General features: G+C 49.9%; 3 protein-coding genes and 4 pseudogenes across 3 annotated transcripts; 3 read left to right on the forward strand and 4 right to left on the reverse strand.

The window, feature by feature from the left end:
- Window positions 1–6,941: 6,941 nt before the first annotated feature.
- LOC131586331 (zinc finger protein 239-like) lies at window positions 6,942–10,215 on the reverse strand. Its single transcript, XM_058853156.1, has 2 exons — window positions 10,207–10,215; window positions 6,942–7,440 (listed from the first exon to the last, which is right to left on the reverse strand). Exons 1-2 carry the CDS (start codon window positions 10,213–10,215, stop codon window positions 7,027–7,029), a joined length of 423 nt encoding a protein of 140 aa, XP_058709139.1. The 3' UTR covers window positions 6,942–7,026.
- An 11,528-nt stretch (window positions 10,216–21,743) lies between these two features.
- LOC131586406 (olfactory receptor 14J1-like) lies at window positions 21,744–22,676 on the reverse strand. Its single transcript, XM_058853235.1, has one exon. The coding sequence runs from the start codon at window positions 22,674–22,676 to the stop codon at window positions 21,744–21,746; it is 933 nt and encodes a 310-aa protein (XP_058709218.1).
- A 6,969-nt stretch (window positions 22,677–29,645) lies between these two features.
- Window positions 29,646–31,032, reverse strand: LOC131586332 (zinc finger protein 3-like). The gene is made up of 2 exons (XM_058853157.1): window positions 30,898–31,032; window positions 29,646–30,059 (listed from the first exon to the last, which is right to left on the reverse strand). Exons 1-2 carry the CDS (start codon window positions 31,030–31,032, stop codon window positions 29,646–29,648), a joined length of 549 nt encoding a protein of 182 aa, XP_058709140.1.
- Window positions 31,033–41,728: 10,696 nt separating this feature from the next.
- On the forward strand, window positions 41,729–53,632 carry LOC131586390 (zinc finger protein 420-like; annotated as a pseudogene).
- A 45,687-nt stretch (window positions 53,633–99,319) lies between these two features.
- LOC131586379 (uncharacterized) lies at window positions 99,320–811,373 on the reverse strand (annotated as a pseudogene).
- On the forward strand, window positions 715,477–735,606 carry LOC131586227 (zinc finger protein 271-like; annotated as a pseudogene).
- Window positions 811,374–816,788: 5,415 nt separating the features above from the next.
- On the forward strand, window positions 816,789–837,291 carry LOC131586400 (zinc finger protein OZF-like; annotated as a pseudogene).
- Window positions 837,292–895,081: the final 57,790 nt, after the last annotated feature.

Here is an 895,081-nt window from a genome sequence, read left to right on the forward strand (position 1 = left end):
CTTGTACTGCCCAAGGTGTATCTGTAACGTGCTGGTTGTGAGTGGAGAGACAAAATCCACGACTCGTGCTCCAGTTGCTCATTAGACAAAACAGCCTCGTTTATTACTCAGAACTCATTTAAGTACTCAATTCAAATTTCCCAGGCTAGACAGCCATTGGCTGATACTTCCCTCCCTGCCCTGCATCCTGGCCAGTGGTGTGCAGTGGTTCAGACATGAATTAGGCTGGCTAAATTAGATTTGTGTTATGGCTAAAGTAGATTTACTGCTAAATTAGGTTTGTGTTATGTCTAGATTTACTTTGTCCAGTCCTGACCAACTGTACTATGACCATACTGTGACTATTTACTCTTTTTGGTTAAATTAAAAAATATAAAATGCTCTCTGTTACCCTATCTGCAGGGGCCCTTTGCAGACATGATAACAGGGACACCATGGGTTTAATTTGAAAGAAGTTTTCTAGTTAACTTGACAAACTTAATTCTCTTCAGCAAGCAATATGCTTTGTGTACTAAATTGAGTTTGCAACACTCCCTTCCAGGAGCTGGCAGACAGGATCACAGTCCTTTAAGCTAACAAGCCACAGGTTAACTACTCATAGTTAAAGTTACAACTTAACATTAAAAAACAAGAAAGTATTTAGAACTGAGATTATACCTGAACTCTTTAAACAAGAAACAAAAAACATTCAACATTTAGAACCGTGAGAAAAACCCAACTTAGCAGAAAAGCAATTTGTAAACAAACAGTTTTTAAATGAACTGTCTTTTCAAGAGTCTGATTTTCACATTGAATAAGTTGTTCTGGTTACTCTTCTTCAATCTGCTCCATCACATCCGTAGAGGTACTGTCAGGAGGGTGTTGTTTGTGTCCTTTGGCTGTATGTTCAACTCTTTCACATTGGTTGCAGCTTGCATTATCACTTCTTTGTCCCTGAGCTGTCCCCTGTGGAATGGGCTTGTGTGGACAGTTTATTTTCCCGTGGCCTTGTTGTCCACACTTGTAGCAATGGGGTGTGAGTTTAACAGCAGCTGTAATAGAATTGGCTAGCATATCCATGTGATGAGATCCAGTCCCAACCTTAGCACATGCTGTAATCATCTCCTCCAGAGAAGGATTCTCTTGAGGTAATGCAGCTATAATTTTTCTACAGTCTTGGTTTGCATTATCTCATGCCAATTGTAGCATTAATTGACCCCTTGCTTCACTGCATATATAGCTCATGGGGGTTTTGTCTTCTACTTGAATAGCTTTGGGTTGGCACTGACAAGTTGGTAATTTTTGTTAGAGTTAACATTGCTAAGTCTTTCACTTGTGTTAGAATTGCAGAGTTCAAGCGAGCCTGGGTTTGGGGATCTTCTGACGCTGCTGAATGATTTATTGTATGAACAGCCTTAGCTACTTTGCTTTCTGGGGTCCCACCACACATTCCTCCCTTTTGTTTTTCAGTAATTCCTGTTAAAGTGCCATGTGCTCTTCCCACAATGGCCTGTTTTATTGTTATTTGAGGAACGCCAGTGTGGTGTGTTACACTCCAGGGCTGTATGAAATGTTTTGTTTTCTGTGAGATGTGTGTTGTTTTGATGCTATGAGGGATGCTCAAAACAGCAAAGGCTGACTGCCAGTGTGCAATGGCATCCCGACCCTTTTCTCTTGTGTGTTTTATAGCCCATATTGCTGATGAAAAGGTATCTATGGATAAATGTACATATTTTAAATGTCTGAATTCAGGGATGTGTGTGACATGGGTTTAGCAGATTTGTAAGGCACGCAATCCACAAGGGTTTGCTCCCGTCTGCAGTGGTGCAGTGTGGCCCTGGTGTCCTGATGGGACACTTGTGGTTGGGTTCTTTTTCCCCCTTGGGCTGAAGATTGACGAGAGAGAGGCAGTTTTCTCTTGTTTGGACTTGGTTGTTTATTCTTCTTTTATCTCCATTACATGTATACAGGGTACAAGGAGCCACAAGCAGCTATGTGCACTAAGATAGAAAAGTGCAAAATTACTAATAAAGATCTTCTTCAAGGTTTTTTATATGTTCAATTACCCAATTAACAAATGCCAAGGAAATTATTTTTTCTTAGTGACCCAATGACCCAACACTTGTGTGCTGCACTGCAGCATTCTCTATCCAATCACCTACTACTACCCAAAAACCTCTAGAAGAAGAAGATGAAGAAAGAAGGACAAGAGACAACACCCTGAATCCTCCATCTTGTCCTCTATTTTCTAAATGAGTTTAAACTCCAAACTTTAACTTTTTCATGCAGTGACATAAGAAATCTCTTTAATCTACACACTTACACTCCTGGTTTTTCTATTTAACAGTTGTTTTCACGGTGTTATATGAAATTCAGTGTTTTCTTGGATGTCAGAGCCAGGCATCAGAGATAAGGGCACACTCTCAGTGCCTCTGACTCCAACAATAAGCTAAGTTGAATATTGTTAAGTGTTATTCCACTCTTAAATCCTGAAGTCATATAAGTTAGCTTAAATACTGTTAAGTGCTTTTGCTAAATTGTGATATTTGAGGTATAAATTAAGGCATAAGTGAAGTCCTGTTAAGTTTGAACTCTGTTAAGCTCAAACACACACACACACACACACACACACACACACACGGATGGTTCTGGGTTCATTTCTGGTTTAGTTGCCTGGATTTTGTTTGGTTTTGTTGTTGCTTTGTTTCCTTGCTGTGCCTGAAGTGTCCAGTCAGGAGCAGAATGACTCTTGCCAAGGAACTTTGTGCTGCTGGTGCTTAATATTAAATCTGGTTTTTGCTGCTCCCTTGCTGGGGATTTTTAAGCGCTCTCAAGCCCTCGTTGGTGACAGGGTGAAGGAGCCCTGGCCCAGGCTCTGGCCCTGGGGACACAGGGATGCTGCCAGGGGTTCCCTGTCCCCCTGTCCCATGCCCCACAGACCTTGGGATGTCCCACAGCCATTCTGTGATGTCCCAGCCTGGACTGTGATGTCCCAGCCCCTCTGAGATAACAGAACCTACTCTCTGATGTCACAGCCTTCTCTCTGACATCACACACTCTTCTCTCTGATGTCACACAGCTGCTCTGTGATGTCACAGCCTGCTGTCTGATGTCACAGAGCTGCCCTCTGGGATTGTGGTGTCTGCTCTGTGACCTCACAGCCCACTCAGTAATGTCACAGCCCACCCTGTGGTGGCTCTGTGATGTCATACAGAAACTCTGTGATGTCACAACCCACTCTGTGATGTCATGCATTCAACCTCTGATGTCATAGTCCTCTCTGTGATGTCACAGCCCACTAAGTGATATCACCCATCCCACACTGTGACATCACACCCTGATTTCTGATGTCACAGAATCCCCTCTATGATGCCATAGCTGCTCAGTGACCTCACACAACAAACTCAGTGATGTCACAGCCCCATCTGTGACCTCACACAACCCACTCGGAGCTGTCACACAGCCCCTTTCTGACATCACAGCTGCTCTGGGGCTCCAGGACACAGCCACAGAGGTGCTGCTGGGACACAGCCCCCTCTGGCACATCCCACAGCCCCTGCCAGTGCTGAGCCCCTGGGAGCTCTGTCTGGGCCTGCTGGTGTCCCTGAGCTGCCCTGGCAGGGCCCCAGCCCTGCTGGGCTGTGCTCAGGAGCTGCTCCTGGCCAGAGCTGTCTCTCTGCAGCGCTGCCCTTGCCAGGAGCTGCCTCTGGGCCAGAAGCCCGGCCCAGCTCAGCAGCACAGACACAGCACCAGCACTTTCATCACCCTCTCGGGCCTTTGGGGCTCTTGGCATCACACTCAGTCCCTCAGAGTGTGCTCCAGAAACTTCTCAAGAACTCAAACAGACAGAAACACTGAAATTTCTTGTAGTTGAAATGAGAGACACGAGTGAGAAAGCGTCCCCAGGTTCCAGGCAGAGCAGAAGACTGGAGGCCCTGATGGCAGCTGGGGACAAGCAAGGGAAAGGTGTCTGTGGTGCTGAGCAAAGCTGGATGTGTTTCAGGAATGCCAAGGGCCAAGGGCTGAGCCCCAGCCCCTGGCAAGGCAGATGCTGTCCCTCCCTCATTGCTCAGGGCTCTTCCCGGGGCACTGGCATGTGGGGATGTGCAATGCCAAGGGCAGCACCATGGGGCGGCCCCTGCCAGGCTGCTGAGCAGGGACAAGGAGGCAATGAGGCCCCAGGGCTGCCAGGGTCACTTGTCCCCTGCTGGCCTCAGGCTCAGGGCCCTCATCCTCTACCTGCTGCTTATGTGATGAGGCCTCCAAACCCCATCCTGGGAGATTTTTGGGTCCTCTCCATGGTCTGTGAAAATGGAAGCACTGGTCAAAGTTATTTTCTCCCAAATCTTGCAGTGACAGAGATGAATATCTTTAAAGTGATCAAGAGTTAATTTATATTGTTTAGAAGGAGGAAAAATTTTAATCAGGTATTTTATGAGAGTGGCACAAAACTGCAATTGCTTTTCCAGACAAGTTGATGCCTCATCGCAAGAATGCTCCAAGAGCAGGATCTCTGTGCAACCTGACACAGTGAAAGCCCCTCCCGTCCCCAAGGATGGAATTCCTGTTGTGTGGGTTCTCTGATGTGCTGGGTGCCCTCACAGTGCTCCTGGCCAGAATGTCTGCTGAGGGCCAGCCAGGCTGCTGCAGTGGCACTGACCTCACAGCCATCACCACTGCAGCCATGTCCCCTGGGCCTGGTTCTCCCCTTTCCTCTTCCCCTGCCTTGTCTCTGCTGGCATGAAGAGTTGTTTCATTATTATCCTGTCCCCAGGGTGCTGGGGCCAATTGCTTCCCAGTCAGGCTCCTGGAGCAGCAGTGGCTTTTCAGAGCCCAGCCAGAAATGAGCCCTGAAGCAGCAGCTCTGCAGTGCTGGCCACCAGGCCGGGGTGCCAAGGGAGCCTTCTGGCCATGGCCTGGAAGCAGCTGCTGCTGCCAAGGTGCCTTTGGTGCCTCAGGCTGTCCCTGGCACAGCTCCCAGCATGGCACTCTGCACTTGTGCCCGAGCCCTTCCCTGGGTTGGGGCTGGCCTGGGGCTTTTCCTGCAGCAGGATCTGCCCTGGCCATGGCACAGGAAAGGCAGTTCCTGCTGGAGCAGGAGGCTGTGCCTGGAATGGGCTCAAACAACTCCAGCAAGGCCCTGTTTACTTCAAAATTGCTTCCTAGAGCACTATAGTCTAACAGTTGTTATAGCTCCTCTACTCTGGACTAAATAACTCTTTTTCTTTATTTACTCTCTCGTGTAAATAAATCATCTTCAGAATCAGTCACAGTGGTATTTATATAAATATATCTGATATTCCATTGTTAATCGTGTGGGACAAATTGCATTACGGTTCAATTCTACATGTCCAATATTTACACATAAACCTCTGACAAACTCGGGCTGGGATTGAATCCAGCTGCTCCCAGTCTCCTCTCTTAGACGAAATTTAAAAGTCTAGGTGACTTGGAGGAGTTTGAGGATCCATGGTGGCTGTTTGGTGTCATTTCTCCACCTCATGACTCAGCAGGAGTTTCTCCAATAAAGAAATAAAGCTTTTGCCTGAAGCTCCCACTCTGCCCATGACAGGAAGCCCTGGGAGTGTCTGTGACATCCCGGCTCTTTGGCAGCCTGGGGACTCCTGGGATGTCACCGTGGAGCCCCCAAGAGTGCCTGTGACAGAGCGGTGCCTTTGCAGCCCAAGGTCCTCTGCGATGTCACCATGGAATTGCTGGGACTGCATCTGACCACACCGCTCTTCAGCATCCCCAGAAACCCCTGGGAGGTCTCTGTGGAGCCCCTGTCTGTGCCTGTGACATTCCGGCTCTTGAACAGTCTGGAGACTCTTGGAATGTCCCCATGGAGCCCCAATGAGGGTAACAAATCTGATCCTTGGTAGACAACCATCACCACGACCTTTTGCTATGGTCTGTTTCCATGGCAACCACAGCCCCCTGTTGCTATGGTCTGTTTCTATGGCAACCATCACAGCCCCTGTTGCTATGGTCAGTCCCTTGGCAGCTCCATGGAGACCCCATGCCAGGGGTGGTTGCCATGGACACCAGCTCAGGCCTGGAGCCAGAGCCCGTTGCCATGGCAACCATTTGCAGTCCCATCCCCAGGCTCATGGGATCACAGAGCCACAGAATTGGCTGAGTTGGGAGGGACCCATGGGGATCCTCCAGTCCAACTGCTGGCCCTGCACAGGACACCCCAACAATCCCAGCCTGGGCCTGGCAGCGCTGGCCAAACACTGCTGGAGCTCAGCCAGCCCTGGAGCTGGGAGCCTTCCCTGGGGAGCCTGTTCAGTGCCCCAGCAGCCTCGCGGGAAAAACCTTTTCCTCACATCCAGCCTAAACCTGCCCGCCTCAGCTCCAGCCGCTCCTCCACTCCTGTCCCTGGGCACCAGAGGGAAGAGGTTCCCACAGCCCCCAGCCAGGGACCCGCTCCCAATGCTCCTGCCATGGCAACCAGGCCTGGCACCAGCTGGGATGCTCGGTTTCCACGGGCTGGGCTTCAGGAATGGCATTCCCCAATTTCCTACTCCTGCTAAAAGTGCATCGCTGCTCGCTTCCCTCCCACCTCCCATGGAAAGCACAAAAGGCAAAGATCCCAGGCTGGGATAAGAACAATTTATTGAGAACAGCAACGAGATAAGGAACAAACAGGAACAGAAATAATTTTGATAACAGAAGGGATAAGACAAACTATTCACAGAGAAAACTAAAATGCCACCGACTGCCTCTTCCTGGCCATATATTTCCTCCTACCTGGAAAGGACACTCTTCTCCTCTGGTGAGAGAGAAGGAGTCCTTTTCCTGCCCCAGACAATGACCTGAGATGTGATTGAATATAATGACAGGGCCATGGTCAGACTCTCATGTTCTTTGATCCCACATTATGTCATTGCCATGGGCAGGAAAAGCTACAGGTGTCTTCCCAGCATGGGTCACAAGGAACATGGATCACCAGGTCTCTTCCCAATGTGGATTCGCCAAGGGGGGATGAAGCTGGAGCTGTGTAGAAAGCTCTTCGTTCACTTTGGGGCATTTACAGGGCTTCCCTTACTGGTGCCTCCGTTGGTGTCTGGTCAAGTTAGAGCTCTGGGTGAAGCTCCTCCCACACTGGGGACACTCGTAGGGCCTCTCCCCAGTGTGGATGCGCCGGTGGGTGACAAGGGTGGAGTTGTGCTTGAAGCCCTCCCCACACTCGGAGCAGCGGAAGGGCCTCTCATCCGTGTGAATCCGCTGGTGCACAAGGAGAGTGGAGCTGACCCGAAACCTCTTCCCACACTCGGGACACTCGTAGGGCCTCTCCCCAGTGTGGATGCGCTGGTGGACGATGAGGTGGGAGTTGTAGCTGAAGCCCTTCCCACATTCCCCACACTCGTAGGGCCATTCCCCAGTGTGGATCATCTGGTGGCAGATCAGGGTTTTCCTCTGGCTGAAGCTCTTCCCACACTCCAAGCACTTGTAGCGCTTCTCCCCATCCTGAAGCTGCTCATGGACCACCAGCTCAGAGCCCTGGCTGGATGTCTGGCTGCCGTCCCGGCACAGGGTGGGTCTTTCTTCCTCAGAGCACCCTGGGATGGGTTTGGAGCCCCTCCTCCTCCGGGATCTCTGAATCTTTTCCTTCCTGCTTGACTCCTGCGCTGTGGAGCTGCTCAAAACAGCCTCTTCCATGAGGTTCTGCCGTGGGGATTTGTCCTCCCTGGTCTCCATCCTCAGCTCCTTGTCTGGGGGAGGAAGGACAAGGAGAGGATGGGATTTGCCTTCGTGCCAGAGGGAAGGGGAAGAAGATCCCCCCAGTGCGTCCCCGGCAGGACGGCGTCGGCAGCGGGGTTGTCCTGCAGCCGGGGGCCAGGCTGGGCTGGGAGATGGAGCAGGAGAGAGGGGGAAAGGGGCACTGACTTCCTCCTCACCTGCCTGGGTGTCCTGGGGTATCTTCCTCTTCCTCACAGCCTTCCTCTCCATCTGGACAAGGTTTGGGATTGGGAAATCCTGGTTTGGGAGAAAACAAGGAATGAGCACAATGAGTTTGATGGTCCCTCTTTTCAATTCACTCTCTAGAAGTCGTCAGGGCATCTGAGGTATCTTGGTTTGAAAGGAAAGGTGTTTGCTAAGGAAGGCAGAAATCTCCATTGAAATTGATAAAAATGGAAACAACCCACCCCCTCCGAATTTTTATAATCTTGATATCAAAGTGCTCTCAAATAAAGATATAGGAATAGAAATAATAGTTCTTTATTAAAGAAAGGAAAATGAAAATGCAGCAGGACAAAAAAACAAGAACAACAACAACAAAAAATAAAAAATCACACAGAAACAACCCACTGACAGAGTCAGAATACAACTTTACATCCCATTGGTCAGGGTTTTGGAAGCACTCCGATTAAAAAGTGGCTGCACTCCTCCTGGAGTGACAGATGTGGTTCTGTTTAAGCAATGATCCCATAGAAGATTGTAGCTTACCTCTGAAGTTCCGGTGCTGTAGATGGGTCTGGTCTCTCCTCTGGGAATCCAGTGGAGAAAGACTGCCTGTGGTGTTTAGATTCTCAGATTATATCCAGTCAGGAATGCTTGGCTCCTCCCCCTGGGTGGAGCATCTCACAATGGGATGATGTAATTTTATCAGTCCTGCAGTGAGACTCAATGGCCCATTAACAGAAGATATCCCCCTGGAGGGAGGATGGGTGGTGAAAGAGATAATGAACACTGCCCCACCTGGTTTTAACAGCTGGCCCATTAACAGAAGATATCCCCCAGTTCTGAGGGATGGGTCATGAAAGAGATAAAGAAAAGTGCCCCAGCAAGTTTTAACAGATGGTGATAGAATAAGTAAGTTTGGCTATATCTTGCATTGCAACCCAAGACATGGGGTCCAAACAAACTTCCCAAATGCCAAGATTCGGCCCTGAAAATGCCTCCCAGGAGTTCCCCATCTCTGGTCTCTCCCCTTTGGTGTTCAGGGGTTCCTCCCTGTCCCAGCTGCTGGGGGTCACGCTTGTACTGGGGGGTTTCCTCTCTACTTGGTCCCTGACCTCTTCAGGCTGCTTAGAGTGCCCAGAATCCAAAAAGTTTCACCTGTTTCCATCTCTCCACTTAGGGATGCTGGGGGTTTTTGGTCTCCCAGGGTCACTTCTCCCCTTATTCCCTTCTTGGGTCTGCAGGGGGTCCAAGGAGTCTCCCCTGCCCCTCTCCAGGCAATTGAGGGTCCCATGAATTGTGGTGCTCCCCCTCTCTGGGCTCCCCACTTTGGGGTCCTGGGGGTCACAGGGCTCTGCTCCTCCAGGCTGCCTCTGCCAGCAGCTGCCACTGGGACCCCCGATATCCCCCCAAAAGGCATTTTCCAGTCAGTCTTGCAGTTCTTCATTCTCCAAACATCCCCCCCAATAAAACCCAACCCAGGAACCCCCCAGGATATCTGGGCCGAGCTCCCCCTCCCTGGTCACCTGTGGGATGGGGGGGTGATGATCCCACGGATGGGGGGGCTGTGAATTCAGGGAATGCTCAGCTGGGATATACTGGGCCTGAGATCATACTGGGATAACAAGCACTTGACTGGGATTACTGTGAGTGTCTGGGAATGGCTATGGACATGCTTAGGGAAACTGGGATATACTGGGAATGTCTGTGACCATCCTGGGGATGACTGGGAACACATTTGGAACAATGGGAACTGTGCTGGGGAAAACTGGGAACAACTGGGATTGACTGGGTCTGCACTGGGGACAACTGGGCATGACTGGGACCATGCTGGGAGCAGCTGGGATAATCTGGGGAGTGACTGGGACTATACTGGGGGCAACTATGATCACACTGGGAGGGACGGTGAGCAACTAGACCATCCTGAGGGCAACTGGCATTCTACTGGGATCACAGTGGGAGCAGCTGGGCCATGCTGGGCAAGACTGGGACCATACTGGCAGCAACTGGGACTGCACTCAGGGTGACTGGGAGTGGCTTAGAGCAACTGAGATCAGGTTGGAAGCACCTGAGGAGTGACTAGGAACAACTGGGATAGACTGGGAGAGACTGAAACCACAGTGCAGGTAAATGGGAGCAACTGGAACCACACTGGATAATCCTGGGAGCAGCTGTGCCCATGCTGGGGTCATACTGGGATCCTACTGGAACTAGCTGGAATCATACTGGGAGTGAATGGAAAGGTGCTGTCTGTGACTGGAACCATGCTGGAGGTGACTGGGAGCAACTGGGCCCATCCTGGGAGTGACAGGGAGTCACTCTGGCCATGACTGGAATCATGCTGGGAGGATCTGGGAGTGACTGGAACCATACTGGGGGTGACTGGGTGCAACAGCTCATACTGGGAATGACTGAGATTGAAGTGAGAGTGACTGGGATCATCCTGGAAGTGTCTTTTTGTAGATCTTCTGTCTTTCTGGTCTCCTTTTATTCCCCTTCTTATCTTACGTACCTGGAATATTTTTGGATATTTAATGTTTCCCAAAATCTTAAGGATTAACACTTTTAGGTTAAAGGAGCTAAGCTTGCAAAGTTAATGCTATGGTAAGAGTTTTATGTTCAGTTGGATGTTGTATTAAACCCTTTGCCATAGTTCCTTGATTGTCTATATTTTGCCAGTTAAATTTTGTGTCATTTTGACCTTTTAGCTCAGTTGGTCAGAGCATGGTGCCAGTATCACCAAGGCTGTGGGTTCAATCCTTGTGGGGCCATTCACTTAAGAGCTGGACTTGATGGTCCTTGTGGGTCCCGTCCTACCAAGAATATTCTTTACATCTGTCCATGCTGAGAAGATCTGGTTGGTGTTTCTCCCGTGAACCGAATTCAAGTACAGGAACCTTTGGTTACCACCAGCATTGAAGTGTTCTGGGGTGTTACAGCCCTGTAGGCTCACAGTGACCTCTTGTTTCCATAAGGCCCCAGAGTGTCCCACTGGTTCCTTGGTTCCATGGGCCCAAGAGTGCCACAATGATCCCTGTGGTTCCACAACTTCCCATGGTGTCACATTGGCCTCTTGGTTCCATAAGGATCTGGAGTGTCACACAGGTTTATGGCATTTGTCCTTGCTGCCCCTCACATCCCACTGCCCCACAAAGAGCCCCGAGCCACCCGTGAGGGACAGGCCCTGCTGTGCCAGGCCTGGGCTCAGGGCTTGGCCTTTCTGCTTCCTCCAACCCAGCCAGGGCTTGCTCAGCATTGCAGTTCCCTGCTCAGAGCCTTTGGCTCCCGGCAATCCTGGCCTCCAGGATCTGCTCTCACCAGTCCCTGGGGAGCCTTTGGCAGTCCCTGCCCTCAGTGGGGCCGATTGAAGCTCCAAGGGACTTGGAGTTTTGCTTCTGACTCCTTGAGCAGCTTCTTCAGCCTGAAGGAGGGACAAAGGAGGATCAGAGAAAGGAGAAGGAAGCACGAGGTCAAGCATTCCCTGAAATCACAGCCTCCACCCATGGGATCATCATCCCCCATCCCACAGGTGACCAGGGAGGGGGAGCTTGGCCCAGATATCCTGGGGTGTCCCTGGATTGGCTTTTTTGGAGGGGATGTTTGGTGAATGAAGAACTCCAAAGCTGAGTGGAAAATGCCCCTTGTGGGGATACTGGGGGGTCCCAGCATTCCTAAGTGGTGAGATGGAATAGGGGGAACTTTTTGGATTCCTGGCACTCCCAGCAGCCTGGGCCTGAGTAGACAGGCGACCCCCAGTACAAGTCTTACCCCCAGCAGCTGGGACAGGGAGGAACCCCTGAAGACCAAAGGGGAGAGACCAGAGATGGGGAACTCCTGGGAGGCATTTTCAGGGCTGAACCTTGGTGTTTGGGAGGTTTTTATGGACTACATGTCCTGGGTTGCAGTGCAAGATGTAACCAAAAGTATGTATTCTATCACCGTCTGTTAAAACCTGGTGGAGCAGTTTTCTTTATCTCTTTCATGCCCCATCCCTCAGAACTGGGGGATGTCTTCTGTTAATGGGCCAGCTGTTAAAACCAGGTGGGGCAGTGTTCTTTATCTCTTCCACCACCCATCCTCCCTCCAGGGGGATATCTTCTGTTAATGGGCCATTGAGTCTCGCTGCATGACTGATAAAATGACATCATCCCATTGTGAGATGCTCCACCCAGGGGGTGGTGCCAAGCATTCCTGACTGGATATAATCAGAGAATCAGAACAACACAGGCAGTCTTTCTCCACTGGATTCCCAGAGGAGAGACCAGACCCATCTACAGCACCAGAACTTCAGAGGTAAGCTACAATCTTCTATGGGATCATTGCTTCAACAGAACCACATCTGTCACTCCAGGAGGACTGCAGCCATCATTTAATCAAATTACTTCCAAAACCCTGACCAACGGTGTGTAAGGTTGCATTCTGACTCTTGGTGTGTTGTTTTTTTGTTGTTGGTTTTTTTTTGTACTGCTGCATTTACATTTTCCTTCATTATTAAAGAACTTATATTCCTTTTCCCATATTGTTACCTGAGAGCACTTTAATTTCAATATTATAATAATTCGGAGGGGATGGGATGTTTACATTTTTATCCATTTTAGTGGAGATTTCTGCCTTCCTTAGCAAACACCATTCCTTTCAAACCAAGACATCTCAGATGCCCGGTGACTTCTAGAGAGGGACTTGAACAGAGGGATGTTCAAAGTCTATGTACTCATTCCTTGTTTTCTCTCAAACCAGGATTTCCCAATCCCAGACCTTGGCCGGATAGAGAAGGAGGCTGCGAGGAAGAGGAAGATGCCCCAGAACACCCAGGCAGGTGAGGAGGAAGTCAGTGCCCCTTTCCCCCTCTCTTCTGCTCCATCTCCCAGCCCAGCCTGGCCCCCGGCTGCAGGACAACCAAGCTGCCGATGCCGTCCTGCCGGGGACGCAGTGGGGGGATCTCCTTCCCCTTCCCTTTGGCACGGAGGCAAATCCCATCCTCTCCTTGTCCTTCCTCCCCCAGACAAGAAGCTGAGGATGGAGACCAGGGAGGACAAATCCCCACAGCAGAACCTCATGGAAGAGGCCGTTTTAAGCAGCTCCACAGTGCAGGAGTCAAGCTGGGAGGAAAATCCCCAGAGATCCCACAGGAGGAGGGGCTCCAAACCTATCCCAGAGTGCTCTGAGGAGGAAAGACCCACCCTGTGCCAGGAAGGTGGCCAGAGATCCAGCCGAGGCTCTGAGCTGGTGGTCCATGAGCAGGTTCAGGATGGGGAGAAGCCCTACAAGTGTTTGGAGTGTGGGAAGAGCTTCAGACAGACCAACAGCCTGATCTGCCACCAGATGATCCACACTGGGGAATGGCCCTACGAGTGTGGGGAATGTGGAAAGGGCTTCAGTTTCAGCTCCCAACTCATCATTCACCAGCGCATCCACACTGGGGAGAGGCCCTACGAGTGTCCTGAGTGTGGGAAGAGGTTTCAGACCAGCTCAAATCTCCTCCTGCACCAGCGGATTCACACGGATGAGAGGCCCTTCTGCTGCCCCGACTGTGGGGAGGGCTTCAAGTACAACTGCACCCTCGTCAAGCACCGGCGCATCCACACTGGGGAGAGGCCCTACAAGTGTGGGGAATGTGGGAAGAGCTTCAGCCGGAGCTCTCATTTGACCAGACACCAACGGAAGCACCGGTAAGGGAAGCCCTGCGAGTGCCCCAAGTTCAGGAAGAGCTTTGTGCACTGCTCCAGCTTCATCCCCACTTGGAGGATCGACATTGGGAAGAGACCTGGTTATCCATGTTCCCTGTGATCCGTGCTGGGAAGACACTTGTACCTTTTCCTGCCTATGGCAATGACATGATGTGGGATTAAATAACATGAGGGTCTGGCCATGGCCCTTTCATTATATTCAATCCCGTCTCAGGTCGTTGCCAGGGGCAGGAAAACGACTCCCTCTCTCTCACCAGAGGAGAAGGGTGTCCTTTCCAGGCAAGAGGAAATATGTGGCCAGGAAGAGCCAGTTGTGTGGTGGTTTAGTTTTCCCTGTAAATAGATTTTCTTATCTTTTCTGTTACCAAAATTATTTCTGTTCCTGTTTGTTCCTTATCCCGTTGCTGTTCTCAATAAATTGTTCTTATCCCAGCCTGGGATCTTTGCCTTTTCTGCTTTCCATGGGAGGTGGGAGGGAAGTGAGCAGCGGCACGGTTTTAGCAGGAGCAGGAAATTGGGGAATGCCATTCCTGAAGCCCAGCCCATGGAAACCGAGCATCCCAGCTGGTGCCAGGCCTGGTTGCCATGGCATCAGTTTTGGGAGTGGGTCCCTGGCTGGGGGCTGCAGGAACCTCTTCCCTCTGGTGCCCAGGGACAGGAGTGGAGGGAGCAGCTGGAGCTGAGGCGGGCAGGTTTAGGCTGGATGTGAGGAAAAGGTTTTTCCCCCGAGGCTGCTGGGGCACTGAACAGGCTCCCCAGGGAAGGCTCCCAGCTCCAGGGCTGGCTGAGCTCCAGCAGCGTTTGGCCAGCGCTGCCAGGCCCAGGCTGGGATTGTTGGGGTGTCCTGTGCAGGGCCAGCAGTTGGACTGGAGGATCCCCATGGCTCCCTCCCAACTCAGCCAATTCTGTGGCTCTGTGATCCCATGAGCCTGGGGATGGGACTGCAAATGGTTGCCATGGCAATGGACTCTGGCTCCAGGCCTGAGACAGGCACAGACAGGGGTTCCATGGAGACCTCCCAGGGGTTTCTGGGGATGCTGAAGAGCCGTGTGGTCAGATGCAGTCACAGCAATTCCATGGTGACATCCCAGAGCACTTTGGGCTGCAAAGGCACCGCTCTGTCACAGGCACTCTTGGGGGCTCCACGGTGACATCCCAGGAGTCCCCAGGCTGCCAAAGAGCCGGGATGTCACAGACACTCCCAGGGCTTCCTGTCATGGGCAGAGTGGGAGCTTCAGGCAAAAGCTTTATTTCTTTATTGGAGAAACACCTGCTGAGTCATGAGGTGGAGAAATGACACCCAACAGCCACCATGGATCCTCAAACCCTTCCAGGTCACCTAGACTTTTAAATTCTTTCTAAGAGAGAAGACTGAAAGCAGCTGGATTCAATCCCAGCCCCAGACTTTGTCAAAGGTTTATGTGTAAATATTGGACAGCTGGAACTGAACCGTAATGCAATTTGTCTCACAGGATTAACAGCGGAATACCAGATATATTTATAATAATACAACTGTGACTGGTTCTGAAGATGATTAGACAGATTTATTTACACCACAGAGTAAATAAAGAAAAAGAGTTATTTACTCAACAGTAAAGGAGCTATAACAATTATTAGACTATAGTGCTCTAGGAAGCAATTCTGAAGTGAACAGGGCCTTGCTGGAGTTGTTTGAGCCCATTCCAGGCACAGCCTCCTGCTCCAGCAGGAACTGCCTTTCCTGTGCCATGGCCAGGGCAGATCCTGCTGCAGGAAAAGCCCCAGGCCAGCCCCAACCCAGGGAAGGGCTCGGGCACAAGTGCAGAGTGCCGTGCTGGGAGCTGTGCCAGGGACAGCCTGAGGCACCAAAGGCACCTTGGCAGCAGCAGCTGCTTCCAGGCCATGGCCAGAAGGCTCCCTTGGCACCCCGGCCTGGTGGCCAGCACTGCAGAGCTGCTGCTTCAGGGCTCATTTCTGGCTGGGCTCTGAAAAGCCACTGCTGCTCCAGGAGCCTGACTGGGAAGCAATTGGCCCCAGCACCCTGGGGATAAGATAATAATGAAACAACTCTTCATGCCAGCAGAGACAAGGCACGGGCAGAGGAAAGGGGAGAGCCAGGCCCAGGGGACATGGCTGCAGTGGTGATGGCTGTGAGGTCAGTGCCACTGCAGCAGCCTGGCTGGCCCTCAGCAGACATTCTGGCCAGGAGCACTGTGAGGGCACCCAGCACATGAGAGAACCCACACAACAGGAATTCCATCCTTGGGGATGGGAGGGGCTTTCACTGTGTCAGGTGGAACAGAGATCCTGCTCTTGGAGCATTCTTGGGATGGGGCATCGACTTGTCTGGAAAAGCAGCAGTTTTGTGCCACTCTCATAAAATACCTGATTAAAATTTTTCCTCCTTCTAAAAAATATAAATTAACTCTTGATCACTTTAAAGATATTCATCCCTGTCACTGCAAGATTTGGGAGAAAATAACTTAGACCAGTGCTTCCATTTTCACAGACCATGGAGAGGACCCAAAAATCTCCAATGATGGGGTTTGGAGGCCTCATCACATAAGCAGCAGGTAGAGGCTGAGGGCTCAGGGCTGTGCAGCTGCAAGGCCCTGCCAGAGGCAACTTGTGCAGCCCTTTGGCCATGGCTGCTGGCCCTGGGCCTGAGGCCAGCAGGGGACAAGTGACCCTGGCAGTCCTGGGGCCTCATTGCCTCCTTGTCCCTGCTCAGCAGCCTGGCAGGGGCCTCCCCATGGTGCTGCCCTTGGCATTGCACATCCCCACATGCCAGTGCCCCGGGAAGAGCCCTGAGCAATGAGGGAGGGACAGCATCTGCCTTGCCAGGGGCTGGGGCTCAGCCCTTGGCCCTTGGCATTCCTGAAACACATCCAGCTTTGCTCAGCACCACAGACACCTTTCCCTTGCTTGTCCCCAGCTGCCATCAGGGCCTCCAGTCTTCTGCTCTACCTGGAACCTGGGGATGCTTTCTCACTCGTGTCTCTCATTTCAACTACAAGAAACTTCAGTGTTTCCATCTGACTTGGAGTTCTTGAGGTGTTTCTGGAGCACACTCTGAGGGACTGAGTGTGATGCCAAGAGCCCCAAAGGCCCGAGAGGGTGATGAAAGTGCTGGTGCTGTGTCTGTGCTGCTGAGCTGGGCCGGGCTCCTGGCCCAGAGGCAGCTCCTGGCAAGGGCAGCGCTGCAGAGAGACAGCTCTGGCCAGGAGCAGCTCCTGAGCACAGCCCAGCAGGGCTGGGGCCCTGCCAGGGCAGCTCAGGGACACCAGCAGGCCCAGACAGAGCTCCCAGGGGCTCAGCACTGGCAGGGGCTGTGGGATGTGCCAGAGGGGGCTGTGTCACAGCAGCACCTCTGTGGCTGTGTCCTGGAGCCCCAGAGCAGCTGTGATGTCAGAAAGGGGCTGTGTGACAGCTCCGAGTGGGTTGTGTGAGGTCACAGATGGGGCTGTGACATCACAGAGTTTGTTGTGTGAGGTCACTGAGCAGCTATGGCATCATAGAGGGGACCGTGTGACATCACAGAGAAGGCTGTGACATCATGGCATGGCTGTATGACATCATAGACCTGGTTGTGAGGTCAAAGTATGTGCAGTGACATTACAGGGTATCTGTATGACATCACAGAGATGGTTGTGTGACATCACTGATGGGGTTATGACATCACAGAGCTGGCTGTGACATCATGAAGGATGGTGTGAGGCCATTTAGCAGAGACTGCCATCATAGAGGGTGGCTCTGTGACATCACAGACCAGGATGTGACATCACAGAACAGACTGTGACATCACAGGTTGAATTTTTGACATCATAGTCTTCTGTGACATCACAGTACAGCTGTATGACAACACATGATAACATCCCAGAGTGGGCTCAGTAAACAGAGCACAAACTTCACAGGACTTCGATTATCCCTTAACCTTAACTGAAACCTCAAATGTCACAATTTAGCAAAACAACAGCATTTACTGTATTTAACCTAACTTACAACCTATGACTAGCAAATTCACAGAGGAATAATACTAAACAGTATTTAAATTAGCTTATAATTTCTTTAAAACATAACAATGGGCAAAAGGAAAACACTAGGCAGCGTTTAACTTAGCTTATACCTCGTGACTGAACCTTCCTCACAGGCCTGACTGACTCAGATCTCCAAGGCACTCCAACCCCTCCGAGAGCAGCATTTCTGCCACATTTGCCAGGGCACAGCACTGGTGTGTGCACACAGACACCAAGAGGCAGTGCAAGGCAGCTGTGAGAAATTCCCCTGCAGGGCAGGGAAATGCTCCCTGTGGATGCTTTGGCATCTCCCCAGAGGGTGAAGGGCTGAGCCTGGAGGAGTGGGGGGATCGGCCCAGGCTCCGTCGTTGTTCGGGGATGCCCCAAGTGCAGCAAACGGGAGAGTTCCCGGCTCACAGAGGCCCCACTCAGAGGGAGGTGGCTGGCCCAGGAGAGCTGCAAGGGGCTCCTTTTGGAGCGCTGTTTGTAGGGCCCCAAGAGAGGGGCTTCAGGCACAGCAATGTTTCATCCTGGCCGCACTTGGCATCAACAGCTTTCTTTGCAAGGCTGAGAACAGGGATGTTGTGCCACGGAGGGAACAGAAACAGTTCCCAGGGCTGCTCCTGAAGCAAGCAGGAGCTGCTTGGGCAGCAGCAGTGCCTGGGAGCAGACAGTGTTTCTGATGAGCTGCAGAGGAGATGAGCCCAGGGGCTGTTGGCCAAGGCCCAGGTCCAAGGAGCATTTCTCAGCTGGCAGGGTGGCCTGAGAAGGGGAGGGGGGAATGCACCAGCACAGGGCCCCATGGAACCAAGGGACCATTGTGACACTACAGGGCCCAATGGAACCAAGCAGAACATTCTGACACTGTGTGGCTCCATGGAACCAAGGATCCATTTTGATATAACAGGGCCTCATGGAAGCAAGGGGACCACAGTGACACTGGGGGCTCCATGGGACCAAGGGTCCATTGTGACACTGTGGGGCATCATGGTATCATGGACACCATTGTGACAATGTGTGGCTTTGTTGAGCCAATGAGTCCTGCACACTCACACAGGCTGAGATGGACACTGCTGGTTTCTCTGGCAGGCTCTCTGAGCCCAGCCCAGCTCCCTCCAAGCTGTCCCAGCTGCCCTGAGCTCTCGGCAGCAGCCAGGGCCTCTCCCCAGCACAGCCCAGCCGGCTCTGGCCCCACAGCTCTGCTCAGGGCAGGCTGCTCTGGGCACTGCCCCATGGCCTCAGCCCCTCTGCAGAGCACAGCAGCAGCTGCAGCTCAGAGAGGCCTCAGCCCCAGCCATGGGGGAAGGTGCTTGGCCAAGGGAAAAGGAGGCTCCCTGGGTGCCCTGCTCCCCTCTCCCTGAGGTGCTGAGAGCTCTGCAGCCCCTCCTGCCATCCCATCTGCCCAGGCCAGCACAAGAGCACCGGCCTTGGAGCCCTCAGGAGCTGCTCCTGCTCCAGGCCCAAAGCTGGGCCAGCCAGAAAGCTGTGCCCATTTCTGTTCATTCCTGCTCTGATGAGGAGGGATCCTCAGCCACTTGGAGGTTGCTGATGAATTTTGCTACTCCAGAGGCCATCTCTTCCTTGGGCTCATGGAACCAAGAGGCCCTGTGACACTGCAGGGCCTTGAGGAACCATGCAGAGCATTGTGACAGAGCAGGGCCTCATGTCATGATGGGGTCATTGGGACACTGCAGGGCCCCTAGGAAAAAAGGGGCCAGTGTTGCTCCTCAAAGACTCATGGAATGAGGAAACATGTTTGACACCGTGGTGCCCCTTGGGACCAAGAGGCCATGGTGACACTGTGGAACCAAGGAGAGCATTGCTGCACTGAGAGACCTCATGGAACCAAGGATCCACTGGGACACTGCGGGGCCCAAGGATCCAAGGGACTTTGTGATGCCAAGGGTTCCCATGGAACTAAAGGGACATTGTGACATTGGGAGGCCTCATGGAATCATGGAGAACATTGTGACACTCCAGGGCCCCATGGAACTGTGGTGACACCAAGTTGGCTGGGAGTGTTGATGTGCTGCAGGGTAGGAGGGATCTGCACAGGGACCTGGACAGGCTGGATTCAGGGCCCAAACCCAACAAGGTGAGGTTTAACAAGTCCAAGTTCCAGGTCCTGCACTTTGGCCACAACAACCCCTGCAGTGCTACAGGCTGGGGACAGAGTGGCTGGACAGCAGCCAGGCAGAAAGGGACCTGGGCACTGATGGACAGCAGGCTGGGCATGGGCCAGCAATGTGCCCATGTGGCCAAGGAGGCCAATGGCCTGGATCAGGAACAGTGTGGCCAGCAGGAGCAGGGCAGGGATTCTTCCCCTGTACTTGGCACTGGTTGGGCAGCACCTGAAATGCTGTGTCCAGTTCTGGGCCCAAAATTTCGGAAGGAGATGGAGGGACTGGAGCATGTCCAGAGAAGGGCAACAAGGCTGGTAAGGGGTCTGGAGAACAAATCATGTGAAGAGTAACTGAGGGAGCTGGGGTTGTTTCTCCTGCAGACGACAAGGCTCAGGGAAGACAAGGTGGTGTCAGGGCACAAGTTGGACTTGATGACCTCCAAGGTCTTTTCCAGCCTTGCTGATTCTGTGATTCCCTGAAACCACCCTTGGAGCAGGTACAGGATGAGCCCTGGGTCTCCTCTTCGGAAGATCCAGCAACCCAGGTTCCTCAGCTTCTCCACACAGGCCCCAAAGCCCATCCTGTCAGTCCTGCAGAGCCTCTCCAGCTCCTCCTCATTGCCCAGAACAGGGAGCCACACAGCCAGACACAGCAGCCCAGATGTGCCCCCCTGGCCTGTGCTGCCTCTGGCCAGGGAGCAGCACGAGGCACTGCAGGACCCTGCAGACAATTCCTGGAGCACTTGTAGGATGATCCTGCTCCCCAAGGGACGTTCCCATGGTGCCAAGTGGGGAACTGAAATGGGGAGTAGGGCCAGAGAGGAAAGGGCAAAACAGGGATGGGCTGTTTGCAGGGGAGGGAAGAGGGGTGGGCAATAGGAAGAAATCTGGAGCAGAAAGATGAAAGAAAGCAAAGGTGAAGCAAAGGAAATGCTCAGGGCAGTTTGGGGGTGGCTGCCAGGCAGCCCTGGCTCTGAGCAACAACGTCTGCAGTGGCACAGGAAACTCACAGCTCATGGGAACAAACTTTCTGTGTGACTTCAGAGGCCACGACAAACCTGAGTGGTTTCCCTGCCGTTCCCCAGCCCTTCCTGGCCCCAGGGGCTGATGGCATTTGTGCTCCCTCAGGTTCATCTCCCCACAGCAGCACCATGGGGGTGCTGACGCCTGCTCTGGGCAGTGCAAACAGGGGCTCCTGAGCCAGTGCTGCCGTGTCTGTGCCTGCAAGGATGCGGCACCTCTCTGAGCTGGGGGAGAGGCCAGGGCTGCACAGGGGGGATGTTGTTGGCAGCTCCATGAGGATGCTCTGGGACGCTGCCCTGGGGTGTCCAGCACAGTGGGGATGGATCAGCCCCTGCTCTGCTGCTCCTTCCCATCTCCCCCAGGGACCTTGCAGAGCCCCAGCCATGCTGTTTGCCCCCAGCCTGCCCACGGCCACCCTGGGGCTGCTCATTGGGGTTTTCTGTGCTGAGCTTTGGCCTGGGAGTGTTCTTGAGAGAGCCTGGGCAAGGAGCCTGGAGCCCCCAGGCCCTGCCCTGAGGCGTCAGCGCTGCCCCAGCAGTGCCCATGGCCTGTCCCTGCTGCAGCCCCGGCACTGCCACCCCCAGGGCTGTGCCCGGCCCCGAGAGCACTCAGGCCCTGCAGCAACACCAGGGCCAGGAGGGCAGCGGGGCAGTGGCACGGGAGCAGCACTGGCAACACCAAGTGCTGCTGCTCCTGGGCACAGCTGCTGTGCCAGCACTGATCTGCCCCCAGCTCTGCACACAGACACTGCTGCCGCAGCTGCAGAGAAGGGAACAAAAGGAGGATCTCTGGACAAAACTTTGCTGGGAGATCCTTTAGTTCATTTAAAGCCACCAAGAGCACAGCCCTTCATTGACACAGTCTGTGGCCACAGGGAAAGTGGAGAGAAATGGCACAAACAATGTCATTTTATTGAAGACAATTTAAAAAAGTTAAACAAAGAAAAAGAGCCTCCAAAATTAAACAAACCTGCCAGAACTATCCAAGATGACTTTTATTACAAGTGATTTGGAGAAATTGGCCAGCTGTTTAATGTTTCTGAAACCATCCAGTGATCAGTCTCCACACTGCAGCCTTGAGCTCCTGGTTCCTCAGGCTGTAGATGAGGGGGTTCAGGGCTGGAGGCACCACTGAGTACAGAACAGACAGGGCCAGATCCAGGGATGGGGAGGAGATGGAGGGAGGCTTCAGGTAGGCAAATGTGCCAGTGCTGATAAACAGGGAGACCACAGCCAGGTGAGGGAGGCAGGTGGAAAAGGCTTTGTGCCGTCCCTGCTCAGAGGGGATCCTCAACACAGCCCTGAAGATCTGCACATAGGAGAAAACAATGAACACAAAACAGCCAAGTGCTAAACAGATGGAAAAAAAAAGAAGCCCAAATTCCCTGAGATAGGATTTGGAGCAGGAGAGCTTGAGGAACTGTGGGATTTCACAGAAAAACTGGCCCAGGGCATTGCCATGGCACAGGGGCAGGGAAAATGTATTGGCTGTGTGCAGCAGAGCATTGAGAAAGCCACTGGCCCAGGCAGCTGCTGCCATGTGGGCACAAGCTCTGCTGCCCAGGAGGGTCTCATAGTGCAGGGGTTTGCAGATGGACACGTAGCGGTCGTAGCACATGATGGTCAGGAGGAAATACTCTGCTGAGATGAAGAACACAAAACAAAAAACCTGTGCAGCACATCCTGAGTAGGAGATGTCTCTGGTGCCCCAGAGGGAATTGTGCATGGCTTTGGGCACAGTGGTGCAGATGGAGCCCAGGTCAGTGAGGGCCAGGTTGAGCAGGAAGAAGAACATGGGGCTGTGCAGGTGGTGGCTGCAGGCTACGGCGCTGATGATGAGGCCGTTGCCCAGGAGGGCAGCCAGGGAGATGCCCAGGAAGAGGCAGAAGTGCAGGAGCTGCAGCTGCCGCGTGTCTGCCAATGCCAGCAGGAGGAAGTGGCTGATGGAGCTGCTGTTGGACATTTGTTGTGGCTGCACATGGGGACCTGTCTGTGAAGAAATAGACAGAGAAGATTTAGAGGAGAAATCAAAGCCATTTCTCATCCACCATCCTCTGTAACACACATGAACACACTTTTGTGTATAGGAATTCTGAGATTTTCTTTGAAGCTTCCCCTGTGTCTCTCCTGGTATTTTTTGATATCAGAAGTTCTCAGCATTTCTGCTACCATCTGGTAGAACAGAGTGAGTTCCCTGAGGCAAGATGAGTGGAGACTGAGGGGAGATGATCTGTCACTCCATTCTGCTTGGAGATTCGCTGGGCTTTCCCTTTTTTCAAAAGAGGGATGTTCACACTCCCATGTTTTCCTTAAAGATCATCAGATACTGCTGAGAGCAGATGGATGCACCATGCACCAGCTCCACATTTGTCTCTAAGGACTCACGTTGCTCATTTCACCAACCCAACAGCATTTTCACTGTCAGAACACTTCTGCCTTTCCCCATGGGTCTTTCAGATAACACAAAGATGCTCTAGGACAGGTTTGCATCCTGGATTGAAGCTCCCAGCTGGGACTGAAATCTCAGGGACACTTCCAAGTGTCCTTATGATGGCATTGGATGAAGGGAGCTGTAGCTCCTTCCCTGGCTGCACTGCCAGCATTGCCCACAGCCGGGCACTGGGGACAGCGTCACCCTGAGCCAGCTGTGCCCCCTGCCAGAGCCCCCAGTGCTGGTCAGCTGCTCCCAGCCCTGTGCTCTGCAGAGGGAACTGGGCCCGGGGCTGCAGAGCTGCCCCACAGCTCTGCTGCAGCTCTGCCTGCACAGGAGGGGCTTCACACCTGGGAGCCTGGCCCTGAGGGCAGAGGCTGGGCTGGGGGGACAGGAGGGAGGGGGCTTGTCCAGAGAAAGGGGCTGCACTGCAGGGGCTCCTATGGACATCTCTAAACTCTCTCTGACACAGGATTTCTGGGGTTTTCTTTTCTCTCATTCCGTGATTTTCTCTGGTTCCTGGAGATGTTCCTCCTGCAGGTGTTTCCCTGTGCCTGATCTCTCCCTGCCAGCACCCACAGACCCCAAATATCTGTGCAGTCTCCTTGGCCTGACAGAACCCTGCCTGTTTGCAGGGCTCTGGCTGGGGACAGGTTCTGTTTGCAGCTTGGAGAAAGGACAGCTCAGACAAAACCTGATGGGTCCAGCAAAGGTGATGCTGCTGCTGTCCATAGGAAGAGTGGCTGAAAGCACATTAGGAATCTCCTCTGAACCCATTGATCACTAAAAGTAACAGTTTGGATGTCTTAGGCACTGGTCAAAATTCATAATACCTTTAATATTTATTCCCCCTCCCTGCCATTCCCAATAGAAGGAAACTGAATACAAAGTCTTAGGAAATGTCCTCATTTTTATTCAAATCCTTACCTTGGAAATATGCCATGACTGATGAGAAACCCTCAGCATATCAGAGCTTCATGAGCCTTCACCTCCCCTGCACCAGGAATACTCAGAGTTCTACTCACAGAGTCTGTAGGCACTGGGATGTTCCAGCTTGAGGAGATGCCTCCAGGAGCTGCAGCTGCATTGTCCTGCAGCCAGAGGCTTCCTGTGTCAAGGGCTGGCAGTGATTCTGCCCCAGGCACTTCTCAGCACCTTCCCAGCCCTGACTGATTGAAGCTCTCTGTGCCTCTGGGCTGTGTCCAGGGTGGCTGCAGGCAGTGCCCCAGCCCTGCTGGGCTGGCAGAAGAGCTGCTCAGCAAGAGAAATGTGCTTTTGAAGCTCTTCTTGGTTTCCAGGAGCTGCCTCTGTGCCAGGAGCCCGGCCCCGCTCAGCAGCACAGACACAGCATCAGGACTTTAATGAGCCTCTTGGGGCTTTGTGCTGAGGCCCAGAACATCAGTCCCTGAGAGGGAGGGGAAGAAACCTCTCAAGAACTCCAAGTCAGAATCCAATTCCAAAGTTTATTTTCCTTTTAATGGGTCCCACTGAGGGACATGACTGAGAAAGTGTCCCCAGGCCCCAGGCAGAGCAGAGAACTGGAGGCACTGATGACAGCTGGGGACAAAGAGAAGCCAAGTCTTGGTGCCCTGGGCCACAGCAGCCAGTGCTGTGCCAGCAAGGGCTGTGAGGAGACACCTTGTCCTGAGGCCCTGGGGCCTCCTGGCACAGCCCCAGCAAGGCTGGCCACTGCCACCCCCTTGGCCTGCCCTCAGCATCCCCCCTAGCCCACATGCCAGTGGCCTCAGGGATCTGCTGGAAGGAGTCCCTGGGGAGCCTTGCTCAGGAATGGCCCTGAGGGGCTCCTTCATGCTCCCAGGGACTGCAGCTTTTCCAAAGGACTTTGGCTTTTGCCTTGGAGTCTCTGAGAGCTTTGTGCAATCCTGGCCTCCAATTATCTGCTGTAATTAGTCCCTTGAGAGGCTTTGTCAGTAACAACACTCAGTGGAGCTCATTAATGCTTCAAGGTACTTCAGGTTCTTAAGGCACTTTCCTTTTTCCTTCCCACACTGAGTCTCTGAGAAGTTTGTGCAATCAAGGCCCCAATTATCTGCTTCAATGAGTCCCTTGGGAGCTTTGCATTGACACTCAGTGGGGCTCATCAATACTTTGAGATACTCAGGGGTTTTTCAGCTACTTTGGATTTTCCTTTCTACACTGAGTCTCTGAGAGGTTTTTGTGCAATCCTGGCCTCCAGTTCTCTCCTCCAAGGAGTCCATGAGGAGCCTGTGTTTGGGATGGACCACAGTGGGATCCATTAGTGCCTTGAGAAACTTTGGGTATTTCCTCTGACTTTGACTCTTGGAAAGGTTTGTGCAATCTCCTCTCAGGCCCTGAGGTTCAAGGGCTCAGCTCCAAATGCACCACGGGGCTCATTAGGATCAAGCAAGTTCTGAGAAACCATGGCTGTGTCTTGATTTCCCTTTGGTCTGGTGCAGTTTTAGGAAAGTTTCCTCCAATAATTATGGAGAAATAGTTCAAAGAACTTCTAAGAAATATGAATTCCTATTTTAAAGGGTGTCTTTTATTCCTGTTCTCTTTAGAGCAGAGATGATTGCAGCATTCAGTGATGGATATTGATCCAGGGTCTCTCCTAAGGAGGTCTGGCCAGGTCAGAGAAGCTGTGCCTTGAGGTCTGACCCAGTGGGGACAACCCTGCTCCACATTCCCCAGCCCCATCCTGTCTCTCCTCACTCACCTGGGACCTGCTTTGCTCACAGAACTGGCTGCACTCAGGCAAAGAGGGGTTTTCCTTCTTTTATTTTTGCAATCTAAAACTGCTGAGCTTCCCCATGGAAAACAGACACCCTCCTCAAGTGTGTGCCAAGCCCAAGGTGCCACCAAGGAGGTTCCCCTTCCCCAAGGCAGAACCACACAAGGAATGTTTCAGACACACAGGGAGTTCTACAATAAACACAACCCCAGAGTTGGCTGAAGGCAGAATTAGAGCAGCTGCTGAAGGACAGACAAGCTTTGAACTCCTTGCAGCTGAAAGCACCAAGTGGGTTGTTGGGAGGTGTGTGAGTGAGGCAAGAGTGAGGGAAGGGAAATGCAGAGAGCCCTGGAAGTGTTTCTGTGCAGACAGGCTGCTGCAAGGGCAGCGTTGGACTTCTCTGGGGGAAACTGTGAGGGGAGGTCAGGACAGAATGACCTCCCCAGTGACCTCAAGATGTCACAAAGCCATCAGGGATGTCACAGCCCACTCAGTGACGTCACACAACCTGTCCCGGGATATCACACCACCTTTCTGTGATGACACATCTCTTCCTAAATGCCACAAAACCACCTCATGATGTCACATAGCATTCTGTGATGTCACACAGCAACATTTGATGTCATAGTTCACTCTATGATATCACAGTCAGCACTGTGATGTCATACAATGTCCTGAGATGTCACATGGCTCTTCTATGATGTCATTGCCCACTCTAGGATTTCCTATCACAACCATGTGGTGTCACAGTCTGCTCAGTGATGTCACAACCCTCTCTGTGTTGTTGTACATCTAACCTCTGGTGTCACAGTCCTCTCTATGATGCCACAACCCACTAAGTGATATCACCCAGACCACACTGTGATGTCATACAGCCACACTGCGATGTCACACCCTGCTTTCTGATGTCACAGAATCCCTTCTATGATTCTGTAGCTGCTCAGTGACCTCACACAACAAACTCTGTGATGTCACAGCCCCATCTGTGACCTCACACAACCCACTCGGAGCTGTCACACAGCCCCTTTCTGACATCACAGCTGCTCTGGGGCTCCAGGACACAGCCACAGAGGTGCTGCTGTGACACAGCCCCCTCTGGCACATCCCACAGCCCCTGCCAGTGCTGAGCCCCTGGGAGCTCTGTCTGGGCCTGCTCGTGTCCCTGAGCTGCCCTGGCAGGGCCCCAGCCCTGCTGGGCTGTGCTCAGGAGCTGCTCCTGGCCAGAGCTGTCTCTCTGCAGCGCTGCCCTTGCCAGGAGCTGCCTCTGGGCCAGGAGCCCGGCCCAGCTCAGCAGCACAGACACAGCACCAGCACTTTCATCACCCTCTCGGGCCTTTGGGGCTCTCTGCATCACACTCAGTCCCTCAGAGTGTGCTCCAGAAACACCTCAAGAACTCAAACACAGACAGAAACACTGAAATTTCTTGTAGTTGAAATGAGAGACACGAGTGAGAAAGCGTCCCCAGGTTCCAGGTAGAGCAGAAGACTGGAGGCCCTGATGGCAGCTGGGGACAAGCAAGGGAAAGGTGTCTGTGGTGCTGAGCAAAGCTGGATGTGTTTCAGGAATGCCAAGGGCCAAGGGCTGAGCCCCAGCCCCTGGCAAGGCAGATGCTGTCCCTCCCTCATTGCTCAGGGCTCTTCCCGGGGCACTGGCATGTGGGGATGTGCAATGCCAAGGGCAGCACCATGGGGCGGCCCCTGCCAGGCTGCTGAGCAGGGACAAGGAGGCAATGAGGCCCCAGGGCTGCCAGGGTCACTTGTCCCCTGCTGGCCTCAGGCCCAGGGACAGCAGCCATGGCCAAAGGGCTGCACAAGTTGCCTCTGGCAGGGCCTTTCAGCTGCACAGCCCAGAGCCCTCAGCCTCTACCTGCTGCTTATGTGATGAGGCCTCCAAACCTGATCCTGAGAGATTTTTGGGTCCTCTCCATGGTCTGTGAAAATGGAAACACTGGTCAAAGTTATTTTCTTACAAATCTTGCAGTGACAGAACAAGGATGAATATCTTTAAAGTGAACTAGAGTGGATTTGGTTGTTTTTAGAAGGAGGAAATATTGTACAATCAGAGTGGCACAAAACTGCAACTGCTTTTGCAGAGAAATGGATGCCTCATACCAGGATTGCTCCAAGAGCAGGAGCTCTGTGCAACCTGACACAGTGAAAGTCCCTCCCATCCCCAAGGATGGAATTCCTGTTGTGTGGGTCCTCTGATGTGCTGGGTGACCTCACAACCTTCCTGGCCAGAATGTCTGCTGAGGGCCAGCCAGGCTGCTGCAGTGGCAGTGACCTCACAGCCATCACCATTGCATCCATGTCCCCTGGGCCTGGCTCTCCCCTTTCCTCTGCCCCTGCCTTGTCACATAAACCTTTGAAAAAGTCTGGGGCTGGGATTGAATCCAGCTGCTTTCAGTCTTCTCTCTTAGAAAGAATTTAAAAGTCTAGGTGACCTGGAAGGGTTTGAGGATCCATGGTGGCTGTTGGGTGTCATTTCTCCACATCATGACTCAACAGGAATTTCTCCAATAAAGAAATAAAGCTTTTGCCTGAAGCTCCCACTCTGCCCATGACAGGAAGCCCTGGGAGTGTCTGTGACATCCCGGCTCTTTGGCAGCCTGGGGACTCCTGGGATGTCACCGTGGAGCCCCCGGGAGTGCCTGTGACAGAGCGGTGCCTTTGCAGCCCAAGGTCGCCTGGGATGTCACCATGGAATTGCTGTGACTGTGTCTGACCACATGGCTCTTGAACCTCAGAAACCCCTGGGAGGTCTCCATGGAACCCCTGTCTGTGCCTGTCTCAGGCCTGGAGCCAGGGCCCATTGCCATGGCAACCATTCCCAGTCCCATCCCCAGGCTCATGGGATCACAGAGCCACAGAATTGGCTGAGTTGGGAGGGAGCCATGGGGATCCTCCAGTCCAACTGCTGGCCCTGCACAGGACACCCCAACAATCCCAGCCTGGGCCTGGCAGCGCTGCCCAAACGCTGCTGGAGCTCAGCCAGCCCTGGAGCTGGGAGCCTTCCCTGGGGAGCCTGTTCAGTGCCCCAGCAGCCTCGCGGGAAAAACCTTTTCCTCACATCCAGCCTAAACCTGCCCGCCTCAGCTCCAGCCGCTCCCTCCACTCCTGTCCCTGGGCACCAGAGGGAAGAGGTTCCCACAGCCCCCAGCCAGGGACCCGCTCCCAAGGCTGCTGCCATGGCAACCAGGCCTGGCACCAGCTGGGATGCTCGGTTTCCATGGGCTGGGCTTCAGGAATGGCATTCCCCAATTTCCTGTTCCTGCTAAAATCGCACTGCTGCTCGCTTCCCTCCCGCCTCCCATGGAAAGCAGAAAAGGCAAAGATCCCATGCTGGGATAAGAACAATTTATTGAGAACAGATGCAGGATAAGGAACAAACAGGAACAGAAACAATTTGGATAACAGAAGGCATAAGACAAACTATTCACAGGGAAAACTAAAATGCTACCAACTGGCTCTTCCTGGCTACGTATCTCCTCCTACCAAGAAAGGACACTCTTCTCCTCTGGTGAGAGAGAGGGAGTCCTTTTCCTGCCCCTGGCAATGACCTGAGATGGGATTAAATATAATGACAGGGACATGGTCCGACCCTAATGTTCTTTCATCTCACATTATGTCATTGCCATGGGCAGGAAAAGGTACAAGTGTCTTCCCAGCATGGATCACAGGGAACATGGATCACCAGGTGTCTTCCCAACATGTATCCTCCAAGGGGGGATGAAGCTGGAGCAGTGCAGAAAGCTCTTCTGGCACTTGGGGCACTTGCAGGGCTTCCCTTATTGGTGCCTCCGTTGGTGTCTGGTCAAGGTAGAGCTCTGGGTGAATCTTTTCCCACACTGGGGACACTCGTAGGGTCTCTCCCCAGTGTGGATGCGCCGGTGCCTGACGAGGGTGGAGTTGTGCTGGAAGCCCTTCCCACAGTCGGGGCAGCGGAAGGGCCTCTCATCCGTGTGAATGCGCTGGTGCTGGACGAGATTGGAGCTGACCCGAAACCTCTTCCCACACTCGGGACACTCGTAGGGCCTCTCCCCAGTGTGGATGCGCTGGTGGATGATAAGTTCGGAGCTGCAGCTGAAGCCCTTCCCACATTCCCCACACTTGTAGGCCCATTCCCCAGTGTGGATCATCTGGTGGCGGATCAGGCTGTTGCTCTGGCTGAAGCTCTTCCCACACTCCAAGCACTTGTAGGGCTTCTCCCCATCCTGAAGCTGCTCATGGACCACCAGCTCAGAGCCCCAGCTGGATCTCCGGCCGCCTTCCCGGCACAGGGTGGGTCTTTCCTCCTCAGAGCACCCTGGGATGGGTTTGGAGCCCCTCCTCCTGCGGGATCTCTGAAGCTTTTCCTCCCTGCTTGACTCCTGTGCTGTGGAGCTGCTCAAAACGGCCTCTTCCACGAGGTTCTGCCGTGGGGATTTGTCCTCCCTGGTCTCCATCCTCAGCTCCTTGTCTGGGGGAGGAAGGACAAGGAGAGGATGGGATTTGTCTCCATGCCAGAGGGAAGGGAAGGAGATCCCCCCAGTGCGTCCCCGGCAGGACGGCGTCGGCAGCGGGGTTGTCCTGCAGCCGGGGGCCAGGCTGGGCTGGGAGATGGAGCAGGAGAGAGGGGGAAAGGGGCACTGACTTCCTCCTCACCTGCCTGGGTGTCCCAGGGCATCTTCCTCTTCCTCACAGCCTTCCTCTCCATCTGGCCAAGGTTTGGGAATGGGAAATCCTGGTTTGGGGAAATACAAGGGATGAGGACATTGGGTTAGATGTTTCTTTCTCTCAAAAACTATCTCAAGAAGTCACTGGGCATCTGGTGCCCATATAAACCACCAAAACAGCATGATTCAGTCTCCAAAAATACACAAATGGCCAAGATTCAGCAAAAACACCCAAGCATGAATTTCCCCACTCTGGTCTCTTCACTGTGGGGTCCTGGAAGCCACCCCTGTCTGGATTGTTGTGGGTCAAGTTTGTATTGGTGTTCCCCCTCTCTGTCTGCTGGGGCTCCTGGCAAGCCAGGAGGTTCCCCTTCTCTGGCCTCACCACTTTGGCAACCCAGGAGTCCTGGGTGGTCAGCACTGTCTGGGCTCCCTGTTTCAGGCTCCTGGGGTATCCCTGGGCCCCCTTGTTCATGCTCCCAACATCTGCAGGCTTCGGGAGCACCCCCAGCTCTGGCATTGCCCGTTTCTGCTGCCCCCATTTCCGCTTTCCCTGCCAGCCCTGCTGGTCCGGGCGATCCCCATGTGGCTCCGGGCTGACAATGCAGCCCCTGAGGCGGGCAGAGCAAGCCCCAGCACGGGGGGAGCCTGCATGCTCCGCTCCCTCGGCAGCCGCGCCCAGCCCCGGGCACAGAGCTCCGGCAGCCCCCATTGCCGCCCCCTCCCCAGAGACCCCCGGGGACCCCCGCAGCCGGGGCTGCCTCTGAGCCAGGCGGCCCCCGAGCCCGGCTGCGTGGCCAGGGGGGCACGGCGAGCCCGGGGCCGCTGTGCCAGCGCTTGTCCCGCTCTCCCTCAGCCTCTGCCCGGACCGGCCCGGCCCCCCGAGCCCCGCCAGGCCCCGCACGGCCACGGCCGGCCCGGGCCGCTCCCCTCGGAGCCCGCTGCGGACACGGAGCCGGCCCGGCCACACGGACCCGCCTGTGCCGGGGGCCCACGGGCCGCGCAGCGCTGCCCGGGCCTCGGCCCCGAGCACAGAGCTCTGCCCGGGGGGCTCCCGGCCCGAGGCGGCGGCTCCGGGCCCGCCCGGCCGCTCCCGGCTCCCACAGCCCGCCCGGGGCCGCCCCGCCCGGGCCGGGGCTGCGCCAGCGCTCCCCGCACCCGCGGGGCTGCAAACCGCTGGGCACAGCTCACAAAAAAAACATTCCCCCAGCCCCACAAAAACACCAAAATCACAACCGGCCATCACCCCCCCACAAAAAAAAATCCAAACCCCAAACCCACAAACCGACCGCTTCCAGCCTCTCCTCCTGCGCCTTCCCAGGGATCCCAAGCCCGCGGGAATGCCCCCGGAGCGGGACAGAAAGCTGCTCCAGCCGAGGCACTTGGAACACCCTGGGCTCTCCTCTGGGGGCCCTACAACACCCGCCAGTGGAACCTCGCCGTGCAAAGGAACGATTCTGGTGCTCCCTGGGGAGGCCAGAACTGAAACTTTGTTCCTTTTGCCTCGGGCCAGAGACCCCCGGGCTGTTTTCTGCACACACTTCCAGCCCCCAGCGCTTGCTGCAGCCGCTCCCTGCAAATGTCACACTGCCAGGGCCCTGTCCTTGCTGTCACCCGCTGTGGCTGGCCATGAACGCAGCTCCTGCATTTGCATTTCCAGCTGCTGTGCAACCAGAGCTGAGGGATCTGCAGCTGCCTGAATGCAAAACCTGGCAGAGGAGCCTCTCTCGAGGGGGAAATCTCCCCTTCCTGAGCCAGCCCGTGGCAATGCTGCCATTCTCTGCTGCTGCTGCTGCTGCTGGGGCACTCGGGGCTCTGCTGAGCAGGAAAGGTGACCCTGAACCAAGAGCTTTCCTTGGCTGCATCAAAGCCTCGGTGCACAAAGACCTTCCCAGTGCTGTGCTTGTTTGTTTTTTATTTTAAATTAACTCCCCCTGTCAGCTCTGGGCAGAGCTCTGTAACTGTGTGTGACACTTGTCTGTGGCACTGTGGGGGTGGCCAAGGGGACCTTCCCCGAGCTGTCTGCAGAGGAATCCACAGCAGCCCAGGCCGGGGGTGCTCAGTGGCCGCTCAGTTCCGCTGACTGGACGCGGCTCTGGACGCTTCCCTTGGAGCATCTCCAGGGAGGGAACGCTGGGGCTGCCCCGGCTGTGGTGTCACTGCCAGGGGAACGCTGGGGCTGCCCCGGCTGTGGTGTCACTGCCAGGGGAACGCTGGGGCTGCCCCGCTCCTGCCCCACCCCATCAGCTCTGCCAGCGCCTCCAGGGGACACAAAGGCTGAGCCAAAGGGTGAGAGTTGCACAAGGGGCTGAGCTGGGATCTGGGACCCATTGGGATCATGGAGTCCAGCCCCCGGCCCTGCACAGACACCCCAACAATTGCAGCCTGTGCATCCCTGGCAGCGCTGGCCAAAGGCTCCTGGAGCTGCGGCAGCCTCAGGGCCGTGCCCATTCCCTGGGGAGCCTGGGCAGTGCCCCAGCCCCCTGTGGGGGAAGAAGCTTTTGCTGATCTCCAGCCCAGCCCTGCCCTGGCCCAGCTCCAGCCGTTCCCTCGGCTCCTGTCCCTGCTCACCTGGGCAGAGATCAGAGCTTGCCCAGAGAAGCTGTGGCTGCCCCTGGATCCCTGGAAGTGTCCAAGGCCAGGTTGGAAAGGGCTTGGAACAGCCTGGGATAGTGGAAGGTGTCCCTGCCATGGCAGTTGATGGAATGATAAGGTTCACTTAAGGTTTAAGGTGTCTTCCACCCCAAGGCATTCTGTGATTCTGTGATTTTGGGAGAGATGCTGAAGCTCTGGCTCAGCTTTATCTCAGCAAATGTCTGGACCCAGCAGCAGCCATGGGTGGGATCATCTCCTCCTCCCTCTCGCTGTGGCTGTAACTCACCCAAGGGCAGTGTCATAAATTAAATTTGGACAACTAGGTCTATTGAGTTTACAGCAGTTTAATAACAAGAAAAAAAATGATACAATTTAGTGAATTGAATACAAGAATCCAATTTAATAAAAGAATACAATTTAGTGGATTGAATAGCAATTTGATATAGAAGGAATACAATTTAATAAAATAGTACAATTTAGTGAATATTGTTATAAATACACTCGAGAGAGTGTTAAAGTTTAATAAAGGGAAGTTTTATTAATTATAGCAAGCAAGCAATAAGCAAAAGACAGCGCTGGACAGCCGGAAAGCGATCCCGCTTCACCGCGGCCGTGCTTCCGTTTTCCTTGTGTCTCCTTTTAATCAGTCCGGCTCTCCGGGCTCTCCGGTGACGTGTCTTTCCTCGAGTATTTCTGCACATGCGCCTTCATCGGTCTAGGGGTCCGGTCGTTTGGTCTTTATCTTCCTTTAACCTTTCTTCACTGTTCTCTGTAAAGGCTTAGCTCAGTAATTTTTTGGAATGCAAGGAATCTTAGCAAGGACATGATAAACGTCAGTAGCTATACAAGCATCAGTTACTATGCATACGTAAGTAACTATCGTAAGTAAGTAAGGGGTAAGTAACAATCTTGATTTTACAGAATATAACATTACAGGATATCATATCTGCATGTTTAGTCGAACAAAAGGGTCTCTGTTTATCACAATCCCCCCTTTTTCTATTCCCTACTTTTGTTCGCTAAATCTTTGCAATTCTTTTTTACTTAGTTCTAAATAATCTTCGGTTTCTGCCTCATTTAAGGTGAGCTGCTTCTAACTTGCTTTTTACAATGTTAATAACTTTATTAAGAATGCAAGGGCTAAAAGTAAGTCTTAAGATTAGTAAAATTAGTGGTCCTGCTATAGTAGATAATAAAGTTGTTTGCTAGGGAGAATAATTAAACTAGGATTCGTACCAACTCTGTTGCATTTGTTCTTTCTTTCTCTTTTCCTGTTCTTTCTGTGATTTGGCCATGGTTTCTCTTACTATCCCGCTTTTATTTACATATACACAACACTCTTCTTTAAGTGTAGTACACGGGCCCCCTTGTTGTAAAAATAATAAGTTTAATCCTCTTCTATTTTGCAAGACTACTTCAACTAGTGAGTCTAGGGAGTTTGTGAGGTCTTTTATGGATTCATCAATTCTCTTTCAATCCTCATCTACTGAAATCCTAAGCTCTTTAAGTCCCTGGTGTTGATTAACTAAGGATGCTATACCTGTTCTTAATCTAGCTCCTCCTATGCCTAGTAATATGGCTACTGTTAATACTGTGAGGGGTTCTCGTTTCACCAAATGGTGTTCTGAGTTTTGGTATTGTGTATACATATATTCTTCAGGATGATAAATAATTCGGGGAACTATTATAACTTGTATACAAAATTCATAGGTTTCATTAAAGGCTGTTACAGAGACACATGGGGTTACTCCTAAAGTGTTACAAACCCATTTAGTATTAGGTGCTGGAATCAGCCACTGAGCTGGCTTGCGAGGGTCATTAATCTGTATTTTTGTCTGACATAAGTGTTTCTTATCTGGGGGCACATTTCCCACACATTTCCCTTTTCCAGTGACTCTAGATAATGTTATTCCTGGAGTGTTTTCCCTTTCCGATTTCCATAAACAGGCAGCAGGATTAGTGCCGTTTACTCTTTTTGGTTCTGCTATGGAGCCTATGGCCTCATAAAAGGGTGGGTTAATGTTATAGCATAACTAACATTCTCTAGTTAAATTTGGGTGTGTATCATTTAATACTTTAAAGGTAGCTTGCAATATTTTCCAAAGAACTTCATTTCCATATTCTTGGGGTGTCTCTACTGTAGTTGTTACTTGTGTGCTATTTTCTAAATTTTCTGAATAGTTACTCTGATCTCTTACTTTGGGATCTATTACTCCCCACACCACTGGATTTGGTCCAACAGATCCCGAATCATGTGGAACCATTTCTTTCTTTATAAGAATGTGCACTCCCCGATCTTTTCTGGGTTCCCATACCGTGAGACCCCAGGTTCGTCCCAGTAACCACCCAGCGTCTTGAGACTGTGTAATATTGATGTAATGAAATTTACAAGTCCCAGTATATGTTACTTCCCCTGAGGGGCCTATCCAGGGCTTTATACATCCATGTGGACCTCTTTCAACCTTTAGATACTTATCTGGGTTTTGTACTTTCCACCCCATGGAAATTGTTTCACAGCCCCAATATCTACAGTAAAATTCCCCAGGATAATTACAATATCCTCTGCCTGGATTAGAAGCTGGGCACATATATAGTACTCGCCCGAGCGGGATATTATTAATACTCTTCTATTTAATAAGAGAATCTAGTGTAACTTGAAAGCTAGGGTTTCCAGAGGTGATCTGTGATTGGATAATAGCCTGGTCTTCCCATCGAATTATAGACCAATTAAAGGGTTCGTGAGTCTTACCTATACAAATGTCAAATGTGCTAATTAAGATTGTAAATGTTATTAACTTCTTTAATGAGCATTAGCTTCCCCTGCTATAACAGAGGCTTTTCTTTTGTATAGTGTTAGTTTTGATTTTCCAAAAATTATTTCGCTGGGTTGTATCATTTCCATTCTTGTGCCATTTCCTGGTCCATGACCTCTTGGTCCCATGTATATTGGAGTGTTTCCTTCCACAGTTTATTACTCCTCTGCCTCTCCCATCGTCGACCCGGTTGCCACGGGACACGGGGTGTACCATCTTCTCGGCAGCAAGAGTATTCTTCGGGAGGGAAATTACTCCTTCTCTTATTAATTCTTTGTATGTATTTTTTTCAACTTTTATGCTTTACTAAAGGGGTATTACACCTCAATTCCTGGAGCCACTGTCTGCACAACTCAGCTACTATATTTACTATAAAAGGTGCAGGTTCGTTTGGATGGTAATAATACAAGGGGTTAACTCCTCTGGCATAAATAGTCCACCACTCCTCTGATTTTGTCTCAAATTTTTTTTTTGCTCGTATTCTAGTTATTAAGGGCCAATCCGTGAGTTTTCTCTGGGCAGTGTAGCAAGATCTACACACCCCTCTTAGTGGGTAGCCTCTATGACAGTGGGTCCACTAATGTTCTTTACATATTATACATTTAAAACAAACAAAAAGATAACAATTCTGACATAAAGTACAGCCTATTCTAACACTTCTATTATATATTTCTTTACTACTAGATGGGGGTATTTTATATTCTATATAAAAATCTTTATGAAATTTACTATTTATAAGTTTTTAAGCCGGTTAATAGTCCTTGGATGTTACTTTGTTCGGGATATCTTAAGTCTCAGGTTCCCAGCCGGGCTAACCACTTCTCAGTTATTAGTCTTTTGTGGCTTCACAGGTCTCTTTATACGACTGGCATGTGTCCACTCCTTTTCAGCTGTTCGAACTACAGAGTCAGTTGTTAATAACACTTGGTACGGCTTTTTTCACTTCGGTGTTAGGGATTTTCTTTCTAGCTTCTTATCAGCGCTTACTCTCCGGGTTGTACCTGAGAGTGTAGGGCAGTTGAAGATAACTCCATTCTCAGTCACTATTAAAAACTCAGAAATCTCAGTTAGAATAAAACAGTATCTCTTGTCACTTGAGGGACGAAGAGGGTTGAAACCAGAAATAGATAGATTGTTAAGTAAGGGACTATTAGAACCATGTATGTCACTTTTTAACACACCCATACTGCCAGTAAAGAAGCCAGATGGGACTTATCGTTTGGTACAAGATTTAAGAGAAATTAATAAGAATTTAATAAACGTACAGTGGCACGGTTCCCTGTAATAGCAAATTTGTATACATCATTAAGCAAATTGGGACCTGACAGTCTACAGTACAGTGTTATAGATTTAAAGGATACATTTTGGGCCTTGGTCTCATCTCTTGATGAGACTAGTCGAAATTATTTTACATTTGAATGGGAAGATCCAGACACAGAGGAGACAACAATTGAGATGGACACTATTGCCCCAGGGATTTACAGAACCTCTCAACTTGCCTGGACAAGCACTAGAACAGATTCTACAGGATTATCAGACAGACCCAGGAGTGACTCTGATACAATACGTGGATGATTTGCTTTTAGCTGGAAAGAGGAGGAAGATGTAAGGAGAGAGAGTATTAAATCGTTAAATTTCCTGGGTTTAAAAGGATTGCAAGTATCTAAGGCAAAGCTCCAATTTGTGGAAAAGAAGTAAAATATTTAGGCCATTACTTTAGAAAAGGGGAAAAAAAATAGACTCTGAAAAAAATACAAGGAATTTTGTCACTACTAATTCCTAAAAATAAAAGACAGATACGTCAAATCTTGGGATTAACAGGGTATCGTAGACAGTGGATTGAAAACTATAGTAGTAAAGTATAATTTTTATATCAAAAATTGACACAGGAGGGAGTAATAAAATGGAGTTTAGAAGATACAGAAAAATTCCAGGAACTACAAGAAAGTTTAATTCATGCTCCTGTCTTGAGTCTCTCAGATTTAAAGAGACCCTTTTACTTGTTTGTAAATGTAGAAAATAGGGTCGCCTCTGGAGTCCTAACTCAGGAGTGGGCAGGGAGGAAGAAGCTAATAGGGTATTTATCAAAGATCTTAGACCTTGTGAGTAAAGGCTGGCCAGCCTGTTTACAAGTAGTAGCAGGATGTACCTTACTGGTAGAAGAAGCTAGCAAAATCACCTTTAATAGCAATTTGAAGATAATGTCCCCTCATAACATTCGGGGTGTGCTACAACAGAAAGCGGAAAAATGGATTTCAGATGCTAGACTTTTAAAACATGAAGGAATTCCAACTGAAGCCCTAAACTTAATACTAAAAACCACAACTGTACAAAACCCGGCTGCCTTTTGTATGGAGAACCTGAAGGTAAATCTTTGACACATGACTGTATAACTACAATTGAGGAACAAACCAAATTTAGACCTGATCTGGAAGAAGAGGAATTAGAAAGCGGAGAAAAGCTGTTTGTGGATGGGTCCTCCAGAGTGATAGAAGGAAAGAGGAAAACAGGCTATGCTATAATAAGAGGACCTGATATGCAAGTTCTAGAATCAGGTCCATTAGACAAATCTTGGTCAGCCCAAGCCTGTGAATTGTATGCAGCATTAAGGGCATTGAAATCACTAGAAGGAAAGGAGGGGACAATATATACAGATTCCAGATATAGTTATGGGGTGGTGCATATGTTTGGTAAACTGTGAGAAGAAAGAGGTTTAATAAACTCTCAAGGGAAAGATTTGGTTCATCAAAAACTTATAATTGCAGTATTAAAGGCCCTGAGAAGGCCCAAGAGGTTAGCAGTGTTTTATTTGAAAGGACACCAGAAGGGAATAGACTTGAGGAGTAGAGGAAATAATGCTGCTGATTAGGAGGCAAAACAGGCGGCATTACAAACAATGGTCATAAAAGAAAAAAAAAGGGAGGGACAGGAAGAAACTTTAGAACATAAGAATAGTGACTTAAGAAGTAGATTTACTGAGGAAGAAAGGCCAAAACTCCCAGAGACAGGAGCAATAGAAAACTCAGAGGGGAGATAGCCTCTCCCAGATGGCCAGGAAGTACTACCAAAAGCCATAGCTCAAAGAATATTAGAAAAATACATCAAAGAACACATTGGGGAGCACAAGGGTTAATAGATTATTTTGCAGCAAAGTATATGAGCACAGGTATTCGAAACTTAGCTAAGCAAATTACTAGAAGCTGCCTCCCATGTTTAAAAACAAATAGGAAAAATCTCTGAAAATTACCTTATGGAGGGAGACCCTTAGCAAAAGACCCTTTGCAAATATTCAAATTGACTTCACAGAACTACCAAAGATAGGAAGATTTAAATACTTCTTGGTCCTAGTGGATCTTAGTAGATCAAAATCCTAGTGGATTTTCTACTCAGGTCTTTGCATAAGCACTTTCCTCTGGGTTAAAGGGGATCCTTTGTTCCCAGGAATTTAATTTTTGTTTAACCCACTCTTCGGTTGATCCAAATATAGGCCAAAATACATTCTTTGAAATTTCTTTCCCTCTCTATATTACTACACAATAATTACTACACAAAATCATTTTTGCCCTATCTTTATTTTCTGTCCCCGGGAAATGTTTCCAATTATCTAGTATAAAACCCAACGGACTATCTTTAGGTATCAGTGGGAGTTTAACAGGTACAGGAGGCTTGCTCTTCCCCTGTCCCATTCTTCCGGAGTGCCTTCAACCACACAATTCCTTTCGCTTCCCCTCGTTCGTACCGCTCTTGCTCGGGGAATCCAGCTGCCGGTTCCCTTCTCAGACACACACACACTCACCACACTCCGGGATCCCGACCCCGCCCAGACGGATCCCCGTTATACTCACGCGTCCCACGTCCCGCGTCTTCGTCCGGACTCTGTGCACAGAATTTAAGGGGTCGACCGGTCTCCCTTTTGCTTATTGCTTTAATTTTAGGTTCGTCGGTGCAATTGAGGCAGGAACCGGCCCCCCCGGGCCGCTAAACCTTAGAGCGGGGCGCCCCCCGGAAGTGCCGATCCGTCCTACAGATTGCATCCGAGTCACGGGCACCAAATTGTTATAAATTCACTCGAGAGAGTGTTAAAGTTTAATAAAGGGAAGTTTTATTAATTATAGCAAGCAAGCAATAAGCAAAAGACAGCGCTGGACAGCCGGGAAGCGATCCCGCTTTGCCGCGGCCGTGCTTCCGTTTTTCGTGTGTCTCCTTTTAATCAGTCCGGCTCTCCGGGCTCTCCGGTGACGTGTCCTTCCTCGGGTCTTTCTACGCATGCGCCTTCATCGGTCTAGGGGTCCGGTCGTTCGGTCTTTACCTTATCTTCCTTTAACCTTTCTTCACTGTTCTCTGTAAAGGCTTAGCTCAGTAATTTTTTGGAATGCAAGGAATCTTAGCAAGGACATGATAAACGTCAGTAGCTATACAAGCATCAGTTACTATGCATACGTAAGTAACTATCGTAAGTAAGTAAGGGGTAAGTAACAATCTTGATTTTACAGAACATAACATTACAGGATATCATATCTGCATGTTTAGTCGAACAAAAGGGTCTCTGTTTATCACATTTAGGGCGCGGGGCACGGCAGGAGGTTTGGGAGTGGAACTGTGTTCCGAATGGCTCAAATAGCATGAGGGATTGAGCGGGAGATGGGGTTAGGGAAGAAGTGGAGGAGGGAGGAAGAGGGGGAGCAAGAGGAAGAGGAGGGACAAAGGAGGATCAGGGAAAGGAGAAGGAACCACGAGGTCCAGCACTCCCTCAATTCACAGCCGCCTACCTATGGGATCATCACACCCCATCCCACAGGTGACCGGGGAGGGGGACCTCAGCCAAGATATTTTAGGTGCTCCCTATTTTGGGCTGCTTGAGGGGACGTTTGGAGAATGAAGAAATCCAAACCTGAGCAGAAAATGCCCCTTGGGGGTAAATTGGGGGTCCTGGCATCCCTAAGTGGGGAGCTGGTAACCGGGGGAACTTTTTGGATTCTTGGCACTCCCAGCAGCCTGAGGAGGGCAGGGACTGAGTAGACAGAGGACCCCCAGTGCAAGAGTGACCCCCAGCAGCTGGGACAGAGAGGAACCCCTGAACACCAAAGTGGAGAGACCAGAGACGGGGAACTCCTGGGAGACATTTTCAGGGCTGAATCTTGGTGTTTGGGAGGTTTTTATGGACTCCAGATGCCCGGTGACTTCTGGAGATGGACTTGGGTAGCGGGACCTTCAAACTCAATGTGCTCATCCCCTGTTCGCCCCAAACCAGGATTTCCCATTCCCAAATCTTGTCTGGATGGAGAAGGAGGCTGCGAGGAAGAGGAAGATGCCCCAGGACACCCAGGCAGGTGAGGAGGAAGTCAGTGCCCCTTTCCCCCTCTCTCCTGCTCCATCTCCCAGCCCAGCATGGCCCCCGGCTGCAGGACAACCCCGCTGCCGACGCCGTCCTGCCGGGGACGCACTGGGGGGATCTCCTTCCCCTTCCCTCTGGCACGGAGGCAAATCCCATCCTCTCCCTGTCCTTCCTCCCCCAGACAAGGAGCTGAGGATGGAGACCAGGGAGGAAAGATCCCCACACCAGAACCTCGTGGAAGAGGCCATTGTGAGCAGCTCCATGGCTGAGGAATGTAATGGGGAGGAAAATCTGCAAAGATCCCGCAGGAGGAGGGGCTCCAAACCCATCCCAGGGTGCTCTGAGGAGGAAAGACCCACCCTGTGCCGGGAAGGCGGCCGGAGATCCAGCCAGGGCTCTGAGCTGGTGGTCCATGAGCAGCTTCAGGATGGGGAGAAGCCCTACAAGTGCTTGGAGTGTGGGAAGAGCTTCAGCCAGAGCAACAGCCTGATCCGCCACCAGATGATCCACACTGGGGAATGGGCGTATCAGTGTGGGGAATGCGGGAAGGGCTTCAGCTTCAACTCCCAGCTCATCATCCACCAGCGCATCCACACTGGGGAGAGGCCCTACGAGTGTCCTGAGTGTGGGAAGAGGTTTCACAGCAGCTCCACTCTCCTTGTGCACCAGCGGATTCACATGGATGAGAGGCCCTTCCGCTGCCCTGACTGTGGGGAGGGCTTCAAGCACAACTCCACCCTCATCAACCACTGGCGCATCCACACTGGGGAGAGGCCCTATGAGTGTGGGGAATGTGGAGAGAGCTTCTCCAGAGGTCCCACCTCACCATCCATCAGAGGATCCACACCAGGGAACAGCCCTATGAGTGTGGGGAATGTGGGATGACCTTCAGCCGGAGGTCCCAGCTGACCATCCACCAGATGATCCACACTGGGGAGAAACCCTACGAGTGTCCCCAGTGTGGGAAAAGGTTTCAGACCAGCTCCACTCTCCTACAGCATCAGTCGATTCACACGGATGAGAGGCCCTTCCACTACCCCGACTGCAGGAGGGGCTTCAAGAACAACTCCCACCTCATCAGGCACCGGCGCATCCACACTGGGGAGAGGCCCTACGAGTGTCCCCAGTGTGGGAAGAGCTTCAGCGAGAGCTGTCACTTGACCAAACACCAACGGAGGCGCCGGTAAGGGAAGCTCTGCAAATGCCCCAAAGTGCAGGATGAGCTTTCTCCACAGCTCCAGCCTCATCCCCCCTTGGAGGACCAACATAGGGCAGAGACCTGGTGATCCATGTTCCCTGTGATCCATGATGGGAAGACACCTGTACCTTTTCTTGCCCGTGGCAATGACATGATTTGGGATCAAAGAATGTGAGAGTGTGATCATGGCCCATTATATTCAGTCCCACCTCAGGTCACTGCCAGGGGCAGGAAAAGGACTCCCTGTCTCTCACCAGAGGAGAAGGGTGTCCTTTCCTGGCAGGAGGAAATACGTGGCCAGGAAGAGCCGGTCGATGACATTTTAGTTTTCCCTGTAAATAGATTGTCTTATCTTTTCCGTTATCCAAATTGTTTCTGTACCTATTTGTTCCTTATCCCATTCCTGTTCTCAATAAATTGTTCTTAAAGGTTTTTCCCGCGAGGCTGCTGGGGCACTGAACAGGCTCCCCAGGGAAGGCTCCCAGCTCCAGGGCTGGCTGAGCTCCAGCAGCGTTTGGGCAGCGCTGCCAGGCCCAGGCTGGGATTGTTGGGGTGTCCTGTGCAGGGCCAGCAGTTGGACTGGAGGATCCCCATGGCTCCCTCCCAACTCAGCCAATTCTGTGGCTCTGTGATCCCATGAGCCTGGGGATGGGACTGCAAATGGTTGCCATGGCAACGGGCTCTGGCTCCAGGCCTGAGCTGGTGTCCATGGCAACCACCCCTGGCATGGCGTCTCCATGGAGCTGCCAAGGGACTGACCATAGCAACAGGGGTTGGTTATGGTTGCCATGGAAACAGACCATAACAATGGTGCAGATATTGCCATGGGAACAGACCACAGCAGGGAGACAGCTCTGGCCAGGAGCAGCTCCTGAGCACAGCCCAGCAGGGCTGGGGCCCTGCCAGGGCATCTCAGGGACACGAGTAGGCCCAGACAGAGCTCCCAGGGGCTCAGCACTGGCAGGGGCTGTGGGATGTCCCAGAGGGGGCTGTGTCACAGCGGGACCTCTGTGGCTGTGTTCTGGAGCCCCAGAGCAGCTGTGATGTCAGAAAGGGGCTGTGTGACATCACAGAGTTTGTTGTGTGACGTCACTGAGCAGCTATGGCATCATAGAGGGGACTGTGTGACATCACAGAGAAGGCTGTGACATCATGGCATGGCTGTATGACATCATTGCGCCATGTATGACATTGGTCATACATGGCTAGGCCAGAGGCGGCTCTGGGGGCGGGGCCGGGGCTGTGGGCGGGGCCGCAGCGGAGCAGCGCGATGGCTCCAGCGCTGGGGCCGGGGGCGCTCCCGGAGGGCGGCGAGAGGTGAGGGGGACCCCCGGCACCGGGACTCTTTGGTCGCCCATTCCGGAGCGCCGAGAGGCCCCTAAACCCCCATTCCGGGGCGCTGCCATCCCACTGAACCCCCATTCCCAGCCGTGGGTCCCACCCTGCACCCCCTTATCGGGCACCAGGAACGCCTGCACCCCTTTCCCGGCCATCCCGCCTCTCGCAGCCCCCAGAGCCCCCTTCTCCTTGACCCATTTTCCCCCCTGGACCCCTATTCCTGCCTCTCCCTGCAGCCAGCCCCTCCTTTCCTCAGCACTGAGGACACCCGGGACCCCTATTCCCAGCCATCCTGGCTTTCCCTGCCCTGTCCTGGCAATGGGGACAGCGGGGACCCTAGGAGCTCCCTTTCCTGGGTACAGGAACGCCCTGAACTCCAGCCATGCCACATCTAGCCAGCCTTAGCCTCCCCTCTTGTCAGTCCTGGCATCCCCAAATGCCCTTCCCGGCTCTCCACGTTCCCCCTTTCCTTCAGCCGTGACCCCCCCGATCCCAAATCTCCAAATGTCCCCCCAGTTCTCCTCTCCCTGCGTTCCCTGCACGCGGCGCTGTCGGAGCCCAGCCCGGGCTTCCCGCAGTCCATGTCCATGGGGTCCCTGGCTGGGATCCCCTTCCAGCGCCGCCGCAGCGAGCGGGGCCGGGCGGAGCCGCAGCCACCGGGGATGGCGGGCAGAGCCGAGCCGGGATCTTGGGATAGCCAGGGCTGGGATATTGGTATAGCCAGAGCTGGGATATTGGGATAGCCAGGGCTGGGATATTGGGATAGCCAGAGCTGGGATACTGGGATAGCCAGGGCTGGGATATTGGGATAGCCAGGGCTGGGATATTGGGATAGCCAGAGCCGGCACAAGGAGCGGCACCGGCATGGGGCCAGCGGGGAGCTGCAGATGCTGCAGCAGCGGCACAGCCAGAGCGGGGCTGAGCGGGGGGAGCCGGGGCTGGGGGATCTGTGGGGCTGCGATGGCAACTGTGGCACCGCCAGGGCGATCCCTGAGATCCAGGCTGAGGGATTAACAAAATCCCTGGCTCACAGCTGCAGGGAATGTCTCCGGAAATATGTCAGATATGGGCGGGAGGTGCTGGAGTGTAAAGGTGGGGAGGGCAGAATTCCCATGGGAATATGGGAATGGGAATGTGGGATTTGGGAGGGCAAATCCATGGGTGGGAAATCTATGGAAATTCCATGGATGGATCTCAGACATCCCATTCCTGTGAGACCTCCAAGGATGGATTCTACTGCTGTCCCATTCCCATGGGAATTCTGTAGATGGATCTCACTGGCATGCCATTCCAATGGAATTCCATGGGCAGATCTCCCCATCCCGCAGCCATGGGAGCTCCAATCCGGTTCCCCCCCAATCGCATCCTGGGGGTTGCCCTGTTCCTTGCCCTCCCCACCCCCCCACAAGACTCCTAGGGGTCAACCCATGACCCACCCAGCCCCCCCCAAAATTCTTCCTGGGTCCCCCTCATCCCCCTATAACAGGAATTCCTGGGAGTCCCCCCGTGTCCCTCCCCCAGGACTTTGGGGGTCCCACCCGACCTGTCCGTGCACCCCCAGATTTCTTCCACAGCCCCCCTGTGATGGTGGAGGGTGGGGGCCGAGTGCTGGTGCCCCCCTGCCTGCAGCAGATCCAGCGGTGAGGGCAGTTCGGGGGGTCCCTCAGCATTTGGGGTCCCTGGGATTTGGGGTGACCCCCCAGGCCCCCCAGGATCTCCCTGAACACGCTGACGCTGCCCGTGCACAGTGAGAAGGTTCAAACCCGGCACGGGGTCCCCAGCACTGCCACCCGCATCGCCCAGGTACCCCCAAACCTGCCGAGAACCCCCAAACCCCCCGGGACACCCCAACCTCCCCGGGATCCCAAACACATCCCTGGATGCTCCAAAAACTCCCCAAAACTGCAAAACCCCATACAGACATTTAAAAGGTTCATACCTGGCATGGGGTCCGTATCTCCATCACCAGCAGCTACCCCAAAACGACCTTGAGATCACAAATTTCACCCCCGGGATTGCCCAAATTCCCTCATTGGTGTTCCTGTAAACCCCCTCGGGAACCCCCCAAAAAACACCATGGCCCCAAAAACACCCAGAACTTCCGAAAACCCCCAGGAACCCCTCACAAAGGTTTATACCCAGCATGGGGATCCCATCGCCATCATCTGTATCACCCAGGTACCCCCAACCCCTCCCGGGACCCCCAACCCCTCCCGGGGCTCCACTGCCGGAACCAACGGGAGTGGTGTTGCCCTTTTAAGAGGAGTTACAGTGGGACCCGACAATACCGGGGGCCCTTAAAGCGGCCGTGGTAGAGAGAACCCCCAAAATCCACCCTGGGGGACAAAACATCCCCTACAGGGGCTTGGGGTGGGGACACTCCTAAAAATGTCACTTAAAGCCGTCATGATCCCCCCTCAAAAGGGGCTTGTGGGGCTGCGGCCTCACAATCACCCTAAAATGGGGAGGAAAAAACACCCCTGTAGTGATGGGATCCCCCCCAAAAAAACAAGAAAAAGAGAAAAACTCCTCTTCAGAGGAGCCTGAAGACCCTGAAAGGCCCTGGAAGAGGGACAAGATCCCCTCCTCTGCTGGGGCCTCCCCGAGCCGGGAACTCTCCCGTTCCTGCACTCGGGGGAGCCCCGAACGACGGCGGCTCCTGGGCTGAGCCCCCCTCAGCCGGGGCTGCGGGGGGAACTGGGGGGGCTGGGACGGGGCTTGGGGGTCCTGGGGTGAACTGGGGGACCCTCAGTGCTCCCACCTCCCCCTGTTCCCCTGTCCCGCCCCGTTCCCATTGTTCCCCCCAAACCTCCGCTGCCCCCAGCTCGGTTTGGGGGGGACCCAGCCCTTTCCCATCGTGTCCCGGCCCGGCCCCGCTCACCCGAGGGCTCCGAACCACGCCCAGGGACAGAGGAGGGACAGAGGAGGAGGAAGAGGAGGGACAGAGGAGGAGGAAGAGGAGGAGCAGGAGGAGGAAGAGCTGGAGCAGGCAGAGGAGGCTCCACGTGCGCTCCCCGCTCTCTGGATCTGCAGCTCCTTCGGGACCATCGCCCCCCATCCCGCAGGTGCCCGGGGAGGGGGAGCTCGCCCCAAATACCCCGGGGGTCCCTGGGTTTGGGGTTTTTGGGGGGGATGTTTGGGGATGGCAGGGCTCCAGAGCCGAGCCGCAGATGCCCCTCGGGGGGACCCCGGGGGTCCCCGGGAGTTGTTTTTGGGGGGTCCCGGTGGCGGCAGAGCCCCGCTAAAGGGGCCGGGGGGATGCGGGTCCCCCCGCGGTGGGGGTTGGGCTTCCCGGGCCGGGCCCCCCGAGCTCTGCCGGGGCCGCGGGGGCGGGGGGACCCCGGTTTTGGGGAGCCCCGGGAGAGCCGCGGCTTCCCTGAGCGGGGACCCCGAGAGGAGGGGACCCCTGGGATTGCCGGGACCCCGGCGGGGGGTGCTGAGGCTGGAGGGGCGGCACGGCCGGGAAAGGGGTTCGGGGCTCCCGGTGCCGGCAGTGGGAGCCCAGTTGCTCCCCCCGTGTGGTTCCAGTGTCCTCGGCACCGCAGGACGAGCCAAATCACTCCCAGTCATTCACTATTAGGGTACAATTTGTCTCCATTTTCCCCAAATGCTGTCTCAATTATTTCCCCCACTTTTGCTCCATTTTCCCCCAATTTATTCCCATTTTTGCACAGTTTTATTTATTTTTTCCCCAATTTTCTCCCATTCTTATTTCATTTTTTCCCTGTTTTTTCTCCATTTTTCCTCATTTTTATCCCATTTTCATATAATTTTCCCCATTTTTATCCTATTTTTTTCCCCATTTTTCCCCATTTTTCTCCTTTTTTCCTCCATTTCCCCCTTTTTTTATCTCTTTTTTTTTTCTATTTTTCCCTATTTTTTTCCCCATTTTTCCTCCACTTTCCCTTAACTTTTTCCTCATGTTTTCTCATTTTTTTCAGTTTTTTTTCCCCATATTTAATCTACTTTTTCTCAATTTCCCCATTTTACACCACTTTTGCTCCATTTTTCCCCAGTTTTTTCCTTATGTTCTCTCCTATTTTCTCCATTTTCTGCCATTTTTCTCCCATTTTTCCTTCACTTTTACCATTTTTATTCCCATTTTCCTCCATTTCTCTCCCAGTTTCCTCCTTTTTTTTCCCATTTTTATCCCAGTTTATTCTCATTTTTCCCCATTTTTCCCAATTTTCTTCCATTTTTTTCTCCATTTTTTCCCCAATTTTTCCACCATTTCTCTCCCATTTCCAGCATTTTTTTCCTATTTTTATAGCATTTTCCCCATTTTTCTCTCATTTTTGCTCCATTTTTCCTCCATTTTTTTCTCTTTTTTCCCATTTTTTCCAGCTTTTTCAGATTATTTTTTTCTTTCTTTTCCTCACTTAATCCTTGATTTTTTCCCAATATTTTCCCCAATTTTTTTCCTCCCTTTTTTCCCATTTTTCCTGATTTTTCCCTATTTTTTCCCCAAGTTTTTCCTGTTTTTTTCCAGTTTTTTTTTCCTTTTTCTTTTCCTGATTTTTCCCTCATTTTTCACAATTTTTTTCAAATTTTTTCCCATTTTTTTCCTGATTTTTGCTTCTGATTTGTCCCAATTTTCCCCCATTTTTTCCTGATTTTTACCTGTTCTTTACCTAAATATTTCCTGGCTTTTTCCCGATTTTTTTCCATTTTCCAAGGGTTTTTTTCCTCGCCTTCTTTTCCTCATTTTTTCCCTGATTTTTTTCTGGATTTTTTCCCAAATTTTTCCTGGTCTTCTTCCTCTTTCATTTCCTGATTTTCCCCTGTTTTTTCCCAATTTTTCCCCCCATTTTTTCCCAGATTTTTTTTCCTGATTTTTCCTGATTTTTTTCCAAGTCTCTTTCCTCTCTCTTTTCTTGATTTTTCCCATTTTTTCCCAATTTTTTTCCTGATTTTCCCCATTTTTTCCTGATTTTTCTTGATTTCTTTTCCTGATTTTTCCTCTTCCTTTTTCTGATTTTTTTCCCAGTTTATTCCCAATTTTTTCTTAAATTTTCCTTGATTTTTTGCGGTTTTGTACCCATTTTTTTTCCCTAGATTTTTCCATTTTCCTTTCCCAAATTTTTCTGGTTTTCCCCAATTTTTTTCCTGATTTTTCTTAATTATTTTTTTCTGATTTTTCCATTTTTTTTTATCCTTTTCCTGATTTTTTTCCCTGATTTTCCTTTTTCTTTACAATTTTTTCTGGTTTTTTTCCCAATTCTTTTTCTGATTTTTATGCAGTTTTCCCCCAAATGTTTCTGGCTTTCCCTTGATTTTTAAAATTTTTTTCCAAATTTTTTCCTGATTTTTTTCCCAGGGTCTTTTTGTCTTTCTGTTCCTGATATTGTCCCTGATTTTTCCCAACTTTTTTCATGCTTTTCCCATTTTTTCCTGATTTTTTCCTCTTCTTCTCCCAAATTTTTCTAGGTTTTTTTCAGTTTCTTAAATTTTCCTGGTTTTTCCCATTTTTTTCCCATTTTACCAGATTTTATTCCTCTTTCTTTTCCTGATTTCCCCCGATTTTTCCCAGTTCTTTCACAGTTTTTCTTTCCTGATTTTCCCATTTTCTCCAAATTTTTCCTGTTTTTTCTTGATTTTTTCCTTCTTTTCCTATTTTTCCTGATTTTTCCTCATGTTTTCTGATTTTTCCTGATTTTCCCAGTTTTTTTCTGCTTTCTTTCCTGATTTTTTTCCCTGAGTTTTCCTTGAGATTTCTCCTTTTTTTTTCCCCAAATTTTTCCTGGTTTTGCCAATTTTTTGTCAAATTTTTCCCTGTTTTTCCCAAATTTTTCCCATTTTTTCCCTGCTTTTTCCCCAAATTTTTTTTATTTATCCCTGGGGTTTTTTTTCTGGTTTTTCCCTGATATTTCCCCTTTATTTTCCTTGAATTTACCCTGGTTTTTCTCCCATTATTTCCCCATTTTTCTAGTTTCCTTTGCACTCCCAGTCTAATCCCAGTCACCCCCACTATGAGGCCAGTGGCCCCCAGTTGCTCCCTGTCAGTGCCAGTATGACCCCAGTAGCCTCCAGTGTGATCCCTGGGACTCCCTGTCTCTCCCAGTATATCCCAGTCAGCTCCAGCACGCTCCCAGTCATTCCCAGCTCCTCCCAGTTGCTTTCAGCATGATTCCAGTTGTTCCCAGCCACTCCCAGTCAATCCCAGTATGATCCCAGTTGAGCATGATCCCAGAATAGTTGTAATTCTTCCCAGTTCCTATCACTATGATCCCAGTTGTCCCTAGAATAGTCCCAGTCCATCTCACCATGGTCCCACTCACTCCCAGGTGCCCCCAGTGTGGTTCCAGTTGTTCCCAGTATGGTCACAGACACTCCCAGTATATCCCAGTTGCCCCAATAAGGTTTTAGTTACCTCAGAATGATCCCATTCTTTCCCAGTTACTCCCAGTTGCTCCCAGTATGATCCAAGTTGTGGTCTCAGTCCCCTCAGCATGGTTCCAGTACCTTCCAGTTGATCCCAGTTGCTCCCAGTGTGTCCACATTTTCCTCCCTACATGGGCCCAGTAGCTCCCAGTAACCCCCAGTCAGGTTCCATTTGCTCCCACTGTAATCCCAGTGGTTCCCAGTGCTATCCCTGTAGGAGCCACAGTCACTCCCAGTATGGTTCCAGTCACTTCCAGGATGATCCCAGTCACTCCCAGTATGAGCTATTGCACCCAATCACCCCCAGTATGGTTCCAGTCCCTCCCAGATCCTCCCAGTATGATTCCAGTCATGGCCAGAGTGACTCCCTGTCACTCCCAGGGTGGGCCCAGTTGCTCCCAGTCACCTCCAGCATGGTTCCAGTCCCAGCCAGCACCTTTCCAATCACTCCCAGTATGATCCCAGCTAGTTCCAGCAGGATCCCAGTATGACCCCAGTATGGGCACAGCTGCTCCCAGGATTATCCAGTGTGGTTCCAGTTGCTCCCATTTACCTGCACTGTGGTTTCAGTCTATCCCAGTTGCTCCCAGCCACTCCCAGTCACCCTGAGTGCAGTCCCAGTTGCTGCCAGTATGGTCCCAGTCCTTCCACACATGGCCCAGCTGCTCCTACTGTGATCCCAGTAGGATTCTAGTTGCCCTCAGCATGGTTCCAGTCACTCCCTGTTCCTCTCTGTGTGATCCCAGTTCCACCCAGTTGCCCCCAGTATAGTTCCAGTCCCTCCCCAGATGATCCCAGCCCCTCTCAGCATGGTCTCAGTGATGCCCAGTTGCCCCCAGTGTAGACCCAGTCACTCCCATTCACTCCCAGTTGTCCCCAGCATGGTTCCCGTTGTTCCCAGCGTGATTTCAATTTCCCCAGTATGGTCACAGACACTCCCAGTATATCCCAGCTGCCCTCAGCATGCTTGTGCTCATTCCCAATCATTCCCAGTTACCCCAGTAAGTTTCCAGTTACCCCAGTACAAACCAGTCCCTGCCAGTGCTGCCACTCCTGGGATCCCCCAGCCCTCTCTGTGTTTCCCCCTCCCGCATCTCCCCAGAGGAGCCCCAAGGGCTGGCAGTCCCCAGCCAGGGTCCCCAGCCAGCCCCAGGTTGGATCTGCAGCCCCCAATTTTCCCAGTTTCCCTCTCCTTTTCCCCGGGCCGGGTTCCCCCCGTCCCCAGCGGGTGGGAGCAGCGGAGAGCCCCGCGCTGCCCATCCCGACCTGTCCCGGCTCCATCCCCGCTCCTGCCGTGGGCTGTGAGGTGTTTGGGAACGGGGCACCGAGGGTGTCGCTGCTCCTGGGGGAGGAGGAGGGATGGAAGAGGAGGGATGAAGAAGGAGAGAGAGAAGGGATGGAAGTAGGAGAAGGAGGTGGGGTTAGGGAGGAAGAGGAGGAGGAAGGATGGAAGGGGGGGAGGAGAGGGAGGAAGAGGAGGGACAAATGAGGATCAGGGAAAGGAGAAGGAACCACGAGGTCAAGCACTCCCCGAATTCATAGCCCCTCACCCCCCCATCCCACAGGTGACCGAGGAGGGGGAGCTCAGCCCAGATATCCTGGGGGGTCCCTGGGTTGGATTTTTTCAGGGGGGATATTTAAGAATTAAGGACTCCAAGGCTGAGCGGAAAATCCTACTTGGGGGGACGTTGGGGGGTCCCAGCATCCCTAAGTGGGGAGATGGAAACGGGGAACTTTTCAGATTCCTGGCACTCCCAGCAGCCTGGGGAGGGCAGGGACTTAGTAGGTGGGGAACCCTCAGTACAAGCAGGACCCTCAGCAGCTGGGACAGGGGGGAAGCCCAGAACACCAAAGGGGAGACACCAGAGATGGGGAACTCCTGGGAGGCATTTTCAGGGCTGAATCTTGGTGTTTGGGAGGTTTTTATAGGCCAGTTCTCCGGGTGAAGCTGGTGACTTCTAGAGATGGACTTGGGTTGAGGGACCTTCAAACTGAAGATACTCTTCCCCTGTTTTACCCAAACCAGGATTTTGCATTCCCAAATCTTGGCCCGATGGAAAAAGAGGCTGCGAGGAAGATGCCCCAGGACACCCAGGCAGGTGAGGAGGAAGTCAGTGCCCCTTTCCCCCTCTCTCCTGCTCCATCTCCCAGCCCAGCATGGCCCCCGGCTGCAGGACAACCCCGCTGTCGACGCCGTCCTGCCGGGGACGCACTGGGGGGATCTCCTTCCCCTTCCCTCTGGCACGGAGGCAAATCCCATCCTCTCCTTGTCCTTCCTCCCCCAGACAAGGAGCTGAGGATGGAGACCAGGGAGGACAAATCCCCACAGCAGAACCTCGTGGAAGAGCCCATTTTGAGCAGCTCCACAGTGCAGGAATCCAACGGGGAGGAAAAGCTGCAGAGATCCCGCAGGAGGAGGGGCTCCAAATGCAGCCCAGAGTGCTCTGAGGAGGAAAGACCCACCCTGTGCCAGGAAGGCGGCCGGAGATCCAGCCAGGGCTCTGAGCTGGTGGTCCATGAGCAGCTTCAGGATGGGGAGAAGCCCTACAAGTGCTTGGAGTGTGGGAAGAGCTTCAGCCGGAGCAACAGCCTGATCCTCCACCAGAGGACCCACAGTGGGGAATGGCCCTACGAGTGTAGGGAATGTGGGAAGGGCTTCAGCTTCAACTCCCAACTCGTCATCCACCAGCGCATCCACACTGGGGAGAGGCCCTATGAGTGTCCTGAGTGTGGGAAGAGGTTTCAGAGGAGCTCCCATCTGCTCGTGCACCAGCGGATTCACACGGATGAGAGGCCCTTCCGCTGCCCTGACTGTGGGGAGGGCTTCAAGCGAAACTCCAACCTCATCACCCACCAGCGCATCCACACTGGGGAGAGGCCCTACGAGTGTCCCCAGTGTGGGAAGAGCTTCAGAAACAGCTCTAATTTGACCATTCACCAGAGGACCCACACTGGGGAACATCCCTATGAGTGTGGGGAATGTGGGATGACCTTCAGTCAGAGGTTCCATCTGACCATCCACCAGATGATCCACACTGGGGAGAGGCCCTACGAGTGTCCTGAGTGTGGGAAGAGGTTTCAGAGCAGCTCCACTCTCCTCAGGCACCAGCAGATTCACACGGATGAGAGGCCCTTCCGCTGCCCTGAGTGCAGGAAGGGCTTCAAGCGAAACTCCCACCTCATCACCCACCAGCACATCCACACTGGGGAGAGGCCCTACAAGTGTGGGAAATGTGGGAAGAGGTTTCAGACCAGGTCCAGTCTCCTCAAGCACCAGCAGATTCACATGGATGAGAGGCCCTTCTGCTGCCCCGAGTGCAGGAAAGGCTTCAAGGACAACTCCACCCTCATCAGGCACCGGCGCATCCACACTGGGGAGAGGCCCTACGAGTGTCCTGAGTGTGGGAAGAGCTTCATCCAGAAATCTCACTTGACCCAACACCAACAAAAGCACCACTAAGGGAAGCCCTGCGAATGCCCCAAGTGCAGGAAGAGCTTCGTGCACTGCCCCAGCTCCATCCCCCATCAGAGGACCCACATTGGGCAGAGCCCTGATGATCCACGTTCCCAGTGATTTGTGGTGGGCAGACACTGAGCTGGTGGTCATTATATTTTGGTTTCAATTATCTTTTGATTAATCTTCATCCCTTTAAAACCAACAAATAGTGGTAAAAATCAAGAAATTCATCAAAGGCATCTAAAACCTCACATGTTACTAGTGCTACAATGGAATCTGGGAGATACATGGGAGTATTTGGGGGTATTTGGTGTAGTTGTTTCCATTTCTTGGCACTCAAAGAGACGAGAGGGTTTGATCTGTCACCTCAAAACCACTCAATGCCACTGAATCCTACTCAGTCCCTCTCCAAAATTATTCAATTCCACAGCCCCTCTGGGTGTGATGCCTTAAGTTTTATATTTTTCGTATTCTGCGCTGCCTAGGTTTGTAGCTTTGAACTTCATATTAATTGTTAGTGAGCTCTCTTCAGAGAGTAGGTAGACAAAACAATTCCTTTTCTAGCTTGATACCAAGGACAATTGTTAGAAGTTTCAGGTCCAAAAGTATAAACAAGGGTGGACTGAAGAGAGAAAACAAGAAGTACAGGACTTCATCATCTGAAGCTGTAATTGGACAGTTAACAGATTGCAATATCCAGATGGACCTAAACTTCTAAAAATGTGAGACCTCATGATCAGTTGTCCATTTTTGTGACCATTTCTTGTTCATCCTGGGTGTAGCCCTGGCCAGGTTCTTGTACTGCCCAAGGTGTATCATTTAAGGCCTTTTAATAAACTTTATTCTTAACTCTGTCTGGACTCTGTTCTAGGTCAGCCTTCTGAAGGCATCAGGTGGAATGGGGTTGGAAGGGGACTGGGTAAAGTGGGATGCAAATCAGGGGAGGGGTGAAATGAGAATTGGGTGAGGCAGGATGGTTGGGATGGAGTTTGGGAGGTGTGAAATGGGGGAAATAGGGATTAGGAAGGGGTCTTGATGTTCAGCAGGGATGGGATGGGTTGGGGTTGGGATTGGGGAGGTGGGGTGGGGTCTGCAATGAGACAGCCAAAGTTTGGGGATGATGAATGGAGGGAGAGCCCATTACTGAGTGAGTTTTTGTGTGAGGTGCCCCTGCCCAGGGAGGCAAGGATTGACTTTCAAATTAATATTGTTAAAGTGAGAGGTGTGGGCAAGAGGGAATTCCATCCCTCTGCCTCAGAGGTTGGGCCCTGCAAGCCCAGGAAGAAACTCCACCCTGGACCCCTCGTGGGGTGGCAGCCCAGGGATTTCTGATTGGGTTTAGGCCCCTGGGGTTTCTCCCTTGCTGTGTTCCCAGTGGTCCCTGACCTTGAACTCCACCCTGGTTCTCAAACCCCATCTCCCTGCCTCTGTTTGGGGCTGTCTCTGGATCTGAGTTTGTTCCTGAGCTGAATAAATGTTTTCCTGAGCAGAATCCCATCTCGTTGGTGTCCCATGCCTGTTCCTGGTAACTGTGGCCTCCCTGGACATGATCCTGCGGCCCCAGAACGCAAGACCCCGCAAAATTGAGACCTGCCCCCAGACCCCCCCCAAAAATCCCAGAATTCCCTAAAATTCACCCAAATCCCTCAAAATTCCCTTAATTTCCCTAAAATGCCCTTTTTGTCTCCCTCTAGGACCAGGTGCCTCCACTGGATCTCAGGGACACCCCCAGGAATTTGGAGGGGATCTTTCCTCCCCTGCCACCCACAAAAACCTGTTACTTTTGGGAAAAAAATTTTCCCAAAAATTCCTTGGATTCAAGGGGGAGGTCCCCCATTTTTGACACATTTTTGGGGGATTCTCCCCCAAATCTTTCATGGTTTTTTTGCCTTTTTTTGCTATTTTTGATGGTTTTGGCATGTGAGGTTTTTTTGGAGGGGGTTCCCCCAATTTTTTGAAGGGTCCCTCATTTTTTTTGGGGGGGGGGGAATCACCCTCTCCCTCAATTTTTCCTCCATCCCCCTTCCCCAAAATTTGGTTGGGGGGGGTGGTTCTTTTTTTTTATTTTTACCTTTTTTCCTCCCTATTTTTTTTCCCTCTTTTTATTTATGTGCACTTAATTTGGGGGGCTGAGGCGCAGGAATTTTGGGAAGGGGTCGCCTGGGGGGTGTTGGAAAAGTTGGGGACAACCTCCTCCCCAAAAAATGGGAAAAATCCCAGGAATTCTGGGGGTTCCCCCCCACCCAAACTATGAAAGATGTGAAATAAAAAATTCATGTTCTCAGGTTTTTTGGTGAGTTTTGGGGAGGGAGTTGCAATTTTGGGGGGCTTCTCGGGAGGGGTCACCAGTTTTTTGGGCAGGATCTCCTGAGTTTTGGGGTGGAATTTGGGAATTTGGGGGGAATTTGGGGGTTTGGGGGAAATTTTGGATTTTGGGGAGAATTTTGGGTCTTTTAGGGGAGGATTTGGGATTTTGGAAAAAAAAACTGGGTTTGGGGGAGAAAATTTGGAGGTTTTGGGGGGAATTCGAGGTCCAGGGGTAATTTTGGGGAGAAGGGATTTGGTTGCTTAGGGGCACCCCCCCATATTTTTGGGGAGGTATTTGGGATTCTTGGGGGAGAAAATTTTGGTGATTTGAGGTGTAATTTGAGAATCTTGAGGGGGGATTTGGGATTTTGGGAGCATTTGGTGGTTTTGGGGGGAAAATTTGGGAGGTGGGGAGAATTTTGGGGATTTTGAGAAATTTGGGGGTTTTGGGGAAAAATTTGGGATTTTTGGGGGGAAATTTGGAGTTTTGTGGGGGGATTTTGAGTCTTGGGAGGATTTGGGACTTTTGGGGGGGTATGCGGGTTTTGGGGTTTTTAGGGGGATTTGGGAGAAATTTTGGGATTTTGGGGGAGAAATTTGGTGGTTTTGGGGGGAAATTCTGGGGTCCCAGGGGTATTCTGATTTTAGGAAGGGGATTTGGGGATGATATTTTGGGTTTTGGGGGAATTTCCATTGATGGGGAGGGGCATTTTGGGGAGGCATCCTGAATTTGGGGAGGGGTCTCAGGGGGGATTCCCGATTTTAGGGTGGGGTTTGGGGTGGATTTGGGGGGATTTTCCAGCGATGGGGAGGCATCTTGGGGGTGGGATTTGAGGAGAGGTCTCATCAGGGCACCATCCTGAGCTGGAAGTGGGGGGGGATGTTGGGAGTGGAATTTGGGGAGGATCTGGGGGGAGATTTTCCAGCCATGGGGAAGGGTCCCGATCCTGGGGCAGTTCCTGAATTTGGGGAGCAGTCTGGAATTTGGGGGGGTCTCATTGGGGCAGCAGGAGGGGCTGGAAGCGGGGCACGATGTTGGCGAAGCCGCTCTCCAGGGGGGCCGTGGGCAGCTCCTCGGGGGGTGCCGGGGGTCGCGGCCGCAGGCGCTGCAGCAGCGAGGTCAGGAACAGGAACAGCTCTGCCCGCGCCAGCGCCTCCCCCAGGCACAGCCACTGCCCTGTGGGGAGGGGGCGTCAGCACTGCCCCACCCCAAAGGGTCAGGGGTCCCAAAAGGGGCTGGGGGTCTCTAAAGGGTCCGAGGGTCCCAAAAGGGCTGGGAGTCTCTAGAGGGGCTGGGGGTCCCTAAAGGGTCTGGGAGGTTTGGGATTGGGGTCCAAAAATGGTCTCGGGGTTTCAGGGGTGGAGGTCCGAAATGGGTCTGGGGTCCCCACCCCGAGGGATTGTGACACTCGGGAGCGGGGTGACCCAAGGTGTGGCTCACAGCAAATGCTCCACGGCACAAGGATATTGGTAGGCATATGATGGAGACAAGAATGAGGAGGAGACCTCCAGTATGGGTTCCAAAGGCTTTTACTCGGCAAAAATGTATACTCTGCTCAGTTTTGGGAGCTTGTCTTACAGCAGCTAGAGAAACTTGCTTTAAGCAAAAAGGGGAGGAAAAAACTAGAATGGACTCCTTTCAAAACCTAGTTGAAATTTTGCAAAAACAATTAGATGAAGAAAGGAATGAGATCTATCTGTTGCCAGTGGCCCAAAGAGAGGAATGGGTTAAAAATTCAAAGAATGCTTACTCACCAAAGAAACAGTGGAGAGGGAAACCCCTCTCATTAATCAAATTTACCCTCAAAAAGAACTAACTGATGAAAAATTGTGGGGAGCACTGCTGTCCTAGCTTGAAACCTTTAATTCAAACAGAATATAATCAAATCAATGATGAAGATCTTGATTCACACACAACCACTAAAGAAATCCCGTACACTGCTGCTGAATTGGCTGAGCTGAAAAAGGAGTACGGGCGTCTCCCTCACGAGTCAGAGACAGAACACATACTGCATCTCTCACCGGAGGAGATCAGATTTGACTGACAGAACAAGAAGCCAGTGGGTACTGGGGACATGGGGTCTTCTCAACAGCAGGAGACAGATGTAACCCGTGGTCCCTAACTCAGCACGCAGCTCATTGGGCAGCAGGGCTTAATCCATTGGAAAGGGGAGACCCTGTAGCTATAGTTGGTACTCCTGACCAACTACTGCAAGACATGCACAAAGCTGCCTGCTTGCAAATGATACATGACAGAAAATTAACTACTGGCTATGAATCACCAATGCAATTACCTGTGAAATGATGACCCCTTTAATTCGAGCCCTTCCAGAATCACGTAAACCTACAGCAATTTTCCTTCAAAAAACCATAGCAGCTAGAACTCCTGTTGTTGGCACTAAAATAAAAGTGCACTATTGCTGTGATTTAAACTGAAATCCCTCTGTGTCCTTTTGCACTGTGAGATCAAACGAATCTCTCATGATTTCCGCCGGTGTTAGCGGATCATGACAGAGCCCTCAGCAATCCAGGCAGCAACACAGGCAGCAGGACACAGAGGGCACTTCCTGGCTGGGACAGGGCTTGTGGCTTCAGCAGAACCACCAAAGGCCAAGGGGCTTCTGGCCATTTTCCCTGCACCACTGCACGCCTGGGCAGCTTGCAGAGCACAAGCTCCCTTTTCCCCCTCTTCCCCTATGCCCTGCACACCCTGGGCAGCAAAAGAAAGGTCTTGGGAGTCTGACTATTATAACATATCCTACATTATTTACATCCTAAAGCAAAACAAAAAAGAAAAGAACAATCTTGAAGGAAAAAAACATCCCTGCTGGCTGCTCATGTGGCCCCAGCAGACACAGCCTCCCAGATCAGCTCTGTGCAGAGCTCCAGCAGCGCAGCCAGCTGAGGCCCGACAGACGAGGCCGTGACCTCCATGCCCTGCGGAGCTGATCTCGCAGCCTCTGGAAGGTGGAGATAGGAGCGTGGTCTCCTGCCCTGAGAAGGCACAAAGTCTGAAGTGCCAGGCTTCCAACCTCCAGGCTGCTGTCACATGCTGTGTCTTCAAGGGCTGGAAGAGAGACGGACAGAGCCACGGTCAGATCCCAGACCTGCGGGGGCCCACGGAGAGCCCCCTGCCAGGGCCATCCCAGCCGGCTCTTGCCATGGCCAGCAGGGAGCAGGGACCGAGGGGATCAGCCCGAAGCTGCGGCCACGAATGCTCCACGTGCCCCTGAAATCTCGGTGTGCTCTGCCCACACCGCCCCTCATCCACACAGGGAGCAGAGCCCTCCACAGCCAGGCCAGGGCTTGCAGCTCCCCCCGACAGCCCCGCTGACAGCCCGCTGCCCTCACTCACCCTCACAAATGAGCAGCATCTCTTTCTTCTGCCCCCTCAGGTGCTGCCCGGCCATCCCTGGGAACACAGAGCCTGTCAGGGCCCCGGCGGCACAGCTCCCTGCCAGCGGCGCTGCCAGCCCTGTGGCCACACGGCCTCCCGCCCCGGCAGGGCTCAGCCCGGGCCCTTGCCGCATCCTGACTCAGCCCAAGGGCACGGCTGCCAGAGGCCGGCAGCAGCCCCGAGGGCAGCCGGGGCTCCAGGGCGCCGGGCCCGGGTGCCGCTGCCGGGGCAGCAGCCGGGGCCGGGGCCGAGCTGCGGCGGGGCGGGGAGGGAGCCCGGGTTCGTGGCTCACCGATGAACCTGATGGCCGCCTCTCGCAGGGGCTCCTGTGGGCTCTGCAGGTACGGCAGGGCCCGGCGCAGCTGCTCGGCCGCTCGCTTCCTGTCCTGTGCCAGCTGCAGAGAGCGGCAGGAGGGAAGGGTTGGTGCGGGCTCTGCCCCTCGGCCGGGCACTGCCTGCGGCCAGCCCCGGCCTCCCGTGCCCGCCCAGCCCTGAGGCCCGGCCAGCAGCCGCTGGCGCCGGGCTCTGGAGGGGGCAGAGGGCCGGCTGCTGCCCGGGGAGCCGCGGTGCCGCCCTGCCCGACAGGCCAGCTGGGCCGGGGCTCCATGGGCACCCGGCTCGGGGCCACAGGGGGCTGGAGTAGAGCCCGCGGGGCCCAGGGAAGGGAGCAGCGTGTGGGGCACAGGCTGGCGCCCCTGGGTGCGGCACTGGGCAGGGCACAGCTGCCAGCCACACACACTGAGCTTCTCCAGCCTGGGGCTGGGGCTTCCAGCCCGCCCTTACCAGGCCCTCGCTGAACCTCCAGGTCTGATCCACCCGCAGCATCTGCTGGAGATCCTTCCTCTTCAGGAATCGGGCGGAACAGAGCAGCGTTTCCCGGGAGGCCTGGAGAGCAGCAGAGACCCAGAGATGGCACCACAGCCCAGGGCGCAGGACCCATGTCCCTGGACCAAGACCAGGAGGGAGCTGCAGCCTGCGAGGCAGCAGAGCAGGAGGCACTGAGCGCCCTGCCAGGGAGCCACAGCAGCTGCCAAGTCCTCACATCAACCACGCGCTGGTTCTCGTCATGGCAGTGCAAGGAGAGTGGGAGCAGACTCTGCTGCACGTGGAACTTCAGGGCCTTTTTTCCCTCCTTTGGCAATAAATCCATCATCTCTCGAAAGATGAACATGGAGCACAGCTGCACCTGGCTATCATCCTGTAGGAAAGGAAGAAATAAAGACAGCATCAGCTGCTTCAGGCCCACCTGGGCACAGCCTGAAAATGCACAGGGCACAGTGCCTAGGCAGCAGCCAGCGGCCATGGCTGGAGACACAGAGCCTTACATTGTCGAAGAGCGGCAGGAGCGCCTCAGCCAGCTGCAGGCCGAGGGGGATGGTTATCGGGCCAGCGTTGTACAGGAACAAACGGCTGAGGAGAGCGATGCTCATCCCAAGCACATCGCTGTCATCTTCCCACAGGAGCTCCACGAGCCTTTCATGCAGGCTCCACATTCTTTTGGCCTGTGTGGAACACAAGTGTGTGAAATGCCACCCTGCTGCCACAGGGCCCAGAGGCCAAAGGCCTGTGCCAAAGCCCTGGGGCAGAAGGCAAGAGGCAGGAGGCAGGAGAGCTGGCAGCAGCTGCCTCAGTGCCCAAAGGCCAGCCAAGCGCAAGCCACTGCCTTCCCCAGCCCCACGCCGGCAGCCGCTGCCCCCTTCTCACCATGGAGGAATTCTTGCCGAGCACCACAAGGCCTCTGAGTGCCAAGCGACGCCTCTCCCTGCACTCGCTCTGCAGTTTGTTTGATGTGATCTCCAGGACGCTGTCACGGTATTCACTCGAGTCCAGGCACTCCAACATCTGAAGAGCACAGGCCGGTGATGGGGCAGCACCGCACGGGGCTGGGCCCAGGCAGCAGCACAGGGCGTGGGCACCGTCCCGGGCGGCTGCGGCACCGAGAGGGCAGAGAGCTGGGAGACAGCTCAGCGAGGCAGCGCTGGCCTTCAGGCTCACCTCCACAAGGAATGCCATGGCGGCCAAATCCCCGTGTGCCATGTCTTTGCTGAGCAGCCCGAGCAGGTAGAATGCAATCGCAGAACACAAGGGTAGGGACATGTGACGCATTCCTCTGACGGGAGGAAAAAGGAACCAAGACCCTGAGCCAGCGGGACAAACCTCTCCATGGACTGACTCACAGGAGGAGCTTGGCCCTTCTCCACCACCCTGCAAGGGGACCCAGGCCCTTTGGGAGGCAGCTGCTCTTGGGCACCCTCCTCTCCCAGGCTTTTGCAGTGTCCTTGGCCATCCCTTGGTGACAAGGCCCTCTGGCCCATGACCACGGGGACTGTGTGGGGCACCCCAGGCACAGGGCACAAACGCTGTTTGGGGGCAGCTCACCTGGCCAGCACAGCCACGGCACAGTGGTGCGTGCCAGCACAGAGCAGCGTGTCCCAGCCACACTCGTCTTCCACTGCCGCCACCACATCCTCATGGTGCAGTCGGCAGAGCAGGGCCTTCAGGGTCTGCACTGCAAACCTGTGTGCACAGCAAAGCCCAGGTGATGCTGGGAGCACGGGCTCCTGCCCTGGGGACATGGCAGGGACAGGAGGACTGGCATGGAGCACCTGTTGGGGCTGATGGCAAGGCCGTGTTGCTCCTGGCATCTCTTCCAGAAGGTATCGACCTCCTCTGGCATATCCAGTGTGCTGAAGAGCACTTGCAAGAGCAGATGCACCAAGAGGCGGGGGAAATACACTGCCACTGCATGTGGGACACAGGGCAGCTGCAGCATCTTCCACATCACCACAGTTGCCTGCGAAGGACAGAGCAGCCCGAGTCAGCGCTCAGTGCCCAGGTGTCCATGTGGCAGGGCCTGAGCGTGGGAGGGAGAGGCCAGTGGAGATGTAGGGACAGCAGCCAGCCTGGTGGCCCTGGAGCTGCTCCTAGGCCAGGTTTGAGCCCAGTGCCTGATGCAGGGAGATGCCATGGGAGGAGGGAGGATGGAGACCTGAGGGAGAGGTGACCTTGGGGTGAGCAAAGGTCAGTTGCAGAAACTCACAGCCAGGGCAGGGACAGCCGTGTGGTCCCCATCGGAGGTGCACATGCTGTGCTCTGGCCAGTTGCCCAGCACATCGAGGAGTATCAGCATGGCCGGCTCTGCAGCCCTGCATGAGCACATGATGCTCTTCCACATGGTGGTAGCAGCTCTGTGGGGTCAGAGTTCTGTGTCAGGGGGGTCTGGGACACATCACCGTGGCCTGGGCAGCAGCAGGGAGCTGAACTGGCTGCCAGCCCTGCCTCTGCCCCCTGCCCCTCAGTGGCAGCCCAGCCCTGTGGGGACTGGCCCCTGAGGGCAGCAGGCTCGGGGGCTGCTGTGCCAGGGCTGACAAAGGGAGGAGCCACAGGGCCCTGGAATCCTCTGTTTGTCAGACACCTGGGCCAGGCTGTGCAGGGTGATGCCCTGAGCCCTCTGGGCACGTGGGCCCTGTACCTGTCACACGATGGGGCCACACGCAGGAGAGCCATCACCACGTCAGCAGGCTGTGCCTCTGTCAGATCCAGAAGGGGCCTGCACAGATTGTACTCAGGAAACTCATTAGCCTCGAGCCACTGGTGGATGTACCTCACCATGCTGGGCACCTGGAGAAGGCACAGGGAAACTTGGAAAGCTGCCAGCAGGAGTAATGTGCCCAGCTTCCCAGAGAAGTGCTTCCCTTCCCACCACACTGCCACGGCTTCAAAGGCTCACAGTGAGCAGCTGGCGTGGCCAAGCAATTCCTGGGAGGATGGAAGCCAGGCCACAGGCTGCTTACTTGCTTTGGACTGGAAGGACCCTCCTCCACAAGCATGTCCAGCAGGGCAGCACAGGTCTTGGTTTTGAAGATGGGAGAGTATGCTCTGACCACAGTGCCCATGGCACTGGTCTCTTCCTCCCGAATTCTCTTCATGAATTTGCAAATCATCTGCAGCAGAAGGGCAAGAAATGAGGGACATTGCATGGAGTGCTCCAAGCGTGGTGCTGGGCTGAGCAGGGACAGCAGGCCCAGCCCAGCTGGGGATGGCTGCAGGTACCTGCGCTGTTGTGCGGAACAGGCCACGGCTGCGTCCCTGCTCTCGAGTGCGCTCCATGGCTGCTCCTGGCAAAGAGCGAGCGCAGCCAGAGCTGAGGGGCTGCGGGAGAGGCCGGAGAACACAGCCCAGCCCTGCACTCCCCAGGCAGGGACAGCCCCGGGATGCCCCAGGGCACAGAGTACAGCTCCAGGGTGTCTGCCCCAGCCCCACTTCTGTCCTGTCCATGGGCGTGTCCCCAGGGGATGGGATGGGATGGGATGGGATGGGATGGGATGGGATGGGATGGGATGGGATGGGATGGGATGGGATGGGATGGGATGGGATGGGGCGAGGCCAAGCTGGCTGCAGGCACCAGCCCTGTGGCCCAGGTCTGCCACTCACCCTCCTGCGGTGGCTGGAATTGCTCCAGCTCTCCAGGCTGCTGTGCTGGGGCAGTCCCAGGACCTTCTTTCTCCTCCTTCACCCCGGTCACCTTGGGGACACTTGGAGGTCTCTGCTCAACAGCACTGCCTGGATTCATGGCTACTTGCAGCAGAGGTGGCTCGGAAAAGGTCGGAGTTGGCAAGTCCTGCAGCCGTGCCTGGAAGGCACCTGCAGGAGTGAAGTCTTGGCAAGGCTGCAGGACAGCAAGTCCTGCACTCAGGTCTCAGGGGCTCGTGCCACAAGGACAGGAGACTCCTCGTCAAGGACCGCGGTGAGGAAATGCCACGGTCTGGCCTCGAGCACACCTGAGAAGTGTGGTGCTTCACCTCACCAGAAGTGAAGCCTCGGGAAGGCTGCAGGTCACCCAGTGCTGTGGTCTGGCCTCGAGGTGACCTGCAGGAGTAACGCCTCGGAAAGGCTGTGGGTCAGCAAGGAATGAGTGCGCCGTGCGGGGGCTCCTCACAGCACCACTCTGTCCCGTCCTGCCCTGTCACGTGCACCAAGCACTGTGGCGTGGCTGTGTCACTGCCAACACTAATGTCACCCCATGTCACAAAGGGCCCTTGGACACCCTGTCCCGTTCCATTCCACGGTTACCATGCTGCACCGTGTCACCAAGGGCCGTTGCACACGCTGCCCCCTGCCCTGGGGCTCCACCCAGCCCAGACAGAGTGGCCCAGCTTGGAAGCAATGCCTTGGCCCAAGTGTCTCAGACAGCCCAACAGGATCTTTAGGAACAGCTCAAACCATCAGCAAAGGCTGCCCTGCTCTGTGGGCTCAGGGCAGCAGAAGAAGCCCCTGGGCTGCCGATGCTAAATTTGCTGATTTCCAAAAAATTCTTCATTCACATACCCTTTTCCAAAGTAACTAATTCTTTCTGCATCCAGCTTTTTGCATAGCTGAAGCATTATCTCACTGCCTCGGCACCAGCGTGCCTGGTGTCCAGCCTAGTGTCAAACTAGGACACTCCAATAAAATGGAACAAGCCAGTGTTGGTACCTCCAACACAAGAGAGGCAGTAGAAAACAGGGCTGTTGTTATCCCAAGCCAACCATTTGTCTGTATCCACTGGAGTCACAGAAGCACCTGAGCATTTCTGCAGCTCATTTAGGATACAACTGGGAGGCTCCAACCAAAGTAGCAGGGCTGCAGTTGATTTGTGCCCTGCTCTAGGAACATCTGAAGCCACGGATGGCTGCTGAGGAGATGGGGCTGTGATGCTCGCGTGCAGCCAGGAGAGCAAGAGCAGCACCTTTGCAGGGTGTGAAAGGGCTACAGAGAAGTGGGAGAGTGACTCTTTGTCAGGAACTGTAGTGACGGGACAAGGGGAAATGGGTTCCAATGGAGAACAGGAGTGGATTTGATGTTAGGAAAATATTCTTTGGTGTGAGGGGGGTGAGGCCCTGGCCAGGCTGTGCAGAGAGGCATTAAAGGACAGGCTGAACAGGGCCCTGAGCAACCTGGTGAGGTGGGAGGTTGCTCAGGGCTGAACAAGAGGACCTTTAGGGTCCCGCCCAAGCCAAACCATTCCAGGATTCCATCATTCCAGGCCCTAATGGAAGTGGTCCCAGGACTCCTGTAACATCACTGCCCCCAGAGTTGTGATGTCTCAGCCCGTGTTCCAGCAGCAGAAACGCAAGCAGGGCAGGATCCCCTCGCTTGGCTTTTGTCCCTTGAACAATCTGAGCACGGGGCAATGCAAAGCAGAGGAGGGCCAAGGCTTTTGGGGGCTCCAAGCCCTTTGTCATGGGTTAGCTTCACCTTTAAGACCGAGTGAAAAAAAAAAGGAAGTTGAAGCTACTGGTGACTGATGGGAGTTTTCTTCCTGACCAATTACCAGCCATTTCCAAGAATTGATAGCAGATCTGACCATTAAAAAGTGAATTCAACTTGTAAACACCCCCTTAAGAAGTACATGCTGAGCTATCTCACGCTCTTTCTGGTTTCCGGCGTTTGAGAGGTAACAAGCTTTGTGTTGGTTACCCCCCCCCCCCCCCCCCAGGCCCGGGACAAGGCCGCAGGGATGGGGGGGGGAGGAGGACAGAAAAAGCCGAGCTTAACGCTTTTGTTTAGTTTTCAAGGTCTGCTGTTAAACTGAAACCTGACACTATGAACTTTTGCAGCTTTCTTAAAACTTTTAATTCTTTTACTACCTGAATAAACAAACAGATTACTCCTTTTTCTTAGAAAAGACAGAGAGAGACAATTAACATGTAAGACATCATAAAACCACCAAAAACAGTGAAGACAAGAGTTAAGTTTAAATAAGAAAGAGAGAAAAGGAGATGCTTGTTGCTGAAAAGTCTTTCTGTTGCAGCTATGGAGATGGACAGTAGTTTAAAGACTCCTTTAATTCATGACTAGAGTATGGGAGGAATAGAGTATTCAAAGAGTGGACTTTAAAAAAAGAAGAGTAGTTATGATGCTGTGAGTTGCTGGAACTTGTGAGTGAAGTGAAGATTTTAAAGCCTTAAAGGAGCCAAAGGGATGGCTGTTTTCCAGGAAGGCTCACAGAGACAACTGAAGAAGATTTTTACTTTTGAATCACTTATCCTTAAAAATAACATCCCTAAATTCAATTTGACCCATTGCACACTTCAGAATAGTGTGAAATGGGAGGAGTGGACTCTAGAAACTCCATGGATTAGCAGAAAGAGACTTCTGTTTCTCTACGGGGACTGATGAAAAGACTCTAAAATTGAGACTGTTTTTGACCACCAAGATTGTAAAACTATTTTTTTTTTTTTTTGTCTCTATGTTGTTATGTGTACAAAGAAATGATCAAGTAGTGAAAAGTAAAAGGGTTCTCTGAAAGTTTATTTTGGTATTCTTATTCTAGTAGTTTGTTAATAAACTGTCTTTATTCCTTTTAAGTTTTAAGCCTGTTTTGCTCTTATTTTAATCCATATCTCTAACAAAAAATAAGTAGTTTTTTGTTACTAGCTGTAAACCACGACACCCTTAATATCAGCCCCTGCAGCTGCAAAAGCTGCTCCCCAGATGCTGGCTCCAGCAATTCCCAAGGCCATAAAGGCCTTCAGAGCCTGAATGTGGATTTTGCATCCCTGCAGCTTGATGCCAGCTCTCAGCCCAGGAGTCCCTGTGGCTGCAGCAGGAAGGGTGGCAGAAGGTTTCCTGCCTGCTTTGCATTGCTGCAGGGGCTGCTCCTGTCAGAGCCCCCTCTCTGCTGGTGACAGCTTTGCTCTTGGGGACAGCGCTCTGCAGCAGCCCAGGAACACGAGCGGTGCCCAGTGCTGGGAGAGCCGCCAGTGGTTCCCTCCTGTGCTCGGGGACCCAGCCCCAGGGTGGCTGTGCCAGCACCCCCAGGGACCTCCAGCCTCAGGAACCCAGGGCAAGGGGAAACCACAACTGTGCAAATGCTGCCTGTGCCCAAAGCAAATGCAAAGACAGACAGCCTGTGACAAACAAAGACAATTTATTTACACAACAGCACCACCACCACCAACAAACTACAGAATGTATTTACTTTATAAGAACCTTCATAGCAACAATCTATAAAATGTATTTACAAATTAAAGGACCTCTATAGCAATTGCAATCTAAGAAATGTATTTACAGAAGAATCTAACTACGGCCTATAGAACATACATACTGAAGGGACTGTGTCCATCATCTCTGTTATTCCTGCAAGAGAAGGAGGCATCCTGGCCACTCCAGCCCAGCCCTGAGGGCTGTTCCTGTGCACGCTCTGCTGCTGTTTCTGCGCTGTCCAGAGCTGCTTCAGCAGCAGTGACTCAGCAGCGCTGCTCGAGGAGACATCACCACCCTCCCCATGGAGGCAGAAGCTGTGCAGACACAGAGCTCTGTGCCAGGGGAGCCTCAGTCTCAGCACCGTGGCCTGGGCAGGCGCGGGGGCCTGGGCTGGCCGCCAGCCCTGCCTCTGCCCACTGCCCCTTATCGCAGGCACCCAGTGGCCGTGGCCTGGCAGGGCCTCCTTGCCCTCCTTGTCCCCAGCCAGCCCAGCCTGGGCACCTCGGGGCTGCTGAGGCCCAGCCTCGCGGGCTTCTGCCGCAGGCATGGCAGTCTCTCAGGGGAAGCACCAGAGCAGCGGGTGGCAGGAACAAGGCGACTGCCTGGGGGCTGCTTGTGGCCTCTGACACCCAATTCCTCAGGGCTTTGTCTTGGTTCTAGAAGACAGGTGTCTGCTAGGGAGAGCAGGAGCCTCCCTTGGGATGAAAGAATGTAGACCCCCTCCCTCCGAATTATTATAAATTTGAAATCAAGGGGCTTTCAGGCAGAGATCTGGGGATAGGAATAACAGTTCTTTACTAGTATAACCAGACAAACAAACAAACAATAACTACAGCAATAACAAGAACACAGAACCAGGGACCCCGGGACAGCTTTCTCGGCTGAGATGGGATGGAGGAGAGGTTTTGTTTTCACAAACCCCCTCAGGCAGTCAGTCCCGGTGCTCCTGCAGGGCTCTGAGGAACACTCAGCTGGAAACAGCAGGGATGAGCTGAGATCCTGGGCTGATGGATGAGGTGTATCAGCAGCTCCGTGGCGGTGCCTGGCACTGCCACACGTCCCGCCAGGACAGGGGGTGCGAGGCCACCAACAAAGAGGGGAGAAGGAGAAGAAGCAGCAGCTCCGTCTGGGTGACGGCGAAATTCCCTTCTCTCCACAGCAGCAGCTCCACGACCCAGCACACAAACGTCCTTCCCCGAAGCCGAGGAAAAGCCAGCTAAAAACTGTCCCCACCCTCCTTTTCTGCCCCCTTCCCCCCCCACCCTGGGCCCGGCCACTCTTTGTCCTTTGTGAGCACCCCTAAGTACCGGTAGTTAGGTTGTCCCAGCACATAATGAGTAAAAATTCCCTGGGCAGGCCAGAACACAAAATAAAACAAAAAAAAGAACACCTAACCCTCAACACTATCCACCCCGAATTTTTTCCCATACCAAAATGTTACATCAAATATTAAACCTTTAAATTATACACAAACACATACTACTTTAACTATATACATATGTACATACAGATACAGATACAAGCACAGTGTCATGGGTAGCTCACCCTAAAACCAGGTCCCCTTGGGGTATGCACCGGGTCTCTCCATCTTTTTGCATCACCCACCAAGTGCAACCCGGTCCCTGAGCAAAGACAACCCCACGGATTGGATTGTCTTTGCTGGAGGCAGAATTAACCCAAACAGTTTTTCCCAGCATACCTCTCATATGTACTACTGGAACCTTATCTCCATCTGTTGTTCTAAAGGGCTCAGATTGGGCAGGGCCTGCTCGGTTAGTGGAACCTCGGGTGTTCACCAACCATGTGGCTTTTGCTAAATTAATCTCCCAGTTCTTGAAGGTTCCCCCACCCAGTGCCTTCAAGCTGGTTTTAAGCAGGCCATTGCACCATTCAATTTTTCCAGCAGCGGGTGCATGGTAGGGGATATGGTACACCCACTCAATGCCATGTTCCCTAGCCCAGCTGTTTATAAGGTTATTCTTGAAATGAGTCCCATTGTCTGACTCAATCCTCTCAGGGGTGCCATGCCTCCAAAGGACCTGCTTTTCAAGTCCCAGGATGGTGTTCCGGGCAGTGGCATGAGGCACAGGGTAGGTTTCCAACCATCCAGTGGTGGCTTCTACCATGGTGAGCACGTAGCGCTTGCCTTGGCGGGTTTGGGGCAGTGTGATGTAGTCAATCTGCCAGGCCTCCCCATACTTGTATCTGGACCAGCGCCCACCGTACCAGAGGGGCTTCAACCGCTTGGCCTGCTTGATCGTGGCACACGTCTCACAGTCATGGATAACCTGGGAAATGCTGTCCATGGTTAGATCCACCCCTCGGTCTCGTGCCCACTTATAGGTGGCATCTCTACCCTGATGGCCTGAGGCATCATGGGCCCATCGAGCTAGGAACAACTCTCCCTTGTGTTGCCAATCTAAGTCTGTCTTTGACACCTCTATCTTTGCAGCCTGATCCACCTGCTCATTGTTTCGGTGCTCTTCATTAGCCCTACTCTTGGGGACATGGGCATCTACATGACGGACCCTCACAGACAGTTTCTCTACCCTGGTGGCGATGTCTTTCCACTCATCAGCAGCCCAGATTGGCTTTCCTCTGCGTTGCCAGTTGGCCTTTTTCCACCTTTCCAGCCATCCCCACAGAGCATTGGCTACCATCCATGAATCAGTGTAGAGGTAGAGCTTTGGCCACCTCTCTCTTTCAGCAATGTCCAGGGCCAGTTGGACAGCTTTGAGTTCAGCAAGTTGGCTTGATCCACCTTCTCCTTCAGTGGCCTCTGCGACCTGTCGTGTGGGGCTCCATACGGCTGCTTTCCACTTCCGGTTCATCCCTACGATGCGACAGGATCCATCAGTGAACAGAGCATAGGGTGTTTCCTCTGCTGGCAGCTGGTTATACGGTGGAGCTTCTTCAGCCCATGTCACTTGTTCCTGCTCCTCTTCATCAGTGAGACCAAAGTTTTCACCTTCTGGCCAGTTTGTAATTATCTCCAAAATCCCAGGGCGATTTGGGTTTCCAATACGGGTGCACTGTGTGATGAGGGCGATCCACTTGCTCCATGTAGCGTCGGTGGCGTGGTGAGTAGCAGGAACTTTTCCTTTAAACATCCACCCCAGCACTGGCAGTCGGGGTGCCAGGAGGAGTTGTGCTTCTGTGCCAATCACTTCTGAGGCAGCTTGAACTCCTTCATAGGCAGCTAAGATTTCCTTCTCTGTGGGAGTGTAGTTGGCTTTGGACCCTCTGTAGCTTCGGCTCCAGAATCCCAGTGGTCGGCCTCGAGTCTCCCCAGGCACTTTCTGCCAAAGGCTCCAGGACAAACCATTGTTCCCAGCTACAGAGTAGAGCACGTTCTTCACGTCTGGTCCTGTTCTGACTGGGCCAAGGGCTACTGCATGAGCAATCTCCTGTTTGATCTGAGCAAAGGCTTGCTGTTGTTCAGGGCCCCAGTGGAAATCATTCTTTTTTCGGGTAACCAGGTAGAGAGGGCTCACAATCTGACTGTACTCAGGAATGTGCATCCTCCAAAAACCTATGGCACCTAGGAAAGCTTGTGTTTCCTTCTTGTTGGCTGGTGGAGACATTGCAGTGATCTTATTGACGACTTCAGTGGGAATCTGACGCCGTCCATCTTGCCACTTTACTCCCAGGAACTGGATCTCTCGAGCAGGTCCTTTGACTTTGTTCTTCTTGATGGCAAAGCCGGCTTCTAGCAGAATCTGGATGATCTTTTCTCCTTTCTCAAATACTTCCACTGCTGTGTTCCCCCACACAATGATGTCATCAATGTACTGCAGATGTTCTGGAGCCTCACCCTTTTCCAGGGCAGCCTGGATCAGTCTATGGCAGATGGTGGGGCTGTGCTTCCACCCCTGGGGCAGTCGGTTCCAGGTGTACTGCACTCCCCTCCACGTGAAGGCAAACTGAGGCCTGCATTCTGCTGCCAGGGGAATGGAGAAAAATGCATTGGCAATGTCAATAGTGGCGTACCACTTCGCTGCCTTGGACTCCAGGCTCGTACTGGAGCTCCAGCATGTCCGGCACGGCAGTGCTCAGAGGTGGAGTCACTTCATTCAATGCACGATAGTCCACAGTCAATCTCCATTCTCTGTCAGACTTGCACACAGGCCAGATGGGGCTGTTGAAGGGTGAGTGGGTTTTGCTGACCACCCCTTGGCTCTCCAGTTCTCGGATCATCTTGTGGATGGGGATCACAGCATCTCGAGTTGTTCTATATTGTCGGCGGTGCACCGTCAAGGTGGCAATTGGTACTCGCTGTTCTTCCGCTTTTAGGAGTCCTACTGCAGATGGGTTCTCTGACAGTCCAGGCAAGGTGTTCAATTGCTTGATGCCCCCTGTCCCTACAGCTGCTATCCCAAATGCCCACCTAAGCCCCTTTGGGTCCTTAAAATACCCACTTCGGAGGAAGTCTATGCCTAAAATGCATGGGGCCTCTGGGCCAGTCACAATGGGGTGTTTCTTCCACTCATTTCCAGTCAGGCTCACATCTGCTTCCACTGAAGTAAAGTCCTGTGATCCCCCTGTCACACCAGCAATAGAAACAGATTCTGCCCCTACAGTATCTAGCAGCGTGCGATAAGCATACGCTAGGGCCCAGCTTATTGCACTGAGATTTTTCTTCTTAAAATCATCACAGCAATTCTCTTCCAGATATTTCCCTACTTCATCTGGGTTCTGAATTTGTTCATGTGAAAATTCCCAGGCTGGGGGATCACAGGACTTTTCTGGGGGATCAGAAAATTCCTTCAGAGTTCGGCCAATTCTCTCCCATTCTCTACTCCACTCAGGATTTCTCACACCTGAGTCTACTTCTGGGGCAGGGGTTTCATTGGCTCTTCTGGATATCTCAGCCCTCATTCTAGAGAAGTTGCAGACTATATAGAGGAAGCTTAACAGCTGAACTACCAGGAAAGTGACCAGGAATGTGGTATCCTTAACACTCAGGGGAAACTGGATATTCTCAAAGAGGGACATAACAGATTCAAAGGAGAAGAAGGAAAGAAAAGGCTGAAAAGCCTCATCCCCTGCTCTTCCTCTAACAAACTGGGTACAATTACCAATAAACTCCTAAAATGTGCTACTGGGACTGGGAGGCAGGGTCGGGCGAAGAAACCATAAGCCAAACATACTTGACAGAAACTTCAGTCGTTCTATGAACTTCCTATAAATAATTATCACCAAGCCCAGCACAATAACCATTCTAATCTGTGCCCCTCTACTGTGAAAGAGGGAAAAGACAGGTATTAAAACGTCAAAAAATTCTAGGGACCAGATCGACATGAAGGCCTCCACCCTGAGAGATATTATGTATCTAAACAACATGGCTACTGACTGCTTTATCCCAATACAGAATAAATACAACCAACAATCAGTACAGGTTTTTCCACTTTCTCTTGCCCCGCACTGGGCGCCAAAAATGTATTTGTCCTAGTTTAGGGCAAATTAGGAAGGAAAACTCCAAATGGGGATTTCCCCAGGGAAATGACCCTCCTCACTTTCTAGTCCGGGAAAAGAAAAAAAAATTCTTTGGAGAGAAGTGGAAAAAGCTGTTTATTTAACAGCAATTGAGTAATATTAAATAATAAAACCTCTCGGTGTTCGATGGGATGGCAAGTCTAGGAAGAAAAGTCCTTTTCATGTGGTGTAGCTCGGCTTGCTCAGTTTCTTATCAGTCCCTCCGACGCTGGAAAGTGCCGAGGCCCAGGCCCCGGTGGGCCACAGGCTTGTGAGCTCCCGGGGTTTGGCTGGGTGTTCAGTCCAGAGCAGGCTTGCACAGATCCAAGAAAATTGGGAAAAAAACAAAGGTCCAGGGAACTCCTCTGCCTCAGCTAGCTAAAACTAACTAAAAGCCAGAGAGAAGCTCTGTCCCGCTGTCTGTTCGTGCTGCAGACACCACAGTCCAGGAGCGAGATGTGTGGGAGTGATGTTTTTCTTTAACACAAACTGCGCGCTTCTTCTTCCCCCTCTCTTGCTCTCAGATCCAGTCTTAAAGGTGCAGAACTTAATATATAACATAAACCAGACGATTGGGGATACCAGTATCATAAAGTCACCCCAGGACACAGAGAAACTACTAAAATAGATACATAAGGAATATTTGCAGTTCAGGGATACGTGATCAGCATACGTGCCTTAATAATCTCTTGTAAACTCTTGCCAATTAATTATTGACATTAATTGCTTTGTACCAATAAAATACAATGAGCCATTGCTTTGTCCAATGAATATAATGAGCTCTTTTGATATAACTAATGACTTAAATCATGCTTTCTTAAGGGAATAAAAGTTGAGAACACCTTGTAATACAGAAGAAGCCATTGTAGTCTCTGCACAAGTCAGTGTGTGTGTGTGTAGCGTGTCCATCTCAACAGTGACAGGTCAGAAATCCTGGAATATATCTGGGTAAAGCTTTTATATTGGTTGTTGAGACTAGGTACAAATCTCCAGTGGGAAAAAATCCTCTTTAGTAGGCTGGGTGCCTTGGGTTGTCTTAGCTCTTCCCAGAGTAAAGATTTCCAATTGAATGCAGTTTCAGTTTTGATTCTAAAAGTATAAAGTATTCCAAGTTTTTCGGAAGTCTAAAACTACATTGATAACTCTGAAAGTACCATGGAAATGAGGAAGAAGTGTTTGTGGATTTCTTTCTATAAAAAATATTTCTCAATATTTCTAGAAACTTTTAATTCCTAAAAATAAGAAAAAAAAAAATGGGGTCACCTTTGCCGAATTCTAAAATTCCTTTGAGAAATCCTAAACTAATATGGAAATTGGGAAGAAACATCTGGGGATTACTCTCTACCGAAAATTATTCTAAATAGCACTAAAAATTTCTAAAAATGAAAAACAAAGATAACATGTTGCCCCATGCCCAGCTGCCGGTGGCAGAGCAATAAGCTGATAATGCAACTTTGGCAGGGACAACAGAAACTGGCTTGGAGATGCAGAAAGACAGGTGTAGTTCTCCCTGATTGAAGCCAGTCTTGTGAAGTTACAGAGGCGTTCCTGTGGAGAGAGGAGGTGGCTGAGGCCCCCAGCTGCCGCTGGCACACAGGGACCCTCCTGCACAGCAGGGCCCAGAGCTGCCAAGGCTCCCCAGCATGGCTGGAGCTGCTGGCACAGCTTGGCCCAGCTGGACAGCTGCCCCTCAAGGCCCTGGAGAGCAGGGGATGGCTCTGGGCAGGGTCCCTGGCCAGGAGTGGGCCCCAGAGCACCTCTGCCTTTCAAGGCTAATCATGTCCCCGCTCTTTCTCCTGCCCACCTTGCTTTGCCTCTGCCTGGAGTGCCTGGGGCTGCTCCTGGCCATGATTAATAATCACAGCTTATTCTGTCAGCAAAGGGACATTGAGAAGTTGTCTCCAGCATGCACCATGATCTTCACAATGTGATTGACCAGGACTGCACGTCAATCCATATCTCAATGCCAGTCTGGACGGGAGCACAGATCAGAAGCGTTTTCATGGTGTGCTGGGTTCCCCATCCTGTTTAGGGAATGAGGCACTGCAAGGAGGTCCTCAGTGGCAGAGAAGCCACTGCCTGAGATGTAACCCCGTGTGCCTCCTGTGGCTCAGGGAGCGGCTGTGGCTGTAAATGTGTGTTTGTCTGCAGCACAGAGCCAGGGCTTAGCAAGGCCCTTGTTGTGCCTCGGGCACTGCTCGGCAGCCCCATCGGACCCGGGGCCTCAGCCCTTCCCTGTTGGGGACTGACCTGGCCCGGCCCAGCCATGGGGCAGGGCCCGACCAGGGCGCGGTGGGTCCAGAGGCCCGGCCTGGCCCCGGTCCCCAAGGGATGGGCTCTGTCTGCCTGCACAGCCCACAGGCGAGACCCGAGGCTCTGCAGGAAGCTTCCTGCCAGCTTTGCACAACCTCCACCGAGAGTGTCCCTTTGCTGTGCTGAGAAGACTAACAAACCCCTTTAGTTTAACCCCACTGCACACCTCATGAGGGATCTCTGCAAATCTTAGGAGAGACCATATTCATTTGTGCCTCATGAGGGATCTCTGCAAACCTTGGCAGGGACCCCAAAATATTCCTTGTTCCTCACAGGAAATCTGTGCGCACCTTTTGAGAGACCCCAAAATAACCTCATGTGCCTCACAAAAGAATCCGGCCCCTGGCCCACTTTAGGAAGGACTCAGCTCCTCTCCAGGCCTTGACGGCAACCACTAAATGGTCACGTAAATCATGAGGAACTCAAGCCCTCTGCCAGTCTTACAGGGTTCTCCAGTCACCTGTAGCCATAGAAGTGATCCCAATTCCCCTAAGAATATCAAGAGGAAACCTCAGCCACATGCACCACTTACAAAAGACCCAAACCCGTGCCTGTCTTACTGGAAAACACAACACCCTGTCCGTGTGCCTCACGATGGACCCCAATCATCTGGCAGCCTTACAGGGGTCCCCCATCACCTGCATGCCATAGAAAAGCCAGGTGTGCCATTAACTCTAGCCAGCAGCGTGTTCCATGACAGAAACCTCTCCAATGCCTTTCTGGGAATTGGGAACACGTGTTGTGGTGCCAGCTGCATCTGTGGGAGCCATGGGCAGTGTGAGTCTGTGCTGTGCTCCACTGCTGAGCTGGCAGCACGGTGGATATGGCCAGGATATTCCCTGTTTCCCCCAGGTCTGGAGCCTGCAGGTACCTTGCTGACCCCTTGGCACAGGCTGTGCTGCCCTACAAAGCCCAGAAGGCTGAGAGGAGAGCCTGAGGGCAGCAGGAAGAAACCCCTGCTCTAGAACTGAGGGAGTTCTTCCAGAACCCAAGATGGTGAATTTAAGTGATTTCCACTGTGCTCAAAGTTTGCCTCTGAAGACTAAGAGGTGAGCTTGTCAGTAATCCCAGAAAATATCTGGAAAAATATTTTATGCAATTTTTTTTTTTAACTAGATCCAAATCTCCAGTGGGAAAAGAGCCTCCCCAGTATGCTGGGTGTCTTGGGGTGTCTCAGTTCTTCCTAGAGTAAACATAACCAATTAAACGAAATCCCATGTTTTATTGAAGAAATGGAAAAAATGTTCCAGAATTCTAAAACTACTTTGAAAAACATTTTACTACTCTCTAAAAAAAGAAAAGAAACATTTGAGGACTTCTTTCTGCCAAGAAAAAATTTTAAATATTTCTAATAATTTCTAATTTCTTAAAATGAAAAACAAAGATATGCCCCATGCCCGGCTGTTGCCTGCCCAGCCAAGGCTGTGGCCAGCCAAGCAGCTGTGCCAGTGCTGGTGGTACCAGCCAGACCCCAGAGCAGAAGCCCAAAGGTTTTGTTCAAGCCCTTCCCTGGCAGGAGGGGCCCACATTCAGGCCTGGCCAGGCACCAGGGCCAGCACCTTCAGGGACAGAGGGTCCTGTTCTGGGTGGTGGAGGCACAGCAATAAGCTGATAATACAGCTGTGGAGGGGACAACGGACACTGGCTTGGAGATGGAGGAAGACAGGTGTAGTTCTCCCTGATTGAAGCCTTTGGCCAGTCTTCTGAAGCTGCAGAGGTGCTCCTGTGGAGAGAGGAGGTGGCTGAGGCCCCCAGCTGCCACTGGCACTCAGGGACCCTCCTGCACAGCAGGGCCCAGAGCTGCCAAGGCTCCCCAGCACGGCTGGAGCTGCTGGCACAGCTTGGCCCAGCTGGACAGCTGCCCCTCAAGGCCCTGGAGAGCAGGGGATGGCTCTGGACAGGGTCCCTGGCCAGGAACGGGCCCCAGAGCACCTCTGCCTTTCAAGGACAATCTCGTCCCCGCTCTTTTCTCCTGCCCACCTTGCTTTGCCTCTGCCCTCTGCTCCTGGGGCTGCTCTTGGCCAGGCAGCCTCAGTGGCAGCCAGCACTGGCTGCAGCCCCAGCGGGCTCCCCAGGACAAGGCCCAGCAATTAAGAGGCCAATGAAAGGCCTGGGCAGCAGCAGAATTCTTGGCATAGTTATTTGGGCAACCAAGAACTTAAGCCACAAGTCCACAGCAGCCTCACTGGGAATGTTTCCTGACTATGAGCAGCCTTTCAATAAACTGATTGAGGCAGAGATCAGCAAAACACTCACCGTTTTCTCTTCCGGCAATACCAGATTCCAGCACAGCACATCATCAGGAAAAGTGCTCCACCAGCCACAATGGCCATCAACTTAATCAAACCATGTGTTCCCTGGTAGAAAACTCTTCTCATGCTTCTCCAGATATTGTTAGCTTGTCTGGTGGTGCCAGCTGCATCTGTGGGAGCAATGGGCAGCGTGAGCCGTGCTGTGCTCCACTGCTGAGCTGGCAGCACGCTGGATACAGCCAGGACGTTCTCTGTTTCCCCCAGAGCTGGAGCCTGCAGGCACCTTGCCACCCCTTGGCACAAGACTGCTCAACCCCCTGAGCTTGAATGGCACAATTTCTCTGTGCTGTGCTGGTCTTCTCCAGGCAATACTTGTCAAGGACATGGATAAGGGTCAGGAAAATGCCCAGGGTTTTGGAAATGCTCCAGGGCCCTCCCTCTTCTAAACAGCCCCTACACCTGATCTACCCCGAGACTGGAAAATTTCAGGGCATCTCAGGGTGTTCACGTCCCATGCTGCAGTTTGGGCTCTCTGTCAGCTGATGCCAAATGCCTTCCTGCAGAGGCTGGGGAGAAGCTGCAGCCAGGCCAGGCTGGGAAACAGCCCTGCAGACCATGAAAGCAGCAGCGGGACAGCGAGGCTGACATGGATCCCTTCCCGCTGTCCTGGGCACAGTGTGTCCAGATGTGTGGAGAAATCCCCTGGCTGCTGAGTCTCAGGAGAAGGCTGAGGGACATGGACCCACCACGGCGTCCCTCCAGATCATTCAGGATTATGTCCAGATATTTGAGTTCCCCCATTGCTACATTACTATCTCCTATAGGTTTGTTCTTCTTTCTCAGGGGACTATAATATAAAGTATTTCCATTTTCCAGGAATGGATCCCACACAACCAGTGCTCAGCCTGTGGGGTCAGCAGGGATGCACCACACACCCCAGTGATGGGAGCTGGGTTTGCTTGCAGAATTTAGCTCAGGAGCTGGGAAAGTCCTTGCTGCAGACACACCTGTAACTCAACAGCCACAGAAGCTTCTCTCATCTCTGCTGATCTGCACAGGCAGCACTGAGCCACAGGAGCAGTGAGAGGATCACGCAGAGCGAGGGCACACACGTGCACAGCTCTGTCCTGGCACCTGCAGCGATGCTGCCCTGGCCGAGCTTTGGGCTCTGAGCTGGCAGCTCTCCCAGGGGGAAAGGCCTTCACCTACCCTCATAATCTTCCTCATCACCAGGCTCAGTAACTGATATGGACGGGGAACCCAGATCATCTTCATCATCAGGTTCATCTGCAAAGAAAGGCAGAACAGAACAGCTCCCGTGACACTGCTGAAGATTCTTCTTCAGGCCAGAGCAGTAGTGAGTGCACCTGGGTGACTGCTGCCCTCCAAGGCACTCCCTCATCTCTGCCTTCCACTCAGGAGCAGGAGCAGGAGCAGGGGACCATGTGCCTGCAGTGGCCCCACAATGGGATGGAAGGAGCCCCTTGCATGGCAGTCAGGAGAGAAAGGACTCCCTGGAGCTGCCAGCAGCTCTGAACTGAGCCCCAGGCAGGGCCAGGGCTTGGCAGCTGGAGCAGGAGCATCTCAGGCTCCCTGTGGCTGACAAAGGAGCCACACAAGGCACAGCCCCGGGGCACAGCCCTGGGCCCGGCCCCTTCCCTCTCTGCTCTTCTCCGTGGCTGCACAGAGCACATAGAAGGAGACACTGGCATTGCACATGGGAAGAAGATTGACAGCTAAATGCTCCTTCCTCCCACTGACAGCGATGCTGTGGAATCACTCAGGGCTCCAGAAGGGAATGGGGCGAGGTTTCCAGAATCCATCAGCCTTCAGACTCTCAAGGGAAATGGCACATGAGTGAGCTCTTGCCACCTTGACACTGATTATTCTGTGCAGAAAGGGACATTGAGAACTTGCCTCCAGCATCTGGCAAGGTCTTCAAACCGCCATTTACCAGCAATTCCAGATGCTCCATGTCACGATCCCAGTCTAGAAGGGAGCACAGATCAGAACCATTCCATGGTGTGCTGGGATCCCCTTCTGCCTTAGGGAACTGGGCACTGCAAGGGGGTCAGGTAAGGCCATGGGAGCCAGATGTCAATGGACATGGCCAAAGCTGCAGAGGGGCCTGAGGAAAGCTCTGGGCTGGCTCTGGACATTCTCAACACCTTTTCCATGCTCCGTGCAAAATCCCTGAAAGGCAGGCACTGCCATGCAGCAGAGATGGCAGCGCAAGCCTCAGCAGGGCTCAGGCCCAGAGGCACAGCAATTACCTCCTGGGACTGTGCCTGGCATGGCCTCCCTTCCTGCAGCAGAGGCTGCCCATGAGCCACTGCTTCCTCCGGGAAACGCCGCCTTCAGCACAGCCTTTGGGTTCATCTCTGGAGAAAGGAAGAGCCACAGCTGGATCAGACAGAACCATTCCCCACTGAGGAGGTGGCATGTTCAAGAGGCAATATTTGTCAAAGTCATGGATAAGGATCAGGAGAAAGGCCAGGTTATTGGGGCTGGCCAGGGCCCTCCCTCCTCCAAAAAGCCCCTACACCAGATCGACCCCAAGACTGGGAAATTGCAAGGGATCTCTGGGTGTGCATGGCCTGTGCTGCAGTTTGGGCCCCCTGTCAGCTGATGCCAAATGCCTTCCTGCAGAGGCTGGGGAGAAGCTGCAGCCAGTCCAGGCTGGGAAACAGCCCTGCAGGCCATGAAAGCAGCAGTGGGGCAGTGAGGCTGACATGGATCCCTTCCTGCTGTGCCAGCCATGGCGTGTCCAGATGTGCAGGGAAAGCCCCCGGCTGCTGAGTCTCAGGAGAAGGCTGAGGGACATGGACCCACCATGGCGTCCCTCCAGATCACTCAGCATCTTGTCTTCTGTAGGTTTGTTCCTCACTTTAAGAGAACCTTAACAGAAAGTATTTCCATTTCAGATGAATGGATCCCACAGAACCAGGGCTCAGCCTGTGGGATCAGCAGGGACACACCACTCACCCCTGTGATGGGAGCTGGGCTTGCGTGCAGCAACCAGCAAAGGAGCATGAAATGTCCTCGCTGCAGACACACCTGTAATTCAACAGCCACAGAAGCTTCTGTCACCTGGTTCCTGCCAGGTTGTCAATGATTATTCCTTGTTGGGACAGTGAGAACATACCTGCATGGGGCTCCAGAGGCAGAAAATCTTCATGAAGCCAAGCTGCTGGAGAAATCTTTCTACCACGCTTGTCTACAAAGGAGCACAGATCAGAACCATTCCATGGTGTGCTGGGATCCCCTTCTGCTTTAGGGAACTGGGCACTGCAAAGGGTTTGGGTAAGGCCGTGGGAGACAGATGTCAATGGACATGGCCAAAGCTGCAGAGGGGCTTGGGGAGCTCTGGGCTGGCTTTGGTCACTCTCAACACCCTCTTTGCAGCCCCTGTGCAACATCCCTGGTGGGGCAGTGGGACCAGCCCAGGGCCCAGGGGCTCTCCCTCCCACAGAGGAAACCCCAAGGCCTTGGGCCAAACCGCAGCATTCAGTGCCACAGGTAACGGAACCTCCCTCCTGCCCTCTCTCCTGCCCTCTCTCCTTCAGCTGGGACTGCTCCCCCAGCCCAAGGGGACAGAGCCAGGCCCTGTCAGGGCACACTGGAGCTTTACCCTCCCCCTCAGCCCTTTCCCCACCATGGGCACCCCTTGCAGCAGCTGCCAGGTTTTGGGACGTGTCTCCCATGGAGGGACCCCAGCAAGACTGCTCAGTAGCCAAGTGCCCTGAGCCTACTCAGGATAATTCCTCTGCACTGTGCTCACACAGCCAAGCAGCAGAGATGGCAGCTCAAGCCTCAGCAGGGCTCAGGCCCAGAGGCACAGCAATTACCTCCTGGGACTGTGACTGTGCCTGGCATGGCCTCCCTTCCTGCAGCAGAGGCTGCCCATGAGTCACTGCTTCCTCCGGGAAACGCTGCCTTCAGCACAGCCTTTGGGTTCATCTCTGGAGAAAGGAAAAGCCACAGCTGGATCAGGTGGGGCTGTTCCCCAACAGGAAGGTGGCATGTTCAAGAGGCAATACTTGTCAAAGTCATGGATAAGGTTCAGGAAGCCATCAAAACTTTGGAGCCAGGCCAGGGCCCTCCCTCCTCCAAAGAGCTGCCATTCCACATCTACCCCAAGACTGGGAAATTGCAGGGGATCTCAGGGTGTGCATGGACCACGGTGCAGTTTGGGCTCCCTGTCAGCTGATGCCAAATGCCTTCCTGCAGAGGCTGGGGAGAAGCTGCAGCCAGGCCAGGCTGGGAAACAGCCCTGCAGGCCATGAAAGCAGCAGTGGGGCAGTGAGGCTGACATGGATCCCTTCCTGCCATGCTGGGCACAGTGTGTCCAGATGTGCAGGGAAAGCCCCCAGCTGCTGAGTCTCAGGAGAAGGCTGAGGGACATGGACCCACCATGGCGTCTATCCAGTTCACTCAGCATCTTATCTTCTGTAGGTTTGTTCCTCCCTCTAGGAGAACCTTAACAGAAAGTATTTCCATTTCAGATGAATGGATCACACAGAACCAGGGCTCAGCCTGTGGGATCAGCAGGGACACACAACTCACCCCTGTGATGGGAGCTGGGCTTGCGTGCAGCAACCAGCAAAGGAGCTTGAAATGTCCTTGCTGCAGACACACCTGTAACTCAACAGCCACAGAAGCTTCTGTCACCTGGTTCCTGCCAGGTTGTCAATGATTATTCCTTGTTGGGACAGTGAGAACATACCTGCATGGGGCTCCAGAGGCAGAAAATCATCATGAAGCCAAGCTGCTGGAGAAGCATTCCTACCACCCTCATCTGGAAGGGAGCACAGATCAGAATCATTCCATGGTGTGCTGGGATCCCCTTCTGCCTTAGGGAACTGGGCACTGCAAGGTGATTGGGTAAGGCTGTGGGAGCCAGATGTCAATGGACATGGCCAAAGCTGCAGAGGGGCCTGGGGAGCTCTGGGCTGGCTCTGGTCACTCTCCACCCTCTTTGCAGGCCCCGTGCAACATCTCTGGAGGGGCAGCAGGACCAGCCCAGGGCCCCTGAGGCCTCTCTCCCTCCCACAGAGGAAACCCTCCCTTCAGTCCTGGGGAAAACCATCCCCAATGCTTCCCAGGGAGAAGGGAACCCTGTCCCGGGAAAGGGGACCGAGGCCGCGGGCTCACCTGCTCGCCCTGCTCGCCACGGAGCAGCCTGGGCAGCCCTGTCAGGCAGGGCCACTGCCAGGAGGAGCAGGAGGAGGAGGCGCAGAGCAAAGGCCATGGTGCCTTGCCCACTGCCAGTCCTGCAGCTCTTGCTGCCACCACTGTCCTGACACCTCTGTCCCAATGTCAGCACCGCTGCTGCCGCCGCCGCTGCTGCCGCAACAGTCGTGGTCAAGGACTGACTGCTCGGTCCTTGTGGTGTTGTGCAACCACGGGGCTCTGGGACCTCTGTGACCTCAGAGCCTGCTGTCACCTCAGCCTGCTGTCACCCCACAGGCTGCTGTGACCTCATGGCCAGGGTGGAATTGTGTGGGGAGTGGGATCTGCCTTCTTCACTAGGGAGCTCATCCTGCCCTGCAGCTCTGTCCAAGGGCTATGACAGGGTCCCAGCCCAGCTGATCTCACAGGCTGGGGGATGAAGGGATGGAGAGCAGCCCTGCTGAGGAGGACTTGTGGCTGCTGCAAGGTGAGAGGCTGAACATGAGCCAGCCATGTGCCTCCAAAGGAGGGTGCCCAGCAGCTTGAAGGAGGTGATTCCACCACCCCTCTGCTCTGGTGCGAGCCCACCTGGAGTACTGCATCCATCTCTGGGTGCCCAGCACAGGAAGGACATGGTCCTGTTGGAGCTGGTCCAGAGGAGGGACAAAATGCTCTGAGGGCTGGAGCCCCTCTGCTTTGGAGACAGGCTGGGATAGCTGGGGGTGTTCAGCCTGGAAGAGAGAAGGCTCCACAGAGACCTGATTGCTACCTTTCAGTACTTTAAGGGGGCTTGTAAAAAAGACAGGACAGAATTTTTAGTAGGGCCTGTTGTGACAAGACTGGGGGGGAATGTTCTCAATCTAAAAGACAATAGCCTCAGACTAGATATAAGAAAGAAACTCACATTTTTTACACTGGGGGTTTTGAAACCCTGATACAGGTTGCCCAGAGAGGTGGGCATCCATCCCTGCTGACATTCAAGCTCATGCTCTGAGCAACCTGATCTAAAGGTGTCCCTGCTCACTGCAGGGCACTGGACTAGATGGCCTTTAAATGTCCCTTCCAAGCCAAGCCATTCTGTGCTCCTGTGCACCAGCAGAGCAGTGCTGGAATAATGCTGGGATGATGATGCTGGCACCTGTGTTTTGGTAGTTGTGCCATTTAGCTATTGGCCAAGAGAGGATTGATGGGCTGCACAGTGAAGTCTGCAAAGAACAGTGTGCTCAAGGAGAAACACGAGAGGAACATGGCTTCCAGTTCAGATAAATGCCAGCATTTTGCTGCCCATTCCTTGCTAAAAAATAAAGGAATGTCCTGAAGATCCCTTCAATGTGGGTGCACTACTGGCTGTATCAGTACTTGTGTTCTGCAAAACAGATGAGTTGTTACAGCTTCTTGTCCCATTTATCACTGGATAAAACCCAAATACTGCATTGCTCCATGTCTACTTTCTTCCAAGTAAAGGCAGATTTTGTTCATTCTTGAGGGGGACATATTCATCTGTTGACAAGCAAATTCTTCTTGCCATTCACACAATGTTGATTTGCTCTAATTGGATTGTAATTAAGACCTACCTCTCACTTTAATTAAGGTTGATGGATTGTGAGGCAAAGTGTTGCATAATTTTCCCTGGAGAGAGTTTTTCTCTAATTCAATGACATATGAAGACAGGTGTAGCCTACCATACTTGTGGCATTAGTCTCCCACTCTGTCCTTTCCTCTCACCCAAGGGGAGGATCAAGGTCTGCAGGTCTCATCTGTGCACAGATCTCATGGTCTCATCACCCAGACCTGCAGATGCTCATGATGGTTTCTGCCGGGCAGTGGCCGAAGCAGTCACGGTGATGGATTTCAAGCAGTGCTGGGGCTGTGCCAAGATCTCAGGGGGCCTGGCCAGAACAGTCGTGGCTGTTCTGCCCTCATGGCTGGTCCCAGGCCCCTGCTCCCTTCAATTCCAGCTGCGGGCCGATGGCTTCCCCTCCCTGTGCCCGGCAGCCGCTGGGGCCGCGCGGGCCGTGGTGAAGGGGCCTGGCCCAGCCCAGAGCCGCTCCCGGGGCCTGGCGGAGCCCGGCTCGGTGCAGGCCAGGCTGGAGCAGGGCCGGCCTGACCAGCACCCAGTTAACTCTTCACAGCTGGAAACAACAGAGAGCTTTCCTGGCCTTGCCTGTCTTTAAAATGGGGATTTCACACAGGAGGATCCAGCTTCTAAATGGTTTCATAGGTTGTCAATTCTCAGAGCCAGCCAGCTATTGGTTTTGCTAAGAACAGAGGAAGCTCTTAGCAGCCCCCCCTAGAATAAACATTTGCATGGGTGGCTTCTTCCCTCCTCACCAAGTATCAACTAATATAAAACAAGCACAGACACTCAGGGTGTAATAGAAAGCAATTTTGAAGCAATTGTTTTAAAGCAAAATCAGTTATTAAGCACAGATTGATGTCACTCCCGCACTCCACTGGAGAGGGACAGTGACTCTGCCACCTCCCCCCTGGCCAGCCCATTCCAATTCCCAATCAGCCTTTCTGGGAAGAACTCCTTCCTATTGTCCAGCCTAAACCTGCCCTGGTGCAGCTTAAGGCTGTGTCTCCTTGTGCTGCCCTCCAGCAGATCCCCACTCGCAGCCAGCTTGGTGTCATCTGCAATTTGTGAGTGCTGGACTCGACCCCCTCAGCCAGACCCTCAGTGAAGATATTAACCAGGACTGGGCCCAGCACAGATCCCTGGGGACACCACCAGGGACTGGACACCAGCTGGATGCAGCACCATCCCCACAACTCTCTGGGCCCGGCCTCCAGCCAGTTCTGCAGCCAGCAAAGAGTGCTCCTGTCCAAGCCGTGGGCTGCAGCTTTTCCAGGGAATGCTGTGGCTCTCTGTGTTCAAGGCCTTGCTGAAGTCCAGCTCGACACATCCAGAGCCTTTCCCGCACCCACCAGGCGGGTCAGCTGGTTATAAAAGGAGATCAGGTTGGTCAGGCAGGACCTGCCCCTCCTAAAGCCACGCTGGCTGGGTCTGAGCCCTGGGCCATCCTGGAGGTGCCGTGGGATGGCACTCAAGGGGATCTGTTCCAAAACCTCACCAGGCACCGAGCTCAGGCTGACAGGCCTGCAGTTCCCCAGAGCCTCCTGCCAGCCCTTCTTGGGGATGGGCTCACACTGGCACCTCCAGTCCTCTGGGACCTCCCCAGTGAGCCAGGACTGATGAGGAGAAATGATGGAGAGCAGCTTGGGGAGCTCATCCACCAGCTCCCTCATCCCCCTCGCATGGATCCCATCCCATCCCATCCACCTGTGAGCATCAGAGTGGCTCAGCAGGTCTCTGACTGCTTCCTCCTGGATTACAGGGGGCTCTTCTGCTCCCTGTCCCCATCTACCAGCTCAGGAGAACACTTGTCCTGAGGAAAACCTGTCTTAATGTTGAAAAGGTGGTTTTATTTATTTAATGTTTATTAAATATTTAAAATTTTATGTTTATGTTCTATTAAATATTGAGGCAAAGAAGGGGTTAAGTACCTCAGCCTTTTCCTCGTCTTTGGTAACCATATCCCCCCTAAGGAATGGAGGTTGTCCATAGCATTCCTTTTGCCATTAATGTATTTATAAAGACATTTTTATTATCCTTCATAGAGGGATCCAGGTTAAGTTCTAATTGAGCTTTCACCTCTCTACTTTTCTTTCTGCATGACCTAATGACATCCTTAAACATTTCCTGAGTTCCCTGCCCCTCTGTCCAAAGGTGATTCATCCTCATATTTTCCTTGAGTTCCTCCAAAAGCTCCCTGCCCACTCAGGCCGATCATTTTCCTCACTAGCTCATTTTTCATCAGAGAAGTTCAGGCTGTTCCTGCTCCTTCAAGCTTTCTTTCTTGAAGTGTGTCTATCCTTCCCGAATGCTTTGATTTAAAAGGCTGTTTCCCTTAAAAAAAACTCAGTATCTGATTTGGTACTCCCCAAATCTGCATCATTAATCAGCTGAAGTCTGCTCTTTGTAAATCCCGTGTAGGAGTTTTGTTGATGCCCCTCCTTCTTTCACAGAATATTTCAAAACTCAATGATTTCATGGTCACTGTACCCCAGGCAGCCTCCAACCCCCACATCCCCCAGCAGCCTTTCTCTGTTTCTGAGCAGCAGGAGACACAGCTTTCCTGGGCAGTGGCAAGAGAAGGAAACCTCCCCAAAGTGCAGCTTGGCAGGTTCAGCCTGGAGGGGAGGAGAAAGAAAAGTCCCTGCCAGGGTAGAATTTTGGTGCAGGAGGTGTCCCAGCGTGAGACTGGACCATGCCATGGCTGAGTGTGCCAGGAGCCGGCAGTCAGTGGGGCCCAGGGATGCTCCAAGGGACTTGGAGTTTTGCTTCTGACTCCTTGAGCAGCTCCTTCAACCTTCTCTCAGTGCCTGAGGGTCCTGGACTCAGCCCCAAATCCAGCCTGGGGTTCATTAAAATACAGAAAGCCTCGGGGGCTCTTTCTCTTCCTTCCATTGTCTTCAAGTCCAAGGCTTGTGCAACTGCTTGGAGTCAGTTTGGAGTTCGGTTAAGGAGGAAGATTTGAAAATCCACCACTTTTTTTTTTTTTCATTTAAATCAAGGCTGTATATTTTTTATTTTCTAGTTGAGAGAAGAGGTGACAGAAGCATTCCCCAAGTGATCCTGATGCTGAAAATCTCCTTGGGAGGTCTGGTCACAGAGAAGAATGAGCCCCTTGTGGGCTGCCCCTGTTTGGACAACCTGCTCCTCACCCCGAGCCTCAGCATGTCTGACATCGCCCACTTGGGACTGACATCCCAAAGCATTGAGAACATTTATCAATTTTTGTTCATCATTAAAATCTAAATAATTTATTTTAAAAAAATTACTTTTTATAATAATATTATTCTGTATTCGTATAATCTTGTTTTTGAATTTATATAAAAGAATTGATACATTTTCAGAAGCAAAAAACATTATTCTTCTCGGGCTCTAAGTACCACATGTGCCTTTATTAATTAACTGACAACTATTTCTCACTCTTTATGCTAATTTGTCCTATTTTTAGTCCTTTGATCATCATTTTTAAATTATTCTCAGACAGGGTAAAAGGGACCACTTTGGGATCCATGGAGACTTTTCTGGGCAACATTTGGGGCAGTTTTCGGTCTGGGGAGGGAATTTAGAGAGAACCTCGGGGTCTGGAGAACACTTGGGGGAGCCGGGAGGGCACTTGGAGGGGCACTTAGGGATTCTGTGAGACAATTCGGGGTCCAGGGGGGCGCTTGGAGGTCAGGGAGGGGAATCTGGGGGCCCTTCGGGGTCCGGGCGGGCACTTGGGGGGCTGTAACAGGGAATCTATGGGCCGCGGGGGATGATGGGAGTTGTAGGCGCCGGTATAATACGGTTTAATGGAGCCGCGGAGCATCACGGGAGTTGTAGGCGCAGCTCCAATGGGTTCCGGTGAGGCGCGGGGCATGACGGGAGATGGAGTCCCGGCTGGAATAGCGCTCTATGGGCGCCGCGGAGCATGATGGGAGCTGTAGTTCCGGAAGTGGCTCGGAAGGCGCGTTTGGCGGTGTGGGGAAGCGCTTGGAGAAAACTTTTGCGTCCGAGCCGTGTCTGCAGGTCCTGGGGGTGAATGTATACGGCTCGGGAGCACTTGGGGGGAACCTGGGGAGCTGTAACCGGGCTCTTTAGGGCGCGGGGTACGGCAGGAGGTTTGGGCGCGGAACTGTGTTGTGGGATGATGGGAGATGAATTCCCAGCAGTGGCTGGAAGGGGAATCTGTGGGGTTGGGAGCATTCGGGGGTCCAGAGACGCTTTGGGGGGTCCCGAACGGGCGCTGAGGGGGCACTCGCGGATCCTGGAGGGTTTGGGGAACACTTATGGGACCTATGGGGGGCGATCCCGGGGTTCTGGGGAGCGCAGGGCATATTCCCAGTCCTTCCGAATTCCTTCCAGCATGATCCCATTTGCTCTCAACCACTCCCAGTCAGCGTCAGCATGATCCCATTCACTCCCAGTATATCACATTTGCCCCCAACCTGGTCTCAGTTGCCCCCTGGAGGCTCCTACTCACTGCCAGTATCATCCCAGTCTGATCCCAGTATGATTCCAGTCTCCCTCAGTGTGATCGCAATCTCTCCTGGCATGGTCCCAGCTGCTCCCAGTATGATCCCAGTATGATGTCAGTACACAGCCAGTGCAATCTCAGCCACTGCCAGGATGATCCCAGTACAAACCAGTCCCTGCCAGTGCTGCCACTCCTGGGATCCCCCAGCCCTCTCTGTGTTCCCCCCTCCCGCATCTCCCCAGAGCAGCCCCAAGGGCTGGCAGTCCCCAGCCAGGGTCCCCAGCCAGCCCCAGGTTGGATCTGCAGCCCCCAATTTTCCCAGTTTCCCTCTCCTTTTCCCCGGGCCGGGTTCCCCCCGTCCCCAGCGGGTGGGAGCAGCGGAGAGCCCCGCACTGCCCATCCCGACCTGTCCCGGCTCCATCCCCGCTCCTGCCGTGGGCTGTGAGAAGTTTGGGAACGGGGCACCGAGGGTGTCACTGCTCCTGGGGGAGGAGGAGGAGGGATGGAAGAGGAGGGATGAAGAAGGAGAGTGAGAAGGGATGGAAGTAGGAGAAGGTGCTGGCGTTAGGGAGGAGAAGGAGGAAGGATGGAAGGGGAGGAGAGGGAGGAAGATGTTGTAAATACTCCACAAACCCCTTCATTCTTGTCCCCCATGGGGATGTGTCCGCCCTTCTCAGAACACGGGCGGGAAGGGGTCTCAAAATATATCCAACATGGACCTAAGGTATTTTAGACAAAGAAGGCTCAGACTTACGAGACGTGGTCCTGGGTTTATTGTGTGTGGATCACCCGGGACAAGAAAGAGGCTGAGATTCCTCGGGTGCTCTCTTAAACTTGGGGGAGGGGGTGGCCAGGGGATACAGGGGGGTTACAGCCAATGGGATAGGGAAAAGAAAAGGGAGGTTAGGTAGGGACTGACCTTATACAACACCAAGGGTGAGTTCTTCCCTTGGGACAGACCATAATTTTTTAAATGCACTTCAACAGGAAGAGGAGGGACAAAGGAGAATCAGGGAAAGGAGAAGGAACCAAGAGGTCAAGAACTCCCTGAATTTACAGTCCCCCACCTGTGGGATCATCACCCCCCATCCCACAGGTACCCCGAGAGGGGGAGCTCAGCCCAGATCTCCTGGGGGGTCCCTGGGTTCGGTTTTTTTGGGGGGGATATTTGCGACTTAAGGACTGCAAAGCTGAGCAGAAAACGCCCCTTGGGGCGACACTGGGTGGTCCCAGCATTCCTAAGTGGGGAGATGGAAATGAGGGGAACTTTTCAGATTCCTGGCACTCCCAGCAGCCTGGGGAGGACAGGAATTGAGTAGACAGGGGAACACCAATACAAGCATGACCCCCAGCAGCTGGGACAGGGGGGAACCCCTGAACACCAAAGGGGAGAGACCAGAGATGGGGAACTCCTGGGAGGAATTTTCAGGGCTGAATCTTGGTGTCTGGGAGGTTTTTATGGATAGCTTGGAATTTCTAGAGATGGACGTGGGCAGGAGGAACCCCCTAATCCAATGTGCTCATACATTGTATTTTTCCCCAAACCAGGATTTCCCATTCCCAAACCTTGTCCAGATGGAGAGGAAGGCTGTGAGGAAGAGGAAGATACCCCAGGACACCCAGGCAGGTGAGGAGGAAGTCAGTGCCCCTTTCCCCCTCTCTCCTGCTCCATCTCCCAGCCCAGCCTGGCCCCCGGCTGCAGGACAACCCCGCTGCCGACGCCGTCCTGCCGGGGACGCACTGGGGGGATCTCCTTCCCCTTCCCTCTGGCACGGAGGCAAATCCCATCCTCTCCTTGTCCTTCCTCCCCCAGACAAGGAGCTGAGGATGGAGACGAGGGAGGACAAATCCCCACGGCAGAACCTCATGGAAGAGGCCGTTTTGAGCAGCTCCACGGTGCAGGAATCCAACAGGGAGGAAAATCCCCAGAGATCCCACAGGAGGAGAGGCTCCAAACCCATCCCAGGGTGCTCTGAGGAGGAAAGACCCACCCTGTGCCGGGAAGGTGGCCAGAGATCCAGCCAGGGCTCTGAGCTGGTGGTCCATGAGCAGGTTCAGGATGGGGAGAAGCCCTACAAGTGCTTGGAGTGTGGGAAGAGCTTCAGCCAGAGCTCATTCCTGATCCGCCACCAGATGATCCACACTGGGGAATGGCCCTGTGAGTGTGGGGAATGTGGGAAGGGCTTCAGCTGCAGCTCCCAGCTCATCATCCACCAGCGCATCCACACTGGGGAGAGGCCCTACGAGTGTCCTGAGTGTCAGAAGAGGTTTCAGACCAGCTCCACTCTCCTCCAGCACCAGCGGATTCACACGGATGAGAGGCCCTTCCGCTGCCCCGACTGTGGGGAGGGCTTCAAGCAAAACTCCACCCTCATCAACCACCGGCGCATCCACACTGGGGAGAGGCCCTACGAGTGTGGGGAATGTGGGAAGAGCTTCAGCCAGAGATCCCACCTGATCATCCACCAGAGGACCCACACTGGGGAACATCCCTATGAGTGTGGGGAGTGTGGGATGACCTTCAGCCAGAGGTCCCAGCTGACCATCCACCATCTCATCCACACTGGGGAGAGGCCCTACGAGTGTGGTGAGTGTGGGAAGAGGTTTCAGACCAGCTCCACTCTCCTACAGCACCAGCGGATTCACACGGATGAGAGGCCCTTCCGCTGCCCCGACTGTGGGGAGGGCTTCAAGCAAAACTCCAACCTCATCACCCACCGGCGCATCCACACTGGGGAGAGGCCCTACGAGTGTCCCCAGTGTGGGAAGAGCTTCACCCAGAGCTCTAACTTGACCAGACACCAACAGAGGCACCGGTAAGGGAAGCCCTGCGAGTGCCCCAAGTGCAGGAAGAGCTTCATGTTCTGCTGCAGCTCCATCCTCCATCAGAGGACCCACGTTGGGCAGAGCCCTGATGACCCACGTTCCCAGTGATCTGTGTTGGGAACACACTGGGCTGGAGGTAATTTTATTTTGGTTTCAGTTATCTTTTGATTCATTCTCATCCCTTTAAATCCAACAAATGGTGGTAAAAATCAACAAATTCATCAAAGGCATCTAAAACCTCACATTTTACTAGTGCTTCAAGGGAATCTGGGAGATACTTGTGAGTATTTGAGGGTTGTGGGGTTATTTGGTGGAGTTGTCTCCATTTCTTGGCACTCAAAGAGGTGAGAGGGATCGATCTGTCACCTCAAAACCACTTAATGCCACTGAAACCTTCTCAATCCCTCTCCAAAATTATTCAATTCCACAGCCCCTCAGGGTGTGATGCCTCATGTTTTAGCTTTCATATCTTTCATATTCTGCACTGCCTAGGTTTGTAGTTTTGAACTTCACATTAAGTGTTAGTGAGCTCTCTTCACAGAGTAGGTAGACAAAACAATTCCTTTTCTAGCTTGATACCAAGGACAATTGTTACAAGTTCCAGGCCCAAAAGCATAAACAAGGGTGGACTGAACAGAGAAAACAAGAAGTTACAAGTTCCAGGCCCAAAAGCATAAACAAGGGTGGACTGAAGAGAGAAAACAAGAAGGGTGGGATTTCATCATCTGAAGCTGTAACTGGACAATGAACCCAAATATGCAGATGAACCTAAACTTCTAAAAATATGGGACCTCGTGATGAGTTGTCCATTTTTATGACCATTTTTGGTCCATCTTGGGTGTAGCCCTGGCCAGGCTCTTGTACTGCCCAAGGTGTGTCTGTAACGTGCTGGTCCTGGGTGGAGAGACAAAATCCACGATTCATGCTCCAGTTGCTCATCAGACAAAACAGCCTCATTTATTATTCAGAACTCACTTGAATACCAAATTCAAATTTCCCAGGCTAGACAGCCATTGGCTGATACTTCCCTCCCTGCCCTGCATCCTGGCCAGTAGTGTGCAGTGGTTCAGACATGAATTAGGCTCACTAAATTAAATTTGTGCTAAAATCTATGGCTAAAGAGAATTTACTGCTAAATTAGATTTGTGTTATGTCTAGATTTACCTTGTCCAGTCCTGACCAGCTCTACTGTGACCATACTGTGACAATTCACTGTTTTTGATTAAATTAGAAAATATAAAATGCTCTCTGTTACCCTATCTGCAAGGGCCCTTTGCAGACATGATAACAGGGACACCATGGGTTTAATTTGAATGAAGTTTTCTAGTTAACTTGACACAATTAATTCTCTTCAGCTAGCAATATGCTTTGTGTACTGAATTGAGTTTGCAACACTCCCTTCCAGGAGCTGGCAGACAGGATCACAATCCTTTAAGCTAACAAGCCACAGGTTAATTACTTATAGTTAAAAGTTACAACTTAACATTAAAAAACAAGAAAGTATTTAGAACTGAGATTATCCTGAACTCTTTAAACAAGAAACAAAAACATTCAACATTTAGAACCGTGAGAAAAACCCAACTTAGCAGAAAAACAATTTGTAAACAAACAGTTTTTAAATGAACTGTCTTTCCAAGAGCCTGATTTTCATGGTGAATAAGTTGTTCTGGTTACTCTTCTTTAATCTGCTCCATCACATCCGTAGAGGTACTGTCAGGAGGGTGTTGTTTGTGGTCTTTGGCTGTATGTTCAACTCTTTCACATTGGTTGCAGCTTGCATTATCACTTCTTTGTCCCTGAGCTGTCCCCTGTGGAATGGGCTGGTGTGGACAGTTTATTTTCCCGTGGCCTTGTTGTCCACACTTGTAGCAATGGGGTGTGAGTTTAACAGCAGCTGTAATAGAATTGGCTAGCATATCCATGTGATGAGATCCAGTCCCAACCTTAGCACATGCTGTAATCATCTCCTCCAGAGATGGATTCTCTTGAGGTAATGCAGCTATAATTTTTCTACAGTCTTGGTTTGCATTATCTTGTGCCAGTTGTAGCATTAATTGACCCCTTGCTTCACTGCATATATAGCTCATGGGGGTTTTGTCTTCTACTTGAATAGCTTTGGGTTGGCACTGACAAGTTGGTAATTCTTGTTAGAGCTCACATTGCTAAGTCTTTCACTTGTGTTGGAATTGCAGAGTTCAAGCGAGCCTGGGTTTGGGAATCTTCTGATACTGCTGAATGATTTATTGTATGAACAGCCTTAGCTACTTTGCTTTCTGGGGTCCCACCACACATTCCTCCCTTTTGTTTTTCAGTAATTCCTGTTAAAGTGCCATGTGCTCTTTCCACAATGGCCTGTTTTATTGTTATTTGAGGAACGCCAGTGTGGTGTGTTACACTCCAGGGCTGCAGGAAATGTTTTGTTTTCTGTGAGATGTGTGTTGTTTTGATGCTATGAGGGATGCTCAAAACAGCAAAGGCTGACTGCCAGTGTGCAATGGCATCCCGACCCTTTTCTCTTGTGTGTTTTATAGCACATATTGCTGATGAAAAGGTATCTATGGATAAATGTACATATTTTAAATGTCTAAATTCAGGGATGTGTGTGACATGGGTTTAGCAGATTTGTAAGGCACGCAGTCCACAAGGGTTTGCTCCCATCTGCAGTGGTGCAGTGTGGCCCTGGTGTCCTGATGGGACACTTGTGGTTGGGTTCTTTTTCCCCCTTGGACTGAAGATTGACGAGATAGAGGCAGTTTTCTCTTGTTTGGACTTGGTTGTTTATTCTTCTTTTATCTCCATTACATGTATACAGGGTACAAGGAGCCACAAGCAGCTATGTGCACTAAGATAGAAAAGTGCAAAATTACTAATAAAGACCTTCTTCAAGGTTTTTTATATGTTCAATTACCCAATTAACAAATGCCAAGGAAATTATTTTTTCTTAGTGACCCAATGACCCAACACCTGTGTGCTGCACTGCAGCATTCTCTATCCAATCACCTACTACTACCCAAAAACCTCTAGAAGAAGAAGATGAAGAAGAAAGAAGGACAAGAGACAACACCCTGAATCCTCCATCTTGTCCTCTATTTTCTAAATGAGTTTAAACTCCAAACTTTAACTTTTTCATGCAGTGACATAAGAAATCTCTTTAATCTACACACTTAGACTCCTGGTTTTTCTATTAACAGTTGTTTTCACGGTGTTATATGAAATTCAGAGTTTTCTTGGATGTCAGAGCCAGGTATCAGAGATAAGGGCACACTCTCAGTGCCTCTGACTCCAAAAGAAAACCAAGTTGAATATTGTTAAGTGTTATTCCACTGTTAAATCCTGAAGTCATATGTTGTAAGTTAGCTTAACTACTGTTCTTTTGCTAAATTGTGATGTTTGAGGTATAAATGAAGGCATAAGTGAAGTCCTGTTAAGTTTGATCTCTGTTAAGCTCAAACACACACACACACACACACAGTTCTGGGTTCATTTCTGGTTTAGTTGCCTGGATTTTGTTTGTTTTTTGTTGTTGCTTTGTTTCTTTGCTGTGCCTGAAGTGCCCAGTCAGGAGCAGAGTGACTCTTGCCAAGGAACTTTGTGCTGCTGGTGCTTAATATTAAATCTGGTTTTTGCTGCTCCCTTGCTGGGGATTTTTTAAGCGCTCTCAAGCCCTCGTTGGTGACAGGGTGAAGGAGCCCTGGCCCAGGCTCTGGCCCTGGGGGACATGGGGATGCTGCCGGGGGTTCCCTGTCCCCCTGTCCCATGCCCCACAGCACTTGGGATGTCCCACAGCCATTCTGTGATGTCCCAGTCTGGACTGTGATGTCCCAGCCCCTCTGAGATAACAGAACCTACTCTCTGATGTCACAGCCTTCTCTCTGACATCACACACTCTTCTCTCTGCTGTCACACAGCTGCTCTGTGATGTCACAGCCTGCTGTCTGATGTCACAGAGCCGCCCTCTGGGATTGTGGTGTCTGCTCTGTGACCTCACAGCCCACTCAGTAATGTCACAGCCCACCCTGTGGTGGCTCTGCGATGTCATACAGAAACTCTGTGATGTCACAACCCACTCTGTGATGTCATGCATTCAACCTCTGATGTCATAGTCCTCTCTGTGATGTCACAGCCCACTAAGTGATATCACCCAGCCCACAGTGTGACATCACACCCTGATTTCTGATGTCACACATTCCCCTCTATGATGCCATAGCTGCTCAGTGACCTCACACAACAAACTCTGTGATGTCACAGCCCCATCTGTGACCTCACACAACCCACTCGGAGCTGTCACACAGCCCCTTTCTGACATCACAGCTGCTCTGGGGCTCCAGGACACAGCCACAGAGGTGCTGCTGTGACACAGCCCCCTCTGGGACATCCCACAGCCCCTGCCAGTGCTGAGCCCCTGGGAGCTCTGTCTGGGCCTGCTGGTGTCCCTGAGCTGCCCTGGCAGGGCCCCAGCCCTGCTGGGCTGTGCTCAGGAGCTGCTCCTGGCCAGAGCTGTCTCTCTGCAGCGCTGCCCTTGCCAGGAGCTGCCTTTGGGCCAGGAGCCCGGCCCAGCTCAGCAGCACAGACACAGCACCAGCACTTTCATCACCCTCTCGGGCCTTTGGGGCTCTTTGCATCACACTCAGTCCTTCAGAGTGTGCTCCAAAAACTTCTCAAGAGCTCCAAGTCAGATGGAAACACTGAAGTTTCTTGTAGTTGAAATGAGAGACACGAGTGAGAAAGCGTCCCCAGGTTCCAGGTAGAGCAGAAGACTGGAGGCCCTGATGCCAGCTGGGGACAAGCAAGGGAAAGGTGTCTGTGGTGCTGAGCAAAGCTGGATGTGTTTCAGGAATGCCAAGGGCCAAGGGCTGAGCCCCAGCCCCTGGCAAGGCAGATGCTGTCCCTCCCTCATTGCTCAGGGCTCTTCCCGGGGCACTGGCATGTGGGGATGTGCAATGCCAAGGGCAGCACCATGGGGCGGCCCCTGCCAGGCTGCTGAGCAGGGACAAGGAGGCAATGAGGCCCCAGGGCTTCCAGGGTCACTTGTCCCCTGCTGGCCTCAGGCCCAGGGCCAGCAGCCATGGCCAAAGGGCTGCACAAGTTGCCTCTGGCAGGGCCTTGCAGCTGCACAGCCCTGAGCCCTCAGCCTCTGCCTGCTGCTAATGTGATGAGGCCTCCAAACCCCATCCTGGGAGATTTTTGGGTCCTCTCCATGGTGTGTGAAAATGGAAGCACTGGTCAAAGTTATTTTCTCCCAAATCTTGCAGTGACAGGGATGAATATCTTTAAAGTGATCAAGAGTTAATTTATATTGTTTAGAAGGAGGAAAAATTTTAATCAGGCATTTTACGAGAGTGGCAGAAAACTGCAATTGCTTTTCCAGACAAGTCGATGCCCCATCCCAAGAATGCTCCATGAGCAGGAGCTCTGTGCAACCCGACACAGTGAAAGCCCCTTCTCCTCCCCAAGGATGGAATTCCTGTTGTGTGGGTTCTCTGATGTGCTGGGTGACCTCACAGCGCTCCAGGCCAGAATGTCTGCTGAGGGCCAGCCAGGCTGCTGCAGTGGCAGTGACCTCACAGCCATCACCACTGCAGCCATGTCCCCTGGGCCTGACTCTCCTCTTTCCTCTGCCCCTGCCTTGTCTCTGCTGCCATGAAGAGCTGTTTCATTATTATCTTGTCCCCAGGGTGCTGGGGCCAATTGCTTCCCAGTCAGGCTCCTGGAGCAGCAGGGGCTTTTCAGAGCCCAGCCAGAAATGAGCCCTGAAGCAGCAGCTCTGCAGTGCTGGCCACCAGGCCGGGGTGCCAAGGGAGCCTTCTGGCCATGGCCTGGGAGCAGCTGCTGCTGCCAAGGTGCCTTTGGTGCCTCAGGCTGTCCCTGGCACAGCTCCCAGCACGGCACTCTGCACTTGTGCCCGAGCCCTTCCCTGGGTTGGGGCTGGCCTGGGGCTTTTCCTGCAGCAGGATCTGCCCTGGCCATGGCACAGGAAAGGCAGTTCCTGCTGGAGCAGGAGGCTGTGCCTGGAATGGTCTCAAACAACTCCAGCAAGGCCCTGTTCACTTCAAAATTGCTTCCTAGAGCACTATAGTCTAATAATTGTTATAGCTCTTATACTCTGGACTAAATAACTCTTTTTCTTTATTTACTCTGTGGTGTAAATAAATCATCTTCAGAATCAGTCACAGTGGTATTTATATAAATATATCTGATATTCCATTGTTAATCGTGTGGGACAAATTGCATTATGGTTCAATTCTACATGTCCAATATTTACACATAAACCTCTGACAAACTCGGGCTGGGATTGAATCCAGCTGCTCCCAGTCTCCTCTCTTAGACGAAATTTAAAAGTCTAGGTGACTTGGAGGAGTTTGAGGATCCATGGTGGCTGTTGGGTGTCATTTCTCCACCTCATGATTCAGCAGGAGTTTCTCCAATAAAGAAATAAAGCTTTAGCCTGAAGCTCTCACTCTGCCCATGACAGGAAGCCCTGGGAGTGTCTGTGACATCCCGGCTCTTTGGCAGCTTGGGGACTCCTGGGATGTCACCATGGAGCCCCCGAGAGTGCCTGTGACAGAGCGGTGCCTTTGCAGCCCAAGGTCCCCTGGGATGTCACCATGGAATTGCTGTGACTGCGTCTGACCACACGGCTCTTCAGCATCCCCAGAAACCCCGGGGAGGTTTCTGTGGAGCCCTTGTCTGTGCCTGTGACATTTCAGCTCTTGAACAGCCTGGAGACTCTTGGAATGTCCCCACCGAGCCCCACTGAGGGTAACAAATCTGATCCTTGGTAGACAACCATCACCACGACCTTTCGCTATGGTCTGTTTCCATGGCAACCACAGCCCCCTGTTGCTATGGTCTGTTTCCATGACAACCATCACAGCCCCTGTTGCTATGGTCAGTCCCTTGGCAGCTCCATGGAGACCCCATGCCAGGGGTGGTTGCCATGGACACCAGCTCAGGCCTGGAGCCAGGGCCCGTTGCCATGGCAACCATTTGCAGTCCCATCCCCAGGCTCCTGGGATCCCAGAGCCACAGAATTGGCTGAGTTGGGAGGGACCCATGGGGATCCTCCAGTCCAACTGCTGGCCCTGCACAGGACACCCCAACAATCCCAGCCTGGGCCTGGCAGCGCTGGCCAAACGCTGCTGGAGCTCAGCCAGCCCTGGAGCTGGGAGCCTTCCCTGGGGAGCCTGTTCAGTGCCCCAGCAGCCTCACGGGAAAAACCTTTTCCTCACATCCAGCCTAAACCTGCCCGCCTCAGCTCCAGCCGCTCCCTCCACTCCTGGCCCTGGGCACCAGAGGGAAGAGGTTCCCACAGCCCCCAGCCAGGGATCCGCTCCCAAGGCTGCTGCCATGGCAACCAGGCCTGGCACCAGCTGGGATGCTCGGTTTCCACGGGCTGGGCTTCAGGAATGGCATTCCCCAATTTCCTACTCCTGCTAAAACTGCATCACTGCTCTCTTCCCTCCCACCTCCCATGGAAAGCAGAAAAGGCAAAGATCCCATGCTGGGATAAGAACAATTTACTGCAAACAGCAACGAGATAAGGAACAAACAGGAACAGAAACAATTTGGATAACAGAAGGGATAAGACAAACTATTCACAGAGAAAACTAAAATGCCACCGACTGCCTCTTCCTGGCCACGTATTTCCTCCTACCTGGAAAGGACACTCTTCTCCTCTGGTGAGACAGAGGGAGTCCTTTTCCTGCCCCTGGCAATGACCTGAGATGGGACTGAATATAATGACAGGGCCATGGTCAGACTCTCAGGTCCTTTGATCCCACATCATGTCATTGCCATGGGCAGGGAAAGGTACAGGTGTCTTCCCAGCATGGATCACAGGGAACATGGATCACCAGGTCTCTTCCCAATGTGGATTCTCCAAGGGGGGATGAAGCTGGAGCTGTGTAGAAAGCTCTTCGTTCACTTTGGGTCATTTACAGGGCTTCCCTTACTGGTGCCTCCGTTGGTGTCTGGTCAAGTTAGAGCTCTGGGTGAAGCTCCTCCCACACTGGGGACACTCGTAGGGTCTCTCCCCAGTGTGGATGCGCCGGTGCCTGACGAGGGTGGAGTTGTGCTTGAAGCCCTCCCCACAGTCAGGGCAGCGGAAGGGCCTCTCATCCGTGTGAATCCGCTGGTGCACAAGGAGAGTGGAGCTGGTCTGAAACCTCTTCCCACACTCATGACACTCGTAGGGCCTCTCCCCAGTGTGGATGCGCTGGTGGATGATGAGCTGGGAGTTGAAGCTGAAGCCCTTCCCACATTCCCCACACTTGTAGGGCCATTCCCCAGTGTGGATCATCTGGTGGCGGATCAGGGTTTTCCTGTGGCTGAAGCTCTTCCCACACTCCAAACACTTGTAGGGCTTCTCCCCATCCTGAAGCTGCTCATGGACCACCAGCTCAGAGCCCCGGCTGGATCTCCGGCCGCCTTCCCGGCACAGGGTGGGTCTTTCCTCCTCAGAGCACCCTGGGATGGGTTTGGAGCCCCTCCTCCTGCGGGATCTCCGGGGATTTTCCTCCCCCTTGGATTCCTGCACTGTGGAGCTGCTCAAAACGGCCTCTTCCACGAGGTTCTGCTGCAGGGATTTGTCCTCCCTGGTCTCCATCCTCAGCTCCTTGTCTGGGGGAGGAAGGACAAGGAGAGGATGGGATTTGCCTCCATGCCAGAGGGAAGGGGAAGGAGATCCCCCCAGTGCGTCCCCGGCAGGACGGCGTCGGCAGCGGGGTTGTCCTGCAGCCAGGGGCCAGGCTGGGCTGGGAGATGGAGCAGGAGAGAGGGGGAAAGGGGCACTGACTTCCTCCTCACCTGCCTGGGCATCCTGGGGCATCTTCCTCTTCCTCACAGCCTCCTTCTCCATCTGGCCAAGGTTTGGGATTGGGAAATCCTGGTTTGGGAGAAAACAAGGAATGAGCACAATGAGTTTGATGGTCCCTCTTTTCAATTAACTCTCTAGAAGTCGTCAGAGCATCTGAGGTATCTTGGTTTGAAAGGAAAGGTGTTTCCTAAGGAAGGCAGAAATCTCCATTGAAATTGATAAAAATGGAAACAACCCACCCCCTCCGAATTTTTATAATCTTATATCAAAGTGCTCTCAAATAAAGATATAGGAATAGAAATAATAGTTCTTTATTAAAGAAAGGAAAATGAAAATACAGCAGGACAAAAAACAACAACAAAAAAACAAAACAAAACAAACAAAAAAAAAATTCCACACAGAAACCACCCACTGACAGAGTCAAAATACAACGAAGCACTCCGATTAAAATGGTGGCTGCAGTTTTCCTGGAGTCACAGATGTGGTTCTGTTTAAGCAATGATCCCGTAGAAGATTGTAGCTTACCTCTGAAGCTACGGTGCTGTAGATGGGTCTGGTCTCTCCTCTGGGAATCCAGTGGAGAAAGACTGCCTGTGGTGTTCTGATGCTCTGATTATATCCAGTCAGGAATGCTTGGCTCCTCCCCCTGGGTGGAGTATCTCACAATGGGATGATGTCATTTTATCAGTCATGCGGTGAGACTCAATGGCCCATTAAGAGAAGATATCCCCCTGGAGGGAGGATGGGTGATGGAAGAGATAAAGAACACTGCCCCACCCGGTTTTAACAGCTGGCCCATTAACAGAAGACATCCCCCAGTTATGAGGGATGGGTCATGAAAGAGATAAAGAAAACTGCTTTACCAGGTTTTAACAGATGGTGAAGAATACATACTTTTGGTTACATCTTGCATTTCAGCCCAAGACATGGGGTCCATAAAAACCTCCCAAACACCAAGATTCAGCCCTGAAAATGCCTCCCAGGACTTCCCCATGTCTGGTCTCTCCCTTTTGGTGTTCAGGGGTTCCTCCCTGTCCCAGCTGCTGGGGGTCCTGCTTGTACTGGGGGTCCCCTGTGTATTCAGTCCCTGACCTCTTCTGGCTGCTGGGAGTGCCAGGAATCCAAAAATTTTCCCCCATTTCCATCTCCCCACTAAGGGATGCTGGGACCCCACAGTATCCCCCAAGGGGCATTTTCCACTCAGCTTTGGAGTTCTTCATTTTTCAGACATCCCTCCCAGAAAACCCAACCCAGGGATCCCCCGGGATATCTGGGCTGAGCTCCTTCTGTCCGGTCACTTGTGGGATTGGGGGTGATGATCCCATGGGTGGGAGGCTGTGATTTCAGGGGGTGCTCGACCTGGTGGTTGTTTCTTTCTTTCCCTGATCCTCCTTTGTCCCTCCTTCAGGCTGAAGAAGCTACTCAAGGAGTCAGAAGCAAAAGTCCAAGTCCCTTGGAGCTTCAATCAGCCCCACTGAGGGCAGGGACTGCCAAAGGCTCCCCAGGGACTGGTGAGAGCAGATCCTGGAGGCCAGGATTGCCGGGAGCCAAAGGCTCTGAGCAGGGAACTGCAATGCTGAGCCAGCCCTGGCTGGGTTGGAGGAAGCAGAAAGGCCAAGCCCTGAGCCCAGGCCTGGCACAGCAGGGCCTGTCCCTCACAGGTGGCTCGGGGCTCTTTGTGGGGCAGTGGGATGTGAGGGGCAGCAAGGACAAATGCCATAAACCTGTGTGACACTCCAGATCCTTATGGAACCAAGAGGCCAGTGTGACACTGTGGTAAGTTGTGGAACCACGGGGATCATTGTGGCACTCTTGGGCCCATGGAACCAAGGGGACAGTGGGACACTCTGGGGCCTCATGGAAACAAGTGGTCACTGTGAGCCTGCAGGGCTGTAACACCCCAGAACACTTCAATGCTGGTGGTAACCAAAGGTTCCTGTGCTTGAATTTGGTGCACAGGAGAAACACCCACCAGATCTTCTCAACATGGACAGATGCAAAGAATATTCTTGGTAGGAAGGGACCCACAAGGACCATCAAGTCCAACTCTTAAGTGAATGGCCCACACAAGGATTGAACCCACAGCCTTGCTGATACTGGCACCATGCTCTGACCAACTGAGCTAAGAGGTCAAAATGACACAAAATTTAACTGGCAAAATATAGACAATCAAGGAACTATGGCAAAGGGTTTAATACAACATCCAATTGAACATAAAGCTCTTACCATAGCATTAACTTTGCAAGCTTAGCTCCTTTAACCCAAAAGTGTTAACCCTTAAGATTTTGGGAAACATTAATATATCCAAAAATGTTCCAGGTACGTAAGAGAAGAAGGAGAATAAAAGGAGACCAGAAAGACAGAAGATCTACAGAAAAATACTTCCCAGATGATCCCAGTCACTCTCACTGCAATTGCAGTCATTCCCATGAATGAGCTGTTGCACCCAGTCACCCCCAGTATGGTTCCAGTCACTCCCAGATCCTCCCAGCATGATTCCAGTCATGGCCAGAGTGACTCCCTGTCACTCCCAGGGTGGGCCCAGTTGCTCCCAGTCACCTCCAGTATGGTTCCAGTCACAGCCAGCACCTTTCTATTCCCTCCCAGCTAATTCCACTAGGATCCTTGTATGTCCCCAGCATGGGCACAGATGCTCCCAGGATTATCTCGTGTGGTTCCAGTTGCTCCCATTTACCTGTGGGACTGTGGTATCAGTCTCTCCCAGTCTATCCCAGTTCTTCCTACTCACTCCTCAGGTGCTTCCAGCGTGATCCCAGTTGCTCCCAGCCACTCCCAGTCACCCTGAGTGCAGTCCCAGTTGCTGCCAGTATGGTCCCAGTCCTTCCATACATGGCCCAGCTGCTCCCAGTTGCTCCCAGTAGGATGCCAGTTGACCTCAGCGTGGTTCCAGTCACTCCCTGTTCCTCTCAGTGTGATCCCAGTTGCACCCAGTTGCCCCCAGTACAGTCCCAGTCCCTCCACAGATTATCCCAGCTGCTCCCAGCACAGTCCCAGTCATGCCCAGTTGCCCCCAGTGCAGACCCAGTCACTCCCAGTTGTTCCCAGTTGTCCCCAGCACAGTTCCCATTGTTCCCAGTGTGTTCCCAGTCATCCCCGGTATGGTCACAGACACTCCCAGTATATCCCAGTTGCCCGCAGCATGTCCATAGCCATTCCCAGACACTCCCAGTAATCCCAGTCAGGTGCTTGTTATCCCAGTATGATCTCACGCCCAGTATATCCCAGTGGAGCTGGGATTCACTGCCTGAATTTACAGCCCCCCATCTGTGGGATCAATACCCCCCATCCCACAGGTGACCAGGGAGGGGGATCTTGGCCCAGATATCCTGGGGGGGTCCCTGGGTTGGGTTTTTGAGCGTGATGATTGGAGAATGAAGAACTTCCAAAGCTGAGTGGAAAATGCCCTTTGGGGGACATTTGAGGTTCCCAGTGGCAGCTCCTGGCAGAGGCAGCCTGGAGGAGCAGAGTCCTGTGTCCCCCAGGACACCAAAATTGGGAGCCCAGAGAGGGGGAGCGCCACAATTTGCGGGAGCCTCAATTGCCTGGAGAGGGGCAGGGGGCTCTCAGTGGACCCCCTGCAACCCCAAGAAGGGAATAAGGGGAGCAGGGACCCTGGGACCCCAAAATCTTTCAGCATTCCTAAGTGGGGAGATGGAAATGGGGGAACTGTTTAGATTCCTGGCACTCCCAGTAGCCTGGGCAGGGCAGGGACTGAGTAGATGGGGGACCCCCAGTACAAGAGTGACTCCCAGGAGCTGGGACAGGGGGGAAACCCTGAACACCAAAAGGGAGAGAACAGAGATAGGGAAATCCTGCGTGGCCTTTTTAGGGCTGAATTTTGGTGGTGTAAAAGTTTTATGGACCCCATGTCTTAGGTTGCAATGCAAGATGTAACCAAAAGTATGTATTGTATCACCATCTGTTAAAACCTGGTAGAGCAGTTTTCTTTATCTATTTCATGACCCATCCCTGGGGGATGTCTTCTGTTAATGGGCCAGCTGTTAAAACCAGGTGGGGCAGTGTTCTTTATCTCTTCCACCACCCATCCTCCCTCCAGGGAGATATCTTCTGTTAATGGGCCATTGAGTCTCACTGCAGGACTGATAAAATGACATCATCCCATTGTGAGATGCTCCACCCAGGGGGAGGAGCCAAGCATTCCTGCCTGGATATAATCTGAGCATCAGAACACCACAGGCAGTCTTTCTCCACTGGATTCCCAGAGGACAGACCAGACCCATCTACAGCACCAGAACTTCAGAGGTAAGCTACAATCTTCTGTTGCTTCAACAGAACCACATCTGTCACTGCAGGAGGACTGCAGCCACCATTTAATCGGACTACTTCCAAAAGGATGACCAATGGGGTGTAAGGTTGTATTCTGACTCTGACAGTAGGTTGTTATTTTTTTGTTGTTGTTGTTTGGATTTTTTTGTACCTCTGCATTTTCATTTTTCTTTCTTAAGTAAAGAACTATTATTCCTATTCCTATATCTTTATTTGAGAGCACTTTGATATCAAGATTATAATAATTCAGAGGGGATTGTTGCTTACATTTTTATCCATTTCAATGGAGGTTTATTTTTTTTTAGCAAACACCTTTCCTTTCACACCAAGACATTCCAGATGCCCGAGTGCCTTCTAGAGAGGGACTTGGGCAGAGGGACCTTCAAAGTAAATATGCTCATTCCATGTTTTTTCCCAAACCAGGATTTCTTAATCCCAAACCTTGGCTGGATGGAGAAGGAGGCTGTGAGGAAGAGGAAAATGCCCCTGGACGCCCAGGCAGGTGAGGAGGAAGTCAGTGCCCCTTTCCCCCTCTCTCCTGCTCCATCTCCCAGCCCAGCATGGCCCCCGGCTGCAGGACAACCCTGCTGCCGACGCCGTCCTGCCGGGGACGCACTGGGGGGATCTCCTTCCCCTTCCCTCTGGCACGGAGGCAAATCCCATCCTCTCCTTGTCCTTCCTCCCCCAGACAAGGAGCTGAGGATGGAAACCAGGGAGGACAAATCCCCACAGCAGAACCTCGTGGAAGAGCCTGATTTGAGCAGTACCGGGGCACAGGAATCCAATAAGAAGGAAAATCCCTGGAGATCCCGCAGGAGGAGGGGCTCCAGACCCATCCCAGGGTGCTCTGAGGAGGAAAGACCCACCCTGTGCCGGGAAGGCGGCCGGAGATCCAGTCGGGGCTCTGAGCAGGTGGTCCATGAGCAGGTTCAGGATGGGGAGAAGCCCTACAAGTGCTTGGAGTGTGGGAAGAGCTTCAGCCAGAGCAACCGCCTGATCTGCCACCAGATGATCCACACTGGGGAATGGGCCTACGAGTGTGGGCAATGTGGGAAGGGCTTCAGCTGCAACTCTCAACTTGTCATTCACCAGCGCATCCACACTGGGGAGAGGCCCTACGAGTGTGGTGAGTGTGGGAGGAGGTTTCACAGCAGCTCCACTCTTCTCAGGCACCAGCGGATTCACACGGATGAGAGGCCCTTCCGCTGTCCCGACTGTGGGGAGGGCTTCAAGCACAACTTTACCCTCGTCAGGCACCGGCGCATTCACACTGGGGAGAGGCCCTACGAGTGTGGGGAATGTGGGAAGAGCTTCAGCTGCAGCTCCAGCCTCATTACCCACAAACGTGTCCACACTGGGGAAAGGCCCTACGAGTGTCCCAAGTGCAGGAAGAGCTTCTCAGACAGGTCTAACTTGACCAGACACCAACGGAGGCACCACTAAGGGAAGCCCTGCGAGTGCCCCAAGTACAGGAAGAGCTTTGTGCCCTGCTCCAGCTTCATCCCCCCTTGGAGGACCTAGGTTAGGAAGAGACCTGGTGATCCATGTTCCCTGTGATCCATGCTGGGAAGACACCTGTACCTTTTCCTGCCCATGGCAATGTCATGATGTGAGATCAAAGAATGTGAGAGTCTGATCATGGCCCTGTCATTATATTCAATCCCATCTCAGGTCATTGCCAGGGGCAGGAAAAGGACTCCCTCTCTATCACCAGAGAAGGGTGTCCTTTCTTTGCAGGAGGAAATACGTGGCCAGGAAGAAACAGTCAGTGGTGTTTTAGTTTTCCCTGTGAATAGATTGTCTTATCCCTTCTGTTATCTACATTGTTTCTGTTCCTGTTTGTTCCTTATCCCGTTGCTGTTCTCAATAAATTGTTCTTATCCCAGCATGGGATCTTTGCCTTTTGTGCTTTCCATGGGAAGTGGGAGGGAAGAGAGCGGCAACACGGTTTTAGCGGGAGCAGGAAATTGGGGAATGCCATTCCTGAAGCCCAGCCCATGGAAACCGAGCATCCCAGCTGGTGCCAGGCCTGGTTGCCATGGGCAGCAGCCTTGGGAGCGGGTCCCTGGCTGGGGGCTGCGGGAACCTCTTCCCTCTGGTGCCCAGGGACAGGAGTGGAGGCAGCGGCTGGAGCTGAGGCGGGCAGGTTTAGGTTGGATGTGAGGAAAAGGTTTTTCCCGCGAGGCTGCTGGGGCACTGAACAGGCTCCCCAGGGAAGGCTCCCAGCTCCAGGGCTGGCTGAGCTCCAGCAGTGTTTGGCCAGCGCTGCCAGGCCCAGGCTGGGATTGTTGGGGTGCCCTGTGCAGGGCCAGCAGTTGGACTGGAGGATCCCCATGGGTCCCTCCCAACTCAGCCAATTCTGTGGCGCTGTGATCCCATGAGCCTGGGGATGGGACTGCAAATGGTTGCCATGGCAACGGGCTCTGGCTCCAGGCCTGAGCTGGTGTCCATGGCAACCACCCCTGGCATGGGGTCTCCATGGAGCTGCCAAGGGACTGTCCATAGCAACAGGGTGCTGGTGATGGTTGCCATGGAAACAGACCATAGCTACAGGGGGATGTGGTGGTTGCCTACCAAGGATCAGATTTGTTACAGGCCCTCACAGGGGCTCCATGGGGACATTCCAAGAATCTCCAGGCTGTTCAAGAGCCGGAATGTCACAGGCAGAGACAGGGGCTTCACAGAGACCTCCCAGGGGTTTCTGGGGATGCTGAAGAGCCGTGTGGTCAGACGCAGTCCCAGCAATTCCATGGTGACATCCCAGGGAACCTTGGGCTGCAAAGGCACCGCTCTGTCACAGGCACTCCCAGGGGCTCCACAGTGACATCCCAAGAGTCCCCAGGCTGCCAAAGAGCCGGGATGTCACAGACACTCCCAGGGCTTCCTGTCATGGTGTTGGGGGTTAGGTGTCTGTTGAGGGTTAGGTGGGAATTTTTACCCATTATGTGCTGGGACAACCTAACTACCGGTACTTAGGGGTGCTCACAAAAGACAAAGAGTGGCCGAGCCCAGGGTGAGGGAGGAAGGGGGCAGAAAAAAAAGGGTGAGGACAGTTTTTAGCTGGCTTTTTTTCCTCGGCTTCGGGGAAAGACTTTCCTGTGCTGGGTCGCGGAGCTGCTTCTTCTCCTTCTCCCCTCTTTGTTAGTAGCCTTGCACCCCCTGTCCTGCCAGGCATCGCCGTAGAGCTGCTAATACACCTCATCCACCAGCCCAGGATCTCAGCTCATCCCTGCTAATACACCTCATCTACCAGCCCAGGATCTCAGCTCGTCCCTGCTGTCCCAGCCGACTGTTTTCCTCGGAGCCCTGCAGGAGCACCGGAACTAACTGCCCGAGGAGTTTGTGAAAACAAAGCCTCTCCTCCATCCCGTCTCAGCCGAGAAAGCTGTCCCGGGGTCCCTGTTTCTATTTTCTTGTTATTGCTGTAGTTATTGTTTGTTTGTTTGCCTGGTTATACTAGTAAAGAACTGTTATTCCTATCCCCAGATCTCTGCCTGAAAGCCCCCTTGATTTCAAATTTATAATAATTCGGAAGGAGGGGGTCTACATTCTTTCATCCCAAGGGAGGTTCCTGCTCTCCCTAGCAGATACCTGTCTTCTAGAACCAGGACAGTGTCCTTTTTTTTGTTCTGGCTTGTCCATGGAATTTTTACCCATTAGTTGCTAGGACAACCTAACTGTGGGTACTTGGTGGGTTCTCAACAAAAACAAAGAGTGGCCGGGCCCAGGGAGGGAAGGGGGGCAGGAAAAAGGAGGGTGGGGACAGTTTGGCAGCCTTTCTTCAGCTTTGGGGAGAGCCAGTTTTGGGCACAGAGCTGCTGCATTAGAGATAAGGGAATTTCGCCATAATCCAGACGGAGCTGCTGCTGCTTCTCATTCTTCCCTCTTTGTTGGTGGCCTCGCACCCCCTGTCCTGCCGGGACGTGTGGCAGTGCCAGCCACCGCTGCAGAGCTGCTGATACACCTCAGCCATCAGCCCAGGATCTCAGCTCATCCCTGCTGTTCCAGCCGACTGTTCCTCAGAGCCCTGCAGGAGCACCAGGACTGACTGCCCGAGGGGTTTGTGAAACAAAGCCTCTCCCCCATCCTGTCTCAGCCGAGAAAGCTGTCACGGGGTCCTTGGTTCTGTGTTCTTGTTATTGTTGTAGTTATGGTTGTTTGTTTGCCTGGTTATACTAGTAAAGAACTGTTATTCCTACCCCCAGATCTCTGCCTGAAAGCCCCTTGATTTCAAAATTATAATAATTTGGAGGGAGGGGGTCTACATTCTTTCATCCCAAGGGAGGCCCCTGCCCTCCCTAGCAGACACCTGTCTTCTAGAACCAAGACACTGGTTTTAGTCAGAAGCATCAGTGACCAAAAGTTGTGTTTCCTTTGGTTTGGTCACATCTTTGTTCCTTCTCAGTGTTCAGGCTGGGCTGTGGGGTGTCCTCATTTGCTGCATTTTCTGAGTTCCTCTTGGATCCCTTGAGCAATAGGTTGTGCCCTCTGAGGATCCTTTGTGCTCCTTGGTGACCCAGGAGAACCTTCCAGGCAGTTTTTGGGGGAGCTGCTGCTGTGATGTCACAGGAATGTTGCCATGTCCTTGTGGTGTTCCCGTTGCTGTGGGGCACAGAGGCCTCAGTGTCAGAGAGGCTCTGGGCACCTGCTCATTGCCTGAGGATCCTCCTGCCTGAGGCATTCTCAGCAGCCAGCTCAGCCCCTGACGGGTGTCCTTCTGTCCTTGCAGGGGGACAGACAGTCTGCAGATGTGTGTAGCAGAGCCAAAATGATCCAGCAAGTGGTTGCTGCAGTTTGCACTCTGCACTCTGTGGCTTCTTATGGGTATTTTTTAACCCACTGGGCTCCTAAGTCGAGGATTTCCCCAGGTGCACCATATGTGCCTTTGGGATTGCTGTGGGCTTATTGTTCTTCCTTTGGAATGGAGTTGATTTTAATGAAAATTGCCATTAAGATGCCATTTATTTGGGAGAGCTCCTGCCAACAGCTTCTTAAAAAAAGGGGTTGTCTGTAGCCAGCAGGGTGTGCACAGCATTTGGAATGGAGCCTGGGGGGGATCTGCTCCCCAAGAGGAGAGTCTGTGGCAGCAGATCCTGGCATTCCCTCTGTTTGCTCATCCAGCCAAAAACTGGACACAGCTTTGTATTTTGTGCTGTTCTCTTGCTTGCTGTGTGATCCAAAAGGACTGTGGCTCCAGGAGGGAAGTTGTGAAAGCAAAATGCTCTCTCTTGGCATTGACTTGTTTTGTGGGACTTTCCAGCACAGGCAGCTTTTTCTCCTAACAGCATCTGGTTCAGGTGAAGGTCCCCTCACACATGGACACTGAGAAGCTCCTTCTTCAGTGAGCAGGAAAGGAACCTTTGGTGTTCAGAGATCCCAGCTGTTCCTTTTCAACACCAATATGAGCCCAGTAAGCTCCAGTATGATCCTTGTCACATGGCAGCACTCCCAGGATGGTCCCAGTTTCCTCTGACTAGATCAACCCAGTCAGTCCCAGTACAATGCCATTTGCTCCCAGCATGCTCCCAGTTGCTCCCAGTCACCCCCAGGATGGGGGATGATGTGCATGGTGTGTTCCCAGTCACCCTCAGATACTCCCAGTATGAGTCCAGTCACTCCCAGTATGATCCAAAATTGGATTGCTGGGAGGCTTCATGGAATCCTGGAGACCATTGTGACACTCAAGAGCCCCATGGAACCGTAGTGACACCAGGTTGGCTGGGAGTGTTGATGTGCTGCAGGGTAGGAGGGCTCTGCACAGGGACCTGGACAGGCTGGATCCAGGGCCCAAACCCAACAAGGTGAGGTTTAACAAGTCCAAGTTCCAGGTCCTGCACTTTGGCCCCAACAACCCCTGCAGTGCTCCAGGCTGGGGACAGAGTGGCTGGAGAGCAGCCAGGCAGAAAGGGACCTGGGGCACTGATGGACAGCAGGCTGGGCATGAGCCAGCAGTGTGCCCAGGTGGCCAAGAAGGCCAATGACTCCTGGCCTGGATCAGGAACAGTGTGGCCAGCAGGAGCAGGGCAGGGATTCCTCCCCTCTACTCTGCACTGGTTGGGCAGCACCTCCAGTGCTGTGTCCAGTTCTGGGCCCCCAATTTAGGAAGGCCATGGAGGGGCTGGAGCGTGTCCAGAGAAGGGCAACAAGGCTGGTGAGGGGTCTGGAGCACAAGTCCTGTAAGTGATAGTAAAAGGTCTCAAAATCTTAGAAAATTCGGGGACTTAGAATGAAAGTTAGGTTTGGAAAGGCCTTGGAAAAGTAGGCCCTGGGAAATGTTAGGCCTTGTATTTGCTAAAGATCAGGTCAAACTGCACCTGTGTAATCAGTAGATGATCATGATACAATTGTTAGATATGATTGGATATAATTATTGTTTAAAGAACATGAGGAACAATGTTAGAGGGCTGGGGGGGATCACGAGAAATCCATGCTTGGGTAAAAACAATGCATATATTAGAACAATGTAAGTTTAATAATTAATATGTGAGTTACATAATGATAGAGTATAAAACATGTTCAGTTCCAAACCAAGATGGGTCAGATTTGGGTCTGTGTGCCCCTGACACCCAGATCTCTTAATAAAGCACCTGCATATAATCATCTGTGATTATGTGTGTTCCTGAATGCTAACAATTTCATCAGATTTTACTGGAATTTTGTGAAATACTTGTGGAATTTTGTGGAATTTTTGTGGAATTTTGTGGGACATTGAAGAGATTTTGTGGGATGTTTCTGGAATTTTGTGGGATTTTGAGGTGATTTGAAGAATTTTGAGGGATTTTTCTTACATTTTGTGGGGATTTTTTGACATTTTGTAAGATGTTTTTAGAATTTGATAGGGTTTTGAGAAGATTTAGGGTTTTTTTTTAATTCTTCAGCAATTTCATGGGATTTTGTTGGAATTTAATGAGATTTTGAGAAAATTTAAATAATTTTGTGGGATTTTTCTTGAATTTTGTGGGACTATCTTAAATTTTGAGGGATTTTTATTGAATTTTGTGGGATACTGAGAAAAATTAAAGAATTTTGTGGGATGTTTCTGGAATTTTGTGGATGTTTTAGGAATGTTCTGGAATTTTGTGGAATTTTGTGGGGTGTTTTGAAGAGATGTGAAAAATTTTTCTTGATTTTTCTGGGATTTTGTGGAAATTTGTGGAGATTTTGTGGGATTTTTCTGGAATTTTTTAGGATTTTCTTGGAATGTTGTGAAATTTTCTGGGATTTGTAGGATTTTGAGAAGGCTTGAGTAATTTTTGAAAGATTTTTCTTAGATTGTGTGGAAATTTGTTGGGATTTTGTGGGATGTTTCTGGAATTTGGTAGGGTTTTTAGAAGATTCAGGGAATTTTGTTGGATTTTTTCACTATTTTGTGATGCTTTTCAAGAATTTTGTGGGATTTTTCTGTAATTTTGTGAGATATTTGGGACACTTGAAGAATTTTGAGGGATTTTTCTTAGATTTTGTAGAAATTTGTGGAGATTTTGTGGGATGTTTCTGCAATTTGGTAGAATTTTGAGAAGATTTTGGGAATTTGTTGGGGTGTTTCTGGAATCTCATGGGATTTTTGTGGAATGATGTGGGATGTTTCTTGAATTTTGTGGGATTTTGTGGAAATTTTCTTGGACATTTCTAGAATTTTGTGGGATTTTTCTGGAACTCGGTGGCATTTTGAGAAAATCTAAATAATTTTGTGGGATTTTTCTGGAATTTTGTAGGATTTTTTTGGAATGTTGTGGAATTTTTCTGGGATTTTGTGGGATTCTGAGCAGACTTGAGTATTTTTGAAAGATTTTTCTTAGATTGTGTGGACATTTGTGGAGATTTTTTTGGATGTTTCTGGAATTTGATATGGTTTTGAGAAGAGATGGGGAATTTTGCGGTATTTTTTAATGAATTTTGTGGATTTTTGTGGAATTTTGTGGGATATTGTGGAGACTTGAAGAATTTAGAGATTTTTCCTAGATTGTGTGCAAATTGGAAGAGATTTTGTAGAATGTTTCTGGAGCTTCGTAGGGTTTTGAAAAGATATAGGGAATTTTGTAAGATGTTTGTGGAACTTTGTGGTATTTTTCTGGAATTTTGTTGAATTTTTGTGGAATTTTGTGGGATGTTTCCGAAAGTTTGTAGGACTTTGAGGAGACATGAAGAATTTTAAGGGATTTTTGCTAGATTGTGTGAAAATTTGTAAAGATTTTGTGGGATGTTTCTGGAATTCTGTGGGATTTTTCTGGAATTTCGTGGGATTTTTGTGGAATTTTAAGGGATTTTTCTGGAATTCTGTGCAATTTTTCTGGAATGTTGTGGGATTTTCTGGGATTTGGTGAGATTTTGAGGAGACTTGAAGAATTTTGAGGAGTTTTACTTAGATTGTGTGGAAATTAGTAAAGATTTTGTGGGATGTTTCCGGAATTTGGTAGGGTTTTGAGAAGATATAGGGAATTTTGAGGGATTTTTTTCTTGAATGTTGTGGATTTTTGTGGAATTTTCTGGGATTTGGAGGAGACTTGAAGAATTTTGAGGGATTTTTCCTAGATTGTGTGGAAATTTGTAAAGATTTTATGGGATGTTTTTGGAATTTGGTAGGGTTTTGAGAAGATATAGAGGATTTCGTGGAATGATTGTGGAATTTTGTAAGATGTTTCTGGAATTTGGTAGGGTTTTGAGAAGATTTAGGGTGTTTGTTGGGATGTTTGCGGAATTTTGTGGGATTTTTCTGGAATTTTGTGGCATGTTTCTGTAATTTTGAGGGATTTTGACGAGACTTGAAGAATTTTGAAAATTTTTCCTTAAATTGTGTGGAAATTGGAGGAGATTTTTGTGGCATGTTTCTGGAATTTGGAAGGATTTTGAGAAGATTTAGGGAATTGTGTGGGATGTTTGTGGTATTTTGAGGGATTTTTCTGGAATTTTGTGGGGTATGGATGACACTTGAAGAATTTTGATGGATTTTTCCTAGATTGTGTGGAAATTTGTAAAGATTTTGTGGGATATTTCTGGAATTTGGTGGGGTTTTGAGAAGATTTAGGGAATTGTGTGGGATGTTTGTGGAACTTTGTGGAAGTTTTGTGAAATTTTGTGGCATGTTTCCGGAATTTTGAAAGACTTTGAGGAGACATGAAGAATTTTGACGTATTTTTCTTAGATTGCGTGGTAATTTGTAAAGATTTTGTGGGATGTTTCTGGAATTTGGTAGGGTTTTGATAAGATTTAGAGGATTTGGTGGGATGTTTGTGGAATTTTGTGGGATGTTTGTGGAATTTTGTGGGATATTGAAGAGACTTGAAGAATTTTGAGGTATTTTTCTTAGATGCTGGAGTAATTTGAAAAGATTTTGTGGGATGTTTCTGGAATTTGGTGGAGTTTTGTGGAATTTTAAGGGATTTTTCTGGAATTTTGTGGGCTGTTTTTTGGAAATATTGAGGGATTTGGAGGAGACTTGAAGAATTTTGAGGTATTTTTCTCAGATTGTGTGCAAATTGGTGGAGATTTTGTGGGATATTTCTGTAATTTTGAAGCACTTTGAGGGGACATGAAGAATTTGGAGGGATTTTTCTTAGATTGTGTTGCAATTTGTAAAGATTTTGTGGGATGTTTCTGGAATTTGGTAGGGTTTTGATAAGATTTAGAGTATTTGGTGGGATGTTTGTGGAATTTTGTGGGATGTTTCTGGAACTTTGAGGGATTTTGACGAGACTTGAAGAAGTTTGAAAGATGTTTCTTAAATAGTGTGGAAACTGGAGGGGATTTTTGTGGGATGTTTCCAAAATTTGGTAGGGTTTTGAGGGTTTTTTTCTTGAATTTTGTGGATTTTTGAGGAATTTTCTAGGATATTGAGGAGACTTGAAGAATTTTGATGAATTTTTCCTAGATTGTGTGGTAATTTGTAAAGATTTTGTGGGATGTTTCTGGAATTTGGTGGGGTTTTGAGAAGATTTCTGCAATTTTGTGGGATGTTTGCAGAATTTTGTAGACTTTTGTGGAATTTTGAGGGATTTTTGTGCAATTTTGTGCAATTTTTTTTTAATGTTGTGGAATTTTCTGGAATTTGGTGAGATTTTGAGGAGACTTCAAGATTTTTGAGGAGTTTTTCCTAGATTGTGTGGTAATTTGTAAAAATTTTGTGTGGATGTTTCTGGAATTTGGTAGGGTTTCAAGAAGATTTAGAGGATTTGTTGGGATGTTTGTGGAACTTTGTGGGATTTTTCTGGAATTTTGTGGGATGTTTTTTGGAAATATTGAGGGATTTGGAGGAGACTTGAAGAATTTTGATGTATTTTTCTGAGATTGTGTGCAAATTGGAGGAAATTTTGTGGGACGTTTCTGGAATTTGGTAGGATTTTGAGAAGATTTAGGGAGTTTGTTGCTATGTTTCTGGAATTTTGTGGGATTTTTCTGGAATTTTGTGGCATGTTTCTGGAATTTTGAGGGATTTTGATGAGACTTGAAGAATTTTGAAAGATTTTTTTTTTAATTGTGTGCAAATTGGAGGAGATTTTGTGGGATGTTTCTGGAATTTGGTAGGGTTTTGAGAAGATTTAGGGAATTGTGTGGGATGTTTGTGGAATTTTGAGGGATTTTTCTGGAATTTTGTGGGATATGGATGATACTTGAAGAATTTTGTGGTATTGTTCCTAAATTGTGTGGAAATATGTAATGATTTTCTGAGATGTTTTTGGAATTTTGTGGGGTTTTGAAAAGATTTAGGCAATTTTGTGGTATTTTTTTCTGGAATTTTGTGGGATCTTGATTTTTGTGGGATATTGAGGTGATGTTGTGAAATATTTCTGGAATTTTGAGGGCTTTGGAGGAGACAAGAAGAATTTGGTGAGGGATTTTTCTTAGATTTTGTGGAATTCTGTGAAGGTTTTGTGTGATTTCGCTGGAATTTTCTGGAATTTTGAGAAAATTGAAAGAATTTTGTGGGATTTTTCTTGATTTTTGTGGGATATTGAGGAGATTTTGTGGGATGTTTCTGGACTTTTGAGGGATTTTTAGGAAACATGAAGAATTAGGGGGTATTTTCTTCGATTTGGTGGAAATTTGTGGAAATTTTGTGGGATGTTTCTGGAATTTGGTGGGCTTTTGAGAAGATTCAGGGAAATTTTGTGGGATTTTTCTTGAACTTTGTGGGATTTTGTGGAGACTTGATGAATGATGAGGTATTTTTCTTAGATTTTTTTGGAATTTTGTGAACATGTTCTGGGATGTTTCTGGAATTTGGTAGGATTTTGGGAAGATTTTGTGGGATTTTTTTTAATTTTTTGCACTTATGTGGGATTTTTTGGGAATTTTGTGGCATTTTTCTTGATTTTTGTGGGATATTCAGGAGATTTGGTGAGATGTTTCTGGAATTTGGGAGGGTTTTGGGAAGATTTAGGCCTTTTTTTTAGTTTCTCTCAATTTCATGGGATTTTTTTGCAATTTTGTGGGATTTTGCAAAAGTTTAAATATTTTTGTGGGATTTTTTTCTGGAATCTTGAGGGATTTTGAGGAGACTTGGAAAATTTGATGGGATTTTTCTTAGATTTTGTGGAAATTTGTGGAGATTTGGTGGGATGTTTCTGGAATTTGGTCGGGTTTTCAGAACATTTAGGGAGTTGTGTCAGATTTTACCGCAAATTTGTGGGATTTTTCTTGAATTTTGTAGGATATTGAGGAGATTTTGTGGGAGTTTTGTGGAATTTTTTGGCATTTTGAGGAGACATGAAGAATTTTTAGGTATTTTCTTAGATTTTGTGGTATTTTGTGGAGATGTTGTGGGATGTTTCTGGAATTTGGTGGCTTTTTGAGAAGATTTCTGCAATTTTGTAAAATTTTGTGGAATTTTGTGGTATTTTTCTTGATTTTTCTAGGATATTCAAGAGATGTTGTGAGATGTTTCTGGAATTTGGTAGAGTTTTGGGAAGATTTAGGGATTTTTTTTTAGTTTTTTGCAATTTCGTGGGATTTTTTTGCAATTTTGTGGGATTTTGCAAAAGTTTAAATAATTTTGTGGGATTTCTCTAGAATCTTGAAGGATTTTCTGGAGACTTGAAAAATTTTGTGGGATATTTCTTAGATTTTTGGAAATTTGTGCGATTTGGTGGGATGTTTCTGGAATTTGGTGGGGTTTTCAGAACATTTAGGGAATTGTGTGGGATTTTTCTGCAATTTGGTGGGGTTTTTCTTGAATTTTGTAGGATATTGAGGAGATTTTGTGGGAGTTTTGTAGAATTTTGAGGAATTTGAGGAGACATGAAGAATTTTGAGGTATTTTGTTAGATTTTTTGTAAATTTGCGGGGATTTTTTGGGATGACACTGGAATTTGGTGGCATTTTGAGAAGATCTCTGCAATTTTGTAGGATGTTTCTGGAATTTTTGGGGATTTTTCTTGATTTTTCTAGGATATTCAAGAGATTTTGTGAGATGTTTCGGAGATTTGGTAGGGTTTTGGGAAGATTTAGGGATTTTTGTTTTTGTTTTTTCAATTTCGTGCCATTTTTTTGAGTTTTGTAAGATTTTGCATAAGTTTAAATAATTTTGTGCGATTTTTGTGGAATTTTGAGGGATTTTAAGGAGACATGAAGAATTATGTAGGATTTTTCTGGAATTTTATTGAAATTTCTAGGGATTTTGTGGGATGTTTCTAAAATTTGGTGGAGTTTTGAGAAGATTTCTGCAATTTTGTGGGATTTTTCTTGGATTTTGTGGAGACTTGAAGAATTTTGTGGGATTTTTATTGGATTTTGTGGAGATTTGGTGAGATGTTTCTGGAATTAGGTAGGGTTTTGAAAAGATTTAGGGAATTTATGGAAGTTATGGAACAAGTTTAATTTTTGGGTGGTGTCATGTTTTCCCTTGGAGGTGGACACTCTGCAGACTTGAGCTGCATTGCCAAAATGCTCCAGTCGCTGCTGCAGGTCACACCGTTTCTTCTTTGGCTGATCCCGGCGCGGTGCTGAGCCCAGCAGAGCCCTGGCAGAGCCCAGAGCAGCCTCAGCATCCGCAGAGCCCGGCTGCAAGGAGAGAAAGCAGAAACCGCCCGTCAGCTGAAGGCTCCTGTCCCCTTGTCCCAGCCAGCCGCGGTGCCCAGGCCATGCTGGCCGTGCTCAGAGCTGGGCCCAAAGCTGCCCATCACTGCTGCCTTTGGGAGCAGAGCAGGAGGGCAGGACATGTGCCCAGCCTGCAGCCAGCCACGGCAGATCCAGCCCCTCAGCAGCTGCCCAGAGCGGGATGCTCCTGTGCCCGCTGCCATCTCCCAAAAGCTCTTGTCCCACCCATGCCAAGGAGATGAGGACCCACCTCACACCATCCGCTGCCAGAAGAAAAGCTGGTCCCAAACGATGTCCTCCGTCTTCTCCAAGGGCACGGCCCATCCACGCCACAGCTGGTCCCAAGCACTTCCCGATCCAGACTGGACCCCACCTAGAACGCTTCCTTTAGAAAAACAAACAACAAATTAATGAAAATAGGTTACAGACAAAAAGGGGAAACAAGAAAAATGGTAAAAAATCTTATCTCTGTCAGGAGGTTGAGCAAGGCCCAACCCCTACATTCTGGGGAAAAACCCACCCATGGGTGAGGGAAGCCCATGCTTTCTCCCTTTCCCCTGCACTGTCCCCCAAAATCACGGTGATCCCAAAGCAAAGCAGGGGAGTGGAGCAGGCCAAGCCCTTCCTTGCCTGCACAGCAAAGCAGCCGTGCTCAGGTTCTGGAGTCCCACCTGTGCTCCTGCCATGGGGGTTTGTTTGTGTCGGGCTGGCTGCCCCAGCCCCAGCCCGGGGCACGGTGGGTGGTGGGGGCTGTTGGCAGGGCCAGGATCCCACTCCCATTTCGTAACCACCCCAGCCCATGTCCCCAGCCCTGCCAAAAACCAGCTGGGCAGCCACTGAGGAATCAGTTGCATCTGCCCCAGTGAAGGGGAAACCTTTGGTTCCCGGCCAATGCTCAAATCTGGGAGCATCCCCCTGGGTCTGGACTGACCTGAAAATTCACTGTGGGGCCTGGCTTTGAAGAAGGTGCCAGAATCAAAGTCCATCATCGCCAGCTGCCGCTGGCCAGGTGGAGGAAGAGGTTGTCATCCTCGCTGTTTTCCTCCATGTCTCCAGCAGCAGCAGCAGCCCCACCTGGTACAGTTTCTCCAGGGGCTCCTTCTTCCCTGGGGTGACACCAGGCTGTCAGGGTTCTGCCCAGGGCCCGGCTGTCAGTGAACCAGGACAAGCAAAACCAGCTCAGATGGTGCCCACCAGTGCTGGGCAGAGCAGCTCAGCTCCAGCACAAGGGCTGTGTGTTCCCATTTGATGAGCCCAGTGCAGTGACACAGGCAGGACAAAAAAGTCTGGGTTTCTTTGCTGCTGATTGCCAGGGCATGTGTGGAGCTGTAACTTACCAGGTCCCTGCATCACTGTGCCTGTGGCTCTCTCCCTTCTTCTAGGGCTGATGAATATCCTGCATCCAGGGATCATGGAACAGGTCTTCTAATGAGGGCCTGTCCAAGGAGTTCAGGGATAAACACCACCTGATCAGAGCTCGGCAGTCTGGGGAGAGAAACCACAAACCACTGGTCAGTTGGAGAAGGCTCCTGTCTGCTTTGTCCCACTATTCCCATGCCCAGGCCACGCTAGATGTGCTCAGAGCTGGGCCTAAACTTTCCCATCAATTTTTTGTTTTGGAGGAGAGCAGCAGAGCAGGACATGTGCCACCTCCTCAGCAGCTGCCAGAGCGGGATGCTCACGAGCTCGCTGCTGTCTCCCAACACTGGTGTTCCCCCTGTGCCCAGAGATGAGGATTCACCTTGGGAGAGCCGTTGTGGCAGCGGGAGCTGGCCCCATCTGATGTTCCTGCCCCTCCTGAAAGGGTGCTCCCCGCAGACCATCTCGTGCAGCAGGATGCCCAGGGTCCAGACGGTTGCTGCCTCGCCATGGTACCACCCAAAGTCATTCCATTCCGGGGGGCTGTATGATGGTGTTCCTATGGCATATGGATGGAGCTCATCAGGGGGATGCTGCTGCTCCCAGAGCCTGACCCCAGCATCCCTGGGCATGTGGGGGCTTCCCCAGTGGCCCATGGGGTGACCTGCTGCCCTCTCGCCAGCACCTGGGACTTGGGTACAAATCCGTGGCTGGAAACGAAGTCACTGGTGCTGGAAGAGGGCAGCAGAAACCCTGGCAAGGCGCGACCATGACACACAAAGGGAAATACCCACTCAGTGCTGGGGAAAAACCATACCCACATCCTCCCTGCTGGCATTGCCCAAAACATATTTTGAACCAAAGCAAACCAGGGAAGCACAGCAGTCCAAGCCCATTCTCAACTGCACACGAAACCAGCTGGTGCACAGGTTCTGCCTCCCCCTCTCTGCCACCCCTACCCATGGAGGATTTTGTCAGGCTGCCTGCCCCAGCCCCAGTCCTGGGAGAATCCCTGCTGCCACACCCTGGTTGGGCCAGGAGATGCTGGGACCAGAAGCCTACCCCTGTGTGGGCTCACCTGCAAATTGAGTGTAGGCTGTCTCCTGAAGGTAGGTGCCACAGCCGAAGTCTATCAGTTTTGCCTCGCCGGTGTCCAGGTCTACCAGGATATTCTCTGGTTTTATATCTCGGTGCAGGACCCCGCAGCTGGTGCAGTGCCGCACGGCTGCCAGGACCTGCCGGAACAGCTCCCGCGCCTCTTCCTCGGACAGGAACTTCCGTGCCCGAATGAAGTGCCGCAGGTCCTGACACCACTCTGGGCGCTCCAGCACCATAACAATGTAGCTGGGGAGCTCAAGCCACTCCAGCAGCTGCACCACGCCGGGGAAGCCTGTGGACACCTTGTCCAGCAGCACTATCTCCAGTGGTGCGCTGGTGCCGTCGGGCTGCGGGAGGAGCACGGTGCGGTCAGTGGGGCTGAGGCCGTGCCAGGGCTCGGGAAGCCCTCAGCCAGCCCGGGATGCTCTGTGCCCTCCGCTGGCCCCACGCCCGCTCTCCCTCCAGGTGTCCTGGCAGCTCCCACCCTGCCGGGTCCCGGCTCATCCCCACCCGGCACGCCCCGGCTTCTGCCGCTGGCCCCGCTCACTCACCAGCTCGCCCCAGTGCCGGACGCGGTTCCGTGGCACCTTTTTGATGGCCACCTGTAAGCCAAAGGGAACAGCGGATTCAGCTCAGCGCCTGCCGTGTCCAGCCCCATCCTACTCCTCCGCCCCCTCCTCATCCTCCGCCCCCTCCGCCCGCTCCTCCTCCGCCCGCCGCTGGCCCCACCGCTCACCGGGAGTCCGTCCGAGAGCCGAGTGGCTGCGAAAACTCTGCCAAAGCCGCCGCGTCCCAGCAGTGAACCCACTCGGTACCGCTGCTGCAGGGCCTCCTGCGCCTTCCCTGGGGAAGAGACGCGGCCGTCAGTGCTCGGCCCGGGGCCAGGAACGGCCCCCGAGCGCTCCCCGAGCTCCCCGGGCCGGGCATCCGCAGGCGTTCGCTCTTTGGAACGCGACAGCGGCGGCTCGGGGCCGGCGGCCGCGCTGCTGAGCGGCGGAGCTTGGGCCGGGGAAGCCGCAGCAGAGGCGGCGGCAGCGGCTGCGCCGCCTGTGTCCTCCGCGGGCCCCGGGAGGAGCCGGGGCCGGGGCCGGGGCTGGGGCCGGGCCTGGCGGAGCCAAAGGGCAGCGATGCCGCCCCAGCCCCAGGCAATGATGCCCGCCCAGCAGCGCCAGCGCCAGCACAGCCAGAGCTGGGCGGAGGCGAGACCGCGGAGGGATGCTCGGGGCCGGGGCCGGGGCCGGGGCCGGAGCCGGGGCCGCGGCAGCCCCGCCCGGGGCCGGGGGCGGACCGGGGGCATGGCCCGGGTGGGCACGGGGAGGGGGAAACTGGAAGGGAATGAGACACAGGAAAAGGGAGACCGGGATGGGGTGCGGGACAGTGGGAGAGGGAGAAGAGAGACAGGGAATTGATAAATTCGCTGCTTTTGCTGCTTTCTCTGCTGCCGCTGCTGCCGCTGCTGCCGCCGCTGCCGCTGCAACTGAAGCACCGGGACCGTTTGTCCCCGTGTCCGTTTGTCCGTTGCCCGCTCGGCCCCGCCCCGAGCCCCGCGCTCCCCGGGCAGCCCCTGAGCCTGGCTAAACACGGGAACTTTGCCCTGGTGAGCCAAGAGCCAGAGTCTTGACTCCTGCACAGGGGCACAGCAATGCCCTTGGCTGCTGCTGTGCCTTGTCCCTGCTGAGGGTCAGACACTGTCTGAGCACATTCCCTGAATGCAGAATTTGTACCTGAGCCAAGCACTGCACTTGTGTCTCCAGCATTGCTTTCCACGTAAAACAGGGGGAGTAAAACTGGGTGTAGCTCATGGTATTTTACAGTGTCTAAAACTTGCCAAGTCTCAGATCTTAGAGGTGAGATCCATTTGGAATGAATGGGATGGAGAAACAGTGCAAGATGAAAAAGGGAAACATAAAAATCAATAGAGAAAAATAGAAAAAAACATATTGGTTGTTTCTTTGGATTTTATTTTCATTTCTTAAAAAAGTTGTTTCAATTTTCCCAGAATCTCCTCCCCAGTCCTGTCCTTTCCAACAACCTGTCCTGGAGAACAAGGCACAGCTCCTGTCACAAGATGTGCCCCCAGCTGCAGCTTCTCTTGGCTTCCCACACTGTGAATGCAGCACAACTCTTGCAGCAAAGCAGGACAAATATTTGAAGAACTTGACAACTTGTTCTTTCTTTTCCTTGTGCACTGGGGAGTTGTGCCATTGGTAAGGTTTTCATTGTTCCTCTTCTAGCCAAAGAAAACATGATGGGCTGCCAGGAATTGTTGGGGAATACAAGCCTGGCTGAATGTGGAGAAAGAATCTCCAGAGCCTGCAGCCAGCAGTGGAGAGCTCATCATTCCAACAGCCCCATGGACATCTTGAAAGTGATCTGGAACGTGAAGATGGGCTGACAGAGGGAGTTTGTTTCTGTGTTCAGTTTAGATGATTCTACATGTCTTGCAGTGGTAGAAATCAAGAGCACAATCAGTTGATGATAAGCACCAGAACATGATAAGCTGGACCTCTCAGTGGATGAAAGACAGTGAAAAGGAGAAATGCAGGGAATGACTTGGTGAACTTAGTGTGTAAGAAGGGTCATTTTTTCTTATTTTGTGGGATTTTTCTTGATTTTTGTGGGATATTGTAGAGATTTGGTGGAATGTTTCTGGAATTTGGTAGGGTTTGGGAATATTTACGGATTTTTTTTTTTAATTTTTTGCAATTTTGTAGTAATTTATCCCAATTTGGTGGGATTTTGCAAAAGTTTACATAATTTTGTGTTATTTTTATGAAATTGTAAACTATTTTGAGGAGACAGGAGGAATTTAGAGGGATTTTTCTTGATTTTGTGGAATTTTGTGGAGATTTGGTGGGATGATTCTGGAATTTGCTAGGGTTTTCAGAACATTTAGGGAGTTGTGTGTGATTTTTCTGCAACTTTCTGTGATTTTGTGGAGACATGAAGAATTTTGCGGTATTTTCTTAAATTTTGTGAAAATTTGTGGGGATTTGGTGGGATGTTCCTGGAATTTGCTGGGGTTTTGAGAAGATTTCTGCAATTTTGTGGGATTTTTCTTGAATTTTGTGGGATTTTTATTGATTCTTGTGGGATATTCAAGAGATTTTGTAAGATGTTACTGGAATTTGTTAGGGCTTTGGGAAGATTTAGAGATTTTTGTTTTTGTTTTTTCAATTTTTTGGGATGTTTTTTGAGTTTTATGGGATCTTGCAAAAGTTTAAATAATTTTGTTGGATTTTCAGGAATCTAGAAGGATTTTGAGAAGACTTGAAGTATTGTGAGGGATTTTTCTTAGATTTTGTGGTATTTTGTGGAGATTTGCTGGGATGTTTCTGGAATTTGGTGGGGTTTTTCAGACCATTTAGGGAATTGTGTGGGATTTTTCTGCAATTTGGTAGGATTTTTCTTGGACTTTGTAGGATATTGAGGAGATTTTGTGGGAGTTTTGTGGAATTTTGAGGGATTTTGAGGAGACATGAGGAATTTTGAGGTATTTTTTAGATTTTTTAGGAATTTGTTTAGATTTTCCGGGATGTTCATGGAATTTGGTAGGGTTTTGAGAAGATTTCTGCAATTTTGTGGGATTTTATGGAGACTTGAAGAATTTTGTGGGATTTTTCTTAGATTTTGTGGAAATTAGTGGGGATTTGGTGGGATGTTTCTGGAATTTGGTAGGGTTTTCAGAACATTTAATTAATTGTGTGGGATTTTTTCTGCAATTTAGTGGGATTTTTCTTGAATTTTGTAGGATATTGGGAAGAGTTGGTGGGAGTTTTGTAGAATTTTGAGGGATTTTGAGGAAACATGCGGAATTTTGAGGTATTTTCTCAGATTTTGTGGAAATTAATGGGGATTTTGTGGGATGTTACTGGAATTTGTTGGGCTTTTGAGAAGATTTCTGCAATTTTGTGGGATTTTTCTGAAATTTTGTGGAAATTTGTGGCAATTTGGTGGGATATTTTTGGAATTTTGTGGGATTTTTTTGTACTGTTGTGGAATTTTCTGGTATTTTGTGGCATTTTGAGGAAACTTGTCAAATTGTGAGGTAATTTTCTTAGATTTTGTGGAATTTTTTGCAGATTTGGTGGGATGTTTCTGGAATTTGGTAAAGTTTTGAGAACATTTAATGAATTGTGTGGGATTTTTCTACAATTTAGTGGGATTTTTCTTGGATTTTGTAGGATATTGAAGAGATTTTGTAGGATTTTCCTTGAATTTGGTGGGATTTTGTGGAGACTTGAAGAATTTTCAGGTATTTTCTAAGATTTTGTGGAAATTTGTTTAGATTTTCTGGGATGTTTCTGGAAATTGTTGGGGTTTTGAGAAGATTTCTGCAATTTTGTGGGAGTTTTCTTGAATTTTGTGGGATCTTGTCGAGACTTGAAGAATTGTGATGGATTTTTCTTAGATTCTTTAGAATTTTGTGGAGTTTTTGTGGGATGTTTCTGGAATTTGCTGGGGTTTTCAGAACATTTAATGAATTGTGTGGGATTTTTCTGGAATTTGGTGGGATTTTTCCTGCATTTTGTAGGATATTGGGGAGATTTTGTGGGAGTTCTGTGGAATTTTGAGGGAATTTGAGAAGACATGAGGAATTTTGAGTTATTTTCTTAGATTTTTTGGAAATCTGTGGCGATTTTGTGGGATGTTTCTGGAATTTGTTTGTGTTTTCAGAACATTTATGGAATTGTGTGGGATTTCTCTGCAATTTTCTTGGTTTTTTCTTGAATTTTGTAGGATATTGAGAAAATTTTGTGAGGTGTTTCTGGGATATGGTAGGGTTTTGAGAAGTTTTCTGCAATTTTGTAGGATTTTTTTTGGAATTTTTTTGTGATTTTGAGGAGACTTGAAGAATTATAAGTGATTTTTCTTAGATTTTGTGGAAATTTGTGGAGGTTTTGTGGGATGTTTCTGGAATTTGGTAGTGTTTTCAGAATATTTACGGAACTATTTGGGATTTTTCTGCAATTTTGTGGGATTTCAGCTATTTTGTAAAATATTGAGGAGATTTTGTGGTAGTTTTATGGAATTTTGAGGGAATTTGAGAAGACATGAAGAATTTTGAGGTATTTTCTCAGATTTTGTGGAAATTAGTGGAGATTTGGTGGGATGTTTCTGGAATTTGCTGGGGTTTTCAGAACATTTGATGAATTGTGTGGGATTTTTCTGCAATTTTGTGGGATTTTTCTTGAATTTTTCAGGATATTGGGGAGATTTTGTGGGAGTTTTGTGGAATTTTGAGGGATTTTGAGGAGACATGAATTATTTTGAGGGATGTTCTTAGATTTTGTGGAAATTTGTTTAGATATTCTGGGATGTTTCTGGAATTTGTTGGGCTTTTGAGAAGATTTCTGCAATTTTGTGGGATCTTGTGGAGAGTTGAAGAATTGTGAGGGATTTTTCAGAGCTTCTTTGGAATTTTGTGGAGATTTGGTGGGATGTTTCTGAAATTTGGTTGGGTTTTGAGAAGTTTTCTGCAATTTTGTTGGAGTTTTTTCTGGAATCTTCAAAGATTTTGTGGAGACTTGAAGAATTTTGTGGGATTTTTCTGAAATTTTGTGGAAATTTGTGGCGATTTGGTGGGATGTTTCTGGGATTTTGTGGGATTTTTTTGTACTGTTGTGGAATTTTCTGGTACTTGGTGGGATTTTGAGGAGACATGAAAAGTTTTGAGGGATTTTTCTTCGATTTTGTGTGATTTTGTAGAGATTTTGTGGGATGTCTCTGGAATTTGGTGGGGTTTTCAGAACATTTAGGGAATTGTGTGGGATTTTTCTGCAATTTTGTAAGATTTTTCTTAGATTTTCCTGGATTTTTCTTAGATTTTGTGGAAATTGGTGGAGATTTTGAGACGTTTCTGGAATTAGATGGGGTTTTGAAAATATTGAGGCAATTTTGTGGTATTTTTTTCTGGAATTTTGTGGGATCTTGATATTTGTGGGATATTGAGGAGATGATGTGAAATCTTTCTGGAATTTTGAGGGCTTTGGAGGAGACAAGAAGAATTTGGTGAGGGATTTTTCTTAGATTTTGTGGAATTCTGTGAAGGTTTTGTGTGATTTCGCTGGAATTTTCTGGAATTTTCAGAAAATTGAAATAATTTTGTGGGATTTTTCTTGATTTTTGTGGGATATTGAGGAGATTTTGTGAGATGTTTCTGGAATTTGGTAGGGTTTTGAGAAGATTTCTGCAATTTTGTGGGATTTGTCGTGAATTTTGTAGGATATTGAGGAGATTTTGTGGGAGTTTTCTGGAATTTTGAGGGATTTTCAGGAAACATGAAGAATTAGGGGGTATTTTCTTATATTTTGTGGAAATTTGTGGGGATTTTGTGGGATGTTTCTGGAATTTGGTGGGCTTTTGAGAAGATTTAGGGAAATTTTGTGGGATTTTTCTTGACCTTCGTGGGATTTTGTGGAGACTTGATGAATTATGAGGTATTTTTCTTAGATTTTTTTGGAATTTTGTGAACATGTTCTGGGATGTTTCTGGAATTTGGTAGGATTTTGAGAAGGTTTTGTGGGATTTTTTAAAATTTTTTGCACTTATGTGGGATTTTTCTTGAATTTTGTGGCATTTTTCTTGATTTTTGTGGGATATTCAGGAGATTTGGTGTGATGTTTCTGGAATTTAGTGGGATTTTTTTTTTTGTAATGGTGTGGAATTTTCTGGGTTTTTTTGGGATTTTGAGGAGACATGGAAAATTTTGTGGGATTTTTCGTAGATTTTGTGGAAATTTGTGGCGATTTGGTGGGATGTTCCTGTAATTTGGTGGGGTTTTAAGAACATTTAGGGAATTGTGTCAGATTTTTCTGCAAATTTGTGGGGTTTTTTCTTGAATTTTGTATGATATTGAGGAGATTTTGTTAGAGATTTGTGGAATTTTGAGGGATTTGAGGAGACATAAAGAATTTGGAGGTATTTTCTTAGATTTTGTGGTATTTTTTGGAGATTTTGTGAGATGTTTCTGGGATTTGGTAAGGTTTTGGGAAGATTTAGGGATTATTGTTTTTGTTTTTTCAATTTCGTGCGATTTTTTTTTGAGTTTTGTGGGATTTTGCAAAAGCTTAAATAATTTTGTGTGATTTTTGCGGAATTTTGAGGGATTTTGAGGAGACATGAAGAGTTTTGTAGAATTTTTCTGGAATTTTATCAAAATTTCTGGGGATTTTGCGGGATGTATCTGTAATTTGGTGGGGTTTTGAGAACATTGCTGCAATTTTGTGGGATTTCTCTTGGATTTTGTGGGATTTTGTGGAGATTCGGTGGGTAGTTTCTAAAATTTGGTAGGCTTTTCAGAATATTTAAGGAATTTTGTGGGATTTTTCTTGAATTTAGTAGGATATCGAGGAGATTTTGTGAGATGTTTCTGGAATTTGGTAGGGTTTTGAGTAGATTTCTGCAATTTTGTGGGATTTTTCTGGAATTTGATGGGATCTTTCTTAATATATGAGATTTTGTGGAGACTTGAAGAATTTTGTGGGATTTTTCCTTAGATTTTGTGGAAATATGTGGAGATTTGGTGGGGTGTTGTGGTAATTTGTTAGGGTTTTCTCAACATTCAGGAAATGCTGTGGGATTTTTCTGGAATTTTGTGGGAGTTTTCTGGAATTTTGTGGGATATTGAGGAGATTTTGTGGGATTTTTGTGGAATTTTGAGGGATTTAGAGGAGACATGAAGAATTTTGAGGTTATTTTTTTGATTTTGTGGAAATTTGTGGGGGTTTTGTGGGATGTTTCTGGAATTTGGTTGGCTTTTGAGAAGATTTCTGCAATTCTATGGGATTTTGTGGTATTTTTCTTGAATTTAGTGGGATATTGAGGAGATTTTGTGGGATGTTTCTGGAATTCGGAAAGGTTTTGAGAAGATTTCTGCAATTTTGTGGGATTTTGTGGGATTTTGTGGGATTTGTCTTGAATTTTATAGGATATTGAGGAGATTTTGTGGGAGTTTCCTGGAATTTTGAGTGATTTTTAGGAAACATGAAGAATTATGGGGTATTTTTTAAAATTTTTTGGAAATTTGTGGAGATTTTGTGGGATGTTTCTGGAATTTGGTGGGCTTTTGAGAAGATTTAGGGAAATTTTGTGGGATTTTTCTTGAACTTTGTGGGATTTTGTGGAGACTTGATGAATTATGAGGTCTTTTTCTTTGATTTTTTTTGGAATTTTGTGAAGATTTTGTGGGATGTTTCTGGAATTTGGTAGGATTTTGAGAAGATTTTGTGGGATTTTTAAAAATTTTTTGCATTTTTGTGGGATTTTTTGGGAATTTTGTGGGATTTTTCTTGATTTTTGTGGGATATTCAGGAGATTTTGTGAGATGTTTCTGGAATTTGGTAGGGTTTTTAGAAGATTTAGGGGGTTTTTTTAGTTTCTCTCTATTTCGTGGTATTGTTTTGCAATTTTGTGGGATTTTGCAAAAGTTTAAATATTTTTGTGGGCTTTTTTTCTGGAATCTTGAGGGATTTGGAGGAGACTTGAAAAATTTTGAGGGATTTTTCTTAGATTTTTTGGGATTTTGTAGAGATTTTTGGGATGTCTCTGGAATTTGGTGAGGTTTTCAGAACATTTAGGGAATTGTGTGGGATTTCTCTGCAATTTTGTAAGATTTTTCTTAGATTTTCCTGGATTTTCCTTCGTTTTTGTGGAAATTTGTGGCGATTTTGAGACGTTTCTGGAATTAGATGGGGTTTTGAAAAGATTTAGGCAAATTTGTTGTATTTTTTTCTGGAATTTTGTGGGATCTTGAGTTTTGTGGGATATTGAGGAGATGTGAAATATTTCTGGAATTTTGAGGGCTTTGGAGGAGACGAAAAGGATTTGGTGAGGGATTTTTCTTAGATTTTGTGGAATTCTGTGGAGGTTTTGTGCGATTTCGTTGGAATTTTCTGGAATTTTGAGAAAATGGGTAGAATTTTGTGGGATTTTTCTGGATTTTTGTGGGATTTTTTTTCTTGAATTATGTGGGATTTTGAGGAGATTTTGTGGGATGTTTCTGAAATTTTGTGGGATTTAGAGGAGACTTGAAGAATTTTGAGGAATTTTCTTAGATTTTGTGAAAATTTGTGGACATTTGGTGGGATGTTTCTGGAATTTGGTGGGGTTTTGGTAAGATTTAAGGATTTTTTTAAATTTTTCATAGATTTCGTGGGATTTTTCTGACACTTTGTGGGATTTTGCAAAAGTTCAAATAATTTTGTGGGATTTTCCTGAAATCTTGAGGGATTTTGAGGAGAGTTGAATAATTTTGAAAGACTTTTATTAGATTTTGTGGTGTTTTGTGGAGATATGGTGGGGTGTTTCTGGAATTTGGTGGGGTTTTGAGTAGATTTCTGCAATTTTGTGGGATTTTTTTTCTGGAATTTTGTGGGATTTTGTGGAGACTTGAAGAATTTTATGTGATGTTTCTGGAATTTAGTGGGATTTTTTTTTGTAATGTTGTGGAATTTTCTGGTGTTTTGTGGGATTTTGAGGAGACTTGAAAAATTTCGGGGGATTTTTGTTAGATTTTGTGGAAATTTGTGGTGATTTTGTGGGATGTTTCTGGAATTTGGTAAGGTTTTGGGAAGATTTAGGGGTTCTTGTTTTTTCAATTTCGTGTGATTTTTTTTTAGTTTGGTGGGATTTTGCAAAAGTTTAAATAATTTTGTGCGATTTTTGTGGAATTTTGAGGGATTTTGAGGAGACATGAAGAATTTTGTAGGATTTTTCTGGAATTTTATCAAAATTTCTGGGGATTTGGTGGGATGATTCTGGAATTTGGTGGAGTTTTGAGAAGATTTCTGCAATTTTGTGGCATTTTTCTTGGATTTTGTGGTATTTTGTGGAGATGTGGGATGTTTCTGGAATTTTGTGGCATTTTGAGAAGATTTCTGCAATTTTGTAGGATTTTGTAAAATTTCTTTAGGATTTTTCTTGATTTTTCTAGGATATTCAAGAGATTTTGTGAGATGTTTCTGGAATTTGGTAGGGTTTGGGGAAGACTTAAGGATTTTTTTTTAGTTTTTTGCAATTTTGTGGGATTTTTTTGTAATTTTGTGGGATTTTGCAAAAGTTTAAATAATTTTGTGGGATTTTTCTGGAATCTTGAAGGATTTTCTGGAGACTTGAAGAATTTTATGTGATTTTTTTTAGATTTTTTGGTATTTTGTGGAGATTTTGTGGAATGTTTCTGGAATTAGGTGGTGTTTTGAGAAGATTTAGGGAATTTTGTGGTATTTTTTTCTGGAATTTTGTGGTATTTTGAGGAGACTTGAAGAATTTTGTGTGATTTTAGATTTTGTGGGACTTTGTGGGGATTTTGTGGGATGTTTCTAGAATTTGGTGGGGTTTTCAGAACATTTAGGGAATTGTGTGGGATTTTTCTGCAATTGGGTAGGTTTTTTCTTGAATTTTGTAGGATATTGAGGAGATTTTGTGGGAGTTTTGTGGAATTTTGAGGAATTTGAGGAGACGTGAAGAATTTTGAGGTATTTTGTTAGATTTTGTGGAAGTTCGTGGGGATTTTGCGGGATGTTTCTGGAAGTTGGTGGGGTTTTGAGAAGATTTCTGCAATTTTGTGGGATTTTTTTCTGGAATTTTTTGGTATTTTGTGGAGACTTGAAGAATTTTGTGGGATTTTTCTGAAACTTTGTGGAAATTTGTGGGGATTTTGTGGGATGTTTCTGGAATTTGGTGGGCTTTTGAGAAGATTTAGGGAAATTTTGTGGGATTTTTCTTGAACTTTGTGGGATTTTGTGGAGACTTGATGAATTATGAGGTATTTTCTCTAGATTTTTCTGGAATTTTGTGAAGATTTTGTGGGATGCTTCTGGCATTTGGTAGGATTTACTTGAAGAATTTTGTGGGATTTTTCTGAAATTTTTGTGAAAATTTGTGGCGATTTGGTGGGATGTTTCTGGAATTTTGTGGGATCTTTTTGTACTGTTGTGGAATTTTCTGGTACTTGGTGGGATTTTGAGGAGACATGAAAAGTTTTGAGGGATTTTTCTTCGATTTTGTGTGATTTTGTAGAGATTTTGTGGGATGTCTCTGGAATTTGGTGGGGTTTTCAGAACATTTAGGGAATTGTGTGGGATTTTTCTGCAATTTTGTAAGATTTTTCTTAGATTTTCCTGGATTTTTCTTAGATTTTGTGGAAATTGGTGGAGATTTTGAGACGTTTCTGGAATTAGATGGGGTTTTGAAAATATTGAGGCAATTTTGTGGTATTTTTTTCTGGAATTTTGTGGGATCTTGATTTTTGTGGGATATTGAGGAGATGATGTGAAATCTTTCTGGAATTTTGAGGGCTTTGGAGGAGACAAGAAGAATTTGGTGAGGGATTTTTCTTAGATTTTGTGGAATTCTGTGAAGGTTTTGTGCGATTTCACTGGAATTTTCTGGAATTTTCAGAAAATTGAAATAATTTTGTGGGATTTTTCTTGATTTTTGTGGGATATTGAGGAGATTTTGTGAGATGTTTCTGGAATTTGGTAGGGTTTTGAGAAGATTTCTGCATTTTTGTGGGATTTGTCGTGAATTTTGTAGGATATTGAGGAGATTTTGTGGGAGTTTTCTGGAATTTTGAGGGATTTTCAGGAAACATGAAGAATTAGGGGGTATTTTCTTATATTTTGTGGAAATTTGTGGGGATTTTGTGGGATGTTTCTGGAATTTGGTGGGCTTTTGAGAAGATTTAGGGAAATTTTGTGGGATTTTTCTTGAACTTCGTGGGATTTTGTGGAGACTTGATGAATTATGAGGTATTTTTCTTAGATTTTTTTGGAATTTTGTGAACATGTTCTGGGATGTTTCTGGAATTTGGTAGGATTTTGAGAAGGTTTTGTGGGATTTTTTAAAATTTTTTGCACTTATGTGGGATTTTTCTTGAATTTTGTGGCATTTTTCTTGATTTTTGTGGGATATTCAGGAGATTTGGTGTGATGTTTCTGGAATTTAGTGGGATTTTTTTTTTTTGTAATGGTGTGGAATTTTCTGGGTTTTTTTGGGATTTTGAGGAGACATGGAAAATTTTGTGGGATTTTTCGTAGATTTTGTGGAAATTTGTGGCGATTTGGTGGGATGTTCCTGTAATTTGGTGGGGTTTTAAGAACATTTAGGGAATTGTGTCAGATTTTTCTGCAAATTTGTGGGGTTTTTTCTTGAATTTTGTATGATATTGAGGAGATTTTGTTAGAGATTTGTGGAATTTTGAGGGATTTGAGGAGACATAAAGAATTTGGAGGTATTTTCTTAGATTTTGTGGTATTTTTTGGAGATTTTGTGAGATGTTTCTGGGATTTGGTAAGGTTTTGGGAAGATTTAGGGATTATTGTTTTTGTTTTTTCAATTTCGTGCGATTTTTTTTTGAGTTTTGTGGGATTTTGCAAAAGCTTAAATAATTTTGTGTGATTTTTGCGGAATTTTGAGGGATTTTGAGGAGACATGAAGAGTTTTGTAGAATTTTTCTGGAATTTTATCAAAATTTCTGGGGATTTTGCGGGATGTATCTGTAATTTGGTGGGGTTTTGAGAACATTGCTGCAATTTTGTGGGATTTCTCTTGGATTTTGTGGGATTTTGTGGAGATTCGGTGGGTAGTTTCTAAAATTTGGTAGGCTTTTCAGAATATTTAAGGAATTTTGTGGGATTTTTCTTGAATTTAGTAGGATATCGAGGAGATTTTGTGAGATGTTTCTGGAATTTGGTAGGGTTTTGAGTAGATTTCTGCAATTTTGTGGGATTTTTCTGGAATTTGATGGGATCTTTCTTAATATATGAGATTTTGTGGAGACTTGAAGAATTTTGTGGGATTTTTCTTAGATTTTGTGGAAATATGTGGAGATTTGGTGGGGTGTTGTGGTAATTTGTTAGGGTTTTCTCAACATTCAGGAAATGCTGTGGGATTTTTCTGGAATTTTGTGGGAGTTTTCTGGAATTTTGTGGGATATTGAGGAGATTTTGTGGGATTTTTGTGGAATTTTGAGGGATTTAGAGGAGACATGAAGAATTTTGAGGTTATTTTTTTGATTTTGTGGAAATTTGTGGGGGTTTTGTGGGATGTTTCTGGAATTTGGTTGGCTTTTGAGAAGATTTCTGCAATTCTATGGGATTTTGTGGTATTTTTCTTGAATTTAGTGGGATATTGAGGAGATTTTGTGGGATGTTTCTGGAATTCGGAAAGGTTTTGAGAAGATTTCTGCAATTTTGTGGGATTTTGTGGGATTTTGTGGGATTTGTCTTGAATTTTATAGGATATTGAGGAGATTTTGTGGGAGTTTCCTGGAATTTTGAGTGATTTTTAGGAAACATGAAGAATTATGGGGTATTTTTTAAAATTTTTTGGAAATTTGTGGAGATTTTGTGGGATGTTTCTGGAATTTGGTGGGCTTTTGAGAAGATTTAGGGAAATTTTGTGGGATTTTTCTTGAACTTTGTGGGATTTTGTGGAGACTTGATGAATTATGAGGTCTTTTTCTTTGATTTTTTTTGGAATTTTGTGAAGATTTTGTGGGATGTTTCTGGAATTTGGTAGGATTTTGAGAAGATTTTGTGGGATTTTTAAAAATTTTTTGCATTTTTGTGGGATTTTTTGGGAATTTTGTGGGATTTTTCTTGATTTTTGTGGGATATTCAGGAGATTTTGTGAGATGTTTCTGGAATTTGGTAGGGTTTTTAGAAGATTTAGGGGGTTTTTTTAGTTTCTCTCTATTTCGTGGTATTGTTTTGCAATTTTGTGGGATTTTGCAAAAGTTTAAATATTTTTGTGGGCTTTTTTTCTGGAATCTTGAGGGATTTGGAGGAGACTTGAAAAATTTTGAGGGATTTTTCTTAGATTTTTTGGGATTTTGTAGAGATTTTTGGGATGTCTCTGGAATTTGGTGAGGTTTTCAGAACATTTAGGGAATTGTGTGGGATTTCTCTGCAATTTTGTAAGATTTTTCTTAGATTTTCCTGGATTTTCCTTCGTTTTTGTGGAAATTTGTGGCGATTTTGAGACGTTTCTGGAATTAGATGGGGTTTTGAAAAGATTTAGGCAAATTTGTTGTATTTTTTTCTGGAATTTTGTGGGATCTTGAGTTTTGTGGGATATTGAGGAGATGTGAAATATTTCTGGAATTTTGAGGGCTTTGGAGGAGACGAAAAGGATTTGGTGAGGGATTTTTCTTAGATTTTGTGGAATTCTGTGGAGGTTTTGTGCGATTTCGTTGGAATTTTCTGGAATTTTGAGAAAATGGGTAGAATTTTGTGGGATTTTTCTGGATTTTTGTGGGATTTTTTTTCTTGAATTATGTGGGATTTTGAGGAGATTTTGTGGGATGTTTCTGAAATTTTGTGGGATTTAGAGGAGACTTGAAGAATTTTGAGGAATTTTCTTAGATTTTGTGAAAATTTGTGGACATTTGGTGGGATGTTTCTGGAATTTGGTGGGGTTTTGGTAAGATTTAAGGATTTTTTTAAATTTTTCATAGATTTCGTGGGATTTTTCTGACACTTTGTGGGATTTTGCAAAAGTTCAAATAATTTTGTGGGATTTTCCTGAAATCTTGAGGGATTTTGAGGAGAGTTGAATAATTTTGAAAGACTTTTATTAGATTTTGTGGTGTTTTGTGGAGATATGGTGGGGTGTTTCTGGAATTTGGTGGGGTTTTGAGTAGATTTCTGCAATTTTGTGGGATTTTTTTTCTGGAATTTTGTGGGATTTTGTGGAGACTTGAAGAATTTTATGTGATGTTTCTGGAATTTAGTGGGATTTTTTTTTGTAATGTTGTGGAATTTTCTGGTGTTTTGTGGGATTTTGAGGAGACTTGAAAAATTTCGGGGGATTTTTGTTAGATTTTGTGGAAATTTGTGGTGATTTTGTGGGATGTTTCTGGAATTTGGTAAGGTTTTGGGAAGATTTAGGGGTTCTTGTTTTTTCAATTTCGTGTGATTTTTTTTTAGTTTGGTGGGATTTTGCAAAAGTTTAAATAATTTTGTGCGATTTTTGTGGAATTTTGAGGGATTTTGAGGAGACATGAAGAATTTTGTAGGATTTTTCTGGAATTTTATCAAAATTTCTGGGGATTTGGTGGGATGATTCTGGAATTTGGTGGAGTTTTGAGAAGATTTCTGCAATTTTGTGGCATTTTTCTTGGATTTTGTGGTATTTTGTGGAGATGTGGGATGTTTCTGGAATTTTGTGGCATTTTGAGAAGATTTCTGCAATTTTGTAGGATTTTGTAAAATTTCTTTAGGATTTTTCTTGATTTTTCTAGGATATTCAAGAGATTTTGTGAGATGTTTCTGGAATTTGGTAGGGTTTGGGGAAGACTTAAGGATTTTTTTTTAGTTTTTTGCAATTTTGTGGGATTTTTTTGTAATTTTGTGGGATTTTGCAAAAGTTTAAATAATTTTGTGGGATTTTTCTGGAATCTTGAAGGATTTTCTGGAGACTTGAAGAATTTTATGTGATTTTTTTTAGATTTTTTGGTATTTTGTGGAGATTTTGTGGAATGTTTCTGGAATTAGGTGGTGTTTTGAGAAGATTTAGGGAATTTTGTGGTATTTTTTTTCTGGAATTTTGTGGTATTTTGAGGAGACTTGAAGAATTTTGTGTGATTTTAGATTTTGTGGGACTTTGTGGGGATTTTGTGGGATGTTTCTAGAATTTGGTGGGGTTTTCAGAACATTTAGGGAATTGTGTGGGATTTTTCTGCAATTGGGTAGGTTTTTTCTTGAATTTTGTAGGATATTGAGGAGATTTTGTGGGAGTTTTGTGGAATTTTGAGGAATTTGAGGAGACGTGAAGAATTTTGAGGTATTTTGTTAGATTTTGTGGAAGTTCGTGGGGATTTTGCGGGATGTTTCTGGAAGTTGGTGGGGTTTTGAGAAGATTTCTGCAATTTTGTGGGATTTTTTTCTGGAATTTTTTGGTATTTTGTGGAGACTTGAAGAATTTTGTGGGATTTTTCTGAAACTTTGTGGAAATTTGTGGGGATTTTGTGGGATGTTTCTGGAATTTGGTGGGCTTTTGAGAAGATTTAGGGAAATTTTGTGGGATTTTTCTTGAACTTTGTGGGATTTTGTGGAGACTTGATGAATTATGAGGTATTTTTCTCTAGATTTTTCTGGAATTTTGTGAAGATTTTGTGGGATGCTTCTGGCATTTGGTAGGATTTTGAGAAGATTTTGTGGGATTTTTAAAATTTTTTTGCATTTTTGTGGGATTTTTTGGGAATTTTGTGGCATTTTTCTTGATTTTTGTGGGATATTCAGGAGATTTTGTGAGATGTTTCTGGAATTTGGTAGGTTTTTAGAAAGATTCATGGGTTTTTTTTAGTTTCTCTGAATGTTGTGGGATTTTTTTCAGTTTTATGGGATTTTGCAAAAGTTTAAATATTTTTGTGGGCTTTTTTTCTGGAATCTTGAGGGATTTTGAGAAGACTTGGAAAATTTTGAGGGATTTTTCTTCGATTTTGTGTGATGTCTCTGAAATTTGGTGGGGTTTTCAGAACATTTAGGGAATTCTGTGGGATTTTTCTGCAATTTTGTCAGATTTTTCTTAGATTTTCTTAGATTTTTCTTAGATTTTGTGGAAATTTGTGGAGATTTTGAGACGTTTCTGGAATTAGATGGGGTTTTGAAAAGATTTAGGCAAATTTGTGGTATTTTTTTCTGGAATTTTGTGGGATCTTGTTTTTTGTGGGATATTGAGGAGATGTTGTGAAATCTTTCTGGAATTTTGAGGGCTTTGGAGGAGACAAGAAGAATTTGGTGAGGGATTTTTCTTAGATTTTGTGGAATTCTGTGGAGGTTTTGTGCGATTTCGTTGGAATTTTCTGGAATTTTGAGAAAATGGAAAGAATTTTGTGGGATTTTTCCAGATTTTTTTTTTATTTTTCTTGAATTATGTGGGATTTTGAGGAGATTTTGTGGGAAGTTTCTGAAATTTTGTGGAAACCTGTGGGGATTTAGTGGGTTGTTTCTGGAATTTGGTGGGGTTTTGGGAAGGTTTTTGCAATTTTGTGGGATTTTTCTGGAATTTTGTGGGATTTTTCTTGATTTTTGTGGGATATTCAGATTTTGTGAGATGTTTTTGGAATTTGGTAGGGTTTTGGGAAGATTTATGGATTTTTTAAAATTTTTTGCAATTTCGTGGGATTTTTTTGCAATTGTGTGGGATTTTGCAAAAGTTTAAATAATTTTCTGGGATTTTTTTTTGGAATCTTGGGGGAATTTTGAAAAGACTTGAAGAATTTTGAGTCATTTTTCTTAGATTTTGTGGGATTTTATAGAGATTTTTGGGATGTCTCTGGAATTTGGTGGGGTTTTTAGACCATTTAGGAAATTTTGTGGAATTTTTCTGGAGTTTTGTGCAATGTTTCTGGAATTTTGTGGGGTTTTGTGGAATTTTGAGAGGTTTTGAGTAGACATGATAATTTTGTGGGATTTTTCTTAAATTTTGTGGAAATTTATGGGGATATGAAAAGGTTTAGGGTATATTTGGGGATTTTTCTGCAATTTCATGGGAGTTTTCTGGAATTTTGTTAGATTTTCAGACAATTTAAAGGAATTTTTGTGATGTTCCTGGGATTTTGTGGGATTTTTTTTTATTTTCTGGTATTTTTCTGGAATTATATGGGATTTTTCTGGATTTTTGGGGGTTTTTTTGAGGATATTATGGGATTTTCCTCCAATTTCGTAGGATTTTTTTTTAATTTTGTAGGATTTTTCTGGAATTTTGAGGTATGTTTCTGGAATTTTGTGGGATTTTTTTTTAATGTTGTGGAAATTTGAGTAGATCATGTGTGATGTTTCTGGAATTTGGTAAAGTCGATTTGATAAGATTTGAAAAATTTTGTGGCATTTTTTTTATTTTTTTGTGATATTGAGGAGACTTGAATTCTGTCAGATTTTTCTTAGATTTTGTGGAAATTTGTGGAGATTTTATGGGATGTTTCTGGAATTTGGTGGGGTTTTGAAAAGATTTCTGCAATTTTGTGGGATTTTTCTTGCATTTCGTGGGATTTGTGGAGACTTGAAGAATTTTTGGGGATTTTTCTTAGATTTTGTGGAATTTTGTGGAGGATTTTGTGGGATGTTTCTGGAATTTGTTCGGGTTTTAAGAAGATTTAAGGAGTTTTGTGAGATTTTTTGTCGAATTTTGTGGATTTTTTCTGGAATTTTGTAGGATTTTGAGAGCATTTGGGGCAATTTTTACGAAGATTTTGATGAAAAAGACAGCAAAATAAAAGGGGAAAATCTGCTAAAATTTTGGTAAACAAAAGTGAAAAACAAAACCTTCCAAAGGGTCCTGAACTCCACACTAAATCTACGTGATTTGGCCTAACATCAGCCAAATGGGGTTAAAATCATCCCAAGGGGTCCAAAGTGCAACCAAAAGGGCATAAAAATGCCCAAACTGGTGTCAAATCCACTCCAAATGGCCTAAAATCACCCTTGAATCTCCCAAATGGGTGCAAGATCCACCCTGAAAGTCGCTGGTTTTGCCTCAAATCACCCAAAGGGCCCCAACATCCCCCAACCTGGCCTGAAACGGCCAAAAGGGACCTGAAATCACCCGAAAAGGGCTCGGTTCGACCGGCACCGGGACTGGGAGCGAGACCGAGATCGAGACTGAGGCCGAGACTGAGACCGAGAGCGGGCCTGAGACTGGGAGTGAATCCGGCACCGGCACCGAGACCGGCACCGCTCCGGGACCGGGACTGAGACCGGGACTGGGACTGAGACTGGGACCGGCACCGCTCTGGGATTGAGATCGACGCCGGGACCGGAATCGGCTCCGGGAGTGCCCCGGGACTGCTCCGAGACTGAGACCGAGGCCAGCACAGGGACTGGCATCAACACCAGGAGCGCTCCGAGACCGAGACTGAGACCAGAACCGGGATCAGCACCAGGATCACTCCTGGAGCAGCACTGGGATCAGCACCGGGATCACTCCTGGACCAGCACTGGGGTCAGTACCAGGATCGCTCCAGGACCAGCACTGGGATCAGCACTGGGATCACTCCAGGACCAGCACTGGGATCAGCACTGGGATCACTCCTGGAGCAGCACTGGGATCAGCACCGGGATCACTCCAGGACCAGCACTGGGGTCAGCACTGGGATCGCTCCAGGACCAGCACTGACACTGGGACAGGAACTGCTCCGAGGCCAAGACTGAGACCAGGACTGAAACCAGCACTGGCACCGGCACTGAGACTGGCACCGCTCCGGGACCGAGACTGAGACCGGGACTGAGAGTGAGATGGAGACAAAGACTGGGACTGGGAGCGCTCTGGGACCGACACTGGGAGCACCACAGCTCCGGGACAGAGATCAACACCGGGACCGGAATCAGCTCTGGGATCGCTCCGGGACCACCGCGTTCACTCTGGGCAGTTTTGGCCATGCTCACGGGTGAGACTGGGAAGGGCTGGGAGGGACTGGGAGAGAACTGGGAAGGAACTGGGAGGGAACTGGGAGAGAACTGGGAGGGAGCCCTGGGCAGGGCGGGACCACCTCGGTTCGCATCGTTCTGGTACAGCCATCCCGGTCCATGTGGTCCCGGTCCATGTGATCCCAATCTCTGGTGCTGATCCATACGGTCCCAGTCTGTGCAATCCCAGTCTGTGCAATCCCAGCCCATGGATCCCAGTCTGTGTGGTCCTGCATGGCACACACTCCAAGAGTCTGGAATTCCAGTTGCCAGCAAGGAAAAGATGTTCCTGCCCTTGAAGGCAAAGCTCTTGAGAAGGGGCCGAGAGCCAAGTGCAGCAAGATCTTACAGTGACATTTCCCTGCCAGCCCCCAGAACTTCACCCATGCTTGTTGTAGCTCCTGGACTGGGAATTAAATCAGGGGAGGGTCTCTGGTGGGAGCTGCCCTGGGTGCAGGGAGATGCTGATGTCAGTGTTCAGGAACACACATAATCACAGATTGATTATATGCAGGTGCTTGATTGAAGCGCACGGGAACTAGGGGTATCAGCAACCCAAATCTAGCTCCATCATCTTTGTCCAAAGTGCACATATTTCTACAATTTCAGCTGTAGCAGTAATCACTGTAACAACCTTATCAATATTGCTTCATTAATATTGCTTGATTAGCTTTATCAATATTGCTTCATGAGAGTTAGCTCATCCTTGTACGAACATGTACGAATCTTATCTCTGGGTGGGTATCCTGGAATCCCCAAGTACCAGTTCCCTTTACCGTAAACATTTCAGCTTGCTAGACCATCCCAAATACCAGACATTCTTGCAGCCTACTTCTTTATGGTTTTAAGAAACATTTTCAGAAACATTTAACCCCATAATAACAAGGCTTTCACTGCTGTGGTGTCACAGACAGTGGAACACTGGGGCTGTCACTGCTGTTGTGTGTGATAGATTGACATTTAAGTAAAAAAGACAAACAGCTAAAGAAGTTGAGGTTGCTGGAGTCTGATGGGAGTTTTTTCTCCTGGCCTATAACTGGTCATTTCCGAGAACTGACAGTAGTTTTGACCATTGAAAAGTGATATCAACCTGTAAACATCACCACTTAAAACTTAAGCCCAGGAATTTCTCTTTCTCTTTGGTTTCTGGCTTTTGAAGAGCTAACAGGGCTCTGGTTCATCCTCCTCCCCCCCAGGTCAGACAAGGCCACAGGGAGAGTGGGGCTGGCTGGAGTTCTGCAGTTCCTGGGGGGGATGGAGACTGTGAAGTGACAGGAGCCCCTTCCCAGAGGGAAGTACTCCCATCTGTCCTACTGGTCTGGCCTTAATGTAAATCTTTGACTTCATCAAAGGGTCATTGATAAACAAAACCTTGGTTTTGCCTGCTGACATTGCTGGCCAGGCGGTGTCCCAGGAGATGCTCTTGATGGTTCTTGATGCCTCTTTTCCTGGGCATGGCACTGGAGGAGGTTCAGGCCCAGGTGATGCCACTGAAGGAAATGTGCCCTCATCCCAGGGATGCTCAACACAGACTCCCCCAGCCCCTCAGTGCCCTGCCGCTGGTCACAGCAGCCCCTGCCTGGCTCCTGCCTGCCCACACCATGGTCAGCCCTGCTTGCTCCTGGACATGGAGCTCAGCCAGGGCTGGTGCTGTGTGGGCTTTGCTGGTGGTACCAGCCAGACACTGGGGTGAGAGCTCCATCTCTTTATTGGAACAGAAGAGCTGTGCTGGGCCCTGCCCTGGCAGGAGGGACCCACCTTCAGTCCAGGCCACAGAGCAGGGCGGGTCCCTTCAGGGACACAGGGCCTTGCTTTGGGTGGTGGCAGCATCTGCACAGCAGCAAGCTGGTAATGCAGCTGTGACAGGGACATCACGTATGGGCATGGAGATGTGAAATATGTGGTGCAGGTGTCCCTGAGGGAGGTGTTTGGCTGGACTTGTGAAGCTGCAGAGGGGAACCTGTTGAGAGAGGAGATGGCCGAGGCCCCAGCTGCAGCTGGCACACAGGGACCCTCTTGCACAGCAGGAGATTCTCACTGTGCTCAAAGTTTCCCTCTGAAGACTAAGAGGTGAATGTGGATGGGCTTAGCAGCTGATCTGCAGGCCAAACATTTGAGTTAGCAAAAGAGGAAATTGAGAAAATACAAGTTTATCCATAGCAAGGAAGAAATCAAGGCCATTAGCATGGAAACCAATAAAAAGGTACATAAGGGGTATTTGCAGTTATGAAATACATGCCTTGGAGGCAGCATACTTACCTTAATACTCTCTTGAAAACTCTTGCCAATTTATTGTTGATGTTAATTGCTTTGTACCAATAAAATACATTAAGCCATTGCTTTGCCCAATGAATATAATGAGCTGTTTTGATGTAACTAATGACTTAAGATCATGCTTTGTTTAGGGAATAAAAGTTGACCACACTTCGTAATGATGAAGAAGCCATTGTAGTCTCTGGACAAGTGTGTCGTGTGTCCGTCTCAAGTGACAGGTGAGAAATTCAAAAACACCTTTGAAAAATCCTGAACTACTATGGAAATTGAGAAGAAACATTTGTGGATTACCTTCTATAAAAAAAAAAAATTAAAAATATTTCTAAAAACTTCTTATTTCTAAAAATGAAATACAAAGATAACATGGTGCTCCATGCCTGGCTGCTGCTGGCAGAGCAAGAACCTCATAATGCAGCTTTGGTGGGGACAACAGACACTGACTGGGAGATGCAGGAAGACAGGTGTAGTTCTCCCTGATTGAAGCCTTTGGCCTGTCTTGTGAAGCTGCAGAGCCACTCCTCTGGAGAGAAGAGGTCCCCAGCTGCTTCTGGCTCAGAGAGCGGCTGTGGCTGTAAATGTGTGTTTGTCTGCAGCACAGAGCCAGGGCTTAGCGAGGCCCTTGTTGTGCCTCGGGCACTGCTCGGCAGCCCCATCGGACCCGGGGCCTCAGCCCTTCCCTGTTGGGGACTGACCTGGCCCAGCCCAGCCATGGGGCAGGGCCCGACAAGGGCGCGGTGGGTCCAGAGGCCCGGCCTGGCCCCGGTCCCCAAGGGATGGGCTCTGTCTGCCTGCACAGCCCACAGGCGAGGCCCGAGGCTCTGCAGGAAGCTTCCTGCCAGCTTTGCACAACCTCCACCGAGAGTGTCCCTTTGCTGTGCTGAGAAGACTAACAAACCCCTCTAGTTTAACCCTACTGCACACCTCATGAGGGATCTCTGCAAATCTTAGGAGAGACCATATTCATTTGTGCCTCATGAGGGATCTCTGCAAACCTTGGCAGGGACCCCAAAATATCCCTTGTTCCTCACAGGGAATCTGTGCACACCTTTTGAGAGACCCCAAAATAACCTCATGTGCCTCACAAAAGAATCCGGCCCCTGGCCCACTTTAGGAAGGACTCGGCTCCTCTACAGGCCTTGACGGCAACCACTAAACCACCACGTAAATCATGAGGAACTCAAGCCCCCTGCCAGTCTTACAGGGTTCTCCAGTCACCTGTAGCCATAGAAGTGATCCCAATTCCCCTAAGAATTTCAAGAGGAAACCTCAGCCACATGCACCATTTACAAAAGACCCAAACCTGTGCATGTCTTACTGGAAAACACAACACCCTGTCCATGCCTCACGATGGACCCCAATCATCTGGCAGCCTTACAGGGGTCCCCCATCACCTGCATGCCATAGAAAAGCCAGGTGTGCCATTAACTCTAGCCAGCAGCGTGTTCCATGGCAGAAACCTCTCCAATGCCTTTCTGGGAATTGGGAACACGTGTTGTGGTGCCAACTGCATCTGTGGGAGCCATGGGCAGCGTGAGTCTGTGCTGTGCTCCACTGCTGAGCTGGCAGCACGGTGGATACGGCCAGGATATTCCCTGTTTCCCCCAGGTCTGGAGCCTGCAGGAACCTTGCTGCCCCTTGGCACAGGCTGTGCTGCCCAACAAAGCTCAGAAGGCTGAGAGGAGAGCCTGAGGGCAGCAGGAAGAAGCCCCTGCTCTAGAACTGAGGGAGTTCTTCCAGAAGCCAAGATGGTGAATTTAAGAGATTTCCAGGGTGCTCAAAGTTTTTCTCTGAAGACTAAGCAGTGAGCTTGTTGGAAATCCCAGAAAAAATCTGGAAAAATATTTTATGTAATTTTTCTTTGATTAGGTCCAAATCTCCAGTGGGAACAGAGCCTCCCCAGTATGCTGGGTGTCTTGGGGTGTCTTAGTTCTTCCTAGCGTAAACATTACCAATTAAACAAAATTTCATATTTTATTGAAGAAATGGAAAAAGTGCTTCAGAATTCTAAAACTACTTTGGAAAACATAATCTCTAAACACAGTCTATAAAAAAAGAGAAGAAACATTTGGGGACTTCTTTCTACAGAAAAAAAATATTTACATATTTCTAATAATTTCTAATTTCTAAAAATGGAAAACAAAGATATGCCCCATGCCTGGCTGCTGCCTGCCCATCCAAGGCTGTGGCCAGCCAAGCAGCTGTGCCAGTGCTGGTGGTACCAGCCAGACCCCAGAGCAGGAGCCCAAAGGTTTTGTTCAAGCCCTTCCCTGGCAGGAGGGGCCCACATTCAGGCCTGGCCAGGCACCAGGGCCAGAACCTTCAGGGACAGAGGGTCCTGTTCTGGGTGGTGGCGGCACAGCAATAAACTGATAATACAGCTTTGGTGGGGACAGCAGACACTGGCTTGGAGATGGAGGAAGACAGGTGTAGTTCTCCCTGATTGAAGCCTTTGGCCAGTCTTCTGAAGCTGCAGAGGTGCTCCTGTGGAGAGAGGAGGTGGCTGAGGCCCCCAGCTGCCGCTGGCACACAGGGACCCTCCTGCACAGCAGGGCCCAGAGCTGCCAAGGCTCCCCAGCACGGCTGGAGCTGCTGGCACAGCTTGGCCCAGCTGGACAGCTGCCCCTCAAGGCCCTGGAGAGCAGGGGATGGCTCTGGGCAGGGTCCCTGGCCAGGAGCGGGGCCCAGAGCACCTCTGCTTTTCAAGGACAATCTCATCCCCGCTCTTTTTCCTGCCCACCTTGCTTTGCCTCTGCCTGCTGCTCCTGGGGCTGCTCTTGGCCAGGCAGCCTCAGTGGCAGCCAGCACTGGCTGCAGCCCCAGCGGGCTCCCCAGGACAAGGCCCAGTAATTAAGAGGCCAATGAAAGGCCTGGGCAGCAGCAGAACTCTCAGCAGAGTTATTTGGGCAACCAAGGACAACCCACAAGTCCACAGCAGCCTCACTGGGAATGTTTCTATTCTACAATAGACTTTCAAAAGAAGCTGTTTGAGGGAAAGATGAACGAAATACTCACTGTTTTGTCTTCCAGACATACCAGATTCCAACACAGCATAAAATGAAGACAAGCACCAAAGAAAGCAGGCCTGACATTAATTCTAGCCAGCAGCGTGTTCCCTGACAGAAACCTCTTCCGATGCCCTTCTGGGTATTGGGAACACGTGTTGTGGTGCCGGCTGCATCTGTGGGAGAATTGGGCAGCGTGAGCCCGTGCTGTGCTCCACTCCTGAGCTGGCAGCATGGTGGGTATGTCCAGGATATTCCCTGTTTCCCCCAGAGCTGGGGCCTGCAGGCACCTTGCTGTCCCTTGGCACAGGCTGTGCCACCCAATAAAACCCAGAAGGCTGAGAGGAGAACTCGGGGACAGCGCAGCTGCTTGGGCAGTGTCTCCTTCCAGGGACACGGGCCAAACCCATCCCTGAGCAGCCACTGCCACCCCTGACCCTCCCTGCTCCGTGACAGCTCCCCCAGCCCAAGGGGACAGAGCCAAGCCCTGTCAGGGGCCAGTGCAGCCCCTGCCCAGTTGGGAGCCAGGGCTGGCTGTGACCCTGGGCTTTCAGCAAGGCTCCCACTCGTGGCTGCTCCTGTGTCTTGGGCCTCTGGATGCTTAGGGCCAGCTCTGGGAGCAGCTGCAGTGGGATGGACATTGGTGCACGAGTCCCATTTCCCAGGGGCTGGGAATGAGCTCCAGAGGCCTGGAAGTGGAGGCGCCTCCAGCTTTGGCTGCTGCTGGGCCATGGAAGGAGAGGCCCTGCGGGAAGAGCTGCTGGCACACAGCCCCACTGAGAGCTGAGCCCAGGGCAGCAATTACCTCCTGTGCCTGGGCCCGTGCCTGCAATTGCCTCCCTTCCTTCAGGAAATGCCGCCTTCCATAGAGCCTCTCTGTCCATCCCTTGAGAAAGGAAGAGGCACAGCTGGATCAGATGGAGCCATTACATAGCAGGGAAGTGGCCTCTTCAGGAGGCAGTGCTTGTCAAAGACATGGAAGAGGATCAGGAAAGGGCCCAGGCTCTCTCTTGCCCAAACCACCACCTCTCCTGATCTGCTCAGAGACCAGGAAGTTACAGAGGATCTCAAGGTGTGCATGGCCCATGGTGCAGTTTGGGCAGCCTGCCTGTTGATGCCAAATGCCTTCCTGCAGAGGCTGGGGAGAAACTGCATCCAGGCCAGGCTGGGAAACATCACTGCAGGGCTTGAAAGCAGCAGCAGGGCAGCGAGGCTGCCATGGATCCCTTCCCATGGTGCCAGGCATGGCATGTCCAGAGAAAGCCCCCGGCTGCTGCATCTCAGGAAAGGCTGAGGGAAATGCACCCACCATGCCCTTTGAGCAGTTCCTTCTCTATTTCTTTCAGGATGTGGTGTGACTCAATTGATTCTTTCTGTCCTGTGGCTCTGTTCTTCCCTCTTGGAGGACCTTAATAAAAAATAGTTCCATTTCCCAGGAATGGATCCCACAAAAGCAATGCTCAGCCTGTGGGTACGGCAGGAACACACCACTCACCCCTGCGATGGGAGCCGGGCTTGCGGGCAGTAATCAGCAAAGGAGCTGGGATAGTCCTCCCTGCAGACACACCTGTAACTCAACAGCCACAGAAGCTTCTGTTACCTGGTTCCTACCAGGTTGTCAATGATTGTTCCTTGTTGGGACACTGAGAACATACCTGCAGGAGGCTCCAAGGGCTTCAAAACTTTATGCAGCCAATCTAATGGAGAAGCCATCCCAGGAAACTCATCTGGAAGGGAGCACAGATGAGAACCTTTTTCAGGGTGTGCTGGGATCGCCTTCTGCCTTAGGGAACTGGGCACTGCAAGGGGGTTGGGTAAGGCCATGGGAGCCAGATGTCAGTGGACATGGAGAAAGCTGTAGAGGGGCCTGCAATGCTCTGGGCTGGCTCCTGGTCACTCTCAACACTCTTTCCATGCCCTGTGCAACATCCCTGAAGGGTGGGCACTCCCCAGCAGCAGAGATGGCAGCTCAAGCCTCAGCAGGGCTCAGGCCCAGAGGCACAGCAATTACCTCCTGGGACTGTGCCTGGCATGGCCTCCCTTCCTGCAGCAGAGGCTGCCCATGAGCCACTGCTTCCTCCAGGAAACGCTGCCTTCAGCACAGCCTCTCCATCCACTTCTGCAGAAAGGGACAGCTGGATCAGATGGCAGCATTCCCCACTGAGGGAGGTGGCATCTTCAGGAGGCAATGCTTGTCAAACACTTGGTTAAGGACCAGGATATCATATAAACTTTTGGGATTGGCCAGAGCCCTCCCTTCTCCAAACAGCTGCCATTTCTGATCTACCCAGAAACCAGGGAATCCTACAAGATCTCAGTGTAGGCACAGCCTGTGCTGCAGTTTGGGCTCCCTGTCAGCTGATGCCAAATGCCTTCCTGCAGAGGCTGGGGAGAAGCTGCAGCCAGGCCAGGCTGGGAAACAGCCCTGCTGTGTTGGGCACTGCATGTCCAGATGTGCAGAGAAAGCCCCCGGCTGCTGAGTCTCAGGAGAAGGCTGAGGGACACGGACCCACCTTGTCCTTCCTGCAGTATTTTCTTCAGCATTTGCCTCATTGGTTTGGATGGCTCATGGGGTTTCATAACTCCTGTAGCTTTGGTATTTCCTCTTGGAGGACCTTAGAGCAAAATAATTCCATTTCCCAGGAATGGATCCCAGAAAAGCAGTGCTCAGCCTGTGGGGTCAGGAGGGACACACCACTCACCCCTGTGATGGGAGCCGGGCTTGCGTGCAGTAACCAACCCAGGAGCTGGGAAAGTCCTTGCTGCAGACACACCTGTAACTCAACAGCCACAGAAGCTTCTCTCATCTCTGCTGATCTGCACAGGCAGCACTGAGCCGCAGGAGCGGTGAGGGGATCACGCAGAGCGAGGGCACACACGGGCACAGCTCTGTCCTGGCACCTGCAGCGATGCTGCCCTGGCCAAGCTTTGGGCTCTGAGCTGGCAGCTCTCCCAGGGGGAAAGGCCTTGACCTACCCTCACCATCTTCCAGAGCCTCAGTCCTGGGTGTGGGTTGGGAAGCCTGATCACCTTCAGCAAGAGGTTTGGCTGCAAAGAAAGGCAGGACAGATCCGCTCCCGTGGCACTGTAGGTGATCCTCAGGCTCCTTGGGGCTGGCAAAGGAGCCACACAAGGCACAGCCCTGGGACACAGCCCTGGGCCCGGCCCCTTCCCTCTCCGCTCTTCTCTGTGGCTGCACAGAGCACATGGAAGGAGACACTGGCATTGCACACAGGAAGAAGATTGACAGCTAAATGCTCTTTCCTCCCACTGGCAGTGACCTGTGGGATCCCTCAGGGCTCCAGAAGGGAGCAGGGCAAGGTTTCCAGAACCCATCAAGCCTGAGATTATGTTAAGAGATATGGCACATGAGTGAGCTCTTGCCACCTTGTCATTGTGTGTTCTGTCAGTAAAGGGAATAGAAGAACTTGCCTCCAGCATTCTCCAAGATATTCAAAGTATCATTCAGTAGCACTTCCAAATAATTGAGGTTGTGTTCCAAATCTAGAAGGGAGCACAGATCAGAACTGTTTTCACAGTGTCTGAGATCCCCTTCTACCTTAGGGAACGGGGCAGTGCAAGGGAGTCGCACTAAGGCTGTGGGTGCCAGATGTCAGTGGACATGGCCACAGCTGCAGAGGGGCCTGGGGGCTCTGGGCTGGCTCCTGGTCACTCTCCACCCTCTTTGCAGGCCCTCTGCAGCATCCCTGGGAGAGGTGGCTGGAGCACCGCAGGCCCCACTGGGGCCCTCTCTCTGCCACAGCTGAAAGAATTGTAAAAGCAATGGGGAAGAGCTACAGCAGGCAGTGCCACAACTGTCCCTCAGGCCCTCCCTCCCTCCTGCCCACGTTCTGCTGGGACAGCTCTCCCATCCCATAGGGACAGAGCCAGGCTCTTTCAGGATACAGTGGAGCCTTGCTCTCCCCCTCTGCCTATTCCGCACCATGGACAATCCTTTGTAGCTGCTGCCAGGTTTTGGGACCTGTCTCCCATGGAGGGACCCCAGCAGGACTGCTCAGTAGCCGAGTGCCCTGAGCCTGCTGGGGATAATTCCACTGGGCTGTGCTGGTCTTGTCCGGGCTGTGCTCACACAGCCAAGCAGCAGCGATGGCAGCTCAAGCCTCAGCAGGGCTCAGGCCCAGAGGCACAGCAATTACCTCCTGGGACTGTGACTGTGCCTGGCATGGCCTCCCTTCCTGCAGCAGAGGCTGCCCATGAGCCACTGCTTCCTCTGGGAAACACTGCCTTCAGCACAGCCCTTTGGTCCTTCTCTGAAAAAAAATAAATTGTATACCTGAATCAGATGGAATTTTCCCCACTGGGGAAGTGGCATCTTCAGGAGGCAATGCTTATCAAAGGAAATAATATAAACTTTTGGGATTGGCCAGCTCCCTCCTTTCTCCAAACAAACACCATTTCTGGTCCACCCTGAGACTGGGAAAGTGCAGAAGATCTCAGGATGGGCAGGGCCTGTGCTCCAGTTTGGGCTCCCTGTCAGCTGATGCCAAATGCCTTCCTGCAGAGGCTGGGGAGAAGCTGCAGCCAGGCCAAGCTGGGAAACAGCCCTGCAGTGTGTGAAAGCAGCAGCGGGGCAGCGAGGCTGATATGGATCCCTTCCTGCTGTGTTGGGCACTGCATGTCCAGAGGTGCAGAGAAAGCTCCCGGCTGCTGAGTCTCAGGAGAAGGCTGAGGGACATGGACCCACCCTGCGCTCCCTGCAGCATTTCCTTCAGCATTTGCCTCATGGGTTTGGATGGCTCATGGGGTTTCATGACTTCTGTAGCTTTGTTCCTCCCCCTCAGAGGACCATGACAGCAAGTAGATCCATTTCCCAGGAATGGACCCCAGAAAAGCAATGCTCAGCCTGTGGGGTCAGCAGGGACACACCACTCACCCCTGTGATGGGAGCTGGGCTTGTGTGCAGTAATCAATCCAGGAGCTGGGAGAGTCCTCCCTGCAGACACACCTGTAACTCAACAGCCACAGAAGCTTCTCTCATCGCTGCCAGCTGGACAAGCTTTAAGGTTCTGAGCTGGCAGCTTTCCCAGGGGGAAAGGCTTTGACCTACCCTCACCATCTCCCAAGGGCTGAGTCCTGGACATGGTTTGGGAAGCTGGATCGCCTTCATCAATAGGTTCAGCTGCAAGGAAAGGCAGGACAGAACAGGTCCTGGACAGTGCTCAAGATTCTCTTTCATGCCGGAGTGACAGTGAGTGCACCTGGCTGATTGCTGCCCTCCAAGGCACTCCCTCATCTCTGCCTTCCACCCAGGAGCAGGGGCAGGGAGACCACGAGCCTGCAGTTGCCCCACACCAGGATAGAAGAAGCTTCTTGAATGGCAGTCAGGGGAGAAAGGACACCCTGGAACTGCCATCAGCTCTGAACTGAGCCCCAGGCAGGGCCAGGGCTTGGCAGCGGCAGCTCAGGCTTCCTGGGGTCAGCAAAGGAGCCACACAAGGCACAGCCCTGGGGCACAGCCCTGGGCCCGGCCCCTCCCTCTCTGCTCTTCTCCGTGGCTGCACAGACCACACAGAAGGTGACACTGGCATTGCACATGGGAAGAAGATTGACAGCTAAATGCTCCTTCGTCCCACTGACAGCGATGTTATGCACTCACTCAGGGCTCCAGAAGAGAGCAGGGCAAGGTTTCCAGAATCCGTCAAGCCTGAGATTATGTTAAGAGATATGGCACACGAGGAAGCTCTTGCCACACTGACACCCATTATTCTCTCAGGAAAGGCACATTGAGAACTTGCCTCCAGCATTCTCCAAGCGTTTCAAGCCATTATCCAAGAGGGCATCCAGATAATACAAGTTACGATCCCAATCTAGAAGGGAGCACAGATCAGGACCATTACCAGGGTGAGCTGGGATCCCCTTCTGTTTTAGGGAACTGGGAACTGCAAGGGGTTTGGGTAAGGCTGTGGGAGCCAGATGTCAATGGACATGGCCAAAGCTGCAGAGAGGCCTGGAGAGCTCTGGGCTGGCTCTGGTCACTCTCCATCCTCTTTGCAGACCCTGTGCAACATCTCTGGAGGGGCAGTGGGACCATCCCTGGGCCCCTGGGGCCTCTCTCCCTCCCACAGAGGAAACCCCCCTAAAGCCCTGGGGAAAACCATCCCCAAAGCTTCCCAGGGAGAAGGGAGCACTGTCCTGGGAAAGGGGACCGAGGCTGCCAGCTCACCTGCTCTCCCTGCTCGCCACGGAGCAGCCTGGGCAGCCCTGTCAGGCAGGGCCACTGCCAGGAGGAGCAGGAGGAGGAGGCGCAGAGCAAAGGCCATGGTGCCTTGCCCACTGCCAGTCCTGCAGCTCTTGCTGCCACCACTGTCCTGACACCGCTGTCCCAATGTCAGCACCGCTGCTGCCGCCGCCGCTGCTGCCACAACAGTTGTGGTCAAGGACTGACTGCTCGGTCCTTGTGGTGCTGTGCAACCACGGGGCTCTGGGACCTCTGTGACCTCAGAGCCTGCTGTCACCTCAGCCTGCTGTCACCCCACAGGCTGCTGTGACCTCATGGCCTTGGCTGTACCCCCTGAGTTACTCCCATCTGTACTCCAATCTGTACTGGACTGATTGTAAATTTTTGACTTCATCAAAGGGTCATTAATAAACAAAACCTTGGTTTTGCCTGCTGACATTGCTGATCAGGCAGTGTCCCAGGAGATGCTCTTGATGGTTGCCTCTTTTCCTGGGCATGGCACTGGAGGAGGTTCAGGCCCAGGTGATGCCACTGAAGGAAATGTGCCCTCATCCCAGGGATGCTCAACACAGACTCCCCCAGCCCCTCAGTGCCCTGCCGCTGGTCACAGCAGCCCCTGCCTGGCTCCTGCCTGCCCACACCATGGTCAGCCCTGCCTGCTCCTGGACATGGAGCTCAGCCAGGGCTGGTGCTGTGTGGGCTTTGCTGGTGGTACCAGCCAGACACTGGGGTGAGAGCTCCATCTCTTTATTGGAACAGAAGAGCTGTGCTGGGCCCTGCCCTGGCAGGAGGGACCCACCTTCAGTCCAGGCCACAGAGCAGGGCGGGTCCCTTCAGGGACACAGGGCCTTGCTTTGGGTGGTGGCAGCATCTGCACAGCAGCAAGCTGGTAATGCAGCTGTGACAGGGACATCACGTATGGGCATGGAGATGTGAAATGTGTGGTACAGGTGTCCCTGAGGGAGGTGTTTGGCCTTTCTTGTGAAGCTGCAGAGGGGAACCTGTTGAGAGAGGAGATGGCTGAGGCCCCAGCTGCAGCTGGTACACATGGACCCTCTGGCACACTGGGAGATTCTCACTGTGCTCAAAGTTTCCCTCTGAAGACTAAGAGGTGAATGTGGATGGGCTCAGCAGCTGATCTGCAGGCCAAAGAATTGAGTTAGCAAAAGAAGAAATTGAGAAAATACAAGTTTTTCCATAGCAAGGAGGAAAGCAAGGCTGTTAGCATGGAAACCAATCAGAAGGTACATAAAGGGTATTTGCAGTTGTAATAAATGGAATTGTTTCCTGCTAACTAAACTGTAACTGTTATTAAAGTTATTATTAGAAACAATGAAGAATCAGTGTTACAAAGCAGATGTACCCCTTTGCAGATGTTACATGTAAAAATTAAGGTACAGGATGTAGTTTAGAAGATAAATGGTGTCTCAAGGCCAAAATGGCCCTAAGATGGACCAAAATTAGAACAAATTTAGGCATTGGGCCTAAAGATTAGTAAACATAAGGCTAATTAATAGACTAACATAACACAAGGCTTAGTACACACACGCAAACTTGTAAGGTTATCCAAAGGACAATGAAGAAGAGGAGAAGCCTTTGCCAAAAGACCACCAAAAGAAGACTGAAGACCCCCTAACAATAAGTGAGCCATGCGCCGTGAAGAAAAGTGACATAAAGTCAGAAAAATTGGAAATAGGAGGAAACTTACAGGAAACATTAAAGAATATGTAAAAGCATACAGTATATAAGTTTAGCTTAAAGTGCTTTGTTTTGAATGTGAGGCAGCGTGGGAACCCTTTGTACCCTGGTCGGTTTTGCTTATGCTTTAATCATACTTAATTTCTAGCAGATTATATATATAAATTTTAATTTTTATTAAACAGTATTATTTTACTAAACTGTATTCTTTTATACCACATTACTCTTCAGTTTAGTAAATTGTATTTTTTTTTAATTAAACTGCCATTAACCAAAGGGACCTAGTTGTCAAAATTCTAATTTCATTTATAACAATATTTTAACAAAGAAGGCTGGTACAACAACATTGGTATTTACCAAACATGACACAACATGAGGTATATTAACAAAGAAGGCCCCTTACGGTGACAACATTCTACTGTTCAAACTGTAAAACATCCTTCTGTACTGATCAGGAGGTCAGGATTTCCTCTTTACAATCCTGATGCCGAATGTCTGCTTAGGAGGTCTGGTCACAGAGAAGAATGAGCCCCTTGTGGGCTGCCCCTGTTTGGACAACCTGCTCCTCACCCCGAGCCTCAGCATGTCTGACATCGCCCACCTGGGACTGACATCCCAAAGCATTGAAAACATTTCTCTTTATATTTTTTCTTTATAATTAAAATCTAATTAATTAATAAAAAGAAATTTTTATTTTTATACTATTATTCTGTATTTTTATAACCTAAGTTTGATATTTATATAAAAGAATTGATACATTTTTAGCAACTAAAAACATTATCGGTCCTCAGTTCAAAGTACCACAATTCCCTTCATTAATTAATTGGTCACTATTTCTCCCTCTTTATGATAATTACACATATTTTTATTCCTTTGATCATCATTTTTATCATTTTCTCAGACAGGGTAAATGGGGCCACTTTGGGATCCATGGAGACTTTTCTCGGCAACATTTGGGGCAGTTTTTGGTCTGGGGCGGGAATTTAGAAAGAACTTGGGGGTCTGGAGGACACTTGGGGGAGCCGGGTGGGCACTTGGAGGGGCACTAAGGCATTCTGTGGGACAATTCGGGGTCCGGGGGAGCACTTGGGGGTCCAGGGGGGCACTTGGAGGTCAGGGAGGGGAATCTGGGGGCCCTTCGGGGTCCGGGCGGGCACTTGGGGGGCTGTAACGGGGAATCTATGGGCCGCGGGGGATGATGGGAGTTGTAGGCGCCGGTATAATACGGTTTAATGGGGCCGCGGAGCATCACGGGAGTTGTAGGCGCAGCTCCAATGGGTTCCGGTGAGGCGCGGGGCATGACGGGAGATGGAGTCCCGGCTGGAATAGCGCTCTATGGGCGCCGCGGAGCATGATGGGAGCTGTAGTCCCGCAAGTGGCTCGGAAGGCGCGTTTGGCGGTGTGGGGAAGCGCTTGGAGAAAACTTTTGCGTCCGAGCCGTGGCTGCAGGTGCTGGGGGCGAATGTATACGGCTCGGGAGCACTTGGGGGGAACCTGGGGAGCTGTAACCGGGCTCTTTAGGGCGGGGGGCACGGCAGGAGGTTTGGGCGCGGAACTGTGTTGTGGGATGATGGGAGATGAATTCCCAGGAGTGGCTGGAAGGGGAATCTGTGGGGTCGGGAACATTCAGGGATGCAGGGACGCTTTGGGGGGTCCCGAACGGGCGCTGAGGGGGCACTCGGGGATCCTGGAGGGTTTGGGGAACACTTATGGGACATATGGGGGGCGATCCCGGGGTTCTGGGTAGCGCAGGGCATATTCCCAGTCCTTCCCAGTTCCTTCCAGCATGATCCCATTTGCTCTCAACCACTCCCAGTCAGCGTCAGCATGATCCCATTCACTCCCAGTATATCACATTTGCCCCCAACCTGGTCTCAGTTGCCCCCTGGAGGCTCCTACTCACTGCCAGTATCATCCCAGTCTGATCCCAGTATGATCCCAGTTTCCCTCAGTGTGATCGCAGTCTCTCCTGGCATGGGCCCAGCTGCTCCCAGTATGATCCCAGTATGATGTCAGTACACAGCCAGTGCAATCTCAGCCACTGCCAGGATGATCCCAGTACAAACCAGTCCCTGCCACTGCTGCCACTCCTGGGATCCCCCAGCCCTCTCTGTGTTCCCCCCTCCCGCATCTCCCCAGAGGAGCCCCAAGGGCTGGCAGTCCCCAGCCAGGGTCCCCAGCCAGCCCCAGGTTGGATCTGCAGCCCCCAGTTTTCCCAGTTTCCCTCTCCTTTTCCCCGGGCCGGGTTCCCCCCGTCCCCAGCGGGTGGGAGCAGCGGAGAGCCCCGCGCTGCCCATCCCGACCTGTCCCGGCTCCATCCCCGCTCCTGCCGTGGGCTGTGAGGGGTTTGGGAACGGGGCACCGAGGGTGTCACTGCTCCTGGGGGAGGAGGAGGAGGGATGGAAGAGGAGGGATGAAGAAGGAGAGAGAGAAGGGATGGAAGTAAGAGAAGGAGGTGGAGTTAGGGAGGAGAAGGAGGAGGGATGGAAGGGGAGGAGAGGGATTAAGATGTTGTAAATACTCCACAAACCCCTTCATTCTTGTCCCTCATGGGGATGTGTCCGCCCTTCACAGAACACGGGTGGGAAGGGGTCTCAAAATATATCCAACATGGACCTAAGGTATTTTAGACAAAGAAGGCTCAGACTTACGAGACGTGGTCCTGGGTTTATTGTATGTGGATCGCCTGGGACAAGAAAGAGGCTGAGATTCCTCGGGTGCTCTCTTAAACTTGGGGGAGGGGGTGGCCAGGGGATACAGGGGGGTTACAGCCAATGGGATAGGGAAAAGAAAAGGGAGGTTAGGTAGGGACTGACCTTATACAACACCAGGATTTTTTTGGTGGGGATATTTAAGAATTAAGGACTGCAAAGCTGAGCGGAAAATGCCCCTTGGGGGACACTGGGGGTCCCAGCATCCCTGAGTGGGGAGATGGAAACAGGGGGAGCTTTTTGGATTCCTGGTACTCCCAGCAGCCTGGGGAGGGCAGGGACCGAGCAGACAGGGGACCCAAAGTACAAGTGTGACCCCCAGCAGCTGGGACAGGGGGGAACCCCTGAACACCAAAGGGGAGAGACCAGAGATGGGGAACTCCTGGGAGGCATTTTCAGGGCTGAATCTTGGTGTTTGGGAGGTTTTTATGGAAGGCTGGTGACTTCTAGAGATGGATGTGGGCAGGAGGAACCCCCATACCCAATGTGCTTGTGAATTGTATTTTTCCTAAACCAGTATTTCCCATTCCCAGACCTTGTCCAGATGGAGAAGGAGGCTGTGAGGAAGAGGAAGATGCTCCAGGACACCCAGGCAGGTGAGGAGGAAGTCAGTGCCCCTTTCCCCCTCTCTCCTGCTCCATCTCCCAGCCCAGCCTGGCCCCCGGCTGCAGGACAACCCCGCTGCCGACACCGTCCTGCCGGGGACGCACTGGGGGGATCTCCTTCCCCTTCCCTCTGGCACGGAGGCAAATCCCATCCTCTCCTTGTCCTTCCTCCCCCAGACAAGGAGCTGAGGATGGAGACCAGGGAGGACAAATCCCCACAGCAGAACCTTATGGAAGAGGCCATTTTGAGCAGCTCCACAGTGCAGGAATCCAATGGGGAGGAAAAGCTTCTGAGATCCCGCAGGAGGAGGGGCTCCAAACCCATCCCAGGTTGCTCTGAGGAGGAAAGACCCACCCTGTGCCGGGAAAGTGGCCAGAGATCCAGCCAGGGCTCTGAGCTGGTGGTCCGTGAGCAGCTTCAGGATGGGGAGAAGCCCTACAAGTGCTTGGAGTGTGGGAAGAGCTTTGGCCAGAGGAAAACCCTGATCCGCCACCAGATGATCCACACTGGGGAATGGCCCTACGAGTGTGGGGAATGTGGGAAGGGCTTCAGCTGCAGCTCCAACCTCATCCGTCACCGGCGCATCCACACTGGGGAGAGGCCCTACGAGTGTGGGGAATGTGGGAAGAGCTTCAGCCAGAGATCCCACCTGATCATCCACCAGAGGACCCACACTGGGGAACGTCCCTATGAGTGTGGGGAGTGTGGGATGACCTTCAGCCAGAGGTCCCAGCTGACCATCCACCATCTCATCCACACTGGGGAGAGGCCCTACGAGTGTCCTGAGTGTGGGAAGAGGTTTCAGACCAGCTCCGCTCTCCTCCTGCACCAGCGGATTCACACGGATGAGAGGCCCTTCCGCTGCCCCGACTGCAGGAAGGGCTTCAAGCAAAACTGCCACCTCATCACCCACCAGCGCATCCACACTGGGGAGAGGCCCTACGAGTGTCCCCAGTGTGGGAAGAGCTTCTCCAGTAGCTCTACCTTGACCCAACACCAACAGAGGCACCGGTAAGGGAAGCCCTGCGAGTGCCCCAAGTGCAGGAAGAGCTTCATGTTCTGCTCCAGCTCCATCCTCCATCAGAGGACCCACGTTGGGCAGAGCCCTGATGACCCACGTTCCCAGTGATCTGTGTTGGGAACACACTGGGCTGGAGGTCATTTTATTTTGGTTTCAATTATCTTTTGATTCATTCTCATCCCTTTAAATCCAACAAATGGTGGTAAAAATCAACAAATTCATCAAAGGCATCTAAAACCTCACATTTTACTAGTGCTTCAAGGCAATCTTGGAGATACTTGTGAGTATTTGAGGGTTGTGGGGTTATTTGGTGGAGTTGTCTCCATTTCTTGGCACTCAAAGAGGTGAGAGGGATCGATCTGTCACCTCAAAACCACTTAATGCCACTGAAACCTTCTCAATCCCTCTCCAAAATTATTCAATTCCACAGCCCCTCAGGGTGTGATGCCTCATGTTTTAGCTTTCATATCTTTCATATTCTGCACTGCCTAGGTTTGTAGTTTTGAACTTCACATTAAGTGTTAGTGAGCTCTCTTCACAGAGTAGGTAGAAAAAACAATTCCTTTTCTAGCTTGATACCAAGAACAGTTGTTACAAGTTCCAGGCCCAAAAGCATAAACAAGGGTGGACTGAAGAGAGAAAACAAGAAGGGTGGGATTTCATCATCTGAAGCTGTAATTGGACAATGAACCCCAATATGCAGATGGACCTAAACTTCTAAAAATATGGGACCTCGTGATGAATTGTCCATTTTTATGACCATTTTTGGTCCATCTTGGGTGTAGCCCTGGCCAGGCTCTTGTACTGCCCAAGGTGTATCTGTAACATGCTGGTCGTGAGTGAGGAGACAAAATCCACGATTCATGCTCCAGGTGCTCATCAGACAAAACAGCCTCGTTTATTATTCAGAACTCACTTGAATACCAAATTCAAATTTCCCAGGCTAGACAGCCATTGGCTGATATTTCCCTCCCTGCCCTGCATCCTGCCCAGTGGTGTGCAGTGGTTCAGACATGAATTAGGCTCACTAAATTAAATTTGTGCTAAAATCTATGGCTAAAAAGAATTTACTGCTAAATTAGATTTGTGTTATGTCTAGATTTACCTTGTCCAGTCCTGACCAGCTGTACTGTGACCATACTGTGACTATTTACCCTTTTTGGTTAAATTAAAAAATAGAAAATGCTCTCTGTTACCCTATCTGCAAGGGCCCTTTGCAGACATGATAACAGGGACACCATGGGTTTAATTTTAATGAAGTTTTCTAGTTAACTTGACACAATTAATTCTCTTCAGCAAGCAATATGCTTTGTGTACTAAATTGAGTTTGCAACACTCCCTTCCAGGAGCTGGCAGACAGGATCACAATCCTTTAAGATAACATGCCACAGGTTAACTACTCATAGTTAAAAGTTACAACTTAACATTAAAAACCAAGAAAGTATTTTGAACTGAGATTATCCTGAACTCTATAAACAAGAAGCAAAAAACATTCAATGTTTAGAACCGTGAGAAAAACCAAACTTAGCAGAAAAACAATTTGTAAACAAACAGTTTTTAAATGAACTGTCTTTTCAAGAGTCTGATTTTCATGGTGAATAAGTTGTTCTGGTTACTCTTCTTTAATCTGCTCCGTCACATCCGTAGAGGTACTGTCAGGAGGGTGTTGTTTGTGTTTTTTGGCTGTATGTTCAACTCTTTCACATCGGTTGCAGCTTGCATTATCACTTCTTTGTCCCTGAGCTGTCCCCTGTGGAATGGGCTTGTGTGGACAGTTTATTTTCCCGTGGCCTTGTTGTCCACACTTGTAGCAATGGGGTGTGAGTTTAACAGCAGCTGTAATAGAATTGGCTAGCATATCCATGTGATGAGATCCAGTCCCCACCTTAGCACATGCTGTAATCATCTCCTCCAGGGATGGATTCTCTTGAGGTAATGCAGCTATAATTTTTCTACAGTCTTGGTTTGCATTATCTCGTGCCAGTTGTAGCATTAATTGACCCCTTGCTTCACTGCATATATAGCTCATGGGGGTTTTGTCTTCTACTTGAATACCTTTGGGTTGGCACTGACAAGTTGGTAATTTTTGTTAGAGCTCACATTGCTAAGTCTTTCACTTGTGTTAGAATTGCAGAGTTCAAGCGAGCCTGGGTTTGGGAATCTTCTGATACTGCTGAATGATTTATTGTATGAACAGCCTTAGCTACTTTGCTTTCTGGGGTCCCACCACACATTCCTCCCTTTTGTTTTTCAGTAATTCCTGTTAAAGTGCCATGTGCTCTTTCCACAATGGCCTGTTTTATTGTTATTTGAGGAACGCCAGTGTGGTGTGTTACACTTCAGGGCTGTAGGAAATGTTTTGTTTTCTGTGAGATGTGTGTTGTTTTGATGCTATGAGGGATTCTCAAAACAGCAAAGGCTGACTGCCAGTGTGCAATGGCATCCCAACCCTTTTCTCTTGTGTGTTTTATAGCACATATTGCTGATGAAAGGGTATCTGTGGATAAATGTACATATTTTAAATGTCTAAATTCAGGGATGTGTGTGACATGGGTTTAGCAGATTTGTAAGGCACGCAGTCCATGAGGGTTTGCTCCCGTCTGCAGTGGTGCAGTGTGGCCCTGGTGTCCTGATGGGACACTTGTGGTTGGGTTCTTTTTACCCCTTGGACTTAAGATTGACGAGATAGAGGCAGTTTTCTCTTGTTTGGACTTGGTTGTTTATTCTTCTTTTATCTCCATTACATGTATACAGGGTACAAGGAGCCACAAGCAGCTATGTGCACTAAGATAGAAAGGTGCAAAATGACTAACAAAGATCTTCTTCAAGGTTTTTTATATGTTCATGTACCCAATTAACAAATGCCAAGGAGATATTTTTTCTTATTGACCCAATGACCCAACACCTGTGTGCTGCACTGCAGCATTCTCTATCCAATCACCTACTACTACCCAAAAACCTCTAGAAGAAGAAGATGAAGAAGAAAGAAGGACAAGAGACAACACCCTGAATCCTCCATCTTGTCCTCTATTTCCTAAACTAGTTTAAACTCCAAACTTTAACTTTTTCATGCAGTGACATAAGAAATCTCTTTAATCTACACACTTACACTCCTGGTTTTTCTATTTAACAGTTGTTTTCATGGTGTTATATGAAATTCAGTGTTTTCTTGGATGTCAGAGCCAGGTATCAGAGATAAGGGCACACTCTCGGTGCCTCTGACTCCAACAATAAGCTAAGTTGAATATTGTTAAGTGTTATTCCACTCTTAAATCCTGAAGTCATTAGTTATAAGTTAGCTTAAATACTCTTAAGTGATTTTGCTAAATTGTGATGTTTGAGGTATAAATGAAGGTATAAGTGAAGTCCTGTTAAGTCTGAGCTCTGTTAAGCTCAAACACACACACACACACACACACACATGGACGGTTCTGGGTTCATTTCTGGTTTAGTTGCCTGGATTTTGTTTGGTTTTGTTGTTGCTTTGTTTCCTTGCCGTGCCTGAAGTGTCCAGTCAGGAGCAGAGTGACTCTTGCCAAGGAACTTTGTCCTGCTGGTGCTTAATATTAAATCTGGTTTTTGCTGCTCCCTTGCTGGGGATTTTTAAGCGCTCTCAAGCCCTCGTTGGTGACAGGGTGAAGGAGCCCTGGCCCAGGCTCTGGCCCTGGGGGATATGGGGATGCTGCCGGGGGTTCCCTGTCCCCCTGTCCCATGCCCCACAGACCTTGGGATGTCCCACAGCCATTCTGTGATGTCCCAGCCTGGACTGTGATGTCCCAGCCCCTCTGAGATAACAGAACCTACTCTCTGATGTCACAGCCTTCTCTCTGACATCACACACTCTTCTCTCTGCTGTCACACAGCTGCTCTGTGATGTCACAATCTGCTGTCTGATGTCACAGAGCTGCCCTCAGGGATTGTGGTATCTGCTCTGATCTGTGACCTCACAGCCCACTCAGTAATGTCACAGCCCACCCTGTGGTGGCTCTGTGATGTCATACAGAAACTCTGTGTTGTCACAACCCACTCTGTGATGTCATGCATTCAACCTCTGATGTCATAGTCCTCTCTGTGATGTCACAGCCCACTAAGTGATATCACCCAGCCCACACTGTGATGCCACACCCTGATTTCTGATGTCACAGAATCCTCTCTATGATGCTGTAGCTGCTCAGTGACCTCACACAACAAACTCTGTGATGTCACAGCCCCATCTGTGACCTCACACAACCCACTCGGAGCTGTCACACAGCCCCTTTCTCACATCACAGCTGCTCTGGGGCTCCAGGACACAGCCACAGAGGTGCCGCTGTGACACAGCCCCCTCTGGCACATCCCACAGCCCCTGCCAGTGCTGAGCCCCTGGGAGCTCTGTCTGGGCCTGCTCGTGTCCCTGAGCTGCCCTGGCAGGGCCCCAGCCCTGCTGGGCTGTGCTCAGGAGCTGCTCCTGGCCAGAGCTGTCTCTCTGCAGCGCTGCCCTTGCCAGGAGCTGCCTCTGGGCCAGGAGCCCAGCCCAGCTCAGCAGCACAGACACAGCACCAGCACTTTCATCACCCTCTCAGGCCTTTGGGGCTCTTAGCATCACACTCAGTCCCTCAGAGTGTGCTCCAGAAACTTCTCAAGAGCTCCAAGTCAGATGCAAACACTGAAGTTTTTTGCAGTTGAAATGAGAGACACGAGTGAGAAAGCGTCCCCAGGTTCCAGGTAGAGCAGAAGACTGGAGGCCCTGATGCCAGCTGGGGACAAGCAAGGAAAAGATGTCTGTGGTGCTGAGCAAAGCTGGATGTGTTTCAGGAATGCCAAGGGCCAAGGGCTGAGCCCCAGCCCCTGGCAAGGCAGATGCTGTCCCTCCCTCATTGCTCAGGGCTCTTCCCGGGGCACTGGCATGTGGGGATGTGCAATGCCAAGGGCAGCACCATGGGGCGGCCCCTGCCAGGCTGCTGAGCAGGGACAAGGAGGCAATGAGGCCCCAGGGCTGCCAGGGTCACTTGTCCCCTGCTGGCCTCAGGCCCAGGGCCAGCAGCCATGGCCAAAGGGCTGCACAAGTTTCCTCTGGCAGGGCCTTGCAGCTGCACAGCCCAGAGCCCTCAGCCTCTACCTGCTGCTTATGTGATGGGGCCTCCAAACCCCATCCTGGGAGATTTTTTAGTCTTCTCCATGGTCTGTAAAAATGGAAACACTGGTCAAAATTATTTTCTACCAAGTGTTGCATTGACAGGGATCAATATCATTAAGCAGAACAAGAATGGATTTAGATTTGTTAGAAGAAGGAAATATTTTACAATCAGAGTGGCACAAAACTGCAACTGCTTTTCCAGAGAAATGGATGCCCCATCCCAGGACTGCTCCAAGAGCAGGAGCTCTGTGCAACCTGACACAGTGAAAGCCCCTTCCCCTCCCCAAGGATGGAATTCCTGTTGTGTGCGTTCTCTGATGTGCTGGGTGCTCTCACAGCGCTCCTGGCCAGAATATCTGCTGAGGGCCAGCCAGGCTGCTGCAGTGGCAGTGACCTCACAGCCATCACCATTGCAGCCATGTCCCCTGGGCCTGGCTCTCCCCTTTCCTCTGCCCCTGCCTTGTCTCTGCTGCCATGAAGAGTTGTTTCATTATTATCTTGTCCCCAGGGTGCTGGGGCCAATTGCTTCCCAGTCAGGCTCCTGGAGCAGCAGTGGCTTTTCAGAGCCCAGCCAGAAATGAACCCTGAAGCAGCAGCTCAGCAGTGCTGGCCACCAGGCCGGGGTGCCAAGGGAGCCTTCTGGCCATGGCCTGGAAGCAGCTGCTGCTGCCAAGGTGCCTTTGGTGCCTCAGGCTGTCCCTGGCACAGCTCCCAGCACGGCACTCTGCACTTGTGCCCGAGCCCTTTCCTGGGTTGGGGCTGGCCTGGGGCTTTTCCTGCAGCGGGATCTGCCCTGGCCATGGCACAGGAAAGGCAGTTCCTGCTGGAGCAGGAGGCTGTGCCTGGAATGGGCTCAAACAACTCCAGCAAGGCCCTGTTTACTTCAAAATTGCTTCCTAGAGCACTATAGTCTAATAATTGTTATAGCTCCTTTACTGTTGAGTAAATAACTCTTTTTCTTTATTTACTCTGTGGTGTAAATAAATCTGTCTAATCATCTTCAGAATCAGTCACAGTTGTATTTGTCTAAATACATCTGATATTCCATTGTTAATTCTGTGGGACAAACTGCATTATGGTTCAATTCCACCTGTCCAATGTTTTACACATAAGCATTTGACAACATTTGAGTCTGGGACTGGATTCTCCTGCTCCCAGTCTCCTGCCACAGAAGGAATTTAAAAGTCGAGGCATCCTGGGGGTGTTTGATGATCCCTGGTGGCTGTTGGGTGTCATTTCTCCACCTCATGACTCAGCAGGAGTTTCTCCAATAAAGAAATAAAGCTTTAGCCTGAAGCTCCCACTCTGCCCATGACAGGAAGCCCTGGGAGTGTCTGTGACATCCCGGCTCTTTGGCAGCCTGGGGACCCCTGGGATGTCACCGTGGAGCCCCCGGGAGTGCCTGTGACAGAGCGGTGGCTTTGCAGCCCATGGGCACCTGGGATGTCACCATGGAATTGCTGGGACTGTATCTGACCACACGGCTCTTCAGCATCCCCAGAAACCCCTGGGAGGTCTCTGTGGAGCCCCTGTCTCTGTCTGTGACATTCCAGCTCTTGAACAGCCTGGAGACTCTTGGAATGTCCCCATGGAGCCCCTCTGAGGGCCTGTAACAAATCTGATCCTTGGTAGGCAACCATCACCAGCCCCCTGTTGCTATGGTCTGTTTCCATGACAACCATCACAGCCCCTGTTGCTACGGTCAGTCCTTTGGCAGCTCCATGGAGACCCCATGCCAGGGGTGGTTGCCATGGACACCAGCTAAGGCCTGGAGCCAGAGCCCATTGCCATGGCAACCATTTGCAGTCCCATCCCCAGGCTCCTGGGATCACAGAGCCACAGAATTGGCTGCGTTGGGAGGGACCCATGGGGATGCTCCAGTCCAACTGCTGGCCCTGCACAGGACACCCCAACAATCCCAGCCTGGGCCTGGCAGCGCTGGCCAAACGCTGCTGGAGCTCAGCCAGCCCTGGAGCTGGGAGCCTTCCCTGGGGAGCCTGTTCAGTGCCCCAGCAGCCTCGCAGGAAAAACGTTTTCCTCACATCCAGCCTAAACCTGCCCAGCTCAGCTCCAGCCGCTCCCTCCACTCCTGTCCCTGGGCACCAGAGGGAAGAGGTTCCCACAGCCCCCAGCCAGGGACCCGCTCCCAAGGCTGCTGCCCATGGCAACCAGGCCTGGCACCAGCTGGGATGCTCGGTTTCCATGGGCTGGGCTTCAGGAATGGCATTCCCCAATTTCCTGCTCTCGCTCAAACCCCAATGCTGCTCTCTTCCCTCTCACCACGCATGGAAAGCACAACAGGCAAAGATCCCATTCTGGGATAAGAACAATTTATTGAGAACAGCAACGAGATAAGGAATGAACAGGAACAGAAGCAATTTGGATAAGAGAAGGGATAAGACAAATTATTTACAGGGAAAACTAAAACACCACCAAATGGCTCTTCCTGGCCGTGTATTTTCTCCTTCCTGGAAAGGACACCCTTCTCCTCTGGTGAGAGAGAGGGAGTCCTTTTCCTGCCCCTGGCAAAGACCTGAGATGGGATTGAATATAATGACAGGGCCATGGCCATACCCTTATGTTCTTTGATCTCAAATCATGTCATTGCCACAGGCAGGAAAAAATACAGGGGTTTTCCCAGAATGGATCACAAGGAACATTGATCACCAGGTTACCATGTCCCTTCCCAACATGGATCCTCTGGAGCTGGAGCCATGGACAGAGCTCTTCCTGAACTTGGGTCATTTACAGGGCTTCCCTTACCGGTGCCTCCTTTTGTGTCTGGTCAAGTGAGAGCTGCGGATGAAGCTCTTCCCACACTCGGGACACTCGTAGGGCCTCTCCCCAGTGTAGATGCGCAGGTGAGAGACGAGGTGGGAGTTTTGCTCGAAGCCCTTTCTGCAGTCAGGGCAGTGGAAGGGCCTCTCATCCGTGTGAATCCGCTGGTGCAGGAGGAGATTGGAGCTGGTCTGAAACCTCTTCCCACACTCGGGACACTTGTAGGGCCTCTCCCCAGTGTGGATGCGCTAGTGGATGATGAGCTGGGAGTTGAAGCTGAAGCCCTTCCCACATTCCCCACACTCGTAGGCCCATTCCCCAGTGTGGATCATCTGGTGGCAGATCAGGCTGTTGCTCTGGCTGAAGCTCTTCCCACACTCCAAGCACTTGTAGGGCTTCTCCCCATCCTGAAGCTGCTCATGGACCACCAGCTCAGAGCCCTGGCTGGATCTCCAGCCGCCTTCCCAGCACAGGGTGGGTCTTTCCTCCTCAGAGCACCCTGGGATGGGTTTGGAGCCCCTCCTCCTGCGGGATCTCCAGGGATTTTTTTCCCTGTTGGATTCCTGCATTGTGGAGCTGCTCAAAATGGCCTCTTCCACGAGGTTCTGCTGTGGGGATTTGTCCTCCCTGGTCTCCATTCTCAGCTCCTTGTCTGGGGGAGGAAGGACAAGGAGAGGATGGGATTTGCCTCCGTGCCAGAGGGAAGGGGAAGGAGATCCCCCCAGTGCGTCCCCGACAGGACGGCGTCGGCAGCGGGGTTGTCCTGCAGCCGGGGGCCATGCTGGGCTGGGAGATGGAGCAGGAGAGAGGGGAAAGGGGCACTGACTTCCTCCTCACCTGCCTGGGTGTCCTGGTGCATCTTCCTCTTTGTTGCAGCATTTTCCTCCATCTAGCCAAGGTTTGGGATTAGGAAATCCTGGTTTGAGAGAAAACAAGGAATGAGCACATTGAGTTTGTAGGTCTCTCTGTTCAAGTCCCTCTCTAGAAGTCACCAGGGTATCTGGGGTGTCTTGGTTTGAAAGGAAAGGTGTTTGCTAAGGAAGACAGAAACCTACACTGAAATATATTAAAATGTAAGCAACCTGCCCCCTCCGAATTATTATAATCTTGATATCTAAGTGCTCTCATATAAAGATATAGGAATAGAAGTAATAATTCTTACTAAAAAATTAAAATGAAAATGCAGCAGTACAAAACAAAAAAAAAAACAACAAAAAAAACTCTCTGAGAGAGTCAGAATACAATCTGACACCCTGTTGGTCAGGGCGTTGGTAGCAGTCTGATTAAATAGTGGCTGCAGTCCTCCTGGAGTGACAGATGTGGTTCTCTTGAAGCAATGATCCCATAGAAGATTGTAGCTTACCTCTGAAGTTCCGGTGCTGTAGATGGGTCTGGCCTCTCCTCTGGGAATCCAGTGGAGAAAGACTGCCTGTGGTGTTCTGATGCTCAGATTATATCCAGTCAGGAATGCTTGGCTCCTCCCCCTGGGTGGAGCATCTCACAATGGGATGATGTCATTTTATCAGTCCTGCAGTGAGACTCAATGGCCCATTAAGAGAAGATATCCCCCTGGAGGGAGGATGGGTGGTGGAAGAGATAAAGAACACTGCCCCACCTGGTTTTAACAGCTGGCCCATTAACAGAAGACATCCCCCAGTTGTGAGGGATGCGTGATGAAAGAGATAAAGAAAACTGCACCACCAGGTTTTAACAGATAGTGATAGAATACATAATTTTGGGTACATTTTGCATTGCAACTCAGGACATGGAGTCCATAAAAATCTCCCAAGCACCAAGACTTAGCCCTGAAAATGCCTCCCAGGACTTCCCCATCTCTGGTCTCTCTCCTTTGGTCTTCAGGGCTTCCTCCCTGTCCCAGCTGCTGGGGGTCAGACTTGTACTGGGTGTCCCCTGTCTATTCAGTCCCTGACCTCTTCTGGCTGCTGGGAGTGCCAGGAATCCAAAAATTTTCCCCCATTTCCATCTCCCCACTAAGGGATGCTGGGACCCCACAGTATCCCCCAAGGGGCATTTTCCACTCAGCTTTGGAGTTCTTCATTTTTCAGACATCCCTCCCAGAAAACCCAACCCAGGGATCCCCCGGGATATCTGGGCTGAGCTCCTTCTGTCCAGTCACTTGTGGGATTGGGGGTGATGATCCCATGGGTGGGAGGCTGTGAATTCAGGGGGTGCTCGACCTGGTGGTTGTTTCTTTCTTTCCCTGATCCTCCTTTGTCCCTCCTTCAGGCTGAAGAAGCTGCTCAAGGAGTCAGAAGCAAAAGTCCAAGTCCCTTGGAGCTTCAATAAGCCCCACTGAGGGCAGGGACTGCCAATTCTCCCCAGGGAATGGTGAGAGCAGATCCTGGAGGCCAGGATTGCCAAGAGCCAAAGGCTCTGAGCAGGGAACTGCAATGCTGAGCCAGCCCTGGCTGGGTTGGAGGAAGCAGAAAGGCCAAGCCCTGAGCCCAGGCCTGGCACAGCAGGGCCTGTCCCTCACGGGTGGCTTGGGGCTCTTTGTGGGGCAGTGGGATGTGAGGGGCAGCAAGGACAAATGCCATAAACCTGTGTGACACTCCAGATCCTTATGGAACCAAGAGGCCAGTGTGACACTGTGGTAAGTTGTGGAACCACGGGGATCATTGTGGCACTCTTGGGCCCATGGAACCAAGGGGACAGTGGGACACTGTTAGGCCTCATGGAAACAAGTGGTCACTGTGAGCCTGCAGGGCTGTAACACCCCAGAACACTTCAATGCTCGTGGTAACCAAAGGTTCCTGTGCTTGAATTTGGTGCACAGGAGAAACACCCACCAGATCTTCTCAACATGGACAGATGCAAAGAATATTCTTGGTAGGAAGGGACCCACAAGGACCATCAAGTCCAACTCTTAAGTGAATGGCCCCACAAGGATTGAACCCACAGCCTTGGTGATGCTGGCACCATGCTCTGACCAACTGAGCTAAGAGGTCAAAATGACACAAAATTGAACTGGCAAAATATAGACAATCAAGGAACTATGGCAAAGGGTTTAATACAACATCCAATTGAACATAAAACTCTTACCATAGCATTAACTTTGCAAGCTTAGCTCCTTTAACCTAAAAGTGTTAATCCTTAAGATTTTGGGAAACATTAAGATATCCAAAAATGTTCCAGGTACGTAAGATAAGAAGGGGAATAAAAGGAGACCAGAAAGACAGAAGATCTACAGAAAAATACTTCCCAGATGATCCCAGTCACTCTCACTGCAATTGCAGTCATTCCCATGAATGAGCTGTTGCACCCAGTCACCCCCAGTATGGTTCCAGTCACTCCCAGATCCTCCCAGCATGATTCCAGTCATGGCCAGAGTGACTCTCTGTCACTCCCAGGATGGGCCCAGTTGCTCCCAGTCACCTGCAGTATGGTTCCAGTCACAGCCAGCCCCTTTCCAATCACTCCCAGTATGATCCCAGCTAATTCCACTAGGATCCTTGTATGTCCCCAGCATGGGCACAGCTGCTCCCAGGATTATCTCGTGTGTTTCCAGTTGCTCCCATTTACCTGCACTGTGGTATCAGTCTCTCCCAGTCTATCCCAGTTCTTCCTACTCACTCCTCAGGTGCTTCCAGCCTGATCCCAGTTGCTCCCAGCCACTCCCAGTCACTCTGAGTGCAGTCCCAGTTGCTGCCAGTATGGTCCCAGTCCTTCCACACATGGCCCAGCTGCTCCCAGTTGCTCCCAGTAGGATGCCAGTTGACCTCAGCGTGGTTCCAGTCACTCCCTGTTCCTCTCAGTGTGATCCCAGTTGCACCCAGTTGCCCCCAGTACAGTCCCAGTCCCTCTCCAGATTATCCCAGCTGCTCCCAGCACAGTCCCAGTCATGCCCAGTTGCCCCCAGTGCAGACCCAGTCACTCCCAGTTGTTCCCAGTTGTCCCCAGCATGGTTCCCATTGTTCCCAGTGTGTTCCCAGTCATCCCCAGTATGGTCACAGACACTCCCAATATGTCCCAGTTGCCCTCAGCATGTCCATAGCCATTCCCAAACACTCCCAGTAATCCCAGTCAGGTCCTTGTTATCCCAGTATGATCTCACGCCCAGTATATCCCAGTGGAGCTGGGATTCACTGCCTGAATTTACAGCCCCCTATCTGTGGGATCAATACCCTCCATCCCACAGGTGACCAGGGAGGGGGATCTTGGCCCAGATATCCTGGGGGGGTCCCTGGGTTGGGTTTTTGAGCGTGATGATTGGAGAATGAAGAACTTCCAAAGCTGAGTGGAAAATGCCATTTGGGGGACATTTGAGGTTCCCAGTGGCAGCTCCTGGCAGAGGCAGCCTGGAGGAGCAGAGTCCTGTGTCCCCCAGGACACCAAAATTGGGAGCCCAGAGAGGGGGAGCGCCACAATTCGCGGGAGCCTCAATTGCCTGGAGAGGGGCAGGGGGCTCTCAATGGACCCCCTGCAACCCCAAGAAGAGAATAAGGGGAGCAGGGACCCTGGGACCCCAATATCTTTCAGCATCCCTAAGTGGGGAGATGGAAACAGGGGAAAATTTTTGGATTCCTGGCACTCCCAGCAGCCTGGGCAGGGCAGGGACCGAGTAGATGGGGGACCCCCAGTACAAGAGTGACTCCCAGGAGCTGGGACAGGGGGGAAACCCTGAACACCAAAAGGGAGAGAACAGAGATAGGGAAATCCTGCGTGACCTTTTTAGGGCTGAATTTTGGTGGTGTAAAAGTTTTATGAACCCCATGTCTTAGGTTGCAATGCAAGATGTAACCAAAAGTATGTATTGTATCACCATCTGTTAAAACCTGGTAGAGCAGTTTTCTTTATCTATTTCATGACCCATCCCTGGGGGATGTCTTCTGTTAATGGGCCAGCTGTTAAAACCAGGTGGGGCAGTGTTCTTTATCTCTTCCACCACCCATCCTCCCTCCAGGGGGATATCTTCTCTTAATGGGCCATTGAGTCTCACTGCAGGACTGATAAAATGACATCATCCCATTGTGAGATGCTCCACCCAGGGGGAGGAGCCAAGCATTCCTGACTGGATATAATCTGAGCATCAGAACACCACAGGCAGTCTTTCTCCACTGGATTCCCAGAGGAGAGGCCAGACCCATCTACAGCACCGGAACTTCAGAGGTAAGCTACAATCTTCTACGGGATCATTGCTTAAACAGAACCACATCTGTCACTCCAGGAGAACTGCAGCCACCATTTAATCAGACTACTTCCAAAACCCTGACTAACAGGGTGTTAGGTTGTATTCTGACTCTGTCAGCAAGTTGTTTTTTTGTTGTTTTTTTTCTTTTGTACCACTGCATTTTCATTTTCCTTCCTTTATTAAAAAATTATTATTCCCAGTCTTGTATCTTTATCTGAGACCACTTTGATATCAAGATTATAATAATTCGGAGGGGGTTGTTGCTTACATTTTTATCCATTTCAATGGAGACTTCTGCCTTCCTTAGCAAACATCTTTCCTTTCAAACCAAGACACACCAGAAGCACTGGTGACTTCTAGAGAGGGACTTGGACACAGAGACCTTCAAACTATATGTGCACATTCCGTGTTTTCTCCTAAACCAGGATTTCTGAGTCCCAGACCTTGGCTGAATGGAGAAGGAGGCTGTGAGGAAGAGGAAGATGCCCCAGGACACCCAGGCAGGTGAGGAGGAAGTCAGTGCCCCTTTCCCCCTCTCTCCTGCTCCATCTCCCAGCCCAGCCTGGCCCCCGGCTGCAGGACAACCCCGCTGCCGACGCCGTCCTGCCGGGGACGCACTGGGGGGATCTCCTTCCCCTTCCCTCTGGCACGGAGGCAAATCCCATCCTCTCCTTGTCCTTCCTCCCCCAGACAAGGAGCTGAGGATGGAGACCAGGGAGCACAAATCCCCACAGCAGAATCTCGTGGGAGAGGCCATTTTAAGCAGCTCCACAGTGCAGGAATCCAATGGGGAGGAAAAGCCCCAGAGATCCCGCAGGAGGAGGGGCTCCAAACCCATCCCAGGGTGCTCTGAGGAGGAAAGACCCACCCTGTGCCGGGAAAGTGGCCGGAGATCCAGCCAGGGCTCTGAGCTGGTGGTCCATGAGCAGCTTCAGGATGGGGAGAAGCCCTACAAGTGTTTGGAGTGTGGGAAGAGCTTCAGCCACAGGAAAACCCTGATCCGCCACCGGATGATCCACACTGGGGAATGGGCCTACGAGTGTGGAGAATGTGGGAAGGGCTTCAGCTGGAGCTCTCACCTCATCATCCACCAGCGCATCCACACTGGGGAGAGGCCCTACGAGTGTCCTGAGTGTGGGAAGAGGTTTCACAGCAGCTCCAATCTCCTCCTGCACCAGCGGATTCACACGGATGAGAGACCCTTCCTCTGCCTCGACTGTGGGGAGGGATTACAGTAAAACTCCCACCTCATCACCCACCAGCGCATCCACACTGGGGAGAGGCCCTACGAATGTGGGGAATGTGGGAAGAGCTTCAGCTGCAGCTCCCACCTCAATACCCACAAACGCGTCCACACTGGAGAGAGGCCCTACGAGTGTCCCCAGTGTGGGAAGAGCTTCTCAGACAGGTCTAACTTGACCAAACACCAACAGAGGCACCAGTAAGGGAAGCCCTGCGAGTGCTCCAAGTGCAGGAAGAGCTTTGTGCACTGCTACAGCTTCATCCCCCCTTGGAGAATTCAAGTTTGGCAGAGACCTGGTGATCCATGTTCCCTGGGATCCATGCTGGGAAGACACCTGTACCTTTTCCTGCCCATGGTAATGACATAATGTGAGATCAAAGAACATGAGGGTCTGTCCATGGCCCTGTCATTATATTCAATCCCATCTCTGGTCATTGCCAGGGGAAGGAAAAGGACTCCCTCTCTCTCACCAGAAGAGAACAGTGTCGTTTCTTGGCAGGAGGAAATACGTGGCCAGGAAGAGCCAGTTGGTGGCATTTTAGTCTTCCCTGTGAATCAATTTTGTTATCCCTTCTGTTATCCAAATTGTTTCTGTTCCTGTTTGATTCTTATCACGTTGCTCTTCTCAATAAATTGTTCTTATCCCAGCATGGGATCTTTGCTTTTTCTGCTTTCCATGGGAGGCGGGAGGGAAGAGAGCGGCAGCGCGGTTTCAGCAGGAGCAGGAAATCAGGGAATGCCATTCCTGAAGCCCAGCCCATGGAAACCGAGCATCCCAGCTGGTGCCAGGCCTGGTTGCCATGGGCAGCAGCCTTGGGAGCGGGTCCCTGGCTGGGGGCTGTGGGAACCTCTTCCCTCTGGTGCCCAGGGACAGGAGTGGAGGGAGCGGCTGGAGCTGAGGCGGGCAGGTTTAGGCTGGATGTGAGGAAAAGATTTTTCCCGTGAGGCTGCTGGTGCACTGAACAGGCTCCCCAGGGAAGGCTCCCAGCTCCAGGGCTGGCTGAGCTCCAGCAGCGTTTGGCCAGCGCTGCCAGGCCCAGGCTGGGATTGTTGGGGTGTCCTGTGCAGGGCCAGCAGTTGGACTGGAGGATCCCCATGGGTCCCTCCCAACTCAGCCAATTCTGTGGCTCTGTGATCCCATGAGCCTGGGGATGGGACTGCAAATGGTTGCCATGGCAATGGGCTCTGGCTCCAGGCCTGAGCTGGTGTCCATGGCAACCACCCCTGGCATGGGGTCTCCATGGAGCTGCCAAGGGACTGACCATAGCAACAGGGGCTGTGATGGTTGTCATGGAAACAACATAGCAACAGGGGGCTTATGATGGTTGCCATGGAAACAGACCATAGCAACAGGGGGCTGGTGATGGTTGCCTCCTAAGGATCAGATATGTTACAGGCCCTCAGAGGAGCTCCATGGGGACATTCGAAGAGTCTCCAGGCTGTTCAAAAGCCGAAATGTCAGAGGCAAAAACAGGGACCCACAGAGACAACAGAGTTTTCTGGGGATGCTGAAGTGCCGTGTGGTCAGATGCAGTCCCAGCAATTCCATGGTGACATCCCAGGGGACCCTGGGCTGCAAAGGCACCGCTCTTTCACAGGCACTCTAGGGGACTCCATGGTGACATCCCAGGAGTCCCCAGGCTGCCAAAGAGCCGGGATGTCACAGACACTCCCAGGGCTTCCTGTCATGGGCAGAGTGGGAGCTTCAGGCAAAAGCTTTATTTCTTTATTGGAGAAACTCCTGCTGAGTCATGAGGTGGAGAAATGACACCCAACAGCCACCAGGAATCCTCAAAACCCTCTAGGATGCCTAGACTCTTAAATTCCTTCTAAGAGAGGAGACTGGGGTGGCTGTCCACTCCAATTCTGGTCCCAGGCTTTGTTTATGTGTAAAAGACTGGACAGGTGGAATTGAACCGTAATGCAATTTGTCCCACAGGATTAATAATGGAATACCATCCATCTTTTTTGTTGCCCATTGCCAAAATTGGTATTCTCCCTTTAACATTTCTTTTATTCAAGGGTATCTCCCAGAAAAAACCTGCTAGCTCTGGCTGGCCTTGGCCTCTGGTGGTCACCTCACATCAGCCCCTGAAACAGTGCGGCTCTGTTCCTTCCTATGGAAAAGCTCCAGCCTCCTTGTCCAGGGACCATTTAAAATTTGGCATCCCAAATTCCATAGATCTAAGAATTGCTCCAAGACAAAAGCAGCCAGGACAGAGGGGTTAGGTTGGCCTTGTCCTCTTGTGATTTTTAGACTATAAGCAGTCTGTTTTCATTTGAAAACCCCTTGGAGAGTGCCCAGAGATCTCTCAAGGTGGGGTTTTGAGGCCTCAGGCACATGATCACTGTATAGGGACAAAGGAGCTCTGTGCTCCGTGGGGTGGAGACTGAGGACAGTGGAGGAGAGCCATGAGAGTGTTTAAAGAGTGGTATTAGAGATGGTGGATCCTTTTGACGTAGTGGAAAAGAGACTGAGAAAGAAAGAATTGATGCCAAGTGCAGCTGGGGAGGCTCAGAGTGAACACCAGGAGGAAGGAATTTGTGTCCCAGGGCAGGGCTGTGGTGCGACACGTCCCCCAGAATGAGTCTGGAGCAGCCCAAGGCTTTGTGTGGCCAGGCAGAGGCAGGCAGGACACAGAGCTGTCAGCAAAGGAAGGGGCCAGCGAGGTGGGGCAGTCGGGGGATGACGACAGCCTGCAGGGACAGAGGTGCAGGGCATGGACACCACAGGGCAGCCTGGGCTGGAGAGGGCAGAGGGATGGGCAGCAGCTGAAAGGCCCTGCCAGAGGCAACTTGTGCAGCCCTTGGGCCATGGCTGCTGGCCCTGGGCCTGAGGCCAGCAGCGGACAAGTGACCCTGGCAGCCCTGGGGCCTCATTGCCTCCTTGTCCCTGCTCAGCAGCCTGGCAGGGGCCGCCCCATGGTGCTGCCCTTGGCATTGCACATCCCCACATGCCAGTGCCCCGGGAAGAGCCCTGAGCAATGAGGGAGGGACAGCATCTGCCTTGCCAGGGGCTGGGGCTCAGCCCTTGGCCCTTGGCATTCCTGAAACACATCCAGCTTTGCTCAGCACCACAGACACCTTTCCCTTGCTTGTCCCCAGCTGCCATCAGGGCCTCCAGTCTTCTGCTCTACCTGGAACCTGGGGACGCTTTCTCACTCGTGTCTCTCATTTCAATTACAAGAAACTTCAGTGTTTCAATCTGACCTGGAGCTCTTGAGAAGTTTCTGGAGCACACTCTGAGGGACTGAGTGTGATGCCAAGAGCCCCAAAGACCCAAGAGGGTGATGAAAGTGCTGGTGCTGTGTCTGTGCTGCTGAGCTGGGCCGGGCTCCTGGCCCAGAGGCAGCTCCTGGCAAGGGCAGCGCTGCAGAGAGACAGCTCTGGCCAGGAGCAGCTCCTGAGCACAGCCCAGCAGGGCTGGGGCCCTGCCAGGGCAGCTCAGGGACACGAGCAGGCCCAGACAGAGCTCCCAGGGGCTCAGCACTGGCAGGGGCTGTGGGATGTCCCAGAGGGGGCTGTGTCCCAGCAGCACCTCTGTGGCTGTGTCCTGGAGCCCCAGAGCATCTGTGATGTCAGAAAGGGGCTGTGTGACAGCTCCGAGTGGGCTGTGTGAGGTCACAGATGGGGCTGTGACATCACAGAGTTTGTTGTGTGAGGTCACTGTGCAGCTACAGCAACACAGAGTGGAATGTGTGACATCAGAAAGCAGGGTGTGACACCACAGTATGGCTGTATGATATCACAGCCTGGTCTGGCTGATATCACTTAGTGGGTTGTGACATCACAGAGAGGACTATGACACCAAAGGTTAGATGTACAACTTCACAGAGAGGGTTGTGACATCACAGACCAGGCTGTGGCATCACATGGTTGTGATATGAAATCCTAGAGTGGGCAGTGACATCATAGAAGAGCCATGTGACATCTCAGGACAGGTTGTATGACATCACAGTGCCGACTGTGACATCACAGAGTGAACTCAGACATCAAATGTGGCTGTGTGACGTCACAGAACGCTATGTGACATCACGAGGTGGTTTTGTGGCATATAGGAAAAGATGTGACATCACAGAAAGGTGGTATGACATCCTTGGGGCAGGTTGTGTGAGATCACTGAGTGGGCTGTGAGATCACAGGTGGCTGTGTGACATCTCGAGGTCACTGGGGAGGTCACTCTGCCCCGACCTCCCTCACAGTTCCTCCCAGAGAAGTCCAACGCTGCCCTTGGAGCAGCCTGTCTGCTCAGAAACACTTCCAGGGCTCTCTGCATTTCCCTTCCCTCACTCTTGCCTCACTCACACACCTCCCAACAACCCACTTGGTGCTTTCAGCTGCAAGGAGTTCAAAGCTTCTCTGTCCTTCAGCAGCTGCTCTAATTCTGCCTTCAGCCAACCCTGGAATTGTGTTTATTGTAGAACTGCCTGTGTGTCTGAAACATTCCTTGTGTGGTTCTGCCTTGGGGAAGGGGAACCTCCTTGGTGGCACCTTGGGCTTGGCACACACTTGAGGAGGGTGTCTGTTTTCCACGGGGAAACTCAGGAGCTTTAGATTGCTAAAATAAAAGAAGGAAACCCCTCTTTGCCTGAGTGCAGCCAGTTCTGTGAGCAAAGCAGGTCCCACGTGAGGGAGGAGAGACAGGATGGGGCTGGGGAATGTGGAGCAAGGTTGTCCACACTGGGTCAGACCTCAAGGCACAGCTTCTCTGCCCTGGCCAGACCTCCTTAGGAGAGACCCTGGATCAATATCCATCACTGAATGCTGCAATCCCCTCTGCTCTAAAGAGAACAGGAATAAAAGACACCTTTTAAAAGAGGAATACATATTTTCTAGAAGTTCTTTGAACTATTTCTCCATAACTATTTAGGAAACTTTCCTAAGAACTGCTCCAGACCAGAGGGAAATCAAGGCACAGCCATGGTTTGTTAGGATTTGCTTGATCTTAATGAGCCCCGTGGTGCATTTGGAGCTGAGCCCTGGAACCTCAGGGCCTGAGAGGAGATTGCACAAACCTTTCCAGGAGTCAAAGTCAGAGGAAACACCCAGAGTGTCTCCAAGCATTAATGGGTGCCACTGAGGTCCATCCCAAACATAGGCTCCTCATGGACTCCTTGGAGGACAGAACTGGAGGCCAGGATTGCACAAAAACCTCCCAGAGACTCAGTGTGGGAAGGAAAATCCAAAGTAGCTGAAAAACCCCTGAGTATCTCAAAGTATTGATGAGCCCCACTGAGTGTCAATGCAAAGCTCCCAAGGGACTCGTTAAAGCAGATAATTGGGGCCATGATTGCACAAACTTCTCAGAGACTCAGTGTGGGAAGGAAAAAGGAAAGTACCTTAAGATCCTGAAGTACCTTGAAGCATTAATGAACCCCACTGAGTGTTGTTACTGCCAAAGCCTCTCAAGGGACTAATTACAGCAGATAATTGGAGGCCAGGATTGCACAAAGCTCTCAAAGACACCAAAGCAAAAGCCAAAGTCCTTTGAAAAAGCTGCAGTCCCTGGGAGCATGAAGGAGCCCCCCAGGGCCATTCCTGAGCAAGGCTCCCCAGGGACTCCTTCCAGCAGATCCCTGAGGCCACTGGCATGTGGGCTAGGGGGGATGCTGAGGGCAGGCCAAGGGGGTGACAGTGGCCAGCCTTGCTGGGGCTGTGCCAGGAGGCCCCAGGGCCTCAGGACAAGGTGTCTCCTCACAGCCCTTGCTGGCACAGCATTGGCTGCTGTGGCCCAGGGCACCAAGACTTGGCTTCTCTTTGTCCCCAGCTGTCATCAGTGCCTCCAGTTCTCTGCTCTGCCTGGGGCCTGGGGACACTTTCTCAGTCACGTCCCTCAGTGGGACCCATTAAAAGTGAAAGAAACTTTGGAGTTGGATTCTGACTTGGAGTTCTTGAGAGCTTTCTTCCCATCCCTCTCAGGGACTGATGTTCAGGGCCTCAGCACAAAGCCCCAAGAGGCTCATTAAAGTCCTGCTGCTGTGTCTGTGCTGCTGAGCTGGGCCGGCCTCCTGGCACAGAGGCAGCTCCTGGAAACCAAGAAGAGCTTCAAAAGCACATTTCTCTTGCTGAGCAGCTCTTCTGCCAGCCCAGCAGGGCTGGGGCACTGCCTGCAGCCACCCTGGGCACAGCCCAGAGGCACAGAGAGCTTCAATCAGTCAGGGCTGGGAAGGTGCTGAGAAGTGCCTGGGGCAGAATCACTGCCAGCCCTTGACACAGGAAGCCTCTGGCTGCAGGACAATGCAGCTGCAGCTCCTGGAGGCATCTCCTCAAGCTGGAACATGCCAGTGCCTACAGACTCTGTGAGTACATTCTCTGCCTGTCCCTTGTGTAGAGCAGCCAGGGGTGCCCAGGGCTGTCCTGCAGAGCAGGGTCCTGCAGCCCAGGGCGCTGTGCTGGGGCAGGGACTCTGCTGCCTGCCAGGGACAGCTCTCAGCCGGCCCGGGGAGCTGCTCCCAGCGCTGGGGAGAAGCTGTGGGGGGAAGGAGCCACCCTGAGCAGGGCAGGTGCTGCTGCTGAGAGGGGCTGTGTGGGGCAGGGCTGCTCCCAGCTCCAGACCTGCCTGGGCACAGCTCTGGAGGACACTTCCCAGAAGAAGCTAAGACTCGGATTGCTGTAAAGATCAGGACCTTTCGTGAGACTGTTTTCAATTTCTTTCTTTAAGCAAGGTGGGAAAGTTGAGATGATGACAAAAACATTTTTGCTGTTCACATATTTTTAATATATTTTTAGATCTCTAAACTATTATTATATAGTTATAAAATTATAATCCTTAATTAACTCTATTAAACTACTATTATATACTTATACAACTATTATCCTTAATTAAGTCTAGTATGTTTCCTAACCTTTCTCTTAGATTTTAGAACAATAAACTGCCCTTCTAAATACATTTCTGAAATACTGTATAGTCTTATCATCAGAAAGAGCAGCTACAAGAAGAATATTTTCTTCTTTTACCAGAATGTGAGCAGTCATAATAAAGAGTGGGGAAAAGAAACCCTTGGACCTATTCCAATGGGTTGACTCAGGGGTGTGTAACTGGGGCAGCTGAATCCCCTATTGAATGTTTCTGTTAAATATCCTAATTAATCAACCTTAATAAACTGTTGAAATAAGGGGCTGGGTGTGCCGTGTCCCCACTGTGACACCTGGAAGTTTCCAATAAAGGTCTGGTTTTTACTTTACTGTTCTAACACTGTTGCAAAAGGTTGTTTGTTTTTTTTTTTTCTCTTTTGATTATAGACAAGAGGAGGATGAGAGAAGCAGAAGAGGAATTGTAATCCCAGAATCCCAGAACATTCTGAGTTGAAGGGGACACACCAGGATCAGCAAAGTAATGTTGGAACATTTACAGAGATGCCAGAATTGTAAGTTTGGGTGCTCAGTCTCTCTGCTGGGAGCCTCCTAAACAGCCTAAATGCACTGCTCTGATATTGTCATTGGTATCTGGGGCTCTCAGGGAGCCTCTGGCATCTGCAGCAGCTGAGTCAGGCCCTGCCCTTGGGATTGCTGCCAGGCAGGTGTGTCCATGGGAATGGGGTGTCCCAGCTTCCCTGTGACCTGTGGGGCGGTGGGCAAAGCAGTCCATGGGAAAGGGGAATGAGCTGAGCCTCCCTCCCTGAGATCCCATCATGGGCACACCTGGGGATCTCCTTGCTGTGTCCTTCCGAGCTCTGAGCTGCCCTCCTGGCTGCAAATCTGTGCCAGAGCCTCTCAGAGTTCCCTGAATGTCCCACAGGGAAGGGCAGAGATGCCACAGCTGAGGAAATGCTGTTGGCTCTGCCAAGGGAGCCATGAGTGTCCTTGGCAGAGGGGGGTGCTGAGCCCTTGCCCAGAGACCTTTAGAGAGGGTGAGACATTCAGGGATCCCTCTGCTCTGGGCAGGGTCTGGTTTATGCCAGGGTGACACAGGAGTGTGATTGTGCTCTGATTCCAGCCAAAGGTGCAAACCCAGGGCAGTTGGGAACAAGCCCATCCAGCCCCTCACCTTCCCTAAGCCACAGGGAATCCTTTGCCTCTCAGATCTCTCAGTGGGAAATTCTGAGTGCAGCAGAAATGCTGGGGATTTCTGACCTCAGAGAACCAGGAATGATTTGTGGGTAAGAAGACAATTCCTAAAACCAACTCCTGACATATTTTAGAAGTGTGTGTGCAGATGGCAACAAACCTTTCTGCATTAGGAGTGAATCCTCTGACAAATCCTGAATTTACAGCCTTGTCCCTCTCCTGCATGGCCACAAACCCAGGGCAGCAGGGCAGGGATGGCTCCTGGAGAGCCTCCAGGCACAGGCCTGGCTGCTCCTGGCACACTCAGACAGCACAGCTGGAGCTCAGTCAGGGACCTGGGTGAAGTTTTCCCAGAGCAGGAACAAGGGTGGGTGAATCCCAGCGGGACAATCTACAGGGAATGGCCCAAGTTTGACTCAAAGCAGCCTCTCCTGACTTGTCACTGTCCTTTGTCCATGAACAGGTCCCCATGCCCAGCCACAGCAAATGTCCAACAGCAGCTCCATCAGCCACTTCCTCCTGCTGGCATTGGCAGACACGCGGCAGCTGCAGCTCCTGCACTTCTGCCTCTTCCTGGGCATCTCCCTGGCTGCCCTCCTGGGCAACGGCCTCATCATCAGCGCCGTAGCCTGCAGCCACCACCTGCACAGCCCCATGTTCTTCTTCCTGCTCAACCTGGCCCTCACTGACCTGGGCTCCATCTGCACCACTGTGCCCAAAGCCATGCACAATTCCCTCTGGGACACCAGAGACATCTCCTACACAGGATGTGCTGCACAGGTTTTTCTGCTTATCTTCTTCCTTGGATCAGAGTTTTCCCTGCTGACCATCATGTGCTACGACCGCTACGTGTCCATCTGCAAACCCCTGCACTACGGGACCCTCCTGGGCAGCAGAGCTTGTGCCCACATGGCAGCAGCTGCCTGGGCCAGTGGCTTTCTCAATGCTCTCATGCACACAGCCAATACATTTTCCCTGCCCCTCTGCCAGGGCAATGCCCTGGGGCAGTTCTTCTGTGAAATCCCACAGATACTCAAGCTCTCCTGCTCACACTCAAACCTCAGGGAACTTGGGCTTCTTTTTTTTTCTTTCTGTTTAGCACTTGGCTGTTTTGTGTTCATTGTTTTCTCCTATGTGCAGATCTTCAGGGCTGTGCTGAGGATCCCCTCTGAGCAGGGACTGCACAAAGCCTTTTCCACCTGCCTCCCTCACCTGGCTGTGGTCTCCCTGTTTATCAGCACTGCCTCATTTGCCTACCTGAAGCCACCCTCCATCTCCTCCCCATTCCTGGATCTGGCAGTGTCAGTTCTGTACTCGGTGGTGCCTCCAGCCCTGAACCCCCTCATCTACAGCCTGAGGAACCAGGAGCTCAAGGCTGCAGTGTGGACACTGATGACTGGATCATTTCAGAAACATTAAACTGCTGGCCAGTTCCTGCTAATAACTTGTAATAAAAATTATCATTGATACTTCTTGGTGGTTTCATTTAGGAGGTTCTTTTTTTTAGTTTTATGTTTTAAAACTGTCTTCAATAAAATGTCATTGTTTTGTGCCATTTCTCATTTTGTTTATCTCCACCTTCTCTGTGCCCACACACTGTGTCCATGAGGGGCTGTGCTTTTGGTGGTTTTAAATGAAATAAAGGATCACCCAGCATAGTTTTCACCAGAGATCCCCCTTTTGTTCCCTTCTCTGGAGCTGCAGCAGCAGTGTCTGTGTGCAGAGCTGGGGGCAGATCAGTGCTGGCACAGCAGCTGTGCCCAGGAGCAGCAGCACTTGGTGTTGCCAGTGCTGCTCCCGTGCCACTGCCCCGCTGCCCTCCTGGCCCTGGTGTTGCTGCAGGGCCTGAGTGCTCTCGGGGCCGGGCACAGCCCTGGGGGTGGCAGTGCCAGGGCTGCAGCAGGGACAGGCCATGGGCACTGCTGGGGCAGCGCTGACGCCTCAGGCCAGGGCCTGGGGGCTCCAGGCTCCTTGCCCAGGCTCTCTCAAGAACACGCCCAGGCCAAAGCTCAGCACAGAAAACCCCCGTGAGCAGCCCCAGGGTGGCCGTGGGCAGGCTGGGGGCAAACAGCATGGCTGGGGCTCTGCAAGGTCCCTGGGGGAGATGGGAAGGAGCAGCAGAGCAGGGGCTGATCCATCCCCACTGTGCTGGACACCCCAGGGCAGCATCCCAGAGCATCCTCATGGAGCTGCCAACAACATCCCCCCTGTGCAGCCCTGGCCTCTCCCCCAGCTCAGAGAGGTGCCGCATCCTTGCAGGCACAGACACGGCAGCACTGGCTCAGGAGCCCCTGTTTGCACTGCCCAGAGCAGGCGTCAGCACCCCCATGGTGCTGCTGTGGGGAGATGAACCTGAGGGAGCACAAATGCCATCAGCCCCTGGGGCCAGGCACGGCTCGGGGACAGGAGGGAAACCACTCAGGTTTGTCGTGGCCTCTGAAGTCACACAGAAAGTTTGTTCCCATGAGCTCTGAGTTTCCTGTGCCACTGCAGATGTTGGTGCTCAGGACCAGGAAATCCCAACCCTCTGAATCACACCTGGGATAGGGATTAGTGGAACTGCCGGAATGACGAGGACTGAAATGCTGGTGGAAAAAGCTGCACTTTAATTAACCCCATTTTCTGATGGAAAATAATCCATGAATTTCATTCCTGGAATTGGAAAAGCAAGGAAATATTTTTTTAGGCGGTGTCATAGGCACTCCTAGACTGGGGGATTCCCTAACCCATCCCTTCCGGATTGAGGAATGGAAGTTCCTGGGATGAGCCAGGATTAACAAACACTTCCCTCAGGTGTGTGTTCCAGGATTTTTCTAGGTTTTCCCAGCCCAGGTGAGCCATGTGCAGCATTCCAAAGGGATTGAGCTGTTAAGTGGGAAATCTATGATTTTCCCAGATTTTTTTCCCATTTTTTCCCAACCCAGGTGAGCCATGTGCAGCATTCCAAAGGGATTGGTTAAAACCAGGAAGGATTTTGTTCCCCATGGGAACAAAACTGGTTCTAAAACCCACCCAGAAAGGCCAAATCCCAATTTTAGCAGCTTTTTCCACCTCCACTGGGTGAACAGACTGCTGGGCACGGTGTCACCCACCGACTGGTCCTTGGGGAGATCTCCTCGCTCCCTGGATGGTCCTAGGAGGGTCCCGGTGTCCCCTTGGATAGCCCTTGCTATAATGCGAGGGGGTTTCCTCAGGGAAGTGACAGACCCGAGAGTGACTTGCTTTCTGCAGCTGGTGCTGCAGGAGACACTTCTCCCGGGATCCAGGGAACCAGGGAACCGCTGGCAGAGCTCCCTGTTGGGGCACCACTTGTCGCAGCGAGCGGAGGTGGTCAGGGTGCCGCGACCTTCCCAGGGAAGCGTCTCCTGTGGCACTTCCCCTGGGCGCACAGGCACGCTTGCCTTGCCCCCGTGATTCAGCTGCGAGCCCTTCAAAGGGCTTTTGGAATGGCCGCTGTTCCTCGGGTGCTGCCGAAGAAAAGAGACGGGAGGCACCGTGTGGGGTTCCAAGGAGGTCTTTATTCTTCTCTCCCGAAGGGTCCCAGAGACAACAACTGGCCTGGGCTCAGTGAGAGCAGGGATTATATAGGAAAAGCAGGGGGTGGGGTGGAGCAACAGGGACAATGGTCACAGGATTCAGGGGCTGAACAAGGGGGAAGGGCCAACAGGGTAAAAATAATATGCATACAGGGGGAAAGACATGTTGGGAACCACTTAACATGTGGCTGTAAAAATAAAAGCTCCCCATCGAGGCCTTTAGCCTCTGGGGGAGAGTGGTAAGTGAAAGCCTCCTATGGGCTCTTCCTCCAGGGGAGAGTGGCTACAGTATTGGCTGCTTCCTCGGCCCCCACAGTTCCCAGTATCTAGTAAACATCTCATAGTTGTTTGCATCATTTGGGTCCAACAAAGGGTTTACAATAGGAAACAACTGGTCCACTGTACCTTGTAAGGCTCCACTAGCAGTTTCTCCCTGCACATGTGCTCTGACCATCTTCATCACCAACTCTTTATCTGTTTTCCTTAGTGCTGTCATCATGAAATCACCTCAGTCTGGGTCTCGGTTCTTGACTATTAACTCCAATCTTTTTGCCACTTTGCTAGGGTTTTCTCTATAATTATGAACTTCTTCCTGCCAGTTATTCAGGTCACCAGTAGAAAAGGGGATCTTCACCCACACAGCTTCTCCTGTGGGACCCACTTCTTGCCTTAAGGGGGTGACTAAAGGCAAAGCTTTCTTGGTTTTATTCCTTGTACATGTTGTCACTGGCATCCCCACACTTGTCCCCTCACCAGGATTATTCATCTCATTCTCACTTTCATTTAATTGAGGGAGAGGAGTGGTTGCTTGAGGGGGAAGGTAGAGCTGGCCTGGAATAACTCGGCTGTGAGTCTTGGACATCTATAACAGCGTCTTCCTCGCGCTTTTTTGCCAATTTCAAACATCTCTGCCCTAAACTCCATGCTGAACAACATCTCTTTATTTTCCACCTGTTATCTCTTTCCAAAGGAAGGACCAAAGTCTCCTGGGGGTCCAAATCAAAGCCATATTCTTGGTGCCACTCAGGTTTATTCTTCAGGGTAAAAAAATGTGTCTGCACATATCACTTGGTCTCATTTGTCTTCTTTTCTTAAAAATAACATCAACTGTAACAGTGGATGATCATTTAAAGTTCCATTAGGCAGTCCATTTTCACCACTTTCTAATTTTTACCAAGCCTACCGTTGGTTACAGTATTTAATCAGATCACTTTGCTTCAAAAAATGACCCTCTGGGATTCCTCCCAAGTCTTTCTAATGTGCTAAAATACATTCTAGTGGACTCTTCGTGCCTTGGACCAGATGTTCCTTGTCTGTGTCACACCTGTGAGTTTGGAATGGCCACCAGCCAGGACGTGTCCCAAGGAGGCCGTGCCAGCTTCTGTGCAAGGCCCCGTTCCCTTCCTGCTGCGGCTGCGTCGGCAGCCCTGGGGGCTCCTCCTGCTGCCCTGAGCCTGCAGAGCAGGGCAGCGTTTGCTGATGGTTTGAGCTGTTCCTAAAGATCCTGTCAGGCTGTCTTAGACACTTTGGGCAAGGGATTCCTTCCAACCTGGGCCACTCAGGGGGGGATGGGTGCGGGGGGAACCAGGGTACGTGACAGTGTGTGCAAGGGCCCTTTGTGACATATGGTCACCATGGGATGGAAATGGACAGGGTGTCAAAGGGCCCTTTGTGACATGTGGTGACATAGGAGCTGGCGGTGACAGGGCCACACCACAGTGCCCAGCGCATGCGACGGGACAGGACGCGCCAGAGCGGTGCTGTGAGGAGCCCCCGCACAGCGCACTCGTTTGTGTCTGACCCGGAGCTTTTCTGAGCCGTCATTCCTGCAGGTGACCTCGAGGCCAGACCACAGGAATTGCTGACCTGTGGCCTTGCTGAGGTTTCTCTTCTGCAGGTGCCCTCGAGGGCAGACCGTGGGACTTGGTGTCCCGGAGCTTTTCCGAGGCATCGCCCATCCCTGCAGTCACTGCCCTTGAGACCAGAGCACCATCCTTGACGAGGAGCCTCCTGTCCTTGTGGACGGAGCCCTCAAGACCCGAGTGCAGGACTTGCTGTCCTGCAGTCTTGCCAGGACTTCAGTCTTGCAGGTGCCTTCCAGGCACGACTGCAGGACTTGGTGACTTGGAGCTTTTCCGAGCCATCTCTCCTGCAAGTACCATAAATCCAGTCCCTGCCATGGAGCAGCGACCCCCAAGAGTGCCCAAGTTGGCCTGGGTGGAGGAGGAGGAAGAAGAAGGCCCTGGAGCTGCCCCAGCACAGGAGACTGAAGAGGTGCAGGAGTTCCAGCCACTGCAGGAGGGTGAGTGGCAGAGCTGGGCATCAGGGCTCAGCCTGTGGCCAGCTTGGCCACATCCCATCCCATCATGTCTTGTCCCTTTCCGTCCCCTCCCACCCCTTCCCATCCCCTGGGGATGTGCCCACAGAAAGGATGGAAGAAAGCCTGGGGCTACCCCCCCAGCAGTGGCCACACTCCATCCCCTGGGGCATCCCAGGGCTGTCCCTGCCTGGGGAGTGCAGGGCTGGGCTGCGTTCTCCGGCCTCTCCCGCAGCCCCTCAGCTCTGGCTGCTCTTTGACAGATGCAGCCATGGACCAGACACAAGAGCAGGACCTTGCCGGTGGCCTCTTCCACAGAACAGCGCAGGTACCTGCAGCCATCCCCACCTGGGCTGGGCCTGCTGGCACTGCTCAGCCCCCCAGCACCATGCTTGGAGCTCTCCATGCAATATCCCTCTCTTCCCACCCTTCCTTCTCCTGCCTAACTTGCAAATTCATCAAGTGCATTTGGCAGGAAGAGACCAGTGCCATGGGCACTGGGTCCATGGAAAACGGTGATGTCTACACCACCGACACCAGTGCTGCCATGCTGGAATTGATTTTGGAGGAGGGTGTTTCCATTCCAGAGCAAGTAAGCAGCCTGTGGCCAGGGTTTGATCCTCCAGGGATCGCTTGGCCTCCCAAGCCACACCTGCTGATCACTGTAAGCCTTTGAGGCCATTGCAGCGTGGTGAGAAGGGAAGCACTTCTCTGGGGAAGCTGGGGACATTCCTGACTCCCTGTGGCAGCTTTCCAAGTCTCCCTGTGTCTTCTCCAGGTGCCTGCCATGGTGAGGTACATCCACCAGTGGCTCATGGCCAATGAGTCTGCTGAGCACAGGCTGGGCAGGACACTGCTGGATCTCACTGAGGCACAGCCTGCTGATGTGGTCATTGCTCTCCTGCGTGTGGCCCCAACGTGTGACAGGTACGGGGCCCACGTGCCCAGAGGGCTCAGGGCTCCCCAGCCCATCAGCCTGCACAGCCTGGCCCAGGTGTCTGACCAACAGAGAGTTCCAGGGCCCTCTGGCTGCTCCCTTTCCCAGCCCTGCTACATCGGCCCCTGAGCCTGCTGCCATGCCATGGCCCCTCAGGACCCTGTCCCCACAGGGCTGGGCTGCCTGGGTGCTGCTGCTGGTGAGGGGCAGTGGGCAGAGGCAGAGCTGGCAGCCAGCTCAGCTCCCCACTGCTGCCCAGGCCACGGGGATGTGTCTGAGACCCCTGTGAGACAGAGCTGTCACCCCACAGAGCTGCCATGACCATGTGGAAGACGATCATGTGCTCGAGCAGGACTGTGGAGCCAGTGGTGCAGATACTCCTCGATGTGCTGGGGAACTGGCCAGAGCACAGCACGTGCACCTCCGATGGGGACAACACGGGTGTCTTTGCCCTGGCTGTGAGTTTCTGCAACTGGCCTTTGCTCACCCCATGGCCAGCCATGTCTTCAGCAGCTCTGTTTCCTCCTTCCCCCACTGCATCTCCCTGCCTCAGGCACCTGGCTGAAACATGGCCTAGGGGCAGCTTCAGGGGCACCAGGCCCGATGCTCCCCCTGTGTCTCCCCCAGCCTCTCCCTGCCACGCTCAGGCCCTGCCACAGAGACACCTCGGCACTGAGCTCTGTCTCAGGGTGCTTTGTCCTCTGCAGGCAACTGTGGTGATGTGGAAGTTCCTTCAGGTGCCCTGTGTCCCACGTGTATTGAATGGGTATTTCCCCTGCCTCTTTGTGCATCTGCTCTTCCAAGTGTTCTTCAGCACTTTGGATATGCCAGAGGAAGTTGATACCTTCTGGACGGGATGCCAGGAGCAACACGGCCTTGCCACCAGCCCCAACAGGTGCTCCATCCCAGTCCTCCTGTCCCTGCCATGTCCCCATGGCAGGAGCCCGTGCTCCCAGCGTGACGTGGGCCTTGCTGTGCACACAGGTTTGCAGTGCAGACCCTGAAGTCCCTGCTCTGCCTTCTCCGGTGTGACCGTGTGGTTCTGGAAGTGGAACGCAAGTGTGGCTGGGACACGCTGCTCTGTGCTGACACCCACCACTATGCCGTGGGTCTGCTGGCCAGGTGAGACCCCCTTCTCCCCACTGCCTCTGGCATTTGTGCCCTGTGTGTCCAGGTGACCCACACCATCCCAGTGGTTGTGGGCCCAAGGGCCTCGTCACCAAGGAACAACCAAGGAGACTTCAAAAGGCTGGGAGAGGAGGGTGCCCCAGAGCTGCCAACTCCCCAAGGGCCCATGTCCCCTTGGAAGCTGGTGGGGAAAGATCAGCCCTCTGTGAGTCATTCCTGGGAGAGCTTTACTGCTGCTGGCTCAGAGTTTTGCTTCCTTTTTCCTCCATTCAGAGAAATGCGCTTTTCATCCGTACACTTGTGTTCCGGGGTAGCATTCTACCTGCTCAGCCTGCTCAGCAAAGAGATGCCATTCTGGGATTTTGCTGCCCTGGCATTCCTTGTAGAGGTGAGCCTGAAGGCCAGCTGCTTTCCAGCTCTCTGCCCTCTCACAGCTGCAGCTGCCTGGGATTTGGCTGCCCCTGCTCTGTGCTGCTGCCAGGGCCCAGCTCTGTGTGGTTCCAGCCTCCTGCCAGCCAGCTCCCCTGTCACTGCCCTGTGCCTTTCAGGTCCTGGAGTGCCTGGACTTGACTGAATGCACTGACAGCATCTTGGACATCCTGTCAAACCATCTGCAGAGCGAGTGCAGGGAGAGGCAACGCTTGGCACTCAGAGGCCTCCTAGTGCTTGGCAAGAATCCCCTGATGGTGAGAAGGGGGCAATGGCTGAAGCCATGCGGGCAGCGTAGGGATGGGGAACGCAGTCCCTGGGCTTAGCTGAGCTTCAGACACTGAGGCAGCTGCTCCCAGCTCTCCTGCCTCCCGGCTCAGCTGCCCAAGTGCTTTAGGACCAGCCTTTGGCCTCTGGGCCCTGCAGCAGCAGGGTGGGGTTTCACAGACTTCTCTTCCCCACAGGCCAAGAAAATGTGGAGCCTGACTGAAAACCTGCTGGAGCTCCTGCAGGAAAATGATCGTGATGTGGTCAGGATGACCATGGTTCTTCTCAAATATTTATTCCTGTATAATAGTGCCCCGATAGCCATCCCCATAGCCCGGCAGCTGGCTGAGGTGCTCCTGCCACTGTTTGACAATGTAAGGTTCTGTGCCCTCAGCCACGGCCACTGGGTGCTGCCCAGACACTTTGTGCCCTGTGTATTCGCAGGCCAGACCAAAGGGGGCCCGAAGCACCCAGTGCTGAAGTCTTTTTTCCTTCCTTTCATACAGGATGATAGCCAGGTGCAGCTGTGCTCCATGTTTGTATTTAAAAAGATGATAGATTTATTAATGGAAGAGGGAAGAAAGGCCCTGAAGTCACACGTGCGCCAGAGCCTGCTGCCACTCTTCTTCCACTGCCATGACCAGAACCAGCATGTGGCAGAGGTGAGGACACCTGGGCTGCCGGTGGCACCCTGGGAGAGGGCTCGGCTGCCTCCTGCCCTGGCACCTCCAGGCCTTGGCACACGAATGCGGGTCCTGTGCCTGGGCTTGTGGGGCCATCTCCAGTCTCTGCTGCCCTCCAGGTGTCCCAGGAAACGCTGCACTCTTCAGCCAGATTCCTGAAGAGGAGAGATATTGAACAGATGCTGCAGCTGGATAAGAAACTCTGGAAGTTCAGCGAAGGCCTGGTAAGGACGGCCTGGACGGCCCAGCCTCAGCCTGGAGAAGCTCCCTGTCCCCGGTGCCCAGTGTGTGGGGCTGGCAGCTGCGCCCCTGCCCGGTGCTGCACCCGGGAGCAGCACGGCTTCTTCTCCAGGCTCCTGTGGCCCCGAGCCGGGTGCCGATGGAGCCCCGGTCCACTGGGGCTGCGGGCCGGGGCGGCACCGCGGCTCCCCGGGCAGCAGCCGGCCCTCTGCCCCCTCCAGAGCCCGGCGCCAGCGGCTGCTGGCCGGGCCTCAGGGCTGGGCGGGCACGGGAGGCCGGGGCTGGCTGCAGGCAGTGCCCGGCCGAGGGGCAGAGCCCGCACCAACCCTTCCCTCCTGCCGCTCTCTCCAGCTGGCACAGGACAGGAAGCGAGCGGCCGAGCAGCTGCGCCGGGCCCTGCCGTACCTGCAGAGCCCACAGGAGCCCCTGCGAGAGGCGGCCATCAGGTTCATCGGTGAGCCACGAACCCGGGCTCCCTCCCCGCCCCGCCGCAGCTCGGCCCCGGCCCCGGCTGCTGCCCCGGCAGTGGCACCCGGGCCCGGCGCCCTGGAGCCCCGGCTGCCCTCGGGGCTGCTGCCGGCCTCTGGCAGCCGTGCCCTTGGGCTGAGTCAGGATGCGGCAAGGGCCCGGGCTGAGCCCTGCCGGGGCGGGAGGGCGTGTGGCCACAGGGCTGGCAGCGCCGCTGGCAGGGAGCTGTGCCGCCGGGGCCCTGACAGGCTCTGTGTTCCCAGGGATGGCCGGGCAGCACCTGAGGGAGAAGAAGAAAGAGATGCTGCTCATTTGTGAGGGTGAGTGAGGGCAGCGGGCTGTCAGCAGGGCTGTCGGGGGCAGCTGCAAGCCCTGGCCTGGCTGTGGAGGGCTCTGCTCCCTGTGTGGATGAGGGGCGGTGTGGGCAGAGCACACCGAGATTTCAGGGGCACGTGGGGCATTCGTGGCCGCAGCTTCGGGCTGATCCCCTCGGTCCCTGCTCCCTGCTGGCCATGGCAAGAGCCGGCTGGGATGGCCCTGGCAGGGGGCTCTCCGTGGGCCCCCGCAGGTCTGGGATCTGACCGTGGCTCTGTTTGTCTCTCTTCCAGCCCTTGAAGACACAGCATGTGACAGCAGCCTGGAGATTGGAAGCCTGGCACTTCAGACTTTGTGCCTTCTCAGGGCAGGAGACCACGCTCCTATCTCCACCTTCCAGAGGCTGCGAGATCAGCTCCGCAGGGCATGGAGGTCACGGCCTCGTCTGTCGGGCCTCAGCTGGCTGCGCTGCTGGAGCTCTGCAGAGAGCTGATCTGGGAGGCTGTGTCTGCTGGGGCCACATGAGCAGCCAGCAGGGACTTTTTTTCCTTCAGGATTGTTCTTTTCTTTTTTGTTTTGCTTTAGGATGTAAATAATGTAGGATATGTTATAATAGTCAGACTCCCAGGAGCTTTCTTTTGCTGCCCAGGGTGTGTGGGGCATAGGGGAAGAGAGGGAAAAGGGCGCTTGTGCTCTGCCAGCTGCCCAGGCGTGCAGTGGTGCAGGGAAAATGGCCAGAAGCCCCTTGGCCTTTGGGGGTTCTGCTGAAGCCACAAGCCCTGTGCCAGCCAGGAAGTGCCCTCTGTGTCCTGCTGCCTGTGTTGCTGCCTGGATTGCTGAGGGCTCTGTCATGATCGCTAACACTGGTGGGAATCATGAGAGATTCGTTTGATCTCACAGTGCAAAAGGACACAAAGGGATTTCAGCTTAAATCACAGCAATAGTGCACTTTTATTTTAGTGCCAACAACAGGAGTTCTAGCTGCTATGGTTTTTTGAAGGAAAATTGCTGTAGGTTTATGTGATTCTGGAAGGGCTCGAATTAAAGGGGTCATCATTTCACAGGTAATTGCATTGGTGATTCATAGCCAGTAGTTAATTTTCTGTCATGTATCATTTGCAAGCAGGCAGCTTTGTGCATGTCTTGCAGTAGTTGGTCAGGAGTACCAACTATAGCTACAGGGTCTCCCCTTTCCAATGGATTAAGCCCTGCTGCCCAATGAGCTGTGTGCTGAGTTAGGGACCACGGGTTACATCTGTCTCCTGCTGTTGAGAAGACCCCATGTCCCCAGTACCCACTGGCTTCTTGTTCTGTCAGTCAAATCTGATCTCCTCCGGTGAGAGATGCAGTATGTGTTCTGTCTCTGACTCGTGAGAGAGACGCCCGTACTCCTTTTTCAGCTCAGCCAATTCAGCAGCAGTGTACGGGATTTCTTTAGTGGTTGTATGCAAATCAAGATCTTCATCATTGATATGATTATATTCTGTTTGAATTAAAGGTTTCAAGCTAGGACAGCAGTGCTCCCCACAATTTTTCATCAGTTAGTTCTTTTTGAGGGTAAATTTGATTAATGAGAAGGGTTTCTCTCTCCACTGTTTCTTTGGTGAGTAAGCATTCTTTGAATTTTTAACCCATTCCTCTCTTCGGGCCACTGGCTACAGATGGATCTCATTCCTTTCTTCATCTAATTGTTTTTGCAAAATTTCAACTGGGTTTTGAAAGGAGTCCATTCTAGTTCTTTCCTCACCTTTTTGCTTAAAGCAAGTTTCTCTAGCTGCTGTAAGACAAGCACCCAAAACTGAGCAGAGTATACATTTTTGCTGAGTAAAAGCCTTTGGAACCCATACTGGAGGTCTCCTCCTCATCCTTGTCTCCACCGTGCGCCTACCAATATCCTTGTGCCGTGGAGCATTTGCTCTAAGCCGCACCTTGGGTCACCCCCGCTCCCGAGTGTCACGATCCCCTAACACAAGTGGAAGTTGTGAGAGGTTCGTTTGATCTCAGAGTGCAAAAAGGACACCAGGGGATTTCAGTTTAAATCACAACAGCACTAATGCACCTTTATTTTAGTGCCAGCAACAAGGGTTATGTGATAGATGAGAGAGAGAGAGAGAGATGGAGAGAGGGATAAAGAGGCAAAATGCAAAAAGAAAAAAAGGGGGGTTATAGTTACCAACGGATGAGACAGGGTCGCTGGTGTCTTCTTCCATGGGGAGATCTCTCTTGAAGAAAGTAACTTGGAAAAGTCATTTTTACAGTCTGTTTCAAAGCAAGGGGCAGCTGGCCAAGAGGTGGGGAAATTCCTCGGCTGTTGTGATGAGATCCCTTGCTCTGGGAAGCAGGTGTAAGGTACAGAACAGGCCGCTCCTTACAAGTCCCTGCTCAGCAGCAGGAATGAAGGCAGTGTACCTTGAGAGCACAACAAGCACACCTGCAAACCATCACCTGGCAAGCTTCCACCTCAACCAGGCCAGAACCCCTGCACAAATTCCCTTGGGGTCTTCAGGGTCTCGGTCTCTGTTCTTGCAATGGTTGTGAGGCAGATGAGGGTAACTTCAGACTGTCTCTTACACCCTAGTAACCCCAAATGACACCAATGACCCCAAATCACCACAAATAACCCCAAATTACTCTAAAGGACTCCTCTGACCCCACACCTGACCCCAAATGACACTTCTGGCCCCACACTTGACCCCACAGGACACCGACATTTACCCCCTGCTGAGCTCAATCCTATACAACCCCAAATCCTTCAAAAATCCCCAAAATTTGGCCCTGGGAACTTCCTGGATGAGCAGGGTCAGTTCCTGGGCAACGAAGCCTTTGTGCCCTTCTCGGCCAGTGGGCACCCCAAAAATCCCATAAATCCTTGGGGTGGGGTCCTAAATCCTTCTGGAATCCCAAAAATCCCCAAATTCCTTTGCGGTGGGGCCCTACATCCTTTTGGGATCCCAAAATTCCTCGGGGTGGGGACCCCAGACCCATTTTGGACCCCCACCCCTGAAACCCCCAGACCATTTTTGGACCCCAATCCCAAAGCTCCCAGACCCTTTAGGGACCCCCCAGACCCTTTTTGGGGTAGCCCAGACCCTTTTGGGACCCCAGACCCTTTTGGGATCCTGTAGCCCCCAGAGTCCCCAGACCCTTTGGAATCCCCTCGGCCCTTTTGGAATCCCCAATCCCTGAAACCCCCAGCCCCTTTTGGGACTCCCAGCCCCTCTTGAGACCCCCAGACCCTTTTGGGACCCCCGACCCTTTGGGGTGGGGCGGTGCTGACGCCCCCTCCCCACAGGGCAGTGGCTGTGCCTGGGGGAGGCGCTGGCGCGGGCAGAGCTGTTCCTGTTCCTGACCTCGCTGCTGCAGCGCCTGCGGCCGCGACCCCCGGCACCCCCCGAGGAGCTGCCCACGGCCCCCCTGGAGAGCGGCTTTGCCAACATCGTGCCCCGCTTCCAGCCCCTCCTGCTGCCCCAATGAGACCCCCCAAATTCCAGACTGCTCCCCAAATTCAGGAACTGCCCCAGGATCGGGACCCTTCCCCATGGCTGGAAAATCTCCCCCCAGATCCTCCCCAGATTCCACTCTCAACATCCCCCCCGCTTCCAGCTCAGGACTGGGCTCTGATGAGACCCCTCCCCAAATCCCACCCCCAAGATGCCTCCCCATTGCTGGAAAATCCCCCCAAGTTCACCTCAAACCCCGCCCTAAAATCGTGAATCCCCCCTGAGACCCCCCCCCCCCCCCAAATTCAGGCCTCCCCAAAATGCCCCTTCTCAATGGGATTAGGACCTCTCCCCATCAATGGAAATTCCCCCAAAACCCAAAAAATTCTCCCCAAATCCCCTTCCCAAAATCAGAACCCCCCCCAAGACCCCTGAATTTCCCCCCAAAACCACCAAATGCCTCCCCAAAAATACCAAAATTCTTCACAAATCACCCCAAAAACCCCAAAACCCATATACTCCCCCCAAAGTCCCAAATCCACCCAAGACTCAAAATCCCACCCCAAAACTCCAAATTTCCTCCCAACCCCAAATTTCCCCTCAAAACCCCAGAATTTATCAAAACCTCCAAAATTTCCCCACCCCCCCCCAAATTTCCCCCAAAACCACCAAATTTCCCCCCCAAACCCCATTTTCTTTCCCAAAACCCCAAATCCTCCCCCTAAGAAACCCAAAGTTCTCCCTAAAACCCCAAGTTTCCTCCACCTACACCCAAATGTTACAAAAAAAATCCTAAAATTTCTGCCCTAAAACCTTGAAATTTCCCCAGGACCCTCAAAGTTTCTCCCCAACACCCCAAATTTCCCCCAAACCTCCAAATTCCCCCCAAATTCCCAAATTCCACCCCAAAACCTGGGAGACTCCCCCGCAAAAAAACAGCAACTCCTCCCCAACCCAACCCCCCAAAATCGCAACTCCCTCCCCAAAAAGCACCAGAAAGGTTGAGAATGTAAATTTTTTATTTCATATTTTTCACACCTTGGGATGGGGGGAAAACACCAGAATTCCTGTGATTTTTCCTGTTTTTTGGGGGGATGGGCGTCTCCCCAAATTTTCTAGCCCCCCCCAGGCGACCCCTCCCCAAAATTCCTGCCCCTCAGCCCCCCAAATTAAGTACAAATAAATTAAAAGAGGAAAAAAGAAAAAAAGGGGGGGGGAAAGGTAAAAATAAAGAAAAACAGAAAAAAAAAAATCCCCTCAACCCAATTTGGGGGGAGGGGGACAAAGGATATATCGAGGGAGGGGTTGAATTCCCAGAAAAAAATTGAGGGACCCCCCCCAAAAAAATTGGGGGAACCCCCCCCCAAAAAGTTCATTTTGAAAAATGCCAAAACCAAAAAAAACTGGCAAAAAAATGAAAAAAAACCTGAAAAATTTGGGGGGAAAACCCAAAAAATACATTAAAAATTGGGGAACTCCCCCTTGAATCCAAGGGATTTTGTTTGGGTTTTTTTTTCCCAAAAGCGGTGGGCTTTTGGAGGTGGCAGGGGAGGAGAGACCCCCTCCAAATTCCTGGGGGTGTCCCCGAGATCCAGAGGAGGCACCTGGTCTTGGAGTGGGACAAAAAGAATAATTTAGGAAAAATTAAGGGAATTTTGGGGAATTTGGGCAAATTTATGGGAATTGTTTGATATTTGGGGGGTCTGAGGGGGTGGGGGGCTTGATTTTGCAGGGTCTTGCATTTCAGGGCTGCAGGATCATGTCCAGGGAGGCCACAGTTACCAGGAACAGGCATGGGACACCAACGAGATGGGATTCTGCTCAGGAAAACATTTATTCAGCTCAGGAACAAACTCATATCCAGAGACAGCCCCGAACAGAGGCAGGGAGATGGGGTTTGAGAACCAGGGTGGAGTTCAAGGTCAGGGACCACTGGGAACACAGCAAGGGAGAAACCCCAGGGGTCCAAACCCAATCAGAAATCCCTGGGCTGCCACCCCATGAGGGGTCCAGGGTGGAGTTTCTTCCTGGGCTCGCAGGGCCCAACCTCTGAGGCAGAGGGATGGAATTCCCTCTTGCCCACACCTCTCACTTTAACAATATTAATTTGAAACTAAATCCTTGCCTCCCTGGGCAGGGGCACCTCACACAAAAACTCACTCGGTAATGGGCACCCCCTCCCTTCATCATCCCCAAACTTTGGCTGTCTCATTGCAGACCCCACCCCACCTCCCCAATCCCAACCCCAACCCATCCCATCCCATCCCTACTGGATATCAAGACCCCCTTCCCAATCCCTATTTCCCCCATTTCACACCTCCCAAACTCCATCCCAACCATCCTGCCCCACCCAATGCCCATCTCACCCCTCCTGATTTGCATCCCACTTCACCCAGTCCCCTTCCAACCCCATTCCACCTGATGCCTTCAGAAGGCTGACCTAGAACAGAGGCTGGACAGAGTCAAGAATAAAGTTTATTAGAAGAATTTAAATACACCATGGGCAGTACAAGAGCCAGGCCAGGGCTACACCCAAGATAGACCAGAAATGGTCACAAAAATGGACAAGTGATCACAAGGTCTCACATTTTTATAAGCTGAGGTCCATCTGCATATTTGGGTTCATAGTCCAGTTACAGCTTCAGATGATGAAGTCCCATCCTTCTTGTTTTCTCTCTTCAATCCACCCTTGTTTATGCTTTTGGGCCTGAAACTTCTAACAACTGTCCTTGGTATCAAGCTAGAAAAGGAATTGTTTTGTCTACTTACTATGTGAAGAGGGCTCACTAACACTTAATAGGAAGCTCAAAACTACAAATCTAGGCAGTGGAGAATATGAAAAATATGAAAGCTAAAACATGAGGCATCACATCCTGAGGGGCTGTGGAATTTAATAATTTTGGAGAGGGACTGAGTAGGTTTCAGTGGCATAGAGTGGTTTTGAGGTGACAGATCAAACTCTCTCGTCTCTTTGAGTGCCAAGAAATGGAGACAACTCCACCAAATAACCCCACAACCTCCAACTCCCAAGTATCTCCCAGATTCCCTTGAAGCACTAGTAAAATGTGAGGTTTTAGATGCCTTTGATGAATTTGTTGATTTTTACCACTATTTGTTGGTTTTAAAGGGATGAAGATGAATCAAAAGATAATTGAAACCAAAATAACATGACCTCCAGCCCAGTGTGTTCCCAACACAGATCACTGGGAACATGGGTCATCAGAGCTCTGCCCAATGTGGGTCCTCTGATGGAGGATGGAGCTGGAGCAGCACATGAAGCTCTTCCTGCACTTGGGGCACTTGCAGGGCTTCCCTTACCGGTGCCTCCGTTGGTGTCGGGTCAAGGTAGAGCTCTGGGTGAAGCTCTTCCCACACTGGGGACACTCGTAGGGCCTCTCCCCAGTGTGGATGCGCTGGTGGGTGATGAGGTTGGAGTTTCGCTTGAAGCCCTCCCCACAGTCAGGGCAGCGGAAGGGCCTCTCATCCATGTGAATCTGCTGGTGCAGGAGGAGAGTGGAGCTGGTCTGAAACCTCTTCCCACACTCACCACACTCGTAGGGCCTCTCCCCAGTGTGGATCATCTGGTGGATGGTCAGCTGGGACCTCTGGCTGAAGGTCATCCCACACTCCCCACACTCATAGGGACGTTCCCCAGTGTGGATCCTCTGGTGGCAGATCAGGCTGGAGCTGTGGCTGAAGCTCTTCCCACACTGGGGACACTCGTAGGGCCTCTCCCCAGTGTGGATGCGCTGGTGGATGATGAGGTGGGAGTTTCTCTTGAAGCCCTCCCCACAGTCAGGGCAGCGGAAGGGCCTCTCATCCGTGTGAATCCGCTGGTGCTGGAGGAGATTGGAGCTGATCCGAAACCTCTTCCCACACTCGGGACACTCGTAGGGCCTCTCCCCAGTGTGGATGCGCTGATGCGTGATGAGTTGGGAGTTGAAGCTGAAGCCCTTCCCACATTCCCCACACTCATAGGCCCATTCCCCAGTGTGGATCATCTGGTGGCGGATCAGGCTGTTGCTCTGGCTGAAGCTCTTCCCACACTCCAAGCACTTGTAGGGCTTCTCCCCATCTTGAAGCTGCTCATGGACCACCAGCTCAGAGCCCCGGCTGGATCTCCGGCCGCCTTCCCAGCACAGGGTGGGTCTTTCCTCCTCAGAGCACCCTGGGCTGGGTTGGGAGCCCCTCCTCCTGCGGGATCTCTGGGGATTTTCCTCCTCATTGGATTCCTGCACTGTGGAGCTGCTCAGAACAGCCTCTTCCACGAGGTTCTGCTGTGGGGATTTGTCCTCCCTGGTCTCCATCCTCAGCTCCTTGTCTGGGGGAGGAAGGACAAGGAGAGGATGGGATTTGCCTCCGTGCCAGAGGGAAGGGGAAGGAGATCCCCCCAGTGCGTCCCTGGCAGGACGGTGTTGGCAGCGGGGTTGTCCTGCAGCCGGGGGCCATGCTGGGCTGGGAGATGGAGCAGGAGAGAGGGGGAAAGGGGCACTGACTTCCTCCTCACCTGCCTGAGCATCCTGGAGCATCGTCCTCTTCCTCACAGCCTCCTTCTCCATCCAGCCTCCAGGTCTGGGATTGGGAAATCCTGGTTTGGGAGAAAACAAGGAATGAGCACATTGAGTTTGAAGGTCCCTCTGTCCCAGTCCCAGGGCATCTGGTGTGTCTTGGTTTGAAAGGAAAGGTGTTTGCTAAGGAAGGCAGAAGCCTCCATTGAAATTGATAAAAATGTAAGCAACAACCCCCTCCAAATTATTAGAATCTTGATATGAAAGCCCTCTCAGATAAATATATAGGAATAACAATTCTTTACTAAAGAAAGGAAAATGAAAATTCAGCAGTAAAAAAGAAAAACAACAAAAAAACAACACTCTGAGAGAGTCAGAATACAACCTGACACCCTGTTGGTCAGGGTGTTGGTAGCAGTCTGATTAAATGGTGGCTGCAGTTCTCCTGGAGTGACAGATGTGGTTCTGATGAAGCAATGATCCCATAGAAGATTGTAGCTTACCTCTGAAGTTCTGCTGCTGTAGATGGGTCCAGTCTCTCCTCTGGGAATCCAGTGGAGAAAGACTGCCTGTGGTGTTCTGATGCTCTGATTATATCCAGTCAGGAATGCTTGGCTCCTCCCCCTGGGTGGAGCATCTCACAATGGGATGATGTCATTTTATCAGTCCTGCAGTGAGACTCAATGGCCCATTAACAGAAGATATCGTCCTGGAGGGAGGATGGGTAGTGGAAGAGATAAAGAACACTGCCCCACCTGGTTTTAACAGCTGGCCCATTAACAGAAGACATCCCGCAGATATGAGGGAATGGGTGATGAAAGAGATAAAGAAAACTGCTCTACCAGGTTTTAACAGATGGTGATAGAATACATACTTTTGGTTACATCTTGCATTGCAACCCAGGACATGGGGTCCATAAAAATTTTACACCACCAAAATTCGGCCCTGAAAATGCCTCCCAGGAGTTCCCTATCTCTGTTCTCTCCCTTTTGGTGTTCAGGGCTTCCCCCCTGTCCCAGCTCCTGAGGGTCACGTGTGTATGGGGGTCCCCTATCTACTCGGTCCCTTCCCAGCCCAGGCTGCTGGGAGTACAAGGAATCTAAAATGTTTCTCCTGTTTCCATCCCCACACATAGGGATGATGGAGGTTTTTGGGGTCCCAGGGTCCCTGCTCCCCTTATTCTCTTCTTGGGGGTACAGTGGGCCCATGGAGACCCCCCTGCCCCTCTCCAGGCAGTTGAGGCTCCCGCAAATCGCGGTGCTTCCCCTTTCTGGGCTCCCCACTTTGGGGTCCTGGGGGTCACAGGGCTCTGCTCCTCCAGGCTGCCTCTGCCAGCAGCTGCCACTGGGAATCTCAAATGTCCCCCAAAGGGCATTTTCCACTCAGCATTGTACTTCTTCATTCTCCAATCATCACCGCCAAAAACCCAACCCAGGGACCCCCCCAGGATATCTGGGCCGAGCTCCCCCTCCCTGGTCACCTGTGGGATGGGGGGTGATGATCCCACAGATGGGGGGGCTGTGAATTCAGGGATTGCTCAACTGGGATATACTGGGCATGAGATCATACTGGGATAACAAGCACTTGACTGGGATTACTGGGAGTGTCTGGGAATGGCTATGGACATGCTGAGGGAAACTGGGATATACTGGGAGTGTCTGTGACCATCCTGGGGAAGACTGGGAACACACTGAGAACAATGAGAACTGTGTTGGTGACAACTGGGAGTGACTGGGTCTGCACTGGGGGCAATTGGGCATGACTGGGACCATGCTGACAAGGTCTGGGATCATCTGGAGAGGGACTGCGACTATACTGGGGGCAACTGGGTGCAACTGGGTTCACACTGGGAGGAACAGGGAGCAACTGGAACCATGCTGGGGACAACTGGCATCCTACTGGGATCACAGTGGGAGCAGCTGGGCCATGCTGGGCAAGACTGGGACCATATTGGCAGCAACTGGGACTGCACTCAAGGTGACTGGGAGTGGCTGGGAGCAGCTGGAATCATCCTGGAAGCACCTGAGGAGTGACTAGGAGCAACTGGGGTAGACTGGGAAGAGAGTGAAACCACAGTGCTGGTAAATGGGAGCAACTGGAACCACACTGGATAATCCTAGGAGCAGCTCTGCCCATGCTGGGGTCATACTGGGGTCCAAGTAGAACTAACTGGTATCATACTGGGAGTGATTGGAAAGGGGCTGGCTGTGACTGGAACCATGCTGGAGGTTACTGAGAGCAACTGGGCCCACCCTGGGAGTGACAGGGAGTGACTCTGGCCATGACTGGAATCATGCTGGGAGGATCTGGGAGTGACTGGAACCATAGTGGGGGTGACTGGGTGCAAGAGATCATACTGGGAGTGACTGTGATTGTAGTGGGAGTGACTGGGATCATCCTGGAAGTGTTTTTCTGTAGATCTTCTGTCTTTTTGGTCACTTTTTCTTCTCCTTCTTATCCTACGTAACTGGAACTTTTTTTGGGTATCTTAATGTTACCCAAAATCTTAAGGGTTAACACTTTTTAGGTTAAATGAGCTAAGTTAGCAAAGTTAATGCTATGGTAAGAGTTTTATGTTCAATTGGATGTTGTATTAAAACCTTTGCCAACATTCCTTGATTGTCTGTATTTTGCCAGGTAAATTTCGATCTCTTAGCTCAGTTGCTAGAGCATGGTGCCAGTATCACCGAAGTTGTGGGTTCAATCCTTGTGTGGCCATTCACTTAAGAGTTGGACTTGATGGTCCTTGTGGGTCCCTTCCTACCAAGAATATTCTTTACATCTGACCATCTTGAGAAGATCTGGTGGGTGTTTCTCCTGTGCACCAAACTCAAGCACAGGAACCTTTGGTTACCACCAGCATTGAAGTGTTCTGGGGTGTTACAGCCCTGCAGGCTCACAGTGACCACTTGTTTCCATGAAGCCCCACAGTGTCCCACTGGTTCCTTGGTTCCATGGGCCCAAGAGTGCCACAATGATCCCCTTGGTTCCACAACTTCCCATGGTGTCACACTGGCCCCTTGGTTCCATAAGGATCTGGAGTGTCACACAGGTTTATGGCATTTGTCCTTGCTGCCCCTCACATCCCACTGCCCCACAAAGAGCCCCGAGCCACCCGTGAGGGACAGGCCCTGCTGTGCCAGGCCTGGGCTCAGGGCTTGGCCTTTCTGCTTCCTCCAACCCAGCCAGGGCTTGCTCAGCATTGCAGTTCCCTGCTCAGAGCCTTTGGCTCCCGGCAATCCTGGCCTCCAGGATCTGCTCTCACCAGTCCCTGGGGAGCCTTTGGCAGTCCCTGCCCTCAGTGGGGCCGATTGAAGCTCCAAGGGACTTGGAGTTTTGCTTCTGATTCCTTGAGCAGCTTCTTGAGCCTGAAGGAGGGACAAAGGAGGATCAGAGAAAGGAGAAGGAAGCACGAGGTCAAGCATTCCCTGAATTCACAGCCCCCCACCTGTGGGATCATCACCCCCCATCTCACAGGTGACCGGGGAGGGGGAGCTTGGCCCAGATATCCTGAAGGGTTAGGTTTATTTGGGGAAATGTTTGGAGAATGAAGAACTCCAAAGCTGAGTGGAAAATGCCCCCTGGGGGGGACGCTGGGGGCTCCCAGCATCCCTAAGTGGGAAGATGGAATTGGGGGAACTTTTTAGATTCCTGGCACTCCCAGCAGCCTGGGCAGGGCAAGGACCGAGTAGACAGGAGACTCCCATACACACGTGACCCTCAGGAGCTAAGAGAGGGGGGATACCTCTGAACACCAAAAGGGAGAGAAGAGAAATGGGAATTCCTGGAAGGCATTTTCAGGGCCGAATTTTGGTGGTGTAAAATTTTTATGGACCCAATGTCTTGGGCTGAAATGCAAGATGTAACCAAAAGTATATATTCTCTCACCATCTGTTAAAACCTGGTAGAGCAGTTTTCTTTATCTCTTTTATGACCCATCCCTCATAACTGGGGGATGTCTTCTGTTAATGGGCCAGCTGTTAAAACCAGGTGGGGCAGTGTTCTTTATCTCTTCCACTACCCATCCTCCCTTCAGGGGGATATCTTCTCTTAATGGGCCATTGAGTCTCACTGCAGGACTGATAAAATGACATCATCCCATTGTGAGATGCTCCACCCAGGGGGAGGAGCCAAGCATTCCTGACTGGATATAATCTGGGAATCAGAACACCACAGGGAGTCTTTCTCCACTGGATTCCCAGAGAAGAGACCGGATCCATCTACAGCACTGGAACTTCAGAGGTCAGTTACAGTCTTCTATGGGATCATTGCTTCATCAGAACCACATCTGTCACTCCAGGAGGACTGCAGCCACCATTTAATCAGACTGCTACCAGCACCCTGACCAACAGGGTGTCAGGTTGTATTCTGACACTGTTGGTGGGATGGTTTTTTGTTGCTTTTTTTTTTTGTTGTTTTGGTTTTTTTTTAACTGCTGCATTTTCATTTTCCTTTGTTTAGAAATGAACTATTATTCCTCTTCCCATATCTTTATCTGAGATCACTTTGATATCAAGATTATAATAATTCGGAGGGGGTTGTTGGCTACATTTTTTATCTATTTTAATGGAGGTTCCTCCTTTCCTTAGAAAACACCTTTCCTTTCAAACTAAGACACCCCAGATGATCAGTGACTTCTAGAGAGGGACTTGGACAGAGGGACGGTCAAAGTCAGTGTGCTCATTCATTGTTTTCTCCCAAACCAGGATTTCTCATTCCCAAATCTTGGCTGGATGGAGGAGGCGGCTGCAAGGAAGAGGAAGATGCCCCTGAACACCCAGGCAGGTGAGGAGGAAGTCAGTGCCCCTTTCCCCTCTCTCCTGCTCCATCTCCCAGCCCAGCATGGCCCCCGGCTGAAGGACAACCCCGCTGCCGACGCCGTCCTGCCGGGGATGCACTGCGGGGATCTCCTTCCCCTTCCCTCTGGCACGGAGGCAAATCCCATCCTCTCCTTGTCCTTCCTCCTCCAGACAAGGAGCTGAGGATGGAGACCAGGGAGGAAAAATCCCCACGGCAGAACCTCATGGAAGAGGCTGTTCTGAGCAGCTCCACAGTGCAGGAATCCAATGGGGAGGAAAATCCCCAGAGATCCCGCAGGAGGAGGGGCTCCAAACCCATCCCAGGGTGCTCTGAGGAGGAAAGACCCACCCTGTGCCGGGAAAGTGGCCAGAGATCCAGCCGGGGCTCTGAGCTGGTGGTCCATGAGCAGCTTCAGGATGGGGAGAAGCCCTACAAGTGCTTGGAGTGTGGGAAGAGCTTCAGGTGGAGCAACAGCCTGATCTGCCACCAGATGATCCACACTGGGGAATGGCCCTACGAGTGTGGGGAATGTGGGAAGGGCTTCAGCTTCAGATCCCAAATCACCATCCACCAGCGCATCCACACTGGGGAGAGGCCCTACGAGTGTGGTGAGTGTGGGAAGAGGTTTCAGACCAGCTCCACTCTCCTCAGGCACGAGCGGATTCACACGGATGAGAGGCCCTTCCGCTGCCCTGACTGTGGGGAGGGCTTCCAGCAGAAGTCCAACCTTGTCACCCACTGGCACATCCACACTGGGGAGAGGCCCTATGAGTGTGGGGAATGTGGGAAGAGCTACAGCTGCAGCTCCAGCCTCAATACCCACAAACGCATCCACACTGGGGAAAGGCCCTACGAGTGTCCCAAGTGCAGGAAGAGCTTCTCAGACAGGTCTAACTTGACCAAACACCAACGGAGGCACAGGTAACGGAAGCCCTGTGAGTGCCCCAAGCGCAGGAAGAGCTTTGTGCACTGCTCCAGCTTCATCCCCCCTTGGAGGACCCACGTTGGGAAGAGACCTGGTGATCCATGTTCCCTGTGGTCCATGCTGGGAAGACACCTGTACCTTTTCCTGCCCATGGCAATGACATGATGTGAGATCAAAGACCATGAGAGTCTGACCATGTCCTTGTCATTATATTCAATTCAATCTCAAGTCATTGCCAGGGGCAGGAAAAGGACTCCCTCTCTCTCACCAGATGAGAAAAGTGTCTTTTCCAGACAGGAGGAAATACGTAGCCAGGAAGAGCCAGTTGGTGGCATTTTAGTTTTCCCTGTGAATAGATTGTCTTATCCCTTCTGTTTTCCAATTTTTTTCTGTTCCTGTTTGTTCCTTATCCCGTTGCTCTTCTCAATAAATTGTTCTTATCCCAGCATGGGATCTTTGCCTTGTGGGCTTTCCATTAGAGGCATTAGGGAAGCGAGCAGCAGTGCGGTTTCAGTGGGAGCAGGAAATTGGGGAATGCCATTCCTGAAGCCCAGCCCATGGAAACCGAGCATCCCAGCTGGTGCCAGGCCTGGTTGCCATGGCAGCAGCCTTGGGAGCGGGTCCCTGGCTGGGGGCTGTGGGAACCTCTTCCCTCTGGTGCCCACAGACAGGAGTGGAGGGAGCGGCTGGAGCTGAGGCGGGCAGGTTTAGGCTGGATGTGAGGAAAAGGTTTTTCCCGCGAGGCTGCTGGGGCACTGAACAGGCTCCCCAGGGAAGGCTCCCAGCTCCAGGGCTGGCTGAGCTCCAGCAGCGTTTGGCCAGTGCTGCCAGGCCCAGGCTGGGATTGTTGGGGTGTCCTGTGCAGGGCCAGCAGTTGGACTGGAGGATCCCCATGGGTCCCTCCCAACTCAGCCAATTCTGTGGCTCTGTGATCCCAGGAGCCTGGGAATGGGACTGCAAATGGTTTCCATGGCAACGGGCTCTGGCTCCAGGCCTGAGACAGGCACAGACAGGGGCTCCACAGAGACCTCCCAGGGGTTTCTGGGGATGCTGAAGAGCCGTGTGGTCAGATGCAGTCCCAGCAATTCCATGGTGACATCCTAGAGGACCTTGGGCTGCAAAGGCACCGCTTTGTCACAGGCACCCAGGGACCCCATGGTGACATCCCAGGAGTCCCCAGGCTGCCAAAGAGCCGGGATGTCACAGACACTCCCAGGGCTTCCTGTCATGTGCAGAGTGGGAGCTTCAGGCTAAAGCTTTATTTCTTTATTGGAGAAAATCCTGCTGAGTCATGAGGTGGAGAAATTACACCAAACGGCCACCAGGAATCCTCAAACTCCTCCAAGTCACCTAGACTTTTAAATTCTTTCTAAGAGAGGAGACTGGGAGCAGCTGGATTCAATCCCAGCCCGAGTTTGTCAGAGGTTTATGTGTAAATATTGGGCATGTAGAATTGAACCGTAATGCAATTTGTCCCACATGATTAACAATGGAATATCAGATACATTTATATAAATACAACTGTGACTGATTCTGAACATGATTTATTTACACCACAGAGTAAATAAAGAAAAAGATTTATTTACTCCACAGTATAAGAGCTATAACAATTATTAGACTATAGTGCTCTAGGAAGCAATTTTGAAGTAAACAGGGCCTTGCTGGAGTTGTTTGAGCCCATTCCAGGCACAGCCTCCTGCTCCAACAGGAACTGCCTTTCCTGTGCCATGGCCAGGGCAGATCCTGCTGCAGGAAAAGCCCCAGGCCAGCCCCAACCCAGGGAAGGGCTCGGGCACAAGTGCATAGTGCCGTGCTGGGAGCTGTGCCAGGGACAGCCTGAGGCACCAAAGGCACCTTGGCAGCAGCAGCTGCTTCCAGGCCATGGCCAGAAGGCTCCCTTGGCACCCCGGCCTGGTGTACAGCACGGCAGAGCTGCTGCTTCAGGGCTCATTTCTGGCTGGGCTCTGAAAAGCCACTGCTGCTCCAGGAGCCTGACTGGGAAGCAATTGGCCCCAGCACCCTGGGGACAAGATAATAATGAAACAACTCTTCATGCCAGCAGAGACAAGGCAGGGGCAGAGGAAAGGGGAGAGCCAGGCCCAGGGGACATGGCTGCAGTGGTGATGGCTGTGAGGTCAGTGCCACTGCAGCAGCCTGGCTGGCCCTCAGCAGACATTCTGGCCAGGAGCACTGTGAGGGCACCCAGCACATGAGAGAACCCACACAACAGGAATTCCATCCTTGGGGACGGGAGGGGCTTTCACTGTGTCAGGTTGCACAGAGCTCCTGCTCTGGGAGCATTCTTGGGATAGGGCATCGACTTGTCTGGAAAAGCAATTGCAGTTTTGTGCCACTCTCATAAAATACCTGATTAAAATTTTTCCTCCTTCTAAACAATATAAATTAACTCTTGATCACTTTAAAGATATTCATCTCTGTCACTGCAAGATTTGGGAGAAAATAACTTTGACCAGTGCTTCCATTTTCACAGACCATGGAGAGGACCCAAAAATCTCCCAGGATGGGGTTTGGAGGCCTCATCACATAAGCAGCAGGTAGAGGATGAGGGCCCTGAGCCTGAGGCCAGCAGGGGACAAGTGACCCTGGCAGCCCTGGGGCCTCATTGCCTCCTTGTCCCTGCTCAGCAGCCTGGCAGGGGCCGCCCCATGGTGCTGCCCTTGGCATTGCACATCCCCACATGCCAGTGGCCCGGGAAGAGCCCTGAGCAATGAGGGAGGGACAGCATCTGCCTTGCCAGGGGCTGGGGCTCAGCCCTTGGCCCTTGGCATTCCTGAAACACATCCAGCTTTGCTCAGCACCACAGACACCTTTCCCTTGCTTGTCCCCAGCTGCCATCAGGGCCTCCAGTCTTCTGCTCTCCCTGGAACCTGGGGACGCTTTCTCACTCGTGTCTCTCATTTCAACTACAAGAAATTTCAGTGTTTCTGTCTGTGTTTGAGTTCTTGAGAAGTTTCTGGAGCACACTCTGAGGGACTGAGTGTGATGCAAAGAGCCCCAAAGGCCCGAGAGGGTGATGAAAGTGCTGGTGCTGTGTCTGTGCTGCTGAGCTGGGCCGGGCTCCTGGCCCAGAGGCAGCTCCTGGCAAGGGCAGCGCTGCAGAGAGACAGCTCTGGCCAGGAGCAGCTCCTGAGCACAGCCCAGCAGGGCTGGGGCCCTGCCAGGGCAGCTCAGGGACACCAGCAGGCCCAGACAGAGCTCCCAGGGGCTCAGCACTGGCAGGGGCTGTGGGATGTCCCAGAGGGGGCTGTGTCACAGCAGCACCTCTGTGGCTGTGTCCTGGAGCCCCAGAGCAGCTGGGATGTCAGAAAGGGGCTGTGTGACAGCTCCGAGTGGGTTGTGTGAGGTCACAGATGGGGCTGTGACATCACAGAGTTTGTTGTGTGAGGTCACTGAGCAGCTGTGGCATCATAGAGGGGATTCTGTGACATCAGAAAGCAGGGTGTGGCATCACAGTATGGGCTGGGTGATATCACTTAGTGGGCTGTGACATCACAGAGAGGACTATGACATCAGAGGTTGAATGCATGACATCACAGAGTGGGTTGTGACATCACAGAGTTTCTGTATGACATCACAGAGCCACCACAGGGTGGACTGTGACATTACTGAGTGGGCTGTGAGGTCACAGAGCAGACACCACAATCCCTGAGGGCAGCTCTGTGACATCAGACAGCAGATTGTGACATCACAGAGCAGCTGTGTGACATCAGAGAGAAGAGTGTGTGATGTCAGAGAGAAGGCTGTGACATCAGAGAGTAGGTTCTGTTATCTCAGAGGGGCTGGGACATCACAGTCCAGACTGGGACATCACAGAATGGCTGTGGGACATCCCAAGGTCTGTGGGGCATGGGACAGGGGGACAGGGAACCCCTGGTAGCATCCCCATATCCCCCAGGGCCAGAGCCTGGGCCAGGGCTCCTTCACCCTGTCACCAACGAGGGCTTGAGAGCGCTTAAAAATTCCCCAGCAAGGGAGCAGCAAAAAACAGATTTAATATTAAGCAGCAGCAGCACAAAGTTCCTTGGCAAGAGTCACTCTGCTCCTGACTGGACACTTCAGGCACAGCAAGGAAACAAAGCAACAACAAAACCAAACAAAATCCAGGCAACTAAACCAGAAATGAACCCACAACTGTGTGTGTGTGTGTGTGTGTGTGTGTGTGTGTTTGAGCTTAACAGAGTTCAAACTTAACAGGACTTCACTTATGCCTTAATTTATACCTCAAATATCACAATTTAGCAAAAGCACTTAACAGTATTTAAGCTAACTTATATGACTTCAGGATTTAAGAGTGGAATAACACTTAACAATATTCAACTTAGCTTATTGTTGGAGTCAGAGGCACCAAGAGTGTGCCCTTATCTCTGATGCCTGGCTCTGACATCCAAGAAAACACTGAATTTCATATAACACCGTGAAAACAACTGTTAAATAGAAAAACCAGGAGTGTAAGTGTGTAGATTAAAGAGATTTCTTATGTCACTGCATGAAAAAGTTAAAGTTTGGAGTTTAAACTCATTTAGAAAATAGAGGACAAGATGGAGGATTCAGGGTGTTGTCTCTTGTCCTTCTTTCTTCTTCATCTTCTTCTTCTAGAGGTTTTTGGGTAGTAGTAGGTGATTGGATAGAGAATGCTGCAGTGCAGCACACAAGTGTTGGGTCATTGGGTCACTAAGAAAAAATAATTTCCTTGGCATTTGTTAATTGGGTAATTGAACATATAAAAATCCTTGAAGAAGATCTTTGTTAGTCATTTTGCACTTTTCTATCTTAGTGCACATAGCTGCTTGTGGCTCCTTGTACCCTGTATACATGTAATGGAGATAAAAGAAGAATAAACAACCAAGTCCAAACAAGAGAAAACTGCCTCTATCTCATCAATCTTCAGTCCAAGGGGTAAAAAGAACCCAACCACAAGTGTCCCATCAGGACACCAGGGCCACACTGCACCACTGCAGATGGGAGCAAACCCTCATGGACTGCGTGCCTTACAAATCTGCTAAACCCATGTCACACACATCCCTGAATTTAGACATTTAAAATATGTACATTTATCCATAGATACCTTTTCATCAGCAATATGGGCTATAAAACACACAAGAGAAAAGGGTCGGGATGCCATTGCACACTGGCAGTCAGCCTTTGCTGTTTTGAGCATCCCTCATAGCATCAAAACAACACACATCTCACAGAAAACAAAACATTTCCTACAGCCCTGGAGTGTAACACACCACACTGGCATTCCTCAAATAACAATAAAACCATTGTGGAAAGAGCACATGGCACTTTAACAGGAATTACTGAAAAACAAAAGGGAGGAATGTGTGGTGGACCCCAGAAAGCAAAGTAGCTAAGGCTGTTCATACAATAAATCATTCAGCAGTATCAGAAGATCCCCAAACCCAGGCTCGCTTGAACTCTGCAATTCCAACACAAGTGAAAGACTTAGCAATGTGAGCTCTAACAAAAATTACCAACTTGTCAGTGCCAACCCAAAGCTATTCAAGTAGAAGACAAAACCCCCATGAGCTATATATGCAGTGAAGCAAGGGGTCAATTAATGCTACAACTGGCACGAGATAATGCAAACCAAGACTGTAGAAAAATTATAGCTGCATTACCTCAAGAGAATCCATCCCTGGAGGAGATGATTACAGCATGTGCTAAGGTTGGGACTGGATCTCATCACATGGATATGCTAGCCAATTCTATTACAGCTGCTGTTAAACTCACACCCCATTGCTACAAGTGTGGACAACAAGGCCACGGGAAAATAAACTGTCCACACCAGCCCATTCCACAGGGGACAGCTCAGGGACAAAGAAGTGATAATGCAAGCTTCAACCGATGTGAAAGAGTTGAACATACAGCCAAAGGACACAAACAACACCCTCCTGACAGTACCTCTACGGATGTGACGGAGCAGATTAAAGAAGAGTAACCAGAACAACTTATTCAACATGAAAATCAGACTCTTGAAAAGACAGTTAATTTAAAAACTGTTTGTTTACAAATTGTTTTTCTGCTAAGTTGGGTTTTTCTCACGGTTCTAAATGTTGAATGTTTTTTGTTTCTTGTTTAAAGAGTTGAGGTATAATCTCAGTTCTAAATACTTTCTTGTTTTTTAATGTTAAGTTGTAACTTTTAACTATAAGTAGTTAACCTGTGGTTTGTTAGCTTGAAGGATTGTGATCCTGTCTGCCAGCTCCTGGAAGGGAGTGTTGCAAACTCAATTTAGTACACAAAGCATATTGCTTGCTGAAGAGAATTAATTGTGTCAAGTTAACTAGAAACTTCTTTCAAATTAAACCCATGGTGTCCCTGTTATCATGTCTGCAAAGGGCCCCTGCAGATAGGGTAACAGAGAGCATTTTATATTTTTTAATTTAACCAAAAAGGGTAAATAGTCACAGTATGGTCACAGTAGAGCTGGTCAGGACTGGACAAGGTAAATCTAGACATAACACAAATCTAATTTAGCAGTAAATCTACTTTAGCCATAACACAAATCTAATTTAGCCAGCCTAATTCATGTCTGAACCACTGCACACTACTGGCCAGGATGCAGGGCAGGGAGGGAAGTATCAGCCAATGGCTGTCTAGCCTGGGAAATTTGAATTGAGTACTTAAATGAGTTCTGAGTAATAAACGAGGCTGTTTTGTCTGATGAGCACCTGGAGCACGAGTCGTGGATTTTGTCTCTCCACTCACAACCAGCACGTTACAGATACACCTTGGGCAGTACAAGAGCCTGGCCAGGGCTACACCCAAGATGGAGCAAAAGTGGTCACAAAAATGGACAACTGATCACAAAGTCACACATTTTTAGAAGTTTAGGTTAATCTGCATATTGGGGTTCATTGTCCAATTACAGCTTCAGATGATCAAGTCCCATCCTTCTTGTTTTCTTTCTTCAGTCCACCCTTCTTCATGCTTTTGGGCCTGGAACTTGTAACAATTGTCCTTGGTATCAAGATAGAAAAGGAATTGTTTTGTCTACCTACTCTGTGAAGAGAGCTCACTAATACTTAATATGGAGTTCAAAACTACAAAGGTAGGCAGCACAGAATATGAAAAATATGAAAGCTAAAACTTAAGGCAACACACCCTGAAGGGTTGTGAAACTAAATAATTTTGGAGAGGGACTGAGTAGGATTCAGTGGCATAGAGTGGTTTTGAGGAGACAGATAGAAGCCTCTCGTCTCTTTGAGTGCCAAGAAATGGAGACAATTACACCAAATAACCCCACAACCCCCAAATCCTCCCAAGTATCTCCCAGATTCCCTTGAAGCATTAGTAAAATGTGAGGCTCTAGATGCCTTTGATGAATTTGTTGATTTTTACCACTCTGTTATTTCTCTGTTTTAAATAGATGAAGATGAAGCAAAAGATAATTGAAACCAAAATAAAATGATCTCCAGCCCAGTGTGTTCCCAACACAGATCACTAGGAACGTGGGTCATTAGGGCTCTGCCCAACGTGGGTCCTCTGATGGGGGATGGAGCTGGGGCAGCACACGAAGCTCTTCCTGCACTTGGGGCACTCACAGGGCTTCCCTTACCGGTGCCTCTGTTGGTGTCTGGTCAAGTGAGAGCTCCTGGAGAAGCTCTTCCCACACTGGGTACACTCGTAGGGCCTCTCCCCAGTGTGGATGTGCTGGTGCCTGATGAGGTGGGAGTTTCGCTTGAAGCCCTCCCCACAGTCAGGGCAGCGGAAGGGCCTCTCATCCGTGTGAATCCGCTCGTGCCTGAGGAGAGTGGAGCTCCTCTGAAACCTCTTCCCACACTCAGGACACTCGTAGGGCCTCTCCCCAGTGTGGATCATCTGGTGGATGGTCAGTTGGGACCTCTGGCTGAAGGTCATCCCACATTCCCCACACTCATAGGGCCGTTCCCCAGTGTGGATCCTCTGGTGGCAGATCAGGCTGGAGCTGTGGCTGAAGCTCTTCCCACACTCAGGACACTCGTAGGGCCTCTCCCCAGTGTGGATGCGCCGGTGGTTGATGAGGGTAGAGTTTTGCTTGAAGCCCTCCCCACAGTCAGGGCAGTGGAAGGGCCTCTCATCTGTGTGAATGCGCTGGTGCAGGAGGAGATTGGAGCTGCTGTGAAACCTATTCCCACACTCAGGACACTCGTAGGGCCTCTCCCCAGTGTGGATGCGCTGGTGACGGATGAGTTGGGAGCTCCAGCTGAAGCCCTTCCCACATTCCCCACACTCGTAGGGCCAGTCCCCAGTGTGGATCATCTGGTGGCAGATCAGGCGGTTGCTCTGGCTGAAGCTCTTCCCGCACTCCAAGCACTTGTAGGGCTTCTCCCCATCCTGAAGCTGCTCATGGACCACCAGCTCAGAGCCCCGGCTGGATCTCCGGCCGCCTTCCTGGCACAGGGTGGGTCTTTCCTCCTCAGAGCACCCTGGGATGGGTTTGGAGCCCCTCCTCCGGCGGGATCTCTGGGGATTTTCCTCCCCATTGTATTCCTGCAGTGTGGTACCGCTGAAAACGGCCTCTTCCATGAGGTTCTGCTGTGGGGATTTGTCCTCCCTGGTCTCCATCCTCAGCTCCTTGTCTGGGGGAGGAAGGACAAGGAGAGGATGGGATTTGCCTCCGTGCCAGAGGGAAGGGGAAGGAGATCCCCCCAGTGCGTCCCCGGCAGGACGGCGTCGGCAGCGGGGTTGTCCTGCAGCCGGGGGCCAGGCTGGGCTGGGAGATGGAGCAGGAGAGAGGGGGAAAGGGGCACTGACTTCCTCCTCACCTGCCTGGGTGTCCTGGGGCATCTTCCTCTTCCTTGCAGCCTCCTTCTCCATCTGGCCAAGGTCTGGGATTGGGAAATCCTGGTTTGGAGAGAAATACAATTCATGAGCACATTGGATTAGGGGGTTCCTCCTGCCCAAGTCCATCTCTAGAAATCCCAAGCTATCCATAAAAACCTCCCAAACACCAAGATTCAGCCCTGAAAATGCCTCCCAGGAGTTCCCCATCTCTGGTCTCTCCCCTTTTGGTGTTCAGGGGTTCCCCCCGTCCCAGCTGCTGGGGGTCACACTTGTACTGGGGGTCCTTTGTCTGCTCGGTCCCTGTCCTCCCCAGGCTGCTGGGAGTGCCAGGAATCTGAAAAGTTCCCCCTGTTTCCATCTCCCCACTGCAGGATGCTGGAACCCCCAATGTCTTCACAAGGGGTAGTTTCTGCTCAGCTTCGCAGTCCTTAATTCTTAAATATCGCCCCTCCCCCCAAAAATCCAACCCAGGGACCCCCCAGGATATCTGGGCTGCGCTCCCCCTCTCGGGGCACCTGTGAGATGGGGGGTGATGATCCCACAGGTGGGGGACTGTGAATTCAGGGAGTTCTGGACCTCTTGGTTCCTTCTCCTTTCCCTGATTCTCCTTTGTTTCTCCTCTTCCTGTTGAAGTGCATTTAAAAAATTATGATCTGTCCCAAGGGAAGAACTCACCCTTGGTGTTGTATAAGGTCAGTCCCTACCTAACCTCCCTTTTCTTTTCCCTATCCCATTGGCTGTAACCCCCCTGTATCCCCTGGCCACCCCCTCCCCCAAGTTTAAGAGAGCACCCGAGGAATCTCAGCCTCTTTCTTGCCCCGGGCGATCCACATACAATAAACCCAGGACCACGTCTCAGAAATCTGAGCCTTCTCTGTCTAAAATACCTTAGGTCCATGTTGGATATATTTTGAGACCCCTTCCCGCCCGTGTTCTGAGAAGTGCGGACACATCCCCATGGGGAACAAGACTGAAGGGGTTTGTGGAGTATTTACAACATCTTCCTTCCTCTCCTCCCCTTCCATCCCTCCTCCTTCTCCTCCGTAACGCCAGCGCCTTCTCCTACTTCCATCCCTTCTCTCTCTCCTTCTTCATCCCTCCTCTTCCATCCCTCCTCCTCCTCCCCCAGGAGCAGTGACACCCTCGGTGCCCCGTTCCCAAACCCCTCACAGCCCACGGCAGGAGCGGGGATGGAGCCGGGACAGGTCGGGATGGGCAGCGTGGGGCTCTCCGCTGCTCCCACCCGCTGGGGACAGGGGGAACCCGGCCCGGGGAAAAGGAGAGGGAAACTGGGAAAATTGGGGGCTGCAGATCCAACCTGGGGCTGGCTGGGGACCCTGGCTGGGGACTGCCAGCCCTTGGGGCTCCTCTGGGGAGATGCGGGAGGGGGGAACACAGAGAGGGCTGGGGGATCCCAGGAGTGGCAGCACTGGCAGGGACTGGTTTGTACTGGGATCATCCTGGCAGTGGCTGAGATTGCACTGGCTGTGTACTGACATCATACTGGGATCATACTGGGAGCAGCTGGGCCCATGCCAGGAGAGATTGCGATCACACTGAGGGAAACTGGGATCATACTGAGATCATACTGGGATGATACTGGCAGTGAGTAGGATCCTCCAGGGGGCAATTGAGAACAGGTTGGGGGCAAATGTGATATACTGGGAGTGAATGGGATCATGCTGACACTGACTGGGAGTGGCTGAGAGCAAATGGGATCATGCTGGAAGGAATTGGGAAGGACCGGGAATATGCCCTGTGCTCCCCAGAACCCCGGGATCACCCCCCATATGTCCCATAAGTGTTCCCCAGACCCTCCAGGATCCCCGAGTGCCCCCTCAGCGCCCGTTCGGGACCCCCCAAAGCGTCCCTGGATCCCTGAATGCTCCCGACCCCACAGATTCCCCTTCCAGCCACTCCTGGGAATTCATCTCCCATCATCCCACAACACAGTTCCGCGCCCAAACCTCCTGCCGTGCCCCGCGCCCTAAAGAGCCCGGTTACAGCTCCCCAGGTTCCCCCCAAGTGCTCCCGAGCCGTATACATTCGCCCCCAGCACCTGCAGCACGGCTCGGACGCAAAAGTTTTCTCCAAGCGCTTCCCCACACCGCCGAACGCGCCTTCCGAGCCACTTCCGGAACTACAGCTCCCATCATGCTCCGCGGCGCCCATAGAGCGCTATTCCAGCCGGGACTGCATCTCCCGTCATGCCCCGCGCCTCACTGGAATCCATTGGAGCTGCGCCTCCAACTCCCGTGATGCTCCGCGGCTCCATTAAACCGTATTATACCGGCGCCTACAACTCCCATCAACCCCCACGGCCCATAGATTCCCTGTTACAGCCCCCCAAGTGCCCGCCCGGACCCCAAAGGGCCCCCAGATTCCCCTCCCTGACCCCCAAGTTCCCCCCTGGACCCCCAAGTGCTCCCCCAGACCCAGAATTGTCCCACAGAATCCCTAAGTGCCCCTCCAAGTGCCCACCCGGCTCCCCCAAGTGTCCTCCAGACCCCCAAATTCTCTCTAAATTCCCTCCCCAGACCCAAAACTGCCCCAAATGTTCCCCAGAAAAGTCCCCATGGACCCCAAAGTTGCTCCTTTTACCCTGTCTGAGAAAAATTTAAAAATTATGACCAAAGGACTAAAAATAATAATTAGCATAAAGAGGGAGAAATAGTGGTCAATTAATTAATGAAGGGAATTGTGATACTTTGAACCAAGGATCGATAATATTTTTAGTCGCTAAAAATTTATCAATTCTGTTATAGAGATATAAAAATTAGGTTATAAAAATACAGAATTATTATAAAAAGTAAAATTTTATTTTTATTAATTGATTAGATTTTAATGATAAAGAAAAATTGATAAATGTTCTCAATATTTTGGGATGTCAGTCCCAGGTGGGCGATGTCAGACATGCTGAGGCTTGGGGTGAGGAGCAGGTTGTCCAAACAGGGGCAGCCCACAAGGGGCTCATTCTTCTCTGTGACCAGACCTCCCAAGGAGATTTTCAGCATCAAGATCACTTGGGGAATGCTTCTGTCACCTCTTCTCTCAACTAAAAAATAAAAAAAAATATCTCCTTGATTGTAAAAAAAAAAAAAAAAAGTGGTGGATTTTCAAATCTTCCTCCTTAACAGAACTTTAAACTGACTCCAAGCAGCTGCACAAGCCTTGGACTTGAAGACAGTGGAAGGAAGAGAAAGAGCCCCCGAGGCTTTCTGTATTTTAATGAACCCCAGGCTGGATTTGGGGCTGAGTCCAGGACCCTCAGGCACTGAGAGAAGGTTGAAGGAGCTGCTCAAGGAGTCAGAAGCAAAACTCCAAGTCCCTTGGAGCATCCCTGGGCCCCACTGACTGCCAGCTCCTGGCACACTCAGCCATGGCATGGTCCAGTCTCACGCTGGGACACCTCCTGCACCAAAATTCTACCCTGGCAGGGACTTTTCTTTCTCCTCCCCTCCAGGCTGAACCTGCCAAGCTGCACTTTGGGGATGTTTCCTTCTCTTCCCACTGCCCAGGAAAGCTGTGTCTCCTGCTGTTCACAAACAGAGAAGGGCTGCTGGGGGATGTGGGGGTTGGAGGCTGCCTGGGGTACAGTGGCCATGAAATCATCGAGTTTTGAAATATTCTGTGAAAGAAGGAGGGGCATCAACAAAACTCCTACACTGGACTTAGGAAGAACAGTCTTCAGCCGATTAAGGATGCAGATTTGGGGAGCACCAAAATCAGGTACTGATTTTTTTAAGGAAAACAGCCTTTTAAATCAAAGTATTCCAGGAAGGATGGACACACTTCAAGAAAAAAGTCTTGAAGGAGCAGGAACAGCCTGTCCCTCTGTGACAAAAAATGAGCTGGTAAGGAAAATGACTGACCTGGGTGGGCAGGGAGCTTATGGAGGAACTCAGGGAAAAGATGAGGGTGCATCACCTTTGGACATAGGGACAGGCAACTCAGGAAATGTTTAAGGATGTCATTAGGTCATGCAGAAAGAAAAGTAGAGAGGTGAAAGCTCAATTAGAGCTTAACCTGGCTGCTTCTGTGAAGGATAATAAATATGTTTTTATAAATACATTAATGGTAAAAGGAAGGCTATGGACAACCTCCATTCCTTATTGGAGAGGATATGGTTACCAAAGACGAGGAAAAGGCTGAGGTACTCAACACTTTCTTTGCCTCAGCTTTCAACATCAAGACAGGTTTTCCTCAGGACAAGTGTTCTCCTGAGCTGGTAGATGGGGACAGGGAGCAGAAGAGCCCCCTGTAATCCAGGAGGAAGCAGTCAGAGACCTGCTGAGCCACTCAGATGCTCACAGGTGGATGGGATGGGATGGGATCCATGCTAGGGGGATGAGGGAGCTGGTGGATGAGCTCCCCAAGCTGCTCTCCATCATTTCTCCTCATCAGTCCTGGCTCACTGGGGAGGTCCCAGAGGACTGGAGGTGCCAGTGTGAGCCCATCCCCAAGAAGGGCTGGCAGAAGGCTCTGGGGAACTGCAGGCCTGTCAGCCTGAGCTCGGTGCCTGGTGAGGTTTTGGAACAGATCCCCTTGAGTGCCATCCCACGGCACCTCCAGGATGGCCCAGGGCTCAGACCCAGCCAGCGTGGCTTTAGGAGGGGCAGGTCCTGCCTGACCAACCTGATCTCCTTTTATAACCAGCTGAGCCGCCTGGTGGGTGCGGGAAAGGCTCTGGATGTGTCGAGCTGGACTTCAGCAAGGCCTTGGACACGGAGAGCCACAGCATTCCCTGGAAAAGCTGCAGCCCACGGCTTGGACAGGAGCACTCTTTGCTGGCTGCAGAACTGGCTGGAGGCCGGGCCCAGAGAGTGGTGGGGATGGTGCTGCATCCAGCTGGTGTCCAGTCCCTGGTGGTGTCCCCAGGGATCTGTGCTGGGCCCAGTCCTGGTTAATATCTTCACTGAGGGTCTGGCTGAGGGGGTCAAGTCCAGCACTCACAAATTGCAGATGACACCAAGCTGGCTGCGAGTGGGGATCTGCTGGAGGGCAGGACAAGGAGACACAGCCTTAAGCTGCACCAGGGCAGGTTTAGGCTGGACAATAGGAAGGAGTTCTTCCCAGAAAGGCTGATTGGGAATTGGAATGGGCTGGCCAGGGGGGAGGTGGCAGAGTCACTGTCCCTCTCCAGTGGAGTGGGGGAGTAACATCAATCTGTGCTTAATAACTGATTTTACTTTAAAACAATTGCTTCAGAATTTCTTCCTGTTACACCCTGAGTGTCTGTACTGGTTTTATATTAGTTGATATTTGGTGAGGAGGGAAGAAGCCACCCATGCAAATGATACTTCTAGGAGGGCACTGCTAAGAGCTTCCTCTGTGCTTAGCAAAACCAATAGCTGGCTGGCTCTGAGAACTGACAACCTATGAAACCATTTAGAAGCTGGATCCTCCTGTGTGAAATCCCCATTTTAAAGACAGGCAAGGCCAGGAAAGCTCTCTGTTGTTTCCAGCTGTGAAGAGTTAACTGGGTGCTGGTCAGGCCGGCCCTGCTCCAGCCTGGCCTGCACCGAGCCGGGCTCCGCCAGGCCCCGGGAGCGGCTCTGGGCTGGGCCAGGCCCCTTCACCACGGCCCGCGCGGCCCCAGCGGCTGCCGGGCACAGGGAGGGGAAGCCATCGGCCCGCAGCTGGAATTGAAGGGAGCAGGGGCCTGGGACCAGCCATGGGGGCAGAACAGCCACGACTGTTCTGGCTGGACCCCTGAGATCTTGGCACAGCCCCAGCGCTGCCTGAAATCCATCACCGTGACTGCTTCGGCCACTGCCCGGCAGAAACCATCATGAGCATCTGCGGGTCTGGGTGAGATATTAACTCTTTCAGTGCACAGATGAGACGTGCAGACCTCGATCCTCCCCTTGGGTGAGAGGAAAGGACAGAGTGGGAGACTAATGCCACAAGTATGGTAGGCTACACTTGTCTTCATATGTCATTGAATTAGAGAAAAACTCTCTCCAGGGCAAATTATGCAAAACTCTGCCTCACAATCCATCAGGCTTAATTACAATGAGTGGTAGATCTTAATTACGATCCAGTTAGAGCACATCAACATTGTGTGAATGTCAAGAAGAATTTGCTTGTCAACAGATGAATATGTCCCACTCAAGAATGAACAAAATCTGCCTGTACTTGGAAGAAAGTAGACATGGAGCAATGCAGTATTTGGGTTTTCTTCAGTGATAAATGGGGCAAGAAGCTGTAACAACTCACCTGTTTTACAGAACACAAGTACTGATACAGCCAATAGTGCACCCACACTGAAGGGATCTTCAGAACATTCCTTTATTTCTTAACAAGGAATGGGCAGCAAAATGCTGGCATTTATCTGAACTGGAAGCCCTGTTCCTCTCCTGTTTCTCCTTGAGCACACTGTTCTCTGCAGACTTCACTGTGCAGCCCATCAATCCTCTCTTGGCCAACAGCTAAATGGCACAACTACCAAAACACAGGTGCCAGCATCATCACCCCAGCATTATTCCAGCACTGCTCTGCTGGTGCACAGCAGCACAGAATGGCTTGGCTTGGAAGGGACATTTAAAGGCCATCTAGTGCAGTGCCCTGCAGAGAGCAGGGACACCTTTAGATCAGGTTGCTCAGAGCATGAGCTTGAATGTCAGCAGGGATGGATGCCCACCTCTCTGGGCAACCTGTGCCAGGGTTTCAAAACCCACAGTATAAAAAACATCTTTCTTATGTCTAGTCTGAATCTACCATCTTTTAGATTGATATTCCCCCTCAGTCTTGTCACAACAGGCCTTACTAAAAATTCTGTCCTGTCTTTTTTTCAAGCCCCCTTAAAGTACTGAAAGGGAGCAATCAGGTCTCCGTGGAGCCTTCTCTCTTCCAGGCTGAACACCCCCAGCTGTCCCAGCCTGTCTCCAAAGCAGAGGGGCTCCAGCCCTCAGAGCATTTTGTCCCTCCTCTGGACCAGCTCCAACAGGACCATGTCCTTCCTGTGCTGGGCACCCAGAGGTGGATGCAGTACTCCAGGTGGGCTTGCAGCAGAGCAGAGGGGTGGTGGAATCACCTCCTTCAAGCTGCTGGACACCCTCCTTTGGAGGCACATGGCTGGCTCATGTCCAGCCTCTCTCCTTGCAGCAGCCACAAGTCCTTCTTGGCAAGGCTGCTCTCCATCCCTTCATCCCCCAGCCTGTGAGATCAGCTGGGCTGGGACCCTGTCATAGCCCTTGGACAGAGCTGCTGGGCAGGAGGAGCTCCCTAGTGAAGAAGGCAGATCTCACTCCCCACACAATTCCACCCTGGCCATGAGGTCACAGCAGCCTGTGGGGTGACAGCAGGCTGAGGTGACAGCAGGCTCTGAGGTCACAGAGGTCCCAGAGCCCCATGGTTGCACAGCACCACAAGGACCGAGCAGTCAGTCCTTGACCACGACTGTTGTGGCAGCAGCAGTGGCGGCAGCAGCGGTGCTGACATTGGGACAGCGGTGTCAGGACAGTGGTGGCAGCAAGAGCTGCAGGACTGGCAGTGGGCAAGGCACCATGGCCTTTGCTCTGCGCCTCCTCCTCCTGCTCCTCCTGGCAGTGGCCCTGCCTGACAGGGCTGCCCAGGCTGCTCCATGGCGAGCAGGGCGAGCAGGTGAGCCGGCAGCCTGGCTTCCCTTTCCTGTGACAGCACTTCCTTCTCCCTGGGAAGCATTGGGGATGGTTTTCCCCAGGGCTTTAGGGAGGGTTTCCTCTGTGGGAGGGAGAGAGGCCCCAGGGGCCCTGGGCTGGTCCTGCTGCCCCTCCAGAGATGTTGCACAGGGCCTGCAAAGAGGGTGGAGAGTGACCAGAGCCAGCCCAGAGCTCCCCAGGCCCCTCTGCAGTTTTGGCCATGTCCATTGACATCTGGCTCCCACAGCCTTACCCAAACCCCTTGCAGTTCCCAGTTTCCTAAAACAGAAGGGGATCCCAGCTCACCCTGGTAATGGTCCTGATCTGTGCTCCCTTCTAGATTGGGATCGTAACTTGCATTATCTGGATGCCCTCTTGGATAAAGGCTTGAAACGCTTGGAGAATGCTGGAGGCAAGTTCTCAATGTGCCTTTCCTGAGAGAATAATCGGTGTCAGTGTGGCAAGAGCTTCCTCGTGTGCCATATCTCTTAACATAATCTCAGGCTTGACGGATTCTGGAAACCTTGCCCTGCTCTCTTCTGGAGCCCTGAGTGAGTGCATAATATTGCTGTCAGTGGGACGAAGGAGCATTTAGCTGTCAATCTTCTTCCCATGTGCAATGCCAGTGTCACCTTCCGTGTGCTCTGTTCAGCCATGGAGAAGAGCAGAGAGGGAGGGGCCGGGCCCAGGGCTGTGCCCTGGGACTGTGCCTTGCACGGCTCCTTTGCCAGCCCCAGGGAGCCTGAGCTGCTGCTGCCAAGCCCTGGCCCTGCCTGGGGCTCAGTTCAGAGCTGATGGCAGTTCCAGGGTGTCCTTTCTCCCCTGACTGCCATTCAAGAAGCTTCTTCTATCCTGGTGTGGGGCAACTGCTGGCACGTGGTCTCCCTGCCCCTGCTCCTGGGTGGAAGGCAGAGATGAGGGAGTGCCTTGGAGGGCAGCAATCAGCCAGGTGCACTCACTGTCACTCCGGCATGAAAGAGAATCTTGAGCACTGTCCAGGACCTGTTCTGTCCTGCCTTTCCTTGCAGCTGAACCTATTGATGAAGGCGATCCAGCTTCCCAAACCATGTCCAGGACTCAGCCCTTGGGAGATGGTGAGGGTAGGTCAAGGCCTTTCCCCCTGGGAAAGCTGCCAGCTCAGAACCCAAAAGCTTGTCCAGCTGGCAGCGATGAGAGAAGCTTCTGTGGCTGTTGAGTTACAGGTGTGTCTGCAGGGAGGACTCTCCCAGCTCCTGGGTTGGTTACTGCACACAAGCTCAGCTCCCATCACAGGGGTGAGTGGTGTGTCCCTGCTGACCCCACAGGCTGAGGACTGGTTTTCTGGGGTCCATTCCTGTGAAATGGATCTACTTGCTCTCATGGTCCTCTGAGGAGGAGGAAAAAAGCTACAGGAGTTATGAAACCCCATGAGCCATCCAAACTCATTAGGAAAATGCTGAAGGAAATGCTGCAGGGAGCGCAAAGTGGGTCCATGTCCCTCAGCCTTCTTCTGAGACTCAGCAGCTGGAGACTTTCTCTGCACATCTGCACATGCAGTGCCCAACACAGCAGGAAGGGATCCATGTCAGCCTCACTGCCCCACTGCTGCTTTCACACAGTGCAGGGCTGCTTCCCAGCTTGGCCTGGCTGCAGCTTCTCCCCAGCCTCTGCAGGAAGGCATTTGGCATCAGCTGACAGGGAGCCCAAACTGCACCATTGGCCATACCCACCCTGAGATCTTCTGCACTTTCCCAGTCTCAGGGTGGACCAGAAATGGTGTTTGTTTGGAGAAAGGAGGGCCCTGGCCAATCCCAAAAGTTTATATGATTTCCTTTGATAAGCATTGCCTCCTGAAGATGCCACCTCCCCAATGGGGAAAATTCCATCTGATTCAGGTGTACAATTTATTTTTTTTCAGAGAAGGACCAAATGGCTGTGCTGAAGGCAGCGTTTCCCGGAGGAAGCAGTGGCTCATGGGCAGCCTCTGCTGCAGGAAGGGAGGCCATGCCAGGCACAGTCACAGTCCCAGGAGGTAATTGCTGTGCCTCTGGGCCTGAGCCCTGCTGAGGCTTGAGCTGCCATCTCTGCTGCTTGGCAGTGCAGGCACAGCCCGGACAAGACCAGCACAGCCCAGTGGAATTATCCCCAGCAGGCTCAGGGCACTCGGCTACTGAGCAGTCCTGCTGGGGTCCCTCCATGGGAGACAGGTCCCAAATCCTGGCAGCAGCTGCAAAAGAGCACCCATGCTGGAGAATAGGCAGAGTGGGAGGGCAAGGCTCCACTGTATCCTGAAAGAGCCTGGCTCTGTCCCTATGGGATGGGAGAGCTGTCCCAGCAGAACGTGGGCAGGAGGGAGGGAGGGCCTGAGGGACAGTTGTGGCACTGCCTGCTGTAGCTCTTCCCCATTGCTTTTACAATTCTTTCAGCTGTGGCAGAGAGAGGGCCCCAGTGAGGCCTGGGCTGCTCCAGCCACCTCTCCCAGGGATGCTGCACAGGGCCTGCAAAGAGGGTGGAGAGTGACCAGGAGCCAGCCCAGAGCCCCCAGGCCCCTCTGCAGCTGTGGCCATGTCCACTGACATCTGGCACCCACAGCCTTAGCGCGACTCCCTTGCACTGCCCCGTTCCCTAAGGTAGAAGGGGATCTCAGCACACCATGGAAACAGTTCTGATCTGTGCTCCCTTCTAGATTTGGAACACAATCTCAATTATTTGGAAGTGCTACTGAATGATACTTTGAATATCTTGGAGAATGCTGGAGGCAAGTTCTTCTATTCCCTTTACTGACAGAACACACAATGACAAGGTGGCAAGAGCTCACTCATGTGCCATATCTCTTAACATAATCTCAGGCTTGATGGGGTCTGGAAACCTTGCCCTGCTCCCTTCTGGAGCCCTCAGGGATCCCACAGGTCACTGCCAGTGGGAGGAAAAAGCATTTAGCTGTCAGTCTTCTTCCTGTGTGCAATGCCAGTGTCTCCTTCCATGTGCGCTGTGCAGCCACAGAGAAGAGCAGAGAGGGAAGGGGCCAGGCCCTGGGCTGCGCCCCGGGGCTGTGCCTTGTGTGGCTCCTTTGCCAGCCCCAAGGAGCCTGAGGATCTCCTACAGATCCACGGGAGCTCTTCTGCCCTGCCTTTCCTTGCAGCCAAGCCTCTTGCTGAAGGTGATGCAGCTTCCCAACCCACATCCAGGACTGAGGCTCTGGAAGATGGTGAGGGTAGGTCAAGGCCTTTCCCCCTGGGAGAGTTGCCAGCTCAGAGCCCAAAGCTTGGCCAGGGCGGCATCGCTGCAGGTGCCAGGACAGAGCTGTGCACGTGTGTGCCCTCGCTCTGCGTGATCCCCTCACCGCTCCTGCGGCTCAGTGCTGCCTGTGCAGATCAGCAGAGATGAGAGATGCTTCTGTGGCTGTTGAGTTACAGGTGTGTCTGCAGGAAGGACTTTCCCAGCTCCTGGGTTGGTTACTGCACACAAGCTCGACTCCCATCACAGGGGTGAGTGGTGTGTCCCTGCTGACCCCACAGGCTGAGCACTGCTTTTCTGGGATCCATTCCTGGGAAATGGAATTATTTTGCTCTAAGGTCCTCCAAGAGGAAATACCAAAGCTACAGGAGTTATGAAACCCCATGAGCCATCCAAACCCATGAGACAAATGCTGAAGAAAATTCTGCAGGGAGGACAAGGTGGGTCTTCTCCTGAGACTCAGCAGCTGGGGGCTTTCTGTGCACCTCTGGACATGCAGTGCCCAACACAGCAGGAAGGGATCCATGGCAGCCTCACTGCCCCGCTGTCGTTCTAATTGGGAACGGCGGAAAGAACGACACGGACTCTCAAGGGAGTCAGAACAGGAGAGAATCTCTAGTTTATTGTTACAGTCATGTTATATAGACTAGTTCGTGAAGAGTACAGAAAGGAAACTCTTATTGGTTAGTAAAATACTACATTACCATCATTGGTCAGTGGGGTTTACCACCCCCTGACCTTCTCCTGTAAGGAAAACACGGGAATCAGAAAAACAGCACCTGCAGGCTGTTTTGTGTCTTTGAGGATTGTTTTGAATCCTCCCATGAATTTCCCAGGCTAGCTTCTCAGGCAGGCCTGTCAGGCCATGGGCCTACAGCCTGCTCTAAAGCAAGCCTCCATACCCCGCTGCTGCTTTCATGCCCTGCAGGGCTGTTTCCCAGCCTGGCCTGGCTGCAGCTTCTCCCCAGCCTCTGCAGGAAGGCATTTGGCATCAGCTGACAGCGTTCCCAAACTGCACCATGGGCCATGCCCACAATGAGATCTTGTAGGATTCCCCGGTCTCTGGGTAGATCAGAAATGGCAGCTGTTTGGAGAAAGGAGGATTCTGGCCAATCCCAAAAGTTTATATGATATCCTGGTCCTTAACCAAGTCTTTGACAAGCATTGCCTCCTGAAGATGCCACCTCGCCCAGTGGGGAATGCTGCCATCTGATCCAGCTGTCCCTTTCTGCAGAAGTGGATGGAGAGGCTGTGCTGAAGGCGGCGTTTCCTGGAGGAAGCAGTGGCTCATGGGCAGCCTCTGCTGCAGGAAGGGAGGCCATGCCAGGCACAGTCCCAGGAGGTAATTGCTGTGCCTCTGGGCCTGAGCCCTGCTGAGGCTTGAGCTGCCATCTCTGCTGCTGGGGAGTGCCCACCCTTCAGGGATGTTGCACAGGACATGGAAAGAGTGTTGAGAGTGACCAGGAGCCAGCCCAGAGCTCCCTAGGCCCCTCTACATCTTTCTCCATGTCCACTGACATCTGGCTCCCATGGCCTTACCCAACCCCCATGCAGTGCCCAGTTCCCTAAGGCAGAAGGCGATCCCAGCACACCCTGAAAAAGGTTCTCATCTGTGCTCCCTTCCAGATGAGTTTCCTGGGATGGCTTCTCCATTAAATTGGCTGCATAAAGTTTTGAAGCCCTTGGAGCCTCCTGCAGGTATGTTCTCAGTGTCCCAACAAAAAATAATCATTGACAACCTGGTAGGAACCAGGTGACAGAAGCTTCTGTGGCTGTTGAGTTACAGGTGTGTCTGCAGGGAGGACTTCCCCAGCTCCTTTGCTGATTACTGCCCGCAAGCCCAGCTCCCATCGCAGGGGTGAGTGGTGTGTCCCTGCCGTACCCACAGTCTGAGCATTGCTTTTGTGGCATCCATTCCTGGGAAATGGAACTATTTTTTGTTAAGGTCCTCCAAGAGGGAAGAACAGAGCCACAGGACAGAAAGAATCACTTGGGTCACACCGCATCCTGAAAGAAATAGAGAAGGAACTGCCCAAAGAGCATGGTGGGTGCATTTCCATCAGCCTTTCCTGAGATGCAGCAGCCGGGGGCTTTCTCTGGACATGCCATGCCTGGCATCATGGAAAGGGATCTGTGGCAGCCTCGCTGCCCTGCTGCTGCTTTCAAGCCCTGCAGGGCTGTTTCCCAGCCTGGCCTGGATGCAGTTTCTCCCCAGCCTCTGCAGGAAGGCATTTGGCATCAGCAGGCAGGCTGCCCAAACTGCACCATGGGCCATGCACACCTTGAGATCCTCTGCAACTTCCTGGTCTCTGAGCAGATCAGGAGAGGTGGTGGTTTGGACAAGAGAGAGCCTGGGCCCTTTCCTGATCCTCTTCCATGTCTGACAAGCACTGCCTCCTGAAGAGGCCACTTCCCTGCTATGTAATGGCTCCATCTGATCCAGCTGTGCCTCTTCCTTTCTCAAGGGATGGACAGAGAGACTCTATGGAAGGCGGCATTTCCTGAAGGAAGGGAGGCAATTGCAGGCATGGGCCCAGGCACAGGAGGTAATTGCTGTGCTGGGCTCAGCCCTCAGTGGGGCTGTGTGCCAGCAGCTCTTCCCACAGGGCCTCTCCTTGCATGGCCCAACAGCAGCCAAAGCTGGAGGTGCCGCGGCTTCCAGGCCTCTGGAGCTCATTCCCAGCCCCTGGGAAATGGGACTCGTGCACCAATGTCCATCCCACTGCAGCTGCTCCCAGAGCTGACCCTAAGCATCCAGAGGCCCAAGACTCAGGAGCAGCCCCGAGCAGGAGCCCTGCCACGATCCCAGGGCCACAGCCAGCCCTGGCTCCCAACTGGGCAGGGGCTGCACTGGCCCCTGACAGGGCCTGGCTCTGTCCCCTTGGGCTGGGGGAGCTGTCACGGAGCAGGGAGGGTCAGGGGTGGCAGTGGCTGCTCAGGGATGGGTTTGGCCCATGTCCCTGGAAGGAGCCACTGCCCAAGGAGCTGCGCTGCCCCTGGGCTCTGCTCCCGGCTTTCTGGGCTTTGTTGGGTGGCACAGCCTGTGCCAAGGGACAGCAAGGTGCTGCAGGCCCCAGCTCTGGGGGAAACAGAGAACATCCTGAACATACCCACCATCCTGCCAGCTCAGCAGCGCAGTACAGCACAGGCTCTCACTGCCCAATTCTCCCACAGATGCAGCCGGCATCACAACACGTGTTCCCAATTCCCAGAAGGGCATCGGAAGAGCTTTCTGTCAGGGAACACGCTGTTGGCTAGAATTAATGGCAGGCCTGCTTTGTTTGGTGCATTTCTTCGTTTTATGTGGTGTTGGAATCTGGTATGGCTGGAAGACAAAACGGTGAGTATTTCATTCATCTTTCCTTCAAACAGCTTCTTTTGAAAGTCTCTTGTAGAATAGAAACATTCCCAGTGAGGCTGCTGTGGACTTGTGGGTTGTCCTTGGTTGCCCAAATAACTCTGCCGAGAGTTCTGCTGCTGCCCAGGCCTTTCATTGGCCTCTTAATTGCTGGGCCTTGTCCTGGGGAGCCCGCTGGGGCTGCAGCCAGTGCTGGCTGCCACTGAGGCTGCCTGGCCAAGAGCAGCCCGAGGAGCAGCGGGCAGAGGCAAAGCAAGGTGGGCAGGAGAAAGAGCAGGGATGAGATTGCCCTTGAAAAGCAGACACACTCTGGGGCCAGCTCCTGGCCAGGGACCCTGCCCAGAGCCATCCCCTGCTCTCCAGGGCCTTGAGGGGCAGCTGTCCAGCTGGGCCAAGCTGTGCCAGCAGCTCCAGCCGTGCTGGGGAGCCTTGGCAGCTCTGGGCCCTGCTGTGCAGGAGGGTCCCTGTGTGCCAGGGGCAGCTGGGGGCCTCAGCCACCTCCTCTCTCCACAGGAACACTTCTGCAGCTTCAGATGTCCGGCCAAACAGCTCAGTGTTGTGAAAAACGAGGTTCACATATTTGTCTTATATAATTTAAAGGTTTAATAAAAAGATAATTAGGATCTAAAAATAAAGTGAAGTATACAGATACAGCCAGGTGTCTCTGCATTCAGCCAAGAGAGCACACCTTACTAACAAAGGATTGTCCCTTAAAAACAGAATCCTATTACATATCCATAAATTCTCATGCATATTCATACATTCTTCTTAGGATCTTTGGTGTTCTTCTGTTTAGTTTTCTCTTGCCCCCTTCCCAATGGATCAATCTTCTTGGTGCCAATGAGATTTACATTCCCTGATAACAGAAATGCAATAAATTCCTCCCCCAGAGTTCTGGTCACTGCTGTCTTAATCTGGATAAGATAGTTTCTGAATGTAGGGGGCGTCTTCAGCTATCTTTTTCAGTCTTTGGGTTATACAAACTAAAGTAGTTTTTGTTTTAATACTATGCCAAAGCTTAATATATATGTATTATACCACTATTTCTAAGTTTCATCAATAACAGAAATAAAGGAAACTATATTAATGCAGCTAGATTTTCTAATCTTATACATATAACATTCCTTATAATATTTGCGAAAAGCTCCTTCACCCTGTCACCAACGAGGGCTTGAGAGCGCTTAAAAAATCCCCAGCAAGGGAGCAGCAAAAACCAGATTTAATATTAAACAGCAGCAGCACAAAGTTCCTTGGCAAGAGTCACTCTGCTCCTCACTGGACACCACTCACAGCCCCTCACGGCTGCCCTGCCCTGGGGACATGGTGGGGACCCCTCCTGCCAGGGCTGAGGCTCCTCATGGCCCCTCGCAGCCCCTCATGGCCCCACAGAAACTCGCATGGCCCCATAGAACCTCTCATGGACCCACAGAACCTCTCATGGACCCTCACATCCCCTCACAGCCCCTCACAGCACCAGGGGCTCCTCCCAAAGGAGAAGGGGTCGGGCCCTGCTCGTTCTCCTTTTATTTCGGTCCCTTCACAGCGCAGAGTAAAGAAAGGCTGAATGGAGCCTTTCCCCAGCGTTTCCCTCGGGGTTCATCGCGGGCTGAAGCTCTGTGCTGGCGCTGGCCCCAGCACCACCATCCCTGCAACCCCCAAGGCCTTTGCTGTCCCCCCGTGTCCATTCCCTGTCCCCGAGTCCCGCCCGGCTCTGGCAGCAGCAGCAGCCGCAGCGCAGCGGGCGCCGGCCCGGCCCGGCCGGGGCTCCCGGCCAGGAGCAGCAGCAGCGCCGGCCCTTCCCACCTGCTCCTGCCTCGGCTTCCCAGGGCTTTTTCCAGGGCAATTCTGGACTACAGCAACAATCCCCCACAAACAGCCCTGATTCCTCAGGGCCCGGCTCTGCTGCCCTCAGCCAGCCCTCAGAGGAAGAAAAGATCGGGTTCCAGCGCAGTTTTCAGCCCTGTTTTACTCACCCTGAGGTGACAGCAGGAGGCTGTTGGTGACTTTGCCTTGGCAATTGTAGATCCCGGCTGCTCTTGCCCCTCTTCTGCTTGCCACCTGAATTTTAGCAGTACTGCTGCAATTGCCTCTTTCAATCGGTGCTACCCACTGTGCTTTTGTCACAGGGAACTCAGGATTTTTGTTTCAGGCATCATGATCAGTAGAGATCAAAATGCTCCCAACTCCCTGAGCACTAAGTCAAGGAGAATTAAAGCCACACAGGCCACATTTGCAGTGCTCAAACACAGCCCTGTTGCTGCTGCTGCTGAAATAGAATCAACTGACAGAGGCCATCACAGAAATTGCCTCTGCAGTGGCAAATAAAATGAAAAAATCAACCAGGAGAAAGAAAAACCAGAACTTCCCAACTCGCTTCATTGTTCCTTCTGAGCAGCAGAAGAAAAAGGCACAGGGCACCTTTCAGGCAGTTCCACAAGCTCAGGGTTCTCATTTCATGGGGAATCTGAGACGCAATTGGCCTTCTTAAAAGGATAAAAGCAAAGGTAATGAATTGGAAATTATTAGGAAAAAATGTACCTTCTTACATACAAAGTTCACCAAGTCATTCCCCGAATTTCTCCTTTTCACATTCTTTCCCTCATCCACTCAGAGGTCCAGCTTATCATGTTCTGGTGCTTATCATCAACTGATTGTGCTCTTGATTTCTACCACTGCAAGAGATGTAGAATCATCTAAACTGAACACAGAAACAAACTCCCTCTGTCAGCCCATCTTCACATTCCAGATCACTTTCAAGATGTCCATGGGGCTATTGGAATGATGAGCTCTCCACTGCTGGCTGCAGGCTCTGGAGATTCTTTCTCCACATTCAGCCAGGCTTGTATTCCCCAACAATTCCTGGTAGCCCATCATGTTTTCTTTGGCTAGAAGAGGAACAATGAAAACCTTACCAATGGCACAACTCCCCTGTCCACAAGGAAAAGAAAGAACAAGTTGTCAAGTTCTTCAAACATTTGTTCTGCTTTGCTGCAAGAGTTGTGCTGCACTCACAGTGTGGGAAGCCAAGAGAAGCTGCAGCTGGGGGCACATCTTGTGACAGGAGCTGCGCCTTGTTCTCCAGGACAGGTTTTTGGAAAGAACAGACAGGACTGGGGAGAAGATTCTGGGAAAACTGAAACAGCTTTTTTAAGAAATGAAAATAAATTGCAAAGGAACAACCAATATGTTTTTTTCTATTTTTCTCTATTGATTTTTATGTTTCCCTTTTCCATCTTGCACTTTCTCCATCCCATTCATTCCAAATGGATCTCACCTCTAAGATCTGAGACTTGGCAAGTTTTAGACACTGTAAAATACCATGAGCTACACCCAGTTTTACTCCCCCTGTTTTACTTGGAAAGCAATGCTGGAGACACAAGTGCAGTGCTTGGCTCAGGTACAAATTCTGCATTCAGGGAATGTGCTCAGACAGTGTCTGACCCTCAGCAGGGACAAGGCACAGCAGCAGCCAAGGGCATTGCTGTGCCCCTGTGCAGGAGTCAAGACTCTGGCTCTTGGCTCACCAGGGCAAAGTTCCCGTGTTTGGCCAGGCTCAGGGGCTGCCCGGGGAGCGCGGGGCTCGGGGCGGGGCCGAGCGGGCAACGGACAAACGGACACAGGGACAAACGGTCCCGGTGCTTCAGTTGCAGCGGCAGCGGCGGCAGCAGCAGCAGCAGCAGCAGCGGCAGCAGCAGTGGAAGCAGCAGCTTTAGAGACTTCTTCGATTCTCCTCCTCCTCTCCCTCTCCCTCTCTGGGTCTCCCTTCCCCTGCGTCCCCTCATCTCCGAGTCGAATTCTTCGACTCCCTTGAGTCCCTTGTCCCTTTCCCGTGGTCCCGCACCCTATCCCTGTCTCCCTTTCCCGGTGTCCCCCTCCTCTCCAAGTTTCCCTCTCCCCGTGCCCACCCGGGCCATGCCCCCGGTCCGCCCCCGGCCCCGGGCGGGGCTGCCCCGTCCCCGTCCCCGTCCCCGTCCCCGGCCCCGGCCCCGAGCATCCCTCCGCGGTCTCGCCTCCGCCCAGCTCTGGCTGTGCTGGCGCTGGCGCTGCTGGGCGGGCATCATTGCCTGGGGCTGGGGCGGCATCGCTGCCCTTTGGCTCCGCCTGGCCCGGCCCTGGCCCCGGCCCCGGCTCCGGCTCCTCCCAGGGCCCGCGGAGGACACAGGCGGCGCGGCCGCTGCCGCCGCCTCCGCTGCGGCTTCCCCGGCCCGAGCTCCGCCGCTCAGCAGCGCGGCCGCCGGCCCCGAGCCGCCGCTGTCGCGTTCCAAAGAGCGAACGCCTGCGGATGCCCGGCCCGGGGAGGTCGGGGAGCGCTCGGGGGCCGTTCCTGGCCCCGGGCCGAGCACTGACGGCCGCGTCTCTTCCCCAGGGAAGGCGCAGGAGGCCCTGCAGCAGCGGTACCGAGTGGGTTCACTGCTGGGACGCGGCGGCTTTGGCAGAGTTTTCGCAGCCACTCGGCTCTCGGACGGACTCCCGGTGAGCGGTGGGGCCAGCGGCGGGCGGAGGAGGAGGAGCGGGCGGAGGGGGCGGAGGAGGAGAAGGGGGCGGAGGAGTAGGATGGGGCTGGACACGGCAGGCATTGAGCTGAATCCGCTGTTCCCTTTGGCTTACAGGTGGCCATCAAAAAGGTGCCACGGAACCGCGTCCGGCACTGGGGCGAGCTGGTGAGTGAGCGGGGCCAGCGGCAGAAGCCGGGGCGTGCCGGGCGGGGATGAGCCGGGACCCGGCAGGGTGGGAGCTGCCAGGACACCTGGAGGGAGAGCGGGCATGGGGCCAGCGGAGGGCACAGAGCATCCCGAGCTGGCTGAGGGCTTCCCGAGCCCTGGCACGGCCTCAGCCCCACTGACGGCACCGTGCTCCTCCCGCAGTCCGACGGCACCAGCGCACCACTGGAGATAGTGCTGCTGGACAAGGTGTCCACAGGCTTCCCTGGTGTGGTGCAGCTGCTGGAGTGGCTTGAGCTCCCCAGCTACATTGTTATGGTGCTGGAGCGCCCAGAGCGGTGTCAGGACCTGCGGCACTTCATTCGGGCACGGAAGTTCCTGTCCGAGGAAGAGGCGCGGGAGCTGTTCCGGCAGGTCCTGGCAGCCGTGCAGCACTGCACCAGCTGCGGGGTCCTGCACCGAGATATAAAACCCGACAACATCTTGGTTGACCTGGACACCGGTGAGGCAAAGTTAATAGACTTCGGCTGTGGCACCTACCTTCAGGAGACAGCCTACACACAATTTGCAGGTGAGCCCACACAGGGGTAGGCTCCTGGTCCCGACATCTCCTGGCCCAACCAGGGTGTGGCAGCAGGGATTCTCCCAGGACTGGGGCTGGGGCAGCCAGCCTGACAAAACCCCCATGGTTGAGGTAGCAGAGAGGGGGAGCCAGAACCTCTGCACCAGCTGGTTTGGTGTGCAAATGAGAATGGGCTTGGACTCCTCTGCTCACCTGGTTTGCCTTGGTTCATAATATTTTTTGGGCAATGCCAGCAGGCAGGATGTGGGTATGGTTTTTCCCCAGCACTGAGTAGGTATTTCCCTTTGTGTGTCATGGTCAGGCCTTGCCAGGGTTTCTGCTGCCCTCTTCCAGCACCAGTGACTTCGTTTCCAGCCACGGATTTGTACCCAAGTCCCAGGTGCTGGCGAGAGAGCAGCAGGTCACCCCATGGGCCACTGGGGAAGCCCCCACATGCCCAGGGATGCTGGGGTCAGGCTCTGGGAGCAGCAGCATCCCCCTGATGAGCTCCATCCATATTCCATAGGAACACCATCATACAGCCCCCCGGAATGGAACGACTTTGGGTGGTACCATGGCGAGGCAGCGACCGTCTGGACCCTGGGCATCCTGCTGCACGAGATGGTCTGCGGGGAGCACCCTTTCAGGAGGGGCAGGAACATCAGATGGGGCCAGCTCCCGCTGCCACAACGGCTCTCCCAAGGTGAATCCTCATCTCTGGGCACAGGGGGAACACCAGTGTTGGGAGACAGCAGCGGGCTCGTGAGCATCCCGCTCTGGCAGCTGCTGAGGAGGTGGCACATGTCCTGCTCTGCTGCTCTCCTCCAAAACAAAAAAATTAATGGGAAAGTTTAGGCCCAGCTCTGAGCACATCCAGCGTGGCCTGGGCACGGGAATAGTGGGACAAAGCAGACAGGAGCCTTCTCCAACTGACCAGTGGTTTGTGGTTTCTCTCCCCAGATTGCCAGCTTCTGATCAGGTGGTGTTTATCCCTGAACTCCTTGGACAGGCCCTCATTAGAAGACCTGTCCTGTGATCCCTGGATGCAGGATATTCATCAGCCCTAGAAGAAGGGAGAGAGCCACAGGCACAGTGATGCAGGGACCTGGTAAGTTACAGCTCCCCATATGCCCTGGCAATCAGCAGCAAAGAAACCCAGACTTTTTTGTCCTGCCTGTGTCACTGCACTGGGCTCATCAAATGGGAACACACAGCCCTTGTGCTGGAGCTGAGCTGCTCTGCCCAGCACTGGTGGGCACCATCTGAGCTGGTTTTGCTTGTCCTGGTTCACTGACAGCCGGGCCCTGGGCAGAACCCTGACAGCCTGGTGTCACCCCAGGGAAGAAGGAGCCCCTGGAGAAGCTGGACCAGGTGGGGCTGCTGCTGCTGCTGGAGACATGGAGGAAAACAGCAAGGATGACATCCTCTTCCTCCACCTGGCCAGCGGCAGCTGGCGATGATGGACTTTGATTCTGGCACCTTCTTCAAAGCCAGGCCCCACAGTGAATTTTCAGGTCAGTCCAGACCCAGGGGGATGCTCCCAGATTTGAGCATTGGCCGGGAACCAAAGGTTTCCCCTTTGCTGGGACAGATGCAACTGATTCCTCAGTGGCTGCCCAGCTGGTTTTTGGCAGGGCTGGGGACATGGGCTGGGCTGGTTACGAAATGGGAGTGGGATCCTGGCCCTGCCAACAGCCCCCACCACCCACCGTGCCCCGGGCTGGGGCTGGGGCAGCCAGCCCGACACAAACAAACCCCCATGGCAGAAGCACAGGTGGGACTCCAGAACCTGAGCACGGCTGCTTTGCTGTGCAGGCAAGGAAGGGCTTGGGCTGCTCCACTCCCCTGCTTTGCTTTGGGATCACCGTGATTCTGGGGGACAGTGCAGGGGGAAAGGGAGAAAGCATGGGCTTCCCTCACCCATGGGTGGGTTTTTCCCCAGAATGTAGGGGTTGGGCCTTGCTCAACCTCCTGACAGAGATAAGATTTTTTACCATTTTTCTTGTTTCCCCTTTTTGTCTGTAATCTATTTTCATTAATTTGTTGTTTGTTTTTCTAAAGGAAGCGTTCTAGGTGGGGTCCAGTCTGGATCGGGAAGTGCTTGGGACCAGCTGTGGCGTGGATGGGCCGTGCCCTTGGAGAAGACTGAGGACATCGTTTGGGACCAGCTTTTCTTCTGGCAGCGGATGGTGTGAGGTGGGTCCTCATCTCCTTGGCATGGGTGGGACAAGAGCTTTTGGGAGATGGCAGCGGGCACAGGAGCATCCCGCTCTGGGCAGCTGCTGAGGGGCTGGATCTGCCGTGGCTGGCTGCAGGCTGGGCACATGTCCTGCCCTCCTGCTCTGCTCCCAAAGGCAGCAGTGATGGGCAGCTTTGGGCCCAGCTCTGAGCACGGCCAGCATGGCCTGGGCACCGCGGCTGGCTGGGACAAGGGGACAGGAGCCTTCAGCTGACGGGCGGTTTCTGCTTTCTCTCCTTGCAGCCGGGCTCTGCGGATGCTGAGGCTGCTCTGGGCTCTGCCAGGGCTCTGCTGGGCTCAGCACCGCGCCGGGATCAGCCAAAGAAGAAACGGTGTGACCTGCAGCAGAGACTGGAGCATTTTGGCAATGCAGCTCAAGTCTGCAGAGTGTCCACCTCCAAGGGAAAACATGACACCCCCCAAAAATTAAACTTGTTCCATAACTTCTGAAATGAAATCCATCTGGGATGACCCCACATGCCATTTTTCATCTTGCTCAAGCTGTAGCTCAGCCCTTTTCTGAACAGTTCTCTCCCCTACCTGCCTTTTACTTCACAACTGCTCCCTCCTTTCCCCCAGTGAGTTCCCAGCCCATCACAGTCTCCATCACATTGCAGCCTTCCTTGATGCCACTGTCCTTGAGGAAGTCCAAGCCCCAGTCTCAGGGACTCATTTTGTCAGTGGCTGAAGAGCAGGAATGTCTGTCTGTGCCAGGGGCTCTTGGATGTCACTGTATCCATGGACAGAAGGGTCTGTCTGTGCCAGGGGCTCTTGGATGTCTCTGTATCCATGGACAGAAGGGTCTGTCTGTGCCAGGGGCTCTTGGATGTCTCTGTATCCATGGACAGAAGGTCTGTCCTTGCAAAGGTTTCCATAATATCTTGGTACCCGTGAGTATGGAATGAACACAGAGAGTGGAAGTGTCAGTCACGTTGTTTGCACACTCCTTCCTTTCCATACAAGACACATCCATGCACACCCCCATGTATAGATATATTAAAAGGATAGGGATGGATAGATATTTCCCACAGAGCTCTAACTTAGGCATAACTCACCTTGTAAGCCATGGCCAGGGCATTTTTTTCCCAGCTCTGTGGGAGTAGGTGTCCAAGAGCTATAGGGAACAGCATTTAGAAGCAGTTTCAGGATTTCTAGGCAGGAAAGGGAGCTGACAACCATCCACGTAACTCACCATATTTGTCAGGATGGGCTGCTGGTACTTTAGGAATATGGCACAATGGAGACACAAGACTTGGGATAATCCCAGCTCTCTGTGGATCTGTGCAAAGGTGGAGCAGCAGAAACACCTTGTGTCTTCTTTGGGGACACAAGGTCCAAGGAGCTGGGGTGGCAGAGCGTGACCTGGGCTGGTGGCAGGTGAAGTCCCATCTCATGACATCCCAGAGTGGCACAGGACAAAGCTCCAAGCACCCACAGCCCCACTGAGGAAGTCCTTGGAGTGCTGCACATCCCATAGGAAAAGCTGCATTCACTCAGTCCATTGGGATTTATCACTTCCATTTGCAACACTTTAGGTCCAAGTTTCAAACTGCAAAATTTTTACACTCAAGACACAGTCATGAAGAACATGTATTTCAATTTCCTGTTCCTTTAACTGCAGTGTAAAATATCTTAATATTGGAAAATATCCATCAAATCTGTAAAGGAAGGCAGCTAATGGATCCTTTCCACTAGCACATGTACAAACTGAGTAACTAAAATCAAAGCTGAGTTCTCTTTTTCAAAAGATCAGTCACCTCTTTCTTACTCCAGAGTTATAGAAGATTTTTCACTACACATTTGGAGGTAATTTTTATCTTTCATATTTTTTCATGTTTTCTTTTTTGTTTTGTTTTTTTGTTTCTCTTTATTTGGGGTTTTTTTTACAGAAAGTATGCCCTAGAAAAGGCATGTCCTTTGCCCCTGGTTCCCGTGTGGAGCAGCTCCCTTCCCGCTGGCTGAGCTGCTCAGGCAGAGCCCGGCAGCTCCTGGCCCTGCAGGGCTGAGGCTTTTCCCCGTTGCTGGGCACAGACTGATGGAGCAGCACTGCTGAACACGGGCACACGCAGAGGGAGCAGAGCAGCTGCCTTTGCCCACCTGAAGCTCCAAGGCCAAACTCTGAGCAGGCACGGCTGGAAGAGACTCGCAGGCTCCCTGTTGGCTCTGCTGCCCCACTTGTGCCCGGCCCAGCTCTGCGTGAGGCAGAGGGAGAACAAGGGGCAGCTCCCTCCCAGCCCCAGCCCAGGGACCCCTCCAGCCCCAGGCCTTGGGGCACTGTCAGCACCCGCTGCTCCAGCCACCGCTTCTGCTGGCACTGACAGCAACAACCAAACTGGGGCTGGTCCCCAGGGAGCAGCAGCAGTGCCTGGATCTGATCCCTCAGCCTGGGGCAGCCCCCTGGGGGAACAGAGGGCACAGCAAGAGGGACAAAACCAGTCAGGGTCAGAGACTGGGAAAAGCCAGAGCTGGGAGCAGGAACAGCTGCTTCATTGCACTCTTGGAGAAAGCTCTTGGCTGGGTCAAAGCACTGAAAGGTGTGAAAGGCAGAGAGGAGGCCACACCAAACAATGCTCCTGTTTTCACACCCTCCTGTAATAAATGGAAATGATTTGTGCTAACTAAATTGTAACTATTTGGAAAGTTATTATTAGGAGCAATCAAGGGAATTGGTGTTACAAGGCAGATGTAGCCCCCCTAGAGATGTTACATGTTAAAATTAAGGTACAGGATGTAGTTTTGTGATAAGAAATGTCCTAAGACAAAATTGACCTTGAGATGGATGAAGTTGGAATGACTTTAGGTATAGGGCCTGAAAATTATAAAATATAAGACTAATGAGTGGAGCACAATGCTTACTTACATAACACAATGCTTAGGACACATGCACAGCCTGTAAGGTTATCCAGAGGACAACGAGGATGAGTGTAAGCCTTCATCCAAAAAACCACCAAAACAAGACAGAAGACCCCCTAGCAACAAGTGAAGCATGTGCCATGAAGAATAGTGATATTAAATCAATGAATTGGAAATAGGAGGAGACTTATGGGAAACATTAATGAATAGGTATAAGCATACAGTATATAATTTTAGTTTGAATTACTTTGTTTTGGTATGTGAGGCAGGGTAAGAAGCCCTCCCTGTACCCTGGTCAGTTTTGCTTATGCTTTAATCATAATTACAGGCAAATTATATTCACAAATATATATCTATGTATCTGAAGTTATTCACTAAATTGTACTCTTTTACTAAATTGTTTTCCTTTTATACCAAATTGCTATTCAGGCCACTAAATAGTATTCTTTTATTAAATTGTATCCTTCTATTCAATTCACTAAATTGTATCTTTTTTTTCCCTTGTTATTAAATTGCTGTTAACCTAATAGCTCTTGTTGTCTTATTTTAATTTCATTTATAATAGCACCAAGCAGAAAAGGGGCTGACTGAGAGCAAGCAAACTTAACTTTCTGCCAGGACACAAATTTAGAGGGCAAAAAATTAAAAAAACCCACAGCATCAGCCCAGCTTCCCAGTGAGAAGGGTTGGAACTCTCTGCCCTCAACACTTCCCCAGCAGCTTTACAAAGGGAACTGGGATCTGAGCTGTGCCCTCTGAACCAGCAGAGCCAGTCTCCCTTCAGGGTGAGAAGCCACGGCCTCAGTTACAGCCCCGGGTGCCTCCTGTGCCCCAGAGAATGGCCCGGCTCACCTGGCCCGGCCCAGCCCGGCCCGAGCAGCCCGGACTGGCCTCAAGGGATGGGCTCCACCTGCCCGCTGTGCCCACAGGCCAGGCCCAAGGGCTCACAAGAGGCTTCCTCCCAGCTTTGCAAAACTCGGCCAAGAGTGTCCCCTTTACTGTGCTGAGAAGAGTAAAAAACCCTCTCAATTTAACCCCACTGCACTCCTCATGGGGGATCCCTGCACACCTTAGGAGAGAGCCCAAATTTTCCCTGTGTGCCTCATGAGGTGCAGGCCCAGGTGATGTCACTGAAGGAAATGTGCCCTCACAGCCCAGGGACGCTCAGCATGGGCTCCCCCAGCCCCTCGGGGCCCCACCGCTGGTCACAGCAGCCCCTGCCTGGCTCCTGCCTGCCCACACCATGGGCACCCCCGGCTGCTCCTGGACATGGAGCTCAGCCAGGGCTGGTGCTGTGTGGGCTTTGCTGGTGGTACCAGCCAGACACTGGGGTGACAGCTCCATCTCTTTATTAGAACAAAAAACATGGGCCAGCCCCTGCTCTGGTGCACAGGGGCTGCCCAATTTCAGTCCTGGCCAGGGACCAGGGCCAGGGGACTCAGGGGCAGAGGGTCTCACTTGGGAGGTGTGGGTCTTGGGATGCCCTCAAGACGGGGATGCAGCCACAGCACAGCAGATGGGGAGAGATGTGAAGAGCGAGGATAACAGGTCAGCTTCTCTTGGACTAAAATCTTTGCCTGCTCTTCTGAAGCTGCAGAGGCGCTCCTGTGGAGAGAGGAAGTGGCTGAGGCCCCCAGCTGCCGCTGGCACACAGGGACCCTCCAGCACAGCAGGGCCCAGAGCTGCCAAGGCTCCCCAGCATAGCTGGAGCTGCTGGCACAGCTTGGCCCAGCTGGACAGCTGCCCCTCAAGGCCCTGGAGAGCAGGGGATGGCTCTGGGCAGGGTCCCTGGCCAGGAGCTGGCCCCAGAGTGTGTCTGCTTTTCAAGGGCAATCTCATCCCTGCTCTTTCTCCTGCCCACCTTGCTTTGCCTCTGCCTGCTGCTCCTGGGGCTGCTCTTGGCCAGGCAGCCTCAGTGGCAGCCAGCACTGGCTGCAGCCCCAGCGGGCTCCCCAGGACAAGGCCCAGCAATTAAGAGGCCAATGAAAGGCCTGGGCAGCTGCAGAACTCTGGGCAGAGTTATTTGGGCAACCAAGAACTTAAGCCACAAGTCCACAGCAGCCTCACTGGGAATGTTTCCTGACTATGAGCAGCCTTTCAAGAAACTGATTGAGGCAGAGATCAGCAAAACACTCACCGTTTTCTCTTCCAGCAATACCAGATTCCAGCACAGCACATCATCAGGAAAAGTGCTCCACCAGCCACAATGGCCATTAACTTAATCAAACCATCTGTTCCCTGGTAGAAAACTCTTCTCATGATTTCCCAGATATTCTGAGCATGTGTTGTGGTGCCAGCTGCATCTGTGGGAGCAATGGGCAGCGTGAGCCTGTGCTGTGCTCCACTGCTGAGCTGGCAGCACGCTGGATACAGCCAGGACGTTCTCTGTTTCCCCCAGAGCTGGGGCCTGCAGGCACCTTGCCACCCCTTGGCACAAGACTGCTCAACCCCCTGAGCTTGAATGGCACAATTTCTCTGTGCTGTGCTGGTCTTCTCCAGGCAATACTTGTCAAGGACATGGATAAGGGTCAGGAAAATGCCCAGGGTTTTGGAAATGCTCCAGGGCCCTCCCTCTTCTAAACAGCCCCTACACCTGATCTACCCTGAGACCAGGAAATTTTCTGGGCATCTCAGGGTGTTCACGTCCCATGCTGCAGTTTGGGCTCCCTGTCAGCTGATGCCAAATGCCTTCCTGCAGAGGCTGGGGAGAATCTGCAGCCAGGCCAGGCTAGGAAACAGCCCTGCAGGGCATGAAAGCAGCAGCGGGACAGCGAGGCTGACATGGATCCCTTCCTGCTGTCCTGGGTACACTGTGTCCAGATGTGCAGAGAAAGCCCCCGGCTGCTGAGTCTCAGGAGAAGGCTGAGGGACATGGACCCACCACGGCGTCCCTCCAGATCATTCAGGATTATGTCCAGATATTTGAGTTCCCCCATTGCTACATTACTATCTCCTATAGGTTTGTTCTTCTTTCTCAGGGGACTATAATATAAAGTATTTCCATTTCCCAGGAATGGATCCCACAGAACCAGTGCTCAGCCTGTGGGGTCAGCAGGGACGCACCACACACCCCAGTGAAGGGAGCTGGGCTGGCTTGCAGAATTTAGCTCAGGAGCTGGGAAAGTCCTTGCTGCAGACACACCTGTAACTCAACAGCCACAGAAGCTTCTCTCATCTCTGCTGATCTGCACAGGCAGCACTGAGCCACAGGAGCAGTGAGAGGATCACGCAGAGCGAGGGCACACACGTGCACGGCTCTGTCCTGGCACCTGCAGCGATGCCGCCCTGGCCGAGCTTTGGGCTCTGAGCTGGCAGCTCTCCCAGGGGGAAAGGCCTTCACCTACCCTCAGAATATTCCTCATCATCAGGCTCAGTAATTGATATGGATCGGGAATCCAGATCATCCTCATAATCAAGTTCATCTGCAACGAAAGGCAGGACAGAACAGCTCCTGTGACACTGCTGAAGATTCTTCTTCAGGCCAGAGTGGCAGTGAGTGCACCTGAGTGACTGCTGCCCTCCAAGGCACTCCCTCATCTCTGCCTTCCACTCAGCAGCAGGGGCAGGGGGACCACATGCCTGCAGTGGCCTCACAATGGGATGGGAGGAGCCCCTTGCATGGCAGTCAGGAGAGAAAGGACTCCCTGGAGCTGCCAGCAGCTCTGAACTGAGCCCCAGGCAGGGCCAGGGCTTGGCAGTGGCAGCCAGAACAGCTCAGGCTCCGTGCGGCCGGCAAATGAGCCACACAAGGCACAGCCCCGGGGCACAGCCCAGGGCCCGGCCCCTTCCTCTCTGCTCTTCTCCATGGCTGCACAGAGCACATTGAACTTCTTCATGAACAATGAACATTGGCAATGCACACGGGAAGAAGACTGACAGCTAAATGCTCCGTCCTCCCACTGACAGCGATGCTGTGGGATCACTCAGGGCTCCAGAAGGGAGCAGGGCGAGGTTTCCAGAATCCATCAACCTTCAGACTCTCAAGGGAAATGGCACATGAGTGAGCTCTTGCCACCTTGACACTGATTATTCTGTGTAGAAAGGGACATTGAAAACTTGCCTCCAGCATCTGGCAAGGTCTTCAAACCACCATCTACCAGCACTTGCAGATGCTCCATGTCACGATCCCAGTCTAGAAGGGAGCACAGATCAGAACCATTCCATGGTGTGCTGGGATCCCTTTCTGCCTTAGGGAACTGGGCACTGCAAGGGGGTCAGGTAAGGCCATGGGAGCCAGATGTCAATGGACATGGCCAAAGCTGCAGAGGGGCCTGAGGAAAGCTCTGGACTGGCTCTGGTCACTCTCAACACCTTTTCCATGCTCTGTGCAAAATCCCTGAAAGGCAGGCACTGCCATGCAGCAGAGATATACAGCTCAAGCCTCAGCAGGGCTCAGGCCCAGAGGCACAGCAATTACCTCCTGGGACTGTGCCTGGCATGGCCTCCCTTCCTGCAGCAGAGGCTGCCCATGAGCCACTGCTTCCTCCAGGAAATGCTGCCTTCAACACAGCCTTTGGGTTCATCTCTGGAGAAAGGAAGAGCCACAGCTGGATCAGATGGAACCATTCCCCATTGAGGAGGTGGCATGTTCAAGAGGCAATATTTGTCAAAGTCATGGATACGGATCAGGAGAAAAGCCAGGTTATTTGGGCTAGCCAGGGCCCTCCCTCCTCCAAACAGCCCCTACACCTCATCTAGCCCAAGACTGAGAAATTGCAGGGGATCTCTGGGTGTGCATGTTTGGGCTCCCTGTCAGCTGATGCCAAATGCCTTCCTGCAGAGGCTGGGGAGAAGCTGCAGCCAGGCCAGGCTGGAAAACAGCCCTGCAGGCCATGAAAGCAGCAGTGGGGCAGCGAGGCTGACATGTATCCCTTCCTGCTGTGCTGGGCACGGTGTGTCCAGATGTGCAGAGAAAGCCCCCGGCTGCTGAGTCTCAGGAGAAGGCTGAGGGACATGGACCCACCATGGCGTCTATCCAGTTCACTCAGCATCTTGTCTCCCGTAGGTTTGTTCCTCCCTCTAGGAGAAACTTAACAGAAAGTATTTCCATTTCAGATGAATGGATCCCACAGAACCAGGGCTCAGCCTGTGGGATCAGCAGGGACACACAACTCACCCCTGTGATGGGAGCTGGGCTTGCGTGCAGCAACCAGCAAAGGAGCTTGAAATGTCCTTGCTGCAGACACACCTGTAACTCAACAGCCACAGCAGCTTCTGTCACCTGGTTCGTGACAGGTTGTCAATGATTATTCCTTGTTGGGACAGTGAGAACATACCTGCATGGGGCTCCAGAGGCAGAAAATCTTCATGAAGCCAAGCTGCTGGAGAAATCTTCCTACCACGCTTGTCTACAAAGGAGCACAGATCAGAACCATTCCATGGTGTGCTGGGATCCCCTTCTGCTTTAGGGAACTGGACACTGCAAAGGGTTTGGGTAAGGCTGTGGGAGCCAGATGTCAATAGACATGGCCAAAGCTGCAGAGGGGCTTGGGGAGCTCTGGGCTGGCTTTGGTCACTCTCAACACCCTCTTTGCAGCCCCTGTGCAACATCCCTGGTGGGGCAGTGGGACCAGCCCAGGGCCCATGGGCTCTCCCTCCCACAGAGGAAACCCCAAGGCCTTGGGCCAAACCGCAGCATTCAGTGCCACAGGTAACGGAACCTCCCTCCTGCCCTCTCTCCTTCAGCTGGGACAGCTCCCCCAGCCCAAGGGGACAGAGCCAGGCCCTGTCAGGACACACTGGAGCTTTACCCTCCCCCTCAGCCCTTTCCCCACCATGGGCACCCCTTGCAGCAGCTGCCAGGTTTTGGGACGTGTCTCCCATGGAGGGATCCCAGCAGGACTGCTCAGTAGCCAAGTGCCCTGAGCCTGCTCAGGATAATTCCTCTGCACTGTGCTCACACAGCCAAGCAGCAGAGATGGCAGCTCAAGCCTCAGCAGGGCTCAGGCCCAGAGACACAGCAATTACCTCCTGGAACTGTGACTGTGCCTGGCATGGCCTCCCTTCCTGCAGCAGAGGCTGCCCATGAGCCACTGCTTCCTCCGGGAAACGCTGCGTTCAGCACGGCCTTTGGGTTCATCTCTGGAGAAAGGAAGAGCCACAGCTGGATCAGGTGGGGCTGTTCCCCAACAGGAAGGTGGCATGTTCAAGAGGCAATACTTGTCAAAGTCATGGATAAGGTTGAGGAAGCCATCAAAACTTTGGAGCCAGGCCAGGGCCCTCCCTCCTCCAAAGAGCTGCCATTCCACATCTACCCCAAGACTGGGAAATTGCAGGGGATCTCAGGGTGTGCATGGACCACGGTGCAGTTTGGGCTCCCTGTCAGCTGATGCCAAATGCCTTCCTGCAGAGGCTGGGGAGAAGCTGCAGCCAGGCCAGGCTGGAAAACAGCCCTGCAGTGTGTGAAAGCAGCAGTGGGGCAGTGACGCTGACATGGATCCCTTCCTGCCATGCTGGGCACAGCGTGTCCAGATGTGCAGGGAAAGCCCCCAGCTGCTGAGTCTCAGGAGAAGGCTGAGGGACATGGACCCACCATGGCGTCTATCCAGTTCACTCAGCATCTTGTCTTCTGTAGGTTTGTTCCTCCCTCTAGGAGAACCTTAACAGAAAGTATTTCCATTTCAGATGAATGGATCCCACAGAACCAGGCCTCAGCCTGTGGGATCAGCAGGGACACACCACTCACCCCTGTGATGGGAGCTGGGCTTGTGTGCAGCAACCAGCAAAGGAGCTTGAAACATCCTCGCTGCAGACACACCTGTAACTCAACAGCCACAGAAGCTTCTGTCACCTGGTTCCTGCCAGGTTGTCAATGATTATTCCTTGTTGGGACAGTGAGAACATACCTGCATGGGGCTCCAGAGGCAGAAAATCATCATGAAGCCAAGCTGCCTGAGAAGCCTTCCTACCACCCTCATCTGGAAGGGAGCACAGATCAGAATCATTCCATGGTGTGCTGGGACCCCCTTCTGCCTTAGGGAACTGGGCACTGCAAGGTGATTGGGTAAGGCTGTGGGAGCCAGATGTCAATGGACATGGCCAAAGCTGCAGAGGGGCCTGGGGAGCTCTGGGCTGGCTCTGGTCACTCTCCACCCTCTTTGCAGGCCCCGTGCAACATCTCTGGAGGGGCAGCAGGACCAGCCCAGGGCCCCTGAGGCCTCTCTCCCTCCCACAGAGGAAACCCTCCCTTCAGTCCTGGGGAAAACCATCCCCAATGCTTCCCAGGGAGAAGGGAGCACTGTCCCTGGAAAGGGGACTGAGGCCGCGGGCTCACCTGCTCGCCCTGCTCGCCATGGAGCAGCCTGGGCAGCCCTGTCAGGCAGGGCCACTGCCAGGAGGAGCAGGAGGAGGAGGCGCAGAGCAAAGGCCATGGTGCCTTGCCCACTGCCAGTCCTGCAGCTCTTGCTGCCACCACTGTCCTGACACCGCTGTCCCAATGTCAGCACCGCTGCTGCCGCCACTGCTGCTGCCGCAACAGTCGTGGTCAAGGACTGACTGCTCGGTCCTTGTGGTGCTGTGCAACCACGGGGCTCTGGGACCTCTGTGACCTCAGAGCCTGCTGTCACCTCAGCCTGCTGTCACCCCACAGGCTGCTGTGACCTCATGGCCAGGGTGGAATTGTGTGGGGAGTGGGATCTGCCTTCTTCACTAGGGAGCTCATCCTGCCCTGCAGCTCTGTCCAAGGGCTATTACAGGGTCCCAGCCCAGCTGATCTCACAGGCTGGGGGATGAAGGGATGGAGAGCAGCCCTGCTGAGAAGGACTTGTGGCTGCTGCAAGGTGAGAGGCTGGACATGAGCCAGCCATGTGCCTCCAAAGGAGGGTGCCCAGCAGCTTGAAGGAGGTGATTCCACCACCCCTCTGCTCTGGTGCGAACCCACCTGGAGTACTGCATCCACCTCTGGGTGCCCAGCACAGGAAGGACATGGTCCTGTTGGAGCTGGTCCAGAGGAGGGACAAAATGCTCTGAGGGCTGGAGCCCCTCTGCTTTGGAGACAGGCTGGGATAGCTGGGTGTGTTCAGCCTGGAAGAGAGAAGGCTCCACAGAGACCTGATTGCTCCCTTTCAGTACTTTAAGGGGGCTTGTAAAAAAGATGGGACAGAATTTTTAGTAGGGCCTGTTGTGACAAGACTGAGAGGGAATGTTTTCAATCTAAAGGACAGTAGATTCAGACTAGACATAAGAAAGATATTTTTTACACTGGGTTTTGAAACCCTGGAACAGGTTGCCCAGAGAGGTGGGCATCCATCCCTGCTGACATTCAAGCTCATGCTCTGAGCAACCTGATCTAAAGGTGTCCCTGCTCTCTGCAGGGCACTGCACTAGATGGCCTTTAAATGTCCCTTCCAAGCCAAGCCATTCTGTGCTGCTGTGCACCAGCAGAGCAGTGCTGGAATAATGCTGGGGTGATGATGCTGGCACCTGTGTTTTGGTAGTTGTGCCATTTAGCTATTGGCCAAGAGAGGATTGATGGGCTGCACAGTGAAGTCTGCAAAGAACAGTGTGCTCAATGAGAAACAGGAGAGGAACATGGCTTCCAGTTCAGATAAATGCCAGCATTTTGCTGCCCATTCCTTGTTAAGAAATAAAGGAATGTTCTGAAGATCCCTTCAGTGGTGGTGCACTATTGGCTGTATCAGTACTTGTGTTCTGTAAAACAGGTGAGTTGTTACAGCTTCTTGCCCCATTTATCACTGGAGAAAACCCAAATACTGCATTGCTCCATGTCTACTTTCTTCCAAGTAAAGGCAGATTTTGTTCATTCTTGAGTGGGACATATTCATCTGTTGACAAGCAAATTCTTCTTGCCATTTACACAATGTTGATTTGCTCTAATTGGATTGTAATTAGGATCTACCTCTCATTGTAATTAAGACTGATGGATTGTGAGGCAAAGTGTTGCATAATTTGCCCTGGAGAGAGTTTTTCTCTAATTCAATGACATATGAAGACAGGTGTAGCCTACCATACTTGTGGCATTAGTCTCCCACTCTGTCCTTTCCTCTCACCCAAGGGGAGGATCGAGGTCTGCAGGTCTCATCTGTGCACAGAAAGAGTTAATATCTCACCCAGACCTGCAGATGCTCATGATGGTTTCTGCCGGGCAGTGGCCGAAGCAGTCACGGTGATGGATTTCAGACCGTGCTGGGGCTGTGCCAAGATCTCAGGGGGCCCGGCCAGAACAGTCGTGGCTGTTCTGCCCCCATGGCTGGTCCCAGGCCCCTGCTCCCTTCAATTCCAGCTGCGGGCCGATGGCTTCCCCTCCCTGTGCCCGGCAGCCGCTGGGGCCGCGCGGGCCGTGGTGAAGGGGCCTGGCCCAGCCCAGAGCCGCTCCCGGGGCCTGGCGGAGCCCGGCTCGGTGCAGGCCAGGCTGGAGCAGGGCCGGCCTGACCAGCACCCAGTTAACTCTTCACAGCTGGAAACAACAGAGAGCTTTCCTGGGCTTGCCTGTCTTTAAAATGGGGATTTCACACAGGAGGATACAGCTTCTAAATGGTTTCATAGGTTGTCAATTCTCAGAGCCAGCCAGCTATTGGTTTTGCTAAGCACAGAGGAAGCTCTTGGCAGCTCCCTCCTAGAAAAATCATTTGCATGGGTGGCTTCTTCCCTCCTCACCAAATATCAACTAATATAAAACCACCACAGACATTCAGGGTGTAACAGGAAGTAATTTTGAAGCAACTGTTTTAAAGCAAATGCAGTTATTAAGCACAGATTGATGTCACTCCCCCAGACCACTGGAGAGGGACAGTGACTCCTCCACCTCCCCCCTGGCCAGCCCATTCCAATTCCCAATCAGCCTTTATGGGAAGAACTCCTTCCTATTGTCCAGCCTAAACCTGCCCTGGTGCAGCTTAAGGCTGTGTCTCCTTGTGCTGCCCTCCAGCAGATCCCCACTCGCAGCCAGCTTGGTGTCATCTGCAATTTGTGAGTGCTGGACTCGACCCCCTCAGCCAGACCCTCAGTGAAGATATTAACCAGGACTGGGCCCAGCACAGATCCCTGGGGACACCACCAGGGACTGGACACCAGCTGGATGCAGCACCATCCCCACCACTCTCTGGGCCCAGCCTCCAGCCAGTTCTGCAGCCAGCAAAGAGTGCTCCTGTCCAAGCCGTGGGCTGCAGCTTTTCCAGGGAATGCTGTGGCTCTCCGTGTCCAAGGCCTTGCTGAAGTCCAGCTCGACACATCCAGAGCCTTTCCCGCACCCACCAGGCGGGCTCAGCTGGTTATAAAAGGAGATCAGGTTGGTCAGGCAGGACCTGCCCCTCCTAAAGCCACGCTGGCTGGGTCTGAGCCCTGGGCCATCCTGGAGGTGCCGTGGGATGGCACTCAAGGGGATCTGTTCCAAAACCTCACCAGGCACCGAGCTCAGGCTGACAGGCCTGCAGTTCCCCAGAGCCTCCTGCCAGCCCTTCTTGGGGATGGGCTCACACTGGCACCTCCAGTCCTCTGGGACCTCCCCAGTGAGCCAGGACTGATGAGGAGAAATGATGGAGAGCAGCTTGGGGAGCTCATCCACCAGCTCCCTCATCCCCCTAGCATGGATCCCATCCCATCCCATCCACCTGTGAGCATCTGAGTGGCTCAGCAGGTCTCTGACTGCTTCCTCCTGGATTACAGGGGGCTGTTCTGCTCCCTGTCCCCATCTACCAGCTCAGGAGAACACTTGTCCTGAAGAAAACCTGTCTTGATGGTGAAAACTGGGGCAAAGAAGGTGTTGAGTACCTCAGCCTTTTCCTCATCTTTGGTAACCATATCCCCCCAATAAGGAATGGAGGTTGTCTGTAGCCTTCCTTTTGCCATTTGTGTATTTATGAAGACATATTTATTATCCTTCACAGAAGGAGCCAGGTTAAGCTCTAATTGAGCTTTCACATCTCTTCTTTTCATTCTGCATGACCTAATGACATCCTTAAACATTTCCTGAGTTGCCTGTCCCTCTGTCCAAAGGTGATGCACCCTCATCTTTTCCCTGAGTTCCTGCAAAAGCTCCCTGCACAGCCGGGTCGATCATTTTCCTCACTAGCTCATTTTTTGTCACAGAGGTTCAGGCTGTTCCTGCTCCTTCAGGATTTTTTCCTTGAAGTGTCTCCATCCTCCCTTGAACCCTTTGTTTTAAAAGGCTGTTTCCCTTAAAAAAATCAGTACCTGATTTGGTACTCCCCAAATCTGCATCCTTAATTGGCTGAAGTCTGTTCTTCCTAAGTCCAGTGTAGGAGTTTTGTTGATGCCCCTCCTTCTTTCACAGAATATTTCAAAACTCGATGATTTCATGGCCACTGTACCCCAGGCAGCCTCCAACCCCCACATGCCCCAGCAGCCCTTCTCTGTTTGTGAACAGCAGGAAACACAGCTTTCCTGGGCAGTGGCAAGAGAAGGAAACCTCCCCAAAGTGCAGCTTGGCAGGTTCAGCCTGGAGGGGAGGAGAAAGAAAAGTCCCTGCCAGGGTAGAATTTTGGTGCAGGAGGTGTCCCAGCGTGAGACTGGACCATGCCATGGCTGAGTGTGCCAGGAGCCGGCAGTCAGTGGGGCCCAGGGATGCTCCAAGGGACTTGGAGTTTTGCTTCTGACTCCTTGAGCAGCTCCTTCAACCTTCTCTCAGTGCCTGAGGGTCCTGGACTCAGCCCCAAATCCAGCCTGGGGTTCATTAAAATACAGAAAGCCTCGGGGGCTCTTTCTCTTCCTTCCACTGTCTTCAAGTCCAAGGCTTGTGCAGCTGCTTGGAGTCAGTTTGGAGTTCTGTTAAGGAGGAAGATTTGAAAATCCACCACTTTTTTTTTTTTTTTTACAATCAAGGAGATATTTTTTTTTATTTTTTAGTTGAGAGAAGAGGTGACAGAAGCATTCCCCAAGTGATCTTGATGCTGAAAATCTGCTTGGGAGGTCTGGTCACAGAGAAGAATGAGCCCCTTGTGGGCTGCCCCTGTTTGGACAACCTGCTCCTCACCCCGAGCCTCAGCATGTCTGACATCGCCCACCTGGGACTGACATCCCAAAACATTGAGAACATTTATCAACTTTTCTTTATCATTAAAATCTAATTAATTAATAAAAAAAAAATTTTACTTTTTATAATAATTCTGTATTTTTATAACCTAATTTTTATATTTCTATAACAGAATTGATAAATTTTTAGCGACTAAAAATAGTATCTGTCCTTGGTTCAAAGTATCACAATTCCCTTCATTAATTAATTGACCACTATTTCTCCCTCTTTATGCTAATTATTATTTTTAGTCCTTTGGTCATAATTTTTAAATTTTTCTCAGACAGGGTAAAAGGAGCAACTTTGGGGTACACGGAGACTTTTCTGGGGAACATTTGGGGCAGTTTTGGGTCTGGGGAGGGAATTTAGAGAGAATTTGGGGGTCTGGAGGACACTTGGGGAGCCGGGTGGGCACTTGGAGGGGCACTTAGGGATTCTGTGGGACAATTCGGGGTCCGGGGGAGCACTTGGGGGTCCAGGGGGGCGCTTGGAGGTCAGGGAGGGGAATCTGGGGGCCCTTCGGGGTCCGGGCGGGCACTTGGGGGGCTGTAACAGGGAATCTATGGGCCGCGGGGGATGATGGGAGTTGTAAGCGCCGGTATAATACGGTTTAATGGGGCCGCGGAGCATCATGGGAGTTGAAGGCGCAGCTTCAATGGATTCCGGTGAGGCGCGGGGCATGACGGGAGATGGAGTCCCGGCTGGAATAGCGCTCTATGGGCGCCGCGGAGCATGATGGGAGCTGTAGTTCCGGAAGTGGCTCGGAAGGCGCGTTTGGCGGTGTGGGGAAGCGCTTGGAGAAAACTTTTGCGTCCGAGCCGTGCTGCAGGTGCTCGGGCGAATGTATACGGCTCGGGAGCACTTGGGGGGAACCTGGGGAGCTCTAAGCGGGCTCTTTAGGGCGCGGGGCACGGCAGGAGGTTTGGGCGCGGAACTGGGATGGGATGATGGGAGATGAATTCCCAGGAGTGGCTGGAAGGGGAATCTGTGGAGTCGGGAACATTCAGGGATCCAGGGACGCTTTGGGGGGTCCCGAACGGGCGCTGAGGGGGCACTCGGGGATCCTGGAGGGTTTGGGAGAGACTTATGGGACCTATGGGGGGCAATCCCGGGGTTCTGGGGAGCGCAGGGCATATTCCCAGTTCCTCACAACCTGGTCTCAGTTGCCCCCTGCAGGCTCCTACTCACTGCCAGTATGATCCCAGTATGATCCCAGTATGATGTCAGTACACAGCCAGTGCAATCTCAGCCACTGCCAGGATGATCCCAGTACAAACCAGTCCCTGCCAGTGCTGCCACTCCTGGGATCCCCCAGCCCTCTCTGTGTTCTCCCCTCCCGCATCTCCCCAGAGCAGCCCCAAGGGCTGGCAGTCCCCAGCCAGGGTCCCCAGCCAGCCCCAGGTTGGATCTGCAGCCCCCAATTTTCCCAGTTTCCCTCTCCTTTTCCCCGGGCCGGGTTCCCCCCGTCCCCAGCGGGTGGGAGCAGTGGAGAGCCCCGCGCTGCCCATCCCGACCTGTCCCGGCTCCATCCCCGCTCCTGCCGTGGGCTGTGAGGGGTTTGGGAATGGGGCACCGAGGGTGTCACTGCTCCTGGGGGAGGAGGAGGAGGAGGGATGGAAGAGGGGGGATGAAGAAGGAGAGAGAGAGGGGATGGTAGGAGAGTAGGAGAAGGAGGTGGGGTTAGGGAGGAAGAGGAGGAGGAAGGATGGAACGGGAGGAGAGGGAGGAAGAGGACGGACAAAGGAGGATCAGGGAAATGAGAAGGAACCACAAGGTCGAGCATTCCCTGAATTCATAGCCCTCTCCTGTGGGATCATCACCCACCATTCCACAGGTGATCGGGGAGTGGGAGCTTTGCCCGGATATCCTGGGGGGGTCCCTGGGTTGGGTTCATTTTGCAGGGGGGAGATGTTTGGAGAATGTGGAACTCCAAAGCTGAGTGGAAAATCCTACTTGGGGGGACTTTGGGGGGTCTCACCATCCCTAAGTGGGGAGATGGAAATGGGGAACTTTTCAGATTCCTGGCACTCCCAGCACCCTGGGGATGGCAGGGACCGAGCAGACAAAGGACCCCCAGTACGAGCGTGACTCCCAGCAGCTGGGACAGGGGGGAACCCTTGAACCCCAAACAGGAGAGACCAGAGATGGGGAACTCCTGGGAGGAATTTTCAGGGCTGAATCTTGGTGTTTTTTGGAGGTTTTATGGACCCCAGATGTCAGGTGACTTCTAGAGATGAGCTTGTACAGAGGGACCTGCAAACTCAATGTCCTCATCCCTTGTATTTCCCCAAACCAGGATTTCCCATTCCCAAACCTTGGCTGGATGGAGAGGAAGGCTGCGAGGAAGAGGAAGATGCCCCGGGACACCCAGGCAGGTGAGGAGGAAGTCAGTGCCCCTTTCCCCCTCTCTCCTGCTCCATCTCCCAGCCCAGCCTGGCCCCCGGCTGCAGGACAACCCCGCTGCCGACGCCGTCCTGCCGGGGACGCACTGGGGGGATCTCCTTCCCCTTCCCTTTGGCACGGAGGCAAATCCCATCCTCTCCTTGTCCTTCCTCCCCCAGACAAGGAGCTGAGGATGGAGACCAGGGAGGACAAATCCTCACTGCAGAACCTCATGGAAGAGGCCATTTTGAGCAGCTCCACAGTGCAGGAAACCAATGGGGAGGAAAAGCTTCAGACATCCCACAGCAGGAGGAGAGGCTCCAAACCCATCCCAGGGTGCTCTGAGGAGGAAAGACCCACCCTGTGCTGGGAAGGCGGCCGGAGATCCAGCCAGGGCTCTGAGCTGGTGGTCCATGAGCAGCTTCAGGATGGGGAGAAGCCCTACAAGTGCTTGGAGTGTGGGAAGAGCTTTAGCCAGAGCAACAGCCTGATCTGCCACCAGATGATCCACACTGGGGACTGGCCCTATGAGTGTGAGCAATGTGGGAAGGGCTTCAGCTGGAGCTCCCAACTCATCACGCATCAGCGCATCCACAGTGGGGAGAGGCCCTACGAGTGTGGTGAGTGTGGGAAGAGGTTTCAGAGGAGCTCCACTCTCCTCAGGCACCAGCAGATTCACACAGATGAGAGGCCCTTCCGCTGTCCTGACTGTGGGGAGGGCTTCAAGCGAAACTCCAACCTCATCACCCACCGGCGCATCCACACTGGGGAGAGGCCCTACGAGTGTGGGAAATGTGGGAAGAGCTTCAGCCGGAACTCCAGCCTGATCTGCCACCAGAGGATCCACACCGGGGAACAGCCCTACGAGTGTGGGGAATGTGGGATGACCTTCAGCCGGAGGTCCCAGCTGACCATCCACCAGATGATCCACACTGGGGAGAGGCCCTATGAGTGTCCTGAGTGTGGGAAGAGGTTTCGGAGCAGCTCCCATGTCCTCGAGCACCAGCGGATTCACACGGATGAGAGGCCCTTCCGCTGCCCCGACTGCAGGAAGGGCTTCAAGGACAACTCCCACCTCATCAGGCACCGGCGCATCCACACTGGGGAGAGGCCTTACGAGTGTCCTGAGTGTGGGATGAGCTTCAGCCACAGCTCCAGCCTCAACACCCACAAACGCGTCCACACTGGGGAGACACCCTACAAGTGTTCCCTGTGTGGGAAGAGCTTCACCTGGAGATCTACCTTTACCCAACACCAACGGCGGCACCAGTAAGGGAAGCTCTGCAAATGCCCCAAAGTACAGGAAGAGCTTTGTGCACTGCTCCAGCTTCATCCCCCCTTGGAAAATTCAAGTTTGGCAGAGACCTGGTGATCCATGTTCCCTGTGATCCATGCTGGGAAGACACCTGTACCTTTTCCTGCCTATGGCAATGACATGATGTGGGACTAAAGAACATGAGGGTCTGGCCATGGCCCTGTCATTATATTCAATCCCATATCAGGTCGTTGCCAGGGGCAGGTATTGGGGGTAGGTGTCTTTTTTTTTTATTCTTGATTGCCTGTGGATTTTTTAGCATTTAGTTGCGGGGACAACCTAACTGTGGGTACTTGGTGGGTGATTGACAAAAGACAAATAGTTCGGCCGTGCCCAGGGGAGGAAGGGGGCAGGAAAGGAGGAGGGTGGGCACAGCTTGGTGGACTTTTCTTCAGCTTCAGAGAAGGACACTTTGGTCGCAGAGCTGTTGCAGTGGAGACGAGGGAATTTTGCCATCACCCAGACGGAGCTGCTGCTTCTTCTCCTCCTGCCCTCTTTGTTGGTGACCTCGCACCCCCTGTCCTGCCGGGACGTGTGGCAGTGCCAGGCACCGCCGTGGAGCTGCTGATCCACCTCATCCACCAGCCCAGGATCTCAGCTCATCCCTGCTGTTCCAGCCGACTGTTCCTCAGAGCCCTGCAGGAGCACTGGGACTGACTGCCCGAGGGGGTTTGTGAAACAAAGCCTCTCCTCCATCCCATCTCAGCCAGAAAGCTGTCACGGGGTCCCTGGTTCTGTTTTCTTGTTATTGCTGTAGTTATTGTTGTTTGTTTGCCTGGTTATACTAGTAAAGAACTGTTATTCCTATCCCCAGATCTCTGCCTGAAAGCCCCTTGATTTCAGAATTATACTAATTCAGAGGGAGGGGGTCTACATTTTCATTCCAGGGGAGGCTCCTGCTTTCCCTAGCAGACACCTGTCTTCTAGAACCGAGACACTGGTTTTAGTCAGAAGCATCAGTGACCAAAAGTTGTGTTTCCTTTGTTTTGGTCACATCTTTGTTCCTTCTCAGTGTTCAGGCTGGGCTGTGGGGTGTCCTCATTTGCTGCATTTTCTGAGTTCCTCTTGGATCCCTTGAGCAATAGGTTGTGCCCTCTGAGGATCCTTTGTGCTCCTTGGTGACCCAGGAGAACCTTCCAGGCAATTTTTGGGTGAGCTGCTGCTGTGATGTCACAGGAACGTTGCCGTGTCCTTGTGGTGTTCCCGTTGCTGTGGGGCACAGAGGTCTCAGTGTCAGAGCGGCTCTGGGCACCTGCTCATTGCCTGAGGATCCTCCTGCCCGAGGCATTCTCAGCAGCCAGCCCAGCCCCTGATGGGTGTCCTTCTGTCCTTGCAGGGGGACAGACAGTCTGCAGATGTGTGCAGCACAGCCAAAATGATCCAGCAAGTGGTTGCTGCAGTTTGCACTCCGCACTCTGTGGCTTCTTATGGGTATTTTTTAACCCACTGGGCCCCTAAGTCGAGGATTTCCCCAGGTGCACCATATGTGCCTTTGGGATTGCTGTGGGCTTATTGTTCTTCATTTGGAATGGAGTTGATTTTAATGAAAATTGCCATTAAGATGCCATTTATTTGGGAGAGCTCCTGCCAACAGCTTCTTAAAAAAGGGATTGTTTGTAGCCAGCAGGGTGTGCACAGCATTTGGAATGGAGCCTGGGGGGGATCTGTTCCCCAAGAGGAGAGTCTGTGGCAGTGAACCCTGGCATTCCCTCTGTTTGCTCATCCAGCCAAAAACTGGACACAGCTTTGTATTTTGTGCTGTTCTCTTGCTTGCTGTGTGATCCAAAAGGACTGTGGCTCCAGGAGGGAAGTTGTGAAAGCAAAATGCTCTCTTGGCATTGACTTGTTGTGTGGGATTTTCCAGCACAGGCAGCTTTTTCTCCTAACAGCATCTGGTTCAGGTGAAGGTCCCCTCACACATGGATACTGGGAAGCTCCTTCTTCAGTGAGCAGGAAAGGAACCTTTGGTGTTCAGAGATCCCAGCTGCTCCCCTTCAACACCAATATGAGCCCAGTTAGCTCCAGTATGATCCTTGTCACATGGCAGCACTCCCAGGATGGTCCCAGTTTCCTCTGGCTAGATCAACCCAGTCAGTCCCAGTACAATGCCATTTGCTCCCAGCATGCTCCCAGTTGCTCCCAGTCACCCCCAGTATGGGGGATGATGTGCATGGTGTGTTCCCAGTCACCCTCAGATACTCCCAGTATGAGTCCAGTCACTCCCAGTATGATCCAAAATTGGATTGCTGGGAGGCTTCATGGAATCCTGGAGACCATTGTGACACTCTAGGGCCCCATGGAACCGTGGTGACACCAGGTTGGCTGGGAGTGTTGATGTGCTGCAGGGTCGGAGGGCTCTGCACAGGGACCTGGACAGGCTGGATCCAGGGCCCAAACCCAACAAGGTGAGGTTTAACAAGTCCAAGTTCCAGGTCCTGCACTTTGGCCCCAACAACCCCTGCAGTGCTCCAGGCTGGGGACAGAGTGGCTGGACAGCAGCCAGGCAGAAAGGGACCTGGGGCACTGATGGACAGCAGGCTGGGCATGAGCCAGCAGTGTGCCCAGGTGGCCAAGAAGGCCAATGGCTCCTGGCCTGGATCAGGAACAGTGTGGCCAGCAGGAGCAGGGCAGGGATTCCTCCCCTCTACTCTGCACTGGTTGGGCAGCACCTCCAGTGCTGTGTCCAGTTCTGGGCCCCCAATTTAGGAAGGCCATGGAGGGGCTGGAGCGTGTCCAGAGAAGGGCAACAAGGCTGGTGAGGGGTCTGGAGCACAAGTCCTGTAAGTGATAGTAAAAGGTCTCAAAATCTTAGAAAATTCGGGGACTTAGAAAGGAAGTTAGGTTTGGAAAGGCCTTGGAAAAGTAGGCCCTGGGAAATGTTAGGCCTTGTGCTTGATAAAGATCAGGTCAAACTGCACCTGTGTAATCAGTAGATGATCATGATACAATTGTTAGATATGATTGGATATAATTATTGTTTAAAGAACATGAGGAACAGTGTTAGGGGGCTGGGTGGGATCACGAGAAATCCATGCTTGGGTAAAAACAATGCATACAATAGAACAATGTAAGTTTAATAATTAATATGTGAGTTACATAATGATAGAGTATAAAACATGTTCAGTTCAAAACCAAGATGGGTCAGATTTGGGTCTGTGTACCCCTGACACCCAGATCTCTTAATGAAGCACCTGCATATAATAATTTGTGATTATGTGTGTTCCTGAATGCTAACAATTTCATCAGATTTTTCTGGAATTTTGTGAAAAACTTGTGGAATTTTGTGGAATTTTTGTGGAATTTTGTGGGACATTGAGGAGATTTTGTGGGATGTTTCTGGAATTTTGTGGGATTTTGAGGTGATTTGAAGAATTTTGAGGGATTTTTCTTACATTTTGTTGGAATTTTTAAACATTTTGTGGGATGTTTTTAGAATTTGATAGGGTTTTGAGAAGATTTAGGGGTTTTTTTTTAATTCTTCAGCAATTTCATGGGATTTTGTTGGAATTTAATGAGATTTTGAGAAAATTTAAATAATTTTGTGGGATTTTTCTTGGATTTTGTGGGATTATCTTAAATTTTGAGGGATTTTTATTGAATTTTGTGGGATATTGAGAAAAATTAAAGAATTTTGTGGGATGTTTCTGGAATTTTGTGGATGTTTTAGGAATGTTGTGGAATTTTGTGGAATTTTGTGGGGTGTTTTGAAGAGACGTGAAAAATTTTTCTTGATTTTTCTGGGATTTTGTGGAAATTTGTGGAGATTTTGTGGGATCTTTCTGGAATTTTTTAGGATTTTCTTGGAATGTTGTGAAATTTTCTGGGATTTGTAGGATTTTGAGAAGGCTTGAGTAATTTTTGAAAGATTTTTCTTAGATTGTGTGGAAATTTGTTGGGATTTTGTGGGATGTTTCTGGAATTTGGTAGGGTTTTTAGAAGATTCAGGGAATTTTGTTGGATTTTTTCACTATTTTGTGATGCTTTTCAAGAATTTTGTGGGATTTTTCTGTAATTTTGTGAGATATTTGGGACACTTGAAGAATTTTGAGGGATTTTTCTTAGATTTTGTAGAAATTTGTGGGGATTTTGTGGGATGTTTCTGAAATTTGGTAGAATTTTGAGAAGATTTTGGGAATTTGTTGGGGTGTTTCTGGAATCTCATGGGATTTTTGTGGAATTATGTGGGATGTTTCTTGAATTTTGTGGGATTTTGTGGAAATTTTCTTGGACATTTCTAGAATTTTGTGGGATTTTTCTGGAACTCTGTGGCATTTTGAGAAAATCTAAATAATTTGGTGGGATTTTTCTAGAATTTTGTCGGATTTTTTTTGAATGTTGTGGAATTTTTCTGGGATTTTGTGGGATTCTGAGCAGACTTGAGTATTTTTGAAAGATTTTTCTTAGATTGTGTGGACATTTGTAGAGATTTTTTGGGATGTTTCTGGAATTTGATGTGGTTTTGAGAAGAGTTGGGGAATTTTGCGGTATTTTTTAATGAATTTTGTGGATTTTTGTGGAATTTTGTGGGATATTGTGGAGACTTGAAAAATTTAGAGATTTTTCCTAGATTGTGTGCAAATTGGAGGAGATTTTGTAGAATGTTTCTGGAGCTTTGTAGGGTTTTGAAAAGATGTAGGGAATTTTGTAAGATGTTTGTGGAACTTTGTGGTATTTTTCTGGAATGTTGTTGAATTTTTGTGGAATTTTGTGGGCTGTTTCTGGAATTTCGTGGGATTTTTGTGAAATTTTAAGGGATTTTTCTGGAATTCTGTGCAATTCTTCTGGAATGTTGTGGAATTTTCTGGATTTTGGTGAGATTTTGAGGAGACTTGAAGAATTTTGAGGAGTTTTACTTAGATTGTGTCGTAATTTGTAAAGATTTTGTGGGAAGTTTCTGGAATTTGGTAGGGTTTTGAATAGATTTAGGGAGTTAGTTGGGATGTTTGTGGAATTTTGTGGTATTTTTCTGGAATTTTGTTGAATTTTTGTGGAAATTTGTGGGATGATTCTGGAATTTTGAAGGAGTTTGAGGAGACATGAAGAATTTGGAGGTATTTTTCTTAGATTGTGTGGTAATTTGTAAAGGTTTTGTGGGATGTTTCTGGAATTTGGTAGGGTTTTGAGAAGATTTCTGCAATTTTCTGGGATGTTTGTGGAATTTTGTGGGACGTTTGTGGAATTTTGTGGGATATTGAAAAGACTTGAAGGATTTTGAGGTATTTTTCTTAGATGCTGTAGTAATTTGAAAGGATTTTGTGGGATGTCTCTGGAATTTGGTGGAGTTTTGTGGAATTTTAAGGGATTTTTCTGGAATTTTGTGGGATGTTTTTTGGAAATATTGAGGGATTTGGAGGAGACTTGAAGAATTTGGAGGTATTTTTCTTAGATTGTGTGGCAATTTGTAAAGGTTTTGTGGGATGTTTCTGGAATTTGTTGGGGTTTTGAGAAGATTTCTGCAATTTTCTGGGATGTTTGTGGAATTTTGTAGACTTTTGTGGAATTTTGAGGGATTTTTGTGCAATTTTGTGCAATTTTTTTTTGAATGTTGTGGAATTTTCTGGAATTTGGTGAGATTTTGAGGAGACTTGATGAATTTTGAGGAGTTCTTCCTAGATTTTGTGGTAATTTGTAAAGATTTTGTGGGATGTTTCTGGAATTTGGTAGGGTTTTGAGAAGATTTAGAGGATTTGTTGGGATGTTTGTGGAACTTTGTGGGATTTTTCTGGAATTTTGTGGGATGTTTTTTGGAAATATTGAGGGATTTGGAGGAGACTTGAAGAATTTTGAGGTATTTTTCTGAGATTGTGTGCCAATTGGAGGAGATTTTGTGGGATATTTCCGGAATTTTGAAGCACTTTGAGGAGACATGAAGAATTTGGAGGGATTTTTCTTAGATTGTGTGGAAATTTGTAAAGATTTTGTGGGATGTTTTTGGAATTTGGTGGGGTTTTGAGAAGATTTCTGCAATTTTGTGGGATGTTTGTGGCATTTTATGGGCTGTTTCTGGAATTTTGTGGGATTTTGACGAGACTTGAAGAATTTTGAAAAATTTTTCTTAAATTTTGTGGAAATTGGAGGGGATTTTTGTGGGATGTTTCTGGAATTTGGTGGGGTTTTGAGAAGATTTAGGGAATTTTGAGGGGTTTTTGATTGAGTTTTGTGGAGTTTTGTGGAATTTTGTGGGATAATGAGGAGACTTGAAGAATTTTGAGGTATTCTTCTTAGATTGTGTGGTAATTTGTAAAGATTGTGTGGGATGTTTCTGGAATTTGGTAGGGTTTTGAGAAGATTTAGAGGATTTGGTGGGATGTGTGTGGAATTTTGTGGGACGTTTGTAGAATTTTATGGGATATGGATGAAACTTGAAGAATTTTGAGGTATTTTTCCTAGATTTTGTGGCAATTTGTAAAGATTTTGTGGGATGTTTCTGGAATTTGGTGGGGTTTTTGGGAAGATTTCTGTAATTTTGTGTGATGTTTCTAAGACTTTGTGGGCTGGCTTTGGAATTTTGTGGGATTTTTGTGGAATTTTGAGGGATTTTTCTGGAATTTTATTCAATTTTTTTGGAATGTTGTGGACTTTTCTGGAATATGGTAAGATTTTGAGGAGACTTGAAGAATTTTGATGTATTTTACTCAGATAGTGTGGCAATTTGTAAAGATTTTGTGGGATGTTTCTGGAATTTGGTAGGGATTTGAAAAGATTTAGGGGATTTTGAGGGTTTTTTCCTGAATGTTGTGGATTTTTGTGGAATTTTCTGGGATTTTGAGGAGACTTGAAGATTTTGGAGGTATTTTTCTTAGATTGTGTGGAAATTTGTAAAGATTTTGTAGGATGTTTCTGGAATTTGGTAGGGTTTTGAGAAGATTTAGGAAGTTTGTTGCGATGTTTGTGGAATTTTGTGGATTTTTGTGGAATTTTCTGGGATATTGAGGAGAGTTGAAGAATTTTGAGGTATTTTTCCTAGATTGTGTGGAAATATATAAAGATTTTGTGGGATGTTGATGGAATTTGGTGGGGTTTTGAGAAGATTTGGGGAATTGTGTGGGATGTTTGTGGAATTTTGAGGGATTTTTCTGGAATTTTGTGGAGTATGGATGACACTTGAAGAATTTTGAGGGATTTTTCCTAGATTGCGTGGAAATTTGTAAAGATTTTGTGGGATGTTTCTGGAATTTGGTGGGGTTTTGAGAAGATTTAGGGAATTGGGTGGGATGTTTGTGGAACTCAGTGGGAGTTTTGTGAAATTTTGTGGGATGTTTCCGGAATTTTGAAAGACTTTGAGGAGACATGAAGAATTTTGAGGGATTTTTCTTAGATTGCGTGGTAATTTGTAAAGATTTTGTGGGATGTTTCTTGAATTTGTCAGGGTTTTAGTAAGATTTAGAGGATTTGCTGGGATGTTTGTGGAATTTTGTGAGATGTTTGTGGAATTTTGTGGGATATGGATGAAACTTGAAGAATTTTGAGGGATTTTTTTTTTTTAGTTTGTGTGGAAATTTCTAAAGATTTTGAGGGATTTTTCTGGAATTTGGTTGGCTGTTTCTGGAATTTCGTGGGATTTTTGTGGAACTTTGAGGGATTTTTCTGGAATTTTGTGCAATTTTTTTTGAATGTTGTGGAATTTTCTGGAATTTTCTGGGATATTGAGGAGACTTGAAGAATTTTAATGGATTTTTCCTAGATTGTGTGGCAATTTGTAAAGATTTTGTGGGATGTTTCTGGAATTTGCTGGGGTTTTGAGAAGATTTCTGCAATTTTCTGGGATGTTTGCGGAATTTTGTAGACTTTTGTGGAATTTTGAGGGATTTTTGTGCAATTTTGTGCAATTTTTTTGGAATGTGGTGGAATTTTCTGAAATTTGGTGGGATTTTGAGGAGACTTCAAGAATTTTGAGGAGTTTTTTTTAGATTGTGTGGTAATTTGTAAAGATTTTGTGGCATGTTTCTGGAATTTGGTAGGGTTTTGAGAAGATTTAGAGGATTTGTTGGGATGTTTGTGGAACTTTGTGGGATTTTTCTGGAATTTTGTGGGATTTTTTTTGGAATATTGAGGGATTTGGAGGAGACATGAAGAATTTTGAGGGATTTTTCTTAGATTGTGTGGAAATTTGTAAAGATTTTGTGGGATGTTTTTGGAATTTGGTGGGGTTTTGAGAAGATTTCTGCAATTTTGTGGGATGTTTGTGGCATTTTATGGGCTGTTTCTGGAATTTTGTGGGATTTTGACGAGACTTGAAGAATTTTGAAAAGTTTTTCTTAAATTTTGTGGAAATTGGAAGGGATTTTTGTGGGATGTTTCTGGAATTTGGTGGGGTTTTGAGAAGATGTAGGGAATTTTGAGGGATTTTTTTCTTGAATTTTGTGGATTTTTATGGAATTTTCTGGGATATTGAGGAGAGTTGAAGAATTTTGAGGGATTTTTCCTAGATTGTGTGGAAATTAAAGGAGATTTTGTGGGAAATTTCTGGAATTTGGTGGGGTTTTGAGAAGATTTAGAGTATTTGGTGGGATGATTGTGGAATTTTGTGGTATTTTTCTGGAATTTTGTGGGATATGGATGAAACTTGAAGAATTTTGAGGTATTGTTCCTAAATTGTGTGGAAATATATAAAGATTTTGTGGGATGTTGGTGGAATTTGGTGGGGTTTTGAGAAGATTTCTGATATTTTGTGGGATGCTTCTGGTATTTTGTGGACCGTTTCTGGAATTTTGTGGGATTTTTGTGGAATTTTGAGGGATTTTTCTAGAATTTTGTGCAATTTTTTTGGAATGTTGTGGAATTTTCTGGGATTTGGTGAGATTTTTAGGAGACTTGGAGAATTTTGAGTAGTTTTTCCTAGATTGTGTGGAAATTTTTCAAGATTTTGTGGAATGTTTCAGGAATTTGGTAGGGTTTTGAGATGATTTAGAGGATTTGTTGGTTTATTTGTGGAATATTGTGGATTTTTCTGGAATTTTGTGGGATGTTATTTGGAATATTGAGGGATTTTGACAAGACTTGAAGAATTTTGAGGTATTTTTCTGAGATTGTCTGCAAATTGGAGAAGATTTTGTGGGATGTTTTTGGAATTTGGTGAGGTTTTGAGAAGATTTAGGGAAATGTGTGGGGTGTTTGTGGAATTTTGTGGATGTTTGTGGAATTTTGAGGGATTTTTCTGGAATTTTGTGCAATTTTTGTGGAAATTTGTGGCATGTTTCTGGAATTTTGAAGGACTTTGTGGAGACATGAAAAATTTTGAGGTATTTTTCTTAGATTGTGTGGTAATTTGTAAAGATTTTATGGGATGTTTCTGGAATTTGGGAGGATTTTGAGAAGATTTAGAGAGTTTGTTGCTATGTTTCTGGAATTTTGTGGGATTTTTCTGGAATTTTGTGGCATGTTTCTGGAATTTTGAGGGATTTTGATGAGACTTGAACAATTTTGAAAGATTTTTTTTTTAATTGTGTGCAAATTGGAGGAGATTTTGTGGGATGTTTCTGGAATTTGGTGGGGTTTTGAGAAGATTTAGGGAATTGTGTGGGATGTTTGTGGAATTTTGAGGGATTTTTCTGGAATTTTGTGGGATATGGATGATATAATGATGGTATTTTTCTTAGATGCTGTAGTAATTTGAAAGGATTTTGTGGGATGTTTCTGGAATTTGGTGGAGTTTTGTGGAACTTTAAGGGATTTTTCTGGAATTCTGTGGGATGTTTTTTGGAAATATTGAGGGATTTGGAGGAGACTTGAAGAATTTTGTGGTATTGTTCCTAAATTGTGTGGAAATATGTAAAGATTTTGTGAGGTTTCTGGAATTTGGTGGGGTTTTGAGAAGATTTCTGCAATTTTGTGGGATGCTTCTGGAATTTTGTGTACTGCTTCTGGAATTTCACGGGGTTTTGAAAATATTTAGGCAATTTTGTGGTATTTTTTTCTGGATTTTTGTGGGATCTTGATTTTTGTGGGATATTGAGGAGATGTTGTGAAATATTTCTGGAATTTTGAGGGCTTTGGAGGAGACAAGAAGAATTTGGTGAGGGATTTTTCTTAGATTTTGTGGAATTCTGTGAAGGTTTTGTGTGATTTCGCTGGAATTTTCTGGAATTTTCAGAAAATGGAAAGAATTTTGTGGGATTTTTCTTGATTTTTGTGGGATGCTGAGGAGATTTTGTGAGATTTTTCTGGAATTTGGTAGGGTTTTGAGAAGATTTCTGCAATTTTGTGGGATTTGTCTAGAATTTTGTAGGATATTGAGAAGATTTTGTGGGAGTTTTCTGGAATTTTGAGGGATTTTTAGGAAACATGAAGAATTATGGGGTATTTTCTTATATTTTGTGGAAATTTGTGGGGATTTTGTGGGATGTTTCTGGAATTTGGTGGGCTTTTGAGAAGATTTAGGGAAATTTTGTGGGACTTTTCTGGAACTTTGTGGGATTTTGTAGAGATTTGATGAATTATGAGGTATTTTTCTTAGATTTTTTTTTAATTTTGTGAACATGTTCTGGGATGTTTCTGGAATTTGGTAGGATTTTGGGAAGATTTTGTGGGATTTTTTTAAATTTTTTGCACTTATGTGGGATTTTTTGGGAATTTTGTGGCATTTTTCTTGATTTTTGTGGGATATTCAGGAGATTTGGTGAGATGTTTCTGAAATTTGGGAGGGTTTTGGGAAGATTTAGGCCTTTTTTTAGTTTCTCTCAATTTCGTGGGATTTTTTTGCAATTTTGTGGGATTTTGCAAAAGTTTAAATATTTTTGTGGGATTTTTTTCTGGAATCTTGAGGGATTTTGAGGAGACTTGGAAAATTTGGTGGGATTTTTCTTAGATTTTGTGGAAATTTGTGGCGATTTGGTGGGATGTTTCTGGAATTTGGTGGGGTTTCCAGAACATTTAGGGAGTTGTGTCAGATTTTACCACAAATTTGTGGGATTTTTCTTTAATTTTGTAGGATATTGAGGAGATTTTGTGGGAGTTTTGTGGAATTTTTTGGCATTTTGAGGAGACATGAAGAATTTTGAGGTATTTTCTTAGATTTTGTGGTATTTTGTGGAGATGTTGTGAGATGTTTCTGGAATTTGGTGGCATTTTGTAAACATTTCTGCAATTTTGTAAGATTTTGTGGAATTTTGTGGTATTTTTCTTAGATTTTTCTAGGATATTCAAGAGATTTTGTGAGATGTTTCTGGAATTTGGTAGGGTTTGGGGAAGATTTAGGGGTATTTTTTAGTTTTTTGCAATTTTGTGGGACTTTTTTGCAATTTTGTGAGATTTTGCAAAAGTTTCAATAATTTTGTGGGATTTTTCTGGAATCTTGAAGGATTTTCTGGAGACTTGAAAAATTTTGTGGGATTTTTCTTAGATTTTTGGAAATTTGTGCGATTTGGTGGGATGTTTCTGGAATTTGGTGGGGTTTTCAGAACATTTAGGGAATTGTGTCAGATTTTTTCTGCAATTTGGTGGGTTTTTTCTTTAATTTTGTAGGATATTGATGAGATTTTGTGGGAGTTTTGTGGAATTTTGAGGGAATTTGAGGAGACGTGAAGAATTTTGAGGTATTTTGTTTGATTTTGTGGAAATTCGTGGGGATTTTGTGGGATGTTTCTTGAATTTGGTGGGTATTTGTGAAGATTTCTGCAATTTTGTGGGATTTTGTGGAATTTTGTGGGATTTTTCTTGATTTTTCTAGGATATTCAAGAGATTTTGTCAGATGTTTCTGGGATTTGGTAGGGTTTTGGGAAGATTAAGGGGTTTTTGTGTTTTGTTTTTTCAATTTTTTGCGATTTTTTTTGAGTTTTGTGGGATTTTGCAAAAGTTTAAATAATTTTGTGTGATTTTTGTGGAATTTTGTGGTATTTTGTGTAGACTTGAAGAATTTTGTGGGATTTTTCTTAGATTTTTGGAAATTTGTGCGATTTGCTGGGATGTTTCTGGAATTAGATAGGGTTTTTTCTTGATTTTTGTAGGATATTGAGGAGATTTTGTGAGATGTTTCTGGAATTTGGTAGGGTTTTGAGGAGATTACTGCAATGTTGTGGTATTTTTCTGGAATTTTGTGGTATCTTTCTTAAATTATGTGGGATTTTGTGGAAACTTAGAGAAGTTTGTTGGATTTTTCTTAGATTTTGTGGAAATTTGTGGAGATTTTGTGGGATGTCGTAGAAATCTGATAGGGTTTTCTTGCCGCGGCGGCGGAAAGCCCGGAGCACCGCGACTTCTCCAGAAGCAGCCTTGAGAAAGGCTGGCCCGAAGTGCATGTGAGCAGCTTCGAGCAGTCGAGTGATTCCAGCTCAGCTCAGTAATAGTATAGTGATTTCAGCTCAGCTCAGTAATAGTATAGTGATTTCAGCTCAGCTCAGTAATAGTATAGTGATTTCAGCTCAGCTCAGTAATAGTATAGTGATTTCAGCTCAGCTCAGTAATAGTATAGTGATTTCAGCTCAGCTCAGTAATAGTATAGTGATTCCAGCTCAGCTCAGTAATAGTATAGTGATTTCAGCTCAGCTCAGTAATAGTATAGTGATTTCAGCTCAGCTCAGTAATAGTATAGTGATTTCAGCTCAGCTCAGTAATAGTATAGTGATTCCAGCTCAGCTCAGTAATAGTATAGTGATTCCAGCTCAGCTCAGTAATAGTATAGTGATTTCAGCTCAGCTCAGCTCAGCTCAGCTCAGCTCGGCAGCGGCGGCGGCAGGCAACACAGGAAGCAGGGACGAGACAGCTGGTCCAGCGTTCCACCGAGGCACAAGCCTTTATTCAGGCAAAGCTTCGGCAAAGGGTGCCGGTAACAGCGAATCTCCCGAACAGAGGAAAACCCGGGATATTTATGGGGAAGGAGAGGGGCGGGGGGAAGCCCGAGATACCTGTATCGGGGTGGGACAGCAGGGGAGAACACCAATGAAACACAACAGTTTAACATAACTAACTCAAAGACCCCTGGGAGCGACATCGTGTCGCTCTTAGAGAGAAGTATCTCCTCTCCAGGGGAGGGCCAGTATCTCGAGCCCAGCGGGCTCCTCCGTACCCACACTTCCCCATATTAACATAGAGTGTTGCATTTTAAACTCTAAAAAGCTTTACAAGTTCTTTCCTTGCTTCTTGACCTTTGGACTTTCTATCAGCAGAAGGACATTGTTTTACCAATCAGGGATTCTCCTTTAGCTGGCTAGGCTATTGTTCTTTGGTCATATAGTAACTAGTACCCAGTATCTTATGACTCAAAGCAAGCTTTAATTTCTATTTCAATTCTAGGCTTCATACCTTCAGAATCTGTTGTTAAACAATCATATTCGCAAGGTTTCCCTGTTTCATCTTCCCCAACATAAACTGTCACTTTTAATATAAATTAGAAGCTAATTTGAATATTTCTAAGTGTAATTCCTCTGTTAAATCAAAAAGTCATAGGTTAAAAATTAGATTCAATACTGTATAACTGCTGTTCTTTTGCTAAACTGTGAAGTGGAAGGTATCAATTAATGGTTAAGGTATAAGTGAAGTCCTGTTAAGTTTGACCTCTGTTAAGTTCTTAGGCCATATTCCTTTTATCCTTGACCTCACTGTCCTTTTGTCACAGACACACACACATACGGACAGTTCTGGGTTCATTTCTGGTTGGATTTGGATTGCCTGGATTTTGTTTGGTTTTGTTGTTGCTTTGTTTCCTTGCTATGCCTGAAGTGTCCAGTCAGGAGCAGAGTGACTCTTGCCAAGGAACTTTGTGCTGCTGGTGCTTAATATTAAATCTGGTTTTTGCTGCTCCCTTGCTGGGGATTTTTTAAGCGCTCTCAAGCCCTCGTTGGTGACAGGGTGAAGGAGCCCTGGCCCAGGCTCTGGCCCTGGGGGATATGGGGATGCTGCCAGGGGTTCCCTGTCCCCCTGTCCCATGCCCCACAGACCTTGGGATGTCCCACAGCCATTCTGTGATGTCCCAGCCTGGACTGTGATGTCCCAGCCCCTCTGAGATAACAGAACCTACTCTCTGATGTCACAGCCTTCTCTCTGACATCACACACTCTTCTCTCTGATGTCACACAGCTGCTCTGTGATGTCACAATCTGCTGTCTGATGTCACAGAGCTGCCCTCAGGGATTGTGGTGTCTGCTCTGTGATCTCTCAGCCCACTCAGTAATGTCACAGCCCACCCTGTGGTGGCTCTGTGATGTCATACAGAAACTCTGTGATGTCACAACCCACTCTGTGATGTCATGCATTCAACCTCTGATGTCATAGTCCTCTCTGTGATGTCACAGCCCACTAAGTGATATCACCCAGCCCACACTGTGATGCCACACCCTGCTTTCTGATGTCACACAATCCCCTCTATGATGCCATAGCTGCTCAGTGACCTCACACAACAAACCCTGTGATGTCACAGCCCCATCTGTGACCTCACACAACCCACTCGGAGCTGTCACACAGCCCCTTTCTGACATCACAGCTGCTCTGGGGCTCCAGGACACAGCCACAGAGGTGCTGCTGTGACACAGCCCCCTCTGGCACATCCCACAGCCCCTGCCAGTGCTGAGCCCCTGGGAGCTCTGTCTGGGCCTGCTGGTGTCCCTGAGCTGCCCTGGCAGGGCCCCAGCCCTGCTGGGCTGTGCTCAGGAGCTGCTCCTGGCCAGAGCTGTCTCTCTGCAGCGCTGCCCTTGCCAGGAGCTGCCTCTGGGCCAGGAGCCCGGCCCAGCTCAGCAGCACAGACACAGCACCAGCACTTTCATCACCCTCTTGGGCCTTTGGGGCTCTTGGCATCACACTCAGTCCCTCAGAGTGTGCTCCAGAAACACCTCAAGAGCTCCAAGTCAGATGGAAACACTGAAATTTCTTGTAGTTGAAATGAGAGACACGAGTGGGAAAGCGTCCCCAGGTTCCAGGTAGAGCAGAAGACTGGAGGCCCTGATGCCAGCTGGGGACAAGCAAGGGAAAGGTGTCTGTGGTGCTGAGCAAAGCTGGATGTGTTTCAGGAATGCCAAGGGCCAAGGGCTGAGCCCCAGCCCCTGGCAAGGCAGATGCTGTCCCTCCCTCATTGCTCAGGGCTCTTCCCGGGGCACTGGCATGTGGGGATGTGCAATGCCAAGGGCAGCACCATGGGGCGGCCCCTGCCAGGCTGCTGAGCAGGGACAAGGAGGCAATGAGGCCCCAGGGCTGCCAGGGTCACTTGTCCCCTGCTGGCCTCAGGCCCAGGGCCAGCAGCCATGGCCCAAGGGCTGCACAAGTTGCCTCTGGCAGGGCCTTGCAGCTGCTGCCCATCCCTGTGCCCTCTCCAGCCCAGGCTGCCCTGTGGTGTCCATGCCCTGCACCTCTGTCCCTGCAGGCTGTCGTCATCCCCCGGCTGCCCCACCTCGCTGGCCCCTTCCTTTGCTGACAGCTCTGTGTCCTGCCTGCCTCTCCCTGGCCACACAAAGCCTTGGGCTGCTCCACACTCCTTCTGCATGATGTGTTGCACCACAGCCCTGCGACAAATTCCTTTCACCTGCTGTTCATACTGAGGCTCTCCAGCTGCACTTGCCATCCATTTTTCTTTCTCTGGCTCTTTCCCACTATGTCAGAAGGATCCAGCATCTCTGAAACCACTCTTTAAATATCTCATGGCTCTCCTCCACTGTCCTCAGTCTCCACCCCACAGATTATACAGCTCGTTTGTCCCTATATAGTCATGTGCCCGAGGCCTCCAGACCCCTCTTTGGCAGATCTCTGAGATTTCTGCAAGGTGTTTCCGAATTAAAACCATCTTCTCATAGTGTAAGAACATCACCAGAGGACAGGGCCAACCCGACCTCTCTGTCTCAGCAGCTTTTTTCAGGGAACAATCCTTGGATATATGAAATTTGGGAGGCCAAATTAAAAATGGTCCCTGGACAAGAATACCAGTTCTTTTCCATGGGGAGGAATGAACAGAGCCCCACAGTATCAGGGGCAGTTGTGTCGGGACCACCAGAGGCCCAGTGTATTTGTCCTGGTTTAGGGCAAATTTGGGAGAAAACCTCCAGTGGGGCTCCCCCCGGGAAGCAAACCCACGTAGCCCTTTTTTCCCACCCCCCAACTAGTTCGAGAAGAGATTTCTCTGAGAGAAGTGGAAAAAACCTGTTTATTTCACAGGTACAGCACTACCCAGCACATAAATGAATGATATCAAGTTACAAAACCTCTCGCCGTTCAGAAAAGATGACAAACTTCAGAGGGTCTCTTTCCTGTGGGTGTTTGCTCTGTTATCAGTCCCTGTGGCGCTGGAAAATGCCGCTGCCCAGGCTGGGCTCCCGGTAGTCCACGGGTGCAAGCTCCCGGTGCTCCCCCAAGTCCCCAGTCCAGAGCAGGTTCGATTTGTTTAAGAAAAAGGGAAAGAAAACAGTCCAGGAAGACCTCTCTGCTCTGGCTAGTTGGAAAGCCAAGGCGATCTGTGTCTTGTTGTCTGTCTGTGCTGTAGTCAAAACTCCCAATGCGGGGGGAGCAAGTACAGCCTCTGATAACAGACTCGGTGCTTCTTTTCCACTCACTTTTACTCTCAGATGGAATTTTAAGAATACAAAACCTGTGTCTGGGTTAGGTGGACAAATGGGGATACAATTTAACATCATAATCAACCCAGGACACTTTCTCTCCTGGGGATGTTGTGAGCACGGAGATGGTCACGGCTGATGGGGTCGCTGAGAATCCCTCGGTGTCGGCTGGAGCGTGATTGGGTCGCGAGCTCGCTCAGCAGCACTCACAAGGTCTTATCTGGGGTCGCCAAAATGTTAGCGTTCAGGAACACACATAATCACAGAATGATTATGTAAAGGTGCTTTATTAAGAGCTCTGGGTGTCAGGGGTACACATACCCAAATCTGACCCTTCTTGGTTTTGAGTTGGACATGTTTTTATACTCTATCCTTACATATAACTTACGTATTAATTATTAAACTTACATTGTTCTATTGTAAACATTGTTTTTACCCAAGCATGGATTTCTTGTGATCCCCCCCAGCCCCCTAACATTGTTCCTCATGTTCTTTAAACAATAATTATATCTAATCACATCTAGCAATTGTATTATTTATGCACTACACAGGTGCAGTTTGACATGATCTATAGCAAGCACAAGGCCTAACATTTCCCACGGTCTACTTTTCCCAGGGCTTGCCAAGCCGAACTTTCTTTCTAAGTCCCCGAATTTTCTAAAATTTTATAACCTTTTACTATCAACTCCACAGTCTCCACCCACCCACCGGGAATCGCAGAACTCCAACCAGCCCCGCTCCCCACCGTGGCCTTGTCTGGCCTGGGGGGGGGCGGGGAGGCTGAACCAGAGCCCTGTTACCTCTTCAAAAGCCAGAAACCAAAGAGAAAGAGAAATTCCCGGGCTTAAGTTTTATGGGGTGGTGTTCACAGGTTGATATCACTTTTCAATGGGCAAAACTACTGTCAGTTCTCAGAAATGACCAGGTGTTGGCTAGGAGAAAAAACTCCCATCAGCCTCCAGCAACCTTAACTTCCTTAGCTGTTTCTCATTTTTTCTTAAATGTCAATCTATCACACACCAGCACAAGTGACAGCCCCAGTGTTCTCCTCTCTGTGACACCACAGCAGAGACAGCCCCAGTGTTCCCCTCTCTGTGACACCACAGCAGAGACAGCCCCCGTGTTCCACTCTCTGTGACACCACAACAGTGACAGCCCCCGTGTTCCACTCTCTGTGACACCACAGCAGTGACAGCCCCAGTGTTCCCCTCTCTGTGACACCACAGCAGTGACAGCCCCCGTGTCCCACTCTCTGTGACACCACAGCAGAGACAGCCCCAGTGTTCCCCTCTCTGTGACACCACAGCAGTGACAGCCCCAGTGTTCCCCTCTCTTTGACACCACAGCAGTGACAGCCCAAATTTCCTCCTCTCTCTGACACCTGTTGTGGTTTTAAAGCATTAGTTTAAAAATCGCAGGAAAACTTAGTCATTTTTTCCTGTGAGATGTGGATTATGAGAAGGGCAAAAGAAGCTTAAAACTTAAAAGGAATAGAGTAATTTTATTAACCAAACTACAAGGAACCAGAATAAAGAAAGAAACCAGAATAAAACTTCCAGAAACCCTTTTTCCCCACCACCCTGTGCTTCCTATCTTTGGGAACTGACAACATAGAGGACAAAAAAATACCTGGTGGTTAAAACAGTAGTAACTTTGCTACAGTCTTTTCACCAGTTTTTGTTGAGAAAAAGAAGTTCTCTTTTGTCAATCTATGGATTATTCACATGAAAACCATTTTCTCATGGCTTCCCATTGCTCTGACGCCAGTTGCCCCGAAAACTCTGCCATCAGTCCTTTCCTTCCATTTCACACCACTCAGAGCTGTGTTCGTGGGCCATGATTCAAGGGGTGTCATTTGAAGGATGAGATCTTCAAAGGCAAAAGTTCTCTTCATTTGTCTCTGTGATCATCTCTGGAAACAGAAATTTTTGCTTTGTCTGTTAAGAGCCACAAATCTTCAACAACTCTCACTTCTCCTTTCCTCTTCCAGCATCTCCTAGGATTACAATGACTTCACCCTTTACTCAGCTTCATCAATGAATTACTTTTGCTCACATCTACACTTTGAAATACTCCATCCCCCCAAAATACTGTTTCATGAATTCAAGGAGTTTTTTCAGGACATGATTGTCCCTCTCCATAGCTTGAACAAAAGAAAATTTCAGCTTATTCAGGCATCTCCTTATTCTCTTCCCATCTGAGGTTGAATTCCTTCCCTCGCTTGCTTTGATAGCTGATGCTGTCTCTTTATGTGTTGATCCCTCTGTCTTCCCCTCTCTCTGGAAAAAGGATTAATCTGCAAGTCTCATCTGGCTAGTGAAAGGGTTAAACTCTTGCCCAGGCCTTGATCTCTGCCGAGGCAGCGGCTGGAGCTGCTTCTCATGGAAGATTTTTGGTAGCTGCTCTGGAGGAGTGTGGCCACTGTCTCAGCACGCCGCAGCTCAAGAGCTTTCCCTCCCCTTCCTCAGCAGTCTCTGCTGAAAGCCAGCAGCATCAGAAACTGAAGCCCAGCCAGGAACCAGCCTGGCCTGGCAGCCCCGCTGCACAAGGCTCAGTGAGCCCTGCGAGGGCTTCAGCCCCTCTGGGAAGGGGCTCCATCCCCCACAGTCTCCATCCCACACCAGGAACCGCAGAACTCCGGCCAGCCCCGCTTCCCCCCACAGCCTTGTCTGGCCTGGGGGGGCGGGGGGGAGGTTGAACCAGAGCCCTGTTACCTCTTCAAAAGCCAGAAACCAAAGAGAAAGAGAAATTCCCGGGCTTAAGTTTTATGGGGTGGTGTTCACAGGTTGATATCACTTTTCAATGGGCAAAACTACTGTCAGTTCTCAGAAATGACCAGGTATTGTCCCGGACAAAAAACTCCCATCAGCCTCCAGCAACCTTAACTTCCTTAGCTGTTTCTCTTTTTATCTTAAATGTCAATCTATCACACACCACAGCAGTGACAGCCCCAGTGTTCTCCTCTCTGTGACACCACAGCAGTGACAGCCCCAGTGTTCCCCTCTCTGTGACACCACAGCAGTGACAGCCCAAATCTCCTTCTCTCTGTGACACTACAGCAATCACAGCCCCAGTGTTCCCCAAGTTGTGACACCACAGCAATGAGAGCTCCTAATTTCCTTTTCTCTGTGACACCACAGAAGTGAGAGCCCTAATCTCCTTCTCTCTCTGACAACACAGCAGTCACAGCCCCTTTGTTCCCCTCTCCATGACACCACAGCAGTGACAGCCTCCATTTTCTCCTCTCAGTGACACCTGCTGTGAGCAAAGCAGGGAGCACAGCGCCTGTGGAAAATCAGGCTGCGTATCTTTCTCAGTTTCACCTGAGAAAGTGTCCTGGGAAATCAAAAGGAGGAATTAAAACAATCCTCAGAGATAGAAGACAGCCTTGCAGGTGCTGTTTGTCAGTTTCTTTTTTTCTTGCAAGAGAAGGTCGAGGGGTGGTGCACCCCACTGACCGATGATGGTGATATGTTAGTTTACTAACAAATAAGAGTTTTACCTTTCTGTACTTTCACATATTGGTCTATAAAAGATGATCTGAGGTAATTAAACTCGCTTTCCTTTTCAACTCATAAGAGAGTCTGTGTCATGCTTCTCATCGTTCCCAATAGCACGTCAGGAACCCCCAAAAAATGCATCAAAAATGGAAAACTCCCCTTGAATCCAAGGGATTTGGGGGAATTTTTTTCCCAAAAGCGGCAGGTTTTTTGGGGTGGCGGAGAGGAGAGACCCCCTGCAAATTCCTTGAGATGTCCCCAAGGCACTGTCTGCGGAGGCAGGGAAGGGTGAATAAAAGGGCATTTTATGGAAATTAAAGGAATTTGGGGGGATTTGGCGAATTTTAGGGAATTTTCTGATTTTTAGGGGGGGTCTTGATTTTGCGAGGTCTTGCGTTCCAGGGCCAGGCTGCAGGATCATATCCAGGGAGGCCACAGTTACCAGGAACAGGCATGGGACACCAACGGGATGGGATTCTGCTTAGGAAACCATTTATTCAGCTCAGGAACATACTCAGATCCAGAGACAGCCCCAAACAGAGGAAGGGAGATGGGGTTTGAGAACCAGGGTGGAGTTCAAGGTCAGGGACCACTGGGAACACAGCAAGGGAGAAACCCCAGGGGCCCAAACCCAATCAGAAATCCCTGGGCTGCCTCCCCACGAGGGGCCCAGGGTGGAGTTTCTTCCTGGGCTCTCAGGGCCCAACCTCTGAGGCAGAGGGATGGAATTCCCCCTTGCCCACACCTCTCATTTTAACAATGTTCATTTGAAACTAAATATTTGCCTCCTTGGGCAGGGGCACCTCTGACAAAAACTCACTCAGTAATGGGCTCCCCCTCCCTTCATCATCTCCAAACTTTGGCTGTCTCATTGCAGACTCCACCCCACCTCCCCAGTCCCAACCCCATCCCATCCCATCCCTGCTGGATATCAAGACCCCCTTCCCAAGCCCTATTTCCCCCATTTCACACCTCCCAAACTCCATCCCACCCATCCTGCCCCACCCAGTGCCCATCTCACCCCTCCTGATTTGCATCCCACTTCACCCAATCCCCTTCCACCCCCATTCCACCTGATGCCTTCAGAAGGCTCATCTAGAACAGAGGCTGGACAGAGTTAAGAATAAAGTTTATTAGAAGAATTTAAATACACCATGGGCAGTACAAGAGCCAGGCCAGGGCTACACCCAAGATGGACCAAAAATGGTCATAAAAATGGACAACTGATCACAAAGTCCCACATTTTTAGAAGTTTAGGTTCATCTGCATATTTGGGTTCATTGTCCAGTTACAGCTTCAGATGATGAAGTCCCATCCTTCTTGTTTTCTCTCTTCAGTCCACCCTTGTTTATGCTTTTGGGCTTGAAACTTCTAACAACTGTCCTTGGTATCAAGCTAGAAAAGGAACTGCTTTGTCTACCTACTCTGTGAAGAGAGCTCACTAACAATTAATAGGAAGTTCAAAGCTACAAACCTAGGCAGTGCAGAATGTGAAAGATGTGAAAGCTAAAACTTGAGGCAACACACCCTGAGGAGCTGTGGAATCCAGGAAATCTGGGTGGGAATAAGTATTTTTTAGTGGCATTGAGTGGTTCTTAGGTGACAGATTGAACCCTCTCATCTCTTTGAGTGACAAGAAATGGACAAAATTACAACAGATACGCCTACAATCCCCAAATCCTCTCAATTATCTCCTTGAATCCCAGATTCCCTTGAAGCACTATGAAAAAGTGAGGCTTTAGATGCCTTTGACGAATTTGTAGACTTTTACCCCAATTTTGTCTCTTTTATAGGAATGAAGATGAATCAAGAGATAGAACCAAAACAAAATGACCTCCAGCCCAGTGTGTTCCCAACACAGATCACTGGGAACGTGGGTCATCAGGGCTCTGCCCAACGTGGGTCCTCTGATGGGGGATGGAGCTGGGGTAGCACACGAAACTCTTCCTGCACTTGGGGCGCTCACAGGGCTTCCCTTAGTGGTGCTTTTGTTGGTGTTGGGTCAAGTGAGATTTCTGGGTGAAGTTCTTCCCACACTGGGGACACTCGTAAGGCCTCTCCCCAGTGTGGATGCGCCGGTGGGTGATGAGGGTGGAGTTCTGCTTGAAGCCCTTCAAGCACTCGGGGCAGCGGAAGGGCCTCTCATCCGTGTGAATCCGCTGGTGCTTGAGGAGATGGGAGCTGCTCCGAAACCTCTTCCCACACTCAGGACACTCGTAGGGCATCTCCCCAGTGTGGATCATCTGGTGGCAGATCAGGCGGTTGCTCTGGCTGAAGCTCTTCCCACACTCCAAGCACTTGTAGGGCTTCTCCCCATCCTGAAGCTGCTCATGGACCACCAGCTCAGAGCCCTGGCTGGATCTCTGGCCACCTTCCCGGCACAGGGTGGGTCTTTCCTCCTCAGAGCACCCTGGGATGGGTTTGGAGCCCCTCCTCCTGCGGGATCTCTGGGGATTCTCCTCCCCGTTGTATTCCTGCACTGTGGAGCTATTCAAAGCGGCCTCTTCCACGAGGTTCTGCTGCAGGGATTTGTCCTCCCTGGTCTCCATCCTCAGCTCCTTGTCTGGGGGAGGAAGGACAAGGAGAGGATGGGATTTGCCTCCGTGCCAGAGGGAAGGGGAAGGAGATCCCCCCAGTGCGTCCCCGGCAGGACGGCGTCGGCAGCGGGGTTGTCCTGCAGCCAGGGGCCATGCTGGGCTGGGAGATGGAGCAGGAGAGAGGGGGAAAGGGGCACTGACTTCCTCCTCACCTGCCTGGGTGTCCTGGGGCATCTTCCTCTTCCTTGCAGCCTCCTTCTCCATCTGGCCAAGGTTTGGGAATGAGAAATCCCAAACCTTTTATATTTTGTTTGCGGAAATATACAATGCATGAGCACATTGGGTTAGGGTGTTCCTCCTGACCAAGTTCATCTCTAGAAGTTACCGGGCATCTGGGGCCAATAAAAACCTCCCAAACACCAAAATTCAGCCCTGAAAATGCCTCCCAGGAGTTCCCCATCTCTGTTCTCTCCTCTTTGTGGTTCAGGGATTCCCCCCTGTCCCAGCTGCTGGGGGTCATGCTTGCACTGGGGCTCCTCTGTCTACTCAGTCCCTGCCCACCCCAGGTTGCTGGGAGTGCCAGAAATCCAAAAAGTTCCCCCCATTTCCATCTCCTCATTTAGGGATGATGGGGCTTTTTGGATTCCTATGGTCCCTTGTCCCGTGATTCTCTGCTTTGGGGTGCAGAAGGTCCAAGGAGTCCCCCCTGCCCCTCTCCAGGCTGTTGAGGGTCCCGTGAATTGTGGCGCTCCCCCTCTCTGAGCTCCCCACTTTGGGGTCCTGGGGGACACAGGGCTCTGCTCCTCCAGGCTGCCTCTGCCGGCAGCCACCACCAGGACCCCCCAATGTCCCCCCAAGGGGCATTTTCTGCTCAGCTTTGGAGTTCTTCATTCTCCAAACATTCCCCCAGAAAAACCCAACCCAGGTACCCCCCAGGATATCTGGGTCATGCTCCCCCTCCCTGGTCAGTGCTGGGATGGGGGGTGATGATCCCACGGGTGGGATCCCATGGGTGAGGGGCTGTGAATTCAGGGAGTGCTCGACCTCGTGTTTCCTCCTCCTTTCCATGATCCTCATTTGTCCCTCCTCTTCTTCTTCCTCTGGCTCCTCCTCTTCCTCCTCCCTAACACCAGCTTCTTCTCCTACTTCCATTCCTTCTCTCTCTCCTTCTTCATCCCTCCTCTTCCATCCCTCCTCCTCCTCCCCCAGGAGCAGTGACACCCTCGGTGCCCCGTTCCCAAACCCCTCACAGCCCACGGCAGGAGCGGGGATGGAGCCGGGACAGGTCGGGATGGGCAGCGCGGGGCTCTCCGCTGCTCCCACCCGCTGGGGACGGGGGGAACCCGGCCCGGGGAAAAGGAGAGGGAAACTGGGAAAATTGGGGGCTGCAGATCCAACCTGGGGCTGGCTGGGGACCCTGGCTGGGGACTGCCAGCCCTTGGGGCTCCTCTGGGGAGATGCGGGAGGGGAGAACACAGAGAGGGCTGGGGGATCCCAGGAGTGGCAGCACTGGCAGGGACTGGTTTGTACTGGGATCATCCTGGCAGTGGCTGAGATTGTACTGGGGGTGTAGTGACATCATACTGGGATCATACTGGGAGCAGCTGGGCCCATGCCAGGAGAGACTGCGATCACACTGAGGGAAACTGGGATCATACTGGGATCATACTGGCAGTGAACAGGAGCCTGCAGGGGGCAACTGAGAACAGGTTGAGGGCAAATGGGATATACTGGGAGTTACCAGGATCATGCTGAGGCTGACTAGGAACACCTGTGAGCAACTGGGGTCATGCCAGGAGCAACTGGCAGGAACTGGGAGTTCCTGGGTGCATGCTGGGGGTAACTGGAAGCAACAGGACTTATACTGGGATGAACTGGGATCATGCTGGAGGTGAATACAATCATACTTGCAGGGAGTCCAACTCCACTGAGGCTGACTGGGAGTGGTTGTGAGCAAATGGGATCATGCTGGAAGGAACTGGGAGGGACTGGGAATATGCCCTGCGCTATCCAGAAACCCAGTATCGCCCCCCATGGGTCCCATGTGTCCCCCAGACCCTTCAGGATCCCCGAGTGCCCCCTCAGCGACCGTTCGGGACCCCCCAAAGCATCCCTGGATCCCTGAATGCTCCCGACCCCACAGATTCCCCTTCCAGCCACTCCTGGGAATTCATCTCCCATCATCCCACAACACAGTTCCGCGCCCAAACCTCCTGCCGTGCCCCGCGCCCTAAAGAGCCCGGTTACAGCTCCCCAGGTTCCCCCCAAGTGCTCCCGAGCCGTATACATTCGCCCCCAGGACCTGCAGCCATGGCTCGGATGCAAAAGTTTTCTCCAAGCGCTTCCCCACACCGCCAAACGCGCCTTCCGAGCCACTTCCGGAACTACAGCTCCCATCATGCTCCGCGGCGCCCATAGAGCGCTATTCCAGCCGGGACTCCATCTCCCGTCATGCCCCGCGCCTCACTGGAATCCATTGGAGCTGCGCCTTCAACTCCCGTGATGCTCCGCGGCTCCATTAAACCGTATTATACAGGCGCCTACAACTCCCATCATCCCCTGCGCCCCATAGATTCCCTGTTACAGCCCCCCAAGTGCCCGCCCGGACCCCGAAGGGCCCCCAGATTCCCCTCCCTGACCTCCAAGTGCCCCCCTGGACCCCCAAGTGCTCCCCCGGACCCCGAATTGTCCCACAGAATCCTTAAGTGCCCCTCCAAGTGCCCTCCCAGCTCCCCCAAGTGTTCTCCAGACCCCCAAGTTCTCTCTAAATTCCCTCCCCAGACCTCAAACTGCCCCAAATGTTCCCCAGAAAAGTCTCCATGGACCCCAAAGTGGTCCCTTTTACCCTGTCTGAGAATAATTTAAAATAATTATAAAATAATTATGATCAAAGGACTAAAAATAGGACAAATTAGCATAAAGAGTGAGAAATAGTTGTCAGATAATTAATGAAGGCAATTGTGGTACTTAGAGCCAGAGAACAATAATGTTTTTTGTTCCTGAAAATGTATCAATTCTTTTATATAAATTCAAAAACAAGATTATAAGAATACAGAATAATATTATTATAAAAAGTAATTTTTTTAAAATAAATTATTTAGATTTTAATGATAAACAAAAACTGATAAATGTTCTCAATGCTTTGGGATGTCAGTCCCAAGTGGGCGATGTCAGACATGCTGAGGCTCGGGGTGAGGAGCAGGTTGTCCAAACAGAGGCAGCCCACAAGGGGCTCATTCTTCTCTGTGACCAGACCTCCTCAGGAGACATTCAGCATCAAGATCACTTGGGGAATGCTTCTGTCACCTCTTCTCTCAACTAGAAAATAAAAAATATACAGCCTTGATTTAAATGAAAAAAAAAAGTGGTGGATTTTCAAATCTTCCTCCTTAACAGAACTCCAAACTGACTCCAAGCAGCTGCACAAGCCTTGGACTTGAAGACAACAAAAGGAAGAGAAAGAGCCCCCGAGGCTTTCTGTATTTTAATGAACCCCAGGCTGGATTTGGGGCTGAGTCCAGGACCCTCAGGCACTGAGAGAAGGTTGAAGCAGCTGCTCAAGGAGTCAGAAGCAAAACTCCAAGTCCCTTGGAGCATCCCTGGGCCCCACTGACTGCCGGCTCCTGGCACACTCAGCCATGGCATGGTCCAGTCTCACGCTGGGACACCTCCTGCACCAAAATTCTACCCTGGCAGGGACTTTTCTTTCTCCTCCCCTCCAGGCTGAACCTGCCAAGCTGCACTTTGGGGAGGTTTCCTTCTCTTGCCACTGCCCAGGAAAGCTGTGTCTCCTGCTGTTCACAAACAGAGAAGGGCTGCTGGGGGATGTGGTGGTTGGAGGCTGCCTGGGGTACAGTGACCATGAAATCATCGAGTTTTGAAATATTCTGTGAAAGAAGGAGGGGCATCAACCAAACTCCTACACTGGACTTAGGAAGGGCAGACTTCAGCCAATTAAGGATGCAGATTTGGGGAGTACCAAATCAGATACTGAGTTTTTTAAGGGCAACAGCCTTTTAAATCAAAGCATTCTGGGAAGGATGGACACACTTCAAGAAAGAAATCTTGAAGGAGCAGGAACAGCCTGAACTTCTCTGATGAAAAATGAGCTAGTGAGGAAAATGATTGGCCTGAGTGGGCAGGGAGCTTTTGGAGGAACTCAAGGAAAATATGAGGATGAATCACCTTTGGGCAGAGGGGCAGGGAACTCAGGAAATGTTTAAGGATGTCATTAGGTCATGCAGAATAAAAAGTAGAGAGGTGAAAGCTCAATTAGAACTTAACCTGGATCCCTCTATGAAGGATAATAAAAATGTTTTTAGAAATACATTAATGGCAAAAGGAAGGCTATGGACAACCTCCATTCCTTATTGGGGGGGATATGGTTACCAAAGATGAGGAAAAGGCTGAGGTACTTAACCCCTTCTTTGCCTCAATATTTAATAAAACATAAACATAAAATTTTAAATATTTAATAAACATTAAATAAATAAAACCACCTTTTCAATATTAAGACAGGTTTTCCTCAGGACAAGTGTTCTCCTGAGCTGGTAGATGGGGACAGGGAGCAGAAGAGCCCCCTGTAATCCAGGAGGAAGCAGTCAGAGACCTGCTGAGCCACTCAGATGCTCACAGGTGGATGGGATCGGATGGGATCCATGCTAGGGGGATGAGGGAGCTGGTGGATGAGCTCCCCAAGCTGCTCTCCATCATTTCTCCTCATCAGTCCTGGCTCACTGGGGAGGTCCCAGAGGACTGGAGGTGCCAGTGTGAGCCCATCCCCAAGAAGGGCTGGCAGGAGGCTCTGGGGAACTGCAGGCCTGTCAGCCTGAGCTCGGTGCCTGGTGAGGTTTTGGAACAGATCCCCTTGAGTGCCATCACACGGCACCTCCAGGATGGCCCAGGGCTCAGACCCAGCCAGCGTGGCTTTAGGAGGGGCAGGTCCTGCCTGACCAACCTGATCTCCTTTTATAACCAGCTGAGCCGCCTGGTGGGTGCGGGAAAGGCTCTGGATGTGTCGAGCTGGACTTCAGCAAGGCCTTGGACACAGAGAGCCACAGCATTCCCTGGAAAAGCTGCAGCCCACGGCTTGGACAGGAGCACTCTTTGCTGGCTGCAGAACTGGCTGGAGGCCGGGCCCAGAGAGTGGTGGGGATGGTGCTGCATCCAGCTGGTGTCCAGTCCCTGGTGGTGTCCCCAGGGATCTGTGCTGGGCCCAGTCCTGGTTAATATCTTCACTGAGGGTCTGGCTGAGGGGGTCGAGTCCAGCACTCACAAATTGCAGATGACACCAAGCTGGCTGCGAGTGGGGATCTGCTGGAGGGCAGGACAAGGAGACACAGCCTTAAGCTGCACCAGGGCAGGTTTAGGCTGGACAATAGGAAGGAGTTCTTCCCAGAAAGGCTGATTGGGAATTGGAATGGGCTGGCCAGGGGGGAGGTGGCAGAGTCACTGTCCCTCTCCAGTGGTCTGGGGGAGTGACATCAATCTGTGCTTAATAACTGATTTTGCTTTAAAACAATTGCTTCAAAATTGCTTCCTATTACACCCTGAATGTCTGTGGTGGTTTTGTATTAGTTGATACTTGGTGAGGAGGGAAGAAGCCACCCATGCAAATGATTTTTCTAGGAGGGGGCTGCTAAGAGCTTCCTCTGTGCTTAGCAAAACCAACAGCTGGCTGGCTCTGAGAATTGACAATCTATGAAACCATTTAGAAGCTGTATCCTCCTCTGTGAAATCCCCATTTTAAAGACAGGCAAGCCCAGGAAAGCCCTCTGTTGTTTCCAGCTGTGAAGAGTTAACTGGGTGCTGGTCAGGCCGGCCCTGCTCCAGCCTGGCCTGCACCGAGCCGGGCTCCGCCAGGCCCCGGGAGCGGCTCTGGGCTGGGCCAGGCCCCTTCACCACGGCCCGTGCGGCCCCAGCGGCTGCCGGGCACAGGGAGGGGAAGCCATCGGCCCGCAGCTGGAATTGAAGGGAGCAGGGGCCTGGGACCAGCCATGAGTGCAGAACAGCCACGACTGTTCTGGCTGGGCCCCCTGAGATCTTGGCACAGCCCCAGCGCTGCCTGAAATCCATCACCATGACTGCTTCGGCCACTGCCCGGCAGAAACCATCATGAGCATCTGCAGGTCTGGGTGAGATATTAACTCTTTCTGTGCACAGATGAGACCTGCAGACCTCGATCCTCCCCTTGGGTGAGAGGAAAGGACAGAGTGGGAGACTAATGCCACAAGTATGGTAGGCTACACCTGTCTTCATATGTCATTGAATTAGAGAAAAACTCTGATCAGGGCAAATTATGCAACACTTTGCCTCACAATCCATCAGTCTTAATTACAGTGAGAGGTAGATCCTAATTACAATCCAATTAGAGCAAATCAACATTGTGTGAATGGCAAGAAGAATTTGCTTGTCAACAGATGAATATGTCCCACTCAAGAATGAACAAAATCTGCCTTTACTTGGAAGAAAGTAGACATGGAGCAATGCAGTATTTGGGTTTTCTCCAGTGATAAATGGGGCAAGAAGCTGTAACAACTCATCTGTTTTACAGAACACAAGTACTGATACAGCCAATAGTGCACCCACATTGAAGGGATCTTCAGGACATTCCTTTATTTCTTAACAAGGAATGGGCAGCAAAATGCTGGCATTTATCTGAACTGGAAGCCATGTTCCTCTCGTGTTTCTCCTTGAGCACACTGTTCTTTGTAGACTTCACTGTGCAGCCCATCAATCCTCTCTTGGCCAACAGCTAAATGGCACAACTACCAAAACACAGGTGCCAGCATCATCACCCCAGCATTATTCCAGCACTGCTCTGCTGGTGCACAGCAGCACAGAATGGCTTGGCTTGGAAGGGACATTTAAAGGCCATCTAGTCCAGTGTCCTGCAGAGAGCAGGGACACCTTTAGATCAGGTTGCTCAGAGCAGGAGCTTGAATGTCAGCAGGGATGGATGCCCACCTCTCTGGGCAACCTGTGCCAGGGTTTCAAAACCCCCAGTGTAAAAAATGTGAGTTTCTTTCTTATATCTAGTCTGAGGCTATTGTCTTTTAGATTGATAACATTCCCCCTCAGTCTTGTCACAACAGGCCCTACTAAAAATTCTGTCCTGTCTTTTTTACAAGCCCCCTTAAAGTACTGAAACGTAGCAATCAGGTCTCTGTGGAGCCTTCTCCCTTCCAGGCTGAACACCCCCAGCTATCCCAGCCTATCTCCAAAGTAGAGGGGCTCCAGCCCTCAGGGCATTTTGTCCCTCCTCTGGACCAGCTCCAACAGGACCATGTCCTTCCTGTGCTGGGCACCCAGAGGTGGATGCAGTACTCCAGGTGGGTTCGCACCAGAGCAGAGGGGTGGTGGAATCACCTCCTTCAAGCTGCTGGGCACCCTCCTTTGGAGGCACATGGCTGGCTCATGTCCAGCCTCTCACCTTGCAGCAGCCACAAGTCCTTCTCAGCAGGGCTGCTCTCCATCCCTTCATCCCCCAGCCTGTGAGATCAGCTGGGCTGGGACCCTGTCATAGCCCTTGGACAGAGCTGCAGGGCAGGATGAGCTCCCTAGTGAAGAAGGCAGATCCCACTCCCCACACAATTCCACCCTGGCCATGAGGTCACAGCAGCCTGTGGGGTGACAGCAGGCTGAGGTGACAGCAGGCTCTGAGGTCACAGAGGTCCCAGAGCCCCGTGGTTGCACAGCACCACAAGGACCGAGCAGTCAGTCCTTGACCACGACTGTTGTGGCAGCAGCGGCGGCAGCAGCAGCGGTGCTGACATTGGGACAGCGGTGTCAGGACAGTGGTGGCAGCAAGAGCTGCAGGACTGGCAGTGGGCAAGGCACCATGGCCTTTGCTCTGCGCCTCCTCCTCCTGCTCCTCCTGGCAGTGGCCCTGCCTGACAGGGCTGCCCAGGCTGCTCCGTGGCGAGCAGGGCGAGCAGGTGAGCCAGCGGCCGCGGTCCCCTTTCCCGGGACAGTGCTCCCTTCTCCCTGGGAAGTGTTGGGGATGGTTTTCCCCAGGACTGAAGGGAGGGTTTCCTCTGTGGGAGGGACAGAGGCCTCAGGGGCCCGGGGCTGGTCCCACTGCCCCTCCAGAGATGTTGCACAGGGCCTGCAAAGAGGATGGAGAGTGATCAGAGCCAGCTCAGAGCTCCCCAGGCCTCTCTGCAGCTTTGGCCATGTCCCTTGACATTTGGCTTCCACGGCCTTACCCAAACCCCTTGCAGTTCCCAATTCCCTAAAACAGAAGGGGATCCCAGCTCACCCTGGTAATGGTCCTGATCTGTGCTCCCTTCTAGATTGGGATCGTAACTTGCATTATCTGGATGCCCTCTTGGATAAAGGCTTAAAACACTTGGAGAATGCTGGAGGCAAGTTCTCAATGTGCCTTTCCTGAGAGAATAATGGGTGTTAGTGTGGCAAGAGCTTCCTCGTGTGCCATATCTCTTAACATAATCTCAGGCTTGACGGATTCTGGAAAAGTTGCCCTGCTCCCTTCTGGAGCCCTGAGTGATCCCACAGCATCGCTGTCAGTGGGAGGAAGGAGCATTTAGCTGTCAATCTTCTTCCCATGTGCAATGCCAGTGTCACCTTCCGTGTGCTCTGTTCAGCCACAGAGAAGAGCAGAGAGGGAAGGGGCCGGGCCCAGGGCTGTGATCCTGGACTGTGCCTTGCACGGCTCCTTTGCCAGCCCCAGGGAGCCTGAGCTGCCGCTGCCAAGCCCTGGCCCTGCCTGGGGCTCAGTTCAGAGCTGATGGCAATTCCAGGGTGTCCTTTCTCCCCTGACTGCCATTCAAGAAGTTTCTTCTATCCTGGTGTGGGGCAACTGCAGGCACGTGGTCTCCCTGCCCCTGCTCCTGGGTGGAAGGCAGAGATGAGGGAGTGCCTTGGAGGGCAGCAATCAGCCAGGTGCACTCACTGTCACTCTGGCCTGAAAGAGAATCTTGAGCACTGTCCAGGACCTGTTCTGTCCTGCCTTTCCTTGCAGCTGAACCTATTGATGAAGACGATCCAGCTTCCCAACCCATGTCCAGGACTCAGCCCTTGGGAGATGGTGAGGGTAGGTCAAGGCCTTTCCCCATGGGAAAGCTGCCAGCTCAGAACCCAAAAGCTTGTCCAGCTGGCAGCGATGAGAGAAGCTTCTGTGACTGTTGAGTTACAGGTGTGTCTGCAGGGAGGACTCTCCCAGCTCCTGGGTTGGTTACTGCACACAAGCCCAGCTCCCATCACAGGGGTGAGTGGTGTGTCCCTGCTGATCCCACAGACTGAGGACTGGTTTTCTGGGGTCCATTCCTGGGAAATGGATCTACTTGCTGTCATGGTCCTCTGAGGGGGAGGAACAAAGCTACAGGAGTCATGAAACCCCATGAGCCATCCAAACCCATGAGGCAAATGCTGAAGGAAATGCTGCAGGGAGCGCAAAGTGGGTCCATGTCGCTCAGCCTTCTCCTGAGACTCAGCAGCTGGAGACTTTCTCTGCACCTCTGGACATGCAGTGCCCACCACAGCAGGAAGGGATCCATGTCAGCCTCGCTGCCCCACTGCTGCTTTCATGCCCTGCAGGGCTGTTTCCCAGCTTGGCCTGGCTGCAGCTTCTCCCCAGCCTCTGCAGGAAGGCATTTGGCATCAGCTGACAGGGAGCCCAAACTGGAGCACAGGCCCTGCCCATCCTGAGATCTTCTGCACTTTCCCAGTCTCAGGGTGGACCAGAAATGGTGTTTGTTTGGAGAAAGGAGGGCCCTGGCCAATCCCAAAAGTTTATATGATTTCCTTTGATAAGCATTGCCTCCTGAAGATGCCACTTCCCCAGTGGGGAAAATTCCATCTGATTCAGGTATACAATTTATTTTTTTTCAGAGAAGGACCAAAGGGCTGTGCTGAAGGCAGCGTTTCCCGGAGGAAGCAGTGGCTCATGGGCAGCCTCTGCTGCAGGAAGGGAGGCCATGCCAGGCACAGTCACAGTCCCAGGAGGTAATTGCTGTGCCTCTGGGCCTGAGCCCTGCTGAGGCTTGAGCTCCCATCTCTGCTGCTTGGCAGTGCAGGCACAGCCCGGACAAGACCAGCACAGCCCAGTGGAATTATCCCCAGCAGGCTCAGGGCACTCGGCTACTGAGCAGTCCTGCTGGGGTCCCTCCATGGGAGACAGGTCCCAAATCCTGGCAGCAGCTGCACAGGGGTGCCCATGGTGGGGAATAGACAGTGGGGGAGGGCAAGGCTCCACTGTATCCTGAAAGAGCCTGGCTCTGTCCCTATGGGATGGGAGAGCTCTCCCAGCAGAACGTGGGCAGGAGGGAGGGAGGGCCTGAGGGACAGTTGTGGCACTGCCTGCTGTAGCTCTTCCCCATTGCTTTTACAATTCTTTCAGCTGTGGCAGAGAGAGGGCCCCAGTGGGGCCTGGGCTGCTCCAGCCACCTCTCCCAGGGATGCTGCACAGGGCCTGCAAAGAGGGTGGAGAGTGACCAGGAGCCAGCCCAGAACCCCCAGGCCCCTCTGCAGCTGTGGCCATGTCCACTGACATCTGGCACCCACAGCCTTAGCGCGACTCCCTTGCACTGCCCCGTTCCCTAAGGTAGAAGGGGATCTCAGACACTGTGAAAACAGTTCTGCTCTGTGCTCCCTTCTAGATTTGGAACACAATCTCAATTATTTGGAAGTGCTACTGAATGATACTTTGAATATCTTGGAGAATGCTGGAGGCAAGTTCTTCTATTCCCTTTACTGACAGAACACACAATGACAAGGTGGCAAGAGCTCACTCATGTGCCATATCTCTTAACATAATCTCAGGCTTGATGGGTTCTGGAAACCTTGCCCTGCTCCCTTCTGGAGCCCTGAGGGATCCCACAGGTCACTGCCAGTGGGAGGAAAGAGCATTTAGCTGTCAATCTTCTTCCTGTGTGCAATGCCAGTGTCTCCTTCCATGTGCGCTGTGCAGCCATGGAGAAGAGCAGAGAGGGAAGGGGCCAGGCCAAGGGCTGTGCCCCAGGGCTGTGCCTTGTGTGGCTCCTTTGCCAGCCTCAAGGAGCCTGAGGATCACCTACAGTGCCACGGGAGCTGATCTGTCCTGCCTTTCCTTGCAGCCGAACCTCTTGCTGAAAGTGATCTGGCTTCCCAACCCACATCCAGGACTGAGGCTCTGGAAGATGGTGAGGGTAGGTGAAGGCCTTTCCCCCTGGGAGAGCTGCCAGCTCAGAGCCCAAAGCTCGGCCAGGGCGGCATCGCTGCAGGTGCCAGGACAGAGCTGTGCACGTGTGTGCCCTCGCTCTGCGTGATCCCCTCACTGCTCCCGCAGCTCAGTGCTGCCTGTGCAGATCAGCAGAGATGAGAGAAGCTTCTGTGGCTGTTGAGTTACAGGTGTGTCTGCAGGGAGGACTCTCCCAGCTCCTGGGTTGGTTACTGCACGCAAGCCCGGCTCCCATCACAGGGGTGAGTGGTGTGTCCCTCCTGACCCCACAGGCTGAGCACTGCTTTTCTGGGATCCATTTCTGGGAAATGGAATTATTTTCCTCTAAGGTCCTCCAAGAGGAAATACCAAAGCTACAGGAGTTATGAAACCCCATGAGCCATCCAAACCCATGAGACAAATGCTGAAGAAAATTCTGCAGAGAGGACAAGGTGGGTGCATGTCCCTTAGCCTTCTCCTGAGACTCAGCAGCCGGAGGCTTTCTCTGCACCTCTGGACATGCAGTGCCCAACACAGCGGGAAGGGATGCACAGCAGCCTCGCTGCCCTGCTGCTGCTTTCATGCCCTGCAGGGCTGTTTCCCAGCCTGGCCTGCTGCAGCTTCTCCCCAGCCTCTGCAGGAAGACATTTGACATCAGCTGACAGGGAGCCCAAACTGCAGCACAGGCCATGCCCACACTGAGATCTTGTAGGATTCCCCAGTCTCTGGGTAGATCAAAAATGGCAGCTGTTTGGAGAAAGGAGGATTCTGGCCAACCCCAAAAGTTTTATATGATATCCTGGTCCTTAACCAAGTCTTTGACAAGCATTGCCTCCTGAAGATGCCACCTTGCCCAGTGGGGAATGCTGCCATCTGATCCAGCTGTCCCTTTCTGCAGAAGTGGATGGAGAGGCTGTGCTGAAGGCAGCGTTTCCCGGAGGAAGCAGTGGCTCATGGGCAGCCTCTGCTGCAGGAAGGGAGGCCATGCCAGGCACAGTCCCAGGAGGTAATTGCTGTGCCTCTGGGCCTGAGCCCTGCTGAGGCTTGAGCTGCCATCTCTGCTGCTGGAGAGTGCCCACCCTTCAGGGATGTTGCACAGGGCATGGAAAGAGTGTTGAGAGTGACCAGGAGCCAGCCCAGAGCTCCCCAGGCCCCTCTACAGCTTTCTCCATGTCCACTGACATCTGGCTCCCATGGTCTTACCCAACCCCCTTGCAGTGCCCAGTTCCCTAAGGCAGAAGGGGATCCCAGCACACCCTGAAAAAGGTTCTCATCTGTGCTCCCTTCCAGATGAGTTTCCTGGGATGGCTTCTCCATTAGATTGGCTGCATAAAGTTTTGAAGCCCTTGGAGCCTCCTGCAGGTATGTTTTCAGTGTTCCATCAAGGAATAATCATTGACAACCTGGTAGGACCCAGATGACAGAAGCTTCTGTGGCTGTTGAGTTACAGGTGTGTCTGCAGGGAGGACTTTACCAGCTCCTTTACTGATTACTGCCCGGAAGCCCGGCTCCCATCGCAGGGGTGAGTGGTGTGTCCCTGCCGTATCCACAGGCTGAGCATTGCTTTTCTGGGACCCATTCCTGGAAAATGCAACTATTTTTTGTTAAGGTTTTCCAAGAGGGAAGAACAAAGCCACAGGACAGAAAGAATCACTGGGGTCACACCATATCCTGAAAGAAATAGAGAAGAAACTGCTCAAAGAGCATGGTGGGTGCATTTCCCTCAGCCTTTCCTGAGATGCAGCAGCCGGTGGCTTTCTCTGGACACGCCATGCCTGGCATCATGGAAAGGGATCTGTGGCAGCCTCGCTGCCCTGCTGCTGCTTTCAAGCCCTGCAGGGCTGTTTCCCAGCCTGGCCTGGATGCAGTTTCTCCCCAGCCTCTGCAGGAAGGCATTTGGCATCAGCTGACAGGCTGCCCAAACTGCAGCATGGGCCATGCACACCTTGAGATCCTCTGTAACTTCCTGGTCTCTGAGCAGATCAGGAGAGGTGGTGGTTTGGACAAGAGAGAGCCTGGGCCTTTTCCTGATCCTCTTCCATGTCTTTGACAAGCACTGCCTCCTGAAGAGGCCACTTCCCTGCTATGTAATGGTTCCATCTGATCCAGCTGTGCCTCTTCCTTTCTCAAGGGATGGGCAGAGAGGCTCTATGGAAGGCGGCATTTCCTGAAGGAAGGGAGGCAATTGCAGGCACGGGCCCAGGCACAGGAGGTAATTGCTGTGCTGGGCTCAGCCCTCAGTGGGGCTGTGTGCCAGCAGCTCTTCCCACAGGGCCTCTCCTTGCATGGCCCAGCAGCAGCCAAAGCTGGAGGCGCCTTGGCTTCCAGGCCTCTGGAGCTCATTCCCAGCCCCTGGGAAATGGGACTCGTGCACCAATGTCCATCCCACTGCAGCTGCTCCCAGAGCTGGCCCTAAGCATCCAGAGGCCCAAGGCACAGGAGCAGCCCCGAGCAGGAGCCCTGCCACGAGCCCAGGGCCACAGCCAGCCCTGGCTCCCAACTGGGCAGGGGCTGCACTGGCCCCTGACAGGGCCTGGCTCTGTCCCCTTGGGCTGGGGGAGCTGTCACGGAGCAGGGAGGGTCAGGGGTGGCAGTGGCTGCTCAGGGATGGGTTTGGCCCGTGTCCCTGGAAGGAGCCACTGCCCAAGCAGCTGTGCATTCCCTGGGCTCTGCTCCCGGCTTTCTGAGCTTTGTTGGGTGGCACAGCCTGTGCCAAGGGATGGCAAGGTGCTGCAGGCCCCAGCTCTGGGGGAAACAGGGAATATCCTGGACATAACCCACCATGCTGCCAGCTCAGCAGCACAGCACAGCACGGGTTCTCACTGCCCAATTCTCCCACAGATGCAGCCAGCACCACAACACGTGTTCCCAATTCCCAGAAAGGCATTGGAAGAAGTTTCTGTCAGGGAACACGCTGTTGGCTAGAATTAATGGCAGGCCTGCTTTGTTTGGTGCATTTCTTCGTTTTATGCGGTGTTGGAATCTGGTATGGATGGAAGACAAAACGGTGAGTATTTCATTCATCTTTCCCTCAAACAGCTTCTTTTGAAAGTCTGTTGTAGAATAGAAACATTCCCAGTGAGGCTGCTGTGGACCTGTAGGTAGTCAGTGGTTGTCCAAATAACTCTGCTGAGAGTTCTGCTGCTGCCCAGGCCTTTCATTGGCCTCTTTTAGTGGGGCCTTGTCCTGGGGAGCCCGCTGGGGCTGCAGCCAGTGCTGGCTGCCACTGAGGCTGCCTGGCCAAGAGCAGCCCCAGGAGCAGCGGGCAGAGGCAAAGCAAGGTGGGCAGGAGAAAGAGCGGGGACGAGATTGCCCTTGAAAAGCAGAGGTGCTCTGGGGCCCACTCCTGGCCAGGGACCCTGCCCAGAGCCATCCCCTGCTCTCCAGGGCCTTGAGGGGCAGCTGTCCAGCTGGGCCAAGCTGTGCCAGCAGCTCCAGCCGTGCTGGGGAGCCTTGGCAGCTCTGGGCCCTGCTGTGCAGGAGGGTCCCTGAGTGCCAGCGGCAGCTGGGGGCCTCAACCACCTCCTCTCTCCACAGGAGCACCTCTGCAGCTTCAGAAGACTGGCCAAAGGCTTCAATCAGGGAGAACTACACCTGTCTTCCTCCATCTCCAAGCCAGTGTCCGTTGTCCCCGCCACAGCTGTATTATCAGCTTATTGCTGTGCCGCCACCACCCAGAACAGGACCCTCTGTCCCTGAAGGTGCTGGCCCTGGTGCCTGGCCAGGCCTGAATGTGGGCCCCTCCTGCCAGGGAAGGGCTTGAACAAAACCTTTGGGCTTCTGCTCTGGGGTCTGGCTGGTACCACCAGCACTGGCACAGCTGCTTGGCTGGCCACAGCCTTGGATGAGCAGGAAGCAGCTGGGCATGGGGCATATCTTTGTTTTCCATTTTTAGAAATCAGAAATTATTAGAAATATTTAAAATTTTTTCTTGGTAGAAAGAAGTCCTCAAATGTTTCTTTTCTTGTTTTAGAGTAGTAAAATATTTTTCAAAGTAGTTTTAGAATTCTGGAACATTTTTTCCATTTCTTCAGTAAAACATGGAATTTCGTTTAATTGGTAATGTTTACTCTAGGAAGAACTGAGACACCCCAAGACACCCAGCATACTGGGGAGGCTCTTTTCCCACTGGAGATTTGGATCTAGTAAAAAAAAAATTGCATAAAATATTTTTCCAGATATTTTCTGGGATTACTGACAAGCTCACCTCTTAGTCTTCAGAAGCAAACTTTGAGCACAGTGGAAATCACTTAAATTCACCATCTTGGCTTCTGGAAGAACTCCCTCAGTTCTAGAGCAGGGGCTTCTTCCTGCTGCCCTCAGGCTCTCCTCTTGGCCTTCTGGGCTTTGTTGGGCAGCACAGACTGTGCCTGGGGACAGCAAGGTACCTGCAGGCTCCAGACCTGGGGGAAACGGAATATCCTGGCCATATCCACCGTGCTGCCAGCTCAGCAGTGGAGCACAGCACAGACTCACGCTGCCCATGGCTCCCACAGATGCAGCTGGCACCACAACACGTATTTCCAATTCCCAGAAAGGCATTGGAGAGGTTTCTGTCATGGAACACACTGCTGGCTAGAGTTAATGGCACACCTGGCTTTTCTATGACATGCAGGTGATGGGGGACCCCTGTAAGGCTGCCACATGATTGGGGTCCATTGTGAGGCACGGGCAGGGTGTTGTGTTTTCCAGTAAGACAGGCACAGGTTTGGGTCTTTTGTAAGTGGTGCATGTGGCTGAGGTTTCCTCTTGAAATTCTTAGGGGAATTGGGGTCACTTCTATGGCTACAGGTGACTGGAGAACCCTGTAAGACTGGCAGGGGGCTTGAATTCCTCGTGATTTACGTGACCATTTAGTGGTTGCCATCAAGGCCTGTAGAGGAGCCGAGTCCTTCCTAAAGTGGGCCAGGGGCCGGATTCTTTTGTGAGGCACATGAGGTTATTTTGGGGTCTCTGAAAAGGTGTGCACAGGTATCCTGTGAGGAACAAGGGATATTTTGGGGTCCCTGCCAAGGTTTGCAGAGATCCCTCATGAGGCACAAATGAATATGGTCTCTCCTGAGATTTGCAGAGATCCCTCATGAGGTGTGCAGTAGGGTTAAACTAGAGGGGTTTGTTTGTCTTCTCAGCACAGCAAAGGGACACTCTCGGTGGAGGTTGTGCAAAGCTGGCAGGAAGCTTCCTGCAGAGCCTCGGGCCTCGCCTGTGGGCTGTGCAGGCAGACAGAGCCCATCCCTTGGGGACCGGGGCCAGGCCGGGCCTCTGGACCCACTGCGCCCTTGTCGGGCCCTGCCCCATGGCTGGGCTGGGCCAGGTCAGTCCCCAACAGGGAAGGGCTGAGGCCCCGGGTCCGATGGGGCTGCCGAGCAGTGCCCGAGGCACAACAAGGGCCTCGCTAAGCCCTGGCTCTGTGCTGCAGACAAACACACATTTACAGCCACAGCCGCTCCCTGAGCCACAGAAGGCACCTGGGGTTACATCTCAGGCAGTGGCTTCTCTGCCACTGAAGACCTCCTTGCAGTGCCTCGTTCCCTAAACAGGATGGGGAGCCCAGCACACCATGAAAACGCTTCTGATCTGTGCTCCTGTCCAGACTGGCATTGAGATATGGATTGACGTGCAGTCCTGGTCAATCACATTGTGAAGATCATGGTGCATGCTGGAGACAACTTCTCAATGTCCCTTTGCTGACAGAATAAGCTGTGATTATTAATCATGGCCAGGAGCAGTCCCAAGAGCTCCAGGCAGAGGCAAAGCAAGGTGGGCAGGAGCAAGAGTGGTGATGATTGCCCTTGAAAAGCAGACAGCAGGGACCCTGCCCAGAGCCATCCCCTGCTCTCCAGGGCCTTGAGGGGCAGCTGTCCAGCTGGGCCAAGCTGTGCCAGCAGCTCCAGCCGTGCTGGGGAGCCTTGGCAGCTCTGGGCCCTGCTGTGCAGGAGGGTTCCTGAGTGCCAGCGGCAGCTGGGGGGCCTCTTCTCTCCAGAGGAGTGGCTCTGCAGCTTCACAAGACAGGCCAAAGGCTTCAATCAGGGAGAACTACACCTGTCTTCATGAATCTCCAAGTCAGTGTCTGTTGTCCCCACCAAAGCTGCATCATTAGGTTCTTGCTCTGCCAGCAGCAGCCAGGCATGGAGCACCATGTTATCTTTGTTTTTCATTTTTAGAAGTAAGAAGTTCTTAGGAACATTTAGATTTTTATTTTTTTTTTAGAAAGTAATCCACCAATGTTTCTTCTCAATTTCCATAGTAGTTTAGGATTTTTCAAAGGCGTTTTGGAATGTCTGACCTGTCACTTGAGACGGACACACAACACACACTTGTGCAGAGACTACAGTGGCTTCTTCTTCGTTACAAAGTGTTGTCAACTTTTATTCCCTTAACCAAACATGATCTTAAGTCATTAGTTACATCAAAACAGCTCATTATATTCATTAAGCAAAGCAATGGCTTAATGTATTTTATTGGTACAAAGCAATTAACATCAACAATAAATTGGCAAGAGTTTACAAATTATTATTAAAGCACGTATGCTGCCTCTAAGGCAGCTATTAGTTAACGGCAAATACCCCTTATGTGCCTTTTTATTGGTTTCCATGCTTACGGCCTTGCTTTCCTCCTTGCTATGGATAAACTTGTATTTTCTCAATTTCTTCTTTTGCTAATTCAATTCTTTGGCCTGCAGATCAGCTGCTGAGCCCATCCACATTCACCTCTTAGTCTTCAGAGGGAAACTTTGAGCACAGTGAGAATCTCCCAGTGTGCAAGAGGGTCCCTGTGTGCCAGCTGCAGCTGGGGCCTCAGCCATCTCCTCTCTCAACAGGTTCCCCTCTGCAGCTTCACAAGTCCAGCCAAACACCTCCCTCAGGGACACCTGCACCACACATTTCACATCTCCATGCCCATACGTGATGTCCCTGTCACAGCTGCATTACCAGCTTGCTGCTGTGCAGATGCTGCCACCACCCAAAGCCAGGCCCTGTGTCCCTGAAGGGACCCGCCCTGCTCTGTGGCCTGGACTGAAGGTGGGTCCCTCCTGCCAGGGCAGGGCCCAGCACAGCTCTTCTGTTCCAATAAAGAGATGGAGCTCTCACCCCAGTGTCTGGCTGGTACCACCAGCAAAGCCCACACAGCACCAGCCCTGGCTGAGCTCCATGTCCAGGAGCAGGCAGGGCTGACCATGGTGTGGGCAGGCAGGAGCCAGGCAGGGGCTGCTGTGACCAGCGGCGGGGCACTGAGGGGCTGGGGGAGTCTGTGTTGAGCATCCCTGGGATGAGGGCACATTTCCTTCAGTGGCATCACCTGGGCCTGAACCTCCTCCAGTGCCATGCCCAGGAAAAGAGGCAACCATCAAGAGCATCTCCTGGGACACTGCCTGACCAGCAATGTCAGCAGGCAAAACCAAGGTTTTGTTTAGCAATGACCCTTTGATGAAGTCAAAGATTTACATTAAGGCCAGACCAGTAGGACAGATGGGAGTACTTCCCTCTGGGAAGGGGCTCCTGTCACTTCACAGTCTCCATCCCCCACCAGGAACTGCAGAACTTTGGCCAGTCCCGCTCCCCCCGTGGCCTTGTCTGGCCTGGGGGGAGGAGGATGAACCAGAGCCCTGTTACCTCTTCAAAAGCCAGAAACCAAAGAGAAAGAGAAATTCCCGGGCTTAAGTTTTAAAGGGTGATGTTCACAGGTTGATACCACTTTTCAATGGTCAAAACTACTGGCAATTCTCGGAAATGACCAGTTATAGGCCAGGAGAAATCCCTCACAATTCTTCATGTCTGCTCAAAATCCTTCAGATTTCCACAAAACACCCATAAAATCTCCTCAATATCCTCCAAAATTCAAGAAAAATCCCAAAAAATTGCAGAAAACTCCCACATGATTCCCTAAATGTTTTGAAATCACTACCAAATTCCAGAAACATCCCAGCAAATCTCCACAAAATACCACAAAATCTAAAAAAAAACCCCTCATAATTCTTCAAGTCTCCACAAAATCCCACAAAATTCCAGAAAATCTCCAACGAAATTGCAGAAAACTTTTCAAAACCCCAACAACTTCCAGTCACATCCCACAAAACCCCCACAAATTTCCACAAAACCCAAGAAAATACCTCCAAATCCTTCATGTCTGCTCAAAATCCCTCAAAATTCCCACAAAATCTCCTCAATATCACACAAAATTCAAGAAAAATCCCGCAGAATTGCAGAAAAATCCCACACGATTCCCTAAATGTTTTGAAATCACTACCAAATTCCAGAAACAGCCCACAAAATCTCCACAAATTTCCAAAACAGCTAAGAAAAATCCCTCTCAATTTTTCCAGTCTCCACAAAATCCCGCAGAATTGCAGAAAATTCCCACAAAATCGCAGAAATCTTCTCAAAACCTCACCAAATTCCAGTAACATCCCACCAAATCCCCGCTAATTTCCACAAAATCTAAGAAAATACCTCAAAATCCTTCATGCTGCCTCAAAATCCCACAAAATTCCACAAAACTCCCACAAAATCTTCTCAATATCCTACAAAATTCAAGAAAAATCCCAACAAATTGCAGAAAAATCCCACACAGTTCCCTAAATGTTCTCAAAACCCTACCAAATTCCAGAAACATCCAACAAAACCCCCACTAATTTGCACAAAATCTAAGAAAATACCTCAAAATCCTTCATGTCCCCTCAAAATCCCTCAAAATTCCACAAAACTCCCACAAAATCTCCCCAATATCCTGCAAAATTCAAGAAAAATCCAACACAATTCATTAAATGTTTTCAAAACCCTATCAAATTCCAGAAACATCCCACCAAATCTCCAGAAAATGACACAAAATGTGAGAAAAATCCCACAAAGTTCTTCAAGTCTCCTCAAAATTCCTCAAGATTCCAGGAAAAAAATCTCACAAAATTCTCTAAACCTTCCCCAAACCCGACCAAATTCCAGAAACATCCCACCAAATCTCCAAAAAATTCCACAAAATCAAGAAAAATCCCTCAAAATTGCAGAAAAATGCCACAAAATTGCAGAAATCTTCCCCAAACCGTACCATATTCCAGAAACATCCCAAAAAATCCCCACTAATTTCCACAAGATCTAAGCAAATCCCTCACAATTCTTCATCTCTCCTCAAAATCATTCAGAATTCCACAAAACACCCATAAAATCTCCTCAATATCCTACAAAATTCAAGAAAAATCCCCAAAAATTGCAGAAAAATCCCACACGATTCCCTAAATGTTCTGAAATCACTACCAAATTCCAGAAACATCCCACCAAATTGCCACAAATTTCCACAAAATATCAGAAAAATTCCTCACAATTCTTCCAGTCTCCTAAAAATCCCTAAACATTCCAGGAAAAAATCTCACAAAATTCCCTAAATCTTCCCAAAACCCTACCAAATTCCAGAAACATCCCATCAAATCGCCACAAAATCTCCAAAGAAGCTAAGAAAAATCCCTCACAATTCTTGAAGTCTCTTCAAAATCCCACAAAATATGAGAACATTCCACACCTGTACAATAAAATGTCACAAAATTCCAGAAACATCCTACCAAGTCTCCACAAAATACCACAAAATCTAAGAAAAATGCCTCAACATGCTTCAAGTCTCCACAAAATCCCACCAAATTCCAGAAAAAACTCCAACAAAATTGCAGAAAGCTTCTCAAAACCCCACCAAATTCCAGTCACATTCCACAAAACCCCCACAAATTTCGACAAAACCTAAGAAAATACCTCAAAATCCTTCATGTCTGCTCAAAATCCCTTAAAATTCCACAAAACTCCCACAAAATCTCCTCAATATCCTCCAAAATTCAAGAAAAATCCCGAAAAATTGCAGAAAAATCCCACACGATTCCCTAAATGTTTTGAAATCACTACCAAATTCCAGAAACATCCCACAAAATCTCCACAAAATTCCAAAGAAGCTTAGAAAAATCCCTCACAATTCTTGAAGTCTCTTCAAAATCCCACAGAATATGAGAACATTCCACACCTGTACAATAAAATGCCACAAAATTCCAGAAACATCCCACCAAATCTCCACAAAATACCACAAAATCTAAGAAAAATCCCTCATAATTCTTCAAGTCTCCACAAAATTCCTCAAAATTTCAGAAAAATACCATACAATTCATTAAATGTTCGGAAAACCCCAGCAAATTCCAGAAACATCCCATCAAATCTCCACAAAATACCACAAAATCTAAGAAAAATCCCTCAACATGCTTCAAGTCTCCACAAAATCCCACCAAATTCCAGAAAAAACTCCAACAAAATTGCAGAAAGCTTCTCAAAACCTCACCAAATTCCAGTCACATTCCACAAAACCCCCACAAATTTCCACAAAACCCAAGAAACTACCTCAAAATGCTTCATGTCTCCCCAAAATCCCTCAAAATTCCCACAAAATCTCCTCAATATCCCACAAAATTCAAGAAAAATCCCACAAAATTGCAGAAAAATCCCATACAATTCCCTAAATGTTCTCAAAACCCCACAAAATTCCAGTCACATCCCACAAAACCCCCACAAATTTCCACAAAACCTAAGAAAATACCTCAAAATCCTTCATGTCTGCTCAAAATCCCTCAAAATTTTACAAAACTCCCACAAAATCTCCTCAATATCCTCCAAAATTCAAGAAAAATCCCGCAGAATTGCAGAAAAATCCCACACGATTCCCTAAATGTTTTGAAATCACTACCAAATTCCAGAAACAGCCCACAAAATCTCCACAAATTTCCAAAACAGCTAAGAAAAATCCCTCTCAATTTTTCCAGTCTCCACAAAATCCCGCAGAATTGCAGAAAATTCCCACAAAATCGCAGAAATCTTCTCAAAACCTCACCAAATTCCAGTAACATCCCACCAAATCCCCGCTAATTTCCACAAAATCTAAGAAAATACCTCAAAATCCTTCATGCTGCCTCAAAATCCCACAAAATTCCACAAAACTCCCACAAAATCTTCTCAATATCCTACAAAATTCAAGAAAAATCCCAACAAATTGCAGAAAAATCCCACACAGTTCCCTAAATGTTCTCAAAACCCTACCAAATTCCAGAAACATCCAACAAAACCCCCACTAATTTGCACAAAATCTAAGAAAATACCTCAAAATCCTTCATGTCCCCTCAAAATCCCTCAAAATTCCACAAAACTCCCACAAAATCTCCCCAATATCCTGCAAAATTCAAGAAAAATCCAACACAATTCATTAAATGTTTTCAAAACCCTATCAAATTCCAGAAACATCCCACCAAATCTCCAGAAAATGACACAAAATGTGAGAAAAATCCCACAAAGTTCTTCAAGTCTCCTCAAAATTCCTCAAGATTCCAGGAAAAAAATCTCACAAAATTCTCTAAACCTTCCCCAAACCCGACCAAATTCCAGAAACATCCCACCAAATCTCCAAAAAATTCCACAAAATCAAGAAAAATCCCTCAAAATTGCAGAAAAATGCCACAAAATTGCAGAAATCTTCCCCAAACCGTACCATATTCCAGAAACATCCCAAAAAATCCCCACTAATTTCCACAAGATCTAAGCAAATCCCTCACAATTCTTCATCTCTCCTCAAAATCATTCAGAATTCCACAAAACACCCATAAAATCTCCTCAATATCCTACAAAATTCAAGAAAAATCCCCAAAAATTGCAGAAAAATCCCACACGATTCCCTAAATGTTCTGAAATCACTACCAAATTCCAGAAACATCCCACCAAATTGCCACAAATTTCCACAAAATATCAGAAAAATTCCTCACAATTCTTCCAGTCTCCTAAAAATCCCTAAACATTCCAGGAAAAAATCTCACAAAATTCCCTAAATCTTCCCAAAACCCTACCAAATTCCAGAAACATCCCACAAAATCTCCACAAAATTCCAAAGAAGCTTAGAAAAATCCCTCACAATTCTTGAAGTCTCTTCAAAATCCCACAGAATATGAGAACATTCCACACCTGTACAATAAAATGCCACAAAATTCCAGAAACATCCCACCAAATCTCCACAAAATACCACAAAATCTAAGAAAAATCCCTCATAATTCTTCAAGTCTCCACAAAATTCCTCAAAATTTCAGAAAAATACCATACAATTCATTAAATGTTCGGAAAACCCCAGCAAATTCCAGAAACATCCCATCAAATCTCCACAAAATACCACAAAATCTAAGAAAAATCCCTCAACATGCTTCAAGTCTCCACAAAATCCCACCAAATTCCAGAAAAAACTCCAACAAAATTGCAGAAAGCTTCTCAAAACCTCACCAAATTCCAGTCACATTCCACAAAACCCCCACAAATTTCCACAAAACCCAAGAAACTACCTCAAAATGCTTCATGTCTCCCCAAAATCCCTCAAAATTCCCACAAAATCTCCTCAATATCCCACAAAATTCAAGAAAAATCCCACAAAATTGCAGAAAAATCCCATACAATTCCCTAAATGTTCTCAAAACCCCACAAAATTCCAGTCACATCCCACAAAACCCCCACAAATTTCCACAAAACCTAAGAAAATACCTCAAAATCCTTCATGTCTGCTCAAAATCCCTCAAAATTTTACAAAACTCCCACAAAATCTCCTCAATATCCTCCAAAATTCAAGAAAAATCCCGCAGAATTGCAGAAAAATCCCACACGATTCCCTAAATGTTTTGAAATCACTACCAAATTCCAGAAACAGCCCACAAAATCTCCACAAATTTCCAAAACAGCTAAGAAAAATCCCTCTCAATTTTTCCAGTCTCCACAAAATCCCGCAGAATTGCAGAAAATTCCCACAAAATCGCAGAAATCTTCTCAAAACCTCACCAAATTCCAGTAACATCCCACCAAATCCCCGCTAATTTCCACAAAATCTAAGAAAATACCTCAAAATCCTTCATGCTGCCTCAAAATCCCACAAAATTCCACAAAACTCCCACAAAATCTTCTCAATATCCTACAAAATTCAAGAAAAATCCCAACAAATTGCAGAAAAATCCCACACAGTTCCCTAAATGTTCTCAAAACCCTACCAAATTCCAGAAACATCCAACAAAACCCCCACTAATTTGCACAAAATCTAAGAAAATACCTCAAAATCCTTCATGTCCCCTCAAAATCCCTCAAAATTCCACAAAACTCCCACAAAATCTCCCCAATATCCTGCAAAATTCAAGAAAAATCCAACACAATTCATTAAATGTTTTCAAAACCCTATCAAATTCCAGAAACATCCCACCAAATCTCCAGAAAATGACACAAAATGTGAGAAAAATCCCACAAAGTTCTTCAAGTCTCCTCAAAATTCCTCAAGATTCCAGGAAAAAAATCTCACAAAATTCTCTAAACCTTCCCCAAACCCGACCAAATTCCAGAAACATCCCACCAAATCTCCAAAAAATTCCACAAAATCAAGAAAAATCCCTCAAAATTGCAGAAAAATGCCACAAAATTGCAGAAATCTTCCCCAAACCGTACCATATTCCAGAAACATCCCAAAAAATCCCCACTAATTTCCACAAGATCTAAGCAAATCCCTCACAATTCTTCATCTCTCCTCAAAATCATTCAGAATTCCACAAAACACCCATAAAATCTCCTCAATATCCTACAAAATTCAAGAAAAATCCCCAAAAATTGCAGAAAAATCCCACACGATTCCCTAAATGTTCTGAAATCACTACCAAATTCCAGAAACATCCCACCAAATTGCCACAAATTTCCACAAAATATCAGAAAAATTCCTCACAATTCTTCCAGTCTCCTAAAAATCCCTAAACATTCCAGGAAAAAATCTCACAAAATTCCCTAAATCTTCCCAAAACCCTACCAAATTCCAGAAACATCCCATCAAATCGCCACAAAATTCCAAAGAAGCTAAGAAAAATCCCTCACAATTCTTGAAGTCTCTTCAAAATCCCACAAAATATGAGAACATTCCACACCTGTACAATAAAATGTCACAAAATTCCAGAAACATCCCACCAAATCTCCACAAAATACCACAAAATCTAAGAAAAATCCCTCAACATGCTTCAAGTCTCCACAAAATCCCTCATAATTTCAGAAAAATACCATACAATTCATTAAATGTTCGGAAAACCCCAGCAAATTCCAGAAACATCCCACCAAATCTCCACAAAATACCACAAAATCTAAGAAAAATCCCTCAACATGCTTCAAGTCTCCACAAAATCCCACCAAATTCCAGAAAAAACTCCAACAAAATTGCAGAAAGCTTCTCAAAACCCCACCAAATTCCAGTCACATTCCACAAAACCCCCACAAATTTCCACAAAACCCAAGAAACTACCTCAAAATGCTTCATGTCTCCCCAAAATCCTTCAAAATTCCCACAAAATCTCCTCAATATCCCACAAAATTCAAGAAAAATCCCACAAAATTGCAGAAAAATCCCATACAATTCCCTAAATGTTCTCAAAACCCCACAAAATTCCAGTCACATCCCACAAAACCCCCACAAATTTCCACAAAACCTAAGAAAATACCTCAAAATCCTTCATGTCTGCTCAAAATCCCTCAAAATTCCACAAAACTCCCACAAAATCTCCTCAATATCCTCCAAAATTCAAGAAAAATCCCGCAGAATTGCAGAAAAATCCCACACGATTCCCTAAATGTTTTGAAATCACTACCAAATTCCAGAAACATCCCACAAAATCTCCACAAATTTCCAAAACAGCTAAGAAAAATCCCTCTCAATTTTTCCAGTCTCCACAAAATCCCGCAGAATTGCAGAAAGATCCCACAAAATTGCAGAAATCTTCTCAAAACCTCACCAAATTCCAGTAACACCCCACCAAATCCCTACAAATTTCCACAAAATCTAAGAAAATATCTCAAAATTCTTCAAGTCTCTACAAAATCCCTGAAAATTGCAGAACAATCCCACACAATTGCCTAAATGTTCTGAAAACCCTACCAAATTCCAGAATCACCCAACCAAATCTCCACAAAATACCCCAAAATCAAGAAAAATTCCTCAAAATCCTTCAGCTCTGCTCAAAATCCTTCAAGATTTCATAAAAATCACACAAAATATTTAAACTTTTGCAAAATCCCACAAAATTGGAAAAACATCCAATGAAATTGCAAAAAATTAAAAAAAAAATCCATAAAAATTCTCCAAACCCTATGAAATTCCAGAAACATTCCATCAAATATCCTGAATATCCCAAAAAAATCAAGAAAAATCCCACAAAATAAGAAAAAATGACCCTTCTTACACACTAAGTTCACCAAGTCATTCCCTGCATTTCTCCTTTTCACATTCTTTCTCTCATCCACTGAGAGCTCCAGCTTATCATGTTCTGGTGCTTATCATCAACTGATTGTGCTCCTGATTTCTACCACTACAAGAGATGTAGAATCATCTAAACTGAACACAGAAACAAACTCCCTCTGTCAGCCCATCTTCACGTTCCAGATCACTTTCAAGATGTCCAGGAGCCATTTGGAATGATGAGCTCTCCACTGCTGGCTGCAGGCTCTGGAGATTCTTTCTCCACATTCAGCCAGGCTTGTATTCCCCAACAATTCCTGGCAGCCCATCATGTTTTCTTTGGCTAGAAGAGGAACAATGAAAACCTTACCAATGGCACAACTCCCCAGTGCACAAGGAAAAGAAAGAACAAGTTGTCAAGTTCTTCAGATATTTGTCCTGCTTTGCTGCAAGAGTTGTGCTGCATTCACAGTGTGGGAAGCCAAGAGAAGCTGCAGCTGGGGACACATCTTGTGACAGGAGCTGTGCCTTGTTCTCCAGGACAGGTTTTTGGAAAGGACAGGACTGGGGAGGAGATTCTGGGAAAATTGAAACAACTTTTTTAAGAAATGAAAATAAAATCCAAAGAAACAACCAATATGTTTTTTTCTATTTTTCTCTATTGATTTTTATGTTTCCCTTTTCCATCTTGCACTGTTTCTCCATCCCATTCATTCCAAATGGATCTCACCTCTAAGATCTGAGACTTGGCAAGTTTTAGACACTGTAAAATACCATGAGCTACACCCAGTTTTACTCCCCCTGTTTTACTTGGAAAGCAATGCTGGAGACACAAGTGCAGTGCTTGGCTCAGGTACAAATTCTGCATGCAGGGAATGTGCTCAGACAGTGTGTGACCCTCAGCAGGGACAAGGCACAGCAGCAGCCAAGGGCATTGCTGTGCCCCTGTGCAGGAGTCAAGACTCTGGCTCTTGGCTCACCAGGGCAAAGTTCCCGTGTTTGGCCAGGCTCAGGGGCTGCCCGGGGAGCGCGGGGCTCGGGGCGGGGCCGAGCGGGCAACGGACAAACGGACACGGGGACAAACGGTCCCGGTGCTTCAGTTGCAGCGGCAGCGGCGGCAGCAGCGGCAGCAGCGGCAGCAGAGAAAGCAGCAAAAGCAGCGAATTTATCGATTCCCTGTCTCTCTTCTCCCTCTCCCACTGTCCCGCACCCCATCCCGGTCTCCCTTTTCCTGTGTCTCATTCCCTTCCAGTTTCCCTCTCCCCGTGCCCACCCGGGCCATGCCCCCGGTCCGCCCCCGGCCCCGGGCGGGGCTGCCGCGGCCCCGGCTCCGGCCCCGGCCCCGTCCCCGTCCCCGGCCCCGGCCCCGAGCATCCCTCCGCGGTCTCGCCTCCGCCCAGCTCTGGCTGTGCTGGCGCTGGCGCTGCTGGGCGGGCATCATTGCCTGGGGCTGGGGCGGCATCGCTGCCCTTTGGCTCCGCCTGGCCCGGCCCCAGCCCCGGCCCCGGCCCCGGCTCCGGCTCCTCCCGGGGCCCGCAGAGGACACAGGCGGCGCGGCCGCTGCCGCCGCCTCCGCTGCGGCTTCCCCGGCCCGAGCTCCGCCGCTCAGCAGCGCGGCCGCCGGCCCCGAGCCGCCGCTGTCGCGTTCCAAAGAGCGAACGCCTGCGGATGCCCGGCCCGGGGAGGTCGGGGAGCGCTCGGGGGCCGTTCCTGGCCCCGGGCCGAGCACTGACGGCCGCGTCTCTTCCCCAGGGAAGGCGCAGGAGGCCCTGCAGCAGCGCTACCGAGTGGGTTCACTGCTGGGGCGCGGCGGCTTTGGCAGAGTTTTCGCAGCCACTCGGCTCTCGGACGGACTCCCGGTGAGCGGTGGGGCCAGCGGCGGGCGGAGGAGGAGGAGCGGGCGGAGGGGGCGGAGGAGGAGAAGGGGGCGGAGGAGTAGGATGGGGCTGGACACGGCAGGCGCTGAGCTGAATTCGCTCTTCCCTTTGGCTTATAGGTGGCCATCAAAAAGGTGCCACGGAACCGCGTCCGGCACTGGGGCGAGCTGGTGAGTGAGCGGGGCCAGCGGCAGAAGCCGGGGCGTGCCGGGCGGGGATGAGCCGGGACCCGGCAGGGTGGGAGCTGCCAGGACACCTGGAGGGAGAGCGGGCATGGGGCCAGCGGAGGGCACAGAGCATCCCGGGCTGGCTGAGGGCTTCCCGAGCCCTGGCACGGCCTCAGCCCCACTGACAGCACCGTGCTCCTCCCGCAGCCCGACGGCACCAGCGCACCACTGGAGATAGTGCTGCTGGACAAGGTGTCCACAGGCTTCCCCGGCGTGGTGCAGCTGCTGGAGTGGCTTGAGCTCCCCAGCTACATTGTTATGGTGCTGGAGCGCCCGGAGCGGTGTCAGGACCTGCGGCACTTCATTCGGGCACGGAGGTTCCTGTCCGAGGAAGAGGCGCGGGAGCTGTTCCGGCAGGTCCTGGCAGCCGTGCGGCACTGCACCAGCTGCGGGGTCCTGCACCGAGATATCAAACCAGAGAATATCCTGGTAGACCTGGACACCGGCCAGGCAAAGTTAATAGACTTCGGCTGTGGCACCTACCTTCAGGAGACAGCCTACACTCAATTTGCAGGTGAGCCCACACAGGGGTAGGCTCCTGGTCCCGACATCTCATGTCTCAACCAGGGTGTGGCAGCAGAGATTCTCCCAGGACTGGGACTGGGGCTGGGGCAGGCAGCCTGACAAAACCCCCATGGTTGAGGTAGCAGAGAGGGGGAGCCAGAACCTGTGCACCAGCTGGTTTCGTGTGCAGGTGAGAATGGGCTTGGACTGCTCTGCTTCCCTGGTTTGCCTTGGTTCATAATGATTTTTGGGCAATGCCAGCAGGGAGGATGTGGGTATGGTTTTTCCCCAGCACTGAGTAGGTATTTCCCTTTGTGTGTCATGGTCGGGCCTTGCCAGGATTTCTGCTGCCCTCTTCCAACACTAGTGGCTTCTTTTCCAACCCTGGGTTTGTACCCAAGTCCCAGGTGCTGGCGAGAGGGCAGCAGGTCACCCCATGGGCCACTGGGGAAGCCCCCACATGCCCAGGGATGCTGGGGTCAGGCTCTGGGAGCAGCAGCATCCCCCTGATGAGCTCCATCCATATTCCATAGGAACACCATCATACAGCCCCCCAGAATGGAACGACTTTGGGTGGTACCATGGCGAGGCAGCGACCGTCTGGACCCTGGGCATCCTGCTGCACGAGATGGTCTGCGGGGAGCACCCTTTCAGGAGGGGCAGGAACATCAGATGGGGCCAGCTCCTGCTGCCACAACGGCTCTCCCAAGGTGAATCCTCATCTCTGGGCACAGGGGGAACACCAGTGTTGGGAGACAGCAGCGGGCTCGTGAGCATCCCGCTCTGGCAGCTGCTGAGGAGGTGGCACATGTCCTGCTCTCCTGCTCTCCTCCAAAACAAAAAATTGATGGGAAAGTTTAGGCCCAGCTCTGAGCACATCCAGCATGGCCTGGGCACGGGAATAGGGCAAAGCAGACAGGAGCCTTCTCCAACTGACCAGTGGTTTGTGGTTTCTCTCCCCAGACTGCCAAGCTCTGATCAGGTGGTGTTTATCCCTGAACTCCTTGGACAGGCCCTCATTAGAAGACCTGTTCCATGATCCCTGGATGCAGGATATTCATCAGCCCTAGAAGAAGGGAGAGAGCCACAGGCACAGTGATGCAGGGACCTGGTAAGTTACAGCTCCACACATGCCCTGGCAATCAGCAGCAAAGAAACCCAGACTTTTTTGTCCTGCCTGTGTCACTGCACTGGGCTCATCAAATGGGAACACACAGCCCTTGTGCTGGAGCTGAGCTGCTCTGCCCAACACTGGTGGGCACCATCTGAGCTGGTTTTGCTGTCGGAGAAGGGAGACGCAGACACCAGGTGGTCGTCAGGCAAATCTCGTTTATTGATCCTTATACTCGTGTTTAAATACATGATTTAATTAGCTCATACATATTGCAAAAGTATAGCTCATCATTGGTTATTCTGCTATTTATGTCACTACAAAACATAGCTATCTGCCTTTGCATTCTTGCGATTACCAGACCGTCCCTGTTCCTTCTTTTTCGTTCTGTTTACCACATTCTTGTTCTCCTCCCCACATCTCAAGGGCAATCCGGCCTTGAGACTATCTCTGCACTAGTTATGTTTTATCTCTAGCAAGTTTGTACAGTCATGGCCTTTCTTGCCTAACCATTTTGCCACAAAAGTCTCCACACTTCCCCCGTTTTCTTTTTGGCAAGCGTTTTAGTACATCTGTCCCACACCTTAGGGTGGATAAACCTTACAAACTCATTTACGACTTTGACAACCCAACGCTTTGTAATAACAAGCAAATTAGGTTTACGACTTAATTAATTTACAACTTACAATCTAACCTTTTTCGATGATTTCATCATCTTTCTGGGCCCAGGCTCTTTTGTCAAGAATAGACTCACTATCTTGATCGCTGCTCCTTAACTCAGGGTATCTTTGCTTTCTTTTTGTCTCACTTTTCTTGTTCCTGGGTTTCGGTACCATATGTCGGGGTTAAGCAAGGCTGGTACCCTGGCTGGAACCAGCATGGGCGGCTATCCTCAGCTGCGCGGTCCATATTCCACTGCATCAATGTGATGGATGGCAATATGGCAATTTGTTGCAGGGAAACTTAACATTTTATAGCCTGGGGGTCACTGTGTTACTCCCATCTGCATACGTCACACCTGGGTGCTATTGGCTAATTGTAGGTTTTGCTGTCCTAACAGAGAGGGGGTCTAGCAGCTTCCCGTTACAATCCCGAATTCTTCCGCAGCGCAATGCCCTAAACTATAACATATTCTCCCCTCTCTATGAATAATTAATTTGCTAAAATATAAGGTATATTAGTCTTAAAAATTCTAATGTTATTTTTTATACATACTTCTAAACACTTTGTCTTAAACTATTATCTAACTACTTTTAACACACGTGCTCTATATATATGTAGTCTAAGCGTGAAAGCAATTTGCTGAAAGGGTAAACACACAACTACAATTTGCTTTATATACAATTAAATGGAGTCTCTACACTTCTTAGATCTTCTACAGAATTTCTCCAGCACGATTCAGTCCTGGAACGTTCACTGCTCTCGTGATGTCAGCTGGCAGTTGATCGGTGACTGAGGGCTTTGATGTTCAAGTTGTTCTTCAGATCCTTCTAAATCTTAAAACAAAGGATACCTGAAAAATTGGTAGAGACACAACATCATAATAACAACATAAAATCTCTGTTGGCAACTGTCTATATAGTGTTCAGACACAACTGTGTCCTGACAGGTCCACTTCTGATCCATGTCTGGAGTACCAAGGCTGTGTGGTGACTTCTCTGTTCACTGGATCTCACATGTTCAGAGGCACACAGTCTGGTCAGATGAACAGGTGACCTTTCTGAACCTGCCAATAAAACACAGACACTTCTCTCCTTGAAGTTAATAAATTATACTAACTAAATGCTTGTGGGGCATCCATTTTCCCCCGTTTTTCTTAAAAAAAAATAAAAATGAGATGTACTTTTGTTATAAACAACAACATTAACACAAAACTATATACACAATTAATAAGAACTTATACTAGTTAAAAATCAATTAAATCTTAAACATTATTAATAACATATATAATATAAAACTGCTATTAATTACTAAAACACTGCACTAGCATCCCATAGTTAGCAAACAAACAGAAACAAAAATCAGTGAAGGATTGGATCATCACCTCCGGAAAATGACTCTCCAAGCCCACCTCAAAATTGATCCAGCTGTCATATTAATAGGGTCAAATTGCTGAGTCAAAAAGTGACTCAAATACTGATTTGGGACAGAAAATATCTGGATCTGTTGGCAAACATTCTGTCCAGGTAAAGTCAAGGCTTGGCCAGGGCCTGGCTTTAAACTGGAAAGATGCCTCTTAACTCATTTCTAAAACAAGGTTCTCAATAGTAGCAGCTATGAGATGCTTACAGCATAGCAAATTGTTTTAAACTCTACAATAATTATATATGACAAAAAAAAATAACAAACTTAACTTTGAAAAAATATCTAAGTTAAAAAACTTAACTTAAAAACATTCAAGCTTAAACATTATAAAACTTGACTATCCTTAATTTTATTAGCACTTAATCTATATTAAATAAAAACATAACTTAATCTTATTCTATTATTACAAAAAGTAACTAAAAGTTTAATATATACCTTTTAAACACAATATAACAATAACATAAATTCACTATAAAAATTATAAAGATGTAACAAACACATCACAATTCTATGTCATCTAGCTTTGAAAATAACCCACAATAACTGCAAATGTTACTAAAAATACTTATTCATAATAGAAATTTGCCCAGTATATACTTAAATTGGTTAGGATTTTAAAGTGTAGTTTTTCTGAAGAAAAACCACCACAACAACACAGGATTTGGCAAGTTGCCATCCAGCTTTTGTAGCACTTTTCAAAAACATTAAGTCCAATTTTTAATCTAAAATATAAAATCCAAATTGGTATATATGCAGTTATATGCGTTTTATATAGCAAAAAAACTTACATTAAAATTCCCTTATTAAAATTGTGGAAAAAACAAGCAAATAGATAATATATACCTTAACTTAACTTTGTCTTATACAGTAAAATTCTCTTGACTAATTATTTTTTAAACCACAAATCTCTTCTGTAGATAACACTAATTGAAAGAAGGTTTTCCTAAAAGCTATAAATCACACCATATTTTAACCTTGGATTCTAAAACCAATTATTGCAAGGCAACTTCTGTTAGTATTCACCTTAAACACTTTTTTTTTTTTTTTTCTTTCTCTTTTTTTTTTTTTTTTTTTTTTCAAACCTTCAAAGAACCACAATAATTTCTCTAGTAAAACTCTAAAAACTGCAATTGCATAAACTCATAATTACTTAAAACACAAAATTAACTCTACAATGGTATATAAAAACATTCCAAAAACCCAATAAATCACGACCGGCAACAAACCAGGCACCATCCCAGTGCCCCCCTCAAGAGAGGGAGCGGGGGGGTGAACGGCCCGCTCTGCTGCTGCTGCAGCTCTGCTCTTATCTTTCTTCACATTCTCTACATACTCTCGCAGCGAGGAAAAACGGAGAGCAAGAAAAAAAAAAGCCTCACAAAGTTAACTTTAACAAATGCAGTTTTTTCTCTCAATCTCTCTTGTTGTTTGCTGATAGAGGAAAAGGCATGATTATGCAAAAGCAGGCGATTTTACACGAAAAGTCTCTCACGGCCAGGTGCTAACAACGGCGATCAGAGGCCTTGGAACTTTTCTTGTGCTGCTTTTACCCCCAGGATGCCTTTGTTCTTTGCGCTCACCTCGCTCCCTCATATCTTCCTGGTTTGGGTGGAAACCAGTCTAAATCTGGCTTCTTTTCTTCCAGGGTGATAAAGATGGAACTTAAATAAGATTGTAGTGCTAAAAGTGACTCCAAAAATGAAGCAAATAGTTCTGGATGTATCACATCCTGCCATAACTGAACAGATTCTGTTCGTTGTTTCAGCGTTCCCTGTGGAACTTTTTTCTCATTATTTTCTTTTCCTATAATTCTCTGTAATGGATCACCTGGTCCTCTTTGAACTGCAACTGACTCTTGAACTAAAGCTTGCCAATGTGCGTTAAACAGCAGCTGCTAATGTTGAATAAACATCAGTTTCACAATGCTTCTACAGTCATTGACAGTTAGCAAATGCGTATCAAATATATAATCTATCATTTGTTTAGCTGGTTCACTCTTAAATCCAAATTGACTCACTGTCTGTCGCAGCTGAGCTAATAACTTCCAATTAAAAGGTGTATAGGTCCCTAACTGAATAGCTTGTCCTTGTTGGTTTACCCCCGGGGTGTAAACTACAGGCAGAGCCCACGTCCTCGCCGCCTCCACGGTGACTTCATCCCCACTCTCTAGCCCATGCTTAGCCAATGCGTTCCATGCTTCTCTCCTCTGTCTAGCCATTTCCTCCCACAGGTCACTCTCTGCCCCAGGGACAGGATCTGGCTCTGGCGGAGATTGTGAACTACGCATTCCAGGCTTAACAGATTGGGCTGAAGGGTCCTTAATATCGGAGGTGGCTACGACAGGCACTTCAGCGTCCTCTGTGGACTCAGTGAGAGGGGGCGCCGAGGGCCAAGCACAATCATCTGTGTCCAAACTGCTAGAAGCAGGTATAATTACTTGAGAGACACCTGGCGCTAAAGGTTCATGATCTCCATACCGTGCATTTCTTTTATAGGCTTCTACTGCTTGCTGAGCCGCTCTTTTTTCTGCCTGATGTTTCAATAGAGTATTATGCACAACTCGCCAAATTTTTCTTAACTTTGTTGCTGTTTTATCTTTTTCTAAAACTGCTTTACACAACACATCTCTTAACTTACGCCACTCACTCAATTCATGTACTGTGTGCGGGTTGGAAAAACAACCCTTCGCGTGACCCCATGTTAGCAATCCCGGTACGTCTTTTCTAGGATTTATGTCTCTAACCCCTAGCTTATCTAATAACCCCAAAAATAAATTATATGCTGCTTGCCTGTCCATTTTTGTCGTCAGCGCTGTTGCACCTTTCCGGCTTCGGCAGCACGTATGGCTCAAGACCACCGATGTGATCCTTGAGGGTGCTTTCCCTTCGTCGTTTAGCACCGACCCGGGTGCATCGGGCCCCAACACTACTTCACCGACCGTGGCGCGTTCTCTCCCCCGCTTTCTTTTCAGCAGGGGGTCGACGTCGGGGTCACCATTTGTCGGAGAAGGGAGACGCAGACACCAGGTGGTCGTCAAGCAAATCTCGTTTATTGATCCTTATACTTGTGTTTAAATACATGATTTAATTAGCTCATACATATTGCAAAAGTATAGCTCATCATTGGTTATTCTGCTATTTACGTCACTACAAAACATAGCTATCTGCCTTTGCATTCTTGCGATTACCAGACCGTCCCTGTTCCTTCTTTTTCGTTCTGTTTACCACATTCTTGTTCTCCTCCCCACATCTCAAGGGCAATCCGGCCTTGAGACTATCTCTGCACTAGTTATGTTTTATCTCTAGCAAGTTTGTACAGTCATGGCCTTTCTTGCCTAACCATTTTGCCACAAAAGTCTCCACATTTTGCTTGTCCTGGTTCACTGACAGCCAGGTCCTGGGCAGAACCCTGACAGCCTGGTGTCACCCCAGGGAAGAAGGAGCCCCTGGAGAAGCTGGACCAGGTGGGGCTGCTGCTGCTGCTGGAGACATGGAGGACAACAGCAAGGATGACATCCTCTTCCTCCACCTGGCCAGCGGGAGCTGGCGATGATGGACTTTGATTCTGGCACCTTCTTCAATTCCAGGCTCCACAGTGAATTTTCAGGTAAGTCCAGACCCAGGGGGATGCTCCCAGATTTGAGCATTGGCCGGCAACCAAAGGTTTCCCTTTGCTGGGGCAGATGCAACTGATTCCTCAGTGGCTGCCCAGCTGGTTTTTGGCAGGGCTGGGGACATGGGCTGGGGTGGTTATGAAATGGAAGTGGGATCCTGGCCCTGCCAACAGCCCCCACCACCCACCGTGCCCCGGGCTGGGGCTGGGGCAGCCAGCCCGACACAAACAAACCCCCATGGCAGGAGCACAGGTGGGACTCCAGAACCTGAGCACGGCTGCTTTGCTGTGCAGGCAAGGAAGGGCTTGGGCTGCTCCACTCCCCTGCTTTGCTTTGGGATCACCATGATTTTGGGGGACAGTGCAGGGGGAAAGGGAGCAAGCATGGGCTTCCCTCACCCATGGGTGGGTTTTTCCCCACAATGTAGGGGTTGGGCCTTGCTCAACCTCCTGACAGAGATAAGATTTTTTACCATTTTTCTTGTTTCCCCTTTTTGTCTGTAATCTATTTTCATTAATTTGTTGTTTGTTTTTCTAAAGGAAGCGTTCTAGGTGGGATCCAGTCTGGATCAGGAAGTGCTTGGGACCAGCTGTGGCGTGGATGGGCCGTGCCCTTGGAGAAGACTGAGGACATCGTTTGGGACCAGCTTTTCTTCTGGCAGCGGATGGTGTGAGGTGGGTCCTCATCTCCTTGGCATGGGTGGGACAAGAGCTTTTGGGAGATGGCAGCGGGCACAGGAGCATCCCGCTCTGGGCAGCTGCTGAGGGGCTGGATCTGCCGTGGCTGGCTGCAGGCTGGGCACATGTCCTGCCCTCCTGCTCTGCTCCCAAAGGCAGCAGTGATGGGCAGCTTTGGGCCCAGCTCTGAGCACGGCCAGCATGGCCTGGGCACCGCGGCTGGCTGGGACAAGGGGACAGGAGCCTTCAGCTGACGGGCGGTTTCTGCTTTCTCTCCTTGCAGCCGGGCTCTGCGGATGCTGAGGCTGCTCTGGGCTCTGCCAGGGCTCTGCTGGGCTCAGCACCGGGCCGGGATCAGCCAAAGAAGAAACGGTGTGACCTGCAGCAGAGACTGGAGCATTTTGGCAATGCAGCTCAAGTCTGCAGAGTGTCCACCTCCAAGGGAAGACATGACACCCCCCAAAAATTAAACTTGTTCAATAACTTCCATAAATTCCCTAAATATTTTCAAAACCCTACCTAATTCCAGAAACATCTCACCAAATCTCCACAAAGTCCAATAAAAATCCCACAAAATTCTTCAAGTCTCCACAAAATCCCAAAAAATCCTAGAAAAATCCCACAAAATTGCAGAAATCTTCTCAAAACCCCACGAAATTTTAGAAACATCCCACAAAATCCCTAGAAATTTCGATAAAATTCCAGAAAAATCTTACAAAATTCTTCATGTCTCCTCAAAATCCCTCAAAATTCCACAAAAATCGCAAAAAATTATTGAAACTTATGCAAAATCCCACAAAACTCAAAAAAACACACGAAATTGAAAAAACAAAAACAAAAATCCCTAAATCTTCCCAAAACCTTACCAAATCTCAGAAACATCTCACAAAATCTCTTGAATATCCTAGAAAAATCAAGAAAAATCCCCAAAAATTCCAGAAACATCCCACAAAATTGCAGAGATCTTCTCAAAATGCCACCAAATTCCAGTGTCATCCCAAAAAATCCCCACAAATTTCCACAAAATCTAACAAAATACCTCAAAATTCTTCGTGTCTCTTCAAATTCCTCAAAATTCCACAAAACTCCCACAAAATCTCCTCAATATCCTACAAAATTCAAGAAAAAACCCCACCAAATTGCAGAAAAAATCCCACACAATTCCCTAAATGTTCTGAAAACCCCACCAAATTCCAGAAACCTCCCACCAAATCGCCACAAATTTCCACAAAATCTAAGAAAAATCCCACCAAATTTTCCAAGTCTCCTCAAAATGCCTCAAGATTCCAGAAAAAAATCCCACAAAAATATTTAAACTTTTGCAAAATCCCACAAAATTGCAAAAAATCCCATGAAATTGAAACTAAAAAAAAGGCCTAAATCTTCCCAAAACCCTACCAAATTCCAGAAACATCTCACCAAATCTCCTGAATATCCCACAAAAATCAAGAAAAATGCCACAAAATTCCCAAAAAATCCCACATAAGTGCAAAAAATTTTAAAAAATCCCACAAAACCTTCTCAAAATATTACCAAATTCCAGAAATATCCCAGAACATGTTCACAAAATTCCAAAAAAATTTAAGAAAAATACCTCATAATTCATCAAGTCTCCACAAAATCCCACAAAGTTCAAGAAAAATCCCACAAAATTTCCCTAAATCTTCTCAAAAGCCCACCAAATTCCAGAAACATCCCACAAAATCCCCACAAATTTCCACAAAATATAAGAAAATACCCCCTAATTCTTCATGTTTCCTGAAAATCCCTCAAACTCCAGAAAACTCCTACAAAATCTTCTCAATATCCTACAAAATTCAAGACAAATCCCACAAAATTGCAGAAATCTTCTCAAAACCCTACCAAATTCCAGAAACATCTCACAAAATCTCCTCAATATCCCACAAAAATCAAGAAAAATCCCACAAAATTATTTCAATTTTCTGAAAATTCCAGAAAATTCCAGCGAAATCGCACAAAACCTTCACAGAATTCCACAAAATCTAAGAAAAATCCCTCACCAAATTCTTCTTGTCTCCTCCAAAGCCCTCAAAATTCCAGAAAGATTTCACATCATCTCCTCAATATCCCACAAATATCAAGATCCCACAAAATTCCAGAAAAAAATACCACAAAATTGCCTCAATATTTTCAAAACCCCATCTAATTCCAGAAACGTCTCAAAATCTCCACCAATTTCCACAAAATCTAAGAAAAATCCAGGAAAATCTAAGAAAAATCTTACAAAATTGCAGAAAAATCCCACACAATTCCCTAAATGTTCTGAAAACCCCACCAAATTCCAGAGACATCCCACAAAATCTCTACAAAATCACACAAAATTGAAGAAAAATCCCTCAAAACTTTTCATGTCTCCTCAAAATCCCACCAAGTACCAGAAAATTCCACAACAGTACAAAAAGATCCCACAAAATTCCAGAAACATCCCACCAAATCGCCACAAATTTCCACAAAAATTTCAGAAAAATCCCACAAAATTCTTCAAGTTTCCACAAAATCTTTGAAGATTCCAGAAAAAACTCCAACAAAATTGCAGAAAACTTCTCAAAACCCAACCAAATTTCAGAAACATCCCACCAAATCTCCACAAAATTCCAAAGAAGCTCTGAAAAATCCTTCACAATTCTTCAACTCTCCACAAGATCCCACAAAATTGCAGAAATCTTCTCAAAAGCCCAACAAATTCCAGAAACATCCCAGAATATCTAAACAAATTTCCACAAAATCTAAGAACATCCCTCAAAATACTTCATGTCTCCTCAAAATCCCTCAAAATTCCACAAAACTTCCACAAAATCTCCCCAATATCCTGAAAAATTCAAGAAAAATCCCACAAAATTGCAGAAAAATCCCACACAATTGATCAAATGTTCTGAAAACCCCAGCAAATTCCAGAAACATACCACCAAATCTCCACTAATTTCCACAAAATCTGAGAAAATACCTCAAAATTCTTCATGTCTTCTCAAATTCCCTCAAAATTCCATAAAACTACCACAAAATCTCCTCAATATCCTAAAAAATTCAAGAAAAATCCCACCAAATTGCAGAAAAATCCCACACAATTGATTAAATGTTCTCAAAACCCCAGCAAATTCCAGAAACATACCACTAAATCCCCACAAATTTCTACAAAATCAAAGAAAATAACTAAAAATTTTTCATGTCTCCTCAAAATCCCTCAAAATTCCACAAAACTTCCACAAAATCTCCTCAATATTTTACAAAATAGCTGAAATCCCACAAAATTGCAGAAAAATCCCAAATAGTTCCGTAAATATTCTGAAAACACTACCAAATTCCAGAAACATCCCACAAAACCTCCACAAATTTCCACAAAATCTAAGAAAAATCACTTATAATTCTTCAAGTCTCCTCAAAATCACAAAAAAATTCCAAAAAAAAATCCTACAAAATTGCAGAAAACTTCTCAAAACCCTACCATATCCCAGAAACACCTCACAAAATTTTCTCAATATCCTACAAAATTCAAGAAAAAACCAAGAAAATTGCAGAGAAATCCCACACAATTCCATAAATGTTCTGAAAACACAAACAAATTCCAGAAACATCCGACAAAATCTCCACAAATTTCCACAAAATCTAAGAAAAATCGCACAAAATCCTTCATGTCTCCTCAAAATCCATCAAAATTCCACAAAACTCCCACAAAATCTCCCCTATATCCAACAAAATTCAAGAAAAATCCCACAAAATTGCAGAAAAATCCCACACAATTCCATAAATGTTCTGAAAACACAAACAAATTCCAGAAACATCCCACAAAATCGCCACAGATTTCCAAAAAATCTAAGAAAAAATCCCTCAAAATTTTTGAAGTCTCCACAAAATCCCACAAAATTCAAGAAAAATCCCACAAAATTACAGAAATGTTCTCAAAACCCCACCAAATTCCAGTAACATCCCACAAAATCCCCACTCATTTCCACAAAATCTAAGAAAATAACTCAAAATTCCTCATGTCTTCTCAAATTCCCTCAAAATTCCACAGAACTCCCACAAAATCTCCCCAATATCCTACAAAATGCAGGAAAAATCCCACCAAATTCCAGAAAAATCCCACACAATTCATTAAATGTTCTGAAAACCCCAGCAAATTCCAGAAACATCCCACAAAAACTCCACAAAATTCTAAAGAATCTAAGAAAAATCCGTCACAATTCTTCAAGTCTCGACAAGATCCCACAAAATTCAAGAAAACTCCCACAAAATTGCAGAAATCTTCTCAAAACCCCAACAATTTCCAGAAACATCCCAGAAAATCTAAACAAATTTCCACAAAATCTTAGAAAATACCTGAAAATTCTTCAAGTCTCCACAAAATCCCACCAAATTCAAGGAAAATCCTACAAAATCTCTTCAATATCCTACAAAATCCAAGAAAAATCCCACTAAATTGTAGAAAAATCCCACACAATTCATTAAATGTTCTCAAAACTTTACCAAATTCCAGAAACATCCCACCAAATCGCCAAAAAATTCCACAAAATCTAAGAAAATTCCCTCACAATTTGACAAGTTTCCTCAAAATCCCACAAAATACCAGAAAATTCCACAACAGTACAAAAAAATCCCACAAAATTCCAAAAACATCCCACCAAATCGCCACAAATTTCCACAAAATTTCAGAAAAATCCCACAAAATTGCAGAAATCTTCTCAAAAGCCCAACAAATTCCAGTAACATCCCACAAAATCCCCATTAATTTCCACAAAATCTGAGAAAATACCTCCAAATTCCGCATGTTTCCTCAAAATCCCTCAAAATTCTACAAAACTCCCACCAACTCTTCCCAATATCCTACAAAATTCAAGAAAAATCCCACTAAATTGCAGAAAAAATCCCACACAATTAATTAAATGTTCTGAAAACCCTACCAAATTCCAGAAACATCCCACCAAATTGCCACAAAATTCCACAATATATAAGAAAAATCCAACAAAATTCTTCAAGTCTTCTCAAAATCCCACAAAATACCAGAAAATTCCACAACAGTACAAAAATATCCCAAAAAATTCCAGAAACATCCCACCAAATCCCCACTAATTTCCACAAAATCTAAGAAAAATCCCACAAAATTCTTCAAGTCTCCATAAAATCCCACAAAATTGCAGAAATCTTCTCAAAACCCTACCAAATTCCATGAACATCCCAGAAAATCTAAACAAATTCCTAAAAAATCTAAAAAATACCTCAAAATTCTTCATGTCTCCTCAAATTCCCTCAAAATTCCACAAAACTCCCAAAAAATATCCTCAATATCCTACAAAATCCAAGAAAAATCCTACCAAATTGCAGAAAAATCCCACACAATTCCCTAAATGTTCTGAAAAACCCCACCAAATTCCAGAAACATCCCAGCAAATCTCCACAAAATACCACAAAATCTAAGAAAAATCCCTCACAATTCTTCAAGTCTCCTCAAAATCCTTCTAGATTCCTGAAAATCCAACAAAATTATTTAAACTTTTGCAAGATCCCATAAAACTCAAAAAAATATCCCACAAAATTGAAAAAACAAAAACAAAAATCTCTAAATCTTCCCAAAACCCTACCAAATTCCAGTAACATCTTACAAAATCTCTTCAATATCCCACAAGAATCAATAAAAATCCCACAAGAATCAATAAAAATCCCACAAAATTCAAGAAAAATCCCACAAAATTGCAGAAATCTTCTCAAAACCCCAGCAAATTCCAGGAACATCCCACCAAATCCCCACAAATTTTCACAAAATTTAAGAAAATACCGCAAAATTCTTCATGTCTCCACAAAATCCCAGAAAGTTGCAGAAAAATCACACACAACTCCCTAAATGTTCTGAAAACCCTAGCAAATTCCAGAATCATCCCACCAAATCTCCACAAAATTCCACAAAATCAAGAAAAATCCCTCAAAATTCCTCCTGTCTCCTCAAAATAGTTTACAATTTCATAAAAATAACACAAAATTATGTAAACTTTTGCAAAATCCCACCAAATTGGGATAAATTACTACAAAATTGCAAAAAATTAAAAAAAAAAATCCGTAAATATTCCCAAACCCTACCAAATTCCAGAAACATTCCACCAAATCTCTAGAATATCCCACAAAAATCAAGAAAAATCCCACAAAATAAGAAAAAATGACCCTTCTTACACACTAAGTTCACCAAGTCATTCCCTGCATTTCTCCTTTTCACTGTCTTTCATCCACTGAGAGCTCCAGCTTATCATGTTCTGGTGCTTATCATCAACTGATTGTGCTCTTGATTTCTACCACTGCAAGACATGTAGAATCATCTAAACTGAACACAGAAACAAACTCCCTCTGTCAGCCCATCTTCACGTTCCAGATCACTTTCAAGATGTCCATGGGGCTATTGGAATGATGAGCTCTCCACTGCTGGCTGCAGGCTCTGGAGATTCTTTCTCCACATTCAGCCAGGCTTGTATTCCCCAACAATTCCTGGTAGCCCATCATGTTTTCTTTGGCTAGAAGAGGAACAATGAAAACCTTACCAATGGCACAACTCCCCAGTGCACAAGGAAAAGAAAGAACAAGTTGTCAAGTTCTTCAAATATTTGTCCTGCTTTGCTGCAAGAGTTGTGCTGCATTCACAGTGTGGGAAGCCAAGAGAAGCTGCAGCTGGGGGCACATCTTGTGACAGGAGCTGTGCCTTGTTCTCCAGGACAGGTTGTTGGAAAGGACAGGACTGGGGAGGAGATTCTGGGAAAATTGAAACAACTTTTTTAAGAAATGAAAATAAATTGCAAAGGAACAACCAATATGTTTTTTTCTATTTTTCTCTATTTAATTTTTATGTTTCCCTTTTCCATCTTGCACTTTCTCCATCCCATTCATTCCAAATGGATCTCACCTCTAAGATCTGAGACTTGGCAAGTTTTACACACTGTAAAATACCATGAGCTACACCCAGTTTTACTCCCCCTGTTTTACGTGGAAAGCAATGCTGGAGACACAAGTGCAGTGCTTGGCTCAGGTACAAATTCTGCATTCAGGGAATGTGCTCAGACAGTGTCTGACCCTCAGCAGGGACAAGGCACAGCAGCAGCCAAGGGCATTGCTGTGCCCCTGTGCAGGAGTCAAGACTCTGGCTCTTGGCTCACCAGGGCAAAGTTCCCGTGTTTGGCCAGGCTCAGGGGCTGCCCGGGGAGCGCGGGGCTCGGGGCGGGGCCGAGCGGGCAACGGACAAACGGACACGGGGACAAACGGTCCCGGTGCTTCAGTTGCAGCGGCAGCAGCGGCAGCAGCAGCAGCAGCGGCAGCAGCAGTGGAAGCAGCAGCTTTAGAGACTTCTTCGATTCTCCTCCTCCTCTCCCTCTCCCTCTCTGGGTCTCCCTTCCCCTGCGTCCCCTCATCTCCGAGTCGAATTCTTCGACTCCCTTGAGTCCCTTGTCCCTTTCCCGTGGTCCCGCACCCCATCCCTGTCTCCCTTTCCCGGTGTCCCCCTCCTCTCCAAGTTTCCCTCTCCCCGTGCCCACCCGGGCCATGCCCCCGGTCCGCCCCCGGCCCCGGGCGGGGCTGCCCCGTCCCCGTCCCCGGCCCCGGCCCCGAGCATCCCTCCGCGGTCTCGCCTCCGCCCAGCTCTGGCTGTGCTGGCGCTGGCGCTGCTGGGCGGGCATCATTGCCTGGGGCTGGGGCGGCATCGCTGCCCTTTGGCTCCGCCTGGCCCGGCCCCGGCCCCGGCCCCGGCCCCGGCTCCTCCCGGGGCCCGCGGAGGACACAGGCGGCGCGGCCGCTGCCGCCGCCTCCGCTGCGGCTTCCCCGGCCCGAGCTCCGCCGCTCAGCAGCGCGGCCGCCGGCCCCGAGCCGCCGCTGTCGCGTTCCAAAGAGCGAACGCCTGCGGATGCCCGGCCCGGGGAGGTCGGGGAGCGCTCGGGGGCCGTTCCTGGCCCCGGGCCGAGCACTGACGGCCGCGTCTCTTCCCCAGGGAAGGCGCAGGAGGCCCTGCAGCAGCGCTACCGAGTGGGTTCACTGCTGGGACGCGGCGGCTTTGGCAGAGTTTTCGCAGCCACTCGGCTCTCGGACGGACTCCCGGTGAGCGGTGGGGCCAGCGGCGGGCGGAGGAGGAGGAGCGGGCGGAGGGGGCGGAGGAGGAGAAGGGGGTGGAGGAGTAGGATGGGGCTGGACACGGCAGGCACTGAGCTGAATCCGCTGTTCCCTTTGGCTTACAGGTGGCCATCAAAAAGGTGCCACGGAACCGCGTCCGGCACTGGGGCGAGCTGGTGAGTGAGCGGGGCCAGCGGCAGAAGCCGGGGCGTGCCGGGCGGGGATGAGCCGGGACCCGGCAGGGTGGGAGCTGCCAGGACACCTGGAGGGAGAGCGGGCATGGGGCCAGCGGAGGGCACAGAGCATCCCGGGCTGGCTGAGGGCTTCCCGAGCCCTGGCACGGCCTCAGCCCCACTGACAGCACCGTGCTCCTCCCGCAGCCCGACGGCACCAGCGCACCACTGGAGATAGTGCTGCTGGACAAGGTGTCCACAGGCTTCCCCGGCGTGGTGCAGCTGCTGGAGTGGCTTGAGCTCCCCAGCTACATTGTTATGGTGCTGGAGCGCCCAGAGCGGTGTCAGGACCTGCGGCACTTCATTCGGGCACGGAGGTTCCTGTCCGAGGAAGAGGCGCGGGAGCTGTTCCGGCAGGTCCTGGCAGCCGTGCGGCACTGCACCAGCTGCGGGGTCCTGCACCGAGATATAAAACCGGAGAACATCTTGGTTGATCTGGACACCGGCGAGGCAAAACTGATAGACTTCGGCTGTGGCACCTACCTTCAGGAGACAGCCTACACTCAATTTGCAGGTGAGCCCACACAGGGGTAGGCTTCTGGTCCCAGCATCTCCTGGCCCAACCAGGGTGTTGCAGCAGGGATTCTCCCAGGACTGGGGCTGGGGCAGGCAGCCTGACAAAATCCTCCATGGGTAGGGGTGGCAGAGAGGGGGAGGCAGAACCTGTGCACCAGCTGGTTTCGTGTGCAGTTGAGAATGGGCTTGGACTGCTGTGCTTCCCTGGTTTGCTTTGGTTCAAAATATGTTTTGGGCAATGCCAGCAGGGAGGATGTGGGTATGGTTTTTCCCCAGCACTGAGTGGGTATTTCCCTTTGTGTGTCATGGTCGGGCCTTGCCAGGGTTTCTGCTGCCCTCTTCCAGCACCAGTGACTTCGTTTCCAGCCACGGATTTGTACCCAAGTCCCAGGTGCTGGCGAGAGGGCAGCAGGTCACCCCATGGGCCACTGGGGAAGCCCCCACATGCCCAGGGATGCTGGGGTCAGGCTCTGGGAGCAGCAGCATCCCCCTGATGAGCTCCATCCATATTCCATAGGAACACCATCATACAGCCCCCCGGAATGGAACGACTTTGGGTGGTACCATGGCGAGGCAGCGACCGTCTGGACCCTGGGCATCCTGCTGCACGAGATGGTCTGCGGGGAGCACCCTTTCAGGAGGGGCAGGAACATCAGATGGGGCCAGCTCCCGCTGCCACAACGGCTCTCCCAAGGTGAATCCTCATCTCTGGGCACGGGGGGAACACCAGTGTTGGGAGACAGCAGCGGGCTCGTGAGCATCCCGCTCTGGCAGCTGCTGAGGAGGTGGCACATGTCCTGCTCTGCTGCTCTCCTCCAAAACAAAAAAATTAATGGGAAACTTTAGGCCCAGCTCTGAGCACATCCAGCGTGGCCTGGGCACGGGAATAGTGGGACAAAGCAGACAGGAGCCTTCTCCAACTGACCAGTGGTTTGTGGTTTCTCTCCCCAGATTGCCAGCTTCTGATCAGGTGGTGTTTATCCCTGAACTCCTTGGACAGGCCCTCATTAGAAGACCTGTTCCATGATCCCTGGATGCAGGATATTCATCAGCCCTAGAAGAAGGGAGAGAGCCACAGGCACAGTGATGCAGGGACCTGGTAAGTTACAGCTCCACACATGCCCTGGCAATCAGCAGCAAAGAAACCCAGACTTTTTTGTCCTGCCTGTGTCACTGCACTGGGCTCATCAAATGGGAACACACAGCCCTTGTGCTGGAGCTGAGCTGCTCTGCCCAGCACTGGTGGGCACCATCTGAGCTGGTTTTGCTTGTCCTGGTTCACTGACAGCCGGGCCCTGGGCAGAACCCTGACAGCCTGGTGTCACCCCAGGGAAGAAGGAGCCCCTGGAGAAGCTGGACCAGGTGGGGCTGCTGCTGCTGCTGGAGACATGGAGGAAAACAGCAAGGATGACATCCTCTTCCTCCACCTGGCCAGTGGCAGCTGGCGATGATGGACTTTGATTCTGGCACCTTCTTCAAATCCAGGCCCCACAGTGAATTTTCAGGTCAGTCCAGACCCAGGGGGATGCTCCCAGATTTGGGCATTGGCCGGGAACCAAAGGTTTCCCCTTTGCTGGGGCAGATGCAACTGATTCCTCAGTGGCTGCCCAGCTGGTTTTTGGCAGGGCTGGGGACATGGGCTGGGGTGGTTACGAAATGGGAGTGGGATCCTGGCCCTGCCAACAGCCCCCACCATCCACCGTGCCCCGGGCTGGGGCTGGGGCAGCCAGCCCGACACAAACAAACCCCCATGGCAGGAGCACAGGTGGGACTCCAGAACCTGAGCACGGCTGCTTTGCTGTGCAGGCAAGGAAGGGCTTGGGCTGCTCCACTCCCCTGCTTTGCTTTGGGATCACCGTGATTTTGGGGGACAGTGCAGGGGGAAAGGGAGCAAGCATGGGCTTCCCTCACCCATGGGTGGGTTTTTCCCCAGAATGTAGGGGTTGGGATTTGCTCAAGCTTCTGACAGAGATAAGATTTTTTACCATTTTTCTTGTTTCCCCTTTTTGTCTGTAATCTATTTTCATTAATTTGTTGTTTGTTTTTCTAAAGGAAGCGTTCTAGTGGGGTCCAGTCTGGATCGGGAAGTGCTTGGGACCAGCTGTGGCGTGGATGGGCCGTGCCCTTGGAGAAGACTGAGGACATCGTTTGGGACCAGCTTTTCTTCTGGCAGCGGATGGTGTGAGGTGGGTCCTCATCTCCTTGGCATGGGTGGGACAAGAGCTTTTGGGAGATGGCAGCGGGCACAGGAGCATCCCGCTCTGGGCAGCTGCTGAGGGGCTGGATCTGCCGTGGCTGGCTGCAGGCTGGGCACATGTCCTGCCCTCCTGCTCTGCTCCCAAAGGCAGCAGTGATGGGCAGCTTTGGGCCCAGCTCTGAGCACGGCCAGCATGGCCTGGGCACCGCGGCTGGCTGGGACAAGGGGACAGGAGCCTTCAGCTGACGGGCGGTTTCTGCTTTCTCTCCTTGCAGCCGGGCTCTGCGGATGCTGAGGCTGCTCTGGGCTCTGCCAGGGCTCTGCTGGGCTCAGCACCGCGCCGGGATCAGCCAAAGAAGAAACGGTGTGACCTGCAGCAGAGACTGGAGCATTTTGGCAATGCAGCTCAAGTCTGCAGAGTGTCCACCTCCAAGGGAAAACATGACACCCCCCAAAAATTAAACTTGTTCCATAAATTCCATAAATTCCCTAAATATTTTCAAAACCCTACCTAATTCCAGAAACATCTCACCAAATCTCCACAAAGTCCAATAAAAATCCCACAAAATTCTTCAAGTCTCCACAAAATCCCAAAAAATCCTAGAAAAATCCCACAAAATTGCAGCAATGTTCTCAAAACCCCACGAAATTTTAGAAACATCCCACAAAATCCCTAGAAATTTCGATAAAATTCCAGAAAAATCTTACAAAATTCTTCATGTCTCCTCAAAATCCCTCAAAATTCCACAAAAATCGCAAAAAATTATTGAAACTTATGCAAAATCCCACAAAACTCAAAAAAACGCACGAAATTGAAAAAACAAAAACAAAAATCCCTAAATCTTCCCAAAACCTTACCAAATCTCAGAAACATCTCACAAAATCTCTTGAATATCCTAGAAAAATCAAGAAAAATCCCCAAAAATTCCAGAAACACCCCACAAAATTACAGAGATCTTCTCAAAATGCCACCAAATTCCAGTGTCATCCCAAAAAATCCCCACAAATTTCCAAAAAATCTAACAAAATATCTCAAAATTCTTCATGTCTCTTCAAATTCCTCAAAATTCCACAAAGCTCCCGCAAAATCTCCTCAATATCCTACAAAATTCAAGAAAAACCCCACCAAATTGCAGAAAAAATCCCACACAATTCCCTAAATGTTCTGAAAACCCCACCAAATTCCAGAAACATCCCAACAAATCGCCACAAATTTCCACAAAATCTAAGAAAAAACCCACCAAATTTTCCAAGTCTCCTCAAAATGCCTCAAGATTCCAGAAAAAAATCCCACAAAAATATTTAAACTTTTGCAAAATCCCACAAAATTGCAAAAAAATCCCATGAAATTGAAACTAAAAAAAAGGCCTAAATCTTCCCAAAACCCTACCAAATTCCAGAAACATCTCACCAAATCTCCTGAATATCCCACAAAAATCAAGAAAAATGCCACAAAATTCCCAAAAAATCCCACATAAGTGCAAAAAATTTTAAAAAATCCCACAAAACCTTCTGAAAATCCTACCAAATTCCAGAAACATCCCAGAACATGTTCACAAAATTCCAAAAAAATCTAAGAAAAATACCTCATAATTCATCAAGTCTCCACAAAATCCCACAAAGTTCAAGAAAAATCCCACAAAATTTCGCTAAATCTTCTCAAAAGCCCACCAAATTCCAGAAACTTCCCACAAAATCCCCACAAATTTCCACAAAATATAAGAAAATACCCCCTAATTCTTCATGTTTCCTAAAAATCCCTCAAAATTCCAGAAAACTCCCACAAAATCTTCTCAATATCCTACAAAATTCACGACAAATCCCACAAAATTGCAGAAATCTTCTCAAAACCCTACCAAATTCCAGAAACATCTCACAAAATCACCTCAATATCCCACAAAAATCAAGAAAAATCCCACAAAATTATTTCAGTTTTCTGAAAATTCCAGAAAATTCCAGCGAAATCACACAAAACCTTCACAGAATTCCACAAAATCTAAGAAAAATCCCTCACCAAATTCTTCTTGTCTCCTCCAAAGCCCTCAAAATTCCAGAAATATTTCACATCTCCTCAATATCCCACAAAAATCAAGATCCCACTAAATTCCAGAAAAAAATACCACAAAATTGCCTAAATCTTTTCAAAACCCCATCTAATTCCAGAAATGTCTCAAAATCTCCACCAATTTCCACAAAATCTAAGAAAAATCCAGGAAAATCTAAGAAAAATCTTACAAAATTGCAGAAAAATCCCACACAATTCCCTAAATGTTCTGAAAACCCCACCAAATTCCAGAGACATCCCACAAAATCTCTACAAAATCACACAAAATCGAAGAAAAATCCCTCAAAATTCTTCATGTCTCCTCAAAATCCCACCAAGTAATCCCAGAAAATTCCACAACAGTACAAAAAAATCCCACAAAATTCCAGAAACATCCCACCAAATCGCCACAAATTTCCACAAAATTTCAGAAAAATCCCACAAAATTCTTCAAGTCTCCTCAAAATCCCTCAAGATTCCAGAAAATAATCTCACAAAATTCCCTAAATCTTCCCAAAACCCTACAAATTCCAGAAACATCCCACCAAATCGCCACAAAATTCCAAAGCAGCTAAGAAAAAATCCCTCAAAATTCTTCGAGTCCCCACAAAATCCCACAAAATTCAAGAAAAATCCCACAAAATTGCAGAAAAATTCCACACAATTCCCTAAATGTTCTCAAAACCCCAGCAAATTCCAGTAACATCCCACAAAATCCCCACTAATTTCCACAAAATCTAAGAAAATACCTCAAAATTCCTCATGTCTCCTCAAAATCCCTTAAAATTCCACAAAACTCCCACAAAATCTCCCCAATATCCTTCAAAATTCAAGAAAAATCCTACCAAATGGCAGAAAAATCTCACACAATTCATTAAATGTTCTGAAAAACCCCAGCAAACTCCAGAAACATCCCACAAAATCCCACAAAATTCAAGAAAAATCCCACAAAATTGCAGAAAAATTCCACACAATTCCCTAAATGTTCTCAAAACCCCAGCAAATTCCAGTAACATCCCACAAAATCCCCACTAATTTCCACAAAATCTAAGAAAATACCTCAAAATTCCTCATGTCTCCTCAAAATCCCTTAAAATTCCACAAAACTCCCACAAAATCTCCCCAATATCCTTCAAAATCCAAGAAAAATCCTACCAAATGGCAGAAAAATCTCACACAATTCATTAAATGTTCTGAAAAACCCCAGCAAACTCCAGAAACATCCCACAAAATCTCCACAAAATTCTACAAAATCTAAGAAAAAAAACCTCAAAATTCTTCAAGTCTCTACAAAATCCCACAAAATTGCAGAAAAATCCCATACAATTCCATAAATGTTCTCTAAATCCTACCAAATTCCAGAAACATCCCACTAAATCCTCACAAATTTCTACAAAATCTAAGAAAATAACTCAAAATCATTCATGTCTCCTCAAAATCCCTCAAAATTCCACAAAACTTCCACAAAATCTCCTCAATATCCGACAAAATTAAAGAAAAATCCCAAAAAATTGCAGAAATCTTCTCAAAACCCCACCAAATTCCAGAAACATCCCACCAAATCCCACAAAATTACAAAAAATCTAAGAAAAATCCCACACAATTCTTCAAGTCTTCACAAAATCCCACCAAATTCAAGAAAAATCCCACAAAATTGCAGAAAAATATCACACAATTCATTAAATGTTACCAAAATCCTACCAAATTCCAGTAACTTCCCAGAAAATCTAAACAAATTTCCACAAAATCTAAGAAAATCCCTCAAAATTCTTCATGTCTCCTCAAAATCCCTCAAAATTCCACAAAACTCCCACAAAATCTCCCCAATATCCTGAAAAATTCAAGAAAAATCTCACAAAATTGCAGAAAAATCCCACACAATTCATTAAATGTTCTGGAAACCCCAGCAAATTGCAGGAACATCCCACCAAATCTCCACTAATTTCCACAAAATCTAAGAAAAATCCCACAAAAATCTTCAAGTCTCCTCAAAATCCCTCAAGATTCCAGAAACAATCTCACAAAATCCCCTAAACCTTCCCCAAACCCAACCAAATTCCAGAAACATCCCACCAAATCGCCACAAAATTCCAAAGAAGCTATGAAAAATCCCTCACAATTCTTCAGCTCTCCACAAGATCCCACAAAATTGCAGAAATCTTCTCAAAACCCCACAAAATTCCAGAAAAATCCCACAAAATCTCCACAAAATTATAGAAAATCTAGGAAAAATCCCTCAAAATTCTTCATGTCCCCTCAAAACCCTCAAAATTCCACAAAACTCCCACAAAATCTCCCCAATATCCTTCAAAATTCAAGAAAAATCCTACCAAATGGCAGAAAAATGCCACATAATTCCCTAAATGTTCTCAAAACCCCACCAAATTCCAGAGACATCCCACAAAATCTCCACAAAATACCACAAAATCTAAGAAAAATCCCTCATAATTCTTCAAGTCTCTACAAAATCCCACAAAATTGCAGAAAAATCCCATACAATTCCATAAATGTTCTCTAAATCCTACCAAATTCCAGAAACATCCCACTAAATCCTCACAAATTTCTACAAAATCTAAGAAAATAACTCAAAATCATTCATGTCTCCTCAAAATCCCTCAAAATTCCACAAAACTTCCACAAAATCTCCTCAATATCCGACAAAATTAAAGAAAAATCCCAAAAAATTGCAGAAATCTTCTCAAAACCCCACCAAATTCCAGAAACATCCAACAAAATCTCCACAAATTTCCACAAAATCTAAGAAATATCCCACAAAATTCTTCAAGACTCCTCAAAATCCACCAAGTTTCCAAACAAAAATTGAACAAAATTCCCTAAATCTTCTCAAAAGCCCACCAAATTCCAGAAACATCCCACCAAATCCCACAAAATTACAAAAAATCTAAGAAAAATCCCACACAATTCTTCAAGTCTTCACAAAATCCCACCAAATTCAAGAAAAATCCCACAAAATTGCAGAAAAATATCACACAATTCATTAAATGTTACCAAAATCCTACCAAATTCCAGTAACTTCCCAGAAAATCTAAACAAATTTCCACAAAATCTAAGAAAATCCCTCAAAATTCTTCATGTCTCCTCAAAATCCCTCAAAATTCCACAAAACTCCCACAAAATCTCCCCAATATCCTGAAAAATTCAAGAAAAATCCCACAAAATTGCAGAAAAATCCCACACAATTGATCAAATGTTCTGAAAACCCCAGCGAATTGCAGGAACATCCCACCAAATCTCCACAAAATACCACAAAATCTAAGAAAAATCTCTCAAAATTCTTCATGTCTCCTCAAAATCCCACCAAGTACCAGAAAATTCCACAACAGTACAAAAAAATCCCACAAAATTCCAGAAACATCCCACCAAATCGCCACAAATTTCCACAAAATTTCAGAAAAATCCCACAAAATTCTTCAAGTCTCCACAAAATCTTTCAAGATTCCAGAAAAAACTCCAACAAAATTGCAGAAAACTTCTCAAAACCCAACCAAATTTCAGAAACATCCCACCAAATCTCCACAAAATTCCAAAGAAGCTCTGAAAAATCCTTCAAAATTCTTCAACTCTCCACAAGATCCCACAAAATTGCAGAAATCTTCTCAAAAGCCCAACAAATTCCAGAAACATCCCAGAATATCTAAACAAATTTCCACAAAATCTAAGAAAATCCCTCAAAATACTTCATGTCTCCTCAAAATCCCTCAAAATTCCACAAAACTTCCACAAAATCTCCTCAATATTTTACAAAATAGCTGAAATCCCACAAAATTGCAGAAAAAGCTACCAAAATTGCAGAAAAATCCCAAATAGTTCCGTAAATATTCTGAAAACACTACCAAATTCCAGAAACATCCCACAAAGCCTCCACAAATTTCCACAAAATCTAAGAAAAATCACTTATAATTCTTCAAGTCTCCTCAAAATCACAAAAAAATTCCAAAAGAAAATCCTACAAAATTGCAGAAAACTTCTCAAAACCCTACCATATCCCAGAAACACCTCACAAAATTTTCTCAATATCCTAAAAAATGCAAGAAAAAACCAAGAAAATTGCAGAGAAATCCCACACAATTCCATAAATGTTCTGAAAACACAAATTCCAGAAACATCCGACAAAATCTCCACAAATTTCCTCAAAATCTAAGAAAAATCCCACAAAATCCTTCATGTCTCCTCAAAATCAATCAAAATTCCACAAAACTCCCACAAAATCTCCCCTATATCCGACAAAATTCAAGAAAAATCCCACAAAATTGCAGAAATGTTCTCAAAACCCCACCAAATTCCAGTAACATCCCACAAAATCCCCACTCATTTCCACAAAATCTAAGAAAATAACTCAAAATTCCTCATGTCTTCTCAAATTCCCTCAAAATTCCACAGAACTCCCACAAAATCTCCCCAATATCCTACAAAATGCAGGAAAAATCCCACCAAATTCCAGAAAAATCCCACACAATTCATTAAATGTTCTGAAAACCCCAGCAAATTCCAGAAACATCCCACAAAAACTCCACAAAATTCTAAAGAATCTAAGAAAAATCCGTCACAATTGTGGGTTTTCCAAGCAAGGCTAACACCCTTATTCCAGGAGCCAGCCCGTGGCCTCTCTCCAGGGCCACCCTGGCCAGTCTACCCACAAGACATCAATATGATGGATGGCGAAGCAATGGCGTTTATTGCAGGGGAATTTGACAATTTATAACCTAGGGTCATTGTGTTACTCCCATCTACATACGTCACACCTAAGTGCTATTGGCTAGTTACAGGTTTTGCTATCCTAACAGAGAGGGGGTCTAACAGCTTCCCGTTACAATCCCGAATTCTTCCGCAGCGCAATGCCCTAAACTACAACACACAATTCTTCAAGTCTCGACAAGATCCCACAAAATTCAAGAAAACTCCCACAAAATTGCAGAAATCTTCTCAAAACCCCAACAATTTCCAGAAACATCCCAGAAAATCTAAACAAATTTCCACAAAATCTTAGAAAATACCTCAAAATTCTTCAAGTCTCCACAAAATCCCACCAAATTCAAGGAAAATCCTACAAAATCTCTTCAATATCCTACAAAATCCAAGAAAAATCCCACTAAATTGTAGAAAAATCCCACACAATTCATTAAATGTTCTCAAAACTTTACCAAATTCCAGAAACATCCCACCAAATCGCCAAAAAATTCCACAAAATCTAAGAAAATTCCCTCAGAATTTGACAAGTTTCCTCAAAATCCTACAAAGTACCAGAAAATTCCACAACAGTACAAAAAAATCCCACAAAATTCCAGAAACATCCCACCAAATCGCCACAAATTTCCACAAAATTTCAGAAAAATCCCACAAAATTGCAGAAATCTTCTCAAAAGCCCAACAAATTCCAGAAACATCCCACAAAATCCCCACTAATTTCCACAAAATCTGAGAAAATACCGCAAAATTCCGCATGTTTCCTCAAAATCCCTCAAAATTTTACAAAACTCCCACCAACTCTTCCCAATATCCTACAAAATTCAAGAAAAATCCCACTAAATTGCAGAAAAAATCCCACACAATTAATTAAATGTTCTGAAAACCCTATCAAATTCCAGAAACATCCCACCAAATTGCCACAAAATTCCTCAATATATAAGAAAAATCCAACAAAATTCTTCAAGTCTTCTCAAAATCCCACAAAATACCAGAAAATTCCACAACAGTACAAAAATATCCCAAAAAATTCCAGAAACATCCCACCAAATCCCCACTAATTTCCACAAAATCTAAGAAAAATCCCACAAAATTCTTCAAGTCTCCATAAAATCCCACAAAATTGCAGAAATCTTCTCAAAACCCTACCAAATTCCATGAACATCCCAGAAAATCTAAACAAATTCCTAAAAAATCTAAAAAATACCTCAAAATTCTTCATGTCTCCTCAAATTCCCTCAAAATTCCACAAAACTCCCAAAAAATATCCTCAATATCCTACAAAATCCAAGAAAAATCCTACCAAATTGCAGAAAAATCCCACACAATTCCCTAAATGTTCTGAAAAACCCCACCAAATTCCAGAAATATCCCAGCAAATCTCCACAAAATACCACAAAATCTAAGAAAAATCCCTCACAATTCTTCAAGTCTCCTCAAAATCCTTCTAGATTCCTGAAAATCCAACAAAATTATTTAAACTTTTGCAAGATCCCATAAAACTCAAAAAAATATCCCACAAAATTGAAAAAACAAAAACAAAAATCTCTAAATCTTCCCAAAACCCTACCAAATTCCAGTAACATCTTACAAAATCTCTTCAATATCCCACAAGAATCAATAAAAATCCCACAAGAATCAATAAAAATCCCACAAAATTCAAGAAAAATCCCACAAAATTGCAGAAATCTTCTCAAAACCCCAGCAAATTCCAGGAACATCCCACCAAATCCCCACAAATTTTCACAAAATTTAAGAAAATACCGCAAAATTCTTCATGTCTCCACAAAATCCCAGAAAGTTGCAGAAAAATCACACACAACTCCCTAAATGTTCTGAAAACCCTAGCAAATTCCAGAATCATCTCACCAAATCTCCACAAAATTCCACAAAATCAAGAAAAATCCCTCAAAATTCCTCCTGTCTCCTCAAAATAGTTTACAATTTCATAAAAATAACACAAAATTATGTAAACTTTTGCAAAATCCCACCAAATTGGGATAAATTACTACAAAATTGCAAAAAATTAAAAAAAAAAATCCGTAAATATTCCCAAACCCTACCAAATTCCAGAAACATTCCACCAAATCTCTAGAATATCCCACAAAAATCAAGAAAAATCCCACAAAATAAGAAAAAATGACCCTTCTTACACACTAAGTTCACCAAGTCATTCCCTGCATTTCTCCTTTTCACTGTCTTTCATCCACTGAGAGCTCCAGCTTATCATGTTCTGGTGCTTATCATCAACTGATTGTGCTCTTGATTTCTACCACTGCAAGACATGTAGAATCATCTAAACTGAACACAGAAACAAACTCCCTCTGTCAGCCCATCTTCACGTTCCAGATCACTTTCAAGATGTCCATGGGGCTATTGGAATGATGAGCTCTCCACTGCTGGCTGCAGGCTCTGGAGATTCTTTCTCCACATTCAGCCAGGCTTGTATTCCCCAACAATTCCTGGTAGCCCATCATGTTTTCTTTGGCTAGAAGAGGAACAATGAAAACCTTACCAATGGCACAACTCCCCAGTGCACAAGGAAAAGAAAGAACAAGTTGTCAAGTTCTTCAGATATTTGTCCTGCTTTGCTGCAAGAGTTGTGCTGCATTCACAGTGTGGGAAGCCAAGAGAAGCTGCAGCTGGGGGCACATCTTGTGACAGGAGCTGTGCCTTGTTCTCCAGGACAGGTTGTTGGAAAGGACAGGACTGGGGAGGAGATTCTGGGAAAATTGAAACAACTTTTTTAAGAAATGAAAATAAATTGCAAAGGAACAACCAATATGTTTTTTTCTATTTTTCTCTATTTAATTTTTATGTTTCCCTTTTCCATCTTGCACTTTCTCCATCCCATTCATTCCAAATGGATCTCACCTCTAAGATCTGAGACTTGGCAAGTTTTACACACTGTAAAATACCATGAGCTACACCCAGTTTTACTCCCCCTGTTTTACGTGGAAAGCAATGCTGGAGACACAAGTGCAGTGCTTGGCTCAGGTACAAATTCTGCATTCAGGGAATGTGCTCAGACAGTGTCTGACCCTCAGCAGGGACAAGGCACAGCAGCAGCCAAGGGCATTGCTGTGCCCCTGTGCAGGAGTCAAGACTCTGGCTCTTGGCTCACCAGGGCAAAGTTCCCGTGTTTGGCCAGGCTCAGGGGCTGCCCGGGGAGCGCGGGGCTCGGGGCGGGGCCGAGCGGGCAACGGACAAATGGACACGGGGACAAACGGTCCCGGTGCTTCAGTTGCAGCGGCAGCAGCGGCAGCAGCAGCAGCAGCGGCAGCAGCAGTGGAAGCAGCAGCTTTAGAGACTTCTTCGATTCTCCTCCTCCTCTCCCTCTCCCTCTCTGGGTCTCCCTTCCCCTGCGTCCCCTCATCTCCGAGTCGAATTCTTCGACTCCCTTGAGTCCCTTGTCCCTTTCCCGTGGTCCCGCACCCCATCCCTGTCTCCCTTTCCCGGTGTCCCCCTCCTCTCCAAGTTTCCCTCTCCCCGTGCCCACCCGGGCCATGCCCCCGGTCCGCCCCCGGCCCCGGGCGGGGCTGCCCCGTCCCCGTCCCCGGCCCCGGCCCCGAGCATCCCTCCGCGGTCTCGCCTCCGCCCAGCTCTGGCTGTGCTGGCGCTGGCGCTGCTGGGCGGGCATCATTGCCTGGGGCTGGGGCGGCATCGCCGCCCTTTGGCTCCGCCTGGCCCGGCCCCGGCCCCGGCCCCGGCCCCGGCCCCGGCCCCGGCCCCGGCTCCTCCCGGGGCCCATGGAGGACACAGGCGGCGCGGCCGCTGCCGCCGCCTCCGCTGCGGCTTCCCCGGCCCGAGCTCCGCCGCTCAGCAGCGCGGCCGCCGGCCCCGAGCCGCCGCTGTCGCGTTCCAAAGAGCGAACGCCTGCGGATGCCCGGCCCGGGGAGGTCGGGGAGCGCTCGGGGGCCGTTCCTGGCCCCGGGCCGAGCACTGACGGCCGCGTCTCTTCCCCAGGGAAGGCGCAGGAGGCCCTGCAGCAGCGCTACCGAGTGGGTTCACTGCTGGGACGCGGCGGCTTTGGCAGAGTTTTCGCAGCCACTCGGCTCTCGGACGGACTCCCGGTGAGCGGTGGGGCCAGCGGCAGGCGGAGGAGGAGGAGCGGGCGGAGGGGGCGGAGGAGGAGAAGGGGGCGGAGGAGTAGGATGGGGCTGGACACGGCAGGCGCTGAGCTGAATCCGCTGTTCCCTTTGGCTTACAGGTGGCCATCAAAAAGGTGCCACGGAACCGCGTCCGGCACTGGGGCGAGCTGGTGAGTGAGCGGGGCCAGCGGCAGAAGCCGGGGCGTGCCGGGCGGGGATGAGCCGGGGCCCGGCAGGGTGGGAGCTGCCAGGACACCTGGAGGGAGAGCGGGCATGGGGCCAGCGGAGGGCACAGAGCATCCCGAGCTGGCTGAGGGCTTCCCGAGCCCTGGCACGGCCTCAGCCCCACTGACAGCACCGTGCTCCTCCCGCAGCCCGACGGCACCAGCGCACCACTGGAGATAGTGCTGCTGGACAAGGTGTCCACAGGCTTCCCCGGTGTGGTGCAGCTGCTGGAGTGGCTTGAGCTCCCCAGCTACATTGTTATGGTGCTGGAGCGCCCGGAGCGGTGTCAGGACCTGCGGCACTTCATTCGGGCACGGAGGTTCCTGTCCGAGGAAGAGGCGCGGGAGCTGTTCCGGCAGGTCCTGGCAGCCGTGCGGCACTGCACCAGCTGCGGGGTCCTGCACCGAGACATAAAACCGGAGAACATCTTGGTAGACCTGGACACCGGCGAGGCAAAACTGATAGACTTCGGCTGTGGCACCTACCTTCAGGAGACAGCCTACACTCAATTTGCAGGTGAGCCCACACAGGGGTAGGCTTCTGGTCCCAGCATCTCCTGGCCCAACATCTCCTGGCGCAACAAGGGTGTGGCAGGAGGGATTCTCCCAGGACTGGGGCTGGGGCAGCCAGCCTGACAAAATCCTCCATGGGTAGGGGTGGCAGAGAGGGGGAGGCAGAACCTGTGCACCAGCTGGTTTGGTGTGCAGTTGAGAATGGGCTTGGACTGCTGTGCTTCCCTGGTTTGCTTTGGTTCAAAATATGTTTTGGGCAATGCCAGCAGGGAGGATGTGGGTATGGTTTTTCCCCAGCACTGAGTGGGTATTTCCCTTTGTGTGTCATGGTCGGGCCTTGCCAGGGTTTCTGCTGCCCTCTTCCAGCACCAGTGACTTCGTTTCCAGCCACGGATTTGTACCCAAGTCCCAGGTGCTGGCGAGAGGGCAGCAGGTCACCCCATGGGCCACTGGGGAAGCCCCCACATGCCCAGGGATGCTGGGGTCAGGCTCTGGGAGCAGCAGCATCCCCCTGATGAGCTCCATCCATATTCCATAGGAACACCATCATACAGCCCCCCGGAATGGAACGACTTTGGGTGGTACCATGGTGAGGCAGCGACCGTCTGGACCCTGGGCATCCTGCTGCACGAGATGGTCTGCGGGGAGCACCCTTTCAGGAGGGGCAGGAACATCAGATGGGGCCAGCTCCCGCTGCCACAACGGCTCTCCCAAGGTGAATCCTCATCTCTGGGCACAGGGGGAACACCAGTGTTGGGAGACAGCAGCGGGCTCGTGAGCATCCCGCTCTGGCAGCTGCTGAGGAGGTGGCACATGTCCTGCTCTGCTGCTCTCCTCCAAAACAAAAAAATTAATGGGAAAGTTTAGGCCCAGCTCTGAGCACATCCAGCGTGGCCTGGGCACGGGAATAGTGGGACAAAGCAGACAGGAGCCTTCTCCAACTGACCAGTGGTTTCTGGTTTCTCTCCCCAGATTGCCAACTTCTGATCAGGTGGTGTTTATCCCTGAACTCCTTGGACAGGCCCTCATTAGAAGACCTGTTCCATGATCCCTGGATGCAGGATATTCATCAGCCCTAGAAGAAGGGAGAGAGCCACAGGCACAGTGATGCAGGGACCTGGTAAGTTACAGCTCCACACATGCCCTGGCAATCAGCAGCAAAGAAACCCAGACTTTTTTGTCCTGCCTGTGTCACTGCACTGGGCTCATCAAATGGGAACACACAGCCCTTGTGCTGGAGCTGAGCTGCTCTGCCCAGCACTGGTGGGCACCATCTGAGCTGGTTTTGCTTGTCCTGGTTCACTGACAGCCGGGCCCTGGGCAGAACCCTGACAGCCTGGTGTCACCCCAGGGAAGAAGGAGCCCCTGGAGAAGCTGGACCAGGTGGGGCTGCTGCTGCTGCTGGAGACATGGAGGACAACAGCAAGGATGACATCCTCTTCCTCCACCTGGCCAGCAGCAGCTGGCGATGATGGACTTTGATTCTGGCACCTTCTTCAAAGCCAGGCCCCACAGTGAATTTTTAGATAAGTCCAGACCCAGGGGGATGCTCCCAGATTTGTGCATTGGCCGGGAACCAAAGGTTTCCCCTTTGCTGGGGCAGATGCAACTGATTCCTCAGTGGCTGCCCAGCTGGTTTTTGGCAGGGCTGGGGACATGGGCTGGGGTGGTTACGAAATGGGAGTGGGATCCTGGCCCTGCCAACAGCCCCCACCATCCACCGTGCCCCGGGCTGGGGCTGGGGCAGCCAGCCCGACACAAACAAACCCCCATGGCAGGAGCACAGGTGGGACTCCAGAACCTGAGCACGGCTGCTTTGCTGTGCAGGCAAGGAAGGGCTTGGGCTGCTCCACTCCCCTGCTTTGCTTTGGGATCACCGTGATTTTGGGGGACAGTGCAGGGGAAAGGGAGAAAGCATGGGCTTCCCTCACCCATGGGTGGGTTTTTCCCCAGAATGTAGGGGTTGGGCCTTGCTCAAGTTTCTGACAGAGATAAGATTTTTTACCATTTTTCTTGTTTCCCCTTTTTGTCTGTAACCTATTTTCATTAATTTGTTGTTTGTTTTTCTAAAGGAAGCGTTCTAGGTGGGATCCAGTCTGGATCAGGGAGTGCTTGGGACCAACTGTGGCGTGGATGGGCCGTGCCCTTGGAGAAGACTGAGGACATCGTTTGGGACCAGCTTTTCTTCTGGCAGCGGATGGTGTGAGGTGGGTCCTCATCTCCTTGGCATGGGTGGGACAAGAGCTTTTGGGAGATGGCAGCGGGCACAGGAGCATCCCGCTCTGGGCAGCTGCTGAGGGGCTGGATCTGCCGTGGCTGGCTGCAGGCTGGGCACATGTCCTGCCCTCCTGCTCTGCTCCCAAAGGCAGCAGTGATGGGCAGCTTTGGGCCCAGCTCTGAGCACGGCCAGCATGGCCTGGGCACCGCGGCTGGCTGGGACAAGGGGACAGGAGCCTTCAGCTGACGGGCGGTTTCTGCTTTCTCTCCTTGCAGCCGGGCTCTGCGGATGCTGAGGCTGCTCTGGGCTCTGCCAGGGCTCTGCTGGGCTCAGCACCGGGCCGGGATCAGCCAAAGAAGAAACGGTGTGACCTGCAGCAGAGACTGGAGCATTTTGGCAATGCAGCTCAAGTCTGCAGAGTGTCCACCTCCAAGGGAAAACATGACACCCCCCAAAAATTAAACTTGTTCCATAACTTCCATAAATTCCCTAAATCTTTTCAAAACCCTACCTAATTCCAGAAACATCTCACCAAATCCCCACAAAATCCAATAAAAATCCCACAAAATTCTTCAAGTCTCCACAAAATCCCACAAAATCCAAGAAAAATCCCACAAAATTGTAGAAATCTTCCCAAAACCACACGAAATTTTAGAAACATCCCACAAAATCCCTAGAAATTTCGATAAAATTCCAAAAAAATCCTACAAAATTCTTCATGTCTCCTCAAAATCCCTCAAAATTCCACAAAAATTGCACAAAATTATTGAAACTTATGCAAAATCCCACAAAACTCAAAAAAATCGCACAAAATTGAAAAAACAAAAACAAAAATCCCTAAATCTTCCCAAAACCTTACCAAATCTCAGAACCATCTCACAAAATCTCTTGAATATCCTAGAAAAATCAAGAAAAATCCCCAAAAATTCCAGAAACATCCCACAAAATTGCAGAGATCTTCTCAAAATGCCACCAAATTCCAGTGTCATCCCAAAAAATCCCCACAAATTTCCACAAAATCTAACAAAATACCTCAAAATTCTTCATGTCTCCTCAAATTCCTCAAAATTTAACAAAACTCCCACAAAATCTCCTCAATATCCTACAAAATTCAAGAAAAAACCCACCAAACTGCAGAAAAAATCCCACACAATTCCCTAAATGTTCTGAAAACCCCAGCAAATTCCAGAAACATCCCACAAAATCACCACAAATTTCCAAAAATCTAAGAAAAATCCCACAAAATTTTTCAAGTCTCCAGAAAATCCTTCAAGATTCCAGAAAAATCCCACATAATTATTTAAACTTTTGCAAAATCCCACAAAAGTGCAAAAAAATCCTACAAAATTGCAAAGAAATAAAAAAAATCCCTAAATCTTCCCAAAACACTACCAAATTCCTGAAACATGGCACAAAATCTCTTGAATATCCTAGAGAAATCTAGGAAAAATACCACATAATTCCACAAAATCTTACAAAATTGTAGAAATCTTCTCAAAATACCACCAAATTCCAGAAACATATCACAACACCTCCACAAAATACCACAAAATCTAAGAAAATACCTCAAAATTCTTCATGTCTCCTCAAAATGCCAAAAAATTCCACAAAACTCCCACAAAATCTCCTCAATATCCTACAAAATTCAAGAAAAATCCCAGAAATTTGCGGTAAAATCTGACACAACTCCCTAAATGTTTTGAAAACCCCACCAAATTCCAGAAACATCCCACCAAATCGCCACAAATTTCCACAAAATCTAAGAAAAATCCCACCAAATTTTCCAAGTCTCCTCAAAATCCCTCAAGATTCCAGAAAAAAATCCCACAAAAATATTTAAACTTTTGCAAAATCCCAGAAAATTGCAAAAAAATTTCATGAAATTGAGAGAAACTAAAAAAAAGGCCTAAATCTTCCCAAAACCCTACCAAATTCCAGAAACATCTCACAAAATCTCTTGAATATCCCACAAAAATCAAGAAAAATGCCACAAAATTCCCAAAAAATCCCACATAAGTGCAAAAAATTAAAAAAAATCCCACAAAATCTTCCCAAAATCCTACCAAATTCCAGAAACCACCCAGAACATGTTCACAAAATTCAAAAAAAATCTAAGAAAAATACCTCATAATTCATCAAGTCTCCACAAAATCCCACAAAGTTCAAGAAAAATCCCACAAAATTTCCCTAAATCTTCTCAAAAGCCCACCAAATTCCAGAAACATCCCACAAAATCCCCACAGATTTCCACAAAATCTAAGAAAATACCCCCTAATTCTTCATGTTTCCTAAAAATCCCTCAAAATTCCAGAAAACTCCCACAAAATCTTCTCAATATCCTACAAAATTCAAGACAAATCCCACAAAATTGCAGAAATCTTCTCAAAACCCTACCAAATTCCAGAAACATCTCACAAAATCTCCTCAATATCCCACAAAAATCAAGAAAAATCCCATAAAATCCCATAAAATTGCAGAAATCTTCTCAAAACCCCAACAATTTCCAGAAACATCCCACCAAATCTCTACAAATTTCCACAAAATCTTAGAAAATACCTGAAAATTCTTCATGTCTCCTCTAATTCCCTGAAAAAATTCCACAAAAATCCCACAAAATCTTTTCAATATCCTACAAAATTCCAGAAAATTCCACAAAATTCCAGAAAAATCCCACAGAATTTCCTGAATGTTGAGAAAACCCTATCAAATTACCACAACATCCCACCAAATCTCCACAAATTTCCACAAAATCTAAGAAAAATCGCACAAAATTCTTCAAGGCCTCACAAAATCCCACATAATTTAAGAAAGATCCCACAAAATTCCAGAAAAATCCCACAAAATTGCAGAAATGTCCTCAAAACTCTACCAAATTCCAGAAACATCTTGTGGGAAATGGAATTCTGAGGTTATTAGTTGTTAAATTAAGAGTTGGTTGTTGTTAATATTTGACTGATCAATTGTTGGAGTTTTTAGTGCCTTTACCCCTGGCTGTTTTCTCCGTTCTTCACCCGTGGTTATTTCTCCCTCACATTGTATCCCCTTCCCTTGGGTAGTGACGCCACTGCTCCCCAAAATGGCGCCTGAGGCTGCACGCAAATGGGGCTGGACTGAGTGCTGCCGGGAAACAAAAACCCCAAACAACAACGAGCCAAAAGGAAAATAAAGGACCAAGAGAACATATCCTGATGTAGTAAGAAGGAGGACCATCTTTCTACACCACCTGAACATGCTTAGAAGTGGTCACCATGACCGCAAAAGAGATAGAAAGGACTGACCCCCTGGACTACGAGCCGGTGAAAGCAATTTTCCTAGGGACTCCTGTGAGAACGGAAGGCCCAGCTCTGTCCCAGTGACAAAGCTGCACGGATCCTCCTCTTCTGCGGTGTTCTGGGAGCAGTGGAGGTGTGCGTGACCCCTCGGGCCCCCACCCCAGAGCTGTCCTGTTTAATAAAGGCCTTTTTAAAAGGAGCTGGTCTCCTGGCCCATTTTTCCCCCGTTCATAACAGGGGGAAAAGCCCCGGGGGATGGAGTGACCATGGCCCCATTCCCTGTGTCCCTGCACTGCTGGGGGAGGAGGGAGGGGTGGGGGGAAGCTGGTTTTAAGGGTCTTCATTTACTTCTCATGATCCTGCTCTGAGTTTTTGGAGTTTTCTGCCAGAAATCTCTCTGCTCCCCCACTCATCCACAGGGATTTGGGGCAGTTTTCCCTTTTTGGAGGAAATACGAGCGATGCACTGATGCTCCTAATTAGAGGTGGAAGAAGTGAGGCTCCAGGGCTTCCCCCTGAGCTGGAGCCACCGAACACCCAGGGCTGGGAAAGGCGGGCCGGGAGCTGCGGAGAACTTTGTTTGTGTTGGGAGCTCAATGGCGGCTCGGGCCGGGCCCGTTCCAGGGCTGTTCCTCATCTCCGCCCTTCCCCTCACACAGCCCGGGGGGCCCTGAGGGCGCGGGGCGGGGCTGTGCCGTGTGCAGAGCCCGCCGCTGGCTGCGATTGGCTGCTGCTGCCGTCACTCGTGGTCCTGACGCGCGCTGATTGGGCAGAGCGGGGACAAGCCCGGCCCCGCTGGCGCCCCCAGGGCGGCCGTGGGGCAGGAGAGCCGCCATTGCCGGAGCGTCTGTGCGGGCCCGGGAGCGGCGGCAGCGGCCGGAGCCCGGTGAGGCGGCGGCGGAGCTCGGAGGCGGCCCCGGCCATCGCAGGTGGGAGCCGCGCTCGGTTCTGCGGGGGCTCGGGGCTCGCTGCGGGCCCGGGAGGGGGCGGCAGGGGGCTGTGGCGGGTGGCTTGTGCCGTGGCCGGTCCATGTTGGCCCTGGCGTGAGGGCGCTGCGGGAGCGGCTGCCCGCGGTCTCCTTCCCGCTGCGGCCTCGGCAGGAGCCGGTGCCGGAGCAGCGCTGGCTCGTCCCGGTTCGTGTCGGTAGCCCGGAGGTGGCTGCGCTGTGCCCGGGGCTGGGCGGGAAAATTCCCGGCGCCAGAGGTTTGTGTGGCCAAAGGAGCCAGAGGAGTGGTGTGAAAGTGACTTTATTGCTGCCCAAAGGGAGAGGCCATGGGGCATTTGCCGTGCGCTCTCTCCTATTGCTGGAGGACGCGGCCTCGTTTTTGTCCTCATTTCCCGGCCGCGTGTCCCTGTCCCTTTCCCCACTGGCGGAGGTGCTTGGAAGGTTCAGACTTCCCGATCTGCCTCCTGCATGTCCCGGTACCCCCCGCTTTTGTATAACATCCGATATTGATGGCTCTGTTAAGTCTTTGTTCTTCTGGAAGTTCAGGAATTTAGCGGGACTTTGTCAGAGCAGCAATCCTTGTCAATTAGTAACATTTTCTGAAACTGATGCTTTCTCCCATTGCTTCCTTATGTACAAATCCATATCTGCAAGCAGATTCACTCACTGACTCTGTTTTTTCTTCCTGGGTGTTCTTTGGTTTTGGGATTGCTCTCAGTGCCCTCATTCGCTGTCCTTTTGTAGCCGTTTGTGGCTCAGGAGACCTGGCTGCCCCCTGCATCCCCTTGCTCAGCTGCTGAATGAGCTGCACTCAGCAAGGTGTCCTGCATGGTGAAAAGATGAGAGTTGCTGTAGAACATAAGAGGAGAAACAGCATTCGTTTAACCCATGGTCTGCCAGGGAAACATGGAGATGTGTTCTATTCCCATCTGTTCCATGTTTGGACCAGTACACGGGCTGCTTTCTTATTTCCTTGTTATCTGTTTCACCTCTTTTCCTTTGTGATCTATTTGCCAACAGCAGTTTGAGTCATTTAACTTTTCACAAGCTGTCTCTTTTTTTTGCTTAAAGATAATCTGACTCCATCCCATGGTGAAATGTTGTGTTCCTCATCTGAGTGGATTGGTTGGGAAGAAAGTCAGGAGCTGGAGCTGTCTGGTTGGGTATTAGTTTGAGGACATCCTGTAATCTAAATATGCCATGGAAATGATAAATGGGTTCTCTGGCTCCTGATATGAATTTGTCAGGGTTCCCAGGGGCTGGTCCATGGTGTTGCAGGATTTGTTCTGGTGGCCGTTCATCTTTTCCCCATTTTTGGGTGCTCCCTCCAGCCAGGGCTCCATCAATTTTTGGCTTTTCTCTAATTAAATCAGCTCATACTTGGATTCCCAACTGATTTCCCTTGGGGTAACAAAAACCCCAGTGCTCTAATTCACCCTATATAACACAGAAAGTGAGAGCACAAGTTAAGGTGGGGACTGGGATGATTCCCGCCCATTTTTTATAGTGAAGTTTTCACAACAATCTCCATTTGCTGTTTTCCTTTGCAGCTTAACCAATTTCTGTGTCAGTCAGATATCCTCACTATGGGCTCTGCCTTCAGCTGTGCAAATTCTGTCTGTGCCCCCAGGCAGAGCTTGGGGTGAGGGGCAGAGGAATTCAGCCCAATTCCTCCCCCAGGCAGGAAGACCCTGGTACATTGTCCAGGCTTTGCCCCAGAGGTGTTAATTTGCATTTCTAAAGCTCCTCTCCTGGCTGCCTGGAATGAATCTTGTCTTCCAGGGCAGCCATGGGATGACTCACATGAAGGGCTCCCTCCCCCATCTGCTTTTTTTTTTTTTTTTTTTTTTTTTAACAATTTTCTATTAACTCTTTCCATTTTAAAGGGCTACCTTTCAAACCCTTCTAGTTTTCAAAATGCAGCTTAAAGGTGAACATGGAAAAACCCATCCCATAATTTTGCTATCACTAAGAGCCACGCACAAACATAAAAACAAAAATTAGAAAGCAATCAAGTATTTTCTTTTACTTCTCCTCTGACTAAAAACTGATTCTCACACCCCTGGCCCAAACAGAACTTGCAATATAAAAGTAGAATTAATATGAAAAATTCTTCTAATGGTGTAATCCTTTCACTGAAACTGTGAAAAGCAAAAACTCTCCAACAATGTCTTTAGAGAAATAAAGCATTACTTGATTCTGAACAGAATCATTTCAACCACACATAGTCTGCATGTGCAGAGAAAATCATTCCATGACATGTGAGTTTTACCAGATGTTTCCTAAACTTTATACAGTCTGAACCTATAGAAATCCATGGGTTTAATATTCATTGTTTCCAAGTTGTGGAGTTCTAGTGTTTGGTTTCCTGTTGCACCCGGATTTCTGTGTCTCTGATGTGAATTAGGTCTGCACTCCTGCATTTCCTGCTCAGCCTTTTCCAGACCAGGTGTCTCCAGCTGTGCCAGGGCAGTGTCTGGGGTAGATGTTGGTTGATGTTTGCTGCTGGGCCTTGGTGTTTTGTTGATGGTCGTTGTCTTTGTGGGAATCTTTTGGGCTCTTCCCAGTCTGTTGAGATGTTAAGCTCATCTCTGCTGAGTGGTGGAACATCCCTTAAAAAAAACCTTTAAAATTCCTTTCCCCAAGGCAAATGCAAACGAAGCCTGACTGCAGAAATCCAATAAAAAATAATTTTACACTTGGTCTATTTTCCAATACTCTAATCCCAGCCAGCCCAGAGTGTAATTGAGAGCCAGAGTGGAATTCTCCCGGTGCCTTCCCCAGCAGCTGTGGCGAGGGCAGGCACAGAAAGCCCTGAAGCTCCAGCAGTGCCAGCCAGGATTGTCCCGCAGGGGCTGGAGATGCCAAAGGAGGGTGCCCAGGCCGAGGATTTGAGCAGAGGATCTGTGGGCAGGCCCAGGGGCTTCCCCCGCTGGGGAGCCCTGGCTGCTGCTGCCTTGCCTTCAGTGCAGGCTCGGGGGCGGCCTCCCATCCTCCTGCGGCAGCCGGGAAATCCAAATCTCCGGGGCTTCAGAGCCCTTGAGCCGAGGCTGAGGGGTCCCCCCGTGTTCAGCTGTGCTGGGGCTGTTTCTGTGCTCAGGGACACATGGAATGGGCCGTGCCACTTGGCCACCAGAGCTGCTTCTTTCCTCTGCTTCGGCAGGACCCGATGTCCTGGTTGGGTGTGTCGTAGTAGAGATGGACAATGACACCTGTTTCTTCTTCCATCACAGCCAAAGCTTTATTGCACACAGCTTATATTTACATGGTTATCAGAAGGCACCGTGCTTAATTCCAGTTGGTTGGGAACTCAGTTCACTGGTTGGTAATGGTGAGTGTACACGTCAATCCAAACTTTTCTCAATGTAAACAATGTTTACATACTTTTTCTACTGATTCCCATGGGACAGATCCCTTGTTACTACAGGTGCACTTGTTTTTCTCCCCAAGAATAGTTTGTTATGTTAACAAACTTTTCATTCTCAAGATGTTTTTGCCTGGGAACTTATCAGGCCAGCTGCTAGCTACACTAAGCCCAAGTAACAAATCCTAAACCATGATTTTTCAAGTCCTTTCTTTTGTAAGGTTTTATCTTTATGTGACAGGGTGTTGCGGACAGCAAAGTCCAAAGGTGGGTGTGTCTCAAATCTCTCCGAGCCCGAGTCTGGATCTCTCTCAGTTCAGTGCAGTCATGGGTTTCTTCCCAGCCCCCTCTCCAGGCTGTTCAAACAGGAGGCTGGGTTAAACCCTTCCACTGTCCTCAGTTCTAAATCCTCCTGTGCCACTGAACAAGTTTCATACTGCAGTCACCGAGCTCTGCTCATCCATTTAGAGGCTCTGTTGGGGTTCGTGGGAGAAGGTGAGGAGGGGTCCCCAGGGGTCGTGTCCCCCCTCGGGAGCACCTGTGACTCCCCCATGTCCCCCCCATGCCGGGCTCACCCCCTTTTGTCTCTGCCAGAGCTCCTGACCCAGCTCCTGCTGTGCCCTGGGAGGGGCTTTGGGGAGTCCCCCTGGGACCCCCTTGGATCCCCATTCCTGGGCCCTGGGACCCCCCCGCATCTCCTTCCCGAGCTCCGGGACCCCCTGCACCCCCTTCTCCTGCACCAACAGCGCCCTGCACCCCCTTTCCCGGGGATCGTCCCCTGCCAGCCCCTGGATCCCCCGGTTCCGTCAGCCCGGGGACCCCCGGAGCCCCATTCCCGGCCATCCCGGGGCACCGCACCCCCAGGCCTCCCCTTCCAGGGAAAGCCGAGCTGGGCACGGGGCTCTCCAGCCGCTCTGGGATTTCTGATCACCCAAAGGAGAGGCAGAGAGCAGCAGAGAGAGAGAGAAGGAGATTGGGAATCGGGGCTCGGGCTCCCAGCGCCCGCCCCGGCTCCGCCGGGGCTGGGGAGCCGCAGCCGCAGGAAAAATGGGATTCGCGGATCCCGGGGCTTCCCCCGCTTTGGGCCGAAGCCGGCGGGTTCCAGGCAGAGTTTGAGCGCAGGGCCCGGGAGTTCAGCCCAGTTTGTCCCGGGGGTCCCGCAGTGCGCGGCCGAGGAGGGTCCCGGGGGATCCCGGGAGGGGATCCCGGGGAATTCCCTGGAATTGCCCCGTCCCCTCCCCCCGCGCTCCCTCGGGCACTTTCGCTTCCGCCTTGGCCGCCCTGCGCCGCCGGGATCTGCCCGGCGACCGGTGACGTCACTGCAGCCTCGGGCTGCCACTGGCGGGCAGCAAAGAGCGGCGCCAATGGCGGGGCCGGAGGCGGCTCTGGGGGCGGGGCCGGGGCTGTGGGCGGGGCCGCAGCGGAGCAGCGCGATGGCTCCAGCGCTGGGGCCGGGGGCGCTCCCGGGGGGCGGCGAGAGGTGAGGGGGACCCCCGGCACCGGGACTCTTTGATCGCCCATTCCGGAGCGCCGAGGGGCCCCTAAACCCCCATTCCTGGGCGCCGCCATCCCACCGAACCCCCATTCCCGGCCGTGGGTCCCACCCTGCACCCCCTTATCCGGCACCAGGAACGCCTGCACCCCTTTCCCGGCCATCCCGCCTCCCGCAGCCCCCAGAGCCCCCTTCTCCTTGACCCATTTACCCCCTGGACCCCTATTCCTGCCTCTCACAGCACCCAGCTCCTCCTTTCCTCAGCACTGAGGACACCCAGGACCCCTATTCCCAGCCATCCCGGCTTTCCCTGCCCTCTCCTGGCAATGGGGACACCCAGGACCCTTGGAGCTCCCTTTCCTGGGTACAGGAACGCCCTGAACTCCAGTCATGCCACATCTAGCCAGCCCCAGCCTCCCCTCTTGTCAGTCCTGGCATCCCCAAATGCCCTTCCCGGCTCTCCCCGTTCCCCCTTTCCTTCAGCCGTGACCCCCCCGATCCCAAATCTCCAAATGTCCCCCCAGTTCTCCTCTCCCTGCGTTCCCTGCACGTGGCGCTGTCGGAGCCCGGCCCGGGCTTCCCGCAGTGCATGTCCATGGGGTCCCTGGCTGGGATCCCCTTCCAGCGCCGCCGCAGCGAGCGGGGCCGGGCGGAGCCGCAGCCCCGGGGATGGCGGCCGGAGCCGAGCCGGGATATTGGGATAGCCAGGGCTGGGATATTGGGATAACCAGAGCTGGGATATTGGGATAGCCAGAGGTGGGATATTGGGATAGCCAGGGCTGGGATATTGAGATAGCAGGGCTGGGATATCGGGATAGCCAGGGCTGGGATATTGGGATAGCCAGGGCTGGGATATCGGGATAGCCAGGGCTGGGATATTGGGATAGCCAGAGCTGGGATATCGGGATAGACAGGGCTGGGATATTGGGATAGCCAGAGCTGGGATATTGGGATAGCCAGAGCTGGGATATTGGGATAGCCAGAGCTGGGATATTGGGATAGCCAGGGCTGGGATATTGGGATAGCCAGGGATGGGATATTGGGATAGCCAGAGCTGGGATATTGGAATAGCCAGGGCTGGGATATTGGGATAGCCAGGGCTGGGATATTGGGATAGCCAGGGCTGGGATATTGGGATAGCCAGAGCTGGGATATTGGGATAGCCAGGGCTGGGATATTGGGATAGCCAGGGCTGGGATATTGGGATAACCACAGCCGGCACAAGGAGCGGCACCGGCACGGGGCCAGCGGGGAGCTGCAGATGCTGCAGCAGCGGCACAGCCAGAGCGGGGCTGAGCGGGGGGAGCCGGGGCTGGGGGATCTGTGGGGCTGCGATGGCAACTGTGGCACCGCCATGGGGATCCCTGAGATCCAGGCTGAGGGATTAACAAATTCCCTGGCTCACAGCTGCAGGGAATGTCTCCGGAAATATGTCAGATATGGGCGGGAGGTGCTGGAGTGTAAAGGTGGGGAGGGCAGAATTCCCATGGGAATATGGGAATGGGAATGTGGGATCGGGGAGGGCAAAATTTGGGAACGTTTGAATTCCCATGGAAATTCCATGGATGGATCTCAGACATCATCCCATTCCCACGGGACCTCCACAGATGGATCCCGCTTCTGTCCCATTCTGTAGATGGATCTCACTGCTATGCCATTCCCATGGAATTCCATGGGCAGATCTTCCTATCCCACTGCCATGGGAGCTCCAATCCGGTTCCCCCCAAACCCATCCTGGGGGACCCCCCATGACCCACCCAGCCCCCCCCAAAACTCTTCCTGGGTCCCCCCTCATCCCCCCACAACGGGAATTCCTGGGAGTCCCCCTGTGTCCCCTCCCCCAGGACTTTGGGGGTCCCACCCGGCCTGTCCGTGCACCCCCAGATTTCTTCCACAGCCCCCCTGTGATGGTGGAGGGTGGGGGCCGAGTGCTGGTGCCCCCCTGCCTGCAGCAGATCCAGCGGTGAGGGCAGTTCGGGGGGTCCGTCAGCATTTGGGGTCCTTGGGATTTGGGGTGACCCCCCGGGCCCCCCAGGATCTCCCTGAACACGCTGACGCTGCCCGTGCACAGTGAGAAGGTTCAAACCCAGCACGGGGTGCCCAGCACTGCCACCCACATTGCCCAGGTACCCCCAAACCTGCCGAGAACCCCCAAACCCGCCCGGGGCACCCCAACCTCCCCGGGATCCCAAACACATCTCTGGATGCTCCAAAAACTCCCCAAAATGGCAAAACCCCATACAGACATTGAGAAGGTTCATACCTGGCATGGGGTCCCCATCTCCATCACCAGCAGGTTCCCCAAAACAGCCTTGGGACCCCCAATTCCACCCCCAGGATCACCCACATTCCCCCATCTGGACCCCTGTAAACACCCTTGAGAACCCCAAAAAAATCACCGTGGCCCCAAAAACACCCAGAACTTCCGAAAACCCCCAGGAACCCCTCACAAAGGTTTATACCCAGCATGGGATCCCCATGGCCATCATTGGCATCTCCCAGGTGGAGATCTCCCATTGGCATCTCTCCAACTCCTCCCGGGACCCCCAACCCCTCCCGGGGCTCCACTGCCGGAACCAACGGGAGTGGTGTTGCCCTTTTAAGAGGAGTTACAGTGGGACCCGACAATAGCGGGGGCCCTTAAAGCGGCCATGGTAGAGAGAACCCCCAAAATTCATCCTGGGGGGACAAAACATCCCCTACAGGGGCTTGGGGTGGGGACACCCCTAAAAATGTCACTTAAAGCCATTATGATCCCCCCTCAAAAGAGGCTTGTGGGGCTGTGGCTGCTCAAACACCCTAAAATGGGGAGGAAAAAACCCCTGTCGTTGTGGGATCCACCCCAAAAAAACTGAAAAAGAGAAAAACTCCTCTTGAGAGGGGCCTGAAGACCCTGAAAGGCCCTGGAAGAGGGACAAGATCCCCTCCTCTGCTGGGGCCTCCCCGAGCCGGGAACTCTCCCGTTCCTGCACTCGGGGGAGCCCCGAACGACGGCGGCTCCTGGGCTGAGCCCCCCCTCAGCCGGGGCTGCGGGGGGAACTGGGGGGGCTGGGACGGGGCTTGGGGGTCCTGGGGTGAACTGGGGGACCCTCAGTGCTCCCACCTCCCCCTGTTCCCCTGTCCCGCCCCGTTCCCATTGTTCCCCCAAACCTCCGCTGCCCCCAGCTCGGTTTGGGGGGGACCCAGCCCTTTCCCATCGTGTCCCGGCCCGGCCCCGCTCACCCGAGGGCTCCGAACCACGCCCAGGGACAGAGGAGGGACAGAGGAGGAGGAAGAGGAGGGACAGAGGAGGAGGAAGAGGAGGAGCAGGAGGAGGAAGAGCTGGAGCAGGCAGAGGAGGCTCCACGTGCGCTCCCCGCTCTCTGGATCTGCAGCTCCTTCGGGACCATCGCCCCCCATCCCGCAGGTGCCCGGGGAGGGGGAGCTCGCCCCAAATACCCCGGGGCTCCCTGGGTTTGGGGTTTTTGGGGGGGATGTTTGGGGATGGCAGGGCTCCAGAGCCGAGCCGCAGATGCCCCTCGGGGGGACCCCGGGGGTCCCCGGGAGGTGTTTTTGGGTGGTCCCGGTGGCGGCAGAGCCCCGGGAAAGGGGTCGGGGGGATGCGGGTCCCCCGAGCTCTGCCGGTGCCAGGTGGGGACCGGGTGGGAGCGGGGGGACCCCGGTTTTGGGGAGCCCCGGGAGAGCCGCGGCTTCCCTGAGCGGGACCCCAGAGAGAGGAGAGCCCCAGAGCCGCAAAGCGGGGACCCCGAGAGGGGGGGGACCCCTGGGATTGCCGGGACCCCGGCGGGGGGTGCTGGGGCTGGAGGGGCGGCACGGCCGGGAAAGGGGTTCGGGGCTCCCGGTGCCGGCAGTGGCTGCTCCCAGCATGAGCTTAGTTTCTCCCCCCGTGTGGTTTCAGTTTCCTCGGCAGCAGGATGAGCCCAGTCTCTCCCAATCATTCCCTATTAGGGTACAGCTTGTCTCCATTTTTCCCAAATGTTATCCCCATTTTCCCACAATTTTATCCCATTTATCTCAAATTTTCCCCGTTTTTATCCCATTTTTATTCCATTTTTTCCATTTTTCCTCATTTTATCCCGTTTTCATATATTTTTTCCCCATTATTATCCTATTTTTTTTATTTTTCCCTAATTTTCACCCATTTTTCTCTTTTTTTCCTCTATTTACTCCCTTTTAAACTCATTTTCCTTAATTTTTTTCTTAATTTTTCTGATTTTTTTCCTATTTTTTCTTGCATTTTTACTCAATTTTTTCTCCATGTTGTCCTAATTTTTCCCAATTTTTTTCCCATTTTTAATCTATTTTTTCCCCATTTCCCCATTTTACCCTCTTTTTGCTCTATTTTTCCCCGGTTTGTTCCCCATGTTCTCTCCTGTTTTCCCCATTTTCTTCCATTTTTCTCCCACTTTCACTTCATTTTTACCATTTTTATTCCCATTTTCCCTTCATTTTTCTCCCAGTTTCCCTCATTTTTTCCCCCCATTTTTATCCTGGTTTTATCTCATTTTTCCATCATTTTATCCCCATCTTCCATTCCTTTCTCCCATTTTTCTCAATTTTTCCTCCATTTCCATCCCATTTGTCCTTATTTTTATCCCATTTTTTCTCTATTTTTTCCCATTTTGGCTCCAATTTCCCCCATTTTTACTCCATTTCCATCCTATTTTTCCCTATTTCCCCCTAATCTTCCCCATTTAATTATTCCAAAAAATTAATATTTTGGGGGGGAAAAATAGAAATTTTGGTGGGAAAAAACTGTGCTTTGGGGGCAAAACTCCATCAATTTGAATCACAGCTTTCCCATTATTTTTCCATGATTTTTCCATGATTTCTAGCCGGAAGGAGGAGTGGGATTCATCCAAACATTGTGGAAGCTGGAATAGGACCAGGCCATCTACCTTCCCAAAAATCTTGACCAGCTCATCTGCAATTCCACCTTTCCCCACTCCCTGTATCCCAGGCCTGGAAATTCTTCTACGACCTCCCAGGTAGGCAATTCCCAAAATTCCACGGAAAAATGGGATGAGGGAATTTCATCCTGTTTTTTTCCTGATTTTCCCCATTATTTTCCCCAAATTTTTTCTCTTTTTCTTTTTTTTTTTTCTTAATTTTCCTGATTTTTCCCTCATTTTTTCCCTGATTTTTTCCCTGTTTTTCCCCCATTTTTTTCCTGATTTTTTTTCCTGATTTTTCCCTCTTCTTTTCCCAAAATTTTTTGTCTTTTCCCCAACTTTTTCTCAAATTTTTCCATAATTTTTCTGTTTTTTCCCATTTTTTCCTGATTTTTTCCCATTTTTTTTCCTGATTTTCCCCCATTTTTTTTTCAGGTTTTTTTCTGATTTTTTTTCCCTGATTTCTTCCAGGTTTTATTCCCTTTTTCTTATTTTTTTCTTCATTTTTCACATTTTTTTTCACATATTTTTCAAATTTTTTTTCCTGATTTTTCCCTCTGATTTGTCCAAATACTTCCCTTTTTTTCCTATTTTTTCCTGATTTTTTTCCTGTTTGTTTCCTTGATATTTCCTAGTTTTTTCCCAATTTTTTTCCCAATTTTCCAAAGTTTTTCCCCACTTTCTTTTCCTCATTTTTTTTTCTTTTTTTCCTTGATTTTTCCCATTTTTTTCCTAGTCTTCTTCCTCTTTCTTTTCCTGATTTTTCCCTGTTTTTTCCCAATTTTTTTCCTAAATTTTTTTCTTGCTTTTCCCCCACTTTTTCCTGATTTTTCCCTCTTCTTTTCACAATTTCTTCCTGGTTATTCCCCATATTTTTTTCACAATTTGTCCCTGATTTTTCCCTGTATTTCCTAATTTCTTTACTGATTTTTCCTGATTTTTTCCAGGTTTCTTCCCTCTCTTTTCTCGATTTTACCCAATTTTTTCTCAATATTTTTCCAGATTTTCCCCATTATTTCCTGATTTTTATTGATTTTTTTTTATGATTTTTTAATGATTTTTTTCATTATTTTTTTATTTTTCTGATTTTTTTTTTTTTTAATTTTTCCCATTATTTTCTTAAACTTTTCCTTGATTTTTGTGCTTTTTCCTGTTTTAATCCCATTTTTTTTCCTGATTTTTCCCTTTTCCTTTCCCTAATCTTTCTGGGTTTCCCCAATTCTTTCCTGATTTTTTTCATTATTTTTTTCTGATTTTTCCAGATTTTTTTATCGTTTTCCTGTTTGTTTCCCTGATTTTCTTTTTTTTCCACATTTTATCTCTGATTTTTTCCAAATTATTTTCCTTATTTTTTTGCAATTTTTTCTCAAATATTTCTGGTTTTTCCTTCATTTTTCCAATATTTTTCCAATATTTTTTCCTGATTTTTCCCAGGGTCTTTTTGGCTTCTTTTTCCTGATATTTTCCCTGATTTCTCACAATTTTTTTCATGTATTTCCCATTTTTTCCTGATTCTTCTCTCTTCCTATCCCAAATTTTTTCTAGCTTTTTCCCAATTTCTTCTCAAATTTCCCTAGTTTTTACCTGATTTTTCCTGTTTTTTTTCCTATTACTTTCCAGATTTTATTCCTCTTTCTTTTCTGGATTTTCCCGAATTTTTCCAAGTTCTTTCCCAGTTTTTTTCCTGATTTGCCCAATATTCTTTCCAATTTTCCCTGGTGTTTCATGATTTTTCCTTCTTTTCCTATTTTTTCCTGATTTTTTCCCCATTTTTTCTGATTTTCCCCAATTTTTTTCAAATTTTCCCATTTTTCCCAAATTTTTCCCAATTTTTTCCTGATTTTTCCCAAATTTTTTTGGATTGTACCCTGATATTTTTGTGGTTTTTTCCTGAATTTTCCCTTCCATTTTCCTTGAATTTATCCTGGGGTTTTTTTCCATTTTTTCCCCAATTTTCCAGTTTCCTTCACACTCCCAGTCTCATCCCAGTCACAATCTAATCCCAGTAACTCCCAGTCTGATCCTAGTCGCTTACAGTCTAATCCCGGTCACTCCCAGTATGAGGCCAGTGGCCCCCAGTTGCTCCCTGTCAGTTCCAGTATGACCCCAGTAGCCTCCAGTGTGATCCCTGGGACTCCCTGTCTCTCCCAGTATATCCCAGTCAGCCCCAGCACGCTCCCAGTCATTTCCAGCTCCTCCCAGTTGCTCTCAGCATGATCCCAGTTGCTCACAGCCACTCCCAGTCAATCCCAGTATGACTCCAGTCACCCTCTGTGGGATCCCAGTCTCAGCCAGCATGGACCCAGCTGCTCCAAGTATGATCTCAGTATGATGTCAGTACACAGCCAGTGCAATCTCAGCCACTGTCAGGATGATCCCAGTACAAACCAGTCCCTGCCAGTGCTGCCACTCCTGGGATCCCCCAGCCCTCTCTGTGTTCCCCCCTCCCGCATCTCCCCAGAGGAGTCCCAAGGGCTGGCAGTCCCCAGCCAGGGTCCCCAGCCAGCCCCAGGTTGGATCTGCAGCCCCCAATTTTCCCAGTTTCCCTCTCCTTTTCCCCGGGCCGGGTTCCCCCCGTCCCCAGCGGGTGGGAGCAGCGGAGAGCCCCGCGCTGCCCATCCCGACCTGTCCCGGCTCCATCCCCGCTCCTGCCGTGGGCTGTGAGGGGTTCGGGAACGGGGCACCGAGGGTGTCACTGCTCCTGGGGGAGGAGGAGGAGGAGGGATGGAAGAGGAGAGATGAAGAAGGGGAGAGAGAAGGGACAGGAGTAGGAGAAGGAGGTGGGGTTAGGGAGGAAGAGGAGGAGGAAGGATGGAAGGGAAGGAGAGGGAGGAAGAGGAGGGACAAATGAGGATCAGGGAAGGGAGAAGGAACCACGAGGTCAAGCACTCCCTGAATTCACAGCCCCTCACCCGTGGGATCATCATCCCCCATCCCACACGTGCCTGGGGAGGGGGAGCTCAGCCCAGATATCCTCGTGCATCCCTGGGTTGGGTTTTTTTGGGGGGGATGTTTGGAGAATGAAGAACTCCAAACCTGAGCAGCAAATGCCCTTTGGGGGGACCGTGGGGAGTCCCAGCATCCCTTATTGAGGAGATGGAAAAGGGGAGAACTTTTCAGATTCCTGGCACTCCCAGCAGCCTGAGGAGGCCAGAGATCGAGTAGCCAGGGGACCCCCCGTACAAGTGTGACCGTGAGCAGCTGGAACAGGGGGGAACCCCTGAACAGCAAAGAGGAGAGAGCAGAGATGGGGAACTCCTGGGAGACATTTTCATGGCTGAATCTTGGTGTTTGGGAGGTTTTTATGGATGGCTGGTGACTTCTAGAGATGGACTTGGGCAAAACAAACCCCCTAACCCAATGTGCTTGTGAATTGTATTTTTCCCCAAACCAGGATTTCTCATTCCCAAAGCTTGGCCAGATGGAGAAGGTGGCTGCAAGGAAGAGGAAGATGCCCCAGGACACCCAGGCAGGTGAGGAGGAAGTCAGTGCCCCTTTCCCCCTCTCTCCTGCTCCATCTCCCAGCCCAGTCTGGCCCCCGGCTGCAGGACAACCCCGCTGCCGACGTCGTCCTGCCGGGGACGCACTGGGGGGATCTCCTTCCCCTTCCCTCTGGCACGGAGGCAAATCCCATCCTCTCCTTGTCCTTCCTCCCCCAGACAAGGAGCTGAGGATGGAGACCAGGGAGGACAAATCCCCACAGCAGAACCTTATGGAAGAGGCCGTTTTGAGCGGCTCCACGGTGCAGGAACCCAATGGGGAGGAAAATCCCCAGAGATCCCGCAGGAGGAGGGGCTCCAAACCCATCCCAGGCTGCTCTGAGGAGGAAAAACCCACCCTGTGCCAGGAAGGCGGACGGAGATCCAGCCAGGGCTCTGAGCTGGTGGTCCATGAGCGGCTTCAGGATGGGGAGAAGCCCTACAAGTGCTTGGAGTGTGGGAAGAGCTTCAGCTGGAGGAAAACCCTGATCTGCCACCAGATGATCCACACTGGGGAATGGCCCTACGAGTGTGGGGAATGTGGGAAGGGCTTCAGCTGCAGCTCTCAACTCATCATCCACCAGCGCATCCACACTGGGGAGAGGCCCTACGAGTGTCCTGAGTGTGGGAAGAGGTTTCAGACCAGCTCCCATCTCCTCCTGCACCAGCGGATTCACACGGATGAGAGGCCCTTCCGCTGCCCCGACTGTGGGGAGGGCTTCAAGCGAAACTCCAACCTCATCACCCACCGGCGCATCCACACTGGGGAGAGGCCCTACGAGTGTGGGGAATGTGGGAAGAGCTTCACTGAGAGCTCCAGCCTGATCCTCCACCAGAGGATCCACACCGGGGAACGTCCCTACGAATGTGGGGAATGTGGGAAGAGCTTCAGCCAGAGGTCCCAGCTGACCATCCACCAGATGATCCACACTGGGGAGAGGCCCTACGAGTGTCCCGAGTGTGGGAAGAGGTTTCAGAGGAGCTCCACTCTCCTCCTGCACCAGCGGATTCACACGGATGAGAGGCCCTTCCGCTGCCCTGAGTGCAGAAAGGGCTTCAAGGACAACTCCAACCTCATCACCCACCGGCGCATCCACACTGGGGAGAGGCCTTACAAATGTGGGGAATGTGGGAAGAGCTTCATCCAGAAATCTCACTTGACCCAACACCAACAAAAGCACCACTAAGGGGAGCCCTGTGAGTGCCCCAAGTGCAGGAAGAGCTTTGTGTGCTGCCCCAGCTCCATCCTCCATCAGAGGACCCACGTTGGGCAGAGCCCTGATGACCCACGTTCCCAGTGATCTGCATTGGGAACACACTGGGCTGGTGGTCATTCTGGTTTGGTTCTATCTTTTGATTCATCTTCATCCCTTTAAAACAGACAAAATTGGAATAAAAGTCTAGAAATTCATGAAAGGCATCTAAAACTTCAAATTTACTAATGCTTCAAGGGAATCTGGGAGATACTTGGGAGTATTTGGGGGTTGTGGGGTTTTTTGGTGGAATTGTCTCCATTTCTTGGCACTCAAGGAGACGAGAGTTCAATCTGTCACCTCAAAACCACTCAGTGCCAATGAAAACTACTCAATCCCACCAAAATTACTGCATTCCACAGCCCCTCAGGGTGTGATGCCTCAAGTTTTAGCTTTCATATCTTTCATATTCTGCACTGCCTAGGTTTGTGGTTTTGAACTTCACATTAAGTGTTAGTGAGCTCTCTTCACAGAGTAGGTAGACAAAACAATTCCTTTTCTAGCTTGATACCAAGGACAGTTGTTAGAAGTTTCAAGCCCAAAAACATAAACAAGGGTGGACTGAAGAGAGAAAACAAGAAGGATGGGACTTCATCATCTGAAGCTGTAACTGGACAATGAACCCAAATATGCAGATGGACCTAAACTAAAAATGTGAGACCTTGTGATCACTTGTCCATTTTTGTGACCATTTCTGGTCTATCTTGGGTGTAGCCCTGGCCTGGCTCTTGTACTGCCCATGGTGTATTTAAATTCTTCTAATAAACTTTATTCTTAACTCTGTCTGGACTCTGTTCTAGGTCAGCCTTCTGAAGGCATCAGGTGGAATGGGGTTGGAAGGGGATTGGGTGAAGTGGGATGCAAATTAGGAGGGGTGAGATGGGCATTGGGTGGGGCAGGATGGGTGGGATGGATTTTGGGAGGTGTGAAATGGGGGAAATAGGGATTGGGAAGGGGTCTTGATGTCCAGCAGGGATGGGTTGGGGTTGGGACTGGGGAGGTGGGGTGGGGTCTGCAATGAGACAGCCAAAGTTTGGGGATGATGAAGGGAGGGGGAGCCCATTACTGAGTGAGTTTTGTGTGAGGTGCCCCTGCCCAGGGAGGCAAAGATTTAGTTTCAAATGAATATTGTTAAAGTGAGAGGTGTGGGCAAGAGGGAATTCCATCCCTCTGCCTCAGAGGCTGGGCCCTGCGAGCCCAGGAAGAAACTCCACCCTGGGCCCCTCGTGGGGTGGCAGCCCAGGGATTTCTGTTTGGGTTTGTGCCCCTGGGGTTTCTCCCTTGCTGTGTTCCCAGTGGTCCCTGACCTTGAACTCCACCCTGGTTCTCAAACCCCATCTCCCTGCCTCTGTTTGGGGCTGTCTCTGGATCTGAGTTTGTTCCTGAGCTGAATAAATATTTTCCTGAGCAGAATCCCATCTCGTTGGTGTCTCATGCCTGTTCCTGGTAACTGTGGCCTCCCTGGATATGATCCTGGGGCCCCGGAACGCAAGACCCCACAAAATTGAGACCTGCCCCCAGACCCCCCCAAAATTCCCTAAAATTCACCCAAATCCCTCAAAATTCCCTTAATTTCCCTAAAATGCCCTTTTTGTCCCCCTCTAGGACCAGGTGCCTCCACTGGATCTCAGGGACACCCCCAAGAATTTGGAGGGGATCTTTCCTCCCCTGCCACCCTCAAAAACCCGTTACTTTTGGGAAAAAAATTTTCCCAAAAATTCCTTGGATTCAAGGGGGAGGTCCCCCTTTTTTGACACATTTTTGGGGGGGTTCTCCCCCAAATCTTTCATGGTTTTTTTGCCTTTTTTTTGCTATTTTTTGATGGTTTTGGCATGTGAGGTTTTTTTGGAGGAGGTTCCCCCAATTTTTTGAGGGGTCCCTCAATTTTTTTAGGGGGGAATCATCCCCTCCCTCAATTTTTCCTCTGTCCCCCTTCTCCCAGATTTGGGTTGGGGGGGGTCTTTTTTTTATTTTTACCTTTTTTCCTCCCTATTTTTTTTCCCTCTTTTTATTTATGTGCACTTAATTTGGGGGGCTGAGGCACAGGAATTTTGGGGAGGGGTCGCCTGGGGGGTGTTGGAAAAGTTGGGGACAACCCCCTCCCCAAAAAACGGGAAAAATCATGGGAATTCTGGGGTTTCCCCCCCCCAAAGTATGAAAAATGTGAAATAAAAAATTCACGTTCTCAGCTTTTTTGGTGATTTTTGGGGAGGGAGTTGCAATCTTGGGGGGCTTCTTGGGAGGGGTCACTGGTTTTTTGGGTGGGATCTCCTGAGTTTTGGGGTGGAATTTGGGAATTTGGGGGGAATTTGGGGGTTTGGGGGAAATTTGGGGTTTTGGGGAGAACTCCGGGGTTTTTAGGGGGAGGATTCAGGGTTTTGGGGAACAAAAACTGGGTTTGGGGGGGAAAATTTGGGGGTTTTGGGGGGGAATTTGGAGTCCAGAGGGGAATTTTGGCGAGAGGGGATTTGGTTGTTTAGAAGCACCCCTTGTATTTTTGGGGAGAAATTTGGTAGTCTTGGGGGGGAGAATTTTGGCAATTTGGGGTGTAATTTGAGGGTCTTGAGGGGGATTTGGGATTTTGAGAGGATTTGGTGGTTTTGGGGGGAAATTTGTGGAGTGGGGAGAATTTTGGGGGTTTTGGGGAAAAATTTGGGATATTTGGGGGGAAATTTGGAGTTTTGTGGGGGGATTTTGAGTCTTGGGAGGATTTGGGACTTTTGGGGGGGGTATGGGGGTTTTGGGGTTTTTAGTGGGATTAGGGAGAACTTTTGGGATTTTGGGGGAGAAATTTGGTGGTTTTGGGGGGAAATTCTGGGGTCCCAGCGGGGTTCTTATTTTGGGAAGGGGATTTGGGGAGGATTTTTTGGGTTTTGGGGGAATTTCCATTGATGGGGAGGGGCATTTTGGGGAGGCGTCCTGAATTTGGGGAGGGGTCTCAGGGGGTATTCCCGATTTTAGGGCAGGGTTTGGGGTGGATTTGGGGGGATTTTCCAGCGATGGGGAGGCATCTCAGGGGTGGAATTTGAGGAGAGGTCTCATCAGGGCACCATCCTGAGCTGGAAGCGGGGGGGATGTTGGGAGTGGAATCTGGGGAGGATCTGGGGGGAGATTTTCCAGCCATGGGGAAGGGTCCCAATCCTGGGGCAGTTCCTGAATTTGGGGAGCAGTCTGGAATTTGGGGGGATCTCATTGGGGCAGCAGGAGGGGCTGGAAGCGGGGCACGATGTTGGCGAAGCCGCTCTCCAGGGGGGCCGTGGGCAGCTCCTCGGGGGGTGCCGGGGGTCGCGGCCGCAGGCGCTGCAGCAGCGAGGTCAGGAACAGGAACAGCTCTGCCCGCGCCAGCGCCTCCCCCAGGCACAGCCACTGCCCTGTGGGGAGGGGGCGTCAGCACCGCCCCACCCCAAAGGGTCGGGGGTCCCAAAAGGGGCTGGGGGTCCCAAAAGGGGCTGGGGGTTTCAGGGGTTGGGGATCCCAAAAGGGCCGAGGGGATTCCAAAGGGTCTGGGGACTCTGGGGGCTACGGGATCCCAAAAGGGTCTGAGCTCCCAAAAGGGTCTGGGCTACCCCAAAAAGGGTCTGGGGGGTCCCTAAAGGGTCTGGGAGCTTTGGGATTGGGGTCCAAAAATGGTCTGGGGGTTTCAGGGGTGGGGGTCCCAAATGGGTCTGGGGTTCCACAGCCCGAGGAATTTTGGGATTCCAAAAGAATGGAGGGCCCCACCACAAAGGAATTTTGGGATTTTTGGGATTCCAGAAGGATTTAGAGCCCCACCCCAAGGATTTATGGGATTTTTGGGGTGCCCACTGGCCGAGAAGGGCACAAAGGCCTTGTTGTGCTGGAACTGACCCTGCTCATCCAGGAACTTCCCAGGGTCAAATTTTGAGGATTTTTGAAGGATTTGGGGTTGTTTAGGACCGAGCTCAGCAGGGGGTAAATGTCTGTGTCCTGTGGGGTCAGGTGTGGGGCCAGAAGGGTCATTTGGGGTCAGGTGTGGGGTCAGAGGAGTCCTTTAGAGTAATTTGGGGTTATTTGTGGTAATTTGGGGTCATTGGTGTCATTTGGGGTTACTAGGGTGTAAGAGACAGTCTGAAGTTACCCTTATCTGCCTCACAAACATTGCAAGAACAGAGACCGAGACCCGGAAGACCCTGAGGGAATTTGTGCAGGGGTTCTGGCCTGGTTGAGGTGGAAGCTTGCCAGGTGATGGTTTGCAGGTGTGCTTGTTGTGCTGTCAAGGTACACTGCCTTCATTCCTGCTGCTGAGCAGGGACTTGTAAGGAGCGGCCTGTTCTGTACCTTACACCTGCTTCCCAGAGCAAGGGGTCTCATCACAATAGCCGAGGAATTTCCCCACCTCTTGGCCAGCTGCTCCTTGCTTTGAAACAGACTGTAAAAATGACTTTTCCAAGTTACTTTCTTCAAGAGAGATCTCCCCATGGAAGAAGACACCGGTGATCCCGTCTCGTCCGTTGGTAGCTATAACCCCCTCTTTTCTCTCTTTACATTGGCTCTTTACCCCTCTTTCTCCCTCTCTCTCTCTCTCTCTCTCTCTCCCTCTCATCTATCACATAACCCTTGTTGCTGGCACTAAAATAAAGATGCATTATTGCTGTTGTGATTTAAACTGAAATCCCTTGGTGTCCTTTTTGCACTCTGAGATCAAACGAACCTCTCACAACTCCCACTTGTGTTAGGGGATTGTGACACTCGGCAGTGGGGTGACCCAAGGTGTGGCTTAGAGCAAATGCTCCACGGCACAAGGATATTGGTAGGCACATGGTGGAGACAAGGATGAGGAGGAGACCTCCAGTATGGGCTCCAAAGGCTTTTACTCAGCAAAAATGTATACTCTGCTCAGTTTTGGGCGCTTGTCTTACAGCAGCTAGAGAAACTTGCTTTAAGCAAAAAGGTGAGGAAAGAACTAGAATGGACTCCTTTCAAAACCCACTTGAAATTTTGCAAAAACAATTAGATGAAGAAAGGAATGAGATCCATCTCTTGCCAGTGGCCCCAAGAGAGGAATGGGTTAAAAATTTAAAGAATGCTTATTCACCAAAGAAACAGTGGAGAGGGAAACCCTTCTCATTAATCAAATTTACCCTCAAAAAGAACTAACTGATGAAAAATTGTGGGGAGCACTGCTGTCCTAGCTTGAAACCTTTAATTAAAACAGAATATAATCATATCAATGATGAAGATCTTGATTCGCATACAACCACTAAAGAAATCCCGTACACTGCTACTGAATTGGCTGAGCTGAAAAAGGAGCACGGGCGTCTCCCTCACGAGTCAGAGACAGAACACATACTGCATCTCTCACCGGAGGAGATCAGATTTGACTGACAGAACAAGAAGCCAGTGGGTACTGGGGACATGGGGTCTTCTCAACAGCAGGAGACAGATGTAACCCGTGGTCCCTAACTCAGCACGCAGCTCATTGGGCAGCAGGGCTTCATCCATTGGAAAGGGGAGACCCTGTAGCTATAGTTGGTACTCCTGACCAGCTACTGGAAGACATGCACAAAGCTGCCTGCTTGCAAATGATACATGACAGAAAATTAACTACTGGCTATGAATCACCAATGCAATTACCTGTGAAATGATGACCCCTTTAATTCGAAGCCTTCCAGAATCACATAAACCTACAGCAATTTTCCTTCAAAAAACCATAGCAGCTAGAACTCCTGTTGTTGGCACTAAAATAAAAGTGCACTATTGCTGTGATTTAAACTGAAATCCCTTTGTGTCCTTTTGCACTGTGAGATCAAACGAATCTCTCATGATTCCCGCCGGTGTTAGCGGATCATGACAGAGCCCTCAGCAATCCAGGCAGCAACACAGGCAGCAGGACACAGATGGCACTTCCTGGCTGGGACAGGGCCTGTGGCTTCAGCAGAACCACCAAAGGCTAAGGGGCTTCTGGCCATTTTCCCTGCACCACTGCACGCCTGGGCAGCTTGCAGAGCACAAGCCCCCTTTTCCCCCTCTTCCCCTATGTCCCACACACCCTGGGCAGCAAAAGAAAGGTCCTGGGAGTCTGACTATTATAACATATCCTATATTATTTACATACTAAAGAAAAACAAAAAAGAATAGAACAATCTTGAACAAAAAACGTCCCTGCTGGCTGCTCATGTGGCCCCAGCAGACACAGCCTCCCAGATCAGCTCTCTGCAGAGCTCCAGCAGCGCAGCCAGCTGAGGCCCGACAGACGAGGCCGTGACCTCCATGCCCTGCGGAGCTGATCTCGCAGCCTCTGGAAGGTGGAGATAGGAGCGTGGTCTCCTGCCCTGAGAAGGCACAAAGTCTGAAGTGCCAGGCTTCCAACCTCCAGGCTGCTGTCACATGCTGTGTCTTCAAGGGCTGGAAGAGAGACGAACAGAGCCACGGTCAGATCCCAGACCTGCGGGGGCCCACGGAGAGCCCCCTGCCAGGGCCATCCCAGCCGGCTCTTGCCATGGCCAGCAGGGAGCAGGGACCGAGGGGATCAGCCCGAAGCTGCGGCCACGAATGCCCCACGTGCCCCTGAAATCTCGGTGTGCTCTGCCCACACCGCCCCTCATCCACACAGGGAGCAGAGCCCTCCACACCCAGGCCAGGGCTTGCAGCTCCCCCCGACAGCCCCGCTGACAGCCCGCTGCCCTCACTCACCCTCACAAATGAGCAGCATCTCTTTCTTCTGCCCCCTCAGGTGCTGCCCGGCCATCCCTGGGAACACAGAGCCTGTCAGGGCCCCGGCGGCACAGCTCCCTGCCCGCGGCGCTGCCAGCCCTGGGGCCACACGCCCTCCCGCCCCGGCAGGGCTCAGCCCGGGCCCTTGCCGCATCCTGACTCAGCCCAAGGGCACGGCTGCCAGAGGCCGGCAGCAGCCCCGAGGGCAGCCGGGGCTCCAGGGCGCCGGGCCCGGGTGCCGCTGCCGGGGCAGCAGCCGGGGCCGGGGCCGAGCTGCGGCGGGGCGGGGAGGGAGCCCGGGTTCGTGGCTCACCGATGAACCTGATGGCCGCCTCTCGCAGGGGCTCCTGTGGGCTCTGCAGGTACGGCAGGGCCCGGCGCAGCTGCTCGGCCGCTCGCTTCCTGTCCTGTGCCAGCTGCAGAGAGCGGCAGGAGGGAAGGGTTGGTGCGGGCTCTGCCCCTCGGCCGGGCACTGCCTGCGGCCAGCCCCGGCCTCCCGTGCCCGCCCAGCCCTGAGGCCCGGCCAGCAGCCGCTGGCGCCGGGCTCTGGAGGGGGCAGAGGGCCGGCTGCTGCCCGGGGAGCCGCGGTGCCGCCCTGCCCGACAGGCCAGCTGGGCCGGGGCTCCATGGGCACACGGCTCGGGGCCACAGGGGGCTGGAGTAGAGCCCGCGGGGCCCAGGGAAGGGAGCAGCGTCTGGGGCACAGGCTGGCGCCCCTGGGTGCACCACTGGGCAGGGCACAGCTGCCAGCCACACACACTGAGCTTCTCCAGCCTGGGGCTGGGGCTTCCAGCCCGCCCTTACCAGGCCCTCGCCGAACCTCCAGCTCTGATCCACCCGCAGCATCTGCTGGAGATCCTTCCTCTTCAGGAATCGGGCGGAACAGAGCAGCGTTTCCCGGGAGGCCTGGAGAGCAGCAGAGACCCAGAGATGGCACCACAGCCCAGGGCGCAGGACCCATGTCCCTGGACCAAGAGCAGGAGGGAGCTGCAGCCTGCGAGGCAGCAGAGCAGGAGGCACTGAGCGCCCTGCCAGGGAGCCACAGCAGCTGCCGAGTCCTCACATCAACCACGCGCTGGTTCTCGTCATGGCAGTGCAAGGAGAGTGGGAGCAGACTCTGCTGCACGTGGAACTTCAGGGCCTTTTTTCCCTCCTTTGGTAATAAATCCATCATCTCTCGGAAGATGAACATGGAGCACAGCTGCACCTGGCTATCATCCTGTAGGAAAGGAAGAAATAAAGACCTCAGCATCAGCTGCTTCAGGCCCACCTGGGCACAGCCTGAAAATGCACAGGGCACAGTGCCTAGGCAGCAGCCAGCGGCCATGGCTGGAGACACAGAGCCTTACATTGTCGAAGAGCGGCAGGAGCACCTCAGCCAGCTGCAGGCCGAGGGGGATGGTTATCGAGCCAGCGTTGTACAGGAACAAACGGCTGAGGAGAGCGATGCTCATCCCAAGCACATCGCTGTCATTTTCCCACAGGAGCTCCACGAGCCTTTCATGCAGGCTCCACATTCTTTTGGCCTGTGTGGAACACAAGTGTGTGAAATGCCACCCTGCTGCCACAGGGCCCAGAGGCCAAAGGCCTGTGCCAAAGCCCTGGGGCAGAAGGCAACAGGCAGGAGGCAGGAGAGCTGGCAGCAGCTGCCTCAGTGCCCAAAGGCCAGCCAAGCGCAAGCCACTGCCTTCCCCAGCCCCACGCCGGCAGCCGCTGCCCCCTTCTCACCATGGAGGAATTCTTGCCGAGCACCACAAGGCCTCTGAGTGCCAAGCGACACCTCTCCCTGCACTCGCTCTGCAGTTTGTTTGATGTGATCTCCAGGACGCTGTCACGGTATTCACTCGAGTCCAGGCACTCCAACATCTGAAGAGCACAGGCCGGTGATGGGGCAGCACCGCACGGGGCTGGGCCCAGGCAGCAGCACAGGGCGTGGGCACCGTCCCGGGCGGCTGCGGCACCGAGAGGGCAGAGAGCTGGGAGACAGCTCAGCGAGGCAGCGCTGGCCTTCAGGCTCACCTCCACAAGGAACGCCATGGCGGCCAAATCCCCGTGTGCCATGTCTTTGCTGAGCAGCCCGAGCAGGTAGAATGCAATCGCAGAACACAAGGGTAGGGACACGTGACGCATTGCTCTGACGGGAGGAAAAAGGAACCAAGACCCTGAGCCAGCGGGACAAACCTCTCCATGGACTGACTCACAGGAGGAGCTTGGCCCTTCTCCACCACCCTGCAAGGGGACCCAGGCCCTTTGGGAGGCAGCTGCTCTTGGGCACCCTCCTCTCCCAGGCTTTTGCAGTGTCCTTGGCCATCCCTTGGTGACAAGGCCCTCTGGCCCATGACCACGGGGACTGTGTGGGGCACCCCAGGCACAGGGCACAAACGCTGTTTGGGGGCAGCTCACCTGGCCAGCACACCCACGGCACAGTGGTGCGTGCCAGCACAGAGCAGCGTGTCCCAGCCACACTCGTCTTCCACTGCCGCCACCACATCCTCACAGTGCAGTCGGCAGAGCAGGGCCTTCAGGGTCTGCACTGCAAACCTGTGTGCACAGCAAAGCCCAGGTGATGCTGGGAGCACGGGCTCCTGCCCTGGGGACATGGCAGGGACAGGAGGACTGGCATGGAGCACCTGTTGGGGCTGATGGCAAGGCCGTGTTGCTCCTGGCATCTCTTCCAGAAGGTATCGACCTCCTCTGGCATATCCAGTGTGCTGAAGAGCACTTGCAAGAGCAGATGCACCAAGAGGCGGGGGAAATACACTGCCACTGCATGTGGGACACAGGGCAGCTGCAGCATCTTCCACATCACCACAGTTGCCTGTGAAGGACAGAGCAGCCCGAGTCAGCGCTCAGTGCCCAGATGTCCATGTGGCAGGGCCTGAGCGTGGGAGGGAGAGGCCAGTGGAGATGTAGGGACAGCAGCCAGCCTGGTGGCCCTGGAGCTGCTTCTAGGCCAGGTTTGAGCCCAGTGCCTGAGGCAGGGAGATGCCATGGGAGGAGGGAGGATGGAGACCTGAGGGAGAGGTGACCTTGGGGTGAGCAAAGGTCAGTTGCAGAAACTCACAGCCAGGGCAGGGACAGCCGTGTGGTCCCCATCGGAGGTGCACATGCTGTGCTCTGGCCAGTTGCCCAGCACATCCAGGAGTATCAGCATGGCCGGCTCTGCAGCCCTGCACGAGCACATGATGCTCTTCCACATGGTGGTAGCAGCTCTGTGGGGTCAGAGTTCTGTGTCAGGGGGGTCTGGGACACATCACCGTGGCCTGGGCAGCAGCAGGGAGCTGAACTGGCTGCCAGCCCTGCCTCTGCCCCCTGCCCCTCAGTGGCAGCCCAGCCCTGTGGGGACTGGCCCCTGAGGGCAGCAGGCTCGGGGGCTGCTGTGCCAGGGCTGACAAAGGGAGGAGCCACAGGGCCCTGGAATCCTCTGTTTGTCAGACACCTGGGCCAGGCTGTGCAGGGTGATGCCCTGAGCCCTCTGGGCACGTGGGCCCTGTACCTGTCACACGATGGGGCCACACGCAGGAGAGCCATCACCACGTCAGCAGGCTGTGCCTCTGTCAGATCCAGAAGGGGCCTGCACAGATTGTACTCAGGAAACTCATTAGCCTCGAGCCACTGGTGGATGTACCTCACCATGCTGGGCACCTGGAGAAGGCACAGGGAAACTTGGAAAGCTGCCAGCGGGAGTAATGTGCCCAGCTTCCCAGAGAAGTGCTTCCCTTCCCACCACACTGCCACGGCCTCAAAGGCTCACAGTGAGCAGCTGGCGTGGCCAAGCAATTCCTGAGAGGATGGAAGCCAGGCCACAGGCTGCTTACTTGCTTTGGACTGGAAGGACCCTCCTCCACAAGCATGTCCAGCAGGGCAGCACAGGTCTTGGTTTTGAAGATGGGAGAGTATGCTCTGACCACAGTGCCCATGGCACTGGTCTCTTCCTCCCGAATTCTCTTCATGAATTTGCAAATCATCTGCAGCAGAAGGGCAAGAAATGAGGGACATTGCATGGAGTGCTCCAAGCGTGGTGCTGGGCTGAGCAGGGACAGCAGGCCCAGCCCAGCTGGGGATGGCTGCAGGTACCTGCGCTGTTGTGCGGAACAGGCCACGGCTGCGTCCCTGCTCTCGAGTGCGCTCCATGGCTGCTCCTGGCAAAGAGCGAGCACAGCCAGAGCTGAGGGGCTGCGGGAGAGGCCGGAGAACACAGCCCAGCCCTGCACTCCCCAGGCAGGGACAGCCCCGGGATGCCCCAGGGCACAGAGTACAGCTCCAGGGTGTCTGCCCCAGCCCCACTTCTGTCCTGTCCATGGGCGTGTCCCCAGGGGATGGGATGGGATGGGATGGGATGGGATGGGATGGGATGGGATGGGATGGGATGGGATGGGATGGGGCGAGGCCAAGCTGGCTGCAGGCACCAGCCCTGTGGCCCAGGTCTGCCGCTCACCCTCCTGCGGTGGCTGGAATTGCTCCAGCTCTCCAGGCTGCTGTGCTGGGGCAGTCCCAGGGCCTTCTTTCTCCTCCTTCACCCCGGTCACCTTGGGGACACTTGGAGGTCTCTGCTCAACAGCACTGCCTGGATTCATGGCTACTTGCAGCAGAGGTGGCTCGGAAAAGGTCAGAGTTGGCAAGTCCTGCAGCCGTGCCTGGAAGGCACCTGCAGGAGTGAAGTCTTGGCAAGGCTGCAGGACAGCAAGTCCTGCACTCAGGTCTCAGGGGCTCGTGCCACAAGGACAGGAGACTCCTTCTCAAGGACCGCGGTGAGGAAATGCCACGGTCTGGCCGCGAGCACACCTGAGAAGTGTGGTGCTTCACCTCACCAGAAGTGAAGCCTCGGGAAGGCTGCAGGTCACCGAGTGCTGTGGTCTGGCCTCGAGGTGACCTGCAGGAGTAACGCCTGGGAAAGGCTGTGGGTCAGCAAGGAATGAGTGCGCCGTGCGGGGGCTCCTCACAGCACCACTCTGTCCCGTCCTGCCCTGTCACGTGCACCAAGCACTGTGGCGTGGCTGTGTCACTGCAAACACTAATGTCACCCCATGTCACAAAGGGCCCTTGGACACCCTGTCCCATTCCATTCCACGGTTACCATGCTGCACCGTGTCACCAAGGGCCGTTGCACACTCTGCCCCCTGCCCTGGGGCTCCACCCAGCCCAGCCAAAGTGGCCCAGCTTGGAAGCAATGCCTTGGCCCAAGTGTCTCAGACAGCCCAACAGGATCTTTAGGAACAGCTCAAACCATCAGCAAAGGCTGCCCTGCTCTGTGGGCTCAGGGCAGCAGAAGGAGCCCCTGGGCTGCCGATGCTAAATTTGCTGATTTCCAAAAAATTCTTCATTCACATACCCTTTTCCAAAGTAACTAATTCTTACTGCATCCAGCTTTTTGCATAGCTGAAGCATTATGTCACTGCCTCGGCACCAGCGTGCCTGGTGTCCAGCCTAGTGTCAAACTAGGACACTCCAATAAAATGGAACAAGCCAGTGTTGGTACCTCCAACACAAGAGTGGCAGTAGAAAACAGGGCTGTTGTTATCCCAAGCCAACCATTTGTGTGTATCCACTGGAGTCACAGAAGCACCTGTGTCGTTCTAATTGGGAACGGCGGAAAGAACGACACGGACTCTCAAGGGAGTCAGAACAGGAGAGAATCTCTCAGTTTATTGCTCCAGGCCTGTTTTATAGACAGATACGTGGAAAGTACAGAAAAGAAACTCTTATTGGTTAGTAGACTACTACATCACCATCATTGGTCAGTGGGGTTTACCACCCCCTGACCTTCTCCTGTAAGGAAAACACGGGAATCAGAAAACAGCACCTGCAGGCTGTTTTGTGTCTTTGAGGATTGTTTTGAATCCTCCCATGAATTTCCCAGGCTAGCTTCTCAGGCAGGTCTGGCAGGCCATGGGGCCTGCAGCTTGCTCTAAAGCTAGCCTCCACACACCTGAGCATTTCTGCAGCTCATTTAGGATACAACTGGGAGGCTCCAACCAAAGTAGCAGGGCTGCAGTTGATTTGTGCCCTGCTCTAGGAACATCTGAAGCCACGGATGGCTGCTGAGGAGATGGGGCTGTGATGCTCGCGTGCAGCCAGGAGAGCAAGAGCAGCACCTTTGCAGGGTGTGGAAGGGCTACAGAGAAGTGGGAGAGTGACTCTTTGTCAGGAACTGTAGTGACAGGACAAGGGGAAATGGGTTCCAATGGAGAACAGGAGTGGATTTGATGTTAGGAAAATATTCTTTGGTGTGAGGGGGGTGAGGCCCTGGCCAGGCTGTGCAGAGAGGCATTAAAGGACAGGCTGAACAGGGCCCTGAGCAACCTGCTGAGGTGGGAGGTTGCTCAGGGCTGAACAAGAGGACCTTTAGGGTCCCGCCCAAGCCAAACCATTCCAGGATTCCATCATTCCAGGCCCTAATGGAAGTGGTCCCAGGACTCCTGTAACATCACTGCCCCCAGAGTTGTGATGTCTCAGCCCGTGTTCTAGCAGCAGAAACGCAAGCAGGGCAGGATCCCCTCGCTTGGCTTTTGTCCCTTGAACAATCTGAGCACGGGGCAATGCAAAGCAGAGGAGGGCCAGAGCTTTTGGGGGCTCCAAGCCCTTAATATCAGCCCCTGCAGCTGCAAAAGCTGCTCCCCAGATGCTGGCTCCAGCAATTCCCAAGGCCATAAAGGCCTTCAGAGCCTGAATGTGGATTTTGCATCCCTGTAGCTTGATGCCAGCTCTCAGCCCAGGAGTCCCTGTGGCTGCAGCAGGAAGGGTGGCAGAAGGTTTCCTGCCTGCTTTGCATTGCTGCAGGGGCTGCTCCTGTCAGAGCCCCCTCTCTGCTGGTGACAGCTTTGCTCTTGGGGACAGCGCTCTGCAGCAGCCCAGGAACACGAGCGGTGCCCAGTGCTGGGAGCGCCGCCAGTGGTTCCCTCCTGTGCTCGGGGACCCAGCCCCAGGGTGGCTGTGCCAGCACCCCCAGGGACCTCCAGCCTCAGGAACCCAGGGCAAGGGGAAACCACAACTGTGCAAATGCTGCCTGTGCCCAAAGCAAATGCAAAGACAGACAGCCTGTGACAAACAAAGACGATTTATTTACACAACAGCACCACCACCAACAACAACAAACTACAGAATGTATTTACTTTATAAGAACCTTCATAGCAACAATCTATAAAATGTATTTACAAATTAAAGGACCTCTATAACAATTGCAATCTAAGAAATGTATTTACAGAAGAATCTAACTACGGCCTATAGAACATACATACTGAAGGGACTGTGTCCATCATCTCTGTTATTCCTGCAAGAGAAGGAGGCATCCTGGCCACTCCAGCCCAGCCCTGAGGGCTGTTCCTGTGCACGCTCTGGTGCTGTTTCTGCGCTGTCCAGAGCCGCTTCAGCAGCAGCGACTCAGCAGCACTGCTCGAGGAGACATCACCACCCTCCCCATGGAGGCAGAAGCTGTGCAGACACAGAGCTCTGTGCCAGGGGAGCCTCGGTCTCAGCACCGTGGCCTGGGCAGGCGCGGGGGCCTGGGCTGGCCGCCAGCCCTGCCTCTGCCCACTGCCCCTTATCGCAGGCACCCAGTGGCCGTGGCCTGGCAGGGCCTCCTTGCCCTCCTTGTCCCCAGCCAGCCCAGCCTGGGCACCTCGGGGCTGCTGAGGCCCAGCCCCGAGGGCTTCTGCCGCAGGCATGGCAGTCTCTCAGGGGAAGCACCAGAGCAGCGGGTGGCAGGAACAAGGCGACTGCCTGGGGGCTGCTTGTGGCCTCTGACACCCAATTCCTCAGGGCTTTGTCTTGGTTCTAGAAGACAGGTGTCTGCTAGGGAGAGCAGGAGCCTCCCTTGGGATGAAAGAATGTAGACCCCCTCCCTCCGAATTATTATAAATTTGAAATCAAGGGGCTTTCAGGCAGAGATCTGGGGATAGGAATAACAGTTCTTTACTAGTATAACCAGGCAAACAAACAAACAATAACTACAGCAATAACAAGAAAACAGAACCAGGGACCCCGGGACAGCTTTCTCAGCTGAGATGGGATGGAGGAGAGGTTTTGTTTTCACAAACCCCTCGGGCAGTCAGTCCCGGTGCTCCTGCAGGGCTCTGAGGAACAGTCAGCTGGAACAGCAGGGATGAGCCGAGATCCTGGGCTGGTGGATGAGGTGGATCAGCAGCTCCGCGGCGGTGGCTGGCACTGCCACACGTCCCAGCAGGACAGGGGGTGCGAGGCCACCAACAAAGAGGGGAGAAGGAGAAGAAGCAGCAGCTCCGTCTGGGTGATGGCGAAATTCCCTTCTCTCCACCGCAGCAGCTCCGCGACCCAGCACACAAACGTCCTTCCCCGAAGCCGAGGAAAAGCCAGCTAAAAACTGTCCCCACCCTCCTTTTCTGCCCCCTTCCCCCCCACCCTGGGCCCGGCCACTCTTTGTCCTTTGTGAGCACCCCTAAGTACCGGTAGTTAGGTTGTCCCAGCACATAATGGGTAAAAATTCCCTGGGCAGGCCAGAACACAAAATAAAACAAAAAAAAGAACACCTAACCCTCAACACTATCCACCCCAAATTTTTTCCCATACCAAAATGTTACATCAAATATTAAACCTTTAAATTATACACGAACACATACTACTTTAACTATATACATATGTACATACAGATACAGATACAAGCACAGTGTCATGGGTAGTTCACCCTAAAACCAGGTCCCCTTGAGGTATGCACCGGGTCTCTCTATCTTTTTGCATCACCCACCAAGTGCAACCCGGTCCCTGAGCAAAAACAACCCCATGGATTGGATTGTCTTTGCTGGAGGCAGAATTAACCCAAACAGTTTTTCCCAGCATACCTCTCATATGTACCACTGGAACCTTATCTCCATCTGTCGTTCTAAAGGGCTCAGATTGGGCAGGGCCTGCTCGGTTAGTGGAACCTCGGGTGTTCACCAACCATGTGGCTTTTGCTAAATTAATCCCCCAGTTCTTGAAAGTTCCCCCACCCAGTGCCTTCAAGCTGGTTTTAAGCAGGCCATTGCACCGTTCAACTTTTCCAGCAGCGGGTGCATGGTAGGGGATATGATACACCCACTCAATGCCATGTTCCCTAGCCCAGGTGTTTATAAGGCTGTTCTTGAAATGAGTCCCATTGTCTGACTCAATCCTCTCAGGGGTGCCGTGCCTCCAAAGGACCTGCTTTTCAAGTCCCAGGATGGTGTTCCGGGCTGTAGCATGAGGCACAGGGTAGGTTTCCAACCATCCAGTGGTGGCTTCTACCATGGTGAGCACGTAGCGCTTGCCTTGGCGGGTTTGGGGCAGTGTGATGTAGTCAATCTGCCAGGCCTCCCCATACTTGTATCTGGACCACCGCCCACCGTACCAGAGGGGCTTCAACCGCTTGGCCTGCTTGATCGTGGCACACGTCTCACAGTCATGGATAACCTGAGAAACACTGTCCACTGGTGTTAAATCCACCCCTCGGTCTCGTGCCCACTTATAGGTGGCATCTCTACCCTGATGACCTGAGGCGTCATGGGCCCATCGAGCTAGGAACAACTCTCCCTTGTGTTGCCAATCTAAGTCTGTCTTTGACACTTCTATCTTTGCAGCCTGATCCACCTGCTCATTGTTTCGGTGCTCTTCATTAGCCCTACTCTTGGGGACATGGGCATCTACATGACGGACCCTCACAGACAGTTTCTCTACCCTGGTGGCGATGTCTTTCCACTCATCAGCAGCCCAGATTGGCTTTCCTCTGTGTTGCCAGTTGGCCTTTTTCCACCTTTCCAGCCATCCCCACAGAGCATTGGCTACCATCCATGAATCCGTGTAGAGGTAGAGCTTTGGCCACTTCTCTCTTTCAGCAATGTCCAGGGCCAGTTGAACAGCTTTGAGTTCAGCAAGTTGGCTTGATCCACCTTCTCCTTCAGTGGCCTCTGCGACCTGTCGTGTGGGGCTCCATACGGCTGCTTTCCACTTCCGGTTCATCCCTACGATGCGACAGGAACCATCAGTGAACAGAGCGTAGCGTGTTTCTTCTGCTGGCAGTTGGTTATACGGTGGAGCTTCTTCAGCCCGTGTCACTTGTTCCTGCTCCTCTTCATCCGTGAGACCAAAGTTTTCACCTTTCCAGCCAGTTTGTAATTATCTCCAAAATCCCAGGGCGATTTGGGTTTCCAATACGGGCGCGCTGCGTGATGAGGGCGATCCACTTGCTCCATGTAGCGTTGGTGGCGTGGTGGGTAGAGGGAACCTTTCCTTTAAACATCCACCCCAGCACTCTCAGTCGGGGTGCCAGGAGGAGTTGTGCTTCTGTGCCAATCACTTCTGAGGCGGCTTGGACTCCTTCATAGGCAGCTAAGATTTCCTTCTCTGTGGGAGTGTAGTTGGCTTCGGACCCTCTGTAGCTTCGGCTCCAGAATCCCAGTGGTCGGCCTCGAGTCTCCCCAGGCACTTTCTGCCAAAGGCTCCAGGACAAACCATTGTTCCCAGCTGCAGAGTAGAGCACGTTCTTCACGTCTGGTCCTGTCCTGACTGGGCCAAGGGCTACTGCATGAGCAATCTCCTGTTTGATCTGAGCAAAAGCTTGCTGCTGTTCAGGGCCCCAGTGGAAATCATTCTTTTTTTGGGTAACCAGGTAGAGAGGGCTCACGATCTGGCTGTACTCAGGAATGTGCATCCTCCAGAAACCTATGGCACCTAGGAAAGCTTGTGTTTCCTTTTTGTTGGCTGGTGGAGACATTGCTGTGATCTTATTGACGACCTCAGTGGGAATCTGACGCCGTCCATCTTGCCACTTTACTCCCAGGAACTGGATCTCTCGAGCAGGTCCTTTGACTTTGTTCTTCTTGATGGCAAAGCCGGCTTCTAGCAGAATCTGGATGATCTTTTCTCCTTTCTCAAATACTTCTACTGCTGTGTTCCCCCACACAATGATGTCATCAATGTACTGCAGATGTTCTGGAGCCTCACCCTTTTCCAGGGCAGCCTGGATCAGTCCATGGCAGATGGTGGGGCTGTGCTTCCACCCCTGGGGCAGTCGGTTCCAGGTGTACTGCACTCCCCTCCACGTGAAGGCAAACTGAGGCCTGCATTCTGCTGCCAGGGGAATGGAGAAAAATGCATTAGCAATGTCTATAGTGGCGTACCACTTCACTGCCTTGGACTCCAGCTCGTACTGGAGCTCCAGCATGTCTGGCACGGCAGCGCTCAGAGGTGGAGTCACTTCATTCAATGCACGATAGTCCACAGTCAATCTCCATTCTCTGTCAGATTTACGCACAGGCCAGATGGGGCTGTTGAAGGGTGAGTGGGTTTTGCTGAGCACCCCTTGGCTCTCCAGTTCTCGGATCATCTTTTGGATGGGGATCACAGCATCTCGATTTGTTCTATATTGTCGGCGGTGCACCGTCAAGGTGGCAATTGGTACTCGCTGTTCTTCCGCTTTTAGGAGTCCTACTGCAGATGGGTTCTCTGACAGTCCAGGCAAGGTGTTCAATTGCTTGATGCCCCCTGTCTCTACAGCTGCTATCCCAAATGCCCACCTAAGCCCCTTTGGGTCCTTAAAATACCCACTTCGGAGGTAGTCTATGCCTAAAATGCATGGGGCCTCTGGGCCAGTCACAATGGGGTGTTTCTTCCACTCATTTCCAGTCAGGCTCACATCTGCTTCCACTAAAGTAAAGTCCTGTGATCCCCCTGTCACACCAGCAATAGAAACAGATTCTGCCCCTACAGTATCTAGCAGCGTGCGATAAGCATACGCTAGGGCCCAGCTTATTGCACTGAGATTTTTCTTCTTAAAATCATCACAGCAATTCTCTTCCAGATATTTCCCTACTTCATCTGGGTTCTGAATTTGTTCATGTGAAAATTCCCAGGCTGGGGGATCACAGGACTTTTCTGGGGGATCAGAAAATTCCTTCAGAGTTCGGCCAATTCTCTCCCATTCTCTACACCACTCAGGATTTCTCACACCTGAGTCTACTTCTGGGGCAGGGGTTTCATTGGCTCTTCTGGATATCTCAGCCCTCATTCTAGAGAAGTTGCAGACTATATAGAGGAAGCTTAACAGCTGAACTACCAGGAAAGTGACCAGGAATGTGGTATCCTTAACACTCAGGGGAAACTGGATATTCTCAAAGAGGGACATAACAGATTCAAAGGAGAAGAAGGAAAGAAAAGGCTGAAAAGCCTCATCCCCTGCTCTTCCTCTAACAAACTGGGTACAATTACCAATAAACTCCTAAAATGTGCTACTGGGACTGGGAGGCAGGGTCGGGCGAAGAAACCATAAGCCAAACATACCTGACAGAAACTTCAGTCGTTCTATGAACTTCCTATAAATAATTATCACCAAGCCCAGCACAATAACCATTCTAATCTGTGCCCCTCTACTGTGAAAGAGGGAAAAGACAGGTATTAAAACGTCAAAAAATTCTAGGGACCAGATCGACATGAAGGCCTCCACCCTGAGAGATATTATGTATCTAAACAACATGGCTACTGACTGCTTTATCCCAATACAGAATAAATACAACCAACAATCAGTACAGGTTTTTCCACTTTCTCTTGCCCCGCACTGGGCGCCAAAAATGTATTTGTCCTAGTTTAGGGCAGATTAGGAAGGAAAACTCCAAATGGGGATTTCCCCAGGGAAATGACCCTCCTCACTTTCTAGTCCGGGAAAAGAAAAAAAAATTCTTTGGAGAGAAGTGGAAAAAGCTGTTTATTTAACAGCAATTGAGTAATATTAAATAATAAAACCTCTCGGTGTTCGATGGGATGGCAAGTCTAGGAAGAAAAGTCCTTTTCATGTGGTGTAGCTCGGCTTGCTCAGTTTCTTATCAGTCCCTCCGGCGCTGGAAAGTGCCGAGGCCCAGGCCCCGGTGGGCCACAGGCGTGAGCTCCCGGGGTTTGGCTGGGTGTTCAGTCCAGAGCAGGCTTGCACAGATCCAGGAAAAAAGGGAAAAAACAAAGGTCCAGGGAACTCCTCTGCCTCAGCTAGCTAAAACTAACTAAAAGCCAGAGAGAAGCTCTGTCCCGCTGTCTGTCCGTGCTGCAGACACCACAGTCCAGGAGCGAGATGTGTGGGAGTGATGTTTTTCTTTAACACAAACTGCGGCTTCTTCTTCCCCCTCTCTTGCTCTCAGATCCAGTCTTAAAGGTGCAGAACTTAATATATAACATAAACCAGACGATTGGGGATACCAGTATCATAAAGTCACCCCAGGACACAGAGAAACTACTAAAATAGATACATAAGGAATATTTGCAGTTCAGGGATACGTGATCAGCATACGTGCCTTAATAATCTCTTGTAAACTCTTGCCAATTAATTATTGACATTAATTGCTTTGTACCAATAAAATACAATGAGCCATTGCTTTGTCCAATGAATATAATGAGCTCTTTTGATATAACTAATGACTTAAATCATGCTTTCTTAAGGGAATAAAAGTTGAGAACACCTTGTAATACAGAAGAAGCCATTGTAGTCTCTGCACAAGTCAGTGTGTGTGTGTGTAGCGTGTCCATCTCAACAGTGACAGGTCAGAAATCCTGGAATATATCTGGGTAAAGCTTTTATATTGGTTGTTGAGACTAGGTACAAATCTCCAGTGGGAAAAAATCCTCTTTAGTAGGCTGGGTGCCTTGGGTTGTCTTAGCTCTTCCCAGAGTAAAGATTTCCAATTGAATGCAGTTTCAGTTTTGATTCTAAAAGTATAAAGTATTCCAAGTTTTTCGGAAGTCTAAAACTACATTGATAACTCTGAAAGTACCATGGAAATGAGGAAGAAGTGTTTGTGGATTTCTTTCTATAAAAAATATTTCTAAATATTTCTAGAAACTTTTAATTCCTAAAAATAAGAAAAAAAAAAATGGGGTCACCTTTGCCGAATTCTAAAATTCCTTTGAGAAATCCTAAACTAATATGGAAATTGGGAAGAAACATCTGGGGATTACTCTCTACCGAAAATTATTCTAAATAGCACTAAAAATTTCTAAAAATGAAAAACAAAGATAACATGTTGCCCCATGCCCAGATGCCAGTGGCAGAGCAATAAGCTGATAATGCAACTTTGGCAGGGACAACAGAAACTGGCTTGGAGATGCAGAAAGACAGGTGTAGTTCTCCCAGATTGAAGCCAGTCTTGTGAAGTTACAGAGGCGTTCCTGTGGAGAGAGGAGGTGGCTGAGGCCCCCAGCTGCCGCTGGCACTCAGGGACCCTCCTGCACAGCAGGGCCCAGAGCTGCCAAGGCTCCCCAGCACGGCTGGAGCTGCTGGCACAGCTTGGCCCAGCTGGACAGCTGCCCCTCAAGGCCCTGGAGAGCAGGGGATGGCTCTGGGCAGGGTCCCTGCTGTCTGCTTTTCAAGGGCAATCTTATCACCACTCTTTCTCCTGCCCACCTTGCTTTGCCTCTGCCTGGAGCTCCTGGGACTGCTCCTGGCCATGATTAATAATCACTGCTTATTCTGTCAGCAAAGGGACATTGAGAAGTTGTCTCCAGCATGCACCATGATCTTCACAATGTGATTGACCGGGACTGCACGTCAATCCATATCTCAATGCTAGTCTGTACGGGAGCACAGATCAGAAGCGTTTTCATGGTGTGCTGGGCTCCCCATCCTGTTTAGGGAACGAGGCCCTGCAAGGAGGTCTTCAGTGGCAGAGAAGCCACTGCCTGAGATGTAACCCCAGGTGCCTCCTGTGGCTCAGGGAGCGGCTGTGGCTGTAAATGTGTGTTTGTCTGCAGCACAGGGCCAGGGCTTAGCAAGGCCCTTGTTGTGCCTCGGGCACTGCTCGGCAGCCCCATCGGACCCGGGCCCTCAGCCCTTCCCTGTTGGGGACTGACCTGGCCCGGCCCAGCCATGGGGCAGGGCCCGACAAGGGCGCGGTGGGTCCAGAGGCCCGGCCTGGCCCCGGTCCCCAAGGGATGGGCTCTGTCTGCCTGCACAGCCCACAGGCAAGGCCCGAGGCTCTGCAGGAAGCTTCCTGCCAGCTCTGCACAACCTCGACCGAGGGTGTCCCTTTGCTGTGCTGAGAAGACTAACAAACCCCTCCAGTTTAACCCCACTGCACACCTCATGAGGGATCTCTGCAAATCTTAGGAGAGACCATATTCATTTGTGCCTCATGAGGGATCTCTGCAAACCTTGGCAGGGACCCCAAAATATCCCTTGTTCCTCACAGGAAATCTGTGCACACCTTTTGAGAGACCCCAAAATAATCTCATGTGCCTCACAAAAGAATCCGGCCCCCGGCCCACTTTAGGAAGGACTCGGCTCCTCTCCAGGCTTTGATGGCAACCACTAAACCACCACGTAAATCACGAGGAACTCAAGCCCCCTGCCAGTCTTACAGGGTTCTCCAGTCACCTGTTGCCATAGAAGTGATCCCAATTCCCCTAAGAATTTCAAGAGGAAACCTCAGCCACATGCACCACTTACAAAAGACCCAAACGCGTGCCTGTCTTACTGGAAAACACAACACCCTGCCCGTGCCTCACGATGGACCCCAATCATCTGGCAGCCTTACAGGGGTCCCCCATCCCCTGCATGCCATAGAAAAGCCAGGTGTGCCATTAACTCTAGCCAGCAGTGTTCCATGACAGAAACCTCTCCAATGCCTTTCTGGGAATTGGGAACACGTGTTGTGGTGCCAGCTGCATCTGTGGGAGCCATGTGCAGTGTGAGTCTGTGCTGTGCTCCACTGCTGAGCTGGCAGCACGGTGGATATGGCCAGGATATTCCGTTTCCCACAGGTCTGGAGCCTGCAGGCACCTTGCTGTCCCTTGGCACAGGCTGTGCCACCCAACAAAGCCCAGAAAGCCGGGAGCAGAGCCCAGGGACAGCACAGCTGATTGGGCAGTGGCTCCTTCCAGGGACATGGGCCAAACCCATCCCTGAGCAGCCACTGCCACCCCTGACCCTCCCTGCTCTGTGACAGCTCCCCCAGCCCAAGGGGACAGAGCCAGGTCCTGTCAGGACACACTGGAGCTTTGGCCTCCCCCTCTGCCCATTCCCCACCATGGGCATCCCTTTGCAGTTGCTGCCAGGTTTCAGGAAGTGTCTCCCACAGAGGGACCCCAGCAGGATTGCTCAGTAGCCGAGTACCCTGAGCCTGCTGGGGATAATTCCTCTGCGCTGGGCCGGCTTTGTCCTGGTGGCGTAACAGTAAGCATTAAGAATTAAATGCAATTTTATTTTTTATTGCAGAAATGTAAAAATATTCTACTCTTATCAGATTTATAAAACTACAATGAAAATTCCTAAACTGACATGGAAATAGGGAAGAAATATTTGTGGATTTATTCTACAAAAAAAAAAAAATCTAAATATTTCTAAAAATTTCTAATTTTGCGAAACAAAAAAGAAAGGTAGTATGGTGTTTCAGGAGCCATGTGCCTGGCTGCTGCCTGCCCAGTCTGGGCTGTGCCCAACCAAGCAGCTCTGCCACTGCTGGTAGTACCAGCCAGATACCAGAGCTGAAGCCCAAAGGTGCTGCTGGACTCAAGCCCTGCCTTGGCAGGAGACCCTTGCCTTCTGTCCTGTCTGGAGAGCAAGGCCAAACCCTTTGTGGACAGAGACTTCTGTTCTGTGTGTTGGTGGCAGCATGGGCATAGCAATGAGTTGATAATGCAGCTGTGGCAGGGACAACGGACACTGGCTTGAAGATGCAGGATGACAGGTGCAGGTCTCCCAAACTGAGGTGTTTGGCAGGACTTCTGAAGCTGCAGAGGCGCTCCTGTGGAGAGAAGAGGTGGCTGAGGCCCCCAGCTGCCGCTGGCACACAGGGACCCTCCTGCACAGCAGGGCCCAGAGCTGCCAAGGCTCCCCAGCACGGCTGGAGCTGCTGGCACAGCTTGGCCCAGCTGGACAGCTGCCCCTCAAGGCCCTGGAGAGCAGGGGATGGCTCTGGGCAGGGTCCCTGGCCAGGAGTGGGCCCCAGAGCACCTCTGCCTGTCAAGGCCAATCTCGTCCCCGCTCTTTCTCCTGCCCACCTTGCTTTGCCTCTGCCCGCTGCTCCTGGGGCTGCTCTTGGCCAGGCAGCCTCAGTGGCAGCCAGCACTGGCTGCAGCCCCAGCGGGCTCCCCAGGACAAGGCCCAGCAATTAAGAGGCCAATGAAAGGCCTGGGCAGCAGCAGAACTCTCAGCAGAGTTATTTGGGCAACCAAGGACTATCCACAAGTCCACAGCAGCCTCACTGGGAATGTTTCCTGACTATGAGCAGCCTTTCAATAAACTGTTTGAGGCTGAGATCACAAAACACTCACCGTTTTCTCTTCCAGCAATACCAGACTCCAGCACAGCACATCATCAGGAAAAGTGCTCCACCAGCCACAATGGCCATTAACTTAATCAAACCATGTGTTCCCTGGTAGAAAACTCTTCTCATGCTTTCCCAGATATTCTGAGCATGTGTTGTGGTGCCAGCTGCATCTGTGGGAGCAATGGGCAGCGTGAGCCGTGCTGTGCTCCACTGCTGAGCTGGCAGCACGCTGGATACAGCCAGGACGTTCTCTGTTTCCCCCAGAGCTGGGGCCTGCAGGCACCTTGCCACCCCTTGGCACAAGACTGCTCAACCCCCTGAGCTTGAATGGCACAATTTCTCTGTGCTGTGCTGGTCTTCTCCAGGCAATACTTGTCAAGGACATGGATAAGGGTCAGGGAAATGCCCAGGGTTTTGGAAATGCTCCTGGGCCACCCCTCTTCCAAACAGACCCTAAATGTGAACTAGCCCAAGACCGGAAATTTTCAGGTGTGCATGGCCTGTGCTGTAGTTTGGGCTCCCTGTCAGCTGATGCCAAATGCCTTCCTTCAGAGGCTGGGGAGAAGCTGCAGCCAGGCTGGGAAACAGCCCTGCAGGGCATGAAAGCAGCAGTGCGACAGCAAGGCTGCCATGAATCTGCTTCCTGCTGTGCCACGCACGGTGTGTCCAGATGTGCAGAGAAAGCCCCTGGCTGCTGAGTCTCAGGAGAAGGCTGAGGGACATGGACCCACCACGGCGTCCCTCCGGATCATTCAGGATTATTTCCAGATATTTGAGTTCCCCCATTGCTACATTACTATCTCCTATAGGTTTGTTCTTCTTTCTCAGGGGACCATAATATAAAGTATTTCCATTTCCCAGGAATGGATCCCACAGAACCAGTGCTCAGCCTGTGGGGTCAGCAGGGATGCACCACAAACCCCAGTGATGGGAGCTGGGCTTGCTTGCAGAATTTAGCTCAGGAGCTGGGAAAGTCCTTGCTGCAGACACACCTGTAACTCAAAAGCCACAGAAGCTTCTCTCATCTCTGCTGCACAGGCAGCACTGAGCCACAGGAGCAGTGAGAGGATCACGCAGGGAGAGGGCACACACGTGCACAGCTCTGTCCTGGCACCTGCAGCGATGCCGCCCTGGCCGAGACTTGTGCTCTGAGCTGGCAGCTCTCCCAGGGGGAAAGGCCTTCACCTACCCTCAGAATATTCCTCATCATCAGGCTCAGTAATTGATATGGATCGGGAATCCAGATCATCCTCATAATCAGGCTCATCTGCAACGAAAGGCAGGACAGAACAGCTCCTGTGACACTGCTCATGATTCTTCTTCAGGCTGGAGTGGCAGTGAGTGCACCTGAGTGACTGCTGCCCTCCAAGGCACACCCTCATCTCTGCCTTCCACTCAGGAGCAGGAGCAGGAGCAGGGGGACCACGTGCCTGCAGTGGCCCCACACTGGGATGGAAGGAGCCCCTTGCATGGCAGTCAGGCGAGAAAGGACTTCCTGGAGCTGCCAGCAGCTCTGAACTGAGCCCCAGGCAGGGCCAGGGCTTGGCAGTGGCAGCCAGAACAGCTCAGGCTCCGTGTGGCCGGCAAATGAGCCATGCAAGGCACATCCCCGGGACACAGCCCTGGGCCCGGCCCCTTCCTCTCTGCTCTTCTCCATGGCTTCACAGAGCACATTGAACTTCTTCATGAACAATGAACATTGGCAATGCACACGGGAAGAAGATTGACAGCTAAATGCTCCTTCCTCCCACTGACAGCGATGCTGTGGGATCACTCAGGGCTCCAGAAGGGAGCAGGGCAAGGTTTCCAGAATCCATCAACCTTCAGACTCTTGAGGGAAATGGCACATGAGTGAGCTCTTGCCACCTTGACACTGATTATTCTGTGTAGAAAGGGACATTGAAAACTTGCCTCCAGCATCTGGCAAGGTCTTCAAACCGCCATCTACCAGCACTTGCAGATGCTCCATGTCACGATCCCAGTCTAGAAGGGAGCACAGATCAGAACCATTCCATTGTGTGCTGGGATCCCCTTCTGCCTTAGGGAACTGGGCACTGCAAGGGGGTCGGGTAAGGCCATGGGAGCCAGATGTCAATGAACATGGCCAAAGCTGCAGAGGGGCCTGAGGAAAGCTCTGGACTGGCTCTGGTCACTCTCAACATCTTTTCCATGCTCTGTGCAAAATCCCTGAAAGGCAGGCACTGCCATGCAGCAGAGATGTACAGCTCAAGCCTCAGCAGGGCTCAGGCCCAGAGGCACAGCAATTACCTCCTGGAACTGTGACTGTGCCTGGCATGGCCTCCCTTCCTGCAGCAGAGGCTGCCCATGAGCCACTGCTTCCTCCGGGAAACGCTGCCTTCAGCACAGCCTTTGGGTTCATCTCTGGAGAAAGGAAGAGCCACAGCTGGATCAGGTGGGGCTGTTCCCCAACAGGAAGGTGGCATCTTCAAACTGCAATACTTGTCAAGTCATGGATAAGGTTCAGGAAGCCATCAAAACTTTGGAGCCAGGCCAGGGCCCTCCCTCCTCCAAAGAGCTGCCATTCCACATCTAGCCCAAGACTGGGAAATTGCAGGGGATCTCAGGGTGTGCATGGCCCATGGTGCAGTTTGGGCTCCCTGTCAGCTGATGCCAAATGCCTTCCTGCAGAGGCTGGGGAGAAGCTGCAGCCAGGCCAGGCTGGGAAACAGCCCTGCAGGCCGTGAAAGCAGCAGTGGGGCAGTGACGCTGACATGGATCCCTTCCTGCCCTGCTGGGCACAGCGTGTCCAGATGTGCAGGGAAAGCCCCCGGCTGCTGAGTCTCAGGAGAAGGCTGAGGGACATGGACCCACCATGGTGTCTATCCAGTTCACTCAGCATCTTGTCTTCTGTAGGTTTGTTCCTCCCTCTAGGAGAACCTTAACAGAAAGTATTTCCATTTCAGATGAATGGATCCCACAGAACCAGGCCTCAGCCTGTGGGATCAGCAGGGACACACAACTCACCCCTGTGATGGGAGCTGGGCTTGTGTGCAGCAACCAGCAAAGGAGCTTGAAACATCCTCGCTGCAGACACACCTGTAACTCAACAGCCACAGAAGCTTCTGTCACCTGGTTCCTGCCAGGTTGTCAATGATTATTCCTTGTTGGGACAGTGAGAACATACCTGCATGGGGCTCCAGAGGCAGAAAATCTTCATGAAGCCAAGCTGCTGGAGAAGCCTTCCTACCATCCTTGTCTAGAAAGGAGCACAGGTCAGAAGCATTCCATAGTGTTCTGGGACCCCCTTCTGCTTTAGGGAATTGGGCACTGCAAGGGGATCAGGTAAGGCCATGGCCAAAGCTGCAGAGGGGCCTGGGGAGCTCTGGGCTGGCTCTGGTCACTCTCCACCCTATTTGCAGGCCCTGTGAAACATCTCTGGATGGGCGGCAGGACCTGCCCAGGGCCCCTGGGGCCTCTCTCCCTCCCACAAAGGAAACCCCTCCCTAAAGCCCTGGGGAAAACCATCCCCAACCCTTCCCAGGGAGAAGGGAGCGCTGTCCCGGGAAAGGGAAGCCAAGCCGCCGGCTCACCTGCTCGCCCTGCTCGCCACGGAGCAGCCTGGGCAGCCCTGTCAGGCAGGGCCACTGCCAGGAGGAGCAGGAGGAGGAGTTGCAGAGCAAAGGCCATGGTGCCTTGCCCTCTGCCAGTCCTGCAGCTCTTGCTGCCACCACTGTCCTGACACCGCTGTCCCAATGTCAGCACCGCTGCTGCCGCCGCCGCTGCTGCCACAACAGTCGTGGTCAAGGACTGACTGCTCGGTCCTTGTGGTGCTGTGCAACCACGGGGCTCTGGGACCTCTGTGACCTCAGAGCCTGCTGTCACCTCAGCCTGCTGTCACCCCAGAGCCTTCTGTGACCTCATGGCCTTAGGTGTCTGCCCCAAGTGTACGCCCATCTGTACTAGAGGACTGCCCCAATGTAAATCTTTGAGTTCATCAAAGGGTCATTAATAAACAAAACCTTGGTTTTGCCTGCTGACATTGCTGGTCAGGTGGTGTCCCGGGAGATGCTCTTGATGGTTGCCTCTTTTCCTGGGCATGGCACTGGAGGAGGTCCAGGCCCAGGTGATGCCACTGAAGGAAATGTGCCCTCATCCCAGGGATGCTCAACACGGACTCCCCCAGCCCCTCAGTGCCCTGCCGCTGGTCACAGCAGCCCCTGCCTGGCTCCTGCCTGCCCACACCATGGTCAGCCCTGCCTGCTCCTGGACATGGAGCTCAGCCAGGGCTGGTGCTGTGTGGGCTTTGCTGGTGGTACCAGCCAGACACTGGGGTGAGAGCTCCATCTCTTTATTGGAACAGAAGAGCTGTGCTGGGCCCTGCCCTGGCAGGAGGGACCCACCTTCAGTCCAGGCCACAGAGCAGGGCGGGTCCCTTCAGGGACACAGGGCCTTGCTTTGGGTGGTGGCAGCATCTGCACAGCAGCAAGCTGGTAATGCAGCTGTGACAGGGACATCACGTATGGGCATGGAGATGTGAAATGTGTGGTGCAGGTGTCCCTGAGAGAGGTGTTTGGCTGGACTTGTGAAGCTGCAGAGAGGAACCTGTTGAGAAAGGAGATGGCTGAGGCCCCAGCTGCAGCTGGCACACAGGGACCCTCTTGCACAGCGGGAGATTCTCACTGTGCTCAAAGTTTCCCTCTGAAGACTAAGAGGTGAATGTGGATGGGTTTAGCAGCTGATCTGCAGGCCAAACAATTGAGTTAGCAAAAGAAGAAATTGAGAAAATACAAGTTTATCCATAGCAAGGAAGAAATCAAGGCCATTAGCATGGAAACCAATAAAAAGGGACATGAGGGGTGTTTGCAGTTGTAATAAATGGAATTGGTTTGTGCTAACTAAATTGTAACTGTAATTAAAGTTCTTATTAGAAACAATGAAGAATCAGTGTTACAAAGCAGATGTACCCCTTTGCAGATGTTACATGTCAAATTCAAGGTACAGGATGTAGTTTAGAAGATAAATGGTGTCTCAAGGCCAAAATGGCCTTGAGATGGACCAAAATTAGAACAAATTTAGGCATTGGGCCTAAAGATTAGTAAACATAAGGCTAATTAGTAGACTAACATAACACAAGGCTTAGTTCGCATGCGCAAACCTGTAAGGTTATCCAAAGGACAATGAGGAAGAGGAGAAGCCTTTGGCAAAAGACCACCAGAAGAAGACTGAAGACCCCCTAACAACAAGTGAGGCGTGCGCTGTGAGGAATAGTGACGTAAAGTCAGAAAAATCGGAAATAGGAGGAAACTTACAGGAAACATTAATGAATATGTATAAGCATACAGTATATAAGTTTAGCTTGAATTGCTTTGTTTTCTATGTGAGGCAGGGTGGGAAGCCTCTGTACCCTGGTTGGTTTTTCTTATGCTTTAATCATACTTAATTACTAGCAAATTATATATAAATTTTAAATTTTATTAAACTGTATTATTTTACTGAACTGTATTCTTTTATACACATTACTATTCAATTTAGTAAATTGTATTCATTTTCAATTAAACTGCCATTAAGCCAAGGGACCTAGTTGTCAAATTTCTAATTTCATTTATAACAATACTTTAACAAAGAAGGCTGGTACAACAACATTGGTATTTAACAAACATGACACAACACGAGGTACTTTAACAAAGAAGGCCCCTTACAGTGACAACATTCTACTGTTCAAACTGTAAAACATCTTTGTGTACTGATCAGGAGGTCACGATTTCCTCTTTACAATCCTGATGCTGAATGTCTCCTGAGGAGGTCTGGTCACAGAGAAGAATGAGCCCCTTGTGGGCTGCCCCTGTTTGGACAACCTGCTCCTCACCCCGAGCCTCAGCATGTGTGACATCGCCCACCTGGAACTGACATCCCAAAACATTGAAAACATTTATAAACTTTTCTTTATCATTAAAATCTAATTAATTTATAAAAATAAAATTTTGATTTTTATAATAATATTATTCTGTATTTTTATAACCTATTTTTTATATTTATATAAAAGAATTGATACATTTTTATCAACTAAAAACATTATCGGTCTTTGATTCTAAGTACCACAATTCCCTTCATTAATTAATTGACTACTATTTCACCCTCTTTATGCTAATTATTCCTATTTTTAGTCCTTTGATCATAATTTTTATCATTTTCTCAGACAGGGTAAAAGGGGCCACTTTGGGGTCCATGGGGACTTTTCTGGGGAACATTTGGGGCAGTTTTGGGTCTGGGGAGGGAATTTAGAGAGAACCTGGGGGTCTGGAGGACACTTGGGGGAGCCGGGTGGGCACTTGGAGGGGCACTTAGGGATTCTGTGGGACAATTCGGGATCCGGGGGAGCACTTGGGGGTCCAGGGGGGCACTTGGAGGTCAGGGAGGGGAATCTGGGGGCCCTTCGGGGTCCAGGCGGGCACTTGGGGGGCTGTAACAGGGAATGTATGGGCCGCGGGGGATGATGGGAGTTGTAGGCGCCGGTATAATACGGTTTAATGGGGCCGCGGAGCTTCACGGGAGTTGTAGGCGCAGCTCCAATGGGTTCCGGTGATGCGCGGGGCATGACGGGAGATGCAGTCCCGGCTGGAATAGCGCTCTATGGGCGCCGCGGAGCATGATGGGAGCTGTAGTCCCGGAAGTGTCTCGGAAGGCGCGTTCGGCGGTGCGGGGAAGCGCTTGGACAAAACTTTTGCGTCCGAGCCGTGCTGCAGGTGCTGGGGGCGAATGTATACGGCTCGGGAGCACTTGGGGGGAATCTGGGGAGCTGTAACCGGGCTCTTTAGGGCGCGGGGCACGGCAGGAGGTTTGGGCGCGGAACTGTTTTGTGGGATGATGGGAGAGGAATTCCCAGCAGTGGCTGGAAGGGGAATCTGTGGGGTCAGGAGCATTCAGGGATCCAGGGACGCTTTGGGGTGATCCGAACGGGTGCTGAGGGGTCACTCGGGGATCCTGAAGGGTCTGGGGGAGACTTATGGGACATATGGGGGGCGATCCCGGGGTTCTGGGGAGCGCAGGGCATATTCCCAGTTCCTCCCAATTCCTTCCAGCATGATCCCATTTGCTCACAACCACTCCCAGTCAGCCTCAGTGGAGTTGGACTCCCTGCCAGCATGATCGTATTCACCTCCAGCAGAATCCCAGTTCATCCCAGTATAAGTCCTGTTGCTTCCAGTTACCCCCTGCATGCACCCAGGAACTCCCAGTTCCTGCCAGTTGCTCCTGGCATGACCCCAGTTGATCACAGGTGCTCCCAGTCAGCCTCAGCATGATCTCAGTAACTCCCAGTATATCCCATTTCCTACGAACCTGGTCTCAATTGTCCCCTCAATTGTTTCCTACTCACTGCCAGTCTGATCCCAGTATGATCCCAGTTTCCCTCAGTGTGATCGCAGTCTCTCCTGGCATGTGCCCAGCTCCTCCCAGTATGATCCCAGTATGATGTCAGTACACAGCCAGTGCAATCCCAGCCACTGCCAGGATGATCCCAGTACAAACCAGTCCCTGCCAGTGCTGCCACTCCTGGGATCCCCCAGCCCTCTCTGTGTTCCCCCCTCCCGCATCTCCCCAGAGCAGCCCCAAGGGCTGGCAGTCCCCAGCCAGGGTCCCCAGCCAGCCCCAGGTTGGATCTGCAGCCCCCAATTTTCCCAGTTTCCCTCTCCTTTTCCCCGGGCCGGGTTCCCCCCGTCCCCAGCGGGTGGGAGCAGCGGAGAGCCCCGCGCTGCCCATCCCGACCTGTCCCGGCTCCATCCCCGCTCCTGCCGTGGGCTGTGAGGGGTTTGGGAACGGGGCACCGAGGGTGTCGCTGCTCCTGGGGGAGGAGGAGGAGGGATGGAAGAGGAGGGATGAAGAAAGAGAGAGTGAAGGGATGGAAGTATAAGAAGGTGGAGTTAAGGAGGATGAAGAGGAGGAAGAAGAGGGACAAATGAAGATCAGGGGAAGTAGAAGGGACCACGAGGTCGAGCACTCCTTGAATACACAGCCCTCCACCTGTGGGATCATCACCCCCCCCATCCCACAGGTGACCATGGAGGGGGAGCTTGACCCAGATATCCTGGGGGATCCCTGGGTTGGGTTTTATGGGGGGGATGTTTGGAGAATGAAGAACTCCAAAGCTGAGCAGAAAATGCCCCTTGGGGGGCATTGGGGGTTCCTAGTTGTTATAAATGCAATGGCAAAATGAGGTTAAATAAAAAACCAATTTATTATAAAGCAATTTCAATAAAACAAACAACAAAAGGAAAAACCACAATAAAATATATCAACGCAGCGCTGGGTGGACAGGGGTCGATACTCAAAGGTACAGATTTTCCCAAATCCACGAAGGAGGGTTCTCTGTCCTGGGTTTTTATAGGGGTTTTGTGTCCTGAGGCCAAATTTCAAGTAGGCACCATTCAACAACGATCCTAGATGGTTGGTTGAATGGATTTCCTGGCGCTGAGAAACTGAATCAATAGACATTTGGGCAGAGTCTCTTCGCATGTAAAAAGGTTCTGAGTGTCTCTTGATTTCATCTTGGGTTGGGCTATCAGGACGGAGTGGTTGGGTCCGGGTTGGAGCCGATGAATATCTCGGCTGGGCTTCTCTCTTTGTCCAGTTTGATTGCTTCTCCAACTGTGGCTTGCAGGGTGGGGTGTTCAGGTCCGGTGATGAGTATCTCGTCCGGGCTCGTTCCTTTGTCCAGCCTGATGGCTCGTGTCCTGCTTATTCTCTTAGGTTGATGGGCGCCGGCTAGAATCGTTATCTGGGTGCCGGCTAGAATCCTTATCTCTTGAATGGGTATTTGCTGCTGGGTCTGGGGAGGAATCCTTGGGCCACACTATATTTTATATTTTCTTATATCATTATAAATACAGATATATTTATTTAGGCTTTCACGAATTTTTATTCATAGATACATTTATCACATGGTGGTGGCTGCTGTCAGAGGCAGCCGGGAGGAGCAGAGCCCTGTGTCCCCCAGGACCCCAAAGTGGGGAGCCCAGAGAGGGGGAGCGCCACAATTCACGGGACCCTCAACAGCCTGAAATGGAGCAGGGGGGACTCCTTGGACCCTCTGCACCCCAAAGCAGAGATTCACGGGACAAGGGACCATAGGAATCCAAAAAGCCCCATCATCCCTAAATGAGGAGATGGAAATGGGGGGAACTTTTTGGATTTCTGGCACTCCCAGCAACCTGGGGTGGGCAGGGACTGAGTAGACAGAGGAACCCCAGTGCAAGCATGACCCCCAGCAGCTGGGACAGCGGGGAACCCCTGAACACCAAAAGGGAGAGACCAGAGATGGGGAACTCCTGGGAGGCATTTTCAGGGGTGAATCTTGGTGTTTGGGAGGTTTTTATGGGCCCCAGATACCCGGTAACTTCTAGAGATGAACTTGGGCAGGAGGAGCACCCTAACCCAATGTGCTCGTGCATTATATTTTTCCCCAAACCAGGATCTCTCATTCCCAAACCTTGGCTGGATGGAGGAGGAGGCTGCTGTGAGGAAGAGGAAGATGCCCCGGGACACCCAGGCAGGTGAGGAGGAAGTCAGTGCCCCTTTCCCCCTCTCTCCTGCTCCATCTCCCAGCCCAGCCTGGCCCCCGGCTGCAGGACAACCCCGCTGCCGACGCCGTCCTGCCGGGGACGCACTGGGGGGATCTCCCTCCCCTTCCCTCTGGCACGGAGGCAAATCCCATCCTCTCCTTGTCCTTCCTCCCCCAGACAAGGAGCTGAGGATGGAAACCAGGGAGGAAAAATCCCTGCAGCAGAACCTCTTGGAAGAGGCCGATTTGAGCAGTTCCACAGTGCAGGAATCCAACAGGGAAGAAAAGCCCCGGAGATCCCGCAGGAGGAGGGGCTCCAAACCCATCCCAGGGTGCTCTGAGGAGGAAAGACCCACCCTGTGCCAGAAAGGCGGCCGGAGATCCAGCCAGGGCTCTGAGCTGGTGGTCCATGAGCAGCTTCAGGATGGGGAGAAGCCCTACAAGTGCTTGGAGTGTGGGAAGAGCTTCAGCCAGAGCACCAAACTGCTCTTCCACCGGATGATCCACACTGGGGAATGGGCCTATCAGTGTAGGGAATGTAGGAAGGGCTTCAGCTGCAGCTCCGCACTCATCATCCACCAGCGCATCCACACTGGGGAGAGGCCCTACGAGTGTCCTGAGTGTGGGAAGAGGTTTCGGATCAGCTCCCATCTCCTCCAGCACCAGCGGATTCACACGGATGAGAGGCCCTTCCGCTGCCCTGATTGTGGGGAGGGCTTCAAGCAAAACTCCACCCTCATCACCCACCGGCGCATCCACACTGGGGAGAGGCCCTACGAGTGTAGGGAATGTGGGAAGAGCTTCAGCTCCAGCTCCTCCCTGACCATCCACCAGAGGACCCACACTGGGGAGAGACCCTATGAGTGTGGGGAATGTGGGATGACCTTCAGATGGAGGTCCCAACTGACCATCCACCAGATGATCCACACTGGGGAGAAGCCCTACGAGTGTCCTGAGTGTGGGAAGAGGTTTCAGACCACCTTCACTCTCCTACAGCACCAGCGGATTCACACGGATGAGAGGCCCTTCCGCTGCCCTGACTGTGGGGAGGGCTTCAAGCACAACTCCACCCTCATCAAACACCGGCGCATCCACACTGGGGAGAGGCCCTATGAGTGTCCCCAGTGTGGGAAGAGCTTCAGCCAGAGATCTAACTTGACCCAACACCAACGGAGGCACCGGTAAGGGAAGCCCTGTGAGTGCCCCAAGTGCAGGAAGAGCTTCGTGTTCTGCTCCAGCTCCATCCCCCATCAGAGGACCCATGTTGGGCAGGACCTGATGACCCACGTTCCCAGTGATCTGCGTTGGGAACACAGTGGGCTGGAGGCCATTTTATTTTGGTTTCAATTATCTTTTAATTCATCTTTATCTATTTAGAACAGAGAAATAATGGTAAAAATCAACAAATTCATCAAAGGTATCTAAAACCTCACATTTTACTAGTGCTTCAAGGGAATCTGGGAGATACTTGGGAGTATTTGGGGGTTGTGGGGTTATTTGGTGGAGTTGTCTCCATTTCTTGGCACTCAAAGAGACAAGAGGGTTCAATCTTTCACCTCAAAACCACTCAATGTCACTGAATCCAACTCAGTACCTCTCCAAAATTATTCAATTCCACAGCCCCTCAGGGTGTGTTGCCTTAAGTTTTAGCTTTCATATTTTTCATATTCTACACTGCCTAGGTTTGTAGTTCATATTGTGTGTTAGTGAGCTCTCTTCACAGAGTAGGTAGACAAAACAATTCCTTTTCTAGCTTGATACCAAGGACAGTTGTTACAAGTTCCAGGCCCAAAAGCATAAACAAGGGTGGACTGAAGAGAGAAAACAAGAAGGATGGGACTTCATCATCTGAAGCTGTAACTGGACAATGAACCCAAATATGCAGATGGACCTAAACTTCTAAAAATGTGGGACCTCGTGATCACTTGTCCATTTTTGTGACCATTTCTGGTCTATCTTGGGTGTAGCACTTGCCAGGCTCTTGTACTGCCCATGGTGTATTTAAATTCTTCTAATAAACTTTATTCTTAACTCTGTCCAGCCTCTGTTCTAGGTCAGCCTTCTGAAGGCATCAGGTGGAATGGGGTTGGAAGGGGACTGGGTGAAGTGGGATGCAGATCAGGATGGGGTGAGATGGGCACTGGGTGGGGCAGGATTGTTGGGATGGGGATTGGGAGGTGTGAAATGGGGGAAATAGGGATTGGGAAGGGGTCTTGATGTCCAGCAGGGATGGGATGGGTTGGGGTTGGGACTGGGGAGGTGGGGTGGGGTCTGGAATGAGACAGCCAAAGTTTGGGGATGATGAAGGGAGGGGGAGCCCATTACTGAGTGAGTTTTTATGTGAGGTGCCCCTGCCGAGGGAGGCAAAGATTTAGTTTCAAATTAATATTGTTAAAATGAGAGGTGTGGGCAAGAGGGAATTCCATCCCTCTGCCTCAGAGGATGGGCCCTGCAAGCCCAGGGAGAAACTCCACCCTGGGCCCCTCGTGGGGAGGCAGCCCAGGGATTTCTGATTGGGTTTGGGCCCCTGGGGTTTCTCCCTTGCTGTGTTCCCAGTGGTCCCTGACCTTGAACTCCACCCTGGTTCTCAAACCCCATCTCCCTGCCTCTGTTCGGGGCTGTCTCTGGATCTGAGTTTGTTCCTGAGCTGAATAAATGTTTTCCTGAGCAGAATCCCATCTCGTTGGTGTCCCATGCCTGTTCCTGGTAACTGTGGCCTCCCTGGACATGATCCTGCGGCCCCAGAACGCAAGACCCCACAAAATTGAGACCTGCCCCCAGACCCGCCCAAAAATCCCAGAATTCCCTAAAATTCACCCAAATCCCTCAACATTCCCTTAATTTCCCTAAAATGCCCTTTTTGTCTCCCTCTAGGACCAGGTGCCTCCACTGGATCTCAGGGACACCCCCCAGGAATTTGGAGGGGATCTTTCCTCCCCTGCCACCCACAAAAACCCATTTTGGGAAAAAAAATTTTCCAAAAATTCCTTGGATTCAAGGGGGAGGTCCCCCATTTTTGACACATTTTTGGGGGGGGGGGGGTTCTCCCCCAAATCTTTCATGGTTTTTTTGCCTTTTTTTGCTATTTTTTTGATGGTTTTGGCATGTGAGGTTTTTTCGGAGGAGGTTCGCCCAATTTTTTGAGGGGTCCCTCAATTTTTTTAGGGGGGAATCATCCCCTCCCTCAATTTTTCCTCTGTCCCCCTTCTCCCAGATTTGGGTTGGAGGGGTTCTTTTTTTTTATTTTTACCTTTTTTTCTCCCTATTTTTTTTCCCTCTTTTTATTTATGTGCACTTAATTTGGGGGGCTGAGGCACAGGAATTTTGGGAAGGGGTCGCCTGGGGGGTGTTGGAAAAGTTGGGGACAACCCCCTCCCCAAAAAACAGGAAAAATCCCCGGAATTCTGGGGTTCCCCCTCCCCCCCAAAGTATGAAAAATGCGAAATAAAAAATTCACGTTCTCAGCTTTTTTGGTGATTTTTGGGGAGGGAGTTGCAATCTTGGAGGGCTTCTCGGGAGGGGTCACTGTATTTTTGGGCGGGATCTCCTGAGTTTTGGGGTGGAATTTGGGAATTTGGGGGGAATTTGGGGGTTTGGGGGAAATTTGGGGTTTTGGAGAGAACTCTGTGTTTTTTAGGGGGAGGATTCGGGGTATTGGGGAAAAAAAACTGGGTTTGGGGGGGAAAATTTGGGGGTTTTGGGGGGGAATTTGGAGTCCAGAGGGGAATTTTGGCGAGAGGGGATTTGGTTGTTTAGAAGCACCCCCTGTATTTTTGGGGAGGAATTTGGGAGTCTTGGGGGGGAGAATTTTGGCGATTTGGGGTGTAATTTGAGGGTCTTGAGGGGGATTTGGGATTTTGAGAGGATTTGGTGGTTTGGGGGGGAAATTTGTGGAGTGGGTAGAATTTGGGGGGTTTTGAGAAATTTGGGGGTTTTGGGGAAAAATTTGGCATTTTGGGGGGGAAATTTGGAGTTTTGGGGGGGGGATTTTGAGTCTTGGGTGGATTTGGGACTTTGGGGGGAGTATGGGGGTTTTGGGGTTTTTGGGGTGATTTGTGAAGAATTCTGGTATTTTTGGGGAGGCATTTGGTGGTTTTGGGGGGAAATTCAGGGGTCTTGGGGGGGTTCTGATTTTTGGGAAAGGGATTTGGGGAGAATTTTTTGGGTTTTGGGGGAATTGCCATTGATGGAGAGGGGTCCTGATCCCATTGAGAAGGGGCATTTTGGGGAGGCCTGAATTTGGGGGGGTCTCAAGGAGGATTCCCCATTTTGGGGCAGGGTTTGGGGTGGATTTAAGGAGATTTTCCAGCGATGGGGAGGCATCTTGGGGATGGGATTTGGGGAGGGGTCTCATCAGAGCCCCATCCTGAGCTAAAAGTGGGGGGGATGTTGGGAGTGGAATCTGGGGAGGATCTGGGGGAAGATTTTCCATCCATGGGGAAGGGTCCCGATCCTGGGGCAGTTCCTGAATTTGGGGAGCAGTCTGGAATTTGGGGGGGGTCTCATTGGGGCAGCAGGAGGGGCTGGAAGCGGGGCACGATGTTGGCGAAGCCGCTCTCCAGGGGGGCCGTGGGCAGCTCCTCGGGGGGTGCCGGGGGTCGCGGCCGCAGGCGCTGCAGCAGCGAGGTCAGGAACAGGAACAGCTCTGCCCGCGCCAGCGCCTCCCCCAGGCACAGCCACTGCCCTGTGGGGAGGGGGCGTCAGCACCGCCCCACCCCAAAGGGTCGGGGGTCCCAAAAGGGATGGGGATCTCTAAAGGGTCCGAGGGTCCCAAAAGGGCTTGGAGTCTCTAGAGGGGCTGGGGGTTTCAGGGATTGGGGATCCCAAAAGGGCTGAGGGGATTCCAAAGGGTCTGGGGACTTTGGGGGCTATGGGATCCCAAAAGGGTCTGGGGTCCCAAAAGGGTCTGGGCTACCCCAAAAAGGGTCTGGGGGGTCCCTAATGGGTCTGGGAGCTTTGGGATTGGGGTCCAAAAATGGTCTGGGGGTTTCAGGGGTGAGGGTCCCAAATGGGTCTGGAGTCCCCACCCCGAGGAATTTTGGGATTCCAAAAGAATGTAGGGTCCCACCGCAAAGGAATTGGGGGATTTTTGGGATTCCAGAAGGATTTAGAGCCCCACCCCAAGGATTTATGGGATTTTTGGGGTGCCCACTGGCCTAGAAAGGGCACAAAGGCCTCGTTGCGCTGGAACTGACCCTGCTCATCCAGGAAGTTCCCAGGGTCAAAATTTGGGGATTTTTGACGGACTTGGGGTTGTATAGGACCAAGCTCAGCAGGGGGTAAATGTCTGTGTCCTGTGGGGTCAGGTGTGGGGTCATTGGGATCATTTGGGGTCAGGTGAGGGGTCAGAGGGGTCCTTTAGAGTAATTTGGGGTTATTTGTGGTAATTTGGGGTCATTGGTGTCATTTGGGGTTACTAGGGTGTAAGAGACAGTCTGAAGTTACCCTCATCTGCCTCACAACCATTGCAAGAACAGAGACCGAGACCCTGAAGACCCTGAGGGAATTTGTGCAGGGGTTCTGGCCTGGTTGAGGTGGAAGCTTGCCAGGTGATGGTTTGCAGGTGTGCTTGTTGTGCTGTCAAGGTACACTGCCTTCATTCCTGCTGCTGAGCAGGGACTTGTAAGGAGCGGCCTGTTCTGTACCTTACACCTGCTTCCCAGAGCAAGGGGTCTCATCACAACAGCCGAGGAATTTCCCCACCTCTTGGCCAGCTGCCCCTTGCTTTGAAACAGACTGTAAAAATGACTTTTCCAAGTTACTTTCTTCAAGAGAGATCTCCCCATGGAAGAAGACACTGGCGACCCTGTCTTGTCCATTGGTAGCTATAACCCCCCTTTTTTTCTTTTTGCATTTTGCCTCTTTATCCCTCTCTCCATCTCTCTCTCTCTCTCCTCTATCACATAACCCTTGTTGCTGGCAATAAAATAAAGGTGCATTAGTGCTGTTGTGATTTAAACTGAAATCCCTTGGTGTCCTTTTTGCACTCTGAGATCAAACAAACCTCTCACAACTTCCACTTGTGTTAGGGGATTGTGACACTCGGGAGCGGGGTGACCCAAGGTGTGGCTTAGAGCAAATGCTCCACGGCACAAGGATATTGGTAGGCACATGATGGAGACAAGGATGAGGAGGAGACCTCCAGTATGGGTTCCAAAGGCTTTTACTCAGCAAAAATATATACTCTGCTCAGTTTTGGGAGCTTGTCTTACAGCAGCTAGAGAAACTTGCTTTAAGCAAAAAGGTGAGGAAAGAACTAGAATGGACTCCTTTCAAAACCCAGTTGAAATTTTGCAAAAACAATTAGATGAAGAAAGGAATGAGATCCATCTGTTGCCAGTGGCCCAAAGAGAGGAATGGGTTAAAAATTCAAAGAATGCTTATTCACCAAAGAAACAGTGGAGAGGGAAACCCTTCTCATTAATCAAATTTACCCTCAGAAAGAACTAACTGATGAAAAATTGTGGGGAGCACTGCTGTCTGGGCTTGAAACCTTTAATTAAAACAGAATATAATCATAACAATGATGAAGATCTTGATTCGCATACAACCACTAAAGAAATCCCATACACTGCTGCTGAATTGGCGGAGCTGAAAAAGGAGTACGGGCGTCTCCCTCACGAGTCAGAGACAGAACACATACTGCATCTCTCACCGGAGGAGATCAGATCTGACTGACAGAACAAGAAGCCAGTGGGTACTGGGGACATGGGGTCTTCTCAACAGCAGGAGACAGATGTAACCCGTGGTCCCTAACTCAGCACGCAGCTCATTGGGCAGCAGGGCTTCATCCATTGGAAAGGGGAGACCCTGTAGCTATAGTTGGTACTCCTGACCAACTACTGGAAGACATGCACAAAGCTGCCTGCTTGCAAATGATACATGACAGAAAATTAACTACTGGCTATGAATCACCAATTCAATTACCTGTGAAATGATGACCCCTTTAATTCGAGGCCTTCCAGAATCACATAAACCTACAGCAATTTTCCTTCAAAAAACCATAGCAGCTAGAACTCCTGTTGTTGGCACTAAAATAAAAGTGCACTATTGCTGTGATTTAAGCTGAAATTCCTTTGTGTCCTTTTGCACTGTGAGATCAAATGAATCTCTCATGATTCCTGCCTGTGTTAGCGGATCATGACAGAGCCCTCAGCAATCCAGGCAGCAACACAGGCAGCAGGACACAGATGGCACTTCCTGGCTGGGACAGGGCTTGTGGCTTCAGCAGAACCACCAAAGGCCAAGGGGCTTCTGGCCATTTTCCCTGCACCACTGCATGCCTGGGCAGCTTGCAGAGCACAAGCCCCCTTTTCCCTCTCTTCCCCTATGCCCCACACACCCTGGGCAGCAAAAGAAAGCTCCTGGGAGTCTGACTATTATAACATATCCTATATTATTTACATACTAAAGCAAAACAAAAAAGAAAAGAACAATCTTTGAAGGAAACAAAGTCCCTGCTGGCTGCTCATGTGGCCCCAGCAGACACAGCCTCCCAGATCAGCTCTCTGCAGAGCTCCAGCAGCGCAGCCAGCTGAGGCCCGACAGACGAGGCCGTGACCTCCATGCCCTGCGGAGCTGATCTCGCAGCCTCTGGAAGGTGGAGATAGGAGCGTGGTCTCCTGCCCTGAGAAGGCACAATGTCTGAAGTGCCAGGCTTCCAACCTCCAGGCTGCTGTCACATGCTGTGTCTTCAAGGGCTGGAAGAGAGACGAACAGAGCCACGGTCAGATCCCAGACCTGCGGGGGCCCACGGAGAGCCCCCTGCCAGGGCCATCCCAGCCAGCTCTTGCCATGGCCAGCAGGGAGCAGGGACCGAGGGGATCAGCCCGAAGCTGCGGCCACGAATGCCCCACGTGCCCCTGAAATCTCGGTGTGCTCTGCCCACACTGCCCCTCATCCACACAGGGAGCAGAGCCCTCCACAGCCAGGCCAGGGCTTGCAGCTCCCCCCGACAGCCCCGCTGACAGCCCGCTGCCCTCACTCACCCTCACAAATGAGCAGCATCTCTTCCTTCTGCCCCCTCAGGTGCTGCCCGGCCATCCCTGGGAACACAGAGCCTGTCAGGGCCCCGGCGGCACAGCTCCCTGCCAGCGGCGCTGCCAGCCCTGTGGCCACACGCCCTCCCGCCCCGGCAGGGCTCAGCCCGGGCCCTGCCGCATCCTGACTCAGCCCAAGGGCACGGCTGCCAGAGGCCGGCAGCAGCCCCGAGGGCAGCCGGGGCTCCAGGGCGCCGGGCCCGGGTGCCGCTGCCGGGGCAGCAGCCGGGGCCGGGGCCGAGCTGCGGCGGGGCGGGGAGGGAGCCCGGGTTCGTGGCTCACCGATGAACCTGATGGCCGCCTCTCGCAGGGGCTCCTGTGGGCTCTGCAGGTACGGCAGGGCCCGGCGCAGCTGCTCGGCCGCTCGGTTCCTGTCCTGTGCCAGCTGGAGAGAGCGGCAGGAGGGAAGGGTTGGTGCGGGCTCTGCCCCTCGGCCGGGCACTGCCTGCGGCCAGCCCCGGCCTCCCGTGCCCGCCCAGCCCTGAGGCCCGGCCAGCAGCCGCTGGCGCCGGGCTCTGGAGGGGGCAGAGGGCCGGCTGCTGCCCGGGGAGCCGCGGTGCCGCCCCGGCCCGCAGCCCCAGTGGGCCAGGGCTCCATGGGCACCCGGCTCGGGGCCACAGGAGCCTGGAGAAGAAGCCGTGCTGCTCCCGGGTGCAGCACCGGGCAGGGGCGCAGCTGCCAGCCCCACACACTGGGCACCGGGGACAGGGAGCTTCTCCAGGCTGAGGCTGGGCCGCCCAGGCCGTCCTTACCAGGCCTTCACTGAACTTCCAGAGTTTCTTATCCAGCTGCAGCATCTGTTCAATATCTCTCCTCTTCAGGAATCTGGCTGAAGAATGCAGCGTTTCCTGGGACACCTGGAGAGCAGCAGAGACTGGAGATGGCCCCACAAGCCCAGGCACAGGACCCGCATTCGTGTGCCAAGGCCTGGAGGTGCCAGGGCAGGAGGCAGCCGAGCCCTCTCCCAGGGTGCCACCGGCAGCCCAGGTGTCCTCACCTCTGCCACATGCTGGTTCTGCTCATGGCAGTGGAAGAAGAGTGGGAGCAGGCTCTGGCACACGTGTGACTTCAGGGCCTTTCTTCCCTCTTCCATTAATAAATCTATCATCTTTTTAAATACAGACATGGAGCACAGCTGCACCTGGCTATCATCCTGTATGAAAGGAAGGAAAAAAGACTTCAGCACTGGGTGCTTCGGGCCCCCTTTGGTCTGGCCTGTGAATACACAGGGCACAAAGTGTCTGGGCAGCACCCAGTGGCCGTGGCTGAGGGCACAGAACCTTACATTGTCAAACAGTGGCAGGAGCACCTCAGCCAGCTGCCGGGCTATGGGGATGGCTATCGGGGCACTATTATACAGGAATAAATATTTGAGTAGAACCATGGTCATCCTGACCACGTCACGATCATTTTCCTGCAGGAGCTCCAGCAGGTTTTCAGTCAGGCTCCACATTTTCTTGGCCTGTGGGGAAGAGAAGTCTGTGAAACCCCATCCTGCTGCTGCAGGGCCCAGAGGCCAAAGGCTGGTCCTAAAGCACTCGGGCAGCTGAGCCGGGAGGCAGGAGAGCTGGGAGCAGCTGCCTCAGTGTCTGAAGCTCAGCTAAGCCCAGGGACTGCGTTCCCCATCCCTACGCTGCCCGCATGGCTTCAGCCACTGCCCCCTTCTCACCATCAGGGGATTCTTGCCAAGCACTAGGAGGCCTCTGAGTGCCAAGCGTTGCCTCTCCCTGCACTCGCTCTGCAGATGGTTTGACAGGATGTCCAGGATGCTGTCAGTGCATTCAGTCAAGTCCAGGCACTCCAGGACCTGAAAGGCACAGGGCAGTGACAGGGGAGCTGGCTGGCAGGAGGCTGGAACCACACAGAGCTGGGCCCTGGCAGCAGCACAGAGCACGGGCAGCCAAATCCCAGGCAGCTGCAGCTGTGAGAGGTCAGAGAGCTGGAAAGCAGCTGGCCTTCAGGCTCACCTCTACAAGGAATGCCAGGGCAGCAAAATCCCAGAATGGCATCTCTTTGCTGAGCAGGCTGAGCAGGTAGAATGCTACCCCAGAACACAAGTGTACGGATGAAGAGCACATTTCTCTGAATGGAGGAAAAAGGAAGCAAAACTCTGAGCCAGTGGCAGCAAAGCTCTCCCAGGAATGACTCACAGAGGGCTGATCTTTCCCCACCAGCTTCCAAGGGGACATGGGCCCTTGGGGAGGTGGCAGCTCTGGGGCACCCTCCTCTCCCAGCCTTTTGAAGTCTCCTTGGTTGTTCCTTGGTGCCCACAACCACTGGGATGGTGTGGGTCACCTGGACACACAGGGCACAAATGCCAGAGGCAGTGGGGAGAAGGGGGTCTCACCTGGCCAGCAGACCCACAGCATAGTGGTGGGTGTCAGCACAGAGCAGCGTGTCCCAGCCACACTTGCGTTCCACTTCCAGAACCACATGCTCACACCGGAGAAGGCAGAGCAGGGCCTTCAGGGTCTGCACTGCAAACCTGTGTGCACAGCAAGGCCCACGTCACGCTGGGAGCACGGGCTCCTGCCATGGGGACATGGCAGGGACAGGAGGACTGGGATGGAGCACCTGCTGGGGCTGGTGGCAAGGCCGTGTTGCTCCTGGCATCTCTTCCAGAAGGTATCAACTTCCTCTGGCATATCCAAAGTGCTGAAGAACACTTGGAAGAGCAGATGCACAAAGAGGCAGGGGAAATACCCATTCAATACACGTGGGACACAGGGCACCTGAAGGAACTTCCACATCACCACAGTTGCCTGCAGAGGACAAAGCACCCTGAGACACAGCTCAGTGCCGAGGTGTCTCTGTGGCAGGGCCTGAGCGTGGCAGGGAGAGGCTGGGGGAGACACAGGGGGAGCATCGGGCCTGGTGCCCCTGAAGCTGCCCCTAGGCCAGGTTTGAGCCCGGTGCCTGAGGCAGGGAGATGCAGTGGGGGAAGGAGGAAACAGAGCTGCTGAAGACACGGCTGGCCATGGGGTGAGCAAAGGCCAGTTGCAGAAACTCACAGCCAGGGCAAAGACACCCGTGTTGTCCCCATCGGAGGTGCACGTGCTGTGCTCTGGCCAGTTCCCCAGCACATCAAGGAGTATCTGCACCACTGGCTCCACAGTCCTGCTCGAGCACAAGATCGTCTTCCACATGGTCATGGCAGCTCTGTGGGGTGACAGCTCTGTCTCACGGGGGTCTCAGACACATCCCCATGGCCTGGGCAGCAGTGGGGGGGGGGAGCTGAGCTGGCTGCCAGCTCTGCCTCTGCCCGCTGCCCCTCACCAGCAGCAGCACCCAGGCAGCCCAGCCCTGTGGGGACAGGGCCCTGAGGGGGCATGGCATGGCAGCAGGCTCAGGGGCCGATGTAGCAGGGCTGGGAAAGGGAGCAGCCAGAGGGCCCTGGAAGTCTCTGTTGGTCAGACACCTGGGCCAGGCTGTGCAGGCTGATGGGCTGGGGAGCCCTGAGCCCTCTGGGCACGTGGGCCCCGTACCTGTCACACGTTGGGGCCACACGCAGGAGAGCAATGACCACATCAGCAGGCTGTGCCTCAGTGAGATCCAACAGGGCCTTGTCCAGCTTGTGCTCAGCAGACTCATTGGCCATGAGCCACTGGTGGATGTACCTCACCATGGCAGGCACCTGGAGAAGACACAGGGAGACTTGGAAAGCTGCCACAGGGAGTCAGGAATGTCCCCAGCTTCCCCAGAGAAGTGCTTCCCTTGTCACCACTCTGCAATGGCCTCAAAGGCTTACAGTGATGAGCAGGCATGGCTTGGGAGGCCAAGCCATCCCTGGAGGATCAAACCCTGGCCACAGGCTGCTTACTTGCTCTGGAATGGAAACACCCTCCTCCAAAATCAATTCCAGCATGGCAGCACTGGTGTCGGTGGTGTAGACATCACCGTTTTCCATGGACCCAGTGCCCATGGCACTGGTCTCTTCCTGCCAAATGCACTTGATGAATTTGCAAGTTAGGCAGGAGAAGGAAGGGTGGGAAGAGAGGGATATTGCATGGAGAGCTCCAAGCATGGTGCTGGGCTGAGCAGTGCCAGCAGGCCCAGCCCAGGTAGGGATGGCTGCAGGTACCTGCGCTGTTCTGTGGAAGAGGCCACCGGCAAGGTCCTGCTCTTGTGTCTGGTCCATGGCTGCATCTGTCAAAGAGCAGCCAGAGCTGAGGGGCTGCGGGAGAGGCCGGAGAACACAGCCCAGCCCTGCACTCCCCAGGCAGGGACAGCCCTGGGATGCCCCAGGGGATGGAGTGTGGCCATTGCTGGGGGGGTAGCCCCAGGCTTTCTTCCATCCTTTCTGTGGGCACATCCCCAGGGGATGGGAAGGGGTTGGAGGAGACGGAAAGGGACAAGACATGATGGGATGGGATGTGGCCAAGCTGGCCACGGGCTGAGCCCTGATGCTCAGTTCTGCCACTCACCCTCCTGCAGTGGCTGGAACTCCTGCACCTCTTCAGTGTCCTGTGCTGGGGTAGCTCCAGGGCCTTCTTCCTCCTCCTCCACCCAGGCCAACTTGGGCACTCTTGGGGGTCGCTGCTCCATGGCAGGGACTGGATTTATGGTACTTGCAGGAGGGATGGCTCGGAAAAGCTCCGAGGCAGCAAGTCCTGCAGTCGTGCCTGGAAGGCACCTGCAAGACTGAAGTCCTGGCAAGACTGCAGGACAGCAAGTCCTGCACTCGGGTCTTGAGGGCTCCTGCCACAAGGACAGGAGGCTCCTCGTCAAGGATGGTGCTCTGGTCTCAAGGGCAGTGACTGCAGGGATGGGCGATGCCTCGGAAAAGCTCCGGGACACCAAGTCCCACGGTCTGCCCTCGAGGGCACCTGCAGAAGAGAAACCTCAGCAAGGCCACGGGTCAGCAATTCCTGTGGTCTGGCCTCGAGGTCACCTGCAGGAATGACGGCTCAGAAAAGCTCCGGGTCAGACACAAACAAGCGCGCTGTGCGGGGGCTCCTCACAGCACCGCTCTGGCGCGTCCTGTCCCGTCGCGTGCACCGAGCACTGTGGCGTGGCCCTGTCACCGCCAGCTCCTATGTCACCACATGTCACAAAGGGCCCTCTGACACCCTGTCCATTTCCATCCCATGGTGACCATATGTCACAAAGGGCCCTTGCACACACTGCCACCCGCCCTGGTTCCACCCCCATCCCCCCCTGAGTGGCCCAGGTTGGAAGGAATCCCTTGCCCAAAGTGTCTAAGACAGCCTGACAGGATCTTTAGGAACAGCTCAAACCATCAGCAAACGCTGCCCTGCTCTGCAGGCTCAGGGCAGCAGAAGGAGCCCCCAGGGCTGCCGACGCAGCCGCAGCAGGAAGGGAACGGGGCCTTGCACAGAAGCTGGCACGGCCTCCTTAGGGCACATCCTGGCTGGTGGCCATTCCAAACTCAGAGGTGTGACACAGACAAGGGACATCTGGGCCAGGGCACGAAGAGTCCACTAGAATGTATTTTAGCACATTAGAAAGACTTGGGAGGAATCCCAGAGGGTCATTTTTTGAAGCAAAGTGATCTGATTAAATACTGTAACCAACGGTAGGCTTGGTAAAAATTAGAAAGTGGTGAAAATGGACTGCCTAATGGAACTTTAAATGATCATCCACTGTTACAGTTGATGTTATTTTTAAGAAAAGAAGACAAATGAGACCAAGTGATATGTGCAGACACATTTTTTTACCCTGAAGAATAAACCTGAGTGGCACCAAGAATATGGCTTTGATTTGGACCCCCAGGAGACTTTGGTCCTTCCTTTGGAAAGAGATAACAGGTGGAAAATAAAGAGATGTTGTTCAGCATGGAGTTTAGGGCAGAGATGTTTGAAATTGGCAAAAAAGCACGAGGAAGACGCTGTTATAGATGTCCAAGACTCACAGCCGAGTTATTCCAGGCCAGCTCTACCTTCCCCCTCAAGCAACCACTCCTCTCCCTCAATTAAATGAAAGTGAGAATGAGATGAATAATCCTGGTGAGGGGACAAGTGTGGGGATGCCAGTGACAACACGTACAAGGAATAAAACCAAGAAAGCTTTGCCTTTAGTCACCCCCTTAAGGCAAGAAGTGGGTCCCACAGGAGAAGCTGTGTGGGTGAAGATCCCCTTTTCTACTGGTGACCTGAATAACTGGCAGGAAGAAGTTCATAATTATAGAGAAAACCCTAGCAAAGTGGCAAAAAGATTGGAGTTAATAGTCAAGAACTGAGACCCAGACTGAGGTGATTTCATGATGACAGCACTAAGGAAAACAGATAAAGAGTTGGTGATGAAGATGGTCAGAGCACATGTGCAGGGAGAAACTGCTAGTGGAGCCTTACAAGGTACAGTGGACCAGTTGTTTCCTATTGTAAACCCTTTGTTGGGCCCGAATGATGCAAACATGATGAGATGTTAACTAGATACTGGGAACTGTGGGGGCTGAGGAAGCAGCCAATACTGTAGCCACTCTCCCCTGGAGGAAGAGCCCATAGGAGGCTTTCACTTACCACTCTCCCCCAGAGGCTAAAGGCCTCAATGGGGAGCTTTTATTTTTACAGCCACATGTTAAGTGGTTCCCAACATGTCTTTCCCCCTGTATGCATATTATTTTTACCCTGTTGGCCCTTCCCCCTTGTTCCACCCCTGAATCCTCTGACCATTGTCCCTGTTGCTCCACCCCACCCCCTGCTTTTCCTATATAATCCCTGCTCTCACTGAGCCCGGGCCAGTTGCTGTCTCTGGGACCCTTCGGGAGAGAAGAATAAAGACCTCCTTGGAACCCCACACGGTGCCTCCCGTCTCTTTTCTTCGGCAGCACCCGAGGAACAGCGGCCATTCCAAAAGCCCTTTGAAGGGCTCGCAGCTGAATCACGGGGGCAAGGCAAGCGTGCCTGTGCGCCCAGGGGAAGTGCCACAGGAGACGCTTCCCTGGGAAGGTCACGGCACCCTGACCACCTCTGCTCGCTGCGACAAGTGGTGCCCCAACAGGGAGCTCTGCCAGCGGTTCCCTGGTTCCCTGGATCCCTGGAGAAGTGTCTCCTGCAGCACCAGCTGCAGAAAGCAAGTCACTCTCGGGTCTGTCACTTCCCTGAGGAAACCCCCTCGCATTTTAGCAAGGGCTATCCAAGGGGACACCAGGACCCTCCTAGGACCATCCGGGGAGCGAGGAGAAGATTTCCCCAAGGACCAGTCGGTGGGTGACACCGTGCCCAGCAGTTTTTGTTCACCCAGTGGAGGTGGAAAAAGCTGCTAAAATCGGGATTTGGCCTTTCTGGGAGGGTTTTGGAGCCAGTTTTATTCCTGCAGGGAACAAAATCCTTCTTGGTTTTAACCAGTCCCTTTGGAATGCTGCACACGGCTCACCTGGGCTGGGAAAAAATGGGAAGAAATCTGGGAAAATCATAGATTTCCCACTTAACAGCTCCATCCCTTTGGAATGATGCACATGGCTCACCTGGGCTGGGAAAACCTAGAAAAATCCTGGAACACACACCTGAGGGAGGTGTTTGTTAATCCTGGCTCATCCCAGGAACTTCCATTCCTCAATCCAGAAAGGATGGGTTAGGGAGTCCCCTAAAATTCCTAAATTCCTGGATTATTTTCCATCAGGAAATGGGGTTAATTAAAGTGCAGGCTTTTCCACCAGCATTCCAGTCCTCGTCATTCCGGCAGTTCCACTAATCCCTATCCCAGGTGCAATTCAGAGGGTTGGGATTTCCTGGCTCTGAGCTACAACATCTGCAGTTTTACAGGAAACTCACAGGTCATGGGAACAAACTTTCTGTGTGACTTCAGAGGCCACGACAACCCTGAGTGGTTTCCCTCCCGTCCCCCAGCCCTTCCTGGCCCCAGGGGCTGATGGCATTTGTGCTCCCTCAGGTTCATCTCCCCACAGCAGCACCATGGGGGTGCTGACGCCTGCTCTGGGCAGTGCAAACAGGGGCTCCTGAGCCAGTGCTGCCGTGTCTGTGCCTGCAAGGATGCGGCACCTCTCTGAGCTGGGGGAGAGGCCAGGGCTGCACAGGGGGGATGTTGTTGGCAGCTCCATGAGGACGCTCTGGGACGCTGCCCTGGGGTGTCCAGAGCAGTGGGGATGGATCAGCCCCTGCTCTGCTGCTCCTTCCCATCTCCCCCAGGGACCTTGCAGAGCCCCAGCCATGCTGTTTGCCCCCAGCCTGCCCACAGCCACCCTGGGGCTGCTCACGGGGGTTTTCTGTGCTGAGCTTTGGCCTGGGCGTGTTCTTGAGAGAGCCTGGGCAAGGAGCCTGGAGCCCCCAGGCCCTGGCCTGAGGCGTCAGCGCTGCCCCAGCAGTGCCCATGGCCTGTCCCTGCTGCAGCCCTGGCACTGCCACCCCCAGGGCTGTGCCCGGCCCCGAGAGCACTCAGGCCCTGCAGCAACACCAGGGCCAGGAGGGCAGCGGGGCAGTAGCATGGGAGCAGCACTGGCAACACCAAGTGCTGCTGCTCCTGGGCACAGCTGCTGTGCCAGCACTGATCTGCCCCCAGCTCTGCACACAGACACTGCTGCTGCAGCTCCAGAGAAGGGAACAGAAGGGGGATCTCTGGAGAAAACTTTGCTGGGAGATCCTTTAGTTCCTTTAAAACCACCAAGACCTCAGCTCCTTATTCACACATTCTGTGGCCACAGGGAAGGTGGAGAGAAACAAAATGAGAAATGGCACAAACAATGACATTTTATCGAAGACAATTTTAAAACATAAAACTAAGTAAAAGAACCTCCTAAATGAAACCACCAAGAAGTATCAAAGATAAGTTTTATTATAAATGATTTGCAGGAATTGGCCAGCAGTTTAATGTTTCTGAAATGATCCAGTCATCAGTGTCCACACTGCAACCTTGAGCTCCTGGTTCCTCAGGCTGTAGATGAGGGGGTTCAGGGCTGGAGGCACCACTGAGTACAGAACTGACACCGCCAGATCCAGGGATGGGGAGGAGATAGAGGGAGGTTTCAGGTGGGCACACATGATAGTGCTGATGAACAGGGAAACCACAGCCAGGTGAGGGAGGCAGGTGGAAAAGGCTTTGTGCCGTCCCTGCTCAGAGGGGATCCTCAGCACAGCCCTGAAGATCTGCACATAGGAGAAAACAATGAACACAAAACAGCCAAGTAGCAAACAGGCACTGACTGCAATGAGCCCAAATTCTCTAGTGTAGGAATTTGAGCAGGAGAGCTTGAGGATCTGTGGGATTTCACAGAAGAAATGGCCCAGGGCATTGCCCTGGCACAGGGGCAGGGAAAATGTATTGGCTGTGTGCAGCAGTGAATAGAGAAAGCCACTGGCCCAGGCAGCTGCTGCCATGTGGGCACAAGCTCTGCTGCCCAGGAGGGTCTCGTAGTGCAGGGGTTTGCAGATGGACACGTAGCGGTCGTAGCACATGATGGTCAGGAGGAAATACTCTGTTGCAGCACAGAAAACAAAAAAAAATATTTGTGCAGCACATCCTGTGTAGGAGATGTCTCTGGTGCCCCAGAGGGAATTGTGCATGGCTTTGGGCACAGTGGTGCAGATGGAGCCCAGGTCAGTGAGGGCCAGGTTGATCAGGAAGAAGAACATGGGGCTGTGCAGGTGGTGGCTGCAGGCTACGGCGCTGATGATGAGGCCGTTGCCCAGGAGGGCAGCCAGGGAGATGCCCAGGAAGAGGCAGAAGTGCAGGAGCTGCAGCTGCCGCGTGTCTGCCAATGCCAGCAGGAGGAAGTGGCTGATGGAGCTGCTGTTGGACATTTCTTCACTCTGGCCATGGAGTTCTGTTGAAGGAGGAGACAGTGACAAGTCAGGAGAGACTTTGCTGAATAATGTCCAAGTCCCTTCTCCCAGCCCTCCTCCTGCTGCTCTGTGCCACCCAATTTTCCTTTTCTCAGAGCCCTTCGTTCAGTCCCGTGCCTGGAGCTCTGCTGGGATCTGGTCCCGTTGCCGTGATGAGAAGGGGCTCTGCCCATGGACATTGAGGAGTCAGCTCCGCTCTGCAGCAGTGGAGTCATGGAAACAGGGTCAGGGGCCAGTCCTGGGTTTGGACTGCATCATCCCAAACTGCTCCTGAGGCAGAGCAGCCTGGCAGCATCTCCTGTCCCAGGCCTCAGGAATGGTGATGGCCAAAGGCAGTTTGAGAGGGTTTCCTGCTGTGCCCAGAGAGATCAGAGAGAAATGTGCAATGCAGGAGCATTGGCTGTAACTCAGTGGAGGGTGAGGGGAGCAGCTCTGTCACTCCATCTGTCCCCAGCTGCCCTGAGATCGAGGGCAGGCACTGTGTTCCCCTGAAAATCAGCCTGGCACAGCTGAGTGCAGAGGGACCCACAGCAGAGCAAACTGGTTCAGCGTTTCTCAGAGTCTCAGCCCCACTCCTGGCCAAGGACACTCCTGTCCCCAGTGTCCCCTGGAGACAGCTCACAGCTTGGGTGGCATCCCAAGGACACACCAAGGGTCCTGTCCATGGCACTGCTGGAGGAGAGTTGGGTCATTCCCAGCCTCCCAGGCTGCCCTGCCCAGAGCTCCTGGGGCAGAGGGAGCTGGGACATCCCATTGCTGTGCCCAGCCTGCACAGGAGGAGCCCAAGGGCTGGGCCTGTCCCTGCACCTGGAGCTGCCATTCCCAGAGAGCTGTCAGCAATGCCAGGAGCACCTGGGCAAGGCAAGGAGAGAGAGCCAGGCCCTGAGGAAAAGCCTTTCCTTGCCCAGCCCTGCCCAGCCCCTGCCAGGCAGCACCAGTGCAGGACAATCACCCTCAGGCATTTGCATCGAGACATTTGCTGTGTCTTGGCATGGGGATCTGTAAAAAAATAATCATGGAATATTTCAGTTGGGAGAGGATTTTAAACATCCCAGCACAGCTTGGTGGCACTTTCCCCCCACTGCCTGCCCAGGGCTCTGCTGCCTGGAGCTGTCTCTGCCAGCAGCTGCTGTCCTGTGCCCAGGGCTGGGCCCTGCCAGTGCTGCCCCAGCCCAGCCCAGCCCTGGGGGCTCAGCTCTGCCCTGCAGAGCCCTCCCAGCTCAGGGCACTGCCCAGGGGAAGCTCTGGCACTGCAGGCTGTGATGGGAATGGCAGAGCAAACCTGAGGAGGCTGGAAAAGCAACACTGATGCAGCCTGTAAGAAGCCCTGTGCTGATTTCTCTCACTGCCTGCTTTATTAAGATCTGAGAGATTTTCTTTTATTTATCTCAACCTATCATTAGAGATTGAATAGAGAAATTAAATGAGAGGTGACTATCTATGTGCAATTTCCCATCCAGGCAACCCAGAGCACTAGATTAAAAAAGCAGGATCTTCCCTTTTATGCAGCCCCTGACTTGCCATGCTCCCTGTGTAATTTACTTGGTGCAATCCATGGGTAGAATTGCACATAAGGGATCTCCTGTGAACCTATTCATCACTAAAAGTAACTGTTGGGATGTCTCAGGTACTTTTCAAAATTTATAATACCTGTAATATTTATTTCCCTGCTTCCCTGCCATTCTGCAATAGTAGGAAACTGAATACAAAGTCTTAAAAAGTGTCCTCTTTTTATCAAAATCATTGTCTTGGAAATATTCTATGACTGATCAGAAACCCTCAGCATGTCAGAGCTTCATGAGCATTCACCTCCCCTCCACCAGAAATACTCAGAGCTGTACTCACAGAGTCTGTAGGCACTGGCATGTTCCAGCTTGAGGAGATGCCTCCAGGAGCTGCAGCTGCATTGTCCTGCAGCCAGAGGCTTCCTGTGTCAAGGGCTGGCAGTGATTCTGCCCCAGGCACTTCTCAGCACCTTCCCAGCCCTGACTGATTGAAGCTCTCTGTGCCTCTGGGCTGTGCCCAGGGTGGCTGCAGGCAGTGCCCCAGCCCTGCTGGGCTGGCAGAAGAGCTGCTCAGCAAGAGAAATGTGCTTTTGAAGCTCTTCTTGGTTTCCAGAAGCTGCCTCTGTGCCAGGAGCCTGGCCCAGCTCAGCAGCACGGACACAGCAGCAGGACTTTAATGAGCCTCTTGGGGCTTTGTGCTGAGGCCCTGAACATCAGTCCCTGAGAGGGAGGGGAAGAAAGCTCTCAAGAACTCCAAGTCAGAATCCAACTCCAAAGTTTCTTTTCCTTTTAATGGGTCCCACTGAGGGACATGACTGAGAAAGTGTCCCCAGGCCCCAGGCAGAGCAGAGAACTGGAGGCACTGATGACAGCTGGGGACAAAGAGAAGCCAAGTCTTGGTGCCCTGGGCCACAGCAGCCAGTGCTGTGCCACCAAGGGCTGTGAGGAGACACCTTGTCCTGAGGCCCTGGGGCCTCCTGGCACAGCCCCAGCAAGGCTGGCCACTGTCACCCCCTTGGCCTGCCCTCAGCATCCCCCCTAGCCCACATGCCAGTGGCCTCAGGGATCTGCTGGAAGGAGTCCCTGGGGAGCCTTGCTCAGGAATGGCCCTGGGGGCTCCTTCATGCTCCCAGGGACTGCAGCTTTTTCAAAGGACTTTGGCTTTTGCTTTGGAGTCTCTGAGAGGTTTGTGCAATCCTGGCCTCCAATTATCTGCTGTAATTAGTCCCTTGAGAGGCTTTGTCAGTAACAACACTCAGTGGAGCTCATTAATTCTTCAAGGTACTTCAGGTTCTTAAGGTACTTTCCTTTTTCCTTCCCACACTGAGTCTCTGAGAAGTTTGTGCAATCAAGGCCCCAATTATCTGCTTTAATGAGTCCCTTGGGAGCTTTGCACTGACACTCAGTGGGGCTCATCAATACTTTGAGATACTCAGGGGTTTTTTCAGCTACTTTGGATTTTCCTTTCTACACTGAGTCTCTGAGAGATTTTTGTGCAATCCTGGCCTCCAGTTCTCTCCTCCAAGGAGTCCATGAGGAGCCTATGTTGGGGATGGACCTCAGTGGCACTCATTACTGCTTCGAGAAACTTTGGGCTTTTCCACTGACTTGGACTCTTGGAAAGGTTTGTGCAATCTCCTCTCAGGCCCTGAGGTTCCAGGGCTCAGCTCCAAATGCACCATGGGGCTCATTAGGATCAAGCAAGTTCTGAGAAACCATGGCTGTGTCTTGATTTCCCTTTTGTCTGGTGCAGTTTTAGGAAAGTTTCCTCCAATAATTATGGAGAATTAGTTCAAAGAACTTCTAAGAAATATGTATTCCTATTTTAAAGGGTGTCTTTTATTCCTGTTCTCTTTAGAGCAGATGTGATTGCAGCATTCAGTGATGGATATTGATCCAGGGTCTCTCCTAAGGAGGTCTGGCCAGGTCAGAGAAGCTGTGCCTTGAGGTCTGACCCAGTGGGGACAGCCCTGCTCCACATTCCCCAGCCCCATCCTGTCTCTCCTCCCTCACCTGGGAGCTGCTTTGCTCACAGAACTGGCTGCACTCAGGCAAAGAGGGGTTTTCCTTCTTTGATTTTAGCAATCTAAAACTGCTGAGTTTCCCCATGGAAAACAGACACCCTCCTCAAGTGTGTGCCAAGGCCAAGGTGCCACCAAGGAGGTTCCCCTTCCCCAAGGCAGAACCACACATGGAATGTTTCAGACACACAGGAAGTTCTACAATAAACACAACCCCAGAGTTGGCTGAAGGCAGAATTAGAGCAGTTCCTGAAGGACAGACAAGCTTTGAACTCCTTGCAGCTGAAAGCACCAAGTGGGTTGTTGGGAGGTGAGTGAGTGAGGGAAGGGAAATGCAGAGAGCCCTGGAAGTGTTTCTGTGCAGACAGGCTGCTGCAAGGGCAGCGTTGGACTTCTCTGGGGGAAACTGTGAGGGGAGGTCAGGACAGAATGACCTCCCCAGTGACCTCAAGATGTCACAAAGCCATCAGGGATGTCACAGCCCACTCAGTGACGTCACACAACCTGTCCCGGGATATCACACCACCTTTCTGTGATGACACATCTCTTCCTAAATGCCACAAAACCACCTCATGATGTCACATAGCATTCTGTGATGTCACACAGCAACATTTGATGTCATAGTTCACTCTATGATGTCACAGTCAGCACTGTGATGTCATACAACCTGTCCTGAGATGTCACATGGCTCTTCTATGATGTCACTGCCCACTCTAGGATTTCCTATCACAACCATGTGGCTTCACAGCCTGGTCTGTGATGTCACAATCCTCTCTGTGATGTTGTACATCTAACCTCTGGTGTCACAGTCCTCTCTGTGATGTCACAACCCACTAAGTGATATCACCCAGACCATGCTGTGATGTCATACAGCCACACTGTGACATCACACCCTGCTTTCTGATGTCACACATTCCACTCTGTGATGCCGTAGCCTCTCTTTGACCTCACACAAGAAACTCTGTGATGTCACAGCCCCATCTGTGACCTCACACAACCCACTCTGAGCTGTCACACAGCCCCTTTCTGACATCACAGCTGCTCTGGGGCTCCAGGACACAGCCACAGAGGTGCTGCTGGGACACAGCCCCCTCTGGCACATCCCACAGCCCCTGCCAGTGCTGAGCCCCTGGGAGCTCTGTCTGGGCCTGCTCGTGTCCCTGAGCTGCCCTGGCAGGGCCCCAGCCCTGCTGGGCTGTGCTCAGGAGCTGCTCCTGGCCAGAGTTGTCTCTCTGCAGCGCTGCCCTTGCCAGGAGCTGCCTCTGGGCCAGGAGCCTGGCCCAGCTCAGCAGCACAGACACAGCACCAGCACTTTCACCACCCTCTCGGGCCTTTGGGGCTCTTTGCATCACACTCAGTCCCTCAGAGTGTGCTCCAAAAACTTCTCAAGAGCTCCAAGTCAGATGGAAACACTGAAATTTCTTGTAGTTGAAATGAGAGACACGAGTGAGAAAGCGTCCCCAGGTTCCAGGTAGAGCAGAAGACTGGAGGCCCTGATGCCAGCTGGGGACAAGCGGGGGAAAGGTGTCTGTGGTGCTGAGCAAAGCTGGATGTGTTTCAGGAATGCCAAGGGCCAAGGGTTGAGCCCCAGCCCCTGGCAAGGCAGATGCTGTCCCTCCCTCATTGCTCAGGGCTCTTCCCGGGGCACTGGCATGTGGGGATGTGCAATGCCAAGGGCAGCACCATGGGGCGGCCCCTGCCAGGCTGCTGAGCAGGGACAAGGAGGCAATGAGGCCCCAGGGCTGCCAGGGTCACTTGTCCCCTGCTGGCCTCAGGCCCAGGGCCAGCAGCCATGGCCCAAGGGCTGCACAAGTTGCCTCTGGCAGGGCCTTGCAGCTGCTGCCCATCCCTGTGCCCTCTCCAGCCCTGGCTGCCCTGTGGTGTCCATGCCCTGCGCCTCTCTCCCTGCAGGCTGTCGTCATCCCCCGGCTGCCCCACCTCGCTGGCCCCTTCCTTTGCTGACAGCTCTGTGTATGTCAGAAGGATCCACCATCTCTGAAACCACTCTTTAAACATCTCATGGCTCTCCTCCACTGTCCTCAGTCTCCACCCCACAGATTATACAGCTCGTTTGTCCCTATATAGTCATGTGCCCGAGGCCTCCAGACCCCTCTTCGGCAGATATCTGAGATTTCTGCAAGGTGTTTCCAAATTAAAACCATCTTCTCATAGTGTAAGAACATAACCAGAGGACAGGGCCAACCCGACCTCTCTGTCTCAGCAGCTTTTTTCAGGGAGCAATCCTTGGATATATGAAATTTGGGAGGCCAAATTAAAAATGGTCCCTGGACAAGAATACCAGTTCTTTTCCATGGGGAGGAAGGAACAGAGCCCCACAGTATCAGGGGCAGTTGTGTCGGGACCACCAGAGGCCCAGTGTATTTGTCCTGGTTTAGGGCAAATTTGGGAGAAAACCTCCAGTGGGGCTCCCCCCGGGAAGCAAACCCACGTGGCACTTTTCCCCCTCCCCCCAACCAGTTCGGGAAGAGATTTCTCTGAGAGAAGTGGAAAAAACCTGTTCATTTCACAGGTACAGCACTACCCAGCACATAAATGAACGATATCAAATTACAAAACCTCTCGCCGTTCAGAAAAGATGACAAACTTCAGAGGGTCTCTTTCCTGTGGGTGTTCACTCTGTTATCAGTCCCTCTGGCGCTGGAAAATGCCGCTGCCCAGGCTGGGCTCCTGGTAGTCCACGGGTGCAAGCTCCCGGTGCTCCCCCAAGTCCCCAGTCCAGAGCAGGTTCGATTTGTTTCAGAAGAAGGGAAAGAAAACAGTCCAGGAAGACCTCTCTGCTCTGGCTAGTTGGAAAGCCAAGGTGATCTGTGTCTTGTTGTCTGTCTGTGCTGTAGTCAAAACTCCTGATGCGGGGGAGCAAGTACAGCCTCTGATAACAGACTCGGTGCTTCTTTTCCACTCACTTTTACTCTCAGATGGAATTTTAAGAATACAAAACCTGTGTCTGGGTTAGGTGGACGAATGGGGATACAATTGAACATCATAATCAACCCAGGACACTTTCTCTCCTGGGGATGTTGTGAGCACGGAGATGGTCACAGCTGATGGGGTCGCTGAGAATCCCTCGGTGTCGGCTGGAGCGTGATTGGGTCGCGAGCTCGCTCAGCAGCACTCACAAGGTCTTATCTGGGGTCGCCAAAATGTTAGCGTTCAGGAACACACATAATCACAGAATGATTATGTAAAGGTGCTTTATTAAGAGCTCTGGGTGTCAGGGGTACACATACCCAAATCTGACCCTTCTTGGTTTTGAGTTGGACATGTTTTTATACTCTATCCTTACATATAACTTACATATTAATTATTAAACTTACATTGTTCTATTGTAAACATTGTTTTTACCCAAGCATGGATTTCTCGTGATCCCCCCCCAGCCCCCTAACATTGTTCCTCATGTTCTTTAAACAATAATTATATCTAATCACATCTAGCAATTGTATTATTTATCATATACTCACTACACAGGTGCAGTTTGACATGATCTATAGCAAGCACAAGGCCTAACATTTCCCACGGTCTACTTTTCCCAGGGCTTGCCAAGCCGAACTTTCTTTCTAAGTCCCCGAATTTTCTAAAATTTTATAACCTTTTACTATCAACTCCACAGTCTCCACCCACCCACCGGGAATCGCAGAACTCCAACCAGCCCTGCTCCCCACCGTGGCCTTGTCTGGCCTGGGGGGGAGGAGGCTGAACCAGAGCCCTGTTACCTCTTCAAAAGCCAGAAACCAAAGAGAAAGAGAAATTCCCGGGCTTAAGTTTTATGGGGTGGTGTTCACAGGTTGATATCACTTTTCAATGGGCAAAACTACTGTCAGTTCTCAGACATGGCCAGGTATTGGCTAGGAGAAAAAACTCCCATCAGCCTCCAGCCACCTTAACTTCCTTAGCTGTTTCTCATTTTTTCTTAAATGTCGATCACACACCAGCACAAGTGACAGCCCCACTGTTCCCCTCTCTGTGACACCACAGCAGAGACAGCCCCCATGTTCCACTCTCTGTGACACCACAACATTGACAGCCCCACTGTTCCCCTCTCTGTGACACCACAGCAGTGACAGCCCCAGTGTTCCCCTCTCTGTGACACCACAGCAGTGACAGCCCCAGTGTTCTCCTCTCTGTGACACCACAGCAGTGACAGCCTTCGTGTTCCACTCTCTGTGACACCACAGCAGTGACAGCCCAAATTTCCTCCTCTCTCTGACACCTGTTGTGGTTTTAAAGCATTAGTTTAAAAATCGCTGGAAAACTTAGTCATTTTTTCCTGTGAGATGTGGATTATGAGAAGGGCAAAAGAAGCTTAAAACTTAAAAGGAATAGAGTAATTTTATTAACCAAACTACAAGGATAAGAAACCAGAATAAAACTTCCAGAAACCCTTTTTCCCCACCACCCTGTGCTTCCTATCTTTGGGAACTGACAACATAGAGGACAAAAAAATACCTGGTGGTTAAGACGGTAGTAACTTTGCTATAGTCTTTTCACCAGTTTTTGTCGAGAAAAAGAAGTTCTCTTTTGGCAATCTATGGATTTTTCACATGAAAACCATTTTCTCATGGCTTCCCATTGCTCTGACGCCAGTTGCCCCAAAAACTCTGCCATCAGTCCTTTCCTTCCATTTCACAGCACTCTGAGGTGTGTTCTTGGGCCATGATTCAAGGGGTGTCATTTGAAGGATGAGATCTTCAAAGGCAAAAGTTCTCTTCATTTGTCTCTGTGATCATCTCTGGAAACAGAAATTTTTGCTTTGTCTGTTAAGAGCCACAAATCTTCAACAACTCTCACTTCTCCTTTCCTCTTCCAGCATCTCCTAGGATTACAACGACTTCACCCTTTACTCAGCTTCATCAATGAATTACTTTTGCTCACATCTACACTTTGAAATACTCCATCCCCCCAAAATACTGTTTCATGAATTCAAGGAGTTTTTTCAGGACATGATTGTCCCTCTCCATAGCTTGAACAAAAGAAAATTTCAGCTTAATCAGGCATCTCCTTATTCTCTTCCCATCTGAGGTTGAATTCCTTCCCTCGCTTGCTTTGATAGCTGATGCTGTCTCTTTATGTGTTGATCCCTCTGTCTTCCCCTCTCTCTGGAAAAAGGATTAATCTGCAAGTCTCATCTGGCTAGTGAAAGGGTTAAACTCTTGCCCAGGCCTTGATCTCTGCCGAGGCAGCGGCTGGAGCTGCTTCTCATGGAAGATTTTTGGTAGCTGCTCTGGAGGAGTGTGGCCACTGTCTCAGCACGCCACAGCTCAAGAGCTTTCCCTCCCCTTCCTCGGCAGTCTCTGCTGAAAGCCAGCAGCATCAGAAACTGAAGCCCAGCCAGGAACCAGCCTGGCCTGGCAGCCCCGCTGCACAAGGCTCAGTGAGCCCTGCGAGGGCTTCAGCCCCTCTGGGAAGGAGCTCCTGTCACTTCACAGTCTCCATCCCCCGCCAGGAACCGCAGAACTCCGGCCAGCCCCGCTTCCCCCCACAGCCTTGTCTGGCCTGGGGGGGCGGGGGGGAGGCTGAACCAGAGCCCTGTTACCTCTTCAAAAGCCAGAAACCAAAGAGAAAGAGAAATTCCCGGGCTTAAGTTTTATGGGGTGGTGTTCACAGGTTGATATCACTTTTCAATGGGCAAAACTACTGTCAGTTCTCAGAAATGACCAGGTATTGTCCCGGACAAAAAACTCCCATCAGCCTCCAGCAACCTTAACTTCCTTAGCTGTTTCTCTTTTTATCTTAAATGTCAATCTATCACACACCACAGCAGTGACAGCCCCAGTGTTCCCCTCTCTGTGACACCACAGCAGTGACAGCCCAAATCTCCTTCTCTCTGTGACACTACAGCAATCACAGCCCCAGTGTTCCCCAAGTTGTGACACCACAGCAATGAGAGCTCCTAATTTCCTTTTCTCTGTGACACCACAGAAGTGAGAGCCCTAATCTCCTTCTCTCTCTGACAACACAGCAGTCACAGCCCCTTTGTTCCCCTCTCCGTGACACCACAGCAGTGACAGCCTCCATTTTCTCCTCTCAGTGACACCCGCTGTGAGCAAAGCAGGGAGCACAGTGCCTGTGGAAAATCAGGCTGCGTATCTTTCTCAGTTTCACCTGAGAAAGTGTCCTGGGAAATCAAAAGGAGGAATTAAAACAATCCTCAGAGATAGAAGACAGCCTTGCAGGTGCTGTTTGTCAGTTTCTTTTTTTCTTGCAAGAGAAGGTCGAGGGGTGGTGCACCCCACTGACCGATGATGGTGATATGTTAGTTTACTAACAAATAAGAGTTTTACCTTTCTGTACTTTCACATATTGGTCTATAAAAGATGATCTGAGGTAATTAAACTCGCTTTCCTTTTCAACTCATAAGAGAGTCTGTGTCGTGCTTCTCATCGTTCCCAATAGCATGACAGGAACCCTCAAAAAATGCATCAAAAATGGGGAACTCCCCCTTGAATCCAAGGGATTTGGGGGAATTTTTTTCCCAAAAGCAGCAGGTTTTTCAGGGTTGCAGGGGAGGAGAGACCCCCTCCAAATTCCTGGAGGTGTCCCAAAGACACGGTCTGCGGAGGCAGTGGAGTGGGACAAAAAGGGCTTTTTAGGGAAATTAAGGGAATCTGGGGGGATTTGGGTGAATAGTAGGGAATTTTGGGATTATTGGATGTCTGGGGGGTGGATCTCAATTTTGCGGGGTCTTGCGTTCCGGGGCCGCAGGATCATGTCCAGGGCAGCCACAGTTACCAGGAACAGGCATGGGACACCAACGAGATGGGATTCTGCTCAGGAAAACATTTATTCAGCTCAGGAACAAACTCAGATGCAGAGACAGCCCCAAACAGAGGCAGGGAGATGGGGTTTGAGAACCAGGGTGGAGTTCAAGGTCAGGGACCACTGGGAACACAGCAAGGGAGAAACCCCAGGGGCCCAAACCCAATCAGAAATCCCTGGGCTGCCTCCCCACGAGGGGCCCAGGGTGGAGTTTCTTCCTGGGCTCTCAGGGCCCAACCTCTGAGGCAGAGGGATGGAATTCCCTCTTGCCCATGCCTCTCAATTTAACAATGTTCATTTGAAACTAAATCTTTGCCTCCCTGGGCAGGGGCACCTCACACAAAACTCACCCAGGGCTCCCCCTCCCTTCATCTTCCCCAAACTTTGGCTGTCTCATTGCAGACCCCACCCCACATCCCCAGTCCCAACCCCATCCCATCCCATCCCTGCTGGACATCAAGACCCCCTTCCCAATCCCTATTTCCCCCATTTCACACCTCCCAAACTCCATCCCACCCATCCTGCCCCACCCAATGCCCATCTCACCCCTCCTAATTTGCATCCCACTTCACCCAGTCCCCTTCCAACCCCATTCCACCTGATGCCTTCAGAAGGCTGACCTAGAACAGGAGCTGGACAGAGTTAAGAATAAAGTTTATTAAAAGGCCTTAAAGGATACAACTTGGGCAGTACAAGAGCCTGGCCAGGGCTACACCCAAGATGGACCAAAAATGGTCACAAAAATGGACAACTGATCACAAGGTCTCACATTTTTAGAAGTTCAGGTACATCTGCATATTGCAGATGTTCATTGTCCAATGACAGCTTCAGATGATGAAGTCTCATCCTTCTTTTCTCTCTTCAGTCCACCCTTGTTTATGCTTTTGGGCTGAAACTTCTAACAACTGTCCTTGGTATCAAGCTAGAAAAGGATTTGCTTTGTCTACCTACTCTGTGAAGAGAGCTCACTAACACTTAATAGGAAGTTCAAAACTACAAACCTAGGCAGTGTAGAATATGAAAAATATGAAAGCTAAAACTTAAGGCAACACACCCTGAGGGGCTGTGGAATTGAATAATTTTGGAGAGGTACTGAGTTGGATTCAGTGACACTGAGTGGTTTTGAGGTGAAAGATCGAACCCTCTTGTCTCTTTGAGTGCCAAGAAATGGAGACAACTCCACCAAATAACCCCACAACCCCCAAATACTCCCAAGTATCTCCCAGATTCCTTTGAAGCACTAGTAAAATGTGAGGTTTTAGATACCTTTGATGAATTTATTGATTTTTACCACTATTTCTCTGTTCTAAATAGATAAAGATGAATCAAAAGATAATTGAAACCAAAATAAAATGGCCTCCAGCCCACTGTGTTCCCAACGCAGATCACTGGGAACGTGGATCATCAGGTCCTGCCCAACGTGGGTCCTCTGATGGGGGATGGAGCTGGAGCAGTGCACAAAGCTCTTCCTGCTCTTGGGGCACTCGCAGGGCTTCCCTTACCGGTGCCTCTGTTGGTGTTGGGTCAAGGTAGATCTCTGGCTGAAGCTCTTCCCACACTGGGGACACTCATAGGGCCTCTCCCCAGTGTGGATGCGCCGGTGTTTGATGAGGGTGGAGTTGTCCTTGAAGCCCTTCCCGCAGTCAGGGCAGCGGAAGGGCCTCTCATCCGTGTGAATCCGCTGGTGCTTGAGGAGATCTGAGCTGGTCTGAAACCTCTTCCCACACTCAGGACACTCGTAGGGCCTCTCCCCAGTGTGGATCATCTGGTGGATGGTCAGTTGGGACCTCCATCTGAAAGTCATCCCACACTCCCCACACTCATAGGGTCTCTCCCCAGTGTGGGTCCTCTGATGGAAGATCAGGCTCTTGCTGTGGATAAAGCTCTTCCCACATTCCCCACACTCATAGGGCCTCTCCCCAGTGTGGATGCGCCGGTGGGCAATGAGGGTGGAGTTGTGCTTGAAGCCCTCCCCACAGTCGGGGCAGCGGAAGGGCCTCTCATCTGTGTGAATCCGCTGGTGCCTGAGGAGAGTGGAGCTGGTCTGAAACCTCTTCCCACACTCAGGACACTCGTAGGGCCTCTCCCCAGTGTGGATGCGCTGGTGGATGATGAGTTGAGAGCTGCAGCTGAAGCCCTTCCTACATTCCCCACACTGATAGGCCCATTCCCCAGTGTGGATCATCCGGTGGTGGATCAGTTTGGTGCTCCGGCTGAAGCTCTTCCCACACTCCAAGCACTTGTAGGGCTTCTCCCCATCCTGAAGCTGCTCATGGACCACTAGCTCAGAGCCCTGGCTGGATCTCTGGCCGACTTCCCGCCACAGGGTGGGTCTTTCCTCCTCAGAGCACCCTGGGATGGGTTTGGAGCCCCTCCTCCTGCAGGATCTCTGGGGATTTTCCTCCCCTTTGCATTCCTGCACTGTGGAGCTGCTCAAATCAGCCTCTTCCATGAGGTTCTGCTGTGGGGATTTTTCCTCCCTGGTCTCCATCCTCAGCTCCTTGTCTGGGGGAGGAAGGACAAGGAGAGGATGGGATTTGCCTCCGTGCCAGAGGGAAGGGGAAGGAGATCCCCCCAGTGCATCCCCGGCAGGACGGCGTCGGCAGCGGGGTTGTCCTGCAGCTGGGGGCCAGGCTGGGCTGGGAGATGGAGCAGGAGAGAGGGGGAAAGGGGCAGTGACTTCATCCTCACCTGCCTGGGTGTCCTGGGAGATCTTCCTCTTCCTCGCAGCCTCCTTCTCCATCCGGCCAAGGTTTGGGAATGAAAAATCCTGGTTTGGGGAAAAATATAATGCACGAGCACATTGGGTTAGGGTGTTCCTCCTGACCAAGTTCATCTCTAGAAGTTACCGGGTATCTGGGGCCCATAAAAACCTCCCAAACACCAAAATTCAGCCCTGAAAATGCCTCCCGGGAGTTCCCCAACTCTGTTCTCTCCCCTTTGCGGTTCAGGGGTTCCTCTCTGTCCCAGCTGCTGGGGGTCGTGCTTGCACTGGGGTTGCTTTGTCTGCTCAGTCCCTGCCCACCCCAGGTTGCTGGGAGTGCCAGAAATCCAAAAAGTTCCCCCCGTTTCCATCTCCTCATTTAGGGATGATGGGGCTTTTTGGATTCCTATGGTCCCTTGTCCCGTGATTCTCTGCTTTGGGGTGCAGAACGTCCAAGGAGTCCCCCCTGCTCCATTCCAGGCTGTTCAGGATCCCATGAATTGTGGCGCTCCCCCTCTCTGGGCTCCCCACTTTGGGGTCCTGAGGAAAACACGGCTCTGCTCCTCCAGGCTGCCTCTGACAGCAGCCACCACCAGGACCCCCCAATGCCCCCCAAGGGGCATTTTCTGCTCAGCTTTGGAGTTCTTCATTCTCCAAACATCCCCCCCATAAAACCCAACCCAGGGATCCCCCAGGATATCTGGGCCGAGCTCCCCCACCCTGGTCATTGCTGGGATGGGGGGTGATGATCCCACAGGTGGAGGGCTGTGTATTCAGGGAGTGCTCGACCTCGTGGTCCCTTCTACCTCCCCTGATCTTCATTTGTCCCTCTTCTTCCTCCTCTTCATCCTCCCTAACTTCACCTTCTTCTACTTCCATCCCTTCTCTCTCTCCTTCTTCATCCCTCCCCTTCCATCCCTCCTCCTCCTCCCCCAGGAGCAGTGACACCCTCGGTGCCCCATTCCCAAACCCCTCACAGCCCACGGCAGGAGCGGGGATGGAGCCGGGACAGGTCGGGATGGGCAGCGCGGGGCTCTCCGCTGCTCCCACCCGCTGGGGACTGGGGGAACCCGGCCCGGGGAAAAGGAGAGGGAAACTGGGAAAATTGGGGGCTGCAGATCCAACCTGGGGCTGGCTGGGGACCCTGGCTGGGGACTGCCAGCCCTTGGGGCTCCTCTGGGGAGATGCGGGAGGGGGAAACACAGAGAGGGCTGGGGGATCCCAGGAGTGGCAGCACTGGCAGGGACTGGTTTGTATTGGGATCATCCTGGCAATGGCTGAGATTGCACTGGCTGTGTACTGACATCATACTGGGATCATACTGGGATGATACTGGCAGTGAGCAGGAGCCTCCAGGGGGCAATTGAGACCAGGTTGTGAGGAACTGGGAATATGCCCTGCGCTCCCCAGAACCCCGGGATCGCCCCCCATATGTCCCATAAGTATCCCCCAAACCCTCCAGGATCCCCGAGTGCCCCCTCAGCGCCCGTTCGAGGCCCCCCAAAGTGTCCCTGGATCCCTGAATGCTCCCGACCCCACAGATTCCCCTTCCAGCCACTCCTGGGAATTCATCTCCCATCATCCCACAACACAGTTCCGCGCCCAAACCTCCTGCCGTACCCGCGCCCTAAAGATCCCGGTTACAGCTCCCCAGGCTCCCCCCAAGTGCTCCCGAGCCGTATACATTCGCCCCCAGGACCTGCAGCCAAGGCTCGGATGCAAAAGTTTTCTCCAAGTGTCTTCCCCGCACGGCCAAACGCGCCTTCCGAGCCACTTCCGGGACTACAGCTCCCATCATGCTCCGCGGCGCCCATAGAGCGCTATTCCAGCCGGGACTCCATCTCCCGTCATGCCCCGCGCCTCACCGGAACCCATTGGAGCTGCGCCTACAACTCCCGTGATGCTCCGCGGCCCCATTAAACCGTATTATACCGGTGCCTACAACTCCCATCATCCCCCGCGGCCCATAGATTCCCTGTTACAGCCCCCCAAGTGCCCGCCCGGACCCCAAAGGGCCCCCAGATTCCCCTCCCTGACCTCCAAGTGCCCCCCTGGACCCCCAAGTGCTCCCCTGGATCCCGAATTGTCCCACAGAATCCCTAAGTGCCCCTCCAAGTGCCCACCCGGCTCCCCAAGTGTCCTCCAGACCCCCAAATTCTCTCTAAATTCCCTCCCCAGACCCAAAACTGCCCCAGATGTTCCCCAGAAAAGTCCCCGTGGACCCCAAAGTGGCTCCTTTTACCCTGTCTGAGAAAATTATTAAAAAAGATGATCAAAGGACTAAAAATAGGAGAAATTAGCATAAAGAGGGAGAAATTTTGATCAATTAATTAATGAAGGGAATTGTGTTACTTTGAACCAAGGACCAATAATGGTTTTAGTTGCTAAAAATGGATCAATTCTTTCATATAAATATAAAAGTTAGGTTATAAAAATACAGAACAATATTATTATAAAAATCAAATATTTATTTTTATAAATTAATTAGATTTTAATGATAAAGAAAAATTATAAAGATAAATGTTTTCAATGTTTTGGGATGTCAGTCCCAGGTGGGCGATGTCAGACATGCTGAGGCTCGGGGTGAGGAGCAGGTTGTCCAAACAGGGTCAGCCCACAAGGGGCTCATTCTTCTCTGTGACCAGACCTCCTAAGGAGATTTTCAGCATCAAGATTACTTGGGAAATGCTTCTGTCACCTCTTCTCTCAACTAGAAAATTAAAAAATATGCCCTTGATCTAAAAAAAATAAAACAGGGTAGATTTTCAAATCTTCCTCCTCAACAGAACTCCAAACTGACTCCAAGCAGCTGCACAAGCCTTGGACTTGAAGACAATGGAAGGAAGAGAAAGAGCCCCTGAGGCTTTCTGTATTTTAATGAACCCAGGCTGGATTTGGGGCTGAGTCCAGCACCCTCAGGCACTGAGAGAAGGTTGAAGAAGCTGCTCAAGGAGTCAGAAGCAAAACTCCAAGTCCCTTGGAGCATCCCTGGGTCCCACTGACTGCCGGCTCCTGGCACACTCAGCCATGGCATGGTCCAGTCTCACGCTGGGACACCTCCTGCACCAAAATTCTACCCTGGCAGGGACTTTTCTTTCTCCTCCCCTCCAGGCTGAACCTGCCAAGCTGCACTTTGGGGAGGTTTCCTTCTCTTCCCACTGCCCAGGAAAGCTGTGTCTCCTGCTGCTCACAAACAGAGAAGGGCTGCTGGGGGATGTGGGGGTTGGAGGCTGCCTGGGGTACAGTGACCATGAAATCATCGAGTTTTGAAATATTCTGTGAAAGAAGGAGGGGCATCAACAAAACTCCTACACTGGACTTACAAAGGGCAGACTTCAGCCGATTAAGGATGCAGATTTGGGGAGTACCAAATCACGTACTGAGTTTTTTTTAAGAGAAACAGCCTTTTAAATCAAAGCATTCCGGGAAGGATAGACACACTTCAAGAAAGAAAGCTTGAAGGAGCAGGAACAGCCTGAACTTCTCTGATGAAAAATGAGCTAGTGAGGAAAATGATCGGCCTGAGTGGGCAGGGAGCTTTTGGAGGAACTCAAGGAAAATATGAGGATGAATCACCTTTGGACAGAGGGGCAGGGAACTCAGGAAATGTTTAAGGATGTCATTAGGTCATGCAGAAAGAAAAGTAGAGAGGTGAAAGCTCAATTAGAACTTAACCTGGATCCCTCTATGAAGGATAATAAAAATGTTTTTAGAAATGCATTAATGGCAAAAGGAAGGCTATGGACAACCTCCATTCCTTAGGGGAGATATGGTTACCAAAGATGAGGAAAAGGCTGAGGTACTCAACACGTTCTTTGCCTCAATATTTAATAAAACATAAACATAAAATTTTAAATATTTAATAAACATTAAATAAATAAAACCACCTTTTCAACATTAAGACAGGTTTTCCTCAGGACAAGTGTTCTCCTGAGCTGGTAGATGGGGACAGGGAGCAGAAGAGCCCCCTGTAATCCAGGAGGAAGCAGTCACAGACCTGCTGAGCCACTCAGATGCTCACAGGTGGATGGGATGGGATGGGATCCATGCTAGGGGGATGAGTGAGCTGGTGGATGAGCTCCCCAAGCTGCTCTCCATCATTTCTCCTCATCAGTCCTGGCTCACTGGGGAGGTCCCAGAGGACTGGAGGTGCCAGTGTGAGCCCATCCCCAAGAAGGGCTGGCAGGAGGCTCTGGGGAACTGCAGGCCTGTCAGCCTGAGCTCGGTGCCTGGTGAGGTTTTGGAACAGATCCCCTTGAGTGCCATCCCACGGCACCTCCAGGATGGCCCAGGGCTCAGACCCAGCCAGCGTGGCTTTAGGAGGGGCAGGTCCTGCCTGACCAACCTGATCTCCTTTTATAACCAGCTGAGCCGCCTGGTGGGTGCGGGAAAGGCTCTGGATGTGTCGAGCTGGACTTCAGCAAGGCCTTGGACACGGAGAGCCACAGCATTCCCTGGAAAAGCTGCAGCCCACGGCTTGGACAGGAGCACTCTTTGCTGGCTGCAGAACTGGCTGGAGGCCGGGCCCAGAGAGTGGTGGGGATGGTGCTGCATCCAGCTGGTGTCCAGTCCCTGGTGGTGTCCCCAGGGATCTGTGCTGGGCCCAGTCCTGGTTAATATCTTCACTGAGGGTCTGGCTGAGGGGGTCGAGTCCAGCATTCACAAATTGCAGATGACACCAAGCTGGCTGCAAGTGGGGATCTGCTGGAGGGCAGGACAAGGAGACACAGCCTTAAGCTGCACCAGGGCAGGTTAGGCTGGACAATAGGGAGGAGTTCTTCCCAGAAAGAGTGATTGGGAATTGGAATGGGCTGGCCAGGGGGGAGGTGACAGAGTCACTGTCCCTCTCCAGTGGTCTGGGGGAGTGACATCAATCTCTGCTTAATTACTGATTTTGCTTTAAAACAATTGCTTCAAAATTGCTTCCTGTTTCAGCCTGAATGTCTGTGGTGGTTTTGTATTAGTTGATATTTGGTGAGGAGAGAAGAAGCCACCCATGCAAATGATTTTTCTAGGAGGGGGCTGCTAAGAGCTTCCTCTGTGCTTAGCAAAACCAATAGCTGGCTGGCTCTGAGAACTGACAACCTATGAAACCATTTAGAAGCTGGATCCTCCTGTGTGAAATCCCCATTTTAAAGACAGGCAAGCCCAGGCAAGCTCTCTGTTGTTTCCAGCTGTGAAGAGTTAACTGGGTGCTGGTCAGGCCGGCCCTGCTCCAGCCTGGCCTGCACCGAGCCGGGCTCCGCCAGGCCCCGGGAGCGGCTCTGGGCTGGGCCAGGCCCCTTCACCACGGCCCGCGCGGCCCCAGCGGCTGCCGGGCACAGGGAGGGGAAGCCATCGGCCCGCAGCTGGAATTGAAGGGAGCAGGGGCCTGGGACCAGCCACGGGGGCAGAACAGCCACGACTGTTCTGGCCGGGCACCCTGAGATCTTGGCACAGCCCCAGCACGGCCTGAAATCCATCACCGTGACTGCTTCGGCCACTGCCCGGCAGAAACCATCATGAGCATCTGCAGGTGTGGGTGAGATATTAACTCTTTCTGTGCACAGATGAGACCTGCAGACCTCAATCCTCCCCTTGGGTGAGAGGAAAGGACAGAGTGGGAGACTAATGCCACAAGTATGGTAGGCTACACTTGTCTTCATATGTCATTGAATTAGAGAAAAACTCTCTCCAGGGCAAATTATGCAACACTTTGCCTCACAATCCATCAGCCTTAATTACAATGAGAGGTAGATCTTAATTACAATCCAATTAGAGCAAATCAGCATTGTGTGAATGGCAAGAAGAATTTGCTTGTCAACAGATGAATATGTCCCACTCAAGAATGAACAAAATCTGCCTTTACTTGGAAGAAAGTAGACATGGAGCAATGCAGTATTTGGGTTTTATCCAGTGATAAATGGGGCAAGAAGCTGTAACAACTCATCTGTTTTGCAGAACACAAGTACTGATACAGCCAGTAGTGCACCCACATTGAAGGGATCTTCAGGACATTCCTTTATTTCTTAACAAGGAATGGGCAGCAAAATGCTGGCATTTATCTGAACTGGAAGCCCTGTTCCTCTCCTGTTTCTCCTTGAGCACACTGTTCTCTGCAGACTTCACTGTGCAGCCCATCAATCCTCTCTTGGCCAATAGCTAAATGGCACAACTACCAAAACACAGGTGCCAGCATCATCACCCCAGCATTATTCCAGCACTGCTTTGCTGGTGCACAGGAGCACAGAATGGCTTGGCTTAGAAGGGACATTTAAAGACCATCTAGTGCAGTGCCCTGCAGAGAGCATGGACAACTTTAGATCAGGTTGCTCAGAGCATGAGCTTGAATGTCAGCAGGGATGGATGCCCACCTCTCTGGGCAACCTGTGCCAGGGTTTCAAAATCCACAGTATAAAAAAGGTCTTTTTTATGTCTAGTCTGAATCTACCATCTTTTAGATTGAGAACATACCCCCTCAGTCTTGTCAAACAGGCCCTACTAAAAATTCTGTCCCATCTTTTTTTCAAGCCCCCTTAAAGTACTGAAAGGTAGCAATCAGGTCTCCATGGAGCCTTCTCTTTTCCAGGCTGAACACCCCCAGCTATCCCAGCCTGTCTCCAAAGCAGAGGCCCTCCAGCCCTCAGAGCATTTTGTCCCTCCTCTGGACCAGCTCCAACAGGACCATGTCCTTCCTGTGCTGGGCACCCAGAGGTGGATGCAGTACTCCAGGTGGGCTCGCACCAGAGCAGAGGGGTGGTGGAATCACCTCCTTCAAGCTGCTGGGCACCCTCCTTTGGAGGCACATGGCTGGCTCATGTTCAGCCTCTCACCTTGCAGCAGCCACAAGTCCTTCTCAGCAGGGCTGCTCTCCATCCCTTCATCCCCCAGCCTGTGAGATCAGCTGGGCTGGGACCCTGTCATAGCCCTTGGACAGAGCTGCTGGGCAGGATGAGCTCCCTAGTGAAGAAGGCAGATCCCCCTCCCCACACAATTCCACCCTGGCCATGAGGTCACAGCAGCCTGTGGGGTGACAGCAGGCTGAGGTGACAGCAGGCTCTGAGGTCACAGAGGTCCCAGAGCCCCGTGGTTGCACAGCACCACAAGGACCGAGCAGTCAGTCCTTGACCACGACTGTTGTGGCAGCAGCGGCGGCGGCAGCAGCGGTGCTGACATTGGGACAGCGGTGTCAGGACAGTGGTGGCAGCAAGAGCTGCAGGACTGGCAGTGGGCAAGGCACCATGGCCTTTGCTCTGCGCCTCCTCCTCCTGCTCCTCCTGGCAGTGGCCCTGCCTGACAGGGCTGCCCAGGCTGCTCCGTGGCGAGCAGGGAGAGCAGGTGAGCCGGCAGCCTGGCTTCCCTTTCTTCGGACAGTGCTCCCTTCTCCCTGGGAAGTGTTGGGGATGGTTTTCCCCAGGACTTTAGGGAGGGTTTCCTCTGTGGGAGGGAGAGAGGCCTCAGGGGCCCGGGGCAGGTCCTGCCACCCATCCAGGGATGTTGCACGGGGCCTGCAAAGATGTTGGAGAGTGTCCAGAGCCAGCCCAGAGCTCCTCAGGCCCCTCTGCTGCTTTGGTCATGTCCATTGACATCTGGCTCCCACAGCCTTACCTGACCCCCTTGCAGTTCCCAGTTCCCTAAAACAGAATGGGATCCCAGCACACCATGGAATGGTTCTGATCTGTGCTCCCTTCTAGATTGGGATCGTGACATGGAGCATCTGAAATCCCTGGCACATAATGGTTTCAGATCCATGGAGAATGTTGGAGGCAAGTTTCCAATGTCCCTTTCTGCACAGAACAATCAGTGTCAAGGTGTCAAGAGCTCACTCTCATGCCATTTCCCTTAAGAGTCTGAAGGTTGATGGATTCTGGAAACCTCGCTCTGCTCCCTTCTGGAGCCCTGAGTGATCCCACAGCATTGCTGTCAGTGGGAGGAAGGAGCATTTAGCTGTCAATCTTCTTCCCATGTGCAATGCCAGTGTCTCCTTCTGTGTGCTCTGTGCAGCCACAGAGAAGAGCAGAGAGGGAAGGCGCCGGGCCCAGGGTTGTGCCCCAGGGCTGTGCCTTGTGTGGCTCCTTTCTGGCCCCAGGGAGCCTGAGCTGTTCTGGCTGCCACTGCCAAGCCCTAGCCCTGCCTGGGGTTCAGTTCAGAGCTGCTGGCAGCTCCAGGGAGTCCTTTCTCCCCTGACTGCCATGCAAGGGGCTCCTTCCATCCCAGTGTGGGGCCACTGCCGGCACGTGGTCCTCCTGCTCCTGCTCCTGAGTGGAAGGCAGAGATAAGGGAGTGCCTTGGAGGGCACCAGTCACCCAGGTGCATTCACTGCCGCTCTGGACTGAAGGAGAAATGGAACTACTTTCCATTAAGGTCCTCCTAGATGGAAGAACCAAGACACAGAAGACAAGAAATCCCTGGAGGCATCCCAACTTCTGGATAAGATGCTGAGTGATCTGGAGAGACACCGTGGTGGGTTCATGTCCCTCAGCCTTCTCCTGAGACTCAGCAGCCGGGGGCTTTCTCTGCATATCAGGACACGCTGTGCCTGGCACAGCAGGAAGGGATCCATGTCAGCCTCTCTGCCCCGCTGCTGCTTTCAGGCCCTGCAGGGCTGTTTCCCAGCCTGGCCTGGCTGCAGCTTCTCCCCAGCCTCTGCAGGAAGGCATTTGGTATCAGCTGACAGGGAGCCCAAACTGCAGCAAGGGTCATAAACAGCCTGAGATCCCCTGCAATTTCCCACTCTTGGGCTAGATTGGGTGTAGGGGCTGTTTGGTGGAGGGAGGGCCCTGGCCCAGCCCCAGTAACCTGGGTGTTATCCTTATCCATGATTTGACAAGTATTGCCTCCTGAAGATACCACCTCACCTAATGGCGAACAGTTCTATCTTACCCAGCTGTCCCTTTTCCTTTCTCAAGTGCTGGAGCAAATGTCTGTGCAGACGATGGCTAGAGGAAGCAATGGCTCTGTGCCAGCTCCTGATGCAGGAAAGGAGGAGATGCCAGGCCCAGGCACAGGAGGTAATTGCTGCCCTGGGCTCTGCCCTCGGCGGGGCTGTGCGCCAGCCGCTCTTCCCTTGGGGCCTGCCCTTGCACGGCCCGGCAGCAGCCAAAGCTGGAGGTGCCGCGGCTTCCAGGCCTCTGGAGCTCATTCCCAGCCCCTGGGAAATGGGACTCGTGCACCAACATCCATCCCACTGCAGCTGCTCCCAGAGCTGGCTCTGAGCATCCAGAGACCCAAGACACAGGAGCAGCCCCGAGCAGGAGCCCTGCCACGAGCCCAGGGCCACAGCCAGCCCTGGCTCCCAACTGGGCAGGGGCTGCACTGGCCCCTGACAGGGCCTGGCTCTGTCCCCTTGGGCTGGGGGAGCTGTCACGGAGCAGGGAGGGTCAGGGGTGGCAGTGGCTGCTCAGGGATGGGTTTGGCCCGTGTCCCTGGAAGGAGACACTGCCCAAGCAGCTGCGCTGTCCCCGGGTTCTCCTCTCACCTTTCTGGGTTTTATTGGGTGGCACAGCCTGTGCCAAGGGCTGGCAAGGTGCCTGCAGGCCCCAGCTCTGGGGGAAACAGAGAACGTCCTGTCCGTATCCAGTGTGCTGCCAGCTCAGCAGTGGAGCACAGCACAGGCTCACGCTGCCCATTGCTCCCACAGAAGCGCTTGGCAAGTCAAATATAAATGCTGAGAATCCACTGAGCACCCCAAGAGTGTTCTGCCCGCAGGATGTGCGCAAGTCCTGCATGATAGGCACAGTAGTGATACTGTTCACAGTGCCACTTTCCATGGTCCTCTGCTGTGTTGGATGCCGGTGGTGGAAGGACAAGAAACGGTAAGTTGTTGTTCATCCCCACCCTCCAGCTTCTTGAAAGGCTGCTCATAGTCAGGAAACATTCCCAGTGAGGCTGCTGTGGACTTGTGGATAGTCCTTGGTTGCCCAAATAACTCTGCTGAGAGTTCTGCTGCTGCCCAGGCCTTTCATTGGCCTCTTAATTGCTGGGCCTTGTCCTGGGGAGCCCGCTGGGGCTGCAGCCAGTGCTGGCTGCCACTGAGGCTGCCTGGCCAAGAGCAGCCCCAGGAGCAGCAAGCAGAGGCAAAGCAAGGTGGGCAGGAGAAAGAGCGGGGACGAGATTGCCCTTGAAAGGCAGAGGTGCTCTGGGGCCCTCTCCTGGCCAGGGACCCTGTCCAGAGCCATCCCCTGCTCTCCAGGGCCTTGAGGGGCAGCTGTCCAGCTGGGCCAAGCTGTGCCAGCAGCTCCAGCCGTGCTGGGGAGCCTTGGCAGCTCTGGGCCCTGCTGTGCAGGAGGGTCCCTGAGTGCCAGCAGCAGCTGGGAGCCTCAGCCACCTCTTCTCTCAACAGGAGTGCCTCTGCACCTTCAGAAGTCTGGCGAAATATTCCAGTCACTGAGAAGCTGCATCTGTTATCCTCGCTCTTCACATCTGTCCCCATGTGCCAAGCTGCATCTGCATCCCCACCTTGAGGGCATCCCAAGACCCACACCTCCCAAGCAAGACCCTCTGCCCCAGAGCCCCCTGGCCCTGGTCCCTGGCCAGGACTGAAATTGGGCAGCCCCTGTGCACCAGAGCAGGGGTTGGCCCATGTTTTTTGTTCTAATAAAGAGATGGAGCTGTCACCCCAGTGTCCGGCTGGTACCACCAGCAAAGCCCACACAGCACCAGCCCTGGCTGAGCTCCATGTCCAGGAGCAGCCGGGGGTGCCCACGGTGTGGGCAGGCAGGAGCCAGGCAGGGGCTGCCGTGACCAGTGTTGGGGCCCTGAGGGGCTGGGGGAGCCCATGCTGAGCGTCCCTGGGCTGTGAGGGCACATTTCCTTCAGTGGCATCACCTGGGCCTGAACCTCATGAGGCACACAGGGAAAATTTGGGCTCTCTCCTAAGGTGTGCAGGGATCCCCCATGAGGAGTGCAGTGGGGTTAAATTGAGAGGGTTTTTTACTCTTCTCAGCACAGTAAAGGGGACACTCTTGGCCGAGTTTTGCAAAGCTGGGAGGAAGCCTCTTGTGAGCCCTTGGGCCTGGCCTGTGGGCACAGCGGGCAGGTGGAACCCATCCCTTGAGGCCAGTCCGGGCTGCTCGGGCCGGGCTGGGCTGGGCCAGGTGAGCCGGGCCATTCTCTGGGGCACAGGAGGCACCCGGGGCTGTAACTGAGGCCGTGGCTTTTCAGCCTGAAGGGAGACTGGCTCTGCTGGTTTGGAGGGCACAGCTCAGATCCCAGTTCCCTTTGTAAAGCTGCTGGGGAAGTGTTGAGGGCAGAGAGTTTCAACCCTTCTCACTGGGAAGCTGGGCTGATGCTGTGGGTTTTTTTAATATTTTGCCCTCTAAATTTGTGTCCTGGCAGAAAGTTAAGTTTGCTTGCTCTCAGTCAGCCCCTTTTCTGCTTGGTGCTATTATAAATGAAATTAAAATAAGACAACAAGAGCTATTAGGTTAACAGCAAATTAATAACAAGGGAAAAAAAAGATACAATTTAGTGAATTGAATAGAAGGATACAATTTAATAAAAGAATACTATTTAGTGGCCTGAATAGCAATTTGGTATAAAAGGAAAACAATTTAGTAAAAGAGTACAATTTAGTGAATAACTTCAGATACATAGATATATATTTGTGAATATAATTTGCCAGTAATTATGATTAAAGTATAAGCAAAACTAACCAGGGTACAGGGAGGGCTTCTCACCCCGCCTCACATACCAAAACAAAGTAATTCAAACTAAAATTATATACTGTATGCTTATACCTATTCATTAATATTTCCCATAAGTCTCCTCCTATTTCCAATTCATTGATTTAATATCACTATTCTTCATGGCACATGCTTCACTTGTTGCTAGGGGGTCTTCTGTCTTGTTTTGGTGGTTTTTTGGACGAAGGCTTACACTCATCCTCGTTGTCCTCTGGATAACCTTACAGGCTGTGTGTGCGTACTAAGCGTTGTGTTATGTAAGTAAGCATTGTGCCCCACTCATTAGTCTTATATTTTATAATTTTCAGGCCCTATGCCTAAAGTCATTCCAACTTCATTCATCTCAAGGTCAATTTTGTCTTAGGGCATTTCTTATCTCAAAACTACATTCTGTACCTTAATTTTAACATGTAACATCTGTAGAGGGCTACATCTGCCTTGTAACACCAATTCCCTTGATTGCTCCTAATAATAACTTTCCAAATAGTTACAATTCAGTTAGCACTAATCATTTCCATTTATTATAGGAGGGTGTGAAAACAGGAGCATTGTTTGGTGTGGCCTCCTCTCTGCCTTTCACACCTTTCAGTGCTTTGACCCAGCCCAGAGCTTTCTCCAAGAGTGCAATGAAGCAGCTGTTCCTGCTCCCAGCTCTGGCTTTTTCCAGTCTCTGACCCTGACTGGTTTTGTCCCTCTTGCTGTGCCCTCTGTTCCCCCAGGGGGCTGCCCCAGGCTGAGGGATCAGATCCAGGCACTGCTGCTGCTCCCTGGGGACCAGCCCCAGTTTGGTTGTTGCTGTCAGTGCCAGCAGAAGCGGTGGCTGGAGCAGCGGGTGCTGACAGTGCCCCAAGGCCCGGGGCTGGAGGGGTCCCTGGGCTGGGGCTGGGAGGGAGCTGCCCCTTGTTCTCCCTCTGCCTCACGCAGAGCTGGGCCGGGCACAAGTGGGGCAGCAGAGCCAACAGGGAGCCTGTGAGTCTCTTCCAGCCGTGCCTGCTCAGAGTTTGGCCTTGGAGCTTCAGGTGGGCAAAGGCAGCTGCTCTGCTCCCTCTGCGTGTGCCCGTGTTCAGCAGTGCTGCTCCATCAGTCTGTGCCCAGCAACGGGGAAAAGCCTCAGCCCTGCAGGGCCAGGAGCTGCCGGGCTCTGCCTGAGCAGCTCAGCCAGCGGGAAGGGAGCTGCTCCACACGGGAACCAGGAGCAAAGGACGTGCCTTTTCTAGGACATGCTTTCTGTAAAAAAAACCCCAAATAAACAAAACAAAAAAACAAAACAAAAAAGAAAACATGAAAAAATATGAAAGATAAAAATTACCTCCAAATGTGTAGTGAAAAATGATCTATAACTCTGGAGTAAGAAAGAGGTAACCGATCTTTTGAAAAAGAGAACTCAGCTTTGATTTTAGTTACTCAGTTTGTACACGTGCTAGTGGAAAGGATCCATTAGCTGCCTTCCTTTACAGATTTGATGGATGTTTTCCAATATTAAGATATTTTACACTGTAGTTAAAGAACAGGAAATTGAAATACATGTTCTTCATGACTGTGTCTTGTGTAAAAATTTTGCAGTTTGAAACCTGGACCTAAAGTGTTGCAAATAAAAGTGATAAATCCCAATGGACTGAGTGAATGCAGCTTTTCCTATGGGATGTGCAGCACTCCAAGGACTTCCTCAGTGGGGCTGTGGGTGCTTGGAGCTTTGTCCTGTGCCACTCCGGGATGTCATGAAATGGGACTTCACCTGCCACCAGCCCAGGTCACGCTCTGCCACCCCAGCTCCTTGGACCTTGTGTCCCCAAAGAAGACACAAGGTGTTTCTGCTGCTCCACCTTTGCACAGATCCACAGAGAGCTGGGATTATCCCAAGTCTCGTGTCTCCATTGTGCCATATTCCTAAAGTACCAGCAGCCCATCCTGACAAATATGGTGAGTTACGTGGATGGTTGTCAGCTCCCTTTCCTGCCTAGAAATCCTGAAACTGCTTCTAAATGCTGTTCCCTATAGCTCTTGGACACCTACTCCCACAGAGCTGGGAAAAAAATGCCCTGGCCATGGCTTACAAGGTGAGTTATGCCAAAGTTAGAGCTCCATGGGAAATCTCTATCCATCCCTATCCTTTTAATATATCTGTACGTGGGGGTGTGCATGGATGTGTCTTGTAAGGAAAGGAAGGAGTGTGCAAACAATGTGACTGACACTTTCACTCTCTGTGTTCATTCCATACTCATGGGTACCAAGATATTATGGAAACCTTTGCAAGGACAGACCTTCTGTCCATGGATACAGAGACATCCAAGAGCCCCTGGCACAGACAGACCCTTCTGTCCATGGATACAGAGACATCCAAGAGCCCCTGGCACAGACAGACATTGCTGCCCTTCAGCCACTGACAGGATGAGGCCCTGAGACTGGGGCTTGGCCTTCCTCATGGTGAGGGGCATCAAGGAAGGCTGCAGTGTGATGGAGACTGTGATGGGCTGGGAACTCACTGGGGGAAAGGAGGGAGCAGTTGTGAAGTAAAAGGCAGGTGGGGGACAGAACTGTTCAGAGAAGGGCTGAGCTACAGCTTGAGCAAGATGAAAAATGTCATTTGGGGTCATCCCAGATGGATTTCATTTCAGAAATTATGGAACAAGTTTAATTTTTGGGGGGTGTCATGTTTTCCCTTGGAGGTGGACACTCTGCAGACTTGAGCTGCATTGCCAAAATGCTCCAGTCTCTGCTGCAGGTCACACCGTTTCTTCTTTGGCTGATCCCGGCGCGGTGCTGAGCCCAGCAGAGCCCTGGCAGAGCCCAGAGCAGCCTCAGCATCCGCAGAGCCCGGCTGCAAGGAGAGAAAGCAGAAACCGCCCGTCAGCTGAAGGCTCCTGTCCCCTTGTCCCAGCCAGCCGCGGTGCCCAGGCCATGCTGGCCGTGCTCAGAGCTGGGCCCAAAGCTGCCCATCACTGCTGCCTTTGGGAGCAGAGCAGGAGGGCAGGACATGTGCCCAGCCTGCAGCCAGCCACGGCAGATCCAGCCCCTCAGCAGCTGCCCAGAGCGGGATGCTCCTGTGCCCGCTGCCATCTCCCAAAAGCTCTTGTCCCACCCATGCCAAGGAGATGAGGACCCACCTCACACCATCCGCTGCCAGAAGAAAAGCTGGTCCCAAACGATGTCCTCAGTCTTCTCCAAGGGCACGGCCCATCCACGCCACAGCTGGTCCCAAGCACTTCCCGATCCAGACTGGATCCCACCTAGAACGCTTCCTTTAGAAAAACAAACAACAAATTAATGAAAATAGGTTACAGACAAAAAGGGGAAACAAGAAAAATGGTAAAAAATCTTATCTCTGTCAGAAACTTGAGCAAGGCCCAACCCCTACATTCTGGGGAAAAAACCCACCCATGGGTGAGGGAAGCCCATGCTTGCTCCCTTTCCCCCTGCACTGTCCCCCAAAATCACGGTGATCCCAAAGCAAAGCAGGGGAGTGGAGCAGGCCAAGCCCTTCCTTGCCTGCCCAGCAAAGCAGCCGTGCTCAGGTTCTGGAGTCCCACCTGTGCTCCTGCCATGGGGGTTTGTTTGTGTCGGGCTGGCTGCCCCAGCCCCAGCCCGGGGCACGGTGGGTGCTGGGGGCTGTTGGCAGGGCCAGGATCCCACTCCCATTTCGTAACCACCCCAGCCCATGTCCCCAGCCCTGCCAAAAACCAGCTGGGCAGCCACTGAGGAATCAGTTGCATCTGCCCCAGTGAAGGGGAAACCTATGGTTGCCGGCCAATGCTCAAATCTGGGAGCATCCCCCTGGGACTGGACTTACCTGAAAATTCACTGTGGGGCCTGGAATTGAAGAAGGTGCCAGAATCAAAGTCCATCATCGCCAGCTGCCGCTGGCCAGGTGGAGGAAGAGGATGTCATCCTTGCTGTTGTCCTCCATGTCTCCAGCAGCAGCAGCAGCCCCACCTGGTCCAGCTTCTCCAGGGGCTCCTTCTTCCCTGGGGGGACACCAGGCTGTCAGGGTTCTGCCCAGGGCCCGGCTGTCAGTGAACCAGGACAAGCAAAACCAGCTCAGATGGTGCCCACCAGTGCTGGGCAGAGCAGCTCAGCTCCAGCACAAGGGCTGTGTGTTCCCATTTGATGAGCCCAGTGCAGTGACACAGGCAGGACAAAAAAGTCTGGGTTTCTTTGCTGCTGATTGCCAGGGCATGTGTGGAGCTGTAACTTACCAGGTCCCTGCATCACTGTGCCTGTGGCTCTCTCCCTTCTTCTAGGGCTGATGAATATCCTGCATCCAGGGATCATGGAACAGGTCTTCTAATGAGGGCCTGTCCAAGGAGTTGAGGGATAAACACCACCTGATCAGAAGCTGGCAATCTGGGGAGAGAAACCACAAACCACTGGTCAGTTGGAGAAGGCTCCTGTCTGCTTTGCCCCATTATCCCCATGCCCAGGCCACGCTGGATGTGCTCAGAGCTCCGCCTAAACTTTCCTATCAATTCTTTGTTTTGGAGGAGAGCAGCAGAGCAGGACATGTGCCACCTCCTCAGCAGCTGCCAGAGCGGGATGCTCACGAGCCCGCTGCTGTCTCCCAACACTGGTGTTCCCCCTGAGCCCAGAGATGAGGATTCACCTTGGGAGAGCCGTTGTGGCAGCGGGAGCTGGCCCCATCTGATGTTCCTGCCCCTCCTGAAAGGGTGCTCCCCGCAGACCATCTCGTGCAGCAGGATGCCCAGGGTCCAGACGGTCGCTGCCTCGCCATGGTACCACCCAAAGTCGTTCCATTCCGGGGGGCTGTATGATGGTGTTCCTATGGAATATGGATGGAGCTCATCAGGGGGATGCTGCTGCTCCCAGAGCCTGACCCCAGCATCCCTGGGCATGTGGGGGCTTCCCCAGTGGCCCATGGGGTGACCTGCTGCCCTCTCGCCAGCACCTGGGACTTGGGTACAAATCCGTGGCTGGAAACGAAGTCACTGGTGCTGGAAGAGGGCAGCAGAAACCCTGGCAAGGCCCGACCATGACACACAAAGGGAAATACCTACTCAGTGCTGGGGAAAAACCATACCCACATCCTCCCTGCTGGCATTGCCCAAAACATATTTTGAACCAAAGCAAACCAGGGAAGCAGAGCAGTCCAAGCCCATTCTCACCTGCACACCAAACCAGCTGGTGCACAGGTTCTGCCTCCCCCTCTCTGCCACCCCTACCCATGGAGGATTTTGTCAGGCTGGCTGCCCCAGCCCCAGTCCTGGGAGAATCCCTGCTGCCACACCCTGCTTGGGCCAGGAGATGTTGGGCCAGGAGATGCTGGGACCAGAAGCCTACCCCTGTGTGGGCTCACCTGCAAATTGAGTGTAGGCTGTCTCCTGCAGGTAGGTGCCACAGCCAAAGTCTATCAGCTTTGCCTCGCCGGTGTCCAGGTCAACCAAGATGTTCTCCGGTTTTATATCTCGGTGCAGGACCCCGCAGCTGGTGCAGTGCCGCACGGCTGCCAGGACCTGCCGGAACAGCTCCCGCGCCTCTTCCTCGGACAGGAACCTCCGTGCCCGAATGAAGTGCCGCAGGTCCTGACACCGCTCCGGGCGCTCCAGCACCATAACAATGTAGCTGGGGAGCTCAAGCCACTCCAGCAGCTGCACCACACCGGGGAAGCCTGTGGACACCTTGTCCAGCAGCACTATCTCCAGTGGTGCGCTGGTGCCGTCGGGCTGCGGGAGGAGCACGGTGCTGTCAGTGGGGCTGAGGCCGTGCCAGGGCTCGGGAAGCCCTCAGCCAGCCCGGGATGCTCTGTGCCCTCCGCTGGCCCCATGCCCACTCTCCCTCCAGGTGTCCTGGCAGCTCCCACCCTGCCGGGCCCCGGCTCATCCCCGCCCGGCACGCCCCGGCTTCTGCCGCTGGCCCCGCTCACTCACCAGCTCGCCCCAGTGCCGGATGCGGTTCCGTGGCACCTTTTTGATGGCCACCTGTAAGCCAAAGGGAACAGCGGATTCAGCTCAGCGCCTGCCATGTCCAGCCCCATCCTACTCCTCCGCCCCTTCTCCTCCTCTGCCCCCTCCGCCCGCTCCTCCTCCTCCGCCCGCCGCTGGCCCCACCGCTCACCGGGAGTCCGTCCGAGAGCCGAGTGGCTGCGAAAACTCTGCCAAAGCCGCCGCGCCCCAGCAGTGAACCCACTCGGTACCGCTGCTGCAGGGCCTCCTGCGCCTTCCCTGGGGAAGAGACGCGGCCGTCAGTGCTCGGCCCGGGGCCAGGAACGGCCCCCGAGCACTCCCCGAACTCCCCGGGCTGGGCATCCGCAGGCGTTCGCTCTTTGGAACGCGACAGCGGCGGCTCGGGGCCGGCGGCCGCGCTGCTGAGCGGCGGAGCTCGGGCCGGAGAGCGGCGGTAGCGGCCGCGCCACCTGTGTCCTCCGCGGGCCTTGGGAGGAGCCGGGGCTGGGGCCGGGGCCGGGGCCGGGGCCGGGCCCGGGCCCGAGGCCGGGGTCGGGCCAAGCGGAGCCAAAGGGCGGCAATGCCGCCCCAGCCCCAGGCAATGATGTCCGCCCAGCAGCGCCAGCGCCAGCACAGCCAGAGCTGGGCGGAGGCGAGACCGTGGAGGGATGCTCGAAGCCGGGGACGGGGACGGGGCCGGGGCAGCCCCGCCCGGGGCTGGGGGCAGACCGGGGGCATGGCCTGGGTGGGCACAGGGAGAGGGAAACTGGAAGGGAATGAGACACAGGAAAAAGGAGACCGGGATGGGGATGCGGGACAGTGGGAGAGGGAGAAGAGAGACAGGGAATTGATAAATTCGCTGCTTTTGCTGCTTTCTCTGCTGCTGCCGCTGCTGCCGCTGCTGCCGCTGCTGCCGCTGCAACTGAAGCACCGGGACCGTTTGTCCCCGTGTCCGTTTGTCCGTTGCCCGCTCGGCCCCGCCCCGAGCCCCGCGCTCCCCGGGCAGCCCCTGAGCCTGGCCAAACACGGGAACTTTGCCCTGGTGAGCCAAGAGCCAGAGTCTTAACTCCTGCACAGGGGCACAGCAATGCCCTTGGCTGCTGCTGTGCCTTGTCCCTGCTGAGGGTCAGACACTGTCTGAGCACATTCCCTGAATGCAGAATTTGTACCTGAGCCAAGCACTGCACTTGTGTCTCCAGCATTGCTTTCCAAGTAAAACAGGGGGAGTCAAACTGGGTGTAGCTCATGGTATTTTACAGTGTCTAAAACTTGCCAAGTCTCAGATCTTAGAGGTGAGATCCATTTGGAATGAATGGGATGGAGAAACAGTGCAAGATGGAAAAGGGAAACATAAAAATCAATAGAGAAAAATAGAAAAAAACATATTGGTTGTTTCTTTGGATTTTATTTTCATTTCTTAAAAAAGGTGTTTCAATTTTCCCAGAATCTCCTCCCCAGTCCTGTCCTTTCCAACAACCTGTCCTGGAGAACAAGGCACAGCTCCTGTCACAAGATGTGCCCCCAGCTGCAGCTTCTCTTGGCTTCCCACACTGTGAATGCAGCACAACTCTTGCAGCAAAGCAGGACAAACATTTGAAGAACTTGACAACTTGTTCTTTCTTTTCCTTGTGGACAGGGGAGTTGTGCCATTGGTAAGATTTTCATTGTTCCTCTTCTACCCAAAGAAAACATGATGGGCTACCAGGAATTGTTGGGGAATACAAGCCTGGCTGAATGTGGAGAAAGAATCTCCAGAGCCTGCAGCCAGCAGTGGAGAGCTCATCATTTCAATAGCCTCATGGACATCTTGAAAGTGATCTGGAATGTGAAGATGGGCTGACAGAGGGAGTTTGTTTCTGTGTTCAGTTTAGATGATTCTACATGTCTTGCAGTGGTAGAAATCAAGAGCACAATCAGTTGATGATAAGCACCAGAACATGATAAGCTGGACCTCTCAGTGGATGAAAGACAGTGAAAAGGAGAAATGCAGGGAATGACTTGGTGAACTTAGTGTGTAAGAAGGGTCATTTTTTCTTATTTTGTGGGATTTTTCTTGATTTTTGTGGGATATTCTAGAGATTTGGTGGAATGTTTCTGGAATTTGGTAGGGTTTGGGTATATTTACGGATTTTTTTTTTTAATTTTTTGCAATTTTGTAGTAATTTATCCCAATTTGGTGGGATTTTGCAAAAGTTTACATAATTTTGTGTTATTTTTATGAAATTGTAAACTATTTTGAGGAGACAGGAGGAATTTAGAGGGATTTTTCTTGATTTTGTGGAATTTTGTGGAGATTTGGTGGGATGATTCTGGAATTTGCTAGGGTTTTCAGAACATTTAGGGAGTTGTGTGTGATTTTTCTGCAACTTTCTAAGATTTTGTGGAGACATGAAGAATTTTGCGGTATTTTCTTAAATTTGTGGAAATTTGTGGCGATTTGGTGGGATGTTTCTGGAATTTGGTGGGGTTTTCAGAACATTTAGGGAATTGTGTGGGATTTTTCTGCAGTTTGGTAGGATTTTTCTTGAATTTTGTAGGATATTGAGGAGATTTTGTGGGAGTTTTGTGGAATTTTGAGGGATTTTGAGGAGACATGAAGAATTTTCAGGTATTTTTTAGATTTTTTAGAAATTTGTTTAGATTTTCTGGGATGTTCCTGGAATTTGGTAGGGTTTTGAGAAGATTTCTGCAATTTTGTGGGATTTTATGGAGACTTGAAAAATTTTGTGGGATTTTTCTTAGATTTTGTGGAAATTAGTGGGGATTTTGTGGGATGTTACTGGAATTTTGTGGGATATTTTTGTACTGTTGTGGAATTTTCTGGTATTTTGTGGGATTTTGAGAAGACTTGAAGAATTTTGTTGGATTTTTCTTATATATTGTGGAATTTTGTGGCGATTTGGTGGGATGTTTATGGAATTTGGTAGGGTTTTCAGAACATTTAATTAATTGTGTGGGATTTTTTCTGCAATTTAGTGGGATTTTTCTTGGATTTTGTAGAATATTGGGAAGAGTTGGTGAGAGTTTTGTAGAATTTTCAGGGATTTTGAGGAGACATGCGGAATTTTGAGGTATTTTCTTAGATTTTGTGGAAATTAGTGGGGATTTTGTGGGATGTTACTGGAATTTGTTGGGCTTTTGAGAAGATTTCTGCAATTTTGTGGGATTTTTCTGAAATTTTGTGGAAATTTGTGGCGATTTGGTGGGATGTTTCTGGAATTTTGTGGGATTTTTTTGTACTGTTGTGGAATTTTCTGGTATTTTGTGGGATTTTGAGGAAACTTGACAAATTGTGAGGGAATTTTCTTAGATTTTGTGGAATTTTGTGGCGATTTGGTGGGATGTTTCTGGAATTTGGTAGGGTTTTGAGAACATTTAATGAATTGTGTGGGATTTTTCTACAATTTAGTGGGATTTTTCTTGGATTTTGTAGGATATTGAAGAGATTTTGTAGGATTTTCCTTGAATTTGGTGGGATTTTGTGGAGACTTGAAGAATTTTGAGGTATTTTCTAAGATTTTGTGGAAATTTGTTTAGATTTTCTGGGATATTTCTGGAAATTGTTGGGGTTTTGAGAAGATTTCTGCAATTTTGTGGGAGTTTTCTTGAATTTTGTGGGATCTTGTCGAGACTTGAAGAATTGTGATGGATTTTTCTTAGATTCTTTAGAATTTTGTGGAGTTTTTGTGGGATGTTTCTGGAATTTGCTGGGGTTTTCAGAACATTTAATGAATTGTGTGGGATTTTTCTGGAATTTGGTGGGATTTTTCCTACATTTTGTAGGATATTGGGGAGATTTTGAGGGAGTTCTGTGGAATTTTGAGGGAATTTGAGAAGACATGAGGAATTTTGAGTTATTTTCTTAGATTTTGTGGAAATGAGTGGGGATTTTGTGGGATGTTACTGGAATTTGGTGGGGTTTTGAGAACATTTCTGTAATTTTGTGGGATTTTTCTTGAATTTTGTGGGATTTTTCTTGAATTTTGTGGGATTTTGTGGAGACTTCAAAAATTTTGAGGGATTTTTTCTTAGATTTTTTGGAAATCTGTGGTGATTTTGTGGGATGTTTCTGGAATTTGTTTGTGTTTTCAGAACATTTATGGAATTGTGTGGGATTTTTCTGCAATTTTGTGGGATTTTTCTTGAATTTTGTCGGATATAGGGGAGATTTTGTGGGAGTTTTGTGGAATTTTGATGGATTTTGAGGAGACATGAAGGATTTTGTGGGATTTTTCTTAGATTTTGTGGAAATTTGTGGAGATTTTGTCGGATGTTTCTGGAATTTGTTTGTGCTTTCAGAACATTTATGGAATTGTGTGGGATTTCTCTGCAATTTTCTTGGTTTTTTCTTGAATTTTGTAGGATATTGAGAAAATTTTGTGAGGTGTTTCTGGGATATGGTAGGGTTTTGAGAAGTTTTCTGCAATTTTGTAGGATTTTTTTTTGGAATTTTTTTGTGATTTTGAGGAGACTTGAAGAATTATAAGTGATTTTTTTTAGATTTTGTGGAAATTTGTGGAGGTTTTGTGGGATGTTTCTGGAATTTGGTAGTGTTTTCAGAATATTTACGGAACTATTTGGGATTTTTCTGCAATTTTGGTAGATTTTTCTGCAATTTTGTGGGATTTCAGCTATTTTGTAAAATATTGAGGAGATTTTGTGGAAGTTTTGTGGAATTTTGAGGGATTTTGAGGAGACATGAAAAATTTTTAGTTATTTTCTTTGATTTTGTAGAAATTTGTGGGGATTTAGTGGGATGTTTCTGGAATTTGCTGGGGTTTTCAGAACATTTAATCAATTGTGTGGGATTTTTCTGCAATTTGGTGGGATTTTTCTTGAATTTTTTAGGATATTGAAGAGATTTTGTGGTAGTGTTATGGAATTTTGAGGGAATTTGAGAAGACATGAAAAATTTTGAGGTATTTTCTCAGATTTTGTGGAAATTAGTGGAGATTTGGTGGGATGTTTCTGGAATTTGCTGGGGTTTTCAGAACACTTAATGAATTGTGTGGGATTTTTCTGCAATTTTGTGGGATTTTTCTTGAATTTTGTCAGATATTGGGGAGATTTTGTGGGAGTTTTGTTGAATTTTGAGGGATTTTGAGGAGACATGAAGTATTTTGAGGGATTTTCTTAGATTTTGTGGAAATTTGTTTAGATATTCTGGGGTGTTTCTGGAATTTGTTGGGCTTTTGAGAAGATTTCTGCAATTTTGTGGGATCTTGTGGAGAGTTGAAGAATTGTGAAGGATTTTTCAGAGCTTCTTTGGAATTTTGTGGCGATTTGGTGGGATGTTTCTGGAATTTGGTTGGGTTTTGGGAAGGTTTAGGGGATTTTGTGAGATTTTTTTCTGGAATCTTGAGGGATTTTGAGGAGACTTGAAGAATTTTGTGGGATTTTTCTTAGATTTTGTGGAATTTTGTGGAGATTTGGTGGGATGTTCCTGCAATTTGCTGGGGTTTTCAGAACATTTAATCAGTTGTGTGGGATTTTTCTGCAATTTAGTGGGATTTTTCTTGAATTTTTCAGGATATTGGGGAGATTTTTTGGGAGTTTTGTGGAATTTTGAGGGATTTTGAGGAGACATGAAGAATTTTGAGGGATTTTTCTTAGATTTTGTGGAAATTTGTTTAGATTTTCTGGGAAGTTACTGGAATTTGGTAGGATTTTGGTAACATTTTATGAATTGTGTGATATTTTTCTGCAATTTTGTGGGATTTTTCTTTAATTTGGTGGGATTTTGTGAAGACTTGAAGAATTGTGTGGGATTTTTCTTAGATTTTTTGTAATTTTGTGGCGATTTGGTGGGATGTTTCTGGAATTTGGTGGGCTTTTGAGAAGATTTAGGGAATTTTGTTCAATTTTTTTTTGGAAACTTGGTGGATTTTGAGGAGTCTTGAAGAATTTTGTGGGATTTTTCTTAGATTTTGTGGAAATTTGTGGAGATTTTGTCAGATGTTTCTGGAAATTGGTGGGCTTTTGAGAAGATTTCTGCAATTTTTGGGGATTTTTCTGCAATTTTGTTGGATATTGAGGAGATTTTGTTAGAGTTTTGTGGAATTTTGAGGGATTTTGAGGAGACATGAATGATTTTGGGTTATTTTCTTAGATTTTGTAGAAATTTGTGAGGATTTAGTGGGATGTTTCTGGAATTTGGTAGGATTTAGAGAACATTTATGGAATTGTATGGGATTTTTCTGCAATTTTGTGGGATTTTGTAGAGACTTGAAGAATTTTGAGGGTTTTTTTCTTAGATTTTGTAGAATTTTGTGGAGATTTTGTGGGATGTTTCTGCGGTTTGCTGGGGTTTTTCAGAACATTTAATGAATTGTGTGAGATTTTTCTGCCATTTGGTAGGATTTTTCTTGGATTTTGAAGGATATTGGGGAGATTTTGTGGAGTTTTGTGGAATTTTGAGGGATTTTGAGGAGACATGAGGAATTTTGAGGTATTTTCTTAGATTTTGTGGAAATTAGTGGGGATTTTGTGGGATGTTACTGGAATTCGCTGGGGTTTTGAGAACATTTAGGGAATTGTGTAGAATTTTTCTGCAATTTTGTGGGATTTTTCTTGAATTTTGTGGGATTTTGTGGGGACTCGAAGAATTTTGAGGGATTTTTTCTTAGCTGCTTTGGAATTTTGTGGCGATTTGGTGGGATGTTTCTGCGAATTTTTTGGGTTTTGGGAAGATTTAGGGAATTTTGTGAGATTATTTTCTGGAATCTTGAGGGATTTTGAGGAGACTTGAAGAATTTTGTGGGATTTTTCTGAAATTTTGTGGGATTTTTCTGAAATTTTGTGGAAATTTGTGGGGATTTGGTGGGATGTTTCTGGAATTTTGTGGGATTTTTTTGTACTGTTGTGGAATTTTCTGGTACTTGGTGGGATTTTGAGGAGACATGAAAAGTTTTGAGGGATTTTTCTTCGATTTTGTGTGATTTTGTAGAGATTTTGTGGGATGTCTCTGGATTTTGGTGGGGTTTTCAGAACATTTAGGGAATTGTGTGGGATTTTTCTGCAATTTTGTAAGATTTTTCTTAGATTTTGTGGAAATTGGTGGAGATTTTGAGAGGTTTCTGGAATTAGATGGGGTTTTGAAAAGATTTAGGCAATTTTGTGGTATTTTTTTCTGGAATTTTGTGGGATCTTGATATTTGTGGGATATTGAGGAGATGATGTGAAATATTTCTGGAATTTTGAGGGCTTTGGAGGAGACAAGAAGAATTTGGTGAGGTATTTTTCTTAGATTTTGTGGAATTCTGTGAAGGTTTTGTGTGATTTCGCTGGAATTTTCTGGAATTTTCAGAAAATGGAAAGAATTTTGTGGGATTTTTCTTGATTTTTGTGGGATATTGAGGAGATTTTGTGAGATGTTTCTGGAATTTGGTAGGGTTTTGGGAAGATTTCTGCAATTTTGTGGGATTTGTCATGAATTTTGTAGGATATTGAGAAGATTTTGTGGAAGTTTTTTGGAATTTTGAGGGATTTTTAGGAAACATGAAGAATTAGGGGGTATTTTCTTAGATTTTGTGGAAATGTGTGGGGATTTTGTGGGATGTTTCTGGAATTTGGTGGGCTTTTGAGAAGATTTAGGGAAATTTTGTGGGACTTTTCTTGAACTTTGTGGGATTTTGTGGAGACTTGATGAATTATGAGGTATTTTTCTTAGATTTTTTTGGAATTTTGTGGAGATTTGGTGGGATGTTTCTGGAATTTGGTAGGATTTTTGGAAGATTTAGGGGTTTTTTTTAGTTTCTCTAAATTTCCTGGGATTTTTTGGCAATTTTGAGGGATTTTGCTAAAGTTTAAATATTTTTGTGGGATTTTTTTCTGGAATCTTGAGGGATTTTGAGGAGACGTGAAAAATTTTGAGGGATTTTTCTTGGATTTTGTGGGATTTTGTAGAGATTTTTTGGGATGTCTCTGGAATTTGGTGGGGTTTTTAGACCATTTAGGAAATTGTGTGGGATTTTTCTGGAATTTTTGGGATTTTTCTTGAATTTTGTTAAATGTTTCTGCATTTTTGTGAGGTTTTTGTGGAATTTTGAAGGGTTTTGAGGAGCCATGAAAATTTTGTGGGATTTTTCTTAAACTTTGGGGAAATTTATGGGGATATGAAAAGATTTAGGGAATATTTGGAGATTTTTCTGCAATTTCATGGGATTTTCCTGGATTTTTTGAGATTTTCAGACAATTTAAAGGAATTTTTGGGATGATCCTGGGATTTTGTGGGATTTTTTTTGTATTTTCTTGGATTTTTTTGGAATTATATGGGATTTTTCGGGATTTTTGTGGGGTTTTTCGGGGACATTGTGGGATTTTCCCGCAATTTCGTAGGATTTTTCTTGAATTTTGTAGGATTTTCCAGGAAATTTGAGGGATGTTTCTGGAATTTTGTTTGATTTTTTTTGAATGTTGTGGAAATTGGACTAGATTTTGTGGGATGTTTCCGGAATTTGGTAAAGTTTTGAGAAGATTTAAGGAATTTTGTGGAATTTTTTTTAATTTTGTGTGATATTGAGGAGACTTGAAGAATTCTGTCGGATTTTTCTTAGATTTTGTGGAAATTTGTGAGAATTTGGTGGGATGTTTCTGGAATTTGGTGGGGTTTTAAGAAGATTTAGGGAGTTTTGTGGGATTTTTGTCGAATTTTGTGGATTTTTTCTGGAATTTTGTAGGATTTTTAGAGCATTTAGTGCGATTTTTATGATGATTTTGATGAAAAAACCAGGAAAATAAAACCGGTAAATCTGCTGAAATTTTGGTAAACAAAAGTGAAAACAAAACCATCCAAAGGGTCCTGAACTCCGCTATAAATCCGCATGGTTTGGCCCAACATCAGCCAAATGGGGTTAAAATCATCCCAAGGTGTCCAAAATGCAACCAAAAGGGCATAAAAATGCCCAAAGTGGTGTAAAACCCACTCCAAATGGCCTAAAATCACCCTTGAATCTCCCAAATGGTGCAAGATCCACCCTGAAAGTCGCTGGTTTTGCCTCAAATCACCCAAAGGGCCCCAACATCCCCCAACCTGGCCTGAAACGCCCGAAAGGGACCTGAAATCACCCGAAAAGGGCTCGGTTCGAGCGGCACCGGGACTGGGAGTGAGACCGAGATCGAGACTGAGACCGAGACTGAGACCGAGAGCGGGCCTGAGACTGGGACTGAATCCGGCACCGGCACCGAGACCGGCACCGCTCCGGGACCGGGACTGAGACCGGGACCGGGACTGAGACCGGGACCGGCACCGCTCTGGGATTGAGATCGACACCGGGACCGGAATCGGCTCTGGGAGTGCCCCGGGACTGCTCCGAGACTGAGACCGAGGCCAGCACAGGGACTGGGATCAACACCAGGAGCGCTCTGAGACCGAGACTGAGACCAGAACCGGGATCAGCACCGGGATCACTCCAGGACCAGCACTGGGATCAGCACCGGGATCACTCCTGGAGCAGCACTGGGGTCAGCACTGGGATCACTCCAGGACCAGCACTGACACTGGGACAGGAACTGCTCCAAGGCCAAGACTGAGACCAGGACTGAAACCAGCACTGGCATCAGCACTGAGACTGGCACCGCTCCGGGACCAAGACCGGGACTGAGAGTGAGATGGAGACAAAGACTGGGACTGGGAGCACTCTGGGACCGACACTGGGACCACCACAGCTCCGGGACAGAGATCGACACCGGGACCGGAATCAGCTCTGGGATTGCTCCGGGACCACCGCGTTCACTCCGAGCAGTTTTGGCCATGCCCCCGGGAGGGACTGGGAAAGGCTGAGAGGGACTGGGAAAGAACTGGGAGGGAACTGGGAGGGAGCCCTGGGCGGGGTGGGACCACCTCGGTTTGCATCGTTCTGGTGCAGCCATCCCGGTCCATGTGGCCCCGGTCCATGTGATCCCAATCTCTGATGCTGATCCATACGGTCCCGGTCTGTGCAATCCCAGTCTGTGCAATCCCAGTCTGTGCAATCCCAGCCCATGGATCCCAGTCTGTGTGGTCCTGCATGGCACACACTCCAAGAGTCTGGAATTCCAGTTGCCAGCAAGGAAAAGATGTTCCTGCCCTTGAAGGCAAAGCTCTTGAGAAGGGGCTGAGAGCCAAGTGCAGCAAGATCTTACAGTGACATTTCCCTGCCAGCCCCCAGAACTTCACCCATGCTTGTTGTAGCTCCTGGATTGGGAATTAAATCAGGGGAGGGTCTCTGGTGGGAGCTGCCCTGGGTGCAGGGAGACGCTGATGTCAGTGTTCAGGAACACACATAATCACAGATTGATTATATGCAGGTGCTTGATTGAAGCGCACGGGAACTAGGGGTATCAGCAACCCAAATCTAGCTCCATCGTCTTTGTCCAAAGTGCACATATTTCTACAATTTCAGCTGTAGCAGTAATCACTATAACAACCTTATCAATCTTGCTTCATTAATATTGCTTGATTAGCTTTATCAATATTGCTTCATGAGAGTTGGCTCATCCTTGTACGAACATGTACGAATCTTATCTCTGGGTGGGTATTCTGGAATTCCCAAGTACCAATTCCTGTTACCGTGAACATTTCAGCTTGCTATACCATCCCCAATACCAGACATTCTTGCGGCCTACTTCTTCATGGTTTTAAGAAACATTTTCAGAAATATTTAACCCCATAATAACAAGGCTTTCACTGCTGTGGTGTCACAGAGAGTGGAACACAGGGGCTGTCAGTGCTGTGGTGTCACAGAGAGGAGAACACTGGGGCTGTCACTGCTGTGGTGTGTGATAGATTGACATTTAAGTAAAAAAGATAAACAGCTAAAGAAGTTAAGGTTGCTGGAGGCTGATGGGAGTTTTTTCTCCTGGCGTATAACTGGTCATTTGCGAGAACTGACAGTACTTTTGACCATTGAAAAGTGATATCAACCTGTGAACACCACCCTTTAAATCTTAAGCCTGGGAATTTCTCTTTCTCTTTGGTTTCTGGCTTTTGAAGAGGTAACAGGGCTCTGGTTCAGCCTCCTCTCCCCCAGGCCAGACAAGGCCGCGGGGGGAGCGGGGCTGGCCGGAGTTCTGCGGTTCCCGGTGGGGGATGGAGACTGTGAAGTGACAGGAGCCCCTTCCCAGAGGGAAGTACTCCCATCTGTCCTACTGCTCTGGCCTTAATGTAAATCTTTGAGTTGATCAAAGGGTCATTGCTAAACAAAACCTTGGTTTTGCCTGCTGACAGTGCTGGTCAGGCGGTGTCCCAGGAGATGCTCTTGATGGTTGCCTCTTTTCCTGGGCATGGCACTGGAGGAGGTCCAGGCCCAGGTGATGCCACTGAAGGAAATGTGCCCTCATCCCAGGGATGCTCAACACAGACTCCCCCAGCCCCTCAGTGCCCCGCCGCTGGTCACAGCAGCCCCTGCCTGGCTCCTGCCTGCCCACACCATGGTCAGCCCTGCCTGCTCCTGGACATGGAGCTCAGCCAGGGCTGGTGCTGTGTGGGCTTTGCTGGTGGTACCAGCCAGACACTGGGGTGAGAGCTCCATCTCTTTATTGGAACAGAAGAGCTGTGCTGGGCCCTGCCCTGGCAGGAGGGACCCACCTTCAGTCCAGGCCACAGAGCAGGGCGGGTCCCTTCAGGGACACAGGGCCTTGCTTTGGGTGGTGGCAGCATCTGCACAGCAGCAAGCTGGTAATGCAGCTGTGACAGGGACATCACGTATGGGCATGGAGATGTGAAATGTGTGGTGCAGGTGTCCCTGAGGGAGGTGTTTGGCTGGACTTGTGAAGCTGCAGAGGGGAACCTGTTGAGAGAGGAGATGGCTGAGGCCCCAGCTGCAGCTGGCACACAGGGACCCTCTTGCACACTGGGAGATTCTCACTGTGCTCAAAGTTTCCCTCTGAAGACTAAGAGGTGAATGTGGATGGGTTTAGCAACTGGGCTGCAGGCCAAACAATTGAGTTAGCAAAAGAAGAAATTGAGAAAATACAAGTTTATCCATAGCAATGAAGAAAGCAAGGCTGTTAGCATGGAAACCAATAAAAAGGGACATGAGGGGTATTTGCATTTGTAATAAATGGAATTGGTTCTTGCTAACTAAATTGTAACTGTTATTAAAGTTGTTATAATTAGAAACAATGAAGAATCAGTGTTACAAAGCAGATGTACCCCTTTGCAGATGTTACATGTCAAAATTAATGTACAGGATGTAGTTTAGAAGATAAATGGTGTCTCAAGACCAAAATGGCCAAAATTAGAACAAATTTAGGCATTGGGCCTAAGGATTAGTAAACATAAGGCTAATTAGTAGACTAACATAACACAAGGATTAGTACACACACGCAAACCTGTAAGGTTATCCAAAGGACGATGAGGAAGAGGAGAAGCCTTTGCCAAAAGACCACCAGAAGAAGACTGAAGACCTCCTAACAACAAGTGAGGCGTGCGCCGTGAAGAAAAGTGACGTAAAGTCATAAAAATCGGAAATAGGAGGAAACTTACAGGAAACATTAATGAATATGTATAAGCATACAGTATATGAGTTTAGCTTGAAGTGCTTTGCTTTGAACGTGAGGCAGGGTGGGAAACCTCTGTACCCTGGTTGGTTTTGCTTATGCTTTAATCATACTTAATTTCTAGCAGATTATAGATATAAATTTCATTTTTTATTAAACTGTATTATTTTACTAAACTGTATTCTTTTATACTACATTAGTATTCAATTTAGTAAATTGTATTCATTTTTAATTAAACTGCCATTAAGCCAAGGGACCTAGTTGTCAAAATTCTAATTTAATTTATAACAATATTTTAACAAGGAAGGCTGGTACAACAACATTGGTATTTAACAAACATGACACAACATGAGGTATATTAACAAAGAAGGCCCCTTACAGTGACAACATTCTACTGTTCAAACTGTAAAACATCTTTGTGTACTGATCAGGAGGTCACGATTTCCTCTTTACAATCCTGATGCTGAATGTCTCCTGAGGAGGTCTGGTCACAGAGAAGAATGAGCCCCTTGTGGGCTGCCCCTGTTTGGACAACCTGCTCCTCACCCCGAGCCTCAGCATGTCTGACATCGCCCACCTGGGACTGACATCCCAAAACAATGAAAATATTTCTCTTTATAATTTTTCTTTATACTTAAAATCTAATTAATTAATAAAAATATTTTTAATAATAATAATATTATTCTGTATTTTTATAACCTAATTTTTTATATTTATATGAAAGAATTGATACATTTTTAGCAACTAAAAACATTATCGGTCCTCGGTTCAAAGTACCACAATTCCCTTCATTAATTAATTGGTCACTATTTCTCCCTCTTTATGATAATTACACATATTTTTAGTCCTTTGATCATCATTTTTATCATTTTCTCAGACAGGGTAAAAGGGACCACTTTGGGGTCCATGGAGACTTTTCTGGGGAACATTTGGGGCAGTTTTGGGTCTGGGCGGGAATTTAGAAAGAACTTGGGGGACTGGAGGACACTTGGGGAGTCGGGTGCGCACTTGGAGGGGCACTTAGAGATTCTGTGGGACAATTCGGGGCCCAGGGGAGCACTTGGGGCTCCAGGGGGGTGCTTGGAGGTCAGGGAGGGGAATCTGGGGGCCCTTCGGGGTCCGGGCGGGCACTTGGGGGACTGTAACAGGGAATCTATGGGCCGCGGGGGATGATGGGAGTTGTAGGCGCCGGTATAATACGGTTTAATGGGGCCGCGGAGCATTATGGGAGTTGAAGGCGCAGCTCCAATGGGTTCCGGTGAGGCGCGGGGCATGACGGGAGATGGAGTCCCGGCTGGAATAGCGCTCTATGGGCGCCGCGGAGCATGATGGGAGCTGTAGTCCCGGAAGTGGCTCGGAAGGCGCGTTCGGCGGTGTGGGGAAGCGCTTGGACAAAACTTTTGCGTCCGAGCCGTGCTGCAGGTGCTCGGGCGAATGTATACGGCTCGGGAGCACTTGGGGGGATCCTGGGGAGCTGTAACCGGGCTCTTTAGGGCGGGGGGCACGGCAGGAGGTTTGGGCGCGGAACTGTGTTGTGGGATGATGGGAGATGAATTCCCAGGAGTGGCTGGAAGGGGAATCTGTGGGGTCGGGAGCATTCAGGGATCCAGGGACACTTTGGGGAGTCCCGAGCGGGCGGTGAGGGGGCACTCGGGGATCCTGGAGGGTTTGGAGGAGACTTATGGGACATATGGGGGGCGATCCCGGGGTTCTGGGGAGCGCAGGGCATATTCCCAGTTCCTCACAACCTGGTCTCAATTGCCCCCTGCAGGCTCCTACTCACTGCCAGTATGATCTCAGTATGATGTCAGTACACAGCCAGTGCAATCTCAGCCACTGCCAGGATGATCCCAGTACAAACCAGTCCCTGCCAGTGCTGCCACTCCTGGGATCCCCCAGCCCTCTCTGTGTTCCCCCCTCCCGCATCTCCCCAGAGGAGCCCCAAGGGCTGGCAGTCCCCAGCCAGGGTCCCCAGCCAGCCCCAGGTTGGATCTGCAGCCCCCAATTTTCCCAGTTTCCCTCTCCTTTTCCCCGGGCCGGGTTCCCCCCGTCCCCAGCGGGTGGGAGCAGCGGAGAGCCCCGCGCTGCCCATCCCGACCTGTCCCGGCTCCATCCCCGCTCCTGCCGTGGGCTGTGAGGGGTTCGGGAACGGGGCACCGAGGGTGTCACTGCTCCTGGGGGAGGAGGAGGAGGGATGGAAGAGGAGGGATGAAGGAGAGTGAAGGGATGGAAGTAGGAGATGGAGCTGGCGTTAGGGAGGAGGAGGAGGAGGGGTGGAAGGGGAGGAGAGGGAGGAAGATGTTGTAAATACTCCACAAACCCTTTCATTCTTGTCCCCCATGGGGATGTGTTTGCCCTTCACAGAACACGGGCGGGAAGGGGTCTCAAAATATATCCAACATGGACCTAAGGTATTTTAGACAGAGAAGGCTCAGACTTACGAGACGTGGTCCTGGGTTTATTGTATGTGGATCGCCCGGGGCAAGAAAGAGGCTGAGATTCCTCAGGTGCTGTCTCTTAAACTTGGGGGAGGGGGTGGCCAGGGGATACAGGGGGGTTACAGCCAATGGGATAGGGGAAAGAAAAGGGAGGTTAGGTAGGGACTGACCTTATACAACACCAAGGGTGAGTTCTTCCCTTGGGACATACCATAATTTTTTAAATGCACTTCAACAGGAAGAGGAGGGACAAAGGAGGATCAGGGAAAGGAGAAGGAACCAAGAGGTCAAGAACTCCCTGAATTCACAGTCCCCCACCTGTGGGATCATCACCCCCCATCCCACAGGTGCCCCGAGAGGGGGAGCCCAGCCCAGATCTCCTGGGGGGTCCCTGGGTTGGGTTTTTTTGGGGGGGATATTTAAGAATTCAGGACTGCAAAGCTGAGCAGAAAATGCCCCTTGGGGCGACACTGGGGGGTCCCAGCATTCCTAAGTGGGGAGATGGAAATGAGGGGAACTTTTCAGATTCCTGGCACTCCCAGCAGCCTGGGGAGGACAGGGATTGAGTAGACAGGGGAACACCAATACAAGCGTGACCCCCAGCAGCTGGGACGGGGGGGAACCCCTGAACACCAAAGGGGAGAGACCAGAGATGGGGAACTCCTGGGAGGAATTTTCAGGGCTGAATCTTGGTGTTTGGGAGGTTTTTATGGATAGCTTGGAATTTCTAGAGATGGACGTGGGCAGGAAAAACCCCCTAATCCAATGTGCTCATGAATTGTATTTTTCCCCAAACCAGGATTTCCCATTCCCAAACCTTGTCCAGATGGAGAGGAAGGCTGTGAGGAAGAGGAAGATACCCCAGGACACCCAGGCAGGTGAGGAGGAAGTCAGTGCCCCTTTCCCCCTCTCTCCTGCTCCATCTCCCAGCCCAGCATGGCCCCCGGCTGCAGGACAACCCCGCTGCCGACGCCGTCCTGCCGGGGACACTGGGGGGGATCTCCTTCCCCTTCCCTCTGGCACGGAGGCAAATCCCATCCTCTCCTTGTCCTTCCTCCCCCAGACAAGGAGCTGAGGATGGAGACCAGGGAGGACAAATCCCCACATCAGAACCTCGTGGAAGAGGCCGTTTTGAGCGGCTCTACAGTGCAGGAATCCAACAGGAAGGAAAAGCTTCAGAGATCCCACAGGAGGAGCAGTTCCTCACCCATCCCAGGGTGCTCTGAGGAGGAAAGACCCACCCTGTGCCGGGAAGGCGGCCAGAGATCCAGCCGGGGCTCTGAGCTGGTGGTCCATGAGCAGCTTCAGGATGGGGAGAAGCCCTACAAGTGCTTGGAGTGTGGGAAGAGCTTCAGCCGGAGCACCAAACTGATCTGCCACCAGATGATCCACACTGGGGAATGGCCCTACGAGTGTGGGGAATGTGGGAAGGGCTTCAGCTTCAGCTCCCAACTCATCACCCACCAGCACATCCACACTGGGGAGAGGCCCTACGAGTGTCCTGAGTGTGGGAAGAGGTTTCACAGCAGCTCCAATCTCCTCCTGCACCAGCGGATTCACACGGATGAGAGGCCCTTCCGCTGCCCTGACTGTGGGGAGGGCTTCAAGTACAACTCCTCCCTCATCACCCACCGGCGCATCCACACTGGGGAGAGGCCCTACGAGTGTGGGGAATGTGGGAAGAGCTTCACCTGGAGCTCCAGCCTGATCTTCCACCAGAGGACTCACACTGGGCAACGGCCCTATGAATGTGGGGAATGTGGGATGACCTTCAACCAGAGATCAAAACTGACCATCCACCAGATGATTCACACAGGGGAGAGGCCCTATGAGTGTCCCAAGTGTGGAAAGAGGTTTCAGACCAGCTCCCATCTCCTCCAGCACCAGCGGATTCACACGGATGAGAGACCCTTCCGCTGCCCTGACTGCAGGAAGGGCTTCAAGCACAACTCCAACCTCATCAGGCACCGGCGCATCCACACTGGGGAGAGGCCCTACGAGTGTCCCCAGTGTGAGAAGAGCTTCACCCAGAGCTCTCACCTGGCCAAACACCAACAGAGGCACCGGTAAGGGAAGCCCTGCGAGTGCCCCAAGTGCAGGAAGAGCTTTGTGCACTGCTCCAGCTCCATCCCCCATCAGAGGACCCACGCGGTCCTGCGCGGAGTCCTGATGAGCCACGTTCCCAGTGATCTGCATTGGGAACACACTGAGCTGGTTGTCATTTTATTTTGTTCTGATTATCTTTTGATTCATCTTCATCCCTTTAAAACAGACAAAATTTAGGTAAAAGTCTACAAATTCATCAAAGGCATCTAGAGCCTCACATTTTACTAGTGCTTCAAGGTTATCTGGTATTCATGGAAATGCTTGGGTGTTGTGGAGCTATTTGGTGGAGTTTTCTCCATTTTTTGGCACTCAAAGCAACGAGAGTTTGAACTGTGATCTCAAAACCACTCAATGCCACTGAAAACTGCAGTCACACTCAAAACTATTGGAGTCCACAGCCCCTCAGAGTGTGATGCCTCAAGTTTTAGCTTTCATGTCTTTCATATTCTGTGCTGCCTAGGTTTTTATTTTTGAACTTCCTGTTAAGTGTTTGTGAGCTCTCTTCACAGAGTAGGTAGACAAAACAATTCCTTTTCTAGCTTGATACCAAGGACAATTATCACAAGTTTCAGGCCCAAAAGTTTAAACAAGGGTTGGACTGAAGAGAGAAAACAAGAAGGATGGGACTTCATCATCTGAAGCTGTAACTGGACAATGAACCCAAATCTGCAGATGGACCTGAACTTCTAAAAATGTGAGACCTCGTGATGAGTTGGTTTTGGTGGTTTTTTTGACTATTTTTTGCTCCATTTTGGGTGTAGCCCTTTCCAGGCTCTTGTACTGCCCAAGGTCATTCCTTTAAGGCCTTTTAATAAACTTTATTCTTAACTTGGTCCAGCCTCTGTTCTAGGTCAGCCTTCTGAAGGCATCAGGTGGAATGGGGTTGGAAGGCGACTGGGTGAAGTGGGATGTAAATCAGGAGGGGTGAGATGGGCATTGGGTGGGGCAGGATGGTTGGGATGGAGTTTGGGAGGTGTGAAATGGGGGAAATCAGGCTTGGGAAGGGGGTCTTGATGTCCAGCAGTGATGGGATGGGTTGGGACTGGGGATATGGGGTTGGGTGTGCAATGAGACAGCCAAATTTTGGGGATGATGAAGGGAGGGTGTGTCCATTACTGAGTGAGGTTTTGGATATTCCACATTCCTGAAGAGATTTTGGGTATCTCACATTTCTGAGGTGGTTTTGGGGCACTCCCCAGCTCTTGGGGTGTTCCTGAGAGCAGCTCCATGGAGCCCCATTGCCAGGGCTGGTTGCCGTGGGCACGAGCTCAGAGCTGTAGCCAGAGTGCGTTGCCTCGGTGCTGGAGAGCAGAGAAATGATGAATGGCCCCAGACATCTCCAGGGTGTGTTTGGGGGGCAGAGCAAGTTCTGCCTAGGTGGGGCGGTCACTGCCCCAGCCCAGCCACTGCAGCCTCTGCTCCAGCCCCAAAGTGGCTGCCAAGCCCCTGTCACCCCAAAAACCCCAGCTGGGAGAGGGAGCAGAGCAGGTGAGGCTGTGACACGGGTGTGACACTGACATGTGCCACGGCCCTGGAGCTCACAGCAGCTGAGATGGCGCTGGATCCAAGGCTGACTGTGGATCTCTGTCCCTCTCTCTCTTCTCCTGACTTCCTCTTCTCCAAATCTGGACAATTTTGATGGGTTAGTGTTTGTTCAGTCAGTGTTTTGTGAAGTGATTCACTGTAATTCCATCTTTCTTTAAGATTTCTTAAGTGCCTCATTCTCTAAAGTTTGCAAGTAAAAGTTTGTTTCCCATCCTCCTGAGAAGTTTGTTGTTTTCTCCCATGCACTGCCCGAGGGGATCGAGGTACCTCAGGTCCCTTTCCAGCAGGGCCCGAGCGAGCTTGGGGCACAGCACAGGGAACTGCAATGCTGAGCCAGCCCTGGCTGGGTTGGAGGAAGCAGAAAGGCCAAGCCCTGAGCCCAGGCCTGGCACAGCAGGGCCTGTCCCTCACGGGTGGCTCGGGGCTCTTTGTGGGGCAGTGGGATGTGAGGGGCAGCAAGGACAAATGCCATAAACCTGCAAGCCCTGCCAGCCTCCTCAGGGAGGGCCGAGGGAGGAGCAAAGACCTTCCTGGGGCTGTGCCCTGGGCCAGGAGGGATTGTGCCAGTGGAGTTGACCCTAAATTTCTTCTCCCAGGCAGCTTTAGGACATGGAACGTGGAGAAGCCAGAGCCAACTCTCAGCTTTGCACAGTCCTCCAGTAGAATCCTGTGTGGGGAGCAGCCTGGGAGCAGGGTTTGTGTGTCAGGGGAGGGGAATTCAGAGCCCTTTTCTCCCCCATGGCCTGAGGGTCTGCATTTTCAATGGCCCTGCAGCTGCCAAAGGGGCCTTTTTCACCCAGCTGAGAACAGTTCTGCTGATGGCCTGTCCTAAACCCGTTTTTACTGCAAATGTGCCTATGAAGCCTCATTTTTTGCAGCCCCGGGTCTTGTGTGCATGCAGGTGTCTCAACTGAATGGTGGAACAGCTCTGCTAGGTAGGAGTTCTCTTTTTCGTGGTGATTTTTTTGTTGTTTTATTTTTAAATTATCACCCCCTGTCAGCTCTGGGCAGAGCTCTGTAACTGTGTGTGACACTCGTCTGTGGCACTGTGGGGGTGGCCAAGGGGACCTTCCCCGAGCTGTCTGCAGAGGAATCCACAGCAGCCCAGGCCGGGGGTGCTCAGTGGCCGCTCAGTTCCGCTGACTGGACGCGGCTCTGGACGCTTCCCTTGGAGCATCTCCAGGGAGGGAACGCTGGGGCTGCCCCGGCTGTGGTGTCACTGCCAGGGGAACGCTGGGGCTGCCCCGGCTGTGGTGTCACTGCCAGGGGAACGCTGGGGCTGCCCCGCTCCTGCCCCACCCCATCAGCTCTGCCAGCGCCTCCAGGGGACACAAAGGCTGAGCCAAAGGGTGAGAGTTGCACAAGGGGCTGAGCTGGGATCTGGGACCCATTGGGATCATGGAGTCCAGCCCCCGGCCCTGCACAGACACCCCAACAATCGCAGCCTGTGCATCCCTGGCAGCGCTGGCCAAAGGCTCCTGGAGCTGCGGCAGCCTCGGGGCCGTGCCCATTCCCTGGGGAGCCTGGGCAGTGCCCCAGCCCCCTGTGGGGGAAGAAGCTTTTGCTGATCTCCAACCCAGCCCTGCCCTGGCCCAGCTCCAGCCGTTCCCTCGGCTCCTGTCCCTGCTCACCTGGGCAGAGATCAGAGCTTGCCCAGGGTTACGCCAAAGTTAGAGCTCTGTGGGAAATCTCTACCCATCCCTATCCTTTTAATATATCTGTACGTGGGGGTGTGCATGGATGTGTCTTGTATGGAAAGGAAGGAGTGTGCAAACAACGTGACTGACACTTTCACCCTTTGTGTTCATTCCATACTCATGGGTACCAAGATATTATGGAAACCTTTGCAAGGACAGACCCTTCTGTCCATGGATACAGAGACATCCAAGAGCCCCTGGCACAGACAGACATTGCTGCTCTTCAGCCACGGACAGGATGAGTCCCTGAGACTGGGGCTTGGCCTTCCTCATGGAGAGGGGCATCAAGGAAGGCTGCAGTGTGATGGAGACTGTGATGGGCTGGGAACTCACTGGGGGAAAGGAGGGAGCAGTTGTGAAGTAAAAGGCAGGTGGAGGAGACAACTGTTCAGAGAAGGGCTGAGCTACAGCTTGAGCAAGATGAAAAATGGCATTTGGGGTCATCCCAGATGGATTTCATTTCAGAAGTTATAGAACAAGTTTAATTTTTGGGGGGGTGTCATGTTTTCCCTTGGAGGTGGACACTCTGCAGACTTGAGCTGCATTGCCAAAATGCTCAAGTCTCTGCTGCAGGTCACACCGTTTCTTCTTTGGCTGATCCCGGCCCGGTGCTGAGCCCAGCAGAGCCCTGGCAGAGCCCAGAGCAGCCTCAGCATCTGCAGAGCCCAGCTGCAAGGAGAGAAAGCAGAAACCGCCCGTCAGCTGAAGGCTCCTGTCCCCTTGTCCCAGCCAGCCGCGGTGCCCAGGCCATGCTGGCCGTGCTCAGAGCTGGGCCCAAAGCTGCCCATCACTGCTGCCTTTGGGAGCAGAGCAGGAGGGCAGGACATGTGCCCAGCCTGCAGCCAGCCACGGCAGATCCAGCCCCTCAGCAGCTGCCCAGAGCGGGATGCTCCTGTGCCCGCTGCCATCTCCCAAAAGCTCTTGTCCCACCCATGCCAAGGAGATGAGGACCCACCTCACACCATCCGCTGCCAGAAGAAAAGCTGGTCCCAAACGATGTCCTCAGTCTTCTCCAAGGGCACGGCCCATCCACGCCACAGCTGGTCCCAAGCACTTCCTGATCCAGACTGGACCCCACCTAGAACGCTTCCTTTAGAAAAACAAACAACAAATTAATGAAAATAGGTTACAGACAAAAAGGGGAAACAAGAAAAATGGTAAAAAATCTTATCTCTGTCAGGAGCTTGAGAAAGGCCCAACCCCTACATTCTGGGGAAAAACCCACCCATGGGTGAGGGAAGCCCATGCTTGCTCCCTTTCCCCCTGCACTGTCCCCCAAAATCACGGTGATCCCAAAGCAAAGCAGGGGAGTGGAGCAGGCCAAGCCCTTCCTTGCCTGCACAGCAAAGCAGCCGTGCTCAGGTTCTGGAGTCCCACCTGTGCTCCTGCCATGGGGGTTTGTTTGTGTCGGGCTGGCTGCCCCAGCCCCAGCCCGGGGCACGGTGGGTGGTGGGGGCTGTTGGCAGGGCCAGGATCCCACTCCCATTTCGTAACCACCCCAGCCCATGTCCCCAGCCCTGCCAAAAACCAGCTGGGCAGCCACTGAGGAATCAGTTGCATCTGCCCCAGCAAAGGGGAAACCTTTGGTTCCCGGCCAATGCTCAAATCTGGGAGCATCACCCTGGGTCTGGACTGACCTGAAAATTCACTGTGGAGCCTGGCTTTGAAGAAGGTGCCAGAATCAAAGTCCATCATCGCCAGCTGCCGCTGGCCAGGTGGAGGAAGAGGATGTCATCCTTGCTGTTTTCCTCCATGTCTCCAGCAGCAGCAGCAGCCCCACCTGGTCCAGTTTCTCCAGGGGCTCCTTCTTCCCTGGGGTGACACCAGGCTGTCATGGTTCTACCCAGGGCCCGGCTGTCAGTGAACCAGGACAAGCAAAACCAGCTCAGATGGTGCCCACCAGTGCTGGGCAGAGCAGCTCAGCTCCAGCACAAGGGCTGTGTGTTCCCATTTGATGAGCCCAGTGCAGTGACACAGGCAGGACAAAAAAGTCTGGGTTTCTTTGCTGCTGATTGCCAGGGCATGTGTGGAGCTGTAACTTACCAGGTCCCTGCATCACTGTGCCTGTGGCTCTCTCCCTTCTTCTAGGGCTGATGAATATCCTGCATCCAGGGATCACAGGACAGGTCTTCTAATGAGGGCCTGTCCAAGGAGTTCAGGGATAAACACCACCTGATCAGAAGCTGGCAATCTGGGGAGAGAAACCACAAACCACTGGTCAGTTGGAGAAGGCTCCTGTCTGCTTTGCCCCACTATTCCTGTGCCCAGGCCATGCTGGATGTGCTCAGAGCTGGGCCTAAACTTTCCCATTAATTTTTTTGTTTTGGAGGAGAGCAGGAGAGCAGGACATGTGCCACCTCCTCAGCAGCTGCCAGAGCGGGATGCTCACGAGCCCGCTGCTGTCTCCCAACACTGGTGTTCCCCCTGTGCCCAGAGATGAGGATTCACCTTGGGAGAGCCGTTGTGGCAGCGGGAGCTGGCCCCATCTGATGTTCCTGCCCCTCCTGAAAGGGTGCTCCCCGCAGACCATCTCGTGCAGCAGGATGCCCAGGGTCCAGACGGTCGCTGCCTCGCCATGGTACCACCCAAAGTCGTTCCATTCCGGGGGGCTGTATGATGGTGTTCCTATGGAATATGGATGGAGCTCATCAGGGGGATGCTGCTGCTCCCAGAGCCTGACCCCAGCATCCCTGGGCATGTGGGGGCTTCCCCAGTGGCCCATGGGGTGACCTGCTGCCCTCTCGCCAGCACCTGGGACTTGGGAACAAATCCGTGGCTGGAAACGAAGTCACTGGTGCTGGAAGAGGGCAGCAGAAACCCTGGCAAGGCCCGACCATGACACACAAAGGGAAATACCCACTCAATGCTGGGGAAAAACCATACCCACATCCTCCCTGCTGGCATTGCCCAAAACATATTTTGAACCAAGGCAAACCAGGTGAGCAGAGCAGTCCAAGCCCATTCTCAACTGCACACCAAACCAGCTGGTGCACAGGTTCTGCCTCCCCCTCTCTGCCACCCCGACCCATGGAGGATTTTGTCAGGCTGGCTGCCCCAGCCCCAGTCCTGGGAGAATCCCTCCTGCCACACCCTTGTTGTGCCAGGAGATGTTGGGCCAGGAGATGCCGGGACCAGAAGCCTACCCCTGTGTGGGCTCACCTGCAAATTGAGTGTAGGCTGTCTCCTGAAGGTAGGTGCCACAGCCGAAGTCTATCAGTTTTGCCTCGCCGGTGTCCAGGTCTACCAAGATGTTCTCCGGTTTTATATCTCGGTGCAGGACCCCGCAGCTGGTGCAGTGCCGCACGGCTGCCAGGACCTGCCGGAACAGCTCCCGCGCCTCTTCCTCGGACAGGAACCTCCGTGCCCGAATGAAGTGCCGCAGGTCCTGACACCGCTCCGGGCGCTCCAGCACCATAACAATGTAGCTGGGGAGCTCAAGCCACTCCAGCAGCTGCACCACACCGGGGAAGCCTGTGGACACCTTGTCCAGCAGCACTATCTCCAGTGGTGCGCTGGTGCCGTCGGGCTGCGGGAGGAGCACGGTGCTGTCAGTGGGGCTGAGGCCGTGCCAGGGCTCGGGAAGCCCTCAGCCAGCTCGGGATGCTCTGTGCCCTCCGCTGGCCCCATGCCCGCTCTCCCTCCAGGTGTCCTGGCAGCTCCCACCCTGCCGGGTCCCGGCTCATCCCCGCCCGGCACGCCCCGGCTTCTGCCGCTGGCCCCGCTCACTCACCAGCTCGCCCCAGTGCCGGACGCGGTTCCGTGGCACCTTTTTGATGGCCACCTGTAAGCCAAAGGGAACAGCGGATTCAGCTCAGCGCCTGCCGTGTCCAGCCCCATCCTACTCCTCCGCCCCCTTCTCCTCCTCCGCCCCCTCCGCCCGCTCCTCCTCCTCCGCCCGCCGCTGGCCCCACCGCTCACCGGGAGTCCGTCCGAGAGCCGAGTGGCTGCGAAAACTCTGCCAAAGCCGCCGCGTCCCAGCAGTGAACCCACTCGGTAGCGCTGCTGCAGGGCCTCCTGCGCCTTCCCTGGGGAAGAGACGCGGCCGTCAGTGCTCGGCCCGGGGCCAGGAACGGCCCCCGAGCGCTCCCCGACCTCCCCGGGCCGGGCATCCGCAGGCGTTCGCTCTTTGGAACGCGACAGCGGCGGCTCGGGGCCGGCGGCCGCGCTGCTGAGCGGCGGAGCTCGGGCCGGGGAAGCCGCAGCGGAGGCGGCGGCAGCGGCCGCGCCGCCTGTGTCCTCCACGGGCCCCGGGAGGAGCCGGGGCCGGGGCCGGGGCCGGGGCCGGGGCCGGGGCCGGGCCAGGCGGAGCCAAAGGGCAGCGATGCCGCCCCAGCCCCAGGCAATGATGCCCGCCCAGCAGCGCCAGCGCCAGCACAGCCAGAGCTGGGCGGAGGCGAGACCGCGGAGGGATGCTCGGGGCCGGGGACGGGGCCGGGGACGGGGACGGGGCAGCCCCGCCCGGGGCCGGGGGCGGATCGGGGGCATGGCCCGGGTGGGCACGGGGAGAGGGAACCTGGAAGAGGAGGGGACACAGGAAAAAGGCGATGGGGATGGGGTGCGGGGACAGTGGGAGAGGGAGAGGAGAATCTACGGAGTCGAGTAATTCGCTTTTTGTGTGCTGCCACTGCCGCTGCTGCTGCCACTGCCGCTGCTGCCGCTGCTGCCGCTGCTGCTGCCGCTGCTGCCGCTGCAACTGAAGCACCGGGACCGTTTGTCCCCGTGTCCGTTTGTCCGTTGCCCGCTCGGCCCCGCCCCGAGCCCCACGCTCCCCGGGCAGCCCCTGAGCCTGGCCAAACACGGGAACTTTGCCCTGGTGAGCCAAGAGCCAGAGTCTTGACTCCTGCACAGGGGCACAGCAATGCCCTTGGCTGCTGCTGTGCCTTGTCCCTGCTGAGGGTCAGACACTGTCTGAGCACATTCCCTGAATGCAGAATTTGTACCTGAGCCAAGCACTGCACTTGTGTCTCCAGCATTGCTTTCCAAGTAAAACAGGGGGAGTCAAACTGGGTGTAGCTCATGGTATTTTACAGTGTCTAAAACTTGCCAAGTCTCAGATCTTAGAGGTGAGATCCATTTGGAATGAATGGGATGGAGAAACAGTGCAAGATGGAAAAGGGAAACATAAAAATCAATAGAGAAAAATAGAAAAAAACTTAGTGGTTGTTTCTTTGGATTTTATTTTCATTTCTTAAAAAAGTTGTTTCAATTTTCCCAGAATCTCCTCCCCAGTCCTGTCCTTTCCAAAAACCTGTCCTGGAGAACAAGGCGCAGCTCCTGTCACAAGATGTGCCCCCAGCTGCAGCTTCTCTTGGCTTCCCACACTGTGAATGCAGCACAACTCTTGCAGCAAAGCAGGACAAATATTTGAAGAACTTGACAACTTGTTCTTTCTTTCCCTTGTGGACAGGGGAGTTGTGCCATTGGTAAGGTTTTCATTGTTCCTCTTCTAGCCAAAGAAAACATGATGGGCTACCAGGAATTGTTGGGGAATACAAGCCTGGCTGAATGTGGAGAAAGAATCTCCAGAGCCTGCAGCCAGCAGTGGAGAGCTCATCATTCCAAATGCCCCATGGACATCTTGAAAGTGATCTGGAATGTGAAGATGGGCTGACAGAGGGAGTTTGTTTCTGTGTTCAGTTTAGATGATTCTACATGTCTTGCAGTGGTAGAAATCAAGAGCACAATCAGCTGATGATAAGCACCAGAACATGATGAGCTGGACCTCTCAGTGGATGAGAGAAAGAATGTGAAAAGGAGAAATGCAGGGAATGACTTGGTGAACTTTGTATGTAAGAAGGGTCATTTTTTCCTAATAATTCCCAATTCATTCCCTTCGCTTTTATCCTTTTAACAAGGCCAATTGCATCTCAGATTCCCCAGGAAATGAGAACTCTGAGCTTGTGGAACTGCCTGAAAGGTGCCCTGTGCCTTTTTCTTCTGCTGCTCAGAAGAAACAATGAAGCAAGTTGGGAAGTTCTGGTTTTTCTTTCTCCTGGTGGATTTTTTCATTTTATTTGCCACTGCAGAGGCAATTTCTGTGATGGCCTCTGTCAGTTGATTCTATTTCAGCAGCAGCAGCAGCAACAGGGCTGTGTTTGAGCACTGCAAATGTGACCTGTGTGGCTTTAATTCTCCTTGACTTAGTGCTCAGGGACTTGGGAGCATTTTGATCTCTACTGATCGTGATGCCTGAAACAAAAATCCTGAGTTCCCTGTGACAAAAGCACAGTGGGTAGCACTGATTGAAAGAGGCAATTTTAGTTGTACTGCTAAAATTCAAGTGGCAAGCAGAAGAGGGGCAAGAGCAGCCGGGTTCTACAACTGCCAAGACAAATGTAGATGAAATGATTTTGTGGGACTTTTCTGGAATTTTGTGGGATTTTGAGAAAATTTAAAAATATTCGTGGGATTTTTCTGGAATTTTGTGGTATTTTTCTTGAATTTCATGGAATTTTTGTGGAATTTAGTGGAAATTTGGGGTGATTTTGTGGGATGTTTCTAGAATTTGGTGGGGTTTTGAGAAGATGTAGGGAAATTTTTGGGATTTTTCTGCAATTTTGTGGGATTTTTCTTAGATTTTCTGGGATTTTTCTTAGATTTTGTGGAAATTTGTGGAGATTTTAAGAGACATTTCTGGAATTAGATGGGGTTTTGAGAAGATTTAGGCAATTTTGGGAATTTTTTCTGCAATTTTGAGGTGTTTTGAGGAGACAAGAAGAATTTGGTGAAGGATTTTTCTTAGATTTTGTGGAATTCTGTGGAGGTTTTGTGCGATTTCGCTGGAATTTTCTGGAAATTTGAGAAAATGGAAAGAATTTTGTGGGATTTTTCTGGAATTTTGTGGGATTTAGAAGAGACAAAGAATGATGTGGTATTTTCTTAGATTTTGTGGTATTTTGTGGAGATTTGGTGGGATGTTTCTGGAATTTGCTAGGGTATTGGGAAGGTTTAGGGAATTTTGAGGGATTTTTTTCTGGTATCTTGTGGGATTTTGACGAGACTTGAAGAATTTTGTGTGATTTTTTTTTTATTTGGTGGAAATTTGTAGAGAATTGGTGGGATGTTTCTGGAATTTGGTAGGGTTTTTTCTTGAATTTTATTGGATATTGAGAAGATTTTGTGGGAGTTTTCTGGAATTTTCAGGAATATTGAGGAAACATGAAGTATTTTGAAGTATTTTCTTAGATTTTGTGGAAATTTGTGAAGATTTTGTGAGATGTTTCTGGGATTTGGTAAGGTTTTGGGAGGATTTAGGGATTTTTGGTTTTGTTTTTTCAATTTTGTGCAATTTTTTTTTAATTTTGTGGGATTTTGCATAAATTTAAATAATTTAGTGCGATTTTTATGGAATTTTGAGGGATTTTGAGGAGACATGAAGGATTTTGTAGGATTTTTCTGGAATTTTATAAAAATTTCTAAGGATTTTGTGGGATGTTTGTGGAATTTGGTGGGGTTTGGAGAAGACATCTGCAATTTTGTGGGGTTTTTCTTGGTTTTTGTGGGACTTTATGGAGAATTGAAGAATTGTGAGGGATTTTTCTTGGGTTTTGTGGGATTATGTGGAGATTTGGTGGGATGTTTCTGGAATTAGGTAGGCTTTTGGGAAGATTTAGGGAATTTTTTGGGATTTTTTTCTGGTATTTTGTGGTATTTTGTGGAGATTTGAAGAATTTTGTGTGATTTTTCTTTGATTTTGTGGAAATTTGTGCAGAATTTATGGGATGTTTCTTGAATTTGGTAGGGTTTTCAGAATATTTATAGAATTTTGTGGAATTTTTCTGGAATTTTTTGGGATTTTTCTTGATTTTTGTAGGATATTGAGGAGATTTTGTGAGATGTTTCTGGAATTTGGTAGGGTTTTGAGGAGATTTCTGCAATTTTGTGGTATTTTTGTGGGATTTTTCTTGATTTTTGTGGGATATTGAGGAGATTTTGTGAGATGGTTCTGGAATTTGGTAGGGTTTTGGGATGATTTCTGCAATTTTGTGGGAGTTTTCTGGAATTTTGTATGATATGGACGAGATTTTGTGGGAGTTTTCTGGAATTTTGAGGGATTTTTAGGAAACATGAAGAATTATGGGGTATTTTCTTAGATTTTGTGGAAATTCATGGAGATTTTGTGGGATGTTTCTGGAATTTGGTGAGGTTTTGAGAAGATTTCTGAAATTTTGTGGGATTTTTCTTGAACTTTGTGGGATTTTGTGGAGACTTGATGAATTATGAGGTATTTTTCTTAGATTTTTTGGAATTTTGTGAAGATCTTGTGGGATGTTTCTGGAATTTCGTAGGATTTTGGGAAGATTTAGGGAATTTTGTGGGATTTTTTTCTGGAATCTTGATGGATTTTGACGAGACTTGAAGAATTTTATGGTATTTTTCTTAGATTTTGTGGAGATATGTGGAGATTTTGTGAGATGTTTCTGGAATTTGGTGGGGTATTCTGAACGCTTAGAGAATTGTGTGGGATTTTTCTGCAAATTTGTAAGATTTTTCTTCAATTTTGTCAGATATTCAGGAGATTTTGTGGGAGTTTTGTGGAAATTTTGAGGGAGTTTGAGGAGACATGAAGGATTTTGAGGTATTTTCTTAGATTTTATGGAAACTTGTGGGGTTTTTGTGGGATGTTTCTGGAATTTGGTAGGCTTTTGAGAAGATTTCTGCAATTCTGTGGGATTTTTTCTGGAATTTTGTGGGATTTTACTTGATTTTTGTGGCATATTCAAGAGATTTTTTGAGATGTTTCTGGGATTTGGTAGGGTTTTGGGAAGATTTAGGGATTTTTGTTTTTGTTTTTTCAATTTCGTGAATTTTTTTGTTGGTTTTGTGTGATTTTGCATAAGTTTAAATAATTTTGTGCGATTTCTGTGGAATTTTGAGGGATTTTGAGGAGACATGAAGAGTTTTGAGGTATTTTCTTAGATTGTGTGGAAATTTGTGGGGGTTTTGTGAGATGTTTCTGGAATTTGGTAGGCTTTTGAGAAGATTTCTGCAATTCTGTGAGATTTTTTTCTGGAATTTTGTGGGATTTTGTGGAGACTTGAAGAATTTTGTGTGATTTTTCTTAGATTTTGTGGGATTATGTGGAGATTTGGTGGGATGTTTCTGGAATTTGGTAGGGTATTAGGAAGGTTTAGGGAATTTTGTGGGATTTTTTTCTGGTACCTTGTGGGATTTTGACGAGACTTGAAATATTTTGTGGGATTTTTTTTAGATTTTGTGGAAATTTGTAGAGATTTGGTGGGATGTTTCTGGAATTTGGTAGGGTTTTTTCTTGAATTTTGTAGGATATTGAGAAGATTTTGTGGGAGCTTTGTGGAATTTTCAAAGATTCTGAAAAAACATGAAGTATCTTGAGGTATTTTCTTAGATTTTGTGGAAATTTGTGAAGATTTTGTGACATGTTTCTGCAATTTGGTAGGGCTTTGGAAAGATTTAGGGGATTTTTAGTTTCTCTCAATTTCGTGGGATTTTTTTGCAATTTTGTAGGATTTTGCAAAAGTTTAAATAATTTTGTGGGATTTTTTTCTGGAATCTTGAGAGATTTTGAGAAGACTTGAAAAATTTTGAGGGATTTTTCTTCGATTTTGTGGGATTTTGTAGAGATTTTGTGGGATGTCTCTGAAATTTGGTGGGGTTTTCAGAACATTTAGGGAATTGTGTGGGATTTTTCTGCAATTTTGTAAGATTTTTCTTAGATTTTCCTGGATTTTTCTTAGATTTTGTGGAAAGTGGTGGAGATTTTGAGACGTTTCTGGAATTAGATGGGGTTTTGAAAAGATTTAGGCAATTTTGTGGTATTTTTTTCTGGAATTTTGTGGGATCTTGATTTTTGTGGGATATTGAGGAGATGATGTGAAATCTTTCTGGAATTTTGAGGGCTTTGGAGGAGACAAGAAGAATTTGGTGAGGGATTGTTCTTAGATTTTGTGGAATTCTGTGAAGGTTTTGTGCGATTTTGCTGGAATTTTCTGGAATTTTGAGAAAATGGAAAGAATTTTGTGGGATTTTTCTTGATTTTTGTGGGATATTGAGGAGATTTTGTGAGATGTTTGGAATTTGGTAGGGTTTTGAGAAGATTTCTGCAATTTTGTGGGATTTGTCTTGAATTTTGTAGGATATTGAGAAGATTTTGTGGGAGTTTTCTGGAATTTTGAGGGATTTTTAGGAAACATGAAGAATTAGGGGGTATTTTCTTCGATTTGGTGGAAATTTGTGGGGATTTTGTGGGATGTTTCTGGAATTTGGTGGGCTTTTGAGAAGATTTAGGGAAATTTTGTGGGATTTTTCTTGAACTTTGTGGGATTTTGTGGAGACTTGATGAATTATGAGGTATTTTTCTTAGATTTTTTTGGAATTTTGTGAACATGTTCTGGGATGTTTCTGGAATTTGGTAGGATTTTGGGAAGATTTTGTGGGATTTTTTTTAATTTTTTGCACTTATGTGAGATTTTTTGGGAATTTTGTGGCATTTTTCTTGATTTTTGTGGGATATTCAGGAGATTTGGTGAGATGTTTCTGGAATTTGGTAGGGTTTGGGGAAGATTTAGGCCTTTTTTTTAGTTTCTCTCAATTTCGTGGGATTTTTTTGCAATTTTGTAGGATTTTGCAAAAGTTTAAATATTTTTGTGGGATTTTTTTCTGGAATCTTGAGAAATTTTGAGGAGACTTGGAAAATTTGGTGGGATTTTTCTTAGATTTTGTGGAAATTTGTGGCGATTTGGTGGAATGTTTCTGGAATTTGGTGGGGTTTTCAGAACATTTAGGGAGTTGTGTCAGATTTTTTCTGCAATTTGGTGGGTTTTTTCTTGAATTTTGTAGGATATTGAGGAGATTTTGTGGGAGTTTTGTGGAATTTTGAGGGAATTTGAGGAGACGTGAAGAAATTTGAGGTATTTTGTTTGATTTTGTGGAAATTCGTGGGGATTTTGTGGGATGTTTCTTGAATTTGGTGGGTATTTGTGAAGATTTCTGCAATTTTGTGGGATTTTGTAGAATTTTGTGGGATTTTTCTTGATTTTTCTAGGATATTCAAGAGATTTTGTCAGATGTTTCTGGGATTTGGTAGGGTTTTGGGAAGATTAAGGGGATTTTGTTTTTTGTTTTTTCAATTTTGTGCGATTTTTTTTGAGTTTTGTGGGATTTTGCATAAGTTTAAATAATTTTGTGAGATTTTTGTGGAATTTTGTGGTATTTTGTGTAGACTTGAAGAATTTTGTGGGATTTTTCTTTGATTTTGTGGAAATTTATGGAGATTTTGTGGGATGTTTCTGGAATTAGATAGGGTTTTTTCTTGATTTTTGTAGGATATTGAGATTTTGTGAGATTTTTGTGGAATTTGGTAGGGTTTTGAGGAGATTACTGCAATGTTGTGGTATTTTTCTGGAATTTTGTGGGATCTTTCTTAAATTATGTGGGATTTTTTGGAAACTTGGAGAATTTTGTTGGATTTTTCTTAGATTTTGTGGAAATTTGTGGAGATTTTGTGGGATGTCGTAGAAATCTGATAGGGTTTTCTTGCCACGGCGGCGGAAAGCCCGGAGCACCGCGACTTCTCCAGAAGCAGCCTTGAGAAAGGCTGGCCCGAAGCGCGTGTGAGCAGCTTCGAGCAGTCGAGTGATTCCAGCTCAGCTCAGTAATAGTATAGTGATTCCAGCTCAGCTCAGTAATAGTATAGTGATTCCAGCTCAGCTCAGTAATAGTATAGTGATTCCAGCTCAGCTCAGTAATAGTATAGTGATTTCAGCTCAGCTCAGTAATAGTATAGTGATTTCAGCTCAGCTCAGTAATAGTATAGTGATTTCAGCTCAGCTCAGTAATAGTATAGTGATTCCAGCTCAGCTCAGTAATAGTATAGTGATTCCAGCTCAGCTCAGTAATAGTATAGTGATTCCAGCTCAGCTCAGTAATAGTATAGTGATTCCAGCTCAGCTCAGTAATAGTATAGTGATTTCAGCTCAGCTCAGTAATAGTATAGTGATTTCAGCTCAGCTCAGTAATAGTATAGTGATTTCAGCTCAGCTCAGTAATAGTATAGTGATTCCAGCTCAGCTCAGTAATAGTATAGTGATTCCAGCTCAGCTCAGTGTTGAGTTCGGCGGGAGAAATGCAGCACTCAATATGAATGATCAGCAAGTCTCATTTATTGGTAATTCTAAAACCACTTATATAGCATCAATAATTAGGCTCATACATAGTGCAAAAGCAAGCTCATTATTGGATATTTCATTTAAGGTCAACTCCACCTAATTCTACATTCCTGTGATCGCTCATCTATGCTGAATTCACATTCTTCTGACTACAGTGTTCTGTTCTCAGTTAACAGTTATCATCAAGGCCTTCCTGACTTTTGCAACATCTCACACCAACTGTACTCCATTGTCTATTTCTTTCCCAGCTAACTGCTGCATGGGAAAGTGACCTTTGCTCTCTTGCCATTCCTCTATAATTCCCCTGTTTTCTTTTTGCACTAACAAAACTGTAGAAGTAGCCTTTGTTACCATGTTTTGTAAGCATTGCAGTATGCAAGGAATAAACAGTAACACAATGACAATGATCAATATAACAACAATTGCCATTTGTACCAAATTTTTTAACCATCCTGTGAGACCTAGGGATTGAAACCATTCCTCTAATGGATTTGTTTCCATGGTTAACTTTTTCATATTGTTCTGTAGTTGTTGAAGACGAGCATGAATAGATACTGAATGGTCAGAAAGATTCATGCAACACATTCCATCAAAGTCTTCACAGCCATGGCCCTGTGCTAATAGCAAAAAATCAATAGCAGCTCTATTCTGCAATACAGCATGCCTAACACTGTTCATATCCAAAAGCAAATCAGACAAAACCTTTGATGTAATATTAAACTGTTTTCCTGTCCAGCATGCCAGTCGTCGTAACTGTGTTAAGGCTTGAGCACTAGATACTCCAGGTGTAAAAATAGATGAAACAATCACTGTAGGACGCTCCCAAAGTTCAACCTTATCTTTGCATTCTGGCCCTAAACACACTTCTCTTTGTTCGTAACCTGGTTCTATTGGCTCCTAATAGTTGCTGTATAGTGGGTGCAAACAATGTCAATTTCCCAAAATAACAAGGTCCTCCATAAAGGTTTGCTGGCAGTCCTTGCCATGCACGATCTCCACAAATTAGAAAAATACCAGGTGGTAATTGTAGAGGTGTACTGCTAGAATTTACTTTGTGAGACCAATTGCCACAGTATGCATCCTTATTCTGCAAGTATAGCAAATTTTGTGGAGAAACATTTGTACCATTTTGCCCATGAGACCTTTTTGCATGATTGTTCCTAGCCCGATTGACAAAAATTAAACAATAATTGCTAGGGGCTGAACCTAGCAGTCTTAACTCTTGTGGTTCTGACCCAGTAACATTTAAACCTGTAGCAATGTACCAATTTTGAGCACCAATGGGATTTGCTGAAATTAAACCTGTGTCACAGATATTAATCATGAATTTGCCTGATGGAATTTCACATAATGTTTTGTTTGCTTCCTTGGGTGTTTTCCAATATTTTGTCCAGTTTTTAAACATTGTGGCATTTAGTGAATCATCTAAAGGTGCGCCCACTAAACAAGTTCAAAAAGGATCCGAAGGGGTAGCCATTGAAAGGCAAAAATTATCCTGTCCAGTTTGATTAGCCCAGGTTACCCACATATTTTGTCTCTCATCCATGTCAATCAAAAACCCTTCATTTCCCTTTATCATTGTAAACCACAACAACTTGATCAGAAATAGTTCTTTAAGGACTTTAAAAGGATTGCGGCAGCTCGGCCAGCATCTTGGCTGGATCCCATGTGAGATCTTGCTTCCCTTTTCTTTTACCCCTCTGCCTCGCCCGTCGATTCGGTTGCTTCGAACCACGGGGTGTTCCATCTTCTCGGCAGCAAGGATAACTTTCAGGGAAAGACCCCTTTTCTCGAGACTGCCGTTTTAAGAATTGCTCCCAATTTTTATTTTTTACTCCTGGAATATCACACCTAACTTGTGTCAGTGTCTTGCGACAACGTATTGCAATTATTTCAATAATATATGGTAAAGGGGTGTTAGGATGATAACAATAGTTTTCTGGATTTATACCAAAAGCAAAAATCTCCCACCATCTATCAGATCCTTTTTCAAATTGTCCTGTTTGCACACCTTCCTGTAATGCAATCTCAGTCAAATTTCTTTCAAAATTGTAACACTCTGTACAAATCCCTCTTGGAGATCGACCCCACTTAGAATGTATCCACCACTTCTCTTTACACACTTTACAAATGTAACATACAAAAGGATAACATTCACAATCTGGTACTGTACACAAAATTTTCATATGAGAGTTCATCAGATCCCGTCTCTATGTTGATGGTAGAGAGCGTGAAGTATCTGCTAAATTTTCTGGATCAGCTGAAGATAAATCACTGGGATCAGCAGGTTTAGTCCATCGGCTCGGCACCCAGACAGGCCCTGTGGGGGTAGACACACAAAGATAACCACGTCCCCAATAAAGTACCTTGCTGGGACCTCCCCACAGTCCTGTTTTAGGATCTCTATAGCGAACCCATATTGGACTTTGAGTTTTCTCTGCTCCAGGTGCAGTATGACGTATTGCTGCAGGCAAATCACTGTTTCCAAAAATACAGAGAAAATTTAAAACAAATAAACAACGCAATAATCGTTCTTGTGGATCTCTGATCTCCCTAAATTTATTCAGATATTGTTTTAGGGTACCATTTGCTCTTTCTACTATTGCCTGACTTGTGGGGGAATGTGGAATCCCTGTTATGTGTTTGATTCCCCATGATTGCATCACCTGCTTAATTCTACTACTACAATAAGCAGGTCCATTGTCTGTTTTAATAGAACGTGGAACTCCCATGACTGCAAAACAACTTACTAAATGTCGCTCAACATTCCGTGCTTTCTCACCAGATTGAGCTGTAGCCCAGATGTAATGACTATAAGTATCGATGGTGACATGCACATATTTAACTCTCCCAAACTCTGCAACATGAGTAACATCCATTTGCCACAACTCATTAGCCTGTAATCCTCTAGGGTTTACCCCAAGACCCAATCCACTGCCTTGATTATGAAAACTACAAATAGGACATGCTTTGACAATAGCCCGAGCCTCCTCTAAAGGTATCTGAAACTCTCGATGGAGTCCTTTTGCATTTTGATGAAAGATGGCATGAGCTTCTCTAGCTAATGTCTGTGGTGGGACAGGACTATTTTGTGACAGTGAAACCAATCGATCTGCCCTAGCATTTCCTTCTCCTAAACCCACATCCCATTTGTGGCTACGAATATGGATAATAGCAAAGGCAGTAGTCCTCAACTTTATGGCTCTCTGAAGCTGCAAAAACAGTTCATATAAACGAGGGTTTTTTACTTCCTTAATGTCTGCATTTTCAATACGTTCACTCACTCCTGCAACATATAAAGAATCAGTTACCACATTAACAGGACCCTTAAACTGTACCAAAACCCAAACAACAGCAACTAATTCCAGAGTTTGTAATGTGTCCTCCTTTTGAGCTGGAATAATATGATGATTCCATTGTCCTTCTGAATTTTGCCATGTAGCAGCAGCTGTACGAGATTTCTTTCCAGCATCAATGAACACAGTTGATGCCTCTGGTAATGGCACAAATGATCGTTTGGGCTTTTCAATCCAATTCTGCTGACCTATCCATCGCAGTGGTATTCGAGGCACTTCCTCAGTACTGACTACACTGCTGTTGTTAAGCAATGCTTCTTGCAATGTGGAGCTGTGAATTAAATACCAATCTAAAGTGTCCTTTTTTATTGGTATCTGAATTTCAGCTGGATCTGCACCCATAAGTTTCCACAATCGCTTCTGTCCTTGTTTTATCAAGTTTGCTAAAATTTCAATTTTTTGAATTAAAGTATGTCTCTGTTGTAGTGGTGGCAACAACCACTCTAATACCCATATCTCCCCTGTTTTCTTTTGATGCTGTGTCAGGGCACCGATGAGATGTTGAGGTCCAAACCATACAGTAAGATTAATGTCCAAGTCTGGATCTCGCCTACGAACAACACCTGTCTGAATACAGTCCATTATTTTATTGAGAGCTTCTTGTTGTTCACTGGTGACCTGTATGGGTGCTGTAGGATCAGTACCTTTTAACAAAGGTCGTAGGGATTGTAAAAGTTCATTAGGAATACCCACAACAGGTTTAAGCCATTGTAAATCTCCTAGCAATCACTGAGCATCATGAACAGTATGAAGTGACATGTTTAATGACAGTTTCTGAGGGGCAACAGACTGCTCAGTTAAAGTCCACCCGAGATATTTCCATGGGGATGACTGCTGTATTTTCTCAGGTGCAATAACTAGTCCATTCTGAAGTAGTTGTGTTTGAATGTCCTTAACTTGTTTATCTGCAAAAGGTTGTGGCTGAGCAAAAAGAATATCGTCCATATAATGATAAATAATAGTTGTAGGCCACCGAGCACGTAGTGGTGGCAAAGCATTATCAACATAAAGCTGACACAAAGTAGGAGAATTACGCATACCCTGTGGTAAAACTATCCATTCAAATCTTTTGTCTGGTTCTGCTTGATTTAATGAAGGCAAAGTAAAAGCAAATCTGCAAGTATCCTGTTCATGCAGTGAGATAGTGAAAAAACAGTATTTTAAATCAATTATTAACAAGGGCCAATCTTTCGGTAACATTGCAGGATTGGGCAAACCAGGTTGTAGTGCCCCCATTGGCTCCATTTGTTCATTTACTGCACGTAAGTCATGCAGCAATCGATACTTCCCAGATTTCTTTTTTATAACAAAAATAGGAGTATTCCAAGGACTTGTTGACAACTTTAAATGTCCTTGTTGATATTGTTCCAGCACTAATTGATGAGCTTGTTGCAGACTTTCCCTTTTTAAAGGCCACTGTTCAACCCATACTGGTTCCTGGATTATCCATTTGAGTGGGATTGGGAAAGTCCAAACAATGGCCTCTATTCTAAAGGGTGTTCATTGGTCAAAATAACACCAAGCTGTGACAAAATATCTCGTCCAATTAGACATTGAACCTTGTCTGGTAATGGAACAATTGACAAAACAGAACTGATGACCTTCCCATCTAATTGAATCTGAATTTGTGGAGACTTCTTTGCTAGAGTTAAGCCTCCAACTCCTGTAACAGTAACCATACTAGGCAGCAAAGGCCATTCCTGGGGCCAATATTGTGGAGCAACAATACTTGAGTCCGCCCCAGTATCCAACAGTCCTTCTAACTGATGGGATTCTCCGTTATAATTAAGAACAACTGTTCACTTGGGTCTGGTGTTTAAGTCCAGAGTAAGTAATGTAAGTCCTCCTGTAGAACCAAATCCACCTGTACCCCGTGATTGATTTTTCAGTGGTGTCAATTGATGGGTAAATTGTGGCAGCGGCACCAATTGTGCAATTCGCTGTCCTTTATCAATTCTGGTTGGTGGTGCCAGTGTATATGCAATGATATATATTTCACCAGAATAGTCCACATCAATTACTCCAGGTAAAATAAATAGTCCCAATAAACTAGCAGATGAACGTCCCAACACAATTGCACCCATAGCTTTTCCATTTATTATCACTGGTCCAATAATTCCCGTGGGAATCTTGTAGGGTTGTGATGTCAATAAATCCACAGTCACTGAGGCTGCCAGGTCCAGGCTGAGGCTCCCTGCTGTGGCAGGCTGGAGGGAAGTTGCACTGATGTTCCTGCGGCTGCTATTTGTGTCCTGGCGCGGCGGCTCCTCGCGCTGACTTTCCCGTTTCCCGATCTCCGGCGGCAAACACTGTCAGCATGGGTATTGGACCGACACTGATTGCACCAAACAGATGGTACAGTACATTCCTTCCGTACATGTCCAAGGTTGCCACAGCGAAAACATTTGAGTCGAGAGGCTGGAATCCTGCCATTGTTGGTTGTGGCCGCTTGTAGGGGTGCAAGAGCTGCTAAAACCTGACTCTGATTAGATGCAACCTGCTTTTCTATAGCTACAGCCTGCTTTTCTAACCCTTTCCCTAGTTCTTTAATTGCCTGGACTAACATTGCCTGTGAGCCCACCGGTATATTAGACATCCTTTCTAATGCCTCTTCAATAGTCCAGTTAGCATTTAAGGAACTCAAAACTGACCTGGTTGCTGAATTACAATTTTGTAATGCACATTGTTTTAACAATGCTCCCCTCATATATTCAGGAACACCTGCCCTCTCTATAGCTGAAGCTGCTTTATCAATAAATGCTCCAAATGGCTCATCTCGCCCCTGTTTAATACCCATATAAGATGGAATACCTCCTGGCTCCTTAATCCTATCAAATGCAGCTCGTGCTAACCGCATTCCTTCTCTCAACTTATCTGGTCCCAAAATTGCTTGTGCTTCCACTTGACTATATGCTCCTAAGCCCATAAGTTCTTCCAAAGTCAGCCCATGCAATGGATCACCTGCCTGTCTTTGCACATTGACACTTTCTTGACAATAAGCTTGCCAGTGTGCATTAAACAACAACTGCTGATGCTGACTAAGAATCAATTTCATAATACTCTTACAATCTGAAGGCAACAAAATCTGTGTACCCCACAAATAATCAATCATCTGTCTAACCGGTTCACTGGTCACTCCAAACTGACTGACTGTAGACCGCAACTGTGATAACCATTTCCAATCTAAAGCTGTAATTTGAGCTTGTATTCCTCCCCCTTGCATTGGTGCAAAGGTTACGAGACATGCTACTTCCAATACAGCGTCTGCTATTTCCTGATCTCCTTCTTGCAAAATATTCCGTGCTAACACAGCCCATGTCTCCCTTCTTTCCCGTGCAATAGCCTCACCTAACTCACGCCTTTCCCCAGGGACAGATTTATTTCCCATAGGGGAGGATGGTAACGGTGCAGAAGGCTCCGTTCCAGAATCAAGGTTAGTAGGTGAAGGAATTTGAGATGACATAAAAGAATTAGCAGCTGCAGCAGAGGTCAGTGACTGCGCGGGGGGGTTTAAAATTATTGTATTTGTGGCGGGCGGCAATGAACACTCATTAATTCCCTGTAAAAGCCTGTTTTTTGACATAGCTGCAGATGCCTGCATGGCAGCTGCCTGTTCAGCCTGATACTGCAAGAGAGCATTATGAACTATCCGCCACAGTTTTCCCAATTTTCTAGCAGTTTTATCATCATCTAAAGTAGCCTTCCACAATTTATCTCCAAACTTTCGCCACTCACTTAATTCATGGACTGTATGGGGATTCTGAAAACAACCCTGAGCATACCCATAAGCAAGAAGTTCAGGAAGCTCCTTGCGCAAATCAAGATTTTTAACCTGTCGCTTTTCTAGAAAGCAGGTAAATAAATCATATACTGCTTGCCTTTCCATCTTACCGTCAGCACGCGCTGTTGCAGCCCCTACAAGGTTTCGGCAGCACGTTACGGCAGGACTCTTCTATAAGGTCGCCTGGGCGCGGCAACGTTGCTGTGTGTTCAGGACTCTCCTCCGAGGTTGCCTGGATCGCAGCACAGCTGTTGCTTTTCGCCATCCTTGCTGCAAAGGACCTGTCCCCTGTCGCCGACTCCCGTGGCCGACTCCGATTCCTTTTCAGGGTTCCAAAAGTTTCCAAAGGTTCCAAAGGTCCTGAGGGTTCCAAATATTCCAAGTGTCCCAAAGGTTCCTAGGGTTCCAAAGGTCCCAAATGTCCCTGCTGTTCGGGCGCCATTTGTCGAGTTCGGCGGGAGAAATGCAGCACTCAATATGAATGATCAGCAAGTCTCATTTATTGGTAATTCTAAAACCACTTATATAGCATCAATAATTAGGCTCATACATAGTGCAAAAGCAAGCTCATTATTGGATATTTCATTTAAGGTCAACTCCACCTAATTCTACATTCCTGTGATCGCTCATCTATGCTGAATTCACATTCTTCTGACTACAGTGTTCTGTTCTCAGTTAACAGTTATCATCAAGGCCTTCCTGACTTTTGCAACATCTCACACCAACTGTACTCCATTGTCTATTTCTTTCCCAGCTAACTGCTGCATGGGAAAGTGACCTTTGCTCTCTAGCCATTCCTCTATAGCCAGGGCTCTGAGCTGGTGGTCCATGAGCAGCTTCAGGATGGGGAGAAGCCCTACAAGTGCTTGGAGTGTGGGAAGAGCTTCCGCCAGAGGAAAACCCTGATCCACCACCAGATGATCCACACTGGGGAATGGGCCTACGAGTGTGGGAAATGTGGGAAGGGCTTCAGCAGCAGCTCCCAACTCATCATCCACCAGCGTAGCCACACTGGGGAGAGGCCCTATGAGTGTCCTGAGTGTGGGAAGAGGTTTCACAGCAGCTCCAATCTCCTCGTGCACCAGCGGATTCACACGGATGAGAGGCCCTTCCGCTGCCCCGACTGTGGGGAGGGATTCAAGCAGAACTCAACCCTTGTCACCCACCGGCGCATCCACACTGGGGAGAGGCCCTATGAGTGTGGGGAATGTGAGAAGAGCTTCAGCCACAACTCCAGCCTTATCTGCCACCAGAGGACACACACAGAGGAACGTCCCTATGAGTGTGGGGAATGTGGGAAGAGCTTCAGCTGCAGCTCCTGCCTCAATACCCACAAATGCGTCCACACTGGGGAGAGGCCCTACGAGTGTCCCCAGTGTGGGAAGAGCTTCTCAGACAAATCTAACTTGAACAGACACCAACGGACGCACCGGTAAGGGAAGCCCTGCGAGTGCTCCAAGTGCAGGAAGAGCTTTGTGCACTGCTCCAGCTTCATTCCCCCTTGGAGGATCCACGTTGGGAAGAGACCTGGTGATCCATGTTCCCTGTGATCCATGCTGGGAAGACACCTCTACCTTTTCCTGCCCATGGTAATGACATGATGTGAGTTCAAAGAACATGAGGCTCTGACCATGTCCCTGTCATTATATTCAATCCCATATCAGGTCATTGCCAGGGGCAGGAAAAGGACTCCCTCTGTCTCACCAGAGGAGAACAGTGTCCTTTCTTGGCAGGAGGAAATATGTGGCCAGGAAGAGCCAGTTGGTGGCATTTTAGTCTTCCCTGTGAATCAATTTTGCTATCCCTTCTGTTATCCAAATTGTTTCTGTTCCTGTTTGTTCCTTATCCCGTTGCTGTTCTCAATAAATTGTTCTTATCCCAGCATGGGATCTTTCCCTTTTGTGCTTTCCATGGGAGGTGGGAGGGAAGAGAGCGGCAGCACGGTTTTAGCGGGAGCAGGAAATTGGGGAATGCCATTCCTGAAGCCCAGCCCATGGAAACCGAGCATCCCAGCTGGTGCCAGGCCTGGTTGCCATGGCAGCAGCCTTGGGAGCGGGTCCCTGGCTGGGGGCTGTGGGAACCTCTTCCCTCTGGTGCCCAGGGCCAGGAGTGGAGGGAGCAGCTGGAGCTGAGGCGGGCAGGTTTAGGCTGGATGTGAGGAAAAGGTTTTTCCCGCGAGGCTGCTGGGGCACTGAACAGGCTCCCCAGGGAAGGCTCCCAGCTCCAGGGCTGGCTGAGCACCAGCAGCATTTGGCCAGCGCTGCCAGGCCCAGGCTGGGATTGTTGGGGTGTCCTGTGCAGGGCCAGCAGTTGGACTGGAGGATCCCCATGGGTCCCTCCCAACTCAGCCAATTCTGTGGGTCTGTGATCCCATGAGCCTGGGGATGGGACTGCAAATGGTTGCCATGGCAACGGGCTCTGGCTCCAGGCCTGAGCTGGTGTCCATGGCAACCACCCCTGGCATGGGGTCTCCATGGAGCTGCCAAGGGACTGACCATAGCAACAGGGGCTGTGATGGTTGTCATGGAAACAGATCATAGCAAAAGGTCATGGTGATGGTTGCCTATCCAGGATCAGATTTGTTACAGGCCCTCAGAGGGGATCCATGGGGACATTCCAATAGTCTCTAGGCTGTTCAAGAGCTGAAATGTCACAGGCACAGACAGGGGCTCCACAGAGACCTCCCAGGGGTTTCTGGGGATGCTGAAGATCCGTGTGCTCAGACGCAGTCCCAGCAATTCCATGGTGACATCCCATGGGACCTTGGGCTGCAAAGGCACTGCTCTGTCACAGGCACTCCCGGGGGCTCCACGGTGACATCCCAGGAGTCCCCAGGCTGCCAAAGAGCCGGGATGTCACAGACACTTCCAGGGCTTCCTGTCATGGGCAGAGTGGGAGCTTCAGGCTAAAGCTTTATTTCTTCATTAGAGAAACTCCTGCTGAGTCATGAGGTGGAGAAATGACACCCAACAGCCACCAGGGATCCTCAAACTGCTCTAGGTCACCTACACTTTTAAATTCCTTCTAAGAGAGGAGACTGGGAGCAGCTGGATTCAATCCCAGCCCAAGTTTGTCAAAACTTTATGTGTAAATATTGGACAGGTGGAATTGAACCTTAATGCAATTTGTCCCACACGATTAACAATGGAATATCAGATATATTTATACAAATACATCTGTGACTGATTCTGAACATGATTCATTTACACCACAGAGTAAATAAAGAAAAAGAGTTATTTACCCCAGACTAGAGGAGCTATAACAATTATTACACTATAGTGCCCTAGGAAGCAATTTTGAAATGAACAGGGCCTTGCTGGAGTTGTTTGAGCCCATTCCAGGCACAGCCTCCTGCTCCAGCAGGAACTGCCTTTCCTGTGCCATGGCCAGGGCAGATCCTGCTGCAGGAAAAGCCCCAGGCCAGCCCCAACCCAGGGAAGGGCTCGGGCACAAGTGCAGAGTGCCGTGCTGGGAGCTGTGCCAGGGACAGCCTGAGGCACCAAAGGCACCTTGGCAGCAGCAGCTGCTTCCAGGCCATGGCCAGAAGGCTCCCTTGGCACCCCGGCCTGGTGGCCAGCACTGCAGAGCTGCTGCTTCAGGGCTCATTTCTGGCTGGGCTCTGAAAAGCCCCTGCTGCTCCAGGAGCCTGACTGGGAAGCAATCGGCCCCAGCACCCTGGGGACAAGATAATAATGAAACAACTCTTCATGGCAGCAGAGACAAGGCAGGGGCAGAGGAAAGGGGAGAGCCAGGCCCAGGGGACATGGTTGCAGTGGTGATGGCTGTGAGGTCACTGCCACTGCAGCAGCCTGGCTGGCCCTCAGCAGACATTCTGGCCAGGAGCACTGTGAGGTCACCCAGCACATGAGAGAACCCACACAACAGCAATTCCATCCTTGGGGACGGGAGGGGCTTTCACTGTGTCAGGTGGAACAGAGATGCTGCTGCTCTTGGAGCAATCCTGGTATGAGGCATACATTTGTCTGCAAAAGCAGTTGCAGTTTTGTGCCACTCTGATTGTACAATATTTCCTCCTTCTAAAAACAACCAAATCTACTCTGGTTCACTTTAAAGATATTCATCCTTGTTCTGTCACTGCAACATTTGGGAGAAAATCACTTTGACCAGTGTTTACATTTTCACAGACCATGCAGAGGACCCAAAAATCTCTCAGGATCAGGTTTGGAGGCCTCATCACATAAGCAGCAGGTAGAGGATGAGGGCCCTGAGCCTGAGGCCAGCAGGGGACAAGTGACCCTGGCAGCCCTGGGGCCTCATTGCCTCCTTGTCCCTGCTCAGCAGCCTGGCAGGGGCCGCCCCATGGTGCTGCCCTTGGCATTGCACATCCCCACATGCCAGTGCCCCGGGAAGAGCCCTGAGCAATGAGGGAGGGACAGCATCTGCCTTGCCAGGGGCTGGGGCTCAGCCCTTGGCCCTTGGCATTCCTGAAACACATCCAGCTTTGCTCAGCACCACAGACACCTTTCCCTTGCTTGTCCCCAGCTGCCATCAGGGCCTCCAGTCTTCTGCTCTACCTGGAACCTGGGGACGCTTTCTCACTCGTGTCTCTCATTTCAACTACAAGAAACTTCAGTGTTTCCATCTGACTTGGAGCTCTTGAAGTGTTTCTGGAGCACACTCTGAGGGACTGAGTGTGATGCAAAGAGCCCCAAAGGCCCGAGAGGGTGATGAAAGTGCTGGTGCTGTGTCTGTGCTGCTGAGCTGGGCCGGGCTCCTGGCCCAGAGGCAGCTCCTGGCAAGGGCAGCGCTGCAGAGAGACAGCTCTGGCCAGGAGCAGCTCCTGAGCACAGCCCAGCAGGGCTGGGGCCCTGCCAGGGCAGCTCAGGGACACCAGCAGGCCCAGACAGAGCTCCCAGGGGCTCAGCACTGGCAGGGGCTGTGGGATGTGCCAGAGGGGGCTGTGTCACAGCAGCACCTCTGTGGCTGTGTCCTGGAGCCCCAGAGCAGCTGTGATGTCAGAAAGGGGCTGTGTGACAGCTCAGAGTGGGTTTTGTGAGGTCACAGATGGGGCTGTGACATGACAGAGTTTGTTGTGTGACATCACTGAGCAGCTATGGCATCATAGAGGGGATTCTGTGACATCAGAAAGCAGGGTGTGGCATCACAGTGTGGGCTGGGTGATATCACTTAGTGGGCTGTGACATCACAGAGAGGACTATGACATCAGAGGTTGAATGCATGACATCACAGAGTGGGTTGTGACATCACAGAGTTTCTGTATGACATCACAGAGCCACCACAGGGTGGGCTGTGACATTACTGAGTGGGCTGTGAGGTCACAGAGCAGACACCACAATCGCAGAGAGTAGCTCTGTGACATCAGACAGCAGATTGTGACATCACAGAGCAGCTGTGTGACATCAGAGAGAAGAGTGTGTGATGTCAGAGAGAAGGCTGTGACATCAGAGAGAAGAGTGTGTGATGTCAGAGAGAAGGCTGTGACATCAGAGAGTAGGTTCTGTTATCTCAGAGGGGCTGGGACATCACAGTCCAGGCTGGGACATCACAGAATGGCTGTGGGACATCCCAAGGTCTGTGGGGCATGGGACAGGGGGACAGGGAACTCCTGGCAGCATCCCCATATCCCCCAGGGCCAGAGCCTGGGCCAGGGCTCCTTCACCCTGTCACCAACGAGGACTTGAGAGCGCTTAAAAAATCCCCAGCAAGGGAGCAGCAAAAACCAGATTTAATATTAAGCAGCAGCAGCACAAAGTTCCTTGGCAAGAGTCACTCTGCTCCTGACTGGACACTTCAGGCACAGCAAAGAAACAAAGCAACAACAAAAACAAACAAAATCCAGGCAACTAAACCAGAAATGAACCCAGAACTGTTCGTGTGTGTGTGTGTGTGTGTGTGTGTGTGTGTGTTTGAGCTTAACAGAGCTCAAACTTAACAGGACTTCACTTATGCCTTAATTTATACCTCAAACATCACAATTTAGCAAAAGAACATAACAGTAGTTAAGCTAACTTACAACATATGACTTCAGGATTTAACAGTGGAATAACACTTAACAATATTCAACTTTGTTTACTGTTGTTGTCAGAGGCACTGAGAGTGTGCCCTTATCTCTGATACCTGGCTCTGACATCCAAGAAAACTCTGAATTTCATATAACACCCTGAAAACAACTGTTAAATAGAAAAACCAGGAGTGTAAGTGTGTAGATTAGAGAGATTTCTTATGTCACTGCATGAAGAAGTTAAAGTTTGGAGTTTAAACTAGTTTAGAAAATAGAGGACAAGATGGAGGATTCAGGGTGTTGTCTCTTGTCCTTCTTTCTTCTTCATCTTCTTCCTCTAGAGGTTTTTGGGTAGTGGTAGGTGATTGGATAGAGAATGCTGCAGTGCAGCACACAAGTGTTGGGTCATTGGGTCACTAAGAAAAAATATCTCCTTGGCATTTGTTAATTGGGTAAATGAACATATAAAAATCCTTGAAGAAGATCTTTGTTAGTCATTTTGCACCTTTCTATCTTAGTGCACATAGCTGCTTGTGGCTCCTTGTACCCTGTATACATGTAATGGAGATAAAAGAAGAATAAACAACCAAGTCCAAACAAGAGAAAACTGCCTCTCTCTCGTCAATCTTCAGTCCAAGGGGGAAAAAGAACCCAACCACAAGTGTCCCATCAGGACACCAGGGCCACACTGCACCACTGCAGACGGGAGCAAACCCTTGTGGACTGCATGCCTTACAAATCTGCTAAACCCATGTCACACACATCCCTGAATTTAGACATTTAAAATATGTACATTTATCCACAGATACCTTTTCATCAGCAATATGTGCTATAAAACACACAAGAGAAAAGGGTCGGGATGCCATTGCACACTGGCAGTCAGCCTTTGCTGTTTTGAGCATCCCTCATAGCATCAAAACAACACACATCTCACAGAAAACAAAACATTTCCTACAGCCCTGGAGTGTAACACACCACACTGGCGTTCCTCAAATAACAATAAAACAGGTCATTGTGGAAAGAGCACATGGCACTTTAACAGGAATTACTGAAAAACAAAAGGGAGGAATGTGTGGTGGGACCCCAGAAAGCAAAGTAGCTAAGGCTGTTCATGCAATAAATCATTCAGCAGTATCAGAAGATCCCCAAACCCAGGCTCGCTTGAACTCTGCAATTCTAACACAAGTGAAAGACTTAGCAATGTGAACTCTAACAAAAATTACCAACCCAAAGCTATTCAAGTAAAAGACAAAACCCCCATGAGCTATATATACAATTCATAGAATGTCTGCAGGATGCTATGGAAAAGCAAATCGCAAATAGTAAAGCAAGGGGTCAATTAATGCTACAACTGGCAGGAGATAATGCAAACCAAGACTAGAAAAATTATAGCTGCATTACCTCAAGAGAATCCATCTCTGGAGGAGATGATTATGTTGGAGTCTGAGATACAAACTGTGTGCCCTTGTTTTTAATATTTAGTTCTAAGATTCAAGAAAACACTGAATTTCATATAATATGAAATTCATGAGCATGTTTTCATGGTAATACATGAAAACAAATGCTAAAGTTAGATAAGAAAAGTAGGTCTGTGGATTAAAAAGTTTCTTAAATCACTGAGTAAAATGTAGTTTAGAGAACAAGAGTCAATATAGAAGATTTAGAGTGTTGTCCCTTGTCCCTTCTTCTTTCTTCTTCATGTTCTTCTCCTAGAGGTTTTTGGGTAATAGTAAGTGATTAGATAGAAAATGCCACAGTGCATCACAGAGGTGATGGGTCATTGAGTCATTAAAAAAAATAATATATGTGTCTATTGTTAATTGGGTAAAAATAAGCATAAAGATAAAAGAACTGCGTAGTTCGGGGCCATTTTGTGTATCAGACACGAAGTGTGCCACAAGGCCTTGTTTGTACCATCAGAAGAAAGAAATGTGCCAAATTGCAAAGATTAACCTTGTAACCAGCCTGGAGAGACCTGTTAAGTTTTGTAAGGATCCTTCAATAAACACAAGAAACAAGATTCCAACGAACTCAAGAGTTTTCTTCGGATAATAAAGACTGAGATACGTGGAACTCCCCACGAGGGAGGATCCCAGAAAAATTCAGCCCAAAAGAGGCTAAGAGACTAGAGAAAAGTTGTATCCACAGAGAATTAAGCCCAAAAGAGGCAAAGAAAGAGAAATTACAGATTACAGCATGTGCTAAGGTTGGGACTGGATCTCATCACATGGATATGCTAGCCAATTCTATTACAGCTGCTGTTAAACTCACACCCCATTGCTACAAGTGTGGACAACAAGGCCACGGGAAAATAAACTGTCCACACCAGCCCATTGCACAGGGGACAGCTCAGGGACAAAGAAGTGATAATGCAAGCTGCAACCGATGTGAAAGAGTTGAACATACAGCCAAAGACCACAAACAACACCCTCCTGACAGTACCTCTACGGATGTGACGGAGCAGATTAAAGAAGAGTAACCAGAACAACTTATTCACCATGAAAATCAGACTCTTGAAAAGACAGTTCATTTAAAAACTGTTTGTTTACAAATTGTTTTTCTGCTAAGTTGGGTTTTTCTCACAGTTCTAAACATTGAATGTTTTTTGTTTCTTGTTTAAAGAGTTCAGGATAATCTCAGTTCTAAATACTTTCTTGTTTTTTAATGTAAAATTGTAACTTTTAACTATGAGTAGTTAACCTGTGGCTTGTTAGCTTAAAGGATTGTGCTCCTGTCTGCCAGCTCCTGGAAGGGAGTGTTGCAAACTCAATTTAGTACACAAAGCATATTGCTTGCTGAAGAGAATTAATTGTGTCAAGTTAACTAGAAAACTTCATTCAAATTAAACCCATGCTGTCCCTGTTATCATGTCTGCAAAGGGCCCTTGCAGATAGGGTAACAGAGAGCATTTTATATTTTTTAATTTAACCAAAAAGGGTAAATAGTCACAGTATGGTCACAGTACAGCTGGTCAGGACTGGACAAGGTAAATCTAGACATAACACAAATCTAATTTAGCAGTAAATTCTCTTTAGCCATAGATTTTCGCACAAATTTAATTTAGGGAGCCTAATTCATGTCTGAACCACTGCACACCACTGGCCAGGATGCAGGGCAGGGAGGGAAGGATCAGCCAATGGCTGTCTAGCCTGGGAAATTTGAATTTGGTATTCAAGTGAGTTCTGAATAATAAACGAGGCTGTTTTGTCTGATGAGCACCTGGAGCACGAGTCGTGGATTTTGTCTCTCCACCCAGGACCAGCATGTTACAGATACACCTTGGGCAGTACAAGAGCCTGGCCAGGGCTACACCCAAGATGGACCAAAAATGGTCACAAAAATGGACAACTCATCACAAGGTCCCATATTTTTAGAAATTTAGGTCCATCTGCATATTTGGGTTCATTGTCCAGTTACAGCTTCAGATGATGAAATCCCACCCTTCTTGTTTTCTCTCTTCAGTCCACCCTTGTTTATGCTTTTGGGCCTGGAACTTGTAACAATTGTCCTTGATATCAAGCTAGAAAAGGAATTGTTTTTTCTACCTACTCTGTGAAGAGAGCTCCCTAACACTTAACGTGAAGTTCAAAACTACAAACCTAGGCAGTGCAGAATATGAAAGATATGAAAGCTAAAACATGAGGCATTACACCCTGAGGGGCTGTGGAATTGAATAATTTTGGAGAGGGACTGAGAAGGATTCAGTGGCATTAAGTGGTTTTGAGGTGACCGATCGATCCCTCTCACCTCTTTGAGTGCCAAGAAATGGAGACAACTCCACCAAATAACCCCACAACCCTCAAATACTCACAAGTATCTCCAAGATTGCCTTGAAGCACTAGTAAAATGTGAGGTTTTAGATGCCTTTGATGAATTTGTTGATTTTTACCACCATTTGTTGGATTTAAAGGGATGAGAATGAATCAAAAGATAATTGAAACCAAAATAAAATGACCTCCAGCCCAGTGTGTTCCCAACACAGATCACTGGGAACGTGGGTCATCAGGGCTCTGCCCAACGTGGGTCCTCTGATGGGGGATGGAGCTGGAACAGAACATGAAGCTCTTCCTGCACTTGGAGCACTCACAGGGCTTCCCTTACCGGTGCCTCTGTTGGTGTTTGGTCAAGTGAGAGCTACTGGAGAAGCTCTTCCCACACTGGGGAAACTCGTAGGGCCTCTCCCCAGTGTGGATGAGATGGTGGATGGTCAGCTGGGACCTCTGGCTGAAAGTCATCCCACACTCCCCACACTCATAGGGACGTTCCCCAGTGTGGATCCTCTGGTGGAGAATCAGGCTGTTGCTGTGGCTGAAGCTCTTCCCACATTCCCCACACTCGTAGGGCCTCTCCCCAGTGTGGATGAGATGGTGGATGGTCAGCTGGGACCTCTGGCTGAAGGTCATCCCACACTCCCCACACTCATAGGGACGTTCCCCAGTGTGGGTCCTCTGGTGGATGATCAGGTGGGATCTCTGGCTGAAGCTCTTCCCTCATTCCCCACACTCGTAGGGCCTCTCCCCAGTGTGGATGCGCCGGTGACGGATGAGTTGGGAGCTGCAATTGAAGCCCTTCCCACATTCCCCACACTCGTAGGGCTTCTCCCCAGTGTGGATCATCTGGTGGCGGATCAGGCGGTTGCTCTGGCTGAAGCTCTTCCCACACTCCAAGCACTTGTAGGGCTTCTCCCCATCCTGAAGCTGCTCATGGACCACCAGCTCAGAGCCCTGGCTGGATCTCCGGCCACCTTCCCCGCACAGGGTGGGTCTTTCCTCCTCAGAGCACCCTGGGATGGGTTTGGAGCCCCTCCTCCTGCGGGATCTCTGAAGCTTTTCCTCCCCATTGGATTCCTGTGCTGTGGAGCTGCTCAAAACGGCCTCTTCCATGAGGTTCTGCTGTGAGGATTTGTCCTCCCTGGTCTCCATCCTCAGCTCCTTGTCTGGAGGAGGAAGGACAAGGAGAGGATGGGATTTGCCTCCGTGCCAGAGGGAAGGGGAAGGAGATCCCCCCCAGTGCGTCCCCGGCAGGACGGCGTCGGCAGCGGGGTTGTCCTGCAGCCGGGGGCCATGCTGGGCTGGGAGATGGAGCAGGAGAGAGGGGGAAAGGGGCACTGACTTCCTCCTCACCTGCCTGGGTGTCCTGGGGCATCTTCCTCTTCCTCACAGCTGCCTCCTCCATCCAGCCAATAGTCTGGGAATGGGAAATCCTTGTTTGGGGAGAAATACAATTCATGAGCACATTGGATTAGGGGGTTCCTCCTGCCAAAGTCCATTTCTAAAAATCACAAGCTATCCATAAAAACCTCCAAAACACCAAGATTTAGCCCTGAAAATGCCTCCCAGGAGTTCCCCATCTCTGGTCTCTCCTTTTTGGTGTTCAGGGGTTCCCCCTGTCCCAGTTGCTGGGGGTCACACTTGTACTGGGGGTCCCCCATGTACTCAATCTCTGTCCTCCTAAGGCTGCTGGAAGTGCCAGGAATCCAAAAAGTTGCACCCATTTCCATCTCCCCACTTAGGAATGCTGGGACCCCCCAGTGTCCCCCAAGGGGCATTTTCCGCTCAGCTTTGCAGTCCTTAAGTCGCAAATATCCCCTCCCAAAAAACCCAACCAAGGGACCCCTCAGGATATCTGGGCTGAGCTCTCCCTCCCCGGTCACCTGTGGCATGGGGGGTGATGATCCCAAGGGCGGGGGACTGTAAATTCAGGGAGTTCTTGACCTCTTGGTTCCTTCTCTTTTCCCTGATCCTCCTTTTTCCCTCCTCTTCCTGTTGAAGTGCATTTAAAAAATTATGGTCTGTCCCAAGGGAAGAACTCACCCTTGGTGTTGTATAAGGTTAGTCCCTACCTAACCTCCCTTTTCTTTTCCCTATCCCATTGGCTGTAACCCCCCTGTATCCCCTGCCCCCCCCCTCCCCCAAGTTTAAGAGATAGCACCCGAGGAATCTCAGCCTCTTTCTTGTCCCAGGCGATCCACATACAATAAACCCAGGACCACGTCTCGTAAGTCTGAGCCTTCTTTTTCTAAAATACCTTAGGTCCATGTTGGATATATTTTGAGACCCCTTCCCGCCCGTGTTCTGTAATGGGCCGACACATCCCCATGGGGGACAAGAATGAAGGGGTTTGTGGAGTATTGACAACATCTTCCTCCCTCTCCTCCCCTTCCATCCCTTCTCCTTCTCCTCCCTAACACCAGCTTCTTCTCCTACTTCCATCCCTTCTCTCTCTCCTTCTTCATCCCGCCTCTTCCATCCCTCCTCCTCCTCCCCCAGGAGCAGTGACACCCTCGGTGCCCCGTTCCCAAACCCCTCACAGCCCACGGCAGGAGCGGGGATGGAGCCGGGACAGGCCGGGATGGGCAGCGCGGGGCTCTCCGCTGCTCCCACCCGCTGGGGACGGGGGGAACCCGGCCCGGGGAAAAGGAGAGGGAAACTGGGAAAATTGGGGGCTGCAGATCCAACCTGGGGCTGGCTGGGGACCCTGGCTGGGGACTGCCAGCCCTTGGGGCTCCTCTGGGGAGATGCGGGAGGGGGGAACACAGAGAGGGCTGGGGGATCCCAGGAGTGGCAGCACTGACAGGGACTGGTTTGTACTGGGATCATCCTGGCAGTGGCTGAGATTGCACTGGCTGTGTACTGACATCATACTGGGATCATACTGGGATCATACTGGGATGATACTGGCAGTGAGTAGGAGCCTGCACGGGGCAATTGAGACCAGGTTGTGAGGAACTGGGAATACACCCTGCGCTCCCCAGAACCCCGCGATCGCCCCCCATATGTCCCATAAGTCTCCCCCCAGACCCTCCAGGATCCCTGATCCCCGTTCGGGACCCCCCAAAGTGTCCCTGGATCCCTGAATTCTCCCGACCCCACAGATTCCCCTTCCAGCCACTGCTGGGAATTCATCTCCCATCATCCCACAACACAGTTCCGCGCCCAAACCTCCTGCCGTGCCCCGCGCCCTAAAGAGCCCGGTTACAGCTCCCCAGGTTCCCCCCAAGTGCTCCCGAGCCGTATACATTCGCCCGAGCACCTGCAGCCACGGCTTGGACGCAAAAGTTTTCTCCAAGCGTTTCCCCACACCGCCAAACGCGCCTTCCGAGCCACTTCCGGGACTACAGCTCCCATCATGCTCCGCGGCGCCCATAGAGCGCTATTCCAGCCGGGACTGCATCTCCCGTCATGCCCCGCGCCTCAGCGGAACCCATTGGAGCTGCGCCTACAACTCCCGTGATGCTCCGCGGCTCCATTAAACCGTATTATACCGGCGCCTACAACTCCCATGATCCCCTGCCCCCCATAGATTCCCTGTTACAGCTCCCCCAAGTGCCCGCCCGGACCCCGAAGGGCCCCCAGATTCCCCTCCCTGACCTCCAAGCGCCCCACTGGACCCCCAAGTGCTCCCCCGGACCTTGAATTGTCCCACAGAATCCCTAAGTGCCCCTCCAAGTGCCCACCTGACTCCCCAAGGTGTCTTCCAAACCCCCAAGTTCTTTCTAAATTCCCGCCCCAGACCCAAAACTGCCCCAAATGTTCCCCAGAAAAGTCTCCATCGATCCCAAAGTGGTCCCTTTTACCCTGTCTGAGAAAATGATAAAAATGATGATCAAAGGACTAAAAATATGTGTAATTATCATAAAGAGGGAGAAAAAGTGACCAATTAATTAATGAAGGGAATTGTAGTACTTTGAACCAAGGACTGATAATGTTTTTAATTGCTAAAAATGTATCAATTCTTTTATATAAATATAAAACTTAGGTTATAAAAATACAGAATAATAGTATAAAAATAAAATTTTATTTTTATTAATTAATTAGATTTTAATTATAAAGAAAAAATATAAAGAGGAATGTTTTCAAAGCTTTGGGATGTCAGTCCCAGGTGGGCGATGTCAGACATGCTGAGGCTCGGGGTGAGGAGCAGGTTGTCCAAACAGGGGCAGCCCAGAAGGGGCTCATTCTTCTCTGTGACCAGACCTCCTAAGGAGACATTCAGCATCAGGATTGTAAAGAGTAAATCCTGACCTCCTGATCAGTACACAAAGATGTTTTACAGTTTGAACAGTAGAATCTTGTCACCATAAGGGGCCTTCTTTGTTAATATACCTCATGTTGTGTTATGTTTTTTTAAATACCAATGTTGTACCAGTCTTCTTCATTAAAATATTGTTATAAATTAAATTAGTATTTTGACAACTAGGTCCCTTTGGTTAATGGCCTTTTAATTAAAAATGAATACCATTTACTAAACTGAATAGTAATGTGATATAAAAAATACAGTTTAGTAAAATAATAGAGTTTAATAAAAAATTAAAATTTATATATATAATCTGCTAGAAATTAAGTATGATTAAAGCATAATCAAAACCGACCAGGGTACAAAGGCTTCCCACCCTGCCTCACGTTCAAAACAAAGCACTTCAGGCTAAACTTATATACTGTATGCTTTTACATATTCATTAATGTTTCCTGTAAGTTTTCTCCTTCCGATTTTTCTGAGTTTTCTGACTTTACATCACTTTTCTTCACGGCATATGCCTTACTTGTTGTTAGGGAGTCTTCTTTTGGTGGTCTTTTGGCGAAGGCTTCTCCTCTTCCTTGTTGTCCTTTGGATAACCTTACAGGTTTGTGCATACATACTGAGCATTGTGTTATGTAAGTCTACTAATTAGCCTTATGTTTACTAATCTTTAGGCCCAATGCCTAAATTTGTTCTAATTTTGGTCCATCTCAAGGCCATTTTGGTCTTGAGACACCATTTATCTTCTAAACTACATCCTGTACCTTAATTTTGACATGTAACATCTGCAAAGGGGTACATCTGCTTTGTAACACTGATTCTTCATTGTTTCTAATAAGAACTTTAATAACAGTTACGATTTAGTTAGCACGAAACAATTCCATTTATTACAATTGCAAATACCCCTTATGTCCCTTTTTATTGGTTTCCATGCTAACGGCCTTGCTTTCTTCATTGCTATGGATAAACTTGTATTTTCTCAATTTCTCCTTTTGCTAACTCAATTGTTTGGCCTGCAGATCAGCTGCTAAGCCCATCCACATTCACCTCTTAGTCTTCAGAGGGAAACTTTGAGCACAGTGAGAATCTCCCAGTGTGCCAGAGGGTCCCTGTGTGCCAGCTGCAGCTGGGGCCTCAGCCACCTCCTCTCTCAACAGGTTCCCCTCTGCAGCTTCACAAGTCCAGCCAAACACCTCCCTCAGGGACACCTGCACCACACATTTCACATCTCCATGCCCATACGTGATGTCCCTGTCACAGCTGCATTACCAGCTTGCTGCTGTGCAGATGCTGCCACCACCCAAAGCAAGGCCCTGTGTCCCTGAAGGGACCCGCCCTGCTCTGTGGCCTGGACTGAAGGTGGGTCCCTCCTGCCAGGGCAGGGCCCAGCACAGCTCTTCTGTTCCAATAAAGAGATGGAGCTCTCACCCCAGTGTCTGGCTGGTACCACCAGCAAAGCCCACACAGCACCAGCCCTGGCTGAGCTCCATGTCCAGGAGCAGGCAGGGCTGACCATGGTGTGGGCAGGCAGGAGCCAGGCAGGGGCTACTGTGACCAGCGGCGGGGCACTGAGGGGCTGGGGGAGTCTGTGTTGAGCATCCCTGGGATGAGGGCACATTTCCTTCAGTGGCATCACCTGGGCCTGGACCTCCTCCAGTGCCATGCCCAGGAAAAGAGGCAACCATCAAGAGCATCTCCTGGGACACCGCCTGACCAGCAATGTCAGCAGGCAAAACCAAGGTTTTGTTTATCAACGACCCTTTGATGAAGTCAAAAATTTACAATCAGTCCAGTACAGATTGGAGTACAGATGGGAGGACACTCGGGGGGTACAGCCAAGGCCATGAGGTCACAGCAGCCTGTGGGGTGACAGCAGGCTGAGGTGACAGCAGGCTCTGAGGTCACAGAGGTCCCAGAGCCCCGTGGTTGCACAGCACCACAAGGACCGAGCAGTCAGTCCTTGACCACGGCTGTTGTGGCAGCAGCGGCGGCGGCAGCAGCGGTGCTGACATTGGGACAGCGGTGTCAGGACAGTGGTGGCAGCAAGAGCTGCAGGACTGGCAGTGGGCAAGGCACCATGGCCTTTGCTCTGCGCCTCCTCCTCCTGCTCCTCCTGGCAGTGGCCCTGCCTGACAGGGCTGCCCAGGCTGCTCCATGGCGAGCAGGGCGAGCAGGTGAGCCGGCGGCCTCGGTCCCCTTTCCCAAGACAGCGCTCCCTTCTCCCTGGGAAGGGTTGGGGATGGTTTTCCCCAGGGCTTTAGGGGGGGTTTCCTCTGTGGGAGGGACAGAGGCCTCAGGGGCCCTGGGCTGGTCCTGCTGCCCCTCCAGAGATGTTGCACGGGGCCTGCAAGTAGGGTGGAGAGTGACCAGAGCCAGCCCAGAGCTCCCCAGGCCCCTCTGCAGCTTTGGCCATGGCCTTACCTGACCCCCTTGCAGTGCCCAATTCCCTAAAGCAGAAGGGGGTCCCAGAACACCATGGAATGGTTCTGATCTGTGCTCCTTTCTAGACAAGGATGGTAGGAAGGCTTCTCCAGCAGCTTGGCTTCATGAAGATTTTCTGCCTCTGGAGCCCCATGCAGGTATGTTCTCACTGTCCCAACAAGGAATAATCATTGACAACCTGGCAGGAACCAGGTGACAGAAGATTCTGTGGCTGTTGAATTACAGGTGTGTCTGCAGCAAGGACATTTCAAGCTCCTTTGCTGGTTGCTGCACACAAGCCCAGCTCCCATCACAGGGGTGAGTGGTGTGTCCCTGCTGATCCCACAGGCTTGAGCCCTGGTTCTGTGGGATCCATTCATCTGAAATGGAAATACTTTCTGTTAAGGTCCTCCTAGAGGGAGGAATAAACCTACAGAGGATAGTAAATCCCTGGAGACATCCAAACACATGGATAAGATGCTGAGTGAACTGGATAGACACCATGGTGGGTCCATGTCCCTCAGCCTTCTCCTGAGACTCAGCAGCCGGGGGCTTTCTCTGCACATATGGACACACTGTGCCCAGCACAGCAGGAAGGGATCCATGTCAGCTTTGCTGCCCCACTGCTGCTTTCATGCCCTGCAGGGCTGTTTTCCAGCCTGGCCTGGCTGCAGCTTCTCCCCAGCCTCTGCAGGAAGGCATTTGGCATCAGCTGACAGGGAGCCCAAACTGCAGCACAGGCCATGCACACCCTGAGATCCCCTGAAAATTTCCCAGTCTTGGGGCAGATGTGGAATGGCAGCTCTTTGGAGGAGGGAGGGCCCTGGCCTGGCTCCAAAATTTTGATGGCTTCCTCAACCTTATCCATGACTTTGACAAGTATTGCCTCTTGAAGATACCACCTTCCTGTTGGGGAACAGCCCCACCTGATCCAGCTGTGGCTCTTCCTTTCTCCAGATATGAACCCAAAGGCTGTGCTGAAGGCCGCATTTCCCCGAGGAAGCAGTGGCTCATGGGCAGCCTCTGCTGCAGGAAGGGAGGCCATGCTAGGCACAGTCCCAGGAGGTAATTGCTGTGCCTCTGGGCCTGAGCCCTGCTGAGGCTTGAGCTGCCATCTCTGCTGCTGGGGAGTGCCCACCCTTCAGGGATGTTGCACAGGGCATGGAAAGAGTGTTGAGAGTGACCAGGAGCCAGCCCAGAGCTCCCCAGGCCCCTCTACAGCTTTCTCCATGTCCACTGACATCTGGCTCCCATGGCCTTACCCAACCCCCTTGCAGTGCCCAGTTCCCTAAGGCAGAAGGCGATTTCAGCACACCCTGAAAAAGGTTCTCATCTGTGCTCCCTTCCAGATGAGTTTCCTGGGATGGCTTCTCCATTAGATTGGCTACACAAAGTTTTGAAGCCCTTGGAGCCTCCTGCAGGTATGTTCTCAGTGTCCCAACAAGGAATAATCATTGACAACCATGTAGGAACCAGGTGACAGAAGCTTCTGTGGCTGTTGAGTTACAGGTGTGTCTGCAGGGAGGACTTCCCCAGCTCCTTTGCTGATTACTGCCCGCAAGCCCAGCTCCCATCGCAGGGGTGAGTGGTGTCTCCCTGCCGTACCCACAGGCTGAGCATTGCTTTTCCGGGATCCATTCCTGGGAAATGGAACTATTTTTTATTAAGGTCCTCTGAGAGGGAAGAACAGAGCCTCAGGGCAGAAAGAGTCACCTGAGTCACACCATATCCTGAAAGAAATAGAGAAGGAACTGCTCAAAGAGCATGGTGGGTGCATTTCCCTCAGCCTTTCCTGAGACTCAGCAGCCGGGGGCTTTCTCTGGACATGCCATGCCTGGCATCATGGGAAGGGATCCATGGCAGCCTCGCTGCCCTGCTGCTGCTTTCAAGCCCTGCAGTGATGTTTCCCAGCCTGGCCTGGATGCAGTTTCTCCCCAGCCTCTGCAGGAAGGCATTTGGCATCAGCAGGCAGGCTGCCCAAACTGCACCATGGGCCATGCACCCCTTGAGATCCTCTGTAACTTCCTGGTCTCTGAGCAGATCAGGAGAGGTGGTGGTTTGGACAAGAGAGAGCCTGGGCCTTTTCCTGATCCTCTTCCATGTCTTTGACAAGCACTGCCTCCTGAAGAGGCCACTTCCCTGCTATGTAATGGCTCCATCTGATCCAGCTGTGCCTCTTCCTTTCTCAAGGGATGGACAGAGAGGCTCTATGGAAGGAGGCATTTCCTGAAGGAAGGGAGGCAATTGCAGGCACGGGCCCAGGCACAGGAGGTAATTGCTGTGCTGGGCTCAGCCCTCAGTGGGGCTGTGTGCCAGCAGCTCTTCCCACAGGGCCTCTCCTTGCATGGCCCAGCAGCGTCCAAAGCTGGAGGCACCTCGGCTTCCAGGCCTCTGGAGCTCATTCCCAGCCCCTGGGAAATGGGACTCGTGCACCAATGTCCATCCCACTGCAGATGCTCCCAGAGCTGGCCCTAAGCATCCAGAGGCCCAAGACACAGGAGCAGCCACGAGTGGGAGCCTTGCTGAAAGCCCAGGGTCACAGCCAGCCCTGGCTCCCAACTGGGCAGGGGCTGCACTGGCCCCTGACAGGGCCTGGCTCTGTCCCCTTGGGCTGGGGGAGCTGTCACGGAGCAGGGAGGGTCAGGGGTGGCAGTGGCTGCTCAGGGATGGGTTTGGCCCGTGTCCCTGGAAGGAGCCACTGCCCAAGCAGCTGCACTGTCCCTGAGTTCTCATCTCAGCCTTCTGGGTTTTATTGGGTGGCACAGCCTGTGCCAAGGGACAGCAAGATGCCTGCAGGCCCCAGCTCTGGGGGAAACAGGGAATATCCTGGACATACCCACCATGCTGCCAGCTCAGCAGCGCAGCACAGCACGGGCTCTCACTGCCCAATTCTCCCACAGATGCAGCCGGCACCACAACACGTGTTCCCAATTCCCAGAAGGGCATCGGAAGAGGCTTCTGTCAAGGAACACGCTGTTGGCTAGAATTAATGTCAGGCCTGTTTTGTTTGGTGCTTGTCTTCATTTTATGCAGTGTTGGAATCTGGCATGTCTGGAAGACAAAACAGTGAGTATTTCATTCATCTTTCCTTCAAACATCTTCTTTTGAAAGTCTATTGTAGAATAGAAACATTCCCAGTGAGGCTGCTGTGGACTTGTGCGTAGTCAGTGGTTGTCCAAATAACTCTGCTGAGAATTCTGCTGCTGCCCAGGCCTTTCATTGGCCTCTTAATTGCTGGGCCTTGTCCTGGGGAGCCCGCTGGGGCTGCAGCCAGTGCTGGCTGCCACTGAGGCTGCCTGGCCAAGAGCAGCCCCAGGAGCAGCAGGCAGAGGCAAAGCAAGGTGGGCAGGAGAAAGAGCGGGGATGAGATTGCCCTTGAAAAGCAGAGGTGCTCTGGGCCCCACTCCTGGCCAGGGACCCTGCCCAGAGCCATCCCCTGCTCTCCAGGGCCTTGAGGGGCAGCTGTCCAGCTGGGCCAAGCTGTGCCAGCAGCTCCAGCCGTGCTGGGGAGCCTTGGCAGCTCTGGGCCCTGCTGTGCAGGAGGGTCCCTGTGTGCCAGCGGCAGCTGGGGGCCTCAGCCACCTCCTCTCTCCACAGGAACACCTCTGCAGCTTCAGAAGACTGGCCAAAGGCTTCAATCAGGGAGAACTACACCTGTCTTCCTCCATCTCCAAGCCAGTGTCCGTTGTCCCCACCACAGCTGTATTATCAGCTTATTGCTGTGCCGCCACCACCCAGAACAGAACCCTCTGTCCCTGAAGGTTCTGGCCCTGGTGCCTGGTCAGGCCCAAATGTGGGCCCCTCCTGCCAGGGAAGGGCTTGAACAAAACCTTTGGGCTTCTGCTCTGGGGTCTGGCTGGTACCACCAGCACTGGCACAGCTGCTTGGCTGGCCACAGCCTTGGATGGGCAGGAAGCAGCTGGGCATGGGGCATATCTTTGTTTTCAATTTTTAGAAACTAGAAATTATTAGAAATATGTAAATTTTTTTTTTTTGGTAGAAAGAAGTCCTCAAATGTTTCTTTTCTTTTTTTAGAGAGTAGTAAAATGTTTTTCAAAGTAGTTTTAGAATTCTGGAACATTTTTTCCATTTCTTCAATAAAACATGGAATTTCGTTTAAGTGGTAATGTTTACTCTAGGAAGAACTGAGACATCCCAAGACACCCAGCATACTGGGGAGGCTCTTTTCCCAATGGAGATTTGGATCTAGTAAAAAAAAAAAAAAAGCATAAAATATTTTTCGAGATATTTTCTGGGATTACTGACAAGCTGACCTCTTAGTCTTCAGAGGCAAACTTTGAGCACAGTGGAAATCACTTAAATTCACCCTCTTGGCTTCTGGAAGAACTCCCTCAGTTCTAGAGCAGGGGCTTCTTCCTGCTGCCCTCAGGCTCTCCTCTCGGCCTTCTGGGCTTTGTTGGGCAGCACAGCCTGTGCCAAGGGGCGGCAAGGTACCTGCAGGCTCCAGACCTGTGGGAAAAGGAATATCCTGGCCATATCCACCATGCTGCCAGCTCAGCAGTGGAGCACAACACAGACTCACGCTGCCCATGGCTCCCACAGATGCAGCTGGCACCACAACACGTGTTCCCAATTCCCAGAAAGGCACTGGAGAGGTTTCTGTCATGGAACACGCTGCTGGCTAGAGTTAATGGCACACCTGGCTTTTCTATGGCATGCAGGTGATGGGGGACCCCTGTAAGGCTGCCAGATGATTGGGGTCCATCGTGAGGCATGGACAGGGTGTTGTGTTTTCCAGTAAGACAGGCACGCGTTTGGGTCTTTTGTAAGTGGTGCATGTGGCTGAGGTTTCCTCTTGAAATTCTTAGGGGATTTGGGGTCATTTCTATGGCTACAGGTGACTGGAGAACCCTGTAAGACTGGCAGAGGGCTTGAGTTCTCATGATTTACGTGACCATTTAGTGGTTGCCATCAAGGCCTGGAGAGGAGCCGAGTCCTTCCTAAAGTGGGCCAGGGGCCAGATTCTTTTGTGTGGCACATGAGGTTATTTTGGGGTCTCTCAAAAGGTGTGCACAGATTCCCTGTGAGGAACAAGGGATATTTTGGGGTCCCTGCCAAGGTTTGCAGAGATCCCTCATGAGGCACAAATGAATATGGTCTCTCCTAAGATTTGCAGAGATCCCTCATGAGGTGTGCAGTAGGGTTAAACTAGAGGGGTTTGTTAGTCTTCTCAGCACAGCAAAGGGACACTCTCGGTGGAGGTTGTGCAAAGCTGGCAGGAAGCTTCCTGCAGAGCCTCGGGCCTTGCCTGTGGGCTGTGCAGGCAGACAGAGCCCATCCCTTGGGGACCGGGGCCAGGCCGGGCCTCTGGACCCACTGCGCCCTTGTCGGGCCCTGCCCCATGGCTGGGCCGGGCCAGGTCAGTCCCCAACAGGGAAGGGCTGAGGCCCCGGGTCCGATGGGGCTGCCGAGCAGTGCCCAAGGCACAACAATGGCCTCGCTAAGCCCTGGCTCTGTGCTGCAGACAAACACACATTTACAGCCACAGCCGCTCCCTGAGCCACAGGAGGCACCCGGGGTTACATCTCAGGCAGTGGCTTCTCTGCCACTGAGGACCTCCTTGCAGTGCCCCATTCCCTAAACAGGATGGGGAGCCCAGCACACCATAAAAACGCTTCTGATCTGTGCTCCCGTCCAGACTGGCATTGAGATATGGATTGACGTGCAGTCCCGGTCAATCACATTGTGAAGATCATGGTGCATGCTGGAGACAACTTCTCAATGTCCCTTTGCTGACAGAATAAGCAGTGATTATTAATCATGGCCAGGAGCAGTCCCAGGAGCTCCAGGCAGAGGCAAAGCAAGGTGGGCAGGAGAAAGAGTGGTGATAAGATTGACCTTGAAAGACAGACAGCAGGGACCCTGCCCAGAGCCATTCCCTGCTCTCCAGGGCCTTGAGGGGCAGCTGTCCAGCTGGGCCAAGCTGTGCCAGCAGCTCCAGCCGTGCTGGGGAGCCTTGGCAGCTCTGGGCCCTGCTGTGCAGGAGGGTCCCTGTGTGCCAGCAGGAGCTGGGGGCCTCAGCCACCTCCTTTCTCCACAGGAACACCTCTGCAGCTTCAGAAGACTGGCCAAAGGCTTCAATCAGGGAGAACTACACCTGTCTTCCTACATCTCCCAGTCAGTGTCTGTTGTCCCCACCAAAGCTGCATTATCAGCTTCTTGCTCTGCCAGCAGCAGCCAGGCATGGAGCACCATGTTATCTTTGTTTTTCATTTTTAGAAGTAAGAAGTTTTTAGAAATATTTAGAATTTTATTTTTTTTTTAGAAAGTAGTCGACAAATGTTTCTTCTCAATTTCCATAGTAGTTGGGGATTTTTCAAAGGCATTTTTGCATTTCTCACCTGTCACTTGAGACACACAACACACACTTGTGCAGAGACTGCAATGGCTTCTTCTTCATTACAAAGTATTGTCAACATTTATTCACTTAACAAAGCATGATCTTAAGTCATTACTTACATCAAAACAGCTCATTATATTCATTAAGCAAAGCAATGGCTTAATGTATTTCATTGGTACAAAGCAATTAACATCAACAATAAATTGGCAAGAGTTTACAAGAGATTATTAAGGCACGTATGCTGCCTCTAAGGCACGTATTACATAACTGCAAATACCCCTTATGTGCCTTTTTATTGGTTTCCATGCTAATGGCCTTGCTTTCTTCATTGCTATGGATAAACTTATATTTTCTTAATTTCTTCTTTTGCTAACTCAATTGTTTGGCCTGCAGCCCAGTTGCTAAGCCCATCCACATTCACCTCTTAGTCTTCAGAGGGAAACTTTGAGCACAGTGAGAATCTCCCAGTGTGCCAGAGGGTCCCTGTGTGCCAGCTGCAGCTGGGGCCTCAGCCATCTCCTCTCTCAACAGGTTCCCCTCTGCAGCTTCACAAGTCCAGCCAAACACCTCCCTCAGGGACACCTGTACCACACATTTCACATCTCCATGCCCATACGTGATGTCCCTGTCACAGCTGCATTACCAGCTTGCTGCTGTGCAGATGCTGCCACCACCCAAAGCAAGGCCCTGTGTCCCTGAAGGGACCCGCCCTGCTCTGTGGCCTGGACTGAAGGTGGGTCCCTCCTGCCAGGGCAGGGCCCAGCACAGCTCTTCTGTTCCAATAAAGAGATGGAGCTGTCACCCCAGTGTCTGGCTGGTACCACCAGCAAAGCCCACACAGCACCAGCCCTGGCTGAGCTCCATGTCCAGGAGCAGGCAGGGCTGACCATGGTGTGGGCAGGCAGGAGCCAGGCAGGGGCTGCTGTGACCAGCGGTGGGGCACTGAGGGGCTGGGGGAGTCTGTGTTGAGCATCCCTGGGATGAGGGCACATTTCCTTCAGTGGCATCACCTGGGCCTGAACCTCCTCTAATGCCATGCCCAGGAAAAGAGGCATCAAGAACCATCAAGAGCATCTCCTGGGACACTGCCTGTCCAGCAATGTCAGCAGGCAAAACCAAGGTTTTGTTTAGCAATGACCCTTTGATGAAGTCAAAGATTTACATTAAGGCCAGACCAGTAGGACAGATGGGAGTACTTCCCTCTGGGAAGGGGCTCCTGTCACTTCACAGTCTCTATCCCCCACCAGGAACTGCAGAACTCCAGCCAGCCCCGCTCTCCCTGTGGCCTTGTCCGACCTGGGGGGGAGGAGGATGAACCAGAGCCCTGTTAGCTCTTCAAAAGCCAGAAACCAAAGAAAAAGAGAAATTCCGGGCTTAAGATTCAAAGGGTGATGTTCACAGGTTGATACCACTTTTCAATGGTCAAAACTACTGTCAGTTCTCGGAAATGACCAGTTATAGGCCAGGAGAAAAAACTTCCATCAGCCTCCAGCAACCTTAAATTCTTTAGCTGTTTCTCTTTTTCACTTAAATGTCAATCTATCACACACAACAGCAGTGACAGCCCCATGGCTCTCCTCTCTGTGACACCACAGCCATGACAGCCCCAGTGTTCCACTGTCTGTGACACCACAGCAGTGAAAGCCTTGTTATTATGAGGTTAAATGTTTCTGAAAATGTTTCTTAAAACCATGAAGAAGTAGGCTGCAAGAATGTCTGGTATTGGGGATGGTCTAGCAAGCTGAAATGTTTACGGTAATGGGAACTGGTACTTGGGGATTCCAAGATACCCACCCAGAGATAAGATTTGTACATGTTTGTACAAGGATGAGCTAAGTCTCATGAAGCAATATTGATAAAGCTAATCAAGCAATATTAATGAGGCAATATTGATAAGGTTGTTATAGTGATTACTGCTACAGCTGAAATTGTAGAAATATGTGCACTTTGGACAAAGATGATGGAGCTAGATTTGGGTTGCTGATACCCCTAGTTCCCGTGTGCTTCAATCAAGCACCTGCATATAATCAATCTGTGATTATGTGTGTTCCTGAACACTGACATCAGCGTCTCCCTGCACCCAGGGCAGCTCCCACCAGAGCCCCTCCCCTGATTTAATTCCCAATCCAGGAGCTACAACAAGCATGGGTGAAGTTCTGGGGGCTGGCAGGGAAATGTCACTGTAAGATCTTGCTGCACTTGGCTCTCGGCCCCTTCTCAAGAGCTTTGCCTTCAAGGGCAGGAACATCTTTTCCTTGCTGGGAACTGGAATTCCAGACTCTTGGAGTGTGTGCCATGCAGGACCACACAGACTGGGATCCATGGGCTGGGATTGCACAGACTGGGATTGCACAGACCGGGACCGTATGGATCAGCACCAGAGATTGGGATCACATGGACCAGGACCACATGGACCGGGATGGCTGCACCAGAACGATGCGAACCGAGGCGGTCCCGCCGCACCCAGGGCTCCCTCCCAGTTCCCTCCCAGTTCTCTCCCAGTCCCTACCTGCCTTTCCCAGTCTCGCCCGGGGGCATGGCCAAAACTGCCCGGAGTGAACGCAGTGGTCCCGGAGCGATCCCAGAGCTGATTCCGGTCCCGGTGTCGATCTCTGTCCCGGAGCTGTGGTGGTCCCAGTGTCGGTCCCAGAGTGCTCCCAGTCCCAGTCTTTGTCTCCATCTCACTCTCAGTTTCGGTCTTGGTCTCGGTCCCGGAGCGGTGCCAGTCTCAGTGCCGGTGCCAGTGCTGGTTTCAGTCCTGGTCTCAGTCTTGGCCTCGGAGCAGTTCCTGTCCCAATGTCAGTGCTGGTCCTGGAGTGATCCTGGTGCTGATCCCAGTGCTGCTCCAGGAGTGATCCCAGTGCTGATCCCAGTGCTGCTCCAGGAGTGATCGTGGTGCTGATCCCAGTGCTGCTCCAGGAGTGATCCTGGTGCTGATCCCAGTGCTGCTCCAGGAGTGATCCTGGTGCTGATCCCAGTGCTGGTTCTGGAGTGATCCTGGTGCTGATCCTGGTGCCGGTCCCGGAGTGATCCCAGTGCTGATCCCGGCTCTGGTCTCAGTCTCGGTCTCAGAGCGCTCCTGGTGTTGATCCCAGTCCCTGTGCTGGCCTCGGTCTCAGTCTCGGAGCAGTCCCGGGGCACTCCCGGAGCCGATTCCGGTCCCGGTGTCGATCTCAATGGAGGAGCGGTGCCGGTCCCGGTCTCAGTCTCGGTCCCGGTCTCAGTCCCGGTCCCGGAGCGGTGCCGGTCTCGGTGCCGGTGCCGGATTCAGTCCCAGTCTCAGGCCCGCTCTCGGTCTCAGTCTCAGTCTCCATCTCGGTCTCACTCCCAGTCCCGGTGCTGGTCGAACCGAGCCCTTTTTGGGTGATTTCAGGTCCCTTTTGGGCGTTTCAGGCCAGGTTGGGGGATGTTGGGGCCCTTTGGGTGATTTGAGGCAAAACCAGCGACTTTCAGGGTGGATCTTGCACCATTTGGGAGATTCAAGGGTGATTTTAGGCCATTTGGAGTGGGTTTTACACCAGTTTGGGCATTTTTATGCCCTTTTGGTTGCACTTTGGACCCCTTGGGATGATTTTAACCCCATTTGGCTGATGTTGGGCCAAACCGTGCGGATTTAGCGCAGAGTTCAGGTCCCTTTGGATGGTTTTGCTTTTCAGCTTTGTTTACCAAAATTTCAGCAGATGGACCGCTTTTATTTTCCTGGTTTTTTCATCAAAATCATCATAAAAATCGCACAAAATGCTCTAAACATCCTACAAAATTCCAGAAAAAATCCACAAAATTCGACAAAAATCCCACAAAACTCCCTAAATCTTCTTAAAACCCCACCAAATTCCAGAAACATCTCACAAAATCTCCACAAAATTCCACAAAATCTAAGAAAAATCCCCAGAAATTCTTCAAGTCTCCACAAATCCCACGAAATGCAAGAAAAATCCCAAAAAATTGCAGAAATCTTCTCCAAATCCCACCAAATTCCAGAAACATCACACCAAATCTCCACAAATTTCCACAAAATCTAAGAAAAATCCCATAGAATTCTTCAAGTCTCCTCAATATCACACAAAATTTTAAAAAATCCCACAAAATTCCTTAAATCTTCTCAAAACTTTACCGAATTCCGGAAACATCACACAAAATCTAGTCCAATTTCCACAACATTCAAAAAAAATCAAACAACATCCCAGAAACATCCCTCAAAATTCCAGGAAAATCCCACAAAATTCAAGAAAAATCCTACGAGATTGCAGGAAAATCCCACAATATCCCCGAAAAACCCCACAAAAATCCCGAAAAATCCCATATAATTCCAAAGAAATCCCAGAAAATACAGAAAAAATCTTACAAAATCCCAGGAACCTCCGAAAAATTCCTTTAAATTGTCTCAAAATCTCAAAAAATCCAGAAAAATTCCATGAAAATACAGAAAAATCTCCAAATATTTCCTAAATCTTTTCATATCCCCATAAATTTCCACAAAATTTAACAAAAATCCCACAAAATTTTCATGTCTCCTCAAAACCCTTCAAAAATCCCCAAAAAACTCCCAAAATTCCAGAAAAATCCCACAAAATTCCAGAAAAATCCCACACAATTTCCTAAATGTTCTGAAAACCCCACCAAATTCCAGAGACATCCCAAAAATCTCTACAAAATCCCACAAAATCGAAGAAAAATCCCTCAAAATTTTTCAAGTCTCCTCAGAATCCCTCAAGATTCCAGAAAACAATCCCACAAAAATATTTAAACTTTTGCAAAATCCCACAAAATTGCAAAAAAATCCCACGAAATTGAGAGAAACTGAAAAAACCCCTTAAATCTTCCCAAAACTCTATCAAATTCCAGAAACATCTCACAAAATCTCCTGAATATCTCACAAAAATCAAGAAAAATGCCACAAAATTCCCGAAAAATCCCACAAAAATGCAAAAAATTTTAAAAAATCCCACAAAATCTTCCCAAAATCCTACCAAATTCCAGAAACATCCCACAAAATCCCCACAAATTTCCACAGAATTTTAGAAAATACCCCATAATTCTTCATGTTTCCTAAAAATCCCACAAAATTCCGGAGAACTCCCACAAAATCTCCTCAATATCCTACAAAATTCAAGACAAATCCCATAAAATTGCAGAAATCTTCTCTAAACCCTACCAAATTCCAGAAACATCTCACAAAATCTCTACAAATTTCCACAAAATCTATAAAAAATCCCACAAAATTCTTCAAGTCTTCACAAAATACCACAAAATACCAGAAAAAAATCCCACAAAATTCCCTAAATCTTCCCAAAACCCTACCTAATTACAGAAACATCCCACCAAACCTCCACAAAATCCTACAAAATCCAAGAAAAATCCCACAAAACTGCAGAAATCTTCTCAAAACCCCACCAAATTCCAGAAAAATCCCACCAAATCCCCAGAAATTTTGATAAAAATCCAGAAAAATCCTACAAAATTCTTCATGTCTCCTCAAAATCCCTCAAAATTCCACAAAAATCGCACAAAATTATTTAAACTTTTGCAAAATCCCACAAAACTCAAAATAAATCACACGAAATTGAAAAAACAAAACCAAAAATACCTTAATCTTCCCAAAACCCTACCTAGTCCCAGAAACATCTCAAAAAATCGCTTGAATATCCAAGAAAAATCAAGAAAATTCCCACAAAATTCCACAAAATTTTACAAAATTGCAGAAATCTTCTCAAAATGCCACCAAATTCCAGTGTCATCCCACAAAATCCCCAGAAATTTCCACAAAATCTAACAAAATACCTCAAAATTCTTCATGTCTCCTCGAATTCCTCAAAATTCCACAAAACTCCCACAAAATCTCCTCAATATCCTACAAAATTCAAGACAAATCCCACAAAATTGCAGAAGTCTTCTCAAAACCCTACCAAATTCCAGAAACATCCCACCAAATCCCCAGAAATTTCGATAAAATTCCAGAAAAATCCTACAAAATTCTTCATGTCCCCTCAAAATCCCTCAAAATTTCACAAAAATTGCTCAAAATTATTTAAACTTTTGCAAAATCCCACAAAATTCAAAATGATCACAATAAATTGAAAAAACAAAAACAAAAATCCCTCAATCTTCCCAAAACCTTACCAAATTCCAGAAACATCTCACAAAATCTCTTGAATATCTTAGAAAAATCAAGACAAATCCCACGAAATTCCAGAAACATCCCACAAAATTGCAGAAATCTTCTCAAAATGGAACCACATTCCAGTAACATCCCACAACATCTCCACAAAATACCACAAAATCTAAGAAAATACCTCAAAATTCTTCATGTCTCCTCAAAATTCCACAAAAATTCCACAAAATCTCAATATCCTACAAAATTCAAGAAAAAACGCACCCAACTGCAGAAAAATCCCACACAATTCCCTAAATGTTCTGAAAACCCGAACAAATTCCAGAAACTTCCCACCAAATTGCCACAAATTTCCACAAAATCTAAGAAAAATCCCACAAAATTTTTCAAGTCTCCTCAAAATCCCACAAAAAACCAGAAAATTCCACAACATTACAAAAAAAAACCCACTAAATTCCAGAAACATCACACAAAATTCTTCAAGTCTCCATAAAATCCCACAATATTCCAGAAAAAATGCCACAAAATTGCAGAAATCTACTCAAAACCCTACCAAACTTTAGAAACACCCCACCATATCCCCACAAAATACCCCAAAATCTAATAAAAGTCCTTCAAAATTCTTCAAGTCTCCTCAATATCCCTCAAGATTTCAGAAAAATCCCACAAAATTATTTGAACTTTGCAAAATCCCACAAAGTCGCAAAAAAATCCAATGGAATTGCAAAAAATTAAAAAAAATCCTTAACTCTTCCCAAAACCCTACCAAATTTCAGAAACATCCCACCAAATCTCCACAAATTTTCACAAAATCTAAGAAAATTCCTCAAAATTCTTCAAGTCTCCTCTGAATCCCACAAAATTTGAGAAACATCCTACAAAATCTCCTCAAAATCCCACATAATTCAAGAAAAAAAATCCCACAAAAATTCGGGAAAAATGCCACAAAATTCTACCCATTTTCTCAAAATTCCAGAAAATTCCAGCGAAATCGCACAAAACCTCCACAGAATTCTACAAAATCTAAGAAAAATCCCTCACCAAATTCTTCTTGTCTCCTCCAAAGCCCTCAAAATTCCAGAAAGATTTCACAACATCTCCTCAATATCCCACAAAAATCAAGATCCCACAAAATTCCAGAAAAAAATACCACAAAATTGCCTAAATCCTTTCAAAACCCCATCTAATTCCAGAAACGTCTCAAAATCTCCACAAATTTCCAGAAAATCTAAGAAAAATCCAGGAAAATCTGAGAAAAATCTTACAAAATTGCAAAAAAATCCCACACAATTTCCTAAATGTTCTGAAAACCCCACCAAATTCCAGAGACATCCCAAAAATCTCTATAAAATCCCAAAAAATCGAAGAAAAATCCCTCAAAATTTTTCAAGTCTCCTCAAAATCCCTCAAGATTCCAGGAAAAAATCCCACAAAAATATTTAAACTTTTGCAAAATCCCACAAAAGTGCAAAAAAATCCCACAATATTGAGAGAAACTAAAAAAAACCCCTTAAATCTTCCCAAAACCCTCCCAAATTCCAGAAACATCTCACAAAATCTCCTGAATATCCCACAAAAATCAAGAAAAATGCCACAAAATTCCCGAAAAATCCCACAAAACTGCAAAAAATTTAAAAAAAATCCCACAAAATCTTCCCAAAATCCTACCAAATTCCAGAAACATCCCACAAAATCCCCACAAATTTCCACAAAAGTTTAGAAAATACCCCATAATTCTTCATGTTTCCTAAAAATCCCACAAAATTCCAGAAAACTCCCACAAAATCTCCTCAATATCCTACAAAATTCAAGACAAATCCCATAAAATTGCAGAAATCTTCTCAAAACCCTACCAAATTCCAGAAACATCTCACAAAATCTCCTCAATATCCTACAAAAATCAAGAAAAAACCCACCAAATTCCAGAAACATCCCACATAATCTCTACAAATTTCCACAAAATCTAAGAAAAATCCCACAAAATTCTTCAAGTCTCCACTAAAATCCCACAAAATCCAAGAAAAATCCCACCAAATTGCAGAAATCTTCTCAAAACCCCACCAAATTCCAGAAAAATCCCACCAAATCCCCAGAAATTTTGATAAAATTCCAGAAAAATCCTACAAAATTCTTCATGTCTCCTCAAAATCCCTCAAAATACCACAAAAATCGCACAAAATTATTTAAACTTTTGCAAAATCCCACAAAACTCAAAAAAAATTGCACGACATTGAAAAAACAAAAACAAAAACTCCTAAATGTTCCCAAAACCCTACCTAGTCCCAGAAACATCTCACAAAATCTCTTGAATATCCTAGAAAAATTAAGAAAAATCCCACAAAATTCCACAAAATCCCACAAAATTGCAGAAATCTTCTCAAAACCCTACCAAATTCCAGAAACATACCACAAAATCCCCAACAATTTCCACAAAATCTAAGAAAATACCTCAAAATTCTTCATGTCTCCTCAAATTCCTCAAAATCCCACAAAATTCCACAAAATCCCACAAAATCCCACAAAATTGCAGAAATCATCTCAAAATGCCACCAAATTCCAGAAACATCCCACAAAATCTCCACAAATTTCCACAAAATTTTAGAAAATACCCCATGATTCTTCATGTTTCCTAAAAATCCCTCAAAATTCCAGAAAACTCCCACAAAATCTCCTCAATATCCTACGAAATTCAAGAAAAATCCCACAAATTTGCAGAAAAATCTGACACAATTCCTTAAATGTTCTGAAAACATGACCAAATTCCTGTAACATCCCACGAAATCTTCACAAAATTCCACAAAATCCAAGAAAAATCCCACAAAATTGCAGAAATTTTCTCAAACCCCCACCAAATTCCAGTAACATCTTACAAAATCCCACAAATTTCCACAAAATCTAAAAAAAATCCCACAAAATTCCAGCAAAATCCCACACAATATCCTAAATGGTCTAAAACCCCCACCAAATTCCAGAGATATCCCAAAAATCTCTACAAAATCCCACAAAATCTAAGAAAAATCCCACCAAATTTTTCAAGTCTCCTCAAAATCCCTCAAGATTCCAGAATAAAATCCCACAAAATTATGTAAACTTTTGCAAAATCACACAATATTGCAAAAAATCCAACGAAATTTCCACTAAATTTTAAAAAATCCCTAAATCTTCCCAAAACCCTACCGAATTCCAGAAATATCTCACAAAATCTCCTGAATAGCCCACAAAAATAAAGAAAAATGCCACAAAATTCCAGATACATCCCAAAAAGTTGCCAAAATCTTCACAAAATGCCACCAAATTCCAGTAACATCTCACAAAATCCCCAGAAATTTCCACAAAATCTAAGAAAAATCCCACAAAATTCTTCAAGTCTCCACAAAAATCCAAGAAAAATCCCGCCAAATTGCAGAAATCTTCTCAAAACCCCACCTAATTCCAGAAACATCCCACCAAATCCCCAGAAATTTTGATAATATTCCAGAAAAATCCTACAAAATTCTTCATGTCTCCTCAAAATCCTTCAAAATTCCACAAAAATTGCACAAAATTATTTAAACTTTTGCAAAATCCCACAAAACTCAAAAAAAATCGCACGACATTGAAAAAACAAAAACAAAAACCCCTTAATCTTCCAAAAACCCTACCAAGTCCCAGAAACATCTCACAAAGTCTCTTGAATATCCAAAAAAAATCCAGAAAAATCCCACAAAATCCCACAGAATTACAGAAATCTACTCAAAACCCTACCAAATTCCAGAAACATCCCACCAAATCTCCACAAATTTTCACAAAATCTAAGAAAATTCCTCAAAATTCTTCAAGTCTCCTCTAAATCCCACAAGATTTCAGAGACATCCCACAAAATCTCCTCAAAATCCCATATAATTCAAGAAAAAAAATCCCACAAAAATTCGGGAAAATCCCAAAAAATTCTTTCCATTTTCTCAAAATTCCAGAAAATCCCAGCGAAATTGCACAAAACCTTCACAGAATTCCACAAAATCTAAGAAAAATCCCTCACCAAATTCTTCTTGTCTCCTCCAAAGCCCTCAAAATTCCAGAAAGATTTCACAACATCTCCTCAATATCCCACAAAAATCAAGATCCCACAGAATTCCAGAAAAAAATACCACAAAATTGCCTAAATCCTTTCAAAACCCCATCTAATTCCAGAAACGTCTCAAAATCTCCACAAATTTCCACAAAATCTAAGAAAATCCAGGAAAATCTAAGAAAAATCTTACAAAATTGCAGAAAAATCCCACACAATTCCCTAAATATTCTCAAACGCCCACCAAATTCCAGAGATATCCCAAAAATCTCTACAAAATCCCACAAAATCAAAGAAAAATCCCTCAAAATTTTTCAAGTCTCTACAAAATCCCTCAAAATTCCAGAAAAAAATCCCACAAAAATATTTAAACTTTTGCAAAATCCCACAAAATTGCAAAAAAATCCCACGAAATTGAGAGAAACTAAAAAAAACCCCTAAATCTTCCCAAAACCCTACCAAATTCCAGAAACATCCCTCAAAATGTCCTCAATATCCCACAAAAATCATGAAAAATGCAACAAAATTCTCGAAAAATCCTACAAAACTGTTAAAAATTTTAAAAAATCCCACAAAATCTTCCCAAAACCCTACCAAATTCCAGAAACACCCCACATCTCCACAAAATACCACAAAATCTAAGAAAAGTCCTTCAAAATTCTTCAAGTCTCCTCAAGATCCTTCAAGATTTCAGAAAAATCCCACAAAATTATTTGAACTTTTGCAAAATACCACAAAGTTGCAAAAAAATCCCACAAAATTTCAAAAAATTAAAAAAAATCCTTAAATCTTCCCAAAACCCTACCTAATTCCAGAAACATCCCACCAAATCTCCACAAATTTTCACAAAATCTAAGAAAATCCCTCAAAATTCTTCAAGTCTCCTCTAAATCCCACAAAATTTCAGAAACATCACACAAAGTCTTCTCAAAATCCCACATAATTCAAGAAAAAAAATCCCACAAAAATCTGGAAAAATCCCACAAAATTCTTTCCATTTTCTCAAAATTCCAGAAAATTCCAGCAAAATCGCACAAAACCTCCACAGAATTCCACAAAATCTAAGAAAAATCCCTCACCAAATTCTTCTTGTCTCCTCCAAAGCCCTCAAAATTCCAGAAAGATTTCACAACATCTCCTCAATATCCCACAAAAATCAAGATCCCACAGAATTCCAGAAAAAAATACCACAAAATTGCTTAAATCCTTTCAAAACCCCATCTAATTCCAGAAATGTCTCAAAATCTCCACAAATTTCCACAAAATCTAAGAAAAATCCAGGAAAATCTAAGAAAAATCTGACAAAATTGCAGAGACATCCCACACAATTCCCTAAATGTTCTGAAAACCCCACCAAATTCCAGAGACATCCCAAAAATCTCTAAAAAATCCCAAAAAATCGAAGAAAAATCCCTCAAAATTTTTCAAGTCTCCTCCAAATCCCTCAAGTCTCCAGAAAAAAATCCCACAAAAATATTTAAACTTTTGCAAAATCCCACAAAATTGCAAAAAAATCCCACGGAATTGAGAAACTAAAAAAACCCCCTAAATCATCCCAAAACCCTACCAAATTGCAGAAACATGTCAAAAAATCTCCTGAATATCCCACAAAAATCAAGAAAAATGCCACAAAATTCCCGAAAAATCCCACAAAACTGCAAAAAATTTTAAAAAACCCCACAAAATCTTCTCAAAACTCTACCAAATTCCAGAAACATCCCACAAAATCTTCACAAAATTAAAAAAAAATCGAAGAAAAATACCTCATAATTCATCAAGTCTCCACAAAATCCCACAAAGTTCAAGAAAAATCCCACAAAATTTCCCTAAATCTTCTCAAAAGCCCACCAAATTCCAGAAACATCCCACAAAATCCCCACACATTTCCACAAAACTTTAGAAAATACCCCATAATTCTTCATGTTTCCTAAAAATCCCTCAAAATTCCACAAAACTCCCACAAAATCTCCTCAATATCCTACAAAATTCAAGACAAATCCCACAAAATTGCAGAAATCTTCACAAAACCCTACCAAATTCCAGAAATAACTCACAAAATCTCCTCAATATCCCACAAAAATCAAGAAAAATCCCACAAAATCCCACAAAATTGCAGAAATCTTCTCAAAACCCCACCAAATTCCAGAAACATCCCACCAAATCCCCACAAATTTCCACAAAAATCTAAGAAAATACCTCAAGATACTTTTTGTTTTTTCAGAATCCCTGAAAATTCCACAAAGCTCCCACAAAATCTTCTCAATATCCTACAAAACTCAAGAAAAAAACCTACCAAATTCCAGAAACATCCCACCAAATCTCCACAAAACACCACAAAATCTAAGAAAATTCCACAAAATTCTTTATGTCTCTTCTAAATCCCACAAAATTCCAGAAAAATCCCACAAAATTCTTTCAATTTTCTCAAAATTCCAGGAAATTCCAGCGAAATCGCACAAAACCTCCACAAATTTCCACCAAATCTAAGAAAAAGCCCTCACCAATTTCTTCTTCTCTTCTCAAAACACCTCAAAATTCCAGGAAAAATTCCCAAAATTGCCCAAGTCATCTCAAAACTCCATCTAATTCCAGAAACATCTCTTAAAATCTCCACAAATTTCCACAAAATCTAAGAAAAACCCCAGAAAATCTAAGAAAAATCCCACAAAATTGCAGAAAAATCCCACAAAATTCCCTAAATCTTCTCAAAACCCCACCAAATTCCAGAAACATCCCACAAAATCACCTCAAATTTCCACTAAACTCCACAAAAATTCCATAAATTTCAAGAAATATACCACAAAATTCCAGAAAAATCCCACTAAATTTTTTAAATTTTCTCAAAATCCCACAAAATTCCAGAAACTTCCACAACAGTAAAAAAAATCCACAAAATTCCAGAAATATCCCACAAAATCGACACAAATTTCCACAAAATTTCAGAAAAATCCCACAAAACTCTTCAAGTCTTCTCAAAATTCCTCAAGATTCCAGAAAAAAATCTCACAAAATTTCCCTAAATCTTCCCAAAACCCTACCAAATTCCAAAAACATCCCACAAAATCCCCACAAATTTCTACAAAATCTAAGAAAATACCTCAAAATTCTTCATGTCTCCTCAGAATCCCATAAAATTCCACAAAACTCCCACAAAATCTCCGCAATATCCTGCAAAATTCAAGAAAAATCCCACAAATTGGCGGTAAAACCTGACACAACTCCCTAAATGTTCTGAAAACCCGACCAAATTCCAGAAACATCTCACCAAATCGCCACAAACTTCCACAAAATCTAAGAAAAATCCCACAAAATTTTTCAAGTCTCTTCAAAATCCCTTAATATTCCAGAAAAAAATCACACAAAATTCCCTAAATCTTCCCTAAAACCTTCCAAATTCCAGAAATATCCCTTCAAATATCCACAAAGTTCCACAAAATCAAGAAAAATCCCTCATAATTCTTCAAGTCTCCACAAAATCCCACAAAACTCAAGAAAAATCCCACAAAATTGCAGAAATCTTCTCAAAACCCCACCAAATTCCAGACACATCCCACCAAATCTCCACAAATTTCCACAAAATCCAAGAAAAGTCCCTCAAAATTCTTCAAGTCTCCTCAAAATCCCTCAAGATTTCAGAAAAATCTCACAAAATTATTTAAACTTTTGCAAAATCCCATAAAACTCAAAAAAAAATCCCAGGAAATTGCAAAAAATTAAAAAAAAATCCCTCAATCTTCTCAAAACCCCACCAAATTCCAGAAACGTCCCACCCAATTCCAGAAAAGTCCCACAAAATTCTTTAATCTAAATTTGCCTTGGCAATTGTAGATCCCGGCTGCTCTTGCCCCTCTTCTGCTCGCCACTTGAATTTTAGCAGTACAGCTGCAATTGCCTCTTTCAATCAGTGCTACCCACTGTGCTTTTGTCACATTGAACTCAGGATTTTTGTTTCAGGCATCACGATCAGTAGAGATCAAAATGCTCCCACGTCCCTGAGCACTAAGTCAAGGAGAATTAAAGCCACACAGGTCACATTTGCAGTGCTCAAACACAGCCCTGTTGCTGCTACTGCTGAAATAGAATCAACTGACAGAGGCCATCACAGAAATTGCCTCTGCAGTGGCAAATAAAATGAAAAAATCCACCAGGAATAGTAAAAACCAGAACTTCCCAACTTGCTTCATTGTTTCTTCTGAGCAGCAGAAGAAAAAGGCACAGGGCACCTTTCAGGCAGTTCCACAAGCTCAGGGTTCTCATTTCCTGGGGAATCTGAGATGCAATTGGCCTTCTTAAAAGGATAAAAGCAAAGAGAATGAATTGGGAATTATTAGGAAAAAATGACCCTTCTTACACACAAACTTCACCAAGCCATTCCATGCATTTCTCCTTTTCACATTCTTTCTCTCATCCACTCAGAGGTCCAGCTTATCATGATCTGGTGCTTATCATCAACTGATTGTGCTCTTGATTTCTACCACTGCAAGACATGTAGAATCATCTAAACTGAACACAGAAACAAACTCCCTCTGTCAGCCCATCTTCACATTCCAGATCACTTTCAAGATGTCCATGGGGCTATTGGAATGATGAGCTCTCCACTGCTGGCTGCAGGCTCTGGAGATTCTTTCTCCACATTCAGCCAGGCTTGTATTCCCCAACAATTCCTGGTAGCCCATCATGTTTTCTTTGGCTAGAAGAGGAACAATGAAAACCTTACCAATGGCACAACTCCCCAGTGCACAAGGAAAAGAAAGAACAAGTTGTCAAGTTCTTCAAATATTTGTCCTGCTTTGCTGCAAGAGTTGTGCTGCATTCACAGTGTGGGAAGCCAAGAGAAGCTGCAGCTGGGGGCACATCTTGTGACAGGAGCTGCGCCTTGTTCTCCAGGACAGGTTTTTGGAAAGAACAGACAGGACTGGGGAGAAGATTCTGGGAAAATTGAAACAGCTTTTTAAAGAAATGAAAATAAAATCCAAAGAAACAACCAATATGTTTTTTTTCTATTTTCCTCTATTTATTTTTATGTTTCCCTTTTCCATCTTGCACTGTTTGTCCATCCCATTCATTCCAAATGGATCTCACCTCTAAGACCCATGACTTGGCAAGTTTTAGACACTGTAAAATACCATGAGCTATACCCAGTTTGCCTTCCCCTGTTTTACTTGGAAAGCAATGCTGGAGACACAAGTGCAGTGCTTGGCTCAGGTACAAATTCTGCATTCAGGGAATGTGCTCAGACAGTGTCTGACCCTCAGCAGGGACAAGGCACAGCAGCAGCCAAGGGCATTGCTGTGCCCCTGTGCAGGAGTCAAGACTCTGGCTCTTGGCTCAACAGGGCAAAGTTCCCGTGTTTGGCCAGGCTCAGGGGCTGCCCGGGGAGCACGGGGCTCGGGGCGGGGCCAAGCGGGCAACGGACAAACGGACACGGGGACAAACGGTCCCGGTGCTTCAGTTGCAGCGGCAGCGGCGGCAGCAGCAGCAGCAGCGGCAGCAGCGAAAGCAGCGAAAGCAGCGAATTTATCAATTCCCTGTCTCTCTTCTCCCTCTCCCACTGTCCCGCATCCTCTCCCGCTCTCCCTTTTCCTGTGTCCCATTCTCCTCCAGGTTCCCTCTCCCCGTGCCCACCCGGGCCATGCCCCCGGTCCGCCCCCGGCCCCGGGCGGGGCTGCCCCGGCCCCGGCCCCGAGCATCCCTCGGCGATCTTGCCTCCGCCCAGCTCTGGCTGTGCTGGCGCTGGCGCTGCTGGGCGGGCATCATTGCCTGGGGCTGGGGCGGCATCGCTGCCCTTTGGCTCCGCCTGGCCCGGCCCCGGCCCCGGCCCCGGCCCCGGCCTTGGCCCCAGCTCCGGCTCCTCTCGGGGCCCGCGGAGGACACAGGCGGCGCGGCCGCTGCCGCCGCCTCCGCTGCGGCTTCCCCGGCCCGAGCTCCGCCGCTCAGCAGCGCGGCCGCCGGCCCCGAGCCGCCGCTGTCGCGTTCCAAAGAGCGAACGCCTGCGGATGCCCGGCCCGGGGAGGTCGGGGAGCGCTCGGGGGCCGTTCCTGGCCCCGGGCTGAGCACTGACGGCCGCGTCTCTTCCCCAGGGAAGGCGCAGGAGGCCCTGCAGCAGCGCTACCGACTGGGTTCACTGCTGGGACGCGGCGGCTTTGGCAGAGTTTTCGCAGCCACTCGGCTCTCGGACGGACTCCCGGTGAGCGGTGGAGCCAGCAGGGGGCGGAGGAGGAGGAGCGGGCGGAGGGGGCGGAGGAGGAGAAGGGGGCGGAGGAGTAGGATGGGGCTGGACACGGCAGGCGCTGAGCTGAATCCGCTGTTCCCTTTGGCTTACAGGTGGCCATCAAAAAGGTGCCACGGAACCGCGTCCGGCACTGGGGCGAGCTGGTGAGTGAGCGGGGCCAGCGGCAGAAGCCGGGGCGTGCCGGGCGGGGATGAGCCGGGACCCGGCAGGGTGGGAGCTGCCAGGACACCTGGAGGGAGAGCGGGCATGGGGCCAGCGGAGGGCACAGAGCATCCCGGGCTGGCTGAGGGCTTCCCGAACCCTGGCACGGCCTCAGCCCCACTGACGGCACCGTGCTCCTCCCGCAGCCCGACGGCACCAGCGCACCACTGGAGATAGTGCTGCTGGACAAGGTGTTCACAGGCTTCCCCGGCGTGGTGCAGCTGCTGGAGTGGCTTGAGCTCCCCAACTACATTGTTATGGTGCTGGAGCGCCCGGAGCAGTGTCAGGACCTGCGGCACTTCATTCGGGCACGGAGGTTCCTGTCCGAGGAAGAGGCGCGGGAGCTGTTCCGGCAGGTCCTGGCAGCCGTGCGGCACTGCACCAGCTGCGGGGTCCTGCACCGAGATATCAAACCGGACAACATCTTGGTTGACCTGGACACCGGCGAGGCAAAACTGATAGACTTCGGCTGTGGCACCTACCTTCAGGAGACAGCCTACACTCAATTTGCAGGTGAGCCCACACAGGGGTAGGCTTCTGGTCCCAGCATCTCCTGGCCCAACATCTCCTGGCGCAACAAGGGTGTGACAGGAGGGATTCTCCCAGGACTGGGGCTGGGGCAGCCAGCCTGACAAAATCCTCCATGGGTAGGGGTGGCAGAGAGGGGGAGGCAGAACCTGTGCACCAGCTGGTTTCGTGTGCAGTTGAGAATGGGCTTGGACTGCTGTGCTTCCCTGGTTTGCTTTGGTTCAAAATATGTTTTGGGCAATGCCAGCAGGCAGGATGTGGGTATGGTTTTTCCCCAGCACTGAGTGGGTATTTCCCTTTGTGTGTCATGGTCGGGCCTTGCCAGGGTTTCTGCTGCCCTCTTCCAGCACCAGTGACTTCGTTTCCAGCCACGGATTTGTACCCAAGTCCCAGGTGCTGGCGAGAGGGCAGCAGGTCACCCCATGGGCCACTGGGGAAGCCCCCACATGCCCAGGGATGCTGGGGTCAGGCTCTGGGAGCAGCAGCATCCCCCTGATGAGCTCCATCCATATTCCATAGGAACACCATCATACAGCCCCCCGGAATGGAACGACTTTGGGTGGTACCATGGCGAGGCAGCGACCGTCTGGACCCTGGGCATCCTGCTGCACGAGATGGTCTGCGGGGAGCACCCTTTCAGGAGGGGCAGGAACATCAGATGGGGCCAGCTCCCGCTGCCACAACGGCTCTCCCAAGGTGAATCCTCATCTCTGGGCACAGGGGGAACACCAGTGTTGGGAGACAGCAGAGGGCTCGTGAGCATCCCGCTCTGGCAGCTGCTGAGGAGGTGGCACATGTCCTGCTCTGCTGCTCTCCTCCAAAACAAAAAAATTAATGGGAAAGTTTAGGCCCAGCTCTGATCACATCCAGCGTGGCCTGGGCACGGGAATAGTGGGACAAAGCAGACAGGAGCCTTCTCCAACTGACCAGTGGTTTGTGGTTTCTCTCCCCAGATTGCCAGCTTCTGATCAGGTGGTGTTTATCCCTGAACTCCTTGGACAGGCCCTCATTAGAAGACCTGTTCCATGATCCCTGGATGCAGGATATTCATCAGCCCTAGAAGAAGGGAGAGAGCCACAGGCACAGTGATGCAGGGACCTGGTAAGTTACAGCTCCACACATGCCCTGGCAATCAGCAGCAAAGAAACCCAGACTTTTTTGTCCTGCCTGTGTCACTGCACTGGGCTCATCAAATGGGAACACACAGCCCTTGTGCTGGAGCTGAGCTGCTCTGCCCAGCACTGGTGGGCACCATCTGAGCTGGTTTTGCTTGTCCTGATTCACTGACAGCCGGGCCCTGGGCAGAACCCTGACAGCCTGGTGTCACCCCAGGGAAGAAGGAGCCCCTGGAGAAGCTGGACCAGGTGGGGCTGCTGCTGCTGCTGGAGACATGGAGGAAAACAGCAAGGATGACATCCTCTTCCTCCACCTGGCCAGCGGCAGCTGGCGATGATGGACTTTGATTCTGGCACCTTCTTCAAAGCCAGGCTCCACAGTGAATTTTCAGGTCAGTCCAGTCCCAGGGGGATGCTCCCAGATTTGTGCATTGGCCGGGAACCAAAGGTTTCCCCTTTGCTGGGGCAGATGCAACTGATTCCTCAGTGGCTGCCCAGCTGGTTTTTGGCAGGGCTGGGGACATGGGCTGGGGTGGTTACGAAATGGGAGTGGGATCCTGGCCCTGCCAACAGCCCCCACCACCCACCGTGCCCCGGGCTGGGGCTGGGGCAGCCAGCCCGACACAAACAAACCCCCATGGCAGGAGCACAGGTGGGACTCCAGAACCTGAGCACGGCTGCTTTGCTGTGCAGGCAAGGAAGGGCTTGGCCTGCTCCACTCCCCTGCTTTGCTTTGGGATCACCGTGATTTTGGGGGACAGTGCAGGGGGAAAGGGAGCAAGCATGGGCTTCCCTCACCCATGGGTGGGTTTTTCCCCAGAATGTAGGGGTTGGGCCTTGCTCAAGTTTCTGACAGAGATAAGATTTTTTACCATTTTTCTGGTTTCCCCTTTTTGTCTGTAATCTATTTTCATTAATTTGTTGTTTGTTTTTCTAAAGGAAGCGTTCTAGGTGGGGTCCAGTCTGGATCGGGAAGTGCTTGGGACCAGCTGTGGCGTGGATGGGCCGTGCCCTTGGAGAAGACTGAGGACATCGTTTGGGACCAGCTTTTCTTCTGGCAGCGGATGGTGTGAGGTGGGTCCTCATCTCCTTGGCATGGGTGGGACAAGAGCTTTTGGGAGATGGCAGCGGGCACAGGAGCATCCCGCTCTGGGCAGCTGCTGAGGGGCTGGATCTGCCGTGGCTGGCTGCAGGCTGGGCACATGTCCTGCCCTCCTGCTCTGCTCCCAAAGGCAGCAGTGATGGGCAGCTTTGGGCCCAGCTCTGAGCACGGCCAGCATGGCCTGGGCACCGCGGCTGGCTGGGACAAGGGGACAGGAGCCTTCAGCTGACGGGCGGTTTCTGCTTTCTCTCCTTGCAGCCGGGCTCTGCGGATGCTGAGGCTGCTCTGGGCTCTGCCAGGGCTCTGCTGGGCTCAGCACCGCGCCGGGATCAGCCAAAGAAGAAACGGTGTGACCTGCAGCAGAGACTGGAGCATTTTGGCAATGCAGCTCAAGTCTGCAGAGTGTCCACCTCCAAGGGAAAACATGACACCCCCCAAAAATTAAACTTGTTCAATAACTTCCATAAATTCCCTAAATCTTTTCAAAACCCTACCTAATTCCAGAAACATCTCACCAAATCTCCACAAAATCCAATAAAAATCCCACAAAAGTCTTCAAGTCTCCACAAAATCCCACAAAATCCAAGAAAAATCCCACAAAATTGCAGAAATCTTCCCAAAACCCCACGAAATTTTAGAAACATCCCACAAAATCCCTAGAAATTTCGATAAAATTCCAGAAAAATCCTACAAAATTCTTCATGTCTCCTCAAAATCCCTCAAAATTCCACAAAAATTGCACAAAATTATTGAAACTTATGCAAAATCCCACAAAACTCAAAAAAATCGCACAAAATTGAAAAAACAAAAACAAAAATCCCTAAATCTTCCCAAAACCTTACCAAATCTCGGAACCATCTCACAAAATCTCTTGAATATCCTAGAAAAATCAAGAAAAATCCCCAAAAATTCCAGAAACATCCCACAAAATTGCAGAGATCTTCTCAAAATGCCACCAAATTCCAGTGTCATCCCAAAAAATCCCCACAAATTTCCACAAAATCTTAACAAAATACCTCAAAATTCTTCATGTCTCCTCAAATTCCTCAAAATTTAACAAAACTCCCACAAAATCTTTTCAATATCCTACAAAATTCAAGAAAAAACCCACCAAACTGCAGAAAAAATCCCACACAATTCCCTAAATGTTCTGAAAACCTCACCAAATTCCAGAAACATCCCACAAAATCGCCACAAATTTCCAAAAATCTAAGAAAAATCCCACAAAATTTTTCAAGTCTCCAGAAAATCCTTCAAGATTCCAGAAAAATCCCACAAAATTATTTAAACTTTTGCAAAATCCCACAAAAGTGCAAAAAAATCCTACAAAATTGCAAAGAAATAAAAAAAATCCCTAAATCTTCCCAAAACACTACCAAATTCCTGAAACATGGCACAAAATCTCTTGAATATCCTAGAGAAATCTAAGAAAAATACCACATAATTCCACAAAATCCAACAAAATTGTAGAAATCTTCTCAAAATACCACCAAATTCCAGAAACATATCACAACATCTCCACAAAATACCACAAAATCTAAGAAAATACCTCAAAATTCTTCATGTCTCCTCAAAATGCCAAAAAATTCCACCAAACTCCCACAAAATCTCCTCAATATCCTACAAAATTAAAGAAAAATCCCAGAAATTTGTGGTAAAATCTGACACAACTCCCTAAATGTTCTGGAAACCCCACCAAATTCCAGAAACATCCCAACAAATCGCCACAAATTTCCACAAAATCTAAGAAAAATCCCACCAAATTTTCCAAGTCTCCTCAAAATCCCTCAAGATTCCAGAAAAAAATCCCACAAAAATATTTAAACTTTTGCAAAATCCCACAAATTGCAAAAAAATCCCATGAAATTGAGAGAAACTAATAAAAGGCCTAAATCTTCCAAAAACCCTACCAAATTCCAGAAACATCTCACAAAATCTCCTGAATATCCCACAAAAATCAAGAAAAATGCCACAAAATTCCCAAAAAATCCCACATAGGTGCAAAAAATTTAAAAAAATCCCACAAAATCTTCCCAAAATCCTACCAAATTCCAGAAACATCCCAGAACATGTTCACAAAATTAAAAAAAAATCTAAGAAAAATACCTCATAATTCATCAAATCTCTACAAAATCCCACAAAGTTCCAGAAAAGTCCCACAAAATTTCCCTAAATCTTCTCAAAAGCCCACCAAATTCCAGAAACATCCCACAAAATCCCCACAAATTCCCACAGAATATAAGAAAATACCCCCTAATTCTTCATGTTTCCTAAAAATCCCTCAAAATTCCAGAAAACTCCCACAAAATCTTCTCAATATCCTACAAAATACTAGACAAATCCCACAAAATTGCAGAAATCTTCTCAAAACCCTACCAAATTCCAGAAAAATCTCACAAAATCTCCTCAGCATCCCACAAAAATCAAGAAAAATCCCACAAAATTCTTTCCATTTTCTCAAAATTCCAGAAAATTCCAGCGAAATCACACAAAACCTTCACAGAATTCCACAAAATCTAAGAAAAATCCCTCACCAAATTCTTCTTGTCTCCTCCAAAGCCCTCAAAATTCCAAAAATATTTCACAACATCTCCTCAATATCCCACAAAAATCAAGATCCCACAAAAATCCAGAAAAAAATACCACAAAATTGCCTAAATATTTTCAAAACCCCATGAAATTCCAGAAGCAGTACACAAAATTCCAGAAGCATCCCACAAAATTGCAGAAATCTTCTCAAAACCCCAACAAATTCCAGAAACATCTCACAAAATCTTTACATATTTCCACACAATTTAGGAACAATACCACAAAATTCTTCAAGTCTCCTCCAAATCCCTCAATATTTCCAAAAAACATCCCACAGAATTCCAGAAAAATCCCTTAAAGTTCCACAAAACTCCACCAAATTCCAGAAACATCCCACAAAATCCTTTCAAATTACTACAGCATCTAAGAAAAATACCATCATTATATCATCCATGTCCCACAAAATTCCAGAAAAATCCCTCAAAATTCCACAAACATCCCACACAATTCCCTAAATCTTCTCAAAACCCCACCAAATTCCAGAAACATCCCACAAAATCTCCTCCAATTTGCACACAATTAAAAAAAAAATCTTTCAAAATTGTTCAAGTCTCATCAAAATCCCTCAAAATTCCAGAAACATGCCACAAAATTCCAGAAAAATCCCACAAATTTCCAGAAACATAGCAACAAACTCTCTAAATCTTCTCAAAATCCTCCCAAATTCCAGAAACATCTTATAAAATCTTTACAAATTACCACACAATCTAAGAAAAATACCTCAAAATTTTTCATGTCTCCACAAAGTCCTTCAAAATTCCAGAAACATGCCACAAATTTCCACAAAAATTGCACAAAATTCCAGAAAAATCCCTCAAAATTCCACAAACATCCACAAAATTCCACAAACACCCCACACATTTCCCTAAATCTTCTCAAAACCTCACCAAATTCCAAAAACATCCCACAAAATCTTCTCCAATTTGCAGACAATCTCAGAAAAATACCTCAAAATTCTTCAAGTCTTGTCAAAATCCCTCAATATTCCAAATAACATCCCACAAAATTCCAGAAAAATCCACAATATTCCACAAATAAACCAACAAATCCTCTAAATCATCTCAAAACCCTACCAAATTCCTGAAACATTCCACAAAATCTTGAAAAATTTCCACACAATCTAGGAAAAACTACTCAAAATTCTTCAAGTCTTCTAAAAATCTCACCAAATCCCAGAAAATTCCACAACATTCCAAAAAAATTGCACAAAATTCTAGAAAAATCCCTCAAAATTCCACAAAAATCCCACGAAATTCCAGAAACGGTCCACAAAATACCAGAAGCATCCCACAAAATATCAGAAATCTTCTCAAAACCCCACCAAATTCCACCAACATCCCACAAAATCTTTATATATTTCCACACAATTTAGGAACAATACCTCAAAATTCTTCAAGTTTCATCTATATCCCACAAAATTCCAGAAAAATACCACAAAATTCCACAAACATCCCACCAAATACTCTAAATCTTCTCAAAACCCCACCAAATTCCAGAAATTTCCCACAAAATCTCCTTTAATTTCCACACGATCTAGGAAAAATCCCTCAAAATTCTTCAACTCTCCTCAATATCCCAGAAAATTCCATAAAAATCCACAAAATTCAAGAAAAAAATCCCTCAAAATTCCCTACATCTTCTCAAAACCCTACCAAATTCCAGAAACATCCCACAAAAATCCCTTCCAATTTCCACAAAATTTAAGAAAAACTTTTCAAAATTCTTCAAGTCTCGTCAAAATCCCACAAAATTCCAGAAACAGCCCATAAAATGCCACAAACATCCCACAAAATTGCAGAAATCTTCTCAAAACCCCACCAAATTCCAAAAACATTCCACAAAATCTTTACAAATTTCCACACAATCTAAGAAAAATCCCACCAAATTCTCCATGTCTCCTCAATATCCCAGAAGATTCCACAAAAATCCACAAAATTCAAGAAAAAAATCCCTCAAAATTCCCTAAATAATCTCAAAACCCCACCAAATTCCAGAAACATCCTACAAAATCTTTACAAATTACCACACAATCTAGGAAAAATCCCTCAAAACTCTTCATGTCTCCTCCAAATCCCTCAATATTCCAAAAAAAATCCCACAACATTCAAGGAAAAATCGCAGAAAGTTCCACAAACATCCCAACAAATACTCTAAATCTTCTCAAAACCCTACCAAATTCCAGAAACATGCCACAAAATCTTTACAAATTACCACACAATCTAAAAAAACCTCCTCAAAATTCTTGAAATCTCCTCAAAATCCCACCAAATTCCAGAAAATTCCACCACATTCCAAAAAAATTGCACAAAATTCCACAAAAATCCCTCAAAATTCCACAAAAGTCTACAAAATTCTGCAAACATCCCAGAAAATTGCAGAAATCTTCTCAAAACCCCAACAAATTCCAGAAACATCCCACACAATCTTTACAAATTACCACACAATCTCAGAAAAATACCTCCAAATTCTTCAAGTCTCCTCAAAGTGCTTCAAAATTTCGGAAATATCCCACAAAATCTCCTCCAATTTGCACACAATCTCAGAAAAATACTTCAAAATTCTTCAAGTCTCCTCCAAATCCCTCAATTTTTCCAAAAAACATCCCAAAAAATTCCAGAAAAATCCCTTAAAATTCCACAAAACTCCACCAAATTCCAGAAACATCCCACAAAATCTTTACAAATTACTACAGCATCTAAGAAAAATACCTCAAAATTCTTCAAGTCTTTTCAATATCCCACAAAATTCCACAAACATCCCAGCAAATCCTCTAAATCTTCTCAAAACCCTACCAAATTCCAGAAACATCCCACAAAATCTTTACAAATTACCACGCAACCTAAGAAAAATACCTCAAAATTCTTCAAGTCTCCTCAAAGTCTTTCCAAATTCTAGAAAAGTGCCACAAAATTTCACAAAACTCCCACTGAGTTCCACAAACATCCCACCCAATTCCCTAAATCTTCTCAAAACCCCACCAAATTCCAGAAACATCCCACAAAATCTTTACAAATTTCCACGCAATCTAGGAAAAATCCCTCAAAATTCTTCAAGTGTCATCCATACTCCACAAAATTCCAGAAAAATCCCTCAAAATTCCACAAACATCCCACACAATTCCCCAAATCTTCTCAAAACCCCACCAAATTCCAAAAACATCCCACAAAATCTTTATATATTTCCACACAATCTAGGAAAAATACCTCAAAATTCTTCAACTCTCCTCAATATCCCAGAAAATTCCACAAAAATCCACAAAATTCCACAAACATCGCAACAAACTTCCTAAATCTTCTCAAAACCCTACCAAATTCCAGAAACATCCTACAAAATCTTTACAAATTTCCACACAATCTAAGAAAAATACCTCCAAATTCTTCAAGTCTCCTCAAAATCCCAGAAAATTCCACAAAAATCCACAACATTCAAGGAAAAAACCCTCAAAATCCCCTAAATCTTCTCAAATCCCTACCAAATTCCAGAAACTTCCCACAAAATCTTTACAAATTGCCACACTATCTGAGTAAAATACATCAAAATTCTTCAAGTCTCCTCAAAATCTTACCATATTCCAGAAAAGTCCACAACATTCCAAAAAAATTGAATAAAATTCCAGAAAAATCCCTCAAAATTCCACAAAAATCCCACAAAATTCCAAAAACATCATTAGAAACATCACACAAAATTGCAGAAATCTTCCCAAAACCCCACCAAATTCCAGAAACATCCCACAAAATCTTTACAAATTGCCACAAAATCTAGGAAAATCTAGGAAAAAATTCATCCCAACAAATCCTCTAAATCTTCTCAAAACCCTACCAAATTCCAGAAACATCCCACAAAATCTTTACAAATTACCACAAAATCTAGGAAAAACTCCTCAAAATTCATCAAGTCTCCTCAAAATCTCACCAAAATCCAGAAAATTCCACAACATTAAAAAAAAAAATTGCACAAAATCGCACAAAAATCCCTCAAAATTCCACAAAAGTCTACAAAATTCCGCAAACAACCCAGAAAATTGCAGAAATCTTCTCAAAACCCCAACAAATTCCAGAAACATCCCACACAATCTTTACAAATTACCACACAATCTCAGAAAAATACCTCAAAATTCTTCAAGTCTCCTCCAAATCCCTCAATATTTCCAAAAAACATCCCACAAAATTCCAGAAAAATCCCTTGAAGTTCCACAAAACTCCACCAAATTCCAGAAACATCCCACAAAATCTTTACAAATTACTACAGCATCTAAGAAAAATACCTCAAAATTCTTCAAGTCTTTTCAATATCCCACAAAATTCCACAAACATCCCAGCAAATCCTCTAAATCTTATCAAAACCCTACCAAATTCCAGAAACATCCCACAAAATCTTTACAAATTACCACGCAATCTAAGAAAAATACCTCAAAATTCTTCAAGTCTCCTCAAAGTCTTTCAAAATTCTAGAAAAGTGCCACAAAATTTCACAAAACTCCCACTGAGTTCCACAAACATCCCACCCAATTCCCTAAATCTTCTCAAAACCCCACCAAATTCCAGAAACATCCCACAAAATCTTTACAAATTTCCACGCAATCTAGGAAAAATCCCTCAAAATTCTTCAAGTGTCATCCATACTCCACAAAATTCCAGAAAAATCCCTCACAATTCCACAAACATCCCACACAATTCCCCAAATCTTCTCAAAACCCCACCAAATTCCAAAAACATCCCACAAAATCTTTACAAATTTCCACACAATCTAAGAAAAATCCCACCAAATTCTCCATGTCTCCTCAATATCCCAGAAGATTCCACAAAAATCCACAAAATTCAAGAAAAAAATCCCTCAAAATTCCCTAAATAATCTCAAAACCCTATCAAATTCCAGAAACATCCTACAAAATCTTTACAAATTGCCACACAATCTAAGAAAAATCCCTCCAAATTCTTCATGTCTCCTCAAAGTGCTTCAAAATTTCGGAAATATCCCACAAAATCTCCTCCAATTTGCACACAATCTCAGAAAAATACTTCAAAATTCTTCAAGGCTCCTCCAAATCCCTCAATTTTTCCAAAAAACATCCCACAAAATTCCAGAAAAATCCCTTAAAATTCCACAAAACTCCACCAAATTCCAGAAACATCCCACAAAATCTTTACAAATTACTACAGCATCTAAGAAAAATACCTCAAAATTCTTCAAGTCTTTTCAATATCCCACAAAATTCCACAAACATCCCAGCAAATCCTCTAAATCTTATCAAAACCCTACCAAATTCCAGAAACATCCCACAAAATCTTTACAAATTACCACGCAACCTAAGAAAAATACCTCAAAATTCTTCAAGTCTCCTCAAAGTCTTTCCAAATTCTAGAAAAGTGCCACAAAATTTCACAAAACTCCCACTGAGTTCCACAAACATCCCACCCAATTCCCTAAATCTTCTCAAAACCCCACCAAATTCCAGAAACATCCCACAAAATCTTTACAAATTTCCACGCAATCTAGGAAAAATCCCTCAAAATTCTTCAAGTGTCATCCATACTCCACAAAATTCCAGAAAAATCCCTCACAATTCCACAAACATCCCACACAATTCCACAAATCTTCTCAAAACCCCACCAAATTCCAAAATCATCCCACAAAATCTTTACAAATTTCCACACAATCTAAGAAAAATCCCACCAAATTCTCCATGTCTCCTCAATATCCCAGAAGATTCCACAAAAATCCACAAAATTCCACAAACATCGCAACAAACTTCCTAAATCTTCTCAAAACCCTACCAAATTCCAGAAACATCCTACAAAATCTTTACAAATTTCCACACAATCTAAGAAAAATACCTCCAAATTCTTCAAGTCTCCTCAAAATCCCAGAAAATTCCACAAAAATCCACAACATTCAAGGAAAAAACCCTCAAAATCCCCTAAATCTTCTCAAATCCCTACCAAATTCCAGAAACTTCCCACAAAATCTTTACAAATTGCCACACTATCTGAGTAAAATACATCAAAATTCTTCAAGTCTCCTCAAAATCTTACCATATTCCAGAAAAGTCCACAACATTCCAAAAAAATTGAATAAAATTCCAGAAAAATCCCTCAAAATTCCACAAAAATCCCACAAAATTCCAAAAACATCATTAGAAACATCACACAAAATTGCAGAAATCTTCCCAAAACCCCACCAAATTCCAGAAACATCCCACAAAATCTTTACAAATTGCCACAAAATCTAGGAAAATCTAGGAAAAAATTCATCCCAACAAATCCTCTAAATCTTCTCAAAACCCTACCAAATTCCAGAAACATCCCACAAAATCTTTACAAATTACCACAAAATCTAGGAAAAACTCCTCAAAATTCATCAAGTCTCCTCAAAATCTCACCAAAATCCAGAAAATTCCACAACATTAAAAAAAAAAATTGCACAAAATCGCACAAAAATCCCTCAAAATTCCACAAAAGTCTACAAAATTCCGCAAACAACCCAGAAAATTGCAGAAATCTTCTCAAAACCCCAACAAATTCCAGAAACATCCCACACAATCTTTACAAATTACCACACAATCTCAGAAAAATACCTCAAAATTCTTCAAGTCTCCTCCAAATCCCTCAATATTTCCAAAAAACATCCCACAAAATTCCAGAAAAATCCCTTGAAGTTCCACAAAACTCCACCAAATTCCAGAAACATCCCACAAAATCTTTACAAATTACTACAGCATCTAAGAAAAATACCTCAAAATTCTTCAAGTCTTTTCAATATCCCACAAAATTCCACAAACATCCCAGCAAATCCTCTAAATCTTATCAAAACCCTACCAAATTCCAGAAACATCCCACAAAATCTTTACAAATTACCACGCAACCTAAGAAAAATACCTCAAAATTCTTCAAGTCTCCTCAAAGTCTTTCAAAATTCTAGAAAAGTGCCACAAAATTTCACAAAACTCCCACTGAGTTCCACAAACATCCCACCCAATTCCCTAAATCTTCTCAAAACCCCACCAAATTCCAGAAACATCCCACAAAATCTTTACAAATTTCCACGCAATCTAGGAAAAATCCCTCAAAATTCTTCAAGTGTCATCCATACTCCACAAAATTCCAGAAAAATCCCTCACAATTCCACAAACATCCCACACAATTCCCCAAATCTTCTCAAAACCCCACCAAATTCCAAAAACATCCCACAAAATCTTTACAAATTTCCACACAATCTAAGAAAAATCCCACCAAATTCTCCATGTCTCCTCAATATCCCAGAAGATTCCACAAAAATCCACAAAATTCAAGAAAAAAATCCCTCAAAATTCCCTAAATAATCTCAAAACCCTATCAAATTCCAGAAACATCCTACAAAATCTTTACAAATTGCCACACAATCTAAGAAAAATCCCTCCAAATTCTTCATGTCTCCTCAAAGTGCTTCAAAATTTCGGAAATATCCCACAAAATCTCCTCCAATTTGCACACAATCTCAGAAAAATACTTCAAAATTCTTCAAGGCTCCTCCAAATCCCTCAATTTTTCCAAAAAACATCCCACAAAATTCCAGAAAAATCCCTTAAAATTCCACAAAACTCCACCAAATTCCAGAAACATCCCACAAAATCTTTACAAATTACTACAGCATCTAAGAAAAATACCTCAAAATTCTTCAAGTCTTTTCAATATCCCACAAAATTCCACAAACATCCCAGCAAATCCTCTAAATCTTATCAAAACCCTACCAAATTCCAGAAACATCCCACAAAATCTTTACAAATTACCACGCAACCTAAGAAAAATACCTCAAAATTCTTCAAGTCTCCTCAAAGTCTTTCCAAATTCTAGAAAAGTGCCACAAAATTTCACAAAACTCCCACTGAGTTCCACAAACATCCCACCCAATTCCCTAAATCTTCTCAAAACCCCACCAAATTCCAGAAACATCCCACAAAATCTTTACAAATTTCCACGCAATCTAGGAAAAATCCCTCAAAATTCTTCAAGTGTCATCCATACTCCACAAAATTCCAGAAAAATCCCTCACAATTCCACAAACATCCCACACAATTCCACAAATCTTCTCAAAACCCCACCAAATTCCAAAATCATCCCACAAAATCTTTACAAATTTCCACACAATCTAAGAAAAATCCCACCAAATTCTCCATGTCTCCTCAATATCCCAGAAGATTCCACAAAAATCCACAAAATTCCACAAACATCGCAACAAACTTCCTAAATCTTCTCAAAACCCTACCAAATTCCAGAAACATCCTACAAAATCTTTACAAATTTCCACACAATCTAAGAAAAATACCTCCAAATTCTTCAAGTCTCCTCAAAATCCCAGAAAATTCCACAAAAATCCACAACATTCAAGGAAAAAACCCTCAAAATCCCCTAAATCTTCTCAAATCCCTACCAAATTCCAGAAACTTCCCACAAAATCTTTACAAATTGCCACACTATCTGAGTAAAATACATCAAAATTCTTCAAGTCTCCTCAAAATCTTACCATATTCCAGAAAAGTCCACAACATTCCAAAAAAATTGAATAAAATTCCAGAAAAATCCCTCAAAATTCCACAAAAATCCCACAAAATTCCAAAAACATCATTAGAAACATCACACAAAATTGCAGAAATCTTCCCAAAACCCCACCAAATTCCAGAAACATCCCACAAAATCTTTACAAATTGCCACAAAATCTAGGAAAATCTAGGAAAAAATTCATCCCAACAAATCCTCTAAATCTTCTCAAAACCCTACCAAATTCCAGAAACATCCCACAAAATCTTTACAAATTACCACAAAATCTAGGAAAAACTCCTCAAAATTCATCAAGTCTCCTCAAAATCTCACCAAAATCCAGAAAATTCCACAACATTAAAAAAAAAAATTGCACAAAATCGCACAAAAATCCCTCAAAATTCCACAAAAGTCTACAAAATTCCGCAAACAACCCAGAAAATTGCAGAAATCTTCTCAAAACCCCAACAAATTCCAGAAACATCCCACACAATCTTTACAAATTACCACACAATCTCAGAAAAATACCTCAAAATTCTTCAAGTCTCCTCCAAATCCCTCAATATTTCCAAAAAACATCCCACAAAATTCCAGAAAAATCCCTTAAAGTTCCACAAAACTCCACCAAATTCCAGAAACATCCCACAAAATCTTTACAAATTACTACAGCATCTAAGAAAAATACCTCAAAATTCTTCAAGTCTTTTCAATATCCCACAAAATTCCACAAACATCCCAGCAAATCCTCTAAATCTTATCAAAACCCTACCAAATTCCAGAAACATCCCACAAAATCTTTACAAATTACCACGCAATCTAAGAAAAATACCTCAAAATTCTTCAAGTCTCCTCAAAGTCTTTCAAAATTCTAGAAAAGTGCCACAAAATTTCACAAAACTCCCACTGAGTTCCACAAACATCCCACCCAATTCCCTAAATCTTCTCAAAACCCCACCAAATTCCAGAAACATCCCACAAAATCTTTACAAATTTCCACGCAATCTAGGAAAAATCCCTCAAAATTCTTCAAGTGTCATCCATACTCCACAAAATTCCAGAAAAATCCCTCACAATTCCACAAACATCCCACACAATTCCCCAAATCTTCTCAAAACCCCACCAAATTCCAAAAACATCCCACAAAATCTTTACAAATTTCCACACAATCTAAGAAAAATCCCACCAAATTCTCCATGTCTCCTCAATATCCCAGAAGATTCCACAAAAATCCACAAAATTCAAGAAAAAAATCCCTCAAAATTCCCTAAATAATCTCAAAACCCTATCAAATTCCAGAAACATCCTACAAAATCTTTACAAATTGCCACACAATCTAAGAAAAATCCCTCCAAATTCTTCATGTCTCCTCAAAGTGCTTCAAAATTTCGGAAATATCCCACAAAATCTCCTCCAATTTGCACACAATCTCAGAAAAATACTTCAAAATTCTTCAAGGCTCCTCCAAATCCCTCAATTTTTCCAAAAAACATCCCACAAAATTCCAGAAAAATCCCTTAAAATTCCACAAAACTCCACCAAATTCCAGAAACATCCCACAAAATCTTTACAAATTACTACAGCATCTAAGAAAAATACCTCAAAATTCTTCAAGTCTTTTCAATATCCCACAAAATTCCACAAACATCCCAGCAAATCCTCTAAATCTTATCAAAACCCTACCAAATTCCAGAAACATCCCACAAAATCTTTACAAATTACCACGCAACCTAAGAAAAATACCTCAAAATTCTTCAAGTCTCCTCAAAGTCTTTCCAAATTCTAGAAAAGTGCCACAAAATTTCACAAAACTCCCACTGAGTTCCACAAACATCCCACCCAATTCCCTAAATCTTCTCAAAACCCCACCAAATTCCAGAAACATCCCACAAAATCTTTACAAATTTCCACGCAATCTAGGAAAAATCCCTCAAAATTCTTCAAGTGTCATCCATACTCCACAAAATTCCAGAAAAATCCCTCACAATTCCACAAACATCCCACACAATTCCACAAATCTTCTCAAAACCCCACCAAATTCCAAAATCATCCCACAAAATCTTTACAAATTTCCACACAATCTAAGAAAAATCCCACCAAATTCTCCATGTCTCCTCAATATCCCAGAAGATTCCACAAAAATCCACAAAATTCCACAAACATCGCAACAAACTTCCTAAATCTTCTCAAAACCCTACCAAATTCCAGAAACATCCTACAAAATCTTTACAAATTTCCACACAATCTAAGAAAAATACCTCCAAATTCTTCAAGTCTCCTCAAAATCCCAGAAAATTCCACAAAAATCCACAACATTCAAGGAAAAAACCCTCAAAATCCCCTAAATCTTCTCAAATCCCTACCAAATTCCAGAAACTTCCCACAAAATCTTTACAAATTGCCACACTATCTGAGTAAAATACATCAAAATTCTTCAAGTCTCCTCAAAATCTTACCATATTCCAGAAAAGTCCACAACATTCCAAAAAAATTGAATAAAATTCCAGAAAAATCCCTCAAAATTCCACAAAAATCCCACAAAATTCCAAAAACATCATTAGAAACATCACACAAAATTGCAGAAATCTTCCCAAAACCCCACCAAATTCCAGAAACATCCCACAAAATCTTTACAAATTGCCACAAAATCTAGGAAAATCTAGGAAAAAATTCATCCCAACAAATCCTCTAAATCTTCTCAAAACCCTACCAAATTCCAGAAACATCCCACAAAATCTTTACAAATTACCACAAAATCTAGGAAAAACTCCTCAAAATTCATCAAGTCTCCTCAAAATCTCACCAAAATCCAGAAAATTCCACAACATTAAAAAAAAAAATTGCACAAAATCGCACAAAAATCCCTCAAAATTCCACAAAAGTCTACAAAATTCCGCAAACAACCCAGAAAATTGCAGAAATCTTCTCAAAACCCCAACAAATTCCAGAAACATCCCACACAATCTTTACAAATTACCACACAATCTCAGAAAAATACCTCAAAATTCTTCAAGTCTCCTCCAAATCCCTCAATATTTCCAAAAAACATCCCACAAAATTCCAGAAAAATCCCTTGAAGTTCCACAAAACTCCACAAAATTCCACAAACATCCCAGCAAATCCTCTAAATCTTATCAAAACCCTACCAAATTCCAGAAACATCCCACAAAATCTTTACAAATTACCATGCAATCTAAGAAAAATACCTCAAAATTCTTCAAGTCTCCTCAAAGTCTTTCCAAATTCTAGAAAAGTGCCACAAAATTTCACAAAACTCCCACTGAGTTCCACAAACATCCCACCCAATTCCCTAAATCTTCTCAAAACCCCACCAAATTCCAGAAACATCCCACAAAATCTTTACAAATTTCCACGCAATCTAGGAAAAATCCCTCAAAATTCTTCAAGTGTCATCCATACTCCACAAAATTCCAGAAAAATCCCTCACAATTCCACAAACATCCCACACAATTCCCCAAATCTTCTCAAAACCCCACCAAATTCCAAAATCATCCCACAAAATCTTTACAAATTTCCACACAATCTAAGAAAAATCCCACCAAATTCTCCATGTCTCCTCAATATCCCAGAAGATTCCACAAAAATCCACAAAATTCCACAAACATCGCAACAAACTTCCTAAATCTTCTCAAAACCCTACCAAATTCCAGAAACATCCTACAAAATCTTTACAAATTTCCACACAATCTAAGAAAAATACCTCCAAATTCTTCAAGTCTCCTCAAAATCCCAGAAAATTCCACAAAAATCCACAACATTCAAGGAAAAAACCCTCAAAATCCCCTAAATCTTCTCAAATCCCTACCAAATTCCAGAAACTTCCCACAAAATCTTTACAAATTGCCACACTATCTGAGTAAAATACATCAAAATTCTTCAAGTCTCCTCAAAATCTTACCATATTCCAGAAAAGTCCACAACATTCCAAAAAAATTGAATAAAATTCCAGAAAAATCCCTCAAAATTCCACAAAAATCCCACAAAATTCCAAAAACATCATTAGAAACATCACACAAAATTGCAGAAATCTTCCCAAAACCCCACCAAATTCCAGAAACATCCCACAAAATCTTTACAAATTGCCACAAAATCTAGGAAAATCTAGGAAAAAATTCATCCCAACAAATCCTCTAAATCTTCTCAAAACCCTACCAAATTCCAGAAACATCCCACAAAATCTTTACAAATTACCACAAAATCTAGGAAAAACTCCTCAAAATTCATCAAGTCTCCTCAAAATCTCACCAAAATCCAGAAAATTCCACAACATTAAAAAAAAAAATTGGACAAAATCGCACAAAAATCCCTCAAAATTCCACAAAAGTCTACAAAATTCCGCAAACAACCCAGAAAATTGCAGAAATCTTCTCAAAACCCCAACAAATTCCAGAAACATCCCACACAATCTTTACAAATTACCACACAATCTCAGAAAAATACCTCAAAATTCTTCAAGTCTCCTCCAAATCCCTCAATATTTCCAAAAAACATCCCACAAAATTCCAGAAAAATCCCTTAAAGTTCCACAAAACTCCACCAAATTCCAGAAACATCCCACAAAATCTTTACAAATTACTACAGCATCTAAGAAAAATACCTCAAAATTCTTCAAGTCTTTTCAATATCCCACAAAATTCCACAAACATCCCAGCAAATCCTCTAAATCTTATCAAAACCCTACCAAATTCCAGAAACATCCCACAAAATCTTTACAAATTACCATGCAATCTAAGAAAAATACCTCAAAATTCTTCAAGTCTCCTCAAAGTCTTTCCAAATTCTAGAAAAGTGCCACAAAATTTCACAAAACTCCCACTGAGTTCCACAAACATCCCACCCAATTCCCTAAATCTTCTCAAAACCCCACCAAATTCCAGAAACATCCCACAAAATCTTTACAAATTTCCACGCAATCTAGGAAAAATCCCTCAAAATTCTTCAAGTGTCATCCATACTCCACAAAATTCCAGAAAAATCCCTCACAATTCCACAAACATCCCACACAATTCCCCAAATCTTCTCAAAACCCCACCAAATTCCACCAACATCCCACAAAATCTTTATATATTTCCACACAATCTAGGAAAAATACCTCAAAATTCTTCAACTCTCCTCAATATCCCAGAAAATTCCACAAAAATCCACAAAATTCCACAAACATCCCAGCAAATCCTCTAAATCTTATCAAAACCCTACCAAATTCCAGAAACATCCTACAAAATCTTTACAAATTTCCACACAATCTAAGAAAAATACCTCCAAATTCTTCAAGTCTCCTCAAAATCCCAGAAAATTCCACAAAAATCCACAACATTCAAGGAAAAAACCCTCAAAATCCCCTAAATCTTCTCAAATCCCTACCAAATTCCAGAAACTTCCCACAAAATCTTTACAAATTGCCACACTATCTGAGTAAAATACATCAAAATTCTTCAAGTCTCCTCAAAATCTTACCATATTCCAGAAAAGTCCACAACATTCCAAAAAAATTGAATAAAATTCCAGAAAAATCCCTCAAAATTCCACAAAAATCCCACAAAATTCCAAAAACATCATTAGAAACATCACACAAAATTGCAGAAATCTTCCCAAAACCCCACCAAATTCCAGAAACATCCCACAAAATCTTTACAAATTGCCACAAAATCTAGGAAAATCTAGGAAAAAATTCATCCCAACAAATCCTCTAAATCTTCTCAAAACCCTACCAAATTCCAGAAACATCCCACAAAATCTTTACAAATTACCACAAAATCTAGGAAAAACTCCTCAAAATTCATCAAGTCTCCTCAAAATCTCACCAAAATCCAGAAAATTCCACAACATTAAAAAAAAAAATTGCACAAAATCGCACAAAAATCCCTCAAAATTCCACAAAAGTCTACAAAATTCCGCAAACAACCCAGAAAATTGCAGAAATCTTCTCAAAACCCCAACAAATTCCAGAAACATCCCACACAATCTTTACAAATTACCACACAATCTCAGAAAAATACCTCAAAATTCTTCAAGTCTCCTCCAAATCCCTCAATATTTCCAAAAAACATCCCACAAAATTCCAGAAAAATCCCTTGAAGTTCCACAAAACTCCACCAAATTCCAGAAACATCCCACAAAATCTTTACAAATTACTACAGCATCTAAGAAAAATACCTCAAAATTCTTCAAGTCTTTTCAATATCCCACAAAATTCCACAAACATCCCAGCAAATCCTCTAAATCTTATCAAAACCCTACCAAATTCCAGAAACATCCCACAAAATCTTTACAAATTACCATGCAATCTAAGAAAAATACCTCAAAATTCTTCAAGTCTCCTCAAAGTCTTTCCAAATTCTAGAAAAGTGCCACAAAATTTCACAAAACTCCCACTGAGTTCCACAAACATCCCACCCAATTCCCTAAATCTTCTCAAAACCCCACCAAATTCCAGAAACATCCCACAAAATCTTTACAAATTTCCACGCAATCTAGGAAAAATCCCTCAAAATTCTTCAAGTGTCATCCATACTCCACAAAATTCCAGAAAAATCCCTCACAATTCCACAAACATCCCACACAATTCCCCAAATCTTCTCAAAACCCCACCAAATTCCAAAATCATCCCACAAAATCTTTACAAATTTCCACACAATCTAAGAAAAATCCCACCAAATTCTCCATGTCTCCTCAATATCCCAGAAGATTCCACAAAAATCCACAAAATTCCACAAACATCGCAACAAACTTCCTAAATCTTCTCAAAACCCTACCAAATTCCAGAAACATCCTACAAAATCTTTACAAATTTCCACACAATCTAAGAAAAATACCTCCAAATTCTTCAAGTCTCCTCAAAATCCCAGAAAATTCCACAAAAATCCACAACATTCAAGGAAAAAACCCTCAAAATCCCCTAAATCTTCTCAAATCCCTACCAAATTCCAGAAACTTCCCACAAAATCTTTACAAATTGCCACACTATCTGAGTAAAATACATCAAAATTCTTCAAGTCTCCTCAAAATCTTACCATATTCCAGAAAAGTCCACAACATTCCAAAAAAATTGAATAAAATTCCAGAAAAATCCCTCAAAATTCCACAAAAATCCCACAAAATTCCAAAAACATCATTAGAAACATCACACAAAATTGCAGAAATCTTCCCAAAACCCCACCAAATTCCAGAAACATCCCACAAAATCTTTACAAATTGCCACAAAATCTAGGAAAATCTAGGAAAAAATTCATCCCAACAAATCCTCTAAATCTTCTCAAAACCCTACCAAATTCCAGAAACATCCCACAAAATCTTTACAAATTACCACAAAATCTAGGAAAAACTCCTCAAAATTCATCAAGTCTCCTCAAAATCTCACCAAAATCCAGAAAATTCCACAACATTAAAAAAAAAAATTGCACAAAATCGCACAAAAATCCCTCAAAATTCCACAAAAGTCTACAAAATTCCGCAAACAACCCAGAAAATTGCAGAAATCTTCTCAAAACCCCAACAAATTCCAGAAACATCCCACACAATCTTTACAAATTACCACACAATCTCAGAAAAATACCTCAAAATTCTTCAAGTCTCCTCCAAATCCCTCAATATTTCCAAAAAACATCCCACAAAATTCCAGAAAAATCCCTTAAAGTTCCACAAAACTCCACCAAATTCCAGAAACATCCCACAAAATCTTTACAAATTACTACAGCATCTAAGAAAAATACCTCAAAATTCTTCAAGTCTTTTCAATATCCCACAAAATTCCACAAACATCCCAGCAAATCCTCTAAATCTTATCAAAACCCTACCAAATTCCAGAAACATCCCACAAAATCTTTACAAATTACCATGCAATCTAAGAAAAATACCTCAAAATTCTTCAAGTCTCCTCAAAGTCTTTCAAAATTCTAGAAAAGTGCCACAAAATTTCACAAAACTCCCACTGAGTTCCACAAACATCCCACCCAATTCCCTAAATCTTCTCAAAACCCCACCAAATTCCAGAAACATCCCACAAAATCTTTACAAATTTCCACGCAATCTAGGAAAAATCCCTCAAAATTCTTCAAGTGTCATCCATACTCCACAAAATTCCAGAAAAATCCCTCACAATTCCACAAACATCCCACACAATTCCCCAAATCTTCTCAAAACCCCACCAAATTCCAAAAACATCCCACAAAATCTTTACAAATTTCCACACAATCTAAGAAAAATCCCACCAAATTCTCCATGTCTCCTCAATATCCCAGAAGATTCCACAAAAATCCACAAAATTCAAGAAAAAAATCCCTCAAAATTCCCTAAATAATCTCAAAACCCTATCAAATTCCAGAAACATCCTACAAAATCTTTACAAATTGCCACACAATCTAAGAAAAATCCCTCCAAATTCTTCATGTCTCCTCAAAGTGCTTCAAAATTTCGGAAATATCCCACAAAATCTCCTCCAATTTGCACACAATCTCAGAAAAATACTTCAAAATTCTTCAAGGCTCCCCCAAATCCCTCAATTTTTCCAAAAAACATCCCACAAAATTCCAGAAAAATCCCTTAAAGTTCCACAAAACTCCACCAAATTCCAGAAACATCCCACAAAATCTTTACAAATTACTACAGCATCTAAGAAAAATACCTCAAAATTCTTCAAGTCTTTTCAATATCCCACAAAATTCCACAAACATCCCAGCAAATCCTCTAAATCTTATCAAAACCCTACCAAATTCCAGAAACATCCCACAAAATCTTTACAAATTACCATGCAATCTAAGAAAAATACCTCAAAATTCTTCAAGTCTCCTCAAAGTCTTTCAAAATTCTAGAAAAGTGCCACAAAATTTCACAAAACTCCCACTGAGTTCCACAAACATCCCACCCAATTCCCTAAATCTTCTCAAAACCCCACCAAATTCCAGAAACATCCCACAAAATCTTTACAAATTTCCACGCAATCTAGGAAAAATCCCTCAAAATTCTTCAAGTGTCATCCATACTCCACAAAATTCCAGAAAAATCCCTCACAATTCCACAAACATCCCACACAATTCCCCAAATCTTCTCAAAACCCCACCAAATTCCACCAACATCCCACAAAATCTTTATATATTTCCACACAATCTAGGAAAAATACCTCAAAATTCTTCAACTCTCCTCAATATCCCAGAAAATTCCACAAAAATCCACAAAATTCCACAAACATCGCAACAAACTTCCTAAATCTTCTCAAAACCCTACCAAATTCCAGAAACATCCTACAAAATCTTTACAAATTTCCACACAATCTAAGAAAAATACCTCCAAATTCTTCAAGTCTCCTCAAAATCCCAGAAAATTCCACAAAAATCCACAACATTCAAGGAAAAAACCCTCAAAATCCCCTAAATCTTCTCAAATCCCTACCAAATTCCAGAAACTTCCCACAAAATCTTTACAAATTGCCACACTATCTGAGTAAAATACATCAAAATTCTTCAAGTCTCCTCAAAATCTTACCATATTCCAGAAAAGTCCACAACATTCCAAAAAAATTGAATAAAATTCCAGAAAAATCCCTCAAAATTCCACAAAAATCCCACAAAATTCCAAAAACATCATTAGAAACATCACACAAAATTGCAGAAATCTTCCCAAAACTCCACCAAATTCCAGAAACATCCCACAAAATCTTTACAAATTACCATGCAATCTAAGAAAAATACCTCAAAATTCTTCAAGTCTCCTCAAAGTCTTTCAAAATTCTAGAAAAGTGCCACAAAATTTCACAAAACTCCCACTGAGTTCCACAAACATCCCACCCAATTCCCTAAATCTTCTCAAAACCCCACCAAATTCCAGAAACATCCCACAAAATCTTTACAAATTTCCACGCAATCTAGGAAAAATCCCTCAAAATTCTTCAAGTGTCATCCATACTCCACAAAATTCCAGAAAAATCCCTCACAATTCCACAAACATCCCACACAATTCCACAAATCTTCTCAAAACCCCACCAAATTCCAAAATCATCCCACAAAATCTTTACAAATTTCCACACAATCTAAGAAAAATTCCACCAAATTCTCCATGTCTCCTCAATATCCCAGAAGATTCCACAAAAATCCACAAAATTCAAGAAAAAAATCCCTCAAAATTCCCTAAATAATCTCAAAACCCTACCAAATTCCAGAAACATCCTACAAAATCTTTACAAATTGCCACACAATCTAAGAAAAATCCCTCCAAATTCTTCATGTCTCCTCAAAGTGCTTCAAAATTTCGGAAATATCCCACAAAATCTCCTCCAATTTGCACACAATCTCAGAAAAATACTTCAAAATTCTTCAAGGCTCCTCCAAATCCCTCAATTTTTCCAAAAAACATCCCACAAAATTCCAGAAAAATCCCTTAAAATTCCACAAAACTCCACCAAATTCCAGAAACTTCCCACAAAATCTTTACAAATTACTACAGCATCTAAGAAAAATACCTCAAAATTCTTCAAGTCTTTTCAATATCCCACAAAATTCCACAAACATCCCAGCAAATCCTCTAAATCTTATCAAAACCCTACCAAATTCCAGAAACATCCCACAAAATCTTTACAAATTACCACGCAACCTAAGAAAAATACCTCAAAATTCTTCATGTCTCCTCAAAGTCTTTCAAAATTCCGGAAACATCCCACAAAATTTCACAAAACTCCCACTGAGTTCCACAAACATCCCACCCAATTCCCTAAATCTTCTCAAAACCCCACCAAATTCCAGAAACATCCCACAAAATCTTTACAAATTTCCACGCAATCTAGGAAAAATCCCTCAAAATTCTTCAAGTGTCATCCATACTCCACAAAATTCCAGAAAAATCCCTCAAAATTCCACAAAAATCCCACAAAATTCCAAAAACATCATTAGAAACATCACACAAAATTGCAGAAATCTTCCCAAAACCCCACCAAATTCCAGAAACATCCCACAAAATCTTTACAAATTGCCACAAAATCTAGGAAAATCTAGGAAAAAATTCATCCCAACAAATCCTCTAAATCTTCTCAAAACCCTACCAAATTCCAGAAACATCCCACAAAATCTTTACAAATTACCACAAAATCTAGGAAAAACTCCTCAAAATTCATCAAGTCTCCTCAAAATCTCACCAAAATCCAGAAAATTCCACAACATTAAAAAAAAAAATTGCACAAAATCGCACAAAAATCCCTCAAAATTCCACAAAAGTCTACAAAATTCCGCAAACAACCCAGAAAATTGCAGAAATCTTCTCAAAACCCCAACAAATTCCAGAAACATCCCACACAATCTTTACAAATTACCACACAATCTCAGAAAAATACCTCAAAATTCTTCAAGTCTCCTCCAAATCCCTCAATATTTCCAAAAAACATCCCACAAAATTCCAGAAAAATCCCTTAAAGTTCCACAAAACTCCACCAAATTCCAGAAACATCCCACAAAATCTTTACAAATTACCATGCAATCTAAGAAAAATACCTCAAAATTCTTCAAGTCTCCTCAAAGTCTTTCAAAATTCTAGAAAAGTGCCACAAAATTTCACAAAACTCCCACTGAGTTCCACAAACATCCCACCCAATTCCCTAAATCTTCTCAAAACCCCACCAAATTCCAAAAACATCCCACAAAATCTTTACAAATTTCCACACAATCTAAGAAAAATCCCACCAAATTCTCCATGTCTCCTCAATATCCCAGAAGATTCCACAAAAATCCACAAAATTCAAGAAAAAAATCCCTCAAAATTCCCTAAATAATCTCAAAACCCTATCAAATTCCAGAAACATCCTACAAAATCTTTACAAATTGCCACACAATCTAAGAAAAATCCCTCCAAATTCTTCATGTCTCCTCAAAGTGCTTCAAAATTTCGGAAATATCCCACAAAATCTCCTCCAATTTGCACACAATCTCAGAAAAATACTTCAAAATTCTTCAAGGCTCCTCCAAATCCCTCAATTTTTCCAAAAAACATCCCACAAAATTCCAGAAAAATCCCTTAAAATTCCACAAAACTCCACCAAATTCCAGAAACATCCCACAAAATCTTTACAAATTACTACAGCATCTAAGAAAAATACCTCAAAATTCTTCAAGTCTTTTCAATATCCCACAAAATTCCACAAACATCCCAGCAAATCCTCTAAATCTTATCAAAACCCTACCAAATTCCAGAAACATCCCACAAAATCTTTACAAATTACCACGCAACCTAAGAAAAATACCTCAATTCTTCAAGTCTCCTCAAAGTCTTTCAAAATTCTAGAAAAGTGCCACAAAATTTCACAAAACTCCCACTGAGTTCCACAAACATCCCACCCAATTCCCTAAATCTTCTTAAAACCCCACCAAATTCCAGAAACATCCCACAAAATCTTTACAAATTTCCACGCAATCTAGGAAAAATCCCTCAAAATTCTTCAAGTGTCATCCATACTCCACAAAATTCCAGAAAAATCCCTCACAATTCCACAAACATCCCACACAATTCCCCAAATCTTCTCAAAACCCCACCAAATTCCACCAACATCCCACAAAATCTTTATATATTTCCACACAATCTAGGAAAAATACCTCAAAATTCTTCAACTCTCCTCAATATCCCAGAAAATTCCACAAAAATCCACAAAATTCCACAAACATCCCAGCAAATCCTCTAAATCTTATCAAAACCCTACCAAATTCCAGAAACATCCTACAAAATCTTTACAAATTTCCACACAATCTAAGAAAAATACCTCCAAATTCTTCAAGTCTCCTCAAAATCCCAGAAAATTCCACAAAAATCCACAACATTCAAGGAAAAAACCCTCAAAATCCCCTAAATCTTCTCAAATCCCTACCAAATTCCAGAAACTTCCCACAAAATCTTTACAAATTGCCACACTATCTGAGTAAAATACATCAAAATTCTTCAAGTCTCCTCAAAATCTTACCATATTCCAGAAAAGTCCACAACATTCCAAAAAAATTGAATAAAATTCCAGAAAAATCCCTCAAAATTCCACAAAAATCCCACAAAATTCCAAAAACATCATTAGAAACATCACACAAAATTGCAGAAATCTTCCCAAAACCCCACCAAATTCCAGAAACATCCCACAAAATCTTTACAAATTGCCACAAAATCTAGGAAAATCTAGGAAAAAATTCATCCCAACAAATCCTCTAAATCTTCTCAAAACCCTACCAAATTCCAGAAACATCCCACAAAATCTTTACAAATTACCACAAAATCTAGGAAAAACTCCTCAAAATTCATCAAGTCTCCTCAAAATCTCACCAAAATCCAGAAAATTCCACAACATTAAAAAAAAAAATTGCACAAAATCGCACAAAAATCCCTCAAAATTCCACAAAAGTCTACAAAATTCCGCAAACAACCCAGAAAATTGCAGAAATCTTCTCAAAACCCCAACAAATTCCAGAAACATCCCACACAATCTTTACAAATTACCACACAATCTCAGAAAAATACTTCAAAATTCTTCAAGGCTCCTCCAAATCCCTCAATTTTTCCAAAAAACATCCCACAAAATTCCAGAAAAATCCCTTAAAATTCCACAAAACTCCACCAAATTCCAGAAACTTCCCACAAAATCTTTACAAATTACTACAGCATCTAAGAAAAATACCTCAAAATTCTTCAAGTCTTTTCAATATCCCACAAAATTCCACAAACATCCCACCAAATCCTCTAAATCTTATCAAAACCCTACCAAATTCCAGAAACATCCCACAAAATCTTTACAAATTACCACGCAACCTAAGAAAAATACCTCAAAATTCTTCATGTCTCCTCAAAGTCTTTCAAAATTCCGGAAACATCCCACAAAATTTCACAAAACTCCCACTGAGTTCCACAAACATCCCACCCAATTCCCTAAATCTTCTCAAAACCCCACCAAATTCCAGAAACATCCCACAAAATCTTTACAAATTTCCACGCAATCTAGGAAAAATCCCTCAAAATTCTTCAAGTGTCATCCATACTCCACAAAATTCCAGAAAAATCCCTCACAATTCCACAAACATCCCACACAATTCCCCAAATCTTCTCAAAACCCCACCAAATTCCACCAACATCCCACAAAATCTTTATATATTTCCACACAATCTAGGAAAAATACCTCAAAATTCTTCAACTCTCCTCAATATCCCAGAAAATTCCACAAAAATCCACAAAATTCCACAAACATCCCAGCAAATCCTCTAAATCTTCTCAAAACCCTACCAAATTCCAGAAACATCCTACAAAATCTTTACAAATTTCCACACAATCTAAGAAAAATACCTCCAAATTCTTCAAGTCTCCTCAAAATCCCAGAAAATTCCACAAAAATCCACAACATTCAAGGAAAAAACCCTCAAAATCCCCTAAATCTTCTCAAATCCCTACCAAATTCCAGAAACTTCCCACAAAATCTTTACAAATTGCCACACTATCTGAGTAAAATACATCAAAATTCTTCAAGTCTCCTCAAAATCTTACCATATTCCAGAAAAGTCCACAACATTCCAAAAAAATTGAATAAAATTCCAGAAAAATCCCTCAAAATTCCACAAAAATCCCACAAAATTCCAAAAACATCATTAGAAACATCACACAAAATTGCAGAAATCTTCCCAAAACCCCACCAAATTCCAGAAACATCCCACAAAATCTTTACAAATTGCCACAAAATCTAGGAAAATCTAGGAAAAAATTCATCCCAACAAATCCTCTAAATCTTCTCAAAACCCTACCAAATTCCAGAAACATCCCACAAAATCTTTACAAATTACCACAAAATCTAGGAAAAACTCCTCAAAATTCATCAAGTCTCCTCAAAATCTCACCAAAATCCAGAAAATTCCACAACATTAAAAAAAAAAATTGCACAAAATCGCACAAAAATCCCTCAAAATTCCACAAAAGTCTACAAAATTCCGCAAACAACCCAGAAAATTGCAGAAATCTTCTCAAAACCCCAACAAATTCCAGAAACATCCCACACAATCTTTACAAATTACCACACAATCTCAGAAAAATACCTCAAAATTCTTCAAGTCTCCTCCAAATCCCTCAATATTTCCAAAAAACATCCCACAAAATTCCAGAAAAATCCCTTAAAGTTCCACAAAACTCCACCAAATTCCAGAAACATCCCACAAAATCTTTACAAATTACTACAGCATCTAAGAAAAATACCTCAAAATTCTTCAAGTCTTTTCAATATCCCACAAAATTCCACAAACATCCCAGCAAATCCTCTAAATCTTATCAAAACCCTACCAAATTCCAGAAACATCCCACAAAATCTTTACAAATTACCATGCAACCTAAGAAAAATACCTCAAAATTCTTCATGTCTCCTCAAAGTCTTTCAAAATTCCGGAAACATCCCACAAAATTTCACAAAACTCCCACTGAGTTCCACAAACATCCCACCCAATTCCCTAAATCTTCTCAAAACCCCACCAAATTCCAGAAACATCCCACAAAATCTTTACAAATTTCCACGCAATCTAGGAAAAATCCCTCAAAATTCTTCAAGTGTCATCCATACTCCACAAAATTCCAGAAAAATCCCTCACAATTCCACAAATATCCCACACAATTCCACAAATCTTCTCAAAACCCCACCAAATTCCAAAAACATCCCACAAAATCTTTACAAATTTCCACACAATCTAAGAAAAATCCCACCAAATTCTCCATGTCTCCTCAATATCCCAGAAGATTCCACAAAAATCCACAAAATTCAAGAAAAAAATCCCTCAAAATTCCCTAAATAATCTCAAAACCCTATCAAATTCCAGAAACATCCTACAAAATCTTTACAAATTGCCACACAATCTAAGAAAAATCCCTCCAAATTCTTCATGTCTCCTCAAAGTGCTTCAAAATTTCGGAAATATCCCACAAAATCTCCTCCAATTTGCACACAATCTCAGAAAAATACTTCAAAATTCTTCAAGGCTCCTCCAAATCCCTCAATTTTTCCAAAAAACATCCCACAAAATTCCAGAAAAATCCCTTAAAATTCCACAAAACTCCACCAAATTCCAGAAACTTCCCACAAAATCTTTACAAATTACTACAGCATCTAAGAAAAATACCTCAAAATTCTTCAAGTCTTTTCAATATCCCACAAAATTCCACAAACATCCCACCAAATCCTCTAAATCTTATCAAAACCCTACCAAATTCCAGAAACATCCCACAAAATCTTTACAAATTACCACGCAACCTAAGAAAAATACCTCAAAATTCTTCAAGTCTCCTCAAAGTCTTTCAAAATTCCGGAAACATCCCACAAAATTTCACAAAACTCCCACTGAGTTCCACAAACATCCCACCCAATTCCCTAAATCTTCTCAAAACCCCACCAAATTCCAGAAACATCCCACAAAATCTTTACAAATTTCCACGCAATCTAGGAAAAATCCCTCAAAATTCTTCAAGTGTCATCCATACTCCACAAAATTCCAGAAAAATCCCTCACAATTCCACAAACATCCCACACAATTCCCCAAATCTTCTCAAAACCCCACCAAATTCCACCAACATCCCACAAAATCTTTATATATTTCCACACAATCTAGGAAAAATACCTCAAAATTCTTCAACTCTCCTCAATATCCCAGAAAATTCCACAAAAATCCACAAAATTCCACAAACATCCCAGCAAATCCTCTAAATCTTCTCAAAACCCTACCAAATTCCAGAAACATCCTACAAAATCTTTACAAATTTCCACACAATCTAAGAAAAATACCTCCAAATTCTTCAAGTCTCCTCAAAATCCCAGAAAATTCCACAAAAATCCACAACATTCAAGGAAAAAACCCTCAAAATCCCCTAAATCTTCTCAAATCCCTACCAAATTCCAGAAACTTCCCACAAAATCTTTACAAATTGCCACACTATCTGAGTAAAATACATCAAAATTCTTCAAGTCTCCTCAAAATCTTACCATATTCCAGAAAAGTCCACAACATTCCAAAAAAATTGAATAAAATTCCAGAAAAATCCCTCAAAATTCCACAAAAATCCCACAAAATTCCAAAAACATCATTAGAAACATCACACAAAATTGCAGAAATCTTCCCAAAACCCCACCAAATTCCAGAAACATCCCACAAAATCTTTACAAATTGCCACAAAATCTAGGAAAATCTAGGAAAAAATTCATCCCAACAAATCCTCTAAATCTTCTCAAAACCCTACCAAATTCCAGAAACATCCCACAAAATCTTTACAAATTACCACAAAATCTAGGAAAAACTCCTCAAAATTCATCAAGTCTCCTCAAAATCTCACCAAAATCCAGAAAATTCCACAACATTAAAAAAAAAAATTGCACAAAATCGCACAAAAATCCCTCAAAATTCCACAAAAGTCTACAAAATTCCGCAAACAACCCAGAAAATTGCAGAAATCTTCTCAAAACCCCAACAAATTCCAGAAACATCCCACACAATCTTTACAAATTACCACACAATCTCAGAAAAATACTTCAAAATTCTTCAAGGCTCCTCCAAATCCCTCAATTTTTCCAAAAAACATCCCACAAAATTCCAGAAAAATCCCTTAAAATTCCACAAAACTCCACCAAATTCCAGAAACTTCCCACAAAATCTTTACAAATTACTACAGCATCTAAGAAAAATACCTCAAAATTCTTCAAGTCTTTTCAATATCCCACAAAATTCCACAAACATCCCACCAAATCCTCTAAATCTTATCAAAACCCTACCAAATTCCAGAAACATCCCACAAAATCTTTACAAATTACCACGCAACCTAAGAAAAATACCTCAAAATTCTTCATGTCTCCTCAAAGTCTTTCAAAATTCCGGAAACATCCCACAAAATTTCACAAAACTCCCACTGAGTTCCACAAACATCCCACCCAATTCCCTAAATCTTCTCAAAACCCCACCAAATTCCAGAAACATCCCACAAAATCTTTACAAATTTCCACGCAATCTAGGAAAAATCCCTCAAAATTCTTCAAGTGTCATCCATACTCCACAAAATTCCAGAAAAATCCCTCAAAATTCCACAAACATCCCACACAATTCCCCAAATCTTCTCAAAACCCCACCAAATTCCACCAACATCCCACAAAATCTTTATATATTTCCACACAATCTAGGAAAAATACCTCAAAATTCTTCAACTCTCCTCAATATCCCAGAAAATTCCACAAAAATCCACAAAATTCCACAAACATCCCAGCAAATCCTCTAAATCTTCTCAAAACCCTACCAAATTCCAGAAACATCCTACAAAATCTTTACAAATTTCCACACAATCTAAGAAAAATACCTCCAAATTCTTCAAGTCTCCTCAAAATCCCAGAAAATTCCACAAAAATCCACAACATTCAAGGAAAAAACCCTCAAAATCCCCTAAATCTTCTCAAATCCCTACCAAATTCCAGAAACTTCCCACAAAATCTTTACAAATTGCCACACTATCTGAGTAAAATACATCAAAATTCTTCAAGTCTCCTCAATATCCCAGAAATTTCTAGAAAATTCCACAACATTCCAAAAAAACTGCACAAAATTCCAGAAAAATCCCTCAAAGTTCCACAAAAATCCCACGAAATTCCAGAAACAGCCAACCAAATTCCAGAAAAATCCCTCAAAATCTTTAGAAATTTCCACACAAACTAAAAAAAAAAAATCCCTCAAAATTCTTCAAGTTTCATCCATATCCCACAAAATTCCACAAACATCTCACAAAATTCCACAAACATCCCACCAAATCCTCTAAATCTTATCAAAACCCTACCAAATTCCAGAAACATCCCACAAAATCTTTACAAATTACCACGCAACCTAAGAAAAATACCTCAAAATTCTTCATGTCTCCTCAAAGTCTTTCAAAATTCCGGAAACATCCCACAAAATTTCACAAAACTCCCACTGAGTTCCACAAACATCCCACCCAATTCCCTAAATCTTCTCAAAACCCCACCAAATTCCAGAAACATCCCACAAAATCTTTACAAATTTCCACGCAATCTAGGAAAAATCCCTCAAAATTCTTCAAGTGTCATCCATACTCCACAAAATTCCAGAAAAATCCCTCAAAATTCCACAAACATCCCACACAATTCCCCAAATCTTCTCAAAACCCCACCAAATTCCACCAACATCCCACAAAATCTTTATATATTTCCACACAATCTAGGAAAAATACCTCAAAATTCTTCAACTCTCCTCAATATCCCAGAAAATTCCACAAAAATCCACAAAATTCCACAAACATCCCAGCAAATCCTCTAAATCTTATCAAAACCCTACCAAATTCCAGAAACATCCTACAAAATCTTTACAAATTTCCACACAATCTAAGAAAAATACCTCCAAATTCTTCAAGTCTCCTCAAAATCCCAGAAAATTCCACAAAAATCCACAACATTCAAGGAAAAAACCCTCAAAATCCCCTAAATCTTCTCAAATCCCTACCAAATTCCAGAAACTTCCCACAAAATCTTTACAAATTGCCACACTATCTGAGTAAAATACATCAAAATTCTTCAAGTCTCCTCAAAATCTTACCATATTCCAGAAAAGTCCACAACATTCCAAAAAAATTGAATAAAATTCCAGAAAAATCCCTCAAAATTCCACAAAAATCCCACAAAATTCCAAAAACATCATTAGAAACATCACACAAAATTGCAGAAATCTTCCCAAAACCCCACCAAATTCCAGAAACATCCCACAAAATCTTTACAAATTGCCACAAAATCTAGGAAAATCTAGGAAAAAATTCATCCCAACAAATCCTCTAAATCTTCTCAAAACCCTACCAAATTCCAGAAACATCCCACAAAATCTTTACAAATTACCACAAAATCTAGGAAAAACTCCTCAAAATTCATCAAGTCTCCTCAAAATCTCACCAAAATCCAGAAAATTCCACAACATTAAAAAAAAAAATTGCACAAAATCGCACAAAAATCCCTCAAAATTCCACAAAAGTCTACAAAATTCCGCAAACAACCCAGAAAATTGCAGAAATCTTCTCAAAACCCCAACAAATTCCAGAAACATCCCACACAATCTTTACAAATTACCACACAATCTCAGAAAAATACCTCAAAATTCTTCAAGTCTCCTCCAAATCCCTCAATATTTCCAAAAAACATCCCACAAAATTCCAGAAAAATCCCTTAAAGTTCCACAAAACTCCACCAAATTCCAGAAACATCCCACAAAATCTTTACAAATTACTACAGCATCTAAGAAAAATACCTCAAAATTCTTCAAGTCTTTTCAATATCCCACAAAATTCCACAAACATCCCAGCAAATCCTCTAAATCTTATCAAAACCCTACCAAATTCCAGAAACATCCCACAAAATCTTTACAAATTACCATGCAACCTAAGAAAAATACCTCAAAATTCTTCATGTCTCCTCAAAGTCTTTCAAAATTCCGGAAACATCCCACAAAATTTCACAAAACTCCCACTGAGTTCCACAAACATCCCACCCAATTCCCTAAATCTTCTCAAAACCCCACCAAATTCCAGAAACATCCCACAAAATCTTTACAAATTTCCACGCAATCTAGGAAAAATCCCTCAAAATTCTTCAAGTGTCATCCATACTCCACAAAATTCCAGAAAAATCCCTCACAATTCCACAAATATCCCACACAATTCCACAAATCTTCTCAAAACCCCACCAAATTCCAAAAACATCCCACAAAATCTTTACAAATTTCCACACAATCTAAGAAAAATCCCACCAAATTCTCCATGTCTCCTCAATATCCCAGAAGATTCCACAAAAATCCACAAAATTCAAGAAAAAAATCCCTCAAAATTCCCTAAATAATCTCAAAACCCTATCAAATTCCAGAAACATCCTACAAAATCTTTACAAATTGCCACACAATCTAAGAAAAATCCCTCCAAATTCTTCATGTCTCCTCAAAGTGCTTCAAAATTTCGGAAATATCCCACAAAATCTCCTCCAATTTGCACACAATCTCAGAAAAATACTTCAAAATTCTTCAAGGCTCCTCCAAATCCCTCAATTTTTCCAAAAAACATCCCACAAAATTCCAGAAAAATCCCTTAAAATTCCACAAAACTCCACCAAATTCCAGAAACTTCCCACAAAATCTTTACAAATTACTACAGCATCTAAGAAAAATACCTCAAAATTCTTCAAGTCTTTTCAATATCCCACAAAATTCCACAAACATCCCAGCAAATCCTCTAAATCTTATCAAAACCCTACCAAATTCCAGAAACATCCCACAAAATCTTTACAAATTACCACGCAACCTAAGAAAAATACCTCAAAATTCTTCAAGTCTCCTCAAAGTCTTTCAAAATTCCGGAAACATCCCACAAAATTTCACAAAACTCCCACTGAGTTCCACAAACATCCCACCCAATTCCCTAAATCTTCTCAAAACCCCACCAAATTCCAGAAACATCCCACAAAATCTTTACAAATTTCCACGCAATCTAGGAAAAATCCCTCAAAATTCTTCAAGTGTCATCCATACTCCACAAAATTCCAGAAAAATCCCTCAAAATTCCACAAACATCCCACACAATTCCCCAAATCTTCTCAAAACCCCACCAAATTCCACCAACATCCCACAAAATCTTTATATATTTCCACACAATCTAGGAAAAATACCTCAAAATTCTTCAACTCTCCTCAATATCCCAGAAAATTCCACAAAAATCCACAAAATTCCACAAACATCCCAGCAAATCCTCTAAATCTTCTCAAAACCCTACCAAATTCCAGAAACATCCTACAAAATCTTTACAAATTTCCACACAATCTAAGAAAAATACCTCCAAATTCTTCAAGTCTCCTCAAAATCCCAGAAAATTCCACAAAAATCCACAACATTCAAGGAAAAAACCCTCAAAATCCCCTAAATCTTCTCAAATCCCTACCAAATTCCAGAAACTTCCCACAAAATCTTTACAAATTGCCACACTATCTGAGTAAAATACATCAAAATTCTTCAAGTCTCCTCAAAATCTTACCATATTCCAGAAAAGTCCACAACATTCCAAAAAAATTGAATAAAATTCCAGAAAAATCCCTCAAAATTCCACAAAAATCCCACAAAATTCCAAAAACATCATTAGAAACATCACACAAAATTGCAGAAATCTTCCCAAAACCCCACCAAATTCCAGAAACATCCCACAAAATCTTTACAAATTGCCACAAAATCTAGGAAAATCTAGGAAAAAATTCATCCCAACAAATCCTCTAAATCTTCTCAAAACCCTACCAAATTCCAGAAACATCCCACAAAATCTTTACAAATTACCACAAAATCTAGGAAAAACTCCTCAAAATTCATCAAGTCTCCTCAAAATCTCACCAAAATCCAGAAAATTCCACAACATTAAAAAAAAAAATTGCACAAAATCGCACAAAAATCCCTCAAAATTCCACAAAAGTCTACAAAATTCCGCAAACAACCCAGAAAATTGCAGAAATCTTCTCAAAACCCCAACAAATTCCAGAAACATCCCACACAATCTTTACAAATTACCACACAATCTCAGAAAAATACTTCAAAATTCTTCAAGGCTCCTCCAAATCCCTCAATTTTTCCAAAAAACATCCCACAAAATTCCAGAAAAATCCCTTAAAATTCCACAAAACTCCACCAAATTCCAGAAACTTCCCACAAAATCTTTACAAATTACTACAGCATCTAAGAAAAATACCTCAAAATTCTTCAAGTCTTTTCAATATCCCACAAAATTCCACAAACATCCCACCAAATCCTCTAAATCTTATCAAAACCCTACCAAATTCCAGAAACATCCCACAAAATCTTTACAAATTACCACGCAACCTAAGAAAAATACCTCAAAATTCTTCATGTCTCCTCAAAGTCTTTCAAAATTCCGGAAACATCCCACAAAATTTCACAAAACTCCCACTGAGTTCCACAAACATCCCACCCAATTCCCTAAATCTTCTCAAAACCCCACCAAATTCCAGAAACATCCCACAAAATCTTTACAAATTTCCACGCAATCTAGGAAAAATCCCTCAAAATTCTTCAAGTGTCATCCATACTCCACAAAATTCCAGAAAAATCCCTCAAAATTCCACAAACATCCCACACAATTCCCCAAATCTTCTCAAAACCCCACCAAATTCCACCAACATCCCACAAAATCTTTATATATTTCCACACAATCTAGGAAAAATACCTCAAAATTCTTCAACTCTCCTCAATATCCCAGAAAATTCCACAAAAATCCACAAAATTCCACAAACATCCCAGCAAATCCTCTAAATCTTCTCAAAACCCTACCAAATTCCAGAAACATCCTACAAAATCTTTACAAATTTCCACACAATCTAAGAAAAATACCTCCAAATTCTTCAAGTCTCCTCAAAATCCCAGAAAATTCCACAAAAATCCACAACATTCAAGGAAAAAACCCTCAAAATCCCCTAAATCTTCTCAAATCCCTACCAAATTCCAGAAACTTCCCACAAAATCTTTACAAATTGCCACACTATCTGAGTAAAATACATCAAAATTCTTCAAGTCTCCTCAATATCCCAGAAATTTCTAGAAAATTCCACAACATTCCAAAAAAACTGCACAAAATTCCAGAAAAATCCCTCAAAGTTCCACAAAAATCCCACGAAATTCCAGAAACAGCCAACCAAATTCCAGAAAAATCCCTCAAAATCTTTAGAAATTTCCACACAAACTAAAAAAAAAAAATCCCTCAAAATTCTTCAAGTTTCATCCATATCCCACAAAATTCCACAAACATCTCACAAAATTCCACAAACATCCCACCAAATCCTCTAAATCTTATCAAAACCCTACCAAATTCCAGAAACATCCCACAAAATCTTTACAAATTACCACGCAACCTAAGAAAAATACCTCAAAATTCTTCATGTCTCCTCAAAGTCTTTCAAAATTCCGGAAACATCCCACAAAATTTCACAAAACTCCCACTGAGTTCCACAAACATCCCACCCAATTCCCTAAATCTTCTCAAAACCCCACCAAATTCCAGAAACATCCCACAAAATCTTTACAAATTTCCACGCAATCTAGGAAAAATCCCTCAAAATTCTTCAAGTGTCATCCATACTCCACAAAATTCCAGAAAAATCCCTCAAAATTCCACAAACATCCCACACAATTCCACAAATCTTCTCAAAACCCCACCAAATTCCACCAACATCCCACAAAATCTTTATATATTTCCACACAATCTAGGAAAAATACCTCAAAATTCTTCAACTCTCCTCAATATCCCAGAAAATTCCACAAAAATCCACAAAATTCCACAAACATCGCAACAAACTTCCTAAATCTTCTCAAAACCCTACCAAATTCCAGAAACATCCTACAAAATCTTTACAAATTTCCACACAATCTAAGAAAAATACCTCCAAATTCTTCAAGTCTCCTCAAAATCCCAGAAAATTCCACAAAAATCCACAACATTCAAGGAAAAAACCCTCAAAATCCCCTAAATCTTCTCAAATCCCTACCAAATTCCAGAAACTTCCCACAAAATCTTTACAAATTGCCACACAATCTGAGTAAAATACATCAAAATTCTTCAAGTCTCCTCAAAATCTTACCATATTCCAGAAAAGTCCACAACATTCCAAAAAAACTGCACAAAATTCCAGAAAAATCCCTCAAAATTCCACAAAAATCCCACAAAATTCCAAAAACATCATTAGAAACATCACACAAAATTGCAGAAATCTTCCCAAAACCCCACCAAATTCCAAAATCATCCCACAAAATCTTTACAAATTTCCACACAATCTAAGAAAAATCCACCAAATTCTCCAGGTCTCCTCAATATCCCAGAAGATTCCACAAAAATCCACAAAATTCAAGAAAAAAATCCCTCAAAATTCCCTAAATAATCTCAAAACCCTATCAAATTCCAGAAACATCCTACAAAATCTTTACAAATTGCCACACAATCTAAGAAAAATCCCTCCAAATTCTTCATGTCTCCTCAAAGTGCTTCAAAATTTCGGAAATATCCCACAAAATCTCCTCCAATTTGCACACAATCTCAGAAAAATACTTCAAAATTCTTCAAGGCTCCTCCAAATCCCTCAATTTTTCCAAAAAACATCCCACAAAATTCCAGAAAAATCCCTTAAAATTCCACAAAACTCCACCAAATTCCAGAAACATCCCACAAAATCTTGACAAATTACTACAGCATCTAAGAAAAATACCTCAAAATTCTTCAAGTCTTTTCAATATCCCACAAAATTCCACAAACATCCCAGCAAATCCTCTAAATCTTATCAAAACCCTACCAAATTCCAGAAACATCCCACAAAATCTTTACAAATTACCACGCAACCTAAGAAAAATACCTCAAAATTCTTCATGTCTCCTCAAAGTCTTTCAAAATTCCGGAAACATCCCACAAAATTTCACAAAACTCCCACTGAGTTCCACAAACATCCCACCCAATTCCCTAAATCTTCTCAAAACCCCACCAAATTCCAGAAACATCCCACAAAATCTTTACAAATTTCCACGCAATCTAGGAAAAATCCCTCAAAATTCTTCAAGTGTCATCCATACTCCACAAAATTCCAGAAAAATCCCTCAAAATTCCACAAACATCCCACACAATTCCCCAAATCTTCTCAAAACCCCACCAAATTCCACCAACATCCCACAAAATCTTTATATATTTCCACACAATCTAGGAAAAATACCTCAAAATTCTTCAACTCTCCTCAATATCCCAGAAAATTCCACAAAAATCCACAAAATTCCACAAACATCCCAGCAAATCCTCTAAATCTTCTCAAAACCCTACCAAATTCCAGAAACATCCTACAAAATCTTTACAAATTTCCACACAATCTAAGAAAAATACCTCCAAATTCTTCAAGTCTCCTCAAAATCCCAGAAAATTCCACAAAAATCCACAACATTCAAGGAAAAAACCCTCAAAATCCCCTAAATCTTCTCAAATCCCTACCAAATTCCAGAAACTTCCCACAAAATCTTTACAAATTGCCACACTATCTGAGTAAAATACATCAAAATTCTTCAAGTCTCCTCAATATCCCAGAAATTTCTAGAAAATTCCACAACATTCCAAAAAAACTGCACAAAATTCCAGAAAAATCCCTCAAAGTTCCACAAAAATCCCACGAAATTCCAGAAACAGCCAACCAAATTCCAGAAAAATCCCTCAAAATCTTTAGAAATTTCCACACAAACTAAAAAAAAAAAATCCCTCAAAATTCTTCAAGTTTCATCCATATCCCACAATATTCCACAAACATCTCACAAAATTCCACAAACATCCCACCAAATCCTCTAAATCTTATCAAAACCCTACCAAATTCCAGAAACATCCCACAAAATCTTTACAAATTACCACGCAACCTAAGAAAAATACCTCAAAATTCTTCAAGTCTCCTCAAAGTCTTTCAAAATTCCGGAAACATCCCACAAAATTTCACAAAACTCCCACTGAGTTCCACAAACATCCCACCCAATTCCCTAAATCTTCTCAAAACCCCACCAAATTCCAGAAACATCCCACAAAATCTTTACAAATTTCCACGCAATCTAGGAAAAATCCCTCAAAATTCTTCAAGTGTCATCCATACTCCACAAAATTCCAGAAAAATCCCTCAAAATTCCACAAACATCCCACACAATTCCACAAATCTTCTCAAAACCCCACCAAATTCCACCAACATCCCACAAAATCTTTATATATTTCCACACAATCTAGGAAAAATACCTCAAAATTCTTCAACTCTCCTCAATATCCCAGAAAATTCCACAAAAATCCACAAAATTCCACAAACATCGCAACAAACTTCCTAAATCTTCTCAAAACCCCACCAAATTCCAGAAACATCCTACAAAATCTTTACAAATTTCCACACAATCTAAGAAAAATACCTCCAAATTCTTCAAGTCTCCTCAAAATCCCAGAAAATTCCACAAAAATCCACAACATTCAAGGAAAAAACCCTCAAAATCCCCTAAATCTTCTCAAATCCCTACCAAATTCCAGAAACTTCCCACAAAATCTTTACAAATTGCCACACAATCTGAGTAAAATACATCAAAATTCTTCAAGTCTCCTCAAAATCTTACCATATTCCAGAAAAGTCCACAACATTCCAAAAAAATTGAATAAAATTCCAGAAAAATCCCTCAAAATTCCACAAAAATCCCACAAAATTCCAAAAACATCATTAGAAACATCACACAAAATTGCAGAAATCTTCCCAAAACCCCACCAAATTCCAAAATCATCCCACAAAATCTTTACAAATTTCCACACAATCTAAGAAAAATCCACCAAATTCTCCAGGTCTCCTCAATATCCCAGAAGATTCCACAAAAATCCACAAAATTCAAGAAAAAAATCCCTCAAAATTCCCTAAATAATCTCAAAACCCTATCAAATTCCAGAAACATCCTACAAAATCTTTACAAATTGCCACACAATCTAAGAAAAATCCCTCCAAATTCTTCATGTCTCCTCAAAGTGCTTCAAAATTTCGGAAATATCCCACAAAATCTCCTCCAATTTGCACACAATCTCAGAAAAATACTTCAAAATTCTTCAAGGCTCCTCCAAATCCCTCAATTTTTCCAAAAAACATCCCACAAAATTCCAGAAAAATCCCTTAAAATTCCACAAAACTCCACCAAATTCCAGAAACATCCCACAAAATCTTTACAAATTACTACAGCATCTAAGAAAAATACCTCAAAATTCTTCAAGTCTTTTCAATATCCCACAAAATTCCACAAACATCCCAGCAAATCCTCTAAATCTTATCAAAACCCTACCAAATTCCAGAAACATCCCACAAAATCTTTACAAATTACCACGCAACCTAAGAAAAATACCTCAAAATTCTTCATGTCTCCTCAAAGTCTTTCAAAATTCCGGAAACATCCCACAAAATTTCACAAAACTCCCACTGAGTTCCACAAACATCCCACCCAATTCCCTAAATCTTCTCAAAACCCCACCAAATTCCAGAAACATCCCACAAAATCTTTACAAATTTCCACGCAATCTAGGAAAAATCCCTCAAAATTCTTCAAGTGTCATCCATACTCCACAAAATTCCAGAAAAATCCCTCACAATTCCACAAACATCCCACACAATTCCACAAATCTTCTCAAAACCCCACCAAATTCCAAAAACATCCCACAAAATCTTTACAAATTTCCACACAATCTAAGAAAAATCCCACCAAATTCTCCATGTCTCCTCAATATCCCAGAAGATTCCACAAAAATCCACAAAATTCAAGAAAAAAATCCCTCAAAATTCCCTAAATAATCTCAAAACCCTACCAAATTCCAGAAACATCCTACAAAATCTTTACAAATTGCCACACAATCTAAGAAAAATCCCTCCAAATTCTTCATGTCTCCTCAAAGTGCTTCAAAATTTCGGAAATATCCCACAAAATCTCCTCCAATTTGCACACAATCTCAGAAAAATACTTCAAAATTCTTCAAGGCTCCTCCAAATCCCTCAATTTTTCCAAAAAACATCCCACAAAATTCCAGAAAAATCCCTTAAAATTCCACAAAACTCCACCAAATTCCAGAAACATCCCACAAAATCTTTACAAATTACTACAGCATCTAAGAAAAATACCTCAAAATTCTTCAAGTCTTTTCAATATCCCACAAAATTCCACAAACATCCCAGCAAATCCTCTAAATCTTATCAAAACCCTACCAAATTCCAGAAACATCCCACAAAATCTTTACAAATTACCACGCAACCTAAGAAAAATACCTCAAAATTCTTCAAGTCTCCTCAAAGTCTTTCAAAATTCCGGAAACATCCCACAAAATTTCACAAAACTCCCACTGAGTTCCACAAACATCCCACCCAATTCCCTAAATCTTCTCAAAACCCCACCAAATTCCAGAAACATCCCACAAAATCTTTACAAATTTCCACGCAATCTAGGAAAAATCCCTCAAAATTCTTCAAGTGTCATCCATACTCCACAAAATTCCAGAAAAATCCCTCAAAATTCCATAAACATCCCACACAATTCCCCAAATCTTCTCAAAACCCCACCAAATTCCACCAACATCCCACAAAATCTTTATATATTTCCACACAATCTAGGAAAAATACCTCAAAATTCTTCAACTCTCCTCAATATCCCAGAAAATTCCACAAAAATCCACAAAATTCCACAAACATCGCAACAAACTTCCTAAATCTTCTCAAAACCCTACCAAATTCCAGAAACATCCTACAAAATCTTTACAAATTTCCACACAATCTAAGAAAAATACCTCCAAATTCTTCAAGTCTCCTCAAAATCCCAGAAAATTCCACAAAAATCCACAACATTCAAGGAAAAAACCCTCAAAATCCCCTAAATCTTCTCAAATCCCTACCAAATTCCAGAAACTTCCCACAAAATCTTTACAAATTGCCACACAATCTGAGTAAAATACATCAAAATTCTTCAAGTCTCCTCAAAATCTTACCATATTCCAGAAAAGTCCACAACATTCCAAAAAAATTGAATAAAATTCCAGAAAAATCCCTCAAAATTCCACAAAAATCCCACAAAATTCCAAAAACATCATTAGAAACATCACACAAAATTGCAGAAATCTTCCCAAAACCCCACCAAATTCCAGAAACATCCCACAAAATCTTTACAAATTGCCACAAAATCTAGGAAAATCTAGGAAAAAATTCATCCCAACAAATCCTCTAAATCTTCTCAAAACCCTACCAAATTCCAGAAACATCCCACAAAATCTTTACAAATTACCACGCAATCTAAGAAAAATACCTCAAAATTCTTCAAGTCTCCTCAAAGTCTTTCAAAATTCCGGAAACATCCCACAAAATTTCACAAAACTCCCACTGAGTTCCACAAACATCCCACCCAATTCCCTAAATCTTCTCAAAACCCCACCAAATTCCAGAAACATCCCACAAAATCTTTACAAATTTCCACGCAATCTAGGAAAAATCCCTCAAAATTCTTCAAGTGTCATCCATACTCCACAAAATTCCAGAAAAATCCCTCAAAATTCCACAAACATCCCACACAATTCCCCAAATCTTCTCAAAACCCCACCAAATTCCATCAACATCCCACAAAATCTTTATATATTTCCACACAATCTAGGAAAAATACCTCAAAATTCTTCAACTCTCCTCAATATCCCAGAAAATTCCACAAAAATCCACAAAATTCCACAAACATCGCAACAAACTTCCTAAATCTTCTCAAAACCCTACCAAATTCCAGAAACATCCTACAAAATCTTTACAAATTTCCACACAATCTAAGAAGAATACCTCAAAATTCTTCAAGTCTCCTCATTATCCCACAAAACTCCACAAAACTCCACAAAACTCAATCAAAAACCCCTCAAAATTCCCTAAATCTTCTCAAAACCCCACCAAATTCCACCAACATCCCACAAAAATCCCCTCCAATTTCCACAAAATTTAAGAAAAATTTTTCAAAATTCTTCAAGTCTCGTCAAAATCCCACAAAATTCCAGAAACAGCCCATAAAATGCCACAAACATCCCACAAAATTGCAGAAATCTTCTCAAAACCCCACCAAATTCCAAAAACATCCCACAAAATCTTTACAAATTTCCACACAATCTAAGAAAAATCCCTCAAAATTCTTCATGTCTCCTCAAAGTGCTTCAAAATTCCGGAAATATCCCACAAAATCTCCTTCAATTTGCACACAATCTCAGAAAAATACCTCAAAATTCTTCAAGTCTCCTCCAAATCCCTCAATATTTCCAAAAAACATCCCACAAAATTCCAGAAAAATCCCACAAATTTCCACAAACATCCCAACAAATCCTCTAAATCTTCTCAAAACCCTACCAAATTCCAGAAACATCCCACAAAATCTTTACAAATTAACACAAAATCTAGGAAGAACTCCTCAAAATTCATCAAGTCTCCTCAAAATCTCACCAAATTCCAGAAAATTCCACAACATTCAAAAAAAAATTGCACAAAATTGCACAAAAATCCCTCAAAATTCCACAAAAGTCTACAAAATTCCACAAACATCCCAGAAAATTGCAGAAATCTTCCCAAAACCCCAACAAATTCCAGAAACATCCCACACAATCTTTACAAATTACCACACAATCTCAGAAAAATACCTCAAAATTCTTCAAGTCTCCTCCAAATCCCTCAATATTTCCAAAAAACATCCCACAAAATTCCAGAAAAATCCCTTAAAATTCCACAAAACTCCACCAAATTCCAGAGACATCCCACAAAATCCTTTCAAATTACTACAGCATCTAAGAAAAATACCTCAAAATCCTTCAAGTCTTTTCAATATCCCACAAAATTCCACAAACGTCCCACAAAATTCCACAAACATCCCAGAAAATTGCAGAAATCTTCTCAAAACCCTACCAAATTCCAGAAACATCCCACAAAATCTTTACAAATTACCACACAATCTAAGAAAAATACCTCCAAATTCTTCATGTCTCCTCAAACTCCTTCAAAATTCCAGAATCATCCCACAAATTTCCACAAAAATTCAACAAAATTCCAGAAAAATACCACAAAATTCCACAAACATCCCAACTAACTCCCTAAATCTATTCAAAACCCTACCAAATTCCAGAAACTTCCCACAAAATCTTTACAAATTACGACACAATCTAAGTAAAACTCCTCAAAATTCTTCAAGTCTCCTCAAAATCTCACCAAAATCCAGAAAATTCCACAACATTCCAGAGGAATTGCACAGAATTCCAGAAAAATCCCTTAAAATTCCACAAAAATCCCACGAAACTCCAGAAACAGCCCACAAAATTCCACAAAAATTCAACAAAATTCCAGAAAAATACCACAAAGTTCCACAAACATCTTACAAAATTCCCTACATCTTTTCAAAACCCTACAAAGCTCCAGAAACATTCTACAAAATCTCCTCCAATTTGCACACAATCTAGGAAAAATCTCAAAATTTTTCAAGTCTCCACAATATCCCACAAAATTCCACAAAAATCCACAAAAATCATTAAAATTACCGCAAAATTCCCCAACTCTTCTCAAAACCACATCAAATTCCAGAAACATCCCAAAAAATCTCTACAAATGTCCACACAATCTAAGAAAAATCTTTCAAAAATACTCAAGTCTGCTCAGAATCCCACAAAATCCCAGAAAAATTCCACAACATTCAAAAAAAATCAGACAAAATTATAGAAAAATCCCACCAAATTATTTAGATTTTCTCAAAATGCCACAGAGTTCCAGAAAAATCCCACAAAATTCTAGAAATGTCCAAGAAAATTTCCACAAAATCCCACAAAATTTAAGAAACATCCCACATAATTCCACAAAAATCCCATGAGATTCCAGAAACACCCCAACAAATTCCCAAAATCTTCTCAAAATTCTACCAAATTTCAGAAACATCCCACAAAATCCCCACAAATTTCTACAAAATCTAAGAAAAATCCCTCAAAATTCTTCAAGTGTCCCAAATATCTCACAAAATTACAGAAAAATCCCACAAAATTCTTGAAAAGCATCACAAAATAGTGAAAAAATCCAACAAAATTCCCTGAATCTTCTAAAAACCCTACCAAATTCCAGAAACATCCCACAAAATCCCAACAAATTTCCACACAATCTAAGAAAAATCTTTCAAAAATTACTCAAGCCTTCTCAAAATCCTACAAATCCCAGAAAATTTCACAACATTCCAAGAAAATCCTAAAAAATTCCAGAAAGATCCCACAAAATCTCCACAAATTTCCACAAAATCCCAGAAAAATCAAGAAAAATTTTTCACGTCTCTTCAAAACACCCCACAAAATTCCACAAAATTCCACAACATTCCTAAAACATCCACAAAATTCCAGAAACATCCCACAAAATTCTTTAATTTTTCTCAATATCCCACAAAATTCAATAAAAATCCCTCAAAATTTAAGATAATCCCACAAAATCCAAGAAAAATCCCACAAAATTATTTAAATTTTCTCAAAATCTCATTAAATTCCAACAAAATCCCATGAAATTGCTGAAGAATTAAAAAAAAACCCCTAAATCTTCTCAAAACCCTATCAAATTCTAAAAACATCCCACAAAATGTCAAAAAATTCCCACAAAATGTAAGAAAAATCCCTCAAAATTCTTCAAATCACCTCAAAATCCCACAAAATTCCAGAAACATCCCACAAAATCTCCTCAATGTCCCACAAAATTCCACAAAAATTCCACAAAATTCCACAAGTATTTCACAAAATTCCAGTAAAATCTGATGAAATTGTTAGCATTCAGGAACACACATAATCACAAATTATTATATGCAGGTGCTTCATTAAGAGATCTGGGTGTCAGGGATACAAAGACCCAAATCTGACCCATCTTGGTTTTGAACTGAACATGTTTTATGCTCTATCATTATATAACTTACATATGAATTATTAAACTTACATTGTTCTAATGTATGCATTGTTTTTACCCAAGCATGGATTTCTCGTGATCCCACCCAGCCCCCTAACATTGTTCCTCATGTTCTTTAAACAATAATTATATCCAATCATATCTAACAATTGTATCATGATCATCTACTGATTACACAGGTGCAGTTTGACCTGATCTTTAGCAAGCACAAGGCCTAACATTTCCCAGGGCCTACTTTTCCAAGGCCTTTCCAAACCTAACTTCCTTTCTAAGTCCCCGAATTTTCTAAGATTTTAAGACCTTTTACTATCACTTACAGGACTTGTGCTCCACACCCCTCACCAGCCTTGTTGCCCTTCTCTGGACATGCTCCAGCCCCTCCATGTCCTTCCTAAATTGGGGGCCCAGAACTGGACACAGCACTGGAGGTGCTGCCCAACCAGTGCAGAGTAGAGGGGAGGAATCCCTGCCCTGCTCCTGCTGGCCACACTGTTCCTGATCCAGGCCAGGAGCCATTGGCCTCCTTGGCCACCTGGGCACACTGCTGGCTCATGCCCAGCCTGCTGTCCATCAGTGCCCAGGTCCCTTTCTGCCTGGCTGCTGTCCAGCCACTCTGTCCCCAGCCTGTAGCACTGCAGGGGTTGTTGGGGCCAAAGTGCAGGACCTGGAACTTGGACTTGTTAAACCTCACCTTGTTGGGTTTGGGCCCTGGATCCAGCCTGTCCAGGTCCCTGTGCAGAGCCCTCCTACCCTGCAGCACATCAACACTCCCAGACAACCTGGTGTCACCACGGTTCCATGGGGCCCTAGAGTGTCACAATGATCTCCAGGATTCCATGAAGCCTCCCAGCAATCCAATTTTGGATCATACTGGGAGTGACTGGACTCATACTGGGAGTATCTGAGAATGACTGGGAACACACCATGCACATCATCCCCCATACTGGGGGTGACTGGGAGCAACTGGGAGCATGCTGGGAGCAAATGGCATTGTACTGGGACTGACTGGGTTGATCTAGCCAGAGGAAACTGGGACCATCCTGGGAGTGCTGCCATGTGACAAGGATCATACTGGAGCTTACTGGGCTCATATTGGTGTTGAAGGGGAGCAGCTGGGATCTCTGAACACCAAAGGGTCCTTTCCTGCTCACTGAAGAAGGAGCTTCCCAGTATCCATGTGTGAGGGGACCTTCACCTGAACCAGATGCTGTTAGGAGAAAAAGCTGCCTGTGCTGGAAAATCCCACACAACAAGTCAATGCCAAGAGAGAGCATTTTGCTTTCACAACTTCCCTCCTGGAGCCACAGTCCTTTTGGATCACACAGCAAGCAAGAGAAATACAAAAAATATTTGGCGGTGTCCAGTTTTTGGCTGGATCAGCAAATCGAGGGAGTGCCAGGGTCCGCTGCCACAGACTCTCCTCTTGGGGAACAGAACCCCCCCAGGCTACATTCCAAATGCTGTGCACACCCTGCTGACTACAGACAACCCCTTTTTTAAGATGCTGCTGCCTGGACCTGTCCCAAATAAATGGCATCTTAATGGCAATTTTCTTTCAAAATCAACTCTGTTCCAAAGGAAGAACAAAAAGCCCACAGCAATCCCAAAGGCACATATGGTGCACCTGGGGAAATCCTCGACTTAGGGGCCCCGTGGGTTAAAAAATACCCATAAGAAGCCACAGAGTCCAGAGTGCAAACTGCAGCAACCACTTGCTGGATCATTTTGGCTGTGCTGCACACATCTGCAGACTGTCTGTCCCCCTGCAAGGACAGAAGGACACCCGTCAGGGGCTGGGCTGGCTGCTGAGAATGCCTCGGGCAGGAGGATCCTCAGGCAATGAGCAGGCACCCAGAGCCGTTCTGACACTGAGGCCTCTGTGCCCCACAGCAACGGGAACACCACAAGGACACAGCAACGTTCCTGTGACATCACAGCAGCAGCAGCTCACCCAAAAACTGCCTGGAAGGTTCTCCTGGGTCACCAAGGAGCACAAAGGATCCTCAGAGGGCACAACCTATTGCTCAAGGGATCCAAGAGGAACTCAGAAAATGCAGCAAATGAGGACACGCCACAGCCCAGCCTGAACACTGAGAAGGAACAAAGATGTGAGCAAACCAAAGGAAATAGAAATTTTGGTCACTGATGCTGCTGACTAAAACAAGCAAGGTTTGATCCATCTGGGATCTTTGTTCTAGTTCTAGAAACAAGCAAGGTTCTCTACTGTAAATGTACATAAAGCTGGAACTTGGGGGAAAGAAGGCTGAGAGTGCCAAAGCCTTGTGTGACTTCTTGGACATCTTGTGGCTGAGGGTGTCCAAGGCAATGGACTCACAAGCGGGGTCCCTGCCCTCCCCACTGACAGCTGCCATCTCTCCTTCAGCCCCACGTGTGTCTCCAACAACCTCCTGTCAAGGGCCTCCATCCACACATTTCATCACCAGCCACAGATCCTCATCCACGAGGTCACCCAGCATCCCTGAGGCCACAGCAGGGAGTGCTCCTGGCATCTGGTAGAGCACTGTGGCTTTCCTGGGATCCTTCTGGTGCCTGTGGCTGAGAGGAGTGGGGTGGATGGAACCAGGACGGGTCACAGATCAGCAGCCCCGCTGCAAGCAGTGCTTTCTCCTGCTGTGTGGGGACCGTGGGGTGACTGATGTTGGGACTCCTCTGGCTTTGGCTCCTGCAGAGCACACAGTGGGTCAGACACTGGCCTGAGGGAAGGGGTCCCATGGAAACCCAGCACAGGCATTTCTCTTTGGAGAGGGGGTTCTGCAGGGAGAACGGAGAAGAAGAGACTTTCCTGTCTCCTGAGATTCCCCCTCCTCCTTCAGCAGCCATTCCACAATCCATCAGTACCAGAGTTCATAGCATCACTTCCATGCAAGGGAGCACAAGGCACTCAAAACTGAACCCTGCCAGAGCCCAGCCCTGCCTGTCCATTTGGAGGGTGTGGGGGAATGGAATTTCAGCAGGAGTTGACCCACAATGATACTTTGCCACTTGTGGGTTTCTCACAGCCTTAGAAGGAGTTTGAGATCTCCGTCCCCAACACCCGCTCACTCTTCAAGTGCACACACGTGCCTGGGGGCAATTCAGGTTCCCTGGAGTGGTGGCTGCTTCCCTTTGAAACAGGAGCTGTTGTCTTTTCCAGTGTGATTAACTCCCTTCTACCTATTAGAAAGTGGGTGAGGAAAGGAAATGACCCTGGAGAAAGGGGACCAGAGCCTTTGAAAAAGATGAAACAAGTCTGAATTACAAATAAAATCTCTTTCATTTATTTCTTTAGGACTAATCTATTACTGCTAACAAAAACATGTTTCTGAGCTGATTGTTGGTATTCGAGGCCTTATTTCTGGTTCTTGTTGTTATTATTATTTATTAGTATTACTTTTCACTGTCAAGACCTTTAAATCTTAGACATGAATAACAATGGCTGGATGTCTCTCACTGGGAAAATTCTCTTGCTTTTCCCACCAGAATTAAACTGTACACTCAACTCCAAGTTGCCAGTGGATTCTAAAGATGGAAAATCCTGTTAACTGTGGATTTGGTGTGGTTTGGAGCTGGGGAAGGGTCTCATCCCCTCCCAGAGGTGCCCCAAGCCCGCTCTGCTGCCACGTCTGCACTCACAGCCCCTCACGGCTGCCCTGCCCTGGGGACATGGTGGGGACCCCTCCTGCCAGGGCTGAGGCTCCTCATGGCCCCTCGCAGCCCCTCATGGCCCCACAGAAACTCGCATGGCCCCATAGAACCTCTCATGGACCCACAGAATCTCTCATGGACCCTCACATCCCCTCACAGCCCCTCACAGCCCCTCACAGCCCCTCACAGCACCAGGGGCTCCTCCCAAAGGAGAAGGGGTCAGGCCCTGCTTGTTCTCCTTTTATTTCGGTCCCTTCACAGCCCAGAGTAAAGAAAGGCTGAATGGAGCCTTTCCCCAGCGTTTCCCTCGGGGTTCATCGCGGGCTGAAGCTCTGTGCTGGCGCTGGCCCGAGCACCACCATCCCTGCAGCCCCCAAGGCCTTTGCTGTCCCCCCGTGTCCATTCCCTGTCCCCGAGTCCCGCCCGGCTCTGGCAGCAGCAGCAGCCGCAGCGCAGCGGGCGCCGGCCCGGCCCGGCCAGGGCTCCCGGCCAGGAGCAGCAGCAGCGCCGGCCCTTCCCACCTGCTCCTGCCTCGGCTTCCCAGGGCTTTTTCCAGGGCAATTCTGGACTACAGCAACAATCCCCCACAAACAGCCCTGATTCCTCAGGGCCCGGCTCTGCTGCCCTCAGCCAGCCCTCAGAGGAAGAAAGGATCGGGTTCCAGCGCTGTTTTCAGCCCTGTTTTACTCACCCTGAGGTGACAGCAGGAGGCTGTTGGTGCCTTGGCCCTGGCAATTGTAGATCCTGGCTGCTCTTGCCCCTCTTCTGCTTGCCACTTGAATTTTAGCAGTACAACTGCAATTGCCTCTTTCAATCAGTGCTACCCACTGTGCGTTTCTGACGGAGAACTCAGGATTTTTGTTTCAGGCATCATGATCAGTAGAGATCAAAATGCTCCCAAGTTCCTGAGCACTAAGTCAAGGAGAATTAAAGCCACACAGGTCACATTTGCAGTGCTCAAACACAGCCCTGTTGCTGCTGCTGCTGAAATAGAATCAACTGACAGAGGCCATCACAGAAATTGCCTCTGCAGTGGCAAATAAAATGAAAAAATCCACCAGGAGAAAGAAAAAACCAGAACTTCCCAACTCGCTTCATTGTTTCTTCTGAGCAGCAGAAGAAAAAGGAACAGGGCACCTTTCAGGCAGTTCCACAAGCTCAGGGTTCTCATTCATGGGGAATCTGAGATGCAATTGGCCTTGTTAAAAGGATAAAAGCAAAGGGAATGAATTGGGAATTAGTAAAAATGACTCTTCTTACACACAAAGTTCACCAAGTCATTCCCTGCGTTTCTCCTTTTCACATTCTTTCTCTCATCCACTGAGAGGTCCAGCTTATCATGTTCTGGTGCTTATCATCAACTGATTGTGCTCTTGATTTCTACCACTGCAAGACATGTAGAATCATCTAAACTGAACACAGAAACAAACTCCCTCTGTCAGCCCATCTTCACGTTCCAGATCGCTTTCAAGATGTCCATGGGGCTGTTGGAATGATTAGCTCTCCACTGCTGGCTGCAGGCTCTGGAGATTCTTTCTCCACATTCAGCCAGGCTTGTATTCCCCAACAATTCCTGGTAGCCCATCATGTTTTCTTTGGCTAGAAGAGGAACAATGAAAACCTTACCAATGGCACAACTCCCCAGTGCACAAGGAAAAGAAAGAACAAGTTGTCAAGTTCTTCAAATATTTGTCCTGCTTTGCTGCAAGAGTTGTGCTGCATTCACAGTGTGGGAAACCAAGAGAAGCTGCAGCTGGGGGCACATCTTGTGACAGGAGCTGTGCCTTGTTCTCCAGGACAGGTTTTTGGAAAGAACAGACGGGACTGGGGAGAAGATTTTGGGAAAATTGAAACAGCTTTTTTAAGAAATGAAATTAAAACCAAAAGAAACAACCTGTATGTTTTTCTCTATTTTTCTCTATTTATTTTTATGCTCTCCTTTTCCATCTTGCACTTTCTCCATCCCATTCATTCCAAATGGATCTCACCTCTAAGATCTGAGACTTGGCAAGTTTTAGACACTGTAAAATACCATGAGCTACACCCAGTTTGCCTTCCCCTGTTTTACTTGGAAAGCAATGCTGGAGACACAAGTGCAGTGCTTGGCTCAGGTACAAATTCTGCATTCAGGGAATGTGCTCAGACAGTGTCTGACCCTCAGCAGGGACAAGGCACAGCAGCAGCCAAGGGCATTGCTGTGCCCCTGTGCAGGAGTCAAGACTCTGGCTCTTGGCTCACCAGGGCAAAGTTCCCGTGTTTGGCCAGGCTCAGGGGCTGCCCGGGGAGCGCGGGGCTCGGGGCGGGGCCGAGCGGGCAACGGACAAACGGACACGGGGACAAACGGTCCCGGTGCTTCAGTTGCAGCGGCAGCAGCGGCAGCGGTGGCAGCAGCGGCAGCTGCAGCGAAAGCAGCGAAAGCAGCGAATTTATCAATTCCCTGTCTCTCTTCTCCCTCTCCCACTGTCCCGCACCCCATCCCGCTCTCCCGTTTCCTGTGTCTCATTCCCTTCCAGTTTCCCTCTCCCCGTGCCCACCCGGGCCATGCCCCCGGTCCGCCCCCAGCCCCGGGCGGGGCTGCCCCGTCCCCGGCTCCGGCCCCGGCCCCGAGCATCCCTCCACGGTCTCGCCTCCGCCCAGCTCTGGCTGTGCTGGCGCTGGCGCTGCTGGGCGGGCATCATTGCCTGGGGCTGGGGCGGCATCGCTGCCCTTTGGCTCCGCCTGGCCCGGCCCCGGCCCCGGCCCCGGCTCCTCCCAGGGCCCGCGGAGGACACAGGCGGCGCGGCCGCTGCCGCCGCCTCCGCTGCGGCTTCCCCGGCCCGAGCTCCGCCGCTCAGCAGCGCGGCCGCCGGCCCCGAGCCGCCGCTGTCGCGTTCCAAAGAGCGAACGCCTGCGGATGCCCGGCCCGGGGAGGTCGGGGAGCGCTCGGGGGCCGTTCCTGGCCCCGGGCCGAGCACTGACGGCCGCGTCTCTTCCCCAGGGAAGGCGCAGGAGGCCCTGCAGCAGCGCTACCGAGTGGGTTCACTGCTGGGACGCGGCGGCTTTGGCAGAGTTTTCGCAGCCACTCGGCTCTCGGACGGACTCCCGGTGAGCGGTGGGGCCAGCGGCGGGCGGAGGAGGAGGAGCGGGCGGAGGGGGCGGAGGAGGAGGAGAAGGGGGCGGAGGAGTAGGATGGGGCTGGACACGGCAGGCGCTGAGCTGAATCCGCTGTTCCCTTTGGCTTACAGGTGGCCATCAAAAAGGTGCCACGGAACCGCGTCCGGCACTGGGCCGAGCTGGTGAGTGAGCGGGGCCAGCGGCAGAAGCCGGGGCGTGCCGGGCGGGGATGAGCCGGGACCCGGCAGGGTGGGAGCTGCCAGGACACCTGGAGGGAGAGCGGGCATGGGGCCAGCGGAGGGCACAGAACATCCCGGGCTGGCTGAGGGCTTCCCGAGCCCTGGCACGGCCTCAGCCCCACTGACAGCACCGTGCTCCTCCCGCAGCCCGACGGCACCAGCGCACCACTGGAGATAGTGCTGCTGGACAAGGTGTCCACAGGCTTCCCCGGTGTGGTGCAGCTGCTGGAGTGGCTTGAGCTCCCCAGCTACATTGTTATGGTGCTGGAGCGCCCAGAGCGGTGTCAGGACCTGCGGCACTTCATTCGGGCACGGAGGTTCCTGTCCGAGGAAGAGGCGCGGGAGCTGTTCCGGCAGGTCCTGGCAGCCGTGCGGCACTGCACCAGCTGCGGGGTCCTGCACCGAGATATAAAACCGGAGAACATCTTGGTTGATCTGGACACCGGCGAGGCAAAACTGATTGACTTCGGCTGTGGCACCTACCTTCAGGAGACAGCCTACACTCAATTTGCAGGTGAGCCCTCACAGGGGCAGGCTCCCGGTCCTGGCATCTCCTGGCCCAACATCTCCTGGCCCAGCCTGAGTGTGGCAGGAGGGATTCTCCCTTTTGCTGCCAATCACAGGTCTGTGTCTTCAGCCAAGTTTCTTTTGAGCAGAGCTGGGTGGGGACCCATCTTCCAACCCTGCTGGCAGCCTTTGCCTGCCACTCTGCCCAGGACTGGGGCTGGGGCAGCCAGCCTGACAAAATCCTCCGTGGGTGGGGGTAGCAGAGAGGGGGAGCCAGGACCTGTGCACCAGCTGGTTTCGTGTGCAGTTGAGAATGGGCTTGGACTGCTCTACTCACCTGCTTTGCTTTGGTTCAAAATATTTTTTGGGCAATGCCAGCAGGGAGGATGTGGGTATGGTTTTTCCCCAGCACTGAGTGGGTATTTCCCTTTGTGTGTCATGGTCAGGCCTTGCCAGGGTTTCTGCTGCCCTCTTCCAGCACCAGTGGCTTCTTTTCCAGCCCTGGGTTTGTACCCAAGTCCCAGGTGCTGGCGAGAGGGCAGCAGGTCACCCCATGGGCCACTGGGGAAGCCCCCACATGCCCAGGGATGCTGGGGTCAGGCTCTGGGAGCAGCAGCATCCCCCTGATGAGCTCCATCCATATTCCATAGGAACACCATCATACAGCCCCCCGGAATGGAACGACTTTGGGTGGTACCATGGCGAGGCAGCGACCGTCTGGACCCTGGGCATCCTGCTGCACGAGATGGTCTGCGGGGAGCACCCTTTCAGGAGGGGCAGGAACATCAGATGGGGCCAGCTCCCGCTGCCACAACGGCTCTCCCAAGGTGAATCCTCATCTCTGGGCACAGGGGGAACACCAGTGTTGGGAGACAGCAGTGGGCTCGTGAGCATCCCGCTCTGGCAGCTGCTGAGGAGGTGGCACATGTCCTGCTCTCCTGCTCTCCTCCAAAACAAAAAAATTAATGGGAAAGTTTAGGCCCAGCTCTGAGCACATCCAGCATGGCCTGGGCATGAGAATAGCGGGACAAAGCAGACAGGAGCCTTCTCCAACTGACCAGTGGTTTGTGGTTTCTCTCCCCAGATTGCCAGCTTCTGATCAGGTGGTGTTTATCCCTCAACTCCTTGGACAGGCCCTCATTAGAAGACCTGTTCCATGATCCCTGGATGCAGGATATTCATCAGCCCTAGAAGAAGGGAGAGAGCCACAGGCACAGTGATGCAGGGACCTGGTAAGTTACAGCTCCACACATGCCCTGGCAATCAGCAGCAAAGAAACCCAGACTTTTTTGTCCTGCCTGTGTCACTGCACTGGGCTCATCAAATGGGAACACACAGCCCTTGTGCTGGAGCTGAGCTGCTCTGCCCAGCACTGGTGGGCACCATCTGAGCTGGTTTTGCTTGTCCTGGTTCACTGACAGCCGGGCCCTGGGCAGAACCCTGACAGCCTGGTGTCCCCCCAGGGAAGAAGGAGCCCCTGGAGAAGCTGGACCAGGTGGGGCTGCTGCTGCTGCTGGAGACATGGAGGAAAACAGCAAGGATGACATCCTCTTCCTCCACCTGGCCAGCGGCAGCTGGCGATGATGGACTTTGATTCTGGCACCTTCTTCAAAGCCAGGCTCCACAGTGAATTTTCAGGTAAGTCCAGACCCAGGGGGATGCTCCCAGATTTGTGCATTGGCTGGGAACCAAAGGTTTCCCCTTTGCTGGGGCAGATGCAACTGATTCCTCAGTGGCTGCCCAGCTGGTTTTTGGCAGGGCTGGGGACATGGGCTGGGGTGGTTACGAAATGGGAGTGGGATCCTGGCCCTGCCAACAGCCCCCACCACCCACCGTGCCCCGGGCTGGGGCTGGGGCAGCCAGCCCGACACAAACAAACCCCCATGGCAGGAGCACAGGTGGGACTCCAGAACCTGAGCACGGCTGCTTTGCTGTGCAGGCAAGGAAGGGCTTGGCCTGCTCCACTCCCCTGCTTTGCTTTGGGATCACCGTGATTTTGGGGGACAGTGCAGGGGAAAGGGAGAAAGCATGGGCTTCCCTCACCCATGGGTGGGTTTTTCCCCAGAATGTAGGGGTTGGGCCTTGCTCAATTTTCTGACAGAGATAAGATATTTTACCATTTTTCTTGTTTCCCCTTTTTGTCTGTAATCTATTTTCATTAATTTGTTGTTTGTTTTTCTAAAGGAAGCGTTCTAGGTGGGGTCCAGTCTGGATCGGGAAGTGCTTGGGACCAGCTGTGGCGTGGATGGGCCGTGCCCTTGGAGAAGACTGAGGACATCGTTTGGGACCAGCTTTTCTTCTGGCAGCGGATGGTGTGAGGTGGGTCCTCATCTCCTTGGCATGGGTGGGACAAGAGCTTTTGGGAGATGGCAGCGGGCACAGGAGCATCCCGCTCTGGGCAGCTGCTGAGGGGCTGGATCTGCCGTGGCTGGCTGCAGGCTGGGCACATGTCCTGCCCTCCTGCTCTGCTCCCAAAGGCAGCAGTGATGGGCAGCTTTGGGCCCAGCTCTGAGCACGGCCAGCATGGCCTGGGCACCGCGGCTGGCTGGGACAAGGGGACAGGAGCCTTCAGCTGACGGGCGGTTTCTGCTTTCTCTCCTTGCAGCCGGGCTCTGCGGATGCTGAGGCTGCTCTGGGCTCTGCCAGGGCTCTGCTGGGCTCAGCACCGGGCCGGGATCAGCCAAAGAAGAAACGGTGTGACCTGCAGCAGAGACTGGAGCATTTTGGCAATGCAGCTCAAGTCTGCAGAGTGTCCACCTCCAAGGGAAAACATGACACCCCCCAAAAATTAAATTTGTTCCATAACTTCTGAAATGAAATCAATCCGGGATGACCCCAAATGACATTTTTCATCTTGCTCAAGCTGTAGCTCAGAACAGTTCTATTCTCTGAAGGAGTTCTGTCCCCCACCTGCCTTTTACTTCACAACTGCTCCCTCCTTTCCCCCAGTGAGTTCCCAGCCCATCACAGTCTCCATCACACTGCAGCCTTCCTTGATGCCCCTCACCATGAGGAAGGCCAAGCCCCAGTCTCAGGGATGCATCCTGTCCATGGCTGAAGAGCAGCAATGTCTGTCTGTGCCAGGGGCTCTTGGATGTCTCTGTGTCCATGGACAGAAGGGTCTGTCTGTGTTGCAGCGGCCTCAGGGAGACAAAGAGTTACATTGTCCCACCCCAAACCCCTTGTGAAGGGCGGCCCAGGAGTTCTGATTGGGTTTGAGTCCCTGGGGGGTTCTCCCTTGGTGTGTTTCTAATGGTCCCTGACCCTGAACTCCACCCTCAAAGGTGTAAACCCTCGGTTCTGTCCCTCAAAAACCCCTGCTGTGCCTCTGTTCGGGGCTCTCTGTTCTGGACCTGAGTTTGTTCTCATGCTGAATAAATGGCTTCATGAACGGGAGCCCGTCTCGTTGGTGTTTCATGCTGGTCCCCAGAACCCTGCTGCTTCCCTGGACGAGATCCTGAGGTTGCAGACTGCAACAAATGGTGAGAGAATGCGTGGCATCCAGTGAAGCACCAGGAGAACAGCAGGACCCGGCTCCATGGACTCGTAAGTCCCCGGCTGATGGCTTGAGAGCCGGCGAGACCCCCGCCTTGGAAAGGAGGACTCGAGAGTACCTGGCAGGGAGACTGGGTTGAGAGTGCCTCGGGCATGGGGGAAGAAAAGGGATTACGGAGGTGTGGGAGCGGAGACCAGACGCTGAGACAAGCACCTAACATCACCCAACGAGACGTATTATGGACGATATCAAAATTATGGACGATTATGGACGATATCAACACTATGGACGATATCAACATTATGGACGATTAACATTATGGACGATTATGTACGGTATGGCTCTTCCAGTGGACTGTTTTTGTCTTCTGTGGAGTTCCTTTTTTGGTGTATACCTTCCTGCACCTTCCCCTTTCCTCTGTTCCTAAGGGCAGGACAAAGGGTGAAAAAAGCTAAGATGGCTCGGGGTTGCTGCCGTCTGCCCGCCGTTCCGTGTCCTCCTTCACCCCCTGTCTTTCCATATTCCCCGTTCCCTGTCCGGGAAAGTCCGTCCCGGACCCCCCCCCATCCCAAGATGGCGCCGGCCACGCGGTCTGGGATCCCTTGTTTCCCGCCTTGCTCCTTCTTTTCCGGTCCCGAACCTTCCCTTCCCGAACCTCCCAGTAACTCCTGCTTCGGTCCCACCCCTTTGTTCGGTGCTCCACCCCTGGGGGCTGTGCCTGTTCCATCGTGGGCAACACCTCCTCCGGGGAAATCGAAACTGTAACCGAGCTCCGAAAGCCAGTGTCACACTGAGATCATCTAAAGCGGTGACGCCCACATGGGAGCCGGAGCCGAAGCTGGAGATCGAAGAATTCTGCCCCTCGTGAGAGGAGATCTAAGAGCTGCACCCTTCCAAAGAGAGAATCCTAAAGTGGAAGAGACTGAACTAAAAAACCATTATGTTTGCATTAAGTACCATCACCGTTTAATTTGCCCGGCGTAGTCCGAGATTTAAGTGTTTGTTTTCAATTTTGTTTTTTCTGTTTGCTTAATGTGTTTTGTGATTGAGTTTTTGGTGTCCCACAAAGCAAAGTGGGTGCTCTGTGGAAGAGGTGAGATTTCAAAGTGTATGTTTGGAAACATTTTAAGCTCCTAATTAAAAACTGAAAAAAAAAAAAAAAAAAAAAAAAAAGGAGCAGATGTTGCAGCGGCCTCAGGGAGACAAAGAGTTACATTGTCCCACCCCAAACCCCTTGTGAAGGGCGGCCCAGGAGTTCTGATTGGGTTTGAGTCCCTGGGGGGTTCTCCCTTGGTGTGTTTCTAATGGTCCCTGACCCTGAACTCCACCCTCAAAGGTGTAAACCCTCGGTTCTGTCCCTCAAAAACCCCTGCTGTGCCTCTGTTCGGGGCTCTCTGTTCTGGACCTGAGTTTGTTCTCATGCTGAATAAATGGCTTCATGAACGGGAGCCCGTCTCGTTGGTGTTTCATGCTGGTCCCCAGAACCCTGCTGCTTCCCTGGACGAGATCCTGAGGTTGCAGACTGCAACATGTCTGTGCCAGGGGCTCTTGGATGTCTCTATCCATGGACAGAAGGGTCTGTCTGTGCCAGGGGCTCTTGGATGTCTCTGTATCCATGGACAGAAGGGTCTGTCTGTGCCAGGGGCTCTTGGATGTCTCTGTATCCATGGACAGAAGGGTCTATCTGTGCCAGGGGCTCTTGGATGTCTCTGTATCCATGGACAGAAGGTCTGTCCTTGCAAAGGTTTCCATAATATCTTGGTACCCATGAGTATGGAGTGAACACAGAGAGTGAAAGTGTCAGTCACGTTGTTTGCACACTCCTTCCTTTCCATACAAGACACATCCATGCACACCCCCACGTACAGATAGATTAAAAGGATAGGGATGGATAGAGATTTCCCACAGAGCTCTAACTTTGGCATAACTCACCTTGTAAGCCATGGCCAGGGCATTTTTTTCCCAGCTCTGTGGGAGCAGGTGTCCAAGAGCTGTAGGGAACAGCATTTAGAAGCAGTTTCAGCATTTCTAGGCAGGAAATGGAGCTGACAACCATCCACATAACTCACCATATTTGTCGGGATGGGCTGCTGGTTCTTTAGGAATATGGCACAATGGAGACACGAGACTTGGGATAATCCCAGCTCTCTGTGGATCTGTGCAAAGGTGGAGCAGCAGAAACACCTTGTGTCTTCTTTGGGGACACAAGGTCCAAGGAGCTGGGGTGGCAGAGCGTGACCTGGGCTGGTGGCAGGTGAAGTCCCATTTCATGACATCCTGGAGTGGCACAGGACAAAGCTCCAAGCACCCACAGCCCCACTGAGGAAGTCCTTGGAGTGCTGCACATCCCATAGGAAAAGCTGCATTCACTCAGTCCATTGGCATTTATCACTTCCATTTGCAACACTTTAGGTCCAAGTTTCAAACTGCAAAATTTTTACACTGAAGACACAGTCATGAAGAACATGTATTTCAATTTCCTATTCCTTTAACTGCAGTGTAAAATATCTTAATATTGGAAAACATCCATCAAATCTCTAAAGGAAGGCAGCTAATGGATCCTTTCCACTAGCATGTGTACAAACTAAGTAACTAAAATCAAAGCTGAGTTCTCTTTTTCAAAAGATCGGTTACCTCTTTCTTACTCCAGAGTTATAAATCATTTTTCAGTACACATTTGGGGGTAATTTTTATCTTTCATATTTTTTCATGTTTTCTTTTTTGTTTTTTTGTTTTGTTTATTTGGGTTTTTTTTTTTTTACAGAAAACATGTCCTAGAAAAGGCACGTCCTTTGCTCCTGGTTCCCGTGTGGAGCAGCTCCCTTCCCGCTGGCTGAGCTGCTCAGGCAGAGCCCGGCAGCTCCTGGCCCTGCAGGGCTGAGGCTTTTCCCCGTTGCTGGGCACAGACTGATGGAGCAGCACTGCTGAACACGGGCACACGCAGAGGGAGCAGAGCAGCTGCCTTTGCCCACCTGAAGCTCCAAGGCCAAACTCTGAGCAGGCACGGCTGGAAGAGACTCGCAGGCTCCCTGTTGGCTCTGCTGCCCCACTTGTGCCTGGCCCAGCTCTGCGTGAGGCAGAGGGAGAACAAGGGGCAGCTCCCTCCCAGCCCCAGCCCAGGGACCCCTCCAGCCCCGGGCCTTGGGGCACTGTCAGCACCCGCTGCTCCAGCCACCGCTTCTGCTGGCACTGACAGCAACAACCAAACTGGGGCTGGTCCCCAGGGAGCAGCAGCAGTGCTTGGATCTGATCCCTCAGCCTGGGGCAGCCCCTGGGGGAACAAAGGGCACAGCAAGAGGGACAAAACCAGTCAGGGTCAGAGACTGGAAAAAGCCAGAGCTGGGAGCAGGAACAGCTGCTTCATTGCACTCTTGGAGAAAGCTCTGGGCTGGGTCAAAGCACTGAAAGGTGTGAAAGGCAGAGAGGAGGCCACACCAAACAATGCTCCTGTTTTCACACCTTCCTGTAATAAATGGAAATGATTTGTGCTAACTAAATTGTAACTATTTGGAAAGTTATTATTAGAAGCAATCAAGGGAATTGGTGTTACAAGGCAGATGTAGCCCCCCTACAGATGTTACATGTTAAACTTAAGGTACAGGATGTAGTTTTGAGATAAGAAATGTCCTAAGACAAAATCGACCTTGAGATGGATAAAGTTGGAATGAATTTAGGCATAGGGCCTGAAAATTATAAAACATAAGACTAATTAGTGGAGCACAATGCTTACTTACATAACACAAAGCTTAGGATGCATGCACAGCCTGTAAGGTTATCCCGAGAACAATGAGGATGAGTGTAAGCCTTCATCCAAAATACCACCAAAAGAAGACAGAAGACCCCCTAGCAACAAGTGAAGCATGCACCATGAAGAATAGTGATGAAAAATTAAGGAATCAGAAATTGGAGGAGACTTACTGGAAACATGAATGAATATGTGTAAGTATACAGTATATAAGTTTAGTTTGAATTGCTTTGTTTTGTATGTGAGGCAGGGTGAGAAGCCCTCTCCGTACCCCAACCAGTTTTGCTTATGCTTTAATCATTCTTAATTACTGGCAAGCTATATTCATATATATATATATGTGTGTGTGTGTTTGTGTGTGTGTATGTATGTGTATGTATATATATGTATATGTGTATACATACATATGTATATATATATGAATATATTCACTAAATTGTACTATTTTATTAAATTGTATTCTTTCTATATCAAATTGCTATTCAATCCACTAAATTGTATTCTTTTATTAAATTGGATTCTTGTATTCAATTCACTAAATTGTATCATTTTTTTTCTTGTTATTAAACTGCTGTTCACTCAATAGACCTAGTTGTCCAAATTTCAATTTCATTTATGACACTGCCCTTGGGTGAGTTACAGCCACAGCGAGAGGGAGGAGGAGATGATCCCACCCATGGCTGCTGCTGGGTCCAGACATTCACTGAGATAAAGCTGAGCCAGAGCTTCAGCATCTCCCCCAAAATCACAGACTCACAGAATGCCTTGGGGTGGAAGAGACCTTAAACCTTAAGTGAACCTTATCATTCCATCAACTGCCATGGCAGGGACACCTTCCACTATCCCAGGCTGTTCCAAGCCCTGTCCAACCTGGCCTTGGACACTTCCAGGGATCCAGGGGCAGCCACAGCTTCTCTGGGCAAGCTCTGATCTCTGCCCAGGTGAGCAGGGACAGGAGCCGAGGGAACGGCTGGAGCTGGGCCAGGGCAGGGCTGGGCTGGAGATCAGCAAAAGCTTCTTCCCCCACAGGGGGCTGGGGCACTGCCCAGGCTCCCCAGGGAATGGGCACGGCCCCGAGGCTGCCGCAGCTCCAGGAGCCTTTGGCCAGCGCTGCCAGGGATGCACAGGCTGCGATTGTTGGGGTGTCTGTGCAGGGCCGGGGGCTGGACTCCATGATCCCAATGGGTCCCAGATCCCAGCTCAGCCCCTTGTGCAACTCTCACCCTTTGGCTCAGCCTTTGTGTCCCCTGGAGGCGCTGGCAGAGCTGATGGGGTGGGGCAGGAGCGGGGCAGCCCCAGCGTTCCCCTGGCAGTGACACCACAGCCGGGGCAGCCCCAGCGTTCCCCTGGCAGTGACACCACAGCCGGGGCAGCCCCAGCGTTCCCCTGGCAGTGACACCACAGCCGGGGCAGCCCCAGCGTTCCCCTGGCAGTGACACCACAGCCGGGGCAGCCCCAGCGTTCCCCTGGCAGTGACACCACAGCCGGGGCAGCCCCAGCGTTCCCTCCCTGGAGATGCTCCAAGGGAAGCGTCCAGAGCCGCGTCCAGTCAGCGGAACTGAGCGGCCACTGAGCACCCCCGGCCTGGGCTGCTGTGGATTCCTCTGCAGACAGCTCGGGGAAGGTCCCCTTGGCCACCCCCACAGTGTCACAGACGAGTGTCACACACAGTTACAGAGCTCTGCCCAGAGCTGACAGGGGGAGTTAATTTATAAAAAACAAACAAGCACAGCACTGGGAAGGTCTTTGTGCACCGAGGCTTTGATGCAGCCAAGGAAAGCTCTTGGTTCAGGGTCACCATTCCTGCTCGGCCAGGAAAGAGAATGGCAGCATTGCCACGGGCTGGCTCAGGAAGGGGAGATTTCCCCTCGAGAGAGGCTCCTCTGCCAGGTTTTGCATTCAGGCAGCTGCAGATCCCTCAGCTCTGGTTGCACAGCAGCTGGAAATGCAAGTGCAGGAGCTCTGTTCATGGCCAGCCACAGCGGGTGACAGCAAGGACAGGGCCCTGGCAGTGTGACATTTGCAGGGAGCGGCTGCAGCAAGTGCTGGGGGCTGGAAGTGTGTGCAGAAAACAGCCCGGGGGTCTCCGGCCCGAGGCAAAAGGAACAAAGTTTCAGTTCTGGCCTCCCCAGGGAGCACCAAAATCGTTCCTTTGCATGGCAAGGTTCCACTGGCGGGTGTTGTAGGGCCCCCAGAGGAGAGCCCAGGGTGTTCCAAGTGCCTCGGCTGGAGCAGCTTTCTGTCCCGCTCCGGGGGCATTCCCGCGGGCTTGGGATCCCTGGGAAGGCGCAGGAGGAGAGGCTGGAAGCGGTCGGTTTGTGGGTTTGGGGTTTGGATTTTTTTTTTGTGGGGGGGTGATGGCCGGTTGTGATTTTGGTGTTTTTGTGGGGCTGGGGGAATGTTTTTTTGTGAGCTGTGCCCAGCGGTTTGCAGCCCCGCGGGTGCGGGGAGCGCTGGCGCAGCCCCGGCCCGGGCGGGGCGGCCCCGGGCGGGCTGTGGGAGCCGGGAGCGGCCGGGCGGGCCCGGAGCCGCCGCCTCGGGCCGGGAGCCCCCCGGGCAGAGCTCTGTGCTCGGGGCCGAGGCCCGGGCAGCGCTGGGCGGCCCTTGGGCCCCCAGCACAGGCGGGTCCGTGTGGCCGGGCCGGCGCCGTGTCCGCAGCGGGCTCCGAGGGGAGCGGCCCGGGCCGGCCGTGGCCGTGCGGGGCTTGGCGGGGCTCGGGGGGCCGGGCCGGGCCGGGCCGGGCAGAGGCTGAGGGAGAGCGGGACAAGCGCTGGCACAGAGGCCCCGGGCTCGCCGTGCCCCCCTGGCCACGCAGCCGGGCTCGGGGGCCGCCTGGCTCAGAGGCAGCCCCGGCTGCGGGGGTCCCCGGGGGTCTCTGGGGAGGGGGCGGCAATGGGGGCTGCCGGAGCTCTGTGCCCGGGGCTGGGCGCGGCTGCCGAGGGAGCGGAGCATGCAGGCTCCCCCCGTGCTGGGGCTTGCTCTGCCCGCCTCAGGGGCTGCATTGTCAGCCCAGAGCCGTGTGGGGATCGCCCGGACCAGCAGGGCTGGCAGGGAAAGCGGCAATGGGGGCAGCAGAAACGGGCAGTGCCAGAGCTGGGGGTGCTCCCAAAGGCTGTAGATGTTGGGAGCATGAACAAGGGGGCCCAGGGATAGCCCAGGAGCCTGAAACAGGGAGCCCAGACAGTGCTGACCACCCAGGACTCCTGGGATGCCAAAGTGGTGAGGCCAGAGAAGGGGAACCTCCTGGCTTGCCAGGAGCCCCAGCAGACAGAGAGGGGGAACACCAATACAAACTTGACCCACAACAGTCCAGACAGGGGTGGCTTCCAGGACCCCATGTGGAGAGACCAGAGAGGGTAAACGCATGGATGGGTGTTTTTGGTGAATCTTGGCCATTTGTGCATTTTAGGGGACTGAATATTAGTGTTTTGGTGGTTTATATAGGCACCAGATGCCCAATGACTTCTAGGGAAGGACTTGGAGAGTAGGAAACCCCTAACCCAAAGTGCTCATCCATTGCATTTTCTGAAACCAGGATTTCTCATTCCTAAACTTTGGCTGGATGGAGAAGGAGGCTGTGAGGAAGAGGAAGATGCCCCGGGACACCCAGGCAGGTGAGGAGGAAGTCAGTGCCCCTTTCCCCCTCTCTCCTGCTCCATCTCCCAGCCCAGCATGGCCCCCGGCTGCAGGACAACCCCGCTGCCGACGCCGTCCTGCCGGGGACGCACTGGGGGGATCTCCTTCCCCTTCCCTCTGGCATGGAGGCAAATCCCATCCTCTCCTTGTCCTTCCTCCCCCAGACAAGGAGCTGAGGATGGAGACCAGGGACGACGAATCCCCACAGCAGAACCTCATGGACAAGGCCATTTTGAGCAGCTCCACGGTGCAGGAATCCAACGGGGAAGAAAAGCTTCAGAGATCCCGCAGGAGGAAGGGCTCCAAACCCATCCCAGGGTGCTCTGAGGAGGAAAGACCCACCCTGTGCCGGGAAGGCGGCCGGAGATCCAGCCGGGGCTCTGAGCTGGTGGTCCATGAGCAGCTTCAGGATAGGGAGAAGCCCTACAAGTGCTTGGAGTGTAGGAAGAGCTTCAGCCGGAGCACCAAACTGATCTGCCACCAGATGATCCACACTGGGGAATGGGCCTACGAGTGTGGGGAATGTGGGAAGGGCTTCAGCTGCAGCTCTGAGCTCATCCGTCACCAGCGCATCCACACTGGGGAGAGGCCCTACGAGTGTGGTGAGTGTGGGAAGAGGTTTCACAGCAGCTCCAATCTCCTCCTGCACCAGCGGATTCACACGGATGAGAGGCCCTTCCACTGCCCTGACTGTGGGGAGGGCTTCAAGCAAAACTCCACCCTCATCACCCACCGGCGCATCCACACTGGGGAGAGGCCCTACGAGTGTCCCCAGTGTGGGAAGAGCTTCGGCCACAGGTCCAACCTCAATATCCACAAACGTATCCACACTGGGGAGAGGCCCTACGAGTGTCCCCAGCGTGGGAGGCGCTTCACCCAGAGCTCTAACTTGACCAGACACCAACGGAGCCACTGGTAAGGGAAGCCCTGCAAGTGCCCCAAGTGCCGGAAGAGCTTTGTGCACAGCTCCAGCTTCATCCCCCCTTGGAGAATCCACACTAGGAAGAGACCTGGTGATCCCTATTCCCTGTGATCCATGCTGGGAAGACACCTGTACCTTTTCCTGCCCATGGCAATGACATGATGTGGGATTAAAGAACGTGAGGGTCTGGCCATGTCCCTGTCATTATATTCAATCCCATCTCAGTTTCTTGCCAGGGGCAGGAAAAGGACTCCCTCTCTGTCACCAGAGGAGAAGGGTGTCCTTTCCAGGCAGGAGGAGATACGTGGCCAGGAAGAGCCAGTCTGTGGTGGTTTATTTTTCCCTGTAATAGTTTTTCTTATCCATTCTGTTACCAAAATTGTTTCTATTCCTGTTTGTTACTTATCTCGTAGCTGTTCTCAATAAATTGTTCTTTATCCCAGCCTGAGATCTTTGCCTTTTGTGCTTTCCATGGGAGGCAAGAGGGAAGAGAGCGGCAGCGCGGTTTCAGCGGGAGCAGGAAATTGGGGAATGCCATTCCTGAAGCCCAGCCCATGGAAACCGAGCATCCCACCTGGTGCCAGGCCTGGTTGCCATGGGCAGCAGCCTTGGGAGCGGGTCCCTGGCTGGGGGCTGTGGGAACCTCTTCCCTCTGGTGCCCAGGGACAGGAGTGGAGGGAGCGGCTGGAGCTGAGGCGGGCAGGTTTAGGCTGGATGTGAGGAAAAGGTTTTTCCCGCGAGGCTGCTGGGGCACTGAACAGGCTCCCCAGGGAAGGCTCCCAGCTCCAGGGCTGGCTGAGCTCCAGCAGCGTTTGGCCAGCGCTGCCAGGCCCAGGCTGGGATTGTTGGGGTGTCCTGTGCAGGGCCAGCAGTTGGACTGGAGGATCCCCATGGGTCCCTCCCAACTCAGCCAATTCTGTGGCTCTGGGATCCCATGAGCCTGGGGATGGGACTGCAAGTGGTTGCCATGGCAATGGGCTCTGGCTCCAGGCCTGAGCTGGTGTCCATGGCAACCACCCCTGGCATGGGGTCTCCATGGAGCTGCCAAGGGACTGACCATAGCAACAGGGGGCTGGTGATGGTTGCCTGCCAAGGATCAGATTTGTTACAGGCCCTCATTGGGGCTCCATGGGGACATTCCAAGAGTCTCCAGGCTGTTCAAGAGCCGGAATGTCACAGGCACAGACAGGGGCTCCACAGAGACCTCCCAGGGGTTTCTCGGGATGCTGAAGATCCGTGTGGTCAGACACAGTCCCAGCAATTCCATGGTGACATCCCAGGGGACCTTGGGCTGCAAAGGCACCGCTCTGTCACAGGCACCCAGGGACCCCATGGTGACATCCCAGGAGTCCCCAGGCTGCCAAAGAGCCGGGATGTCACAGACACTCCCAGGGCTTCCTGTCATGGGCAGAGTGGGAGCTTCAGGCAAAAGCTTTATTCTTTATTGGAGAAACTCCTGCTGGGTCATGAGGTGGAGAAATGACACCCAACAGCCACCAGGAATCCTCAAAACCCTCTAAGATGCCTAGACTTTTAAATTCCTTCTAAGAGAGGAGACTGGGGTGGCTGTCTACTCCAATCCTGGTCCCAGACTTTGTTTATGTGTAAAAGACTGGACAGGTGGAATTGAACCGTAATGCAATTTGTCCCACAGGATTAACAATGGAATACCATCCATCTTTTTTCTTGCCCATTGCCAAAATTGGTACTCTCCCTTTAACATTTCCTGTATCCAAGGATATCTCCCAGAAAAAACCTGCTAGCTCGGGCTGGCCTTGGCCTCTGGTGGTCACCTCACATCAGCCCCTGAAAGAGTGCAGCTCTGTTCCTTTCTATGGAAAAGCTCCAGCCTCCTTGTCCAGGGACCATTTAGAATTTGACATCCCAAATTCCATAGATCTAAGAATTGCTCCAAGACAAAAACAGCCAGGACAGAGGGACAGAGGGGTTAGGTTGGCCTTGTCCTCTTGTGATTTTCTTAGACTATAAGCAGTCTGTTTTCATTTGAAAACCCCTTGGAGAGTGCCCGGAGATCTCCCAAGGTGGGGTTTTGAGGCCTCAGGCACATGACCACTCTACAGGGACAAAGGAGCTCTGTGCTCCGTGGGGTGGAGACTGAGGACAGTGGAGGAGAGCCATGAGAGTGTTTAAAGAGTGGTTTCAGAGATGGTTGATCCTTTTGACATAGTGGAAAACAGCCAGAGAAAGAAAGAATTGATGCCAAGTGCAGCTGGGGAGGCCCAGAGTGAACACCAGGAGGAAGGAATTTGTGTCCCAGGGCAGGGCTGTGGTGCAACACATCCCGCAGAAGGAGTCTGGAGCAGCCCAAGGCTTTGTGTGGCCAGGCAGAGGCAGGCAGGACACAGAGCTGGAACCAAAGGAAGGGGCCAGCGAGGTGGGGCAGCCGGGGGATGACGACAGCCTGCAGGGACAGAGGCGCAGGGCATGGACACCGTAGGGCAGCCTGGGCTGGAGAGGGCACAGGGATGGGCAGCAGCTGCAAGGCCCTGCCAGAGGCAACTTGTGCAGCCCTTGGGCCATGGCTGCTGGCCCTGGGCCTGAGGCCAGCAGGGGACAAGTGACCCTGGCAGCCCTGGGGCCTCATTGCCTCCTTGTCCCTGCTCAGCAGCCTGGCAGGGGCCGCCCCATGGTGCTGCCCTTGGCATTGCACATCCCCACATGCCAGTGCCCCGGGAAGAGCCCTGAGCAATGAGGGAGGGACAGCATCTGCCTTGCCAGGGGCTGGGGCTCAGCCCTTGGCCCTTGGCATTCCTGAAACACATCCAGCTTTGCTCAGCACCACAGACACCTTTCCCTTGCTTGTCCCCAGCTGCCATCAGGGCCTCCAGTCTTCTGCTCTACCTGGAACCTGGGGACGCTTTCTCACTCGTGTCTCTCATTTCAACTACAAGAAATTTCAGTGTTTCCATCTGACTTGGAGTTCTTGAGAAGTTTCTGGAGCACACTCTGAAGGACTGAGTGTGATGCAAAGAGCCTCAAAGACCCGAGAGGGTGATGAAAGTGCTGGTGCTGTGTCTGTGCTGCTGAGCTGGGCCGGGCTCCTGGCCCAGAGGCAGCTCCTGGCAAGGGCAGCGCTGCAGAGAGACAGCTCTGGCCAGGAGCAGCTCCTGAGCACAGCCCAGCAGGGCTGGGGCCCTGCCAGGGCAGCTCAGGGACACGAGCAGGCCCAGACAGAGCTCCCAGGGGCTCAGCACTGGCAGGGGCTGTGGGATGTGCCAGAGGGGGCTGTGTCACAGCAGCACCTCTGTGGCTGTGTCCTGGAGCCCCAGAGCAGCTGTGATGTCAGAAAGGGGCTGTGTGACAGCTCAGAGTGGGTTGTGTGAGGTCACAGATGGGGCTGTGACATGACAGAGTTTGTTGTGTGAGGTCACTGAGCAGCTACAGCATCATAGAGGGGATTCTGTGACATCAGAAAGCAGGGTGTGGCATCACACAGAGGACTGTGACATCAGAGGTTGAATGACATCACAGAGTGGGTTGTGACATCACAGAGTTTCTGTATGACATCACAGAGCCACCACAGGGTGGGCTGTGACATTACTGAGTGGGTTGTGAGGTCACAGAGCAGACACCACAATCCCAGAGGGCAGTTCTGTGACATCAGACAGCAGATTGTGACATCACAGAGCAGCTGTGTGACATCAGAGAGAAGAGTGTGTGATGTCAGAGAGAAGGCTGTGACATCAGAGAGTAGGTTCTGTTATCTCAGAGGGGCTGGGACATCACAGTCCAGACTGGGACATCACAGAATGGCTGTGGGACATCCCAAGGTCTGTGGGGCATGGGACAGCAGGACAGGGAACCCCCGGCAGCACCCCTGTGTCCCCCAGGGCCAGAGCCTGGGCCAGGGCTCCTTCACCCTGTCACCAACGAGGGCTTGAGAGCGCTTAAAAATCCCCAGCAAGGGAGCAGCAAAAACCAGATTTAATATTAAGCACCAGCAGCACAAAGTTCCTTGGCAAGAGTCACTCTGCTCCTGACTGGACACTTCAGGCACAGCAAGGAAACAAAGCAACAACAAAAACCATCCCTCTGTGTGTGTGTGTGTGTGTGTGTGTGTTTGAGCTTAACAGAGCTCAAACTTAACAGGACTTCACTTATGCCTTAATTTATACCTCAAACATCACAATTTAGCAAAATCACTTAAGAGTATTTAAGCTAACTTATAACATATGACTTCAGGATTTAAGAGTGGAATAACACTTAACAATATTCAACTTGGTTTACTGTTGTAATCACAGGCACCGAGAGTGTGCCCTTATCTCTGATGCCTGGCTCTGACATCCAAGAAAACTCTGAATTTCATATAACACTGTGAAAACAACTGTTAAATAGAAAAACCAGGAGGGTAAGTGTGTAGATTAGAGAGATTTCTTATGTCACTGCGTGAAAAAGTTCAGGTTTGGAGTTTAAACTAGTTTAGAAAATAGAGGACAAGATGGAGGATTCAGGGTGTTGTCTCTTGTCCTTCTTTCTTCTTCATCTTCTTCTAGAGGTTTTTGGGTAGTAGTAGGTGATTGGATAGAGAATGCTGCAGTGCAGCACACAGGTGTTGGGTCATTGGGTCACTAAGAAAAAATATCTCCTTGGCATTTGTTAATTGGGTAAATGAACATATAAAAAACCTTGAAGAAGATCTTTTTTAGTAATTTTGCACCTTTCTATCTTAGTGCACATAGCTGCTTGTGGCTCCTTGTACCCTGTATACATGTAATGGAGATAAAAGAAGAATAAACAACCAAGTCCAAACAAGAGAAAACTGCCTCTATCTCATCAATCTTCAGTCCAAGGGGGAAAAAGAACCCAACCACAAGTGTCCCATCAGGACACCAGGGCCACACTGCACCACTGCAGATGGGAGCAAACCCTTGTGGACTGCGTGCCTTACAAATCTGCTAAACCCATGTCACACACATCCCTGAATTCAGACATTTAAAATATGTACATTTATCCACAGATACCTTTTCGTCAGCAATATGTGCTATAAAACACACAAGAGAAAAGGGTTGGGATGCCATTGCACACTGGCAGTCAGCCTTTGCTGTTTTGAGAATCCCTCATAGCATCAAAACAACACACATCTCACAGAAAACAAAACATTTCCTGCAGCCCTGGAGTGTAACACACCACACTGGCGTTCCTTAAATAACAATAAAACCAATGTGGAAAGAGCACATGGCACTTTAACAGGAATTACTGAAAAACAAGAGGGAGGAATGTGTGGTGGGACCCCAGAAAGCAAAGTAGCTAAGGCTGTTCATACAATAAATCATTCAGCAGTGTCAGAAGATCCCCAAACCCAGGCTCGCTTGAACTCTGCAATTCTAACACAAGTGAAAGACTTAGCAATGTGAGCTCTAACAAAAATTACCAACTTGTCAGTGCCAACCCAAAGCTATTCAAGTAGAAGACAAAACCCCCATGAGCTATATATGCAGTGAAGCAAGGGGTCAATTAATGCTACAACTGGCACGAGATAATGCAAACCAAGACTGCAGAAAAATTATAGCTGCATTACCTCAAGAGAATCCATCTCTGGAGGAGATGATTACAGCATGTGCTAAGGTTGGGACTGGATCTCATCACATGGATATGCTAGCCAATTCTATTACAGCTGCTGTTAAACTCACACCCCATTGCTACAAGTGTGGACAACAAGGCCACGGGAAAATAAACTGTCCACACCAGCCCATTCCACAGGGGACAGCTCAGGGACAAAGAAGTGATAATGCAAGCTGCAACCGATGTGAAAGAGTTGAACATACAGCCAAAGGACACAAACAACACCCTCCTGACAGTACCTCTACGGATGTGATGGAGCAGATTGAAGAAGAGTAACCAGAACAACTTATTCACCATGAAAATCAGACTCTTGAAAAGACAGTTCATTTAAAAACTATTTGTTTACAAATTGTTTTTCTGCTAAGTTGGGTTTTTCTCACGGTTCTAAATGTTGAATGGTTTTTGTTTCTTGTTTATAGAGTTCAGGATAATCTCAGTTCTAAATACTTTCTTGTTTTTTAATGTTAAGTTGTAACTTTTAACTATAAGTAGTTAACCTGTGGCTTGTTAGCTTAAAGGATTGTGATCCTGTCTGCCAACTCCTGGAAGGGAGTGTTGCAAACTCAATTTAGTACACAAAGCATATTGCTTGCTGAAGAGAATTAATTGTGTCAAGTTAACTAGAAAACTTCATTCAAATTAAACCCATGCTGTCCCTGTTATCATGTCTGCAAAGGGCCCTTGCAGATAGGGTAACAGAGAGCATTTTCTATTTTTTAATTTAACCAAAAAGGGTAAATAGTCACAGTATGGTCACAGTAGAGCTGCTCAGGACTGGACAAGGTAAATCTAGACATAACACAAATCTAATTTAGCAGTAAATTCTCTTTAGCCATAGATTTTAGCACAAATTTAATTTAGTGAGCCTAATTCATGTCTGAACCACTGCACACTACTGGGCAGGATGCAGGGCAGGGAGGGAAGTATCAGCCAATGGCTGTCTAGCCTGGGAAATTTGAATTTGGTATTCAAGTGAGTTCTGAATAATAAACAAGGCTGTTTTGTCTGATGAGCAACTGGAGCATGAATTGTGGATTTTGTCTCTCCACCCAGGACCAGCATGTTACAGATACACCTTGGGCAGTACAAGAGCCTGGCCAGGGCTACACCCAAGATGGACCAAAAATGGTCATAAAAATGGACAACTCATCACGAGGTCCCATATTTTTAGAAGTTTAGGTTCATCTGCATATTTGGGTTCATTGTCCAGTTACAGCTTCAGATGATGAAATCCCACCCTTCTTGTTTTCTCTCTTCAGTCCACCCTTGTTTATGCTTTTGGGCCTGGAACTTGTAACAACTGTCCTTGGTATCAAGCTAGAAAAGGAATTGTTTTGTCTACCTACTCTGTGAAGAGAGCTCACTAACACTTAATGTGAAGTTCAAAACTACAAACCTAGGCAGTGCAGAATATGAAAGATATGAAAGCTAAAACATGAGGCATCACACCCTGAGGGGCTGTGGAATTGAATAATTTTGGAGAGGGATTGAGTAGGATTCAGGGGCATTAAGTGGTTTTGAGGTGACAGATCGATCTCTGTCACCTCTTTGAGTGCCAAGAAATGGAGACAACTCCACCAAATAACCCCACAACCCTCAAATACTCCCAAGTATCTCCAAGATTGCCTTGAAGCACTAGTAAAATGTGAGGTTTTAGATGCCTTTGATGAATTTGTTGATTTTTACCACCATTTGTTGGATTTAAAGGGATGAGAATGAATCAAAAGATAATTGAAACCAAAATAAAATGACCTCCAGCCCAGTGTGTTCCCAACACAGATCACTGGGAACGTGGGTCATCAGGGCTCTGCCCAACGTGGGTCCTCTGATGGGGGATGGAGATGGAGCAGAACATGAAGCTCTTCCTGCACTTGAGGCACTCGCAGGGCTTCCCTTACTGGTGCCTCTGTTGGTGTCTGGTCAAGTGAGAGCTACTGGAGAAGCTCTTCCCACACTGGGGACACTCGTAGGGCCTCTCCCCAGTGTGGATGCGCCGGTGCCTGATGAGGGTGGAGTTGTGCTTGAAGCCCTCCCCACAGTCGGGGCAGTGGAAGGGCCTCTCATCTGTGTGAATCCGCTGGTGCAGAAGGAGAGTGGAGCTGGTCTGAAACTTCTTCCCACACTCACCACACTCGTCGGGCCTCTCCCCTGTGTGAATCATCTGGTGGATGGTCAGCTGGGACCTCTGGCTGAAAGTCATCCCACACTCCCCACACTCATAGGGACGTTCCCCAGTGTGGATCCTCTGGTGGCAGATCAGGCTGGAGCTGTGGCTGAAGCTCTTCCCACATTCCCCACACTCGTAGGGCCTCTCCCCAGTGTGGATGAGATGGTGGATGGTCAGCTGGGACCTCTGGCTGAAGGTCATCCCACACTCCCCACACTCATAGGGACGTTCCCCAGTGTGGGTCCTCTGGTGGATGATCAGGTGGGATCTCTGGCTGAAGCTCTTCCCACATTCCCCACACTCGTAGGGCCTCTCCCCAGTGTGGATGCGCCGGTGGTTGATGAGGGTGGAGTTTTGCTTGAAGCCCTCCCCACAGTCAGGGCAGCGGAAGGGCCTCTCATCCGTGTGAATCCGCTGGTGCTGGAGGAGAGTGGAGCTGGTCTGAAACCTCTTCTGACACTCAGGACACTCGTAGGGCCTCTCCCCAGTGTGGATGCGCTGGTGGATGATGAGTTTGGAGCTGCAGCTGAAGCCCTTCCCACATTCCCCACACTCGTAGGGCCATTCCCCAGTGTGGATCATCTGGTGGCGGATCAGTTTGGTGCTCTGGCTGAAGCTCTTCCTACACTCCAAGCACTTGTAGGGCTTCTCCCCATCCTGAAGCTGCTCATGGACCACCAGCTCAGAGCCCTGGCTGGATCTCTGGCCACCTTCCCGGCACAGGGTGGGTCTTTCCTCCTCAGAGCACCCTGGGATGGGTTTGGAGCCCCTCCTCCTGCGGGAGCTCCGGGGATTTTCCTCCCCTTTGCATTCCTGCACTGTGGAGCTGCTCAAAATGGCCTCTTCCATGAGGTTCTGCTGTGGGGATTTGTCCTCCCTGGTCTCCATCCTCAGCTTCTTGTCTGGGGGAGGAAGGACAAGGAGAGGATGGGATTTGCCTCCGTGCCAGAGGGAAGGGGAAGGAGATCCCCCCAGTGTCCCCGGCAGGACGGCGTCGGCAGCGGGGTTGTCCTGCAGCCGGGGGCCAGGCTGGGCTGGGAGATGGAGCAGGAGAGAGGGGGAAAGGGGCACTGACTTCCTCCTCACCTGCCTGCGTGTCCTGGGGTATCTTCCTCTTCCTCACAGTATTCCTCTCCATCTGGACAAGGTTTGGGAATGGGAAATCCTGGTTTGGGGAAAAATACAATTCATGAGCACATTGGATTAGGGGGTTCCTCCTGCCCACGTCCATCTCTAGAAATTCCAAGCTATCCATAAAAACCTCCCAGACACCAAGATTCAGCCCTGAAAATTCCTCCCAGGAGTTCCCCATCTCTGGTCTCTCCCCTTTGGTGTTCAGGGGTTCCCCCCTGTCCCAGCTGCTGGGGGTCATGCTTGTATTGGTGTTCCCCTGTCTACTCAATTCCTGTCCTCCCCAGGCTGCTGGGAGTGCCAGGAATCTGAAAAGTTCCCCTCATTTCCATCTCCCCACTTAGGAATGCTGGGACCACCCAGTGTCGCCCCAAGGGGCATTTTCCGCTCAGCTTTGCAGTCCTTAATTCTTAAATATCCCCCCCGAAAAAACCCAACCCAGGGACCCCCCAGGAGATCTGGGCTGAGCTCCCCCTCTCGGGGTACCTGTGGGATGGGGGGTGATGATCCCACAGGTGGGGGACTGTAAATTCAGGGAGTTCTTGACCTCTTGGTTCCCTCTCCTTTCCCTGATTCTCCTTTGTCCCTCCTCTTCCTGTTGAAGTGCATTTAAAAAATTATGGTATGTCCCAAGGGAAGAACTCACCCTTGGTGTTGTATAAGGTCAGTCCCTACCTAACCTCCCTTTTCTTTTCCCTATCCCATTGGCTGTAACCCCCCTGTATCCCCTGGCCACCCCCTCCTCCAAGTTTAAGAGAGCACCCGAGGAATCTCAGCCTCTTTCTTGCCCCGGGCGATCCACATACAATAAACCCAGGACCACGTCTCGTAAGTCTGAGCCTTCTTTGTCTAAAATACCTTAGGTCCATGTTGGATATATTTTGAGACCCCTTCCCGCCCGTGTTCTGTGAAGGGCGGACACATCCCCATGGGGGACAAGAATGAAGGGGTTTGTGGAGTATTTACAACATCTTCCTCCCTCTCCTCCCCTTCCATCCTTCCTCCTTCTCCTCCCTAACGCCAGCGCCTTCTCCTACTTCCATCCCTTCTCACTCTCCTTCTTCATCTCTCCTCTTCCATCCCTCCTCCTCCTCCCCCAGGAGCAGTGACACCCTCGGTGCCCCGTTCCCAAACCCCTCACAGCCCACGGCAGGAGCGGGGATGGAGCCGGGACAGGTCGGGATGGGCAGCGCGGGGCTCTCTGCTGCTCCCACCCGCTGGGGACGGGGGGAACCCGGCCCGGGGAAAAGGAGAGGGAAACTGGGAAAATTGGGGGCTGCAGATCCAACCTGGGGCTGGCTGGGGACCCTGGCTGGGGACTGCCAGCCCTTGGGGCTGCTCTGGGGAGATGCGGGAGGGGGGAACACAGAGAGGGCTGGGGGATCCCAGGAGTGGCAGCACTGGCAGGGACTGGTTTGTACTGGGATCATCCTGGCAGTGGCTGAGATTGCACTGGCTGTGTACTGACATCATACTGGGATCATACTGGGAGCAGCTGGGACCATGCCAGGAGAGATTGCGATCACACTGAGGGAGACTGGAATCATACTGGGATCAGACTGGGATGATACTGGCAGTGAGTAGGAGCCTCCAGGGGGCAACTGAGACCAGGTTGGGGGCAAATGTGGTATACTGGGAGTGAATGGGATCATGCTGACGCTGACTGGGAGTGGTTGAGAGCAAATGGGATCATGCTGGAAGGAATTCGGAAGGACTGGGAATATGCCCTGCGCTCCCCAGAACCCCGGGATCGCCCCCCATATGTCCCATAAGTGTTCCCCAAACCCTCCAGGATCCCCGAGTGCCCCCTCAGCGCCCGTTCGGGACTCCCCAAAGCGTCTCTGGACCCCCGAATGCTCCCAACCCCACAGATTCCCCTTCGAGCCACTGCTGGGAATTCATCTCCCATCATCCCACAACACAGTTCCGCGCCCAAACCTCCTGCCGTACCCCGCGCCCTAAAGAGCCCGGTTACAGCTCCCCAGGTTCCCCCCAAGTGCTCCCGAGCCGTATACATTCGCCCCCAGCACCTGCAGCACGGCTCGGACGCAAAAGTTTTCTCCAAGCGCTTCCCCACACCGCCAAACGCGCCTTCCGAGCCACTTCCGGAACTACAGCTCCCATCATGCTCCGCGGCGCCCATAGAGCGCTACTCCAGCCGGGACTTCATCTCCCGTCATGCCCCGCGCCTCACCGGAACCCATTGGAGCTGCGCCTACAACTCCCGTGATGCTCCGCGGCTCCATTAAACCGAATTATACCGGCGCCTACAACTCCCATCATCCCCCGCGGCCCATAGATTCCCTGTTACAGCTTCCCGAGTGCCCGCCCGGACCCCGAAGGGCCCCCAGATTCCCCTCCCTGACCTCCAAGTGCCCCCCTGGACCCCCAGGTGCTCCCCCGGATCCCGAATTGTCCCACAGAATCCCTAAGTGCCCCTCCAAGTGCCCTCCCGGCTCCCCCAAGTGTTCTCCAGACCCCCAGGTTCTCTCTAAATTCCCTCCCCAGACCCAAAACTGCCCCAAATGTTGCCCAGAAAAGTCTCCATGGATCCCAAAGTGGTCCCTTTTACCCTGTCTGAGAATAATTTAAAAATGATGATCAAAGGACTAAAAATAGGACAAATTAGCATAAAGAGTGAGAAATAGTTGTCAGTTAATTAATGAAGGCACATGTGGTACTTAGAGCCCGAGAACAATAATGTTTTTTGCTTCTGAAAATGTATCAATTCTTTTATATAAATTCAAAAACAAGATTATACGAATACAGAATAATATTATTATAAAAAGTAATTTTTTTAAAATAAATTATTTAGATTTTAATGATAAACAAAAATTGATAAATGTTCTCAATGCTTTGGGATGTCAGTCCCAGGTGGGCGATGTCAGACATGCTGAGGCTCGGGGTGAGGAGCAGGTTGTCCAAACAGGGGCAGCCCACAAGGGGCTCATTCTTCTCTGTGACCAGACCTCCCAAGGAGACATTCAGCATCAGGATCACTTGGGGAATGCTTCTGTCACCTCTTCTCTCAACTAGAAAATAAAAAATATACAGCCTTGATTTAAATGAAAAAAAAAAAAAAAGTGGTGGATTTTCAAATCTTCCTCCTTAACCGAACTCCAAACTGACTCCAAGCAGCTGCACAAGCCTTGGACTTGAAGACAATGGAAGGAAGAGAAAGAGCCCCTGAGGCTTTCTGTATTTTAATGAACCCCAGGCTGGATTTGGGGCTGAGTCCAGGACCCTCAGGCACTGAGAGAAGGTTGAAGGAGCTGCTCAAGGAGTCAGAAGCAAAACTCCAAGTCCCTTGGAGCATCCCTGGGCCCCACTGACTGCCGGCTCCTGGCACACTCAGCCATGGCATGGTCCAGTCTCACGCTGGGACACCTCCTGCACCAAAATTCTACCCTGGCAGGGACTTTTCTTTCTCCTCCCCTCCAGGCTGAACCTGCCAAGCTGCACTTTGGGGAGGTTTCCTTCTCTTGCCACTGCCCAGGAAAGCTGTGTCTCCTGCTGTTCACAAACAGAGAAGGGCTGCTGGGGGATGTGGGGGTTGGAGGCTGCCTGGGGTACAGTGGCCATGAAATCATTGAGTTTTGAAATATTCTGTGAAAGAAGGAGGGGCATCAACAAAACTCCTACACTGGATTTACAAAGAGCAGACTTCAGCTGATTAATGATGCAGATTTGGGGAGTACCAAATCAGGTACTGAGTTTTTTTTAAGGGAAACAGCCTTTTAAAACACAGGATTCCAGGAAGGATGGACACACTTCAAGAAAGAAAGCTTGAAGGAGCAGGAACAGCCTGAACTTCTCAGATGAAAAATGAGCTAGTGAGGAAAATGATCGGCCTAAGTGGGAAGGGAGCTTTAGGAGGAACTCAAAGAAAATATGAGGATGAATCACCTTTGGACAGAGGGACATGGAAATCAGGAAATGCTTAAGGATGTCATTAGGTCATGCAGAAAGAAAAGTAGAGAGGTGAAAGCTCAATTAGAACTTAACCTGGATCCCTCTATGAAGGATAATAAAAATGTCTGTATAAATACATTAATGGCAAAAGGAAGGCTATGGACAACCTCCATTCCTTATTGGGGGGGATATGGTTACCAAAGATGAGGAAAAGGCTGAGGTACTTAACCCCTTCTTTGCCTCAATATTTAATAGAACATAAACATAAAATTTTAAATATTTAATAAACATTAAATAAATAAAACCACCTTTTCAACATTAAGACAGGTTTTCCTCAGGACAAGCGTTCTCCTGAGCTGGTAGATGGGGACAGGGAGCAGAAGAGCCCCCTGTAATCCAGGAGGAAGCAGTCACAGACCTGCTGAGCCACGCAGATGCTCACAGGTGGATGGGATCAGATGGGATCCATGCTAGGGGGATGAGGGAGCTGGTGGATGAGCTCCCCAAGCTGCTCTCCATCATTTCTCCTCATCAGTCCTGGCTCACTGGGGAGGTCCCAGAGGACTGGAGGTGCCAGTGTGAGCCCATCCCCAAGAAGGGCTGGCAGGAGGCTCTGGGGAACTGCAGGCCTGTCAGCCTGAGCTCGGTGCCTGGTGAGGTTTTGGAACAGATCCCCTTGAGTGCCATCCCACGGCACCTCCAGGATGGCCCAGGGCTCAGACCCAGCCAGCGTGGCTTTAGGAGGGGCAGGTCCTGCCTGACCAACCTGATCTCCTTTTATAACCAGCTGAGCTGCCTGGTGGGTGCAGGAAAGGCTCTGGATGTGTCGAGCTGGACTTCAGCAAGGCCTTGGACACGGAGAGCCACGGAATTTTCCACATTCCCTGGAAAAGCTGCAGCCCACGGCTTGGACAGGAGCACTCTTTGCTGGCTGCAGAACTGGCTGGAGGCCGGGCCCAGAGAGTGGTGGGGATGGTGCTGCATCCAGCTGGTGTCCAGTCCCTGGTGGTGTCCCCAGGGATCTGTGCTGGGCCCAGTCCTGGTTAATATCTTCACTGAGGGTCTGGCTGAGGGGGTCGAGTCCAGCACTCACAAATTGCAGATGACACCAAGCTGGCTGCGAGTGGGGATCTGCTGGAGGGCAGGACAAGGAGACACAGCCTTAAGCTGCACCAGGGCAGGTTTAGGCTGGACAATAGGAAGGAGTTCTTCCCAGAAAGGCTGATTGGGAATTGGAATGGGCTGGCCAGGGGGGAGGTGGCAGAGTCACTGTCCCTCTCCAGCGGTCTGGGGGAGTGACATCAATCTGTGCTTAATAACTGATTTTGCTTTAAAACAATTGCTTCAAAATTGCTTCCTGTTACACCCTGAGTGTCTGTACTGGTTTTATATTAGTTGATATTTGGTGAGGAGGGAAGAAGCCACCCATGCAAATGATACTTCTAGGAGGGCACTGCTAAGAGCTTCCTCTGTGCTTAGCAAAACCAACAGCTGGCTGGCTCTGAGAACTGACAACCTATTAAATAATTTTGAAGCTGTATCCTCCTGTGTGAAATCCCCATTTTAAAGACAGGCAAGGCCAGGAAAGCTCTCTGTTGTTTCCAGCTGTGAAGAGTTAACTGGGTGCTGGTCAGGCCGGCCCTGCTCCAGCCTGGCCTGCACCGAGCCGGGCTCCGCCAGGCCCCGGGAGCGGCTCTGGGCTGGGCCAGGCCCCTTCACCACGGCCCGCGCGGCCCCAGCGGCTGCCGGGCACAGGGAGGGGAAGCCATCGGCCCGCAGCTGGAATTGAAGGGAGCAGGGGCCTGGGACCAGCCATGAGTGCAGAACAGCCACGACTGTTCTGGCTGGGCCCCCTGAGATCTTGGCACAGCCCCAGCGCTGCCTGAAATCCATCACCATGACTGCTTCGGCCACTGCCCGGCAGAAACCATCATGAGCATCTGCAGGTCTGGGTGAGATATTAACTCTTTCTGTGCACAGATGAGACCTGCAGACCTCGATCCTCCCCTTGGGTGAGAGGAAAGGACAGAGTGGGAGACTAATGCCACAAGTATGGTAGGCTACACCTGTCTTCATATGTCATTGAATTAGAGAAAAAATCTCTCCAGGGAAAATTATGCAACACTTTGCCTCACAATCCATCAGCCTTAATTACAATGAGAGGTAGATCCTAATTAAAATCCAATTAGAGCAAATCAGCATTGTGTGAATGGCAAGAAGAATTTGCTTGTCAACAGATGAATATGTCCCACTCAAGAATGAACAAAATCTGCCTTTACTTGGAAGAAAGTTGACATGGAGCAATGCAGTATTTGGATTTTATCCAGTGATAAATGGGGCAAGAAGCTGTAACAACTCATCTGTTTTACAGAACACAAGTACTGATACAGCCAATAGTGCACCCCCACATTGAAGGGATCTTCAGAACATTTCTTTATTTCTTAACAAGGAATGGGCAGCAAAATGCTGGCATTTATCTGAGCTGGAAGCCATGTTCCTCTCCTGTTTCTCCTTGAGCACACTGTTCTCTGCAGACTTCACTGTGCAGCCCATCAATCCTCTCCTGGCCAACAGCTAAATGGCACAACTACCAAAACACAGGTGCCAGCATCATCACCCCAGCATTATTCCAGCACTGCTCTGCTGGTGCACAGGAGCACAGAATGGCTTGGCTTGGAAGGGACATTTAAAGGCCATCTAGTGCAGTGAGCATGGACAACTTTAGATCAGGTTGCTCAGAGCAGGAGCTTGAATGTCAGCAGGGATGGATGCCCACCTCTCTGGGCAACCTGTGCCAGGGTTTCAAAACCCCCAGTGTAAAAAATGTGAGTTTCTTTCTTATATCTAGTCTGAGGCTATTGTCTTTTAGATTGATAACATTCCCCCTCAGTCTTGTCACAACAGGCCCTACTAAAAATTCTGTCCTGTCTTTTTTACAAGCCCCCTTAAAGTACTGAAAGGTAGCAATCAGGTCTCTGTGGAGCCTTCTCCCTTCCAGGCTGAACACCCCCAGCTATCCCAGCCTGTCTCCAAAGCAGAGGGGCTCCAGCCCTCAGAGCATTTTGTCCCTCCTCTGGACCAGCTCCAACAGGACCATGTCCTTCCTGTGCTGGGCACCCAGAGGTGGATACAGTACTCCAGGTGGGCTCGCAGCAGAGCAGAGGGGTGGTGGAATCACCTCCTTCAAGCTGCTGGGCACCCTCCTTTGGAGGCACATGGCTGGCTCATGTCCAGCCTCTCACCTTGCAGCAGCCACAAGTCCTTCTCAGCAGGGCTGCTCTCCATCCCTTCATCCCCCAGCCTGTGAGATCAGCTGGGCTGGGACCCTGTCATAGCCCTTGGACAGAGCTGCAGGGCAGGATGAGCTCCCTAGTGAAGAAGGCAGATCCCCCTCCCCACACAATTCCACCCTGGCCATGAGGTCACAGCAGTCTCTGGGGTGACAGCAGGCTGAGGTGACAGCAGGCTCTGAGGTCACAGAGGTCCCAGAGCCCCGTGGTTGCACAGCACCACAAGGACCGAGCAGTCAGTCCTTGACCACGACTGTTGTGGCAGCAGCGGCGGCGGCAGCAGCGGTGCTGACATTGGGACAGCGGTGTCAGGACAGTGGTGGCAGCAAGAGCTGCAGGACTGGCAGTGGGCAAGGCACCATGACCTTTGCTCTGCGCCTCCTCCTCCTGCTCCTCCTGGCAGTGGCCCTGCCTGACAGGGCTGTCCAGGCTGCTCCGTGGCGAGCAGGGCGAGCAGGTGAGCAGCTGGCCTGGGTCCCCATTCCCGGGACAGTGCTCCCCTCTCCCTGGGAAGCGTTGGGGATGGTTTTCCCCAGGGCTGAAGGGAGAGTTTACTCTATGGGAGGGAGAGAGGGGCCCTGGGCTGGTCCTGCTGCCCCTCCAGGGATGTTGCACGGGTACTGCAAAGAGGGTGGAGAGTGACCAGAGCCAGCCCAGAGCTCCCCAGGCCCCTCTGCAGCTTTGGCCGTGGCCTTACCTGACCCCCTTGCAGTGCCCAGTTCCCTAAGGCAGAAGGGGATCCCAGCACACTATGGAATGGTTCTGATCTGTGCTCCTTTCTAGACAAGGGTGGTAGGAAGGCTTCTCCAGCAGCTTGGCTTCATGAAGATTTTCTGCCTCTCGAGCCCCATGCAGGTATGTTCTCACTGTCCCAACAAGGAATAATCATTGACAACCTGTCACAAACCAGGTGACAGAAGCTGCTGTGGCTGTTGAGTTACAGGTGTGTCTGCAGCAAGGACATTTCAAGCTCCTTTTCTGGTTGCTGCACGCAAGCCCAGCTCCCATCACAGGGGTGAGTGGTGTGTCCCTGCTGATCCCACAGGATAAGCCCTGGTTCTGTGGGATCCATTCATCTGAAATGGAAATACTTTCTGTTAAGGTCCTCCTAGAGGGAGGAGTAAACCTACAGGAGACAAGATGCTGAGTGAACTGGAGAGACGCCATGGTGAGTCCATGTCCCTCAGCCTTCTCCTGAGACTCAGCAGCCGGGGGCTTTCTCTGCACATCTGGACACCGTGCTCGGCACAGCAGGAAGGGATCCATGTCAGCCTCACTGCCCCACTGCTGCTTTCATGCCCTGCAGGGCTGTTTCCCAGCCTGGCCTGGCTGCAGCTTCTCCCCAGCCTCTGCAGGAAGGCATTTGGCATCAGCTGACAGGGAGCCCAAACTGCAGCACAGGCCATGCACAACCAGAGATCCCTTGCAATTTCCCAGTCTCGGGCTAGATCAGGTGTAGGGGCTGTTTGGAGGAGGGAGGGCCTTGGCCAGCCCAAATAACCTGGCCTTTCTCCTGATCCTTATCCATGACTTTGACAAATATTGCCTCTTGAACATGCCACCTCCCCAATGGGGAATGGTTATATCTGATCCAGCTGTGGCTCTTCCTTTCTCCAGATATGAACCCAAAGGCTGTGCTGAAGGCAGCGTTTCCCGGAGGAAGCAGTGGCTCATGGGCAGCCTCTGCTGCAGGAAGGGAGGCCATGCCAGGCACAGTCCCAGGAGGTAATTGCTGTGCTTCTGGGCCTGAGCCCTGCTGAGGCTTGAGCTGCCATCTCTGCTGCTTGGCAGTGCCTGCCTTTCAGGGATTTTGCACAGAGCATGGAAAAGGTGTTGAGAGTGTCCAGAGCCAGTCCAGAGCTTTCCTCAGGCCCCTCTGCAGCTTTGGCCATGTCCATTGACATCTGGCTCCCATGGCCTTACCTGACCCCCTTGCAGTGCCCAGTTCCCTAAGGCAGAAGGGGATCCCAGCACACCATGGAATGGTTCTGATCTGTGCTCCCTTCTAGACTGGGATCATGACATGGAGCATCTGGAAGTGTTGGTAGATGGTGGTTTGAAGACCTTGCCAGATGCTGGAGGCAAGTTCTCAATGTCCTTTTCTGCACAGAATAATCAGTGTCAAGGTGGCAAGAGCTCACTCATGTGCCATTTCCCTCAAGAGTCTGAAGGTTGATGGATTCTGGAAACCTCGCCCTATTCCCTTCTGGAGCTCTGAGTGATCCCACAGCATCGCTGTCAGTGGGAGGAAGGAGCATTTAGCTGTCAATCTTCTTCCCATGTGCAATGCCAGTGTCTTTTTCCGTGTGCTCTGTGCAGCCACAGAGAAGAGCAGAGAGGGAAGGGGCCGGGCCCAGGGCTGTGTCCCGGGACTGTGCCTTGTGTGGCTCCTTTCTGGCCCCAGGGAGCCTGAGATGCTCCCGCTCTAGCTGCCAAGCCCTGGCCCTGCCTGGGGCTCAGTTCAGAGCTGCTGGCAGCTCCAGGGAGTCCTTTCTCGCCTGACTGCCATGCAAGGGGCTCCTTCCATCCTATTGTGGGGCCACTGCAGGCACGTGGTCCCCCTGCTCCTGCTCCTGAGTGGAAGGCAGAGATGAGGGAGTGCCTTGGAGGGCAGCAGTCACCCAGGTGCACTCACTCCAGCCTGAAGAAGAATCTTCAGCAGTGTCACAGGAGCTGTTCTGTCCTGTCTTTCTTTGCAGATGAACCTGATGATGAAGATGATCTGGATTTCCAATCCATATCAGTTACTGAGCCTGATGATGAGGAAGAATATGAGGGTAGGTGAAGGCCTTTCCCCCTGGGAGAGCTGCCAGCTCAGAGCCCAAGGCTCGGCCAGGGCAGCATCACTGCAAATGCCAGGACAGAGCCGTGCACGTGTGTGCCCTCGCTCTGTGTGATCCTCTCACTGCTCCTCTGCAGCAGAGATGAGAGAAGCTTCTGTGGCTGTTGAGTTACAGGTGTGTTTGCAGCAAGGACTTTCCCAGCTCCTGAGCTGGATTCTGCAAGCAAACCCAGCTCCCATCACTGGGGTGTGTGGTGCGTCCCTGCTGACCCCACAGGCTGAGCACTGGTTCTGTGGGATCCATTCCTGGGAAATGGAAATACTTTATATTATAGTCCCCTGAGAAAGAAGAACAAACCTATAGGAGATAGTAATGTAGCAATGGAGGAACTCAAATATCTGGACATAATCCTGAATGATCTGGAGGGATGCCGTGGTGGGTCCATGTCCCACAGCCTTCTCCTGAGACTCAGCAGCCAGGGGCTTTCTCTGCACATCTGGACATGCCGTGCGTGGAAGATCCATGGCAGCCTTGCTGTCGCACTGCTGCTTTCATGCCCTGCAGGGCTGTTTCCCAGCCTGGCTGCAGCTTCTCCCCAGCCTCTGCAGGAAGGCATTTGGCATCAGCTGACAGGGAGCCCAAACTGCAGCACAGGCCATGCACACCTGAATATTTCCGTTCTCTGGCTAGTTCACGTTTAGGGTCTGCTTGGAAGAGGGGTGGCCCAAGAGCATTTCCAAAACTCTGGGCATTTTCCTGATCCTTATCCATGTCTTTGACAAGTATTGCCTGGAGAAGACCAGCACAGCAGAGAGAAATTGTGCCATTCAAGCTCAGGGGGTTGAGCAGCCTTGTGCCAAGGGGTGGCAAGGTGCCTGCAGGCTCCAGCTCTGGGGGAAACAGAGAACGTCCTGGCTGTATCCAGCGTGCTGCCAGCTCAGCAGTGGAGCACAGCACGGCTCACGCTGCCCATTGCTCCCACAGATGCAGCCGGCACCACAAGACATGCTCAGAATATCTGGGAAAGCATGAGAAGAGTTTTCTACCAGGGAACACATGGTTTGATTAAGTTAATGGCCATTGTGGCTGGTGGAGCACTTTTCCTGATGATGTGCTGTGCTGGAGTCTGGTATTGCTGGAAGAGAAAACGGTGAGTGTTTTGTGATCTCGGCCTCAATCAGTTTCTTGAAAGGCTGCTCATAGTCAGGAAACATTCCCAGTGAAGCTGCTGTGGACTTGTGGCTAGGCCTTGGTTGCCCAAATAACTCTGCTGAGAGTTCTGCTGCTGCCCAGGCCTTTCATTGGCCTCTTAATTGCTGGGCCTTGTCCTGGGGAGCCCGCTGGGGCTGCAGCCAGTGCTGGCTGCCACTGAGGCTGCCTGGCCAAGAGCAGCCCCAGGAGCAGCAGGCAGAGGCAAAGCAAGGTGGGCAGGAGAAAGAGCGGGGACGAGATTGTCCTTGAAAGGCAGAGGTGCTCTGGGGCCCGCTCCTGGCCAGGGACCCTGCCCAGAGCCATCCCCTGCTCTCCAGGGCCTTGAGGGGCAGCTGTCCAGCTGGGCCAAGCTGTGCCAGCAGCTGCAGCCGTGCTGGGGAGCCTTGGCAGCTCTGGGCCCTGCTGTGCAGGAGGGTCCCTGTGTGCCAGCGGCAGCTGGGGGCCTCAGCCACCTCTTCTCTCAATAGGAACGCTTCTGCAGCTTCACAAGTCCTGTCAAACACCTCAGTTTGGGAGACCTGCACCTGTCATCCTGCATCTTCAAGCCAGTGTCCGTTGTCCCTGCCACAGCTGCATTATCAGCTTATTGCTATGCCCATGCTGCCACCAACACACAGAACAGGAGCCTCTGTCCACAAAGAGTTTGGCCTTGGTCTCCAGACAGGACAGAAGGCAAGGATCTCCTGCCAAGGCAGGGCTTGAGTCCAGCAGCACCTTTGGGCTTCAGCTCTGGTATCTGGCTGGTACTACCAGCAGTGGCAGAGCTGCTTGGTTGGGCACAGCCCAGACTGGGCAGGCAGCAGCCAGGCACATGGCTCCTGAGACACTGTGCTACCTTTCTTTTTTGTTTTGCAAAATAAGAAATTTTTAGAAATATTTAGATTTTGATTTTTTTTTTTGTAGAATAAATCCACAAATATTTCTTCCCTGTTTCCATGGCAGTTTAGGAATTTTCATTGTTGTTTTATAAATCTGATAAGAGTAAAATATTTTTACACTTCTGCAATAAAAAATAAAATTGCATTTAATTCTTAATGCTTACTGTTGCACCACGAGGACAAAGCCGGCCCAGCGCAGAGGAATTATCCCCAGCAGGCTCAGGACACTTGGCTACTGAGCAATCCTGCTTGGGTCCCTCCATGGGAGACACTTCCTGAAACCTGGCAGCAACTGCAAAGGGATGCCCATGGTGGGGAATGGGCAGACGGGGAGGCCAAAGCTCCAGTGTGTCCTGACAGGACCTGGCTCTGTCCCCTTGGGCTGGGGGAGCTGTCACGGAGCAGGGAGGGTCAGGGGTGGCAGTGGCTGCTCAGGGATGGGTTTGGCCCGTGTCCCTGGAAGGAGCCACTGCCCAAGCAGCTGTGCTGTCCCCGGGCTCTCCTCTCACCTTTCTGGGTTTTCTTGGGTGGCACAGCCTGTGCCAAGGGACAGCAAGGTACCTGCAGGCCCCAGATCTGGGGGAAACAGGGAATATCCTGTCAGTATCCACCGTGCTGCCAGCTCAGCAGTGGAGCACAGCACGGACTCACGCTGCCCATGGCTCCCACAGATGCAGCTGGCACCACAACACGTGTTCCCAATTCCCAGAAAGGCATTGGAGAGGTTTCTGTCATGGAACACACTGCTGGCTAGAGTTAATGGCACACCTGGCTTTTCTATGGCATGCAGGTGATGGGGGACCCCTGTAAGGCTGCCAGATGATTGGGGTCCATCGTGAGGCACGGGCAGGGTGTTGTGTTTTCCAGTAAGACAGGCATGGGTTTGGGTCTTTTGTAAGTGGTGCATGTGGCTGAGGTTTCCTCTTGAAATTCTTAGGGGAATTGGGATCACTTCTATGGCAACAGGTGACTGGAGAACCCTGTAAGACTGGCAGGGGGCTTGAGTTCCTCATGATTTATGTGACCATTTAGTGGTTGCCATCAAAGCCTGGAGAGGAGCCGAGTCCTTCCTAAAGTGGGCCGGGGGCCGGATTCTTTTGTGAGGCACATGAGATTATTTTGGGGTCTCTCAAAAGGTGTGCACAGATTTCCTGTGAGGAACAAGGGATATTTTGGGGTCCCTGCCAAGGTTTGCAGAGATCCCTCATAAGGCACAAATGAATATGGTCTCTCCTGAGATTTGCAGAGATCCCTCATGAGGTGTGCAGTGGGGTTAAACTAGAGGGGTTTGTTAGTCTTCTCAGCACAGCAAAGGGACACTCTCGGTGGAGGTTGTGCAAAGCTGGCAGGAAGCTTCCTGCAGAGCCTCGGGCCTCGCCTGTGGGCTGTGCAGGCAGACAGAGCCCATCCCTTGGGGACCGGGGCCAGGCCGGGCCTCTGGACCCACCGCGCCCTTGTCGGGCCCTGCCCCATGGCTGGGCCGGGCCAGGTCAGTCCCCAACAGGGAAGGGCTGAGGGCCCGGGTCCGATGGGGCTGCCGAGCAGTGCCCGAGGCACAACAAGGGCCTTGCTAAGCCCTGGCTCTGTGCTGCAGACAAACACACATTTACAGCCACAGCCGCTCCCTGAGCCACAGGCAGCTGGGGACCTCTTCTCTCCAGAGGAGTGGCTCTGCAGCTTCACAAGACAGGCCAAAGGCTTCAATCAGGGAGAACTACACCTGTCTTCCTGCAACTCCAAGTCAGTGTCTGTTGTCTCCACCAAAGCTACATTATGAGGTTCTTGCTCTGCCAGCAGCAGCCAGGCATGGAGCACCATGTTATCTTTGTTTTTCATTTTTAGAAGTAAGAAGTTCTTAGGAACATTTAGATTTTTTTTTTTTTTTTTTTTTGGTAGAAAGTAATCCACAAATGTTTCTTCTCAATTTCCATAGTAGTTTAGGATTTTTCAAAGGCGTTTTGGAATTCCTGACCTGTCACTTGAGACGAACACATGACACACACTTGTGCAGAGACTACAATGGCTTCTTCTTCATTACCAAGTGTTGTCAACTTTTATTCCCTTAACCAAGCATGATCTTAAGTCATTAGTTACATCAAAACAGCTCATTATATTCATTGGACAAAGAAATGGCTCATTGTATTTTATTGGTACAAAGCAATTAACATCAACAATAAATTGGCAAGAGTTTACAAATTATTATTAAGGCACGTGTGCTGCCTCTAAGGCAGCTATTAGTTAACGGCAAATACCCCTTATGTGCCTTTTTATTGCTTTCCATGCTAATGGCCTTGCTTTCTTCCTTGCTATGGATAAACTTGTATTTTCTCAATTTCTTCTTTTGCTACCTCAATTGTTTGGCCTGCAGCCCAGTTGTTAAGCCCATCCACATTCACCTCTTAGTCTTCAGAGGGAAACTTTGAGCACAGTGAGAATCTCCCAGTGTGCAAGAGGGTCCCTGTGTGCCAGCTGCAGCTGGGGCCTCAGCCATCTCCTCTCTCAACAGGTTCCTCTCTGCAGCTTCACAGGAAAGGCCAAACACCTCCCTCAGGGACACCTGCACCACACATTTCACATCTCCATGCCCATACGTGATGTCCCTGTCACAGCTGCATTACCAGCTTGCTGCTGTGCAGATGCTGCCACCACCCAAAGCAAGGCCCTGTGTCCCTGAAGGGACCCGCCCTGCTCTGTGGCCTGGACTGAAGGTGGGTCCCTCCTGCCAGGGCAGGGCCCAGCACAGCTCTTCTGTTCCAATAAAGAGATGGAGCTCTCACCCCAGTGTCTGGCTGGTACCACCAGCAAAGCCCACACAGCACCAGCCCTGGCTGAGCTCCATGTCCAGGAGCAGGCAGGGCTGACCATGGTGTGGGCAGGCAGGAGCCCGGCAGGGGCTGCTGTGACCAGCGGCAGGGCACTGAGGGGCTGGGGGAGTCTGTGTTGAGCATCCCTGGGATGAGGGCACATTTCCTTCAGTGGCATCACCTGGGCCTGAACCTCCTCCAGTGCCATGCCCAGGAAAAGAGGCAACCATCAAGAGCATCTCCCAGGACACTGCCTGACCAGCACTGTCAGCAGGCAAAACCAAGGATTTGTTTAGCACTGACCCTTTGATGAAGTCAAAGATTTACAATCAGTCCCGTACAGATTGGAGTACAGATGGGAGTAACTCAGGGGGTACAGCCAAGGCCATGAGGTCACAGCAGCCTGTGGGGTGACAGCAGGCTGAGGTGACAGCAGGCTCTGAGGTCACAGAGGTCCCAGAGCCCCGTGGTTGCACAGCACCACAAGGACCGAGCAGTCAGTCCTTGACCACGACTGTTGTGGCAGCAGCGGCGGCGGCAGCAGCGATGCTGACATTGGGACAGCTGTGTCAGGACAGTGGTGGCAGCAAGAGCTGCAGGACTGGCAGTGGGCAAGGCACCATGACCTTTGCTCTGCGCCTCCTCCTCCTGCTCCTCCTGGCAGTGGCCCTGCCTGACAGGGCTGCCCAGGCTGCTCCGTGGCGAGCAGGGCGAGCAGGTGAGCCCGCGGCCTCGGTCCCCTTTCCCGGGACAGTGCTCCCTTCTCCCTGGGAAGCGTTGGGGATGGTTTTCCCCAGGGCTTAAGGGAGAGTTTCCTCTGTGGGAGGGACAGAGGCCTCAGGGGCCCTGGGCTGGTCCTGCTGCCCCTCCAGAGATGTTGCACAGGGGCTGAAAAGAGGGTGGAGAGTGACCAGAGCCAGCCCAGAGCTCCCCAGGCCACTCTGCAGCTTTGGCCATGGCCTTACCTGACCCCCTTGCAGTGCCCAGTTCCCTAAAGCAGAAGGGGGTCCCAGAACACTATGGAATGGTTCTGATCTGTGCTCCTTTATAGACAAGGATGGTAGGAAGGCTTCTTCAGCAGCTTGGCTTCATGAAGATTTTCTGCCTCTGGAGCCCCATGCAGGTATGTTCTCACTGTCCCAACAAGGAATAATCATTGACAACCTGTCACGAACCAGGTGACAGAAGCTTCTGTGGCTGTTGAGTTACAGGTGTGTCTGCAGCGAGGACATTTCAAGCTCCTTTTCTGGTTGCTGCACACAAGCCCAGCTCCCATCACAGGGGTGAGTGGTGTGTCCCTGCTGATCCCACAGGCTGAGCCCTGGTTCTGTGGGATCCATTCATCTGAAATGGAAGTACTTTCTGTTAAGGTTCTCCTAGAGGGAGGAACAAACCAACAAAGGATAGTAAGTCCCTGGAGACATCCAAACACATGGATAAGATGTTGAGTGAACTGGATAGACACCATGATGGGTCCATGTCCCTCAGCCTTCTCCTGAGACTCAGCAGCCGGGGGTTTTCTCTGCACATCTGGACACCGTGCCCAGCATGGCAGGAAGGGATCCATGTCAGCTTTGCTGCCCCACTGCTGCTTTCATGGCCTGCAGGGCTGTTTCCCAGCCTGGCCTGGCTGCAGCTTCTCCCCAGCCTCTGCAGGAAGGCATTTGGCATCAGCTGTCAGGGAGCCCAAACTGCACCATGGGCCATGCACACCCTGAGATCCCCTGCAATTTCCCAGTCTTGGGGCAGATGTGGAATGGCAGCTCTTTGGAGGAGGGAGGGCCCTGGCCTGGCTCCAAAGTTTTGATGGCTTCCTGAACCTTATCCATGACTTTGACAAGTATTGCCTTTTGAGGATGCCACCTTCCTGTTGGGGAACAGCCCCACCTGATCCAGCTGTGGCTCTTCCTTTCTCCAGAGATGAACCCAAAGGCTGTGCTGAAGGCAGCGTTTCCCGGAGGAAGCAGTGGCTCATGGGCAGCCTCTGCTGCAGGAAGGGAGGCCATGCCAGGCACAGTCCCAGGAGGTAATTGCTGTGTCTCTGGGTCTGAGCCCTGCTGAGGCTTGAGCTGCCATCTCTGCTGCTTGGCTGTGTGAGCACAGTGCAGAGGAATTATCCTGAGCAGGCTCAGGGCACTTGGCTACTGAGCAGTCCTGCTGGGATCCCTCCATGGGAGACACGTCCCAAAACCTGGCAGCAGCTGCGAGGGATGCCCATGGTGGGGAATGGGCTGAGGGGGAGGGTAAAGCTCCAGTGTGCTCTGAGAGAGCCTGGCTCTGTCCCCTTGGGCTGGGGGAGCAGTCCCAGCTGGAGGAGAGATGGCAGGAGAGAGGGCAGGAGGGAGCTTGGGATATCTGTGGCACTCCTTGCTACAGATCGGCCCAGGTCTTTAGGGAAGGTTTTGTTTATGGCAGTGAGAGTCTCTGGGCTCTGGGCTGGTCCTGCTGCCCCTCCAGGGATGCTGCACAGGGTCTGCAAAGAGGGTGGAGAGTGACCAGAGCCTGCCCAGAGCTCCCCAAGCCCCTCTGCAGCTTTGGCCATGTCCATTGACATCTGGCTCCCATGGCCTTACCTGACCCCCTTGCAGTGCCCAGTTCCCTAAAGCAGAAAGGGATCCCAGCACACCATGGAATGGTTCTGATCTGTGCTCCCTTCTAGATTGGTATCGTGGCATGGAGCATCTGGAAGTGCTGGTAGATGGCGGTTTGAAGACCTTGCCAGATGCTGGAGGCAAGTTCTCAATGTCCCTTTCTGCACAGAATAATCAGTGTCAAGGTGGCAAGAGCTCACTCATGTGCCATTTCCCTTGAGAGTCTGAAGGTTGATGGATTCTGGAAACCTTGCCCTGCTCCCTTCTGGAGCCCTGAGTGATTCCACAGCATTGCTGTCAGTGGGAGGAAGGAGCATTTAGCTGTCAATCTTCTTCCCGTGTGCAATGCCAGTGTCTCCTTCTATGTGCTCTGTACAGCCACGGAGAAGAGCAGAGAGGGAAGGGCCGGGCCCAGGGCTGTGCCCCAGGGCTGTGCCTTGTGTGGCTCCTTTCTGGCCCCAGGGAGCCTGAGATGCTCCTGCTCCAGCTGCCAAGCCCTGGTCCTGCCTGGGGCTCAGTTCAGAGCTGCTGGCAGCTCCAGGGAGTCCTTTCTCCCCTGACTGCCATGCAAGGGGCTCCTTCCATCCCATTGTGGGGCCACTGCAGGCACGTGGTCCCCCTGCTCCTGCTCCTGAGTGGAAGGCAGAGATGAGGGAGTGCCTTGGAGGGCAGCAGTCACCCAGGTGCACTCACTGCCACTCCAGCCTGAAGAAGAATCTTCAGCAGTGTCACGGGAGCTGTTTTGTTCTGCCTTTCTTTGCAGATGAACCTGCTGATGAAGATGATCTGGATTCCCTGTCCATATCAGTTACTGAGCCTGATAATGAGGAAGATTCTGAGGGTAGGTGAAGGCCTTTCCCCCTGGGAGAGCTGCCAGCTCAGAGCCCAAAGCTCGGCCAGGGCAGCATCGCTGCAGGTGCCAGGACAGAGCCGTGCACGTGTGTGCCCTCGCTCTGCGTTATCCTCTCACTGCTCCTGTGGCTCAGTGCTGCCTGTGCAGCAGAGATGAGAGAAGCTTCTGTGGCTGTTGAGTTACAGGTGTGTCTGCAGCAAGGACTTTCCCAGCTCCTGAGCTAAATTCTGCAAGCAAGCCCAGCTCCCATCACTGGGGTGTGTGGTGCATCCCTGCTGACCCCACAGGCTGAGCACTGGTTGTGTGGGATCCATTCCTGGGAAGTGAAGAACTTTATATTATGGGAATGAAGAACAAACCTATAGGAGATACTAATGTAGCAATAGAGGGACTCAAATATCTGGACATAATCCTGAATGATCTGGAGGGATGCCGTGGTGGGTCCATGTCCCTCAGCCTTCTCCTGAGACTCAGCAGCCGGGGGCTTTCTCTGCACATCTGGACACACTGTGCCCAGCACAGCAGGAAGGGATCCATGGCAGCCTTGCTGCCACACTGCTGCTTTTATGCCCTGCAGGGCTGTTTCCCAGCCTGGCCTGGCTGCAGCTTCTCCCCAGCCTCTGCAGGAAGGCATTTGGCATCAGCTGACAGGGAACCCAAACTGCAGCATGGGCCATGCACAGCCTGAGATCCCCTGAAAATTTCCGGTCTCAGGCTAGTTCAGGTTTAGGGTCTGTTTGGAAGAGGGGTGGCCCTGGAGCAATTCCAAAACCCTGGGCATTTTCCTGATCCTTATCCATGACAAGTATTGCCTGGAGAAGACCAGGACAGCACAGAGAAATTGTGCCATTCAAGCTCAGGGGTTTGAGCAGCCTTGTGCCAAGGGGTGGCAAGGTGCCTGCAGGCCCCAGCTCTGGGGGAAACAGAGAACGTCCTGGCCTTATCCAGCGTGCTACCAGCTCAGCAGTGGAGCACAGCACAGGCTCATGCTGCCCTTTGCTCCCACAGATGCAGCCGGCACCACAACACATGCTCAGAATATCTGGGAAAGCATGAGAAGAGTTTTCTACCAGGGAACACATGGTTTGATTAAGTTAATGGCCATTGTGGCTGGTGGAGCACTTTTCCTGATGATGTGCTGTGCTGGAATCTGGTATTGCCGGAAGAGAAAACGGTGAGTGTTTTGCTGATCTCTGCCTCAAACAGCTTCTTGAAAGGCTGCTCATAGTCAGGAAACATTCCCAGTGAGGCTGCTGTGGACTTGTGGCTTAAGTTCTTGGTTGCCCAAATAACTGCCGAGAGTTCTGCAGCTGCCCAGGCCTTTCATTGGCCTCTTAATTGCTGGGCCTTGTCCTGGGGAGCCCGCTGGGGCTGCAGCCAGTGCTGGCTGCCACTGAGGCTGCCTGGCCAAGAGCAGCCCCAGGAGCAGCAGGCAGAGGCAAAGCAAGGTAGGTAGGGGAAAGAGCGGGGATGAGATTGCCCTTGAAAAGCAGACACGCTCTGGGGCCCGCTCCTGGCCAGGGACCCTGCCCAGAGCCATCCCCTGCTCTCCAGGGCCTTGAGGGGCAGCTGTCCAGCTGGGCCAAGCTGTGCCAGCAGCTCCAGCCGTGCTGGGGAGCCTTGGCAGCTCTGGGCCCTGCTGTGCAGGAGGGTCCCTGAGTGCCAGCGGCAGCTGGGGACCTCAGCCACCTCCTCTCTCCACAGGAGCACCTCTGCAGCTTCAGAAGAGCAGCCAAAGATTTTAGTCTAAGAGAAGCTGACCTGTTATCCTCGCTCTTCACATCTGTCTCCATCTGCTGTGCTGTGGCTGCATCCCCATCTTGATGGCATCCTAAGACCCACACCTCTCAAGCGAGACCCTCTGCCCCTGAGCCCCCTGGCCCTGGTCCCTGGCCAGGACTGAAATTGGGCAGCCCCTGTGCACCAGAGCAGGGGCTGGCCCATGTTTTTTGTTCTAATAAAGAGATGGAGCTGTCACCCCAGTGTCTGGCTGGTACCACCAGCAAAGCCCACACAGCACCAGCCCTGGCTGAGCTCCATGTCCAGGAGCAGGCAGGGCTGACCACAGTGTGGGCAGGCAGGAGCCAGGCAGGGGCTGCTGTGACCAGTGTTGGGGCACTGAGGGGCTGGGGGAGCCCATGCTGAGCGTCCCTGGGCTGTGAGGGCAAATTTCCTTCAGTGGCATCACCTGGGCCTGCACCTCATGAGGCACACAGGGAAAATTTGGGCTCTCTCCTAAGGTGTGCAGGGATCCCCCATGAGGAGTGCAGTGGGGTTAAATTGAGAGGGTTTTTTACTCTTCTCAGCACAGTAAAGGGGACACTCTTGGCCGAGTTTTGCAAAGCTGGGAGGAAGCCTCTTGTGAGCCCTTGGGCCTGGCCTGTGGGCACAGCGGGCAGGTGGAGCCCATCCCTTGAGGCCAGTCCGGGCTGCTCGGGCCGGGCTGGGCTGGGCCGGGTGAGCCGGGCCATTCTCTGGGGCACAGGAGGCACCCGGGGCTGTAACTGAGGCTGTGGCTTCTCACCCTGAAGGGAGGCTGGCTCTGTTGGTTCAGAGGGCACAGCTCAGATCCCAGTTCCCTTTGTAAAGCTGCTGGGGAAGTGTTGAGGGCAGAGAGTTCCAACCCTTCTCACTAGGAAGCTGGGCTGATGCTGTGGGTTTTTTTAGTTTTTTGCCCTCTAAATTTGTGTCCTGGCAGAAAGTTAAGTTTGCTTGCTCTCAGTAAGGCCCTTTTCTGCTTGGTGCTATTATAAATGAAATTAAAATAAGACAACAAGAGCTATTAGGTTAACAGCAATTTAATAACAAGGGAAAAAAAAGATACAATTTAGTGAATTGAATAGAAGGATACAATTAAATAAAAGAATACTGTTTAGTTGCTTGAATAGCAATTTGGTATAAAAGGAAAACAATTTAGTAAAAGAGTACAATTTAGTGAATAACTTCAGATACATAGATATATATTTGTGAATATAATTTGCCAGTAATTATGATTAAAGCATAAGCAATCTGACCGGGATACAGGGAGGGCTTCTCACCCCGCCTCACATACCAAAACAAAGTAATTCAAACTAAAATTATATACTGTATGCTTATACCTATTCATTAATGTTTCCCATAAGTCTCCTCCTATTTCCAATTCATTGATTTAATATCACTATTCTTCATGGTGCATGCTTCACTTGTTGCTAGGGGGTCTTCTGTCTTGTTTTGGTGGTTTTTTGGACGAAGGCTTACACTCATCCTCGTTGTCCTCTGGATAACCTTACAGGCTGTGTGTGCGTACTAAGCGTTGTGTTATGTAAGTAAGCATTGTGCTCCACTAATTAGTCTTATATTTTATAGTTTTCAGGCCCTATGCCTAAAGTCATTCCAACTTTATCCATCTCAAGGTCGATTTTCTCTTGGGACATCACTTATCTCAAAACTACATCCTGTACCTTAATTTTAACATGTAACATCTGTAGAGGGCTACATCTGCCTTGTAACACCAATTCCCTTGATTGCTCCTAATAATAACTTTCCAAATAGTTACAATTTAGTTAGCACAAATCATTTCCATTTATTACAGGAGGGTGTGAAAACAGGAGCATTGTTTGGTGTGGCCTCCTCTCTGCCTTTCACACCTTTCAGTGCTTTGACCCAGCCCAGAGCTTTCTCCAAGAGTGCAATGAAGCAGCTGTTCCTGCTCCCAGCTCTGGCTTTATCCAGTCTCTGACCCTGACTGGTTTTGTCCCTCTTGCTGTGCCCTCTGTTCCCCCAGGGGGCTGCCCCAGGCTGAGGGATCAGATCCAGGCACTGCTGCTGCTCCCTGGGGACCAGCCCCAGTTTGGTTGTTGCTGTCAGTGCCAGCAGAAGCGGTGGCTGGAGCAGCGGGTGCTGACAGTGCCCCAAGGCCCGGGGCTGGAGGGGTCCCTGGGCTGGGGCTGGGAGGGAGCTGCCCCTTGTTCTCCCTCTGCCTCACGCAGAGCTGGGCCGGGCACAAGTGGGGCAGCAGAGCCAACAGGGAGCCTGCGAGTCTCTTCCAGCCGTGCCTGCTCAGAGTTTGGCCTTGGAGCTTCAGGTAGGCAAAGGCAGCTGCTCTGCTCCCTCTGCGTGTGCCCGTGTTCAGCAGTGCTGCTCCATCAGTCTGTGCCCAGCAACGGGGAAAAGCCTCAGCCCTGCAGGGCCAGGAGCTGCCGGGCTCTGCCTGAGCAGCTCAGCCAGCGGGAAGGGAGCTGCCCCACACGGGAACCAGGAGCGAAGGACATGCTTTTTCTAGGGCATGTTTTCTGTAAAAAAAACCCAAATAAACAAAACAAAAAAACAAAACAAAAAAGAAAACATGAAAAAATATGAAAGATAAAAATTACCCCCAAATGTGTACTGAAAAATGATCTATAACTCTGGAGTAAGAAAGAGGTAACCGATCTTTTGAAAAAGAGAACTCAGCTTTGATTTTAGTTACTTAGTTTGTACACATGCTAGTGGAAAGGATCCATTAGCTGCCTTTCTTTACAGATTTGATGGATGTTTTCCAATATTAAGATATTTTACACTGCAGTTGAAGGAATAGGAAATTGAAATACATGTTCTTCATGACTGTGTCTTGAGTGTAAAAATTTTGCAGTTTGAAACTTGGACCTAAAGTGTTGCAAATGGAAGTGATAAATCCCAATGGACTGAGTGAATGCAGCTTTTCCTATGGGATGTGCAGCACTCCAAGGACTTCCTCAGTGGGGCTGTGGGTGCTTGGAGCTTTGTCCTGTGCCACTCCGGGATGTCATGAAATGGGACTTCACCTGCCACCAGCCCAGGTCACGCTCTGCCACCCCAGCTCCTTGGACCTTGTGTCCCCAAAGAAGACACAAGGTGTTTCTGCTGCTCCACCTTTGCACAGATCCACAGAGAGCTGGGATTATCCCAAGTCTCATGTCTCCATTGTGCCATATTCCTAAAGAACCAGCATCCCATCCCGACGAATATGGTGAGTTACGTGGATGGTTGTCAGCTCCCTTTCCTGCCTAGAAATCCTGAAACTGCTTCTAAATGCTGTTCCCTTCAGCTCTTGGACACCTACTCCCACAGAGCTGGGAAAAAAATGCCCTGGCCATGGCTTACAAGGTGAGTTATGCCAAAGTTAGAGCTCTGAGGGAAATCTCTATCCATCCCTATCCTTTTAATATATCTGTACGTGGGGGTGTGCAAGGATGTGTCTTGTATGGGAAGGAAGGAGTGTGCAAACAACGTGACTGACACTTTCACTCTCTGTGTTCATTCCATACTCATGGGTACCAAGATATTATGGAAACCTTCACAAGGACAGACCTTGTGTCCATGGATACAGAGACATCCAAGAGCCCCTGGCACAGATAGACCCTTCTGTCCATGGATACAGAGACATCCAAGAGCCCCTGGCACAGACAGACCCTTCTGTCCATGGATACAGAGACATCCAAGAGCCCCTGGCACAGACAGACCCTTCTGTCCATGGATACAGAGACATCCAAGAGCCCCTGGCACAGACAGACCCTTCTGTCCATGGATACAGAGACATCCAAGAGCCCCTGGCACAGACAGACCCTTCTGTCCATGGATACAGAGACATCCAAGAGCCCCTGGCACAGACAGACATTGCTGCTCTTCAGCCACTGACAGGATGAGTCCCTGAGACTGGGGCTTGGCCTTCCTCGTGGTGAGGGGCATCAAGGAAGGCTGCAGTGTGATGGAGACTGTGATGGGCTGGGAAATCACTGGGGGAAAGGAGGGAGCAGTTGTGAAGTAAAAGGCAGGTGAGGGAGAGAAGTGTTCAGAGAAGGGCTGATCTACAGCTTGAGCAAGATGAAAAATGTCATTTGGGGTCATCCCAGATTGATTTCATTTCAGAAGTTATGGAACAAGTTTAATTTTTGGGAGGTGTCATGTTTTCCCTTGGAGGTGGACACTCTGCAGACTTGAGCTGCATTGCCAAAATGCTCCAGTCTCTGCTGCAGGTCACACCGTTTCTTCTTTGGCTGATCCCGGCCCGGTGCTGAGCCCAGCAGAGCCCTGGCAGAGCCCAGAGCAGCCTCAGCATCCGCAGAGCCCGGCTGCAAGGAGAGAAAGCAGAAACCGCCCGTCAGCTGAAGGCTCCTGTCCCCTTGTCCCAGCCAGCCGCAGTGCCCAGGCCATGCTGGCCGTGCTCAGAGCTGGGCCCAAAGCTGCCCATCACTGCTGCCTTTGGGAGCAGAGCAGGAGGGCAGGACATGTGCCCAGCCTGCAGCCAGCCACGGCAGATCCAGCCCCTCAGCAGCTGCCCAGAGCGGGATGCTCCTGTGCCCGCTGCCATCTCCCAAAAGCTCTTGTCCCACCCATGCCAAGGAGATGAGGACCCACCTCACACCATCCGCTGCCAGAAGAAAAGCTGGTCCCAAACGATGTCCTCAGTCTTCTCCAAGGGCACGGCCCATCCACGCCACAGCTGGTCCCAAGCACTTCCTGATCCAGACTGGATCCCACCTAGAACGCTTCCTTTAGAAAAACAAACAACAAATTAATGAAAATAGATTACAGACAAAAAGGGGAAACAAGAAAAATGGTAAAATATCTTATCTCTGTCAGAAAATTGAGCAAGGCCCAACCCCTACATTCTGGGGAAAAACCCACCCATGGGTGAGGGAAGCCCATGCTTGCTCCCTTTCCCCCTGCACTGTCCCCCAAAATCACGGTGATCCCAAAGCAAAGCAGGGGAGTGGAGCAGCCCAAGCCCTTCCTTGCCTGCACAGCAAAGCAGCCGTGCTCAGGTTCTGGAGTCCCACCTGTGCTCCTGCCATGGGGGTTTGTTTGTGTCGGGCTGGCTGCCCCAGCCCCAGCCCGGGGCACGGTGGGTGGTGGGGGCTGTTGGCAGGGCCAGGATCCCACTCCCATTTCGTAACCACCCCAGCCCATGTCCCCAGCCCTGCCAAAAACCAGCTGGGCAGCCACTGAGGAATCAGTTGCATCTGCCCCAGCAAAGGGGAAACCTTTGGTTCCCGGCCAAGGCACAAATCTGGGAGCATCCCCCTGGGACTGGACTGACCTGAAAATTCACTGTGGAGCCTGGCTTTGAAGAAGGTGCCAGAATCAAAGTCCATCATCGCCAGCTGCCGCTGGCCAGGTGGAGGAAGAGGTTGTCATCCTTGCTGTTGTCCTCCATGTCTCCAGCAGCAGCAGCAGCCCCACCTGGTCCAGCTTCTCCAGGGGCTCCTTCTTCCCTGGGGTGACACCAGGCTGTCAGGGTTCTGCCCAGGGCCCGGCTGTCAGTGAACCAGGACAAGCAAAACCAGCTCAGATGGTGCCCACCAGTGCTGGGCAGAGCAGCTCAGCTCCAGCACAAGGGCTGTGTGTTCCCATTTGATGAGCCCAGTGCAGTGACACAGGCAGGACAAAAAAGTCTGGGTTTCTTTGCTGCTGATTGCCAGGGCATGTGTGGAGCTGTAACTTACCAGGTCCCTGCATCACTGTGCCTGTGGCTCTCTCCCTTCTTCTAGGGCTGATGAATATCCTGCATCCAGGGATCATGGAACAGGTCTTCTAATGAGGGCCTGTCCAAGGAGTTCAGGGATAAACACCACCTGATCAGAAGCTGGCAATCTGGGGAGAGAAACCACAAACCACTGGTCAGTTGGAGAAGGCTCCTGTCTGCTTTGTCCCACTATTCCCGTGCCCAGGCCACGCTGGATGTGCTCAGAGCTGGGCCTAAAGTTTCCCATTAATTTTTTTGTTTTGGAGGAGAGCAGGAGAGCAGGACATGTGCCACCTCCTCAGCAGCTGCCAGAGCGGGATGCTCACGAGCCCGCTGCTGTTTCCCAACACTGGTGTTCCCCCTGTGCCCAGAGATGAGGATTCACCTTGGGAGAGCCGTTGTGGCAGCGGGAGCTGGCCCCATCTGATGTTCCTGCCCCTCCTGAAAGGGTGCTCCCCGCAGACCATCTCGTGCAGCAGGATGCCCAGGGTCCAGATGGTCGCTGCCTCGCCATGGTACCACCCAAAGTCGTTCCATTCCGGGGGGCTGTATGATGGTGTTCCTATGGAATATGGATGGAGCTCATCAGGGGGATGCTGCTGCTCCCAGAGCCTGACCCCAGCATCCCTGGGCATGTGGGGGCTTCCCCAGTGGCCCATGGGGTGACCTGCTGCCCTCTCGCCAGCACCTGGGACTTGGGTACAAATCCGTGGCTGGAAACGAAGTCACTGGTGCTGGAAGAGGGCAGCAGAAACCCTGGCAAGGCCCAACCATGACACACAAAGGGAAATACCCACTCAGTGCTGGGGAAAAACCATACCCACATCCTCCCTGCTGGCATTGCCCAAAACATATTTTGAACCAAAGCAAACCAGGGAAGCACAGCAGTCCAAGCCCATTCTCAACTGCACACGAAACCAGCTGGTGCACAGGTTCTGCCTCCCCCTCTCTGCCACCCCTACCCATGGAGGATTTTGTCAGGCTGCCTGCCCCAGCCCCAGTCCTGGGAGAATCCCTGCTGCAACACCCTGGTTGGGCCAGGAGATGCTGGGACCAGAAGCCTACCCCTGTGTGGGCTCACCTGCAAATTGAGTGTAGGCTGTCTCCTGAAGGTAGGTGCCACAGCCGAAGTCTATCAGTTTTGCCTCGCCGGTGTCCAGGTCTACCAGGATATTCTCTGGTTTTATATCTCGGTGCAGGACCCCGCAGCTGGTGCAGTGCCGCACGGCTGCCAGGACCTGCCGGAACAGCTCCCGCGCCTCTTCCTCGGACAGGAACTTCCGTGCCCGAATGAAGTGCCGCAGGTCCTGACACCGCTCCGGGCGCTCCAGCACCATAACAATGTAGCTGGGGAGCTCAAGCCACTCCAGCAGCTGCACCACGCCGGGGAAGCCTGTGGACACCTTGTCCAGCAGCACTATCTCCAGTGGTGCGCTGGTGCCGTCGGGCTGCGGGAGGAGCACGGTGCTGTCAGTGGGGCTGAGGCCGTGCCAGGGCTCGGGAAGCCCTCAGCCAGCCCGGGATGCTCTGTGCCCTCCGCTGGCCCCATGCCCGCTCTCCCTCCAGGTGTCCTGGCAGCTCCCACCCTGCCGGGTCCCGGCTCATCCCCGCCCGGCACGCCCCGGCTTCTGCCGCTGGCCCCGCTCACTCACCAGCTCGCCCCAGTGCCGGACGCGGTTCCGTGGCACCTTTTTGATGGCCACCTGTAAGCCAAAGGGAACAGCGGATTCAGCTCAGTGCCTGCCGTGTCCAGCCCCATCCTACTCCTCCGCCCCCTTCTCCTCCTCCGCCCCCTCCGCCCGCTCCTCCTCCTCCGCCCGCCGCTGGCCCCACCGCTCACCGGGAGTCCGTCCGAGAGCCGAGTGGCTGCGAAAACTCTGCCAAAGCCGCCGCGTCCCAGCAGTGAACCCACTCGGTACCGCTGCTGCAGGGCCTCCTGCGCCTTCCCTGGGGAAGAGACGCGGCCGTCAGTGCTCGGCCCGGGGCCAGGAACGGCCCCCGAGCGCTCCCCGACCTCCCCGGGCCGGGCATCCGCAGGCGTTCGCTCTTTGGAACGCGACAGCGGCGGCTCGGGGCCGGCGGCCGCGCTGCTGAGCGGCGGAGCTCGGGCCGGGGAAGCCGCAGCGGAGGCGGCGGCAGCGGCCGCGCCGCCCGTGTCCTCCGCGGGCCCCGGGAGGAGCCGGGGCCGGGGCCGGGGCCGGGGCCGGGGCTGGGGCTGGGGCCGGGGCCGGGGCCGGGACAGGCGGAGCCAAAGGGCAGCGATGCCGCCCCAGCCCCAGGCAATGATGCCCGCCCAGCAGCGCCAGCGCCAGCACAGCCAGAGCTGGGCGGAGGCGAGACCGCGGGGGGATGCTCGGGGCCGGGGCCGGGGCCGGGGACGTGGCCGGGGCCGGGGGCGGACCGGGGGCATGGCCCGGGTGGGCACGGGGAGAGGGAAACTGGAAGGGAATGAGACACAGGAAAAGAGAGACCGGGATGGGGTGCGGGACAGTGGGAGAGGGAGAAGAGTGACAGTAATTGAGAAATTCTCTGCTTTCGCTGCTTTCACTGCTGCTGCTGCTGCCGCTGCTGCCGCCGCTGCCGCTGCAACTGAAGCACCGGGACCGTTTGTCCCCGTGTCCGTTTGTCCGTTGCCCGCTCGGCCCCGCCCCGAGCCCCGCGCTCCCCGGGCAGCCCCTGAGCCTGGCCAAACACGGGAACTTTGCCCTGGTGAGCCAAGAGCCAGAGTCTTGACTCCTGCACAGGGGCACAGCAATGCCCTTGGCTGCTGCTGTGCCTTGTCCCTGCTGAGGGTCAGACACTGTCTGAGCACATTCCCTGAATGCAGAATTTGCACCTGACCCAAGCACTGCACTTGTGTCTCCAGCATTGCTTTCCAAGTAAAACAGGGGGAGTAAAACTGGGTGTAGCTCATGGTATTTTACAGTGTCTAAAACTTGCCAAGTCTCAGATCTTAGAGGTGAGATCCATTTGGAATGAATGGGATGGAGAAACAGTGCAAGATGGAGAAGGGAAACATAAAAATCAATAGAGAAAAATAGAAAAAAACATATTGGTTGTTTCTTTGGATTTTATTTTCATTTCTTAAAAAAGTTGTTTCAATTTTCCCAGAATCTCCTCCCCAGTCCTGTCTGTTCTTTCCAAAAACCTGTCCTGGAGAACAAGGCGCAGCTCCTGTCACAAGATGTGCCCCCAGCTGCAGCTTCTCTTGGCTTCCCACACTGTGAGTGCAGCACAACTCTTGCAGCAAAGCAGGACAAATATCTGAAGAACTTGACAACTTGTTCTTTCTTTTCCTTGTGCACTGGGGAGTTGTGCCATTGGTAAGGTTTTCATTGTTCCTCTTCTAGCCAAAGAAAACATGATGGGCTACCAGGAATTGTTGGGGAATACAAGCCTGGCTGAATGTGGAGAAAGAATCTCCAGAGCCTGCAGCCAGCAGTGGAGAGCTCATCATTCCAAATGCCCCATGGACATCTTGAAAGTGATCTGGAATGTGAAGATGGGCTGACAGAGGGAGTTTGTTTCTGTGTTCAGTTTAGATGATTCTACATATCTTGCAGTGGTAGAAATCAAGAGCACAATCAGCTGATGATAAGCACCAGAACATGATGAGCTGGACCTCTCAGTGGATGAGAGAAAGAATGTGAAAAGGAGAAATGCAGGGAATGACTTGGTGAAGTTTGTGTGTAAGAAGGGTCATTTTTTCCTAATAATTCCCAATTCATTCCCTTTGCTTTTATCCTTTTAACAAGGCCAATTGCATGTCAGATTCCCCAGGAAATGAGAACCCTGAGCTTGTGGAACTGCCTGAAAGGTGCCCTGTTCCTTTTTCTTCTGCTGCTCAGAAGAAACAATGAAGCAAGTTGGGAAGTTCTGGTTTTTCTTTCTCCTGGTTGATTTTTTCATTTTATTTGCCACTGCAGAGGCAATTTCTGTGATGGCCTCTGTCCGTTGATTCTATTTCAGCAGCAGCAGCAGCAACAGGGCTGTGTTTGAGCACTGCAAATGTGGCCTGTGTGGCTTTAATTCTCCTTGATTTTGTGCTCAGAGAGTTAGGAGCACTTTCATCTCTACTGATCATGATGCCTGAAACAAAAATCCTGAATTCCCTGTGTCAAAAGCACAGTGGGTAGCACTGATTGAAAGCGACAATTGCAGTTGTACTTCTAAAATTCAAGTGGCAAGCAGAAGAGGGGCAAGAGCAGCCGGGATCTACAACTGCCAAGGCAAAAGTACCAACATCCTCCTGCTGTCACCTCAGGGTGAGTAAAACAGGGCTGAAAACAGCGCTGGAACCCGATCCTTTCTTCCTCTGAGGGCTGGCTGAGGGCAGCAGAGCCGGGCCCTGAGGAATCAGGGCTGTTTGTGGGGGATTGTTGCTGTAGTCCAGAATTGCCCTGGAAAAAGCCCTGGGAAGCCGAGGCAGGAGCAGGTGGGAAGGGCCGGCGCTGCTGCTGCTGCTCCTGGCCGGGAGCCCCGGCCGGGCCGGGCCGGCGCCCGCTGCGCTGCGGCTGCTGCTGCTGCCAGAGCCGGGCGGGACTCGGGGACAGGGAATGGACACGGGGGGACAGCAAAGGCCTTGGGGGCTGCAGGGATGTTGGCACTGGGGCCAGCGCCAGCACAGAGCTTCAGCCCGCGATGAACCCCGAGTGAAACGCTGGGGAAAGGCTCCATTCAGCCTTTCTTTACTCGGCGCTGTGAAGGGACTGAAATAAAAGGAGAACAAGCAGGGCCCGACCCCTTCTCCTTTGGGAGGAGCCCCTGGTGCTGTGAGGGGCTGTGAGGGGATGTGAGGGTCCATGAGAGGTTCTGTGGGTCCATGAGAGGTTCTATGGGGCCATGTGAGTTTCTGTGGGGCCATGAGGGGCTGCGAGGGGCCATGAGGAGCCTCAGCCCTGGCAAGAGGGGGTCCCCACCACGTCCCCAGGGCAGAGCAGCCGTGAGGGGCCGCAAGTGCAGCCGTGGCAGCAGAGCGGGCTTGGGTAACCTCTGGGAGGGGATGAGACCCTTCCCCAGCTCCAAACCACACCAAATCCACCATTAACAGGATTTTCCATCTTTAGAATCCACTGGCAACTTGCAGTTGACTGTACAGTTTAATTCTGGTGGGAAAAGCAAGGGAATTTTCCCAGTGAGACATCCAGCCATTGTTATTCATGTCTAAGATTTAAAAGTCTTAACAATGAAAAGTAATACTAATAAATAATAAAAAGAACAAGAACAAGAAATAAAGCCCCAAATCTCAACAATCAGCTCAGAAACATGTTTTTGTTTGTAGTAATAGATTAGTCCTAAAGAAATAAATGAAAGAGATGTCATTTGTAATTAGATATGTTTCATCCTTTTCCCAGTTTCTGGTCCTCTTCCTCCAGGGTCATTTCCTTTACTCACCCACTTTCTAATAGGTAGAAGGGAGTTAATCACACTGGAAAAGACAACAGCTCCTGTTTCAAAGGGAAGCAGCCACCACTCCAGGGAACCTGAATTGCCCCCAGGCACGTGTGTGCACTTGAAGCGTGAGCAGGTGCTGGGGACGGAGATCTCAAACTCCTTCTAAGGCTGTGAGAAACCCACAAGTGGCAAAGTATCATTGTGGGTCAACTCCAGCTGAAATTCCATTCCCCCACACCCTCCAAATGGGCAGGCAGGGCTGGGCTCTGGCAGGGTTCAGTTTTGAGTGCCTTGTGCTCCCTGGCATGGAAGTGATGCTATGAACTCTGGTACTGATGGATTGTGGAATGGCTGCTGAAGGAGGAGGGCGAATCTCAGGAGACAGGAAAGTCTCTTCTTCTCCTTTCTCCCTTCTCCCTGCAGAACCCCCTCTCCAAAGGGAAATGCCTGTGCTGGGTTTCCATGGGACCCCTTCCCTCAGGCCAGTGTCTGACCCACTGTGTGCTCTGCAGGAGCCAAAGCCAGAGGAGTCCCAATATCAGTCACCCCACGGTCCCCACACAGCAGGAGAAAGCACTGCTTGCAGTGGGGCTGCTGATCTGTGACCCGTCCTGGTTCCACCCACCCCACTCCTCTCAGCCACAGGCACCAGAAGGATCCCAGGAAAGCCACAGTGCTCTACCAGATGCCAGGAGCACTCCCTGCTGTGGCCTCAGGGATGCTGGGTGACCTCGTGGATGAGGATCTGTGGCTGGTGATGGAATGTGTGGATGGAGGCCCTGGACAGGAGATTGTTGGAGACACGTGTGGGGCTGAAGGAGAGATGGCAGCTGTCAGTGGGGAGGGCAGGGACCCTGCTTGAGAATCCATTGCCTTGGACACCCTCAGCCACAAGATGTCCAAGAAGTCACACAAGGCTTTGGCACTCTCAGCCTTCTTTTCCCCCAAGTTCCTGCATTCTGTACATTTACAGTAGAGAACCTTGCTTGTTTGTAGAACTAGAACAAAGATCCCAGAGGGAACAAGCCTTGCTGGTTTTAGTCAGAAGCATCAGTGACCAAAAGTTGTGTTTCCTTTGGTTTGTTCACATCTTTGTTCCTTCTCAGTGTTCAGGCTGGGCTGTGGGGTGTCCTCATTTGCTGCATTTTCTGAGTTCCTCTTGGATCCCTTGAGCAATAGGTTGTGCCCTCTGAAGATCCTTTGTGCTCTTTGGTGACCCAGGAGAACCTTCCAGGCAGTTTTTGGGGGAGCTGCTGCTGTGATGTCACAGGAATGTTGCCGTGTCCTTGTGGTGTTCCTGTTGCTGTGGGGCACAGAGGCCTCAGTGTCAGAGCAGCTCTGGGTGCCTGCTCATTGCCTGAGGATCCTCCTGCCCGAGGCATTCTCAGCAGCCAGCCCAGCCCCTGACGGGTGTCCTTCTGTCCTTGCAGGGGGACAGACAGTCTGCAGATGTGTGCAGCACAGCCAAAATGATCCAGCAAGTGGTTGCTGCAGTTTGCACTCTGCACTCTGTGGCTTCTTATGGGTATTTTTTAACCCACTGGGCCCCTAAGTCGAGGATTTCCCCAGGTGCACCATATGTGCCTTTGGGATTGCTGTGGGCTTTCCGTTCTTCCTTTGGAACAGAGGTGATTTTGAATGAAAATTGCCATTAAGATGTCATTTATTTGGGAGAGCTCCTGCCAACAACTTCTTAAAAAAAGGGTTGTTTTTAGCCAGCAGGGTGTGCACAGCATTTGGAATGGAGCCTGGGGGTGGGATCTGTTCCCCAAGAGGAGAGTCTGTGGCAGCAGACCCTGGCATTCCCTCTGTTTGCTCATCCAGCCAAAAACTGGACACAGCCTTGTATTTTGTGCTGTTCTCTCGCTTGCTGTATGATCCAAAAGGACTGTGGCTCCAGGAGGGAAGTTGTGAAAGCAAAATGCTCTCTCTTGGCATTGACTTGTTGTGTGGGATTTTCCAGCAGAGGCGGCTTTTTCTCCTAACATCATCTGGTTCAGGTGAAGGTCCCCTCACACATGGACACTGAGAAGCTCCTTCTTCAGTGAGCAGGAAAGGAACCTTTGGTGTTCAGAGATCCCAGTTGTTCCCTTTCAACACCAATATGAGCCCAGTAAGCTCCAGTATGATCCTGGTCACATGTCCCATGATGGTCCCAGTTGCCTCTGGCTAGATCAGCCCAGTCAGTCCCAGTATGGGGGACGATGTGCATGGTGTGTTCCCAGTCATTCTCAGATACTCCCAGTATGAGTCCAGTCAGTCCCAGTATGATCCAAAATTGGATTGCTGGGAGGCTTCATGGAATCCTGGAGACCATTGTGACACTCTAGGGTCCCATGGAACCGTGGTGACACCAGGTTGGCTGGGAGTGTTGATGTGCTGCAGGGTAGGAGGGCTCTGCACAGGGACCTGGACAGGCTGGATCCAGGGCCCAAACCCAACAAGGTGAGGTTTAACAAGTCCAAGTTCCAGGTCCTGCACTTTGGCCCCAACAACCCCTGCAGTGCTACAGGCTGGGGACAGAGTGGCTGGACAGCAGCCAGGCAGAAAGGGACCTGGGGCACTGATGGGCAGCAGGCTGGGCATGAGCCAGCAGTGTGCCCAGGTGGCCAAGGAGGCCAATGGCTGCTGGCCTGGATCAGGAACAGTGTGGCCAGCAGGAGCAGGGCAGGGATTCCTCCCCTCTACTCTGCACTGGTTGGGCAGCACCTCCAGTGCTGTGTCCAGTTCTGGGCCCCCAATTTAGGAAGGCCATGGAGCCTTTAGGAAGGCTCCATGGGCTGGAGCGTGTCCAGAGAAGGGCAACAAGGCTGGTGAGGGGTCTGGAGCACAAGTCCTGTAAGTGATAGTAAAAGGTCTCAAAATCTTAGAAAATTCAGGGACTTAGAAAGAAAGTTAAGTTTGGAAAGGCCTTGGAAAAGTAGGCCCTGGGAAATGTCAGGCCTTGTACTTGCTAAAGATCAGGTCAAACTGCACCTGTGTAATCAGTAGATGATGATGATACAATTGTTCGATATGATTGGATATAATTATTGTTTAAAGAACATGAGGAACAATGTGAGGGGGCTGGGGGGGATCACGAGAAATCCATGCTTGGGTAAAAACAATGCATATATTAGAACAATGTAAGTTTAATAATTAATATGTAAGTTATATAACGATAGAGTATAAAAACATGTTCAACTCAAAACCTAGAGGGGTCAGATTTGGGTCTGTGTATCCCTGACACCCAGAGCTCTTCATAAAGCACCTGCATATAATCATTCATGATTACATGTGTTCCTGACCGCTAACAATTTCATCAGATTTTATTGAAATTTTGTGAGATATTTGTGGAATTTTGTGGAATTTTTTTGGAATTTTGTAGAAATTTGTGGAGATTTTGTGGGATGTTTCTGGAATTTGGTAGGGTTTTTGGAAGATTTTAGGAATTTGTTGAGGTGTTTCTGGAATTTTGTGGGATGTTTCTGGAATCTCGTGGGATTTTTGTGGAATTATGTGGGATGTTTCTTGAATTTTGTGGGATTTTGTGGAAATTTTCTTGGACATTTCCAGAATTTTGTGGGATTTTTATGGAATTTTGTGGCATTTTTTGAAAATTTAAATAATTGTGTAGGATTTTTCTAGAATTTTGTAGGATTTTTTTGGAATGTTGTGGAATTTTTCTGGGATTTTGTGGGATTCTGAGCAGACTTGAGTATTTTTGAAAGATTTTTCTTAGATTGTGTGGAGATTTGTGGAGATTTTTTGGGATGTTTCTGGAATTTGATATGGTTTTGAGAAGAGATGGGGAATTTTGCGGTATTTTTTAATGAATTTTGTGGATTTTTGTGGAATTTTATGGGATATTGTGGAGACTTGAAAAATTTAGAGATTTTTCCTAGATTGTGTGCAAATTGGAGGAGATTTTGTAGAATGATTCTGGAGCTTCGTAGGGTTTTGAAAAGATTTAGGGAATTTTGTAAGATGTTTGAGGAACTATGTGGTATTTTTCTGGAATTTTGTTGAATTTTTGTGGAATTTTGTGGGATGTTTCTGAAATTTTGTAGGACTTTGAGGAGACATGAAGAATTTTAAGGGATTTTTGCTAGATTGTGTGGAAATTTGTAAAGATTTTGTTGGATGTTTCTGGAATTTTGTGGGATTTTTCTGGAATTTCGTGGGATTTTTGTGGAATTTTAAGGGATTTTTCTGGAATTCTGTGCAATTTTTCTGGAATGTTGTGGAATTTTCTGGGATTTGGTGAGATTTTGAGGAGACTTGAAGAATTTTGAGGAGTTTTACTCAGATTGTGTGGAAATTTGTAAAGATTTTATGGGATGTTTCCGGAATTTGGTAGGGTTTTGAGAAGATATAGGGAATTTTGAGGGATTTTTTTCTTGAATGTTGTGAATTTTTGTGGAATTTTCTGGGATTTGGAGGAGACTTGAAGAATTTTGAGGGATTTTTCCTAGATTGTGTGGAAATTTGTAAAGATTTTGTGGGATGTTTCTGGAATTTGGTGGGGTTTTGAGAAGATTTAGGGAATTGTGTGGGATGTTTGTGGAACTTTGTGGGAGTTTGGTGAAATTTTGTGGAATGTTTCCGGAATTTTGAAAGACTTTGAGGAGACATGAAGAATTTTGAGGGATTTTTCTTAGATTGCGTGGTAATTTGTAAAGATTTTGTGGGATGTTTCTGGAATTTGGTGGGGTTTTGAGAAGATTTAGAGGATTTGGTGGGATGTTCGTGGAATTTTGTGGGATGTTTGTGGAATTTTGTGGGATATTGAAGAGACTTGAAGAATTTTGAGGTATTTTTCTTACATGCTGTAGTAATTTGAAAAGATTTTGTGGGATGTTTCTGGAATTTGGTGGAGTTTTGTGGAATTTAAGGGATTTTTCTGGAATTTTGTGGGATGTTTTTTGGAAATATTGAGGGATTTTAACAAGACTTGAAGAATTTTGAGGTATTTTTCTGAGACTGTGTGCAAATTGGAGGAGATTTTGTGGCATGTTTCTGGAATTTTGAAACACTTTGAGGAGACATGAAGAATTTGGAGGGATTTTTCTTAGATTGTGTTGCAATTTGTAAAGATTTTGTGGGCTGTTTCTGGAATTTGGTGGAGTTTTGTGGAATTTAAGGGATTTTTCTGGAATTTTGTGGGATGCTTTTTGGAATATTGAGGGATTTGGAGGAGACTTGAAGAATTTTGAGGTATTTTTCTGAGATTGTGTGCAAATTGGAGGAGATTTTGTGGGATATTTCCGGAATTTTGAAGGACTTTGAGGAGACATGAAAAATTTGGAGGGATTTTTCTTAGATTGGGTTGCAATTTGTAAAGATTTTGTAGGATGTTTCTGGAATTTGGTAGGGTTTTGAGATTATTTAGGGAGTTTTGAAAGATTTTTTTCTTGAAGTTTGTGGATTTCTGTGGAATCTTCTGGAATATTGAGGAGACATGGTGAATTTTGTGGGATTTTTCCTAGATTGTGTGGCAATTTGTAAAGATTTTGTGGGATGTTTTTGGAATTTGGTTGGGTTTTGAGAAGATTTCTGCAATTTTGTGGGATGTTTGTGGCATTTTATGGGCTGTTTCTGGAATTTTGTGGGATTTTGACAAGACTTGAATAATTTTGAAAAATTTTTCTTAAATTTTGTGGAAATTGGAAGGGATTTTTGTGGGATGTTTCTGGAATTTGGTGGGGTTTTGAGAAGATGTACGGAATTTTGAGGGATTTTTTTTTGAATTTTGTGGATTTTTTTTGAATTTTCTGGGATAATGAGGAGACGAAGAATTTTGAGGGATTTTTCTTAGATTGTGTGGTAATTTGTAAAGATTGTGTGGGATGTTTCTGGAATTTGGTGGGGTTTTGAGAAGATTTCTGCAACTTTGTGGGCTGTTTCTGGAATTTTGTGGAATTTTGTGGAATTTTGAGGGATTTTTCTGGAATTTTATGCAATTTTTTTGGAATGTTGTGGAATTTTCTTGAATTTGGTTAGATTTTGAGGAGACTTGAAGAATTTTGAGGAGTTTTCCTAGATTGCGTGGAAATTGGTAAAGATTTTATGGCATCTTTCTGGAATTTGGTAGAGTTTTGAGAAGATTTAGAGGATTTGGTGGGATGTGTGTGGAATTTTGTGGGACGTTTGTAGAATTTTGTGAGATATGGATGAAACTTGAAGAATTTTGAGGTATTTTTCCTAGATTGTGTGGCAATTTGTAAAGATTTTGTGGGATGTTTCTAAGACTTTGTGGGCTGTTTTTGGAATTTCGTGGGATTTCTGTGGAATTTTGAGGGATTTTTCTGGAATTGTATTCATTTTTTTGGAATGTTGTGGAATTTTCTGGAATATGGTGAGATTTTGAGGAGACTTGAAGAATTTACTCAGATTGTGTGCCGATTTGTAGAGATTTTGTGGAAAGTTCCTGGAATTTGGTAGGGTTTTGAGAAGATTTAGGGAATTTTGAGGGGTTTTTTCTTGAATGTTGTGGATTTTTGTGGAATTTTCTGGGATTTTGAGGAGACTTGAAGAATTTTGAGGTATTTTTCTTAGATTGTGTGGAAATTTGTAAAGATTTTGTAGGATGTTTCTGGAATTTGGTAGGGTTTTTAGAAGATTTAGGGAGTTTCTTGCGATGTTTGTGGAATTTTGTGGATTTTTGTGGAATTTTCTGGGATATTGAGGAGGGTTGAAGAATTTCGAGGGATTTTTCCTAGATTGTGTGGAAATTAAAGGAGATTTTGTGGGAAATTTCTGGAATTTGGTGGGGTTTTGAGAAGATTAAGGGAATTGTGTGGGATGTTTGTGGAATTTTGTGGTATTTTTCTGGAATTTTGTGGGATATAGATGAAACTTGAAGAATTTTGAGGTATTGTTCCTAAATTGTGTGGAAATATATAAAGATTTTGTGGGATGTTGGTGGAATTTGGTGGGGTTTTGAGAAGATTTCTGCAATTTTGTGGGATGCTTCTGGTATTTTGTGGACCGTTTCTGGAATTTCGTGGGATTTTTGTGGAATTTTGAGGGTTTTTTCTTGAATTTTGTGCAATTTTTTTGGAATGTTGTGGAATTTTCTGGGATTTGGTGAGATTTTGAGAAGACTTGAAGAATTTTGAGTAGTTTTTCCTAGATTGTGTGGAAATTTTTAAAGATTTTGTGGGATGTTTCTGGAATTTGATAGGGTTTTGAGATGATTTAGAGGATTTGTTGGTTTGTTTGTGGAATTTTGTGGATTTTTCTGGAATTTTGTGGGATGTTTTTTGGAATATTGAGGGATTTTGACAAGACTTGAAGAATTTTGAGGTATTTTTCTGAGATTGTCTGCAAATTGGAGAAGATTTTGTGGGATGTTTTTGGAATTTGGTGAGGTTTTGAGAAGGTTTAGGGAAATGTGTGGGGTGTTTGTGGAATTTTGTGGATGTTTGTGGAATTTTGAGGGATTTTTTTTTTAATTTTGTACAATTTTTGTGGAAATTTGTGGCATGTTTCTGGAATTTTGAAGGACTTTGTGGAGACATGAAAAATTTTGAGATATTTTTCTTAGATTGTGTGGTAATTTGTAAAAATTTTATGGGATGTTTCTGGAATTTGGTAGGGTTTTGAGAAGATTTAGAGGACTTGGTGGGATGTTTGTGGAATTTTGTGGGATGTTTCTGGAATTTGGTAGGATTTTGAGAAGATTTAGGGAGTTTGTTGCTATGTTTCTGGAATTTTGTGGGGTTTTTCTGGAATTTTGTGGCATGTTTCTGGAATTTTGAGGGATTTTGATGAGACTTGAAGAATTTTGAAAGATTTTTTTTTAATTGTGTGCAAATTGGAGGAGATTTTGTGGGATGTTTCTGGAATTTGGTAGGGTTTTGAGAAGATTTAGGGAATTGTGTGGGATGTTTGTGGAATTTTGAGGGATTTTTCTGGAATTTTGTGGGATATGGATGATACTTGAAGAATTTTGTGGTATTGTTCCTAAATTGTGTGGAAATATGTAAAGATTTTGTGAGATGTTTCTGGAATTTGGTGGGCTTTTGAGAAAATTTCTGCAATTTTGTGGGATGCTTCTGGAATTTTGTGGACTGTTTCTGGAATTTCATGGGGTTTTGAAAAGATTTAGGCAATTTTGTGGTATTTTTTTCTGGAATTTTGTGGGATCTTGATTTTTGTGGGATATTGAGGAGATGATGTGAAATATTTCTGGAATTTTGAGGGCTTTGGAGGAGACAAGAAGAATTTGGTGAGGGATTTTTCTTAGATTTTGTGGAATTCTGTGAAGGTTTTGTGTGATTTCGCTGGAATTTTCTGGAATTTTGAGAAAATGGAAAGAATTTTGTGGGATTTTTCTTGATTTTTGTGGGATATTGAGGAGATTTTGTGAGATGTTTCTGGAATTTGGTAGGGTTTTGAGAAGATTTCTGCAATTTTGTGGGATTTGTCGTGAATTTTGTAGGATATTGAGAAGATTTTGTGGGAGTGTTCTGGAATTTTGAGGGATTTTTAGGAAACATGAAGAATTAGGGGGTATTTTCTTATATTTTGTGGAAATTTGTGGGGATTTTGTGGGATGTTTCTGGAATTTGGTGGGCTTTTGAGAAGATTTAGGGAAATTTTGTGGGATTTTTCTGGAACTTTGTGGGATTTTGTGGAGACTTGATGAATTATAAGGTATTTTTCTTAGATTTTTTTGGAATTTTGTGAACATGTTCTGGGATGTTTCTGGAATTTGGTAAGATTTTGAGAAGGTTTTGTGGGATTTTTTAAATTTTTTTGCACTTATGTGGGATTTTTTGGGAATTTTGTGGCATTTTTCTTGATTTTTGTGGGATATTCAGGAGATTTGGTGAGATGTTTCTGGAATTTGGTAGGGTTTTGGGAAGATTTAGGCTATTTTTTAGTTTCTCTCAATTTCATGGGATTTTTTTTGCAATTTTGTGGGATTTTGCAAAAGTTTAAATATTTTTGTGGGATTTTTTTCTGGAATCTTGAGGCATTTTGAGGAGACTTGGAAAATTTGGTGGGATTTTTCTTAGATTTTTGTGGAAATTTGTGGCGATTTGGTGGGATGTTTCTGGAATTTGGTGGGGTTTTCAGAACATTTAGGGAATTGTGTGGGATTTTTTCTGCAATTTGGTGGGTTTTTTTCTTGAATTTTGTAGGATATTGAGGAGATTTTGTGGAAGCTTTGTGGAATTTTGAGGAATTTGAAGAGACATGAAGAATTTTGAGGTATTTTGTTAGATTTTGTGGAAATTTGTGGGGATTTTTTGGGATGACACTGGAATTTGGTGGCATTTTGAGAAGATCTCTGCAATTTTGTGGGATGTTTCTGGAATTTTTGGGGATTTTTCTTGATTTTTCTAGGATATTCAAGAGATTTTGTGAGATGTTTCTGAGATTTGGTAAGGTTTTGGGAAGATATAGAGATTTTTGGTTTTGTTTTTTCAATTTCGTGCGTTTTTTTGAGTTTTGTGGGATTTTGCATAAGTTTCAATAATTTTGTGGGATTTTTGTGGAATTTTGAGGGATTTTGAGGAGACATGAAGAATTTTGTAAGATTTTTCTGGAATTTTATCGATATTTCTAGGGATTTTGTGGGATGTTTCTAAAATTTCGTGGGGTTTTGAGAAGATTTCTGCAATTTTGTGGGATTTTTCTTGGATTTTTTGAGATTTTGTGGAGACTTGAAGAATTTTGTGGGATTTTTATTGGACTTTGTGGAGATTTGGTGAGATGTTTCTGGAATTAGGTAGGGTTTTGAAAAGATTTAGGGAATTTATGGAAGTTATTGAACAAGTTTAATTTTTGGGGGGTGTCATGTTTTCCCTTGGAGGTGGACACTCTGCAGACTTGAGCTGCATTGCCAAAATGCTCCAGTCTCTGCTGCAGGTCACACCGTTTCTTCTTTGGCTGATCCCGGCGCGGTGCTGAGCCCAGCAGAGCCCTGGCAGAGCCCAGAGCAGCCTCAGCATCCGCAGAGCCCGGCTGCAAGGAGAGAAAGCAGAAACCGCCCGTCAGCTGAAGGCTCCTGTCCCCTTGTCCCAGCCAGCCGCGGTGCCCAGGCCATGCTGGCCGTGCTCAGAGCTGGGCCCAAAGCTGCCCATCACTGCTGCCTTTGGGAGCAGAGCAGGAGGGCAGGACATGTGCCCAGCCTGCAGCCAGCCACGGCAGATCCAGCCCCTCAGCAGCTGCCCAGAGCGGGATGCTCCTGTGCCCGCTGCCATCTCCCAAAAGCTCTTGTCCCACCCATGCCAAGGAGATGAGGACCCACCTCACACCATCCGCTGCCAGAAGAAAAGCTGGTCCCAAACGATGTCCTCAGTCTTCTCCAAGGGCACGGCCCATCCACGCCACAGCTGGTCCCAAGCACTTCCTGATCCAGACAGGATCCCACCTAGAACGCTTCCTTTAGAAAAACAAACAACAAATTAATGAAAATAGATTACAGACAAAAAGGGGAAACAAGAAAAATGGTAAAAAATCTTATCTCTGTCAGAAAATTGAGCAAGGCCCAACCCCTACATTCTGGGGAAAAACCCACCCATGGGTGAGGGAAGCCCATGCTTTCTCCCTTTCCCCCTGCACTGTCCCCCAAAATCACGGTGATCCCAAAGCAAAGCAGGGGAGTGGAGCAGCCCAAGCCCTTCCTTGCCTGCACAGCAAAGCAGCCGTGCTCAGGTTCTGGAGTCCCACCTGTGCTCCTGCCATGGGGGTTTGTTTGTGTCGGGCTGGCTGCCCCAGCCCCAGCCCGGGGCACGGTGGGTGGTGGGGGCTGTTGGCAGGGCCAGGATCCCACTCCCATTTCGTAACCAGCCCAGCCCATGTCCCCAGCCCTGCCAAAAGCCAGCTGGGCAGCCACTGAGGAATCAGTTGCATCTGCCCCAGCAAAGGGGAAACCTTTGGTTCCCGGCCAATGCTCAAATCTGGGAGCATCCCCCTGGGTCTGGACTGACCTGAAAATTCACTGTGGGGCCTGGATTTGAAGAAGGTGCCAGAATCAAAGTCCATCATCGCCAGCTGCCGCTGGCCAGGTGGAGGAAGAGGTTGTCATCCTTGCTGTTGTCCTCCATGTCTCCAGCAGCAGCAGCAGCAGCCCCACCTGGTCCAGCTTCTCCAGGGGCTCCTTCTTCCCTGGGGTGACACCAGGCTGTCAGGGTTCTGCCCAGGGCCCGGCTGTCAGTGAACCAGGACAAGCAAAACCAGCTCAGATGGTGCCCACCAGTGTTGGGCAGAGCAGCTCAGCTCCAGCACAAGGGCTGTGTGTTCCCATTTGATGAGCCCAGTGCAGTGACACAGGCAGGACAAAAAAGTCTGGGTTTCTTTGCTGCTGATTGCCAGGGCATGTGTGGAGCTGTAACTTACCAGGTCCCTGCATCACTGTGCCTGTGGCTCTCTCCCTTCTTCTAGGGCTGATGAATATCCTGCATCCAGGGATCATGGAACAGGTCTTCTAATGAGGGCCTGTCCAAGGAGTTCAGGGATAAACACCACCTGATCAGAAGCTGGCAATCTGGGGAGAGAAACCACAAACCACTGGTGAGTTGGAGAAGGCTCCTGTCTGCTTTGTCCCACTATTCCCGTGCCCAGGCCACGCTGGATGTGCTCAGAGCTGGGCCTAAACTTTCCCATTAATTTTTTTGTTTTGGAGGAGAGCAGCAGAGCAGGACATGTGCCACCTCCTCAGCAGCTGCCAGAGCAGGATGCTCACGAGCCCGCTGCTGTCTCCCAACACTGGTGTTCCCCCCGTGCCCAGAGATGAGGATTCACCTTGGGAGAGCCGTTGTGGCAGCGGGAGCTGGCCCCATCTGATGTTCCTGCCCCTCCTGAAAGGGTGCTTCCCGCAGACCATCTCGTGCAGCAGGATGCCCAGGGTCCAGACGGTTGCTGCCTCGCCATGGTACCACCCAAAGTCGTTCCATTCCGGGGGACTGTATGATGGTGTTCCTATGGAATATGGATGGAGCTCATCAGGGGGATGCTGCTGCTCCCAGAGCCTGACCCCAGCATCCCTGGGCATGTGGGGGCTTCCCCAGTGGCCCATGGGGTGACCTGCTGCTCTCTCACCAGCACCTGGGACTTGGGTACAAATCCGTGGCTGGAAACGAAGTCACTGGTGCTGGAAGAGGGCAGCAGAAACCCTGGCAAGGCCCGACCATGACACACAAAGGGAAATACCCACTCAGTGCTGGGGAAAAACCATACCCACATCCTCCCTGCTGGCATTGCCCAAAACATATTTTGAACCAAAGCAAACCAGGGAAGCACAGCAGTCCAAGCCCATTCTCAACTGCACACGAAACCAGCTGGTGCACAGGTTCTGCCTCCCCCTCTCTGCCACCCCTACCCATGGAGGATTTTGTCAGGCTGCCTGCCCCAGCCCCAGTCCTGGGAGAATCCCTGCTGCAACACCCTGGTTGGGCCAGGAGATGCTGGGACCAGAAGCCTACCCCTGTGTGGGCTCACCTGCAAATTGAGTGTAGGCTGTCTCCTGAAGGTAGGTGCCACAGCCGAAGTCTATCAGTTTTGCCTCGCCGGTGTCCAGGTCTACCAGGATATTCTCTGGTTTTATATCTCGGTGCAGGACCCCGCAGCTGGTGCAGTGCCGCACGGCTGCCAGGACCTGCCGGAACAGCTCCCGCGCCTCTTCCTCGGACAGGAACTTCCGTGCCCGAATGAAGTGCCGCAGGTCCTGACACCGCTCCGGGCGCTCCAGCACCATAACAATGTAGCTGGGGAGCTCAAGCCACTCCAGCAGCTGCACCACGCCGGGGAAGCCTGTGGACACCTTGTCCAGCAGCACTATCTCCAGTGGTGCGCTGGTGCCGTCGGGCTGCGGGAGGAGCACGGTGCTGTCAGTGGGGCTGAGGCCGTGCCAGGGCTCGGGAAGCCCTCAGCCAGCCCGGGATGCTCTGTGCCCTCCGCTGGCCCCATGCCCGCTCTCCCTCCAGGTGTCCTGGCAGCTCCCACCCTGCCGGGCCCCGGCTTATCCCCGCCCGGCACGCCCCGGCTTCTGCCGCTGGCCCCACTCACTCACCAGCTCGCCCCAGTGCCGGACGCGGTTCCGTGGCACCTTTTTGATGGCCACCTGTAAGCCAAAGGGAACAGCGGATTCAGCTCAGCGCCTGCCGTGTCCAGCCCCATCCTACTCCTCCGCCGCCTTCTCCTCCTCCGCCCCCTCCGCCCGCTCCTCCTCCTCCGCCCGCCGCTGGCCCCACCGCTCACCGGGAGTCCGTCCGAGAGCCGAGTGGCTGCGAAAACTCTGCCAAAGCCGCCGCGTCCCAGCAGTGAACCCAGTCGGTAGCGCTGCTGCAGGGCCTCCTGCGCCTTCCCTGGGGAAGAGACGCGGCCGTCAGTGCTCGGCCCGGGGCCAGGAACGGCCCCCGAGCGCTCCCCGACCTCCCCGGGCCGGGCATCCGCAGGCGTTCGCTCTTTGGAACGCGACAGCGGCGGCTCGGGGCCGGCGGCCGCGCTGCTGAGCGGCGGAGCTCGGGCCGGGGAAGCCGCAGCGGAGGCGGCGGCAGCGGCCGCGCCGCCTGTGTCCCCCGCGGGCCCCGGGAGGAGCCGGGGCCGGGGCCGGGGCCGGGGCCGGGGCCGGGCCAGGTGGAGCCAAAGGGCAGCGATGCCGCCCCAGCCCCAGGCAATGATGCCCGCCCAGCAGCGCCAGCGCCAGCACAGCCAGAGCTGGGCGGAGGCGAGACCGCGGGGGGATTCTCGGAGCCGGGGCCGGGGCAGCCCCGCCCGGGGCCGGGGGCGGACCGGGGACATGGCCCGGGTGGGCACGGGGAGAGGGAAACTGGAAGAGGAGGGGACACAGGAAAAGGGAGACGGGTATGGGGTGCGGGACAGTGGGAGAGGGAGAGGAGAATCTACGGAGTCTAGTAATTCGCTTTTTGTCTTCTGCTGCTGCCGCCGCTGCTGCCGCCGCTGCCGCTGCAACTGAAGCACCGGGACCGTTTGTCCCCGTGTCCGTTTGTCCGTTGCCCGCTCGGCCCCGCCCCGAGCCCCGCGCTCCCCGGGCAGCCCCTGAGCCTGGCCAAACACGGGAACTTTGCCCTGGTGAGCCAAGAGCCAGAGTCTTGACTCCTGCACAGGGGCACAGCAATGCCCTTGGCTGCTGCTGTGCCTTGTCCCTGCTGAGGGTCAGACACTGTCTGAGCACATTCCCTGAATGCAGAATTTGTACCTGAGCCAAGCACTGCACTTGTGTCTCCAGCATTGCTTTCCAAGTAAAACAGGGGAAGGCAAACTGGGTGTAGCTCATGGTATTTTACAGTGTCTAAAACTTGCCAAGTCATGGGTCTTAGAGGTGAGATCCATTTGGAATGAATGGGATGGAGAAACAGTGCAAGATGGAGAAGGGAAACATAAAAATCAATAGAGAAAAATAGAAAAAAACATATTGGTTGTTCCTTTGGATTTTATTTTCATTTCTTAAAAAAGCTGTTTCAATTTTCCCGGAATCTTCTCCCCAGTCCTGTCTGTTCTTTCCAACAACCTGTCCTGGAGAACAAGGCACAGCTCCTGTCACAAGATGTGCCCCCAGCTGCAGCTTCTCTTGGCTTCCCACACTGTGAATGCAGCACAACTCTTGCAGCAAAGCAGGACAAATATTTGAAGAACTTGACAACTTGTTCTTTCTTTTCCTTGTGCACTGGGGAGTTGTGCCATTGGTAAGGTTTTCATTGTTCCTCTTCTAGCCAAAGAAAACATGATGGGCTACCAGGAATTGTTGGGGAATACAAGCCTGGCTGAATGTGGAGAAAGAATCTCCAGAGCCTGCAGCCAGCAGTGGAGAGCTCATCATTCCAAATGCCCCATGGACATCTTGAAAGTGATCTGGAACGTGAAGATGGGCTGACAGAGGGAGTTTGTTTCTGTGTTCAGTTTAGATGGTTCTATATCTCTTGCAGTGGTAGAAATCAAGAGCACAATCAGTTGATGATAAGCACCAGAACATGATAAGCTGGAGCTCTCAGTGGATGAGAGAAAGAATGTGAAAAGGAGAAATGCAGGGAATGACTTGGTGAACTTTGTGTGTAAGAAGGGTCATTTTTTCCTAATAATTCCCAATTCATTACCTTTGCTTTTATCCTTTTAACAAGGCCAATTGCATCTCAGATTCCCCATGAAATGAGAACCCTGAGCTTGTGGAACTGCCTGAAAGGTGCCCTGTTCCTTTTTCTTCTGCTGCTCAGAAGAAACGATGAAGCGAATTGGGCAGTTCTGTTTTTTTATTTCTCCTGGTGGATTTTTTCATTTTATTTGCCACTGCAGAGGCAATTTCTGTGATGGCCTCTGTCAGTTGATTCTATTTCAGCAGCAGCAGCAACAGGGCTGTGTTTGAGCACTGCAAATGTGGCCTGTGTGGCTTTAATTCTCCTTGATTTTGCGCTCAGAGATTTAGGAGCACTTTCATCTCTACTGATCATGATGACTGAAACAAAAATCCTGAGTTCCCTGTGACAAAAGCACAGTGGGTAGCACTGATTGAAAGAGACAATTGCAGTTGTATTTCTAAAATTCAAGTGTCAAGCAGGAGAGGGGCAAGAGCAGCCAGGATCTACAATTGCCAAGGCAAAGTCACCAACAGCCTCCTGCTGTCACCTCAGGGTGAGTAAAACAGGGCTGAAAACAGCGCTGGAACCCGATCCTTTCTTCCTCTGAGGGCTGGCTGAGGGCAGCAGAGCCGGGCCCTGAGGAATCAGGGCTGTTTGTGGGGGATTGTTGCTGTAGTCCAGAATTGCCCTGGGAAAAGCCCTGGGAAGCCGAGGCAGGAGCAGGTGGGAAGGGCCGGCGCTGCTGCTGCTCCTGGCCGGGAGCCCCGGCCGGGCCGGGCCGGCGCCCGCTGCGCTGCGGCTTCTGCTGCTGCCAGAGCCGGGCAGGACTCGGGGACAGGGAATGGACACGGGGGGACAGCAAAGGCCTTGGGGGCTGCAGGGATGGTGGTGCTCGGGCCAGCGCCAGCACAGAGCTTCAGCCCGCAATGAACCCCGAGGGAAACGCTGGGGAAAGGCTCCATTCAGCTTTTCTTTACTCGGAGCTGTGAAGGGACCGAAATAAAAGGAGAACAAGCAGGGCCCGACCCCTTCTCCTTTGGGAGGAGCCCCTGGGGCTGTGAGGGGCTGTGAGGGGATGTGAGGGTCCATGAGAGGTTCTGTGGGTCCATGAGAGCTTCTATGGGGCCATGCGAGTTTCTGTGGGGCCATGAGGGGCTGCGAGGGGCCATGAGGAGCCTCAGCCCTGGCAGGAGGGGTCCCCACCATGTCCCCAGGGCAGGGCAGCCGTGAGGGGCTGTGAGTGCAGACGTGGCAGCAGAGCGGGCTTGGGGCACCTCTGGGAGGGGATGAGACCCTTCCCCAGCTCCAAACCACACCAAATCCACCATTAACAGGATTTTCCATCTTTAGAATCCACTGGCAACTTGCAGTTGACTGTACAGTTTAATTCTGGTGGGAAAAGCAAGGGAATTTTCCCAGTGAGAGACATCCAGACATTGTTATTCATGTCTAAGATTTAAAGGTCTTGACAGTGAAAAGTAATACTAATAAATAATAATAACAACAAGAACCAGAAATAAGGCCTCGAATACCAACAATCAGCTCAGAAACATGTTTTTGTTAGCAGTAATAGATTAGTCCTAAAGAAATAAATGAAAGATTTTATTTGTAATTCAGACTTGTTTCATCTTTTTCAAAGGCTCTGGTCCCCTTTCTCCAGGGTCATTTCCTTTCCTCACCCACTTTCTAATAGGTAGAAGGGAGTTAAGCACACTGGAAAAGACAACAGCTCCTGTTTCAAAGGGAAGCAGCCACCACTCCAGGGAACCTGAATTGCCCCCAGGCACGTGTGTGCGCTTGAAGGGTGAGCGGGTGTTGGGGACAGAGATCTCAAACTCCTTCTAAGGCTGTGAGAAACCCACAAGTGGCAAAGTATCATTGTGGGTCAACTCCTGCTGAAATTCCATTCCCCCACACCCTCCAAATGGGCAGGCAGGGCTGGGCTCTGGCAGGGTTCAGTTTTGAGTGCCTTGTGCTCCCTGGCATGGAAGTGATGCTATGAACTCTGGTACTGATGGATTGTGGAATGGCTGCTGAAGGAGGAGGGGGAATCTCAGGAGACAGGAAACTCTCTTCTTCTCTGTTCTCCCTGCAGAACCCCCTCTCCAAAGAGAAATGCCTGTGCTGGGTTTCCATGGGACCCCTTCCCTCAGCCCAGTGTCTGACCCACTGTGTGGTCTGCAGGAGCCAAAGCCAGAGGAGTCCCAACATCAGTCACCCCACGGTCCCCACACAGCAGGAGAAAGCACTGCTTGCAGTGGGGTTGCTGATCTGTGACCCGTCCTGGTTCCATCCACCCCACTCCTCTCAGCCACAGGCACCAGAAGGATCCCAGGAAAGCCACAGTGCTCTACCAGATGCCAGGAGCACTCCCTGCTGTGGCCTCAGGGATGCTGGGTGACCTCGTGGATGAGGATCTGTGGCTGGTGATGAAATGTGTGGATGGAGGCCCTGGACAGGAGGTTGTTGGAGACACGTGTGGGGCTGAAGGAGAGATGGCAGCTGTCAGTGGGGAGGGCAGGGACCCTGCTTGTGAGTCCATTGCCTTGGACACCCTCAGCCACAAGATGTCCAAGAAGTCACACAAGGCTTTGGCACTCTCAGCCTTCTTTCCCCCAAGTTCCAGCTTTATGTACATTTACAGTAGAGAACCTTGCTTGTTTCTAGAACTAGAACAAAGATCCCAGATGGATCAAACCTTGCTTGTTTTAGTCAGCAGCATCAGTGACCAAAAGTTCTATTTCCTTTGGTTTGCTCACATCTTTGTTCCTTCTCAGTGTTCAAGCTGGGCTGTGGGGTGTCCTCATTTGCTGCATTTTCTGAGTTCCTCTTGGATCCCTTGAGCAATAGGTTGTGCCCTCTGAAGATCCTTTGTGCTCCTTGGTGACCCAGGAGAACCTTCCAGGCAGTTTTTGGGGGAGCTGCTGCTGTGATGTCACAGGAACGTTGCCGTGTCCTTGTGGTGTTCTCGTTGCTGTGGGGCACAGAGGCCTCAGTGTCAGAGAGGCTCTGGGCACCTGCTCATTGCCTGAGGATCCTCCTGCCCGAGGCATTCTCAGCAGCCAGCCCAGCCCCTGACGGGTGTCCTTCTGTGCTTGCAGGGGGACAGACAGTCTGCAGATGTGTGCAGCACAGCCAAAATGATCCAGCAAGTGGTTGCTGCAGTTTGCACTCTGCACTCTGTGGCTTCTTATGGGTATTTTTTAACCCACTGGGCCCCTAAGTCGAGGATTTCCCCAGGTGCACCATATGTGCCTTTGGGATTGCTGTGGGCTTTCTGTTCTTCCTTTGGAATGGAGTTGATTTTAATGAAAATTGCCATTAAGATGCCATTTATTTGGGAGAGCTCCTGCCAACAGCTTCTTAAAAAAGGGATTGTTTGTAGCCAGCAGGGTGTGCACAGCATTTGGAATGGAGCCTGGGGGGGATCTGTTCCCCAAGAGGAGAGTCTGTGGCAGTGAACCCTGGCATTCCCTCTGTTTGCTCACCCAGCCAAAAACTGGACACAGCCTTGTATTTTGTGCTGTTCTCTCGCTTGCTGTGTGATCCAAAAGGACTGTGGCTCCAGGAGGGAAGTTGTGAAAGCAAAATGCTCTCTCTTGGCATTGACTTGTTGTGTGGGATTTTCCAGCACAGGCAGCTTTTTCTCCTAACAGCATCTGGTTCAGGTGAAGGTCCCCTCACACATGGACACTGGGAAGCTCCTTCTTCAGTGAGCAGGAAAGGAACCTTTGGTGTTCAGAGATCCCAGTTTTTCCCTTTCAACACCAATATGAGCCCAGTAAGCTCCAGTATGATCCTTTTCACATGGCAGCACTCCCAGGATGGTCCCAGTTGCCTCTGGCTAGATCAACCCAGTCAGTCCCAGTATGATGCCATTGGCTCCCAGCATGCTCCCAGTTGCTCCCAGTCACCCCCAGTATGGGGAATGATGTGCATGGTGTGTTCCCAGTCACCCTCAGATACTCCCAGTATGAGTCCAGTCACTCCCAGTATGATCCAAAATTGGATTGCTGGGAGGCCTCATGGAATCCTCGAGACCATTGTGACATTCTAGGGCCCCATGGAACCGTGGTGACACCAGGTTGTCTGGGAGTGTTGATGTGCTGCAGGGTAGGAGGGCTCTGCACAGGGACCTGGACAGGCTGGATCCAGGGCCCAAACCCAACAAGGTGAGGTTTAACAAGTCCAAGTTCCAGGTCCTGCACTTTGGCCATAACAACCCCTGCAGTGCTACAGGCTGGGGACAGAGTGGCTGGACAGCAGCCAGGCAGAAAGGGAGCTGGGTCACTGATGGACAGCAGGCTGGACATGAGCCAGCAGTGTGCCCAGGTGGCCAAGAAGGCCAATGGCTCCTGGCCTGGATCAGGAACAGTGTGGCCAGCAGGAGCAGGGCAGGGATTCCTCCCCTGTGCTTGGCACTGGTTGGGCAGCACCTCCAGTGCTGTGTCCAGTTCTGGGCCCCCAATTTAGGAAGGACATGGATGGGCTGGAGCGTGTCCAGAGAAGGGCAACAAGGGTGGTGAGGGGTCTGGAGCACAAGTCCTGTAAGTGATAGTAAAAGGTCCCAAAATCTTAGAAAATTCAGGGACTTAGAAAGAAAGTTAGGTTTGGAAAGGCCTTGGAAAAGTAGGCCCTGGGAAATGTTAGGCCTTGTATTTGCTAAAGATCAGGTCAAACTGCACCTGAGTAATCAGTAGATGATCATGATACAATTGTTAGATATGATTGGATATAATTATTGTTTAAAGAACATGAGGAACAATGTTAGGGGGCTGGGGGGGATCACGAGAAATCCATGCTTGGGTAAAAACAATGCATACAATAGAACAATGTAAGTTTAATAATTAATATGTGAGTTACATAATGATAGAGCATAAAACATGTTCAGTTCCAAACCAAGATGGGTCAGATTTGGGTCTTTGTACCCCTGACACCCAGATCTCTTAATAAAGCACCTGCATATAATCATTCGTGATTATGTGTGTTCCTGAATGCTAACAATTTCATCAGATTTTACTGGAATTTTGTGAAATACTTGTGGAATTTTGTGGAATTTTTGTAGAATTTTGTGGGACATTGAAGAGATTTTGTGGGATGTTTCTGGAATTTTGTGGGATTTTGAGGTGATTTGAAGAATTTTGAGGGATTTTTCTTACATTTTGTGGGGATTTTTTGACATCTTGTAAGATGTTTTTAGAATTTGATAGGGTTTTGAGAAGATTTAGGGGTTTTTTTTTAATTTTTCAGCAATTTCATGGGATTTTGTTGGAATTTAATGAGATTTTGAGAAAATTTAAATAATTTTGTGGGATTTTTCTTGAATTTTGTGGGATTATCTTAAATTTTGAGGGATTTTTTTTGAATTTTGTGGGATATTGAGAAAAATTAAAGAATTTTGTGGGATTTTTCTGTAATTTTGTGAGATATTTGGGACACTTGAAGAATTTTGAGGGATTTTTCTTAGATTTTGTAGAAATTTGTGGAGATTTTGTGGGATGTTTCTGGAATTTGGTAGAATTTTGAGAAGATTTTGGGAATTTGTTGGGGTGTTTCTGGAATCTCATGGGATTTTTGTGGAATTATGTGGGATGTTTCTTGAATTGTGTGGGATTTTGTGGAAATTTTCTTGGACATTTCTAGAATTTTGTGGGATTTTTCTGGAACTCTGTGGCATTTTGAGAAAATCTAAATAATTTTGTGGGATTTTTCTAGAATTTTGTAGGATTTTTTTGGAATGTTGTGGAATTTTTCTGGGATTTTGTGGGATTCTGAGCAGACTTGAGTATTTTTGAAAGATTTTTCTTAGATTGTGTGAACATTTGTGGAGATTTTTTGGGATGTTTCTGGAGTTTGATATGGTTTTGAGAAGAGATGGGGAATTTTGCAGTATTTTTTCATTAATTTTGTGGATTTTTGTGGAATTTTGTGGGATATTGTGGAGACTTGAAAAATTTAGAGATTTTTCATAGATTGTGTGCAAATTGGAGGAGATTTTGTAGAATGTTTCTGGAGCTTCGTAGAATTTTGAAAAGATTTAGGGAATTTTGTAAGATGTTTGTGGAACTTTGTGATATTTTTCTGGAATTTTGTTGAATTTTTGTGGAATTTTGTGGGATGTTTCCGAAATTTTGTAGGACTTTGAGGAGACATGAAGAATTTTAAGGGATTTTTCCTAGATTGTGTGGAAATTTGTAAAGATTTTGTAGGATGTTTCTGGAATTTTGTGGGATTTTTCTGGAATTTCGTGGGATTTTTGAGGAATTTTAAGGGATTTTTCTGGAATTCTGTGCAATTTTTCTGGAATGTTGTGGAATTTTCTGCGATTTGGTGAGATTTTGAGGAGACTTGAAGAATTTTGAGGAGTTTTACTTAGATTGTGTGGAAATTTGTAAAGATTTTGTGGGATGTTTCTGGAATTTGGTAGGGTTTTGAGAAGATATAGAGGATTTGGTGGGATGATTGTGGAATTTTGTAAGATGTTTCTGGAATTTGGTAGGGTTTTGAGAAGATTTAGGGAGTTTGTTGGGATGTTTGCGGAATTTTGTGGGATTTTTCTGGAATTTTGTGGCATGTTTCTGGAATTTTGAGGGATTTTGAGGAGACTTGAAGAATTTTGAGGGATTTTTCTTAGATTGCGCGGTAATTTGTAAAGATTTTGTGGGATGTTTCTGTAATTTGGTGGGGTTTTGAGAAGATTTAGAGGATTTGGTGGGATGTTTGTGGAATTTTCTGAGATGTTTGTGGAATTTTGTGGGATATGGATGAATCTTGAAGAATTTTGAGGGATTTTTTTTTTTTTAGTCTGTGTGGAAATTTCTAAAGATTTTGAGGGATGTTTCTGGAATTTGGTTGGCTGTTTCTGGAATTTCGTGGGATTTTTGTGGAACTTTGAGGGATTTTTCTGGAATTTTGTGCAATTTTTTTTGAATGTTGTGGAATTTTCTGGAATTTTCTGGGATATTGAGGAGACTTGAAGAATTTTGAGGAATTTTACTTAGATTGTGTCGTAATTTGTAAAGATTTTGTGGGAAGTTTCTGGAATTTGGTAGGGTTTTGAATAGATTTAGGGAGTTAGTTGGGATGTTTGTGGAATTTTGTGGTATTTTTCTGGAATTTTATTGAATTTTTGTGGTAATTTGTGGGATGTTTCCAGAATTTTGAAGGAGTTTGAGGAGACATGAAGAATTTTGAGGTATTTTTCTTAGACTGTGTCGTAATTTGTAAAGATTCTGTGGGATGTTTCTGTAATTTTGTGGGGTTTTGATAAGATTTAGAGGATTTGGTGGGATGTTGGTGGAATTTTGTGGGATGTTTGTGGAATTTTGTGGGATATTGAAGAGACTTGAAGAATTTTGAGGTATTTTTCTTAGATGCTGTAGTAATTTAAAAAAATTTTGTGGGATGTTTCTGGAATTTGGTGGAGTTTTGTGGAATTTGAGGGATTTTTCTGGAATTTTGTGGGATATTTTTTGGAAATACTGAGAGATTTTAACGAGACTTGAAGAATTTTGAGGTATTTTTCTGAGATTGTGTGCAAATTGGAGGAGATTTTGTGGGATATTTCTGTAATTTAGAAGCACTTGGAGGAGACATAAAGAATTTGGAGGGATTTTTCTTAGATTGTGTTGCAATTTGTAAAGATTTTGTGGGATGTTTCTGGAATGTGGTAGGGTTTTGATAAGATTTAGAGTATTTGGTGGGATGTTTGTGGAATTTTGTGGGATGTTTGTGGAATTTTGTGGGATGTTTCTGGAATTTTGAGGGATTTTGACGAGACTTGAAGAAGTTTGAAGGATGTTTCTTAAATGGTGTGGAAATTGGAGGGGATTTTTGTGGGATGTTTCCAAAATTTGGTAGGGTTTTGAGGGTTTTTGTCTTGAATTTTGAGGATTTTTGAAGAATTTTCTAGGATATTGAGGAGACTTGAAGAATTTTGATGGATTTTTCCTAGATTGTGTGGAAATTTGTAAAGATTTTGTGGGATGTTTCTGGAATTTGGTGGGGTTTTGAGAAGATTTCTGCAATTTTGTGGAATGTTTCCGGAATTTTGTAGACTTTTGTGGAATTTTGAGGGATTTTTCTGGAATTTTGTGGAATTTTTGTGGAATGTTGTGGAATTTTCTGGAATTTGGTGACATTTTGACAAGACTTCAAGAATTTTGAGGAGTTTTTCCTAGATTGTGTGGTAATTTGTAAAGATTTTGTGGGATGTTTCTGGAATTTGGTAGGGTTTTGAGAAGATTTAGAGGATTTGTTGGGATGTTTGTGGAACTTTGTGGGATTTTTCTGGAATTTTGTGGGATGTTTTTTGGAATATTGAGGGATTTTAACAAGACTTGAAGAATTTTGAGGTATTTTTCTGAGATTGTGTGCAAATTGGAGGAGATTTTGTGGGATATTTCCGGAATTTTGAAGGACTTTGAAGAGACATGAAGAATTTGGAGGGATTTTTCTTAAATTGTGTTGCAATTTGTAAAGATTTTGTGGGATGTTTCTGGAATTTGGTAGGGTTTTGAGATTATTTAGGGAATTTTGAGGGATTTTTTTCTTGAATTTTGTGGATTTTTGTGGAATCTTCTGGGATATTGAGGAGACATGGAGAATTTGGAGGGATTTTTCCTAGATTGTGTGGAAATTTGTAAAGATTTTGTGGGATGTTTTTGGAATTTGGTGGGGTTTTGAGAAGATTTCTGCAATTTTGTGCAATGTTTGTGGCATTTTATGGGCTGTTTCTGGAATTTTGTGGGATTTTGACGAGACTTGAAGAATTTTGAAAAATTTTTCTTAAATTTTGTGGAAATTGGAAGGGATTTTTGTGGGATGTTTCTGGAATTTGGTGGGGTTTTGAGAAGATTTCTGCAATTCTGTGGGATGTTTGTGGAATTTTGTGGAATTTTGTGGAATTTTAAGGGATTTTTCTGGAATTTTGTGCCATTTTTTTGGAATGTTGTGGAATTTTCTGGAGTTTGGTGAGATTTTGAGGAGACTTGAAGAATTTTGAGGAGTTTTCCTAGATTGCGTGAAAATTGGTAAAGATTTTATGGGATCTTTCTGGAATTTGGTAGAGTTTTGAGAAAATTTAGAGGATTTGGTGGGATGTGTGTGGAATTTTGTGGGACGTTTGTAGAATTTTGTGAGATATGGATAAAACTTCAAGAATTTTGAGGTATTTTTCCTAGATTGTGTGGTAATTTGTAAAGATTTTGTGGGATGTTTCCAAAATTTGGTGGGGTTTTGGGAAGATTTCTGCAATTTTGTATGATGTTTCTAAAGTTTTGTGGGCTGTTTTTGGAATTTCGTGGGATTTTTGTGGAATTTTGAGGGATTTTTCTGGAATTTAATTCAAGTTTTTTGGAATGTTGTGGACTTGTCTGGAATATGGTAAGATTTTGAGGAGACTTGAAGAATTTTGAGGTATTTTACTCAGATTGTGTCGTAATTTGTAAAGATTTTGTGGAAAGTTTCTGGAATTTGGTAGGGTTTTGAGACGATTTAGGGAATTTTGAGGGTTTTTTTCTTGAATGTTGTGGATTTTTGTGGAATTTTCTGGGATTTTGAGGAGACTTGAAGAATTTGGAGGTATTTTTCTTAGATTGTGTGGAAATTTGTAAAGATTTTGTAAAATGTTTCTGGAATTTAGTAGGTTTTTAGAAGATTTAGGGAGTTTGTTGCGATGTTTGTGGAATTTTGTGGATTTTTGTGGAATTTTCTGGGATATTGAGGAGGGTTGAAGAATTTCGAGGGATTTTTCCTAGATTGTGTGGAAATTAAAGGAGATTTTGTGGGAAATTTCTGGAATTTGGTGGGGTTTTGAGAAGATTTAGGGAATTGTGTGGGATGTTTGTGGAATTTTGTGGGATTTTTCTGGAATTTTGTGGGATATGGATGAAACTTGAAGAATTTTGAGGTATTGTTCCTAAATTGTGTGGATATAAATAAAGATTTTGTGGGATGTTGGTGGAATTTGGTGGGGTTTTGAGAAGATTTCTGCAATTTTGTGGGATGCTTCTGGTATTTTGTGGACCGTTTCTGGAATTTCGTGGGATTTTTGTAGAATTTTGAGGGATTTTTCTAGAATTTTGTGCAATTTTTTTGGAATGTTGTGGAATTTTCTGGGACTTGGTGAGATTTTGAGGAGACTTGAAGAATTTTGAGGAGTTTTACTTAGATTGTGTGGAAATTTGTAAAGATTTTGTGGGATGTTTCTGGAATTTGGTAGGGTTTTGAGAAGATATAGAGGATTTGGTGGGATGATTGTGGAATTTTGTAAGATGTTTCTGGAATTTGGTAGGGTTTTGAGAAGATTTAGGGAGTTTGTTGGGATGTTTGCGGAATTTTGTGGGATTTTTCTGGAATTTTGTGGCATGTTTCTGGAATTTTGAGGGATTTTGAGGAGACTTGAAGAATTTTGAGGGATTTTTCTTAGATTGCGCGGTAATTTGTAAAGATTTTGTGGGATGTTTCTGTAATTTGGTGGGGTTTTGAGAAGATTTAGAGGATTTGGTGGGATGTTTGTGGAATTTTCTGAGATGTTTGTGGAATTTTGTGGGATATGGATGAATCTTGACGAATTTTGAGGGATTTTTTTTTTTTTAGTCTGTGTGGAAATTTCTAAAGATTTTGAGGGATGTTTCTGGAATTTGGTTGGCTGTTTCTGGAATTTCGTGGGATTTTTGTGGAACTTTGAGGGATTTTTCTGGAATTTTGTGCAATTTTTTTTGAATGTTGTGGAATTTTCTGGAATTTTCTGGGATATTGAGGAGACTTGAAGAATTTTGAGGAATTTTACTTAGATTGTGTCGTAATTTGTAAAGATTTTGTGGGAAGTTTCTGGAATTTGGTAGGGTTTTGAATAGATTTAGGGAGTTAGTTGGGATGTTTGTGGAATTTTGTGGTATTTTTCTGGAATTTTATTGAATTTTTGTGGTAATTTGTGGGATGTTTCCAGAATTTTGAAGGAGTTTGAGGAGACATGAAGAATTTTGAGGTATTTTTCTTAGACTGTGTCGTAATTTGTAAAGATTCTGTGGGATGTTTCTGTAATTTTGTGGGGTTTTGATAAGATTTAGAGGATTTGGTGGGATGTTGGTGGAATTTTGTGGGATGTTTGTGGAATTTTGTGGGATATTGAAGAGACTTGAAGAATTTTGAGGTATTTTTCTTAGATGCTGTAGTAATTTAAAAAAATTTTGTGGGATGTTTCTGGAATTTGGTGGAGTTTTGTGGAATTTGAGGGATTTTTCTGGAATTTTGTGGGATATTTTTTGGAAATACTGAGAGATTTTAACGAGACTTGAAGAATTTTGAGGTATTTTTCTGAGATTGTGTGCAAATTGGAGGAGATTTTGTGGGATATTTCTGTAATTTAGAAGCACTTGGAGGAGACATAAAGAATTTGGAGGGATTTTTCTTAGATTGTGTTGCAATTTGTAAAGATTTTGTGGGATGTTTCTGGAATGTGGTAGGGTTTTGATAAGATTTAGAGTATTTGGTGGGATGTTTGTGGAATTTTGTGGGATGTTTGTGGAATTTTGTGGGATGTTTCTGGAATTTTGAGGGATTTTGACGAGACTTGAAGAAGTTTGAAGGATGTTTCTTAAATGGTGTGGAAATTGGAGGGGATTTTTGTGGGATGTTTCCAAAATTTGGTAGGGTTTTGAGGGTTTTTGTCTTGAATTTTGAGGATTTTTGAAGAATTTTCTAGGATATTGAGGAGACTTGAAGAATTTTGATGGATTTTTCCTAGATTGTGTGGAAATTTGTAAAGATTTTGTGGGATGTTTCTGGAATTTGGTGGGGTTTTGAGAAGATTTCTGCAATTTTGTGGAATGTTTCCGGAATTTTGTAGACTTTTGTGGAATTTTGAGGGATTTTTCTGGAATTTTGTGGAATTTTTGTGGAATGTTGTGGAATTTTCTGGAATTTGGTGACATTTTGACAAGACTTCAAGAATTTTGAGGAGTTTTTCCTAGATTGTGTGGTAATTTGTAAAGATTTTGTGGGATGTTTCTGGAATTTGGTAGGGTTTTGAGAAGATTTAGAGGATTTGTTGGGATGTTTGTGGAACTTTGTGGGATTTTTCTGGAATTTTGTGGGATGTTTTTTGGAATATTGAGGGATTTTAACAAGACTTGAAGAATTTTGAGGTATTTTTCTGAGATTGTGTGCAAATTGGAGGAGATTTTGTGGGATATTTCCGGAATTTTGAAGGACTTTGAAGAGACATGAAGAATTTGGAGGGATTTTTCTTAAATTGTGTTGCAATTTGTAAAGATTTTGTGGGATGTTTCTGGAATTTGGTAGGGTTTTGAGATTATTTAGGGAATTTTGAGGGATTTTTTTCTTGAATTTTGTGGATTTTTGTGGAATCTTCTGGGATATTGAGGAGACATGGAGAATTTGGAGGGATTTTTCCTAGATTGTGTGGAAATTTGTAAAGATTTTGTGGGATGTTTTTGGAATTTGGTGGGGTTTTGAGAAGATTTCTGCAATTTTGTGCAATGTTTGTGGCATTTTATGGGCTGTTTCTGGAATTTTGTGGGATTTTGACGAGACTTGAAGAATTTTGAAAAATTTTTCTTAAATTTTGTGGAAATTGGAAGGGATTTTTGTGGGATGTTTCTGGAATTTGGTGGGGTTTTGAGAAGATTTCTGCAATTCTGTGGGATGTTTGTGGAATTTTGTGGAATTTTGTGGAATTTTAAGGGATTTTTCTGGAATTTTGTGCCATTTTTTTGGAATGTTGTGGAATTTTCTGGAGTTTGGTGAGATTTTGAGGAGACTTGAAGAATTTTGAGGAGTTTTCCTAGATTGCGTGAAAATTGGTAAAGATTTTATGGGATCTTTCTGGAATTTGGTAGAGTTTTGAGAAAATTTAGAGGATTTGGTGGGATGTGTGTGGAATTTTGTGGGACGTTTGTAGAATTTTGTGAGATATGGATAAAACTTCAAGAATTTTGAGGTATTTTTCCTAGATTGTGTGGTAATTTGTAAAGATTTTGTGGGATGTTTCCAAAATTTGGTGGGGTTTTGGGAAGATTTCTGCAATTTTGTATGATGTTTCTAAAGTTTTGTGGGCTGTTTTTGGAATTTCGTGGGATTTTTGTGGAATTTTGAGGGATTTTTCTGGAATTTAATTCAAGTTTTTTGTTGTGGACTTGTCTGGAATATGGTAAGATTTTGAGGAGACTTGAAGAATTTTGAGGTATTTTACTCAGATTGTGTCGTAATTTGTAAAGATTTTGTGGAAAGTTTCTGGAATTTGGTAGGGTTTTGAGACGATTTAGGGAATTTTGAGGGTTTTTTTCTTGAATGTTGTGGATTTTTGTGGAATTTTCTGGGATTTTGAGGAGACTTGAAGAATTTGGAGGTATTTTTCTTAGATTGTGTGGAAATTTGTAAAGATTTTGTAGGATGTTTCTGGAATTTGGTAGGGTTTTTAGAAGATTTAGGGAGTTTGTTGCGATGTTTGTGGAATTTTGTGGATTTTTGTGGAATTTTCTGGGATATTGAGGAGGGTTGAAGAATTTCGAGGGATTTTTCCTAGATTGTGTGGAAATTAAAGGAGATTTTGTGGGAAATTTCTGGAATTTGGTGGGGTTTTGAGAAGATTTAGGGAATTGTGTGGGATGTTTGTGGAATTTTGTGGGATTTTTCTGGAATTTTGTGGGATATGGATGAAACTTGAAGAATTTTGAGGTATTGTTCCTAAATTGTGTGGATATAAATAAAGATTTTGTGGGATGTTGGTGGAATTTGGTGGGGTTTTGAGAAGATTTCTGCAATTTTGTGGGATGCTTCTGGTATTTTGTGGACCGTTTCTGGAATTTCGTGGGATTTTTGTAGAATTTTGAGGGATTTTTCTAGAATTTTGTGCAATTTTTTTGGAATGTTGTGGAATTTTCTGGGACTTGGTGAGACTTTGAGAAGACTTGAAGAATTTTGAGGAGTTTTTCCTAGATTGTGTGGAAATTTTTAAAGATTTTGTGGGATGTTTCAGGAATTTGGTAGGGTTTTGAGATGATTTAGAGGATTTGTTGGTTTGTTTGTGGAATTTTGTGGATTTTTCTGGAATTTTGTGGGATGTTTTTTGGAATATTGAGGGATTTTGACAAGACTTGAAGAATTTTGGGGTATTTTTCTGAGATTGTCTGCAAATTGGAGAAGATTTTGTGGGATGTTTTTGGAATTTGGTGAGGTTTTGAGAAGATTTAGGGAAATGTGTGGGGTGTTTGTTTAATTTTGTGGATGTTTGTGGAATTTTGAGGGATTTTTCTGGAATTTTGTGCAATTTTTGTGGAAATTTGTGGCATGTTTCTGGAATTTTGAAGGACTTTGTGGAGACATGAAAAATTTTGAGGTATTTTTCCTAGATTGTGTGGTAATTTGTAAAAATTTTATGGCATGTTTCTGGAATTTGGTAGGGTTTTGAGAAGATTTAGAGGACTTGGTGGGATGTTTGTGGAATTTTGTGGGATGTTTCTGGAATTTGGTAGGATTTTGAGAAGATTTAGGGAGTTTGTTGCTATGTTTCTGGAATTTTGTGGGATTTTTCTGGAATTTTGTGGCATGTTTCTGGAATTTTGAGGGATTTTGATGAGACTTAAAGAATTTTGAAATATTTTTTTTTAATTGTGTGCAAATTGGAGGAGATTTTGTGGGATGTTTCTGGAATTTGGTAGGGTTTTGAGAAGATTTAGGGAATTGTGTGGGATGTTTGTGGAATTTTGAGGGATTTTTCTGGAATTTTGTGGTGTATGGATGATACTTGAAGAATTTTGTGGTATTGTTCCTAAATTGTGTGGAAATATGTAGAGATTTTGTGAGATGTTGGTGGAATTTGGTGGGGTTTTGAGAAGATTTCTGCAATTTTGTGGGATGCTTTTGGAATTTTGTGGACTGTTTTCTGGAATTTTGTGGGGTTTTTAAAAGATTTAGGCAAATTAGTGGTATTTTTTTCTGGAATTTTGTGGGATCTTGATTTTTGTGGGATATTGAGAAGATGTTGTGAAATATTTCTGGAATTTTGAGGGCTTTGGAGGAGACAAGAAGAATTTGGTGAGGGATTTTTCTTAGATTTTGTGGAATTCTGTGAAGGTTTTGTGTGATTTCGCTGGAATTTTCTGGAATTTTGAGAAAAAGGAAAGAATTTTGTGGGATTTTTCTTGATTTTTGTGGGCTATTGAGGAGATTTTGTGAGATGTTTCTGGAATTTGGTAGGGTTTTGAGAAGATTTCTGCAATTTTGTGGGATTTGTCTTGAATTTTGTAGGATATTGAGAAGATTTTGTGGGAGTTTTCTGGAATTTTGAGGGATTTTTAGGAAACATGAAGAATTCGGGGGTATTTTCTTTGATTTGGTGGAAATTTGTGGGGATTTTTTGGGATGTTTCTGGAATTTGGTGGGCCTTTGAGAAGATTTAGGGAAATTTTGTGGGATTTTTCTGGAACTTTGTGGGATTTTGTGGAGACTTGATGAATTATGAGGTATTTTTCTTAATTTTTTTTTGAATTTTGTGAATATGTTCTGGGATGTTTCTGGAATTTGGTAGGATTTTGGGAAGATTTTGTGGGATTTTTTAATTTTTTACACTTATGTGGGATTTTTTGGGAATTTTGTAACATTTTTCTTGATTTTGGTGGGATATTCAGGAGATTTGGTGAGATGTTTCTGGAATTTGGTAGGGTTTTGGGAAGATTTAGGCCTTTTTTTTAGTTTCTCTCAATTTCATGGGATTTTTTTGTAATTTTGTGGGATTTTGCAAAAGTTTAATATTTTTGTGGGATTTTTTTCTGGAATCTTGAGGGATTTTGAGGAGACTTGGAAAATCTGGTGGGATTTTTCTTAGATTTTGTGGAAATTTGTGGCGATTTTGTGGGATGTTTCTGGAATTTGCTGGGGTTTTCTGAACATTTAGGGAATTGTGTCAGATTTTACCGCAAATTTGTGGGATTTTTCTTGAATTTTGTAGGATATTGAGGAGATTTTGTGGGAGTTTTGTGGGATTTTTGGCATTTTGAGGAGACATGAAGAATTTTGAGGTATTTTCTTAGATTTTGTGGTATTTTGTGGAGATGTTGTGAGATGTTTCTGGAATTTGGTGGCATTTTGTAAAAATTTCTGCAATTTTGTAAGATTTTGTGGAATTTTTTCATATTTTTCTTAGATTTTTCTAGGATATTCAAGAGATTTTGTGAGATGTTTCTGGAATTTGGTAGGGTTTTGGGAAGATTTAGGGTTATTTTTTAGTTTTTTGCAATTTCGTGGGATTTTGCAATAGTTTCAAAAATTTTGTGGGATTTTTCTGGAATCTTGAAGGATTTTCTGGACACTTGAAAAATTTTGAGGGATTTTTCTTAGATTTTTGGAAATTTGTGTGATTTGGTGGGATGTTTCTGGAATTTGGCGGGGTTTTCAGAACATTTAGGGAATTGTGTCAGATTTTTTCTGCAATTTGGTGGGTTTTTTCTTGAATTTTGTAGGATATTGAGGAGATTTTGTGGGAGTTTTGTGGAATTTTGAGGGAATTTGAGGAGACGTGAAGAATTTTGAGGTATTTTGTTTGATTTTGTGGAAATTCGTGGGGATTTTGTGGGATGTTTCTTGAATTTGGTGGGTATTTGTGAAGATTTCTGCAATTTTGTGGGATTTTGTGGAATTTTGTGGGATTTTTCTTGATTTTTCTAGGATATTCAAGAGATTTTGTCAGATGTTTCTGGGATTTGGTAGGGTTTTGGGAAGATTAAGGGGTTTTTGGTTTTTGTTTTTTCAATTTTGTGCGATTTTTTTTGAGTTTTGTGGGATTTTGCATAAGTTTAAATAATTTTGTGCGATTTTTGTGGAATTTTGTGGTATTTTGTGTAGACTTGAAGAATTTTGTGAGATTTTTCTTAGATTTTGTGGAAATTTATGGAGATTTTGTGGGATGTTTCTGGAATTAGATAGGGTTTTTTCTTGATTTTTGTAGGATATTGAGGAGATTTTGTGAGATGTTTCTGGAATTTGGTAGGGTTTTGAGGAGATTACTGCAATGTTGTGGTATTTTTCTGGAATTTTGTGGTATCTTTCTTAAATTATGTGGGATTTTGTGGAAACTTGGAGAATTTTGTTGGATTTTTCTTAGATTTTGTGGAAATTTGTGGAGATTTTGTGGGATGTCGTAGAAATCTGATAGGGTTTTCTTGCCGCGGCGGCGGAAAGCCCGGAGCACCGCGACTTCTCCAGAAGCAGCCTTGAGAAAGGCTGGCCCGAAGCGCGTGTGAGCAGCTTCGAGCAGTCGAGTGATTCCAGCTCAGCTCAGTAATAGTATAGTGATTCCAGCTCAGCTCAGTAATAGTATAGTGATTCCAGCTCAGCTCAGTAATAGTATAGTGATTCCAGCTCAGCTCAGTAATAGTATAGTGATTTCAGCTCAGCTCAGTAATAGTATAGTGATTTCAGCTCAGCTCAGTAATAGTATAGTGATTTCAGCTCAGCTCAGCTCAGCTCAGCTCGGCAGCGGCGGCGGCAGGCAACACAGGAAGCAGGGACGAGACAGCTGGTCCAGCGTTCCACCGAGGCACAAGCCTTTATTCAGGCAAAGCTTCGGCAAAGGGTGCCGGTAACAGCGAATCTCCCGAACAGAGGAAAACCCGGGATATTTATGGGGAAGGAGAGGGGCGGGGGGAAGCCTGAGATACCTGTATCGGGGTGGGACAGCAGGGGGGAACACCAATGAAACACAACAGTTTAACATAACTAACTCAAAGACCCCTGGGAGCGACATTGTGTCGCTATTACAGAGAAGTATCTCCTCTCCAGGGGAGAGCCAGTATCTCGGGCCCAGCGGGCTCCTCCGTACCCACACTTCCCCATATTAACATAGAGTGTTGCATTTTAAACTCTAAAAAGCTTTACAAGTTCTTTCCTTGCTTCTTGACCTTTGGACTTTCTATCAGCAGAAGGACATTGTTTTACCAACCAGGGATTCTCCTTTAGCTGGCTAGGCTATTGTTCTTTGGTCATATAGTATCTAGTACTCAGTAGCTTATGACTCAAAGCAAGCTTTCATTTCTATTTCAATTCTAGGCTTCATACCTTCAGAATCTTTTGTTAAACAATCATATTCGCAAGGTTTCCCTGTTTCATCTTCCCCAACATAAACTGTCGCTTTTAATATAAATTAGAAGCTAATTTGAATATTTCTAAGTGTAATTCCTCTGTTAAATCAAAAAGTCATAGGTTAAAAATTAGATTAAATACTGTATAACTGCTGTTCTTTTGCTAAACTGTGAAGTTGAAGGTATCAATTAATGGTTAAGGTATAAGTGAAGTCCTGTTAAGTTTGACCTCTGTTAAGTTCTTAGGCCATATTCCTTTTATCCTTGACCTCACTGTCCTTTTGTCACAGACACACACACATACGGACAGTTCTGGGTTCATTTCTGGTTGGATTTGGATTGCCTGGATTTTGTTTGGTTTTGCTGTTGCTTTGTTTCCTTGCTGTGCCTGAAGTGTCCAGTCAGGAGCAGAGTGACTCTTGCCAAGGAACTTTGTGCTGCTGGTGCTTAATATTAAATCTGGTTTTTGCTGCTCCCTTGCTGGGGATTTTTTAGGCACTCTCAAGCCCTCGTTGGTGACAGGGTGAAGGAGCCCTGGCCCAGGCTCTGGCCCTGGGGGACACAGGGACGCTGCTGAGAGTCCCTGTCCCCCTGTCCCACCCCCACAGCCCTGGCCCCCACCCCCGTGTCAGGCTCTGGGGTCGATCTCATGGAACATCCTCTGGGGAGGCTGCAGTGCCAGGGGCAGGGGGACCCAGGGGGACAGGGGATCTCGCTGTGCACGAGCAGTGCTGGACTTCTCTGTGGGGAATGGTGAGGGGGGGATGGGGCAGAGTGACCTCCCCAGTGACCTCACACAGCCCCTGGGATGTCACACAGCAACATGTGATGTCACAGCCCACACTGGGAAGCCCCTGTGATGTCACAGAGCCAACTCTGGGACGTTCTCATGTGTTGTCATATAGCTGTACTGTGATGTCACAGAAGACTCTGTGATGTCACAAAGTCACCTGGTGATGTCACAGTCTGTTCTGTGATGCCACAGCCGGCTCTGTGATATCACAGAGCCACCCTCGATGACTGCAGTCTGCTCTATGGCATCACAACCTCATCTATGAGGTCACAGCAAACTGTGATGCCACAACCTTATCAGTGATGTCACACAACCATCTCTGTGATGTCATACAGCCACGCTGTAATGTCACAGCACAAACTTCAACCTCACAGCCAGGTCTATGATGTCATACAGCCATGCCATGATGTCACAACTTGCTCTGTGATGTCACAGAATCCCCTCTATGATGCTGTATCTGCTCAGTGACCTCACACAACAAACTCTGTGATGTCACAGCCCCATCTGTGACCTCACACAACCCACTCTGAGCTGTCACACAGCCCCTTTCTGACATCACAGCTGCTCTGGGGCTCCAGGAAACAGCCACAGAGGTGCTGCTGTGACACAGCCCCCTCTGGCACATCCCCCAGCCCTTGCCAGTGCTGAGCCCCTGGGAGCTCTGTCTGGGCCTGCTCGTGTCCCTGAGCTGCCCTGGCAGGGCCCCAGCCCTGCTGGGCTGTGCTCAGGAGCTGCTCCTGGCCAGAGCTGTCTCTCTGCAGCGCTGCCCTTGCCAGGAGCTGCCTCTGGGCCAGGAGCCCGGCCCAGCTCAGCAGCACAGACACAGCACCAGCACTTTCATCACCCTCTCGGGCCTTTGGGGCTCTTGGCATCACACTCAGTCCCTCAGAGTGCTCCAAACACTTCTCAAGAACTCCAAGTCAGATGGAAACACTGAAGTTTCTTGTAGTGGAAATGAGAGACACGAGTGAGAAAGCGTCCCCAGGTTCCAGGTAGAGCAGAAGACTGGAAGCCCTGATGGCAGCTGGGGACAAGCAAGGGAAAGGTGTCTGTGGTGCTGAGCAAAGCTGGATGTGTTTTAGGAATGCCAAGGGCCAAGGGCTGAGCCCCAGCCCCTGGCAAGGCAGATGCTGTCCCTCCCTCATTGCTCAGGGCTCTTCCCGGGGCACTGGCATGTGGGGATGTGCAATGCCAAGGGCAGCACCATGGGGCGGCCCCTGCCAGGCTGCTGAGCAGGGACAAGGAGGCAATGAGGCCCCAGGGCTGCCAGGGTCACTTGTCCCCTGCTGGCCTCAGGCTCAGGGCCCTCAGCCTCTACCTGCTGCTTATGTGATGAGGCCTCCAAACCTGATCCTGAGAGCTTTTTGGGTCTTCTGCATGGTCTGTGAAAACGGAAACACTGGTCAAAGTGATTTTCTCCCAAATCTTGCAGTGACAGAACAAGGATGAATATCTTTAAAGTGAACCAGAGTAGATTTGGTTGTTTTTAGAAGGAGGAAATATTGTACAATCAGAGTGGCACAAAACTGCAACTGCTTTTGCAGACAAATGTATGCCTCATACCAGGATTGCTCCAAGAGCAGGAGCTCTGTGCAACCTGACACAGTGAAAGCCCCTCCCCTTCCCAAGGATGGAATTCCTGTTGTGTGGGTTCTCTGATGTGCTGGGTGCCCTCACAACCCTCCTGGCCAGAATGTCTGCTGAGGGCCAGCCAGGCTGCTGCAGTGGCACTGACCTCACAGCCATCACCACTGCAGCCATGTCCCCTGGGCCTGGCTCTCCCCTTTCATCTGCCCCTGCCTTGTCTCTGCTGGCATGAAGAGTTGTTTCATTATAATCTTGTCCCCAGGGTTCTGGGGCCGATTGCTTCCCAGTCAGGCTCCTGGAGCAGCAGTGGCTTTTCAGAGCCCAGCCAGAAATGAGCCCTGAAGCAGCAGCTCTGCAGTGCTGGCCACCAGGCCGGGGTGCCAAGGGAGCCTTCTGGCCATGGCCTGGAAGCAGCTGCTGCTGCCAAGGTGCCTTTGGTGCCTCAGGCTGTCCCTGGCACAGCTCCCAGCACGGCACTCTGCACTTGTGCCCGAGCCCTTCCCTGGGTTGGGGCTGGCCTGGGGCTTTTCCTGCAGCAGGATCTGCCCTGGCCATGGCACAGGAAAGGCAGTTCCTGCTGGAGCAGGAGGCTGTGCCTGGAATGGGCTCAAACAACTCCAGCAAGGCCCTGTTTACTTCAAAATTGCTTCCTAGAGCACTATAGTCTAATAATTGTTATAGCTCCTATACAGTGGAGTAAATAAATATTTTTTTTATTTACTCTGTGGTGTAAATAAATCATGTTCAGAATCAGTCACAGTTGTATTTGTATAAATAAAACTGATATTCCATTGTTAATCCTGTGGGACAAATTGAATTATGGTTCAATTCTACCTGTCCAATATTTAGACACAAACCTTTGACAAACTCAGGCTGGGATTGAATCCAGCTGCTCCCAGGTTCCTCTCTTAAAAGGAATTTAAAAGTCTAGGCATCCTGGAAGGGTTTGAGGATCCATGGTGGCTGTTGGGTGTCATTTCTCCACCTCATGACTCAGCAGGTGTTTCTCCAATAAAGAAATAAAGCTTTAGCCTGAAGCTCCCACTCTGCCCATGACAGGAAGCCCTGGGAGTGTCTGTGACATCCCAGCTCTTTGGCAGCCTGGGGACTCCTGGGATGTCACCGTGGAGCCCCCGGGAGTGCCTGTGACAGAGCAGTGCCTTTGCAGCCCAAGGTCCCCTGGGATGTCACCATGGAATTGTTGGGACTGCGTCTGACCACACGGCTCTTGAACCTCAGAAACCCCTGGGAGGTCTCCATGGAGCCCCTGTCTGTGCCTGTCTCAGGCCTGGAGCCAGAGTCCATTGCCATGGCAACCATTTGCAGTCCCATCCCCAGGCTCATGGGATCACAGAGCCACAGAATTGGCTGAGTTGGGAGGGACCCATGGGGATCCTCCAGTCCAACTGCTGGCCCTGCACAGGACACCCCAACAATCCCAGCCTGGGCCTGGCAGCGCTGGCCAAACGCTGCTGGAGCTCAGCCAGCCCTGGAGCTGGGAGCCTTCCCTGGGGAGCCTGTTCAGTGCCCCAGCAGCCTCGCGGGAAAAACCTTTTCCTCACATCCAGCCTAAACCTGCCCGCCTCAGCTCCAGCCGCTCCCTCCACTCCTGTCCCTGGGCACCAGAGGGAAGAGGTTCCCACAGCCCCCAGCCAGGGACCCGCTCCCAAGGCTGCTGCCCATGGCAACCAGGCCTGGCACCAGCTGGGATGCTCGGTTTCCACGGGCTGGGCTTCAGGAACGGCATTCCCCAATTTCCTGCTCCTGCTAAAACTGCATCGCTGCTCTCTTCCCTCCCACCTCCCATGGAAAGCAGAAAAGGCAAAGATCCCATGCTGGGATAAGAACAATTTATGTAGAACAGCAAGAGGATAAGGAAAAACCAGACACAGAAATAATCTTTGTAACAGAATAGATAAGAAAAACCATTACAGGGAAAAATAAACCACCACAGACTGGCTTTTCCTGGCCACGTATCTCCTCCTGCCTGGAAAGGACACTCTTGTCTGGTGAGAGAGAGGGAGTCCTTTTCCTGCCCCTGGCAATGACCTGATATGGGATTGAATATAATGACAAGGACATGGTCAGACTCTCACATTCTTTGATCTCACATCATGACATTGCCATGGGCAGGAAAAGGTACAGGTGTCTTCCCAGCATGGACCACAGGGAACATGGATCACCAGGTCTCTTCCTAACCTTGGTCCTCCAAGGCAGGATGAAGATGGAGCAGTGCACAAAGCTCTTCCTGCACTTGGGGCACTCGCAGGGCTTCCCTTACCGGTGCCTCCGTTGGTGTTGGGTCAAGCTAGATTTCCAGGTGAAGCTCTTCCCACACTGGGGACACTCATAGGGCCTCTCCCCAGTGTGGATGCGCCGATGGATGATGAGGGTGAAGTTGTGCTTGAAGCCCTCCCCACAGTCAGGACAGCGGAAGGGCCTCTCATCCGTGTGAATCCGCTGGTGCAGGAGGAGATGGGAGCTCGTCTGAAACCTCTTCCCACACTCAGGACACTCGTAGGGCCTCTCTCCAGTGTGGATGCGCTGGTGGATGGTGAGCTGGGACCTCCGGCTGAAGGTCATCCCACATTCCTCACACTCATAGGGACATTCCCCGGTGTGGGTCCTCTGGTGGCAGATCAGGCTAAAGCTCTGGCTGAAGCTCTTCCCACATTCCCCACACTCGTAGGGCTTCTCCCCAGTGTGGATGCGCTGATGACTGATGAGGTGGGAGTTTTGCTTGAAGCCCTCCCCACAGTCAGGGCAGCGGAAGGGCCTCTCATCCGTGTGAATGCACTGGTGCCGCAGGAGACTGGAGCTGGTCTGAAACCTCTTCCCACACTCGGGACACTCGTAGGGCCTCTCCCCAGTGTGGATGCGCCGGTGACGGATGAGTTCGGAGCTCCATCTGAAGCCCTTCCCACATTCCCCACACTCGTAGGGCCATTCCCCAGTGTGGATCATCTGGTGGCAGATCAGGCTGTTGCTCTTGCTGAAGCTCTTCCCACACTCCAAGCACTTGTAGGGCTTCTCCCCATCCTGAAGCCGCTCATGGACCACCAGCTCAGAGCCCTGGCTGGATCTCTGGCCGCCTTCCTGGCACAGGGTGGGTCTTTCCTCCTCAGAGCACCCTGGGATGGGTTTGGAGCCCCTCCTCCTGCGGGATCTCTGGGGATTCTCCTCCCCGTTGTATTCCTGCACTGTGGAGCTGCTCAAAACAGCCTCTTCCACGAGGTTCTGCTGCGGGGATTTGTCCTCCCTGGTCTCCATCCTCAGCTCCTTGTCTGGGGGAGGAAGGACAAGGACAGGATGGGATTTGCCTCCGTGCCAGAGGGAAGGGGAAGGAGATCCCCCCAGTGCGTCCCCGGCAGGACGGCGTCGGCAGCGGGGTTGTCCTGCAGCCGGGGGCCAGGCTGGGCTGGGAGATGGAGCAGGAGAGAGGGGGAAAGGGGCACTGACTTCCTCCTCACCTGCCTGGGTGTCCTGGGGCATCTTCCTCTTCCTCGCAGCCTTCCTCTCCATCTGGCCAAGGTTTGGGAATGAGAAATCCTTGTTTGCGGAAATATGCAATGCATGAGCACATTGGGTTAGGGTGTTCCTCCTGACCAAGTTCATCTCTAGAAGTTACCGGGCATCTGGGGCCCATAAAAACCTCCCAAACACCAAAATTCAGCCCTGAAAATGCCTCCCAGGAGTTCCCCATCTTTGTTCTCTCCCCTTTGCAGTTCAGGGATTCCCCCCTGTCCCAGCTGCTGGGGGTCACGCTTGCACTGGGGGCCCCCTGTCGGCTTGCTCCCTGCCCACCCCAGGTTGGTGGGAGTGCCAGAAATCCAAAAAGTTCCCCCTGTTTCCATCTCCTCATTTAGGGATGATGGGGCTTTTTGGATTCCTATGGTCCCTTGTCCCGTGATTCTCTGCTTTGGGGTGCAGAAGGTCCAAGGAGTCCCCCCTGCCCCTCACCAGGCTGTTCAGGGTCCCGTGAATTGTGGCACTCCCCCTCTCTGGGCTCCCCACTTTGGGGTCTGGGGGGACACAGGGCTCTGCTCCTCCAGGCTGCCTCTGACAGCAGCCACCACCAGGACCCCCCAATGTCCCCCCAAGGGGCATTTTCTGCTCAGCTTTGGAGTTCTTCATTCTCCAAACATTCCCCCAGAAAAACCCAACCCAGGTACCCCCCAGGATATCTGGGTCATGCTCCCCCTCCCTGGTCATTGCTGGGATGGAGGGTGATGATCCCATGGGAGGATCCCATTGGTGAGGGGCTGTGAATTCAGGAGTGCTCGACCTCGTGTTTCCTTTTCCTTTCCATGATCCTCCTTTGTCCCTCCTCTTCTTCTTCCTCTGGCTTCTCCTCTTCCTCCTCCCTAACACCAGCTTCTTCTCCTACTTCCATTCCTTCTCACTCTCCTTCTTCATCCCTCCTCTTCCATCCCTCCTCCTCCTCCCCCAGGAGCAGTGACACCCTCGGTGCCCCGTTCCCGAACCCCTCACAGCCCACGGCAGGAGCGGGGATGGAGCCGGGACAGGTCGGGATGGGCAGCGCGGGGCTCTCCGCTGCTCCCACCCGCTGGGGACGGGGGGAACCCGGCCCGGGGAAAAGGAGAGGGAAACTGGGAAAACTGGGGGCTGCAGATCCAACCTGGGGCTGGCTGGGGACCCTGGTTGGGGACTGCCAGCCCTTGGGGCTCCTCTGGGGAGATGCGGGAGGGGGGAACACAGAGAGGGCTCGGGGATCCCAGGAGTGGCAGCACTGGCAGGGACTGGTTTGTACTGGGATCATCCTGGCAGTGGCTGAGATTGTACTGGCTGTGTACTGACATCATACTGGGATCATACTGGGATGATACTGGCAGTGAGCAGGAGCCTCCAGGGGGCAACTGAGACCAGGTTGTGAGGAACTGGAAATATGCCCTGCGCTCCCCAGAACCCCGGGATCGCCCCCCATATGTCCCATAAGTCTCCCCCAAACCCTCCAGGATCCCCGAGTGCCCCCTCAGCGCCCGTTCGGGACCCCCCAAAGTGTCCCTGGATCCCTGAATGCTCCTGACCCCACAGATTCCCCTTCCAGCCACTGCTGGGAATTCATCTCCCATCATCCCACAACACAGTTCCGCGCCCAAACCTCCTGCCGTGCCCCCCGCCCTAAAGAGCCCGGTTACAGCTCCCCAGGTTCCCCCCAAGTGCTCCCGAGCCGTATACATTCGCCCCCAGCACCTGCAGCACGGCTCGGACGCAAAAGTTTTCTCCAAGCGCTTCCCCACACCGCCGAACGCGCCTTCCGAGCCACTTCCGGGACTACAGCTCCCATCATGCTCCGCGGCACCCATAGAGCGCTATTCCAGCCGGGACTGCATCTCCCGTCATGCCCCGCGCCTCACCGGAACCCATTGGAGCTGCGCCTACAACTCCCGTGATGCTCCGCGGCCCCATTAAACCGTATTATACCGGCGCCTACAACTCCCATCATCCCCCGCGGCCCAGAGATTCCTCGTTACAGCCCCTCAAGTGCCCGCCCGGACCCCAAAGGGCCCCCAGATTCCCCTCCCTGACCTCCAAGTGCCCCCCTGGACCCCCAAGTGCTCCCCTGGACCCCGAATTGTCCCACAGAATCCCTAAGTGCCCCTCCAAGTGCCCACCCAGCTCCCCAAGTGTCCTCCAGACCCCCAAATTCTCTCTAAATTCCCTCCCCAGACCCAAAACTGCCCCAGATGTTCCCCAGAAAAGTCCCCGTGGACCCCAAAGTGGTCCTTTTTACCCTGTCTGAGAAAATTATTAAAAAAGATGATCAAAGGACTAAAAATAGGAGTAATTAGCATAAAGAGGGAGAAATTTTGATCAATTAATTAATGAAGGGAATTGTGTTATTTTGAACCAAGGACCAATAATGGTTTTAGTTGCTAAAAATGGATCAATTCTTTCATATAAATATAAAAGTTAGGTTATAAAAATACAGAACAATATTGTTATAAAAATCAAATATTTATTTTTATAAATTAATTAGATTTTAATGATAAAGAAAAATTATAAAGATAAATGTTTTCAATGTTTTGGGATGTCAGTCCCAGGTGGGCGATGTCAGACATGCTGAGGCTCCGGGTGAGGAGCAGGTTGTCCAAACAGGGGCAGCCCACAAGGGGCTCATTCTTCTCTGTGACCAGACCTCCCAAGGAGATTTTCAGCATCAAGATCACTTGGGGAATGCTTCTGTCACCTCTTCTCTCAACTAAAAAATAAAAAAAAATATCTCCTTGATTGTAAAAAAAAAAAAAAAAGTGGTGGATTTTCAAATCTTCCTCCTTAACAGAACTCCAAACTGACTCCAAGCAGCTGCACAAGCCTTGGACTTGAAGACAATGGAAGGAAGAGAAAGAGCCCCCGAGGCTTTCTGTATTTTAATGAACCCCAGGCTGGATTTGGGGCTGAGTCCAGGACCCTCAGGCACTGAGAGAAGGTTGAAGGAGCTGCTCAAGGAGTCAGAAGCAAAACTCCAAGTCCCTTGGAGCATCCCTGGGCCCCACTGACTGCCGGCTCCTGGCACACTCAGCCATGGCATGGTCCAGTCTCACGCTGGGACACCTCCTGCACCAAAATTCTATCCTGACAGGGACTTTTCTTTCTCCTCCCCTCCAGGCTGAACCTGCCAAGCTGCACTTTGGGGAAGTTTCCTTCTCTTGCCACTGCCCAGGAAAGCTGTGTCTCCTTCTGTTCACAAACAGAGAAGGGCTGCTGGGGGATGTGGGGGTTGGAGGCTGCCTGGGGTACAGTGACCATGAAATCATTGAGTTTTGAAATATTCTGTGAAAGAAGGAGGGGCATCAACAAAACTCCTACACGGGACTTAGGAAGGGCAGACTTCAGCCGATTAAGGATGCAGATTTGGGGTGTACCAAATCAGATACTGAGTTTTTTTTTAAGAGAAACAGCCTTTTAAATCAAAGCATTCCGGGAAGGATAGACACACTTCAATAAAGAAATCTTGAAGGAGCAGGAACAGCCTGAACTTCTCTGATGAAAAATGAGCTAGTGAGGAAAATGATTGGCCTGAGTGGGCAGGGAGCTTTTGGAGGAACTCAAGGAAAATATGAGGATGAATCACCTTTGGACAGAGGGGCAGGGAAATCAGGAAATGTTTAAGGATGTCATTAGGTCATACAGAAAGAAAAGTAGAGAGGTGAAAGCTCAATTAGAACTTAACCTGGATCCCTCTGTGAAGGATAATAAAAATGTTTTTATAAATACATTAATGGCAAAAGGAAGCCTATGGACAACCTCCATTCCTTAGGGGAGATATGGTTACCAAATATGAGGAAAAGGCTGAGGTACTCAACACGTTCTTTGCCTCAATATTTAATAAAACATAAACATAAAATTTTAAATATTTAATAAACATTAAATAAATAAAACCACCTTTTCAACATTAAGACAGGTTTTCCTCAGGACAAGTGTTCTCCTGAGCTGGTAGATGGGGACAGGGAGCAGAAGAGCCCCCTGTAATCCAGGAGGAAGCAGTCACAGACCTGCTGAGCCACTCAGATGCTCACAGGTGGATGGGATCAGATGGGATCCATGCTAGGGGGATGAGGGAGCTGGTGGATGAGCTCCCCAAGCTGCTCTCCATCATTTCTCCTCATCAGTCCTGGCTCACTGGGGAGGTCCCAGAGGACTGGAGGTGCCAGTGTGAGCCCATCCCCAAGAAGGGCTGGCAGGAGGCTCTGGGGAACTGCAGGCCTGTCAGCCTGAGCTCGGTGCCTGGTGAGGTTTTGGAACAGATCCCCTTGAGTGCCATCCCACGGCACCTCCAGGATGGCCCAGGGCTCAGACCCAGCCAGCGTGGCTTTAGGAGGGGCAGGTCCTGCCAGACCAACCTGATCTCCTTTTATAACCAGCTGAGCCGCCTGGTGGGTGCGGGAAAGGCTCTGGATGTGTCGAGCTGGACTTCAGCAAGGCCTTGGACACGGAGAGCCACAGCATTCCCTGGAAAAGCTGCAGCCCACGGCTTGGACAGGAGCACTCTTTGCTGGCTGCAGAACTGGCTGGAGGCCGGGCCCAGAGAGTGGTGGGGATGGTGCTGCATCCAGCTGGTGTCCAGTCCCTGGTGGTGTCCCCAGGGATCTGTGCTGGGCCCAGTCCTGGTTAATATCTTCACTGAGGGTCTGGCTGAGGGGGTCGAGTCCAGCACTCACAAATTGCAGATGACACCAAGCTGGCTGCGAGTGGGGATCTGCTGGAGGGCAGGACAAGGAGACACAGCCTTAAGCTGCACCAGGGCAGGTTTAGGCTGGACAATAGGAAGGAGTTCTTCCCAGAAAGAGTGATTGGGAATTGGAATGGGCTGGCCAGGGGGGAGGTGACAGAGTCACTATCCCTCTCCAGTGGTCTGGGTGAGTGACATCAATCTCTGTGCTTAATAACAGATTTTGCTTTAAAACAATTGCTTCAGAATTGCTTCCTGTTTCAGCCTGAATGTCTGTGGTGGTTTTGTATTAGTTGATATTTGGTGAGGAGTGAAGAAGCCACCCATGCAAATGATTTTTCTAGGAGGGGGCTTCTAAGAGCTTCCTCTGTGCTTAGCAAAACCAATAGCTGGCTGGCTCTGAGAATTGACAACCTATGAAACCATTTAGCAGCTGGATCCTCCTGTGTGAAATCCCCATTTTAAAGACAGACAAGGCCAGGAAAGCTCTCTGTTGTTTCCAGCTGTGAAGAGTTAACTGGGTGCTGGTCAGGCCGGCCCTGCTCCAGCCTGGCCTGCACCGAGCCGGGCTCCGCCAGGCCCCGGGAGCGGCTCTGGGCTGGGCCAGGCCCCTTCACCACGGCCCGCGCGGCCCCAGCGGCTGCCGGGCACAGGGAGGGGAAGCCATCGGCCCGCAGCTGGAATTGAAGGGAGCAGGGGCCTGGGACCAGCCATGGGGGCAGAACAGCCACGACTGTTCTGGCCGGGCCCCCTGAGATCTTGGCACAGCCCCAGCGCTGCCTGAAATCCATCACCGTGACTGCTTCGGCCACTGCCCGGCAGAAACCATCATGAGCATCTGCAGGTCTGGGTGAGATATTAACTCTTTCTGTGCACAGATGAGACCTGCAGACCTCGATCCTCCCCTTGGGTGAGAGGAAAGGACAGAGTGGGAGACTAATGCCACAAGTATGGTAGGCTACACCTGTCTTCATATGTCATTGAATTAGAGAAAAACTCTCTCCAGGGCAAATTATGCAACACTTTGCCTCACAATCCATCAGTCTTAATTACAATGAGAGGTAGATCCTAATTACAATCCAATTAGAGCAAATCAACATTGTGTAAATGGCAAGAAGAATTTGCTTGTCAACAGATGAATATGTCCCACTCAAGAATGAACAAAATCTGCCTTTACTTGGAAGAAAGTAGACATGGAGCAATGCAGTATTTGGGTTTTCTACAGTGATAAATGGGGCAAGAAGCTGTAACAACTCACCTGTTTTAAAGAACACAAGTACTGATACAGCCAATAGTGCACCACCACTGAAGGGATCTTCAGAACATTCCTTTATTTCTTAACAAGGAATGGGCAGCAAAATGCTGGCATTTATCTGAACTGGAAGCCATGTTCCTCTCCTGTTTCTCCTTGAGCACACTGTTCTCTGCAGACTTCACTGTGCAGCCCATCAATCCTCTCTTGGCCAACACCTAAATGGCACAACTACCAAAACACAGGTGCCAGCATCATCACCCCAGCATTATTCCAGCACTGCTCTGCTGGTGCACAGCAGCACAGAATGGCTTGGCTTGGAAGGGACATTTAAAGGCCATCTAGTCCAGTGCCCTGCAGTGAGCAGGGACACCTTTAGGTCAGGTTGCTCAGAGCAGGAGCTTGAATGTCAGCAGGGATGGATGCCCACCTCTCTGGGCAACCTGTGCCAGGGTTTCAAAACCCACAGTATAAAAAAGGTCTTTCTTATGTCTAGTCTGAATCTACCATCTTTTAGATTGAGAACATACCCCCTCAGTCTTGTCACAACAGGCCCTACTAAAAATTCTGTCCCATCTTTTTTTCAAGCCCCCTTAAAGTACTGAAAGGTAGCAATCAGGTCTCTGTGGAGCCTTCTCTCTTCCAGGCTGAACACCCCCAGCTATCCCAGCCTGTCTCCAAAGCAGAGGGGCTCCAGCCCTCAGAGCGTTTTGTCCCTCCTCTGGACCAGCTCCAACAGGACCATGTCCTTCCTGTGCTGGGCACCCAGAGGTGGATGCAGTACTCCAGGTGGGCTCACACCAGAGCAGAGGGGTGGTGGAATCACCTCCTTCAAGCTGCTGGGCACCCTCCTTTGGAGGCACATGGCTGGCTCATGTCCAGCCTCTCACCTTGCAGCAGCCACAAGTCCTTCTCAGCAGGGCTGCTCTCCATCCCTTCATCCCCCAGCCTGTGAGATCAGCTGGGATGGGACCCTGTAATAGCCCTTGGACAGAGCTGCAGGGCAGGATGAGCTCCCTAGTGAAGAAGGCAGATCCCACTCCCCACACAATTCCACCCTGGCCATGAGGTCACAGCAGCCTGTGGGGTGACAGCAGGCTGAGGTGACAGCAGGCTCTGAGGTCACAGAGGTCCCAGAGCCCCGTGGTTGCACAGCAGCACAAGGACCGAGCAGTCAGTCCTTGACCACGACTGTTGTGGCAGCAGCGGCGGCGGCAGCAGCGGTGCTGACATTGGGACAGCGGTGTCAGGACAGTGGTGGCAGCAAGAGCTGCAGGACTGGCAGTGGGCAAGGCACCATGGCCTTTGCTCTGCGCCTCCTCCTCCTGCTCCTCCTGGCAGTGGCCCTGCCTGACAGGGCTGCCCAGGCTGCTCCGTGGCGAGCAGGGCGAGCAGGTGAGCCCGCGGCCTCGGTCCCCTTTCCAGGGACAGTGCTCCCTTCTCCCTGGGAAGCATTGGGGATGGTTTTCCCCAGGGCTGAAGGGAGGGTTTCCGCTGTGGGAGGGAGAGAGGCCTCAGGGCCCCTGGGCTGGTCCTGCTGCCCCTCCAGAGATGTCGCACGGGGCCTGCAAAGAGGGTGGAGAGTGTCCAGAGCCAGTCCAGAGCTCCCCAGGCCCCTCTGCAGCTTTGGCCATGTCCATTGACATCTGGCTCCCACAGCCTTACCCAACCACCTTGCAGTGCCCAGTTCCCTAAGGCAGAAGGGGGTCCCAGCACACTATGGAAAGGTTCTGATCTGTGCTCCCTTCTAGATGAGGGTGGTAGGAAGGCTTCTCAGGCAGCTTGGCTTCATGATGATTTTCTGCCTCTGGAGCCCCATGCAGGTATGTTCTCACTGTCCCAACAAGGAATAATCATTGACAACCTGGCAGGAACCAGGTGACAGAAGCTTCTATGGCTGTTGAGTTACAGGTGTGTCTGCAGCGAGGACATTTCAAGCTCCTTTGCTGGTTGCTGCACACAAGCCCAGCTCCCATCACAGGGGTGAGTGGTGTGTCCCTGCTGATCCCACAGGCTTGAGCCCTGGTTCTGTGGGATCCATTCATCTGAAATGGAAGTACTTTCTGTTAAGGTTCTCCTAGAGGGAGGAACAAACCTACAGAAGACAAGATGCTGAATGAACTGGATAGACGCCATGGTGGGTCCATGTCCCTCAGCCTTCTCCTGAGACTCAGCAGCCGGGGGCTTTCCCTGCACATCTGGACACGCCGTGCCCAGCATGGCAGGAAGGGATCCATGTCAGCCTCGCTGCCCCACTGCTGCTTTCATGACCTGCAGGGCTGTTTCCCAGCCTGGCCTGGCTGCAGCTTCTCCCCAGCCTCTGCAGGAAGGCATTTGGCATCAGCTGACAGGGAGCCCAAACTGCAGCACAGGCCATGCACACCCTGAGATCCCCTGAAAATTTCCAAGTCTTGGGGTAGATGTGGAATGGCAGCTCTTTGGAGGAGGGAGGGCCCTGGCCTGGCTCCAAAGTTTTGATGGCTTCCTCAACCTTATCCATGACTTTGACAAATATTGCCTCTTGAACATGCCACCTTCCTGTTGGGGAACAGCCCCACCTGATCCAGCTGTGGCTCTTCCTTTCTCCAGAGATGAACCCAAAGGCTGTGCTGAAGGCAGCGTTTCCCGGAGGAAGCAGTGGCTCATGGGCAGCCTCTGCTGCAGGAAGGGAGGCCATGCCAGGCACAGTCCCAGGAGGTAATTGCTGTGCCTCTGGGCCTGAGCCCTGCTGAGGCTTGAGCTGCCATCTCTGCTGCTTGGCAGTGTGAGCACAGTGCAGAGGAATTATCCTGAGCAGGCTCAGGGCACTTGGCTACTGAGCAGTCCTGCTGGGATCCCTCCATGGGAGACACGTCCCAAAACCTGGCAGCTGCTGCAAGGGGTGCCCATGGTGGGGAAAGGGTTGAGGGGGAGGGTAAAGCTCCAGTGTGTCCTGACAGGGCCTGGCTCTGTCCCCTTGGGCTGGGGGTGCTGTCCCAGCTGAAGGAGAGAGGGCAGGAGGGAGGTTCCGTTACCTGTGGCACTGAATGCTGCGGTTTGGCCCAAGGCCTTGGGGTTTCCTCTGTGGGAGAGCCCCTGGGCCCTGGGCTGGTCCCACTGCCCCACCAGGGATGTTGCACAGGGGCTGCAAAGAGGGTGTTGAGAGTGACCAAAGCCAGCCCAGAGCTCCCCAAACCCCTCTGCAGCTTTGGCCATGTCCATTGACATCTGGCTCCCAAGGCCTTACCCAAACCCTTTGCAGTGTCCAGTTCCCTAAAGCAGAAGGGGATCCCAGCACAACATGGAATGGTTCTGATCTGTGCTCCTTTGTAGACAAGCGTGGTAGGAAGATTTCTCCAGCAGCTTGGCTTCATGAAGATTTTCTGCCTCTGGAGCCCCATGCAGGTATGTTCTCACTGTCCCAACAAGGAATAATCATTGACAACCTGGCAGGAACCAGGTGACAGAAGCTGCTGTGGCTGTTGAGTTACAGGTGTGTCTGCAGCGAGGATGTTTCAAGCTCCTTTGCTGGTTGCTGCACGCACGCCCAGCTCCCATCACAGGGGTGAGTGGTGTGTCCCTGGTGATCCCACAGGCTTGAGCCCTGGTTCTGTGGGATCCATTCATCTGAAATGGAAATACTTTCTGTTAAGGTTCTCCTAGAGGGAGGAACAAACCTACAGAAGACAAGATGCTGAGTGATCTGGAGAGACACCATGGTGGGTCCATGTCCCTCAGCCGTCTCCTGAGACTCAGCAGCCGGGGGATTTCTCTGCACATCTGGACACGCCATGGCTGGCACAGCAGGAAGGGATCCATGTCAGCCTCACTGCCCCACTGCTGCTTTCATGGCCTGCAGGGCTGTTTCCCAGCCTGGCCTGGCTGCAGCTTCTCCCCAGCCTCTGCAGGAAGGCATTTGGCATCAGCTGACAGGGGGCCCAAACTGCAGCACAGGCCATGCACACCCAGAGATCCCCTGCAATTTCCCAGTCTCAGGGTCGATCTGGTGTAGGGGCTGTTTGGAGGAGGGAGGGCCCTGGAGCATTCCCAATAACCTGGCCTTTCTCCTGATCCTTATCCATGACTTTGACAAGTATTGCCTCTTGAACATGCCACCTCCCCAATGGGGAATGGTTCTGTCTGATCCAGCTGTGGCTCTTCCTTTCTCCAGATATGAACCCAAAGGCTGTGCTGAAGGCACTGTTTCCTGGAGGAAGCAGTGGCTCATGGGCAGCCTCTGCTGCAGGAAGGGAGGCCATGCCAGGCACAGTCCCTGGAGGTAATTGCTGTGCCTCTGGGCCTGAGCCCTGCTGAGGCTTGAGCTGCCATCTCTGCTGCTTGGCAGTGCCTGCCTTTCAGGGATTTTGCACAGAGCATGGAAAAGGTGTTGAGAATGTCCAGAGCCAGTCCAGAGCTTTCCTCAGGCCCCTCTGCAGCTTTGGCCATGTCCATTGACATCTGGCTCCCACGGCCTTACCTGACCCCCTTGCAGTGCCCAGTTCCCTAAGGCAGAAAGGGATCCCAGCACACCATGGAATGTTTCTGATCTGTGCTCCCTTCTAGATTGGGATCGTGACATGGAGCATCTGGAAGTGCTGGTAAATGGCGGTTTGAAGACCTTGCCAGATGCTGGAGGCAAGTTCTCAATGTCCCTTTCTGCACAGAATAATCAGTGTCAAGGTGGCAAGAGCTCACTCATGTGCCATTTCCCTTGAGAGTCTGAAGGTTGATGGATTCTGGAAACCTTGCCCTGCTCCCTTCTGGAGCCCTGAGTGATTCCACAGTATCGCTGTCAGTGGGAGGAAGGAGCATTTAGCTGTCAATCTTCTTCCCGTGTGCAATGCCAGTGTCTCCTTCTATGTGCTCTGTACAGCCACGGAGAAGAGCAGAGAGGGAAGGGCCGGGCCCAGGGCTGTGCCCCAGGGCTGTGCCTTGTGTGGCTCCTTTCTGGCCCCAGGGAACCTGAGATGCTCCAGCTGCCAAGCCCTGGCCCTGCCTGGGGCTCAGTTCAGAGCTGCTGGCAGCTCCAGGGAGTCCTTTCTCCCCTGACTGCCATGCAAAGGGCTCCTTCCATCCCATTGTGGGGCCACTGCAGGCACGTGGTCCCCCTGCTCCTGCTCCTGAGTGGAAGGCAGAGATGAGGGAGTGCCTTGGAGGGCAGCAGTCACCCAGGTGCACTCACTGCCACTCCAGCCTGAAGAAGAATCTTCAGCAGTGTCACGGGAGCTGTTCTGTTCTGCCTTTCTTTGCAGATGAACCTGATGATGAAGATGATCTGGATTCCCTGTCCATATCAGTTACTGAGCCTGATAATGAGGAAGATTCTGAGGGTAGGTGAAGGCCTTTCCCCCTGGGAGAGCTGCCAGCTCAGAGCCCAAGGCTCGGCCAGGGCAGCATCGCTGCAGGTGCCAGGACAGAGCCGTGCACGTGTGTGCCCTCGCTCTGCGTTATCCTCTCACTGCTCCTGTGGCTCAGTGCTGCCTGTGCAGATCAGCAGAGATGAGAGAAGCTTCTGTGGCTGTTGAGTTACAGGTGTGTCTGCAGCAAGGACTTTCCCAGCTCCTGAGCTAAATTCTGCAAGCAAGCCCAGCTCCCATCACTGGGGTGTGTGGTGCATCCCTGCTGACCCCACAGGCTGAGCACTGGTTCTGTGGGATCCATTCCTGGGAAATGGAAATACTTTATATTATGGTCCCCTGAGAAAGAAGAACAAACCTATAGGAGATAGTAATGTAGCAATGGGGGAACTCAAATATCTGGACATAATCCTGAATGATCTGGAGGGACGCCGTGGTGGGTCCATGTCCCTCAGCCTCCTCCTGAGACTCAGCAGCCGGGGGCTTTCTCTGCACATCTGGACACACTGTGCCCAGGACAGCGGGAAGGGATCCATGTCAGCCTCGCTGTCCCGCTGCTGCTTTCATGCCCTGCAGGGCTGTTTCCCAGCCTGGCCTGGCTTCTCTCCCCAGCCTCTGCAGGAAGGCATTTGGCATCAGCTGACAGAGAGCCCAAACTGCAGCACGGGACGTGAACACTCTGAGATCCCCTGAAATTTTCCAGTCTCGGGGTAGATCAGGTGTAGGGGCTGTTTAGAAGAGGGAGGGCCCTGGAGCATTTCCAAAACCCTGGGCATTTTCCTGACCCTTATCCATGTCCTTGACAAGTATTGCCTGGAGAAGACCAGCACAGCACAGAGAAATTGTGCCATTCAAGCTCAGGGGGTTGAGCAGTCTTGTGCCAAGGGGTGGCAAGGTGCCTGCAGGCCCCAGCTCTGGGGGAAACAGAGAACGTCCTGGCTGTATCCAGCGTGCTGCCAGCTCAGCAGTGGAGCACAGCACAGGCTCACGCTGCCCATTGCTCCCACAGATGCAGCTGGCACCACAACACATGCTCAGAATATCTGGGAAAGCATGAGAAGAGTTTTCTACCAGGGAACACATGGTTTGATTAAGTTGATGGCCATTGTGGCTGGTGGAGCACTTTTCCTGATGATGTGCTGTGCTGGAATCTGGTATTGCTGGAAGAGAAAACGGTGAGTGTTTTGTGATCTCGGCCTCAATCACTTTCTTGAAAGGCTGCTCATAGTCAGGAGACATTCCCAGTGAGGCTGCTGTGGACTTGTGGCTTAAGTTCTTGGTTGCCCAAATAACTCTGCCGAGAGTTCTGCAGCTGCCCAGGCCTTTCATTGGCCTCTTAATTGCTGGGCCTTGTCCTGGGGAGCCCGCTGGGGCTGCAGCCAGTGCTGGCTCCACTGAGGCTGCCTGGCCAAGAGCAGCCCCAGGAGCAGCGGGCAGAGGCAAAGCAAGGTGGGCAGGAGAAAGAGCAGGGACGAGATTGTCCTTGACAGGCAGAGGTGCTCTGGGCCCCACTCCTGGCCAGGGACCCTGTCCAGAGCCATCCCCTGCTCTCCAGGGCCTTGAGGGGCAGCTGTCCAGCTGGGCCAAGCTGTGCCAGCAGCTCCAGCCGTGCTGGGGAGCCTTGGCAGCTCTGGGCCCTGCTGAGCAGGAGGGTCCCTGTGTGCCAGCGGCAGCTGGGGGCCTCAGCCACCTCCTCTCTCCACAGGAGCGCCTCTGCAGCTTCAGAAGACTGGCCAAAGGCTTCAATCAGGGAGAACTACACCTGTCTTCCTCCATCTCCAAGCCAGTGTTCATTGTCCCCGCCTGTCATGTGGTTACTTTACCTTTAAGAAAGTTAAAGTTGCTGGAGACTGCCTGGAGTCTTTTCTCCTGACCAATTATCGGTCATTGCTGAGAATTGACAGCAGTTTTGGCCATTGAAAAGCGGGATCAACTTGTGAACCCCACCTTAAAGTGTAAAACCAGAGCTCTCTTGTTCTCTTTGTTTCTTGGCTGTGAAAGGTAGCAGACCTCCGGGCTGGCCTCCGGTTCCCTGCCCAGGCCATGCGGCCGGGGGGGGGCCGGGCTGGGCCTGCCGTTCTCCCGGCCGGGAGATGGGGCCTTCTGGGGCTTGCCCCGAGCCAAGCCGGGCCAGGCCGGTTCCTGGCTTGACTGCAGGTTTTGCTGTGATGGAATTCACCAGAAACTGCCGAGTAAAGAAGGAGAAGAGCTCTGGGCCTGCAGCAAGCAGAGACGGTGACCGCACTCTCCAGAGCAGCTATGAGGAACTTTCCATCGCAGACAGCTCCAGCTCCTGTTCAGCAGAGATCACCGAACCATCTACAAAAGCTTGAGCAGGATTTTAACTCTTTCTTACCCAGATGAGACTTGCGGATTAATCTTTTCATCCAGAGAGAGAAAAGGAGAGTGATCAACATGAAAAGAGACTTTATAAACTACTAGTGGCAAGAAAGAAAAGAGACTTCAAGAAAGGTAGAGAATTAAGAAGATGCTTTAATTAAGCTGAAATATCTTTCTGTTAAAACTATGGAGATGGACAATGAAGTCCTGAAAAAAACCCCTTTAATTCATAATAGAGTATGGAGAAGAATAAGGTGTTCAAAGTGTAAATTTGAGTAAAAGGTGAAGTAATTGTGGTATAGTGAAGTGCTGAGAGATTTGAAGCCTTGAGAGGCAATGAGAAAACTGTTTCTTAGTGAAGCTCACAGAAGCAGATGAAGAATACTTTTTTTGCCTTTGACTAACTTATCCTTAAAAATGCTATCTTCAAACTCATGACCCATAACACATTTCAGAGTGATGTGGAATGGGAGGGGTGGGCTTTAATAACAGTAGATCTGAGCAGCTGATATCAGAAAAACGAGAAACTATAACAAAAATAGTTTTCTTGTGACAAACTCCATAAATTAACAGAAAGGAACTTCTGTTTCTCTACAGAAACTGAGGAAAAGACTATAAGAAAATTAGAACTGTTTAAACCATAAAAATTATAAAGTTTTTGTCTCTGTTGTCATGTAAACGAAAGAATAGTGACCAGTGAGAAATGAAAAAGTTTTTCTAAAAGTTTATTCTGGTGTTCTTATTCTTGTAGTTTGTCAATAAACTTTTCTTTATTCCTTTTAAGTTTTATACCTGGTTTGCTCTTATTTTAATCCATATCTCACAGCAAGAAATAAATAATTCTTTTTTTTCCCCTTTTTGTTAATTACTAGTTCAAAACCACGACAAAGTTTCATCCATATCCCACAAAATTCCAGAAAAATACCACAAAATTCCACTAACATCCCAACAAACTCCCTAAATCTTCTCCAAACCCTACCAAATTCCAGAAACATCCCACAAAATCTTTACAAATTACCACACAATCTAAGAAAAATACCTCAAAGTTCTTCATCTTTCCCCAAAGTCCATCAAAATTCGGGAAACGTGCCACAAAATTCCACAAAAATTCCACAAAATTGCAGAAACCTCCCAGAAAGTTCCACAAACATCCCACACAATTCCCTATATTTTCTCAAAACCCCACCAAATTCCAGAAACATCCCACAAAATCTCCTCCAATTTGCACACCATCTAAGAAAAATATCTCAAAATTCTTCAAGTCTCCTCATAATCACTCAATATTCCAAAAAACATCCCACAAAATTCCAGAAAAATCCACAAAATCCCGGAAACTTTCTACAAAATTGCAGAAATATTCTCAAAACCCCACCAAATTGCAGAAATATCCCACAAAATCTTTACAAATTTCCACACAATCTAGGAAAAATCTCTCAAAAGTCTTCAAGTTTCATCCCTATCCCACAAAATTCCAGAAAAATCCCACAAAATTCCACAAACATCCCAACAAACTCTCTAAATCTTCTCAAAACCCTACCAAATTCCAGAAACATTCCACAAAATCTTTACATATTTCCACACAATCTAAGTAAAACACCTCAAAATTCTTCAAGTCTCCTCAAAATTTCACCAAATTTCACAAACATCCCACAAAATCTTTACAAATTTCCGCACAATCTAAGAAAAATCCCTCAAAATTCTTCAAGTTTCATCCGTATCCCACAAAATTCCACAACCATCCCACAAAATTCCACAAATATCCCAACAAAACCTCTAAAGCTTCTCCAAACCCTACCAAATTCCAGAAACATCTCACAAAATCTTTACAAATTGCCACACAATCAAAAAAAAATACCTCAAAATTCTTCAAGTCTCCTCAATATGCAACAAAATTCCACAACCATCCCACAAAATCTCACAAACATCACAACAAACTCCCTAAATCTTCTCAAAACCCTACCAAATTCCAGAAACATTCCACAAAATCTTTACAAATTTCCACGCAATCTAGGAAAAATCCCTCAAAATTCTTCACGTCTCCTCAAAATATCATCAAATTCCGGAAAATTCCACAACATTCTAAAAAAAATGGCATAAAATTCCACAAAAATCCCACAACTTTCCATCCAAATCCCACAAAATTTCACAACCATCTCACAAAATTCCACAAACATCCCAGCAAGTCCTCTAAATCTTCTCAAAACCTTAACAAATTCCAGAAACATCCCACAAAATCTTTACAAATTTCCACACAATATAGGAAAAACTACTCAAAATTCTTCAAGTCGCCTCAATATCCCTCAAAATTCCACAAAAATACCACAAAAATCCACAAACATCACAACAAACTCCCTAAATCTTCTCAAAACCCTACCAAATTCCAGAAACATTCCAAAAATCTTTACACATTTCCACACAATCTAGGAAAAATCCCTCAAAATTCTTCACATCTCCTCAAAATATCACCAAATTCCAGAATATTCCACAACATTCTAAAAATAATGGCATAAAATTCCACAAAAATCCCACAACTTTCCATCCAAATCCCACAAAACTCTACAACCATCTCACAAAATTCCACAAACATCCCACAAATCCTCTAAATCTTCTCAAAACCCCACCAAATTCCAGAAACATCCCACAAAATCTTTACATATTTCCACACAATCTAAAAAAAATCCCTCAAAATTCTTCGTGTCATCCATATCCCACAAAATTCCAAAAAAATACCACAAAATTCCACAAAAATCCCAACAAACTCCCTAAATCTTCTCAAAACCCTACCAAATTCCAGAAACTTCCCGCAAAATCTTTACACATTTCCACACAATCTAAGTAAAACTCCTCAAAATTCTTGAAGTCTCCTCAAAATCTCATCAAATACCAGAAAATTCCACAACATTCCAAAAAAATTGCACAAAATTCCACAAAAATCCCTCAAAGTTCCATGCATATCCCACAAAATTCCACAACCATCTCACAAAAGTCCACAAACATCCCACCAAGTCCTCTAACTCTTCTCAAAACACCACCAAATACCAGAAACATCCCTCAAAACCTTTACATATTTCCACACAATCTAGGAAAAAATCCCTCAGAATTCTTCAAGTTTCATCCATATCCCACAAAATTCCAGAAAAATACCACAAAATTCCACTAACATCCCAACAAACTCCCTAAATCTTCTCAAAACCCTACCAAATTCCAGAAACATCCCACAAAATCTTTACAAATTACCACACAATCTAAGAAAAATACCTCAAAGTTCTTCATCTTTCCCCAGAGTCCATCAAAATTCGGGAAACGTGCCACAAAATTCCACAAAAATTCCACAAAATTCCAGAAACCTCCCAGAAAGTTCCACAAACATCCCACACAATTCCCTATATTTTCTCAAAACCCCACCAAATTCCAGAAATATCCCACAAAATCTTTACAAGTTTCCACACAATCTAAGTAAAACTCCTCAAAATTCTTCAAGTTTCATCCAAATCCCACAAAGCTCTAGAACCATCTCACAAAATTCCACAAACATCCGACAAATCCTCTAAATCTTCTCAAAACCTTAACAAATTCCAGAAACATCCCACAAAATCTTTAAAAATTTCCACACAATATAGGAAAAACTACTCAAAATTCTTCAAGTCTTCTTAAAATCTCACCAAATTCCGGAAAATTCCACGACATTCCAAAAAAATGGCACAAAATTCTAGAAAAATCCCTCAAAATATCACAAATATCCCACAAAATTCCAGAAGCATCCCACAAAATTGCAGAAATCTTCTCAAAACCCCACCAAATTCCAGAAACATTCCACGAAATCTTTACAAATTTCCACGCAATCTAGGAAAAATCCCTCAAAATTCTTCACGTCTTCTCAAAATCTCATCAAATTCCGGAATATTCCACAACATTCCAAAAAAATGGCACAAAATTCCACAAAAATCCCACAACGTTCCATCCAAATCCCACAAAACTCTACAACCATCTCACAAAATTCCACAAACATCCCACAAATCCTCTAAATCTTCTCAAAAGCTTAACAAATTCCAGAAACAGCCCACAAAATCTTTACAAATTTCCACACAATATAGGAAAAACTACTCAAAATTCTTCAAGTCTTTTTAAAATCTCACCAAATTCCGGAAAATTTCACAACATTCCAAAAAAATGGCACAAAATTCTAGAAAAATCCCTCAAAATATCACAAAAATCCCACAAAATTCCAGAAGCATCCCACAAATCCTCTAAATCTTCTCAAAACCCTACCAAATTCCAGAAACATTCCATGAAATCTTTACAAATTTCCACGCAATCTGGGAAAAATCCCTCAAAATTCTTCACGTCTCCTCAAAATCTCATCAAATTCCGGAAAATTCCACAACATTCCAAAAAAATTGCACAAAATTCCACAAAAATCCCACAACGTTCCATCCAAATCCCACAAAATTCCACAACCATCTCACAAAAGTCCACAAACATCCCACCAAGTCCTCTAAATCTTCTCAAAACCCCACCAAATACCAGAAACATCCCACAAAACCTTTTCATATTTCCACACAATCTAGGAAAAATCCCTCAAAATTCTTCAAGTTTCATCCATATCCCACAAAATTCCAAAAAAATCCCACAAAATTCCACTAACATCCCAACAAACTCCCTAAATCTTCTCAAAACCCCACCAAATTCCAGAAACATCCCACAAAATCTTTACAAATTACCACACAATCTAAGAAAAATACCTCAAAGTTCTTCATGTTTCCCCAAAGTCCATCAAAATTCTGGAAACGTGCCACAAAATTCCACAAAAATTCCACAAAATTCCAGAAACCACCCACAAAGTTCCACAAACATCCCACACAATTCCCTATGTTTTCTCAAAACCCCACCAAATTCCAGAAACATCCCACAAAATCTCCTCCAATTTGCACACCATCTAAGAAAAATATCTCAAAATTCTTCAAGTCTCCTCAAAATCACTCAATATTCCAAAAAACATCCCACAAAATTCCAGAAAAATCCACAAAATCCCCGAAACGTTCTACAAAATTGCAGAAATATTCTCAAAATTCCACCAAATTGCAAAAATATCCCACAAAACCTTTACATATTTCCACGCAATCTAGGAAAAAATCTCTCACAATTCTTCAAGTGTCATCCATATCCCACAAAATTCCAGAAAAATCCCACAATATTCCACAAATATCCCAACAAACTCTTTAAATCTTCTCCAAACCCTACCAAATTCCAGAAACATCCCACAAAATCTTTACAAATTGCCACACAATCTAAAAAAAATACCTCAAAATTCTTCAAGTCTCCTCAATATCCCACAAAATTCCACAAAAATACCACAAAATTCCACAAACATCACAACAAACTCCCTAAATCTTCTCAAAACCCTTCCAAATTCCAGAAACATTCCACGAAATCTTTACAAATTTCCACGCAATCTAGGAAAAATCCCTCAAAATTCTTCACGTCTCCTCAAAATCTCATCAAATTCCGGAATATCCCACAAAATTCCACAAAAATACCACAAAATTCCACAAACATCACAACAAACTCCCTAAATCTTCTCAAAACCCTTCCAAATTCCAGAAACATTCCACGAAATCTTTACAAATTTCCACGCAATCTAGGAAAAATCCCTCAAAATTCTTCACGTCTCCTCAAAATCTCATCAAATTCCGGAATATTCCACAACATTCCAAAAAAATGGCACAAAATTCCACAAAATCCCACAACTTTCCATCCAAATCCCACAAAATTCCAAACCCATCTCACAAAAGTCCACAAACATCCCACCAAGTCCTCTAAATCTTCTCAAAACCCCACCAAATTGCAGAAATATCCCGCAAAACCTTTACATATTTCCACACAATCTAGGAAAAATCCCTCAAAATTCTTCAAGTTTCATCCATATCCCACAAAATTCCACAACCATCCCACAAAATTCCACAAATATCCCAACAAAACCTCTAAAGCTTCTCCAAACCCTACCAAATTCCAGAAACATCCCACAAAATCTCCTCCAATTTGCACACAATCTAAGAAAAATACCTCAAAATTCTTCAAGTCTCCTCAATATCCCACAAAATTCCACAAAAATACCACAAAATTCCACAAACATCACAACAAACTCCCTAAATCTTCTCAAAACCCTACCAAATTCCAGAAACATTCCACGAAATCTTTACAAATTTCCACGCAATCTAGGAAAAATTCCTCAAAATTCTTCACGTCTCCTCAAAATATCACCAAATTCCAGAATATTCTACAACATTCTAAAAAAAATGGCATAAAATTCCACAAAAATCCCACAACTTTCCATCCAAATCCCACAAAGCTCTAGAACCATCTCACAAAATTCCACAAACATCCCACAAATCCTCTAAATCTTCTCAAAACCCCACCAAATTCCAGAAACATCCCACAAAATCTTTACATATTTCCACACAATCAAGGAAAAATCCCTCAAAATTCTTCAAGTGTCATCCATATCCCACAAAATTCCAGAAAAATCCCACAAAATTCCACAAATATCCCAACAAACTCTTTAAATCTTCTCAAAACCCTACCAAATTCCAGAAACATTCCACAAAATCTTTTCATATTTCCACACAGTCTAAGTAAAACTCCTCAAAATTCATCAAGTCTCCTCAAAATTTCACCAAATTTCACAAACATCCCACAAAATCTTTACAAATTTCCGCACAATCTAAGAAAAATCCCTCAAAATTCTTCAAGTTTCATCCGTATCCCACAAAATTCCACAACCATCCCACAAAATTCCACAAATATCCCAACAAAACCTCTAAAGCTTCTCCAAACCCTACCAAATTCCAGAAACATCCCACAAAATCTCCTCCAATTTGCACACAATCTAAGAAAAATACCTCAAAATTCTTCAAGTCTCCTCAATATCCCACAAAATTCCACAAAAATACCCCGAAATTCCACTAACATCCCAACAAACTCCCTAAATCTTCTCAAAACCCCACCAAATTCCAGAAACATCCCACAAAATCTTTACAAATTACCACACAATCTAAGAAAAATACCTCAAAGTTCTTCATGTTTCCCCAAAGTCCATCAAACTTCCAGAAACATGGCACAAAATTCCACAAAAATTCCACAAAATTGCAGAAACCTCCCAGAAAGTTCCACAAACATCCCACACAATTCCCTATATTTTCTCAAAACCCCACCAAATTCCAGAAACATCCCACAAAATCTCCTCCAATTTGCACACCATCTAAGAAAAATATCTCAAAATTCTTCAAGTCTTCTCATAATCACTCAATATTCCAAAAAACATCCCACAAAATTCCAGAAAAATCCACAAAATCCCCGAAACGTTCTACAAAATTGCAGAAATATTCTCAAAATTCCACCAAATTGCAGAAATATCCCACAAAACCTTTACATATTTCCACGCAATCTAGGAAAAAATCTCTCACAATTCTTCAAGTGTCATCCATATCCCACAAAATTCCAGAAAAATCCCACAAAATTCCACAAACATCCCACACAATTCCCTATATTTTCTCAAAACCCCATCAAATTCCAGAAACTTCTCACAAAATCTCCACCAATTTGCACACAATCTAATAAAAATTCATCAAGTCTCGTCAAAATACCTCAATATTCCAAAAAACATCCCACAAAATTCCAGAAAAATCCACAAAATTCCACAAACATACCAACAAATCTTCTAAATCTTCTCAAAACCTAACAAATTCCAGGAACAGCCCACAAAATCTTTAAAAATTTCCACACAATCTAGGAAAAACTACGCAAAATTCTTCAAGTCTTCTTAAAATCTCACCAAATTCCAGAAAATTCCACAACATTCAAAAAAAATAGCAAAACTTTTAGAAAAATCCCTCAAAATTCCACAAAAATCCTACAAAATTCCAGAAGCATCCCACAAAATTGCAGAAATCTTCTCAAAACCCCACCAAATTCGAGAAACTTCCCACAAAATATTTACAAATTACCACACAATCTAGGAAAAATCCCTCAAAATTCTTCAAATTTCATCCATATCCCACAAAATTCCAAAAACATCCCACAAAATTCCAGAAAAATACCACTAAATTCCAGAAACATGCCACAAAATTTCCTATATCTTCTCAAATCCCTACCAAATTCCAGAAACATCCCACAAAAACTCCTCCGATTTCCACACAATTTAAGAAAAATCTTTCAAAATTCTTCAAGTCTCGTCGAAATCACTCATTATTCCAAGAAACATTCCAAATAATTCCAGAAAAACCCTACCAAATTCCAGAAACATCCCACAAAATCTTTACAAATTACCCAACAATCTATGTATAACTCCTCAAAATTCTTCACGTCTCCTCAAAATCTCACCAAATTCCAGAAAATTCCACAACATTTCAAAAAAATTGTACAAAATTCCACAAAAATCCCTCAAAGTTCCACAGAAATCCCACAAAATTCCAGAAACAACCCAGAAAATTCCAGAAACATCCCACCAAATCGTCTAAATCTTCTCAAATCCCCACCAAATTCCAGAAACTTCCCACAAAATCTTTACATATTTCCACGCAATGTACGAAAAATCCCTCAATATTCTTCAAGTTCAATCCATACCTCACAAAATTCCACACACATCTCAACAAATCCTCTAAATCTACTCAACACCTCAGCAAATTCCCGAAATATCCTACAAAATCTTTACAAATTCCGACACAATCTAAGGAAAATACCTCCAAATTCTTCATGTTTCCTCAGTGTCCTTCAAAATTCTGGAAACATGACACAAAATTCCAATAAAATTTCATCAAATTGCAGAAAAATCCCACAAAGTTCCACAAACATCCCATACAATTCCTTAAATCTTCTCAAGACCCTACCAAGTTTCAGAAACATCCCACAAAATCTCCTCCAATTTGCACACAATCTAAGAAAAATCATTCAAAATTCTTCAAGTCTCCTCAATATCCCAGAAAATTCTACAAAAATCCACAACATTAAAAAGAAAAATTCCTCAAAATTCCCTAAATCTTCTCAAAACCCTACAAAATTCTAGAAACATCCCACAAAATCTTTACAAATTTCTACACAATCTAAGTAAAACTCCTCAAAATTCTTCAAGTCTCCTCAAAATCTCACCAAATTCCAGAAAATTCCACAACATTCCAAAAAAATCCCACAAAATTCCAGTAACATCCCACAAAATCTTTATATATTTCCACACAATCTAAGAACAATACGTCCAAATTCTTCATGTCGCCTCAAAGCCCTTTAAAATTCAGGAAACATGCCACAAAATTCCACAAAAATTCCACAAAATTCCACAAACATCCCACAAAATTCCACAGACATCTCAACAAATCCTCTAAATCTTCTCAAAGTTCTACCAAGTTCCAGAAACTTCCCACAAAATCTTTACAAATTTCCACACCATCTATGTAAAACTCCTCTAAATTCTTCAAGTTTCCTCAAAACCCCACCAAATTCCAGAAAATTCCACAACATTCCACAAAAATTGCACAGAATTCTAGAAAAATCCCTCATAATTCCACAAAAATCTTACACAATTCCAGAAACAGCCCACAAAATCTTTTCAAATTTCCACACAATCTAGGAAAAATCCCTCAAAATTCTTCATGTCTCCTCAAAGTCCTACAAAATTCTGGAAACATCCCATAAAATTCCACAAAAATTCCGCAAAATTCCACAAAAATCCCACAATGTTCCACAAACATCCCAAGAAATCTTCTAAATCTTCTCAAAACCCCACCAAATTCCAGAAACATCCCACAAAATCTTTACAAATTACCACACAAGCTAAGAAAAATCCCTCAAAATTCTTCATGTCACCTCAAAGTAATTCAAAATTCAGGAAACATGCCAGAAAATTCCACAAAAATTCCACAAAATTCCAGAAAAATCCTACAAAGTTCCACAATCATCCCACCAAATCCTCTGAATCTTCTCAAAACCCTAAAAAATTCCAGAAACATACCACAAAATCTTTACAAATTTCCACACAATCTAAAAAAAATACCTCAAAATGTTTCAAGTCTCCTCAATATCCCACAAAATTCCACAACCATCCCACAAAATTCCACAATCATCCCACCAAATCCTCTGAATCTTCTCAAAACCCTAAAAAATTCCAGAAACATACCACAAAATCTTTACAAATTTCCACACAATCTAAAAAAAAATACCTCAAAATGTTTCAAGTCTCCTCAATATCCCACAAAATTCCACAACCATCCCACAAAATTCCACAAACATCCCAACAAATCCTTTAAATCTTCTCAAAACCCTAACAAATTCCAGAAACTTCCCACAAAATCTTTACAAATTTCCACACAATCTAAGTAAAACTCCTCAAAATTCTTCAAGTCTCCTCAAAATCTCACCAAATTCCGGAAAATTCCACAACATTTTTCAAAAATTGCACAGAATTCTAGAAAAATCTGTCAAAATTCAAAAAAATCCCACGAAATTCCAGAAACATCCCACAAAATTCGAGAAACTTCCCACAAAATCTTTACAAATTTCCACACAATATAGGAAAAATCCCTTAAAATTCTTCATGTCTCCTCAAAGTTCTACAGAATTTCGGAAACATCCCACAAAATTCCACAAAATTCCACAAAAATCCCACAAAGTTCCACAAACATTTCACAAAATTCCCTAAATCTTTTCAAAATCTTACGAAGCTCCAGAAACATTCCACAAAATCTCCTCCAATTTGCACACAATCTGGGAAAAATCTCTAAATTTTTTCAAGTCTCCACAGTATCCCACAAAATTCCACAAAAATCCACAAAATTTAAGAAAACATCCCGCAAAATTCCCTACATCGTCTCGAAACCATATCAAATTCCAGAAACATTTTAAAAAATCTCCACAAATGTCTACACAATCTAAGAAAAATCTTTCCAAAATATTGAAGTCTGCTCAAAATCCCAAAAAATCCCAGAAAAATTCCACAACATTCCAAAAAAATCCTACAAAATTCTAGAAAAATCCCACAAAATTATTTAAATTTTCTCAAAATGCCACAGAATTCCAGAAAAATCCCACAAAATTCTGGAAATGTCCAAGAAAATTTCCACAAAATCCCACAAAATTCAAGAAAAATCCCACATAATTCCACAAAAATCCCACGAGATTGCAGAAACATCCCACAAAATTCCAGAAACACCCCAACAAATTCTCAAAATCTTCTCAAAACCCTACCAAATTCCAGAAACATCCCACAAAATCTCCACAAATTTCTACAAAATTCCACAAAAATTCCACAAAATTCCACAAATATCTCACAAAATTCCAGTAAAATCTGATGAAGTTGTTAGCAGTCAGGAACACACATAATCACGAATGATTATAGGCAGGTGCTTTATGAAGAGCTCTGGGTGTCAGGGATACACAGACCCAAATCTGACCCCTCTAGGTTTTGAGTTGAACACATTTTTATACTCTTACGTTATATAACTTACATATTAATTATTAAACTTACATTGTTCTATTGTATGCATTGTTTTTACCCAAGCATGGATTTCTCGTGATCCCCCCCAGCCCCCTAACATTGTTCCTCATGTTCTTTAAACAATAATTATATCCAATCATATCTAACAATTGTATCATGATCATCTACTGATTACACAGGTGCAGTTTGACCTGATCTTTAGTAAGCACAAGGCCTAACATTTCCCAGGGCCTACTTTTCCAAGGCCTTTCCAAACCTAACTTTCTTTCTAAGTCCCCGAATTTTCTAAGATTTTGAGACCTTTTACTATCACTTACAGGACTTGTGCTCCAGGCCCCTCACCAGCCTTGTTGCCCTTCTCTGGACACGCTCCAGCCCATGGAGCCTTCCTAAAGGCTCCATGGCCTTCCTAAATTGGGGGCCCAGAACTGGACACAGCACTGGAGGTGCTGCCCAACCAGTGCAGAGCACAGGGGAGGAATCCCTGCCCTGCTCCTGCTGGCCACACTGTTCCTGATCCAGGCCAGGAGCCATTGGCCTTCTTGGCCACCTGGGCACACTGCTGGCTCATGCCCAGCCTGCTGTCCATCAGTGCCCCAGCTCCCTTTCTGCCTGGCTGCTCTCCAGCCACTCTGTCCCCAGCCTGTAGCACTGCAGGGGTTGTTGTGGCCAAAGTGCAGGACCTGGAACTTGGACTTGTTAAACCTCACCTTGTTGGGTTTGGGCCCTGGATCCAGCCTGTCCAGGTCCCTGTGCAGAGCCCTCCTACCCTGCAGCACATCAACACTCCCAGCCAACCTGGTGTCACCACGGTTCCATGGGGCCCTAGAGTGTCACAGTGGTCTCCAGGATTCCATGAAGCCTCCCAGCAATCCAATTTTGGATCATACTGGGAGTGACTGGACTCATACTGGGAGTATCTGAGAATGACTGGGAACACACCATGCACATCATCCCCCATCCTGGGGGTGACTGGGAGCAACTGGGAGCATGCTGGGAGCAAATGGCATTGTACTGGGACTGACTGGGTTGATCTAGCCAGAGGAAACTGGGACCATCCTGGGAGTGCTGCCATGTCACAAGGATCATACTGGAGCTTACTGGGCTCATACTGGTGTTGAAAAGGAACAGCTGGGATCTCTGAACACCAAAGGTTCCTTTCCTGCTCACTGAAGAAGGAGCTTCCCAGTGTCCATGTGTGAGGGGACCTTCACCTGAACCAGATGCTGTTAGGAGAAAAAGCTGCCTGTGCTGGAAAATCCCACACAACAAGTCAATGCCAAGAGAGAGCATTTTGCTTTCACAACTTCCCTCCTGGAGCCACAATCCTTTTGGATCACACAGCAAGCAAGAGAACAGCACAAAATACAAGGCTGTGTCCAGTTTTTGGCTGGATGAGCAAACAGAGGGAATGCCAGGATCTGCTGCCACAGACTCTCCTCTTGGGGGACAGATCCCCCCCAGGCTCCATTCCAAATGCTGTGTACACTCTGCTGGCTAAAAACAACCCCTTTTTTAAGAAGCTGTTGGCAGGAGCTCTCCCAAATAAATGGCATCTTAATGGCAATTTTCGTTCAAAATCAACTCCATTCCAAAGGAAGAACAGAAAGCCCACAGCAATCCCAAAGGCACATATGGTGCACCTGGGGAAATCCTCGACTTAGGGGCCCAGTGGGTTAAAAAATACCCATAAGAAGCCACAGAGTCCAGAGTGCAAACTGCAGCAACCATTTGCTGGGTCATTTTGGCTGTGCTGCACACATCTGCAGACTGTCTGTCCCCCTGCAAGGACAGAAGGACACCCGTCAGGGGCTGGGCTGGCTGCTGAGAATGCCTCGGGCAGGAGGATCCTCAGGCAATGAGCAGGTGCCCAGAGCCGCTCTGACACTGAGGCCTCTGTGCCCTGTTGAAGAACCCCCGAGCAATTCACCAGTCTTCACAGAAGTAATTGTGAACGCCAGTTTATTTCTATTATCAGCACACTTTTATAGGGTTCTACAGGGTTTGCAGGCAGAGCGAGCTACTATTGGTTAACACACACAAGTTTACATTCTTGTCTCCTTACACAAGAACATTGTTTAACTTTCTGCAGGTAAGTTTCAAGGATTTTAGCCCTTAATATTGTGACTTATCCCAGAGGCTGGTTTGTGCAGACAGGCCTTTACTAATATATCATGTCCCCCATCTGCTAAAAAGCTCTCTATAATTCCCCCGTTTCCTTTTTGCACAAGCCAGACTTTGGATACAGCTCGTACTACACTTCTACGAACACAAGATAGCATGCAACTTACTAACATTATTACCATTACCCCTATAAATAGCATTCGTCCCCCCTCTAGCACAAGAGACTTCAACCATCCAGTAATGCCCCAGCTGGCAAACCAACTCTCAATGGGGTTACTATCTTCTTTCAGAGCATGTAACCCATCTTGTAGCTGGCGGAGCTGCTTATGGATGGAAACTGAGTGGTCAGTAAGATTCAAGCAGCACATGCCTTCAAACTCTTCACAACCATGCCCTTGTGCTAGAAGCAAAAAGTCAATTGCAGCTCGGTTTTGTAATACTGCATGACGTACACTACTCACATCGGCTGAAAGCTCACTTAACATTGTGGATGTTAAATTTAATTCTTTCCTAGTCCAGCAAGCGAGCCTTTTTAGGGTGGCTAGACTCCTGGCTGCAGCTGCTCCTGGAACGAAGAAGGAGGTTGCCCAGATTACACCGCGATTCCAAAAGTCTGGGTTTTTAACATCATCACACTGTAACTCATTTAGGCTTCGCTTGGACCGTCTATTGATTTTCATTTTGTTAGCCACATTCATCAATTGATGTAGGCTTGGATGGAACAAGGTAAGTTTCCCAAGATAACACGGCCCTCCATGTGGACTAGCAGGAATTCCATTCCATGCCCTATCCCCACAGACTAGGAAGATGGAATTAGGCAAGCGCTTTGGTAATCGTCCTGTGAGATTGCATCGTGAATAAAAGGCTGTCTTCTCAGTGTCAGTAGTGAGATCAACTATGGGGTTAACTGTAGCCCAGTACTGTGTTGTTTTGTCAAAACGATTTTTTGTTGGGGGCTCAAACATCATCCACCCACCTGAGGTATTGGTAGAACCTAGCAGATCTAACTCTTCTGGGGGTCTCATGGTGACATTGAGAACCTCAATAATTTTCGCTTGCCAGCAGGCATCAAGTTGCCTAGATGTAAGGCCAATGGTGCGGTTGCACTCCTGCAGCATTATTGATCGATTTAGTTGAGTCTCGTTGCTAACTAAACCTTTAAAGGCTGGAGGATCCCATTCAGGGACTCCTACGAGACAGGTGCGAAAAGGATCTCCAGGGGTAGCTAGGCTCAAACACATTGATTTTTGACCAGTCAGGTGTGCTAAGGTGACCCATATGTTTTGTCGCTTTTGGATATCAGTCAGCAAACAGCTGGTTGGGGCTATACACAGCACAATTACTATAAACAGTTTGTTCCATGCAAGTGGCGTCATGTTTGCAATTTCACGGCTAAAACTTTGATCGTTAAGTGAACTTCCAAGGATGCTTACGCTAGCTTTTGAAGGGGGAATGCTTATACCTTATACTAATATAGTAATTACTACACACACTAAACTTCTTATCTTAACTCTTATCTATCTACTTTAACACACGTGCTCTAATATATATATATATAATCTAAGCGTAAAAGCAATTTGCAAAAGGATAAACACACAACTAAAATTTGTTTTGTACACAACTAGATAGAGTCTCTGCACTCTTCTCAGATCTTCACAGAAATTTCTCACGAACAGACCACGATTTGACACAGCTTAGTCTTGAAACATTTGTTGTTCTCGTGGTGTCAGCTGACAGCCGATCAGGGATTGACTGAGGGCATCAACGTTTTGATTGTTCTTCAGATCTTTCGTGGCTGGTTTGGTCCATCGGCTAGGCACCCACAACGGTCCAGTATCTGTGGAAACACAACTGTAACCACGCCCGTTAAATAGCAATGGACTCGGTCCCTCCCAGATACCTGTTTTTGGGTTTTTGTAGTATAACCTAATCTCTGGGGTAGCTTGCATCTTTATTTGGCTATTGTGAATGACCACTGGGGGCTGCTCTAAATCTCCAACTAAGCTGAGGAAATTTAGGGTGAATAACACTTGCTGCAATCGAATGGTAGGGTCTAACTGTTCTGGTGTTTTTTGTTTATTCAAGTACTCTTTTAGAGTTCTATGGGCTCTCTCTACAATGGCTTGTCCAGTTGACACGTGGGGAATTCCAGTTACATGTTTGACTCCCCATTTTTGTAAGAAGTGAGATACTCGTGTTCCTACATATGCAGGCCCATTGTCTGTTTTTATTTCTTTTGGAACTCCCATTACAGCAAAGCATGCTACTAAATGCCGAATTACATGTATGCTTTTTTCCCCTACTTGTGCAGTGGCCCAAACCATTTTTGAAAAGGTATCTACTGTAACATGTACGTATTTGAGGCGACCAAATTCAGGCACGTGTGTTATGTCCATTTGCCAAATTTCACAGGCTTGAAGACCCCTAGGGTTAACACCTAAGCCTAGAGTGGTTCCATATTGACTGCATTGTGGGCAGGATTTTACAATGCCTTGTGCATCTGTTAAGCTGATGTTAAATTGTCTCTGCAAGGCTTTTGCGGCTTGATGAAAGAGAGTGTGACTCTCTCTTGCAGCTGCAAAAGAGTCTCTCGGTGCTGCTACAACAGGACTGACAAGCGTGTCAGCTTTCGCATTGCCTTCTCCGAGACCGAATTCTGTTTGATGACTGCGAATGTGAATGATGCAGCAGGGCTCGTTTCTGTCCTCTATAGCCCTTTTGATCTGAAAAAATAGTTGACACAATCGCTTATTATCTGGCGGTTTGATGAGGGCATCTTCAATACGTTGTACCACTCCTACCACGTACAATGAATCTGATACAATGTTTAGTTTACTGTCTCGCCAATGAGACAGTGCCCATGCGACAGCTGTGAGTTCTAACGTCTGCAGTGAGTCGTGTGCATCTCCATCTATAACTTTACTTCTCCAGCTCGAGTCTTCTTGCCAGGTACAGGCTGCTTTCTTTCGTCGACTTCCTGCATCTGTATACACTGTAGGGCCTTTCACTGGCTGCTTCACAACTTTAGGCTGTTGTAACCACCGCTGTTTTAGAACAATTTGCAGGCGCGGGTCGCTAGGTTGCTTGTTGTGTACAGTTCCTGGATAGTTGAGCAGCGCTAATTGAATTGGTTCTGAGTGTCTCAGCATCCACTCAAGATTCTCTGTTGTTATTGGTAGACTGATATGTTCTGGTTCAGCACCACTAATCTCCATTATTCGTGTTCTCGCTTTTTTGATGAGATAAGCAATTGCTTCTGTCCTCTGCCAGATACTCATCGGCGGCGTATGTGGTGTGAAGATCCACTCAAGGATCGCTAAAGGTTCTGCACTTTTCCTCGCTAATTGCACTAACATTGGCTTCTTGGCAGGCTGCTTGGCACTTCGACGGCTCTTCTTAGATGGGTCTTCTCCCCCTTTCTCTTTTTGCCAAGCAGGCCACTGAAATATGATGGCACATGGTGCAACAGAGAGGTTACAAACTAAAAGTCCTAAAGGCACATCTGGCAATCTTCTATCTGCTAGTGTTGAAAGTAGTTTCTTTCCCAGATAAATGAGACAGTTCTTTTGATCTGCTGAAAGAGTAATTGGGGCTTGCGGGTCTGTACCTTTCAAAAGGCTCATTAAGGGTGCTATCTCATCATTTCGGATACCGGCAATAGATCGTACCCATTGCAGATCTCCAATAAGTTTTTGTGCATCGTTGAGAGTGTTGATCTTGGTAGTTAATTCTAATTTTTGCGGGTGGACTGATGAGGATGTCAGAATCCACCCTAGGTACTTCCAGGGGGCTTGTTTCTGGATTTTTTCTGGGGCAACTACCAAGCCTTTTGCTGCGAGCTGGGTGATGATAAATGTGAGATCTTCATCTTGAAATGGATCACGTTGACAAAACAAGATGTCATCCATGTAGTGATAAATAATTGTCTGGGAGAGCTTGGCTCGCACAGGTGTCAGTGCCCAGTGCACAAACAGTTGGCACATTGTTGGAGAATTTTTCATCCCCTGTGGAAGAACCACCCATTCAAATCTCTGAGATGGACTTTCTTTGTTGATTGATGGTAAAGTGAAGGCGAATCTCACTGTGTCTTCCTTCTGTAGGTGTATTGTGAAGAAACAGTCTTTCAAATCTATGATTAGAAGATGCCATTCTTGTGGCAGCATTGTGGGAGAGGGCATCCCTGGCTGTAACGCGCCCATTGCCCACATCTGGTCATTGACCTTGCGTAGATCATGCAGCAATCGCCATTTTCCGGACTTTTTTGGGATGACAAAAATTGGAGTATTCCATGGGCTGAGAGATGGTTGGATATGTTTTGCTTGTAGCTGTTCCTGGACAAGCTTATGTGCAATTGCCAGTCGCTCTTGGGATAGAGGCCACTGCTCAACCCACACAGGCTCATTAGATTTCCACTGAATCCTTGGGGTTGGCGGCCTGTCAGCAGTGGCGACTACTAAAAAGGTGATTGATTGGGGAGAGTTAGCGTTGCTCCGAGCTGGCTGAGAACATCTCGACCAACGAGCCCTCCAAGGGTTCCAGGTAAAGGCATGACGTATGGACATAAGGTGGTAGTCTGTCCTTCAGGAAATCGAAATTGAATTGGGTGTACACTTCTCAGTGGCGTGGAGTATCCTCCTACACCTTGTACCGAGCTTAAGGCTCTGTGGAGAGGCCATTCTCTTGGCCACCAGACTCGGCTGACGATGGTAACATCAGCTCCCGTGTCTAGCATCATCTTGACTCTTTGTTGCTTTGATCCGTGGCACAGGGTAATTTCAATTACCGGTCGATGACTCATCTGTTGAACAAGGTTCACCACGGTGTCTCCTGTTGATCCAAAACCTTTGGCTCCACGTGCAGGAGCACTTCGAAAAATGTCTTTTTCAGTTGCTACCTTTTGAAGCAACACCAATTGAGCAATTCTTGTTCCCTTTTTGATTGTAAGTGGAGGAGCCAAAGTGTAGGCACACACTTGGATTTCACCCGTATAATCAGCATCGATGACTCCTGGGAGAACGATAAGTCCTGCCATTCCAGCAGATGATCTTCCAATCAACAAAGCACCAAGCGCACTGTTAGCAGAGTAAACAGGCCCTGTGACTCCAGTTGGGATTTTGCGGGCACTGGTGTCGATGAGTGTGACGTCTACTGCTGCTGCCAGATCGAGTCCCAGGCTCCCTCGGGTTGCTGGTGGACTGAGCTGTTGAATAGAGTTGGGCCGGCAACTTGTGTCCTCGCGCGGCGGCTCTCCGCGCTCTTGCTCATGTTTTTTGAGAAGCGACATACCGAGGTAGCATGCTTGCTGTTCTGGCAGTGATCACACCACACAGTAGCTGGGCAAGATTTTCGCAAGTGCCCTCTGCTGCCACATCGAAAACAGATGGCTGCAGGTGAGGGGAAGGGTTTGCCTCCACTCCCTAGCTTGCCAACAGCGGCAGCAATCAGATTTGTGGTTGGCTTGATGGCTTCTGCAACAGCGTTGGCTACTAGCTGTCCTTGCTGCGTTTGATTTACTCGCAGGGCAATATCTAGCATGTCTCCCACGTCTGCTTGCTTTGGGAGTGTGGCAAGGATAGGCTTTATCTTCGAGTTGGCGTTCTCAAAAGCCAGCAGCTTAAACATGTTTTGCTTTGCCTCCTCAGTCATGTCGTTCTGAGCTTTAAGGGCTGCTGACAGACGATCGATGAAGTGAGAATATGGTTCTGTGAGACCTTGCCGTATTGTTGTGAAGGAAGGATGAGGTTTGGAATCAGGCACAGCATTAAAGGCTTGTCGAGCGAGCTGTGCAGACAAGTGATGCATTGCGAGAGGGTAGTCTAGTTGTACAGTCATATGACTGTAAATTCCTGAACCGGTGAGCATGTCAGGATTAAGTCCATGCAATACATCATTTGGATCTCGAGGTCGATTAGCTTCTAGGATTGCTAACCTCTTCCATTCCTTTTCCCACACCATAAGCTGTGATGGAGTTAAAAGCAGACGAGCGAGATTCTGGCTGTCTGTGGGACTGTTAACATCAGAAGTGAACAGCCAGTCCAATGCAGTGTTTGCAGCTTCAGATTTGATGCCATTCTCGGTGAGTGTCTTCTTGGCTTGCTGCAAGATCTTCCAGTCATGCTGTTCATAACGTGGATTCTGCTGGTCATACAAAATGGGACAAGCAATTGTGCCGGCTGCTTGCCACTCTCCTTCAAGCACTGCATCTCGAATGACGCCGGACCACCTCTGCTGTGCTCTGTGCTTTCTGTTCTCTTCCTCCATGGTGATAGAGCTAGAACAAGGCTGTGGTGTTGACAGTGTCTCCAAAGGTGGAGCAGATGGTTCAGGGCGCAGCATATCCTGTAGCTGTTGGACTGACTCTGCTCGTTGTCTCGGTGTTTGCTGCAGAACTGTTTTCTCTGGCTGAGGCTGCGCTTTATTTATACATAGGTTTTGCTCAATTTGAGCTTGGAGCTGCTGCACGAGCTGCTCCATTTGATGTTGCCATCCCAGTAGCTCTTTCCGTGTCGCTGCGCTGTCATTACTTGGCTCTGCTCCCGCTGCAAGCCGTCCGTCATCAGAATGTATAGAGATGTCATCATCGGAGGGAATAGGGATGTCCTGCGGTTTTCTCCAGTGAACGGTAGATGGCATCGAAGGGTAGATCTTCGGTTTGCACTTTGCGGCTCTTGTTTCTGCTGACGTATCAGGCTCCGCCTGGCTGGAGCTGGCGCCCGCTCCTTCCGGGGGAGCCGTCATTTTTACATCCGCATTCGGCAGGGTAACTTCCGGCTTAGGCTCTGCCGGCGCGGCCGGAGCGGCAGCGTGTTCCGCTGGCGCGGCCGGAACCGCGGAGTGCTCCGCCGGCGCGGCCGGAGCCGCATCGGCGCACCCCTGGGATTTTAAAAGTTCCGCTACGGTGCTACACTGTCTCCCGGTAAGCCCTTTCGCTGGCCGGACATGCCCCACCCCGAAAAATGCACTCAAACGATTCGCGGACTCTGCGGGGGGTGATTGCGGCGCGTTTGTCTCAGGCTGCGCCATGGCGTCTATGGCAGCTGCTGCTACTGATGACTCTGCTTTCATATCCCGTAGGGCATTTAACACAAGTTTCCAAACTGAACCGAGGGCTACTACCTCTTTACTCTTTCCCGTAATAGCCGTGTCCCACATCAAATTCCCGACATCTGTCCACTCTTCCACTGCGAAAAGCAGTGAGGGCACTGCAAAATGCCCACGATTTTTCGCCCATATAATGAGCTTATCCAGGTCTTTTTCCCTGGCTGCTTCACCTCGTTTAACAAGGATACCGAGAAGCAGTTTTTTAGCCGCCGCGAATTCCGTTTCCATGCCGACGGCTCCCGCAAGTCGGAAGGTCGCGATCCCTCTCACACGCACTTGCCTCCTGGGTCCCCCCCAGCAGCCCTACTTCCACGTCTAACCGCTCCGCGTCTCACCGCGCTCAGGCTGCCTATCTGGTGCCGATCCGAGCCCGCGACTATTAATGCCCAGATCCACTCCGCTGACTCCAAAGCCCCTCTGCCCGCAGGGGTGTCCCTGGACGGAGCGCCAAATGTTGAAGAACCCCCGAGCAATTCACCAGTCTTCACAGAAGTAATTGTGAACGCCAGTTTATTTCTATTATCAGCACACTTTTATAGGGTTCTACAGGGTTTGCAGGCAGAGCGAGCTACTATTGGTTAACACACACAAGTTTACATTCTTGTCTCGTTACACAAGAACATTGTTTAACTTTCTGCAGGTAAGTTTCAAGGATTTTAGCCCTTAATATTGCGACTTATCCCAGAGGCTGGTTTGTGCAGACAGGCCTTTACTAATATATCATGTCCCCCATCTGCTAAAAAGCTCTCTATAGTGCCCCACAGCAACGGGAACACCACAAGGACACGGCAACGTTCCTGTGACATCACAGCAGCAACTCCCCCAAAAACTGCCTGGAAGGTTCTCCTGGGTCACCAAGGAGCACAAAGGATCCTCAGAAAGCACAACCTATTGCTCAAGGGATCCAAGAGGAACTCAGAAAATGCAGCAAATGAGGACACCCCACCGCCCAGCCTGAACACTGAGAAGGAACAAAGAAGTGACCAAACCAAAAGAAATACAACTTTTGGTCACTGATGCTTCTGACTAAAACCAGTGTCTCGGTTCTAGAAGAGGAGGTGTCTGCTAGGGAAAGCAGGAGCCTCCCTTGGGATGAAAGAATGTAGACCCCCTCCCTCCAAATTATTATAATTTTGAAATCAAGGGGCTTTCAGGCAGAGATCTGGGGATAGGAATAACAGTTCTTTACTAGTATAACCAGGTAAACAAACAAACAATAACTACAGCAATAACAAGAACACAGAACCAGGGACCCCGTGACAGCTTTCTCGGCTGAGATGGGATGGAGGAGAGGCTTTGTTTCACAAACCCCCTCGGGCAGTCAGTCCCGGTGCTCCTGCAGGGTTCTGAGGAACACTCAGCTGGAACAGCAGGGATGAGCTGAGATCCTGGGCTGTTGGCTGAAGTGGATCAGCAGCTCCACGGCGGTGCCTGGCACTGCCACATGTCCTGGCAGGACAGGGAGTGTGAGGCCACCAACAAAGAGGGGAGAATGAGAAGCAGCAGCAGCTCCATCTGGGTGATGGCAAAATTCCCTTCTCCCCACCCCAACAGCTCAGTGCCCAAAGTGTCCTTCTCTGAAGCTTAAGAAAAGCCCGCCAAACTGTCCCCACCCTCCTTTTTCCTGCCCCCTTCCAACCCCCTGGGCCTGGCCAAACTCTTTGCCTTTTGTCAATCACCCACCAAGTACCCACAGTTAGGTTGTCCCCGCAACTAATGGGTAAAAATTCCACAGGCAATCCAGAATTAAAAAAAAAAAAAGACACCTAACCCCCAACACCTGCCTCTGGCGAGGACCTGAGATGGGATTGAATATAACGAAAGGGCCATGGCCAGACCCTCACGTTCTTTGATCCCACATCATGTCATTGCCATAGGCAGGAAAAGGTACAGGTGTCTCCCCAGCATGGATCACAGGGAACATGGATCACCAGGTCTCTGCCGAACTTGAATTTTCCAAGGGGGGATGAAGCTGGGGCAGTGCACAAAGCTCTTCCTGTACTTTGGGGCATTTTCAGAGCTTCCCTTACTGGTGCCTCCGTTGGTGTTGGGTCAAGGCAGAGCTCTGGCTGAAGCTCTCCCCACACTGGGGACACTCGTAGGGCCTCTCCCCAGTGTGGATGCGCTGGTGCCTGATGAGGGTGGACTTTCGATTGAAGCCCTTCCTGCACTCGGTGCAGCGGAAGGGCCTCTCATCCGTGTGAATCCGCTGGTGCCTGAGGAGAGTGGAGCTGCTCTGAAACCTCTTCCCACACTGGGGACACTTGTAGGGCCTCTCCCCAGTGTGGATGCGCTGGTGGATGGTCAGATGGGACGTCTGGCTGAAGGTCATCCCACATTCCCCACACTCATAGGGACGTTCCCCAGTGTGGGTCCTCTGGTGGTAGATCAGATTGGAGTTCTGGCTGTAGCCCTTCCCACATTCCCCACACTTGTAGGGCCTCTCCCCAGTGTGGATGCGCCGGTGGGTGATGAGGGTGGAGTTGTGCTTGAAGCCCTTCCCACAGTCGGGGCAGCGGAAGGGCCTCTCATCTGTGTGAATCCGCTGGTGCCTGAGGAGAGTGGAGCTGGTCTGAAACCTCTTCCCACACTCAGGACACTCGTAGGGCCTCTCCCCAGTGTGGATGCGCTGGTGGATGATGAGTTCAGAGCTGCAGCTGAAGCCCTTCCTACATTCCCTACACTGATAGGCCCATTCCCCAGTGTGGATCATCCGGTGGCGGAGCAGTTTGGTGCTCCGGCTGAAGCTCTTCCCACACTCCAAGCACTTGTAGGGCTTCTCCCCATCCTGAAGCTGCTCATGGACCACCAGCTCAGAGCCCTGGCTGGATCTCCGGCCGCCTACCCGGCACAGGGTGGGTCTTTCCTCCTCAGAGCACCCTGGGATGGGTTTGGAGCCCCTCCTCCTGCAGGATGTCTGGGGCTTTTCCTCCCCATTGGATTCCTGCGCTGTGGAGCTGCTCAAAACGGCCTCTTCCACAAGGTTCTGCCGTGGGGATTTGTCCTCCCTGATCTCCATCCTCAGCTCCTTGTCTGGGGGAGGAAGGACAAGGAGAGGATGGGATTTGCCTCCATGCCAGAGGGAAGGGGAAGGAGATCCCCCCAGTGTGTCCCCAGCAGGACGGCGTCGGCAGCGGGGTTGTCCTGCAGCCGGGGGCCATGCTGGGCTGGGAGATGGAGCAGGAAGGAAGGGGGAAAGGTGTACTGACTTCCTCCTCACCTGCCTGGGTGTCCTGGAGCATCTTCCTCTTCCTCACAGCCTCCTTCTCCATCTGGACAAGGTCTGGGAATGGGAAATACTGGTTTAGGAAAAATACAATTCACAAGCACATTGGGTATGGGGGTTCCTCCTGCCCACATCCATCTCTAGAAATCACAAGCCTTCCATGAAAACCTCCAAAACACCAAGATTCAGCCCTGAAAATGCCTCCCAGGAGTTCCCCATCTCTGGTCTCTCCCCTTTGGTGTTCAGGGGTTCCCCACTGTCCCAGCTGCCAGGGGTCACACTTGTACTGGGGGTCCCCTGTCTGCTCGGTCCCTGCCCTCCCCAGGCTGCTGGGAGTACCAGGAATCCAAAAAGCTCCCCCTGTTTCCATCTCCCCACTCAGGGATGCTGGGACCCCCAGTGTACCCCAAGGGGCATTTTCCGCTCAGCTTTGCAGTCCTTAATTCTTAAATATCCCCACCAAAAAAATCCTGGTTTTGTATAAGGTTAGTCCCTACCTAACCTCCCTTTTCTTTTCCCTATCCCATTGGCTGTAACCCCCCTGTATCCCCTGGCCACCCCCTCCCCCAAGTTTAAGAGAGCACCTGAGGAATCTCAGCCTCTTTCTTGCCCCGGGCGATCCACATACAATAAACCCAGGACCACGTCTCGTAAGTCTGAGCCTTCTTTGTCTAAAATACCTTAGGTCCATGTTGGATATATTTTGAGACCCCTTCCCACCCGTGTTCTGAGAAGGGCGGACACATCCCCATGGGGGACAAGACTGAAGGGGTTTGTGGAGTATTTACAACATCTTCCTCCCTCTCCTCCCCTTCCATCCCTACTCCTTCTCCTCCCTAACTCCACCTCCTTCTCCTACTTCCATCCCTTCTCTCTCTCATTCTTCATCCCTCCTCTTCCATCCCTCCTCCTCCTCCCCCAGGAGCAGTGACACCCTCGGTGCCCCGTTCCCAAACCCCTCACAGCCCACGGCAGGAGCGGGGATGGAGCCGGGACAGGTCGGGATGGGCAGCGCGGGGCTCTCCGCTGCTCCCACCCGCTGGGGACGGGGGGAACCCGGCCCGGGGAAAAGGAGAGGGAAACTGGGAAAATTGGGGGCTGCAGATCCAACCTGGGGCTGGCTGGGGACCCTGGCTGGGGACTGCCAGCCCTTGGGGCTCCTCTGGGGAGATGCGGGAGGGGGAACACAGAGAGGGCTGGGGGATCCCAGGAGTGGCAGCACTGGCAGGGACTGGTTTGTACTGGGATCATCCTGGCAGTGGCTGAGATTGCACTGGCTGTGTACTGACATCATACTGGGATCATACTGGGATGATACTGGCAGTGAGTAGGAGCCTGCAGGGGGCAACTGAGACCAGGTTGTGAGGAACTGGGAATATGCCCTGCGCTCCCCAGAACCCCGGGACTGCCCCCCATAGGTCCCATAAGTCTCCCCCAGACCCTTCAGGATCCCCGAGTGCCCCCTCAGCGCCCGTTCGGGACCCCCCAAAGCGTCCCTGGATCCCTGAATGCTCCCGACCCCACAGATTCCCCTTCCAGCCACTGCTGGGAATTCATCTCCCATCATCCCACAACACAGTTCCGCGCCCAAACCTCCTGCCGTGCCCCGCGCCCTAAAGAGCCCGGTTACAGCTCCCCAGGTTCCCCCCAAGTGCTCCCGAGCCGTATACATTCGCCCGAGCACCTGCAGCACGGCTCGGACGCAAAAGTTTTCTCCAAGCGCTTCCCCACACCGCCGAACGCGCCTTCCGAGCCACTTCCGAGACTACAGCTCCCATCATGCTCCGCGGCGCCCATAGAGCGCTATTCCAGCCGGGACTTCATTTCCCGTCATGCCCCGCGCCTCACCGGAACCCATTGGAGCTGCGCCTACAACTCCCGTGATGCTCCGCGGCCCCATTAAACCGTATTATACCGGCGCCTACAACTCCCATCATCCCCCGCGGCCCATAGATTCATGTTACAGCCCCCCAAGTGCCCGCCCAGACCCCGAAGGGCCCCCAGATTCCCCTCCCTGACCTCCAAGTGCCCCCCTGGACCCCCAAGTGCTCCCCCGGACCCCAAATTGTCCCACAGAATCCCTAAATGCCCCTCCAAGTGCCCACCCGGCTCCCCCAAGTGTCCTCCAGACCCCCAGGTGCCCTCTAAATCCCTTCCCAGACCTGAAACTGCCCCAAATGTTCCCCAGAAAAGTTTCCATGGACCCCAAAGTGGCCCCTTTTACCCTGTCTGAGAATAATTTCAAAATTATGAGTAACGGGCTAAAAATAGCAGAAATTAGCATAAAGAGGGAGAAATAGTGGTCAGTTAATTAATGAAGGGAATTGTGGTACTTAGAGCCAGAGAACAATAATGTTTTGTTCCTGAAAATGTATCAATTCTTTTATATAAATGCAAAAACAAGGTTATAAGAATACAGAATAATATTATTATAAAAAGTAAAATTTTATTTTTATAAATTAATTAGATTTTAATGATAAAGAAAAATTGATAAATGTTCTCAATGTTTTGGGATGTCAGTCCCACGTAGGCGATGTCAGACATGCTGAGGCTCGGGGTGAGGAGCAGGTTGTCCAAACAGGGGCAGCCCACAAGGGGCTCATTCTTCTCTGTGACCAGACCTCCTCAGGAGACATTCAGCATCAGGATTGTAAAGAGTAAATCGTGACCTCCTGATCAGTACAGAAGGATGTTTTACAGTTTGAACAGTAGAGTGTTGTCACCGTAAGGTGCCTTCTTTGTTAATATACCTCATGTTGTGACATGTTTGGTAAATACCAATGTTGTTGTACCAGCCTTGTTAATGCCACCTGGCCTTGTCTATTGCCTCTGCTGCTCCCGGCACCCCCCAATGGCACCGATGGCAGCACCCAGTGTGTAGATGAGCCCAACTCCCATGGGGGGTAGCACCCAGGAGAAGTGGATTAACATCCAAAGACCTCTAGAATCAGGGAGCCATGGCACAAACTGGACTCCAAACTACACTGATGAGCAAGGGAGAACATTGGGCAACTGGCTGATGTTCTGGACTTTGTCACCATAACTAAACAACACTTGCTCTCCACGACTACCCAGGATTTACAGTAAACCAGAGTCCTTCTAGAGACTCTACTGAAGACAGAATCTCCAGCTCTGCCCTGTGGCAAAGCCGAACATCTCCTCCTCTGGGTCATCCATCGGGAGCAGCATTGAGCTCCCCCACCTAGAGCTGCCCTCAATAAAGGCATTAAAAAGGAGCTGCTCTCCTTGCCTGCTCTTTTCAGAAGGACTGAGCCCGTGGCAGAGTGACCCACGCTGCAGCACTGTGAGGGGGCTGTTCCCCATGGGATGGACTCAGCTTGGAGAAGTTCCTGGAGAAGTCTCCGGTGGGAGAGAGCCCAGGGTCCAGCAGGGGAACGACTCCTGTCCCTGAGCAGGGGGAAAAGCCCCGGGGGATGGAGTGACCATGGCCCCATTCCCTGTGTCCCTGCACTGCCGGGGGAGGAGGCACAGCTGGGAGGAGGGAGGGGTGGGGGGAGTTGGTTTTAAGGTTCTTCCTTTATGTCTCATGATCCTGCTCTGAGTTTTTGGAGTTTTCTGCCAGAAATCTCTCTCCTCCCCCACTCATCCACAGGGATTTGGGGCAGTTTTCCCTTTTAGGGGGAAATCCGAGTGATGCCCTGATGCTCCTAATTAGAGGTGGGAGAAGTGAGGCTCCAGGGCTTCCCCCTGAGCCGGAGCCACCGAACACCCAGGGCAGGGAAAGGCGGGCCGGGAGCTGCGGAGAATTTTGTTTGTGTTGGGAGCTCAATGGCGGCTCGGGCCGGGCCCGTTCCAGGGCTGTTCCTCATCTCCGCCTTTCCCCTCACACAGCCCGGGGGGCCCTGAGAGCGCGGGGCGGGGCTGTGCCGTGTGCAGAGCCCGCCGCTGGCTGCGATTGGCTGCTGCTGCCGTCACTCGTGGTTCTGGCGCGCTCTGATTGGGCAGAGCGGGGACAAGCCCGGCCCCGCTTGCGCCCCCAGGGCGGCCGTGGGGCAGGAGAGCCGCCATTGCCGGAGCGTCTGTGCGGGCCCGGCAGCGGCGGCAGCAGCGGCCGGAGCCCGGTGAGGCGGCGGCGGAGCTCGGAGGCGGCCCCGGCCATCGCAGGTGGGAGCCGCGCTCGGTTCTGCGGGGGCTCGGGGCTCGCTGCGGGCCCGGGAGGGGGCGGCAGGGGGCTGTGGCGGGTGGGTTGTGCCGTGGCCGGCCCGTGTTGGCCCTGGGCTGAGAGCGCTGCGGGAGCGGCTGCCCGCGGTCTCCTTCTCGCTGCGGCCTCGGCAGGAGCCGGTGCCGGAGCAGCGCTGGCTCGTCCCGGTTCGTGTCGGTAGCCCGGAGGTGGCTGCGCTGTGCCCGGGGCTGGGCGAGAAAATTCCCGGCGCCAGAGGTTTGTGTGGCCAAAGGAGCCAGAGGAGTGGTGTGAAAGTGACTTTATTGCTGCCCAAAGGGAGAGGCCATGGGGCATTTGCCATTCGCTCTCTCCAGTTGCTGGAGGACGCGGCCTCGTTTTTGTCCTGATTTTCCCGGCCGCGTGTCCCTGTCCCTTTCCCCACTGGCGGAGGTGCTTGGAAGGTTCAGACTTCCCGATCTGCCTCCTGCATGTCCCGGTTAATATGTACCCACCACTTTTGTAGAACATCCGATATTGATGGCTCTGTTAAGTCTTTGTTGTTCTGGAAGTTCAGGAATTTAGCAGGACTTTGTCTGAGCAGTGGTCCTTGTCAATTAGTAACATTTTCTGAAACTGATGCTTTCTCCCATTGCTTCCTTATGTGCAAGTCCCTGGCCCTATCTCCAAGCAGATTCACTCACTGACTCTGTTTTTTCTTCCTGGCTGTTCTTTGTTTTTGGGATTGCTCTCAGTGCCCTCATTCTCTGTCCTTTTGTAGCCGTTTGTGGCTCAGGAGGCCTGGCTGCCCCCTGCATCCCCTTGCTCAGCTGCTGAATGAGCTGCACTCAGCAAGGTGTCCTGCATGGTGAAAAGATGAGAGTTGCTGTAGAACATAAGAGGAGAAAGTACATTCGTTTAACCCATGGTCTGCCAGGGAACCACAAAAAAAGTTGCCCATTTCCATGTTTGGACCAGTATATGAGCTGCTTTCTTATATCTTTTGTTATCTGTTTCTCCACTTTTCCTTTGTGTTCTGTTTGCCAACAGCAGTTTGAGTCATTTAACTTTCCACAAACTCTGCCTCTTTTTTCTGCTAAAAGACAATCTGATCCCATCCCATGGTGAAATGTTGTGTTCCTCATCTGGGTGGATTGGTTGGGAAGAAAGTCAGGAACTGGAGCTGTCTGGTTGGGTATTATTTTGAGGACATCCTGTAATCTAATTATGCCATGGAAATGATAAATGGTTTCTCTGGCTCCTGATATGAATTTGTCAGGGTTCCCAGGGCCTGGTCCATGGTGTTGCAGGATTTGTTCTGGTGGCCGTTCATCTTTTCCCCATTTTTGGGTGCTCCCTCCAGCCAGGGCTCCATCAATTTTTGGCTTTTCTCTAATTAAATCAGCACATACTTGGATTCCCAACTGATTTCCCTTAACTTGTGGTACCAAAAAAACCCCAATGCTCTAATTCACCCTAGATAACATAGAAAGTGAGAGCACAAGTTGAGGTGGGGAGTGGGATAATACCCCCATTTTTTATAGTGAAGTTTTCACAACAATCTCCATTTGCTGTTTTCCTTTTCAGCTTAACCGATTTCTGCTGCAGAGTCAGATATCTTCACCATGGGCTCTGCCTTTAGCTGTGCAAATTCCATCTGTGCCCCCAGGCAGAGCTTGGGGTGAGGGGCAGAGGAATTCAGCCCAATTCCTCCCCCAGGCAGGAAGACCCTGGTACATTGTCCAGGCTTTGGCCCAGGGGTGTTAATTTGCATTTCTGAAGCTCCTCTGCTGGCTGCCTGGAATGAATCTTCTCTTCCTGGGCAGCCAGGGGATGGCTCACATGGAGCATCCCTCACCCCCCCATTTTGTTTTCAAAATGCAGCTTAAAGGTGAACATGGAAAAACCCATACCATAATTTTGCCATCGCTAAGAACCACGCACAAACATAAAAACGAAAATTAGAAAGCAATCAAGTATTTTCTTCTCTGACTAAAAACTGATTCTCACACCACTGGCCCAAAGAGAACTGACAATAGTAAAGTAGAATTATTACAAAAAATTCTTCTAATGGTGTAATCCTTTCACTGCAACTGTTAAAAGCAAAAACTCTCCAACAGTGTCTTTAGAGAAATAAAGCATTACTTGATTCTGAACAGAATCATTTCAGCCACACATAGTCTGCATGTGCAGAGAAAATCATTCCATGACATGTGAGTTTTACTAGATGTTTCCTAAACTTTATACAGTCTGAACCCATAGAAATCCATGGGTTTAGTGTTCATTGTTTCCATGTTGTGGAGTTCTTAGTGTTTGGTTTCCTGTTGCACCCGGATTTCTGTGTCTCTGATGTGAATTAGGTCTGCACTCCTGCATTTCCTGCTCAGCCTTTTCCAGACCAGGTGTCTCCAGCTGTGCCAGGGCAGTGTCTGGGGCAGGTGTTGGTTGATGTTTGCTGCTGGGCCTTGATGTTTTGTTGATGGTCGTTGTCTTTGTGGGAATCTTTTGGGCTATTCCCAGTCTGTTGAGATGTTAAGTTCATCTCTGCTGAGTGGTGGAACATTCCTTAAAAAAAACCCTTTAAAATTCCTTTCCCCAAGGCAAATGCAAATGAAGCCTGACTGCAGAAATCAAATAAAAAATAATTTTACACTTGGTCTATTTTCCAGTACTCTAATCCCAGCCAGCCCAGAGTGTAATTGAGAGCCAGAGTGGAATTCTCACGGTGCCTTCCCCAGCAGCTGTGGCGAGGGCAGGCACAGAAAGCCCTGAAGCTCCAGCAGTGCCAGCCAGGATTGTCCCGCAGGGGCTGGAGATGCCAAAGGAGGGTGCCCAGGCCGAGGATTTGAGCAGAGGATCTGTGAGCAGGCCCAGGAGCTTCCCCCGCTGGGGAGCCCTGGCTGCTGCTGCCTTGCCTTCAGTGCAGGCTCAGGGGCGGCCTCCCATCCTCCTGCTGCAGCCGGGAAATCCAAATCTCTGGGGCTTCAGAGCCCTTGAGCCGAGGCTGAGGGGTCCCCCCGTGTTCAGCTGTGCTGGGGCTGTTTCTGTGCTCAGGGACACTTGGAATGGGCCGTGCCACTTGGCCACCAGAGCTGCTTCTTTCCACTGCTTTGGCAGGACCCGATGTCCTGGTTGGGTGTGTCGTAGTAGAGATGGACAATGACACCTGTTTCTTCTTCCATCATAGCCAAAGCTTTATTGCACACAGCTTATATTTACATGGTTATCAGAAGGCACCGTGCTTAATTTCAGTTGGTTGGGAACTCAGTTCACTGGTTGGTAATGGTGAGTGTTCACGTCAATTCAAACTTTTCTCTCTAACAATGTTTACATACTTTTTCTACTGATTCCCATGGGACAGATCCCTTGTTACTACAGGTGCACTTGTTTTTCTCCCAAAGATTAGTTTTTTATGCTAAAAAACTTTTCATTCTCAAGATGTTTTTGCATGGGAACTTATCAGGCCAGCTGCTAGCTACACTAAGCCCAAGTAACAAATCCTAAACCATGATTTTCCAAGTCCTTTCTTTTGTAAGGTTTTACCTTTATGTGACAGGGTGTTGTGAACAGCAAAGTCCAAAGGTGGGTGTGTCTCAAATCTCTCCCAGCCCGGGTCTGGATCTCTCTCAATTCAATGCAGGCATGGGTTTCTTCCCAGCCCCCTCTCCAGGCTGTTGAAACAGGAGGCTGGGTTAAACCCTTCCCCTGTCCTCAATTCTAAATCCTCCTGTGCTGGTGAACAAGTTTCATACTGCAGTCACCGAGCTCTGCTCATCCATTTAGAGGCTCTGTTGGGGTACGTGGGAGAAGGTGAGGAGGGGTCCCCGGGGGTCGTGTCTCCCCCTGGGAGCACCTGTGACTCCCCCATGTCCCCCCCATGCTGGGCTCACCCCCTTTTGTCTCTGCCAGAGCTCCTGACCCAGCTCCTGCTGTGCCCTGGGAGGGGCTTTGGGGAGCCCCCCTGGGACCCCCTTGGATCCCCATTCCTGGGCCTTGGGACCCCCCCGCATCTCCTTCCCCAGCTCCGGGACCCCCTGCACCCCCTTCTCCTGCACCAACACCGCCCTGCACCCCCTTTCCCGGGGATCCTCCCCTGCCAGCCCCTGGATCCCCCGGTTCCGTCAGCCCGGGGACCCCCGGAGCCCCATTCCCGGCCATCCCGGGGCACCGCACCCCCAGGCCTCCCTTTCCAGGGAAAGCCGAGCTGGGCATGGGGCTCTCCAGCCGCTCTGGGATTTCTGATCACCCAAAGGAGAGGGAGAGAGCAGCAGAGAGAGGGAGAAGGAGATTGGGAATCGGGGCTCGGGCTCCCAGCGCCCGCTCCTGCTCCGCCGGGGCTGGGGAGCCGCAGCCGCAGGAAAAATGGGATCCGCGGATCCCGGGGCTTCCCCCGCTTTGGGCCGAAGCCGGCGGGTTCCAGGCAGAGTTTGAGCGCAGGGCCCGGGAGTTCAGCCCAGTTTGTCCCGGTGGTCCCGCAGTGCGCGGCCGAGGAGGGTCCCGGGGGACCCCGGGAGGGGATCCCGGGGAATTCCCTGGAATTGCCCCGTCCCCTCCCCCCGCGCTCCCTCGGGCACTTTCGCTTCCGCCTTGGCTGTCCTGCGCCGCCGGGATCTGCCCGGCGACCGGTGACGTCACTGCAGCCTCGGGCTGCCACTGGCGGCAGCAAAGAGCGGCGCCAATGGCGGGGCCGGAGGCGGCTCTGGGGGCGGGGCCGGGGCTGTGGGCGGGGCCGCAGCGGAGCAGCGCGATGGCTCCAGCGCTGGGGCCGGGGGCGCTCCCGGGGGGCGGCGAGAGGTGAGGGGGACCCCCGGCACCGGGACTCTTTGATCGCCCATTCTGGAGCGCCGAGGGGCCCCTAAACCCCCATTCCTGGGCGCCGCCATCCCACCGAACCCCCATTCCCGGCCGTGGGTCCCACCCTGCACCCCCTTATCGGGCACCAGGAACGCCTGCACCCCTTTCCCGGCCATCCCGCCTCCCGCAGCCCCCAGAGCCCCCCAGAGCCCTCTTCTGCTTGACCCTTTTACCCCCTGGACCCCTATTCCTGCCTCTCCCAGCAGCCAGCCCCTCCTTTCCTCAGCACTGAGGACACCCGGGACCCCTATTCCCAGCCATCCCGGCTTTCCCTGCCCTCTCCTGGCAATGGGGACACCGGGGACCTTTGGAGCTCCCTTTCCTGGATACAGGAACGCCCTGAACTCCAGCCATGCCACATCTAGCCAGCCCCAGCCTCCCCTCTTGTCAGTCCTGGCATCCCCAAATGCCCTTCCTGGCTCTCCCCGTTCCCCCTTTCCTTCAGCCGTGACCCCCCCGATCCCAAATCTCCAAATGTCCCCCCAGTTCTCCTCTCCCTGCGTTCCCTGCACGCGGCGCTGTCGGAGCCTGGCCCGGGCTTCCCGCAGTCCATGTCCATGGGGTCCCTGGCTGGGATCCCCTTCCAGCGCCGCCGCAGCGAGCGGGGCCGGGCGGAGCCGCAGCCGCCGGGGATGGCGGCCGGAGCTGAGCCGGGATCTTGGGATAGCCAGAGCTGGGATATTGGGATAGCCAGGGCTGGGATATTGGGATAGCCAGGGCTGGGATATTGGGATAGCCAGGGCTGGGATATTGGGATAGCCAGGGCTGGGATCTTGAGATAGCCAGGGCTGGGATATTGGGATAGCCAGGGCTGGGATCTTGGGATAGCCAGGGCTGGGATATTGGGATAGCCAGAGCTGGGATATTGGGATAGCCAGGGCTGGGATATTGGGATAGCCAGGGCTGGGATATTGGGATAGCCAGGGCTGGGATCTTGGGATAGCCAGGGCTGGGATATTGGGATAGCCAGAGCCGGCACAAGGAGCGGCACCGGCACGGGGCCAGCGAGGAGCTGCAGATGCTGCAGCAGCGGCACAGCCAGAGCGGGGCTGAGCGGGGGGAGCCGGGGCTGGGGGATCTGTGGGGCTGCAATGGCAACTGTGGCACCGCCATGGGGATCCCTGAGATCCAGGCTGAGGGATTAACAAATTCCCTGGCTCACAGCTGCAGGGAATGTCTCCAGAAATATGTCAGATATGGGCGGGAGGTGCTGGAGTGTAAAGGTGGGGAGGGCAGAATTCCCATGGGAATATGGGAATGGGAATGTGGGATTTGGGAGGGCAAATCCATGGGTGGGAAATCCATGGAAATTCCATGGATGGATCTCAGACATCCCATTCCCATGGGACGTCCAAGGATGGATCCCACTGCTGTCCCATTCCCATGGGAATTCTGTAGATGGATCTCACTGCCATGCCATTCCCATGGAATTCCATGGGCAGATCTCCCCATCCCGCAGCCATGGGAGTTCCAGTCCAGTTCCCCCCCAAACCCATCCTGGGGGTCGTCCTGTTCTTTGCCCGCCCCACCCCCCACAAGACTCCTTGGGGTCCCCCCATGACACAACCAGCACCCCCCCCAAACTCTTCCTGGTTCCCTCTCATCCCCCCACAACAGGAATTCTTGAAAGTCCCCCCGTGTCCCCTTCCCCAGGACTTTGGGGGTCCCACCCGACCTGTCCGTGCACCCCCAGATTTCTTCCACAGCCCCCCTGTGATGGTGGAGGGTGGGGGCCGAGTGCTGGTGCCCCCCTGCCTGCAGCAGATCCAGCGGTGAGGGCAGTTCGGGGGGTCCCTCAGCATTTGGGGTCCCTGGGATTTGGGGTGACCCCCCGGGCCCCCCAGGATCTCCCTGAACACGCTGACGCTGCCCGTGCACAGTGAGAAGGTTCAAACCCGGCACGGGGTCCCCAGCACTGCCACCCGCATCGCCCAGGTACCCCCAAACCTGCCGAGAACCCCCAAACCCCCCAGGACACCCCAACCTCCCCGGGATCCCAAACACATCCCTGGATGCTCCAAAAACTCCCCAAAACCGCAAAACCCCATACAGACATTGAGAAGGTTCATACCTGGCATGGGGTCCCCATCTCCATCACCAGCAGGTTCCCCAAAACAGCCTTGGGACCCCCAATTCCACCCCTGGGATCGCCCAAATTCCTCCATCTGGACCCCTGTAAACCCCCTTGAGAACCCCAAAAAAACCACCGTGGCCCCAAAAACACCCAGAACTTCTGAAAACACCGAGGAACCCCTCACAAACGTTTATACCCAGCACGGGATCCCCATGGCCATCATTGGCATCTCCCAGGTGGAGATCTCCCATTGGCATCTCTCCAACTCCTCCCGGGACCCCCAACCCCTCCCGGAGCTCCACTGCCGGAACCAACGGGAGTGGTGTTGCCCTTTTAAGAGGAGTTACAGTGGGACCCGACAATACCGGGGGCCCTTAAAGCGGCCATGGTAGAGAGAACCCCCAAAATCCACCCTGGGGGACAAAACATCCCCTACAGGGGCTTGGGGTGGGGACACCCCTAAAAATGTCACTTAAAGCCGTCATGATCCCCACTCAAAAGGGGTTTGTGGGGCTGTGGCTGCTCAAACACCCTAAAATGGGGAGGAAAACACCCCTGTAGTGGTGGGATCCCCCCGAAATACCTGAAAAAGAGAAAAACTCCTCTTGAGAGGGGCCTGAAGACCCTGAAAGGCCCTGGAAGAGGGACAAGATCCCCTCCTCTGCTGGGGCCTCCCCGAGCCGGGAACTCTCCCGTTCCTGCACTCGGGGGAGCCCCGAACGACGGCGGCTCCTGGGCTGAGCCCCCCTCAGCCGGGGCTGCGGGGGGAACTGGGGGGGCTGGGACGGGGCTTGGGGGTCCTGGGGTGAACTGGGGGACCCTCAGTGCTCCCACCTCCCCCTGTTCCCCTGTCCCGCCCCGTTCCCATTGTTCCCCCAAACCTCCGCTGCCCCCAGCTCGGTTTGGGGGGGACCCAGCCCTTTCCCATCGTGTCCCGGCCCGGCCCCGCTCACCCGAGGGCTCCGAACCACGCCCAGGGACAGAGGAGGGACAGAGGAGGAGGAAGAGGAGGGACAGAGGAGGAGGAAGAGGAGGAGCAGGAGGAGGAAGAGCTGGAGCAGGCAGAGGAGGCTTCACGTGCGCTCCCCGCTCTCTGGATCTGCAGCTCCTTCGGGACCATCGCCCCCCATCCCGCAGGTGCCCGGGGAGGGGGAGCTCGCCCCAAATACCCCGGGGGTCCCTGGGTTTGGGGTTTTTGGGGGGGATGTTTGGGGATGGCAGGGCTCCAGAGCCGAGCCGCAGATGCCCCTCGGGGGGACCCCGGGGGTCCCCGGGAGGTGTTTTTGGGGGGTCCCGGTGGCGGCAGAGCCCCGGCAAAGGGGCCGGGGGGATGCGGGTCCGGCACGGCCGGGAAAGGGGTTCGGGGCTCCCGGTGCCGGCAGTGGCTGCTCCCAGCATTGCCCAGTTGCTCCCCCCTTTGGCTCCAGTTTCCTCTGCGCCCCACGATAAGCCAAATCACTCCCAGTCCTTCCCTATTAGAGTACAATTTGTCTCCATTTTATCCAAATGTTATCTCCATTTTTTCCCTCATTTTTACTCTATTTTCCCCCAATTTTATCCCATTTTCCCTCATTTTTATCCAGTTTATCCCAAATTTTCCTTATTTTTATCCCAATTTATTCTTTATTTTTGCTCTATTTTTCCTTTATCTTATTTTCATATAATTTTTTCCCATTTTCCTCATTTTTTCCTGCATTTTCCCCTTTCTTATCTCATTTTTCCTCAATTTTTCCCAATTTTTCTGAATTTTTTTCTTATTTTTCCTCCATTTTTACTCAAATTTCCCCCGTGTTTTCCTATATTTTTCCAATTTTTTCCCCATTATTAATCTATTTTTATGCATTTCCTCATTCTACCCTCTTTTTGCTCCATTTTCCCCCATTTTTTTCCCCATGTTCTCTCCTGTTTTCCCCATTTTCTTCAATTTTTCACCCACTTTCTCTTCATTTTTACCATTTTTATTCCCATTTTCCCTTCATTTTTCTCCCAGTCTCCCTCATTTTTTTCCCCATTTTTATCCTGGTTTTATCTCGTTTTCCCATCATTTTATCCCCATCTTCTTCCATTCCTTTCTCCCATTTTTCCCAATTTTTCACCCATTTCCATCTCATTTTTCCCTATTTTTATCCCATTTTTTCCCTATTATTGTCCCATTTTGGCTCCAATTTCCCCCATTTTTCCTCCATTTCCATCCTATTTTTCCCTATTTCCCCCTAATCTTCCCCATTTAATTATTCCAAAAAATTAATATTTTGGCAGGGAAAAATAGAAATTTTGGTGGGAAAAGAAGGTGTTTTGGGGGCAAAACTCCATGAATTTGAGTCACAGCTTTCCCATGATTTTTCCATGATTTTTCCATGATTTCTAGCCAGAAGGAGGAGTGGGATTCATCTGAACATTCTGGAAGCTGGAATAGGACCAGGCCATCTACCTTCCCAAAAATCTGGAGCAGCTCATCTGCAATTCCACCTTTCCCCATTCCCTGGATTCCCAGGTCTGGAAATTCTTTTACGACCTCCCAGGTAGGCAATTCCCAAAATTCCATGGAAAAATGAGATAGGGGGATTTCATCCTATTTTTTTCCTGATTTTCTCCATTATTTTCCCCAATTCTTTTCTTTCTTTTTTTTTAATTAATTTTCCTGATTTTTCCTGAATTTTTCCCAGTTTTTTCCCGATTTTTTTGTTTTTCCTGATTTTTCCCTCTTCCCAAAATTTTTTTGTCTTTTCCCCAACTTTTTCTCAAATTTTTCCATAATTTTTCTGGTTTTTCCCATTTTTTCCCAATTTTTTCCTTGTTTTTCCCATTTTTTTTCCTGATTTCCCCCAATTTTTTTCTTTTTTTTTTTCTGATTTTTTCCCTGTTTTTTTCCAGGTTTATTCCCTTTTTCTTATTTTTTTCCTGATTTTTCACAAATTTTTTCAGAATTTTTTTCACATATTTTTCAATTTTTTTTTCCTGATTTTTCCCTCTGATTTGTCCAAATACTTCCCTTTTTTTCCTATTTTTTCCTGATTTTTTCCTCTTTGTTTCCTTGGTATTTCCTATTTTTTTCCCAATTTTTTTCCCAATTTTACAAAGTTTTTCCCCACTTTCTTGTACTCTTTTTTTTTCCTTGATTTTTCCCAATTTTTTCCCAGTCTTCTTCCTCTTTCTTTTCCTGATTTTTCCCTGGTTTTTTTCCCATTTTTTTTCCTAAACTGGATTTTCCCCAATTTTTCCAAGTTCTTTCCCAGTTTTTTTCCTGATTTCGCAAATATTCTTTCCAAATTTCCCTAGTTTTTAAATGACTTTTCCTTCTTTTCCTATTTTTTCCTGATTTTCTCCCCATTTTTTCTGTCTTTTCCTGATTTTTCCCCAATTTTTTCACATTTTTTTCCTTGAGTTTTCTCTTTTTTTCCCCAAAATTTTTTGTGGTTTTCCCCAAATTTTTCCCAATTTTTTCCTGATTTTTCCCTGATTTTTTTTGATTTCACCCTGATATTTTTCTGGTTTTCCCCTGAATTTTCCCTTCCATTTTCCTTGAATTTATCCTGGGCTTTTTTTCCATTTTTTCCCCAATTTTCAAGTTTCCTTCACACTCCCAGTCTAATCCCAGTCACTCCCAGTATGAGGCCAGTGGCCCCCAGTTGCCCCCTGTCAGTTCCAGTATGACCCCAGTAGCCTCCAGTGTGATCCCTGGGACTCCCTGTCTCTCCCAGTATATCCCAGTCAGCCCCAGCACGCTCCCAGTCATTCCCACTTTTTCCCAGTCACTTTCAGCATGATCCCAGTTGCTCACAGCCACTCCCAGTCAATCCCAGTATGATTCCAGTCACCCTCAGTGGGATCCCAGTCTCAGCCAGCAGGGACCCAGCTGCTCCCAAGGTGATCCCAGTATGATCCCAGTTGAGTATGATCCCAGAATAGTTGCAATTCTTCCCAGTTCCTACCAGTATGATCCCAGTTGTCCCTGGAATAGTCCCAGTCCATCTCAGCATGGTCCAAATCACTCCCAGTTTCTCCCACTGTGGTTCCAGCTGTTCCCAGTATGGTCACAGGCACTCCCAGTATATTCCAGCTGCCCTCAGCATGCTTGTGCTCATTCCCAATCATTCCCAGTAACCCCAGTAAGGTTCCAGTTACCTCAGTACAAACCAGTCCCTGCCAGTGCTGCCACTCCTGGGATCCCCCAGCCCTCTCTGTGTTCCTCCCTCCCGCATCTCCCCAGAGCAGCCCCAAGGGCTGGCAGTCCCCAGCCAGGGTCCCCAGCCAGCCCCAGGTTGGATCTGCAGCCCCCAATTTTCCCAGTTTCCCTCTCCTTTTCCCCGGGCCGGGTTCCCCCCGTCCCCAGCGGGTGGGAGCAGCGGAGAGCCCCGCGCTGCCCATCCCGACCTGTCCCGGCTCCATCCCCGCTCCTGCCGTGGGCTGTGAGGGGTTTGGGAACGGGGCACCGAGGGTGTCACTGCTCCTGGGGGAGGAGGAGGAGGGATGGCAGAGGAGGGATGAAGAAGGAGAGAGAGAAGGGATGGAAGTAGGAGAAGGAGGTGGGGTTAGGGAGGAAGAGGAGGAGGAAGGATGGAAGGGGAGGAGAGGGAGGAAGAGGAGGGACAAATGAGGATCAGGGAAAGGAGAAGGAACCACGAGGTCAAGCACTTCCTAAATTCACAGCCCCTCACCAGTGTGAGATCATCACCCCCATATTCCACAGGTGACTGGGGAGGGGGAGCTCAGCCCAGATATCCTGGGGGGTCCCTGGGTTGGATTTTTTCAGGGGGAATATTTAAGAATTAAGGACTGCAAAGCTGAGCGGAAAATCCTACTTGGGAGGACATTGGGGGGTCTCAGCATCCCTAAGTGGGGAGATGGAAACGGGGAACTTTTCAGATTCCTGGGAATCCCAGCAGCCTGGGGAGGGCAGGGATTGAGTAGGTGGGGAACCCTCAGTGCAAGCATGACCCCCAGCAGCTGGGACAGGGGGGAACCCCTGAACACCAAAGGGGAGAGACCATAGATGGGGAACTCCTGGGAGGCATTTTCAGGGCTGAATCTTGGTGTTTGGGAGGTTTTTATGGACTCCAGATGTCCAGTGACTTCTAGAGATGGACTTGGACAGGAGGAACCCCTTAAGCCAATATGCTATGAACTGTATTTTTCCCCAAACCAGGATTTCTCATTCCCAAACCTTGACTGGATGGAGAAGGAGGCTGCGAGGAAGAGGAAGATGCCCCAGGACACCCAGGCAGGTGAGGAGGAAGTCAGTGCCCCTTTCCCCTTCCCTCCTGCTCCATCTCCCAGCCCAGCCTGGCCCCCGGCTGCAGGACAACCCCGCTGCCGACGCCGTCCTGCCGGGGACACACTGGGGGGATCTCCTTCCCCTTCCCTCTGGCACGGAGGCAAATCCCATCCTCTCCTTGTCCTTCCTCCCCCAGACAAGGAGCTGAGGATGGAGACCAGGGAGGACAAATCCCCGCAGCAGAACCTCGTGGAAGAGGCCGTTTTGAGCAGCTCCACAGAGGAGGAATCCAATGGGGAGGAAAATCCCCAGAGATCCCACAGGAGGAGGGGCTTCAAACCCATCCCAGGGTGCTCTGAGGAGGAAAGACCCACCCTGTGCCAGGAAGGCGGCCGGAGATCCAGCCAGGGCTCTGAGCTGGTAGTCCATGAGCAGCTTCAGGATGGGGAGAAGCCCTACAAGTGCTTGGAGTGTGGGAAGAGCTTCAGCCAGAGGAATACCCTGATCTGCCACCAGATGATCCACACTGGGGAATGGCCCTATCAGTGTGGGAAATGTGGGAAGGGCTTCAGCTTCAACTCCCAGCTCATCACCCACCAGCGCATCCACACTGGGGAGAGGCCCTACGAGTGTCCCGAGTGTGGGAAGAGGTTTCACAGCAGCTCCAATCTCGTCCAGCACCAGCAGATTCACACGGATGAGAGGCCCTTCCGCTGCCCTGACTGCAGGAAGGGCTTCAAGCACAACTCTCACCTCATCACCCACCGGCGCATCCACACTGGGGAGAGGCCCTACGAGTGTCCCCAGTGTGGGAAGAGCTTCTCCAGGAGCTCTAACTTGACCCAACACCAGCGGAGGCACCGGTAAGGGAAGCCCTGCGAGTGCCCCAAGTGCAGGAAGAGCTTTGTGCACTGCTCCAGCTCCATCCCCCATCAGAGGACCCACGTTGGGCAGAGCCCTGATGACCCACGTTCCCTGTGATCTGCGTTTTGAGGACACTGGGTTGGTTGTAATTTTCTTTTGTTCCGATTATCTTTTGATTCATCTTCATCCCTTTAAAACAGACACAATTGGGGTAAAAGTCTACAAATTCATCAAAGGCATCTAGAGCCTCACATTTTACTAGTGCTTCAAGGTAATCTGGTATTCAGGGAAATACTTAGGGGTTGTGGGTGTATTTGGTGTAGTTTTCTCCATTTCTTGGCACTCAAAGCAATGAGAGTTTGAACTGTGATCTCAAAACCACTCAATGCCACTGAAAACTGCACAGTCCCACTCAAAACTATTGGATTCCACAGCCCCTCAGGGTGTGATGCCTCAAGTTTTAGCTTTCATATCTTTCATATTTTACACTGTCTAGGTTTGTATTTTTGAACTTCCTGATAAGTGTTAGTGAGCTCTCTTCACAGAGTAGGTAGACAATTTCTACCTTGATACTAAGGGCAGCTGTTACAAGTTTCAGGCCCAAAAGCATAAACAAGGGTGGACTGAAGAGAAAAAACAAGAAGGACAGGACTTCATCATCTGAAGCTGTAATTGAACAATGAACCTCAATATGCAGATGGACCTAAACTTCTAAAAATGTGAGACCTCATGATGAGTTGTCTATTTTTGTGACCATTTCTGGTCCATCTTGGGTGTAGCCCTGGCCAGGCTCTTGTACTGCCCAAGGTGTATCCTTTAAGGCCTTTTAATAAACTTTATTCTTAACTGTCCAGCCTCTGTTTTAGATCAGCCTTCTGAAGGCATCAGGTGGAATGGGGTTGGAAGGGGATTGGGTGAAGTGGGACGCAAATCAGGAGGGGTGAGATGGGCATTGGGTGGGGCAGGATGGGTGTGATGGAGTTTGGGAGGTGTGAAATGGGGGAAATAGGGCTTGAGAATGGGGTCTTGATGTCCAGCAGGAATGGGATGGGTTGAGGTTTGGATTGGGGAGGTGGGGTGGGGTCTGGAATGAGACAGACAAAGTTTGGGGATGGTGAAGGGAGGGGAAACCCGTTAGTGAGTTTTGGATATTCCATGTTCCCAACGAGATTTTAAGGTATCTCACATTTCTCAGGAGGTTTTGGGGCACTCCCCAGCTCTTGGGGTGTTCCTGAGAGCAGCTCCATGGAGCTCCATTGCCAGGGGTGGTTGCCATGGGCACAATCTCAGAGCTGTAGCCAGAGTGCGTTGCCTCGGTGCTGGAGAGCAGAGAAATGATGAACAGCCCCAGACATCTCCAGGGTGTGTTTGGGGGGCAGAGCAAGTTCTGCCTAGGTGGGGCAGTCACTGCCCCATCCCAGACACTGCAGCCTCTGCTCCAGCCCCAAAGTGGCTGCCAAGCCCCTGGCACCCCGAAAACCCCAGCTGGGAGAGGGAGCAGAGCAGGTGAGGCTGTGACACGGGTGTGACACTGACATGTGCCACGGCCCTGGAGCTCACAGCAGATGAGATGGTGCTGAATCCAAGGCTGACTGTGGATCTCTGTCCCTCTCTCTCCTTCCCTTACTTCCAGTTTTCAAAATCTGGATAGCTTGAAGTTGGATGGGTTGGACGAGTTGGCTCAGTCAGTGCTTAGTGAAGTGATTTCCTCTAATTGCATGCAGATTTATGATTTCCCGAGTACCTCATTCTCTAAAGTTTGCAGCTGAAGGTTTGTTCCCCCCTCCTGAGAAGTTTGTTGTTTTCTCCCATGCACTGCCCGAGGGGATCGAGGTACCTCAGGTCCCTTTCCAGCAGGGCCCGAGCGAGCTTGGGGCACAGCACAGGGAACTGCAATGCTGAGCCAGCCCTGGCTGGGTTGGAGGAAGCAGAAAGGCCAATCCCTGAGCCCAGGCCTGGCACAGCAGGGCCTGTCCCTCACGGGTGGCTCGGGGCTCTTTGTGGGGCAGTGGGATGTGAGGGGCAGCAAGGACAAATGCCATAAACCTGCAAGCCCTGCCAGCCTCCTCAGGGAGGGCTGAGGGAGGAGCAAAGACCTTCCTGGGGCTGTGCCCTGCGCCAGGAGGGATTGTGCCAGTGGAGTTGACCCTAAATTTCTTCTCCCAGGCAGCTTTAGGACATGGAACATAGAGAAGCCAGAGCCAACTCTCAGCTTTGCACAGTCCTCCAGTAGAATCCTGTGTGGGGAGCAGCCTGGGAGCAGGGTTTGTGTGTCAGGGGAGGGGAATTCAGAGCCCTTTTCTCCCCCATGGCCTGAGGGTCTGCATTTTCAATGGCCCTGCAGCTGCCAAAGGGGCCTTTTTCACCCAGCTGAGAAGAGTTCTGCTGATAGCCTGTCCTAAACCCGTTTTTACTGCAAAGGTGCTGATGAAACCTCGTTTTTTGCAGCTCCGGGTCTTGTGTGCATGCAGTTGTCTCAACTGAATGGTGGAACAGCTCTGCCAGGTAGGAGCTCTCTTTTTCGTGGTGATTTTTTTGTTGTTTTATTTTTAAATTATCACCCCCTGTCAGCTCTGGGCAGAGCTCTGTAACTGTGTGTGACACTTGTCTGTGGCACTGTGGGGGTGGCCAAGGGGACCTTCCCCGAGCTGTCTGCAGAGGAATCCACAGCAGCCCAGGCCGGGGGTGCTCAGTGGCCGCTCAGTTCCGCTGACTGGACGCGGCTCTGGACGCTTCCCTTGGAGCATCTCCAGGGAGGGAACGCTGGGGCTGCCCCGGCTGTGGTGTCACTGCCAGGGGAACGCTGGGGCTGCCCCGGCTGTGGTGTCACTGCCAGGGGAACGCTGGGGCTGCCCCGGCTGTGGTGTCACTGCCAGGGGAACGCTGGGGCTGCCCCGCTCCTGCCCCACCCCATCAGCTCTGCCAGCGCCTCCAGGGGACACAAAGGCTGAGCCAAAGGGTGAGAGTTGCACAAGGGGCTGAGCTGGGATCTGGGACCCATTGGGATCATGGAGTCCAGCCCCCGGCCCTGCACAGACACCCCAACAATCGCAGCCTGTGCATCCCTGGCAGCGCTGGCCAAAGGCTCCTGGAGCTGCGGCAGCCTCGGGGCCGTGCCCATTCCCTGAGGAGCCTGGGCAGTGCCCCAGCCCCCTGTGGGGGAAGAAGCTTTTGCTGATCTCCAGCCCAGCCCTGCCCTGGCCCAGCTCCAGCCGTTCCCTCGGCTCCTGTCCCTGCTCACCTGGGCAGAGATCAGAGCTTGCCCAGAGAAGCTGTGGCTGCCCCTGGATCCCTGGAAGTGTCCAAGGCCAGGTTGGAAAGGGCTTGGAACAGCCTGGGATAGTGGAAGGTGTCCCTGCCATGGCAGTTGATGGAATGATAAGGTTCACTTAAGATTTAAGGTGTCTTCCACCCCAAGGCATTCTGTGATTCTGTGATTTTGGGAGAGATGCTGAAGCTCTGGCTCAGCTTTATCTCAGCAAATGTCTGTACCCAGCAGCAGCCATGGGTGGGATCATCTCCTCCCTCTCGCTGTGGCTGTAACTCACCCAAGGGCAGTGTCATAAATTAAATTTGGACAACTAGGTCTATTGAGTTTACAGCAGTTTAATAACAAGAAAAAAAATGATACAATTTAGTGAATTGAATACAAGAATCCAATTTAATAAAAGAATACAATTTAGTGGATTGAATAGCAATTTGATATAGAAGGAATACAATTTAATAAAATAGTACAATTTAGTGAATATTGTTATAAATACACTCGAGAGAGTGTTAAAGTTTAATAAAGGGAAGTTTTATTAATTATAGCAAGCAAGCAATAAGCAAAAGACAGCGCTGGACAGCCGGGAAGCGATCCCGCTTTGCCGCGGCCGTGCTTCCGTTTTTCGTGTGTCTCCTTTTAATCAGTCCGGCTCTCCGGGCTCTCCTGTGACGTGTCCTTCCTCGGGTCTTTCTGCGCATGCGCCTTCATCGGTCTAGGGGTCCGATCGTTCGGTCTTTACCTTATCTTCCTTTAACCTTTCTTCACTGTTCTCTGTAAAGGCTTAGCTCAGTAATTTTTTGGAATGCAAGGAATCTTAGCAAGGACATGATAAACGTCAGTAGCTACACAAGCATCAGTTACTATGCATACGTAAGTAACTATCGTAAGTAAGTAAGGGGTAAATAACAATCTTGATTTTACAGAACATAACATTACAGGGTATCATATCTGCATGTTTAGTCGAACAAAAGGGTCTCTGTTTATCACATTTAAGGCGCGGGGAACGGCAGGAGGTTTGGGCGTGGAACTGTGTTCCGAATGGCTCAAATAGCACGAGGGATTGAGCGGGAGATGGGGTTAGGGAAGAAGTGGAGGAGGGAGGAAGAGGGGGAGCAAGAGGAAGAGGAGGGACAAAGGAGGATCAGGGAAAGGAGAAGGAACCACGAGGTCCAGCACTCCCTCAATTCACAGCCGCCTACCTATGGGATCATCACACCCCATCCCACAGGTGACCGGGGAGGGGGACCTCAGCCAAGATATTTTAGGTGCTCCCTATTTTGGGCTGCTTGAGGGGATGTTTGGAGAATGAAGAAATCCAAACCTGAGCAGAAAATGCCCCTTGGGGGTAAATGGGGGGTCCTGGCATCCCTAAGTGGGGAGCTGGTAACCAAGGGAACTTTTTGGATTCTTGGCACTCCCAGCAGCCTGGGGAGGGCAGGGACTGAGTAGACAGAGGACCCCCAGTGCAAGAGTGACCCCCAGCAGCTGGGACAGAGAGGAACCCCTGAACACCAAAGTGGAGAGACCAGAGACGGGGAACTCCTGGGAGACATTTTCAGGGCTGAATCTTGGTGTTTGGGAGGTTTTTATGGACTCCAGATGCCCGGTGACTTCTGGAGATGGACTTGGGTAGAGGGACCTTCAAACTCAATGTGCTCATCCCCTGTTCGCCCCAAACCAGGATTTCCCATTCCCAAATCTTGTCTGGATGGAGAAGGAGTCTGCGAGGAAGAGGAAGATGCCCCAGGACACCCAGGCAGGTGAGGAGGAAGTCAGTGCCCCTTTCCCCCTCTCTCCTGCTCCATCTCCCAGCCCAGCCTGGCCCCCGGCTGCAGGACAACCCCGCTGCCGACGCCGTCCTGCCGGGGATGCACTGGGGGGATCTCCTTCCCCTTCCCTCTGGCACGGAGGCAAATCCCATCCTCTCCTTGTCCTTCCTCCCCCAGACAAGGAGCTGAGGATGGAGACCAGGGAGGAAAGATCCCCAGAGCAGAACCTCGTGGAAGAGGCCATTGTGAGCCGCTCCATGGCTGAGGAATGTAATGGGGAGGAAAATCTGCAAAGATCCCGCAGGAGGAGGGGCTCCAAACCCATCCCAGGGTGCTCTGAGGAGGAAAGACCCACCCTGTGCTGGGAAGGCGGCCGGAGATCCAGCCGGGGCTCTGAGCTGGTGGTCCATGAGCAGCTTCAGGATGGGGAGAAGCCCTACAAGTGCTTGGAGTGTGGGAAGAGCTTCAGCCGGAGCAACAGCCTGATCCGCCACCAGATGATCCACACTGGGGAATGGGCCTACGAGTGTGGGGAATGCGGGAAGGGCTTCAGCTTCAATTCCCAGCTCATCATCCACCAGCGCATCCACACTGGGGAGAGGCCCTACGAGTGTGGTGAGTGTGGGAAGAGGTTTCACAGCAGCTCCAGTCTCCTCAGGCACCAGCGGATTCACACAGATGAGAGGCCCTTCCACTGCCCCGACTGTGGGGAGGGCTTCAAGCGAAACTCCAACCTCATCAGGCACCGGCGCATCCACACTGGGGAGAGGCCCTATGAGTGTGGGGAATGTGGGAAGAGCTTCAGCCAGAGAGGTCCCACCTCACCATCCATCAGAGGATCCACACCAGGGAACGGCCCTATGAGTGTGGGGAATGTGGGATGACCTTCAGCCGGAGGTCCCAGCTGACCATCCACCAGATGATCCACACTGGGGAGAGGCCCTACGAGTGTCCCCAGTGTGGGAAAAGGTTTCAGACCAGCTCCACTCTCCTACAGCATCAGCCGATTCACATGGATGAGAGGCCCTTCCACTACCCCGAATGCAGGAGGGGCTTCAAGAAAGACCCCCACCTCATCAGGCACCGGCGCATCCACACTGGGGAGAGGCCCTACAAGTGTCCCCAATGTGGGAAGAGCTTCAGTGAGAGCTGTCACTTGAGCAAACACCAACGGAGGCACCGGTAAGGGAAGCTCTGCAAATGCCCCAAAGTGCAGGATGAGCTTTCTCCACAGCTCCAGCCTCATCCCCCCTTGGAGGACCAACATAGGGCAGAGACCTGGTGATCCATGTTCCCTGTGATCCATGATGGGAAGACACCTGTCCCTTTTCTTGCCCGTGGCAATGACATGATTTGGGATCAAAGAATGTGAGAGTGTGATCATGGCCCATTATATTCAGTCCCACCTCAGGTCACTGCCAGGGGCAGGAAAAGGACTCCCTGTCTCTCACCAGAGGATAAGAATGTCCTTTCCTGGCAGGAGGAAATACGTGGCCAGGAAGAGCCGGTCGACGACATTTTAGTTTTCCCTGTAAATAGATTGTCTTATCTTTTCTGTTATCCAAATTGTTTCTGTACCTATTTGTTCCTTATCCCATTGCTGTTCTCAATAAATTGTTCTTATCCCAGCCTGGGATCTTTGCCTTTTCTGCTTTCCATGGGAGGTGGGAGAGAAGCGAGCGGCAGAGCCGTATTAGCAGGAGCAGGAAATTGGGGAATGCCATTCCTGAAGCCCAGCCTGCGGAAACCGAGCATCCCAGCTGGTGCCAGGCCTGGTTGCCATGGGCAGCAGCCTTGGGAGCGGGTCCCTGGCTGGGGGCTGTGGGAACCTCTTCCCTCTGGTGCCCAGGGACAGGAGTGGAGGGAGCGGCTGGAGCTGAGGCGGGCAGGTTTAGGCTGGATGTGAGGAAAAGGTTTTTCCCGCGAGGCTGCTGGGGCACTGAACAGGCTCCCCAGGGAAGGCTCCCAGCTCCAGGGCTGGCTGAGCTCCAGCAGCGTTTGGCCAGCGCTGCCAGGCCCAGGCTGGGATTGTTGGGGTGTCCTGTGCAGGGCCAGCAGTTGGACTGGAGGATCCCCATGGGTCCCTCCCAACTCAGCCAATTCTGTGGCTCTGTGATCCCAGGAGCCTGGGGATGGGACTGCAAATGGTTGCCGTGGCAACGGGCTCTGGCTCCAGGCCTGAGTTGGTGTCCATGGCAACCAGCCCTGGCATGGGGCCATAGCAACAGGGGCTGTGATGGTTGTCATGGAAACAGACCACAGCAGGGAGACAGCTCTGGCCAGGAGCAGCTCCTGAGCACAGCCCAGCAGGGCTGGGGCCCTGCCAGGGCAGCTCAGGGACACGAGCAGGCCCAGACAGAGCTCCCAGGGGCTCAGCACTGGCAGGGGCTGTGGGATGTCCCAGAGGGGGCTGTGTCACAGCAGCACCTCTGTGGCTGTGTCCTGGAGCCCCAGAGCAGCTGTGATGTCAGAAAGGGGCTGTGTGACAGCTCCGAGTGGGTTGTGTGAGGTCACAGATGGGGCTGTGACATCACAGAGTTTGTTGTGTGACGTCACTGTGCAGCTATGGCATCATAGAGGGGACTGTGTGACATCACAGAGAAGGCTGTGACATCATGACATGGCTGTATGACATCATAGAGCCATGGATGACATTGGCGGGCAGCAAAGAGCGGCGCCAATGGCGGGGCCAGAGGCGGCTCTGGGGGCGGGGCCGGGGCTGTGGGCGGGGCCGCAGCGGAGCAGCGCGATGGCTCCAGCGCTGGGGCCGGGGGCGCTCCCGGGGGGCGGCGAGAGGTGAGGGGGACCCCCGGCACCGGGACTCTTTGATTGCCCATTCCGGAGCGCCGAGGGGCCCCTAAACCCCCATTCCTGGGCACCGCCATCCCACCGAACCCCCATTCCCGGCCGTGGGTCCCACCCTGCACCCCCTTATCCGGCACCAGGAACGCCTGCACCCCTTTCCCGGCCATCCCGCCTCTCGCAGCCCCCAGAGCCCCCTTCTCCTTGACCCATTTACTCCCTGGACCTCTATTCCTGCCTCTCCCAGCACCCAGCCCCTCCTTTCCTCAGCACTGAGGACACCCGGGACCCCTATTCCCAGCCATCCCGGCTTTCCCTGCCCTGTCCGGGCAATGGGGACACCGGGGACCCTTGGAGCTCCCTTTCCTGGGTACAGGAACGCCCTGAACTCCAGCCATGCCACATCTAGCCAGCCCTAGCCTCCCCTCTTGTCAGTCCTGGCATCCCCAAATGCCCTTCCCAGCTCTCCCCGTTCCCCCTTTCCTTCAGCCATGACCCCCCCGATCCCAAATCTCCAAATGTCCCCCCAGTTCTCCTCTCCCTGCGTTCCCTGCACGCGGCGCTGTCGGAGCCCGGCCCGGGCTTCCCGCAGTCCATGTCCATGGGGTCCCTGCCTGGGATCCCCTTCCAGCGCCGCCGCAGCGAGCGGGGCCGGGCGGAGCCGCAGCCCCGGGGATGGCGGCCGGAGCAGAGCCGGGATATTGGGATAGCCAGGGCTGGGATCTTGGGATAGCCAGGGCTGGGATATTGGGATAGCCAGAGCTGGGATATTGGGATAGCCAGGGCTGGGATATTGGGATAGCCAGGGCTGGGATATTGGGATAGCCAGGGCTGGGATATTGGGATAGCCAGGGCTGGGATATTGGGATAGCCAGGGCTGGGATATTGGGATAGCCAGGGCTGGAATATTGGGATAGCCAGGGCTGGCACAAGGAGCGGCACTGGCACGGGGCCAGCGGGGAGCTGCAGATGCTGCAGCAGCGGCACAGCCAGAGCGGGGCTGAGCGGGGGGAGCCGGGGCTGGGGGATCTGTGGGGCTGCGATGGCAACTGTGGCACCGCCATGGGGATCCCTGAGATCCAGGCTGAGGGATTAACAAATTCCCTGGCTCACAGCTGCAGGGAATGTCTCCGGAAATATGTCAGATATGGGTGGAGGCGCTGGAGTGTAAAGGTGGGGAAGGCAGAATTCCCATGGGAATATGGGAATGGGAATGTGGGATCGGGGAGGGCAAAATTTGGGAACGTGGGAATTCCCATGGAAATTCCATGGATGGATCTCAGACATCCCATTCCAGTAAGACCTCCACGGATGGATCCTGCTGCTGTCCCATTCCCATGGGAATTCTGTAGATGGATCTCACTGCCATGCCATTCCCACGGAATGCCATGGGCAGATCTTCCCATCCCGCAGCCATGGGAGCTCCAATCCGGTTCCCCCCCAAACCCATCCTGGGGGTCGCCCTGTTCTTTGACCTCCCCACCTGCCCCAAGACTCCTGGGGGTCCCCCCATGACCCACCCAGCCCCCCCAAGCTCTTCCTGGGTTCCCCCCTCTTCCCCCCACAACGGGAATTCCTGGGAATCCTCCTGTGTCCCCTCCCCCAGGACTTTGGGGGTCCCACCCGACCTGTCCGTGCACCCCCAGATTTCTTCCACAGCCCCCCTGTGATGGTGGAGGGTGGGGGCCGAGTGCTGGTGCCCCCCTGCCTGCAGCAGATCCAGCGGTGAGGGCAGTTCGGGGGGTCCCTCAGCATTTGGGGTCCCTGGGATTTGGGGTGACCCCCCGGGCCCCCCAGGATCTCCCTGAACACGCTGACGCTGCCCGTGCACAGTGAGAAGGTTCAAACCCGGCACGAGGTCCCCAGCACTGCCACCCGCATCGCCCAGGTACCCCCAAACCTGCCGAGAACCCCCAAACCCCCCGGGACACCCCAACCTCCCCAGGATCCCAAACACATCCCTGGATGCTCCCAAAACTCCCCAAAACCGCAAAACCCCATACAGACACTGAGAAGGTTCATACCTGGCATGGGGTCCCCATCTCCATCACCAGCAGGTTCCCCAAAATAGCCTTGGGACCCCCAATTCCACCCCCAGGATCACCCAAATTCCCCCATCAGGATTCCTGTAAACCCCCTTGGGAACTCCAAAAAAACCACCATGGCCACAAAAACACCCAGAACTTCCGAAAAACCCCAGGAACCCCTCACAAAGGTTTATACCCAGCATGGGGACCCCATCACCTTCATCGGCATCTCCCAGGTACCCCCCAACCCCTCCCGGGGCTCCACTGCCGGAACCAACGGGAGTGGTGTTGCCCTTTTAAGAGGAGTTACAGTGGGACCCGACAATACCGGGGGCCCTTAAAGTGGCCATGGTTGAGAGAACTCCCAAAATCCACCCTGGGGGACAAAACATCTCCTACAGGGGCTTGGGGTGGGGACACCCCTAAAAATGTCACTTAAAGCCGTCATGATCCCCCCTCAAAAAGGGGCTTGTGGGGCTGCGGCCGCACCAACACCTTAAAATGGGGAGGAAAAAGCACCCCTGTAGTGATGGGATCCCCCCCAAAAAACCTGAAAAATTTAAAAAACTCCTCTTGAGAGGGGCCTGAAGACCCTGAAAGGCCCTGGAAGAGGGACAAGATCCCCTCCTCTGCTGGGGCCTCCCCGAGCCGGGAACTCTCCCGTTCCTGCACTCGGGGGAGCCCCGAACGACGGCGGCTCCTGGGCTGAGCCCCCCTCAGCCGGGGCTGCGGGGGCAACTGGGGGGGCTGGGACGGGGCTTGGGGGTCCTGGGGTGAACTGGGGGACCCTCAGTGCTCCCACCTCCCCCTGTTCCCCTGTCCCGCCCCGTTCCCATTGTTCCCCCAAACCTCCGCTGCCCCCAGCTCGGTTTGGGGGGGACCCAGCCCTTTCCCATCGTGTCCCGGCCCGGCCCCGCTCACCCGAGGGCTCCGAACCACGCCCAGGGACAGAGGAGGGACAGAGGAGGAGGAAGAGGAGGGACAGAGGAGGAGGAAGAGGAGGAGCAGGAGGAGGAAGAGCTGGAGCAGGCAGAGGAGGCTCCACGTGCGCTCCCCGCTCTCTGGATCTGCAGCTCCTTCGGGACCATCGCCCCCCATCCCGCAGGTGCCCGGGGAGGGGGAGCTCGCCCCAAATACCCCGGGGGTCCCTGGGTTTGGGGTTTTTGGGGGGGATGTTTGGGGATGGCAGGGCTCCAGAGCCGAGCTGCAGATGCCCCTCGGGGGGACCCCGGGGGTCCCCGGGAGGTGTTTTTGGGGGGTCCCGGTGGCGGCAGAGCCCCGGTAAAGGGGTCGGGGGGATGCGGGTCCCCCCGTGGTGGGGGTTGGGCTTCCCGGGCCGGGCCCCCCGAGCTCTGCCGGGGCCGCGGGGGCGGGGGGACCCCGGTTTTGGGGAGCCCCGGGAGAGCCGCGGCTTCCCTGAGCGGGACCCCAGAAAGAGGAGAGCCCCAGAGCCGCAAAGCGGGGACCCCGAGAGGGGGGGACCCCTGGGATTGCCGGGACCCCGGCGGGGGGTGCTGGGGCTGGAGGGGCGGCACGGCCGGGAAAGGGGTTCGGGGCTCCCGGTGCCGGCAGTGGCTGCTCCCAGCATGAGTCCAGTTGCTCCCCCCGTGTGGTTTCAGTTTCCTCGGCAGCAGGATGAGCCAAATCACTTCCAGTACAATTTGTCTCCATTTTCCCCAAATGTTATCTCAATTTTTTCCCTCATTTTTACTCTATTTTCCCCCAGTTTTATCCCATTTTCCCTCATTTTTATCCAGTTTATCCCAAATTTTCCTTATTTTTATCCCAATTTATTCCTTATTTTTGCTCTATTTTCCTTATTTTTATTTTATTTTCATATCATTTTTCCCCATTTTTCCCCATTTTTCTTATTTTTTTCCTGCATTTTCCCCTTTCTTATCTCATTTTTCCTCCATTTTTCCCCATTTTTCTGAATTTTTTCTTATTTTTCTTCCATTTTTACTCAAATTTCCCCCGTTTTGCTGTATTTTCCCAATTTCTTTCCCATTATTAATCTATTTTTATGCATTTCCCCATTCTACCCTCTTTTTGCTCAATTTTTCCTCATTTTTTTCCCCATGTTCTCCCCTATTTTCCACATTTTCTTCCATTTTTCTCCCACTTTCTCTTCATTTTTACCATTTTTATTCCCATTTTCCCCCCATTTTTCTTTCAGTTTCCCCCATTTTTTCGTCCATTTTTATCCTGGTTTTATCTCATTTTTCCATCTTTTTATCTTAATTTTCGTCCATTTTTTCTCTCCCATTTTTCCTCCATTTCTATCCCATTTTTCCCTATTTTTATCCCACTTTTTCCCTATTTTTTTACCATTTTCACTGCATATTCCCCCATTTTTCTCCCATTTTTCCTCCTATTTTTCTCTCTTTTCCTGCATTTTTTTCTAGTTTTCCCCAACTTTTTGCCATTTTTCCTTTATTTCCATCCTACTTTTCCCTATTTCCCCCTAATCTTCCCCATTTAATTATCCCAAAAATTAATATTTTGGGGGGGAAAAATAGAAATATTGGCGGGAAAAAAGGGTGCTTTGGGGGAAAAACTCCATGAATTTGAATCACAGCTTTCCCATGATTTTTCCATGATTTTTCCATGATTTCCAGCCAGAAGGAGGCGTGGGATTCCTCCAAACATTCTGGAAGCTGGAAGAGGACCAGGCCATCAACCTTCCCAAAAATCTGGAGCAGCTCATCTGCAATTCCACCTTTCCCCACTCCCCGGATTACCAGGTCTGGAAATTCTTCTACGACCTCCCAGGTAGGCAATTCCTAAAATTCCATTTAAAAATGAGATAGGGGGATTTCATCCTGTTATTTTCCTGATATTTTGCATTATTTTCCCCAATTTTTGTCTCTATTTTTTTTTTCTTATTTTTTCCTGATTTTTTCCTCATTTTTCCCTGAATTTTTCCCAGTTTTTTCCCATTTTTTTCCTGATGTTTTTGTTTTTCCTGGTTTTTTCCTCTTCTTTTCCCAAAATTTTCTGTCTTTTTCTCAACTTTTTCTCAAATGTTTCCGTAATTTTCCTGGTTTTCCCCCTTTTTTTCCCGATTTTTTTCCCTGTTTTTCCCATTTTTTTCCTGATTTTTCCCCAATTTTTTTCTTTTTTTTTTTTTTTGCTGATTTTTTTCCCTGATTTCTTCCAGGTTTTATTCCATTTTTCTTTTCCTGATTATTTTTCCTCATTTTTCACAATTTTTTTCACATATTTTTCAAATTTTTTTCCTGATTTTTCTCTCTGATTTGTCCCAATATTTCCCCTTTTTTTCCTAATTTTTCCTGATTTTTTCCTGTTTGTTTCCTTGATAGTTCCTGGCATTTTCCCATTTTTTTCCCCATTTTTTCAAAATGTTTTTCCCCACTTTTTTTTACTCATTTTTTCCTTGACTTTTTTCCTTCATTTTTTCCAATTTTTTCCCAGTCTTCATCCTCTTTCTTTTCCTGATTTTTCCCTGTTTTTTCCCAATTTTTTTCCTAAATTTTTTTCTTGATTTTCCCCCACTTTTTCCGGATTTTTCCCTCTTCTTTTCACCATTTCTTCCTGGTTATTCCCCATTTTTTTTCACAATTTGTCCCTGATTTTTTCATGTATTTCCTAAATTTTTACTGATTTTTCCTGATTTTTTCCAGGTTTCTTCCCTCTCTTTTCTCAATTTTATCCAATTTTTTCTCAATCTTTTTCCTGATAGTCCCGATTTTTTCTTGATTTTTCCCGATTTTTTTTCATGATTTTTTTTTTTTTGGTGGGGTTTTTTTTCAAATTTTTTTCATTTTTTTCTCAAACTTTTCCTTGATTTTTGTGGTTTTTCCTGTTTTTATCCCATTTTTTTCCCCTGATTTTTTCCCTTTTCCTTTCCCTAATTTTTCTGGTTTTCCCCATTTTTCCTGATTTTTTTTATTATTTTTTTCTGATTTTTCCAGATTTTTTTATCCTTTTCCTGTTTTTTCCCTGGTTTTCCCCTGATTTTTCCTTTTTTTCCACATTTTTTTTCTGATTTTTTCCCAATTATTTTCCTGATTTTTTTGCAATTTTTTCTCAAATATTTCTGGTTTTCCCTTCATTTTTCAAATATTTTTCCCAATTTTTTCCTGATTTTTCCTGATTTTTCCCAGGGTCTTTTTGGCTTTCTTCTCCTGATATTTTCCCTCATTTCTCACAATTTTTTACAATTTTTTTCATGTAATTCCCATTTTATCCTGATTCTTCTCTCTTACTTTCCCAAATTTTTTCTAGCTTTTTCCCAATTTCTTCTCAAATTTCCCAAGTTTTTCCCTGATTTTTCCTGGGTTTTATCCTATTTCTTTCCAGATTTTACTGCTCTTTCTTTTCTGGATTTTCCCTGATTTTTCCAAGTTGTTTCCTGATTTTCCCAGGGTTTTTTCCTGATTTCCCCAATATTCTTTCCAATTTTCCCTGGTTTTTCATGATTTTTCTTCTTTTCCTATTTTTTCCTGACTTTTTCCCCATTTTTTCTGATTTTTCCTGATTTTTCCCAAATTTTTTCCGCTGTCTTTTCCTGATTTTTTTCCCCAATTTTTTCACATTTTTTCCTTGAGTTTTCTCTTTTTTTCCCAAAAATTTTTCCTGGTTTTCCCCAATTTTTTGTCAAATTTTCCCCTGTTTTTCACAATTTTTTCCTGATTTTTCCCTGATGTTTTTGAATTTCACCCTGATATTTTTCTGTTTTTCCCTGAATTTTCCCTTCCATTTTCCTTGAATTTATCCTGGTTTTTTTCCCATTTTTTCCCAATTTTCCAGCTTTCTACACACTCCCAGCATGCTCCCAGTAACTCCTAGTCTGATCCCAGTCACTCCCAGTATGAGGCCAGTGGGCCCCAGTTGCTCCCTGTCAGTTCCAGTGTGACCCCAGTAGCCTCCAGTGTGATCCCTGGGACTCCCTGTCTCTCCCAGTATATCCCAGTCAGCCCCAGCACGCTCCCAGTCATTTCCAGCTCCTCCCAGTTGCTCTCAGCATGATCCCAGTTGCTCCCAGCCACTCCCAGTCAATCCCAGTATGATTCCAGTCACCCTCAGTGGGATCCCAGTCTCAGCCAGCATGGACCCAGCTGCTCCCACTGTGATCCCAGTATGGTCCCAGTTGAGTATGATCCCAGAATAGTTGCAATTCTTCCCAGTTCCTACCAGTATGATCCCAGTTGTCCCTGGAATAGTCCCAGTCCACCTCAGCATGATCCCACTCACTCCCAGTTTCTCCCACTGTGGTTCTAACTGTTCCCAGTATAGTCACAGACACTCCCAGTATATCCCAGCTGCCCTCAGCATGCTTGTGCTCATTCCCAGTCATTCCCAGTTACCCCAGTAAGGTTCCAGTTACCCCAGTACAAACCAGTCCCTGCCAGTGCTGCCACTCCTGGGATCCCCCAGCCCTCTCTGTGTTCCCCCCTCCCGCATCTCCCCAGAGGAGCCCCAAGGGCTGGCAGTCCCCAGCCAGGGTCCCCAGCCAGCCCCAGGTTGGATCTGCAGCCCCCAATTTTCCCAGTTTCCCTCTCCTTTTCCCCGGGCCGGGTTCCCCCCGTCCCCAGTGGGTGGGAGCAGCGGAGAGCCCCGCGCTGCCCATCCCGACCTGTCCCGGCTCCATCCCCGCTCCTGCCGTGGGCTGTGAGGGGTTTGGGAACGGGGCACCGAGGGTGTCACTGCTCCTGGGAGAGGAGGAGGAGGAGGGATGGAAGAGGAGGAGCAGTAGGAAGAGGAGGGACAAAGGAAGGTAAGGGAAAGGAGAAGGAACCACAAGGTCCAGCACTCCCTGAATTCACAGCCCACACCCGTGGGATCATCATCCCCCATCCCACAGGTGACCATGGAGGGGGAGCTCAGCCCAGATATCCTGGGGGATCCCTGGGTTATATTTTTTTGGGGGGATGTTTGGAGAATGAAGAACTCCAAACCTGAGCAGCAAATGCCCCTTGGGAAGACGGTGGAGAGTCCCAGCATCCCTTATTGAGGAGATAGAAACGGGAGGAACTTCCTGGATTCCTTGCACTCCCAGCAGCCTCAGGAGGGCAGGGACCGAGCAGACAGGGGACCCAAAGTACAAGTGTGACCCCCAGCAGCTGGGACAGGGGGAAACTCTGAACACCAAAAGGGAGACAGCAGAGACAAGGAACTCCTGGGAGGCATTTTCAGGGCTGAATCTTGGTGTTTGGGAGGTTTTTATGGATAGCTTGTGATATCTAGAGATGAACTTGGGCAGGAGGAGCCCCCTAATCCAAAGTGCTCATGAATTGTATTTTTCCCCAAACCAGGATCTCCCATTCCCAAACCTTGGCCGGATGGAGGAGCAGGCTGTGAGGAAGAGGAAGATGCCCCAGGACACCCAGGCAGGTGAGGAGGAAGTCAGTGCCCCTTTCCCCCTCTCTCCTGCTCCATCTCCCAGCCCAGCCTGGCCCCCGGCTGCAGGACAACCCCGCTGCCGACGCCGTCCTGCCGGGGACGCACTGGGGGGATCTCCTTCCCCTTCCCTCTGGCACGGAGGCAAATCCCATCCTCTCCTTGTCCTTCCTCCCCCAGACAAGGAGCTGAGGATGGAGACCAGGGAGGACAAATCCCCACAGCAGAACCTCGTGGAAGAGGCCATTTTGAGCAGCTCCACAGTGCAGGAATCCAACAGGGAGGAAAATCCCCAGAGATCCCGCAGGAGGAGGGGCTCCAAACCCATCCCAGGGTGCTCTGAGGAGGAAAGACCCACCCTGTGCCGGGAAGGCGGCCGGAGATCCAGCCGGGGCTCTGAGCTGGTGGTCCATGAGCAGCTTCAGGATGGGGAGAAGCCCTACAAGTGCTTGGAGTGTGGGAAGAGCTTCAGCCAGAGCAACCGCCTGATCTGCCACCAGATGATCCACACTGGGGAATGGCCCTACGAGTGTGGGCAATGTGGGAAGGGCTTCAGCTGCAGCTCCCACCTCATCATCCACCAGCGCATCCACACTGGGGAGAGGCCCTACGAGTGTCCTGAGTGTGGGAAGAGGTTTCACAGCAGCTCCAATCTCCTCCTGCACCAGCGGATTCACACGGATGAGAGGCCCTTCCGCTGCCCCGACTGTGGGGAGGGCTTCAAGCACAACTGCAACCTCATCACCCACCGGCGCATCCACACTGGGGAGAGGCCCTATGAGTGTGGGGAATGTGGGAAGAGCTTCAGCCAGAGGTCCAAACTGATCATCCACCAGATGATCCACACTGGGGAGAGGCCCTATGAGTGCCCCGAGTGTGGGAAGAGGTTTCAGACCAGCTCAGATCTCCTCAGGCACCAGCGGATTCACACGGATGAGAGGCCCTTCCGCTGCCCTGACTGCAGGAAGGGCTTCAAGCACAACTCCAACCTCATCACCCACCGGCGCATCCACACTGGGGAGAGGCCCTACGAGTGTCCCCAGTGTGGGAAGAGCTTCTCCGGGAGCTCTAACTTGACCCAACACCAACGGAGGCACCAGTAAGGGAAGCCCTGCGAGTGCCCCAAGTGCAGGAAGAGCTTTGTGCACTGCTCCAGCTCCATCCCCCATCAGAGGACCCACGTTGGGCAGAGCCCTGATGACCCACGTTCCCAGTGATCTGTGTTTTGAAGACACTGGGTTGGTTGTCATTTTCTTTTGTTCCGATTATCTTTTGATTCATCTTCATCCCTTTAAAACAGACAAAATTGGGGTAAAAGTCTACAAATCCATCAAAGGCATCTAAAACCTCACATTTTACTAGTGCTTCAAGGTAATCTGGTATTCAGAGAAATACTTAGGGGTTGTGGAGCTATTTGGTGGAGTTTTCTCCATTTTTTGTCACTCAAAGCAATGAGAGTTTTATCTGTCACCTCAAAACCACTCAATGCCACTGAAAACTGCACAGTCCCACTCAAAACTATTGGATTCCACAGTCCCTCAGGGTGTGATGCCTCAAGTTTTAGCTTTCATATCTTTCATATTTTACACTGTCTAGGTTTGTATTTTTGAACTTCCTGTTAAGTGTTAGTGAGCTCTCTTCACAGAGTAGGTAGACAATTTCTACCTTGATACTAAGGGCAGCTGTTACAAGTTTCAGGCCCAAAAGCATAAACAAGGGTGGACTGAAGAGAGAAAACAAGAAGGACGGGACTTCATCATCTGAAGCTGTAATTGAACAATGAACCTCAATATGCAGATGGACCTAAACTTCTAAAAATGTGAGACCTCGTGATGAGTTGTCCATTTTTGTGACCATTTCTGGTCCATCTTGGGTGTAGCCCTGGCCAGGCTCTTGTACTGCCCAAGGCGTATCCTTTAAGGCCTTTTAATAAACTTTATTCTTAACTCTGTCCAGCCTCTGTTTTAGATCAGCCTTCTGAAGGCATCAGGTGGAATGGGGTTGGAAGGGGATTGGGTGAAGTGGGATGCAAATCAGGAGGGGTGAGATGGGCATTGGGTGGGGCAGGATGGGTGTGATGGAGTTTGGGAGGTGTGAAATGGGGGAAATCGGGCTTGGGAAGGGGGTCTTGATGTCCAGAAGTGATGGGATGGGTTGGGACTGGGACTGGGGATATGTAGTAGGGTCTGCAATGAGACAGCCAAATTTTGGGGATGATGAAGGGAGGGTGTGTCCATTACTGAGTGAGGTTTTGGATATTCCACATTCCTGAAGAGATTTTGGGTATCTCACATTTCTGAGGTGGTTTTGGGGCACTCCCCACCCTTTGGGGTGTTCCTGAGAGCAGCTCCATGGAGCCCCATTGCCAGGGCTGGTTGCCGTGGGCACGAGCTCAGAGCTGTAGCCAGAGTGCGTTGCCTCAATGCTGGAGAGCAGAGAAATCATGAATGGCCCCAGACATCTCCAGGGTGTGTTTGGGGGCAGAGCAAGTTCTGCCTAGGTGGGGCAGTCACTGCCCCAGCCCAGCCACTGCAGCCTCTGCTCCAGCCCCAAAGTGGCTGCCAAGCCCCTGGCACCCCAAAAACCCCAGCTGGGAGAGGGAGCAGAGCAGGTGAGGCTGTGACACGGGTGTGACACTGACATGTGCCACGGCCCTGGAGCTCACAGCAGCTGAGATGGCGCTGGATCCAAGGCTGACTGTGGATCTCTGTCCCTCTCTCTCTTCTTCTGACTTCCTCTTCTCCAAATCTGGACAATTTTGATGGGTTAGTGTTTGTTCAGTCAGTGTTTTGTGAAGTGATTCACTGTAATTCCATCTTTCTTTAAGATTTCCTAAGTGCCTCATTCTCTAAAGTTTTCAAGTAAAAGTTTGTTTCCCATCCTCCTGAGAAGTTTGTTGTTTTCTCCCATGCACTGCCCGAGGGGATTGAGGTACCTCAGGTCCCTTTCCAGCAGGGCCCGAGCGAGCTTGGGGCACAGCACAGGGAACTGCAATGCTGAGCCAGCCCTGGCTGGGTTGGAGGAAGCAGAAAGGCCAAGCCCTGAGCCCAGGCCTGGCACAGCAGGGCCTGTCCCTCACGGGTGGCTCGGGGCTCTTTGTGGGGCAGTGGGATGTGAGGGGCAGCAAGGACAAATGCCAGAAACCTGCAAGCCCTGCCAGCCTCCTCAGGGAGGGCCGAGGGAGGAGCAAAGACCTTCCTGGGGCTGTGCCCTGCGCCAGGAGGGATTGTGCCAGTGGAGTTGACCCTAAATTTCTTCTCCCAGGCAGCTTTAGGACACGGAACATGGAGAAGCCAGAGCCAACTCTCAGCTTTCCACAGTCCTCCAGTAGAATCCTGTGTGGGGAGCAGCCTGGGAGCAGGGTTTGTGTGTCAGGGGAGGGGAATTCAGAGCCCTTTTCTCCCCCATGGCCTGAGGGTCTGCATTTTCAATGGCCCTGCAACTGCCAAAGGGGCCTTTTTCACCCAGCTGAAAACAGTTCTGCTGATAGCCTGTCCTAAACTCATTTTTTCCTGCAAATGTGCCTATGAAACCTCGTTTTTTACAGCCCCAGGTCTTGTGTGCATGCAGGTGTCTCAACTGAAGGGTAGAACAGCTCTGCCAGGTAGGAGTTCTCTTTTTCGTGGTGATTTTTTGTTGTTTTTTTTTTAAATTAACTCCCCCTGTCAGCTCTGGGCAGAGCTCTGTAACTGTGTGTGACACTTGTCTGTGGCACTGTGGGGGTGGCCAAGGGGACCTTCCCCGAGCTGTCTGCAGAGGAATCCACAGCAGCCCAGGCCGGGGGTGCTCAGTGGCCGCTCAGTTCCGCTGACTGGACGCGGCTCTGGACGCTTCCCTTGGAGCATCTCCAGGGAGGGAACGCTGGGGCTGCCCCGGCTGTGGTGTCACTGCCAGGGGAACGCTGGGGCTGCCCCGGCTGTGGTGTCACTGCCAGGGGAACGCTGGGGCTGCCCCGGCTGTGGTGTCACTGCCAGGGGAACGCTGGGGCTGCCCCGGCTGTGGTGTCACTGCCAGGGGAACGCTGGGGCTGCCCCGGCTGTGGTGTCACTGCCAGGGGAACGCTGGGGCTGCCCCGGCTGTGGTGTCACTGCCAGGGGAACGCTGGGGCTGCCCCGGCTGTGGTGTCACTGCCAGGGGAACGCTGGGGCTGCCCCGCTCCTGCCCCACCCCATCAGCTCTGCCAGCGCCTCCAGGGGACACAAAGGCTGAGCCAAAGGGTGAGAGTTGCACAAGGGGCTGAGCTGGGATCTGGGACCCATTGGGATCATGGAGTCCAGCCCCCGGCCCTGCACAGACACCCCAACAATCGCAGCCTGTGCATCCCTGGCAGCGCTGGCCAAAGGCTCCTGGAGCTGCGGCAGCCTCGGGGCCGTGCCCATTCCCTGGGGAGCCTGGGCAGTGCCCCAGCCCCCTGTGGGGGAAGAAGCTTTTGCTGATCTCCAGCCCAGCCCTGCCCTGGCCCAGCTCCAGCTGTTCCCTCGGCTCCTGTCCCTGCTCACCTGGGCAGAGATCAGAGCTTGCCCAGAGAAGCTGTGGCTGACCCTGGATCCCTGGAAGTGTCCAAGGCCAGGTTGGACAGGGCTTGGAGCAGCCTGGGATAGTGGAAGGTGTCCCTGTCCATGGCAGTTGATGGAATGATAAGGTTCACTTAAGGTTTACGGTCTCTTCCACCCCAAGGCATTCTGTGAGTCTGTGATTTTGGGGGAGATGCTGAAGCTCTGGCTCAGCTTTATCTCAGTGAATGTCTGGACCCAGCAGCAGCCATGGGTGGGATCATCTCCTCCTCCCTCTCGCTGTGGCTGTAACTCACCCAAGGGCAGTGTCATAAATGAAATTGAAATTTGGACAGCTAGGTCTATTGAGTAAACAGCAGTTTAATAACAAGAAAAAAAATGATACAATTTAGTGAATTGAATACAAGAATCCAATTTAATAAAAGAATACAATTTAGTGGATTGAATAGCAATTTGATATAGAAAGAATACAATTTAATAAAATAGTACAATTTAGTGAATATATTCATATATATATACATATGTATGTATACACATATACATATATATACATGCACATACATACACACACACAAACACACACACACATATATATATATATATATGAATATAGCTTGCCAGTAATTAAGAATGATTAAAGCATAAGCAAAACTGGTTGGGGTATGGAGAGGGCTTCTCACCCAGCCTCACATACAAAACAAAGCAATTCAAACTAAACTTATATACTGTATACTTACACATATTCATTCATGTTTCCAGTAAGTCTCCTCCAGTTTCTGATTCCTTAATTTTTCATCACTATTCTTCATGGTGCATGCTTCACTTGTTGCTAGGGGGTCTTCTGTCTTCTTTTGGTGGTATTTTGGATGAAGGCTTACACTCATCCTCATTGTTCTCGGGATAACCTTACAGGCTGTGTATGCGTCCTAAGCTTTGTGTTATGTAAGTAAGCATTGTGCTCCACTAATTAGTCTTATGTTTTATAATTTTCAGGCCCTATGCCTAAATTCATTCCAACTTTATCCATCTCAAGGTCGATTTTGTCTTAGGACATTTCTTATCTCAAAACTACATCCTGTACCTTAATTTTAACATGTAACATCTGTACAGGGAGTACATCTGCCTTGTAACACCAATTCCCTTGATTGCTTCTAATAATAACTTTCCAAATAGTTACAATTTAGTTAGCACTAATCATTTCCATTTATTACAGGAGGGTGTGAAAACAGGAGCATTGTTTGGTGTGGCCTCCTCTCTGCCTTTCACACCTTTCAGTGCTTTGACCCAGCCCAGAGCTTTCTCCAAGAGTGCAATGAAGCAGCTGCTCCTGCTCCCAGCTCTGGCTTTTTCCAGTCTCTGACCCTGACTGGTTTTGTCCCTCTTGCTGTGCCCTCTGTTCCCCCAGGGGGCTGCCCCAGGCTGAGGGATCAGATCCAGGCACTGCTGCTGCTCCCTGGGGACCAGCCCCAGTTTGGTTGTTGCTGTCAGTGCCAGCAGAAGCGGTGGCTGGAGCAGCGGGTGCTGACAGTGCCCCAAGGCCCGGGGCTGGAGGGGTCCCTGGGCTGGGGCTGGGAGGGAGCTGCCCCTTGTTCTCCCTCTGCCTCACGCAGAGCTGGGCCGGGCACAAGTGGGGCAGCAGAGCCAACAGGGAGCCTGCGAGTCTCTTCCAGCCGTGCCTGCTCAGAGTTTGGCCTTGGAGCTTCAGGTGGGCAAAGGCAGCTGCTCTGCTCCCTCTGCGTGTGCCCGTGTTCAGCAGTGCTGCTCCATCAGTCTGTGCCCAGCAACGGGGAAAAGCCTCAGCCCTGCAGGGCCAGGAGCTGCCGGGCTCTGCCTGAGCAGCTCAGCCAGCGGGAAGGGAGCTGCTCCACACGGGAACCAGGAGCAAAGGACATGCCTTTTCTAGGACATGCTTTCTGTAAAAAAAAACACAAATAAACAAAAACAAAAAAAACAAAACAAAAAAGAAAACATGAAAAAATATGAAAGATAAAAATTACCCCCAAATGTGTAGTGAAAAATGATCTATAACTCTGGAGTAAGAAAGAGGTAACCGATCTTTTGAAAAAGAGAACTCAGCTTTGATTTTAGTTACTCAGTTTGTACATGTGCTAGTGGAAAGGATCCATTAGCTGCCTTCCTTTACAGATTTTATGGATGTTTTCCAATATTAAGATATTTTACACTGTAGTTAAAGGAACAGGAAATTGAAATACATGTTCTTCATGACTGTGTCTTGAGTGTAAAAATGTTGCAGTTTGAAACTTGGACCTAAAGTGTTGCAAATAAAAGTGATAAATCCCAATGGACTGAGTGAATGCAGCTTTTCCTATGGGATGTGCAGCACTCCAAGGACTTCCTCAGTGGGGCTGTGGGTGCTTGGAGCTTTGTCCTGTGCCACTCTGGGATGTCATGAAATGGGACTTCACCTGCCACCAGCCCAGGTCACGCTCTGCCACCCCGGCTCCTTGGACCTTGTGTCCCCAAAGAAGACACAAGGTGTTTCTGCTGCTCCACCTTTGCACAGATCCACAGAGAGCTGGGATTATCCCAATTCTCATGTCTCCATTGTGCCATATTCCTAAAGAACCAGCAGCCCATCCTGACAAATATGGTGAGTTACGTGGATGGTTGTCTGCTCCTTTTCCTGCCTAGAAATCCTGAAACAGCTTTTAAATGCTGTTCCCTACAGCTCTTGGACACCTACTCACACAGAGCTGGGAAAAAAATGCCCTGGCCATGGCTTACAAGGTGAGTTATGCCACAGTTGGAGCTCTGAGGGAAATCTCTATCCATCCCTATCCTTTTAATTTATCTGTACATGGGGGTGTGCATGGATGTGTCTTGTATGGAAAGGAAGGAGTGTGCAAACAACGTGACTGACACTTTCACTCTCTGTGTTCATTCCATACTCATGGGTACCAAGATATTATGGAAACCTTTGCAAGGACAGACCTTCTGTCCATGGATACAGAGACATCCAAGAGCCCCTGGCACAGATAGACCCTTCTGTCCATGGATACAGAGACATCCAAGAGCCCCTGGCACAGACAGACATTGCTGTTCTTCAGCCATGGACAGGATGCGTCCCTGAGACTGGGGCTTGGCCTTCCTCGTGGTGAGGGGCATCAAGGAAGGCTGCAGTGTGATGGAGACTGTGATGGGCTGAGAACTCACTGGGGGAAAGGAGGGAGCAGTTGTGAAGTAAAAGGCAGGTGGGGGACAGAACTCCTTCAGAGAATAGAACTGTTCTGAGCTACAGCTTGAGCAAGATGAAAAATGTCATTTGGGGTCATCCCAGATGGATTTCATTTCAGAAGTTATGGAACAAGTTTAATTTTTGGGGGGTGTCATGTTTTCCCTTGGAGGTGGACACTCTGCAGACTTGAGCTGCATTGCCAAAATGCTCCAGTCTCTGCTGCAGGTCACACCGTTTCTTCTTTGGCTGATCCCGGCGCGGTGCTGAGCCCAGCAGAGCCCTGGCAGAGCCCAGAGCAGCCTCAGCATCCGCAGAGCCCGGCTGCAAGGAGAGAAAGCAGAAACCGCCCGTCAGCTGAAGGCTCCTGTCCCCTTGTCCCAGCCAGCCGCGGTGCCCAGGCCATGCTGGCCGTGCTCAGAGCTGGGCCCAAAGCTGCCCATCACTGCTGCCTTTGGGAGCAGAGCAGGAGGGCAGGACATGTGCCCAGCCTGCAGCCAGCCACGGCAGATCCAGCCCCTCAGCAGCTGCCCAGAGCGGGATGCTCCTGTGCCCGCTGCCATCTCCCAAAAGCTCTTGTCCCACCCATGCCAAGGAGATGAGGACCCACCTCACACCATCCGCTGCCAGAAGAAAAGCTGGTCCCAAACGATGTCCTCAGTCTTCTCCAAGGGCACGGCCCATCCACGCCACAGCTGGTCCCAAGCACTTCCCGATCCAGACTGGACCCCACCTAGAACGCTTCCTTTAGAAAAACAAACAATAAATTAATGAAAATAGGTTACAGACAAAAAGGGGAAACAAGAAAAATGGTAAAAAATCTTATCTCTGTCAGGAGCTTGAGCAAGGCCCAACCCCTACATTCTGGGGAAAAACCCACCCATGGGTGAGGGAAGCCCATGCTTGCTCCCTTTCCCCCTGCACTGTCCCCCAAAATCACGGTGATCCCAAAGCAAAGCAGGGGAGTGGAGCAGCCCAAGCCCTTCCTTGCCTGCACAGCAAAGCAGCCGTGCTCAGGTTCTGGAGTCCCACCTGTGCTCCTGCCATGGGGGTTTGTTTGTGTCGGGCTGGCTGCCCCAGCCCCAGCCCGGGGCACGGTGGGTGGTGGGGGCTGTTGGCAGGGCCAGGATCCCACTCCCATTTCGTAACCACCCCAGCCCATGTCCCCAGCCCTGCCAAAAGCCAGCTGGGCAGCCACTGAGGAATCAGTTGCATCTGCCCCAGCAAAGGGGAAACCTTTGGTTCCCGGCCAAGGCACAAATCTGGGAGCATCCCCATGGGTCTGGACTTACCTGAAAATTCACTGTGGAGCCTGGCTTTGAAGAAGGTGCCAGAATCAAAGTCCATCATTGCCAGCTGCCGCTGGCCAGGTGGAGGAAGAGGATGTCATCCTTGCTGTTTTTCTCCATGTCTCCAGCAGCAGCAGCAGCCCCACCTGGTCCAGCTTCTCCAGGGGCTCCTTCTTCCCTGGGGTGACACCAGGCTGTCAGGGTTCTGCCCAGGGCCCGGCTGTCAGTGAACCAGGACAGGCAAAACCAGCTCAGATGGTGCCCACCAGTGCTGGGCAGAGCAGCTCAGCTCCAGCACAAGGGCTGTGTGTTCCCATTTGATGAGCCCAGTGCAGTGACACAGGCAGGACAAAAAAGTCTGGGTTTCTTTGCTGCTGATTGCCAGGGCATGTGTGGAGCTGTAACTTACCAGGTCCCTGCATCACTGTGCCTGTGGCTCTCTCCCTTCTTCTAGGGCTGATGAATATCCTGCATCCAGGGATCACGGAACAGGTCTTCTAATGAAGGCCTGTCCAAGGAGTTCAGGGATAAACACCACCTGATCAGAAGTTGGCAATCTGGGGAGAGAAACCACAAACCACTGGTCAGTTGGAGAAGGCTCCTGTCTGCTTTGTCCCACTATTCCCGTGCCCAGGCCACGCTGGATGTGCTCAGAGCTGGGCCTAAACTTTCCCATTAATTTTTTTGTTTTGGAGGAGAGCAGCAGAGCAGGACATGTGCCACCTCCTCAGCAGCTGCCAGAGCGGGATGCTCACGAGCCCGCTGCTGTCTCCCAACACTGGTGTTCCCCCCGTGCCCAGAGATGAGGATTCACCTTGGGAGAGCCGTTGTGGCAGCGGGAGCTGGCCCCATCTGATGTTCCTGCCCCTCCTGAAAGGGTGCTCCCCGCAGACCATCTCGTGCAGCAGGATGCCCAGGGTCCAGACGGTCGCTGCCTCGCCGTGGTACCACCCAAAGTCGTTCCATTCCGGGGGGCTGTATGATGGTGTTCCTATGGAATACGGATGGAGCTCATCAGGGGGATGCTGCTGCTCCCAGAGCCTGACCCCAGCATCCCTGGGCATGTGGGGGCTTCCCCAGTGGCCCATGGGGTGACCTGCTGCCCTCTCGCCAGCACCTGGGACTTGGGTACAAACCCAGGGCTGGAAAAGAAGCCACTGGTGTTGGAAGAGGGCAGCAGAAACCCTGGCACGGCCTGACCATGACACACAAAGGGAAATACCCACTCAGTGCTGGGGAAAAACCATACCCACATCCTCCCTGCTGGCATTGCCCAAAAAACATTACGAACCAAGGCAAACCAGGTGAGCAGAGGAGTCCAAGTCCATTCTCACCTGCACACCAAACCAGCGGGTGCACAGGTTCTGGCTCCCCCTCTCTGCTACCTCAACCATGGGGTGTTGAAGGACCCCCGAGCAATTCACCAGTCTTCACAGAAGTAATTGTGAACGCCAGTTTATTTCTATTTTCAGCACACTTTTATAGGGTTCTACAGGGTTTGCGGGCAGAGTGAGCTACTATTGGTTAACACACACAAGTTTACATTCTTGTCTTGTTACACAAGAACATTGTTTTACTTTCTGCAGGCAAGTTTCAAGGATTTTAGCCTTTAATATTGGGACTTATCCCAGAGGCTGGTTTGTGCAGACAGGCCTTTACTAATATATCATGTCCCCCATCTGCTAAAAAGCTCTCTATAATTCCCCCGTTTCCTTTTTGCACAAGCCAGACTTTGGATACAGCTCGTACTACACTTCTACGAACACAAGATAGCATACAACTTACTAGCATTATTACCATTATCCCTATAAATAGCATTCATCCCCCTTCTAGCACAAGAGACTTCAACCATCCAGTAATGCCCCAGCTGGCGAACCAACTCTCAATGGGGTTACTATCTTCTTTCAGAGCATGTAACCCATCTTGTAGCTGGCGGAGCTGCTTATGGATGGAAACTGAATGATCAGTAAGATTTAAGCAGCACATGCCTTCAAACTCTTCACAACCATGCCCTTGCGCTAGAAGCAAAAAGTCAATTGCAGCTCGGTTTTGTAATACTGCATGACGTACACTACTCACATCGGCTGAAAGCTCACTTAACATTGTGGATGTTAAATTTAATTCTTTCCTAGTCCAGCAAGCGAGCCTTTTTAGGGTGGCTAGACTCCTGGCTGCAGCTGCTCCTGGAACGAAGAAGGAGGTTGCCCAGATTACACCGCGATTCCAAAAGTCTGGGTTTTTAACATCATCACACTGTAACTCATTTAGGCTTCGCTTGGACCGTCTGTTGATTTTCATTTTGTTAGCCACATTCATCAATTGATGTAGGCTTGGATGGAACAAGGTAAGTTTCCCAAGATAACACGGCCCTCCATGTGGACTAGCAGGAATTCCATTCCATGCTCTATCCCCACAGACTAGGAAGATGGAACTAGGCAAGCGCTTTGGTAATCGTCCTGTGAGATTGCATCGTGAATAAAAGGCTTTATTCTCAGTGTCAGTAACGAGATCAACTATGGGGTTAACTGTAGCCCAGTGCTGTGTTGCTTTGTCAAAACGATTTTTTGTTGGGGGCTCAAACATCATCCACCCACCTGAGGTATTGGTAGAACCTAGCAGATCTAACTCTTCTGGGGGTCTCATGGTGACATTGAGAACCTCAACAATTTTCGCTTGCCAGCAGGCATCAAGTTGCCTAGATGTAAGGCCAATGGTACGGTTGCACTCCTGCAGCATTATTGATCGATTTAGTCGAGTCTCATTACTAATTAAACCTTTAAAGGCTGGAGGATCCCATTCAGGGACTCCTACGAGACAGGTGCGAAAAGGATCTCCAGGGGTAGCTAGGCTCAAACACATCGATTTTTGACCAGTCAGGTGTGCTAAGGTGACCCATATGTTTTGTCGCTTTTGGATATCAGTCAGCAGACAACTGGTTGGGGCTACACACAGCACAATTACCATAAGCAGTTTGTCCCATGCAAGTGGCGTCATGTTTGCAAATTCACTGCTAAAACTTTGATCGTTAAGTGAACTTTCAAAGATGCTTACGCTAGCTCTTGAAGGGGGAATGCTTATACCTTATACTAATATAGTAATTACTACACACACTAAACTTCTTATCTTAACTCTTATCTATCTACTTTAACACACGTGCTTTGATATATATATATAATCTAAGCGTGAAAACAATTTGCAAAAGGATAAACACACAACTAAAATTTGTTTTGTGCACAACTAGATAGAGTCTCTGCACTCTTCTCAGATCTTCACAGGAATTTCTCACGAACAGACTACGATTTGACACAGCTCAGTCTTGAAACATTTGTTGTTCTCGTGGTGTCAGCTGACAGCCAATCAGGGATTGACTGAGGGCATCAACGTTTTGATTGTTCTTCAGATCTTTCGTGGCTGGTTTCGTCCATCGGCTAGGCACCCACAGCGGTCCAGTATCTGTGGAAACACAACTGTAACCACGCCCGTTAAATAGCAATGGACTCGGTCCCTCCCAGATACCTGTTTTTGGGTTTTTGTAGTATAACTTAATCTCTGGGGTAGCTTGCATCTTTATTTGGCTATTGTGAATGACCACTGGGGGCTGCTCTAAATCTCCAACTAAGCTGAGGAAATTTAGAGTGAATAACACTTGCTGCAATCGAATGGTAGGGTCTAACTGTTCTGGTGTTTTTTGCTTATTCAAGTACTCTTTTAGGGTTCTATGGGCTCTCTCTACAATGGCTTGTCCAGATGACACATGGGGAATTCCAGTTACATGTTTGACTCCCCATTTTTGCAAGAAGCGAGAAACTCGTGTTCCTACATACGCAGGCCCATTGTCTGTCTTTAGTTCTTTCGGAACCCCCATTACGGCAAAACATGCTACTAAATGTCGAATTACATGTATGCCCTTTTCCCCTACTTGTGCAGTGGCCCAAACCATTTCTGAAAAGGTATCTACTGTAACATGTACGTATTTGAGGCGACCAAATTCAGGTACGTGTGTTACATCCATTTGCCAAATCTCACAGGCTTGAAGACCCCTAGGGTTAACACCTAAGCCTAGAGTGGTTCCATATTGACTGCATTGTGGACAGGATTTTACAATGCCTTGTGCATCTGTTAAGCTGATATTAAATTGTCTCTGTAAGGCTTTTACGGCTTGATGAAAGAGAGCATGACTCTCTCTTGCAGCTGCGAAAGAGTCTCTTGGTGCTGCTACAACAGGACTGACAAGCGTGTCAGCTTTCGCATTGCCTTCTCCGAGACCTAATTCTGTTTGATGACTGCGGATGTGAATGATGCAACAGGGCTCATCTCTGTCCTCTATAGCCCTTTTGATCTGAAAAAATAGTTGACACAATCGCTTATTATCTGGCGGTTTGATGAGGGCATCTTCAATACGTTGTACCACTCCTACCACGTACAATGAATCTGATACAATGTTTAGCTTACTGTCTCGCCAATGAGACAGTGCCCATGCGACAGCTGTGAGTTCTAACGTCTGCAGTGAGTCGTGTGCATCTCCATCTATAACTTTACTTCTCCAGCTCGAGTCTTCTTGCCAGGTACAGGCTGCTTTCTTTCGTCGACTTCCTGCATCTGTATACACTGTAGGGCCTTTCACTGGCTGCTTCACAACTTTAGGCTGTTGTAACCACCGCTGTTTTAGAACAATTTGCAGGCGCGGGTCGCTAGGTTGCTTGTTGTGTACAGTTCCTGGATAGTTGAGCAGCGCTAATTGAATTGGTTCTGAGTGTCTCAGCATCCACTCAAGATTCTCTATCGTTATTGGTAGACTGATATGTTCTGGTTCAGCACCACTAATCTCCACTATTCGTGTTCTTGCTTTTTTGATGAGATAAGCAATTGCTTCTGTCCTCTGCCAGATACTCATCGGCGGCGTATGTGGTGTAAAGATCCACTCAAGGATCGCTAAAGGTTCTGCACTTTTCCTCGCTAATTGCACTAACATTGGCTTCTTGGCAGGCTGCTTGGCACTTCGACGGCTCTTCTTAGATGGGTCTTCTCCCCCTTTCTCTTTTTGCCAAGCAGGCCACTGAAATATGATGGCACATGGTGCAACAGAGAGGTTACAAACTAAAAGTCCTAAAGGCACATCTGGCAATCTTCTATCTGCTAGTGTTGAAAGTAGTTTCTTTCCCAGATAAATGAGACAGTTCTTTTGATCTGCTGAAAGAGTAATTGGGGCTTGCGGGTCTGTACCTTTCAAAAGGCTCATTAAGGGTGCTATCTCATCATTTCGGATACCGGCAATAGATCGTACCCATTGCAGATCTCCAATAAGTTTTTGTGCATCGTTGAGAGTGTTGATCTTGGTAGTTAATTCTAATTTTTGCGGGTGGACTGATGAGGATGTCAGAATCCACCCTAGGTACTTCCAGGGGGCTTGTTTCTGGATTTTTTCTGGGGCAACTACCAAGCCTTTTGCTGCAAGCTGGGTGATGATAAATGTGAGATCTTCATCTTGAAATGGATCACGTTGACAAAACAAGATGTCATCCATGTAGTGATAAATAATTGTCTGGGAGAGCTTGGCCCGCACAGGTGTCAGTGCCCAGTGCACAAACAGTTGGCACATTGTTGGAGAATTTTTCATCCCCTGTGGAAGAACCACCCATTCAAATCTCTGAGATGGACTTTCTTTGTTGATTGATGGTAAAGTGAAGGCGAATCTCACTGTGTCTTCCTTCTGTAGGTGTATTGTGAAGAAACAGTCTTTCAAATCTATGATTAGAAGATGCCATTCTTGTGGCAGCATTGTGGGAGAGGGCATCCCTGGCTGTAACGCGCCCATTGCCCACATCTGGTCATTGACCTTGCGTAGATCATGCAGCAATCGCCATTTTCCGGACTTTTTTGGGATGACAAAAATTGGAGTATTCCATGGGCTGAGAGATGGTTGGATATGTTTTGCTTGTAGCTGTTCCTGGACAAGCTTATGTGCAATTGCCAGTCGCTCTTGGGATAGAGGCCACTGCTCAACCCACACAGGCTCATTAGATTTCCACTGAATCCTTGGGGTTGGCGGCCTGTCAGCAGTGGTGACTACTAAAAAGGTGATTGATTGGGGAGAGTTAGCGTTGCTCCGAGCTGGCTGAGAACATCTCGACCAACGAGCCCTCCAAGGGTTCCAGGTAAAGGCATGACGTATGGACATAAGGTGGTAGTCTGTCCTTCAGGAAATCGAAATTGAATTGGGTGTACACTTCTCAGTGGCGTGGAGTATCCTCCTACACCTTGTACCGAGCTTAAGGCTCTGTGGAGAGGCCATTCTCTTGGCCACCAGACTCGGCTGACGATGGTAACATCAGCTCCCGTGTCTAGCATCATCTTGACTCTTTGTTGCTTTGATCCGTGGCACAGGGTAATTTCAATTACCGGTCGATGACTCATCTGTTGAACAAGGTTCACCACGGTGTCTCCTGTTGATCCAAAACCTTTGGCTCCACGTGCAGGAGCACTTCGAAAAATGTCTTTTTCAGTTGCTACCTTTTGAAGCAACACCAATTGAGCAATTCTTGTTCCCTTTTTGATTGTAAGTGGAGGAGCCAAAGTGTAGGCACACACTTGGATTTCACCCGTATAATCAGCATCGATGACTCCTGGGAGAACGATAAGTCCTGCCATTCCAGCAGATGATCTTCCAATCAACAAAGCACCAAGTGCACTGGTAGCAGAGTAAACAGGTCCTGTAACTCCGGTTGGAATTTTGCGGACACTGGTGTTGATGAATGTGACGTCTACTGCTGCTGCCAGATCGAGTCCCAGGCTCCCTCGGGTTGCTGGTGGACTGAGCTGTTGAATAGAGTTGGGCCGGCAACTTGTGTCCTCGCGCGGCGGCTCTCCGCGCTCTTGCTCATGTTTTTTGAGAAGCGACATACCGAGGTAGCATGCTTGCTGTTCTGGCAGTGATCACACCACACAGTAGCTGGGCAAGATTTTCGCAAGTGCCCTCTGCTGCCACATCGAAAACAGATGGCTGCAGGTGAGGGGAAGGGTTTGCCTCCACTCCCTAGCTTGCCAACAGCGGCAGCAATCAGATTTGTGGTTGGCTTGATGGCTTCTGCAACAGCGTTGGCTACTAGCTGTCCTTGCTGCGTTTGATTTACTCGCAGGGCAATATCTAGCATGTCTCCCACGTCTGCTTGCTTTGGGAGTGTGGCAAGGATAGGCTTTATCTTCGAGTTGGCGTTCTCAAAAGCCAGCAGCTTAAACATGTTTTGCTTTGCCTCCTCAGTCATGTCGTTCTGAGCTTTAAGGGCTGCTGACAGACGATCGATGAAGTGAGAATATGGTTCTGTGAGACCTTGCCGTATTGTTGTGAAGGAAGGATGAGGTTTGGAATCAGGCACAGCATTAAAGGCTTGTCGAGCGAGCTGTGCAGACAAGTGATGCATTGCGAGAGGGTAGTCTAGTTGTACAGTCATATGACTGTAAATTCCTGAACCGGTGAGCATGTCAGGATTAAGTCCATGCAATACATCATTTGGATCTCGAGGTCGATTAGCTTCTAGGATTGCTAACCTCTTCCATTCCTTTTCCCACACCATAAGCTGTGATGGAGTTAAAAGCAGACGAGCGAGATTCTGGCTGTCTGTGGGACTGTTAACATCAGAAGTGAACAGCCAGTCCAATGCAGTGTTTGCAGCTTCAGATTTGATGCCATTCTCGGTGAGTGTCTTCTTGGCTTGCTGCAAGATCTTCCAGTCATGCTGTTCATAACGTGGATTCTGCTGGTCATACAAAATGGGACAAGCAATTGTGCCGGCTGCTTGCCACTCTCCTTCAAGCACTGCATCTCGAATGACGCCGGACCACCTCTGCTGTGCTCTGTGCTTTCTGTTCTCTTCCTCCATGGTGATAGAGCTAGAACAAGGCTGTGGTGTTGACAGTGTCTCCAAAGGTGGAGCAGATGGTTCAGGGCGCAGCATATCCTGTAGCTGTTGGACTGACTCTGCTCGTTGTCTCGGTGTTTGCTGCAGAGCTGTTTTCTCTGGCTGAGGCTGCGCTTTATTTATACATAGGTTTTGCTCAATTTGAGCTTGGAGCTGCTGCACGAGCTGCTCCATTTGATGTTGCCATCCCAGTAGCTCTTTCCGTGTCGCTGCGCTGTCATTACTTGGCTCTGCTCCCGCTGCAAGCCGTCCGTCATCAGAATGTATAGAGATGTCATCATCGGAGGGAATAGGGATGTCCTGCGGTTTTCTCCAGTGAACGGTAGATGGCATCGAAGGGTAGATCTTCGGTTTGCACTTTGCGGCTCTTGTTTCTGCTGACGTATCAGGCTCCGCCTGGCTGGAGCTGGCGCCCGCTCCTTCCGGGGGAGCCGTCATTTTTACATCCGCATTCGGCAGGGTAACTTCCGGCTTAGGCTCTGCCGGCGCGGCCGGAGCGGCAGCGTGTTCCGCTGGCGCGGCCGGAACCGCGGAATGCTCCGCCGGCGCGGCCGGAGCCGCATCGGCGCACCCCTGGGATTTTAAAAGTTCCGCTACGGTGCTACACTGTCTCCCGGTAAGCCCTTTCGCTGGCCGGACATGCCCCACCCCGAAAAATGCACTCAAACGATTCGCGGACTCTGCGGGGGGTGATTGCGGCGCGTCTGTCTCGGGCGGCGCCATGGCGTCTATAGCAGCTGCTGCTACTGATGACTCTGCTTTCATATCCCGTAGGGCATTTAACACAAGTTTCCAAACTGAACCGAGGGCTACTACCTCTTTACTCTTTCCCGTAATAGCTGTGTCCCACATCAAATTCCCGACATCTGTCCACTCTTCCACTGCGAAAAGCAGTGAGGGCACTGCAAAATGCCCACGATTTTTCGCCCATATAATGAGCTTATCCAGGTCTTTTTCCCTGGCTGCTTCACCTCGTTTAACAAGGATACCGAGAAGCAGTTTTTTAGCCGCCGCGAATTCCGTTTCCATGCCGACGGCTCCCGCAAGTCGGAAGGTCGCGATCCCTCTCACACGCACTTGCCTCCTGGGTCCCCCCCAGCAGCCCTACTTCCACGTCTAACTGCTCCGCGTCTCACCGCGCTCAGGCTGCCTATCTGGTGCCGATCCGAGCCCGCGACGATTAATGCCCAGATCCACTCCGCTGACTCCAAAGCCCCTCTGCCCGCAGGGGTGTCCCTGGACGGAGCGCCAAATGTTGAAGAACCCCCGAGCAATTCACCAGTCTTCACAGAAGTAATTGTGAACGCCAGTTTATTTCTATTATCAGCACACTTTTATAGGGTTCTACAGGGTTTGCAGGCAGAGCGAGCTACTATTGGTTAACACACACAAGTTTACATTCTTGTCTCGTTACACAAGAACATTGTTTAACTTTCTGCAGGTAAGTTTCAAGGATTTTAGCCCTTAATATTGCGACTTATCCCAGAGGCTGGTTTGTGCAGACAGGCCTTTACTAATATATCATGTCCCCCATCTGCTAAAAAGCTCTCTATAGTGCCCCACAGCAACGGGAACACCACAAGGACACGGCAACGTTCCTGTGACATCACAGCAGCAGCTCCTCCAAAAACTGCCTGGAAGGTTCTCCTGGGTCACCAAGGAGCACAAAGGATCCTCAGAAAGCACAACCTATTGCTCAAGGGATCCAAGAGGAACTCAGAAAATGCAGCAAATGAGGACACCCCACCGCCCAGCCTGAACACTGAGAAGGAACAAAGAAGTGACCAAACCAAAAGAAATACAACTTTTGGTCACTGATGCTTCTGACTAAAACCAGTGTCTCGGTTCTAGAAGAGGAGGTGTCTGCTAGGGAAAGCAGGAGCCTCCCTTGGGATGAAAGAATGTAGACCCCCTCCCTCCAAATTATTATAATTTTGAAATCAAGGGGCTTTCAGGCAGAGATCTGGGGATAGGAATAACAGTTCTTTACTAGTATAACCAGGTAAACAAACAAACAATAACTACAGCAATAACAAGAACACAGAACCAGGGACCCCGTGACAGCTTTCTCGGCTGAGATGGGATGGAGGAGAGGCTTTGTTTCACAAACCCCCTCGGGCAGTCAGTCCCGGTGCTCCTGCAGGGTTCTGAGGAACACTCAGCTGGAACAGCAGGGATGAGCTGAGATCCTGGGCTGTTGGCTGAAGTGGATCAGCAGCTCCACGGCGGTGCCTGGCACTGCCACATGTCCTGGCAGGACAGGGAGTGTGAGGCCACCAACAAAGAGGGGAGAATGAGAAGCAGCAGCAGCTCCATCTGGGTGATGGCAAAATTCCCTTCTCCCCACCCCAACAGCTCAGTGCCCAAAGTGTCCTTCTCTGAAGCTTAAGAAAAGCCCGCCAAACTGTCCCCACCCTCCTTTTTCCTGCCCCCTTCCAACCCCCTGGGCCTGGCCAAACTCTTTGCCTTTTGTCAATCACCCACCAAGTACCCACAGTTAGGTTGTCCCCGCAACTAATGGGTAAAAATTCCACAGGCAATCCAGAATTAAAAAAAAAAAAAGACACCTAACCCCCAACACCTGCCTCTGGCGAGGACCTGAGATGGGATTGAATATAACGAAAGGGCCATGGCCAGACCCTCACGTTCTTTGATCCCACATCATGTCATTGCCATAGGCAGGAAAAGGTACAGGTGTCTCCCCAGCATGGATCACAGGGAACATGGATCACCAGGTCTCTGCCGAACTTGAATTTTCCAAGGGGGGATGAAGCTGGGGCAGTGCACAAAGCTCTTCCTGTACTTTGGGGCATTTTCAGAGCTTCCCTTACTGGTGCCTCCGTTGGTGTTGGGTCAAGGCAGAGCTCTGGCTGAAGCTCTTCCCACACTGGGGACACTCGTAGGGCCTCTCCCCAGTGTGGATGCGCTGGTGCCTGATGAGGGTGGACTTTCGATTGAAGCCCTTCCTGCACTCGGTGCAGCGGAAGGGCCTCTCATCCGTGTGAATCCGCTGGTGCCTGAGGAGAGTGGAGCTGCTCTGAAACCTCTTCCCACACTGGGGACACTTGTAGGGCCTCTCCCCAGTGTGGATGCGCTGGTGGATGGTCAGATGGGACGTCTGGCTGAAGGTCATCCCACATTCCCCACACTCATAGGGACGTTCCCCAGTGTGGGTCCTCTGGTGGTAGATCAGATTGGAGTTCTGGCTGTAGCCCTTCCCACATTCCCCACACTTGTAGGGCCTCTCCCCAGTGTGGATGCGCCGGTGGGTGATGAGGGTGGAGTTGTGCTTGAAGCCCTTCCCACAGTCGGGGCAGCGGAAGGGCCTCTCATCTGTGTGAATCCGCTGGTGCCTGAGGAGAGTGGAGCTGGTCTGAAACCTCTTCCCACACTCAGGACACTCGTAGGGCCTCTCCCCAGTGTGGATGCGCTGGTGGATGATGAGTTCAGAGCTGCAGCTGAAGCCCTTCCTACATTCCCTACACTGATAGGCCCATTCCCCAGTGTGGATCATCCGGTGGCGGAGCAGTTTGGTGCTCCGGCTGAAGCTCTTCCCACACTCCAAGCACTTGTAGGGCTTCTCCCCATCCTGAAGCTGCTCATGGACCACCAGCTCAGAGCCCTGGCTGGATCTCCGGCCGCCTACCCGGCACAGGGTGGGTCTTTCCTCCTCAGAGCACCCTGGGATGGGTTTGGAGCCCCTCCTCCTGCAGGATGTCTGGGGCTTTTCCTCCCCATTGGATTCCTGCGCTGTGGAGCTGCTCAAAACGGCCTCTTCCACAAGGTTCTGCCGTGGGGATTTGTCCTCCCTGATCTCCATCCTCAGCTCCTTGTCTGGGGGAGGAAGGACAAGGAGAGGATGGGATTTGCCTCCATGCCAGAGGGAAGGGGAAGGAGATCCCCCCAGTGTGTCCCCAGCAGGACGGCGTCGGCAGCGGGGTTGTCCTGCAGCCGGGGGCCATGCTGGGCTGGGAGATGGAGCAGGAAGGAAGGGGGAAAGGTGTACTGACTTCCTCCTCACCTGCCTGGGTGTCCTGGAGCATCTTCCTCTTCCTCACAGCCTCCTTCTCCATCTGGACAAGGTCTGGGAATGGGAAATACTGGTTTAGGAAAAATACAATTCACAAGCACATTGGGTATGGGGGTTCCTCCTGCCCACATCCATCTCTAGAAATCACAAGCCTTCCATGAAAACCTCCAAAACACCAAGATTCAGCCCTGAAAATGCCTCCCAGGAGTTCCCCATCTCTGGTCTCTCCCCTTTGGTGTTCAGGGGTTCCCCACTGTCCCAGCTGCCAGGGGTCACACTTGTACTGGGGGTCCCCTGTCTGCTCGGTCCCTGCCCTCCCCAGGCTGCTGGGAGTACCAGGAATCCAAAAAGCTCCCCCTGTTTCCATCTCCCCACTCAGGGATGCTGGGACCCCCAGTGTACCCCAAGGGGCATTTTCCGCTCAGCTTTGCAGTCCTTAATTCTTAAATATCCCCACCAAAAAAATCCTGGTTTTGTATAAGGTTAGTCCCTACCTAACCTCCCTTTTCTTTTCCCTATCCCATTGGCTGTAACCCCCCTGTATCCCCTGGCCACCCCCTCCCCCAAGTTTAAGAGAGCACCTGAGGAATCTCAGCCTCTTTCTTGCCCCGGGCGATCCACATACAATAAACCCAGGACCACGTCTCGTAAGTCTGAGCCTTCTTTGTCTAAAATACCTTAGGTCCATGTTGGATATATTTTGAGACCCCTTCCCACCCGTGTTCTGAGAAGGGCGGACACATCCCCATGGGGGACAAGACTGAAGGGGTTTGTGGAGTATTTACAACATCTTCCTCCCTCTCCTCCCCTTCCATCCCTACTCCTTCTCCTCCCTAACTCCACCTCCTTCTCCTACTTCCATCCCTTCTCTCTCTCATTCTTCATCCCTCCTCTTCCATCCCTCCTCCTCCTCCCCCAGGAGCAGTGACACCCTCGGTGCCCCGTTCCCAAACCCCTCACAGCCCACGGCAGGAGCGGGGATGGAGCCGGGACAGGTCGGGATGGGCAGCGCGGGGCTCTCCGCTGCTCCCACCCGCTGGGGACGGGGGGAACCCGGCCCGGGGAAAAGGAGAGGGAAACTGGGAAAATTGGGGGCTGCAGATCCAACCTGGGGCTGGCTGGGGACCCTGGCTGGGGACTGCCAGCCCTTGGGGCTCCTCTGGGGAGATGCGGGAGGGGGAACACAGAGAGGGCTGGGGGATCCCAGGAGTGGCAGCACTGGCAGGGACTGGTTTGTACTGGGATCATCCTGGCAGTGGCTGAGATTGCACTGGCTGTGTACTGACATCATACTGGGATCATACTGGGATGATCCTGGCAGTGAGTAGGAGCCTGCAGGGGGCAACTGAGACCAGGTTGTGAGGAACTGGGAATATGCCCTGCGCTCCCCAGAACCCCGGGACTGCCCCCCATAGGTCCCATAAGTCTCCCCCAGACCCTTCAGGATCCCCGAGTGCCCCCTCAGCGCCCGTTCGGGACCCCCCAAAGCGTCCCTGGATCCCTGAATGCTCCCGACCCCACAGATTCCCCTTCCAGCCACTGCTGGGAATTCATCTCCCATCATCCCACAACACAGTTCCGCGCCCAAACCTCCTGCCGTGCCCCGCGCCCTAAAGAGCCCGGTTACAGCTCCCCAGGTTCCCCCCAAGTGCTCCCGAGCCGTATACATTCGCCCGAGCACCTGCAGCACGGCTCGGACGCAAAAGTTTTCTCCAAGCGCTTCCCCACACCGCCGAACGCGCCTTCCGAGCCACTTCCGAGACTACAGCTCCCATCATGCTCCGCGGCGCCCATAGAGCGCTATTCCAGCCGGGACTTCATTTCCCGTCATGCCCCGCGCCTCACCGGAACCCATTGGAGCTGCGCCTACAACTCCCGTGATGCTCCGCGGCCCCATTAAACCGTATTATACCGGCGCCTACAACTCCCATCATCCCCCGCGGCCCATAGATTCATGTTACAGCCCCCCAAGTGCCCGCCCGGACCCCGAAGGGCCCCCAGATTCCCCTCCCTGACCTCCAAGTGCCCCCCTGGACCCCCAAGTGCTCCCCCGGACCCCAAATTGTCCCACAGAATCCCTAAATGCCCCTCCAAGTGCCCACCCGGCTCCCCCAAGTGTCCTCCAGACCCCCAGGTGCCCTCTAAATCCCTTCCCAGACCTGAAACTGCCCCAAATGTTCCCCAGAAAAGTTTCCATGGACCCCAAAGTGGCCCCTTTTACCCTGTCTGAGAATAATTTCAAAATTATGAGTAACGGGCTAAAAATAGCAGAAATTAGCATAAAGAGGGAGAAATAGTGGTCAGTTAATTAATGAAGGGAATTGTGGTACTTAGAGCCAGAGAACAATAATGTTTTGTTCCTGAAAATGTATCAATTCTTTTATATAAATGCAAAAACAAGGTTATAAGAATACAGAATAATATTATTATAAAAAGTAAAATTTTATTTTTATAAATTAATTAGATTTTAATGATAAAGAAAAATTGATAAATGTTCTCAATGTTTTGGGATGTCAGTCCCACGTAGGCGATGTCAGACATGCTGAGGCTCGGGGTGAGGAGCAGGTTGTCCAAACAGGGGCAGCCCACAAGGGGCTCATTCTTCTCTGTGACCAGACCTCCTCAGGAGACATTCAGCATCAGGATTGTAAAGAGTAAATCGTGACCTCCTGATCAGTACAGAAGGATGTTTTACAGTTTGAACAGTAGAGTGTTGTCACCGTAAGGTGCCTTCTTTGTTAATATACCTCATGTTGTGACATGTTTGGTAAATACCAATGTTGTTGTACCAGCCTTGTTAATGCCACCTGGCCTTGTCTATTGCCTCTGCTGCTCCCGGCACCCCCCAATGGCACCGATGGCAGCACCCAGTGTGTAGATGAGCCCAACTCCCATGGGGGGTAGCACCCAGGAGAAGTGGATTAACATCCAAAGACCTCTAGAATCAGGGAGCCATGGCACAAACTGGACTCCAAACTACACTGATGAGCAAGGGAGAACATTGAGCAACTGGCTGATGTTCTGGACTTTGTCACCATAACTAAACAACACTTGCTCTCCACGACTACCCAGGATTTACAGTAAACCAGAGTCCTTCTAGAGACTCTACTGAAGACAGAATCTCCAGCTCTGCCCTGTGGCAAAGCCGAACATCTCCTCCTCTGGGTCATCCATCGGGAGCAGCATTGAGCTCCCCCACCTAGAGCTGCCCTCAATAAAGGCATTAAAAAGGAGCTGCTCTCCTTGCCTGCTCTTTTCAGAAGGACTGAGCCCGTGGCAGAGTGACCCACGCTGCAGCACTGTGAGGGGGCTGTTCCCCATGGGATGGACTCAGCTTGGAGAAGTTCCTGGAGAAGTCTCCGGTGGCAGAGAGCCCAGGGTGCAGCAGGGGAACGACTCCTGTCCCTGAGCAGGGGGAAAAGCCCCGGGGGATGGAGTGACCATGGCCCCATTCCCTGTGTCCCTGCACTGCCGGGGGAGGAGGCACAGCTGGGAGGAGGAAGGGGTGGGGGGAGTTGGTTTTAAGGTTCTTCCTTTATGTCTCATGATCCTGCTCTGAGTTTTTGGAGTTTTCTGCCAGAAATCTCTCTCCTCCCCCACTCATCCACAGGGATTTGGGGCAGTTTTCCCTTTTAGGGGGAAATCCGAGTGATGCCCTGATGCTCCTAATTAGAGGTGGGAGAAGTGAGGCTCCAGGGCTTCCCCCTGAGCCGGAGCCACCGAACACCCAGGGCAGGGAAAGGCGGGCCGGGAGCTGCGGAGAATTTTGTTTGTGTTGGGAGCTCAATGGCGGCTCGGGCCGGGCCCGTTCCAGGGCTGTTCCTCATCCCCGCCCTTCCCCTCACACAGCCCGGGGGGCCCTGAGAGCGCGGGGCGGGGCTGTGCCGTGTGCAGAGCCCGCCGCTGGCTGCGATTGGCTGCTGCTGCCGTCACTCGTGGTTCTGGCGCGCTCTGATTGGGCAGAGCGGGGACAAGCCCGGCCCCGCTTGCGCCCCCAGGGCGGCCGTGGGGCAGGAGAGCCGCCATTGCCGGAGCGTCTGTGCGGGCCCGGCAGCGGCGGCAGCAGCGGCCGGAGCCCGGTGAGGCGGCGGCGAAGCTCGGAGGCGGCCCCGGCCATCGCAGGTGGGAGCCGCGCTCGGTTCTGCGGGGGCTCGGGGCTCGCTGCGGGCCCGGGAGGGGGCGGCAGGGGGCTGTGGCGGGTGGGTTGTGCCGTGGCCGGCCCGTGTTGGCCCTGGGCTGAGGGCGCTGCGGGAGCGGCTGCCTGCGGTCTCCTTCTCGCTGCGGCCTCGGCAGGAGCCGGTGCCGGAGCAGCGCTGGCTCGTCCCGGTTCGTGTCGGTAGCCCGGAGGTGGCTGCGCTGTGCCCGGGGCTGGGCGAGAAAATTCCCGGCGCCAGAGGTTTGTGTGGCCAAAGGAGCCAGAGGAGTGGTGTGAAAGTGACTTTATTGCTGCCCAAAGGGAGAGGCCATGGGGCATTTGCCGTGCGTTCTCTCCAGTTGCTGGAGGACGCGGCCTCGTTTTTGTCCTGATTTTCCCGGCCGCGTGTCCCTGTCCCTTTCCCCACTGGCGGAGGTGCTTGGAAGGTTCAGACTTCCCGATCTGCCTCCTGCATGTCCCGGTTAATATGTACCCACCACTTTTGTAGAACATCCGATATTGATGGCTCTGTTAAGTCTTTGTTGTTCTGGAAGTTCAGGAATTTAGCAGGACTTTGTCTGAGCAGTGGTCCTTGTCAATTAGTAACATTTTCTGAAACTGATGCTTTCTCCCATTGCTTCCTTATGTGCAAGTCCCTGGCCCTATCTCCAAGCAGATTCACTCACTGACTCTGTTTTTTCTTCCTGGCTGTTCTTTGTTTTTGGGATTGCTCTCAGTGCCCTCATTCTCTGTCCTTTTGTAGCCGTTTGTGGCTCAGGCGGCCTGGCTGCCCCCTGCATCCCCTTGCTCAGCTGCTGAATGAGCTGCACTCAGCAAGGTGTCCTGCATGGTGAAAAGATGAGAGTTGCTGTAGAACATAAGAGGAGAAAGTACATTCGTTTAACCCATGGTCTGCCAGGGAACCACAAAAAAAGTTGCCCATTTCCATGTTTGGACCAGTATATGAGCTGCTTTCTTATATCTTTTGTTATCTGTTTCTCCACTTTTCCTTTGTGTTCTGTTTGCCAACAGCAGTTTGAGTCATTTAACTTTCCACAAACTCTGCCTCTTTTTTCTGCTAAAAGACAATCTGATCCCATCCCATGGTGAAATGTTGTGTTCCTCATCTGGGTGGATTGGTTGGGAAGAAAGTCAGGAACTGGAGCTGTCTGGTTGGGTATTATTTTGAGGACATCCTGTAATCTAATTATGCCATGGAAATGATAAATGGTTTCTCTGGCTCCTGATATGAATTTGTCAGGGTTCCCAGGGCCTGGTCCATGGTGTTGCAGGATTTGTTCTGGTGGCCGTTCATCTTTTCCCCATTTTTGGGTGCTCCCTCCAGCCAGGGCTCCATCAATTTTTGGCTTTTCTCTAATTAAATCAGCTCATACTTGGATTCCCAACTGATTTCCCTTGGGGTAACAAAAACCCCAGTGCTCTAATTCACCCTATATAACACAGAAAGTGAGAGCACAAGTTAAGGTGGGGACTGGGATGATTCCCGCCCATTTTTTATAGTGAAGTTTTCACAACAATCTCCATTTGCTGTTTTCCTTTGCAGCTTAACCAATTTCTGTGTCAGTCAGATATCCTCACCATGGGCTCTGCCTTTAGCTGTGCAAATTCCCCCTGTGCCCCCAGGCAGAGCTTGGGGTGAGGGGCAGAGGAATTCAGCCCAATTCCTCCCCCAGGCAGGAAGACCCTGGTACATTGTCCAGGCTTTGCCCCAGAGGTGTTAATTTCCATTTCTAAAGCTCCTCTCCTGGCTGCCTGGAAATAATCTTCTCTTCCAGGGCAGCCATGGGATGACTCACATGAAGGGCTCCCTCCCCCATCTGCTTTTTTTTTTTTTTTTTTTTTTTAACAATTTTCTATTAACTCTTTCCATTTTAAAGGGCTACCTTTCAAACTCTTCTAGTTTTCAAAATGCAGGTTAAAGGTGAACATGGAAAAACCCATACCATAATTTTGCTATCACTAAGAGCCACGCACAAACATAAAAACAAAAATTAGAAAGCAATCAAGTATTTTCTTTTACTTCTCCTCTGACTAAAAACTGATTCTCACACCCCTGGCCCAAACAGAACTTACAATATAAAAGTAGAATTAATACGAAAAATTCTTCTAATGGTGTAATCCTTTCACTGAAACTGTGAAAAGCAAAAACTCTCCAACAATGTCTTTAGAGAAATAAAGCATTACTTGATTCTGAACAGAATCATTTCAGCCACACATAGTCTGCATGTGCAGAGAAAATCATTCCATGACATGTGAGTTTTACCAGATGTTTCCTAAACTTTATACAGTCTGAACCCATAGAAATCCATGGGTTTAATATTCATTGTTTCCAAGTTGTGGAGTTCTAGTGTTTGGTTTCCTGTTGCACCTGGATTTCTGTGCCTCTGATGTGAATTAGGTCTGCATTCCTGGATTTCCTGCTCAGCCTTTTCCAGACCAGGTGTCTCCAGCTGTGCCAGGGCAGTGTCTGGGGTAGATGTTGGTTGATGTTTGCTGCTGGGCCTTGATGTTTTGTTGATGGTCGTTGTCTTTGTGGGAATCTTTTGGGCTATTCCCAGTCTGTTGAGATGTTAAGCTCATCTCTGCTGAGTGGTGGAACATCCCTTAAAAAAAACCTTTAAAATTCCTTTCCCCAAGGCAAATGCAAACGAAGCCTGACTGCAGAAATCCAATAAAAAATAATTTTACACTTGGTATATTTTCCAATACTCTAATCCCAGCCAGCCCAGAGTGTAATTGAGAGCCAGAGTGGAATTCTCCCGGTGCCTTCCCCAGCAGCTGTGGCGAGGGCAGGCACAGAAAGCCCTGAAGCTCCAGCAGTGCCAGCCAGGATTGTCCCGCAGGGGCTGGAGATGCCAAAGGAGGGTGCCCAGGCCGAGGATTTGAGCAGAGGATCTGTGGGCAGGCCCAGGGGCTTCCCCCGCTGGGGAGCCCTGGCTGCTGCTGCCTTGCCTTCAGTGCAGGCTCAGGGGCGGCCTCCCATCCTCCTGCTGCAGCCGGGAAATCCAAATCTCTGGGGCTTCAGAGCCCTTGAGCCGAGGCTGAGGGGTCCCCCCGTGTTCAGCTGTGCTGGGGCTGTTTCTGTGCTCAGGGACACTTGGAATGGGCCGTGCCACTTGGCCACCAGAGCTGCTTCTTTCCTCTGCTTCGGCAGGACCCGATGTCCTGGTTGGGTGTGTCGTAGTAGAGATGGACAATGACACCTGTTTCTTCTTCCATCACAGCCAAAGCTTTATTGCACACAGCTTATATTTACGTGGTTATCAGAAGGCACCGTGCTTAATTCCAGTTGGTTGGGAACTCAGTTCACTGGTTGGTAATGGTGAGTGTACACATCAATCCAAACTTTTCTCTCTAACAATGTTTACATACTTTTTCTACTGATTCCCATGGGACAGATCCCTTGTTACTACAGGTGCACTTGTTTTTCTCCCCAAGAATAGTTTGTTATGTTAACAAACTTTTCATTCTCAAGATGTTTTTGCCTGGGAACTTATCAGGCTAGCTGCTAGCTACACTAAGCCCACGTAACAAATCCTAAACCATGATTTTCCAAGTCCTTTCTTTTGTAAGGTTTTACCTTTATGTGACAGGGTGTTGTGGACAGCAAAGTCCAAAGGTGGGTGTGTCTCAAATCTCTCCCAGCCCGGGTCTGGATCTCTCTCAATTCAATGCAGGCATGGGTTTCTTCCCAGCCCCCTCTCTTGGCTGTTCAAACAGGAGACTGGGTTAAACCCTTCCCCTGTCCTCAATTCTAAATCCTCCTGTGCCACTGAACAAGTTTCATACTGCAGTCACCGAGCTCTGCTCATCCATTTAGAGGCTCTGTTGGGGTGCGTGGGACAAGGTGAGGAGGGGTCCCTGGGGGTCGTGTCCCCCCTCGGGAGCGCCTGTGACTCCCCCATGTCCCCCCCATGCCGGGCTCACCCCCTTTTGTCTCTGCCAGAGCTCCTGACCCAGCTCCTGCTGTGCCCTGGGAGGGGCTTTGGGGAGCCCCCCTGGGACCCCCTTGGATCCCCATTCCTGGGCCCTGGGACCCCCCCGCATCTCCTTCCCCAGCTCCGGGACCCCCTGCACCCCCTTCTCCTGCACCAACAGCGCCCTGCACCCCCTTTCCCGGGGATCCCCCCCTGCCAGCCCCTGGATCCCCCGGTTCCGTCAGCCCGGGGACCCCCGGAGCCCCATTCCCGGCCATCCCGGGGCACCGCACCCCCAGGCCTCCCTTTCCAGGGAAAGCCGAGCTGGGCACGGGGCTCTCCAGCCGCTCTGGGACATCTGATCACCCAAAGGAGAGGCAGAGAGCAGCAGAGAGAGAGAGAAGGAGATTGGGAATCGGGACTCGGGCTCCCAGCGCCCACTCCTGCTCCGCCGGGGCTGGGGAGCCGCAGCCGCAGGAAAAATGGGATCCGCGGATCCCGGGGCTTCCCCCACTTTGGGCCGAAGCCGGCGGGTTCCAGGCAGAGTTTGAGCGCAGGGCCCGGGAGTTCAGCCCAGTTTGTCCCGGTGGTCCCGCAGTGCGCGGCTGAGGAGGGTCCCGGGGGATCCCGGGAGGGGATCCCGGGGAATTCCCTGGAATTGTCCCGTCCCCTCCCCCCGCGCTCCCTCGGGCACTTTCGCTTCCGCCATGGCCGCCCCGCGCCGCCGGGATCTGCCCGGCGACCGGTGACGTCACTGCAGCCTCGGGCTGCCACTGGCGGGCAGCAAAGAGCGGCGCCAATGGCGGGGCCGGAGGCGGCTCTGGGGGCGGGGCCGGGGCTGTGGGCGGGGCCGCAGCGGAGCAGCGCGATGGCTCCAGCGCTGGGGCCGGGGGCGCTCCCGGGGGGCGGCGAGAGGTGAGGGGGACCCCCGGCACCGGGACTCTTTGATCGCCCATTCCGGAGCGCCGAGGGGCCCCTAAACCCCCATTCCTGGGCGCCGCCATCCCACCGAACCCCCATTCCCGGCCGTGGGTCCCACCCTGCACCCCCTTATCCGGCACCAGGAACGCCTGCACCCCTTTCCCGGCCCTCCCGCCTCTCGCAGCCCCAGAGCCCCCTTCTCCTTGACCCATTTACCCCCTGGACCCCTATTCCTGCCTCTCCCAGCACCCAGCCCCTCCTTTCCTCAGCACTGAGGACACCCGGGACCCCTATTCCCAGCCATCCCGGCTTTCCATGCCCTGTCCTGGCAATGGGGACAGCGGGGACCCTTGGAGCTCCCTTTCCTGGATACAGGAACGCCCTGAACTCCAGCCACATCTAGCCAGCCCCAGCCTCCCCTCTTGTCAGTCCTGGCATCCCCAAATGCCCTTCCCGGCTCTCCCCGTTCCCCCTTTCCTTCAGCCATGACCCCCCCGATCCCAAATCTCCAAATGTCCCCCCAGTTCTCCTCTCCCTGCGTTCCCTGCACGCAGCGCTGTCGGAGCCCGGCCCGGGCTTCCCGCAGTCCATGTCCATGGGGTCCCTGGCTGGGATCCCCTTCCAGCGCCGCCGCAGCGAGCGGGGCCGGGCGAAGCCGCAGCCCCGGGGATGGCGGCCGGAACCGAGCCGGGATCTTGGGATAGCCAGGGCTGGGATCTTGGGATAGCCGGGGCTGGGATATTGGGATAGCCGGGGCTGGGATATTGGGATAGCCAGAGCCGGGATATTGGGATAGCCAGGGCCGGGATATTGGGATAGCCAGAGCCGGGATATTGGGATAGCCAGGGCGGGGATATTGGGATAACTAGAGCTGGGATATTGGGATAGCCAGGGCTGGGATATTGGGATAGCCAGAGCTGGGATATTGGGATAGCCAGAGCTGGGATGTTGGGATAGCCAGGGCTGGGATATTGGGATAGCCAGAGCCGGGATCTTGGGATAGCCAGAGCCGGGATGTTGGGATAGCCAGGGCCGGGATGTTGGGATAGCCAGGGCCGGGATGTTGGGATAGCCAGGGCCGGGATGTTGGGATAGCCAGGGCCGGGATGTTGGGATAGGCAGAGCCGGGATATTGGGATAGCCAGGGCTGGGATATTGGGATAGCCAGGGTGGGATATTGGGATAGCCAGAGCTGGGATATTGGGATAGCCGGGGCTGGGATATTGGGATAGCCGGGGCTGGGATATTGGGATAGCCAGGGCTGGGATATTGGGATAGCCAGGGCTGGCACAAGGAGCGGCACCGGCACGGGGCCAGCGGGGAGCTGCAGATGCTGCAGCAGCGGCACAGCCAGAGCGGGGCTGAGCGGGGGGAGCCGGGGCTGGGGGATCTGTGGGGCTGCGATGGCAACTGTGGCACCGCCATGGGGATCCCTGAGATCCAGGCTGAGGGATTAACAAATTCCCTGGCTCACAGCTGCAGGGAATGTCTCTGGAAATATGTCAGATATGGGCAGGAGGCGCTGGAGTGTAAAGGTGGGGAGGGCAGAATTCCCATGGGAATATGGGAATGGGAATGTGGGATTTGGGAGGGCAAAATTTGGGAATATGGGAATTCCCACGGAAATTCCATGGATGGATCTCAGACATCCCATTCGTGTGAGACCTCCATGGATGGATTCTACTGCTGTCCAATTCCCATGTGTACTCTGTAGATGGATCTCACTGCCATGCCATTCCCATGGAATTCCATGGGCAGATCTCCCCATCCCACTGCCATGGGAGCTCCAATCCGGTTCCCCCCCCCAACCCCATCCTGGGTATCTCCCTGTTTTTTGCCATCCCCACCCCGTACCAGACTCCTGGGGGTCCCCTCATGACCCACCCAGCCCCCCCAAGCTCTTCCTGGGTCCCCCCTCTTTCCCCCACACCGGGAATTCCTGGGAGTCCCCCGGTGTCCCCTCCCCCAGGACTTTGGGGGTCTCACCCGATCTGTCCGTGCACCCCCAGATTCCTTCCACAGCCCCTCTGTGATGGTGGAGGGTGGGGGCCGAGTGCTGGTGACCCCCTGCCTGCAGCAGATCCAGCGGTGAGGGCAGTTCGGGGGGTCCCTCAGCATTTGGGGTCCCTGGGATTTGGGGTGACCCCCCGGGCCCCCCAGGATCTCCCTGAACACGCTGACGCTGCTCGTGCACAGTGAGAAGGTTCAAACCCGGCACGGGGTCCCCAGCACTGCCACCCGCATTGCCCAGGTACCCCCAAACCTGCCGAGAACCCCCAAACCCCCCAGGACACCCCAACCTCCCCTGATCCCAAACCCAGCCCTGGATGCTCCAAAAACTCCCCAAGACTGCAAAACCCCATACAGACATTGAGAAGGTTCATACCCGGCATGGGCTCCCCATCTCCATCACCAGCAGGTTCCCCAAAACAACCCACCCCTAAAAATGTCACTTAAAGCCGTCATGATCCCCCCTAAGAAGGGGTTTGTGGAGCTGCGGCCGCACAAACAGCCTAAAATGGGGAGGAAAAAAACCCTCTAGTGGTGGGATCCCCCCAAAAAACCTGAAAAAGAGAAAAACTCCTCTTGAGAGGGGCCTGAAGACCCTGAAAGGCCCTGGAAGAGGGACAAGATCCCCTCCTCTGCTGGGGCCTCCCCGAGCCGGGAACTCTCCCGTTCCTGCACTCGGGGGAGCCCCGAACGACGGCGGCTCCTGGGCTGAGCCCCCCTCAGCCGGGGCTGCGGGGGCAACTGGGGGGGCTGGGACGGGGCTTGGGGGTCCTGGGGTGAACTGGGGGACCCTCAGTGCTCCCACCTCCCCCTGTCCCCCTGTCCCGCCCCGTTCCCATTGTTCCCCCAAACCTCCGCTGCCCCCAGCTGGGTTTGGGGGGGACCCAGCCCTTTCCCATCGTGTCCCGGCCCGGCCCCGCTCACCCGAGGGCTCCGAACCACGCCCAGGGACAGAGGAGGGACACAGGAGGAGGAAGAGGAGGGACAGAGGAGGAGGAAGAGGAGGAGCAGGAGGAGGAAGAGCTGGAGCAGGCAGAGGAGGCTCCACGTGCGCTCCCCGCTCTCTGGATCTGCAGCTCCTTCGGGACCATCGCCCCCCATCCCGCAGGTGCCCGGGGAGGGGGAGCTCGCCCCAAATACCCCGGGGGTCCCTGGGTTTGGGGCTTTTGGGGGGGATGTTTGGGGATGGCAGGGCTCCAGAGCCGAGCCGCAGATGCCCCTCGGGGGGACCCCGGGGGTCCCCGGGAGGTGTTTTTGGGGGGTCCCGGTGGCGGCAGAGCCCCGGCAAAGGGGCCGGGGGGATGCGGGTCCCCCCGCGGTGGGGGTTGGGCTTCCCGGGCCGGGCCCCCCGAGCTCTGCCGGGGCCGCGGGGGCGGGGGGACCCCGGTTTTGGGGAGCCCCGGGAGAGCCGCGGCTTCCCTGAGCGGGGACCCCGAGAGGGGGGGACCCCTGGGATTGCCGGGACCCCGGGGGGTGCTGAGGCTGGAGGGGCGGCATGGCCGGGAAAGGGGTTCGGGGCTCCCGGTGCCGGCAGTGGGAGCCCAGTTGCTCCCCCCGTGTGGTTCCAGTGTCCTTGGCACCGCAGGACAAGCCAAATCACTCCCAGTCATTCACTATTAGGGTACAATTTGTCTCCATTTTCCCCAAATGTTGTCTCAATTATTTCCCCCACTTTTGCTCAATTTTCCCCCAATGTATTCCCATTTTTGCACAGTTTTATTTAATTTTTCCCCAATTTCCCCCCATTTTTATTTCATTTTTTCCTTATTTTTTCTCTATTTTTCCTCATTTTTATCCCATTCTCATATAATTTTTCCCCATTTTTATCCTATTTTTTTTTATTTTTCCCCGTTTTTCCCCATTTTTCTCCTTTTTTCCTCCATTTCCCCCTTTTTTATCTCATTTTTTCCTCTATTTTTCCCTATTTTTTTCCCCATTTTTCCTCCACTTTCCCTTAACTTTTTCCTCATGTTTTCTCATTTTTTCACAGTTTTTTTCTCCATATTTAATCTACTTTTTCTCAATTTCCCCATTTTACACCACTTATGCTCCGTTTTCCCCCAATTTTTTCCTTATGTTCTCTCCTATTTTCTCCATTTTCTGCCACTTTTCTCCCATTTTTCCTTCACTTTTACCATTTTTATTCCCATTTTCCTCCATTTCTCTCCCAGTTTCCCCCTTTTTTTTCCCATTTTTATCCCAGTTTATTCTCATTTTTCCCCATTTTTCCCAATTTTTTTCCATTGTTTTCTCCATTATTTTCCCAATTTTTCCTCCATTTCTCTCCCATTTCCAGCATTTTTTTCCTATTTTTATAGCATTTTCCCCATTTGTCTCTCATTTTTGCTCCATTTTTCCTCCATTTTTCTCTCTTTTTTCCCATTTTTTCCAGCTTTTTTCAGATTATATTTTTCTTTCTTTTCCTCACTTAATCCCTGATTTTTTTCCATTTTTCCCAATATTTTCCCCATTTTTTTTCCTCCCTTTTTTCCCATTTTTCCTGATTTTTCCCTATTTTTTTCCCAAATTTTTCCTGGTTTTTTCCATTTTTTTTTTCCTGTTTCTTTTCCTGATTTTTCCCTTATTTTTCTCAATTTTTTTCAAATTTTTTCCCATTTTTTTCCTGATTTTAGCCTCTGATTTGTCCCAAATTTTCCCCATTTTTTCCTGATTTTTGCCTGTTCTTTACCTAAATATTTCCTGGCTTTTTCCCATTTCTTTTCCACTTTCCCAGGGTTTTTTTCCCCGCCATCTTTTCCTCATTTTTTCCCTGATTTCTTCCTGGATTTTTTCCCAAATTTTTCCTGGTCTTCTTCCTCTTTCATTTCCTGATTTTCCCCTCTTTTTTCCCAATTTTTTCCTCCATTTTTTTCCAGATTTTCCCCCATGTTTTTCTGATTTTTCCCTGTTCTTTTCCCAGTTTTTTCCAGGTTATTCCCTAATTTTTTTCTAAATTTTCCCCTGATTTTTCCCTGTATTTCCTAATTTTTTTTCCTGATTTTTCCTGATTTTTTTCCAAGTCTCTTTCCTCTCTATTTTCTTGATTTTTCCCATTTTTTCCCAATTTTTTTCCTGATTTTCCCCATTTTTTCCTGATTTTTCTTGATTTCTTTTCCTGATTTTTCCTCTTTCTTTTTCTGATTTTTTTCCCAATTTTTTCTTAAATTTTCCTTGATTTTTTGCGGTTTTGTTCCCATTTTTTTGCCTAGATTTTTCCATTTTCCTTTCCCAAATTTTTCTGGTTTTCCCCAATTTTTTCCTGATTTTTCTTCATTATTTTTTTCTGATTTTTCCAGGTTTTTTATCCTTTTCCTGATTTTTTTCCCTGATTTTCCTTTTTCTTTACAATTTTTTTCTGATTTTTTTCCCAATTCTTTTTCTGATTTTTATGCAGTTTTTCCCCAAATATTTCTGGCTTTCCCTTGATTTTTTCAATTTTTTTCCAAATTTTTCCCTGATTTTTTTCCCAGGGTCTTTTTGTCTTTCTTTTCCTGATATTGTCCCTGATTTTTCCCAAATTTTTTCATGCTTTTCCCATTTTTTCTCTTCTTCTCCCAAATTTTTCTAGTTTTTTTTCAGTTTCTTCTCAAATTTTCCTGGTTTTTCTCATTTTTTTTCCCATTTTACCAGATTTTATTCCTCTTTCTTTTCCTGATTTTCCTCGATTTTTCCCAGTTCTTTCCCATTTTTTTTCCTGATTTTCCCATTTTCCCCAAAATTTTCCTGTTTTTTCTTGATTTTTTCCTTCTTTTCTTTTTCTTTCCTGATTTTTCCTCATGTTTTCTGATTTTTCCTGATTTTCCCATTTTTTTTCTGCTTTCTTTCCTGATTTTTTTCCCTGAGTTTTCCTTGAGATTTCTCCTTTTTTTTTTTTCCCCAAATTTTTCCTGGTTTTGCCAATTTTTTGTCAAATTTTTCCCTGTTTTTCCTAAATTTTTCCCATTTTTTCCCTGCTTTTTCCCCGATTTTTTTTTTATTTCTCCCTGAGGTTTTTTTTCTGTTTTTGCCCTGATATTTCCTCTTTATTTTCCTTGAATTTACCCTGGTTTTTTTCCCATTATTTCCCCATTTTTCTAGTTTCCTTTGCACTCCCAGTCTAATCCCAGTCACTCCCAGTATGAGGCCAGTGGCCCCCAGTTGCTCCCTGTCAGTGCCAGTATGACCCCAGTAGCCTCCAGTGTGATCCCTGGGACTCCCTGTCTCTCCCAGTATATCCCAGTCAGCTCCAGCACGCTCCCAGTCATTCCCAGCTCCTCCCAGTTCCTCTCAGCATGATTCCAGTTGTTCCCAGCCACTCCCAGTCAATCCCAGTATGATTCCAGTCACCCTCAGTGGGATCCCAGTCTCAGCCAGCAGGGACCCAGCTGCTCCCACTGTGATCCCAGTATGATCCCAGTTGAGTATGATCCCAGAATAGTTGCAATTCTTCCCAGTTCCTACCAGTATGATCCCAGTTGTCCCTGGAATAGTCCCAGTCCATCTCAGCGTGGTCCCACTCACTCCCAGTTTCTCCCACTGTGGTTCCAACTGTTCCCAGTATGGTCACTGTCACTCCCAGTATATCCCAGCTGCCCTCAGCATGCTTGTCCTCATTCCCAGTCATTCCCAGTTACCCCAGTAAGGTTCCAGTTACCCCAGTACAAACCAGTCCCTGCCAGTGCTGCCACTCCTGGGATCCCCCAGCCCTCTCTGTGTTCCCCCCTCCCGCATCTCCCCAGAGGAGCCCCAAGGGCTGGCAGTCCCCAGCCAGGGTCCCCAGCCAGCCCCAGGTTGGATCTGCAGCCCCCAATTTTCCCAGTTTCCCTCTCCTTTTCCCCGGGCCGGGTTCCCCCCGTCCCCAGCGGGTGGGAGCAGCGGAGAGCCCCGCGCTGCCCATCCCGACCTGTCCCGGCTCCATCCCCGCTCCTGCCGTGGGCTGTGAGGGGTTTGGGAACGGGGCACCGAGGGTGTCACTGCTCCTGGGGGAGGAGGAGGAGGGATGGAAGAGGAGGGATGAAGAAGGAGAGAGAGAAGGGATGGAAGTAGGAGAAGAAGGTGGGGTTAGGGAGGAAGAGGAGGAGGAAGGATGGAAGGGGGGGAGGAGAGGGAGGAAGAGGAGGGACAAATGAGGATCAGGGAAAGGAGAAGGAACCACGAGGTCAAGCACTCCCCGAATTCATAGCCCCTCACCCCCCCATCCCACAGGTGACCGAGGAGGGGTATCCTGGGTGGTCCCTGGGTTGGATTTTTTCAGGGGGGATATTTAAGAATTAAGGACTCCAAGGCTGAGCGGAAAATCCTACTTGGGGGGACATTGGGGGGTCCCAGCATCCCTAAGTGGGGAGATGGAAACAGGGGGAACTTTTCAGATTCCTGGCACTCCCAGCAGCCTGGGGAGGGCAGGGACTGAGTAGGTGGGGAACCCTCAGTACAAGCAGGACCCTCAGCAGCTGGGACAGGGGGGAAGCCCAGAACACCAAAGGGGAGACACCAAAGATGGGGAACTCCTGGGAGGCATTTTCAGGGCTGAATCTTGGTGTTTGGGAGGTTTTTATGGGCCAGTTCTCCGGGTGAAGCTGGTGACTTCTAGAGATGGACTTGGGTTGAGGGACCTTCAAACTGAAGATACTCTTCCCCTGTTTTACCCAAACCAGGATTTTGCATTCCCAAATCTTGGCCCGATGGAAAAAGAGGCTGCGAGGAAGAGGAAGGTGCCCCAGGAAACCCAGGCAGGTGAGGAGGAAGTCAGTGCCCCTTTCCCCTTCTCTCCTGCTCCATCTCCCAGCCCAGCCTGGCCCCCGGCTGCAGGACAACCCCGCTGCCAACGCCGTCCTGCCGGGGACGCACTGGGGGGATCTCCTTCCCCTTCCCTCTGGCACGGAGGCAAATCCCATCCTCTCCTTGTCCTTCCTCCCCCAGACAAGGAGCTGAGGATGGAGACCAGGGAGGACAAATCCCCACAACAGAACCTCATGGAAGAGGCCGTTTTGAGCAGCTCCACAGTGCAGGAAACCAATGGGGAGGAAAAGCCCCAGAGATCCCACAGGAGGAGGGGCTCCAAACCCATCCCAGGGTGCTCTGAGGAGGAAAGACCCACCCTGTGCCGGGAAGGCGGCCGGAGATCCAGCCAGGGCTCTGAGCTGGTGGTCCATGAGCAGCTTCAGGATGGGGAGAAGCCCTACAAGTGCTTGGAGTGTGGGAAGAGCTTCAGCCAGAGCAACAGCCTGATCTGCCACCAGATGATCCACACTGGGGAATGGGCCTACGAGTGTGGACAATGTGGGAAGGGCTTCAGCTGCAGCTCCCAGCTCATCATCCACACTGGGGAGAGGCCCTATGAGTGTCCTGAGTGTGGGAAGAGGTTTCAGAGGAGCTCCCATCTGCTCGTGCACCAGCGGATTCACACGGATGAGAGGCCCTTCCGCTGCCCCGACTGTGGGGAGGGCTTCAAGCAAAACTCTCACCTCATCACCCACCAGCGCATCCACACTGGGGCGAGGCCCTATGAGTGTCCCCAGTGTGGGAAGAGCTTCAGAAACAGCTCTAATTTGACCATTCACCAGAGGACCCACACTGGGGAACATCCCTATGAGTGTGGGGAATGTGGGATGACCTTCAGATGGAGGTCCCAGCTGACCATCCACCAGATGATCCACACTGGGGAGAGGCCCTACGAGTGTCCTGAGTGTGGGAAGAGGTTTCAGAGCAGCTCCACTCTCCTCAGGCACCAGCGGATTCACACGGATGAGAGGCCCTTCCGCTGCCCTGAGTGCAGGAAGGGCTTCAAGCGAAACTCCCACCTCATCACCCACCAGCACATCCACACTGGGGAGAGGCCCTACAAGTGTGGGAAATGTGGGAAGAGGTTTCAGACCAGGTCCAGTCTCCTCCAGCACCAGCGGATTCACACGGATGAGAGGCCCTTCCACTGCCCCGAGTGCAGGAAGGGCTTCAAGGACAACTCCACCCTCATCAGGCACCGGCGCATCCACACTGGGGAGAGGCCCTACGAGTGTCCCCAGTGTGGGAAGAGCTTCATCCAGAAATCTCACTTGACCCAACACCAACAGAGGCACCAGTAAGGGAAGCCCTGTGAATGCCCCAAGTGCAGGAAGAGCTTCGTGTTCTGCTCCAGCTCCATCCCCCATCAGAGGACCTTTGTTGGGCAGGACCTGATGACCCACGTTCCCAGTGATCTGTGGTGGGCAGACACTGAGCTGGTGGTCTTTATATTTTGGTTTCAATTATCTTTTGATTAATCTTCATCCCTTTAAAACCAACAAATAGTGGTAAAAATCAAGAAATTCATCAAAGGCATCTAAAACCTCACGTTACTAGTGCTACAATGGAATCTGGGAGATACATGGGAGTATTTGGGGGTATTTGGTGTAGTTGTTTCCATTTCTGGGCACTCAAAGAGACGAGCGGGTTTGATCTGTCACCTCAAAACCTCTCAATGCCACTGAATCCTACTCAGTCCCTCTCCAAAATTATTCAACTCCACAGCCCCTCTGGGTGTGATGCCTTAAGTTTTATATTTTTCGTATTCTGCGCTGCCTAGGTTTGTAGCTTTGAACTTCATATTAATTGTTAGTGAGCTCTCTTCAGAGAGTAGGTAGACAAAACAATTCCTTTTCTAGCTTGATAGCAAGGACAATTGTTAGAAGTTTCAGGTCCAAAAGTATAAACAAGGGTGGACTGAAGAGAGAAAACAAGAAGTACAGGACTTCATCATCTGAAGCTGTAATTGGACAGTGAACAGATTGCAATATCCAGATGGACCTAAACTTCTAAAAATGTGAGACCTTGTGATCAGTTGTCCATTTTTGTGACCATTTCTTGTTCATCCTGGGTGTAGCCCTGGCCAGGTTCTTGTACTGCCCAAGGTCTGTCCTTTAAGGCCTTTTAATAAACTTTATTCTTAACTCTGTCCAGCCTCTGTTCTAGGTCAGCCTTCTGAAGGCATCAGGTGGAATGGGGTTGGAAGGGGACTGGGTGAAGTGGGATGCAAATCAGGGGAGGGGTGAAATGAGAATTGGGTGAGGCAGGATAGGTGTGATAGAGTTTGGGAGGTGTGAAATGGGGGAAATAGGGCTTGGGAAGGGGGTCTTGATGTCCAGCAGGGATGGGATGGGTTGAGGTTGGGACTGGGGAGGTGGGGTGGGGTCTGCAATGAGACAGCCAAAGTTTGGGGATGATGAAGGGAGGGGGAGCCCATTACTGAGTGAGTTTTTGTGTGAGGTGCCCCTGCCCAGGGAGGCAAAGATTTAGTTTCAAATGAACATTGTTAAAGTGAGAGGTGTGGGCAAGAGGGAATTCCATCCCTCTGCCTCGGAGGATGGGCCCTGCAAGCCCAGGGAGAAACTCCACCCTGGGCCCCTTGTGGGGAGGCAGCCCAGGGATTTCGGATTGGGTTTGGGCCCCTGGGGTTTCTCCCTTGCTGTGTTCCCAGTGGTCCCTGACCTTGAACTCCACCCTGGTTCTCAAACCCCATCTCCCTGCCTCTGTTTGGGGCTGTCTCTGGATCTGAGTTTGTTCCTGAGCTGAATAAATGTTTTCCTGAGCAGAATCCCATCTCGTTGGTGTCCCATGCCTGTTCCTGGTAACTGTGGCCTCCCTGGACATGATCCTGGGGCCCCGGAACGCAAGACCCCACAAAATTGAGACCTACCCCCAGACCCCCCCAAAAATCCTGAAATTCCCTAAAATTCACCCAAATCCCTCAAAATTCCCTTCATTTCCCTAAAATGGCCTTTTTGTCTCCCTCTAGGACCAGGTGCCTCCACTGGATCTCAGGGACACCCCCAGGAATTTGGAGGGGATCTTTCCTCCCCTGCCGCCCACAAAAACCCGTTACTTTTGGGAAAAAAACTTTCCCAAAAATTCCTTGGATTCAAGGGGGAGGTCCCCCATTTTTGACACATTTTTGGGGGGGGTTCTCCCCCAAATCTTTAATGTTTTTTTTTCCTTTTTTTGCTATTTTTTGATGGTTTTGGCGTGTGAGGTTTTTTTGGAGGAGGTTCCCCCAATTTTTTGAGGGGTCCCTCAATTTTTTTAGGGGGGAATCATCCCCTCCCTCAATTTTTCCTCTGTCCCCCTTCTCCCAGATTTGGGTTGGGGGGGGGTCTTTTTTTTTATTTTTACCTTTCTTCCTCCCTATTTTTTTTCCCTCTTTTTATTTATGTGCACTTAATTTGGGGGGCTGAGGCACAGGAATTTTGGGGAGGGGTCGCCTGGGGTGTGTTGGAAAAGTTGGGGACAACCTCCTCCCCAAAAAATGGGAAAAATCCCAGGAATTCTGGGGGTTCCCCCCCACCCAAACTATGAAAGATGTGAAATAAAAAATTCATGTTCTCAGGTTTTTTGGTGAGTTTTGGGGAGGGAGTTGCAATTTTGGGGGGCTTCTCGGGAGGGGTCACCAGTTTTTTGGGCAGGATCTCCTGAGTTTTGGGGTGGAATTTGGGAATTTGGGGGGAATTTGGGGGTTTGGGAGAAATTTGGGATTTTGGGGAGAATTTTGGGTCTTTTAGGGAAGGATTTGGGATTTTGGAAAAAAAACCTGGGTTTGGGGGAGAAAATTTGGGGGTTTTAGGGGGAATTCGGGGTCCAGGGATAATTTTGGGGAGAAGGGATTTGGTTGCTTAGGGTCACCCCCCGATATTTTTGGGGAGGTATTTGGGATTCTTGGGGGAGAAAATTTTGGTGATTTCAGGTGTAATTTGAGAATCTTGAGGGGGGATTTGGGATTTTGGGAGCATTTGGTAGTTTTGGGGTGAAAATTTGGGAGGTGGGGAGAATTTTGGGGATTTTGAGAAATTTGGGGGTTTTGGGGAAAAATTTGGGATTTTTGGGGGGAAATTTGGAGTTTTGTGGGGGGATTTTGAGTCTTGGGAGGATTTGGGACTTTTGGGGGGGTATGGGGGTTTTGGGGTTTTTAGGGGGATTTGGGAGAAATTTTGGGATTTTTGGGGAGAAATTTGGTGGTTTTGGGGGGAAATTCTGGGGTCCCAGGGGTATTCTAATTTTAGGAAGGGGATTTGGGGATGATATTTTGGGTTTTGGGGGAATTTCCATTGATGGGGAGGGGCATTTTGGGGAGGCATCCTGAATTTGGGGAGGGGTCTCAGGGGGGATTCCCGATTTTAGGGGAGGGTTTGGGGTGGATCTGGGGGGATTTTCCAGCAATGGGGAGGCATCTTGGGGATGGGATTTGGGGAGAGGTCTCATCAGAGCCCCATCCTGAGCTGGAAGCGGGGGGGATGTTGGGAGTGGAATCTGGGGAGGATCTGGGGGGAGATTTTCCATCCATGGGGAAGGTTCCCGATCCTGGGGCAGTTCCTGAATTTGGGGAGCAGTCTGGAATTTGGGGGGGTCTCATTGGGGCAGCAGGTGGAGCTGGAAGCGGGGCACGATGTTGGCGAAGCCGCTCTCCAGGGGGGCCGTGGGCAGCTCCTCGGGGGGTGCCGGGGGTCGCGGCCGCAGGCGCTGCAGCAGCGAGGTCAGGAACAGGAACAGCTCTGCCCGCGCCAGCGCCTCCCCCAGGCACAGCCACTGCCCTGTGGGGAGGGGGCGTCAGCACCGCCCCACCCCAAAGGGTCGGGGGACCCAAAAGGGTCTGGGGATCTCTAAAGGGTCTAGGGTACCAAAAGGGGCTGGGGTCCCAAAAGGGGCTGGGGTCCCAAAAGGGGCTGGGGTCCCAAAAGGGGCTGGGAGTTTCAGGGATTGGGGATTCCAAAAGGGCCGAGGGGATTCCAAAGGGTCTGGGGACTCTGGGGGCTACAGGATCCCAAAAGGGTCTGGGGTCCCAAAAGGGTCTGGGCTACCCCAAAAAGGGTCTGGGGTGTCCCTAAAGGGTCTGGGAGCTTTGGAATTGGGGTCCAAAAATGGTCTGGGGGTTTCAGGGCTGGGGGTCCCAAATGGGTCTGGGGTCCCCACCCCGAGGAATTTTGGGATTCCAAAGAATGTAGGGCCCCACCCCAAAGGAATTTGGGGATTTTTGGGATTCCAGAAGGATCTAGGACCTCACCACAAGGATTTATGGGATTTTTGGGGTACCCACTGGCCGAGAAAGGCACAAAGGGCTTGTTGCACTGGAACTGACCCTGCTCGTCCAGGAAGTTCCCAGGGTCAAATTTTGGGGATTTTTGAAGGATTTGGGGTTGTTTAGGACCGAGCTCAGCAGGGGGTAAATGTCTGTGTCCTGTGGGGTCAGGTGTGGGGTCATTGGGGTCATTTGGGGTCAGGTGTGGGGTCAGAGGAGTCCTTTAGAGTAATTTGGGGTTATTTGTGGTAATTTGGGGTCATTGGTGTCATTTGGGGTTACTAGGGTGTAAGAGACAGTCTGAAGTTACCCTCATCTGCCTCACAACCATTGCAAGAACAGAGACCGAGACCCTGAAGACTCCAAGGGAATTTGTGCAGGGGTTCTGGCCTGGTTGAGGTGGAAGCTTGCCAGGTGATGGTTTGCAGGTGTGCTTGTTGTGCTCTCAAGGTACACTGCCTTCATTCCTGCTGCTGAGCAGGGACTTGTAAGGAGCGGCCTGTTCTGTACCTTACACCTGCTTCCCAGAGCAAGGGGGCTCATCACAATAGCCGAGGAATTTCCCCACCTCTTGGCCAGCTGCCCCTTGCTTTGAAACAGACTGTAAAAATGACTTTTCCAAGTTACTTTCTTCAAGAGAGATCTCCCCATGGAAGAACACACTGGCGACCCTGTCTCATCCGTTGGTAGCTATAACCCCCCCTTATTTTCTTTTTGCATTTTGCCTCTTTATCCCTCTCTCCCTCTCTCTCTCCCTCTCCTCTATCACATAACCCTTGTTGCTGGCAATAAAATAAAGATGCATTAGTGCTGTTGTGATTTAAACTGAAATCCCCTGGTGTCCTTTTTGCACTCTGAGATCAAACGAACCTCTCACAACTCCCACTTGTGTTAGGGGATTGTGACACTCGGCAGCGGGGTGACCCAAGGTGTGGCTTAGAGCAAATGCTCCACGGCACAAGGATATTGGTAGGCGCATGGTGGAGACAAGGATGAGGAGGAGACCTCCAGTATGGGTTCCAAAGGCTTTTACTCGGCAAAAATATATACTCTGCTCAGTTTTGGGCGCTTGTCTTACAGCAGCTAGAGAAACTTGCTTTAAGCAAATAGGTGAGGAAAGAACTAGAATGGACTCCTTTCAAAACCCAGTTGAAATTTTGCAAAAACAATTAGATGAAGAAAGGAATGTGATCCATCTCTTACCAGTGGCCCAAAGAGAGGAATGGGTTAAAAATTCAAAGAATGCTTATTCACCAAAGAAACAGTGGAGAGGGAAACCCTTCTCATTAATCAAATTTACCCTCAAAAAGAACTAACTGATGAAAAATTGTGGGGAGCACTGCTGTCCTAGCTTGAAACCTTTAATTAAAACAGAATATAATCATATCAATGATGAAGATCTTGATTCGCATACAACCACTAAAGAAATCCTGTACACTGCTGCTGAATTGGCTGAGCTGAAAAAGGAGTACGGGCGTCTCTCTCACGAGTCAGAGACAGAACACATACTGCATCTCTCACCGGAGGAGATCAGATTTGACTGACAGAACAAGGAGCCAGTGGGTACTGGGGACATGGGGTCTTCTCAACAGCAGGAGACAGATGTAACCCGTGGTCCCTAACTCAGCACGCAGCTCATTGGGCAGCAGGGCTTAATCCATTGGAAAGGGGAGACCCTGGAGCTATAGTTGGTACTCCTGACCAACTACTGGAAGACATGCACAAAGCTGCCTGCTTGCAAATGATACATGACAGAAAATTAACTACTGGCTATGAATCACCAATGCAATTACCTGGGAAATGATGATCCCTTTAATTCGAGCCCTTCCAGAATCACATAAACCTACAGCAATTTTCCTTCAAAAAACCATAGCAGCTAGAACTCCTGTTGTTGGCACTAAAATAAAAGTCCACTATTGCTGTGATTTAAACTGAAATCCCTTTGTGTCCTTTTGCACTGTGAGATCAAACGAATCTCTCATGATTCCCGCCGGTGTTAGTGATCATGACAGAGCTCTCAGCAATCCAGGCAGCAACACAGGCAGGAGGACACAGAGGGCACTTCCTGGCTGGGACAGGGCTTGTGGCTTCAGCAGAACCACCAAAGGCCAAGGGGCTTCTGGCCATTTTCCCTGCACCACTGCATGCCTGGGCAGCTTGCAGAGCACAAGCTCCCTTTTCCCCGTCTTCCCCTATGCCCTGCACACCCTGGGCAGCAAAAGAAAGGTCTTGGGAGTCTGACTATTATAACATATCCTACATTATTTACATCCTAAAGCAAAACAAAAAAGAAAAGAACAATCTTGAAGGAAAAAAACATCCCTGCTGGCTGCTCATGTGGCCCCAGCAGACACAGCCTCCCAGATCAGCTCTCTGCAGAGCTCCAGCAGCGCAGCCAGCTGAGGCCCGACAGACGAGGCCGTGACCTCCATGCCCTGCGGAGCCGATCTCGCAGCCTCTGGAAGGTGGAGATAGGAGCGTGGTCTCCTGCCCTGAGAAGGCACAAAGTCTGAAGTGCCAGGCTTCCAACCTCCAGGCTGCTGTCACATGCTGTGTCTTCAAGGGCTGGAAGAGAGACGGACAGAGCCACGGTCAGATCCCAGACCTGCGGGGGCCCACGGAGAGCCCCCTGCCAGGGCCATCCCAGCCGGCTCTTGCCATGGCCAGCAGGGAGCAGGGACCGAGGGGATCAGCCCGAAGCTGCGGCCACGAATGCCCCACGTGCCCCTGAAATCTCGGTGTGCTCTGCCCACGCCGCCCCTCATCCACACAGGGAGCAGAGCCCTCCACAGCCAGGCCAGGGCTTGCAGCTCCCGCCGACAGCCCCGCTGACAGCCCGCTGCCCTCACTCACCCTCACAAATGAGCAGCATCTCTTTCTTCTTCTCCCTCAGGTGCTGCCCGGCCATCCCTGGGAACACAGAGCCTGTCAGGGCCCCGGCGGCACAGCTCCCTGCCAGCGGCGCTGCCAGCCCTGTGGCCACACGCCCTCCCGCCCCGGCAGGGCTCAGCCCGGGCCCTTGCCGCATCCTGACTCAGCCCAAGGGCACGGCTGCCAGAGGCCGGCAGCAGCCCCGAGGGCAGCCGGGGCTCCAGGGCGCCGGGCCCGGGTGCCGCTGCCGGGGCAGCAGCCGGGGCCGGGGCCGAGCTGCGGCGGGGCGGGGAGGGAGCCCGGGTTCGTGGCTCACCGATGAACCTGATGGCCGCCTCTCGCAGGGGCTCCTGTGGGCTCTGCAGGTACGGCAGGGCCCGGCGCAGCTGCTCGGCCGCTCGGTTCCTGTCCTGTGCCAGCTGCAGAGAGCGGCAGGAGGGAAGGGTTGGTGCGGGCTCTGCCCCTCGGCCGGGCACTGCCTGCGGCCAGCCCCGGCCTCCCGTGCCCGCCCAGCCCTGAGGCCCGGCCAGCAGCCGCTGGCGCCGGGCTCTGGAGGGGGCAGAGGGCCGGCTGCTGCCCGGGGAGCCGCGGTGCCGCCCTGCCCGACAGGCCAGCTGGGCCGGGGCTCCATGGGCACACGGCTCGGGGCCACAGGGGGCTGGAGTAGAGCCCGCGGGGCCCAGGGAAGGGAGCAGCGTGTGGGGCACAGGCTGGCGCCCCTGGGTGCGGCACTGGACAGGGCACAGCTGCCAGCCACACACACTGAGCTTCTCCAGCCTGGGGCTGGGGCTTCCAGCCCGCCCTTACCAGGCCCTCGCTGAACCTCCAGCTCTGATCCACCCGCAGCATCTGCTGGAGATCCTTCCTCTTCAGGAATCGGGCGGAACAGAGCAGCGTTTCCCGGGAGGCCTGGAGAGCAGCAGAGACCCAGAGATGGCACCACAGCCCAGGGCGCAGGACCCATGTCCCTGGACCAAGACCAGGAGGGAGCTGCAGCCTGCGAGGCAGCAGAGCAGGAGGCACTGAGCGCCCTGCCAGGGAGCCACGGCAGCTGCCGAGTCCTCACATCAACCACGCGCTGGTTCTCGTCATGGCAGTGCAAGGAGAGTGGGAGCAGACTCTGCTGCACGTGGGACTTCAGGGCCTTTTTTCCCTCCTTTGGCAAGAAATCCATCATCTCACGGAAGATGAACATGGAGCACAGCTGCACCTGGCTATCATCCTGTAGGAAAGGAAGAAATAAAGACCTCAGCATCAGCTGCTTCAGGCCCACCTGGGCACAGCCTGAAAATGCACAGGGCACAGTGCCTAGGCAGCAGCCAGCGGCCATGGCTGGAGACACAGAGCCTTACATTGTCGAAGAGCGGCAGGAGCGCCTCAGCCAGCTGCAGGCCGAGGGGGATGGTTATCGGGCCAGCGTTGTACAGGAACAAACGGCTGAGGAGAGCGATGCTCATCCCAAGCACATCGCTATCATCTTCCCACAGGAGCTCCACGAGCCTTTCATGCAGGCTCCACATTCTTTTGGCCTGTGTGGAACACAAGTGTGTGAAATGCCACCCTGCTGCCACAGGGCCCAGAGGCCAAAGGCCTGTGCCAAAGCCCTGGGGCAGAAGGCAAGAGGCAGGAGGCAGGAGAGCTGGCAGCAGCTGCCTCAGTGGCCAAAGGCCAGCCAAGTGCAAGCCACTGCCTTCCCCAGCCCCACGCCGGCAGCCGCTGCCCCCTTCTCACCATGGAGGAATTCTTGCCGAGCACCACAAGGCCTCTGAGTGCCAAGCGACGCCTCTCCCTGCACTCGCTCTGCAGTTTGTTTGATGTGATCTCCAGGACGCTGTCACGGTATTCACTGGAGTCCAGGCACTCCAACATCTGAAGAGCACAGGCCGGTGATGGGGCAGCACCGCACGGGGCTGGGCCCAGGCAGCAGCACAGGGCGTGGGCACCGTCCCGGGCGGCTGCGGCACCGAGAGGGCAGAGAGCTGGGAGACAGCTCAGCGAGGCAGCACTGGCCTTCAGGCTCACCTCCACAAGGAACGCCATGGCGGCCAAATCCCCGTGTGCCAGGTCTCTGCTGAGCAGCCCCAGCAGGTAGAATGCAATCGCAGAACACAAGGGTAGGGACACGTGACGCATTGCTCTGACGGGAGGAAAAAGGAACCAAGACCCTGAGCCAGCGGGACAAACCTCTCCATGGACTGACTCACAGGAGGAGCTTGGCCCTTCTCCACCACCCTGCAAGGGGACCCAGGCCCTTTGGGAGGAAGCTGCTCTTGGGCACCCTCCTCTCCCAGGCTTTTGCAGTGTCCTTGGCCATCCCTTGGTGACAAGGCCCTCTGGCCCATGACCACGGGGACTGTGTGGGGCACCCCAGGCACAGGGCACAAACGCTGTTTGGGGGCAGCTCACCTGGCCAGCACAGCCACGGCACAGTGGTGCGTGCCAGCACAGAGCAGCGTGTCCCAGCCACACTCGTCTTCCACTGCCGCCACCACATCCTCACAGTGCAGTCGGCAGAGCAGGGCCTTCAGGGTCTGCACTGCAAACCTGTGTGCACAGCAAAGCCCAGGTGATGCTGGGAGCACGGGCTCCTGCCCTGGGGACATGGCAGGGACAGGAGGACTGGCATGGAGCACCTGTTGGGGCTGATGGCAAGGCCGTGTTGCTCCTGGCATCTCTTCCAGAAGGTATCGACCTCCTCTGGCATATCCAGTGTGCTGAAGAGCACTTGCAAGAGCAGATGCACCAAGAGGCGGGGGAAATACACTGTCACTGCATGTGGGACACAGGGCAGCTGCAGCATCTTCCACATCACCACAGTTGCCTGCGAAGGACAGAGCAGCCCGAGTCAGCGCTCAGTGCCCAGGTGTCCATGTGGCAGGGCCTGAGCGTGGGAGGGAGAGGCCAGTGGAGATGTAGGGACAGCAGCCAGCCTGGTGGCCCTGGAGCTGCTCCTAGGCCAGGTTTGAGCCCAGTGCCTGAGGCAGGGAGATGCCATGGGAGGAGGGAGGATGGAGACCTGAGGGAGAGGTGACCTTGGGGTGAGCAAAGGTCAGTTGCAGAAACTCACAGCCAGGGCAGGGACAGCCGTGTGGTCCCCATCGGAGGTGCACATGCTGTGCTCTGGCCAGTTGCCCAGCACATCCAGGAGTATCAGCATGGCCGGCTCTGCAGCCCTGCACGAGCACATGATGCTCTTCCACATGGTGGTAGCAGCTCTGTGGGGTCAGAGTTCTGTGTCAGGGGGGTCTGGGACACATCACCGTGGCCTGGGCAGCAGCAGGGAGCTGAACTGGCTGCCAGCCCTGCCTCTGCCCCCTGCCCCTCAGTGGCAGCCCAGCCCTGTGGGGACTGGCCCCTGAGGGCAGCAGGCTCGGGGGCTGCTGTGCCAGGGCTGACAAAGGGAGGAGCCACAGGGCCCTGGAATCCTCTGTTTGTCAGACACCTGGGCCAGGCTGTGCAGGGTGATGCCCTGAGCCCTCTGGGCACGTGGGCCCTGTACCTGTCACACGATGGGGCCACACGCAGGAGAGCCATCACCACGTCAGCAGGCTGTGCCTCTGTCAGATCCAGAAGGGGCCTGCACAGATTGTACTCAGGAAACTCATTAGCCTCGAGCCACTGGTGGATGTACCTCACCATGCTGGGCACCTGGAGAAGGCACAGGGAAACTTGGAAAGCTGCCAGCGGGAGTAATGTGCCCAGCTTCCCAGAGAAGTGCTTCCCTTCCCACCACACTGCCACGGTCTCAAAGGCTCACAGTGAGCAGCTGGCGTGGCCAAGCAATTCCTGGGAGGATGGAAGCCAGGCCACAGGCTGCTTACTTGCTTTGGACTGGAAGGACCTTCCTCCACAAGCATGTCCAGCAGGGCAGCACAGGTCTTGGTTTTGAAGATGGGAGAGTATGCTCTGACCACAGTGCCCATGGCACTGGTCTCTTCCTCCCGAATTCTCTTCATGAATTTGCAAATCATCTGCAGCAGAAGGGCAAGAAATGAGGGACATTGCATGGAGTGCTCCAAGCGTGGTGCTGGGCTGAGCAGGGACAGCAGGCCCAGCCCAGCTGGGGATGGCTGCAGGTACCTGCGCTGTTGTGCGGAACAGGCCACGGCTGCGTCCCTGCTCTCGAGTGCGCTCCATGGCTGCTCCTGGCAAAGAGCGAGCGCAGCCAGAGCTGAGGGGCTGCGGGAGAGGCCGGAGAACACAGCCCAGCCCTGCACTCCCCAGGCAGGGACAGCCCCGGGATGCCCCAGGGCACAGAGTACAGCTCCAGGGTGTCTGCCCCAGCCCCACTTCTGTCCTGTCCATGGGCGTGTCCCCAGGGGATGGGATGGGATGGGATGGGATGGGATGGGATGGGATGGGATGGGATGGGATGGGATGGGATGGGATGGGGCGAGGCCAAGCTGGCTGCAGGCACCAGCCCTGTGGCCCAGGTCTGCCGCTCACCCTCCTGCGGTGGCTGGAATTGCTCCAGCTCTCCAGGCTGCTGTGCTGGGGCAGTCCCAGGGCCTTCTTTCTCCTCCTTCACCCCGGTCACCTTGGGGACACTTGGAGGTCTCTGCTCAACAGCACTGCCTGGATTCATGGCTACTTGCAGTAGAGGTGGCTCGGAAAAGGTCGGAGTTGGCAAGTCCTGCAGCCGTGCCTGGAAGGCACCTGCAGGAGTGAAGTCTTGGCAAGGCTGCAGGACAGCAAGTCCTGCACTCAGGTCTCAGGGGCTCGTGCCACAAGGACAGGAGACTCCTCGTCAAGGACCGCGGTGAGGAAATGCCACGGTCTGGCCTCGAGCACACCTGAGAAGTGTGGTGCTTCACCTCACCAGAAGTGAAGCCTCAGGAAGGCTGCAGGTCACCGAGTGCTGTGGTCTGGCCTCGAGGTGACCTGCAGGAGTAACGCCTCGGAAAGGCTGTGGGTCAGCAAGGAATGAGTGCGCCGTGCGGGGGCTCCTCACAGCACCACTCTGTCCCGTCCTGCCCTGTCACGTGCACCAAGCACTGTGGCGTGGCTGTGTCACTGCCAACACTAATGTCACCCCATGTCACAAAGGGCCCTTGGACACCCTGTCCCGTTCCATTCCACGGTTACCATGCTGCACCGTGTCACCAAGGGCCGTTGCACACGCTGCCCTCTGCCCTGGGGCTCCACCCAGCCCAGCCAAAGTGGCCCAGGCTGGAAGCAATGCCTTGGCCCAAGTGTCTCAGACAGCCCAACAGGATCTTTAGGAACAGCTCAAACCATCAGCAAAGGCTGCCCTGCTCTGTGGGCTCAGGGCAGCAGAAGGAGCCCCTGGGCTGCCGATGCTAAATTTGCTGATTTCCAAAAAATTCTTCATTCACATACCCTTTTACAAAGTACCTAATTCTTTCTGCATCCAGCTTTTTGCATAGCTGAAGCATTATCTCACTGCCTTGGCACCAGCGTGCCTGGTGTCCAGCCTAGTGTCAAACTAGGACACTCCAATAAAACGGACCAAGCCAGTGTTGGTACCTCCAACACAAGAGTGGCAGTAGAAAACAGGGCTGTTGTTATCCCAAGCCAACCATTTGTGTGTATCCACTGGAGTGACAGAAGCACCTGAGCATTTCTGCAGCTCATTTAGGATACAACTGGGAGGCTCCAACCAAAGTAGCAGGGCTGCAGTTGATTTGTGCCCTGCTCTAGGAACATCTGAAGCCACGGATGGCTGCTGAGGAGATGGGGCTGTGATGCTCGCGTGCAGCCAGGAGAGCAAGAGCAGCACCTTTGCAGGGTGTGAAAGGGCTACAGAGAAGTGGGAGAGTGACTCTTTGTCAGGAACTGTAGTGACAGGACAAGGGGAAATGGGTTCCAATGGAGAACAGGAGTGGATTTGATGTTAGGAAAATATTCTTTGGTGTGAGGGGGGTGAGGCCCTGGCCAGGCTGTGCAGAGAGGCATTAAAGGACAGGCTGAACAGGGCCCTGAGCAACCTGGTGAGGTGGGAGGTTGCTCAGGGCTGAACAAGAGGACCTTTAGGGTCCCGCCCAAGCCAAACCATTCCAGGATTCCACCATTCCAGGCCCTAATGGAAGTGGTCCCAGGACTCCTGTAACATCACTGCCCCCAGAGTTGTGATGTCTCAGCCCGTGTTCCAGCAGCAGAAACGCAAGCAGGGCAGGATCCCCTCGCTTGGCTTTTGTCCCTTGAACAATCTGAGCACGGGACAATGCAAAGCAGAGGAGGGCCAGAGCTTTTGGGGGCTCCAAGCCCTTAATATCAGCCCCTGCAGCTGCAAAAGCTGCTCCCCAGATGCTGGCTCCAGCAATTCCCAAGGCCATAAAGGCCTTCAGAGCCTGAATGTGGATTTTGCATCCCTGTAGCTTGATGCCAGCTCTCAGCCCAGGAGTCCCTGTGGCTGCAGCAGGAAGGGTGGCAGAAGGTTTCCTGCCTGCTTTGCATTGCTGCAGGGGCTGCTCCTGTCAGAGCCCCCTCTCTGCTGGTGACAGCTTTGCTCTTGGGGACAGCGCTCTGCAGCAGCCCAGGAACACGAGCGGTGCCCAGTGCTGGGAGCGCCGCCAGTGGTTCCCTCCTGTGCTCGGGGACCCAGCCCCAGGGTGGCTGTGCCAGCACCCCCAGGGACCTCCAGCCTCAGGAACCCAGGTGTTGAGGGTTAGGTGGGAATTTTTACCCATTATGTGCTGGGAAACCTAACTACCGGTACTTAAGGGTGCTCACGAAGGACAAAGAGTAGCCGGGCCCAGGGTGGCGGGGAAGGGGGCAGAAAAAGGAGGGTGGGGACAGTTTTTGGCTGGCTTTTTCCTCGGCTTCGGGGAAGAAGGACGTTCGTGCGCTGGGTCGCGGAGCTGCTTCTTCTCCTTCTCCCCTCTTGGTTGGTGGCCTCGCACCCGCTGTCCTGCCAGGCATCGCCGTGGAGCTGCTGATCCACCTCATCCACCAGCCCAGGATCGCAGCTCGTCCCTGCTGTTCCAGCTGACTGTTTCCTCGGAGCCCTGCAGGAGCACCGGGACTGACTGCCCGAGGGGTTTGTGAAAACAAAGCCTCTCCTCCATCCCGTCTCAGCCGAGAAAGCTGTCCCGGGGTCCCTGGTTCTGTTTCTTGTTATTGCTGTAGTTATTGTTTGTTTGTTTACCTGGTTATACTAGTAAAGAACTGTTATTCCTATCCCCAGATCTCTGCCTGAAAGCCCCTGATTTCAAAATTATAATAATTCGGAGGGAGGGGGTCTACATTCTTTCATCCCAAGGGAGGCTCCTGCTCTCCCTAGCAGACACCTGTCTTCTAGAACCAAGACAGATTTTGGCCGCCCATCGTGGGGCACTGAGAGAAAAAGGGCAAAAAAGGAATAACAGTTCTTAAATAACCTAACTTTTGTGTGCTGGATTTAGAAACCTTGTTAGGTAGAACCATGCTGTTTAGCTTACCCAGGTTCGTGGGCCATGTGGTCACAGCTATATTTCTCCCATTTGCTGCACCTTACCTAAATATGGGTCCTATAACTAAGGCTACTGTGGCTATTATCCAGCTTGTTTTGTGGGTTGATAAGGTGAGGAATTCATGGATGTTTAACGTCCTCTGGACGGCGAGCTCATAGATTCAGAGCTGTCACACACTAACTGGATGGTTTTCAGGTTACTTTAATAATGGTACCTACTGGGAGAAAAAGACAGCTGGGGAAATTTTCTCCCAACCTTTCACCCAGTTCCTTGGGCCTACCCCGCCAGTTTTCAAAGGGCTAAAATCTTCTCTGGATGCTAATGACATCATACAGTGGCTGGTGTTGCTGATAGGCCTGTTCTACTTAGCCTTCAGAGACAAAGGGAAAGAGACCGGAGGTGCTGCTCCAGAGCCTGGCACAGCCCCAGAGACAGGGAGTGCTGCCCCAGAGCCTGCCCCTGCCCCAGAGACAGGGAGTGCTGCTCCAGAGCCTGCCCCTGCCCCACAGCCCACCTCAGAAATGAACCACCCAGGGTGGGTGGGGGTGCTGGTGAAGGAGATGCATGAGATGGGCCAGATGCTAAAGGAGTGCATTTACTCAGCTGCTGGGAAACCCTTCCCCTGCCCCAAAGAGGGAGAGTCTGATGGTGCAGCAGTGGAACCAACAGATGTTACAACCGTCCAGGTTCCAGATGAACCACAAGGGCAGTCACAGCCAGCAGCTGTTGCCCCTGTGGAAACGAGGAAGTCTAAGATGAAATCACAGCACCCTGCTGATAAGGATAAGAAAGGAGGGTCCTCACAACCCACAGGGGAGCCAGAAGTTGAAATCATTACTGAGTCTCTGACATATGACAGTCTCCGTAAGTTACAAAAAGACATTGTGAGGCGGGGGCGTGAGCCTTATACCACCTGGTTACTTCGGGTCTGGGACCTTATGGGTACAGGCGTGCAGCTGGATGGTGGTGAGGCAAGGAATGTGGGACCCTTGACGCAGGACTCAGGTGTGAATCAGATATTCGTCAGGGAGCAAGGGCCCCTTTCCCTCTGGGAGCAGCTTTTGATGAGTGTAAGAGAAAGGTTTGTCCATAGAGAGAGAATGGAGGAGCACTATCATAGAAGGGAATGGAAAACCATTGAGGAAGGGATCCAACAGCTGAGAGAAGTGGCGATATTAGAGGTCCTTTTTGGAAGGGGTGGACAGCATGATAATGACCCCGACAAAGTCAGGTGCACTGGGCAGATGTTGTGGAGTCTGGCAAATCTAGGGCCACGTGACTACACCACCTATATTGCAACGATTAATGCCGATAACGGCCGAGAGACGGTGAGTTCTGTTGCCACCAGGCTTAGAAATTATGACAGTATGGTCCATGGCCCACATCAGGCTAAGATTTCTGCTGTGATTAAGGAACTCAAAGAGGAGATGAGGGAAATGAGGGAAGAGATGAGGAAGAGCAGTTCCCATATGGCACCAGTGCGGGTCACAAGCCCAAAACTCCAAGCCCCACGTCCCCCAGCTAGAGAGAGAGGGTACACCTCACGAACTGAGCTGTGGTTCTTTCTACGTGACCATGGGGAAGACATGGGAAAGTGGGATGGGAAACCCACTTCTGCCCTGGCAGCACGAGTGCGTCAACTCAGGCAGGGAACCAGTAACCAGAAAGGTTCCACTAAAGTGAAGGTAGCCTCAACCTCCCGTGACGAAACTGACAGATATTACAGAAAAGAGGATGATCCCCTTGAAGGAACCTCTAGCATGTATGCCCAGGGAGGAGAGGATGACCAGTGCTAGAGGGGCCCTGCCTCTAGCCAGGAAGAGGCACGGGAAAACCGGGTCTTTTGGACGGTGTGGATCCGATGGCCTGGCACATCAGAGCCACAAAAATACGAAGCTTTAGTTGATACTGGTGCACAGTGTACCCTAATGCCGTCAGGACATGTGGGGGCAGAACCTGTTTCCATTGCTGGGGTGACAGGGGGATCGCAGCAATTGACTCTGTTGGAAGCTGAGGTGAGCCTGACTGGGAAAGAGTGGCAGAAACATCCCATTGTGACTGGCCCAGAGGCCCCGTGTATTCTGGGCATGGACTTCCTTCGAAATGGCTATTACAAAGACCCAAAGGGACTCAGGTGGGCTTTTGGAATAGCTGCTGTGGAGGCAGAGGACATTAAGCAATTGAACACCTTGCCTGGACTATCAGAGAACCCATCTGCAGTAGGACTCCTGAAGGTGGAAGAACAGCGAGTGCCAATTGCCACCTCGACGGTGCACCGCCGACAGTATAGGACAAATCGAGATGCTGTGATCCCCATCCACAAGATGATCCGAGAACTGGAGAGCCAAGGGGTGGTCAGCAAAACCCACTCACCCTTCAACAGCCCCATCTGGCCTGTGCGCAAGTCTGACAGAGAATGGAGATTGACTGTGGACTATCGTGCATTGAATGAAGTGACTCCACCGCTGAGCGCTGCCGTGCCGGACATGCTGGAGCTCCAGTATGAGCTGGAGTCCAAAGCAGCGAAGTGGTATGCCACTATCGACATTGCTAATGCATTTTTCTCCATTCCCTTGGCAGCAGAATGCAGGCCTCAGTTTGCCTTCACGTGGAGGGGAGTGCAGTACACCTGGAACCGACTGCCCCAGGGGTGGAAGCACAGCCCCACCATCTGCCATGGACTGATCCAGGCTGCCCTGGAAAAGGGTGAGGCTCCAGAACATCTGCAGTACATTGATGACATCATTGTGTGGGGGAACACAGCAGTGGAAGTATTTGAGAAAGGAGAAAAGATCATCCAGATTCTGCTAGAAGCCGGCTTTGCCATCAAGAAGAACAAAGTCAAAGGACCTGCTCGAGAGATCCAGTTCCTGGGAGTAAAGTGGCAAGATGGGCGGCGTCAGATTCCCACTGAGGTCGTCAATAAGATCACTGCAATGTCTCCACCAGCCAACAAGAAGGAAACACAAGCTTTCCTAGGTGCCATAGGTTTTTGGAGGATGCATATTCCTGAGTACAGCCAGATCGTGAGCCCTCTCTACCTGGTTACCCGAAAAAAGAATGATTTCCACTGGGGCCCTGAACAGCAGCAAGCCTTTGCTCAGATCAAACAGGAGATTGCTCATGCAGTAGCCCTTGGCCCAGTCAGGACAGGACCAGACGTGAAGAACGTGCTCTACTCTGCAGCTGGGAACAATGGTTTGTCCTGGAGCCTTTGGCAGAAAGTGCCTGGGGAGACTCGAGGCCGACCACTGGGATTCTGGAGCCGAAGCTACAGAGGGTCCGAAGCCAACTACACTCCCACAGAGAAGGAAATCTTAGCTGCCTATGAAGGAGTCCAAGCCGCCTCAGAAGTGATTGGCACAGAAGCACAACTCCTCCTGGCACCCCGACTGCCAGTGCTGGGGTGGATGTTTAAAGGAAAGGTTCCTGCTACCCACCACGCCACCGACGCTACATGGAGCAAGTGGATCGCCCTCATCACGCAGTGCACCCGTATTGGAAACCCAAATCGCCCTGGGATTTTGGAGATAATTACAAACTGGCTGGAAAGGTGAAAACTTTGGTCTCACTGATGAAGAGGAGCAGGAACAAGTGACACGGGCTGAAGAAGCTCCACCGTACAACCAACTGCCAGCAGAAGAAACACGCTACGCTCTGTTCACTGATGGTTCCTGTCGCATCGTAGGGATGAACCGGAAGTGGAAAGCAGCCGTATGGAGCCCCACACGACAGGTCGCAGAGGCCACTGAAGGAGAAGGTGGATCAAGCCAACTTGCTGAACTCAAAGCTGTTCAACTGGCCCTGGACATTGCTGAAAGAGAGAAGTGGCCAAAGCTCTACCTCTACACAGATTCATGGATGGTAGCCAACGCTCTGTGGGGATGGTTGGAAAGGTGGAAAAAGGCCAACTGGCAATGCAGAGGAAAGCCAATCTGGGCTGCTGATGAGTGGAAAGACATCGCCACCAGGGTAGAGAAACTGTCTGTGAGGGTCTGTCATGTAGATGCCCATGTCCCCAAGAGTAGGGCTAATGAAGAGCACCGAAACAATGAGCAGGTGGATCAGGCTGCAAAGATAGAGGTGTCAAAGACAGACTTAGATTGGCAACACAAGGGAGAGTTGTTCCTAGCTCGATGGGCCCATGACGCCTCAGGTCATCAGGGTAGAGATGCCACCTATAAGTGGGCACGAGACCGAGGGGTGGATCTAACCATGGACAGTATTTCCCAGGTTATCCATGACTGTGAGACGTGTGCCACGATCAAGCAGGCCAAGCGGTTGAAGCCCCTCTGGTACGGTGGGCGGTGGTCCAGATACAAGTATGGGGAGGCCTGGCAGATTGACTACATCACACTGCCCCAAACCCGCCAAGGAAAGCGCTACGTGCTCACCATGGTAGAAGCCACCACTGGATGGTTGGAAACCTACCCTGTGCCTCATGCCACTGCCCGTAACACCATCCTGGGACTTGAAAAGCAGGTCCTTTGGAGGCATGGCACCCGTGAGAGGATTGAGTCAGACAATGAGACTCATTTCAAGAACAGCCTCATAAACAGCTGGGCTAGGGAACATGGCATCGAGTGGGTGTACCATATCCCCTACCATGCACCCGCTGCTGGAAAAGTGGAGAGGTACAATGGACTATTAAAAATCACCTTAAAGGCACTGGGTGGAGGATCTTTTAAAAACTGACAACAACATCTAGCAAAAGCCACCTGGTTAGTCAACACCAGAAGTTCCACCAACCGAGCAGGTCCTGCCCAGTCTGAGTCTTTACATGTAGTAGACGGAGACAAAGTCCCAGTGGTACATGTCAGAGGTCTGCTAGGGAAGACAGTTTGAGTCAATTCTACCTCGAGCACAGACAAACCCATTCGTGGGGTTGTCTTTGCTCAAAGACCAGGTTGTACATGGTGGATAATGCAGAAAGATGGAACAACACGATGTGTACCTCAGGGAGACCTGATCATTGGGTAAAAGGTTACTGCCATTGTCTGTACATTAAACCATGCAGACATGAAATAGAAGGAAATGTGCAAGTGTTGAAGGTATGAGCAAGTGAAAGATGGTGTTTTGAGTGAGTAAAATGAGAGAGTGGAGAATCCTGCAGCTCTCCAGCGTGGAGGTCTAGATTCAGTAGCTTGGTGTGGGGCATGACAGGGGCATGATGGATATATTGCTTGTATTTTTTAGGTGGAACGGAGGGGAAGTTTTTATGTATGTAAAGGTGTGCAGAGTTAGAATGTTAGTTTTGGCAGTAAGTCGACGATATGGGGATAAGGGGTGGAATGTCCTGGGTTGATTATGATGTTAAATTGTATCCCCATTCGTCCACCTAACCCAGAGACAGGTTTTATATTCTTAAAATTCCATCTGAGACTAAAAGTGAGTGGAAAAGAAGCACCGAGTCTGTTATCAGAGACTGTACTTGCTCCCCCCCCACATTGGGAGTTTTAACTACAGCACAGACAAACAACAAGACACAGATCGCCTTGGCTTTCCATCTAGCCAGAGCAAAGAGGTCTTCCTGGACTGTTTTCTTTCCCTTTTTCTGAAACAAATCGAACCTGCTCTGGACTGGGGACTCGGGGGAGCACCGGGAGCTTGCACCCGTGGACTACCGGGAGCCCAGCCTGGGCAGCGGCATTTTCCAGCGCCAGAGGGACTGATAACAGAGAGAACACCCACAGGAAAGAGACCCTCTGGAGTTTGTCATCTCTTCTGAAGGGCGAGAGGTTTTGTAATTTGATATCATTCATTTTTGTGCTGGGTAGTGCTGTGCCTGTGAAATAAACAGGATTTTTCCACTTCTCTCAGAGAAACCTCTTCCCGAACCGGTTGGGGGGTGGGAGAAAAGGGCCACGTGAGTTTGCTTCCCGGGGGGAGCCCCACTGGAGGTCTTCTGCCAAATTTGCCCTAAACCAGGACAAATAAATTCATTGGCGCCCAGTGCGTGGCACGAGAGAGTGGAAAAACCCTGTACTGATTGTACTGAAGTGGCAATTACTTTGTATTGGGATAAGATAAAGCAGTCCCTAGCCATCCAGCCATGCTGCTTGAATTAATAATGTCTTTTGGGGTGCAGGCCTTCATGTGTTTCTGGTCGCTAGGCTTTTTTGAGGTTTTAATACCTTTATGGTCCCTTGGTTTATTTTCTTATCCACAACTAGCCCCGGTATTGTCCCTAACATAGCTTTTACAGTAGAGGGGCACAGATTAGAATAGCTATTGGGCTGGGCCTAGTGATTATGATTTACAAGAAGTTTATTCAGGTGCTGGAGTCTGTTCCAAATATAAAGGATTCATGGGTATGGTTATGCACCCAGTTTGTTAGAGGAGGAGCAGGGAATGAGGCTTTTCAACCTTTCCTTTCCTTCTTCTCCTCTGAATCGGTTACATCACTATTGGCGAGTGTTCAGTTTCCCCTGAATGTTAAAGAGACCATCTTCCTGGCATTTAATCTGGCAAGTTTCCTCTATACAGTCTTCAGCCTCTCTAGAATGAGGGCTGAGATTTCTAGAGGGACTGATGAGACCCCTGAACCGAGCATGGAAAATCCTGAGTGGGGTGGAGAATGGGAGGATATGGGCCAAATCCTGAAGGAATTCTCTGACCCTGTAGTTTGGGACTTCCCACATGAACAAATTCTGAATCCAGCTGAGGTGGGGAAATACCTGAAAGAGAAGTGTCAGGTTAATTCCAAAGAAAAAAAGATCATTGCAGTAAGCTGGGCCCTGGCATATGCGTACCGTGCATTGCTGGATACTGTAGGGCAGCAAACAGGAGGAAGGGGACAGAGAGATAAATCAACAGCTACCCCAATTACTCAGGCTGCAGCCAACCTCCCAGTTACAAAGCTGGTAGCTAAACCAGACAGCAAGCCTCAACCAATGGCTGTTGCTACTAGCACAAGAAGTGGAAAGTGCACAAACAAAACCGATCGACCAGTGGATGATGATGATGATGAGGATGCAGGAGAAGGACCCTCAACGCCTGCTGACACAAAACCAAGAGTCAAAGCAACTGGAACAAGATCAGAGTTTAATGTTGAGTCCTTTTCCCTGAAAGATCTTCGTGGCCTGAGGAAGGACTATGCTCGACGACCTGATGAATCTATAATTAGTTGGTTAGTCCGTCTGTGGGATGCTGCAGGTGAGGCTACAGTTCTGGATGGCACTGAAGCGAGGCATCTGGGATCCCTGTCACATGATCCAGTTATCGACCAGGGGATGATGAGGGGAGCTAACCCTCGCAGTCTCTGGGCACGGGTCCTTGAAAGTGTAGCCCGAAGATATCTGTGTGTAGATGACCTCTACATGCAGCAAACACAGTGGAAAACCATCGAACAAGGGATCCAACGCCTGAGAGAAATGGCAGTGGCAGAGATAGTTTTTTCAGATGACATACCAACTAAGAATCCAGACTTGGTGCCACGTACATCCGTGATGTGGCGAAAATTGGTACGACTTGGGCCACAAGAATATGCATCTGCTTTAGCAATGATGAAACGGGATGAAAGGGAGGAGACCGTGCTGGATATGGCGAAGAAGCTTCGAGCATACTCAGATGCCGTGCATGGCCCCACACACGCAAGAACCGCAGCTGCGGCAACACATCTGCAGAAATTAGAAGATAAGATAGAGGAGAATCACAAGAAACTTAGAGATGAGATTAAAGAGGACCTTCTCCAAATCTCAGCAGTACAGATCAGAGGTCCTGGCACTCAACGCAGGCGTTCCCCAGATCGAGAGAGAAGGTATACCCCACAAGCTGAGCTGTGGTTCTACCTGTGTGATTGCGGAGAAAACATGAGGAGATGGGATGGGAAATCTACGGCAGCTCTGGCACAACGGGTGCATGAATTGAAGGAGGAGAAGAGTCACAAAGGAAGTTCCACCAAAAGGGAAGCAGCTCCAGTTGCCCGTAGACAAACTGCCAGGTATGATGATGATGACATGTCCGATCCCCTTGAAGGAACATCCAAGACATATACTATTGGGGTATAATAAATTCTCGCTCGCGGTGAGAGACTTCTCCAGGGTCAAGCTGTTCAAGTATAAGCAATTTATTATATGGGTAAAAGGAGGGGAGACCCGTGTCCGCCACCAGCCTTGGCGTCCATGTGGTCCGGGGGAGGGGAGAGAGAACAGGTTGAGCAGGGGAGGTGAGGTTGGATGAGGGAGGGAGGGAGTAAGAGAGCAGAGGGAAAGAGGGAAAAAGCAGAGGGAGAGAGCAGGGAAGACGAGAGGGGTAGGAGCAGGGAGAGGGGGCTGAGAGTTAGGAGCGGGGGAGAGGGGGAGAGGGGTAAGAGGGAAAGGGTAAGGGGTAAAGAGTAAAGAGTAAAGAGCAAAAAGAGTAAAGAGAGCGAAGTTCTTGTTACAATCGATTATATGCTTTCCTATAGTGAATATTCTAATTCTTAGTAACCAATCACGATGAGACACACCCACTAAAGAATTTACATTCAGCCTATGCGCTTCCCTATATTAACATACAGTGTTGCATTTTAGATTCTACAAAACCTTACAAGTTCTTTCCTTGCTTCTTGACCTTTGCATTCTTTATCAGCAGAAGGACATTGTTTTATCAACAGGGATTCTCCTCTAGCTGGCTAAGCTATTGTTCTTTGGTTAACCAGTACTCAGTATCCTATGACTCAAAGCAGGCTTTCATTTCTACTTTGATTCTAGCCTTCATATTTCCAGAATCTTTTGTTAAACCATCACATTCATAAGGTTTCCCTGTTTCACCTTCCCCAACAATATACCAAAGGAAAGAAGGATAACCAGGCTTAGAGGGGCCCTGCCTCTAGCCAGGTAGAGGCTAGGGAAAACCGTGTCTTTTGGACTGTGTGGATTCATTGGCCTGGCACATCAGAACCACAAAAATATGAGGCCTTGGATGACACTGGTGCACAGTGCACCCTAATCCCATCAAGATACGTAGGGGCAGAATCTGTTTCTATTGCTGGTGTGACAGGGGGATCACAGAACTTTACTTTAGTGGAAGCTGATGTGAGCCTGACACAGCACGCCCGTATTGGAAACCACTGATGGTTCCTGTCGCATCGTAGGGATGAACCGGAAGTGGAAAGCAGCCGTATGGAGCCCCACACGACAGGTCGCAGAGGCCACTGAAGGAGAAGGTGGATCAAGCCAACTTGCTGAACTCAAAGCTGTTCAACTGGCCCTGGACATTGCTGAAAGAGAGAGGTGGCCAAAGCTCTACCTCTACACTGATTCATGGATGGTAGCCAATGCTCTGTGGGGATGGCTGGAAAGGTGGAAAAAGACCAACTGGCAACGCAGAGGAAAGCCAATCTGGGCTGCTGATGAGTGGAAAGACATCGCCACCAGGGTAGAGAAACTGTCTGTGAGGGTCCGTCATGTAGATGCCCATGTCCCCAAGAGTAGGGCTAATGAAGAGCACCGAAACAATGAGCAGGTGGATCAGGCTGCAAAGATAGAAGTGTCAAAGACAGACTTAGATTGGCAACACAAGGGAGAGTTGTTCCTAGCTCGATGGGCCCATGACGCCTCAGGTCATCAGGGTAGAGATGCCACCTATAAGTGGGCACGAGACCGAGGGGTGGATCTAACCATGGACAGTATTTCTCAGGTTATCCATGACTGTGAGACGTGTGCCACGATCAAGCAGGCCAAGCGGTTGAAGCCCCTCTGGTACGGTGGGCGGTGGTCCAGATACAAGTATGGGGAGGCCTGGCAGATTGACTACATCACACTGCCCCAAACCCGCCAAGGCAAGCGCTACGTGCTCACCATGGTAGAAGCCACCACTGGATGGTTGGAAACCTACCCTGTGCCTCATGCCACTGCCCGTAACACCATCCTGGGACTTGAAAAGCAGGTCCTTTGGAGGCATGGCACCCCTGAGAGGATTGAGTCAGACAATGAGACTCATTTCAAGAAGAGCCTTATAAACAGCTGGGCTAGGGAACATGGCATCGAGTGGGTGTACCATATCCCCTACCATGCACCCGCTGCTGGAAAAGTTGAACGGTGCAATGGCCTGCTTAAAACCAGCTTGAAGGCACTGGGTGGGGGAACCTTCAAGAACTGGGAGATTAATTTAGCAAAAGCCACATGGTTGGTGAACACCCGAGGTTCCACTAACCGAGCAGGCCCTGCCCAATCTGAGCCCTTTAGAACGACAGATGGAGATAAGGTTCCAGTGGTACATATGAGAGGTATGCTGGGAAAAACTGTTTGGGTTAATTCTGCCTTCAGCAAAGACAATCCAATCCGTGGGGTTGTCTTTGCTCAAGGACCGGGTTGCACTTGGTGGGTGATGCAAAAAGATGGAGAGACCTGGTGCATACCCCAAGGGGACCTGGTTTTAGGGTGAACTACCCATGACACTGTGCTTGTATCTGTATCTGTATGTACATATGTATATAGTTAAAGTAGTATGTGTTTGTGTATAATTTTAAGGTTTAATATTTGATGTAACATTTTGGTATGGGAAAAAATTTGGGGTGGATAGTGTTGAGGGTTAGGTGTTCTTTTTTTTGTTTTATTTTGTGTTCTGGCCGGCCCAGGGAATTTTTACCCATTATGTGCTGGGACAACCTAACTACCGGTACTTAGGGGTGCTCACAAAGGACAAAGAGTGGCCGGGCCCAGGGTAGGGGGGGTAGGGGGCAGAAAAGGAGGGTGGGGACAGTTTTTAGCTGGCTTTTCCTCGGCTTCGGGGAAGGATGTTTGTGTGCTGGGTTGCGGAGCTGCTGCTGTGGAGAGAAGGGAATTTCGCCATCACCCAGATGGAGCTGCTGCTTCTTCTCCTTCTTCCCTCTTTGTTGGTGGCCTCGCACCCCCTGTCCTGCCGGGACGTGTGGCAGTGCCAGGCACCGCCACGGAGCTGCTGATCCACCTCATCCACCAGCCCAGGATCTCAGCTCGTCCCTGCTGTTCCAGCTGAGTGTTCCTCAGAGCCCTGCAGGAGCACTGGGACTGACTGCCCGAGGGGTTTGTGAAAACAAAACCTCTCCTCCATCCCATCTCAGCCGAGAAAGCTGTCTCGGGGTCCCTGGTTCTGTGTTCTTGTTATTGCTGTAGTTATTGTTTGTTTGTTGACCTGGTTATACTAGTAAAGAACTGTTATTCCTATCCCCAGATCTCTGCCTGAAAGCCCCTTGATTTCAAATTTATAATAATTCGGAGGGAGGGGGTCTACATTCTTTCATCCCAAGGGAAGCTCCTGCTCTCCCTAGCAGACACCTGTCTTCTAGAACCAAGACAAAGCCCTGAGGAATTGGGTGTCAGAGGCCACAAGCAGCCCCCAGGCAGTCGCCTTGTTCCTGCCACCCGCAGCTCTGTTGCTTCCCCTGAGAGACTGCCATGCCTGCGGCAGAAGCCCTCGAGGCTGGGCCTCAGCAGCCCCGAGGTGCCCAGGCTGGGCTGGCTGGGGACAAGGAGGGCAAGGAGGCCCTGCCAGGCCACGGCCACTGGGTGCCTGCGATAAGGGGCAGTGGGCAGAGGCAGGGCTGGCGGCCAGCCCAGGCCCCCGCGCCTGCCCAGGCCACGGTGCTGAGACCGAGGCTCCCCTGACACAGAGCTCTGTGTCTGCACAGCTTCTGCCTCCATGGGGAGGGTGGTGATGTCTCCTCGAGCAGCGCTGCTGAGTCGCTGCTGCTGAAGCGGCTCTGGACAGCGCAGAAACAGCACCAGAGCGTGCACAGGAACAGCCCTCAGGGCTGGGCTGGAGTGGCCAGGATGCCTCCTTCTCTTGCAGGAATAACAGAGATGATGGACACAGTCCCTTCAGTATCTATGTTCTATAGGCCGTAGTTAGATTCTTCTGTAAATACATTTCTTAGATTGCAACTGTTATAGAGGTCCTTTAATTTGTAAATACATTTTATAGATTGTTGCTATGAAGGTTCTTATAAAGTAAATACATTCTGTAGTTTGTTGGTGGTGGTGGTGGTGGTGCTGTTGTGTAAATAAATCGTCTTTGTTTGTCACAGGCTGTCTGTCTTTGCATTTGCTTTGGGCACAGGCAGCATTTGCACAGTTGTGGTTTCCCCTTGCCCTGGGTTCCTGAGGCTGGAGGTCCCTGGGGGTGCTGGCACAGCCACCCTGGGGCTGGGTCCCCGAGCACAGGAGGGAACCACTGGCGGCGCTCCCAGCACTGGGCACCGCTCGTGTTCCTGGGCTGCTGCAGAGCGCTGTCCCCAAGAGCAAAGCTGTCACCAGCAGAGAGGGGGCTCTGACAGGAGCAGCCCCTGCAGCAATGCAAAGCAGGCAGGAAACCTTCTGCCACCCCTCCTGCTGCAGCCACAGGGACTCCTGGGCTGAGAGCTGGCATCAAGCTACAGGGATGCAAAATCCACATTCAGGCTCTGAAGGCCTTTATGGCCTTGGGAATTGCTGGAGCCAGCATCTGGGGAGCAGCTTTTGCAGCTGCAGGGGCTGATATTAAGGGCTTGGAGCCCCCAAAAGCTCTGGCCCTCCTCTGCTTTGCATTGCCCCGTGCTCAGATTGTTCAAGGGACAAAAGCCAAGCGAGGGGATCCTGCCCTGCTTGCGTTTCTGCTGCTGGAACACGGGCTGAGACATCACAACTCTGGGGGCAGTGATGTTACAGGAGTCCTGGGACCACTTCCATTAGGGCCTGGAATGTTGGAATCCTGGAATGGTTTGGCTTGGGCAGGACCCTAAAGGTCCTCTTGTTCAGCCCTGAGCAACCTCCCACCTCACCAGGTTGCTCAGGGCCCTGTTCAGCCTGTCCTTTAATGCCTCTCTGCACAGCCTGGCCAGGGCCTCACCCCCCTCACACCAAAGAATATTTTCCTAACATCAAATCCACTCCTGTTCTCCATTGGAACCCATTTCCCCTTGTCCTGTCACTACAGTTCCTGACAAAGAGTCACTCTCCCACTTCTCTGTAGCCCTTTCACACCCTGCAAAGGTGCTGCTCTTGCTCTCCTGGCTACACGCGAGCATCACAGCCCCATCTCCTCAGCAGCCATCCGTGGCTTCAGATGTTCCTAGAGCAGGGCACAAATCAACTGCAGCCCTGCTACTTTGGTTGGAGCCTCCCAGTTGTATCCTAAATGAGCTGCAGAAATGCTCAGGTGCTTCTGTCACTCCAGTGGATACACACAAATGGTTGGCTTGGGATAACAACAGCCCTGTTTTCTACTGCCACTCTTGTGTTGGAGATACCAACACTGGCTTGTTCCATTTTATTGGAGTGTCCTAGTTTGACACTAGGCTGGACACCAGGCACGCTGGTGCCGAGGCAGTGAGATAATGCTTCAGCTATGCAAAAAGCTGGATGCAGAAAGAATTAGGTACTTTGTAAAAGGGTATGTGAATGAAGAATTTTTTGGAAATCAGCAAATTTAGCATCGGCAGCCCAGGGGCTCCTTCTGCTGCCCTGAGCCCACAGAGCAGGGCAGCCTTTGCTGATGGTTTGAGCTGTTCCTAAAGATCCTGTTGGGCTGTCTGAGACACTTGGGCCAAGGCATTGCTTCCAAGCTGGGCCACTTTGGCTGGGCTGGGTGGAGCCCCAGGGCAGGGGGCAGTGTGTGCAACGGCCCTTGGTGACACGGTGCAGCATGGTAACCGTGGAATGGAACGGGACAGGGTGTCCAAGGGCCCTTTGTGACATGGGGTGACATTAGTGTTGGCAGTGACACAGCCACGCCACAGTGCTTGGTGCACGTGACAGGGCAGGACGGGACAGAGTGGTGCTGTGAGGAGCCCCCGCACGGCGCACTCATTCCTTGCTGACCCACAGCCTTTCCGAGGCGTTACTCCTGCAGGTCACCTCGAGGCCAGACCACAGCACTCGGTGACCTGCAGCCTTCCTGAGGCTTCACTTCTGGTGAGGTGAAGCACCACACTTCTCAGGTGTGCTCGAGGCCAGACCGTGGCATTTCCTCACCGCGGTCCTTGATGAGGAGTCTCCTGTCCTTGTGGCACGAGCCCCTGAGACCTGAGTGCAGGACTTGCTGTCCTGCAGCCTTGCCAAGACTTCACTCCTGCAGGTGCCTTCCAGGCACGGCTGCAGGACTTGCCAACTCCGACCTTTTCCGAGCCACCTCTGCTGCAAGTAGCCATGAATCCAGGCGGTGTTATTGAGCAGAGACCTCCAAGTGTCCCCAAGGTGACCGGGGTGAAGGAGGAGAAAGAAGGCCCTGGGACTGCCCCAGCACAGCAGCCTGGAGAGCTGGAGCAATTCCAGCCACCGCAGGAGGGTGAGCGGCAGACCTGGGCCACAGGGCTGGTGCCTGCAGCCAGCTTGGCCTCGCCCCATCCCATCCCATCCCATCCCATCCCATCCCATCCCATCCCATCCCATCCCATCCCATCCCCTGGGGACACGCCCATGGACAGGACAGAAGTGGGGCTGGGGCAGACACCCTGGAGCTGTACTCTGTGCCCTGGGGCATCCCGAGGCTGTCCCTGCCTGGGGAGTGCAGGGCTGGGCTGTGTTCTCCGGCCTCTCCCGCAGCCCCTCAGCTCTGGCTGTGCTCGCTCTTTGCCAGGAGCAGCCATGGAGCGCACTCGAGAGCAGGGACGCAGCCGTGGCCTGTTCCGCACAACAGCGCAGGTACCTGCAGCCATCCCCAGCTGGGCTGGGCCTGCTGTCCCTGCTCAGCCCAGCACCACGCTTGGAGCACTCCATGCAATGTCCCTCATTTCTTGCCCTTCTGCTGCAGATGATTTGCAAATTCATGAAGAGAATTCGGGAGGAAGAGACCAGTGCCATGGGCACTGTGGTCAGAGCATACTCTCCCATCTTCAAAACCAAGACCTGTGCTGCCCTGCTGGACATGCTTGTGGAGGAGGGTCCTTCCAGTCCAAAGCAAGTAAGCAGCCTGTGGCCTGGCTTCCATCCTCCCAGGAATTGCTTGGCCACGCCAGCTGCTCACTGTGAGCCTTTGAGGCCGTGGCAGTGTGGTGGGAAGGGAAGCACTTCTCTGGGAAGCTGGGCACATTACTCCCGCTGGCAGCTTTCCAAGTTTCCCTGTGCCTTTCTCCAGGTGCCCAGCATGGTGAGGTACATCCACCAGTGGCTCGAGGCTAATGAGTTTCCTGAGTACAATCTGTGCAGGCCCCTTCTGGATCTGACAGAGGCACAGCCTGCTGACGTGGTGATGGCTCTCCTGCGTGTGGCCCCATCGTGTGACAGGTACAGGGCCCACGTGCCCAGAGGGCTCAGGGCATCACCCTGCACAGCCTGGCCCAGGTGTCTGACAAACAGAGGATTCCAGGGCCCTGTGGCTCCTCCCTTTGTCAGCCCTGGCACAGCAGCCCCCGAGCCTGCTGCCCTCAGGGGCCAGTCCCCACAGGGCTGGGCTGCCACTGAGGGGCAGGGGGCAGAGGCAGGGCTGGCAGCCAGTTCAGCTCCCTGCTGCTGCCCAGGCCACGGTGATGTGTCCCAGACCCCCCTGACACAGAACTCTGACCCCACAGAGCTGCTACCACCATGTGGAAGAGCATCATGTGCTCGTGCAGGGCTGCAGAGCCGGCCATGCTGATACTCCTGGATGTGCTGGGCAACTGGCCAGAGCACAGCATGTGCACCTCCGATGGGGACCACACGGCTGTCCCTGCCCTGGCTGTGAGTTTCTGCAACTGACCTTTGCTCACCCCAAGGTCACCTCTCCCTCAGGTCTCCATCCTCCCTCCTCCCATGGCATCTCCCTGCATCAGGCACTGGGTTCAAACCTGGCCTAGGAGCAGCTCCAGGGCCACCAGGCTGGCTGCTGTCCCTACATCTCCACTGGCCTCTCCCTGCCACGCTCAGGCCCTGCCACATGGACATCTGGGCACTGAGCGCTGACTCGGGCTGCTCTGTCCTTCGCAGGCAACTGTGGTGATGTGGAAGATGCTGCAGCTGCCCTGTGTCCCACATGCAGTGGCAGTGTATTTCCCCCGCCTCTTGGTGCATCTGCTCTTGCAAGTGCTCTTCAGCACACTGGATATGCCAGAGGAGGTCGATACCTTCTGGAAGAGATGCCAGGAGCAACACGGCCTTGCCATCAGCCCCAACAGGTGCTCCATGCCCGTCCTCCTGTCCCTGCCATGTCCCCAGGGCAGGAGCCCGTGCTCCCAGCATCACCTGGGCTTTGCTGTGCACACAGGTTTGCAGTGCAGACCCTGAAGGCCCTGCTCTGCCGACTGCACTGTGAGGATGTGGTGGCGGCAGTGGAAGACGAGTGTGGCTGGGACACGCTGCTCTGTGCTGGCACGCACCACTGTGCCGTGGGTGTGCTGGCCAGGTGAGCTGCCCCCAAACAGCGTTTGTGCCCTGTGCCTGGGGTGCCCCACACAGTCCCCGTGGTCATGGGCCAGAGGGCCTTGTCACCAAGGGATGGCCAAGGACACTGCAAAAGCCTGGGAGAGGAGGGTGCCCAAGAGCAGCTTCCTCCCAAAGGGCCTGGGTCCCCCTGCAGGGTGGTGGAGAAGGGCCAAGCTCCTCCTGTGAGTCAGTCCATGGAGAGGTTTGTCCCGCTGGCTCAGGGTCTTGGTTCCTTTTTCCTCCCGTCAGAGGAATGCGTCACGTGTCCCTACCCTTGTGTTCTGCGATTACATTCTACCTGCTCGGGCTGCTCAGCAAAGACATGGCACACGGGGATTTGGCCGCCATGGCATTCCTTGTGGAGGTGAGCCTGAAGGCCAGCACTGCCTCGCTGAGCTGTCTCCCAGCTCTCTGCCCTCTCGGTGCCGCAGCCGCCCGGGACGGTGCCCACGCCCTGTGCTGCTGCCTGGGCCCAGCCCTGTGCGGTGCTGCCCCATCACCGGCCTGTGCTCTTCAGATGTTGGAGTGCCTGGACTCGAGTGAATACCGTGACAGTGTCCTGGAGATCACATCAAACAAACTGCAGAGCGAGTGCAGGGAGAGGCGTCGCTTGGCACTCAGAGGCCTTGTGGTGCTGGGCAAGAATTCCTCCATGGTGAGAAGGGGGCAGCGGCTGCCGGCGTGGGGCTGGGGAAGGCAGTGGCTTGCACTTGGCTGGCCTTTGGCCACTGAGGCAGCTGCTGCCAGCTCTCCTGCCTCCTGCCTCTTGCCTTCTGCCCCAGGGCTTTGGCACAGGCCTTTGGCCTCTGGGCCCTGTGGCAGCAGGGTGGCATTTCACACACTTGTGTTCCACACAGGCCAAAAGAATGTGGAGCCTGCATGAAAGGCTCGTGGAGCTCCTGTGGGAAAATGACAGCGATGTGCTTGGGATGAGCATTGCTCTCCTCAGCCGTTTGTTCCTGTACAACGCTGGCCCGATAACCATCCCCCTCGGCCTGCAGCTGGCTGAGGCGCTCCTGCCGCTCTTCGACAATGTAAGGCTCTGTGTCTCCAGCCATGGCCGCTGGCTGCTGCCTAGGCACTGTGCCCTGTGCATTTTCAGGCTGTGCCCAGGTGGGCCTGAAGCAGCTGATGCTGACGTCTTTATTTCTTCCTTTCCTACAGGATGATAGCCAGGTGCAGCTGTGCTCCATGTTCATCTTCCGTGAGATGATGGATTTCTTGCCAAAGGAGGGAAAAAAGGCCCTGAAGTCCCACGTGCAGCAGAGTCTGCTCCCACTCTCCTTGCACTGCCATGACGAGAACCAGCGCGTGGTTGATGTGAGGACTCGGCAGATGCCGTGGCTCCCTGGCAGGGCGCTCAGTGCCTCCTGCTCTGCTGCCTCGCAGGCTGCAGCTCCCTCCTGATCTTGGTCCAGGGACATGGGTCCTGCGCCCTGGGCTGTGGTGCCATCTCTGGGTCTCTGCTGCTCTCCAGGCCTCCCGGGAAACGCTGCTCTGTTCCGCCCGATTCCTGAAGAGGAAGGATCTCCAGCAGATGCTGCGGGTGGATCAGAGCTGGAGGTTTGGCGAGGGCCTGGTAAGGGCGGGCTGGAAGCCCCAGCCCCAGGTTGGAGAAGCTCAGTGTGTGTGGCTGGCAGCTGTGCCCTGCCCAGTGCCGCACCCAGGGGCGCCAGCCTGTGCCCCACACGCTGCTCCCTTCCCTGGGCCCCGCGGGCTCTACTCCAGCCCCCTGTGGCCCCGAGCCGTGTGCCCATGGAGCCCCGGCCCAGCTGGCCTGTCGGGCAGGGCGGCACCGCGACTCCCCGGGCAGCAGCCGGCCCTCTGCCCCCTCCAGAGCCCGGCGCCAGCGGCTGCTGGCCGGGCCTCAGGGCTGGGCGGGCACGGGAGGCCGGGGCTGGCCGCAGGCAGTGCCCGGCCGAGGGGCAGAGCCCGCACCAACCCTTCCCTCCTGCCGCTCTCTCCAGCTGGCACAGGACAGGAAGCGAGCGGCCGAGCAGCTGCGCCGGGCCCTGCTGTACCTGCAGAGCCCACAGGAGCCCCTGCGAGAGGCGGCCATCAGGTTCATCGGTGAGCCACGAACCCGGGCTCCCTCCCCGCCCCGCCGCAGCTCGGCCCCGGCCCCGGCTGCTGCCCCGGCAGCGGCACCCGGGCCCGGCGCCCTGGAGCCCCGGCTGCCCTCGGGGCTGCTGCCGGCCTCTGGCAGCCGTGCCCTTGGGCTGAGTCAGGATGCGGCAAGGGCCCGGGCTGAGCCCTGCCGGGGCGGGAGGGCGTGTGGCCACAGGGCTGGCAGCGCCGCTGGCAGGGAGCTGTGCCGCCGGGGCCCTGACAGGCTCTGTGTTCCCAGGGATGGCCGGGCAGCACCTGAGGGGGCAGAAGAAAGAGATGCTGCTCATTTGTGAGGGTGAGTGAGGGCAGCGGGCTGTCAGCGGGGCTGTCGGGGGCAGCTGCAAGCCCTAGCCTGGCTGTGGAGGGCTCTGCTCCCTGTGTGGATGAGGGGCGGTGTGGGCAGAGCACACCGAGATTTCAGGGGCACGTGGGGCATTCGTGGCCGCAGCTTCGGGCTGATCCCCTCGGTCCCTGCTCCCTGCTGGCCATGGCAAGAGCCGGCTGGGATGGCCCTGGCAGGGGGCTCTCCGTGGGCCCCCGCAGGTCTGGGATCTGACCGTGGCTCTGTCCGTCTCTCTTCCAGCCCTTGAAGACACAGCATGTGACAGCAGCCTGGAGGTTGGAAGCCTGGCACTTCAGACTTTGTGCCTTCTCAGGGCAGGAGACCACGCTCCGATCTCCACCTTCCAGAGGCTGCGAGATCAGCTCCGCAGGGCATGGAGGTCACGGCCTCGTCTGTCGGGCCTCAGCTGGCTGCGCTGCTGGAGCTCTGCAGAGAGCTGATCTGGGAGGCTGTGTCTGCTGGGGCCACATGAGCAGCCAGCAGAGACTTTGTTTCCTGCAAAGATTGTTCTTTTCTTTTTTGTTTTTCTTTAGTATGTAAATAATATAGGATATGTTATCATAGACAGACTCCCAGGAGCTTTCTTTTGCTGCCCAAAAGAAAGGGCTTTTGCTTTTGCTTTTTCTTTTGCTTTCTTTTGTGTGGGGGGCATAGGGGAAGAGGGGGAAAAGGGGGCTTGTGCTCTGCCAGCTGCCCAGGCGTGCAGTGGTGCAGGGAAAATGGCCAGAAGCCCCTTGGCCTTTGGTGGTTCTGCTGAAGCCACAAGCCCTGTCCCAGCCAGGAAGTGCCCTCTGTGTCCTGCTGCCTGTGTTGCTGCCTGGATTGCTGAGGGCTCTGTCATGATCCGCTAACACCGGCGGGAATCATGAGAGATTTGTTTGATCTCACAGTGCAAAAGGACACAAAGGGATTTCAGCTTAAATCACAGTAATAGTGCACTTTTATTTTAGTGCCAACAACAGGAGTTATAGCTGCTATGGTTTTTTGAAGGAAAATTGCTGTAGCTTTATGTGATTCTGGAAGGGCTCGAATTAAAGGGGTCATCATTGCACAGGTAATTGCATTGGTGATTCATAGCCAGTAGTTAATTTTCTGTCATGTATCATTTGCAAGCAGGCAGCTTTGTGCATGTCTTCCAGTAGTTGGTCAGGAGTACCAACTATAGCTACAGGGTCTCCCCTTTCCAATGGATTAAGCCCTGCTGCCCAATGAGCTGCGTGCTGAGTTAGGGAGCACGGGTTACATCTGTCTCCTGCTGTTGAGAAGACCCCATGTCCCCAGTACCCACTGGCTTCTTGTTCTGTCAGTCAAATCTGATCTCCTCCGGTGAGAGATGCAGTATGTGTTCTGTCTCTGACTCGTGAGGGAGACGCCCGTGCTCCTTTTTCAGCTCAGCCAATTCAGCAGCAGTGTACGGGATTTCTTTAGTGATTGTATGCAAATCAAGATCTTCTTCATTTATATGATTATATTCTGTTTTAATTAAAGGTTTCAAGCCAGGACAGCAGTGCTCCCCACAATTTTTCATCAGTTAGTTCTTTTTGAGGGTAAATTTGATTAATGAGAGGGGTTTCCCTCTCCACTGTTTCTTTGGTGAGTAAGCATTCTTTGAATTTTTAACCCATTCCTCTCTTTGGGCCACTGGCAAGAGATGGATCTCATTCCTTTCTTCATCTAATTGTTTTTGCAAAATTTCAACTGGGTTTTGAAAGGAGTCCATTCTAGTTCTTTCCTCACCTTTTTGCTTAAAGCAAGTTTCTCTAGCTGCTGTAAGACAAGCGCCCAAAACTGAGCAGAGTATATATTTTTGCCGAGTAAAAGCCTTTGGAACCCATACTGGAGGTCTCCTCCTCATCCTTGTCTCCACCATGTGCCTACCAATATCCTTGTGCTGTGGAGCATTTGCTCTAAGCCACACCTTGGGTCACCCCGCTGCCGAGTGTCACAATCCCCTAACACAAGTGGAAGTTGTGAGAGGTTTGTTTGATCTCAGAGTGCAAAAAGGACACCAGGGGATTTCAGTTTAAATCACAACAGCACTAATGCATCTTTATTTTAGTGCCAGCAACAAGGTTTATGTGATAGAATAGAGAGAGAGAGAGATGGAGAGAGGGATAAAGAGGCAAAATGCAAAAATGCAAAATGAGGGGGGTGATAGCTACCAACGGATGAGACAGGGTCGCTGGTGTCTTCTTCCATGGGGAGATCTCTCTTGAAGAAAGTAACTTGGAAAAGTCATTTTTACAGTCTGTTTCAAAGCAAGGGGCAGCTGGCCAAGAGGTGGGGAAATTCCTCGGCTGTTGTGATGAGAGCCCTTGCTCTGGGAAGCAGGTGTAAGGTACAGAACAGGCCGCTCCTTACAAGTCCCTGCTCAGCAGCAGGAATGAAGGCAGTGTACCTTGACAGCACAACAAGCACACCTGCAAACCATCACCTGGCAAGCTTCCACCTCAACCAGGCCAGAACCCCTGCACAAATTCCCTCAGGGTCTTCAGGGTCTCGGTCTCTGTTCTTGCGATGGTTGTGGGGCAGATGAGGGTAACTTCAGACTGTCTCTTACACCCTAGTAACCTCAAATGACACCAATGACCCCAAATCACCACAAATAACCCCAAATTACTCTAAAGGACCCCTCTGACCCCACACCTGACCCCAAATGACCCCAATTACCCCACACCTGACCCCACAGGACACAGACATTTACCCCCTGCTGAGCTTGGTCCTATACAACCCCAAGTCCTTCAAAAACCCCCAAAATTTGACCCTGGGAACTTCCTGGATGAGCAGGGTCAGTTCCAGCACAACAAGGCCTTTGTGCCCTTCTCGGCCAGTGGGCACCCCAAAAATCCCATAAATCCTTGGGGTGGGGTCCTAAATCCTTCTGGAATCCCAAAAATCCCCAAATTCCTTTGTGGTGGGGCCCTACATCCTTTTGGAATCCCAAAATTCCTCGGGGTGGGGACCCAAGACCCATTTTGGACCTCCACCCCTGAAACCCCCAGACCATTTTTGGACCCCAATTCCAAAGCTCCCAGACCCTTTAGGGACCCCCCAGACCCTTTTTGGGGTAGCCCAGACCCTTTTGGGACCTCAGACCCTTTTGGGATCCCGTAGCCCCCAAAGTCCCCAGACCCTTTGGAATCCCCTCGGCCCTTTTGGAATCCCCAATCCCTGAAACCCCCAGCCCCTTTTGGGACTCCCAGCCCCTTTTGGGACCCCAGTCCCTCTAGAGACCCCCAGCCCCTTTTGGGACCCCCGACCCTTTGGGGTGGGGCGGTGCTGACGCCCCCTCCCCACAGGGCAGTGGCTGTGCCTGGGGGAGGCGCTGGCGCGGGCAGAGCTGTTCCTGTTCCTGACCTCGCTGCTGCAGCGCCTGCGGCCGCGACCCCCGGCACCCCCCGAGGAGCTGCCCACGGCCCCCCTGGAGAGCGGCTTCGCCAACATCGTGCCCCGCTTCCAGCCCCTCCTGCTGCCCCAATGAGACCCCCCCAAATTCCAGACTGCCCCCCAAATTCAGGAACTGCCCCAGGATCGGGAACCTTCCCCATGGATGGAAAATCTCCCCCCAGATCCTCCCCAGATTCCACTCCCAACATCCCCCCCGCTTCCAGCTCAGGATGGGGCTCTGATGAGACCCCTCCCCAAATCCCACCCCCAAGATGCCTCCCCATCACTGGAAAATCCCCTTAAATCCACCCCAAACCCTGCCCTAAAATGGGGAATCCCCCCTGAGACCCCGACCCCCCCCCCAAATTCAGGCCTCCCCAAAATGCCCCTTCTCAATGGGATCAGGACCCCTCTCCATCAATGGAAATTCCCCCAAAACCCAAAAAATTCTCCCCAAATCCCTTTTCCAAAAATCAGAACCCCCCCAAGACTCCTGAATTTCCCCCCAAAACCACCAAATGCCTCCCCAAAAATACCGAAATTCTTCACAAATCACCCCAAAAACCCCAAAACCCCCATACTCCCCCCAAAGTCCCAAATCCACCCAAGACTCAAAATCCCACCCCAAAACTCCAAATTTCCTCCCAACCCAAACTTCCCCTCAAAACCCCAGAATTCATCAAAACCCCCAAAATTTCCCCACCCCCCCAAATTTCCCCCAAAACCACCAAATTTCCCCCCCAATCCCCATTTTCTTTCCCAAAACCCCAAATCCTCCCCCTAAGAAACCCAAAGTTCTCCCTAAAACCCCAAATTTCCTCCACCCACACCCAAATGTTGCAAAAAAACCCCTAAAATTTCTGCCCTAAAACCTTGAAATTCCCCCAGGACCCTCAAAGTTTCTCCCCAACACCCCAAATTTCCCTCCAAACCTCCAAATTCCCCCCAAATTCCCAAATTCCACCCCAAAACCTAGGAGACTCCCCTACAAAAAACTAGCAACTCCTCCCCAACCCAACCCCCCAAAATCGCAACTCCCTCCCCAAAAATCACTAGAAAAGTTGAGAACATAAATTTTTTATTTCATATTTTTCACACCTTGGGATGGGGGGAAAACACCAGAATTTCTGTGATTTTTCCTGTTTCTGGGGGGATGGGCATCTCCCCAAATTTTCTAGCCCCCCCCAGGCGACCCCTCCCCAAAATTCCTGCCCCTCAGCCCTCCAAATTAAGTACAAATAAATTAAAAGAGGAAAAAAGAAAAAAAAGGGGGGGGAAAAGGTAAAAATAAAGAAAAACAGAAAAAAAAAATCCCCTCAACCCAATTTGGGGGGAGGAGGACAAAGGATATATCGAGGGAGGGGTTGAATTCCCAGAAAAAAATTGAGGGACCCCCCCAAAAAAATTGGGGGAACCCCCACAAAAAAGTTCATTTTGAAAAATGCCAAAACCAAAAAAAAAAGGCAAAAAAATGAAAAAAAATCTGAAAAACTTGGGGGGAACACCCAAAAAATACATTAAAAATTGGGAACTCCCCCTTGAATCCAAGGGATTTTGTTTGGGTTTTTTTTTCCCAAAAGCGGTGGGCTTTTGGAAGTGGCAGGGGAGGAGAGACCCCCTCCAAATTCCTGGGGGTGTCCTCGAGATCCAGTGGAGGCACCTGGTCTTGGAGTGGGACAAAAAGAATAATTTAGGAAAAATTAAGGGAATTTTGGGGAATTTGGGCAAATTTATGGGAATTTTTTGATATTTGGGGGGTCTGGGGGGCTTGATTTTGCAGGGTCTTGCATTTCGGGGCTGCAGGATCATGTCCAGGGAGGCCACAGTTACCAGGAACAGGCATGGGACACCAACGAGATGGGATTCTGCTCAGGAGAACATTTATTCAGCTCAGGAACAAACTCAGATCCAGAGACAGCCCCAAACAGAGGCAGGGAGATGGGGTTTGAGAACCAGGGTGGAGTTCAAGGTCAGGGACCACTGGGAACACAGCAAGGGAGAAACCCCAGGGGCCCAAACCCAATCAGAAATCCCTGGGCTGCCACCCCACGAGGGATCCAGGGTGGAGTTTCTTCCTGGGCTTGCAGGGCCCAACCTCTGAGGCAGAGGGATGGAATTCCCTCTTGCCCACACCTCTCACTTTAACAATGTTCATTTGAAACTAAATCCTTGCCTCCCTGGGCAGGGGCACCTCACACAAAACTCACTCAGTAATGGGCTCTTCCTCCCTTCATCACCCCCAAACTTTGGCTGTCTCATTCCAGACCCCACCCCACCTCCCCAATCCAAACCCCAACCCATCCCATTCCTGCTGGATATCAAGACCCCCTTCCCAATCCCGATTTCCCCCATTTCACACCTCCCAAACTCCATCCCATCCATCCTGCCCCCCCCAGTGCCCATCTCACCCCTCCTGATTTGCATCCCACTTCACCCAATCCCCTTCCAACCCCATTCCACCTGATGCCTTCAGAAGGCTGACCTAGAACAGAGGCTGGACAGAGTTAAGAATAAAGTTTATTAGAAGAATTTAAATACACCATGGGCAGTACAAGAGCCTGGCAAGAGCTACACCCAAGATAGACCAGAAATAGTCACAAAAATGGACAAGTGATCACAAGGTCTCACAATTTAGAAGTTTAGGTCCATCTGCAGATTGAGGTTCATTGTCCAGTTACAGCTTCAGATGATCAAGTCCCATCCTTCTTGTTTTCTCTCTTCAGTTCACCCTTGTTTGTGCTTTTGGGCCTGAAATTTGTAACAACTGTCATTGGTATGAAGCTAGAAAAGGAATTGTTTTGTCTACCTACTCTGTGAAGAGAGCTCAGTAACACCTAATGAGAAGTTCAAAACTACAAACCTAGGCAGTGTAGAATATGAAAAATATGAAAGCTAAAACTTAAGGCAACGCACCCTGAGGGGCTGTGGAATCCAGGAAATCTGGGTGGGAATGAGTCCTTTTCAGTGGCATAAAGTGATTTTGAGGTGACAGGTTGAACTCGCTCATCTCCTTGAGTGCCAAGAGATGGAGAAAAATATACCAAATACCCCCAAAACCCACCCATTTACCTCCCTGAATACCAGATTCCCTTCAAGCACTAGTAAAAGTGAGGCTTTAGATGCCTTTGACGAATCTGTTGACTTTTACCGCAATTTTGTCTGTTTTAAATAGATGAAGATGAATGAAAAGAAAATTAGGGCCAAATCAAAATGACCACCAGCCCAGTGTGTTCCCAGCGCAGATCACTGGGAACGTGGGTCATCAGGGCACTGCCCAACGTGGGTCCACTTTTGGAGGATGGAGCTGGGGCAGCACACGAAGCTCTTCCTGCACTTGGGGCACTCGCAGGGCTTCCCTTACCGGTGCCTCCATTGGTGTTGGGTCAAGTTAGAGCTCCCGGAGAAGCTCTTCCCACACTGGGGACACTCGTAGGGCCTCTCCCCAGTGTGGATGCGCTGGTGGTTGATGAGGTGGGAGTTGTGCTGGAAGCCCTCCCCACAGTCAGGGCAGCGGAAGGGCCTCTCATCCGTGTGAATCCGCTCGTGCCTGAGGAGATTGGAGCTGGTCTGAAACCTCTTCCCACACTGAGGACACTCGTAGGGCCTCTCCCCAGTGTGGATGCGCTGGTGACGGATGAGTTCGGAGTTGAAGCTGAAGCCCTTCCCACATTCCCCACACTCGTAGGCCCATTCCCCAGTGTGGATCATCTGGTGGCGGATCAGGAATGAGCTCTGGCTGAAGCTCTTCCCACACTCCAAGCACTTGTAGGGCTTCTCCCCATCCTGAAGCTGCTCATGGACCACCAGCTCAGAGCCCCGGCTGGATCTCCGGCCGCCTTCCCGGCACAGGGTGGGTCTTTTCTCCTCAGAGCACCCTGGGATGGGTTTGGAGCCCCTCCTCCTGCGGGATCTCTGAAGCTTTTCCTCCCCATTGGATTCCTGCACTGTGGAGCTGCTCAAAATGGCCTCTTCCATAAGGTTCTGCTGTGAGGATTTGTCCTCCCTGGTCTCCATCCTCAGCTCCTTGTCTGGAGGTGGAAGGACAAGGAGAGGATGGGATTTGCCTTCGTGCCAGAGGGAAGGGGAAGGAGATCCCCCCAGTGCGTCCCAGGCAGGACGGCGTCGGCAGCGGGGTTGTCCTGCAGCCGGGGGCCATGCTGGACTGGGAGATGGAGCAGGAGAGAGGGGGAAAGGGGCACTGACTTCCTCCTCACCTGCCTGGGCGTCCTGGAGCATCTTCCTCTTCCTCGCAGCCTCCTTCTCCATCCAGCCTCCAGGTCTGGGATTGGGAAATCCTGGTTTGGGAGAAAACAAGGAATGAGCACATTGAGTTTGAAGGTCCCTCTGTCCCAGTCCCTCTCTAGAAGTCACCAGGGCATCTGGTGTGTCTTGGTTTGAAAGGAAAGGTGTTTGCTAAGGAAGGCAGAAGCCTCCATTGAAATTGATAAAAATGTAAGCAACAACCCCCTCCAAATTATTAGAATCTTGATATGAAAGCCCTCTCAGATAAATATATAGGAATAACAATTCTTTACTAAAGAAAGGAAAATGAAAATTCAGCAGTAAAAAAGAAAAACAACAAAAAAACAACACTCTGAGAGAGTCAGTATACAACCCTATACCCTGTTGGTCAGGGTGCTGGCAGCAGTGGCTGCAGTCCTCCTGGAGTGACAGATGTGGTTCTGTTGAAGCAATAGAAGATTGTAGCTTACCTCTGAAGTTCTGGTGCTGTAGATGGGTCTGGTCTCTCCTCTGGGAATCCAGTGGAGAAAGACTGCCTGTGGTGCTTTGATTCTCTGATTATATCCAGTCAGGAATGCTTGGCTCCTCCCCCTGGGTGGAGCATCTCACAATGGGATGATGTCATTTTATCAGTCCTGCAGTGAGACTCAATGGCCCATTAACAGAAGATATCCTCCTGGAGAGAGGATGGGTGGTGGAAGAGATAAAGAACACTGCCCCACCCGGTTTTAACAGCTGGCCCATTAACAGAAGATATCCCCCAGTTCTGAGGGATGGGTGATGAAAGAGATAAAGAAAACTGCTCTACCAGGTTTTAACAGATGGTGATAGAATACATACTTTTGGTTACATCTTGCATTGCAACCCAAGACATGGGGTCCATAAAAACCTCCCAAACACCAAGATTCAGCGCTGAAAATGCCTCCCAGGAGTTCCTCATCTCTGGTCTCACTCCTTTGCTGTTCAGGGATTCCTCCCTGTCCCAGCTGCTGGGGGTCACGCTTGTACTGTGGGTCCCCTGTCTACTCGGTCCCTGACCTCTTCAGGCTGCTGGGAGTGCCAGGAATCTGAAAAGTTCCCCCTGTTTCCATCTCCCCACTTAGGGGTGCTGGGACCCCCCAGTATCCCTCCAAGGGGAATTTTCCATTCAGCTTTGGAGTTCTTCATTGTCCAAACATCCCCCCCAAAAAACACAACCCAAGAAGGACGCCCCGGGACATCTGGGCCAAGCTCCCCCTCCCCGCTCACCTGTGAGATGGGGGGTGATGATCCCACAGGTGGGGGCTGTGAATTCAGTGGGTGCTTGACCTCATGCTTCCTTCTCCTTTCCCTGATCCTCCTTTGTCCCTTCTTCAGGCTGAAGAAGCTGCTCAAGGAGTCAGAAGCAAAACTCCAAGTCCCTTGGAGCTTCAACCGGCCCCACTGAGGGCAGAAACTGCCAAAGGCTCCCCAGGGACTGGTGAGAGCAGATCCTGGAGGTCAGAACTGCCGGGAGCCAAAGGCTCTGAGCGGGGAACTGCAATGCTGAGCAAGCCCTGGCTGGGTTGGAGGAAGCAGAAAGGCCAAGCCCTGAGCCCAGGCCTGGCACAGCAGGGCCTGTCCCTCACGGGTGGCTCGGGGCTCTTTGTGGGGCAGTGGGATGTGAGGGGCAGCAAGGACAAATGCCATAAACCTGTGTGACACTCCAGATCCTTATGGAACCAAGGGGCCAGAGTGACACCATGGGAAGTTGTGGAACCGAGGGGATCATTGTGGCACTCTTGGGCCCATGGAACCAAGGAACCAGTGGGACACTGTGGGGCCTTATGGAAACAAGAGGTCACTGTGAGCCTGCAGGGCTGTAACACCCCAGAACACTTCAATGCTGGTGGTAACCAAATGTTCCTGTGCTTGAGTTTGGTGCACAGGAGAAACACCAACCAGATATTCTCATTGTGGACAGATGTAAAGAACATTCTTGGTAGGAAGGGACACACAAGGACCACCAAGTCCAACTCTTAAGTGAATGGCCCACACAAGGATTGAACCCACAGCCTCCATGATACTGGTACCATGTTCTAAAAACTGAGCTAAGAGGTCAAAATAATACAAAATTTGACTGTTAAAATATAGACGATTAAGGTACTCTCGCAAAGGGTTTAATACAACATCCAGTTGAACATAAAACTCTTACCATAGCATTAACTTTGCAAAATTAGCTCATTTAACCTAAAAACCAATAACCCTTAAGATTTTTGGTAATATTCAGATATCCAAAAATGTTTCAGGTACATAGGATAATAAGGAGAATAAAAAGAGACCAGAAAGACAGAAGATCTACAGAAAAATACTTCCAGGATGATCCCAGTCACTCCCACTACAATCTCAGTCACTCCCAGTATGAGCTGTTGTACCCAGTCACCCCCAGTGTGGTTCCAGTCAATCCCAGATCCTCCAAGTATGATTCCAGTCATGGCCAGAGTGACTCCCTATCATTCCCAGGATGGGCCCAGTTGCTCCCAGTCACCTCCAGCACAGTTCCAGTCACAGCCAGCCCCTTTTGCATCACATCCAATATTATCCTAGCTACTTCCAGTAGAATCCCAGTATGACCCCAGCATGGGCAGAGCTGCTCCCAGGATTATCCAGTGTGGATCCCATTTACCTGCACTGTGGTTTCACTCTCTTCCCAGTCTATCCCAGTTGCTCGTAGTCACTCCTCAGGTGCTTCCAGGCTGATCCCAGTTGCTCCCAGCCACTCCCAGTCACCCTGAGTGCAGTCCCAGTTGCTGCCAATATGGTCCCAGTCTTGCCCAGCATGGCCCAGCTGCTCCCACTGTGATCCCAGTAGGATGCCAGTTGTCCCCAGCATGGTTCCAGTTGCTCCCTGTTCCTCCCAGTGTGAACCCAGTTGCACCCAGTTGCCCCCAGTATAGTCGCAGTCCCTCTCCAGATGATCCCAGACCTTGTCAGCATGGTCCCAGTCATGCCCAATTGCCCCCAGTGCAGACCCAGTCACTCCCAGTTGTCACCAACACAGTTCTCATTGTTCTCAGTGTGTTCCCAGTCTTCCCCAGGATGGTCACAGACACTCCCAGTATATCCCAGTTTCCCTCAGCATGTCCATAGCCATTCCCAGACACTCCCAGTAATCCCAGTCAAGTGCTTGTTATCCCAGTATGATCTCATGCCCAGTATATCCCAGTTGAGCAATCCCTGAATTCACAGCCCCCCCATCTGTGGGATCATCACCCCCCATCCCACAGGTGACCAGGGAGGGGGAGCTCGGCCCAGATATCCTGGGGGGGTCCCTGGGTTGGGTTTTTGGCGGTGATGATTGGAGAATGAAGAAGTACAATGCTGAGTGGAAAATGCCCTTTGGGGGACATTTGAGATTCCCAGTGGCAGCTGCTGGCAGAGGCAGCCTGGAGGAGCAGAGTCCTGTGACCCCCAGGACCCCAAAGTGGGGAGCCCAGAAAGGGGAAGCGCCGCGATTTGCGGGAGCCTCAACTGCCTGGAGAGGGGCAGGGGGGGTCTCCATGGACCCACTGTACCCCCAAGAAGAGAATAAGGGGAGCAGGGACCCTGGGACCCCAAAAACCTCCATCATTCCTATGTGTGGGGATGGAAACAGGAGAAACATTTTAGATTCCTTGTACTCCCAGCAGCCTGGGCTGGGAAGGGACCGAGTAGATAGGGGACCCCCATACACACGTGACCCTCAGGAGCTGGGACAGGGGGGAAGCCCTAAACACCAAAAGGGAGAGAACAGAGATAGGGAACTCCTGGGAGGCATTTTCAGGGCCGAATTTTGGTGGTGTAAAATTTTTATGGACCCCATGTCCTGGGTTGCAATGCAAGATGTAACCAAAAGTAAGTATTCTCTCACCATCTGTTAAAACCTGGTAGAGCAGTTTTCTTTATCTCTTTCATCACCCATTCCCTCATATCTGCGGGATGTCTTCTGTTAATGGGCCAGCTGTTAAAACCAGGTGGGGCAGTGTTCTTTATCTCTTCCACCACCCATCCTCCCTCCAGGGGGATATCTTCTGTTAATGGGCCATTGAGTCTCACTGCAGGACTGATAAAATGACATCATCCCATTGTGAGATGCTCCACCCAGGGGGAGGAGCCAAGCATTCCTGACTGGATATAATCTTGGAATCAGAACACCACAGGCAGTCTTTCTCTACTGGATTCCCAGAGGAGAGACTGGACCCATCTACAGCACTGTAACTTCAGAGGTAAGCTACAATCTTCTATGGGATCATTGCTTAAACAGAACCACATCTGTCACTCCAGGAGGACTGCAGCCACCATTTAATCAGACTGCTACCAACGCCCTAACCAACAGTGTGTCAGTTTGTATTCTGACTCTCTCAGAGTGTTGTTTTTTTGTTGTTTTTCTTTTTTACTGCTGAATTTTCATTTTCCTTTCTTTAGTAAAGAATTGTTATTCCTATATATTTATCTGAGAGGGCTTTCATATCAAGATTCTAATAATTTGGAGGGGGTTGTTGCTTACATTTTTATCAATTTCAATGGAGGCTTCTGCCTTCCTTAGCAAACACCTTTCCTTTCAAACCAAGACACACCAGATGCCCTGGTGACTTCTAGAGAGGGACTGGGACAGAGGGACCTTCAAACTCAATGTGCTCATTCCTTGTTTTCTCCCAAACCAGGATTTCCCAATCCCAGACCTGGAGGCTGGATGGAGAAGGAGGCTGCGAGGAAGAGGAAGATGCTCCAGGACGCCCAGGCAGGTGAGGAGGAAGTCAGTGCCCCTTTCCCCCTCTCTCCTGCTCCATCTCCCAGTCCAGCATGGCCCCCGGCTGCAGGACAACCCCGCTGCCGACGCCGTCCTGCCGGGGACGCACTGGGGGCATCTCCTTCCCCTTCCCTCTGGCACAGAGGCAAATCCCATCCTCTCCTTGTCCTTCCACCTCCAGACAAGGAGCTGAGGATAGAGACCAGGGAGGACAAATCCCCACAGCAGAACCTCGTGGAAGAGGCCGTTTTGAGCAGCTCCACAGTGCAGGAATCCAATGAGGAGGAAAATCCCCAGAGATCCCGCAGGAGGAGGGGCTCCCAACCCAGCCCAGGGTGCTCTGAGGAGGAAAGACCCACCCTGTGCCGGGAAGGCGGCCCGAGATCCAGCCAGGGCTCTGAGCTGGTGGTCCATGAGCAGCTTCAAGATGGGGAGAAGCCCTACAAGTGCTTGGAGTGTGGGAAGAGCTTCAGCCGGAGCACCAAACTGATCCACCACCAGATGATCCACACTGGGGAATGGCCCTATCAGTGTGGGAAATGTGGGAAGGGCTTCAGCTTCAACTCCCAACTCATTACGCATCAGCGCATCCACACTGGGGAGAGGCCCTACGATTGTCCCGAGTGTGGGAAGAGGTTTCGGATCAGCTCCAATCTCCTCCAGCACCAGCGGATTCACACGGATGAGAGGCCCTTCCGCTGCCCTGACTGTGGGGAGGGCTTCAAGAGAAACTCCCACCTCATCACCCACCGGCGCATCCACACTGGGGAGAGGCCCTACGAGTGTCCCCAGTGTGGGAAGAGCTTCAGCCACAGCTCCAGCCTGATCTGCCACCAGAGGATCCACACTGGGGAACGTCCCTATGAGTGTCGGGAGTGTGGGATGACCTTCAGCCAGAGGTCCCAGCTGACCATCCACCAGATGATCCACACTGGGGAGAGGCCCTACGAGTGTCCTCAGTGTGGGAAGAGGTTTCAGACCAGCTCCACTCTCCTCCTGCACCAGCAGATTCACACGGATGAGAGGCCCTTCCGCTGCCCCGACTGTGGGGAGGGCTTCAAGCGAAACTCCAACCTCATCACCCACCGGCGCATCCACACTGGGGAGAGGCCCTACGAGTGTCCCCAGTGTGGGAAGAGCTTCACCCAGAGCTCTACCTTGACCCGACACCAACGGAGGCACCGGTAAGGGAAGCCCTTCGAGTGCCCCAAGTGCAGGAAGAGCTTCATGTGCTGCTCCAGCTCCATCCCCCATCAGAGGACCCACATTGGGCAGAGCTCTGATGACCCACGTTCCCAGTGATCTGTGTTGGGAACACACTGGGCTGGAGGTCATGTTATTTTGGTTTCAATTATCTTTTGATTCATCTTCATCCCTTTAAAACCAACAAATAGTGGTAAAAATCAACAAACTCATCAAAGGCATCTAAAACCTCACATTTTACTAGTGCTTCAAGGGAATCTGGGAGATACTTGGGAGTTGGATGTTGTGGGGTTATTTGGTGGAGTTGTCTCCATTTCTTGGCACTCAAAGAGACGAGAGAGTTTGATCGGTCACCTCAAAACCACTCTATGCCAATGAAACCTACTCAGTCCCTCTCCAAAATTATTAAATTCCACAGCCCCTCAGGATGTGATGCCTCATGTTTTAGCTTTCATATTTTTCATATTCTCCACTGCCTAGATTTGTAGTTTTGAGCTTCCTATTAATTGTTAGTGAGCTCTCTTCACAGAGTCGGTAGACAAAACAATTCTTTTTCTACCTTGATACCAAGGACAATTGTTACAAGTTCCAGGCCCAAAAGCATAAACAAGGGTGGACTGAAGAGAGAAAACAAGAAGGATGGGACTTCATCATCTGAAGCTGTAACTGGACAGTGAACCCAAATATGCAGATGGACCTCAGCTTATAAAAATGTGAGACCTTGTGATCACTTGTCCATTTTTGTGACCATTTCTGGTATATCTTGGCTGTAGCCTTGGCCTGGCTCTTGTACTGCCCATGGTGTATTTAAATTCTTCTAATAAACTTTATTCTTAACTCTGTCCAGCCTCTGTTCTAGGTCAGCCTTCTGAAGGCATCAGGTGGAATGGGGTTGGAAGGGGACTGGGTGAAGTGGGATGCAAATCAGGATGGGTGAGATGGGCATTGGGTGGGGCAGGATGGGTGGGATGGAGTTTGGGAGGTGTGAAATAGGGGAAATAGGGATTGGGAAGGGGGTCTTGATGTCCAGCAGGAGTGGGATGGGATGGGGTTGGGATTGGGGAGGTGGGGTGGGGTCTGCAATGAAACAGCCAAAGTTTGGGGAAGATGAAGGGAGGGGGTGCCCATTACCGAGTGAGTTTTTGTGTGAGGTGCCCCTGCCCAGGGAGGCAAGGATTTAGTTTCAAATTAATATTGTTAAAGTGAGAGGTGTGGGCAAGAGGGAATTCCATCCCTCTGCCTCAGAGGTTGGGCCCTGCAAGCCCAGGAAGAAACTCCACCCTGGATCCCTTGTGGGGAGGCAGCCCAGGGATTTCTGATTGGGTTTGAACCCCTGGGGTTTCTCCCTTGCTGTGTTCCCAGTGGTCCCTGACCTTGAACTCCACCCTGGTTCTCAAACCCCATCTCCCTGCCTCTGTTCGGGGCTGTCTCTGGATATGAGTTTGTTCCTGAGCTGAATAAATGTTTTCCTGAGCAGAATCCCATCTCATTGGTGTCCCATGGCTGTTCCTGGTAACTGTGGCCTCCCTCAACATGATCCTGCGGCCCCGAAATGCAAGAGCCTGCAAAATCAAGCCCCCCACCCCCTCAGACCCCCCAAATATCAAACAATTCCCATAAATTTGCCCAAATTCCCCAAAATTCCCTTAATTTTTCCTAAATTATTCTTTTTGTCCCACTCCAAGACCAGGTGTTTCCACTGGATCTCGGGGACACCCCCAGGAATTTGGAGGGGGTGTCTCCTCCCCTGCCACCTCCAAAACCCCACCGCTTTTGGGAAAAAAAAACCCAAACAAAATCCCTTGGATTCAAGGGGGAGTTCCCCAATTTTTAATGTATTTTTTGGGTTTTCCCCCCAAATTTTTCAGTTTTTTTTCATTTTTTTGCCAGTTTTTTTTGGTTTTGGCATTTTTCAAAATGAACTTTTTGGGGGGGGGGGTTCCCCCAATTTTTTTGGGGGGGGTCCCTCAATATTTTTCTGGGAATTCAACCCCTCCCTCGATATATCCTTTGTCCCCCTCCCCCCAAATTGGGTTGAGGGGATTTTTTTTTTCTGTTTTTCTTTATTTTTACCTTTCCCCCCCCCTTTTTTTCTTTTTTCCTCTTTTAATTTATTTGTACTTAATTTGGGGGGCTGAGGGGCAGGAATTTTGGGGAGGGGTCGCCTGGGGGGGGCTAGAAAATTTGGGGAGATGCCCATCCCCCCAAAAAACAGGAAAAATCACAGGAATTCTGGTGTTTTCCCCCCATCCCAAGGTGTGAAAAATATGAAATAAAAAATTTACATTCTCAACTTTTCTGGTGATTTTTGGGGAGGGAGTTGCGATTTTGGGGGGTTGGGTTGGGGAGGAGTTGCTGGTTTTTTGCGGGGGAGTCTCCCAGGTTTTGGGATGGAATTTGGGAATTTGGGGGGAATTTGGAGGTTTGGGGGGAAATTTGGGGTGCTGGGAAGAAACTTTGAGGGTCCTGGGGAAATTTCAAGGTTTTAGGGCAGAAATTTTAGGATTTTTTTTGTAACATTTGGGTGTAGGTGGAGGAAACTTGGGGTTTTAGGGAGAACTTTGGGTTTCTTAGGGGGAGGATTTGGGGTTTTGGGAAAGAAAATGGGGATTGGGGGGGAAATTTGGTGGTTTTGGGGGAAATTTGGGGGGGGTGGGGAAATTTTGGAGGTTTTGATAAATTCTGGGGTTTTGAGGGGAAATTTGGGGTTGGGAGGAAATTTGGAGTTTTGGGGTGGGATTTTGAGTCTTGGGTGGATTTGGGACTTTGGGGGGAGTATAGGGGTTTTGGGGTTTTTGGGGTGATTTGTGAAGAAGTTTGGTATTTTTGGGGAGGCATTTGGTGGTTTTGGGGGGAAATTCAGGGGTCTTGGGGGGGGTTCTGATTTTGGGAAGGGGATTTGGGGAGAATTTTTTGGGTTTTGGGGGAATTTCCATTGATGGGGAGAGGTCCTAATCCCATTGAGAAGGGGCATTTTGGGGAGGCCTGAATTTGGGGGGGGGGGGGGTCTCAGGGGGGATTCTCGATTTTAGGGCGGGGTTTGAGGTGAACTTGGGGGGATTTTCCAGCAATGGGGAGGCATCTTGGGGGTGGGATTTGAGGAGAGGTCTCATCAGAGCCCTATCCTGAGCTGGAAGCGGGGGGGATGTTGGGAGTGGAATCTGGGGAGGATCTGGGGGGAGATTTTCCAGCCATGGGGAAGGGTCCTGATCCTGGGGCAGTTCCTGAATTTGGGGAGCAGTCTGGAATTTGGGGGGGTCTCATTGGGGCAGCAGGAGGGGCTGGAAGCGGGGCACGATGTTGGCGAAGCCGCTCTCCAGGGGGGCCGTGGGCAGCTCCTCGGGGGGTGCCGGGGGTCGCGGCCGCAGGCGCTGCAGCAGCGAGGTCAGGAACAGGAACAGCTCTGCCCGCGCCAGCGCCTCCCCCAGGCACAGCCACTGCCCTGTGGGGAGGGGGCGTCAGCACCGCCCCACCCCAAAGGGTCGGGGGTCCCAAAAGGGCTGGGGGGTCTCTAGAGGGACTGGTGTCCCAAAGGGTCGGGGGGCCCAAAAGGGTCTGGGAGTCTCTAGAGGGGGTGGGGTCCCAAAAGGGGCTGGGGGTTTCAGGGGTTGGGGATCCCAAAAGGGCCGAGGGGATTCCAAAGGGTCTGGGGACTTTGGGGGCTACAGGATCCCAAAAGGGTCTGGGGTCCCAAAAGGGTCTGGGCTACCCCAAAAAGGGTCTGGGGGGTCCCTAAAGGGTCTGGGAGCTTTGGGATTGGGGTCCAAAAATGGTCTGGGGGTTTCAGGGGTGGGGGTCCCAAATGGGTCTGGGGTCCCCACCCCGAGGAATTTTGGGATTCCAAAAGAATGTAGGGCCCCACCCCAATGGAATTTTGGGATTTTTGGGATTCCAGAAGGATTTAGAGCCCCACCCCAATGGAATTTTGGGATTTTTGGGATTCCAGAAGGATTTAGAGCCCCACTCCAAGGATTTATGGGATTTTTGGGGTGCCCACTGGCCGAGAAGGGCACAAAGGCCTCGTTGCACTGGAACTGACCCTGCTCATCCAGGAAGTTCCCAGGGTCAAATTTTGGAGGTTTTTGAAGCATTTGGGGTTGTTTAGGACCAAGCTCAGCAGGGGGTAAATGTCTGTGTCCTGTGGGGTCAGGTGTGGGGTCATTTGGGGTCATTTGGGGTCAGGTGAGGGGTCAGAGTTGTCCTTTAGAGTAATTTGGGGTTATTTGTGGTAATTTGGGGTCATTGGTGTCATTTGGGGTTACTAGGGTATAAGACACAGTCTGAAGTTACCCTCATCTGCCTCACAACCATCGCAAGAACAGAGACCGAGACCCCAAGGGAATTTGTGCAGGGGTTCTGGCCTGGTTGAGGTGGAAGCTTGCCAGGTGATGGTTTGCAGGTGTGCTTGTTGTGCTCTCAAGGTACACTGCCTTCATTCCTGCTGCTGAGCAGGGACTTGTAAGGAGCGGCCTGTTCTGTACCTTACACCTGCTTCCCAGAGCAAGGGGGCTCATCACAATAGCCGAGGAATTTCCCCACCTCTTGGCCTGCTGCCCCTTGCTTTGAAACAGACTGTAAAAATGACTTTTCCAAGTTACTTTCTTCAAGAGAGATCTCCCCATGGAAGAAGACACCGGTGACCCCGTCTCATCTGTTGGTAGCTATAACCCCCTCTTTTCTCTCTTTACATTGGCTCTTTACCCCTCTCTCTCCCTTTCTCTCTCTCCATCTCTCTCCCCCTCTCATCTATCACAAAACCCTTGTTGCTGGCACTAAAATAAAGATGCATTAGTGCTGTTGTGATTTAAACTGAAATCCCCTGGTGTCCTTTTTGCACTCTGAGATCAAATGAACCTCTCACGACTCCCACTTGTGTTAGGGGATTGTGACACTCGGGAGCGGGGTGACCCAAGGTATGGCTTAGAGCAAATGCTCCACAGCACAAGGATATTGGTAGGCACATGGTGGAGACAAGGATGAGGAGGAGACCTCCAGTATGGGTTCCAAAGGCTTTTACTCCACTGGAGGGTCCAGGGACTGAAGACCAAGAACACAACTTTGTGGGGGGTTTTTGTATAGGGGAGTCCAGAGGGAGGGTACAAAATTTTAACCAATAGGAAGAAGCTATGGGAGGAGTGGAAGGTTCCATTCAACAATACAATAGGGGAAACAAGGGGAGCAGAGTGGGTCACATGGGCCAATGGGGAATTGGAGATCAGGGGATTTCCAAAGGGGTGGTTCAGGTAGGAGGCTGGCCTAAGGGAAGACTGACAACTGGGTGTAATGACAGATGGGGAACATGCGAAAACAAGGGCTAGGCTTGAGGCAGGATTTGATAGGTGGGTAGGAGGATGCAAACTAGGCGCAAACCAATGACTTAGGGGAATAAGAGGTGAAACCACTCAAACAAAACACACCACAACAATAGAACTGTTAACCAGTACAGGAGGTGGTATCTTCAAGAGGCAATGGAATGTGAGTTCTTGCCACATTGACACTGATTGTTCTATGTGGAAAGGGACATTGAGAACTTGCCTCCAGCATTCTCCAAATGGATCTCAAACTGTCATGTGCCAGGGCTTCCAGATAATCCATGTTCTGATCTCAATCTAGATGGGAGCACGGATCAGAACCCTTTCCATGGTGCCCCCAGTGGAGCCACGTCCGCCTTTGTCTGTCAGGGAAAGGGATGCGGGAAAAGTGGGCAGGTGCCACCCTGCTCTTTGTGTGTGCCAGGCCTGAGCCTCAAATGTTTCTGGTTTCTTAGCTAATTTCTCCCTGGCTCATCTTTAACACAAGGAAGAGAATAGCATCGCACAGTCCAGTTTGAACGACTGAGTGCTTCCACTAAATTAAAAATGTGCTTGAAAGCCGACCTTCTGTTCACTCAGGCCTCCTCACCTCTGTAGATGAGGTGACTTTATACTGCTGGTATGTGGGTTTTAGGAGTATGTGGGTTTTCATCTGTGATAGAGATGAGGAAGTGTTGAACTTGTTCCAATGAGCTGCCAAAAGCAGTGACTTTAGTCTCTCTTTGTCTGGGGAGTAGCGCTGGCCTTGTTGAACACAGGCAGCAGCACAAGCAGGGCTCCTCCAGCAGCAGGGACACACCACGAGCCAGGAGGGGACCGTGGCACCAGAGGGGACCATGGCACCAGAGGGGACCGTGGCACCAGAGAAGACCCTGGCACCAGCCATGCCCAAGGTCTGAACAGGGTGGCAAAGTCAGGTGGTGCTACCCAGCTGCATGAACAGCCCAGGCAAGGCCTGGTGAGGAGCGAGGTCTGGGGGCCATCCGAGGAGTCCTATCAAGAGCAAATTGTTCTAATATTCTCTCTGGGATGAAAAAGGAGCAATCTTTAGAGTGAACCGGTGCTAATAAATATTTGCCCACATATGGTGGGGTTTCTCTGCAAATGGGCTTTGATGGGAAATTTCTGACCACATTTAGTTTTACTCTTTAAGTCGAGCACCTGAGTATCTTTGTTGAGGAATAGAGAATTGTTTGTAGCTCAGTATTTTCTCAGGAGGAGCCTTACATTTTAGCACAGGAGGAAGGTAAGGCAAAGTTTAAAAGCTTTCCCCTCCTGAAGTGACACACTTTCCGAGGAGGCTGTGAGGAGAATTCCCCTCAGCCACTGCCAGGGCTGTTTGCCTCCTCTGCAGGCTCAGGATTCTGGGAGCTCCACGAGCCTCAGCTCCCACGGTATTTTTCTCTGAATATTTCCTGTTGTGCAGTACACAGGGAGAATATTTTGTGCTAGATTCTCCTCTGGGTTTTGAGGTGAATCTCAGTAATTCTGTTGATTTTCATGTCCAGATGAACTTTTGGGAGATAGGAAGGAAAAGGGAAGAGGTACCATGGAAAATCAATTGCTCAAAATTTGAGAGGCCCAAGCACAGTAAAAATGAAGTGTAAACTGAAGAATTTTTTAAATTTTTCTTTTTTTCCCTTGGTAGGTGGGGTAAAACATGAAGTGTTAATAAAGTTCTTTGAAAAGATTCAGCAAGCACCTAGCCATATGAGAATCAAAAGAGTGAAGGATGAGACAGGGCATGGGAAGAATCTTCAGCCCTTCCCTGCTGAAGGTAAAAGAGTAGGAAAACTGCCTCTGGCTGTTACCCACAGGTAACCTGTTATTTGTAGCCAAGAGCAGATGCCCAAGCCCTGCTGTGACTGGCCCACTTTCAGTCCTAACTTGACCAGGGTGGCCGGCTCGGGAGGGGAGGAGGTGGGGGGATCTCAGGGGGCTTCTGCTTCACAGCTGGGCTGGGGGGCCGTGGAGGAGGCACAGAGTGCTGGTGTTCTGCTTTCTGGAATGATTCCTCCTTCTGAGGCCATGTCTGAGAGCTGTCAAACCGAACAGTCTTTGGGCTCCCTGGGGGCAAGGGAGAGTTGCGCCTTCTTGGCCGGGAAGGTGGAGCTGCAGCAGGGAGACTGTGGAGAGAGGAGGTGGCTGAGGCCCCCAGCTGCCGCTGGCACTCAGGGACCCTCCTGCACAGCAGGGCCCAGAGCTGCCAAGGCTCCCCAGCACAGCTGGAGCTGCAGGCACAGCTTGGCCCAGCTGGACAGCTGCCCCTCAAGGCCCTGGAGAGCAGGGGATGGCTCTGGGCAGGGTCCCTGGCCAGGAGCGGGCCCCAGAGTGTGTCTGCTTTTCAAGGGCAATCTCGTCCCCGCTCTTTCTCCTGCCCACCTTGCTTTGCCTCTGCCCGCTGCTCCTGGGGCTGCTCTTGGCCAGGCAGCCTCAGTGGCAGCCAGCACTGGCTGCAGCCCCAGCGGGCTCCCCAGGACAAGGCCCAGCAATTAAGAGGCCAATGAAAGGCCTGGGCAGCAGCAGAACTCTCAACAGAGTTATTTGGGCAACGAAGGACTATCCACAAGTCCACAGCAGCCTCACTGAGAATGTTTCCTGGCTGTGAGCAGCCTTTCAAGAAGCTGGAGGGTGGGGATGAACAACAACTTACCGTTTCTTGTCCTTCCACCTCCGGAATCCAACATAGCAGAGGACCATGGAAAGTGGCACTGTGAACAGTATCACTACTGTGCCTATCATGCAGGACTTGCGCACATCCTGCAGGCAGAACACTCTTGGGGTGCTCGGTGGATTCTCAGCATTTATATTTGACTTGCCAAGCGCTTCTGTGGGAGCAATGGGCAGCGTGAGCCTGTGCTGTGCTCCACTGCTGAGCTGGCAGCACACTGGATACGGCCAGGACATTCCCTGTTTCCCTCAGAGCTGGGGCCTGCAGGCACCTTGCCAGCCCTTGGCACAGGCTGTGCCACCCAACAAAGCTCAGAAAGCCGGGAGCAGAGCCCAGGGACAGCGCAGCTGCTTGGGCAGTGGCTCCTTCCAGGGACACGGGCCAAACCCATCCCTGAGCAGCCACTGCCACCCCTGACCCTCCCTGCCCTGTGACAGCTCCCCCAGCCCAAGGGGACAGAGCCAGGCCCTGTCAGGGGCCAGTGCAGCCCCTGCCCAGTTGGGAGCCAGGGCTGGCTGTGGCCCTGGGATCGTGGCAGGGCTGCTGCTCGGGGCTGCTCCTGTGCCTTGGGCCTCTGGATGCTTAGGGCCAGCTCTGGGAGCAGCTGCAGTGGGATGGATGTTGGTGCACGAGTCCCGATTCCCAGGGGCTGGGAATGAGCTCCAGAGGCCTGGAAGCCGCGGCACCTCCAGCTTTGGCTTCTGACGGGCCGTGCAAGGGCAGGCCCCAAGGGAAGAGTGGCTGGCACATAGCCCCGCTGAGGGCAGAGCCCAGGGCAGCAATTACCTCCTGTGCCTGGGCCTGGCATCTCCTCCTTTCCTGCATCAGGAGCTGGCACAGAGCCATTGCTTCCTCTAGCCATTGTCTGCACAGACATTTGCTCCAGCACTTGAGAAAGGAAAAGGGACAGCTGGATAAGATAGAACTGTTCGCCATTAGGGGAAGTGGTATCTTCAGGAGGCAATACTTGTCAAATCATGGATAAGGATAACACCCAGGTTACTGGGGCTGGGCCAGGGCCCTCCCTCCACCAAACAGCCCCTACACCCGATCTAGCCCAAGAGTGGGAAATTGCAGGGGATCTCAGGCTGTTTATGACCCTTGCTGCAGTTTGGGCTCCCTGTCAGCTGATACCAAATGCCTTCCTGCAGAGGCTGGGGAGAAGCTGCAGCCAGGCCAGACTGGCAAACAGCCCTGCAGGGCCTGAAAGCAGCAGCGGGGCAGAGAGGCTGACATGGATCCCTTCCTGCTGTGCCAGGCACAGCGTGTCCTGATATGCAGAGAAAGCCCCCGGCTGCTGAGTCTCAGGAGAAGGCTGAGGGACATGAACCCACCACGGCGTCTCTCCAGATCACTCAGCATCTTATCCAGAAGTTGGAATGCCTCCAGGGATTTCTTGTCTTCTGTGTCTTGGTTCTTCCATCTAGGAGGACCTTAATGGAAAGTAGTTCCATTTCTCCTTCAGTCCAGAGCGGCAGTGAATGCACCTGGGTGACTGGTGCCGTCCAAGGCACTCCCTCATCTCTGCCTTCCACTCAGGAGCAGGGGCAGGGGGACCACGTGCCTGCAGTGGCCCCACAATGGGATGGAAGGAGCCCCTTGCATGGCAGTCAGGAGAGAAAGGACTCCCTGGAGCTGCCAGCAGCTCTGAACTGAGCCCCAGGCAGGGCCAGGGCTTGGCAGTGGCAGCCAGAACTGCTCAGGCTCCCTGGGGCCAGAAAGGAGCCACACAAGGCACAGCCCTGGGGCACAGCCCTGGGCCCGGCCCCTCCCTCTCTGCTCTTCTCTGTGGCTGCACAGAGCACACAGAAGGAGACACTGGCATTGCACATGGGAAGAAGATTGACAGCTAAATGCTCCTTCCTCCCACTGACAGCAATGCTGTGGGATCACTCAGGGCTCCAGAAGGGAGCAGAGCGAGGTTTCCAGAATCCATCAACCTTCAGACTCTTAAGGGAAATGGCACGTGAGTGAGCTCTTGCCACCTTGACACTGATTGTTCTGTGCAGAAAGAGACATTGAAAACTTGCCTCCAACATTCTTCTCCATGGATCTGAAACCATTATGTGCCAAGGCTTCCAGATGCTCCATGTCACGATCCCAGTCTAGAAGGGAGCACAGATCAGAACCATTCCATGGTGTGCTGGGATCCCATTCTGTTTTAGGGAACTGGGCACTGCAAGGTGGTTGGGTAAGGCTGTGGGAGCCAGATGTCAATGGACATGGCCAAAGCAGCAGAGGGGCCTGAGGAGCTCTGGGCTGGCTCTGGATACTCTCCAACATCTTTGCAGGCCCCGTGCAACATCCCTGGATGGGTGGCAGGACCTGCCCCGGGCCCCTGAGGATTCTCTCCCTCCCACAGAGGAAACCCTCCCTAAAGCCCTGAGGAAAACCATCCCCAACGCTTCCCAGGGAGAAGGAAGTGCTGTCACAGGAAAGGGAAGCCAGGCCGCCAGGTCACCTGCTCGCCCTGCTCGCCACGGAGCAGCCTGGGCAGCCCTGTCAGGCAGGGCCACTGCCAGGAGGAGCAGGAGGAGGAGGCGCAGAGCAAAGGCCATGGTGCCTTGCCCACTGCCAGTCCTGCAGCTCTTGCTGCCACCACTGTCCTGACACCGCTGTCCCAATGTCAGCACCGCTGCTGCCGCCGCCGCTGCTGCCACAACAGTCGTGGTCAAGGACTGACTGCTCGGTCCTTGTGGTGCTGTGCAACCACGGGGCTCTGGGACCTCTGTGACCTCAGAGCCTGCTGTCACCTCAGCCTGCTGTCACCCCACAGGCTGCTGTGACCTCATGGCCAGGGTGGAATTGTGTGGGGAGTGGGATCTGCCTTCTTCACTAGGGAGCTCATCCTGCCCTGCAGCTCTGTCCAAGGGCTATGACAGGGTCCCAGCCCAGCTGATCTCACAGGCTGGGGGATGAAGGGATGGAGAGCAGCCCTGCTGAGAAGGACTTGTGGCTGCTGCAAGGTGAGAGGCTGGACATGAGCCAGCCATGTGCCTCCAAAGGAGGGTGCCCAGCAGCTTGAAGGAGGTGATTCCACCACCCCTCTGCTCTGGTGCGAACCCACCTGGAGTACTGCATCCACCTCTGGGTGCCCAGCACAGGAAGGACATGGTCCTGATGGAGCTGGTCCAGAGGAGGGACAAAATGCTCTGAGGGCTGGAGCCCCTCTGCTTTGGAGACAGGCTGGGATAGCTGGGGGTGTTCAGCCTGGAAGAGAGAAGGCTCCACAGAGACCTGATTGCTACTTTTCAGTACTTTAAGGGGGCTTGTAAAAAAGACAGGACAGAATTTTTAGTAGGGCCTGTTGTGACAAGACTGAGGGGGAATGTTATCAATCTAAAAGACAATAGCCTCAGACTAGATATAAGAAAGAAACTCACATTTTTTACACTGGGGGTTTTGAAACCCTGATACAGGTTGCCCAGAGAGGTGGGCATCCATCCCTGCTGACATTCAAGCTCATGCTCTGAGCAACCTGACCTAAAGTTGTCCATGCTCACTGCAGGGCACTGGACTAGATGGCCTTTAAATGTCCCTTCCAAGCCAAGCCATTCTGTGCTCCTGTGCACCAGCAAAGCAGTGCTGGAATAATGCTGGGGTGATGATGCTGGCACCTGTGTTTTGGTAGTTGTGCCATTTAGCTGTTGGCCAAGAGAGGATTGATGGGCTGCACAGTGAAGTCTGCAAAGAACAGATGCAAATGCCAGCATTTTGCTGCCCATTCCTTGTCAAGAAATAAAGGAATGTCCTGAAGATCCCTTCAATGTGGGTGCACTACTGGCTGTATCGGTACTTGTGTTCTGTAAAACAGGTGAGTTGTTACAGCTTCTTGCCCCATTTATCACTGGAGAAAACCCAAATACTGCATTGCTCCATGTCTACTTTCTTCCAAGTAAAGGCAGATTTTGTTCATTCTTGAGTGGGACGTATTCATCTGTTGACAAGCAAATTCTTCTTGCCATTCACACAATGTTGATTTGCTCTAATTGGATTGTAATTAAGACCTACCTCTCACTTTAATTAAGGTTGATGGATTGTGAGGCAAAGTGTTGCATAATTTTCCCTGAAGAGTTTTTCTCTAATTCAATGACATATGAAGACAGGTGTAGCCTACCATACTTGTGGCATTAGTCTCCCACTCTGTCCTTTCCTCTCACCCAAGGGGAGGATCGAGGTCTGCAGGTCTCATCTGTGCACAGATAGAGTTAATATCTCACCCACACCTGCAGATGCTCATGATGGTTTCTGCCGGGCAGTGGCCGAAGCAGTCACAGTGATGGATTTCAGATCGTGCTGGGGCTGTGCCAAGATCTCAGGGGGCCCAGCCAGAACAGTCGTGGCTGTTCTGCCCCCATGGCTGGTCCCAGGCCCCTGCTCCCTTCAATTCCAGCTGCGGGCCGATGGCTTCCCCTCCCTGTGCCCGGCAGCCGCTGGGGCCGCGCGGGCCGTGGTGAAGGGGCCTGGCCCAGCCCAGAGCCGCTCCCGGGGCCTGGCGGAGCCCGGCTCGGTGCAGGCCAGGCTGGAGCAGGGCCGGCCTGACCAGCACCCAGTTAACTCTTCACAGCTGGAAACAGCAGAGAGCTTTCCTGGGCTTGCCTGTCTTTAAAATGGGGATTTCACACAGGAGGATACAGCTTCTAAATGGTTTCATAGGTTGTCAGTTCTCAGAGCCAGCCAGCTGTTGGTTTTGCTAAGAACAGAGGAAGCTCTTAGCAGCCCCCTCCTAGAAAAATCATTTGCATGGGTGGCTTCTTCCCTCCTCACCAAGTATCAACTAATATAAAACAAGCACAGACACTCAGGGTGTAACAGGAAGCAATTTTGAAGCAATTGTTTTAAAGCAAAATCAGTTATTAAGCACAGATTGATGTCACTCCCCCAGACCACTGGAGAGTGACAGTGACTCTGTCACCTCCCCCCTGGCCAGCCCATTCCAATTCCCAATCAGCCTTTCTGGGAAGAACTCCTTCCTATTGTCCAGCCTAAACCTGCCCTGGTGCAGCTTAAGGCTGTGTCTCCTTGTCCTGCCCTCCAGCAGATCCCCACTCGCAGCCAGCTTGGTGTCATCTGCAATTTGTGAGTGCTGGACTCGACCCCCTCAGCCAGACCCTGAGTGAAGATATTAACCAGGACTGGGCCCAGCACAGATCCCTGGGGACACCACCAGGGACTGGACACCAGCTGGATGCAGCACCATCCCCACCACTCTCTGGGCCCGGCCTCCAGCCAGTTCTGCAGCCAGCAAAGAGTGCTCCTGTCCAAGCCGTGGGCTGCAGCTTTTCCAGGGAATGCTGTGGCTCTCCGTGTCCAAGGCCTTGCTGAAGTCCAGCTCGACACATCCAGAGCCTTTCCCGCACCCACCAGGCGGCTCAGCTGGTTATAAAAGGAGATCAGGTTGGTCAGGCAGGACCTGCCCCTCCTAAAGCCACGCTGGCTGGGTCTGAGCCCTGGCACTCAAGGGGATCTGTTCCAAAACCTCACCAGGCACCGAGCTCAGGCTGACAGGCCTGCAGTTCCCCAGAGCCTCCTGCCAGCCCTTCTTGGGGATGGGCTCACACTGGCACCTCCAGTCCTCTGGGACCTCCCCAGTGAGCCAGGACTGATGAGGAGAAATGATGGAGAGCAGCCTGGGGAGCTCATCCACCAGCTCCCTCATCCCCCTAGCATGGATCCCATCTGATCCCATCCACCTGTGAGCATCTGAGTGGCTCAGCAGGTCTCTGACTGCTTCCTCCTGGATTACAGGGGGCTCTTCTGCTCCCTGTCCCCATCTACCAGCTCAGGAGAACACTTGTCCTGAGGAAAACCTGTCTTGATGGTGAAAGCTGAGGCAAAGAAAGTGTTGAGTACCTCAGCCTTTTCCTCGTCTTTGGTAACCATATCCTCTCCAATAAGGAATGGAGGTTGTCCATAGCCTTCCTTTTACCATTAATGTATTTATAAAAACATATTTATTATCCTTCACAGAAGCAGCCAGGTTAAGCTCTAATTGAGCTTTCACCTCTCTACTTTTCTTTCTGCATGACCTAATGACATCCTTAAACATTTCCTGAGTTGCCTGTCCCTATGTCCAAAGGTGATGCACCCTCATCTTTTCCCTGAGTTCCTCCATAAGCTCCCTGCCCACCCAGGTCAGTCATTTTCCTTACCAGCTCATTTTTTGTCACAGAGGGACAGGCTGTTCCTGCTCCTTCAAGACTTTTTTCTTGAAGTGTGTCCTGGAATACTTTGATTTAAAAGGCTGTTTTCCTTAAAAAAATCAGTACCTGATTTTGGTGCTCCCCAAATCTGCATCCTTAATCGGCTGAAGACTGTTCTTCCTAAGTCCAGTGTAGGAGTTTTGTTGATGCCCCTCCTTCTTTCACAGAATATTTCAAAACTCAATGATTTCATGGTCACTGTACCCCAGGCAGCCTCCAACCCCCACATCCCCCAGCAGCCCTTCTCTGTTTGTGAACAGCAGGAGACACAGCTTTCCTGGGCAGTGGCAAGAGAAGGAAACCTCCCCAAAGTGCAGCTTGGCAGGTTCAGCCTGGAGGGGAGGAGAAAGAAAAGTCCCTGCCAGGGTAGAATTTTGGTGCAGGAGGTGTCCCAGCGTGAGACTGGACCATGCCATGGCTGAGTGTGCCAGGAGCCGGCAGTCAGTGGGGCCCAGGGATGCTCCAAGGGACTTGGAGTTTTGCTTCTGACTCCTTGAGCAGCTCCTTCAACCTTCTCTCAGTGCCTGAGGGTCCTGGACTCAGCCCCAAATCCAGCCTGGGGTTCATTAAAATACAGAAAGCCTCGGGGGCTCTTTCTCTTCCTTCCACTGTCTTCAAGTCCAAGGCTTGTGCAGCTGCTTGGAGTCAGTTTGGAGTTCTGTTAAGGAGGAAGATTTGAAAATCCACCACTTTTTTATTTTTTTTTTACAATCAAGGAGATATTTTTTTTTATTTTTTAGTTGAGAGAAGAGGTGACAGAAGCATTCCCCAAGTGATCTTGATGCTGAAAATCTCCTTGGGAGGTCTGGTCACAGAGAAGAATGAGCCCCTTGTGGGCTGCCCCTGTTTGGACAACCTGCTCCTCACCCCGAGCCTCAGCATGTCTGACATCGCCCACCTGGGACTGACATCCCAAAATATTGAGAACATTTATCAATTTTTCTTTATCATTAAAATCTAATCAATTAATAAAAATAAAATTTTACTTTTTATAATAATTCTGTATTTTTATAACCTAATTTTTATATCTCTATAACAGAATTGATAAATTTTTAGCGACTAAAAATATTATCGATCCTTGGTTCAAAGTATCACAATTCCCTTCATTAATTAATTGATCAAAATTTCTCCCTCTTTATGCTAATTATTATTTTTAGTCCTTTGGTCATAATTTTTAAATTTTTCTCAGACAGGGTAAAAGGAGCAACTTTGGGGTCCATGGGGACTTTTCTGGGGAACATTTGGGGCAGTTTTGGGTCTGGGGAGGGAATTTAGAGAGAACCTGGGGGTCTGGAGGACACTTGGGGGAGCCGGGTGGGCACTTGGAGGGGCACTTAGGGATTCTGTGGGACAATTCGGGGTCCAGGGGAGCACTTGGGGGTCCAGGGGGGCACTTGGGGGTCAGGGAGGGGAATCTGGGGGCCCTTTGGGGTCCGGACGGGCACTTGGGGGGCTGTCACTGGGAATCTTTGGGCCGTGGGGGTTGATGGGAGTTGTAGGCGCCGGTATAATACGGTTTAATGGAGCCGCGGAGCATCACGGGAGTTGTAGGCGCAGCTCCAATGGGTTCCGGTGAGGCGCGGGGCATGACGGGAGATGCAGTCCCGGCTGGAATAGCGCTCTATGGGCGCCGCGGAGCATGATGGGAGCTGTAGTTCCGGAAGTGGCTCGGAAGGCGCGTTCGGCGGTGTGGGGAAGCGCTTGGAGAAAACTTTTGCGTCCGAGCCGTGGCTGCAGGTGCTGGGGGCGAATGTATACGGCTCGGGAGCACTTGGGGGGAGCCTGGGGAGCTGTAACCGGGCTCTTTAGGGCAGGGGGCACGGCAGGAGGTTTGGGCGCGGAACTGTGTTGTGGGATGATGGGAGATGAATTCCCAGGAGTGGCTGGAAGGGGAATCTGTGGGGTCGGGAGCATTCAGGGATCCAGGGACGCTTTGGGGGGTCCCGAACGGGCGCTGAGGGGGCACTCGGGGATCCTGGAGGGTTTGGGGAACACTTATGGGACATATGGGGGGTGATCCCGGGGTTCTGGGGAGCACAGGGCATATTCCCGGTCCTTCCCAATTCCTTCCAGCATGATCCCATTTGCTCTCAACCACTCCCAGTCAGCGTCAGCATGATCCCATTCACTCCCAGTATATCACATTTGCCCCCAACCTGTTCTCAATTGCCCCCTGGAGGATCCTACTCACTGCCAGTATCATCCCAGTCTGATCCCAGTATGATCCCAGTTTCCCTCAGTGTGATCGCAGTCTCTCCTGGCATGGGCCCAGCTGCTCCCAGTATGATCCCAGTATGATCCCAGTATGATGTCAGTACACAGCCAGTGCAATCTCAGCCACTGCCAGGATGATCCCAGTACAAACCAGTCCCTGCCAGTGCTGCCACTCCTGGGATCCCCCAGCCCTCTCTGTGTTCCCCCTCCCGCATCTCCCCAGAGGAGCCCCAAGGGCTGGCAGTCCCCAGCCAGGGTCCCCAGCCAGCCCCAGGTTGGATCTGCAGCCCCCAATTTTCCCAGTTTCCCTCTCCTTTTCCCTGGGCCGGGTTCCCCCCGTCCCCAGCGGGTGGGAGCAGCGGAGAGCCCCGCGCTGCCCATCCCGACCTGTCCCGGCTCCATCCCCGCTCCTGCCGTGGGCTGTGAGGGGTTTGGGAACGGGGCACCGAGGGTGTCGCTGCTCCTGGGGGAGGAGGAGGAGGGATGGAAGAGGAGGGATGAAGAAGGAGAGAGAGAAGGGATGGAAGTAGGAGAAGGTGCTGGCGTTAGGGAGGAGAAGGGAGGGATGGAAGGGGAGGAGAGGGAGGAAGATGTTGTAAATACTCCACAAACCCCTTCATTCTTGTCCCTCATGGGGATGTGTCCGCCCTTCTCAGAACACGGGCGGGAAGGGGTCTCAAAATATATCCAACATGGACCTAAGGTATTTTAGACAAAGAAGGCTCAGACTTCCGAGACGTGGTCCTGGGTTTATTGTATGTGGATCGCCTGGGGCAAGAAAGAGGCTGAGATTCCTCGGGTGCTCTCTTAAACTTGGGGGAGGGGGTGGCCAGGGGATACAGGGGGGTTACAGCCAATGGGATAGGGAAAAGAAAAGGGAGGTTAGGTAGGGGCTAACCTTATACAACAACAGGATTTTTTTGGTGGGGATATTTAAGAATTAAGGAATGCAAAACTGAGCAGAAAATGCCCCTTGGGGGACACTGGGGGTCCCAGCATCCCTGAGTGGGGAGATGGAAACAGGGGGAGCTTTTTGGATTCCTGGTACTCCCAGCAGCCTGGGGAGGGCAGGGACTGAGCAGACAGGGGACCCAAAGTACAAGTGTGACCCCCAGCAGCTGGGACAGGGGGGAACCCCTGAACACCAAAGGGGAGAGACCAGAGATGGGGAACTCCTGGGAGGCATTTTCAGGGCTGAATCTTGGTGTTTGGGAGGTTTTTATGGAAGGCTGGTGACTTCTAGAGATGGATGTGGGCAGGAGGAACCCCCATACCCAATGTGCTTGTGAATTGTGTTTTTCCTAAACCAGTATTTCCCATTCCCAGACCTTGTCCAGATGGAGAAGGAGGCTGTGAGGAAGAGGAAGATGCTCCAGGACACCCAGGCAGGTGAGGAGGAAGTCAGTGCCCCTTTCCCCTTCCTTCCTGCTCCATCTCCCAGCCCAGCATGGCCCCTGGCTGCAGGACAACCCCGCTGCCGACGCCGTCCTGCCGGGGACGCACTGGGGGGGATCTCCTTCCCCTTCCCTCTGGCACGGAGGCAAATCCCATCCTCTCCTTGTCCTTCCTCCCCCAGACAAGGAGCTGAGGATGGAGACCAGGGAGGACAAATCCCCACAGCAGAACCTTATGGAAGAGGCCATTTTGAGCAGCTCCACAGTGCAGGAATCCAATGGGGAGGAAAAGCTTCAGAGATCCCGCAGGAGGAGAGGCTCCAAACCCATCCCAGGGTGCTCTGAGGAGGAAAGACCCACCCTGTGCCGGGAAAGTGGCCAGAGATCCAGCCAGGGGTCTGAGCTGGTGGTCCATGAGCAGCTTCAGGATGGGGAGAAGCCCTACAAGTGCTTGGAGTGTGGGAAGAGCTTCAGGTGTAGCAACCGCCTGATCCGCCACCAGATGATCCACACTGGGGAATGGCCCTACGAGTGTGGGCAATGTGGGAAGGGCTTCAGCTGCAGCTCCAACCTCATCCGTCACCAGCGCATCCACACTGGGGAGAGGCCCTACGAGTGTCCCGAGTGTGGGAAGAGGTTTCGGATCAGGTCCACTCTCCTCAGGCACCAGCGGATTCACACGGATGAGAGGCCCTTCCACTGCCCTGACTGTGGGGAGGGCTTCAAGCAAAACTCCCACCTCATCATCCACCGGCGCATCCACACTGGGGAGAGGCCCTACAAGTGTGGGAAATGTGGGAAGGGCTACAGCCAGAACTCCAATCTGATCTACCACCAGAGGACCCACACTGGGGAACGTCCCTATGAGTGTGGGGAATGTGGGATGACCTTCAGCCTGACGTCCCATCTGACCATCCACCAGCGCATCCACACTGGGGAGAGGCCCTACGAGTGTCCTGAGTGTGGGAAGAGGTTTCAGACCAGCTCCAATCTCCTCAAGCACCAGCGGATTCACACGGATGAGAGGCCCTTCCGCTGCCCCGACTGTGGGGAGGGCTTCAATCGAAAGTCCACCCTCATCAGGCACCAGCGCATCCACACTGGGGAGAGGCCCTACGAGTGTCCCCAGTGTGGGAAGAGCTTCTCCAGGAGCTCTCACTTGACCAGACACCAACAGAGGCACCGGTAAGGGAAGCCCTGTGAGCGCCTCAAGTGCAGGAAGAGCTTCATGCACTGCTCCAGCTCCATCCCCCATCAGAGGACCCACGTTGGGCAGGACCTGATGACCCACGTTCCCAGTGATCTGTGTTGGGAACACACTGGGCTGGTGGTCATTTTGATTTGGCCCTAATTTTCTTTTCATTCATCTTCATCCCTTTAAAACAGACAAAATTGGGGTAAAAGTCTACAAATTCATCAAAGGCATCTAAAACCTCACTTTTACTAGTGCTTCAAGGGAATCTGGTATTCAGGGAGTTAAATGGGTGGGTTTTGGGGGTATTTGGTATATTTGTCTCCATCTCTTGGCTCTCAAGGAGATGAGCGAGTTCAATCTGTCACCTCAGAATCACTCTATGCCACTGAAAAGAGGACTCATTCCCACCCAGATTTCCTGGGTTCCACAGCCCCTCAGGGTGTGTTGCCTTAAGTTTCAGCTTTCATATTTTTCATATTCTGTGCTGCCTGGGTTTGTAGTTTTGAACTTCCTGTGAAGTGTTAGTGAGCTCTCTTCACAGAGTAGGTAGACAAAACAATTCCTTTTCTAGCTTGTGTCCTGGGGTGACACCAAAGACAGTTGTTAGAAGTTTCAAACCCAAAAGCATAAACAAGGGTGGACTGAAGAGAGAAAACAAGAAGGACAGGACTTCATCATCTGAAGCTGTAACTGGACAATGAACCCAAATATGCAGATGGACCTAAACTTCTAAAAATGTGAGACCTTGCGATGAATTGTCCATTTTTGTGACCATTTTTGGTCCATCTTGGGTGTAGCCCTGGCCAGGCTCTTGTACTGCCCAAGGTGTATCCTTTAAGGCCTTTTAATAAACTTTATTTTTAACTCTGTCCGGCCTCTGTTCTAGGTCAGCCTTCTGAAGGCATCAGGTGGAATGGGGGTGGAAGGGGATTGGGTGAAGTGGGATGCAAATCAGGAGGGGTGAGATGGGCATTGGGTGGGGCAGGATGGGTGGGATGGAGTTTGGGAGGTGTGAAATGAGGGATATAGAGCTTGGGAAGGGGTCTTGATGTTCAGCAGGGATGGGTTAGGGCTGGGACTGGGTATATGAGATGGGGTCTGGAATGAGACAGCCAAAGTTTGGGGATAATGAACAAAGGGGGAGCCCATTATTGAGTGAGTTTTTGGAAATTCCACGTTCTTGAAGAGATTTTGGGGTATCTCACGTTTCTGAGGTGGTTTTGGGGCACTCCCCAGCTCTTGGGGTTTTCCTGAGAGCAGCTCCATGGAGCCCCATTGCCAGGGCTGGTTGCCATGGGCTCGAGCTCAGAGCTGTAGCCAGAGTGCGTTGCCTCGGTGCTGGAGAGCAGAGAAATGATGAATGGCCCCAGACATCTCCAGGGTGTGTTTGGTGTCAAGATGAAAAATGAGGGATGGGACCACTATACTTTGAGATGATTTATTGCTCAAGTAGCTCGATAAGATATCAGTCTCAAGACATGAGATTTATAGAGGAGCAACGAATCAGCCATAGCTTGTGAAAGTCAGAGTTTCTTCTCCACACAGCAATATATAACATTTTGGTCCAATAGGCTAATGGAAATCTGCTCAGACTATTCACTGAGTCTTCATAGAGGTATGGCAAACATCATTTATTTCTATCTTTAGCACACTTTCATAGGGTCTGACAGGGTTTGCGGGGCTTAACAAGCTACTATTGGTTAACACATACTGTTTACATTCTTTTGCATGTACACAATGCCATTGTTTTTCTTTATTGTTGCTGTTCCAGGAGAGTTTCAAGAACACTGCCTTTAATATTGACACCTGGATTGAAAGCTGGGTTGTGCAGACAGGCTTTTACTGAAATATCATGCTTTTGCTCTGTTAAAATGTTTTACTACAATTTTTTTTTTTTTTTTTTTTTGCACAACCCAGGTTTTGGACGTGATTTATTTCAGACTTTTTCAGATACAGGATAACATACAGCTTACAATAACTATCTCTGTTAATACTATAACAATAATTCATCTCTCTTCTAAGAGATTTTAACTAAGAGTTTAACTGGTTAACCAACTTCTAATGGGGACATCAACTTCATTCAGGGTGTGTAACCTGTTGTGCAGCTGTTTTAGTTGGTCATGGATAGAGACTGAATGGTTAGAAAGATTCATACAACACATTCTTTCAAATCTTAAAACAGAGAATAACCAAAGGAAATTGGTAGAGACACAACATTATAAAGATAACAAAACTTCTGTTGACAAACTGTCTGTGTAGTTTTTAGACATAACTGTATCTTGGCAGCTCCACTTCTGATCTTGTTTGGAGTACTAAGGCTGTGTGGTGACTTCTCCATTCACTGGGTCTCATGTTTTCAGAGGCAGGCAGTCTGATCAGATGAATAGGTGACCTTTTTGAACCTGCTTACAAAACACAGGCACTTCTCTCCTTGATGTTAATGAATCATTTTGGCTTAGCTGTGGTACACTTAATTGTAAATTCAGATTAAATGACCTTTCTAAATTTTTGATATAAATATTTCATTATTCAAAATGAATTGTGGTCTACCTTTTTAATGCACATATTACATTAATTAAATGTTTTCAGGGTATCAATTCCTTTTGTTTTTAAAAGTAAGATGTACTTTTATCATGCATATTAATATCAACACAAAACTATACAGATAATGAATGAAAAACTTACAGAAGTCAGAAATTAGTCAGATAATAAACATAATTAATAACATATGTGATACAGAATTACTATTAACCACTAAAACACTGCACCAGCATCTCATAGTCTGCAAATAACAAAATCAGTGAAGGATTGGGTAATCACCTCCGGAAATGATTCTCCAAGTCCACTTCAAAATTGGTCCAGCTGTCATATTAATAGGGTCAAATTGCCAAGTCAAAAGTGACTCAAATTCTGATTTGGTGCAGAAAACATCTGGATCTGTTGGCAAACATTTCATCCAGGTAATGTCAAGGCTTGGCCAGGGCCTAGGCTTTAAACGGGAAAGATGTCCCTTAACTCATTTTCAAAACAAGGTTCTAAACAATAGCAGCTATGAGATGCTTACAGCACAGCAAACTGTTGAAGTGCATTCTTATAAAGCAAATGATCAGAAGTCTTAGGCAACAGACCAATCAAACCATTTAGCAGTTGGTTTAATCTGGAGTTTCTCTCGTGACAGCTGACTTTCAGCAATGATACATTTTCCTGGAATTCTGGAAGCACTGAAAAATAATAAAGCTACACTGGATTAGGCAAAAGCAAGTCTTCTTAAACAAGGAAAGGAGTAAAAAACAAGGAAAAACCTTATATAGGAACAGTTGTTTAGCTTGTTTACCAAGATGCATCTGTAGCTAAAAACGAAAGATCTCAAATTACACGTGTCTGAAAGTTAATTATACAAAGATATGTCAAAATATATGAGAAGCTGGCTATAAATACAACAATAACACTCTATAGATAATGTTCATCATAAAAATCCATAAATTCACATTATACAATGAATATGTCAGCAGTAAGTGTCTGAGAAAATCAAAATAATATTTTTAGAACATTTACGTCTTAATGACCAAAAATGAAATAAGGTAAACTTCTAAATCTCCTAGTAAATAACAGTCACTATTCTTTTGTGTTACCTCTAGAAAACAAAAACTGCAGAGATTGCAACAAACAATAGAACTCCCGATGAAATCAAGGGTGTCACAGACTGCATTCACCTCTATCTACAAGCAGGTGTGCATAGGTGTTTCATCACAGTTATCTCAATCGTAGTCATCTTCATCTCTCTAAGAAAATAACTGCTTTGCAGTTTAGACAAGTGTCTTTTAACAAAACGTGAGACAATTTAAATTAGACAATATTCAAGCCTAGTAGAAATTAATTATGACAGAAGTAAAAAACAAGAATACCAAAATTATAAAACCTAACTTAAAAACATTCAGACCTAAACAGAGTGAAACTTAACTTTGCTTAATTTTATCAACACTTAATTTGTATCAAATGAAAATATAACTCAGTCTTACTCTGTTATTATAAAAAAGCAACTAAAAGTTTGGTATATACTTTTGAACATAATATAACAGCAACATGGATTCACTATAGAGATGATAAGGATGCAACAAATACATCACAATTCCATGTCATCTGGCCTTGAGAATAACTCACAATAACGGCAGATGTTACTGAAAATACTTATTTGTAGCAGGAATTTGCTTGGTATATGCTGAAGTTGGTTAGGATTTTAAAGTGCAGTTTTACTAGAGAAAAACCACAACAACACAGGATTTGGCAAGTTGCCATCAGCTTTCATAGCACTTTTCAGAAACATCAAGTCTAACTTTTAATCAAAACCTAAAGTCCAAATTGGTATGTATGCTGCTACACGTTTGTTACAGCAAAAAGACTCAGATTGAAATTACCTTATTAAAGTTTTAGAAAAAACAAGCAAATGGGTAATATATGGTTAACTTAACTTTGTCTTGTGCAGTGAAGTTCTCTTAGCTAATTATTTTTTAAACCAGGAATATCTTCTGTAGATAACATTAATTGGAAGGTTGTTTTATTAGTAGCTGTAAATCATTCAATATTTTAACATTAGGTTTTAAAGCTAATTATTGCACGGTAACTTTTTACTTCTGTTAATATTTACTCTAAATGTTTCTAAAGAGGGGTTTTTTTTTAATTTTCTAAAGGGTCTCAATAATTTCTTCAGTAAAACCCTAAAACCTCAAGAACTCATAATTACTTAGAAACACAAAATTGAAAGTGTATATAAAGACATTCTAAGAAAACAATTAATTATGACTTTTTAACAAACTGGGTACTATCCTGGTGCTTTTTCTTAGAGAGGGAGTGGGGGGGTGAACTGCCCGTTCTGCTGCTGTTATCTCTAGAAGGTTTGAGTGGAGTCTTCGTCATCCCCCACATACTCTCACAGAGGGGAAAATCAGAGAGAAAAAAAAAACCTCACAAAGTTAACTTTAACAAATGCAGTTCTTTCAATATTTCTCTCATGTTCGCAGACAGAGGGAAAAGGACACAATTTTACAAAAACAGGCGATGTTACATGAAAAGCCTTTCAGGGCCAGGTGGTAACAACAGTGACCATTGCACTTTATCAACTTTTAATTACAGTAATGAATTATGAATTAGATATACCATATAGTTAGTGATTTTTTGGCTATTTTGTCCCTCTTTGAAGCTGCTTGAGCCACCTCTTTCTTTTGTTATTTTTCAATAGTATTGCTGATATTTGTTCTGCATGGCCTTGAAGCTTCTTCTGCACTGCCTCTGCCATGGGGGTGCCTTTGCTCTCTGCTCCAGTGCTCCCCCCATGCCCCCTCTGTGTTGGGTGGAAACCGATCTAAATCTGGCTTCTCTTCAAAAGTAGAGTTAATATCTTGTCCCTGTACGTCCACAATCAATTTAAAAACATTGAACATCTCCTTATTTTCTTCTGTCTGACTGTCCCTCCCTCTTTCCAAGGGCAGCATAGACAGGAATGCTCTCTGTCTTGGTTCTAGAAGACAGGTGTCTGCTAGGGAGAGCAGGAGCCTCCCTTGGGATGAAAGAATGTAGACCCCCTCCCTCCGAATTATTATAATTTTGAAATCAAGGGGGCTTTCAGGCAGAGATCTGGGGATAGGAATAACAGTTCTTTACTAGTATAACCAGGTAAACAAACAAACAAGAACTACAGCATTAGCAAGAAAACAGAACCAGGGACCCCGTGACAGCTTTCTCGGCTGAGATGGGATGGAGGAGAGGTTTTGTTTTCACAAACCCCCTCAGGCAGTCAGTCCCGGTGCTCCTGCAGGGCTCTGAGGAACACTCAGCTGGAACAGCAGGGATGAGCTGAGATCCTGGGCTGGTGGGTGAGGTGGATCAGCAGCTCGGCAGCGGTGCCTGGCACTGCCACACGTCCCGGCAGGACAGGGGGTGCGAGGCCACCAACAAAGAGGGGAGAAGGAGAAGAAGCAGCAGCTCCGTCTGGGTGATGGCGAAATTCCCTTCTCTCCACCGCAGCAGCTCCGCGACCCAGCACACAAATGTCCTTCCCCGAAGCCGAGGAAAAGCCAGCTAAAAACTGTCCCCACCCTCCTTTTCTGCCCCCTTCCCCCCCACCCTGGGCCCGGCCACTCTTTGTCCTTTGTGAGCACCCCTAAGTACCGGTAGTTAGGTTGTCCCAGCACATAATGGGTAAAAATTCCCCGGGCAGGCCAGAAGGACAAAACAAAAAGACACCTAACCCTCAACACTCTCCCAGCAGTGGGAGGTGAAGACAGCTGCTGCTGTGACGCAGGTAGAATTACGGGACTCACAGCCTGAGCAGATCTCGTTTTCACGTCTTTTAAGGTATTAATTCGAATCTGCCAAGTTGGACCGAGAGACAGAGTGTCCTTGCTTTTCTCTGTAATCGTTTTCTCCCACAGCTGGTCTCCTGTTTCTCTCCATTCTTCCACTGCAAAAAGCAGCAGCAGGACCTGGAGATGCCTGTGCCCATGGCCTCTAGCCCATAAAACAAGCTTATCAAAGTCCTTATCCTTGACTGCCCCTCCTTGTTTAACGATAATGTTTAGGAGCAGTATCCGTGCTGCTGCAAATTCGTCCATGCTAGCAGCCCTGTGGATGGGGGGAGGTTCGTGACTCCTCCTCCCCAGGTGCTGAAGCCTAATTATCTCTTGTCTTCACCCCAGGCCCCTCCATCCTGGTTTTCCCCAGCTTAGGCTCGCTTCCACGTCTCACCACATGCGAACCCACCAACCCGGTTCTGATCCACTTCCATGTCTCCCCACTGTGCAAATCTGCTCTGGCCCTGGTCTGCTTCCACGTCTTCCCGCTGCACCGACCTGCTGAGCTCCCTCTGCCCGCAAAGGGTCCCTGTTCGAGAGCCAGGTATTGGAAAACCGCTCAGACTATTCACTGAGTCTTCACAGAAGTATAGCGAATGCCATTTATTTCTATCTTTAGCACACTTTTATAGGGTCTGACAGGGTCCATGGGGCTTAGCAAGATACTACTGGTTAATACACATTGTTTACATTCTTTTGCATGTACACAATGCCATTGTTTCTCTTTATTCTCGCTGTTCCAGGAGAGTTTCAAGGACACTGCCTTTAATATTGTCACCTGGATTGAAAGCTGGGTTGTGCAGACAGGCTTTTACTCAAATATCATGCTTTTACTCTATTAAAATATTTCCCTACAGCAAATAAAGGATATGTTATGATACACAGAGTCCCAAGACCTTTCTTTTGTTGCCCAGGGTATGCAGGGCATAGGGGAAGAGAGGGAAAAGGGTGCTTGTGCTCCAGGTGCACTGCTGCCAGGGCATGCAGTGGTGCAGGGAAAATGGCCAGAAACCCTTGGCCTTTGGTGGTTCTGCTGAAGGCACAAGCCCTGTCCCAGCCAGGAAGCGCCGCCATCTGTGTCCTCGTGCCCGTGTGGTGCTGGCTGGGTTGCTGAGGGCTCCCAGGTGCCTCTTGATCCGGCTCCTCTGGAGCTCCTGGGGCTGCGGCGCTGCTGCCGGGCCAGGCTGGGGGAGACCCTGAGGGGACGGGGTGCTGGGAGACTGTGAGGGGATGAGGGGCTGTGGAGACTCTGATGGGACAAGGCAGTGGGAAGGCGTGAGGGGGATGTGTGAGGGAGTGGATGGCAAAAGGTTCCAAGGGGACAGGAGGCCCCTGAGGGGCCGGGGTGGTGGGAAGACCTGAGGAATTGGGTGTCAGAGGCCATAAGCAGCCCCCGGGCAGCTGCCTTTTTCCTGATACCCAGCTGATCTGGCGCTTCCCCAAAATGTACCCCAGGCCTGCAGCAGAAGCCCTCGAGGCTGGGACACCACCCCTCCAGGAGGGTGGGACAGCCCAAGGTGCCCAGGCTGGGCTGGCTGGGGACATGGAGGGCAGGGTGGTGCTGCCAGGCCACGGCCACTGGGTGCCTGTGATAAGGGGCAGTGGGCAGAGGCAGGGCTGGCCACCAGCCCAGACTCTCACGGCTGCCCAGGCCACGCTGCTGAGACCGAGGCCCCCCTGACACAGAGCTCAGGGCCCGCAGAGCTGCTGCCACCATGGGGAGGGTGGCGATGTCTCCTCGAGCAGCGCTGCTGAGTTGCTGCTGCCAAAGTGGCTCTGGAGCCCACAGAAACAGCAGCAGAGTGTGCACAGGAACAGCAGCAGAGTGTGCACAGAAACAGCAGCAGAGTGGGCACAGGAACAGCAGCAGAGTGGGCACAGGAACAGCAGCAGAGTGTGCACAGAAACAGCAGCAGAGTGTGCACAGGAACAGCAGCAGAGTGTGCACAGAAACAGCAGCAGAGTGTGCACAGGAACAGCAGCAGAGTGGGCACAGGAACAGCAGCAGAGTGTGCACAGGAACAGCAGCAGAGTGGGCACAGAAACAGCAGCAGAGTGGGCACAGGAACAGCAGCAGAGTGTGCACAGGAACAGCAGCAGAGTGGGCACAGGAACAGCAGCAGAGTGTGCACAGAAACAGCAGCAGAGTGGGCACAGGAACAGCAGCAGAGTGTGCACAGGAACAGCAGCAGAGTGGGCACAGGAACAGCAGCAGAGTGGGCACAGGAACAGCAGCAGAGTGGGCACAGGAACAGCAGCAGAGTGTGCACAGGAACAGCAGCACCCTGAACGTCGGCACCTGCGCACTGAGGTGTCCGCAGCAGCCGGGTGCCAAACAGGGGGAGGCTGTGGGCACAGCTGTCTTGGTTTGGTAAAAGGCTTCAGCAGAATTGGCCACAATGGCTTTCTCTTCACCTGCAGCTTCATAGCAACGCTTGGCAGCTTCAGCTGCAGCCTGTGCCCCTGACTGACTTGGATGGCCGTGCTTGAGGGCGGGCTCGCCTTCCACACTCAGGTGTCCCAAGGCAGCGGCCTTGGCGCCATCGTGACAGAGAGAGAGAGAGAGAGACTCAGGACATGAGAACACAGGAATAGCCTGTTTGGCTCATTCTTGGGTTTGCTGCTCCTGCCTAAATTAATCATCAGGAATATATGCTGATGTAAAGGTATAGCCAAACACCAAGGACTTTTTCTGTAGTGTCTAGAACTAAAACCTTGTGTGACTCTTCAGAGACTCTAAAATGCAGGGTGAAAATGACAGCTTTGGTATGTAAGAGTCCTAGAAATTTTGACATGCGATTTTTCTAGTCAAGGATTTTAATTCCAATGTGGAAACTACAAAAATATTAAACTTTGTTTTCATTGGCAACCCCTTTGAAATGGCATCAGGACACCTACAGGGGACAGGGAATGACACTGGGGACAGTACTTGGTAGTTCATGGCTTCAGATATGGGAGATAAATATTTTGCCCAGGTTCAACCCGAAGTTCAGGTTTTCCCAGGGTTTTGATTGACTGGTCATTGCAGGTAAATTTAATAAATGCAAAAGGATGTAAAAGCACAATTTCTGGAGAATGTGCACCTGGGAGAAAACTGGGAGAAAACCTTGAACACAGCCAGCAGGCTCTGGAAAAATTTAAAAAAGTTAAAATTAAAAATAGATGTAGCTCTGTGATTGTCCAGGCAGGACTTTTTGTGTCTGGGGAAAATGTCTGCCTTGTATCAGCTGCACACAGACAGACACGCAGTAACTGGAGCCTTGAACATCAGAGAGTGGGCTAATGTTTCTCCTAGTAAAACAGACCGAAGTTCACACTGAAACACGACAGTGCCTCTGTACAATCTAACCATCCTAGGAAACTCAGCAGCTGATGGTGTTTTTGTGCTACTGCAAACCCCTTCCATGGAAAACATCATTCCAGGAAGGAGCAACATCATCTGACAGATAGCAAGAGTGGCCAGCAGTAGCTCCAAGAGCTCCAGCCAAGACCCCTGCAGGAAGGAGCCCAGCCCCCAATGCACGTGGGCTTTGGCTGCCCTCTGGCACAGAAGCCCCCCAGGGGCACAGGTCTCTGGGGCAGGAGAAGGGCACCGGCGCTGCCAGGGCTCGGGTGGGGTGGCAGGTCTGTGTCGGTGGGGACTCTGCCACACCTGCTGATTTCAGTGCTGCCAGGACCCTGTGCAGATTCTGTGCAAGGCCCCGTTCCCTTCCTGCTGCGTCTGCGTCGGCAGCCCTGGGGGCTCCTTCTGCTGCCCTGAGCCTGCAGAGCAGGGCAGCATTTGCTGATGGTGTGAGGTGTTCCTAAAGATCCTGTCAGGCTGTCTTAGACACTTTGGGGAAGGGATTCCTTCCAACCTGGGCCACTCAGGGGGGATGGGGGTGGAACCAGGGCAGGTGGCAGTGTGTGCAAGGGCCCTTTGTGACATATGGTCACCATGGAATGGAAATGGACAGGGTGTCAAAGGGCCCTTTGTGACACGTGGTGACATAGGAGCTGGCGGTGACAGGGCCACACCACAGTGCTCGGTGCACGCGACGGGACAGGACGCGCCAGAGCGGTGCTGTGAGGAGCCCCCGCACAGCGCTCTCGTTTGTGTCTGACCCGGAGCTTTTTCAAGGCTTTACTCGTACAGGTGACCTCGTGGCAAGACTGCGGGCCTTGGTGACCCGTGGCTTTCCCAAGGCATCTCCTGTCCCTGTGGCCTGTGCCATCCAGGCCAGTTTGTGGTATTTGGTCATCTGTATCATTTAAGAGGAGTCTCCTGTCATTTTGGCAGGAGCCCTCGAGACCAGACTGCAGGACTTGCTGTCCTGTAGCCTTTCTGAGCCTTCTCTGTTGCAGGTGCCTTCCAGGCACAACTGCACGACTTTGTGACTCAGAGATTTCCCAAGGCATCTCTCTAGAAGGTGCCCTCAAGGCCAGATTGTGTCATGGCGGGCAGATTCCTCAGGCTGTTCAATGTGTTCAGGGGGAACAGAAACACAGACCCTGGAGCAGCACAACTTCCTGAAGAGCCGGAGCAGTTCCAGCCACTGCAGGATGGTGAGTGGCAGGGCTGGGCCGCAGGGCTGGTGCCTGCAGCCAGCTAGGCCCCATCCCATCCCATCCCATCCCATCCCATCCCATCCCATCCCATCCCATCCCATCCCATCCCATCCCATCCCATCCCATCCCATCCCATCCCATCCCATCCCATCCCATCCCATCCCATCCCATCCCATCCCATCCCATCCCTGTGGACATGCCCATGGACAAGACAGAATAGTGGCTGGGGCTGACCCCTGGCAGTGGCCGTGCTCCATCCCCTGAGCCACCCCAGGGCTGTCCCTGCCTGGGGAGTGCAGGGCTGGGCTGTGTTCTCCGGCCTCTCCCGCAGCCCCTCAGCTCTGGCTGCTCTTTGCCAGATGCAGCCATGGCCCAGACACAAGAGCAGGAGCCCACCCATAGCCGCTTCCGAAGAGCAGCGCAGGTACCTGCAGCCATCCCCACCTGGGCTGGGCCTGCTGTCACTGCTTAGCCCAGCACCGCACTTGGAGCACTCCATGGAACATGCCTCTCTTCCCTGTCCTTTGTTCTCCTTGCACAGAGGTTCCGGAAGTTTCTGCGTATTCGGCGTAGAAAGAACGCCACCACAGCAACAACTGAGGGCGCAGCTGAACCTGACTGCGGGCTGACTGAGCTCCAGGCAGAGCCTGATGTCAGCCCAGATTCAGCTGAGCGCTCAGAAGACTCTGATGCTGCAGGGAATGATGAGAGGGCAAACTCTGACATGGCAGTGACTGAGGACATGGCCATTCCAAACGATGACACTGGAGAGTCTCAGGGCATTGCAGATGCTGACATCACACCCGCTCCTGCTCTGAGTCAGGAACTCATAATGGACAGTTTCAAGGACAACTGTGTTTCTTCTGAGCAGCAGGTACCCAGCCAGGGGCCAGAACTGGAGACCTTCCAGGATTCTGTGCCCCCTCCAGCCACATCCACATGGCCCCCTCAGCCTTTGAGGCCAGCACAGTGTGGTGGGAAGGGAAGCACTTCTTGGGGAAAGCTGGGGAAGTTGCTGCCTTGGACAGCACTCCAAGTCTTCCCCATGCCTCCTCCAGGTGCCAGCTATTGTAAGGAACATTTACCAGAGTCTGGTGTCCCATGTCACTGTGGATGCCAGGCAGCAAATTGACATTATAAGGCTGGCTGAAGAACACCCTGATGATGTGGTGCTGACCCTCCTGCGCTGTGCCCCATCGTGTGACAGGTATGGGGCCCACGTGCCTTGAGAGCTCAGGGCTCACCAGCCTTTAGGGCCCATTTCCCTGCACAGCCTGTCCAATGGGCTCTGCCCAACAGGCAGAGAGGTCCAGGAGCCTCGGGCCCCTCTGTTTCCTGAGGCTGCTGCCGATGCTCCCTCCCTGCCCTTCAGGGCACTGGGGCTCTGTCACCTGGGTCCCCACAGCTACACAGGGCATGGCACTGTGACTGAGACACCCCTGACACAGAGCTCTGATCCCACAGAGCTGCTGAAATGATGTGGAGAGCCATAGCCTCATCAGGACCAACAGTAGAGAAAGTGCTGCCAACACTGCTCTGTGTGATGGAGGATTGGCCTCTGCACAGCATCTGCACCTCTGATGGAGACAACAAGGATGTTTTGGCTCTGGCTGTGAGTTCCTGGAGCTGGCCTTTGATCACCCAGACGTTGCTTCTCCAGCAGCTCTCTATCCTCTCCCTGCTTCAGTTCCTGAGCTGAAACCTGGGCTAGTGGCAGGCTCAGGGGGTACCAGGCCTGCTGCTCCCCCTGTGTCTCCCCTCGGGCCCTGCCCCATGGACACCTCGGCACTGAGCGCTGTCTTTGGGTGTTTCTTTTGCAGGCAACTCTTGTGCTCGGGGTGATTGTCCAGATGCCTCAGTGCCGCGAGGCGATGATGCTTTATTCCGCCCGCCTGTTTGTGGCTCTGCTGTTCCATGTTGTCATCACCACCCAGCTGATGCCACCAGTGGAAGTTGATAACTTCTGGAGAGCATGCCAGGAGGAACACCGCCTTCCCAGCAACCCCAACAGGTCCCAGTCCTCCTGTCCTTCCAATGCCTTTGTGACCAGCACCAGTGCACCCAGTGTGACCTGGCCTTTGCTCTGCACACAGGTTTGCAGTGCAGGCCATGAAGGCTCTGCTCTTCCGACTGCGGTGTGACAGTGTGCTCATGGAAATGCGATGCAAGCGTGGCTGGGACACGCTGCTCTGTGCTGACACCCAGCACTATGCTGTGGGTCAGCTGGCCAGGTGAGACCCCCTTCTCCCCACTGCCTCTGAAATTGTGCCCTGTACTTGGGATGCCTCACACAGTCCCTGTGGTCCTGGGACAGAGGGCCTTGTCACTGAGGGATGGCCAAGCAGACTGGAAAATGCTGGCTGAGGGTGCCCAGAAGGTGCCTCCCCCCAAAGCACCCCCATCCCCTCCAGTGTGGTGAGGAAAGACCGGATCTCTGTGAATCAGTCACGGTCTCTTGCCCCTCCAACTCAGGGTCTTGGTGCCTTTTCCCTCTGACAGGGAGATGCACGGTGCCTCCCTCTCTTTGTGTTCTGGGATTGCACTCCGCCTGCTCTGGCTGCTCAGCAGAGAGGAGCCACCCTGGGATCTGCCCTTCCTGGCATTCTTTGTGGAGGTGAGCCTGATGGCCAGCACTACCTCGCTGAGCTGCCTGCCAGCCCTGTCCCCTTGCACAGCCACAGCTGCCTGGGACGGCACCCGTGCCCTGTGCTGCTGCCTGGGCCCAGCCCTGCGCAGTTCCAGGCTCCTGCCGGCCGGCTCCCCTCTCACTGCCCTGTGCCTTTCAGGTCCTGGATTGCCTGGACTTGCATGAATGTGGTGACAGCATCCTGGAAATCACGTCAAGGCACCTGCAGAGCAAGTGCAGGCAGAGGCGTCACCTGGCACTCAGAGGCCTCGTGGTGCTCAGCGAGTATCCCTTGATGGTGAGAACAGGGCAGCAGCTGAAGCTGTGCTGGGGAAAGCAGTCCTTTGGTCTGGCTGGGTTTTAGGAGCTCAGGCAGCTGCTCCCAGCTCTCCTGCCTCACCTGCCTGAGTGCTTTGGGACAGGCCTTTGGCCTCTGGACCTGGCAGCAGCAGGGTGGGGTTGCAGTGCCAGGGTGGTGTTTGCTCTGCAGCCGTTCATGGTTTCCCAGCACAGCCTTGTGTTCCACACAGGCCAGACCTATATGCAGCCAGTCTCGAAGCCTTCTTGAGCTGCTGGGTGATGCAGATGAAGATGTGGTCGGCATGTCCCTCTCTGTGCTCAAAAATGTGCTCCAGAACAAATACATCCTGATATCCAGGAGCACTGCCCCAAAGCTGGCTCAGGCACTCCTGCTGCTCTTTAACCATGTAAGTGTCTGTGCCCCCAGCCACGGGCATTGGCTGCTGCCCAGAAACTCTGCCCTGTGGATTTTTCAGCCATTGTTCAAGTGAGCCTGGAGTAGTTGCAGCTGAGTCTTTTTCCTATCCTACAGGACAACAGCCAAGTGCAGCTCCTCTCCCTTTACCTTTTCTGTAAGGTGATGGATTTGGTAGTAGCCAAGGGAAAAAAGCCCCTTGAGTCAGTTTTGTGCCAGAGCCTATGTCCACTATTATTCCACTACCATGATGAAAACCGGCACGTGGCAGAGGTGAGGAGCTGTGGGCTGCTGGTGTCCCCCTGCTAGAGGGCTTAGCTGCCTCTTGCCCTGGTCACCACCCAGGCTGCAGCCTCCTCCTGGCCTTCTCAAAGGGACACGTAACACGTGTCCTGGACTGTGCTACTATCTCTACTGCTCTCCAGGTCTCTCGGGCAACGCTGCTTCGTGTGGCCAAGTTCCTTAAGAGAAGGAATCTCAAGCAGCTGGTGGAAAAAGACAAGATGGTGAAGTTTGCCGAGTGTCTGGTAAGTACAGCCTGGAGAAGCCTCAACTTTGAGAAGCCCCCCGGCCCCAGCACTCAGTGTGTGGGGCCGGCAGCTGTGGCCCCTGCCCGGTGCTGCACCCAGGGGCACCAGCCTGCGCCCCACACGCCGCTCCCTTCCCTGGGCCACATGGCTTCTTCTCCAGGCTCCTCTGGCCCCGAGTGGGGATGCGGGGAGGGGTGACACCGCGGCTCCCCGGGCAGCAGCCGGCCCTCTGCCCCCTCCAGAGCCCGGCGCCAGCGGCTGCTGGCCGGGCCTCAGGGCTGGGCGGGCACGGGAGGCCGGGGCTGGCCGCAGGCAGTGCCCGGCCGAGGGGCAGAGCCCGCACCAACCCTTCCCTCCTGCCGCTCTCTCCAGCTGGCACAGGACAGGAAGCGAGCGGCCGAGCAGCTGCGCCGGGCCCTGCCGTACCTGCAGAGCCCACAGGACACCCTGCAAGAGGCGGCCATCAGGTTCATCGGTGAGCCACGAACCCGGGCTCCCTCCCCGCCCCGCCGCAGCTCGGCCCCGGCCCCGGCTGCTGCCCCGGCAGCGGCACCCGGGCCCGGCGCCCTGGAGCCCCGGCTGCCCTCGGGGCTGCTGCCGGCCTCTGGCAGCCGTGCCCTTGGGCTGAGTCAGGATGCGGCAAGGGCCCGGGCTGAGCCCTGCCGGGGCGGGAGGCCGTGTGGCCACAGGGCTGGCAGCGCCGCTGGCAGGGAGCTGTGCCGCCGGGGCCCTGACAGGCTCTGTGTTCCCAGGGATGGCCGGGCGGATCCTGAGGGGGCAGAAGGAAGAGCTGCAGGCCCTCACTGAGGGTGAGTGAGGGCTGGCAGTGGGGGGTTGGCACTGGGGGTGCTTCAGTCCCTGCCCTGGCTGCGGAGGGCTTTGCTCCCTGTGTGGACAAGGGGTGGTGTGGACAGAGCACAGAGAGATTTCAGGGAAGTGGGGCGGGGGGTTTGGGAGGTGTGGATTCGTGACCAGGACCTTGCAGCTGATCCTGTTTCCCCCTCCCCTCTTGTGGCCATGGCTAGAGCAGGCTGGGATGGCCCTGGTAGGACTTTCTCCTAGGATTCCCACAGATCTGAGTTCTGATTGTGGCTCTGTTCCCCTCTCTTCCAGCACTTCAAGCCCTGAGGAGAGATGACAACCCTTCCCATTCAAACACAGCACTTCAAGAGATACTTAGTAAAAGAGCTGCAGAAGTACGCTCATCTGCTGGCTCAGAAGAACCAGTGTTCATTTAAGACCTTCTGATGCCATGGAAGATGAGACTACATTTAGACCAGAAGACACCAGCTAGAGCTCCAGGCACCACTGGCACAGCTGAGCCTGTGAGAAGCTCGCATGGCTTCAGCCCTCTCCCTCCCTTTTGACAGCTCCCTCCCTGCAGCCCTCAGACACTGCCCATCCCTTCTTTTTCCCTCCACTTTCCCTCCCTTTTGGTAGCTCCCTCCTTTCAGCCCTCAGACACTCCCCATCCCCTTTTTTGCCCCTCTGCTCATCCCTTTGCTTCGCATTTCATCAATAAACAGTTTTCCTTTTTCACTTGACCTGCATCTCTGTGGAGCTGAAGGGTCACAAATCCAGAGCTCTGTGACACACAGGCCCCTCCTGCCGTTCTCTCCTGTGCCGTGTTTTGTGCAGAGACGCAGAGGAACGAGCGCAGATCAGGCTGGAAAGGTCCCTGTGCTGAAGGCCTGGTTCCACAGCATTGTGGAGTTCAAGGTGTTACTGAAGGCCAGTAGTGGGACAAGGAGCCTGTGTGTGTCAGGGACCAAAGTTGTGTCTAAGGCCCTGCCGTATTTGGTCCTCTGTTGTGCACGTTGAAAGGTTAATGAATAAAGCCAGGTTTAAAAACCCTCCTGGAAAGGCAAAATCCCAATTTTAGCAGCTTTTTCCACTTCCACATTGCAGGTATTGATGGATCTACTGGAGAGGGAATGTTCATCCCAAATTTCTGCCCGTTTTTCTAGGAACACTCCAATGACAGTACAATGCCACGTGTACTGATTCAGTCTTCTGAGGTTTTTTGGGTTATTCTTTTTTGGGATTTAGGGGTCCGGAAGGTGGGGAGAGAGGCAGGACACAATCCAGATCCAAAAAAATCCCATACAGCTCTGGAAATGAGGAAAACATAGTGGAAACAAGTAGAAAGGAACTGGGGGAAAAAAGTATTTTTAAGAAGGAATAATAGGGAAAAGTAAGGACAAACTTCCAGACAGATCCACTGGTAAAGAATAATTTGGAGGTGGAATAGGAGAAATTCCAGCCCAGCAGGCTACCAGGGCCTGGGAGGGCCCAAATTTTTTATTTTATTTGGGAAAATTTGGGTGACTCCCTTCTGAGGGGAACAGAGGGCCCCTTATGCTGACTGGACCCATCCCACAGGGAGGTCTGCTGCCTCCCTGGGACTCGGCTACGGGGTATCACTGAGAGACTTCCTGGGCTGATCCAGCCCTCTGGTTATTATCCACTGCTGCTACTCCAGGCTGGCAGAGATGAGATTGAAAAGAGGAGTGCCTGGGCAATTCAAAGGGACTTCAGGGCACTGGCTCAGTGGTTGATAGGGCAGGAGCACAGGTAGACTTTTCCTCAGTCCCTTTGGTGGCAGAAAAAAAGTGAAAGGAATAGGGGAGCCCACATTATCAACAAGTGGCTCAAGGGTTGGTGTCATCGGCAGAATTCTGGGTTCTCTGATCATGGGGCAACTTTTCTGGCACCCAGCCTGCTGGAACTGGATGGGCTGCATCTCTCTTAAGGGTAGAAGAATTTTGTGTTATGAAGTGGCAGAACTCATTGAGAGGGCTTTAAACTAGGTTTGAAGGGGGCAGGAGATGCAGCTGGGCTGTTTGGAAGCAGGCCCAAGGGTGGTGAGCCTGAGGTAGGGGTGAAATCAGTAGCCCAGCTGAGGTGCATGTACACTGTAATAAATGAAATTCAGCCAAATTTATCAATAACAATTTTATTGAAAAATTTGCAAAATCAAATTATGAAAACAACTACAATCATGGTCAGCTTCGAGCTCAGGATCGGCACTGGGTGAACTCTGAACCAGCCTCTATCACACTGATTCCCCCAAGTTCACCGCCTGTCTTTTGGAGAGATGAGTTTTTATACAGTTTTTACAGCTTGAGGCTGTGCAGTCTCAGTTTTTTCTTTCTTCTGAAGTTTGTTGCATATTCATATTTTCTGTTGGTTTTTTAACTAAGTTTCCAAGAAGGGAGGAAAAGTCTGAGGAGATTTTATGAGAACTGAGTACTGAGATGCATGGTCCGGAGAATTTTTCTGTTGGATGGTTAACGAAGGTTCCGAGAGAGGGGGAGAGTTATGGGAACTGGGTATTGAGATGCATAGTTGTCCTGGGGTGATTTTACCTTTAAGACAGCTTCAGGAGCTGGGAGGAAGTTGAAGCTGCGAGAGGTTGATAAGAGTTTTTCCTCTGACCAATTATTGGTCATTTCTGAGAATTGGTGCTGGTTTTAACCACTGAGAAGTGAGATCAACTTGTGAACACCACCTTAAAATGTAAAGCCAGGGTTCTTTTGTTCTCTTTGGTTTCTGGCTTCTGACGAGGTAACAGAGCTCTGTCTCGGCTTCGCCACCCCCTCCAGGCTGGACAAGGCCACAGAGGTGGGGGGGGAGAAACTGAGCCGGCAGGCCTGGCTTGGTTTGCAGTTTCTGCCACTGAACTGAGACCTGACACCATGAACATCTGCAGCTTTTCCAAGACTTTAATTCTTCTACTACTTGGATGAAATTTACAGATTACTCTTTTTCCCAGAGAGAGAGAAGGATGAGAGAGAGAGATAACATGAAGAAGACATCATAAAACCATCAAAGACAGTAAAGAAAAGAGTTAAGTTTTAGATGAAGAAGAGAGAATAAGGAGATGCTTTAATTAAGCTGAAATATTTTTCTGTTAAAGCTATGGAGATGGACAATAGTGTGATGAAAAGACTCCTTTAATTCATGACAGAGTATATTGGGAAGAACGGAGTGTTCAAAGTGTGGATTTTGAGCAAAAAGTAGAGTAATTGTGATGCAGTGAGGTGTTGGAACAGAGTGAAGCAAAGATTTGTGTCCTTGAGGGCAATGAGAAAACTGTTTCCAGGGAAGCTCACAGAGACAGATGAAGAGAACTTCTGCCTTTGAATAACTCATCCTTAAAAATGACATCCCTGGACTCATTGACCCATAACACACCTCAGAGTGATGTGAAATGGGAGGAGTAAACTCTGATGACAGATTTCCGGGCAGCTGGCATCAGAGAAATAGAAAACTCTAACAGAAATAGTTTTCTTGTGAGAAACTCCATAGGTTAGCAGAAAGAAACTTCTGTTTCTCTACAAAGACTGATGAAAAGACTGTAGCAAGAATTGGGACTGTTTTTAACCACCAAAGTTCTAAAGTTTTTTGTCTCTATGTTGTCACGTGTACAAAAGAATGGTCAAGTAGTGGGAGATAAAAGGGTTTTCTAGAAGTTTATTCTGGTGTTCTTATTCTTGTAGTTTGTTAATAAACTTTCTTTATTCCTTTTTAAGTTTTAAGCCTGTTTTGCTCTTGCTCTAATCCATATCTCACAGCAAGAAATAAGTAATTTTTTTTTGGTTACTGGTTTAAAACCACGACAACATCAACCAAGGATTCAAAGAACACCAAGTATAAACTCAGAAACAAAGGACTGCATCAAGTGAAAACATTTGCACTTATAGTGAAGTGAAAATGCTTTCAAAGGGGGGAATGATAGTTAAAGGTTCTAAAATCTTAGAAAATTCGGGGACTTAGAAAGAAAGTTAGGTTTGGAAAGCCCTGGGAAAAGTAGGCCCTGGGAAATGTTAGGCCTTGTGCTTGTTAAAGATCAGGTCAAACTGCACCTGTATAATCAGTAGATGATAAATGATACAATTGTTAGATATTATTGGATATAATTATTGTTTAAAGAACATGAGGAACAATGTTAGGGGGCTAAGGGAGGATCACGAGAAATTCATGCTTGGGTAAAAACAATGCATACAATAGAACAATGTAAGTTTAATAATTAATATGTAAGTTGCATAACGATAGAGTATAAAATGTGTTCAACTCAAAACCAAATCGGGTCAGATTTGGGTATCTGTACCCCTGACACCCAGAGCTCTTCAATAAAGCACCTTCATATAATCATTCATGATTATGTGTGTTCCTGAACGCTAACAGGATGGCAGAAAGACACCGGGGTGACGGGGAGACGGCAGCAGCCCCAAGCCATCTTGGCTTTTTTCACCCTTTGTCCTGCCCTTAAGAACAGAGGAAAGGGGAAGGTACAGGGAGGTATACACCAAAAAAAAAAAATAAAAATAGGAACTTCACAGAAGACAAAAAACAGTCTACCGGAAGAGCCATACTGTCCATAATCGTCCATAATGTTGATATAATCGTCCATAATGTTAATATAATCGTTCATAATGTTAATATCGTCCATAATACGTCTCATTGGGTGATGTAAGGTGTTTGTCCCAGCGTCTGGTCTCGGCTCCCACACCTCCGTAAGCCCTTTTCTTCCCCATGCCCGAGGCACTCTCAACCCAGCCTTCCTGCCAGGTACTCTCGAGTCCTCATTTCTTAGGCGGGGGTCTCGCCAGCTCTCAAGCCATCAGCCGGGGACTTACGAGGTGTCCATGGAGCTGGGTCCTGCTGTTCTCTTGCTTCGCTGGATGCCACGCATTCTCCACCACTTGTTGCAGTCAGCAACCTCAAGATCTCGTCCAGGGAAGCAGCAGGGTTCTGGGGACCAGCATCAAACACCAACCGAAACGGGCTCCCGGTTCACGAAACCATTTATTCAGCATGGGAACAAAGTCAGGTCCAGAACAGAGCGACCCAAACAGAGGCACAGCAGGGGTTTTTGAGGGACAGAACTCTTAAGGGTTTCCACCTTTGAGGGTGGAGTTCAGGGTCAGGGACCAGTAGAAGCACACCAAGGGAGAACCCCCCAGGGACTCAAACCCAATCAGAACACCTGGGCTGCCCTTCTCAAGGGGTTTGGGGTGGGACAATGTAACTCTTTGTCTCCCTGAGGCTACTGCCACACCACTAGAATATTTTTTCCCCTGATCTATCATGCTGAGCACCATGCAAGGCCGTAGAGAGGTCAAGACAACCTCTGTTTTTAAAACTCTGCCCTGCAGCTATTCCTTACGGTGCTGTCAGCAGGGAAGACATTTTGTCTTCTAAAACCTTACTTCTGATGGTTTTTCCATCTGAAAACTATCTGGGCCAGGGGCAGCACCCAGGGACCTGCCCTGCCTGGGGGAACTTATAACTGGATCTTATAACTAAGTATCAGAAAGAAGGGCACACACTCTGTATTCCAGACTCCAACATTTTATTCTTATTCTTAATTTTCCATGTTTTAAGAACTACTATGTCTTCATCTACTTCAGCTTCTACCTCTTCTTCCTAATATTCCTATTCTTATTCTTTATCATTTTTTGGTTTCTGGAGGGTCTTATGCAGGTTTGGCGGGGGGGGGGGGGGGGGGGTTGGGGTTTTTTTCTTTCCTACTACTAATTCCTAAACACAACTTTCTTTTCTTTTGTTAGAATTGTGTGTGTTGCAGTCCAGCAGGCCGTTGTCGTGTCCTGGGAGCAACACCTCCTGTCTGTGTCCATTCCTCATGGCCAAAGTGCCACAGGATCAGCATGGAGTCCTTTCCAGAGGAGAGGAAATGGCCTTGGAGTCCAGCAGAGAGGAGCTGGAGCCAGTGTCCCTGCAAAGGGCCAAGAGCCGTGTGGCTGTGGCCCTCGGGGACCCGGTGCAGGGGTGCCACTGGCAGTGCCAGGCTGCTGCTGGGAGCCGATGACTTTCCAGGTGCCTTCCCGGCCGGACGATGGGCTGGGATGCAGCGCTGAGCCCCGACAGTGAGGGTCCCCCTTTGGGTGCCGCTTTGGGCTGCCGTGTGCCCTCGGGGAGCCACCCCGGGGGTGCCGCAAAGCGACCAGGGCTGGCTTGGCCCACAGGGTCAGTGCAGGCCGGGGCAGCCCATGTGGCTCCCTCAGGGCGCCGGGCAGGCCGCGGGGCAGCCGCCATCTGCAGCCTGGCACTGCTGGCAGCGGGCACTGATCCTGCGGCTGTGCCACCAGGCAGGGGCAGCGGAACAGCCCCTGCAGCCCCCGCAGCGCCTGCAGTGCCCGCAGCCCCCGCAGCACCCACAGCCACTGCAGCGCCCGCCTCAAGAGCGAGCGGCCTTTCCTGTGGGGAAGCGGCTGCCCAGGAGAAGAGACATCTTCCACCATGGCTTGGGCTGTCAGAGGGCCAGGACCGACACAGAGTTGCTCTTGTGGGCACAGCTCGGGTTCCTGGCACTCCACCCAAGCTTCTCAAGGGACAGGCAGCAGGATTCCCTCTTGGGCTAAATCTGCCAGTCTCTGCTGCCTGGCCTCTTCTCCTTCCTCGTGCAGCTCCAGGACGCTCACCTCATCCCAGTCATCGTCCTCCCGCTGCCAGGGCTTGAGCTGGCTGCACAGGATGTCGCAGTATTCCCTGCTGTCCTGTGCTAGCTCTCCATCACTGTCATCATCCCAGCTGGATCTGGAGAATTTTCTCTTTGCTTTGCCTCCAGTCACCTCCTGGCCATCCTGGGACAGCTCTTGCTTGCGGCAAGCTTCCCAGTCCAAGAGTGCCTGGCGGCTCGTGCCTTCTCCTGGGGACAGCCGCTGCTCAGGAGATTCTTCCCAATCTGAGAATTCCTGACAGTGATTGCTGTCTGCCTGCCACGGCTCCTGCTCCCTGCACTCGTCCCACTCGGAGACAACGGGGGAGGGCTCTTGCTCCCTGCCCTCATCCCAGTCCCGGAAATGCCAGGAGCTCCCCCATACTTGGACCAGCTCTTGCTCAAGGCCTTCATCCCACTCAGAGAGCTCCTGGCAGCTATGGGCTTCTCCTGGGGACAGCTGTGGCTCAGTGCAGGCTTTCCCTGGAGTCCCTTGCTGGAACTTGTCCATCTCTCCTCGGCAGAGCTCTGGCTCTTCCTCAGCGCAGGACTCCACAGCTCCTCTCCTCCCTCTGCTTGCCCTCTCAGCCTCCTCCTGCTGCTCCCTCAAGGGCTGGGCTCTCTGTGAGCTGGGCCAGGGCCTGGGGGGCTGGGACTTGGGCTTTGCCTTCTCCTCCTCTGTGCCTGCAGTCCTCTGGCGCACACAGGTACCTGGACACAGCCACTGTCCTGGGACTGACCCAGGCCCCACAAGCCCTTTATATACCCCCCAGCCGGGGCGGGGCTCTGCCATGTCACAATGGACTTCGGGCACCGCAAGGTCCCGCGTCACCACGGCCCCTGACGCACCGTGCCTGTGTCAGAAAGGGCACCCCGGCACCCCATGCCTGTGTCACAAAGGCCACCCCAGCACCCCATGCCTGTCACAAAGGCCACCCCAGCACCCCGTGCCTGTGTCACAAAGGCCACCCCGGCACCCTGTGCCTGTGTCACAAAGGCCACCCTGGCACCCCGTGCCTGTGTCACAAAGGGCACCCCGGCACCCCATGCCTGTGTCACAAAGGCCACCCCGGCACCCTGTGCCTGTGTCACAAAGGCCACCCCAGCACCCCGTGCCTGTGTCACAAAGGCCACCCCAGCACCCTGTGCCTGTGTCACAAAGGCCACCCTGGCACCCCGTGCCTGTGTCACAAAGGCCACCCCAGCACCTGGTGCCTGTGTCACAAAGGCCACCCCAGCACCTGGTGCCTGTGTCACAAAGGCCACCCCAGCACCCCATGTCTGTGTCACAAAGGCCAACCCAGCACCCCGTGCCTGTGTCACAAAGGGCACCCCGGCATCCCTTCCACAGCCCAAGGCACCAGGAGCGGCCTGGAGCAGCCCAGGTCTTGGGGGATTGCAGCCCCTTCTTCTGAGCCGCTCCTTCAAATGATCAGGAGCGCCTGGGGCCAAGTGAAGGTGCAAAAGGAGACCGTGTGTGTCTTTGTTTGAAAGACAGGGGCCTGCTAAGGGAGGCAGGAGACTCCTTTGCAATGGAAAATGTAAACCCCCTCACTCCCAATTATTATCCCTTTGAAAGGCACTCTCTGGCAAATATAGGAGGACAGGAAGAACAGTTTGTGCTGCTTTTGCATGAATTGCTATTTGGTGAGCAGGGAAGAAGCCCCCCATGAAAATGATTTTACTGAGAGGAGCTGCTAAGTGAGAGCTGCCTCTGTGCCAAGCAAAATCCAAGAGCTGGCTAGCTGTGGGAACTGACTACCTATTAAAGCATTTAAATAGCTGGATCCACCTCTGTGACATTGACATTTTGCAGACAGGCAAGCCCAGGAAATCTCTCTCTTGCTTCCACCTTTGAGGAGGTACCCAGCTGCCGGTCGGGCCGGGCCCCGCTGCACTGCGGCCCTTGCAGTCGTGCTGACAGTGGCCACAACAATCCTTAAAACTTCAGGGTCCCCTGACACCTGGGCAACCGAGGAGGAAATTAAAGGAGTGGGTTCGCTGGAGTCCCCAAAACCAACTGGAATAGGAAAATCAAGTAGGGATGAGGCCCATAAAGCCTGCGCAGCACAGGAGCAAAGTGCAAAGACCAGGACTAGGGGCAGACACAACAATATCTAGGGGAGGTGTGAGGGCGCAGTCTGAGGGCATGGGTCCAGACACAGAGTGGGGTTAGAAAGATGCAAAATACTGCGACGAATTGCAACCAGTCGGGGGAGAGATACGGGAAGATTCTAGAAACATAACTTTCAGTGGGGTGACTTGATGAACGTATGAATTGCCATCAAGCCTTTGGCAAGCGCTTTCCAAGGCTTGAACTCAAAGCCTGCTGCTTCAGGGCTGAAGTCTTTCTGGCCCTGTGTCCCAGAAGGGCTGAATCGCACAGGCTCGGCCTGGCGGGGTCGGGTCAGCCCCAGCAGTGACTGGATGGGGACGGGAGGCTGCGGGACCCCGGTTGAGGCTGGGCTGGACCACGGCTGCTCACACCTTGTTGAGCCTAAGCCATGTCCCGCTGCCGGCCCCCGCTGAGCTGGAGTCCGCTGGGCTCCAGGAGGAGCTCCGGGTGGGTCCTGTCAGCTCCAAAGAGGAGACACAATTCAGCTTTGCAGCACACACTGCAGAGCTGGGGCTTCCATCCTTATGAGAGTAGCCAGGAGGCCTGTTGGTCTGGCTCACTGTCTAGGGGTGTCAGTCCTTTCCAGTCCTCTTTAGGTCATGGTGATGCAGGAAGATGGTTTCTAAGCAGGCCTAGGTGATGCAGGGAGATGATCTTTCATCATAGCTTCCTAGAATATGTTTCCTTGTCCTTTTATTCCTCTGTTAGCTCATTGTTTTGGTGTCCTGCATGCCTCAGTTTGTATATTACTCGGTTTCACAGCTTCCTGGGAGTTTCTTTGTTCTAGTGTGGCACAGCATCTATGGGAGTTGCCTCCTTCTGTGGCATACCTTTCTAATGCGTTGCTTTTGTTAGTTCGATTTAGCCCCCGTGGGAGCAGCTCTGTTACAAGGTAGCAGGGAAGTAAGGGGAAAGGGTACAGGAATGTCTCATAAGAACCTTTAAAACCCTTCAGAAACTGGTAAGTAATTAACATTACTAATAACCATCAGAGTAAACAAGGGATACAAGGTTTACAAATGGGATAAGAACATTAACTGTACCTAACTAATCACAGTATTTTATCCTGGGTGGATTTATTAAGAGATTTTGTTCATGACATGTGCCTGCAACGATGCGGCACCTCTCTGAGCTGGGGGAGAGGCCAGGGCTGCACAGGGGGGATGTTGTTGGCAGCTCCATGAGGATGCTCTGGGACGCTGCCCTGGGGTGTCCAGCACAGTGGGGATGGATCAGCCCCTGCTCTGCTGCTCCTTCCCATCTCCCCCAGGGACCTTGCAGAGCCCCAGCCATGCTGTTTGCCCCCAGCCTGCCCACAGCCACCCTGGGGCTGCTCACGGGGGTTTTCTGTGCTGAGCTCTGGCCTGGACTTGTTCTTGAGAAAGCCTGGGCAAGGAGCCTGGAGCCCCCAGGCCCTGCCCTGAGGCGTCAGCGCTGCCCCAGCAGTGCCCATGGCCTGTCCCTGCTGCAGCCCCGGCACTGCCACCCCCAGGGCTGTGCCCGGCCCCGAGAGCACTCAGGCCCTGCAGCAACACCAGGGCCAGGAGGGCAGCGGGGCAGTGGCACGGGAGCAGCACTGGCAACACCAAGTGCTGCTGCTCCTGGGCACAGCTGCTGTGCCAGCACTGATCTGCCCCCAGCTCTGCACACAGACACTGCTGCTGCAGCTCCAGAGAAGGGAACAAAAGAGGGATCTCTGCAGAAAACTTTGCTGGGAGATCCTTTAGTTCCTTTAAAGCCACCAAGACCTCAGCTCCATATTGACACAGTCTGTGGCCACAGGGAGGGTGAAGAGAAACAAAATGAGAAATGGCACAAACAATGACATTTCTTTCTGGACAATATTGAAAAGTAAAACAAAGAAAAAGAACTTCCAAAATGAAACCAACAATAAGTAGCAAAGATTACTTTTATTACAAGTAGTTTGCAGAAATTGGCCAGCAGTTTAATGTTTCTGAAATGATCCAGTCATCAGTGTCCACACTGCAGCCTTGAGCTCCTGGTTCCACAGGCTGTAGATGAGGGGGTTCAGGGCTGGAGTTGTTGCCGCTGAAGATGAACAGATCACACGGACACAGGTTGAGGTGTGGTGAGAGAAAGAGCGAGGTTTATTTTTCCCTCCAGGATTTATAGGCTCCTGACCACGGCCGGGGATTGGATGGTCAGGATAACACTTTCTTACAGCACTGGCCATGAGAGATGTCCATCACAAGACGTGGAACAGAAAGAATGTACACATATCTATGTTTACACTTACTGTCCTGGGAAAGTCTTTAGAAAACTATGTCAGCAAGCTCAAAAGCTGAGTTTTCAGGGCGACATGGAGTCACCACTGAATACAGAACTGACACTGCCAGATCCAGGGATGGGGAGGAGATAGAGGGAGGTTTCAGGTGGGCACACATGATAGTGCTGATGAACAGAGAGACCACAGCCATGTGAGGGAGGCAGGTGGAAAAGGCTTTGTGCCGTCCCTGCTCAGAGGGGATCCTCAGCACGACCCTGAAGATCTGCACATAGGAGAAAACAATGAACACGGAACAGCCAAGTAGCAAACAGGCACTGACTGCAATGAGCCCAAATTCTCTAGTGTAGGAATTGGAGCAGGAGAGTTTGAGGATCTGTGGGATTTCACAGAAGAACTGGCCCAGGGCATTGCCCTGGCACAGGGGCAGGGAAAATGTATTTGCCGTGTGCAGCAGTGAATAGAGAAAGCCACTGGCCCAGGCAGCTGCTGCCATGTGGGCACAAGCTCTGCTGCCCAGGAGGGTCCCATAGTGCAGGGGTTTGCAGATGGACACGTAGCGGTCGTAGCACATGATGGTCAGGAAGAAATACTCTGTTGCAGCACAGAAAACAAAAAAAAATACTTGTGCCACACATCCTGTGTAGGAGATGTCTCTGGTGCCCCAGAGGGAATTGTGCATGGCTTTGGGCACAGTGGTGCAGATGGAGCCCAGGTCAGTGAGGGCCAGGTTGAGCAGGAAGAAGAACATGGGGCTGTGCAGGTGGTGGCTGCAGGCTACGGCGCTGATGATGAGGCCGTTGCCCAGGAGGGCAGCCAGGGAGATGCCCAGGAAGAGGCAGAAGTGCAGGAGCTGCAGCTGCCGCGTGTCTGCCAGTGCCAGCAGGAGGAAGTGGCTGATGGAGCTGCTGTTGGACATTTCTTCACTCTGGCCATGGAGTTCTGTTGAAGGAGGAGACAGTGACAAGTCAGGAGAGACTTTGCTGAATAATGTCCAAGTCCCTTCTCCCAGCCCTCCTCCTGCTGCTCTGTGCCACCCAATTTTCCTTTTCTCAGAGCCCTTCGTTCAGTCCCGTGCCTGGAGCTCTGCTGGGATCTGGCCCCGTTGCCGTGATGAGAAGGGGCTCTGCCCATGGACATTGAGGAGTCAGCTCTGCTCTGCAGCAGTGGGGTCATGGGAACGGGGTTAGGGGCCAGTCCTGGGTTTGGACTGCATCATCCCAAACTGCTCCTGAGGCAGAGCAGCCTGGCAGCATCTCCTGTCCCAGGCCTCAGGAATGGTGATGGCCAAAGGCAGTTTGAGAGGGTTTCCTGCTGTGCCCAGAGAGATCAGAGAGAAATGTGCAATGCAGGAGCATTGGCTGTAACTCAGTGGAGGGTGAGGGGAGCAGCTCTGTCACTCCATCTGTCCCCAGCTGCCCTGAGATCGAGGGCAGGCACTGTGTTCCCCTGAAAATCAGCCTGGCACAGCTGAGTGCAGAGGGACCCACAGCAGAGCAAACTGGTTCAGCATTTCTCAGAGTCTCAGCCCCACTCCTGGCCAAGGACACTCCTGTCCCCAGTGTCCCCTGGAGACAGCTCACAGCTTGGGTGGCATCCCAAGGACACACCAAGGGTCCTGTCCATGGCACTGCTGGAGGAGAGTTGGGTCATTCCCAGCCTCTCAGGCTGCCCTGCCCAGAGCTCCTGGGGCAGAGGGAGCTGGGACATCCCATTGCTGTGCCCAGCCTGCACAGGAGGAGCCCAAGGGCTGGGCCTGACCCTGCAGCTGGAGCTGCCATTCCCAGAGAGCTGTCAGCAATGCCAGGAGCTCTTGGGCAAGGCAAGGAGAGAAAGAGCCAGACCCTGAGGAAAAGCCTTTCCTTGCCCAGCCCTGCCCAGCCCCTGCCAGGCAGCACCAGTGCAGGACAATCACCCTCAGGCATTTGCATCGAGACATTTGCTGTGTCTTGGCATGGGGATCTGTAAAAAAATAATCATGGAATATTTCAGTTGGGAGAGGATTTTAAACATCCCAGCACAGCTTGGTGGCACTTTCCCCCCACTGCCTGCCCAGGGCTCTGCTGCCTGGAGCTGTCTCTGCCAGCAGCTGCTGTCCTGTGCCCAGGGCTGGGCCCTGCCAGTGCTGCCCCAGCCCAGCCCAGCCCTGGGGGCTCAGCTCTGCCCTGCAGAGCCCTCCCAGCTCAGGGCACTGCCCAGGGGCAGCTCTGGCACTGCAGGCTGTGATGGGAATGGCAGAGCAAACCTGAGGAGGCTGGAAAAGCAACACTGATGCAGCCTGTAAGAAGCCCTGTGCTGATTTCTCTCACTGCCTGCTTTATTAAGATCTGAGAGATTTTCTTTTATTTATCTCAACCTATCATTAGAGATTGAATAGAGAAATTAAATGAGAGGTGACTATCTATGTGCAATTTCCCATCCAGGCAACCCAGAGCACTAGATTAAAAAAGCAGGATCTTCCCTTTTATGCAGCCCCTGACTTGCCATGCTCCCTGTGTAATTTACTTGGTGCAGTCCATTGGCAGAGTGGCTGAAAACACTTTAGGAATCTCCTGTAAACCTACTGATCACTGAAAATAACAGTTCAGATACCTCAGGCATTGATAAAATTCACAATACCTTTAATATTAATCCCTTCTCCCCACCAATCTCCAATAGCAGGAAACTGAATACACAGTCTTAAGAAATGTCGTCATTTTTATCAAAATCCTTGTCTTGGAAATATTCTGTGACTGATCAGAAACCCTCAGCATGTCAGAGCTTCATGAGCATTCACCTCCCCTCCACCAGAAATACTCAGAGCTGTACTCACAGAGTCTGTAGGCACTGGCATGTTCCAGCTTGAGGAGATGCCTCCAGGAGCTGCAGCTGCATTGTCCTGCAGCCAGAGGCTTCCTGTGTCAAGGGCTGGCAGTGATTCTGCCCCAGGCACTTCTCAGCACCTTCCCAGCCCTGACTGATTGAAGCTCTCTGTGCCTCTGGGCTGTGCCCAGGGTGGCTGCAGGCAGTGCCCCAGCCCTGCTGGGCTGGCAGAAGAGCTGCTCAGCAAGAGAAATGTGCTTTTGAAGCTCTTCTTGGTTTCCAGGAGCTGCCTCTGTGCCAGGAGCCCGGCCCAGCTCAGCAGCACAGACACAGCAGCAGGACTTTAATGAGCCTCTTGGGGCTTTGTGCTGAGGCCCTGAACATCAGTCCCTGAGAGGGAGGGGAAGAAAGCTCTCAAGAGCTCCAAGTCAGAATCCAACTCCAAAGTTTCTTTTCCTTTTAATGGGTCCCACTGAGGGACATGACTGAGAAAGTGTCCCCAGGCCCCAGGCAGAGCAGAGAACTGGAGGCACTGATGACAGCTGGGGACAAAGAGAAGCCAAGTCTTGGTGCCCTGGGCCACAGCAGCCAGTGCTGTGCCAGCAAGGGCTGTGAGGAGACACCTTGTCCTGAGGCCCTGGGGCCTCCTGGCACAGCCCCAGCAAGGCTGGCCACTGCCACCCCCTTGGCCTGCCCTCAGCATCCCCCCTAGCCCACATGCCAGTGGCCTCAGGGATCTGCTGGAAGGAGTCCCTGGGGAGCCTTGCTCAGGAATGGCCCTGGGGGGCTCCTTCATGCTCCCAGGGACTGCAGCTTTTTCAAAGGACTTTGGCTTTTGCCTTGGGGTCTCTGAGAGCTTTGTGCAATCCTGGCCTCCAATTATCTGCTGTAATTAGTCCCTTGAGAGGCTTTGTCAGTAACAACACTCAGTGGAGCTCATTAATTCTTCAAGGTACTTCAGGTTCTTAAGGTACTTTCCTTTTTCCTTCCCACACTGAGTCTCTGAGAAGTTTGTGCAATCAAGGCCCCAATTATCTGCTTTAATGAGTCCCTTGGGAGCTTTGCATTGACACTCAGTGGGGCTCATCAATACTTTGAGATACTCAGGGTTTTTTCAGCTACTTTGGATTTTCCTTTCTACACTGAGTCTCTGAGAGGTTTTTGTGCAATCCTGGCCTCCAGTTCTCTCCTCCAAGGAGTCCATGAGGAGCCTGTGTTGGGGATGGACCTCAGTGGCACCCATTACTGCTTCGAGAAACTTTGGGCTTTTCCACTGACTTGGACTCTTGGAAAGGTTTGTGCAATCTCCTCTCAGGCCCTGAGGTTCAAGGGCTCAGCTCCAAATGCACCACGGGGCTCATTAGGATCAAGCAAGTTCTGAGAAACCATGGCTGTGTCTTGATTTCCCTTTGGTCTGGTGCAGTTTTAGGAAAGTTTCCTCCAATAATTATGGAGAAATAGTTCAAAGAACTTCTAAGAAATATGAATTCCTATTTTAAAGGGTGTCTTTTATTCCTGTTCTCTTTAGAGCAGAGGTGATTGCAGCATTCAGTGATGGATATTGATCCAGGGTCCCTCCTAAGGAGGTCTGGCCAGGTCAGAGAAGCTGTGCCTTGAGGTCTGACCCAGTGGGGACAACCCTGCTCCACATTCCCCAGCCCCATCCTGTCTCTCCTCACTCTCCTGGGACCTGCTTTGCTCACAGAACTGGCTGCACTCAGGCAAAGAGGGGTTTTCCTTCTTGTATTTTTGCAATCTAAAACTGCTGAGTTTCCCCATGGAAAACAGACACCCTCCTCAAGTGTGTGCCAAGCCCAAGGTGCCACCAAGGAGGTCCCCCTTCCCCAAGGCAGAACCACACAAGGAATGTTTCAGACACACAGGAAGTTCTACAATAAACACAAACCTAGAGTTGGCTGAAGGCAGAATTAGAGCAGCTGCTGAAGGACAGAGAAGCTTTGAACTCCTTGCAGCTGAAAGCACCAAGTGGGTTGTTGGGAGGTGAGTGAGTGAGGGAAGGGAAATGCAGAGAGCCCTGGAAGTGTTTCTGTGCAGACAGGCTGCTGCAAGGGCAGCGTTGGACTTCTCTGGGGGAAACTGTGAGGGGAGGTCAGGACAGAATGACCTCCCCAGTGACCTCAAGATGTCACAAAGCCATCAGGGATGTCACAGCCCACTCAGTGACGTCACACAACCTGTCCCGGGATATCACACCACCTTTCTGTGATGACACATCTCTTCCTAAATGCCACAAAACCACCTCATGATGTCACATAGCATTCTGTGATGTCACACAGCAACATTTGATGTCATAGTTCACTCTATGATGTCACAGTCAGCACTGTGATGTCATACAACCTGTCCTGAGATGTCACATGGCTCTTCTATGATGTCACTACCCACTCTAGGATTTCCTATCACAACCATGTGGTGTCACAGTCTGCTCAGTGATGTCACAACCCTCTCTGTGTTGTTGTACATCTAACCTCTGGTGTCACAGTCCTCTCTGTGATGTCACAACCCACTAAGTGATATCACCCATCCCACACTGTGATGTCATACAGCCACACTGTGATGTCACACCCTGCTTTCTGATGTCACACAGTCCCCTCTATGATGCTGTAGCTGCTCAGTGACCTCACACAACAAACTCTGTCATGTCACAGCCCCATCTGTGACCTCACACAACCCACTCGGAGCTGTCACACAGCCCCTTTCTGACATCACAGCTGCTCTGGGGCTCCAGGACACAGCCACAGAGGTGCTGCTGTGACACAGCCCCCTCTGGCACATCCCACAGCCCCTGCCAGTGCTGAGCCCCTGGGAGCTCTGTCTGGGCCTGCTCGTGTCCCTGAGCTGCCCTGGCAGGGCCCCAGCCCTGCTGGGCTGTGCTCAGGAGCTGCTCCTGGCCAGAGCTGTCTCTCTGCAGCGCTGCCCTTGCCAGGAGCTGCCTCTGGGCCAGGAGCCCGGCCCAGCTCAGCAGCACAGACACAGCACCAGCACTTTCATCACCCTCTCGGGCCTTTGGGGCTCTTGGCATCACACTCAGTCCCTCAGAGTGTGCTCCAGAAACTTCTCAAGAACTCAAACACAGACAGAAACACTGAAATTTCTTGTAGTTGAAATGAGAGACACGAGTGAGAAAGCGTCCCCAGGTTCCAGGTAGAGCAGAAGACTGGAGGCCCTGATGCCAGCTGGGGACAAGCAAGGGAAAGGTGTCTGTGGTGCTGAGCAAAGCTGGATGTGTTTCAGGAATGCCAAGGGCCAAGGGCTGAGCCCCAGCCCCTGGCAAGGCAGATGCTGTCCCTCCCTCATTGCTCAGGGCTCTTCCCGGGGCACTGGCATGTGGGGATGTGCAATGCCAAGGGCAGCACCATGGGGCGGCCCCTGCCAGGCTGCTGAGCAGGGACAAGGAGGCAATGAGGCCCCAGGGCTGCCAGGGTCACTTGTCCCCTGCTGGCCTCAGGCCCAGGGCCAGCAGCCATGGCCAAAGGGCTGCACAAGTTGCCTCTGGCAGGGCCTTGCAGCTGCTGCCCATCCCTGTGCCCTCTCCAGCCCTGGCTGCCCTGTGGTGTCCATGCCCTGCACCTCTGTCCCTGCAGGCTGTCGTCATCCCCCGGCTGCCCCACCTCGCTGGCCCCTTCCTTTGCTGACAGCTCTGTGTCCTGCCTGCCTCTGCCTGGCCACACAAAGCCTTGGGCTGCTCCAGACTCCTTCTACGGGATGTGTTGCAGCACAGCCCTGCGACAAATTCCTTTCACCTGGTGTTCATACTGGGCCTCCCCAGCTGCACTTGGCATCAATTCTTTCTTTCTCTGGTTCTTTTCCACTATGTCAAAAGGATCAACCATCTCTGAAACCACTCTTTAAACAATCTCATGGCTCTCCTCCACCGTCCTCAGTCTCCACCCCATGGAGCACAGAGCTCCTTTGTCCCTATAGAGTGGTCATGTGCCTGAGGCCTCAAAACCCCACCTTGGGAGATCTCCGGGCACTCTCCAAGGGGTTTTCAAATGAAAACAGGCTGCTTATAGTCTAAGAAAATCACAAGAGGACAAGGCCAACCTAACCCCTCTGTCCCTCTGTCCTGGCTGCTTTTGTCTTGGAGCAATTCTTAGATCTATGGAATTTGGGATGCCAAATTCTAAATGGTCCCTGGACAAGGAGGCTGGAGCTTTTCCATAGGAAGGAACAGAGCCACACTGTTTCAGGGGCTGATGTGAGGTGACCACCAGAGGCCAAGGCCAGCCAGAGCTAGCAGGTTTTTTCTGGGAGATACCCTTGGATACAGGAAATGTTTAAGGGAGAGTACCAATTTTGGCAATGGGCAACAAAAAAGATGGATGGTATTCCATTGTTAAACCTGTGGGACAAATTGCATTACGGTTCAATTCCACCTGTCCAGTCTTTTACACATAAACAAAGTCTGGGACCAGGATTGGAGTAGACAGCCACCCCAGTCTCCTCTCTTTAAAGGAATTTAAAAGTCTAGGCATCCTAGAGGGTTTTGAGGATTCCTGGTGGCTGTTGGGTGTCATTTCTCCACCTCATGACTCAGCAGGAGTTTCTCCAATAAAGAAATAAAGCTTTTGCCTGAAGCTCCCACTCTGCCCATGACAGGAAGCCCTGGGAGTGTCTGTGACATCCCGGCTCTTTGGCAGCCTGGGGACTCCTGGGATGTCACCGTGGAGCCCCCGGGAGTGCCTGTGACAGAGCGGTACCTTTGCAGCCCAAGGTCCCCTGGGATGTCACCATGGAATTGCTGAGACTGTGTCTGACCACACGGCTCTTCAGCATCCCCAGAAACCCCTGGGAGGTCTCTGTGGAGCCCCTGTCTCTGCCTGTAACATTCTGGCTCTTGAACAGCCTGGAGATTCTTGGAATGTCCCCATGGAGCCCCTCTGAGGGCCTGTAACAAATCTGATTCTTGGCAGGCAACCATCACCAGGACCTGTTGCTATGGTCTGTTTCCATGGCAACCATCACAGCCCCTGTTGCTATGGTCAGTCCCTTGGCAGCTCCATGGAGACCCCATGCCAGGGGTGGTTGCCATGGAAACCAGCTCAGGCCTGGAGCCAGGGCCCATTGCCATGGCAACCATTTGCAGTCCCATCCCCAGGCTCATGGGATCCCAGAGCCACAGAATTGGCTGAGTTGGGAGGGAGCCATGGGGATCCTCCAGTCCAACTGCTGGCCCTGCACAGGACACCCCAACAATCCCAGCCTGGGCCTGGCAGCGCTGGCCAAACGCTGCTGGAGCTCAGCCAGCCCTGGAGCTGGGAGCCTTCCCTGGGGAGCCTGTTCAGTGCCCCAGCAGCCTCGGGGGAAAAACCTTTTCCTCACATCCAGCCTAAACCTGCCCGCCTCAGCTCCAGCCGCTCCCTCCACTCCTGTCCCTGGGCACCAGAGGGAAGAGGTTCCCACAGCCCCCAGCCAGGGACCCGCTCCCAAGGCTGCTGGCATGGCAACCAGGCCTGGCACCAGCTGGGATGCTCAGTTTTCACGGGCTGGGCTTCAGGAATGGAATTCCCCAATTTCCTGCACCCGCTAAAACCGTGCTGCCGCTCTCTTCCCTCCCGCCTCCCATGGAAAGCAGAAAAAGCAAAGATCCCATGCTGGGATAAGAACAATTTATTGAGAAGAGCAATGGGATAAGAAACAAACAGGAACAGAAACAATTTGGATAACAGAAGGGATAACAAAATTGATTCACAGGGAAGACTAAAATGCCACCAACTGGCTCTTCCTGGCCACATATTTCCTCCTGCCAAGAAAGGACACTGTTCTCTTCTGGTGACAGAGAGGGAGTCCTTTTCCTGCCCCTGGCAATGACCTGAGATGGGATTGAATATAATGACAGGGCCATGGACAGACCCTCATGTTCTTTGATCTCACATTATATCATTACCATGGGCAGGAAAAGGTAGAGGTGTCTTCCCAGGATGGATCCCAGGGAACATGGATCACCAGGTCTCTGCCAAATTTGAATTCTCCAAGGGGGGATGAAGCTGGAGCAGTGCACAAAGCTCTTCCTGCACTTGGAGCACTCGCAGGGCTTCCCTTACTGGTGCCTCTGTTGATGTCTGATCAAGTTAGCTTTGTCTGAGAAGCTCTTCCCACACTGGGGACAGTCGTAGGGCCTCTCCCCAGTGTGGACGCGTTTGTGGGTATTGAGGTGGGAGCTGCAGCTGAAGCTCTTCCCACATTCCCCACACTCATAGGGCCTCTCCCCAGTGTGGATGCGCTGGTGGGTGATGAGGTGGGAGTTCTGCTTGAATCCCGCCCCACAGTCGGGGCAGCGGAAGGGCCTCTCATCCGTGTGAATCCGCTGGTGCAGGAGGAGATTGGAGCTGCTGTGAAACCTCTTCCCACACTCAGGACACTCGTAGGGCCTCTCCCCAGTGTGGATGCGCTGGTGGATGATGAGGTGAGAGCTCCAGCTGAAGCCCTTCCCACATTCTCCACATTCGTAGGCCCATTCCCCAGTGTGGATCATCTGGTGGCAGATCAGGCTGTTGCTCTGGCTGAAGCTCTTCCCACACTCCAAGCACTTGTAGGGCTTCTCCCCATCCTGAAGCTGCTCATGGACCACCAGCTCAGAGCCCCGGCTGGATCTCCAGCCGCCTTCCCGGCACAGGGTGGGTCTTTCCTCCTCAGAGCACCCTGGGATGGGTTTGGAGCCCCTCCTCCTGCGGGATCTCTGGGGATTTTCCTCCCCATTGGATTCCTGCACTGTGGAGCTCCTTAAAATGGCCTCTTCCATGAGGTTCTGCCGTGGGGATTTTTCCTCCCTGGTCTCCATCCTCAGCTCCTTGTCTGGGGGAGGAAGGACAAGGAGAGGATGGGATTTGCCTCCGTGCCAGAGGGAAGGGGAAGGAGATCCCCCCAGTGCGTCCCCGGCAGGACGGCGTCGGCAGCGGGGTTGTCCTGCAGCCGGGGGCCAGGCTGGGCTGGGAGATGGAGCAGGAGAGAGGGGGAAAGGGGCACTGACTTCCTCCTCACCTGCCTGGGCATCCTGGTGCATCTTCCTCTTCCTCACAGCCCCCTTCTCCATCCAGCCAAGGTCTGGGATTCAGAAATCCCGGTTTAGGAGAAAACAAGGAATGAGCACATAGAGTTTGAAGGTCTCTCTTTCCAAGTCCCTCTCTAGAAGTCACCAGTGCCTCTGGTGTGTCTTGGTTTGAAAGGAAAGATGTTTGCTAAGGAAGGCAGAAGCCTCCATTGAAATTGATAAAAATGTAAGCAACAACCCCCTCCAAATTATTATAATCTTGATATCAAAGTGCTCTCAGATAAAGATACAAGACTGGGAATAATAGTTTTTTAATAAAGGAAGGAAAATGAAAATGCAGTGGTACAAAAAAAAAAAAACAACAACAAAAAAACAACTTGCTGACAGAGTCAGAATACAACCTAACACCCTGTTAGTCAGGGTTTTGGAAGTAGTCTGATTAAATGGTGGCTGCAGTTCTCCTGGAGTGACAGATGTGGTTCTGATGAAGCAATGATCCTGTAGAAGATTGTAGCTTACCTCTGAAATTCTGGTGCTGTAGATGGGTCTGGTCTCTCCTCTGAGAATCCAGTGGAGAAAGACTGCCTATGGAGTTCTGATGCTCAGATTATATCCATGCAGGAATGTTTTGCTCCTCCCCCTGGCTGGAGCATCTCACAATGGGATGATGTCATTTTATCAGTCCTGCAGTGAGACTCAATGGCCCATTAACAGAAGATATTCCCCTGGAGGGAGGATGGGTGGTGGAAGATATAAAGAACACTGCCCCACTTGGTTTTAACAGCTGGCCCATTAACAGAAGACATCCCCCAGGGATGGCTCATGAAAGAGATAAAGAAAACTGCTCCACCAGGTTTTAACAGATGGTGATAGAATACATACTTTTGGTTACATCTTGCATTGCAACCTAAGACATGGGGTCCATAAAACACCAAAATTCAGCCCTAAAAAGGCCACGCAGGATTTCCCTATCTCTGTTCTCTCCCTTTTGGTGTTCAGGGATTCCCCCCTGTCCCAGCTCCTGGGAGTCACTCTTGTACTGGGGGTCCCCCATCTACTCGGTCCCTGCCCTGCCCAGGCTGCTGGGAGCATCCCCACTTAGGGATGCTGAAAGATTTTGGGGTCCCAGGGTCCCTGCTCCCCTTATTCCCTTCTTGGGGTTGCAGGGGGTCCATTGAGGGCCCCCTGCCCCTCTCCAGGCAATTGAGGCTCCCGCGAATTGTGGTGCTCCCCCTCTCTGGGCTCCCAATTTTGGTGTCCTGGGGGACACAGGGCTCTGCTCCTCCAGGCTGCCTCTGCCAGCAGCTGCCACTGGGAACTTCAAATGTCCCCCAAAGGGCATTTTCCACTCAGCTTTGGAAGTTCTTCATTCTCCAATCATCACGCTCAAAAACCCAACCCAGAGACCCCCCCAGGATATCTGGGCCAAGATCCTCCTCCCTGGTCACCTGTGGGATGGGGGGTAATGATCCCACAGATGGGGGGCTGTAAATTCAGGCAGTGAATCCCAGCTCCACTGGGATATACTGGGCGTGAGATCATACTGGGATAACAAGCACCTGACTGGGATTACTGGGAGTGTCTGGGAATGGCTATGGACATGCTGAGAGCAACTGGGACATATTGGGAGTGTCTGTGACCATACTGGGGATGACTGGGAACACACTGGGAACAATGGGAACCATGCTGGGGACAACTGGGAACAACTGGGAGTGACTGGGTCTGCACTGGGGGCAACTGGGCATGACTGGGACCATGCTGGGATAATCTGGGGAGGGACTGAGACTATACTGGGGGCAACTGGGTGCAATTGGGATCACACTGGGAGGAACAGGGAGTGACTGGAACCACGCTGAGGGCAACTGGCATCCTACTGGGATCACAGTGGGAGCAGCTGGGCCATGTGTGAAAAGACTGGGACCATACTGGCGGCAACTGGGACTGCACTCAGGGTGACTGGGAGTGGCTGGGAGCAACTGGGATCAGCCTGGAAGCACCTGAGGAGTGACTAGGAGCAACTGGGATAGACTGGGAGAGGCTGAAACCACAGTGCAGGTAAATGGGAGCAACTGGAACCACACTGGATAATCCTGGGAGCAGCTGTGCCCATACTGGGGACATACAAGGATCCTAGTGGAATTAGCTGGGATCATACTGGGAGTGAATGGAAAGGTGCTGTCTGTGACTGGAACCATAGTGGAGGTGACTGGGAGCAACTGGGCCCATCCTGGGAGTGACAGGGAGTAACTCTGGCCATGACTGGAATCATGCTGGGAGGATCTGGGAGTGACTGGAACCATAGTGGGGGTGACTGGGTGCAACAGCTCATACTGGGAATGACTGAGATTGCAGTGAGAGTGACTGGGATCATCCTGGAAGTGTCTTTCTGTAGATCTTCTGTCTTTATGGTCTCCTTTTATTCCCCTTCTTATTTTACGTACCTGGAACATTTTTGGATATCTTAATGTTTCCCAAAATCTTAAGGATTAACACTTTTAGGTTAAAGGAGCTAAGCTTGCAAAGTTAATGCTATGGTAAGAGTTTTATGTTCAGTTGGATGTTGTATTAAACCCTTTGCCATAGTTCCTTGATTGTCTATATTTTGCCAGTTAAATTTTGTGTCATTTTGACCTTTTAGCTCAGTTGGTCAGAGCATGGTGCCAGTATCACCAAGGCTGTGGGTTCAATCCTTTCAAGACTGAAATCCTGTCAGGCCATTCACTTAAGAGCTTGACTTGATGATCCTTGTGGGTCCCTTTCTACCAAGAACATTCTTTACATCTGTCCATTCTGAGAAGATCTGGTTGGTGTTTCTCCTGTGCACCAAACTCAAGCAGAAGAACCTTTGGTTACCACCAGCATTGAAGTGTTCTGGGGTATTACAGCCCTGCAGGCTCACAGTGACCTCTTGTTTCCATAAGGCCCCAGAGTGTCCCACTGGCTCCTTGGTTCCATGGGCCCAAGAGTGCCACAATGATCCCCTTGGTTCCACAACTTCCCATGGTGTCACTCTGGCCCCTTGGTTCCATAAGGGTCTGGAGTGTCACACAGGTTTATGGCATTTGTCCTTGCTGCCCCTCACATCCCACTGCCCCACAAAGAGCCCCAAGCCACCCGTGAGGGACAGGCCCTGCTGTGCCAGGCCTGGGCTCAGGGCTTGGCCTTTCTGCTTCCTCCAACCCAGCCAGGGCTTGCTCAGCATTGCAGTTCCCTGCTCAGAGCCTTTGGCTCCTGGCAATCCTGGCCTCCAGGATCTGCTCTCACCAGTCCCTGGGGAGCCTTTGGCAGTCCCTGCCCTCAGTGGGGCTGATTGAAGCTCCAAGGGACTTGGAGTTTTGCTTCTGACTCCTGGAGCAGCTTCTTCAGCCTGAAGAAGGGACAAAGGAGGATCAGGGAAAGGAGAAGGTAGCACGAGGTCAAGCACTCCCTGAATTCACAGCCCCCCACCTGTGGGATCATCACCCCCATCCCACAGGTGACCGGGGAGGGGGAGCTTGGCCCAGATGTCCCGGGGCGTCCTTCTTGGGTTGTGTTTTTGGGGGGGATGTTTGGACAATGAAGAACTCCAAAACTGAATGGAAAATTCCCCTTGGAGGGATACTGGGGGGTCCCAGCATCCCTAAGTGGGGAGATGGAAACAGGGGGAACTTTTCATATTCCTGGCACTCCCAGCAGCCTGAAGAGGTCAGGGACCGAGTAGACAGGGGACCCACAGTACAAGCAGGACCCCCAGCAGCTGGGACAGGGAGGAATCCCTGAACAGCAAAGGAAAGAGACCAGAGATGAGGAACTCCTGGGAGGCATTTTCAGGGCTGAGTCTTGGTGTTTGGGAGGTTTTTATGGACCCCATGTCCTGGGTTGCAATGCAAGATGTAACCAAAAGTATGTATTCTATCACCATCTGTTAAAACCTGGTAGAGCAGTTTTCTTTATCTCTTTCATCACCCATCCCTCATAACTGGGGGATGTCTTCTATTAATGGGCCAGCTGTTAAAACCAGGTGGGGCAGTGTTCTTTATCTCTTCCACCACCCATCCTCCCTCCAGGGGGATATCTTCTCTTAATGGGCCATTGAGTCTCACTGCAGGACTGATAAAATAACATCATCCCATTGTGAGATGCTCCAGCCAGGGGGAGGAGCCAAACATTCCTGACTGGATATAATCAGAGAATCAGAACACCACAGGCAGCCTTTCTCCACTGGATTCCCAGAGGAGAGACCAGACCCACCTACAGCACCGGAACTTCAGAGGTAAGCTACAATCTTCTATGGGATCACTGATAAAACAGAACCACATCTGTCACTCCAGGAGGACTGCAGCCACTGCGGCCAGCACCCTGACCAACAGGGTGTCAAGTTGTATTCTGACTCTCTCAGAGAGTTGGTTATTTCTTGCGTTTTTTTTTGTACTGCTACATTTTCATTTTTCTTTCTTTAGTAAAGCAACTATTATTCCTATTCCTATATCTTTATTTGAGAGCACTTTGATTTCAAGATTATAATAATTCAGAGGGGGCTGTTGTTTACATTTTTATCCATTTCAACGGAGATTTCTCCCTTCCTTAGCAAACACCTTTCCTTTCAAACCAAGACATCTCAGATGCCCTGGTGACTTCTAGAGAGGGACTTGAACAGAGAGACCTACAAACTCAGTGTGCTCATTCCTTGTTTTCTCCCAAACCAGGATTTCCCAATCCCAAACCTTGACTGCATGGAGGAAAATGCTGCAAGGAAGAGGAAGATGCCCCAGGACACCCAGGCAGGTGAGGAGGAAGTCAGTGCCCCTTTCCCCCTCTCTCCTGCTCCATCTCCCAGCCCAGCCTGGCCCCCGGCTGCAGGACAACCCCACTGCCGATGCCGTCCTGCCGGGGACGCACTGGGGGGATCTCCTTCCCCTTCCCTCTGGCACAGAGGCAAATCCCATCCTCTCCTTGTCCTTCCTCCCCCAGACAAGGAGCTGAGGATGGAGACCAGGGAGGACAAATCCCCACAGCAGAACCTCGTAGAAGAGGCCATTTTGAGCAGCTCCACAGTGCAGGAATTCAATGGGGAGGAAAAGCCCCAGAGATCGCACAGGAGGAGGGGGTCCAAACCCATCCCAGGGTGCTCTGAGGAGGAAAGACCCACCCTGTGCCGGGAAGGCGGCTGGAGATCCAGCCGGGGCTCTGAGCTGGTGGTCCATGAGCAGGTTCAGGATGGGGAGAAGCCCTACAAGTGCTTGGAGTGTGGGAAGAGCTTCAGCCAGAGGAATACCCTGATCTGCCACCAGATGATCCACACTGGGGAATGGCCCTACGAGTGTGGGCAATGTGGGAAGGGCTTCAGCTGCAGCTCCCAACTCATCATCCACCAGCGCAGCCACACTGGGGAGAGGCCCTACGAGTGTCCTGAGTGTGGGAAGAGGTTTCAGACCAGCTCCAATCTCCTCGTGCACCAGCGGATTCACACGGATGAGAGGCCCTTCCGCTGCCCCGACTGTGGGGAGAGCTTCAAGCAAAACTCCAACCTCATCACCCACCGGCGCATCCACACTGGGGAGAGGCCCTACGACTGTCCCCAGTGTGGGAAGAGCTTCACCCAGAGCTCTAACTTGACCCGACACCAACGGAGGCACCAGTAAGGGAAGCCCTGCGAGTGCCCCAAGTGCAGGAAGAGCTTTGTGCACTGCTCCAGCTTCATTCCCCCTTGGAGAATCCACATTGGGAAGAGACGTGGTGATCCATGTTCCCTGTGATTCATGCTGGGAAGAGACACCTGTACCTTTTCCTGCCCATGGCAATGACATGATGTGAGATCAAAGACCATGAGAGTCTGACCATGTCCCTGTCATTATATTCAATCCCATCTCAGGTCAATGCCAGGGGCAGGAAAAGGACTCCCTCTCTGTCACCAGAGGAGAAGGGTGTCCTTTCCAGGCAGGAGGAAATACTTGGCCGGGAAGAAACAATCAGTGGTGGTTTAGTTTTCCCTGTAAATAGTTTTTCTTATCTATTCTGTTACCAAAATTATTTCTGTTCCTGTTTGTTCCTTATCCCACTGCTGTTCTCAATAAATTGTTCTTATCCCAGCCTGGGATCTTTGCCTTTTCTGTTTTCCATGGGAGGTGGGAGGGAAGAGAGCGGCAGCGCGGTTTCAGCAGGAACAGGAAATTGGGGAATGCCATTCCTGAAGCCCAGCCCATGGAAACCGAGCATCCCAGCTGGTGCCAGGCCTGGTTGCCATGGGCAGCAGCCTTGGGAGCGGGTCCCTGGCTGGGGACTGTGGGAACCTCTTCCCTCTGGTGCCCAGGGACAGGAGTGGAGGGAGCGGCTGGAGCTGAGGCGGGCAGGTTTAGGCTGGATGTGAGGAAAAGGTTTTTCCCCCGAGGCTGCTGGGGCACTGAACAGGCTCCCCAGGGAAGGCTCCCAGCTCCAGGGCTGGCTGAGCTCCAGCAGCGTTTGGCCAGCGCTGCCAGGCCCAGGCTGGGATTGTTGGGGTGTCCTGTGCAGGGCCAGCAGTTGGACTGGAGGATCCCCATGGGTCCCTCCCAACTCAGCCAATTCTGTGGCTCTGGGATCCCATGAGCCTGGGGATGGGACTGGAAATGGTTGCCATGGCAATGGGCCCTGGCTCCAGGCCTGAGACAGGCACAGACAAGGGCTCCATGGAGACCTCCCAGGGGTTTCTGGGGATGCTGAAGAGCGGTGTGGTCAGACACAGTCCCAGCAATTCCATGGTGACATCCCAGAGGACCTTGGGCTGAAAAGGTACCGCTCTGTCACAGGCACCCAGGGACCCCATGGTGACATCCCAGGAGTCCCCAGGCTGCCAAAGAGCCGGGATGTCACAGACACTCCCAGGGCTTCCTGTCATGGGCAGAGTGGGAGCTTCAGGCTAAAGCTTTATTTCTTTATTGGAGAAACTCCTGTTGAGTCAGGAGGTGGAGAAATTACACCAAACAGCCACCATGGATCCTCAAACTCCTCCAAGTCACCTAGACTTTTAAATTCTTTCTAAGAGAGGAGACTGAAAGCAGCTGGATTCAATCCCAGCCCGAGTTTGTCAGAGGTTTATGTGTAAATATTGGACATGTAGAATTGAACCGTAATGCAATTTGTCCCACATGATTAACAATGGAATATCAGATATATTTATATAAATACAACTGTGACTGATTCTGAACATGATTTATTTACACCAAGAGTAAATAAAGAAAAAGAGTTATTTAGTCCAGAGTATAGGAGCTATAACAATTATTAGACTATAGTGCTCTAGGAAGCAATTTTGAAGTCAACAGGGCCTTGCTGGAGTTGTTTGAGCCCATTCCAGGCACAGCCTCCTGCTCCAGCAGGAACTGCCTTTCCTGTGCCATGGCCAGGGCAGATCCTGCTGCAGGAAAAGCCCCAGGCCAGCCCCAACCCAGGGAAAGGCTCGGGCACAAGTGCAGAGTGCCGTGCTGGGAGCTGTGCCAGGGACAGCCTGAGGCACCAAAGGCACCTTGGCAGCAGCAGCTGCTTCCAGGCCATGGCCAGAAGGCTCCCTTGGCACCCCGGCCTGGTGGCCAGCACTGCAGAGCTGCTGCTTCAGGGCTCATTTCTGGCTGGGCTCTGAAAAGCCACTTCTGCTCCAGGAGCCTGACTGGGAAGCAATTGGCCCCAGCACCCTGGGGACAAGATAATAATGAAACAACTCTTCATGGCAGCAGAAACAAGGCAGGGGCAGAGGAAAGAGGAGAGTCAGGCCCTGGGGACATGGCTGCAGTGGTGATGGCTGTGAGGTCAGTGCCACTGCAGCAGCCTGGCTGGCCCTCAGCAGACATTCTGGCCAGGAGGGTTGTGAGGGCACCCAGCACATCAGAGAACCCACACAACAGGAATTCCATCCTTGGGGAGGGGAAGGGGCTTTCACTGTGTCAGGTGGCACAGAGATCCTGCTCTTGGAGCAATCCTGGTATGAGGCATACATTTGTCTGCAAAAGCAGTTGCAGTTTTGTGCCACTCTGATTGTACAATATTTCCTCCTTCTAAAAACAACCAAATCCACTCTAGTTCACTTTAAAGATATTCATCCTTGTTCTGTCACTGCAAGATTTGTGAGAAAATAACTTTGACCAGTGTTTCCATTTTCACAGACCATGGAGAGGACCTAAAAATCTCCCAGGATGGGGTTTGGAGGCCTCATCACATAAGCAGCAGGTAGAGGCTGAGGGCTCTGGGCTGTGCAGCTGCAAGGCCCTGCCAGAGGCAACTTGTGCAGCCCTTGGGCCATGGCTGCTGGCCCTGGGCCTGAGGCCAGCAGGGGACAAGTGACCCTGGCAGCCCTGGGGCCTCATTGCCTCCTTGTCCCTGCTCAGCAGCCTGGCAGGGGCCACCCCATGGTGCTGCCCTTGGCATTGCACATCCCCACATGCCAGTGCCCCGGGAAGAGCCCTGAGCAATGAGGGAGGGACAGCATCTGCCTTGCCAGGGGCTGGGGCTCAGCCCTTGGCCCTTGGCATTCCTGAAACACATCCAGCTTTGCTCAGCACCACAGACACCTTTCCCTTGCTTGTCCCCAGCTGGCATCAGGGCCTCCAGTCTTCTGCTCTACCTGGAACCTGGGGACGCTTTCTCACTCGTGTCTCTCATTTCAACTACAAGAAATTTCAGTGTTTCTGTCTGTGTTTGAGTTCTTGAGAAGTTTCTGGAGCACACTCTGAGGGACTGAGTGTGATACAAAGAGCCCCAAAGGCCCGAGAGGGTGATGAAAGTGCTGGTGCTGTGTCTGTGCTGCTGAGCTGGGCCAGGCTCCTGGCCCAAAGGCAGCTCCTGGCAAGGGCAGCGCTGCAGAGAGACAGCTCTGGCCAGGAGCAGCTCCTGAGCACAGCCCAGCAGGGCTGGGGCCCTGCCAGGGCAGCTCAGGGACACGAGCAGGCCCAGACAGAGCTCCCAGGGGCTCAGCACTGGCAGGGGCTGTGGGATGTGCCAGAGGGGGCTGTGTCACAGCAGCACCTCTGTGGCTGTGTCCTGGAGCCCCAGAGCAGCTGTGATGTCAGAAAGGGGCTGTGTGACAGCTCCGAGTGGGTTGTGTGAGGTCACAGATGGGGCTGTGACATCACAGAGTTTGTTGTGTGACGTCACTGAGCAGCTATGGCATCATAGAGGGGATTCTGTGACATCAGAAATCAGGGTGTGATTTCACAGTGTGGGCTGGCTGATATCCCTTTGTGGGCTGTGACATCACAGAGAGGACTATGACATCAGAGGTTGAATGCATGACATCACAGAGTGGGTTTTGACATCACAGAGTTTCTGTATGACATCACAGAGCCACCACAGGGTGGGCTGTGACATTACTGAGTGGGCTGTGAGGTCACAGAGCAGACACCACAATCCCAGAGGGCGGCTCTGTGACATCAGACAGCAGATTGTGACATCACAGAGCAGCTGTGTGACAGCAGAGAGAAGAGTGTGTGATGTCAGAGAGAAGGCTGTGACATCAGAGAGTAGGTTCTGTTATCTCAGAAGGGCTGGGACATCACAGTCCAGACTGGGACATCACAGAATGGCTGTGGGACATCCCAAGGTCTGTGGGGCATGCGACAGCAGGACAGGGAACCCCCAGCAGCATCCCTGTGTCCCCGAGGGCCAGAGCCTGGGCCAGGGCTCCTTCACCCTGTCACCAACGAGGTCTTGAGACCGCTTAAAAAATCCCCAGCAAGGGAGCAGCAAAAACCAGATTTAATATTAAGCAGCAGCAGCACAAAGTTCCTTGGCAAGAGTCACTCTGCTCCTGACTGGACACTTCAGGCACAGCAAGGAAACAAAGCAACAACAAAAACAAACAAAATCCAGGCAATCCAACCAGAAATGAACCCAGAACCATCCCTCTGTGTGTGTGTGTGTGGGTGTGTGGGTGTGTGTGTGTGTGTTTGAGCTTAACAGAGATCAAACTTAACAGGACTTCACTTATACCTTCATTTATACCTCAAACATCACAATTTAGCAAAAGCACTTAACAGTATTTAAGCTAACTTATAACATATGACTTCAGGATTTAACAGTGGAATAACACTTAACAATATTCAACTTGGTTTACTGTTGTAATCACAGGCACTGAGAGTGTGCCCTTATCTCTGATGCCTGGCTCTGACATCCAAGAAAACTCTGAATTTCATATAACACTGTGAAAACAACTGTTAAATAGAAAAACCAGGAGGGTAAGTGTGTAGATTAGAGAGATTTCTTATGTCACTGCGTGAAAAAGTTCAGGTTTGGAGTTTAAACTTTTTTAGAAAATAGAGGACAAGATGGAGGATTCAGGGTGTTGTCTCTTGTCCTTCTTTCTTCTTCATCTTCTTCTTCTAGAGGTTTTTGGGTAGTAGTAGGTGATTGGATAGAGAATGCTGCAGTGCAGCACACAGGTGTTGGGTCATTGGGTCACTAAGAAAAAATATCTCCTTGGCATTTGTTAATTGGGTAAATGAACATATAAAAATCCTTGAAGAAGATCTTTGTTAGTCATTTTGCACCTTTCTATCTTAGTGCACATAGCTGCTTGTGGCTCCTTGTACCCTGTATTCATGTAATGGAGATAAAAGAAGAATAAACAACCAAGTCCAAACAAGAGAAAACTGCCTCTCTCTCCTCAATCTTCAGTCCAAGGGGGAAAAAGAACCCATCCACAAGTGTCCCATCAGGACACCAGGGCCACACTGCACCACTGCAGATGGGAGCAAACCCTCATGGACTGCGTGCCTTACAAATCTGCTAAACCCATGTCACACACATCCCTGAATTTAGACATTTAAAATATGTACATTTATCCACAGATACCTTTTCATCAGCAATATGTGCTATAAAACACACAAGAGAAAAGGGTCGGGATGCCATTGCACACTGGCAGTCAGCCTTTGCTGTTTTGAGCATCCCTCATAGCATCAAAACAACACACATCTCACAGAAAACAAAACATTTCCTACAGCCCTGGAGTGTAACACACCACACTGGCGTTCCTCAAATAACAATAAAACAGGTCATTGTGGGAAGAGCACATGGCACTTTAACAGGAATTACTGAAAAACAAGAGGGAGGAATGTGTGGTGGGACCCCAGAAAGTAAAGTAGCTAAGGCTGTTCATACAATAAATCATTCAGCAGTATCAGAAGATCCCCAAACCCAGGCTCGCTTGAACTCTGCAATTCTAACACAAGTGAAAGACTTAGCAATGTGAGCTCTAACAAGAATTACCAACTTGTCAGTGCCAACCCGAAGCTATTCAAGTAGAAGATAAAACCCCAATGAGCTATATATGCAGTGAAGCAAGGGGTCAATTAATGCTACAACTGGCACAAGATAATGCAAACCAAGACTATATAAAAATTATAGCTGCATTACCTCAAGGGAATCCATCTCTGGAGGAGATGATTACAGCATGTGCTAAGGTTGGGACTGGATCTCATCATATGGATATGCTAGCCAATTCTATTACAGCTGCTGTTAAACTCACACCCCATTGCTACAAGTGTGGACAACAAGGCCACGGGAAAATAAACTGTCCACACAAGCCCATTGCACAGGGGACAGCTCAGGGACAAAGAAGTGATAATGCAAGCTGCAACCGATGTGAAAGAGTTGAACATACAGCCAAAAACCACAAACAACACCCTCCTGACAGTACCTCTACGGATGTGATGGAGCAGATTGAAGAAGAGTAACCAGAAAAACTTATTCACCATGAAAATCAGACTCTTGAAAAGACAGTTCATTTAAAAACTGTTTGTTTACAAATTGTTTTTCTGCTAAGTTGGGTTTTTCTCACGGTTCTAAATGTTGAATGTTTTTTGTTTCTTGTTTAAAGAGTTCAGGATAATCTCAGTTCTAAATACTTTCTTGTTTTTTAATGTTAAGTTGTAACTTTTAACTATGAGTAGTTAACCTGTGGCTTGTTAGCTTAAAGGATTGTGATCCTGTCTGCCAGCTCCTGGAAGGGAGTGTTGCAAACTCAATTTAGTACACAAAGCATATTGCTAGCTGAAGAGAATTAATTGTGTCAAATTAATTAGAAAACTTCATTCAAATTAAACTCATGCTGTCCCTGTTATCATGTCTGCAAAGGGCCCTTGCAGATAGGATAACAGAGAGCATTTTATATTTTCTAATTTAACCAAAAACGGCGAATTGTCACAGTACGCTCACAGTAGAGCTGCTCAGGATTGGACAAGGTAAATCTAGACATAACACAAATCTAATTTAGCCAGCCTAATTCATGTCTGAACCACTGCACACCACTGGCCAGGATGCAGGGCAGGGAGAGAAGTATCAGCCAATGGCTGTCTAGCCTGGGAAATTTGAATTTGGTATTCAAGTGAGTTCTGAATAATAAACGAGGCTGTTTTGTCTGATGAGCAACTGGAGCACGAGTCGTGGATTTTGTCTCTTCACCGAAGACCAGCACGTTAGAGATACACCTTGGGCAGTACAAGAGCCTGGCCAGGGCTACACCCAAGATGGACCAAAAATGGTCACAAGAATGGACAACTGATGTCACATTTTTAGAAGTTTAGGTCCATCTGCATATTTGGGTTCATTGTCCAGTTACAGCTTCAGATGATGAAGTCCCATCCTTCTTGTTTTCTCTCTGCAGTCCACCCTTGTTTATGCTTTTGGTTCTGAAACTTCTGACTGTCCTTGGTATCAAGCTAGAAAAGGAATTGTTTTGTCTACCTACTTTCTGAAGAGAGCTCACTAATACTTAATATGAAGTTCAAAACTACAAACCTAGGCAGCATAGAATATGAAAAATATGAAAGCTAAAACTTAAGGCATCACACCCTGAGGGGCTGTGGAATTGAATAATTTTGGAGAGGGACTGAGTACTTTTCAGTGGCATTGAATGGTTTTGAGGTGACAGATCAAACCCTCTCATCTCTTTGAATGCCAAGAAATGGAGACAACTCCACCAAATAACCCCACAACTCCCAAATACTCCCAAGTATCTCTCAGATCCCCTTGAAGCACTAGTAAAATGTGAAGCTTTAGATGCCTTTGATGAATTTGTTGATTTTTACCACTATTTGTTGGTTTTAAAGGGATGAGGATGAATCCAAAGATAACTGAAAACAAAATAAAATGACCACCAGCCCAGTGTGTTCCCAACACAGATCACTGGGAACGTGGGTCATCAGGGCTCTGCCCAATGTGGGTCCTCTAATGGAGAATGGAGCTGGAGCAGCACATGAAGCTCTTCCTGCACTTGTGGCACTTGCAGGGCTTCCATTACCGGTGCCTCCGTTGGTGTTGGGTCAAGTTAGAGCTCTGTGTGAAGCTCTTCCCACACTGGGGACACTCGTAGGGCCTCTCCCCAGTGTGGATGCGCCGGTGGGTGATGAGGGTGGAGTTTCGCTTGAAGCCCTTCCTGCACTCAGGGCAGCGGAAGGGCCTCTCATCCGTGTGAATCCGCTGGTGCAGGAGGAGATGGGAGCTCCTCTGAAACCTCTTTCCACACTCGGGACACTCGTAGGGCCTCTCCCCTGTGTGGATCATCTGGTGGATGATGAGTTGGGACCTCTGGCTGAAGCTCGTCCCACACTCCCCACACTCATAGGGCCGTTCCTCAGTGTGGATCCTCTGGTGGCAGATCAGGCTGGAGCTCCGGCTGAAGCTCTTCCCACATTCCCCACACTCGTAGGGCCTCTCCCCAGTGTGGATGCGCCGGTGGGTGATGAGGGTGGAGTTTTGCTTGAAGCCCTCCCCACAGTCAGGACAGCGGAAGGGCCTCTCATCCGTGTGAATCCGCTGGTGCTGGAGGAGATTGGAGCTGATCCGAAACCTCTTCCCACACTCAGGACACTCGTAGGGCCTCTCCCCAGTGTGGATGCGCTGGTGGATGATGAGTGCGGAGCTGCAGCTGAAGCCCTTCCCACACTCACCACACTCATAGGGCCATTCCCCAGTGTGGATCATCTGGTGGCGGATCTGTTTGGTGCTCGAGCTGAAGCTCTTCCCGCATTCCAAGCACTTGTAGGGCTTCTCCCCATCCTGAAGCTGCTCATGAACCACCAGCTCAGAGCCCCGGCTGGATCTCCGGCCTCTTTCCCGGCACAGGGTGGGTCTTTCCTCCTCAGAGCACCCTGGGATGGGTTTGGAGCCCCTCCTCCTGCGGGATCTCTGGGGATGTTCCTCCTTCTTGGATTCCTGCGCTGTGGAGCTGTTCAAAATGGCCTCTTCCACGAGGTTCTGCCGTGGGGATTTGTCCTCCCTGGTCTCCATCCTCAGCTCCTTGTCTGGGGGAGGAAGGACAAGGAGAGGATGGGATTTGCCTCCGTGCCAGAGGGAAGGGGAAGGAGATCCCCCCAGTGCGTCCCCGGCAGGACGGCGTCGGCAGCGGGGTTGTCCTGCAGCCGGGGGCCAGACTGGGCTGGGAGATGGAGCAGGAGAGAGGGGGAAAGGGGCACTGACTTCCTCCTCACCTGTCTGGGTGTCCTGGGGCATCTTCCTCTTCCTCACAGCCTCCTCCTCCATCCGGCCAAGGTTTGGGAATGGGAAATCCTGGTTTGGGGAAAAATACAATTCATGAGCACATTGGATTAGGGGTTTCCTTCTCTCCAAGTCCATCTCTAAAAATCACAAGCTATCTATAAAAACCTCCCAAACACCAAGATTCAGCCCTAAAAATGCCTCCCAAGAGTTCCCCATCTCTGGTCTCTCCTCTTTGGTGTTCATGGTTTACCCCCTTTCCCAGCTGCTGGGGTTCACGCTTGTACTGGGGGTCCCCTGTCTGCTCGGTCCCTGCCCTCCCCAGGTTGCTGGGAGTGCCAAGAATCTAAAATGTTTCTCTCTTTTCCATCTTCTCAGTAAAAGATGCTGGAAACCCCAGTGTCCACCCAAGGGACATTTTCCGCTCAGCTTTGCAGTCCTTAATTCTTAAATATCCACCCTCAAAAAATCCAACCCAGGGATCACCCAGGGTATCTGGGCTGAGCTCCCTGTCCCGGTCACCTGTGGGATGGGGGATGATGATCCCATGGATGAGGGGCTGTGAATTCAGGGACTGCTTGACCTCGTGGTTCCTTCTCCCTTCCCTGATCCTCATTTGTCCCTCCTCTTCCTCCCTCTCCTTCCCTTCCATCCATCCTCCTCCTCTTCCTCCCTAACCCCACCTCCTTCTCCTACTCCTGTCCCTTCTCTCTCCCCTTCTTCATCCCTCCTCTTCCATCCCTCCTCCTCCTCCCCCAGGAGCAGTGACACCCTCGGTGCCCCGTTCCCGAACCCCTCACAGCCCACGGCAGGAGCGGGGATGGAGCCGGGACAGGTCGGGATGGGCAGCGTGGGGCTCTCCGCTGCTCCCACCCGCTGGGGACGGGGGGAACCCGGCCCGGGGAAAAGGAGAGGGAAACTGGGAAAATTGGGGGCTGCAGATCCAACCTGGGGCTGGCTGGGGACCCTGGCTGGGGACTGCCAGCCCTTGGGGCTCCTCTGGGGAGATGCGGGAGGGGGGAACACAGAGAGGGCTGGGGGATCCCAGGAGTGGCAGCACTGGCAGGGACTGGTTTGTACTGGGATCATCCTGGCAGTGGCTGAGATTGCACTGGCTGTGTACTGACATCATACTGGGATCATACTGGGAGCAGCTGGGTCCCTGCTGGCTGAGACTGGGATCCCACAGAGGGTGACTGGAGTCATACTGGGATTGACTGGGAGTGGCTGTGAGCAACTGGAATCATGTTGAAAGCAACTGGGAGGAGCTGGGAATGACTGGGAGTGTGCTGGGGCTGACTGGGATATACTGGGAGAGACAGGGAGTCCCAGGGATCACACTGGAGGCTACTGGGGTCATACTGGAACTGACAGGGAGCAACTGGGGGCCACTGGCCTCATACTGGGAGTGACTGGGATTAGATTGTGACTGGGATGAGACTGGGAGTGTGAAGGAAACTGGAAAATTGGGGAAAAAATGGAAAAAAAACCCAGGATAAATTCAAGGAAAATGGAAGGGAAAATTCAGGGAAAAACCACAAAAATATCAGGGTGAAATCCAAAAAAATCAGGGAAAAATCAGGGAAAAATCAGGGAAAAAATGGGAAAATTTGGGAAAAATTGGAAAAAAATTGGGGAAAATCAGAAAAAATGGGGGAAAAATCAGGAAAAAATAGGAAAAGAAGGAAAAATCATGAAAAACCAGGGAAAATTGGAAAGAATATTGGGCAAATCAGGAAAAAAACTTGAAAAAATTTGGGAAAATCCAGAAAAGAAAGAGGAATAAAATCTGGAAAGTAATAAGAAAAAAACCAGGAAAAATCAGGTAAAAACTAGGGAAATTTGAGAAGAAATTGGAAAAAAGCTAGAAAAAATTTGGGATAGGAAGAGAGAAGAATCAGGAAAAAATGGGAAATACATGAAAAAAATTGTGAGAAATCAGGGAAAATATCAGGAAAAAGAAGCCAAAAAGACCCTGGGAAAAATCAGGAAAAAATATTGGAAAAATATTGGAAAAATGAAGGAAAAAACAGAAATATTTGAGAAAAAATTGCAAAAAAATAAGGAAAATAATTTGGAAAAAATCAGAGAAAAAATGTGGAAAAAAAAGAAAATCAGGGAAACAAACAGGAAAAGGATAAAAAAATCTGGAAAAATCAGAAAAAAATAATGAAAAAAATCAGGAAAGAATTGGGGAAAACCAGAAAGATTAGGGAAAGGAAAAGCGAAAAATCAGGAAAAAAAATGGGATTAAAACAGGAAAAAGCACAAAAATCAAGGAAAAGTTTAAGAAAATAATGGGAAAAATTAAAAAAAAAAAAATCAGAAAAATAAAAAAATCATTAAAAAATCATAAAAAAATCAATAAAAATCAGGAAATAATGGGGAAAATCTGGAAAAATATTGAGAAAAAATTGGGTAAAATCGAGAAAAGAGAGGGAAGAAACCTGGAAAAAATCAGGAAAAATCAGTAAAGAAATTAGGAAATACAGGGAAAAATCAGGGACAAATTGTGAAAAAAAAATGGGGAATAACCAGGAAGAAATTGCGAAAAGAAGAGGGAAAAAATCAGGAAAAAGTGGGGGAAAAGCAAGAAAAAAATTTAGGAAAAAAATTGGGAAAAAACAGGGAAAAATCAGGAAAAGAACGAGGAAGAAGACTAGAAAAAAAATGGGAAAAATCAAGGAAAAAAAGAAAAAAAAATGAGGAAAAGAAAGTGGGGAAAAAACTTTGGAAAATTGGGAAAAAAAATTGGGAAAAAACTAAGAAATATCAAGGAAACAAACAGGAAAAAAATCAGGAAAAAATAGGAAAAAAAGGGAAGTATTTGGACAAATCAGAGGGAAAAATCAGGAAAAAAAAATTGAAAAATATGTGAAAAAAATTGTGAAAAATGAAGAAAAAAATAAGAAAAAGGGAATAAAACCTGGAAGAAATCAGGGAAAAAAAATCAGAAAAAAACCTGAAAAAAACTGGGGGAAAATCAGGAAAAAAAATGGGAAAAAATCAGGAAAAAATGGGAAAAACCAGAAAAATTATGGAAAAATTTGAGAAAAAGTTGGGGAAAAGACAAAAAAATTTGGGAAAAGAAGAGGGAAAAATCAGGAAAAAAAATCAGGAAAAAAAATCAGGAAAAAAATGGGGGAAAAACAGGGAAAAAATCAGGAAAAAAATGAGGGAAAAATCAGGAAAATTAAGGAAAAAAAAAAAAGAAAAAGAGAAAAAATTTGGGGAAAATAATGGGGAAAATCAGGAAAAAAACAGGATGAAATTCCCCCATCCCATTTTTCCGTGGAATTTTGGGAATTGCCTACCTGGGAGGTCGTAGAAGAATTTCCAGACCTGGGATACAGGGAGTGGGGAAAGGTGGAATTGCGGATGAACTGGTCAAGATTTTCGGGAAGGTAGATGGCCTGGTCCTATTCCAGCTTCCAGAATGTTCAGATGAATCCCACTCCTCCTTCCGGCTAGAAATCATGGAAAAATCATGGAAAAATCATGGGAAAGCTGTGATTCAAATTCATGGAGTTTTGCCCCCAAAGCACAGTTTTTTCCCGCCAAAATTTCTATTTTTCCCCCCCAAAATATTAATTTTTTGGAATAATTAAATGGGGAAGATTAGGGGGAAATAGGGAAAAATAGGATGGAAATGGAGTAAAAATGGGGGAAATTGGAGCCAAAATGGGAAAAAATAGAGAAAAAATGGGATAAAAATAAGGACAAATGGGATGGAAATGGAGGAAAACTTGAGAAAAATGGGAGAAAGGAATGGAAGATGGGGATAAAATGATGGAAAAATGAGATAAAACCAGGATAAAAATGGGGGGAAAAAATGAGGGAAACTGGGAGAAAAATGAAGGGAAAATGGGGAAAACAGGAGAGAAGATGGGGAACAAACTGGGGGAAAATAGAGCAAAAAGAGGGTAAAATGGGGAAATGGGGAATAAATAGATTAAAAATGGGAAAAAAATTGGGAAAAATTAGGACAACATGAAGAAAAAATTGAGTAAAAATGCAGGAAAAAATAGAAAAAAAACACAGAAAAATTAAGAAAAAAATGAGGAAAAAAGAGATTAAAAAGGGGGAAATGGAGGAAAAAAAATGGGGAAAATTTTGGGGAAAAAATAAAAAATAGAATAAAAATGGGGGAAAATTATATGAAAATGGGATAAAAATGAGAAAATACAGCAAACATGGGAAAAACGGGATAAAAATGTGGAAAAATGGGATAAAATGGAGACAAATTGTACTCTCATAGGGAATGACTGGGAGTGATTTGGCTTACCGTGGGGCACAGAGGAAACTGGAGCCACAAGGGGGGAGCAACTGGGCAATGCTGGGAGCAGCCACTGCCGGCACCGGGAGCCCCGAACCCCTTTCCCGGCCATGCCGGACCCGCATCCCCCCGGCCCCTTTGCCGGGGCTCTGCCGCCACCGGGACCCCCCAAAAACACCTCCCGGGGACCCCCGGGGTCCCCCCGAGGGGCATCTGCGGCTCGGCTCTGGAGCCCTGCCATCCCCAAACATCCCCCCCAAAAACCCCAAACCCAGGGACCCCCGGGGTATTTGGGGCGAGCTCCCCCTCCCCGGGCACCTGCGGGATGGGGGGCGATGGTCCCGAAGGAGCTGCAGATCCAGAGAGCGGGGAGCGCACGTGGAGCCTCCTCTGCCTGCTCCAGCTCTTCCTCCTCCTGCTCCTCCTCTTCCTCCTCCTCTGTCCCTCCTCTTCCTCCTCCTCTGTCCCTCCTCTGTCCCTGGGCGTGGTTCGGAGCCCTCGGGTGAGCGGGGCCGGGCCGGGACACGATGGGAAAGGGCTGGGTCCCCCCCAAACCGAGCTGGGGGCAGCGGAGGTTTGGGGGAACAATGGGAACGGGGCGGGACAGGGGGACAGGGGGAGGTGGGAGCACTGAGGGTCCCCCAGTTCACCCCAGGACCCCCAAGCCCCGTCCCAGCCCCCCCAGTTCCCCCCGCAGCCCCGGCTGAGGGGGGGGCTCAGCCCAGGAGCCGCCGTCGTTCGGGGCTCCCCCGAGTGCAGGAACGGGAGAGTTCCCGGCTCGGGGAGGCCCCAGCAGAGGAGGGGATCTTGTCCCTCTTCCAGGGCCTTTCAGGGTCTTCAGGCCCATCTGAAGAGGAGTTTTTATCTTTTTCAGGTTTTCTGGGGGGATCCCACCACTACAGGGTGTTTTTTCTTCCCCATTTTGGGGTGTTTGTGCAGCTGCAGCTCCACAAACCTCTTTTGAGGGGGGGATCATGATGGCTTTAAGTGACATTTTTAGGGGTGTCCCCACCCCAAGCCCCTGTAGGAGATGTTTTGTCCCCAAGGTTGGATTTTGGGGGTTCTCTCTACCATGGCCACTTTAAGGGCCCCTGCTATTGTCGGATCCCACTGTAACTCCTCTTAAAAGGGCAACACCACTCCCGTTGGTTCCGGCAGTGGAGCCCCGGGAGGGGTTGGGGGTCCCGGGAGGGGTTTGGGGGTACCTGGGTGATGCCAATGAAGGTGATGGGGGATAATGCTGGGTATAAACCTTTGTGAGGGGTTCCTGAGGGTTTTCAGAAGTTCTGGGTGGTTTTGGAGCCACGGCTGTTTTTTGGGGTTCTCAAGGGGGTTTACAGGAATCCTGATGGGGGAATTTGGGTGATCCTGGGGGTGGAATTGGGGGTCCCAAGGCTGTTTTGGGGAACCTGCTGGTGATGGAGATGGGGACCCCATGCCAGGTATGAACCATCTCAATGTCTGTATGGGGTTTTGCAGTTTTGGGGAGTTTTTGGAGCATCCAGGGATGTGTTTGGGATCCCGGGGAGGTTGGGGTGTCCTGGGGGGTTTGGGGGTTCTCGGCAGGTTTGGGGGTACCTGGGCAATGCGGGTCGCAGTGCTGGGGACCCTGTGCCGGGTTTGAACCTTCTCACTGTCCACGGGCAGCGTCAGCGTGTTCAGGGAGATCCTGGGGGGCCCGGGGGGTCACCCCAAATCCCAGGGACCCCAAATGCTGAGGGACCCCCCGAACTGCCCTCACCGCTGGATCTGCTGCAGGCAGGGGGGCACCAGCACTCGGCCCCCACCCTCCACCATCACAGGGGGGCTGTGGAAGAAATCTGGGGGTGCACGGACAGGTCGGGTGGGACCCCCAAAGTCCTGGGGGAGGGGACACAGGGGGACTCCCAGGAATTCCCGTTGTGGGGGGATGAGGGGGGACCCAGGAAGAGTTTGGGGTGGATGGGTGGGTCATGGGGGGTCCCCCAGGATGGGTTTGGGGGGAACTGGATTGGAGCTCCCATGGCAGTGGGATAGGAAGATTTGCCCATGGAATTCCATGGGAATGGCATAGCAGTGAGATCCATCTACAGAATGGGACAGCAGCGGGATCCATCCGTGGAGGTCCCGTGGGAATGGGATGATGTCTGAGATCCATCCATGGAATTTCCATGGGAATTCAAATGTTCCCAAATTTTACCCTCCCCGATCCCACATTCCCATTCCCATATCCCCTGGGAACTCTGTCCTCCCCATCTTTACACTCCAGCGCCTCCTGCCCATATCTGACATATTTCCGGAGACATTCCCTGCAGCTGTGAGCCAGGGAATTTGTTAATCCCTCAGCCTGGATCTCAGGGATCCCCGTAGCGGTGCCACAGTTGCCATCGCAGCCCCACAGATCCCCCAGCCCTGGCTCCCCCCGCTCAGCCCCGCTCTGGCTGTGCCGCTGCTGCAGCATCTGCAGCTCCCCACTGGCCCCGTGCCGGTGCCGCTCCTTGTGCCAGCCCTGGCTATCCCAAGATCCCAGCCCTGGCTATCCCAAGATCCCAGCCCTGGCTATCCCAATATCCCAGCCCTGGCTATCCCAATATCCCAGCCCTGGCTATCCCAATATCCCAGCCCTGGCTATCCCAATATCCCAGCCATGGCTATCCCAATATCCCAGCCCTGGCTATCCCAATATCCCAGCTCTGGCTATCCCAATGTCCCAGCCCTGGCTATCCCAATATCCCAGCTCTGGCTATCCCAATGTCCCAGCCCTGGCTATCCCAATATCCCAGCTCTGGCTATCCCAATATCCCAGCCCTGGCTATCCCAATATCCCAGCCCTGGCTATCCCAATATCCCAGCCCTGGCTATCCCAATATCCCAGCTCTGGCTATCCCAAGATCCCGGCTCTGGCTATCCCAATATCCCAGCTCTGGCTATCCCAATATCCCGGCTCGGTTCCGGCCGCCATCCCCGGCGGCTGCGGCTCCGCCCGGCCCCGCTCGCTGCGGCGGCGCTGGAAGGGGATCCCAGCCAGGGACCCCATGGACATGGACTGCGGGAAGCCCGGGCCGGGCTCCGACAGCGCCGCGTGCAGGGAACGCAGGGAGAGGAGAACTGGGGGGACATTTGGAGATTTGGGATCGGGGGGATCACGGCTGAAGGAAAGGGGGAACGGGGAGAGCCGGGAAGGGCATTTGGGGATGCCAGGACTGACAAGAGGGGAGGCTGGGGCTGGCTAGATGTGGCATGGCTGGAGTTCAGGGCGTTCCTGTACCCAGGAAAGGGAGCTCCAAGGGTCCCCGGTGTCCCCATTGCCAGGACAGGGCAGGGAAAGCCGGGATGGCTGGGAATAGGGGTCCCGAGTGTCCTCAGTGCTGAGGAAAGGAAGGGCTGGCTGCTGGGAGAGGCAGGAATAGGGGTC

This window comes from Poecile atricapillus, chromosome 19 (genome assembly GCF_030490865.1).
Source record: "Poecile atricapillus isolate bPoeAtr1 chromosome 19, bPoeAtr1.hap1, whole genome shotgun sequence".
In the NCBI taxonomy this organism is placed as follows: Eukaryota; Metazoa; Chordata; class Aves; order Passeriformes; family Paridae; genus Poecile; species Poecile atricapillus.

Coding starts and splice junctions, on each gene's coding strand:
- LOC131586332 (XM_058853157.1), bottom strand. CDS start 31,032: ATGCCAGAGCTGGGGGTGCTCCCGAAGCCTGCAGATGTTGGGAGCATG. Junction 30,060..30,897: donor ACTCCTGGGTTGCCAAAGTG/GTGAGGCCAGAG, acceptor GATGGGGAGAAG/CCCTACAAGTGCTTGGAGTG.
- LOC131586406 (XM_058853235.1), bottom strand. CDS start 22,676: ATGTCCAACAGCAGCTCCATCAGCCACTTCCTCCTGCTGGCATTGGCA.